At 40.0% G+C, this 1014597-nt stretch overlaps 7 protein-coding genes and 2 long non-coding RNA genes across 37 annotated transcripts; 5 read left to right on the forward strand and 4 right to left on the reverse strand.

The window, feature by feature from the left end:
- Positions 1 to 56983: 56983 nt before the first annotated feature.
- Positions 56984 to 60308, reverse strand: LOC310892832. The gene is made up of 2 exons (XR_014578506.1): positions 59723 to 60308; positions 56984 to 59611 (listed from the first exon to the last, which is right to left on the reverse strand). It is a non-coding gene; the product is annotated as an uncharacterized lncRNA (long non-coding RNA).
- A 41765-nt stretch (positions 60309 to 102073) lies between these two features.
- CELF2 (CUGBP Elav-like family member 2) lies at positions 102074 to 670313 on the forward strand. 17 transcript variants are annotated; one of them, XM_083819746.1, is made up of 16 exons: positions 102074 to 102353; positions 211036 to 211078; positions 211796 to 211831; positions 359123 to 359158; positions 534261 to 534457; positions 566546 to 566628; positions 589358 to 589406; positions 598160 to 598294; positions 608850 to 608929; positions 613793 to 613951; positions 615365 to 615428; positions 626809 to 626943; positions 646862 to 646981; positions 652627 to 652806; positions 655557 to 655700; positions 661037 to 670313. In XM_083819746.1, the coding sequence occupies exons 5-16, from the start codon at positions 534280 to 534282 to the stop codon at positions 661162 to 661164; spliced, it is 1455 nt and encodes a 484-aa protein (XP_083675872.1). In that variant the 5' UTR covers positions 102074 to 102353; positions 211036 to 211078; positions 211796 to 211831; positions 359123 to 359158; positions 534261 to 534279; the 3' UTR covers positions 661165 to 670313. The 17 variants fall into 17 exon arrangements, with proteins under 17 accessions (XP_083675872.1, XP_083675880.1, XP_083675878.1 ...); XM_083819754.1 differs by lacking the exons at positions 102074 to 102353; positions 211036 to 211078; positions 211796 to 211831 and adding an exon at positions 294558 to 294874 and having other exon boundaries at positions 646862 to 646993; positions 661037 to 661208; positions 662494 to 670313; XM_083819752.1 differs by lacking the exons at positions 102074 to 102353; positions 211036 to 211078; positions 211796 to 211831 and adding an exon at positions 294558 to 294874 and having other exon boundaries at positions 652609 to 652806; positions 661037 to 661208; positions 662494 to 670313.
- LOC310892271 lies at positions 362210 to 387478 on the forward strand. The gene is made up of 2 exons (XR_014578008.1): positions 362210 to 368142; positions 368181 to 387478. It is a non-coding gene; the product is annotated as an uncharacterized lncRNA (long non-coding RNA).
- A 54706-nt stretch (positions 670314 to 725019) lies between the features above and the next one.
- USP6NL (USP6 N-terminal like) lies at positions 725020 to 843804 on the reverse strand. Of its 10 annotated transcripts, none has more exons than XM_083819763.1 (16): positions 843645 to 843804; positions 838420 to 838509; positions 792616 to 801651; positions 785614 to 785687; positions 784502 to 784584; positions 767084 to 767123; positions 762118 to 762198; positions 753405 to 753512; positions 750695 to 750804; positions 747987 to 748035; positions 745435 to 745555; positions 742195 to 742289; positions 741042 to 741107; positions 740850 to 740949; positions 738529 to 738681; positions 725020 to 728657 (listed from the first exon to the last, which is right to left on the reverse strand). In XM_083819763.1, the coding sequence occupies exons 3-16, from the start codon at positions 792671 to 792673 to the stop codon at positions 727216 to 727218; spliced, it is 2580 nt and encodes an 859-aa protein (XP_083675889.1). In that variant the 5' UTR covers positions 792674 to 801651; positions 838420 to 838509; positions 843645 to 843804; the 3' UTR covers positions 725020 to 727215. The 10 variants fall into 10 exon arrangements, with proteins under 10 accessions (XP_083675889.1, XP_083675887.1, XP_083675890.1 ...); XM_083819761.1 differs by lacking the exon at positions 792616 to 801651 and adding an exon at positions 818150 to 818386; XM_083819764.1 differs by lacking the exon at positions 843645 to 843804 and adding an exon at positions 843125 to 843249.
- Positions 843805 to 858998: 15194 nt separating this feature from the next.
- LOC310892279 (uncharacterized protein) lies at positions 858999 to 901070 on the reverse strand. The gene is made up of 8 exons (XM_083819779.1): positions 893353 to 901070; positions 890454 to 890830; positions 885760 to 888116; positions 885298 to 885401; positions 883651 to 883887; positions 883509 to 883572; positions 880076 to 880139; positions 858999 to 863994 (listed from the first exon to the last, which is right to left on the reverse strand). The coding sequence occupies exons 3-8, from the start codon at positions 885818 to 885820 to the stop codon at positions 863829 to 863831; spliced, it is 696 nt and encodes a 231-aa protein (XP_083675905.1). The 5' UTR covers positions 885821 to 888116; positions 890454 to 890830; positions 893353 to 901070; the 3' UTR covers positions 858999 to 863828.
- Positions 865678 to 873723, forward strand: ECHDC3 (enoyl-CoA hydratase domain containing 3). Its single transcript, XM_083819778.1, has 5 exons — positions 865678 to 866113; positions 866360 to 866481; positions 868691 to 868788; positions 871459 to 871659; positions 873223 to 873723. The coding sequence occupies exons 1-5, from the start codon at positions 865986 to 865988 to the stop codon at positions 873550 to 873552; spliced, it is 879 nt and encodes a 292-aa protein (XP_083675904.1). The 5' UTR covers positions 865678 to 865985; the 3' UTR covers positions 873553 to 873723.
- A 2090-nt stretch (positions 901071 to 903160) lies between the features above and the next one.
- On the forward strand, positions 903161 to 919286 carry PROSER2 (proline and serine rich 2; the record flags this gene model as incomplete). Its single annotated transcript, XM_083819776.1, is given in 4 exon segments — positions 903161 to 903193; positions 903195 to 903341; positions 914472 to 914724; positions 915552 to 919286. Coding segments are annotated over 4 exon segments (1413 nt in total). The 3' UTR covers positions 916532 to 919286.
- A 6708-nt stretch (positions 919287 to 925994) lies between these two features.
- On the reverse strand, positions 925995 to 989016 carry UPF2 (UPF2 regulator of nonsense mediated mRNA decay; the record flags this gene model as incomplete). 4 transcript variants are annotated; one of them, XM_083819770.1, is made up of 23 exons in its annotated part: positions 988692 to 989016; positions 983149 to 983528; positions 981354 to 982133; positions 976493 to 976653; positions 975321 to 975518; positions 973343 to 973492; positions 971228 to 971290; positions 968603 to 968706; positions 967991 to 968076; positions 962273 to 962381; positions 960913 to 961026; positions 959624 to 959740; positions 954256 to 954441; positions 953520 to 953723; positions 952708 to 952983; positions 951399 to 951582; positions 947499 to 947638; positions 946021 to 946125; positions 944570 to 944668; positions 943672 to 943839; positions 938883 to 939024; positions 935000 to 935120; positions 925995 to 927315 (listed from the first exon to the last, which is right to left on the reverse strand). In XM_083819770.1, exons 2-23 carry the CDS (start codon positions 983508 to 983510, stop codon positions 927306 to 927308), a joined length of 3879 nt encoding a protein of 1292 aa, XP_083675896.1. In that variant the 5' UTR covers positions 983511 to 983528; positions 988692 to 989016. The 4 variants fall into 4 exon arrangements, with proteins under 4 accessions (XP_083675896.1, XP_083675897.1, XP_083675898.1 ...); XM_083819771.1 differs by having other exon boundaries at positions 988689 to 989016; XM_083819772.1 differs by lacking the exon at positions 971228 to 971290 and having other exon boundaries at positions 988692 to 989015.
- A 4710-nt stretch (positions 989017 to 993726) lies between these two features.
- On the forward strand, positions 993727 to 1011790 carry DHTKD1 (dehydrogenase E1 and transketolase domain containing 1). The gene is made up of 17 exons (XM_083819773.1): positions 993727 to 994117; positions 995968 to 996123; positions 996876 to 997087; positions 998888 to 999082; positions 999405 to 999674; positions 1000560 to 1000731; positions 1002297 to 1002495; positions 1003364 to 1003676; positions 1004695 to 1004779; positions 1005420 to 1005559; positions 1006006 to 1006156; positions 1007377 to 1007483; positions 1008547 to 1008711; positions 1009067 to 1009149; positions 1009978 to 1010147; positions 1010665 to 1010750; positions 1011246 to 1011790. The coding sequence occupies exons 1-17, from the start codon at positions 993952 to 993954 to the stop codon at positions 1011345 to 1011347; spliced, it is 2772 nt and encodes a 923-aa protein (XP_083675899.1). The 5' UTR covers positions 993727 to 993951; the 3' UTR covers positions 1011348 to 1011790.
- The last annotated feature ends 2807 nt before the right edge of the window (positions 1011791 to 1014597 follow it).

Here is a 1014597-nt window from a genome sequence, read left to right on the forward strand (position 1 = left end):
ATCTTCCACAACCGATTCATTAAGATCTCAATGACCTCTGAAGGCAGAGATATTGCTGAAAGCTGAAAATGTTTCTAAGTACAAAGCAATTTTGAAATCCTTATTAAAGAGTGTAGTTACAAATTCCAGTTCATAATTTTTCCTGATCTAGATACTTAACTGGTATATAGCAACATAGCTTCACTGAATTTAGTTGGGTGTCATTAGAAATCTGTCCCTCTTTTTATACAGCAAGGAAATATTTCTAAACATATCTGTGTATAAACTGACAGCTAGATGTTAATTTATACAAGGTTTGCATTTTTAAATACTATTTTATAGGAATCTAAAAAAAAAAAAACTTAGAGAATCATATATATGTAAACATTATTTTAGCTATGTTAAGGAACTGCTAGATATCAGCTGTGACTCATAACTTACAGTAATGGGCAAGACTGTAAAGCATAAAGTAATAATGCAGTATATAGCTGGAAAACAGCCCAACTAAAGAGAGGGGAATCAGGAGGTAATGTGTGGGGTTTTTGGCTTTTTTTTTTTCCCAGAAATTATCCTACTTTACCTAGCAGGATTAAGAGCAATCTAATAAACCTTTCTATTCTTTCCTACTCCACAATTTTAAAATTCTCTGCTTTTTCTGCTTTTTTATTTTTTTCTCTTCTTCCCTGCAAGGAAAGTTTAATGAGGCATATTTGCTTGTTTCCATGGTATTTCAAAGAAAGATTACTAGCTGAAGGCAAAGAAGTATATAGAATAAAGCAGGGAACAAACGTCTGTTCTTTAGTAACAGATATAAACCTTACTTTCAGAATTCATTATATAGAAATATTTTTCTATACTTGTAATAAGTGAAACCATCTCGGTCATTTTTTACTTTGATGTAAGGTCTGATGTTTAACAGAAAAAAAAAAATATATATATATATATTTGTTACACAGTATTTCTAAGTTCTTAAGTCAGGAAAACATACACAGCACTAAATAGCCATTAAAAACATCCTTTGCTGTTGAAATATTTCATAGCTAAGTGACAAACAGGATTCAGTTTGCACTGTTCATATAGTACAACACTGTTGATGGAATTTGAATTTATGTCTGTGAATAACACCCAAGAAAGGCAAGAGCATTGTTGCACCTCCCAAGTGTAATTCATTGTGTGCTCACTAATTTTCTGTGCCCAGTACAACAAAGTTTGCACAAATGCAGACAGGAAAATGCTATTACCATCAAACTCAAGCTTCATTAAAATCAGAGACAAAAGTTCATGAAGCTCAGGGGATCGTGAATATTGCTCTCATTCATGGTCAGAAAATAATTATCCTTCATTACTTTTATAGTATTGAATTCCTTATTAAAGAGCATTGTTACAAATTCCAGTCCATAATTTTTCCAGATCTAGGTCCTTAACTGGTATATAACAACTAACTATAGCAACTGGTATATATCAATTATGTGACTTATTTTTAAGCACACAGAATTTAAGATGAGGAGTAGGATGCACCTGCTGAACTTGAAGTCAGTGCTAGAATACCTATTATTTATTTTTTATTTATTTTATTTTTATTATATATTTATTATATATTTATTATACTATATATATATTTAAATATATTTATTATTTATTTATTTATTTATTTATTTTTATACTTTATTTATTTTAATACCTATTTATTTCATTTCTCCAGGTTCAAACACAAGTTGACTATTGAAATTAAATAAAAACAACACCAAAAGAGCTCTAAGCAAGCATTACATTTAATGCAACATCTAAGGAAAAATATAGATAGGTAATGCATGAATAAAAGATAGAGGTTCATCAAGAACCTATGACCTGTATAACCGTGAGCAAACCACTAAAGATTGGATCTGTCATTTAAAGTGACATACCTGAGGTAGGAACCCTGGCTTTCACTCTGGTCAACAGAAAAATATCAGCTGCTTCAGAGGACAATTTAATTCACCTAAGACATGAACCTGCCTCAAGACCAGGAGTTTAATTTAAGTGCCTAGAGCTAGGTGGGTGAACCAGGAAGAGCAAATAGACAAAATAAATAGTAGTAGCAGTTGGGACAAAACTGCTGAGGGCTTTGCAAATCCTCTTCAAATCTAATGTGTCATATGTCTTACCTTCCAATCTAGTTGCAGTTACTTCAACTTCTCTGGGGATTTGTTAATGTGACAAGTTTTGTTCGCATAAAGCAAAGACGTCCTCTATTCAATGAAGGTTTTTTTAAATTTTTATTTTATTTTATTTTAATATTTTATTTTATTTTATTTATTTTATTTTATTTCCCATACAGTCTAAAGAATAGTATTATCCAAAGCTCTGGTTTTTTTTTGTGGTTTTGTTAAACCTCACAAAAGTCTCTTTGAGCTACACGAACTCATACTTACTGGTACCTGCTTTGTTTGATTTTCGGTGGGAGATCTGGCTGTCTTTGTGCAGATACCAGCTCCAGTCAGTAATTATCCAGCGACAATAGAAACTGTTAATTCTACTCAATCTCTGTTGATCAACTAGATCTAATCTTCAGTCATTTTAATAGAATAATTCTGAATCAGCCAAGAAGACCTGCCTGGAACTTCAGCATGAGAGTCTTTCTACACTAATAAAGACCTGTAGGGCATAATTTTATCAACCTAAGCATCCCATTTTGTGAAGAATTGTTATTTCAATATATACAAATTAAAAATAAGGGCTATCTATCTGGCAGGGTGATGAATATATACACTTTTCTTGTTAACTATGTTTAAGAAACAGTTCTTGCACCTGCCATTTTTTTTAATCTCCTTCCACAAACTTATGATAAAAACACTACTTTTTTTTTTTTTTTTTATCCCTAGCACTTCTACCTAGCAGACAAGAAGGATTTTTTATCTTTAGTTTGTACATGGGTAATTATTGTCCAGAAAAAATAATATTTTTTTTTCTCAAGTGTAGAGAGTTGAGTTCTCTGAATTCCTCCCTACTGCTCCACAGCTCAGTTATGAATATTCTCTCTTGCGCCTTGCAAATATCTGCATTTTGCATATCTGTATGTCAGTGTGTTTGACAATGGACAATGCGAACATGAGAGTGTCACTAGGGCAATACTCACCCCTATGTGGAGGCTGCTCATACAGACAACCACATATTAGAAAACGTTTTATTTTTCAGCAGACTAAATAAATCCCTATCACTAGTTTCAGCCTCCTGGAGAATAACAGAAAATTCAGTTCTTAAGTCTCCAATGATGAGGTTTAAATCAACTTCGATAATTAATCTAGAATTTAGGAACTTGTGCATAAACAAACACAGTAAAATAACAAGAGCAGAGATCATATGCCATTCTTTGATTCACCACGTTTTCTGAATAGGATTCCCTTAATTTTTCTTTAAGAAAAAAATAAAAAGTCTCTTTTCAACTAAAGTGTTAAAATATTATCCTATATATACTTCCAGCAAGCAACTTCTCGGCATGGGTTAGACTCTACTTCGAAAACTATTGTCATCCAGGAGACAACCTGTAGTTTTAAATGACTAGCCTGTCAGTTTTTTAGCTCTCTGCACTTGCTTTTTCTGCTTTAGTGAATAGTAACAATTACACGACAAACAGCATGTTATTTCCAACTGTGTTTTTTTGACAGAAATCTTTGTGATACAAATATTGCAAACTTACATTCATTTGCACGATTAATTTTTATGCAGATTTTTAAAGCCTGAAGAAGCTTTTTATAAAACCCTGCAGTCTTTAGACTTGGGAAGACAACTAAGCAGTCTTTTGAAAAAGATTTTTATTAAAATGAACTGCTTTTCATAGTGCAGATTTCTGATTTTTTTTTAACCAATTTTGCTAGATTTGTGATGAGATTTGCAAACAGTGTATTTCATATTGTGAAAAGAGAGTCAACAATAAAAATGAATTATAAAGTAATTCTACCCCTGAAAATGATTACAAATTATGTGGGTTTTTTTGTTTGTTTGTTTTGTTTTTTTCTCTATATGCCAATGAGCATGTAATGTTACACCTAGTAAATAAGCATGGAAATATTACAATTGAGTAAAGCTCACATATCATTCACGAAGATTGCTATCAGCTACAGACCCTGCTCTGGTTTGGCAGAAACTGTTCTTAAAATTTACCTTAAGCATTTAATTTTTGATGGGCAAGTAGGGATTCAAATCACTCATCAGTGTCAGATTTAAATGATGTGTACTTGTATTCCTTTTCTCCCTGTTATGCTTTTTCTCCCAACTGGAGCATAAGATGTATTTCAGGTACCATTTTCTCCCAGTCCATTGACAAAGCTGTAACCCCCATGTAACCAAGTAGGAGCTTCCATCAGCTAAGGTGCTGCTACCAGAACAATGATCCAAAGATCTCCTCATCCCCAAAGGTTTGTGACATTCTAATTTTCTTATTATTTCAATAGTTTAAACAACTAAGGACTTAGGGTAACATGAGGATTTCTGTGGGGCTGTGAATTTTGATAAAGATGAGATTGTGACCTTAGCATGGGGATGTATCACTCACCCATAAATTCAAACCTCAGAATAATTTTGTAATCTTGCTCAATTTTTATTGTATCTGTCCATCTTTCTCTCACTATGCTTATACTCTAGCATACGTGAGAATTCAACCTAATCCATTATTATTATTATTTTTTCAATATCAATATTCTCTTTCCGAAGTCCAAAGTTTTCCAAATAGGAAGTTTGGGTCTTTATATGTGTGTCAAAATCTGCAAGTGCACTTTTTATGAAATTAATTATTTTATCTTGTGTTTTTATACCTTTAATGAAAAGATCTTATGACAACATAATTAATGTATGTCATAGCCAGCAGAATGAACTTTGCATACAGTGTTAGGTTCCTTATTAATAATTGTGTGCTTTTACAGATATATTTTAAGCAATAAAGAGAATTCCTTGTGCCTGCTGAGGTTGTTTGATTTCCACTGAAAATTTAACCTGATCCCGCTTTTTCAGGCATATACTTTTACATCAACAGACACCTGATATCTTTATATATTACCTGTTAAACATGCACACTAATTAACATTTTTATTTAAAATAAAACTTCTTTTTGTCCTGCCAGTTTTAGTGATGGTCTCCTAGCAACTAAACCTTCTCAAATGATGGCCCTTATAAGATGCCCTTTATTATTGAAGATACCAATTTTATGTATGTTTTCTAAAATTTATTAAATTCCTTTATTTGTATGACTATACTTCTGTAAGGGGTTTTATTAATTTTGTGAAAACCTTTGCAATAGTAAAATGAGAAATTCAGAAAAGTATCCTAAAAATAAACATAAACTCAGCTACAAAAATAAAAAGAAGATTTCGCACTCTGATAAATAAGTCAACAGTTGGAGGTAGTATCGTCTTTTTTAATTCCATATTGTATGAAAAAAAAATAAATCTATCATTGTATTTAATTTAAAATGATTTTTTTTAGTCTAAAATATCACTTGAGATTAATGTTCACATCACAAAATGTACTTTGAGTTATTCAGGGTTTTAACTGAAAAATTAAAAACTATAGCTTTCTCTTAAAAAAATCAAAAAGTTTCAAATGTCATTGAGCTTCAATTTCAGCTTAAGCATGGCAATATTTTAACTACCTGGAATTTTCAGGTTATGGATGTTATTTTCTCCATTTCCTTCTGTTGTTACCTCTTTCTTTACCAAAAACAAAAGCAAAAGCAAAAAAACACTTGGGAAAAGATAAAGAATGTACATCTGTAAAGAAAATTTTTTTTCCTTTTTTTTTTTTTTGTACAAGAGGTCAGTTTTTTCACTGTTAGAGGAAATCGCTGAGCAAAAGAGGGAAAGAGATAGAGAAAAAAGAAAAGAAATAAAAAAGAGAGAAGGAATGGAATATATATATAATCCTAAACTGTATTCAAAAATTTGAAATGGCTTCTAGTTTTGATTAAGTAATTTAATGATAAAGCCAGCAGTTGTATTCTGCACTTGAAAAATTTACTATCCTTAACTGCTAGATACAATATCCATCCCCTTGGCTGGGACAGAGGGTTTAAGTGATACCATTTTACTTGAATTGGGCTAGGAGCATGCTCAGTTCCATGTGAGGTGAGTCCACTGAGACACCTGCCTTGCAACCCCCTAGCATGTTGTCTGTTACTGCATTAGTACTGTGGGGATAACTTATTAACACATTAACTCAATTGTGAAGCAGTCATCGAGCCATATCTTCAGTCACAAGCTTTATTTCAAAATGTCATTTGAGCTGTAACAAGTGAAATGGGGAAAGGGATCATTTCAGAGGAAATCAGAAAATTTAACAGTCACAGTCACTGTAAAAAAAAAAAATTGTCTGGTGAATTTGTCAAGGGAAAAAAATCAGACAGCTGTAGTCTGATGTTAGCAGGATGACTGTTTCTCAAACACTACTATTCCTTCTTCTATGCAGCATTGCAAATACCTTCTTTTATTTGTATGAATTCAGCTAAAAACATAGCAAAAAACCCTTCTTCAAACAGCTTCCAGTAGACAAAGTGGAAATAGGAGTATTTAGGACTGATTAAAGAAAAAAAATTCATTGCATTCATAGAGATAACAGCTCCTGCACAAAGATTTTATATTTCTGCACAGGCAGAGCAAGACATAGTACAAATCTCCTATTTGTGAGGTCAGAAATAGATTGGAGGCACTGTGCAACAAGAACCCATAGGATCCCAAGGAAAACTGTGGGTAAGGGCAGGAGGGCTTCATCTTCTGCCCACAGCTCGGAGGGGACTAACACGGGATAATGCCTTACAGAGAATACTAAAGCTTGAAAAACTGCTTGCACCAATAAAAACTCTTAAAGGCACTGATTGCCAAGACTTGTGGCAGATGTCAGTGGGAAGATATATTTCATTGTCTCCACTCACAGCCCCCAAGTGCACTGTAGCGTCTGTTCATTCTTTTTCTCCCCCATTTGAAACTCCATTCTGTAAACAGGGAAGTAAGCAAAGAACTGAAGTCTCTTCTTCAGGTTTATACTGCAGAGACATGGTCCAGACTGTTCACTAGACCACAGCCTGGCTTCTCAGATCTGAAGGTTTCAACTAATGAGCTCTAGCTAGTTGGGAGAATTTGGGTGCCTTATTTTAACACTGAATATTTGTGTCACTGTCTAAACCCTTCTGTATTGTACCAGTCTGTTATTCTTTTGCATTTTTATCTTTAGCAAAAGGACACATAGAGCATTAGATATTTTAGATCTTAATTAATGAAAATGCCCTTATTTTGCATAATCAAGCTGCTAAGTTAAATCAAATAAATGGACCCTATTTGAAGGCAGAGCAGAGATCAAGAGATCAAGAAACCAGATTAGAGCAGAAAAAAAATGATTCATCAATTATCAGTTACTAAAACTAACTTTGTCAAATGTCAATATGAAGCTTTTCCCCCCTTGAAAACTGGTGCTATTGAAACAGACTTATACAATTAATCATCTTTGAATACTTTTTTGTTGTTACTGCTGTATAAATTACTAGTTCATTCTTCTATACATTAGAGGAAGTTTAACTCCAGCAGATTGTTCAGTAAAACAGATGCTATTTATCACTTTTGCTTCTTTTTCCAAGCTGCTGTTGGTTTCACAGTCAATGAGGAACATTACTTTAAAAAGCTTAAAACCTTCATCAAATAATTGTGGTTAAGAGGACACCAGAACTTTGCAGGAGTATATCAAAGTGCATTCATTCATTGGCTCATACTCTTGACTCTTACTGTAGAGATCTATATTTATGCATGTTCCCTGTTTGCTTAGTTAGAAATCTATAAATTATATCCATATCTGTCAGTCTGACAAATGCTTTCGCCAATATACCAAAGGAAAATTTGACCAGTAGGAGTTTAATGGTGAGTAGGTATTGAAATACACAGCAAGAAATGCATTAACCATTTCTTTTTAATATTGACAACTATTCTAAACAACATACAGTACTACAAGTGAAAGGACACAGTTAGTATCTTCCTTTATAATTACATGCTATTCACAAAGAAATATAGAATTAGGAAACTGAAGACACCAATGGTTGCTTCTACAATTAACTATGTCATTTTGAGGACTTTCACATTCAGAGTCCCTAAATCGAGTACTAACATCCACAATAACATGTACAGAGAGTAATATTTTATCTCCTAAAATGGCTGTAATTCTGTGTGTCTGAACATAGAATCATTGCACTTGAGTGTTCAGTGCCAATTGTAGTGAATGAGCATCAAAAAAAAAAAAAAGAAAAGAAAAAAATTTCTTGTGGCATAGACAGATTATGCCAGAACAAGAAAAAGAAAATTCCATGTACAAATTATCTTCTCAGGGGTATGGTTGCCTGGCTGGAGTCACACATGGATGTTATAGGCATTTTTTCAGCTTGGAGGAATAGGTAGGACCTTAAAATATAATAGCTAAAATACACAAACAATGAATACAAGAAAAATCAGTAATAAACATCTACCAATGGTAGATCACAATCAGATCTAAAAGCTAAAAGATATGTCTATACACAATAAAATGAAGGAGCAACTGTAGTACAGAGAGCCAGCCACTGTTGGTTAATCAGATAATTAACCATTTGTTTAATTGTTAGCTAACTGGATAAATGCAGCAGAGAAAATGCAGCTGCCTGGGTTTCAGAGTAGGCATGGATCACAACACGAGTCTCTGGGCTGTTAGTCTACTAAGAAAGAGGATAATGCGACGTTAAATTATATATTTTTCACAAGGTAATCTAGAGTAAAGCTAGAAAAGATATGCCTGTATGTGGTGCAATCAAGCTCTTTTGCCATCTACACCTTAAGTGATGGTTAACCAATTAACATACCAGCTACCACAGTTTAAAGCAAAGGAAAATCCTAAATGAATTTTAAGATCTGGAACATGGTAATTTATAAAATTCTGTTCAATATCATGAATGTATCTCACCCTTTCTAAAATGCAGCACAGCAAAATTCTCCAGGATGTAATGCCAAATGTAAGAATGGTTATGGATTTGCAGATGATTGCCTCTGACAGCAAGTTGGCTCTATCAAAGCCACCCACTCTCCCGCCAACACTATTGTTCAATTCATCCACTAAAGTTTGCTGAGCATTTTGCAGAACAAATAAATAGTTTTTGGCCCGAGGATCTTGTCAAATAATTTTATCAGTGATGTAATGAGTGACAGCAAGGTGCAGTAGAAGAGAAAGAAAGGACTGAGCTCAGGTCTTAAAAGTATACCTGTGATTATCTAGTCTGAGCTGTACTTACAAACTGAGTGATGTGCAATATGTTTAATTTTTTTTTCCTTTTTACAAGAGAAGGCAGAACTCTGAACAGTAGTTTTTCTAAGCTTTTGCTACTGAGATTTTCATAGCTCTCTCAATAAAAATCAGCTAGTTAGCATATACAACATAAAGAAATACCATATGAGTGCCAGATTTTCAAAGTATATTCAAGAAAACTACCAAAAAGGAAACCATAGAAACATCTGAGTGTTTAACATTCAAATGAATGACCATAAATAACTGCTAAGAAGAAAAAAAATAATATTTTTTTTAGAAAGACTTAAATATTGAGTAATCTATTTTTCCAAATTAACAGCTGTATGCACTCTTTTAGGCTACTTTCCTTCACATGTTGTCTTGTTAATGCAATGACTTTCTGTTTGAGATAATATTCAGTATCCACATAGTATTGAAACATGTAGAGCGCAGGGGGGAGCCTATGTAGAGAAATAAATGCTCACTGAGGATATGAAGTTGTATCAAAGTAGTCACTCTGCACCAATTCTTAATGCAGACAGTGGCCTTTGCTAAATCTCTATGTACCTGAGGGAATTAAATTAGAAACAGGATTGTCTTAATTTCCCCGTGTGGCAAATGGGTAGAAAGAAGTGTGTCCAGAAGGAGAGCCAGATGTTAAATGGACTGTAGTGTGCTGTTAAGATGGTTTTATCTCTCCACTGCTTTTACAGGGAGAAACTAAACTGAACCTATTTCAAATAAACATGCTATCATTATAAAGGGGATAAATGACTCTTTTTTTTTTTTTTTTTCCCCAAGTAAATTCTGCCAAAAGGGTGAGATGAATCTCACCTGCCTATAGGTAATTGGAAGTTGGGTTTGATACAGACTTCATGACACCAAAGACAGTACATTTTCAATCAGACTTTGTCCTGTTATTATTTAATTCCAATGGTACCGGGGTCTGATGTCACAGCGTACATTCTCCACACATAATTACTAAAGAACTTGCCTTTGAATTTTGAATTTTCTGTTGGCCTCAGCCATGCATGAGCACGCAGGTCCCTTGTATGATAGCTTTACTGTATCTGTTTCCTAATGTTGCTTTGCACACTTCTATTACATCCTTACAGGTTGCCTCAACTTAGAATGGGCTTTATCTCATTTAATCTAATCATCTAAAATTTAGACATGCAGTCAAGAGGTAGCCTCTGTATCTGATAAAGGCAGGCAGAATGAATCCTGATATCACACAATATTTTAGGCAGAGGTGAGCTCTACAGTTCATCTAGTCCACCCACCACCACCTGTGCACAACAGAGAGTTAATTTCAACATTAGATAAGGTTGCTTAGAGTGTTTTTCATAAAAGTTATGAAAATTTCCAAGGATGGAGATTCCATAAACACATCTAACTTGTTCCAATTAATAGTTATTCTTACAATGATTTTTTTTCTCCATATGTCCAAACACTTCACTTATTTTTTTTATATCATTTGCCCCTGTCTTTTAGCATGGAGAGTTGCTTTTGTTCCAAGGGACTCTGTGAAAGATCAGCACTCACATCTTGCTTTAGCAGAGTCAAGGTGATTTGCCAGTGAGCTGTGAAGATTTTCTTTTTCTCTCCTTCACTTGGGCTAACATGACTATTGTGGTTTGTCATGAGTGTCTAGATTGTGGTTAGATGTGGAAATACAGTAATAGATGCTTTCACGCAAAGATGGAAGGTTGTGACACTAGTGTCAAACCAACTATTTCAGCATTCCCCAGTGATGCATCAAAATGTCAAAACAGTGACAGAAGTTGAAAAGCATCTCTAACAGGGGAGGACCCTGAACACACCTTCCAAAGAAAGATAAAGCCAAGGCAGTTTCAGTTGTATTCTGAAACAGAGAGTGTCCCCTTAATGATATGGCACTGGTTCTGGTAATGTCTAGTTTAGAAGGGCAATCAACTGGGCATGCAGCCATGCGTAAACTGCACATTTCTTTGTGGACAAATAATCAGCAGATGCAAAATGTTTGTGATAATTAACAATTATATAATTTAAGCAAAATGGAAGAGGGTTGGTTATGGAAGTACCAAATATTCTGGCAGAACAAAATAGAATTAAGTATCTGGCAGAAAGAAGTAGAATTAAGAATCAAGAGCACTTGCTAATTTTTATTCTTCTTTGGGGGACCTAAAGTACCTGTAATTTTACTTTTCTTTGTTTATACTGTGGTAGCACAGTTATGGCCCAATGTGCCAGATGAAAAGCACATAATAATAATTAATCCCTGCACCACAGAATTTGCAATACAATTAGCTGTGATGAATGAATAATGGAAGTCTTGCTTTGGGGATATGTAATCTTACTTGGGACTAAAACAAGACTTAGTCCCAGTTACATTTACAGTCATTAAGACACAGAGGATCAAACAACCTGCTCAGTTTTGCAGAACAACAAATGCAGCAATTCCAGGAACTGAGCATGTATTTCTCAGTGCTATAATGGGCTTCAAACTGACTGTCATTTCCTATTTCTTCTTTTAATGACTGCATTCTTAGTGCAGGGCAAGAAGATGGATTTTCTTTCTGTTAAATATTCAGATGGAAAGAAGAAACTTGAAGTCTTGAGATTCCTGCTCCCTGAGGAGATGTTTCCTACCCAGACTGATACCACAATGCATGTCTGGAGAAAAGAGGATGACAAGAAATGCATTCACTTTTTAGGTGATAACCCATCACCAAAATCATTTCAAGTATGTTCCAGGGATCTAAATCCCAAGGTTAATCCAAATTTAAGCCCATATTATATATCAGTTTAGATGAGGGTCTGAATAGTACCTCTTAGCTTTATTATGTTTGCTTCAGATGAATCATGCCAAAATCAGTATAGAAATCAGAGACTCATTTAAGCAGAAATAAAGTCGATTTCTTCATTGCTGAAATCCAAATAGTTTTTTATCTTGTTTAGCTTAATTTTTTTTGGCAGAAACAGCAACCTGGGAAAAGCTGCAAAGGTGATAACTCTATTAATAGTGCCATTTTTAATTTATTTAACATGCTGTTTTAAAAGAATTTCTTAATACTATTTTCCAATATATTAAGATGTCAATTATGTTAGTTACAGCAATTAGTTCCATCAAACTTACATCATCACTTACTTATATTGAACACTAGAAGAGTTATATTATTATAATAATACTACAGTTCACAGCTGACCAAAGGCAACTCTATCAAACAATTAAAAACTATTTCAATAGAATTATCACATCTTCATTTTCCATTTTAACTGATAAAAAAGCTTCATAACTGCTGTGCTGTTAGCAGGATGATTACTAGCCCAAGTCATCACTGTAATTCACTTATGTCAAGCAAGTTTCTTAGACCTATACTTTTCCTATGCATATTTTTGCAAAACTGAAATACTTCAGTAAGATGTACTGACTTTCTCAAAATAGTCTTGTCAATTTAGTTGCAAAAATCCCATTATGTTCAGTGAAGGAAAGATGTTTTGGAAGGTACCAAAACTAATCTGATATCTCAAACATCAGGAAGGTACCCATACGTACCTGTTTCCTACAAGAACAAAGCTAAACATGGAACAGAGTTTTCATTGCTGGAGTATTTGAAATTCAGTAACCTTTATTTTTTGAGATGTAAGGCTGCCCAGTTCTGTATTGACATATTCCATATCTAAAATGTAAGTGTTTCTGGATGTTGTTATTTGTATTACACTGGATATTTGACTTATCCAGCCACACAGGAGAGGAATCAAACACTTTCTTTTCATCATATGAGCAAAACTCTGTTGGATACATCAGAGGATGATTCACTGTGCAACCATCTTCCACTACTGAAAATATCAAAGGTCTATTTTAGAAGAGGCCAAAGTGCTTTGTCTATTTCACAGCCAAAAGATACTGTGAGACTAATTTTCTTCCATAAAGGTATAAAGTTCAAGTTGCTAAAATTAGCAATTGTTTCACCTGAGGCTCTTCTCTATAGTCCTATTCAAAGCAGTATTGTTTAGTGTTTCAGTGCCTGCTGCTTAAACTGTAATGTTCCCCCTTTAATGTGTCAAAAAGCTATAGCTAATTATTCTCATAGCAAGGATAATCGTACCAATTATGATTCTTTAAAAAGAATGGTGGAAACAAAGAAGTAAAGATAAGGTTTAACAATGACAAGACAAATGGGGGAGGCAGGGAAATCTCAAAATTTGAAAACCTACAGTGCCTTCTTTTAAAAGAGAAGAAAGAAATACAGCTTTATGAAAAATGCATGTTAACACTGTTCAATCTGTGGAATTATGGAATATTGTGATAAATTCATGTTGGTTTGGAATGGAGTTCATAGCTGTCCCTCGGGCCTCAAAATCTTATGCTGTAGAATATGACATTAAGCAAGATCTAATGTTTGGACCATACCTACCTTAGTCTGTTAGGTGACTGAATTTCAGCTACATAGTCCTGAAGGCACCAGTTCACCCTTCCCAAAAGAAACAACTAATTTCTCAGGATGGTTTACGCAGAGAGGTGGACAGCCATAGGATTATCTGGTCTTCTTGAGTCTGTTGATTACCCCAGGAACACAAACATTTCTAAATGACAATTCCAAACATCTAGGTTAGATCTCTATTCCTTTTTATTAGTGTACAGGGTGTACAGGCTTTTCCATCAAGCTGAGACAGACGCTGCATACTCGTCTTTTAAGACAAAATACCAAAAAGAGTAGATCTGAAGCTTGCTGAGAAGAAAAACAGCAGCAACAATGAGACTTACATGCCAGCAAAGGTAAATAACCAAAAAGTGGGAGATCTAAGTTATCAGCCTAAAGGGTGAAGAGCTCTTCTCTCTCACATCAAAAAGTCCACAATAGGATATAGGACACTGCCAAAGAGAAACACTCAGTGATCCTGCTGAAAATGACTCTTTATAGTCGTAGAAAACCAAAGATCAAGGGGAATCAAGTCAGGAATTTTGTCCCTTCTGCCTCTCTGCCAGACCGAATCGAAAATCTACTGGCTTTTCAACACGGTCAGTGGTCCGCTCCTGCAGCTATTACCCAAGGAGTAGATAGCAGGCCTGAAAGTAATGACTTTTATCACTTACTTGTGGGTGTTGTTAATCACTTTAAATGGTTTTCGTGCACATTTGCATTTCTATGAAAGTAGTCATAACTTTGGACAGAAAATCACAAAGCCTTTGGTTCTGATCCAGATCACACAGACAGTTTGAACATACCTACTGTCATTTATAAAATGAAAAATAGCATTGCACAATTGTCCTCTTATACCTAACAAATTCAAAGCCACAGATTGAGTTCAAACAAGTGTTGCCCTGTTCTGCAAGCGCTGATAATAAAAAGACCATGAAAGTCCTTGGCACAAAGGAAAACAAGTCAATATACACATCAGGATATGACAACAGATACTATTTAGCTTTATTATAGGCAGATATTCGAGTACCCTTAGTGAAATTGAATCTGACTGCTACCATCTCTATCATGCTTGCTATAAGCTGTTCTCTCATTCAGCTCTCTGACTGATTATCAAACAGAAAACATTGTCTGGGTGTTAAGAAGACATTTTGCCATCAGGCTGTAGTGTGGCCCTCTGTGAGAGGTGTTACAGTGAAATCAGCTCTCTTCCTCCCTTTTTCAAAATCTGAAATGTATTCTCTGCTGCTACCAGGCAACTTTTATATTAAGAAGTGAAAATTATATGAGAAGTAGAGAAAGGAGTGGATGGAATGAAAAGAAAATGTAAACATAAAGGTTGCTGTGACATTTAGAAAAACCTTGGAGACACCACTAACTAGAAAGCTGGATTTATGCTTAGCAAGATTTAAATGAAACTTAGTTGTGTGCGACCACTTTGGCTTTAGAAAGACTGTGATTTTTCCCATAGCACAGTGGGATGAAAACCTACTTAGCAAACTGCCCTGGGCTGTTAATTGCTGTGGGGATTATTCCACATTCCCACTTCCAATCAGTGGTATTATTTCATTCCTGAAAGATCATGAAATTCAAGTAGACTGTCAATAGTGTTTGAACTCCATAACCAAAATATAGGTGTCTGCTTCCTGAGCTAGACCTACAGACTGTGGAGCAACAACAAGAGTAGGTCATGATGAAAAATGTGTAGCTGAGAGTTGTCTTTTATATTGAGAGAATCAATGAATGGCTTAGCATTGAGTTCTGGATATTTAAAGATATTCAAAAATATCTTAGATTCCAGGATTCTTTCCTGTATAACCTCACAAATATACAACTTTTTTTTTTTCCATTATAAAATCAATGTGTTTTTCAAACGTTATATAAATGTAAAATGCATTTATAGTGTGAAATATCTGTTTGCCTGGAATTTCCTTAAGATAGCTCTGTAAATCAGAAAGGAACTTTCATGGCCTTGATGTAAGTTCTGAGGACTTATGAGTGAGTTTCTTCTCATTTTATATAACCTATGTAGAAGCTATGTGTCTTGTCTGTGCCAATTGTCTGTGGTCTGTCTTTAGGAAATGGAACAGGGTAAGTACTTCCAGAGGGCAAATGCTGTTGCTCATCCTGAACACTTATTTCAGACTAATACATGTACTCTTTCTCTCTCTCCATGAATTACAAAAGGGAGCTTGGACCAAATGTTTCCCTACTGGATGACTAAATTCAAGCTCCTGATGCAGCTAAATTTAATAAGAACATTGTGAGACTAAACCTAAGAGCATTTTTTTGTACTACAGCTGTTAAACAGGCTACCTGACAGCAAGGTTACATACAGGTTAAAGACACTTCCTTTTAACTTTTTTTTTTTTTAAAGCATCGTTTTCTGTATCCCCTATAGTACAGCTCAAACTATCACAAGACATCATGTACACAACAGACCAGAAAGCTGGGTAGTTTTGAATGGTTCAGTCCCTGTTAGCTCTATGAATCTTACTAAAAGGTCTTTTCAGGATCCAGGAATATCACTTTAGCCAGTTCTGCCAACAATAAGTCTCATGTTCTGCCAGTAATATGCTTATTATGACTATGTTAATAGCTTTGATGAATTACCTTAGGCTTGCTTTTGCATATTATCCTTTTGGGGTCTGATCTAACATCCAAGGGGAAATTAGGTAACTGGTGAGTGAAGTATTCAGTGATGTCATGGTGGGGACATGGTTCTGCAGGGACAACAGCCCTAATGGCCTTGTGAGAGTGTTCAGAGATTCTCCTTGAGATCTTCAGAGTTTAAATCAGAGTGGAGGCAAAGCCTTGACATTTAGTACAGCAGAACTTAATGAGGCTCAACAAGTCTAACTGCAAGGTGCTGCACTTGAGTTGGGGCAATCCCAGACGTGAGGATAGACTGGGAGAAGAACTCAGGGAAAGCAGCCTTGCTGAGAAGGATCTGGGGGTTCTGGTGGGTGAAAAGCTTGACATGAGCTGGTAATGGGTGCTTGCAGCCCAAAAGGTGAACTGCATCCTGGGCTGCATCAACAGAGGAGGGGCCAGCAGGGTGAGGGAGGGGATTGTGCCCCTCTTCTCTGTCCTTATGAGGTCCCACTTGGAGTACTGCATCCAGGTTTGGGGCCCCCAGCACAAGAAGGATGTGGGTCTGTTAGAACGGGTCCAGAGGAGGCCCACAAATATGATCAGAGGGCTGGAGCACCTCTCCTACAAAGAAAGGCTGAGAGAGCTGGGGCTGTTCAGCCTGAAGAAGAGAAGGCTTTGGGAAGACATCAATGCAACATTCCAGTACTTAAAGAGGGCTTATAAATAAGACGGAACACAACTTTTTACAAGGGCAGATAACATGAAAAGGGGGGGAAGGGGTGGTGGTGTGTGTGTGTGTGGGGGGGGGTGTTAAAGTAAAAGAATGACAATTTAGATTGTATGTTAGGAGGAAATTATTTACTATGAGGGTGGTGAGGCCCTGGCACAGGCTGCCCAGAGAAGCTATGGATGCCCCATCTTTCCAGGTGTTCGAGGTCAGGTTGGATGAAACTCTGGACGATTTGATCTAGTGGGTGGCACCTAGGGGGGATGGAACTGGATGGGCTTTAATTTCCCTTCCAACCCAAGCATTCTATGATTCTATGATATGATGAAAATAATTTGTTTTCCCTTCCATTCCCTAAATGAAAAGCAGCTGTCCATTCCCAATGCTCCCTTACAAATGGCAAAGTATGAAGAACTGCTGAGGTGTGAGACGGAAGTTTCAGGTCATTATTAATCTGGTTGACATGCAAAGTGCTGAGGTAGACTTTGAAAACCCCATTGCACATCCCAACCCCCTGAGACATTCAGTCTCCCAGGAATCATTATTTCCTCTGTACAAACTATAGTTTCATAAAGAATATCATGTTTCAGCAGAAAAGTCAAACGTGTCCTCTCATAACTCCATGTGGCTGTTAGCTTACTGCTGAGTTAATACTTTGCCACATAAATAAAACTGTATGAAAAAGAGAGAGCAGACTTGCAAAGAAACATGGGGAAAAATATAATTCATTGGCGCTCAGGGCTGAAAAGCTGGTGAGTTTCTTTCCTTTCCTTTTTTCTTCCCTTTACCCTTACAAGTTGATGTGTATCCAAACAGCTTGAAAAGTACTTTGAAATACAACTTTAGTCAGCTATGATGAAGACATAAGACAAGCTGATTTTTCCTTTGTGATGCTTTGTTTTTGTCTCTCTTTTATTCAGTGTTCACTACAGCAATGGCTGCAGGAGAGAAGCCAAGTATTTTTTCCTGGAACTTTTTTTTTTTTTTGGTGCAGTTAAAGATGTATTTCTTGAGTGACACTGAGCAATAGTCACTACCTATTGCTATTAACCCAAGCTCAGAGACTGAGCTAATGCAGGGCTTTATCTAAACTGCAAGATTTCTCAAAGCAGGGATACCATAGTATTTTGCCTAAAACCTCTGTACTCAGGTTAAAATATGCTCTTCTTTTCTAGAAAGAGGTCAAATTATTTTGATTACATGGAGTAATAAGTAATAGTATATTTATTTATTTTTCTTTTAGATGAAAACTGTGCTGAAAAAAAATCAATTTGACAACTTTTCTTAGGTACCATGTATGAGCTTTTTCATCAAATTGAGAATGAGTCATTATTCCCAATGAGAGCAGGGCTTCCACTCAGAGGGATCTAGGCAGTTTGGAGGACAAGGCCACCAGGATATTCATTAAATTCACCAGGGGAAAAATTGCAAAATTCTGCACTCTAGAAGGACTACCTCTGCATAGACAGGGAGCAGCTCTGCTGAAAAGGCTTTAGAGATTCTGGTGAGCAGCAACCTGAGTATGAGCCAGCAGCATGACCTGGCAGCAAAAAGCAGCAGTATTCCAGGTTGCTAATGCAGGAACAGAGTCAGGAGATGGAGGGAAAATATTATTTCCCTCAAATCAGCAGTAATTAGACCACAACTGGAATATTGCATCCAGTTTTCAGCCACACAAAACAGAAAGAAATTGAGAAATTGACATGAGCTCAGTGATAGGCCACCAATGAGGGGGGATGGAGCACTTGCTCTTTGACAGGGTAATGAGGGACCTGGCCTTGTTTGAACTGGAGAAAAAATGTCTTCAGGAGGGTGTGACAGCATCCTGCCAATACGTACAAGGAGGACATCAGGAAGACAGCCAGCTTCATAAAAGTGGAGCATGGTGGGATGACAAGAGACCACAGGTGTAAGACAAAGAGAGTCAGAACAAATATACAGAAAAATGACAACAGCCAGACACTGAGAAGGGTTCTTCTTGGAGCTTTTCAAGACCATCTGAGCCATCTTGATCAGATCTCATAGCTATGAAGGAACAGGGTTAATACCAGAAACCTTTTGACATTCCTCCCAACCTGTATCATTCTAAAATCATACAAACTTTCTGCTTTCTATTCCCCCATCCTTTGTCAGCAGATTTGAAAATGTCATCCATTAGCTTGCTATTCTGCTAGTGATAAGGTATTTTTTGGAAAAAATAAATAAATAAATAAATAATCAGAAGAGCACAGAAAATACTAGTGCTTTTTAACACAGCTTTAGTAGACATTGAGTTTCCTCATAATTAAAGTTAAAATTAAAGTCCTAATTCAGCAAAAAGAACTTAAATTCACATTTAAATTTAAGCATATCCTTATTTCCTATTTGTTATAGTGTTACTAATAAATTTAGATATATAATTTAGATATATATGTCTTATTTATTCTCATGTCTTTAATGGACTCACACACTTGTATCTTTTAAATAGATTGCAAACACCTACTTAAAGATGGACAAATACTTAACATCCTTCCTGTGCTGAGATGTTTTGCAATATTAAAATGTGATTATCATTCATCCAATTTGTGGGTTAGGTGTTATTTCATTTAATTTTTATGGTTATATGCAGTATTAGCCACCATTATTTTGTAAGTAAGATATGATTACATTATACAGCCATAGCATAAAATGCAATGGCACCAAAATTATGAGTTTTAAATCCGAAAAATTTTTTTTAAAGTAAAGGGATCCAGCATTATGATGTTCCTTTGGCAGGGTGAATGTTTTGATATGGGGTACAGTGGGTGCAATCCACAGTGCTGTGCATTGCACACACTCTGGCCATGAGAACTCCCTTCTGACTGAGACACAGACATGCACCATTTTTGTACCTTATCATTTAGGTTACAGCTGACTCCATGTGAGTATATACTAGCACATGTTACAGTTTCCTTCCTGCCCCTTCAGTCTGGTGGGTGCTGGTGGAAACCTATGCATGCAGCTTCTCTGGAGGAAACCCCACAGTCTGACATGGCTTTCTGTCCAGGATGGTGTCAAACCACAGGAAGGAAAAACAGCTGAAAACAATTTGAATTATCCTCAGCCTGTATAACAAAGGAAAGGGTAATGAGGACAGAAGACATTCCAAAGCCTTGGTTGAAGCTGTTATCTCATGCACAGCTGAGAATAAATAATTGTCAAGCTAAAACAGAGGTAGAAGGTCCTCCTGGCCTTAGCCTAGGTGTCCAACAACTAGCAGACTTTTGTTTTTAAAGCATGAGTAGCCAGGAGTGACTCATTCTTTAATGATTCAGGGTGCTGTATTCTTAGGAAGAATTTCTTCATAGAGAGGGTGGTCAGGCTTTGGAATGGGCTGCCAAGGGAAGTGCTTCAAGTTTCCAAGGTAAAGCCTGTGTCTTTGGGGGTATCTAACAGATGTGTGAACATGGCTTTAAGGAACAATATTTAGTGATGGGGCTCAGTAGCCCAGACTGATAGTTGGACTTGATGATCTGAAGGTCTTTCCCAACCTAAGTGATTCCGTGATTTTATGATTCTATGTTCTGACCAGATTGTTATAACACTTCATTTGAAGACCAAACAACAGCACAGTAAGCCATAGTATAGGTCGATTATATAAAAAAAAAAAAAAAAAAAAAAAAAAAACCAAGCAGAAGATCCCTGTGCCAGTGCATGATTCCCTCATCATGGTAAAATAACCCCACAGGACAAAACAGTCCTTTGGAACACAAAGAATAACATTGAAAACGTTATTTTCACAAGAATGTATTCTGTACTTGCAAAGAAAAAAGATTAGATAAAGCTTAGTTTCACACTCTGGAGGGAATAGATGCAGTCCAGAGGGACCTTGACAGGCTTGAGAGGTGAGCCCACATGAACAACATGTGGCTCATCAAGGCCAAGTGCAAGGTCCTACATCAGGGTCAGGAAAATCCTAAAAATCCTAAACATGAATATAGATTGGGCAACAAGTGAATAGAGAGAAGTTCTGTGGAGAAGGACTTGAGCATACTGGTGGATGAAAAGCTGAACATGAGCCAAAAATGTACACCTGCAGCCCAGAAAGCCAACCATATTCCAGTACAGCATCAAAAGAAGTGTAGCTAGCAGGTCAACAGACGTGATTGCCCCCTCTACTTTGCTCTCATGAGACCCCACCTGGAGCATTGCATTCAGCTCTGGGGCCTGCATTATAAGACATAAACTTGATAGAGTGAGTTCAGAGGAGGGCCATGAAGATGATCAGAGTGCTGGAGCACCTGTTCTATGAAGATAGGCTGAGAGAGTTGGAGTTCAGCCTAGGGAAGAGAGTACTCCAGGGAGACCTTATAGAAACCTTCCGGTACCTAAAGGGGACCTACAGGAAAGCTGGCGAGTAACTCTGTCAGGGAGTGTAGAGATAGGACAAGGGGGTATGTTTTTAAACTAAAAGAGGGTAGATTAAGAGTAGACATTAGGAAGCAATTTTTTACACTGAGGGTGGTGAGGCCCTGGCACAGGTTGCCCAGAGAAGTTGTGGATGCCCATCCCTGGAAGTGTTCAAGGCCAGGCTGGATGGGACTGTGGGCAGCCTGGGCTGGTGGGAGGTGTCTCTGCCCATGGCAGGGGGGTTGGAATTAGATGATCTCTTAGGTTCCTTCTAATCCAACCTATTTTATGATTCTATGATTATAAAATAAATAAGATAAATAAATATAAATATCTAGCCAGATTCTCAGTAGTGACAGTTCTGAAATGACAAAGGAAACCAGTAACACTATATAACTTTACAATATCTGAGAATCTTAAACTGTTTTCTTAGGATAATCCAAAACCAAACAAACAAAAAACCTCTTAATTTTAAGGAAAACAGAATGGTGTATATTAGTCCTGGAGTACCTAAAAAATTATATCCAGCATTAATACACATTCATATGACAAGAAAATGTGTTTTTGTTGTTGGTGGTATTGGTTGGTTGGTTGGTTTCGAATATTAGTTCAGTGCTGAACACTGAACAGTGTGTGTTAATATTAACTGCTATTTTCACTATTACTCTTTTGATGTTCTAGGAAAGATCAAGTGAAAGACTACCAAAATTTTTTACCTTGCACTGATAAGTAAATTGATTTTCTATATAACATCATGCATTTGAATGTGGTAAACATCCTTTATGCTTCTTCCATCAAAGAAAGAAACAATACAGAGACTTTGAGCTACCCATTCAAAATCTGTGACCCATTTCAAGCTTTCTGAATGAAGTATACACAGTGAAACTCTTAACTGCATATTGTATAAAGAGTGATACTGGGGTTTGTTGCTGTTTTCTATCTTATTTTTAGTTTCTTTGTTTGTTTGTAGTTTTTCCTTAAAAAAAAAAAAAAAAAAAAAAAAAGAGTTCCTAATAATACCATTTACTTTTTGACCATCACTAACAACTGAGCCAACACTTTCATAAATTGTAACTGTAATTTCAGGATCACATTCCTCAATGACAACAACTACTTCCAACATTGTATATGGAAGAGTTAGGACTATTTTTTCATTAAATCAGTTAACATATACTCTTATTAAGTTTCATTTCTCTATTCATTACCTGATGATTATCATACATTGTCCATTGCATGTATCATATTGCTGAAATGTACTGAGGTGTAGAGCTGGAGGTTGAGGCTTTCATTTTCAAAAGCAAGGCTTTCATTTAGTTGTTAGGCTGTTTCTCAGCATTCAGACCTTAGACTTCCCATAGATCTTCTCTGTGAACCATTTTCCTGTGTGATTTTCCTTAACAAAAACTAGAGTATCAGAACTTCAGTACCTCTGGAACTGAACGCTTAATTCTTTATGTCTGTGTTCTCCATGTATGAAAACAAATATTCTACACACTTTTCTCTTGGAGACCAGAGTCTGTAAGGAAAAAAATATTTAAGTTTTTAGGCAACTCAGGTAGGATTCAACTCACCCAATTTTAAATGTCTACAAAGCAATTCATAGAATCATAGAACCATTAAGGTTGGAAGAGACCTTCAAGATCATCTGATCCAACTACCCTTCTACCAATATCATCCACTGAACTAGGGTAGGTTTATTTTGTCTCTTCAACACCAGGGAGAAACAGGCAATTACAGAATCATAGAATCATAGAATATCCTGAGTTGGAAGGGACCCGTAAGGATTATCAAGTCCAACTACTGGCACCGCACAGGTCTGCCCAAAAGTTTAGACTATGTGAGTAAGTGCACAGTCCAATCGCTTCTTAAATTCAGACAGGCTTGGTGCAGGCTTGGTGCAGCCTGTTCCAGTGTGCAACCACCCTCTCGGTGAAGAACCTCTTCCTGATGTCTAGCCTAAACCTCCCCTACCTCAGCTTAACACCGTTCCCGTGGGTCCTATCACTGGTGATTACAGAGAACAGGTCAGAGCCTGCGCCTCTACTCCCCCTCGCAAGGAAGTTGTAGACTGTGATGAGGTCTCCCCTCAGCCTCCTCTTCTCCAGGCCAGAATCTCTCAGAATCTGAGATTAATCTCATCCTGAGGAAATCCAGAAGAGGTCAGATAAAACATCCAACTTAAGCACCTATTCTCTCTATGACTATAAAAGTTCAGATGCATACAAGACAGTACAGCTCACATGTAGACATCTACACTGCTGAATAATAGTTACACATACTGAGATGAGATTGACATCCTGAGTGCACAGTGATGATTCTTGTTTCAGCTCCTACATAGATATCTATTGAAAAGTTTATGCAACATGTATGTCTTTGGGCTACAATCTAATAAATATTTTAATAACTACACATTTCACAGTTAGAAAGTGAAAACTCCTTGTTTCATACCCAAGGTAATGGATAGGAAAATACAGTTTCAGTGTTTTTGAGTATTAAACTTTTCAGGTAGAGCAAATGGCAATAAAAGAATAATCTTAATAACAAGATATTTTATGTTTACAAAAAGAAAGGGTGATAGAATCCTGTCTGGCCTTTATGAAGGACAGTACCATACCTTTGCCACTGTTTTTGGTACAGCTAACTGAACAGTGAAGTCATCTGCCTTTACTTCTGATACACGTGACCACACTTTAGAAGTCAATCTTTCATGGCAAAAGTCTGCTAAACTCTGTTGAGCATCAAAAAGTTATCTTCAAGAAGGGTTCAAGGAATCTTCTAACTGTTGTAAAAGGTAGTATCATAATAGTTCAGTAAATAATTTTCCCTTGGTCTGGAGGTTGAAATGACACAACTTGTGTTCAATCTCTATACTAGCAGGGTGAGAAAAATAGCTCTCATGTATCCTGCCTGTTCTTAGGATGAAATTTAGTTCTGGTAATAGCAAAAGGCAGTATTCTTGGAAAATGAGAAATGATCATTTCATTCAAAATAAAAACATTAAAAAAAAAAAAACTAAATCATGGGGGGATGATTTCATAAATGCATCAATCTTTAGCAGATAAAAAAATGTAGGGCTCAGGTTCAATGCATAAAGAGAATTGTAGGTGAGAAAAACACAGAATCCTCTTTAACAATGGGTGATGATGAATTGAACAGAAAACAACAATGAATCATATCCTAGCGGATACCCTCATACTACCTAAAAATGTTAGAAGCATTAATGTCTAAAAGAAAGTTTTTGCATTTTTACTTACTTAGTATCAAACATTGTCATCTCCCTGTGCCTGAAGGGCTATCCACGACAATGTCTCATTACTCTTCAGGCCATGGGACAGTTTTCTGAGACTCCCCCACTGCATATGCATTCAGCCAGTTAGAATGTATAATTTAAGCCCTCGTGGAAAAGACAACAGTCTTAAAGACATGCAGTTGCTAAATGGAAACTAGGAAGAAAGAGAAATTGATTAATAACTGTGATTATGCTTCACCAGTTCCCCTTTTGAAAACACGGTCCAGCAGTTTAGGAAAGCAAGGCTGATGCCTTTACAAATATTTATATTTAAAAGTATTAACCTACACACGGGTACAAAACTTTTCTATAGGAATTTAATGTTTATGGACAAATTCAAGTTAGTGCCCCTGAAGCTGAAGCATTCTGTAAAAACCCACAAGGCATGGATAACAAAAGTTTCAGTGTAAACTTAGCTGAAGTAAACATTGGCAGAGCACAACTGCCTTGCAGTGCCTTGCTCCCCACTTGCAAAGGCAACTTTGAGAGATGAGGCTGCCTGTTTCCCATGACTGTACAGTCTCAGTCTTTCTCTGATTAGCCTTCCACTTCTTGCTCATTTGGGGTAGTAAAATGCCTGACTATGGATGGATTTAAACCCATTTCATGTACACCATTGGAAAGCCATCAGAAAGGAAGATTTGATGTCACCACCACCTTGGATGTGTCATCCTCTCTGACTCCCTTAGCCATGCAGCTACTCCAGAGTTCTTGCTGCCTCTCGAAGGATGTTTCTTTGGAGTGGAAGGAATCAAGTATGTTATATTATTTCCAGCTAAAAGGAATCATCTGTGATGGTAAGATTTTTATCTTTTGGGATATGGGTCTTGGCAACCAAATTGCTTGAGGATATCAGAGGGAAAAAAAAAAAAAAAAGGGTGGGGGGGGAGGGGAAGAATAGACCAAGGAGGAAGGGGAGGAAGCAGGTATGACTACCGTGAATGTCCTGACTTTAATTATGTCTCAGTCGTATTGGTGTAGCTCATGGGGAAGAATATGTGTGAACCTGTGGGAGCCAAATAATGCTGAATGGCATGTTATATAACTGGGTCAGTTGCAAAGGGAAAAAAAGTTTCAGTTTTTTGCTTTCCATTTTATTCCTTGATGTTGCCTTCAGCGATTTTTTGAATCTCAATACTCTTCAGTTAATGACTTCTAAATATATATATATATATAATTTTTGATAATAGGAGTGATTATTGTTTGGTAGTTGTCTACAATTTAAGAAGAAGGCAACAAGTTATTTTTAAATATCTTTTGACCGACTTTTAATTTATACTCACTCCTGGTATGGTGTTCTTGTAATGTCCTTACAAGTAGTATTAACAATTGCCTTCAAAGTGTTGGCTTCTTTAAAGATAAAATGAAAGACTTCCAACTTATATTAGTTGTCACATACTATGGGCTGATAATATTTTAGATTGGCTGAGCCTCTAATATTAACATTTTCTATAGACACTACAAATTTTTCATGACTTGATTTTTACTTATATGGAGAAACCTTAAGGGGCCTAAAGTAAGGGGACTAGGGGCCGCTTTTAGCAGCCTGATTTAACAATGGAAAGCAGAAAGTCTTCCACATTCTGGAAACTACATAGATTTAAAATGTTTTTGTTTTGTTTTGTTTTAATTTGAACATGCATAACATACAGGCATGCACTTTTTTTGTTTTTAACAAGGTTAAAAAAATCTTCGTATCAACAAGGATTTTTAAAGACTGCAGTTAAAAATCATTTCTAAAATAAACTTGTTTTCACTTTTTTGTTGTTATTGTACCTACTAAGAGAGTTTGAGATATTAGATTAGAACTTACTGTTTTTATATTATTATATTTTTCTTTATTTCTTAAGTGAAAGGAATATCAAAAGGGAGAGCAGAAGGGAGCAGAAATATAAGATCAGGTCTCCACCTAGCAAATATCATCTCTACTCATATTCATACAAGATAACGAGATGACCCCTGTGTCACTTTCCTTCGAAGTTGAAAGGGGGGATACATTTTTGCACACTTAAAATAAATGTCTGCTTTCTGTAAAGAAAAAAAAAAAAAAAAAAAAAGGTGTTGCTCAAGGGAAACTATCGGTACTTGAGAGAACCATAATCCCCACCATCTGCTACCACAGAGACAGAACAACTATTCACAGCTTTTGTTGCAGTCCTCAGGCTGCAATTGTACTGCAACTGAGGGTGGTCACAGTAGACCTGAGCAATTTTATGTCTTTACTGCTTATTCCCCTGCCTACTGCCACCTCTCTTCCTCCCTGCTCTGCCCTTTTTTTTTACTGTAATAGGCAAAATGAGGGCAGGAAAGGGACTGTATCTTTCTGATCTTTAGACCACCTGCTGCCACCAACAGAAACATGAAATATGTATTGTATTTTGGGCCTGTAGGAGATGCCCCCCAGGCTGAGATTCATTTCATTTAATTATAGTCATCTAAAAAGTACCCAGTCTAAGCTAACTATCAAGGCTCCGCGTATAGACAATAAAGAAGAAGCAGTTCTAAAGGGTGATTCATCCTATCCAACAGTTGGTATTAATCCTAAAACAAGTGCTGTGAAAAACGAATCATCCTATCAGCTACAAAAGAAACTTAATCTCCAATTTAAAGCAGATACCTGGGATGGACTTTGGCTGAGCAAATGAAGATACCTCCAATGAAGATGTCTGTATCTGATCTGATCATTTAGACTTCTTTTATAGCCATTGGGAAAAAACCAGGAACTTCTGATTCCTCTCTCCTAATGCAGGTACATAAGGACTGAAATATCTATCATAAACATTCCTCTCCACCAATGCCAATGGTCAGTTTTGATGTAAACATTCTTGTACAGATTTATAACGTTAGAAGAAGTGACTTGAATTCCTGTTTTCCAGATGACTAAAATTACCTGAGATGAGTCTGGGCTTTACTGACTGACCCATACAATGAGAAATCATGCTTTGCAAGCAATGCCACTGCCTTCAAAATATTAGACCTCTTGGACAGACAGCCACAGACCCATACAATCACTTTCCGTTTCTGGACTATGCAGCTTTTCATGTACTCTCCAGAATGAGCCAAAGCAATAAGCCGAAGACTGATGATCACTCCTTCTTCTATCACATCAATAGAAAGACACAACAATTCCTCCAAAGTCTCTGAGTTATGGAAAGAGAAGTGAGTAGAATTTAATGATAGAGGTAAAATGTGTGTAAGTTACCTGAACGGTTACCTGCAAGTGTTCGTAGATTGTCCATGGAAATAATTTTCACAGATTCATTGGCTTATGGTAAATATATTATATGAGCTATACATTTATAAGAATGCTTATTCACCACAGTGTGTGTTTAAACAAGTACCAGTTCATGATAACCTTTAAAACACAAGCATCTTTACTTCATTGGCATTTAAGTGTTGGATTGAATTTTATCTCAATGAGCTCATTAGAGGGAGTTGAATGTATGGGAGGATAGTTCTTCAGCCTTATTTCATTACAAGTTTTATAGTTAATTACTGGGACAAAACACTAAATAACAACAAAAACAGTATTACAAGTTAAAATGGAAGGTTCAGTGGCAGATACAGCTTTATAAAAAAGCATAAGTTAAATACTAAGAACTCATTGTTAATAAAAAGCAATTTCCCATGTATTATGTGCTATCTCCATCATGGTGAAACATCATAAATTAGCAGTGCACATTCCTATTCCAATGTCTTGTGTTCTTCAGTATTCTTAAAAATCAGTGGAATCAAAAGTCCGCTAGCACTTCAATGGAAGTAATAGAAGACAATTTAATTGACAGAAATGTGTTTTAGATAATACTCCTTATCTTCAGGCAACACATTTTATTACTAAAACTTCATTACTGTGCAGAAAAAAGGAGAAAGAGAAACATATGTTTACTTGTTGGGAATCATACATTTAAAATGATAACAGAATTGATTTCTTCCTGCATTTGTATCCTTCCTGTACACATCAAGACCTATATATTGAAATAAGAAAACCTAGAAATTTCTGGTACACTTCTACATTTTTCTAGCAAAAGAATAAAAATGTTCTCACAAGAGTGATGTTTTTGCACAGTTATAATGTGTATTGTTTTCCTAAGATCAAGTCTAAAAGGAAAGAGGCTCCCATATCATCTACTGCAGTGCTTCTCACAGTCTGTTAGTTATATGTGCTAAACAAAGATAGTTCAGAGTTTCGGTGGGATTCCCTGTCCCCGTCCCCACTCCCCCACCACCACCACCCCCCCCCAAAAAAAAAAAAGTAAGAAAGTAACAATGTTGTTTTCTATATGCAAGTCTTGTGTGTGAAGTCTACTTTAAAGAATAACAGAGTGACAGCAGCCTATATGATCGGAGTGGAACAAAATAAAATATCTGAAGCCTGTATGATCACTGTGGAACAAAATAAAATATCTGAGCCCACTGCCAATGAGCATCTGCAGACTTTTGTCTTCTGCTTTCAGAATCAACAAAATGATATCCAGTTTCTTTTACTCCCAGTTATAAAACAGCCTTTTAGTGCTCCATAGCACTATAGTTTAATAGGGATTAAATGACATGCTAATGATCAAAAAGACTGGAAGAAAAGCAAACAAACAAACAAACAAACAATATCTCCACAATCTAAAATCAACTCTTTTCAGGTTGCTGCTTACAGTCCAGTAGTTCTGGAAAAATACTTATCATTTTTTCAGAGTATTTCAGCTGGGTAAATCATGATCTCCACAAGACATCAGAAAATGTTGAGTACAAAATCAGTAGTCCACTTACTAAAACTATGAGGCAATTAAAATCTATTTGGTGTCTATGACCTGAAGCTTTAGTATACTGGTTGAAATCTCCAATTCATAGATGGAATCAGGAGTCTTTATCCCCCTGGAATCAATATAAGTTATATTCTTCTTATCAGACCCTCTGTGGATCTAGATCTAAGTTTTTACAATCAACGTACAAGAGGATCACTCACAGTCATAAAGGTGTTAAGTAACTTTGACTGAGAATTATGAACAATTGTATTACCATGATGAATACAACATATGTGAATTGTAAATAAAATGTAATCAAATTACGAACTACTTAGTACGGAAAAAGAAAGAAACCATCACAGATAAAGTTTACTGATGCACAGAAGACAGAGAAGTGACCTAGATTGCTTGGAGAGCTAGGCAGAAGCAAACAAAATGGATAACAGCATGAACACTTATCTATGACAAAGTATAAAGCTTCTACATAACTATTGAATCCTGTAGTGGGAAGCAATGACACTGGGAACACAGCAGATCATCATCTGTGAGGAAGCCTTGGCTGTGTTATTGTAGTTAAAAGATCAGTACAGTCCACAAACTGATAGAAAGAAATGCAGAATAAAAATAGAGGGATAATATTTCTTCTATTCAGGACGGTTGCAAACTCCACTGGAGTGAGCAATTCTAGAAACCATACAGAGAAAAAAAAAAAATGAAAATTTATAAAAGATTTAGAGAAAAAAAAATGACAATGAAAAGACTGAAAAATAATGAAAATTTAAATTTCTATATTTATGCTGTATTTATTTATGTACAATTTTTGAGCTAGCTGATTCCAGAAGCAATCTGAAGACCAGTATGCTCCTGAGACACAATTATATGCATTATTAAACATGTTGGCAATTTAAGTTGGATTCAGGTTGCTTACAAGCACTGTCTGTTTCTGTGTGATTGCAGGGCAATCTATCTGGCTGACATCAACCATGGGACATTGCCACAACTGTTCAGGCACAACAATGAGAAGCACATGAAAGCCGGAAGAGTACTCAACATTTTCCGTTTGAGTTTCCCTCCAGGTTCTATCTCTGTGTGGCTCAAATGCACTCTTATGAATAAGCACTGAGAACTATTTAGCCATTTGATCTTGAGCTTCATCTTAAGGACCTCTCCAAACACAATATCTCTAAGGGAAACGGGTTTAATGGGCCCACAGAGTGCCTGCTTCCATTGGCCTAGAGGACTAATGTAGGCTGGAGAGTGAACCTGCAGACAACACAGTTAGGAGAAAAGAACCCTACTTAGAGTGACTAGTTCCATTTAATTTATTTATTTTTTCAGGTTAATATTCTTATTTTACAATCTTTAATTTCTACAATTAATTCTTCCTTAGCTTTTTTATTTGTTTTTTTTGTTTGTTTGTTTGTTTGTTTGTGTTTTACATTAAGGGTGTTTAAGCTAAGGGAAAATAAAATAATCTGTAAGACTTTTGTTTTAAGATCTGAAATACATTTTATAATCTGTTTTTCCTTTCTCCTAATACATTTATGCAAATGCTTGGAAACTGTCTTCCTATCCCTAAGATGCATTACTAGTCCATTCTTACTCCCTCTGTCTTGATTTCATCCTCTTCAAAGAAATGTACTATTTGTACAGTATTATTATGAGGATGAAAGAATAACATAGGTTGATAGATAAACAAATAAGTAACAGTAAAATGCTAGCCTTGCAAAGCACTGTACAAACATCAATTAATTCTCTTTGCAGCAGTCTTAGGCAGCTGTTAAATTCCCATTCTGCAGATGGGTGTGCTAAGGCAAAAAGTGGCAAAGTAATTTATACTGTGCTGGGACATTGATTCAGCCAGAGTTCTGAGGCAGCTCTGCTTGACTCTTCCCTTAGAGCGCTTTTCCAAAAGCACCAGAAGTTTCTGTATGCTCTGGAAAGACTTTTATATTATGACAGAAACTAAATGCAGGACTTTCTTTCTTTCTTTCTTTCTTTCTTTCTTTCTTTCTTTCTTTCTTTCTTTCTTTCTTTCTTTCTTTCTTTCTTTCTTTCTTTCTTTCTTTCTTTCATTTTCTCCCTCATAAAGAAAATTCAGATTGAGAAAGAATAGAAATACATGAGTTTACAAATAAATCTTTCCCTGTCATTTCTGTCCATACGGAAGAAGTTCTTTGTTTCAGAGTCTTTAGCATCTGAGATGAAACAGATGCTACCCTGTCCCTTTTAGATCCCCAAGAATTCTTCTCTCCAGTATGTTCACCTTCACTACAAAGGTTTCCTTGGTGGTGTGCACCTTCTTTCTCCCAGTAGTTAACACTCAAACAAACCCTGCATCTTCCCATGACCTAATAAGCATTTCTCCCCATCCCATGAAACTTCCTTTCCTTGAAGTGCCCAGTTTTCCCCTTGAGGCTCCTGTCTACAGCCAGGATGAAGCCAAGAGGCAGCTTTCCTTCTTGCTGCTTTGCTGCAACCTTTTAAAAGAACATAATGTCCAATGTACAAGCGGCTGCAAGCAGACAAATAACCCAGACACCATCCATCATGCACGACCACAGAGTTACTCTCTTAATTCTGCTAGTCAAGCTCACCTTGGGAGACAGAAATAAGGGAGATTGTTCCTCAGAAAGCCTGTAAGCTTTTATTTGATGTAAGCTGGGAATGTTTTACTGTTGCTCATAAATGTAGCCTTACATAGGCATCTACACTGAATTTGTTTTCTATATGTGCAGCTTATTACTGATGGAATCATTCACAGTGACTTGTTTAATTTAGTGAATTAAAACAAATCATGCCTTTCTTTCCAGAAATAAATATCTAGTCTTGTCAAAGCACAGATGCCTTTTAATTGGTCTCATGTATCTGGTGGTGTTAAAACTTACTGCGTGGTTGCTTCCCCTTCCTTCTCTTCTGTATTTTTCCCATTAAAACACAAACTGGATTTCCTTCTCAGTGGAATCACAGCTCCCTGAGGACAGGGGTAGAAGCAACACTAGCCCAGGGTGTAACAGCAGCCATGCTGAACACAGAAGGGACAAGCAAGTCCTGGGCTCCCAAAACATGACCCTCAAACTGAAAATCTCCCTGGAAACACCCAGACTTAATCTACATGTGTTAAAACACTTAAAGGAGTCAAGGAGAATTTAAGAACACTGGCATAATATGTAAACCAATATTTATTTTTATAAAAAGAAAACATTCAAAACCTTTTTCTTCTTTTCTTTTTTTCTTTTCTTTTTCTTTTTTTTCTTTTTCTTTTTCTTTTTCTTTTTCTTTTTCTTTCTTTTTCTTTTTCTTTTTCTTTTTCTTTTTCTTTTTCTTTTTCTTTTTCTTTTTCTTTCTCTTTTTCTCTTTTTCTTTTTTCTTTTCCTTTTCCTTTTCCTTTTCCTTTTCCTTTTCCTTTTCCTTTTCCTTTTCCTTTTCCTTTTCCTTTTCCTTTTCCTTTTCCTTTTCCTTTCTCTTTTCCTTTTCCTTTCTCTTTTCCTTTCTTTTTCTCCTTTTCCTTTTTTCTTTTTTTTCTTTTTTTTTTCTTTTTCTGCTTTCAAGTCTAAGTATGAAGATTCCCTGCTTGTACCTTTTCACTATGCTGTCAAAATGAGTCAGTCAAATACCTAATTTTCTTACAGATCACTGTTTAAGCACGCTTTGTTCGACTTGAGATACATCCTGTGCCATCCTGTGCAGCAAGTGCTCCACTTCTAGTTTTAGGGAGCTGGGAAGCAGCTCAGCACAGAGAAGGATTGAAGCCCAGTCTTTCTGAAACAACCTCCTTCCTGTTTCACACTTGATACATGACTGACTTAAACTGACATTCAACTACAACTAAAACGAAAAGTGAAGAGACACTTTTAGAAAGAAGAAGTTTCAAAATGAAGCTGAAATTCTGCTTAGAGAAAAACTTTGGTTTCTTCAGTCTTTGCATATACCCAGTATTTGTATGTATTTTCAAAATATTTGATTTTAAGATGTATCCATTTATATGAGTATTTTTAAGAGGGTTAAGAGGATTTCTGTGATTATGCTATGCTCATTTTACATATCTATCTGTATCTCTATAACTAATTATTTAGAAATTCGCCACATAAAATCTACAGCCCAGGCAGATCCATCACACTGGCAACCAATCAGAGGGCTTGGTAATGCATACTTAATTATTTCCCAAAGTTAATGTTTCTGTCGATTTTATATATTATATTATTTATTTATTTATTTATTTTTATATTTAGATACCAAAACTACCCATTTATACAAGCACAAAGACTTATACAGGCACATATAATTGTTAAATGGTCAATTGTACTAAAAAAAAAAATTAAAAGAAAACAAACAATCAAACAGACAAAGACTTTAGTGAAACAAATCAGCTTAGAAAACAGAAATTTTCCAAGAAGCAACTTGGCTGACATGGGCTAAGCACAAAATGTTGAGCTTTGGGGGTCCACCAGGCTCTTCTTCATATAATTATCAGAGAACCTGGGGACTGAACTAAGCTGTAGGTTTAGTAGGTCCCTCTCCTTTGGAAAGTAGTCTTGTTTGAACATTGTAACCCAATGTAACCCAACTCTAACTCCCAATATGTACTTCACCATCTGCTTTAAATGTCAATCAAGATTCACGGTGGTCCTCAGAAAAATAACTCTCCTATGAACTTTGCAACAGGTCTTTGTTCCCTAGTTCATCTGATGTTAACTTTAAGCATTAAATGGATGTACCCATATGCCGGGAATTTCATTACTAGATTTTCCTTTTCTTTTCAGACTGAGGATATATTCTTCATTAGGGAGTGATTCAGATTTCATGGGGCCCGGATCAGACCTTGGAAAAGCCATTCCCTACATGAACCTTACAGGAGGCCTAAGTCTGCTAAACTCTTAAATCAGGTCCCTCAGTTGTAGTCCTTTGTAGTCCTTAAATTAAATGGAATAAATCAGACAGATTTATTTTTTTAAAAAACTAGTCTCCTCCATAATAAATAGTTCAAGCTTTTTGTTTATTTATTTATTTATTTTTAAAAGCCAATAAACTATCCATCATTACAAGCTGGATTCTGCAACTTTTACCCTAATGAGAAAATATTATTTAAAGTAATATATTACACACAAAGGAGGATTGGGACCTACATACAAAGGCGTAAATTTGCAGGAGGATGAATTCATTCAAGAGCAGCTACTCCCCATGTGCTTGTTGCATTTGAGATCTCAAGGACAGTACCTAATGTTTTCCCTTCAGATTTGTCATAAAGAAATGAACTGGGGAGAAACTAGATAACTGGTTCACGCAATTGTTGAAACACTGTAACTGATGAAAAATATGTAGCAATAGAATTCTGACAAATATCTTCAGCTTACAGCTGGCAATGTCACTAAGCCTGAACTGAGTGGCAAAATTATAAGTATTTATTTCTCGTTAAGTTAATATGACCTAAATTTTTGAAGAAAAACACCCGCCTCTTGAGTCAGAATGTCAAGACATCACAGAACACAAAGGCATGCTTTTGAGGTTGGATTGAAGTGGTTTAAGACAACATTGACCCTATTAGAGAGGTACAGCTCAAATGTCCTGTTTAAAACAGGGTGTTATTTGGAAACAAAGCAGCACAGCCTGAATTGTCTGAATTGCTGCTGCATCCAAGTCCCTGTGATCTTAAACAGATCATGTCCTCTACATCTATTAATTACATTGCAAATTCCCCTGATTGTGTGACTCTTTAACATATTCAGTGTCGTGGCTTTAAATTCTGTTAATTAAAATTGAACCAGATGGGTGACAGAAAAGGGAACAAACTCCAAATTTTTGCAAAAATTTAGAAGAAAAGAAATGCCATCCTGTTTTTCACGTAGCAAATGCTGAGCCAGATCCTGGTTTATGTAAACTGACCAGCTCTTTTGCTGGTTTTTGACTGATTAATACCAGCTGAAGATATGACCTAGTGTTAAATGAACAGACGATTCATACAGTTTTTGTATTAAACATAAGAAATGATGTTCTCTAACATAGTTTAATAGGTACTTATTGAGTGCCAAGTTTCCATTGCTGCTTTATAAGTACTCTGACTAATAATAACTAACTGATCTTCTTGGAAAGCAGTAATTTTCATATTTTCCCCCCACAATATTTTTAACTCTTAACGTAAGGGAAGTTATAACTGTTGCTGTAGATGGATCTGAAGTCCTTAGTTTTTGTCTGCCCCCCAACACCTCCCCATCCCAGTATGGCAAAGAAATGATCATAAGAGCTTCTAGTTTCCATCACAGGGGATGAAAAGCCCCTTGGGGAATTTCCCAGGACTGACTGCAGGAGTGACTTCCTCAGGTAAAGCAACCCATGGCTGTTGCTAAAGCAAGCTGAAAAATGTGTTGGCAATTCAGACCATGGTATTTCTTGACTTTTTTTTTTCTGTTTACTCATTTTGTCTTCTGCAATCACGGAAATCAATGTGATTTCCCTTCAAAAGTAATGCACTGTTTCAGAGTGTGTACGGCCCCAGAAGCACAGAGGGTTTTTCTCACCATGTTGAGATCCCTAGGCTGGCACTCATTGATTCTGTGCAGCCTGGCAAAGAGATGGTATATAAACCTGCAAATAATAACCATAGATAGTTATTTGCATTGTACTGAACATGGGAGTAAATCCCTCTGGACCACAGCAGGAACCTCTTATAAATGGGTTGCGTACTTGGGCATCACCCTTGCTAGTCCTGCAGTATCCAAGCACACACAGGAATTTTTCTCACCTTGAGTAATTCCTGACAGTGCAAGTATAAAGGGAAGTAGATCCTATTTATTTATTTCTTTATTTGTTTGTTTGTTTGTTTGTAAAGGAAAGAAGGCAGTAAAAAATCAGTCCAGGGTCTCAATGATACTGACTCATACAGAGAGAACTCTACAAGCTCTGCTGATACTGATATTTCACTTTCCCTCAATAATTCTGAAAGGAAAAATCCCAAAATAATACCTTTTTTTTTTTTTTTTGTGGTTTTGTGGTTTTGGTTTTGTTTTGTATGTGTATGTGTGTATTTTTTCTTTGCTTATTTGTTGATTTCTGTTTGGTTGGTTTTGGGTTTTATGCCTGCTAGTGGGAAGTCCTGATTGTCCAGCCTTTCCTGTGAACAATACAAATGAATGCCTTAGAACCATACAGTTATTGGTGCCTTTATCCTTTGTGGGCTGCAAATGCAGCAGAATTGTGCATATTTAGTGTCTGTGAGGTGCCTTAGATAATGATCTTTCTCTGATGCAGTATTATTGCTGTTTCTGGCAGACCGTAGAAGTGCAGGCTAATTGCACGGTGTCAGATGGTAGGTATGTTATTGGTTAAAACTGTAATAGGCACATCAGCAGAGCTTTTTACAATATAATAGGCACTGATTAGCCAGCCATGTAATATGGCAGGAAAAGTTTCGCCGCTCAGTGTTTGCGTTAAGTTCAGAAGAAGTCTGAATGAAAACCACGAATAAAATGGAGATTTTTATTATGGGAGTGAGGGATTAAGAAATTACACTACTTGAACAGTCTGCCTTCCTCAATTCATTCACCTCTGTGCCACATTTACCCATTTCAACACTCATTCCTTAGAAAATACAGCTTATTTTTTAGCTTTTCACAAGCTGGTGATACGTAGGAATCTTTACAATCCCATCAGAACCATCTGCAATGTAAAATATTCTTGATAAAATTAGGGATTGATCTTGCAAGATATAATATATTCACTTATGTAGACTGTGGAAGGATGTGGCTCCTGTTTTTTAAAAGTCCTATTGCAAAACTATGTCAATGATGCTTGCAGAGGTAGCATTCAGATGACAAGAAAAAATCTTAGATCCCAACTTACTCGCTTGAATTGAGTCTAGAGCTCTCTCTGTCCAGAAGCCAAGAGATTGATGCTCCAAAAATCCCCAAAAGGCATTTCACTGTTAATGCTGAATACATGAGGGAGGTGCTCAGATACTAGATGGCAGTATAAAACCTTAATAAAATTCGTTTTAATAATGAAATCCCAAATAATCATGCAGAACATTATTGATATACTCACAAGGTTAGTGGAGAAATGAATTTCATTTCACTGTCATTCAGTATATTGCAGACACTGAAGGTTTCTTTTACAACAGCAATACTAATTTTTCGGTAATATTCAGATATTAATGAAACCTCCAGACAGACTCCACCTTCTCCCTAAATTTAGTCATTTCTGTCAACGGAGCAAAGATAAAGAAAAATAGAGTAGTACTTTGTATATATATGTAACAACAATTTTCCCTACAGTCAGGAAAATGTTGTTACTGGTAAAACCAAACTCTAAATACAAAACATTTGAATGATTGCCTTCCCAAAAGTGCTTTCTACTACAAACTTAAAGTCATTTCTATTTTTACCTATTTCAACCTGCATTGCCATTGTGAATAAAATTGTCATAGAGAATAATTTGCCCCAGAAAATCTGATACTAAAATACGGTTTATTGGCAATTATTAATCTTATATGTTGTTTCTCATTTTTGCCAATCAATTTTTATTTCTCCAATTTGGGAAATACATCACAAATCCAAGACCATTGTGTAGAAATTCAAAACAGAGAGATGTATAGAATTCAACATTTATTTTTTTTTAAGTTAGATGATAGATCAAAGTGTCCTGTTAAAGAGATTCATGGTCTGCTTTTTACTTTTCATTCTAGGGGGATGTTGGTATTCTCCATTTAAGTTCATAAGCCTTTTTTGTGACAATATCCATAGTGCATAGATTAATTCTGAAAGCATTGTTACGTTTATCTAATCCCACCTCCTACATAACACAGGTCAGAGCATTTCATTAAGTGTTTCTCACACCTAGAAAGATACTTTTATAGCAGCTATCAGAGCAACTGTAAACTGCCAACACCTTTCTATCAATTTATGCTCTGTTACAGTGAACTCTCATTGCCCCAGCCCAAAGTGCTACACACTGCCATTTACTCTCAACAGTTTGTGGTTGCACTTTCACTTTCCCAGGCTGCTGGTTCTTTAGATTTATCAGCTAAAACCGTGTAAAAGGGCAGAAATAAAATGTGCATGATGCTAAGTTCAGATGAACATAGAGAAAGCAGGAGTAAAAAATGGTATATTGAGTAAGAAATATAGGACCTGCAAGCAGCAGTTGAAGGGCTCTTGAGCATTTTGCTAGGAAAGGTCCTTTAATCTTTGTGCATTGTGTATTATGCATTTCAATTGGATGTCAAAGCCATCTGGACACATAGCTCAGCTGAGCACAAAATAGAACCTACTTCAAAATTACGTGAAAATAAGTACTACTTATTAGTAGCATTGTGGTTTTTGTCTTTTTTTTTTTTCCAGTGCAACAAAACTCTTCCTATCATTTTTATTCCACAAATAACAGCAAGTTCATTTTTACTTGACAATGTGGTTTCAGACATGTAATGCAAGGAAATGAGTCAAGGCATATATCTCCCTCCCTCTCTTCCTCTCCTCTTTCTTTCCTGTCTATAGGAAAATGAGCTGTGAAATTACCATTTTGTTGTTGGTGTTGGTGGTTGGGTTGGAGGTTTGGGGGTGTGGTTTTTATTTATTTATTTATATTTTATCACACAGCTCTTTATTCACCTACAAGTACTTGCAATTTTTTTATCTTAATTTGGAAATTTAGCATTAATACATGTCAATATGTCAATACATTTTCTTACATAAATGGAGCAAACTCATCCCAGAATTATGAAGGTTGCAGTCTCTACTTTCTTCTTCTAAGGTTTTGCTTTCCAAGCTAGCCTGAGCAAAACTGATATCTGTTGTAAAGTTTTGCTGACATGGTAGGGCCACGCAGTTTTGCAGAAAGATCTGTTAGATCTGTTGCTCCATGGTAACCAGACTGAAGGGAGAAAAGTCTCGCCTAAAAGCTGCTTTTACACCTTGATTTTGGTTTTGGTTTTGTTTCTGTTTTTGTTTTTGCTTTTTTTTTTTTTTAATGACATTGTTAGCATGCCAGATCTGTGAAAGCAATGGAGCCTACCATATTAGCGTAGCAGGATCTTCAAACTGAGAACTGCAAACATTGTAGCCCCACAATATATGCCTGTTTGCAGAAGCCAGTACAAACCCGCACACTTTTAAGCACAGTAAACATGGCCTATACAGACTACTGACAGCCATCGTGCTGCTGTGTCTGCTGTAGCCAGCCTACAAAAAGGATCACAGAGTCATGGCAGGGACTGAGGGTAACATGTGCCCCAGATGGGCTCCAAGATCCCTTTCGGCAGCTTTGATCATGGTCTCTACTTGCCTTATTAAATATTATGATTTTGCTGTTCTTTTTTATTTTTCGATGTTTTCCAAATCCACCAGTTGTCTTTCATCTTTAAACCAGGGAACAAACTTTTTTAAGGGAGGCACAGTTTTTCCATTACTCTGCTTGAAGCTTCCACACAGTGGATCTCTTATCATAATATCTAGATGTTATTGCAGTGCAAATAATAAATGACAAAATTTATTTCACAAAGATTATTGTAGTGGATGACTCCAGATTCTGTCTCTCTTCCCAGAGCTGGCCACTGTAATATCTGAGCTTCTCAAAAGCATCCATCTGATATCAGCATGAAGAAGAAATGTATTTTATTTTTCTGCAAATGATCAAAGGTGTCAAAAAGTAGTAGATTTCTCTCTGAAGTCTCTTAAAGATATTAAATTAATGCTGATGTCTCCTTCAACTCCTTTCACTTGTACATAAATCTAGAATGACCCAACACATTTTTCACTGTGCTCAGTTAAGTTTATCCTCTTATTTTAAACTCATTGTGAGGAGGTGGAAAGAAATAATTGCCTTTACTTTTTCAGTTACATGCCATTGAACTTACCACGTCAATGCATTCTCTTTTAGTTTGTTCAGGAAAAGGTAATTAACATAAAGCCCAAATGTTAAATGTGCAATCGAGGCATATTTTTAATTGCTTTTAGTTAAAAAAAAAAAAGGGAACCCGGCATTTTCCTCCAGTTCCTTGTCTAATCAGATTTCAGATTCCCAACACAAATTATAGTCTGTTTGTAAGCAATTTTGGCTTTCCTTTCTAAGCCAGCTGGGCCTGACACTGTTGTCTGTGGGTGGCTGAGTAGGCCACCCTTCATGCTGTATCTGATTTTCAGCCCCAAGTGAGGAACAGAAAAGGACCAAACACCCTGTTTTCCAGTACTTCTCACCAACAGGTAGCCTTTGGTCACAATGGCAAAAGTGATATCCTAAGCCCGTGCACAAAAATTGTCTGTTCATAGACCAGGCAAAGAAAATTGTGCTTCCAAAAATCAGTGCTATAGGGACAGCCTTGACTATATGAATTTCTATAGATACAAATTAAACCTAATACTTGAGGCACAGCAAAATCCCAGGGCTAGAGGTAGAAGCAAGACAAAGGTAACAGAGAAAGGGCAGGATTTTAACAATAAAGCTTATTAACCATCAAAATGGCTACATATGAAAAGTGCTGGCTTTCCCTCCATTTGAAGAATTTAAGATCAAACATTGCTATCTTTCTGAAGAATCTTCTCTAGCTCAGCCAGAAGTCATTGTTTAGGTTTAACACAGGAATTACTGTGTATAATTTTGTGTTATGCAGACAATCAGAGGAACCAAGAGGATTTTTAGACCATAAGATGTAATTTGAGAATGGTGGTGCCAAAGTTTGATATAATACATTTAACCAGATATCTTAGAGCAGTGGATGTGATATGGGAGTGAAATCTAATCTTTGCATAAAATGATTTAACATTGCACTGGCCTTAAAACATGAGAAACCTAAGCCATGGGCTCTGGAGATTGGCTGTGCTCCCAACAGCCTATGTTAGTGTGGAGACTTTGAGCCCTAAACCTTACCACTTTTTCACCCAGGGCTGACCAGAACGATGTCTCTTCTGTACCTTCAGCATGGTTTCTCTGATGCTTGTCTGTTAAATTGTGCAATTAGGTGCTACAAAGAGAGCCTCATACAGCATACAGTCGCAAGCTGCTAATAGCTGCTGTTATTTCCTTCTGCAGAAATATAAATTAAAGAGGAAAAGATATCAGGCTCCTGCTGAGATTTAGAAGTCCTCTGTGTGGGTGCAGGAAGAGGGAAAGGGAAGGAAGAATAAGACGGGTGATAAAGAACTCTTCAAAATTAGGGTTATCCAAACGAAAAAGGTTTCCTGGATCAGTCTTGGGAAAGCAAACTGTCCATCTGACACTCTGTCCTGCTTTTTGCCACTGAAAATAATTCCCCTGATGGCAGATACCATATGATATTATCTGTTTGATTCTAAATCTCATCCCTAGCTTACTGGAAATCTATATTTGTTGCAAATTGTCTGCTTTGTGCTCTTTTATAAAGAGCAGTTTTTTCAAAAGACTCAACTCCCCCTGATGTCCATGGGACATTTAGCATTTGACTATAATGCGAGCAAAATTGGACCAATGCTGAGAAGAATCTTTCTCCCATATGCCATAATGAAAGCCCCCCTTGTGTTTATGTGCTTTTTAAAGCATGTTAAGTGATTATGATGGGGCAGACACTTTTAATATATAAATCTGTAGAAAATGGCAGAACATTTCAGAAACCTCCCGAGTGGGTAGGAATCCTGAACCAACTGTTATTTCATATTTTATCCCATTCCCTTTCTCCCCAGAAGTAGACAATCCTGATTAGGCTCTGCTTTTTAATAAAATAACAAATGCAAATAACAAATGCACATACAGTAGTGTGCTCCATATAAAATTTTCATTAGAGCTTTTCTGAGAAAAGCTTTAATACTGTGTTTGAAGTCATTTTATTTTTACAGAGTGCTGCTTGTTAAAAGTTGTAAACCCATTTCTGTGTTGCCAAGGCTGTGTCTAGCTCTCAGTTAAATGGAAATGTATAATCCAGCTCACTCATTTGATTGGCTTCTGGTGCTCTCTCTGGGATCGGTCCTGGAAAGTGCTGGGTCCTCCCCCATTACCTGAACCACAACAAGTCCTTCCTCCTTATCTAGGTTATATTTCACTTTCCTGAATGAAAGCCATCCTTTTTCTCCACCTTATCACATCATGCCTTTTTGTAAAAACGGGGCAGACCTATGTTTCCAGTCCTCCTGCTGAGCAGCAGTGATGAAGCAGTGGGAGAAGTTGTGTGGTGCAAATGGCACATCTCCTCTGGGTTCCAAGAGGACCCCAAGGCAAACTAGGGCTTGGAGGACCGCAATCTCCTTCACAGCCTCTTCTCTCCCAGAGACTGGGCCAAGGGATGTGCCTAAAATGAGCCTCAAGTCTATGTTTCAAAGATATTTTAGTAGCTTGTTATCGCTGTGGGAATTTGGTGCATAGCTACTTCAAATCCCCAGACCAGGGCCTGAAAATTAGCAGCAACTAGAACCTCCCGTTATTTGTCCCTGTAAATTTTTACTGCAAAAAATAGAGGAATAATTAAAAACAGAATAAAAGCACAAGAGGAAGGTGACTCATTCCTTACTTGTCAAGTCACTGGAGATGCTGAAGGTCTCCTATAGTCAGAAATTTCAGCCTCCTGGAGGTCTTGCCTGTCTTGAACATTGCCAGGCTAGTGCTGAGGCTTTGGAAATGAGAACAAACTGACCCAAAATCCACAGCTGGAGCCACAGCCCTTAAAGGGATCTTCTTTGTGCTTCTGAAAGGATCAGCTTCTCTCCCAGCTGTATTTTGTCTGAACTGCAGACAGAGTAAGATGGCTTTTATCCTGAGAGTTCTAGGGTAATGTGACAGATGCCAGAAGTCTGATTAGACTCTTGTCTGAATTTCCAAAAAAAAAAAAAATCAAAACTCCTTTAAAACATGCCCTCCTTGCTCAATAGAACCAAACATCTTTGTTTTCCTCCTTCAGGTCTTTTTTTTTTTAATGTAAATTAATTCAAGGTTATCATATCCCTTCAGCATCCCCCACTTCACCGGAATTACTCTTAATTTACTTTGATGAAACATACAGTATTATTCTTAATTAGAAGCCTTAAGGACAGACGAGTGCAGGCTCATGACACAGACACCTTGCAGTTTTGTTGGAGCCTCTCTTGTTTGCAATTTGGTATCCAGGATTTTGTCTCTCAGCAAATGATAACTCTGATATTTTCCAGCTTTACTGATCAGTTAAGTAGTCAATGACTTCACAGAGATTTCTGGATAGACTGACTTACACTTAAAAGCATTTGTTTTGGAGGAAATGAAGCCCATACAACCATCTTATACATGCATTGCGTATCTACAAGTAAAACAAATAGTTAACTAAAAGCTCAACAGAACTAGTCACTGAGTGACATGAAGAATAAAGCTGACCCTGAAATCATCTTTTTTCTCTCTCTTTAGGGTATATTGCATGAGAAAAAGAGAAGACGGGTCTGCTTGACAGGCTGCCTTTGCTGCTGTTGAGCACAGGCATGTGACTTCCTACTTGGCAACAGTTACAAATCTGTTGGTTTCCTTCCAAAAACTAGAGTAGAAAACTGTTTTGCATTCAATTTGATGCAGTGAAATTTCACAGTATTCCATTATCTTTGGAGAACACAAGAGTATACATATATATAGTTTTGCTTTATTTTATATATATTTTTTTTTTTTCCTGTATGTGTATGTATCAATTTCAAAAGATATGGAAAGAGGCAATGTTCACATACGAATGGCACAAATGTTACTTGTAAGACCAGGTTATCCTCTTTTTTGAGAAAATTAAAACGCTGCAGTTGTTCATCTCACCGTTGCTTTTCAGTGAGGTAAAAAATATAATAAGCTGCTCTCTCCTTCTACGGTAAGCTAAAGAATGTTTAAATTGATCCTTCTACACCTCTCCCCCTATAGCTAACACTCACATAGCCATGAATATCAAGCTCCAGATGTTTGAGATCTTGGCAGCCGTGCCCTACTCCTGAACCTTTGCCACCAGCTGTAGCAAATGGCTGTTACCAGAGCAGTTGTTGACCTAAACGCTTTCTGACAGCAGCTCCAGCCTGCTCCCATGATTGACATTTCCCAGAAAGCTGATGTGTCTGATGGGCTGTATCAGCTTCAGTACTTCATGTTTCAGATTCAGTAGCTGGTAAAATGAGTTCAGTCCTCACTGTGCATTATTCACTAAATTCTGCATCAACTTTAGCATGTTCTGCATTTAATTTATTAGCAGAAGAGTTATATTTTGTACACACAGATTGATTGTTATTTTACTAGGTGATGTGTTTCAATCAGCAGGTGATGTATGTCATTTACTATATTAGACTCTTTCAGTCATTGATGATATATGGTTTAAAGAGAGATACTTGATTTAGCAACATTTTCTAATGCATTTTGATGTGTTTTTCATTCAGTAGCATATACAGTTTTTATTACCAATTGAGTATGTTAGTAAGATTTCTTTTTTTTTTCTTTAAATGTGTGATTTATGGATTTTTCTCTTCAATTAGAGTATATTTAACTTTTGTACCCTACTCTCATTCTGTCTTGTTTATTTATATGACAGAAATGTTTATGCATGTAAGCTTTTATACAGGCAAGCCTCTATGTACAGAATAAAATTAAGAAATTCATAGAGACGTGGACTATAAAATGGTTATAATGGGTGGGACCTTAGGACACTGGTCAAACACCACTGAATTCATAATTACTTGTACGTGTTCACAACTTTTCTCATTGTGAGTTGTGACTTGCAATTTTTCTTTATGTGAGTATAAGTAGAAAAACTGTGCTATGTTTTGCAGACCCAAGTAACTCCATGTATTCTTGCAAAGAGCTCGGAGTCTTGACATGCACATTTAGGAAATGACTTGATTTCTGTTTGTGCTGGAGCAAGTTTTTCTAAATCTTGAAGGTGACAACGGTTCTACTGGTTACAAACAAATAGTGTTGGAGAGGACAAGAGCTTTTTTTTTGGTTTTTTTTGTAAAAAAATGGCCCTTATTTCTCAATATGTATTGATATGCATATGGTGGTAGGCAATGGATGAATATTTTCTTTGAAGAACAATTAAGCACCAGATTAAGCTGCAGCTTCACATAACATATTGCAGCTAGAGGTTCAAATGAGATTCAGACAACTTCAGTTCTGCCTTTTGTCATTCTGGAGTGATACTATGAGACAGAGACATGTCACTTGAATCATGAAGTTCATCAACCTATATTCCAGCACATTAGCTTCACAAAACACCTCACAGACAATAGCAAGTCCTTAAAACAACTTCCTTAACAAGCAAGAATGTTAGTATTCCACGCAGTTGTTAAAGACCCCTTGACATTCTCAATCATTTAGTCCAGAAATAAGAACAAAGTTTTGTCTCACCTTTGTATTCTTCAAGCCTTGCACTCCGATCATTCAAATAACAGCTGCAATTCAGAATATTCTTTAATGGTTTTGCTCTGAATGATTTTGCTAACATAGGGCACTTAAACTACATTTCTCCTCTGAACTGCTCTCTGGAGAAGGATTTCTCACACTTATAATCACAAAGGGAGCCAAAGTATACAAATCTCCTAACTTAGGTACCTACATTCTAAATACCCTCTGAGGGACTGTTGCTACAGAATGTAGCATTAAGACGTGTTGCAATACCTAGAAGAATTACTTACACGTTGTCACAGGCAGGCAGCCATGTATCATTTTCCTGTCACTGAACACCTTTAGAGCATTAAAAATATTCTAAGTGCTCAAGCTATGTGTGAAGTAAATCCATTTAAAACCAAGCCAGGTAACATATAAACACTAAAATGTTTGGCTTGTGGATTGTTTCTTTTTTTTTTTTTTCTTATTTTCCCCACACCAGAAAATAAGCATTTGCAAAACTATAAAATGTTGGAACAATAAAAGCAATTTTACAAAATGTTTTAACAGTTTGAAAAATGTTCTGTTCAGAGGATGAGGAGTATACCTATATATATATATGTGCAGTTTTTTGTTTTTCTTTTTCTTTTTCACACTGCTTTTCTGACTCACAAAATGCTTGAGTTCATTGAATTTGTTACAGGAAAATCGTGTGTCGATGTTTGTGATGCAGTGATTGCCTGAATTTATCTCTTGAGAACTGTGGGGCAGAAGAAATCTGTATGCTTTGTTTTTGAAATGTCATCTCAGGAGGCAGATCCAGAATATAGACTTCAAGGGACCCACCTAAATTTTATTGAAATCAATAGAAAGACTGACCACAGTGATGATATATGTTACTAGCCACAGTTTGGGAAAATTCTTAAGCAACGGCTTTATACTGCAATGAGATTTGATTAAGCACTTTGATGCGTTGAGATTACATCCTGGAACTTGGGTTTATATACCTGCATTTATCAAACACGGCGGGTATATGTGCTTGCAGGTGCACATGCATTTGCCCAAACGAGCAATACATTTAGAGCTAGTATGCCTCTCGTACGCAGACAAGCTATCTGGAAATGTATCAGTCAGATAGGGAAATAGAGACTTGCAAAATCTCACTGGTTCTTTCAGCTGCATCCTTCCGGCTGTCTCAGGGAGGTTGCTGTGTTGTCACATTTGCCAAGCTGTTACTGGCTATTTCTCCCATACAGGGAGATCCTGACACCAGTCATCAATTTATCACATCTAACCTGTGTTGTGCTGAACACTCACATATGATTTTTCAAGCTATGTAGTTCTATGATCTGCATAAGACCCATTAGATGAGAGTAGGGTCTGTAAGTAAATTTATGTCATGCAGTGAATGGAATTACAGAAACCAGATTATTTTTATGTCAAAATTGATAACTTTAAAGTTTGCTTGTGTTTGCTTTAGACCCCTAAGTTTCAGGGAGACTTGAACTGATGTCCATGAAGTAAGGACATAAATAAAACAAAACAAAACAAAACAAAACAAAACAAAACAAAATAAAATAAAATAAAATAAATAAAAAGGAAAAATCGTCTCACCAGGTTTTGGCAATGGAGGAGTTCTGGTAAATGTTGTATAACAAAAGGCTATCAGTGCCTATAAATGTGAGAGATGCCAAAGCATGTCAGTCTTAAGCAAAAGAAGAAGAGAAAGCGTGAGAAGCTAGGTCCAAGATCTTTTTCATGTGAATTTGTTATGTTGTTTTGGAACTGCAAAAGCTCTTGACAGTGATAATGGGGATAAAAATGTTATTTTACTCCGGAGAGTGTTTTGAGGTAGTGTTACTTTGGAGTTTATTTTGTGCTTTAGTTGTCCACTGTATTAGTAGTGGTGTGGGGTTTTGTTTTGGTGTTTGCTTTTTTTTGTTTGTTTGTTTGTTGTTGTTTTTTGTTGTTGTTGTTGTTGTTTTTGTTAGCTTTTGTGGCTGTTCTGTGCTAAATTACTGTAGTACAAAAATTTTCCATCTCAATTCTCCCAGATTCCTTTCCATCTTTCAAAAAATGTTACTTCAATAACCAGCTGAAGATAACTTCTTCTATTTCTGAATCATTTTGCACTAAACAGTTTTCGGTTAAAAGCAGGTTTATGGTAAAAAAATAAGCAAATCCTTATTTGGTGACGTATAAATGTTTCCAGTGGCTGTGGCACCATATTAATCTTAAATAATTTTTCTGAGATATTAACTGTTCAAGAAACTACACTTAAATAAAACAGTATTTGCCTGGAAAACATGTGAAACTCTAAGAGGATAGGAGTGTATTTTACAGATTAATAGGAATGATAGACAAACCCCAATATTTATCTACGCATGTCCAGATGGTAGAGTTTCATGATCTGGCTTAGAATGTATGAGGAAAACTGGTGATTTCTAATCTTGGGTCTGACATTACTTCCTTCTGTGGCCTAAGGCAAACCACTTAACTTCTCCATGCCTCAGTTCACCATTTGCCTCTAACTTTGAGTCTATAATAGCAGCTGTTTTCACTTTCTTTGGTAATTAGGCAAGCAGTCTCTTGCTTGAGGCCTGGCATTAAAAGCTACCCCCCTGCATAAAGAATAGAGGAGATTTTTGACATTGGTCACACTCTCTTTTTCTGGTTTCCAATACTTTTTAAAGGTTTCTTTTGACATATCTTGCATACAGCAATGCAACTGAGATATTTAGGTTCCTGTAGATGTTATAGCTGAGCAGCACATACTCACTGGTGCATTACATCTGCCACTCTTCCAGCCCTATGCAAAGTGAGGAAATGCAGGAGAGGATCTGAGGTACATCATCATGACTTTGCTGTCTGTGATGACAACCACTGGAATTTGTGGTACTGTCTACATAACTGAAAAAAAACAGGAAAGGGACCATTCCCTGCTATCAAGACCAAGCATGCTCATACAGATGGACAATTTTCTCCCCACAGTGGTTACATCCAAACAGTTTATGGGGATTGGTCCCTTTCATATACTGTCCTTTCGACAACTGGGAAAACAGTAGTTGGCACAGGTCAAAACCAGGTGAGGGACAAACCTGAGGGCTGCGTAATAGCTGCAGGCCATTCTCAAGCCACAAACCTGATTCGTTTGCCTGGATGGACATGGACATATCCCAGGGTAGTATCCTGACTGCTAGACAAGAAGTAAGTTTAAGAAATAAAGCCTTTAAAATGTTATAGTGAATTCTCTGGAGATAACTGAGATACTCGCAGTTCTAGTAAAAGTAATAATACCTAAGAGGCTACCTTTCAGCAGTGAATTTCCAAAATTTGTTTAGGTAATAATGTATCATTATCTCCACTTCGCAAATGGGAAATCACGATCAAAAGGGAATAACTTATCCATAGTCATCCAGTAAGCCTATAAGAGAGACAAGACAGATTCAAGGCTCCTGAGACCTGTTGGGTGTTCTGTACTGTAGTAAACAGGGCTTCCCAAAATCAAAACATGGTTAGTTTTTTTATATATGTTTATATTGCATAGTAAATTCTGCAACAGTTTTACAAGAGAAATAACTATTACTATTATTACAACAGTTATTAAAAAAAAAAAAAGGTTTAGAATGAGCTAGGAAGTCCCAGGATAATTAGGGACTCGACTCAATTACTCAAGAAATTTTTCCCAGACCTGAATTTCCTCAGATTTCTACACTGCTCCTGTAATTGTGAAGTATATGTGAACTATATTTCTTCTTTCTGAGATATGAGAAGGCTGCTGAAGTCTCAGCAGTGCCTTGTTCAGTAGCATCTCTAACAAATGTTCAAGTAGCTTTCTGTTTGTTTTTTTTTTTTTTGGCCACATCAACTCACAACCTTGTCATCAACTAGTATATCCAACAAAATACTTCTCCTCCTTGGTCATTTCTAACTGAGCACTGTATTTATGGAAGAATTTTTGTTATTGGTCCCCAGATGCATGCACTTGCCCTCTGCACTATTGAATTTCATCCAATTTCTATCAGACCAGTTTTCAGACTCATCCAGTTGCTGTTAGCAGATGCTCTGAACCTCTCTGTATCACCAGCAAGCTTTATTAATGTACTCTCACTTTCCATGCCAGGATTGTTAGTGAAAGTATTAAGTAGAATAGCTCCCAAGGCTCCTCTATCAGCCTTCCTCCAGGCTGATAGCTTCCAGTCTCAGCAGTACCTGTTGCAGTCCCATTGGCTGATTGATCTGTGGGCAACCCCACAGTTCTCTGTCCTCATCCCACTTTAACATTCCTGTTTTATACTTCACTGTTCTGCTGAATTTCACGTTCCTTTGCTGGAAAACATATTTTTTTGTTGTTTTGTTTTGTTTTAGCAATGAAAACCAATCAAATTACTCCAGTAATATCTATTTTTGGTCTCCCAAATAATGTTTTACCTGTATCTTTTTTTTTTTTTTGAATATTTTTAATTTTTCTTTTCCTTTGAGAATTGTTTTAAAGCTTTGATACTGTTCGGGTAGGACTAACATGTCTATAGTAAGTTAGATCATTTTCCTCTCCACTTTCTGAAAATAATCCCTACAGCTTTAGCTAGCTGTGCCTTAGAGATTTAGTGCTCTGCAGCTTCTTGTTCTTTTGTAATTCAGGCATATGAGGTCACCCTGACTTCTCTTAAACCCTCTGAGTTTTTCTTCTTAATAATTTCTGTTTCCATATATTGGAGTATATTAGTCATTCTGCATTTTCTGCTGTGTTCTGCATTGCTGTTTGTATTGACTTCAGTACCAGTATATAAAACAGGACTTTGGAAGAAGCTCCAAAATAACTGTCTATACCATCTTGTATGGGTATACTCTTCAGTCCACTTTTGACCCATGCACACTAACACTGACAGAGAATGCCCATGCCCAGCTCAGGGACAGATCCCAGTAAGCAATCTGGATGGGAACACTTTGCTTTGGAAAGTGTAAAGAGTTTAATCATATTGATACTAGCACATTCTCCACTCACATTGAAGATTTTAGGTCCATTTTATTGATAAGCTACTCAGTAGCATATCTGTATCCATTGAAAATAAGGTACAGCATTCATTTAGATGAGTTTATCTTTCTTTTCTCCACCACTACACTCTACTTTGCACCAAATATATATATATATATATTTTAAATGAAGACAGAGGTACTCAGTAACCCAGTAAATCCTTTACAGTCCCCAAAACAGGGTAAAATCAAACAGGGCTAAAAATGCATAGGATAGATTTCTATATGCCTTTATAGATCACTTTGTTTGCCAAAGCTCTGGCTGTTAAGCACCTCCCTGCTTGAGGCTTTTTTATTCTCTCTCTGTTTTGATTTTATCTATTTTCTTTTCTCTTTCAGACAATAGGTTATTTAACTTCTCCCCACCCTTTCTCCTCCCCATTCTGTTGGCTCTGTTGTCTTTTTATAGCTTTGTTTTGCTGATTTGGGTTTGCACAATTTCTCACTCTAATAACCTCTTCCTGCAAGGGTGACAGGGAAGGTGCCATGGAGGGTGGAAAACTCCTTCTTCTTTGTTGTTGTCTCCTGTGTGATCTGACAGGCTGTGAGAGGAACACAAAAGTGGGAGGGATGGAAATGGGAGGCACCGCAGCTGCCAGAATCCCCCCTTTTAGTGTTTCTGCCAGGTTTTCTGGAAATGACAGGTTCTTCCACCCTTTTGTTCAAGACTTTCAAGGGGAGAGGGTGGGACTGAGAGGCAATAGCATGAAAGGGTGGTTGGAGAAATAAAATAGCTGTAGACTCAATGGGTTTGCAAAGGCTTCACCTCAGGTGAGTTTCTTTTCACGCGCTCCAAATTAGCTGTGGTTCAAATATAGGCACCATTTAATTCAGAATTACTTATTCTAGGGAAATGGGGTGAGAGGAGGGCTCATATGGCTTTTCTGGTTTATGGTCTATTTGCTCTCAGCAAGGAGGGAAAGACTCCAAGAAAGGACAAAAAGGAATGAAATAAGACTAATGTTCGGTCTTCTGCATCTAAGAAGATTCTGAGCTATTACATCAATTAACACAGCCAAACCCTGTCAGTTTTCTCTCTTTATTTCATGCCAAGCACAGAGCAGCTAGAGACCAATGGCCAGTTCAACTACTTTATAGCAGCTTTGTTTCACCTCCACACTGAAAAAGAAAGCAGAGCCTTCATTTTCTTAATTTTTATCACATATTTTTACTCATTTCCCACCTCAGATCTCCTACCCCTCCATCCACTTGCTTTAATATTGCAGTTTCTTACCCCATGATAAAAACTTTTTCCACCACCTTCACGGTGCTGCTTTTCAGATACATTTGCCATAGTTTTTCATCACATTTTTTCCTTAGAAGATAGCAAAAAAATATTGGGGATCAGCAGAGCACTTGCCAGACTGGCTACCTTGTCTCATTTTTCATGGGACTGAGTTTATATTTCTCTGAGTAAGAAGGTCTGTTTTCAAAATTACTTTAAAACTCAGCATTCCTAGTAAGAATAAACCTAGATCACATTTAGGATTAAAAGAGAGAAAGAGAGAAAGAGAGAAAGAAAGAGAGAAAGAGAGAGAGAGAAAGAGAGAAAGAGAGAAAGAGAGAAAGAGAGAGAGAGAGAGAGAGAGAGAGAGAGAAAGAAAGAAGGAAAGAAGGAAAGAAAGAAAGAAAGAAAGAAAGAAAGAAAGAAAGAAAGAAAGAAAGAAAGAAAGAATAAAGAAAGAAAGACAACAACAAAAAAAGCCAACACTGTGTGGCATCAGAGTTGCTTAAAATGAAGACTTTATTCTGAATTTATATGTTATGATGTATATGTGATATATATGATATGAATTTTATACCACCAAAAAGATTTTTTTCTGTTACCATCCCAAATCTGTTCCCACAGCTCTGTTCTTAGGAACAATGCCATCTTCACTCCATTCCCCTCTTTTATTTATTATTTTTTTATTGTTTGTTTGTTGGTTGTTGTTGTTTTCATAGCAGTTAATTATTCAGAATTCAGTTTATCACAACTCAGACCAAACATTGTTTTAGCAGTGGTCAGTAAGTCTGTCAGGAGTGGTTCTGGTCTGGCTACTGAGAATCACTTCTCTCTCTCCATCATTGCTGCTCTCTGGAACTTTAGTGACTCTTCGCAATCCTGTTTCTATTTCATTTTCAGGGTCTTTCTCTGCACTTATTCCTTCATTCCTTCATTACTTGGACTTGGACCGTTTCCTGGCACAGTGCTTCAGGGGCTGAACTGGGGGTGCTGGTGGCTCAAGTAGCTCATGGGAGAAAGGAAAAATTGCCCTCCTGAAACTGCAAGGTACCACTCTGCATGCCGACTGCACCTCAAAGGCATCAAAGCTGGCTATAAAACGGTTTCAGTGTGCATCTTTATCAGTTCTTTTGCAATCTAAAAGCTCGTTCTTCCTTCAACCACAAGTGGAAAGAAACCGGGAAAAAATATGCTTTTTTGAAAAACAACTTTTTTACTTCAAACTTTAAATGCTGATTTTGTAAGAACAAACTACGGATCTCTTCAGGATCCCAAAGACTTAATCAGAAACATTCTAAATTTCATTATATATTTTTTTTTGCCAGACATTTTAATAAGTGTATTTGGAATGTCTCATTCCACTTTTGAATCCATAATTCCCTAATGCTTTGAAGTCCTTTCTATCAAGCTGCAGACCATTATCAATTATAGCAATTTCTAGAATACTCTGCTTATTACATACAGCTTTAATTCTGTCTGTGACTTGATTTGATGACAGTTTCTTCAATAATACAACCTCACGTTAGTGGGAATAGTAACTCAGTATTAAAGGATAGTTTGCCAGTCCATACTAAGTCTTGGAAAACCCCTACAGGCTCTTCCCCTGCATTGAAGCTGCCTACCCCAAGACAGTAAGCCATCATTCTGCAGGACGATCCAGAAGGTGCTCCTGTTGATTTGTGATGGGTGTCACCTCCAGACTATGTGCTTGATGTTCTCTGGGGACAGGCCTGGGAGCAGAGGTAAGTGGACCTTTCTCTGAATAACTTACTGGGGTTCTCTGCCAGCCCTGGTGCCTCAAAGCTCCTTAGTGCTTGTAGGGATGAACCTTCAATCCCATAACCTAGCAATACATAGCTTATCATATCACTTTGTCTTTTACATTTTTCTGTTAACATAAATCATTTAAAGGTGTCGTATTTTGGAGCAAGTGGTCCAGTACCTCTAAGTGCTACATCATCAGTTACAGAAAACTCTCATGTGAATAAGTAAGATTCTGTGGATATATTTCATAATTCCCATGCGATCTTACACCAAGTCTTACAAATTTTCTACAGTGTCTCATCCATTGCTGCAGTCCCTGCAAAGTTAATCCACATTGTTTCTGAGACCGGATAATTGTTTCTTATATTTACATTATTACATTTTCTAGGTTTCTTCGATCTTTACACTCTCTGAATTCAACCTGGACTAAACATGTTTTTAAACCCAATATTGCCTTTTTATTCCTGTAACTCCTAGAAACTCGATCAGTTCCAGTTCAACTTCAGATCAGAATACTTTATTCAGAACTAGTTTCATGCAAAGTGTTCTCAAATTATGCTTCTTTCCTCTATGTATTTGCATTTTTCGTTCACTTTTTTTTTTATCAGATCTATGTTTAGTTTATAATTTATAAGTATTTCATTATTTTTTTTAAATTTTTAAAAAAATCATTCTTTGTTTCAGCATCATTCAGGCAATCCCCATGAAGAACTCCTCCATGTTGCTGTCTGCTGTATCCCCTAGAAGAAGACCTGGTGTGCATGACAGCTTGACTATTTTTCTGACTGTCTAAGCCGGCCCTTTGAAAAGTCTACTACCTGTCCCTGCAAACCCTGTCACTCTCTGCTCTCCTGATCAACGAGTCGTGAGATGTTCTTTTTTGCTCCTGTTACTCTGGGCTGAAAACTCTTGCAAAACGGTTGTGTTTATTTCTAAATGCTGGATGTTTTCTGGGTCTGTGCATGTTCCCACTTCTCAATCACTTTTTTTCTTTGACATTTTCTTCCTGTTTATTCTACAGCATCTCTTCCAAATCTCTCACTTTGCTGTGACCTCCTGCTTCCCAGTTTCCTCTCCTGCTGGTCAGTCTGTCGAGAGTAGCTGCAACTTGATTTCGTTTTAACTTTTTCATTCTGCCTTGAGTATTTCTGCAGCTTGGCACATCCTGATAGCATTTTCCCTAAGTCTAAATCTGTATCTTCCGGCAGTCCTTTCTCACAGCTTTGGAACTTTGATACCGGTCACTATCTGATCTCTTTTCATGCAGCCTGACAAAGTACTATATTTACACATCTTACTCATGAGCTTAAGATCAGTCAAAAAATAAATAAATAACTTTTTTTCACTTACCAATCAATTCTCTCTTTTACAAAGTATCATTTTTCTTGGGAGAGCAGTACTCATCAAATTTATGAAGCTTACTCATTTTTTTCCAGCTTCACTACATATTACTCGAACCAAAATATTTTTCAGGTCCCACTGTATCTCACAATTCCTTTTCTCCCACTCTTTGTCAATATTTCTTTGAACAGTTACTCTCTTCCATGGTCCATTCTTGGTAGCCTGCAGTGGTCAGACTCCTTGAGTAAGATTTACAGTAGAAAGTTTTATTGTGAATACGGTATTAAACAGAAATATTTGTACTCCCATACAGACTTCTTCATCTGCCCCTTCTCTTTGACTCATAAAAAATCTTCATATTCGGGTTTCTAAAGGTGGTGCTGTGTTCCATATTGGGCCATCATATGGTAGGTATAAATGCTCTGGATTCAATTCATTATGAACTAAATATAATTGACAGCAAAGTCTTAGTAGCTGACACAAAAAAAAAAAAAAAAAGAAAAAAAGTAAAAGAGTAGAAGAGTACTGCTGTAATCTTTTTCACAGCTCATTTGAAAATAACCAAATATTATGGTACTTGGGGAAAACAGATCTATCTGTTTTCCTGTTTTTGAAAATTGTGACAGATAAAATGGTTATATTTGACCAGGTTCTTATCTGAAGATTTCTCTTTTTAGGGTAAATCCTTTGAAACCTGTGTTGCAAACCAGGCAGCTGGAACAACAACAAAAAATAAACAAACAAACAAACAAAAAAGGCAAAAAAATGAAATAAATGAAATTAAATATAAAACAGAACAAAACAATCAAACAATCAAACAACCAAAAATAGTAATTAAAAAAAAGGTTAATCTCCCAAACAGTAGGTTAAAAAGACATTAAAAACAAACAAACAAACAAACACAGAGACTGCTGTTCTTATACAGTCTTTTGACTCCAACTTAGTTTAAGGTCAGCAGTGGGACCCATGCTTTGCTTAAATGTGATGCCAATTAACCATGGGAAATACTTATTAGTTAAATACCTGTGATAAATCATTTCTATGTTTGAATATTTATTCAGTGAAAGATTCCCAGTATATAAGGTCTCCATCTTTGAAGGTAATGTTGCGTGAAGTAATCAAACACGAAGTGCAGAAAGCCTGCTTCAGCCATGTTATGTTATGAACTGTGCTGGGGATCAGTTAGGACTCTGCAAAATTGTGACAATAATTTAGTCTGACTGAACTTCTTGTATCAAAACTGATAATTCTTAAGTCCTCAGACTAGATCTGGACTGTCCTTAAAGAGCTAAAAATGCTGCAAAAAATTGCTTTCCATGCTATTTCCATGCTTTCATTTTCTAATTCCAAACAAGATTGTGTTGTGAAGTGAAAATACAGAGAAATAGCACAGATGAGCAATTCTTGGAAGGATTCAGGTTTGTTTAGTAATTTTCATAATTTTTTTTTCTTTTTCACAATGTTATCTAAGCAGAGGAATAATTCTTTGAAATACAAACCATCATTAAAAGAGGTATAAAAAGTATTTAAGACATCATTTTAAATACAGAGTATGTTGCTAACAAAATTAAGCATTCTTTATCAATTAAAAATCTGTGTTTTAATTTATTTATTATTTGCGTTTAGATTAAATTTAAAGGCAGGTTTTTAGAACAGTCACACTTTAAAAAAAAAAGATTGCATTCTTTAATTAATATTGAGACACCTTTCTAGGGGGAAAAACACATTTAAAATTTAATTTGTGTGTGATTACTTCAAACATATCCTTATTAGTAGCTATCTAGATGCTTGTGGTCCTTCATGCATTCATGTTTATTTCCCAATTATTCACAGTTTGTTAATTGGTGTGATAAGGGATGAATATTGATCATGCAGTCTGTGAATGATTTCCATACCAAAGGAGCTGCATAGTTACTGTCCATACTACACAACAATATATATATATATATAAATGTTAAAGTGTTCCCAACAGATCAAGCTTTGAAATTCATCAAACACCCTCCCTTTTATTTTGTTCGTTATGTTTTCCCTGTGTTCTGTACATTGGCTCATTGCACAGCTAGTCTTGCAACATGCATGATAAAATAAAATTAAATAATAATAATAATAAAACAAAATGACTAAGTTCAATTGTCTAATTTGTATAAATTTACTGAAAATCTCTGGACCCACTAGCTGATTATTGTAGGTGTAGCAGTGATATGACTTGGTGTTTCTAAACAGAGGAGGGCCGATGTGTGGAGTTAGCCATCAGATTTACCTCTAGACAAAGATTACTGCTTTCTGTGTAGAAAAAAAAGTCTTATGAATTCTGAGTTGTGTCAGATTTTTCCCAAAGTCAAGTGTTAATATTCTATTTTGAGCTCACTTGTGCACCTGTACAAAACGTGGCATGGTCATGAGCCAAAGTGATTCAGAAGGGAGGTGAAACACCCCAGAGAAATGGTGGGGAGGAAAAAAAAAAAAAAAAAGACTTTCACCTTCACTAGTTTCAAAGCTTTATTTTGTTTTATTTTATTTTCCATGGGGTAGAGCATATTTGAACAAAGGGATGTGTAACAAAGTAATGGATCAAGATGGAGATTCTGAAAGAGATGAGAATATTAACTGTGAGAAATTCTCTCTGAGGAGCCAGGAGAGAAACTCAAACATCTTAAAGGAAATCTGAGATACTCTCTCAATGTCATTAACTTGACTGTATGTTCTAAAGTGGTGCTTAACATATGGATACAACCAGAAAAATGTCCTTATGATGGAACTAAATGCAAGAGGTGAACAGGATGGAGGATCTCAACAAGAGATAATAGATTTAAAGGAGAGCAAGACTTAGCATGACACAAAGCCCCATATCAGATCTGCAAAGTTTTTCATAACTAGAGAGAAAATGGAGTTTCCAAAAGAAAAAGAATATAACCTTCTGCAGAGAACAGTGATCATGGGATGGCTTGGGTTGGAAGGGACCTTAAAGATCATCAAGTTCCAACCCCCTGACATGGGCAGGGACACCTCCCACTAGATCAGGTTGGCCATGGCCCCATCCAACCTGGCCTTGAACACCTCCAGTTATGGGGCATCCACAACCTCTCTGGGCAACCTGTCCCAGTGCCTCACTACCCTCTGAGTGAAGAATTTCCTCCTAACATCAAATCTAAATCTTCCATTTTTTAGTTTAAAACCATTCCTCCTTGTTCTATCATTATCTGAATGAGCAAAATATTAGTTCATTAACGTGTTCCACCCTAACGTGTTCTTCACCCTGCCCACAGTGTGCTGAATGCAATATAAACCAAAATATACAAACACACAGTATTTAATGGATTTTATTGTTTTTTGAAATTGTTAAACTTGTCTTAGAAATGTAAAATATATATATATATATATATATATCAACTCTGTAACTCTTCAGAAAACCAAGTCAGGAAAAGTAAAAAAAATAAAATAAAATAAGAAATAATAAAAAAATAATGTTTATCTTGCATTTGAAATTATCTTCAATTTTTAAAGGATATAATAAAATTAAAAACAAATAAAAATAGTGAATTTGTGACATTCTGAATTATCTTTTTTTTTCATAAGACAGAGAACACTTTTGCACAGTATACTTTTCACTAAAAATTGCAGTTTTAGGACAGTACAGATAGTCCAAAAATTCAGTTTAGTTTGGCTGACTTCTTTTCATTCCAAATAAATTTGAAAAAAAAAAAAAATACATAAAATAATAAATTATTTGACTTGTTCAAGATGTTGTGTTTATTTTTTCCTTTCTTTTAAAGAAAATATGTTAATTAAAACACTTATTTTTTCCTCAGACAAAGTTTGTTTTAGGTTAGAGAAAATACTCTGTTCTTAATGAAGTGGTTTTTTTTCAGCTTTTAATTTTTTTTTTCTCACCAGTCAGAGAAAATGGCTGATGACTCAGGGAAAAGGACAGTAAAATTTCAAGTTCTTCATACTGCTACCAGAAGTACAAAGCAATAAACTATTTATTCAAGGTATTTCTGTACTGCAGAAAGAGAGGTGTGCTGGCTGTATCTATATAGCCAGTGAACTGAACAGGGGAGGGCACAAGACACAAGTACTTGTATTTCAGTCATGCTCACCATCAAGCTGCCAGCAAAGTCACCAGCATAATTTTGACCTGATCCAAATCATATTCTGCACATTGATTCCCAGGCTTGGAATGGGGTCTAGCTTAGGCAGGAATAATTTTCATCAGGCAGTTTTCACACATACATCCAGTTGCAACTAGTAAAATTTCAGCTAAATACATAGAGAACATTCCCTAGGCCATTTAATTTTCTATTAAAGGCATAGCCTCCAAGGCTACATTTGAGATCAGCTGCAGTCTCCATATAGGCACCAGGCACACAAGCCTGGCCCCAGGCACAGCTGAAGGCTGCCTTCCACAGCAGACAGGATCCCACCGGCAAATTTAAAGTGTTTAATGAAGAGGAATGTGTTCAAAATGTAGGTGGTTAGTGATGTAGTCATATGGAGCCTACACCTGTTCTTGCACGCAGACATCAAGCGGAAGCATCCCATCTCAAAAGAGCTTCATTTAAAGTCTTTCCAAAACATTCCACATTGAAAGAAGGCCAAGTAAACCCATCTTCAGGATGTTTTTATCTGAGGCAGATTAGTAATGTTAAAGGGGGAGAAAATATAAACAATCAGGCATGAAGGAGATAACAAAACTAGGACAAGAACATGGCTTAAAAGCAAGAAACAAATCCATACCTTGCTGTAGCAGCTTGAATGATGTAAAGGGAGGACTTATTCCACTAGAAAATCTAGGGTTAAATTCTGCACTCACCATAGTCAATTGAAAACACCCACTGACTTCAAGAGCAGCTTTTATTCACCCTTCATTTCTTTCTGCATTTTGCTTTCTCAGGCATTCCTTCTCACCTTTCCCTTTTGCACCTGCCTCCACTTAATATGTGTTCAGGTATCAGGGTCAGGCTGCTAACCCTTCACATCTCCCTACCATGTTTCCCATGTTGCATCTACCAATAGAAGGAGACAGAGAGTGGGAAATACTTATTCCTGAAACACAGAGAGCTTGTTACAAAGTCCACAGAGCTTCCCATATAACAGCAGATTTCTTATGGGTTTTAGTGCAGAAGTGAATTTCTTTTCAGTCCTAACAATCTCTAAGAAGACAAATAGACTTGCCAAGTATATGTGCACAAACGTACTTAGGCTTGCAAGTCTCAAAACTATCAAGCATGTCACATTTTATTTGTTTCACCTGTTTATGGTGTGTAGACACCTGTGACTTATTGGCAGTACATCCTGGTAGCAATGGAGAATTTCAGGTATAAGAATTAGCTTTGTACTCCTTCAGCTTCATGCATCTATTTTGGATTTCCTCTTGAACATCTGGCAGTTGTTTGAAGTAATTCTGTATGTTTAAAATAATAAAACTTAAAGACATATACATCTTTTTTTAGAATCTAAATAAACCTACATACAGGAAAGCAAATGAAACCCCAAAATAGGTCTTAAAAATAAATAAATAAATAAATAAATAAATAAATAAATAATAGTTTCACTTGTGACAAGTGGAATCAGGAATCATCAGTGTGCAAACTGAACAACAGTTGTTATTAGGCAGTAAGAGGTACTAAGCAAAAGAGCTCCAGTAGCAGTTGCTAGGTAGTGCAGTAACAAATTCTGGTAGCAGATGTTACTAGGTATTTGAGGCATTTATGCTCCTCTGATTATCTGTTGCTCAGGCTCCACTCTTTCCCATGACTCAGAGCTGAAAACATTTGGAGTTTTGTGCTTTGCTGATGGTTTTAGGTGAAGTCCAAGGGTTTCAGAAAGGCAGTCATCAGTACCAAAGCCACCTTACCTGAGGACCATGCAGGAGCAGTTTTCATGAACAGATTTTGAAAGTAGATTTTGGAAGGTTTGTTAATAAAATGTGTATCAGTGTTGCAAGCATGGACTTTTATTTTTTCTATGAACAAATATAAAACTTATCCAGAGATTTGAATGTCTACTTAAAATAAATAAATAAATAATAATGTTGCAGAGGTGTTTTTTTTTTTTAATTGAGGCCCTTTTTTTTTTTTTTGTGTCATATTTTCTGTTCCCAGCACATTTTAGCATTTAATTTTACAAAATGCAACAAATTAGATTGACAAAACTGGCAACTGGTGTATGATAATGCAAAGGCAGAGCGGCCAAAGCATTTGGTAGCTGTAGGAGGTATCACCTCCCATCTCTTCTTGTGGATTTTATAGGGTTTCACACCTGTATCTCCAACATCTCCAGCACAGTAGTGCTGGGAGGTACTTTGAGGTACTGGGAACATACTTACTGAAAATTTCATTTCCTGGGTATGTACTTACTGAAAATTTCATTTAATTTAAGTATTTAAACCTTTAATGGATTAAAAACTGGAATCCAACTTGTGGTTCAATGTTCTAATCATTAAGCTACAATCTTATTTTTTATTGTTTAAAGAACTACTAAAAAAACTACTAGAAGTGTTTTATACAGTGCAAAAGGGCTCCAATGAGGACAGAAAAGATAGCATCATCACCAAAAAAAAAAAAAAATCCAAATCTGATATTTCAGACAATATTCTGAGTTGCAAGAAATGACAGTATGATAAATTTTAATCTGAATATTGTTTTCCCTCCTTCTGGACATTTATTCCAGCCACAGACAGATCTATAGACAAAAGGAGACTGACCACCCTTTCCCAGGACTGACCTCTGAACTTAGGTCAAATTGATATGTCCCACCCAAACAGACAGGGCAAGTTCAGCCTGAATTTGGAAAAAGGGTTTGTGAAAAGCAGCTGCGTTCATCAGCTCTACTTCCAGGATGATGGCACAAATATCCTAAGACATAGTATCTTTCTGCAGCAACACAAAGGACTGTTTTGAGACATGATTGGATTTTTGGCTCAGATCCATACATTGGTGATCATTAGTAAAACAGGTTAGAAGGCATGTAATTGCTTAAATAAGTGACAGAAGGCTAGGAATCTTGGCCTGTAAATGTAATTACAGAGCCTGTCAATAACCATTGATTTCCTTAGATGGATCACTTGAAAGTATTCAGAAATCTGGGAATAAAATGGAGGAATGCTAGAGAGCCTGTAGCAACCAAAAGGAGTGAATAGCTTTTTTCCATCTCTTCCTGCTTTCCTGTACTTACATGGTGGAAGTGTGATAGCTCCTTCAGAAGCATCTTTTGCATCTTTGGGAGAAGACAGCATTCCTCCTATTCTGTGTGTGTGATGATTTTTGTGAATTCCACTGAACTTTGGCTTTAAAAAAACTGACTAAATTCTCTAACATTAAATGATTACTAATCTCCAACTTTTCTGTTCTCATCAGTCCATCTGCCCCCTCTTGACTGACTGTTTTCTCATTATTATCTAATCTTTCTTCATATTATCATCTTTTAAATTATCTTGTTATGAACTAAAAATTTACTCATGCAAAATTGCTGTGCCTTCTCAAACCTTGTGTCTGAACTTTTTGATAGAAGGGTATTTAAACACCAAATCCAGAAGCTTTTCTCTGGATTCTTGGATTTTGCCGCAAGATCTATTAAGTGGCACTGGAAATATCAAACAAAGCTGAACCGTAGTTGAGGAGAAGAGAAAGAAATATAAATTCATTGTGAAAGTCACCTGTCACGTAGATTCAAAGAGTAGCCTGGAGAAAAAAAAATATATAAAAAAATTAGTGACAGTAAATAACAACCTCTTTTCTGTGCAAGAATTGATAGAGATCCAGACAAACAGCTGGAAATCAAAACTGGGTGTCATAGACAATTGCTACTCTGTAGATCACACTGCTCTTCCATCATCTTATTTCTAAACATTTTCTTCATTCCTTTAACAAATGCCACCTTCCCCATGTCATTATTTCTAGGCAAGGGTATAACTTGTATTCCATCTACTTGGTGCTACTGAAATATGACAACATGGCTGAATTTCAGACAGAACTAACCAGGAGGAAATTATTTTCCTGTAGAAGCTTTTTTCTGTTGACACAGGGCTGCTGTGAGCTGCTCTGCTCTCCTGCAGTACAAGGAGTTTGGAGGGCAGGATGAAAGGGCAGATGGTACAACAGATTCTGCCAGCACTATATGGCTTCTCTTCTCAGTGGATGAATTAAAGTAGACCTAGGACTGTAGTAATTTTTGCTAGATGAAGTTTTACGGAGAGTTAATAATGCAGTCATACAGCTCAGACATTGTAGCTTGACCCAGTCCCATCCCTTCCTGAGGACTAACTAACTATCAGTGTAAGTAAAGTTGTGCTTCTACAGTCAAGAACCCAGAAACTGCCTCATCCTGAGAAATCAATGGAATCCCTCTCTCAGATAGTTCAATGATGTGTTCTGAGCTGGGCTTAGAGACCTTCCAAGATTCTGGTCTCCTGTGTTTATCATGTGTTCCATGTTCCTCTGCTTTGAAGAAGTTTCTGCTAGCAAGTCAGGGCTAGAGGAAGAAAAGCAGAGCAAATGCTGAAATTTCAGCCCCTGCTATCAAGCAGAATCCAGCACAGAAATTTTATTCTTCAGATTTACAGAAAAAAAACATGAAGTTGTCTGGTCTTCCTTACTTATCTGGGGCAAAATGGAAATTACCACTATATATTGACTGTAGAACCACAATTGCTTTAAAAAAAAAAAAATCTGGAAAAGATCTTGGCAGCACAATTGCTAGAGGTGGAGATAAGACAAGAAACTAGATGTGATCAAAAGGTGAGTATGGACATTCCTTTATTTCAATAACTTCAGTGAGACAAACATCTAGGGTAAACAAGAGGATAAACAAGATGGAAATAGCCAAGAAAATATCAAGACCCTCCCACTGCTTGCAGAGATGAGAAGGAGTTATTCCAGGGTGTCAGGAGCTCTGAAAGTCTGGCCCTTTGTGGGCAAGTTCTTTGGAGCAGAAAAGTTGTCATCTTTAGGATTTGTGAAGTCCTCTGCCATAACAGGCATGCAGAAAGCAGTAGAAAACAACAGTCTGCTGAACGTGGCACCCATATCTGAGAACATGACAACCAGAGAAAATTAAAAGTATGCATACAAATAAAAAGCAATGCAAATAAAGTGAATTCACTTTAAATCCTTTAAAAACTCTCTTGCAAATCCCTGTAGTCATGGATCCTACATGGTCATGGATTTTTCTGTAGAATTCTGCAGACTTTGCAACCACTTTAGGATGATGCAAGGAGCAGGTGTTTTCTAGCTGTCATCAGTGCAGTGTAGTTAACCAGTGGTGTGTTTTTTTCTCAGTATCTTTAATATTTTTCATTCACTTTATCATTTTCCCTTAACTTTTATTAAGCTCATCATGGGCTTGCAGTTACCAGCCTGATGGACTTGGAGAAGTGGTTGTTAAGTAAAGCAAGCTTATCCCTTGAGAGATTCTCTCACAGTCAGATAACAATTCCAATAATAATAACAGTGATATGGGGAGGGGAGGAAAACAATAATTTGGGCAATAGAATATCATGTTCATTATGTTAATTCATTCCAAAGAATTTACACAGTGTTACTTGGCACTAGAAAATGAAATTCAACCAGTCCCATTCATGTAAGGAATATGCTAACATCATGTGAACTGTTCAGGGTTTCATTTAGGGCACGCAGGAAAACAGTGGAGTGGTTTAATCCCTTAACACATAATACCTACATTCAAAACCTTGCATGTTGCAAGTGAAAATGAGGATATTTTTTTTCCATCAAGCAGCCCCATTTGGTTATTCACTTACTGTACAAACTGCTGGCAATTATTACTTGATGTGGTTAGCTACTTTCAGTAAAGAGAGGTCCGGGGCTAGAAATGAAGATAAGGATGAAGATAAAGCATGTTAAAACTGAAGTGATTTGACAGAGATGTGTGAAAACACTTTGGTGGTTGTGATTTGCCCTTTGACTCTTGGATGTTTTGTGTATCGCTTATCTGACCTTCCCTGGTGGAGATTCTGCTCTGTCAGTAATCACCAGCATCCAAGACCACTGGACAATTTCTGGATAACTCTCTCTTTTTTTTTTTCTTTTTTTTTTTTTTTTTTTTATGGTACTATCTCAGAAGACATCAGGAGGTGAGAGTTCATTTTTTTTTTAACTTCTTGGAAACATCCAGATTTATCCTCTGTATAGGTACTGTTATACAGTGTAAAGGCTCAACAGTACAAGGGTGTAAGCCATCCATTGGAATAAAGAGATTCTCCTCAAAGTGGTGGGTTTGTAAAGAAGGGTTGCAATAGATATGCAGGTTAAATGCCGGAGTTACTTGAGGGTCTCCAGGTATGAAGAAATTCCATTAAAAGTTGAGTATTCTCAGTCAGCGAAAGGGAACAGTTTACTCCAGGGCTGGCCTCACCTCCTTCTCTTATGATTTTACAGCATTTTGGGCCTTGAAGTGAAGTTCTGGTTGTACAGAGTGCCAGGGTATGGTGGAGGTAGTGAACAACTAAATCTCACTCTTACATGGTGCCGGATCCCGTTCCACAATGCTACACTAGTGTTTTCTTTGTGGGGGCTTGGGAGAGAACGCATGACTACTAGCCCTGCCCCATGGTCCTTTTCAGGCAGATGCACCTTACTGAAGAAATAAGTTCTGGATATTTCATCCAAATTCTAGGCAGGCAAAAGAAAAGAAAAGGAAGGAAGGAAGGAAGGAAGGAAGGAAGGAAGGAAGGAAGGAAGGAAGGAAGGAAGGAAGGAAGGAAGGAAGGAAGGAAGGAAGGAAGGAAGGGAAAATAGGTGTCTTTTCTCCATCTCCTTGCTTCCCTCTATCTGTTTCCAAGCAGGAACTGAACAGAATCCTAATTCCATTGAAATCAGCCTAAATCAGTTGTGCTACCATTGACTGCAATAAGAAAAACTCAGATAATACATATATATATAATGTGTAATACAGATAATCTTTTTTTTTTTTCCTATTCTCAGAATTTGGAGAGGAGGAATAAAAATAATCTAAATGTGACATAATGCAAGGACAAAGAGGAAACTGTCTACTTAACTAAAAGAAAAAATATATTTTGCTTCCTAAAAAAAAAAAAGCAAGCAAACAAACAAACAAACAAAAAAACACTTTCTGGATATATACCTGCTCATTAGACATTAGAAAGAAGTTCTTTGCTCAGAGGTGAGTTCTTTACTCATTTACCTTAATGGTGAGACACTGGAACAGTTTGCCCATAGAAGTTGTGGATGCCCTATCCCTGGAAGTGTTCAAGGACAGGCTGGATGGGGTTTTGAGCAACCTGGTCTAATGGGAGGTGTCCCTGTCTTTGGCAGTGGGGTTGTAATTATATGATCTTTAAGGTCCTTTCCAACCCAAAATACTCTGTGTGATTTTGTGATTCATTCTCTATAGTACTTACTTTAAAATGCCTTACTCAGAGGTTAGACCTCAGGAGCTTGCAATTCAGGCTATAAAGTATTGACTTGATCATGGAGTTGAGTAGCTGCATGGACTTTTGGTTTGCTCTGAGCTGTGTAATGCCACAGCTCCACTGCACCTGAGCTGGCTAATTGAAAGCAAAGCCAAGCTTGTCTGTGAGTGTTACAATTTTTTCTGTTCCTTGCACCACATCTGCTCACAGGGGAAAACCACATAGCCGAGCACAGGGAGCCGCACACTGAGGGAAGACAAATTCTTGATGAAGATCTCCATGGTGGTACTTGTTGGGTTGCATGGTCAGAGGTGCCATGCACACTGCCAGGTACAGCCTCTGCCCCAAAGTAGCTGCTAGCTGTTAGTAAAGGTCAGCCACCGCTGGATAGGAAAATGGCAATGCAGGATGCAAAGGCACAAAAACTGTAAAATGTGAAAAAGAGATTTCTGAAATGAATTTGCTGAAATTTTGGTGAAATTTTTAAAATCTTGAAGTGTAATTGTGAGCAAAACTAAATTCTTATTTTCTTTATATATTATACTATATTGAACATATGCTATGGGTGTGACAACATGTGTGTGCAACTGTGTGGACTCATATATATTTAATATTCATATACTTAAGCAATGATTTCCTGCACAATTTCAGTTATTTTTCCCCACTGACAGTCTTCCATTACAAAAAAAATAAAATAAAATAAAATAATAATAATCTCTTCTAGAACCCTAAGAAATGAATGTTAGGGTATCTGATCTGTTTAATGCCTTTTCAATCCTTGAACATTTTTTTTTTCTAAGTAGAACATTGCCACTGAAGTTATTTTCAGAACATCATATGGATTTTTCTTTGAAACATCTGTGTTAACTTTTATCATCCTTGCTCTGCTTTGTAATTTTGGAAACAGATATAAAGAATGAGCAACCCAGAGCACAGTAATATAGTGGGAAGCATCCTTCATAAGTCAATTGAGGAATTTAATAATCTCTTTAGAAATAAGCTCTGCAGCTATGAGAAAAATGTGTGGGTTAAAGGCCTTCCAATTAAGAAAGGTTTCTCTGTGGATTTATAGGCTGGTGGTTAGCTCTTCCTGTTCGTGTTTCCATGGCAACTGTCAGGTAGATTTTCTGCTACTTGCTAGGAAGTTGGAAATGTTGAGTCTGGTTGAGCCTTTCAATTCACTGAAGCTTAAATGAAATTCTTTGCAAGGAACTGGCATTTAGCCTGGGTCATTTATTCATATCTAGAAGAGAAATCAATTATAGTAATCAAATGTGCAATTTTTTTTTTTTTTTGAATTATTTTGGGTACACAATTTTTTATTATTATTGTGCCACAGTCTATTTTTAATGCCAGGGTAGGAAAGGTTTGAAATGCTGCAGCTGGCCTCTTTGCTACTGATGGCTTATGGCTTTAATTACAGCCCAAGACACACACAGGCACGTCTCTTTCTGGTCTGCTTTTACAAGCTATAATCACTCCCGGTGATATTCATGATACCAGCTCGAATCCTGTAGACTCATTAGTGTTGAGACACCTGTACTGCAGGAAACATAGCTTACCACCTTTTCTCCTTTCAATTTTCTTGTCTTGTTGATTTGTTTGAATTAGGCTCTAGGAAAGTAAATAATTTTTATGCTGTTATTCAGACTTTCTGAGTACATCGTGTTTTAATTCCACATCAGAATCTCTGTGTGTTTGCGCATTTCTTTGTGCTCCTTATACTTCCCATCCCACACTGACTACTGTTTGACAGCTCCATGCAAGCTTCATTCTTTTAATTCTCTAACATCAGATACGTAGGCGTATATGGTGTGTACCTATACTTTCAGCCTTTCTGTAAATGCGTAATCTGTACCACCCAACAAACTGTGTCCTGCAGGCTTCATGTGAATAATACCATGTAGACTTCGTTGACTTTTCTTGCAAGAATAAGGCAGCATAGCTTGGCCCAAAGATCACGGATTATCTAAACAGAGGCAGTATGGTCTTCTGGATAGAGCAGTATTTAAGAGCTTGGAAAACCTGGGGACTGACTTCCCTGCTCTGTCCTCAGCTTCCAGGGAAAAGGAAGATTTATTCAGTGGCAGATCCTAAACTGCCACAGCTCTACTGAAGTCCTCTCATACCGGAGTTAATGGAGCTGTGACAATTTATGCCAGCTAAGAATCTGCTCCATTACCCGAGCCTCACTCCAGCTGTATAATAGAAATAATAGCACTGCCCTGCCTCGGAGAGGTGTCGTGAGGATAAACAGTTAGACGGGAAAGTGTTATGATACTATGATAATGAGGACTAGAAAAATACCTGCGATAGACAGAAATCAGCATAACTGATCTGACATTTACTTTTATTCTTTCAGTCCTTATGCCACATAGAGATAGTAATAGCTTGACAAGGGAAAAGAAATGCCCAGCCTCCATCTCTCCCCTTGCTTTGCTTTGCTTGCTTGCTTTCATTCTTTCTTTCTTAGGATTTTCACTAACTTTCCTTAAAAGCTTTTAAAAATGAATTGACAAGTATTTTATTTCATTTTCACCCTCACCTTTCCACAGTATATTTAATTTTTCCCTCCTGAGCTATTCTGCTTATCTTCATTTTTGTGGATTAAGTCCAAGTCCAAAAGCTGCACAAACAGAAATCCAGACAGATTTAGTTAACTCTAAACACAAAATTAGTTCATTTGGCATTGATAAAACAGCCAGAATCCTGGTGCTGTAACCAGCAGTCACTTCCAGAGAAAGTCGTTTTCTCAGAGAAAGAGAACTGATGTGGGTCCATGGAAGCATAGCGCTTGTACTAGGATACCCTATGTAAGATATTAAAGTTATAGTTGGACTGTAGATTTTGCATGTGACTAAGCTGGTGACTAGGAGTGGTGTAGGAAGGGCAACATGGGTGTCTGTTTTTCATGACTGATCATTTTTCCCAAGCAGATTTGGCCCTCCAGACTAATCTCCTAGGTTTTATATTGCTATATGATGTAAAGTGCTTTAAAGAGTAACTCTTTCTAAAATTTCAGTGTGTCTCTCTCCTTTTTCTTTGGGTCTGCCAAAGAGCTGGCATGAGCCTTTTTATGTGTTCTCAGAGATGTTTACGTCACCCTGAACACCAGTGTGTGTTTATGGGTTGGTATGATCAGAAACACACCAGGGAGGTGAGTGACTAGATGAACTAGTGAATACATGGGTGGAAGGAACAGCTTCTATCACACACACTGCAGAGACTGCTGAATGAATGGCTGGTTCTTACAGTCAGCAGGACACTTGGGTAAACCACTTTGACCTTCTGCACTGGTTATGGATGTATACTTCACCAGGACATGGAGCTGAGCCTAATGCCTAAAGCAGATTATAAACCACATCAATCCTAAAGAGACTAAATTGTTTTGCACCACAGGAATATAAGAGGAAACCAAAGTACTGCCAGTGTCACCAGGACATACTGACAGTTCTGCTGTGAAGTCTGTATTGACTGTCCTTGTTTTCTGGTTTTTGATATTAGTTTTAAACAGATAAGGGAGGAACAGCTGTGCCTGTTTAGGGGCTGGGCCTCCAAGGTTCTGACCTTACTACTCTCCTGCAACAAACACACCTGGAATTGGCAGAATTGTTTTTCATGGTCTCTGTAGAAGACAGCTTATGTGACCGTAATTTTGGAAAGATTTGAAAATTCCCCCTTGTTGTCACTTGACAATTAACAATGCTAAGCAGACAAAAGACAGGGTCTCCCCATTACAGTTTGGCAAATTTCAATACACTGCAGATTACAATCCCAAGAATTAGGTTGCAACTTGGATTTCCTCTGCATTATTATTTTTTTCCCTGTGGCTATTCAAGCACTGGGTTAAGGCACACAATAAAAGAAGCCAAGTGCCTACTTAACCTCAGTCTAGCACAGCACATGGGCAAGAAGAGGCTGGGGAATAGCTCTACTTCACTGCTCACTAAGTAGTGCAGCTGACCCAAGAAGTGATGAGTTGGCAAGTTAAGGGTAGTATTGCTGTGCTGGAAACTTCATTTCACCTTGCTGTGGTGCAAATCAGCAAGGAAACAGGGAGAACAGAGATTGCAAAGTATAATGTGTCTGGGGTGGTTATATTTATGCACCAGCCTTTGCTAACTATGTATAAAGTATTTTTTAAGTAACCTCTATAAAAACATGCAGAATATCTGACTCTAAAACAATGCTGTGTATAAACTGCAAGTGTCAAAGCGGTAAAGGGCTGGACGGCACCGATGCTTGTTACATAAAAGCAGTACATTTCTTCACTGCTCTATATAGCCACAACTGTTTTAAATGTAAAGGTTGCTGTTGCAGGTGACCTTATATACTTTCAACCATTAGAGTATGTTAGCAAGTGTGTTTTAGAAAGGTTAAAAAAGATGTCTTTTTTTTTCTTTTCTTTTTTTTTTTTTTTTTTCCCAGAAGATATTAGTTGGATACAAGCAGAATATTTCAGACACATGGTGTTATTACAGGAAATCATGGGGATCACTTCAGATTCAGTAAATAACTTGTTCTTGCTAGCACTAAATAACTGTGACAACTAATTAAAGACTATACTTCTCCATCATAACCCCAAGACAGAATTGTACTTCCGCTTATACTTGTGCTCAAAGGATTATCCATATAGAGTTACTCTCTGGTTGTTCTCAACAGTTCTGTTACAGGGTAAGAAACAGTTTTACCGAGTCACTCTCTTTCCCAGCAAACAAAACAACAGAATGAAAAATAAAAATGAGCTTTCATTTAGTTGCATTGCTTGAACTTCTTTGAGGAATGAGGGCTGCCAGCAAAAGACAGGATCTATTTGACTAAGGGAGGTGAGAACAACCCAGCCAAATATCTTGCCAAACTCCTGGGGAGGGTTTTAAGCTGGGTATGGAAGCAGACAATAATAGCAACTTTAATTTGAGCTAACAGGGACATGGGGGAGGATTCTTTCTAAAATAATTACATTTACAAAAATTACCTTTCAATTCTCCTATTTAGACTAGTGTAAGGCTAGAATAACCTCATGGAGACCAATGCAGTGATCCAAGTTAGATTGCTTTTATTGTTGTGTGGTTCGAGAGCTTTATTGAATGAAGACTTAGAAAGATGGTTGTGCAACAGATGAATCTAGATACACTGTATATTTTCTATATAGGTATAGCCACCTTTCCAACCCAGAGAACATCTTTTGATTTATTTTTTTTTACCTCATTTAAAAGCTGTATTGGCACTGAAGGGCTACGTTTTCTTACTTCTGTATATGGGATCTACATACTCCCTTTCCAACTCTCCTGCTTCACATCAGCAGAAATGGGCCCATGTCATGTAATCCCCCGTCTGACGGAGAACAAAAAGGTACAGCTCAGCCAAGTCACACAGATGACTGTTGCTTATCTTATACCGTTACAAATATTAGCAAGCACGCATCATCAAGAAGATCTTTACACTGCATAATCTAAATCTGTGAGAGATTTTATTTATTTATTTTATTAATGTTTCAGCCACTACTGATTGTTCTTATTATTAAAAAAAAAAAAAAAGAGACAGAGCTAGTCTTAATTGTTGCTATGGTAACTAACACATCTGCCAGGATATGTTGCAGTGGGAAAAGAGTGTGAATTCTGTGAACATTTCCTGTTGTCATTCCATGGAAAGACTTAGAGCAGGGCTCCTCAGTGGCAACTTTACAAACTCAGCTAGAAGGCACTGTGAAATTGAAAGACAAGCGGTGTGAAATGAACGGAAAGGAGCACTCTTGTTTAAGTAAACAAGAAAAAAAGAGTATGATTGGCCAGTAGAACTCATTGCATTGTTGGGAAAAAAAAAAAAAAAAAAAGGATTTATAGAGTTTTAAATCCTGTCAGGCATTTTATATAGATGGTAACATCCGCACTTGGGAAGAATTCAAATACCTTTGTTTTCAACAGACTCCACAGAATTACCCTTTTTTGTTCAAGCCAACTCATTATTATGGAAGGAAGGAAGGAAGGAAGGAAGGGAGAGAAGGAAGGAGTTCCAATTCTTTTGAGTTCCCATCATCCAAACGTGGCCTTACACAGAACGAGTGAGGAATGCTTGTTTGGATGTATGCATATTCCATGTTCTACAGAATAAAAATAAACAGAATATTTCTCAAGCTTTTATCTCTCATTGTCAGCAAGGTGACCTGAACCTTCTCTTTCTCACCCTGCCCGCTTACCCACATTTTTGTGCTTCATTCTGAAAGAATTTGATGCACCGCTCATCTATTTATATCTCAAACAATTCAGCTTCAAGGCAGGTGGTTTCATTGAAAGATAAACAAACTTCTAATAAAACCTTACTGATTCATAAGTGACCAACTCTGCTGACACTGCAGGCTGCAGGGGACTTAAACTACCCTGGGAAGTTAGCCATTTACTGTACTACAGAGGAAGAGCCCCTGTTGTTTCTTTGGCCAGGGAACAGCTGCTGATTTTTTTTTTTTCTGACAAAAAAAAATCAATTTCTGTATTGTTTTGTAAAATGATTAAAGTTTAAGATTTTATTGCTTTTTTAATGTAATATATAAAACACCATAACTTCCACTGAATCCTTTGTCTGACATACTTATCGATTTCAAATTGTTTTTTGGGGGGAGATTTTTAGCATTTTTTTTTCCTTTTAAAATATATTTCTGAATCTAATGGTTTATTCCCTCATGTTCAGGACTTTTGACCTTTAGCGCTGGGATTCCTTGTCTTCATCTTGTTCTTGTTGAAGCCTCTTTCTCCTTGGATTAAATCGTTTCTATCCCATTGGCATTTTTTTCTATACCAAAGAGTTGGTAAGACATACATTTTGTGTATCTATCTGCTTTTAAACTCAGTGGGTTTCTGGTTGACAAATAAACCTGTCTGTGTAATATTTCAAAGGTAAAATAAGCATTTTTCAAACACTACAGTTGCATTTTTTTTCAGTCTTCTTTTATGGAAATGACCTAATATTGATTAGGTAGTGTAAGTGTAGCCCCTTAGAGAAACCAAAGAGAGGAAATGACTGCACACATATTCAAACTTTCTAAGCATCAGGGCTACTTTCAGTGCAGATGTGGACAATATCTTGACTTTTCCTCACTCCCGGAGTGTATTCATTTCCTTTATTAAATTCACACAAATTGATCACAACTGGAGATATGATTGATTCTTCCAGCAAAGACATTTGTAGCAGATCTCTGCATCTGAGTCTCCTTCATTGTAGGGATGACTCAAGTCTAGTATTATCAAGAGAAAGGCATCTTTTCTGCAGTCTTTAAAGGAGAAAAGTAAATAAATAAATAAATAAATAAATAAATAAATAAATGAATAAATAAAGGCCCAGAAAAGCAAAGATCAGCAATTTTCAGGGCAGATAGTTACAGAAATATTCTCTAGTTGTCAGTGAGCTCAACAAGATTAGCTACACAAACATCTCCTCCTCCCACACTACATCCACATGGAAAGTCATTTGGTCCTGGAAGAAACACCTGACCTTTGTCTAAGTATCACACAGACACATGGACCAAGATTTCAAGCCTTTCCACCTCCAGAACCTTCTCAGTCTGCATGTCTTCTGGGGAAACAGTAGAAGATTTGTGGCCTTAAGAATTTTTATTGACTTGTTTGTGAGACGTTATGTTTTCTCAGTTCTGAATGCCTGAAATAATGAAACAACCGTGTCATGGTGTATCAGAGAGGTGTTTCTGTAAATGACCCATGAAGTATGTGTTGCATCGACTTGAATGTGGCATGAGAGCAGTAAGAGAAGTACAAACCTGATAAAGTAGTAGGCTCCCCAGAGAGGGGAGACAAATGAGGTGTGATTTCATCTATGTTTCCTATAGGGGACTGTCTTTGGAGACACCTCATACTATATATCCAGGTGTAAGCCATGAGACATGCGGCTAGTTCCCTCCAAAGGAGAAACCCAGATGTATGGATGTAGAATGACTTGGGGACCGAGACCAGAAAGCAATGTAGGTACGACTTTGCTCTACCAACTTTTGTATCCTTTTTTCTAATTTGATGTCCTCTCAAAGGACTTTGCAGGAAAAACTATTTGGGAAACCAAAGATGAAGAGGAAGGCTGGCCCAAACATAATATTTTTGGTGGATTTTTGGTGTACTACTTGTTAATGAAGACACATTTAAGGAAAAAGTGTGATTTTTACAACTTCTTTGACTGTGTGGGAGAACTGCTGAAATCCATCTCTGGACCAGAGCATATTATACTTGATTCCATATAACAGAACTCATTAAAAAAGAAAAGGAACTGGTAAAAGTACTTTTACTCTTTTTTTCTTTTCCATTTTTTGAAAAAGTCTGAGGTGTCTGTGTTTTGTTAAAAGTAGTTAAGACATCAGATTTTTAAATGAGAAATTGCAATTTAATTCAAAAGAAATTCTTTCATTTTAACTTATTTTCCTTGATAAGGAAATAAAAATAAAAATAAATTTTAAACAGATAAAAAAGTCAACATTTAAAGATCTGTTGGATAATACTGGTTTTTACACCTACTTAAACTTTTGGCCACATCTTTTCCAAAAGGTGATTCCAAATTATGTCAGCTTTTTTATCTTCAATGCCTTTTAAACTATATGATTATTTTAAAAATGAGAAAAACAAGTAAACAAACAAAAACCCAACCAACCAAACAAACAAAAAACAGAGAAACAGAACAGATTGAAAAGAGGAAATTGTCTTTAAATTTCTGGGTGTCATATTTAACATCCCACTCTATGCATGGCAGTACCACAGAAGCTAGCAAAGAAATTAGATCATCCAGTCTTTCTTTCTTAAAATGCAGGATTCCATTTGCTTTGATATCAAATTAAAAGGAAAATGAAATGGAGCTATATGTAAAAAATAAGCTAAATGATTTTGGCTTTAGAATACAAGTTGCTTTACTATTTTATATTTCATACCTCTAAGGGAAAATTTTCTGAAAATATAAATGGGAGTTGGGTGCCTGAGTCAATGGAGATCAGACACCTGATTCCTATTTGTGTCTTTGAAAAATTTCCTTTTATAAATCATTGTGGAATTCCTACACTGTGATAGAAAGTAAAAAGGGAGAGAGGACTTGGAAGTAATGCTTGAACTTCTCCAAGGACTACAAGGATAGCCTTTCTATTTCCTTGTCTTTGAAAGTAATATTTTTGGTTAAGTCACTATTTAAATACAGCTGTTCTTTTGCAGAGAATTACAGTTTGCAAATTATGATAACCAGCTTTCCTGCTGCTGGCCATTCAAAATACTGCTGTATGATCTTTCCAAAAAAAAATGTACTATTGTTTGCACCCATCTTTTACTAATAGTCTGAACTACTGAATCTCTGAAAAGCACAGGGAGATGAAAGCGTTCTGTAGCTCATTGGGCAACAGATTACTATAATTATTACAACACTTCTAAGTTACTTTTGTTGCTTTCGTTTTTTTTTTTTTTTTTTTCTATTTTGAGTCTTTCTGACCAGCTATTACACTACCCTAACAAGAAAGTACAGAAAATCAATGAACTGAAAAGTTCAACATACTGTAATATGACTTAACTTGGAAATATTGTACAATGTGGTATTACTAACACTCTAATCCTGCCCAAGTTTTTTCTTTGTTGCAACAATCCTTCTTAATGCTTCATAGACCTGATAAAGTGTAACTCTTCCTTCAAAGTAAAATAATTTCTATAGGGTATAGGGTAACTAACATGGAGATATATTCTTATTTCCCATCAATATTTTTTTCCATCTCACTGAAACCCAAGAGAAACTCCATTCTGTCTCATTTGTAAGAAGGTTTTGAAGGTTTGTTTGTATTCTCCCCCAAGATAAAATTTTCAAGGTCTTAAAACCAGACTGGAATTCATTCAGAAACAGCCAATTGTTTAGGGGAATGAAAGATATTATGACGGAATATGAAATTCAGTTTGAGGAAGATGAAACATTTCTGAATTCATTAAGAATTGTACATAATGAATTCATTAAGAAGTACATAAAATAATACCTAATGGATATACTACTTTTTATACCAACTGGCTTGGACAACTGGCATGTTATTGTTTTTTAAAAGATACTCAATGAAATATGAATTGCTAAGACATTCTTTATAGATCCTGAAATAAAAGAAAAACCCCTGACATCTGAAAAAAAATACTAATGTGAATATATTCAGAAAGGACATGCAGAATCATGTGGTAAGCTTCAGGGTTGTCAAAGTGACATGAAGATATGGAAAAATATGTAAAAAAGAAAGAGGAATTAACTTGATGGAAATTCAAAGAATTAAATATCAGCCAGTACTAATTTATGCAAAAAAATATCTTTTACAAATTTTAATGTCATCTTTGATGAGATTATGCATTTGGTAAGGATAATTGAGATGAAACATATTACTTTGAGCATGCAAATTAGGTATTACAATGCCTAAAATGACCTCACATGGTGATTTACAACACCTGCCTAATATAACACTTCAGATGGGTTTAGGTGGTGTGTAAATACTTGGTCCAAGAGAGCTGTATAAGAGCTGTATAAGCTGCTACCAAAGGGTACAGGCAGACGGGATCTCTAAATCAGTCTGACAGGGGTTTTTTTGTTTTTGAAAGAGGCAGTACGGACCTGCGTTTCCCTCTCTTTTCTTTCCCACCTTTTTCTGTTTCAAGCCATTCCCTTCTGCTGTTTGTGGTTCTTATCTGACCCCTGGTGATCTAACTCAGCTTGCAAACTCTATTTGAATTTATTCATTATTTTACTGGGCTAATTTTCTTCTTCTTTAATGAGTGGAATTGGCTCATCAAGAACTCAGACAAATGTCAGAACCTGCATATGGAACACAGTTGGAGCATGTGGACAGGAGCCAGCTAGGAGAGAGAGAAAGACAGGAAAGTCAGAATGCCTTCTTTTGGCAAGAGGGAGCTGCTGAGTCAGCCCTGGCCAACCCATCTAGCTATACTCTGCATCTGCTTCTCCCTAACACCCTCAATGGTATGATGCCTCCATTTGGAGCACAAAGTTCACTTGATGCATGATCTGGAGCATCTCCAAAGAAGCCCCATCATCTGAAATGTCCAGATCAGTTCTGAGCTTCTACCTACGCTCTATCATGACTGAGAGAAGGAGAAGGAAGTCTAAAATCTACCCTGGAAATCCACCTTCATGCTTAGAGATCAGTCTCAGATGATGAAAACATTATTTAGTCACTAGGATCATACCTAGAAAACAGGAGGCAGGAAGATCTTCTTGATCACATTTATTATTTTAGAAAATAACAGGATGAAGCATTGCTCTGTATTAAAAATAAATAAATGAATTAATAACTGTATCCTAGGAGAAAGAAATGGAAGTGTTAGTTTGTGATCCATTGGTCTTGAATAGCAGGCTGAGTGGCTGTCTTGCTCTCACATGCCTGAACTCTGACCAAGTCCATACTGGGTATTCAAAAGGGCATATAAATGAAAATTATCTTTTGCTGCAATCAAAGAATAGCTTCCAAGAAAATCACTAAAACACTGAAGATTTAACTGGACATCAGAAAAAAATACTTACTGGCAATGTTTTGCTCTATGAAAGTATTTCTAGTAGGATTCTGCTGGAATCTATATTAGGGCTGAGACAATTCAGTGTTTCCATAGTGATGTAGAAGTAAACACGATATGGCTGCCAAAAAATGTGTAATTATTGGCAGAATGATAGATAATGAAAGTGACAAGGAAATCCTGAAGAACAATCTGACAAGCAGGGTCCATTCAAAGAAAAACGCCTACAGATATTTGCGTCTATCTATCTAGCTGCACACATAAAAGTAAGGAACATTACAGAATTAGGGATTGCATCCTGGTAAACCACTAACCTTAAAATTATATAGTGTTGCACTGTAATAAGAACCAAACATAAAGTCCTAGCAGGTTTTTGGTGAAGAAGGACACTTGTAACTTGGAGGAGCAACAAAAAATTGATGCTAAACGCTTACACGACATTAGGGAGCCACATTATTTTGCTTGGCCTTGTTTTTATTTTTTTATTTAAAAACGGACACAATAGAGGCAAAATTACAATGATTATTTAAACGCTACAAAAACAGATTTATTTTCCAATTTAAAGATCTTTAAGTGTGTCTTTTCTCTAAGTCCACACACACATACTCATCCAGCAGAAGTTTGCTTGCCATGAGAAAAAGGTTGTGACTGCAGGACACAACTCCTTGAACAGTGGGAAATCTATTCTTACCAAGAAAATATTATGTTGTTTCCAACTGAAGGTACTTTCCTCCAGAGGTGAGATAGTTTTTTTCCTAGGACATCTTCCCAGGTTAATTTGTGCATGGCTGTCCTATCTCGATTAACTCCGTGCTCTTCCTTGGCGCAACTCCACATGCACAGCCACAGCCCGAAGGCAGGTTGAGAGGTGACTTGATAAGTACCTTCAGGAGCAGAAAATCAGAGGTTGTAAATGACTCTTTAATCTAGCAGAGAAAGCTGCAATAGTGAAACCAAACTAAGCCAAATGCAAACTGTAAAGTAGGTATCTGCTACATGCCTCTTGATGTCTTCATGTCAAGTACAGATGCCTTTGTGGTATTCAAACAACAGAAATTTCTTTCAATTCAGGCAAAGTTAAATGGCTTCTAATATACAGGTCAGAGTAACTGAGCTGAGGGTTTTATCTGCCTTCATCTTCAAGACTGTCTGAGTAAAAGAACAACATTAAGGGATTACTACATGGCTAATATATAAATATTTTAAATATATTTGTAATTTATTTACATTATGCATTTGCAATGAATATATTTATATATATATATGATGCAATGATACAATATATATATTAGTGTAAATTATTGCAGAGCTGATTAAATATTACTGTTAAGTCCAGTTGTTTCTGGTTTTCGTTTTTGCTTTACTTTATGGTCCAATTTGTGGGATTTCAGGTTTCCCCAGAGAAGCTAATGAAGATATGGGGATCACAGCATTTTGCAGGACTAAATATGTTTTCCTTCTCTTTGTAATGCATGTGGTACATGAGTAAATGTCAACTTCAGTCATTTTTCCGATAAAAACAAAGTATTAACACCTGTTCTCATAAAAGCAGCAACAAAACGAATATTTGCATCCTCTGAGATTATAATCCAATTTAAGAACAGAGAGAATATTTTAAAAAGAATCCAGATGTGCGGCTAGTCACTTAATTCATATGAGAATTCCCCGAATTTTTTTTTTTTTTGCAGAAAAGGGTGAATGAAGAGTCAATAATAAATTAGAGAACAGCAAATATATACTCATTCAAACATTTATGCTTGACACTTTCAGGATTCATAAGCATTTTGATAAAACATCTGGCTCACTAAATATTCAAATAACATGACCCCTCTAGAAGCAGTGGGTTGATTAACTGTGTTTGTTTATGAAAATGTTCTTGACTAAGGTTGTTGGTTTTTTTTTTGTTTTTTTTTTTTTCCTAAACTCAAGCATCTCTAATAACAAGAGTGTCAAGCAAGATCTTAATTAAAACATGATGGTAAGATCAAATGGTTTTAATTAGAGTAGGGTAATATGCCATGTGTAATGGAAGTGATTTACAATGTGGTTAGTTTGGTCTAGACATCTTTCAAATTGAATCTTCTATCTTTTTCTCTAAAATTTACCCAAATCCTGATGAATTTTAAAGCAGTTGAGAGTCTTGAGATCTTCTGAAAATCTGTGCATGTCACTGAATGTGTGTGCTTAACAAAGTGCTTAAATGTGATTTTGAGAAGAAATTTCTTTAGGGTTAGTCAATTAAATATGCCTTTCTCAGATGTCCAGTGAAATAGCAGGTTTGTGAAAACAGCTATTTACTGCTTGAATTAAACTGTGATTTGATATTCAAAAGCACAGGTAATCATCAGGAAATCATTACCTATAGAGACACCTCCAAGAAGTCATGGAGTGACTTGGGTGGGTTTTGTTGGTTTGTTTTGTTTGTTTTTTTTAGTTGGCTGGTTTTGTTGTTGTTTTTTCTTTTGTACTTGTCTGAGTCATTTTAAAAAGATTAATAATTTGATCCTTTTTGATTACAACGTGTAATTGAAACTCTTACATGTCAATTAAAGCAGAGCGGCATAAAACCATAGGGTGTTAGAAGCTTACACACGGGGCATCATTTACTGCCATTTTGATGATCTGTAAGACTTTGCCTTATATCAATTATAAATAACTCATTTGAAAGTAGATATAAGTGAAATTTACTAAATTGATACCATTTTCTTTTTGTGATCTGAAAATATATGCATAAATGGCAAGAAAATGTAATTGACCTTAACCTTTTCTGTGATAAGTCTCTTCAGTAATGTAGTAATACTTTGCACGTATATAGTATAGTACCTCTTATCTAAACATCTCAAAGAGCTTTAGAAAAATTAATTAAATTTCACAGCACTTCTTCGAAGTAGGCATATGAAGTATTAAATAGGTGATTAAACTGTGAAAATAAGAGGCAAAAGCCAACATTTTCAAAACAGGACACCTAATGTTAAGAATGAGACCATAAATCTGTTTATTTTGGTGCATTATTTTCATTAAAACCACAAGTTCCACTGACCTTAGGCCTCTAATGACACATAAGCACAGAGCTTTTGACCCACAAGGTCTTTGATGTAGGAACTTGATTACATTGTCCTTTATAATGCAGAGCAAATCACAGGTCAGGTAGCACACTGGCTGCTGATTGGCGGGGGGGGGGGGGGGGGGGGGGGGGAGAGAGAGAGATCCCTCCATCATTAACACCATCTGATTCTGCTAGTTCACTACGCAAGAAAATTTATCTTAGATACATGTCATGGCTTTAAACACTACCACCTTTCAAGATACTGGAATGTGTTGCCTCCTGGAGGTGCCTCTCCCTCTCTCCAACAACAGTAGAAATAAACCAGTAACTAGCTAACAGAGACGTTAATTTTTTAGACAGGTAATATAATATAAGATTAATTTCACCCTAGTTAGGGAAAATTATACTTGTGTGGACCTGATTAACAGAGCAATGTTATAATTCAGTTTCTAAGAAAGAACTTTGAATAGGTAATGCTAACAGACATCTTTTAAATAGAACACTTTGAATCATGTATTTCTTTTCTGCTTTGAGACTAAAGACGTAAAGGCAGAATAAACTTTATCATTATTACTCTATATTCTTGTTAACATATGTTGCAGTCTGGATAATGATAAAAACTTCCTGCCTAAACAAGGTTTACACTCACAAAGCTTGGGAATGCAAGGTGTTTTCAAGCAAGGTGTAACTACATATTTTAAAAGATTAACATGATGGTGCATGCATATATGGCACCTTATTTCTAAGATTTCTTGCCTGAGGAAGCACACAATCAATTCAAAGAGAGGTACCTGTAAAGGATGGGCTGTCTCTCTTGCATTTAACTCATTCATGATGAATTTGAGGAGGAAGTCTTCTTGTCAACAGCCAAGCACACCCCCTTGGAATTAATCAGGATTATAAACAGGGGTGAATATTTCGTATAATCATAGAATCACAGATTTGTTTGGGTTGAAAGGGACCTTAAATCCTATCTAATTCCAACCCCCCTTGCCACCTCCAACCAGACCAGAATGCTCAAAACCTCATCCAAGCTGGCCGTAAACACTTCCAGGGATGGAGCATCCACAACTTATCTGGACAACCTGTTCCAGGGCCTCACCACCTTCAGAGTAAATAATTTTTTTATAATATCTAATCTAAATCTAAAAAATAAAAATAAAAAAATAGAGGCTGGACACACATAGGTACTCCCACAACCAAGAGAAGACAGGCAGTAATTTATCTTCTGTATCTCAGTCCTCAAGTTCCCAGCAGTCTTCTCAGATGAGGTAAGAATATACTTGAATTCTAGGTGACAAGATCCCTATACCACGTACGTCCAAAATTAAGAACACTGATTCATAAGAAACAAACAAACAAACAACAACAACACCCCACACCCCCCCAGAAAAAAAAAAAAAAAAAAAAAAAAAAGGGACATAAGTTTTTAGAGACACATAGATACTCTATTTTCACGAGTCACTGTATATAGATTCATGCCATTACAGTCCTTGGAAGATTTCTAGCTTATTTACTTTTATCTCCTATATCTCCACCACCTGCCAGTCTTGTTGGTTTTGTTTTTCCTTTACTGTAATCTTGAATATAAGTCACCCAGACTAAAGCAAAGGCATGCAGTTCATATCTGGACACCACTAACCAAAATATAATCATTTGACATTCAGTCTCAAAAGTACTTTGCAGGAGTTGGCTGCCTTTATTTGTGTCACTTAGTGCATCAATGAGAAACTGCAAGAGATAAGAACACGACCCAGCTTCACTTGCAAGCAATGGAGCTATCTCAGCTTATTTTGTTTCGTGGGGCTCTAGAACTACTGTGTGACCGTGTTGTATCCAATAAAAAATGAAACTATCAAATTTTAAAAAGTTTCATGTGTTTGTGTGTGAAGGTCACTGTAGTGAAACTCTTTTCAAAGAATCAAATGTATTTCCAAATAATTTATTAAAATAACAGAAGACAAGCTCAGAAAACACATTTGTGTTCCTGTCACTGTGAAATCCTTGAACTGGAGTATTCCTGGCAGAACAGAACCAGCTGGAGCTATTGAGCATAATTCTGGTAGTAGCTTACATTTTTATAGCTCTGGGGGCCAGTAGTGTACAAGGCAAATTTGGCACCACAAAAGACAATATTAAGTTTTGATGCCAATCTTTGTTTAAAAAAAAAAAAATGTATTTCTGTTCTGTACATAGAAAGCAGATGCTTTTTCTAGGTGTCTCCAGGTACACAAGCGTGATGAATACATTCCACATTTTTCAATTACACAACTGACATATTTATAAAAATGGCGCATTGAGAATTTCCATATAAGCTTGGAGCTTGTCCCTGAAATAGCTTAAAGAAAAGAAAAAAACAGAGAGTGAGAAAAGATACAGAGCTAAACCACCTATAGTCTTCTGTCCGCAGACTACTTTGCCTTTTCTTGTTCTAGCAGTAAGAATAGAGTTGGGCTGTGTCAGCAAATTGTGGAATTAAGCTTTTGCATTACCTATCAGTTTTTCTTGAAGGGTGCCTTTAAAGTTAGACAGCTCTTCAAATGGATCAAAGCAAAGTTTATGTACCACACAAGAACATCCTAAGTGCAGCCAAAAGATTATTTTCAATTGAACTTCGCATTCCCTTTGAAAAAGGATCTTATGCAATGCCACCAGCTGTCCAGATGCCAATTAATAGTTGAGAAGAAAAACAGCTGCTAGTTTGGTTATTTAGAAAAGTTTATTTACAAGTATGACCACTGAGAAAGTTGAAATCCTAGGTGTAGTTTATGTTTTCAGCTATGTTTTGCATTGTCCATCCTGTTATCTTACAAATAATTCACTATCACTATCTGTGCTGAAACAATGTAAGATACACATCTGAGCACTTAAAAATCAGAAAATGCTGCATATTGAAGTGGAACTTCTCCCGACTCTCTTCTGGCAGCTGTCGGCAAACTACACAGAGTCCCGCTGGTCAGCACCTATCTGCAGCAGCAACCTTTTCTGCACTGCAAGTGGTTCTGTTTCTGGTTGGCTCCGAATACCTGCACAACTCATCTATTTGTCCTGCTTGTGTGGGCCTGATTGGCATAGTAGCAGAGTGGCTTGCAAACCACATCTGTTACCTAATGAAACTGCCTGCTGACACATTCATATATCTTTTAGGGAGTTTTTTCTACCTCTGCTCACAGCTGCTTCTAGTTCCTTTCTGGTCCTATTCACCTTGAATTTTGCATAGCAGGGTGAGTCTCTCCACAGTTTGGATCCTAATTCTTATTTCTCTGTCTTTCTGTGTGAATTGTACTTGCTTCAGATTCAATTTGCTTGAGCTGGTGCTTCAAGATTTAAATGATAAGGAGCTAATTGTAAGGGATTTTTAGCACAACACAAAGCAACTTTTTTTCTGCCTCCTGCCCAGCCAAACAATTTTCAGCTCATATGGGGCCAGTCCTCAGCTGACATAAACAACCCTACAGACATCAGCACAGCTTGGCAGACTTACATCAGCTAAGGAGCTGGCTTTCCAAGGTATGCCAAAGGCCTCTCTTCTCACACAGGCTTTTGCTTTTCAGATTGTCAGAAAGACACTGGACTTAACCTTCACTGTTGACTTGACCTTTAAAGCCTAGTCCCAAGTGCCGCTTCTCCCCTCCTGAAATGAAGAGTCTGCTCAAGCTCCCTCATTCTGAGAAGGGCTGGCAGGACATCTCCCTTGGTGCCTGAGCTTTGGCATACACCCTGGGTCAGGGATAACTGAGGCAGCTGCAGATCTCTTCTGTGTCCAAAGGCATCCAGGGAGGGTGTCTTGACTTGAAATGCAGTTTATGTAGCTGGAATTCTTTTTTCTCATTGTTGCAACACGAGAGCTTGCTGCTGCTAGTTTTAGGTGTAGGTATGGAGGTATACTTAAGCAACTATAAGGGCACCTGAAGCTCAGGGAAAGACTACAAATATGAACAGTTTTGATTGCTCTGAGCTTAATTGTCCGGTCTTGGAGCAATTTTGTGATCACCTATGGTCTCACTTAGCAAATAAAGCTGAACACACAAAACTGAGATACACCCCACAGTAACTAAAAACACTGATCATTTTCTCTAATATTTTGTCTGGTGCTGTTTTTTAAACTACTTTGTGTATCATAATTGATGACCTGTGTTTTAACTTGTTTAATGTGACCATTCTGAGTGTTCTAGTGCTTAGACACTGAGCAATGCATCACAGAAACCTGGAACCAAATGAAGAGGAACATTATTCTGTGTACTGCTTGCTAGGCTGTACTTGCAGTAACAGTAAACTGAATCACTGAAAATGGTCCCATACGGTTTTAGGCAACCTTGCCAAATAATCCCATTCATAAATCCCATTCTTATTCCACTTCCTGTATTTCATATACTGTGCCAGATTTCTCTGATCATAATAACCTTGTATATCTTCTTCGTCTAAATTTATTCATGATTCCTACATTATATTCACACATAGTTTGCAATGTCCAATATTGCAAAGTAGTAGCAACAAGCATCTTTTGACCTGCTTCACAAAGTTCATAATTAAATCTAAGAGACACAAATCACATTCTGCAGCAAGGTGGGCTTTCTATGTGCCTTTAGAGCATGTAAGGAAATATCTGTTTATGCAGCACAGTGGATAAAGAGAATCTAAATTCATACCAATTGCAGAGAGAAACTTGATAAAGTATATGGCACTAAGCACAATCACAGAATGCAAGAATATTTTGCATAATTTCTGTTTCTAAATAGCATGTTCTGAATATTTCCCATGTTGCCAACTCAAGCTTCAGTAGAGATCTATGAACAGGTTCCTAAATTCCAGCAAAGACTTACAACTAAAGCCCTTGGCTGGGCTTTCTGAAGCATGTTTACAGCCATAGTCAGGTAAAATTTCCTAGTGATCTATGAAAAGCTAAAGTTTAAACAGTATCATTTAGCTGCAACCACCTGTTTCAATTAATTCTCTTACATGTTTCATGCCCTGAAAGCTTTCTTCTTTCTCTTTAAGTCACTCTGTCAAAGACCACAGATGTCTTATTTTTGTTATAGCCCTATTATGCTTTCAGTAATTACAAGAGGTGAATTAAATAAATCTGCAAAATACAGCATACATAGGCATCAATCATCACCTGCAAAATAATGTAGGCATAGTTGTCAGGTAAGAGAAACAATCCTAAAAGACTTAGAAAGACAACAACCAACCTTGTGCTTTATTTGCTGAATATCACTTTTAGTTATAAGCTTAGGGAAGGAAATGCAGTCTCATAAATGGGCCACTAGACAGGGAACTGAACTGCTGGTTATAATCCTCGTTCTCCTGCTGGCCTGGCAGGCAGTATTTTACCTTCCACTCCATCTTGTGAATTTATGCTGAGATCTCTCTTTTCTTAATGTGTGGGGCATCACCTTCTGCAAGAGTCTTTCAGTATAATACTGATATGGACAGTAATCTTTATAACACCAAAAAATCATACATGTTTTTTCACATTCTTAACAAAAACAGAGGCACAATAGCAAGCAGTGCGTAGCTAGCAATACTCAGCATAAAACTAAGCGGATACCTAGCTGAAACGCAAAGAAGGATGGTCTCAAATATTTTCAAAATACTCAGCTTTTTTTCTTACCTATCACTTTCATATAATATGTAGACATCCTTCACCTGACACCATCCTTCCAGTGTAGGTTCTGAGGTTCTGCCACAGGTAATCAGTGCTTCTCTAAGACCTGCAGTTCCTTGAATGTGTATCAAAAGTATATTCTTTGATTGCAAAATATTTGATAAAACTGCATTCTAATAGCTATGAAGAGAGAGAGAGAGGGGGGAAAGAAAGAAGAAAAGGAAGGAAGGAAGGAAGGAAGGAAGGAAGGAAGGAAGGAAGGAAGGAAGGAAGGAAGGAAGGAAGGAAGGAAGGAAGGAAGGGAGGGAGGGAGGGAGGGAGGGAGGGAGGGAGGGAGGGAGGGAGGGAGGGAGGAGGGAAGGAAGGAAGGAAGAGATGTGACATGTCACATATCGGACACTATGCAAACATATGACTTCAATATGGGGCATTGGAGAGAAAGATCTTAGAATAGTGTTCTATTCTGTGGGCAGAGTTGGAGGCATAAGTGAAAGCACTGCAAAAATAAAATAATTATTTCCAAATACAGACAGGATAACATTTTAAACAGGTAAAATGTTATTTTGAAACAATGATAGGGAAGAATCAAGCAGGGTAAACCCTGAGAAACTGATATTCTCCAACCAAATTTTCAGATTTAAGAGCTCTGTGTGTGGAAAACATTTCCTGGAATTGCCTGTCTATTGACAGACCAAGGTTTTCATTATTCTTCTTGTCATCCTGTATCAAGGTGCTGCGATTATACTGTAGGTATCTCTAGATTTTTAATTCAGCATGAGATTTTTTCAGAAGTCTTTGCCAAACTCAGCTCAAGATCACATATAAGGAAGCTTTAGTGTTGATTATACTAGAAACAGATAGACCAATGCTTCTCAACATCTTGTTCCAAATGGGCAATGACAGGATAAATCACTGGGTCTGAAAGTCTCTTGGCTGTAGCATGAAACTGGATTGAAGATGAACATTAGATCTACATGAGCATTATTAACCTTTCCCTCTGCTGCTAAAATTCTGGTGCTTTGGGAGAAGGTTTCAGCGTTTAAAATTGCGAAGCTCTGAGCAAGTACTTTGCAAATGCCATAAATTACTTCATTTAAAATATGCTGAGATCCTAGCAAAGTAACAAGATTTGCCTAGAAAACATTAATGGTGCATCCAAAGCTTTAGATCAAGGCTTAGATCCTTTTATTTAAAGTAGGTTGAAGATGTTGGTTTAAAGTCTCCTAATATGACTGCAGAAGTTACCAAGGAGAGAAAGAAGATTGAGGGGAAAAAAAATCCTTTTTTCTTTCTTTTTCTTTTTTTTCTTTTTTCTTTTTTCTTTTTTTTCTTTTTTCCTTTTTTCTTTTTTTTCTCTCCTTCATTTTAGGGAAATAGGCAATGCATCTTGAAAAAGAAGTGTCACAAAGCTACAGGGACCACTACTGATATCACAAGAGCAATTAGTACTACTTTCCTTTGAACAAAATTATACACAGCTGCAGATTTCCAGGCATACAACACAACGGAAGGATTACTTATTGGAAAGCTTAGATGCAGACTTCAGTTACTCATTTTAAGTCCAGGTCCCCATTTATTACTTTTACACTTTTTTTTCCACATAATTCTCTTCGGCTCCAGCCAACCATAACAGCAGCTGTCCTTGTAGAAATAGATATATGGAACATGGCACATGGAGAAACCAACAGGCATCCAAGGAAATAATTCTAAGTGTCTTCTGATGTATGTGTTTCTATCTACATCACAATCCAGAGGTGGGTGGCTATCCCGTGTAGATATATCCAAATTAACATCAGTCTAGCTGTGTCTCCATGGTAGCAAGGACTTCCTTTGAGATGTACAATCCAGCAAGATATAAGATGTGTATGCAGGAAAAGCTGTACCTCCTGTGTTTCACAGCTGTCACATTAAAGCTCACTTGGAAATGTCTATGCAAGATGCCATCATACATCAGGACCATGAGAGTTTGGGGTGTATTTGTTTGTTGTTGAACACTATCGAAAGAGGGCTAGGTCACTTCTGAGTTGTTGATTCAAACCTTTACAGCTTCAAGAGGGAATGAAATCTGGAGTGCTTAACCATTTGGGGCAAAAACAGAAGAGCTTTTACCACTTCTGACTTTCAAACAAGGTCTCTGTCGAGACACAGACACCTGTAACCCTGTTTAAGGTCCCTAATTTCTAAAGAGTTCATTCTAAAGCCCAATGTTTTCTTGTAGATTGGTCTGCTCAATGTACAGGGGTTTTAAGCTTTGTTCTTCTAAGTCATTTATGTCTTCAAATTCATTGCATGGCAAACCTACATATCTAGCTCCTAATTTGGGGTTTTACTTCATAAATGCATTACATCCAAACATAGATATTGCAACACTTAGAAATGCAGGCACTGAAATTTTATTCTACCAAGTCCTCAGACCCTTAAGTTTTCCCATGCAGCTCATCCTCAAACACAGATAGATCTATTTCGTTGTATTCATGCGTTTTCTCTCCTCTATTCTGAACTCAGTCTGAATTAACTCATATCCAGGCCTCTAACTATCTGCAAAGACTAGAAAGAGTGAGATTAGCTCTTGGAAAAGTTTCCAGATTGAGGATAATATAGATATTTCATGTGTCACTCTCTTATCCTTATCACAGACATCTATATAAATGAGTTTCTGACATTCCCCTACTTATCTGTTACACAGCATTACAGATTTGTAAGATTATGCTTTCTCTGGGCTCTGAGATTCCCTCTTGAATCCAGACGTTCAGCATTGTTTTCATCACACTTGGACTTTGTTCCACTTTTAGTAGCAGCATGATGTCAGTCACATTTAAATCAGATGAAAACCTGAATTTTTCATATTAATTAAAGTTCAATGGATTCCTTATAAAAAATAGATGAAAGGAGCAGCAGTGACAGGGGAGTCATGTAGGCCGGATTTTCTGCAGATTAGCTAAAGCTGGTATGAACTTCCTCCCTAGCTTTCTGGAATGTTTCCTGATTTTTTGAAGAGATTGACAAATAAGGTTTTGCATAATAGCACAGGAGCAATTTCCTCATCATTTCCACCATATAAAGAGGAGACAGAAAGAGAAAAAAAAGCATGCTTTCTCTCCAAAGCATTGTTTCTTGAATTGCTGTTAAACACACAGGGGCTAAACTCACCTCAATTACTATTCTCCCGGGTTACATCTCTGATGAATTTGGCTTTGATGTGTTTAGGTGTGGTGCCCTGGAAAAAGCACAAGTAGAGGCTCTTAGAATTGTCAGTTTTTGGAGACTGCTCACAATTGTTATTTACAAAGGAAACCCTCGACATTACTTTGTTCCACATCCTCACTCCACAGCTAGCCCCTCAAAGGACAGCATCTCATAGCACTGATGGCATTTGATCATCTAGAAACCTCCCAATATTCCTTTAGCAGTAAGGACAGTTCCCTCACCTCCCCAGGATGACTCTGAAGCTGGGAAACCCAATTCTGGGCTACCAGGGCCCTGAGCTACTTCAGGTAGCTCCATGGGCTGCTGCCTAACACATCCGTTGGGTCAAGCCAGGAAGCACTGGTGTACCTGGGTGGGACAGGAGAAGAAACCCCACCCACCACAGCCTCTACAGAAGGCCCCAGAACGACTTTTTCAGTACTGTAGAAATACTGGATCCAATCAAAGAAGGCCACCTAAACACATTGCTCCATCTAAGCAAATACAAACCAAAAATTAGATCAAATACTGCACATTCAGGCAAGTTACTTGAAGGAATAATGTCAGGCAACCATCCCTCTCCCTTTTAAAGAAGTGGTGTGGTTTAAGCTGGCAGGCAGCTAAGTACTACATAGCCTCTCACTCACTCTCCCCAGATGGAATTGGCGAGAGAATTGGAAAGGTAAAAGTGCAAGAACTTATGGCTTAAGATCAAGATAGATTACTAGGTAAAGCAAAAGCCACTTATGCATGCAAAGAAAAACAAGGAATTCATCTGTTTCTTCCTATCAGCAGGCAGGTGTCAGCCTCTTCCAGGAAAGCAGGGCTTATCATGTGTAAGAGTTTTTTGGGAAGACAAACACTATCACTCTGAGTGTCCTCCCATTCTTCTTTCTTTATCCCAGTTTTTAATGTTGAACATGACACCACGTGGTATGGAATATCCCTTTGGTAAGCCTGGGCCAGCTGTCCTGGCTGTGTCCCCTCCCAGCTCTTTGTTCACCCCCAGCCTCCTCCCTGGCAGGGCAGCACAAGAAGCAGAAGAGTCCTTGGCTCTGTGTAAGCACTGCTCTGTAGCAACTAATTTAAGTCACTTAGAGACTCTACCCTACTTCTTCAGTCTGTACAGCTACCTGGTATATATTCCAGCGTGACAACTTTTAATATATTAAAAAGGAACCCAGACTGTTAGCCAAGCAATGAGCAAAGCAGTGATGTTTCTAAGTAGATTAACTTCTTTCTCCATCTCTGCCAAAGCCACATGCACTTTGCCTTTTTACAAATAGCAATGCTAGACTGAACATACAGATACGGTGATTCTTAACTAGTATTTCTGCAAAGGAACTGGAGAGATAACATCCACTAGAACATGGTTTTAACATTTACTACTACCTTTTCATTAAAGCTTTCCATGAGAGAGTCAGCAGCAAGGTCTAAATGCTTTAGTATTATGGGGAGCACGAAGAGAAATTCTCAGCAGGAGGCTAATGTCATGCTCCATTGACCCTCCCTTGTTCCCATCTAGATTTCCCCAAATTGCCTTTTAGATCAAGGGTCTGTTTTAAGGAAGTAACTTGTCATTTCATAAAGACTTATAGACTGTGACTAGCTTAGGATTCTGATCTAGCTCTGTAAGTAAGCCATCTTGCCTTGCATTCCCCTCTGACATCGGGGAAAAGTACCTGCAACCTACGCCATGGTTTTCAGGTAAGTCCAAGTTTCCCAGAATGGAAGAGTTGTCTTGCTTTTGGGGATATGCAGTTCCACAAGGGCACAGAACTGATGTACAAAGTTGGAGAAAATGTTGGAAAACCATGTCAGACCCAAACAGTAGCTCTCTCAGGCATGTGATCTTCAAAATCGACTGTAAGGACATATTACAGAGCACTATGAGAGTCAGGTGCTCCCTACACGCCTACCTCATTCTTCTGATGAGATAATCATGACATTGCCACATGCACTCCAATGGCAATATAACATGAACCATTGGGAGTTTACTTATTCTGTCTCTTGGAGGAAGGCCCAGAACCTCAAGAAACATTCAAGCAACTTCCTTCTAATTTGAGATACAGGTCCAGGGGCTCCCATAACTCTTTCTACAACACAAAAATTGAAATGATCCTTCAGCTACATGGTAAACACCAACTTTCTGCATTGTTATCTACTAAAATTTTATTCACAGATGCTGTAATGAAGCAGCAGTATAACATATTTCAGAACAATTTGATAAAAACTTGGATTATGTTCATTTTCTAGCCAGAAAGAGGATTACTACTTAGACGTTTGTTTTTTTAACAATCAAAGCAATATATATACCAGTGAGCTATGCAAAGAGAAAGTCTACTGACTATTTTATTAGGGTTTGATGAGTTTTAGTTTTACTTACCATTATTTATAGTAGATATTCTAAGTATGGAGAAACATCTTTATATTGTCACTCACATTGAAAACTTCTAGAGTGTTCTAAATGATGGGTAATGAAAAACGAAGTTGAAAGTTGTTGGAAAGTGTCTAGCAGGTACTCTTGGAGTCAGGTCAAGCCTTAATGTCTTCATTTTGGTCCAAGGGAAAAGAGTAAATAGAATACTAGTGAAAGTTGCAGATGGCACTAAAATCGGTAAAGGTTATCAACCCCAGTGAAATAATGCAAGAGGACCTGAATAGGTTAGAAATATGGGCTTAAAGCAAAATTATGTTTAGCGTGGAAAATTGCAAGCTAATCCCAATAGAGAAAAGTAATTAATGCTGAGTAGCAAAGGAACAAAGGTAAAAAGAACCTGAAAAGCAGGTTTATTGAAAGAAATACGGGGTAAAAGAAAACTTAGAGATAAATTTGCAACGTGAAGCAGGAAAAAAAATACTTTTGATATAAAGGCTTAGGAAAAAATCACATGCCATAAAACGTGATGAAACATTGTAGCTGTGTGCATGGCAATGTCTGACAGACCATCTGCAAATTAAAGCATCTCTGTACCAGAGAGCAACATGTAGGATGAGAAGACTTTTTTTTTCTTTCTTTCTAGGAATAATTGATTTATAAGAATACAAAGCAGAAGTTCGTGAAGAAGTAATGTGAAAGTGGGCACACCCACCCAAAAATAAATATTTTCCTCTTCTACCGATATTTTCATTATAGTTGGCCAATGAGCATGAGATGAAATTAAAGAGATCAAAATCAAGATCAGTAGCAACAGCCACATATAGAGAAGACATAAGTTTGCACTCCAGGCATTTGAAGTAAAGATCAGGAAACTTTAGAGTTGTGCAATAATGAACTTTGGTAAAATTGGAAATTAAACTGCTAAACACAGCAGATCTTTCACACTTGTAACCTGTGCTACTTCCTGTCCCACCTGATAAAATGTGATTTATAGAAAAGCATGTCTCAAATTCATTAGGTCTCCTGAAGGGACTCGCTTCAGCGTTTTCTTGTGGGGTAGAATATTTTGTTTCTTTCTCTCAGGAAAATATTCTTCATTAAGAAGGTGTTTGGGCACTGGCACAGGCTCCCCAGGGCAGTGGTCATGGCACTGAACCTGCTGGAGTTCAAGAAGTGCTTGGACAACACTCCCAACGTAAGGTTTGCTTTTGGGGTGGTTCTGTGTGGACCCAGGAGTCAGACTCCATGATCCTTGTGGGTCCCTTCCAGTTCAGGATATTTTTTGATTGTTTGTTTGGTTTGTTCAGTATTGTTTTGCTGTTGTTGTTGTTTCTCTTTGTTGTTTTTTTTTTTTTTTTTTTGCCAGGTCTGACAAGTCTAATTAATAGGACAAATATTGCAGATCAGCCCTAGTACCTAGTTAATTACTATTTCATCTAAACCACTTTGGAAATGAAACAGTAGCAGTATGTTCCAAGTGATTGCACTCTGTGTTCAGAGATTGGCCTTTCTTCCTGTCCTCGACTTTCTCTGTATCTGTGGGGATGTTCTATCTTTTAAACTTATCTTATATATTGACTGCATGGAGATAGTAGTGCACATTTTCATAAATTGCTCTCAGTATATGGAATTTCCTCTATCAGTGCGGTTTTATGTCATGAAATATTTTCTATGTATATACTGATATTGTTTTATAAATTAACTCTATTGTTTTTCTCAGTTAAACTACTGAAATTTGTTTCCAAAAGCTCTTAATTTTGAATATTTTTTTTATTAAATCCTTTATAGTCCAGAAGACTTTCCTCAGTAAACAGTAATTTTCAGATTGATCTAATTTATATGACTTTTTTATTTCTTCTGATATATCCTGTTTCTGTGATTGCAGTGAGAGATTCCTATTTTATGTACAATACTTAAGAATGATTAATGAGTTTCATTGTTAGGAACAAAACTTTAATAAAATCTATCTTAATTTCTGCTGTAAATAATAACTGCTTCCATTGAATTACCCGAAGTCAATTGAATTGAAACAAATATAGTTTACATGGAAAAAAAAAAAAAAAAAACATTTGCTGCTGCATTGTTTATGCAAGGTGCAACATTCAAATTCCTAATTTTGCACTGGCAACCTAAACAATTTACCATAGAACAATAACGCAATTATACCTAGGAATATCTGTGCTTAAGGTCATTGTTTTTTCTACTTCATGTCAAATGATCATTTAATGTCCTATTAAAGGAACAGAGATTTCTGACAATATAGGCATGAAGCAGACAGATTGCTCTTTTGCACACTTGTCCTTGGGAAAATCCAATCCTGCTCCTGCCTCATTAGACAACAAAGGAATCCAGAAGGGGAGTTCAGCTGCAATCTTGGGATGAATATAGAGAAAGTTTTTCAGACAGACAGTAGGGGTTTGACACATATTTTGACCCCTAGGCCTCTCTCCAGGTCTGTACAGGAGACCATCACAGCACTGTTGGAGTACAATTCTTCGAGCAAGCCACACACATGAGCTCTGGCTTGGGGAACGTGCCTGAAGCGTAGGATCCAGCAGCAAGGCAGAGATGTACTGCAGCCTGTAAAGTGACAGCTAGGGTGCACTGATACATAAGTGCCTGGCAACTGCTCTGATTTATTGCAGTGGCTGTTATGGCTCTCTGTGAAGCCTAAAATAATCTATGAATGTTTCACATTTTAATAGTATTCATGTTGAGGGCCTCTGTGTGACTGCAGCTATATGATAACATATGCCCCAATTGGATCCACCCTTTGTGTGCATGACACAATTTGTACATAGTTAGCCATGAGGGAGACAGAGATTACCTGTTTCCAGTGCTGGGAGACCCAATGCTGGGTCTCCCAGCCACTCATATATACCAGAAAGAGAGAAGTATTCTTCTTAAGAGCATTTACACCCTCAGAGCTCAACAGATGGGATGTTCTTGCCCTTCAAGGCAAAGCTCTGCTGTCAGAACAGACAAATGAAGGAAAAAAATAAGTAACGAGCAAAGAAACTAGTTAAGATTTTAATGAGATTTGACTGGTTATTACATTGCCATTAATTATTATTAACTTAAATGTTCAATAACACCATGGACTTCAAGCAAGGGTAAGAGTACATTAAGAGTACAAACTGTTCCTAGCAAAGCAAGAAGCTGTTCCAGAACGTCACTGTTAATAGAAGTTGAGCACTTAAAAAGTTAGCAAAGCTATGGTTAAGACCACTCACAATATTCATCCCTTCCCCTGAAGCCCATGTTATATGATCGGAGTAGCTGAGGGACCTGGGGTTGTTTAGTCTGGAGAAGAGGAGGCTCAGGGGAGACCTTATTGCTCTCTACAACTACCTGAAAGGAAGGTTTGGGGAGCTGGAGGTCAGCCTCTTCTCATAAGTAACTAGTGATAGGACTAGAGGGAATGGCCTCAAGTTGCACTGGGGAGTTTTAGGTTGCAAATGAGGAGACATTTCTTCTCAGAAAGAGCAGCCAGGCATTGGAATGGGTTGCCCAGGGAGGTGGTAGAGTCACCATTTCTGGGGGTGTTTAAGGAAAGGTTGGACATGGTGCTTAGGGACATGGTTTAGTGGGTGACATTGGTGGCAGGGGGATGGTTGGACCAGATGATCTGGAGGTCTTTTCCAACCTTAATGATTCTATGATTCTGTGATGCTAAGCAATTTTCATTATACATCTCTTTACCCATTCAGCCTATTTCCAACAGCACTTCTTCAGTCTCCATCTCTGAAACAATTCCACTGGCTGCATGCTCCCTCCTTACTTGCAGGCAAGAAGTCCTGCACAGACAACCCATACTGCTCTGCAGCAGCACCTCAGTTTTAGTCCTCTTTTTTTCCAGGCATATTCTGACCTTTCTTTCTCTGACATATTCCTTCCTATCCAGCTCTTGCTTTGCTCATCTTCAGATTCAAAGTATTCCTACCAACAGTTCAAGTGCTCAGCACTTACAGTAATGGCCATATCTACACTATTAAGTGAAGTAGGCTACAGCCTTGAGAGCAAAAGGCACTGCACTGCTAAAATCCATATGCCCAAGCCTTCCATTCTGAACATTCTCCTCGAAAATCAGGATGGTGTGATCTTGTCATCCCAGTCATGCTGCGCCATCTCCTAAGCCATGCAGGATATAGCTTGGGCATCCTGTGTTTCTCTCCAGCTTCTCCAGAAGTGCATTTATTTGTATAACTTTCTTTATGGATTTTTTGTTTGTTTATTTGCTTGACATAAATGCCACCCTTCTGGACAAATTTGAAGTCTCTGCAGGAAATCTGGCAGAAACACAATAGCTGCAGATCTGAAAGAAAAGCCTACTGACATCTTAAGATGCTTTTCCCACAGCCTGGCTCTCAGCAAAGACTGGGTTGATTTGGCTGAAATTTTCCAACAGTCAAAGGCAGACCCCTAGCAGAGAAAATTTAATCCCAAAATGTTGTGTGGTAAAAAGCCATAAGCAACTGAAAATAGGCTTATATAAAGAAAAACATTGGGAAACTTTGAAAAGTGCTTCTCCTAGTCCTATTAATAATACCTTTTTGACTGGTCTGATGTTCCTTGATCCTCCTATAACGATTGCAAAAGATAAAGAAGATTTTACAGACAGGCTCAATAAATGCCAATTCATGGCTTTGACTGTATATTTGCATACTTCTCACCTGTTAAGTTTTAAGCTGGAAGGCAATAAAGATATTGTTGGTTCAGGAGCCACCAACCTGCACTTTCTGAATTCATGTTGGATCCCTCCTAGATTTACACATTTAGGAGTGAACTCAAAATTCAAATATCAGGGTCATTGCTACATACATGGATGCCTTTTTACTCAGGAGCCCACAGAGCACGCTTTTATGGTATGTGTCAGGATTTACTGAGCACACTCAGGGAACCTGCCAAAGTGTTTGGAGTGCTTTGGCAGCAGAAGAAACAGCTGGTCCCATCAAAGTGATCACATTCTTGGGCATTAATTTAGAGTCCAAGAGGATGGAGTGATGTTTGCCAGGGAATAAGCTTCATAATCGTAAAGGGTTCGTGACTCAGAAATCACAGACTAATAAAGGTATGGTTAAAGCAGTTGCTTTGTTAACTAGTCATTTGAACCTTGAAGAAAAGGGTATTTAGGCAGCATGTAGTCTCTGATCTGACCAGTTCTTTCAATGGCAGAAGCTATAGATGGATTAATGTTGTAAGAGCAATTGACTCTGAGTACTGGAAGCTGTTCTATGCAGTCTCAGTATATCAGCAAATAATAAGTCAGTGCTAGTGGAAGAATGAATTATTCATAACTATGTATTGTGAAAATACATTTGAATGTGCCTGGAAGGCTTGCTTCTGAGGAACACATGCTGGAGTTATGCAGAGATGTGTATCAGAAAAAAAAATGTTAAATAAATAACATCTGTATTTAGATTAGATATAAGAAATTCTTCACTGTGAAGGTGGTGAGGCACTGGAACAGGCTGCCCAGAGAGGTTGTGGATGCCCCATCCCTGTAGGTGTTCAAGGCCAGGTTGGATGGGACTTTGAGCAACCTAGTCTAGTGGAAGGTGTCCCTGCCCATAGCAGAGGGGTTGGAATTAGATGATCCTTAGGATCCCTTCCAACCCAAACCATTTTATGATTCTTGTTATGGACACTTAAACTTGATATATGTCTGATTGTTTTCTTTCCTTCTGCTACTTACACCAGCACAGAAAACATCCTCTTCCAGCTTGGAGCCAAGGCTACCATTGCACCATTACAAAATTGTTGCCTAATTTTCTTTCTCTTTTTAACTATTCCAGCAGCTGGAGTTTTCCACCAAATGATCGGTTAACAACACATTGAATGCAAACAATCATCAAAACAAACCCCAAACTCTTAATGAATAGCGGTGGCATGCTTATCTTTCACATTATACTTCTTGTGAAAAAAGAGGGAACATACACAGCCTCTATATCTCTCTCTCACGTCTTAGGGTTTTATTTCCATGCTGCAAGCTATCTTAAGACATGAACATTGGGAAGGATAACACTCAAAAAATGACTTGATTTATAAAAACACCAAATTCTGTAGAGGTTTTTTGTTGTTGTTGTGTTTATCCCCCTTTGAGGAGACAACAGAATGTACCGAGCATACAGCAACATAGGTATGAGCAATGAATTCAACCACGGGTGAGGCAACTGGAAAGGTCTAGGATGTGTAACAGTCATTTATTAAACCACATAAACTACAGAATTTTTTTTTTCTCCATAAGAGATTTTGGTAAACACATTACAAGATGTGTTTTAATGGAAACTAACAAACACGTAAATTTTTTCTTCTGGGAAAAAAGAAAAAAAAAAAGTGTTTATTAACCACACAGCAATCAGAAGTTTACAACCTTACTTTTCACTTTATCAAACCCTTTTTATGGGGTGCACTTTGCTGAGGGAAGGTGAGAGCTTCTGTTGTTACCCCATGTCATCGTCGTCCCCTCCCCCCCCCCCGGCCACGCGCAGCACAGAGTAATTAAACTTATATAGGTCAGCATATCAGATATAGAGATCCTCTAAGAAGACACCACTTCTGAAATAATGCACTGGATTCAAAAACTATAAAGAACTGTAGAGAAAGTGCACTGCTAACAGCAGGTGCTGTACAAAAATATATATATATATATTTAAAAGAGCTTTTAATTACTGTATATCTTTGTTTAGAAGCCACCTTCAACCACCTTTTCCTTGTGAGCTGCAGGGGAAAGCAATTAAATGTATGAGAAAGCCACCCTTAATTTAAAGCTGCAGGAGGAAGCAATTAGTGTAACAGAAGTGTTAGCTTGTACACAAAGAAATACGGTACATGGAATCACTGGAGGTTGGCTATCACTTCGACATAATTAATACAGATGGTAATTCTTAAAATGTGTGAGACCACTGAAAGGTGAAAGTCATAGCTGGTCCATGTTTATTTCCAAGTCTCCTTATGACAAAGGACTTCACTCTTTACACAAAAACACATTGATACCTATTGGACATATAATTCACACCTTCTCTATATTCCCTTTACATATGTAAACCAACTCCAAATATTTTATGATTCTATGATTCTGTGAGCTCATTTATTTCTAAGGGGCAGAAAGGCACAATGGAATGGAATGGAATGGAATGGAATGGAATGGAATGGAATGGAATGGAATGGAATGGAAATTCCCAAAATGGTTTCAGTGTTTTTAGGACCCAATCCTTGGTCAACAATGACATGTAAACTGAAAAAATCCCTGTCAATATTAACTCCACTGAATTTAAAGGCAAAAATATTACTCAAACAAGATCAGAAAATGTTTCACTCAATGGTGTTTTGTAAAGGATACACAGGTTAATTTGACACTTTCTGTTGCATTAGATGGTATGAAACTTCAATTAATTACTATTTCTTTAATTTAACTGGTTCATTAAGAACTGATTGTAGAACCACAAAGCAAGTATTACTTCTTTCTTAGTACCTGACTTGGCTTACTTCTACAGTCCAAAGTATATGATCCTTAATCAAAATTAGATTTTAACAAAGACATTAAATGGTTAATAGTAACACACAGCACCACTAAAACTCTGAAGTAAATGAAGCTTTCACAGCTTTCAATCATACTGTTCTCTAAATACCTCAGTGTTAGTCCTTGTGTTTTCTGGTGTCCTTTATTATAAGCAGCTTACTTTACTACTAGTTTTATTTGAAGTTAACAGCACAAGTAAGATGTTTCTATAAATGTTTGATTTTATGAGCTCTTGTGCATTTTTCTCAACCAATTAGTCAAATTGCCTTCTTGACTGTATCTCCTTGCTAAATCTAGCTTTTTTAGTTTTTGTTATTTAGTGCACTACCTTATTCCATTAAAGACAAAGTTCAATTATTTGTCTTTTGAAGCTCTGAGTGCCTTGTTTAAAATGCCAAGTGCATTAAAAACAGGCCACCCTTGACTTTTGCAAGGAGATATAGAAGGATAATAACTTAGTTTAATTTAATGGAATTTTGAAATTGAGCAAGTGTATGTATGTGTGCATGCGTATATGCATGAAAATATCAAAATAGAGATGAAATGTTGTCAAGTCATCAAGAACACTTTTTTTTTGTCTTTTTGCCAATTTTTTAATCTTAAAAAGTAGCAAGAAAGAAGGAAATTCTTGTGGCTAAAACAAAGGACAGAGAGGCAAGGGACATTGGACTTGGAGAAAAATGTATACTAGAACATCTTGCTAGCATTAAAATAGAGCTTCATTGCCACAGAAGTGTAAACGAGCACAACATTCTAGCAGAGAAGAGCTGCGTTTTTGCTGACTACTTGGGGAATCTGCCATTGTACCTCTTCCAAATCCTGTTCACTGTCCTTATCTATTTACATTTCCATTTTGAAGACAACTCTCTATGCTGTCTTTTGCCTCCACACTGACACTGAGCCCAAAAATGATAGCAAAACATACCTGTGTATAGCCTGAGACTGTGAAGAAAGCTTGGTAAACTTTGCAGAGAAATGGATCTTGGCTACACCAATTTAAGACCTATGGTGAGAGATCTCTACCATTTGTAGAAAAAGCTTGAGATGGTAATGTGTTAAAGGGGTCTGGAGGTTTTAAAAGTGGAGAAAGCAACTTAAAAGGTGAATGTGGCACCAACATAATATAGCAGTCACTTAATGAACAGGCGCCTCATGTGAGCTGTAGGGCAGACCCTACACATTGAGCCCTGTTGTGCAGCTTTTGGTGGCAGGAGTCATCCAGTTGGAGCTACTTTGATGAATAAAGGCAGCAGAAGGGGTGCAGCTACAGTAGCAATTAGTTTCTGCAGAGTTTTTACAAATCTGTTTAGAAGCCAATTGTCTATGGCAGGCATGTTCAGCATACATGTATCTCTTCCTGTGTAAATGGCAAACTTCGAGTAAAACAGAGATTAATTTAATTAAGTTTAAACATTTCAGCTTTTTTATTTTATGGTTACACACATAAGTAGAGCAATCACTGAATACAAATGTTGCATATTTACCGTGGCATGATCCAGGCAATTACTACTAAAGTATTAAGGAAAAGCATCATTTCACTCTTTTAATTTTATTTTATAATTAGGTGGGAACCATATTTTGGTGAATACATTTATAGTTAGAAGTTATAGATTATGTCTCTCTTTGTTTTGGAAGGATGATTTTAGCCCTGTTGCTAAAAGCCTGTTAGCAACAATAAAAATAGCTATAAAAAGGCGTTTATAGCTCTTGTACTTGATTTTCTTGTTGGTTTTCATCAAATATTTCACACTCATATGATGTATGCAATCTACTAATAGTAACATAGACCTTCAAGAGTGATTTGAAACATCTGGTTTAAAACAGCTTTTTATGTACTCAGATTTTTTGTTCGTTCATTTACATGAGTGTTTTGCCAGTTGTTCATTATGCCTCTGACTTCTGTCAGTTTTTGTTCTTAAAAAATTATTTGAAAAAGTTTAGAAGGAAAAACTAAAAGCATAGCAAAGAAAAAACTACTGGCATCTCTTTTGTGTGTCAGAGTTTTAACCACTTTGTATTGAAAGACTTTCCTGACTTCCCTTTCAAGCAAACATTTTTGTACATAGTATTACAGGAAGGGCTGAATGCAGTCTACTAAACACAACAAGGTAAATGTCTGCATGTATTCTACATATACCATACTATTAAAATCAATCTGTTCGGGTTAGTTTCCATTTTGAGGAGAGCTGAGAAACACAACCACCAGTTTCTGTCACGTGCTGCATCATATCAATTAAAATTAAATTAAATTTCATGCAAAGAACACAACTTAGAAAATTCCAGCAAACAAAAACAGAACCTTTCCACTAATGATTTTCAGTCATCAGAAGTGGAGAGAGACTCAGACAGCAGACAGCATGGTCCCAGCATGCTTTTTGCCTTTTTTTTTGTTTGCACAGTAGCTGTCAGTTGCAGCCCTGCAGGTAGTAGAACCCAGTGGGAAGAGGGGCGGGACAGAGCGATGCTGCCTGAACTGACAGCAAATTTAAATTACTGAGCTTTCTTTTTCTTTTTTTTTTTCTTTCTTTGCTTTTTTTTTTTCTGTATTTTTCTACTCTGTGACAAACTGCAAAGATTCTAGTACACGCTAATTTAACTACCCTGCTTCGTCTTCTTTTTTTTTTCTTTTTTTTCCCCTTTCTGCTTCCAGGATAATTAAAAGAGAAACCTGTAAAGGCAACATTCCTTTAAGCAAGTTGGTGCTGCAACGTGCTGGTAAGGCGAATTTAATTTTTTTGTTCTCTTCCCCATCTTTTCTTTTCCTTTTTTGGAGCTGAAAGCTTTTGTATATCTAACGCAGTCATAAGTGTGGTTCCCCTGCTGTGGAGGGTTAGGTTGTAATGAAAAGGTGTAACTGCTTGATATGTGACCTTCTCCTATTATTTAAAATGGATAATAACAGCTTTCGTGTCTGTCCTCATGATGCTTTTCTCCCTGTGAATTGACTATTTGCTCAACAGAAGCAGTGCTGTGATTGTCGCACTATGACAATGAGGACTTGATTGTTTTTTGGGTGCTGTTCCATGCTCCTATCAGAAAAGATACTTGAGTTGGGGGGTTTGTGTGTGTGATTTTTTTTCAAACGCTGCCTGAAGCACTGATACGACGGGGGTGGAGATGGGGGTGGAGGAGATGGTCTTGGGTATCATTCTGCCTGTTCAGCTGTTTACTAGGTAGAGAAGTGCAACACTGAAACTTTTTAAAAAATAAATAAATATTTTTCAGCTTGCATTGAGTGAGATCACCGTCTCCGGGATTTATTGTATATTGGGTAAAGTTCTTGCTCTCCCTTGCATTGTTCTTCGGAAGAAAGGGGGGAGGGATATTCTACTTCATACCTTGTCATAGTTCTGTAGCAGCTAATTGCAAGGAAGTGACAAACTTTGAGATGAAATACCTGCCATTGTTTTTGCAAAGAATGGGTTTGATGCTCTGGATAGCTTCCTATGAATGCAAGACTGCCAGATATAATCAGACCTGTATTATAAATGTTGCAATTCCTGCCTTACAAATCCCTTGATTTTTTGAGATCTGCTTTCTAGTCTTTTCCTGACAATAATACATTTTTTTCAGGAAATTAGAGATGTACTGGCTTTTCTTTGTTTCAACCCTTATGAAACTTGTAAGGCGACTTGTTTTTGTTTTGTTTCGTTTTTATTCTCAGACTTTCTACATATGATTCTGACAGGTATTAAATGCTACAACACCTACTAAAATCAAGAGAAAGGCTGAGCTTGTCCTGTATTTAAGAGGAAATTGATGAGTACTCCCAGGACTGAATCTTACGATTGCTGAAATCTCTTCCTTTTTATAACTGCAATTAATTGCCATTATACTTAAGAAGTGATCCTGCAGGTTTTTACTGAAATATTTAGAGTAAACTACGTAAATAAATACTACTCTTACAGTTAAATACTCACAGGTTTGTGGCTGTACTGAGGAAAACTTTTTGAACGTAGGATACGATTTTTCAGAGAAAGATAGTGGAGCTGGAAATCCAGTGTGATTCAGTCCTCTAACTTCTTGAAAGCTATTTTCCTTAATATTTAAAATGACGTGTCTCAAAAGCAATCATCCACAGAGTGATACTTTGAGGTTTCCAAATGTAAAGGTCTATTTTGCTAAATGCATACCATGATTATAGGGGTGAAGTTGTGCAGGGAGAAGGGAGATGAGTATCAGGGACTGAACACAGGCTTCCTTTCATGTCCCTGGAGAGAAGAGAAGGATGTGTCAATGCCATATGGAAAGTCACATTCTTTCACAGGAACTTGTTAGGGCACAGGGTTAAAGGGTGCTGCACTTGCAGAGGTTTGTCTCTCCCTATTTCAGCCTTGATTTCAAGCACTGTGATACTTTTTCTGAAGATTTACTTTGCTTGTTCATAAAATGCTGGTATCTTGGGAAATGAGGTCATTGTAGATCTCACACCTTACTTTTGCCCTGATAACTTGCAACCCCTCCTTCCCAACACCAAGGCCCAGAAAATTAGGCTTTGTCCCTTGTAATCCTAAACTCTCATCCATTTATAACAGGAGAAGAAAAGGATTGAATTCAGTGTTCTTGTTATGGAAATAAGTTTTTATTCACTCTATCAACTGACAGTTAGAAGCGTATCTGATGTAATATGAATAAACTGTAGGCAGTTGACAGTAAATTATGCAGCTATAGTCTCACATTCTCTTAGAAACAGTGCTTTTACAATGTTCAAGTGGCTTAATGGATTGAAACAACTGCCAATAGGCTCATTTGAGTTTGGTGATCACCCAAAGCCATGAGAAGTCCACAGTGGTTGATACCCACTGCCCATGGCTGGCACCACAGTAGTGGAAAAGGCTGCAAGAAGTAGGGCTTGGGCATAGCCAGGTGTACTCTGTCATAGAGGCGATGCCAAAGTTACTGTTATGAGGCAACGGGACAGCAAAGTACAGCCAAGTTTAGATGTTGAACTTGGTGAAAAGACTTTGTTCCTAAAGCATTAAAGGAAAAAAAAAAAAGTCAGCTGTATCTTTAAGAAATAATAAACTACGAGTCTACTTTCTATTTGAATTTAGTCTTTATTTTTTAACTAATCTTATTTTTTTTAACTATCCTGTGCACTTGAAATTCTTGTTGGCTTCTAGCAATACTCTCCTCTACCCAGCATCTGGAAATTTCTTGCTGAATGGAATTGCTTTCAATACAACAAAAAAAAAAAGCAAGGCAGAAACCTTGCTGTAATTTCCTGTCAGTATCACAGAAATAAGAAAACACTAGGCTAATAAAAATGATAATCTTAGTTTACAACTGTTAACAAGATTCCTGAATAGAAATGGTGCTATTATGTGCAAAGAACTTTTATCATCAGCAGAGGAATGTAGTATAAAATTATGAGTTTTATTATTAGGGCCCTGTCACCCAATCAGAAGTCAACCCATAATCTTAATTTGTGAAATGCCATAAGTTTTGGCATCTTCCCTCCCCTCCTATTAATAAAATATTAAAGATATTTTATAATTAGAAATTTTGATAACATAGCTATGAATTTTCTTTACAGGAAAAAAGCTGGCATAATTCAGTATTTCTTCCATATCTCCAGCTCTCCATACAAAATCACTGCAAGTCTGAGTTACATGCAGCAGATGGAACTGAGGTAAATCCCAAAGTTGCTATGGGCAGTAATGATGGGATTTCATGGACTTTCTTCTGAGAGAGACCAGATTCTCAGGCTTTCTCAGGATGCTGCAGAAGAATTTATGAATATGTAATGGCACCTCTTTCATAGAACAATTTGGGTTGGAAGAGATCTTAGCGAGCACCTAATTCCAACCCTCCTGGGACTGGAACACCTCCCACGAGACAAGGTTGCCCAAAGCCCCATCCAACCAGGTCTTGAACAATTCCAGAGACGGGACATCCACAGCTTCTCTGGGCAGCCTGTACCACTGCCTCATCACCCTCAGAGTGAAGAATTCCTCCTTTTCTAAATCTAATTTCCTCCTTAACCTAAATCCACCCTCTTTCAGTTTAAAGCCATTACAATTTGTCCTACAACTACGCTCCCTGCCAGAGAGTCCCTCACCAGCTTTCCTGTAGCCCCCTTTAGGTACTGGAAGGCCTCTGTGAGGTCTCCCTGGAGCCTTCTCTTCTCTAGACTGAACAACACCAACTCCCTCAGCCTGTGTTTCCATTTGCTTTAATGAATTATCCATGGTCTTCTTTCAGTAAGAACCACTGTGGTAGCTCTACATCACCAAGAGAAGCAAGACAGATGTAGCTTTGCTCAGTGGCTCCAGTCTCTGGTCCTCCCCCATTATCTGATTGATAACAGATTGGGCCAACACTTGCCAAGATACACTCCTTCCACAAGCCTGGCAGCCAGTCATACGTCCTTCATCTCCTGGTGCTGTGTGCATGGTTCACTGTAGACTCCTTGGAACTCCTGAACCTGTGCAAGGTATATGAAACACTAAAAATAATCTAATATTTCCTAATTACTTTCATCATCCCCTAGGCAATACAGCAGTAGTTATCAGGTCACTAGATATGAATTAAGAATATAAATAAATATTTTATTCTATTAAGGTAAAAAGTAAAATGTTAGCGAGAATGAAACAAAGCTAAAAGAGAAGCAGAGCTCCAGAGAGTGCAGTTCTAGACTATAATTATCACACAAAGTCTCCCTTGGCTGCTATGTGTCTCCGACGGCCTGCAAGGTTTATAACTTAGCTCCCATCCTAAGGGTGATGTGCTCCAAGAACTCTTAGAGCTAAGTCTTTCCTACGCCTGTTGTTAAAGACACTGTCACTTCCATGGGGAAGGTAACAAAGGGGCAGCAAGCCAGAAGTGCTGCATACACTTTTTTTTTTCTTTTTTTCTTCCCAAACAGGAATTGTCAGCCACCTGTATATCTCTCATCTAAATGTCTGCTCTCTGCTCATGGTAGTTAGACACCAGAGGTAGGATTCATCTCACCCAAATTTATATATTTGTGCTGTATACACCTACATCTGAGCTAACCACCTCAGGGTCCTGTTACAGTCAAATAAAACGAACAGGCACTTTCAGGGAGAGATTTATCTGACCTATTTTAAATGACTTTTTTCTTTGAATCCCACTGTAGGACATCACATCCAAGACTCAGATCATTTAACCTCCTCTCCTCCTCAAATTTTCTTAATTAACTGTACTGTTGCATTGCTTAATTTAGACGTCTTCTCATCATCTGCTTAGATTCTCTTGTAACTACTTCATGAACACACAGTGCTTAAAACTCTGTAAATTATATACCTTGAAAAACAGTCATAGTACTATTGACTTACCAAGCCTCATATACCTGGCAGTGGACTTAAAACAAGGCTAATCATAGTGAAATTAGGACTGGATTGCATAGCAGGGTAATGTTGTTCACGTATATCATTAGTCCTCAAGCACTGCTGGGGGGGTGCTGTCACAAGTGCATTCCAGGCAGCATGTTTAATGTACAATTAATCTTGTTCCTCATGGTTACTTTTATTAGGCTGAACTGATCTAGTGAAAGGAGCTGTTGTGATTGTTTTATTTGTTCTACTTTGCAGACCAGTGGCATTTAAAAGCTACGCTGCAATGCTTTAACATATGTGAGAGTCAGGAGACACCATGAGTACACTGAAGTCCACCTGATTTAGGCACCTGCATTTTAATGAGCTGATGTTCCTGGTATAAGTTCCCTTACCCAAAGGAAGCTCAGTGCATTTGAAGGCTTCCAGACAGAGATCGTGCCTTCCTAAGTTTGTACAGTTAAGGCTCCATTTACACCACTAAAAATATCTGCTACCCTGGCTCCCCGGTACCACAGCATAGCTCACCATGTCTCATGCAACCATCTGTGGAGGGGCTTCTTGTGTCATCTAGGTCCTGTGTGGGCCCCAGGTGTTTGCTTTTGTGCCCCAGTACATGGCATGAATATTTGTGGGTGATGTTGGCAGGCTCACAGACCACTTGAACAGAGGGATATAAAGGAAAAAGGGCTGGAGCAACCTTGTTCATAAAGCCTAGAGAGTGTGAACCCTACAGATGACCATAGCCAGCATCACAATCAGGTTTTTCTACAATGAGAATTTTATTAATTCCAAAATTACATGTGTCAGTACAGAAATACATATTCATATGTATATAAATATACAATATAGCTGTCAGAGACATGAGAACACACTAGATAAGTCATTCCACAGTACAGACACACTATACGTCAGACAAATATGGTGTTCCTTAGGATTCATTTCTCTCTTCACTTAAGTAATCTTCAGTGTCCTAAAGATTGGTTTAAGTTAGAAAAAAAAAAATTCTACCATTCATTTGAAAAATAATAATAATAATAATAATAAAAAAGGTTGATCATCAGGCACGAGTGAGGTAAGTCTATGCTGAACCGGAGTTGGGGTCTGCAGTGTTTTTCAGAAACAGTCTTCAGTAAGGCAAGAACAGTGGCCTGTTTTTGAAACATGAAGAAAATGTGACAATAATCAATAGAACTGCTTGCAAAAATAAGAGCTCGCAACATAAGATTTTATGTATTATACTTTTGCTATTTTCAGTGATTAATTTATAGGTACTGTGCAAACCACTGACACAGTAAGTAATCCAGAAAGCCTGTTGTCTGTGTTTTGGACAACAAGAGGCAGAAGTATAGATTAATAGTGGCTCTTAATCTATCTGATGCAGTCAATGTTTTCCATAGGCACTCCATTAATAAGCTGCTCAGCTAAAGCCTTTCTTTTGCCTTATGTTAAGTCACCGACAATTATGAAGGACATATGCATACTAAATGAAGCTTTCGCGCTTGAGTGAAGAACAATAGCAGCATATCCAGTGTCACACAGCAAGAGAGACCACATTCACAGGACATTAAAAGCTGGGTACTCTTGCTGAACAGGTTTACACATTTAAGCCTTGATCCTGCCAGGATTTACACACATGCTTAACCTTACACACTGCGAATGAAATCCTGGGCCTCTCAAAATCAATGACAAAACTCCACTAACTTCAAAGGGCCACTCTGTGAATAGCCTTTTTGGCTTCAGTGCAGCCACACAGAGTGTAGAAGCGTGTGAGCTGATCTCCCCAACCTTGTTGCTTGCATGAAGCCTTAAGAGATTGAGGGAGCTGCTAAGTGTAACTTCCAAAACACCTCTTCTGTCTCACAACAAGCCACAAGCTTTCAAAGATATTTTCTTGTTTGATCTGTGTTCTTTAGGGGTTTTGCCCGAACCCCATAGTAAAACCTGCAGGAGCGGTTTCTGCAGGAGAAATCTGTGATCAATCCTTTCCCTGGCTAACATTGCACTCTGAGAGGGTTGTTTTCTTTACTTTCCAGAAGATCCAGTCTCTGGAGTGAAGTAGTTATGATTAAATTACATCTTTATTTAATTTATATATGTATGTATATCTATATATTATGTATCATGTGATTTAACAGGAAATCTGGGAAATTTCTACTGAAATAACTTACAGGTCAGAAAAAAAATAATAGATTAATTTTTGCAGGATTAAAATGCAGCTTTTTGTCTGCTTGCTGTTGGCAATTGAGAAGAACTAACGGTTTGGTGACAAGCTGGGGAAGAGGGACAGTGGTGTTGGTCCCATCTTCAGCATGGATTTTTGTGCACAGCCAGCCGGGTCAATTCTCTGACTCCCTACATAGTCCCGCTGGGTCTACGTGTGATGTAACGCTCACCCAGCCCTCACATCGGCTGAGCCACTGATGTTAAGGAGTCTTTGGCAGCCCCGAATAACACTAAGGTGTCTCCTAGCTCCAACAGCAAAGTTTGCGGTTGTAAATCCAGATCTCCCAGGCTTCAACAAAATGTTTAAACTCTGGTGTGGGGATTGCAAATTGTGCTAGGAAATAGGAGAGTCTTGGCCACCATCTCCCTAAAACGGACAAAAAGATTAGAGAGGATGGTTATCCCAGAATAAGCATAGTGTAATAGGGAGGAAGCATTCTTTGGAAAAGAGATTTATAAAGTTTTGCATCCCAGTTATGCTTTAGGATAAGACCATCTTATTATTTGTGTAAACCAAATGATCACTTCTCCACTAAATCAGTGGCATTCACTTGAAAAGAAGACTACTGTGGGTAATCCCAGCAAAGATTTTTGTTTCCATTTCAGCATTTTTCTCTGACACATTTCATTGTTCAAGCAATGAAAAATTCCACAGACTTTACTCTTTTTGGCTTTTACTGTAAAGGTATTTTAATTTTATCTTCATCATGCTTCTGTACAAATGGGCTTTACATATTCCCAGCAAACTCCTGTATGAAATTCTTAACCATAGAGATTACAGAAATTTACTGCTTCATTGGCATGGTCAAGTTGCCACAAAATTGCATTTGTTAATGTAGCTGTGAAAACACATGACACCTGCCATCTCTTAGTATAAGGACTTTAAATACGGCTGGGAAGAATTTAAGAATGCCTATAAAATGGGGTTTGCCCATGTCAGTTCAGCTTTAGAAAGGAGACTGTGCTATAAAATCTTCACCCATAATTGGACACAAGTGACAGCTTTACTTAACTAGTGTTCACAAATGAACGAGCAGTGAAAATGCTCTGCCTTTCTCACCCCCGAAGAATGACCATGGCAGATGTTAACACCATTGAGAACAGCTTTATTGTAACTACAGGTGAGACAAATGGGAGATTTATTAGTCTGGGCATGGAGGGACGGGGAGGGAGAGTAAAAGTTGTATCCAGTGCTGTTCCAAAGAAATGCAATGCACATTACCAAACACATTGCATGCCACACACAGTGCTCTAAAACAGGGACTATTCTGTGCCTATGAATTCATGAGCATGACGGCATTCTTGTTTGCTTTTCAAACACCCAGAATCACAAATACACATGATTCTGCTTTCTCTTTTTTCATGCATTATCCTGTACCCGTTTAAATTTGATGGAAAATCTCTAACTTCATTGATGATACAATACAATCAATGACTCCAAGGCTAGGAACTCAGTGACTTGCAAAACAGTAAACAACAGACAATGAGGCTTCTCTGATGGAAGTCCTGAGATGAGACCGGATCCAACGTAAGCAGGATCCTTCCTATTCATTTTAATGAGCTAACAATTGGTCCCTAACGTAATATGCATTCAACAGAAATCTGCAGTGGTTGTTCAGGCAGTGATCCAGTAAAGCCCTTAATTATGTGCTTAAGAATATGGTATGGGAATAGTCCCAAAAGAAGCCACTGCAACCACAAAAATGTTTTAAGTTCACCAAGTAAGTAAATGTTTAGTTGCTGCAGTATGATGCTTGTTTTTTTTTCTTTTTTTTCTTTTTTTTTAAGTCATTGCCCCCTGCCAAGCAAACTAACAAGTTTTCTTCAAATCCAACACATTGAGATGCCATAAATGTGTTGATATTCAGATTTGTACCCAAATTTTGTTGTTGCTTTATACTCCTTTCTGCCCAGAGATAGCAAAACACTTTGCTGCAATTGTGATATGGATATAAATAGGAATATTTACAACTTGAAATTCAAAGCTCCCTTCCTTTTTAGATTCAGGGTACACTTGCATGTGGTGCTGCTGTCTGCTCATCAGTAGAATAACTAGAATAAAATAGAATATCAGTAGAATCAGTAGAATAAGTAGGATAAAATTGTATTTAAAAAATGTTTGCAGTATAGGCAGGAAAATATTATATTCTATAGTTCAAGTAAATTCTGTTTGCCCCAAACTCTTGAAGCAGATGCTCACTTAGAAGAGCTGCTTAAAGGCAGTTTGAACTTTTGTGCCATGTGGAGCACATACAGTTTAGCTGCTTCACTTCAGCTCATCTCATTTAACTAGGGGGTACTATATCTCTGTATTATTTTGCTTTCATGAAACCTGTGATATTCACCAGGTTTTTCAGGTAATACTGTTTACAGCAAACACTGCCTATGGTGTTTCCAAAAGTTTCCTGCTGTCAGAAGCGTGAGGGCCAAATTGAAAATATTGGTTTGGGAGAATGTAATCTTTTCAGTACAGACTTTGGTATTCAGTGTAAGTGCCCAATAGTAATGATGTCCAGGCATAGGGCCAAATGTTAAAACTGCCCCCAGAGTGGATATACTCATACTCTGCAAGAGAAGCAGTAAAGTGTGCTTGTATTCTGGCCAGCAGCATCCAAAAGCACAGCTCCCCATGAGCATAATTCTTGCCAGGAGTATGAATAAGCTGCATCGAGGCTATGCATTATGGCAAGTGCTGCATCAGGGATTGCTAAGTAACTCATAAATAAGCAGCCTCTGCTGCCCCCAATTCCTGTATCAAGCTTCAGAAGGCACTTATATAGCTCCAAGTATGAAAGGCTTGTATAGTGGTCTCAGTGGGCTTCAAGAAGCGCCAAAACCAAGGTGGCTACTTTCCATCTCCTGCCCCTTCGACTGGCCATAATTTTTCTGGCAAGCACATACATGCAGCGCCTAGAAGGATTTGGCTTCTATTCTTCAGCTCATATTCATCATTTGGGTTGCTTCAGTGAAGTTATGAATCCAGGATCTCCTGTTATGGTAGGATAAAGACTCCACCATAGATGAAATCTTTATTAATAAAAAAATTATGAATAAAATAATAATTAAAAAAAGTCACACTTTAGTAAGCCCACCAACAATTTTGCTTTGGGCATACAAGTGTATTTATGCCCACATCAGAACTACCTTTTTTATATTAGTGCTCATTTCACAGAATCACAGAATCACAGAATTGTAGGGGTTGGAAGGGACCTCCAGAGATCATCGGGTCCAACCCCCCTGCCAAAGCAGGTTCCCCAGAGCAGGCTGCCCAGGTAGGCGTCTAGACAGGCCTTGAATATCTCCAGAGAAGGAGACTCCACAGCCTCCCTGGGCAGCCTGTCCCAGTGCTCCGTCACCCTCACCGTGAAGAAGTTCTTTCGCATGTTGGTGCAGAACTTCCTGTGCTCTATCTTGTGGCCATTGCCCCTTGTCCTGTCCCCACAAACCACTGAAAAGAGGTTGGCCAAATCCCTCTGTCTCCCACACCTCAGGTATTTATACACATTGATAAGATCCCCTCTCAGTCTTCTTTTCTCCAGGCTGAACAGACCCAGGTCTCCCAGCCTTTCTTCATAGGGAAGATGCTCCAGGCCCCGTATCATCTTTGTGGCCCTCCACTGGACTCTTTCCAGGAGATCCCTGTCTTTTTTGTACCGGGGAGCCCAGAACTGGACACAGTACTCCAGGTGAGGCCTGACCAGGGCAGAGTAGAGGGGGAGGATCGCCTCCCTTGACATGCTGGCCACATTCCTTTTAATGCACGCCAGGATCCCATTGGCCCTCTTGGCCACCAGGGCACACTGCTGGCTCATGGTCAACCTGTCGTCCACCAGGACCCCCAGGCCCTTCTCCTCAGAGCTCCTCTCCAGCAGGTCGTCCCCCACCCTGTACTGATACGTGCGGTTGTTAAACTTGAGACTATGATACTTTCAGCTCATAAAAATCAGAGTAACCTCTTGAAGTTTGTTGAGCCTCTGCCCCAGAACTGCATATGATATTTCTAGAGCCTGACTAGTCTTTAAGGATGGTAGAAGTTACGGATCCAGCATGCACAACATTTGCATAACACAGACAAAACACTTTTAGCCAGGAATTTCTATATTAGGGCTAACCATATTCTATAAGATTGTAGTAAAAGTAAACTGTATTATTACAGCAAAGTATCCTTTCTTGTTTTAGAGGTTTCAAACTTCCTTATTTGGAAGCAGTAGTTCAGAGGAGAATATGAGTTCAGAAAAGAATATGAGCATCAGACCTCTATACTCTTCTAGAGTATCCCTATAGTAGAAGTTCTCCCTGTTCCAACTGCTAACCAGCAAAGATCCAGATGTTGCTTCTTTGCAGCAGAATCACAAATTATATGTTCAAATGAGCCAATAAAATGATTTCCTAGAAACACATATTCCATTTCTCCACTCCATCTATCCACATATTCCATTTCTTTAGATATATTTTTCTTGCCTTTCAGGACATTTTATAATCTACTGCACAGATGCCACCTTTTGGAAAATCATGGAAATATTGTCAGCTGATGCATTTATCTAAATAAAGAGCTGTATAATTCAGAGCAAGGATAATCAACCATTTCTGTATGTAAAAACAAGCTGACCACCATAAAACCAACCAATATTGTCATAGTTTAATTTTTTTGTCCTTTTCTTTCAATGGTAAATATATATATATATACACTTTAGTGCTGCAACTACTTATCTTTCTTTGAATCTAAGAATATACAGAATATATACAGAAGCAGTTCTTTTTCTTGCTATTTCCAATCAACTTCATACTTCAAACTACTAAAAACCTCAGGCAAGTCTTTCTCATGAGGTCTGATTCAAATATTCCTATGAGTTAGTCTTCAAAGCTTTTACAAGAACAAATATGGTAATCCATGAATCCTACTAGTGGTTTATCTTATCTAAACCTATATCTCTGCACAAGTTTCAGAAAATATGTTAGGAAAAATTAAATGACATTGAAGCAGGACACAAAACACTTCAAATGGAACTAATTTTCACACATTGCAAAACTAGTCTGAGGAACTCCCTATTTCAAAACATTCTCCATGCCTCAAAGTTTCTTTACACAGTTTCATTTGTTGTCTTAAAATTAATTTTCCTGGAAGGGAAAACTTGATCTCAGGACTGATAAGTGAAACAGAAGGTAATAAAACTGTTTCTGAATGTTCTGGTGATAGTGGTTTATGCCACAACATTGTCCATGCCTTACCTGTCGGTGCGCATCTACGATTATGTCAGTAGTATGGAATAAAACAGTCAAGGACAACCCTATAGTCCCAAGGCCCATTGGCACACCATAGCTCATATCCACCTGCATACACTCCCTGCAACCCCAGACAGACTGGTAACATCACAGAATCATAGAATGGCTCGGGTTGGAAGAGACCTTCTAGTTCCAACCCCCCTGCAAAAGGCAGGGATGTCACCTACTTGATCAGGTTGCCCATGGCCTCATCTAACCTGGTCTTGAACACCACCAGAGATGGGGCATCCTCAGCCTCACTGGGCAACCTGTTCCAGTGCTTCACCACCCGCATGGTGAAGCATTTTCTCCTGTTCCATCCAGACTCACTGTTGGGAACAGCCCCAATACCTGCTGTCCCTCAAGCCAGGTTTGGGCATTTTGAAGGAGTTAGTTGGTGCAACCCAAAGCTCTGCAGGGGAGCACATCATCAATTAAACATTTACAAATGATCCGGCAATAGTACTTGAGCCACAACCCTGGCCTTGTTTTTTATATTAGTACATAGTTAGTACAAACACAGAACAAAGGGACTCTCCTCTCCAAAGAACTCATCTTCTCTGATTTAACTTCAGGTGGGTGCACTTTCACTTCTTGTTAACCACGTTATTAGGGAATTTGAAAAGAGGAGAAGGAAGTGATTAGTAGTGGGTAACTGTACAGAGTAAGTAGGGCATTTTCAAATATAAAAGTACATCCCTAACTTGTATAATAAAAAATAGAGCATCCTCAGGACATCCTTGAACCACAAAGTTTTGGAAGATAGGAAAATATTGCTTTGCTCTTGCATCCTGCTTTAGACATACACTTTTGGCCTCTGATGGAGACAGGACAGTGGGTTGGATAGACATCTGGTATACCCTGCAGCAACAGTGGTGCAGAATCCTTTTGTTACATGAAGGGGTGTGGGCAGAGGCAAGGAAACTTTTTTCTGTCTTTGAGCTGTCTATTGGTACTGAGCCACTGAGACCTGATGAGGACTGCTGGAGCCAAACTGGCTTTCAGACCAAACAAACTTGCACATCTGTATCTATCTAAATAAACACACCAGGTACTCATCAATACACCCTTGTCTAGGAGCAAATTGGATTCTGAACAAGCATCCAAAGATATAAAAGTGCAAATACACTAATGCTGTCCCTTTGGAAAAGTCATCTGCATACATTTAACAGAGCAGGGGGAAAGGGGGTATAATTCAACTCACTTGAAATGTCACTTTAGATAATTTTTCTAATTGAGTCTTAATATTTCACTGCTTCCCATATCTCTCAAAATGATTATTAACAAATAAACAGATCTTTCTCAGTTGTCTCTGAAATAATAATGGCAAAGGTTTCATTGCATATGCAGGAGCTTCAATTTACGTGAAAATTATTTCTGGCAATACAGCATGCAGCATCATGCAGACATATCTACTAATAATGCCACTTCTTTCAGTATGTATTATGCAAGCATCTATGGCAGGGCATGTTACAGGCCTGATTCTATCAAATCAACAATACACACTGCCAGTGAGTGCCATGTCAGTGGAAAATAAAATCATACACTATGTATGCAATATGATGATGTAAAAATGCATGTAGAGACCACATCCATTGTGTTTCCCTTCTGCAGGGTTTTGGCAGGCTTACTCTGTAGCTGGCCAGTTTAGAATTAACAGGGTCAGAAGAGATGTCCCAGAATTTAATATAATTTGGATTTATCTATGCCAGACTCCTCTGGGGAAAAATAAGTCATTTTTCCACAGCATAGATAAGTCTTCCCAGAATATTTCCCCAGACAGATTCTCTCTTCTGCATCCCTTTGCCAACTGGAACCTTTTGATCTCAACATCCTTAGTGCCAAATTCTTTAATGGTGTAAATGAGTGAAACTCCACCTAAGGCAGTGGAGCAGATCCCATTTACACCTGCAGAGAACTTGGCTTTGATTCTGTAGCCAAGGAGAGATTAAAACCATTGGTTCTAGCAGATTTGTAAGCCTGTAAAAAATGCTCTTCATCTCCTGTTGCAGATACTTCTCTTATCCAGCCCAAATGTGACAGGGAAAAGCAACAGAAAATGCTCTTGAGGGGCTGAATCTTGGTCTGGGAGGGTGATACATTGGAGAATTTAACTGAATTTTTGTGATCTTTATCATATAATCGAGTATACATTGTTATCATTTTGATTCCGATCTCTTCACTTGTTCTCTGTGCCACTTTTTTCCAGATCTAATATGAATCACTTATTCCAGATTGCTCTTTGAAGAAGGCCTCCACTGATATATCTGAGATTAAATGAGTCACTCATGATGGATTGTGCTTCATGGCTTTATATACCACAGAAAATTATGCATTTTGCACTACCTTGTAAAATAACCATTTATCTAAGTAAACATATTGACTCCTTTTGGGTTCATATGTAAACTATCCTGGGTTGTGAATCTTAATTTAGCAAGCTCTTGACAGACAGGAAAAAAGACAGCTAACAAAGATGGAGAAGAATCAGTTACTTGAATGTCAATAGAGGGAGTTTAAAAAATGAGCTCAAAGTAACAGATCAATTTGTTCTCAAGTGTCCAGTCAGAGATAGAGGCTAGACAACTTCCATCACCTTTATATGCTGATATGCTGATATGGAGTCAATTCAAATACAACAACAGAATGTGTTAGAGAAAGAAATGAGGCTAAATGTTTAGAACAAAAAGGAACTGTTGGATATCGTTTTCCAGGGATCCGATCTCTTTTCTTTCCACACTTGCTGTAGGTAACAAAGCAAGATAGCTCATTTCCTAAACACATCAGTTAGCATATCTGTAATATGGAAATTATACTTCTGTGACAGATTCGTTTTAGGGTTGTTCCATGTAGATAATGTTGTTCCATGTGCCATAATGATTAGACATCAGAATCTTTGGTAAAATTGGATTAGCATAAATGCCTCCCAGTTCCTTTTCTGACTTGACGCTGTCAGAAGGCAAAAGTATTGTGCAAGCATGAAGGTTCAAGAATGGGGTATAATAGCCTTGTTCCACAGTCTTGTTCCAGACCCTTTGGAAAGCCCTGTATTTGTCTGCCTAGGGAGCAAGAGTACAAGTTAGCACTAAAGAAGTCTCACTCAGCTTTCAAAAAATAACAGGTTGGATTTGTTTATACCTGACCATTTCTATTTGCAAACCCACATAGCACTTAATTGGTGCACCTTCCTGATTTCTGTCGTCTTCACATCCTTCTCCTGCAAAGTATTTGCACCCTTCTCACTCATGATAGGGTCTAAGATGCTGAATGCAGCATTGACTTCAGCAAGTTCTGGATCAGACCTGTAATCACTTAAAACCTCTGACTAGCTGGCTCTAAGTATTTAGGATAAATTATCTCAGAGACAAAGAAGAATATCAGAGCAAAGTGTTATCTTATATATTGCTGCTTCCCCAACGGTTTACTCTTCAAAAACTCCATCGTCCTATATGTAGTGTAAAATAATTCACCATGGAGCAAAACATTGTATCATGATACAGATCTGGGCAGTGATTGAAATAATAACAGACTGTTTAATTGCTAAATTACAGTGGTGATATTATGAAATAACATATTATATCCGCATTTATAATAAATTAATCCATCATGATTAAAGGTCTCTCAATGAATACCAAATGAATTAATACATGATTGGCCTTTATAAGTATAAGCCTTTAAAATTATGCAGTATTCTGCAAGCAGCTAACAGCCCACAGAATAAAGTTGCAATGAGAAAATGTGTCACAGAAAACTTTCCTACATTTCATGTGAAACACCTTTCCTTTCAGAACATTTTTGCATTGAATTTGTTAGCAATTATGACAGATAGCTTTTTAACAGGAGAAAAAATATCCATAATCACAAAATGTTTGGGGGAGAAGGGAAAATTGCCACAATATGACTAATTTTATGAAAGACATCTGTCATTTTCTACTGTTGCAATACAAGCTTTTTAGCAAGTAAATTTAATTAAACAGATTTCTCCTTTTAAAAAGGAAAGAAAGAAAAAAAAAAAAAAAAGAAAAAGAAAAAGCTTTTACAGCATTCCAGGAGCATATCCCTTGAATATAGTTTGTTTAATGTGTCCAATTAGACTGAATCATCAAATTTTCTGAACCTTAAATATCTCAAATTAATTTGTTTCCACATTGTTTTGCTATATACCATTTTGCAGCCATTTGTACAGTGAAGTAGATATTGTTTATTGTTGATACTATCATTTTGGAGCCTCTGCTTAGAACCGACACTTTTGTGGGTGCAGCATTGTACATAAAGAAAAAAATCTCTACAAAAAGTTCCCCATTGAAAAAAAGACATACAAAAAAGTGAAAAGGGTTCTTCCAGAGAAGAAAGGCAGAGAGCAGGTGTGTCTGTCCTAGGTCATAAATAATTCAGTGCAACATCTGAGTCCTGGTCTAGTGTTCTATCAACTACTAGACCATACCATCTTCTTGGCTTATAAAAAGATACACTTGTGAATTAACAGTAAATTCCCACCTAGAAATGTGAAATTCCCTTTGTAACTCAAAATAGTTGCAGGTTTGGTAAGGGTAAGCTGGTCTTTTTTTTATTATTATTATTATTATTTTTAATGAGGATCATATGGTGCATGTTACACAAAATGTGTTTTGTCCCTACTTTGTGGAGCTGAGACCATAAATAAGGATGGTCTGTAAAGGGGCTTTTATTGGTAATATAAATATTGGTATTTATGTTGCATTTTTCCAACGACAAGAAACAAAATAAACACAAGCAAACATACAAAATATTCTGACGTTACTGGTGTCAGTGTACAGCCTGGGATAGTTCCACCAAATGTAATTTAAAGTAACTAAGATCAAAATCCAACCAGAAAGCTTCATAAGCTTCATCCTTAATTAAAACATAAATAATATTAAAATACTTGCTCGTAACATAATATCATTTGCTTAAACTGTTCTCAGGAATGCTTAAGCTGGTAGAAGCTACTCACTTCCAAAACAAATTCTCTTGGTGCATTTCTGATGTTAGTGCGCCTTCTGAATTCTGCTCCTAAAAATATGAACAATCTGAAAATTAATATTTGCTGCTCTTGTACACAGGGGAAACAGGGGAAGACTTCCTCCCTATAAAGAAAAAAACAATCCTTGCAAAAAATGTCCATGTCCATCGCTGACCTGTACAGAATTTCACTGAAGAATTATGTCTCTCTTTTTTTTTTTTTCTTTTTCATTTCATTTAGAAACATTTACATAGGTTATGAATGGAAAGCACAACATTAATCTGGCAATTTTTTATTACCCTAACCTCACAGTAGATTTAGGAAGTTAATGGTACATAATATGTTTCTGGCATTTAGAAAGCATCACTCAATTATTAGTGTGAATACAGTTACTGAATTTGGGGAATAAGTCAGTCTAGAAGATAATAGATTGCTTACTGGGGTGGAATAACCGTGCAGAAAAGTGGATTGGGAAAACTGAAGGACTTTGGTTGTTCTCATCTATACCCACATGTTGTAAATCTGCTAGATATGGAACCTTAAACTCAGCATCTAGTTCTTTAGACTGGGGGTTTCTTACACATTGGATTGCAGAAGAGTAGACTGATCATTCCAGCAAATGCCCCCTGTGTGCTACATGGGGCTTTTAGGTGAGCTGCCATGGGGAAGGGTCAGAAAGTCAGCAGAACAGTACCAGGCTAAGAGCTGATATGCGAATTTAAGTATTTTTCTTTTTGGCTGTGGTGTTTTTACCCTGCTGGGCAGCTAAATTCCACCACCCTCTCATTCCCCCTTCTCAAAGAGAGAGGGGAAGAAAATACGATGGAAAGGGCTCAAAGGTTGAGATAAGGACAGGGAGATCACTCACCAATTACTGTGCTGGGCAAAACAGACTCAGCATAGGGAGATTAATATAATGTATTGCCTATTACTAAAAGACTATAGCAGTGAGAAACTAAAATCAAATGAAAAACACCTTCCCCCCATCCACCTTCTTCTATGTCCTCCCCCCGAGCTATGCAGGGGGAGAGAATGGGGAGAATGGGGGCTGCGGTCAGTCCCTGACGCTTCGTCTCTGCCACTCCTTCATGGTCCCTCTCTGCCCCTGCTCCACGTGGGGTTCCTCCCACGGGATGCCGTCCTTCCCAAACTGAGCCTGCGGGGGCTGCCGCAGCAGCTCTTCAAGAACTGCCCCCACATGGCTCCGTACCACGGGCGGCAGCTCCCCCCAGCCCCCCTGCTCCTGCGTGGGCTCCTCCCCACGGGCTGCAGCTCCGGCCCGGGGCCTGCTCCTGCGGGGGCTCTCCATGGGCCGCAGCCTCCTCCAGGCCACATCCACCTGCTCCACCGGGGGCTCCTCCACGGGCTGCAGCGTGGAGATCTGCTCCGTGTGGGACCCATGGGTGCAGGGGGACAGCCTGCTCCACCAGGGGCCTCTCCACAGGCCGCAGGGGAACTTCGGCTGCGTGCCTGGAGCACCTCCTGCCCTCCCTCTGCACTGACCTTGGGGGCTGCAGGGCTATTTTGCACTCCTCTCTCTCCTAGCTGATGTTTCACAGCAGGTTTTGTTATTGTTGTTGTTGTTTGTTTTTTCACCCATTCTTAAATCTGCTTTCCCAGAGGCCCAACCAGCGTCACTCACTGGCTCAGCTCTGGCCAGTGGCAGGTCCCTTTTGGAGCCAGCTGGAGCTGGCTAGCTGGCTCTTATCTAACATGGGGCAGCTTCCGGACTGTTCTCGCAGAGGCCACCCCTGCAGCCCCCCCTGATACCAAACCCTTGCCACATAAACCCGATACATTGGCAGAGACTCACTGTGTCACTGTTATCAAGACACTCAGGACTACAGTCAGGCTAGCATGAAGAACCCATATCTGTTCAGGGGAGAGAGCTGGATGCTTATGAATAACTATGGTGATGCCTTCATAAGGCAGCATCCAAAGCCGTGGTTACAATCCAGGCCAATTGAATATGACCCTTACATTCCCTTTGCTTTAATTCCTCATCTATGAAAGAGCGCTTTCTAAATGTTCTGGACACATAAACACAATGGAGGTTAGTATGAGAGGACATACGAATGCCTGTGCTATGCAGATAGAAGAAATAAGTGCATTCAGACATGAAACAAATCCATCCCTGAAAGGTCAGCAGCAGAAGAGGAGTTAGAAGCTCAGGAGAATTTTATCTCAACAAAAGCAATAGGATCTGAACAGCTTTTAAGTGAGCATAGACAATCCTGCAATTAATGGAGACATATCTACTCAGTATTACAGTACAGCCGACCTGCATCCTTGGCTTATTAATTTCTCCCTCTAGTACAAGTAGGTTGACGTCTTCTAAATTAAAAACAGTTCCGCCTTAGGAAGAATTGCCAAAGAATTTGTACGTTGAAAGTCTCAGGAGATGCAACACTTGCATGCTGCCTTCGCTGGGAAAGAGTACATGCTTATCCTTCAGGAAGTGTCATCTGCCAATTATGACAGCTACACATTTGTATTCAGTTATGAATTCAAAATTTACAACTGTGGCTATTTAACACAACAATTCCCTGGAAAATCTTTGGACTCTGTGCTTGCATAATAAGAAAAAAACTTTCAAGAACAGCTCTTCTCCTTCCTCCTTTCTTGTTATTATTGTTTTGTACCCAAATAATTCTACACAAGAATAATTTAGGACAGCGCTTGGCAGGGTTGTTCTGGCCTCTGTGCACATAGGAAACTTGTGAATCTCTTGCCATAGAGGACAACATTTCTAAATGGCTGCATTCTGGAGAGTTGATTTTATTACTCCGTAGAGTGAAAGAGTAGTCTGTCACCTGGGCAAGTATGACAGCTAACTGGAGCGGAACTCCAGATACTGAACCTCTCTGTTCCTCACTCAACTGCAGATGTCCTGAGTGACCCTAAATAAATAACTTAATCTAGCTGGTCCTTCAGATTTGTATAATGGCAAAATAGGACTAATATTTTTTCTTCTCCCATGCACACTGTGACCCAAGCTGTCCGTAACTGAGGTGTTTAGATACCTCAGTGTCAACTCCGTCATGTATTTGGTCTGTAAATATGTATTGCTTCCTGAAGGTGAGCCACAGCATATGGGAGTCCACTGAGGCTCTTGGCTCTGCTGCTTCCAGGTGCATTCCCTTGTGACAGCTGAGGTGATGGTGGCCACCATCAATGTTACCTCATTGAGTTTTTAGGTCAAGAGACTGAGAAGGAAACAAGAGGCTGTAAAACTCTCTCAAGACAAAATAAAATATTATATACGAAAAATACCTGTGATGGAGACGCAAAAATCAGCTTCTAATTTTTCTAATTTTGGACTATTTCAGTTGATTTCAACAACTGTATTTAAATATCTATATACTCAGATCAGAAGTTGGTCCAAAGAAGATATTTGTGTAAGTCAGATTTATTTTTCTTTCTTGGCTTCTCTGTTCATTGGTGATGGGTGTTGAGGGAGAGGAAGAGAGTTTTGATTTGGATGGGAGTAGGGATTATTTTAATAGAATATTTGCCTTCGAGAAGTACAGTAAAACAAATGAAAGAGATCCGTCGATAGACTTGTACCTCGGAGAAGGTGAAGCAACATGGTGCTTACTGCATGTGTAATAATGGGAGATTTATGAGGTTATAAGAATAGAACACATTAATCTTCTGCTTCTCATTAATCTCCCAGTAATAAAATGCAATGGTCAAATAAAAAATAAAAAATAAAAAATAAAAAATAAAAAATAAAAAATAAAAAATAAATCCGTTAGGCTGGTTTCACCATAATTTTACAAAGTTCTTAAAGAGTTTCCCAGAAAAGAGACTTTTTGCTATAGGTTCACAGTAGCATTCCTCATCATCATAACTTTGTTTCACTTCTAGTTAGAAGTCAGCGTCCATTCCTAGTGAGCTGGCTCCCACCTTCCTTTCTTCTCTCCCCTCTCCATAGCTAATGAGATATGAGTAACAGAACTGTATTTTTTGATTGTTATCTGCTGATTAGCCTGAACACCATGGGTAAGTGAATTTGCATTTATAACATTGAAATGAAGCCAGTTGCAGGAATAAGTGTGAACATCAAAAATAAAAATAAAAATAAAAATAATAATTAAAAAAAATGGTGAGATAAGCCTCCTTTAACAATACACATGAAAGAAAATTCAGCAAAAATCTGAACTCTCTTTGTAACATGTAAAGATTGCAGAGGTGCTGTGTGATGCTGAAACCATCCGCATAGCTTGGCAGTATCTTAGTAGAATAGATTGGGCTTACCATTAGCCACTGAATTTTGTTTTTTGCCTGAATTTCTCCACTTTCGTATACTGCTATTCGGTAAATCTGCTATTTTATGATTTTCAGTTATCTTTTAAAATATCTTTACAGTACTGGAGACTCTGACCAGAAAGAGATCACAGACTCCGTGGAGTGATTTTTCTTCACAGAGTAGTAGAAGTAGCACTGTCACAACAGCAAAATTGTATTCTATCCAGGGAGTAAATATATTGATCACTTACTTAGCAGAACTAGCATACAGTGCACATTACACCTATTTTCAGCACCTTGCACTGACTTCCAATTTGCTTTCGGATGTTGGGTGTGATGTATAAAGCCATGTTTTCTGTGCCTGTGATTGTTTTTCTTCTTATTCTCTCCTTCCTGTGTCCTGCCACTAGAGATCAGTTGGGATCCATCTGCTAACAGACCCCATTAACTCAGAGGAACCCAAGCTTCTGCTATACAAAGTACTATATCCTGCTGCCCCAGTACCTGATATAAAGAGTATTTGCTCAGATGTTTGCCTGGTAAATGAATGAATACTGAGTTGGGAATCACAGTTGATTGAGGTTGAGTTGGTTGAGGTTGGAAGGGACTTTGGGAGGTCATCTGGTCCAACCCCACTGCTCAAGCAGGGCAGGTTGCCCAGGACCATGTCCAGGTGGCTTTTGAAGCTTGGTCAACCACAAAGTAAAGTGTTTCTTGATGTTTAAATGAAATCTCCTGTATTCCAGTTTGTACCCATTGCTTCTTGTCCTGGCACTGGGCACCACTGAAAAGAGCCTGGCTTCACCTTCATTGCATCCCCTCTTCAGGTACTTACAGACTTTGATGATATCCACCGGAGCCTTCTCTTCTCTAAGCCCAAAAGTCACTCTCAGCCTTTACTCATTGGAGAGTTGCTCCAGCCCCTTAATCATATTTAGATATATATAGGAATTCTCTATTTGACATCATTCAGTCTGTTTTGCAATCATCTTTCTTGTTGGTCATCTGTCTGTGACCAGACATTTGTATCATTGTAGATTTTTATTTCCCAAAATGAATCAAATATGATGGGGTTTTAAGTTATCAGATCAACTTGAATTTATGTTAGCAGTGACCACATGCTGTCCAGATATATGGTTCCTCAGTTGCTGCAGTGAAAAGATTGAAGTTCTCAACCTAAAACCAGCATCAGTGAAGACTTCTCTGACTGGTGGTATGAGTAAAGCATTCCCAGATCTGAATTCAAGAGAAATCCTTCATTTAAACAGTCTTTGCACCAAGGCATTGGACAGTCGCTTTGGGGAGCCTTGCAGCTCTTCTGCAAAAATTGCTTGTGCTCTTGAGGGAAATGTAGAGCCTCAAATACTCTGTGCTATCAGCTGAGCTTCTCACCAGCACACACGTTTTCAAATGCAGCTGAGTGGATCAGCAAATGAATGTTTGACTAAGCAACTTACACTTGAAGTTTCATTAGTTTTGCTTTGCCTTTGAGAGTTTTGTTCACTCTAGCCATGGTTTCCCTCATGAACCAAGATGCTATGATATGGGATTGCTAATCAGTATCTCCGTGGAATTTAACACACACGGATAAAGAAATCCTGCCTGGATACAAGGTTTGGTACTGTATTTCTGGTAATACACTGATTGTGCTAGTTAGCAAATGGTGGGTAGCACCATGTAGCACCCACCCAGCTCTGCTCATTTGACTAATTCTGACGAGTTGACATCCACACTGCACTGAAGCACCACTTCAGCCTGTTAGCTTCAAAGTAGCTTTTGAAGTCAACATTTTAGAGGCTTTATTTTCTTAATATTTAGTTGGTTCCTAGATGGACACAGCTTGTGTTTCCGTGGCTTCCCTGTAGGTTACAGTAAAGCCAAAATGTGTGCACCCCCTCACTGCAGCCACTGTGTGAACCCACCTTCAGCCCACGAGATAGCTGGAAAAATTTCAACTGTGAGAGTTTGCAATAGGAGATACTGCATTGAAAAAATGATCTCTTTTTAAGGCAGTATAGTGATTTTGACAGAAATTTTACTCAAAATATCTCATGTGAGTAAAAATTGGTCACCTAGAAATAAAAAATAAAAATAAATAAATAAATAAGTGGCTGGTTACTGTGATACTCATCTAGGTTGTTGGAAACAAGGGAGTTTCAGAGTAGAAAATAAGCTCAGGTCTCCCTCAGCAGGAAAAGCTCTGTCTGGTTACATTTTCACCCTAAAGAAAGCAATAATAATCCCACATATTTTCTGAAATTCTGAAATGAGCAAGCGGTTCCCTATCTAGCTATTCCACAGATTATGAATGTTTGTGTAAAGTCAAAAAAATAAAAATAAAAAATAAAAATAAAAAACTTTACTGTTGAGCCCATTCCCTCCAGAAAAAGATTGTATTTTTGTCTTGCAGACAGAGATAACCTTTATCTTGGTCTTCTTAGAAAACAGGGCTTATGTGATAACAGTGCTTGTCCTCCAGGCCACCCTTACTAATAACTTCTGAGCCCATGAGCAGACTTCAGCCAAGTTTTCCAGCCACTCTATATTTTACACTATCAATTGGTTCTGCACACATGAAAGTCAGGACTGGTCGCAGATTATGATGTCTCTTGCCTTCTGAGATTTCATGGGGAAGACTAGTTTGGACAAACCCCAGGGACAACCAGGATGCAAACCAGCAGGATGTTGGGCTTCATTAATTCTGTATTTTGCACAACATTTTGGGGGTGAGGATGTGAATTGGCAAGAAGGGATTAGATATCTTGCATTTGGAGGACCCCTTGAAATGGCATACAAAGCAAATCCTCCTCTGCTCTGCAGAGTTTATTGGGAAATGACTGCCTCAGTCTTCATCACAGCTTATCTCCTGTGCGGTGTCCTTTTAGAGCTTGCACACCCAGTCCAATCAGACCACCGAGCTGCTGCGTTATCGCGACCAAAAGCCCTCTCCTCCTCACTCTGCAAGAACAGATAAATGGGAATCAGGTGTGTTGTATCCTGCATGTTAACTGAGTAAGTGCTCCCCAAATCTGCTTCTTCAGCTCTTGCTTTTATCTTGTCTTTAACACCAAGCAGCCACCGCTGATAACAAGCAGATTAAAAACACTATCAGATTAACATTTTTATATAATAAATGGTCAAGAACCTCACATTAAAAGAGTATCTTTCCTGGCATTAAGCATCCTTCACTCACCCAGGAAGCCTTTATCAGCTTGAACCTGCTCTGCTCGTTGCATAATAAATCTCCGAACCCTGATTTCATCATAAGGAAATTCTTCACGAGGACAGCAGGGAGCTAAATGGATGACTGTGTTTGAAAGGAAAATCAAGCTAAAAGATTAAAGAGCTGGTCTTCTTTAGTTTAAAACTAACTCTCTGTACTAAATCTTTTAGCTGGGGGATTGCTTAGTTTGGATATTTCATAGCGTGACACAATTTTTTGCTTTTTTTCAGGGCAGTTCGATTTTGATCAGGTCAGATTTACTCCAGATAGCCTTTTTTTAATTAAAATCCTCCCACCCACCCCCCTTTTTTTTTAACTTCAGAAAAAAAGCTTACTTCCACTCTCCCTCTCCAAAATGCCAGTACTACTATTAACACTTAGGGGTTTTTCTCACATTTTACTCGTTTTATATTTGAAAGAGTTTTCTGGCTTCCTTTGTTTAATAACAAAGTACATCTCAGGCCAAAAACTGGACTTCTAAAAAAGTAGAAAATCTCAAAAACTACCTTGATAAACATGGCCATGGTAAATGTTCCACAGAAAATCCTGTGGAAAATGAGCAAAGATCATTTCGAACCCTGTCAAATGGAAACACGCTTGCAACTTAGCTTGGGCAGCGGTAGTCATAGAAGTAAATGTACTGAGAACATTAATCCTTTTTTTTCCAGGTTAAGCCCTGAAAAAAAACCATCACAGCTGTTGCCACTAACTTGCATTATTCTGGTTGCAAGGGGAGCAAGACTGGGGGTGAAGAGATCTATTTGAAAAAGACTATAAGCACAGCGCCAAGGAGTGAGGGCAAGGAGTGATGTGAAGGACTAATGTGAAACTGCTGCACTTTTTGCGGGCAAACAAAGCTTCTGAAATTCTGCTACCTTTAGACAAGAACCAAAGCCACTCAATGAAAAATAAAAAAGAAAAATCATTCTGGTCAACTGAATAAATACAAAATTGTCTTGCACAGGCACATTGCTTTTTGCATAGCATATCCATGTTAAAATATGATTACTTAATGAGGTTTTCAAGAGCTGCTGTCCCAGAAACAGTTTTATATTCATTCAGTGTTCTGTTGCTCTTCAATATCTTCCTTGAAGATAATCTTCAGTCTACTTTAGCTGTACTTTAAAATAAACTAGCTGGCAGAGTCCCAAGTTGCTTGACTAGTGTTGCCTGATAGATTTGATTTTCAATCCTGAGATTATTTTTGAAAAACATATAGTGCCTGAAGGAATGTGAACTGAGCTTTCTCTTCAGGATACTGGACAGCTTCTATCTTTTATTACAGAGCTGTACAATACTCAGACTTGATCATTAATAACTTTCCTATACACTGCTCTTAAAACTGCATGTAGACTGCAGTACATTGCCATTTAATAAAAACTATTTTTTTTTTCCCAACTCAAATGTTCAAAGCCACCTTTGGGAGAAGAATAAATCCTCATCTGTGAAGATATCTCTTTTTCCATTTGGTTGAAAACTTATCCAAGAATCCCTGGAGGAAGCGCTGTTTTCAGTCATATCCCAGATACAATCAGGGCAGGTGCCCTAACCTTTACAGTAAAAAAAAAAAAAAAAAGAAAAAAAAAAAAAAAGGTTTGTTTGTTTGTTTTTGTGTTTGTTTTTTACTAAGGTTACCTTTCAGATTTTTTATCCAAACTAGCAAATCTCCCACAAGCACATAGATATAAAATGGGTAGGGATGGGTAGGGAACCCAACAAAAAGTTGTTCTGACATTTTAATAAAAGATAGTCTGCCTTCAGTTATTGACAAGTAAATCCTACAGCAATGCTCCTAGGGCTAGATTTTGTAGCCTATATTCACACCATTTAAAATGTGTCTTAAGCTAAAATCTACATCTGTCATATCAATGGAAACTTTGCCTTTGATTTCAGTGGAAGCAAGAGGGCTGCAAATATTTCCCGATGAGTGAGCATCATTTTAGAGGAGGAAGAAATTATTAAGTAATGATTGCTAATACCTGTTAGAAGTTCATTTTTAGCAAAGAAATAACATCTGATGCACTTGACAGTACTTTAACCCCCTAGCATTTCAGAATAAAATGGTAAGGAGCTAAGCTTTTGTTTGCAGAGCACCTTTCATATAACCAGATTCTGAAGTATTGTGCAAACGTAACTGATTGCATGAACAATGCCATGATTCACTGCAGCCAAGAGTAAAGTTCAGCAACAGCTGAGGCTGAACAAAGCAGCCGCATAGAAAAAAAAATCCAAACAAAAGGGCATGAGGCAATAATGATTCTACAGAGTAGATTCTTTTATTTTTAGTGTGAAAGGATATTGGGGATGGAATAGAAAGGTTAGCCATGGAGATTCCAGCAAGTAGGAACATAAGAGGCTACACGACCAGGCAGAAAGCAATGATTGGGCAGGAAGACCAAACAATAGAAGTGCTCTCAGCACCAGATGCCAATTTCCAATAAATTCAAGCATCACATAGGGTTTTAGCCACATGACTCCTATTGACTTTAATAGGAGTCATGCAGCTAAAAACCCTCATTGCTTGGAAAGTTGCTTATTAAAAAGTGAATACGAAAAATTAATTCAAGACAAATGGGCTATTCTGAAAGACCTGGCTTGGAAATACTATGAGTTATGCCAGCAGAGAATTTGGCCTGATAGTTGCATTATTACCCCGGACACCTTTTTCCACTTCATATTGTACTTGTGCCTTCTCCAGCATTAGTTACTGGATAAAGAGGAATGTGAGCTCTGTTGATGCTTTGGTCGACTGCCAAATAGAACTTAATAGAGTTAATAGACACTAATCCTGATTTACAATTTTTTAGGATTTGTTCCATAAATTACTGTGGCCACTGTATGCTTAAATACCAGTTTTCAAGAGGAAGATATAAAAGTGTGGTACAGACAGCTGAGTGCACCCAAGGTTACACTGTTCCCTGTAACTTGTATGTCTGAAATCTATTTAGAAGATGTTCTGTATTTTTGTGCTGTTTTACCAGTAGCTGTCATCCACCAAGTGTTGTCCCATAGAAAAGATACCCTGAACACAAATTTGCAGATATTTTAATCTCTGTTTGCACTCCCACCTTGTTTATCAAGACACACAGGAAAAATGGAGTGGTTTGAGCTCAAGATCAGTTAAACACTTTCATCTGAAAGGTTAGATGATAAAAAGCCCACAAAACAATTAAAGGGACAGCAATTCTTCAAAGGTGCAATAAAGAATCTATAGTTTTCCATCAAGCCATCCTTAAAGTACCTGGTTTGGAAGATCCTCATGATGAAAATTAGTTGAGGTCATTCTTGAAGTTATGATTATCATATGTGAAACTACCTTTTCCAAAGCTTGTTCTTGATAAGCTGAGAAGAGGAATATATCTGGACTCAGATATCTTTTGTCTCCAAAATTCCCAAGTGCATGAGCCCATTTTTCCTGCAAGCAACTTTCCACAGATATAGTAGTCCAATGCAACCTCAGCTGTTTAACATGCAGGTCTCTTATCTGAACTGCTGCCTAATCATTTTCTTGAGGAGAGTATTATACATCAGGTGCAAAACTATGATTGCAAAAAGCAGTTGAATTTTCCCATATTAATCCATCCATGCCATGTCAGACAGAGCAGTCTTTTTAAGGGATCAACCTTATGCTAAATGTTACCTTTTATAAATACAAATCAGGAATGATAGAGGAAAGCTGAATTCTAACATCTGTGCCTCAGTAGAGCTAACAAGTCCTCCCCCTATTCAAATTATATCCATTCCAAAATATAACAGGTTTCTGTATTGAAACAAAAAGTTCTTAATTTTTCTCTCTTTAAACGTATTCACCTGCTCACCTCCTTCTCTATAGCAGGGAAAGGTCAATGCAAATTTTTCATCTTAGAATATTCAACATTTAAGACAACTTTCAACTACAACGGATTAGGAAGACTACAGTAATTCAAGAAGGAGGACTTCATACTTTCTCCATCAAGTTTCAATTTCTTGAATATTTTTATGAAGCATCTAGGACCATATTGGTTAAGGATATAACCTGAGAGTGAAAAAAGTAGGATAATTGCCATGATTCCTTTCCTTAGACATACCATAACCCCAAGGAAGTCAGCTGAGTGACAAAAGTATTAAAGGACATATACATGTGTGAGAGAGCATGAAACGTAGTCTCAGATGATGCCGATATTAAAAATCTGAGACAAGGAGCTTCAAAAGGAATATAGAAATGAGTCTGACTGGTATTACCATGTCCAACAAATGGATGATGCACTTATCTGCCAGGACATACTGACATTTCTAGCAGCATAAACAGTCTTTCAGTATGGGATGTAGGAAGTCTGTGAGGTAACAGCAGACTGAGAGAAAAAAACTACATCACCTGTTTATATTCCTGAGACACCACATATGAAGAAGATTTTAAGAACACGCCTGTGCATCTACATTTGTTCTGCTGGTCATGCTTTACAGCAACATTGTTGACCTGAGCTGTCCCATTTCAAAGCCACCTGGGGTTCAAAAACAGGTATATCCATGCCTGAGTCCAAGGCACAGTGAGCAGACTACAAGGTGAGACCACACCTGACTAATTTAACCATCATTGAATTCAGCAATAGTGGAATGGACATTTTTCTCCGTGCATTGCCTAGACATTAAAACACTTTCCCTAAAATCTGAGCAGAAAATGTCCAGCTGTTGGCTGTCAGGTTGTTTTGGTTCACAGTTCCTACTCTTTGTCCCCTCCATTGAAAGTGAGCCAGTATCTATGAAAAGGAAAAAATTAAGGGTCCAAAAAAAAAAAAAAGGATGAGAAGTAGCCTTATTGTGCAGTACAGAAATCAGAACAACCATGAGAGGCAAGTTCTGAATTTCCTTGAACTATTTTTGCTCTCATACAAAACTAACTATGTATTACATACTATTTTGCATGGAATGGGCTTACTATTTCTTCTTCTTACTGTTTCTACCTCATTTCAAGCATCACCATGAGCCTCATCGCTGTGCAAACAGCCTCACATCCATATTTTAGCCCAATCTGAGGAAAGAAATAATGACCTGTAGCAATTCTGTCCAGACCTCAGCTATTCTCTCCACTCTTCCCACTGTTGTGAATATAAGAAATAGGAAGGCACTACAGAAGAAGGCTTTAAGCTGCTTTTCCCTGCTTCCTAGCCTTGCAAGTCAAGGCAGAAGCCCCACTACAATACCATTGCACTCTCTATCTTTTGTAATGATAACAGAGGTAACCAAAGAACAAAGAGGTCACAGAAGGCAGGAGGCAAGAGGAAGGAGGTGAGGTCAGAGGATTTCATTAAACTTTGCTGTATTGGATTCTGTTGGGATGGTTTCAGTAGTTCAGCTCCATGCAAAGCACCTTGTCACTTACGGTACACATACAAAAACTTGCTATATTTTGTCACTAAATGCAGGCTGCAGAAAGTCCCTCAGGTAGATGAGCGAAGATGGTGTGTAAGTGCTTATTTTTCAATTCGCAGTTGTGATGAGAAGCCTGAAATGTTTTGATTCTTCATTTAAGATGCTCTCCCGAAGAGATTTCAAGGTCCTCAACATAAAGATAAATGTGTTCTTTAAAAATATAGGAAAAGAAGAAAATATCCTAATATGCCATCCCTTGGCAGTCGAATGCAGCAGAATACTTTGCTGTCCTAAGACATCTTTCTTTGTGTCAGTAAAAATGTAACCCTTAAAAAAATAAAAATAAAAAAATAAAACATAAAAAAAAGGAGGAAAGAAATCAAACCAGATAAACAAAATACTGATTCTCCAGGGTCAATAGACAGAAAGATATCTGATGTCCAGGAATATGTTAATTGCAAATCAAAGAAGAAACATAATGCAATGAAGCACTGATCCTCTGCAGATTTCAGCTGACACCTGCATTTAGTTTTCTTGTGTTTTTTTCCACCTTAATGAACATATGGAGACTGCTCTATAAAGGGAGCAACATGTCTTTGTAAGTAGTTTTGCACAGTTGCTGAAATGAAATAGAATAAGTGGCTGTGTAAACACCTTTCATTAATCACCCAAATTCTGCTATGACACTTAAGTTAGCAGTTTGATTATTAAAAGCCCATGTTACTGATTTTCATGTTCATGCAAATGTTATGCTATTCCAATAAAATATTAGGAAAATAATGTGTCAAAAGGAAATTAATCAGTCACCAGTGGCTGGCTTGTTTTTCTATTATTTTTTTCCCTTTATTTATTTATTTTTTTTTAATGGAGAAATATTTTTAAAAGCTAAAGCCATCATATCCAAATACGTGCCTAAAATCAAATAAAGGAATAGAAATATGGATGTCCGTGTTTACTATGCACAACAGTATGGAGATTCTGAGGGATTTTGTGAAGATGAGGTGCCCCAGAATTGTGGACCTTGAAGCTCACCTTGGTATTTCTAGGATTCCAGCTCTATTAAAGACCCATAAAATTTGAAAACTACCACTTGGTGTGATAATGAGGCTAAAAGATAAGATGATAAAAGAGCAGGTTGTGATAAAAGAGCAGGAAAGCTTATGGAACTCAGGAGTTTTGTATTGTCCAGCTTACATAAACCCTCTGAACCTCCGTTATTCTTGACTACCTTCATCATATCCCAGAAACAACTCTTAAGGTCTTAAGCTGTTTGCAGGGGGATTTCTCAATTGCCAGAATTCTGGAATTTCCTGGGAAGTTCAGAAACTTTTAAAACCGATAGTTTCTCTAGATTCCTTGTTCCTACTGAAGCCCACATGTCTGGACTCTACCGAAGCTGAACAGAAAGCCCTTTCAACAACACCTTTGCTTTGAAGCCCCCCAACACCTTTGCTTTGAAGGCATTTAATGCACAGAGGCTTCCCAGACCCTCTGAAGATCCAGACTTCTATCAGATAAGCTGACAGAAGGCCAAGATCATTTCTGATAGAAACCTGCTTTAGTATAATTTTGAGAATTTAAAAAGAGGGAGATTTTCTCAGAGCACCTTATTTAAGAATTGGCATTTTTCCACAGAACCCTGCCTTGCCAGAAAATTCACAGCTGCAACAAACTATTTGAAAAAGTGGATGAGACCAAAATGTCAGAACACAATTAACAGTCCAGCAGTCAAAAAAGAAATTTCCATTTAATGGGATGGAAAAGAAAAAGAAGAAAAAAGAAAAAGAAAGAAAGAAAGAAAGAAAGAAAGAGAAAGAAAGAAAGAAAGAAAGAAAGAAAGAAAGAAAGAAAGAAAGAAAGAAAGAAAGAAAGAAAGAAAGAAAGAAAGAGAAGGAAGGAAGGAAGGAAGGAAGGAAGGAAGGAAGGAAGGAAGGAAGGAAGGAAGGAAGGAAAGAGAAAAAGAAAAGAAAGAAAGAGAAAGAAAGACGAAGCTCACAGTTACTTTGCTTATATTAAATTATTAGTAATTCTACTGAAAATGACAGATCTAATAAATGGATTACATAATATCACTGAAAAAAAAATAAAAAAGAAACTCCTTATTACAGTTGCATATATTTGTGTTCTTCAGAAAAGGTCCGTATTAGACAAGTCCAGAGTACTTAATGTTACCTTGGTCATCTCTAAAACGTTCTTGTTTTTTCTGCACCTATGACTTTTGCTCCCTTTCCACATATCTAAAACATCAACAATATCCCAATCTGCTGTGTTATCTAGGCAGTTAAGAGAACTGACAGCAATAGTTCAAAACTAGATTACTGCCTCTTGATTTTTTTCCAAAGAAAATGAAGACTACGTTGTGGTTATGATAGGGAAATATCTGATTCCAGCAAAGATGCGTAGTTAGCAAAGAATTACACCTCTTCTTGTTGAACAAATGTCACAAGACAGAAAACCTGTTCTAGATTAATGTCTTGGAGCAGTTTTAATGTACACATTCCCGTGACAGGTAATTGTGTGCAGCAATATGAGGTTTGTCTTAGAAGTCAAGGTGGGTTGAGTCTGACTGCTGATAGGCAAATCTGTACCTGCTGTATGTAAGCAGTTGGGGAATATTCCCTGTAGTCTACTAGGTAAACTGACCGTTTTACTACTTGACAAAGGATCTGCTCACCTATGCTTGGAGTATATCTCTGACTATTTGCTTATGCAAGACTAATTTATGCAGAGTTGTACAGATAATCTCTCTCGTTCCTCAAGCTCAAAGCAGTTTTCTGGTTTTATTAATTTTATTTAATTTTTATTATCCAATATATAACTCTTTCATACCATATCTCAGTGGCCCCACTATTAGAGAGAGAATGCACCTTCACAATATGACTCCTGGATTACCACATGCACTGTGGACTTCCTTGCTTACTTTCACACTGACAAACCTGTCCTGGGGCAATCTGGAGATGACATTCTGGCAAACCTTGTGAATGATAGTTTTTATGTATCACTGCTCAAATATGTTGAGTCTATGGCAAATATTTTGAAGGCAGACTACAATGAGTATGTATCTCTACTCTTCCTCAGTGCCAATGAGATCCACAGAAGATAAGAGTTTGTCCTTTTCCCATTTATAGTTTTTGCTTTTTAGTTCAAGCTGTAATTTGTATTTTAGGGTTTAACTTTGCTGGTTTAAGCATTTCTAGGCAGTTAAGCTAGCACCTCTGAAGGCCTTTTTGTTACCTGTGTTTTGTGAACCCCAGAGCAGACAGGTGACTTTGACTTTCAGAAATTACTTTCACTCTAACTCCAGGTCAAATACATGTAGATTTAAGTTGTTAGGACATTAACCAATCAGACCTTAGCTGTTTCAATACTGCACCTCATGGATTTTTTTGAGGCTGCTCACCTACATGTACAGAAGATCACACATAGAGACATAGGAAGAGCCAGGCACACCAGATTCAAAGCTACAACTGACGATATAAGATTATCACTCCTTACCTTAGAGACTCAAAATCAATTTAATTGTAGTCTATATAATTCAATCTACAAGTTCATACTTCTAAAATGACTTACATGATTTACTTTCCTGTGACATACCAATGGTCCATATTTCCATTAACAAGACCTATATACATACATTGGAGGTAATATATATCTAAACTCAGTGTTTTAAAGCATTGCCTCCTATCCATCCATGTGATTTGTCTTTAATTCATATGGAAAAAGAAATACTATGAGACAGTTGAAAGTCATTTTATAAATTCAAACAGAGTCATTACTGATTTATGTCATCTAGACTGCTTACAATAAAATAGGAAAAAATGGCTATGACATTCAGCAGACACTGCTTGGCTTTCTATCTTTCCTTGTTAATACAATTAACTCCCACACAATCCCTGGTAACACTCCCATTAACCCTGTCCAAACAAGAAGAATAATATAAGCTTAACCTTCCCATCCTCTCTTTCTAGCAAAACCCTGAGATATACTGGCACCCATTTAAAATCAGCCCTAAAGCCATTCGTTTCTAATGATTCAAAACTGACAGATTTATTCATATACTTCACCATACATGCTTAGCCCTGGAGGGCCATGGAGCATTTTCTTCCTAGATCCTCAGGGAATTTATGTAAATTGGAAGTTCTCTACTTAAGAGAGTTTCAGGAGTGGAATAACAAGGATAGTGTAGCTCAGGACTGAGGAACTGCAATGCAGGGGAAGATTGCATAACACCTGCCAATATTAAAACTGGATCTCGCCATTATAATGAGCACCCACCTTTATGACAGTAAATTTGCACTAGAGAGCTTTTAGGGTTAGGTTATGTCAGTCCTCTTCAGACTCGCTGCTGAAGGCAGAATAACTGTCCTTCTTGTCAACACCAGGGCTGGGCATATCATACTCAGAGAAATAGTTTACTCTATGCAGTACAGCATTTTACCCTGATTTTTGTTAAAAAGACTAAATATTTCATGGTGGTGTTTTTTTTCAGGTATTCACTCCCAAGCTTAATTGATTAAAATCAGAATTTTGTAAAAAATTAAAGGGAACAAAAATGGGTCTACTAATGTGGGTGGTAAGTTTGTACTCCAGTTCAGTACAATCAGATGTTTCTTTTTATCTTCCTCAGTGCATTTTCCTTCTTTGTGAACTGGATATTCTTTTAAAGGCAATGCTTTGAGAAGTTGTTCCCAAGGAAAACTTGGTTGGAAATTGTGAGTAAGAATATGCCAGACATCCAGAATGATGGAGAACTGAGACGGAGAAGGATGAAAAATTTCTAACACACTTGGTGATTTAATTCTGGAAAGAGGTTCTCTAAAATGCTCCCTGGATATCAAGCAAGACAGAATAAGGTCAACCAATTGGAAGTATCGGTTGTGATCTGGAGAAAAATAGGGAAAAAACTTGCAATTGGAAATAGATCTGAAAAAATGTGATAGTCCAGAATTAGTGAGGAAGAAAGATCTCACATAGATAATGGAAGATATAGAAGTCATGGTAGAGAAGATAATTTAGAAGAACCCTGAAAGATTTAGAGGAGGAAGAAATCATAAAATATTTGAAGTCAGTCCTCACATTATTTCTATAGTTAGAACAAATACATCAGTGATCACAGATAAAGCATAATCTGAGACAGGCAGAAAATCTGACTTCTCTTAGGGAGGACAGAAGATGCAAGTATTTCAGGACATACCACAGAAAGCTTTAAAGAAAAAGCAGGTATTAAAACCTTTCCTAAAACAGGAAATATACAATACAGGTGGGTTTTCCCTTTTACATTTATTTTTTAGATCATGAATGATGGAATATCATAAATTCAAACAAAGATTGAATTTAAATCCACCATTGTCTGAACTTATTAGAAAACACAGGCACCCACAGTAAGGTTTATCTCACCCAGATTTAGAGTACTACAATGTACATGTCTCCATTCAAGCTATTCACACCAGGTTCCTCTTTATACTCAGTAGAGAAAATCAAACATTTTTAGGTCATAATCTATTTTAATATCTACTGCAAGATGAGATTAATTGGTCCCCAGAAGCACCTTCTTGTGACTAAACTGAGAGTCTAGACTGCTGGTTCAGGTTAGATGTCTGTGCTATAGATATCTACATTCATTTGAATGAATCTCATGCAAAGAGTCAGCATTTTACTCCAGAATACAGTTCTGTTCAAGACAAACAGCGTTTTTGCTTTCAAATTGTTGAGTCTAGTGATTAATGACCTATGTCTTTCCTGCTTCTTCAAGGCTGTTTATATAGGACCAGTAGTTTCACTTCCTTTGACTGTCTTGAGGAGGGAAAGAGGTAATTGCTATAAAAATGCCTATCTTTAGGCTACTTTTGCGGAGCTTTGCCAGACAGAAATCTATTTCAATCCACTGGAGAGAGAGACCAAATTTCTACACACTTAGGAAAGCTAGGGGGGGTCCAATTGTAAAAGTCTCTTGAGGATTCACAAGTTTGGGAAAGTGGTCTGTGGAAATCATAAGGCAAAGCTCAAGAACAAACATCCAAACTAGACAGGCTGGTTTAAACTTCATTTTATATCTAGAATGTACAAATTGATACAGGGCAACCAACAGAAGCAATCTAGGTGTAGAAAGTATCTTAGAAAATAACCTAGCTTTCTTTTTTTTTTTCTCTCTTTTATCATGATATACTTTCTATAGGAAATTTTAATCAATGTATTTGGTATTCCCAGTGAATATACTCAACAATATAGTGAGTATTGAATTTGGCAGGAAAGGAAATATATTCTAAATCAAAACAAAACAAATAAAGGATGTAAGTATACAGACTAGAGCTCAAGGTATCTTATTCTCTCTTGAAATTAAATCAAACCAAACAAAAACTTTCGTTGAAGACATCATGACAATACATAAGCACTGCAGTCAACATCTGAAGTTTAGAATTTAATCTGGACACTTACATTTGTGCTCTGTACAGTTATCCTTAAGCTTTTTCAATAGGAGACCTTCTTCAGACAGGTTATGATGGGGAGATCAAGGTCTGACCACAGCAGTAGGGCAAGTGCTCTGGGTTCATGTTGCGTTGCTGTCACCACACATGAGCAGAGTCCTCAGATCAAAAGGAACAAAGGATGAACAAGGGGGAGAACGCAATGCTGTTCTTCATATACATGATGTATAGCTTCTCAAACAAGACCCACTTTAGACCTCTGAAAAAAAGTCAAATGGAAAAGGTAGAGTGGGTTTCATTGCCCTATATAAAATTAGTTAAGGTAAATCCAAGTGTTACCTGGTTTACAACTGATTTCCTAATACTGTAGAATTCTTCCTAACTGTAACTGATTAAATTGTTCGATAGTATATTTGTGTTAACCTTACATAAAACCAAGAAAAGCTTTTAAAAGTTAATTATATATCACTCTGGACTAAAATAACATACCTTTTAGAATGGGAAGAAATGGGAAGCTCTCAGAAAAGCAAAATGGCTATTATTAAAATGAATAAATTCCTAAGATATGCCATCTACATACATAAATGAGACAATATTTTATGGATTTGACTAATTGTTTTAATGAAGATAAGTGCTATATGAGTTTTCTAAGAGGGGATATCTCAAAGCTGCCAACATATTGATATGCTGTCAGCTCATTCAAGTGTTATTAACTGGCAAGAATGAAGACATTCATAAGATGTTGATTCATGTAGAACTAGAATGGTGGAAGAAATGTATTTCTCAGGTGGATCACTTTCTTCAAGGTACCTTGAAATCCCCAGTTCCATATGAAAAGACTTATCCTCTTGCGTCTCCCACATGAAGTTTAACAAAAACAAGTGCCAGATTCTACACCTGGGTCAGGATAATCCTGACTATACGTACAGACTGGCGGAGCGGAGGGGCAAGCGCTGAGCTCTGCTCTCTGGGGACAGAGACAACACACGAGGGAATGGCATGGAGCTAGGACAGGGGAGGGTCAGGCTGGGTGTTAGGAAAAGATTCTTCACCGAGAGGGTGCTCAAGCACTGGGACAAGATCCCCAGAGCCATGGTCAGAGCACTGAGCCTGCCAGAGTTCAAGAAGTGTTTGGACAACTCTCTCATATATAAGGTCTGATTTTTGGGTGGTCCTGTGCAGAGCCAGGAGCTGGAGTCAATGATCCTTATGGGACTCTTCCAACTTAGGATATTCTATCATACTATGATTCATTCTACCAACTCACTTTGTTAAAATAAGAAAATCATGACTTCTGTCTATGAAACATATAGCTCAATTTCTGTCAGTATATATTCATGTTGCCAATTAACACATCTCTTTTCAGAGGAGGAACTGAAATCTTGACAACAAATTTGAAGTTGCCAAAATGTGATTAAACTCACTCTTTCCTAATATTCACAAAACAAAAATTTTATAATAAATATTAATCAGAAAAATTCTTATTGGTATTTTTATCCCTCCTAACTATATGGTATACAGAAGATAAGAAAGCAAATTTCTAAAATATATATGATTTAAATTAAAAAGGAGATGTAAGACAAGCAAATGAAAGGTTGAGAAAGGCTGAAGAACGCAGTATGATCTGGAGCAATGGAATAACAGAGATAAAGTGACTGTCAATCTATATTTTTTTTTGGATTGTTTTAAATAAATGCCCCACAAATGGCATCTGACTTCAGCTAACATCCATCTTAGGAGTGATGCATTATGGTAGAAATGTTGTAAAAGTCAGAGTACCCAATAACCTTTCGGATTCACCTAATGTTTTAATATTTTGTCCATTAAATGGTCTTTATAGAGAGGTTCACCTTGTGTAGATTCAGTGAGATTTGTTTTTATTGTTCTAAGTCAAAATCCAATCAAACCTACCATGTTTTCTCCTTATTAAGAATGGAGATCAAAGGTAGTAGGGTAAAGTGACCCGTCCTCAGATCCACTCTGCTGTGAGTATTTTCACTTCCACAACAATCTCACATCTCTGGCAGATGATGAAGTGAGCCCTGCCATAGCCAGTCACCTAATCAGACTTGTGTGCTTAAACATATTTGTGCCCCTGCATTTCTTTACCCATCCTTCCCTCAGTTGGTCTAGGAGTCAACAACACTAAGAAAATTAGCAAAAATCAAGTTCCAACAGCCAAATTAAATTTGTCACCCTTTCTCTTCGGGACTTTGATATTAAAGATATATGAAAAAAATCTCAAAATATGCAAAATAATAATAATAATAATAAAATTACTAAATGAGATTTTTAAACAGGTTCACTTGTTTGATTTGATTTGTTTCCTTTGACACCTTCATCCCCCTCTTCCCCCTCTCCCAGCCCCTTCACTCACACAAATCAAATATAAAAGTTTGCCATTAAAAAGAAAAACACAAATCAAAACCAGGACTTGTTCCCAGTTAACTTTCCTGTTAGTCCAAAATCTCCCTCCCATGCTGCCTCTACTCAAAATAACTCAACTCCTGTCTTTGAAGCATAAAAATTTGTTATTAAATAAAAAGCATCTGTGATTTTAAGCTCTAACTCATGTCAAAACTTAAAACATGCTAATATTTAACTCCGAGTTCAGCAAATTTTATTTTATGGTTGCTAATCAATGCAAAATACTTTTATTCATCGCTACCTGTTTCTACAAAGATTTACATTTATGCTTCATTGTAACCACAAGAATTATCCCACTGAATCAATGCAATTGGTCTTATGCTTAACTTTATATGAATATTTGTGAGGTTTGCATCTTAAAGAAGGGTTATAGCAACAGCACCAGGCATTTATTACCATGTCTGTATGAGAAGAAGTTGGATTGAGGACTAAAGGTTGTTTTTTTGTTTGTTTGCTTGTTTTTGTTTTTGACATTGTAGGATTTTTTTCCTTCAGCAGTGTTTGTCCTTAGAACTTAGCTCAGCTTTTTTTCCTGTTGCACTCATTCAGGGCAGCTATTATATCATAGCCAAGAAAGATAATTGAATGAAGAATTGATTTTTATTGCCTGTAATAAAAAGCAGTTCTTATTACTTTTACAAATTACTCATAATTACAATTGTCTAGAGAATGTCTTATCACCCTGAGCGGAGCTGAAATAAGCTGGATGCACAATAGTACTTCTGTGTCGGTGATTTAAAACTTGTGTTCTCATTAATGGCAATGTAAATTAGCACTATGGCAAATTTACTTCATATCATTTTACTGGACAGATTCTAATACTGTTGGGGAAGAATCTTAAGCAGACATGCAATTTATTTCTGAGTTGCATCATTTCTGTTGGAGCATGTGCACTGAGTCTGAGAAGTTTCTTTAATTATTAAGGAAGCAGAATTGTGCAAGTTACACTTCAGGAAACATTTTGATTATGTCTTTTAGAGCCCAGGTGCTGGAAACTCTGAAGTGTTATAACCAGGTATCAGACTTGTTACATTGCAGACATGCAAAGCTATTTCAGCATTAAGATTGCACTGATTAGGTTCAGCAGATATATATTGAATGGCCTTTCCTAAAGTCTTGTCTTTAAATTTCACACAAAAGTAAGAGTAAGATTGCATCTGTCACATCTGAATGCTTTTTTTCTTGTTCATCATGCGGTAAGGCTAATGTATCTGGCTTTTCTTCTTTCTTCTTCCTCTTCTTTTTTTTTTTTTTTTTTTTTTTTTAAGTAAAACAGGTAATTCTGGGTCACTTTCATATACCTGTTCTGTTACAGGACAGAGAAGGAAAAGCTAGAATTAATCACAACCTCTCTCACCTCCCTAAAGAAAAATGAATTGTTAAAAATCCCCTGGGCAATCAGTCTTCATTAACTTCTATTACAGAGTTTTGTGCCTTGTTTAAATGTGTCATTCTGATAAATCAAGGTATTGATCTCACTTGATTATATAGAAAGTGTCTTCTAAGAAGAATGAGAACCAGTTTTGGGAGGAGAAGTTGATTTTTCTTCTGTGACAACCTGTTGTATGGCTGAGATAACATATGGTCTTCTTATATACAGCATGTGCATAGATGAGGGTAAATTTTCTAAGAAATGTTTTAATGCTAAATTAAATTTGTTAATTTTGTTCATGTTATACTTGATATTTCATGTGCATTAACTCACTCATTTAAAACTTACTACCTGTAAGGCAAATATTTACGCTTACACAAACTGTGCAAACTAGGATTCATGATTATTTTTACTACTTAACAAGTACTATTAATTCACTAAAACCTGCCTAAGGATGTAATCAGCAATTTAAAGAACAGTTCATACATTAAGCTTGCATACCAGATATCTAGACATAACCTAACCACACCATGCTACACAAGCCAGCAGTTTATGTAGGCACGTGCTGGGCTTCTGCAGTTATTCAACAGCACAATTAAATTATCAAGCTGTTTATTAATGTATATGGTATTTCTAATGCTCTTTGCCCGAAGCTTTTGTATGAATAAGAACCTTTCATTTCCTGCATTTCCCAGGAAAAAACAGCCCCAGTTTAAAGCATCAAAATTATTCACATCTGTATATATACACATAAAAAAATAAATAAAATAAAATAAAATAAAATAAAATAATAAAATAAAATAAAATAAAATAAAATAAAATAAAATAAAATAAAATAAAATAAAATAAAATAAAATAAAATAAAATAAAATAAAATAAATAAAAAACATTTCTAAGGCTACTTTCAGGCCATCCTACCTAAAATTTCAGTGAAGAAATATATATTTAGACTTACTTAATAAAATCTTGAAATGTCATTCTACACTCAACAGGAGAATTTTTGGCTGCTAATGTTAAGAAAAACAAAATGAACTATAATCTCGGAAAGGAGAGCTCTTCCAGTCCACTTAGTCCTGGGAACCTTGGAGAAGATAAACTGCTCCTTTGCTGGATTCAGCAGACTGCTATGGACTCTGCAGCTTCTTCTGAGGTTTCCCATGGCTTCCTCCCGCTCTTCATCCCTGCCACATAGAATATCTGAGCAGACAACCCTTTCTTGTTTCTCATGGACATGTGCCAGCAGGCTCTCAAGTAAAATAAATCATTTATACGCCATCATATATATTTAGATTTCAATCTACACTACAGTCCAGACTCCCCAGTTGCTTGCCCTCCAGCTTGAGCCCAAAGTGGTCTAGGTAGGCAAGCTGGTAAGTTCTTCATGGTGTGGTCAGTGTGCTCAAGATCTGTCTTTACTCGTCCTGTAGATGTAGGTAACTTCTCTTGTCCTGTCAGTTGTCCCATCCCAAGACTACCTACTTTCAGCAGACCTCTACAAAAGAACCATAATTATGAATGTTGTTCTGTCCCCTCCCAACTTCTTGTGCACCCCAGCCTCATCTCTGGCAGGGCAGTATGAGAAGCTGAACAGTCCTTGACTTAGTGTGAGCACAGCTCTGCCACAACTAAACCATCAGCATGTTATCAGCATTATTCTCATCCTAAATCCAAAACACAGCACCATACCAGCTACTAGGAGGAAAATTAACTCTATCCCAGCTGAAATAAGGACAGTGAAGTAACTCTTCACTCACTGTTACTACTACCACAGCTCAAAAGGAAGGACTGACGCTGGCCCTTAGATGAAACCGTGGGGTATAGGTTAATGTCTGAGAAGACCTATGGAAAAACTCTCTCGGAACTAAAAACCCCTTTGAGAAGCCAAGGTGAGTCTGAGGCTTGTGTCAACAGAGCAGCACTAAGTTTGGAAACAAAAGATGAAGAGAAAGTCATTACCTATGAGAAATGACTGAGCTTATTAGGGTTGTGAGATGCACTTTTCCTTTTTAAGATGATTTTCACAAGAAAATTGGATGGCTGGTCACCAGGGAGTGACTCTTGTCATCAGAGGGCAAGGCTGAGTGTGTAATGGAAGTTCCAGCACCATCTCTGCAAGGGCTTCTCACCACCCCTCAGATACAGCCCACTTCCAAACTCAGACCTGGCGGTATCCTCCAGTATATGATCTTTCCAGACCTCTTCCACAGTCAAAGAGCTGGCCTCTGGTGAGTAAATTTCTGGTGGAGGGGACATGGTGTGGGAGCATGCATCTGGGAGGCACATGGTTCCTGCTAAGGGACCAGACTATGCATGTGGCACTCTAGGCATCACAACTGCAGGAATGTCATGTCAGGTTTTTTTTTGTTTGTTTGTTTTTTTTTAACTCCCCTCCATCAATTCAGTAACTGATGCCCTCTCCAAATTGGTCTGGACCTCTAGGCACATAAATAAAGAAACTGACTTTAATAAGACAGCAGAGTAGCTAGCTGGAAATTCTCCAAACAAGCAGTTGTGTCATGACAAGAAATATTGCCTGACTTTGCCAGCCCCATGCACTTAACAGTTTGCACCTCTAAAAAGTCTGGCCATCTCTGGCCTGAATAGATGACTCCAGCCTCCAGTGTCTTCCTGTTTCTCCCCCTCTCAACAGCAAAAGTTTGTCTGAGATGACCCACCTGGTTCTGCCTGTCAGAGCTCTTAAGAGACAGAAACCTATGATCCAAAAGACCACAAAATCAATTAGTCATAGAATTACATCGTTATCCAGTGATACCTAGCAGCATCAGCTTTTTTTCACCCCATTTTCTCACTTGCCTGTCTAGACTCCAGTCATGTACCACAGAGTCACCCAGCCCATCAAATTCCATTTTCTGCTGATGTTCCCAGGCCTGATAGTAAACAAAGTCCATTAGGAGCTCATCCTGTGTCAGATCACAATCCTGCGTATTGTCTCCTTGGCAGGATCTTGATTATTTCTGAAATCTGGGGCTACTTCTACATATCCCCTACACTGGGCAGTGGTTTTACTAAGCAACTGAACAGTGGCACGGTAACAGCATAGTATGTCAAGAATGGGACATCACTCTCTTTCACCCACCTCTTTCATGGATTCTTCCTGAAACAGTATATTCCTACAGCAAAAGCAGGCCAGCTCCATCATTCTCTGCTCCATCCCCAAGAGCATAAATAACAGATTACAAAAATGCTAAAGGTACTCAACCACTTCTACTAGACTCCCAGACATTTGCTCACAGTTTTCTGACATCCTGCTCTTTGTATGATCTCCAAGGTAACACAATCAGGTTTGTGCTCCAGATGCAAAGCTACAAAATCTGACCTGCAGGTAGTTGTCTGAGTTGTCCATGTCTAGTTATTTATGCAGTGTATTATCTTCTGTCATCCTGATCATGAAAGAGAAAGACATGGCTGGTTTTTTTTGTTTGTTTTGTTTCGGTTTTGTATTTTTTGTATTTTTTTTTCCTTCTCACAGACATATCTAAAGAAAAGATATTGATCCTGGAGATCTTCACCATGGAAATTCCAAAGAAATTTTGTCTGTTCAAATGAACAAAGAACTAATGTCATGGCATAGAAGCTGCAAGAAAATTAGAAGACTTAAATGAGAGGCTGGGCCCAGAAAGTCTGTGAAGATTCAGCTAAAGTCAGCTGACAGCAAGCTGGCCTATGAATCGAAGGGAGGAAGGAAGGAAGGAAGGAAGGAAGGAAGGAAGGAAGGAAGGAAGGAAGGAAGGAAGGAAGGAAGGAAGGAAGGAAGGAAGGAAGGAAGGAAGGAAGGAAGGAAGGAAGGAAGGAAGGAAGGAAGGAAGGAAGGAAGGAAGGAAGGAAGGAAGGAAGGAAGGAAGGAAGGAAGGGAGGGAGGAAGAGAGGGAGGGAGGGAGGGAGGGAGGGAGGGAGGGAGGGAGGGAGTGTCAGAGTTACTTTACTTTAAGTGCCAGACAGTGGCAGAGCTACTACCAGCACACAGTGTGTTAAGGGAATCAGTCCAATGCGTGGCCCTGTATGATTTTTCTCCACTGAATTTTTTTGCACTGCATGTTTTGGGCTACACTTTCAGTCACTAGAAAACTGGGGGTAGTCTGACTTCTCCTTCAATGACTGTGGTAGGTAGGGACCACATGCACATTCTCTGAAACATGCCATGTGACTTGTTATTTTTCCCTCAATGATGTAATAATACCTCTGTGAGCATAATCATTCCTTGTTTTTAATGTTCTCATAACTGAGCAACATCTACTGTTTATGAAAAAATAAATGTGTTTCAGCTGTTTAAGTTGTCTGCAGAGTCTTCAATTTCTGTTTTTTACTGTGACCTACTGAATTTTCATTCCCTTTGGGCCTGCTTGCTAATAAGCATCTGTCCTACTTCAGTGGACAAGAGGAAATGCAGTTTTCACAATCTATTCAAGACATAACATTATAGAATCCTAGAATATTCTGCGTTGGAAAGGACCCACAAGGATCATGAAGTCCAGCTGCTGGGTCCACACAGGACCACTCAAAATCAGACCCCATGTTTGACAGCGTTGTCCAAACACTTCTTGAACTCCAGCAGGCTCAGTGCCATGACCACTGCCCTGGGGAGCCTATACCAGTGCCCAACCACCTCTCAGTGAAGAACATATTCACAGAATCAGAGAATTGTGGGGGTTGGAAGGGACCTCAAGAGATCATTGGGTCCACCCCCACCACCACCACCCCCTGCCAAAACAGGTTCCCTAGAGCAGGCTGCCCAGGTAGGCGTCCAGACGGGCCTTGAATATCTCCAGAGAAGGAGACTCCACAACCTCCCTGGGCAGCCTGTCCCAGGGCTCCGTCACCCTCACCGTGAAGAAGTTCTTTCGCATGTTGGGGCGGAACTTCCTGGGCTCCATTTTGTGGCCATTGCCCCTTGTCCTGTCCCCACAAACCACTGAAAAGAGGTTGGCCATATCCCTTTGAAAATATTTTCCTGATAAGCAACCTGAACCTCCCCTGTCACAGCCTTATGCCATTATATACATACTTTATATATCTTTACATACTTTTGCATCCTATATAAATTTTATATTTTTGCATTTTGAGGAAAGCACATAATCATTGTGAAATCTCAGTAATGAAACTAGAAACGGTTTTCAGATTTTCAGTCTCTTTTCCTCAATAAAGGATATTCAGTCTTCCACAGATTAAGTTTCATCTTCTTTCTCTTTTCCTCTACTCCAGACCTTCATTTTTTTCTCCCTAACAAAACTGAGTTCTTGGTGACACTTGGTGAAACTTCTTTGACACTTATTACTGCCCACTCAATGGACTGCTCCCTCCTCAGTGTGAACTCTGACTGTGCTAATTCATCCATACTCCTATTCACTCATAGTTAACCTGTACTGTGGCAAATACAGCTGGTTGGGAACTAAAGTCTACACTTTTTCAGCCTTTATGCAAAGTAGGGTAGGTAGTACCTCACAGTTTCCCACTTCCACCAGTGACAACACTGTCTTGCATAAAATGGGACTGCACAGAATTCAAGGGAATGAGAAATCCCCATTCTTTTTTATTTTTTATAAATGTCTTTAAAAAACGGAAATATTAAATTAGGCTGGTACCTTATTCCTTAATATCATGAAAAGTTAATCTTGCAAAAATTGCCATCTGCTTTCTCTATTCACAAAATTTCTTCTCTACCCCTAACCAGCAAGGTAAGAGTGATACTATACCTCATTTTGTGTAAATTATTTATTCTTGCACGATAAAGAGGTAGGATGTTGCAAGTAGATATCATTTTTTAAAATAGGCTGAACCAGCTGTAAACAGAAATAAAAATTAAAATTTAAGAATTATTGTGTCAAAATATTTATATTGTTTATTCTTTTCTTCATCCTCACTGACCCCTTGAAGGAAAAGTTCATAAAAAACTCACCTAATGCATATCCAATTATTTCTCAAATACTGTTCTGGAATGTATTTCATGTTCAGTTGTGATTAGTGTTTTAATTAAACTTTTGCAGTGTATCTGCATGAAAATTTAGCCAGTGAGACAGGCATACTTGTTCTATGGGAGCTGATTGACAGAAAGAAACAGATTGACTTGGCATGTTAGTAAGACTCATTAATCTTCTTCAAGTACATACTGGGAAAATATGGAGTTCTCTCAACAAGCTGTTACCAAAACAGAATTTCTGTTTGAACAGTTGGAAAACTAACAGTACAAGTGGAAGTTATAGGCAAAGGGTAAGATGCTTTTGTGTGATAAAGCACTGCAGGTTGGAGGGTCTGCCACTGTGTGTAATGTACTTTAATATTTAGCACAGGGTGATGCTTGTTAGAAAATAATCCGTTATCACTTAGGTCTGAAGTGTTATAGTCTGAGTACAAAGCTAGAACCTAGCCATTAAAATCATGCTATGAGAATTGATCTATAGGTTATTATATTTGTTTCATATCGGACATATTAAGTTCTTAAAGGTATAGATAATGTGTTAACGTGATAAAAATATGGAAATGTAGATGCCTTAGATGTAGTGTAATAGAATCTGCAGGTATCTGAATGTATTTCTGGAGAATTAAATTAATTAGGAGTGCAAGAAATAATATTTTCATTTTGTACTTTCTGATCAGCTTCTCATGTAGACAGACTTTTAACACCCCTCATATGCTACTTGTATTGAGACAACTTTTTGTGTTCTGTAGACTGAAAAATTATCAGGAAAGGCTGAAATTTCAGACTTCTTAAATTAGTGAATAGATAATATTTTAGCTATAGACTGCAACAGACAATTCCCTGCAATCTATTCTTATCATTTTATTAGATCTACTAACAACAAATATGTCATCTGAAAAGGAAAAAAAAAAAAAAGGCTTTTTTTCTGTTTTTTGTTTGTTTGTTTTAACACAGATTGCAGAAAGTTATTCCAGCCAGGGTATATTGAGTGGAGCAGTGTATTGAGGTATTCTGGGGCAGATACATACACAGGTACACGTATATTTATGATGTGCCCCTGAAATTCATCTCTGATCCAGATGCAATCAGTGTAAAGATCCTAATCTTTCTTACTCCCTCTAAACTCAACAGGATGTTTGGTACATGACAGAATTCCCTCAAGACAGAATAATACTCAAGAGCCCAGACAGGAGTGGCTATAAAGAGGAAATGAGGTTAAAGTTCTTTCCAAAGGTCTCCTTCACACTTTATAAATTTAATTTATGTACATCACAAGTTGAAAAGCTAAGATGATCTGAAAAGGTGATTACAAGTGGTCTGTGGACTTGCTTTTTTTTCTCTTTTTTTTTTCCCCCATTGCATTTCTCTGGAAATATGAAGGGGACTGAACTTACAGAATTCCTTGCTATTTCAAATATATTACTTAGTTCTTTGATTTATTTTTCCATTTGTAAAATGAAGGACACTTTTTACTGATGCTGTAAATAGTACAGGCAAATTAGATGCTGTCAAAATCCCCATGAAACATTCAGGGCAGCATCAGCATCTACTTTGCATACAATATACTGTAAAAAAGAAGTTTCCACTGCTTTCTCACAGGAGAGATTTTTATGTACATCCTTTGTATTTGCAGAGCTTTCTTTTCCAATGCAATGTCAATTGAATGGTTATACACTATAAATCTTAGCAGGCATACAAACATACAGAGAAATAATACAGACTCCAGTACACTTAAGCATGGGATACATATACTGGAGCAAAATTGGACATCCTTAATAGAAGTTTCCTGGTAACAGAACTGCTGTAATATGAATTTTTAGTCACATTGGTTTAGCAGGCATGCTCAGGGTGTCATGCTCAGTTCTGAAATGTAAAGCTGACAGCAAGATACAATGCACAATAACACTGTGTATTTCCAAGGGAGAACTCTGCCGCATCCTCCTTGGTCCTCTATTAGCATAGCTGTCTGCAGTTCTTTACACTTTCAAATTTAAGCTCATGAACATACCTTCCACCCAAGATGGGTAAATGTCATTCATATGAAATTTATAAATCAGAAGAAAGACACAGCTATTTTTAGTGATGTGCATCAACACTGGCTACATCTTTTTGGGACATTCAGTTGGGTTATTATATCTTGAACTTTCAAAGACCATCAAGGGTCTTCAGCCACCTGGAATCAGCAGGACCATGAAGGTCATTACTTTGGGAAATCAAGTCCATGGCTTCAGCTGAGCATAAACTCATATATATTTGACAGGTGCAATTCAGGCTTGCTTGCCAATGAGAAATGGGTGATATCAAAGGAGTCCCTTTACAGATTTGATTAGAACTTTTTGGACAATATTTGGAAAAATGCTCAATTTAATTGATCCTAAATCTTTCCAGAAATGCATCTGTTAAGTTTTTGTTAGACAGGTTTTATAAATTTGCAATACTTAAGAGGAAAAAAGAGAAACTAAATTAAAGTAAAAAAAGGCTTTTATTTCACAGACAATGGGAGAGCAAAATGTAGTTCATAGTTGCTCAGAAATGTCTATGAGGATACTCGTTTTATGGCACCTTACTAGACAGATAGTAATTGATGCATATTTTGTTGATATCACAGCTTGGATGAAGTTTTGGAAAGAAAATTAGTCAGTTTTCAGTACCAGTTCTGCCTGATTTGGAAGGTGGTTTTTTTTATATTTTTATTTATTTGTTTATTTATTTATTTATTTATTTCACATCTCATGCCAATGCCTAATCCTCTACATGACACACAAATACCAAAATCAGAGTTGTTAAGAAACTGGTCATTGTCATTCAGGAAGGTTTGCCACAACTGGTCAACTAAACAGTGTTGAATGTATCTTCTCTGGCCCATGCCAGCATCCAGTCTTAAGCCCAGTGTTTTTGTCTGGGTTTTGCCTTGGCCCCTGTCATTCATTTATTGTGATGCATGTTGGATCATTCTCTTCCTACCTTCCCCTTTTTCCCACATGTCCTTTTCCTCCTTTGATAATTCAATGTTAGTGTCTAGACCTCTCCACCACGAAGCAAAGAGTTTTAAATTTATTGCGTGACAACCATTCAATCCTTTCAATGACAAATCATACAGCAAAAGAGTCCTACTGAAACACAAGATTAAGAGATAAGGATTGGTGCCTTTCTACAGATCTGAGGTATAGAAATTTGGAAACTCTCCCTGAGGCCCTTTCATATGCACCCAAATAACAGAGGAATTCTGTGTTGTTAAAACAAACAGTTTCAGCTAAGTACAGTGCAGCCCAAGCTGGAGTACAAAAGGAGAGTTGGAAAAAAAATTAAAAAAAAAAAAAATCTGAAAATGGCTGTATTTGTAACCCAGGGACATTTCAGGGGTCAGTAAAGATATGTCTTTATAGAATTAGAGGCTTCATTTAAACATATTTAAGAGGTAATTTGGCTGGGACCTTAGTTCAGTTTTTGCCACTTGTCATTTCTTGTGCAATTTCTATGCAAGGTTTCAGACCAGTGTTCTGTCCTTATCCCTTGTTCACCTCCCTGATCTTCCATATATCCTGGGAAGCATAGACAGGAGCACAGGAAATGGAACAAATGTTTATGTTAACCCATTAATCCACATTCAAACTAAAAAAGGGTGGAAGAAAAGAACAAAAAATACTTCTAATTTGGTAGCGTGATGAAAGCCATATAAGCTCAAAGGTTAAGACCACCAGAGAAAGAAACCCTTGAGTATTTCATACTAAGACTATTTCATTACTTAAGAATCTAAGGTAAAAGGGTATAAGACAGCAGAAGAGGTGCATTATTTTCCCAACATTTCAAGGAAGTTAAATGTGAAGCCTTAGGCACAAGTACTGTAAATCAAACCCTTCGGGAAAGAGGTTGACACTAATACCAATCAGAGAAAAAAAAAGATATTTAAAATAATAATAATAATAAAAAATAATAAAAACTTTAAAATAATATCCATATCTAGGGTACTTAGTATTGTTAACATAGCCAAAATATTTTCAGAAGCATCAAAGCTCCATACGCAATAACAGTTACCTGAGAAACCGCTGTTGAGTTCCTATAACATTTTCATAGATTGACGGTAGAGGCTGTTATGTTAATTCAGAGAGTGCACAGTAATGGTTTAGTTATTACAAAATAATTCCTGTATTGCTAATTACATGAAGCATTTTGGATAAATTATTCATACACAATTTAACGTTTCTAAAACAAATGTTTTTAATCTGTTTTTTATCTGTTGTATGCAGCCTCCATTTTGTTCAAGTGCATGATCCCAGAGTAAATAATACTGATGCTAGTAACTAACATGGGGTATTTTGGGAGAAGGATATTTCAGCTATCCATGTTTTCCCTATTTAGGGGCATCTGGTCTGCTAAATTGTAGCACAGACTATGCAGTAAGTAGATTCAGCAATAAAACCAAGAGTAAATTAACCAAATGTTGTCTTTGTCACCGTGATGGATCATGTACAGTCAAAGATCTGACACATATTACAAGTTAGAATGAACTATTCCTCCACCCTACTTTCTCTATTTCTCTGTTTTTCAAAGCTCATATGCCAATTGGTCTAGAAAATCTCTAAACTGTTAGCTAGTAGACTTTGTAAGTCTGTTTTCACTTGACATTTGAATTGTAGTTGAGGTATTATGAAAAGCTGCCTACCTGCCTAGGTGCTGAGCACTTTTGCAGCACAGTATAAATTATCTTTTGGATTACCAATGATTTATATGTGCTTTTCCTAGTCTTTGGAGTTTTGCTGCAATTAGAATTTCAGTTATTATTTATTTCCACATCTCTGCAAAGATAAAAAGTGCATTATTTATTTCCGTGTCATAGACTCATATGGTTGGGAGGGATCTCAGAGGCCTTTTCATCTATCCCCCTGCCCTAAGTGGCATCAGCAGCAGATACATTAGTCCTGACAGATGCTTGTTTAAGGTCTTTCTCATAGATTTCCAGTGATGGAGTCATCACAACTTCCCAGAAAGCCTGTTCAATGTTTCACTGTCCTCACTCTTCAAAAGGTGTTGTGTTTTTTTTCCTAATGTCTATACATGAATTCTCCTTGCTTTAGTCTAAATCCATTTTTTCTAATCCTTTCCAGAACTGGCCTGAAGAATAAATTTCTTTTATGCCCCTTTCTGACTGTAGCAGTCATTTCTGTAGCTGATGACTGCTAGCATTCCGATACTACGTTATTGCTTCATTTCATTCACTCTTTTCTCATAGACCATATTTTCTCTATTTCTCTAGACCTTGCTCCAGTGTCTGATGGCACAAAACACTTCTACAAGTCACATGCAAAAAGGTGGAGGGTTACAGAAAGCCTATGGAGATCAGGACACCCAAGCTCATTCACTGTTTCAGGTCTTGGACAAATCTCTTTATCTGTTTATCTGTGTTTCTTTTTCTATCTCCATCCTATAAGATCTCTGGGACAGAGATTGTCTCTATGTCTACATTTCAGTCTCTGCTGGGACTTCTAAGTGGTATTTGAAACAAATTAATAATTAATAGCTTAATATTATTAATAATAATATTAATAATAGCTTATATTTATAATAAAGCTGACATTTACAGAGATAAGTTATTCCTATTTTGTTGTGGAAGCATGCTAGATATAAGGCCAACTATATCCTACACCAGGATTACTTTTAACCAGAGGGAGAATTTCTGGCCTATTAAAGAAAATGTGTTTTTGGGTTTTTCTACCAAGATTTTAACTGAAATCTACTATTACACTCAAAAAGAGCAAACTGTGATGGCAAGGTGCAAAATAACATGTTTTTTATAATACAGCTGCAGACTTAGATACAGAGGGGACCTTTGTTAGGTTTTAGAGGATTTTTTAATGGATTGTTCCTCTGACTGAGTTGGCAGTATAGTATCTGATTCTTATAAGTTTAGAGTTCATCATATATCATTACTTATGTCTGCCTATGCTAGACCTAACTGCCAGGAAACATTCTCTGATATTCAGTTTGCATGTGGTTTGTTTTTTGTTGTTGTTGTTGTTTTCCTTTATTCATAGAAATGCTCCATTAGAGCTTCATTTTAAAGGATTCCCTATTGCATAGAAACTAATGCACTTTTCTTTTTCTCGCATTTGGTATTAAATGCAGATAGCAATCTTTGCATTTTTGGGAGAAAAGGTTATTATTTCTCTTTCTATCACATGTATATTTGTAAGTAACATAAAAATTATCTCTTCTCTTGTAAGATTGTAGACACATAGTGCTTTGCTGCAAAGCTCTGTAATTTTCATGTGTTTTTTTTTGTTGTTGTTTGTTTGGTTGGTGTGTTTCTTTTTAATACCCTGCATTTAAAGTTTCACATCTGCAGATCTGAAAAGGAGGATGTAAAATAAAAAGCACACAATGTTCTCAGGAAAACAAAAGAGGAGTGGGTGGCTTTAGATAAAACGATTGCCTTGTACCTCTGACACTTATTATTTTGTTTGGTGGTGCTTAAGGCTCTAAAGGAGAGAGTCCATTCGGGAGAGACATCCACACACTGAAATTGCCCTGTACAATGGGCTACAGGTTAGTCTTTGGCTGAAGAAAGAATTAAGATAAATTCAGATAGAAATGAATGGTCAGTGTTAAGCAATGAATACTGCATTCCTGAAAGGATATTAAACAATGTGTCATGCAGCTCTAAAGCATACCCTTTAAAATGAAAAGATAGTATTGCCTCCATGTCCTGCTCGCTTATTCTCACTGAAGCATCAGTGACAAAATATGGATTGTTTCTCTGATTCTTTCCAAAACAAGGCTTTGATTATCCTGAGCTGCCAGGCAAACTAAACCCCAGGTATTATCACAAGGCAGACATATTTTCAACAAGAGACATCATTTACACTGAATGCATGGTCAAAACATGTATAGTTGACCTGGGCATAGGCAGAATCAAAACGCAGGCATCCAGGATATTTTTCAAAAATATTCAATTTTCAATTCACATTTTCAATTTATTTATTTTTTGCATATTTCAATATAGACCTCAAAAGGCACATTTTCTACAAAACTTACAAGGATTTCTCAAGGAAGAGCTGGTCATTTGTGTGTGGAAATGAGGAATTATAATATTTCACTATCGTAAACATAAAAGGGATTGCATTTTTTCTTACAGGTCAGTGAAAACAAGGTTAGTAGAACGTCTTGTTCAATAATGGAAAAATAATATACATCCACATAAATCTTGACTGATTCAATATTTGCTTTAATTAGGCTTGTTGCAGTGCTTACAAGGGCTAGTGATCCCTTCAGAGATTAGGATTCCACTGAAAGACTTTCTGTACTTGTCAATTAAAAGAAAAAAAAATCCCCCGCCTTCTTCTCCCTTTTCTCTTTCTTGCACAGAAAACAAAACAAAACAAAAAAGCACATTTTAAGTATTAAAATAATATTTTCTCATTGAGTACTACTGAAAAATAATTCAAAGTATTGTATTCTTTTTTCATTGTATTCTATTGTATTCTGCATTTTTTCACAAGGCTAATCTAATGGACAGAGAGGTTAAATGATTTAATCCAGATAATGTGGCATATTAAAGGGAGGATCAGGACTGCAATGTAAAAAAAAATTGCTTTTTTAGATCCTGGGAATATAGATAATTACCTTATATTTAAGAATAGCATGAGAACTATCTGCTGCTGCTGGTTTTTTTGTTGTTGTTTTGTTTTCTTTTCTTTTTCTTATAGTTGGAAATGGGTGGTGTTAAGGATAATTTAGATGAAAAGCAATGCTACCAATCCATGGGGGAAACAAAATTTTTTTTTTTTTTTTTTCATGAAAGACTGAATTGGTCTGAAAATGTTTTATGCCAAAATTTTCTACAGAGTAGACACTCTCAAGAGGGATTGAAATTGGCAGTCTGGCTACATGCATTTCTACTGTGATATCATGTTTACAGAGCTGCAGGATGGATTTCATAAGCTGTCTGGTTTTAGGGCAAATCACTCAGGAAGACTGTCCCAGAAGTGAGGACCTCATATCTCCAAGGTGTCAGGCTTTAAGTACTATTCTGGCTCACAGCTAAACCAGAGTTGGAGGTGTCCCACAGAGGGCTGAGGCATCTGATTTCTTTTTGTTAACTTTGCCTAAAAATTTCAAATCATTGTTAGCATTAAGGATAGTAGAAACCTTCTGTTTTCCTCTTCTTCGGTTTAGGATGATTACTGAATAAGCATTGAAAATATCCATTAAGCTGCCTTACAAAGATTCATTACCCTATGAAATAGCCTTCAGATGTCACAGCTTTAAATAACACAATAAAAACTTCACCATGATGATTTTTTTTTCATACCATTGCTGGGATAAGGACTTTTAACATTCATAATTTCAATATCAGGCAACACAATAAAATCGATAGATGCTTTTTTTTCTAATGTTTCCAGAGCATTCCCCAGGAAATATATATACTGCTACATAATTATCTCTGCTTCTTTTGGGTGAGTAAAGATTCTGCTTTGGAATTAAAATCCTTGCCCCTCTAGATATGTAGATATTTACAGGTCTGACATTGAAAAGTATCCTTCTGGTACATTGCTCTTTGCATTCCACTTTCTAAACACACTGTGTCAGAAATACCAAGGGATTGGGATTTCTTCTAGTGGTCTTAAGCAAAGAAAATATCGTAGACATTGTTTGTCCATTCCTTGTCACTCTAGATGTATAGCAGAATTCGGGCAAAACAATGGAGATAGAAACAAAATTGGAAAGATAAGAAAAGGAGAAAGGAAAAAAGAGTCTGAATGAAAGCCAAAGGTGTAGAAAAACACAACAACAAGGAAAAAAATACATAAATAAAAAGGAAATACACTAATAGAAACAGAGATAACAGCTCAAAATGAGAAGAGAAAGAAGAATGCTGCTTATTTTCAATGTGTTAAAGGAATGGTAAACTTAAAGTGTAAAAGTTCAGAAAAATACTTGAAAGAAGAAAAAAGAAGCCATAAAATGATGGGAAAAAATAAAACCAAGAATTGCTGTAATAATTCCAAGCATCGTATTTACAGGAAAGTGTTTGTAAATATGCCTTCCATATGCTTATAAATATTAATGTTACATATCAAACATATAATAAAAAGGCAAGCAAGGAAAATGATCTAGCTTTAATGTGATTGTGGTTTTCTAAGCTGTGACACTTTTAACATTGACATAATACACCAGGAACCTAACTGAGCATGAAACTTAAGCATATGATGAAATTTAAACATTTCAAGAATCCCATTCACTGCAGTAGGTGATTAAACCATGTATATGCTTAAATACATTGCTGGATTAAGGTTTCTGGGGACTGGTTAACTTGCAGCGCCTACAAAAGAAGATAATGTTTTAAACAGCATCAAGTTCTCTCATTCAAAGTCTTTCTATGACAGCATAGGTCTCTATGTAGATATTTGGGATTGCTTTTCAATAGTTTCTCTTCCCATATTGGTTCATTTAACTGAAAATGAAAACCAGCTTTTCAGGATAGACTTTTTTAAACTGTGATGCATCTTATGGTCCCACTGTCATTCTGTTCACAAAATTTTTAATTAAGAAAAAAAAGATTTACAAGAGAAAACTGCTTTAGACAAGGAACATTTTCAGCACTACACACTGAAAATTAATGAGAATGCAATGCTGAATTGAAGGGATGGGGCTTGGAAAATGTAGAGCAAAATTGTACATACATAGGATTATTACTTCAGTACATCCACTAATTAATCATAAAAACAAGGTGATAGCAAATACCAGATTTCCTTGTATATGTTCTTGTTTGCTGGCAGATAACTCCTTAAATTTTGCTTATATTATGACTTCTTTGACACAGCATTCAAATGGGGATATATCAGCTGCATCAGTGCCAAATTACACAATTAATCTAAGGTGACCTGAGTAATTCAGCTAAATGAGGCATGATCTGAATATGACAAGGTAGAAGACATGCAGGAAAAAAAGAGAGCAGAGCACGATAGGAGAGGGTCTTAACTCAAAACAAGATGCAAAGATTCCAATTCACTATTTCCCTGCACTTTTTGTATTTATTTGCATCTCTGTGCAAAGTGGATGTTACATGATACAAAAGAACAAGTAAATGAAAATGCCTCTCAGTGGTACTGTTCAATGGTAAAGTAGGACAGGGCTGTAATTTCACACACAGGGACAAGGCTATGTTAAAAAGCAGCCAAAAAACTGCACTTTTAGCAGCTCTATCTCTGCTCTCTCAGACCTCTTCACTGTAACTTCAAGCCTCACTCTCACAGATTTGTATAAAGATGACAGTCAATTGAATTTCCCTTTCAACAGCCCTAATAGCTCGTCATTTTTTTTCTGTCTGATTCATTTGTGTCGTTCCATGGTACATTTTCTCCTGCTGAAAAACCTGCATAAGACTTTCTTACCCCATCATGCCCCGGGCACCTCCAGCCCATGTCTCACCAGAATAATTCAATACCTCTGTTCTAGCAATGCAGCTTTTTCAGAGCTGCACTATAACTCAGATTTTTGAAATGAGCTGAGTTAAAAAAATAAAAATAGTTTAAAAAAAAGTCCAATTGCGTAGAAAGAAATGTGACATGTGGGAAGGAATAAGGAATAAGGAATTTGAGGAAAACTAGGAGAAAGCTAAAAATCTTCAAACTTTTGTGAAACCACAACCTGAGAGGATGACATAAAGGCCAAATAGCAAAAGACAAAACAGTGCTGAATGACAAGCAACTACTCAAGGTAGAGAGTTTAGTAAGCTGTCTAAAAATAGTAAAGAAATAGAAAAGTCCTATTTTGTGAATCACAGTGCCCTAATCAAAAATCATTATTCTTCCTTCTACTGATGTGGTGTTCACAGGAATGGATAATTCCTCAGGTTTTCTGCAATAGGAGCAGGCATGCCCTAAAGCGACAATATTAAATACCTTTGATGATGCTGGGACATCTTTCAGTTGTCTGTCTCTATTCATACTGTTGTTATTAGGATAACAGTTTAATTAAGAGCAATTTTAAAGTTATCTCCTTACATCTCTTCAATAAATCTTATCTCCTTTTTTGGGGGAGAGCAGGGGGGTGGAGATGTTTGTTTTATGATCCAAGGTAAAATTTACAGGTTACAGTCCATCCACTGCTGGAAACATGCCTTTTTCACATTCATTTCAGTAAAACCTTTTTTTTTTCAATTTTTTATTTTATGATGAGAGCTCTTGCAGTCCATTATAAGCTGCTACCAGAATCCATTAAACATGGCACAGTAAAACTGCAGAACAAAGGGCAGAATCTTTGCAAGATACAGTATGTTCAATTAATTATTCCAATGTGAATTAGAGGCAATTAAGATTGAAATCTTTTTCATTGATTTGTGCTAGTTTATCTGTGATTGAGCCAGTAGATGAATTGCATAAAAAGGCATGGGGAAGAAGTGAAACTACTTTTAAGAAACATTTAGCTTATTTTAATTCTCTTAAGGTCAGAAACTGTACAAAACTTTTCTCGTACTTGAGAACTGGAGAAGAGTTTGGGAATGACTGAGGTGAAGAAGACTAGCTCTTAAATATAGAAATTCATTGTATGTGACATGAATGGGCTTTGGCCAAATATGAAGTGGTTTTGGTGGAGCTTTGCACTGTTCTGGAGACCATGAGGGTCATAAATATTGCCTGTAAACAATCCGTATGTAGAGAACATCTAGGCTTTTAAAATTCATATTCCTATGCAGTATTAAATGCCTTCAAGAAGGTTATGATAGAAGCAGCTCGTCTGCAAGTCAACTAGGAATTTTTGTTTTCAAAGTGAAAATCAGGTGCCTAAATCACTGAGCTGTGAGGAAAGATACCATAAGACCTACATTAGAAAAGGTTAATAATAGGCTGGGAGTGGAGCTAACACACACTAACTTGTTTTTTCTGCCAGTAACACACTGTTTCTCAGCTACTTATCTGACCTCTTCACAAATCTGCCAGCTATACATTTCCTGAAGGGACAATTTTTCCGTCATATACTTTCCTTTTGGTGGACTGTAATTTATTCAACTATCCCGACCCAGCTCCTGAGCTGCAACTAGAAAGCAAGATCATGATGCTGCACTTGACAAAAACACGTGCACAAAGGTAGTCCTCAAGAGATTTTACGTACAATGGGTAAAGTACCCATAATAAAATGCCATTATCAGGCTTTTTGTGGACTGTGAAATGTTTTGAATGCAAAGGGAATTACAATATTTCCAAACACTGGAATGACCTCAGTTTTTCACTCTCTGAGAAGTCACTAATGCCAAACAAGCAAATATTTAAAAAATATTAGTTACTTACAAGATGCCATATTTATGAATGCAGGAGGAAACAGGCTACTCAAAAAAATTGATACTTGGCCCTCAACAGCTATGAATCAGTCAGAAGTTGTAACTATCCAGTGGATGTTAAGAAAGTAAGTGAAATAGTCCACATCCCTTTAGGCAGTAAAATAACGTGTTAATAACCATGCTGTAGCCTCTGCTGTTATTTCTGCTGCCATTCTCAACACTCAAGAATGGAAATGGCCTTAATTTTCTCACATTGAGGCCAAGTCTTCAGATCAAGGGTGAGCTGCCTTGACATGTCAATGTGGAGAACTGTGCACTTGCCATGATATACATGGCTTTCAGAGCAAAGCAAAGATTTCAGACTCCAGAAGTTAGCAGCATATGATGTTCTACCATCACTAACAGTGCATACAATAGAATCTCATCTTTATGGATGTAAAGTGCATTTATATATAGCTATCTGTTCAAGATAGAGATTTCGCATGGAAGGATCTTAAATAATCTCTGCAACTGTTTCTTCACTTGCTTATTTTTCTTCCTCACCACCTCCTAATGTGTTAGCTGCACTTCTCTGAAAGTAATGGGCGTGGGTATAACATAGGTGCCAGGGTAGGAAAGCACAGATGGATCCATTAGAGCTTGAGTGCACAAACCTACCCAGAGCTGCTGAGTTATGTAACTACTTCTCTACACACACACATTTTCGGACCACATCTGTAGTAAAAACATTGTTCCTTTATTAACATTTTAAGTGCAAAAGGCAGTGCTGTCTTGCTGAAGGACCAAAGTGTGAGCATAATGAATAGCACTAAGCTGATATATTACTGTTCCTTTATGCTTTGGTAGAGATGATTTTCTTTTATGTTAGCTTTTCACAACTCATAACAATACTTACAAATAGTTATACCTACTATACATGCACCTATCTCTTTTTAAATACATAGTCATATATCTGCATATTCAAATACATATTCAAATATAAATATGATTATTATATATGGTATGCCTACATAGTACATAGATCAAGATACAAGAAATAAGTGGTATGGTGCCCTAGATGAAAATAAATTGTTGTACATTCACTAATTTTCTTTTATGTATTTATTTTTATATGTTTGTTAGCAAATAACATTGCAATTGCAGAATATATTTTAGGATAAGTAATGTATCATTTCATAGACACACTATAATAATCAAACTAAGAGTAAAGGGTAGGATTTAGGACATTTTCATCATTAGCCTTTTAATATACATTGGTGTGGCTACAACTTCTACAATGTAAATAGAACATAATATAGTAAAGCAGAGTAGAATAGAATAGTTCATTTGGAAGGAACCTACAAAGAGTCCAAAAAAGAGTCCAACATCCTCATGACTTCAGGGCTAACAGAGTTAAAGAATATTATTAAGTGCATTATCTAAATACCTCTTGAATGCTGACAGGTATGGGGCATCAACCACCTTGTTAGGAAGACTCTTCCAGTGTTTGACCACCCTCACGGCAAATAAATTTTTACTAATGTCCAGTCTGAATCTCCCTGGCACAGCTTTGTGCCTTTCCCTCATCTTCTATATGTCGTTTCCAGGGAGAAGAGATCAGTGTCCCCCTCTCCATTTCCCCTCCTCTGGAAGCTGTAGAGAGCAATGAGGTCACCTCTTGGCCTCCTTTTCTCAAAACTAGACAAAGCAAGCCTCTCCTCATAGTGCATGCCTCACAGCCCTTTTATGCCAAGCTCTCACCAGAGCTGCCAGAGACAAAAAGAGGTGTCTAAGCTCTTCTGTTGGTTTAGGCCCTGGAGGAAAGAATGGCCCAAGAAGTCTGGTTAATATTCAGGATCACCTCCTCCAAGCTCAAGAAAGGTTCATCCCAACAAAGAGGAAGAAGAAAAATGCCAGCAGGCCCACATGGATGAATGAGTAGTTCCTGGCCTAAGTCAAATGCAAAAAGGAGGCATACAGAGGGTGGAAATAAGGAGAGGTAACCTGAGAGGAGCACAGAGACATTGTTCACGCATCCAAGATGCAGTTCAGACTGGGCTAAAGCCCAGTCTGGCCAGGCACGTCAAAGACAACGAGAAGGGCTTCTATAGGTATATCAGTAGCAAATGAAAGATTAGGAAAAATGTGGGCACACTGATAAATAAAATAGGGAACTTTGTTACACAGGCCGCGAAAAAGCACCTAATGTCTTTTTGTCTGTCTTCACCAGCAAGACTGGCCTTCAGGAATCTCAAGTCCCAGAGGCCAGGGGAAAGTTTGGATCAAGCAGATGTACCCTAGATGGAAGAGAATCGGGTCAAGGATAAAATTATAAAAAGGTTGTCAAAGAAATTAAACAAGTGAAAAAATGCCTTTAGAAATTCTACAAGTGAAAAATACATTTACATATAGTTTTTTGGTTTGATTGGTTGGTTGGTTGGTTGTTTTTTTATTTTTTTTTGTTTTGTTTTGTTTTGTTTTGTTTTGTTTTGTGGGGAGTCCAGTCCTGGCAATGTCAGTTAAAAACACTCTCCATGAACCTACCAGCCTGGACAACTGGAGGAGCTGAAGCACTGACCAATTACCTTACATGGAATTTAGACAATGAATTGCTATTAAGACCACAGCAAATAACAGTACATGGTGTTTCTGGATTAATTTATAGGGAGAATTAAGAAATCCCCTCAGCAAAATAACTTTCTGCAGATAGTGGGTTTAGGCACCTTTAGAAGTAGACAGCCACTGAACTATGAAATACTAGAACCTAAATTTTACCCACTCCTCAGTTTAGTTGCCAAATGCCTTCTCTGAATCTTAACCCGCATGCCCACATAAATGTCTTGTTTGGGGTGTGAGAATTGAATATTGGAAGATGTGCATCAACTCTACATATTTTCTATTATCTGACTGTGTAAGTTAAACAAAATACATACTGTGTGTAAAAGTATATTACATATTGTTTTGCATCATTTTGTATTGTTTTTGCGTCATTTCACAAAATAAAAAATAATGGAAATCAATTATTTCTCTAAACTTTGCTTTTAAAATTATGTGGAAAATGGTTCCAGAAAAATAATGTCTGTTTTAAATCAGTTCCCCTGCAAGGGCTATAGATCTCTGGCATCTCAATGACAGTCTTGTGCCTTCAGTTAATCCTTTGCTTAAATGCAGCGTGTTTGGGTCTTCTTTCATTTCACTGGAGGGAGCTAATCATTCTGCAGCAGGAAATGCAGCCTACCATTTTCAAGTGTTCTCACTATAAATCTCAGAAATCTTGTTTTGAAGCATCTTATGGTCATTTTAATCGTGGTCACTCATTCCATAGCACAATGGCCCCACAGAGTGTATGTGTTTTATTAGATCATTCCTTCAAGCTCTGACTGGAGCTCCCAAAAAGTGCTTGTAGTCTGAAAAGTGACAGTAAAAATGACATTGTAGGTTCCTATATGTCTTCTCCCTATGGATTCCAGATCCAATTTTCTCACTTTATGAGTGAAAAGATGCTTATTTTCTTTTCTTCTACTTGCAAACACAGCCTGTGATCTGAAAACCAAGCAGGGTTCTTTTTGCCTCTTGCCTCATTATCAGTAATAAAGATTCTGCAAGCAGAGTTCTACCTTTGTAATGATGAGAATACATTCTAATTTGGTCTTCATTCCTGTCTTTTTTCTTCTAATTTTACCGAGTCTTTTCCCTGTCAACAGGATAAACATAGTAAAGGACAATGTGTGAATAAGAAGAGGTCATTTTTACAAAGTTATATGTCACAGTACAACAGCATTTCATAAAGATTTTTTAAAGTGTCAAGATAAAATTGATATTTGGACGGCTTCGAAGTTTGTTTTTGAATTTCTTGGCTTTAAAGATCAATTTGAAATAGCATGAGAGCAAGACTCTAATGCCAGGAGGAGACCCACTAGTTATATGATTATAAGGAAACAAAGATCTAGAAGAAAAGATAATATTTTATTTCACTTTTTTTTTTTTTTTTTAAGAACGGGATAGTACTATGTTTGGCTTTAAAATGTTGATGGTTTTGATGGCATCATTTTTATTGAATCACTCATCATTTATCCCCCTATTTTTGATGAACTAGTGTGGAGAGCAAGTGCTTCCCTTAGGGCAGTGCAGGGTAGCCAACCAGGATCACTCTAATGGGATTACAAGTGACATTTCACTGGCCCTCATTCCAGGTGGATGTTTCTGCATCAGCAGGCTCTTTTCAGTCCCTCTCTCGTCTCTCAGAAAGCCGAGAAGCTGTTTCCAACAATTACCTTGACCACATCTGAGGAGGCCAAACTGTAGTCAGTTCATATTACCTTGTCATCTTGCCACTAGAGTTGGGTGAAAACCGGATTTGAGAGCAATAGAGGAGAGAATGCAAAAATTAATATATCACATTATTATTAACAATAAAACATCACACAAATATAGTGATCATAAAATAGTCACAAACTAATAACAAGGGGGTGTAATACGAATCCTCTAATCTTCTTGCTTCACATCACACTTGTATTTTATGGTAGATTGCACAACATGCTCTTTGTGCTCCTGCAGTTGCAAGATTTTTTATTTTTAATGTGTATATTGCTGTTAACCTTAATGTCTCTACAAAGTCTCATAGTTCTTTGCAAAATGCAGTGTAATGCACTTCACCATTCAGATTAGATATGGGTGATTATAACACAATAATCGTGTGCATGTGCTATACATCTATACGATCGAGTCATTCTTTTTTAAATATTAAATGGCCTCTTGGGGCAAAAAGTAGGTTAATCAAAATAATACTGTCAAGTAGAGAGTACAGACCTTTTTATAAAAGAAAATTAAGTAGAACTGGTAATTATAACTAGTGTACAACCTTTCAATGTAGTCAATAAGAAAGTCAATTTGCTTAAAATAATGAGGTATTCTGGCATGAACAATCTGTTCATACTTTGTTCCCAAGAGCCTCCAGAGGGAATCAGAGCCCTAGCTGACATTTGATACTTTCTGTCAATTCATCAGCTCTGTGTCAGTCTGAGTTTGTAAGATGGTGGTAGGAGGATGCTTGGGGACTGATACAAAACTAGGAAAGCACAGTTGGTTTCTAGCGCCTGATCTTGTCCTTATTAAAAATAAATAAACCCCTCATATTTCCATCCACCCTCTTTCCAAAATTGACTTAGGATATTTAGTTATGGTATTAAACTAACAAGAATAACTGGGGTAATAATAATAAAATATGCTTGCTATATTTGGAAGAGACAATGAGATCTTAAACTTCAGGCTTCACTAATGGAGTTTTGTTTGCAAACTAATAAGTATGGCAGAAAGCAAACTACCTCTCATTCACCAGTTAGCAGGTCATTCCTATGCTACCAGGAAAGGTGTCAAGTGCAAGTCTTAGCAAGTCAAGGTACTGGATGGTCAATTTGCTGGCCAGTTCAGAACAGCATTTTCTATATTCAGCAGTTTCTATGGATTTAAGCCCAAACCACGGAGGCTGCAGTTCCTTTCTGATGCCTTCCCTCCTTCGATATTCACTTTAGGAAGCTCTTCTTGGAGGATGGAAACAAACAGCTAAGTAATATGGGGAAGGCTCAGGGTCATAAAAGGTCACAGTTATGACAATTTTTTCTTCTGTTTTTGACACACTGCTGACACACAATGCGTGGAAATTCAGACACCCCCCACAAATCAATGGTGCTCCATCACAAAACAGTATTATTAAGAGAGTAGTCTGGAAAACAGATATCTGTACATATGTCACATAAGGGTCACAGCGAATTAATGGCTTGTAGTTAATGAGAATTCATAATGATTCATGAAAATACTTACTGGTTCATTAAGATGTTGGGTTGCCTGTTCAGAGTTTACAGAATCATCATCTAACTATAGCCAGTCTTCAGATCACCAAAATCAACTTCTCAGATGATGAGTGGCAATTCTCTGTTTTTTGCCGAGACTGCTAAAGCAGCCCACCAGAATAATTGTCATTACTACTGAGCAAGACAAATAGCTAAAGGAAGGGCAGTAGGTGGTCCACAATCTTACGTCCTGCTCAGTTATGGCCACGTGAGAATGTCCAATTATCCTGTGCTGAGAAAGCTCACAGTAGAGACAAGAAAAGTCATTGCCACCACCAATTTTTAAAAATGACCTCTGATGCCATGCCTATAAGACCAAACAGGTAATGCTGCATTTCTTCAGTAATGTCAATATTTAAAAAAAAAAAACAAACAAACAACAACAACAACAAAAACTTCAGTATTGGTGGTCATACTGCCTTTTTCTTGAAGTATCAAAAAGCAGACAGACCTCACCTATGGAAAAAAAAAAGAAAAAAAAAAAAAAAGCTGAAAGGACAGTAAGGTCATTACTCATTTCAAAGGCTGTCTAGTTAGTTGAGCAATTCAAGTGTCTTTTACAGAAGGGCTTGTGCACATTTGTAAACAGTTCAGGGAGAAGTCACAGATAGCAGGTACTCAGGAGTAAGCTAGTTAGATTTTGGGCTTCTTGCACACAGCCTTGCCCAGATATCCCAGCTGTCACCAGCTTGCATGGAGCCCAGTTCAGGACAAAGGACCTGGGGAACAAGCAAAATCCTTGTTTTCACTAGTTCTCTGTCAAAACTGTAAAAAAAGCTGCCCAATTTCCCTTGGCCTCTGATAAGCTGCAAATAGATTTGCTTATCCTGGCAGGGCAGAAAGTAAAAGAATTTATTTGTTTTCCCAGGGTTCCCCACTGGCAAAGTGGGAAGGCTCAGTACATGCCAACATTCCCAGGAATATGTAGAGCCATGCAAAATTGTGCTGCATCTTACCTTTTCTGCATGGATGAATAAACTCTCTGTAAGATATCCCTTCATGAAATCACAGCCTTCCTCAGAGACATTTCTATGTATGTCCTGGGCACAAATATGGATGCAATGTGTTCATTGAAATGGAAGTGCTCTGCACAGTCACTGCACCCAGAAATGTCCCTCAAGGAAGCTTTAAATACACCTGATCCCTGGCATCATCTAGCTTACTTTGAAGGGAAATGTTTGCTTTAGAGAAGGGTTTTTAATGTCTCTCAGGGGTGACTGTCATTCCAATCAAGGCCTCTAGCACTGCCTTTGGTTTGGTTAGCTCTTTCCAAGTTCTTTGCAACTTTATTTTGCAAGTTCTCTCCAAGAACACTCTTCAAGAACATCGCAGCTGGTGTAGTAAGTAGCAATAGCTATGGGACAAAGAGCTTCCTTTAAATAAAGGAGCCAAAAAGTTCAAGAATGGTTAGAGCGTAGAAACTTTTATTACTATCTACTGTAAACAAGAAACAAGGAGAATCATAGAATCATTAAGGCTGGAAAAGACCTCCAAGATCTGGTCCAGCCATCCCCATACCACCAATGTCACCCACTAAAGCATGTCCCTAAGCGCCAGGTCCAACCTTTCCTTAAACATCCCCACAGACAGTGACTCTACCACCTCCCTGAGCAACCCATTCCAATGCCTAACTACTCTTTCTGAGAAGAAATTTCTCCTAATTTCCAACCTGAACCTTCCCTGGAGAACTTCCCTACCACAAGGTTTTACAAAAACACACCTGACTCCTTTTCAAATAAAGAAATGTTTGTAGGCTGTGTACTTTCCTATAGTAAAGTAAAAGAAATAAAAACTTTAAAGTGTTATGTTTTTTTCTGTTAGCATTCTAACATTTCTTTCTGGAGTGACCAAACACAGAAGGGATCAGTTAGCAACTTCTTACATAACTGCAAATATGAAAATGTAAAAATACCTGATTTGTCAGATGATCCTTTTAAAGCTTTCCACATGACAGAACGAGGTAATATTAAAACATAAAATGACTTAAGGTGGCTAACAGAAATTTCTGATGCTGCCAACAGTGTACATTGCTTCCACTGGAGCACAGAGAGCCAGTTATTTGTCTGTGTCACATTGTCCCAACAACGACAGCAGTCTGACCATCTCCTATGAAAACATGCTATCAACCTACAGCAAGTCACACACCCTCTCCTAATTAATTCCAAGGAGAGGCTGAAGTTTGACAGGAATTGATGCGATAGTGGGAAATATTTCCTATGTTCACTACCATGGGAGGATTAAAAGGGAAAAGGTTAAACCTTCTCACTGTTCTCACATGTCAAACACAAACCTCGAGTCCTTAAAAATGCAGAGTAAGTGATGGAATTATTTTCTACAAACACTTGTTCAGTTATTTTTAAGATTAACCCCATCTCTTGCTATGAAATTTCAAAGAGAAAGAAATGTTTTGGTTACATGAAATTGAAGTTACAGGGGAACTCTTCATGCAGTATACAACTGGTAGTGGATTCAGACTCCAGCAACTAATTTCGTGGTATATTTATACTTGTATGAGAGTTTATGTGCAAACCTAGAAGGGATTTGAAGACTTCTGGACAGCTTTTACCTCTATCTGCACATACATATATAGCTGCTGATTGGGGGTTCTTTGATTCTGGAAAACTTGCTGAAAATGCCTTTAATGTGTTTGGTTCTTAACAGGCTATGGGTCTCCACTCATTGACACTTGGGCCCCATTTAAGTTTCTCAGCTTGAGTACTGTAAATACTAATTGAAAAGTACAAGCTGCTCTTGAAAATGTTTACAGTGTAATCTATAAGAAAGAAAAGCAAAGAGTTTTTGTCTTTCATTATGTCAGCACAGCACAGAGTGGATTTTCTCTGACCACACAAGTGTTTCTGGATGTGCACAGACACAGGTAAAATATTGGTTTTAGCACCACCAAGTAAACTCCTTTTGTAGAGAGACAGTCAATACTTCCAAGAGTCTTAGCTTATTTTAGACAACTACATTTCATGAGATAAGTCTCCATCTCATCTCCACTGACTCTCATGAAGCCTGGATTCTCATAGCTCTAACACCTCAGCTCAGACATACATATTCACCTTTAGTTAGAGGAACACCAATTCATGTTTCTGACATGATATTTTTCTAAGCTGTAAGATAAAAAAAAATCTATTTTTTTCCTCTTGCTAAAATTAGAATTTATTCTGTTCCCTTTGGGTGAGGGTTCTCTAGTCCTAAGGAAAAACGCAGTTCAACCTGTTCACCTTACAAGGGAATTCTTCATGCTGCTAGGTGTAACTGATTATGGACACACCAATCCTAGTGTGTTTTCAGGTCTTATCCACACAGCAAAATTGCCCCTTTGTAGCAAGCAGGCTGATTTCAGCCTTCTACTACTTCCCTACTCTTTCCTCTTCCTCCTTTTTCCATTCCCAATATGTAACATTCTATGCAATTACCTGTATGGAATTGTGACACTAGCTTACAAACTTCAATGTCTGTTAATCCAGCTTTGTTGTTAATAACAGGTTAAGTGATTTCACTTGTTCACTTTGTGAGTCAGTACCAGAAAGCCCACATACTTCCACTCTCCATCTTATGCTTCTGACAGCCAGTGAACTCTGCCTCTTTGTGGCATGATGAACACATGCATTCAGTACTAAAAATCATTAACTACATCCACAATCCTCTCAATGAATGTCTTTCACTCTGCTAGATTTCATTGCTCAATTATAGTCCAGTCACTTATATTTTGCTGTACATCATCAGAGGCTTCTTATCATATGTGGCATTTGCTTATTAAGGTTGAGATGTTATTCCCAGGATTCAGGCAAGGGTTAACATCAGTAGGAGTTGCATCCTCATCCTGAATAAATTTCTTTCTGAAGCATGACTAAAATGATTATCTCCTGTTAGAAACTTGCTTATTGAAGAAATTAAAGTAATTGTCAAATAAAAATGAAAACTTCCTAAATTTCCAGTTAAACTAACATACCAGGCATGCATTAAACCAGGTAGCTGTAAAGCTAACTAAATCAAACTGTTTCACTTTTCTTTTTTATAAAGAACACAAAGACTCCCCTTTGCATTTTCTATGTAGCCTGAATATTTAGTGTAGTCAAAATGCTGAAATACCCAGTGACTGGTTTGTGAAACTGAAGATAGTATGTAAAAAAAGTATGAGCACGTTTATTGCATGTTGGCTTGAAATATCTCTTATAGATTTGTCAGTCATCATTGCTTCAAAGACACATTCACATTTACTACATTTCTTGTGGGACTTAACACTGTGCTGTGTGGAGGAACTTTGACTTGTGTTGGACCACTGTAAAAATCAATATCAAAGCGCTGAACGTACTGCAGTGGGAAATGCTTATTAATGTGCAGTTGAGGGGAGAAGTGAAAATGACCCATCTTAATGCTGTTGACAGCACATTTGTCTTGGTGTCTTATTGGTTTTAATTTGTCATCTGATAAATGTCCATTTATGTAATGGAGAGTTAAGTGCTCATTAGTTTACATTTAGCTTTGTGTCTAGAGTCAGGTCAGGCTGCTGAAACTGATGTTACATGAAAGCTATTAATAGTCACAAAAGGTTATTTCAATAAAAATAACTGAAAGGAAATATTGTATTTGTAACTGTTTAAATAAATTCATCATTTGGATGCTTGATTGACTCTAATGTCAACACTATATTTTTTCTTATTGTTTTTTTGGAAGAAGTCAGATTTCAACCTTTAATTTCCAAGATTTTTTACATAAAATGTTGATCAAATCAATTTTTAGAAATATGAAGGGAAATCTATAACCTTTATTACAGGCGAGCATAGTGGGTGCTGAAAAACATATATGTAAAATTATCAATTTATTGTGGTGTTGTATGGTCTCTAGTGCAAAGCCACCTATCTTCTGCCTCTTGTCATCTCAATTATTATTTGTGTTTGCTCAGTATTTCAGTGGAGTTATCATTGCTATTTACCATGAATAAGTTACAATAGAAGTTATTATTCTTAGGGCTTTTATCTGAGACCTGCCATATCTGATGAATAGCAATAGATGCATAGACATCTGGGATAATCTAAATTCATTCTTTGAGGTTCAGTAGATCTGGGGAGAATTTCCCTTCTGAAATGTTTGTAACTGTGAGTACTTTGCTTTCTTTCCCTAAATATCTTAATGAAATACACTCAGCTATTCTCACATGTTTTAGCATTGGTTAAGAAAGGGCATAAGATTAAATTATATATACAACCGTAGCCTGGGCAGACATAGAGATGTTTCTAAACCAGCCCTGCCAAGCACATCAGTTCTATACTCACCTATTAAAGCCACCAAATCTGTTAAGATCCAGTAAAATACTTTTGCCAGCATCTCCTTGTAAATTTTGGCTTCTTCCACCTTGCAGCAAGTTATTACTTTGCTGTACATGTGAACTCTGACTTCTGCAGCTGAAGTTAAAATAACTTTAGTCGCAAAGCCTTTTAAACACAGGAAGATATGGGAGAGCTTAGTGTGTGATGCACAATGTTACTGACACCTTAAAACAATACGTGTTATGCTTTAAAAGCAATCTTAGGCCAAGCTACACACTGACTTCGAAACCATTCTGCAGCTGTGTTAATCATATAGAAAAAGCCAAGATGCTTTTGTACAGCTTTGAAAGGTGAAAAATGAACAACAGGGACAATGAACTGCAGGGAGAATTATTTTCCATGTATTTTTGAAAATCTAAGAAAGAGGTTTCATCCAAATGACCACTCCAGTTAGTACCATACTGCTGAAGTCCTAACCTCAGTTTTCCCTTTTATTGAACATGGTTGACATCTTTCATAAAGTACCTTGGTTTTCACTGATGAAAAACAGTGTAATAGCTACATGGCGGTATTTTATATCCCACAGGTCAGTGAGTGCAATTTGTGCCTTATGCTACTATGCCACGCCTAATGAGTATCTGTATTAGCTTTCAGATCCGGCCCTTTGACTTAATTTCTCTAGTAGGGAGGTCTCATTTTAGTTCCATGAGAAGCCAAAACTTCAAAAACATGGAGGGAAGTCACAGGATGGTTATTAAGGACAGGGGGAAATATGAGAAATCAATAATCAATTCTTATGTTCCAGCTCTGTGCATTACTTGATCTTGATTGTTAGGCTGAAATAAGAGGGCTTGTTGTTTCTGTTTCTGTTTCTGTTTCTGTGGGTTTTTTGTCTTTTGTTTTCTTTCAAAAGGTGGTATCTATTATGTTTTTTCTTCATCTCTTCCTTCCTATTGGCCCTATAATAAGACCTTAATGGTCTTATCACATTTCATTCCTTCATTTTACTCAAAATTGTTCATATCAGTTTTCAAATATTTCAATACATTTTAATCACTTCCTAAAACTGAAAAGGGTGTGATAGGAAACAGCTTTAATTTCAGTTACAGCCTTAAACACATCAATTTCTAGCTGGCATCTGCAGCCTATTCATATATGCTTGCAGAAAGGAATGTTTTTATTACTACCTTTGAGAAAGCAATGGAAAAACTGGAGCTCACAAATTTTCATAAGTCCAAAGAGTTGAGATTTGAAGACAAGACTTCTGTCTGTTTTCTAGAGCAAGACTCCTCAGGCTCTCACCTGCTGAGCTGAACCTCTAAGTGCACAATATTCCTCAGAGAAACAACCCATGTCACCTCACCTGTTATCAAGTTTTAATCTTTCAGTAATACTCACAATTTCATGGGAAGTCAGGACTTCTTCAGAGAAAGTGGGGGGATCAGGTGAGGTTATTTTGTTTGCTGAAACCAAAATGCAAAGCCACATTTTTCAATGAATGAAATCCTTGTCCATTTCTTTATAGCCAAAGTACTTAACATCAATTCTTTGTTATGGATTTACCTCTGATAGTTATATGATATCATAAATGTAAGATATAATATGAGATTTTTATAATTTTAAGACTGTATTGTTTACCTTGCAGTACTGTTATGTTTCTTTCTTAGTGTCATTTAAGTGCATGTCATTTAAGGTATCCACACCACCACCAAAGATTGTAAAAATGTCATCTGGATAATCTGCACATAATTAAATGGAATCGACCTGCACATAGTTATATGTAAAACTAGTAAACAACAAGTACACTGTAGTATTTGCAAACATCTTAAGGTTTATTTATTTTCAGAGACCTATAAACAAACCTCACCCAGTCCATTAATTATATGTTGGGAAAATAAATTTGCTTCTGCATCTCAAGTTCTTCTGACAAATATCAAAGAGTAACTAAACACTTGAGATACAACCTCCAACATCAAATAATGACTGTCTATAGCAGAGTTTTCTGTATTATATAATATATGAACTGGGCAGTTAGCTGGAAGTAAATAGTCATTCTCATTTTCCATGAACATGCAAACAGGGTGGTATCTCTTAAAACAAAAACTATTATTCCCAGCTGCAAAACATAAAATATTTTTAAGGAGCAGTTGAAAATGAAAGAAGTGTCTCCAATAGTGAAGATGATCTTCTTAGAACACAAGTGCTTTCAGACTGAAAATTCTCCACATTATGGGTAGCAATAAAATACAGATCATATATAAATTTCAGATATTTGAATTAATATAAAAATAAGTAAAGCATCTGATAGAAGAGGATACTCAGAAGGAGCAGAAAGTGATAACAAACAGTGAGGACTCTTACAGTAATAACACATTGACTGCTGCAACATGGAAAATAGTCTCATGTAAAAACTAGAGATTGTAGCACAAAGGCAAGGCTAGACAAAGAAAGCAATTATGTTCTTATCTGCTGACAATTGCAAAAGGAGAAGTCAAGTGTAATATCATGAATTAGAAGGCAAAGTACCAAACATGAGGCCACAGCCATAATTTTTATTTCAGATGTGTAATTACATGAAGTTGTAAGACAACACACAAAAAAAAGTCCTTCCCACCACCCCACCCACTTCCCCTGTCCTTTTTTTTTTTTTTTCCAGCTTTGTGATTAGTTATTGTTAAATCACTGTGTTTCTTTGGGTTCAATTCTGGATGGAAATAAGTTTAATCAACATATATGTTTCTTAGCTTTGCTCTGTAGAGGTCTGGTGGATTGATTAGCTTTCCCCTTATCCATGCAACAAATCAAAGAAAAGCAGAGAGCGATTCAAGTAAGAAAGATTCAGTCACTTTGAGTGGGATATAAGTTACTTCTTTTAGAATGAGAATTCCAGTGATCTTTATTGGTAAAACAGGTTGCATAAATAGCTAATATGAGTTTAGTAAAAGCTTGTTATAGATTTTATTGTTCGTTATTCTATTCTCTTTTCTGAATAAGAAAGCTCCAGCCATAAAATAATCCATTTATCTTAAACTGAACTGATATCATGATGAATTAGCACCTTAATGGCTGGCAACAATTAATATTTTGCCAATTACAATTGCTACCTTCAACTGTGATTGTTGAAGGACAATTCACAACCCAAAAAGAAAGATAAGTTAATCTTCAGAAAGCAATCCTAATAAAAAATATTGTACAATGTGATCTTTTTTTTCATACTTCCTGCCTGGAAATGAAGTACTTACTTCCTCCTCCAAGCTTCCTGTTGCTTGCTAATCTGAGAGTTCCCATACAAATAACAGGTTTTCATTTAATATAGCAGTTTACATAGGTATCAAAAATTTCCTTGACCAATTCTCAAGGTATCTCTGACAGCTTCTTAAAGACTGATAAACAATCTGACATATGTAGTCTTCTAAAATTATGTAGAAGAACAAAATAATTATAAGTTATTAGAAAATATTAAGTTTTTAGTAAAGTTTTTTAGCAAAGTATTCGTAATAGTGGATCAGGATAAACATTTTAATTACTTCAGCATGGATTGAATTCAAAGACAGAATTTTAGAGGAAACTTGCATAAGGTGGTGACTGTAAACATGTAAAATAACCAAGAAATAACAGGAAAATTACATCCATTCAGATAAAGTTGGGATTCAGGCCCCCATCTGTGGGTACAAACAACACCAGTGAAAAGGACGGTTTCTTAATCACACAAGGTACCTGAATCAACACTGAACATATTGAGACCATACAATGCCACTGCACAAAATACAGTAACACCAAGGCCTTCCATTCTATAAAATAGCAAGGAAGTCTTTTGTGTGTGTGTTACTGTATTAATCCAGAGGCCAGTGACAAGGACAAGACCCCAAAACACTAGTCTCAATACAAACATAGAAGATAGAGACTTCCTGGGTCAGGAGTTTACAATCTAAATATAGCTCTTGATTCCTGGAGGGCAGGGTAAAATTGTCTGCAGCTCAGTCTGGCCAGCAGCGGTTTAGCATGTGCATCACATTCTTTTTTTTTCCATTCTGCTTTCCTAGACCAATCAGAAAGGATCAACTAAGAAGCACAGTTCAGGCAGAATAGACTATTTTCATTTTCTTCTACATAAATAATGCAATGTTATTATGGAAAGAAATAGAAAAAGATTATCCTCTTTTTAGTTCCAGTCCCTGGATAAAGGCTGAAAAATATATTATTGTATTTTGCAATGTTACACTTGCAGAGAGAATTTGAATATCAATAAGCAGCGAGATTTTTAAATGGATATTTACATATAATATCACTGTATGTTTACATTTAATATCACATTGGATTTAATTTTATTATGTTCAAGAAAGCAGTTGGGTGAAGAATAAACACTATGGGATGGTATCTCATTGAAATGCAGAATCAATATGATAATCAAGTTGCTGATATAAACTCATAAGAAAAAGCTTCTGACATTTCATCTAGGAACCCTAATTTTATATTTACAATGTGGTGTGAAACTATATACTGCAGTCTTATTGTTTAATTATGAAGATTACTCTTGTAGTATTTTTTTTTTTTTCTAATTACTTTTACTCTCCTTTCAAATGATGGAAGACTAATACTGGCTTCTACCAAAAAGTCATGAAGCCTTTTTTTTTTTTTAAAAAAAGAAGAAGTTTGAATTAATAACTATAATGTGAATATGTAAAATAAAAGATCATCCAAAACCTATGCCATAATCCTTGTATGAAGCATGTTTGTCTTTATGAGTTACAGCAGTTAGCATGTATTTCCAATGTCCTAAACAAGTGTAAACTAGTGAAAGAAATCAGATTCAGTATACTTCATTTTCTTAGCAAAAATATATTCAGGCATAGTGACTAGTAAGTATAAGTTCAATGTTGTATTTTAGAAAAGTCATTCCTCTTTCCTATTTTCGCTATCATTTGACTCATTTATTTAACAAGTATGATAAGTCTTTTCCATGTCTATGGCCAAATAAGCCTCCAACATTTTAGGGGGTGGCATGGTATAACATGTTTACATTATCCTCTATCAACCATAATGAATGTGGAAATCTTTCATCTTTATGCTGCTTAAGATGAAGCCATAGACCATATTTACCTAACTGATCATGTTTCGCCATTTTGTAAGATGTCCAGTATATAGGGTGCTATTTCCGTTACATTGCTCATTACCACTGCAGTAATAAATCTGACATATTAGGTCTGGCTGACGGTTAACATATGTAGTCATATCACAAATTCCTTCCCATGACTGGGACAAGCTTCTTCACAATACCACTGTTTCCATGCAATCTAGTACTTCAATTGAGTTTTGAAACCTCACTTCACTAACAGAATGACCACAGCACATAGATAACTGTTCCTCAGAAACTGTTCCTCAGAAACTCCACAAAATGGATTTCCCTAAAGTTCACAACCAGCACCCATGGGTAGATTTATTGCGTGACCTTTATAAGAGTGTAAGCATCATCCTTCAACATGCAGAGCCAACCAGTGGTGCTTGTGTGTGCGAAGTACCAGAGCTGGGAACCTGCTGAGGCTTTGGGGCAGGGGGATTGCACACAGTGAGCCTGGTAAATAGTCTGCTGTGGCAGGAGATGCTTTGTACCCTTAAAGGTCTGAGCACTGGCAGGACTATGAACCAAATGCTCTTATGTACTTACAGAATCACACTGGCTGAGGCTGGAAGGGACCTCTGGAGCCCATCTGGTCCAACCCTTGCTCAAGCAGGGCCACCCAGAGCAGGGTGCCAAGCATCATGTCCAGGTGGCTCGTGTAGATCTCCAGAGAGGAGATTCCACCACCTCTCTGGGCAACCTGTACCACTGCTCCATTAACCACACAGCACAGAAGTGTTTTCTGATGTTCAGACGGAACCTCTTGTGTTCCAGTTTGTGTCCATTACCTCTTGTCCTGGAACTGGGCACCACTGAAAAGAGCCTGGCTCCATCGTCTTTGCAGCCTCCCTTCAGGTGTTTATAGACACAGATGAGATCCCCCTGAACCTCTAGTTCTCCAGGCTAAACAGTCCCAGCTCCCTCAGCCTCTCCTCATAAAAAAGATGCTCCAGTCCCTTGACCATCTTGGTGGCCCTCCGCTGGAGTACTTGCAGTATGTCCAGCTGTCTCTTGTATTGGGGAGCCCAGAACTGGATACAATACTCTAGGTGTGGCCTCACCAATGCTGAGAACCAACTTTGACCTGCCTGTGAATGTTCTAAGCAAATAGTTCACTCTCCTTCTGAATAATCCCATGGGGCATTATTACACACAGGGCAGAAGTTTAACCCTGCTACAGACCAAGCAAAGATGACAGTGACAAACTGCCTTTCACATGTCCTCAGAGATGTGAGGACACCTCACGAAATATATTTCCCTGTCTGAATTAAACAAGCTTATCCTTTTGCAAACTGTTCTATAAAAAGTTATGAGTCGAATGTCTCTAAAACTGATATATCATTAAAGCCTCTACAACATTCCTGGCATTGCCACTAGTAATTTTGTGAGTTAGGATTGATTGGGTCTCTAGTCAAGAATAAAAAACGAGTGGTGTGCCAAGAATGTTGACAAGGAGTGATATGAATCCAGTCTTGTCTCGGTGTTACTGCTCTTGCCAGTCACTACCTTACTATTAAGATAAAGCAAGTTACCCTGGTGTGTAAGCTACTGATTGAAGGCTGGATAATGATTTCTGGATTTCTCACTGCAGCTGCAATATTGGAGAGAGTCTGGAAGAAGATGGATTGGCAAATTGGAAATTCACATTTTAGGATGTGCACATAAAAAGCAATTTAATGAATTTATATACCTGTTCATATATGTTCGTCTCCCTGTCTTTCATTGGCACAAATAAATGGCATATACTCTTCATAAATAGATGTTCATAAACATGCCATCTCTGCTTGTTTGTATGGCATTTGAGGCATGCAGAAATATTTAAACATAAAAAAGACATTACTTCTATTCTGAATTGTTCTGTTAGAGTGATATATATATCAATATTTGGGAAACATTGGTGTAGCTTACATATTGTATATCTCTAAACACTGTCTGCATATATGTGAAATTTATATGTGGACGATCCAATCCCTTAAAATATTTTGTTCTTGTAAGCGACATTTGGATCAGTCCTGGTGTATATTTCTTCTCTAGATATAACAGAATTTATTACATTTTTTCTTCCCTTGTTGGCTGTCTGATGAGTTCTGGTTACTAGAAGCAGGAGCTGTGCAGGGGGAAAAGAGGTTATGAGATTCCAGAAATTTATGTGTTCCAAGTGAGGATGAAACTAACACTGTAAAGATTTTCTGAGAGAGAGAGAGAGAGACAGACAGTCTTCATAGGAGAATAACAGGGAATTCTAGAAGGGTGCTAAAATCTGATTCCTTTTATACTTAATTCAGACCAGGAGTCTGAAGCTCAGTTTCCACATTTCAGGTTCACTCCCTAAGCACCAAGCTATTGACAGTTTTGGAGTGACATTTGCTTTTACTTCTGTGAAAGCTTCTTTCCTATCAAAACTGCTATGTGCTTCAACAACTCAACATTTTTTTTCAGGAAAACTCCACAAGACTGCTTTTTCTTCAGTTGGATGTCTCCCAGGTTACTTCAGCTTCATCCTACAAGCTACCTGGTGGAACAAGGATGTTTTCGGTGTCCCATGTGCCTTTACAAAAACTATCAAACACAACAGAGCATGGACTGAGTTAATATTTCTTGTCTCAACATAATACTTTAAAACATGCAGACCTTGTCACTGTTGCTGTCCCTTTGTATTTAATGGTCAGCAATAAGCACTTTAATGGACTAATTCATATAAACTCTTTTGCTTGGATAGAATTAATCCTCTCCACAGAATCACAGAATGGTTCTTCTACAGAGAATTCTGGGGGAAACATAGGACCATAGGAACAGTATTCCCTAAAACCCTCCCACAATTCTTGCAGGATTCTTAACCCTTTGCAGCTATTTTTCCTGTTTTTCTTCTTATTGTCCTACACATGTATATGTTGGGATATTTTCTCAGACTTTATAGACAATCAAAATTATAACATATTCACTCAGAGAAAAAGCCTACATATAAATGTTTTCAATGTTAAGCATATACTGAGTTAAAAAAAAAATGTGCACACAGTTTGTATCTACATTAGATAATTGCATCACACTATTCTGTAGAACTTCTGAAAAAAATAATAAAAAATAACACAAAGCATAGAAACACAGCTGTTTATCCTCCTACTTTATTATTTCAGGTAGAAACTGTTGCTCTTATTTTAAGTTAAAGAGACTATTGCTTTTATTTTTTTTCATTTTGTTATTTCATGAGCTTATACCCTGAATTCCATAAAAATGGAGTGTGGATTTTGTTGTTGCTGTTGTTGTTTTTCAATATTATCACACAACAATGAAATTAACACTGATTTTCTTATTAGTCTTGCACTAGGTAGGTGACAGAATAGTTCCTTCAGCTTTGTTCAACCTATCTGCAATAGGCTTTAGTGTCAGAGTCCACTTCTTAAAGCAGAGATAAAAAAGTGAATATACAATATCAAATGAAAACAGAAATAACTAATACATTGTTGTCAACTTTAATCATTATGACAGCTTTTGGATTTATTTTATTAATTGATTGAATTAAAAGACTCTCCACTCTAAATTTTTCCCAGTTTTTAATTACTGTTTAATAGACTTCAGTCAAAACAATATTTTAAATTGTGCTGCCAGAAATTTATAGTTTGATGTGAAATTCAGAAAGGTAAATTAGTACACTGTTTCCCTGTCATGTTTGGGTCTGCATTTCATAAAGTCTTATGTAGGCTCTGTTTACATTATATATAGCGTACTTATATAAACCGGCATCCTCTACAGACCTCAAAATCCCTTGTAGACTATATACAAGTAGTATTATCTCCGTTTTTTACACTTGGAAATTTAGGCATAGAGGCTAATCTGAAGTTCTATTTAGCATAAAAGCTTTTCATCCAGGGTTTTGTATTAGCCACATCTCTCTAGTATGTTAGTATATCTAAAGAATAATACATACATTACACACAGAACAGAAGAATTTTTTTTCCTTTGTCGTATACATAAAGACTGAGGAATAAGGAAGAAAAGTGAGTTTGTTAAAGCTGGGCAGATGACGTGTGGCAGAATGTACACACAGCATCTTAAATGGCTGCTTCTCATCTAGTATGGAATCCTGGATTTATTCTTACCCTCTTGCTTAAACCAAGTGCGTCCCATTTACTTGTTAAATGCTGACAGATATCTTCAGATCTAAAAATCATTTTTGTTGTGAGGAGCTTATTGTCTGAATAGACAGTGTGAAATGGAATGCCCAAATCCCCATTCCACCTAAATTGGGACTAAGGCTTCAAAACCTTAAATCCCACTCAATGATCCAGTCTGCCTCATTTCCAGGAGAGGATAGCAGTAAAGATATACACATTCATTAGACTTCTCCTTACTTAGTACCTAACTTCAGTTACCCAAATTTTCTCAGAAATACTTGCTGTGTGGATTTGGAAAACACCTCTCACTGTAGTTTTCATCTTATTCCTGTTTAGTCAATCATGTAGGCTGTGCTAACACACCCAGAGAAACCTCAAGGCTGGAAATGGACCAGTCCACAATAGTGTGAGAGTTACACAGCTTTGCATAATATTTGGATATGAAGCATTGTGGATGAGAATACCTTCTATTCCTCCAGTTACATTCTCACTCAGAATACTCCAAAATCTCCAAACTGACCATTCAAGGCTGGACCGAACTCTGCATTTTATGAAGAAACCATCTCTCCCCACACATTGGGTAGTAACTTAACTGAATTCATTTTCTCCTCTTCTCCACTTCCTTTTCTCCCCAGGTTGAGATTCTCAAATTTCAGTAAGACAATGTTAATATTTTACAGTGAAATCCTACTTTCAAATACCCATCATGAGACTCATGTTCCATCATCAATCTCATGTTCCATCATCCGCGATTTTCTATTTTTTTCTCCACTGACATTTCCTAATTTAATGATTTTGGAATAGCTGTTTTTAAAGATTTCTACCCAAGAGCCTTGAGTAAAATTTTGAAGGTGAGAGTGTGGTTAAACATTCTCATCCTGAGGGATTTTGAACCTATACCACAGAATACCCTAATTAGTCAGTTTTGGATTATTCTAAGGAATGAAATATCAAAATGGGAAATGATGAGAAAGCAAATCTCTTAGGCAGAGCTAGGAAATGCTAATAAGAAAGGACAAGAGGGACACAAACAGCTCAGAATTTGAAGGGGAAGAGCCCAAACTTGAAGCCAAGAGAGACACTGAAAGGAGGAGGATCCCTGTTATCCAGTTCAGATTCCATTGATGTTTTCTGCTTATTTTGCTCCTTCTGACTTCAGAAGGAATATAATATACAAATATTTTACAACACTGTTAATTTTCTGCTCAAACTACAACCTTCTCTTTTCAAATGTGCCATATCAACTTATAAACTAGTGATCATGAAATTGTGGCAAATAAAATGTTAATGCAAAGTTTTATCTGCTTTTACACCGATTTTTATTAATCTAATATACTCATGTGCTGATGCCAAATAATAAAATGTCAGTTTTTTATTGATTTACAGTGTGAATTACAAAATGTCACAACTTAAGTTTCTTCAGGGTGTGCAATAGTGCTTGAACTCAGTTTCATCATTCAGGATTAGTCATTAAGTTACTGAGATAATGTTAAAATTCCAGTCCCCCATATGTGCTGAACAACTTGTATAGAGTAATGTGTGGTGTAAATGAGGTAAAATCAGACCAAAGGCTGTAAATCTTCAGGAGTTTAGTATGCAGTTAGCAGCACGTAGGTCCATGAATGTGATTAACAGTCTCATGCAAGAAAGGCAGCTCCTCTAGCTGTCAAGACTTTCACAAAGCAAAACCCAATTACACATAAACAGATCTTGAATTCTCCCTCTGGGCTTGTGTTTCTCTTAGCTATAGATTTTCATTCTTTCTTTTTTTTTTTCTTTTTTTTTTCTTTTTTTTTTTCAGATGTAATATTTAATACACCTAAAGGTTGCTATTTTATTGAGGAATTCAAACAGTGTAATCCCCTGGGTGGATTTCTTTGATCATATGTGGTACATTTTAAATTGAATATATTGACAGCCTATTATAACATGCTTTCTCTTGTAAATTAATTTTCAGTTAGTTTTTAATGTATGTCAAATACAGATTGTAATCACTTCTTGTGTTTGTGCTTTAATATCATGACTGCATGAAAGGACAAAAACCTTCTATAAACAGCTTAGGGCTACCTTCAAGTAAAGCATGTCATTTTATCTCAAAGGGCATGAGTGTTAGGTCACTTGGGACAGAAATCATGTGTCTTAACTTGGCCATCTAAAAATTGCTTCTCTAAATCTGAACTAGACTTGTTCCCTGCGTAGGCTACAGAAAGAAATGATTACCTCTAAAGAGCTATTAATTTTCTGCAAAATAGTTAATTTTGCTAGGAAAGATGAATAACAATTATATATAATATATATATATAATAATCATAATTTTGCTAGGAGAGATGTCCAGTGACAGGACCTGCAGGAATGCTGTCAAGCTGAGGCAGGGGAGGTTTAGGCTAGAAATCAGGAAGAGGTTCTTCACTGAGAGGGTTGTCGCACACTGGAACAGGCTCCCCAGGGAAGTAGTCACTGCACCAAGCCTGTTGGATTTTAAGAAGCATTTGGACTGTCCACTTAGTCACACGGTCTGAATTTTTGGGTAGACCTGTGTGGGGCCAGGAGTTGGACTCGATGATCCTTATGGGTCCCAACTCGAGATATTCTATGATTCTATGATTCTATGAATTATCATCTGAAGGCGCCTATTTTTCTCTAGGAACTCCGGAGAAAGCCTGTAGTCTAGTTCAGACCTGAACAACTCACATTTTATACATGTAGGATAGAATTCAGTTGCTTAAAATAGACTTACAGAGTCATTTGAGAAGCCCTCTAGTATCCAAGGCATGCACACGGGGTAGCAGATATTACACGGGGTTTACAATAGGCCCAAGACCTTACACAGTAGCAGCTAGAGACCAAGCAAGATAATCCACAAAATGTAATTATTGCTACACATCTACAGGAGGAGCTGAATCTTATCCTTAATTTTAGGTGACATGTATTCCACCTCAAGAGACTCTAGCAAATGGATGATGGAGTAAAGGATAACATTCACTCTCCACTGCTAATTTAAGGTTAAAATGCTCTCTTTCAGTAGGACTGAGATTAAGATGTTGAAATTTAAATTTGACATATAGTTGTGTATCTGTGAGTTGGGTGGCTAAACAAGCCCTCAAGACCACCAGTTGTAAACCAGTTGTTCACACTTACACACCTTTTGCAGATGGCGATGTTCAAGTGTACCTTAGCCATTCACACATACTGGTGGCTACAACACAGGACCTGTGACAGCTATGAGAGACTTGTGCCCACCTGTGCTGGTAGCTGAAGAGCAGACAACACACTTGTGATATCTCCAGTAACCCTGATGCCAACACAAACACACAGGAATCAAGGCCCTCTTGATACTGCTGGTGGAGTCTAGATCATCATAGGGTAAATCCCACAAGAAACAGCTGCATGTTGGCAGGTGAATCACACCTTAGATAACTGATTTTATTAACTAGATCTCAATTGACTGTCTTGAAGGGTCTGGTCTGGTAACTAACACACATTTAGTTGCCTCACTCCAGAACTGAATCACACCCAATATCAAAACCTGATTGAACTTTGCTTTGTGTGACACAGGCTACTTCTCATCTGATACTCTCTAGACAAGTATCCACATTTCTAAATGTGTTTTGTTTTTATCCACTGTCAATAATAGAAAAAAGGAGAAGAAAGATGAAGGATTTCTGTTTTGGTTGATAGTCATTGTGATACCTCTGCTGAAAGCTGTAGGTCTAATCTCACTGTCTTCAAAAAGTTTACTAAATGAGGCAGCGTTCTGTCCCTAAAATAGCTTTTTGGCTGCAGAATGACTCAGAAAAATCACTTATCTCCATAGCACCTAAGAAACTAGTTCAATTCTGGCAACAACTTTAAAGGAATTCTCTATTTAGCTGCTCAAGTGAACAGATTTAAAAGTAACTTAAATCACAGCCTCTATTTACACAAGTACTTACACTGAGTCTGGAGGGGCCTTTAAACTAGCAGACAGAGGCAGGATAAGGTCTAATAATTGCAGGCTGAAATCAAAAAAAAGTTCAAACTAGAAATAGAAGGAAACTCATTTATTTCTTAATTGTATAATGAGCTAACTTACTGGGACAAATTATTAAGTGTCACTGTAGTTCTTAAATCAAGATCAGATGTCCTTGTAAAACATACATCTTAGTTTAACAACATATAGCTGAGCTTGAGGCAGAAATCCCTGGATGAAGTATGGCCTGTGCAAAGAAGGAATTTAGACAGAGGTTGAACTAGTTAATCATAATGGTCTTCTCTGGCTTTAATATCTATGAGCATATTAATTTCAAGAAATAGGCAAAATGTTCACATGAACCTTAATTTCCTTATGGTCTTTAACCTCAGCTTTTCTTTGTACACTAATTTCTACCCCTATTTTCTTTGTAAGAGACTATAGAATTTTAACAAATAAAGCCAGAGTTTAACTTATCTCTTACTTGAAGTACTAGCATTTATATTCATTTGAAATAGTAACCAAGCAGAAGAGCAATCACTTTCACATTTGCTTTCCTTAATATTTCATGGCAGAAAACTGAACTGCTGTGTTCAATGAGACAAGTTCTGTTTAGGTCTAGCTAATACCGAAGTAGCATTGTAGAAAGGAACTTTGTTTCACACCATTAATAGGGTCCTGCTTCTCAAGGTTTAGGTGACAAAATAATATCTAGACAGCCCTGGAGACTTGTAACTATCCCACCCTCACCATACAGAGAAGTATTATATTTGTAGGACAAAAAGTCTGCCAAAGGCTCAACTAACCATAAAAATATTACACATAAAATGAGAGTACCCTTTAAAATGGAAGTGGTTAGGCATTTTAGCAGTTCTGGCCTCACTAGCTATGTTATCGTCTGAAAGAGTGAATTTGTCTTTAATCAGCAGTATCTTAGTGCCAGTGATCTAATGGCCATAAGGAAAATAATATTAAAATGCATATATAATGGACATTACTATTCTGTGGATTCTAAAGATGTCTGTCAACAAACTTCAACATTGACTTATAACAGAACAGTGAGTGGTGATGTATACAGAGGACAAAAATCACATGACAAGAACTGGAAACCTGAAGAATAATCTATAGGTCTCTTTTTATGTGAGTTCTACATTGGAAAAGAGAAAATTATGCAAAAAAAACACAGACACTGCCATTAGCAATGTAAAAACTCTTACCAATGTATCAGCTTGGATAAGTTGTGATCAGAAAGAAGAAAATTATCTTTTTTTTTTCTTCTTCTTCTTTCAGGCACCCCACAATCTGGTCCATTTCTGTATGTATTTTCTGTATGTATTTTCTGTCAGCATCAGTAGACAGCATTTTGAAGTGTGGATGCATTGTCAAATCACTATGCATTATATTCATGGTTTTGGATACAGTACTTTTGAATTTGTGACTCTTGTGCTGCAGAATACTCAAGAATGACACTTTTCTATAATGGAAATGGGAATCTAAAAAGAGTTTTTTTTCAATACATGTCTTTGATCTTAAAAATACATATATGAAGGAGTGGGAGAGTGCATTTGTCACTATAACTGCTTTTTATTTTCTGGTGAAAACATGGATGTGAAGACAGTGCTTCATTTCCTGTTAATGTCAGTGGTCATTCTAACTATGTAAAAACAGGAACACACCAATTTTCATTGTGAACAGGACTAGAGTGGGAAGAGAGCAATTATAATAACCTAAATTCTAATATTCAATTTCTTACAAAAATAAAACCAAAATTCTTTACTTTCTTTTCCTGTAATTGTTGCCAGAAATATGTATCTTTGTGTCTCCCTCGATTTGACCCACTGATATTGTACCCCATTCAGAGTAATTGGTAGCAGGCTTGTACCAGTAGAAATATGCAACATCTAGGATTTTGGGGGGCAGTAATAAGCTGAACCATTCTTCACACATTTTAGCTTCCTTCTGTTAAGTCTTAAGTTCTTTTGGGGAGAGAATTTTTATTCCTTTTGTTCATTACAGACACTATGCAATCACCAATTTGCCACTCTGCTGATTTCCCATATGCAGTTCTGGTCACCCAGATGTCTTCATGGTGGATGATCATGCAGAAATTAATGTTATCATGTGCAGTAGGCCTAAAATGAGATAAGTCAGATTTATCTGCTTCAGACTTTCCTTTGCTGACAAATATCTTTATATTCAGTTGTTCTGTGGATTATTTCACATTATAAGGGCCCATCATTTAGAAACTACAAGGAGATCATGGAGAAGTAGCATCAGCATATAATAACTTTGCCTTAGTTTCCTTATGGTCTCTGAAATACACCTATACAAATGTTATTGACCAGATAGGTGCATTTAACCATTCATTTTGCAATTATGCCTGTGTATAACTTAGTAGTTTATGGAAAGGATCTCGGGGGATAGATGGTAATTTCGTGCTAAACCTCCCCTTGCGGGTTAAGGTGAATTAGACTCCAAAATTGTCCCGGCACAGATGAACATTTTAGTCCTAACCAACGCATTTGTAATCTGATGTCTAGCAAAGCTTTCAAGCCTGAATTCATACAAGTGTTTGGAGTCATAAGTCCCATGGAAATCAATGGGAACTAGTCTAAATGCCTTATGGTTTTAGGTTTTATGAGCATACAGCTTCCAGCTTGTTTAGTTATCATTAACCCCCCTAGACTTTATTTTTGTGCTTATAGCTGGGCAAATGGTAACATTCTTTGCCTTAAACCAATATTTTTTTCTGCCCATTGCTTTTAATTTCTTTTTAATTGTTCCCTGACAGTTATCACTACCCTTAAATTAAATATGGGTGGAAAAATATTTATAAAGAACACCATCCATCATCAGAAAGACAGTTTTTAAAGGTAAGTCCACATGGTTTGCTGTGATACAGACCTAATAACTGGCTTTTTCAACCTGCAATAAATATTCTTTTGCCTGTCCTCTTCAGATTGCTCCATAATTAACACTTGGGAGTCACAGATTTAACTATCTGACAGATATTTATTTAAAATACCTTCTGCTGCATTTATTAACATTTCTTTATCTACTTTTTTAAAGCAGCTTTGAGTTTTGCAATAAAATCAGATCCAGAGTTTGGTTATGTTAATAGCCTTGCATGGCGGTGGTATAGATCAATTTGGAAAAAGAGATGAATCAGTCATCTGCAATATAATTGTATGTGTTTACACTGTAGGAAAGTTTTTAGCATAAAAACACAATAGAAACATATGACTCACATTAATATCACTTAAGCTGGATAAATTGTGTAAGGAAGTTTGGTGGAAATGAGGATTTAATGCTCTCCACATACAAGTACTGATAGCATATATTTATGAATTAGCTATGTCTTTCTCCTTAACCTCTATAAAAAGGTAGAACTGAAAATAATTACTACATATTCAACTCCCTGGTCAATGAGTGCAACTCAGCCACTCAAAAAGAAGACCTAAGTGACCACTTATGAGGTCAGTTTTATCACTTGCTCTGGCTATCTGAAGCATCTCTCTACTAAAAGTCCAAAAACAGTTGATAGAGTAGAATTTTCAGTCTCCCTTCCCTTCCCTTCCCTTCCCTTCCCTTCCCTTCCCTTCCCTTCCCTTCCCTTCCCTTCCCTTCCCTTCCCTTCCCTTCCCTTCCCTTCCCTTCCCTTCCCTTCCCTTCCCTTCCCTTCCCTTCCCTTCCCTTCCCTTCCCTTCCCACTTTATGTCAGGATTCTCCTTTCATGGCTAACCCTACTGCTGTTTTGCTCTCTATTTATTGCCTTGCAAATACCAAATAGCTAGTCGTGACCACAAATAGATGTACAGACATGTGAAAACAGCTTTATTTAGCTATTGAAAGGTCCATATAGACTTATCTTTATGCACAACTGACACTAAAGCTGTGTGATTGACAGTGCACCTTACAACTGGAACTTTGGGGATACCTGGCAAAGGCACAGTTTGAAAATAAAGCATGAAATTCACCAATGATATTTTGGAAGGCAGCTAGTGGATGCCACCACAACACTACTATTAATGTCAATAACATTTTTGCAGTAACATTGCCCAAGCAGCTCTGAGCACTTCAAGCCGTGGCTGGCTGAGCAATCTGGGGTACAGGTGCCCCACTGGGATGGCTACTGAGGTCAGCACATGGGTGCCTGCTAGATGCACCCAATGCATCACAGGGCTCAGGAAATAAAGGAATAAAGGAAATGGGCTCAGGAAATAAAGGAAATGTGTAAATATTTGTACTGTTCATACTTGCTAAGGGGTGTGATGCTGAGAGGCTGTAAACCCAGCCTAGATGTGCCTACATAAATAACTACAGGTTAATGCTACACAAAAACTTTTGTTATTGGGCAGCAAAGGTATCAGGACAGTGACACCATTCTTTCTTTCATATCTGTCATATAGTGAATCTGTTAGTGGGGCTGTAGGAGCCAAAATCACAACAGAACATAGATGAACCAGATAGAGAAAATACAAGTTACTGATCTGTCAAGGTGCACAAAACCTAATCTTGCTGATTCTGGTCATTTTTCCACTATCTGTAGTGTAGTTAACTGGAAACTTAGCAATGGGTTTTATCTGTCCTTCATGAAAAAAATCTTCCTGAACATGAGTTAGAAAGATGTCAAAGATTAAACACTTTTTTTGCCAGAAAATTCTTTGTGTATATTCTTTGTGAGCATACAAGCGTAGGTGCATCTAGAATGGAAGCATCTCTTATACAGATATTCTAATGCTATTTTCATCACAACAGTATCTGGGGACTTTCAAATCAGGCCTTAAGATCTGTGATGGAGATCTGCAATTCATAGCTCAACTTTTCCCAGGGAAGAACAGAGTGTGAACTAGAGTGCATTGTTTTGAGAGGGTTTTATTCTGTTTGGGGTTTATTTTCAACATATAGGCTGAGGTCTGACAAGATGAACACTGTTTTCAAAAATAGCAAAGTTGCACATGGAGGAAATGATTTGTTTATGGTATTCTCTATCAGAGAAGTGTCACAGATAGATGGGTTTTAGTCAAATATTAGAGCTTGCAACCAGTTCTCTGATTTAGCTGGGTAATAAGTATATTCAGGCAACAAGACAGCTTGCTGTTGGCTGCATATATCATGCTCAAAAGTACAGAGGAATCTCAACAAAGCCACTTGTAATTTACACTCTCTAAATTGGATACAGATCCACCTTTTTTTCCAGCAGTATCCTAGAAATAACAAAGGTTTGGGGACAAATGCCTGGTTTTGGTTGAACATTTCTTGTTGTTGGCTATCTGCCACCACAAACACAGAGGGGATATAATAACAGTCATTTGGAGCTCTGTAAACCTTGTCATCTGAGGACCTCAGGATGCATTACAAGTGTTAATTAAAGCCTCACAACATCCATGTACCCATGCATAGCAGATTTCAGCTTGCTAGGCTCTCCCTGTGACCACACCGGCTCACTAACTCTATTGGTCTTGGGAGACTTCAGACCCTTTCACACCAGAGACACAAGATGCATCACAGCTGCTACACTGCCTACCCAAACACTAACACTGTGGTTTCCACCCTAACTCTTTCAAAGCAAAATTAGGCAACATTTTCAGAGAAACAGAACCCCAAGACTGTAATTACAGCAGAGCTTTAAAAGATGTTAACCTGTGTTTTTGGGATAATGTTTTATTAGCAGCTTCAGAAACAGCAGCTTATAAAATCACTAAGGTCAGTACAGAAAGAAACAGTTCCTAAGTTCTGAAAAAGCATACAATACCTCTCCATGCTGCTGACTCCAAACAATAAAAAATCATGACTTCACTCCAAGAAGTTCTTTTAATAGTCTTTTGGTCTGTGAGCTTTCTGCTTCCTGCCCAGTTCCTGAGACATTAGAGTTCTAAAGTTCTTTGGGGTGGGAAAAGGTTTTTCCCACAGCCATAAAGAAAGGAAAACAGATATTCTTTTCAAGTCACACAAGTCATTAAGCTAGGGAAAAAATAAATAAACAAATAAATAAATATTGCAAGACTTGGTAAAAAACCTTGAGAATTAGCAGTGTTGCTTGTTTATGTCTTTAGTATTATATTATTTTCTTTTAACAGTTTGGAAAATGCAATCAATGCCAAACTCTGTGTAGAAAGAGCTTTTTGTCTTATTGCATTCTTATAGGCATCTTGCAATATGTCTCAATATACCTCACATGATGATCTCAAACTAAATTCCATCTGAATGCAGTTTTCATTTTTTCCCTCTTGTGCGTATTTGTTTAATCAACTGAGTGCATGTAAATAAGTCCTACACTAAACTCTAGAGAGCTGTAAGAGTGAGGATGTGGCACAGTAGACAGGGAGATTTGCCTTGTTACCTCCTGTTGGTGCAGTTCTCGGTTCTGATCATCAGTACAAATCCCAGTGAATCACCCATTGGTACAAGTATCGCATGCCGACAACAGTAAATATTCTCCAGATAGCCTTCTAGAAGTGTTTCTTCACCTTGAAATATCAATGAAATATCAATGTACAGTGCTTTATGTCACCAACAGTACACCCTGAAAGACTGTTAACTCCCATCTACCTTGTAATTGCAACAGAAATCACACAGTGCTCTTAGTGTAGACCGTCATTTAGCACAGATACATAAGAGGTAGCTTTACAATGATTATTTGGATGCCATAACAACCCCACCATGGTAGCCTGGAGCTTGTCTGCCCTGCTAAGAGATCTCTTCAAGCCATATTGCACATGTAAATCATAGCAATATTTCTTCTGTGCTCAGAAGTCTGTGCAACCTAAGGGTGGTCTGAAATGGTTAGCTAGCATGCTTTATAATTCAAGACATACAAATAACAAACAGGATTTTCAGAAATTGGTTCCTCTGACATTGTTATGATGAATATATTTCAATAGTGCTACAAAAGAAAACTTTTTATTTTATAATTAGCCATAAACCACTAAAAATTGTATTGTCTAGGAGCAAATATTGCTTTTTTGTGTTATCTCTTGGTGATTGGCATGAAAGTTATGAAAGTCTCACTGGGTAACAAAACATAATACCTAAATATCTTGATTTGTTTTTAATGGCTAATATAATTTTCAACTCATGACATTTTGTATTTTTAATTATGACAGGGAGGAGGCCTTCCAAACAGTCTTTGTCAAGGTTGCAAAAAAACTTTAGTTGACAATTTTTTTCCCTGGGAAGATTTATTTGGAAATGAGATTTAAACCACTCTTCTATTCCGTATGTCTGTTACATCACACCTAACATAATATTTGAAAGTCTCCCAGCCACATATCCAATAATATTATTAACTTTTGTTACGTATTTTGCATTCAACACTCCCCTGAATTAAAGGTATATGCAGTAGAATGCTTGCTTTGCACCATAAGCATTCAGATATTTTATATGATACATTTGTTAAAGGAAGCAAATTCAAAGAGACATGTTCTGCACATGGAATTGTTCTTGCTCCTGTGGAATTGTGATTCACAAGTTTTAGACAGTACCTGGAACTCCACATACTTCACGTGGTCACCAACCATAGCTTTTCAGACTTACTTCAGTACTGGTAATCACAGCCTTTCTTTTAGCATATTCTTTGTTGCTCACTACCTTTCATATAATGTTTTTCAGGAAAACTAAGCAACTTCTAATTTCTTCTCCTAAATTGGCTCCAGTTGTGCTTTTCATCATCATTTTCCCTACCCACTTTATCACAGGTCAATGGTAAATCCTCTTGCTGCTCTCACTCTGATCTCACCCTTCCTTATTTCTTTTTCTCCTCCTGAACACTTTGAAGGAGCTACAAGACTCAGCTGTTGAAGACAACACCTACAATATTTCAGACATTGCTATATTTTAGGAACTATTTAATGCAAACACACCTATCTAGGTAGTTTAAAATGTCAAACTAATTTTACCAAACACAATTTGTGTGAAAAAATATATACATACTGCCCTATAAAATATATTTATACTGGAGTGGAAAGGTCTGGGGACAGAAGGAAAGCATCTGAAAACTGTCCATTTGACTTTTTAGTAAAAATGAATTTTTTTGCAGTTTTTGACATTGTCTTTCATGATGTTCTCACAAGGAAAATCGGAAGAGAGAAAGTGCAAAACTGTCTGAGTAATTCATCAACAGTGGTTTGTTATCAAATAAGGAGGAGGTAGCAAGCAGAGTTTCCAGGAAGTTCAGCTCTTACAGATTGTGAGAGTCTCCACTTAAACCTCAACAAGGTACTAAAGATTACATTCACTGAAACTGCAGACATCTCAAATCCCAGAGAGACAGAAAGCACACCAAAAGACAGTATAATACCTCAAAAAGTCACGGTTCTTTGGCAAGTTTTAGATCTGGAAAGATCCCAAAAAATGGTAATGATAATGTCTAAAAAGTTTGACCTGTGAGGACAGTTTATGAGGTGTGGGTTTATTTAGCCTAAATGTTTGAAGCAGAAGAGGAGTAACATTTTTCCTGCTAATGCAAAGGACACAACGAGGTATCACAGGCTTACACTAGATTACAACAAGAATCTTACAACAAGATTCATATTAGACATTGGAAGCAGCAAAACATTGGAACAGGTTAGCAAGGAAGGGGGTAGACCCTCCACCAGATTAGACAAGTATCTACCATGAAACATGTAAAGTGAAGGTGGTTCCAACTCAGAGAAATGTCCCACTCACTTCTATGTTTCATTGTCTCCAGTTCTTTAGAGTTTGAGTTTCTATGAAGCCTATACTGCATTTATTCTCACAGAAAGCCCATTAGGTAGGGAAATAAACGTTATTACTTCATTTTTTGAAATGAAATAAATGAAATTAAATGTATCTTTAACAGAGGCACAAAGAAGCTACGGAGGCCCAGACCTAAAAGGTACTTCTGAATCTCACTCTTGTTGACTTGCTTATGACCTCCTGTAAGTCAAGATCAGAAGCAAGAATTTGCAAATGGACTGAATCATTGTCCTGTGTTACATTTCATGTCCCAAGAGGAAAAATAAGCCAATTCCTCTCCTCTTGACCTAACACACTAGCTCACAGGTTAGAAACACCATATATGAAACAATAGATTTATTAAGTATAGTCTGTAAACCAATATATAGGTCTCTTGGTAACTTTACAGTGCATTTTAGCTTTGATCATAATTTAAAAGATGTCACCTCTATCATGACTGCTCTCCTTTCAAAGTCTTGTTTCTCCAGAAAAATGGGATAAAATGTCTTTGAAGCTAACAGCCATCAGGATACTACATTGATGCCATATTGACTCAGCCCTTCATCATTCCAAGGCATATAAATTGAGTTCCATGAAGGCAGGTATGTTTTCAGACCTTTCAAGGGAGATATCTGTGTGCTCATTATCATCACTATTACTCCATGTTTCCCAGAAAGGAATCATTGTGGGACAAAGCACAGAAATATGAGACTTGGAAAATCAGACTGATGTTCCTGTCATGACCTTGGGCATGTAATTTTCCCTACCTGTGCCTCAATTTCTGCTTTTAGAAAATCATAATAATGATACTTTGCACAGTATATTAAGATCTGCAGATGAAAAACACTGCCTGAGGGACAGCTATTACTGTTGTTATTATCCGTGTTTTACTTAGGCAAAATATTTTCCACCTTTAAATACCAAGAGCTTACATCTTAAAACAGGTAACATAGTAGAAGTGGGAAACAGAAATCTTTAATTCCCATTCTAGGGAAATAGAGACACACAAATCAACCACGATAGCTAGATCAGGGATCCAATTTGCAAGTCAGTGACTTGAGCACAGGCTTTTCCAGGTGTTCTCCCTGGACATTAAAGATTTAGTGGCAGTTTTTATGAGAGAGATGATCTATGCCAATATCCATGGCTAGAATTTTTCCCTTCCTCTCAAATTATGTGGAAAATAGTTTGCTGATAGTTGGCTGGCCTGCCTGACACCCCAAAGAAGACCATATAGCAGTAAAGTTGCACAGATTGTACATACCCTTTCATCCTATGAAATAGCAACTTTTTTTTCCTTCAGTTTTTCCAGGCGTTTAGTTGCAGCAGAAGGATAGACAGTACTAGCTGCAAGGTGTCAGGGGTTTGGAAAAGTCCCAGAGGCAAAGTACGCCGATTCTGAAGAGAAGAATTAATCGAATGTTGAAACTGGTTCAACATACTGGGACATAAATACTCCCTGTTCTGCACTGCACTTCCCTTCCATTATCACTCTCTACACAGAGACCAAGGGGCAAATCTGGCATAATGTAGTAATTGACAGTTTAACTGCCGTTACTACATTACACACTAGACAAATCTTTTTTGTTTGGTTCCTCTTACTTCTCATCATCCCTTGCTTTCTACTTTCCTTGCTTCTGAATTTCTTTTTCTCAAAATTTCATTCACTGGGACTACTCTTCCTTTGACACACAGTGAGTTTCAGTACTATTACGAAGCCCCATTCCATCCACCAAAATGACCAGTGATAAAATATTATCATTGACATTGATGTATCAAGATACATTTTTCACTTCAAGAGATTAATTAAAGATTGTGACATTCAGTTTTCCAGTTCACTGTTTCAGGCTGTTCATATTTCTTCACGTATAACAGTTTAAATATTCTATACTTGCCTTGTGTAGAAGGCTACACTTTTCTTTGAATGCTTAGATCTTAGAGGACATATAAACATAATATAACATTGGATCTTGTCCAGGAAATTCAGATGGTTCTATCTATGCTCGTAAAATATTTTATGAATGTTCTTACCAGAGGAAGGTGTGAATTAGACTATATTTTCAATAGCATTTCCTGTGCACATGATCCATCAAAGGTTTTCAGTTTCAACTGCCATAGTAGTCAAAGACTCCTTTGCATAATCCCCTTCTACTATCCAAGAATCAATGTCAAGTAGCAACTCCAATGTCAAGAAGCAACTCCAATGGTTTCCTGCATTAGCCCAGCTCTGCCCTCCCCAGTACAAGGCAGACATGGGCATACTGGTGTGAACCCAACAATAGGTCATGAAGATGATTAAGTGACTGGATAATCTCTCATATGAGGAGAAAGTTGGGACTGTTCAGCCTGGAGAGAAGGTTCAGAAGAATCTCATCAATGTTTATAAATACCTGATGGAAAGCAGTAAAGAGGGAGCTATGCGCTTCTCTGTTCTACCCAGTGACAAGAGAAGAGTCAATGGGCACAATCTGAAATATAGGAAATTCAGTTTAAGGATAAGAATTTTATTATTTTTTTTTACAGTGAATGTCACAAAACACTGGAACAGGCTGCCCAGAGAGTTGTGGTATCTCCATCCTTACAGATAGTCAGACCCCAAATGGGTATGGTCCTGAACAACTGCTGTAGGTGACCATGCTTTGAACAGGAAGGTTAGATAAGATAATCTTCAGCAGTCCCTTCCAGCCTCAACCATCCTATGATTCAGTGACTCTGTGAAATAAGATGTTTTAGTGTGGGGAAAAATAAGATTTACTTTAACCATCTCCCCTGGGAACCACTGTACATTACCATATCATACAGAAGTAGTGGAGAAACAGAGACTTACAGGCTCTGAACACCATAGGAAACTAGTGCCATGAGACCAGTGTCTGAAAGATACATCCTGAGAAGTAGAGTTCAGCCCCTCATTATTTCAGGTCATTGTGATAGATAATGCCTTTTCTAAGTGTCTTTGTTGCAAACTAGATTCAAGCCTACCTATGAAGTCCAGATACTTCCAAGCTGAAAATGGGAACCCACTGGGGACACTTAGAGTGATAGGCCAGATTCCCCATCTTCACAAAAATGTCTCTGAAGCAGGATGGCTTCCCATGTACATTCTGGTTGGGAGTGTACAGTGTGAGGAAGATTTCTTTACAGAATACCAGGTCAAACTGAAAAGCACATCAGAATTTGACCGTTTTATTAAAAATAACTTATAAAAGAAAGAAAGCTGAAAAGCCAAGAAAAAGAGCTCTAAGCCTAACAGCCTCTTTCTTGTGATAGATGGAACAAGTATTCAGGCCACAGGACAGAAACTGGCATTTCACTGTAAAATGTTGTATGGACATCCAATGTAATTTCTTTCAGGTCCACTAAATAAATAAATAAAATTTGAAGTTAGAAAAAGAACAGGAAGGGGTAAAGAGATTTAAAGGTCGTTAATAACACAATGCTGCAATTTAGACTTCCTTTACAAAATTGTGCCCAGTATCTACTGTCTCATGATAAATAGAAGCGGTATCGTGTGACACTTGTGAACAATGGGTGAAATGGATATTAGAAAAATCTCATTTATCTTCTGCTTTATTTCTTGATAGAGGTCCTTGTCACCATGGCTATTATGTGACTAGCCCTAGAAAGGCCACCTCATTAGTTTTCTTTATCAAGATAACAAGGTCTCCTTTAAAGGGGAAGCACTTATATTTTTGATTCAAATAGAAAATAGACTATTGTGTGAATGTGTTTCTACCTCTGTTTTCAATGTTTAAATATGTAGGTTATTTCTATAGCTATAATTCAGATAAAATTAACACCCCTGTGGTGAAGAAGGTATCCCTGGAACTGAAATATAAAAGTGAAATTTTATGTGTGTATGCATGCATATGCCTCTTCCATTTATTTCATGCATGTGACATTTCTAAAATAAATCTATACTAAGAAAAAAAATAAAAATAAAAATAAAAATAAAAATAAAAATAAAAATAATAAAGCAACTTTCTGTAAATTCTGTAAATGTGTTTTCCCCTTTGTCTCTTCCACTCACAAATACATCTTCCTCTTGTCTGACAACCACTTTGAAAATTTTCCTCTGTTGCCACCAAAGCAACCATGTGAGTGTCAACAAACCAGTAATGATTTAGAATACGTCAAAAGAAATTCAACTTTTTTGTCTCATTTCAAAAATCTTAATGACAGGTAGATAAAGTTGGACAACACCATCTCTACTGGCTTTCTCTGAGTTTTGATGTGTATTTTTCACAGAATAAAAGAGCTTGCTTCCCTTCTGCAGCAGGCAAGGCAGGGGAAGAGTAGCATTATTGCTGCAAGACCTGATAGCGCCAAATAGTTGCATTAGCCATGTCTAGCTCTATGCATAATTAAGAATATTTGGGATTTGGGGGGTATAAAAGATCAATGATTACAAAATGTTATTTTTTAATCTGGTCTGAATTATGATATAATAGTAATTAACTCTCAGAATACACTGCTAGCTTTAAATAGGTGATTAAACGTACTCTCATTTGATAATTTACTAGAGAAGAGCCTTAGAGGTAAGAGGACACTGAATGGATCTGACAATACTATTAGCTTACTGTATAAATCACAGTGACTCATTTCACTGCATTTTAAATGAAGATAAAATATTAAAGTGCAAAGAAAAAAAAAAGCAATTACAACATTAAATTTAGGAATTTTAAGGCATAAGATCAGAAAATAGAAAGCTAAGGCTCTTTTAGTAGTAATGTATATCAGATGTATGTTTTCAGTGACCCACCTGAGTGATAGATGTTGTATGTGAACCCATTAAAAATACCCTAAAATTATGGGCCAACTACATTTGCTAGACACATGGAGTCAGAAATTTCTGTTTGTATTACATTTAAAGTTTTGAATAAGACCGAATAGTAATGAGAGTTTTGGGTTTTCCTTGAGATTGTTGCATTACTGACTGCAAGTTTTCTGTGAGTAGTTTCTCCATGTGTTATGTCCACTAAAGAAACGGAGCAGTTGTGTTCCAGAAGCTCTCTGTGAAAGCACTAACAAGAAAGTATAGATTCCACTTCAAACAATTTGCTAGTACATTGTTTGAGTTAAGAGATGCAGAAAGAGTTCAGCAAAAGATAAAATATACCATTATGTTGGATGAATGGTCATTGATATTATGCATCTCTCCTGCTTGAAGAGAACAACCCCTAAAGAAAGATAGATTTAAACTGATTGAATAAACCACCAATGCAGCATTCCTTGATGAGTTACTTTCATCTGGATTGAACTTGTGTTCCTTTAATGTTGGTGTTTTCACTCCTCTGTTATCAGTGATTTTCTTTTTGGAATTTCTCAGTGCTTAGGAAATAAAGGTGACTGAGTAATGGAAAATGAACACTATCACTTATTTTCTCAGTCTGTTCCTACCATTCTAATTGTTCACATTTCTTCTTTAGGAGCTCCTTTTATTTTAGGGTCCTTGAAAATTACATTCCTATTCCATTGGAGCACAATCTTCCCACTCCTGAATAAGCTTTGTGTCATAAAGAACTCTATTACATCACTAATATGTGTAACATTGGTTATTATATTGTGTAGGTCAGCATGTCATTAATAAAGGATGCATTTGAGTTAAAAAAAATCAAAGAAGCACCTGAACTTACAATATTTTTTCTTTCCTAAACGAAATAGCCTACTGGGACTCTGAACTCTAGTGTTCAGGCCAAAGTCACAACAGCAGAGAAAGATGAGAGATAGTGCACGTCTGTTGAAGCTTTGTCTAAATGGACAAAGCAAAGTGGGGGAAAAAAGCTGGGAAAATGCAATACAGATGTGGGAAAATAGCCTAAATGTGCATAGAGTACAGCTACACGGTGACAAAGCTAGGAATAGCTCAGCTCCACAGAGTCCCAGTTCTGGGCATAATCTAGCAAGTTTGGTGGGTGCTCATACTGGGAACCAATCCAATTTGTTGATCTTTCATAAACCAGTCTAGAATTAAATATAAATAAATACAATTCTGGGTTTAAAAGACAGTTGTTTGAAATAATAATGTGCTTGGAGAGGAGGAAGATATTTTAAATGTTGTTACCTAGTGTTGCATATATTGATCACCCCCATTGGTCTGGGCAATGATCACACAGAGATAAACCTGGGAGATAAACCATAGCCACTCATTACATAACAAATCTTTATCTGTTTACCTCTCAGAACATTAGATCGATCCGCCCTGAACTTTGGTCTTTTCACAATCATAAGTATGATTGTTTCCCATTCATAGCAACTGCAGAAATAGCAGGGATACTGCTGATGGAAAGACCATGACCTTACTTATTACACCACCTGTGTACTCTTGAGAACCCTATAATTGAAACATTATATGTTGACTCACCTTTTTCTTATGATATATTGTAACTTCTCAAGGCTAGAGTTTTCAATCGTGGATTTTCAGAGTTGTATCAGTGAAACAGATTTTAAATCTATTCTACTCTGAGAGAAGCTGATCCTCCTCAAGAAACTCTCCATCTTTACCAGATATTTTAGTCTATTAAAACCAGAGTTCTAAATAATTCCTTTCTGTCTTATAGTCCAGCTTTCCAGCTTATTCTCGAATCACATTTTACTACAAGGCTTTCAATTAGCCATTAGGGAAGGATTCAAAAGTGTAGGTGGGCCATTCTAGAATATCAACACTGCAATCTTTGTTCAAAGGGATTCAAAACTCCCTCAAAGGCCACTCTACCTTTCTCACAGCACAGATAGATATAAACATATCCTCCCACTACTATTGCATCTTGCAAATGTTATCCCCTCTGTTTCACTTCTCCCGTGCAAAACATCTCATGTAGCAGCTACCTTCATCTCTTCTATGCAACTCTCTCCCCAAAACAGGGAATTAAGAAAGGGTCTAAAATTGCTCATCTGCCAGTGGACATACACTTGTAGAGATAATCTGTGCCACTTATGTCCCCAGGAGATACCTCCTGACAGGAGGCAGTCATCATATGTAGATTGTCCAGAACATTCACCCAATGATTTAATGTGAATGACAGAGCTGGAACTGTGGCCTAATAAAACCTATTAATCCTGTGGTTTGAAATCAGTATGGAGAGCAAATTTGTTTCCAGCTTGACTAACATGCTTGCCTAAATATATTTTTGAGTTTTGGCCCTTGTTCTACCAGATGTTTGAAGGAGGCCAATGAAGACATTTCTCCCAGTGAACTCCACAAATGTTTCCAATTTATTGGGGCTTGCTGTAGTCTCATATATGCAGCTGGGAAGTAAAGGAGTATTGAGTATGGCTCATCTATCTCCAACAGCTTCCCACTCTCAGGGGAAATGAGCTCTCTTTGCTAGCAGAAAACTCAGTGATTAATGCATTTTCATCCTTAGCCCTTTCAACTGTAGCCAAAAGGTGGAAGGTGTTTTAAAGGACAGTTGTTTCTCTAGCTGTAGAAAACATATTCCCTCTAAACTGATACATAAAATAGTCCCAGTGATAACCAAGTGATGTTTTAGAGCTTCTGATCACCCTGGACTTTTTTTTTTTTCTCATCACTTTATGCTAGTTAATTACTTGCAAACTCTGCTAAAAAGCACATCACCTCCTGTAGGAATAGCTGAGGAAAATATGTTATAGGAAATTATGGAGAAAGCTACTTACAGGTTAGAAAACACAGCTGAAATATTCCCAGATTTTGGAAAGCTTATTCACCTGCTAACTGGAGATCTCATTAAAAAAGAAAAATTAATCATTGAAAACTGAGCATCTGGAAGCACAAGTGTTTCTAGGCTGATGTGATTTTTGTCCTGTCCTCCCTTACACAAAATCTCCCCATTGCAACTATAGCACCTTCTGGATTTTTTGTGGTCGGTACTGTTGAAGGTTTCTAGAGGCTTTCCAAAGACTTTCCAATGAGAGACTAATCAATGTAAAATGCTGTGGAAGAACTGAACCCAATTCTTGGCTCTAACAACTGCCGAACAGGTAAATGGGCACAAGTTCTACTTCCTCAAATATACTTAGGTACCTAGCATCTACTAGTTCCACAACTAGTTATTCAAGAATCTAACTTCAAGGACTGCACTCTAGATCTCTTTATGACAAATGCTATGCTGTTATAGATCTTAAACTCTACTACTACTAAGGTAGTAGTAAGGATTTATTATTGACAATGGTTCTGAGTGACAATGGTTCAATTTCAATAATTCTTTGAAGAACTCATTTATTTTTAAGAGGCAACATCTCCTCCCTTACCTAAAATTCCTGGCATCGTTTCCAGCTTCTTTTCTCTTCATAGAAAGCTGTTCCAGAACACTGCCTCCATATTGTAGGTATTTTAAATAATGTCTTCTGAAAGAATGAATGAAAATTATGTTTTGCTTTGGTTACTAGAGAAGTTAAGCTACTTAGATTACTATTATAAAAATGTTATTCAAATGTTTTTATTTATGTAAGTCTATACTGAGAGCTTGATCATGAATGGCTTTTGTTCTTCAAGTTCTTCTTGACCTCATAATCCTTTGGTTTAAATTCTTAAGGGGAAATAAAAGCGCATTAAATAAATCACACTCTGTATACAAATAATTTTTCATTTTTTGCATAATGAAAGACTAGGCTTCCTGTTATGCACTGCTTGCTTCTTTCACCGAAACATTTCTTCACATCCAAAAAAATATAAAGCCTTGAATCTGGAAGGTCTAAAGTCTGACAATGTGTTAAAATACTTCCACTGGACTAACTTAAAATAGGATGTACGAATTACTACTTATTCTTTCAACCAGATTGTAAAAGAATTGCAAAGGGTAAAACCCACCCTGCATCTTTTGCTGGTCTATGTGTAATTGCCTATTTGGTTTCTACTTTAAATAAATAAATAAATAAATACTAAGAATAAGAGAAGTCCCAGAAAGTACCAGAGAAATCCACTCTCTACTGAAAAGACAGCAAAGAATTTCAAATTTTGAACAATACTCTGCCACCACAGTAGTAAAACCTGACTCAGGAAAAGGAATCTAGCATAGTACCATGGAATTGCAAATGTAGCTCACCCTACCACAGTGTGGCTCATTTTGTCCTCTAGAGTTTAACCAAGTTACCAAGTAAAGTAAACAAGTTGCTGTTATTGGTGAAGTTAATAGTGCTGGTGTTACTAGTTAATCAGTAGAGAACCCTGTTTTCAGCTAACCTAGTGTTCATTCTCACAGATGATTATACTCAGGAGTATTATGGTCTGCAGTCATCAACTGGTGGTAATTATGGAAGAAATATTTTGGATGAAAGAGAGATGGAGATTAAACGGATTGAGTAAGGTCACTGAAGTGATTTGGGAATTACATTACCCAATTCCCATCTCATCTCCAAAACATACTCATCTGCATAGTGTATTCTTCCTTTGAAGACACAAGCCACAAATATTACTGTGAAACTTTTCTTTTACTATGGGAGTGTGGTGGTGTACTGCTACCCTCTGCTGGAACAGACGTGGACCAAGCAATTTCTCCACTTCCCCCATGTTTGTTTCAAAAGAACACTATGAATTGCATCATATTTTTTTTGTCAGGTATATGAAAAAATAAGGCATGTGAATGTTAATTTAATATCATACTTTTTAAAAAAAAATAAAATGGGAGTTTTCTTGTCTGTCATAAATTTTATTATAAAACTAATAGAATTGTCAAAGGAGAATTTTCCTGGAGTGAGATTAGAGAGTTTTGGTGTTATTGGTTGCAGAGTGGTGGACATCTGGGAATTCCTTGGTTGCTTCAAATTTTTCAAGTATTGTGAGGGCACTTCATCAAGCTTCAAATTATGACTTTTTTCAACACATCTAAACCCCACCAAAGAGCAGCTAACAGCAGAAAGAGACACTAGGCCAGCAACTGTTCTTTCTTTACATTAGCCAAGTTCTACTTGGTATTACCCACACAACACAACAGAATTTTCTGCTTTGTTACAGTTGAATCAAAGTATTTTGAATTATAAAAGCAAACAAACGATATGGAAAAAAAATTGGACAGTGATAAATCATTTAAAAAAGATCAAGAGATCAAGAATATTGCCTATATGCTTGTTCTAAAGAGGAACAATAAGTTCAATGCTTACAAATGTAAATAATCAAACTGGGTGCCTCTATTTCTGCTTTCCCTGTTTGATGGTTTAAATGGGACTGCTTTCAGGGAAATTATGCTCGTTCCTTTCTGACTACCAGGCTCCTCCAAAATTTTTAAACCTAATACCAATGGACTGAAAATATCCAGTCCCCTCTGAAAACTTGGGTTTATTTTTCCATCATCACTAACGCACAGAATGAGTTCATATTCTATGAGGAGAAAAAAAAAAAATAAGGAGCTATTAAGATGGAATTCTGACCATATGGGAGTTACAAGAAGGTCTCAGAGCAGGAATATTCTATCATGTTAATTGATTACTGCAATATGTTGCACATGAAGAGAAGGAAGGAAAAAGAATGTTATGAAGATGTTCCAGCAGGTCTCGTCTTTGAGTAATGCAGATCACTGAGGATTTATTGCCCAAGAATTTACTGCTTTTATTCACATTTGGCTCTGATTTAAGGATCTGATCCAGACTCTCCAAGCAAATGGTAGACAAAACCTTGACTGTACTTGAGAGAGTTTCTTTACAAAATGAAGTTAACTATTACAAACAATACTTGGTTTATCCAGGAAAATCAGGTCTTTGCATCTAGCAGTCTGCAGCTGTTGCATAGCACTGATATAAATGATAGCCTGATATGCACTGTGACAGTTTCATGATCATAGCCCAAATAAGACCACCAAAGTTTTCTTAATGACAATATCTGATAACTTGGATTTGTATTAGATAAGCAAAAATAGAGGACGTTAGCATGGGTGATCACCTACTCATAATGTATCATTCACATTTATTCCTAATCCAGACAGTATCCATTGTTATTTCTGTTCAAAAAATCAAAATAAATAAAAACCTTCATTCTCTGTATTTGATCTTTAGCTGTACACATCCAAAAATATCAAAATGAAAATAACTATAGTGTAAGCAAAGGCAGAACATAATAGTTTGGGCAAGAAGTTGTAGCACAAGGTGAAAGATGGGTTAAAGTTGAGGCTTGGTATTTCATCATCTTCTCTAATAATTTGGAATTTAAAGTCAGTTCAAATTACTATCATGAGACAGTTTTCAATAAAATCAGGGTGACTGGACTTATGAGCCATCTGTGCCATATAATGAAGCTTAACTGAATTGCTGTGGTCAAAGTACTGAATTAAAGGGAGTCAGGAGGGGGACAAGCAAGGAGAGAAGTATAGCCTCTAAAACCTCTATAAATCTAGCCTCCCTCCTTCCTGCTGCCATCATTAGATTCCTACTCTGCCACTGAATAATCTCAGGTAGGGCTTTAGCATTTGACAAATGAAGGCAATTTGAGGATTTTATACTTGTGGATACATTGTAGGACTTACTGTGTGACTTAAAAGCATTTTTCTTGTAAATCAAATATTACCTTGGAAAATAACAATACTGGGAAATGAAACCAGTGAGGTGCCACTCAAGACTACAGTTTTGCTTTAATCATGTTGCTCTCTGAGAATTTAAAGCTTTTAATCATGCTAGGCTGCCACGTTTTGGGTTAAAATTCATGGGAATTTACAGATATTATTTTGGCCACTGGAGAGATCACTTACTAATACAACAGGGACCCTATTGAAGTCATGGAAATTTTTTGCATTATTATTTTTTGAATGGAATACAATGACTGCCATGTTCAGAACTACCTGAATCTATGCACAACGATGTTAATGAAAAATAGGTTTAATTTACAATGATTTTGACTCTTTTGTTCTTCTGAATTTTGTTTGTGTGCTATGCATTCACAACTGACTCAGAATAAAAACAGCATACTTTGAATGCTGGGTATCTTCATAGTAACAGCCTGTGTCAATTTTTGAATTCATATTCTAACTTTGAATTAATAACTATATAAATGAATTCTTACATCTATGTTTCTTTCAGTATCTGATCAAGACCAGTGTTGTCTTATGATAAGACACAGAACAACGTTTAACTACTTAAAGTTTCATTCTATTCTTTTTCTTTCAGATGAATTATCAGATAAACACCTATGAGATAGCAGTCCAAAATATAAATCATGAGAAACTAGTCTTTTTTTGTTTTTCTCCTAGGTTTAAGGAAAAACCTAAGGCTGGCAACACACATCAAGGATAATTTCTGTCTCCCTTCCCTTCTATGCATGTATGCAGTTACATAGTATTCAGAAGGTTCAGAAACCTATAAGGGCAGATAATATATATAGCAAAACATTATAGGTACGAAACCAAACAAGCTTCAAAAATTGTATCTACTAGTTGCTAGTTCAAATAAACACTGAGAAGATGTGCTTTAATTTTATGATCATGTAAGTCTGATTTTATGGAATACATTGCATGAAATTCTAAGCTTTTGCATATTCTTTCAGCAGTAATATTCCTCCTGTTGACAAATCTTTTAAACACCTTATGCAAACATCACTTTATGCAAATTAGATTTTCAGAGGTGCCATGTGAGAACACATGCACTAGATCCAAATCCACAAGAATGCCAGGGATAAATGCACGTTGCCAAGTCATGGGCAGATCAGAACAGTTTTTTAAAAATCAATCTTTCTAGAATGTAGATTCATTTCTTTATAACATCACTTTCCAGACAGATTTATTTCATGAGTATCATGTTTTGAGTTCATCCTAGTTTGTATTTCTGAATCCAACACTGTCAGATAGGTATTTGAAAAGCCATCTTATTTCCCAGACACTTAAACTAACCTATTCATGGATATGCACAGCTTGTAAAGCTACTTCCATATACCAGTCTTAACGAGATTTTGCTCTCCAGCCTTCTAGTTATGGGCAAAACAATCCGATTTTGTGAATCCAGTGTGTATGCTTTTAATCTGAGATATACTTGAGCATTTCTGTCTCTCACTTTTGCATCTGAGAAATAATTTGTGTTTTTTACAGAAAAACAAAAACTTAATAATAAAAATACTTTAACATTACTTAATTTTCTGAACCTCGTGTGTTTTCACTTGAGTGAGCATAAACATCTTACTAAACTTCCAGTCAAGCAAACAGAGCTTTCCAGAAAAAAAAATACTTAAACGTTAACAGCAGATGCATCCAAAACATACCCCAATTAATATGAAGCAGAGGATATATAAGCTGTTTCTGGTGCCAGCACAATGCCAAACAACACAGCACATTTTATTTTTCTCTCAAGGTGTTGAAATTGTTAAATTAACCAAATTCAATTAGTTAAGTAAAGTATAAAGTACTATATCACCATAGTTGTAGTTGCTTAACCTTTAACTGCTATCAATTTTTAGCACTATAATGTTGCTTATATATAGCCTAAGAGCTCATCTTCAGACTCCCTAGGTGCGTGTTATAGACGTGCTTACACAACTGCAAGTGCTTCAGCAACTACAGTCAGCTGACACACATCTTGTCAGCTGACACATATTATAAGACCTTCGGCAAGCTTCACTCTTATTCCATTTGTAAACCAGAGCAAATAGTCTTGAATCAACACTGGGATCATTTAACACATTTTACTTTGTGTTTACAAGAGGTGAGGAATGTGCTTAGTGTTGCAGTCAGTGGAAGTTTATCAAAGAACTGTCATTTACAGTGAACAACAACATATGAGCACCAGACTAGATGACTTCCAGAGGTTCCTCCCATCCTATTTTTTTTTTTTCTGGGATTCTGTGAATTATGTGATTTAATGACTGAAATGCATTAAAGATTTGCAAATGGTGAACTCTAACATCTAAAGAAAGTAACCAGAAAAGCTCAGGTGGAATAACCACTGTGTTGATGTAATGATGCCTCTCACATGTAGGAACTCTTATTTGAAAGGAAAGGGATTTCATTTACTAATGAATATTAGTATACATAATATTGAATTACTAATTAATAAGGTGCCCACACCAAAGCATTATAAGAAAATATCTGTAGCCCAGGCTCGCTAACCAGTTATGTCTTTGAACTGCACATAGCTTTTAGTGCTGCTAAAGAAAGACTTACTTAAAATTTACCTGAAGCAAAAATAGATTGTTGAAGAAGGTGTGGGAATGGAAATATTACAAAATTCACTGGTATGGTAGAGGCTATAGGGAGGTACATTATAGCCCCAAGCTTTATAGCTTTAAAGCTCCTGATTTGTTATTGGAAAATTTATATTTTATAATAACATGCTTTTTCCACCCAAACTGTTGGCCTCATCCAGTTCTGAGCAAAAGCTTGACCTTTCCTGAACTATGACAGGCTAACCAAAAGTTGGATTTTCTAGTTATAGAAATAGTAGTAAGCCACAAAAAGACAAACCAGGAAACCAAATGATTCAGAGGATTTAGTCTCAGACCTGTAATACTTGCTTGTCTCACATTTATTCAGAATTACAAATACACACATTTTACAAAGTTAAGCCAAAATAAAATGGTTTAAATTTTGATTTAAAAGAGTCTAAAACGTCAGATTCACATGGAGAAAACTCACAGTGTGAGTTACAAATTTAATTCTTTTTTTTTCAAAGAAAACTCTCCATCCAGGAAAAGGAAATCAATTTTTGTTGAGTGTGTAGTAAGCAGGCAGGTCAATTTACAGTAGAGGTGTTGTTCTAAAGAATTTAAGAGCCCTGTATTGTCCAGGGTTGTTTGTTTGTTTGTGCATATATATATATATGAATATATATATATACGTATGTGTGTATATATATAATATAGTAGCTATATAATATATACAACAAATATATATTTAGTTTATAAAATGATGCAAGTTTTTAAATAATGTAAATGATGTTTTCATCTAATTTCTGATGTGAGTCTGTCAAAAACATGTACTATGCCAAAAAAGAAGCTTTTTTTCTTTTTTCTTTTTTCTTACGTGTGTTTTGTTTTTATTTTATTTTATTTTATTTTATTTTATTTTATTTTATTTTATTTTATTTTATTTTATTTAGCTCAGTTTAACTTCCATTAAGGTGGTACTGAAGTGCCCATTTGATGATCTGGTTCTCTATAGGCAGGTAATGAAGGGGATGGATCTTAGGTGACAGGACATACCAGACAGAGATCATAGAATCATAGAATCATTAAGGCTGGAACAGATCTCCAAGGTCATCTGGTCCAAACGTCCCCCTACCACCAGTATCACCTACTAAACCATGTCCCTAAGCACCACGCCCAACCTTTCCTAAGACACCACCAAGAACAGTGACTCTACCACCTGTGTAGGCAAGCTGTTCCAATGCAAAACCACTCTTTCTGAGAAGAAATTTTTCCTAATTTATGATGAGGCAAATGGGAATGTTCAGAATTGAATATACACAAAGTGAACAGCCTCTGGGAATAGAAAAATGGCTTTTTTGATCCATGGTTTGCCTAATTAATAAAGGAAGAAACAACTCACTGGCTTCACACCAAAAGTGACTTACCTTCTCACTTCTTTGTAGCCTTGCCTGGGATGAGTAAGAATTGCCTTTATTCCCAACATATCTTTATATTTTACCTAAATACATACTGTGATGGGTGGGTGGATTTTACATAAGTGTTCCCCTGACCAAATGGAAATGGAACTTGAGCAGTAATGACAGAAGATGGAACCAGGAGAGTTAACAGCATTAAATTTGTTACAAGGTCACGATCCCAGATACAAATCAAACTACTAATGTCAAAGGGAATAAGAAGCTTGAGAACTTTAATGTCAACATATCTAATTTCATTTTATGAACCTTTCAAGACACAACAGTGCATATCCAGACAAAAAGCAGTAATTTTAAGCCAGTCTAAGAAATATTATAGGCCAATAATTTTGAGGTTAATATTACCTATTCTGTATTTTTCATCCAAGTATTGGGTTTCAAATAAGCTAAACTTCTTTTAGTGCTTATATGGTCTTTTCCTTCCAGATTCAGTCTGCAAAAAGTGGAAACAACTGGTTTAGGCCAATCTCATGCTGTATGTATTCTAAGAAGAACCAGAGTACTAGAAATCTCCCAAGAAAATCCTTAGTACTTCTACTTTAGTTTTTTACTGTTTTCAGGCTGGATCATTTTATCTCAAATAACAAAACTCCAGACATTTGTGCAACTGTTCAAAGTTTACTTTGTCCACATCTTGGGGCTTCTTATCACTATCACTTAGCTGAATGTATATTCAAGTAGGATTATGCTCTTGTCCTGAATCAGAAACCCATAGCTTATGACTGGGACAGCCTGAGAAACCGCACCTCACTATCAAACTCCTTTCTCCTCCGATATGAATCTAGAGAGCAGGTGCAGTGTTACTTTGCATTTAAGTTAAAAAAGAAAATAATCCATTTTAAATATTGTGTATTCACTGGACAACAGTGATTTTCAGTGTCATTCCTATCCAAATGCTATTCGTTCTCCACATTATGGAGGAAATACTCTTCGAATGTATATATATATATATATGTATCCATTGTCTCGGGTTTAATCAGGACTCCGACTCTCAGGCTCATTTTCTGCGATGAGGCATCAACCAAGTCGCCACAGAGATAGCAACAGTACAAATCACTGAGTATATCAATACTTTTTATTCCATGCAGCTTGCACAGGCAAGGCCTGCTTAGTACCTGAATTACAGCTATGGTCCTCGGTAGCAACATATACATCAGTGAATGAAAGAAATAAAACCTAAGTCCTGTCATTTTACATTGCCTTTTTGAATCTTGCAATATTGGTGGCATGTTAAAATTTTGCTTCCTAAATTTGGAGTAGAAACATTGAGTGAGTACTAAATTGCATTTTGAAACTGCTGATTTCATATTGCTGACTTATAAGCCTGGTTTGGAGCATGCATATAGATCCTTTGAAAATGTTGAGAAAAAATATGTGTTACACTGTACATATGCTTTAACACTGTGCTTTATGGAAGTGCTAAGAATTTTTTTCTTGACCATTTTTTAATGACTATTCCACCATTTCCTATGCACACACTTCCTTTTACTGACACACCTATGTGGATAATTTGGCATTTCACTCCCATCTTTGATGAGTTGGGTGTGTATTGCTTTAATCTCTCATATTCCAAGCCAATTTAGTCTTTGGTGATTACCTTCATCATTCTCCCTCTACTATAGTTCAGTATACAAACCGATTAAAGTGTACAATAAACTAGATAAGAACTGCATCCTTTTAATCTCAAATTGTTATCACTTCAGACCACAAACATGTAATTGAAGGATCAAAGGCTGACTTTTTATCATAAATACAACTCAAAAACAAAGAAAACTTGAATGATTTTCAGATAAATAAAATCAGGCTAAATCAGTGTAAATCTATAACCATTTCTCTCACATAATACAGAGTATTACAATTTATTTTGTACTTTTCTTTGTCAGGTCTACAAATAGAAAGATCTCAAGGCGTTAACCAGCTGAACAGGTAAGAGTCAAATTTTACCTTTTATCAAATTATTTTATTTTTCTACTTTTTAAAATATACGATTATAATAAAATTATAAGATTATAGTTTAATTATTAGATCTTGTTTCCAATTTCTATAATCTTCTTTACTCTGATATTGCTTATTCTTTGCTGTGTTTTTTCTTCTTTCAGAAAATTATTGAATTACTAATTCCTTTTAGTTATTTCTAATGTGTTTAATACTTGTTGTTTTTCATGCTTTAGCTAAAAAGCAAATTTATCAATAATATATTAGTTAACCAAAAGAAAAATAATAGGAAAAAAATCCTAGATTTATGTGAAGTTAAATATTGGGAAACAATAAAATTCATGGGATAGATCAACAGTATAAATATACAAAATGTGTTTTCCAGAGTTTTAAAAAATACTTTCTGCATTCTCTCTCCTTCACCTAAACATGCACAAATGCATGCAATGAGGTAATGCACACAACTTTAGTATAGACTTCCTGTGATCACAAGAATTTTGTCAACACAATTTAATCAATAACTGAAATGGAATAGTGGACACCCAAACTGGAGTTAAATTATACCTTTTCTTTCTATTAAAAATATATTTATGTATATGTTTAATTACTGTTTACAAGGGCTGAAAAGCTAAAAGATAAATGACAGCTAGTTAAATATTTATTTGACTATCACTTAGTAAATACATAAATCTTTTCTTCTTTTCTTAGATATTCAGCTCTTTTTAACTGAAAAACAAGGAGTAGGTAAGTTACAATGATAAATGATTCTTTCCAGTTGCATATTCTATTTATAATCTTTTCATTCATTAGAGTTTTTAATTTGTTTTGGGTTTGTTGGTTTTCATGCTCACATGTATTTTTAAATAAATAATTTATTACAGTTCATATTTCTTTCTTTTCAAAATTATAATCCAATTACTTTCTCAGTAAACAAGAATACCTCCTTTTTATGTGAAATGAACTACCAGCAAATGTGGTTTCTGATTAGACAAGCTAATTTTGAAGGGACAGATGGAATCAAGCAATGAACTGGATAAAAATAATAATGGAGCATACCTTGTTAGATAACAAATGGAACAGACTTTAGAGACGATTAATGCAGGAGATACTTAATGCTGAGATATATTGAAGAAGCTTTGTTTTGTTTATTTGTTGCTATAAATCACAGTTAATTTCCTTAGATAGCTTAATGCCACCTAGCTAAAAATATGACATTTCTGTAAATGCCTGCCATTGTAAGTCTTTTTGTTTTCTCCTGCTTTGTCTGCAAATCCCGGCACCCATTCTAAGAGTTTGTTAGGGAACTGATAACACTTTGTGGCCCAAACTCAGTCACTTAACTTTCATATGAGTCCCAAATGTGGCAGTATTATTACCCCAGACTCCCAATGAGTAATAACACTGAGGAGGGACCCCCAGAAGCCACTGTGGTTGCACTGAGAAGCTCCACAACTGCTTCCATCAAACACTTAATATAAGAAAAACTCTCACTTCCATAGTCTGAAAGAAAATAAAATGAAGTGTTGCACAAAAGTCCGAAAAACAATACCATGTTAGTCGTTACAGAATCACAGATTGGTTGAGGTGGGAAGGGACCTCTGGAGGTCACCTGGTCCAAGGCTCTTGCTCCAGCAGGGCCACCTAGAGTAGGTTGCCCAAGACCATGTCCAGATATCTTTTGAATGAATAAGTCCATTCCTTTCCACTTGTATTTTTGTTCCATGCATACAAAATCCTCCATGGATGGAGGTCAGCATCAATATTTTCTCTCAGACTACATGTATTTATGTACGTGCTTGAGCATATACTTCTTTTCAGAGTTGCATGAGATAATAGTGTAACATGTCAATCTCAACTACAGTCAAACAGGGGTGCAGAAATTTGTCTGCAGCCCTGTGATTTCAACATACATTAGCACAGCAGTCTGTGTCAAAGCACCTGATTTGAGGATTATGACTTCAGTTATTAACTGTTGCTAACAGCAGCACAGGACAAAATAAACTCTGGGAAAGTTTTGCCACTTCTATTGCTTAGGAATTGTACCCTGAATGTATATTAGATATGTTTTTGACTATCAAACTATCAAATTCTGCATATTTTTCCTATCTTTTTATATTTGTTTTACCAATTATATCTTCATAGCCTATATGCCAAGTGTGCAGCTGTGCATAACTTTACTTCCACTGCTCTGGGAAATCCACATCTAGCTATATTGCTAGGTGAGGGGTCTGGAGAACAACTCTTACGAGGAGTGGCTGAGGGAGCTGGGGTTGTTTAGCCTCGAGAAGAGGAGGCTCAGGGGAGACCTCATCGCTCTCTACAGGTACTTTAAAGGAGGCTGTAGAGAGGTGGGGGTTGGTCTGTTCTCCCACGTGCCTGGTGACAGGATGAGGGGGAATGGGCTAAAGTTGTGCCAGGAGAGGTTTAGGTTGGATGTTAGGAAGAACTTCTTTACTGAAAGGGTTTTTAGGCATTGGAATGGGCTGCCCAGGGAAGTGGTTGAGTCACCATCCCTGGAGGTCTTTAAAAGATGTTTAGATGTAGCCCTTAGTGATATGGTTTAGTGGAGGACTTCTTAGTGTTAGGACAGAGGTTGGACTAGATGATCTTGGAGGTCTCTTCCAACCTAGACGATTCTGTGATTCTGTGATTCTGTGATTCTGTGATTCTATGATTCTATTGCTAGAAACTAGTAAAGACAGAATAACTCTGTAGAATGGTTTCAAAATCAAGGTAATTCTGATTTGTGGTTCTTTTTTTTTTTTTCTCTTCATAACGTGATAAGGTCAGGTTTCTACATGTGTAACTGAGATTAGGAGAGAATAAAACACCAATTCAGAAGCTATAAGGCAAGGAAATTTTCATATACTTATATAAATATCCTTATATATATATATCATATATATCATATACTTATATATCATATATACATATATTACATATATATCATATACTTATATAAATATATATAAATATAAAAAAAGTATGGGAAACTGGTCTAAAAACATTCAGGACAGATATTGCAGGAAAGTGTTTGGTAATTTCATCCTATATATAAGCATCATTTCCTAGCATGATTTTTTTTGCACCGGCTTTCTGAAAAAGTGAATTATGCACAGGTTACCAAGCCTCAATTTGCTAGGCTTGACTTGGTTTCAATTCTTAACACCAAAGCAACACTTTTTGGGGGGGCTGTTGGAAAAATTGTATCAGAGCTAAATCAGGTGGTGTCTGGGATGTTTTTCTGTTGCTGGATATTGTCTGTTTGCTGGAAATAGTGAAGTTCTGTTTTTAAGATGTATAAGCAATGTCATTTTTTAATAAAAACTTTCTGAAGTAGCAGACATCTGAGGGGAAAAATGCTTATTACTCTTATCCTTTTATGTTCTTGAAATGAGCATCTCTGTACATACTTCTAAAGAAGAAAGTTTGTAGTAAAAGTGTCCTTGGCCCATATTAATGGCTTTCCCCCAGAAAAAACAATCTTGTAAAGTCAAATTTTGCTTAACTCCATAAGTCAAGGGTCAAAAATATCGGTTTTCATAAATTTAAAAGGTGTGCAATATAATCAAAATGACATTTAAAAATCTTTTGTACAGATATCCATACCGTATATGTTCAGCTTTTTATTCAGAAGTGATGCAATTGGCAATTTAGTTAGGAAGGAAAGTTTGTAGTTACATATCCCTGTACAGTGTGTCTCATGTTATTTTTTGTTTTATCTGAAGCAAGAGAAATTGTATGTAAGACCTATTTGTCTTACCTTCAAGAAATAGAAATGCATTTTTTTTTATCTTTGCTTAGTAGTAGCTTATACTTCCTGGGCATTTTTCAAGACTGTTTTCAAAAAATAGAAAAATATTATGTGCAACTATTAAGAAATCAGTTTGACATAATTCTTTTTCAGTATATTGTATAATTTCATTTGGTATCAAACAGCAAAGCTTACTGCTGTGAAATATTCAGTTATAACACTATTTCTTCATCAGTTGCCAATGTACTGGAAGGTCACCAAAGCTACAAGATGATACACAGTAGTGTAGGAACTGTATTGTCACTATGCATTTGATTCCTGTTGACTGGGAGCCGAGACGTATTTTGTTTAAACTCATGGCTATGAATTGTGTAGGAAAGGCTTCCTTTTCTCTGGAAATGTAAGGGCCTAAGTGGAGAATTTTATATGTTTTGGGGAACAAATGGCACAAAGGAGTCAACACAGGATTTCAGGAGATGACCTAGGCACAATGGATGTTTAAGGATACGGTCCTCAGTGGTATCTATGGTCCCAATCCAATGTTTATTGTAATTTACTCCATCATCCTCTTTCTGTGTCTTTGTTGGAATCGTGCAAGAACTGTGACTCTTCCACTTTGTCGTGTGATCTGTGAATGTCTCAGCATCACATGGGAAAACAACACTATAAAAAACTTTCAGCATTTCCACAGGGAGGATTATGTCCTCTTGGCACCATTTCAGGTTCTTTTTCTCTTCCGTGGAACCAGGAAAAATGGAAATAAAGTTGCCCACATAGCCACCTTATTTTTTGGTAGCCATGTCCTTCTTTACAATGAGTGACCTCTTTACAATGAGGAGAGTTGTTTTGGAGAGAGATAATGCCGTCTCAGTGTCCTCCTTTTAAATCCGTCCTATCGTCCTGAGTCTGAGCAGCAGCTCTCCACAACTCAATTGCAATAGCATGATGATGTGATCACTTATAAATATGAGTAAGCATGTTCCCCCACTAGAATATTATCCAATCCTAATTTAAGAGTCATCAGAAAAACAACTTTAAAGGCCAGCTGATTTTAAAGACATAAATAGAAACATAGCAAACAGCACCAGCCAACCATTCGACTTGAAGAAGGGAAGGGAATGAAGGGTCCTTATCTCTTTCTAATAAATATTGTAAATACAATTGCTTTGTACACAAAACAGGGATCTCACAGGACTGTAATCCCTGTGGAGGGCCCACATGCTATTACAGTATGTGGAATATCAGAATCACAGAATGGTTGAGGTTGGAAGGGATCTTCAGAGATCATCTAGTCCAACCTCCCTGCCCAAGCAGGGTCACCTAGATCATATTACACAGGATCACATCCAGATGGGTTTTAAATATCTCCAAAGAAGGAGACTCCACAACCTCTCTGGACAGCCTGTTCCAGTGCTCTGTCACCCGAACCGTAAATGTTCTTCCTCATATGGCTATGCAACTTCCTGTGGTTCAGTTTATAACCATTACCCCTTGTCCTGTCACTGGCCACCACTGAGAATAGTTTGGCCCCATCCACTTTACATTTATTTATAAATAAAGTATTTATAGAGGTATTTATAAAGGTTGATAAGATCCCCTCTCAGTCTCCTCTTCTCTAGGTTAAACAGGCCCAACTCGCTTAGTCTTTCCTCATAGGACAGATGCTCCCATCCCTTAATCATCTTCGTGACTCTATGCTGGACCCTCTCTAGAACTTCTATGTCCCTCTTGTACTAGGGAGCCCAGAACTGAACACAATATTCCAGGTGTGGTCTCACCAGTGCTGAGTAGAGGGGGAGGATCACCTCTCTCAACCTGCTGTCCACACTCAATGCAGGCTAGGAACATAATTCTCCCGTGCTCTCAAAATTTGTATGAACCCAGCCCTTCCACATCTATTTGTGCTGTAAACTTCAGCTTTACACAATGTTTCAATATGGAAAAACATCATTGCTATTTCACATTGTGAAATTTCTGATTGTTTTTATTACAAAAATACTGCCTTTATTTTTAGCACATCAGTCATGTGGATGTTATTTTTTCTTGGTAACTGGTAACTTATTTCTAAGGACTACATACACTAAAACTTTGTTATTGACTTCCAGACACTTCCTCTTATTCACTTCCCTTCAAAGATTATACTGTCAAATCCCTCTTATCTCTCATGTCTGTATCTGAAAATCATCTCTAACTGCTTTCTCTCGCTTACTAAGGCAAATTGCACCTTAGTACTGATCCAGTCAAACTTCAGAGTTTCAACATCTGAAATCTCCATCTGTGCCTTTTTGTATCTTCCAGTCATCAAATCCACTGTTTCCAGGTTGCTGTTTCTAAAGTTAAAGTTCAGGTTGGATGGGGCTTTGAGCAACTTGGCCTAGTGGGAGGTGTCCCTGCTCATGGCAGGGGGATTGGAACTAGATGATCTGTAAGGTCCTTTCCAATCCAAAGGATTCTATGATTCTATGATTTTATACTAATGTTAATTATGGCCATTCTCATTTTTCTAGTTTCCTCCTCTAGTACATCAGTTTCCCTTTTGTCATGGCTTCTGAATTAAAGTTGCTAGAGGAGTACAAAATATACAGGATGATGCTGGGAGGTAAAGCCTAACCTGGAATATGAATCTTATATTACTTCAACACGTCATGAGATAGAGTTTGTAATATGTGTGATGTCAAGATTTTTGGGTAGTGCTGAATAGCACCAACATTCTTTGCTTATGAACTGTTACCTAATTTTGTGCTATTTCTCATCACCTCTACTCTCAGTTTTCCAGTAAGGACCTCCCTTTGAGCTCTCGAGATCTCCTTACTTACAAGAAAGATGCCTCCAAAGTTGTTTCCTTTCTGGCCTCCTTACTTAATAGCGGACCTTTTATATATATATATTAGAGTCCTTCTGCATTTCAGATGTCCTTAAAACATCAGAGAACCACAGTACAAATGCAGCTACTATTGAGTGCTGCATACGTAGTAAATATGATTGTCTGAATCTCGTCTGTCTGTTCCTGTTCGCTCTTATTTTATATATATATGAATATAATATTATATTCATATATAATATATATTCATTATATTATTATATATTATAATATATAACTATGTATATATATGAATATATATATTCAGTAAAGAACAAAAGTGAAAGACTGAATAGTAACCTAGGCTTGGGGTAAGACAGGTTTCAGTCAAGATAGTTGTTGCATAATTCTGCATGTTTTATTTGTAAAACATATTTCCATTTCTCACAGGAGTTGTTGCCTCGAAAAAGATTTTTGCCCTGTCATTTCTGAGAATCAGATTCTTAAAGCAGCTAGTACATGGGTCATATGTGATACAATTTAGTAGTTGCAGTAATATTGCCTTTGATTTGAACGCTGCTTTTGGCATAAGGTTATGAGTAGGCCAGAGATTCATGCTACCATAGAGAAAAAGATTTAGCGCATAGGTTTTTTAAGTTTCAGCTGTCTGAGGACAATAGAAACAAAGTATATAGGAATATTGAGAGGCAAGATTTGGAGCAGAGTGCTTGGACAGATTGGATATTCTCATGGAAACAGGAAGAGTGATGTTTTGTGGTTTTAGCCTGAATGAGTAGGAGAGAAAAGGGTGGAAAGACATCTGAGTACATGACACACAGTGATGGGAGAGTAAATACCATCCTGAGAAGGGAAAAGAGTGCCAGAGGGAGGCTGTAGCAGGAACCAGCTGTTATTTCAATCACTCATTGAATCAAACGTCCACCAGCATAGGCCTGTGATGGTGCTCAGGGACAAGGGAGGTCTCTGAGGAATGGCAGTGAATGACCAAGCCAGGCGACAGTGAAGATTTCAAGGCTCATCTGTATTTCATTAGCATGTTGAGCAAAATCAACACATTTCCTGGAAAATAGTTCTGTATTGATGAATCAGCATTTTCCACAAGAAGACAAATATTCTGTTTACTGTTTTGACCAGCTTTATTTTCAGCATCAAGGGATCTTGTGCTTCTCCTCTCTGTCATATCTACTCTGGTCCTTGATGCGGGAATCGTCATCTTTAGTTATATTTGCACATTGCCTGAAACAATAGCTGGAGGCCGTAGACTACAGCACAAATTGGCATAGAAATCAAAAGATGCCTGATGTGTTTTCATTTCTATGCCTATCTAATTGATTGCCTAATCTAATTGATAGGCTGGACCAATGGGCTGAGGTCAACTGTGTGAAGTTCAACAAGGCCAAGTGCCGGGTCCTGCACGTGGGGCGTAACAACCCCAAGCAGCGCTACAGGCTGGGAGATGAGTGGTTGGAAAGCTGCCTGGCAGAGAAGGACCTGGTAATACTGGTTGATAGTTGGCTGAATATGAGCCAGCAGTGTGCTCAGGTGGCCAAGAAGGCCAACAGCATCCTGGCCTGCATAAGAAGCAGTGTGGCCAGCAGGTCTAAGGAAGTGATTGTCCCCCTGTACTCGGCTCTGGTGAGGCCGCACCTCGAGTACTGTGTTCAGTTTTGGGCCCCTTGCTACAAGAAGGACATGGAGGTGCTCAAGAGAGTCCAGAGAAGGGCGACGAGGCTGGTGTGGGGTCTGGAGAACAACTCTTACGAGGAGCGGCTGAGGGAGCTGGGATTGTTTAGCCTCGAGAAGAGGAGGCTCAGGGGAGACCTTATTGCTCTCTACAGGTACCTTAAAGGAGGCTGTAGTGAGGTAGGGGTTGGTCTATTCTCCCCCGTGCCTGGTGACAGGGCAAGGGGGAATGGGCTAAAGTTGTGCCAGGAGAGGTTTAGGTTGGATATTAGGAAGAACTTCTTTACTGAAAGGGTTGTTAGGCATTGGAATGGGCTGCCCAGGGAAGTGGTTGAGTCACCATCCCTGGAGGTCTTTAAGAGACGTTTAGATGTTGAGCTTAGTGATATGGTTTAGTGGAGGACTTGTTAGTGTTAGGACAGAGGTTGGACTGGGTGATCTTGGAGGTCTCTTCCAATCTAGATGTTTCTGTGATTCTGTGATTCTGTGATTCTGCCTCTCTAACTTATGCTGCCATAGATTGATACTGTCACATCACAGATCAGCCCCAAATGAGTGAACCATATGCAACATTTCAGATTATTTTTGGCATTGCTGGCACGGAAATATACTGTAGCAAACCTCAGGTTACCATATGCAGATAGTTTGTACCCAAGCAAAGTGTAATCACAAGCAGTGACACTGCTTTCCTCTCTTTTATGGTGAAGCTGATTTAAATTTAAGTTTAGTTCACTTTAATTTATTTCTCATTTTAATTTCCTCTTTTCATATAGGGGAAATTATGATCCTATGAAGCTGACATTAAATGATCAAACAATATTGAACAACCTAATGAAAATCTTAAGCAAAAGTCGTTGTGAATTAGGTATTTGCTAAACTGACAACACAAGCCTTTGTAAACCTGATATTGTTCTTATGTAAACTCATGAATGGAGACTTTCTCAAATAAATTACTTAATAACTTCAGAGAGTCATTGGCTGTGTAAATATATCCCAGGGGCGCATACTAAGATTCCTGAATTTAAATGTTCAATAGAACTTCATATTTGTAACCTTTACTAACGAATTTTTCCTTATGAAATCATTATTACCATGAAAAAGTGAAATTTTGTATCTAATTTCTTGAATTAATGTGGTTTGAAGACCCTAAGGGTTTGAAAGTTCTGTCACTGGAATGCATCATTTACATAATTTTCATAGCCCCAACCCTTTGCTCTCAACTATGCATGCACATTGTGATTTTTTTACACTTTAAGGCAGCAACTTCTATTTTTCTCTGCACAAAACAATTAACAGAAGAATAACAGGTAATAAACATTTTTAATCCTTAATATTACATCAGCAGCAAAGGGCCATATTTCATGCCTTCACAACAATGCTGCCGGTTGAATGATGCCTTTCTCGTTCCTCACTATGAGCATATTTGATTAGAAAAGGAAAAACAATAGAGTTATTTGAGGTCAGTGGAGCTTTCCATCATTTCTTGCTTGATATACTTGCAAGCACACAGCAGCATGGACGGATTTTTAAGCAGACTAGACAGTATTTTCTGAACTCTGTATTATCATAGTTCAGCTATGATCCATGAATGGGTTGTTTTATTGATATATTTATTTTTGTTGTTAACGTAGCTTATTAAATAGGAATTTTATTCTTCTCATAAGCCCAGACTTTGGATACCAATGCAACACAAATTTCAACCAAAATATCTCTTGGTGTTAACTTTTACTCTGCCTACTTTTACTAATAATCATTTTTTTTACTGTAGGTCTTTGCAAACTCAGGGTCATAGATATATTGTAGGCATAAAACAAAGATGTACAACAGACCCAAACATGAAAACCATTATCAAAATAGTGACAAAGATAGGCCTAACATATGAGTGCCTTGGAGTTAGCATAACAATCACAGTGGAAACATAACTGTTCAGATAGTGTTTTGAACAGAAAAGCTGAACTTAGTTCCATGCAAAGGCAAAGTGTGTTTGACAACAACTGCTTCCACCAGTGGTTTGCTACAGACCACAAATCAATTTCACATTGTAGACACATCTACTGTTCCCCAGATTAACAATGTGCAATATATTTTTTTTATTATTATTATTGTTCCTATCTGTGCACAGTGAAAAGACTAAAACGATGTAATCCGTTTTGTGGCAAGGTTTTGATTATGATTCAATGTGAGATTAAGATTCCATTTTTAATTATATAATTTGCATCCAGTTACTAGTAACTAAAAGCTGTTGCACCCGGGTAAGAGTCAATAATTCTACTGATTGCCTCTTCCTTGGCTGCAGTGAGAACCTACACACCTAATGCACCAATTACTTCTGTATTTTCAACATTTAAGGTGTAAGCAGCTCAGTATAACCTTTTGAGGCTGATTTATTTGCCCATATGTTCATGACTAGTGTTACCTGAGAAGCCATAAGTTGACCAAAGCATTCTCATGGGATCAGCATAGATGCTGCACGACATAGGTGAGTCCCATAGCTTTTAGAGTGGCCACCAAATGCAGGGCCCTATTGAAGCTCACATGGTGCTATGCAAGTAATTAAAGTAACTTAATTAAGCCCTTGTGTCTCAAGTGTTATGTTCTTATATAATAAAGAATTAACACCACCCTTTTACACCAGCCACTGAAAGCAGTTTATTCTACCACAATTCAAAACGGAGGCACAACCTCATAAACTTTTAACCAAGCACAATTTATCTTGAACTGCTAAATACAGTAAGGTGAATGCTGATCTTTTCTTAAGCCAGCTTATTGTGTCTCTGATTTTTCCAATCTTTTTCAAATCTTCTGTAAACACACACTCTTGTTTTTTTCTGTAGATGGAAAATCACATCTCTGTTTTTTTCTCTCTAGTCACAAAATGTCTAGAAAGACCTCATAACTGCATTATCTAGATTCCTGGTATTTTTCCAACAGAAGTTTCCGGTGTCATGTTATGTGTTAATGCTCTTCCTACCCAGGACCCAAAGAGTCTCAAGGAAGGAAACAAAGATGAATAATTTTGAAAATATTGTTGATTTTTGAAAATATTGTAATTGAAAATTAAATCCAAAAGTTACAATTTTTAGTGATTGGTGCTTAATGTTAAAAAGGGCTTAACTCAAATACAGAAACAGAATGAACCATTTCAGTATATCTTCTAACCAGCAGCAGTTTTCTTGCAAACTTAGTCCCACATTTTCTCCCTACACAAATCACTCTGCTTGACATAATAGAGAAAGCCCACTGTGTGTGATCAACAGAGTACAGTTTTAAATTTCCTACAGATCATGTTAGCTGCTAGATGTTATGTGCAACTGTAGGAATTAGCCATACTAAAGTTATTCATTTTGCACTCCAAACAACCTCAGAACAGCTTGCTGGAAGGTCTGGCACTTACAAACAAATTTCCTGATGACTTACAATGTAGATGTCGAAACAAGGTCAGCCATTTGAGGTTGTTCACTACCAGCCTTGCCTTTCCACTAGCCAAATCACTACCCAGATGCTCGTAGAGGCTTGTTATTACCATAATGCCAACATGTTATCCAGGTTAAAATGTGTTTTGCTATTGATCCAAACATACACTAACCCAATGGAAAACTTTATTAAGGAGTGTTATGTTGTTCGTGAATGCCAAAATTTGACTGGCTCAGGAATGTAATGGATTTTGAGACATTCGCTGCATGCTAAATCACTATGCTATAAATTCTGGTTTATAAGAGATTAAACGAATCCAGATGTTTTATTTTTCCCCTTGCTTTTGCATGGCCATTTCCAATAGCCAAAACCCCAAACCAACACTTACCAAAGACTCCTGCTGATTTCTGTGGGTTCTGGATGCAGCCATTGGAAAACCTTCACATGACATCCATCACCATGCTGAGATGTGAGTTGATGTTCTCACCCAGCTCTGATGTGCTCTTCAGACATAACAGTTTGTCTCTGATTTGCAGTATCTCTTAGTAACCTGGGCACTCTTCTTCCTGAGTCATTTCTGTGACAGTGGAGACAAATTGAAAAGAAAAACTCATACAACTCAAATTAAAACATGTAACTCAAATCTTTATGCCATATCAAGGTTTGACTGGTTATAAATTAACTATCTGGACTGATTTTAGGACTTTATGAAAATACATTGTTGCCCTGTAAACTAAAGCTCTGAAAAATATGACTAATAGTACCAGGACAACAGGAGCTACATATTCCATCTGTTTATCTGTTCTTGCCTGCATAACACTGGGATATGTATTATTTCATGACTGTTAGGGCACTAATTTTAGGTTTCTGGACCTAAGCATCATCTATCTATCCATCAAAAGATCTTGAAGGTATGCCAAACTTTTGTTATGCTGAATCATGCTTCTATTCTCAGTTGGTTTTTGTTTCTTTGTTTCTTTTTTTTAATTTTTATTTATTTATTTATTTATCTTTATGTTAGATGTAAAACTGGAAACAATACATTAACATTTCTCTTACTATTGTGATTTTCTTTTTTGCACACCAGTGTCTCTTGCTTCTGATAAATATGCAATCCGTAGGTATATCCTTTGCCTAGAATTGTGTCCTAACTTGGAAAAGAACATTCATGAACAGAAAACCATTTTGTTTTTTCTGTGTTGTCTGCCTGTAACTTTGAGTTTCTTTTTCTTAGATTGTGTACATAGTAAACTTTTCCATGTCATTTCTTGTCACTATTGTGATTTCTGTTGTATGACATATATTTTCTATTTCTGTTATTCAGGAAAAAAAAAATTAATAAGGTGGACTGTCAGGAAGGATTCCTTTTGTTCTTACACTGCTGCATTTTGATAGCGTGGAAGTTGATCTTGGAGGTTTGGTGTTTTTTTGTTTTTTTTGTTTTGTTGTTCTTGTTTTGGAAATTTGAATCAATGTAACAGGTGCTTAGTGCATAGAATGAGCTTGTACATTAATTAAAGTGGGAGAATCTCAAGGTATTTAACTCATTAAAGAGAAGTTAAGAACTGACTTGATCAGAGTCTAATACTTGCAGAAAGAAGATTTTCTCATAATCATTGACTAATTTAGCAGAAGAAGATATAAAATCTAGACAATGGAAGATGAAGGCTGACAAATTCAGAGGTAAAAATGAGATACTCAAAGTGTAATTAACCATCACAACTCACCTACAGATGTGTTAGATTCTTTACTACTTGTGGTTTTGATGTCTTAAAAGTCTTCTTACAAATTCACTATATTCAAGCATAATGCACTGCCTTGTTGCAATGCTAGGCTGAGTTCCTGATGTGTATTATGTAAAAGAACAAGTAGCTTTACAACAATCCTTGCTGGATATCACCTATGTGTATAGCAGAATGCTGTCACGCCCTCGGTTGTCTCCATCACATCTTCCATGTGGTAGAGCTTCAGTCTTCTGCTTTGTATGCAAGACCTCCATCAAAGTTCCAGTTTGTATCACTAAAGGAGGCAAATGATACAGAATCAATAATAATATCTAGTAGGTTAAATAGCCTGTAAAGTACAGGTAACTGATGCTGTGAGGTGATTTTATCACTGTCAAAACGTAACCTCTGTTCCAAGGGGTTGATTAAAATTACACCATGAATGTGTATTTGACTCCTAAATGGAAGGGCCTTAGTAATAACAACTTCTACTCTTGACAAAAGCAGTGGGGTGTTTGCAACATGCGCTTTAAGAGTGGGATTCAGACCAGTGGATTAGATATCTAATTTATGCCTGTTTCAGACACCTTTGGAAACAATGCTCTACTTATGCGAAAATATTCTTCACACTGTCTAACAGAGAAGGGCTTACAGACAGAGATACTGTTTATTTAAGCTTAGGTTTTATACTGAAGTCCTGGTCCCAAAACAGCTCCTGAAACAACCTTTTTCTCTTCTTAAACTCTGCAATGATTCGAAGAGATTAACTCCCTAATTTATGTAACTAATTAGGTTTCAGGAAGACACTTTATAGTAGACTTCAGATGGCTCATTACTCCCTAATGACTTGTGGGTGCTGTCCAGCCCCAACACCTGATAGACCTTCTTTTTCCCTCTCTAAGCTCAGATCCCTCTTAGGCAAGGTGGTTGTTTCAAAAAAAATCTTGGAGGGATTCGTGAGGCTAATTGTAGGCCTTTTGAAACTACCATCCTCAATTCTCTTTAGGAGAATAATAGTTTATAAGGCATTATTCATCTCCTGTAATGCTCCACTATGAATTATATATTGGAATTGTATTCTAGTGATACTTATTTTCCCTATTGCCACAAAGTCAGCCTAAGGAAATTAGGGTTTTAGATACTGTCAGTATCTGAAGTTAGGTCAGATAAACTTTCCACATCTTTATCTTAAGATCAACATGCCAAGCTTCTTCATCTGGTCAAATTAATGAGGGATGAACAGAACCAGATGTAACCCAGTAATATTTCAGAAGACATCCCAGAAGAGTAGTAAATGAATTGTGTACTGTATTGCTTGCATTTTCATTTATCACCTTAATACAGGACAGAAAGCTTGTGTTGCACAGTAGCAAAACAAAAATAAATAAATAAATAAATAAATAAACAAACGTGCAGGTAGATAAATAAATAAATAAAGGAACTAACATTTGAAAACACTGTACAAAATATTTCTCCTGAATAAGCCTTCAATATGAAAATAACGTTGTATATGAAGTGCCATCAGTATTTTTGGTGCTCAGAACAAGAATATGTCGTTAATGCTTTGGAGTGCACACATGGCATTTGGGTACCTAGCTGACATTTTAAGTGATTGAATGTTAGGAACCTGCATCCCATCCCTGTTGCTGAAAATGTGCTCCCTGGGTTCACACCCTGGAAAAGCCCTAGCTCATAGGTAGAACAGCAAATAGATGAGGAAAAAGGGCAAAGATGTTATCCATAAGGTCATACAGCTTCTTTTCATTATGAGAGAATAGTTTTTTTAAAGTCAGCAAAGGATTTGGAAGAGAATGTCAAACCTTTCAAGGCACAGATTTCTCTCTCAATAGGGAGCCAGAGTAGGGAAAAGTGGAGGTATCAAACAGTGTTAGGTTTAGAGCCACAGGCATTGAAACTATAGTTGATACTGTGATACAACCAAGAGAAAGAGAAGGATGCTGGATGATGAAGAGGAAACAGTAGTAGGAGAAACATTATTATTCATTGTCTTGCATCACAAAAGAGGTTAGAGCAAATTATAACAATCCCAAATGCCTCCAGATTCTCACCGAAAGAAAAACAGAATTGCATAGTCATTCTTGATCTAAATACAGTTTTGTTCTTTTTCCAGAACATCATATGCTGCCCTATATGGTCTACTTTGTTCCAAAAGTCAGTGGGCTTAAAGGGGTACGGGTGAGAGTGGTGTCAGATGTATGAGGAGTAGTGAGGTCAATACCTCAATAGCAACTGTAGCAAGCTCTTTCCCATTGTGAAACTGTAATGCAAGTAGATACAATTCCTTCAAAGTATGACTGACTCATTATATTGAAACTTTAAGATCTTTCCCTACTTATGTCTTGAAAGCAAATGAATTTCATTCAACTCAGCAATTCTGATTGGGTTATCAGGAGTTAGAAGCTTTGAATTTTAATCTCTATACAGTTGCACAGGAAAAACTTCCTAGGGGTTGCTTCTACTAAGTAAACACAACATGAAATCCAGCTGTGAGTTTCTCTGTAGGTTTGGCTGTTTGTCGAAAATATCTTTTGAAGTTCTCAGATACATACCCCATCACACTAAAAAGTAACACTAGGTAGCATCTCTTGGCAATGTTCGTGTACTTGCTAATAAGAACTCCAGTGTACTTGCTAATAAGGACTCCTGGAAACTGTAAAGTTTCTAGATAAAATTCTCAAATTGTGGAACTCTAAGGTAACTATTTACATTTTATTTCTACTACTGATTCACACTGTTAATATAAGATTACATTTATATCTAAGATGGCTGAATTTTTATCCAAAACAGAAATAGAAAATAAAACATTTCTTACCATGAATCCTGTCATGACAATTTGCAATTGGCCCATTTCTAGGTTTTATTTTGCATTTCTTAGAATGCATCAGAGCTACCAGACTGGGACATATGAAAATGTAATTGAGCTTGAAATGTCATCTTGATAGCAAGTGATACAGTTAATTTTGTTGGTAAACGTTGTGCAGTGCTAATTGCTAAGTCTAAATTTAACAATTAGTTTAGAAAATCTGCAGTGTAATTTATAATGGGTTATAAGCTGCAGGCTTCAGCTTGTGCTGACTTTTTTATTATTATTACTTGCATCAGTTTACAAAGATACAGCTAAAGAATTTTAACCAAGAATCAAGACTCATGCCTAATTTAACTTCAACTAAATTTGACTATATACCTACTAAATTTCCTATCACTGCAAAATATATTCTAACAAATTAAACTTGTCTTTTGTTTTCTATATTTTGTAAACAAAACAAAAACAAACAAAAAAAGTAAACTGATATTGTCATCTTAGCCTTCATTAAATTCTTCAAAAGCTTCATCAATGTTGTTTATCAAAGAAGTCATTTGGTACTGGCCTGTGTGTTTCCTATACTTTTAAAAAGGAATACTGCTATATTTCACCATATGGGATTTTTAAATTAGTCACGCAGATTTTACTTTGGACATTCTGCAATACAAAAATTTTTAAGGTAACAAAACATTAGCAAAAAGGAAATAAACCAGAGATAAAAGATACTGTTAAATCTTATTTAATTTAAATTTAAATAATTAAATTCCTCACACTAAAATATTTTGTATTGCAGAATCACAGGGTAGTTGAAGTCGGAAGGTACCTCTGTATCTCAATGAGTTCAAACCCCTTGCTTGAAGTAGAGTCAATTACAACAGCTTCTCCAAGAATATATGCAGTCTGATTTTGACTTCCTCAGAGGATGGAGACTCCACAGCTTTCCAGCACAGCCTGTTCCAGTGTTTGGTCACCCATACAATGAAAGGCTTAAAATGGAACATCCTGTATTTCAGTGTGAGTCCATGGCTACTTGTTCTGTCACTGAACACCACTAAGAAGAGCCTGGCTCCTCCCCATCAAGTTTTATGCACACTGATGACACACATCCTGAATCTTCTCTTCCAGCCTAAACAACCCCAGGTCTCTCAGGCTCTTCTTGTGTGACATACACTGACCTCTTAGTCGTCTTCACAGACCTTTGCTGGACTTGCTTTAGTATGTCCATGCCTGGGGAACCCAGCACTGGGCACAGTACTCTAGATGTGTACAGCCAGTTGTGAGCAAAGGGGAAGATTCACCTCCCTGGACCTGCTGGACAAACTCTGCCTAATGTAGGATGGCCTTGTTTGCCACAAGGGTGCATCACTGGTTCATAGTCATTTTAGTGTCACCCAGGGGTCCCCCTAGGTCCCTCTTTTCCAAGCTGCTTTCCAACCAGTGGAGCTCAGCATGTACTGTTTTATGGAATTGTTCCTCTCCATGTGCAAGATTTTGCATTTCCCTTTGTTACCTTCATGAGGTTCTTGCTGGCTCCTTCCTCCAGCTTACTGAGGTTCCTCTGAACGGCAGCACAACCATCTGGTGTATCTGTCATTCCTCCCATTTCTATAGTATTTGCAAACTTATTGAGAATGCACTCTGCCCCATCATCCAGGTCATTAATTAAACTGTTACACAGCACTGAGGTACACCCCTGGGGTGCTCCACAAGTGACTAGCCTCCAGCTGAACTTTGTGCTTCTGGTCATAACCCTTTCACCCTTTAAGACAGTTCATCAAGTTTTCAGTCCACTCACTGTCCATTTAACTAGACATAGTTAAGTAACTAGTCAGGTAAAGTTAAGTTAACTAGTCAGGTAAACAGGAGCTACCATGACAGCCAGGAACTTTGGCTTCCAAAAATGTTTTAGTTATCAGTTTAAAAGAAAACTTAATGAAACATACTGTGTTACACTTAAACTTCAGTTGTACCTGCGTTCTTCTATATTCATGTTGATGTGTGTGTTTTAGTAAACTCAGTGTTTTCCAAAAATCTTTGCTCTATTGTCTGTTTCAAAACCAGCACTGAAAGTAATGTGTTGGTTTTGTATCTTTAGAACTCATTAAGTCTACAAACTTTATGTATACTGATGCAGGGAAAAAGGCTTTAAACTAATTGAAGTTATAGTCAAGATTCAGCTATGTCTCTGGAGCACTGCTAACTTAAGAAAATAATAAAAATTATGAAAGTTTTTGCTCCTTCAGTAGAACAATATGCAAGATGTACTTAAGTTTTCATTCCAGACTTGGTTTTGTTTTGCTTTGTTCCACTTATGCTTTATCTCTTCTGATTTCTATCTCCTTCATGTACGTTAGTCCATGGTTAGTCACCGTTTTCTGTTCTGTTTTGTTCAGATCCTTAGATATGGTATTTGCAGAAATACTTCAGTATAAACTGCCTTGTTTCACTGAAGTGTGTCATGCCAGATTTGCATTGGCTGAATATTTGGCTCCAAAAACTCCTTTTGAAGTGGGTGAACTTCTTATTGTCATCCCTGTGGAATGTGGAATATTGCACCAGTGCCTCAATCTTTTAGGTAGAGCTGAGATGAGAATTTTCCTCACCAAGGTATTACAGAACAGAGAGAACTTGTTAACTGCTTTTTAAGCTATATAATATTGTTACACAAAATTCACTGCATCTCTCTAACATGAGGGAAAATAATGATGGAAAGAATGATCATAAAGTAAATAAATTTCAGCCCACTGAAAGATCATTCTTGTTCTCACAACAGTCCAAATGTAAAACAAAAGCTTGAGACTTATAATGATAGCTTGATTTTCTTCTGCGTTGCCCCAGCATAGGAAGTGCAATTTTCCCATCATATAAAGATATCTGAATGACAACAAAGAAATACCGTAGTTCAGCACCCTGCTTAGGATTGACCTTAGGTACAAATTGCCCATTCAGTACTGTGAGGAGCCAGTTATATGAATTCTCTCCTACTTAACCTTTCTTTCCCTGAAACAATTCTGATTCCCTGTGCTTTCCACCAGTCCGGAGCACAGTATGCAGAGCATCACAAAAACTCAAGTGACATTAATGACTACTGCCCTAGGTTATCAGGGGGTGGGAAGGGGGTGCAATGAACTGAAGTGTGGATCATACAGTCACAATGGCAGTGGCAGAAATAGGAGAGGGTTTTCTCCTTTTTAGTTACAGGAAGTGATTAATGAGTTGAACATTTTTTAAACCAATACATATAGCAACTTGTCTAGGCCTGTATAGTTTTTTCTTTCAATAGTAGGTTTGCAGTCTGACATTTCTTTTTATAAAAGAAAAATAATAGGTTAAATAGGTCAAAATATTACTCTGCCAAAGATGAAGAGACTTGCATTTGTTATAACGCCTCTTTCACAGCAGTCTTGTGCAAGATTGCTGTAGCATTAACAGTATCAAACTGCAAATAATACTTATCTCTTATGCTTTTGTTGTAGAAATAGTGACACCTTGCCAAACCTTTGTATCATACACCAGGCAAATGAAATAAGCCTAAAAGCAATAAACTATATATTTTACCCTCTAATCATTTAAATGAACAAGATTATATTTCCAGCTATTTTCAGAGATTAAGGTTAGCTCCAAGCATTAAGTATGACTTTTAGTGTTCTCTACATACTGTACCAAAGGCACAATAAATTAGCTAAGTTACTACGGTCCATAAAATCATTGTAAATGTAATACATCTCAGTGGAAATAGATGAACTCAGTTAAGATTTTATATAACAAAGATGAGGCTTTAAATGATGAGTAATGTTTCTGCCATTTATGAGTTGAACTAAAGAAGGTTTTAGCTTGCATTTGTGAAGACAGAGTTGAGACCCAGCTTTCAGGGAACTCATCAAATGGATTTAGAAGCTTTTGCATCAAAAAGACGAGGGAGGCAAATAGTCATCAGAGTTCATCAGACAAATTTTGTAAAGGTTACAGAGAACATTTGTGTCCATAAAGCTTTAGCATTGGGCATTAGAAATAGAAATTTTTATATAAGAAGTCCTCAACAATAGTTTTAATTTTTGGCGTATAGAAGAAGGGACATAAAAATGTTGAAGATATAGCTACAAAACAGGTAGGTGGCAAGGAGTGAAGGTAGACACAACTGCCAGCTTCTGAGCAGTTTACATGTATAAGAAAATACTAAAACCATTTTTCACATTTTATCCTTCAAACCCAATGCAATATTAAAAGAATGTGTTCAATAAAACCAGAGAGAAATCACAACGAATAATGTACAGTTTGTCCAGGCCCTGGTATGAATCCTGTCACTTGTAGTTGCAAAGCTCTTGTGCTTCTATGTATTCTTATTGCTTTTTAAAGCAATCTGGACTTGAAAGCAATCCAAAGCTACATTCTTACATTGTAAATTGATGTACATCAGTGTTAAACCGGTCATTACTGTGAAGGGAACCAGGAGAAGACAGGGAAGATATAAATTATTCAGTATACAGGGAAACCATTTTTCCATATGCTTCTATTTTTTAATCTAAAAGATAAACTTGTGCACACATACACACATACACATATATAGATACTTTCTTTGAACCCTTCAAGCCTGAGTATCTTTAAAAGAAGTATCATATAAATATAATCCAAATGCTTAGCCCAATTTTCTGCACAATGGCATTATAGTAAATAGTAAATCTTTTGTCCTGAGTGTCTGGAGGAACAGAAAAATATGCTAAGTCTGGCTGTGACTAAAAGGTACCTATGGTGACATTTTCAAAATCTCTCACATTTTGATCTGTTGATTTTATTAAGAACAAAATTTGTCTAAAATGAATTATTGTTCACAATTTTAGCCATCATACATGAGCTACATGTATGTAAGAGCATACATATGCATAAGAGCAACAATATGTAAGAGCAACAAACCCCATCTGTGTCCATATCTTTTATGTTTTCTAATAGTTTTCTTAGATATTAAACAAATACTTGGCAATCTAACAGAGAAATTAGTTCTGGAGCTGGTAACTAGTCTTAATATAACCTGGCATAGAACAGGAAAATACCAAAACTATATCTTTTAAAATGGATGTCTGATAATCTTATGTTGTAGCAAAGAAAAGAAAAGAAAAAAAAAAAAAGAAAAAAGAAAAAAAAAGTCTCTTCCATGTTAAAGGAATAGAAATCATAATTCTTTTAAATCTAGTTTTCTTTTACTATTTTACCTGCATTTAATGTACAAGAAGCATTGAGTTAAAACCTAAGTCAAACTAGGCAGTGCTGTTTCTTGATTTTTAGTCAATAGTAGAAAATTTTTGCATGTATTTTTGGTGATAGAATGGAACATTTATGAAACTCTGCCTGTACACTTCTATTTGCATGAAATATATGTCGTCCTACTATGAGTCACAAACCTCAGAACTTAAATTTGCAACAAATGCTTCTTAATAGCCTCCCTTTAATAATGTATCTGAGTTCCTAATCAATGTGAGTGAAACGTTTTCATAATTTAATAATATAGTGGGTACATTCAGAATTTTGAACAGGTGAGGATAAATCATGTTTGCCTGTGAATAACAGCTTTTATCATTTACTCAGTGGGATCATAATGTATTCTTTCAATCTCCACCAAAGGTAGTAGCAGGAAGCTATTTTATAGATTTCTTGGTAATCTGAGCTGATGTTATACCTGTTACAGGACACTTCCAATAAAATAGAAACACAGCAGGATAAAAAAAGATACAAATGGTGTTTTTATACTAGTCAATAAAAGCATGACTCTGTAGTAATAGAAAATTTGTTCATGAATTGTGAAGTAACAGTGGCTCAGTTGGTAAGGTATTAAAATAATCCATGTCCTGCCATTGTAACTTTTTCTTACAATTGCACCTTTAATTTGCTGTCTCATTTTCATTGTCAGTGAGAAAAAGTAAGTCAAGTATTTTTATGGACCATAATATTATAAAGCAGTTTATTGGGATGAGTTTTTATATCATAGATAATGCCCTGTAAGAAGAAGGAAGTCTAGTACATATATGAACTTATTTCTAATGACTCCAGTTCATCTTTTATAAGCCGTACTTTAATGAGGCAAAAATTGTTTCCATTGAGATTCCAGGTCTACTTAACCAGCGCCACAGAACCATTTCCAAAAACTTGAAAAGTCTAGGATGCAATCTGCACTTTAATGCATGTCAACATCTACTTTTCTCCTTTTCGCCTAAATTCTGCAGATTTCAGGGGTACTCCCAGTAGACATAAGTGTTGCCAGTTGGGCTCAATTTGCAGAACAGAGACAGTAATACAGAAAAGAGAGATACAGTTATTGAAGTTAATTGGGGGCACCAGATTCTGATCTCAGTCACACTGCTTAAACTGGGAGTCATCCCAGAATGAGTAGAAATTACTCCAGTTTATGGCTATGGTCCATAATCTGTGATTCTCATTGGTGTGGGTCTTGCATTTCTTTACAGTCAGGAAATAAAAATTGAAGACATTGAAGAGAAATAAGAGTAACCATATGCATCTGAAATATGGGGATGGGGAATTGTGATTCTTATAAACAAGTACTGTTAAAACACATGATGCTAAGCACACTCAGTCTGTAGGAGAATGTTCTTTCTACCTTCTATGGGGAAAAAAATACGAGTGATATAAATTTTGCATCTTAGATCTCATTTCCTCTTTAGAATATAAATCTTGTGCAAAGGAAATATAATCTCTATTATCTCTTAAAGATGAAACAGCTTCTAATATGGATAGTCTGCATTCCCTCTATCGTGTTCCTGGGGGATAGGTTAATAAATAATGAACTAAATGTCATATTTTGAAGTCTCTTAGTTCATGGTGATGCAGTTTTCTTACATGTTTATTAAATTTCAATCTTCATTAGACAGGGTTAGTGGAGAAATTAGGTCCCTCTTGTATTAGTTTAGTAATGCAGAGTTAAAAAAGAAATAAAAAGCAGATAGCTTTTCACATTTTTATCATTTGTTGGTCTTTCCTTGACCCTGACTGTACTAGGTAAGGTGTCTATGGCTGAATCAGCTGAAGCATTTGTCAAAATGATTCCAACACAGTCCATTTCACAGATTAAAAAATAAATAAATAAATAAAGATTGAGATTACATGCAGTATTAGAACAACACTGCCCAGCCTAAGAAGTTGCCAGACAAATCTGGTAAACCTATTTATAAAAGCTGAATTTTGCACAAATTACCCAGGACCTTCAGATCTGTTTGAGTCCCATACACAGAAAAGTCTGCAAATGCTGTCCCTGTCACCATCTCTCTTCACCTCTAAACTCGGCTGAATTATTGTGGTCATCTTTTTTTTTTAATTTCTCTGTCCAGGGTCTAAATAAAATTCAACTGGAAGAACTCATGTTAATTTGATGTTTGCTTCCCACCTTTCCCAGAAGTAGTTTAACAACACCTTTCCCAGAAGTAGTTTAACAATCTAACATAACTGTATGCGAAGTTTTTTGGGAGTGCGGAACTGATTTAGTAAATAACTAATCTCATGTGTTGTTTGTCCTGCAAGTTGATAGGTTTGAGTTGAAAGGCTGAGCAGAGCTTGGATTTCTGGGCACTATCTCCAAAAGTAATAGCAAAACCTTTACTGTGAGTTGAGATCTTGCAATCCAACTCTGTGGGCACTAAGACAACTGTTTATGATGGTCTTCACATATTTTGTACTCTCCAGGAGTTTAAGCAAAACCTTTCCTTCTGCTCCTATTTGTTGGAAGTTCCCATTTGTAGTTCATCTCCCCAGAGAAACAAAAGTGCTTGATAGTTAGCACACACACACACACCCCAAAAAAAAAAAAAAAAAAAAAAAAAAGTATACTTTGCCTTGAAAACATCCTAGAATAATTCAGGTGGGAAAGGACCTTGGGGATCTCCAGCCCCACCTCCTACTCAACGTAGTATTAGCCAACTAGCCATGAGATTGCTTAGAGCTGTGTCAGGTATTGAAGTTGAATACAGGGGCAAATAAAACCTGGCTGATGGAAATAATGACCTAAAACTTGATATTGTCACATATATAAAAGTTAAGAAACAAATCCCTGACTGGGAGGGGCCATTTGGTTATAATTACTAACACAGAACTCTAATAGTACCAACAAGTACAATCACACATGAGAAACTTGCAAAGCCAGGTGAGTACCATATAGTTAGACACCAGATATAATTAACCCAATAATTAAGAAATGGATCTTGGAAAATTCTAAATTTGAGATGATTTAATACTTTAGAGCCTATTTTGTAGAAAATAATAACCACCTCTGCGATATACACCTCTGAAAATACTATGTAAATATGGCATTCTCCATGGTAAGATAACTCATTGTCTAGTTAAGAGAAATTTGGAATTTACTAAACTATTTTTTCTTGTAATGTATGGAAAAATATTTCTCTTGGGAAAAAAAAAAAAAGGTGGGAATTAATACAGAAATTGTAAGGAAGGTCAGCTAGAATGGGACAAAGTGCCATTCAGAGAACAAACAAGGGGAATGGAAAGATGTCACAAGTGGATCACAGGATTATTGGAGTGGTTGGATGCAACCATGAAAAAGGATGTGAGGAGTATTTCTGTTATTTGTACCATTTGGTAAAGATACAGCTAAGACCTAATAGGGTGTAGTGCTGATCACTTCTACATCAGGAACGTGCTTTCAGACATGAGCAGACACAAGCAGAGGCTGCTAGGATGAGCACAGAAACAGTGTTTCGCTTGCAGAAGGACACAAAGAGAGTTTGGCTTGTTTAGCCTTGCAAAACACAGACAAAGACAGGATGTGATTGTTCTCTATAAACTTGTAAAGTGGGTAAACACCAGGGAGAAGAACTGCTTAAACTAAAGAACAATGCTGGTTCAAGAACAAATTGCCCATGAATAAATTTAAGCTGGAAATTAGATAAAGTTTTCTAATCATCTGGGGAGTAAGGTTCTGAAACAGTCTTCCAGTAAGAATAATAAAGGAAATGTGGAAACAAGTTGGTTTTTAGAAGGGCTTTAAATAGTTTTTGAAAGGGATTATATGGTGTGGGTGTCTGTGATGAGCAGATTGGATTCAGAGGCCCAGTGGGCTGTTTCCCTTTTTATAACTAGATATTCTGGTCAAACTGATTCTACTGCATTATATCTAACTCTTTGCTCATGGGTATAATGTTTGAGTGGATAGTCACACAACTGTTGGAGTCCTCCCTCATGGCCCTAAAACAGAATTAATAATTTATCTTTCTGACATATATTATGTGAACTTGAAGGTAAAAGGCAGCAGAAAATTAAAACAAATAGGACATTCAAAACAGGCCACTTGCTGTACAAAGCAAAACACAAAGAGAACAAAAAAGACATTTGATGCCCCCAAGAAAATGTGCAATTTAAAATAAGAAAATAGTCAACAGATAGTGGAATATGAGGAAACAAAAAAGCAGTATTGGTCAGCGTGATGGATAGCAGTGTTAGCACGTGCCAAGTTGTAAATATGTTAAAGGAGAGTTTTGAGAAGGAAAATGAGGTAACTGAGTATTTATGTGAGCCTGATTTAAAGCTTGTATGGCAGTGCAAGTGGAAGGGCAGAAGAGGGTGCTTATATGTCAGTTGCGGAGTTCAAAGACAAAAGTCAACTTTGCAACAGAGATATGATATATAGCAAGACTGTGAGTGGTTGAGTTGAAATATCATGAAAGTAAAGGGAGTGGTTCCTATCTGATACAAGTTAGAAGATAAAGCCAAGGAAGGGAACAAGTATGGAGAATAAGTTAGTGAGCAAAATAACAAAATTAGAAAGTGGTGTCTGCAGTAGCATTCCAAGTGGCTATAGCAAGTTAAAATTGTGTGTGTTAAAAAACCTGGTATCACAGAAACAGAGATGCAAATGAAAGATACAGCTTTACTGGTGGGAAATAAAACCAGCATGTTAGAATTGTGCAAAATCAACCTATAAATTCTGAATGAAAGTGAAACATGCCCAAAAATGAGACTTTAGCATAAAGATAATGCATATATAGGAAATTCAGGAATTCAGATGGGACATATAAACTGTCTAAAGATGGGCATCACAGAAAATTACAGCCTCTTTTATTCCCAGTGAGACTCCAGCTCTCTGAGAACTCATGTTGGTGTTTCTAAAAATACTGTAATCTCTTAAACGCAAATGTAGAAATTGTCTTTAATAGAAGATAAGACATTTCAAGGATAAATAAGTATTTGTTTAGTTTTATTTCTTCTGCACTTATAGAGGAAACAGATTAGTGTAAGACCTATCATTTAATTTTTCACTTTAAGTCTTTACATCCATTTTGAAATTTGCAGAATTATTTTCTTTAATAAATATGCTCTGACTCTTGAGTATGGGCTTCATGTGCTCAATCTACTCCTTTTTTTCTTCCAAGTGATATTTAGCAATTATTGTTATTTAGTTCCTGCCTGAAAAATTACAGGGCTCTGCTCTGTAATTATCAATGACCTTTCAGTGTAGAAAAATGCAGCTGATCAGATGCAATGGGACTGTCACAGGCAGCTTAAGTATTTGGACAGATAGGAAGAATGGCTTACCTCCACAGGAACCATCATCCATCTTTTGTTGAAGGCCATTGGAGATGTAAGATACAGTTTTGAAAAAATGTTCATACTCTGAAAAACCCTAGAACAGAGACTAGCAAAGCCAAAATCATTAAGGCTCCCGATGGGAGCTTCCATCCCTGCTGTTTCTGCAGGTGAATCCACATGGAGCCACCTGGATCAGTGGATCTCAGAGATCACCTTTGGTGCAACAACTAGACAGAATGAACAGGAGATATCTTCTATGGGTCTCCCCAGCTGTTGCAAAACAGAGATTCACCCTTCCTGGGACAAGTCTTGCCCACTGTTCATAGGGTGAACATCACATCACAATACTTTTCTGAGCTTTGGAACAGAAACAAAGTGAGTTGGGCCATGTGTGTTTACAGAGCAAGTATTCCTCAATTTATTCATTCAAATTTCTGAATAGGCACTTTCTACTCATCTCCATGACTGTTACTGTATTCCGAGTGATATACTTTAAAAAATGGTCCAAGTACTTCAGATATTTTTTGTTACTTTTGATTATGTCTAATCCAATGGGAACTGAGCTTAAAAAGTGTTCACTTGTCTAGTGTAGACTAAGTTTTGCTCAGGCTGTGTATTATACTGATGCACATTTTTTACAGGAGCCTACCACTGAAAGCCAAGCCTACAACTGCCAATTTTTCATTGGTTACTTAGACCTTAACAGCTTTTATTTGTGAATTATCTGCCTTATTAAGTACTACACTCACTATTATTAATGAACATTGCGTTGCAGAACCACTGTACTGAAGCATTATCTACAATTACCTGCAAGTATGTATATATAGGTCAATCCAGGGTCATATGCATGTACAATTTTCGTACCTTTATGGCACTGTGAAAAACCAATGGTGCCTTAAAATCAGACAGAATCAAGAAATTGGGAGACATCCTTACAAAGCTGTGTGCCAGGGAGATTTATATATTTAAAGGATCTCTTCCATCCACTGAGCAAGGGTAAATGATGGGAGCTGCTCAAAGCACACCATTTAGGACAGAAAGTGTAGGCAACTTCTGTCTCTGTAGTATATATCTAATTATCCTTTCGGAAATCAGCCAAGATCCTGTATCTAATATAGATACAGTATTCCACACTAAGCGATTCAGATTTTTAAGAACAGCATGTGGCCAACTTCCCATTACACTTCCTTTTTAAAGATATTTTCAGCAGCCTCTTGTCTCCTAACTATACCTCAGGCTTTACAACAGAGAAACAGTGGCTACTAAATTTAGCAGTTCTGCTGCTTTATAGAGAGGACAGCCATGCACATACTGACCAAACTTTCTAGCCTACACCCTGCTAAGCCTGGAAGATCTCAGGAGATAACTCCTGATGTTGAGTGGTTGTGGGTGGTAGGATACTGTTGAATGTAAATGAGAAGAGAAATCTGAGCAACTAAATCTTAATTGTGAATCACCACCATATCCAAACAACACGCTATATTAATTTATAATTAAATGTTAACTTTTTCCCTAGGGATACTTTAGTTTCTATACCAGTGCAATTCATTAGCTAGTCACTGTGGTTGATCCAGTTATCAGTATGCCTTTAATCACTTTCCATCTAACTGAGCATGTTAGAGTGGATACCAAAAACCTTTCTACTTTTTCATATTTGCAAGCAGAACGCTTACTTCCTATACAAGGAACAACATTTTCTCAGCCTCAGTCGTTGTTTCTCATGACAGTCCTCTTATTTCATTAAAAGTGCTGAAATCTTCTCAAAATCTATGTTTTGTATCATGATGTTTCCTTCCGTGAGCAAGAAAAAACAGTCTCTTTTCCACAAGACTACCTAATGAATCTTAAAATGAGCAGCTCTTGCTAGTGGAGATGAAAAACAGGTTAAAATAAATTTGGTTAAGATAACTTGTATATGCTACTGGTGTTCTAAATCTGAAAGTTCTGCAAATAATTACATTGCTTTGCTAAAATATAGTGCACAACAAAATTCTTATTCTGTACCAGACCTTTGAGGATAATGGTGTTTGTGTCTGTCAGAAGGTAATAAAGAAAACATGAAGCTTATGGGAAGCTTGACCAAATTTAAGTATCTAATTTCCAGTCCAGTTCCCTTTACCTTTGTGACCAATTGATTGAACTTTCTTACTCAAAACAGCAGGGCTTTTATTTCTTTACAACACATTCTCCTACTTTTACTTTTTAGTTTAAAAAAATAAAAAATAAATGTGTAGTACAAAAAGAAAAAAAAAACACACCAAATGCAGAGCTGCAAATACTTTTCAGTGACATTGTCAACACTGATGATTTGTAGATGATATCTACCTTGTTAAAATATACCATCAACTTTATAAAACATCAAGTTCTTTCTTAAATTTCTCACAGCTTTTTCTACACTTAGCACCTAGGATTCCCATAACTGAAGGATTAATGTATTTTTAAACCTGTCTCTTTAATCTTTCAGTATTTCTTTGAGCATTTGTCAGAACTTTGTGCTTACATACCTTCATTAACTCCCTTGTACAGTCACTCAGTTAGGATTTGTTTAATCTAACTTCAGCCATCTAGAAGTCAGTATCTGGAGTAAACGAGCAATCTAAGCTTTCTGCAGAGACAGCTGATCCCTTGCTAGGATACTTGTCTGATATAGATGGAATTATTTTCTTCTGAAGTTGTTTATTTCTCTCCATTGACTATAGAGTAAGCCTAGGCAATTGCCTCAAAAGAAACACCAAATATTTTAACAGCTAAAATGACGAGATGAATTCCTCAGCCATCTCTTTGTGCATGTGTCTGTGGCTGAGCTATGGGAGAGCAAAGGACTGTTTTCATTTTTAACAGGATATCATGAGCATAAATCTAACAGCAGAAGCAAAATTTAAAATTATGTTTGTCTCATATCTTGAAATTAACAGTAGCAGAAAATATATCCCTCCTCAGTTCATGCATATCACTGGAAAGTGTGTCTGTAAGTGTGTTTTCTGCGTCTTGGATACAACTGCTGTGTTACTGAGCTAAGAGGTAATTAAGGTATTTGCCCACTGCTATCTCTCAGTGTGGCTTGATATTATAACTAATCTGGGGTGGTCACCAAAAAGGACCATCCCTCCTTCCAGTCCCTAGTCCTTCACAAGTATTGCCTCCCTCTTCCTTGCCTAAAGCTCATTCGGAGAGGAGAATCAATGCAAAACTTTTCTTTCAGGGTTAGTTGCGTTTAAAATCTACTCCCTGAGCTGGTCCACCGAGTGGCAGGCCAGCAGTGGGAATGCATAACTTGGGTCAGCTATGGGAGGAAGAACCAGGTTGTCCCCACTTGCAGCCTTCAGTGATTCTAGATAAATGGCAAATCACACCCTTCATGATGTTATTCTCATGGCATGCATTATTTTGAACTTGTATGGAAGATGTATATAGAAATCTAAGTATAAGATTCAGACAAACAATCTTTGCCTTACATCTTAAGAGGGATGAAATATTTTGTACTAACATCTTCTTAATCTTAAAATATTCAGAAGTGTGCATTGACCAAGCTTCACACCCCTGAAAAGAGTTACCCCTTAGTCTGGACCATGACAACTGACCAATGCAAATAGCACAACAGGCTGCTGTCCTGTCCTGGATGTTATGACTCAGCTAGGTTTGCAGGATGAAAACCCAATCTTTCTTTATAAATACTGGGGACACAGAAGGGGGAGTGTGACACATAATCAAACAATGGTAAGAAAATGTCTCAAATTGTAACCAAACAAAACATGGCCTATGCTTGTTTATGCAATATTTTGAAGACATCTTTTACTACTTATACAGGATTTTATATCATTAATGATCTATCTTGTTCTTATATGACTTTTTATGGCTTCCATTCATTTCACATTGTGTTTTTCCTGATTTATTAAAGGCCCGGTCTCAAATCCTAGACACTCCGCAAATTTAAATTGCTGTATAGAAAATAAAAATGCGAAAATCAGGCTGTGCTTGCCAAGTCATAACTCAGTAATATCTGCTATCTATGAAAATAAAGTCCATAAATACCCCTTAATATCAACATTAGCTTCATAGATCATAATCTGTAAATGCTGTAACCACTCCCTCCTCCGATGCATAAGGTTGCTTAATACAGATGCTAGAAGTATTTCTTTTTTATAAGCTTTAGTACAAAAGTGCTGATCAAAGTAAATCTTCAAAGCTTCCACACATCGAAGTATTTGCTGGATCCTGACTGATCTGCATATAATCTTGACACTATACTTCAGACTGTTTACGTGTCGAACTTCACCTTGAATGTATAAACAACACTGGATTGCTCTGAGCGCCCTGAGCAAATGCTGCAGCATGAAGAGTGCTTTCACCTCTGGGCTGCGTGACACCAGTATGAGGTTGGGAAGCTTTTCATAAAATCAGAAGGAATTATTAGATGACTAATTGATTTAGAAAGATGGAAAAGGGTAAGAATAAATCTGATGAATTTGACTGACCAGTATCTCAGTTTTATGAATAAATTGTTCCAGCAAGTCACTTTTAAACCTTTGTCCCTTATCAGCAGGCATACAACCAATTTTCATTATGAGTTATAGGGCACCCATAGATAAAATGCATGCAATAGTGTCTTTCTTTCTTATGTATATGCAGGTAAATATATTATTTATCACATGCTTTTTCCTATTCATTTAGAAGACAGCAGAATATTTTGCAACATATTCTAAGGGGATATATAGAAAACATTTATGTCTTGGTATGTAGTAGCCTAACATTGGTTTGAGAGTTTACTTTGCACAGTAAATATGAAGAATAATGTATATGAATTATAATATAAAATGACTGTTCAGTTCAAGAGACATAGAATCATGGAATCGGTTGGAAGGAACCTTAAAGATCATCTAGTTCCAACCCCCCTGCCGTGGGCAGGGATGCCACCCACTAGATCATGTTGCTAGGGCCCCATCCAATGCATTTTAGGTTTTAGATAACTGCCAATAAATATAATATGTATGAGATTTGTAAGTATATCCATATTTTGAGCAGGAGAACCTGACATCAGGGATACAGGGATACAGGGATTTCAGTATTACAAGGAATAACACTAGATTTCCTTAGCATAACCTACAGGTATAAGTCTATCTTGATGTTCAAGATATCTTTTCATTTTACTGTAAAATTAAGGGCATCAATCAAGTTTAGTAAATGAGCATTTCTATCTGTAGAAAACAATTTCTCTACGTGTTTCAATGAATACTACATGTGAGGAAAACAAGTCAAAGAAGCATTGGGTGGTCTTTAAGTAAAAGCTGCTAGGATCTTTTACTCCCATCTTTTACAACCATTTCCCACCTACTGTGGCTTCCCCTCTTCCTCACCCCTTCCACATGGATTCATCCTAGAAGGTGGCTCAGGCTTGACCAGCTTGGGTGATTCTGTCTGCACAACAAGATTCTCTCCCAGATTTGACTGCAATCCCTGTGGGACTTGAAAGGCTACGTATAATATTATTAACTGTCACGCGGAGGACTTTACAGCCAGAGGGGAGGAACCCATGTGCAGCAGGCGTGTGTGGAGAACCCATACACAACTCATATGCAGTTTTCTTCCTTCACAGTGGGACCTTCTGCCTAATTGCAGCTCATTCTTTACCCAAGGTATATTGCAACTGGAAAGAGAAATTCCAGGAGGTTTCTTTCTGCATGCTGTAGGTATGGATATATGTTGTGGTTTCTGCTCACATCCCTCTGCTCTCACTGAGCTCTGCTGCCCTTTAGCAAAGTACCTATTGACCAAAAGCAGTATGTCAAGATGCTGATGCTGTCAGCTTCCTTTTCATCTGAGTGTTGATTTCTGCAGTTTTTTGGACTGCAGTTCATCTGCAGACAAAGTTTCCCTTCCATAAGAACCAACACAGTCATCTCTGTTTCTTCAGAAGAAACATAAAGCTGTCCTTGCTGTGGATTACTGCTCCACCCAGAGCAGGGCCAAAACTGAGGTCAGAGAGGACTTGGCACTTCAATGCACATAGCCACAGCTGCAGGATGAAACAGCTTTTCACTGTGTGAGGAACAGACATGCAAAGGAGTTATTTCTGTTCTGGCTGTGGAAAGAATTGAGGCATTTCATCTAAAATGAGTGCTTTTCTGGAATCTGAATGTAGGTGCAATGCACCTCATAAATAACTAATAAATGCACATAATGCACCAATTAATGTAAGATAAGCAGATGAAGTCTAATCTGGTCTTTCTTGTATTATCCTACTGCTACTGCTGGAGATGGGACAGTGAAACAGCTAGAACATAAATCTAATCTGTTAAAGACACCCCTGTTGGATCTCAATTTTAAGGGTTTTGTATTATCTCAGAGAGCACAAGGGAATAATCTAAAAAAAAAAAAAATCACTTAATATGAAAACTGACATCCTTCCTGACACTTGGAAATGATATAAAATAAAGCTTTTATTCAGAAGGATTTAGGCAGACCTAAAATGTTCATAACTATTAAAATATTAATTATTTGTTTTTTTGTTTGTAGTTAATTGACATCAAGATAACCTGGAAGTTAAAAGCAGTCTATACACAAGCACCAAATACTCAAAAGTTTAGGAAAAAGTAAATGTTATATACATATATATAACATACTTATATACATATATATAACATACTTACATGTTTGTATATATACATACAAAAATATCTCAGACCTGCTATTTGCAGACTTTGATTCATGTTTTTGTGCCAAAGTTTGAAATTAAAACAGTACCCTATAATGATTTGTCTTCTCCTTTTAAGCATACTACACAAATTTTTGATGCCTGTCAGAGCTTTTTGATAACCTAGAAAGGAACTCTTCCTTTTTAGGAAGACAAAAGATTACATGGAAATGGTATGTACAGGTAAATTATTAGAATTCTGCTGCTAGTGTGAAAGTCTTATTACAGCCAGGTTAAAGCAGTAGAGAAACTACTCCAATTAACACCGGAGGACAAAGAGGCCAAATGAGTAGACAAGTGAAAAGCTATTTTTGTGTCCCTCTTTGTGCGAGGAGAGCTTTGCATCCAAAGATCTTTATAGATCTCTTTAAGAAAGCTTCTTTGTAAGAGCTTGCAATTTAAAACATATACCCAGCCACGGGCAGGGACAAACACCAAATGTATTCCTAATGCTGAAATGTCAGCTGGATATTGAAACTCCATTTATAGCTTCAAATGATCTGCAGAAAAATTGCACATGCAAATATAAGACTCAGTCCTGAAACAGAAGGGCTCAATTAGACATTCTCCTCTCCTATTGTACTTCTTCACACCAGCCAGGAATGAGTAAGGGGAAAAATGTAAGAATAACAAATTCTCAAACATTCTACATCTTTTTTCAATTGCTCCACTTATTCTTGCTAGGCTCTTATCTAAAACTGATCTGGTCTCAGATGAATTTAGCTGGAAGGACTTGGTAAAGCAAAGTTCAAGTTGATCTGACTACAGATTTCCAGTTAAAAGCAATCAGATTATATGATTGGAACTAACCATTAAACAAGAATTTGGCTAAAAAATCAAAGAAAAAATTCAGTTTGTTTAGTTACATTTTTTAATGAAAACATGCTTTGTCTGAAATGTTTCATGGAAGATGGCAGTCTTTAAAAAAGTCCAACCAATACACATTTTGCTGACAGCAACATTTGTGTGCCACGAGACCTTTGGATGAAAGTTATCCATACAGATATTAGCCTTTAGTATTCCCATTATAAAAAATACGAAAAATTGGCAAAGCTCTTGGAACTGGAAGAATCTGTGAGCTAGAATTCTAGCTCTATCATAGAAAAATTTTGAGCAGTGAAAGGCCGTGTAGATTTATTACTAGCGTCCTGCCAGTGTTTTTAAGGGAATTCCACACAAAACGCTCACATGCATACACGGAATACCTCAAAACTGCGATAAACCTATGATGCAAATGCACCATTTGCCAAGCAGATGAAATCCATGCACTTCAACTTTGTCTATTTTGTATCTCAGTAAAACATGTTGCTTAAGTCTTTAATGCACTTTGAAATTAGGGTAGGAAGTGAAATCTTTCTCTGTGGTATGGCTATTCCAACGGCAAAAAAAAAAAAAAAAAAAAAAAAGCTCTTCAGAAGTATTTTTCAGAACCCCAAGGATAAGTCTTCATAAGTGTTCTCGAGCAAAGAGCTATGTAGACAAAGAGGGGGTGGACTCCATCAGGCAGAAAAATCACACCAACTCTTGAGGTGTAGGAGGATTTCTTAAGTCAGGGCTCCCAAGAGCCCCCTCTAGCACTCCATTAAGGGAACTCTTTGAAGATCTGTGCTGGAAACTTGGAGCCATATTCTTCAAAGTGTAATGAATAGATATCCTGTTTAGACAACTTCAGCAAATAAACAGTAAGCCTATTAAAGATTCTTTCTCCTTCACTTAAAAACTATGTTCCGTGAGAGTTTAAACAAGGGGTTCCACTGACAGGCGATGGGGTTTGTGGCTTTGAAATCTAGCACACAAAGAAGAGGCAGTGATATTATCTGATGTGGATGAGATGAGAGAATCTGCTGACCATAATATCCTGGAAGAGGTTGAATGTTCAGGAACACACCCAACAGAAAATGATTGCGCTACAGGAGGCCTTCAGCTGTTTTATTTAAATGTGAACATTTCTGGGTACAGTTGCCCTTCTACTTTACAAAATAAATATCTGTGACATGATAAAAGGAAGATTCAGGATGTTTACTATTGTAAGATCAGTATGGAGCTGTTAAAGCCAAAGGCAAGCAGAAATTTATCAGTTGGCCAAATAAAAGATTACCTCTCTGCATGCCTTGCCTTAATTCTGTCTCCAGATCCTCATGGCTGCAAAAAGCTACTGATACTTCACAGAAATGCCCACACACTTTTAGAGCTGGATGCAGGACACTCTTCCCAAACTGTTTTCACCAAGCCTGAACACATCTTTGCATGAAAAACAACAGCTCAGTCCCTAGATCCTTTTTCTTCTCTATTTAGGTTGCAAATTTTGATATTTTTGAGATGGGGAAAGCTGTCTGCTAAAACTCATGGTAAGTGCATTGAATTTATTTTACACAGAACTCACTGACAGGTTTCAGGTAGAAATGCATCCTGTTCATTATCAAGCCAAAATTTTAATTGGTTGTCTTGGAGTAAAAGGCTTTTCTACAGAAAATGTTAATCTGTCTCCTATTGCAGTGTTTGGTCTGCTGTACAAATCAGGGATTTTCCAAGAGAATTTAGTGCACCACAGATGGATTACAGTGCCTGACACAATGTCTTCAAAAAATAACATGCTTTCACACTCTTAAAATAACACGTTTTCATAGTTTTGCTGCCCTTCTAGCTGAAACAAGGAGAAAGGACTTTCTATTTTTCTTATACAAGCAATAGCACCCAGCTTGTGAGATTAGGTGAGATTAGTTGCTAGACTTTCAATTAAACAGAATCTAAGAGAAGGAGGCCCACAGATCCCAAAGAAATTTTAAATACCACTCAATATCATTCAAAATGGAGAAACCGAGGCAATTTACCTACTGTAATCCCATACCAGTGCTTTTCTGTTTTGCTGTAGATTACGCTGTCCATTCAACTACACTGTCAGCTATCTGTTATATCCAACTTCATATCTGATAACGAATAAACATCCATGTTTCTCATGCTTACCTTTGACCCTTTTAATTAAATCATCACTTTTTACCAGGTATCAGGTTATATTTTAGCACTTCATTAATAAAGAGTTATAGGCTGCATGCTAATGAAACAGTATGTATGCTAATACAAAGACAAAGTCACTTCAACCTCACCTATGTTTGAATTTGAGAAAAACAGCAATGCCATTGAGAAGTTGTGATCTTATTAATGTAATCAAGTTACTAATACTGCTGCATGCCATGTCTCAACGAAAGACTTAGCCCTGATTATTGGGGGCTAAGATTTAAAACATATAGGAACCCAAATAGAAAAAGTTTTCTCTTTTGAACAAGTACTTTTATTCTTTTCTGAATTAGGTAAATTGGGAGAAAAATGTTCTGCTCCCAAAGGCCTCATCTTTACTAAGGAAAAAAGAGATTCTTTACTGCAAAAATATGAGATTAATGTATGAAGAGAAAGGCTGTACATACAAGTTAGCAGACTGATGTGTTCAGTGTGAAATCACTAGCTGCCTTGCCTCAAAGTTTTCTGTTTTGTTTTAGCTAAAATGGAGTAAAATGGAGTAAAATCCCCCTTATATTAACACAGTTAATGTCATTTATTCAGGTCTGATAAAATGCTTCTTTTCAGAGTCAGTATAAAAAGAAATCTGTGATTTATACTAGCATGGGTAGATTGCTCTTCATAAAAAGGACAGCTATAGTATATATACAGTTGGCTCTCTATCCTCTAGAAATAATTAAAAAAATAAAAATAAATTGAAAAAATTGAAAAAGAAAAGAAAGTTTCAAAATGTAATGATCAAATGTACTTGAAAACTGATTAGAAAGATTAAAGTTCGAAAACCTATATCTGGAGAAATATTCCCCTGATATATGTGCTATTAGTCCATTCAAATGCAATTGCTAAGATCTGAAAAATCTTAGAAATAAAACTTATTATTCCAGATGGTGAATGAAGCATAGTCCCGTCTATTCCACTTAATAACAACATACTTGTTGTGAAAAACATAGACATAAGTGAAAAACACAGCCATAGAGCAAAAGCTTTCATAAATATATAAAGACATTTTCACCTATAAAGTATATTTCAACATTGATCCTTACGAAATCCCTTGAAGGGAATTTGGATGTAGTAAATCAACAGAAAAATTCTTTTGTTGTGACTATTTTTTTGTACCTGTGACCACAGGGTGAGTGGGATGGTCGAGAGCAGAACAGGACTCTGTCCTCCATTCTCAATCCTTGACCTGTGGATAAAAGTGATCCACAGAGGTCAAGCATGTTCACAACATGAACATAACATCTTTGTTGATGAGAGTCCTGACTCAGACCTCTTCTCAGACCTCTACACTGAAATAATTGCTCTCTCTGGCTATTTTTAATGTGGATTCCTATTTCAAAATCAAAACAAGGCTTAACTTCCTGTTTATTATTATTCCCTTTCTTTACATTCTTCAGAAGAGATCTGTGCCTTTTTTACTTAATTGAATTATAGGCTTCAGTGAGTTTTGTAGTGATTTTTAAAGTATTTGTAAAATGCTTTTGCAAAAACTGAACTGAGATTCTGGTTTAAAGTTTCAGGCTGAAATCACTAAACTCTGTTTTACCGGATCAAAATGTGATCGGTTTGTAAACACTTCGGGGAAAGACCCTACAACAGTACAGATGGTAAAGCATTCAAGTAGCTCTGGAGTCTATAAAAATGATTCGTTTTTATTACTCAGCTATTTCACAAGTAATATGAAAATAGGTCTGTTTCTTGATGATTATATTAAGGATACTTGGAAGAAAGTAATAGGGCATCTTCTCATTATTGTTCATGAACTGATGTTCCTCAATTATATTCTTTTTATGTGAAAGTCTTATTTTTCCCCCTTTTTAAGGGTGTAATTTCATCTTCAAGTGTCTTTTCCAAAGGGAATTAACACATATCATGCTTTTAGACAATGTACTGTCACATAATTCATTGCTGCACTATCCTTTACTAGCAACCCAAAGTAGGAAATATATGCAGCCAAAGTGTAAAGCTTAACAGCTAGCAGGTTTCTATATTTACAAGAATCAAAGCAGTTAAATGACTCAGCTGGCTCCTAATGTGGGTTATATTTGAATTTGGGGAGGGTGTAGGGAAGAATGGGACATTATTGCTTTAACAAGGTTTACTGCTAAACTGAACATATGTTGCTCATAATGTCACTTTCTAAATCAATGAAATTATCATTATAGAACATGTCGACAAATTAGACATGTAAAGTGCAGGCTGTATGTGGGAGAGATGTAATTTGGCTCTATAAAAAGAAATTAAACAATAAAATATCAATGACAGATGTAGTTAGCTAAAGGTTTTGAGGTTTAAATACCAATTTGTGAAAAAAAATTATGCAGACCCAATCAGGGTACGAGATAAAAATACCAGCCTTCATGCAACAAGATGATAAAGTATTTGGACCAGATGTTCGGAGACCTTAGCTGTGCCCTTTATTTAACTGGCAAGCATGCTGGCAAGTTCTTAAATTTGTAAAATCCAAGTAACGAAGGTTAGCTCAGATGGAAGTAATAAAACAATCAAATATCAGGAGTCATTCATGTCTATGCACAATAGATCATGCTACAGTTCTGAACTCCACATTTTAATATAACATCATAGGTTTTACAGAAATAGGCTTTTTGCATTATCTTTAAGAAACTTCCCAAAGTATTTTTTTCTGTTCCAACTTTCAGTTCTCAAAGCAAATGCAGGAATTGAATGCATCTGATACATTTTAGATCTTTTTCCCACATGTTTGTAGATTTTATAGCTCTCGAGTCTCAGCTAAAAATCTGTGTCATAACTCCTGGGTTATAGCTTTGTCTCACAGCTGGTGTAAGGTTGTGGGCAAGGTGTTTAATACTAAACAATAAAACGTCTGTACATTCAAAGATTGTCTTGCAGGTTAGGAGTTGACTTCTGTTTTAGATTCTTCTATTGACTTTGTGAGGTGATCAATCATTTTGTGCCTTGTTTTTTCCTATTCACAAGTAGTGTGACACAAACTAGTCTTTTATCTTATTTTGTTTGTTGGGCGTAGACACATTTTTAACTACATTGGAGCTGCCGTGCACACCCCTGTTGTGGCAGATCAATGTCGTTACCCTCAGTCACGTGTATGGAGTCCTGGCTGGACCATGTTACAGCTTCTATGTGACCCTTGCACCAAACTTTCTTTTCTATAGGAAACAAGGGAGTAGATGTGGGGAAAGGCATTCACACATGTACAGGTCTTACCAGAGTCTGAACTGAGGACATATCCCGAACTCAGAAATATTGGATACTTGCCTTTGATGCAGCCACTTTGCTTGGACAGTGCCTAGCAGACATGGCCCTGATCTTGTTTAAGCCTTCAAGACATTGCCATAATATAATCAGCGGCAATTCTGGGGGCATAAATAAAAGATAACATTTATAAGGTTTTCAGAGGGATGACAGTGTGTGCATAAAACATTTGAATACCACAGACGGAGCAGATGAAAAGAGATTGAGCTGTAAAGAAAAATCATGCCTTGATGGGCTGATGTAGTTTGGCAGTAGAGGATTGGATGCATCTGATCAATGTATGATTCTACAGCATACAGAAAGCATGTGAGCTATCCATCCCTACTCTTCACCACCGTAATAGACAATAAAGAAAAAGATGCTTTTCAGGCACACTTTCTCACTTCTGAAAATAAATCTTTAAAACAGGTTAATATTAGCTGCAACCTAAAAAGCCTGTTCCTCACCATTAACACTGGAGAGAGCCTATGGTGATGTGGACATCTGCTGGGTAAACATGAAAAGGCAAATGAAATGTATCCCAGCCACAGTGACCATCAGTCGGTAGCATTTCAGCCTGCCTTGGTACTAAAAACCCCACCTCAGGAAGCATTAAAAACAGTCAGAATGTTAGAGAAATAAATAAAAATAAAGAAGAATATTACTAACATGAAAAATCTCCTGTTTCTTATCAGAATCGTGGTTTGATCTTCCCCACAACTTAGGAAATTAAATCCAGCAATATGAGTAGGAGAATATGCTCTTGTGTACCCTGTTGCTCTTGTGTAATGTTCTTTGAAATATGGGTTTCAGCACTTCTGTTACCATGGTGTCACTTTGAAAACACTTGTAAGGCTGCTAGGGACATCAGAACTTGATTAATTAATCTCTACAGAACGCTTTGAGTTTCCCTCGGTGAAAGATACTCAGGGTTACTTTCTTTGGCCTTCTCTCATGAGGAGTAGTACCTTCAAAAAAATGAGCAAAGGTATGTGAAAATTATTATTTGCCTGGAGGCAAGTAAAGTCGTCCTAAAAAAAATGAGTTTTTGTAAACTCACTTTGACCCTACTTTTTTTCCAATTGCCCTTTAAAGGGCAGATCCCAGCCCTATTCAAATGACTGTCCTCACTGATTACTCTTTAGTGCAAATTCTTACTCATTCTGGGCAAGCAGAGGACAGGGCTTTCATTATTTAAAAGCACTTGAATGAACTGAAATACCTTCTTTTAAGTGATTGTCTGAGTGTAGAAGAGAGACAGGACTTGTGGGTAGAAGCAATGTCTTTTCCTAGACAACCTGATAGATGTGAAAAGAAACGGACACGCTTTCAGGGGCTTTTGTCCTGGAAGGATTGTTGTTTTGTTGTTTTTTTGTTGGTGGTGATGGTGTTTTTTTTCCCAACACTATCAGTTATTTTCATAAAAGATATTACCTCTCCCTATAAACCTTGCCTCTCTCCTCCTTGTGTTTTTATACTAATCTTCCTTTTTTTCTTGTTTTCGAAGCTATATGGATTTTGAAAGAGTCCATATCCATCTTATGCAGTTTCCAAGCGCTTAAAATGCTCTGCCTGTAGAATTTATACTGTATATGGAGAGCTCTCAAAGAGCAGCACTTGCATAACTGCTCGATTGAATATCTTGTTTTCCACATGTAAGCCCAACAGGCTGGAAACCGGGACCGCAGAGAAATACCTGCTTTCTGAAAATCATGAGCCTTTTTTTCCCCTCCCTAATTAATTGCTTTGCACCACTAGGGAGTTGTGCTAGAGATGACAAGTTGCACCAAAGTATATCAGTACAGCTGAAGGTGGATCATGCTCTGCTGAAACCTGGGCTTGTCTTGGGGTTTATTGAGATCCCACGCTCACTGCTAGCAGGGATATTTGTGAGCTTGGCATATTTTTATTCCCAAAATTGTGCTGGAAGTATATTTAATTGTTTTTGTTCTTCCCCGGACATGATTAGAAGAATGTTCACTTTTGTCTCTAAGATGACACAAAAAGAAGAAAGCTTCCGGTTATTCATACTGAACTTTCCAATCACTCTGTTTGGCTACACAAACTGAAAATTAGCTACAGTTCTTTAGAAGAAGGCAAAACTACCTTGCCTATTGAATTGATTGAAAATAGCACCTGTCTTGTTTTACCCAACTTGAACTATGTTTTTACGTGATAATTGAGGTTAGTTCTACTGTGCCCTTTCCCAAACTGTCAGGGCACTGCTTCACCAAACCAATTTGACCAATCTGCGGCAGAAAGATTATGCCTAGAAGGCAACTACTCCCCAGAATTGACTGAGTCTGATAGTCTTAGTCCAGAGGAAAAATAAGCAGAGAGATATCTGCCATCACGTCTTGGAAGCTATCCAATTAGAGATGAAATATGTTTTCAAGCTATATGAAATCTCAAGACATCACATCTGGCTCACTGAAACAGTAAACTCTGGTGTCTGGAAGGTGTTCTGCCATTCTATCATCTCCTTTTTTCATCTCTGGGCACTGACTGCTGGCCTCTGGACAGACGTTTGGTTGGAGCCAGCATGCTTTTAACATCTGACCAAAGAACTTCAGCAGAAAGCACCAATTTCTTACTACATCTCCACGGCACTTTTTTTCAGTCAGAGAATATGTTTTGTAGACACTAATGGCAGAATAGATAAACTTCTCGTTTCACTGAGGCCTACCTAATATTTTAGGTTCTTGAGAAGGACTACAGCATGCAAGTGTCCAGTAATGTAATTTTCTGCAGCTATAAAACAATATTTTTTAGAATAAATCTGGGAGTGGAGTTCAATTAGAACTATTAAAACTTTTTGAAACTTTTTTTTTTAATGGAAAGTTATTTCTAGTAGATTTTTTCTAGCTAGAGATGGAATGTACCTCTTTGGTAAAACTGCAAGGTTTGGCTGCATGGAAGAAAATCAGTTTTGTTTGTTTTGTTTTGTAGCCATGAACTGTAAAATACAGAAAAACTTCCCAAAATACTTTAATTTCTGTGATTATTTTTCCTCAAGGCAAACAAAATTATTTTCTGGCCAGCTTTCCTTATGCTATGTATTTTGCTTAATAGATTGTACCAGACCTTTCTCCCATAAGCTACATAAGAAAATGTAAACTGCTGGCAAAAATTTAGGCAGCTGGCCTCAGTGGGACATCTTCCTTGGTCATGCCTTTGAATCTAAACACTGTTGACAAAAGGCAGCGGTGAATAAGTCACCCTTTTCACATTGGGCTCCAATTACATCTGTTGCTTTTTGAGGGAGGGCGTTTGAATTTTGCAGACAGTCCTTGGGCAGCTGTTAAGTTTGTAGCCATATCTGAGTCTGAATTCTCATGAATTGGAAATGCTTAAACTCCGCTATGATTCCCATATCCCGCATCTATGGGAACCATGAGAAAACTTAGACTGATTGATTAGACTCTGTGAGTCACCTTGCTTCTGTCAGGGATGTGAATCTGGAGATCCAAAATAAGCTTCCTTCAGATAGGGGTTCACAAGAGAATTTTCTATGGTGTTTAATAATATGACTGTGCCCAAAGAAAACCAGGAAATCACACACTTTCTCTTGTCTGACATTAATAAAATTAGTTTGCCTTCAGAGTAATAATGAAATGTTTCTCAAAGGAAACTAATTTTACATGTATTTTTTTAATTTCTTCTTTTGAGTAGACTATTTTCTGCATATTCCACTGATTATATTTATAAATGTTACACTGTTTTGAAATCTAAAATTAAATGGTTTTCAGGCATAAAAATGCAAAATCTGATAATAGCATCTTGTTCCATTTTTCTCTCCTTCATCCTTAGCCCCATGAAACCAGAATGTTAGGAGTTATTAATTCCCTGTTATTTATTGGTTATCTAAAAGCTCCATCCTTCTTGTGATATCTTAATATATTAAGTGTTTTCTATGGAAATGATTTAAGTATTACAGGCAGAAGATTGTGATACTGCTCAAGCAGTTCCAAAACATGTGATCTCCAAGGAAACAGAGATCCTATTACCAGACCTGTTCCTACAGAAATTATCAACAGAACAAGATGCCATTGACTTCAGTAGGACTATTTCTACCATGTAAAGTTCACTATGTGAATTATGCCTAATTGTCTTATTTTTAAGCATATTAAACCATATACAAATTTACCACAGCAACATGAATCTTGGGCTTTTTAAATTCTCAAGAGAGCTAGCAATATGACAAAAATACAGTTTTACAGTGGAAGATCAGTTTCAGGTGCAAAAGCATCTATGGACTCTGAATGTGACCTGTCCAGGCATTGCAGGGGTAAACTGGTTTTGGTTAGCTTCGTGATTTGTGTCTGAGTCCACCTTTGTCCCAAAGAAACGTCAGAGACTCTCCAAAGGTAAGGTAATAAACACATTTCAGCAAGCATTTTTACTATAGTAAGGAGGGAAATGCAAAATAAATGATGAATTCTACAACCCTCTTTGACCTTATGGACAAACTTCTTAGTTAAATATGTGGATTGTTATTCATATTTCCATTGGAGTATACACAAGCTTGGTTGCTGCTGTAACAAGTGCCCCTTGCCCCTTCACAGGAGGTCTGGAACAGTAAAAGAATGTGCAGGCAGGTCCTCAAGGGCTATGGTAGTGCTATAGCTATAGGACATCTTTGCAAAATCATCAGCGGGAGGAGAGGGGCATAATTTTCCAGTGCTTAGCTGAACTGGGACCTGTATGAGCTTGTTTCCAGGTGTTTTTTTTTCTTAGTTTCTCTCACATGCTACAGTATATTGGCTTTCCAAAATCCTGTTGTATTAGAAGTATTGCAAATGATGTCTTAAATATCACTGATGGCTCCCTGAGGTATATTCTCTGTTAAAATGTTCAGTCTGATTTAAATGACCAAAGCTATAGAGCTCCTGCCAGCTCCCAGAGGAAAGCTCTTCAGACTCTAACAGATCTCACCTAGCAGTCAGCAAGCCTCTCTTTTAATTTTGCCCTTCTTTTACTTGCAGCCACTCTTGCACCCTAAGCATGCCATTTGCACTTTCTCTGTGTTGTGATATGGCTTAGGATACAAATAACTTTCCATTGGTTTTGTCTAGCCTTTTGTTCAGAAAACATGAGGATAGAAAAACATGGCAGAAAAAATGTTATAGTTTTTATAGCTAAGCTTTAGAGGTATTCCCTAAATCTTCTTCCTTACTCTATTTTTACTATTTCCTGTTTTAATTGTCTTAACATGGATAGCCAAAGACAAGTACTAATCCTATCAATTGCACACTGTAAATCCTACTACCATTGCTCAGGTCAAATTTGAAGTCTTGGTTAGAGATTGCCTTTAAAGACCTTTTAATGAACCATATCAAAGGCTAGAAGCTCTTAATTTCTGAAAGTTGAATTGAAAATTGAGGGAAGAATTCTAAAATCTGTTGTTGCTGGATTTTTGTGATTTTTATATATATTTTTTAAGGTAATTCTTCTGGCACTGTGATTTTATAAACGGGCTGGGAGATTTAGAAGCTTAAGTTTATAAAAGCATTTAATGAAGGCAGCTTTACATTAAAACGAGACTATTTGCTCTGGAAGAAAAAATTTAAGTCATACATCTATTTTATGATATTTTAAGTGAGTCGGTTTTGATACTATAGGCTTTGGATAGACTGAAATTAAATTGTAAGCAAGAGAATATGAAAAATACAACTGTGGGTCTTGAGAATATTGGCTGTGGATTTCTAGGCTATCTTTACCTTTTACGGGACTTTTGTAGTTTCAAAAGCATAGGACAGTAAGATTTTAAGCATCCATGCAAGTGCAAAATATCTTCTTAATCACATGCATATTTTAGATATCTAAGATGACATTCAAGTTTGTATCAACCCACATTAAGATAAGGAACAAGGTTTGGCTTTGCTGGTCTGAAGAAGGCAATCTACATCCAAAGATCTGCCATCAGCATAAAATGGGAGTCATCCAATATTGAGTTTATATATTTTTCTCCTGGCTCTGATCTGTCTTTCCTACGTCAGCTGTAAACTTCAATGAAAGGGTTCTATTTGAATGTGTGTGCCTGGCACAAGTTATTTCTCATTTTGGACAGCACTTTTGGATGCTAACATAATGTATTAATGACTCACCTTCAAATGGAAAATGTTCTGCTTCAGAAAGCACGGTTGATTACAACGCATACTATACTGATCCCGGACAAGTCTTGCCTCTCTCTAAATAGGGTTCAGATAAAGTAAAGATGAAAAATCCCAATGGTAGAGGAGGAAAACAGCATTTGACAGAGAACATAAGGCTGTACACACCTCCCGTATAGCACCAATAATATGATGACGCCAACATTTTTTCCTTAGTATTTCTCAGCCCTGAGAGCTAATCCTGCAGGAAGTTAACACCTTGATTTTAACCATGCTTAGTGCCTTAAAAGATGAGGCACATTTGAATAAGATTTAAACACCCTTATAAAACAGTGTAAATGTAATCGTTGCATGTGACAATCAGTCATGATAAAATAAACAGAAGAGATTTATTCTTTAAAGAGAAGAGATTTTTCCTGTTACATTCAGCTTTAATACATTCAGTCAGCATTTCCACCTCAAGTCTTTGTACTTTTATTTCAGTTATGAAATAGCTGCTGTTTCAAGAACATACGCTTCAGCAAAACATACAATCAGAATAACTTTCATGCAGTAAAACCAATTTGACTTGTATGGAACTGAAATGCAAATAGGTAATGGTAGCATTAGTCAGGATGTTTGTCTATGCATGACAGTTGCATTGTAGCCCCTGTGATGAAGTGAAAGAGCATGGCATTGTCACCTGCCTGTTTCTTCATCCATCATTAGTTAGGCTAAAATTGGTTAAGGTGTCATATATGCTGACTGATGTAGCAGGATGCTGTTCAGAGTTGGTTGCTATGGGTCCCAGAGTCACTAAATCCCTTTTTATTCCTATTCATACTCAGGGTCTATAAGAGGTGCCTTATCCCTTTGTTATAAACTACATGCTGGTGCCAAAACCTACAGAAATGACAGAAATCATGTCTCTGAATAACTGTAGGAACCTCAGATATGTATTCTGCAGTACTTTAAAAATAAATAAATAAATAAATAAATAAATAAATAAATAAGGAAAAACTAGTATTTCCTCTCCTTTTTAGAGAATATACAGAATGTAGTGGGATTAAGAACACAGTTTCTGTGTGATATACCTCACAAGATTTACTAGTGACTGTAAGCTTTCAGTAACTATTATACCTCCGTAGTACTCTATACAAAGCTCTCATAAATCAAAAGGAGTCTTTGAGATTTAAGACTGGTTAGCTTAAAAAGAATGGTTCAGAAGAAACACTTCAGTAAGGAATTGTGAGACAAAGTTAAACTACTGTAAGGGGTTCAGTTTCTAATGAAATACTCTAATATGTATACAATTACTGTCTATAGTAAAATCATGCTGTTGGTCTTTGAGACAGAGACAATGGTATTTCTTTTCTCCAGCTTCTCATAGTACCTAAATGAGATCCATCTTTTATTTGAAGCTTATTTTTGTTGGGAATTTTCTGTTTTCCTTATTTTTTAATTTGGGGGTGGAAATCTGGGTGCATATGTACATTTTAAGGAAATAAAGAACAAGCAGTTTTATTTACTTTACTGATATTTGGCCTTTTCTATGGTTTCTGTTACATGCTCTTGATTAAGATCAGAATTTCCAAGTATCATTAAAATCGATATGTGCTTGTTATACAAAGCATAGTGTGGGTTCAGAATATCATGCTTTTGCAACTCTAATTTGTCCTGTGCAACCACTACAGTGCAACAGTCTTCACAATCTCCACATGCCAGATATCAAAGTTCATTTGACTTGCCATAGAGTAAGATGTTGGAGGGCAACAAAGCTGGTAAATGGCTGGAAGGCATGTCCTGTTGAGGAGAATCTGAGAACACCTGGGCTCTCTAGTTTGGAGAAAAGGAGGCCAAATGCAACCTCACTGTTCTCTGCAACCTCCTGGGGAGGGGAAATGCAGATGGAGGCACTGACCTCTTCACTGTGGCCACCAATGACAAAACGTGGGAATGGCATAAAGCTGCACCAGGGGAGGTTCAGACTGGATATTAGGAAAAATTTCTTTACTGTGAGGGTGGTTGGAACTGTAACAGGCTTCCTTGTGAGGTGGTTGATGCCCCATGCCTGTCAGTGTTCAGGAGGCATTTGGATAATGTCATTAATAACACAGTTTAACTCTTGTTTAGCTCTGAAGTGGTTAGGCTGTTTGACGAGATGATCTTTGTATGTCCCTTCCAACTGAAATATTCTATTCTGTTCTGTTCTGTTCTGTTCTGTTCTGTTCTGTTCTATTCTATTCTATTCTATTCTATTCTATTCTATTCTATTCTAAACTGGAATCAAAAGGAGAAGTAATAAACCTGCAGACAGGAGAAACTGTTTGGTATTCTTTTTGTATAGAAACCATCTCTTTTCAATATTGTTACTGTTCTTATTGTTTTCATTACTATCTCAACATGTTCTTCAGGGCATTACAACTAAGAATTTCATAACATATATAATGCTGTATGTGAAGTATTACAGTGAAGAGTTATACCACATCAAACATTTCTGAATCTATTTCTTACAGGCATCATTTTAAATTTATAGTTCCATTACTTCCAACTGGGTTTGCAGATTGACTACTGGTTTATGAAGTATTAATTCTTGTTTTATTTTAAAAAATACTGCTTTCTTAGTTAAAAAATCAATATATACAATAACAAACATTTTCCCACTGGGTTACAAGCAATTAGAATCCACCAAGAGAAAAGTCATCTGTCAATTGCAAACATTGTACTTAAAAACAAATCCTCAGTGCTGTCTGACTAAGCCAATGTTTAAGCAAACAAATATATTCAAATATTCAAAGATATAGTTGATGTAGTAACACTTTTTGCTGAGCTTATTTCAAAAATCGTTGCAGTGTAGTAAACAGAACACCCCCTAAAACAGAGATTAAAACAAGTGATGATAGAACTGCATGTAAATGACAAAATAACCACAGGTATATGAGTCTTTATTTCTGAAAGAGACCATATTGCACAGTAAACACAAGAAGTGGAGGTCAGGTAGCAGAAAAAAAAAAAAAAAGTTTAAATAAAAAATAACAGGATGTTGCCAGTCTGCAGTATGGTCACAGTGTTTGACAACACTCAGATCATGCACCAGTCCAATAATACCTCCCTCTTACAAAAAATATTGTATATTATAGATGTATATTATATACAGACATGATGTTATGCATTTGGCTACATATTATTGATCAGAAGAGTTAAGGACAAACCATAAGATTTACTTTTTTGTTGTTTTTTTTGAGTCTATAAGGCACAACTGAGTCACATTTTCATGGTTTTCTTCAAAGCCTTATGGACCTGAAAATTCATAGTTTTAATAAATGATGAGTTTCTCTCTGTTTTCATGTGACTCACATTTAAATCACAGGACTTGGCAAGATTGCTACAAATTTATAGGCATGAGTAATAAAGATCAGAAGGAAGGTCCCTAAATTTGTTGTTTTGAAAATGTCTTGGCCTTTAAATGTATACACTTTTATTTAGGAATCCCAGAACTAAGACTTTTTTTTTTTTTTTAATCAAACTGTCAAACCCAAGGATCCCAGTCTCTGAAATGGTGCTAAATGCCCTGCACTGAAGTCTGTACTGAATGGTCAAAGGCAAACCTGCTTGGCATAATCTGTATGCACTGCTGCTGCTCAGTTGGCACTGGCAAAGAGAGGTTACATTGCCCGCTGTTTGGTTTAATTGGAGTTAAGTAGATCTATTATGTCAGTGTGCCCCATACACTAGCTGTTTATTTTGATTAATGCATGCATTTCTGTGAGTGAAATGTGTGTGAGAGAACAAAACTTTTAGAAGACATAAGTGAACAGTAAGAAGATGTTATATAGACTAAACTTTCCCAAGAGTTCAGTGTATTTTAATGTCTCTCCCTGGACGGGGTATCCAATTTCAGACTCCTTGATAGATTTGCTGCTCAGGATGAGAAGTACTCAGAAAATTGATATTTCATAAGATGGGTTCCTAGGATCTGAGGCACTCAAAATCACCAGTCTGGCTTAAATTTTTTTACTTCTAATTTGGGACAAAAATAATAGTGAATAATCTACGGGTGGGCATTTGACCAAGAGGGATGTAAGGAATTGAATTGGGCAGTTTAATAGAATAAGATTTGAAATAAGGCAGGGAAAGAAGCAGCTGGGAAGAACTTTCTTGAATTTGCTCAGAGGGATATACAGGCTGCAGGGGGTATTGTGATGGGGGAAAGAATAAAGGTTAGGGCAGAAAAAGGAGGAGAAAGACGCTTTCTTCTGCAAGTATCAGATTAGCAGATAGTGATGTAGTTTCAGAGCTGTCATCTCCTGGACTGTAACAAAAAAGGGGGGTTTGCTTTGATAGTCTCACAGAGGTAGAAACAACTCTCCTGGAGAACACAAGGAGTAGATGAACGTAATTGAAAGGAAAATGTAAGAACCAGGACAAAGGCTTTCCAGGCAAACTCCATGAAGGTCAGGTAAATTCAAGTCCTTTCCAGTGCCAGCTTATTCTTCCTGGCAGTTACAAAGAGAACCTAGATGACTCGTTTATGCTAAATGCTTAAAACCAAGGCATCAACCCTACACCATCTGTGAATGTTACTGACCATGTGTGCTGCAGGAAATGGTTGCACTGTGGCCTCAGACTGAAGGCTATTTAGAGAAAGTCCTTTTGTGATCTTACTGCACTGAAAATCTCAGGGAAATGTCATGCCCTCAGCAGCCAGGATCCGCTCAGAACTTCATACAGCCACACCAACCACATCTTCTGATGAGAAACAACGCCACAGGGATTACCTCGGGGAGGTTGTTCAGGAGGTTAGGACAAAAAGAGGCAAGTGCTTATTAGAAAATAAGAATAACAACCCAAGTTGGGATAATGGCTCATAAGCTTTCAAAGTTTCTAAATGCTTATCCTAATGAAAATTGAACCTCTGAACCTTCTGAGGTTAACTTGTCTCCACTTATAACATCATTAGGAGATAATGTCAATGAAATGGAACATTGTCACAGGACAGCAGTTTCCCATTGCTAAATAAATGCTGAGCCAAGGCCAAGATATTCATTTTCAAAGTGGGAGATATTTACCCTGTAAACATGTTCTGTTCCAGTGATTTTATGTCTGTTACACCAAATTGCTAACGAGGTAGCTGCTGCCTGATGCATGTGGTTAAGCTAATAAGAGTTTATCCATGTCCTCCTATTGAAAATATGTATTTTTATTGGATTAGAGAATATATTAGTTCAATATATCAGCCAATATGAAAAGGTTGATGCATTCCTCTGCAGTTTCTGGTATACAACCTACTTAAGTGATTCCTCAATGTAAACAGTTGGAAAGCCCTGGTGTCATTCAACAGCTATAGAGCTATAAATGACTTGTCTTGCAAAGCTAAAAACTTGACATTTGTGATGCAGCACTAGTACTGAAGACAGAAAACAAAACTAGACAATCATGTTAATTTCAAAGAGACTTGTAGAATGGTGCCAAAGGAATACGAACAGGTTTTTGGCAATACAGTGAAGGGGAAAGGATGTCTGGGCCAAGGAGCTGCACTTTGTGTGGATCCAAAATTTCCAGGTATGAACCTGAGCAGATACAGGAATTTGCAGAAGGGCACATCTCGTCAAAAAAGCATGGGCAGCATGTATCCCAGGAGAAGGGCATGGATACAAGTGCAATTGTAGATAGTTTTAATAACTACACCTATTAAAACAAATCTGTATCAGAGCCATAGACTGATTTCTCTCCTGCTTTGATAATCACAGCGCTTGATTGTGGACCACCTGGAGAAAATACAAAAACTATCTGTTTGCTATAAAAATTTCTCTGTGTTTTTGTTTTTGTTGTTGTGGTGGTGGTAGTGGTGGTTTTTTGTTTGTTTGTTTGATTGTTTGTTTAATTGTGTTCATGTTCAAAGAAATCAAACCTTAAATTAGGAAGTTCTAAAATTTGACATTCCTCCTTTCTGGCCATATACTGAGAAAAGCCCTAAAATTATCACCTGGAAAATAATTTTTAGAGAGAAAAAATCCCATATAAGATTCTCACTTTCCCAAAGGCACTGAGATTTTAAGTTACATTGAAGTTAAATATTTGTTATTTCAAGGGTTAAAGTGTCCTTAATAATTCTGTGGATCTGGAACCTCATGCCTTAAACTTATCAAATCACGGTTTCTTCAAGACTTAGAGCATATTACACAGGCCTGAACTGGAAATTGTGAAAAATGCTGACTGTTATGGAATGCTTATATACTGCAGTAAAGCATCTCTTATTACTTACACCTATCTTCCACGCTATTTTTACAATAAGGGCTTTTCCTTGGGCCAGAAATTTGTATAGAATAACCTAATAAAACCATTAACATATTGTGTAGAATTTATAGCACGATATTCCAGGTTTTTCTGCTGGGAACCCCTTCTCTACTCTTTAGAGAAACTAGGATATTTTAGTGCTTCGGAAATAAGGCAGTTTTGCGAGCACTAACCACAAAGGCACGCTCTTATGACTTACTGCATTTTGTTTTCCCGCTTTTGTTTTGAAGTTTCTCAGTGCTTTATTCTGTTCTGAAAATGCTAAAAATAAAGGGAGAAGGAAATAATAATAATAATAATAATAATAATAATAATAATAATAAAAGCATTTTCCAAGAGCAATGCTAAGCAATGCTAAAGGGAGTCTATATTCTGAGAAGCCTTGCTTTTCAGCATATAGCCTTAGCTGCATGACAGTCCTTCCTTAGACCACATATGTTGATGATGATAAGCTCTACAGTTTCCTCCATATTCAGGCTACCTCAGCCTGCTGTTTCTGTAGGTTTATTTCAATTCATTTTTATATAGCCTTGGAGCAGATGTCATCAGGATCCAATAATCACAGTTTATTGGGTGGACAGAAAGCAGGCAGTGAAGTCTCTATTGGGATCTTCAGCATCAATTTATGAGGTGCATTGCAAAACTAAAATCCATCTGATATCCATCAGCTTAGCTATAAATGTAGACATAATGATTCTGTCCACTTATTTTCAAATCAATTTAACATAACTATCTCCCAGAATTAGGAGACATGGATCACTGAACACTTTAGGCACTAATATAGTGGTTTCTACTCACCAATGTCCAATTGCCCTGATTATTTTAGTGTCCCACTCCTGTATTCACTCCACGTCATTAACAACTATCAGAAAGTGTAGATTTTTGCTGTTCAGGTTTCACTAAACAATCCATGCAATTTAAAGAGCGAAAAATACAAAATATTTTATTATAAACCATTGCAATTGATAAGAGCTTAATGCACCAGAATGCTTAAAATGGTTTGGTGCTTTGAGGAGAAAAATGTCAGTAATTTAAATTTTGGAAATTTAGACTGATATGTTCATGGAAATTTTTGACTGAATATAATGTAAATTTCATAAGCAGAATTGAACCCTGTTTTGATTACATTTTCTTTTAGTTTTCACCTATGTCTCATCGGCTTTGCTAGAATATAAGTGGTTTGCATCAAAATGGTTATGGTGATGGTTGAAATGGGGACAAATCTTAAGTTAGGCAATGTATTAGTGGAATTTATTTCAGAATATAAATATGCATAGCAACATTTCGGTGTACACATTATTCCAGGGAAAAACTCAATCCACAACATGTAAGGAAACAATTGAGATATTAAGCTGGATGCATTTTAACACAGAAGTTTAATCTGTATTTTCTATGTTTATTTATTGGGAAGGCTTTAGTATGAATGAGATGTTCATCTGATCAAATGCAATGATGCAATTAAATTGCTTCTTGTTGAAACAGGTTTTATAGTGCTTATTAAAAATAAATATAAATAAATGTTTGAAGAAATGTGTTCAGAAATGCCTTTTGATATTAGATGGAAATATTTTAGTGCATGAAATGCATTAACTCTTTAAATATGGCACGAGTGTGTTTAGCACGCCACAACAGATTATTATAAACGCAAGTTACATAGCTCATTTGGCTTTTTCAGAGTTTTTGTCCGAAACCTCATGAATATATATATATTCGATATATATTCATACATATTCTATATATATATGTAATAATATTTTATATATATATATATATATATATATATATTCATGAGCTTTATCAGAAATATCAAAAATATCCAGGTCAGAGACAGAATCCAGATATGGTATGAGCATATACTGTTATACAATCAGGCAGTCCAAGAAGAATAAGCAAAGACTTGTTTTGCTACCAAATGGAGTGGGAAAGCTATGGACAGAAACAGCAGAACAAGCCACAGTGCCCAATGCTTGTTTAGTTTCTGTCTTCACTAAAAAGATTGATGTGATCAAATGGCATGATTAAAGGGATGAACATAGGAGAAAAACTAGGGCTAAGCAAGGAAAGTACTTCTGTTAGTTGTATATTTCCATGGCCACTGGGCCTCACGGTATCCACCAGAAGGTGAGTACTATCAAAGAAAGAGAGCTGTCAAGACAATCTCAGAGATGTTACTGGTTATCTTGGAAAGCTTATGGGGAGGTTCCAGAATACTAGAAAGTGCAATTATTGTGCCTATCTTTTAAAAAGTGGGAAAAGGAGGATAGATTTGTCAGCTTAGCTTCAATTCCTAGAAAAATCCTGGAGCAAATAACCAAGCAAACAATTTGTAAGCCCCTAGAAGATAACAAAAAGATGAGTGACAGCCAACATGGATTTGTCAGAAACAAATCTTGTCAAATCAACTTCATTTCCTCCTATGACAGGGTAACAGGCTTTGTATATAGGGCAAAAGCAGTAGATGCTATATGTCTTGACTTCGGGGAGGTTTTTGACAACGTCTCACCTGACACTGTCATAGTAAGGAAGGGAAATATTGGCTAGAATGAACTACTGTAAGATGGGCAGAGATGTCTGGGAATGTGTACTGAAGGACTATAGAGGAAAATAAAGTGTAATTATTAAGATAGAAGATGCCAAGTAACTGAAAAGAGTTCTAACTGCTTGGGATAGTGAGAATTCAGAATGAGCTTCACAATGTGTAAAAACAGGGTGAAACATCTCATATGACTTAAGGGAACTAACCAGCAGCTCTGCTGGAAAAGAACAATGATGGTGAATATGATCAGAGTGGATCCCTGAAATGAATACAATCAGCAAAGTGACACTTTTGCAGAAAAGCCAAATGCTATTCTGGAATGTACAAGCAGGAATAATATCTTTAAGATACATGACATAATCTTTCTGCTCTATTTGGTATAAATGAGGCCATAGTTGAAGCTCACTGTACCCTCTGCAGATCACATTTCAAGAAAGATTTGGGTCAGCTAAAGACAGAGCAGAGTGATTAGGGGTGTAGAAACATGAACTATTAGAAATAAAAGAGCTGAGATTGCTTGTTCAAGAGAGGACTGAGTAGAGAAAGGAAAAGTAGTCTTCAAACACAGAAAAGATTGCTGAAAAGAAGGAAAGATCGAATTGTTCCACATACCTATTTTGTATGTGACAAAAAGTAATGAGATCTAAATTGCAGAAAAGGATATTTATGTTAGACACTGGAAGAATTTTTTAATGGTAAGAACAATTAAGCACAGAAATAGATTGCCTGAGAAGGCTGTGAATCTCCATCACTGGAGACTTTAAAAGCAGTTTAGATAAACATATGTTAGGAATAGTTCAGAAAAAGCTGATGCTGCCTGGGGCAAAAAAATGACCCCTTGATTTTCTTTACACCCACTCTTTCTTTAATTCTCTGAAACATTAATATCATGGTACACAAAGGTTTGCTATTCAGAGTTGCAAGGATGAATGCATTTGTTAATGATGAGCACGATGGATAAGCAGGACATTGGCAGATGACAGGATTTTCTCTAGTTAAAGTTTAATCAGAGAAACTTTTGACAGTATTAAAGGGGAAGAATAATAACAAATATAATTCAAAATATTTATAGACACTCCTGGATAAGTTAGCGAACAAACCAAAACTAGGTGACTTTGCAAACAAGACAGGAAAGACCTGTTCAGCCCTCCTCAATGGTGAAAATAAGCATGAAAGAAAGGAATCCACTCTAACACTTATAATGCTATTAGGTAAAGACAAAGGATTTTACTGATTTTTTTTAAACATGGATTGTTAGATGAATTTGAGACATTCCTTAGTAGAAATACAGAATTCCAGATTTATATTATTTTCCAATTACATAGGAACTGAATGACTAGATTGGTTAGAGATGAGAGGGGAATATTAAAAAGCTAACAAAAATAATGGTATACCAGAAGTGTGCTCTGCTTTAGAATTCAAGATCACATAAGCACACAACATCATTTTTGTGGTCTAAAATGATGACAGAAACAAAGCCCTAGAATATCCTTAATTGGAAATTTTTGAGGTTACCTGTCATCTCAAGTAGTCTGGCTTGGAGACAGGTGTATAGTCATCAGAAGAGCAATAGAGAACCACTCGGAAATAGGTAGTGTGTTTGGAACTCTAGAAGACCTTTCCAGTTCTCTGTACAATAAAAGCTTCTATTCTGGTAAAGGGTTTCCTTCTCCTCCATTAGTAACTGTGCACCATTATCAACCATCAGAGCCTACAGTGGGAAATTATTCCCTTCCAGCCATATGATTGATTTTAATCTGCTTACTAGTCATTAACAACTGTTTCCTGAAGCATGTTTATATAGGCAGGTTTCACCTAGTGACATCAGGTTCTACTTTTCAGGGAAACTCATAGCATCAGATATGAATTTATCGTAATTTCTGAGTTAACCAAGGTGTTATTTGGAGACTTTGCCATGATGTCAAACCAAAGAAAACCTATGTGCACTGAGATGCCAGTGATTTCATGTAAAGAATACTGTCTTCCAAATCAACAAAGAATGAATCTGTTCTCCTAATTTCACAAAACATTATACAACACTGCTAGTATTGCTTGTTTGTTTAAGATGAGGAAGCAAGACCTTCCTACATGCCTAGAGTGTCAAGGAAAGAAGCATCACTGTTTATATTTCTTATCAAAATACATTTGTCTTGTATCAATACAAAAGGATTGTTGCATTTCCCCCAGTTGCAGTTGTCTTCACTAAGTGGATAATTGTGCCTCAGAGTCTCTACACGGTGTTGCTGTTCTTCAGTATATAAACTGGTACACAGATAACTAAAAGATTATCTACTTTCATGGCTTAGGTTTAATCATAAAGGAAAGAAATTGCTTGCACAATATTTTGAGGAGGAAAAGTTATTAACAGAGTTTAAAGGTGTGACTTGTTGAAATACAACAATGCAGCCTCGACAATTTTAAATCACTCGAAGTGTCACTAAATAAAGTAACAGGGTCAAATCTCTTGTGTGTCTGAACTGGTACAGGTCCATGGAGTTCCTGTGCTAATTACATCAGCAGAGAATTTGCCCTGTAGTTTCCTAAGGCCTGTCACATACAAAAATGTTTTGCACACAGACATTTATTCTCCATTTGATATCCTTGTAAGTGCTTGTTTGTGTTTATATAGATGCAGAGAGTGATGGGGGGATAGCTCTGTGCAGTTCGCTAGCTCTGGCATGCCTACCAGCAATCTGTGAGTTTTCATTTTGAACTCTGGCACCTTAAAATAAGCTGGAGTAGAACTAATAACTCTGCCTGGTGTCTCCGGTTCTAGAGAGATCTGAAATGCTTTTATTGATAGACGATGAACTCTGTTTGTGACAGAGGAGTGTGGGAAGGGTTGGGGGAGGGAGGGGGGTCCACTGCTCAAAAATATAACTATTGAACTACTTCTATTGAGGAAAGGGAAAAAGCAAGCAAACAAAACAACTCCATGCACTGTGTATTAGGTCTGAATTCACCTTAGGCCCTTTATCTACTTTTTTCATCCTGTTTTCTCTCTGCTTTATTCCCTGTTCCAGCCTATAAGGGTTTGGCAGTACTGTTGCCCTTTAGCAATGCTTGCTCTACATGGGAGGGCAGCAAAATATTAGCTAGTTTAATGACACTCTCTGGCTTCCTAGAAGAGCAACATTCATCATCATCATTTAAGGAAACACCTTATCTCAAGTAGACAAGCTCACGCAGGTTATTGCGTCTACATCTATTACAAGGTTGCAGCATCTACACTGAGGTTACCAAGAGTCAACACACATTTTACTACTACTTCACAGAGAATTAATGTATTGAACCACAGTGCTAGCTAATTATCCATATCATTGACCCCGACACCTTAACGGAATATATTGTTTGCCCATTGCACAGCAGCTCACACAGAATCAGTGTTGCATTGAACATATTACAATTAAGGACTGAAAGCACCTAAATGGTTAGAGAGAAAGAGGCCAACCAATGTATTTTGCTAGGCAAGCATCGGTCTATCTCACACCCTTTCTTCTTTTTTTAGTTCAGGTGCAACTTTTAGTGAGCTCTCAGTTCATTTATGCATGTTGCAACCTTTATCCCACAGAGATGTCCAAGCAGGTTTTATCTTGGGATACTCAGATCATAGGACTTCATCTAGTCCAACCTCCTGCTAACAGCAGGGTCAGTGACAAGGGCCAACCAGGGTGGTCAGGGTTTTAATAGCTTTGGGTAACAGAACGAAAGCAGAGGTGTGACAAGAATGCTCCATCTCTCCACTGGATCGTTCCCACCGGTCACTGAACGTGAGGTCACCGCACTGCTCTGAGTACCACAGCTTTTTGCTTCCCTAGCAGAGTGCTAACTCCAACATGTAGAGCACTTCATTTGCTCTGCTGATTTCCTTTTCATTGTACTCCTCACTAACACCCCATCACTTTCTCACCATACTCATAACATTGAGGCAAGTACCAGAAAGTAATTCTAAATATATGATTATTGTGGTTTCCCAATCACCATCTATTTTCTAGTCCATTTGTTTGTTTGTTTTCCATTATTCATTTGCTTCTTCTTTGCTTACTAGACAGTTTTCTTAAATATTTTTTTTTAATCTCCATAGTGTCTAATGAAAAGGGATTAGGCTGCTGTGTTCTTAGACTTAATCTTGCAGTTATCTACTTCATATTGTTTATCACTGTGTCCAGGCTCTCTCTTTAGCAAGTTTATTTGGCCTGAGTAAATACCTTCAAGGTTTGAAGATTCAGTTTCAATACAGTTTACAGAGACCTTGCTCTTTACCAACATCACAAAAACTTTGGAAGTCTCCAGTGTGACTTTAAAAATTTAGTGACATAGTGTCTTCCTGGGACTCATAAGAGTACTCTTGCCTAGGAGTTAGCAAAACTGTAGTAACTATGTTTTCTGTATTTTGATTCTCCTTTACCAACCTCAGAAACTGGATATAAGGGTATAAAGATACGGAAAGTGTTAAGAACATGAAAATCTATGCGTACGACTGAAAAGAGGAGATCCAAGGATGACATGTCATATTCCTGGTAGCTGTTATTCATTCACTAAAGGCTTGTTGCTCTGAGCTTCATTTTTTGATGTGGTAGCATCTCAGTCTTTAAGTAGATTCAGGCAACTGTCACTTTCAAAAGTGTTCACAGTTTTGAAATGATTAATAACTGAGTTCCTAATCCTACTTTGAAATGGGGGGGGGGGGGAGGGAGGGGGGGCAGAAACTACCTTTTTTCTGGCAAAACTTTCATGAAACAGTCAGACACAATAATGGCTTCAGAAGCTGAGACCCCCAAGAAAACATGCCATCATTTCAAAGCACGAATGCACATATTTGCACAGGACGCAGCTGGTTGTTGAGAGCAAGGACATCTTCCCAGTTATGAACCTCTAACCAAGTATCAATATGATAATTTAGGCACCAAAACCTAAATGCGTGTGGAAAAGTAAACCACTGCAGGCTTTGCTTTGTGCAGGAGGTTGAGCTATGTGATCTCCTAAGATTTCTTCCTGTTTGAACTCTCGTATGATCCTATAGTCCTGTAAACATGACTAAGAGTAATTTTTCAGGGTATATTCTTATATTTAATTGTCAGCTTTGTTACTGTTGGTTTAAGACTGTAGGAATTTTCTAAAGAAATGGACTGAAAAACCAACAGCAGCAAAGAAGCTATAAAATTAAATTCAACATCACTCTTTAATATCTAGGACAGGAGATACAAAGTTTGTAAGGCAAATAGAGTAAATCTATGTACATATTTTAATGGATTAGATGTATAATACACGTGGATGACTGTCTTATGCTATGTTTTATTTGCTACACTAAATGCATCGTATCTTACAGACCACAGAGAATTGTGCTGCTGTATTAATTACATTTTTAAGTGATTTTCTAATCTTTGGACCATTTTAATATCTAACTGTTGCAGAGAGAGTGCATTAAAATTTCACACAGCACTGCTATTTGAAAGAATTTAAATAGTAAGCAAAAGCTCTCAATTTCTTGTGTTCTTTCAGCCATTTATTTCTATTAGTATCAAAGTGCTTGCTTTACATTATGCAAACATTCATTGCAAAAGCAAGTTGGATAGTAGATTGACTCTTAGAGAAGAAATATATGCTCTGATAACATTACCCAGTGTGGATGTGTTACACTTAAGACGTTAACTTCAGTATAAATCATCCTTCATATGAAATAAAAGTGCTTTATTGCATTACAGAAAGATCCTAAAACACAGTAGATGGATGTAGTAGGATGTATTTTGGGTGTTGGCAGTCAATTGCTGCTCTTTTTAAAGTAAAGGATGAAATTGTAGACAATGATATCCAAAAGAACGTAAAATTCTGATGTATACCCACAAAATCAATGACTATTTAGAATGAAGCTTGAAAACTTGGTATAAAACACTATCTTTATCTCATCAAGCTAGGCCTACAACTTGTCCCATTGAGGGGATTTATGGAGGCAGTACTGCAGTATCATTAAATGAATGTGAATTCCCTTGCGCCTTCAGGTCTAAAGCACACAGTGGAATGTTATGACCTGTTGAGATTTTTCTGAGCAGCAGCAAAGGTAATAACAGCTTCACTTACAGGGATATGGGAAATCAACCAGTCATTCCTTTCAGGTTTGTCTTTGCTTGTGAATAATATAACCATATTCTAGAAGTATGCTCAGCAAAACAAGGAATTAATCTGTTATCAGATTTTTCTGGAAATTTTCCATCGATGTTCTTTCAGTGAAAAAAAATAAAATGATGCTGAGAATTTTTTCTTTCTGGAAATGTCATTTTTCTGAGAAAGACTTTTTTTTCTGTCTTAAAAAATGGGGTATGTATTTGGTCTGAAAAGCATATTTACTGTTCTCTCTCACTCTTTTTTTTTTTCCCAAGAATTTCCTCTCCATGCTACTAACTAATCCTTAAGTAGCAGTTTTCATCAGTAGCTTTCAAATCAGAACAAAAGAGAAAAATGTCATTGTTCCTCCTGAACCTAAGGCACAGCAAGGGGGAGTAAGGAGATGTTAAGTGGCTTGCATTAATCACCCAGCATGTTAGTGCAGCAAAACCCACCTCCTAGACCCTAGGACAATTTCCTACCTACTTTTGCACAATTCTCCATAACTTTCCTTGGGTGTCCACATTTTTGGCAAAAATTCCAATTAAATCCTCAGTCTAAAATACCTTTAAGTATGGTCAGATATAGATTTAAACTTCACATTTGAGTGGTTCATTAGCTGAATGAGGAACTTGAGGTTCAGTTAGAAAAAAAAGAAAAAAAAATCCTTCCTTCTCATTTCATCAGCTTCCAAGTACAGGGAGCCAAACTACAAGAATTTTTGTGCTTCAAAATGTTTATTGTTTTACTTTGTAGCTCTGTAGACAGGGAAGAAGAGAGCAGGTGTGGAAGGCAGGGAAGAACAGTGGGACTCCTTCAAGACAGGAAAAAATTCTCTCAGTCACGGGGAGAAAAAGAAAGAATAACTTGCTTTGTGCTACCGATGCCTAGAGTGGAGGAGCTAAACTACATTCCCAACAGCAGTTCTGTGTCTTTCTCCATGCACCTCATTTTTCCCCTAATAAGAAAAAGTGATACTTTGTCATGATGTATTAAAGATTATTATCTCCTGCAGCCCTTATGATTTTTTATGGTTGTATAGTGAACCCAGCTACAGCCCTTGATATTTGCACGGCAATTGGTTCTTACTCAAAGAAGAAAGTTTTTGTTTGTTCGTGAAGTACTCCTTATTGATCCAGATGTTGCCTTTGATTGCTGGTCATTGAGTCAGCAATAGCATGGCCAGATTCAAGATCTTTGAAGGGCTGTGGTCAACCCTTCGACTAGTATGTATTCTTGAAAGACTCTGAAAAAAGTCCACATGGCTGTCAGACATCTGGGGTCTGTTTCCCTATTAGACAACAAGTCAGTGACCCACACCATGAACCATCAGGGCATAAGAGGCTACAAAGATCCACGGAAGTTTTACTGATTTTCATGTAGCTGTGGCGGTGGGAAAAAAGCTTGCATATACTGGGGCTTGATCTACTGATGGTAGCTTCTCTTCTAGTGGAGAGTCCTTTGTAGGACAACCAATACCTGAAGATTTCCAGGGGACATGCTCTGGAGGTCCTAGAGGTCTTTATATTCACAAATCCTGGAAATTCTTACCAACATCTTTTAGAATAGCACAGTGCTCTTCATGTCCTCTGATACAGCTTAATGAATGGCTTACAGAGAAAAGTGAGTCACAAACATGAATGGAGTCCAACTAAATGAAAACCACACCAATAAAAGAGATTTCTTGAATGAGAGCAAGAGCTAGCTATACATCTACCACTGAATACAATACACCTATCCATCAATATCATAGGGAAGCCTACAGAATCCAGACAGTATTTGAACACCCAAGGCTCTCAGATGCATTAAAGGATTTACAGATTGGGAAATATAAACCCTCATGCTCCAGCGTTTAACCACACAAAGGCTTGGCTTTGCCCACAAGCCAACACCAATGTCCTCTTTGTCTCAAGGATTTCTTTCTCAGACTTGCAGGAGGACAGGGTCACACACTAGGGAAGTGTGACCAACATATAGTTTTACCTTATGGTAATATCTATAAACATTGGCTGAAATTATTGTGTCACTGTGCTAGGCACTGTACCAGCACTATAAGAGACAATAGGAGTCTCAAGCTGACTTTCATTTAAATAGATGACAGAATGGGAGAATGTAAATATTATCGTTCCCATTGAGCAAACAAAGGGCTGATATCACTCAGGGGGGTCAGGCAGATTAGGAAAGGAAACCCAGGTCTCCCAACTCCCAGGCCAATGTCTGAACCAAACAATCACCCTTCCACCCTTGACAGAGCTGTTCTCTCTAGTTTTTTATCAGCATATATTGCTTCCAGCAGTTACCTTTCTGATTTCCATATCCCTATTAATTTTCCTATAGATGATGTAAAAGGTCAGTTTGCATATGCAAACGTGTCAAGAAAAATGCCATCCCTTTCTGAAGGCTTATTGTTAAATAAATAAATAAAATAGTATTAAAGAATGGAAAAATTACCAAGGGAGTCATAAAAAGTCAGCTTTAGGCCAGAAAAATGTTGCTTTTCTTTTCTATATAGTACATGAGGATATTTTGTGGACTAACAGTGCATGAATAATGTTTTATTAAAATGTATATCTTTACAGCTTTATTTTATCAGGTCCTTCAAGGCTCGGCATAAAAAAGGTTTAACAAGTTTGACACATGCTGATTTAGCATTTATACCACAAACTGAATCTGCTGCTTTGTAAGGGAAAATAGGCCAGCTTTCAAAATACAAACACTGTGAAGTATTCAAAGTGAAACAAAACAAAAGGGAGAAGTGGGAAGAAAAAAAAAATGAGAAGGAGAAAAATGCAAACCTGCAAACCACAATTATTTCAAACCCACTGGGGAAAGGTTTTGGACTAACTTCAAAATTATATTGCTTTAGAAGTTGCAGCACTGATGGTCTTAACATGCAAGTTTCTTAATACATATGTAAGCCTGATCTATAGGATTCCACTGATGTAGTTTAAGTTTTTTCTCTTTTCAGTAAGCATTTGACCAGGCCCTTCCTGAGCAACCTTAACACTTTCAACTACTAAATATATTAGCCAAAATAGAACATTTCTGAGAATGCAATGGAGTGTTAAAATTTTAAATTATGGTCACATCACCAGTTGTAGAAATAGGTATTTTAGAAGTCTTGTTCAGCTGTAGTCACCACCCCAGAAGAAAGGCGCCCTAATGTTAATGTTAGTGAACCCTAATTGGGGCTGTTATTTTCAAGTTGGTTTACAAGGCAATAATTTATGTATTGCTGTAAGCCCCAGCATTTAGGAGAAAACAGGCTTTTCCTACACTTTGCTAAACTGTGACCTAGATTCCTGCCATGTGGAAGATTTTAGTCAAAGCTCATCTGAACTTTTAGCTAACCTGTCTTGTGCAGGAAACTGTTCAATGTTTTTAACCAGAATTTTTCGTTTTGTACAAATCCTGGATAGCCAGCACATTTTGTAACTTTGCATTTCCATTATTAAAATTGCCAGATGGAGACAAGTTAAAATGTTTTTTTGTTTCTGTTACTTTGATATTTTTGTACTTGTGCTTTTAAAGTAACCAGATGGGGGTTAGCTAAATCCTCTGAGCTCCTTGTTTATCCAAATGGGCTGTAGAGACAAATATTTAAATCTGTGCACTAAGTTTTCTTGAATTGCTACAGCACTGCAATAGGCAGAGGACAGGTAACATACCCTTTTTGTTATCAGGGCCTCATTTTTACAGAGCTAATCAATAAACTAAGATTTGGAATTGTACCATTGCCCAACTTCACTGTGGGGCTTTCAAGCTCTATTGACATCTCTTCCACATTTCCTATACTTCTGCCAAATTAAAAAAAAAAAAAATGCCTCTATCATGACACATATTTGGACTTTTATTTCTTGATATTTTGAACAACAGGAACCCACTCCACTTGGTAATTCAACATGGGTGTTAGAAGAAAAGCTAGCTATATGTGATTCCCCTAATGTTGTGTCTTTGATAAACACATTTTTATGACACTAAATATAATTTTCCCAGTCTATGTATTCACTTTATTCTAAAACTTCCAAACTTTCTAGTATCTTAAAATCCTTTCAATATCAATCATTTCAGAGGTAATTAAAATATTTTTAATTTGTATGCAATTTTCCTGCCATTAAAATGTAAATATCAAGAGATTCAAAAGTTACTTGTACTTTCATTTTCTATCAACACAGACACTTTCTGCAGCAATTCATGAGAAGGAACTGGTTGATGATGGTTGTCACATCCCATTGAAGCTTCCACAAAGTATACATTATATAAAACCTGAGCCTCAAAAAGTAAAATTAACAAAGCTGGTCTCATTAAGTATACATCATTATTTTGAAGAATCAACGGTCCTTTATTTAAATTCATCTATTTGGAAAAAATGAATATAGGAAGCATAAACCAAAAAATCTGTAATTTATTTTTAAGCTTTGTGAAAGCATCTTTGTTCTTTTAGGGAGTGAATGCTTTGTAGTTTTAGCCAGCAGTTTTTGTCTTAACTCTGTCAGCTACTATAAATCTTCCCTTAACGGTATCCATAGGCAATACAATAGTAGAAGATGAGAGAATATGCCAGTTTTGGGGGTAGCATGTGTGATAACACTAACAGAAATTTTAAGCCATTTTTTGTCTTTTAATGGTATATTTAGTATAAGACAGATTCATACATTCCTGAATAGATAACTTAACTATATACAACAATTGCAAATTTCTCTCCATTGTGTGTTTTATTGCCAGGTGATTCAAAACCAATAAAATGCTGAAATGGTCCTAGGGAAAAAAATATATTTATATTTATATTTATATTTATATTTATATTTATATTTATATTTATATTTATATTTATATTTATATTTATATTTATATTTATATTTATTTATATTTATATTTATATTTATATTTATATTTATATTTATATTTATATTTATATTTATATTTATATTTATATTTATATTTATATTTATACGTAGTTAGATTGGGTAATGTGGCTAATGGAAAATAATAACTGGGGAATCTATAAAAGTTGGGAAATTTCTAGTATAATAATAAAGGAAAAACTCCTAATTTTGCCTGCTTTGTAATAATTTGTTCAAGGGAAGATTTGTATAGCAAGAAAAATCTCATCAGTGAAGAAATTTTCTTGAGATTTTCATTAAAAATCAATAACTCTGTAAATCTACATTTTCCAGTCACATATTACCTTGTTTGTTCAGTTGCCTGCCCTATGAATTTTCATTTTAAGTTTAACTTCTAAACATTTTGTGAATATAGTAAGGTAGAGTGACCTCTCTAGAACACTTTGAATCCTTACAGAAGTTTCTAAGCAGTGCTGTGTAAAATGTCAGTGTGGCGCTGTCTCTGAAACATTCTCACAGATTTAATGTACTGTCATCCTCTTCACAACGAACCTTCTCCATAATGTAATCACCTTCATAACATCCCCTTCTTTAATTTAATTTTCTTTCCCATTTGGAGAGTGGAAATAAGGGGTAAGCATTGCAAACACTCATTGATATAAAATCAGCTGATAGCTGTTGATGAGCGTGTTCTAGGAAGACTGCAGAGCAAGATGTTTTGCTTTGTTTTCTGCTAGCCATTGCGGGCGGCCCAATCCTCTCTGCAGGCCTCCGCTCCCACAGAGCTGTCCAGATGGTCTGGCTCCGACCCTCTTCCCTTTCATGTGAGGTGGGGAGGTGGTGGGGGAAAGTCTGTGTCTGGCTTAAATGACTCATCCCCTCAGATCCCCAGGCCTCAGCTGTTGTACAATCCTCAGAAGAGCACAACACGTGCCTTACACAACTGGTTTTTTTCTATAATCCCATCACCACCTCTTGCTCCTTGATCCTGAGAAGGATGCAGGGGAGCAGATGTTGCCCCCCTGTTAGCCCTATTTCATAAGGCAAGCTGGAGAGTGAAAAGCAGAGCACATTGAGGGGGCTCTGGCTGGCTACAGCAAAAGTACAGCAGAAACTTTAGTGGTTTTTTTTGTTGCTGTTGTTGTTGGAGAAATGCCAGTTTTCTAGAACTGTGGAAGCCACAAACTGACTGAGACATATGGGAGGTCGGTCTCACCGCATTCCCGAATGGCCGTACCTGTGCTCCAGGCTGGCTGAAAGCTGTCTGTGCTTAGCACAGCCTGACCCTCAGCTGATAAGCCATACAGCACAATACTAACTTTTCAGTTGAATAGTTGATGGAGCAGCCAAGAGGGCTTAAACTAGTTTGTGTAGTATGGTATTATGAAGGCCACACAGTCCAAATTGAAAATTAATGATAAAAAAATGAACCTGTGCATCAATTAATGTGAAATATATACATTGTCTTATTTTTCACTTGTGAGTGCTAGATCTGTGAATTAAAATCAAAGGAAATTAGGAATTTAGGTAGAAAAAAACTGATACAGTTATCTTGCTGAAAAACTGTTGATTTGAATAATCAGGCATAATATCTCTACTAATAAGCAATTTATAAATGGCGTATTGAAAAAAAAAAAGTGAATGGAAAGGAATATATTTTAGGATCATACTTGACTGAAGTTGGAAAGCTCTCTAGTAGGAGCTCTCTAGTCACACCTCCTGCTCAAAGCCAGGTCACACCAGGTTGCTCAAAAAGAAGAGCCTGAAAAAATCAATCTATGTAAAACACAAAATACTCTTTCTAGAGAGAGTTCTTGAAATGGACATAATTTGTGGAATTAATGGATAGGTAGGAGTTTCCCAGGGTCAGGGACTGTGGAGTTCTGTGCACAGGATCATGGACCATAGGGATCATAGAAGAGGCACTGCTCTGTACTGTAACCACTGTTTGAATCTGTTTTAGCGGGACTGAAAGGACACACCAATCAATGATAGAACTAACAGTGCTATAAAGGCAGCTCCACTCAATTATTTCAAACGAAAGACACGAATCTAACCTTAGAACCAGATGCATTATTCCATAAGCACCGATCAGTAATGTGTGAAGAAGAAATGTGGTGTGGTGGAGACTTCAATTCCAGAGACATTACTGTATCTGTGTAGTTGGTAGCAAAATATCAATGACCGTTTCTCTGTTTGTTTGTTTTTTAAAAGAAAGTAGTTTCAAACATAACAATATTGTGCTCAATGCAAACAAAGTCTGGTTTGGACTTCATTATGTTGGATAAAGATGAATTTGTCACTAGACTGGAAGCTACCGGTTGCCTAAGGAGGAATGATCATGACATGATTACATTCAGTGCGGCAAACTGAATACATCCCTGCTAATCACACTCATACTGGTGCTTTAAAAGAGAAAACTTTCCAAAAGAGAAAAATCATGAATGAAACTGATTGGAAAATAGAAAGTTCTTTTTTAACAGTTTATTAGATTATCAACGTTCCACTGTCAGGAAAGAGGACACCTTTGGCTAAAAGCTTATGCCATTTCAGTGGTATGGACAGCAATTATAGATATGTAGAAGTATAGCAATGAAAAAAGAAGAAAGAGAGAGAGAGAGAATTAGATGATGAAAAGATATAAAATACATAAGATTTTCATAGAGAAGCTAAAAGCATGGCAGAGGGTGCCTGTCAGGACTCCAAACAAGTGGAAGAAACTGAAGGTGTGCCAGGAGAAAACAGCAGTGCTATAGCTCAGGGGACTCTGAACATTTATTGCCACGTACTGGTACTGTTGCTGGTAAGGCAGTAACAGTTTGGCTCTGGGACAGACCATTTACTTGAAAGTGGTTCTTATATCACTCTTTAATTTGGGAATTCCTGCCTGTAGGAGCCCTTTTCTTGAATTATTGAAAATGATATAATTTCTAAAAATCCAATGCATTTTTCATTCACTAGGTTATTTTCTTAATTATATTTACTGAAGATAGTTTCAGTTGCAGTTTTGTTCACCTTCAATTTATGTTCTTATTTCTAAAGCCTTTGGCAGTCTTTCAAAGAGTATCCATACACACTGAATTTCATCTCTCATCTCTAGATGATAGCTCCCAATAAATCCACAAGCAGTGCTTGCAGAGGCTAGAGCACCTTCCCTTTTCTCCTCCCCTGAGCCGAGCTCCAGAATAAATCATGATCCTCAACACTTCATTGATCTTGGTAAAGCTCTCCTTTCTGCCAAATTCAAAGGCCGATGAAGTTGCAGCTACTATTTCTCCAGTTCTGTGCCAGGTTTTACAGCAGTTTCTGGAGCAGAAATTAAAAAATAAAATAAAATAAAAATAAAAATAAAAATAAAATAAAATAAAATAAAATAAATAAAATAAAATAAAATAAAATAAAATAAAATAAAATAAATAATAAACTAAAATAAAATTAAATTAAAAATGTAGTATATTAATGCTTAAGTCTAGCTTTTTAATTCTGGGTATCCAAAAGCTGTCTTTCTGCCCAGGTCAAGACAGATTTCCATAACAGAATCATAGAATCATAGAATATCCTGAGTTGGAAGGGACCCGTAAGGATCATCAAGTCCAACTCCTGGCATCACACAGGTCTACCCAAAAGTTTAGACCATGTGACTAAGTGCATAGTCCAATTGCTTCTTAAATTCAGACAGGCTTGGTGCAGTGACTGCTTCACTGGGGAGCCTGTTCCAGGGTGCAACCACCCTCTCGGTGAAGAACCTCTTCCTGATGTCCAGCCTAAACCTCCCCTGCCTCAGCTTGACACCATGGCCGCGGGTCCTATCACTGCTGATTAAGGAGAATAGGTCGGCGCTTGCCCCTCCACTCCCCCTCCTGAGGAAGCTGTAGACCGCAATGAAGTCCCCCCTCAGCCTCCTCTTCTCCAGGCTGAACAGGCCCAGTGACCTCAGCCGCTCCTCATATGTCTTCCCCTCTAGGCCCTTCACCATCTTCGTTGCCCTCCTCTGGACACTCTCCAACAGTTTAATGTCCTTGTTGTACTGTGGTGCCCAGAACTGCACACAGTACTCGAGGTGAGGCCGCACCAGCGCAGAGTAGAGCGGGACAATCACTTCCCTCAACCGACTAGCAATGCCGTGCTTGATGCACCCCAGGATACGGTTGGCCCTCCTGGCTGCCAGGGCACACTGCTGGCTCATATTCAACTTGCTGTCAACCACAGCCCCCAGATCCCTCTCTGCAGGGCTGCTCTCCAGCGTCTCGTCGCCCAGTCTGTACGTACAGCCAGGGTTGCCCCATCCCAGGTGCAGGACCCGGCACGTGCTTTTGTTAAACCTCATGTGGTTGGTGATCGCCCAGCTCTCCAGTCTGTCCAGATCTCTCTGCAAGGCCTTTCCACCCTCATCCGAGTCCACAGCTCCTCCAAGTTTGGTGTCATTGGCAAATTTGCTCAAAACACCTTCTAGTCCTACATCCAAATCATTTATAAAAACATGGAAGAGGACTGGCCCTAAAATGGAGCCTTGGGGGACCCCACTAGTGACCATCCGCCAGCCAGATGTGGCCCCATTTACCACAACCCTTTGAGCCCTGCCCGTCAGCCAATTGCTCACCCATCGTATGATGTTTTTGTTAAGTTGTATGCTGGACATTTTGTCCAGTAGGATCCTACGGGAAACCGTGTCAAAAACTTTGCTGAAGTGTGTCAAAAAAATCACATCAGCTGGTTTCCCTTAATCGACTAGATGGGTGATCTTATCATAAAAGGAAATCAAATTTGTTAGGCAGAACCTACCCCTCATGAACCCATGTTGGCTGGGACCAATGACTGCATTGTACCCCAGGTGTGCTTCAATAACTTCAAGGATCACCTTCTCCATAATTTTACCAGGCACTGACGTGAGACTGACAGGCCTGTAATTGCTAGGGTCTTCTTTCTTACCCTTCTTGAAAATTGGCACAACATTTCCCAGCTTCCAGTCCACTGGGACCTCTCCAGATTCCCAAGATTGTTGAAAAATAATTGAGAGAGGTCTTGCAATGACGTCATCCAGCTCTTTAAGCACCCTGGGATGAATTCCATCCGGACCTATGGACTTGTATGGATCCAGGTGGAGCAGCAAATCCCGCACACGTTCAGGGTCGGTTGCGAGTTTGTCATTCCCACCGTCATGGTCCTCCAGCTCAGGGCACCCTGGGTCCCAAAGCCCATCTTCAGTGTTGAAGACAGAAGCGAAGAAGGCATTAAATGTCTCTGCTTTGCCTATGTCATTGTCTGTGAGACCTTCCCCATCAAGTAGTGGACCTATGTTTTCTTTAGTTCTCCTTTTTCTGTTCACATATCTAAAAAAACTTTTTTATTGCCTCTCACAGTCATGGCCAGCTTCAACTCTAGTTGGGCTTTGGCCACGTGAATTTTCTCCCTACAAACATGAGCAGCATCCCTGTATTCCTTCCTCATCGCCTGACCCTCCTTCCAGCAGCCGTACACTTCCTTTTTTCGCCTAAGCTCCAGTAGAAGATCCCTGGTCAGCCAGGCCGGCCTTCTGCCCCGCCTGCCTGACTTCTGGTATTTTGGAATCACCTGATCTTGTGCTTTTAGGAGGCAGTACTTAAAGATTGACCAGCACTGATGGACACCAATGCCTTCAAAAGCAGTTTCCCAGGGGACCTTGCTGACTAGTTCCCTGAGCAGCCTGAAGTCTCCTTTCCCCATATCCAGGGCTGAAGTTTTGGTGGCAGTTTTCCTTCTGTCACCATAAATTCTAAACTCAACCACTTCATGGTCAGTATGACTGAGACAGCCACCAATTGCCACGTCTCCCACAAGACCCTCTCTGTTCTCCAGCAACAGATCTAGGAGGGCACCTTTCCTAGTTGGTTCCCTTAGCACCTGCACCAAGAAGTTATCATCTAGGTGCTTTATGAACCTCCTGGACTTGCTCATGTCAGCCGTGTGGTGATCCCAGTTGACGTCTGGCAAGTTGAAATCTCCCATAAGGACAAGGGGAGTTGATCTCGAGGCATCATAGATTCCCACAACGACATCCCCTTTAGTTGTTCATCCCTTAATCCTTACCCTAATCTCAACTTTGCCATCGCCAACTTGAAGTTCCACACAGTCCAGCCCATGCTTCACATATATCACCACCCCGCCACCTCGCCTACCCTGCCTGTCCCTCCTGAAGGGCCTGTAACCATCTATTGCAACACACCAGCCACAGGACTCATCCCGCTAGGTTTCGCTTATGCCGATGATGTCGTAGCTGTGGGACTGGGCTAAGATTTCTAGCTCATCTATTTTATTCCTCATACTGCATGCATTTGTGTAGAAGCACTTCAAATGCGCCTCCCTACACGCAGCACCTTGTGTAGCTGACCAAAGGGCCTCACTAGCACACAGTCCCTCTGATTCTAGCGCACCATCCCTTAGCTCATCACCGGCGTGCCTGGTTTTATCCCCTTCCCCCTTTGACTCTAGTTTAAAGCCCTATCTATCAGCCCTGCCAACTCCTGAGCAAAAATCCTCACCCCTCTCTGAGAGAGGCGCATCCCATGTGATGCCAGCAGGCCCGGTGTCGCGTAGACCTTCCCATGATCAAAAAACCCAAAGTTCTGCCGGCTGCACCAGTCCCGAAGCCACATGTTAATGTGATGAGTCTGCTTGTCAGCATCAATCCCCCCTATCAGAAGGACAGAGGTAAACACAGCCTGTGCCCCTGATCCTTTTAGTCTCCCCAAAGTCCTAAATTCCCTTTTGATCGCCCTCGGACTTCTCATTGCTACCTCATCATTACCAGCCTGAAAGACCAGTAGCAGGTAGTAGTCAGTGGGCCATACCAGGCGCTTGACTTTCTTAGCAAAGTCTCTCACCTGAGACCCAGGGAAGCAACAGACTTTCCTGCTGGTTGGGTCTGGTCAGCATATCAGGCCCTCTGTCCCTTTTCTAAAGGGAGTCCCCCATGACAATAACCCTTCTTTCTTTTTTGACAGATGATGTAGCAATGTGGGGGGTAGGTTGCCTTGCCTTAGGCATTCTCTCCAACTGGGATGGGCTTTCGTCTACTTCGTTGTTCTGACTGACTGTTGTGTTCTAGACCCTCATACCTGTTATAACAGTAGACGGGAAGGTGAGGTGGGCAGGGACAGGGCTCACCTACCACCCCGAACAGGAACCTGCCTCCATTCCTCCCCTTGGCCTAGGTCTCCTCCTACTGCCTGGTGGGATGAGAGAACTTTTGTCTTCTGCATAGCAGGAGACACCTGTGCTGTGGCAGGCTCGTGAATCTGTGTCAGAGAGGGTAGAGTACACCTCCACCAGTCAATTTCCCTCTCTGACTCCCTGATGCTCCTGAGCCTGCTCACCTCCTCCCGAAGCTCCACTACCTGGCTGAGCAGCTCTTCAATCTGGGCACACCTCGCACAGGCATAACCCTCGCTGCTGCTGTCGGATACCAACGGAAGACTCGGGCACACGCTGCAGCCCAAGACCTGGACGGCAGTGTGCTTCCCCGAGCCCTCCGTCTGAGTAGCCACATCGGTGACTGCGGCTGGAGAGGCCGCAAGAGATGCAGAGGCCATGGTTTTCTGCCTGGTTGATACCACGGCCAGGTTGCTCGCAAGCAGGTTACAAGTACCGAAGGGAAAGACCGCAGCAAAAGAGCGGCGAGGGGCCCTCCCTGCTCGCCCTGCCTGCACGAGCTGCCTGCGCAAACTGCCGTGCCATGCCCTTCTGACACGCCATGCCCTTCTGACACGCCATGCCCTTCTGACACGCCATGCCCTTCTGACACGCCATGTCCTTCTGACACGCCATGCCCTTCTGACGCGCCATGCCCTTCTGACGCGCCATGCCCTTATGACACGCCATGTCCTTCTGACACGCCATGCCCTTCTGACACGCCATGTCCTTCTGACACGCCATGTCCTTCTGACACGCCATGCCCTTCTGACGCGCCACACCCCGTTTGCCCGCCCTGGTCGCCGCACTCCTGGTCGCTCGCACTCCCTTGGGGCTGCTTTTGAACGGCCGGGGAGGGGGCACTGCTGGCTCTGCCTACGCCTCGTCAGCCTCCCTCGCGAGGGCTGCCGGGTCCTGGCAGCTCCCTCGGCTGCTTCGAGTGGCCTCGATGCTAGAAAAAAGCCCTGCCTGTCTCAATCCCCCGCTCCGCTGCAGAACGTGTCTGCCCCGGAGATGATCACCTCAGCAAGTGGCGAAGTTTTGGTCAGACATGAGATTGAACTGTGACACACATATCAGTTCAGGTGGTTTCACTAAAATGGTTCTGACCTCTGACAGCTGGGGAGAGCAGCCAGATGGGAACTGGGAAGGAGGAATTCGCTTCAGCAAGAGCTGGCAAACTTTCGGCACATACGGGTGGGGATATAAAATGGCATCACTCGTGTGTGCTGGGCTGAGCACTCTTTTAAAGCACTTTCCAGACCAACAGTGTTATTAGTACCATCTGGATGTAAACTCCTGGTATAGGTCATTAATAACTAAAGTCACTAATGGCAGTTCAGAAAAGATAGAGGTGGACAATAGTTTTTTCTAGCCCATAGGTGATAAATACATAGATTCTATATTTGAAACGTAGAAGGATAATCTGCTCATATCATCTAAGGATGACATTTGTTTCAAATGTACTAAAAAATAAGGTTGCTAGAAACATCTCAGAGGAATAGATCATTTTAAATGTGTAGACCAAGTTAATCTGCACTGAAAGGGAGATATTGTTTACCAGACTGTGGTCATGTTAATGTTATTTGGATTCAGGAAGGGCAGGTGTGCTGCCCCACATACCCACAGGCTTCTAAATCTGTCATCAAAGGGAAAATACAAAAAAGATACAGAACATTTGGCTGAAAAAACTTTGATTAATGTAATTCATGAAAACCAGGAATTCCATCAAAAATATCCATTTCGTTCTTTTATGAAACTACAAGGAAAAAATAACAACACAGCTTTGGTACTCCTAGGTTCTACTGTTCGTGCGCCTTGGCAATCTAGGGAAGATTATGACTCTTCATTACCAGCAAAACACAATTTAATGGATTGAGCACAGGCCAATTAACATCTCAAAGCAGGCCTCAGCTGGAAGATTGCATTTTTGAAGATGTATTAGGCTCAGTTTTGTCATCAATAATGTCAACGTGAAGCCTGAACCCACTACTGACATCATAAAACTAACATGAATTTTAGATGCAGCATCTGATTTTGAAAATAGGGTTGTCTGGAAACATCCTCTGAGTGAGAAAAAAATATATCAAATAGTAAAGAACATTTTCTTTAAGTTAGCAATACAGAATTCAGTCTGTTTGGGAAGATTTCAACCTTTTTTTCATTTCTGGAGCCAAATAAATATTCCATTGGAGACTAAAAAAAAACCAACATTCCACAGAAAAATTAGGTCTGTTCATGATTAGTTCAATTAATCTTTACTTTCTAAGAATCTGATATCAAAAAGAAAAAAAAAAAAAAGTTTTCAGAATCTGAAAGTAGCCTGGAAAGTGTCTAGGTACCAGTTTCTGCAAGAGGAAAATACTGACTCCTCAAAAGCTGTTTCAAACTACTGGATAAGGAATAATTAGCAACAGCTAGAATTTGTCATTTATAGACAAGCTGCAAAACAAATAAATACAAAGTATTTGAACAAATTGTTATGAAAAACAGCAGTATCTCAGATCTCCTGATCTCAGATGGAGACTATCTTCCTGACTGATGTGGAACAGATGAACATGATTTGCAATTTGGTCCTCTTCAAGTTCTGTCAGATAGGGAAACAGTGAAATCTAAGGAACTGTACATGATGATCCACTGCTATCTTCTGGCCTGACACACCAGGAACCTGTGATGTGAATTTCCCAAGGGAACCCCAAGAGCTGCCCGACACAGGCATTGGGACCTCATCCATGTTTAGTTCCTGCAACTTCCAGGGAAGTACTGGTTTGCTGAGGCTATACCAATTGCCAGATGAGAATACAAGGATATTTTCCTTTTTTCTCTATGTGCCAAACCATAAAAAATGCAATTTTCAAGACATCCACTATCTAGAGGGCAGTGTAGCATTCTAGAAAGTTGTTTCTGTTAATCTAACTGTTTTTGTAGTCTTTATTGGTTGGATTTTTTCAGATGAAGAAATGAATGTTTATGCCTGAGGTTTAAAAAGTAATAAAAATGCTTTATTTTCAACATGGGAACCAGTGCTTGTCTTTATTGGAATCACAGCCCAGATCTTGTCTAGTAGAAAAATCACTACCGTGACTTCTGAAGATGAGGTCAGAAAGAAAAATGTGACATGAGATTTTGAATATTTTTGAACAGAAGAAAAGGATATTTTGTAAACAAACTACATGTGTGAATATGGGCTGTACATATAAATGATTTAATTTGGGCTACCCTAGTTATTAATGCTTTGAAGATATAAAACTTGCATGAAGAGATTAAGGGAGTAATGGAATAGTCAGCATGGGAATGAATGAGCATTTATGTGACACGTTATTTAAAAAGTGAAGTCTTCAGAAATAGAAAGAAAAAAAAAACATAGTACTTTTTTTCCATATATATTTTTTTATGTGATAAGAGAAAATAATTGGAGAAGAGAGAGGAGAGGAGAAGAGAGGAGAGGAGAGAAGAGGAGAGCTTTCTCTGTTTACCTCTTCATTAGGAAAATAACTTTCTAGTAACTTTTTTAATGGATAAATTGCATTTTAGACCTGAATTTAATTCCAACCCTCTAGTGATGAAATAACACTGCTATGAAACTCTCTCTTGCACTGCTTTCACAAGGATAGCATGTTGAGTATTTTTCGTAGGGAAAGCAAAAGATTATTTTAGTGTGCTCCACGGTGCTCTGTGTGGGTATATGACACACCTGTACATGGATTCGTAGATGCTTGTATGTATGCACACAGATAAACATCTTTATGCAAAAGCTCCATTAGAGTTACATGCCCAGACTCAGGACATTTAATTAGTTTTTGTGCAGAGAAAAATCTCCTGACAGCTGTTATGACAAAAAGTGGTCTTTCCCTTTTTGACCTATCTCTCTGCTTTTGTAATAGGAAGGGAAGATGAAACTGTGTCATCTCTAGTGAATCCAGAAAATCTTGAATCCTGGCCAACATCAGATACAATCTCAGCCTGAGCTGATGCAGTTCATACACAGGCAAAAAGGATGCTCTTCCATGCCTTCATATGAAATATGCATGTGATTGCTCAGGCATCTAAAGCATTTTCTCTTTCCCTACTTGCATGTCACCATCTTTAGGTCAATAACAAAGCATACAATCACTGGGGATGTCCCCTCTCCCTCGCTTCCCCCTCCCCCTCCCCCACCCCCCACCCCCTTCTCTGTTTAAAGGATAGAAGCTCTACGTACAAGGTAGGAGTTTGTGGTTGGTACTTTCAAAATTACATGCCTGACTGTCATTTCATAAGGATGAAATTTCAAAAATGAAAGATTTATTTTAACATTTTCTTAATTTCATCATTATTCCCTTTCATTATTTTCCACTTATTTCCCTCTAGGACTTAGGAGCTTTGAAAGTATTTTTTATTTGTAAAGGCTATGGTATAGGTGACCATTATTTAAAGCTTCAGTGGTTTCTAGCTTAGCTACAGCAACTCTTAAATTTTTGAGGTAGTAGAAACCATCTGTCTCAACAGATCATGTTCTTTTACACTGAATGACGAACTAGTATTTCAGCTGATTTAGACTTGAAACAATCTTGGAAAGGAGGGAATTTCATAAAGCTGCCAATTTTTCTGTCTTCTACTAAGTTCCTAATGTTCTGCTCTGTGAATTGCTAGGGTGGTATCTGTCCCTCCCAGATGGGAAAGTAGGACACATGTAAAAAAAATAGTTTTCTCAGTGTCAGGAAGACTAAGTGGAATTAGCTAAATATCTCCATCTAGTCCCTTACCAATAACTTTCCTTTTCTCTGGACTCCTGCAATGGATAGAAAACGAGAGGTAAATGTTTAAAGAGTCTATTCAAAATACATGGATATGGGAGCACTAGTTGTCCTTTTTGTCTTTGGAAATCCTCCCCTAAACATTTTACAGTATGCATTCGGCATAATTAAATTATTCTGAGATTTATACTTCAACGCTGCATGAGATGGAATTCAGTCTGTGTAAATGCAGCTGTGGTCCATGTGAAAACATGGCCTTCATAACAAAGCGCTTATTAAGGTCATTACCGAAGTTTTTATTTTCTGGACTGTGTTATGGAGGCAGCCTGAACAATAACCTTTTGACAAGGATTCATAATTACCTCTTGGTGCTGCTCACTGTATGACCTGACACCAAAAGAATGGAAATGAATAGAGAGACAATGTCAGCTTTGCCATTTCAGGCTACTGTGGTACCAGAAGGGTTAACGGCTGCTATTTTCCTCTGTACCAAATTTGACCCATGACTCCCCCGAATGGAATGAAAGGAGCAGATTGGGGTGTGCAAGTAGCTCTTTTTGAAAATGTCTGGCAAGTACAAGGATCTTTTCTTTTCTTTCATTCTTTCCTTTGGGTTAGGAAGGGCAACCCCTGCCTTGGACTACAGAAGTGTTCTTGCTCTGCCTATGAATCTGCAGAATGAAGAAACTCTCCTGCTAGCCAATAAAGAGAAATTTAGCACAGGACATAAATGTTTGGCTCATATACTGTTTAAAGTAAACTACAAACACCTTAAAAACAATTAGGATGACGGGAGTTTGGGGAAGGCTGTCTTTTCAGAGAGGCTGGAAAGCATTTCTCCCATAATAAAGTATGCCGTAATAGTCATTTTCTGCTGGGTGAATAAGCACAAAACACATCTTTGTTCATAAGGCTTTTTATTGTAGTACTTGTCATGAGCAAAACCTGAAAGTACTTGAAAATCCATTAAAATCACAATCCATATAAAAAAAAAAAATCTCTGGAAAGTTTGTCTCTGTAGACTTTGTAAAAGTGAGAAGTCGATAAGTATGAGACACATTTATGTAATTTAAGATTAATGATTAACTGTTAAAGCGCAGGCTTTGTACAATCAAGCCTGCTGTTCAGCAAAGAAACAAACCCCTTAAATCTCTGCAGCTGCTGGAGGAAGCCAACTTCTAAGTTGCTCTGTGTGATAAGATGCCCTGAATCCCAGACTCTGGCCATTGACTGGCTGTGAATCAGCGATTACTGACTGTCTCCGGGGTGTTTCGGTTACAGTACTCTTTCCCAAAGGGCAATTGTCATTTGGATTTATGCCTGCTTGTAACTGCTTTTTCTCTGGTTGTGTTCAAGCACTGGTGCATGACTTTGTGCATTTCTTAAACTTAAGACTTACAATTTCTTGTCTCCCAGATCATGTATTTCACCAGGGGAGAATAGACTCGCTTTAAAGATTTGTAATACTTGGATTTACTCATACCGGTTCTAGCAGTGGGACTTTTTTTTTTTTTCTTTCCAACAGAATTATTAAATTCAGACAGATTTTTTCACACATCCAGGCCATGAACAAGTGCCTGAGTTACCAAGTTTAAACAACATCTTGGCAACTTTAAAACATTTGGCTGGTCAGCAGGAAAGGAAAAGCTGCTTGTAAAGCACTGGAATGCATTTTCAATTAGTCACTACATTGCTTAAAAGGCCAGGCATTAGGCGCTGGGAGGAGAGGCAGGGGGGTGGCAGTGCTGGCGAGACGGACAGCATGAGACAGTCTGGAGAAGAGCCTTTATCAGTCCAGAACAGCAGCCCTGAAGTTTGAGGCCACTCTTTAAAAGATAAGCTTTTGTTTAACAACAGCCTCCCCAGGGACAGTGAGGTTTTCCTGGTACAAGACCAGTGTTTCTTTCAAATAATGTAATATTGCTTTTTATGAAAGAGCAATGGAGATGAGATGATGAGCAATGGAAAATATGTGTTGGGAAGATGTTAGCAGTTATTTAGTTCCCTATTATTTCCTGATAACCCGACTGTTGGGTATCTTGACCAAAAAGTTGTGCTTTGGCAGACCTTCCTTGGCTCCTAAAATATTTTTGAATGAGATAACACCCTTGAAAGAGGATTAAATAACCAGCCTAAACTGCTTACTACACTTGGTTTATTTTCCTGCCCTACTCTATGAAGTCCTCAGCCCAATAAGTTTGTAATAAAGAAACAGCTAAAAAAGAAATCTCGTGACATAAAAGCATCTTTCTAATGCTCAGTAGCCATCATTGCTCATGCTTTTTTAAATGCTTTGTCCTGTACTTGACCTTCAAATGTTTGTAGCTGGCTGATCTGGAACTTTTTTGGCTCCACAGCTGTCTAAACTAAGGGTGATGACATTGCTTAGATATCCCTTTGTGTATGTGCGTGTATATACGAATACCATTTTCAAAAGTATACATATATTTACTTTAACATGACTCAAGATCTTGAAAAGCTTGTACTTTATCATATAAACCGAGAACTGCAAAACTCTCACTGGTGGGACTTGTTATGGCATGAAAGACCTAAGTTATACAATAGGCTGGATTTCAGCAGGTAGAGGAAATTTTCAGAGCTGTTGCCTTCTGGCTAACTGTAAAAAATTTGCCTAAGTAATATTTCACAGATGTGCTGCCTGTTTCTTGGCAAACAAGCTAAAGATCACAGGAAATTTCTTCACTTAAAGAATAAAATAAAAGTTTTGAAGACAAAGTCCTTAACCACAACAGAAAAAACATTTAGCTAAAAGATGGGAGGGAGTACTGCAATCCAAGCACAAGAGTTAAAATAATTTTAGAGTGAGTTTCTGTTTCTGTTTTATTTGTTTTCTCCTACTATAGCTACATGCTCTATGAAATACGTGAGGCTGTTTTGGAAAATCCATTGCCTGACACAAGTTTCTCTGTGCTAAACTTAATCTTCTAGTTTTATTTTTAGAAAGCTTATGGTTGCTTTCTTCAATGTTGTAGAAAGTCTGGCAAAATGCCAGCCAGGTCCAGCAAAATGGAGACATGGCCTTCCTTCCAAGGATGAAAAATTTAAGTTGAAAACAATAAAAATAACCATAAATAATTGCAAATGGTAAAGCAATAAGAATCTTTATCCCTAATTTATTGTTTTCATAGAGATACATTGGAAGAAAATAATGAAGGGTTTTCTGTGGGATGTCAGTGAAAGGTAAGAAAATGGAAAGTATAAGATATGTTTGTTAGAGAGAAAATTCTTGAAGTGGAGATAGTTCTTTGAGTTTCTGGGTGAACAGGATAAGAAACATTGCATCTCAGTGGAGTTCTGGACAGGTTTGGCACTGGCCTGAAGAGTGTGACAGGGGACAAGATGTTTCCCTTGGCCTTTTTTCCACCTACACAAGGAGAAACTGTGGTCCTCTAACTTGTGTCTCACCTCATGTCTACTCCTTGAAGGCTATGGGTGTAGAATCATCCAACCTTGATGTAAAGGCCTCTTACCCTTGCAGCTCACACCTACTCCAGTACAGAAACTGAAACCATTGTATCCCTAAGTGCATATAAAGGTAGAACACCATTGCTCCCATCTCATCTTGATGTGCAACAGCAACCAGATAAGACGCGACAAGGACCCAAACCAAACTTCCCAAAGGGACGTGATAGAACAGGGAATTTTTTTTGTTGTTGTTGTTTGTTTGTTTGTTTGTAGACTGCTTGGAGACTTTGCTACTTTGAGCCTGGTGCCTGGTCATTGACAGAAAACATTCAATAACAAGTGTATATGGGAAAATACATGGCCCTAAAACAACCAAATGGGAAAGAAAGTTTGTTGGACTTGATGATCTCTCAAGGTCCCTTCCAACCCCTACAATTCTGTGATTCTGTGAAAGGCATTGAAGAAGGAGAAGAGGCAAGGTACTATAACCAGTTACATCCTCCACAGCCTCAAGTAAGGGTTAACCTGTGTAATGATGGCTTACAAACTTTGGGAAGAAAGGAGGAAACACTGGGAAATCTGTTTTAATTGTTTCCCAAGCTGAAAATGAAGGTTTCAGCAGTTCCTCAAAGAAATATATGACAAGTGGCAACTGAATTTCACTTTCCATGGCAAACATCTAACCCGCCTGCTGTAGGTAAATAAATATATGGCCCCATAGTGTTGAAAGGTTTATCCTTGAAGTGGACCAAATCACCTTGTGCCAAACTGCTGTTAAGAGAGAGGTGGAGCATCTGTAAACTCTCCTCCACCCTCCCACCCCCAGATCTGTACCTGCAATCTCTCCATCAGCAGTCCCTGATGTCCTTATCCTTATCACGCTCCTCCAAGACACAGCAAAGCTGTTGCCCAGGGGAGGATATAAAATCTGTATGTCTGAACCTGGGACCTCACTTGCTAAATCAATCTGCTGATATGGTCTCATATGCTTAGCAAGGGACTTCACCAGAGGAAAAGAGGCAGGAGGGGACTCAATGCACGTTCCTCCTAAAGAAAGGGCCGTTGATGCATTGACTTCTGAACAAAAGGAGGCATTTTCTAAGTAGTTTAAAATGATTTCTATCTAACCACTATCTCCTGGCTACTGCCTGGCAGACAAAATGGTCACAAGGCATTTTGGAGGAGTGTCACTTTCTGTGCTGCCTTTGTGCCGTGGGGAGACCAGCAAGAGGAGGTTCAGGCTGCCAAAACCAGCATACAGCAGCAAAGGGAGCCCTGAAAGCACAGCGCAAGTTCTAGCACACCAAAAGGAGATGGTGGTGGGAGACTTAATGCAGTCTCCAAAGCTTATTATGTTTTGTTATGCACTTTGTTATGTTTCCCTGAGTGTGTGATGTCACACACTACCAGATTTTTGTGTGACCATCATATCACTGCTTCGTTTTAACATACAAGGGCTGCTTTTTACTTCTGTTTTTTTGTTGTTGTTGTTGTTTTGTTTTGTTTTGTTTTGATTAAAAAAAAAAAGAAGAACCTATGGCAGGGAGGAACTAGGAGCATATGCCTGTGCTATAAATAGCAAAGTGGAAGTATCTGTCGTTTGGGGTAGTTTGGTTCTGACTGAACACTTTGTAAGACACTGTTTTGCCCTTTTTTTTTTTTTCTTGAATTTTAATTTAGGAATTTCCAGAAATCCCACAAAATTAGTCGAGCTCAAGGAGAGGATGCAGTCATTCACAGGATGAATGGAAAATATTTAGAGGGAAAAATGCAGAAGAGAAATATTCAAAAGCAGGGAAATCAATGTCAAAAACTGTTATAATAACACAAAAGAAGCCAATCATGTAGATTTTTCTAAATAAACAGACACTAGCAGAGCAGTTACACAACTTTTCAGATCACTATGGTGATCTGGAGGGTGCTTTACTATTTATTTTTTAAGTAGCAACAAAAAGAAGAAATGGATTTAATGGAATTTTATAGACACCTTCTCTTTCAAACATCCTAAGGTTATATCTGTCTTTGCGTTATTAGGCTTTTTATTATTCTACCATAATAGCACTCTTGCTGTAAATTAGACTGCTTTCAGTCACAGCTTCAGCTTACAAATCCATCAAGTCTATTAGATTTGAAAGACAGAGAGAGAGAGGGAGGGAAAGATGATGCTGTATTCATAGGGTTGTGAACTGCTTTTTCGGGAGGCGGGGGAAAGGGGGTGTGTATAGATTGGGGTGAAGTCAAGGGGAGGAGGGAAGGGTGGGAGAGGAGTTGCAATTCGAAAGTCCCTCCTTTAAAAGTGTCAAACTCCAACCTGCACAGAATGGGGAAAGGGAGACCCCCAGCAACTTCCAGAAAATAATATAAAAGCAAACCTCAGAGGTGGAAGAAATACCCAAAAGGAGAAGACTGCAGCTTGCAGTAATCTGTAAATGATTGCTGGCAAAGACTGGAGGCTTCAAGCTTGAGCTGTGTTTGTTCCAAAAGAAAGCCAAGAAGGACGGTGTTAATAAAGAGAGATTTAACTGAGGGCTGTGCTTGGAATAAAGTGGGCTACAAAAAGGTCACATTTGATCAGTTGGAGCAGATTACAAGGGCTTTAAAAGGTAGTGGTGGAGAAATGAAACTGGGACTGTGAAGCAATATAGCACAAGATTGATTTTGGGGGTGGAGAGAAGCTGGGACAAGTGCTTATCAGCTTGAGAAGGAGGAAGAGCTGTGCTGGGTTTGTTGTCATTCCCACACTGAGTAGAGTACTTGCTGCTTTTGTGGTTAGGCTGCCCTGCCGTTTTCTTTTTTTTTATTATTATTATTATTTTTATTGTTATTATTAATACAATGGTGTCTATAATCTCTGACTTGGATCCTCTGAAAGGCTGGAAAGTTTTAAGGTAGGCCTATGTTTTCTTCTGTTTGGTACAGGCGTTTTTTGGTTTAGTCCTAAATTAACTGGAGCTTGAGTTATAATCGAAATGTGAGCCCTGGGCTTAAGTAAGAGAGGAGTTTCTGGTAATTAGAGCCCTTTTAAGATACAGCAAACCTTTAAGCAGATGTTTAGAGAGACCCGAGGGAGATTTTAAAAATATACTTCTCGGTGTTACAGTGCAGTGAGGAAGTGTGGACTTTTTTTTTTTTTTTTCAAGATTGCTCTGTAAATTCAAGTTAATAGTAAAGGCTCGCACCAGTTGAAACTGCAGGATTAACTCTCTGCTTTCCTCGCTGTACTTTGCAGGGGAATGGGTGGGAAACTTTAGGGGAGCAAAAACCAGCGTGAAAGTTGGGGAGACCAGGCTTGTGGGGGTATAAAAATCAAAATTTTTTAAAAAGTGCTCGTTTCATTTTGGGTTTGAAACTTCCAATTTGTTGTCCCTTTAAGGCATGTATTTGATACTGAAAAGTTGTTACTGATTTTTCCCTTCAGTACTACTATTTATTCTTTGAACAGTGAAGAACAGTAACTTGAAATGCTAAAAATGATAAGGGGAGGGGAGGAAAGGGGGGGAACCCACTGTTATTGCCTGCTGAAGATACGAAAACTCTACAGTGTCAAATGTCTGTGTTTTATGCTGTTCTAATTGCATGGCTTTGCCTGTTGAGAATCTCGACATGTAAAAAGTTTGCAGATGGTTTACAGAAACTTCACTGAAACATTGGAAACATCTGTGGTGAATGTAGTTGGTTAAATTATAAAATTAGTTAAATATAAAGCTTATTTCCCTCAACTGTTACACAAAACATGAAGCTGCGCCTAATAAAGTGTTTTTTTTTTTTAAGCGAATAATTGCAAGGATTTTGAAGAGGTGTGTGAATTGTTTTGTTGTTTTTTATAATATATAAAATGTTAAAGTATATGTGAGCTTCTTGCAGCAACATTTTTAATAGCTTAATGTGTCATGAGCTGAAAAACAACCCCTCAAAAGTCAAACCATAAAGTCTACTTACATTATGAGTTTTTTTCCTCATACTTGCAGAGTGCTGAACTTTCTTTTCTCATAAGTTGAAATTTCATCTTCACAGAGCCTGTGCATAGCAATGTGGACTAAAATCCTTAATGCTTGTCTGTGGTGTGAGAATTGGCTAAAGCAGTTTTACTGCAAGTTTAGTTCTTGATTTTTTTTTTAAATTTTATTTTTATTTTTTGTTGTTGTTAAGTCACTTAGGACCGTCAGCTTATGGTGACTAGATTCTGTTTGACTTCCTAAACTTCAGCATAGAGGCTAGCGTGCTGCAGGCTCAGCGGTCTGAGTGTCATCAGGGAAGGGTGGTCATATTAGGGTGATCTGAGCTGGAGTGACTCCTGTGAGTCATCCCGAGCGAATGCCAGGGAAGTGCTTTTGCAGAGCGCCATATGTGTCGTCTGCTGCATGTGTGCGCCAGAAAAAGCTATTCTAGGAATTCTTTGTGAAGTTTATCCCATTCTGAGACAACTTCTGATTCCTCTGCCGATCTAGTCAGGTGATACCAGGTTTTTGCTGAGTGGAGCGATGACATGGAGGACTTGAAAGTTGAGATGATTTGAGGAGAGACTGTTGCCCTCTCAAAGAATTCTGTTTTCTTAGAAAAATGACATGTTTATATGACTGTACCAGAAATATCTCCCTGGTGCTCTTTCCTACAGCATGACAGAAATTTCCTAACTTTATGTGTGAACCTGGAGATTAGAGCTTTACAGACACAGGGTAGGTCAGGGATGTGATTAAATTGATTTACTGGACACTTCTTTATGTAGTTACTGTGCATGATTGCAGCAGCAACTCTGTACGGATCAGCTGCAGGATGCAGAGTGTTAAAAGGTGGGAAGAGGCACTATTCAGTATAAGTAAAATGATAGTGATAGTTTAAAAAAATAAATTAGTTGGAAGTCAACATGCAGCTCGTGGCTTGTGATTTATTAAATTGTAAAGCCAATTCTACTTTTCCTTATAAATTTTAGCTTCTTTACAAGAAAGTAAAGGTGTGTTCCGCTCAGGTGACATGAAGTAATTCCGTAAGATCCAAATGAAATGCAGCAGCAAATGCTGCAATCAGCTTGAGAGTAGTATCCCATGGTGGCAAATTCCCCGTTTTGTTTGTCTTGTGCACCCCCTGTAATTTATTCTGTGACTCACTCACAATTTGAGACCTGCTTAGCTGGAAGGCAGATCTCGTGGCTGGGGGTAAAATAATTTTACTGGGAGAGCTGGCAGAGGTATTAAAACAAATAAATGGTTGCATGGTGTGTATATAATATTACATCAGGCCTCCCTCTTCTGTTGTTTCTGTCTGGGGTAGGATGGTAAGAGGTACAATACTTTCCAGAAAGTCTTGGCACCCACTGGATTCACGTTAGGGCCTCTGAACGCCAGTTAATGTACAGAGCAAAACAACAAAACCCACTTCAGAAAATATTTTTTTCACTGGGTTTCTTCTCAGTGATCTGAATATTAAAGTTATTGGAAAGTAAATCTCTTGAGAGCTCAGATTTTTTTTTTTTTTCCCCTCGTGTTTCTTTTCAAATAAGCTCCCAGCATAACACCTATGCTTTGACATTAACACACTTCTGCCGGATCTTCCCTCATAGATGCCTTGTCACTCTCTGTAGTGTAACCAGAATAAGTGGTGTCTGTTGGAGTCAGGAGAGGCTGGCAAAACTTCAGGCCTTTTTGAGACACTTCAGAGCCATACCAACAAATGGTCTGTGCTCACCAGCCCTCCATGGACACAAAAACCCCATTTACCTGGCTCTGAAGGGTTACAGAAGGTGGGATCTAGCCCCCTGAGGGCACAGGAGAGACAGAGAACAGCTGTTCTAACCCCTGTCCCAAATCCTCCCTGTACTTCTGTGGCATGTTTTTTATCCTCATATGTGACAGGGATGGCTTTGGTTGCTGCTTCAGAAGCCAGCGCCTGTGCTATGAACCTCAACAGCAGCTAGAGTAGAGCAGTAACCTGGCAAGGAGAAGCACAAAAAGAAAATCCCTCAAGGCCATGTCTCCTCTGTTGCTTCTATCCCTTAATTTGGCTCCAACAAGACTAACTACAGTGCCATAAATCATGAGTTACCTACACAGGGAAGACCTTGCACCCATTTGCATTCCTCCCTGAAGAAGTATGTGACCTTTCTATGGCTCATTGCTGGGGGTGAGGGGACTGACGGGGGATAGTTTTTAACTTGACTTCTCAACCTCATAGTGAAATCCAAAAAGTAAAAGTTTTCACTCAAATGAGTGGAGAAGTTAAAGCCTGTGAAGCAGCAAAGTCTTGCTGTACTGCTCTGCATGCAGATGACCTAAATTTCACAAGTCCTACTGAGCAGGAATATATAGCTCGGCTAATGAAGTTGGGAACGTGTCCTGTGTAGGATGGATGTACTAATTCAAAATTTCTCTCCAAAATGCCATTCCCCACCACACACACCACCCCAAAAGGACAGAAGTGCCTTCCATGCTTAGGAAGTCAGTGCAGGACGTGTAATTTCAGCCTTGTTGTGTTGGTATTATAAGCTAGTTGGGGTAAAAAGTCCTTATCCAACACCCCCCTCCTCTGATTATTTGTGAATTAAGGTGGGTTAAATGGCTTCACGGGGTTCAAACTTGGAAAAGAGGGCAGAAATGTCTCAGATTTGCAGAATGGCAAAGAAGTGGCTCAGAAATGCAATGGCTCACATTTAATTGTTGGCATAGAACAGTAAACAGAGAGAACTGTAGCATTGCAAATCCTATTACTGCTTCGGCTCCTGGCTTTCCAGCTCAGCAAAACTTGAGATACGGTAAGGCATCCTCGGTTGTATTCAGTACTGGAGCAAACTGGTTTAGTACATGCCCCCCCCAGCACCAAACTGCTGTTCAGAAAGGGGGAAAAATGGTTTCACATATGCTTTACTCTGAGGACCTGAACAATATTGTCTCCACCCACTCCTCAGAAACAAAACCAAAAGAGCCCCGAAGGTTTGGCCCAGGGACATAATGCTGGACTCCGTCACCACCACGAAATACAGATAATGGAATTTTGGATGTCAATGGAGAATACTAATTGCTCCATAATTGCCACAATATGCTTGCTTAAAAAAAAAAAGGCGCAAAAAGAGGGCGTGTGGATCTCGTCATAACTAAAAACATATTTAAGAAATAGTTTTCCAGCTAACCGCTCTGCAAATATAGGTCATGTACGAGATAGCACTGAAAGGGATGTTAGTGAGGGTCAGGTAAGTCCCAAGTTATTACATGGATGAGAATCACCAGGAGGATGCAAATTGTGACTAAGCTCTAATATATAAAATATGACCAGCAAAATGTAGTTGGGATTCCCCTGCTTTCAGTTTGAATGTGCAACTCTTCAGTAATAGTGGGATAAAAAATGAGAGCCAGCTATATCGAAGTATGTGGTTTTAATCACTTTTTCATCTCTGGTATCCGTGCTTTCTCTGCACTTTGCAGAGGACAATACTGGCAGTTTTTCTTGGTTTGGTTTTCTATTTTTTTCTTCGTCTTTGTAGAAAGGCATCATATATGGGGTGATTGAAAAAGTAAAAATAACAGAAAATAGCAGATTAAGATGTAGCACACTTCAGCATTTATTGTTGATGGCTGAGAAAGTCATCTAGTCCTTCTCTAAGCCTGTGCTGATTTATTCTTTCATCTTTATTTTTCCCTTGATTAAAATTCAATATTGCTCTTTTCAATAAGAGGTTATTCTCCACTGTTTTACTAAAAACAATCCACTTTTCATATCAAGCCTGTATACAAGCTCATTACATCTTGTTCATTTGGACATGAGTTGTTAAATCTTCCAGGTGCTTCACGGAGGATTTAACCATCCAATTCAAATGAATGTTCTTTCACAAAGAGGTTTACTTATCACTGCCTCTGTATTCCTTTGCCTAACTGTTTAAATTGCCCTAACCCCTAACACATGCAATATAAAATTACCATGCCAGTAATGCAGGTGCTTAGCGAGAGTGTAGGATGCCAAGTGTGCAGTTGTATTCTCCCAGCCACCAGTAATTTGCAGTTCAGGGACTTCCTATGCCAGCAGTGATGACTTTTCTTGATGAATGATTCCTCCGTGAATTTATCTCACTGGTTTTGCATTTTTAACTTTGAACCCATGACAACTTGAAGCAAAGAAATTTTGCAGCTTGACCCACTGGTTGCATCTACATTAACAAAGCAATGTGTTGGAAGGGCTCTTTTATAAGTGTAAATTTGTCTTGCTTCTATGTTTTGGGACACATGGTAGCTTCTTGAAGTGTTTTCACAGAATCCTGACATGGCTGAGGTTGGAAGGGACTTCTGGGTCCATCTGGTCCAAGTCAAAACAAGCAGGACCTTGAGATGCTGAGTTCAGGTTTATTTCTCTGGAGGGTGGGGAGGTCATGTTTTTTCTGCATCTATTGTACTGCAAAATTAAATTCCTGCCTGGTGATTAGTGACACACGGTTACAAGGATGTACGTTTTGCAGGATGCAGATAAAAGCAGGATGCTCCTTTCCTACATACATTACTTAGTCGTATCGACTTCCATCTACCATTTCATCATCTTCACCTCACAAGTCAATGAGAGTTCTAACGTGCAGGTCTCCGTAAGTCATTTACAACTAACCCATTGCACATTTTAAGCTTGTCTGGTTCTGCATTCAGTGGAACTAAAATAAGGAGGAAATCACCTGTAGATCGCAAAGGACAGTGGAGATGTTAGATTGTGCTTTGAGAGATAAGGCTGTAATTTCAAGCTTTCCTAGACTCTGAGTCAGTTTGGATGAGTTACTTAATCTCTGTGTGCCTCAGTTCCCACCAGTAAAATGGAGTTATTAATACCTGTCTTATCTATATTTTTTTTTGTGGCTCTAGAGACGTACAGTTCTGTCCATAGAGAGCCTACAGCAATGAGGGATCGCTCTTGGGCTGGGCTCTTTAGTGCCTGCCTTCATAAAACATTATTTTCTTAAATGAAACTAGAACTTAACTCTTTTGAGAGCAAGTAATTTCATGCTCACTTACTAAAACCCTTTTCTCAGTATTTCTGCCTTCACAAGGCAGCTTCACAGTCACACAAATTTCCTCCGTGCACCAGCTTTTTATTTTTCCAATAAATTGCTAGGCTGAAGCTGGCTGAAGTCTGGAAACCAGAACTGAATGCTCTGTCTGAGGTTCACCCAATGACAAATTAGTTTTGTTGTTTTATTTACTTTTTTTAAACACTTTTGTTCCAGTAACCCTTTATAACAATTTGTAAGCTCAGTTGCTGTTCTGCTTTATTAATGTGCCTGCCCCCACCCGAAGTTTCATCTCTTCTTTGATATGTGGCTCCTTCTCTGCAGAACTGCTTTTTTTCTGCTCTCACTGCTACACAGGTAAATAAGTTTTCACAGATTCATTCTTTTCTCTCCTTAATTTTTCTTTTTTTCTCTCTTTTTTTTTTTCCCCCCACTCTTCTCCAGTGTAAATGCACTTTTATACACCTGTGGTTCATCACCTTTGTTCAGAGGTACACAGATCACATGGCACTTTCCCAGTGTTTGGTAGCATACCCCACTGTCTTCTATGTCCACGTCAGGTGTAATCACAGCAGTGAACCTCTTTAGCAGTTATTACAGCATTGTCTAAATAATGGGCTTTGGTCTGTTGAGGAGAGGTCTGTTAAGGATCTCCTGCACCCATGGCTAATCATGAGGCGCTGTACCAACTATGGACCAGAACAGGCAGAAACTAGGGAGATTTGCAGTCTCCCTTGCTGGGTCCCTGCATCAAGATCCAGGAGATTTTGTTTGTTTGTTTCTTGCTTGACCTAAGAAAGATCAGATTTTCTTGTCTGTAAGGAAACTTCTCTAACTGTTCCCTGTGGATGCTGTCTGATGTGTATCAGTGTCTCCCAAGGAAGATGTTTTGACTTCAGGAGCTCAACTACTTCTGAAGGATGTTTTCTGGCACTAAAAAAAATTTTTAGTGTAACCTAAATGTTAGCATCCAACCTCTTAACATGCTTCTAATGATTACACGCTAAATTTGTTTAAAAAAAAAAACTTCACACAAATTGTGTTAATATGTAACTTTCTCAGATTATTTTTCCTTGATTGTGTGTGTTTCCCAATTTCTCAGCAGAAGAGGCTTTTTATTATTTTTATTATTATTTTTATTCTTCATCTGAGAAACTTCACGCAGCCCTTGTGCACAGAGTTTGTTCTGACAATTCATTCTGGGGCACTTGTTCTTGAATTGGTCCCTAGCTGATGTTAGCAGACCATTGTTCTTACTGGACTCCTGTTGATCAGCAGGTACTCATTTTTATTTATTTTTTTATTTTTAAAGTGAAGATTTTCTAAACAAAGTAATATTGGGAGGCTCCAGTGATTCTCGTAATTGTACCGTTTCTCTTTCATTGAATGTGTATATTTCAGATTATTGGAAAAATCTGTCTTGTTGTGCTAGATTTTTTTTTTAAATAGATGTCAAGTTAAATTGTCTGTAGTTGGTTATGCTTTATAAAGACCAATTATTTGGACTTGTTAGAACATTAAGTTCCTTGTTCAGGTTATTTTACAAGAGTCTTCAGTAGTGGAAGACTGATTCTCAGCTGGAGATACGTGAACTGCAGACTACATTCTTACTACATCAGCAGGTTGGTAATCTTATCTATAGACTTTTGTGGCAAGACATTCTCTTGAACAGCTTCATTAAGTATATTCCACACAAGAGTTTGTAAGGTACTAGGGAAAGGCTGGAGTAAACTTTTGCTTTAAAGTTAAAGAGGAGGGAGTTTAGGTTTTGAGTTTTTTTTAATTTTAAATAGGGTTCTCTGTTTCCTGGTCCCAAAGAAAACAGATGTGCTATAGAAAGGTCTCTAAGCGAGTGTTTTAAAGCTGTGGATATTCCAGTTCTGAAAAAATGTGTGGACCTAACAGTCTTTCTCCACGCCAAATTAAAGTAGGTTGTAAATATACAAGTGAGTTAATGTACAGTTGTCATCCCAACACTGTACCTCCCATTAGACTCATTCTGAATCAGGAGACGTTGGCAGATTTCAATCTGACATTGTCTGGTTCTGCAAATAGTAACTAAATTTGCCTTCAAGCATTTGTCAGCTGGACATAACTTCACTTCTCAACCTCTAAGATTGTAATTAATCTTTGCTCGAAGCAAGCAAGGTTTTAGTGCATGTTAACCAGAAGTGGTTTCTAGTCCTTGGGAGGTTTGCTCGGCTTTCCATGTGAATTCCTTCAAGAAGGAATGTGTGATCTATGTTATGTATTTGAGCCTCCATTTACGTACCCCATCAGCAGAGCTGCTGGACATGTTTGCTAATGTGGCCCTTCAGCTGGCCATCCTTTCTACCCTTCTGTGGTTTTAAGGAAGAATTTCAGTCCTGCCAGCAGCTGTCATTGTGGAGACTGGTGGTGTCCCCACAGCCCTTGGACTTCCCCGTGTTGGAAAAGCTGGTCTTGGCAAGAGTTGCAGAATGCTGCTGACCGGGGTCAAGTTTTAGTTGGACATGCCAAAATAAAGGGTTTATGTAGCCAGAGCCCTGGGAAGAATTACAGGCTTGGAAGGGGGAGAAAGGTATGAAAGGCCTCAAGTATTTAAACACTGATGTAAACTCTCATTGAATCCAACAGGAATTAATTGGCATGGTCTTTTATGTGACTTTTGGGGTTAGATTTCCAGCTGACATGAACTGACAAAGCTCCTTTGAGCAAGATGTACTGGCTTAGACTAACTGAGAATTGGGACCCATGTGTTTTGCAGAAGACTTGACATCTTTCTTATACAGAAAATTTCTAGATCTAATGGGAAAAAAAATGTTGTGGTCAGAGCCGTATCTGTATGAATTGCTTCCAGCCTGTTGATGCCCAGTTTTACGCTGTCTGAATTCTGGACTCTGAAAAGCTCTTGGGAATAAGATTACGTTATGTTTTAATTTTCTAGTTATTTTCCCCATGTTTTATTTAAAAGAAATAGACGACCTGGTTCTTTGCTCTTTCAATTAGCATTCAAGTAGACTAAGAAATTTAGCATAATCTATTAAGTTTAAACCTATAACATACTAGTTTGCACACAAGCTGTGTAAACTCACTATGTAAGTTGCATACCAACTTTGAATCACTGAAAAGTGGTGGTAGGGGAAACCAAACTTGCTGTATCATAGAGTAGTATTTCTGTGATACCCTTTTGAGCTAAAGGTTTCATGATTTTTTTTTTTGATGAGATTTTTTTTTTTATTTCTGAAAAAGCAGTTTGCATTTTTAACCCAGAGCAACATGGTTCCTTCACAGAGCTCTGGGACTGCTGTTTCAATGAGTTCAGACCTCCCAGTTGTTTGCTGAGCACTGCAGCTACATCTGCGGTCAGTAACTTGTTCTCTTTGCTGAGATTCATATAAGCTGTGGTTAATGAGAGTTTACACTGCGTACACAGGTCTTAGAAGTGCAGCTCCAGAATCTCGTTATGTGATGCCTCAAAGCTGGCTAGATCTATTTTACATGGACTTTGAGGTCTTTACTTGCATCTTATGAGAAAAAGTCTATGTGATATAAATAGAATTTAAAAGAGGTCTCAGTTCTTCACCCCCTCAGCCCAGAGAAAAACAAGTTACTGTTCTGCTAAGAGATCCCCCTAACTTAAATGTACCCTCTCTAGCAATATTTCCTATAGTAAAATATAATCCGAATTTTCCTAACAGTATGTGGCTGGGATGTGGTTATTCCACTTTACATCATTTCTTCTCTCTCTCATCTGTGGATACTGCATAGCCATAGATGGGAGAGTGTTCAACAATAAGAATAAATAATTATTCTTACACCGACAAAATAGAAAAACAGTCTTTGATTCACTACAAAGAAAATTCATGTTGTTCACGTTGGTGCGGTAGAGTTGAGGAAATGAGGAGAATGAGCATGGATGAAGCTGCAGGTCCAGTTCTAGGAGGCACAACTTTATCTTATTATAGGCAGATAAGAAGTTACGGTTGACAGAATTGTTTTTGCTACAGTTAAAGATATTTACTGTCTTGGCATCATAGGAGAAAAATCCTAGGAGAAAAAAAAAAAAATTTATGGAAAAAAACATCATAGTCACCCTTTAAGAAAATGTCCTGTAATGTATAGAAACCTAGCTTGAAAGTACTGTGTGCCCGTATTAATCTGACAGTAATAATCGTTGCCTTGTTTTCCTATTAAACTCTCTGCAACTTATTACAGGGTTATTTGTTCCTTGTGTATTGGCAATTCGGGTTATGGATTAAATTTAAGCAGATATGAAAATGCGTGCTAGAACAACAGCAGGAAAATACAATCTCCGTTGATGAAAGCAAGCTATGTACACAGAAAGCTCGTGATTTGGACATGGAAAAAATGCTGGATTCCAGGTTGCAACATCACAAAACATGACAATTTGGAGGAAAAAATGAGTTCTGCATTTTTCTTTTTTTTCCCCCCATTTGTTCATACAATACACAACAGCAGTCAGACCACACAAGAAGTTTGCACAAATCTACATGGTGAAAGTGGGATGGGAAAGCAGAATTAGTTCAGCAGCAAAGCCCTGGGCATTTTTTATTTCTTCAGCAGCTGGAAGCCTGGTGTAACACTATGGAATAAAATCAGCTTTGCAGGGAGGAAGCTGTATAATCAGTATGTATGATGCTTTCTTAAGATGTGATGATCTGGAACAGAGTAGTTACCTATATATGGTAGCTTTGTATCTACTCAGTAGTAGCAGCCAATTCTGAATTCCTCGAGGAAGATGATAAAAATATGCTTTAACTGAGGGGTTCCAGCAATAGTTAGCTAATAATTTCAAACCTAGAAGGACTTCCTTATGAGGAGCGTTTAATTACGGAGGCAAAGAGTTACACAGAATAATAAGCACTTCTCAGAAATGGTGATTTAGGCTTTTGTTGTTTGAATTTTGTTCTAACACAAAAGGCTGGGGGGGGGGGGGGGGGAATCTTGTGAGATATTTGAAACCAATAACCCATGTGACAATTAGCTTGTAGGATACTGTGCCAGTGGATACCATGGAGGCCAGATGCTTAGAAATGGGAGGAGGAAAATAAAATGACTTTAATGGGTGATGAGAGCATCTACACTTAGGATTAAAATGGATGGGAAAGGATCTAAGTCCCCACGCTTTGGCCAACTATTATCTGAAGTTGAGAAGAATCTTTCCTTATTTGGGAACATATCCCTATCCATGTGGGCTTTTTGTACCCCTTAGGGATAGAAGGTCATATAAAACAAACTCCTGTCTGATCCCATGAGACAGTTCCTTTGTTACACAAGAGTGTTAAAATCCTACTAATTGAATTTTCTTTCCTAATGCTGAATTCTAACAGTATTTACTTTACTGATGCAATGCACCAGTCAAAAAGGCTTGAAAATTTTATTCTGTCTTGTGTTACTGAAGAATATAGTTTTATCTAGCAGCAGTATTATATGTGATATCTTAACCACTTTCTGTACCGATGAGTTCTACAGGGTAATTTTGGATTGCATTAAAATAATTATCCATCACTGTTTGAACTTCGTGTACTCTCAGATAGGTAAATTGTATACTTTTGCAAGCCAGCATGCATTCTGAAATTGTTATGGGAAAGATTTGCATTAGGAAAATGTAGATTTCCTCCCCCTCCTTCACATGATAAAAAATCTCCGTACACAATAGCATTACTGCCACATGTCATAGGGACACTGTGTAAATTACAGTGTTACAAATTTGTCAGCCTAACCAAATGTCTGAAAGAATAATGTCATATTAGTTGTATTTCAGCTGTAAGTCTGGTCTGTTTTAACCTTGATTTGTGTGGCAGCTAGCCATACCAACAGCTTGTGCATGGTTGATTATAAACAACTGTTTTAATGTAACAAGATTCTCATTTAATTCCTGGGAGCTTGATGCACTGATGATCAAAAATAAATTCAGGCATAGCACTGAGGTAAAGCATTAGATTAGGCTGGCCAGAAAAGACAGGGTCCTGAAGATTTCAAGATTGTAAGATCTTTTGTATGTTGCAATGCAAACTTTCTCAAGTTGGATAGTGCACTTGAAAATACAGAAACAGTAAACAGCATTATGTGCACAGCTGGCCTTGGTATAACTTGGACCTATTCTGATTTTCATTTAATTCTACTTTTGTGTGGCAAGATCCGTAAGTTCAACCAAGATATTTTCTTAAATAGAAAAACTTTATTACTTTGAAATTCTAGGTTTTTTTTACTCTATGTCCTTTCCATTTTAAGGATGAAAAATTATTGTGGAAAAATAGAAACCATTGGAATCCCTTTTTCTTTTTTAATTTTGTGGTGTGTGCATGTTGTTTCTGTTTGTTCGTTTTGCTTACTTTTTTTAAATGTGCACCTTAGTTGAATACTCTTTTCTTGAATCAGATGTGGGATCAGACTTACAAAGGTTTTCCTGGTTAATTTTTTTTTCCTGTATTTCTGGTGATTTCAGTTTTTTTGTGTTTGTTTGGTTTGTATTATTAATTTCATTTGCTATGGGGTGGATTTTATTTTGTTTGGGGTTCTTGAGGATGAAAAGCATCCTTTTCTGAAGCAGCACCCCTAATAGGCTCTCTGTCTTTAGCTTACTGCCTATTGCCATGAAGCTTGGAAAAGCAGTTAGTATTTTTGAGACTGCCACCTCTACCAGCTGTCTCTGAAGCTGGCCAAGAAGCTCAAAAGAGGTGGGAGGGGTTAAGATAATACGTATGTGACTACATTTACACATCTACTCCCTAAGGAGGGTGGGGAAGGACCATGATGTTCATTCCTTCTAGTACCTAAAGAGGGCTGCAGGAAGACTGGAAGGGGACTCTTGGTCAGCGACTGTAGTGGTAGAACAAGGGGGAATGGCTAAAAGAGGCTAGGTTTAGATTAGATATAAGGAAGAAAATCTTCACTGTGAGGGTGGTGAGGCCCTGGCCCAGGCTGCCCAGAGGAGCTGTGGCCGCCCCATCCCTGGCAGTGCCCAAGTCCAGGCCGAATGGGGCTTTGGGCAGCCTGGGCTGGTGGGAGGTGTCCCTGCTCATGGCAGGGGGTTGGAACTAGATGATTGTTACAGTCCCTTCCAACCCAAAACTTTTTTTTTTTTAATCAATAATAGTCAACTTAGCTCGACAAATGTTAGGCGTTCGGTTACATGAGCATCAAAACTAGAGTTGAACCTTTGAGTGTTTTTTACACTTGTGGTAAATTGAATCTAATCTGAGGAATGATCCTTAACTTAATTACCCCAATAAATTCTTGCTTCTTTGCAGCTTTACATTCTCTTTGCCAAATAGCTGATTTTGAACGTTCCCTCTTTCCCTTCCTTGGAAAAAATACAAAGTTTCTGGCATCAAATAAAATCCAACCTGCACATAAACATGGCTGTTAAGATTGGAAAATAGTTTATTTTTGTCTTTCCTCTCCCCCCCCCTTTTTTTTTTGGGGGGGGGGCACAATTCTCCTTTTCTCCATTTTGTTTTTAAGAGAGCAACAATACAAGCTATGAAACCTCATATTCTTTGTTCTGTGTGGTGGTGCTGAGGGGGGGGGGACGGGGCAGAGAGGAAGAATAATCTTTGTTAAGAGTTTGATATTTGTATCATGGGGAAATACAGTGTTGACCATCATCCCAGTATGGGGGAATCCGTAGGAGCAAAGGTAATGAATCAATCCAGTATTGTCAGTTTTCATAGTTACAAAATTCCTTGGATTCTGGAAAAAAATGCTTATGTGAGTGGGGATTTCTAGTCTATAAAAATTCATGGAAAGGCACAGATGCTCATTTGTACACCAAGACATTTAAAGTCAATAAACTTTTCAGTCAGAACATCAAAATGTACAAATTTGCTAGTAGTATTTTCCTTTAATATAGAAAACCACATGGTGGGGCTTTCTTTATTTCCACCCTAAGATTATTACAGAATCTTAGGACTTACTTTGAGATCTACATTTCTTTTGAAGTTGTCAGCCCACAAGTTTCTGGAACAGGAACTTTTCTGACCTCGCAAAGTAACAGAAAAAACCTCTCTGAATTCCCCGTGAACTTCAGACCAAATGTTGACTTCTGCTTCAACTGTGATACTGTATTTTCAAATCAGTCTAAAGTACTTGTGATACAAGTAGTTCTTGTTTCCTGACTTCAAGCAGAAGCATCTGTCCTGTCTCTGGGCAAAATTTTCATGTCCTTTAATGCGTATTAAAGAAACTGCTGCCCAGCTTTCACGGAAGACATCAGCTTGTGAAGATTTCCAACAGGACACTTCAGGAAAACACTGGGAAAAGATTTTATATTCTCATGCTTATGGCTTGCAGTTCTTACTTTTAAGACCTCATACCAGGAGTAATCAATCTTAGTAGAATGTCCCCAGATTGTGTGAAGACAATCTACTTATGTCCAAGAAGACTTAGCCAAACCAAAGGCTTTATAGTCAGAGTGCTGGGTGGGGATCTTTTTTGTTTTGCTGTGTTTGTCCTGGAGATTGTTAGGCTGAACTATTTGTTTAAAAGAAACAAAATGAAAATGAGAGGTCTATAGCCAAGTTTTCAATGATCTTCTTGCTCACTGGCACTCACTGAGACAGGAAAAATGATGGCTAGTGCTTCAAAAATTTTTCATGCTCTCATTTTTTGGAATTTGAACTCCTAAGAGAGCCTTCTGGCAGCATCCTGAGACTAGCCCAAGCACTGGATTTTTTTTTTCAGAGCTGCACAGTCTAAAATTGAGACATTGGTTGGGAATGTTTTAAGCCAGTTCTTGTTGCAGGCATCTCCTTTGTGGTACTAGCTGCATTTAACCGTCCTCAACTCAGAAGACTGTCAGTTACAGGATTCCATGCTTGTGTATCAAATATTTGGAAACAGAACCCCAGTTTGGAGACATGCTTTGATTAGGTTATTGAACCTCTCTCAGCATTTCTTTTCTGTGAATCTTAATTGTTTCTAATACTGTGTTTAACTTTGTTGTGAAGTTTTGTTTGGCAAAGGAACATATTTGCTTTTTTGGGGCAGGCTGAATTTTACTGCTTCGCTTGAATTTCCTGGTGTTCTCCAAAATCACAGTGGTTTACCTGGGAATCATGCCAGTGTTTTAGACTTCAAATAGTGATAGTAAGAGTTGTGTGCTCATTCGAAGCTTACATAAGGCTAAAGCTAATATTTGTGGGCATGATTAAATGTGTTTGGTATTTTGGGGGGAGGGATGTATCTAGCTTATGAGTTATGCTTGCTGCCTTGTGGAGATTCTTATGAAATGTAGCAGCAACTCAAGTTATCTAGCAGAGGGTGAGTTGATACAAGTGCTGATACACATAAATCAATAGACTAATGCCTGCTTTACACCTCTTAACAAAAATAAGAGAGTCATATCCTTATCAGTAAACAAGTGTTCTATCCATATACAAAATAGATTTTGTCTTTTCCTTTGCTTCAAACCATGTGACTCTGCAATGAGGTGCTTGCAGGAGATGAGTTAATACGTTTGACAACTGTTGCGGGGGAAAAAAAGACGACAAAAAATTGGGATGGGGGCAGTACGAATGTCCACATTTGAGCTTTTCTGTCAAACAGAAGCCTGGTACTTCCTATCTGCAACTGGTACAGGCTGGTTGTAAATTTTGTCAACAGCTGAACTAAACCAAAGTGGCATGTCCTAAATCCTGTTGTTAACAGAGAGATGTAACTCTGGTGCACCAATTAGCAGGCTGGTCATATGACTATTTTGATTGGTAAATGGGCACTTTTGAGGGCCTAGAAAGAAGAGGAGGCTGAGAAGACAGGTTCCCAGAAAGAAGTAGTCTTGGAGAGCAAGAGAGGACTCTGAAAGGAGAAAATGATCACAACTGGAGGAAAGACGTGGGATGTGGGTCAAGTTTGGGTTATGAGGGAGAGGGGTGGCAATGAATGTTGGGAGATGCCTCAAGACAGTGGCTGGCATTGTGGTTTAACCTGGCAGGCAGCTTAGCCCCACGCAGCCACTCATTCCCTCTCCCCAGGGGGGATGGAGGAGAGAATCAGAAAGGTAAAAGTGCAAGATCTTGTGGGCTGAGGCAAAGACAGTTTACTGGGTAAAGCGAAAGCTGTGCATACAAGCAAAGCAAAACAAAGAATTATTTCACTGCTCATCAGCAGGAAGGTGTTCAGCCAAAAACTTCCTGTTCAGGAAAGCAGGGCTCATTACACTTAATGGTTTCTTGGGAAGACAAACATCATCACTCTGAACATCCTCCTCTCTCTTTACCCAGCTTTTATCAATAGACATGACACCACATGGTACAGGACATGCTTTGGTCAGCCTGGGCCAGCTGTCCTGGCTGTGTCCCCTCCCAGCTCCCGGTGCACCCCCAGCTTCCTTGCTGGCAGGGCAGAACAAGAAGCGGAAGAGTCCTTGGCTCTGTGTAAGCACTGCTCTGCACACCTAAAACATCAGGGTGTTATCACCTCTATTTCCATCAAAATTCCAAAACACAGCATCATACAAATCTCTACAAAGAGAATTTACTCTATCCCAGCCAAAACGATGACAGATGGTTATGGCCAAGATGAGTTACTGTGAGCAGTGGCACAGCATGGCCAACACAGCACCTTGCCCAGCCTTCCCAGACCAGCAGCAGCCTCCCTGTAGGGGACATTAACATTTTGCAACCAAAGGGTGAATGTGGTGTGTGAGGTGATCCAGTAGAGTAAAACTGAATGTTCTTAGTTCCTAAATAACACCTTGTACCCCTGTAAATGGTCTGCTGCAACGTTAGCAGATATTTAAGCCTGTATATGTAAGGACACTCCCTAAGTGGTGATATGGAATGCTTTTCAAAGTACAAAACAAATTCTGGCTTCTAAATGTTATAGCCTTAAACATGTCATGCATACATATGCATGCACATGCTATACAGGCAAAAAGATGATGTGGAATTATAGTAATTCTTTAAATAGCATTTATAGTAGGTTGCAGGACTGTAAGCAACAACATAATCATAAGTATATTCCAGAGATTGTGGTTGTCATTCCAATGCTAGTCAACTTCCCAACAACGCAAATAAAATATGTAATATCTTGAATTAAATGGTACTCTGTAAAGAGTGGGTAGGATTTATTACACACCTTTTGTACATTTTCTAATTAGTTTTTTGAATATGAATGAGTTTATATGGTATTAAATAGCAAACTTTGTTTTGAACTCAAAGCTTACTTTAATCATCTAGCTTTCTTTGGTACTCTTTGGCACATATTACAGCACCACCACCCCATTTTCCTCAAATAATCTGTTAAAGATCGTCAGCTATGGGAAGAGAGCCCTTGGAGAAGGGGAGCAAGCCTGTGACATAAGTGGTTTCTGTCAAAAATGTGTATAAATGAAGATAGTTGCATCCATTAGTGAGTACGGAGATGAACTTTCCACACTGTCTTTTGATACAGATTATTTGTGTACACATTTTGCAGCTAACACATTTTAAGGACAAATTTGAGTATATGTGATGTTCTGCTCTTTCTAAAAAGTGAACCGCTCTTAAAAAGCGGGAAAAATGATAAAGTATTTTAAGTGGCTTAACTTTGCACAGGAAAGACACAGCAAAGTAGGTGTAAAACAATAGTCTATATCTTGAAGCTGGAATAAGGAGTGACAGGCATAGTTGGTCTTGGAATCTTACTACAGAAAGTTAAGAAACCATTTTCCACAGTTTTCTCCAAGGCTTTGGAATTCCTCCTGACAGGTGCGCTCTGAGTCGCACCAAGTTCATAGTGTAGTCGTCATCTGTAGGCGTTGAATTGATGGGGAACCCATAAGACACAGAAACAAACTCTTAACTTCCACTGTTTTTCCTTTGTAAAGAGGGGACGTTAAGTGAAGAAAATATTTATGAAGAATCTCATTGGGTTGATGAGGTCATGGAAAACCAGCAACAGATATTGTATGGGTTAATGTGCCTAAAGCATGTTGTTAAAAAATGACTATTTCACACATGCATGTTTAGGATATCAAACATACATTCCAGAGGATACTTGTAACCACCTACCCCACTGTGCACTCTCTCCCAAACCCCTTATTGCCCTGGGCTATGCCCTGCTGTTGAGTTGAAGCCTTTTTTCATTACATCTTGATTAATACTAGGTGCTAAAATCAAATTGGTGATAACTGCTGGTCATGACAGCTATTGTGCAAGCTCTTGCCAATGGCAATGCTAGTTCTTTCCTGTTCTTACCTGCAGCAGCCTTCGTATTTAATCATAGGCCCCAAGCAGAAATTGTCAATTAGATTGAGCCTTGTGGTTGTCTTTGAATAAATGTTCTTTAGTAGATAGATTTAGTGCCTTGCTACTCTATTCCCCTGGTTTCTATGTGCAGTATACCTTCCATATACACTAAAATGAAGTATCTTCCTGGGGAAAAAAAATCTATCCAATCACACACCAGATAAAGTGGCTACTCTGCTGAACTCCAGAAAGAAATGAGAGGGCTTGATGAATGCCTTGAGGCCAAAACAATGATTCTCTTGCTGCTTTCTCTTGGAAAAAAAAAAAAAATGTAAGATGGAAAATGTGAGTTATTTCAATTTAAACAGTACAGAGGATTGTGGTGAAAGAGGCAGAGTCGCTTCTTTTATCGCATCTACATTTGATCAATGTTTCTTGAGCAGTTTTGTCCCAAGTGGCATAAGGAAAACTGGGATCCTCTGCGTAACTGGCTACAAGTTATTGATAAATGGGGCAGGACCTGTGAGGGTGAGTTGTACCACCAATTTACGAATGCTCTGGAGGGATGCTGGATGTCAAAACATCTCAGCTGTGCTTCAAAGGGTGATTGCATAGTAAGGGACTCTCACATCTGAAAAATCACAGACAATTGGCACATAATTGTATAATTGTATCTGTTGGACTTGAGTTTGATTATGCCTTAGAAAAGTCAGGGAGGGACAGAACATCCCCTTGCATCAAACTTCAGATTGTTTTGAGTTTCTGATATATATATAAATATGATATATATATATATCAGATATATATATATTTTTGCCAAGTAAGTTTGCTATGTAGTTGATTCCACTGTAAAAGATACGCAGGATGCTCATGCACTATAGCAAGTGAATGAGGGAAATCATCCCACTTGAAGGGAGTGTGCAGGGCAACGAGGTGTGTCCAGAATCCCACAGTACTATGGTGCTGGGCCTAGATACGGCCATGTCAGCCACAGGAGAGGCAGGGAGACCTGCTGCTGTCTACATAAGAGGTGGACTCCAGAGCTGAGATTAGTTACTGAATGCTGTAGCTGAAATTTTCTCAAGAATGGTTTGTGTTTTGGGGGTTATTTTTCTTTTATGTTTGGGGGAGAGGGAGTGTCTCCTTTCTTTTTGAATGAAAAAAAATGAGAAAAATGAATAAGGCAACAAAAAACAGGAAGAAGTTTATTTGACACACATTTCAGTAATTGTCCTTCGCTGGCCAGAAGCACACAGGCAGATGTAAGTGGCTGACCACAGCAATGTGACATTGGGGCTTGGAGGTGAACGATGGGATTTGTTGCGCTTGGCAGCATATGTACACCCTCTTACACACACTCCTTCTCTGCTAGCATATGGCTGGAGGAGGCAGAAGAGAAAGACAATAGTTGTTACTGTGATATGAATGGGTATAATTAGGTGCCTTGCCCAAAGTGACATGGAAATCCTCTGTCAAAAATGAAAACGGTAATCCAGGTCTCATGGAGTAAAGCCTGCTGCAATAAACGCAGTGTTATCCTTCCTCCTCTAGCTGATGCTTTTCAGCTAAACCCTCTCCTCCAGGGCCCTGGCCTCTGGAGTGGGCTTTGGTTTTTACCTCTAGTAACATAATGATTGAAAAAAAAGGTGCTCAGGCAAAAAGGATTAGTGTCTGTAAGCTTCTGACCACAGGAGTGCATAGAACAAATGTCTCTTACTGGCAAGTAGTTCAAAGGTCCATCTTAGGTTGTGGGGTTGTTTTGTGTGTTTTTATTTTATCTTTTTTAATTAATATTTGAACTTCTTTGGTTTGGAAAAGACTCCTGTGCAATGCAAACTCCAGCAATTTTACACAGACTAAAATGGAGGCAGCATTTGCCTGTGTTTCCCCTGCAATTACAAAGCAACTCTCTTGTTTTGTTTGAATTTCCTTTGTCGTTATGAAACACAATAGGCTGACGGCTTGATATTAAAAGCAATTGTGTTTCCATTCATGCAGATGCCAGCCTGTTTAGGTGAATTTACTAAGTCCCTAGACATACATTTTTATATTATTGCTGTCTCTAGGCCGTGCTGAGCATTTTAATCCTCTGAAAATAACCTCTGTTTTCCTTTCATCTCTTCATTAGCTCTTTCATCATGAGGACGTGAATTTAAAAATATATATATCTTAAAATTGTATGTAATAAAGATGTTTTTATCATTCCAATTTGTTGAGCTGTTCTTTTAAAGTTGCATGGCTTTCAGAACCATAAAGTGGCACAATTATTTTTGTGTTGTATTGCTTTGTACCCTGAGGTTCCATTTAAAGCAAAGCAGAGAGACGTGTTTATAGGCAGTATTGAAAGCAACATATATGGATCTTGATGTCAAGCATATTTTATTGAAGTAAGATTAGAAAGGGATCTGACAACAAATTATGTACTATGGAAGTGAAATCAGAATGAGGTTTTGTGCCAAGCTGCACATGGGTATTTAATTTTAACAAGCCACGTTGTTATTTCTGTGAATTTTTTGGTAACGTCTTTTAAAGATGAACTTTATGGCCAACTGTGAGTTTTTAAAAGTAAATATTCAGAGCTTTTTGGACACATTGGTACGCTATAGCACACCCTCCTGCTGCACCAGCTAAGCCTTGGGATTGATATAGGTGTATCAGATACCTGAAGACAGCATTTTCCTGACATACATTTATATATAGTATGATTGGATTAAACCTTTGTGAGTAAATCTCATTTCCTTTCCATGTAAAATTTCCTTGTTAAATGCATTTCAGGTGTGTGTTTGTTTTTGTCTTCACCTATTTTGTTAACATCATGAAAACAATGTTGCCTTTTTTTTTTCCCCCAAGAGGTATAGACTTGAATTCAATCTGTTTGTTTTGTTGTTTTTTTTTTTAACCCAAACGCCTGGGGTTGACACTACTTTATATCTCAGTGCACAAAGAAAAATAGTACGAGAAAAGAGTATTTTCTCTTTGTGTACAGTTCTGAATTTTGCTGGGAGGGTCTCCCATAGGAAAAGGGTTTGCTTTCAAATTTTCATTTTGGATGAACAGAGGTGATTCCCAACTGCAAACCTAACCAGACTATTTATGCTTAAGGATGTGAAGGATTCACCTCTTAAAAGATGGCCAAGTTAAATATCTTGCTTCAAAACTTTATGATGAGTTGCTCTGTGGGAGCACCTTGTGCACACTAAATTTTCAGTGATGTTACTGTATTAGTGTCCAGAAACTGTAGTTACTTGAGGTTCTTTGAAAAATGAAGCTGTGAAATAGCATGACTCAAACATCTCACTGGGATACTGCAAGAAATTGAGTACATAAGGGAACACCAGGTTCCTGTTTTAACTGGGACCTAAGCATGTTCAGCCTGGGCTCTGAATATCAAACTGGATTTCTCTTTTTTAATCATCACTGGTGTTATTATGTGTCTTTCCTTTTCATAAGACAACAGTCTTAGCAATATATGATCTAATAAATAAGGATGATTTAAAATCGTAGGTGCCTTTGCTCCATCTAGGCATGGTTCTCCCACTGCCTGATACGTGGCACATAGCAAGTGTGTTCACCTTTCTGTTTTGGCTGTTGGCCCTCTTCCAGATTTTTGCTTCCTTTCCATTTAAATTGCAAACGATAGAGACTCTTCTAGTGTTTTATGCAGCATTCAGCACAGTCAGATCTGGTACCCATTTTAGACCAGTAGATATTGGCGTTCCAAAAATATTCCTACTTTCTCTTATTATTTATTTAACATGTGGAGTTTTGTAGCTCGGTCCCAGACTCCCTTCACCCTGCAGGGTGAACAATATGGAGCTACTGTGCAATATGCACTCCTTAGATCAGGTGGGATTTCTGGTTCCAAAACTTTTTTTTTATTCATTGAGCGAAAGAAAACATGATTCTAAATAATAACAAGATCTGTTGTACAGATATGTGATTTTTGCCTGTGCCGTGGCAATCAGTGCTTAATGCACTGAAAGACCTTGGATTTGTTTTTGTTCTGTTTTAATATTAGCAAAATCTATCTACAGATTAAATTATATCTGTAGTACTACTGCAAGGTGAGGACTAGTAATATCTAAAAGCAAATTTCCTAAGAACATGTTTATCTGGAGAGAGGAAGGAAGAAAAGTTGCTTTAATTTAGTTTTACATTTCCAGTCATTTGGGTGGCACAGCAAAAAGGTCTTCTGTCAAGCTCAGGAGGAGAAGATAGTAAATGACTTATTGTTTTAAATTTTTGGCAGTTGTGGCTTGAATATCTTAAGCCCACAGATTACTAGTTAATTTGGGGAATTTTTCCTTTTGTTCTGTTTTTCATGAAGAAACTTGATATGTGGAGAAACTAAGGAATTTACCACCCAGCAAAGAACCAAGCTGAATGTATTGGTTAATACCAGCCCCTGGAGTTGGCTTGTCTGTTTTTAAAGTGACACATACTGCTTGGGATTGGAAAATGAGTCAAAAGAAGAGACCAGGATGATATATTTTGGGTAAAACATTGCAGACAGTCATTTTTCTGAAAGTTTGCTCAAATGGGCAAAACTGTGGAACCCACAGCAATGACCTTCTATGTGTAAAAGGCACCACAACTGTGCTGCTCAATGTTAATAAAAGCCTAGGTATTTGGGAAGTTACTGAACTACAAATAATGAATGTTTGTAAGCAGGGGTGGGGGAGAACGAGCAGGACACTTTCTGAAATCAAATTACCAGCTGTAGCAGAGTCGTCTGTCACCTACTGCAGGTGACACGGTGAAAGATGTCTTGAGGGAAATGATGCTCTCAGTTTTTGGTTGCCACTCTTCTGACAATGATATGGAAGCAAACAGGCTTTCTAAATGCTGGGGGCTTCTGGCTTCTCACTTGCTTTCTGGTGCCAGGTGACCCCTACCTTTGATGCTCTGAGTGCCGTTCTCAGTCAGGCATGCAAGTGCAATATGTGTCAGCAATTGCACGGCACACACACATGTATATATTTTTATTTATCCTTGGGACATGCACAGCGAAAGACTTCTCGAGCTCCTGCTGTAATGCAGCGTGTCAATTTGGCAGCCCTGCTAATAGAGGAACTCGGCCTCTTCCTTTTCCTCACCCATTCAAATGCTCCGTTTTGGCACATGTGTCAACAAGTGTGATCAGGTGTAAAGAGGCATGCGGCACAGAAGTGACGTAGCTGTCACATAAGATGGACTTCCCGCAGCCGAGATAGCACCGCCTGTGGTATTGCACAGGCTGCCCACACATGGCCCGTTGGCACCCGTGCCCATGGGCTCACCAGCTAGGAAGGAGCATTTATGGAAATACTCAGAAATCTCTTAGGAAATATCTGTGGCTTGCCCCCAGTGTTGCACCGCTGCATTAGCTCAGCACCTTCTTTACTCTTCTCGGCAATGCGCGGTCATTCATCCTGCTCATATTTTAGAGTGATTTGGAAGCCAGCCAGCTGAAGGTGACTTGATTCCAGTTGTCAGAGCCAAAATCTGAAGAGAATGAGAGATATCCCTTTTTTATTGGTTGCTGCCACGAAATCGTCCTGGTAGAACAGACCCTGAAAGTAATTTAAGGGAACTGCTACATTTCAGGCTGCTTAGAGGGCTCCACTGAAGACAGTGGTTAAAGAGAGACTTCATGAAACGCTGAGCAAAGTTAACTGCGGTAGGTGTTGTATGTTGTATTTGCCTTCCCAGCAAGTGAGGAAGCAGTGCAAGTGCTAAATGGTGGAAGTTATCAGAGACAGGTGGAAACAGAGTTTGGTCAGTACGAGTTATCAAACATTTGGTTTCAAATCATTAGCAGCAATTTCAAAAAGTAGTACACACTTGTATTTTGGGGTGTTTGGGGAGATTGATTGCAAAAAAAAAAAAAGCATTTAAATTCAACCATCCTGCTTTGAATCAAGCACAAGCAGCACTGGCAGGAGGGGTTTAGCCATCAGACGTTTCATAAACTGATGGATCTGGGACAACTTTCCAGAGGCTGGGTGGTGAGATCCCAACCTGGAAGTAATAGGTTTTATCAAACATGTTCTGTCCTGGGGGTTGATAATCACAAAAAAAAAAAAAAAAAAGCCTCTGCACCTCAGAAGATGGACCAAGGATGGGTTACTCCAAAAGCTGGTGTTTTAGCTGCTTGTGTTAGCACCAGTGTTTCTCTGCAGCCTGCCTGTGATGTACCAACGAAGGACTCCATCAGTAACTTCCAGCTGTAGAGCTGTCAGTCGTTTACTAGCTCAAATTCAACTTCAAAACAAAGCCAGGGCTTTTCCGTAGCTATGCAGGCTATTTTTGATGGCTTCTACCACAGCTGAAAAGCAGGCAGGTGTCTATGCTGTTTTTCAGGGGCTGGGACAAAGCTTTGTGAGTGATATGGAAGAAGGAAATGAAGAGAGGTCACGAGGGTCAAACTTTGCTGGGCTTGTCTATCCCATTTTAGAAGTTACCCTCCCTGTGCCAAACACAATTCTTTCTGACTTCCATGAAGTTATAAGTGATTATGGGTAGGAACCCTGAAATCCCAGAGCGTGAGAGCTCAAAGCGTTCAGATCAGACAGGGCACGGTAACAAAAATGTAGGCAAAGGACGCAGAGCAAAATTCCAACTGTAATTGCTGTATCAAACTTTTTTTTCAGACAATGAACAGTTGAAAAGCTATTCACATCACATTTGCTTAGCCTTGTAGCTAGCATGTCACTTTGGCTATTGTTAGGTGGCAAGCAAAAGCAGTGAACAGTCTCTACTACTTGGGAAGAATTTAAAAATGTGGGTAAATGAAAAGATCTTTCTTGGATGCCTCTTACTACCCTAAGTGAGACATGGAAGGGTTAGGTAAACCTGACTTGTCCTCTGCAAGTTGCTCTGTCTGTCTGCAGCATATCTGGAAAGCTGAGGAAGAAAAATTAGAAAGGGTGTATCTGTTACTAGGTTTTATTTTATTATTTTTTTCCCCACAATGGAAGGTGAATAAATGAGATTCAGGCATGCCAAAACTAAGGTACAAGGAGACATCTCGTGACAGGAGTCTCTGCTTTTTTGGGAGACGTTTTCCTAACGTGGATACAATTCTTTTATTTCCAACCTTGGATGCAACTGAAAGTTATATATATATATATATGTATATAATACACACACACACATATTCCATACCTGTCTGAAGCCTGAACAAGAACTAAATCAAACTTCTCTAATCTAAACATTTGAATCTGGTTCAAATATTGGCTTTGAACTTTGTTTCTTCTTCTTCTATGGAAGCTATTAGCACTTCCCCAGGTCTGACCTGGGGCTTCCAAAATCAGAGGGGGTTTTCTCATTCTTTGGATTGCTGGCAGCAATTGCTCTGAACTGTTATGTTTAAAAGCAAAACAAACAAACAAAACCCCACCTACAACAACAAAAACATGCTGATGTCTAAAGTCTATACTACAGCCAGGTGATGGATTATAGCTTTGTGAAGCAGTATAAGAGAATCCAACTATGCATGAAAAAACTTAATTTAGCCACTGCGACTTGCAAGGTTATCAGGAAATAAATAAATAAAATAAAATTAATATCAATCTGTGCCAGTGCTATTGTTTGGTTTTAACATTTCACTCTGTGCAGAACAAGCAAATAAAAGAAACCTGTTTATGATCAAGAAAAGTCTCCGAAATGCTCTAGTCAAGAAGAATCATGCCTGTTTGCCCAAATTCTTGAGATGCAGCATACTTTGCATACTTTGTGATTTATTTTTTAGATTGATTTATGTGTTTTTGCTGAGTGAAAATCAGGTGATGCCATGCTTTTGGTATGAATGCTAAGAAGCCCTTCTATATTTATTAACACGTGGCCTGACACAAGGGTTAGCACAGGAGAAGGGGTTGTCCCAAGTATTTTTACTGTTTCCAGCATTCATGAGTCCTCTAGTAGTAAATGAAAAGGGTTGGTTAGGTTGATTGCAGCAAGCTGAATGCAATTTAAAAAAATAAAATAAAATTTAAGGACCAGAGCCTAGTTGCTTATCTGCCTAATAAGACAACATATTTAATAAATAGAGGAAACAGGGTAAAGACATAGGAGTTGGGGATTCCACCCCAGGCTGATAGAATCATCTCACATGGTCTTGGAAGAGTTGTTTAATATCTAGATGCTTCTGCTCGGTGTTAGAAAAATGGGATGATCATAATTTAGGTATTATGAGAATAGGATCCATTTGCACTTTCATGGGGCTTGGGCATGGCAGAGAGGAAAGCAGATTCTTGATGTGGTACTAACTTCACTGCTAGAGTGAATTCAGTCAGAATACAGTCTGTTTTCCAAAATATTACTGAGTCCAGTTCTCTGAGTGCTTTAACCACAAGAATAGACCGGGGGTGCTTTATGTTTTTATTTCTATCTACAGCTTACGTTGTTTCCATTGACGAGGTAGAAGCAAAGCGTTTTGGAAATGAGGGGAAATGTACTTGGATTGAAACATGGTGTATCATACAAGCTAAATAACTTTGTACGAATAACTAACACGATTATGTTTTTATATTAAAAACAGTAATTCACAGTCACAAAAAGCTACTCCCTGAAGACAGCTTAATACAAAAAGGCTGATTTGGCAGTTGTGTATTCTGCCAAACTGTTATTTAAATTAGATATTTATTTTGTGTTTTTTTTTTTTCTTTTTCTTCATGGCACTTTAGAAAAACAGCAGAGAAAATATGCAAACTGTCTCATTCTATAAATTCCTGTGTAAACAGCTAGATTCAGAAAACCCAGATAGACCCATCTGCCACTGTGCTATGCTCTGTACAAAAACAGCTAAATTCAGACCATATAACAATTTAATTAAAATAAACTGCAATGAGTATAAGGAAATCATTGAAAAGCGAAGGGTGAGAGTCTTTGGAGATTAATCATGTTTGTCACTTAGGAGCGCTTCCAGCACAAGTACGCAGTTTGGTGTCTTTAAAATAAGTAAATCTGTGGAGGTTAGGAAGCTGCCAACATCTTCCTATTAAGAAGTGATAGTTCCTATGTCAGAAGTGGTTTTTCAGGAGGGATTTTTGTAGCCAGGAGGAGTTTTCTAAGAATGTGTGTTGGGTATAAAAAGAGCCCAGTTTATCTGTTACAGGTAGTTATGTCCCTTCCCGGAGGGCTAATTTGAGACAGATACTCCATTTTGAAGGAGGAAGGTGCTGTGATACCTACGTGGGAAGTACATGAACAGGCAGTGAACACCACTCCTGATGGAGCAAAGAACGTATATGATGCTTGAAAATGAAAGTGTGGACTAGGGTTGGGCTTCTGTGGTTATACTCTGAATAAGCACAGGAGTTTAATATTAAGAAATAGTTTTCATTTCCTGAACTGAAGAGCTCACCATTCAGTTACAAAAATCCATTATTTCATAATATTTTGTTTATGTTCTTCAGGATTTTCTAATTATAAATAAAATATTCTGTTTTTTTTTTCTCTCAGGAGGATTTAGAAGGGATAGTACTTTCATGCAGAATTCTTTAATAGCACCCTTTTTTGCTTTTTACCTGCTGCTTGCTTTCCGTCTGAAAAGGAATTTGTACTTGTGTATATTTAAAGAAAGGAAATTAAATTTCTTAATTTTTTTTTCTTTTGGGGTCTAATCTAATCAATGTTGATATATTGGAAAAGTTAAGTTTGAAAATCTTAAGCTACTTCTTAATGGATATGCGGCTTCTGTTTATCAAGGCTGTGTAATTATGTTTATAACAATGAGCATCTATGATCAAGCCACAGAGGAAATAATTTAAAATGTCTTGCATTTTGAGAAGCATCACCTTCTTCACCGCTCTGAATGCGAACTGAAGCAGTAAGTTCCAGACAAACTGGAAGACAAGTTTTATTCTTTTTCTCTAAACTTCTCATTTTTCGTGGACTCGATTGAAACATTCGTTTCTGTGATGGGTTTTGGAGGCTCAAAGTAGTAAGTCTGTCCCAGAAAAGAACATTATCACTGTTGTCTAAGCAAGACAGAAGCTGGAGAGGAATCTAAGTCATCCAGATAATCTCAAGCCCTGTCATCTAAGTTTAGTATTTCAGGGAGTGGAGAGGGGTGCACAGATCTACTTACTCCAACATTAGATCAGCCAAAAACGGCACACGTAACTTGAGACTTGAGCCCGTGGAAACAATTTGGAATGAAAATGTAGGAGGAAACTGCTTGCTTAATCATCCTCTTTCCACATCTTCACTGAAAAATAAAAGTCAAATAAAAGCAATTTACATGATGTTTTTCATGCATGCAGTAAAAAAAAAAATATGTTGAAAGACACATGATAGATTGCCAGTGGCTAGTTTAACACCTGTAAGTCCACCCCGCTCTTAACCAAGTCCTGTGAATCCACGCAAATAAAGCAATCTTATTTCAACAGTAGTCATTTCAAATCTAGTGGCTGCACATAGATTTCCATGCCCAATCCATTACTGTTTTCATCACTTATTTCCAGTATCATACCTAAATAGTCTGAATTGAGATTTCTCACTATAGAGAACCTTGCGAGAGTAGTGGGAATATCTTATTAAGCGAGATACATTCTTTTTATCAGTGTACAGCGTAGCTTAAATACTTTTTGTTTATCGTATACTGAAGAAAAAAGGTATTATGATACCTGTTTTTAATGACTCATTTCATAAACTGTTGCATGATTTTAGTTTTTCTAAATAATGCCCCTCAAGGGCATTAGATGCTTTAACTTAATATTGTTAATATTGAGGGAAGAGGAAAAGGGAGAAATTGTGGGTTTTACATTGAAGCCTTCACACCTTTTAGTTATGTTTTTAGTTTTTATCCACCATGTTTCTGGGATAAGAGTGAATATTATTATCATGTAAAACTGCTTGTTTTCCTTTTCCAGGGCTGCAAAGTTTGAATTCATAACTTGGATTCCTACAAAAAGAGTTGGCTTAACCAAGAAGCGTTATTATAAACTCAAACAGCTGGAGTTCAGCAAACTTGCAAGCAGTTGGTCATGATGGGAGCTGCTTAGGGACCCCAACTGCAGTTAGTTTTGAGATACTGTACCAGGATGTTCATTAAAACTCGTGGCCTGTTGTCAAATCAAATGCTGGTGTCAGAAAGATTTTTCTTTTGGTGGGAGAGAAAAGTTCATGTGACATAAGGGATTTACCAAAGGAAACGAAAATAGAGTACATTTAGTAATTGTAATACTGCTTCAAAATTTGTAACCCACCCTGGATGTCACTAACATATCTAGAAAATCCAGGCTCATGAGAATTTAGGTATGTAAAGGTGTGGTGCTGCAGAAAAGGTGATGCTTCCTCCATGGTCAGCAAGAGCAGGGGACTCATCCCACCCTGGAAACTCTTGAAACCTTTTCTCAAACAGTAAACTAATAATTTCTTGCCAGTGGTAATTTTCTCTGAACGGCAAATAAACCCTCCAAGAAAGGAAACACAGAAAAGTGAAAGCCCTCTGCACAACTTCATCTAGCAATAAGAAAATATTATCTGGAAGTGGAAGAAAAATGAACTTTGGGAACTTTGTTTAACAATCATTTCTCTTCCTGATTGAAATAAATGAGCCCAAAGATTTAGCCCCATGTTCACTCTTCAGAGAAAGGGCTTTTACATTGATTTCTTTCAATGAGCATATTTTTTTATTTTGATGTGCAATTAGGGCAAATTCAACTTATTTTTTTTCAGCTCTTACTTTCACACAATTCCCCTTAATTAAATGCATTATACAGAGACGGCAGGTGACTCAACGTGCAGGGCTGAGACTGCTGTGATCAAAACTAGAGCCACAGTTCACAGTAGCTAGCAGCACTTTTAGGAGTATAAAGCTGCAAATTTGCAGGTAAGAAAGCCAAAGTCCGTAATGGCTCGTTTCAGAGCTAGCTGGTGAAAGCCAAACATGAGCTAGCCCTTGGCAGTATATGCAAGGCGGTGGTTATAGCATGGTGTTGACTGCCTAGTGGTCATGTAGAGCAAAGGATACATCTTATTAGCAAAGTCCAAAGCCATGTCTGGACTCCTAATGTGCTTGCAACTTGCTGTTCAAATTAAGCAATAGTTGCTCCCGTTTGTCAGCAAGGGCTGTGCTAATCATGTTTAGAGCGATTCGGTTCCCTGCCCTGGATCCTGGGCTTAGAGCCAGCCGAGACCTTCAGCTCCTCCTGTGGCTTTGGGTATTCTCAGTTTCCTTTGCCCTAATATGTGAGTAATTCTTGTGTTCCATACCAGCATGTTAATTCTTCAAAGCACTTTGCAAATCCCTGTGTGGCCAGTTCCAGCTGGCCGCTGTAGAGGCGCAGTGGCTTGGATGTGTGCATGTGGACATCCACTGGACTTAGCAAAGCTATAACAGCTGGATTTGACATGTTTCATGCAAACTGTGTCCCAGAGTATTTTCTGGTGATAAATACTGTTATAGAGCAAAGCAGGTGTGGGAAAGTATGGACGATATAAGGCAAAAACTGATTTTTCTACTGTGCTTTAGAGAAGGTTGAAAACGGAGAAGGCAAGTGGCCAAGGAACCTCATCCAGCTGATGAAAGGACAATCCTTCAAATGACTTCAGCCAGTTTCTTTCAGACTCCTAACATTCCTGACGTGGTCAGGATTTCAGTTTCTTTCTACTACATAAAGCCATGTCTCTTGACACTTAAGAAAACATTCAGAAGCTAAATGGAGATCAGTGTCAGGGGAAGGACAGACTGGGGAGGTAAACTGAGTCCATGAAAACGGGCTTTAGGAATAAAGCTGGGCAAATTTAAATTCTGAGATCAGTTGGTATTCCAGTGATAACCTGTTTTCAGATGTTTTGCTAAATATATGACAAGGATAGCTGTGAGGGGACTTGAGGAGCCTTGGAGAAAAATGTAGTTAGAAAGACTTTTGGGTTTGCAGAACTTTTTTTTTTCCCCGCTCTTTAATGTATCCTGACTGCCACAGTCCATATTTTCTTTGTTCGAAACTGTACAGTAGCTGTCTACAAACTGCTGTAAAGTGCAGTTACCTGTTATTGCCCTGTAAATAATTGAATAACCTCTTCCAGGCAACATGGTCAAGATGCAGATTTAATTTACTTACAGGCCAGGAGTAAAGATGGTTGAATCCATGTGGTTCACTGTCTGTGTCTGGAGGTGTTGCGAATGGGTACATAAATAGTTTACTGAACCTGTCAAATTCTCTGCCAGGAATGAGCATGCCCTCTGGTCTGCTACATGTGCTTATATGAAACAGTTCCCCTTCAGTTCTCAAGCAGTAGGGAGTAATATATTTTCCAATACTTTTGTGGAAGTAGGTAAAAGACAAAATGAATCATAAATATTGTAGCAGAAGTCAACACAGGATTTTTTTTTTTTTTTTTGGTGGTGGTTGGCTTTTGTTGTGTGTTTCTCTTTTTTTTTTCTGGCTTTGAGGGAGGGGGGTGTTATGAGAAAAATGTTACTTTCTCCCCCATGTGCTCTTGTAAAATGATATAACTAATTGGAAAGGTGATGTGTAATTGTTTCTGCCAAAATTTTAAAGGGAGGGATCCCACTTCTCCTCATTGCAGATAACAGTGGTTTGGATAGAAAATAGGGCCCCTAATGCAATGTTCAGGTCAAGAGCAGGAGAACTAAATCTCAAATTAGTCACCATAAACACGCAGTCAGACGCATGTGGCCTGCAGTGCTGGTGCTGGAGACCAGCTGGGCACCTGGTACCAAAGTCAGGATTTCAAACGTGCTCAAGGTGCTGCTGTGCAGAACCAGACCCGGGTCACCAAGGCATAGGGTTGGCACATCGCTGCTGAGGATGTCACAACAATATTACTTCTGGAGAATTAGCACTGTGATAGGGAGTGTGATTAAAACAAGAGACCAGCTTATATTTTATTTAAAGCCAAGATCCAAAGTCAGTAATGTCCCTTGAGTAGTTTACCTGAGCCTTTCAAAAGCTTTCATCTCTGATTTTCAAAGTTCTTATATTGCTTTCTGCTTAAAGAAAAAGAAAATGCTTTCGACTCTGATCTGCACTCATTAAATAAAACTTTAATTTATATAATTTTCTCCTCAGGTTAGTATGTTTTGAAATCTTTAGTCTGATTTTTTTTTTTTTTTAAATGACAGATGAAGAGAAAAGAGATTTTTTTTTAGGGATGGGAGATGTTGGCGTGAGGAGAGAGAAGAGGAAATCTTCCTTTTTTGAAGAGAGTCTTAAATGAGGTATCATCATCTGCAGATGTCCCATCTTCTAAATTGCTTTTTCAGTATAATTAACAAAACCTGGATGCCACTATTTCTCCATTAACACTACCCCTTTGGAACTGTAGATGCTAAAATCATGTTGACAACACAACTTTTTCAATTGTTGCCATTAAAAGAAGCCAAGATAATGGAATCAAGAACACTCCATTCACCCGTCAGTCTCCGAGATGTGAATGCTTTAACGCCTGATCACATGTAATCAGTAAAATTCCTTTCTGTTTTGGTAAGATGGTGGGTGTCTAACACACTGAGACACACACACACATGCACTTGCAATTTCCTGGCAATGTTCCAGAATGGATAATTCTCCTATCACTGATCCCAGTGGATCCGCAGAATCCGCAGTTTGGATTAGTTATTTTTCTACTCTTGCTTGTTGTAAACTGTACATACAGCGTGGCTGCACACTGCTAAACATCTGCTACCTTCCCTTCTAGAGGTGGATGCATTAAGCCATTCTATTTGCAGAAATACTTTCGGGTGACTTCTAATGAAAAATATTGAGGTGTAAAGCCACTGTCTAAAATGATGATATTTGTTTGGAAATTGCCCCTCTTTGAAGGCCATTGAAGATATTTTGTTGTTATTAATGGGGGGGCCCACGGTCTTTCAGCTGTCCGTATGTCCTTTTTATGATCATCCTCCAACCAAGGACAGCACAGTGCCTTTGTGAAATGTGACCAAAAGGTGCGTATCTCCAGCCTGTAACCAGATGTGTAGTCATCAGTAGTTTAAGACAATTCTGATTTAAAAAATAAAACAAAATACACTATTTTATATATATACATGCACACACTATTTATATATATATATGTACACACTATTTTATGTATATATATAGTAGTAGACAAGGCAAAGTGAAGCCCGGAGCTAGCATCACAGAGATGACGTACCCAGTGGCAATATCAGTACCCAATGACTGCTTCTACATGACCTGTGAGTTGCAGAAGGAGTTGTTATTGCTGTATCGAAAGGCCTGAAGCCTGTTAGTTTTTAAAAGAACCTTCCTGTACAGGTAGATATAAGTAAAGGCATTGTATCAGTATATAATAGTGTGCAGCTAGTATTTATAGAAGTGCTCTATGCTGCTTAATAGTTTGTCACTTTTGTTGCAAGCTTACATAAAATCTATGGCTGCTCTAGGGCAAAGGTATAAAACTTTCATGAGTAATATAAAATATACAAAATGTTGTTGTTAATATTTAATACAATTTGCAGCAGTCAATGAGCACAATCAATGTTTATTAATTAAGATGTTCAGTTGCAATAGCAATTTCTTCTTTTTGGTGTATGTGTGTCTTCGGGGAGGATTTAGCAAGCTTTTTTGACCTTTTGAAAAAAAATTGGCATGTTTAACAGTATTGTTGGCAACATTTTACGTTACTTGTTTTCCTTTCCTTCAGCAAGTAAACATAACTCTTTCAGTGACATATTTAAACACACTACATGATAAGAGAACTGGGTTTTGGCCAAGGTATTTAATGAGATGTGTCGCAATTCAGGCTCTTTGTAGCAGCCATACTGACGCACTGCAGATAATCTGGCATTTGGGGGAGGCATTTGTGTGGTGGTTTTTTCTTGTTTTGTTTTGTTTTTCAACAGTTTTCTATATGTTATGGGGGATGCAGATAGCAGTATGCAGGGTAGGAGGTGAATTTACTCAGCTGATAACTATAGATCTTATGATAGCTTGATGTGCGTCTTGCTCTACCTGTTGAGTCAAGTCAGGTACTGAATGGTCCCAAAGAAGCACTTCGGCCCCAGGTGCAGACATGCCCACGTTGGGGATGTTTCCTCTGGAGCCTCCTGCACCATGGGGTACAGCCTGTTCACAGCTCCCCCTGAAATCACAGGCATTGCTCCCAGCAAATGCTCTTGCAAAGTTGAGCTGGTTAACAGCAGTATTTTAACTAAGCCATTCAGACCTGTCTGGTTTATCAAGATAGTGTGAATTCCATTAGCTTTGAGGTTTTTGTAGGTTGAAGTGACCAGATGTGGAGAGCCACCAAAGGCTAGGGCAGTTTCGGCAGTGGATGTAGCATTTGATTCAAGTGGAGCTGGGAGAGTCTTTCTGTCACCTGAAGTAGGCATTTAATCTCCCACCACAGTTTTAATCACTTTCTTCTGTTTTTCAGCATTATGTTTCTCTTACCTTAAAACTTCTAAGTTTTATTTATCTTCTTGTGGTCTTGTGGTATTGATGGACTCTATCAATAAAAGTTTGTGATCGTGCTTAACATCATTGCCAAAACAATGTGTAGCCTGAAAGATCCATCTTCTCATTTTTGTCCTTGTGCTCTACCAGTTGAGAGTTGCTCAAGTTCATCTTATTTTTATTGTTTCCCTCAAACATTATTGAATTCTCCAGCTACATTAGAACTGCAGCACTTAATGGTTTGTTGTTTGGCTTCTTTGCAAGTAAAAACAGTTTACAGGATAGACTCAAGGAGTACGTGAAGTGTTCTGCAGCAGCCAGGAAGTGGTTAAGTCAAATTAATGTATTTGTCTAAAATCATCCCTAAAGTAAACATAAAAGCCACGATACTTTATTTAATTTGTTCTCAGGACTAAAAATGACTTGAGATTGCCAATGATCTTAGTTGTAATAACTTTATATATATATATATATATATATATATAAATGTGCCACATTATTTTGAACTGTACTGCTAGGGGTTTATTGAAATATATCAACCTTATTGCTAATATTTCACAGACGGTTCTTCATTTCAGCAATATAGAATTCAATTTAGCAGAAATGTGATATTCCTTCTGAAATTTTAAATTCCCAGCAGATGTATAATTCAATTAAGTCCAGAAGATTAAAAAAAAAAAAAAAGAAAGAAACTGGAGTCATTCTCTATACATACACTCTTTCTGCTCAGTTCCAAAATAATGAAAAACTACAGCTGTTCAGTTTTGGTTCATCTATCGCTTTGTACAATTTTTATGGGTTTTATGTGTAATCACATTTGCAGAGAGAATTTTTATACAGTCTGCTCCATTTTGCACAGTTATTATCTTTCCACATTAAAAACAGATTGTAAAAACTGATACACAAGCCTTGGGCCCACTCCTTAAGGAAAGTAAAACACGGTCATTAATCATGGGAGGGTACGGGGGTTCGGGGGGGAGAGGAGCTTGTAAAACTTAATTGTTCCGTTTCCTTGTGTTACAGGATGGCCTTTGTCTCCTCTTCTTCCTTCCATCAGCACGCTTTTTTATGTTAAACTCTTTGCAGTTCGTATATGTGGAACTAAAATGGTCATTTATTTGTGCGTAACCAACCTTGGCATAAATTGGACACGCACTTCTACCTGAAACAGCGGTTCTGCCCTGAAGGTGAAGGGGTCCCTTCGTGTAAGCTTGCATGCTGAGAGCCTTACCAAACCCTTCTTAAATTCTTGGCTCATGTTCCTAGGCCAGAACACAAGGTCAGGTTTCCATGTTAAATGGTACAAGAGTGTCTGTGATCTGTGCAGAATCGTTTCATTCCCTGGGCCTTAATTTGTCTGGCTTAGAAAGTGGCTGCAGCCCAGAACTGTTTGAGGGTGCTACTTGCACCCAAGGAATAGTGCAATTTGTTAAACTGGGATGCCTACACCCTTGCAGCTCCATAGGGATACGTCAGATAAAACTTGAATATATTCGTATAAAAATATGCGTCAGAGTTTGTGCTCTTCTTTTTTTTTCTAATTAAATCAATCTATTAAAATATTACCTTGCTCTGTCCATCTGAATTCCCAGTCCTGAAGGGAATGAAAATATATTTCATTTAGGCATTTCAAATATAAAATAGATATGAAACATTTTCATTCTAAGTTCAAAGTGTAGGGCATCAGGAGGGTATTAAAAAAAAAAAGGGGGGGGGGGGAGGAAGGGGAGGAAAAAAAAAATAGCCTTTGATTCTTTCCAACAAGAGAGCATTTGCAGCTCTCTACCTAAGCAGTCACTCAAAGGTAAATAGCTTAAGCATCAGTGATCACCACTGCATCTAATCAACTACCTGATAGCCCAGACAAATCCTACACTGCTGAGTATTGACCCTGTGAAGTAAAAATTGATTCACTGACCTGTCACTAGATTGTTTTCCAGAAAGTGTAAGGGACTTACCCATGCTTTTTCGTGTTGGAGGTGGTGCTTATCTGTAAGGTGTCTTGCCTTTCGCAGATGACAGCAGTTTTTTTTCTCTCCTCCTTCCTCAGAAAAACTGGAATGTGCAGCAGTTGAAACAGGAGAACCAAATTATTTTTCTTTTGTTTCTGTTTTAGTTAAAGGAGATCTGGCTTTGGGATAAATAAATCAGCTGAGGAAAAACAGCTGGAAAAAAAAAATAATGTTAGTGGGAGGAGAAGTACTGGATGGAAGCGTGAACAGTCACGCTAGGTGGGATATGATGTAGGTATTTGCCATAGCACGTGTAATAACACAGCTGTCCTATTCATGGCTACTACTTGAGCAGCTGTGAAAGAGTTTTTCAGATCATAGACTCTGTATTCATCTGTGTTACTAGTGGTAATCAGACCACCTTGATAATTATGGGGGTAAGCTATGGAAGAAGAAGAATACTTGCTGTTGACCTGTGGTTCTTATGCATGTTGCAGCATGTTAAGATCTCAGCCATCATTTAGGTAATATTCCCAAATGGGGATTCATCTTCCTTCTCCTTTTCCTCTTAATCAGTATTTTGCAATTTGCTCTTGCAGTTTAGTAGAGATCCAGCTACCATGCATGTTAATTTTCTCAGCGGTGTGGTGGATGTGACCTTTTTGCAAATCCATATGAGAACTTCAGGGAAAATGCCTACGCCTTGATGAAGCAAAATGTATTTAGTATCTACTGTAACTTTTCAACTCTTTCTGAACCATGATCTATAAAACATGAAAATCTTTGAGCTACAGCTGAGTAATGACTAATTCTCTTCCTCATGCAGTTTGTTGGTATCTTGGATACCTCCCTACACATACTAAGCCACCAAACTTAACCGCTATCTCCTTCTGATGCTGCTATTCCTATTTCATAGTACAGCAGCCTTTCCTAGTGCTGTAGTATTTCAGTTCATCCTTGGTACATACAGGTCATAGCATCTGAAACTTGGACAATCCTTGTTGCTCTTTTGGGCTCTCTAGTTGGCTCACAATTTTATCATTATGTGTTGCCCAGAACTCAGCAGCACTGGGTAGAACACGTTGCTGTAACAGTTACTAGTGTGGAACAAAAATTCTCATGTCCCGCTGGAATGTGTAAATGTGGTGACAATGACTTTCTGTTTATCTTTCCAGAACAAGGTTTTCTCATTCTTCATTTTGTATCTCTGCATGTTCCTCTCAAAACAAAGCACCCTCTTCCTACCACGTCCCCGTATACTGGTACACCAGGACTTAGCTGCCTGAAGAAAAAAAATTGCTTCAGCCTGGCCAGTCTAAACTGTTACAAAAACAAATCATCATCCAACTGGACAATAATTATCTTTCATGTTTTCTTGTTGTATTTGCTGTATTGAAAAACTTTGAGTCATGTGCCTGTAATGGAATCTGATCCTTTTGATGCAGGAAAGGCTCAAGAAGCGCAGAACAGAAGATGTTGAGAGATTCTATCCATCTGGCTGACTCATGAGACAATAAAATAAGTTTTTTCTCCTTTTATTTTTTTCCTGTTACCCAATCTGTTCTCGGATATTATCTGCATATCCAGACACATTGTCTTTTTCCCAGGAACTCTCCATGTGAAAACGTTTTCACAGGTCTCCCATTGCCCTGAAACTTTGTTGTCCAGTAGATGGATGTTTGTACTGAGATGCTCTTTCTATTCATTTAAGGAAATCATCACATATAAATAAAGCTTGTCAGTAAATACTTCTGCATTTTTATGCAAAATTTGTGTTTTCTTCACAAATGGGTCTCCTTCATGTAAATGGCATAACAGCCATTTAGATTTGTCACTTAACTTGATTGGAGGACAGGTTATACGACTGGAGCCAGGAAATGGAACTGGGTTTCTTACCTTACCAGCCTTTCAGTCTTGATTTTTTTTTAATACAGAGAGCATGTTTCAGTGTCAGCTCATACAGCTTTTCATGGCTAATGCCCCAAAACAGTTCCTGTTATTTACAATTTATCGGGACCCTAATTTAATTTCTTTTGTAAAAAGTAGATAAAAGTTTTTTAAAAGCTTGTGAACTTCTCATTTAATGGATGCAGGCAACAGCCTTCACACAGCCTTTGTGAGCTGCCAGTGAGGAAGAGACAGGGCTGGGGTCTGGGGTGTTATTTTGTGACTTCCTGTGGTTAAAAGGGACTCTGAAAATGATGGGCACCTTCAGACAGATTCAAGAACATAATCCAAAATTAGTAACCGAGATCACCACAGCTAGTAAAAATTCCTCCTTTGTTTTATAAAGTTAAATCTTTTATCTCTAGTAACTGGAGAGAAGGAGACAGGCTAAAGTGTGCTGCTACAGGCTTGGGGTTTTTGTCTTTCTTTATTTATACTGCTGGGTGCACATTAGGCTTTCAATTACTTTCTTGTTTACATCAAGAGAGGAAAACAATGCTGATTGTACCTACAGGTGGTCAGCCTTTAGGTAATCAAATGACAGCAATTAATTCCTTCCATGCACAGCAATGCACTTCCTCCTAATGGAAAATAAATACTGTCACTTCCCGTAAGGTGGTTGAAGAGGGGAGGAAGGACCTATGGACATGGACATGGGGCTCTCCTAGCTGCCACGCAGCCTTCCTTCCTCCCTGAGAGGGTGCAGAATGGAGCAGGGAGGATCTCTGGATAGGTTTTAAATTCCACAACTACTGTTTTTGGGGGAAAACAGAGAAATGTGCAAATCCCTGTTGTGGAAAACATTGGAGTCGTTGATATCCAGTAAGCTCTGAGGAATTAGTGTTTTAAGGTGCAGGTAGTGATTTATTGCACTACAGAACTCTTAAGGAAACAGCAAATAGGTGGTGGAAGTGGCTGAATTCCTGCAAGCATCACCTGTTCTGCACTGTGCTGGGGCCTGGGTACCACATGGCTCAGGTCCAGGGCGGGTGGTTCCACAGCCAGAGGTGTTTTCATGAGCCCTGGGATGCTGTTGCATTGAAAACCAGCTGCTGTCTTTCCTTCCACATCCACGACGAGAACACCTTTTTATCCCCCAAAAAATGACACAGCAAAAATGAAGGTAAGAAAAGCAGGCATTATCAGGATGACGGCACGACTTCATTCATCCCAACACTGGTGACCAGGTATTGAAGAGATTACTATCAATACGTTATGACTTAGGCCCTTAGAAAAAAAAAAAATGGAAAAATGGTGTTTCAGATATTTGAAGGTGTACAAAGCTGTTAAGTTTGGGGTTTTGTTTTTCCCTCTCCATTAATGTGAGGTATAGAAACTTATTTGTCAAATAAACAAAAAAAGCATTCTGCTAAGTGCTACTGTGGGACTTGCAATGAAAGTGAAGGAACTGATAACCCTGTATCCCATCTTTCCAAGGATTTGAGATATATTTGAAAATTTTATGACTTTGATGTGGGTAAGCTTGAAGTCTTATTCACTCCTAGCTTGAAACCCTTTATTTTGTTTTGGTTTTGCTTTTGAATTGCAGTGTGGGTGAGCTGACAGTTTAAATTTAGATTTACTTAATTGATTTAGGATGGAGGTTTTTTGGACTATTTTGAAATTAAAATGTCTTGTACACTACTATTTTCAAAGATCCTGAATGTGTTTTCTTAGAAGCTTAAAATTTTATTTTAATAAAATTCTTGGTTAGTCTATTTGTATGCATAAATGGTCAGAGTGATACTCATAAGAGATGTCAGCCTAAGCGTGTCCTAAAAAAAATATATATATATATCAGCAATGGACAGGGTAGGGTTTTATTTTATTTGGGCTTGATGTGTTTTTTTTTTTTTCTGATTAACTTATTTTGTATTTCCTCATTTGATGCAGGACCAGTGCTAGAAGGAAGACGTTGTAAGGGACATGAATGTAATATTATCCCCAGTTTAGCAGACAACTTGACTTAATGCATTGTTTTTTTTTTTAATATAATAACTCCTCAAAAGAAAAGAAAAACGATAAGGAGAAGAACAGGCAGCAGCACAGTTCTATGAATTTCAGATTTCCCTTTCTGTGCTATGGCAAGTTTAGTCATATATGCCTTCCTACGCAAATAAACAAACTTGAGTACAGTGTGCTTGTTAATGCAAAGAATATTAGTGTTAATCACTTAGTAGCTTGTGTACTCTCTGTCACGTTTATCTTTGTCACATACATCAGATTGAAGTTTACCATTTTTTCCTTAACCTCTCAACCTTTAATCTCTCTATCTGGACATGTGAACCTCCACGCCCCCTGCCCCCAGCACAGTTCACCATAACAAATATCAGCATTCAGCAGCCTGTTCACCCTGTGTCTATCCCCAACAAGCTCAAGACAATAAGTTGATTTTCCATGCAGCTGTCACAGAGGCTGCATGGAACTTCACCTATCCTGTGCTTAGTTTAGTGTAAAGAGCAAAATTATTTTTGTGCTACAAGTGCAGCTAGGAGTGACCAAAGTCTTTAAGTCTTTTTCTCTTTAGTGGAAAGACCGCTGCGGTTTGTGCACATCAGCTTTGGCTGCTGCTATCTAATGCAAGAGTTGTAAATGTGAAGTGTCATGACTCCTTCAAGTGGCTCAAGTGCTGGGAAACTGCCTTGAAAGCTGTCAAACCAGCCAAAGCGTTGCTCCTCAGACATGATCTGTCAGTAAAAAATCCTTTCAGCCAGATGTTGGCTCAAATAGCAAACTGCTACCTGGGCTATCTGACCAATTTCTATTCATACGATGGGAGAAGAGGGATGTAGAACACTAGGAAAATTACTTGCTGGTAATTTTTTTGTTGTATCCTCTTCTTCTCCCAGACTGCTTCTCCTCTTTCTCCCCTGTCTGGGATGTTGCCTGACAGATGTTTCCTCCTTATCTCACTCTTTCTTTATTGCTCTGCCAGTAGTATCTGATTGATTGAAAGTGGGCAGGCTGCTACTTACAATACCATCCCTGGCTGATAACTCTTTTGCCACCTTTTCTAGGAGAGTTGGAGTCATTGCCCCGTTTTGACAGATTTCTGCTAATAGGGAAAAAAAAGTAGGATAAATTGCGCTCTGGTGATCATTCTTCTTATTTTGCATGGAATTTTAGTATATCCTGAAAAAATTTTGAGCAAACCCTTGAGTTTTTTGAGTCTTGAGTGACCTGTTTTACTTTAAAAATTGGGTTTGACTGGGACCTGGATTAAGGTCAGATAACAGTGTAAAAAGATTCTGGGAAGAGTCTAAGATTTTCTGTCATCTCTATAAACAAGATCCACTGACCAAATCGCTAGTCATGTTGGACATGTCGCTCATTTGCGTGGCTGCTGTTTTGTGTTCATACGAGCACTAAGCCCAGCAAAATATGTGCTGGGTATTTCTGGTCCTGGTTGTAATTCAATAAAAAATCATGCAAATCAACAGCACAATTCATGTGATGTAGGAAGATTAATGGGGATATGGGGGAGACCCAATTGTCCTCCTAGACATAGGAGAGAAGCATATTTGCTGTTTCATTGCAATTTAGTAGACAGTATTTGTCTTGATGGCTCTTCAAACTACCTAGATAGCACCAAAAGTACTTAAATGGGGAAGTTTTGCCAAGTGAAAGACGGAGACTGGTTCAGATTGCCGCGGTACCTAATGCATTGGGAGTGAATCCTGTGAGGATTTTTGTAATTGTATTTCTCTTTTATCACTTTATTTGTTATACGTCATTGCCAATACACCTTATTCATCAGTGATTAATAGGATAATTTCATTCTTGACTTAACTGGGACTCTGCATAGTAAGAAAAATGTGGTGGTTGTATTGCTTTATGTGGTAAGAGTTGTGTCATGTAAGCAATTGGGGGAACAGTCTGACTGCATGTGTTCATTACGGTGCAGTACTTTGTAAAGTCCATTTGAATTGAACAAAGCTTTTGAACTATTGATTTAGCTGGCACTTTGTGCATTGAGAATAATAAACAGTTATACTACGTAGGCAGCAGTCTATAATAGGCAGGGGTCTTTCTGCTGGTGTATGTAACACAACAAATGGTGTCAGCTGCACTGATGGAGGATAGGAATGCATACACCAAAGCATAAATTAAAAAAAAAAAAAAAAGAGAGAGAGAGAAAAAATAAAATAAAAGCTTAACTTCAAACTGCCTAAGCAGGAACATACGGGGAACATTTTGTCTTGAGGCCAGCTTTAAGTATACAGGAAATCCCATAATGTGGTTTGTAACGATGTATACTTTGCTGAAATAATTTGCACTGTTCAAATAGAGTTAGAGATTGATCTAGAAGGAGAATACCGTATGTATTTGTATTGGGTAGACATATGCTTGTATGGGCTCACCTTCTCCTTCTGAGAAGTTTACCTTGAAATAAAGAAGTACAAAATATAGTCTGGAATTTTTTTAGATGTCTTAAGTATTTGTAGGTTATTTATGGAGTTAGCAGCATAGTCATAGACAGGCACAATTTAAATCTTTCTTTCTATTAACATATCTGAATTGATGTTTCTCCTCTACCAGTGAGTGGAAGAGAGGGGTGAATCCCCTCAAATGAAGTAAATACAGGAGATGGTAATACAAAGCTCATGTGATGCTGGGTCACCAGCACTGTGGGGTAATGGGGACAATCCTTTTGTCTCTGGGAACTCTGATGGCTAATGAATGCACATCAAGTCCTCAGTGCTGCATTCACTTTACTGTTTTTTCCTTTATTGTTTTATCTCATCTACCTGCCCAAAACCATATCCATTAGAAGCACAGGTGCCAGCTTTGAGGAGGACGATGGGCCTCACCATGCTGCCACTTTGGAGGCAGAACTCCCATGGACACTGCGAGCACTGCTGAAAGCCAGCTGTCGCTCCTCAGCCAACTGAGGTGTACGAAGCCAAATTGAGGCTGTTCAGCAAATTATTTAAAATTGGGATGGATTCTTGCGGTTTTCAGTGATCTAGCCTGGATTTCAAATAGCACGATTTTCTTTTTTTTTTTTTTCTCAATTCTGTAGCAGCAGCAAAGCTTTTACAAAGTCCTGTTGATCTGCTGTGACCACAAAATGGTGCTTGAGTCTCACTGTTCAGCTTTGTTGCTGCTGGGAGGATTTGTGCAGCACCATGTGTGCAGCGTGGGTCCTCTGCTCAAGTCCACAGCAGGTGGAAAGAGTAATGCATTAGCCCATTGCACATGTACATTTATATGTGTTTAAGTGTAATGGTTTATATCCATCCCAGCTGTATGTTAAAATTTGAAGTAACCAATTCTATGTTTATGGACAAGCTCAGAATTAACACTATTTTTTTTTCTTCCTTAAATATTTTTTCTTCCCTTCAATGACATTATGAACTTTTAAGTATGTAAACATCTTTCATTTTCTCCCTTCATTTGGGTTTGACATGCCTAAATTTAACCACGTGCTTGAGAGCTTTCCTGGGTAAGAAGTAGGATTGGGATCTGGCAAGGCTGACTGTCAATTCTAATAGAAGTGAACAGAAATTAAAGGCTCCTGGTGGGTTTTGGTAGCTGAGGTGATCTGTGGCTTTGAGTCCAGAGAAAAAGTAGTTGGACCATCCTGGGTGTGTAGAGTTCACAGTTAACCTGTAGTAACTGCTTTAAAAATATATTTGATTATATATTCTGTATAGATGATTATATGGTCTCCATCATTTGATGATACAGTCTTTATTTGTCCCTTTCTGTCAGTTTTGGGCCCTCATTTCAAGAAGGATATTGAGTTGTTCAAGCACATGGAGAAAGAGCAATGAAGCTGGTGAAGTGACTAGAAAATGAGTTATGAGGCGTGACTGAGGGAATTGAGGTTGTTTAGTCTGGAGGAGAGGTTGAGGGGAGACCTCATCACTCTCTACAGCTACTCGAAAGGAGGTTGCAGCGAGGAGGGTGTCAGTCTCTTCTCAGGTGACAAGTGATACAAGGAAATGGCCTCAGGTTGTGCCAGGGGAGGTTTAGATTAGACATCAGGAAGAATTTCTTCATAGAGAGGATGGTCAAGTATTGGAACAGGCTGCTGAGGGAGGCGGTGGAGTCCCCATCCCTGGAGGTATATAAGAGAGGTGTGGATGTGGCGCTAAGGGATGTGGGTACTCAGTAGGTCAGGTTGATGGTTGGACTTGATGATCTTGAAGGTCTTTTCCAACATAAATGATTTCATGATTCTGTAATAGTCAGCCTGAAACTTTAATTGTAGACTGGCCTCCCCTTTGATCCGAATCGTATCAGCCAAGGCTGAGTTTTGGGTTTTCCTGTGGAATTTGAAAACTGGTTTTGGTTTACTTCAATTCCTCTTCTTGTATTTGGGTTGGGTTTGCTTCCCTCTCTCACTGTAAAATCTACAGCATCCTTCGACCTTCGCAATGAAAGGTTTGCATGTAAATGACCAAACATGATTAATGTGGTGTGCAGTTTTTTGTGTCATGTTGTGGGACCCAGGTTTTGAGTTGCATTTTTTTTTCTTTCTTCCCACCCATCTTTTTCCCTGAAGAAGCAAGGATTACAGAGTTGAATTGTCTGACAGACCCCATTTTTTTCTTCTGTTGTCTCTGTGGTTTTTTTTTGTTTGTTTGTTTGTTTTTAATACCAGTGAATATATTTTAACCAAATTTAACAGGCACAGAGGTCTCAGATATATTAATTTTCTACCAGTATCTTGAAATCAGTGGGCATTACATAAGAGAAGCACTCTCTACAAGCGTAGGTCAGAAGACCCACCTGTATTTGCTATTCAGACATCTATGCAGGAGGGAATTTGAGACATAAATCAATAGGAAATGAGACCACTTTGGGTCTGCTGCTCACCAGCCTGCTCATCTTCCTTCTGCCTCTACGTTCAGATGGATTGTTAGCAGCAGGAAGGGGACAATTCTCTACCTGAGCACACCATAGGGGTGACAAGAGGTGGATGTGAGCTGTGGGAGTCTTACACTGAACACGGGTGGCAATTGGGGAAACTCAGTTCAGATGCACTATTATTTCTGGACCAACTTTGAAACAGGGGAGGACAGGGAAGTGTCCCTGCTTAAATGGGCTGTGCTGCTGCTTCCGCGTGTGTGTGCACGCTGATTAATTGCATTTCTTTGTAGCTTGGTAGTCACTTCATCCAGGGGACATGGAAGGATATGCAGTTAAATAACGCTCTGTGTGTCTCTCTAATTTCTGGAGCTGCCTGTGAATGCTAATACTGTTATTCAACAATCTGTTTCTCAGCTCTTATAGCAGAACTGGAAGTTTTGTGAACTTGTAGGTGATTTGCCCAGTGAAACCACAGCAGGCTGGTAAGGGCATGATCTGGTTTTGTGCATCTCTTGGAACAATCTCCATTTATTTGCGAGGAATTAATATGTAAAAGGATGATCTACAGCTTGATTTAAAAAAAAAAAAAAGTCCAAAGGTATATATTTTTCATGTATGTGAGTTCAACACTAAAAAGAAATCTAAGGCAAGGAGATTTTTCAGTTTGAAATCTGTGGATTTGCTTTTTTGTTGTTCTCTGCTTCTGGCTGCCATTCTGTGAGATAGAGCCTGTTTGGAGGTGCTAATCTATATGTAATGAAATTTCAGAGAGCTCACTTTCTATAATTGTAGCGCTCCAACTGTTCTTTGAGATCCCTGTGAATGTATCACACATAATAATCAAAGAAAATAGCAGAAAGTCTGCAATTAGAAACCTAACAAGTAGTGCTTATATGGTGATAGCTAAAAAAGTTACAATTCACACGTGTTGGTTTTCTTTATACAATTCAGTAAGACATATCCATGCCTTTGCTAGGGTAGAAAACACTTTAAAACAGTACAGGAATTTATGATGTGCATGGATCACTTTGAAAACCAATCTTTTTCTTTTTTTTTTTTCTTTCCCGGCTGAAAGCTGTTTTGAAGGTGGAAGACCTGTTATACTAGCCAGCTTAATTTATTTTTCTTCCCTATTTAAGTCAGTAAAGTAGGAACCTTTCAAGTGAACAACACTGAAAGATTAGTACCATTAAAGGCCTAGCTAATACCTGTGTTGAGTCAATAATGGAGCACCTTACATGAAGCTACTGACCATTCCTTGTGGACCAGCTCTATGCTTATTCTAATTGTCTGGGATGCTGTGCGCTTGTCCCTTGCCAAAAAGGAGGGAAGGTGCAGTCTAAGCACAAACTACCTTGTACCCAACACTCTTGTGGCATGTAGACAGAACTGTATTAACAAGTAATTGAAGTGGCAATTGACTATAGCTTAATATTGCAATATACAGGTAGCTTGTGTGCTGGGTTGTTACATATTCCTCAGATTAACTATTCCAAGTGATTTGGGGGAAAGTTTGACTTTTTGAAACAGTATGATGCAGTAAAAAATAAAATAAAATAGTACAATGGATAAAATACTGTAGTGAATTTGAGTTATTGATGGTAAAGGAGGTGAAAATAAGAGACTGGAAGCAAAGGTGTATAGGCAGATCCAAATTGTCAGACCAAAGTAATCTGGGGCAGAGGAAGGTGATGTAAAAGGGGACTGAAAAGCAAGAAGTGATTGTGAACTGAATACTGGCTGTAGACTGGATTAGAAGTGATTTTAAAATAGCAGTTAAAAAGACACGTTACTGGCAGTGATTTCTGATCACCAAGATTTCTGCCAGCAAAAGACATAGAGGTGTGGATCAGCCATGGAAAGGGAAAACCAAGAACATCAGCTGGGTTTTGCCTTTATTTTTTTGAAAGTATGTGTAAAACCTTGTGCATGTTGATGGTATTGGAGCTTGAGGGGAGAACTTCAGTAGCTGGCAGATGATAATGTAACTGTCACTGTTGTGTGTGGGGGAAACGTCACCAGAGTTTGTAAAAGTGTTTTTGATTTCTATTCCTTCCTATTTAAAATACAAAGCTTTTAGGATCCTAATAGCCTCAGCATTGCTGCGGAGTGTGGATTTGGCATTAACTCAAGGAGCATTACTTAGTTGAGTCACCATTAAGAGCTTTCTGAAGCATCTGGGGTTCTCTCAGAGGTGTCTCCCATGGTCCCGGTCAGACCTGGCCTTGTTTTGCTTATGAGACTTGACGAGATCATAGCCCAGGGTGGGAATGGCTGCTGCAAAGAGCTCCATAGATTCGGGAAATAGGATGGATTGGGGTCAGGCTGATAAGATTTAAGTTGACACGCATTCTGTGAGATGAAAAGGTCATGTTGCAATGGCAGGGGTTTGGTTGCTGTGGGTTTTTTTGTGTTTTTTCGGTTTTGGGTTGGTCTTTTTTGGTTGGATGTTTGGTGTTTTTTTTCGTTTGTTTTTTGTTTGTTTGTTTTTGTTGCTGTTGTTTTGGGTGTTTGTCTTTTGACTTGAACTTCACTGATGGTAATCTGGTTCACAAAAGTAAGGGAATGTGGCCACCCTTGGGTATCAGGGCCTTTCTAATGATTTCAGGTGGTGACTACTCATTCCTCTGATATGGCCCAATTGTTCAGATAATGCCAGTCCACTCCACACTTCCCATATCCTCCATATTTCAGGAGCCTTTCCCATGGCATCAATAAACCAATATCCAGAAAACCATTGAGCCTCACGATGGGATGGCTGAGCTGCTCTGATACCACTCCCTTTTCGAGGGATTCGACTGGAGGAAATGTAGAGATCTACACCTGGCTAAGAAAATCTCCTTTTGTCCCTGCTATAAAATCTTAAACCTAAAGAAGAAAGGATTTTCAATAGGGTAGAACTTCTATGAAGATATATATATATATATTTATATATATATATATAAAATATTTGTATCAAAGCATTACTGTTTTTTTTCCATTGAAAAAAAATTACACTATTGCCACCAAGTCCTACCTGTGCTCTGTGCTGTCTGTAAATGAAACAAAAAAGTATCTTCTAGCTCAAAGAGAACATAATGTATGTGTGTATATATATTTGTGTGTGTGTTTATATATAAAATTATGATTATAATGTAAGTAGAGAGAGTTATTACTTATGCTCTTTACTGTGGTCAGGTGGGTTGGAGCTTTCTATTTTCTGTGTTTGAGACTCCTTTTAAAGCAGTGATAGCTATTTTTATATTTCTCAGAATTTTTCTCTTTGGCATTGATTTGTTTACAGCTCTTGTACTTGCACCCAATTTCCACCTGTCATGGAGGTGTGATGACTTAAGTCAAATCTCATACATAAGAGTCCCTTACACCCGTTTGAAATACAGTATATTCCCCCTAGAGCGTGGGTATTTGAAACCCTAACACTTCTATTCACTGTTGCTACTTTTTTGCTTGTGAAATTGGTATGGTTGCTCTGAGCACCAGAAAGATAAATCTTCAATTTTCCTAAAAACACCTGCATTATGATGCTGTTGGAAGCTGTGTAACCAAATGGTATTATTGACCAACATGGCAGTATATATATCCACCTGTACTGCTGTATTCTTCCCTAGAGGAGAATATAGCTTTCTCCTTTTTTTGCCTTCTTTAATCCGAGCAAACAGCACATCTAGAGCTTCTAAAGCTGAGAATATTCCCACTCGGGTAAATGCGATAGCAACAGATAGCCACTCAATGAGCAAATGAGTTGTGCCAGGCATTTTAACAACAAGGTAGGTTAGCCAGGTTGTAATTGTCTTTAATTGGCACTTGCAGAAGCTGTAACATTTACCTGAACCTGATTGGCACTGGGAAAAGTGGAAAATTCTGTTGCTCCTTTGAAAAGAATCAAAGAAATAACTTCAGATCTCGAATTTGAAACAGAATATCCTGCTGATTGACCACGCATATTGGTATCAGTAGGATTTTTTGATCCAAAAAGCTGAATGATCACTGCAAGCAGTGAACACAAAAAAAAATCAGCTCCATGGCAGAGAGCATGTAGTTTTGCTTTTATATTTTTTTCCCTTCTTTTCCAAGAGCATTTCAGAAGGCTCAGCCCTTTTCCCTGCTGAATGCATGTTGAATTCTTGCTTCTTCTGTTGTCCTCAGAGATTTTGAAGTATTTGTAAGTAAGGTTAACTAGATTTTTGTCTAGTTTAGTGATTTTTAATAATGGAAAGAAGAGGCTGTCTTTCCCATCCCACCCACCGTTGCACCTTTTTACTGTAAAAATCTGATTTTGTTCATGAGTAAGAAATGGGTGAAGAACACATTTACCATAGGCCTGTGCCCCAGTCCTGCACTTCTCATGAACTTGTAAAGCAGGGTTGTGTTTTCTTATTCCGTTGTGTCCTGCAAACTTCCCCTCTTTTTTTTTTTTTCTTTTTTTTTCTTTTTTTCAGGAAATACCCACAGGCTTTAATTTCATACTTACTGCTGCATTTTTCAGTTATTTTTCAACTTCTGCAGTGAATGGCTTTTGCTTTCAGTGTTTCTGTTCTGTAGGAGGAAACTGTGGGTGGTTACAGCTGTAACATGTGCTCCATAATCTCAGAGCATTTGTTCAAAAATTTCCCGTTTGCTCTGTTTCAATTTTTAACTAGTTGAGTGGCGTGTCCTGGTGCCCCAAGGGAGCCTTACTGCTCCAGCACTGTGGGCTGTATTGTGTCCCACCAACCTTTTGAACACTTGGCAACAGCGACAAGACCCTACAAGACCAACAGCCTCTAAAGAGACAATGAGGGATGAAGGTTGTGTTGTAAGCCCAGCAATCACTGCAGATGGGAATTGAGGGGAGAGGCTCTCTAGGTTTTGTTTTATGCTTGGGTTAACTTTGTCCCCTAAGCTTCTGGCCAGCCCATCCGCAACCCACATTTCTGCTGAAGCCCCTGGGGCAAGGCAGGTGTCCTTTTGAGGCTGTATTAGGGAGCAGTGGGATTCTTCATGTTGGTAGCCAACAGCAGAAAGGCCAAAATATTGATTGGGAAATGTGGAACAAAAGGATACTGTTTCCTAAGAGGAAGCAGAAGGCATGAGCAGCAGGCAGTTTGGATAGAAAGAGGGACTTTGGAGTAGGAGCAAAGACAAAAGAGACCAGAGCTTGCCCTGGTTTATATCCATCCTATTTGGGAGCATGTGGATATTATGTCCTCATGTTAATGCTCTCTGCAAGACTTTTTTTTTTTCCCTCCTACTTGTTTTGATGATGTGATATTTGCATTGCAAGTTTCCTTGATACTGTTGTTATAGAGACGTTTCTCCTCTCCTCGTGCCAACTATTAAGAGCCATCATGTGCAATACCATTTGAGCTTATTCTTCTCCTGGCATTAGCAGAGAGATTTCTTCTCTTTGTAAATGTTGAAATGTTTTGCAGCTTAGTTATAAATATAGCAAAATCATGTTGCTTTAGTTCCAGCATCTGGTAGGATCACTTTAAAATATAATTGAGTAAAAATTAGACTTTAAACAGCAATTTTGTCCCTATTTTGCTACTTTAAAGCCCCAAAATCCAACTTTTTTGTCTTGATATCTATAAACAAATCTCTTCTTTCTTTCACGAAACTAAAAATAACTACAAATGCAGTCTCTTTCCAAATTGCTTGCAATTTATATTAGCAGTGGCTTCAAGACTTGAAGCATGGATCTGCCTATTGAGTAGTCCCTGAACAGAGGGATGCGGGCTTTGTCAGGGAGACAGCCAGATATGAAACTGTGGTTGCCTCCTGTTTACTATTGATAATGTCCACTTATGATAATTCGGTACGGAAATGAAAGCCAGGTGAAACACGTATGAATCTTGTTGCTGTACGTACGGGTTCCTGCTACATAGGGTGTGCACCTGGGATGTCAGCACCCATTCTCTACACTGCTAAAATTCAACACCCTTCTTGGGGAAGTATACAGCAGGTCTGTGGTGGAGTCCGAAATTGAAATAAAGGATCTATTTATTCTCTCTCCATTTCTGTTCCTTTTTTTTTTTGCCTTTTCTCCTTTTTTTTCTTTCTTTTTTTTTTTTTTCATTATCTTGTTTATTGGAGGAAGCGTTTGGACCAGAAGGCTTTTGAAATTCTGTCCCAGGTTTTCAAGTCTGCTCTCAGTTTTGGTGCAGAAGCTTTGCTCAGTGCTTACAACAGGTACATATCTCTGTTTAGGAGAAGAGGCTGCTTGGAAGGAGGTTGTGAGCCTTGCATTTTTCAGACCACTTCCATAAACCAGTGTTGAGTTTAGTATCTCAGTTTAACCTTCTTCTGAACAAATAGTTGCAGTCATCTTTATGAGGTAATTCAAGGTTCTAGATTTCCTATGTATATTAAATCAGTTAATGATACTTCTGCGATTCTCTGCAAGGAAGAGTTTATTTATACATAGAGAGCTGGAGAAGGGAAATGCCCCTCTTGCTGTCTCAGAGCTCCTCATTCATGAAGCTCATCTTTGCAAGAGTGAAATAGCTCTCTTCTGTAATTTGAATTTCTTCATAAAACTATTAAGAAAGACCATTGCTTGGCAAAATATCTGAGTCTTTAGTAATTTCTCTTTTTTATTTTTCTTTCTGATGATGATGACTTAAGGAAGATTGAAAGCATATATACATGTATGGGAGATCTGTGGCTATGCTTCCAAATGTGCTTCTTTAGTCCCGGTTGGTAGTTCAGAAACTTTGGGGAAGACTATTCTTGGCAAACAGTGTCTGTGCTATAAAAAGATTTGTGGCTGTAGTCAGAAACCTGTTACATCTGTTAAAAAACAAGTAAAACATGAACCCTGCCACAAAAGCTTCCTCTAAACTTAATTTAAAAGCAGATAAAGTGGGCAAAGGATGGATAAGGAAACAGCTTGGCTGTGATCCCAGTACAGGTTTCCCAATTCCCAGGGTTTAGATTACACTGCTTGTAATCTACCCAAAGACTTCAGACCTTGGTAGACACAGGCAGCAGAAAAATAAAACTAACGTGACTTAGTGGCAGCAGTTCGCTATCTTTTCGCATCACAACACTTATTTTGCAGCATTTGGAAAAGATGCGTTACACGGAGATTTTTACATGCCATATCTTCATTTAAGAGCTGTGGCACACATTAAATTTAATTACTCTCCTTCTATAGCTTAAATTGAGGGCAGCTTCAAAAATGAGGGTGGCTTCTATTAAACTTAATTACTTTTCCCTGCAGTCTGCATGGTTAGTAATCATGGGTAGATTCTAAACAAAGATACAGCAGAGAGATTCTTTTATGAGAATAGGGTTGGAAAGTAGCCTATAAAATATAGAGAGATGCCAAATACCTTTTATACCCAGCTTTAATTTATTATTGTTATAGTTAGCTAACGTAATAATAATAATAACAATAATAATAATGTTTCAGTGTGATTAAGAAGGGATTGTTGGGGAAGGGGTGTTAGTTGAATTTGGCCTTTAAACGTTTAAGCAATGAATTCTTCAATTTCTTCAAGTTCCTTTGCAGATTTATGAGGTGAAAAAAGGTTAATGATAGAATATTTTATAATGTCTTCTATTGACTATAGATGGCAGATCTGACAGTTAAAATGAAAATTGTTCCAGAAGAAACTTGAGTCAAACTAATTATTGGAGATGTTATAGGGATGTATAATTATATTCACCTTTAAAAAAAGAGAGAGAGAGAGGAAAAAGTTTTATTACAACTGTGCTTTTTAAAGAACAAGTGGAGAAATAAAAGCTGTAATTGTTCTTAATTATAGCTAACTGTAATTGCACACGACTGCAATATGCAGCACATCAGCAGCAGATTAAGAGATCCTGGCATATGTGTAGTGTACAGAACAACTTTGAACAGAGGTGTAGTTTTATGAATATAGTTACGTATAATTTAGGTCTCTTATTTTGGATTCCATCCGTGTTGATTTTGTTTTATTTTTATGGCTATTGTAGCAAGATAATTGTCACTGGGAAGGTGCTTCTGCACTGATATATCTGTTTCAAATGAGTCAAAAACCCTCAAAAGAAAAACTTGTTTTCTTTTACACCAATGATCTGATGTGACCAGGAGAGATTTTCTCAAATGCCCTTGTGTATATACTGATGCAGATAGATGGCTGGTGGAATTTTTTTTTATGCATCTCAACATAACAAGCACCAAACTCCCAAGGATTTTGCAGCGTGGTTGAAAATCTTTGTTAGCTATCTATCTGCAAGTTTTTAGATTCAAACCCCTCAAAAATGTAACCCAAGAGTTTTTAGCCCATGTGAAAATGCTGCTTTGAACAAAATCTAGGGATGCGGATGCCTGAAGGTAGGCTCTGGTTTCATCTCTTTGCACCTGATTTACAACTTAACTTTTTCCAGACACGTGCACACAGCTCCTGGTTTTGGCTGCAGTTTTACCTGTAAAACATTTAGTTATCGTTACGTGCTGAACTAAAGAGGGAATGCAGACGCCTAAAGGAGGCTGCTGAGCTTCAAGACTGCTGGTTATATTTTGTGTTGCAAAAGAGATCATTGCTGAAAGAGTGAGGGTCAATGTGCATCGTATTATTGACAAATGCGTTCATGTTCTTGTGATGGTAATTTCTGCATCTCTTGAGTACTTCAGATGCTTTCAGTTTTGTCTCGATTTGCCAGGATCCTCTTTGATGTTCCCAACCTGTTTTAAGCTGTTCCTTTTACCCAAAAATAAATAAAACCCATCTGTCACTGAATGCCTTCCTTCCAAAACATAGTTTTGCAAAATGTTTCAGTCTTGGGCCAGCAGCAGGTTTCAGAGTTAATTCAGCCTAAGCTTTGTGGACCAGAAGGGATCTTTTAGGCTGTTGGGATAGGGTTGGGTTTTGCCCCGGCTTGCACAAACTGCAGCACTGGATGTGAATGAAGTTTGGTCAGCCTTGTACGTTGGAAAAAGTATATATGTCTATCCCAAAGGAGAAGGCTTTGCAAAAGTACTGTGTGCTTTAAAATAGGGGTTTTTCCAAGAAGATCGGGGATGAATGAGAAGTGAGAGGCAGATTTCTGAGTAAAAAGCAGCATCAAGAAATCAGGTGAAATGGGTAATTTAGATTACAATGTAAAGAAGAGGTAAAATGGGTTGCTAGATGCACAAGCAAGCATGTGAAGATGTAGGTATACTAGAAGTTAAACTCTTTCTTGCAGGTATCTGTAAGAAATCAAAACTTGTTTCAAAAGCTTTAATGTACGGAGAATCTCCTGATAACTGCCATGTTCTATATAAAGCACTCACTTCAAATGGCAGCACTGCAGCAAAAATGTATCTATTACAGGGCTGCTAATAAGCAAATGTGAGCAATATTTCTTGACAGAAGGCTGTGGGTGTTTTTTAATAAATCTGTGTTAAGTAGCAAAGGGATAAGAGCTGAAACCCAAATAGCAATCCACTTCGGCTACTGTTTTCTCAATTGAAGTATAGATGGATGCATTGACCCTGATTGGAAATTCTTGAAGGACAATTCTGGTTAGTAGAAGCTAATGTGGAATTAAATGTGTATACATTTGTGTATGTATTCCCAGAAAAGCTAATGATACAATTCTGAATGCTGAACATGTTCCCCGCTCCTCTTTGTTAATACAGTGTTGCTTGTGCACTGCAATAAACTATTATTTCCGTGCTACTTCTGTAATTACATTTAATAATCAGCTCTCACAGTCCAATAGTATTAAACGTAGGAGTCTTTTCAACAAACTATGATAAATAGCTCCTTGCAGAACTGTTGTACTTGAGGAAGCTTTATGGCTCTCTTTGTAAGATTTGTCATTTTCTTAATGCTGCTTCAAAAAGCTTCTGAGCTTCACTCTGGACCATCACTGTATTTTCCCTTCCCCCTCTGCCTGCGAGTGTATCTGGGTAAATGAAGCTTAATGTGCCATTTCCAAGCACTGTGACACTCCTCCAGGGCTGGTTACATTTACCATTGCTAAAGTCTAAATAAGTGAGTTTTAATGAGCAGGAATGCTTGCTAATAGCTGATTCAGGTACTTAGTAGTCCATGTTATTTAACTGTGGTGGAATTACAGAACATAAATGGTCTGATGATTAATAGATGTACCTGCTATATATTTGCAGCCTAATAGTTTGTGCCATTAAAGAACAACCTTTACATCTTCTGGTTTGGATGTGGTTATGGAGAAAAGGACTTGCTTGTACATTTATTTCATTGCTAGCATACACCTTAAAACATTTGAAATAATAATTTTACGATACCGTCGATATTTTGTTCGCTAACGTTACCAAACTTGTTGGAGAACACTGGTGCACGTGTACGTCGGCTTCCCAAAGTGGTCAGCTCTGCAGCTTTGCTCTCTGCTTAGGGCTGTCAAAAATAAATTCAAGTTGTCCTTTTAAGGTCAGAAATAAGGCAGCGGATTAGATCTTATCTCCTTACTCCTCCTGTACCATTAATTTGGGGCAGTAGTAGAGGGACCAACAAGAGCAGAGCTTGACCGTATTTTTTTTGAACACTTCTGATCTGCGTATGGGCAAGTGGCAAGGGGAAAAAGGCAAAAACTAACAGATGAACAACAAATGAACAAGCATGAAGAAATAATAGCATCCAACATCTGTTGTGGTTTGCGCTGAGATACTCCAGAAGATTCTGCAGTATTTATGGAAATAGTGTAAGGGCTGTTTTGAACTGCAGCTAATAGGACACAGGCTGCTGTCTGGCAGGCTTGTTCACAGAGTCTTTTCTATGTTTTCCTATTCCATCCCATGTTTCAACCTGACATTGTTGATTTTTGGATCACGAGGAGGAGATGTCAGGAGAGAAAGGAGCAACTGTTAGTACTTGCCGAACCAGCAGAGAGAAAGGCAGTAACTATATCAGCAGGTGGATTAAAAGACAATACGGGCAGATGTCTGAAGGAGATGTTGGCAGTGCTGGCAGCACTGGTGTTCCAGGTACAGATGAGCTGCTTTCAGTAGCTTCCGAATCCAGTGAAACCTCTGTTAAAGATAAGCATCCAAAACGTAGGCAGGCTTTTCCAGAGTTGTCAGATGCTGCCTCGGAGCTGGGGTAAGGCAGCTGCAGCATTTTTCGAAGCTGGTTTCTATTTCCGTAGCTGGGAGCGTAGGCAGAGGAGCTTGCATCTGCCCCTGGCACAGCATGTGGCCATGCCCCAAATCCCTGCTTCTGTGAGACTCTTCAGCTAGGACTAACCTTGTGAGATTTCTGACACTTGATGCTGCCTTGTGAGTGGAAAAAATAGCGAGAGGTGTCTGCTCTCAAAACTGGAAGTCAGAAGCTCCTGGAAAGTTGTGGTTTTCTTTTTTATTTTTATTTTTGTTTGTTTGTTTGTTTGTTTGTTTGTTTTTGTTTCTGGTAGCTGCCAATGCAGATCCTGTAGAAACCATGTTGTCTGCTAATTAAACTGAGAAAGCAAGCCTACCCTCTTTCTGAATGTTCGTTCTTCTAAGATGCCTGTATTTTAGCATCTCATTTTGTACCAAAAGTCCTTCAGCTTCATAAAACTTCAGATATTCCCCAAAACATGTCTTCCCAGTCCTGCACTGGGTAAGAAGATGAATAAGTACTTGAATACTTAGTAGCTGAAGTATCCAAGTTGTTCTAATTCAGTAAAGTATTTGGAGACCAGGATGAGATGCCATTTTCAAGCTTGGCATCTTCTCTGGGTTACTTCTCTGAAATAACTTTAAATAAAGCCTCCAAATTCCTTGAATGGCTTCACGTCTGTGTTTATTAGTGACAACATGCAATATCAGGAAATCCTGAAGTTTTGAGCTGCTAACATGTGAAATTTGGAGAGAGAGGCTGAGGTGTGGGCATTCCAATGGAAAATAGTTGTTAGGGTGTGTCTTTCTTTTTGTCATTCATCATTAAAGTGAAGAGATCAACATTTGACCCAACCAACAGCTGCTGCATGATAGAAGCCACTTATGTAAATGGCACATTGAACTGTTCCCCACGCCCTGCACAAATATGAGAAAGTCTTAAATATCAGAAGGCATTTACTGCAGCCCTGTACAACAGTTTAGAAATTAAGGAAGGAATCTAGGCCACCTCCATCTGTAGTTTTCAAATAATTTGTATCTTTCTTCATATATCTCATGCATTTTTGTGAAAATACGACTTCTGCAGAATTAACACGCAGTCCAGACTCCTCCTTCAGTTCTACATCTGTACAACTGAGTACGACTGCAAATTACCGCTGAGATTTCAGGTGTGATTCCCTTCCCTTCCTCTCTGTACAGCGGAGATGAGATGGTGGCAAAGTATAACATTGCAGAGAGTGGAAGCTGTAACATGAACTACAGGTCAGCCAAATGCCCAGTGTGCAAAATTTTCTACCCGGCCAGGTCACATTAAGTTTAATGAGCATACAGGGAGGAACATCTGCTGTTTTAGATGGTCTTCTCATTTTATTGAGAGTGAGGGTATATTCCTCCCACTAAGCTGTTACAGCTCCCTGAGGCAGGAGCCTGTGCATCTCTTCTTTCTCTCCCTGTACTAACAGGGCGAGGATGTAGGAGTCGGTTATCACAGCAGATTTCTCCTGCTCGTTCCTCCTGCTGCTTGCCATGCCCCAGAGAGCCAAATTCTGCACCCGTGGTGCCTCCTCCCTTCATTTCCATGTCATCAACTTTCAAAATGCAGTGCTTCCCTGAGAAAACACACAGCAACAGCAGTCTCTGTGCTGCGACAGAGATCTGCACATCCCTGATGGCAGGATCTGACCTTGGAGCAAAGCACCAAAATGGGATCTTTCTTCTTCTTCTTCTCTTTGCCCTGGCATTTTTCCCCCTCATGCCCCTGGCTAAATTGTATCCTATCTGTGTCCCTATCACCAATCTATAAAATGAGCATACTGCTGCGTTTCTTCTACATATCAGTTTTTATCTGGCTCTTTAACATCGGAGCAGAAGTTGTGCGAGGGGGACACTCATCTGCTGTCCTTGGTGTGTACTTAGCCAAGAGGCCAAGATCTTAGCTGGCTTTTGTAAGTGAATTGTAACGAGTGACAATATGATCCAAATTATTCTTCAATTTGCAAGTTAAAACATTGCTGTCCTCATAGATGTTTGGGCAAGGGTATGTTTAAGTGAAACCTAAATTTTTATGAAACATATAAAACAGTCACAACGAAGAGGGCATGTTCTATTTGAGGTGTTATTTGTGTGTTGAATGTACCATGGAATTCCATTGTTTTGGTGACAGGATCTCATCACTGAAAACACAGAGCTTTCTATCCTTACCTAAGGAGGAATGAAAAATTCACAAGTAGCAAATTTAGAATAGTGAAAAATGCTGCTTTTAAAAATAAGCATGGGAGAAAACAACAAGCATGTTTGCTCATGTCCTTTATCTCACTCAGCTAATCTTGCAGAATGTCAGCTTGTATAGAAATAGATTTTTACATATGAACTTGTTACATCACTTCCTAAAAAAAGAGTATTTAGCTTGTACTTAAATAGCACATTCAGAGACTGTTTATGCAGTATTTCTGCTGCAAATGTATACTTGTTAGCTTGCTAAACTCTGTGTGAAGTTTTAAAACTGCAGTGTACTTATTTGTTGTGCATTGTGTAAGAGAGTAGCATACTTTTTTTTTTTTTGAATATTTTAATTTTTCCTAAATATGAAACTTTCTCAAACATTTTGATCCTCCCTGGTCATAGGGTACGGTTCTTTAAAAAAATAAAAAATAAAAAAATGCTAAAAGCATATTATGTAAAGAAAACAAAACAAAACTACATTCAAAATTTCAGAACATTAAACCCCATGTTTTATCCAAACAGAGCTTGTTTATTTTGATGCACTCCTAACAATGCTGAGAGACTATCCAATTTAAGATGGGTGAAATATCTTGTGTCTCATAATGGTATTTCAATATGCACTATTAATTCTTCCAAGTCTGCTTGGACACAGTTCCCCCATGTGATTTGGGGAAGAGCAGAGACAACAATGTGCCTTTGGAGGTGCCATTTTTCAGCTGAAATGTGAAATCAATGTCCTGACCATTTGTGGTCATTAAAAATCTCATGGCAGTTTTCTGCAAGAGTAGAGGCATTGACTCCCAAGTCTTGGTGAAATTCCAGCTAAGTAATTATATTCCTCCTGATACAACTTTCCTTTTAAAGCTAATTTAATGTTCCTCTTCAGCTGTTCTCCCCTGTTTTAAGTGGAAAATCTTTCATTTCCCTTTGTAAACCTTTCTTTAGTTCTGCTTTATACTGACAATTAGTAGCCATCCTTCCTCTTGCTGCATCACTGAGGCATGTCTATGCAGCAGCAGCGTGCATGCAGACACATACCCATACAATTTAAAAAGCTCTTTATTGATGGTCTGGTTAAAAGCCATTGAAATTAATGGGATGCATCCCTTTGAGCTGGTGGTCATAGGAGTCATCAACACTAGCTGAGCTGTGTGTTGTGGAGCCCTCTCTAAGCCTGCTTTTCTTGCCCTGCTGAGGGTTGAGTTGACAGGCTGTTGGTGCTACGGTGTCTGCTCCCCATCGGGGTGTAGACACTCAGGAAAGAGTGGTCAAAACCACCAGGTGTGTTGTTTGCTCTGGCGAATTGGATTTACCTGTGGGGCAACACAAAGAAGAGCTCCATGGTTAAGCAACATTTGGAAATAATTCAAGGTAGAACTTCTTAGTTATTAACATTATTGCAATTTGTTACATGCACCTTACCAGCGCACATGGCTTATCTAGCCACGTCCACAGTGGAAAATTCCTGGGGAAAACACACAAATTCTCAAGTCATCTTCTAGAATACCTTATTCCTCTTCAACTTGTACTTATTTTTGTTCACCAATATATCCCCTCTGGTATGGTTAATGCTTGTGCAACTTGTTTCACCCAAACCACAGATATCAGCTTAAACTATGTTTTCTGTTTTGTTGTTGTTGTTTTGTTTTGGTGGGTGGATGAGTGTTTTTTTGTTGTTGGTTTGGTTTGGTTTCGTGCTTCATAGAAAAATAGTGTAAGTGGAAGAAATAACTTCTGCAGCACATGCCAGAGAATAAAATGTGCTGTGGTCACTTGTTCCTGAGGAGACAGGACCTTCTTACCCTCTGGGTTCAAACAGTGACTGCAGGCTTGGATGCCTACAGCCATGACCACAGGACGTGGACACTTCTCTTCACAAGTGGGAAGACTCCCATATTCTGCATCTGTTTTTTTTCTGCTTGCATTTGTGCTGCTTTCTTTATTGCACACGATACAGATCCCTTCTTCAGCTTTGCTCTTATCCTTATGTCCTTATCCTCATATGCCTCATGTGCTGTAGGCGGGCTTTATCCTCTCCCCAAAGTGTGAGATGGAGAAAGGAAGAACATTGACACAATCGGAGGGATGTGTTGCTGCCTTTCTATTTGCATCCTCCCTAGCACCCTGATGCGTTGCTTGGCTTGAATTTTTATGCCTTTCTTTCCAGAACAGAAACCATTCTCGATGGAGAACTAAGGCTTTCCAAAGCACTAAGGGCCATGATTCTGAGGAAGCAAAAATTATTTCTAAGCATAGTCCTGACTCATATCAGTTGAACTCAAGCTTTCTGGTATGCATCTAGCAGAATACACAAGAGATTTTCCCAGCCGCCTTTTAAGCCCCCTCCCCTGTCTCTGGTGCCTCAGTTTACATCTCTGCAGAAGCACTGCACAGGGCATTAAATCAGACAAAAATGTTGTACTGTGAAAACTACCAAGCTGTGTTGTGCCAAACCCTGCATGTAGGTGGGTAACAACAGCTGCCAGTCAGCTTCTGAGAGAAGAGCACCATATGATTTCTCAGAGAACAAAACATTTAATACAAACACAACACTTTCCAAATATTCTGAAGAGTTCTCCTGAGCAACTTTCTCTCAACAAGACTATTAGGCAGTAAAGTCTGTTTGCTGATCTTTATGCAGATCTTCCCACTTCCACTTCAGTATAAGGTTTTGACTAAAATATTTATACTTTTCTGCTTTGGTACACATCCTACTTGGATCCTACGGGAAGGATTTCTCAGCCTGTGGAGAGAAATGACAAAATGTGCGTGTGTGTGCGCACAGTATTTGGTTCGCCCACCCTGGCTTACTGGTTTTTGAGAACAGCTATGTGTAGCCCTCTCCGGAGGGTGCAGGGCATCTTCAATAAGTCAAAGCTCATTGCAGATCTAATGAACAATTTGAAAATGTGCAGTTTGATTTCTGGAAGGCCATATGCAATGGGGCAGCATATTGGGGTGCAGACCTCCCACGTGGCATCCTCCTGGCTTCAACAACATCTTTACCTTCCATATGTCTGGACCATTCTGCCCCAGATCTGTCCTATGTAGCTGTATGCATACTGCTGAAAAATTGTAAATGACCTTCCTGGAAATGCTCTGACTGTGCTTCATGATGTCACCATCTACCTAACAGCTTTTCCAGGCTCTTTAGCCTTGTCCTCTCCTGTCCTTAGCACTGTTGTGCATTAGCTCATCCCATTTACATTGGCACTGATTTCAGTGGGATTTGGAGCAGTCCTGATGAAATATTTAGGTTTCCATTTTCACTCTTTAAAGGTTGTCCTTGTACGTCATAGGCAATATATGAAAATAAGTGGTCTTATATCAAGTTTTTTTTTTTCACTTGTGTTCCTTGTATGTGTCACTTAGAAGTAGTAGGAATCTGAGCATTAGTTGTATAAGTCTAGCTTCAGTTTCTTGAAATGTTGCAGAATGAGTATCCATTATCTTTAAATAAACTTTAAGGGTATTCTTGATGACTAATTTGCTCCATAAGATTTTCTTTTTTAAACTCCCATGAAATATATTTATAGAGCAGTGTTGCTATTCCTGATATTTATGGTACACTAACAGTGGACATTAACCATCTTCAGCAGTCAGCGTACTATTTATTTCCAGTGAGGTTGCAAAGATAATTGGGTATGTTTTCTAGGAAAATAATATTTTTAGCTTATTATTGTAAAGTTGTGGGGTTTTTTTATGGTTTAAATGTTGGTGAGTTGATGAGAAACAGTAAAAACTTTAGATAGCTGGGAAGTAATCAGACTTCTCTTTTATTTGTGAGTTACAGAGTTTTATTTGAGTTAGATCTGTATTTCAAAAAATCGTTACCTTACATATTTTTGTTTAAAATTGGAATTTGATCTGCCGAAATGTGAAACTGGCAACACAATTAATTACATTAAAAATGTATATGCTAAAGGTCTGCAACATCTTTGTTTAAGATTCTGATCACATTCCCATTTTTACCACCATATCGACTATTTAATAATTGTTTTCATAAGGCTGGCATCTGTTGTAGAGTGGGTTATTTAACAAAAATGAAAATCTTTAGAAATTTAGATGCACCAATCACTCACTGCTCTGCTCAGAAGCTGGCAGTGCAGTTTCAGTTTAACGTCCTCTTTTGAACATACATTCTTCTGCTTCTTGCCACTACTCGTGATTCGTATGGATGTCTCTTTAAGCTGGATGAGCAACTGCTCTTTCATAAAATGCGGTCCCGTACCCTGGAGCAATAAGGTTTGTGCTATTCTGTTATTTGAGTGATAATAGGTGGCTAAAGGCTAGGGAGTCCCTTCAGAAGAAGAAACAAAGAAATGCTTAGCCTTACTTTTTAGTCCGGGTTCTTTCCTCCCCAAAAAACCTTTGAATTAAAGGAGATGGTACCTGTGATTAGAGGTGGACAGGAAAAAATTCCTGACTGTAGGAACCATTTAGTGATACAGTTCATTGATGGCTTCCAGAAAATGTTACATTAATTTTTTTCAATGCCTAACTTATAAGTAGGAAAATAAAGTGATCTGATGCCAATGTGCAGGACAGTTAAATGAAAAAATACCTGAAATGTATGGCTGCATCAAAATGCCCTGTAGAAACCAAGGCTGTATTGCTCCACTCTAATTTCATTTTCTTCCTCTTTCCATTCTCTTCCTTTTCCTTCCAGCTCTCATCTTTAATGTTATTCACATCATGGACTTTGTCCATTCCTGGCACCTGTTAAATACTGACCTGGCAGCCCTTGCTGGGTGGGAGCTGGCACTTCTGAAAGGGCTCATATATGTGTTGGTCTCCTGCTGAACTGGGTGTGCAAGAAAAGGGCGTGAGAGGTCTTTTTATTTTCTGTTTATTGCTCTGAGTGCACCCGCAGAGCACCACTGTGATCTGTGCTTTTTGAAGCAAAACTCTCGGCAGGTCAGGTTGATAGTTGGATTTTATGATCTTGACGGTCTTTTCCAACCATGATAATTCCATGATTCTGTGTTTAGAGGGACCACAAGGACATACATTGGTGGTAGATCTAGGATGTGTTTTAAGGACTGTGTACATAGGTAACAATAACGTTTAATTGTGCTTTAACTTGATGTATCAGTTACATGAGCCCACTACAGTATCTCACACTTTGTTCCCCCCCAGACATATTGCACATCCACAAAATATATTCAAACAAGTAAAATGGATCAAAAAACACATGTATGGAAAATAACTATTGCCTAAGACCCAAGATAAGAAAGTTTAACACTAATGTAGCATTTTCTCAGCGCACGACATCATTATAAATGTCTTATGCCTCATTGCTGCAGAACTGAAAAAGGGAACTTTTTCAACTGGAAAATTGGCCCAGTGCTGCATTTTAGCTATGCAGGATCATGCAGTGCTGGTATTTGAAGGAATGATAATTTTACACTTAAAAAATGAGTAATTGAGAACATTATTCTGAGGAAATCCTTAGATCACACACCATCATCTGTTTTTCACATTCTTGTATATATGATCATGCAGACATTGCATCTGCAAATGACACATTTGTGTATAAAATTGTGTGTATGTGCCTGCACTCCTATAAAATGTAAGTAGTATAAAAGTACTTTTAAAAATTTGTAGCTTCTTTAAGAACAAACTTATTTTTCCTTGCTTTTTGTCTTTCAGAGAGACTTCCACAGAGTTGTCTGGAGCATTACCAAGGTAAGCAAGTTGCTCTGAACTGACTGTGGGTATCAGTGGCTGGCAGCTGCTGGAAGATGCGTGACCTTTTGAGCCAGAACATGATCCTTTTCCTAAAGAAAACTGCTGGGATGCTGAGAACTGTGGATGCCGGGAGGAGAACACGTAATGCATGCCATAGAGAGAAATATGACCATGAAATATTGGAGCAACCAAAACTCCACAGCTTACGGCAGCAACACATTGAAGTTGTTTTGAGGCTTAGCTCCGTTGTGTACCTGAGAAAGAAAAATCCCAGCTGTGGCTTTCTGCCAGCTGTGCAATGATACCCACTGCAGGTGGCATGGCTTTTGCTTTAAATTTCACCAGAGGGGTGAGGAAGGGAAACTTGGAGGTTGGAGAAAAAAGTACTGTGATCTTAAGGCATTTTCATTTGGAAAGCAGAAGAACAGCTTAGATCAAATTCTTCTATGCTGGGAAAGCTTTTCATAAAATAATAGAACTAGACGTGACTCCCAGGCTGTGACAGAGGTTTTTGAAGAGAGACCTGCCTACATATTGTCAGAGGGTGTGCTAAAATGCTGTTATTATGCAGATAAAGAAAAGGGTGGAGAGAAGGGAAAAAAAAAACCTGATATGGTACCCTGTCACGTAACAGAGATGCCTGGTGAGCAAGAAGAAATGGTTCTCTCATTCCTCTTGCATCTTCTGCCACCAGTTTTGCTCTGTGAGGTGCAGGAGGGTTTTAATGAGGTAATGGTTTGGGGTGGTTTTTTATCCTTTGATAAATAGCAATGTTGTAGTTCATGTAAATGTTAAAGGAATAATTCAGCAGAAAAGTCAGTTCTCTTTAAGCATAGTAATACATGTGACTTATTTCTGCTTCCAAGACAGAAAAAAATGGCTACCTTTACAGTGTGTGGGGTTCATTAGTTCAATCATAGAATCCCAGAATGGTTTTGGTGGGAAGGGACCTCAAAGCCCCCCCAGTGCCACCCCCTGCCATGGGCAGGGACACCTCCCCCCAGCCCAGGCTGCCCAAAGCCCCATCCAGCCTGGCCTTGGGCACTGCCAGGGATGGGGCAGCCACAGCTCCTCTGGGCAGCCTGGGCCAGGGCCTCGCTGCCCTCACAGTGAAGAATTTCTTCCTTATAGCTAATTTAAATCTACCCTCTTTTAGTTTAAAGCTATTACACCTTGTCCTAGCCCTACATTCCCTCACAAAAAGTCCCTCCCCAGCTCTGCTGCAGCCCGTTCAGGCCCTGGCAGGCCGCTGTGAGGTCTCCCCGGAGCCTTCTCTTCTCCAGGCTGAACACCCCCAGATCCCTCGGCCTGGCTCCACAGCAGAGGGGCTCCAGCCTCTGATCATCCTCGTGGCCTCCTCTGGACTCGCTCTGATACATCCCTGTCCTTGTGCTGGGCCCCAGAGCTGAACGCAGGCTCCAGGTGGGGTCTGACGAGAGCAGAGCAGAGGGGGACAATCCCCTCCCTGCCCTGCTGCCCACGCTGTGTTGGTGCAGCCCAGCACACGGTTGGATTTCTGGGCTGCAGGCGCACATTGCCGGCTTGTGTTGAGCTTCTCGTTAACCCCCATGTCCTTCTCCTCAGGGCTGCTCTCCATCCATTCTCCACTCAGCCTGGATTTGTGCTTGGCATTGCCCCGGCCCAGGTGCAGGGCCTTGCACTTGGCCTTGTTGAACCTCATGAGGTTTGCATGGCATTGACTCATCTGTATTGATAAGCTGCATAAATGCAGATTTCCACTGAATGTGACATTTATGCCACTCCCTGTAATGTATTACCTTGTTCTGTGACTACAAACTTGTTTGATTTATGTCGGTTGTTCACTCATTAGATTCTTTTTATTACTTACCATCATTTGATTGTGCAAGCAAAAATATGATTGTGAAGTTTTGCCAAGCATTTGAAGTGCTGACCAATTGCCAGGCCTACCTAAAACAAGATTTTATTCATTTTCTGTGCAAAAGAATCACAATTCTTCAAATACAAAGAAAAAGGAAATAGAGATTCAACAGAGTAGCCGTTCCTTGATCTGTCTCCTTGATCTGGAATGTTTTTTACTGGTTTTAGTGCTAAAATATTTCCAGTTTGACTACATGCCCCTAATTGGTTAGGTATTATATGACTAATACACTGGAAACATGCAGTCCTTGTACTGCTGAAATGAATTCCACTTTAAATTAAAGTTAAAATGAGAGATCCAGGTGCTAGAATAAACATCCAGTTTCATACTTGCCATTAATGATTGCCTAAATGTGTTTTTTGAATTATTACCACAAGGCTTTAATTTCAACTGTGGCAAGATGTCGCAAGTAAAAATCAGATTGTACAAACACTGTGCACAAGGCAATGTAATTATGTTATAAATATTAAAACCAATGATCTTGTCTAGATTTAAAATAAATGTTTACAGCTGTGTGCAGGTTGGCTGGTCCTCAGCTCTTCTCTGGGATTCACCTGGGATTCACCTTAGAGAAATTCACATTTCTCTAAGAAAGCCGTTCACTACGGCTTTTAATCTTCTCTTATGATGTATTAAAATAATATTTTATGTTCTTCATTGAAACTTTAAGTGAACCATTTTGTTGTTATTAATTTGTAACTGTGAAACTAATATTCCCTACCATGCCACAACTTCCCTACCACACCCCTACTCTGAAGCTACTTTATATCATATAAAATCTTAGTTGCTGCACCTTGAAATGATGAAATTAATAACCACTTTTCCAGAGTTACTCTGCTAGTTGTATTTGGTCCAATGGGGCAAAAAAAAAAAAAAAAAAAAAAATTGTATTTCTAGAAATCCAGCTCTCACTTATGCAGCCAAACATGATGCCTTTTCTCAGGGCGGTAATGGCTCATGGATATATTTATGTCCCAAGATTGATCAAACACATTTCAAATATTTGTAAACCTGGTGAAAGGGTCTTCATATTGGAAGCCATGTGTGAGCAGTTGTGTCTGTACTTGGAGTATTTTGTCTGCCAGCCAGAGAGATTTAGGCACTGGTGAAATTACTTTGTTGTTGTTGCCATTAAAAAAAGGGGGGGGGGGGAGGGGGGGGGGCAGAAAATCAAAGTTCTGAATTTTACATAGTTGTTTTACTAAAGAGAAGTTAAGGGGTTGTAACCAGAAAGCTATGTAAGTAGTCAGAATTTACAGGCAAAGATTTCTCTTGTATAGTAACCAAGATTAGGGTCTTTATGTGCTTTTAAAAAATAAAAATAAAAAAGCAAATATAACAAAGTGTCTTGGAAAACGGTATACTATATTTTTAGTGTAGCCATTTTCCATGAAATACTGCTGATTGGTTTCTAATGATTTTATCTAAAAGCAAGAAGAAATTACCTTACTTTTTGCAGCTGAAGAACGTGTTTCATTCATAGGAAGAAGTGGAAAAATTTGAGTTAGTGGGCATCATTTAGAAGGAAACCTAATAGATTAACTTTGCCTATAGAAAGATATAACAATATTCTCTACAATTATATTGTGTCAGTTCTAATTTACCAGTTATTTCTGATGATTTTAAGAAGCTCTGACTAGAGAAGGAGTTGAAAATTTAAACTTTAAATATGATAAAGAAGCCTTACAATTTTTATATTAAATGACATTATTATATCTGTGAATGTATACTGTTTTTTCGAAGAAAGGCTTTCTGTGTGCAACAGCACATCAAAGAAAGGATCTTCACAAGGAAAACTTTATAATAATATTAAGTTGTTCATTGCATGACCTATTTAGAGTACTCAGATATTTCTTGTTGTAGACTACATAATTAAATTTTAAATGGAACATGATAAAGAAATTATACTGGTGATCTCTAGAGATTTGAATACCCTATTTGGATCTTTACAAGAGTGTAGCGAAGGCATACTTTAAAATTTAATAAAGGTCTGGCCTATTTTTTTTTTTTCTTTTAGATGTTCTATAGCTGCTATGGCAGTCTTATTTCAAACTGTATTTGCTCTCCACGTTATATACTCAGCACATGCAATAGGAGACCAAACTGAGATTATTAAAAGTATATATACCTTAAATTGAGAAAAAAACCATTATGCATGATGCAGAACAATTAATGAATGAAGATAAGCTCCTAAAGACTTGTTATAACCAAGCTAGCAACCACCCCTTCATAGACCAGTGTTTGAGCCAAGCCAGTGAGAGGAGCGGTACAATGTCCGGGGAGATGTAATATAGTGAGGTGGAGTGCTCATGCACAGTGCAAAGCCCTGCGGGCACAAGGGAGATGATGTTTGGAGCTTAAATGAGAAAACGCTCTGCTTCAATATCAAAGGAATGATTTCAGTCTCTAACCTCTTCTGTTTGTTTCTGTGAAAGGTACTTTATATTTAAAGAAGAACAAATATTTTAAATATAGAATAACCACATGGATTATTTATTTACTTAATACTAGGTTAGTAATGATAACAGAAGTAAAATTTGTTTTACTTTTCATTTTTTATGTAGCTGTTCAATTTTGCATTTTACTCAGGGGGATTAAAGTTTAAATGGTCACTTCCTCTTCCAGGCTTTTCTTATTTACTGATTAAAAAATAAAAAAATCAACAAATAATTTGCATAGATATTTTTCATAGGAAGAAAAAAAGATCATCTATGCAGCCCCTGCTTAAATCTTGAGCATAACTCAGTAAAACTTGGATTTTGAGGTAAAGGCCATTTAGAATTGTTATTGATTTTTTTTTTTTTTTTGGAAGGGTGGGAGGAAATCTGCAATAGAATATAACAGCGAGGATAAATTGATGTGCCAAAAAGTTACATTCAGCGTGGAAATTTAAATCGTTAGCTTCTCTTATAATAATTTGTAGTCTTCATATATTTTAAGGCAGCGGTCTGGAGTAGGGTACAAACTTTAAGCCCTCTTGATTTGATGCTTGATTCTTAACTCTTCCATAGATTTGTTTAATGGTGTCTAAGTTTCATTTACTGTAGAGACATGTTCCTGCATGTCTACAGCGTTTTCAAAATAGAATTTGAGTACTGAAGTCACTTTGGTACTTCTGAAAAATGTTAACCTGCAACTTCACCATTATTTAAATCTAATGCAACTAAGCTTTTACCTAAAGGGAAAAAGAAGAATTGACAACCCACCATATGACAAGCAAAATGAAATCTCTTGATCACTAACTGTCAGCAGTCTTTCTAATACTATTGTGTTAGGGAATGATATGTCTTCCAAGGAGCTAAGTACACAAGGTTTTGAATCATTTCTGTCTTGACAGCCTAACCCAAGTAACTACTTGTAAGTGCTTGGATGAATTATAAAATCTATGTGGCTCTGTAGAGTGAGTTAATAAAACATCCATGAGCATTTTAATTACTATGAAATGAAAAGGATTTTTTTTTTTTCTGACAGTAATAGGGGTATGGACTAAATCCAGATCGGTTGCTATCTTCATGAGTACTGCAGGGACAAAGGAGCTGGGGTTAGTTTCTGTCTGGTCTTTTGTTCCCCTTCTGGTTGAGCTCTTCTGCCTAGCAATTTCTCTCACTCTGAGAACATGAGGTTATACCTTTTTCTTCTTGTGCTTCGTATATGATGGATGTCCGCTCATGTCACCAGTGCTGCTTTGCTAGTGATGTCAGGCTTCAACACCCATTCACTGACACTATACGTCTCTCTCTCCCGGTCTACAACAGAATTTTCCTTACATTGATACAAGATTTGCTAAAGTTTTATTCATCTTTATATAAAGCAGGGATTTGGTGTAGTCCATTTGTGACCCCCTCTGCAAATGGAGACATTCTGCTTTCTACTTCCAAATCCCTTCTCAAAACTCAATTTAATTTAAAGGCATATAAATAATAGGTCAAGAAAATGTTGCTCATCCCAGGTGGCAGGCAGTGGTAGCTGATAACATTAAAATCTCTTGAATGTCAAACTGTATGCTGCTAACCAGAGTTAGTCTTTGGAAATTATATCATCTTGTATCTTTTCTGAAACCACATCATTAAAAAGAAAAGAAAAAGATTCCAACCCTCAATATTTAATGTTCTGGAGTCAACTGTCTCAAAGAGCAGTTTTTTCATAATTTCGAAGCCTGCCACTTTCTGAAGAAAATCATTATTTTAAATTGAGACTCAAATGTAACTAATCACTAAAAAATCTTACATTTGACCTTTTTCTATGCCTCAGATGCTTATTTATAAATAATACTTTCATCCAACCTTTGAGTTGTTTTTCTGTACTGCAGGCAGGACTGCCTATTATACATGTTGTATAGGAATGCCCTGATGCTGTTTGGTCCTTCTGAGGTGCAGTAATATAAACAACAGTAATTATTTGGGATAGTAACAGGTTTGATATTATTATAAGTGAATCTGCTTTTCTGAAAGAATAATATAAGTGTTGTCTCTTTACTATTCTGATTTTTGTTTTTAAGTAAAGCTTTAATATAATGAAAATGTGACATGGAGTTATTGCTTCTGGTAGCTGTCGGCATTTTTGTTGTCGTTTTACTTCCCTTTTGAAATATATATATATATTTTTTACAGCCGATGTTAATCTTAATATGCACTTATGTGCAATCTGATCCCTTTCTGAAGAGATATTTTTAAAATCTTAAGAGGAGTCTAAGGAGCATAGAGGTGATTATCCATATGTGCTTACTGATGACTTGCATTCAAAAATTATGAAGGTACTAACTGTAAGATTCACATTGCCTAAATTTAGCGATCATAAGCGTCCTCAGTCTAAAGAACCAGGGGAGAAATGAAGAGAAATAGGTGCGTTATCTCAGGACAGGGTGAGTAACCTTGGGGAATTGTTTTTCTTTCTCTGCTGTCTGAAAGCAGAGCCTGGGGGAATAGCGTAGACTAGATGTTTCACCTGATGATAGCTTTAATTTAAGGTGAGTCCTAGCAGACTGAGTTTTAGAAGTGTTAAAGCGGCAAATGACATAAACTGATGCCTACTGGAGTTTTGAGGACATTGGCATCCTTAACCTCAAAAACTTTCAATATTTGGTACTTAAGTCCTAAATATAGACCCTGGGAAGGAGGGGGAAAGTCAGAAAAAGTGATTATTGGACTTGATACAGCTCTGACCCAGAAGGCAGGTAGCTGTTTTCGGTGTGCAGAGCCTTCAGAAATCACTGCTTACAGTGTTGAAATGGCTCCTAATTATACATAGCTTTTTCATCTTAAAATGAGTGTGATTTTACTCAATGACCTGGCTTTTGAACCCACCACCATTTTTCACCAGCAATCGTTAGCATCTCTCACAAACATTAATGAATTTGACAAATTTGACAGCAGATCTTTATCTTAAAAGTCAGGTAGGGCTTTTATTTTTAATCCCTATTGTCCCTATTGTAAAATTCTGAAACTAGACACACATTCACTTTTTTTTTTTACTTTTTTTTTCTGTTATTCACCTTTACCAGACTTCCAAGCTTCTTTTTAACTTGTCTTACAAAGCCTTGCCATCCATACGTGCCCAATGAGGATAATGTGCAGCAGAAATGAAGGGACTCAGATCTCTTCATTTCCATTCCTGAAGGTGAATTCCAAGATCGTGATTATTTTTATTTATATAGTGCCTAAAGAGTGCTAAATACTTTATGGAACAAATAAAAGACCTCTTGTAAAAAGCACGCATTCCTATAATCTAATTTTAGTCTCAAATCAGGCAGTATGAATGCTAAGCAGCAGGGCTTGAAGAAAAATGGAAGGTATATGAGGGCTACACTAATAAGATTGAGCAGTTATTTAGGTTCATTATCTGTTCCACTTAATAGCGCTGCAATATCTTACTGGTTTAAGTTAAATTTACATTGGTGTGGGGAGAAGATTTGACTGACACAGGAATAGTATTTCTTGGGTTTGCTCAAAAAATGAGACTTTGAACGGCAACTTGAATGAAGATAGAGAAAGGGACCGGTATGGATGGGTTTTGAGAGGTCAATCCGATGTAAGAAACAGCAAAAGGGACAACCTTAAAAATACAAATCCTTCCCCCAGCTTCATTTTCTACTCAAAATACTCATTCACCAAGTTAGTCATTTGTGTGTACCCTTCGTTTGAGTGATGTTTAAGCACTTAAGATCATCAGAATAACATTATTTACAAAGTCAGTGGAAAGGACGAAACTTGTTAGGAATAGGTTGAGACGTAAATATACATTTGGGGAAAAAAGAAAAAAATGTGTATACACATCTGCTTCTGGAGAAACAGCCCAGCAACAGAGGTTTAGGAGTGTTTTGTTGACATGGAGGAGCTTTCTCTTAGTATTTTTGCTACAGCGTAGGTTAGGCATGTGACTGATCTGGAGTGTTATCACAGAATGGTTAAGGGTGGAAGGGACCTCTGGGACCACATCCAGGAGGCTTCTGGAGATCTCCAAGGAGGAGACCCCACAGCCTCTCTGGGCAGCCTGTGCCAGGGCTCCGTCACCCACACAGGAAAGCTGTGCCTCCTGATGTTTGGATGTCAGACCAAACCTCTTGTGTTCCAGTTTGTGCCCATTGCCTCTTATCCTGGCAATAGCCTGACATCATCTTCTTTGCATCTTCCCTTCAGGCATTCATAGACATTGATAAGATCCCCCTGATCTTCCTCTTCTCCAGGCTGAACAGTCCCAGCTCCCTCAGCCTCTCCTCATAGCGAGGTGCTACAGTCCCTTGATCATCTTGGTGGCCCGCCACTGGACTGTTTCCAGAATGTACAAGTGTTTCTTTTACTGGGGTCCCAGAACTGGACACAGCACTCCAGGTGTGGCCTCACCAAAGAGGAAGGATCACCTCTCTTGACCTGCTGTCAGTACTTTGCCTAATGCAGCCAAAAATACTCTTAGCCTTCTTAACAGCAAGGGCACATTGCTGACTCATGGTCAACTTGGGCTCTACCAGGACCTCAAATCCTCTTCTGCAGAGCTGTTTCCAGCTGGGTACCCCCAGCATGTCCTGGTGCCTGTGGTTGTTCCTCCCCAGGTTCAGGACTTTGCACTTCTTGTTGAATTTTATGAGGTTCCTGTCAGCCGTCCTCACCAGGGGAACTTCATGAGGTTCCTGTCAGCCCTCCTCACCAGCCTGGCAGGGTCCCTCTGGATGGCAGCGTGGTCCTCTGGTGAGTCAGCTGCTCACCCCAGTTTGTCTGTGTATTTACCTTTATATCATACATCTAGTAAAGAGTTAGAAACGAACTGCTGATACACAGGATTTTTGTGTGTGTGATCATTAGCGTTGGTCCCCAAAGGGCAGTAGTAAGACACATTGATGGGACAATGTCAGGAAACCTGCACCAACAGTCCTAGGACAGCAAAGACACTGTTTTAGTTCTCTCTTCAACATTCTCTGCCTTCCGAGCATCACTTCTGCTTATGAAATAATATATATTGTATCATTTACAAAAATTGGAAATATTTGAATGCTTCCAAAAGATTTGCTATGTTAGTAACACTTAGACAATCCTTACTAAAGTATTTAGGTGTAAAAAATAAAACACCAAAACCCTAGCACATTTCCCCAGTGTTCAAGGTTAACAGTTTATACTTCATCTACATTATATTAAAAACATTTTTACTGGAGTCCATAAATGTTAAACATTTTTAAAAGGCAATGATCGCAGTGGGACTAGATACATTACATAAAACCAGACACAAGACCTGCAAGCAGTAATTGGTGACTGTTTTTTATTTTTGGAGGGTGCTGACTTGAGATTCCTCCCATGAGGCGATGCAGATTTTTACATCTGGACCTTGCCATTATAACCAGGCGGTCCCTAAAGCTCTTGTGGTCAGCAGAAGACAATTGTGAGCCCTGATCTCAGGTGTTCAGAGCAATCTCATAGTGGGGCTGTGATACTGTTACTAGCAATGATGTTTTGCCAGTTCAGAGCCACTGAGGACCTACCCCACTTTCTTTACATGTTCTCCTGATATATTTTGCAAGTTGTGCTCTGCGCAGCACTTCTACAACAGCGAAGTGCCAGCGCGGCATTTCTCTTAGCTGGGCTATAATGGAACATATTTTTCATTCCGACCCTTGGAATTTTAAGGCTTTTGCACTGTTTCCTACAGGGAACACTTAAGCTTCAGCAAAGCCATGATATTGTAGAGGGGATGCAAATCATGTCTGTTTGCCATAATCTGTTCTTAATGAATGGGCATGGAGAAAGGAGGGGAGAAAACAAGGTGCCAGGCTTCACCTAGCACAAAAAATGTAGAACTGTCCTTCAGCCTTTTCTGAGTATTTGCCTTCTAGACTTTAAGATACTCATCTCACAACTGTTCGTGTGCTACATTTTGGAGAATAGTCCCACAGATATCAATGTGATTGCACAAGTCATTGCAAAGTTAACATGAATATTGTTGCCCATTCACTGCTGGAAAATGACTATCATCTGATTTGAGCCCAACTTTGTCAATAAAACTGTAGGCAGCTCTACCTGATTAAGAAAAAATTACATGCTGTAAACTCAGTTTTGGTGGCACTCTCTTGAAACATATGAACTGAGATTCATCTTAAACTGGAAACCTAAAATAAAATAATAATAATAAAAAGTCCTTTATATCTCTTAAAACTATTTAGATAGATGGTTTAGGTTAATCAAACATACTGGACAGCTGCAGGTGTCACAGACTTAGATTCAAATGGCAAGTCCATATTTCTGATGCAGGCTATTAATTCATGCTCTTAAAAGGCAGTTGTGGCAGTTAGGAAATCTGCTAGGGCCTGGAGCTCAGGAGCCCATCTTTTACCTAGAAGCTCAAAAATTATTTTCCTCATTAAGGTTTTCTGTTGGGGGGTGCAGATGCACCTGCACTGATACATCTGTGGACGCCAAAGAGATTGTAGCTTCCCGCGTCTCAGGTGCTGTGAGCTTTCATTCCAGGATCACATGGGGAAGTAAGCAGAAGTTCCTGCGACTAAAAACTTTTATTTAACGAAAATGAAATATTATTATTCATGTCATGAGTAATTGAATCCCCAGATGTTCTCATTCTGTATCAATGGCTGGGGACAATATGACTCTAGATAGACTGTGACAACATGAATTGATTTCTTCTTTTTCTTTTTTCTTTCTTTTTTTTTTTTTTTAGACCTGCAAAGTGACTATAGGGTTTTTTATTAGCTGATTGCTTGAAGCTGACATTACAGGCTGTGCAGCTGTAAAAAAGACCTTCTCATTTTCATTGAGAATAAACAAAATAAAGTATTGAATAAATAAAATAAAGTATTGCAGAAATAGCTTTGCTTTTCCCTGGCCCTGCCTTTGCAGAAATAAACAGAGATAACTTGGATAAAGCAATTGAATTTGGAAAGGCATTCACAAGAAGAGATGGTTGCTGCTAACACTGAATATTTAGAACGTAATAATAAAACTAATCACGTTACCAAAAAGCCACCTGTTACTTTCTTCAGTTTTTCTCTAAAACATACAGTTCACTTTGTTGTTTCTGAATTTATAGCAGAGATCAGAAATCCAGCTCTTATAAACCTTATTAAACGCAAGGTAGTAATTCCTTATTAAAGTTGAGTAGAAAAAGAAACCTTGCCCACTAACATTTCTAAAGCTGTTAAAAGATAGATGTTTCCACGAAGGAACAGAAGCAGAAAAACTTTTAAGTGCTTGTTAAGGCACACACACACAGTGCATACAAGCAATAAGTCTGTTCTGCTGAACTGTGAAATTGCACTGAGTAATTTCTCTAATAACAGCACAGATATTGCACCTCTGACCCCAGCGGAGCTGCGGGCTCGCTGCAGCAGCTGGTCTCGGCGTCAGCAGAAACTTGGCGACTGAAGCGCAGGCTGCGGTGCTGAGCGGTGGGAAGATGAAGAGAAAGGTGGCAATCAAAGAAATGTGACACGCAGCTTGCAAGTGTTCCGGCTGATTTAAAAAAAAAAAAAAATCAGAAAATGATAGCAGTGAAAGTACTTCATATATTGATTGATTGATTTTTCTTTTAGCCCCCACCCCATGACCTGTTTTTCAAAGGAGTCCAGAGCTGTGTGTTCAACAGCTGTCCCCAACTTGCAAAGAAAGTATTCAAACCACTGTGAGTGCATAGCAGCAGAAACTTCTAACTGGCATTTCATTGTGGCTTTTTCTTACAGAAAGGATGCAGTGCTGATGGTTTTTCCTCTGTGTTACAGAGAATGCCTGTAGAAATATCAGTTCAGGAGTTGAAGCTGGGATTAAAAAAATAGTATCCCCTGGGAAAATATTGTGCATGTAGAAATCGGAGAAGAAATCATATAAGAAAAACACCCAGTTAAAGCAGTGCCTTATATCTTCTATTTCAAAACTTGCAAGGTGAGATGTGGTTTAAAGTGGGTATGATTTGACAGAGCTGTGCATGAACTCATGCCACAACCCCAGACTGTCTCTGAACATCGTAGAATTAATTCAGAGTTTATAAATTGAAAATTTAGATTTTCCTTGAAGTTTTTCTGTAAAAATAGTGAGTCCGATGCACGACAAGTAAAATTAAAAAAAAATAATAAAAAGTTTCTTTAATGACTGAGAAAAATTTTGTCAGTTCTACTTTCTTTTGGTGCTATTTAGTTTAGAGCAAGTCAGTGAGAGATTCTGCCTTGTTTCTTCTACCTTCCATTTTGTCTTGTGAGTGACTGACTTTCTTCAGCAGTTCCATCAGGTAGTGAATGTGACATAATGGGAAATAGATTCCCATCATGAGTTTCTCTCACAGCAGCAGGAACATAACAGACATTTTAGATATTAACCCATTTGAAAAATTCAGAGCTCAGGCAGGTGCTGAAATAGTGGCAGTCAGGTTTGGCTTGCTATTCTAATGCAGACTTTTGAATTTTGGTCTTTAGCAGGTGATGTTTTTTTAAGTTCAGGAATGCTGTACAGCCTTGGTAGAGGGTGTTGGACAATAAAAAATATGTGGCAGAAGCTGTGCATCTTTATAGCAGCATGAGAGTTGTTGTTCAGGAGGAAGCCCATGGTTCATCTGGCATTATTCACTAGCTGCTTTGACAGACAAGCTGACAAAGTTTAGAAGAGACAGATCTGGAAATAAATATCTGCAAGAAAATCCTCACTTCCCCTATGCAAACCTCTTTTCATAGCAGTAAGTAGATGCTTTATAGCCTCTTTTTCTAGGGTTTTCAAAACTTCTATGACTTCTGATATTCTGCTCTTTTGAGAGATATAGATGTTCAGTTTTCTTCCAAATTTCAGCTGTCACGATTTCTTCTGATGAACCAAAACCCAAAACAGGTTTTGGATCAACTCCATTCTGGAAGACAAGACACAGCTTTAAAGAACTATGGCGAGAGTTCACAAAACTGATTACTGATAAATAACAGCAACAACAAAATCTTTTTTCCCCTTATTTCCTTCATTCTGCATGCATCAAAACCAGTTTCATGTGACTCTCTAAAGGCTTACGAGATTCATAGTCTCCGTAAATCTTATGTTGAAGCATCAGCTCTAAGATGAGAGAAATCAGAATGTCCAAAGCAAAACCAAAACCAAACAAACCTCCACCAAGCCCACCCTTAATATTATTCTTCCAGTGTAAGAACCTCTCAGAGTAACCAGAGGCAATTCTCTTGGTTGATGATTTGCCCGTATCCAGTACTGCCCGTGTAGTGCTCACTGGTGGGCTGCTGCTCTCAGGCACGTGATGCATCAGTCATCTTTTGCCTCTCTCACCATCTTTTCTAGTCCTTACATTCAGAAATTCTCAAAATGTGCCTTTCCAAAAACTCTACTCCAATCACCAGTGTCTCTTACTGGACCCGTACGTGTTTTATGATTCTGAGTCTGGATAACTGAGATACGATTTTATAATGAAAAAAACCCTGAGGGAAGCATGGAGATGTACTGTGGAAAGATACAGACGTTTTGTGTTTTATTTGTAGGAACAATGCTCCCTTTCTTTTTAACAGAAAGGAATACTAAATTAAAGAATAGACTTGTGTCTCTTGTGAAGCTCCTGAAGATATGCCAGTTGTGGCTGGACTAAGTACATGTGTTAAAATTGATATGATGTATCAAGCTAAAATTTGGAAAAGATACCTGATCCCTGATAATATCGCTGTCTCCTTTCTTTCAGCTAAATCTGCAGTCTTTTGAATTCAAAGTGGATGCTGCAGCTAGGGAAATTCAGGAAGACACAAGTAATGGGGGCTATTGATGGCACACTCCATACTGGAAAGCTGTCTTGTTATTGAATGCAAATGTGGCTTAGATATGTAAATTATATTCAAGATTTCATCAGTAAGGCTTTAATGTATCTGGAAGCTATCTTAAAACATTTAAATAAAATGTTAATTGAAAGTATAGAATAGTATTAGCAAGCTCTTTCAAAGAAAGCTTCAATTCCAGGCACGTAACAAGGAAGCAAGAGCTCTGATCTAGTCAAACAGAACCTCCCATGGTAAAAACCTATAATTGTTTTAAAGTTCTCTAAAAACCTACATCTCTGTTCTCATCTCATCCCACACACTGTGATATTCCTTATGTTCCACACTCTCTCCTCTGAGCTGACTTTCTTTGTAGCCTTCTCCCACTCCCAGCGTACTGCCTTCTCTCACCTCCTACGCATGGAGCTGCCTCCTGCTGCCCATACAACAAGCACTTTTCTACACATCCCAGCCCTTTCCTTGAGCTCATCTGTGCCAAATTCCCCATGAAGCCATCAGGGTCTTGCCCTGCATCAAAATCCAGAGGGTAAACTTTGTTTCCAAGCTCAGGAAAACTTAGTAATAAGCCAGGCAGTGAATTTAGATCTTTAGAGACATCATCAGATGGTGCAAAGGACTGTTCTTTATATTGAAAAAATAAAATTAAACTAATTTTAAAGAGTCAAGAGAGTGGTTGAACTAGGCTGTATCATTCTTGGGCTTATGTAAATGCTTTCACAAACTGCAGGGCAGTTCTCAGCAACATAGTCCTGGGAACTGTTGACTTCAACCAACCCGGGTCCAATTTATCAACGAGTCTTTGAAATTAGTCCTAAGAGCTAGCAGTGTGGGAACAGACAAGCAGGAGCATCTCTTGCTGCTGCTCAGGTTTTTATTGTGCCTCCTTACCTGCTCATTAAGCAGAGGGATTTTGGAGGTATTCACAAAGTTGCTTTCCTATCTGCAGATGGTCTGCAACAGTGACAGCAGCTGTTCCAAAAGCGAGCATGAAGGGAGGTATTATCATTGCTTAGCTATGTTTACAAATTTGTAACAAGTCTACTATTTAAAGTATGTTCTTTTGTGACTGCATGCAATATGTTGTCGTCTAAATGTTGCTGGATTGATGGAGGGTATCAAAGGCACAGAGAGTTTTCTCCGCTTTTTAGTGGTTTTCTTCTTGCAGAACTTGTGTGGATCTTGTAGGTTTAGGCAGAGGTTGCATGGATTAATACCATAGCCTGTGACTTGTGCTCCCATGACTGGGGAAGAGAGCAGGACAGCCACACGATAGCATTCAGCTGACAGGAGTTTACTGGGTAAAGCTGGAGAAGTGTTTGAGCTCAGGAAAGACATAGTGCTGCACTGAAAAACAAACAAACAAAAAAAAATCAACATGTACAGAAAGAGCACTTTGGTTTTGTATTTTGAATGCCCTTTTGATGATAGGGGAAAATGGTTGGCTAGGAAAGATTTTTATGGTCTTTTTTCACAAAACACTATACTCATCGACCAAAGGAACTTGGTCAAATGTTACGGCTCAGGGACACCTTTGGAGGACCAGGATGCTCTCACATGGCTCCCAACCAGCTCTGCAAGGAGCAGCAGCTCAGACATGCTTCAACCACTATGCCCTGTGGGCACAATCAAAGCACACAACCCATGCAAGACCCAGCTCTTGGAGCTGTCAAGACCATATCGACCCAAACCATTCAAGAGGGGTGACAGCTGAGGTTCTGCCCGTGCTCCTCTAGCAGAAGTTTCTCAGTTTCGGTGCAACCTTTCTGTAGCGATTTACATAAAATGGTTGCTATTGAGGATGCCTTTTTTGCTTTGCAGATCATCCATGAATGGAGGATTTCTGACTGTATTTTTCTATGGGGAGTGTTCACAGGGAAAAAAAAAAAAGAAAAAAGAAAAAAAAAAGGAGAAATGCATGTAATCAAAAATTTAAATATAAATTCTAAACTTTTTAGTAAGGAAGTGAAAAATCCAAACTTCCTCATTTCCCTTGGAGATAAGTTGTGTTTCCATGTGGTTCCCTGCTCGTGTGACTCATCACTGATTTTTGTTATTCCAACTTTGCTTTGAAACTGTTCCTCACCCTCCCAGGTGAAGGGATCCATCCCACAGTCCTTTACAGCTCCATATTGGAGTGAGATGAATCATTCTCCCAAACTGTCTGTTTTCGCTGTTGACTTGAAGGGTGCCTACGCAACAGGGTTCCCATGTAAAAGTCCATGCTGCAGACAGGGGAAGTTGAGGGGGATAAGACTCACTGTTGTCTCTGCCATCGTTTTAGGGAGCCTGGGGTTACTTTTCTCACTTTTTGGAAATAACACACAGAGGGGAAAGTGTAGTGATGTACAGGTCCCAATATGTGGTAGCATTTGGCAAGCTGCAGAAGTGAGGCTGATGTAGTGAAGACTATGGTAAGGTGAGAATTGTTGTGTGGTTTTGAGCATTAGACATTAATGAATATTTTGGTCAGTGAAAGATATTTAGTTATCTTTCTGGGAGTAAGATATTGTCATTTCTTGATATGGCTTGCAAATTGGGAAGCAAAACTAGAAAAATGCATTTAAAAAATGCACCCAGCAGAACTGGTTTCATTAGAGTCTTTTATCAGAGAAAAAGAGGTGGTGTAGGTGTTCAGAGTTTGTTTCGGTTGGGTGTGAGTATTTACAGAAAGCTCTAAAATGTAGGGCTGAAGGTTATACGTGGGTCTGATCAAACCAGAAGGTATATGCTGTGGCTGTTGCCTGTTGCGGGGCAGAAAAAAAGATCCTCATTTTCTGCCAGGACAAAAAGCCAGAATTTGCAAGTCTGTCTCTGCGTGTGTTGTAGCCTACAGCTGCTCAGGGTAAGTTTTCCTGTGCTCAAGCTTGCTATTATCCACCTAACCTTTGAATACACATGTGAAATCCAATCAGAAAGTAAAAATCTATCATTTACTTCCCTAATACCCTGGGACAGATTGCTGTCTCATTAGAAAGATTCAGCAAAGTAATTCAAGACCTGTAAGGTGCTAATAAGGCCCTGTCTTTAAAAATGGATTGCCTGAGTGGGAAGTCTGGCAGGTCCCCAGGATGGATATCTGGCCACGGGCTGGAATTATTTCTGTGCTGATCCACTCAGTGTGTTCGGAGGATCTACTTCCACCTTGCAGAGCAGGAGGTTTGGAGGCTGTTGACCCATGAAGGTCTGTGGATCCAGTTTGCTGCACTGATTTTCGGAGAGAGGCAGAAAAGCCTACTGTGTTTTGCAGCCACAGTCCATGGGCCAGGGCATAGCCTATGAAATGAGGCATATTCCTATTACGCCCAGCCCTACACTGTAGTTATATTTCACTAGGGTGCCGTATAGGCTTTAGGTAGTTTGCTGTGCTGAAGAGAGCTGTCTGAGCTTATCACGGTAAATATCTTATTTTCTATGCATACTTGGGAAAGGAAGCTTTCAATTTTAGAAAGGGAAGGGCAGAGAGATGACAAAATCAGAAACTGTGCACTGAAAAGTGACTGGGCGCAGCTCTTTAAAATATGGGATTTGCAGTTGTACAGAGTTGATGTGAAAGAGATGCAAATTCCATTCAGGCTAAATTCACATTTAGATTTAAAATGCTACTCATGTGGACTAGCCCATCTCAGGCCAGAGATAAGCTAATACACCAGCCAAATTCACTCCATTATTAAGTTAAGAGACTATCAGATGACCCCAATGCAGTGTATTTACATAATGTCGATAATGAGTCTTTTTATAGGAAGGTGTTGAGGAAATGCAAGCAGAGTTTGTAATACGGTACCACGCTTCCAGTCTGGCTTGTTTCTCATTTCACAAAGCTTTATGTGATGGATCCATCTGTTCCTAGGAGATGGGAGTGTGCTGATGCCATTTCCATGGGAGACTTTGTTTCTAGGTTGAAGCTTTCTGAAATCTCTGGAAGTTACCTTAGACTTGGAATTCATTGCCTGGGGCTCGCTATCACCAAAACCCTCAGCATAGCTAGCAGGGATTGTCTTCAGTGGCTGGGTGGGGGCTTTACTTAATTTGATCAAGGCTCATTAAGGCTTCAAATCTCTGAATGCACATTCAAAATTGAGTGACAGGAACTTCTGGGAAAGTTTTGTTGAAAAGCCTGGCATAACCGAGTAATTAGAATATAGCAGTACTTCATATGCAAGTTGATTGTCACAGCCTGTGTCAAGAGAACTCATAATTTCTGAAGGATAAGACCATATGTTCCAAAAAGAGCTTTCAGAATGTGGGATACTTGTTTTGCAAGTTATTTTTTCCTCTCCCTGAAAAAAAAAAAAAAAAAAAAGCACCAACAAAGTGTTATGAAATGAGATTTTAAAATCCCTCATACTTAATTAAATTGATTCTCCAAGAAGAGGTCTCAAACCTGTTGGATAAACATGTTCTAATAGCTGCGGTTTCTGATTTACTTCTGGATGTAGCTGAAATAAAATGTTGCAAGGATAGCTGAAAGGACACTGTTATCCTAAATATAAATCTAACAATGTTTAGGATTTTTTTAAATTTGTTTTTCCCCATTTATATAGTGTAATGCACTAGTTAAGGACCTCATCGTGTACAATGGCAATCACGATGCTGGTTATAATTGGCCCCTGAAACAAAGTACGGCCAGGATAGTACACCAAATGTCCAGATAGATTTCTGTGTAGCAACTGGAAATGTTACATACTGTGGTTTACATCAGCAGTGAATATAAATGTAGATGACTTCATCTTCTTCCATTTTAAGCTGTATCTAAATCACCTGTATTGTCCTAAAAACTTCTTGCTTCTTGAATGTAATGTGAAAAAGTAGCTTGGGCTACTTAGTAGTTCTGCCGAAACGTCAGAGCTGAACCTGAGCTGACATTTCTGAGGGCAGAAGAATTCTGCTCTAACAGGAAAAAATAATATTGACTAACAAGATTTCAGTCTGCTCTTGGAGACCCTGAATGCATGCTGTAGTTATATTTTTAGAATTTAGATTTTGTTTTCATTAGCAATAAAATTCTAATAATGGGGTGGTGAAAACTGACCAGAGTTAGGTTGACGGGTTGGGATATTTTTATTCCCCATAAGGGACAAGCACACAAGAGGATATGATTATTGCCCCAACAGACTATAATGTCCACAGTCACAAGCACAACTTTGTCTGCTAATTCAGGATATCCCCCTAAGATTTCTTAATAGATTTTTCTTCTGTATTAGATATTGAAGAAAAGTGCCACATACAACCAATCTTTGCTTGCCTTGCTAAGAAGTTTCACTTATACTGTTGTGATAAAATGGGGTGAAATCACTCTCAGAAATATTTTTTATTTAATATTACCCAGAATAAGTAATAAATACCTCCACTGGAAAGGCTGTGTGTAGATTTGGCGTTTGTTGAGCTTGTAACATTTCCTCGTCCATGTTTCCCATGGAATATTTATTGAGACATTAGATTAAACCTAAACAACGCATTCTAATTGCATAGTGATATCAACTCTGCAAATGCCCTCATCTGGGCTGGCTGTTCTACATTTCCTTTAAGGTCAGCAGAGAAAAGCAGGAAGTTTTTCAAATAACTTTTTCCAAGGTAGATATTTAAAATAGGTTAGATGGATTGATTACTCCTCAATGGGGAGAAATGGACATTGCTACGGGGTGAGGGGGGGAGTTAGTTGTTCGGGTTTGGACACGTTCTTTGAAGAGGTTTAAAATCATATAAAATAGATTGTACATATTTGTCCTTTGACTCCTTATGGGGAGAAAATAAAATCCTTCCCTTAATTCTTTCCATTATGCTGTGTCACAGAATAAATTCTCATGGACTGAGAGATGCTAAAAGGATCACCCATTTCCATGATCTATCAAGTTAATTAGGCAGATTTTGCCCAGATTCTCTTTATGTTCCAAATCCTAATGATTTGGTTGCCTGAGTTTTGGCTGGCCAATTTGCAATGTCTGCAGCAAACCATCTTGTCTGTACAGGCTTCACTGGTGTTAAGAAAAAAACTAATTCTGCGGAGTATAGCTTCCATCAGGCAGCTCTGTGGTAAATGCTAATGAGTAAGTAGCGAGAGGTGTTCCAGAAGTGATGTGAGCTGCCTCCGCTTAAGAAAATATCCACCTTTTTCCTAGTTTTAGCTTGTCCCAGTCCTCATTTCCTAATCCAGGCAAACCACGAGAGAACTGTTTAGCTAATGAATGATTGAAAAGTATGAACACCGAATTCAATAAGTCAAGAAGAAAACAAACATAAAACCCCACAGAGATAACAAAATGTATGCTTAAATGCATCGTTCAATTACTCTGCTCACTCTTTGCTTCCCATTACACTCTCCTTTGTCAGTACACAGTGTATCTAAATGGCAATCTCTTTGTGACAAGAAGCTTTTCTTCCTGCCTTTACCTGCTGGTGCAGAACACTGATGGTACTTTGGAAATATCAAACAATAAAAAGAATTGATTGCAAGCAACATGTGAATTGTCTGATAGTGAAGCTTCCCAGAATTTTCCCTACTCGGTACTAAGGTGGTCACCAAAGTTTGCAGATTTGGACTGCGCTGGACTTTATGAATGAGAAAGGCAGTTTCAGGTCAACTAGTACTAGATGATTTTAGATCCTTAAGTCACCAAGGGCCATCCAAGCCACGGAAGGATGGCGATCAATACAGCATTATTCTTTGTTTTTACTTTCAGACAGGAAGTCAGACAGGAATCATATTGCTATTACCCGCTTAAACTTGTTTGTCCCTGAGGATGCAAGCTGTATCACGTGCTGTCCTCGGGCTTTTCTTCCTTGAATGTTCCTAGAAAGCTGGTTCATCAGCCTGGCACAAATGGAGCAAACCAGCTTTTCTGCTCAGGCCACGCTGCTTGCAGAACACAGAAGTTCCCTTGCATCAAAGAACAGAGCCAACTGCCTTGCCTTACGCTGCTTTTAGCAGGGCTTTTTAAATGCCTGTAATGTGAATAAGTCAAAGACGGAACTAATGTTTGTATTATTAGGCTACGTGCCATTAATGTTTCTTGGGATCTCAAAATCCTTATTTTCGGTGTGCTAGCATCTGAAAACGATTGTACGATTCTCCAGAGACTTTCCTTGTATATTACTAGCAGATGTTAGGAAGAATAAAATCTGAAAATGGATAATGGTATTGATGAATCCCATCATAAAAAATAAAATAAAATAAAGATGCCATTACCTTTGCATTGCTGTGTAGCTTGTGATGATGAAATGCAGCAGTTATTATGGAAGAAATGGACTTTTTGCATCCTCCAGCTATAATCTATTGCACATGATTAACACTGAGAATCTTTGCTAATTAGCTTTTATGGTCAAACAGATTTCATGAAGTTGGTTTCAAAAAAATCAAAATTAAACTCCTTATAGCTCTGAAAGATAGAATTATGGAATATGAACACATAGATAATCTTTACAAGCTAGAGGAAAATGATCATTGAGCAATGAAAACTACATAAAAAGACCCAGTGATATCTCAGGTATTGCAATGCAGTTTGTCTGGGAAGTGGTGAAGCTAGGATTTTATGAATAATATTGAAGTAGCATGTGGGAAACCCACGGTTATCTTTCATCTCATAATATGCAGTGGTGGAACTTCATGTGTTGATGCTGTGAATGCAAGAGGCCTACAGTCAATCAGAATACGATGCAAAACTTTTTTTCCCCTTTGTTTCTTCTTGTAAAATTAAAAAAAAAAAAAAAAAAAAAAAGAATGGGATGTGGGATGTAATGGGCTAAATTTATCTCATGAGAAGAAACACTGCAAATCAAAATGAATAATTCCTGCCCTTTCCCCTTAGCGGTTTTGTTCACTGGTTTCCCTTTGCACTGTTTTTGTTAGTTCATCACATCTTCAGAACAAAACACTACTTCCACTGACTTTATCCCACAGTATTGCACTGCATTTAGGGGGCCCTCACCCCAATCGCGACCAACAGATTTCAGCCTCTCAGAAGATTTAGCAACCCAAGTGCTTTTGAAAACTCTGTTTTGCTCAGTGAATCTTGGATGTCACTCACAACCATTTAATTATTTTATGGAAAAAAAGGGGAGGTCTTAACTTTTTTTAGATTTTTTTTGACTACCTCCTAAAATCAAGACCTTTGCAGCAGACAGTGTACCACTGGGGACTAAAACATACAGCACCAAAAGATGTCATAACTGCTGTCATGAGACCTGACATTTTTCTGTATCATTGATCCCTGCAAGCAGTGATAACTTTATGTCCAATAGATCCTTAAACAATTATTAGACATTAACTTCAGACATACACAAGAGAAGAAGATCTCATAGGCTGGCTTTTTTTCAGGGTGGTTTCATATGAAGGCTTTATTCTTTTAGTTGTATTTTAAAGCCCTACAACAGAGATTTTTGCAGTTCTGGCATGTTTTACATATTTGAGATTCCCCAGATGCTGCTTTCTTTGGTCCCATTGTTAATGTTTGCCTAATTAAATAACAGGGTGAAGCAGAAGATGATTCTGCCCTAGGCTAGATTATTCCAGCTCTGAGAATCTGCAAAAATGTAGTGCTTTCCTGAAACAGTGCAGAATGACCATGAGATCCTTACATTTGAATCTTATTCTTTCATGCCAGGAATGTGCGGTTTTAATATTTTTGAATTATTTTTTTTTTCACTACAGATGTACCTGGTCATACACATTCCCAGTAACATCATTCAAAAATAAATATATGTATAATGGTAGAATCTTACCTGTTCAGAGAAGCACCAGATTGAAGGCATTTGGAGGCAGTAAGGTGTATATAGGTGAACTGTGTTTTCTAACTGGGATACCGACCCAATTTCAGACTAGATGGGACAGTGTCTTAGGACAAGGCAATCTCCACAGCCTCCTGATCTCTTGGTTTGTTTTTTGACATTGCTAATGTATGCCTAATGAATGTAAAACTTTTCTTAATTTTGAGATGCACCCTCTAAAGTATAAAGACAAGATATTTAAAATACACTGATGACTCTCACTTTCTAAGTGAGACAACACTACATGGTAATAAACACATACAGTACAACACCGTATTGAGAGATGTGAGGCCTTGGAAATACAACAAGGGGTTAAATTATGAAGTGACCCAGATGCACTCCATTAGTAAAAGAAAAAGCCTTATTTCAAGTGGTGGGAAAAGTTTCTCTAGTGCCTGTAAAATAGGTTCCATTGCTCAGGAGAATTAATACAAGAAAAGGAACTGGCCCCGTTATATCATTAAGAAAATCCACCTTATTTACACGATAGGATTAATTTTTACCGAGGCTTAAATGCTATAAACCCCTGTTGAGTGTCAGGGACTGTGACATTCTGTTACAGGTTAATTTCTTTCCTTGCAAATTAGAAAATAGTGTGACTTGCAAAACAGGGGAGAGAAAGGGGAAATATGCCAGGAGCTCTGCTTAGACTTCTTTTTGCCTTTTGGCTTCTTCTTTCATTTTCTAGTCTGCTGCATTTCTTTTTTCAGTGATCTGGTTGCTGGATGCCAATTTAAATTTCCAGTGCATTTAACGTCCTACAACGCCAAGGGATTGAAAGGAGAATTAAGAATGCATACAGCATTCTTAAAAAAAAAAAAAAAAAAGAAAAAAAGAGAGAAAAAATTGTTCTATTTTTGTCCACAATCCTTTCTATCTTTTCACCTCTCTGTGATCACAGTGATAGCAGCATCCAGTAAACTACAGCCACAGAAACCCAGTAGCATGTTTATCTGGCAAAGGTGCATTTCTAACAGGAACTAGACGGGGCTCGCTCATCACTTACGATCTGTAGAGGGCTCTTTCACAGATCAACAGAGTATAAGATTGCTTTCCTGGATATGAGCCACTGATGGACCCACACAGGCTAGTAACAGTCATGTAAGTCTTTTATCCTGTCTCAGCAGGGACGTCTTCCCCATGGGCATCACAAGAGAGTGTTTTCCTAGCAGCGGATTTAATGGTGGGGGGAAAGGGGATGGAAAGAAGATTAATGTTTCTGCCAGTTCCCCACAAGTTCACAGAAAATATTGGCTGGAGCAGCAGTGGCCCAACTCCGTCATCTTCCAGCCTTTTCTGTGTACTTAGAGTGGCATGTTTTTAATCAAATGTGAAATACAGCTTTAGCAGGTCGAATGGATTAGCCTTCCCTGTAAGTAACTCTGCCTGCTTTAGTCAAGAGTGCAACTTTTTTTTTTTTTTTTTAATGTTTCACACTTAAGGTTGTCGTCTTTCACTTTATCAATTTAATGGGTCTTTGGATTTTTGATTGTTAAAGGTGGGAACTGTTTAATAACCATACCCAGCTGTGCTTCAAAGGGCACGTAGATGGAATGGGAAGCTAAGAAACTTCTCATCCAGTCTGTCATGAAAGCTTGGGAAGGCTTGAGATGAGCAGGGAGTCATCTTTTTTTTTTAAATATCAGGATTACAGCACTTGTAAATACTTGAGTTTTCCGTGGTTTGGGCTTTCAAATCTGCTTTCATTTAGAATGTTAATATCCGTGTATGAAAAAGCTAGAAAATCTGCTCATGACAATGTACAGGACCCATTTCCTTCCGCTAACACTAGTTGTTACTTATCGGCATCTCATCAGCCTCCTGCTTCTATACAGCACTGAAGTTATCCAAGAACTGGGGGGGGGATTTTCAGTTGCCTTATTTCTGTGCCTCTGAATCAGCTGAGCCTCTAATAAAGTTAGGCTGTTCATATCAAACCATCCTTTAAAGTAATGCGCTTTGAAAGCTGTTCTATCTGGTTAAATCCAAATGAAATAATAGACCTCGTACGGGTCACATCCTCAGGCTGTTGCAGAATGTTGCTCCACTGAAATAAATAGTTCAAGTGATTTCCGTGTGCCAAGATATTGATGTAAGTATTAGAAATAATTTTTAAAATAGTCTGATTTTCAGAGCAACTGAACGCTTTTTGATGTATTAATCACTGCTTTATTTCAGTGCAAGACATGGTTTGAAAGTGCTCTCAGTTCTTCTTGTAACACAGACTGCGAGAACATTTTTTTTCTTTTTGGTACTATTTGTACATTAGCTTTTACATTTCTTACCCGTGTTTTAATTTGTTTAGACAAGTTTCTAGGGGCTTGTTCATTTTGCTAAGTAAGATTATTAAAAAGGTTTAAAAACAAACAAATTAATAAACAAACTGAAGGGGAAAAAATAGACAACACATTTAAAGCTGTTTTTACATGAATTCAGGGGATTTGAAGACTAAGGAGACACAGCAAAAGAAAAAAATATCCAAAGATTGATGGTCCAGATCAGGTCTCTGCAATGCTCTTAAGGCCAATTTAATTCTGTTTGCATTCAAGTAGATGGGAAATTTTAACTTTCTGGTCAGTAGAAACCAACATTGACTTCTTTGAAGACCCCATCTCATTCAACCATCTTCTTATCATTGCTATTGTTGTGTTGGAAGTCCTCCTCGCAAGCTGTAGCAGTCAGCAATATGAGTGCAGACAGCAAATCCCCAGCAGTCGAGATACTCTGTGCAACTTCGGGCACTGGAGAACTGGATAACACGGTAGTCAGACCACACACCATTTGATTAAAAAATGTAAGATATAGTCCTTTGGTTTCTGCAAGGATCATCCTCTAGTCATTGTAGTGTGACAGAGTTCATTACTTACCATAATAGATTTAGATACCTTTTTTTTTTTTTTTAAATAAGCAGGGCCCAGTAGTATCACGAAAGATGTTGGCAACAGATCTCTGAATCGTATTCCCAACGCCTTGCTCGTTCCCATCCCGTTCCTTTTCTATTCCTGCGCCTGCCTGTCCATTAAGTAGGAATAAAACTCAAAGGGTGCCTGGTGTCTTCTGTACTTTTTTTTTTTCTTTTTTTTTTTTTTTTTAATTTGAATGTTGGTTCAAGGCCATGTTTCAGCAAAGCATGTCAGCATTTGTTTAAGTCTCGCTAACTTTAGAGACGAGTGCAGTGTTTTGAGAAACCAAGGCCTCTGAAGTTATGAGAGCGCAGTATAAATAATATCTCTTGTTTTATCTGATTAGTGATGGGCTATTGCTTTTTAAAGCAAGTCCCTTCATTTATCACCATCTGAGGACCGATTTGGATAGTCAGTGGACAGAAAACAAGGCAGGAATCTGTTGGAAAAATCATTTGGCTCATGTAGTCCTTTCTAAATATACCCCTCTGATCAAAGCGTGAAGTCGCTTTTGTAAGTCCTATCCAAAACAGATACTAGATGAAGAATATACTGAAACCTTCAGATTTCTGACTGTGCCTTTTCAAAGGCATGCCATCCTGAATGTAGCATCATGCGATGCTGTTTGAACTGAGCAAACATTTTTGCCTTCAACTTCTTTCTCTTACATTTGTGCCACTCTACAAAAATAATTGCATATACAGCTTAAAAAAAATAAAAAAAAAAAGCATCTTCAATTAAAATACTGAGGATTTTTGAAGGCTGCTGGAGAAAAGTGGTTGCATGTCTTAGAAGTATTTTTTATTTATTTATAGCAACTTCTGGGCATAAATAAACATAAATTGTTTCAGGGTTTTGTAGTACATTCATAAACATAAGGGTCCTTGTAAGACCTAGCAGCTGAAATGGTATCCTTCTAAAATGACAGCTAATAAAAGCTATTTTTGATTTAGGTACTAACTGGTTTATATCGTAACAATGTCTTTCAGGTGACTCCTACTGTCTTGGGGAGAGAGGCAGGCATAGGCACTGGAAGAATATGACCAAAAGCTGGTGAATCTTCCCCAGCCTGTTAATTGAACATTCAAATTTCATTGCATTGCTCTTCCACTGTTGTGGCTTTCTAGAACAAACTTGCTTGCTGCTCTGAGGATGCAGACAGAAGGGGAGGGCTGTGCAGAGGCATGGGGCTTGCCCATGCATGGTGTAAGAGAGGGGCCAGGGAAGCTGGAGCTCCAGCAGCACTAAATAATGTGCTAATTTGCAAAGGGATGGGGGGGGGGGGGGCTTATAGAGACAGAATTAATTATTCAAATCTCTTTCTTCAAAACACTACCTGTTTCAAAGATGCTTTGTATGATTATGACATGAAGCTGCCCTACAAAGAAGTCACAGATCTGAGACCTGAGTCAGGCACATACGTTATTAGCAGATTGACCATGGGCATGTGCGCTCACCTGGTGGAATTTGGGAGCCTGTTTTTTAGAGATGCTGTCAGGATCGTAGCCTGGAGAGTCCAACATAGTGCATGAAGTCAGCATGCACGGGGGAAAGTAAAACTTGACTGAGTCACGTATAATATAGGGAACTGCTCCCTTACTAGCTAGTTTTTAAAATATGAAATGTAGGGATTTTGTAAGCTATAGGAACTTCATTGTACTATTTTTATCAGAATGCAGAGATTTAGTGAACAAATGTAGCTGATTTTCACAGAATCAGAGAGTGGCTGAGCTTGGAAGGGACCTCTGGAAGTTATCTGGTCCAAGCCCACTGCTCAAGCAGGGCCACCTCGAGCATGTCCATTTTGCTGGAACTCTATCAGGGCTGGATTTACTCCTAAACTACTACCTCCAATAATCTGCAGTAACTATTCTCTGGTGTGGGTTTTCTTTTTCCTTTTTAGCAGCTCTTTAATTGGGGTTCATGCTTCAGAGACCTATTTTTAGAGCTATAGTGAACATCAGACCTTGCAGTAGAGATGGGTTTGTAACAGACCAAAGGCCAAATTGTTATTTCTAATGCTGGCTTTATTCTTCGCCCTGCACAGTGATGCTCCTCATGTCTGGAGCACAGTTAAAAATGAGATATTGATGACTTTCAGACTCCAAAACCCTTTTGCTTGTCTAGAATGCAATTATATAAGTGGCAGTAAGTGATGCCTGAATGAGATTAATATGGGCTGCCTTGCTCCTCATTGCTACAGGTTGGATGAAAAGATCTAAGGAATGACTATTGAAAGTATTAAGTAATTAGGATGGGTAGCAAAAAGAGGAGACTGACTAGATTTTTTTTCTTTAACTTCATGAAAATCCGAAGTAATGAGTAGTTTCATTATATAAACCATCAGGTGTGATGATGCGTTATAAATACTATTCTTATTTCATTTAAGAATAGCTTCAAAATGTAATGCGTGTTCTCGATCTGATTTTAAGCAATCAGAGAATATTTAGTGATACAGATTTACAGCCTAAATGTTTAGGTTCAGCTAAATTAGTAAAACTGAAAAAAAAAAAAAAGAGTTTGTGCAATTTGAAAGCAATGTAATCTACAAAATAACAATAGTGTACAGAAAGCAGCTCAGCCTTTGCTGATAGGATCATGGTTTTGTACTGGTTAGGTTTTGGGGCAGGATCTATTCTCCATCTTACACCTCTATAAACTGACAGTGATTTCATTAGTGCCATTATACTTAATCTGCGTAATTCAAATAAGAATTGAGACCCCAGAGGTTGAGAAGCACAATGTCAAATTGCAATAACTATGAAGTCAATCACTGTATAATTTCCCTTAGGTTTCATGGATAGTGAAGTCTCTGGATACCTGGGGAAACTTTGAAGTATTGGGGGAACATAAATTCAAGGGGTTGTGTTCAGGAACTGAGGTTTTAGGGAGGGAGGTGAGGTTTTGCTTGTTAGTTCATTTTTTATTTTTCCGGAGAAGGTGAAAAGATTACATCGATTACATTGCTGTAATTGATGTGTGGCAGCCCATTTACTGCCAAATAAAACACGTCAGAAGAAAAAGACCTGCTCCTTTCTTGCAAGTATAATATTAAAATCTATTGAACTTAAATAAATCCATTGAATTTCATTGCGGAAGAATCACTCGTTTGAAAAGTTACCTAAGCTGACACTAACTGTGTGCTGGGAAATGAAGCAACAGAACCACATTCTGATCTCATTTATACTGATGTAATTAAGGAAGATTGTGGGCCCTTTGGTCTTTGAGGTGATTCTTGTGCATGAGTAGGGCCAATGGGGGCTGCACTAATAAAACTAATATATCCCAGATAACTGCTGACACTGGTGTAAAGCTGCTGCGTGGTAAGAGTAAAGCTGATCAACACATAAAGCATCCAGTACGCATTTTTCTCAGGAGGTTGTTCACATGCACTTGTAATACACACGTGAGTGTGGGAATGAGAGGGGTGATTATCTTTTGCATTAAAGTCTTTTTATCTCTCCCTGGAATATAAAGCAGCTGGAGGAAGGAATTTACACCTATGTTCAGTTCCCTGCATACTGTGTATGCGGCACAGAGGGCAGATGTGTATGAGTGGGAACAGGGCCCGTATATAATATATCTCAATGTTGACAAGGGTTTTCTGCTTTGCCATGCTCAAACACTCATAGGAAAGCCTGAGCACAGGACTTCGCCGTATGACCCCAAATTGCGCTGGTGCCCTTCCTAGGAGTAAGCTCATTCAAGCCAACATGAAATATAGCCCAGTAACCTCGTCCCTGCTGCAGATGGAGCAGAGAAGGTGGCCTCCCTTTCTTCTTGCAAGCTATTCAGCTCTGCAAAGAGGAATCTGGGGTGTTGTGCTGCCAGCTGCTCCTGCCGCAGGTGCAGCCAAGGATGCTGCGGGGGAAGGACTCCGAATGGGGCCAGAGAGAGAGAATCAGGAGAAATATCTGCGGGGTGTGCCATGTGGGGCAGCTGGTGTCACCGGTCCCTTTTTGCTTTTATGCCCCTTGGGGCTCCATAAGAAATCCAATCTATTATATTTAAAAATAAAAATAAAAACTCAGTATTTGTCTGTGGTTCTTCTATCCGGCGCAGCATTCTGATAGCCACTTCATCCCTGACTTCTCTATTGAGGCTAAAGCCGTTTCCCCTTTTCTTAATAATAATAACCGTAACAATAACAACGACAATAAAAAAGTAATATGATCATTTAAATTATTAAAAGATTTAAATAGTTTTGATTAAAGCATGGCAACACGGCACACAGTTCCTGCGAAACCCTTTTGAAATGCCCAGTAATTCAGAAGTAGCCACTAACTACGGCTGCCCAATTTGGTCCTGATTTTTCAGATCTTCTGAGTGATTGCTGCTTTCATTGATCTTTAACAGGAGTGGACAGTCAGAGCATCTGAAAATCTGTGAGGCAGGCAGACGAATGTTGATGAACCAGAGGGAGAGTGTGGGAAGAAAATGCTTTGTTTGATATTGCTAATTGTTTTGTTTTGGCAATTAAGTATTTTTTGAAGCAAGTGATTGATTTGGTGGGAGATGAAAAGGGATTAAGTGTGACCCACTGAAACTCATTTCTAGCCCTAGCTGCTTATTACGAAATTAGTTTTTGTTTCAGAATAAAACACACAGACAGACTTGGTGGTATGGAAACTATCAATTAGCTGAATATACAGAGAAGTCCCTTTCTGTAAGATGTCGTCTTCTTATGTGACAATCTTCTAAATATATTCTTTTGAGAGATTTAATTATTTGGTGATGTTTTTAAAGTAGCACAGATAAGGAAAATAAATGAATTGTAATGAAACACAACTGAAAATATTTGTTTACTCATTCATTTTCCCCAAACATATCCTGAATTACTTCTTTTGGCAATTTTAAAATACTGCTGCTGATTTGGCCAAGGGGTGTGTAATCTTCTGTCAAGAATTGTTTAATACTGTTACCATGAAGTATAGATTTGAGTTAAAATAATAATAATACCATATTGTTTGCTTCATGTTTTCCCCAACTGACGAGCAATTACTATGAAATTAGGTGGTAGACAGACTCAAGCAGCGAAGTCTTTGTGTTACTGTGATCATCACGTGGACAGCATGAACTTAAGAACACTTTGGGTATTATTTTGTGCATCTTCTTTCCAGGCCTTTTCTGCAGTATATGCCAGGATGAAATACTGCCTGATATACCTCCAAAAATATGGGCTTAATTTTCCACACAAAACAAAATTTACCAAAAAAATCCATGGGAATGATGGTGTATCCCAAATACCTAGATGATTTAAAAAAAAAAAAAAGATATATATAAAAAGATACATATATAAAGTGTATATAAAGTATATAAGTATATAAGTGTATATAAAAGGTATAAAGTGTATCTCAAATACCTAGATGATTAAAAAAAAAAAATACTTGGGATCCAAAAATTTTGGATCTATTCTTTAAAATCATTTCACAAATGTATTTCACGGAGGGTTCAGCAGGGTGGGTGTTGCCCCATACACCAGGTAGATCCCCAGCTCTATCTCCAGAGCTTTGTAGAGGATCTTTCCTTGTAGCTGCAGCTCTCAATGCAGAGAGGAACAGCTGAAACGCACATACAGGAGGAGGCAATGAAGAAAGAATAGAGAGGAAGGGAACAGGGCTCTTAACAGTACAGCATGATTTGATGTTTTGCCTGAATCTGCAGAAGTGTAAATATTTGACTGCAGTTTTGGTGCTTTTTTTTATTCCCCTTCAGGTAGAGTATTTGTTTACACAGCATTGAATTTCCTCCTTCCTCTCTACTGTGCCTTCACTCTACGAGTCAAAAACTGCAGCTTTTTGGCAAGGGCTTAAGGATGAAAACAGGAGTAAGTGGGAACTCTGGTTGCTCTTGAAATTGCATAAATCCTTCCCTTTTACTAAAGGCTCCTGTAGGAAGCGGCATTTGAGCTTTGACCCCCTTTTTTTTGCAGCCTCACCCCAGCAAGAGTCCAAATGAGTCTGGGAAGTTTAGTTAACAAAACCATCAGATTTTAAATATGAACATCCAGGTTGCAGATTCTCGCTCAGGTGAGACCAGCCATACAATGTGGCAATTCAGGAGCTAATGCTCCTGTCTTGTGCTTGACTGCTGGACTCCATTCTTCTGAGCTGATGAACGGTTCGCACAAGAGTCAACACAAGGGGCTTATTTCCCCTGAAAAACGTGACTGTGTCCCTACATGTAGGAATCATGTTCACAATTTACTGTTTAAGCCAGGCAGAATTGCCTCCAGCATATGCCATTATGCATGCACATGGCAAGACTGTTTAAATGCGGGAGAGTTTACTTCATATTGGAAGTTCTTTGGAAAAATAAGAGAGTGAAACCATAGGCTTCTATTTATGTTTTTTGTTTATAGGGCTGCAGCAAACAACCAAACATATGTTCTTTCAGATGTGTATACATAAAGACATTTGGTTATGAAGATTGTCTGATGCTATATGGTTGTTTTTAAATGCCACATAAGCAAAAAAAAAAAAAAAAAAGGCTTAAAAGTTCATAAGCAAGAACACGTGTTTACATTTGGTTCATACCCCATTTCTGGGATCTGGTGCAACAAAATAGTCACAAAGGAGATTTAACACTGTAGCATCTCTGGCATTAAAAATCTCCCTCTTTTGACTGACTTTGCTGAATTAAAGTATTTAGTTGTAAGATTTAAGAGTAGCTTAATTTAAGCATATTGAAACCCGATGATTGAGTGAAACAGCTTTTCCTAATGAGTACCTTGTTCCCAAGATATAGGAGACAACTTACAATTTTTTTCTTAATGAAAATGGAATAGCAAGGAATTAGGTTTCATCGGCACTTCTGTTTCAAAAGTATTAATGCAAGAAGCGAATCAGTAACGAAAGTACAGATTTTTTTGTCATGTAGAAAAAACTTGCTGAACCCTTAACAACTGACAGTGGCTGATTTTCACATTGCTAACAGTTTTCTCTGTGTTTTATTATGAAATTATTTGACACTTAAACACCTTAATAAAATTATCAGGTTTAAAAGACCAGCATGGGAGACTGTGGAAGATGTCATGCTGTCATCTGTGCTTGTTTCCCTTAAAAGATTTAATCTTATTTATATTGATTTATGAGAAAAGAAAGAAGGTCTTTTCTAGAAAAGCCTGCAAACACCTGGCAAGTAGTTGTTCACACTCATGGCATCTCCAGGGTAGTAGGTACCATCTTGGTTAATGATATGTTGCTTGACTTACGGCACAACAAATGATTCAAGACAGTAATATGCCTTTAAATGACACAAGACTGGCAAAATCCACTCATTTAGGTGGCAGGAAGAAGGTTTGTGTTGAAGAGCATAGTAGAGCAATGGAAACAAATGGAAATTATTTGGGGATGGAATTTCTGGCACCCAAAAATATTTTCTTGAGATTAACTGTAGACATCTCAAATTTTAGGAGGATTTGTTAAGTTATATTTGGCTTTGTTGTCATAGGGTCAACTATCCATGAAACAAAATTCTCCATCTGTGGAAACAGCAATCTTCGAAAACCGTATTTAATGGCCCTTGGTTTTTCAGACTGAATTAATCCTTTGGGCAGTAATGTCATTCTCCTTTCTGTTCACGCATCTCGATCCTTGGGAATGATTTCAGACCATTTGAAGAACTGAATCCAACTTCTCTAACATTGACATATTTGATACTGCATGATGTTATGTAAGTGCTGCCTGGAAAATAGTATGTAGCTAGACTGAAATATGGACAGTGTGGGTTCCTGCTAGCTGGAATACCTAAACAATTCGTTATATTTAGAATTTTGTTCCCTTATGCTTAATAGAGCTCCACTTTAAGTTAGGGAAAATTGGTTTCATTTTCTCTTGCTACCATTAATAGCTATTAGAGTTGAAAAAAGGCTTTAAACATATCATTAAAGTACACTTAAGTAACTTGCAATTGACAATTAACTCAGCATGGTAATACATTATCATAACATTTTCCTTTGATAGATTTGTCTCCTAAAAGTTACAATGAAAGACAAAGGATGCTTTTGTAAGACCCATGTTGAAGTCATTTCTGTTCTAATTGTTTACATCTTCCGTATTTTGTCAGTAAATGTGTTTCATCATATCAATTCAAAAAAACATATATTGGTGTTTTACAGGGGCCAGTTGTGATGGATTGTGTTGAGGGGTGCCTGGGTTTTGTTGGTTGGTTTCCAAATTCAGATCCTGATTCAAGCAATGTGTGGCTTTCACCTTTTATTAAAATCCTCTTCAGCAGAAGGCGTGATAAGTTCTGGGAGGCAACCTTTGATTACCAACATTTCAGCATAACCTACCACGTCTGTCTTTCAAGGCAACAGTAAAATACAGTCCTGCACTTAACCTGCAAGCACAGCGTGTCCTGTCTTTTAAGAGAGAATTAACAGTGAGCGCGTGTGCGTGCAGCTTCTCGGCACGGTGACCAACGACTGCCACCTCCCAGAGCCGGGTCTGAACGTTACTATGACAATAGCAACACCGATGACATTCTCTGTTCTTTGCACAGCCAATGGGCATTGACCTTATCCTGTCAAAGCATGTAAAAAGCAATGTGGGCAACACTGGCTTTGTGAAAATTGGACACATTTATCTAGGACGTTTCACCACATTATCATATATTGAGTTGTGGAAGTGTAGCTAAAATAGCTGCCATATTGTAAGTTTTTGCAGTGAAGCTAGAAATGCAACAAAGGCAACTGTAGTCTGAGCGAATGTTCTCCTAATGCTTTAAAAGCAAAACCACCAGTGCCAGGCATGCAAAATCCCATCAGTTCTATGCCCCAGATCTTTTCTTCTCCTGTTTTCTTGTAAATCCACTCTCAAACATATTGGTTTGGAAATTGTACATCTTAGGGCTCTGTAGCCTGGCACTCCGAGCAATTTGTTTTATTTTGAACACGTTTTTGCCATGCTTAAATCTGCAGAACTTAAAGAAATCAAACTGTTTGCATGCATTCTGCTGAAGTCAATAGCAGGGTAGCATTCAAGCATAGTATTTCCTAGCTCCCTCTCTTCCCTGTCCTCCTCAATCATTTCTTGAAAATTCCTTCATAATAACCTTATCCAAACCATAAATATGAAAGTCAAATAAGCCCAAAGGAGATTTATCATCCTCTGACTCGGCACTCCTTTTATGATTAATAATGACATTGATTCCTTTAGAAATGAAACAAAAATTAATTTAAAGGTTCTGATTGGTTTTAGTATTAGGTAAACTTAACATATTGAATGAGCGTAAAACAATTATCAGTCTTATTAACAAAATTAGCTACAGCAAATTTACCAGAAGGAAACTGTTGCTATTTAGCTCCCTAATTATGTCAGTATTCTTTGTGACCAAATGATATAATGAAAATAATTTGATCTACTGGTGCTGCATAGAGAATTTCCTAAGAGCAGCTGAATATCATAATCTGTTTTGAACGTATGTTTTCATGCTATTCTGTTTCAGAAAGTAGAGGTCAAGGGCTTCAAAGAACTTTTTAGTGAAGTGAAGTTGAACTATACCGGGCAGAATATGAAATAGATTCTTTACTATTATAAAATGTTAGATAACCCTTTCCTTGAGGCCAGAATCCCTTGACTTCTCCAACTGATTTGTGGTGTCTGAATTGCAGGCTCTGGAAAAGTAAGGGATGTCTTTTATTCTGTCTGGCATGGAGGCCAAGAACTGAGCTTTCGGTGCTTTCTATTGCCTGCATATTTCCTTGCACTGTGCTGCAGCCCAGGCACATAAACTTGGCAACTTTTTCTTCTCAGCACTGAGAGTTCATGCAGCAGAGAGCAGTTGAATGCCCCTAGCCATGGGTATTTTAGCCTGGAGGGACAGCCACTGGGACAGCCTTGAATGTCACCCAAGCACTGGAGTTAGGCAAAACTTGGGTTTGTAGTGCTAGCTTTCATCTATTCTGCATATCATGGTCATAGGTTATCAGTGCAGTTGGGTAGAAGCAATGAGAGCTGATGAAACAAATGAGAGAAATAGTATGTGGTCTTGGAAAACTTCTTGTCACTACTGGTATTGCTGTACTTCCATCCCAGCAAACATTTAAATGATGGGGTCTCAGAGTATTTCCTTCCCACCAGACCTATCACTCCTTGGCTGCATCCTGACTTTGTCAGGATACAACCCTCATGTTAAGTGTTCTCATTTCTTTCTTCCATTTACCATCTCTCTTCCCTGGGTCGCCATCAGTGGGCAACTTGGGATTAGACACATTTCCTAGCACAGTATCTGTAACTGCTGTTTGGGGAAAACAGCACCATTCGTAGGTAGGATCTTTCCCTCTCTCCCTCCTGGTGTAGCTTTATGAACTGGAAATAAGAAGATAAAGACATTTTGGTACAGTAAAAAATCTGCAGAGCTTGGATGATCTGTATATTGTAATGTTGTCTTAGATTGTAACAATGAACTTCAACATGATCAGCTGTAATATTAAAGTACATCAAGGAGTGAATGGTAAAGCTCCTGTGGAACAGAACCCCTCTGAGCACATCCCCTGGCTGCTTGATTAACTCCTAAGAAGATGCTCTGAACTACACAACTAGCTTTCTACACACACACTACAACTTTCCATCTTTACGCTTTGTGTCCTCTGGGGAACATTTTTACTTTTGTTTCATTATTTAAAGCAAACCTAATATTAATGATGGGGCTGCTGTGCATTAAAGCACTGTGCTACCAATTCACATCAGCTCATATCTTTTGGTGAGGCTTTCTGCATAATTTATGTCCAACGGAGCGTATGCTGACAAGAATTTGAGGATTTAACCATGTTTACTGCTGCTTGCAATAATTAGATCACTTCACACTGAAACTACTAAACAAGTATACCAAGGTGGGCCTCTGAGTAACTGTTAAATTTACAGTCTTCTTTGTAACTGGTCAAACATAAAGAACTTGGAATATGTTCCATAGCCTGTTCTTTATATAGCATCTACAGAAATCCTAAATGCTTTAAATAAGATACATGGGTGCCATCAGATGGACCAAGACAAGAACTAGCAAGGAAAAATCATGTCCAAATCACAGGGTTTGCCCAATCGTGCCTGTATCTCTTGAGTGTGTAAAACTTTCTATGGTATTTCTCAAAAGAGTTGTATAAGAGACGTGTTGGACCCCTGAAGAAGTTCCAGACATCAGGAGATCACAATTCGTTGACAATTTTAACACTTATAAACATGACTGGAATAGAAAAGGCTTTAAATGAGAAATCAAACCCACACATGTGTGCTTCTGTTAACCTCTGGTTTGGCACATTTCAGATCGCTGCACGCATTTCTATGTGGTGTTCCTTCAGCCATGCTCTGGCACCTGGATGAAAGCATATACCAATTTATATGGCTCAACTGCCGAAGAAATAAATATATGGCATGCATGGTGTCAATAGAGAACAACCCAGAAGGCACCTGCTCCAAATGCAGTGTAGAAAAACGATTAGAGGGGAAAAAAATCAACAAAAAAACCTCACATGTACATATTTCCTAAAATCTAGTATTGTAAGTGAAAAAGAAAGACATTTTTTTCATCATAATGGATTATGTTAGAATGATAAGAAAGATAAGAAATTCAGACTCATGCAGACATCCAAAGAGAGCTCACAGACAGCAGCAGTAAAATCTTCAACTTCTTGCACAGATAAACCATAGAAACACTCCGTCCTCTGCTTTGAAAAGCATTTTCCAACAGTCACTTGTTCTTGTGGCTCCTTCTCACCTTCAGGTTCTGTCATCTAATGTTTGATATCTCAGCCAAAGTGGAAGGCTTTTACATTCAGAGTGGCTCCATCCATTCTTTGACAGCACTAAAGGTTTCAGGTAGCAGAATGTGACCCTTCATATAGTTTATATTCCAAGGACACAATTACTGTGAGAGGTTATGTTTTCCATCTAATTGAGTTCTGTAGCTGGGGGTGTGGAGAAGGACAGTCAAGCACAGCAAAAATTTGTCTTCTTCACAAGTTGGGAAGAGTCAAGCTGGATCAAGTGACCCCACGTCATCAAGTCAGGCCGTTTTGAGAGATGTGGTTGCTAACCTCTGCCACACAGACGAGACTTTAAATTACTATTCCCTACAGATCCAAGGGGAGGAAGAGTTTCCCAGACAATTGAAGCATTAAGTCTGGGTGCTCTTTGCCACATGCCAGAGAGCATTTCTGATTCACTGGTTGTCACTTGTTTCTTTCCTGAATTTGACAATACCTACTTTTGTTTTGGCAGCATTCGTAGCAGCTCACCTTATTCCACTTCAGATATTTTAAAATAGTGTGTGGGAGGTGGACACTTGCTAAGGTGCCCTTTTACATGGGAATGTGTGTTGGGTTGTCCCTGAGGTGACAAAAGAGGTGTAACCTTCTCCTAGATATCAGGCTGCTTGATTTTGGATGCCATTTCTGAAAGACGGATGTTCACTGTTATATACTACAGATTTCAGAAAAGGCATCCAAAACCAAGCAATCTGTTGTATATACCAGTGAACATCCATCTTTCACTTGCATCAGAGTATGGAGCCTGCAAGGGAAGCCATGATTTGGTTTTGCATCACTGATGCAAAGTGATTAAGAAAAACATAGTTCCTGCATATGTTACTCCTGCACTTCCTCAGTCATATCTACAAGTGAAATGCATTCAAATGCCAAAAATATGTAGCACTTCTGAAGCTGATTGTTATTAATATTGTTCTGTTTGGGGTTTCTTAGCTGTAAACCTTTTTGAAGTGCCTAGTGAACAGCCAGAGGAGCAACTTGGGGGGGGGGGGGGGGGAGACAACTTTGAAATACACAGAGCAGAAGCTTTAATCTCGAGTTGTGACTGACATCAAACAAAAGTGCAAAAATCTGCCTTTGTTCTTGAGCACAAAGGGTGTGTTTGTTGTTTGTTCAGGGTAAGTGAAAGGCCGCCATGAAGTCCCACTGAAGATGTTTAATGAATCTGGCAGCCTCCAAGCTCTCTCTCCTACAGAGTAATCCTAACGACAGACCCATCACATGTAATTTAACAGCATGTGACACAACAGTCTCCGCTCAGGAGAGACTTTGGAAGGATAATACTTTTATTACTCAACAGCACAAGCCCCTTAGGGTCAGTGTTGTGGAGCAGAGCTCGTGGTGGTGGTGGTCACATTTTCATCTCGGAATTGAGGAATTTACGTTGTCAGGTATCTGTTATAAAGCTTTGTTAAGATAGACTTTGAACTTGTGTTTAAAACTGGGTGAATTGTGCTGTCATGATTATGTAGTGTGGGTGGCCTGGATTTTGGCAGCCTCAGTTTGTAGTAGAAGTCAAAGTCAAGTATATCTAAGAAAGGAGGTATGCTACCAAAATCAGGCCAAACAGGGTCATGGCTGTTACAGAAGGAAGGGAGAAATAGCATCAATTAATAGTAGAATGATAAAGGAAAAGACTATTAAAAACAAAAGAAAGAAAAAAAAAATCACTTCTTAGGAATTAGGTCATCTTAGGCTTGCCATATCTGTATACGTCATTTTTTATCAGTTCATCCTACTTGTTCAGTCTTTGGATGACTAGAATAGGAATGACAATGGTGAGAGTCTTCAGCCTCCTTGTCCTTTCTACAGTCTAACCCTTACGGCCTTTTGCATTGTGGATGTTGGACTGTTTGTTGTCGGATCTCATGTTCTGTTGCTGGGGTTAGGACATTTTGGGTGGCTGGGGGCATGTGGAGTAGCTGGTTTGTGCCTTTTTGGTCTGAGCATCTATTGCCCATGAATGGGGCAGAAAAATCCTCTCCAAACTTGATCGCTCGGCTGGGAGTGCTATCTGAGTGCATTGCTCTTCTCTCAGCTAAATCTGTTTTCAGCTCTGCCTCATGCCACATGCATAATTTTGATAAATTCATGTTTCTGTGTGACAGATTTTTCTGTAAAATGGGCATAATTTTCTTTACCTACTTTGGGATAAAGTATGGAGGGGAATATGACCACTTACTTCAGCAGCCTCTCCAGGGACTGCTGAAGAGCTGAGCACTACCTGCTGTTGCATTTGATCCCCGTGCCAAGTGCCAAACAGAGCTCCAGTAAACCATCATACATCAGGTATGATGGCTGGGATTCAGCTTCGGTGCCCAAACACCGATACCCTGGAACACAGTACACAGCCCCTTTCCATGAGCTTCTCTGCAAGGTAACACAGTTTGAAATAATTCCTTGTTCTCTTTTGAATTGCAAGAATATTGTAGGATCTATCTAAAATAGCAGTCCCTGTTTCCCTCCCTACCTCCCCCACCCTTTATCAAGTCAGACGTCCAAAATCAAGTGCCTGTGTACTCTGCTGACAAGCACAAGGGGATTAGGGAGTGACGGGTTTAACAAAACTGGCTCAAGGTTTTGTAAAATGCATCTTGGAGCTTGAGCTCCGAACGAGCCATAAAATTCCTCCCACGAGGTCGAAGTGAGGTTTCTGCAAGACTGGATCAGAACATAATAATGCTTTTTTAGGTTATTTTTTCTTGCTTTCTATAAGGTGCTACAAAAAACATGTGATTTTTGAAGATGCCGCAAGACTAACAATGACTTAATGCAACCATTGTGTAAAAATCACAAATGTGTTTTACCACCAGCAAAAAGAACTGATTTCTGGGCTGCATGCAAACCATTTGGGGCAATTAGCATGTAATTTAATTTGCATTAATCAGCACAAGGTCAGCAAGAAATTAACTTTGGGTGTAGATTTTACATATAACAGCATATGAGAAGAAGGGAGGAACTGCTTTTACAGGGTGTTAATTTGGAGTTAAGTGCGCTCAGCAAATTTTGCAGGGGTTGGCCTTGCAGAAGACAGATGAATGATGTGGATTTGAGAACACCGAAAGTACAGAACGATGTGGAGAGTTACCAAGCGTTTAATGTCACAATATGTAAACGCTTTAGCAGATTTCTTGACACTTGTAAGCATCAGAGCGCAGGTTTTGCTGAAGTGTCTAGCACATTGCTCGTGCTGAAGGGCTGTGTCCAGCTGAATGTGGATGGGGTCCCACAAGGCTGTGGGCACTGACCATGCATTGCACCAAACAATTCAGGAACACAGGAAGATGTCCCAAAAGCATGGGCCTCTGTGCAGCTCCACGGTGTCACCTCACTGAGTTCTGAAATGGGAGGAATCTGCAAATGACTTATTTCCTTGTGCACCCCTTTCACTCTCCAGCTTTTGCCTCTACTGCCTTTTCATTTCAATAAGCCTTCTGGGGCTTCAGGGACCTTTGTTTGGTGCTAGCAACATGGCAAGCATCGCAAGAAATCCACTGCTGGAGACTAAGAAACTGCTTTTGGCAATTGGTATCTGATCATCTAGTTGTGGAAAATGAGAAGCTGAGGAGTCTGCTGGTGTTTGGTTGTGGGGAAGAGAGAGATAAATAATATGTGGTTGCTCTCATGCTTTTTTATTTGAATTAAACCATTTATCAGTTGTAGGGCATGGAAATTGTTTGAAAGAGAGTCTTTTCTGTTACCTGGTTTTCTCCAGGGGTAACATCAAGGCACTTTGGAGGTGCCACATGTGCATCTTTGCCACACCAAAGTTAGAAAGAAGTGTGAGCAGTACTGCACAACCCTTTTCCAGAGAGAACATCATTGCCAGGCCTGCACCCATAACCCAAATATTCTTGTGGAAGCAGGATCTGTGGACAAGATAGACATGGAGACCTGTCATCCAGTTGTTGATGGTGCTTAACTGAGATGCAGAGGTTGACACTAGTTCACCTGCACTTCCCATGTAGTCAAAGGGAGCTCCTTGGTGAGCTGGACTGGAAATATTAGGGGGAAACATGCATCTTTTTCTGCTCACTGTGGAGGAAGCCAAGAGTGACTACTCTCTCGGGCTTCTCTGTTAAGTTTCCAAAGTTAAGTAGGATTAATCAGGCCAAAGCATGTCTGGAGGAACCAGCTATATGAAGAGTTTGGTCATGCAAAGTGTGCTCACCTTGGGACTCAGAATTAGGATCCAGTTTGTTCATGTTCGTGAGCTGGGATCATACCTTTATCAGATAGCTTGGTTTAGCTTAAGCCTTCCTCCCTCTGTGGCTTAGGATATACATGTATCTTCCACTAAAACATTCAAGCTGGTGGAAACAGTCTGCCTTCCACAGGAGAGAGCTTTTTGCAAGTAGATCTATGCCGCTTCTTATGCTGCCTCCATTAATTTAGAAAGATTTTGGTTTTAAGCAATGCTTTCCCCGGTTAGGTATCTCACTACTAAAATATATGGATTTCATTTTAAATGTGTATGTCAGACTAATAAAAGCAAATTCAAACTTGATACCTTTCGAGGAATTTTAGAGGAATCGTTTAGCCCAGAACCTCAGTTTGGCCAGGTTTTACATCAGGGAGTTTCAAATGCCTCCATCCACAGGGTGTTTTCATGGGTTCTGATTTATTTCTTCCTCCCCACAAATTAATGTCCTAACTCTGAACCACAGACCCTATAAAACTATGAATCTGGGGACTAGAATCACTAAAAAATCACTAACCATTTTTTAACATCTTGCACAAAGTTGTCATGTGTTGGATGACATGAGAAAGGTCAAAAAATGTATTCTGTAGTAAATCTAACTGAAGATTTATATTCCAGCTCTTTCCTTTTAATCAATGCTAATAGATTTTAAAGAAAAAAAAAAGAGAGAGAGAGAGAAGAAAAGAGCATCTTCTGTATATAAAATATTAGGTAGTGAATTTAAAGTATTAAAGAAGTGACATGATTTTTTTATCATGCAATAAAGTTAATTAGGAAGGGTGAAAGCTTCTGAAATAGCTGTTTATACTAATTTATTTGTAAAATAATAAAAATATTTTGTAGCTATTCATTTTATTTTTATGGCAACTGTATAGAAATTGATCCATTTCCTTCTCTTTGGAGAGTATATAAAAGGAAATATGTTATCTGTAAATACTCTTTCTTCAAAGTCTAACTCAGCATTATTAGGTAACGAATCAAGAGTTCTCAGCCAATATTTGCAACTAAAGATCACTTCACCTAATTCAAACTATAATACTTGCAGTGGCTCTCCCTTCCATATAGCACAATGCTACATTAGCTATCTCTATAGGCAAATTCATGGATGCTGAGTTGTTCTAATAAGCCTACATTTCACGTCGGACCGTACTGGAGTAAAGTCCACTTATCACATCACACACATTCTACTCTTGGTAGATGCATCCACTCATCTGGATGCAAAATCCAAGACGTTAAACCTCCACTTCATTTTCACTTGTACATCAGTTTCTCCTGAACATTGTTCTGTCTTCTTATACCTTGTTTTTAAATATCCACAATCATTCCTAATGTTCATAGTTACGTGAAACAATCCTTCTGCATAGACCACCATAAGATCATTTTAAAATAGGCTTGATAGAATTGTTAAATGTGATTTTTTTTAGTTGTAATTTAAGAGGATGAATACCCATTAAATTCTCATCTGTAATTATTAACATTGTTTGCATTCATTCATGCATGTTCATATACACAGCTTATACATTTGTATATGTTGTGAAAGTTCACTTTCTTTAGATTGTGCCCATAAGAACACAAAGTCTTTGATTTTCCACATGACACATCTAAAAGTGATTATCTCGGCATTGCTGAAAGTCTGAAATAAAAATATTCCTGTTTAGACAGAGCAGGTTCTACTTATACCTTAAATAGACTTTAAATTAAAGCAGAAAATAAATGATTCTATAAGCAGCTGTGTTCGTTCTCTCTTTCTCTCAGATCTGCTGCTCTGTTGCCTCCCCTGTTTCTCTTTGCTCTTTTGATCAGCTTTCTCCTCCTTCCCCTTAGTTGCCGGCCAGATGTTCTTATGACACGTAGATCTTTCCAACTAAATTATTTGCTTTGTAGAGTAGCCATGTCTGCAGTCACAACCTGGCCAGTTGTAAGTTGTTTCAAGTGATGTATTGTCTTAAAAAACAAACAAAACAAAACAAAAAAACCCCTCTGATGTGTGTTTATGTGTTAGAATCTGTGATTTGCATATGCTGCAATTTTTGCCCCTTCCTTGTTGAGGGTGGGGGAAGCACCAGAGCATGTAATTTAAGTAAATAGGGGATTTTGTTCCTTCTGGTTCCCCTGTCTTCCAGATGCTGAGATGCTCTGAGTCAGCACTGTTGAATGCTAGAGGGAGGCAGCACACACCTTTTCTAACGGAGAGAGGCAGTGGATACCAGTCTCGCTTACGCTTTAAAGAGGAAACTTTTTATTTCGCTGCTGCCCAAATATTAATCTTCAGCATTTACGCAACATTTTGAACTTATGTGGTTTCTGTCTGTGATATTTTATTTTCATGATGCTCCTTGGATGCTCCCAGGTGGAAAAAGTAACACTAGAAAAGACCTTTTGCATCATCCAGACTGACCTGCATTTTGTAGGTCTGTAAGTAATTGCTACCCCCATGACTCAGAAAGGAAAGCTAGGTATATAATCTAAAAGATCTGCCAAAACAGACAAAAGAAGGTGCTAGCAAATGTTAGACTGTTTTTATTGCATGGCTTAAAAAAAAAAAAAAAAAAGAGAGACAAAAAAAACACTATGATTTGCTGCATCTTTACTATATGAGCTTGAAAATAATTTTCCTTTTCCTGCACACCATGATGACACCCCCAGATAGTGTGGCTATGATTAACACACACAATGCATAAAGTTAGTATTTGTCTTGAAGACATCATGGAGTGCACACGTGCAGCTGCCCCTACAACTGATCAATATGGTATTACCATGAAATTGTATTAAGATACATACTGGTGAGAAATGGTGTCTCTGTATCTTGGGTTATCATATTCTCAAACAGTGAAGAAACATATCGACCTGGGTGTACATGCAGAGTACAACTAGCAAGTGCAGGACTCCAGTGCCATGTGATTAGTGATCTGATAAAATGTCAAATTGCTGAAGTCTGCAACCAAATTTTATCTCCCGTATACAGCTATCTTAAAGGCTGTGTAAACAAACAAGTCAAAAGAGGAAACTGAGACAAACACATGATAATTTGTTCTAGATTAAAACAAGCAATAACCTCAAGAGCAGAGGTGATGCCTAATGAGACATAACCCATGGAGTTATAGCCCCTTTCTTGCTACTCACATTCACCAGTGAAACTGTCCAGTTACGTTTAGAGATTTCTAACAACCTAAGAGCTGCAGGTGATGAGTTGCTCATTTTGCTAGGAGATTTTAAGAGGAGACACCTAAACGAACTGTCTGCTCTCCCAAAGCACACTGGAAAGACCCCATGTGTTCCACTTCTGAAGCTGAGGGTGATTTTCTTTTTGCTTCAGACTTTACATGGGTGTAGCATATAGGTCTGCTTCAGACCTGGAAGTCCTGCTTAACTTCAGCTTGAGCGCTGGAGGTGTCCTGAAGGCAGGGTACATCCACATCTAGAAGTGGCAGATGTGCTTAGGGCACCAGGGTGGTCCCAGCACAACGCGTATGTCCTGCCTGGTGATGCTGAAGCAGAAACATGAGAATTCTCGCCTTCGTTTTTGGCATGTAAGTGGAATTCATCTTGCCTAATGTATGTATTTAAAAGTTGGGTATCTCCTCCCCTTGTAGTCAATGGAGAGAGATGTTAATACTCTTTAGGATAACTAATATCTTTGCACTGACAATAGAGAAACCCTAAATGACTAGCTTAGACTAATTGCTCAGCTTCAACGGTAGGATTTAACCATCTAGAACAGTAAAATGCTATCAGATTAGAAGAGTAGCTTTTCATACAAAACAACTGATTTGAGCTTAAATAACTACACAGAACGACAGATAACCAGGACGTAGACTCCTCCTGTGAGAAGTATTTGTGTGACTCCCAACAATACACTGTTTTAAATAGCTCTTAGTGTTACGCATATTTATTGTCACGGTGCTCTATGCAATTCATTGGGTTTTTCCATTTTAAGGATGTAGATGTGAGCAAGAGGTTAATTGGCTTGCATAAGATCTGACACGGGAACGTGGTAAAATGGGAAAATGAATCACGGCTTTCTATTGCTCTCACGATTGCATTCATGATTTTTGGGCATTCATGATTTTTGGGCAGTTGTCCTGGACTTTTGTCCACCATTTTTCTGCCATGAAATATAGTTTGTTGCTTGGCTGGCAGTATTGCTTGCGTAGTATAGAAAAAAAAATACTATGTTTAGGACTTCTGAATACTTTAAAAATTTTGTAGACAAACTAAAGTGTCAAAGAATAAAGTAGAAGAAGAGAGCAGAAGACAGTTTTTTAATTGATATAAATCATTAATATTACTACTGGTTGCCACAGAAATTTTGATCATTTTCTCTCTAAATGGTTGGTATTCCTGGGGCCTTTAAAGGTTTTGCAATCCTGCATAATTAGTTCAGCAATTCATACACCCTGTGTACAGGGCTTGGGTTTACTTTAAATACAAGGCAACAAAACTATTAAACTTCCAATGTCCACCACTGCATGTAAGTTGTGTAGAACATTCTGCAATATATACATACCAGTTATGAATCTACAATCAATTTTAGTGTTAAATGCTGAATTTAAACTCCACAGCTGGACTTTCATCTTGAAAGAAGCCAGATAGCCCTGTGCATCTGGTTTAATCTTCCCTTAAGCCATATTATTTTAAAGGCACTCCTGCTTAGTACATCTTACAATTGAAAAATAATACTCATATTCCTTCTCATCCTCAGCAGCTCTGATCCCTCTGCAGATGTTGCTCTGTCAGACGTTTCATTATGTGTGATAGAAAACATAGGTTCTTTTTGTCTGTCTGTGTTACCGCTTTGTGGATTTTATTTTCTTTTTCTTTATTTATTCCTTTGGCCGTAGATGAGTCCTTCCTTAATACTTCACTTTATTTCCTATTGCTGCTGCTCCGCCGTCTTTCTAAGTACAGAAACGATGGAGAACTTGCAATTGCGTGGAGCTGCCCAACAGAAGCCCATTGATTCCCCACCAAAGGGCTCTGTGGGAGCCATTCTACTCCAGCCTGAAAAGAAATCTTTGTTCCCTCAGCTGGTAGTGTCTTAAGATGCCGATACTTGCCATATTTTTGGAAAACTGTAGCAGTTTATCAGACTGTTTGACACTTCCCATTCAGATGTGTATTCTTGAGCATACTCTGGTATTTGCCTCCGCTCATACATCAGTCTCACGAGCATGAGACAGGTCTGGAGCAGCCCAGGCGTCACGGTGAGTTAGGCCGCTCAAAAGTCATTCGAAGACAAACGGCGAAGGAGGAGGAATCTGGAGTGCTGGTGCCCATGCCTGAAATGGTAGTAATGGATTTAGTATTTGGGGCAGGAGGTATGGGATTTGTCATGTTGGTTTAGTATTTTCCTGGCCGCCTTCCATGACTGTTCAGATATTTTTAGCATGAAGTACAAGCTATGTTGTCTTAGTTGACCTTGGAACATGACATTTTAACATGGCATTGGTTTGAATTGCTAATCATTAAAATGATTTATTATTTTTTATTACAAGAGCAACTAGAATCCCAGTCATGTTTTGCAGATGAAAAGGGAAGCAAACTGAAACCCGTCTTCTCTTGACTTGCAGTCCTTCATGATATCCATGTTTCCCCAACTACTGTCTTCATCTCTTTCTCTCTACATCATTACAAGTAGATTAGACCTAGTTTTGTTTTTGTCACTTGTCTTTTGGTCATTTGATAAATATTATACCAGAATGACTGAAACTAATCCCAAGGTCTCACAGTGCTAAATGAGAAGCATAGAACAAAAGGATCGTTTCTGCTGCAATTTATGACCTTAATAGACGTTTACAGCTGCTATCTGGAAGGCAAGAAGTTGCTATCAGTATATTTATACTGGTGATTGCTCCCTCTTTGCCTTCATTCCCAGGCTCAAGTTTACCAGAAAGATCAAGCCCCTAAATGCGAAATTCTGTTCAGGAAATAGAAGCGTTAGCACTGCATCAGGGTATCACAGCAGTATATTTTAAGACACTGGCATATAATGTAGGAAAGAAGTTCAGACCAACCACAGATATAGCTGGAAGTCTACGAAAGTTTGGATTCAAAATTTGAGGTCCAGATCTATTTCAAGCTTAGTGTATTTGACTCCTACTGGGCTCTTTGAGTAGCTTTCATTTTTCGATGACTGTGTTCATTGAGTTTTGCATGTGCCTACGTGAACAGGACCTCAGAGAAAATGACAATCATTGTTAAGATGTATTTTACTGCGTCAGTGATGCAGAGAAGCCTTTGGCTGAAAAAAGCGTCAAGGTCTTGTTGACATTTTAAGCACCAACTCAAGCATCTGATGTAGATTTAAAACAAACAAAAATGAAAGAAAGCAAACAAACAAAAAGGAAAAAAAAAAAGAAAAAAAAAGAAAAAAGAAAACACCAGCTATCTTCCTGCCCCCAAAGTAGCTGCATTCACCGCCAGAAGCCGAAACCAAGATGTGAAAATAAACCTCTCTTTGACTACCCTGGCAACTGGGAAGCCCACGACCAATTTCTACAAATCACATGGCGGATCTCTGAATTAGGGCCCAAAAGACTGTTTCCTTGAAATCAGAGTCATGCTATAGTTCCTTTCATACATCGGAAGTGAGTAAATCATTGAATAATGCAGCCCCTTTCCTGTCTGTGAGAACTCTGCCAAACCAAGCGCATGGGACTGGGTTCAAACAAACTCAGTGCCTTGATAAAGCAACGTAGAGGATTTGTGTTTTGGAGGGGTTAAAATTGCCCAGATAAGCGGAAAACTTGCAGAAGATCCCCAGGTGCCTGCATTAATACTCCCCAGTCACTCTGATGTGAGCTGGCAGGTCCCATAAAGCCACTCAGCCTTGAACGGGGAAGGGAAGGAGGCAGGGAACAAGAGCTCCAGCTGCGACTCCAAAGCCCCAGAAAGAGCCTCTAACCCAATTCCCTTCAAGTGCACAAGCCTTGCGAGCCACAGCATCTGTTTGCCACTGTATTCACCGAGTTCACAGGGCAAACAAAAGATCCATATCAAGCATGCATCCTTCCAGGGGGGGAAAAGCCTCCCCTCCTTCACCCATATATTTTTCCCTGTTGTCTTTCAGTTATTTTTTTTTTTTTTGGGGGGGGGGGGGAAAGGGGGGGAAGATGTCACTAATTTTTTATTTTTTTTTTTTCTTGATGGTAATTAAGAGAGCTAACACCAGCTAGGCTAGAGTGAACGCAAACAAGACCCCTATAGGCAGCACAGTGCATTAATGTAAAATATGCCCAGACAACATAACTTGTCAGAGAGGATTATTTCTGCTTAGTGAATCTGCAGGGGCCCCTTTGCTCCACCACTCAGCGTCTGCCTAGAGAGAGAAAGAGAGAAAGAGTAGCCATTAGTGAGTAGCTACTGTGGCATTGATGTTTGAGCGCACTTCTGAACTGGCTTTTGTTGAGAATATCGGTGCAGAAAGCATGCGCTGTCCCAAATCCGCTGTTACTATGAGAAATGAGGAGCTGCTTTTAAGGTATGTTGTCTCCTTTGTTTTAACGCGTGCTGTCGAGTTGCCTGGGCCCGCTGCAACTATAACCGTGCTGGGTATTAAGTAGTTTCCCTATTTAAAGGAAAAGACAGGCATTGCTGCGTGCAAGGAGCGTTTCACTAGTTAGAATCGCACATTTCACGTCTGACGACAAATGTACGGAGAGGGCAAGAAGACAAAAAAAAAATAATATATTTATATCTGTTTTTCCTAAATGAGAGCTGGTATTTCTTTTATCACCTCCTTTGCAATGTTTCTGCCTGCTTCATTATTATGCACTGGGCATGGAATAAGCATGGAAAAAGCTCAGGGAGACTCCATATTAGAGCTAGTGCCCTAAATACCACTTTAATTTTCACTTAGCCTATGTAAATAGTTATTAATGCTCTACCTCGTCCTCGCCACTTGAAGATGTTTTAAAAATATGTAAATACTCCCATATGTGGGATTACACATATATTCTTAATGTTGCAAGGTTTAGCGGGGGGCCAGCATCGACTACTCTTTTCAGAGACACACACACACGCAGACACACGCACACACGCACACACACACACACTCGGAATTATGCTGGAATTGGCACCCTGCTTTGAAAAATGTAGTCTTTTGTTTATTTGCTAGCAGACATCATAGCACTGAATACATCTTTTGGTCTGACAATGGGACAGCTGAACAATGGTGCTGTCAAACTAGCTTAATGTATGTCTGGCGGTGGGGTGGGTTTTGGTTTTGTTTTTGTTTTTGTTTTTTCTTTTCTCAGCCCCTTTGTCATTTCCCTTAATCTTTTTGTATATGCGGTAGAATATGAAGTCCATCACCTAATTTGTGAAGCTTGTTTCATTTGAGATCCGCTGCTAATAGTGCAGGGAGGGGGAGGTTTGCATCTTACAATTATGTCCATTGCATTAAGTTGGAGATTTATTGCTAGCAACCTCTCCTTTAACTGTGGAGAGAAAACTTATTGATTCTGAAAGCTTACAATACTGCTGTCAATCTGGCAAATACACAGTTGCCAAATGTGCCCTTGCATGATTTTATGCCTGATCATATCAACTTTAACTGCTGTTTTGAAGATACTGTTTCTAATTTTGTTTAGGTAATGAAAATGCAATAAAAATGATAAATCAGATCTCAAAGTGGGAGCCCATGCTACTTTCCCTTTTTATAATCCAGCTATTAGCATATTTTAAGGTCAGGCAGAATAATTTACCTGGATGATTCCTATTCCTATCCCAAAATCTAACAAATTATTCATATGACATTTCATGAATTATCTATCTATTTAGACAGCCATAGTTTAGGATTAGAACAGTTAACAATTTTTGTTTTGCATTTGGAAAAACGCTCACGTACATTATGCATTATGAAAAGAAACTGTTACAAAGCTATTTAAAATTTTTGAGTTGTTTCTTGGACAACAGCTTATGTCTTAAATAAAATGAATTGTCATCAGTCTTGTGGAGTTTCTGAAGCTGCTTGAAGTCTTTAAGTAGTTTACACGTTAAGTAAATACATCACTTTTAGCAATAATTGTAATAATTTTCTGAGAGAACAGGTGGATAGTTATCAGGGTGGTTTATTTTTTTCTTGGGTCAATTAATTTTATGGGTTTCATGATTTTTTTTTCCAACTGGATTCCAGTGCTTGATTTATACAGGTTCAGGGAGCTATAAGACCCCTTAATTTAAAAAAAAAAAAAAAAAGTGAAGATTTATTGGTGGGGTTCAGAGCTTTCTAAAGCATGTATTTTCAACAAAAAAATGTTTTATGGGGAGACTCTTGAATACTTGCTATTTTTTTTGCATTTTTTCTATTGTTGTCTCATCTCCCCTTGTGTGTTGAGATGGTATAAATCAATACAAAAGAGTTTACATGAACAAAAAGGTAATATCGCATAAAATACTCTTGAAGCCTAGAGGTTATGGATTATCAGGTAGTGCTTGCATGCTGTGTCTTGTGCATAAACAAGAAGAGAGAAAGGTTGGTGTTTAATATAATGGGACCGTGCAATAATTCACTTTCTTGGGAGAACTTCTCAGGAGCCAAACATTAACTAGTTCACAACTGCTCTTGGCTGCCAGGACTGGGGTGTGTTATGCTTTACCAAGTTATCCGCCTGTAGCCCGTGCTTTCTAGCAGACGCTGCCCTTTGTGAGTGGCAGCCAAGTGAATACCTCGCTCCCGCTGACATGGAAATGCCCCGTTGGTGGCTGCCCAGAGCAGGGTGGGTGCCACTCCTGTAGCAGACACCCAGAGCCACCTGGGCAGCACAGCCACCCTCCACTTTTAAGGACTATTCAATACTAAAACTCTTTCCTAAGCGCTCTTCTCACAGGTGAGTTCATACTAAACTTATAGTAGGTCCTATGTTTTCAGATGAAATGCTGCATAAAATACATACAAGACAGGTTTGTGTCTTGGATTGTCAATTACTTTGTTCTTTTCCAAGGGTATTTTCTGACATGCCATTCACATCAAAGACTAATTTTTTGAATTATTCTGGGTGAACCCTCCTCCTCCAAAAAAAAAAAAAATCTTTCTATGCATATTTACTGAAATATTGCTTTTTGAGCCATAACAATTATTATTAACATCAAAGAGGGTGAAGCAAATCTGTAACATAAGCTATTCCGTAGCATGCTTGAACAAAAGTGCCAGCTTTTGAGAGGCTATAGGTTCAGAGCTCTCATGCATTAACATCACAGGTGTCCTTAGCGTTACCTGTGCTGAATCTCACCCAGTCACAAAGCAATGTGGTGCCTAGCAGTTGTCAAACTTGGCAACATCTGTTTCCATAACAGTGCTAAGAGAGCTCATTCGGACCGTGCATGAGTTGTTATTTGTTCTTGCAGTGAGCAGGTGTAATGCCAAAAAGAAATACTGTCCTCGGTTGTACCTGGCAGAGCAAGGTGTTAACCTGGGACCCGGCTTCCCATTCTGCCATAGGAAATGGGAGTGAACTATATTTATTAGCCTGGAGTCTTTGTCTGTATTTTTTTCCAGATTCATGGAGCACAATCTCTAACATCAACATGTTAATATTCTCTTTGTTAAATGAGAATAAAACTGAAGTGTTTCTGTTATCAAATTTAAGTATATAAGATTGCAAACTATACCTTTGGGGCTGAAAAACAAAGGAGAGCATTCAATTAATATTCATATCTAGAAGTTTTACTGCAAGTGTAGATTGTGCTTGAATACTTAAGAAGTCATTCAGGAGTGAATCAATACTAATTATTGTAATCAGGAGGGTTAATTAGCTGAAGATGCCGCTGATGGAAAGTTCACTGCTTACAGCCCTGAAAACACCTAAGTTGATGAAATCTGAAAGCAAGATGTCGAGGAGGACTTTATATAGAGAGAAAGGCTTGGCTTTCCTTTGACAGTTGAAGAGCTAGTTGTTCCAAAGGGGAAGCATGGCTTCTACTTTGTGTTTTGCATGATATTAATTTGGGGAGTATTAGATGATGCAACTAAATCTGTCTTGATGATATTTTGTGGTAGTTTCTCATTAAGTGCAAGTACCATTTTGGATAACCTGTACTGTCTCTGCAGCATTCATTTACAGATTACCATAAATTAATATGGATAGTCTTATGCATTTGAAATCTTGTTCCAGTAGTGCTATTGGAAAGAGTTTTTATTTTTTATTTTTAATCGTTTGTGTGCAGGCATGGGGTCTTTGCATGTTCTGTGTACGTAAACTGTCTGTCGAATATGCAGGTATCCATCTGTGTGTATCCCTTATGTGTGCATGTAAGTTTAAACATTTGTTCATTGTGGCTGTTTATTTCTATAGCCCTGTGCCCCCAGAACTCCCACTCAGTTTCTATCTACAAAAAAAAGTGTTCAACTACATATAATTCAGAAACCAGTTATTGAACAAGCAGTTCATGAAATTTAAGGCAGATTGTAAGGGATAAAGACTGAAAAGATACAACAGAAGAAAACCATTTTCTTCTCCCTTAATTAGAGCAGTTGTGCTTCTTAAAGTGAGCGTTACTGAATTCAGGAAAATCTAGCTATGTCAAATCTTTTCTCACAAGTGAATTGTGGCAAGCTTTCTTTCATGCTGGCTAGTTGTTTTTGTATTTTTTCTGTCTTTTTTCCCCCTTTCCCTCTAGTTATATCTATTTAGGTTATAAACAAGATGAATGTCTGGATGTTTATTTCAGCACACTGTAGAAAAAAAAAAAAGAATAAATCTCTCTCTCTTTCACACACACGCTCATGTAAAGCCCCTGAAGTAAAGTGATGTTTTTAGAAGAAAGAAATTCTGTTTCAAAACATATCCTTCTTCACTCTCTAATGACATTAGAGATTATCACGTGCAGGTGCTATTTATCTTTGCAACTGCTTCCCTATGACTGTTTTACTGCTTCCAACACATTTACTTGTATGTCAGCCGTATAAAAGGTAACTGAAAATGGCAGCTGTTGAGAAAGCATGTCGCCATGCCTGGAATGACATGCATTATCAGGGCAGCAGGAGTTGCTGGCTCCACAGCCCATTTCGACTTGACCTGCCGAATGATTGGCTGCCTGGGATAGTGATGAATCGCTGGAGTTTATGAAACAGGACTGCTGGCATCCTCACAGAGGAAATAAAAACTGGATTTTTCCTCTAACACTCTCGTCATGGCAAAAATACAGCTTTTTTGTTGTTGTTGTTTGTTTTGCTTTTGTGTTTTTTCGCCCTGCAGCGGAAGCAAATACGGCAATTTAATTCGCTTTAATACCGGGCTTGGCAAGTTAATGATGCACTGAAGGTTAACTCTCTTTATGGGATAGAAGGGGGCAGGAGTGAATGTCTAGGCAGGAGTTTTTGCAAATTTGGGGTAAATTTTGATCTGGACCTTAATTTTTTCATCTTTCACTCTGGGCTTGAGACTCACGTAATGTGAGTAGTAACGAGCTCGAGCAGGATGCAAAAAGGATTTTAGCTGTTCTCACTCACAACTTTATTCTCTCTACTGTCCTAAGGATCAGTGACCATTTCATGAGCTAATATCAGCCAGATACATCTTCAGGGTTTCTCAAATAATGGCTAAATTGACATTTCTGGAAAGCATCGACTCTCAAATTTGCACTCACTTTCTAGGTGGTTCATGAAATTATATTATGCATTAAGACCACATTACTGGATTAGGCTCTTAGGAGTCAGTGCTTGTAGGAAAGTATCGTGGTCTGTAAACCTGCCAGTGCACTGACAAGACTGACACAGTGTGGATCACAAGCTGCCCTGCAAAATGCAGCCAAGTAAAAATGATCCTCGTATTTCAATTAAAACACTCAACATTGTGTTGGGAGGGTGGGGAGCAGAGAAAATTACTTGCTTCTCTGTCCATGCAGTGAAGTTGGCGGCTGATGTGCTAGCCTGTGTCCCCTCTTCTGGTAGAATAACCTAATTTTAGGTTAACTCTCTGATTCAGAGGAATAGGATTATCAATGAAATTGCTTAGGAAGTTTTAAATGTGGCACTTATATAAAGATAATGCTTTCTGCCATTACGTTAGAGAGGGTTTTTCTTGAGTCTTACGCTTTGCTGCTGCCTAAGCTTTTCTCCACTAGTTCTGAAAAGCAATTTGCATGCTCACATTCGCTATTAGACTCCTTCACCTTCCTCCGAATAATTCAGCAGTGGCTGCTGCTAGACGCCGGATGCCGGAGGGGCTGCCTCACTCTTGTTATTTAAGGCACAGCCTTCTGATGTCCCTGCAAGGTTTCTGAAACGGAGGGCAAACTTTTGCCGCGTGGGGAGAGGTGGTGTTGGGAACTGTTGCACGTGCCCTTGGGTGCGCGAGGGGGAAATGCTGTCCTTGCTCTGGAGTTCCCATGGCAGCAAATCAGCAGGTCATCTTCAAGAGCAGCCTTTGAGGATGCCAGACAAAAGTCTGTCACGGGCAGAGGGCTGGAGGGGAAAAAAAAATGATAGAAAATCAGAGAGAGGATGTGGGAATTTACTATCCCTTTTAGACAAATAGAGGAGTGAAGAGAAAAGCAAGGGCACCCTGACGTAGATCATCTGGAAATTGAACCTTGCAAGTGTAGATAGCTGCGGATGATGTGATAGCTGTGCTGTGGAGTGAATTTAAGATTCAAATCCTGCACCTGCTCTCCCCTGGAAGCTGCAGGTCAGCATCTGAAGAATTGAGGCCCTCTAGAAAGGAAATGGTGAATTATCAGAAAACTTAAATTCTTGGAGACCCTATTTTCAACTGTAATAATCTCTTGCTTTCATTTTCCTTTTCTTCTGCCTAAAAAAATTACCTATTTTCAGCTAAAATGTGAGGAAGAAGCTCACTCTAAAGCTTGAGAATTTGTCTGCATCATTTCAGCCCACATTTAATTTTAATGAGAGGGTTATATAACCCCCTTTAAAAATAACAAAACACTAACAGAACTGCATCGGCAACATCAGGTGTTCTGCAGTGCTGCTCTGATGAATCATACGGAGATTTGTCTGTGTACGGCTCATGAACATACATTTAACTTAGTTAACCCCCATGCCTGAACATAGCAATTCAGAGTGACCAAATTTTTTTCTAAAGAGGCATTTCCACAAAAGGATGCCAAACTTGTTGCCTGCCCTAGGAACCTCATGGTTTGCTCATTTTTGTGTATTAAATAGATGTAAAAGTTCCAGATGAATTATTGTGACTCTACTGAAGGGAATCATTTTATGTTAAAAACTGAGCTGGTTTTAATGTCTTGCTTCAGAACAGGAAGCCAATGTTCCTATTTGTTGCACTGAGCCCCAAATCTCTGAAATTGTTAAGAACATCCCATTTAACAGGCAGCTCTGGGAGTAATAAACATTTGACTTTATAAATGTTCCTTTTGGAGAGGGAACTCAGCGAGGAAAAATTGAATCAGTGATTGTGAACCTGAACATCTTGGTTTGGATTCAGTCTTCGACTTTGCTATGTCCCCGAGCCAGTGGTTGCTGGAAGATGGAAAGGGTGACAGTACGCTTGCCCTACTCATACTCTTTCTCTTTGCACCCATTACAAGCCATTATCAGAGATGGGAGCATGGACTACATGGACTTCCTGATCTCACCTATGTGGCAATATTCATAGTGTGTATTTATGAAAAAACAACAACAAAACAAACAAACAAACAAAACAGGCATGTGGAGTTTTCTGCATGTCTGAATGCCCTACAGTTGCTGTAGGAGCCTTTTCTTTCCTTCCTTCGCGTCTGAGGTTTAATGGGTTCTGTCTGCAGGAAATAATGATGTCAAACAAAGCCAGTTACTTTACATATTATCAGGACAATTGTTTGTTATTTCTGAGGACTGAGATGTGTGCTAGGCACTTCACGAACAAATGAAAAAAAAGACCTTAAAGATGTTGCAAATTGAGCGTAAGGTGAGAGCCAATTGTTGGCAGTGAAAAGGGAGGTAAAACACATGGCAGAAGTGAATGAGAAGGAAGATGGAGGTTAATGTTACGAAGATCGTGCAGTTAGTCAAAAGTGTGATGCAGCAGGTTAATTTAGATACTGTAATAAACCTCTCAGATATGTTCACATTTTGTTTTAAAAATAACTCTACTTTTGGCTTCATGTCCCTTTTGATGTTCCTTATCCATCCTCTTGCCTTGCTGGTGCCCTGTTGTAATTTCACACCTGCATTTGCCCATCTCTTTTGGAGTGGGTGCTGCCCCTAGCATTGCCTCCTGATCCAGCCTTTTGCTGTACCCAGCCCGTGCTCACCACCTGCTTCCCTGATCCCGCATCTCTCACAACAACCAGCCCCATGAGCTGGGCCAAACCCTCCAGGAATCTCAACGTGATGATAAAACGAGAGTATTTTTATCTCTCCTAGTGTGGATTTGGGCTGTGGTAAGAGGTTTTTGGTTATGGTGGGCTTTTTCCCCTGCCCTGTGAAAGCATTAGTAGGGCTTTTGAGCATCGTGAGGATGGAGCTCCACATATATGAGCACCAGATGTGTGATCCCTCCTATCCCATCATACAAGATTATAGTTCATCACGTGAAGATGCTATAATAGCCAAATTCAATAATATTAAGTTCCCTTAACTGTAGGTTGTTCTTCTAGGGTTATCTGGAAAGGTGGCTTTTTTGGCCATAGTGTGAGATCAAAATCAGATTGGCCCCAAGCATGCAGAACCTCTATTTCTTTCCTTGTTCAGTTGTGGTTGGTGCTGGAATCAGTCATCAGGTGAGAAGATAAACTAGTTCATAAAATATAAAAGAAAAAAAAAAAAAGAAAAAAAAAGAAAGGAAAAAAGTCAATACTTGTTGTCAAGTTGCAACTGGGCTGAAAAAAGCCTTGGTCTTGTGTACATACGCAAAAGGCGCTACACAAAGGCAACACCTACGGATCAATAGCGATGCTCTTCTATAGGGCTGTAAATAAATAACAGGACGACGAGGCTCGGTCCTGCAGATATTTACTTGTTGCTATTTACACGTGTGCCACGGAGAGCCTGACTGGAGCAAATGGTACCAACCAGCTGCTGCTGGCATCAACATTGCTCAGCATGAGCACTGAGTAGGATCGGACCCCGGTGGCATGTTTGACCAACGCAAGTATTTGCATGTGGTTAACAAAGTCAGCTGTTCCTCCAAACTTTTTTAAAAGCCCTCTGTAACACAGAGTGTCTGCCTTGTGCCACAAAATCCTGCCTAATTGTTTCAGGAACGATTGAGTTATTACCCGCAAAATGGAACAAAGGCCTCATACCCACAGTATGATGAAATCACCTCTTCAGTGGGATAAAATAGCAAAAAAGAAAAAAGAAAAAGTGAGTGGGAAGTTTTACTATAGCAACCAAGTTTACATAATATCAGTGTGCTTCAAGTGAAAGCTCTAGAAATGCTTAATTTGAGGTGCCTTTCTACAGGGCTAATTTGAAATGACGTTTATTTCTGAAAATTACTGATTAGTTGCAAGAGCCTGTAGAGCTGGGGGGAAACCTCACAAGCAACTAAGATTTCTGTACTTAACATTCATTGATAAGTTCTAGCCAATAATTTAATTTTTCCTTTTAAAAGGCTTTTGATTATTTGCAAATTGTTGTGTTTCTCAAACCATGCTGAAGGAAAGGCTGTCATGTGTTTGGTTTTGTTTCAGGTGAGAACATAAGGCAAATAAAAATTCCTTACTGAAAGGTTAAGGCTTCATAATGCAAAACTTTATTCCAATGCCAGACCTAATTGGCAAAGATGGACTTGTTACAAATAATCAAAATCTTCACAAATAGTAAAATAGTGCAGAATTGGGGCCATTTCTTTGGCCACTCAAAGAAATTTCTGCTTTTTGCTTTAATTGCTTTCTGCTTTTACACCATTGCGCAGTTCTGCCCGGAAACTTTGTGCAGCTTGTACTCATGCGCTTTTCTTTTCTTTTTCTCCCCCTTTCTTGACCCTGCAGAAGTTAAGCTGATAGGCTTCCCGGCTCACTGCTGGGCAGGTAGGCTCACGTCCCACCACACAAAACAAGATGCTCTATTTTCTGCTATTAGCCATGCTACTCCTTTCCAGCTCATGGTTTGCCTGGAAGATTATTTCTTTGTGAAAGATAGCGAACACCTCATTTGCATTCACCAGCGCTATCTGGACCAGATTTCTTTTTCCCCCCTCACATTAGTGCAAGATCCTGAGTGATTCTACCGGAGTCATTTGAGCCTGCTCCAAATTTACACCACCGCCGCCGAGCTCTGATTCTGCCTCCTCTGCGAGAAACTTGCTTTGATGCCAGAGATAAGCTGAATCCAGAGCATGTTCATTGGCTTAGGGGGGAATAAAGCAGAGGATTTGAACTCTCTTCGTGCTGCCTTGCAGGCTCGGTGGAGAGTGAAGTCACTCGGAAACTTTCCCTTGAAGTGATTCCAACAGCAGCATTTCCTTGGTGCAATACTGGGAGGCATGCTGATTAAAAGAATGGCAATTAAGGAAGGGGTGAAGAGCGGGTCCGGAGAAGGGAGGAGAGGTGAGCTGGATTTGGCTGCGGTACCTGCAAGTGAGGGGGTGCCTGCTTTGTCACTCGCTGGATGAGAAGGGTAGGCAGTGATGTCAGGGTGCTCATACGCTTTGGAGTGACCTGGCGTAGCCTTTCTCTTTCTCCAGCCCTACCTTTTTCGCATGGGCTTTTCTGCTCTGAGGAGGTGTTTGTTTTCAAAGACTGGGTTGTTTGGAGAACTGCATCTAGTGCTGTGGGTTTGAAAAGCTGCTTGAACGGTGACTAATCTGTAAATAGGAGGTGGAAATGCTTTGTCTGCCTTGTTAGACGCATGGAGAAACTGAGGCACTGAGAGTAAACTGTACAACCATGGGACAAGTGGGGTCTGGGCCTCTGAAATGAGGGGAGGTTGGCAAGGAGGCGACATTTATAGCTGGAATAGGATTAAACCCCCAAAACTGCTGATTCCAAATTCCAGGTTCCTTCCTCAAAACTGCCATATGCTCCACCAGCTGAAGGTGCTTAATATTGGTGGACAGTGGTAGCACAGCAATAATGCAGCTCCACTAAGTTCCTGTTTACCTCTACTGTCTGATTTATGCTGTGAAAATTAATGCGGCTTCATTTGCTATTCCCCCTCCCCATTTCCCTCTGTACTGTAGTAACGGACCAAAGCTTTCATTTTTTACCTCAGCAGTGTTCCTTCATTTTTAATAAAAGTTGCTATTTTGTGCCGGTCAGGAAACTGGCATTACCATTACAAATAACAGAGCCACGACTGTAACAGTGTGCGAAACATGCAAATTTTTTTTTGTTTTTGTTTTTCACTGCTTGCCCTCTGCATTCAAGAGTTAATTCATACGTAGGCACTACATAATTTATGTTTGAGAACCATATTATTTGAATGCAGTTTCTCCCTATAAACTTTCCTCGAGTCATATCTCAGTATCTTTTATAGGCTGGGTTCCTTTTTGCATTTGACCCTGTTCCTGCCTCTAACTTTTAAATGGCAAAAGCAAATGTGCTTTGAAAAGTGTGTTACACTGTAGTTGTTAAATAAAGCAATAACCTATGCACTTGTAATGCTTTCTCTATGACCTACTTACATACTACTTCACCCTCCTTATAGTATGATTAAAAGCTGCTTTGAATCCACTATTCCCTCAAGGGATTTGAGGCTAGAATTTAACAAACTGCTGAGAAGGCTTAAGTCAGTAAGAGGGCTTCCCTACAGCTTCTTCCAGCTAATTCACATGTAATTAAAAGGAAAATAAATATTTCAAAAGAACATACGTTTTAATGAAGCATTTTTAAGCACTTACACCTTGTGAAATGGAGCAAATTTATAAAGATCTCACAATCTCATACTCGGATTTTTAGCAAAATTATTTGTGATGCTCCCTGCCCCCCAGTCGGTTCCATCCTATGCAAAGTGTGAATTTACTTTTCAGTCAGGAGCAGTGGGACTTGAAAAGTGGCTGGTGAAACTGAAGTGCCTCAGATTTAGCGCGTACCAAGGAAATGATGATGGAGAGGTATGGATCCAGCCACGCGGGGTGACGTGAGGGTGGAGACTTCTTGCTTGCGGGAATATCCTCATCCTCAGTGAGCTGCCTGCATTTCTTCTGAGCTAAAACCTGCCCCTTCTGCGGTGGCAAGATTTCGAAATTGAAAGTTAATCCAACTCTGCTCTGGGCTGGATTAACCACCATGGAGGCCTCAGATCAAAACCCAGGTGGCTGAATCCAGCTGGAGAAAGTTGTGCTGGTCTCTCCTTTTATTTCCAATTTGCACTTTTTTTTTTTTTATCCTCTGTGTAGGCCTACACTGCGGCGGATGGCTGGCGGAGGAGAATCACGATCAATTTAGTAAAGGGGAGTCATAGCTTTTCTTTGTACATCTCTACAGAGATGTTTAGGTGCCATGGTGATGAGGACAGTATGTGAACATATAGAACAGAGCAGATAAATAACACTATAGATATCTGTGCAGGACTGCAGCTGTCCTATGGGGATTACACTGAGGGCCAAGTGAACCTTCTCTTTCTTTAGACTTGCAAAGTAGGCAAAAATTTTAGCAGCCTGAGGGGTTTTTCTTCCTTTTAACTGTTTAAAATGGAAAAGTATCTTGAACAGAGCAGTAAACTGGACTCTGAAAACTCACCTAGCCTGTATTTTTATTATCAAATCAATGTTGGTCAAAATTTAAAACTTGTGATTTATAGCATATTTATGCCTTGGTCGCGTTATTTTTTTTTTCGGAATACTATTTGAAAAGCTTACGTGTCATAGTGTTTAATTAGTGTTTGTTGCTTTTTTTGAGCATTGATTATCTGGAGCAAATGAATTATGAAATGTGGAGAGAGATTCAGAAGGAGAAGCAAATACAATGCAGATAAACATTTTGTCTGTCTAGACTGCTCAGATCATCCAGTAATCTTTGCAAATATGTTAATATTCTTTTGCCTGGAGCTGCTTTCTATTGAAGCAAGGAGGTTTTGGAGATGCAGAGGAAAATTTATACAGATTTTCAGGGGGCGGTAGCGTGGGGGGGCTGCCTCAGCTGTTTGTATGTGTGGAATTTTGTGTACGTCTTGGTGTTGTCGCTTCTGTGCCTTCACTGCGGACAACCCCAAGCGCAGCACGGTTGGGAACGGGCATTTGGCAGGTTATAGACGTGCTGGTTTTCCACCGATACCTATTTAAATCCCTTTTTTTTTTTTTTTTTTGGATCAGGCAGGGATATAGTCACTACGCCATCTCTCAGGAGCCAGTACAGCCAGTTTGGGTGTCTGGTAGGTGCCGAGGTCTGAATGTAGGGGTTCGGACAGAAAGCTCCTCACGCCTTCCCCATGCCCTCAGCGTGGCGAGGCGGCTGCGCCTTCCACCCGCCAAACCTGCCCACGGTGACGAGGGTGTACGTACAAACCAGCCGCACGGGGTTGGTTTGGGGGTTTTATTTAGGAATTTAGGAAGAGGGCTTTAATAAGAAGAGGGCTTTCCCTCAGTGTGCACCTCCAATTCCACCAGGGCAAGGCTTGCTGTGGCAGCAACCCCTCAAACCCGGGGGGGGGGGGGGGATAAGAGGGCAGCGTCCCTGAGGCGCCGGGCAGCTCCTGCTCCACCGTCCCCTCCTAAACTTTGCCCGTGGGCACAGGGGGAGCCCCAGGAGACCCCCGGGGACCCCGGTCAGGGCGGTGGGGCTCCGCTAGGCCTGTCCCCGGGGCTGCGGGCCCCGCCGGGGCCTCGGGGGTTAACCGGGGAGCTGCGGCGGGGAGGTGGCTCCGCCTCCCCGCTCAGCACCTGGCGCTCCACCGACACTTGCCTCAGCAGTCGATTTCGGAGGGGATTGGCGGAAAAAAAAAAAAAAAAAAAAAAAAAAAGGCACCGAGAGAGGGGGAGAGAAATGTGACAACTGCCGGGGCTGGCGGCTGCCGCGGGGAGGCCTCCGCACCTGTGCCTGCCTCTCCGCCGCCCGGCGCAGTTGTGGGATCCGGCGAGCCCCCGCCACATCCTTCCCTCCACGACCGCCGCGGCGAGCCCCGGAGCCCAGCATGACTTCTTCGTTCAAGCTGGATTTCCTTCCGGAGATGATGGTCGACGGCCGCTTGCTGGTCTCTGACAGAATGTAAGTGGCGGCGGGGGGCTGCCGCCGCCGCCGGGGACTCCCCCCCCCCCCCTCAATGCTCCGTCCCCCTCTCCGCATCCCCTCCCGAGTCCCTCGCAGTTTCTTTGCGATCCCCCCCCCCCCCCCCCCGGTGGATCCCGACAGCGTTACGAGTCGCGATAGGGGCGGGCAGGTCGCGACCGAGGGGCCAAGTGTCGGATGCAACGGGGTGGGGGGTGGGAGAGGCGATCGGCGACCCCCTGCGCCCTGCCCTCCCCGGCGGAATAAAAACCTCTTGACCACGTTGAGAAGGACCGGCGTCAGCTGGAAGTCAGGGCAGGCAGAAATCAGGGCGCTTTTTTCCTTTTTTTTTTTTTTTTTTTTTTTAAACCTAACCCCCCCCCCCCCCCCCCCCCCGTCCGGTGCGGAGAGTGTTAATTAACATGAGGCCGGCTGCTTGACGTGCACTTGGACCGCTGATCAGATTTATCGGGAGGCGCCGAGCGCAGGAATTTCGGAAAATAAATAAATAAAAAAAAAATAAAAGTATTCCCCCTGGCCTGCCTCTGCTCCGTTAATCTCCATCTGAAAGTTTCTGTTATCATTCTCCTGGGCATTGCCAATTGAGAGGGGTTTTCAGGTAACCTAAGCCTCGTATGAAAAATAAAAGCTAGGGAGAGGGGGGGGAAAGGCTCGCTGGCTGAAACGTACGAAGGCTGAGCGCTGCTGCGCTGCGTTTTAACAGTGCCCGGGCTGTCTTTTATTTTGTTGCTTTTGCTTCTTTCGTCGGGATGACAAATGTGGTTTGGGTTGCGTGAGAAGGAAGCGAGGAGGCTCTGGCGCTGGAGCCATTCCGGCCGAGGCAGTGCCTAAGTTGCGAGTGTAAATAAAACCCTGCGTGCAGCGGAGACCGTCACCTGCGAGCCCCGATCTGAGACGGTTCTGACTTTTTTTTTTTTATTACCTCCCTGACTGGCAGCAAACTTTCTGCTCAGGTGGGATGCTTCCCTCAGCTCCAGCAGCGCTCTGAGCAGAGGCGTTCAGCAGCGGCCGGTTGTTCAGGCAGCTGAGGTTTAGGAAGCGTGGCAGAGAGGGAGAAGAGGCAGGGGGAGAACCCACTTACTGTGGATGTCTTAAATTTTTTTTGCAGTCCTTGGAGGACAGCGGAGCGTTTGTGTAGATGCTGCCCGTTGTCTCTGTTTAGTGACCCCAGGATTTCAATGAGTTCTCTGCTGGTTTCCCCCCTCCCATAAGATCTGCGCTTTTTATTGGCACCGGTCAATTAGGTTTAGTTGGAAAAGGTGCTGCGTCTCCCCCCTTTTGCTTAAAAATAATGTAGGTTTGAATGCTAGGGTGCAAAGTTGCAGCTGAACGTTCAGATCGCTTGGTTTGCAGCCCTCTGTAGGGACGTGCCACAGCCAAGCTTTCCCTTGCCTTCATCTTCTCGGCTCTGATTAGACTTTTCTACCTGCTGTCCTTCCAGGCAGTCAGAAAAGATACTGCTAACAAACATCTCCGAGCTCAGAGGCATTATTAACTGCATCTGATGATGCCCTGTTGTCACTTAGGCTTACATAACTTTATCTCCAACTTGCCCCTCGAGGGGGGAGTACCATGTCAAACTCTTGCTCCTGCATGCTGTCTCTGCGCTCCTCTTCTTTGCGAGGCATCCATAATACATTTTAACACAGCTTGAAATGCAGTCAGTGTTCATCAGGCACAGGTCTTAATGTGTGTCCAAAGAAACAAAAATTACTCCAGATATATGTCAGCTTCTAAGCGGATCTCTAAATACCGGAGTGGAATAATGAAACTAGGGGGTATTGCTTCCACATGCACATCCTTGTAGGATTTGATGCTGGTTTCTCTTTTTTTTTTTTTTTTTTCCGGGGGGGGACTTTATAATTTCTTGAAGGAAAAAAAAAACTTTACCTCCTGCGTCTTCAGTGGTCGTGTTGTGATGTTCTGGAAATGCTGCTTCCTTGCATTAACAAAGCTTTGCTTTGCTGCTGATCTAAGTAATTGTGAAGATGTATGATTTCAAGGGATCATGTGTCATGCATACAAATTAATATCAGGGCTAAATTGCTATTAACCAGCAGCGCATCCATCCCTAAAAAATCTTAAAACTAAATGCTCTCAGTGGAAGCGTTCCTCGCCACCTTTCTAAAACTGTGTAATTCACTGTTTAAAACATGATTTCGTCCCTCTAGCCAAGTGGCAACGTGCATTTATTTGCCGGTCCCCAGCTCTCTGGACTAATCAGTGCTGAAGAGAATGCAGTTTGATTACGCATAAGGGGTCAGGGGCACGTCCGCACCGTACCCTTTCGCTGGCCCACCCCAGACGTGCAGCCAGACACCAGCAGCGCTCTGCGGTGTGAGAGTGCATCCGAGAGCATGCTCCAAGTTATGATGATGCACAAAACTTTTAACCTCGCCATCTGGTCCAGCCACACAGTATAGTGTGGTTCAGCCTTTAGCAGAAAGGAATTTCCTATTTTAGAGTGAGGCAATTAGCAAGATGCATGTAGAAATCTCCTCTTCTGTTTTACAGTGAATATTTGCAGAACTAGATATTTTTTTATTTTTTTTTTTAATGCCAGTGGCGTATCAGATGTTTTAGGAAATTGGTACCATGCAGTATCACGTTTCCCATTGTTTGTACATTCCAAAGTTGTTTGTAAAGGGAGTTATTTTCAATATCGTCCATTCTTTGAACAACCAACAGGGAATGAGAAATTTCAGTTTTCCTACCTATTTTGAAAGTTAACTGCTAGCTTGATAATTGTCAAAGTTAAAATACTCTCAGCTCTGGTAGACAGCTAATTGCTCTCAAATGCTGCTGCCTTCCTTGCTTTGCTGCTGCTGTCTAGATGAATATAAGTAAAACAGACCATCAGGTACTTTGAGCATGGTTATTCAGTGTAAGTAAACTATACGCTTGGTGTTAATATAGCCGGTTAGTAACCGATTGGCAATTTTACTAATAAAAATTATTTCTGGAATGGCATTGGAAAATAGACACTCTAGGATATGAAATGTAAACTTTCGCTCTTGAGGGCAGGTGGCAAGCTGGATGCTCAATCCGTCACAAATGCTTGCAAAGAGACTGCTTGGTTAGTGCTCTGGTTGAAAGATCAGAAATTGCTTAATGTTATTCATAGCTTGCGTGTGTTATTGGTGTGCAAGAACCACATATGAAGAAAAGATGGAAGTGGAAGTGTATGTGTGTGTATTTGGGCAGGGCAGGAGAGGGTTAACGATTCCTAAGGACAGTTACAAAACGCGAGCTCATCGTAATTTGCTTAGTAATTTTACCGAGTTACCTGTACATGCCAAGGGGATGGTTGTAAAGTGGTCGCTTTGAGGATTAAACACTCACCATAGTAACCCCCTGCATTGATTTCTGCAATACCACCAAAGGCTTTCGGTTTTGTGATGCACATTCCAGTGCCTGGGATTATCTTTAATGTTAAGGAGAAGCAGTGTTTTTTCCTACCAAGACAAACTCAAATTTCACTTTAATAGTTCCTATACGGGCATAATGTCAATAAATTCTGTGGTACGTTTGTCAGGGGGCTTAAAGCAGTCCGCATACAACTGCTTGGGTTCTGTGGTAATTATGCATAAAAAGTCCTTGGTCTTTGAATTCCTCTCTCTTTTCTCCAAGATGAGTCAAAATCAGATATATGTGCAATATGCTGATTAAAAAGGCAGCGAAAATCAATCTTCAGTGCTCTTTGTATGCATTGTTTAATAAAGAAGGGATGTCATCGTTAACGGGTCATTCTTGCACTTGAAACAAACAAACAAACCTTTCCTTTCCCCCACTAACCCTGCAAAATAGAGCCTTTACAGCACGAAGTGGAGGTAATAAAATTAACTTTTTTTTTTTTAAACTTCACTGCAGGGAAAACTCAACATACTGTCAAAAATAATTTATCAGCTATCTGTTTCTTTGTATGTAGAATGTCAAACCCTGATTTGCTAAGTGAAAATGGGTATCTAGCTATCAGCTGTTTTCTGAGCCCATAGCCTCACCCTTGTACTGGCGTTTTATTCTAACTTTGATTTAGCAGTAGCTTTATGTTAAGTATTATGACTTGTTAGTTCACTTAGCGGACAGAGATTCCTGGGGTCACTATTGAGAAAAAGCAAAGCCGAAGGAGAGGAAATTTCTCGACTGTTGACAAAGAGCTTCAGAAGGGAAAACAGATCTTCAGCTGTCAACTAAACAGTTATGTTTTCAGGGGTCCTTCTCCCCATCATCTTTCCTGGTAGCTGACTAGAGTCGCACTGAGTATTTAACCCACAATAACTCTTAGCACATTAATATTTAAATATATCTTCCACTTCCTATGATGTGATCTCACAGGTTTTTTAAGCCTCCCCCACACGTATTCATCATCCAAATTAATCATCAGTTATGATTGCTTTAAAAACTTTGACAAGTCTAAATATTTCATTGGCATTTTAGGATGTTTGATATCTTATGAGCATTTGGGCTATTCAGATTTCATAATTAATTCATAGATTAATATAAAAATATTTCACCCAACTAATATAGGGGAAAGGTGTACAAAATTTTTGTAGTTTTTAAAAACTCCGGGAATATAAGGAGTACATCTTGCAAGACACAGCCCTCTAGAGAAAAGTCATTGTCTTATAACTTTAGCATAAAAAAGCCTTCCTTCTAAAGCAGGGAGGTGATTATTTTTTTTTCTTTTCATTTCTACAAACTGTGTTTCCTATAGTGGATTGTTTCTTGTGTGTTCGTATAATTGCAAAGCATATTGCATCTTCTGACATGGCTCCCCTTGATTAAAACAAACTGGTGGCAGGGCGAGGTTAACCAGAGGCTAAAGTCACAATATACAAAACGCACAGATAGAGTGAGGCTGAGCTTTCCTTAGCGAAGAGGTGGGAAAACAGGAAAAAAGCCTTCGTAGGTGCAAGAAAAATGCAAGAACTAGAATGCCTATTTGGAAAATAAAAACTAATTAGAGCAATAAATGTAATGTTCTCAAGTAATTGTGAAATAATTATTCCCCTTTAGAATCATCATACTTTAATTGCTTTCGTCCGCATTCCTGCATTCTGCATTCCTATGTAAAGGAATAGAAGCACTTGTGTTCCCTCCAGGATTTCATTTTTCATTTGCAGTAAGCTGCTGGCTTTCTCATAAAGGTTTTCAGAAATATGTTGCCTTAAACGGTGTTGTGTTCTTCCATATGGCGTTAAATATTATAGGTGAATGGCAGATGCTGAAGCGATAAATTCTCTCTTCTCGTCCAGATAAAGCACCTTGAGATTTAGTTGTGCAGTTTATCCATCCTCTGTATCACAGATTTATAATCAATTCCTCATTTTCATTGAGATTGTATTACATAAATAGGACACACTTCAGCAGTGTATTCTCTTTGCTCACAGCTTGATCCTTGAAAAATCAGCTGACAATAGTTTAAAATTATAATATTAATAAAGAGAAGATCATCTGGCCTTCAAAATGACATCTGAAAGCAGCTTCTGTTTTGTGTTAAATCTTAATTACTGTATTTAAATGAATGCCTAAATGAGCCAATTCACAAAGGAGTTGCCTACTGTACCAATAGCGCCTGTTTGGTGATTTTTTTTTCCTTTGGATTTACGCAAATTAAAAAAAAAAAAAAAACAATTGAAGAGAACAGCTCTATTTTCTCATGTCGTGTAACTCAGATGAAGAAGATTGAGTATCTTGGGTCTGGCCCCTGCTATGGGACAGCTTCTCTCGTTTGGCTCCCCTCGCCTATAAAGCGGTGCCAGCGCTTGAAGCCAAGTTCAAAGGCGATGCTTCAAAAGCCTTGGTGCAAGATGGGTGTGAGGGACCCTGGCCTCCTGGGCGTTGTGTTGTGACCTCGCCCATTGCTTGCTAGAAGGGGCAGCACCTTGTCCCACCCCAGGGGAAGGGATTGTGGCTCAGGACCATCCAGAGACACACACCAGCCCTGCAGGATTCCTCACCCTGGGAGGAGGCAGTCGTCGTGTCCAGCTGTTCCCAGCTCATCCTTCTCCACGCTGCCACCGGGGATGCTCCATCTGTGAAGAGGTATGCGGGGAATTCACCTCCTTTCTTCCCCACCCCCGTCGTGCTGCACAAGTTGAGCCACTTCGCTTCGCCCGAAGAGGAACAGTGGCCTGAGTGTTTAGTTTTATTGTTTCCGTGTCCCTGTTCGTTTCTCAAATTGTTCTGCGGATCTTACTCTGGGGTTTTAAAGTTTACAGTCACAGTTGTTTCAGAAATGCGCCGACTGATCTTTTGTGAAAATGTATTAAATAAAAAAAATCAGATGACTTATTTTTTTCCTTTTTCAGCGTAGGCTGTCACGCTAAAGCAAATACAGTTCTGGGGGGAAGGCCTAACTCTGACCATCTCCCAGCAGTGCTGGTAGTTCAGTGCAACACTAATCTACAGCTTTTGCAGTTTCTTGCCATCCAAATGTAATGGCCTGTAGACACTGGGGTGGATGTGTGGGTTAGACCTACCCCTCTAGCCCATGTGTGTAGCTGGTTACCTCCCCGGCAGGAGGAGGAGCTGTTCCTGCCGAAGCAACACCATGAGCCTTTCTGCCCTGTGCTATAGCAGGCTTTTATTGTGCTCTGTTACCACATCGATGTCCTTTGAAGCAGTTCCAGACTGATCGCAAGTCACAGCTGACAAGAGCTATCTTTTGTTTCATAACCCTGAAAAATAATGAAGATCCTTCATCCTCTTAATCCAGAGGCGTGACGCTGTCGCCTTGTTTGATACACACTCGCTTTTCCCATTTCTTGCTTCTCCGTGGCTTTGCACCACTGACTCGCTCAGAGATGCAAAAAATGAAAAATAAAATCTAAAGTCTGCAGCTTGCTTGACCCACCACTTGTTGTGCCATTGACTGGAGACCTCGCTGACACTCGGTCCAGTGGTACTGGGTGGCCTGGCGTACGATAAGTGCACTTCATTTGCCTGAAACAGGCCCAGGTAATTGAAAGTTATTAACTTATGGCAGAGGATAACTGTATTTGAAAATCTACAAAATCAAGTAATCTATTCTGTTCTTCTCTTTAATTTATTTTTTTTCTGGCTCATTCAGTTGCCTGGATCTCTCAGCTTTTGTCTGCAATTCATTGTCAGCGAGAGAGACATCTGGCTATGCCCTTTATCAATAAATGCTTTTATTTTTATTTATTTTTTTTAATATTTTACCAGAGATGGATTGTAGAACAAGCACTAGGAGTCTGAAACGTTGTCAAACATGCTGCATGCCCGGTGGCTATGTCTTAAAGAAAAGGCTGTTTGGTAACTGTTATTCATACAAAGCAATTCCAAGTTGATGGCTGCGTGTTTATGTGATTTCTCCATGCTTTTTAGTAAACTTGATTGCCTCATCACATCTTTCAGGGGAAAAAAATATCATTTTTTCTGCAGTTTCTGTACGAACACACAGAAAAACTGATAATTTCATTAACCAGTAAATGAACTTTTAATTTCTTAAAATTCATTTTAAACTTACTCTTCCAAAATCTTGCTTGGAAACCTTTTTTTTCATACTTTAGCTGTCTTATCCAAACTACTTTTATCTTCTGCTGTCCAAAAAAAAAAAAGAGAAAGTTCAGGAGATTATAGTGACTATTACTTTGAGTTTTGTTGTGAAAATCCATAGTTCTTTTGGATAATTTAGTCTTTAAAACTGATTCTTGACAGTGTCCTGATTGGAGCCTATTTCAAAGATTTTTACTGCAAAACCTAAATGCCTAATTAAGGGATAGCCGCAAATCTAGATGATCTCTCCAGGGGGAATAATGCAAATATCGTTCCCCTTGTCCTAAACTGACACGTGTAATGCAACTTCTTCCTTCAAGCAGGGCAGTTTTAGGATTGCCACGTGAGCACTGGCTGTGCGTTCCCTGGCAGGTTTAGAGTTGCCAGCTCTTTCTGGAGATGTGTATTGAGTGGGAGGCAACCAGGGGGAAGAAGAAGAAATACAATTAGTCTTAATTTTGCAGGACGTGGAAACATATATGGACAAGTGAAGCAGTTCTTAGAAAGAGAACAACGTCTCTGGACACGGAAAGCAACATTATCTGATATTTTATTACAGACTGTAGCCTGCAGTCCGTGTTCAAGCCAAACTTCCAATGGCTTTACAGGAGCTTGGCTTAAGTGAGGAATGCAAAATGTTCTGCTTTGCTTCCAGTGCCAGCCTGGCCAGCTCTGAACTATGAATTGTGATAGTATAAATGTGTTTGTTTTTTTGCAGTCTTTTTCCCGTTGCTCACGTCAGACTGAGCTTCAACGCAGAAACAAGAGGCAACCAACTTTTTTAGATACCGTCCTACCTTGCTAGCCCAGTGAGTTGCTATCATGTTGGAAGGTAGTCAATTTTAATTCATTTGAGGGATGCTCACACCTCTCAGGTCGGGTGTGGGGGGTTTCTTTTGTTCTTGACAAGCCTTTTCCCCTTTGCCAGAGAGGAGGATTCATATCGGTGCCTGAGGGGCTCCCAATTTTCACTGACATACATCTCTATCATTTGGCTGCAGAAGACAGAATACAACTTTTCCTTTTAAGTTGGTTCGCTGCCTGTGGAGAAAAAAAAAAAAAAAAAAACACAACTAAATGCAGCAGCTTCGTAGCTAGGCTCAGATATAGTAGAAGGAAGCCCAACAGTGTATTACTGACTTTTAAAACAATTGTCTTTGCCTGATTTCATTACTGCTTAAGTGTAGCTTAGTATCTCACATGCTAGACCGCATTTATTTATCATCAAGACAAGGCAGGGGAGAATAAGTCCTCGACCTTCTAATATCTTCTCCTTACCATGCTCATGTCTGTGCTGTTCCTGCAGTGTTTTACTGGAGTTGAATGAAGCTTTACATGCCTTACTCTACTGTTGGAGAGCATAAAGTTGTTGGGGCAGATTCTGTGTGTTTCTGAGCTTTTCTGTGCAATGGCTGTTAGGACAGACATATAGACATTGACTTAGGGTTCTTGGGTATCACAGTGACGTGAGGCAGAAGCAACTCTTCAACTCGTTCTGCAAACCCTTCCTTTGGAGCAAACATGCAGTAATTCATAGAGGACTGAGGACTGTTTTCCAGCCAGAAATCTGGCTTAGTTTGGCCTGAGCAGCGTTCAGAAGCACTGACTGCTGTCTGTGTTTTCAAAGTGTTAGTCCAGGCTCTTTTAGGTCAGTTCTTTTTCCCTTGTGCGTACAGTTTATTGGATTTGGGAAGAGGTCCTTTAGCATCACTGTTGCCTGTGCATCTTTGTTCAGGAACAGCAGGCTACTCGTAGTGAGAGATACACGCAGGGATTCAGAAAGGAACAATTTTCAGCTTGCAAAGATGCCCGTATTGGTACCTGGAAGCTCTGCAGGAGCTGGAGACTTTTTGGCTGTTTCTGTGCCTCTTTGCTCCCTCCGTCCTCACCTCCACATCAGGGGATACTTAGACTTTTTTCCTTCACTGGCCTTCGAAGGATTTGAAGGTCTCTCAGCATCCCCAGGCTGTTGGTTTCTATGCGAGTGGGAAAGGAAAGGAGAGGACTGCAGCTGACTGCGGTCTGTCAGGTCTCTGATTTTCCTGTCGGATTTGAAGGCATAGGTACAGAGTGAATTTGGAGCTGAGAGATGCCAGGCCCCCAGGCAGCAAATGAGGAGAGAAAGATATGTTCTTAGGCAGATTTTCGTAAAAGATGCAAACAAACTCAGGGTAACTTAGCAGAGAAAATCATTATTTAAAATTAATGTTATTTTTAGAAAGTGGAGCATCATTTGTCTTAACAGGAATAGAGATTTTATTTTTAAGCCCAGCAAAGCCTCAAATCCCAGAAAATGCAAAATTGCTGCTGATAATTTTTGAATGTGAACCTGGAAGGCTTCATGGAAACTTAGAAGGAAATAAATCAACTCCCCTATCCTTCCCCAAAACTCTTTGGGCAAAAAAATCTGTAAATATTTAACAGCAAATAATCACATCGCCAAGAACCAGCAAACAAAGCCCTTTTATCCAATCCTATAATATGCTGTAAATAATGAAAAAACCTCATAGATCTAACTGAAAAACTTTTTTTTTTTTTAATCAGTGAAGAAGCTTAGCATCTAGCACTTGAAAAAATCCATCAACATAGCTAAAACTCTTTTGCAGCCTCTTACCACCTCGTCATATTTTTTTCTGTCCTTGACACTTGCAATTTGCCCTGCTGGTATCTGCTTAAAATGCTGGGAGCCTTCAGCATCCTCTGCTTCACGTTGCATGCCTGCATGAAGCCTTCCTTCCCCTTTTTCTGCCTTGCAAGGTAAGAACCACCCTGCTCTGCTATCTCCACATAGCCACCACTGAAAGGTTGCTGTGACCAGTGGGTCACCCTGTTATCACCGCCCATTAAATATTCAAACAAACACCTCTGTGCTTCTTCCCCAGCTGCTCTGGTGGAATAAGTTCCTATAAAAATCTGCAAAGCAGGTACTTTATTTTCCTTCTTTGATAAAAGGGGTAGGACGAACCTATTGAACTTGGAGAACCACTTATAATTTATAACAGAACTGCTTAATAATTTTATGTTCTTAGTTTCCAGCTAGTGGCTTGTGTCTTGAAACTCCCTGGAAGTATGGCCGTCCTTTTTGGGTAGCGCTCCCTGACCCAACATGCTGGAATTATCACCCCTAACTATGATTTTCCAGGTCTTCTGGGAGTATGGACATATATGATGTCAAAGCAACATTTTCATTAGACAAAGTATGTTTTCTTGCATTTTTATAGTGGGTCTTTTGTTAGCAGGCTCTCACAGCACATTTTTTTTTAAAGCAGTCTCACGCAACTGTTGTCAACCAACCGCTGTATCATCATGTGTTTTTTCTCACAACCACAAGTTGCCCTACTTACTCAATGCAAATCGCTGGATCTACGTAACGTGCCTTTCTCAAGGGCATCTGTTAATTCCACATGATAAGCTGAGAGTTTCAGCCAGCAATTCGGAGCGCTGAAAGAAGACCTGGTTAAACTCAGTAGGACTTCAGTGTAATCACGTTTTAAGGAATTCTCCCAAATTATAGCCGTGACAGACTTCTGTGTTATTAGTTGCTTCAATGGTGAGGTGTTTGTGAAACCTTTATCACTAGAGGGAACGGTATTCTGTGCAATGAATGCATGCAGCTGGAAGTCAGATGATGCATCAGGAGGTTATGTAGAGGCTTTAGTAGATCATGGCCCTTTCTTTAAGATCTTGACTCTGTTTGCAGTGAAACTGGTGGTAAAACTCAGCTAGCATGAGTGGAATCAGGTCAGAGAGTGTGATTCCAGAAAGACTGGTTCTTAGGCATAAATTAAGGACCGAAGCCAAGGCTTGCTGGAGTCGATGGGTAGGCTCCCTTTGATTTTCAAGCGCTCTGTGTCTGTGATCCAAATGCACCATGTACAAATAAAGACAAAGAATTCGTGTTGATTGGGCATATTCAGTGTGACAAGAGCTTAAGTTTGATTCTCCTCCTTGCTTACGAAACGCAAGTGTATGCTTCTCCCCGGGCTTTCTGGAAGACAAACATTTTGGTAGCTGCATGCTAGGACTCCCAGTTAGTGCAAGTGCTGGCTCCTGCTGCTAAGAATCACAACCCTTTATGAAATGGAGAGAAAGTTATGGTTGACAGTTATATAATTTGGGGTTCTCCTGGTTGGCCTTGCGGTTTTTAAGGCATTCATCCCCCACACATGCTTTTTTTTTTTTTCAATTAAAAGTTTAAAAGTCATCTCGATCTACTATGTCAATAAGTTTAATGGCATTAAAAGACTTGCAGGGGAAGTGTGGGCTCTCAGCTGAGGTTTTTTGCTTGCTGACCACCCTCCGTTGTTCCTACGCTGGCTGAGGAATCCTTTGCAGCATCGAGCTCGGCGTCTGCCTGCCCCCTCCTGCCTCGTGCCTCTGAGATTTTGGGATACTGCGTGGGTTCTTTGTTTTGATGTGCAAATTTGCATCTTCTGTGTGTGTGTAAAGCTCTTGTTTTCTTTAGAAAGCAGGTTAATTGTCTTAGTCAAGGAGCTCAATGCGCTCTAAGGGATGAATATGTTGAAAGTAGCACCAAAGCAGCATCAAGATCATTTATGCCTCAGGCTTATTCCGATTTACTACCGAGGCAGAAGAGTAGTTACTCTGAATGTAGAAGAACAAGTCAGTGTTACTTTGGGATGCAGTTAACTTGCATGATGCAGAACTCTTATCAGGATTTTTTTTTTTCATATCAGATATCTGTAGTTTATCACAAAGTAATTTGCTTGATTTTTCTTTCTGAAATCCATCAAAAGAGCTGGTTGTGTTGGCTATGAAGCAGTCTTCAATCCCACTTCTAACCCAAACCTGGTTAGTTTATCTCAAAGCAACCTCCCCTCTTGCAACATTGCTATCTTTTCACTTGCTATCTTTTTGATTTGAACTTGATTCAGTTTTGCAACTGCAAAATGCATGATCATTGGAACAAGGTGTGCTGATATACCTCTATGTTCTTACTTAAAGATTTTAACTTTTTTATAGACAGCAGATTTTCAGAGTAACTCCAATTAATCTTTGTTCCGGTTTATGTAGATGCCCTAAACAAAGAGTAGAATAATGGAAAAAAAGTAAAAGCAGAGTGTATGTATGGGCTAGTATAAAACAATCCTTTTCATACTGAACATTAGCTTGTTGAAATGCCTCTACTCTTGGCAGAAGACAAGCTTCGTAACCTAAGAGGATGTGATTTGAGTGGAGTTTTCATGCCCCATGTGCTCATTGTGTTCTTGCCACTGATGCAAACATTATCTATAATTACATTTTCAAGAGACTGAAAATTGCAGTCTTTGTGGAACAAAAATGCAGCTGAAGAATGGAATGTATATCCTCTCCACCCTCATTATAAGGCTTATAAAAATCAAACTATATGGCCCAGTACTGTAGCCTTCAAATACAGGAAACCAGCACTGTTAGCCTGTGTTAGAGCTTTTCTTCACCAAAAATTCTGACCTTTCCATGTTCAAGCTAGTGCTGTTACTTCCAGTAGCGTGCAGTTGAAACTAGTCAAATTAAAATTTGTAATTGAGATAAATATAAATAAAGTCAGAGTCTGTTAATTGCTTGTTTATAATACTATTTTCATGGATTTGAAACTTTATTCATGGTTGGTGGTGAGGTTTATTAAATAAGTCATATCATAGGTGTTGTAACTTCCTACCACACCATGCTGTGGAACAGCTAGAGTTTTCAGGAGGAGAAAAATGGCACTGAAAAGGCAGTTTTTCATGTTTTTCTCCTGCACACACAGGATTTCTAGCGTTGCAACTTAATCTTTGCGCAAGTAAACTAATGTACCTCTTCCCCATATCAAAATGTTACCATTTTGCATTTCAATAGCTGAAGAAACAGGAGCTATAACGTGGTGGAGAGGAGATAGATAGCCTTGATTTCCTAATTATGTAAAGCAGGCACTGGAAGCTTGAACAAAAACTTTTAGGACAAAATCCTGAATATGCTTTTTGGAGCAGCAATTCATAGAAGCATCGTATATCAGTTGCCTGTTAATAACACCCGCACATTCTTTTTCCTCTAATGAGTTTTAGTTTGAGTGGTTTTGGGTCATGTCCCCCCCCCCAACAAACTGGGCATTTGAATCCTTTCTGAAAGTGGGATTTGTCTCGGAGGAGATGACCACAGGCTGCTTTTGACTAGAAAGTCACATACAGTTATGGGCTCTGTGATTTACCGCATTGACGAGTGCGAGTAGAGATGTTTAATGATCACATGAATGCTAATAAATAAGTAAGGGACAATCCTTAATGCCTATACATCCATGAGCAAGTAATGAGTGCATGCATGTAGATCGATGAATTTATTGCCAGTAGCACAAACAGTCTGGACTGAAATTAGTGTGTTCCCACTGCTATCCTTTGGTTGTGGCTGGTTTTTATTATCCTAAGGAAAGTGATAATTTGGATGTTCTGCATAGCCTTTTTAGGTTCCCTTTTTTTTTTTTTAAGCTATTTTAAAAATCATTTGAACAAAATAATACCAGTCTCAATACACACCTGTTTATGGCCACCTACCCTTCTGTGGAAGGGGCTCTAGGCAATTTCACATCACAGCCAGGTGACAATAAGGGCATTTAGATCCACGTGCTTTGGGCACTTGCTGCCCAAGGTGATAATTCTGCCTCCAAGTTCTGCTGCCTGATTGCAGCAAGCTCTGCCCAGGAACACCACAGTGATTGAGTGCTGGAGTTCCCAGGACAGCTTCTATTCTTAGTGGTCCAGCAAAACTTATTAAGAAAAGTAATTAGAACAAAGCTCAAGTACATTACCCTCCTTAATGCTCCTGAATTCTCAGAGCTATCTTCAACATTGGCAGAGGCTGTTTCCAGTAGAGAAATTGAAGGAACTTTCTTTGTTGAAGTTAAACCCACTTTGGTCTTGGCATCGTGACAGAAGTATCTTTTTATATAATAGTATCGAGACCTGGGTAGATGAAAGGGTGATGGTGTGCTAACTAGTGAAAGTAATCCACCTTTGATATTATTTTATGATCATTTTCTGTGGAGGTTCAAGGTTCTATGTTTCTGCCCACTTGTGCATGGTGTGCTTCTGTGCCGTGTCACCTCACACCTTTTCATCAACTCCTGAGGCTCAAAAACTAGAAAGTAACTATAAAACTATTCTTCGTTTTCAAGAATCCTTTTTTTCTTCCTTTTTTTCCTTCCTCGTTTGTTACCTCTGGCAGGCTAGAAAAGTATTTCTTTTTCTGCTTGCTACACCACCCAGTGTTACACTTGCTCAGCAGAGAGTCTCCACCATCCTACTGAAGATTACTTTCCCTGTTGGAATCCAGAAAGCAGTCTCAAAACTGTTCAGTCTTTCTTGTCTGATGAATCACAATTTTGTCTCCTCAAGTCTTCAGGAAGTCTTAGAGGGAGATTTCTTTGGTCTTTGAACTACTTCAGAAATGTGGGTGGCTGTCTTCCTGAGACAGGAACATTCAGTAGAGTTGAAGACCTTCAACAGAGAGAGAGACGTGCTGTATTGAATGGGCTACAGGAGAGCTGTTCTTGAATTTTCTTATCATATCCCATATTCATTCAGCTTGCGTGCTGATCTCCTTCCCTAGGTATCGCTCTCTCTCCTAGAGCTGATATAGGTGGACGAGATTTAACAAAGTGCCCTTTGGATTGTAGGATGCTCAGTTAGGTAGGTTTGTAGAGTTCAAACCCGGCAGGAAAATGGTTTTCTACATTTTACAGGTCCCAAACGACTCACATTCACTTACTGAACAAACAGTTTTTTTCATATAAAAGGAACTACAAGCCATTTTTCTTTCCTTATGCCAATTAGTAGCAATTTTAGGCCTTCTCTTCTGCCACACTTGGATTCTTTGTCTTTGTTCTTCAGTTGCCGTAGAGAGGTCTTGCGACGCTCTCTGTACTGTTGCTCCGTAGGTCAGATAGTCGTGTCTAGTGTCAGTCCTGGCAACATGCAATCTGTAGAGTAGATTTAATCGAATAACACACATTTGTTCTTCTTTAAACACGTTTCTCATTCAGTGGAAGCTGCTGAATACCAAGGGCAGCTTGTGTTTCTTTGGGCACTAGGAGGATGGGAGGGAAGACCTGTCACTGTGCCCCCACCAGTGCTCTGGGTTTGGTTTCCCTTCTCGGCTGCCTTTAGCCCTATGGGGGAGTGAAATACTGTTTTGGCTTGTCCCTGTACTGAATGAAATGTGTCTCATTTCAGATCTTTGCCTCTACATTTTTGATGGCACTGAAAATATCACCTTTGTTAATTTTCGAAGATTTTCACCAACACTTTCCCAAAGATGGAGAGGAATCATGTCCCGTAACTCCCGGGGCAGGCTGACTTTTACCCGGTACTGCAGACGCGAAGATTCCTGTTAGTTTCACAACCAACTTTTTAATATAATACATGGTGTGAATCTAAATACTACAGCAGTCAGAAAAGAATCTGCTGGTACCTGCCTTAAAGTGACTGCTTCCCCACGCTGAGGAGTTGAACTCCAATCCTCAGGCTATTTTATTCTGTAATGCTAATAGCACTAATACAGTATCATTGTGTTTGAGGCTTCAAAGATACTATACAAGCGTTTTCTTATGATTCCCTGATCTTTGCATTTATACCCAGCTGTTTGTTATTCAGTTCAGCCATCAGCATCTAAGTCTCAATGGACCATGTAATATGCAGCTGTAGCCAGATGTAATGCTTCCTATTCCTAAATGTTTCTGTTAGAAGCTAAGAGTGGCAGGCTAAAGACTACTGATAACAGTGTTGCTTGCATTAATTTAAACTCTAGAGCTACACTGATTCTGTCTGGCAAATTTATTCCATGGCCAACAAGCAGAGCAATATTTCCAATCTCCATCGTTGCTAGCAATGTTGACATTAAATACATCGAGTATGTCTGCACTGATACAGAATGTACTTATAGTGCTAATTCAAACAGGAGAAGGATGTCCAATCTGCATAAACAAATATATTTTCAGATACAGTTCTATTTAAGAGAGATAAAGACAGAAAGGAGCCTGTTCTAAACAATGACTCCCAATAATTTAGAACAGCTCAACAAATCCTCACCCTCTTTAATTTCTCGTTTTCTCTGGATAGCTGCAAAGCCGTTGCGATGTCTTGCTCAAGCTGCAGGCAGGGCTTGCTCAGCTCAGCCTTTCTGGCACAGGTGCTGGTGCAGAAGGGAGTCACAGTGTTCGATTTTTCTGCTGTGGTTCTCTCTGAAGCATTTGGCAAGGTGCTGCAGCGGGTGACAGGCACTGCACACAGGTTCGGGGAGCCTTGGTGAAGCCCACGTGGTTGGAGACCTCTGAGAAACTTTGGACGGGATTGTTCTTCCCAAATGCAAAACGCCCCGACTGTGGGGACTCGGCGTACATCAAAATCTTTATGAAAATGAACTTTTCTCTAGAGTTTTTCATTTTTCATCAGCAGTGAATCTTTAAAGCACGTGGTTTAGGTTCTGCTGTGTCGTTTACAGGTATATGGCTTACCTCAATGTAAGAATGTAAATAAAATACGGTGTATAGTGGTGGCTCCTTGTTTCTTCCCTTGCTCAGCCCCAGCCCCTACCCCAGCCCATATTTCTGTGCTGCCTACAGCTCGGCACACGCAGGTAATCCTCCTAATCCAGCAAGGCTGCTCAGGTTAAGAGCAGCGCCTTGATTTCGGCGCAGTGCGTGCCCGAGGTGTTCGTGCCACACAGCAGCAGGCTTCAGACCCACGTGGCGGGCGATACGTGCTCGTGTTGGGATTGCACAAAGGGTTTGGTGCGGTTGTGATGAATTGCACAGGGGAAATGCGTGCTGGAAATCGACTCCATTAACTTGGAGCACAAACCATTGCAAAGTCAACAGTGTTTTTCTGAGTGGCCACCGCCAACCATCTCTTTTGAAAACACTAATGGGCTGTTTAATTAGGTGATGAAAATTGTTTACAGTTGGTGATCCCAAGTTTTGTCATTTTAATAATGGTTAAATTCGATCTCTTCTTTGATTCTTGGCAGCTCTCTCACTGTTTCATAACCTGCTTACGTCTAATTTAATTCATTTGCGTGTATTAAAACTGAACCTCTCTCCTGCAGCAGGGCTGTTCACTGCACCGTCTCATTGTTATAGGTGGAGAATACACAGTGGTGGATGTTAAACAAGTATAGCATTGCAAGAGAATATTTATATTTGTGGAAGATGAATATTCAGCTCGAAAGGAAGTAACTATATGAGACTTAAAGAAAATCTTGCCAATAGCATCTGAATTTCGACTGTTCCTGTGCATCTATTGCTCCTGGGTTGTTCTAGCTTCTCTTTAGCTCCTGGCTTAATAATATCTGTCACTTTGAGAATCTGAGAACGGACAACTTGCAGAAACATCCTTACGTGCTTGGTTTGGGCTACAGCAGTTGCTGTACAGTCACGGCCAAGAGCAGTTTTCTTTTCCTTTTAATTTTCTGAAGCTTATCCTTGGAGAGCGGGAACTGGAACACTTGGAGGCACTGAGCTGACTTGAATGTTGACAGCCAAACCATGCCTGTGGGCTCCTTTTCCTCTGCACCCTGTCGAAGGGTACTGTAAAGACCTATGAATTCCTGTCCTAACAAGCATACAGGCTAAGGAACAGCCAAAAAAAAGAAGGTTGGAAAGGAAAAACTGAACTGTAAGCACACCTGAATTGTGCCTCTAGACTCAGTGGTATTGGTGGAGGCCAGGAGATGGCTGGTTCCCTCTCCTCTGAGCCTGCACTCTCTCAGATGGACTCATTTTGCTTTGGTTCGTGATCACAATAGCTATTTGCCACATATTTTTTCAGATACTTTCTGCCAAGCACAGGCAGATAAACAAGCTGGCAGAGGCTGCAGGAGGGAATGTCTTTTAGGGTTGGGTTTGGGTTTGTGTTGTGTTGTTGTTGTTGTTTTTTCTCTTTCCATTTAAAACTGTGTCATACATGGGTCTTCGAGTTTAGAAGGGGCAGCAGCCTTTCAGATGAGGTTCAGGTGCCACCAGAAAGGAAACAGAGTGTTTTTTTGAGGAGGTGGTGATTTGTATTTTCCAAAATCACGCTGTTGTTAGGTTGATACTGTGACATAAATACCTACAGTTTTTCTGAACCTCTGTGCACCTCCCATTTTTGTGCTGCAGATGTAAAGGCATTGTTAATATAAGCATGCGACATGCTGCATGGATAATTAAAGCATTCTTGCATGGCTTTCCCTTGCAAAGTGGTACAGAAATTAACAGCCATGTGTGACCATAGATAGATAAAGGCTGTGCTTCCCAGAGGTCAGAAACCAACTAGGAGACCCAACCCCATTTTCGAACAGCACTTCAGGGCTTCTAAGTCCCAGTTACTTTCAGCAAGTCCTAGTTTCCTAACATGCTTTTTAAAGAAATACTCCTGCAGCTCAGCTGCGCAGGTGTACTTTATCCCTAAAAGCCCACAAAAAGGGAGAAACTTCAGCTATAATTTTAAAGCAGATGCTACTATGGCAGTTGTGTCTGAGTGACCAGCGAAGCGTACAAAAACCAGAGCAGCAAGAAGGTTGTGCACAACAGGGTAGGCATTTGCAAGCATGACAGTACTCGTTGAGGGTGTTTTCCACTGCCATCGTGTGTACTTACTTTTCTGAAATCCAGGTAAATAGGCAAGCTGTGAATTGTTGTATTCTTGTGTCTCTGATGTTCCTGGACGCCTGGAAAGAAAGTATTGTGATGCTGGTGTAATTTAACAGGTGGTCTACTGTATAAATAAAAACGGGTAAAGAAGAAAGTGTTTATGTTCAAGGAGTAGGATCACATAAATAATTCGAAGGAAATGTGCGTTCTTCCATTTTCCGGCTGCTATATTCTTGAGAAGTTGTCTAAATATGCATAGAAAGTGCAAGCAAAATAGTTTTTTTTTTTTCTTTTTTTTAATTTCTAATTGCATTTGTAGTTTTCTCCCTAGGGAGCAAACAGATGAACCAAAGTAAATAAGGCTTATTCTACAGCTTTAGCGATAAAGACGCTTGACTTGAATAACGGTGGAAAGTAAAGAATGCAAAAGTTTGCAAGATTCTGTCACATATCTTTATTATGTAATCAATGAAAAATAGTTGGGAATGTGTTCAAGTAGCAATGGCATACCCTACTAAAAAGTTACAGTTCAATGTAAAAGCAGTTTCAAGAGTACCGCTCAAACTCACCGTAGTAAGGATGCTCTTAACAACCTTTTCCCCTTTCCCTTGTGCTGTAGTTACACATTCAGAAAAGTCTCTCCTTGCTTAAAAGGTTGTATACCAAACTGCATGAGAAGGCAGTTACTTTGTAAAGTTTAGTTGTTGTGGGTTATTTTTGGCCAAAGTAGTATTAGTTTTGCTATTTTCAAAGCTAGAAAACAAAGGATTGAACAGAGACTTTGTATTTCTCTATTCCCAAACCAACATTTAAATTGAAACATAATTTTATAAACATTACATCTAAATAGCATTCCGCTTTACAGGCTGTTTTACCTCTGGGACACTGGCTCGGATCAGTGTTTTTTTCCCCTTGCAACAGCTGTTCAGTGCATGAAATAAGCTAGTGGATGTGGTCCAGTTTGTAGTGGGAAAGTGTCCATGTCAAAACCACCATCTCAATTGGCACTGAGTAACATCCTTGTCTCAGCAAAACGGCCAGAAATTGAATGAGCATGAATAATGAACCCTTTGCGATTGTCCAGGTCAGGTTGACAGCAATTTTGCCTCTGTGTATTGATAAACTTGGCAAAGGCTCTGCATTTCCAGGAGTGCAGGGGCCTTTCTTAATGTTTAATTCTCTAAAACAAAATGCGCTGAGCTTAAAGTTGCTTCAGTTCCTACCGCTGATGAATCCGATGATGCAGTTTTGAGAACATGTTAATAGAGAGATCTGCTTCTTACCCTGAACAGTTTTCATTTCAACATCCCAAATAGAGGAACAATAAAGGGTGGCTTTGTGTTTCAGTAATCCAGGATATGAGATTTAAATAGTAGAGATTGTCACATGACCTACATTTTCAATTTTGGGTGTCTAAAGTTAGACACTGAAAATCAGGCCAATTATTTTAGTCTCCCTACCCATTTTTGCAAGCACAGAAATACATTGTAAAGCCTCGTGTTCATTTTCTATAGAAGTAATGACAGTTTAGTTTTAACTTAGTGCTTTTTCTCTGAGGAGCTCGTAACGTTTTTATGAAGTGTGTCAATGTCTTGGTAAAGTAAGAAAATTTGATCTTGAGACAAAGGAAAGTTGAATCTCTGTTCCCATCTTAATGCATAACAATCTTTTGAACCCAGCCTGGAGTCTTTGGAGGTATTTAAGAAAAAGATTATTTGCCTTGGCTTCCTCTATGAGCTGTGGAGAATGAGAAGCTCCAGTTCTGAGGTGTCCTGTTGGAACCGAATGTTGATGCTCTGTATCACCTGAAGAGCTTTTTCTCTGGTGTCTATAGAGAGAACCTAGGGCACTGCATTCCTGTGCCTATAACCAGCTTTGTCTAACGGAGTATAAGAGAACTCTTCTGTGGCTGCCACCTGGAAGACTTTCATTTCCTGTTCTCTTTTCCCTTGGGAAATCACTGGATCAAACTCTATAAAATCCCCAATCTCGATCTTGTCAGGTATTTATTTACTAAGGACTAAACCTTTCCCTTTGAAGGGCCTGGTAGGAGACGCTTCCATCGCAGAAAAACAAGACCAGATTTTTCCATCAGGTTTGTCTTTGTGTAGTCCGTCTCGATGTGAGTCAAGTTAGGTGAAGAATGCCTTGTTATTTGGCTGGTCCCGTATGACCCCTTTGTCCAGGCTGAGCCCTTGAGTTGCTTTCAGCAACTCCATCCAAGCCAACGAGCTGAAAGCAATAGGATCAGAGAAGGCTAAAGCGGCATCCCGAATATAAGCCTGTCTCAGAAACTCTTAATCAAAAGCTGAAAGCGAGGATGGAGATTTAGCTTTATGTGGTTTGGGGAACTTCAGGTGAAAATCCTTTTCTTTGCAAAATGTCAAGTCTTTGTTATCTCAGTTGGTTTAATAGAAGTACAGCAGATTTCTATCAAGGAATAGTCCTTCACTCAGCAGTGGAAACGGGTAAAACGGAGACTGATCGGGATGAACTGGCAAGCTACTAAGTGGGCCTCTGTGTACAATGACCTGATTTGAGTGAGGAACTTGAACCCTGGTGGTTTTATATCAACCAAATTCCCCACCTGACAACTTGTTTGTTTTCCTGTGCCACGATGAAACAAGCTGGTCCTTCCTTCTCTCCCTTTTTGAAACCCCTGAACTTAAGACTCACAAGGACAGTGCGAGATAAATCCGATTTTCTAAATTAAATGCTTTCCGGCCTGTAGAGCCCACGTTAATTCTTTTTTTGTTTGTAAACCTCATCCCCTGTTGTTCCCATCCACTCCCGCCCCAAAATATCAACTGTCGTAGGGCATCCAACTGATCTGTACACATCTTTGCTAACTTAAAGCAACTACTCTTCCTTTAGAGGCAGCCTGTAGATCGAGTTCTGCACTTCTCTGGTGATCAGTAGAGTTATCTTACTAGTTATTAACATGCTACACAGTTCAAAGGCTGCTTTGCAGTGCACAAACACAGTCATAGAAGATGGTCCACAGACCAACTGCTTACAGTCAAGAGCTTGGCTCTGTCCTGAACTCCTTTTACTGAATAAATTTGCTTCTCATTTCAGACTCATTTTAGACCTTAGACTGTGCAAGGTCTTTAGAGGAAAGACCATTTCCTTGTACTGTGTTTATACAAAACCTAATTCTGGGGACCCTGATCCATGAAAGATCTAAGCAGCTCCTACAGTGCAAATAATCATTTGGGAAATATAGGCTTAACCCCTGCAAAAACAAAAGTATTTGCTGGTTGTTGAAGGGCAGAACGAAAAAAAAAAAAAGTGTGCATAAAGAAAATGGTATCAGCTAGGCTGCTGGAAAATGGACCGGTCTATTAGGAATTAGTGCTAACAGGCCTCTAAGTTTCTTCCATCAAAATTACTGCAGTCAAAAAAAAAAAATACCACTTCACATTTGTGCTTAATTTCACCTCTGTTTATTCTCCCCTCCTGTTCCCTGAAGAATGTAGATGAGGTTTAAGTTAGTCTTAATAGTAATAGGTTTGGAATCTAGCACACTTTCACAAAATTAACTTTGCTTCTGTTGATCTGGGAATTAAAATGCTTCATTAATTTAGCAAGTCCTGGTTTGACAGCCAAATAATGCATTTTGTGACTTGTACTCTTAAGTCTACAATTCTTATCTGCGGCTCTCCCTGGATATGTCTGACATTTGGGGCAGCTTGGAGAGCTGGAAGGCGTGCGAGTGTATAGGTACAAGCAGCGTGATACAGTTTAGTGTGGGCGACTGTGCTGTGTCCCAGCACGTCTTTAGAACTCTGTGAGTAGGAAACCATCAAGAATCCTTTGTTTCTCCCCGTCTTTACAATGTATGCTTGTTTTTTCCCCTCCTCCTTTACCAATGCAACTCAACAAGGGCAATTTCCCTTTTTGGTGAAGGGAAAAAGGCTTCGAGGCATGATGGATTGCTGCAGTGTACACTGGTGGAGGGGGAGGGAGGAAAAATCCAGATCAAGTTATTTGTCATCTCTCTTCTTCATACTGGACATGATGTGGTACCAACTCCTGGGAAAGCCAGGAGATAATATGGTGCTCTGCAACTGTATACTTGAGAACTTACTTGGTGACTATTTAAAGTGTTTCTCGTGTTGTTTGCAAGATGCTCTGTGTTGTTATCCTGTAGACATTTCACTCTAAAATCTTCCAGGAGCTATACAAACCGTGCTATGGTTATATGGTAGGCTTGCAGACTGTGCAGTTCCATGATACAGACCTGCAGAGGACTAGCGTGGTGCTTGGAGTTTTAGAAAAACCTCTTCTTCACATCTGTTGTTAATATATATGATGCCCTGAAATCAATTCTATTCATTTTGTGAAGTATCTCGTGAATTACTCTGGTTTGGGGCTATAAGACGGTGCACTCAAATTGCACGGGCACAACCTAGGCAAAAGGCTACTAAACACAACCACAAAAAGACCCCCAGATCCTCAGGGTTCCATAAAACTAATCGTAAAGAACAGAAATATAAAACAAGCTGAAATAGTTTGGTTTTATTGGCGTCTAAGAATGCTTTCTCCCCTTTTGTGTCGCCTCAAAACTGAGCAGTCCACCAATTTTACAAGGAAACAATATAAAAGGAGGTACTGGTTTCCCAGCATGAGGCATCCCTGGACTCTAGATTAGGAGCAAAAGGTGAAAAGGTTCAGCCAGTCCGCTGGATGAATATCCTTGAGCGTATTGTAAGTATGCCAGGAGTCCTGTAATATGCCAAAAACTAGCACAGTAGATTCAGATTAATTTGCACTTTGTTTTTCTGCAAACTCTGTTATTTGTAATGTCATCCCAGTGCCTACTGAAATGTCACGCAAAGCTGAGGAGCTGCAGAATTCTGTTTGTGTGCCCGGCTGAAAAAGCGGGGATTTTTACCCACGCTAAATGAGTGAGATTTTTTGAATTTCTCTTCTCTGCTCTAATTATCGTAAGTAAAGACGAGTCTGTAGATTCCGTAGCTGAGGCTAATTGTATTTTGTTTTGGAAAGGACATGGAGTGAAAGGCAAGGTATGTTCTCATGACATAGCAGCGTGGCACATTTTTTTTGCCATACATTTTTTAAGCTGTAGCTCTTCCTTAATATGATTCCGATAGCAAAATTCAATATCACCGCCTCTGTTTTGGGAGGGGTGGGGGAAGAGTTAATTTTGCTCTTCTGTTGTCTAGGAAACAGTGGTAGTACTTATTTCCCTTTTGAAAATAGATAGTGAATTCCACATTCAGGGAGCAACGAATAAGATAAAAAGGCACAGATTAGAAGCTTGAATTAGACACCATTTGAGAGAGCAAAGATAAGTTAGCGTTCAGCGGAAACTTTCAGGTTGCACCGAAGTGAATAAGAGTGGGGCTAAGATCAGTTTTTAAAGACAGGACTCAGGGCCTTAAGGCTTTGGGCAGGTAGGCATCGATTCAGCAAAGCATTTCACTGTATGCCCGATTTAATGATACAAGTACTGCTTCCACAGCTGAGGACATGGTCCAGCTGGCACATTGAATACTTTGTCTCTCACCACTTGGAGAATTCAGCCCTATGCGTATCGTGCTTAAAAAGAGGAGAGGGAGAGACACCAGCAAGTGCAGTTTGGGTGCCTGTGCTGAAAAGAAGCCATCCATCCAGCTCTCAGGGCTATGAATACCGAAACTGGAGGCAGAGTTAATGACTGGGAACAATGCAACAGGATAAAAAAAAGTGTCGTCAGTTGATGTGATGGGCAGTAAATGACAAGTGCATCTCAGTGCAAGCTTAAGATGATTATAGTTGGGATAAGGAACTAAAACATCAGGCAAGGGCTGTATGCAACACTGCACGTTCAACTGGAAATGTAGGTTATGTACTTGGTGCTAATTCATGTCCCAGCGACCAGAAAAAAAAATCTCTCTTCAATTCAGATGGGACCTGGGCCGGAGATTTTTTCTGACTAAAAAGCTCTGGATAATTCTTTTCTTATGTATTATTAATAGTTCTATTACATTAAATCTTAGGTGCTCAGAACGATCCTCTGGAGGTGTTCCTCCCTCCCTCTCTCTCCTTTGTTCCCAGCTGAAGCCTGGGATGGCTGCGCTCCCGGGTAGGTGAATCGGAGAACAGGCACGCAGAGGCACAGGAGGAGATGCACAATTCATGGGAGCCGTTCAGCAGGTGTGTTTGCAGGAAGGATTTTAGATCAGTCAAGGAGGTGCTGCCCTCCAAAAGGAACGGTTTGAGGAATCCCAGAGTCCTGGAAAAGAAATACTAAAGCAAGTGAGTGGAAAGGGAGGGAGTGACTGGAAAAGAAATACTAAAACAAGTGAGTGGAAGGGGAGGGAGTGATAGAAAAGGAACTTCTTGGAAGTGATTAAGCACAAAGAATGTGCCAAGAAGACAAGAACGGGTGTTCTGGATGTGTTTGAGGGTGCAAGAAAGGGCAGGGTCAGAGACAGTAATGCAGATGAGGAAATAAATCTCCTGTCAGGGTTTGTGATAGCTATGTCGTGATTAAAAAAGAAGAGCTCCCAAATTAAAGACAAAAAAAAAAAAAAGTAGAAAATCCCCATGGCCATTCTTTCTTATTGCTGTTCACAAGTAGACCCTTGTGAAAGTGGGCAGTACTATACAAATATGCATGCCATGCTTCTGCCTAGCAAATTCCAGCTCATCTTCAGAGAGGTTCTGGAAAAATAAATGCAAAGTCAAAAATAAAAGTAAAAAAAAAATGAGAAGGAATATGAAAAGTGGAGAGAGCTCAAGAGGATTTGTGATGGGTTTGCAGAATGGAAAGAGAATGCAAACTCCTAAGTTGGGAGAGTTTTGTGAAATGGCAGTCAATTAAAATGATAAGTGATAGGGGATTGACAGTCTGCATGTTTTCAAATGATCGAGCTACAGCTTGGAGTGCAGTGCTGAGGTACAGCACTTATTTGGATGTCCTCCTATGGTAGTCGTTAGCCACCTTTTCCCTTCCCGGAGCAGGGAGAGCCCTAATGACAACAGATATAATGATGCCTTCAGGGATGCTTAAGGAGCAACACAGCTCCTACAGCAAGGTGCAGCCTGCTTCCCTTCATCTCCTCCATTTCACCCATGTGCAGAGGAGCCAAGGACATGTCTCAGAGGGGCTGTCAGCCTCCCCCATCACTCATCTTCCCCCCTCTGCTTCCCAGAGCTGATGGATGATCAGCGGCTGCTTTCTGGGCAAGTCAAGGGGTCGAAAGGGAGCCCCATCACCTTGCACAGGGCCAGCAGCCACTTGCCTGTAGAGAAACGAGAAATGTGAGCTACCCTTCAGCATCATCTGGACATTTCCCTGCACAGGGTTATGGAGCAGGTCCTCTGCAACAGGCATCCGTGCTCCATGATGAGCTTTCCTACTGCTGCTCTTGCCTCATCTCTCTCTGATGTCAACTTTCCTGGGCTGCTGCAGCCCGTATGTAACTTCCCCAGCTCTCCCAGCAGTCTTTTTTTGGGGGGGAAGCTGCAGCTTTGGATGCTCACCTCTTCTGGGCAGAGCCGGGGAAAGGTAAAGAGAGGGGAAAAAGTTGGAGCTTGAGGGAAGTCACACTGCAGCATCCGTGTTTCTGCCTCTGCCTTAGAGGGCAGAGGTTTTCCTGCAGGGAAAAGAAAAGACAAGCCTGATGGATGGCTGTGTTTGCAAGAGGATGGAAAACAAAGCGGGTGGTACTGACACTTAATGGATGCGGGGCTGTCCGTGCTGGTTTTGGAGGTGCATCTCCAGCATGGGTGTACATGCAGACTTTCCTCCTGGCTGCCACAGGTCGTGCGAACAAAAAAGGCAGGAGGGCAGAGACTGCGGGCTGACCTGCCCATGTATGAGGTGCCAGCAGGGCAGTGAGTGATGCTAAATACCAATACTGTCACCTCTCTGCTAATGTGGTTGATATCGTGGTGATAATTAGCAGAACTAAGCGCCCTGTCAGTGCGCCTTTCCAGCCAAAACACCATCTCCCTACAGTAGCAGCCGACTCAGGAATCTGGGGTTGCACCCTTGGGTGCTTCTGTTCCCCTCGGGGTGGGGGGGGGAGAAGGGGACACCCACAAGGGCTGTCCAGCTCCTTGCAAACCAAACCAACGTCCCTGACGTGCCCATTTCTGGTCCTTGATATCAGAGGGAGCCTGCGGTGAGACTTGCACAGTCTGGGGCATCAGGACTTCAGGCGTCTGAGATGGGACGAGGTGATGTGATGCTGCTCACTTTTCCAGTGCCGTGAGTAGAAACCAGAAAAGAGAGGCAGTTTTAAAATGTTCTGTTTTAATGAAAGATTTCAAAGGAAAGCAAAATTGAAGTTCCTGCATAAGGTGATCCATGAAGATGTCGGATTTCAAAAGCTTAAAAGGAGGAGATGCATGGTTTTCTGCATACAAAATGCACAGCATATAGAAGTATATGTATTTGAAAGACTTTTAAAAATTCAGAAATCAGAGTCGAGAAGGAAAGAGAAGGAGAAAAGAGAAGGTGGGTTGAGAAGGAAAAAAGGGACATCAGGGTTTTCTTTGTTGTTTCAGTTTTGGTTTTGTACTGATGGTCAAAGCCTCCTGCGGGAGCCTCCGTCAGCTGGCTCGAAGGCACCGTCCCATGGAGTGGTTTATCTCACAGGGATGAGCTGTTTGTTGCGAGCATGCTAATTTCTGATAATAGTTCTGAAAGTGTGTTTTCTTTCCTTGCTGATAGAGACCGTATTAGCCAATAAAAATAATTAAATTTATATTATCTAGATGTAATTGGTGATTATGCCCTCTAGGTGGGAAAAAATGCTTTCAGATGAGCAGAAGCCTATATCTTCTGTTCAAATGACTGAACTTCTTTAATTTCCACAAAAGTGGACTATGGGGAGAGTAGTATCTACCGAGCCTGCACAGAGAGGGCATTAGCAGCCTTTTCCCAGAGTAATTTATAATATGTTAGAGTTGGCAAAAGACAGAGAACCAAACTCTTCTCCTCTTCGGCTAGAGTGGCTGTAATTCCTGCTGCTATACTGGGAATTTAGCCCTTGGAAAGCTAAGTGATTGATAAATTTTTAAGAAGTGCTGCATACACCTAATCTAAAGGACAATGGGCTCTTTCAGCCTGTGCACCTGCTGTCTGGGAGGGGACAGCACTGCGTCACAGCTAGCTCACGATTCCTCTGCCAAAACGGGAAAAATCTGACAATCTCTCAGGGCGGATCGTTTTAAGTTAGTGTTGATGAAAGATCATCACCCTGACAGCCTATAGCTTTTGATTTACCCTAAAAAGGTTGAAAGCAAAGATAAGGATTTTGCAGCAGTGCTTAGCATTGGCCTGTAAATCTGAGGGTCCCGAGTCCTGGCTCCTTTTCTTTCTGCGAAAGTAAAGGTCTGTCTGCAAACGGGTGCAGAGTTTGTTCTGGAGCCCCAGTGGCTTGTAGCTGTGTCAAGTTTGTGAGTCGCCCTATCCTCGCATCCCTCCCCAGCATGCTTTCGGTGTGGAAAACAAAGTCTTTTTAGGAAACAATCTGCAAACAGCCTCTTCCCTTCCAGCTGGGACTGCTGGGCGGCCGGGAAAAGAAGCGTGGTGCGAGGCAGGGAGCCGGGGGTGGAACGCTGCTGGGTGCCTTCGTCCCGCGGGAGCCTGGGATTTCGATAGGCGAGGAGAGGATGTTGATGTCTGAAAGGGTACAGTAGCTCATGAGATGGTGGGATTGCCTCAGAAAGACTTCGTGTATGGAGCCCAGTGGCAGGAAGGTACGCTTCAAAACGTGGATTAAAAGAATTTCCCACTAATCCATTTACCCTTAGTCCTTGCCAAGGTCCAGGTCGGGAGCTGTGCATTGTTCCCACTTCCCTGGCACAGATAGCACCTGAAGCAGTAGAGGGATTGAGGAGAAGCTGCTCTCTGCCCTGCTTCAGTTGTGAGTGTGTCATTGTTGCCACAGAAACACAAAACCTTGGACTGGGATTCTGGCAGAATAAAAGTCTTTCAATTCATATTTGATCACATTTAAAGGAGGGAGAAGGAGGGACCTTGTAAAAACCCTGTTCATCCACTAGAGAGCATATAGGCAGTGCTTCTCCTTGGAGAAAATAAAAATGTCAAGCTCTTATTATACACAATAATGCAATGCAGTTTAAATGTTTACTGCAGTTCTACCCTTTGTGGTCACATATGGAGAACAGAGTATGTGAAAACTGGGAGACATCTCTGCAAATAATATAACTTCCATGTTCAGAAGCCTCTTATCTCCTTGTTAGTGTTTAATATCTTCTTGTTCTTAAAGAGCGTTCCTATTCTCCCCATGGGAATGCTAAATTATTTACAAAGTTTCTGAGAAATCCAGGAGTGGACTCGGGAAGGTGCAGAGCAGATCTCTGCAAGGGCATTTTATGGCTTTGAAAGAATTCAAGGGTTTCGTTTTGAGCTGATGTGGTTGGGAAGAAGCTCCTGCAAACAACCTGGTGCGAGTGCTCGCTCTGCAGATGATCAGCGCAAGAAGCTGGTGCTGAGAAGGTGATACCCTTCGAAGTCTAATGATATTAATGTTGACTCGTAAATATTTCAGAGCTGTTACTCTTTTTGTAGTGATTTTAGTGCTCGAGTTATGGAACACACTTTTTTTTCCCCAATATATTTTTGATTTTTACCCTCTAAACTGCTGGCTTATGTGTATATACGACACATGCATGTAACTTTAAATATAACCCTTAGGATTTTGCACACATGAAATGAAGGATGGTACACCCCACTAATTAATTAAACCTCCACCTCCACCCCCCCCCCATGGATATCAAATTTACCCTTTCCAAAGGAAATACTACTGTTTATTAATGCAATGCATGTTATAGGCTCTTTCTTCCAGTGGAATAAGCCACTGACTTTCCCTGTTGCCCTGGTTAACCTTATTCCAGTTATAGATCATTCTGCTTACACTTGTAACCTGCTGAGAGGGCTAGGCATGAAAAACAGTGTATAACGACCAGGTAACTCTCGTGATACATACGTTTTCCTCTGGTTTCTTGCTCTGTGCATGTCTTATTATGTGGGTGGTAAAATCCTTTGTAGCATGGTTTTGGTGCGGCACAGAAGGAGGTTCATTACTTGGCCTTTCCTAGCGCCTGGTAAAATGGTACTTTTTTACTTCTCACGGACCACAAATCTGAGCTAACAGTTGGCAACTTGTTCGGGTAGCATTTAGACACTGAATGGGTGTCCACTGAAAATAATGGGCAGCCCGGTCAGGATTTTATAGATGTGGTTTGCCCTCAGCAGCAAGCAAAACTTTCTTTTTGTTGCCTTTTGCAAGTGATCAATTGATCCACTTACATTATAACCTGGAGTTAGGAGCAGAATTGTTTGTTAATATCTCTCATTGCAATAGAATGACTGTTAAAGTACGTTCCTTTTCTGGGGGAAGAAAAAATGGGATGTATTTAATTTCGGCTGCCTCAGTAGTGTGCTGGTGCATATATAAATCCTGATGAATGAAATCAAACAATTAGGATTGGAAATGAATAGCACGAGGCATCCAGTCATTTCAGAGAGTTTGCATTTTGATTCTGATTGATTTTTCTAATATTTGCTAAGTGCATATATACCAGGAAAGGCTCTATATCTATATGTCGTATTTTTAAACTGCTATCATGTTGACTGCTCAGGATATAGAGCTGTTATTTGACAGCATATTCTGGTTAAATTTCACTTATCTGAAAAACTGCACCATCAAAATAGCTTTAATTTAAGCATATCTGGTCATTGTTCTTTTCTTTCCAAGGTTTTAAAATTCTACTTGATTCCTGACACTGATTAGTCAGTTTACATTCAGGCACAGTTATTTTCCTTTTTGGATGACAGTGAGTATTTTGTATGAGTGTATGTGAGTGTGACATGAAAATATGAAGATATCTGCCTTATAGTGGTTTTTTTTAAATATGTTTTTAATTGATATTTAAATGATATAAAGCAAGCCACGGCCATACGATAATAAAGTTGACCAACTTTCCCAGCTGGATGTCATATTTTACAAAGTATGTAACCAGAGAAACTGTGAATTATGTAAACTGCTAAATAGGATTCTGGGTGTAACTTATTACGGGCCGGCTGGAAGATACTGCTCGTTACTTGCACTTTCTGAAACAACATTATTCTGGCTGTTTCTCAGAAGTGCTAAACTTTGTTATCGGGAAAAAAAAAATACGCAGAGTGTCGTACTCCTGTTTTCCTGTGGTCAAGGAGCGGGAGGTTGCAGAAGGCTGAAAGGCAGGGGTATCGAGCACAACGAGGAGGTGGGTGCCATACCTTGCATGTGCCTACTCCGCTTTCTTTAGGTACAGACGGGGGGAAAGGGACGTCCCAAGGGCTGCCAGCGGGGACTGATGCTGTTGTCTGGGTCTGCTGAGATAGGCATGCAGCAGGCCAGCTTGGGGTGGTGCTTTTTGCTTTATATTCTTCGTTGCCGCACCAAGGAATGCTTTATTTGCTTGTTAGTCGTGTCCCTTTGCATTCGCCTGCCTGTCTCTTTCAATTAAACTAAATCACATTGTTCATTTTTACATGCAGTTCTTGAAATACACCTTTCCTGACATCATGTGTTAAACCTAACGCGTAAATATAATGCGACTTCACTGAAACAGACATCCTAAATTCTACCTTCAATATAAAACTTGCTACTTTTTTTTTTCCTGCTTTTCCTGCTGCATCTCCTGCTCAGGGTCCCTGGCTGTGCTGTTGGACCATGTTCAACGCGTGGTTATTTATCAGCCACCATACATAAGGTCTTTTTTGCAGACAGCCAAGTTTTCTGCAGTAGCATTCAAGCTGAGTCAAGAGGTTGTGTCCACCCGAGGGTGTGCATGTTGATTTAGTTTTGGGAGAAAAGCCTCTTCGAAAGGACCAGACCTGGGGAAAAGCTCCGCTCCTGTTCTCGATGTGTTGCTGCACATTAGGCTGGGTTTGCACAAAACTCCCTACTCGGAGCAGATGGGTTGGAGTCAGCGTGAGATTAGTTTTTGTGGAAGGTATGCAAGTCAGAAAAACCTTCATGTCCATACGTTTTAGGTAGGGTTTTTTAGTTGTTTGTTTGTTAAGATGAGGCAAAATTAACTGCTGATGTGAGCTAGTCTTCTTATTCAAAGGCACCTTTTAACTCAGGGCTACAGCTCGAATGAAGGGCAGCCAAAGACGGCAAGAGTGCAGGGGAGCAGGACACGCTGAAGCACGTGGAACTCACTGGATTTTATCGTGGGTGTTTTCCCCTTCGAGAGGCTTGGTGTGTCAGGCCGAATGCCACCTTCTGAGCCACCCCCCACAGCTTTTCCATTGCTGTTCCACCTCGCTTCTCAGTTAGGGTGCAGGCTATGGGAAAAAATTTGGTAAAGAGGCAGCAGGGTCTGGCCCTGGAGGCAGGGGACAGTCCAGGGGACTTGCCGGCTGTCCCTCTGCGGGCAGTTTGACTTGCCTGGCTCTCCATTAACTGGAGGGGACACAAGTTGGTAAGATGAGTGATGCTTTAAATATTAAAGCCCTCACCTTTGAGTTTTAAAATAAAGACATTCACCGTTCTTCCCATTTCCCTCTGTTTCTGCGCTTTGGTTTTCTTTTTTTCCTGCTTTTTGAGTCTCTTTCAAATTGGCGGTGCCATGCAATGAGAGGTGACAGTTCTGTTCAATCCTTTCCAGCATTTCTTCCCAGGATGTGGTTTCCCACACTTTTGTATGCTTACGGTAAGGAAGGTACAGGGAGAGGCAGCCTTGCTCGTGCCTTGACCTCAGTGAATGGCAAACCTCCTCTTTCCTAAAGAGCAAGCCGGAGACTTTCTTGCAGCTAGCCAAAGGCATTCTCTTTTTCAAAATCCCATTGAAAGAACAGGAAAATACCAAGAACTAGAAAACACCTGCTCCGTCCTCTCTCACAAGACCTTCCCAGCTTGCTGACAGATGAAGGCAAGACCTGGTGCATGCCTCCAGAAAGTTTTAGGTTTCAACCTATTAGTATTTTCCTGGGTAAAACCTTGCTCCAAACATGTCTTATCAGCTTACAGATTAGGCCTACTAGTTACTGTAAATTGGGAACTGCTCTTCCCCATAAACCTAAGGTTTCAGGAGCAAAAAGGTGAGTGCTATCATGGTGTGGAGTCAGGAGAGTCTCGTGCTGCTGCATGCCTCTGCATAGGAAACTCCGTTCCAGCATGGACATCAACTGCACCATGTCACAGGTGTTTGCAACTGCGTGCGTGTTCTGATTTGAAGCTGTAAGGTCTGCAGAGCTTGGCAAAAATGGCAAGAGAAGATTGGGTTGGATTACTACAGGCAGGAGGTCTTATTTTTTGCAGAAACTCTGCAAAATGGCAAATTTTTGCATCCAAATCTTGGGAACCTGAAAACTTGTGAACAGCTTGTCCTTCACCATCCCTCCCAGAAATCTTCTATTTTTGTTTACAATGCAACTTTTCTCCTGATCATACAGCTATTTACGGTTACAATTCTATCATTTTAATTCCCATGAGAACCTAAGTCTTGCTTTAATATAATAGCATTTAGGCAACATGCCCAAGTGTTTGAAAATTGAGAAGTTTAACAACTCGAATTGGAACTCGTGTTCACCTCTCAGTATTCAGGCAGCATGGAGTGCCAGTCATTGTATACCAGGAATTACAGGACAATGAAAAGCCACCAGGCTTATCAGTGCGGTATTAAAAATACAATCAAATTGAATTTTCAGTTACTTTCATGTTTTTGAGTTTTTAGCTTCAAAGTCCAGTATGAGCGTAAATCTTCCTGTTTAAGTCTCATCATTTAAAACTCTTTTTACAAATATGTGTTTCCATTTACTTATTTTACTATGTGATCGTACATCTTAAAAGTAGCAGGTAGGAGAGATGAGGGGAAAAAAGTGATGGTGGTATGTCCTGTCAGGTGTGTATTCAGTTCACATGCATAAACACCTTGAAGAAGAAATGTAGTTTTGCCTTTTTAATTAATATTCAAATGTCTTGGCCTGAAAACTGGACGATTTTATAGACTTCAGGGCTCTTTATTCAAGTTCTACCTTTAAAATCTTGAAGTAAGATTTTTTTTAAACCACTCTACTAATTTCCAATAGATTTCCAATCTCAGATAAAACATTTTAATCAGTTTTTCCTTTTGTTAATCTTTTCCTTTTATTGTAGTTGATCTTTGTGTTCTGTATGTGATTTGTCAGTCATGGGGAAGAATTAGCAATATCATTATGTACAAATTCAGTTAATATCTCTGCGCTTCACAAAATGTCTTAGGCTGAATGCCGTGTTAAAAGTCTACAATATTTTTTCAATTTTCATACTTTTGAAAGTATTGTAGCTTTTTAAATCTGAAGTGGTGGTGTCCAACCAGAGAAGTGCAGGTCCAGCAAGCTCTCAGCGAGTGCTCCAGCAGGCTCAGCATCTCAGGTGACTTCACCAAAGCTGTGAGGCAGCAAGTGACCAGTGCTTGACCTCCTCTCAGGCTTGGACCATCTTAAAAATCTGATTCTGCTGTGTTGCTCCACTGCTGTCCTTGATATGATATTCAGTAATCTCATTTTTACCCCCCCCCAAAAAGTATTGTCTTGCAGTCCTCATGCTACCTCCAGTTTCCACTCTGAATTTTAAGTCCAAGAGATTTTTGCGTGTTTCCAGAACTGGGTCTGAATCAAAATTCAGCCTTCTCAGCTTTTCCAGATTTCTTTTCCCAGCTGTGTTCTGCTGTGAGCTCAGTCCCACTTTTCCAGATTTGTTAACCTTTTGCCCTATAAATATTCATTGATGGAAATTTTTGCTGTTTGGCTTAGGTTTCTGATCATCAGCAAATCGAGGCTGATAACGAAACCCCACTGCCAGCGTGCAGAGGAAAGCATTAAATCACAGCTGTGCTCCGCGCTGCTCCTGCCTTTACCTGCCCCTACCGCATGCCATTACACTTGATTTCTCCGATGTAACGTGATCCTTGTACAAAGCCAAACTAGGTTGTCGTAAGACCTTTCATTCTCATGCCTTTCTTATCTCTTTTCCAGCTGCCTTTTCCCCAATTCGAAATAACTAAGATGCAAAACTCAGAGTAAAAGGAGCCAGGGCTAAATATGGGCAAGCTGGCTTTGGATGGGATAAATGTGGATAATTTTGTTTTATCCTCCTTCCTGTTAGACTCTTGTTTTCTGTTTTTCTTTATGTAATATGAGCTATCTTGGTTATCTCAACATTGGAGAAAGCCAGTAGTGAGAGTCATGGCTGTATGTAGTCTATCCATTTCTTGATCATTACGCAAGTGCTCTGGGACCCTGCCGACAGCATCTCAGGCTTTCCTTTGGGGGCATCTCGGGGGCAATTCTACATTTCCTTGAAGCTGATTATTTAAAAGCTAGGCAAAGTAATCTGGGCAAAATATGCAATTTTTAGTAACTCCCACTAGAACACTTTCCTTCTCTTAAATTTTAGCGTAAAACAGCTATTATCACTAATCTTTGTGTTGGATTAAGTTTACAGTGAGTTAAGCAAGGAAAATTTTCACATTTTCCAGTGAATTAAAACATTCAGTGGTGATAGAGTAAAGTAAGGTGCAAAACTGGAAGGTGCTGCTAAGTTCAGGTCATTACAAATAATATTGTGCCTGTAAGAGTCTTTATATTTACTGGAAAAAAATAGGATTTTTGTGAAATAGCAGAACCTAAAACCCCAACCAGATACATATTTATTTGTCTTGAGATTCATAAACCTTTAGGATATTTATTTCAAGTTTTAATTATTTTTGTTGCTGTTGCCACATGGACTGAACACTTTCTGTTTCTATTTTTCTGTTTAAGTAAAACCCGAGGATTCTTTGCATTCAGCCTGGTTGTGTTCTTTCAGTTTGGATTTTGTTTTTAGTGGGTTTTTTGGCTGTAACAAAATCATGACTTGCAGTTAGAGTGTGAGTGTCCTTGTCAACACTGCAGTAAGCAGAGGTCAACCCAGAATATGAGAACATAACTTAGATATTCATAATTGCATAAATTGTCCAAAAAGAAGGTCTCTTATTATATATTGTCCATTTGAATGCTTATTGAATAGCTTAGTGGGCAGTGTGAAGATGGCAGCTGCTTTTTTTTTTTTCCCCGACAGAAATCTTAGTGTAATCTCTTTCCGTGCGACAGGGACATGGATTCAATGCCTAAAGAAGGAATAGTGACATCATATATCGGTTGAAAAGGAAGAAATCCTTGAAATATTCCATTTACCTGTGCAGATATGCTGACTAGGGACTCAGCCCTCCAACCACAGGTGCAACTTTATTTTATCATCTGTAAGTCTAGGAGCACCTTCCTCTGAGGAAGGGGAGGGGGAGCTGGCAGAAAAGAGAAAGTTAATAAAGTTTCAGAAGAGATTGGGGAGGTTTTTGAAAAGATGAAACAGCTCTAAGCAGTTAGTCTACTGAAGGTAGGTTTTATAATGGTATGGAGAAAGGAAATGGGGCAGGCAAATCATGTGAAAGTAAACTTTAATAAAAACTGATGTGGTTTCCTTGAACAGCTTAGAGGGTTACAAAAAAGGATTTGGGCAAAAGCAATATAGTGAAGCAAAAATCAATGGTAGGGAAGTCTTAACTTAGTTTAACTAGATGATCTTTAAGGTCCCTTCAAACCTGATCCATTCTAAGTCCACAGATGGAGCCATCTCAAGACGAGGAAAATAAGGTGTGATCCACTCTTTTGTCAGCCCAGTTTTCAATGAGACCTTTGTCACGGCTGGTTGTGCTGTAGGAACGTTTGGGAATCTTGGCTCGGATCGCTCCAGACTGCCCTGAGCACAGTGGTAAAAATACTCTGAATGGCTTAGTCTAAATACAGCAAAGCTCAGCCGGATGGATGCAACGGTGCAATGGTCCATGCCTGAGAAGAGATGAAAGTTGCAGGGAAGACAAAATTTCAAGGGTGGAACTAAGTCCTACCGTGATTACTGGTGGAAGCAGAGCCTTTAGCTTGGTTTCTCCTCTTCGCTAGGATAGGGTTCAGCAAAATTGCTCGACCTCTGCCGCCACGTGCCTGCAGAGGTGTTGAGCCCCAGCTGCACCGCAGCACTTGTAAACAGCCGAGCTGCACCGAGCATGGTATCATCTGCACAGCAGACGATACGCCGTAGCTCTGGGGGGAAAAAAAAATCAATCCAAGAGGCAGCGTGTAACTACCACGAAACACAGGGCCTATGCCAGACCCCTGCGGCCCCGTGAGGGCAAAGAAAATGGGTCAAATGCAAATACACTCATAGGAAACAAGAGGAGAGCACTGAAAGAGGAGCAAGAGGAAAAAAAGAACGAGGAAGGGCTGCAGCAAAGCCCCGCCAGGGCCGTGTCCTTGGGTGGCTGAGCATCTCAAATCCGCCCTCCTGTGACGGTGGCTCCTTCCCCTCAGCGCAATCCCTTGCCAAAGGGAACTGTAATTTTTATGAATGCCTTGAATTGCAGCCAGGTAATTACCTTCAGGAAACTTTCATTTTGCTAAATGTTAATTCCACAGAGAGAAAGGAAGAGAAGGGGAAAAAAAAAAAACAACACAACTACACACACAACCAAGTTTAATAGCATGATAAACAACCGTCTCGATTTAGAAGCCTTATAAAGGAAGTTCTAGGTGTGATCTTCAGAGAAATACTCCATTTCTGTAAGTGCTAATCCTAGGAGAATACTTTGCCTTTAGAGGATACACACGGTGTCCACATACGAGATCCAGCACACTGAATTCTGTTCCTGCACGGCCCAAAATTAGCTCTGAGCAGCATCGGCTTACTATAACAGTGCTGATTGCCAGATCATTGCTTGTGTCTTTTGAAGAATCAAAAAATAACATCTCTGCTGAAGAGGCTGTTTCCTCAAGCTTACTTTAGATTTGTTTTTACTTCTACTATTAATTTATTTTCTGCATTTCATTTAAAGTGGCATTTACAGGTCAGGGAGCGTTAGAAAGGTTCCATTTGGAAAAGAATAAAAACAAAACAACAACAACACAACAACAACAGCAAACATCTCTCTGCCTTTGTTTATTGAGCACTTTCCCAAAGATTTACATTCTTCACATCTGTTGACTTGCCGTTATAGTTTTGATCTTGCATGCAAAATTGATACAGCAAGACAAACATTCTCCCAATGGCTGGAGTAAGAGAGCTTATTAACAGCTCTGTTGTTTTTTTTGTTTTGTTTTGTTTTTTTGTTTTTCCAAAAGAATACTAAAACAGCGTTTATTTTTATGATGTCACAACTAGTGGTGAGTTTGACATTATCACATTAACTGCTAATGTATAAATGCAAAACTAATGTACTAGAATTAAAACACTGTATAATGACCTTCCCTTGGTTCAGCCATTAAAAAGACATTAATTCCCTTTCTTGCAAGTTGAACCTGATGCAATTTATTCATCAATAACCAGTTTATGTGTTTTTGGATGAATATCTGTGTTTATGTTCTGGAAAATTATTCTGACTTTGTCTTTTGCAAAGTAAAAGGCGTCGGCACCTCGGGCACACTTATGCAGCCTTTATTTTGTTCAGAAGAGCAGTAGCCAGACCAAGGAAGCGGAGTGTCCCTCATTCTAGCTCGTATTCAAGTACTTGTGCTGGCCAGCTTTATCCAGTGTTGTGTGGTTCAACATACCCATTTGTAAAATTAGTATATTACCCATCTCACATGCAAATCGAGACTTAATTAACAGATGTTTGTAACTGCTTTCACATCCTCCTAAGAATCACGCTACGTGAGTGCAAAGCAGTTGCTGGGAGATGAGAACAACACTGGAGCAAAGGCTTTATTGGAGATGGGAAGGGTGTTAGGTAGGGTTTTCTGGTGCTTTTTATTTTTTTAGTTACTCCGGTACTTTTAAAAAACTCTTTGTTTTGAAGTTGGTGGGGCATAAGATGGCAAAAAGCTATCTCCCATATAACAGTTTCTGCGTCTCACCTCCCTTTCTTCACACCCCATGCACCAACGTTTTAAAGCCTTAAAAAGCAAGCTTGGAGCTGAACAAAAAGACTGCTAGAACAGCAAGAGGCATGTCGCAGCACACTTGAAGACAGCAGCTGTCAGGACACGGGAGCTGAAAATGCAACCAGTACACAGGCTACAGGAAAACTTCGCCTTGGGCATTTTGCTTTCACTTCCCTAGTTGTAACCCTTCGCATCCTGCAAACGATTTTTAAAGTCGAGGGAGCACAAAGGGAAGAGAAAATCCTTCGTGAATTGTTTCTGAGAATTGAAAACAGAAAAGCGACTAGTAAATAGCTGTGTGGGTCACGGGTGTGACGTACAGGCAGTACCGCTTTTAGACAGCTTGGCTTTTATCTGATTGTGAGCCCCACGTTTCCTCATACGGGAACGGCTGCCGACCCAATTTTAATCAGTTGCAATTTTGCCTTTACATCTAAATTAGAATAACTTGGATTGAACAGGAAATGAAATGAAGTCTCTGATCAAAAGTGTTTCTGTAACGTGGTAAATCTCTTGCTTTAGTTTCCTGGAGCATCTCCAGCCTGATACTCCTCATTTTACCCAAATGTTGCTGGAGATGTAACTCGAATGTATTTTACATCAGTCTCCTGATTGCAAAGTTGAATAAACAGTTCATGAATCATATAGGGAAGTCTCCCCAAAGACTTCTCTCTTTAAAATGTGTAAGTACAAGTATTACTGAGGAAACTGACGCTGAGTGGGAACTTTCACTTCCATTGTCTCAAATCCACCTTGACTTGGGAGCAACCAAAAATATTCCTTCCCGATGGCTGGGCAGTGGCCTGCATGAAAGGAGCTGGTGGTATCAGTTACTGCAAGTAAGCAGATACGTATTTGGCACATGCCTCAGCAGGGACCAATATACCTCTCGGCCACGCCGAGGTACGTTAGCAGGACAGCACTTGATTTGTGGCTAAAATCTGATCTGCGACCCAGCAAAGCCTCTCCCCAGCGAGCTGTTGCTCCCACACTTTCCACCTGTACTAAATCCAGTTGAAACAAAAACAACTGTCTACAAGCTTCTGCTAACATCTGTTTCCATGCTTGTTGTCTGAAACAAAGGCTAATTACCACAGCTCCTTTCTTCAATATTTTCTTCTGCCTTCGCCAGTTGTCTACAGTCTTGATATCTAGAGCATAAATGCCAAGGCTGAAACGTGCATTCAATTAGAAGATGACTCTTGACTGACCTACATAACAGTTCATTCATGAGATAATGTGACCTGCAGTCATAGAGATAAAAGTCAGTTGATTGAGCTGGGCTGGCTGTGTACACTGCAAGCTCTCCAGTGATTGAGGAATCAGCTAAAATTAGACTTACGCTCTACGTTATCGAGAGCCTTTCAGATCCGACTCTGTTTCGGTAATATTTCTTTTATGAGATGGGCGTATAATTTGTCACATTGTAATCCTTTAATGCTTAACTTTATTAGCGTGAAGTACTCGGGTATCAAATAAAATGAGCAATTAAGTGATTTATATTTAAGGTCTGCTCTCAGTTCAGGGCTTAGGTAGGCAGCCTCCCATGAAGAAGGGAGATCGAGCACAGCATTTACCACTTCCTTTCGGAGAGCTACAAAATGGTGCTTTCGTAGCTGAACCTCCTTGTGCATGTCAATCCCAACCGACTGTTACAGTGCCACAAGTTCACGTCTGTATTTATATTAAGGGTTATTGTCTGTCTGTAGTGAACAACGGGATTTTTTTTTTCCCCAGTTTTTGCCTATTAGATTTACAAAAGGGTGAGCTCGCTGCAGAAAAAAAGTTCGCCAACAAACGAATGGTTTACGCGTAACGATTAGGCGACGCTTTTTGTATTACTAAGCCACAAAGGAAGCTCAGATAAAGGTTGTAGGTCTGACAGAAACCTTCACGAGCATGCTCATAAAGTAAGACGGTTCAAGAGAGGGTGCAGCTGTCTCTTCCAGACCGAAGGACTGCGAGGTATTTCAATAATTTTCTTATCCTATCCATCGGATTGTCTTAAAGATCCATTAACAGAATAATGTGAAATTATCTGCTGTCCTCAGGGGCAGAAGTTCCTCTTTGTTTTTTTTTTTTCCCCTCTGTAAGTGAGCTGGGAGAAGCCTGCGCTCTGTCACACCGAGCCCTCAGTTCCTCTCAGATGAAGGCACTTCAGGGCTGCCGGGCGCATGTTGTAGGAAGGAAGAGGGGACATTTTGTACAGGAGACCGTGTGCTCTTACAAAGCCGGTTAGAGCATAACACTATAGTTTTTTGAGGTTTTCTCTATTGTCTCCTGTGTTTTTTTACACTTGCCTTTAAAAAACACGTGGCCGTTACGGGCCGTTTTCTTTCCTTCTCTTCAATGTGCTTTTGTTTGGTTTTTAACTTCATACTGCCACCATTCTGATCCTCTCTCGGGGTAGGTAAAATTAATCAAAAAGCAGAGGAACATGCTGTCTGTCCGTCCTTCAGGAGGATTGCTGAGAATCTTTTGTGAGTTGGTTTCTTTGTTTTGGATGCTTTTTGCTTTAAATGGTATAACAAAAAAATAAGGAAGTGACTACATGGACAAGAGTAAAAAGGCTTTTAATTTAAATTTTCACTTTGCACATCCTGCAGTGCTTTTGTACGATCCAGTTCTTTCTGCTACATACATGTGGTTTGCCTTTGATTAGTAAAGAAATCATTGGGTAGGCTGGCAGAGGAGAGTTGATTTTTGTCCCTTATTTTTGCAGGAGTTTTGGTGGTTGAGGCAGACCACTCGATGTAAGATGAGGCTGAAATTGCACAGGGCCCAATTAGTGTCCGTTACCTTTGCTGTTTGCACTTGATTGGTTGAAGAGTCAGAGGTTTAATTAAGCAGAAATGGGGAAGTAGAGTTAATGTTCATTATAACTAAAATCAAAACAGCTGTTTACCTTGCCGAAGCCTTGCGAGCTAACGTCTACAAATCTTACCCTGAGGAACACCATCTCTGTAAAACATGCCTTTCCTGCTATCCTCTGATATCATTTTACATACTCATTTTCACAACATTTCCTAATCAGATTAATTAACACATTAGGGTATAATTCTTATTGTCTACAGAAATTACTTCAATTAAAACTATTAACATATTATCATGATTGTTGTATTATTATATCTCGCTTTGTTACTACTCAAAAACTACCCTAGCAAACCCAAATGTTTGAAATTAGCATGAAATTGTCATGTCTACAGTTTTCATCTTAACTGGGGGATAAGGTAATGTTAAACTTTTTTAATAATCTGTATTTCTGTGCTCGGGTTCCTGCTATGAGAACAGACGAGAGGGACTGTCCCACATGATGAGGCTAAAAAGAGTTTGTCTTGATTAGGTTCTGCCATGCCCAACAGGAACATGACCACTGTGCAGGGACATAGGAAAGCATCGAAAGCACAGAGGAGCACAAGACAGTAATGCATATAAATTGGATGTATTCATGCTGAAAATTAGTAAGGGTTTTTTTAGGGGGAAGGGGGGAATGTGAGTTCTTGAAATGGCTGTCTAGTGGGAGGAGTGAAAGCAAAAGGCATAATGTTGAACTTCATTACTCTCAAAATCTTCTTACAGGCTAGGTGAAATGTGCCATCTGTGTAAAAACGAGAAAAATATTGTTAATGTAATTGGAATCTTAACACTGTAATCAAAGAATTATAACTAGTCTAGATCTACATATTGAGAGAAAAGAAAGAACACCGTTACGGGGGAATAAAGCTTCAATGCTGATACATTTAAAATTGATATACACACGTTTCCAAGTATCTGCTCCTCTCTGGGGTGTTCTGTTCACCCTTTCCCCTTGGGTAGGGGACTTAATTTTTGGAGGTGGGCAGCAGTTATAGCAGGTGGTCAGGGCTTCTGCTTCCTCCATCCCATGAGCAGCGTGATGCTGATGTCAATGGTTTCTTCTTCCTCAATCCAGGCTCTACTTCAGGCTGGTTTTATTTTCTTTTTTTGTGTTTTTACAACTTGCACTCTTCTTTGGATTGCAACACCGCATTAGCCCTGAATACAGTATGTATGCAATGCCTTCCATACCTTTTCTTTCTGCAGGCTTGCATTTCTTCAGCTAACTGGGGGTGATTTTTTATAGCCCTGAGGTCCTGAGTGTCACTCTGTGCCTCACCTGATACTAGCCTGTGCCTCTGCTCCTCTGCACTGTGTCATGTCACCTCTTCTGAGGCTGTTACACCATGTCTGTGCTCCTCTTTACCGTGTCATTATTCTGGCATCGTAAATATTTCATACTATACCGCGTGACTACTTGTTACTACTGTCTGTATAAAAGTTGCAGTGAACCCACAGGATTATGTGGAGATAAGCAAAAGTAAAATAAATTAGGCACTAACCACCTGGTCATTAAGGAAAACCGCTGCTACAGCTAACACAGCTAAAACAAAGCTCGAGGCTGGGCTACACAAGTGCAGACAAGCCTGGCGTGCCTCGGTTCCAAGGCTGTGCAGGCTCAGCACAAAGCCTGTGGCAATACAGTGTTTACTGAGCTACAGGCCTTGAACGTGATGAATGAGATCATTATTTGGGTTTATCCGTACTGGCCAGGGACCAATCTTGGTGACACAGGATGTCCTATCTGGTCTTCGGTTCCTATCAACACCTTAAACAGCTGAAACGGAAAAGGAACGCTTCACCTTTACACAACAGTTGTATATTGGCTTACTTTTAGCAGACAGGTTGAACAGAAAACAAGAAAGTTGATCTAACTGAGGTAAATAATTGCTGCCATTCTTCTAAGCCATATGCATTCTATTTGTCTCCATGATATTGCTGTGAAAAAGCTGTTATCCTCCTTTACAGATAGATAGTATTTATCTACCGTTGCCCTAGGATGCCTCTGTAGCCAATGGAGAGACATTGCTACCTCCATTTTAGTTCACCTGAAGTCTGAATTGCCCCCTAAATTGATTATTTCTCTTCACAGACTAAATAGGAAATCCTGGACACACAGATTTAATAAATCTGAGCCAAAGAGATTAGAGATTTGTCTACAGCAGATGAGTTTCAGAGCTCTTGCTTTCACAGCTGTTACCGGTAACTAGCTTAGCTTAAATTTGTTTCATGTATGGTCTATACAGGCAACCGATGTCATTTAGACCGTACAGTTATTATACCCCAAATGAGGCATGTCCACAGGAAGTCTATGGCTGAGCATGGAATTCGACTCTCATATTTCAGATGAGAAGATAATGCCCTAATCAGTTCTCGTCCATGTAATGTGATGTCACTGGCACTACTAAATTCTTTGCAATTCGGCTATCACTCCAAACTGTTAAACCATCTGCTGGTGGCAGCCGAAAAGATGACAATATAATAAATTACTAGAAAAAGTTAAGATGCCTAACATCTGCTCTCCACCAAGCTTGAGCATCTTCCCCATATCGATGTTCTGTCATTTCATGACACAGTCAGAGAAGATGCCTGCTCTGAAGATCTTACACATTTAAATCATTTGCAGCTGGACCTGCGTTCCAGGCATCCATCCTCTTTTGTAAATTTTTGGCTGAAATGGGCAATACAATGGAAAAGGGAGAAGGCAGGGGGAGAAAAACAAATAGTTTCTTAAAATAGCTTTAAAAAGTTCCCGGCCTAGGTAACAGTTTGTATCTACTCAGTCTTCATTATGATTGATGAAGAAATATTTAATGATGGCAAGGAGGATTTTGCGAGACAGAAATAGAGACTGCTGCCTCTTCAGAGCTGCATGACTGTGTGTCCTGGAATTATGTGCTGCATAATATTTTAATCAAATAATAGTTTGCTTAGTAGTGTGGACCACACTGGTAGTGCAAACAATATGTAAAAATATTCTAGATAAGATTATGCAGCTCTGAAGGTAATGGTAGGCAGACACTGTTGAGAAAATATACACATAATATTTACTTAAAACATTCCTGGAGCCTCCTTTGGTGTTATTAGTCTGTCATGAAAATCTGCAAACACACACTTATCAAAAACTTACGGCAAAACACAAGGCGTTTAGTGAAGTCAAATACAGAGTGGTAGATGCCATAGCAGAACACAGTTAATGGTTGAGCAGTGACTTAACTTACATTCAAGAGCAAACATAATTAAAGCGGAAAAAGTCCTGAACCAAACATAGGAGATGTGTCCTGCATGGAATGCAAAGACAAGTCTGGATCCCATCCTACTGCTCCTGTCTCCTGAAGCAAAATTGCAGGAGGCAGAAGCTCAGAGCAAAATCCAGCTAAAAAAGCATAGTGAACTACCACAGTGTGGGTTGGTAATGTTCTCCTCGTTACTGTGATATGAACCTGCACAAAATGCTCTAAGAGAAAAGACTGATGGCCTGGAAGGCTCGTGAAGGTTGGTATGGCAGTAATTTGGGGGATTTTCCTCACATTAGGTAAGCAACATCAGGTGATTCCTTGCTTCCTTTTCTGTTTGTTCTAATCTAAAAAATCTCTCCCCTCCTCTTTTAAGATATGATTTATCCACATATAATAATTGATTTTTTCTAAGTTCCTAACTGCTCTCCCATAAGATGCTAGGGCCATGAGGACGGGAGAGGGATGAGCACTCGGTGCATATCCCTCCGTAGCAGACCTCTCGTGATTTTAAGCCAGTTCAGTGAAATTCCTCTGGAGCAGAATCTACTTCCTTATACTGAGCAGAAGGATGATCCTTGTAAGTAAATAGGAAATAATGTAATTTAGTTACAATTATTTAATAAAAGAATGCAAACATAAATAATGTAAACACTTAAATACTACAGTAGCTATCGCTGTATAGAAAACCAGCTGGGTTTGATCCTGGTGATACCCGACTGGAATGTATTCCTACGAGTTCTGTGCCACCACAGATCTCTCATCTATCCATCCATGAAAATATGTTCTTGCAGGTCTAGAATTAGAAAATGTTTCCCCCTGGTTTTTCCCTTTAGCAGTAGTGTGCAACTTTTGCTCTGCTACTTCTTCTTACCATTTTCTACCTTGTCAGCAGACCTGTAGGTCTGCTGGTTTGTGTTTCCTAAGTCCAGCAAGTCACCAAGCTATATTTTAGTTTGTGATTCAGCAAACACCAACTGAGACATGGTGGCAGTAGAAATCGGGAGCCAGTAGGCTGGCAGTGAGAATGTAAAGATATAGAGAGCACCGCAGGCTGTGGTTAACCTGGGATTCCTGCCATCAGTGGTGAAGTGTTACTGAGCCAGCCTGGAGGAATGCTGGGGGGTTGCTCAGATGACCTGGTGCATTTTGTATGGACCAGTGCTATCTGGCAAAGGTGGGGGGGTGGAAGCCCCTATACAGACCTGACTGATGCGTCAAACCCGATGGGCTACAAATGCAGAGAATGAAGTCGAACCCGCAGCTGTCACTGTCTCATCCCTTCGTAGTGGCCAGCTGTGACTGCTTGGTTTTAAAGGGCTGTTAGTTTTCACACAGAATCACTGAATTGTAGGGGTTGGAAGGGACCTCCAGAGATCATCGGGTCCAACCCCCCTGCCAAAGCAGGTTCCCCAGAGCAGGCTGCCCAGGTAGGCGTCCAGACGGGCCTTGAATATCTCCAGAGAAGGAGACTCCACAACCTCCCTGGGCAGCCTGTCCCAGGGCTCCGTCACCCTCACCGTGAAGAAGTTCTTTCGCATGTTGGGGCGGAACTGCCTGGGCTCCATTTTGTGGCCATTGCCCCTTGTCCTGTCCCCACAGACCACTGAAAAGAGGTTGGCCAAATCCCTCTGTCTCCCACACTTCAGGTGTTTGCACACGTTGGTAAGATTTCCCCCTCAGTCTTCTCTTCTCCAGGCTGAACAGACCCAGGTCTCTCAGCCTTTCCTCATAGGGAAGATGCTCCAGGCCCGGTATCATCTCTGTGGCCCTCCGCTGGACTCTTTCCAGGAGATCCCTGTCCTTTTTGTACCAGGGAGCCCAGAACTGGACACAGTTCTCCAGGTGAGAGTAGAGTCCGTTCCTTTTTAAAGGTATTCATGGTAGCATATCTTTTAGAAGAGGGTGTGAGGCTGGTGTATTTGGCAGACAGCGACATCAGTATGTACATCTACTACACAGGAGAGGTGATGTTTCTAATCATGCTGAGGCAGAACGGACCTCCCAAGACAAGCAGGCTTCAGAACAGTCATTAATCAGTCATTAGAAAGTGATTGCAAATGCCATTACTTTCTGTCCATCTCTAGTGTTTCTCCAGCGTGCCCCTGAAAGCCAGGCACCAGTCTGCAGGTTGAGCAGTAATTTGAATGCAACAAATTGTACCTGCAAAGCACAGATGTTGAAAGCTGAAAATCTGAAGGTGCCGTATGTTTCCTGTAATTGAAAGCAGGTGCCCTGAAGGAAGCAGAGATTCTGTTTCACTTTATGAAGTATCTAGTTGGCAGAGCTGGCAAAAAAAAATACCCTCTAAAGCTTCATTCACTAGGACTGGATAAAGCAGATTAAAGCTGTTGTTTTCCAGTAGCTCTAAGGGGCTCCAACAAAGGATTGAGGTCCTATTGTGTTGGGCACCATAGACAAAAGGAATAAAGTCCCTATCTGCAGAGTTCAGAGCGCTGAATAAATTGAACTGCGTGTGTTTAAAGGGTGGGATGAGGGGGAAGAGCATGATAACCCTGCTTTATACAGCACTGAAAGCTGGGACCAGCATTTCCAGCACTTTGGGCTTATTCCACCTCGCCCCAGGACAGATGCTCTGTCTCCGGTGTGCTGAAGTGGATGCAGGGTGAAGTTGTCCCAATTCTGAGTACTTCTGTCATTATTTCAGAGATTGCTTGATGTGATAGGCTAGCTATCAGCTGCAACCTTTTGCCTTGGTCATTGCATACAAAGACCCCACGCCTAAAAATGAATAAATGCTATGCAAGTTTCTCTTTCCAAGGATGACCCTTTGGGAAGCTGCCTGTGATCTGGAGCCTGCAGGAAGATGAAGGGTAGAGAACTGCCTGGTGTGTCCAAACTGCAGCTCCGTCTGCGGATTTCACAAGGCTTTAGAGAGGGCTTTTATAATTTTAAATCCATGCCTCAGTTTACCGATGGACGGAGGTAAAAGCCCCGGGGGTCCTCCATAGAGTGTTGCGTTGATGTTTGTGGGTTTTGTTGTACTTCTAAGACAAGTAAGAAATGTTATTACTCTGCTGAATTCAAGCTGAGCACAGCCTGTGGGTGTAGGTTGTATTTTACTTAAGCCAAAAAGAAGGAAAAAAAAAAAAAAAGGAGAAAAAAAAAAGGAAAAGCACCCCAAACCATCAAAATTTATTACTGCTTCCAGCCAATTTCGTAGTGCTTCTGGTTTGAGAAGCCAGAATAATTTCCGCTCGCAGTCTGCACTTCAGTAGCTGTAGCAAGTGCAGATAGAGGAAACAACTACAACTTTGATCAAAATATTTTTCAGCTCTTTCTCTAACGAAACAGCCAGAGCCTGGCACGGTGTCGTTGTGCAGTTATTTCATCTCCCCAGAAAAACCTGGGTCAGGTTCTGAAAGTGCTGACTGACCTGTGTGCACCAGGCTCAAAGCTCTCGCTCTGAATCTTCAGCCACCCTTTAAGGCTCTGCCACACTTCTGCAGTGTTCTTTTTCTCTTTGGATTGTCCACTTTTTTTTTTTTTTTTACCTTTTTTTTTTCTTCCTTTGGTAGTAGGCAGACATTTTCTAGGAATTTTTCTTCTTTGCCTCTCGAGCCACCTGAAAGAAAGAAGAAACGTCTTTTGTCCACATGATGACAGAGATCATAAATTTTGCTGGGAAAATTGAGAATTATGTTTACTGCCTTTAAATAATGGGCAAGATCAGATAAAAAAAAAATTGTTCCTCCAACAACTGAAACAAAAGACATGATTTCCAATAGGTATTTTTTCTTTTTTTTGTTTTTGACAATCTTATTTAACTGACTTAATATGGGATCTCAGTCCTAGCCATGATTTTAAAAACTAGGGATTTAATGTATACTAAAATGACTGTCCCACTGTTTCTCTCTGTATAGCTTCCTATACATAAAAGGTCAAAAATGTCAGTCAGACCGTACCATTTGGCATGAAGATGAATATAGAAGCTAAAGAGGATTTAAAAAATACATGATCTGGCATTTGAAACAGGGGACGGGGTGATGAGTCCCGATTTTATTCCTTTATCTGCCAGTGACCTAGCACTTTGTCTCTTACGGGGTGTATTTACAGATTTTATAGTCATTTTGTCGCAGTGTGTGTCAGTGGAGAAAGTCCTGCAAGGACAAAGTCAGATTTTCAGCAGGCGGAAGAACTGTCTGGGTGATGCCACCACTCTTCCCAGTGGCATCTGTGTGCATCAAGGGCAGGAAATAGGGTTAGTGCTCTCCATGCCTCACGGACCCTGAAAGAGGAGTCTGTTGACCCTAAAATCCTCTAATGTCAAAGGAAAGGGAGGCGTCCTTGGCAGGGCAGTCTGGTCTCCTTTTTCTCTTCACTGACTGTAGAAGGAAGGGAGGGTGGCTGGGTTACTAATGGGGCACTTGCTGAGGTGTAGGTGAAATCAGTCTGAGCTTTACTGCCTCCATTTTTCTGTCCGTGAAACGTAGGTGATGTCACACAGAGGAATTGTGGTCTTACTACTGTGTTCAAAATGCCTGGAGAAAAAAGGCAAAGTCAAAAGAGAAAGCAGTATCCTGAGCGGTGTAGTGTTTACTCTAAAAAGTGCAATGTACAGCCTGAAAGTAGGGCACAAACAAATACGTAGACATACACAGCATGCAAGTGGAGCACAAAAAGATAAATGAGTACTAGATGTCTTATGAACCATGTTTCTCTGTGAAATAATGCTTTTAGGTAATGTTTTTAGGCATGTCTGGAAAGTAGTTAAATAATTCCAGTTTGTCTTGGATATATCCATTTTAATATATGCAGAAACGGTAAGGAGACCTTTATTTAGGATGTGACTATTTGCCAGCAACTGGGCTGTGTGCATAGTCCCTCTGCATCTGTTGGCTCTCTATTCTCTGGTTTTATCTGCTTGCTTTTGCTTTTTGCATTAAACTGTAATATATATATATATATGTGTACGTATACGACTTCATTAAGCACTATGAAACAGTAAGCAGATATCAGCAGTTAGCCAGCCTGCAGAATTAACCATCAGTTGTTCTTATAAACATTATAACAAATGACAAATTTCCGAACTTCAGAGCTTAGTATGAAAAGAAGCCTGTTTGAATAACCCATGAGCATAACATGAATAATCTTCATGTCAGCTATTTGTCTTTTTCTGGAATCGCACAAAACTCCCTTCTGACAAGTGCAGACTTTCTACGCTTTCGGTGCCATGTGTTTTACATTTTCCTTTGTCCATCTTGCCAGTTGTGCAGCCCCGTCATTGGGTATGAATTGTAGGGAAAGTATTAAAGTAGTCAAAAAGATGGAGGCTGTCACGGTGATTAGGTTTTGGGGAAATCTCATTGAGAAAATCCAAAAAATATTTCTTTTTAATGCTGTTGACTCGTGGCTTGGAGAAGATTTGTAATTTTGAGGTATTCACTGATAGTTCTTGGATTTTGAAGCACATCATTATATCAGTTGTCTTGTGGTGTCTGACCATTTTACCAGGTTTTTAAGGTGCTGAAAAGGTGGAATTGAGCCTTTGGAATTAAACAGGCAAACAGCTGCATGTTATTAACTTTTCTTCCAGGTTTTTTATAATTTAGACTCCATATTTGGATGGGAAGTAGTTCCCAGCTAGACATTTAACATTCACTCCTGGAGTTTTTCTTTGTCTGCAATAACTTCCCTTACAGAAGCAGAACTAAGAGGTCTGCAAATGGTTGACTTCAGTGGTGCTCACAGATCCTGCACTGAACTTGTAGAGGACTTTAGGGGTCTGTTAAATGTTCTGTCCACTGCTATGGCGTGTATATTTGATTGCATATCCTACAGAGTGGAGAGTGCTACTGTGTAGGAACTTTTCAAATGCATATTGCCTTGTCTTTATGGTCTTTATTGTGCATATTTAATATCAGCTGTTATAGTAAACAGAAATAATTTCTGTGTGTTTAAATTATGAGATGAGTTTGCAATTAGGTATAACTGATATAGAGATTTTTCTTCCATTTTCTGGTACGAAGAAATCAAGTATCTACTTTCTAAGGATGCCTACATCATCAGCCATGATAAACTGCCCATCATTCATTTCTACATCCAGTATGTTGCCATATCCAGAGAGCAAAATTCTCAATCCTTAACTGCTGCAGGTCATCATTTGTAGTGAAGCGGGACAGGTTTTCTCAGTGACATCTCAGATGTTCTGGTGATATTTTGCCTCTGCGTGTAGATGGTTCATAATTTATCGCAACCTAAGGACTTGGATACTCTCTGTCCTGTCACATAAGACTGATCGGCTGCTGTGCTGCATGAGATAAGGTTGTACTGCCCCAGAATTCACTTTTTACATACGCTCTGATATTTCAGTGTCTTCCCGTCATGATGTCAGTTCAGGTCTCCATTGTCAGTTCTCATTTATGTAAAGTATTGCTAAGTGCTCCTGCTGTTGGTGGCAATAGGATCATGTGCTAACTCCAGTTGGAAGATCCCCTGGGAGGTCTCTAGTCCAACGGCTGCTCAGAGCTGGGTCAGCTGTGAGATGGGATCACATTGCTCAGGGCTCGATGCAGTCAGGTCTTGAAAACCTCCGAAGATGGAGACTGTAGAGTCTTTCTGGACAGCCTGCTTCAATGGCTGACTGACTGTCCTCACAGGGAAAAGTTTTTACCTTCTAGCCAGCAAAATACACTTCTTTTAACTTACACATATTGCTCGTTGTCTACCCACTGTTGTGCCGTGCAAGGGACCTGGCATTTTGCAGCCCAGAGAAGAGGATCATAGAATCATAGAATATCCTGAGTTGGAAGGGACCCATAAGGATCATCAAGTCCAACTCCTGGCACCACACAGGCCTACCCAAAAGTTTAGACCATGTGACTAAGTGCACAGTCCAATCGCTTCTTAAATTCAGACAGGCTTGGTGCAGTCACTGCTTCACTGGGGAGCCTGTTCCAGTGTGCAACCACCCTCTCGGTGAAGAACCTCTTCCTGATGTCCAGCCTAAACTTCCCCTGCCTCAGCTTAACACCGTTCCTGGGGGTCCTATCTCTGGTGATAACGGAGAATAGGTCACCTGCCTCTCCAGCCCCCCTCGTGAGGAAGCTGTAGACCGCAATGAGGTCCCCCCTCAGCCTCCTCTTCTCCAGGCTGAACAGGCCCAGTGACCTCAGCCGCTCCTCATATGTCTTCCCCTCTAGGCCCTTCATCATCTTTGTCGCCCTCCTCTGGGCACTCTCCAACAGTTTCACGTCCTTTTTGTACTGTGGTGCCCAGAACTGCACATAGTACTCGAGGTGAGGCCGCAGCAGCGCAGAGCAGAGCGGGACAATCACTTCCCTCGACCGACTAGCAATGCCGTGCTTGATGCACCCCAGGATACGGTTGGCCCTCCTGGCTGCCAGGGCACACTGCTGGCTCATATTCGACTTGCTGTCAACCACAGCCCCCAGATCCCTCTCTGCAGGGCTGCTCTCCAGCGTCTCGTCGCCCAGTCTGTACGTACAGCCAGGGTTGCCCCATCCCAGGTGCAGGACCCGGCACTTGCTGTTGTTAAACCTCATGTGGTTGGTGATCGCCCAGCTCTCCAATCTGTCCAGATCTCTCTGCAAGGCCTTTCCACCCTCATCTGAGTCTATAACTCCTCCAAATTTGGTGTTGTCAGCAAATTTGCTCAAAACACCTTCTAGTCCTACATCCAAATCATTTATAAAAACATTGAAGAGGACTGGCCCTAAAATGGAGCCTTGGGGGACCCCACTAGTGACCATCCGCCATTTACCACATTTACCCTTTGAGCCCTGCCCGTCAGCCAATTGCTCACCCATCGTATGATGTTTTTGTTAAGTTGTATGCTGGACATTTTGTCCAGTAGGATCCTACGGGAAACCGTGTCAAAAGCTTTGCTGAAGCGTGTCAAAAAAATCACATCAGCTGGTTTCCCTTAATCGACTAGATGGGTGATCTTATCATAAAAGGAAATCAAATTTGTTAGGCAGGACCTACCCCTCATGAACCCATGTTGGCTGGGACCAATGACTGCATTGTCCCCCAGGTGTGCTTCAATAACTTCAAGGATCATCCTCTCCATAATTTTACCGGGCACTGACGTGAGACTGACAGGCCTGTAATTGCTAGGGTCTTCTTTCTTACCCTTCTTGAAAATTGGCACAACATTTCCCAGCTTCCAGTCCACTGGGACCTCTCCAGATTCCTAAGATTGTTGAAAAATAATTGAGAGAGGTCCTTCAATGACGTCATCCAGCTCTTTAAGCACCCTGGGATGAATTCCATCCGGACCCATGGACTTGTATGGATCCAGGTGGAGCAGCAAATCCCGCACACGTTCAGGGTCGGTTGGGAGTTTGTCATTCCCACCGTCATGGTCCTCCAGCTCAGGGCACCCTGGGTCCCGAAGCCCATCATCGGTGTTGAAGACAGAGGCGAAGAAGGCATTAAATGTCTCTGCTTTGCCTGTGTCATTGTCTGTGAGGAGACCTTCCCCATCAAGTAGTGGACCTATGTTTTCTTCAGTTCTCCTTTTTCTGTTCACATATCTAAAAAAAACTTTTTTGTTGTCTCTCACAGACATGGCCAGCTTCAACTCTAGTTGGGCTTTGGCCATGTGAATTTTCTCCCTACAAACACAAGCAGCATCCCTGTATTCCTTCCTCGTCGCCTGACCCTCCTTCCAGCAGCCATACACTTCCTTTTTTCGCCTAAGCTCCAGTAGAAGATCCCTGGTCAGCCAGGCCGGCCTTCTGCCCTGCCTGCCTGACTTCCAGTATTTTGGAATTGCCTGAGGCTTCAGAGGAACCTTCAGAAGGCTTCAGAGGAACCTTCACACGCCTACTTGAGGCTATTGAGAAGACAAAAACAAGCTCATTCAGTATATATTCCCTTACCATTTTATCAAGGAAGCTTGGTCTGGAATTACCTAGTTGTTCACTCTGTAAAAGCCTTTGAAAGAAGATGTTTTAAAGAAGAGTGTGGGAATTTACGGGATTCTTGCTCTCCTTCTAGCCTTTGACTTGGGGTATCTGTTCGGCCTTGCTGACATCTTGTCCTTTCAGTGATGCCTCTCTTGTGACTGAAGTAGTCTTTTGAGCATCCACAGTCCACTGGCAATCTGCTAATGCATGGAGTGAGACTTGCTAGGCTTCAGTTTTCCTTAACAAATACAACAGATTTTCCCTTGAATTGCTAACACACGTGCAAAAATAAGAATTGATTGTCTCTGTTTTTGCATGTGTCTGAATTTTCTCTCCAATAGCCATGTCACATTAACTTATTCTCTAAAGTTGTAAGGATTACTGCTACAAATGGTTGACACTTAGGAAAATGGGGAAATTGTTGTTCAGACAGTACCTATCAGTCTGGGTGGCGGGTATACGAAAACTTGTTGCATTGTAAAGCAGAGGAACACCAAAAGGCAAAGAATTGCATCACTATTCTCCAGCTGTTTAATAACATATTTCCTTGTTTTGCTTTGCTTAAGAAAAAAAAAAATCTGCCCATAAATACCCATCTCTTTTGAGCTGACTTTTTAAAAAACATTTGGGACTATGCTATTATTTCCTTGTTGTATATCTCCGGGTTTTGCATTTTTTCCGTAATGTTAAGAGAGGAATAAAACCAGGTTACTAGTCAGGATTGAATCTCTAATTTGGATTTCTAAATCCAACACAGCTCCATTCCCTCAGGAATAGCAAATTATTTAGGTACAAACCGCAGACCTAAATGAAACAAACTTCTGTATTTGATTTCTCATCAGAGGAAAAACAGGTGCAATAGTAAATAACTATTTAATGAGAAAGATATCCTGTTCAGTCCTTTCAAAGGACTTGCTACATTTCTCATTTTTGGGTGGTTGTTACTATTGCTAATACTACTGTAGTGCCTCAGAAACATACTTTACTCTGCCTTTGTAAAGTCTGTAACTTCTCATCCAAAAAAAAGTTTGTCTTCTGAATATGGAGTCAGGAAAGTAAGGAGTGGGGAACAGAGAGAGAGGAAGGGATTTGAGTTTTTATGGCAAATTATTTTCAAGGTAAGAGACAGCAGGTTTCTATTCTAAGAGCAGTGCCGACTAGACAAACTATGATCCATTATAACTTAAGATATGACTAAAAAAGAGGATTAAATAATTTTTTAAAGCTGTTCAAACTTTCAGGCTGGATATGTAAGGGCATATGAACAGCTTAAGAGGACCAGACTAAATATCCACCTAACCTAGTAGCCTGTCTTCATCAGAAGCCCATAAAAATATATAAGTAAAAATAAACAAAAGAATGATGAAAGAGCTCGGGATCTTTTTCTTCTGTAGGCTTCCCAGATTTTGGTGAACTCTAACATGGTGACTTCTGACCCTGAAGTTGTACCCAATTTGCCTTAAATAATAATTTTTTAATTGTTTCTTTTCCATTGAGGAAGGATTTGGCAGATCATTCCAGGTCCTCACATACTGTGCTACTTTGAGAGGGAAGAGCTCAATGTATTTGGATGCTATCACTGTTTGCTGCTATGTTATTATCATTATTATACCCTCCTGTACATTAATAGAGCTGAGCTATTAGCATCATCCCACACGTTCTGTGTTTATGCCAGCATGGTGAATCAGAAAAACATCTGCCTGGGAGGTAGAAATGTGTTTTTATATATGAATACGTAAACATGAAAGCTCTACAACTTCTGGCCTGAACTTACACCGGAGAGCATGAAAGAAACCTGTGAGTGTCTGCAGCTAGGAACTGGCCCTTGTGCAAATCCCCTGGGAGAAGGTTTGACGAGATAAGGTGTCGGTCCACATCAGTATAAATGAAGCAAGCTGGCACAGCCATCGTTTCCTGCAAGAGTAAAGCCCCAGAATCGGTGGCACTGAGATACACAGTATTTCACTGGAATCCACAAACTACATTGTCATTAATTTAGGTCAGTGTTGCATTGCTTGAACTCCATATTCAGCACGGGGAATATTTAAGGTAACATCGGTACACCCCCTGTGTGTGGGTGTGTGTTTGTTTTCCAAAAGCTTTTCTTGGATTTCTGAAATTATTTAATATTATCCATTCGGGATGAACGGTGTATGCTAAGCGTGGCGATGCCTGATAGGTATTCAGCTTGAAGAAATTGATGAAGAGATCCCATACAGGAAAAAGAACACATTGAGCTGTTATTAAATAACTTAATAGGCTCAGGGGTCGCTGATCCTCCTGTTGATACCACGGAGTTTGCTGGCAGCTGACACCTCCCTGGAAAAACAGGAATGCCAGCTGGTGAAACAGCATTAGCATCCTGACAGATGTGTGTTATAATGGCATCCTTAGACAAATCTGAAAGCAAAATAGAGCTCACGTTTCCTGAGAAATGTATTTTATGCCACAGTTACTGGAGGTTTAAAAGTCTTGTTCTGTAAAATGTACCTATGATAAAATTTGACCTTCCAGACTTGGCTGCTGGAAAAGCCCAGGGATCTGTCACTTCCACCCAGAGCAGCTTGCCTTCTTAAGAGTAAGATGGACACAGAGTTCCCTTTCCTCTTTAATCCCTCCATCCCCACTTATCTTTCTATACATTAAAATCACTTGCGTTGTATGCCAAGATAGGAAATTCACCAGAAACGTGGCAGATAAGAAATCGTACAGCCAGTGAAGCTGCTGGAGAAACAGCAGAGTTGCAAGCATTTAGTAACATCACAGCAGCCTTGTTCCACATTTGCAATTAATACACGTCTGTGTTTGCATTTGTTACAGGACTCTTGACAGCACCAACATAACAAGAAAAACGAACAACCTGAGTAATAAATCTCTGGAGGCATTCAGCAAGTGCCATAGGGCTCATTAATCTTGATTATTCCCCATAATAGATAACTTCACAAATCATCTATTCTCCCCAATCATGCACATAAGGATAATGTATATATAATAGCCTCCTGTACTGTAAAACCCCAAATAGAATTTCATTTTTTAAATATAATTCTTGACAAATGCAAGACAAATATTTATAGAAAAGGGATGGGTATGAATAACAATGAACTGGACTGAAACGAGTGGGACAGAGATTTGTGAAAAGAAGGTGACATCTTTTCTGGGTTTGCTTTTTTTCTTTTTTTTGCTTTTTATTTTTTTGGTTTCCAGTGTTATGATGTCTCTATTTGAATCAAGGAATTCATTTATTTATAGCCTGAAGTAGATGGGATTTTCTTCCTGAGAGTTTTGGCCAGGGAGATGAAGGAGGCTGCAGCTGCAGCCTTCATGCATGCTCTTTAAGGAATGTAGACAGGGGAAAATAGAAGCAGCTGAGAAATATCCTGAATCCCAAACAATTTAGTATTCATAATTTATACTACTGATTCCCTCTTTTTCTTGTGCTCTTCCCAAAGCTTTCCTTTGAAAAGTGCCAAAATCATCAAAGGAAACCACAGCTCTGATCTGATCTGTTTATCATTTTTTCCTCAACTGCACCTTAAATACGCCAGCGCATCGTAATGGATCTGAGAAAGACATCGTATTTAGAATAACGATGTGTATGATCCTTTTGGTAAGAATAGCAGAGCTGCTCTAATAGTTGATCCTGTACTGCAGGCTGTGCTTCAGCTTGCTGATCGAAGTGTGATGGTTGTCTTCAAGCTAATGGTGCAAAGGGGGAAAAAAAAGAGACATACTAACTGTAAAAAATATGTAAAATATCCTGGTTTGAATGCAGTTGATATTAGAAAAGGATAAACAGGGTTACGGGAGGGAAAAGAAGAACATCTTTCCATAGAAGAAGACTAGTACCTTTTATATGTTCGTAATGATAGTGACCCGAACCTGCTGTTTAAGAGTAAGTTCTGCTGACTGAAGTTTCAGAAGCGTGAAGCTGTACTCACAGGTGAGCCTTCCTCTCATCCAGTATAAAGCGTGAGATCTGATTGCCCTCATCTTTGCCTGCAACCCCATTTCGCCTCCTTTCTTTTCTCTCCCCCCGTGTGTCCAAATTCTCTCAAAAACCCAGGATTTTGTTCTGTGACCTGGGGCACCAAAACAGCAATTTCATGTGAGCAGAAAGAATTTAAAAGACTAACAACTGAACTGCTTTAGGGTGGGTTTTCTCTTCGTGTTCACGTCCCCCCTTCACCCAGTGTAAAAAGTTCTGAAGATGTATTTTCCTTCAAATCTAAAAGAAAAGAGAACATGTGTCATCTTCCAGAGTTAAAAACAAGAACGACCTGAGCTTTGGATCTACTTCTCTTTCCAAGATCTGCTTTGCACGTCGCTCAATTCTGTTTCTTTAATTCCTTTGCATGTGAATGCAATACGTACCTATAAGTGTCACAGGCCTTTAACAGACTACCTTGCACTCCAGTGCAGTCTCTCTGTTCCTAAATACATACACACTGATAATACCCACAGGCAACGTACCTGGCACAGACATGAAGAATGAGTTTTACCCCCAGGAAGTTTTAGTAAAAAAAAAAAAATTGAAAATGTTCAACATCTTTTAAGTTTGATTAGATGGATCCAGGATCTTGTAGGCTTGGCGTTTGTGTTTAGATACATTTGTCTTCAGAGCTCTCCAAAGAACTCTCTACGTGTCAAATAGCAGTGAATTTTGGCTTGAAAATGTTCTTTGATATCTGCGCACTTGGGTAGTTTGAAGCACGGTTTTGGAATAACTGAGGATAACTGAGCTATCCCTAGCTGTCTGACAGACATTCAAGTAACTCCCTTAATCTCCCTTGGCCTCAGTTTCTCCCTGTATAAAACTATACTATTAATACTTCACCGTCTTTGTAAAATGTTCCACAGTCTTTTGATGAAAGGAATTATTTTAAGTTCAAAGTGTTTCTCTTAATTAAAGAATGAACTTGCTTGTTCTTGAAGCCATACATTATATAAACATCAAAGAGCTGTTTGCACCAAGTGGTTGTCGGCCATGAGGTGCCTCCGTGTCTCAGTGAGCGATGTTTTCCCTTTTACCTCTCCACGAAAAGGAACGTGCTGGCGATTTGGATGCCGTACGATACAATTCCAGTAATGCCAATGTGTGCAGCAGAACTACCCACACTGATGGGCATCGGACGTAATTTCTTATTGTGTCTGAAAACTAGCATGCAGATGGACACAAAGTGATGTGCAGGCACTTGGGGTTGATCTTCTTACCTGCCCGGCTGGTGGGCTGATTTCTCCAAGGAGTGAGGAGTTGATGGTGGAGAGCAGCTTGAGTTTGTGACCTAAAGGGTGCCTGCCTCGTTTTCATGCTTGGACCAATCTTTAGGTAGTGCCACTTGCAATTACCTCCAAAAGTGGGAGCATCCTGATCTTCTGTTGGGAAAATTATCAAAATGCAGGGGTTGTTTCTTAGAATAGAATCCCAGAATGGTTTGGCTTGGAAGGGACCTCAAAACCCCCCCAGTGCCACCCCCTGCCATGGGCAGGGACACCTCCCCCCAGCCCAGGCTGCCCAAAGCCCCATCCAGCCTGGCCTTGGGCACTGCCAGGGATGGGGCAGCCACAGCTCCTCTGGGCAGCCTGGGACAGGGCCTCACTGCCCTCTGAGGGAAGAATTTCTTCCTAATATCTAATTTAAATCTATCTTCTTTTAGTTTAAAGCCATTACACCTTATTCTATCACTACATGCCCTTATAGTAATTCCCTTCTTCAGGAGTTAATGCAAAAACCCACCTTTCCTCATGATCACCTGATCATTGATGTGGTAGTCAGCCACCAAAAAAAAGACCTTAACCAGGTGGAAAATATGATATACCCTTAAATGGCTTAAGAGACATTTTGATACTGTTCCTGTTTCCATCTTTCTACCTCTGGCTAAGTCTCAGCTCTGAGCTACGTGAACTTGGTTACTTCCCTGTCTCTCTTCTGTTTAATAAACTGCAGAGTGGCAATGGTCTGTCCACTTCCTGCACTTAGACAGTGCAGGAAGCTGCAAGTGAATGCCTCTTCTCAAACAAGTGCTTTTTTAGGAAGCGGTTGGAGGAAGTGGTGAGATCTTCTGAGACCCCACTTGGAGCCTGCGTTCAGCTCTGGGGCCCAGCACAAGGACAGGGATGTATCAGAGCGAGTCCAGAGGAGGCCACGAGGATGATCAGAGGCTGCAGCCCCTCTGCTGTGGAGCCAGGCTGAGGGAGCTGGGGGTGTTCAGCCTGGAGAAGAGAAGGCTCCGGGGAGACCTCCCAGCGGCCTGCCAGGGCCTGAAGGGGCTGCAGGAAAGCTGGGGAGGGACTCTTTGCAGGGAGCACAACGATTGACTCCCAGGTTTGCTTCTGCGAGATCAAGTGACCAAAACCTGTTCCCAGTGTAAACAGAAAAATACATTAACTGGTTTATTTTTAAGATGTTTGGAAACTTGACAAGTGAAAGCAGCCCTAAATGACATCCAGATTCAAAAATGTTACTTTGAGTATCTGAAATAGAAGTTGTAGTTGTGACAGACTCCCAGTGCTCACATCTCCGGAGCTCAAGAGATGAGAAACACATGTTTAAACTTAGTTGCCCAATTTAGAAATAAATGCATATAGTCTCTCAATCTCTAGACTAGGACCTGTGTTACGGAAAAAAAGTTTATGTAATGCTGTTTCCATTATAAATAGAGACTAATTTTCTCAAAAAGACTCTTAATACTAAGCAAACAAGTAAGTTTAGTACTAAAAACATTCTCAGTGCTTCATTGCCTTGGGTTTACAATATCATTTGCACGTCAAATTATATTTCATCTTATGATTTAGTAATGCCAGAAGAATAGATCTAATTCTGTGTCTCATGATACCCTTAAAGATGGAAGATTGCTTTCCATGGAGTGTAAAACTCAATTTGTAGTCATGTGTATAAAACATGACTTTATGGCAGATTAGCTTGCTGTAGATTTAGTTCTCTCTGACAGTGAACTGAAAAATATTAGCATTTCACTGAACACAATATTAATGGCAAGAAGAGAGTATTATTGTAATGTAGAAAGTAGAATAGGATTGTTGGAAGTAGAACCAATAAGCAGAAGAAAATGTATTTAGAGATTTGCGAGAAATTTAGATAGATTTGGTGTAACTTTTTTTCTTTCCTTCCCGTGTTTCCTCCCTGCCCCCACCCCCTGTGAGTCATTTTAAGAAACCGTAGAGTATTTGCAGTTGTCAAACTGACCTCCCCATGATTTTCAAGAAAGCAGCAACTGCAATACTGAAAGAGGCATCTGGACCATGCATAGTTCAGATGACTGTAGGAAACAGGAGTTTTTAATTTTTTTTGTTTAAGGCTTCCATTTTTGATTTGCAAATGTGCTGCTTTGTGGTCAGATGTGTTGTTTGGCTTTTCTAGTGCAATGTGAGGTTATGAGCAGGATATCAGAGCGATGCTATGCTGTTCGTTATTTACATGCTGTGATGGTCTTGTGGGTTTGCTGAAGTGATCTCTTTTGGTGCACGTCGCCTCCTGGGTTGGTCGAGGCTGTCCCTTGATGTGCTGAGTACTCGGTTAGAAAGGGGCCCGAGCCAATGACATCCTGCTAAACCACAGCATCCCTGTGTCACACGGAGGGCTTGGGTAGAAGAGGTGAAAGAAGGAAGGAAATTGAAAAGGAAAACAAGCAGACACTATAATTAAATAATGTTCTCCTTATTGGAGAGTCCTCGTACTGTGTTGTATCCCGCACTTGAATTTTTGCAGCCTGTCTTCTACGTATCTGCCAGAGTGATCCAGCGTGTTTGTACAGAGTCTGCTTTTACAATGTGACCGGTAATAATGTGACTCTTTGTGCCTAGCTCAAAGTTAATATATTCAAGATACAAATGATATATGAGGGCACAGAAAGTACTGCAACAAGTTACCTGCAGTTGCCGAAAAGTACCCCATGTTTCTGTTTTAAATGGATACTTTTTATTTATTAATTATGTTCATTTTAATTCCCTAGAGAGTCAAATAATGATATGTGAAAACAGCATAATTATGCTTTGATATTTCTGCAAAAGTAATAACAGAATTTGATATGCTTTTGATCTTTCAAGTTATTCATTGCATCTATCCCTTATTCCTATAGTTATCCTTTTTTTCTCCTTGGGTTCTCTTTGATTAACAGGCAATGTGGGGCTCCCTGCTTGCTTGGGTCAGGCACAAGCTCTGCTTTCTTTTAAAATAGATCTCAGTGTGACTGCTGTCCCTTTGTTTCTATTTAGGAAAGCATTTAAGGTTGCAAGTGATGTGCTCAATTTTCCCATTCTCTATAGAGCGTTTTCCACGTTTTCTGGAGGCTGAAAATTATGACAGCAAGTTTGTTCTTAATTATGCATGCTTATATATTAATTCATATTTTCACTAATTTTCTTTCACTTGTAGCTATGGCTTAAACTGCATGGACCCAGTCCTACAAATATGCATACAATCAGTTTTGCTCACCAGCATGGTTTTTGTGGCTGTTGCTTTTTGCAGTCTCTGTAGGACCTGCGTTGTGACATGTATTAAACACAACAGCATGGGATGAAGCTTGGCTTACGGTCAGAATAGGGCATTAAAGGAAGACGAGGGGAACTGGCTGCCTCCCACCCACATCGCCCGGTTTGTAGCTGGCCGGTTGGGAAGAGCAGGTGGGTGACAAGGGCCAGCACAGATGGTGAAGCTCTCTCCGGAGGCTGAGGAGATGCTGCTTTGCTTATCCGTGAGTAGCTGTTGAGCTCGGAGGAACCAGAAGCATATTGCCAGTGATCCCTGAGCTCCCTGGTGCAAACCAGCCCCGTGGCTGGGTAGCTTCAGAGAGCAAAGTGAGTTGAAGGGGGAAGACAGCAGGGGCACATGACAGCTTCCCAGGCTCTCCCATGGTGGTGCTTGTTTTACAAGCTGTTGTTAAAGATACTCCTAATCTATAGGAGGTGAGTTATGAAGTTATTTAGTCTCATGGTGCTCTTTTTCTCTTTGGTGGTAGTGCAGGAGGATAAGTAGGTTTACTCTAGGAGCCAGCATCTATCTAGACTGAGAATCTGGCCCTAAAATTGTGTCCTTAAAATAGGTGCTTTTTTGGCAACCAGTAGGAGACTTTTCATTCACTATTGCAATGATGCAGAAATTCAAGAGAGCTGACAAAAACTCAGGGTCCTGTCTAGTGTAACTTATTTCCTCTGTCCCCACTTCGGTCCCCAACAGCTTCTCCTCTGTTTCCTCAGAAATAGAGAAAACCCGTTGTACAGTTTGGCATGCAAGTTGCACGCAGCTGGGTGCATGCCCCAGGCCTGGGGTCGCTGTTGGGCTCCGTGACCCAAATGCAGCAAGTACCATCCCATCGCAGCCTTCAAAACCAGCCTGCCTGACAGCGTGTTTCCCAGCTGGGGTTTGTCACCTCATCTTCATGCCCAGCACAGCCTCTCCCTTTGCAAGGATTTATGCAGTGCTGTATACTGTGGCAGTGGTAAAAAATAAAAAATAAAATGAAATAAAAATAGATAAAAAGCATTGCTAGAACAGGGCCCAAAAAAAAGATGGTTTTGCTATTAAAAAAAAAAATAGAGTAAGGAAGTCAAGACTTAATGACATCTTATCCTGGATGGGACCATAGTGATACTTGTTGTTAAAATTCTCAAGCAAAGTACTTATTGAAATGTTATATATGGGAGGAGGTTGTAAGTTGAGCAGGCCAGGACAAATACTGAGGGTTGCCCATGGCTTAGAGATGTGATAAAACTGCATCAGGCAAACCTACCCTAGGACTGTCGTTGGGTGGATAGTCTTCAAAACTACATCTTACACCAGCGGTGTCCTTATCCCTCAGCTTTACATCAGAAAAGCTTATGCCACTAAATACATTGCTCTGCGTTGCATGCCCAGAAAAGAAGTCTTCAGTGTATGAACTGTGCTCTGCGGTAGAGGAAACGAGTATCAGAAATGGTTTGTCTGCCTGCCCAGAGCAAGGAAGCCACTCTTAGCCACACAGTCCTAATAATAACGGCTTAGGTGTTGTTACTGCGCTCTGCAACTCAGCTGTTGCTGCTGTGTAGTGCAACAGTAATTTGTTTCTTTGAAAAAATTGATCCTTGCATGCACAATACGTATTTATAAATACATGCACATGTGGATGTTAAGGGCTCTTAACATGCCTGACACCAACACCTTTCGTCCTGATAATTAATGAAATTTTGGCCTTTTTGTTAAGCACCTACAGATCCCTTGAGGCTTGAAAGGTTCTTCATAAGAATTGCGAGAGGCATTCCAAATACTTATACAAAATAAAATAAAAAAAGACACAGAATTTAAATAGTTAATGAACACACATCATTTACCTAAACAGTGTTTTTATAGATCTTTGCAAATATGACATTAATTAAGAAAAGTAACTAAAGCTGAAGTGCCACAGAATGTTAATCTTCAGCATCAGTAATTAGTCGTGGATGAGGATTTTTAAAAATGTTTCCAGTTTGCATCATTTTGTTTGGGAAGAAACACAACTATGCGTGTTGAATCACTGAGAAAACAGATGAGCCCTGAAAAACTCTCACAGAGTGGACAAATGTGTGTGTGCAATTGCACCGAGCCTTTGCTGGTCCACGGCTCTATTGCCTCTGTGATAGAAAATAAATCCGAGGTAACCCCACCGTGTCCCCTTGGCACTTTTTCCCTCCCTCAGCCCACGCACGGTGTGTGCTCCGTGCCCTTTGCTCGTCACCAGGAGAAGGGGATCGATCGGCTGGGCCAGTTGCAGAGGATTGCGTTGAATCCTTGTGTTTGCCCCTGGCCAGCAAGAGCAGGTAATGCAGGCAGCTACTCCGTCATTAGCTTGATTGTGTTTTTAACACTAGTAAAGGTGGCTCTTTGAATCCATCCCTCCTGCACGCCCTGATAATTGTTTTGTTTATCAGCACAATTTTGCTCTCTGTGGCGGGCAGTGGAAGGTCTGCCTGTGTTGTTTGTCTTCCTAAGTTGTTAAATGAAATGACTCAGAAGATTCAGGAAATTAATTTTTGTAGTCTAGATTTATGGGGAAAAAGAAAGCTTTGAAGTGGTGATGTCAGTGTAGCCACTCTGAAATTCATGAATGAGCCTTCACAAGATTTTCAGACGCTTAGAAATTGAGAATTTTTTTTAATAGTGGCATCCTTTTTAGTTACTTATTGATATCTGAACCTGAACAATTCATGTCTTCAAGCTTTATTCAACAGGCATTTTGTATGAAAATGAAAGCCAAAGATGTCCATATAAATGTGACTTCAAGAATCAGAGCTTTTAAAATAAAGCATAGGCTTATTACTAGACTCATATTAAAAGTGTGATAATAGCCACTGTTACCTATTCTTTTCTCTCTCTTTTAGGATGGTTAATTTAACAGCTACTATTGAAATAGCCATAAACAATTTAATAAACCTGGTAAAACTTCAGATGCTTCTTTATTATGCATTCAAATAGGATTCTCTGCCTCTTGAGTCCTACTCTACACCCTTGAATGCTGCTAAGTAGTGCCATTAAAACAGCAACGCTAGGAGACCATTCTCATTTATGGAGATTGTAAAATAGGGACAAGATGCTGGTTTTGATTCTGTTCAAGACATATTTCCACAACAAATGCTAGATAAAGTATATAATAAAGTATAGTGTCTTGTGATACCAAAAGGTTTGCTTTGCCCTGTTGACGTGTGAAAATACTGTAGCTGAATTTCCAATGGTAAGCTTGAATATAGTTTAACAGTAAAAAATGGATCTTCCTACCTAGAAGACAATCGGAATTTCAGCTAAAGAATGGTTTTGTCTTGTGAAATATCATTAATTTTTTAGAGGTTAATTTCTATCAAGATTACTGTTTTTTTTTTTTAATTGAGGATGTTTTGGAGGGGAAGGTTAACACTGATATTTTGTACTGTGTGCTTATGAAGGAAGGCTTACTTGAAAATAGTTTCTTGAGGCGTTTTCTAGAATACTTTCTCTAATCTCTGGAAATGCGGGTCTTAAACACATTCCAGTGGTTGAAACGCATTATGCAAATCCTTACATATTTTGTTCTCACTTTCTGTGATATATATTTTACAGGTAGTAACTCAGTCTGTGTGACAACTAGATGAAGTATGTGCTGGTGGTTTTCTCCCCAGGTTAAAAAAAAATGAAGTTGAAGCAGCAAGTCTTCACTTTCGTGGTTTTTTGAATTTATAGATACGGGCGCATCACGCAGAAGTACAGTCAGGAGTCTTCTTTGCAGCTGTAGATATGCAAGAATTGCACAGAAAGTGTTCCATAGCTGAACTCTGTAAGGACTCTTCTTTGGGGATGAAGGGCAGAGACTACCGTTGAAGGGCAAGCAGACAGTCTAGCACATTGCTTTTGCCTCCAAGAAATTGCTTTGACACCGCTGGTGTTGCTTTGCATTTTGCAGGGGTTTTTTCACTTTAGCGATGCAACTGGACAACAGACTTTGTAATCAGCAAGTGTAATGCAGCCATTGGCTTTCTACTTCTGAATAAGAAGGCAGTGAGTTGCTTAGGTCTTCAGCTGTTCAGTTGAGAAGGTAGATTTTCAGAGACGGTTCCAGTATGGTATTTGTCTCTCTAAAAGTCCCCTCCTTTGCTTACGAAATGTGGTGTTCTACACAGTGACAAGTTGATTAAGAGAAATTTTCTAGAGGGGAAATAAAGCTACCTACTACTGTAGGTGACGGAGAAGAGAAAATATTAGGCTCTTGTGTGTATGTTGTTATATCAGTGGTTGTGCTCCAGTAATTAAATTCTGACAAATAGATGAACAAACAATCTCCAGGGGTAATGAGGCTCAGTCAATGAACCACAAGTGTTCACAAGTACTAACAATAAGAGAAAACACAATTGAAAGCCCTGCATATGTGTTACTCAAAAGCAAGTAAGACCTAATTAAAGGGATTTGTGATACCTCTCCATGCTCTGCATTTAGAAGTAGATTTTCAGAACATATTCTCCAAATTACAGGATTTTTACATATAAGCATGAGAGTAGGTTTTATACTTGTTTATTTTAAAAAAGGAAATTTAATAAATGTAATGACCCCCTTTACAAAAAGTTGTCCCCAGCATTATGGGCTTCTTTTCAATGAACCTAAAAACCAGAGAAGTGAAATCCCTGAACTGCAATGTGCTCACCCTTTGCTTAGAGTGCGTGAAATGCAGACTCGTGAAAATGTGGTCATAGAAATTGAATATATTTCCTTCTAACTTCGATGACAGCATATTTCACAGGCCTAAATGTAAGTACCTTTCCTGCTCTTCAGCAAAAATGGTAACACGTGCTGTCACCTTAACTGTGCAACAAAGTAACTCAGAATGGTCATGTGTATATAAAACTGCTTTGTGTCGTATGATATAAATATCTAGATTTTTAAATGTCCTTTTCTTATAACCTATGACAGAGGCCTGTCCTCCCCACCATCAGAATTGATTTTTCCTTCTGGAGTATTGTTTCTCGCTTCTTCAAAATATTTTTGCCCGGCAAAAAAAGAAAGATTGGCAAAACAACAATTTCATATGACAAGTACAGATGGGAAGTTGACAGTAAATAGAATATCAGCTTCCCCTTTTGCTGCTGCTGCTGGGCTGAGAGAGTTAATCCCATCAATAATGACAGTCATGTTAGTTTTATTGATATTTTGTAATCTGTCTTTGCTTGGTCTCCTTGGTTCGCTGCAATTCCTTCTTGGTTAGTGACCTGCCACACGTTCCATGGTATCTAATTGCCTGCATGCATTACTTTTTCATTTAAAATTGTGCTTTTAAGGATCAGCTGAAGTAACTTGATGAACACTGTCAGCTGGTTAGATTTTTTTTCCCTCTCCTTCAATGGATCCTGTATTTAAACTCTGTTCATCGTGCTGCTCTCTGGCTTCTGTAAATGATGGGAATCAGCTGGTGCTCGCAGTTGCTCCAAAGCAATGGACAGAAAATCTTTTGGAGAGATACTGCAATCTGTAGCCACGTAGGAAATCATGGTAACCCTCTATCACCAAGGCATCTATAATGGCTATAATGTGCAGCTTTTTAAAATTTTATTTATTCCTCTTTATGTCAGAGTTGGCCATACCAAGTACCGAGGTCTTTAGCATGATGAGGGAAAGTCCTAATGACTCAAAAACAAGAGCCAAATTGAGGTTGATAAGCAAAATGTTGAATGCAGTTCTGACATCCCAGTCCAGAAAAAGATTTCCATCTAGTGTTTAGTTTTGTGCTTCTTCTTTCTCTCTGTAAACAGGAAAAGTAACTTGAAAGCAAAGGCAGGCTGCATGAAGGTTAGCCTCTGTGCGCAGTGGCGCATGGAACTGTACACCACAACTGGGGTAAAGAAGGGTCTTGGTCTCTTTTTTTGATCAATCTCTGTGCCAAAATGAAATGTCCACCAGCCTTGGATGGAAGATGGAAAATATTATATTAATCTTTCATCCTCAGCTTCTTGAAGACAGCCATGCTCTCTTTAGTGCCGTGGGAGCTTTTGGAAGCCTCTTTCTGTTGGGGTGACTCTGACTTTGGCAAATACAAGGGGCTGAGGGACAGTATGATCAGGATGTTGGTGTTTCCTCTTCTGGCATCCAAAAAAGCGCAGCACAATAGAAGAGAAAAATTTAGAGCTTCTCAAATGAGACTTTTTTGTTCTCTCTCCATTTTAGATCTTTTTTTTCTATATGTATATGGAAGGGGACAAAATCAGACTAATTTTTATAGGTGGTCCATTTACACAGATGTATTTTTACAATTTATGCAATATTGGGTAATGAGATGGCTCTATATACCAATGTGACCACTGATGATGGTGTGTGTTACATCTTTAATACGGTGCTATTCCTAATCATAGTTTTAAATGCTCTGACTGCATTGTGGGATGTGAATTCAGGGAACGGTCAGAGAGACTCATATGGTAAGGCACGGAGATTTCAGAAATGCAGAACACATTTAGGAATCTAGTGTTCATTGATCCAGTTGCTTTAAATTTCATCTTGTCTTGAGGCTTTCTGCAGCATGGAACATTGCCAGAAAATGAATTTTTAGGAGCAGTGTATAACTGGTAGTAATGGCCTGAAATCTGACAAACTGATTTAGTACATTTTAATAAAACCTTGCATTTTAAAAGAGCTCACTAGAGTAATTTGTAAACTTAGCAATGGATATCTTTTGAGTAAACTATAGCAACTACAGTTGCATGAAGTGCGTAGTTTAGCTATATAAAATCATTCTTTAATTAGTTTTAATAATACGAGTTGCTATTGTGATGTTGTTCATACAAGAATGTCAACCCCTTCATTAAATATTAACTAAACCTCAAAAATTCCCTTATGTGGTTCTCTAGTCATTTTTCATGTTGTTTTGTTGTGGCACAGGGAAATGAAGTAATTTTCCATTCCTAAGAGCCAGAAATAGGATCAGGATTCTCCAGCCACCGACCACTTTACTGACTCTGTGTTCATCAACTAAAATATGATTGTATATTGCCTTTGTATATTCTAAATGTTTTAAGTTTCTTCTGAACTGCTTGCTCTCTAAGGATTTAATTTTCTGGTGCATAGTACGGTTATGAGTATTTCTTGACCTGTAGAGTTCTTCTTTCCCTTTCATTTATTTGTACTTCCTTTTTACATTGTCCCCTTTTCTGCCCCTCATCTCCCAAAGAAGTTTCTAAAAATAAATAATGTCCGTATGTTTGTCCTCTTCACCTCTGTACAAGGATGCTGTGGAATTAGTATTTTAATTTTGTAGAATTAATTAAAAAATAAGTATTTTCATGACTTCTCCTTGCTACAAAGGCTGTCCTCTAACCTGGACCTTTTATCTTCCCTTGGAAAAAGTGGACCCAACAGATCTGAAGTCTGTATGCTATATACACTATTTTGGACAGCTAGAGAAAAAGTCTGACTGTAGTTGAGAGGTTATTTATGTACAAGCACACCCCTCTTCTCTCGTCTGTGCCTGCAGGCGCGTGGGCACCCGCTTCTTTACCCTCCCATCCTCCCACTGCATTCTTCCCTTGAAGAGCTCTCTGTAGCTGAGAAATTAAGCCTCATTACCATATCTAGCTCCAGTCAGTCCTGTTATCATTAAGCTCTTGTTGTGGGATGCCTAAGCGAACTAACTTGTGTATAGCATGCTGTTTTCCCAGCCTTAAACAGTCCCCATTTGTGTGGTTTTTTTCTGTCTTGGAGCCATAGCCAAAAAGACGAACCTCCCTCCCGCAGAACAAGAACAAAGCATCGTTTCCTATTTGCCTGAAATTATTTTTCTTGAGATGGTCCTACAGGGACCAAAGCCACTTTGCCATTACCCCTTAGTGCTACTTTATGTGGGATTTATAATGAAATTGCTTTGACAATTTGGATAATGACGGAGCAACACAATAACTGATGAAACACTTTGGGGTAGAACAATTTCCTTTGGGAGACATCGACTTTTGTGTTAAAATTATAGCCCTAATGTAATACACTGAAACTTTAAATAATAATAATTAAAAAAATAAAATGAAAGAGTCTTTGACTGCATTACTTAGTGTCTCTTGCTGATTTTAGTTTCTGATAGTACTTAAAGGAAGATTGAAAATTGCTCTTGATCAGAAAAAAACACATAGTGACAGAATTTTCTTTCACCTTGTCGAACAATCAAGGAATTACCTTGTTTATATTGCTTCCAAGATGGACATTAATAACACGACTAATAGTTTTCTGGGATTTTTCACTAAGCCAAATAAACGAGCTTAGTGAGAGACTTTTACATTGTTCTAACAGGGAGGGAGAAAGCTTGGGTTTGTTTTTTTTTAATAATTTCCCCCAAATTCTTACTTTAAGGCTTATTCCCTAAGATATTAATGCTTTATAATGTCTATATATGTTTTTTATTGTCCATTTACTGCCTTTTATTTAAAGATCTCAAAACATTGAACTTCAGTTCCTTTATTAACGGTTAGTCTCACAAAACACTAAATGTAGGTCAGTCATACACATACAGCTTCTGGAATATGGTTTCATTCATTTGTAGATCCAAAGGACCTAATGCAAGTGGGTTGTCCTTCATAGCCCCGCTTTGCAAACAGCAAAAGGGAAATTCAGAGAGCTCAACTGCATCAGCCAAGACCATAAAACAAGCCAGGAACCTGATACACACACATTATATACCTTAAAGTCCCTCCGAGTACTTGATTTTGTTTAGTAGAACAACCTATCTCTTTTACTTACAAACGTAGGTCTATTTGCATGGATGGATTTTTTTCCCTGCTAGTCTCGAACACTTACATTCTTTAAGATAAAGCAGTCCGATCAATTACTAGGAAAACTTGTTTTCTTAGAAAAAAAAAATACAGCTCAGCTGTGAATTCCTGGAAGGGAAAACAGTCCCTGGAAGTACAGCTCCACAGCCCAGGAGAACTCCTCAGGAGTGCTGCTTTGGGCAGCTTTATCCTCAAATCACAGCAGTTTGGCCACAAATGCTTGAAAAAGCCTGAACTTCAGATGTACTTCTGACACTGTTGGAAAAGAGATGTTGAGTTAAAAAACGTGACATTACACCAAACAGATATGTTAAAAATTGTGCTTAAAGGTTAATATAATAAAAATGTAGTTCCTGGGAGAGTGATAGAAATATTGATCATAAAAATAAATAGTGGCCCAGAAATTCAGCTGAAAAAGAGGAAAAAAACTAGTTGATATATGAAGAATTTGAGTTGTGACACTAAGATCAATGGCTGTATTTTCACCCAGTGAAGCATGAGAGCTTCAGATAAGGGCAGTTAGTCAGTGAAATACTGACTGACATACCCTTTTACTGTTGGCATTTGGTCTCCAATATTGATCTCGCCTGTCACTGCCAACAAAGTATACTGAGGCTATACTTATGTTCAGATAATGTTGTGTTCCTTTTTTTTTTATGAATGATGGTTAAAATCTCAAGGTGTATAAGGCGTTAATTCCAGCATCTGCCCTCATTTGTTTGATTGCATCTTTTATGTTGCTGCAATCCATTATAACCTTTTGCCAATCAGTCAGAAAACAGGTAACATGCTATAATCTGCCCAGCCTCTTTAAATCCCAAGATTTCCCATTCTTCTACTGAGCAGCGGTGTACAGTAAACAACAATTATATAGCACACTCATTTTCTGACCATCAGCAGTGGGAATGCTGTTCTGGAGTGTACGCGAGGTATTAACTAAACTCGGTGAAGAATAAATCTTTAAGAGGAATGCCATTATTTTTTCTGCCAATTTTGGTGGGGCTGGAAGAGTTAAATTCACAGCTTTTTGGAAATAATAGTGATGTTACCACAAAACATGTTTACTCAGAGACATGCATCAAAAGGCTTTCACACTTTATTTTCCTTTATCTTTTTCTGCTAGTTCCAGTATTATGTGAACATAATCTTTACTTTTGTTCTTGTAAAATTAACAGTTTGGCCTTGAGCCCAAAAGGCTGAGGGAACGGGGGGGGGGGGCTTGCTTGCCAGGCGTGGTGGCTCACAGCTTTGCTTCAGCCACTTTGACCAGGCCAAGGGTGAAGCTCTTGTTCCACTGCAGTCAGGAGCATTTTCACGTTATGAGTTAGTTGCTCGCCGCTTCAAAGAGAAAGTGGAACAAACTATCTAGAGAAGAGTATATCAATCCAAATTACACCATCTTTTTTTCTGTCTTTCTTACAGCATCATCCACAGAGTTGTAATTTCTGGTATACTTTTCTTGAGGTTGGTCATACCTACAGGATTCCCTGTGGTTATCGTAGCTAGCAGACCCAACACATATTTTTATTTTAGCTTGGCAAAGCTTAAACTTCAAGCAGAGGCAAGGAACAAGAGTAGGGCCCGAACAAGAGTAGGGCCCAAACAAGAGGTTCCCTGACTGCAGTAAGAGTATGGTGTGCCCTGCTCCAATGCAGATTGGGGTGGATGAGGTGGCTCTATCTATGCAATGGACACTTATTTCTGGAGAAATACTTTGATAAAATTGAGGTTTGTCATTTACTCAAGACAGCTTACGTCAGTTGACTGCTCATTCAAGTTCAGTTGCTCTCTTCTAGCCAAACAACTCTCCAGGATAGTCCTAGCCAGTAGAAGAAACATTACAAGAACAAGTAAGAGATTTTGAGACCAGAGTCGTGGGACTGCTATCAGGAGTAAACTGGGAAATTGCTTCAGGTTTTAAGGAGAATGATCGGTTATCGTGACAATAATCTAGGAACGTAACGATCAGAGCAAGCAATTTGCGTGCAAAATTCTGCGGCAGAAGTAGATAATACTGGCAAATCACTAAATCCACCTCTGCTGCCTCCGATACTGGTCATGAAGCAGTGGTTATACCACTAACTGGCAGCCAGCCAGCTTCACTTCTTTCTCCACAGCCAGTTAGAAAGAACCTATAATTTGAAAAATAGAAATTTGATGTCTTTTCTACTTGTCTTTCCTTCAGATTTTGTCTTCTACATCCCATCCAATTTTGTGCTGAATACCAGCTAGTGTCATCACCGGTGGTGAATTTTGTGATGAGGGCTTCTGAGCAGCATGCAAAGACTGCCTGTTTTTTGAGTTATGGCTGGATGTTTCTCTGATGGGATCTTTGAAGTTATGGCAGTGCTTCTTCTGCTTTGAAACTCCGGAGTTATACTGTATATTTCAATCCTAGAGATGCTGAAACTACTAAAAGCATAGCAATCATTTTGTCTAAGTAGAGTGAGGAACCACAGTTAAGATACAGCTGTGCAGTATTAATGGGCTTCTCAGAGTGGAGTGTGATGGCAGTTAAGTGAATATGGATGTTCTTCCCAGGACTAATGAAGATAGCTAACCTTTGAGCTTGAAGATGGTGAATGAACATGGTTATGAAATGTAATGCAACGTATTGCAGAGGTGAAGCTTTCCTAGGCATCGGATGAAACCAGCTGATGTTCTTTTTGCATTCCCAACTCAGGGATGCTGATAAGAAGGTTAAAACAGGGAATTGTGGTGCTTTACTCATTAGGGCTTTTACAGTTATAAATGAGTATGGGGTTAGAAGGGGTGTCTTCTGGACCATCAAAAGCAATTCTTAGCATTTTGAAATTTCACCGCTTCCTGAAATGAGGAAATCATTTATGCATATTACCAGTTGCTTCCTAAAAGGCAAAGTATTTTTCTGCAATAGGCTTGAAAAATGAGACCTTTTCAAACTTTTTGTTTCAGTCAATCAGCTTTGATTTTAAATCATGAAATTGCTTAGATATGGGTGAGCAAAACCAAACACCTGTGAAATACATCTGTCGGTGGCAGCCAATAGACACGTAGTGAGTTCAGTGCTGAGTTAATGCCTCTCTGATTTGAGCCCACGTCAATCAGGATCTGCTGGTTATCTGTTTAAAGCAAACATTCCAAGAACTTTGAATTTTATATCGAAAAAAAAAAAAAAAGATATATATGTGTTTGGTGTTTTTTAATGGTATAAGCGAACAAGATGGACTCAAAACCAAATGGGGCTATAAATCAAGCTCCACTCTACGCCATGAGTCTTGCAGGTTGGGTTCTTTCAGTCAACAGGTTGTAGCTTTCTGGGTTGCTGGAAAATTAATATTTCCAACATTTCTGTAGCCTGCTCTTCCCAACAGTCCTCTCTTTTCTTCGTTGCCCTGGCTGTCATGCTCTCGCCACTATGGCCGAGAGCATCTCTCCCAGACGTGCTCCTTCTCTCCCAGGGAGCTCCGTCTCCCTGTTTGCAGGAGCACAGAAGCAGACAGAGTGCAGTGGTGTAGCCTGGTGCAGACACGAACCACTGCTGGGAATTGGCCTCCTTGGCTCCCTGAACATGGCAGGAGCTTCAGCCACACCACAACATCCAGGGACTCGGTAGCCAGTGATCACCCTTGGACTTGACTTTTTCTTTCTTCGTGGGTGAAACTTTGAGCCTTTGCAGCAGTCTGTAAAACCTGTAAATCACAGGGAACCCCATTACTCTGTTTTCAGAGACAGAAAAGGGGAGCAAGGAGGTATTTATTGCGGCTTTGGTTGGCATCATTTTTGCAGTAAGGGCCCTTTGCCTAGCTTCTCTTTGACACTCTTCCAGGCTCCGATGCAGCAGGTGTGTCTTTGGACTTTGTTTCATTCTCCCTCAATCTGTCTTTGTCATGATTTACAAAAAGAACAAAGGTGGTCATGGGTGAATGAAACCAGGCATCCAAAAAGAATAAAGGTACAGCACGCTTCGGTAGCGGTTTACGATGATATGATCAAACAAGCTCATACACTACTACTGACATTACCATGATGACAATTTAAGAGCATTAATGATCTGTATCAGCATTTCCATCAGCCTGCTGAAAAAGAGCCAAAAGCAAATATTAACTAGCTTGTTACGGGCTGAGTTCTTTTCGTGTTCGGCTTTATTTTGGCATTCTGTGTATCCTACCTACTACGACCGTTTGCCTCATCACCATCATTGTACTAACTCCATTTAAACTTTAATTTTTGTTAAATGTTGCTCCAGAAAGGATAATGCTATTCAACTTTTGGAGGATTTAAGGGTTGTTTCCAGTTTCTAAGGTAGGTCAAGCTAGCACTGTAGCCAGCTCTAATGACTTTTTATCCTTTTTTTTTCTTTTTCTTAAGATCTTTCTGACAGATTTTGATGACTGTCATTTTAGAGAATGATTTTATTGTCCAAATTTAGAAACTGGGTTCTGATGTGAATATACATAAGTACACATGTGTAATGTATATGTATTTGTATATATATATGCATATATGAATGTACATTGAGTTCAGAGCCCATCACTTCCATTCTCCTAGGCACTGTATAAATCATTAAGCTAAGTAAAATGATAAATTATTTGCTGTTGTTTAAAGACAGAGGAGTGTACCTTTTTAATATTGGACTCATCTATGTTGCTTACTGAGCAATGTTGCCTCCTATCAGAAGGGTCGTGATTTCAAAAGACTCTAACGCAGCGAGTCAGATTATGTGTGTGTATTAGAGTGTAGCAAAAAGCCTTTGTTCATTTTGACTGCAGTGAAACTGACTTAATGCCCTGTTTTGCAGCTGTTCTCCAACTACCACTCACTCTAGTAGTTTTTCCTTGCAAAGACCAATTTTGTCCATGCCATGGGTTGGTTCAAGAATGTTTGCAGTAACATCTTTGGAGGTCTTGCTAGCCTGTGGCACACCTAATGAAACAACTGGATATTCGCCAGTATTTTGCTAACTGAGGAATACTTTCTGCACATGAATTTAAGAGAACAGCAGTAGTTTTACATAGGGGTTTGATAGATTGGATTATCTGTGCAAATCAGCCCTCAAGGTGCTTAGAGTGCAGAAGCATTCATGAGTTTGGTCTTTGCATCTTGAGCTCCCTTGTTACAACTAAAGAAATGTCAAATCATTTCTCTGTGGGTTAAGGAACGAGACTCAAAGGCTTCAACTTCAAAAGAGCCTGTCATTTGATAGTTTGCATTTAGGCATCTAAATAAGCAACTTCGAACTGCAGACTCGATTGATCTTGTCGAGATTGTTTGCGGGTGAACGCTCCTGATAACCTGATTGCATCTTTCAGATAACTGGGAGCTGAGCACTCTGGATCTAGCCCGGGCTGGGTGTGCTTATCACCACTGAAACCCCATTCCACGATCCCTGTTTTGCAAATGCAGCTTGTTGGTGCTCCTGTCAACATGCCTGGCAGGCTTCTAGGCTTTGCACATCATCCCGTTCACCATCAGCTTGCTCAGCGGGTAGCCCTTGCTCAGGAACTGATAGCAGAGGCTAAAGGTGAAAATATGCTGAGACCTTCTCCTCCTCCCTCTTCATATGCTAAGCAAAGCTGAGTATAAGCAGCTGGCAAGGAATCTATCATTTGTCCTGGGCCTGAAGCCTATAAATAGCCAGATCATTAAAGGTGTCACTTACAATAAGCCTTTGTCCCAGAAGCTATTTGTGGTGTGGACTTTGGCTCTGCGCAGTTTTCTAGGATTGCCAGAAGCAATGTTAATCTACCTGTGGCAGTGAGGCTGGCAGAGCTGGTAGCTGTTACCTCTTCTTCTTTTGTGCGTTGCTGAATCTGGGTCAAATTTTCTGAAACCTGTGGGGTTGTTATGAATTCATCTGGGTATAAAGGAGACTAAAATCTGGCCTCACAGCTTTATCACCAAATAGAAAATAAATAAATTAATTAATAAAGAAGAAAAAAAAAAACTTGAAAAACATTAACAAAAATATTTTAGACAATAAAGTAAAGTAAAGTAAAAGTAAAAATATTCTTTGAATCATTAGGGTTCTTAAGAGAAAGAAAGTGTACTTCTTATTTTAAAGACTTCATTGGGCTCCTGCTTACTCTCTGGGGAATGGAGAAAGCCACAGTCCAAAGCTGAATATATGCACTGCAGATGAGCTGTAACAGAAAGATATGGGGTCAGAGTGTTCAGTGGTTACAGGGCTATTAAGAGACTCAGCAGACACAGATTAATTCCCCTCCTCTGCCACGGACCTACTTTATTACCTTGGTCAGGTCACTCTATCTGTAAAAGGAGAATTACGCTTGCTAAGGGGAACATCAAGATAAATGAATCAAGCTTATGAGTCACCCCAGTACTGTGCTAATGAAGGCCATTTAGTATGGATGTGCACAAACGTTTGGGGGATGTACGCACCAAAGGAAAAAGAAGTAACGGAGAAGAAAATGTAGGGCAAATGTCTTTAAGAGTGAGTGCTGCGGGTTTTTTAGGGATAGCGTTCCAAGTGGGGAAGCCCCCAGATATGCTGGAATCCTTCAGCTTGCACTCAGAAGATCGTGGATAAGGGGCTGCTCTTATTTCCCTATCTACCGTCTGTAATTCCACTGTTAACTGCAAGCATGATTTGATTTCGCATCAGCCGAGGTTCTTTCCCATTAGCCAAAGCCAGTTAAATTGTGAAGATTTTCTCTTTTAAAAAACCACAGAAACAAATGTTACTCAAATCAATTATTACCGAAAAAAATGCCTTGCTAATTGAGTTAGGACAGACTCTGCCCATTCCATTGTTTCGGTGATTCATTGAAGATGACAGACTGGTTTGACTGAAGTCGGCCTGTGTGTGTGTGTGTGTGCGCCCGCGTGTGTGCAGAGCACAGCTGATGCTTGCTGAAAGCTTCTGTGCGGTGAACCGTGACATATTAATAGTGAAATCAAGGTTCGCTAGCTGACAGACATCAATTTGCCAAGGGCCTTCCCTCTTCTCCACCCTCCCTGGCACATTTGGGTGCTCACACACACATGTACATATATAATATCTGCTGTTTTCTGGCAGATCCTATGGATACTTGGAATCTCCGTTCTCAAGAAATTTGCCAGCCAGCCTCTCATTCATAATGTCTTGTATGCGTTCCTGCAGGCTGGAAAAAGAAGTGAGAAGAATTACAGATGATTCAATTAAACTGATATTGTGCACAACAAAACTGAGAGCAAATGCAATTTGGGTCCTGTTCATGTGACTTAATTATCTCTTACCTCCCCACTCCACCCCCTTTTTTAGAATTTAAAAACAATTATGATATAATTGCCAATCTGGAGATCCCTAGATATGCAGTAAATACCCTTTGTCTCGTCAAATGCTCTTTTCCTAGATTCAGAAATGGGACCGTATTAAAAACGCACACATTCAAAAAGAATTGCAAAAAGTCATCAAGTGACCTTCAGGAAATAAAATTGTAATGCTGCATACCCAGGAAAGACAGACCTGTGTATTAAGTGCTCGAATCAGCTGAAGCCATTGAAGATAATTAGCTGTGTGCATTTATAAGATGCGCACACTTTCAACACTCGAGGCAAATCCCTAGAAGTCAATTGAGACCTTCGCTGATAGAGGCTTGGAGGTGCATTTGAAGACCAAACATGCCTTTTTTGCTGGAATTAGTAACATGTTTCAAAATTTACTAACAGCTTTTTAATGTGTAATCAGCTTGACTTAATGGGGAAGAAAAAAATCACGATCATTAAGAAGCCCATACTGAGCATATATATTCACACGGTGGGAAAGCGCCTCGCAATATACAGTAGTTTGGAGTAAGTAGGATCCATTACCCATATCTACTGAAGTGCTGTCAGATACGAAGTAAATTTACAGACCTGCTTGTCCCCTCAGCTATTTGTCACTGCTGAGTGGCTCCAGCGGCAGCCCGCGGTATTTTTAGAGAGGAGAAGGATACAGAATTTCTTCATGTGCCGAACATTAGCTGATCCCATTACTCAGAGCTGCTCAGAAAGTCGCAGCTGACATTTCGGGTTGGTGGCAAAGAAGAGCAATTGGGTTAGAAGGCAAAACACAGAAGAGACGTCCGAGGAGAGCGCATCCGTGGGGACATTGCCCCGTCGCGTTCTGTCGGCCGCTGTGTTGTGTTGCTTGAAGTCAGTAGCAAACCATGAGATAATTTTTGAAATTTACATTTTCTCAGGATTCAGTGCAGCGTTGCTCAGGCATGCTTTCACATAACATATATAATAGATTGAGTAATAATAACAACAACTGTTCGTTAGCTGGGTAGAGCTAACATTTGAAAAAGGTTTGTCCTGAGCTTTGGGATATTTTCAAAATAATATGGGCAACTGCCTATGAATAGGCTATTTTGCAAACAACCAAAGTCATCTGTGTTATTATTTATCATTATTTCATCAAAGAAAATCCATTTAGTTTAATGTTCATTTGAATTGCTTCTCTTTAAGACCTCCAAATCCTAATAATGCATCGAACACACTCCAGAATGTCAAAATAGTAAATTGTATGTAATTTTCTTTGACAGTAAGTGGATGAGTCCTTGCCAGAATTGTTCCTCTTTACACCCATTGTCAAGTCATTGCTTTTTTTCATTAAGTGATATTTGACTTTTTAAAACCCACTAACAAGATCACCACTGACCTTCCTGTAACAAATTCAACCCAAGGTGAGCGGGACTGCGGAGCCAGGCAGCGGCCAGGCGTGTGCGGCTCTTCTGTGGCAGCCCCAGCTTCATGCCATCGAGAACCAAGGGTGGGCATTTGTGCCGAACACTTTAAAAAAATGGACAATTCTCTAAAGAATGTACTTTTTTGAATAGCTCTGGTACTGACCCCCAAGCACTGCGATACTGAACTTCCAAAGCTTTGGGCTTACAATGAATAGCATTCATCTTCGCTTCTGGTTCTGATCTTGTAAAAGCTAACTCATGCATGCACAACATGATAGACCATGTTACGCCTCAGAGCCTTTTTCAGAGCTATCATCTAATACATTTTTTATAAGCCAGAGTGCATTCATAGAATTCTGCCTCAAAAGGCATTCTGCTTTAATGGCTGCACTGAAATGTCTAGTCTCAGTGCTTGTGCTTTTTGGAACAAAAGGGTAATGAAAATGTTGAAAATTTTTTATAGTAGTCTTCAAATTTCAGGGTTTTTTTTATTAAAGGTATGATGTTTAAAGGTGGAAGGATGTCTAGAAAAAGGCTGCTTTCTGCTGGTCCTAAATGAAAAGGGTAAGAATTTTGGCTGCCAAGAATGCGTATGCTCTTTGTGGAAATGGCTGTTTGTGTATATTTTGTATATTTTATACCATGAGCACACACTTGCATATGTGTATCTGTGAACAGGCTGATCTTGAAACAAATTAGGTTAGGAAAAGTATTAGGAGTGGCTTTCTGTTGTATTCAGTCCTGAGACTTAGCTCAGGTAGCTGCTAACAACAGAAGTGAAAAGCAGCGATGGTTCATGGATTTAATTTTGTAACTTGAATCAAAGTACAAAAAAAATAAAATTCAACTGAGCAGGGGATATTTCAAAGTATATATTTATGCTTATTGGATTCATTAGTATGTAGGTAGTTTTTGTGCTCTCACTGATAGCTTGATTTCCTAAAGAAAATTTGTAATCTGATGTAAACAACTGTGCTCTTGATGTCTTCCAGTGCTTGCTGGCAGGATTCCATTCATTTGGCTTGCTTTGACACATTTTGACCGTTTTTCTTCTGATCAGAATAGCAGCTAGGGTTACTCTTGGTTTTGTCTGTACCTGGAAAGTTTATCTTTAAAATGGGGAAGCAATTTGTCTGTAGTAGCAGAAAAATTGGGATTCTACATTGTAAAGCTTTCTTGGACTCCCAAGATAACAATTCTGTTGAACTATTTTAGGAAGAAAAAAAAAAAATTAAACTTTGTCTCTTTTTTCTAAATAGTTTTGAAAGGCTTTAAGATAAAAATTCTGCTAATGGTTTGCTGGATATGAGTGAGTCATTGCAAAAACTGAGCTTGGATCTGTGTTTGTCCTTTGAAAATTGGAAAGATGGAGAGCGTGTCAGAATCTGGGCCTTTGATTCACATTTGTGTAAGAGATGAAGAGTGTCTTGCTTTGTCTTAAAAAAAGAATAATTTGCTCTGATGCTATTGTCCTCGAGTGAAAGGAAAAAAATAGAGTTTATGTATTTCTGAGTCAAATTAGAGTTGAAGGCAAGATAATTGGATTGTGTCTGTTCTGTGTGAGGGTTGGGTATTTGGTGCAAAAAATGTTGTTGGTTTTGTTGTTGTTGTTTGTTTTTAATGACCTATAGCCCTGTTTAGCTGCTGGTCTTGTTGCTTTGCTTTGATGCTAGCAGTGATTGCAGTTGGTCAAACCTTTTGTGCATGCATGTGCATCCATGGGACTTGAGTATCATTTGCTTTGCAGAAAAAAGCCCAGGGGAGGATCTTGCTGGGCAAAAAGTTGCATAGGAGTCAACAATGTTCCCCTACAGCAAAGAAGGGCAGCCACGTACTGAAGTGTGCTATCAAAAGGGTAGGCAACTGGCCAAGAGAAATGATTATTCTTCTGTTTGGTACCCATGAGTCCACATGTAGACACTGTCCAGTTTTGGGTTCCCCGGTAAAAGACATCAGCATACTGGAAAGGTGTTCAGTGGAGGGCCACCAAGATGATTGGGGACTGATGCATGTGGTGTACAAGGAGAGGTTCAAAGAGCTGGGTTTGGTATCCTGGAAGAGAAGGTAAAGGGGAAGTCTTAAAGCTGTTCTCAGCTACTTACTGAGAAGTTAGAAAGACATCTAGACAAGACTTGTTCAGAGATGCACAGAGGACATAGGAGGCAACGGACACGAGTTGTAAGGAGGTAAATGCAAATATACTTTAGATACAAAGAAAAAGATTTTCACCGTGGTGGTGGTCAAACACTATCGCAGGCACCCAGAGGGATTGTGAAGTCCCCATCCTTGGAGATACTGAAAAATCCGCACAGCCCTGAGTGCCCTGATCTAGTTGGCCCTGTTCTGAGGGTGGCTTGACCAGGTGACCTCAAGATGTCCTTTCCAACCAAAATTACTCTGTGAAGCTGTGCTGACACTGGCTCACTCTTTAACATTGCAGTCATGAAATTTTCATGCTGACAAAAGGGAAAAGGTCAGTTCCTCCTGCTTTAAGAACCATTCATCTGAAGTTTAAAGAAGGAAAAAAAAAAAAAGGAAAAAGAAAAGAAAAAAGCCCTTACTTATCAGTTGTTCAGTTTTACACAACTTGTGAGCAGAATGTGGCAAGCTAGAATATTTTATGTTACTTTCTGCAGATGCAGGAACTGCATGACTATGTTTTTGCAAGGATTGCAGTAGTAGTTCAGAGTTCCTGCAGCAAATAAGCATTTGTAGTCACCTCCATTGCACTCTGATTTTGTTGGAGAGTTGTTGGATATAGACAAGGAGGAACTGCTTGGATCCCATAAGGCATGGGATGAGCCAGGGGTGAAGTATGACTTCAGAATCAGCTAAATGTCCACCTCTTTTTCTGCTTTTTATGACTGTCAGGACATCTAGGAGCAGATTTAACATATCTAATCTTTTAAAGCTATAATTAGCATTAATTTCTATTGCAGTAGTATTCAGAGAGCTCAATCAAGGTCAGTTGCTAGATGAAGAAACACATAAGAGAGGCAGACTTCGCTTCACCTTCTTGAACAAAAACAATTAACTTAAATTTTATGCTGCCTGTGTGTCTCACGACAAGATCCACCCCACCTAATTGCAGCTCTCTCAAGTGTTCATCCACCATGGTCCTCTTGTAGCCTACGGGTAAAGAATGGGTCCTGCAGAAGATTGCCTCGGATATATTAGGGTCTACTAGGATACCACGTCTGCCAAACAACAACAACAGGACTTGTCAAAGACCAAATTTCTGGTATCGTGCCAAGGCCTCGAATAAGACGCAGGTCTTACGAGTCACAGTCCAGTGTGTGCATTATTTTTTATACTCTATCTGCCATGATACGGAGGATATCCCTCTACCTGAAACTTGACATGCTGTAGCATGGAATGTTATTTAGTCTGTCTTCACCAGAAAGTGTGTTTTGCACACCTGTATCACTTCTGAAACAGACGGTCTGTCATTCTAGACATTTTCAAAAGCAGCCTACAGCAGCCTTGCTCAACATTTCTGCAATAATGATGACAACCACTGCAATAATATAAACCACTTACTAATCAGTTTGTGAAGGCAGGACATCTGCTTTACACAATACAGAGGAAAATTAAGGAGGCTTTCACAGTAGTCTGAAATTGTGTGTTAGAGTTTAAAAAGAGAAAGAGAGAAAGAGAAAGAAACTAATGGTAAATAAATTGAACCATGGAGCTAGTTTTCATCCAGCTGTATGCTGCTCTAAAACAGCTATCTCAGAAAGGTGCCTATTATTTATTAATTCAAGATGACTCCAGAAAGCAATTCCTCCATACATTTCTTTCCAACTTTCTAATCTCGGTAAGTTGTTGGCAGAAGTTGTGCTGGGAGAATGTGTGATCAGTCACGGTCTTCACTATTGTAATTCCAGAAGGCACTTACCTGTAGACACTTGGCTTTTTAAAGCTTGTGGTTTTGCATGCAGGCTGATCGTGTGTTTGGTGTTGAATCTGAACTACTCAATCCTACCCTGCATTGCAGAAGAAAGAGAAGGACTCTGTCATTCATGGCATCCCAGGTTTGATGGGTTTGGTCTGTATCTCTTTATCAAGGTTCCCAATTGTACGTGCTTTTCCATCATCCTCATGGTAGCAGCTCCAAAGCCAGTTTTCACTGCCTCTAAGAAGCTCTATACATAATCTCCTAGGCTAAAACAGTAATATTTTTCATGCATGGAAGGCTGTCAACTTTTGTTCTGAGATGTAATACCTGAGCAGGGGGGAGACTAACTCAGCTACCTTTGGGGATTAAGTGTAAGACAGGAGTAAGACAACTGGGCAAAGTTTAGATATAGATTTGATTTAGGATAGGCACTGAGCTTCAGCTTAGAAGCAGATCTCTCTATTTAATTTCCTTTCTTGGATGGCTATTTCAATAGATGGCTATATCTAGCAAGATTTAGAATGAATGTGGACAGAAATCCTAAGATTAATTCTGATCACTGTCAGGTCCATGACAAGGATGTGAGTTCGGTTTATTCCCTGTTCATTCGGAAGACTACTTGGGTTGGGATCTCAGGTTATGTTTCCAGCAGTTAGCCACATCCGTGCTGTTTGGTTAAGTGTATTCATTTAGAATTGGGAGAATGTAAGTCTGAACTACGTATGCCTGTGTGGAGAACCCCGTGGTGGAATATATCCAGTTCTGTGCTTTTGAATGTTTCAGATGGCACAACATGTAACCAAAATCTGACATTCCAGAGAAAATTGCTTCTTTTGGGAAATGCAGATGTTAAAGATCTGAACGCTTGCAACCTACAACTAGGAGAAAAATGCACTTTATCTTCATCAATATTTCATTTTTGAAGTGGGGAATGTACTCATTGGCAGAATTTCTGTAGAATTTGATGCTTGTGCTAATGCTAAGAGAAATGCTTCCTCACTTAAAAGAAAAGGGAAGTACTGAATTGTGGAACTTATGTACATTGTTCCTTTTACTTTTTCCTAGATATGCAAATCCCATACTCCTCCCAGAGCTGAAAAGAATAAAGCAAAATATAATAGCATTACAAACAATGTTTAAAGCTCTTCAGGAATTGTTTCTCATTGAAGCCTAAGTGATGATGAGCAGGTTTTCTTTCACGTAGTTATTTTTAAAGGTGATGAAATATTCAGTACAGTGTTACTGTTTTTTGCTTTCTAAATTAAGTGCTATAGAAACCCATCATCTTTCAACTGAAATAACACAACAACTAGTAATGAAGCAAAACTCCACTGCAATCTTTTTCTAAATCAAGCGTAAATACGTGCAGATTTGGGGGAGCTACTCAGTGTTTCTTCCAGATGATCCTTTCATCAAGGATGCCAGCAAAGACTGGTGGTCCTCTGAGAATCTGTGGCCTCCTCTGATATTCCTGAGTTTCCTCTATCTGCTGGTAGCCCCTGATAATAAGGCTGCCCAAGACCAGAGCTCTTAGTACTGCTGTAGTGAAGCAAAAACAAGAGGTTTCCTCTCATTAATATAACAGTTCGCTTGAGTGCTCTGTGGTCGCACGATTATTTTAACATTCGCTGAAAAATGTGGTTTCATTGGATCCATTCAGACTTGTTACTTGTATGAAATACCACTGGTCATGCATGATACTGGCTACAAGTGCCTTAGGACCCGCTGCGTAATTTAAGCTAATGATTTTTTTTGTTTTGTGTAGCCCTCTCTTTCTGCTTGGAAGCAGAGCTACTGAAACACTGCAAGGGCATCTCTTAGTGTCACCATTCCTCCAAACTCTCATAGCATCCCTATTTTATGAACTCTTCGGTGCGCATTACAAGATCAATACTTATTTTTAGACTAGAGGTTCAGAGGAAGTCCCTAAAATAATATTTTCGTAGTAGTGCAGGACTGAACATTCTGTGGCTGGGATACACTAAGTTATTCTGAAGATGACAGCGATTTGTGCCTTCTGCAGAATGTTTCTCCAGCCTCAAAATGTCTTTCCCTCAGCAATTTAAAGGTTGCTGTTGGCTGTGACTTCAGGGGAAAAGACATTACTGTTTCTGTGAAGAAGTCAGTTGTAAACATTAAAAGAGCTTCAGTAATTTCTCTAGGGGAAGGCAACAAGCCTCATAAAAATATTGGCTGGGCTTATGCATAGATCTTCTGCACCTTGTTGGTTGTAAATAAAATCAAGGCATCCAGATTACATTTCATAGTAGAAGAGAGGTGACCTGAAAAATTTATAAAGGTAAGAGATAATTAAGAATGATAATTTTCAGTTAACATTTGAATGACATGGCTCCATTATAAGCCATTTAACGCCAGATGCAAATGAATGCATCTGAAAAGGGAACATTATATTTGTGGGTATAACGCAGTTGGGTACAGTAAGCATTTGAAGGAGCTGTTAGTAGAGAAGTGAAGGTATAAGGCTAAATATGAGTTTTCTGTTTGAAAACCCCAAAACTTTTTGATCAACTAGTGAAAACAGGCCCCTAAACAAACACAAATTATAGGAACATTGGGGTGCTACTGTAGGGACATTTGAAGCTGCAGGATCTTGGATAGTCAGGGATATTAAGGCAATGAGAAGACACCCCAAATTGTATTCATGCTATAAATGTTTGCTGTAGAAAGTCACAGTTCATTCCAGATCCGATATCTGCAGCACCCTCATATGGCAGCAAACTTCTTCTCCCATGAAGAAGTCCTGATGAAAAGGTGCCTCAAAATCCATTGGCACCCATTGGAGATGTCAACATCCCTTGTGGCCTAACCAACCAGAGGCCAAAACCAGACCCCCAGGTTGTCTTCCCAGAGGCTGCATACACCCTTTGTCGTGTTCGTTGAGAACAAATCAGCCTTGTTTGAAGGTCAGAAATGGCACCAATTGCATGCAGAGCTGCCGAGCTGACCAGTGAACCCAAAAACCTTGCAGAAGCGCCACCCATAGCAGGTGAAATCAAAAGGAGCATTAGGAACAGTGACAGGCCAGAGCAACGGGTGAGGAGAAATCAGTTAATTAAGCTGATGAGTGCAGTTCAAAGGCAGAAACAGCGCTGTGTCCCCTGCTAGGTGAAGCTGGGAGATAAATATTGCCCTGCGATAAGTCTGTGTGAAGGCCTCTGTTGGCAGATCCAGCGAGAGTACTTCAAATACAAACATTTGTGGGGGTATATTTACATGCTGATGCTTTCCTCCTCTCTGGGAAAACACTGAAAATACCATTTTCTATCCCAGAGCCACTGAGCAGAAGTAAGCAGTAGCAATCTATTGATATTATATGTTAAAAGACAAAATCTGTATTGGGCAAACAACTCGAGATTTTAAGTTGGATATCAGTGAATGAACGGAAGTAAAAATACGTGAATGGATGCTTTGGTCTTTAATTTGTATTCAATTTTAATATCATTTAATTGATTCTGAAGGATTTTTGGAGCTTCCAAATTATTCGTAATGGTCTTTCAGAGCTTTAGATACAGCGCATCATATTTTCAATTAAAGAATCATTATTTAATTAATTTGGCTCAGTCAAGTAATGATAAATATGGGCACCATCAGAGTTATTTTTATTTCCTGATTCATTTCTCGAGCAGGACTGAGGAAACACTGCCTTGAACTGAGTCTTTAATGGTGAACTCATTTCCTGCTGAACAAATACACTGCAGAAAAGCGTCATTTGCATGTATTCTAAGGATTCCTTCACATGATACAGAGACTAATAATTTTACTATATTTATCCACCTAAAACACCTGACTTGACTTTACTGAGCTGCATAGACTACCGTAGAAAGTCCAACATTGAACAGAAATAGTAGCTAATATGTAAAAAGAAGGATAAGAAAAGAAAAAGAAGGTTTTTAGCTCTCTTTTGGCTGTGCTGCTGTCGTAGCCCCGAAACCAACGTTTGTTTCTACATGACTTGTATGCTGCTTGGCTATTAGCATTGCTGCCATTCAAGGCTCTCTCCCTTTCCTTCTCTCCTCCCCCCAGTCCCAGTACTTCATTTTTATACCTGTCATGAAATGGTTGAGGTCGAAAGTCAGCACGGAGTGCATCATTTGTACATTGTGTCTCTTTTCCTCATGTGCCTCTGCTGCCAGAGAAATTGAACTTTCGTCCATTAAAAATCCATTTATTGTGTCTTGACTTCACTGAACTAAAGAACAGGACATTTCATCAAACAGTACAGTTTAAAATCAAATTAAATTGTACTGGTGCCCAGAAAATGTGACAGGATAAAGACCCTAGTCATTTAAAAAATCTTTTTAAAGACCTCCCTGATTGCACTTATTGATACTTCCATGTGTCCTGTAAGGTCAAAACTGGTCAGTGATGTGAGGACTCAGCATGGAACAACTGAAAAGACCTTTTTTTTTTTTCATAAAACAGGTGGTGGCACCTCTTCCAAATTCATGCTCGCTCAAGTTTGACCTCTGAAACTGAGCTGCAGGTTATCATTTGCTACTTTTCTAAGAGTTTGGGTGTAAGTGGTCCCCAGCTGTGATGGCCTTCCCCATCCTTCCAGATGAACCCTTTTGTTGAACATCACTGCTCCGGGGCACAGGTAGCACAGGGCTGCCATCTACAGTGATGACCTGTGCTGAAGTGTGTAGAATGTGTTTAAGTACACAACCCGGTAGCAAAACCCATGAAAATCAGGGGAAGCACGCTTGCCCAGTAATCTCGCCTCACGGCCTCTAAACTTGGATAAACGTGTCCCAGAAAAATGGGGTTTGAATCATATGTTCTTCTCTTGGCAGCCTGGTCCCTTTATTGCCCTATGTAGCCACAACATGCGGAGGAGAGCCTCGTTAAATGTTTCTCATCCTAGTTATAGTTTCCATAATGTTGATGTGCCACTGGAGTCAGAGAAGTTGGAGTTTCACAGATGGATTACAGAATTAAATTGTGCACTTACAGGGCTACATATGTGCAGAGTCTCTGGAAGTCCGGAAATGAAATGAAGGGCAGAGAAAAAACACTTCTTCCAAACCCAGTCGCATGGGCAACAGCTGGAATTTGCATGGCTCCTTATTCAATTAATATTCAGAAGCCGCTATTGCATTTTCCCGAGAGCAAAGAGACAGTAAAAGCAAGCTGCTACATCCAGCTCCACTATTTGTCCTCCCTCTTACACAATGTTGGCTTGTTTGGTTGGTTGTTGGTAGTGTTTTGTTTCTTATTTTAAACTCTTATAAATATGTGTTACATTTGGCAAAGAGGCAGCTAGGGACCAAGAAGAGAAGAGCAAAGCGGTGTTCCAGAAGCCAAGAGAGATGCATCTTCAAAGTGAATTGCACCAGCCTTTTGTTCAGATGGGAGATATTTGTATTGCTTTTTGCTTGACTTGTTTCAGTGCGTAGTAAACTGCTAAGATGCTCGTTTACAATTTAGGTCTTTTTAAGTTATTGTTTGGGTTTACGTGCTAACCAACAACAAGGGGAAGGATTACTACAGTAATAAATATTTATTTGGATATCGTGCTAACAAGGTTTCTAAAATTTATGCAACAGATTAAATGCAAATATGTTACCAGCAGTGTTCTTTTTTTGAAAACTAAGGTATGTCCTTCCCCTCTTGGAGTGTGCTTTATATTCTGAGTGGAACCAGATTACAAACTGATATTTGGAAAACACTTTTTGTAATGGCTTCTTTGTTTGTATATACATAAGAGGTGTCCATTTTGCTTGTGTGCGGAAGGAATGCAGCCAGTACGATGGTTTTCCTGGCTCCCAAGCTGCTCAAACAGAAGATCAGGCCAGGGAACATATTCCCTTATGGTGCTGTTTCTGGACTGAAGCATGGGCTGGCCCTTGAATCGCTTGTACTCCACAGGCTGCAGAAGTGTAGATTCTCTGGCAGCTTGTTGTTTTTCCTGCTCAAGGCCAACCCTAGAGAAAAAGAGGTGAAAGAGAGTTAATAAATTGCATAGGTCATTACTTGCTGGCTTCGAGGAATCTTTTCGCTCTAGAAATCATTCATCATTTCTTGTGAAGTATTGACAAGTAACCAAAAGCTAAAGGGAGGTTGAGAAAGTCAAGTTTTTAGTTTGCAATCAAAATGAGAGGCTTTGGGGATCTGGATTTCCTTTTTATCTGACCCACTGATTTCAGGGCAGCAAGGGCTAGCATTACAATATTCTGACATATACTTGTGTGTCTAATATGTTAGCTCAAATGCAACTTTTTTAATCATTGATTCCAACATATACTGAGGAGATGCCTGTGTTTAGGAGATTGATGGATTTGACTGGTGTTTGGTTTTTTGATTTCAGGATTTCCATGTGCATCTACTCAGTTGCATCATTTTGGTGGAAAACTACTCTTTTGGTAGCTCATCATAGTTTAAATAATTGATTCTCGTTTAATTTGTACCCTTTTTTCCATTTTGACAAATTACGATTATAGTGTACAGCTTCATCATTGTCTCATAAATGATATAACAACTGCTTGTGAATGCCCATAAGTTTTTATTGTTGTATGTGTATGTTAATAACAATATTGTGGAATGGCACAGAGATATTTTCAGCAGAATAATGTTTGCATTTTCACTAGTAAAACATAATACCACAGTACAGTTGCTGTATAATAAATCCACATAATCCCTTAGCGATGTATATCAAATTAAAAATACAAGTGTAGAGCTTCTGAACAGAAGTTGTATGTTACACCTGTGATATGGATAGATAGTTTGGGTCTGAAGAATTAGCGATGGGATGGAGAGAACATTCCTATTGCTACCTTTTGTGGATTGAGGAGCCAGGCCTTACTTATGCATAATGCCACCTCTAAGGGAATAAATGGTGTTGCAAAAAAAATTGGTATCAAGTCCTACTGAAAAAGGATGGGTAATGACTCTTAACTTGGTATTTCAGAGTTTTCTTCGAGGAGATGTAATATATTTCCTATAGCATTTTCTCCAAGTCCAGTAAATTTTCTTCTGGATGCTGATGTCCAGAGCAATAGAGGAGCGCTATGGTAAGTTTGGACCTCTGGGGTCATCTGCTCCAACCCCTCACCAGAAGCAGGTCCAATTAGATCAGGTTGCTCGGGGGCTTGTCATGCCCTTGCACACAAAACTCTAAGAGTGAAACACCAGCAAAATTATTTTAAGTCCTTCTTCTTAGTGAAATGCTTCTGTCGTATTTTACTTTTTCATTTCAGTTTGAGAGGGTATTAATATGTGTCTGAATGGGATTAAACTCGTAAAAGCCTTGCAGTGACGAGTGTTTTAGGAAATAATAGTTGTTTTCTTCGGCTAGAAGGTTTGACTCATGTGAAATGTTCCTAGTATTTTTTGAAAGCTCAGTCAAAAGCTTAGAGCTAAAATCAGGGAGCAAAGTAGGTTTTACTAAAAATTTATCAAGCGTTGATTCCAGTCATTTTTTTAGAACACCAAACCTCAATGAGGCACCTTACCAGAAGCCAGATAACCAGTTCAGGCACTTGATGTGTTTAAATTTGCTGCTTATTTTGCTGCAGGATGGCAGGCATGTGGGATGAATGGAAAGCCTTGAGTCAGAGCCAAACCTGGCTCGGGAGATGGGTGCAGTGGAAGGGCAGGAGCAAGACGTGTCCATCCCTGCAGGCTCTGCGTGGAGACCAGCCACAGCTTCCGTGCCTTTCACCTTCCCTCCCCTAGGAAGCAAGGGCTGTGATAATGCAACCCGAAAAGCAAAGGCATGGGTGACTGCACCCTGCCTGCCACCCACAGACCTTTTTGCCTCTCTGGCCAGTTGCAGGTAGAAGAGAGTTCAGTATCAGCGTGTTTTGTTGTGGTTTTTTTTGTTGTTTTTTTTTGTTTTCTCCTAGGAAATCTCAGCAGTCAGTGAAACAATCTTAGCACTTTTAACACTAATGAAAGCTGAAGGCAGTAAACAAAATCATGGACTAAATCATCCAGTGCTGGTATGTCTTTTGGACAGCAAAGAGCCTTTCGCTCAAAGATGTGAAATAACATTTCTGTCATGTTTTTGCTAGTCTCCTAATTAGAAGTGATTTAGGATAGCAGTGAAGGTGCCTCTAATGGGCACCTTGTGAGTGTTAATAAAAGGAAGAATACATTAAATGTAGTGATTTGTGATTGGGCTGATGGGGTTAATATTTTCTTAGAATATAGCTGGCCGTTTTTCTCCCAAGTAACAGTGTAATGTAATTATAAGTACCTTAGTAGATGGACTCAATTGCTCGTATCATGAAAATTAATTTCAGGATCATGCTGAGGCTTTCTTTTCTTTATTTTCTACACTGTGTGGGGGGAAGTAGACACATACAAATGAAATGAAATTATATTTGAACAGACCTACTCAGAGAGGCCTGTCTGATTGCTATGAACTACTTAAATTGAAATCTAGGGGAAAGGACTGCATTTCTTGCTGCATTCCTGCACAGCTTCTGTACCTGCACCACTCACAATCTTCTCACATGCTATTTTAAAGCACTTGACAGAGATAAACAGATATCTCCAATTTATAGGAGGGAACAGTAAAATAGCTGATTTTGCCCAAAATGCTTCCCAAAAGTTAACCAAGATACGATTAGAGCTTTTCCAAGGAAGTTTTGTAAAGGTTTCTAATTAAGCCACCTCTTCAGCACAGGTCAGTGTGCTTGATGTAATATTTGTAAGCAATGAAATAAGTATTTAAGAGCTGTTGTGTTTTCCATTTTTAAATGTATGTCAACATACAAAAGCCCAGAAGTCTCAGTATATTCATTCCTAATTTTATTTTTTTTTGTGATAAATGAAAATCTATTATACAAAACCGTTGCAAAGGTTTTCAAAGAATAAAAGACAAAAATCTGACATGAAAAATCTATGTTTAGTGATATTTTGAACTCTTGCCAGTAAATTTAGCCTTGAAGATCTTAATGGAATTAAATCAAACAGGACACTCAGAAATTGCTCTGAACACATACACAAATTTAGAGAGAGATCAGCAACATGAAAGTGTTGGATTGCTGCTGTGTGGTTTGAAACCGTAATTACCAATACTCATTAGCAGATATACATCTGACCTATGCTGATTTGAACCAGCTAAAGTAAGTCCTAAACCCAGGAAAGAAGAGGAATGTGTAACAGAATGAAGTAGCAAGCCCTGGTCTCTTTGAAAGCAATTTTTGCATGAAGACATGCACAGGATTTGGGTTTATAGGTATGAAATTGGGTCCCGATGATGTAAGTCCATATTCAACTTACAATTTGAATTTGAATTTGGCAGAATTTTACTGCAGGATTTGTACGAGTTGTTGACCTTACAATTCAGGGAATCAGCTGTTGTGTGCGGCTGTGCTTCCGAACCTGCTTTGTGTTAATATTCCTTCTTGCTCATAGCACAGGCTAGAAGGAGTTAAAGCAAGAAGAAGAAAGGCTGGAAATTCCTTCCCGGGGAATCCTGTGCTTGGGGAAGGGGGAGAAACACAAACGTAGTTGCAAGTCCAAGCAGAACTATGCTGTAGTTCATCACTCTTTTTCCCTCCGTTTTCTGGAGAGGTACTTAATGGTGTTTGAATATGACTGCATACTCCCATTAATGTAACAATTTTCATTGGTACAGTGCAACGCCAGAAAGATAATCTCTGTGTTAAGTACTTTTCCTTGCTAACCCCTGGAGAGTCAGAACTCTAAAAGCAAATATTGTATTTACCATAGACTGCAAAAGGGAATAAATTAGGTTAAAATGCAAAGCAGTGAAGATAAAATAGACTTCCTTTTGGATGTCTGCAATGGTGCTGTGAATATATGCACGATGTTGTGCTTTTTATATTATCTCTAATTTGAAATAAACAACATGATTACAGATTAGATCAATCATGGCTTCAGCATTTCTGGCCAAAGCAAGAAAAGACTTGATGTGCCAGCTAACCACGTAATTGAAGCAGAGATTGTTTCACTGCTGGTGATTTGTTTAAGGATTTTAATTTACAGTAATGGGTATTCTTCACTGCACTGTAACCTGGCTCCCCGTGTCTGCCTTTGGAAAACAGTCACTGCTTGCATATACCACTGAAATGATGATGCAAGGCACACTAAACACCAAAATGGAGCAGCTGAATGCTGCTGCGTGACATCTCTTTTCCAGACTGTAGCAGAGGGAGAAAATTGATGCCTATCTGCTCGGTGTTTGATTTGCACAGGAGCTCTGCTGGGAGCTCAGCCACTGTTGGGGACTGGAGGAAATGGCAGCGGAGTGTCTCTCAGAAATCATCCAGTGAGCAGATAACCAGTGCACCACAGAGGACAGCTCTGCCTTGCCTACTGGAAGGGCTAAGGATGAGTTTTTCCTCCACCTTTGTGTGTTCTTTATAAGTTAAGCACGCAAGGAACAAGCAGCGGTGGCTGTAGAATATCACAGGTGCTTGAAAGCACTTTGACAAAAACAGTAAAGAGAAAAAGAAGTCAGCGGTGTACAACACATTTGTTCTTGTGGACTGGAAGAGAACTGTTGGGAATCTGAACTGCTGGAAAATGATAGAAGATGATGCTAAGAGTCCTGTGTTCAAACACTTTGAAGTTGCCGTTGCTTACTCTGTTTTTCAGAATACTGTCCAGGAAAAAAGCAGTAATGAAGGCCAGTTACCTTGGCAGCTTTCCTTGTTTGTATATGTTTGATATATTTTTGGTGGAATAATGAGTTTAGTCAAGAGCAAATAAACTAAGCATAAAGAAAAAGTGTCTTAAGGACAAAGGAAAAAAGGAGTGGTAGGAAAAAGACCAAGTACAAAGGGAAGTAGAGGAATAGGGTATACAATGAAGGAGAAGAAAATTTGGCCAAGGTTATCAAAAGTTATTTGAATGTCTAGAAAACATAAGTTTGATTGCCTGTTTCAGATGGACAAATGATGCCTTTTCCCTTGAATTCTGCCTACGGATCCGGCCTGTCCTTTCCATGTACATGTAAGGAGCACTTGGGACTCTCTTCGGGATTCTTGGCAGCTTCAGCCATATGTCAGGGTCCTCTTTCTGGTGGGCAGCTCAGTCAATATAGAGGGTAAAAATCTGTTCTTCAAATAAAGCTAACGGCATTGTTCCTTTAATCCAAAACTGGAGATTTTGGTCTGAGTTCAGGAACTCAGGCAATCAACAGGATTTAAGTTTTTTTCAGGAGGCTTTTCCTTAGACCACTACTACTGGAAACCCATCCTTAGTTTGATCACTGGTGGTTCAACAGTAATTGTATTTATGGTTCATTTTGTTTGGATCCTGGTGACTAATCCTTTTGTGCTGTCAGTGGTACAATTCAGCGCCGACATACGGGTTCACCGTCCTGCTGGCTGGATAATCCCACTGAGGGTATAATTTCTGTCATCTGGACAAGAGTTAGGAGGAAGCATGTTCTGGATGTGCCGTGGAAAAAGAACAGGTAGGATGAGGTAGAAATGCAGGTTTTGACCAAATTCTCACCTTGTCCATTCTGTAGCTGTAACTTAAATGTCCATCTATATAATGGAAGCATTCATCATAGTGTGTTCATCTACTTGCTTGAGGATCAGAGGTATTGGTTATCAAAATCAATGCCAGCATTGTGCAGTACTGGGCAGTGTAATAAATGACACAGAAAATTGAAATCTTCAGGGAAATCCAAGTTGCTGCAATGTTATGTCCTCACCTTTAAATTTTAAATGAGACACTTGGAATGACTTCTTTAACAAATGCCCAGGCCAAGGATTTTCTTAGAAAGTATCGTGGAACAATCTTCTGTTTCACAGAAGTTTGCACCGAGCAGGAATACTAGTTGGCTACTCTGTGGGAAGTAGGGCAGATGGATGAAATCTTCATTTACTTTCTGTTGAGCCTCAGCAATTGAACCTTAAGGCTTTTTAATTACATTCCTTACCTGGCTAGTGAGAGGCGCCGTATTAAGCCCCAAATACCTTAACATCTGGGGCTCATTTGCTCCAAAATGAACACCATCTCCCTTAATTCCCTATTTGTCTCTCCCTGCTCTTACAATATTTGCCTTGTCCTGATTCCCCTTGCTAATTGCAACCCATCCAGCACTGTATGCGAAAAAAAGCCATTTTACTTGCATGATCTAATGCTTTTAAGTCATCGTGGCTTTGCTGACTCATTGGTCAACCTTGAAAAATCAGAACAGTGCAAACACTGCAATGCCATCAGAGGGCTAGCAGGTTGCGCCGGGGACTCTGTTACTGATTAGTGTCATTTTTTTCCGAGTTGAAAGAGCTATTGTGTTTAAGGCCATGAGATTTAGAATTAGGAGTAATTAAAAACCAAGGCTGCTGCCTTTATATTTTTTTAAATATGAAGGGCCCCAGGAGTCTCTGTAGTCATTAGAAAATCCTATTCTCGTGCTAAGCTTGTCCTTATAAGCAGTTGTTGGCTTTCCTGAATGTAAAGCAGGATCTTGTTCAGAGTGGATGCTGAGAGGGGGGAAAATATCAGAAAGGCAGGGGAGAAGAAAAGTGTGTGTGTTTGGGGCGGGGAGATATTTAGTGGTTGTGTGGGGGCTTTGTAATGTGTCCTTAGCAACTGGCTTTCTACTCTAATGGGAAAAAGAGATGGTGGGAAAGCATTCAAGGAAAGTGGGTCACATTTGATCCATGACCTAAAAGGAAAAGTGGGGGGAGGGAATAATCAGCTCAGATCATTAATGAGGTGAAACCGTATCCCTATAAGGCTCATTCATCAAACTGGGAAAAACTGCTCTTCTGGTGTCATGGTTATGTGCTAGAAAGTGCAGCTCCTGCTCTCTCAAACACTACAATTGCTCCATGGCTTTTGTTTTTTAAAGGGAAAAAAAAAAAAAAAGTTGTTTGTTTTAAACACACTCAAGCAACACAATGATTAGACATGACAGTTTGGCTGTGGGGCCTTCCTTTCAGTTCAGGAAAATATAGAACATAGCTGAGCTGTCCTTTCCTGGTAGAAATGAGGTCATTTGTAAAGCTTTGTGTACATTTCTGCAGCACTCGTAGAACTGAGCTAGTAAAGCGGATCTCCTAAAGTCGAAATCTTACTTGCACCAATATTCCCGTCTTTAAGAAATACAGACCCATTGACCGTGTAAGATTAGGAATCGCAAGCTGTGATTTAGACTTAATGACTCCTCGAGGATGCATAGTTTTGATGTAGCTGTCAGTGGCACGTCCACTGCTGTCATAAGTGCGCTGCCTTTGCTGACTCTGAGCTTCTTACAGCTCCATGTGGATAAGGGAAAGCTTGTAATCGCTTTCCTTTTCCATGTGGGCTGCGTATCTGTTCTGAAATATGCAAAAGTACACTGTCAAGGTTGATTTTTCTGTTTATTAAATACAGAAATGTATACATTATATTTGTTAATCCCCATTGTTTGTAAAAATCCCTCGGGCAATTAGAATTTATTAAATAATTTATTTTATGTAAAAACTGATAGCAATTTTCGTATCCAAACTATTTTTCTTACACCGATCAGATGTTGTATAGCTGCTAATACTTCAAGGTAGTTTTAATTAGCGTCTCAGCCTAATGCAACTCTGCTCCAGAATGCATCTTTGAAATAAATAGAATCTTAGAATATCTGAGTTGGAAGGGACCCACAAGGATCATCGAGTCCAACTCCTGGATCCCCAAAGGACCACCTAAATAAGTAAAAATCAGGCCATGTGTCTGAGAGCATTGTCCAAACACTTCTTGAACTCCGGCAGGCTCAGTGCTGTGACAACTTCCCTGGGGAAGTGGAATAGCAAAGGATAACAGAAGGTGTACTGGATAAGTGACTGACAAATCTGGAGTGATGTCAGATGTGACTTGGCACATCAGATTCGCGTTCCATCCATCTTGAAACTTCATGGAACATATACCCATTGTGACAGAAAACTCTAGATGGTAACCCCCAGATTGTCTGACAATTTTTAATAAAGCATGAACTACTTCAGTCAGCTGTCTTGGCATTCAGTCCAATCACGGAGAGATGGAAACACAGGAAAGTAAAGAAGCATTCAAGATGTTGGGCTGCTTAATGAAGATACTTGGTAGAAAACAATAGATTAAATATTCCTGACTTTGTAGGATAAGTGAATTTAGACGTGCCGTGTCTCCTTCTCCTCTTTTTTTTCTTAACCACCTATTAAAGTCCTCTGGGAGTGCATCATGTTTCCTAACATATGAAAATAGTGGGAAAACATCTGGGCTTACTAATAAAATTAGGTCTGCTACTTAAAAAGCAGCCAGCATTGTTTGGGGCCTCAGAGATGCTCATGCAACGCAAATAATAATAGTAGGCTTTGAAAAGTACTTCACTTCTGCCGTGTTGCATAATTTTCAAATACTGCTTTTAAAAGACAAATTAGAATTGCATGAAGTTAAAAAAAAAAAAAGCATATCATGAAAGGTTTCGGGTTTGTTTATTTGTCTTTAATAATATAACAGTTCAACGTTCATGTAGTGCTTTCCTCTGAATGTTTCAGGGTACTTCACTGGGATGGGAACATAATGCTCCTCTTCTAGGGTGAGGGAAATGAGCACAGCAAAGGGAAGAGACTTACAAGAACGTGGCTGAGAAACCAGTTTCTTTGTTATGTTGCCCTCTGTTTTTTCCCATTAGCAACACTTCCCAGTTTGGTTCTTCTGTAGGCTTTTGTCTTCTCTGTAGGATGGTTATAGCATGAGGATGGATATGCCTTATAGTAAGCAGTTAGTAGTACTCTTCTTGATGAATTTGAAGTTGCTCGACTAAACTCCACATTTGGTGTCCACAGCTGACAGCCCCCCTGGACACGAGGCACAGACATCCCTGTCTGCGCTACACCAAAGTAAGAAAACCTTCAATCTTCAGTTTTTTTCTCTATTTTCCTCACTTAGAAACCCAGCAGGTTCAGACCTCAGATCATTAAAACAAATGGCCCTATACTAAAATGCCATCTCTGCCCGTTGGATTCCCCCGTGTTTCCCCTATCAAGCAAATGACACCTGCGAGCTTCGGTTCTGTGTTCTCCCATCGGCAGTGTCCAGGTGCCTCCGCCTGCCCCGGGGCAGGTTTCTTCCTTTTTCCATCTGCTGAGAGAAGGTGACGATGTCCGTACAGAGAGGGGTTGTATGGGAAAACAGTTGGAAAAGGGCTAGAGATCTTGGGGAACCACATGGTGTTACTAATCCTCTGGCTTTCCAAAGACTTGTCATCGCAAATAAGAGTTTTCTACTTTCAGGGGGAGGAGGGAAAAAGAAAAAAGAAAGAAAGAAATTAACCCTGTGGTGTGATGACAGAGATTTCTATAAATCACACTGCATTTCCCACTGGTGCTAACGGCCAGCCAGACCTGAGATGGCCAAGTTTCTGCAGGTCGAGTACGTTACAGGGAGCTTAAAAATACATCCACAAGTCTTTAGCTGCCTTTGCTGGTGCATGAGGCTTTTGAAGTTAAGAAGTTTTGTACGTCACGGGATGGCCAATGGGGTGGGGATGTTATTCCCATTTTTCCCATTTCTTTCCCATTTCTTCTGGAAGGGTGCCAGCCAGCCCCCAAAACCTGGATTCATTTTGCATTTGTGAGTAAAACCTCCGTGGGAATAAATAACCTACTAGAACAAGCTTCTGTCCAAAACATCCAATTAAGAAGTTATCCTTTCAAATTTCTCCTGCGGCAAGTATTTGCTATGACCTTAAAAAACACAGTTTTCGACAACGTTTCACGATGTGTTTGCCTTTCGGTTTGGCAAGAGGCTTCAGAGCCGCTCGGATGGTTTTCCACTGCTCAGCTTGTGCAGAGAAGATGAAGGTCTGCCTTTGAAGTCAGCAGTGTCCCCATAAATGACTCCCACATGATTTCGGAAGTGTGTTAGGGTGTGGTGATGTTGGGATTTTTCATGGTATGTTTATTAGGAAAATTTAAACCAGTTTTTCTGAGGTTTTTCATTTCTTTGAATGATGCTCTTAAAAGGGGAGTTGCTCCTTTCCTAATTATATGTCATTGTTTATTTTCTTGTAAGTCTTAAAAGAATATTGTAGCCATGTAATGCAGGGGAGCAAAATAAATTATTTGTAATATTAGGGTAAATATAAGAAACTGAATAATATTTTGTACTTTAACTAAGATTTACCTTAGAGCTCATGTTCTCTGTTGACTAATTGTGTGTCAGTGCATTTACATAACCGCTCTCTCTGTAGGTGTTAAAGTATAAATGTTGGCAGCCAAAAATACAAAGGAAAAAGAATCCTGTTTTGAAGAGCATAGCGTACATATTGCAGTGGGATGTAGAAGTTTCAACTGGGGCGAAATGGAGACAGCGTGGCCCATTTTGCCCTGTGTACAAAGCTATGCTTTCCACCCAGCACACACAGTGTGTTTTTTCCATTAAAAATTGCTTAGTATTCTGGGTTCGGAGCCAGTTTCCTCTTCTGTAATCCACATATCACCGTTGCATGTGTTGGTAGTGGTACATCTGGTGCGACCTGGTTTTACCAACATTCAACGCTAGCAGTAGTATATAAGATTTTCCCAGCTGCAGTTGAAGTCAAGCTCCTCGTTATTTCATTATTGTCTCTTCCATGAAGTTGGTATGAGTATTCATGGTGTAACATAGAATCAACAACCAGTAGAAAGAGAGTTTTTTTGTTTTTTGTTTTTTTTCCCAAAAAGCACTAGAGAGAGTTATAAGTATGTTGGAAATCATTGGGGAAAATCACTTTCTAACTATTGACATTTCAGTAGCAATCTAATGAGGTTCTTAGGTTTTTCTAGTATGTAATATAGAGGAGTGATTAAAAAAGATTCAGAAACAGGGAAGTTGGTGTTTTTTTTTTTAACTTCCCTGCAATATGACTTGAAAGAAATATGTATCCCTGTTGACTTCGTGGTTGTCCAGCAATCTGATCAGAGCTGAGCTCTGCTCTACAGAAAGGCTGGGTACTTTTCCCACTCCGTTTTCTGCCCCCCATACCTAACCAAAGATTTCCATACACCACTCTGAAGAACGGGGAAGCATTTCCCAGACAGCATTCATGGTCTCCTTTACTAAACAGGCAGAATTTAGAAGAGGTGGGAGGAACAGAGGAGTTCGGTGGAGAGGAAAGGAAAAAGAGCAAAGCCATCTGCCCCTGACCCCACACCCCTGCTTTATTTTCCATGTAAATGGCAAAGTCCTCCTGCCTCCTGCTCTGCATGTAGATGTTCAGTCGAGCTATATTTTCATAAGCTTATTCATCCCAGTAATATTTGAAAGCTTTCCCACAATACACAAAGTTTTGCCTGCCCACATACTTTATTCTCAAGCCTTGGGAGGGATAAAGATTTTCTTCTTCGTTTGCTTGTAGGTTTAAGATTTCGCCCTTCTCTGCCACTAAACCAAGCTTGATTCTGATTTTCAATGTCATCATTTTGTCTGTAACCTAACACTCAGCTAATACCAGAACCCAGATTTCCAAGACTCTTCACTCTTACAACAAGATTGGCTCCACCTTGAGGAGTTAAAAAGGCCAGATAGTGGGATGAGAAGAGATGGGAACAACCTCTAGCACCTCTTGGCTCTCCAGCCAGCAGAAACACCTCTTAGTGGATAGGCAGCGAATATCTTAGCACATCTCATCCATCTGCAAAAATTGTCCTAGAAACTTCCGAGACAGGATTGCTGTACTTCTGCCCTGCTCCTCCTGACTCCTGGTGAATTGCCTAAATTAAACCTTAAGTGCTGCAGTGGTCAGGCTCCTTCCCCGGCCAGTTGTGGAAGTTCCCAACCTGTCCAAATCAAACCCTTGATTCATTGAAGCGAAGCTCAGTGCTCTGTGTTTCCCTCCGTGCTGCAGAAAACAGCTTTGTCACCTCTTTGACCTCCAGCTCGGTGAAACCTTTCCACGTGAGGAAAGCAAAAAGTCGGGTACAGTCCTTCACAGACAGTCGACAGCTTCCCCATATGATTTCTCCTGGCTCAGTTGGTGCAGAGGTAGGAGGTGAGCCCACCAACTCACCCCAGCAGCATCCCATTAATCCCAGCACGCAGCCAGATGCGGAGGGCTGACCACCCTGCCCTGAGCATGCCCAGCACCCAAGGGCTGTGTTTGTGTAGATGCTGGTTGTGTTTCCACTGCGGTCTGCATCTTTCCACCAGCTCGCTGCAGCTGTATTTGGGAACTGGAAAATTGCGTGATCCAAAGTGCCTGGTGAAGCAGATCCTTCCAGCCTCGCGTTGTAGGGAAACAAGTGTCACACCATGCAGAAGTGCCTCTGCGCATGTCAGCTGAGCGCTTTTTTCAGCGTGATGGCAGAGTGCAGAAATTTCAAAAGGAATCAGGCAATTAAATTTCGAACCAACATCTCTTCTGTTTGTTAGGAATTCATCATTTCACATAGATGCAATGTTTCATTGTGTGTTGCATGTCTTATATATAAACAGTTTCATTTTAATTTTTTAATATTGTCTTTCCCAGTTGTTGGGATTTTTTTTCTTCCTTTTCTGGACAGGTTATACATATGCTAATAGAAATATGCCTATTATTTGAAGCATAGTTCTGCTTGTCAATGAAGCTTCATTAACACCGTTATCACTGCCTGACATTTATCTTATAATTTTCCAGAGTTGACTGTTACATCTCCATGGAAACCCAAATTGCAATTGAAACAAGTGAGATAATAAAGGCATCCATAGAGGATTGACAGTATGCAAGCCCACAGTGTTTGCAGGCTACATTTGTTTATAGTTCCTTAGATAAATCTATTGCAGTGGAGATTTTTATTACCTGTCTCCTGTCTTTCTATGCTGCTTATTGCAAGGTTTAGAGCAACATTTTTTTATTTTGCTTTTTAATTAGAGCAATAAATTATTTGGCTCATCAAGGAAGGTCAGAGCATTGAAGATATAAATTCTGGTGTGGTTTTTGGGGGGCGAAATATGGAGGTTTTTATAGATGATTTTGGCATTATGTAGACTGATGCATTCTGAGATTGATTTGGGAGTTTGTTTGAAGCAGCAAAAACTTACGATTGCGGACTCTTGATTTGCTGACTCTTTCAGTATGCAAGAAAGATTTTTTTTTCTATACCTAAGGACTTGAGCTCTCTAAGTTCATGACTCTAAATCAATTTAGATGGTGCCTCAAAGCATAGAGTCATGAAACTGGAGTGGGTCCAGAGTGAATTAATCTGAAATTAATTTGATTTTGAAAGGCTCCATCTGGCTGTGTTTGGAAAAGGCATTTAGACAGATATATAAACAAATGATCATCTGTATTCTATATGCCAGATGTGGTGTCAAAAAAAAAAATGAAGAAATGGTTTAAAAAAAAATCAGCTGAGGGGGATTTTGCTATAACGATGCTCAACTTGTTAAAATTACAATTGCATCATACTTTGGACAATAATCTTTTCATATATTCTGATTTGTAGAAGGGGGGAATAAGAGCAAGCCTGATAGGATATTTTGTTTTAAGTAAGAAAATTGAATGTCACAGCTTGCTTTAATTGTCTATTTCAGATCTCCCATATATAAGCCCAGCTAACTGAAATTGGCAGGATCCTTAACAAGAGCAGTGCTGTGATCTTCCATTCCCTTTTTAAGGGAGCTATTTAGGTAAAGCAGCCTTGTCAGCCACGAGCTGTTGGCCTCCCTCTCTTTTGACTTATGCTTTTGGGCCCTACAGAACCAGCTCTCTGTGCTCCGTGAAGCTCAGCAGCGAGCGGGTACAAGCGGGTACACACATGGGTGCCAGGCTGAAAATATGTCATGCTGTAAAGTACTTCCTGCAATAATCGTTTGGTTTTAGTACACTGAAACCTCTGCTGTGTTTCCAAACAAATGCCTGGAGGTTTCCTTCCCATCTTCTCCATCCCTCCCCAGCTCCAGGACACGGTTTGCCATGAAGTAGGCAAGTCCTTTCAAACCACAGAAGAACTTGCAGGTAACTGCCAGCCTGCACATAAAGCCTGCTGAAATTGTCACGTCATTAATTACTACATAAAAATATATATTTTTTAAGCCTTCATTATTGCTTTTGATGTTTCTGGGGGCAAAAGAAGGAGGAAGTTGAGTAGCAACTTAGTACATTTTGATTAGTAGGTGTGGAGAGAGAGACTGATGTTGTTGACAAGAAAACAGATGGTCCTACGTGTCCTGAATTTTAAAAGCCTGGTGCTATTCTAATGTGGTTGTTGGCATGTCACAAATATATAAGCATTTGGTTGTAATCAAATCCTTTTTTTTTTTTTTTTAAAGTAGCATCAATAAATGTTTCTTGCCATACAGAAAGAAGTATTCTTCACTGCAAATATGCGTAAAGCAAAGCATTGATAATCCACACCATTAATATTGAGCAGTCAGCCACTTGAAACTCTACTTCATAGGAAAAATGGTGTCAGTCGGTGCCCCAAAACTGTAATTTCATTGTGCAAGCGCTTCAGTTCTCTCTGTGGCCCTGTCCAACTTACAGAAATGTGGAGAGGGCCCCTTTGCAATTTGAGTCCAATTTAAACGTAACATAGATTTTGCACAAAAGGACAACCTCTGCTCCAAGGAGATTACAGTGAGAAACATCAGTGTGGGGTACAGTAAAAGTGGAACAGAAAGTCACAGTCGCTGCTCATGAGCATCGTAGTTGGGATGAACTGCCACGGTTCTCATCATTACAGAGATTAATTTAGAGATGGAAAAATGATAAACAAGAAGCCTTTTCTAATGCTAACCTGTCCACGTCAAAGCCAGATGTGCAGACATCCACCTGTTAGTTGGCCAACAGAAAACAGATATTCAAACGTCACACCTTTGGTATTTATTGGTAATGTCCAAACTCTTGTGTTACTTTTTTTTTCCTGCTGCATGGAGTTAGAAATGCACCAACCTTACACCTGACGGAGACAGACCCAAGCTTGTTTACAGGTTTAATGTACAGAGCAAATTCTGCTCAGGAAGCAAAACTGACTTCTTGGGTGGTTGCCTAAGCTGAGCTGTCTAGCAGAATGGTGATGCCTGGAGGACCTCATCCAGCCTTGAATTAGTTAGTTCCCAAAGCCTGCAGGAAAGGCTGGAAGATAAAGGCTGGGCCTAATACACAGCCTGCCGGTGCAGATCTCCAAGCATTTTTCGTCATTCTTATCATGTGTCCTTAGAAATGAGTGATCCTCATCCCTCCACCTGAACAAGACGGGGGTCAAACCCAAGAAAGTAAGGGTTGGGATGGCTTTGGCTTTCTTCAGCTGTTAAAGGGCAGCCATCCTTTACCAAGCATTGGGCTTCTAGTTTAAGTTCAGTAAAATCAACAGGCTAGCATAGGCAAATATTTAAATATGCTGAAAGTAGACCATTATAAGTTTCATCAGCATAAACAGAAAGATACTACCCAGTCCTGACCTGTACAGATGGCGCGTTTAATTGTTTGCTGCCACTATTGGATGAACTAGTAATGATATTTTAATTGGTTTCCAAAATAGAGGACTTGAAAAAACAGCTCTTCTTCTCTCTGTTTATCTTCCCTTCTGCACTCATTCTTTCCCTTGTCTCTGTGTATATACATGTGTGTAGTCTAAATATAAAATATATATTTTAATTTGTGTAAGTTCTGTCCATGTGGAGCACATGCATATCACTAAGCACTACTGCATGTTCCAAAAAATAATTTGCTGCTAAAACAGAGGTCCATACACTAGCAGTAAGAGTTGAGACAGCTTGAAGCCACTACACTGAATACAATTTTTTTTAAGATATCTGTGATTATGAGTTTTTTTTGTTTGTTTGTTTGTTTTTTCTGAAGGTGTGATATAGCAGATGTGCAAAGCTTTTGCAGAGTTACTGCATCTTGACTCTGCGGTTCTAGGAAGCATTACCGCTGGTTTTAAACACATATGCAAAGGATGTTCACAATTCGGTTTGCAACCCCAGGCTCAAATCCAAGTGTTTTGGAATGGAGGTGGTGCAGCAACCAAGAGGCCAAGCACTGGAGCAGCCACTGGCCTCTAGAGGTAAATAGTTAGCAGTGAGCCTGGGGGAGGTTGTAGCCAGGTCAGGACAGACACGACCTCGTTAGCTTTGGTGAGCACAACTCAGGGCTAATTTTAGGAAGTCAACAAGCCTTGGCACAAAGGAGTGTCTGTGCTCTAATCTGCGCCACAAGTGCAGAAGGTAATTGCATTTTAACATAGCTATTATTATGATTTCCATACGTATCCTTGATTCCTTCCTGTAATACTAATGAGGAATCTCTGAAGAATAATGTGTTGTACCTCAGGTGTATTCAGCTCTCTCCTGATGCTGTATGTGTGTGGTTCAGTACTTTTCCCATGTCACTTTTAGCATCATGCATTCTGACCCAGCTGTTTGAGAGATGCCTTCCCTCTGCTTCTCCTTCTCCCAGCCGGAATGTGTTTCCCATCAAGAAAAATTTCAGTGTAGGAAAAGGGTTTTTTTCCTCAGATTTTCACATCAGTCCTCCTCGGTGACAGGATGCTACTTCCTCACCCTACGGAAAATTTGCGTTTAAGGCATGAAAGGGATCACATGTACTCAATTTGGAATTGATCAGGACACAAGCAGTCCCTTCTAGGGGACCAGCATTTTACCACGGTTTGTATGAGGCAAAATACAGAGAGAGTTAGCAAACCTGAGCTACAGCTAAACACCGACTCCATCAGAAAAAAACTGACTGTGAAATTTAGATCACTTGTCAAGGCAGAAAAAAAAGACTCCATTGTCTTAAGCAACATTATGCTTTTACAGATAATTTCTGCAGACATGGAGGCAATGGGAGAAAAAACATCTTTGCATTTACCATTCAGTGCTTACATGAGCACTTGAGTATTATTAGCTATTGACAAGAATAAAATCTCCGCATTGGATGCCAGGTATTAAAAGCCATGAGAATTGTTCGTGTGGTTCATGTGGTGTGTGCGTGCAAGTGCTGTTGCTCTCTGCTGGATGGATGAAGAATTACTCGGCTCTTTGTTCAGGCTTTATGGGTCTGTAAGACAGAGTAAGAGAGAATGTTGTCTGAGCTCAGAGTTTCGGTACCCCTCCTGAAATTGCAGTTGGCCTTCTAGCGTAGCAGAAACCCAGCTGAGCAAGTCGTGCAGCCGCCAGAAGTTGTCACCCTGCCTCTGGGCGCGGGGAAACCTGGAGAAAATTACTTTGTAGGCATTGCTGCATGTGCGGGACTCGTCCCGCTGTGAGCTGTGGCATTAATCGGGCACGATGTCAGAGTCATTCAGCAGCTGCCGGTATGGATATGTGTAACTTAATAATTATTATTGTTATTCTTACTAGTGGTTTATAGTTGTGCCAAAACCTGTACAAGACACAGGAGCAGCTAACGATTTATGAAACTTCATCTTTCCTCTGAGCTGCTGTTGAGTTACTGCCCTGTGAAAACACTGATGGGCCAGAAAGCTTCTGGATATTAACTTTTTTTTCCCAAAAAACCACAGAGACCTGGTCATTTGTGGCTTAAAAATATAGAACGGCTTCTTTTTGTTTTCTCTCGTTTTGTTTTGTCAGAGGTTCCGGCCCTCATTTTGCTGGCCGAAATCCAATTTAGGTAATTACATTCTGTGTCTCTAAATCCCAACCCCCTGCAGTTTCCAATGGGGTATGGTATTGTTCTACCCTTCCTGGCTGAAATTGTTGTGCGATAATGCTCCATGTCATTAAACAGCTGCCGTCTGTCACCTTACGATGAAGCCATTCCTCTCTAAACAATGAGTTTATAAAGCCCTTTTGGGTCCTTCCGGATAAAATTTGCTCGTAAGCCAGCAGTTACAATTTTCAAGCACGGTAAGGTGATGGTCGTTGTCTCTTCTGCCAGCAGTTGGAGTCCGTCGGAGTGGTGGTGTCCCTTCGGTCAGCTCGTGCGGTACCCTGGCAGCTCGGATGGAAATATCTGTTGCTGTAAAACCTTGATGTTTCCGTGCTAGGTTGGATTTAGTGGGCTTTACACTTGCAGCCTGTTCCTTAGCATGTTGTCGTTGTCGTTTTGGTGCTTAGGAATGAAATGTTCTTCCAGGGATGTGCTGTTTGGTCGCGTACCATCGGACGTGAAAAAGGCAAATCTCCAACAAAACAGCAAAGCCATTAAAGTAGGGTGAGGACTGCGAGAGGAATTGACCAAAACAGAAGAACGGGAAGTGTTCTGGACAGGATTACAAAGGGATTGAAAACACGGGTGTGATGCAAACCCATTCAGTCCCAATAAAAACGGGTTTTCAGCACCTGGCTTGACACCTAGTTTGTGAACGGGAGTGAGTTGGGATTAATGCCAAAGATCTTAACAGTGATGAATTTAAGAGGGTCCCTCTTGATCCAGACTTTGTTTCTGAAGCCTGCCTCTCTCTCTCAGTAGCGGTCAGGTCACTTCAGCAGCTTGGCCGTAATTACAGACATGAATGGGAGAGGCAGAGAAGGCATCCAGTGGGTTTTGCCGGGGCCCCCGCTTAAGCAGCAGCGATATTAAAACAATCTCTGGCTCCTCAAGGAGTGGCCCTGTCAACTTGCTGAAATGATGGAATGGTAGTTAGGTTATTAGAAGGAAAATTGGCACAAATTGAGAGAGAGGATGCTCTGGCAGTGACCACAAGCAGCCAGCGACTCAGTGGCTTAATCTCTGCCCTCGGGCTGCTCTCTCCAATACAGATGACACCTTGTCAGCAAAGATGATGTGCTGGGTCACCCCAGAGTCCAATGGGCTAAATTGGCCACAGAGGGAAGGGTTGCTGCGGCGTAGAGACAGCAAGCCACATAATCTAATTCTTCTTTTTTTTTTTTTTCATATATATATGTCATCATTTGGGTACTGACAGTAATTGTCAAGGGATTCTCTTCTCATTAGTGTCCCCTAGCCGCAGCTAGCTCTGTGCTCGTGCTTTCAAGAAGTAGTCCTGAGCTTTTGCAAGGATTGCTTTGGCTCCTCTCGGAAAGTTTCACCCATCGTTTCTCTTCTGTGTTGTTATTTCCTGCGTAAAGCGAGAGGGGAAGATGGGGAAGGAAGGAGTTGCTTCCTCCGAGAGCATTGCGGTGGCAGGGAGAAGTAACAAAACCCCTACGGTTGCTGGCGGCTAAGAGGTCGTAGTGCTGAGCAGCTCCTGCCAGCGGGTGAAGATGAAGGCTGGGGGAGGAGAACGGAACTCATCTCTAGCAGAGACTGGTTGGGAGGGGATCAAAAATATTGATTGGTTGGATTTTGCACTCGCTTGAAGAAGCTCGGTGATAGCTGAACCGTCAGGCAGGCGTGCTTAATGTTTGCTGTTCCTCGAGTACACTGCAGATCTGTAAAATATATAAAATAATTTGATTTTTTTTCATTGTTATCTCCCTATTGTTTTATCCACTTATTTGGTTTGTCCAAGTGGGCTGTAGTCATATAGATACTGCCGGCGCTGGGTAAGGATGCTCCTGCAAGTGTCATTGGTGTGACAGCACTGTTGCACTCCTTAAAACCCCAATAGAGGTGGGAACCATTCCTCCGAGATGCTTGGTAGCCTTCGTTTGCACTGAAGTCAAAGGAAATGTAACTTAGCAAGGAGCCGGCTGTGCCCTCTCCACGGGTTCAACTTGTTTATCCCCCCCCACAAAACGTTGGCAGCTCAGCCCTGCGGTAGGAAAGAATTATAGAGAAAAGTCTTAAGTTATGCTTGCTTTTTCCTAAATCTGCAGGAGTTAGCGGATTGGCAGAGCTGTCAGAGGATGGTGGAATTAAAGCTGGAGAAGTTTTAATGACTTGCCCAAGTTCATTCAGGCAGTGAGTGACACAGCCTGTCCCCCGGAGCGTTGTGTCACTGCACACAGCAGCCTACACCTGCAGTCAGGGTGTTTAACCATCGTTACCCAATAAAACATTTCAGGAATATGATCAATGTAATTCCACTTCTGCCCCCCCGAAGTAAAGACAGTGCGTAAGCGTTGTGTTGAATTAGAAGAGATCTAACCCGTGCCTGAACCTCAAGCTCAAAGCAGGAACTTGATGGTAATGGGGCAATTAACCTGAGTAAACAGTTAGAAGTGTTAGGTTTTGTGGTTTCCTCCAAATTGTCTTGTTAGTGATGGAAATTGTAGTGCTCTCGGTGGTAAAGGTGCTGTGGGTAAAGGAATAAGCAAAGGAATAAACTTGTTCTTTATTAAATATGACCTCTGCTGTAATTTAGGGCTAACATAGTAATTATGTGTGGATTTCTTAAGGAAGAGATCCAACAGAGAGACTAGATGAAGGGCATAATTTGAAAAGGAACTCATTTCATTTTTTAATGTAAACAAAGCAGAGAATAAATGAAGCGAAAAGTGAAGCTGATTTCTGAAGGAAAATACTTGCCTGAGTACAGGACAAAGCCAGTGGCTGCGCAGCTCAGCCTTGTCTTTGCAGGTCCAAAAGAGTGTATGAGCATTTTCCTTGGCTATTTTAAGCTATGGGGCTGCAATTTTACTTTTTCTTCCTGCTAGGAAGGTTGTTTAATGCACTGGGTTTTACATAAACAAGTAGGAAATCAAATGGCAGAGTGGTTTTTCCAGAGGTCTAAATGCCACAGAGGTGCCTAGTACCCCCTGAAAGTCTTGAACGTTGCTCCCATCGGGCATCACTCAAGTGAGTCAGGGGTTTTTTGTCTCTTGGAGTTTGGGGTGTGGGTTATTTTGGGATTTTTTTGTCTGTTAAATATTAGGTGTGTGTGGAAAATAGAGCTTTTAATGCCTGGAGAAATCACGATGGCTGCATCGGTGTGCTTGGGACCTGTAGAGCATCTTCAAACAAAGAGCAAGCGTAAAACAAGCGAGGGCATTTGTGCATGAAACATAATAGAAAAGGCTGGGCCAAATCCTTCAGTCTCTTATTCAGGCAAGGCTCCCAGTAGGGTCAATAGGAATTTTGTCTAATAAATGAGTGTGATAAATCCCATTGTCTGTTGATCAGTGTTAAAGACACTTCAGAAGTGGCGATCCAGCTTCTTGTTGTTGGTTTAAAATCTGCCTTTAATATGATTTTCTCCTTCCTGCAGTGAGTAGAGAAAGTGCAAAAGTTTATATAGGCATATTAATATGTTCAGGTGTGTTGTTCTTTCAAGGAGATGAAGTATGGAAGACTAAATAATTTGTCTTTGCACGTTACAACTGTGATGACACAAAGAGGTTTTTTTCTTGCCATTCTTATATTTCCTTTTTTCACGTGTGTAATATTATTTGGGTCTGGTCGTGCAGGTTTGGGGATCTTCAAGCCCTCCTGTGGGCACTCGCCCTGACCAATTGTCAAATGGAGAACTTGTAATTAAAGCCAAGTTTTTTTCATAGTGGCAGGTGGCTCCGAGATGCCTGAAGTTTGGGATGAGCAGCGTTCAGCATTGCTGCACGCACGCCTTCTTACCCCTTTCCCTGGTGGGAAGATGGGAGGAGCACTCTGAAAGTCACATCTCATTAGCGTTCTTTCTTGAAATTTAAGCATCAAAAAACGATCATCATTACAGAATCTCTAGCCAAAGAATTAATTGCAATGGTTGCCCTTAATGATCAATAGTGGCACAAGGGTTTTTTAATTTATTCTTTAATTCAGTGTTCCTGTTCAGTATTTAAAATGTTTTGTTTTCCTTAGAAAAGTACAACTCTTCCTAAATCATAGTATGTCATATGTCTCACAGAGCAGGGGTTTTTTGGTTAAGTGCTTTTCCCCAGCAAAAGTGTCGAGCTGTTTTGAACTTAGACGGACATCTGGAGATCAGATAGGGTAGAAATTTACGGGGTGTGAAAAATTTCAAACACTTAATGTCCTTTTCATGGAGAAAAACTTTCTGAAGCAGCATTTTAGTTCTCGGAGTGAAGTAGGCAATCTTGCCACTGCTTTCTCCTTTTGAATTGTGCATTTTTTGTGTGCCAGGGTGCAATAAACAATGTGCTTTGGACTGGCACTCTGCAGACTGCTTTTTCCTTTTTAAAGAGCGTAGGCAACTAATCGGCAGCGACCAGCCGCATAGCTGGAGTGTTTTCCATTCTAGGCAATATCATACTAATTTGATGCACACATGGATGCTTCACACAATCTGCAAATTCATCGCTGGCATCTTGCATTAGTCATCTGACAGATTGCCAAGTGTTTCATATTCCTTTCATGTGACTTTATTACAAAACACGCACACACACACCAGCACTGTCTTATTTCTGCCAGTAGCCAGTTTAGTGAGAATTCACTGCAGTTCTGTTTACAACAGCCATGGAGAGAAATCTGCGCTTCCTTGCAACTCTCCTCCACTTTAAAATGCAAAAGTACCAGTCTGCATTGTGCAGCTCTCTTCTTATATAATGACATTAAGCAGCAGCCTGCAGAGAAAACCAGACTCAATGAAAAATGTAATCGCGTTGTTTTTTGTTCATAATACTTATGCTATTAATTAAATAGCAATTTTTTTTTCTGCTGTGTGCCAATTGACATCATCTTCTGCATCTAGTGCACATGAAAACTGCGTAGTCTCCTAACTTGCCTTTTCTTTTCATCTCCTTTTCCACTTTCTAGTAACGGCACAGCTAACAAGATGAATGGAGCTTTGGATCATTCAGACCAACCAGACCCAGATGCCATTAAGATGTTTGTTGGACAGATTCCCCGTTCATGGTCGGAAAAAGAGTTAAAAGAACTTTTTGAGCCTTACGGAGCTGTCTACCAGATTAATGTTCTCCGAGACAGAAGTCAGAACCCTCCCCAAAGTAAAGGTACAGTAGTTGTACTTTGTTTACTTTCAGGGATTTTTTTTTCAATGCTCTCACTTTGTTTTAGGATTTCCAGAGAGGTTTGTATCTGGGCTGTTTTGAAGCATACTGTGTCGAGCTATGCAGCAGTCCTAAGAGGAGAGAACTCCTGAATATCTATCGATTACTGTCTTCCTCTTCTTCTTAAATTGCAGTTTAAATATCTGTTATCTGGAAGCGAGCTTTCCAACTGTGCAAAAAATAACAAAAGATTGCCGTCCCTGTTTAAATTATTATTGCCAAGAGACATGGAAACCTGAACGGTCACTTTCCCAGGATTAGCTCATGAAAAATATAATTTTCTACTTCCTTTCGTTTCCTCTCTTTGCACCCCAGGTGGGAATAATTTTCAGGATACAGAAGGGGAGAAAGGGTAGCAGTGGGCTTTTGCTACATCATTGCTCCAGAGGCAATAAAAATTAAAAAACAGTCACCCTGCCCTTTTGTGAAAATTTGATTTCTTTTTTTTTTTTTTTTTTGCAGTCATGTTAAAGGATTGATTTTTGGCACTAGTGTTTTTCTAAAAGAAAAGGCTTTTTTTTTTTCTTTCTGCAGTTTTTCGCTCACGTATAAAGTATTTGTCCTTTGCTTTCTTTAACTGTATGTCTGTGCATATTTAGGCACGTGACAATTCTGTGTACTATAGTTATGTAAGTATAGCATAGGCTTACACGTAAACTTAAAGTGAATATTTTGTTTCACACGATGCTTTTTCTCTCTACATAGTATACTTCCATTTACACTTTGGGATTTTCAAGTTTTGTGTATTAAGTTATTGCTAGCATTGCAAATAATTAGCACAGCTCAGAGGTACAGCCAGCTGTGCGGGCGTTGTGAGATTACTCAGTAGTTATTCATTCTTAGTCCTCTCCTACCACTGCTTCTAAAAACCTTTATGGAGAATATCATAAAACGATTTTGTGGGCTAGCAGCTCGCTACCGGTGCAAAGCAGCACTCCTGAGGTTTCCAGTTCAGCAAGAGGCGATTGCTGTCGCATGCAGCACAGCTCGGGTGCTCCTGCGCTTTTGTGCAAAGCGCTGCCCAGACTCAGCATTTCCTCCTTGCCCCAGTACATGGCTGAGGATCTTCTCGGTGGTCTCCTCTTTGCTGCCCCAATTTAAGGGTTCTCGTGCTTTGAGTGATGTTTGGTTTGCCTGTGTGTGTCACTTCTGGTTAAAGGGACGTTTTTTTTTTATCTTGGCTTCACACCAGCATCGGGGAAGGGCTTCATGTTACCATAACTTGCTGCATACCAAGTTCCGTATCAGACTACTCTCTCCCACCAGTACTACAGAAGCAGAAGGTATTTTGTGTTGCAGTGTTTCAATGCAGTTCTGCTTTCAGCTCCCTCCATTCCCTAGAATTGATGTAGCCGAGCATGCACACCCCTGCTACGTTAGCACAGCGCCCTCACCAAGTGTCTTTTTGTTGTAATGCTGGATAGAAGACGGTATTAAGAGGTCAGGCAACTGGATTTTCAGCAGTCCAGGCTGCTACGGATGAGCAAACTCCTACTTAGTTTAAACCACTAAAATGATGAACTTTGAGACTCGCCCATTTAGAGAGAACTGATTCCTGGGCCACAGAAATGCCTTCCCACTAAGCAGTAAATGAAGTGGGAATGATACTGTGGTTAGACAGAAGAAAGTCATTGATTGCCGTTTCTGTGGTGTTTCCCATTACGTTGTACCTGTCTGTCAGGCAGCTGGAAGGCATAAGGATTAAACACAGGTCATGCAAACCATTGTAGACTAATTATGAAGGCTTATGAAGTCCTCGTATTCTATATTCATTTTGAAAGGTGGGTATGGGTTGTTTTGTTGCTGTTTTGGTATTTTTTTGCTTAGACTCTTTTCAGCTACTCCGAGATGATGCTTTTATGTCAGTTCAGACATTATATGTTTTAATAAGCAAATGAAATTAATCCTCAAGAAAGACAGAATAACCTTCAGACTTATATTTCCCTGACACAGCAGCGAGCTCCTCCGGTGGTCAGCCTTTCCTGTGGAAGCTCTGGAGCAGTGTGTCTCCATGCTGGCTCTGTCCTTCCTCCTGGCTGAGGCTGCCAGCAAGGTTGCCAGATATAGAAACCTCTTGAGTTTCGTGTGGGTATCTCTTGACTAGGAACGATTTGTGTTTTCTTAATCCAGTAGCACAAAGGATTCTGTGTGAGAGATTAAGATTCCGTTATAAACCAAAAAAAAATGGCCTGAAAAATGTTTGATAGTCTTTTTGTTGTCACGGTGCATGAGAAATTCATCACCTATACCATGTAAAAGGGTTTTAAAATGAATCTGAGTTTTGATTTTTTTTAGGGGCTGTGGGTGAATTCCGTGGCCTCCTTCTGTGCAAACAGCCACACGAAACAACCTTTTCTGTTTTAATTGAGGCGGGTGGATTGGGGTAATCCAAAGCAGCTTCCTGCGCCCTGTCTCTGCATCACCTCCAGCCGTGGAACAGTGTGTCAGGAGGACGCTGGGTCAGGGTGGCAGCGGAAAAGTCTTTCTCCCATTTCATTGCGTGGCCATGGTTGTGTGTCATGCCGGACATTCACAGGCTGATATCACTCAGATATTTTTTTTTCTTAATATTCTCGAAGCCATGAATTACAACAATGAAAATGCAAGTTAGTGCTACTACGCCACGCGGGGCTGGTCCTTTTCTTTGAAGAAAGGCATTTTGATTTTCGAAAGATTTCTCTCGTACTAGATGAGGGCTGTGTATTTCTGTTACCTTGGCCAAGGGGGCTTCTCCAATTTGCACAGGCTTTTTCTCTGATGAGCTGTTTATGAAGCTGCAATCTGAGTCTCTCCCGATTCTGTCAAAAATAACCATCGGCTGCTTCTCTCTCTCCCGCTGTTATTAAGGCTGCCTTTCATACCCTCCAACGACAGACAGCCTACTTCATTTCTTTCCTACTTGTACTATTTGCCAGCTCCGCAAAGTTGAAGCTGGAGGAAGAGGAGGAAGAGAGGTAGAAAGCCAAGTTTTACTCATTTTGGAAAAAAATAGAGAAAAGCCACATTACTTCCACAGAAATACCGCTGCTGTGCAGCTTCGTTAATTGGATCTTATACCACAGAAATGGCTGCATTTCAATGGGTGATGGTCAAATATCCTCCTTAAGTAAGAAACTCCTCTTGCTTTCCAGAGCCTGCAGTTCTCTGGTTCTTTTCGGATGTGTGAAAGAGCTCAGCAAAGTAATTTGACTTTACGTGTTTATCCCCTGTTGTTTTGTAAGACTTTTTCCTCTTTCTACAGCAAGAGAAATCCAGGGGATTAGGTAAACTAAATACACACACAAAAAAAAAAATTGGCAGGAAATCTTGCAGCACTGAAATAAATGGCACTTTCAGCTTCTGAGGACTAAGGCGATTCAAAGTCTCGGCAGATCAGCTGTCTCTGTTCCCAGTCCAGCTTGCTCCCTTTGTATAATTTATTCTGGGTGGATAGATGACTTTTTCAGGGTAGTTATTAAAAAGAGCTTCTGTAAGACCTCAAATGCAGCAAGCTCGATGCGAAGGCAGAATCCAGTGCCACCAAGGTTTCTCCCCTTCCCCGCTGCTTTCATAAGCTGGAAACATTTCCCTTACTGCTTTTCTTTCGGAGTTGCAGTGCTGAAGCAGGCAGATGGCACTGGGCTCCTTTTCCCCTCTGAGATGCAGCAGAAGTGTCTCGGGTCAGAGCTGCGATGTCGTTTTTGTACCTTGCCTCTGTTTCCACACCTGTTAATTCTTGCAGGGATCGAGGCCCCCCGAACTAGCCGCATGAGGCCGAGCCTGCTCGTGCAGCAATCTCACGCCAGAAAGCAGGGGAAAGGCACCAAGAAACAACTGCCTCCCTCTTTCCTGGTAGCCCTTCACAGACCTTTTATCAGATTAGGGGGAGGATGCTGAGTGAACAAGGATGTGCTGTAGTTAAAGGCCAGTGTTTATTATTATCCTATTTAACATGGTAATTTAAGTCTACCGGGAAGCGAGCAGAGGAATCTGATAATGAGGCGTTCATCTGCTCCATCCAGGCGAGACAGGATGGGCAAGGCACATCAGAGGCAGAAGTCATCTGGCTGTTTTGGGTACCAGCTTGGCTACAGGTTAGCCCTTCAGAAATCCTCCTGCAAATGCAGGCAGGAGGAACAGCTCCCCAACTCCATCAGACCCCTGGCCCCTGTTCAGTGCCCTGTTCTCAGTTGGGGCAGGAGGAAACGGGGGGACTCGGGCAGTCCTGCATGGGACCAGAGCAGTGACACTCAGCTTGGCACACAAACCCGCCCTGACCATACCAAATAGCAGCAAAGGCGTTAACCAACTGCTCCTTGCCTGCCCTTGCATCACCACTCAGCGGATTGCACTGTGTCTTTGCTCCGAGAAGTAATTTCAGTGCATTGTGTTTTGCAAAACTGTTTTAAAAGTTCCCTTCAGCCAGCACTGTGGGAGTCAGGGTTTTTCCACACATTTTCCACTGACTTGCTTCGAGTTTTTAATGCTCTTACAGGTCCCCATGATTGTTGTTTAGCTTTTGCAATCTGATGATTGTGTCCCAAGCACGTATGCTGTCAAAACTGCAGGACTGGGGCCTGCAGCCTTTATGCATGCATGTTTTTAGACTAAGTTTTAGTGATCACAGCTGAGTGATCTTCTGTTATAAACTTGGGCTTGAAGTCTTTCATGCACTAGATGAAAAAGTGCTTTTTTTTTAGCAGGTGCCATGTACGCCATATAAAGTATCACGCAACAAAGACTAGCAAAAGCCAGACGCTGCTGTTAGGTGCAAGTACAACAGGGAGGGAGAGCAAGTGATAAAGTGGAGCTTTCAACTTTTCAGTTTCTTACCTTGGGGTGTTGAAATTGAAACCTTAAAGAGACTTAATTCTAGAATTTTATATGGGTCATAAGTAGCATTATAAAATATGTTGTACGTGTGAGCTGATTTTTATAAAAAGTAATTTTTATTCGACAAATCTACCGGAGTTTTCAAGAGGTTTTTCTGAAAGTGGACAGGTGTGAAATTGTGTATATAATCAAGCTGGATTTCCCAGGGGCATTTCACACAGTGTCACACGGGAGACTAATACATACGGCTGCTGGTGAAGCAGGGAAGGGCCCATTTTCAAACGGAGAAAGGAGCTGGTTAGATGATCGAGGGCAGATTAGAATGGGGAAAGGTTACGGGCCAGGGGAAAAAAAGGGGCTGATGATTGGAGAACCACAGGGACTGGTATTGGAGATCGATACTTTTTCACTCTCTATGTAAATGGCTTTGACAGAGAGAACCACTAAGTTGTTATCCAACTTTTTGGATCATGCAGAAGGGGCTGGATGGGGGAGAAGCCACCTGATAACCTGGAGCAAACAATCCAATACAAAGGGACTCAGCCGGGTAAAACGAACCACGAGCAAGAGTAAATTTGAGTTTTGAGTGAACACGGGTGTTGAATGAGTCTATTTTTCAAAGATTCAAGAGCAGGAGAGGATTTGAAGAGTGCACATACCATAAAAGGACTAACATGATGTTTTGTATCCATGTGGTCAAAAAGGCACTGAAAATGCGAAGCTATATAAATGGGACCATTGAATACAGCTTTCAAGGAAATACCGTACCACTTAAAGAAGGATTTTTTTGATCATGTTTTAAACTACAGTTACCAATATTTAGCATCATTCTATAGAAAAGGGCAGAGGTCCAGAGAAGAGCAGCGTGATTTTGTATGAAGTCGGGAAGGGTTAAGCTACGGTGAAAGGTCTAAGAAGGTTAACTTGTAAAGGGCTTCAAGCATTGACTTACAAGAAAGCTAAAAGGAGAAAATCTGTGGAAGAATACAGGACTGTACCTTGGTTTGGAAAGAAAAGTTATAAGGGGATATGATTGAAGTTTCTGCAGCGTGTTGAAGTGCATTCCGAAGGCAGGAATAGATCAGCTCTTTCAATTAATATTGAACCCCAGGACTGCACAGCATAGACTTAAGATTGAGAAACAGCAGGCCAAAAGGAAAAAAGAAAAAAAAAACTTCTTAAGTCAAGCTTTCTTCTTCCACATGCAGAGTAGAGAATGGTCTTCCAGAAGCAGCACTTACAAGGAAAGTTCCTGAAGAAACTTTTCCCTTTCTTGCTTCCATTTCGTATTCCGAAAGTGTGCCTGGAGCTGTATGGGACATGACTGCTCCCTACATCCCAGCACCGTTTCACCCCATAAGCAGGACAGGCTGCCTGGGCTGTGTGACAGTGGCTTATCTATGCCCAGCTGGAAGAGGGTCTGCGATTTCTGGTGACCCCTGGTATTTTTGGATGGCTTTGAATAGAGGGAGCAGATGAGGATAACGTCCCATGGCATGTTTGACCGCAAACCTGTTGTCCACATAAATCATTCTCACTGTATGTTCCCATCATTGACTACGGCAAGAAAGTCAGCCACTTTTAGTACCAAGAAGTATCCCAGCAAAGCAAAGCCCATCTAGTCAGCCTGTGCAGAAGTACTGCAGGGTTTTTGTGCACATACTGTAACAGGACTTGGGGAGGTTGTGCTTGCAAAACAGGAAAAGTAGAGGAAGTTGAGGGGATTGGGTAGAGCGTGTGGTTTTGGTTGTGATATTTAAAGAAGACAGAACATGAAACCTTCCTTACCCTTGTTTGTCAAGTTCCTATATACAGCATGTGAATGACTGGAGCCCTACAGAATTAAACTTTATTTTTAGGCATCATTTATCTTCCTGTTTTTGCAGTATTTATCACAGTAGGAGCTTGGTCCAGAAGTGAGGACTCTAGGTGTTGGTGTAAGAAATTAATAAAAATAACACATCTCTAAGGGATTAAAGTAGATTGCTTTGGGGCTCGTCGGTTGTACAGTTTTGTTGCAGCTTAACTATGATTTACAACTGTATATGAATTTTCAAAATTAAGTTAAAACTGCATAAACACACTGCTAATTAAATCTATGCTGAAAAAAGTGCATAAACCTGAATAAACTACATGAATCAGTTTAGTTAAATTGATAGAAAACCCATACGCAGATGAGCCCTTAGAAGAGTAGGACTTCATAATCAATTGTGGTTTTCTTAATAGATCTCTAATGTTCCTATCTGATAAACACTTGGGGAAAAGGCACGCTAAGTAAAAGGATGCTTGAGTTTCAATTCAAGCATGAAATAAATCCAAGCACTTTCCAGATACCTTTGAAAATGCCAGGAACACAGCTGAAAATATGTGTTCAATTTTTCTGATTCTTCAGGATAAACAAAAAAAATAAAAGCTGAAAAGAAAGGTTGTGTCTGGTTGTCTTTTAATTATTTTTAAAAACAATTGAAGGCTAATGATTGAGAACTGAGGGGCTTAAATAATAGTGTCTGTTTTTAACACAAAGCTGGAAAATAATATATTATACAGTAGCTAGAACAGGCAGGCAAATCTTTGTTATAATGTTAACTTCTTTAGCACACCATACAGCATTTACATACAGAATATTTTAGAACTTCACAGAAAAATCCCAAATGTTTTTAAAATATAAATGGGTAATCTGTTTTTAGTAATGCCGTCATTACATCAGAAAGAACACATAGGGAGGAAGTAAAACAGCCTGAACTTTCAATAAAATTGAAAAAAACAGCTAATCAAATTTCATTGTTGAATCTGAATAATATGCCAAACCTCTCTCTCACAAATACATAATCTCAAAGGCAAAAATTGTAATGCATGGAGCAAATCTAAGTCAAGTCATGCACGTACTTGCACACAGGAATTAATCAATGGATATAATACCCAGACATAAAATCACATACGTGTTTAAATATTTTCCAGATTGGTGCCTACATTTAAAATATGCACCTCTGCAATAATGCAAGACAATGTCAGGTTGCGATTTATGGTATCCGGTTTCTTCAGTTGCATATTAAAGCTCACATCCATGAGTTTCGGATCCTTTTATGACATTGTTGTGGCACTGAAATTCTTTCCCGTTCCAATTTTCTATTAAATGAATAAACATACAATATTTATCTGCTTACCACACGAAACATGATGTGTGTTTTGTTAAAGAACAATGCTTTCCAAAAAAAACCCTTCCCTTGTTTTAAATTGTTTCTAATTCTATACAATTCTAATGTTTGCACCATTTGCTCATGACATAGTAGGAGGTTTTTGCAAAGGATTTGAGGATGAGTCTGAAATCTTCACACACTTTGGCATGGAGCTCAAAGGAAGAAAGCATCTGACAACTGAGCAGTGTTAAAAATGAAGTGTGATTGTGGAGCAGCCTTATGAGCATGCCTTTCAGCTGCACTGCAGCTTCCAAGTCTCTCATTTCCATCTCGTTGCTTTCTTATTCTGCTCCTGTCACCCCCCTAAAAGTCACACACAAGTGCACATCCACACGTATGCACAAATAAATAAAAACCTAAAATTTAAACCCACAATGTGAAAAGTTTTGCTCGTGAAAAGATGGAACGGCAGACTCTAGAACAGGAGGAATTCCTCTGTCACTGCTGAGATGGTGTGAGAGCCACTTAAATATTGCAATGATGGGTCACAGTAAAAAGCTGAAGACCATGTAAAATGTTTTAGTATAAACATGCCATCAATTTTCCTCATCCTCTACATGAATTTCAAACCATAAGAGTGCCTTGAGAGGACATCTGTTATTCTTTATTATTTTGAAATGTGTTACAAAATGAATGTACGTGTAGAATTTGCAGTGTCAATTAAATTCTGGTTTATTACTCCCAAATTGACTGCACTGGACCTTGCCACCCTGCGCTTTCAGCTGGGGCAGGATGGAGAAAGGACAGTCCAGAGCTGGTGGGACCCATGACCTGCTTCGTGTCAGACTTCTGTGGCACGGATGCCAGGAAAGGCTGGGCAGTGCCAGCTGTAGTATTACTGGGTTTTTCAGACATCTGCCCGTTCCATAGTGCACTGTAAGCGTCAGCATATTATTTCAAAAGACTAGCAAATAAATCCCCAAGGATCAAGCCTGTTAGTGACTTGTAAACCAGGTCTGAGCTTAACTCAAGCCAGTGAGCTATGGGTGGAAGGCTGAATATGCCATATAAATCTCCTGCTCTGTCTACCTCAGTGAAAAAGGCATTTTCAGGAATCTGTGTCTTTCTAATTACTTATAAAAACACTCTGAGAAAAGCTAGTGAATAAATTAAATTTGAATGTTTCCAGTGGATCTTTTCAGGTTTTCACGGAACCTAATTACTGTCTAATCTAAGCCCATGAGTATGCAGTTTTAAGTGGGACGTTAGACTTTCACACTGCAGATTAAACTCTGTGGTGCATAAATTCGTTATTATTTTTGGAGGAAAAAAACTTCAGCGTCTACTACCTCGTGGTTTTCATTTAAAATAATGACTGTGTCCAAGTCGTGCATTCTTTCAGAAGAATAAGATGAGCTGTAAAGAGGTGGGAGATTTTTTTATAATAAACCGTGTCTCTTATTTGCCTAACTGAACTGGGCAAATTTATGTTTCAAGCAACAATTAAACCGTCCTAGTAGCTCAAGATGTCATGCTTTCAATTGCAATTTTAGGGAGCTGTACTGCAATAGGGAGTAGATTAATGTAAGGTACTGCCTGCAACTTCGTGGCTCTAAGGATGAGCACCTTAAGGAGCAGCACCGCTGCTTCAGCTGCACTTCTCGAGTGTTTTGCAAAGGGAGACAAATATCATCACTCTGTTTTTACCAGCTGGCAAAAAAATAAGGTACAGAGGGCTGTGGGGACTTCTCCCCAAATTGTTGAGTGACTCGGAGCAGGCAGACAACAACATTCTGCTGTGCCTGAATCAAATCTGCTGCCTTCATTTTCAGTGCTCGAATCCCTGAGCTCTTTCGACGCAAAGATTTCGTTGTGTTAGCAGTGCCCAGGTGAGCTCTGCATTGGTTTGGCCACGTATTAAGCAGGTCTGGTGAGGACTGCTGTCAGAAAACGAGCGTGTAGCACGCACACAGGCGCTGGCTCCCGCTCTTCCCACGTCCCCCTCAATTAAAACAATAGGCTTCCTTTTTTGTTTGCAGATCATGGGATATAAAATCATTGTAGATTAAAAATGGACTGTATTAACCTGAGTAATTCTGCTGGGGCTTCAGCTTCTATAGTGCAAAGTGGTGTGTTGTCTCCGGCTCAATTAGATTTTTCTGGGTGTCAATTTTAATTCACTTCACCAGCATGGGGGGGGAACTATCTGTGGAAAGGAAAATGTTGCTCCTGACTGAAAGCGTCCTCTATCCATGCTTGATTTACGAGTTTTCAAATACTTAGCTGTCCCATGTTCTCCCTTGACGTCAGCTGGTACGTGCCTAAGAGCTATACGAAATCCCGTGATGGTTCTTCATGCAGTAGGTGTTGGGTTGGAACAAGAGGATGGAAATGGGGAGAGTGAGATTATTCATTCCCTCTTTTTATGTAATACTGCATAAAGCAAGCTTTTGATGAGCGTTGATGACCAAATAGGCATGGTTATATCAAATGTCTCTTATCCTTACAAACATCCATGTGACCACACTTACAGAGGTGTAAAAGCTAAGCAGGGTTTCCTTTTGCAGTACCAGAACTTAGGCACAGAGCTCTTAAGAGGATGGTTTGTCGTAGAAAAGGGCCTGAAATTTTTACTGTGTATATGTGGGGCTTTCCAATATGCTTGCCTCCATCACACTCAGCAGTCTTCTCTTCCTCTCTCTGTACCTGTCCTTTGAATATTTCATTAAGCTCTCAAGACGGTATAGTTATGGATATTTGTGCACACTCAACTCTTGCTTTGCTTTAGAGTTGAGTTTTTTTGGCTTTTTTTGGATTGTTTGGTTGTTTTATGGTGGTGTTTGTTGTTGTTTGTGTTGTGTTTTTTTTTTGGACTGACACCAGCTTCCAGCTTTGTCAATCATTTCAGCTGCTTTCCAGTATATGAGGGGGAGTCATGCAGGAAAACACATGTGAATATGAGGGTCAGACCTGCAGGAAAGCACATGGGAGTGCCACCAACCCCCATAACTGTTGTTTTGGCAGTAGCTGGGTTCACATCAGGACCTGGTAGCTTCTTCTCTGGTTCAGACAGGACGAGGTACCACAGCAAAATGCTGGTGTGCCCCAGAGCTCTTAGTAATACCATTTCTTGTGCAAGAGGTAAATACGAAATTATCTCAGTAACATACCCCTTTATCATTTTCAGAATTGAACAAAATGCCGTACTAAAATTCTACTTTTAGAGTGTGTCATCTCCCAGCCTTTACATTCTCCACATTTCCAGGTGTTACCTTTCCTTTCCAGCCCTGAGGTGCTGGTGTGCCTTTCTGTGCTGTTAGTTGCTCGTTCTCACGCGGGTATTTATTGAGTTAAAAGGTGCCGTGTGAAAGTGGGGAATTATTATTATTATTATCATTATCATTATTATTTTAGATGCTGCAGTCTAAGTAGTTCAAAAAAATCTCACAACTAAAGGTCAGCACAGCTTATAGGTTTACACATGCACAGTACAAGTAACCTTCAGAAATTTCCTCATGACAAGATAAGTGCAGCAATTATATTTAAATGAGTGCAGGAGAAAATTTCACTGTAAACTACATTAGCTGGAGAGCGTATGCTGTAAGAGGATTTAATTGAATTAATGTTACTTACTATCAAATGCTCCATCTAGTGTATTGCCAGGTCTCCTTATTACTAAGAATAATATTTGGTTCATAAAGACCCCTGTTCAACTAAGCACACAGCCCTGACGACTTCAGCAAGTGATTAAAGTTGAAGCATATTCTGCACTGCATTGCTGAATAGGAATAAGCTTGAAGGTAAGAACAAATAGCGGTGTATGTATAGGACATGTAATCACCCAGCCTTTTAAGAGGGCTGTTTATGGAGATTCCTGTTACAGATGGTTTTCCAAGTGTCTTAATGAGGTGTGATTTTTGGCATGGGCAAGTGGCCTTGCCAGTTCAAGCATAGGTGGCGTGGATGACGGCTGCAGGAGTGACGACGAAAAGAAGCCCAGCATATATGTACATAAAAAGAAGCCCATATGTATATGTACAAAAGAAGCCCAGTGTATATGTACATCGGGAGTGGGTTGGGATGGTCGACGTGGTCCCCCGCTAATGAGAGCAGGAACAGATCCGGATGGCGGAGGGGTTTTGTTCAGTAATGCTGCTGGTGTTTTTAATGCTGCCATTAACGCAGGATTCTCACTCCTGCATTATACAAAGATGCCACGGTGACATCCGGGAGGGTATTTTGTGTGACTTCCTACATAAAAGCAGAAATGCAAATAAGCCGTGTTAACATATTCACATTATATAAACGGGAAGCTCAGACGCATGGAAACACAGAGTGACATACCCAGAGAGGTGCTTCGAGCCAGTGATAAAGATATTCACAGATTTCCTACGCTGCTCTTATGTTTTAACCATTAAGGAGAAAACATGATATACTGGATATTTTTGCCAAATATTTTCTAATGGCACAAATGTTGAGGTATGCATCTCCTTTATGTTTGATGTTATTTAATTTTCCTTTCATATGCACTCTAAAAAGTGAATACGTGAAATCTCAGAAAAAAAATCTTTTATTCTCTGCTCATTCAGCAAAAAGAATAAAAATAGTTTTGAACCACTCTTCCATGCAAATCGGGAAACTGTGGAACAGTTTCTAAAGCTACTTTATTTCTTGTTGGCCAAACCACATCGCAAAAGTCTTTATTAACCTACGCATCTTACATTCTACTGATGCACATTTCACTCCTGAACTTCACCCACCCCTGTTTATGCATGCAGTTGACATTCTGCTACAATCAGTAGGGCACATGCCATTCAAAGGAGTTACAATCTCCTCTTTGTTTTTGTGGGTTTTTTTTGTGTTTTTTTTTTTTTGTGCGTGTGAAAAAAGTGTAATCGCCCATGTCAACTGATGTTCATTAAATGGAATTGTTTAGCTCTCTTAAAAAATCATTGATCTGTTTTTCCCCCATGAAAATATTCAACGTCTCAGTTCACAAAAGAGAAATCAGCATGTAAAGCAGGAGAATAACAATCTGTGCAGCAAGGAGTGCGAGTGCAATGTGTGGTGCATCAAATGTCAGAAGTACTTGCTGGCTTAAAAACAAAAGCATGATAAATATTTAGTACGGATGAGAAACATTATTACTGTTGTGGCCAGACGTGATTTTTGGGAACAATCTGTTTAGAAAAGAGAGTAGGGAATTTTCATACATTTCTGTGTAGCATTTATGATTGGGCGTTCATTAGGTAGCATCTGGCATGAACTATTCCTCTTTCCCCCTAAGTTCCATGGCTTCATTTTGCATCTAAGGAGGATAGTGCAAAAGGTAATTTGGCACCGTAGTGCCACTGGTGTGGTCATGGTTTTAAGTTTTGAATACCTCCCTTGAAATAGACTGCATTATGGTGTTTTTTTTTTTAGGGAATTTTCACTATTTGACCATTTTGACAAAATTTGACTATTTTATTGGGAATTTTGACAGTATTTGGACTTTGATGAGAGTGCCCATGAGGCGTTGTATGCAAGTCAGAAGCTCAGCCTCCTCCACTGTATGTCAGGGTCCATGCGCCACAGATAACAAAGAGACCCAAAACTGGGGGCTCCAGCCTCATCCACATGCTCTTAGTACCATTTCCTGTACATATTGCAGATGCACTTAACAGATTGTACAATATGCTCTGCAAACAGATTGTTAAAATGATCTTTGTCCTGAAACACTGACGGCACAAACGAACAAGATGGATGGAAAGCGTGCCTGCTGTGAAAGCTGCAGAGCGCAGACGCCGGAGTTTGGGACCCTTCTCCTCAACAAAAAGGGCTTTGTGCATCTTTATTGAAGCAAGGATCTGTTCTTGCTGATCTTACTGTTAAAGGCTGAAATTTTTAATAAGATTTCAAAGAAAATAGCACAAAGATCATTAGAGAATGAGTAGGAGAAGGGAATGTGCCTACTCGTGCCATTTTTTTCTCATCTAACAGCCCTTCTCCTACAGCTGCCAAATTGAGCATGTCAGAGGAGCAGACTTTCAAACTTCGGGTAGTTGATCACAGCATTGGAACAACTCCCTGAAAAAAAGTCCGGGGCGTGCAGTGCTGAGGCTTTGATGACCTGAATGTGGGATGCGCTGATCATGGAAACTCTGATGCTCTGGAAATGACAACTAGAGCAAGACTGAAAACTTGGCTCTCCTTCACTGGGCTACTCAACAGGAAAAATTCCAATACTTAATGTCTTTTTCGTCATCCAGGTCATGTAAAGAGATCATCCACTTAGGCCCTGGGTGGTTAAGAAAACCAAGAATTGCTCATCTTATTTATTGAAGTAGCTAATGTGCCTTTCGAAGCGCCTAGATCTTCACTTATGGGAGAAGGAGGAGTGCACATGAAGATTAATTTCAGTGAGACTGTTTTTGTAGGAATAGGTATCTCGGTGAATATAGATCATCTAAAGCTGGCATGATAAGCATATCAGCCTGTTTATATGTTTTATTAAATCAATAAAACTATTACATGAAAATGGCAGTGTCTGGATTCTGCAAACAGCCCTTTCAGAGGAGCTCTGCTTGGGGATGAGACAATTTTGCCCTTTTGAAACACTTCTGTTTCTCTTTCAAATGAAAGTGCTCTCTCATTAAAATTATTAAAGAAAACATTTTTCAACTCTGAAGTATTGCTGATATTTTGGCGGTGGCTATGGCCAGAAGTCCAAGTGATGGGAACTACTGAGCGCTTATAATTCAAACAACTTGCACTGACTTCATGGTATAAGAAATTTTATGCCTGGACAGGACATAAAACTTGGAAATACCTGTTTTACGAGGCCTCAGTGAAATGGGCATGGTTACAAAGTGAATTTCAGTAAGAGGATCACTGTTTCGAGGTAACCATGTCCCAGTGGCTGGAGATATGATGTTACCTGAATGTGCTGCAGCCTTAAGCCTTCCTGAACCAGGGCTCAGCCCTCTGACCCTCAGCCCCATCTGCTCGTGGCTGGGCTGCTACAGTCTTCGTCAAGAGAGTTGGCTTTCTAGATCAGGCAAAAGATCGTCTCTTCCAGGATGCAAAGGTCCCAGGTTTGGAAAGCTATCTGAATTGAAAAAAAGACCTTCTAGCTCATCCAGTCTCTTGTCTGCCAAATCCATAATTGTTCCGTTTAGTGCATTCCTAAATGTTTTGTCCAATTTTATTTGGAAGTGGACCATGGGATGCTGTTTCCATCCCTTCCCCCCCGCCAATAAAATCATGTTTTATTATTGTACTGTAAACACACACAGTCCTAGCATTTTTGGGGTATTTTGGTCTCCCCTCTTTATTTATTTTCTGTTGGTTGTTTTATAATCCCTGTTCCGTGATAATTCTGATGAGTATGAGGGATGCATTTTCTGCCATGTAAAATAGTACTGGGGATAAACTCTGCCTAAGATTTTGGCTGACCCCATCATCAGGCTTAGCTCAAAAATTAATTTGTCATTACCCAGGTGCTACGCACTAAGCTTTATTGGCATAGAGGAGATCCACATACTGTATGTTCCTTGGAAGGAAAAAAAGTGGTCATGTAATCACTGAGACAGTAAACAGTCATTTCCAATCTAGTAATATTTTATGTGAACTGGCACTGTATGTTGTATATCATCCATCTTGCTAATCCTTGTTCCACATTGCCTCCCACTTGAGGCCAAGAACATTACGGCTGTGCCAGAGAGTGGGTGGAAAAATAGCCTTATTATTAACCTAAGTTGAAAACATAATGGCTTTTTGAATGTCTTCATTCACAGATGCAGTCATACTAAAATATTAATACCCTTAAGTATAGAGAAACAGAACTTTCATTTAAAATCCATTGTCCATGTGTGTTGCAAAAGTGAAAGCCTTAAAAGTGTTATGAATGCCCTGAATCTTTTGTTTCGTCTTTTATCCTCTAAATTCCAGTATTCTGTGATAAAGGAGCCAAAACATCCTTCAGAGTAGGCTTTAAGCAATTTTTGCCATCACTAGTATTGTCTTGTAACTGAAAGCAGAGTTCCTCCAGTCTTCTGTGTCACTTAAAACACAGGTTATAATCAAATGGATATTGAAACGTGGGTGACTTTTTAGTACCACGATCAACCAGAGCTGCATTGTCAATGTCAGTGTTTGTTTAAATCTCAGTGCCAGTAGGATCAGGAGTAGTCAATATGCACATGTTTTGTAGGAATAACCATCATGAAGAATAAAGGAGAAAATTGCAAGCCGCACCTGAGTAATCTTCATAGCACCCCAGAATCCTTGATTTACCAGCAGAAATGAGGGACCTAGGAATGAAAACTTAGTAAATTGGTACCACGGTATGAATGAAAAGCCATGGAAGAAAAGAAATGATGCTGTTCTTTAGCTGTCTGTAGCCAGGGGTTTTGCCTTTGCTGGATCTGTAACTCACTTCTCTGTGTGTCTTGCCTTTTGAAATGTGAACCTTCCACAAACGTCTTTAGGAGGTGTAAGAGTTGCTCTTGAATATTATTCAGGAGAAAAAAAAATCTTGATGACACTAATTTAAGAGTAGCATGAAAAATACGTTCCCCCTTTTAAAAAGCAAAAGTATTGAAACCTACAGTGTATCAGGCCGTATGTTGTAAATCAGCCTAATTGTTTTAGAATTCAAAAGTGTTTCATCATTTTAAATTGGGCTTGTCTGATATTTAGTTCCACATTTTTGATAACTCCGCAGGACTAATCTGAAGCCTGCTGTTGCACATGAAAAGCTTTTTTTATCCTATCTTTTAAGACTGATGGAATGAGAGGAGGTTGACAAGTAATCGCTTAGTTATCTCTGTGTCAAAGCTTATGATATGCATTACAGCGAAAACTTGCAATATGCAGGTTCAGACATAATTTTGCTACACATTAAGGTTTATTCTTCTTGCATACAAAATGCAAGAGTGAGTAATGCTGCAGTCTGATCGAGGATTTTGAATTGCTTGGCAGGATCTTTAGATTTGCCTTAATAATGCTTACTAGGAGCCAACACATTACACAAGACACGGATCCTGATCTTACCAGGACTTCCCTCCAAGAATCTCCTTATTCCCCCATGCTCCATCTCATTCGGGGAAAGAAACTTCACATTTCTAGGACATAATTTTGCAGTTTCTCTGTTTGCAGTTTCTCTGTTATCCCCTCTGTTGAGGGGATAAATGCAAGCCAGCTATGGGTTAAGGGTGTGTTTTCTTTGAAAACAGCAAGCAATGCTTGTTCCTGGTAAAAACTGGTAGTTGCAAAGCTCATTTGACAAGCTTACTTCTACCACACCCTTCCTCAGTTCTCCTTCAGATACTGTAGGAGATAATAACACGTTGAATGAAAGACAAGGGCATACTGTAACATTAAACAAAGGTTACTGCTACCAAAATATTATGATGATTTAGGTTGGTTTTCATGCAAAATGAGCACTGATTAAAAGAAAGAGCCTCTTGTCAGAGAAGGAGCAGAGGCTGAAGATGAAATACTGTACAAGGACCCCTTGGATTTTTTTTTTTTTTTAGTTTGTATTTTTTTAAGCTTTCAGATAAGACTGTGGACTTTGCTCTAAAGCTCTATGAATTTTTGGTAGCAAAGCACCCTTAAGCTGCACATCTGTGATATTTCCTTGGACGTGTTTCTGTGGCTACCATGGTGACCTGTGGAGAACACTGTACAGAATCGTGCTACCCCAAACACGATTAGGTGCATTCAGGCTCCGCACGCTATTGATGCCAAGGAACGCTGAATAGTTTCATCTACTTTGCAGACAAGCTTCAATGTAAGCTCTCCTGCCACTGTCTGCTCAAGGCCACCTTTGACAGCCGCAGGAGCCAACACATAGCTGTTTAGGAACTCCTTTTGTTCCTTTTTTCTACTTTTCTTTCTCCTTCTGATTAAGTTGCCAATCATTCTGCTCCTTTCTCTTCTTGTCTTGAGCAGTTGCCAATCATTTCATACAGCCTTTACCTTTCTAGCCAAGTACTTCTCTTGTCATAACTTGGAAACAGGCTGCTGGAGATTTATTTTAAATCTTGATCTGATTAAATGCTGCATCTGAGATATAGGTCTTTGGAGAGCCCTAGAGTCTATGTATCATGGTACCATCTTGTTCGGACTTCTCTGATGTGCTATTAATTAGAGGACTCAAGACATGACCCATGGGTCATCCACCACACTCAATATTCCCTTCCCTCGATAGGTATTAAATATCGGTGAATAGATTTTTAACCAGTTTTCCAAATCATACATAACTGATAGTATGGTTTCTGGGGGGATATCTTATTTATTTTACAACCCGTGGGTTTTGACTGTTTTGCTTGGTTACTGAGTCATTTATACAAAGATTGCAAAGTAGTCATGTTGTTTAGGAAGGTTCAAGAAGTAAACAGCAAGGTGAAGCTAAGCAAGGGTGAGAGTGCTTACCACCAATAGTGCCTTTAAAATGAGCACTTGTGAGCTTGTGAAATAGTCTTCTGGGAGAATTATGGGAATCCTGATTCTTGGAAGTGTACAGGTAGGACCAGAGACAACTTTGGAATAATTACATGTGGAAGCCTAAAACTGTCCTTTCTGAGACATGCCTTCCTAGATCTGTAGGATAACACTTTTCCCCTTCGTTAGTTCATTTCGAGTACAAGAAAAGACTGTATGAATCATCGTAGCTTTTCTCTCTCATTTTGGAAGCATATGCATTACACACGTACTCTGCATCTCCCTTCATTGATTTCATGTTAGTTAATCATCAGACAAAAATAAATAATAACAACCATAAACTGGGATAACAACCCCTCTCACCACGAGTGCTTTTCTTGTTCCTATGAGGCTGCCTAGGCAAGATGAAGCAGTTATTCTTCTTCAGCATGCTTTTTATTTTTACACCATTAGTCTGCGCAAATCTAGGTGCCGCATCAGCCTCCGTGCTGTACAAGGAACAAACATGAGTTGGGCCAGGAGGCTGTTGCCAGATACCTCTTAAATGTCTTTGAGCTTGAGCTTTCCGAGCGTAGATACCCCACATGAAGTGTGTTCTTCGTTCTCATTGCTTGTGCTCATTAAGAGCTGTCATTTATTTTTGTGTGTCTGCACAAATATATGGCTTTATTACTAAAGTGGTTTGTTTATCTTTGCTGCTGCTGCATTTATTTTAGCACTCATCTAAACAATTAATTAGGGAAACACTTGAGTGCCGAATACACTTCTTCAGATACCACTCAGTTGTGTTTTTTTATTTATTTATTTCCAGGAGCATCAAGTATTTAAAAAAAAAAGAAAAATAAAAACATATTTTGCAGTTTTTTCTAACCATGCCTTTTTCCCCTTGTTTGAAGCTTCCACAGGCAGAATATATTGCTTTGAAAGATCATGGGCCCTGTTGAGAGTTCAAAGCCAAGTAAAGATGCTGCTTAAAGTTCAAAGGCTCTGTAGAGTTGCATCTTCATCTGCATAAAATTGTTTCAACCAACTAGAAAGATAGAAGAGTTGCCAGAAATTTCTTCTGTTTCTTTTCTTTTCTTGTTATTATATGTATAAAAAAAAAATCTTAATTGGGGAATAAATGTGTCACTGCTAACAAGTTCAGGGAAAGTGAAGCTCCTTAGATGAAACGCTGCTTGAAGGTGTACACAATGCAGGAAAGATTTGACATGTGCTCTGACCCTGTGAGAGTGGAACTGTGAACGTCTGTGAATCAATACGAGATACGTAAGCGTTTATAAAGTTGAAGTCAAGAAAGAATTGCAAGCATCTTGGGCAAACAGCACAGGAAGTATGACTTACTCAGACAATGGATTATAACTTAACTGAGTTATAAAGACAGGGAAGAGTTGCACATTTTTAAGAAAACAGGTTTTCAAATTGATGAAAATTAGCTCCCTGAAAATAGTGTGTATATTATAACAAGTCATGACTCAGTGGAGGCTTTGGAAGTTTTTTGACCAGCAGAGATTGGAGCCTCTATTAGGTGTTTTGTGCAAATGCAGTAAGGTACAGGGTTAGGTGGTGTTGGGTGCTGGGGGAGAACAGGTCTCTGTTGAATGAAGCTCACAGTAGGGCAATATTTAAGCTAGAATTTCTTTCCAAACTGCTGAAGTTCCCCCTACGCCAACTTGACTGTCTTCTATTGATTTCTTACATTTCCTATAAGCAAACTTTTGGAGGAAGCATGCCAGACTGTAGCTGGTTAGTAGAAGCCGCACTTGCAAGCAGTGCTCTGCTGTTACTCTCATCATTGTTATTGCAGTATCTTTTCACCTCTTTTTTTTTCTCTCTCTCTCTTTTTTATGGTTTCTTCACAGCATTTCTTTGAGCTCAGGACATTTTATTCTTTCCATTTTACAAGGAGAAGCTGGGGCACAGGGAGATTAAAGGCCAGATTGTTCAAAAGCATTTGAAGATTCAGATGGGCATTGAACGTTATTTTCAGAAGAACTTCAACACTCTCTTCCTAGAAATGAATTATCCAAGGTCAGGTTTAGATTCTGTTGCAAAAACGATAACCAAAACTTCCAAATCCAAACAAGTGTTGAAACCAACCCATCCACCATCCTCTTAAAAAGTTTCTGGGTAAAGAATAGGATTGATTATTTGTGTTGTTCCATTTTAAATGTTTTTTTCATTAAGTATCACCAATAATCTTTCTACTCCTTGTCTTCTTTTATAACTCTTTATCCCTGGACCATTTCTCTTTGTGTTGTTAGATTTGGCCTTACCTAAACCATCTTTAGAAGACAGAAGTGCAGGGTTTCAGAGCTGTCAGTGCTGTGGGTTAGGTGGTCTTGTAATAGTGAAGGCATTGAATTTAAAGAAAACTTCATGATGTAGCAGATACAACAGGACCGGATGAAATGTAACTTAAAAATGCATCTTAATGCTTCTGAACTCATACATTTCTTGTTATATTATTGAAAACAAGATGTGATAGTAGATGTTTTTACTGCCTTGTGTGTCTGTGGCAATAGGGACCATGCTGAGATTTGAATGTCTCTGGTTCTGTTTGTAAAGAAAAGAGTAGTTCCTGTGTTATTGCCATGAAAAAAACTTGTATGTGAAATTTGCTTGTGAATGAGAGCTAGTTCCCAACTGATGAGTACAACAATAAAACAGCAATTTAACTGATGTTGTTTGCTGAAGTTAAATAAGCCTGCAATATATTTCTGAAGGAGTTGTATTGTGTTAGTAGGGTATTGTGGAAAAGCCACTTAAATTCCTTCATTGCCATTTCACAGAATCACAGACAGGCAGAGGTCAGAAGGGACCTCTGGGCTTCATCTCATCCAACCCCCTTGTTCAAAGCAGGGTTGCCTACAGCAGGTTGCTCAGGGCCATATCCAGGCAGGTTTTGAATATCGCCAAGGATGGAGTCTCACAACCTCTCTGGGTAACCTGTGCCGGTTTTTGATCAACCTTAACATTAAAAAAGTTTATCCTTTTGTTTAAATGGAATTTCTTGCATTTGAATTTGTGCTTATGGCCTCTTGGCCTGTCATTGCGCACCACTAAGGAGATCCTGGCACCACCTTCTTTACTCGCCCCATCATCTGTGTATACACATTGGTAAGATCCCCCTTCTCTTTCCCAGTTGGACAGTCCCAGCTTTCTCAGCCTGTCCTCATAGGAGAGGTGCTCCACTCCATCATCTTCGTGGCCTCTCCCCAGTATGTCCATGTCTTTCTTGTACCCCAGCTGTGTCTCAGCACTACCGAGCAGATGACAAGGATCACCTCCCTCGACCTGCTGGCAATGCTCTGCCTAATGCAGCTCAGGATGTCATTGGCATTTAACCAGTGAAAATAATTTCAAATACACAGTGTAGGTTTTTGTAATAACAATGTAGTCTTATAAATTGCAATTAACTCTCTAGATAGTCAAAGGTTTGAAGATTTTAAAGGGATTGTTTGGTAAAGCTATGCTATTCTCAATATTTTCACCAGAGTTGCATCATAGCCGAACTAGTAGATGGATGGCTTCTCATGAGTCGCAGTAAAATTAGAGGTTAAATCACAGCATTGATCTGGAAGTCTTTTTGGGAAAACCACTCTTCAGTGATCTTTCTTGAGCATTCTAATTAAAGAAAACATACATGGAAATCCAGTGACAGTGGGATGTGCGCTATGAAGTTTGATTTCCTACCGGTGAATATCAGGGCCGGAGTGTAGGGCTTTTGAAATGTCATTTGAGAAAGATGTATTCATGTCTACATTGATTTCTATAAACATGATCTTTGCAGAGTCTTTTTGAACTGAAATACAGTGTCACTCTAGATACCTGCTGTAAGAATGTATTAATAAAGGGAGGACATCTTAATTTTTAATTTCCATTTTTTTTAGCATCTACACTCTGAATCCTCTTTTTGTACTGTATCCAAAGATACGTTTAGCAGATAGACAAACTTAGGAGTTCACTTGCACAGTGGCTGAGGATGTTAATGCATTTCAAAGCCAGTAATTTTAAATCAATAGTTGTTACCTGGGGAAGGAGAAAAAGGAAGCAGTGACCAGCTGCTGGGAAGAAACGAGTAAGGGTCTATATAAGTTGAGGAGAACGTGAACTTAACATTAAGGAGAATTAGTGTGAGAATATGAAGGAAAAGAAGAAGAGGAGGTAAAGGGAAAACAAAAATAAGGCAGCATGAGAAATAAGTGATTGTGTTGTAGCTTCATGTAAATATCCCCCCCATTTTTCTTTGTAATACCTTATACACAGATATTGACAGGCCTTGTTTAGAATGATTTCCAATTAAAACAAAAATATTTCTTGTTTATCCTATGTGTATTGTTTTCTATACTGTACCAGTGGGGAGTACAGATTCCAAGGCAGACCCATCACAGAAATGGAGACTGGAGCGCCGTCTCCTTGGCCTCTCCCCTGCTGTCCTACTTACTTGAGATATTTTTTTTTTCAAAAAGCTCTAACAAGAAGTTTTTATTACAAGCAGATTTTTTTTTTTGTAAACAGTACGTACAGATGTATAAGATCCCAATTGTGTTCTATCTTCAAGATTTAGAAGTGTAAATAGACCAAATGTGAACTGGATAAAAGGCACTGAGCAATGGCTCAGATTTTCTGTGGTGTTGGCAGGCCTTCCTCCTCCTGGGACTGCGCAAGAAATGTCTCTCCAAGGGTTGCACACTGGCTGGGTGCTTGGAAGGGTGGCAGAGGAGGGAGGGTCCAGGCCAGGCTGGTGGTGCTTCCAGCACCCGGCTGTTTCACAGAGCAGATCGGGTCTTGATGCCATCCTGATGTGCGGGTACAATGCCACCGACTGCTCACCAATATCTCCACAGCATTTCCAGAGTTTATGTTTGGAAATCTCAGATCTGTTAGAGTGGGCCCAGAGGAGGACTACAAAGGTGGTCGGAGGGCTGGAGCACCTCTGCTATGAAGACCGGCTGAAGGAGTTGGCGTTATTTAGCTTAGAGAAGTGGAGGCTTCAGGGAGACCTCATAGTGGCTTTCCAGTACTCAAAGGTGTCCCACCGGAAAGCTGGGGAGGGACTCTTTGTCGGGGAGTATAATGACAGGACAAGTGGGAGTGGTTTTAAACTAAAAGAGGGGAGATTTAGATTAGACATTAGGAAGAAATTCTTCACTCTGAGGGCGGTGAGGCACTGGGACAGGCTGCCCAGAGGAGCTGTGGCTGCCCCATCCCTGGCAGTGCCCAAGGCCAGGCTGGATGGGGCTTTGGGCAGCCTGGGCTGGGGGGAGGTGTCCCTGCCTATGGCAGGGGGTGGCACTGGGGGGGCTTTGAGGTCCCTTCCAAGCCAAACCATTCTGGGATTCATCTACTTGCAAGCCCAGACCATTACAGCTCAACTCACGTCCCAGCATGCAGGGCTGGTTTCTTTAGGGACACATTAGCTAGTAATGACATGAAATTGTCTTGATGCTATAAACCTGATTTGTATGCGTTTATTTACCCTGCCACAACATATATAATCCAATCCTGAAACCGCTTCCTCCCCCTCCTTTATCACTATCGACTACAAATTTGGAATGAGCATTCCGAAGCTGCAGATGTGGAAGTTGGCCCCGTCCTTCAGAAGGAAACCAGAGAGCCCCGACGTGCCGTGCCGGCGTGCTGGCCGCTCGCTTCCCAATCATTACGCAGGCAGCGAGAGAGCTCAGGAATTTGCTAACAGCTGTCGTTGTCCTATATGAAAAATAGACATTGAAATTCTTCCGATACTTTTACAGCTATTAGACACTTAAAACTGTTTAATATAAGTGGCTTATTTCAGAGAGCAAGAAAAGCAGATTCTGGCAATTTTGCCCGTGATATCTCTTCTATCTGTGTCGCACTTTAGTCAAAATTTACATAATAATGGGCAGGGAAGTGGTGTGGCACACGAACCGGTGCATATTAGTTCTTAGTTGCTTTCCCAAAAGGCTTGAAAATTCAGCAGATTTAATCTAGGTCAAAAAAAAAAAAAAAAAGAAAAGAAAAAAAATACTTCCATTTTGTAGGCAGAGGACATTTATAGAGAGCATTTGTATTCACAAGGGTACGGGAATGACAGAGTGCGACTCCTCCAAAAGAGCTCCCCGGTGCAGCTGAAGGCTGACAGCAAACTAGGACTTGTGGCCAATTAACAGAAAGGCCGTCATAACTTGCGAGGCACGGGCTGAAAAAATTGAGCTCCGTGGGATCATTTTTCATTGGCCATTTACAGGGCTTCTCCAGGCCTGCAGCAGTTGTGCTATAATGCGACAGGGGCGGTTCGGGGCACGCTGGGGCTGCTCTATTGCCGCCCTGGATGTTATAACCAGGCGAAAAAATAGAGCCCGGGGTGGAATTTGGCATGTCCTGTTTGTGAATCCTTCTGGTATATGAGCCCCAGCCTACCTGCGGCTAACGTATTAATATTAGAAGTGGCATTGCTCTAATATGTGTTGTCATTAGAGTGGCATTTCGGGTTCCTGGCTGGTGACAGGATTGGTAATACAGTTTCCATCAGGGTGCCAATTATATCAAACTATTAGCAAACCTGAGCTAATTGGGAGGCGGCATCGTTAAAGGTTGATTTCTGCAGCGTATGGCAATTCTATCCGGGATTGCTTCAGGAGTGAAGCATTGCCATCGTGCTCTCAGGTGACTCCCTGTACAATAGAGCGAGAGGATGGTGCAGGTAGGAATCAAAAATGCCTCCCTCTGCCTTAGCCACCTTCTTTTCCTGTTCAGTGGAATTGCAGAAACAGTTAAGAGTTTTATTTCTGGAAAGGTTTTGCTTTCCTTTGTCAGGAATGTCTGTATTTGCTATTCAGCCAGCTCATCTTTTTCTCAGTTTTTGTATGGAGTCACCAAACCAGAATCTCTAAGGCTTGAAACACTTCTCCTAACAGTAGAATGGTGTCTTTCACTCTGGTTAGCTAATTGCACGAAAACCCATAATACAGAATAAATACTGGACAAGGCTTCCATTGAGCTGCACCAAAATTAACGAATGTAAAGACTCTTGTTGCCCAACTGCACCTGAGCTCCTGCAGCAATAGGTCTTTTCAGCGGCTTTGGTGGGCAAGGATTTTTGATGTCTCCGTCGCCTTTTGGAAAATGACAGTGTGGGTCATGGCGTGTTTGGCTGCACATCATGCTGCTCAGGCAGCTGCTTGTGATTTACCGAGCACGTCTTTCAGCGTTGGGGTGAACATCTGGAATGCAAGAGACCCTTTAGAAATGCACCCCTGTTAAATCGCGGTGTAATGTTTAAATTTTGGTCATGGAAGAGTAATGTGAAAATCAGGAAAGGAATATTTGGAGGGGGGGCGGGAAGAAGAAAAAGAAATCCTCCTTAACTTAAACTAGCTTGAACTGTGCGGGATTGACAAGAAGCTACTGTCCCAATTGAGATTCGAAGCTTGTATGAAGCCAGCACCTGTTCTGCTTGCAAATGCACACACAAAAGTGAGCTTCATTCACAGAAAGAAAGAAACATAGCGGGACTTCACTCATTTAGCCTTCCAGGGCCTTCAGTCCCTTGATCTGTCAGCCCCTTAGAATTCAAACGCAGCCTTTAAAGGAATTTTCAATTCACAACATGATGACTTTGTTGATGTCCTGAATGTGAATGTATTTTGAATTGAATTTGTCTGCCAGGATTCCATTACGTGCTAAAAGAATACAGAGTTCAATCATCAGATAATCATTATAGCTGTTTTGAAGTGTTTATTTTATTAGTCTGGAAGGTAAAGCAAATTTCATACTTTTAAGTTGTCGCAGCCTTTGCAGACACACTGATAAGCTCTTGTATTTCTATACCCTATGGTTAGGGTTCAGATACTGGCGGCAGGTGATAATATGCACAATGCAGCAGAGATCCAAACTGACAAATTTTGACAGTTGAAAACTATAAAAACTCATAAATCAGGCCAAAGAATATGAGTGGTGTTTTTTTTTTCACCTGTATCTTTTCTCTTTCAACTCCCCAAAGTTAAATTTTCAAGAAATTGCAGCAGGTTTTTCTTCAAGCAAATCAGAAGCGCAGAGCACCACGTGCAACGGCAGCTCTTAATCCCCGTCCACGGCTGAGGGTTATTTTCTCATACGGATGCACGCATATAATTGCTGGTAACTTTAAACTAGGAACCGTGTATTCAGTATTGGGAGCTGTAAGGAGCGTTTTCACACCCGAAGCAAGATGGAGGTTGCCGTATTCGTTCAAGCATGAAATCCTGGCTGAGAGATTAAGCCTCTTACACAGATTCCAGTGCCGTTAAAAGCCAGCAAGGAGCGCGCCCGCTGCATCTCCGAGCGGAGGAGAGCTTCCTTTTGTTCACTGCTTAAAATTAGGGATGTAAACAGTTCTCGTGGAGTAATTAGTCTGTGCTTGAATTGGGAGAAAGCGATAAAAATACTGACGTGGATGAGCTCCTAGCGGTGTCTGCGCTGGAGCTTGCAACCTAACGAAGAGGAGAGGCTGTTTATCAGGGAGTACAGTGATAGGACAAGGGGAATGGCTTTAAACTAAAAGAGGGGAGATTTAGATTAGGCATTAGGAAGAAATTCTTCACTCTGAGGGTGCTGAGGCACTGGGACAGGCTGCCCAGAGGAGCTGTGGCTGCCCCATCCCTGGCAGTGCCCAAGGCCAGGCTGGATGGGGCTTTGGGCAGCCTGGGCTGGGGGGAGGTGTCCCTGCCCATGGCAGGGGGTGGCACTGGGGGGGCTTTGAGGTCCCTTCCAGCCCAAACCATTCTGGGATTCATCTACTTGCAAGCCCAGACCATTACAGCTCAACTCACGTCCCAGCATGCAGGGCTGGTTTCTTTAGGGACACATTAGCTAGTAATGACATGAAATTGTCTTGATGCTATAAACCTGATTTGTATGCGTTTATTTACCCTGCCACAACATATATAATCCAATCCTGAATGGAACTGGATGGGCTTTGAGGTCCCTTCCATCCCAAACCATTCTGGGATCCCATGAAGGCACTGACACAGCTCTGTGTGTCCATGCTGCTGGGTGGATGGGGATAAGTGTTTCACCAATGCCTAATTCAGTGAAGACGTCGCACAGAAGGAGAAGTCCACTTGCAGGAGTTCACCAACTGCTCTCTGAAAAGAGCTCATAGGAGGACTGGCATTGTTTGAAGTTTCCTGGTGAAAACTCTGTGTTTTGTCATAATTCCACAATGTGCACAAACATCCTTCAGAAGCCCAGGTTCGCTGTCAGCAGAAAATCAAATGTGAATGTGGTGTTGTGAGTGTCCTTGCTGTTTGCCTTCTTTTTTCCATCCCTAACTTCTAAACAATTGCTTTAGTGAAGCTGGGGCTGAACGATCCCCATGCAATCCGTTGGTGCCATCTTTGACAGTGACTCAAGTAAAGCTGTTTCCAGCCATACGTGAGACTGTTTGCCCCCATTGGTGTCTTCCTAAACAGGTTTCTGTTGAAAAAAAAAAAAAAAAAAGATATAAAATCTCCACCACTGGTGCTAATTGGTGCCTTTGGCAGCCTGAGCAGGGGCTTGTGAATTGGATGTGTCATGGAGAATTGAATGTGTCAACTCTCTCCCAGTGGCTGGGACCTCAAGGTCTTTTTCTGGCACTAAATTTCCTTTGGAAAAAAAAAAAAAAAAAGAGAAAAAAAGACAAAACAAGCTGAGATAAGAGATCTTTCTCCTTTTTTTTTTTAATGAGGTGTTGAAGTTGAGCATTGCAGTGTCTACACTGCAGCATTTTATCACCAGAAGCGCTGAGAAGTAGGGCTGCTCGCCACCGTTGTTTCTCAGGCCCCCGTTTGCTGCTACCAGCTGCTGTACAGTGCAGGGTGGCAGCTTTCATTCAGTCTGTTCAAGCATCTGGCAGAATAGCCACGAAGTTGTTGCGGATGTCCTTAAGGGACTGTAGAGATCCGCATGATTCATTCAGTACTTTTTCTAGGTAGAGAGCGGAGATGTTGTATGCTGGAGTAAATACGGAGTAAAGTATGCTCGAGTAAATCCAACTCAAGCACAACCAGTGTACAAAAACAAAGGGAATTTGGTGCTTTGGAGGCATGAGCTCCCGTTTCTTCAGTCAAGAAGAAGCTAGTCCACACGAAGTTAAATCAGAGTTAAACTGGGCTGACTGAGAATAGGCAGAACCATGTCCACAAGTCAGTCCGCCTTATAAGTAGTCCTGAATAGGAGGGGAGAAGGTTATCACTCTCAGGCTTTTGGGTATTTGGATGTCAGAAAGGTTTAGCTGGGGTTCAAGCTGCTGTTGTGTCTGCTGATGAGGAAACCATGATTTTGTGTGCAGGGGGCTGGAAAGAGGGTTGTGTTTTGTTGTGTTTTTTTTTTTTCTTTTCTCGTAGGAAATATACTTTTATTTTCCAGTGCTGTCACAGATTTGTCTATGGTAATATTGCATTTTCTTGGGGTAAGTGGAAGAGTCCTAGTCGTCCTTCAGCAGGGCCCAGCTACCAGCCCAACAGCACACATGAACCATGTGTTTTCACACAGCAGTCTTCCCTTCCAGGATTTCTGCAGAAACAACTGAACTCGGTATTTTCTCCTGTGGCACGTGGTACTGAGCCAAAGGGATTTTACACTTAAGGCATCTTCAAAGCTGGCTTTTTGGAGCTGCAGCGGTGTGTGTACCTTGGCAGAGAGCACCTCCATAGGCTAAGCTCTAGCATTTCCTCTGGGACTGTGCGCATGTTCACCTCTCCTGGTCTGGATTTTCATATTTTCTTTTTTCTTCAGTCCAGCCCCAACCTCTTTGTCAGAGAGCTTCAGAATCAAGTGTCCACAGATCGCATCCATGCTCTCCCCAAAGAATGGCAAACCATTGTTTTATTGTATTTGTTTAATAAGATGCAAGCAAAACGAGTACAGGTAATGATTTTATCCGTGTGCATCTTCAGGTGTGTCGATCTGTGGGCTTAAAAGGCACCATATCAGGCTGCTGACCTGCTGGAAACATCTGTGTGTTTCCTGCTGTTTTCTCCCAGTCTTCATTCCCAGAGACATTTTTCTCTCTTACACAGTTGCTCCCCAAACATGACTAGTTAAAGGGTATTTCATGGGGTATTCATCTTTCAGCTGCAGTTCTTTCAAGTGGTGCCAAGAATGATGAACCCAAAGCTTCCAAACATCCTATGAGAATAAGCCCACAGAGCCCAAATCCAAAATAAAACTCTTCAGACCCATGGTAAGGACATCACAATTGCAAGGTCACGACTACTACTTGGTATTTTTTCCTCAAAATCCTCTCTCCTGGTTAAAAAACTGTATACTAAACATTTAATAAAACAAATACAGAGGCAGTAGTAGAAGATGGTAGACTTTGGAACCAGCTGGCAGGACAGAAATATGCCATGCTGTTTTCTCAAAGTTGTGGTATTTAATGTCGCAAACTCTGATTTGTTTCCCATTTTAACTCTGGATTCGAATAATTAAAATGTGCAGAGTTTACCAGTGGAATAGAAGATTCAGAAGCACTCACAGGAAGCACAAACCCTTACAGGCTGTGGCTGTCTGTAATAGCCATCCCTATCGAACAATGTTCAGCTCACTGAAATAATTATCAAACCTTCTCTTTCGTGAACTGTGAAATTTTAAGGAATCTGTTGGCACCACGAGAAGTGTTTCTCCCAGCTGTGTTAAGTCAGCATTACCTTCCTGCCTGCGTATTGTGCTGCCTGCAAGTGCTTTTCTGTTAAGGGATAAACTCACCGTATTCCAGCTGGGAATACATGATTACCTTCGCTTGTTGTAAAGGTAATGGTCGTCACCGGCCCTGCTGCAAAGCCAGAGGGAGCGTTCACAGAGCAGTGCACAGCTGGAGCCGAGCAGGAGGCAGCGGAGGGGGGGTTCTGGATGGAGCCCTTCCACGGTGTGCTGTCAGCGCACTCCATGCGGCCACTAAAGACGCTTCCTCGCCCGTGTCCTCCTGTGCACGCTTTATCCTCGGTCCCCTTTGCTGCTATGGCAATGCTGAGAGGCTGAGGAAAAGCTGGCACGCCAGGGGTGACGTGGTGTTTCACCTTGATAAGCACTAGGGAGCCGCTGCCAGCAAAGGACAGAGTGTCCGACCCGTGTCACGCTCCAAGGGAGCAGGAAGGCCAGCGCCGAGGCTCGGGAGCTGAGGTTTCTTCCACTAACTGTTTGGTTTGGGCATTTCCCTGGAGCTGCAACAAATCTCTGTCAAGGATTAAGACAATAGGATTGTTTGCTGGTTCAGCAGTAAAATCACCATCGTTTCGTTTGCTGTGAAGTAGGTTTTTACCTCAGTATTTACTTCGGCCTCCCAGCAGGTTTTCCCTGTCCCCGTACCAGCTGGGTCACCAAGCCTCCTGACCGCAGAGCTCCAGGGCAGTTTGGGTGCCGCTTCTTAGGGTGACATAGCTCCAAAGCAGGAGCTGCCCACATCCACAGCACTGGGGCTGCATTCAGCCCCAGCCTCTTTCCCTTACGGACAGAGCAGCAGCGGGTTAGGCTTCGTGGGTGTGCCTATAACACTGACGCTGTGCTGGATGGGAGCTGTTTCAGGGGGAATTTCCCTTGTGTTACGCACCAAAGTGCTGTGGTGATGCTCTCAAGGTGTTTTCTCTCCAGCTGGAAGTCAGATTGAAGTTGCAAACTGGGTTATTGTGTGGAGGACCCCACCTGGAATGGGGATGCAAGGTCCTCCTGCAGAAAGCTTTCTCCGTGCCCCGTGCATGCCAAGGAGCAGCAACCTCACAGACTTCATTGCTGGAAACCATGCAGTGGGACGTAGCCTGAGAGCCGTTACAGACTGCAGCAGCTCAGCTCCTTGTCCTTTTATTTTTGTCCCACACCATGATGTTATAGCTGTCCCTGAGTCCTGGCCTCACCCTGGGTGGATGTTGAGCTGCCTGGGCTGCGTGTGCTGCAGGAGTGCTTACTGGCTGCTTTTGCAACAGAGAGAGCAGCAACCTGTGTCCGATCCCACATGCTGCTCAGTTGGACTGTGCTGCCAAAGGGAAAAGGAGGGATTATGACAACTGAAGCTGCTGTACTGAAACTGAAGCTGGTTAGGCAGGAGCAGGGTGAGGAGAGCCTCTCGTCGTGCTGCCAGCCACCTCCGCTATCCCACCTGCAGCAAATTCTCCTGCAGCTTATTTTCCCTCTTGGAACTGAGATGGGCATCCTGCCTCCAGTCTTAGCAGGTTTCAGAAAGGGGGGAGCAAACCTTGGCTCCTTACATATAGGCAAAGCAAACCTTACATACAAGGCCCTTTAAATGAGGTCCTGCTTTAACCTGATTTTCTGCCTGGGATGCAAGAATGAATTCCTGCTGGTTTGAGCTTGCCATGTTGCTTATACTCAAAGTGTAATGGGGAGCCTTTAGAAAAATGTAACCTTATTTACACCGTACAAAGCCAATTGGATTTTAGTTAACTTAATTTCTAAGTGATTACAGTTCACTAACAATGTAGGTGTGCTATAGATGCAATGCACAGGGGGTGACTTTTTATTTTAAACCATACAAGCTTTCTTTTATTCATGTCATTCAGGCAGCCTCATGGTAATTCACATTTCCAGCTTTCATAATGTGTTGTTCAACCAGTTTTTTCTGCCTCCCTATTGTACTCTCACAAATCATACTCACTAATTTCTGAAAGCTTTTCATTTCTCTCTATAGGTTGTTGTTTCGTAACATTTTATACAAGAAAAGCTGCTCTTGAGGCACAGAATGCACTGCACAATATTAAAACTTTACCTGGGGTGAGTACATTTACTTTTTGATCCTAATTATTTCATTGCCAGAAAATAGCCCTTTTGCTTGAGATGCTGCTTCGTGCCCCAAATGACCTTGGTCTCTTGGGAGGGTGACAAGCCGGATGGCCTGTCCTGTAACAGTGCCAGTCCTGTAGCAATGGCATTATCTCCAAAGGCAGTTGCTCTTCTGTAGAAAGTCCCTTGGCTGGAAATAGTGCTGATTCCTGCTGACTAGAGGCAGTTACTGAAGTGCAAGGTAGATCCAATTTTATTTTTTTTTTAAAGAAAAGGAGGTTGGGGGGAAACATATGGCAGAAAAACACTGCACCACTGGGGATTCTAGTTTCAAAAGGGAGAGAAGAGAAAGACAAAATACAGCCAACTTCATTAAACGCAGCCTTTGTAGACATGGTTTCTAAACAACTGCCTGCATTATCTTGGTGGCTGCACATCAGGGGACCGCAGAGCGCAGCACCACATCGCTGCCTGCACAGAGCCATCCTGCTTCCTGCCACCGCCGCTGCTCAGCACCCTGCTCCCACTGATACATCCCACTGGTGCTTAACACAGTTGTGCTTGTGTTACTGGGCTAATCCTACAAACTGTAGCTTGTTATCCTGCGGTAGTTCAGACTTGAGTTACAGGTCTGGAGCAAAGGATATCACTGGTAATTGCATGACTTAACTCTGAAGTCTTCTTGTTCTAATGTTTTAATTTGTTCTGCTGGTTGCAACCAAATACTTTGGGGATTGAAATGGAAAAATATAAGGGATAGGGATGTATTCCCTCTTGATGTAGGCCAAATGTTCCACTATATGTATGGCTTGTATGGTTACACACAAAAAAATAAAGTATACATCATTGTTATAAGTAAGTAGAATAGTGGTTGGACTGACAGTTATATGGCCAATATCTTCTTTAGCTCCTACATGCTGTATGTGAAATTGGTCACTACCTGTTTGAAAAAGTCATGTCTGGCTGGCCCACTTTATGCAACTGCTATTAGGAAAGTCACCTCATCTGTCATGGAAATGAGGAGAAGTATGTTGGATAGTTCCCCATGAGCCCTGCTCATTCGCAGAGGTAGAATGGGATTCCTCCGTCATTTGCAAGTGGAAATGCTGGACGGGGTGAGAGGAAATCTGCAGAGACCAGCCAGCTTAGAGGAAAATCAAAGAACAATTGTGCAACTTCAGATTTGAGTAAATTTTTCCAGTATCTGGCTCTTGCAAGGGTCAATTGACATTCACATTGCCACTCGCAGTGGCAGGCTCAGCTTTTAAGGGTGTTTGGGATGATGTGCTATCCTCACAGAGAAAGAAAGGTGCTGAGGGACCCCTCAGGAAAAGTGCCTTTGAGACCCCTCTGGAGCTCGGGTTGAATCACAGCATCCTTTGGTTCTGCAGCTCCACTTGTTGGTTCCCATCCCCACTGCTAGAAAATGCCAAGCCCTTGGATGAACGCTCTCAAACCTAATTCAGCTAACGTTGAAGTTAACCCAACTCATTGTATATCTGCTCTCCAAACACAACTCGTTGTATAACCGCTCTCCAAACCCAAGTCATCTCCAACAGGCTTTCAGTCAAGTGGCTGTGCAGGCTGGCTGGGTGGGATGGACACTCCAGCAGAGGTGGTCCTGAGCTGCTGGTGCTCCTCTCTTCTTCCCTGAGCCCCACAAGCTGGCAGCTCTGTTTTTTGAGGTCTTGGATAAACCCATAGGTGACTCAGAGGGGCAGCCTCCTTCCCTGAGCTCCCCATGTACAGGTGGCAAAGCTGGCTCAGCTCTGCATAGCTTCTTACTTGAGCAGGGCATCATTTTCTCCTCTGCTTCTTTATAGCTGAGGAGCATGCAGCAGTTAAAGAGGTTACTGCACCTTTTATTTATTTTTTTTTAATAAAGCTCAAAAATATAACCTTTTTTTTCCAATGCTGCCTCTAACTCTTTGTCATTTAAAATGTTTCTTTTCAAGCTCTGTTTTTCCATACTGAACATGAGGCTGCAAACTTTTCTTTTAAGGAAATGTGAAAATTGCATTCCCATGACTCTGGGGCCTGGCCTTTAAAAATACTCCTGATACTGCCAGGGATGTTAAGATTTTACTTGGAGATAAATTTTTATACTTTCTTCTTAAAGACACATCTCTAATAAAGAGAACCAACTCAAATACAGATCCATTACTTCAGGAACAATTCAGCATGTATTATATAACAGATTCTGTATTTTGCACGTGCTGTATGCTGACATTCAGCATATATTGGGATACTGTTATGCTGCATCAGTATATTCCCAAAATAACTTCATTTATGCGTGCTATGAAGTTGTGGCACACATGCTGAAAACACTTGACTTGAGCAGGATTCTCCTTCTATGAATTTTAGCAATTTCCATGCTGTTAGATCTGGCCCACTAAGCAGCTTTCCCTGAGCTAGCAGGGATTGGTAGCGGATAGCCCGTGTGTGAAACAGTCTCTTTCAGAGCAAATGGAAGCAATTGTCTGTTGGGGTTACAAGGGGTGAATTTGGATCAGGTTTATTCAGGCATCATCTTGCTTCCAGTAAACAAGATAAGCTATGTGGGAGGTACAGTAAGAAGGTGTATCTGGAAACAGAAGAATATGTGCCTTCCGCTTTTGCTGGTATACAACCATAAGTCAGATAAGAAGCATCCCTGAATAGACCAGGAAAAAAAAAAATCAGGGGCACAAGCAGGTGGTTTACTGGTTTGAGGTACAGAATTAGGGCAGGGATGCCACAGCAGCTGCACCTTGCCTGCACGTAGGTATCACCCATCCTGCAGGCCTGGGGACAGGGATACCTCTGGCCCAGCACTGTGCGCGTTAAATGATTGCAGCCAGGTTCTCTCTGGTCTTTGCCTCTCCATTTCTTAAATGCAGACCTGCTCCGTGTTGCTCAGTAAGCAGGTTGGGGATCGATACTCACGAAGCCAAAAAAGTGCTTTTGTAGAGTGAAACCTATCCCCCTTCTGCATGTTCAGCTTAATTTAGGTGGGTAGTTGAGCAAAGCCTGCAGTGCGCTGTTTCTGTATCTGCTTTCTGCATGGACCTCATCCGTAACAGAGACATGAAAGCACGAGCGCTTTATCTGCTCCTTTGAGCTGCACCCTTTTAGTGGACATGAAGAAAATAAGACCAGACATAAAATGATTAATGCAGAATCTTGGAAAAAAATATTGCAGGGTGCCTTGCTGTTTGATTACAAGCCTTGGAATTAGTCAACATTTCCATAATTCTAAACCAATATACACCTGTTTTCCCACTGTGATGTGAAGGCACAACTTAATTTAACAGAAACCCTGCTGTGCTAAATCTCTCATTAAATACCAAGCTAGTTCTGTAATTTAAAGTTGCAGCACCACTATTTTAACTGAATTGCCTTTGTATTATGAAATTAATAAGAAGTTAATGATGCACTTTGCTGTATTCTCTCAGATTTTTTTCACAGCAACAACAACAAAAAAGGAAAATAAAGAAGAAAAACATGTCACCAGCTGACATCTCAAGGCTTGTCTTGTTTTAATCATTTTCCTGAGGATAAAATTCATTTAAAAGATTTTTTTATAAATTTTAAAAACTTTCAGCATAAGCAGGATCAAACATCTTCTTTTCACTCATGATTATTATAATCTCTCTGTTAGTCATAATATTCCTTGTCATATAATGGAACTTTTATCTTTCCCCAAAAGTGTATTTAGATATCACTTGTTACAGTAGCATTGCTACTAGGCAGAGAAAAAGATAGGCAGTGTTTGAGAAATGCACGCATATTGATATATATGATACATATCAGTGAAATAGGGACAGTTCTCTTCTGTTTACTTGGTACTGGCATCACAAGTGGCTTTTATGTCTTGTAAATGAACAACATGAATTTTCAGATGTGTCTTTTCAAATAAAGCATGCAAGCGCATAGCTCATACCCTAGCTCATAGGTTTGTGTTATTCAAGTTACAGTTGCCTTCTTACGGTGTGAAAGTTGGTGTGGATTTTGTTTTAAAAGGCAGAGGGGAGAAAAGGGGAAAATTCAATTTGATTATAATAATTGGGATGAGGAGAACCAAGACTTAACTAGTCTCATCTTCATTAAGAATCTCATGGCTTTGCTAGAGATGTGTAGCTTCTATTCCCTGAAAAAAATAGTCCAATAAATTCTTCGCATCTAAATTTATTCTGTCTTTAGTTAGATGTAATAATTTTAGTCCCCCTATGCTCTAATATGCTGCTTAGTGAAAATTGGCTTTTATGGAGAGGGCAAACCTTGATGAGCTGTATGCAGGGACTGCTCTCAGAGGTGTTTGTGACACTGACATTTTTTGGTTTGGTTTTAATGTACATACTAGATTAAAAACAGAATCCGCTCTATTTGGATAACTAGTGCATTGGGTAGGATTTCCTGGAAAGGGCTAAATGCCGATACGTAACAAGAGTACTATATGTTGGTCGGGTTCTTGAAGCCTGTCAGCTGAATAAATGGACCTTGAACGAATCTGTTCAGTACCAGGAATCTACTGGAATCCTTTTCTAAAATCAAGACCTAAGTCTCTTTGGAGTCTGTTTTGCATTTGCAGTTAGTTTCACCTGACATGACAAAGATCATTTGTTGTCTCTATATTGTTGCCTATATCCTCATAGCAGAGGTTATCACAAAAATAATTAACAGCCTGCGCTGATTTAGGTGTCAGCACTCCTGTGCATTTAACAGACTAATAGTTTACGTGGCTCTTATTTCAAGTGGGATGTACATATTCCAAATAGCAGCAAGCCCTTTGTATTGAAGTTCTGGCATGAAATAAGAACGTTAGCTGTATGAATCAATTTAATTAAGGATGTAACAATGGAGAAATACAGTTTTGAGAAAGCTCTTTAAATTTTAACAGCAAGGTGGAGTTTGTAGGATCTAACTGTCTTGTAAAATATTAATGGCCTCCTTTTTGCCAGATGTTGTCAAGGAAAAGACTTTCATTTTTTACATTATAAGAATCACTACTGGCTTTATAAAATGCCCTTTACGTGCTAAGGAAACAGGACTGCCTTAGAGGGAACTTTTCCCTAAGCATCGTGTGCTAGCTGAAAGAAACCTCGGGGTCCATTTAGGGGCGCAAAACAAGTGAAACTATATTTTAGAGAGGAATTTAGGCCATTGGCCAGTTCAGGTGCCCTTTCACAAGAGGCTTCCCCCTGTCCTGCTGCAGGCTGACTGTCCATCGGCAGGATGCCAGCCTCCGTGGGGCTTCCCCTCGCCTCTGCAGGGCAGCTCACATTTCTCGTTGGGTGTAAAGCTCAGGCTGTCTTCTTGTTTGCCCTGCTGTCGGTATCCTGTAGATGGGCAAAGGCAATACCATGCCCCCTCCATGTGCATTTGGCGTAAGGGGTTGTAAAATGGAAGAGGAATCTCTCTCGGGTTATCAGGTTATTTAACCTTCAGCATAATCAGAATAATCCATTCCAAAATGCAGGCATCCATAACGGCTTTGTTTGGATCCACATTCACCTGCTGATAAAACAAGTGAATTGTCTAGCAAAAAAAGAAACCCGTATATTTCTGATTTTCATTTTCCTTCATGAGTTCTGCTCATTTCTAATGAATATTATTGCACACTCCTTTCTGGAATAGCGTTTTAATAACCAGTCTGCTTCTCTGCTTTAGGCCTTATGAGTTGTCAGTACTGTATGAACATTATGTAAAAATTACCTGTAATAAAAAGGTAATCATCCAATACAACTTGAATAATAGCCTGAATATGAGATATCAGTGACTTTGAGAGATTTTGACAAACAGAAAGGGAATTCAGAGAGTAATTAAGTTAGTTAAGGGTTTGGAGTGATTGATTTATGATGACAAATTAAACTAATTCAGTACCCATATAGCATGGCCAAATGCTGTTTAATGAAGGATCTGAAAAGTGTAGAAGCGTTTAAATGATAAAAATAAGCAGATGGGAAAGTGGAGAATTCCCAGGGAGCGTCTATTTCGAGGAACTGGGCTATAAGACACCACTGAATGATGTTGAGAAAGTGAATCTGGCCTGTTTCTTCCTTTAAAATACTACACAAATGATACTTAATTTTTGTTCAGCTCAGAAGTTATTTTTATTATGCAAATACATCACTGCCACCTCTGTCCCCCAAAGATAAGTTGCACCGACTTTGCCATTTAAATGAAAAATCACTATTTACACTAAATTCAAACACCTTAGTGGAAATGTTGGGTTTGCGCCTACCATTGTTGTGAAACAGGACATAGCACCAGCCCTGCATTCAGTTTTGCCTAAAATGGTAAAAACTGACAAATTGACGGGAGCATAATGAAATCCCTGTAAGTAGCTGACCTTGCAGCTGAATGGCCAAATGATAGGTGTTGTGCGGGCACAGGGAGAGGTGCGTGTTGGCTAAGTGAGAACAGCTTCTCTAAATCGAGCAGACCGTTTCATTCATAATTATAGCCCCTTGTTCTCAGTGAAGGATGGGGGCCAGATTCACCTTCTCTCACAGCCTGATCATTAGGATACCTTTCTGGCATGCAGGAGAATGCAGTGCACATCCACTCTGGCTTACTTGTTGTAAGGATTTAACTTTAAATGACCTAACAGAACCATCACCACTGGACTCAGCTGAGATTGGAGGTCACCATCCCTCCTGTTGAAGCCGTTCCACTGGGCATGAAAGTATTAAAATCTCATGGGACTGAGAGGAAGCAAGTAAAAGCGCTTGGTTGCCTAGTACTGAGAGTAGTGACTCAAGAATTGTGATGTCTGGATATGAGTTCATGCTCTAATAAGAATTTTTATTATTTGGAAAATCTTCCAATGTTTGGAAGACACTTGCCCTGAATAGGGAAGTGTGTCAAATAATAATCTGGCAGGAATATCCGTCGACCTGAAGTACAGGGGAAAGGCATCTAAATTGTGGGGTGATGCCCCGATGTAGCCCTTGGGGTATGTCAGGAGGATGAAGAGCTGCACAGTGAGATACTTCAGATCCTGGACATTCAAATCAGATGGTTGCATTTTCCTGGTGTAGCAGATCTGCTGGGAAGCAAGAGCACATTAGCCCAGCTGCAAATGCAGTTAGATGCAACCTAGCTTTTTTAGATAGCTGTTTTGGAGTAGTTTGGGCTTTTTTTTTTTTTTTTCAGCTTTGCAGTATAATACTGTTGGGATGGAAACGAAGTAACTCATAATGCTGGCTTAACCTCAGCAAGTTTCCCTGATGTGAAGCCCATCCCTAAAAGGCCAACTTGCTCTGACATGTGGCACTACTTTACCTCTAATTTCCATAACTCCGGACAGTTGAAGTCAACACTTTGCAATACCTCTGGATTTTAATGGCCAACTTAGAACATCTTAACCTGCTTTTCAGTGAGGCTGGAGTATCTATTCACAGGATATCAGTTTCAAGCTGGGTTCCCAAAAACCAGTGACTGGAGAACCTGTTGCTGTGCGCTTGGGAATGGAAAACTCTGAATGAAATTGAGAGGCCATCACCAGCATACTCCAGAGTATTGCAAAGCTCACCGGGATTTAGGTGGGATGCTTGGCTGAGGATAATAGCCCAGGCTCTCTCTTAAACAGTTATTTACCCTACTGCTAGTGCTAGCTGTTTTCTGTTATCCAAAACAGAAAGTACAGGTGCTTCAGTCAGCCTCATTAGCACCATGACACAAGCCATTAAAATTGTCTTTGTAATGAAAAAATAGTTCAGGGAGCCTTCCTAGCTGTCTGACTACTCCTACAAGAATGAAATTAGAAAGGCAAATCATAAACAATGTAGCAGGCGTCAGGAAGTAACATCATTAGAGATGCCCTTGGATGCCATTTACCTGCCTTGATAGCAATGTTTGGTGCCCACGGATCTGAATTATGTTATGACTAAAGAGACAGAGCTTCATGGCGTGTTTATAACAGCAAGATTGTTTGTTCAGCATCCTTTCTGCTGTTGGATCCAACCCCGTGAGCTGCGCTGCTTCTTCCAAAGACCTGTGCTGCGTGGTCTGTGGCTCCATGCATTGGGTTGAAATGTTTTCTCGTTTAGTGCTGTAATCCCATGGAGGTACCAGGAGCTAAGGCTTCCTTATCTAGTTTTCTCTCATCTTAGTTGGGTAATGAACCATGCAGTTTAGATGCACCATGCTCTTGTATGTGCCAAACATGGAACGAGAGGGAAAAATATAGGTTCTATCTTCTTTGTGGTCGTAGGAACCCTATAATACTTCTGGGAAAGCAAGTGAAACAGGGTAGCTTGACTGAGCCTCCCGCTCATTGCATACTTTGGGCAATTAAATTCTGCCTAACTAAAAATACTCTTTGCAGACCCAGAAAGATAACTGATTTTTTGCTCATTCTCCTAAAGAAATTATTATCTTCATCTTCTTAGCTGGAAGAGCCACTGCTTTGTCTGCTGTTAGCCTGTGGTGTGCAGAGCAATCCTTTCTCCTTTTTCCAGTCTAGAAAGCACACAGGGATTCTTTTGGGTGCAGGCACCTCTTCGTTATGCAGACATGCTCAGCTGATTGTGGTGGTAGGCATCCAAAACCTTGAGGTACACTAAAATATGCTGTGAATTCATACCCTGAAAAGTTCGGAGGGAAACTACCCCAACTGCAGAGCCTGTATTTCAGGCTGTCGGTGCATGGAGCAAGTCATCAGCACCCTCTGAAACAGAGAGCAAATATCATTAGTGTTATATAGCTTTCCAATGCAAAAGCAGTAGAAGACTGGGCAAGGCTAATGTTTGGCTTACTTTCGGAACAGTACATCCTTTTACCTGCAGCTTTGCTGAAATCAGTAATGGCTTTGCTCTTAGAATATAGCCCGAATACCTTCGGAGGCAAGTAGGAGCAGTCATTGAAAAATATGCCACCGAACTCCAGTTATTAACAAAAGCCTATCGCTGTTGCATTGTGCCAGCAAAGTTAAAAAGGCAAAAACTGCAAAAGAAAAAAACATTGGACTAAACAGAGTCTTAAGCAGTGGTAAACAAAATGTAGTTTCCTTTGTGGTTGATTTTTATCCAGCTGCAGCTAAATATCAAAGTAATATCAAAGGAAAGCTACCCATTAATTAATTCAGACTGACTTCACAAAGCAAGCCGGAGCTTTTGCTGATATCTGATTCTGACAACTTCCTAATCTTCACAAGTTGTCATTAAGAGTGGCATTAAAGCAGTCTGCAGTCAATCCCCGCTCTCGCCCTATTGTAACTCAGAGATGGGCTATCTCCCGTCGCAGGAGGGGGGCAGGATACGCAAGCGAGGGTTAGAATAAGCAACTTTGCTTCTTTGCAAATGGAATTTGCAATGTATCAGGGAATCTCATGAATACATTGCCTCTGTCATTCATGCTAGGAACACTCGCCCAGTTCCACTTGCAACCATTACAAGAATCTGTTGCAATGAGTGGAAATTTTCTCTTCTGAAGGAGAAACACGGGGAAAAAAAAAGAAAGAAAGAAAAGAAAGGAGCTCCTGTTTGAAAGGGATAATTGGAAGTCTGTAACGATCTTTTAAAAAGTATAAGTAGAGCCTTATCATTGATTTCAAGATAGAGAACATAGTGAGTTGTAGAAAATAAGATTGGGGAAAATAAGACAGTAATCAGAGAATAAGATTAGTTTTTAACTAAGAACTGAAAAACAGGTACCTCCATAAGAGAAGCTTGTAATTCCACCGTGAAAATAAACAAAACACTCTAGTGTTCTTTACCGATGCCAGCATCTCTCCGTGGGATTACAGCCTCCTGTAGAGAATGGAGGTACGTGATACCTTTGTATTTTCATTCAGCTGTGAATGGCTCAAATGATTGAACGTAGTTTGTGTGGTAGACCATCACTTGAGCAAGTATCCACCAGACAGCGACTAATATTATTTTGTGGCAGATTCATGACAATACCTTAGAGGAAAATGTGCAGTGTTATTATACAGTATGTTCATTTCAAATATTGCAAGAAAAACACAGAGGATAAATGCTGTTGGGGAGTACCTTGCCAAGCATCCCCGGCAGCATGGATGTAGCTGGTGCATTTATTTCCTTCAGGGCCAAGTGTGTGTACTGCCCAAATGCCGATGACAAATGGGAATTATTGTTGATTGTACACAGAATTGAGGATTTACAGTCATAAGAGGTGAAATAAAACTTAGATCAAGTATCGGGAAAAGCAGTATCTCTCCAATTAGAATAATCTTCTAAATGAAACAAAGTTAAATCCTAGTCCTTAGAGGCATTTGGGGTAGGAAAGAATTAGAAAATATATGATAGGCAATAATCCTCTACTGACATTAAGTCATTCCAGATGAGTTACTGAATTTTTTTCATCTCTCATTTCTGCATTTGCTAAGAAGTGAAAGAAATTGCTATGCTTGTCTTAACATAGAATCCCCCTGTTTGTACAAAAACGTATGATTAACCAAAAAGAAAGCTACTAGTAAGTAATAACTACAGTCAGTCTAAATGCTGTGCTTATATGTTCATGTCTGGAGGACTCTGTAAGGTTGCTCAAGCAAGCATGCCCCTTGCCTCTAGTGACCCCATCCATTTTGCAAAGAAGACATGGATTTATCCCTGTTTAAAAGGGGCATGATAACTAACAGCTCTCATATCTGGCACTCGTCTTCTTCCTTGTTGACATGAGAGCCAGAAATAGAGGGTGTGACTTGGTGGATGTTTGTTTTTTCTGCATCCATGCCGTCCTTCCCTGTGCTTTCATTACCCCCTGCTAGCCTCACCAAGTCACAACAGCCCTCAGGATGAATTAACCCCATTCAGAAAAAAATAGCATACACCCAGAAACCGGGAGTTCAAGACTTCCCAGTAGCTGAAAATGCTACCTTTGGAGCAGGTAGGATGCATGATGTAAGAGCTTTTAGCTCGGCTGGTTTTACCAGAGGACCTTCCTGATAGCTGTCCTTGGCCTCCAGCTGTTCCACCCGAAGCCATCTCCGCGAAGAGATTTCGTTGACCTTTAGGCGAGTTGTGCATGAAGATGTTACTCCTGGGGCATAATGCAGAGAAAGCTTCTAATTGAGTAGAAAGGCAGTATAAAGAATAAGCTTTTCACGTACTGGCATTTATAGTCACTAGGTGAAGCACACTGTTGTGTTTTTTGTGTGTTTTTTTTCCTAGGGAATCAGGGGCCCAATTTCTAGAAAATGCATTAAGGGTCATATATAGGGTCAGATGCTAATACAGAGCTTTGCAAATGGGTGGAGGCAGGTTGATTTTGGCCTTATTGTTCCTGATACTGTCCCTTTTACTAATGAGAGCGTAATCACAGCTCTGTCCAAATACCACAGCCAGCTGGAACTGACTCATTCTTCAAAAATATATGTTGCTGCTAATGTTGCCCATTTAATTTTTTGTTTATTTAACTTCCCAAGCACCTATTGAGAGAAATATTTAAATACACTATAATTCCTTAGGATTAGCATTATGAATGTGTACTACATGCTTAATATGAGTTAAAAATATTTTCTTTACCCTGAAGAAAGCACTGGCAAAGTACCTTAGCTGTATAGATGCTGAAAAACTGAAGAGAATGAGTTCATGCAAAGGGTGGTTCAAAATTACATGGTTACTGAACAGGGTATTCTTACTGCAGTTTGTAATTGTGTATATATACACAACTGGATATTCATATTTTCATATGGACAATGTGTGTGCGTGCTTGCTGCTGGAGGCTGCAGCAATGTTGTTTTCATAGGAGGATCAAATATCGAGCTATCTCTTTCAGTCTATCTCCACAGCCAGATTATTTCACCACTGCAGAGTATTGGCATAACATTGAGAGCTTTTATTTGGATGCTGATACTGGATAGTTGTGGAAAATTCCTGTAACTTCAGCTCATGGACAGCTTAAATAGAATTTATGAGCCATGTCCTCATTTGGCGTAAAATATTATGGCTCCACTGGTTTAACAATAAAGCTGTAATATTTACCCCAGCTGATCTCAGTCAGGAAAGGAGGATTTTTGACATCTTCATTCAAAATCACTTTTCTACCTGAATGCTTTGGCTATTTTCTGCCATATTTAAATAGGTGTGCATGTTATCAAGTAGTTTAGGGCTCATATCTGATCTTTGAAGAATTCTGGATTAGTTTGTGCTCGGTAACAGGGAGAAATTTGACCAACTGACTGACTGCGGGAGAGGTGGAAATTGTGAATAAAAGAGTATTCTGGACTCAGAACTATTCTGTGCCTTTTCTAAGTGAAAACTGCAGCAGCCCCACATCATCGGTGCCAACTCTCTCTATAAATTGTACCCTTTGCTTTAATTTAAAAGGTAGTATTTCAATAGAAGTTATAATTTGGATGCTTTTGGGGCTTATTTTAGACTTACCTCATTCATACTTTTTAACTATAAGATGTTCTTGCTGTTACATTGTAATGCAAATATGAAAGCTTTCCAGCAAGAACTTTAAAAAAGCTTTGCATAAAAAAATCCCATAGCCTAGAATTTGAGTTTTGTACCAAATAATAGACTCTAGTTTCTGTCAGAAGAGGAGACCAAGCATGTTGTTGGATCAAGGTGACCTTATACGCTGCAGAAAGAGTCAGGCAGAAGATACACTTGGTAAACGAACAGAAAAATCTGTGATGTGAAACTGAGGGAGTGGTTGAAGCTGGTTTCTCTCCTATTGAATGAAAGCCAAAAATGGAGAAGATAACTGGGAATGAGATAATGTTGTAAAAGAAATGGAGGAGCCCCTGACTTTGCTTTCTTGCCTTTCTGCGACTCTGCTATCCCTGGTCATTCCCTTTAAAGGGTTATTTCCTGAATTTCATCTTGGCAAAGGTAGAGGATATTGCTGAGCATAATCACATGGTGTTTTCCCAGAGCATAGTTCACAGAGGAGACAGTACATGCAAGCACAGAACAGCATAAATCTTAAAATAAAAGTTCTGCAAAACAAGCATTTCATATCCTGGCAGCCATGCCCTCAGTCACAGCTGAGTTTGTTTTGCATTACAAAAGACATTGCATGTTTTTAAAAACCTTTCATTTAAACTAAATTTCCTCATGGTCATCAGTAGCCTAAAAGATAATTTATTTCATTTTGATTTTGTTTGGGATTGTTTTCTGGATAGGAGGAGAAGGGGGTGGAGAATTGCTTTCTTTTCTGGGTAAGTTTCTAAATGTCATCCTCAGTGTTTATGTGGAATCAGTGGGATTTATGGGGAAAGGGAGGGTTTTCATGTGGACCAAACTCAAACATTAGCACCCTAAAATAGTGTCCACAGCCTGAGCTACTTGAAGGTATCCATGCGGCAGCAGGAGAGGTTTTTTAAGATCGAAATTTAGAAAGTCGAAATTGAAAGCCTGCAGCAACATCATCTTGAGTCTTCAAAGGTACTGGAGTCATAACTGAGAAGGGCAAAAGTCCCCGAGCAATGAGAGCCAGTGCATTCTAAGCAGAGGATTTGACTTGTGCTAGGAGAAGAAAAGTGAAATGTGTCTCTCCAGACCACTCAAGTAAGCACAGCTTCTGCTGTGCTGCCTCCCCACCTGGGGCAATTTAGGGGCCTCTGCTTCATTCCCATTCAGAAGCTGGGAGGTGGGAAGACCTTTCATAGACGGTGAGCTAATAGGTACCATGTCTGGGCTTTGCTCTGTTTCTGTTTTCCAAATATTAATATTGGGGGTGGAGGTGTGTTGCTCTTAGTTTTTAAGGAAAAGTACTCCTTTTTAAGTCTCAACCCTCTGTTGACTTCTGGAAAGCATTCCAAAGCCTGAGTAGGGAGATGGAAGAAAGTACGACTTCAGAACACTTGAGTCATGTCCAGTGAGACGTTGACTTTAAGGTTTGTGTCATTCTGGGAACTGAGTCCTGGCATCTTAAGTCATGTTGGGCAAATCCACACAATGCAGTGCAAGGCAGTGTTAGTTATTAGCTCTGATCCTCAAACCACGAAAGCCTGGCTGGTATTTGGTTCCCCCAGCTATACTGGATCACTGCTTCAGGTTCTTATGTTACTTTTTGGGTAGGATATCTAGGGAGTACCGTAAAAATAAAAAGCTTGATGGAGTACACCCCCTCGTTATTGCCTTACCTATACCTGGTGATAAAACCACAAGATTTTGGCTTGAGAGATTTAGCTTAAGTTGCAGAATAACTGTAGATGAATCACATATAGCCTCTGTGGTGTGTTTTTTTTTTTTTTCTCCCATCATCTTCCTTTCTGCTAGAAAGAGATAGCAGCAGCAAGCACCTCGCCGTTGTGTTAGGAGGAGAAATCAATTACAGCATGAGGAGCTCGGGCTCTGCTGCAGTGAGGCCAGCACGGCTGCCTCCCTTCATTCTGGTCCACACCGTGTTGCGCTGCGTGACTCCAGGTGGATCGCCGCTTCACCGCGCTTCATTTTCTGCTCAGAAACGTGGACAGTAATTTGGCTTCTCGCAGCTACCTTCAATGGGTGTTAAAACTCAGTCAATTAATGTCATGGAGACACTTTGTTATCTTTCTATGCCTTATCGGTTTAATGCAAAGGAAAAAAAAAAAACCACGCTGGCATGCAAACTTCAATTGGCAAAATGTCAACAAAAGTTATTGCTGCTACAGATGAGATGGATAACTCTTGCTGTTAAAATAATATCTGGTGTTTTGCTCAGATGTCTAATGGGTTTGCTTTTTAAGCATGGATGATACAAAATATCCCCAAGGCATTATTCCCAACAAGATATAGAATCCCACTTAATGTCTATTTTTAGGATTGAATAGGTTCTGTAAAGGCTCATTTGTTTGAAGAAAAGATAGTTAATCACTTTGGTTTCCATGTGATTTTTGAAGGGAGAAATTTCGTCATACCTCCCCTTCCTTATCTCCACTCTGCTTGGCTCGCATGTGTCCTGGAATCGTTGCCATTTGTGTGGGTGGTAAGAACTGAAGGAATTAAATAAATGGAGTAGAACTGCTAACAGAGCAAGAGTAGTTATTTGTACATTACAAAGTGAAGTTGTCACTTCTAAGACTGCCAACTTTTTCATTTCAATAAGAGGGTACAGCTTTTAAAGAAGACAGAGTGTTACAGGCTAATTAGTAAACGGACGGAAGGAGCAGCAGGATGTGGGGGTGACTATGGAAGGAATTGTTAGAATATTATATTTATTTTAAAGTGTACCATTGTTTTTAGTCAATGTTAGCTAATGTTCGATTTAACTTGCATATAAGATATGGAATGTGGTGGATTGCAAAATGACTGGCTTGGAAAACTTCCAAAAGTCATTGAATTTCAGCAGTTTCACTGTTCTCCTGTAAAAGAAACAACTTGTTTTAAGCAAGCTATATGCTTCTTTCTGTGCTCTAAATAGAAAATAATGATGTTATGCATTACCGCATGAACTATATTTGGCACTCACCAGCAATATTCATTTTCTTCTGCTTCTCTCTCTCCCTCTCTTCCTCCCTCTCTCCCTCTCTCTCCAAAATACACATATATATATGTCTGACAGTAATCTAGGAGGCCAAGTAACAGACCACATTCTTCTACTACTAAAATCATATAAATACCTAACATGGTTTAAATCCCTTAATTTGGGATTTATGAAAGAATGACAGCAAACAATCTTCTGTCTACACCATCGCTCAGGCAGTTACAGCTACTGCTTTGCATTTATTTGTTAGACTACATGATGGATCCACATTTAATCTCCTTTTACCCATGAATAAACTAAGGCAAATGGCTTAAACCAGTACTGGGAATCTAAAGCTCTGTCTGTTCTAGTAAAGCAAGCATACCATGGCATTGGTCTCAGAGACAGTTAATACTTTCCCCGCTAATGTGTGGTCATGTTTGGGGGAATAAGGTGGGATGGGCACTATTCCCACTAGGCAGTGTGGACAAAGACATCCTACTTTGAGAGGAAGGAGAAGTAAAGCTGTGCAAAAGCAAGCTGTGCCACACAACTTCTCTTAAGAGTCAGAGATCAATCCCTTGCCTCTTCTATTCAGTAGTATTTATTTGGCCTAAGAGACTGTCCCTGGTTCCCGGAGAAGCCCCTGAAGCTGTAGCCAGATATTGACTGTATAATTCACAGTAGTCTGACCCCAGAGAAGTCATTCTAAACAGTTCTCCGTGATAGGAAAATACACCTCTTTCACTTCTGGGAAACTTGCATTACTTGTGAGTCACAAGGCTTTAAAAAAGCAAAACAAGTTGCTGTTGAAGTGATGTGAGAAATATGCTCAAGAGCTCCTCCAAAAGGACCCTATTGAAAAACTTGGGAGCCGAGAGCTGAAATGGGGGGCTGGGAGGCAGAGGTGTCTGCACATAATAATCCAGAAAAATAATGATCTCTGAAGACACTGACAATTGTTTAATTCTCTGGTGCTTGTGAACCATTTCCTCTTCTTCCCCCACAGTCTTTTGGTTGTTCGATACTTTCCTTCCTGACTTCCAGACTCAGTGACGGTACTCAGGAACCTGTCAGGTAGAGGTTTGGCTTCTTAGTTTCCTTGCACTATTGGTCTAATTCAGCTTCATTCACTGATTGGATCAGCAGCATGGAGAAGACTTTAAATTCATTCTCAGACTAGGGTTAGGCAAAGCACGTACATTTTCCCCACTCTCTCAGTGCCGGTGCCTCTTTAGGCACTTTTCTTTCTCTGTGCTCTTAGCCTGCTCCTGCTGCTCCTTAATATTTTCTTCAGCTTTCGTTTTCCTGTTGGTTCCCAAAAGTCCATAGATTTATAGTAAGAAGAATATTAGGGTCCTGTTAAGGACCTTCTCCTCTCTTCCACAATCTCTCCTACCACTCTTTAACTCTGAGATGTATAAAATGTGAAGAAAGTCCCCTTTGGCTTCAACAATGATTGATGCTAGCAAAAAGCAAGTCCCAAAGTGCTAAAAATGACAAGATGCATGCAAGTTGTCATCATTTAATGCTATTGCAGTTTGTTTGGTTTGGATGTTATCCGAGGAGCCCAAGTTCTTCAAATTTACCCTTTGCTTGGGAGAAGGTTGAGCTTGTGTTGTGTTTCCCTGTGATGTGGTCTGTGAGGGTGACAGGTAAGGGACAAACTGAGCTGGGGCACAGCTAGATACATGTAGCCGTGGCAGATGACAGAGAAGAGAAAAAGGAAACAGGTCTGAAGAGGCCTAAGAGCCCTAGCAATCTGCAGGCTGCTTTAAAGGATTGTAGAAAGATGATGAGAGGAATTTTAAGACAACCCCTGTGAGGAGTCATGGATGACATCCTCCCCACACGCTCCCGAAGCTCCCTTGGTGTTCAGAGGACTTTTAGGCAACAGATGCTGACTGACATGCTAAGCTGGGTGAAGGCACGAGCAGATTTATATACATTCAGAGTCTTTTCTTGACCAAGGGTTTACTTCCCTTGAGGCAGGAGGAGCGATGTGAGTGCACTGAGGCCTGTGCAGTCTGCAATAGCAGGAATGGGGAATCAAAGCTGCTAACAGATGTAGTAATTGTGCATGAAGGTGTTGTTGTAATGGATCATAAAATAATGATTTTTCATAGTCTAATTACATGGCCAGAGTTTCTGAGGGGCTGAGGGCACCCAAATTTCAGACTCAACACAGCTGCAGCAAATTGGGCCCATCAGCTCCTTTGCTTTCACTGAAAGGCATTTCCTGCTTTTTAATCACCACAGTGCTCTGTAAGACAACCACATTCATATATATAACAAAATACCTCCTCTTGCAGCAACTGATACAGTTCATTTAAAGTGCTGACTGCTTCAGTCTACAAACCTTGCCTCCCTCGTGGAAATTTCTGCTCGCAGGTAGTCTTTAGCCTACCTAGAATATCTGAGCGCCCATTTCCCCTTAGAAAATGAGTGGAAAGCAGGTGCCCATCCTTCCACCAAGCATGCTGACAACTGAGAAATGAGATTTAGGCAATCTTTGGTAAGGCCATGGTGACTCAGCCCGTGCTGGTCCTGTGAGCAGCCATGCCTAGGGCAGAAATCTTCTCTGCTCACCCCTAGCGCTCGCTGCTTAAGATTGCACCTGATTTTCAGCATCCCCTGAATAAATAAAAGAAGCTGTAAGCTGATGTTGTTGCGCAACGTGAAAGCACACAATAGTAATCACAGCTAATGACTCTGCTAAATGCTAGGCTGCACACACCTCCTTGTTTGGTGTTTGTTTTGTATACAGAAGGTAACATCGGCTGAATAACGAGGATGCCAAGTTACAGATGGGGTTGTGGAATCGTATTTGACAGCCGATTAGAGTAATCTGACAGAAATGATGACTTAATCACCACGACAGACTCCAAATTCCCAGACAGAATTCCACCCAGGTTAATCTAATTTCCTTGCAATATTTTTGCCAGAAATAGACTCTTAGCCGGCTTGTTTTCTCCCATGCAGATGTCACATGGTTTTGACAAGAATGTAAATAGGTAGCATTATTATTGTTCAAAAGATGACTGTGAGGCTCTAAAGCTGGAGAGGATCTGTGCCTTTGAGAGGTTTGTTTTTTTTGTGTTGTTTTTTTTTTTTCTCTGATGAAGTTATATTTGCGTACAGTGGGGTGTACTCAGGAAAAAGAGGGGAAAAAAAGGCATAACTAGTCAATTGTAGTCACAGGCCATGTCTTGGTCCCACTGCTACCCTGAACATAGCTAGTAGATGGATTCCCTTTGATTTCAGGGGGATTCAGGATTTCGTGTTTTACAACCGTTTCTTTCCCATTGAGATTTTTGTTATCCTGTGGACCACATCAACACCTCTGTTTGGGGTGAGCCCAAAGAGCAGCAGTGACGTACAGGGCCTCAGGTTTTCTGCGGCCTCCATTACTGCACAGGCCTCACATGGAGCCTCTGTGGCTACCGGCACTGCCGAAAGGCACTGCCAGCCTTGGGCAGCAGACATCTGCCTGCTCTTCATTGTGAAACAAGGGTGAGGAAAGCTCAGTCAGGCTGTTACAGGCTGTACAACTGCATCCAGTGGAGCTCTCTAAAATGTTGCCAAGGAGGGATCGCTCCTCACAGCCTGTTCTCCAGTCTGGTTGCGATAGTCCCATGCACGTTGCTTGCTAAAGAGGCTGCCCACCCTCAGAAACAACTTGTCTGAGAGCTGTGCTCTTCTCTTGTACTATAGGTCCAAGTGCAGGATGATAATGTCTGTAAATTATTTGCTGCAGTTACTTTTCTCACTTCTTCCTATTTATTAATTGCAAATGTGCAGTCATAAATACTGTATTTTTATAGGCAGAGCTTTCTTCAAGCACAGAAAAAAAGTGTTTCCTGTTTTTCTGTATGACATGACATACTAAGAAATCACTTACCTTGAGATCCATAAGTGTACGGCTTTGTGATGTATAGCTACAATAACAGCTTTCTGATAAGACATGAAATCCTTCATTTCAGTAGATGACATGATTCTAGTGGGTGGCATCTAATTTGAAACAGGTTTATATCATCTATAATCTTTTGGAGGGCCTCAGAAAGCACAGCTATTTTATTATTTTATAGCCTACAGTTATACAAGCAAGATATAAAACACAGAGATTATTTTCTCTTTTGCTTGTTGTGGAGTGAAAGGATAGTACCTACTTAGCCTTTGTCTCTGTCCCTTTAATTTTCTTACTTACTTCACTCCTTATAATTCATCTTTTTTTCCTTTTTTCCTTCCCTTCCCTTCCCTTCCCTTCCCTTCCCTTCCCTTCCCTTCCCTTCCCTTCCCTTCCCTTCCCTTTTTCCTTTCCTTTTTCCTTTCCTTTTTCCTTTCCTTTTTCCTTTCCTTTTTCCTTTCCTTTTTCCTTTCCTTTTTCCTTCCTTTCTTTTTACACCTACTTCTAAATATTTTATGGGTAGAGAGCTTATAATATGTATTGTCACGGCAGTTGTCTCTAGAGGTCAGCAATGAGTTTAATAATGAGATGCGAACCAGTGACTCTGTAAAACCCATTTCAGGTTATAAATGGCATGTTTTATTGAATCTAGTGTTAAAGGTTGTTAACGTATCAATTGGTGATGGTCAGGGTTAAACAAGCTTCAACACGAGCCCTCTCATGTTAGGGAACTGTCAGTAATGTATTTTTCCACCATCCTCTTTGCCGAAGCCATGTTTGTGTATCACATCCATTTTGCCATGGCTATTCTGTGGTTTAAACCCTTCAGGCCTGATCTGAATCTTTTATTAGTTTTGCACTGATATAATTCTGTTAAGCATGGTGGCATTCCTCCTGACTTAGACTTGCTGGTGAGAAGGGAATTTGGACCCTGGGTTTTCAGCAGGAACCTTTGAAATCAAGTCAACACCTAGTTGGAACATCTTGTTAAATCATGCCTCTTTCTTTGCAAGCATAACAGATTACTGACTTAATGAACTTGAGGTAATTATGCAAAACAGAAGAGGATAATTTCTGATGTGGTAACTGTGTTTACCAGGTAACCCTGATCTTTACACGGTGACTGTGGCACTGCAAAAATAACTTCTTTACATGAGTTTCGTCCAGAGGTCTCTAGTTCAAGAGGTTTGTAAAGTGAAAGGTTTTTAGCATTGTTAAAATTGCATTTATTCAAAGTATATCCAATTAGGGACATAAAATGGAGCTAGGCAGTGTGATAGATTCGCTGTCTGTATAAGGCCTGGATGCGGGTTGGTTTTCTATAACTTGCATATTTGCAAATTTACAGTGAACTGAGAAGTGATGCTTCTAGTAGTCATCAGAAATTATCCTACATCCTCCTGGGCCTCTAGTATTAGGAGATATGTCTGCCTACCTCAGTTTTTCTTTGTTTGCACCCTCTTACAATGCATCCAAACAACTCAATTTTGTTTTCTTTATTTCTTCACCTTCCTGTGGCTCTGCTGAGATGCCAGTACCTGCAGTGGACTGCTCATTGGAGCAAGTTGCACCTTTTTTCCTTGTTCAGCTTTTGTTTGCTGAGTGGACAATGCTGCATCCCATTCCCATGAATTTAAAGTCTCCTGCGGTGCCCAGTGTATTGTTGATGCCAGGATAAATGTTAAGCACTAGGTAAAGAAGATAGAGTACAATATAAGGTCTCTTTTTTTTATATAAATTAGATCAAATAAGAGTGGTGGCAGACAAGTGCAGGGCTCTTTAAGTCTGTCTTGGAAACAAATGATTCAAAGAGAACAGAACTGTTAAAACTGAAGCAAATTTATGCATCCTGGTGACTACATCAACCTTGTGGCTTTGCCTTTTCCTTAGGGCACAGTAGGGAATTTTGCAAGCAGCACAAGGAATACATTGATTTGTAGGGCCAGAGTGCATTCTGGACTTTGAGTAAATCTTACGGAAATATTCACAGCAATATTGTATATTCAGTAAAGAATCTAGCAGCTACGTCCCTGGAGGTTAAGTGACTCCACTAAAAACAGTGCAGATTTGGTTTTCTGTGCTGCTTTGAAAGTGCATTTGATATGAGTGCATGGATATTCTCTCCTGCTCAGCTGTTTTTGTTTTCCAACATCATGTTTGTCATAATAGTCTTTTATAAAAAAACATGAAATTGCTGCTGACATTTTCAGCCAATACTCAGCTTTGCTGCACTGATAGATGTTACAAAAGCAGAAAGAACACAGATTTTTACATGTTCATGTGAAATGGAGAAGAATTGCTGAAGAGAGTAAAGGCAGTGGCCCTGCTGCTACCTTAAGGTTTGTGCAGTCAAATCCCAGCAGTTCTGTAGAGCCCAATGGTAAAAAAATAAGAGTTGGGTTTCTGGTTTTTTTTGTTTGTTTGTTTGTTTTGGTTTTTGTGGTTTTTTTGAGGCTTAAGTATCTTCCCCATTGAAAAACAATGCAGGGCCCTTTCTGAGGGATTTTGAGAAGCTATAATAAAATTCCCCTGAATCCATCACAGGGGACCCATGGCTGACTATAACCAATGTCCAACAGAAGAAGCATGCACTCTCTAACCAAAGAGGACTCAGCTGTTGTGGTGTTTCTATTCCTGAAATAACAGAAAGCTGTTGGTGAAAATTTTGTTGGAATTTTCAACAATTGAAGGTGGGGGGAGCCTCATTTAGCAATGAAAGCCAAGGAAACGCCATTTCGGGTGTGCGAGGGTAAGATGCCATGAGATGTACAGCGTAGCACACTACACACGGTTTCTTTTGCAATAAGAAGGAGACAAATGGAGGAAGAGGTTGAAAAGGAAAAAGTGTTAGGAGCTTTTATGGCTTTTATGGAAGCCAGAATTGTACAGTGTTGTGATGAAAGCTTTATGAATGAATGTATAATGTATTGAAAAAAAAAAAAGATACTAAAGAGTTATAGGAAGCTATTATAGGAAGCACAAGTCTTCCTCTTCAGTCCTGAAAGAATCAGCACATGTTTTTTTAATTACAAGCAAAGTTCATTTGTCAAACTAAACTCCTTTGAGTATGTTTGAAATGCTTGCGAGCTCTTAAATTACTTGAAAATTCCATCTCAGTCTTGGCAGTGGTGGAGCTCAAGAAAAAAAGTTGGTAAAACAGAAACCAAGCATGCCATAAACTAATGAGGGCTGTAACTTTAGAGGTCTTCTGAAACTAGATATGGCAAATTAAAGTTTTATATGAGTCCTGTGGGCCCAATGATCTATTTTTTTAATCTTCCTGGTTATAAAATGCTCCTTTACCATTTTATATTTCTTAAAAGCCTATAATATGGTGTTATTTTGAAGTTATATCATTTCAACATGTTTAATATTGATCATGTATCCCTTTAGCCCCTCATTAAAAACATGATTCTTGATTTTTATGACTATCCAACCTGCCTTACTCTTTTTCATTTTTGTTTTTAGATGCATCATCCTATTCAGATGAAACCCGCAGATAGTGAAAAGTCCAATGGTATGTGTTTAATTTATTTTTACCTAATTGTGACTCTCTTTTCACGAAAGCAAACAAAACATTGTGAGAGTTTTTGCTTTACTCCTTGTGTGCTGAAAATTATACGAGGCAGTTTTCCTGTACCTGACAGGTCAGGAAAGATGTTGACCTGCTCTGAACTCCCATTTATCCTCAGCTTTAAAGAAGGAAGGGTATGTTCAGAAAAATGATCTTCCCTTGTATCTGCTGTATGTCATGGCCTACCTTGCTACAATTGTCTGTTCACTTGTGTTCACTCCTGGCAGTGAGGTGATCCAAGAGCACCCAATATTGATAAGATGGAGATTAAATTTTAATGGTGAAAAGGAAAAAAAAAAAAAGAAGCAAAAAACATTCCAATGTTATCAAACAGTGTAAGCAGCTGATGGGCCTTAAATATTTGCCTAAACGTCCGTTTTATAGAATGATGCTGTTCTGAATCTGAACCAAATTCAGGTTTTAATGATATGCCTAGTTCTGAACTGGGAAACCCACCTTGCATCTCTCTGTATACTTATTCCTCTCAACGATTGTAAAATGAATGCTATAATGACAGTAATATCCGCTCAGAATACTAGGTTACTGCCTAAGTGGATGTATATGACATGCAAAATAGACAGCATTCTCAATCTATTAAACATGCCAGGTTTGTATATTCAAGGAAATAAGATAATCGGATGGTAACGCAGCCTGGCTGTGTGTGATTCTTTAAAAATATATACATGTGTATATTTTGCCCCTTGATTTGTTCCTGTAATTTTCTAAAATATATGTTAAAGATATCATCTGCCTTCTTAGATTGCAAGAGCTTCTTTTTCCCATAAGGCCCACATAATCAGAGCTGGTTCCTCCAACAGGCATCTTTGCACCTCATTAATTAGTAATCAGGGCAGAAGCCGTGCACTTAGAGATCTACATACCTGCAAATGTAAATTATGATTGGGCTCTAAATCTCTCCGCAAGGCTTTTTTAAGGCTTCTTTTGTGCTAATTGTAGTGCATCCCATTTTCAGGCTTCTCCAAGGATTAAAAAGTTTGGAAGGAAGCTAAAACTTCACATTATGCTAGGTTTCCTATTATGACAACTTTCAAAACAAAACTGGCCACAAGCATGGGAGATTTGAGCCATCACCCATTTGTAAGGGAGTGGTGTTTCCTCTCTTGGGATGTCAACAGAGTTTTAGCAGCAATTTGTTGCTTTCTTCGAATGCTCAGAAGAGAGGCCAAGGAAATGAGCAGGAGGACCAAACTTTTCAGTCACGACTGTAGCACGTGAGAGCTGCTGCTGGAATCAAAATTTCACTCCCTAGTATTTATTGTGCTTGCAGTGGGCAAAGTTTTCCCTAAGATACAGGAAGACTGGCCTGGACCCTCTGAACTACTTAGCCTACACAGGTTCTTTTTTCAAGAATAAATTTCACCTCAAGTTCATTGGCAAATTAGAAATGTAAGAGCCAAGGGGCTGAAGTAAACTCCCAAGGAATTACTTAGTCATTCCTCATTTTTCTTCCTAAAGAAGATTGAACATATTGGCAAAGCACTATGGGGAATTGTGCAAACCCTGTCCTGCTCTGCAGCGCTTACAAAGCAGGGTAAATTAGCTCCTCGCTGCTGCTGTTAGACTGGGGTTATCTACATAATACTCCTGTCTGCACTGTGGGAATACTCTTATTAATCTTCAGAGTATTCTCTTGCACCTATCTCTAGCATGAAAATCATGAGGGATTGGGTTTTTTCTTTTTTTTTTTCTTGACTTCTTTGTATTTTGAGAAAAACATGTCAACAAATGAAAGGCAATCATCATTGTCAAATTAAAACCCTTTTTAAATTTAGACTCCTGGAGAGTGTATATGCTTCTGGTAGGCATGTTCAGAGGGTGGTGAACCCTTCGTTTCTAACGACTGGGGAAACAGAAGGCAAACTGACACCATGATGGTGGGAACAATAGCACAGCTCCTCAGAAGGACGGGGCGTAGGAGTAGGATCTGTGGAGGAGGCAAGAGTTTGCAAGCAGCCTGAAGAGCCAAAATAGAAAAAAAAACAGCAGCACGCGGGAGGTGGAGGCCTGTTTGGCATGTGTTTCCCATATGCTTCAGGCTATCCATCTGAGGAGGTATATTATTTGTGCCAATAGCAAAGTGTAAACTGTACCCCTTCAACCAGATTGGTAAGTTCAAAGGGGAAAAGAAAGAAGGCATGACAAGGAATCTTGGTTTTCATGATCCATGGTGTTTGAGCTTTTTAGGAATGCTCGAAACCCTTTGATTTCTGAGTAATGGGAGGATCCCACTACATTTTATAGGTGAAGTGGTGTTTCTCAAGTTTCAAAGAGGCTAAAGAAATTCTGTTATTCAGGATTTCCAAATAGCTTGTAGAAAGATATGTGGGAGAGGTTGAACACTCATTACAGTTTTTCTGGGCTCGCACGCACTTGTGAAAGGCTGGAGAGACCTGTTCAGCTTTCAATGGCAGGAATCATAGAATCATGGAATGGCTTGGGTTGGAAGGGACCTTAAAGATCCCATAGACAAGGACACCACTCACTAGATCAGGTTGCTCAGGACCTCATCCAACCTGGCCTTGAACACTTCAGGGTTGGGGCATCCACAACCTCTCTGGGCAACCTGTTCCAGTGCCTCACCACCCTCTGAGTGAAGGGGATGTTGTCTCCTTCATCTTACAGGGGTTTTCAAAGAACAGTATTTTCTGTGTAATAAGATGCCTCCTCCCCATCCAAAGTCCCTTACTAAAAGATCTGAATGACCAACCAAGCCCAGCAGTGCTAGGATGGAATGCTCCTCATTCCCCATCACGGTTCCTGTCTTTATGCATCACTTTACAAACTTATACCTTAACACAAAAGGCCAAGCTCACCTCATGGGAACTGGGAGAAAGTTATGGAAGAGCCAGCTCCTGGGCATGTTTGACTAAGTGCCTGGGCACTTATGTGGTACTAGGACTTTATTAGCAACCTGAAGGTCTGTTTTCTTCTGGGTAGGAACTGGGTGGCTGACAGATCTATGTAATCATCTCCATTTCATCCCTGTGTACGGGGCTGAAGATGGAGAACAATAGCTCATGTGTCTGAGCCAACTCTTCGCTCGTGCAGGTGAAGCAAAGCTTAATCAGTTTCACTGAGCTTTTAGCAGCTAGAGTTGATGGAGAAAGATTTGCCTTTAGGTCTAATTAATTTGTCTGCCCTGGAGGATTCTGAAAAAGGCTTTTATTGTTGAGAAATGTACCACCCTGAAAGATTTTCAGATGATTAATTTTGTAGTGTGCCCTGTTCTAGTCATCTGTTAGGTCTACTCTGACCACTTTTATGTTGCTTGGTAGCTATTTTAACCTATCTACAAAGTTTCAGTTAAGGAATACCTGCCAGAAAAGCATGGCTTCAAGACTTCAAAGACTCCACCATTGCTCGATTCATCATAACTGTTATCACTCACAAAACTTGGCTGCTTAAGGCTGTTTTTCAATTTTCAAAAAAGAAGGGGCACCTGCACTCTAATGCAGAAAATCACAAACACGTTTGGCTCTAAGATGTCAGTGGCCATTAACGTGATACAGTTAGCAAATACTTAAATGTTTCTTGGACCAGGATTTGAATACTGTCAATACTTTCAGGCACATATCCTGAGGACAGCATACTCTTAAATGGATCAAAGCTTCAACACTTCAGGGAAAATTACAAAATTCTCCATTAAAAAAAAAAAGAGGGGGGGGGGGAGCAAGGGGTTATTTGTGTGATCCTATCATTTATTTTTATTTATTTGATTAGTGAAAACTTGAAGAAATAATTCTGAAATTCTATGTGGCACGACTTTGCCAATTTGGAGGGAGTAATTAAATGCCATATGTTAGCACTAACACATAGAAAAGTTGATAATTAATGCAGGCAGCTCCAGATCCAGGTGTGACTTTGACAGATTGTACGCAAGGGTTTTTCACAGCCTTACAAATAGGGATAAAAAGTCTGTTTTCCCCCCTTCCCTTTTGGATGAAAAAAAAAAATAATATATTACCATTTGTACATAATTAACTATTTATTGATTTGCTCAAAAGAGAAGGCAACTTCTGGGTGGAAAGCACACTCCTTAACTGACTGGAGCCCTCAAAATATATAATAAAGGGAAATAACTGATTTTTCAGGACATAATTTTGGGGATTTAGGGTTAGAGAAAAGGAAAGTTTTTTGAGTCTTAGGGCAGATTTCCCATTATTGTTACAAGGTTTAATTCTTTTCTAGCATGCAGGAAAAAATCCCTGCTCCTTTATTCTCCTGGGTTAGCACTACTGGTCTAATACAGACTGCAAACTGACAAATGCGGGTGTGCTCATGCAAAATGCTCATTAATGAAGCAAAATGAGTAAAGCTGAAATATTTGGAGCCTTCAGGATGTTATTCTGCAAGTTGAATGTAGTGCTGTCAGAAGGCAGGTGGCTCTGGTTTGAAAGAAGCCCCCACCAGCAGAAGCAGACTTCACCTCTGCCAGCTTCTGATGGCTGACATAGCTCTCTTCAAGCATGATACTGAGGCACCCTTGCTACTCATCACAGAGATAGTCTTGATGGAGTTAGGAAAGCTCATTTTGCTATAAAACAGACGTCTGCTGCTCGTCACACAAAGTTTCTACATTCAGGCAGAAGAATCCCACCTCAAATCCAGCAGGTTCAGCACTGGATATGTCACACTAACTGCCTGGGCAGCAGAGCTGACCTGCATTTGTTACATGTTTGGGTGGATTAGAAGTGAATCCCACAATTATTTGCTCAGGATGCTGTGCAGTTTCACACCTTCCTTCACATAGCTAAAAATTCAGGCCTTGTTCGGTGTGACCTTCTGCCTTCTCCTGCTCCATCAGTGCGGAGCACTCAGCCATCTCATCCTGCGCGTTATTTGCAGCCAGTGGTATCTCCTTCAGGTCACCAGAGTGGTGCAAAACAGCCAGAAGTTACAAATAGGCCTATGAACAGAGTCAGAAAGCAATGATATCAAATGCTTGCCAAAAATTTTGCATTTAGTTTCAGGATTCTGAATTATTGAAACCTAACCCTGGTGTGGGAGAGAGAATTGTCAAGCAGCAGTGAAACGTTTCTGAAATATGTGCACACAAATACCGTCCCCTGTGCCCTGCTGTCCTTCCCCCAGCTTTCTCCTTCCCCTGCTCTTATTGCCCAAAGCACTCGCAGCTTCCAGGCTTTCTCCACTCCCTCAGAGCTCACTTATTCCTCTCATCCCTGAGGCTGGAGCTGAGGACATCTGCATGTTAGGGTTGGGAGGTAGCTGGAAGATTACAGCCCCGTCTATTATTGTCCAAAGCAGGGAGGAGGCTCCCATGAAACAAGCTGTCCTGTCGTGCCAGGAGAGGTGATTTTTTTGAGGAGCTGACCTCTTGGCATTGGTAACAGCCAATAGATAACGTTTTAGCTGGGACTAGGACTGGAAACGTCAATTTTAGACGAGTATAGTTGGGGGACATAGCTTCAGAAACTGCTGTCCCTTCTGAAGCCAGCAGTGGCTAGCACCTTTCCAATCTCCACGCTTTGTTGGGTTGCATGGTCTTAATGTCGAGCTCCTCTTTTTACAGTTTGTGCACAGGCAAGGCAGCAGGCCTGGCTGATCGAACGGGGGGGCTGCTAACCTCTAAATACACTTGAGCCATACTTCTTGCAGTCCATTGTCTGTTCGATTCTCGCACCACATCTGCAAGGCAGGGAAGTATTCCTTTTAGAAAGGAGAGAAGTGGCTGACCAAAAATGCGGAAACAAATCCTGTCAGCCAGCCTTAAGCAAGTAGAAAAGCATTCCTTTCTCTGCGTGAGAATACATAGTTTAAAACTATTTCAGCCTAATAATATCAGATGTTCCATCAGACGGAGTGAAAACATGTCATTCTGAGCCTGACAATTGTCCCTTTAAATGTTTTTTATGCTGGGCCCCTGGCCAAAACAGAATAGAAATTTTCTTTAGCTTCAACGCTGATCAGCACTGACTAATAGCACTGAATGCAGGGCACGTCATCGTATCAATATGTTTTCTGTACTCTGAGCATTCTTTGTGAAATCTGCATTTTTAAGATGTACAGTACACGGGAGCTGGATGTTTAATTTACTATAAAATCACCCTCAAGCTGAAAACCTGCAAATCATCTTAGTTCAATTGCATATTTATAGGTTTACTAGCGAAACTGAAGGAGGCCGGTGGGGAGTTTGTCATCTGTTACTCTTTGGAAAATTAAAACAAAGACTTCCCATTTGCTTTGGAGGGGTAGAAAAGCGGCGGGGATCCTTGGCACCCTGATGGCTTCTGTTTGGTTTGTAGGGCAGGGTGAGGATCCCTGCATCAGTGAAAGATCTCTTTTTTTTTATTATTTTTTTTGAATCTCTGAATGAATTTCTTTGGTTTGAGTCGTTGTCCTTGCACCTAAGCAAGACCTTCAGCTCCTTATTCTGGAACTGCATGGTAGGCACTTGTCCGACAAGGCCAGCAGCTATTTTTAAGAGAGAGCTGGATCTGGTCACTCTTTGGGTAGCCTAAAATCAACTCACGTTTTAACTGCGTGAGTACTAGCTGACACGCAGGCAGAAGTTAAGAGGTGGCACCTGGGCTTGCCCCAGCTTGATCTGGGTTTGCAGCATGAGAAATCTTTACAAGTGCCTGGCAGCCCAGCTGAGTCCCTTGGTCATACCCTTTCCTGTGCCCTGGCCATAGTGTTTGGCTGTTGTTGAGGGAGCAGGCAGGCCACAGACCTTCCTCGAAGAGATTAGTCAAGGGAACGTAGGATTTTTAAGCAGCCAATTTACAGGTATCCTCTCACCAGCAGAGGTGAGTACCCATACTTTCTTCATGGCTGGGAGCAAGCCAATTCAGTTTCACCATCATTAAAATAATTATTTGCAGCACCAAAACCAATTGTGTATTATGAATCAGGTATAAAGTTTCACTGAAAGGCATTTATTTATATATAAATCCCGACTTCGAGCCTCATCTGCAATCCCACTGTTCAGCTGCTGATCTCTGTATACCTGGCTCATCCCATGCATTCGTCGTTTGTTAACCTTTCCTGAAGGGTTAACCTGCCAGCGGAACCCCAATATAAAGTGTGAATGAAAATGTTGAGACTTGAGGAATCTGCCGAGAAAAAACTTCTCCAGGGTGTTAAATTCACACCAATTTTCTTGCCAGCTTCTCGAGCAAGAAGCTGAGATTGTAGGGGCTGGTCTCTGGTTTGGATTCTGAAAAATGCCTGGTCTCGGTGTTTGCCTGTATAAAAGCTACAAATACTTTTTAAACTCTACAATTCTAAGGAAAAAAATACTTCAAATACCTCTCTTGTGATCAATAAACATGAACCTCTTCTTTTTATTGTTGAAATTATGAAATGCACTTAAAGTGTTGAAGTATAACACAAATAAAATCTTATGAAAATAGATGCAGTTTCTTATTCCTCAGCTGCAATTTTTTCCATTTGACAAACGTGTACTAATACAGGGAGAGAGGGTTGGAGAGCAACAGATTTTTTTTTTTGTAGGCCCAGAAATGAAAATACTTCGTTACAAAAATAATTTGCACAATAATAGAAATAAGTAAGTGCTCTGCAGCCTCTCTGGAGTAAAGCTTTCCTTCTCTTTTTGCATCCCTGCAAACTCTGACAGTCTACTCATTAACAGTGAATTGGATTTACATGCCATTTCAAGAGAAGAAGAAAGCACTGGTGTATATACTGTATAATAAGCGCTTAGATTTGGGGTTTAATATAGATGGGATGGTGTGTTAACATTTCTAAGTCTTTCCAGAGAGCTTTAAGTTTGAACCTGTTTCATTTTTGACACGAGTCCGCAGTTTTAGACCTGTAAATTTGAGTTTGATTAGCAGGACTGCCTGAGTCCTGCTGCTGCAGTGTCGCTTTTGCTGATTTTGGTGACAATACAGGCAAAAATTCTATCAATAAGTCAGGTAAAGCACCTTTTTCATGTTTTGGTTGTGGGTTGTTTTTTTTTTGTTGTCGTTTTTTTTGCAAACTCAGCATCATTGCAAATCAAAGGGTTTGGCTCTTGGAAAGCATTATGCAGCCCCCTTGTTAAAGTGCTGCCCTAGAATATGCCTTGTGTCCCCTTGGAGGGGAGAGGACTGGATCACTCCGAAAAAGGCAGGAAAATTTAATGTCTTCTTTTTCCAGAGCAGTGGGTTACATGTCTGCCTTTTGAGTGCCATGCATTAAGCTGGTTGAAATTGAAAGCTAAGATAGGAGCCTCTCTCTCAAAACATTTCTCAGGAATATTTTTCATTAGCTCATATCATTACGTGCACAATCCCCTCTTCACCTTCACCCCTGTCATGATTTCTTTCATACATGAGGGAGGTGAGGGAATTTATCTGAATTAAAATCTATGCAAAGATATCTTTACTCTTTCTAACAGAGGATGCTTTTCTCTTAGAAGCTGTGATGGGGGAGACATACGCAGAATGACTAAGGCAGCCAATTAATATGTTGTATAAACAGCAACCACCACTAAAAAAAAAGGCAGAGAGATAAAGAAAGCTGAGAGATTTTGGGTGGGGGTGGGAGGGGGGGGAAGGGAGGTTGTAAGTATAAAGTGTTTGCCTTAGGACTTGTCTTCAGTTACAGAGCCAGACTCACATGACTGGAGCTTGGTTTGATGTGGTAATGAAGCATTGATCACAGGAAAAAGATGAAATGGCCTTTGCTCATTCATTATTTTTATCTTCTAGCTGTGGAAGACAGAAAATTGTTCATAGGAATGGTTTCAAAGAAGTGTAATGAGAATGATATCAGGGTGATGTTTTCTCCGTTCGGCCAGATAGAAGAATGCCGAATCCTTCGGGGACCTGATGGGCTGAGCAGAGGTGAGTGTGCAGTCTGTAAAGTCTCTTTCCTTAAGCACTAATTGGGAGCTATATGTCACAGTCAGGGTAGGCATAGCCGCTGTCTGCAGCTAGAGGTTACGCCGTAATACGTCCCACGTGATGAAGGTATCCGCATGAACTTTTCACAGTGACTGAAATTATCACCTTTTATTTCCAGTGTCAGAAAGGTCTTGGTGCCAACATATTAACTTGTGTTATCGCACTGTTTGTCAGCTGGAAAGGTTCCTTTGCACCCTGAGAACACACCCTCAGTTTTCTGCTCTCACAAAATCAAAGATCCTTCCCTGACCCCATTTCTGCTTTGTACCATAAGGCCAAAAAAAAAAAAAAAAAAGGGACTGTAAATGACTGTTTGAAGACGTACAGGGTCATGGGAACTGGCCCACTATCTACTGAATTCCTGTGTTTTTTATAAACATATGCAAAACATAGGTCTGCTCTAACTCAGAAACAAAGAGGTTAGCTTGAACCTGAAAGCTTTACCTGGACCAAACTTTGTAAAAAGAGCTTCTTGAGCTTGTGCCTCTATCACGAACCGAAAACCAGGGGAGAGGTGCTAAGCGGCACCACCAAGAGTGGTCAAGCGGCTGACCTGAACTTTGAAAATGAAGTGCAGCACAGACTTCAATAGCTGGTGACCCTTTCTGAATGCAGAAGTGCCTTTTCAGGAAAGGCTCTCTGAAAACATATTGAAAAGAAAAATAAATGTATATTGATGACACAGACTGCATATTAACTCCATGGTACATGGATCTGAAATTATTCCTCGGACTGTGAACCTTCCCATAAACTCAGCGCTGGGTGGCACTGAGTAGAACAGGGCATCATGACAGCCCCATCTTTCAGTGGGAAAAGATTTTGGGGTACTAGCTGCTGTCATGTAATGGCATGGGGAGCAAAGTAATTTTAAGCGTGAAGCTATGAAGAACATCACTTCTATTTCAATAGAAATAAATTTAAAAAAAAAAAACATAGCACAGTTTATGCATTTTATTACATTTTCAAAAGGCACAGAAAAAAATAATTGTATCAATCTTACATATAGATATAGCTCTATTTATTTTTTTTACTTCTGGATCTATTTGCTTCCTGTAGGCTGTAGGATCCTCAGTGTTTTGTGCAACAATTTGTGCCTGGGGTTGAGAAACAGACGTTTTTGTTTTGTGTGCAGCCCAGCTCATTTTAAAAGCCTATACATTTCAGCAGGGGAAGTTGCATGTATTGCTATATATTTCATAGCACTGCTTGAAACATATACTCTACTACTTCTGAATAATAAGGGCTTGTTGAGAAGTTATTCTGACAATAAATAGGAAGCCCAAAGAAGATTATGCTCTTACATTTATGAATGCTTAGATTGCAATCCCAAAACTTTGGGGGCTGGCATACAGCAGTCCCTTCAGGCAAGTAGAGCATCAGGATCATGGTTTTTGCCTTGGGGAAGACCAGGGGAAAGGTCTGAGGTTGGTTGCTGCAGCTCAGTAATGACTGTTAACTGATGAGTCCACCACTGTCATCTGCTAGACCCCACATTGAGGGAAAACGAATCTTTCTGATTTTTAGTGATTTCACTTTGTAAGCAGCACAGAGAAGGGGTGATGGAAGACACAAGTGGGAAAAGAGCTAACTAACTGCTGAAATGATAACAAGATCTGGGCATCAGATGTTTTGAGCCCCGAAAGAATTAATTGACTCTTCAGCATCATCCAGCAAAGAAATGGACTTCACCTGGGATCTGTAGAAACCCTACTGCATTATTACCTTTATTCAATAGTCATTGGGTATACTACAAGCATAGAAAAGCTAACTATGAATTCAAATAGGGTAAATAAGGGTGGTGGGGTAGTTTTGTTCCTCCATAAATAGCAATATTAAAATCAGAAACTGGGATTTTGAAGCCATGTCGCTAATATATCAGGGAGAGCAGTGTCGTCTGCCAGCCAGCAAAGCCATAGAGTTAACGTGCTGCTCTCTCCTGCTGGAGGGTGAAGATCTTAGTCCATGTAGGTCACACACCAGTAGTCTTAGCAGAGCTGTATCCTCCCTGCTACTCGGGTTTATTTCGGTCACCATCATGACTGATATTCTGTCATGCCCTCATGCATCATGGCTTGTTAAACTTGAATTGCTTTCTACACACCCATGTTCACACTTGAAAATGAGTTCAGCTGTGCCAACCAGGTTTTCAGGCAGATGTTTATCAGCTTCACAAAATCACCACGCCATGAGAGAAGGCAAAGCGTTGGAAAAATGGTTGGTTTTGCAGAGCTGAAAAGAAAAGTGCTAAGGGAGATTTGCAGCAGAGGGAGCTCGGCTGAAAAAGCTCAGGGTGAAAAGCTGCTTCGCTGAAGCAAGAAGGAGAATTATAGAGTTAAATCTTAGTAATGAGTTCTGATACTTAATGAGTTTTAATTCATGTTACCGTTTCTCAAGATGCTAGTTCCCTTTGCCACAAATAATATTTGTTTTCCCAGCACCAGTTCAGATGTGCTTCCCTCCCGGACACAGAGGGGTGAATGAAAAATAGTCACTGTCTTAGGAAAACACTGTCCTCATGATGCCAGAGCCTTCGGGAACTCACAGTGCTCACAGCAGTGAGATGGAAATATGGTCCAATAAACTCTGTTTGGCATCTCTTTCCAATTGCATAACGAATGTGCATCATGGTATCATGGAAGAAAAGAGCTTGAAAAATATATTCATTGGTATTTATGCCAACTTTCGAGCTTCATTGAAGGATTCAGGCAAATAATCCTTATTACCAGCAGATAGTTGCAAGGAATAGCTCCAGGTTACACTGCTCAGTAGAATAATTTTAGTTTGTGCTGCTCCTTTTTGTTATTGTCGTTCTTTTCTCTCATAATGAAGAGTAAAAAGCTTTCAGCTGACTTTTCTGTCACGTCTACACTACAACAGCATCCATACTGCTAGCGTGGTAACAGTAAACCCATAGGGTTTTACTGTAGGGTTGTAGGGTACCACATGCTTCCAGTAGCAAGACGAAATCCCTTTCTGCAGCAGCAAGAGATATGTAACACTTGTGATGGGTGCAGTGTAAGTGTTAAGATAAAGAGAGAGGTTGAACTGGTTGTTCCTATTGTAGTTTCTAGCCAGGAGCTGACAGAACTTTATATTAAAGTCGCACCCCTTGCTGTCACTACTGATAATGTACCATCAGCATTTCCACTCCAAATTCCTATTGTCAGCTGTTTGAAACTCATCTGTAATACGAGACTAAAATGATGATACAAAGCTCCAGTGGTGGAGTGGTGTACTTTAAAGGAAGTGAGATTTTCTCCTTAACTCAAGTTTATAACTTGTTTTATTCTACCGGCTACAAGAAATAGGCAGCAACCAAAACACACTGCCTTCCAAAGGCTCTGGGATAGTCCCTGTGAAATTAGTTGGCTGGCAGAGAGTAATTCCTAGCTGCGAAGAGTATTAAAAAAATAAAACTACCCTGTTGGCTGTAGAGATAAAGAAGCCAGGGACTGAACAGACATGGAGGCTGGCCTTCGCTTTAGCAGGGTTCACGGGACTATCTAAAGAAGCTTGCAGCTGCCTGTACTATATTCATTATTCAAAGAGAAGGATTCAGCCTGCAGGGTTGTTTAATCCAGCACTTTTTCTGAAGAGCTAAGTATGCTTTACAAAAATTCATGATTGTGATATCATGTGCTAAGCTTCATTATCATGAAAAAGCAGAAGTGAACTGCCTCAGATGATTAAGATTTTAAATCACTTATTGTGAACGGCTTAAGGAAACTTTCAGACCTCCTGACTTCCAGCACATGTCTACATGACCACAGATGCCAACACAGACGGCCATGCCATGATAGCTGGACTGTGCAAAACTAGCCAGAAATAACCAAGTTTGATTTGTAGCTGGGCTACTAATGTGCTATATGTCTGTAGGTGAGTTGATTTTTTCATCATGTATTATCCCCTTCCTTAAAACAAGGATAGCAATGCTCCTCTAGCTTTATAAGATGCTTTTTTTTAGACCAGTAGATCAATATCTCTGTATCACTCTAGGAATTATTACCATCCATAACGATGATAAAAAAAATCCTCTTATCCTTATCACAGGAACACCACGCAACAAATTATTTGGCTGTATTGCTAAGTGCAGATTTATATAAGAGATACCAGAAACAACTCGACTGGGTTAATAGCGTGCTCTGAAGAAAACCTGCTAATAACATGTACAGACAATTGGATGTACCACGGAAATTGGGGAAAAGCTCCAAATATGTATTCCTACGCCTTCCAGGCTCCTGATTGTGTGTTGTGTTTTTTTTAACAAAATATCACCAGACACATGGGACAAGTGCACATTTCTAGACACATTGGTTACAGGAATATTTTTTTCTTTGTTTGCTTTAAAAGCAGGTTAGAAATGGCATGGAGAGTTATACCACGGTCAGGCAATTTAATTCCATGAAAATCCATTCATGACTTTCAGATTTGGGGGTTTTCTTGATGAATGAATAAGAGACAATTAGCATTTGCATCGTAATTATTTGCAGTGTAGAGTAGGTGAGGATGTTTTATGCCTTTATGTCTGGTTGTTTTTCCTTATGGGTATTACTGCTCCTTTCTGAGCTCAAGTAAGGTGAAGTGCCACCATGGGAGCAGCCTGGATTAGGGGCCACCTTTTGACCTCTGCATCAGTAAGTGATGAGAAACAAGCACAGGGGAAGTTCAGTGTTTTTTCTTGCTCTTCAGAAGCACCTTCCTACCTTATTTCTTTTACTGTAATATGGTAACTTTTTAATTTTCCCAGTCATTGTGGCACATTTAATTTTCTTCTTCCCCTGGTGAAACGTTTCCAAAGGTGTGAAGGAGCGAACACATCAAGTGACCAGTGTCTCAACTGGCCTGTGGCCAGGCCAGCAACTCTATATCTCAGTTTCCATTTCTGCACCTTGTCAGCAATCCCTGCTCAGAGGGAGGCCTGAAATGAAATAATACACACGAGTTTTTATGCCAGCAGGAGGGTCATCGAGGCACCGGTAGAGAATGTGGTCTTTGGAACCCGTTTGGTTGCATAAATTCCAGTTACTGAAGTCTGTACTTTGCCGGGTGGTTAATGGACTGCCCAATTAGAAACACTGCGAGGAAACCATGGATTTATCTAGAATTCGTCATCTGGTCAACAGTCGAGAAAAGTCAGTAAAGCCAAAGGGATAAGGCACGTTCACGATGTGCCTGTTGTTGGCTTTATGTGCCTGACATGCATAAACTAAAGAGCTTTACTGTGACTTCTTCAACAGACTTGACTTTGGGCAGAGTTGTTGCACTTGTTCCCAGACCTGCCATTGTATATCCTCAGCACTAGTTAATGACCCAATGTCTGTACAGTAAACTATTGGATGTCTTCATTTGGAGCTGAAACGTGTGTGACCCACTAAGACATATTTTTGTGTGATCTTTTTTTACTAGAAAGCTGTCTCCCAGGCTGGTCTTCCCTGCAGACTATGCTATAGTATCACAGTGTAGAAAAGGGAAAGTCTACTTTGCAATCTCAGCTAGAAATATTTTAGCACAGCTAGGACTTATTTTTATCACACTTAATTTCCATAGCTTTTTACTTGAGCCTTATCTTTTCCTTAAATAGAGACTTTCATCTCAGAGGATCCCAAATGCCTCTTGCAAGAGTATTTTTGCAGCTTTTCACTATTGTTTCTTCACAGAAAGTGAAGAAAAATCTCAATTACGGTAAACTGGGAAGCTGTAGCACAACCATTACACCACCAGCTGCGCAGCCTCCATGCATAATACTGCGATTGCTTGGATGCCTTGGAAAATCTCCTGAGCCGCCTTCTGTGTTGGAGGGGTCGCTGTATGGTTGTTGTTTTTTTGTTTTGTTTTGTTTTGTTTTGTTTTGTTTTTAATGGATTACATCTGCCCTTCTTTCAACTCCAGAACTTTAAAGGCGTGTTTTTTAAACTCCCATTTTTAACTCTAGGCCTGATTCCAAAATGTCTAGGGGTTTTGCATCTCCCTTTGTCTTCAGTGAAGATCTGGGGGTTTTAAACCTCTGGTAGACAATGGTGGTTTTATCTGGGAGGTTTCATGTGTAGATATGAAATCAGACCCCTTACCTTGAGGCTTCTGTGGTTAAAAATGTTCTACTTCACTGGCAGCTCGCTGGTATTGATGTTATGTTACTCTGTGCATGAACTGCCAACTGAACATTTCAAAACAGCGTATGAAAGCCTGAGATGAGAAGAACCGAGTGAAGCAGGAACTGAAATGGGGCAGCGCTGAGCATCTTCAAATATTTCAGATTAATTCGAGCAGCGAGCCCTAGTTATGGGGTGGCATGGTTCAAGGAGGAAGCTTTTCTAACTTTGCAGCCTTTTCAAAATTCTCTTTCAGTTCTAGGGGGGAAAGAAGACCAACCTGTGAGTTTGGACGTTACGTTAGCTGAGATGGCAGATGCAATAACATGCTTCAAAATCTCTGTGCTGGAGCTGGGTGCCCTCCTTCAATTCTGCCTGTAGCAGGAAATTATTTGGTGAAATCTTTCCCTAGTCAACCTATCTCTTGTAGGGGGTGAGAAGGCAGCCTTAGAGAAAGAACCAAAACTCTCAGCCTTCTTTTCTCCATCCCCTTTTGCTCCTGTTAGTAATCCCTGACGTTTTGAAACCAGAGGTGATAAATAATTGCAAGGTGACTTTTAGATTAGTCATATTTACAAAAGATTTATATATATCTATAGATAGATAGATAGATAGATAGATAGATAGATATAAAAGGAAGTAATTTCAATACATTAGCTATAGAAATATGCCTTCTCTGGGTTTTTGCTCCCAATCTGAGCTCCGTAGCTCCAGTAACAGGGCAGTAATTGAAGTATCAGAACTTGGTATGGTAGAACAGAAACAGTTTGCTTGTAGCTGTTGGTGCAGAAGAGCTTGGCCCATGGCACTACAAGTAATGCAGAGTTTCATATGATGAGGTGAGAGGCCATGGAAATCTTTCTTGTTTCCTTGCACTACGAGGCATGAAATCTGATTAGTCTTGTCCTGTTATAATTGTGATTTACAATCCTAAAGCTACTGGCATGTTCCCAAAAGACCACCTATATCCATGAGATATAGAGTGGAGTATACTGAAAAGAGAGCATTTTCCCAACGCGTCAGAAACCAGGATGAGTATAGGATGGTTCAGGGCTGCCAGAACTCATCTAGCTTTAACAAGTAAAACCCAGTGTGCTCAGACACCGACTTTTGATGAAATTCTAGATGCCCAAGGAAAACATCCTCCTAAAGTGTATATGTTCCCCATATAGAAAATTAAAGGTGCTGCTGTCACCTGAGGCAGAAAATACAAGTATCTCAGAAGAACAACTTTTCTCAATACCTAACTTATACGTGCAAGTCTGGCGATGAAGTGGACTGAATCCTGTTATCTAGGTTTAGCTTCTCTCCAGTGTGACATAAAAGGAAAGGATCCCAAGTTTCACACATAATAAAATATATAGGATCCCATGTTTCATACATAATAAAATACATGTGCATGCATAACATATACAAATACTGAGCATGTGTCCAAGTTTGATAGCTGAAAAAATTGCCTTTAAATATGAATGCATGTAGCTTTTAGTCTGGAAAGGTGGTTTAATTATCTAGCATCTAATTGGGGTGCTTGATGGTAACAACTGAAAGTCTAGGTTATCAAGTAATTTAGAAATGAAGTTGTCTAGTGAATTTTTACCATGATTATTTAGGCAAATTAGGTATTTGCTGTGCAAATGGGCAGTCCATCGGTGGGAAATGGCTTGCTGACCAGAGATAACAAGGGGACCTAACCTTGTAGCCTCTGGCTGGCAAACCTCAATTAAAATGCAGTCCTGTCTTCTCCATGGAATGCTGTTTCCAAATGCTCATATTCAAGCCGCATAACCTCATTCATCAAGCATTCCCCTTGCCCAGAGAACAAGTTTCTTTTAAATAGGTAGCTTGCTATACAGCACTTTGCAGAGATCTGCTACGGAAGTCTTTTCACTCCACAACAAAGGAAAATGGGATCCAAGCAAATGAATTTGGGCTGGGCAATGAGGAGGGAGGTTTTGCTGTAGCAAAGTCCCCAACAGCTGAGCTTTGTGGTTAGAAAGAGAAAAAGCTTAAGGGAGGGAAGAGTGAGTCTGCTTTATCTTGAGAGGAGTACAGCTTTATTTCTCTGCTGATTCACATTTCTTTTGAGACCTGCTAATTGCAACATCTCTCAGTAAGTTACTTACAGCAGTACTGCTGGGTAGAAATTGTGATAAATGCATAAACTGTGTCTTACTGATTTTTGTTGACATTTTACATGCTTCTTATGCATTCTAAACCTCCATTCAGTAATTGTCACTATGGTACACACTCCTGGATAATGAGAGCGAAAGAATTGAATGAAGCAGTTTCTTGACCATTATGAACAATATTATTCAAGGCTCTATGGGGTTTCTTGCCTGCCCTCCAGTATATCTCTATTTGTGCTCATCCCCTTATGAATTATCAAGACAAGAAATGAAAATCCTCCGTGTTATTTCCTCTGTTAATGATAATAACAGAAATGAGTTTTTTTTTAAAAGAGATTACTTTGATGGTAAATTTGGGCCTCTTTAATTTTAATGCACAGCAGCAACATGGAAGCTAGCAGAGGTACTGTAGTTTATTTACCCTTCTACTGCACATTTGGTCTAGAATGCTGTACAGAAAGCTGTTCGTTACATCATTTTCTTTGACAGGACATTGATGCTGAATAGCAGTAGTATAGCAACATGTAGTGTGTCTAAACAGCAGTAAGACATCATCAGTTCTTACATTACCTGAGAAATATATAATGTGTCATGACACTGCCGTGAAGTTTGCATAAAAGGATCCTGACTTCTGATTTTATAATGGTGACCCATCAGCCAGAGGTTCGTAAGCCAGCTTAGGTTTTCTTGTACCAAGGGCCTTTACATTAAAGAGAAAAAACTACCGCATGATGCAAAAATGCATTGACTTTATTTTCATGACTAGATGTAGTGCTTTTGGGTAATGATCAGGCATTGCTTTCTCTTACTGTTGTTTGATTAAAATGTGAATACAGTCTTGACTTGATAATCTCACCAGGTACACACGGAGCAAAAAGAAAAGGTATTTTATGCCTCTAATTGATTTACATAAACCGAACAATCTGTTGCTTGTTGGATTGCAAAATGGTTTATTTTGCCCATTGGCCACAGGGGCAACAATATAATATTTTTGATGCCAGAATGTAGCTTTCATGCATTAGCTCTAAAATGACAATATGCTTTAGCCTCTCAGTGCTTAGATTTGCTTCATTTGGAAATCTTTTAAGTAGTAATAATAATAATGTTTTGAGGAAATTGAGTGGAACACTAAATTATTCTCTGAAACCTAAGTTCAAACTGTGCAAGGCTAAGGGAGCTGAAAATCAATGCACTTTTAAAGTCATTAGAGATCACAAGTGAAATAAGTCTGTGTTGCTTTAGCTAAGCTTTTAGTGTGCCATGGTATTATTACAAAATCAGCCTGAATCTGCATTAATTTCACAGTCTTTTTCTTTAAGATGCCCAAGGGTGCATGAAGAATAAAATGTAAATCTCAGAAGGCAGTGTTTTTATTAGTCAAAAGGGCAGTGAGTCATGCACTAAGAAAGTTGACCTGTACCATGCCTAGTATAGGTATGACTGACAGCAGTAAAAGGGTGGAAAAATAGCCCAGGCATTCGCCTACTGGCTTTTCATTATGATTTAAAAGGCTATAAAGCGAGAAAAGTGATTTTTTAGTTATTCATGCACATAGCTTCAGAATTGTTCGAGTTGGTGGTAGCTTTCATAGATCAAAGAATTATACATGTACCTAGGACTCTGAGAAACAAGAAAATAGAGATTTTTATTTTAAGTATGTTATTTTCTTAAATGTTGAGATTCCACCTACATTACTGAATTTTGTCTGAGTCTTTCCACACTTAGTTGCAGAGTATGCAGTGGAGTTTTTCTCATCCCTATTTGTATGGTTGTTCTTGGCACATCACAGAAATATGTAAGTGACATTATGGACTCCTTTAAATTCTCAGTTCAGCTGCTGGTGACGCCAGTTCTTTATTCACTATCCAAAATGTACCTACACAAAAGCCATAGCAAGCAACTATTAATGCATGGCCTGAAGAGACTAAACTACGCAATCCAAACTCTGCATAAAAGCCTTACTTATTTCAAACCCTGTGGCTAAAGAACAAAACGAAAACAAAACAAAACAAAAAGAACAAAGAAAAGAAAAAACAAATTAAAGAAAGAAACCCTTTCTCCTCACCCATCCCCACCTAATTTTTTTTCTTTCATCTATGGTCAGATTAGCAAGTCAGCACTGTCAATAAATAAACTAGAGAAGTTGTTTATTTTTATGTACTACTGAGAACAGTGTCGTCTTGTGGCCGTTCTCGTAGACTGTGTTGGTTTAACAAGCGTCCAACCCTTTTGTCTTGTTGTTTTTTGTCTTTCCTGCTCCCTGTCCCCTTGTTCCCACAGGCTGTGCGTTTGTCACATTTTCTACAAGGGCAATGGCACAGAATGCAATCAAAGCCATGCACCAGTCTCAGACCATGGAGGTACAGTACTGTATCATTTGCCCTTTCTTTGTTTTCTTTGTGCAAATGATTGCGAATGGTAAAGCCATGCTCTCCTGGACCAGATCAGACACATGACAATCACAGATTTAAACTTTTTACCAACTCACTCTGCCTCTCCGTGTCAAGCTTATTTTCCTTAATGACCTGGAAATGCACAATAAGGTTGCCGTGTGGTATCCAACCACGGCTCTTTATCCTGTTTTCAGTGGCATTCAGCAGAAAATAAAAATGCTGTGAATACCACTCCTTACTCATACTCAGAGTATATCTAATGAGTAAATTACCTTTAATATTAACACCCCCTTACCTCCCCCCCAAAAAATTCTTAGTTTCCTTTAAATAGATTTTTAAGTGTTCTGGTTTGCGCTGCTCTGAGAAAAAGCTCAAGAGATTTAATGTGGCCACGCTGAGTTACTAGTGCATGTGTTTTTCTGCAAATAGAATCTCTTTTTAAGTTAATATAATTTCTCCTTCATATAGCCAATAAAAATGGTAATGATGACAGAGCATACCGAAGCTTCCTGCAGAGCACCGTCGTGGCTGGCCCCTCACAAGCAAGGGGCTCTGTCTCCTCCCACACTGCCTCTACGGCCTCGTATTTTATAATGATGAGCAACACAAAACTTTAAACCTGTTCACTTAATGTGAATATAGCTGCAGGCTAACGATCCGGTCATTGGAGTGGTGATCGAATGCCACAGCTTGTCTGGCAATCTCAAACTTTTGTCAGTCTGTGATTTTTGTCATGGTCTTTCAGAATTTTGCACAAAAAACCGCACAAGTATTAAGTCTTTACTTACTCTGGATCTTCTAGCTTATCATTGGAGAGTGCATGTTATACTGTATTATGTATACTGTATCTTCGTGTAGTGATGATTTTTCTCAGAGGTGGCATTGATGTTATGTGCACTTGTTTCTTTTTATTTATTTTTTCCACCAGGACCTTTCGATTTTTCTCAGTGACTTTCCTTTGCAATGCTCTAGTCTCCCACAGCATGCTGGGTGCTAAACAATCATTATTGCGTCATGTCGTTGAGCTGCTTTGTGTAACGAGCCAAGGGGGGAGAGCAGGGGTGGGAGGGTGGAGAGAGGAGGAGAAGGAAAAAAAAAAAGAAAAAAAGAAAAAAGAAGGCAATGCATGAAAATGTCGCTAACTGTTTCCCGTATTCTACAAGTAATGATACTGGCATTGCAAAGCTATTGTCTTTCCAAACATCACGTTTGAATTTGGTTGAGCTTATTTTATAATCAATGTGGTTTTTTTTCAGTGCAATGCATTTTTAGACTCTAAACAGTTTTAGATGAGAATCTGCCAATGAGATGAGAATAATTGAAATTATCTTCACTAGAAAGCTGATGCTATACAATATATGTAGTCTGACATTATATTGTGAAAAAACTGCCACTTTGAGTCTTTGAAATAATACTCGTAGTAATTTGTCTGCCATGCACTGCTCCATTAATTCAGATCTATATATTTTGCTGGGTTTGATTCCAGGTAAAAAAAAAAAAATGTTTTTTTTGGTAATATTGTGTTTTACCTCTATTTTTCTATGTGTTTTAATGTATTTTTCTGTCTAGCAAAATGAATTTTACACAGCTCTGCCTCAGAAGATGTTAACATTAAAGAGATAATACATCCCAGACAAATTCTCCCGTTCTTCTGTTAAATGCCATACTCCAAGTGAGGCTGCATTTTGATACGATACTCCTGTTGACTTTAGTTCTGTAGAATAGTTACTCTTGAATCTCAACATCTTTAGAGTCATCATCAGTGAGATCCCCAAATTGGCAAGGCAAAACATTTTGCACTTTGAACATCTGGGTCTTTGTGCCAGTTGAGCTCAGGCTGAGAGTCCCTTGTTGGAGAGAAGCAGTACACCCTCCGCCTCCATGGGTGATGGACTGAACAGAGTCTGTACCTACTGTCTTGCCACCACAAAGAAAAATATGAAGGCAACACAAGATGTTGAGAAGAAAATGGCACTAAATGGGGTGCGGGGTGCAGATGCCAAGCCATTGAATAAGGAGAGGAGGTGCACATTGTGTATGTACTGGGACATTCCTCTCAAGATAGAAAATGCAAAAGCATAAAGCAGAAGTCATTCTTTAAGCAAAACAATTTTGCTTTCTTTTGCCAGTGCTCTCCTGGTAAAAGTTAACGTAGGTTACGTAGTGTTAAATCTTGACTCTCAGCCTGAAACAGTGGTCCCTGGACACATTTATTTCACATTTAATGAAAAAAAGAAGTGGGCTGGGGGGAGAATGTGTATTACACAATCACATCTCAACTCAATTACTGCAGAATTTTTTTTCTGACTTCATTATTTTCTGTTTCTTGGCACGCATCATTGACCAAGATGTATTTTCAAAGTGGGCTAAGAAAGAACAACGGGGATGTTAATGTCCAGATGAAGACATCTCCTAAAATAATGAATTCTTTTACTACTTTTTGCATCTGACTTTGTGACCTGGTTAAATCAACTGATTTTTAAAACATAATTGCTGCTCTGAGTTTCTGCTCTTCTCTCTCATTTCTGTGGGTTTTGTTTGTTTGTTTAGGACATTCAAATGCAGCACCAGTGGAAGACACTAATTTGTTATCATGGAGTAAATTTGATGCAACAATAACCCTTTTCTCATATAGAGCCACTTGCTACATATAATTTCAGTCTTCAAAATGTTTGCTCTCTCAAAAATGATGAAGTGATGAAATATAGAGCAGACAGTGAAAAAATGAATTATAGATTCATAAATTGCAGAGATATTGTTTTTATACAATTTACTGACATTTAAGCATTCATAAATATGATGTCAGCTGTAGTGTTGACTTCTGAGCTGCTGAACTGAGAACTGAAATAGCCATAAAATATTTCTTCCTTTAAAATTCATTTCTATTTCTCTGGAAATAAATTTGATTCTCCTGTACACCTAGGTAGCAGTCAGTAAGTTCTGGTTGTTTTTAGCCCAATGCTACCAAAGTTCATATTAAATACTTAATAGCTTGCTTCTTTATTAGCTAAACCAGAAAATTTTCTCTCACACCCTTCAACCTCCAGATCCCTTTTTTTATTATTTTTTTAAGGGCCTTGTTTTTAATATTAGTATAAAAATCACTGAAGAGAGGTAATTGTGTAACAAGATGACTGCTTCATAATCTTTATTTGATTGCTGGAGTGGTATGTATCTCCTTTCTTCCTCCCTGAAACAGTGAAAGACAATTTTACGATGAAACACGCAGGGAAGGAGTTGGAGGTGGAATAATAAATCGCAAGCGATGATTTTCTAAGATAATTCTAAAGGAACAGTGTTGATGGGAGATCTTCATAAAAGAGATATTATTATTGTGGTTTATTTCATCATTTCATCTGTTGATTTTGAATGTTCTTATCATTTGTCCTGGTGTGAGGTTCTTCAAAGAAAAGGTACTCAGCTGCTCATTGTAGATAGTAGAGGACAGGAACTTTTCTCAAGATGTTCACAGTGTTGTGAGAGCGGACAGAGGTTAAGTAAAACCCCGCACCCCGTCCTACACAACACACTTTGGCTAAAATGCTGCTGTGTTTTTTGGACTTGAGTCATCTTTCACTCCTACCATTGTGTTCAGATTGAAGTTAGACAAGAAATTAGAATAACAAAGCAAGGTGGTGGAGGGAAGTTATTCATTGGCTCCTGTGTAGCTCGAAAACAGTGTGGAATGGATTGGCAGGTTCTGTGACTCACCAAATGCTTGAGTTAATTTGAAGAACTGAATCATTGCAGTTCGCTCCCTTGATTTGAGAAAAAAAAAAAAAGACTTGAAAGGTTAAAATGTGAAAACATTTGATAGCAGGGAAAAAAAGTAGCGGAGACATCATTCACATTCACGTCTCATTCTCACAGCAACTTTGCCCAGGACTACCCCACCTGGAGTCCAAGGTTGTACATTTAGCTTCCCTCGACAGTCCACCTAGTCCACAACCTCCTACTTCTTCTCATGAGTCCCTCAGACATGGGTGAGGAGTAGACTGCAGACCAGATCTCTGGTTCTTTCTTAAAACCTCCCTATTTCCTAAGGCATCTTGCAGCCCTCCCATATCATTAAACAAGAGGCTCATAGAAGCACTAGGAGAATCAGATAAGAAATAAAAGAATGGTGTCAGTCAGGAATGGGCTGCTATCACCAGAACTAGTCGCTTTTGGTCTGCGTCCTGCCCTTTGTTCACATCTTAAGGGTGTTTGATACAAAGCGTGCCAGGGAGCAGACCGCAGGTGGGTGAATTGTCCAAGCAGCATCGCCCTTCGTGCTCACGCGAGGTCCTTGATATGAAAAGGACCAGTGACCCGTTGATAATGGGCTCTGCAGTAAATCTGGACCTATTTACTTAGGGTACAGGAGCCAGCTGCACCGAGCACGACCGCACAGTCAGCCCATGGTGGCAGGGCGGTGTTGGCTGTGTGGTCCCTGGCAGCAGGGAGGTTGGACACCTCTCCCGTTGGCGATGCCTTGAAAACAGACTGCAGACAAAGCATCATGTCCATCTCATCAGCTGTGAAGCTTAATTAAAGAGGACTGGTACACTCGCTGTCTCTGGCAGCAGTTTTGATAGCTGGAAGGAGAATAGAGCCTGAGGAAAGGTGCTTTTTTAAAAAGAACTAGGGAATCAATAATTCTCCGTGGCCTCTTTTCCTACGAAGCTGAAAATCTTAGTCCTTGCAGTCCTACATATGCCAATCACAAAGAGAGGGCGAACGGTCAGGTCGTGCCATCGCTGGTGGCCCTAGGGGACATGGCTGAGCTCACGATGCAGGGTTGACTCGGTGTGATTTAACTCCTCTGTTTCCCGATCTGTCTAACCACAGGGCTGCTCTTCGCCAATCGTGGTGAAGTTTGCTGACACCCAAAAGGACAAGGAGCAGCGGCGTTTGCAGCAGCAGTTGGCACAGCAGATGCAACAGCTCAATACTGCCACTTGGGGAAACCTCACAGGTCTTGGAGGACTCACACCACAATACCTAGCTGTAAGTTCATTTCAGAGGCGATGGCTATATAATGCTGTATTTATTTTAGAACCATGAAAACTAGCTGAAGTAAACTCCCTTCAATAACGTGCTGTGTCCTCCGGGACATGTAGCATGTCTTCTAAAAAAAACTCTGCATGTTTATTGCATGGTCTAAAAATAAATAACAAGGAACAGAATTTGAATAAACATTTCAATGTGTCACTGCTGTCCAAGGCAAGCACTTAAAGTTTACTCACGCTACAAAATAAAATTTGATTCCATTAGTTTTATTGTTCTTTTGAACGTTAGATTCTGTTTTTTATAGCAGGGATAAAAATTAAGTTATTCTTTAGGGAAGGACAGATAGGCATCTGAACACTGTACAGCCTGTATTTATATGGTGCGGCTTCTAAACTTGGATGTTCTGGTTCAGTCCTCTAATTTTACATATTTTCATCTGGAAATTACTTTTTCTTTAATGCATGGTCCCATCAATGCTAAACATGCGTGATTCATACTATCTTTTACAGAAAGCGAAGATGGCAGAGGAAAGCAATTTGTCTCTCATAAATTTAAAATGATATTTTCTTTGATCCGTATGTAAGATGAAAAACAAGTGCTAGCTGCTGCCCCTGTTGGAGAAATCTGAAATGCATGGCCGTGTGTCTTAGGTCCTGGATTGCCAAGTCTCCCTTTGCAGCACAGCTGAGAGAGAGCCTCTGTTTTGGGAGGCTCTGCAGTTGCGTGCACTGGTTGAGAAGCTTTTTGATAATTTGGGGAGTTCCTGGTGATTCTGAGCTAGACAAATAGATGCATCCATATATGTACTGCATATGCATAAATACATAATTTGTATGCATACAATGCTTTGGTACAGTGATATAATGATAAACAGCAATTTACCTGGCAATTAAAAATATATATTAGTATTGAGGTAGGCTAATTAATACTGAGGTAGGCTAAATTGCTGTATACAAATACCAGTCTAATGAGTATCTGTGTGCTTGATTCATATAGATAATAAAGAAAAAAATTAATTCAAGAGGGTGGGGGAGAATGGACCGTGATTGACAGAGATGAGTTATAGTAACTACTAGACTACAGAGGGTTGTAATTAGTCACGCTATGTTGGTTTAAATAGATTTAACACCTGGTTGTTAAAAAGAATAAATTGATTAATTGTTTTAAAGCAGCAATGTTATTGAGTTTCCCTTGTGTCTGTGTGTTTCTTAATAGAGATTAGACATTAATATGGATTTACAGCGTTGACTCTAGGGATGTTCATTCCAACAATAGACAGAAGCAAGAGACTATATAAATGTAAAGGAAAGCATAAATACTCCAAATGTGAAATGATAGCTCATTTTAGTTTTATCTTCATTTGTTACATTAATGTCAGATAGATTGCTGTTTTGTGTTGTTAATTTGCAGCTTCTGCAGCAAGCAACTTCCTCCAGTAACTTGGGTGCCTTCAGCGGCATTCAGCAAATGGCCGGTAAGTTAAAAAGCATTTCATTTTGCTCCAGCTATGTTTTGTATTCTTAAGCTATTGAATTCTGTACCTCTAATAATCACATTGTCGGCTGGGGGGTTGTTGTGTATTAAATGTGGCAGATGTATTGGCAGGGGACAGCTCGCAGTTCAACGTCAATAGAAACACTTTCTCCCCTCTTTCAGAAACTGAAATTAAACCCACTGCTCCCAGGTTGTGCAAACAGTTTGTCTTGCATTAGTCACCTGCCATTTGTCCAAAGTAACCAATTGTAAATTGCAGGAGAGCTCTTAGTCCCTGCAGCTGTATCCTTCCCTATGAAAAGTGTCAGTAAAGCAACAGCAGGATTACATTCTAATTTCCAGTGAGATTTCTGTGTCCGGAAAAATCAAATTAATGGCAGCCCTCAAACATTTTAATAATAGGTGGTGAGTAAAAATGTTCTGACCTTTTTAATGAAACCCAAGATTACAGGCCTACCTTTAGTATGAATTTTCAGGCTCCTTTTATAATCGTGGAAAATTAACTGTGTGCCTTTTTGACTTTGGAACCCTAGTTGACAAAATTACACAACAGAAGCTTTTATGTAAAAGTATAATCTTTAGTCTGGGGGAAAAAGAAAGGAAGAAAGAAAAAAAAAGAAAGAAAGAAAAGGAAAAAAAAATCAAAGCGTGAGCATATTTGAAAGCCAGCTAGTTGGAGGGTTTCTTAGTAATGAGCTGTGTGCCAGTAGTAACTGATGTGTAGTGATTAGCAAAAGGTCACTCCCACTGTGTGACCTACCATGCTGATACCCTAACTTAACATGATGCTAGAGAAGGCAGCATGTGCAGTAAATCAGAGCACAGATGCACATTATGCCTGCCGCGAGAAACTGTTAAAAAGCCTTTTTTCTTGTTAGAGGAGGGGAAAAAAAAGGAAACACAAAACCCCCAAATTGCTACATTAGTTTATTTTAATCATGAACCCACTGAATCAATGGCATACAACATTGTGCTTGCTTCATCATCACAAAACAAAGACTAAAATATTCAGAAGTCTTTATGAACAGCATTTTCTCACTTATCTTCTAATCCTGATCTTTTGCTTCTCTGGTTTGGCTTTGAATGAATCCTGAAATACTTTAACAAGTATAGATATACCGCACAGTATAGCTATACCCCACAGGTATTCTTTGCTCAATCGTTATATTATGCCATTATTGCAGTGACATCAGAGACTAATGTGAACCTGCTGTCTGACAATATAAATTGGCCTACAGATGACAATATCTCTGAATTATTCTCTCTTCCTCAGACCTGCTGGCAGTGCTTGCTGGTTCTATTATGTTACACTTGCAATCTAGCATTTTTTCATCAAAAAAATGTATCTTAATATGATAAACAGAACAGAGCGGTTCAGTAACAGTTTTATACTTGGCAGTTTTGGAAGTGGCTTTGAGCTCAGAGATTGTGTTTAATGTTTTCATATTTGGTTAGGTCTGCAAAATGAAAGAATTGAGACACTGAGGAAAAATAATGTGATATATATCGCATTATATGCACCTTAGAAGTTTTCTGTTGCCTGTTTCTCACTGTTAGTGTAGATTCAGCTTTGTCTCAAACCGTGTTGAAACTAAGAATTTTAGTCAAGTAATTTGAGGAGGGGCTCTCAATCCAGGATGGGATTTATTCTCTGAAAATCATATGGTCTTGAGAGTAATAAATCATCTTAAGAAATCGTAGCAGCATTGCTTTTACTTGAGCGATATAACTTCTTGACAAAATATTAGATTCCTAATGGGCTCATATAAGGGATAATTTATTGACTGACTGCCTCTCCTGGAAAATAAATATTTTTTTACCTTATATTCATGTTATCAAAACTGCTCTAAATTTACTCCGTTCTTTTGCCAAAGCATGCCACTCTTCAACCTTAAAGTTGAAGGTCAAATTAGTGATACTAAATTTCTCTCCAAGCTAAAGCTGTACATGAAAGCACAAAAGACTAAGCACTATTTCATCATTAGGACCAAGAGTTCATGTCCTCTCCTCAGAAATCATAAATTATCCCAGACTTTATCTGCAGTACTGCTATGCTGTGCACCTTGTATTAAAGACTTGTATGTCACGTTTTACGAAAGGAGTAGAAAATGATCCTGTGTCTGCAGCAAGGTCTCACATTACCTGCAGAAGCCATCCCTAAATGTTTGTCCCTACAGTCCAGAAAGTAGCATAAAGGCCCAGAGTTTTTTAACTTAATCTGTATACATTTCATTTTATGAAATGAGTCCAGTATGTATTTTTCATATTGTATGTGGCTTGCGTATTAATAGAACATGTCAAGATGAAGACTAAAGTCTAGACAAAATCGAGTAAGGTGCTTTAGAAGATCCATTATTACAGCTTGCACATTCTTTGAGCTAAAAAAATATGTTTACAGTTAAATATTTGTACTTGTTCTTGTGCTGAATTTACTGGGGAGGGTTAGGCATTCCTCAACATAAGCAATGACAGCATCTGCATGCTTGGGTGATTCTGCATGCAAGAATTTATTCAAACGTGCAGTGTGTTTGAGGGGTCAAACTTTTGTCTTTGAAGTCAGTGGGTATGCTTACCGCTGAATTCAGACACTAAAAGTTTGATCAGAAGCCACAGAAGCCGTTGAGATTTCATTCTTACTTACATGTCAGGGCCCTAGCCCATGCCAGGGCTCTAGCACCTCTTCAGTGAGTAAGTCCCAATGAAGTCACAGTTTGCTAAATCAGGATGTTTCATTCACTTGTCCAAAACTGGGGACCTCCAGATCTGTAAGTATTTATTTGTACTACTAGAGTTCATGGTGTCCCTGAACAGAACAGAAGGGACACAGCACACAGCCTGCTGTGCAAGTGAAAAAAAAGATTTACTATGCAGTCCTCTGTGTTACTATTTCTTAAATCAAAGCAATTTTCTTTGCAAGCAGAGCAAAAACACTAGTCTTCAGTGTGAAGTTTTAAATTCCCTTTCCATTAATACCATGCCTCAGACTAGTTAAATTTTATGTGGCAAAACCAGGGATTCTTTGGTTTTATTGAAAGGCACATTTAGGTATTTTCAATTGAAGAGAACTGGAGTTTGTTTGGAAGATGGGGATCCAATCCAAAGAAACACAGGGATTAGTCTCAAGAACTCACTAGCACAGAGACATTAAACACACAAAGCATGAGCTCCAGAAGTGAATGTTGTTTTTGGTGTAGCAGCCCACTGGCACTACTGTATGTTCAGTGTTGCCTTTGCCCTATTTTCATAAATCATGTGTGAAGTCCAAGTAAATCATGAACCTGGCTTAACTACAATTTGTGATATTTAGATTTGAGAGGCAAAAAGTAGTAGCTTGCCATTTAGCTTTCCAAGCCTTAGGGTTCCACACTCAGTTCCCCAGATTAGATTTTCTAATTTTTATTGAAAAATGAGATTTTCATAAAATCATTTTATTTCAGGAGTCAAGCTGAAAAAAAAAAAAAACAATTTAATATGTCAAGACTGGTAAAAATAAGTTGGCAGAGTTTGCAGGGCTGCTTTGTTATTATAATAATCCCCTCGTCTTGACTACAGGAGCTAACCCTACCTTGCCAAATGCTGCTTTATTGTTCTTTGTGGAACATGCAAGCACATGCCATCACTGAGCATATATTTCATAGTTTTTCCTCCCTGCCTCCAGTATCTGCTAATGCTAATTTGAAGGCAATGTTTTCTCTCACATGTCTCTCAAGCTTCGGTGTCTAGCCCGTGCTTTGTCTTTGGGGAAGGCTAATAATGTGGACGAATTACATTATGTGATTTGATTGTCTTATTGTAAAAAGACAATGCAAGCTACATTCAGCACTAGCAAAACTATTTCAAGCAAAAATAAATAAAAAAGATTGCTTCCTCAAATACATACAAATTTACAAAATGCATGGAAGGCTTAGTTCAAAGGTGATTGATGTCATTTGAATATTTACATTAAATTTGACTCAGATCCAAAAAAAATGGAAGCTATTCAAGCCAACCTGCCTGTTAAAGAAGAACCTGGAAAGTACTATACCAACAGTAAAAACAGGGAGGTTTAGGGAGGTTTTATACTCTGCTGGGTGGCTGTAAAAAAAAATAAAATGCCCAAAAGTATATTATCTATGAAGATTTTCTATTGCCTATTAATATGAAATGTTTTGACAGGAATAAATATTTGCTTATACAGGAATATTTCTATATACGTGACCAGTCAAGACATGTAAACATGTACAGTACTCATAAAAGACACAAAAGGACTCTTTTCAGTGGACAGACAGTGTATTTTACTTCCTGAAGTCATGCAGGAGAAGAATTCATGCTTTTGGCTTTTCTTGCTTTGGATTTCAGACCTCTGAACCCTCTACAGCTGGGGCTTTTTATATTTTTCCAATGTATTTTTTTGTTCCAGTCCATTCCAAACTCTCTCACAGTTTGGTTGCATTTTGAGTTGAACTTCTGGCCCATTCGGAGTCCTTTTCAATTCATTTCACCCTTCTTCTGCTACCCAAGCCAGATTTCCTCCTGTTGCAGAGTCTGTGGGAGCAGATGGGTGAGAGAAACTCTGCGAGGTTCTGCTTTCTGAATATTTTCCTCTAATTGTTGGATTGGCTCAGTGGATCTGGAGGGACCAGTTGGAAGCCAGGGCCATCTGCACAAAAGCTCTATACTTCTGCATTGGCCCAAGGATCTTTTATATCCTCTGACTCGGTGGTGGCTTCATTCCAGCAGAGCCATACTGAAGGAGGGCTTCTCCTGCTATGACCTCTTTAGGGATATCGTATTAAAAGTAAAGGTCAGTGAGAAACTCTTTCCAGCTCAAGGGAAATAGCTGTTTCTTAAAGATAACTACCAGTTTTGAAAATGTTGACCTCAGGGACTGAAAGCATTGAGCTTTTGTAACACTAATTCCATAGAAAGTCCTACTTAATTTAACCCATACAATTTGCATTTTTTTTAAGATAATAAATTAACCAATTCCATTTATAACATTTTTTGGACAGCCAGAATTTGAAGCAAGTGAGTCTGTTCTCAGTCCACACGTAGCTCCTGCTCGCAGGAGAAGGAGAGGCACCTTGAGAGGAAAACCAAAGCCTGGTGGCTTACAAGACGTGCTTATTCAGATGGTAAAAGTACATGACATGGAGTTTGGCCAGGTCTGGGCACAAGATCTGTAGCTCTGGCTGGGCTTTCCACAAATGATGAAAGAAGAAAGAGATGCTTTTTGTTCCCTTGGCCCCTCTGCAGGTGAAAGTCATCTCACTGAACTTTAGCAGCTTGGAAATCAGACACCCAGTCTCCCTAGAGGGCAATGAAGAGAAGTCATTCCTAGGTAGCAAGTCACCCTTCCAAGGGCTGGGGTTAATCTTACCTAGTTTAAGGTTGAATGAATCACCCATTCTGTCCTTCCTGACTATAGCAATAGCCTGGACAAGTAACTTTAATTCTCACAAAGTTAGTCCAGATGAATCTCTCCCACTAGGAGTGGGAAAGTTTCAATTGAGAAAAGCACTTTGCTTGCCAGGAATGAGTTAAGAGATTGTGTAGCTTGGAAATGGGCTGAAATCCTATGTGAATCAACTAGTAGTTCTTTCAGTCGGATTTAAGCATGTACTCTTAAATAATGTGATTATCAAGGCAGATCAAATGTGGACTTAAAAGTTATTTTAAGGGCTTTCCTAAATCACACACTACATGGTCAGGATACCTTAAGCACTGTTGAGGTAAGCAGCTTTTCTAAAGGTACGGGCAGAGCATATTTTATTGGAGGTAACAGTCTCCTGTCCATTTTAATTCTCTGAATATTGCTGGGGTAACATCCCACTTTCAGACACAGTCCAAGAAGAATTTATCCCCATTAAGCATCCAGAATGGCTGATATCAGTGTTAGCAACTGGTTACTTTTTGGCCCAGAGATGATGAATTTTACTTTCTGTGAGAATTTTTTTAAGCTGCAGTCAGGATTTAATTCAGAATCTTAACAATTGGGACAGATAAAATTTCCAAAGAAAAGGTAGGCAACCGCAGACTTCAAGCCATTGAAAACTGCTTCTGAGCTATTCAGATTTGTCTGTGATAATTACCACTGATTTTGAAATTCTCGGTGCATATCTTGTCTCTAAAATGTGATCGGTGCTTTCCTATATTAGGCATTTTTTCAGAGAGCAAATTTGACTATTTCCTTATACAATTTTTTTGTGGTTTTGGAAACCCAGATCTGATGAGACCAAAGAAGTCTTCAGGACTGGTTTGTGATTCTGTCACCTCTTCTACAAATACCCAGTAATTCCAAATTTACAGTTATCACAGGAGAAAAACTGCGGTGACTGAAATGAGGCAAATTGCTTCATTGTATGAAAGTTTGCATCGGAGGCAGCACAAGAAGTTGTAAAATGTAAATCTTGTGCTCTCAAATTTCCCCGTGTTTTCACAGAACTGCATCTGTGACTGTGCAGCACTACAAAAATTTCCTGCGAATGTGCTAATAGGCCTTATGAGAATGTTCTATCACCATCCATCTGTCACTTTTTAACAGGCCTGATTGGCAAGCACTTGTAACAACTGACATCTGTTCTTGCTTATTGATATGTAGATTTATGGTAATTGCTCTGAACAATAAGACACAAAATTACCTAAGGTGAACATTAAATTAAATTTTCATGCCCCTATCCTTATAAATAATTTTTTTTAAATCTTAAGTTTCAAGCAAGGCATACTGTGCATCTGTTTTGTACATAATTTAATTGTTTTTTTTAATCTGCCAAATAACAAAATGAAAGTTGAATTTTGTTGCAATCTTGAATATTTGCCAAGCTGATAGCACATTGGTAAATACGTGTTATTAAAAATGGAATCAAACTGTATTGTGATTCTGTTTTTTTTTTTAATCATTTTGCTTTAATTCCCAACATCATCTCTATCATGAAGATCAAGAGTTATTCCTTACCCAGAAGTTTTTTTTTCCCTACAGGGGGATTTTCATTTTTCATGTGCAGCACTGCCTATGAGGCTGTTCTTCAGCATTAAGCAATTTGCATTTCTTCAGAGAGAGGTGTATGTGCTGAGTGAGCAGCACTTTCAAATAAAAACAATCTACTCATTTTTGGTCCAGCTCTGTTGCGGGATTTGGGACTGTTTTGAAAAAGCCGTAGGATGGGAAATGTGTGAAGACAGTGTGTGAAAGAGAAGAGAATGAGAGAGCAGATTAGTCCCACAGAACTATACCTTGGCTGAAGTGCAATTGATCCAAACTCCTCATTTGAAGCAGAGTGCTTTTTGGGTCTGGGACTTGAGAGCGTTTGGTTTCTCTCCTCCAAGTTTGTCCTAGCAAGCGGGATGTTGATGCACTTGACAAGTTGGTGGGAAAAGCCAACGAAGAGGAAGCAGAGATGAAAAAATACCTAGGGAATGTGAAGCAGTGATGGCAGAACTTACTTTTTATAAGTTTCAGCAAACAGAGGATCCTGGAGAGGATGCATATTAAGGATAAAGTGGCTAACACAGTCAGCTCTAGAGCACGCTGGATGACGGGCATGTGCTCTGAGCCCAGGCTGACGGCCACTTTTGGGTACAGCAGGGTTCTTTGGTGTCCTTCTCTGATGCGTGTGTGACAACAGCGGGCAGGTCTTTTTTGTTTGTTTGTTTTGTTTGTTTGTTTTTGTTTTTGTTTTGTTTTCCTAAAGGCTCTGTAGCGGACACACCATAACATCTGCAGAGCTGGTTTGGGGCCAGTGTCTTTTAGTCACCTCTCCAGTCAAACAGACTGGGTGGGGAGACGACTTCGTCACCGCCTAGCTCTTGTTTGTTAATCTTTTTTTTGGCGTGGAAGCTCTTTCTTCAAGTTGTTAGATTCCTCTTTTGCTTCCAGAGGAAATGTCGCTCTATGAAAAAGTGTTTTTGTGGGATGAGGCAATGGTGGTGGTAGTTTTGCATCTATATAGGCATGATAGCAGCTCACAAGCCCAACGAGAGCGGTTGTTTGTTCCTCTGCCTGCTGACCTTGTCTTGCCCGCTGTACTTGTGCTGAGCACCGTACGGTGTGCGTGGGCTGCCGTCCAGCTCCACATCCCTGTATGCTCGTAGGCTCTCTGCTGCTACAGCCTAACGGAGCTTTGCATGCATGCACAAAGCCATGCATTTCAAATGCAGTAGAAAAAGCAGTATTAAATTGCTTCAAAATCCATTTGCTTCTAAACTGAGGTTCGGAGAAAAGTCTATGCATTTTCCAGAAGGATGTGGGATTTCATTTGGCTGAAGCTCTTTTACACTCTCCTCCTGTACCATTCTGTATGTTTCGTTCACTATTATTTAATCTTGCCCTGCGTGCTGTTTAAAAGTTCAAAGTAGAAACGTCACCATAGAATAAATATAAGCTGATTATGACTGATCCTCCTGATGAACCACTTACCAGTGGGTGATAGAAAACCATGCTGCCATGGTGAAGAGCAACCCACTACTTTATCAAATGTCCATTACAGAAAGGCGTGAAAGGTGGCCTCTGTGAAGACCAGCAATGTTTGCGGGATATACTTTGCTGAATTACTTATACTTCTTATAAAAAAGGAAGGAAAAAGATCCATGAGGACCAAATATCAATGCAGGATGAAAATGGATTCCATGTCTCATTCTGAGGACCACTTTGTCTTGCGTTTTGTTGCTGGCGGTGGTGGTGGTGGTGGTGGGTTTTTTTGCAAAGAGCTAGACAGCTTTTAAGTTATCTTCATTCCTAAAAGGTTTATTCCTGAAGTTTGAAATAATCTGCAGAATTTTACTATCAAAGAAAGAGGGTTTTTTTTTGTTTTTTTTGTTTGTTTGTTTGTTTTTGTTTTTTTATGAAAAAGGAGAATTTTACACACCAGGCTTCTTGCATAGTCAACATGTGAGTGAGTCAGCTAAGCAATTTAAAAAAAAAATGCTTGCAAAATATCTGAATTACACCTTTTCACTGAAAAGTGAATTGAAAACTCTTAAGTTCCACACCATCTTTGTCTTCAGAGATATATTAACAAATGTTTGTTGATACATTGTTCCAAATACACCTCCTATATTAGATTTAGACTCACAGTAAAAATCAAAGGTTAAAAAAGTCAACTTCTTATGATTTTGAAGATGACTTCGTTCAAGATTTGAGATGTTTAAAGCAGTTTTATTCTATTCATTTGGGTATCAAATGCCTAATTCTTTGGTATTTATAAAATGTCCATGTAATTAGTGTACCGTTTTGCCATTGCAGAGTTATCTTCACATTTTAAGCACTTACACTTTGTAAGAGCTGGGTTAGAAGACCGATCAACAGTGATTTAACACTGCAGTGATAAAACAGCAGTGATTTCCTGTGATCATATTATTTAGCAGTTACACCTAATTGTCTAGATTAGTAGTGACTTGTGACTAGGGTAGCTTTATTGTGCCTTGTAAAATATTTTGGGTTGGTAGTGTTTGCAAAAAAAAATAAAAAATAAAAAATTATTATGGTCATTAGCTTCTAAAAGAAACCTGAAAGAGCATTTCTTTCACATAATTCCTCAAAGTGTGTTATGTAGACTGCAAAGTGGCAAGTCTTGAATGAACTGAAACCATACTCCTAGTGTTGTTGTTGTGCCATGTTTTCTAAAGTACAGACATCTGAGCCGATGCAAGGCAGTTGACTGAGGCACAGAAGTTAGAACCAGAGCAATGCTGCATGCTCATCTTGAACCGGACCTTCCTGTTGAAACAAGCTGTATTTAAATACAGACTTTTATTTACAAATAGATTCTTAAATCAAGGTTCACCTCAGAGCTCCTAATGCCAGGACAATGAGAATACCTGTACATTCAGCTCTGTGGGGAGCTCATTTGTTGTACACAACCTGAGTCTCAGATGTATGCATTTGAAAGTGTTGTCAGTCTCTGTTATTGCAGAAGTTCTCATTTCCTAGAAAATACCTCTCAATTTCATCTCTTTTTCTTCTCAAACGTGCTTACAAGATATTATATTTGACCTCTTTTTCTTTTTTCCTTCTTCTCCAAGTTGTTATTAGGTTCCCCTGGTATGAAAAACAAAGTATGCAGAAAGAAGTAATATCTCTTGTTAGACAAGCTAATGTTCAAAAAATAAAATAAAACAAAAAATTGGACAAGTTTTCAGGCACTCAAGCTCTTCTTTGAGTGTTTCCCAAAGCTCATGCAGTCATCCCAGCTCTGTCACTTGGTCTAAAAAAAGGTATTGCTCTTCCTACCAACTAACCTTTTGTATATACTTATATTATCTAGACTACAAGAACATTAGGAAACAGTTTTAGTGTTTTACGGTTTTTGCCTACTTACTTAATTCTACTGAGGGCTCAAAGAGCATGTGGAGATCTCTCTCAGGTCCAAACCAACATTATGAACTCTTGCTGCCATCCAAGCCCATTTTGGACAGTTGCATCTTATTCAGAGGATCCTGAGCAGGATCCAGTCTGGTTAACATTAGCCCCTAACTTGTGTCTGCATTTTAGTCTTGTACTGGAGCAGTACTGTGTAGAATAAGGGCCTAAGTACTTTGTGTAGTCCAAGGTAAAAGGTAGGTACTTTTGAAGGGACCTCCATCTCTCTGATTTAAGTCAAATGAATGCCATTTGCTGTTCCTTATTCATCTTTTTTTTTCTCTGTTTCACATAAATTGCATTTATTGTTTGTCCTTTTTTACTTGCCATCTAAATTAAATCATTTGCTGTTGAAACGAAAGCTTTTCATGAAGGTCCTTACTGAAATGCGGGTGTACCTCCCCCACATCTTCTAAAATAATGAAGTAAGAGATGACTGAGTGGACTTGTTACCATAAGGCAGAGCTTATGGCCTAAATGTCCCCCCTTCAGTGATGGCTCTGTCATCAGTCTGATATTAATTCGCTGCTCTTAGTTCCTATGTGTTTTTAGAAATGAACCATCAAAAGAAAAATCAGCACAACTGTTGGCTACTGCACAGTGTAGTCTTCGTAGATACTTTGAGAGGAGACACAGGAAACAAATTATATTCATCCCAATTATATGACCCAATCTTGAAGGTGTTTCAAATGTTAGTTTTCTTCTTCATACCCCCTGTTGTGCTAGGGAATAGTATTGCCCCTGGGCTTCACACAGAGTTTAAATGACTTTTAATTCCACACTTGCCTTATAGAAGAGACACAAACCAGATTTAATTTCCCTGTACTGTAGGCTGGTGCCCTTGCCATATTCTCCCACTCCGAAGGCAGAAAGGTGAGAGATGCTATTTGGGGACTTTAAAAGGTGGTTAATCTCTTAGCAAGCTACACCCAAAGCTCCAAGTCCACTGAAAACAGCCTTTTTTTCTTCCTTTTTTTTTTTTTGAATGGCACCTTTTAATTAACCCTATTGTTTCTCCATGCAGGCATGAACGCTTTACAATTACAGAACTTGGCAACTTTAGCAGCTGCAGCAGCCGCCGCCCAAACCTCAGCTACCACCACCAATGCAAATCCTCTCTCCACAACGACTGGTGCTCTGGGAGCCCTCACAAGTCCTGGTAAGAGCAGCGTGCTTGCTTTCAAAATACAAAAATGAGAGTAAATGGCAAGAAAATAGTTACAACTCTGATTCCATGCTGTGACTAAGTTCTGTGATCATATACATTTTGGACACCCTTTTAATAACTGAATACATTTTTATTGCTGTTATTTTTAAGGAAAGAATTTATTGTTCAAGATGTCCAACATGGCCACATTCTCTGTTCCAGGCTCATTTCAGGGGTCATTAAAGCCTAACAGACCCATCTTGCAAAACTCTACATGAAAATTGCAATTGCATGGGAAACTCAAGCTAATCTTAACTTTTCAGAAAGAATTCAGAACATGTGCTAATCCTTCCCATCCAACAGAAGATCAAATGAGATGGCACTTCTTAATCCCTAAGAGACTGATCTTTGAGCCCATCATGCAAATATTGCCTTCACCCAACATGAATTTTTGTGCAGTCCTCTCTTTTATCCTTCTCTTTTCTTTGCTGTAGCTGTAGAGCTTTCTGTAGAGATTTCTTCTGGTCCTGAAGGAGTGATATCAGATGTTCAAGAAGTCCGGAATCTGACTTCGTTACCCTAAACTGTATGGGGGAATGAGGGACAGGTTAAGAGATGGTGGTGCCTCCATTACCACTGTATAGGCATTCAGCCATGCACTTCCCATGTATGCATAACCCTTCCCACTAAGACAGGGCAGATCCAGGGCTCAGTACCACTTCAGTATCTCCAGAATCCATGGAGAGAGGTGTTGATTCAGTGTAGTTACTCTGGATTTACAGTGAAGAAGCTGAGTCAAGAATCTGGCCACTTATCTTTACATAAAGGCTGCAGGGTGTAATTATTTGCATCATGAAGTGTGTTTATTGCTGTTCTAAAAAACATTCGTATTATTTTAGACACCACTAAAGAACATTTGTGTTTAATCTTGTTTAAGTGTGTATTTATTTCCCATGAAAAAGTAATTCATGGCAGACGGTTTGAGCTCATCAGTAAGGAAAACAGTCTTCACTGCACAATAGAACTGGGACTGAGTGTGTTGCCGGGTGTTAAAGCTGGCCAATGCTTCCTGCTATATTACAGTTTTATTGTTCGTTTGGGGGTGAGGTTAAATGGAAGGCAGCTTGACTAAATAGTAAGTTTGTGCAGCATTTTCCTGTTTCTGGTGTGAGCTTCATATCGACCTAAAAATAATCAGCCACAACAGCTCTGAGGAGCAGGTTGGGTCAAAATGATTTTGTTTGGATGATTTATTTTTTTTTTAAAAAAAATCAGCAAACTCTTCTCTCCATCCCAGAGCTGGGTCTTAACACATTGCAAAAGGGTAGTCTGAGTGTCAGTGCTTCTGCGCTGCTCCTGTCTAAATGTCACACATTTAGAGAAGCGGAAATGTTGCATTTCATGTGTGCTGTGTAATATCTCTGCAGTTTAGCTGTTAAATGTCTGAGTAGCCTGTCCTCCCAAGGCATACACGGCATCTCTTGAGCTACACTGACAAGACTTCTCAGGACAACTAAATGTACTGCACTGCAGCACGGAGGGTCTGGAAGTGAACTTTCCTATCATCTACAGCAAAGGGGCACAAGATCCTCAGGCAGCAGCATGTTTCTGCAGTGCTCTTTGCTATGCCGTGTTAGCACAGGACTTGAATTCACAGTTAAGGTCCACGTTTTTTTCTCTCTCTCTCTCCAACACAATCTCCTTACCCAGCCTGGCTGTGTTGGTCTCCAGTCCCCTGAGTGCCTGGAAAGATGAGTGGTGTCAGGCAATGTCCAAGTCTGCAGAAGCACATGCTTAGGAAGGTGTTTTGGCTGGGCTGGGCAGATACTTGTTTGAGATAACAATAACATAGCAGTGCTCAGGGTGCCATCTTGGAACAGATATCAAGGTTTTTCCAAAGGTATTAATGATTCTGGCTGACACATTGAAGATGCGGTATTTTCCAAAAAATCATGGATGGTTAGCCTCTGAAATAGTGTATTAAGAATGACAATTGCTTTTGAAAGTCTGATAGAGAGTTAGTAGCTGTACACAAAGGTTTTTAATATTAGATAGATTGGCATACCCAAGAGAAAGTCTGTATCTAATAGGTTCATTAACCTGTTTGTGTTGCACAGCCAGCCTAAAACCAATCCCTGTTAAAATGTCCTTCAGTTTAACCTTTCTTATCTTGTTCCACATTCTCCACCCTATTAAATATTTTGTAAACCTGAATAATATCTTCAATGATTCTTCTCTGTTCTATGTAAACTGAGTTTAGTTCAATAAAGCTTTCAATAGTAGCTCAAAGTATTTCCATTAGAACTTGAAATATGTTGGCAGAAAACATTTAAATCTGCCTTTCAGTCTGTGGATGTTTGGAAGCCTTGTGGGTATTTTTTTGGTCTAGTTTTCTTTTAATGGAACACTTCAGTTTGTTGTGTTTCATAAGTGTAAATTATTTTGTCTGATTTCAAAGCCTTCACTAAGCCCAGGAAGAAATGTTTGTGTCTCTCCAGATAATGTATTAAATTAATATTTCTCAGTTGAGAAAGCTGCCCAAATTTAGGAGAGTGCAAAGGTACATGCTTAAATTTAATAATTTTCTTGATTCTGTTAAAGCCAAAATACTGCACTGAAAAGGGATAGGCATGAGCATGTATTTCTAATATGCCTTAAACTATGGCAGCCACATCACATAAATCACGTCCATGTTTTTACCCATATGTAACTGTATCACCTCTGAATATCTCTCCTATATCTGTCTTTGGCCAAGAGCTCTTGATTTGTCCTTTGTAGACATCTGTCATAAGAGCCCCAACTTGTGGTGATGTCAGTTCAAATTCATCTGGCAGCTTAATTTTACATAGATAAGATTAGCAGCCTTCAATACATCAAACTACTAAGGTGAGGATGGATGTGAGACCAACTTTGGTGCGTTGGCAACACAGAAAAACAGGCCAAGAGGTGAGAAACCAACATGGTATCTGATATTTGAGAATGTCAAGTTTTGCTGCTGGCTTCTAATGGCAATATATCAACAAGGAAAATAAAAATATTCAGTACCTAATAGTAACTGTTCAATTTGTATGAAACTCCTTCTTCAAGGTTCATACAGTCACATATCTCCAAACAAATTAAATGCCAATGATCTTTCTCTCATATGTTCTGTATACTTACTAAAGAGCTTTGACCGCCAGAGAGTCTAAGGACACTCATTCTCCTCCATGTGCTAAATACTTTCTCTTAAGCTTGAAACGCTATTCATTCAGAAAGAACAGAGACAATGCAATCCCCCAAACTATTAATTTTTTTATAATTGTAAATTTATAATTTCAATTTTGCATACCCATGGAAGTCTCTCCCTACAGCATTGTTAGAAATGATTTTTTAAAAGCCTTTGCTTAAAAAAACATGAAAGATTAAGCTTTCATTTTAGTAAAAATCCCCTCAGGCAATAAATAGGTTCTTTTGTCTCTTGGCCCTGGAAAAAAATTAAAATGGTTTAAATTGCCCATGGTTAAAGTAACTGTTTCTTGCAATTATCAGATGGTAGTGAATAAAAATGAAAATGAAATCATGAAAGAATAAAAACCAGGTAAAATGCATATTATGTCTTTCATGAGTTTCTCACGGGTCTTTTGAAGACTCATTTAATCATCTTCCTTGTCTTTTATTTTGATATGATAATTGTTTCTTTTATTTACTTTAATCACCTCTATTTAGTTAATTAATTCTTCAATTTCTTTTCGTTTCACTTACTTACAATACTTTCCTGTTTTAAAGGCATGTAGCTATAGTACTTCATAATGTAAGGGTTTGGCCTTGGGGTAGTTTTTACCCAACTCCATGCGGCCATGTACGTTGTCTGAGCCAGTTTGTCTCAACTCCGCCTTGGCTGGGTCTCAGAAGTTTGCATTTCCCAGTAACTCAGAAGGGAGTTTGGAGGAACTACCTCAGGTATAGATATTAGCACTGTAAATTTCATAATTTAGGCAGGACAAATCTCAGCTGAGTGTCAGGAACCTTGTCCTCTCCTCCAGATAACATCCTTTCCACATCCTGCAAACACATGGACTAGCACAGAGCCCACAGAGAGCCTGCTACTCCAGAGGTAGACATGAAGGGCGGACATATGAGCCCAGGATGAGGGTACCTGTCTCTAACAGTCTGACATTTCCTTTGCCTCAGTTGACCCATTACCCTAATTTTCCCACAGATAGTATTTTTTTCTGGTCTTCATGGGTAGTACAGCCTTGATACTTTCCTGATATCAAGAGCTATGAAGCTCCTGATCATTTTGCAAACTGATACTAAGCAACAGCAGAAAAACTTTTTGCACTCTAAAAAGGAATAAGAATATGGAAGTTGGGTTTTAGATACCAACTTACTTTGTCATCTTGTCCTTTTCCATCACTGCATAGATTTTTTCTTGTTTAATGCCATAACATGAGAGTCACAAAATCATGCAGGCTGGAAGAGTCTTTTCCCAAGGTCTCTACTTTGGGCTCCTGCTCAAGGCAGAAACACTTAGAGCAGGTTGGTGAACTCTACATTCAGTCAAGGACTGAACATCTCCAAGAATGGAGATTCCACTGCTTCTGTGGGCTTGTTTCAATTTTACTTCTTAAAATTCATGCATAAATGTTTTTTCAATAACCAGTAGGAAAGCTCTTCTATGTGCAAATGAAGAGACAAAACATCTAATTATACATCCAAATTTATCTGCATAAACATACTCAATGTAAATTCTGAGCTGTGGGGGGATAGAATTGCTAAACCAGAAGCTAATTCAGTTTCAGACTTAGGAGCCTTGGTTTTCCATGACATTTTCATGATTATTTGATTCTCTAAACTATTATTTATTCACACAGCTGAACTAGCTATTCATGCTTCGGTAACAAAGCTTTTCAGGTTTATCTGCTGTGTGAACCTAAAAGGAAATCTTTGTGCAAAAAATATGTACAGTGTAGAAAGTAAGACTTTTTTCTTTAACAGTCTCTTCAAATCAAGCCCAGTTTTGGCCATATTATATCAGAATTTACCCATTAACTCTTATGTTGAAAAAAGTCCTCCTAAGCACAAAAGTCTAAAAATACTCATTTTCAGACAGATGCTGACATTGGAGTATAACAGCCCCCCTAAATAAAAAGGAACTCTCTGAAGTATAGAATAAACTGAGAAAGAAAGAAAGAAAGAAAGAAAGAAAGGAAGGAAGGAAGGAAGGAAGGAAGGAAGGAAGGAAGGAAGGAAGGAAGGAAGGAAGGAAGGAAGGAAGGAAGGAAGGAAGAAAGAAAGAAAGAAAGAAAGAAAGAAAGAAAGAAAGAAAGAAAGAAAGAAAGAAAGAAAGAAAGAAAGAAAGAAAAGAAAGAAAGAAAAAGAAAAACTGATTACCATTAGTGTCTGTCCTGAAAGAATTAATTCATCCTTTCTGAACCCTGCTAAAAGCAGAGAATTATAACTTACAGTTAGCATCCGTGGTTCATTATTTTGTCTACCCCCTAATACATCATAAAAATTGTCTTTGTTAGTTGAAGGTATTCATGTTGTGAACACAATTGTTGAAATGTTAGAGATTTTATAGAATATACAACATGGTTCAGCTGAGAAGCAGTGGAGAATGTTCAAATAATCATTCTTAGAAGATTCTCTTTTTGTTCACTTCAGTACAATACGTTTTTCTCCAATCAGCAGTGCAAGTCTGCCACCGTGACATTTTGTTAGAGGCCAGTACACCCACTGAGATAGCTGTGATTTGCTTCCAGGATGATCCAAAAATAACCTTACCAGTAGGTGTGTAGGAAGGTCTGACAGTTTGCTAAAGAATGAATTGGACTAGATGTTTCATGTTAGAAAAGATCAGTTTAAAATGCAGAATGGCACTTTTTATACTGTAGTACAAATTGATTATTTTTGTACCATTTCATGTGGAATTAATGCAGGTTCTGTAATTATAAAATCATTTAAAATAAGCTTAATTTGTTTTTCAGTACATAGGAAATTTCCCTAGCATAATGTTAGTTATTTTTAGGATAAAAAAGTTGATAAATGTAGCACATATCTTAAATAAAGGTTTACATATACAGTGTACATACTAAATAGATGCCTCAGACAGATGGATGCTTAAACAACCCAAGTGTGTGATTTTCAATTTTACCCTTAAATCTCGTTATATTATTAGCATCATTATCTTAGTGCTCTGAGCACAGAGCAATCAATGTCTTAACCCTGATCTCAACACCAGTTTTTTCAAACTAGGTGTTTGCAAGGAAGCCATGGAGGAAAATCTTGCCTTAGCACGCCCACCACCCAGTGCCTGACACTTAACTTCATAGTTCAGGAAGATTGCTGTCTGTGACGGAAAAGAGTATGTTACTGAACTGTTGTGTGTCAGCCAGGCTTACCCACTTTGTGTTAAGTTTCTGAGTCCGTAGTTGGGCTTCTAAATAAATGAATTGATTGTGACTGCTCTTAGTGCCCAGAGATGATGCTGCTTCTTGGAGAAATACATTGCTGCTAAGCCCATCTTACAATTAGGTCACCTTTAAGTAGGCATCCAAGCGTACTTATTGGAGCCAAAACTAGGGGACTGGGCATGAATTTGACCTATATTTGTATTTTTAATAATGTTTCAAAATGTCTAAAATGCCTAAAGAGGAGTTGTGGCTAAAAATCTACCAGAGCCCCAGTGCAGTGGAAGGAGAGGAGAGGGATGATGAATTCTCATGGAGCATCCCTGGAACAGCAGTGTCTCTCCCTGATCAGGTGGAAAAACGAACCTGAAGGATGCAGGTGGCAGCAGGCAGCCCACTGATTAACCACCAGAATTACCCGTTTGCACATTTGTCCCGTAAAAAACAGGTCAATGTATATTCTCCTATCAAGGAGTTTTCTGAGCGGGGGTATATTAATTCAGCCTAAAGGATCTTAGGGAAGGTTGGTTACTGAACAGCTGGGTTTAGAGTGGGCAGAACCTGTCAGTGGAGAAGTGTGAGGCTGCCCGACAACTGCAGGAAGACACATTTTTGAAAAGCTCCTTGCCTCTTCTTTGGAATAAACATTAACATCTGATGAATTTTTGGCACAGAAAAATACCTTTCTGTTTCCTTAGAATTGCATAATCACCGTGGTTGAAGGACAGAAATCTGTGCATATTTTTCAGTGAAGCATCGCGCTGGTTAATTCTTTGGGTTGTTTTTTGTTGTTGTATTTTTTAGGAAACATTGTACAGTACTAAACCATGGATTAGTAGGATCTAATTCAACAGGCGACATGTTTGTTTTTTAAACATTAGTACATTATCATCATCCTAAAGTATTAAATCCATTGCCTTAGCACATTTCAGGATTTACTTTGCTTGCAGTATACAAATAACACTTTGTAACACGTTATATTTTGAAAGTGTGTCTGTACCTGACTCTTAATCTCTGTTTTAGTCCACAAGAATCCCAATCTGTAAGAAGGCTGTTTTTCTCTTTTTGTTGGAAGTAGTATTTCAACCTCGTTCAGAGTTGTTTTCTACTAGAGAAACATGATACTATCAGCTTGGCTACGCAGGTAGATATGTGAGTTTATATGCTATATATCTGGCAGCAAATCCAAGCCAAGAAAATGCTGGAGCTCATAATATTTAGAAAACAATCCAAATCTTAGCAAAACTCAAGCACTTGAAGGAGCTTTCAACTATTTAACATTTACTACTGCCAGCACTGCTTCTGCAACCCTAGGGAATTGTGCTTGTGTCCATAGATACTCATAGTCTACTTTCCTGAGGCAGGATAGATTATGGAATATAGTGGGAATTTGAGTTTGTGAATGTTGTTGCAGCATTGTCTGAAAAGTTCTAGTTTACTGAATATGGAGCCATTGATTTATTTTATGTATTGGCCAAACACAAGTATCTCCAACAACTGCATGAGTTTAAAACCAAATAAATGAAACCCTTGACTGCTTTACTGATGGTCTTTGCTGTTCACAGAGCAAAAATATGCAATATGAATTAAAATAACCAGTGCCACATTGAACTGCATATGACTTTATGAATGGTCTGCAAAGGAGCTGGGAAAGTACTTTTGCATGAGACCAGGTAGTCCTCAAGTGCCATTGTTTACAAAGGTGAATGACTACCCACCGGGTCATGGTATTACAATGAGGTTGTGCTTGCACACCCCGCTAAAAATCCCTTCCTCCATGGAAATTATTATCCATGCATTTTCTGGACTTGTAACTCCTTTGTCTGTGTATTCTGAACTTTTCAAAATATCAATATATCAGTTTATCTCATGTCTATTCTAAGATAGCATGGATAGAACTCCTAAGTATCTGAACTAAACAAATCTTTTAGGCACATCCTGTAGCATTGGAAAGACAAACACCTCCAAAGGACTGTCTACCTGATCTTTAGACAGATGTATCAGAGAGGTGAAAATGAAGATGAATCAGGGTATCATCTCCCACATACTAGGATGGAAACTTGCCTGTGTGTGTGTGATTTGATTATTCTTACAACAAAAGCATGGCTTACCTCGAACTATAGGCCTGGGCTCTCCTGACACTAACTCTTTTTTATGGAGAGATGCTACTGGTTGTTGTTTGTTATTACATAGTGGTGAAAGTATGTCAAAGTTGTCACAGACCTGTTGGGAGCAGTGTCACAGAACCTGTACTGCAGGCAGGAGACCCTGGCCTCAGGTGGAGCGTCATTAATTCCAGATCAGAAATTCTTTGGAAAGGGATTGAGAACTGGTTGTACGCTGAAGTGGCTCTGCACGGAGGTCACTGCAGCACTGGGGTGTGAGCACCTGGACAATAGCTTACTCCAAAAAGTGCGAGATAGCAGGAACAAGCTTGAGAGCACAGCTGGATGTTCCCCACAGAAATGACAACATTCTGGTTTTGATGTGAAGTCAGTGGTACTTCAATGAAAACAGGCCATGGCCCTTGGCCCCACTGAGTAAAACAAAGTCGTAAATGCACAGTAATTAGTCTTCGTTTTCTTCGTATTGTGAGATTTCAGTTTGGTTTGATATCATTTAGTTACAGTTAGAGTTGTAAATATCTAACAGGCAGCTATGAAGTTTAACCCAAGCCAGTCCACTGTGCCCTGTTGTCTTCCCCTTGCTCTTTAATGTATTTCCCAACCAAAAGAGATTTATCATTGTGGTCTGCTGTCAAGAATGCACAATGTGTTTCAGGCACAGCACTGAAATGAGATGTATGACTTTCAGTTTACACAGGAGGTGGATAGTCTTCACCAAATAATGCATTTCAACAAAACAGAAGCTTCAGTGTGGAACTGGCCCAAAATATTAACTTGCTTTTTAGTCTCTCTTTCCATCTTCATATTTTCAAAGGAAAATATACTCTTAAACACAACAGCATAGATTCACGCAGGTATGTCCAATAAGTAATCCCTTGTTTCCTAAAATAATGGGCTTTTTTTGGATAGACAGGTTTGTAGAGAACTTGTGTAGCAGAAAAATAGAAGACAACAAAAGTAGCCAGCCGATAGCTTTGTCTACCATACCTTTAGTGCTTTTGTTTGCTCTGTGTTCTCCTCCTCCTCTGGGGAGCTGTGGAAGTTGCTTAGTGTAAACACTGTAATGTAAGGACAATCAGAAATGTGAAGCTAAGTGTTAGCATAAATGACATAGTGCTTAACGTAAGTGACCCTGATTTTCACTTGTCCCAAGCTCAGAGAGCTTCCTTAGCCTTCAGTGACCCATGCACTCCTGAAGAGTGTGTATTTAGGAGTCTAAATTAAGTCTCCAGTTCTTGGCAACCTTAGCAAAGTCTTTACAAAGAATTTGAATGACTTGGTTCACCTCTCTGTGTTTTGGGTTGGTTATGTTTGTTTGTTTGTTTCTTGTGTGTGAGCATGCACTCACAGGACGCTGTGAAACATAAAGCAGTTTTCAGAAAGCCACCTTCAGCCAAAAGGATCACCATGGGGAAAGATTCTTCTTTTTCTCTCCTTATCCCCCTCTTTCTTGCTTAGTCTCAATTGCATGTGCATGTGCATGACACAGATGCAATCAGACATTGAGAGGCTGCTCTCCTCCCTTCTTCCATTCCTCAGTAGTGTTTCTCTTTTCCTGCACCCTGAGAAGACATGGGTAATCTTTCATAGGGATCGTTCACCTGTGAGTAATGCAGAAATAGAGGGACATTGACTTATTCAGGGAAGACTGTGATATTAGTATATGTCTCTCCATAATGTCATTCTCATTTCCCTCGACTCTTTCTTGCTCTCTTGCTTTTTTGGTTCTCTTTCCCTGGAGAGCATCTGTCACTTTTATTTTATTCTTTCCAAGCACAGGCAGAGCGCTTAAACTTACTAGAATCTTCCTTTTTGACATGTCAGACAGCACTTCCCAGATACCAGAAAATGATCAAGTTTTTACTCGTCTTTCCACACTGTGGCCATTGTGTTTGTCAGAGAACCTGATAGAGAATTAACCTCCCCGGAGCAGGAAAATGCACCTCTCCTTTGCCAAAAATAGCCCCGAGAAGCAGAACTGGTGCTGGGGCTATGTTAGCAACTGGCAGACCATCGGTTTGTATGAGGGTGAATGCTCAGATTGGCTCGAGATCACCGTAAAGGGCAGACAATTTAATGCCAATCACAGGCACTAGTTAAATTAGAATACTGATGAGCCCTTTTGAAAGGCCAACCGCATCTTCTTTCAGCAAAAATATTAAAATGCCCCCCTTTCCTCTACCTCCCTCCCCCCGATTCTCCATAAGAATAAATTAAAACTTGGAGGTGTGGTTATTATCACAGAATAATTAGACCCCATGGGATTAGAGACACTCAACGTTTGTTAATGCCCCTGGGTTGTGATTATCTAATAATGATGATGCCTCTGTCATCAGTTAATTATTCTTCCCCTTTAAAATGTTCCTTATGCAGTCAGAGCCTGTAGAGTGTGCTCATTTCAGACAGAAACACAACTGCAAATTCCTGAGAGCAATGTCACATGGGCGGTGTGATTGACTTGCCTGCTTCTCCCCCATACCCGTGTCTATGATGCTCATTTCATAAGCTCCATCATCCCTATGCATGAATTGCTTCTCTTTTCCATAGGAGATAGTTAATTCATGTGTAGGAGTGAAGTTTATAGCCTCCATCTCCTTAAACCAACCAGTTACGGTTAATGCACCTTAGGTGACTGACGTTAAACATCTTAAACAAGACCAGGTCAGGCCAGAATCCTGCAGAACACCAGTCTACACCAGTCTGGTGATCCAGATTCACTGCTACACAAGAAACTCCTACAGCCGAGTGCCATTTTTCTCTGTTTAAGAGAGTACTACAACCAAAATAAGATGTTATAGATCAGAACAAAGTTGGAAGCTTTGCAAAGACAACACAACCAAACTTTGGCCAATATCCTTAGTCCTTTACTTGGTCCAGCAGGTGTTCATATTGTTTAGATGCAGTTTGCAAGACATCATTGCAAACATCATTGGTTTTTGCAACTAAAGCTTAGAAAGGAAACAGAAAACAGCCTTAATCTGATTATCCTTAAATCCAGCCAGTGTTGTCTCTTAGCTTTATTATCCCTCTTGTACTAACAAAGGGACAAAGAATATTCTGTTTACCCAAGAGATTTTGGGTAGTAAACAAAAAAAAATTTAAATTCAACTTGCTAAAATTAAAGATTTTTTCCTTAGAATTAGTATTTCTTTTCCATTTGTCCCCAACTCTTACCATTACTTTCGTCTACATCACTGACTGGGGAGATGTTAGAAGTATTAACGTAATTTTGATTTTCTTCTCTTACTGTATGTATTCTCTTTTCATAATTCTTTAAAATCCTTTCTTTCTGTTCTGCTACAGTTTTATTTTCTGTTGCACATTGCCAAATCTAAAGGAAACTAACAGGAATCTAAAATCCAAAGGAATCGTGCAAGGTCAGGTCTTCCTTTAGTTAAATGTAGATCAAGCCCTGGACAGTTTACTCACAAAATACTTGGGGCAGACTAGAATCATAAGCACAGATGAGAGGTAAGTGGCATATTCAGAGTCATCCTCTATTCCTGTAAACAGAGCTGTAAACAGAAGCCAGATCTCTTGTTCAGTTTTCTACCAACCCATATCCATTCTTCAGCTTTCTTTCATTCTGCCTCAGTGTTACCTGACTTTTTGTGCTTTTCTGCTACACCGTTCTACTTTTTGTAGATAATGGAGGTTGGAAGGTCCTTCAGGGTATCTGTAGTCCAGCCCCCTACTCAAAACAGGGTCAGTGTGAAGTCAGACCAGGCTGCTCAGAGCTTGATTCAGGCAGGTCTTAAAAACCTCCAAGGACACAGACTGGGCAACGTGAGTAATCTATTCCAATGCTTGACCAACTTCAGAGAGAAAGGGTTTTCCCTATATCCAGACTGAACCTCTCTTGTCTCAATTTACCTCTCATCCTCCTACCACACACTACTGTGAACAACACAGCTCAGTCTTCCTGATGACCTCCTTGCAGGTACTGAGGGGCTGCTGTTAGGATGCCCTGAAGCCATCTCTTCAGCCTGAACAAGGCCAACTCCCTCAACGTCTCCTTCCAGGATGAGTGCTTCAGCCACCTTGGTGTCCTTCCACTGAACTCTCTTCAGTTGATCAATGTTTTCCTTGCAATCAGGACCCCAAAACTAGATGTAGGACATAAATAAGACCTAGCAAGTGCTGAGTAACAGGAAAAATCAGCTGGATCTCCTCGCTCTGCTCCTGTCCATACAACCAAGAACACTGTTGGCTTTCCTAGCTGCCAGGGCATGCACCAGGACCCTTAGATCTTTTTCAGCAGAGCTCCTCCCCAGCCCATCCATCCCCAGCCTGTGTCATTGAAAGAGATTACTTTGGAGTCAGTGGGCTCAGGAAGGCAGCAGAGAATCAGAAACACACTGCAGTTCATGACAAGAAAGAAGACTCTGGACTCAGAAAACTGCCAATACAAATTTGACGGGAGTCTCTCCCAAAAGAAAGCTTGTTTTCTCTGCAGCTTCTCATGCTTAGAGTCATAGAGATGCTGAACCTTAAATTTTTGGGTAGTATTGATCCCTGGTGCACCACTGTATCATCTTAACCGGAGCAAAGTGCTTCCAACACTGAAATTATTTTAACTCTCCATTAAGTAAAACAACAAGAACAAAGTTGTGTTTCACAGCTGAGCAGTGCGCTTTGCTTTTTAACATATGCACATCTTCTACAACTGACTAAGCAGGATGTGACCAGAAAGCAGATAAGCAGGTAACTGATATCAAAGTAAATGTTGAGCTTCCTGTTGTGCTGTGCATTAGGTAGTGACAGGCAATTGTGGAGTGTAACCGAGAGCTGCCTAAAGGAAAGCTGTCAGCAGGGATGATATAGTTATTGTAGTGAATCTCTATTTGGAAAGTGCCAGCTTAGTTAAGCCAATCTTGGAGCTGCCCTGAAGCCCTGCAGCACCAGAAAGCTGATTCTGCTCCAGAAGCATTAGCTCTTCTCTTCACATGGATGGAGTGGGTGAAGGTCTACAGCAACCCTCCAAGCAGGCAGAGAGGAAGCTGCCCTTACTTTTCTTTGCCCGTTCTCTCTTGTAGTCCTGCCCTAAAACCAACGCTTCCAAAAAGAAACCTCTCTTATAATCCTTGAAATGCCTCTCTGATATTTTTAATACCTTAATCCCGGGCCACCAGTGTGACTGTTTCATTTCCAGACAGTATGCTGGTGCTGGAAGAGGAGGAATGGAGCAGGACAAGGCAAAGAGGAATGGCAGGAGTGCACAGCCTACTGATATTACCACCCAGAAAGTAGCGCCAAGTTAGCGAACATAGTGTGGAGTTTCCAAGAAGCCCTTTTTTTTTTTTCCTGCGGAATATGGCTTTGCTGAGAAGTCATTGGAGTTCTTTATTATTCAGATATTTATCAAATAAATTAAGGAGAGAATGTGGTCTAACACACACTTTAAACCATCCTGCTACAAAATCATAGCAATAAACGTGTAATTTAAATAGGTCTTTTTATTCAGAGCAGCAGTGAGAGGGTGTGTTAATGTAGTATTTTGTCTCATCACCAAGTGCCCAGGCAGCCTTCCTGGGCCCTCCAGTTGGGCTCCTCTGTCAGGGAGTAGGATTTTATAAATTGGCCCAGTGACATGGCTGAGGGGGTGGGATATTTACCCAAGTCTCTACTACAAGTCAGTACTGCGTGAAGTCTGTACTACAGATGAACACAGGTCTTTGGGTTTTGTATTCATACTTAGGAGCCCTGTCAAGGATACTCCTTGGTCTTAAGCATAGGAAGTAAATAGGGATGATAAAAATGTACCCGTGCCTCCAAGTTACAGCCTTCTAAGAGACAAGCCAGCAAATGGGAAGCAGCAGAATCAACCCTGTCATGCAACAAACATAGTGAATGCTTTATCCAAAGTAGCGCAAGAAGTTTGAGGCAGAACTGGGAAAGGCAGCAGCAGCACGCAGTAGCTCAGTGTGCGTGCTCTCGTGCAAGGCCATGCTACTTCATGTAACCTGTACCGTAGCACTGCATAAGTCTCTGCTGTCTAGCTCCTTTTTCGGGTCAGGTGGGTTTGCAGAAAAGTGCACATCCTTTGCATACTAGCTCAGGATTACCCAGCATCAGGCAATTCCATGAGCTCAGGATTTGAAGGAGGGGATTACACTGAAATTTCAGTGTTTGCGTAGTTTGGCATCAGTTCTGTATGCAGGACAAAAGCAGACCCCTCACCTAAAGATCACAGGTCTGTAACACAACATATGGCCAACAGGAAAGGCAGGATCCACCCCCCATCATGTTACATCTCTGTAGGGTCTATGTCCACCTATGTCTACCCGTGTTTAAGGTTGCCTCTACCATCCTAGTCAGTGGACTCAGGGGCACTTCGAGAGGGTAATTCAGCTCATCCTAAGAAAGAAAGCTAAAGGTAGAGCATTGAGGTTAGAGTTATCTTAACCTCAGAGACAGTCCAGAAGAATAGCTTTGACTAGAATAGGTCAAACTAACTATGAGACTGCCAACGATGGAGAAATTAATCCCATCCACAGTGTGCACAGCAAAGCCAAAGAAATATTTCCACATCATTGCCTTTCCTAGATGCTGAACCTGGTTTTCCAGCTGATGTAAATCCAGATGGTGTAAATCATTATGACTCTGTGGATTTAAGCTAGCCAACACAATGGCCAAAAGTTTATATGCTAATACTGGTTGTTTTTCTAGGTTGGCAGTTTGTAGGAATTGTGTTGAAATGCTGTTTATATAAAAAGGGAAACAGCTCATTGCTCATTTAGATTTCTTGAAATAAAAAAAAAAAAAACTCTGACCTAAAAGGTGCTGTAACCTGTTACATGCAGAAATTAAAATGTTGAGGAAGAATAGATGAAAATCTATTTCCAGCCTTAAAAATCTCTATGAAAGCAACAGTGGTAGTTAAATATAAATATCTATCCTGTGTACAGCATCCACTCCAAATCAAAATACATTTCCTATATCAAAGAGAGATCTGTTAAAGAATATATTAACCAAAGGCCAAGTCTCATTATTCATAATGAGTCTCGTAGCAAAAATTTCATCAATTAAAGGGAGGAAGCATGGGAAGATCAAATGGCTGGGATCAGGAGGGATTTGGGGTGTTAGGGAGGAGGGCTGTGGCATGCCCTCCTCCATTTCTCAGCTTCTCAATAACATTATTTATATTATTTGGGGATGTCTGGCTATTTATTAAAGTGAAGTTGAGTAGCTTGGAAGAAAAAAGAGGGAAGTAGTTGTGAGACTGACACAGAAATGTGGGAATAGAGGAAACAGTGAAGAAGAAACTTCAGTCTCTAATAGTAAAATATACATTTTTAACCTTCTCACCTTTCACAGTTGAAAATGCTACAGTGTTCTGTAAAGTCTCTCTGTGTGTCCTGGCTGGAGAAGACAACAGGTGACCAGCACACAGCATATCTGCAGGAAACTGCATATTTTTCTACGGGTCACAGGACAACTCCTTACTATTACAGATCTAAACTGACTTCTTTTTCCAATCCTGTGATATTATTTTCACATATTAATAGAATTTAAGCGTCAGTGGGGAATATGATGAACATCTTGCCTGAACTCTCACAGTGGCCAAAGGATTCAACCCCATAACTCCTTCATTAGGGCAAATAGTCTCTGATTGAGCAACAGTCAGGCTTTGAGAAAGCTGTTGGCTTATTCCAATGACTGATATTAGAGAGGAAAAAGTTCGTTTGAGCAGACAAAACACTATCCATCGTGTTCTGATGTTTATCGAGGGCTTAAAATTATGAGGGAGTGGTAGGTGCAACAGATAAAGAGCAGCTCTGTTCTTCTCTGACTATTGTATATTCAGCCAGAATTCATCAGGCTGGAGTCCACTCTGCTGAATCTCTCCCCCTAGCTTCAGTATCAGGTAATTCACTTAATGCTACCCCAGAAACAATACGTATCAAGTCTCTGACATATATAGGTTTTAAGGAAGCAAGTATAAAATTTCCAACATAAAGAGAAAAATAATATACCAAATGTTGTGGGCTCAAGGTGTGCCATATGGAGTGACTCCAGAAGCCTAAGTCAGTTGCACTTTTTTTTTGTGTTTTCCTCCAAATGCTGGTGCACCAGTAGCACAAAGAGGGTGATTCCTAGCAGCACTACGTGTCCACACGTCAAGCTGTCTACATACCTGGAGACAGATGTCTACTGTTTATTAAGCACCACTACGAAGTGATTCGATTCAGAACAACAATGTTCTGGTGTCAAGGATGGAGGGAGTTGTGAAATGTTTTCTTTTAATTTATATGGTGGCAGGGACCCTGGTAAAAACAATTCATAAATTCTGTAGGTATCCAATGTATTTTTGTCATCTGGTCAACTAAAAGCCATAAATATGGAATAACACTGTTCAGCCAGTGTGTTATACTTCTTTGCCATTACTCCGAGCAGTTGTGGAGCCCAAGAGCTTTGCTGACATGAGAAAGATATCCAGGTTCCCCCAAAGTAGTGCAGTCATCTACTGTTACCACAAGGCATGTGATTTTTCTTTTTTTTCCCCTTTTCGTTCAGTATACATTACAACTTGTTAGTTGAAAGAAACTAGGAAAGAACAAAAGGCAGAGAAAACATAGTTCTTGTCTTCAGATGAATTTCAAAATATTCTGGGAGTTCATGAGGTAAAAACTTTCAGCTGTCTTAAGTCTCCACATGTGTCTTGTAAGACTTTCAAAGTCTTGAAGACTTCTTTTCATCTCCCTATAAGTTTCTGGGGGACAAGGAATACCATTGCTTCATCTATTGATTTTATGCAGCATTTTGTGACAGATTTTCATCTCTCTCTAAATCTTGGTCCTCTTATGGCTCCCTTCATGATAATGTTTTAGCTCATCACTGTCTTCATCTTCATTTTATATGCGCAGGATGCAGTCAAAGAGGAGAAGGTAACTGGTGTGGAATCTCTCAGGATACCTCATTCAGCAAGGTGCTGGATCCATCGCTTACAAGTGTCCTAATGAAAGGAGCTCCTTTCATTTCTGTTCAGCCCATGTTCAATAAGATAATGGAAACCACACAATTTGTTCAGTTTCTTTTTCCTCAAAGAAATAATAAGCCAAACAGGCAAAAACATTGTCCCAGTGGATCTGTGAGACAGATAGCTGCTAAGCAGAAGAAATAGCCGCAACAACAAAACTCTGATTTCTGAGGTTCTTCAGTTCTCCAACGAGTATTTTACATTGATTATGTGCCAAGTCATTATTTAGGGAAGCTAAATAATCTGCATTGCAACTTCAAATGGGAGAATCACTGAGGCACCTGCTCTGTGTTTGTCTGATGGAACAGAGAAACTTGAAAAGAATAAAAGAAAAAAAAAAAAAGAGATGTTGGCCCCAGATATTGGCCATCCCCAAAGCATGTGTTTGAGCAATGAGACCATGATAAGAGCCTCTGCGATGCGCTCTGTGGGCTGCGCAAGAGGGAAGGTTTTAATCAGATTTTTCTGCCTTCTCCAACAGATGTGTTGACAATCCATAAGCGTATGGCTCTCATTCACAGGAGTTATTTGCCCCCAAGAGCTTTAATGTAATTTTCAGGCTAACAATTTGCTAGCCCCCATTTCTGTCATTTCTTAAATATATGTGTTTCCTCAAGAGAAAAGGATAATAATCCTCTGAAACAGACATGGATGGGAGTCAGCCCAGTCATAACCAATCAGATCCTTCAGATTTGAGGTTTATGTACTTCATTTAAATGATCTGTTAATGAACTTGAACAGAAACACAGAGCCATGTTGGTCACAGGGAATTCACTGATATTCATTCCCTTTGATTTTTTTTCTGTCTTCTCTGCTGGTGTTCACATTATCTGACAAAAGTGGTTTTTTACTTCTTTCTTGGATTACCTTTTTTTTTTTAACCAAAGACATTATTGGCTTATTGCCTTGCAGAGAGAGATTGAATAATCAAAGCTGCTTCTATCTGCAACATTTAAACTCAAGTTAACATTGCAGATGTGGTGGAAGTGGGTACAAGGAATCCTTCAGAGTCTGGAAATCTCTCCTCACCCACACCGAGAGAGTCCTTTGGACTTTGAGGCACAGTAAGAGGAAAGGCTTGTCTTTGGTGGGTCTTGAGGTTGTAAAGGTGGGTTCTTTGTAGATTAGGCCTTTGAAGTTTACCCACAGAGTTTTAAAAATTAGCTTTCTACTTTCCTTACTGGATGCTGAACACCGTAGCGACTTCACTTTCTTGAGGGCATGCTGGGCAATCTGGTGTGTTCAACAGCCCAAAAGAACATCAAGATAAAGGTGGTCTTAACCATTTAACAGCTACATAATGGGTAGGAACAAAAAAACATGGTGTAGACATGACATGCCTCCAGTAAATCATCAACAGAACACTGATTTTGAATGTTCACTTTTCAGTAGATAATGCATTTTTTTAAGGGAAAAGTAAGGAAGTCTTTATGATTGATACATTAAAGTAGGGCTCTGGAGACAAGCTAAATACCTAACTGCTTCCACAGCTTTTATGAGTATGATTCACATGGTATAACTTTACCAACCTGTAGGTTAAATTTTTAATCCACACTGGTTATTCAAAGCTCCTCTATGGGTGAAACACACAATTCTTATTCATCCAACCTATCCTAAATGCTAGGCATTTCTAAGGTGCCTTATTACTTTTCTATGACAAGAGAACAAGTGTCTTTCTCTTCCTAAGCGTACATTTTTAGATGGATTCATCTCACCCACCCTCAGCAGTCCCTCCGCATCATAGCAGCAAAGACCTCTCATCCACCTGAGCTTCAGCACCCCTCTGGCAGAGCTTTTGGAGGTGCATACAATACCATTTGTGGGGTCATATACATGGCTAGTTGCGTACGTAGACCAGCCTAAAAGCCCACAATAAGTTGGGTAGAGTTACATTTTGTGTTTGGCATGTAATTCTTCTTTTTGTAAGCTTCAGGCCTCTAAATAGTGTTCATATGGTGCCTTATAGCCATAACAGGAGGGTAGTATCTTACAGAATAATGCAAATTTCACTTGAGGGGCCTACAACAAAACGCTGATGTATGGCAGCAAAATTATTATGAATAATACTATATTTTCAAAGACGGTTATTAAAAGGTGGCAATATCTCAGCCGACTAGCTGATCACTCTGGAATGCTAGACTGATTGACAAACTTTTGAGAAAGTGACTGATCTCAATCTTACTGTTTCTGCATTATGTTTGCAAATAGCACAGTGCTAAGTTTTGTCATCCAGTCTTTTCCGTTCAAGGCTCATCAACACTTTCCATGAATTTTCCATACTAGTAATATTTTGAGCAAGGTTGGTCTATTGGTCTGATGTTTTTTTTCTTTCTTTCTTGCAAGTAGCCCTGTTGTTGCACTCAAAATTATTGTAAGTGTGTGGTTTTGTGATCAACTAAAATAACTAAAATATGGCCTTTTTTTCCTTTTAGTGGCTGCATCAACTGCTAATTCCACAGCTGGTGCGGCCATGAATTCTTTGACTTCTCTGGGTACTCTCCAAGGACTTGCTGGAGCCACTGTTGGACTGAATAATATTAATGCACTAGCAGGTACCGTAAACAGTGAGTATTTATTGCTGTGGTGGACAGCCTTTCCCAATAATCATTTCACAAAAACTACCAATTGTAAAATGATGATACAATTATTTTTAATCTATATGCAAAATAAGGGGGTCAAGTTGATCTAGTTCCATTCATAGTACATATGCAGTCCTGGAGTCTTTAATAAAGTTTCACATAGTTTGCTCTGCAAAGTGAAGTCTTTTGGGTCCCTGCAAAAAGACTCCTATTCTTGCAGGGCAAATGGAAGGTAAAAGAAATGTCAGCAGGGTGTCTGGTTATCTATGTTATAGGAGAGGCTCCTTTTTCATTTTGGGAGTCTGAAAACAGGTATATCATCTCAACACACAAAACCTCATTCAGAAATGTCATGGTAAGACAGGCCTGTTTGCCACAGACATAGTTCTATTAAAATGTCTGTAGGAATTATCAAATTGACTTAAGAGCAGCATACTTGCTTTTAAAATGAAGGCAAGTCTTCGGCTTTTAATTTGCAAGTATAAGAGAATGGTGCGGTCAGTCAGCTGTAATACCAGAGCATGGGCATCTATCCTAATACATCTTGAACCCTGACATCCCCTAACTAAGTAGATGGCAATAGTTGATAGAACGTTATTCCTCATTCTCAGCCTTGGTCAAGATTTTCCTGAAGAAGAATTTATTTTTTATTGTTTCTGTTATGATGACTTCACCTTTGCCTGAAATGGAAGAGATTGGTCCAGCTGCATTTTCCCCCTCCCTTTTTTTTTAGCTGCTGTTGTTCCTTGCATTTCCTTCAGCAATGCAAGGAATCTACTTAGTCATTGCCAGTCCATGACCCATCATAATGTACCCCCAGGAATGGATGTCCTCCTCAGTATCACTTGCTCACTCTGATGCTCTGCATGATGTCCTTTTTGTCGCTGTTACTTGGCTGCTCACCCAATCTTTTTGTTCTGTGATCTCTGGTTGTCGTTGGGAGTTGGGAAGGAAGGGGGCTGATGGCTGTCCATGTAGCAATGATGAGTGGTTGCATGGGGCCTTGTGTAAAACAGGTCTTGCTTCTGGCAAGGACATGCATATTTCACACAAGCAAACAACCTCACAGTAAATATGACTTAAGAACAATTCAAGAAAAGTAAGTACATTAGGCCCTAAAATGCCCAATGTTTCCTTTCTTATTCTAACTCATTAAAGCATGCCGCTGAAAAAGGCATGCATGAAAAACTAACTTATCTCCTCTCATGAGCTCTCTTAGTAAGAGGGCTACACTGCCATAAGTAAAAAACATTAAATGTCCTTCCCCTGATAAACAGTCATTATGCTTTACACGGTTTATAAGAGGTCACAATATCAACTGCGGCATATGGCATCCCACTGCTTCCCTCCCACAAGTACTAAGAACCCAGGCACACTGGAGCACTCCAAGATAACATTCCCTTCATCAACATCAAGAATGAATCACCTATGAACTCTTAACTTTGCGTGGGAATCCTTCTTTTGTGTTCCTTTTAACATTTATTGCTAGGCTGCAAGCAAAGAGTTTACATTTTCTCAAGAAGTATTTTCAGGTGTTGTTTGTGCAAACTTACCTGCATGTGCCATTTGAAGTATTAATGACGTATTCACAACGCGGTACCAAATTCAGGCTTGTTATAAGCCACCTTTACTTCCATGGACTTGTACTAACAATGGCTTCAGTTCCAAATCTTCTTCATGGATGTTTTTATGGATGCAGAGTGTGTATGTGCCTGGAATATCCCTATGTATATAGCACACATACTTAAAAATATATGTGGTTATGTCTATGTATATACATAAGTATGTACATATATGAGAGAGGTCTAAAGAGTAAAAACTGCTTCCTCATGTGCTGTGTTGTGGCACCTGTACCTCTCCAAAAGAGGACCCTGATTATCAATTTCAGTTGTTTGTGATGCTAATGATAGCAAAGCATTGTTCCAGTGCTAACAACCTCCCCTGTCTATTTTAATGATGAGCCAGTTCTTTTCCTAGTGACTATTTCTGATCCAGTTGTTCACACTCAGACCTCTCCAGGAGCCTGCCTTCAGTAAACCTCAAGTTCAATGGATTTGATGTTTCGCAGTATGCTGTGGTCACAAACACTCCAGTAAAAGCATTCAAACATTGTTTTGTCATGAAAGTTCCTGGAGTAATTGTGCAGAAAAGCTGGAATTGAGTGACATGCTTCCAGCTGGGGAATTAACAAGAACGATCCAAAGCACCAGCCATGCTGAGCATCACCCCAAAATGTATCAGGAGGTGACACTGGGCTTAGGCATTGATTTACGCAGAGGTTTTGGAGGAGGTATTCTGTTGAAATCATGTCCAGGTATGTGAGATTCACAGGGAGAATGTCCTCCAGGCTGAGCTCACTAGAACACTTAGTCTGCTTTCTGGATCCTGGCTGTGTCTGGGAAAAATAAGCTGGGTTCTGGAAACTAATAGCATTCTCATTGTAGAGAGAAGCATTGTAGAAACATGTCTGGAGACCTTAAACTGCAAAGTGAAATATGGTAAGTCAACTGTCTCCAAGGGTTCGGCAGCAGTTGTACATGCTGGGATTCACCCAGTCATCTTTATTTGTGCTTGAAGCATCTAAGACCTTAAATGACAAAACATTAGGCTGTCTCCATTGGGGCAAGTAAATTTAAATGAAGTAACTTACAAAAAGAATTATGAATAATGAGGAAAAAATAATAAAGAGGGTAGAAAAGGTTCTTTGTAATTAAGAAAGAAAACCATGGATTTAGGATACCGGACAGCTATGACACAGTAGTTGTATGTGAAACCAGGGCAGTCACTTAGCCTTTCTACCCCCATATTTACATCTGTAAAACGGAGATAAAACTGTTCATGACAGATTTGAGGGTGCATGGAAGGCACTTTCAGAGACCTTTGGACTTGCCAAGCATTGTCTCTTCTGTATTATGTAACTCGGAAAAGTAGAAGGCCACAGATGAGAAACTCCAAACAATTATTTCACACAAGTGAGTAAAAGATCAAAGTTCAATATCAGACTGAGGTGCATTGGTTGAGAAAATACAGAGATGACAGAGATGTGTAACTGCAGCTGGATCTTGCGTATTTCATAAAAATATAAAAAGGGAGAAGAGTAGAAATGTTGACACCTTTCTGCAGATCTGTTTTGCTCAGGAGGGAGGCATATTTAGACACATGCTCTGTGGTAGCAGTAGCAGTGCCCTTCCCAGAGGCAGGGCGGTGAGCTGAGGCTATCTGTTGGCTGATCTGAAATCATTTGGTGGGAAGGGGCTATTGATTCTAGGTGAAAGAAGAGGGAGGATGCTGCCCACAGCAACACAAAGTGTGTTTATCTAATAGGCTGACGACTCACAAAAGATAACGTGTTATCCTAATACTTCCTCAATTATCAAGTTATTTCAACACTATAATAAAGGGAGAGATACAAGTTGTTTTATCAAGGGTCTTTACTTCAGTCAATGCTGTGTGTACACGTGCAAGCGATGACACAAACCTCAGTACAGAAACATCAGAGTAGGTTAGGGTCAGGCTCAGCATCAAATTACTGCTTTATCACTATTAGCTTGAATCTTCATTTTCAGAATGTCCTGTCCTTTAGCTATAAGATGCTTCACAAACTATACTGGTTTGCAGGTTTTGTTTTACATCTGGAACCATTATACAAGAAATAGCTGGCCCTGCTCTGACAGAGGTTTTTGTTCGAAGTCATGGCAGCCAGTATCTCCTATCAGGATACAGCAAAGTTCTGAAGTGGGGTGGAGGGGAAAGAGAAATCTTCAAAGTGCAAGACATTTTATTAAGCAAAGGCTAAGAATATCACATCTCTGTCAAGTGTTTAGTCACACAAATTACAGTAATATCAAAAGGTATAATTTATGCAGTACAGTTCTCTTAATTGGCGCAGACTCTGGTGGAGCTAGAAAGGTGCCACTTGAGCAATTGTCCTGATTATCAGAGACTCACAGGAATACACTTTCTGAATCTACATAAGAGATGGAAGAAAACTAGTAGGTCAGCATCTTTATCCTCCTCTGTCAATGCGGGATAATTCCCTCCAGTATTCTTTCTACCACTAAATTACTCCTGTGGTAAGGTTTATGCCACTTTCCTTGAAGAAGACTGTTTCCCAGTCTAATAGATTCCATTGTTAATTCACTATAAAGTGTTCTCTGCTTAATTTCCTCACTTTTCTCCAGTTCCACATAACCCCTTTATTATTGGTCTGAAATTAAGCTCTCTCTTTCTTTTTGATATTCCTAGCTTTTTGGGGTTCCCATACAACTCTACCAGTCACTTCTTTACCCATCCTTTTGCCAACAGAAACTCTGCACAGGCAGTGTGCAAGAAATGGTCAGAGGTGGTTCCAGATGCGCCCTTTTACCGGTGACTGCTTTAGTGTACCTTGAGGGGGCTGATTAAGCCCAATTAAGTTGTTTGTGAGCTGTTCACCTAAAAAATATGAGCACAGGATAGCTAGTTGGGCACAAAATGCAGCCTCTCAGTCCTGCTGAGCACTTACTCTCCATCTGACATTACTCAGAGGTGTGGGCGATGAACAGGTCTCTGAATCCTGCTACCCATGACCAGCAAGGTAACTGTAATGGGAAAATTCACTTTTTCTGGAATTTCTGGGGGAAAAAAAAAAAGTATTAACACCGTTCACTTTAATGTGGCTCACTTATGAGCCATAAGGATGCACAGAAGTAATGGAGAGAGGCTGTACATAGTCCAGGAGTTTGTCAGAATTCTTTTGCAGACTGCACTGTTTGCATGGGTAAGGGATGCCATTTTATGCACAGCTAGCAAGCCAATCTGAAACTTCCTCCTTGGTGGTCATCCCAGTCAAATTAATCCGTTATTTATCAGAATGTAGAATTGCTTTAAAGAAAAAAAATTAAGCAACTCTGCTTCCAGTGAGGAGTAAATGAACACATTGCTAGAACCAAATGCTTTTGTTTCTTCATGAAAGATGCCTGGATTGGATGAAGCACTTGCAGTCACTCCAGATGTGCTGCTGTTTATCCGTTCATCCTCACAGGAGTAGCTGGAGGAGGAGGATGGAAGCACACAGCATCGCAGTCTATCTTCTAACCGCAAACCCAAGGGACAAAGCTCATCACTGTATGGAGGGTTATTCCAAAAAGCTGTTAATCAGGGTTCTCTGCTGACTCCACATAAGCAAAATACCCCTGATATGATGTGGTCATGTCCTGCTTATAAAGACCTGGCCAGAGAGAGTGGGATTTCTCACAGAATGGTTTCTCCCAAGTGTCCAGATTGCAAGGACAGAGGTCAGGGAGTCCTGCTCTCCCAGCCTTAGATATCCCCAGCAGAAGCACGGGTGTTGAGGACGGTGGGCAGAGAGGGTTTGGGGAGCACCGAGCTGTAGTACTTGCCAGTAGCAGGCTGCATGCGAGTCCGTTTGACTGTGCAACCGTTGTGCTAAAGTGATCCTGACGCCAGAGTCGTGTTTCTTTGTTTTCAGTCCCATTTGGTGACGCGCCGAGCTGCATGCACTGCCGTCGTTGTCAGTGTCAATATAATACCAACAACTTTCGGAAAGCACTAATGAACAAGTGCAATTTCTTTTCTCTATTGTTGGGTTTTTTGTAAAGTTGCTCAAATGCTCTCAGGTATGGCGGCCCTGAACGGAGGACTCGGCGCAACAGGCTTGACGAATGGTACGGCCGGCACGATGGACGCACTCACCCAGGCCTACTCAGGAATCCAGCAGTACGCTGCGGCCGCGCTGCCCACCTTGTACAGCCAGAGCTTGTTGCAGCAACAAAGCGCCGCGGGCAGCCAGAAGGAAGGTAAGCACTCGCCCTTCTCAGGATAAGCAATGCTTGGCCAAGCGAGAGCCGTGTCTTGGGTCTATTTCTTCACAGAGGCTCAGCGAAGGACCTCGAGTAGCCTCATCTTTGATGTTCACGTTTTCTCCTGCCCTGATTGGTGTTCTTCACTTTTTCAACCTCTACTGTAAATCATTTTTTTACGATCTCTCCTTCCAGCCATACCTTCCTGACCGTTCTTTGTGGTATAAAAGCATCATTGTGCAAAAAAGCACCAGTAACAAAACGCATCCCGTTATGGGTGACCATCTTTCACACTCTCTAATGGTTTCCATTTTCCATGATGATGGAGTTAATCTGATTAGGTTTAAGTTTTTGAGTCAATGACAAGACCTGGCTTTGCACTTAGTGGTTCTTTGCTTAATTCTGGGTTTTGCAGGGGAACAACGAAGGGTTTGCCCCTCTCCCTGCACCAATAGAGCAAAACAAACCTCGGGAAGTTGCTGCTAAGAACAAATGAATGCTACTAAATATTTAGTAAAATGAGGTTACCCTTTTTCACCTCTCCCATTCCCGTGTACACTTCCCAGGCATTTTGGGGTGTCATTTCTGTTTTTACTGCTTTCCCTTCTCTCATCTTAAATTCCAGCTAATTCTAGGAGGACGGGAGAATATTGCATACTTTCTAAGATTGTATCTGTGTTGTCACTACTTCTCTTGCCAGGGATAAGCTTTGGAAATAAACATAGTGTAATGTCCTCAAGAGAAAGATTTTTACCCTCTTTTAATACAGTATCATGCACTGCTATGGGATGTGGTGTTTCCTAGGAAGACAAACTTGGCATTCCCACAGCTGGCTATTATATGGGGACACTGTGGAGTTAAAATGTTTATTTTCTCTACATTTGTTACATCGTTTACTGCTAAAAGCTCAGATTATATTAAATGAAATGATTTTTTTAATCAACTTCTTTTTCAAATTTTGCTGTGTTCTCTGCTTTTGTCTTTCATCTCACTCACTCGGTCACTGACAATAGACTGACACCAAAACCAAATTGTTTATCTGGTGTCATTGGTCACGGTGGATATTCAGTTTGATTTTTTTAACTATTTTTTTCAGTTCATATCAAGTGTAAACTTATTTTTTATTTTATAAATTGGCTGGGTCTTTTTTAAAAACACAGCCTGTTACATGTCTTGTTTCTGTAAATAAGGGGTTACGTTAAGGTGAATAAATTCCATCTTTAAATACTGACAACTATTTTTTGTTTCTTAACATGATTTCTGATGGCATGGTGAAGAGTCTGGAGTGGTTGAGGATAACCAAGTACCAAAGAAAAATACTATATCAATATTAAATGCTGAAGCTTAATGAACTGCCTCATGCATATGCTGTAAACTATTGTTAAGTAAGTTTTGCTTACTATTTTAAGAAATTTTGTTTTCTGGAAAGGATAGTTTATTGGCGGTAAGAAGAAATAAGTTCCAGGTGATGATTTTTTTTCCTTTTTTTTTTTTCTCTCAAAAAATGTTTCTTCTAAAAACATTTTTTTTCCAAGCCATTTTTCCCCTGTGTTGGGCAAACATTGCAGCCCTTTCCTTCAGGCTGAGAGAGGGCAGCCAGCCTGGTTACAAGAGAGGTGAGGCTTTGTGACTCTTGCAGAAGGTATCCATAAATCTAGTGTGCTTTCCTCTCCGATCCAGAAAACCACAGACATCACATCTGAGACACACGTAGGTTCCTTTACGCAGGGGAATACTCAAGCATGTTACTCTAGATGTGTTTTTACCAGAAATTTTTGTTCTCTTTGTGTACTGCTTGTGCTTTTGCTGTCTGTGTGGGAAGGCCACACGTCTGGTTCCATCATAGATCATATTCTTTCAGACATTCATGGCTTATTTCCAGTATGTTACTGCAACGGAAAAATTGAGCTGAGATTAAAAAAAAAAATGCTATTATTGCTGGGGGGTGTGTTTAAGCAAATAGCCTTTGTAATGTGTATCCCAAATTTCGGCTGTAAGAAAAATATTCAAAGTAGCTTCAAGTTTACACCTTTCTTTTCAAACTCAAATTTATGTAAAGCCACTTTAATTTCAACCCAAAAACTTTATTTTGAACTTTTCAAAATGATTATTTTACAAAGTTTCTTCTGGGAGATAGAGCTTTCTCTGGGGAATTCACATTTAAAAATTGTAAGCATTCTGAAACGAGTCCACACAAATTTTGTTCTTAGTATCTTTCTCTCTCTGATTTTGCTAATTTCCAAGTTAAAAGGTTTGCTTTGTCTTACCCTTTTTATTCCCATCCCCACCAAGCTCCTGCCGTTTTATCTGTGATGCTCAAATCTGAGTTCAGCTTACTGCATTTCTGTAAGTTCCTGCAACTATAATTAAACCAGCAAACCCATGCAGGTGTTTGAGGCAGCAGGGGGCTCTTTGGGCAGATCTTGGGGTATTGTGAGAGAGTAATACATTGTGTACCTGTTTTCCTAACCTTAATTATCCTGAAAGACACTTGTGTAAATTGAAGAAAGAGGCTGCAGTTTAACTTCTTTTGTAGAAGAGGTATCAAGTGAACACTTTGCGAGATAGGATACTCTAAAGAGCTGCATTTCAGCTCTGTTCCTTTGATGATCCATTTACTTTTCTTCCTTCAAAGTTGGAAAGTGAAATGCTTTCTGACCATCACCTTCAGTAAGTATTATGGGAAAATAGATTAAACGTAGCTCTTGTAATAGCTGTTTCCATACTTTTGTTTTGTTTTCCTAAAGGTCCAGAAGGGGCAAACCTCTTTATTTACCACCTCCCCCAGGAGTTCGGAGACCAGGACATTCTGCAGATGTTCATGCCTTTTGGAAATGTTATCTCTGCTAAAGTCTTCATTGACAAACAGACCAATCTGAGCAAGTGCTTTGGTATGTCAAATTTAATAAATCAAATAGTAAAAACCACATGCACCACACTGAAAAGGGGTCAGGAAAGAAAATTAACAACAGTGTGAGAAATGTCATACTGGAATCTCATTCCCAAAATAATGGACTCTTAATCCTCAAATGAGTGGAAGGATGCACAGGCAAACTAGTTCTAACTAAAAATTGGCTGTGAAAAAACAATAATAATCTTCCAGTCTGACATCTCGCATGAATGTGTCAAGTACATGAAACTAATTACACCCTATGTGGGGGAATGTCATTTAGTATACTATTAAGCTGCCTTATTATGGATACCTAATTATTCTCTATTGTATGGCTGAGCCACTTAAAAATGCTCTATGTTTAACCCATTACTTCTACATTACAGGAATTTCTTTCTTCTGAATTAAGTACAAGATTGTGCAATTAGTGTTTGAATGGTGTGTACATGTAGTTCAGAACGTTTTACAGACAGTTGATGTCTAGATATGCAGCTACAGCTGCTGCAGGCAGGCTCCAATGCATTATGAAAGGTAGAATCTCCCCTTACCTTAGGGTGGGGATGAAGGGAGCATCAATGTCAAGTTTTCCTGGGAACGCTTTAGGCTGTCAGAAAACTAGATTGCAACAGAGGAGAAGATGATATGTTGGTATAAAAAAGTTCTAGGGTTGGTCAGGTAGGCTGATGTCCTTTAAATGACATAGGTGCACCAGTTCAGTGCCTCAACAGAGTGGAAAACAGAAGGTGACTGAGTGGCAACCTGTTAGACCGTTGGTCTAATGATTGTGGTCTTAATGCAAGACGTGAGAAGGGTCTGGGAGGACAGAATCTATTAAAGAAAAGTTTTGTAAGGTTTGACCTAAAATACTGGGGCTTCCAGTGAAATGACAACTCTTTCCCAGAGTAGAGGAAAGCAGCTGTATTGTATGTATGACAAATTAGTAACCAGTCGAGACAATCCCTTTAGTTTCCAAAACTCCTTTGTACTGACAAACGTTGCTCTTTGCACAGCACCATCACTTAATTTTCAAGTGTCCCCATTAACCATAATACATGTTTCTTAGCTTGCATATCATTACTTTTTTTTTTTTTAATCTAGGTTTTGTTAAAATGTGTCTGTCTCAGTGTTTGTCTACACAAGGTCCATTCAGGAACAGCTATTGGGCTTCAACCCATTTTGAAAGGGATGAATTTATCTAAACAGACAGTACCCAACCAAGAGCAGCATTTATCAGGCTACTCAGAAATACGTACTGCACAGGACTTCAAGCCATACCACAATCTGAGTGTATTGCACCTGAAGACAAGCCCTTAGTGCACCTGAAAAGTTAATTTACTTTACAGATAGCGTGTGATATACTTTCTGCATTTTTCTTTATTTTTTAGACCCTGTTTAAGCTTTACAAAAAATTGTTCATATTTAGACTAATATAGTCCAGCGTGTTTCTGCAATGCGTTAAAACAGTCCCTGAGGCTGTAGCAAATTTGAAAACTGGAATTGAAAAGGACTCCCTATTGATCTGGAGCCAGTTCAGTTAGTGTGTTGGGGTGACAAAATCACTGTTGAGGTCTCCAGGAACCTTGATGAAATGTCAAATCAAGCTGTGTTAATCGAAATGCAGCAATTGTGATCGCTACTGAAAAAAATGTAGATTAGTTTGGGCAGGCGGCTCAATTCATCAACTCGCTTCCCACACTTGCTTTTTGTGGGTTTCCTTTTACTGCTTGATTACCTACCTACACATTTCTCTGGGTTTATGGGACACAAATACCTAACTTAGAATGATGAACTGAGGTTATCTTGTTTGAGGGGAAACAGAAGGGTCAACACCCAATGGATGGAGGAGTCCTCTGCCTTTTTGGCATTAGTCAGGTTTCAGTAACATAGCAATTTCTCGTTCTTCCTCCCCAGGTATTCTGCCAGCAGTTGAGAGAGTTCTGCTTTAAAAACAAAAAGTACTGCAGTGGCAGAGGAAGTTGAGATTTTCTGATTCAGTAGGTGTGAACAGCACCTGTGTGATTCCGTTAATCACAGGCAAAGCCAGGATTAATCCTGCTAGTTTAACATACTGTATCCCTGCATGCATCACCTCAGCTTTATTGGCAAGAATCATCTATTTGTTGTTTCAGCCCCAAACTTGTGTTTCAAAAAGCTTTCTTTTTTTTTTTCTCTGTATTCCCACCCAAAAACTGAGACAATAGTGCATCTGAATTACCCATTTCTCACTGGTACCACTAATGCTCATTGCTCATGGTGCAATCTGGGTTTGTTTCTTTTTTGTTGGATTGGGTTGGTTTGGGCTTTTTTGGGAGTCAAATTGCAGATGAAAAGAGATTGAACACTAGAAAGGTGAATAGAGTGTCCAATGCCGTCCACTGGCTGAATTGGGATGGGAAGGTTTGTTCCAAGTGAATCTCAGAGTAGTGATACACAGTGATGAGCTTTTATGTAACACTGCTTCTCAAAATGAAAAATTACTTTTATTTGCAGAAAATGAGCTTTGGTGTTATTTGCTTTCTTGTCCAGCTCAGTTGAACGCTCAAGAGATTAAATGGTAATGAGGATGACAGGACAGTCCATCTACCCCTGGAAATACTTTTTCATGAGCTCTCATGAGCTCTAGTTGATTCCACAGACAAAGGGTTTCACTCTTTAAGCTTCTCTCTTGCCTTTCATAAAACTTAAAATAACAGAAATGAGAGAGAGTAAAGTAAGGCAGGGGAGGGGGGACCCAGTGACATCCCAGCGTAAATGCAGTCTGCCTTATAACAAATTTGCTACTCAAATGATGAAAAATATTTATCCTGGTTACAGAGGTACCAAGAGATTTAAAACAAAAATCAGAATCATCATGACAGGGGCTTCGCAAATTGATAAGAAACATCATCCCATCCCCATGTAACCTGTGGTTTAAATTTCAGACAAAAAAAAAATGATGAATGGATGCAATCAGAAACAAATAAAGGGAGAGAATGTCATATTCCTTCACAAGCTTTGTAAGTGAAGGTTCTTGATAAGGGATAAGATGAAAGTGTAACAGGCTAATGTAGATGGAGCATTCTGTGCATAGAGACAAATTGTGAAGCAGGATAACAATTGAATGATAAAGGCTGGTTCCACTGATGCAGCACAGAGGATGTATGTTTGAATTTGTGGCTGAGTCAAGGAAACTATTAAAGAGACATAGAATGAAGTGACTTATTACATCCCCCTGGAAGGTAAGCATAGCCTAAGCTAATTGTTCGTCTGTCAGCACGGGAGAGTCTGAGTTGGTGACATGAGAGGTGGGCGGAAAAGCCACCTCAGGGCGCGCTTGCTTCTCTTCATTCACCATTCACAGATGCCACCTGATGACTAGTTTAGATCAGTTGCTTAACTTTCAGGTCACCATGACTAGCTAAGATAAAAAGGAACTAAGATGATGAGACGTTCGTAGCAGAAAACCATTCAGAATGCACTCAAGAGAACAATGTGAAGGTCAGGAAGGCTGTAGAGGAAACTACTGAATTGTCGAGGTAGGTAGGAGTAGCTTACAGAGTTTATGGAGTATCTGCCCGGAAAGTGCTACGGCTGCCTTCTAACTCATGGTAGGTTGTTTTTTCTTTCTGTCCCCGAGGAAATCTTACAGCTCAAGGCTGAGATCTGTGAGCTGATGGAAGTAGACAGGAGTGCAGTGCTAAGTCAGCGACTGGAGTTGTGTGAACAGATAAGATCTCCTACAAGAAGACAGGGGAAGGAAAGGAAGAGAGTGATGAAGTTCCTCAGGATATGGCAATAATATTCAGAGGAAATGATCAAGTGAAGAAAGTGAGGAAGTGACAAGTTACTAAAATCAAGGAAGATATGGAGGAATATTTATTATCCCTTAAGGAGGTAATGAATAATCAACCACAGAAGAGCATGAATCAAGCATATTGGCTTTGGCCGGGAGAAGGTCTACAGAGATTTAAGTGAGAGGCTTTTTGAGTGGAAAGGAGCAGAATTGAGCCTGAATTGTCAGAGAAGAGTCTTAAGTAAATAGTTTGGTGAAGTCTATTTAAGGTGAACCATAGGGAAGGTCTGTGAAGGAGGGAGGGCAGACAGGGACCAAATGACTTGTTAAGAGGCTTTTTTCTTTACAATGGGCAAAGTGTATCATTCTGACACTGAAGAAGGAAGAGGGCAGCAGTGCGAGGTAAGCAAGAGCCATAAAAGAGCAGGTTAAAATGACAGCAAAAAGAGGTTATGAATCAGAAAGGGATGCAGGCACTAAGCACAAATGAAGAAAGCTGGTAGAAGACAGGAGCTGAGCAGCTCCCGTGTTAGTACTGAAAACAGTGTGGGGGAGCCGTGCTTTAACAGGGTGAAGGGATATGTGTTAAGTCAAATTCAAGTGGAAAGGAGAGGGAGCATTTCAAAGCCGATGCATAATAGCAGGCTGGAATGCAGTAGTAATTAGCCAGAGCAGAGGCAGAGCAGCAGTTAGGCGAGCTTTGCAATTACAAGTGGGAGGCCCAGATATGAAAATGAATTTTGAGCTTCCAGAATCAGGGAGATTTGAGTCCATTATGAGCAGAGCTTTTTTTGTCTCAGGGGGAAAAGAAAGCTGAGCCAGGCCAGCCATTCCGAATTACCCGAGCAAGCATTATCCCCCTAGTTAGTGCTCGCAGCTGAGGAGCAGAAGATCTGGAGTTCTCATCAAGCCCTGCCTTTGTCTTTATGATGTTGCTTAATTTCGATCCTTGCATACCCCTTTTGGGACCAAGAGGCTGAATTAATTAACATTTAATGTACCTTGAGATCTTGAACTGGAAGGAGCTGTAAAAATACAAAATATTAATATTGCAACTGTCCCGGTCTGGGCCCAAGGAGATGACTGCTTAATACCACCCAGGACCAGTGCACGTGAACTCACATTCAGATGTGCAAATGCATACAGGCATCCAAGTTTGGGTTCTGTTTCTGTAACCAGGTGTTCTGTTTCATCTTCACATGTACAGACTGGCCTCATAGTACTTCCTAATAGGCTGGGAGATATGTAGATATTACAGTGAAAAGTGTTACAGTAATAAATATCTACAGTCTCTAAGGTAGGTAGATAAAAAGCAGATTGGGAAACTGCATTGCACCAAAACTGGCCAACTGCATCCCAGCTAGGAAAGAAATATTATGAAGGTAAAAGGGAAGGCGAAGGGAAAGGGCGAGGAAATGGGCTATGGAGTGTGATCAAAGAAATAATTGAAAGAGAGGTAAATGTGTCAAATAAATAGTAATAATAAAATCCTAACAAAAAGCCTTCTGGAATTTGTTCTAACCTACAGTTCGCTTTCTCTCCCGCCTCCGTTCTGTGTCTCGTAGGTTTTGTTAGCTATGACAATCCAGTCTCTGCACAAGCTGCTATCCAGGCTATGAACGGCTTTCAGATTGGCATGAAACGCTTGAAGGTTCAGCTGAAACGCTCCAAAAATGACAGCAAACCTTACTGATCTTAACCCCAGATGCTTACTGCTCTTATTTTAGCTTTCTTAGGGTAAGTCCCATGAGCAAACCTGTCCTCTGCAGGGGGGTTAAGAGAGAACATATAGCCAACCTTCACCAAGAGACAGTTATTTTTACAGTTACCACTTCCATTTCCCCACTTGTCCTTACTACACTTGGCTCCCATTTCCTTGCCAAGTAATTACTGAGTTGTGTTACTGTATTTTGTTTTGCAGCATAATTTATCTCCTTTTTAACAAATAAACGTCTTGAAATTCAAAGCAACACACACACACAAAAAAAAATGTGCAATTTAACTCTGTGAACCCTGGTGCCATTAGCACACAATAAAAGTTGTTTTCTATGGTTGGATCCTATTTTGCCAGGGTGGCACCAGCAGTTTATAGGTTAAAGAAAATGGCCTCATGCCAGTTGAAGCACTTATTTTGCAACAAGAAAATTGAAACAAGTCTTTCCACTACATCAACTTGTTTTTTGAGAAGATTTGTTTTTTTTTTCAGTTCAAAACAATGTGTTGTTATATATTAGTCTGATTTTACACTGGTCGTCTTTATATTTCACTTTTTTTTAAGTTCTTGTTTTTTTGGAAAGGATTAATGTAAAAAAGATTTAGAGATCTGTTTCTAAAGCTACAGGGTTTAAAATAAAAATAAAATAAAATAAAATGAGTGACAATACTTGATGTTTCTTGAGAGATAAATTTAATAATAATAAAAAAGAAAGCCACAGGCCTGTAAATTTTATTTGTAAAAAGCATTTCTATTTTTATACAAAATTTTTACTGCCTCAGAAATAATGGAAGTTATTTATTGCCTATTGTTAACTTATTGGATACCTAAAGAGCAGCTCTCTATGCTAGCTAGATCCTTTGAAGTAGTCTCTAGAGTAATTGTGCCAAGAATGGGCGCTTTTTCACTGTTGAACCCTACACCCTTTACAGTTCATGCTTTTATCCTCTTGTTTGTATTTGTCTGGTTATTTTGTTCGTAGTTTCCATTACCTAGTTTAAAGTTCAGTTGTCTGACCTTTTTTTCCCTCCCCGTACCTTTATGTTACATTTGTAGAAACTGGTTCTTTCCTCTCTTTTCTCCCCAAAGACGAATCCATTCTCTCTGACTCCTTTCAGATGGATTCTTTTGGGGTTCCATTGTGCTGTTGTTGACAAGTATTGTAAGTTAATGCAAATTGTGTGAACAGCTCATAGACTCTACTGACAAAAGATTTGCATTAGTTTTCTCCTGCACCCATAAAAGTGATTTTGTTTGTGCTGCATAGATTCTATGTAACTTTTTTCCTCTTCCTTGTTTTTTCCCTAGACATCTCCATGCCCGTTAGCCCATCGTTTGCCTAGCATGTCCCTGTGGCGTCTCAAAAAAAAAAAAAAGTTTCATCGTCCCGTCATTGTTTCTGATGTCTTTCTGACCTCACATCATATTTGGTTCTCCTACTGACCTTTGATCTAGTTTGACCTTTGAAATTTGCATGTGACCTCATCTAGCTATGAATTCTGGGAAGTCAATGTGAAAAAACATTGCTGCATTCATGCAAGACTGAAATTTATTATTAGATAAATTAATGATAGGATTTAAAAACAACCTGTGGCAAAATGTTTTTTCTTTCTTTCCTTTTTTGTTTTTCTTTTTTCCTTTGTTCTATTTTTTTTTCATTTCGTAAAAAAAAAAATAAAAAAAAAAAACAGACTTGAAAGTATTATACAGGGATTGGCATTCTGCCTGGTCACTGGTGACAATAGCAATATGTGTCCAGAGGCACAGAATGTTGGTTTCTAACAGACTACTTCCAAAACAGTTTGAGAAATAAAACTGTCTGATTTTAAGTCTCTAGAGGTCTGTAATAGTTTTTACATTTTTCAGGCAGTGTAAAGTTTTTTGATAAGGCCATTTTAGGTGGCTCACTTTCTCATTAAAGTATATATATAGAACCACTTTTTGTAGATTAGTATAAGAAAATATTTACCCTGTTTTAGGGCAAATGCTACCTACTTGTGTCACCTTTTGCTGAACTGACTCACAGTTAGACAATCCATGGTTTAATGCACATGAAATTACCTATATTTTATACTGTTTCAATGTACAGAAGAAAGGTTACTGTAAAATGTGTTACGTTGGTGCTTCTGTGAATTAAGTTGTGGTTTCATCATGAGTCTTATGGTCTTAAGTGTTCTATGTTTATAAAGACAAGTTTAAAATTGGTTTACTTGAAGAACAAGAACAAAAACAAGATTCAAAAAAAAAGAAAAAAAAAAGTTGTTTGCTTAAAAAAATGAATTTCATGTGAAAAATTAAAAAATATTCCAGAATAAGTTTGTGTTGGCTTGTGACGCATTGATGTCATTTTTTTATTGTGAACAATTTAGATGTGTTTGTGTTCAGCAAAATGTGATCGGTTTTTCTTTTAAAGAAAAAAAAATCAGTGAAACTATAGTGCCAAATTCCAAAGGTACTTTCTTCCTAGAGCTTCAGTGTGTTTCTTGTGTGAAGTAATTTGATAACATGGGTATTTTATTATGTGTTTTGTATAAATCCCTAATATTTAAAGAAAAAGAGGTTAAAAAGTTTGTTAACTTGCTATCCTGTGGTCTTGTTGCCTGAAATTGTTATTGTTTGTTATTTCTCTTTGATGTTTTTTGTAAAACATTGTATAAGTGCCCATGTTTCACTTTTTTAACCACTCTGCACACATCAATGCTGTGAAAGCAAACCTCACAATGTATTTTCTTCATATTGTATGGAAACCTCTAAGGTGAGAAAGTTTTGAACTTTTAACCCTTTCCACCCAGAGCTGTCTTGAGTGTTAATACCTTTTATACATTCACCATTTTGCTGTTTATTTTTATATATATATCTATATCTATAAATATATATATACTTAGTTTTTTGTGGTTTATTTAATACATGGTTGAAATCAGAACAATGCACAGGGCAGATCTGAAGGACAAAAATATTTTACTGCTGTCTAAATTTCTTCTGTATCTATAACTAAAATTATTTAAAACAGTAATTAACTTGTGGTTTTCCTTTTTAGATTTTGGGGATTTTGTCTTTTCTTAAAGAGCTTTTAATATGCTGCTGGAATATGCTATTCAGTATTAATAAAATAAAAGAAAAATAAAACAATTCTTTAATTATCTATTGTGTGAACCACTCCCAGAAAGGAGTGGTAAATCCACCATTTGAAAACCGTGAGGAGAAAAAAAAAATATTTTTGTAATTTAAATAAATGAACTTTTGCTTAAATCAGATGCACTAGATCTTCCTGGGTGAAAATTCAGCGTGCACTGCAGTTAAACTACTTTTTATGGATAAAGTTTACATACACTGTAATGTTTGGTGTTATCTGCCATTATCTGTAACGGCAATATATTGGCTTACTCCTGCAGACACTCGTATAGAGAGGAGTAACTTTACTCGTACAAGTAGTCCATGGGAATACGTATGTGACTGATGTGGGTGTTTGCTGGAGGAAGCTGTAAGGAACCAGAAAAGAGATGCTGGTAGCCCTTTCACTGCCTTGTAAGTCTGATTAGATCGCATTTCTACCGCACATGTAGTGACCAACAACCAAATTTGGTTCTTTGCTACCGGTATAGCAAATTCATTGCCAATCCAATGCGTGTGAGCAGCAGTACCTGCTACTGATGATAAAGTGCCATACCTTCTTCCTATTTCTGATTATATTCGAAGCCACCTAAAATTAAAAACGAAGCCCTATATGAACAACATCAGCTGGTGCACTCTTGTCTCTCATCCCCAACTTAAATGCTTCTTTATGTAAAGCCCTGGGATGGAAAGGACTAGCCTCTAGTGATGCAAAAAAGTTTCCTTCTTATAGCACATGCACTTATAAATAAGTGATCTATACTTTTCTCACATTTTTACTACTGCTGGGGCCTTCCTACACCCTTTGAGGGCTATTTTGTACTACTTGCAGCAATTTTGCATATTCAAAGTATCATCTCACGTGCGTTATATTATATATATGTACATATATATATAATATGAGATCATCATTTGGATTGTTTAGACTGTTTCACTAATTTATCCTCATTGTACCCACCGTATAAATTTCCAAAGCTTTTTTAGATGCCCTAGTGTGTCCTGCGGGTTTACCAGCCTAGTGAGAGTGGTGATGTCTTTGGTCATCGGGCAGTGTAATTTGGTATCGGCCGCAGACCCGGGTGGTTGCCCCAAATTATGCTACACGAGACAGTGGCTTAGCAGTGGAAGAGGAGGAACAGTTCAGGATTTCCAGGCAACTGAGATGGGTCCATCTTGAAATTTATTTATTTTTTAAATCAAATATAAAAATGAAAACCCAAACATACACCTCCTTGGAGACAAATTATCTACCAGTTCTCTTTCAAAATATTGAAAGGAAAAAGCTGCAAGGGTGCAAGGGCCTAATAAGAGAGGAAGAAAAACAAGGGAAATTGCTTTACAAAATTCTAATCAAAAGACTAGACTAGTTGCTTTTTTTCAAACAAATTAGCTAATTTTGATGAAATGGCAGTCCTCAAAGGAGTAACAAGTTCATCTTTCTTTCACCATAGGGGTTACAGTTCCTTGGCTTGTGCTACTCTGGAATCATTTTACTGTTTCTGTTTTTATTATCTTAAGTGCTAATTAACGAAAGGAAAAAATATCCTGTAGTTTCATTACCTTTTTGGATAATGTCATACAAAAAAAAAAAAAAAAGAAAAAAAAACTATGTATTTGTGTTTTTTTTGTGCTGTGAGAATTGTTGTTTGTAGATTAATAATACTATCATTTTGTTTAGAATTACAAACTAGTTTTTAAGTATTGTCTGAGAAAAGCCAAAGTTAATGCAATCTAGTGGAAACTGTAAGACCATTTGAGTATTGTTTCTGTTTTATTGATGCATTTGGATTTTGTTGTTTGATGGAATTTGAGCCAAAAAAAAAAAAAAAAGAACAAGAAAAAAAAAAAAAAGCAGGCTTTCCTATTTCTACAACCTGACTGTACTTATGCATTTTGTACCAGTGGAACTTTTTATACTGGAGATTAAAAACAAATGGAAATTTTTGTGGCTTACTCTCGTGGGCCCCCTCGATCACGACTGATTTTCAAGTTTGATTTCTGGATGGTAGAAAGAGAGTTGGTTTTGTTTAGAGAATTAAAAACTTTGGCTTGATTTCTTTTTTTCCCTTTGCTTATAATCTAGTGTTTAGAATTTTGTCTTAACAAAAGCGGTAAGTTTCACTTTTTATTCTGTATCGTGCAGTTACACAATAAGGTAATTAGAATTAGGAGTACTCGGTCACTTTGCGTGGATAAATGTATTAGTTAAAACGTTAGGGGTTTGCTTTTTTGCTGTTTAGATCAGAGTTTTTTCTGATTCTTCTGTCCTCATTGTGAACATAACCGTGTAGTTGAAACAGTCAGACTTATTTTTGTAACGTATGTTATTGTGTGATGCAGTTTTTTGCTTCTGTCTCCAATATTAAACCATTTTCCTAATACTTGTCTCTCTACTTTGTGTCTTGTATTGTTGGTGGTCATTATGTGTTGGTAATACATCTACACACCTCACTGTTTCACGTTCCTGTTTTTTTTTTTTTCTCTATTTGTTGGTTGTGTACAAAAGATACAGTCGATTCCACCTAAGTGAATATCTGATTGGGGGGCAAAAGAGGATTTGTGCATTTTAGACATGTTATGGTTTCTTTGATATTTTTTTTCTCTCTCCTTCCCCCTAGTCATGCCTTATCACTTGGATAATCTGTCTGAGCAGGAAGCATTTTAAATGAGTTTCCTGCAAAGTCATATGGAAGATAGCTTTTGTTAGTCTTCTAACTGCAAAAGCTTATGCACACAAACATACAGAGAAATCAGAAGCCATGTGAAAAGATTTTTGCTGACATTTCAGTCAGTCTGCAAAACGCGGATTATGGTGATCAATTCTTCCTAGTCATTCAAAAAAATACTCTGCTGCTACTTCGCAGAAGCGTATGAAACATTCAAGAAAATATAGCCTTGGGATTTCTTCCAGACTGCACAGTAATCTGGTGGCATATGGTGTTAGTCAAACTCCTTAGAAACTAATCACAGCTTAACTAGGGCTATGAGAGCCTGCAAAAGCCTACCAGGTAAACGAGCTTGTTACGGGCGGTTATACATACAATAATTTAAAAATAAAATCCAAGTAAGCACAGGGAGACCCTGTTTAAGCCAGTGGAAGAATTAAAAAAGAGAAAAAAAAAAAAGTAAAAAAATAAAAGAAAAGGAAACATGAAAAAAAAATCCCCTGTTGTTCAAATGGGTGATATTTTTGCTGTGGGTTTGCAAAGCAGATCGTTCTCAGCACTGGCTAATAGTATTACACAAATCTCAAAAGGGACAAAAGAAATACCATAGCACTTTTTTTTTTTCCTAGAGTTGGCTTTTAGCTTTTTTGTTTTATTTTTCCATTTCCTATAATATTTTTTTTCCTCACAAGAATCTCTCTGCTCTCCCCCATATCTACCACAATGAAATAAAAGCCGTGAAAGAAAAATATCTATGTTGTTCTGGTTTACAAAAGTCTCTTCTCTCCTCTGTCTGATCACAGATGCAAAGCTTACAATTTGGAGAGGGGAAAACAAAACCAACAAAGCCAAAAACCAAACAAACAGAAAAACAAACCCAAGGAGGAGAGAGAAGCACTGGCAAGTGCTCTCTGGAATTCAAGCCATATGCCCACTCCCCTTTCCTTTGTCCCACTTTCTGTGATGCTCAGGAATCGAAGACCACTTAAAAGTGCTCTTATGAGACCCAATGGACACTCCTCCCTCGTGTCTCCTCTCCCCTGGTCCTTCTGGCACTCTGGCTTTGGCTCACACACAGACACCACCCCAGGCGAGGGCTCGCGCAGCACGGGGGCACGGCGCGCGGGGTGTTTCCGTGTGGTTTCAGCCATGACGTTGGCTCCTGTGTTTGGAAGAGTTTTGAAATTTTCAGGTGGCTCGTGAGTTGTCCTGGTTGCTTGTTTATTTATTTATTTAACCTTGGTGGTTTTTGTTTTTGTTTTTGTTTGTTCTAAACTTTTCCGGTTCCACGAAAGGCCAAATAGGTGACAAGTCTGGGATAGAATCCTAGAATCATCTAGGTAGGAAAAGACCTTCAAGATCATCAAGTCCAACCACCAGCCTGACCTACCGAGTCCCACCTCTAAACCATGTCCCTTAGTGCATCCCAAAGAAGCTCGAACATTGTCTTGTAGGGTCAGGGGTCCAAGCAAATGCCTTGCCTGCAACTCTTTAAGTTTAACTGAAAACCGCAGAAGCCTGTAGAGGACAGCCCAGGCAGGGGAGCAGAACCCAATGGTCAGGCTGTGCCCTGGGTCTTTTACGCCTCTAGAGTTCATGATTCTGGTTCTGATTATGTTGACACCAGTGGATTCAGTTGAGTAAATCTGGACTTGCATGAACGATAAATCAGAGTTGATCTCTGGGATTTCTAGGTTCTTGTAGATGTCTTGATTTTATTTTTTCCCAAAACTTGGTCTTAGGAAAGAAACTGGAGCTTTGTGAGGGGTCTTTTCTTCCAAAAATATAACTGAGTAAAAGACTTATACTATAGTTGGGTTTCTTTTGAATACTCAGGGCTGAAAGAGACAGGTTTTTTTTTCCTTTTTTTTTTTTTTAAAATTTCAACAATGGGGAAAAATGAGTTCCTTAAAGCAATGCAGCTGAACAGTTTGTCCTGCTTAAATGCATGCTTTTAATTTCAATTATGTAAGGCACCTTGCAGTGTTAGCAAAATGTCTCTTTGTTAGCTATATGTGTATCGCCATGGGAAATTACCAAACTGTCACAAGACTTGCTGATTAAAGAATAGCCTGCCAGAGTGTGTGTGCCTTTGCCCAGTGTGACTCTTAGGTATTAGGCTAAGGAAAACAGTTTAACAAAATGTAGTGTGAATCATTCCTGATAAGTGAATAAAGCATTGTGACCAAGCAATCAGATTATTCACTTATCAGGAATCGACTGTACTGAGAGTTTGCCTGATTGTTTTTGTTCCTCATCTCTGTTGTAGTTTCACTACTTTGCTGTGTTCTGTTTTTTCTCTCATGCTCTTAGCAAAATCACTGGGAATATCCCTTCGTGTGATCATGAAACTTGCTACTGAGTAACAAATAAAAAAATTTTTAAAATATAAAAATGATATCTTAACAAAATCTATGCACTTGCTATCAGGAACACAATACTGGATGTGTCTTATATATATTGAACTATAATAGTATTCGATTTCTTAAATAAAGCTTAAGAAAGGATTCTGTTGTCTGTAAAATTTTATGAGCATTAAATGGAAAAAAAAATGTTTCTAGGGTTGGGCGCTTTTTTGTTATATGAAATCCTACTGGGTATACAGTCTTTAACCATACCCAGGCAAATGTTGTATAATCCGCTTGATATTTCATTAATAACTGAGACCTTGAAAATTAGTCTGTGGGGAGAAAAAGTCTTACCATTCAGTGACTTGCAGCAAAAGACACTAAAATGCGGAAATTTTCTATCTTTTTCTAAACATGCTTGCTTTTGCACTAAAATGGTATGAAATAGCTAAAATATGTGAATCAGAAAATGTAATGAAACAATGCTATATTTCTTCCACAAACAATAATATACTTCTTTTTGGTATGTGACTTTTTTTCCTCCTGATTCTAGATAGGTTTAGATTAAAAAAATGAAACCTGGTATGCTCAAAATCACAGATTCAACATTCGAGGTCAAAGCACCTTTTTGTGGAAGATGAGTGGTTTACTGTATCCTGTATCTGAGCCTTCTTTTAGGAGAACATTTTCACATCAAAACCCATGAATTAAATGGGAGTCTAACAGCAAAAACTGTTGAGTACACTGAAAAATTTATTCCTTCAATGGCTGTACATTTGCCACAAAATTGTAGGTTTCGCACAATCAGATTTTTATGGAAATGCCTGGACTACTTGTATTTAGCAAACTTTCAATAATGTCAGCCTTTGGCAGAAAGATCCAGGAGAGTGGTTGGGGGGTTGCTTTCTTTTTTTCTTTTGAACTGCATTACTGCCTCACTTTTCATATGCCATTATATTATCTGAAAAAAAAAAAAAAAAAAAAATTAAATTGTGGAAATCTACCCTCTGCTTGTATCATTCTCCTCTCTTCGTACATATTTAGCAACTGGTATTGAGCTGTACATCGGGTGGCCAGGTTTGTTAGAGGAGTAAGCCCAAAATACTGCTCCCCAGCAAAGCCCTGGGGAGGACTGACCAAGGTAGGCAGCAGGATGCTCCTTTCCATCCTGCATCTACACTGAGCTCGGATGGGGACCTGGGCTGGATTCACAGGGGCTGCTGGCGTATAACAAATATTAAGTAATAGCAGTGATTAGCTCATATTTGTATTCCCTCTGATTTTCCTCGTTAGCAGACTTTCTTTTTTGTCCATTAAAGGGAGGTGGGAAGTTGCAGTCATTTTCTGAATCATTCGTCCCTGTTGATAACCTAATTGTTTTACATGAATGCTAATATTTCCCTCTCACACATTTATATCTATCAGCTAAATCAGTAGTAAAGTAAAGTCTTCTGGGATACATTCCTATATCAATTAGCAAGGATTTATGCTCCGAAGCACCATTAGCATTAATGGGAGTGTGCTCTGTAGCATAAACAATTGGTGATAGGTCTGGTGGACCTTATTTCATAAACAAAGAAGCATTTGAATCCTAGTGAGTTGTTCCTGAAGGCAGTGCTTCAGGGAGCGATGTCCCCACCTCCCCGGCCTGCTCTGGGGATAGCTCACTCACAGTACGTGCCTCAGTTGCAAAAGGAAATATCGTTGGTTTGGAAGAGGGCTGACTTCTGGTACAAGCTTTGCTGGCCTTTTCCCTTCTGAAAACCTGACTGGAGACACACCAGGTAAAATCTTGAGCACTGGCTCATGTCCCTCCAACTGATGACTTCAAAATTTTACTCTTGGTTCACCCACGTTGCATGGTGCCACAGGAAGGAGATAACAGAGGTGCTGGAGGGAGGGAATTTTGGAAGGAGGCAGAAGGAAGACCAGAGGTGAAGTCCTGTCAACCCAGTAGTGGATTTATTAGCTCCCTAAACCGTAGGTTTCACAGCTCCATGCCTTTTAGTAGTGAGTTAGAGCAGACCAACAAATAGAAACATAGAATCATTGAGGTGGGAAAAGACCCTTAAGAGCACAAAACCCAACCATCACCTAACACTACCAATTCAACCACTAAACCACACGTCTCTTAAACACCTCCAGGGATGGCAACTCCACCACTTCTTTGGGCAACCTGTTCCAATGCCTAACTACCCTTTCTGTGAAGAAATTCTTCCTGACATCCAACCTAAACCTCCCCTGGTGCAACTTGAGGCCATTCCCTCTGGTCCTGTCACTAATTACCTGTGAGAAGAGGCTGACCCCCAGCTCCCCACACCTTCCTTTGAGGTAGTTGCAGAGAGCAGTAAGGTCTCCCCTGAGCCTCCTCTTCTCCAGACTAAGGAACCCCAGTTCCCCCAGCTGCTCCCCATATGTCTCGTCTCACCGAGTCTCACCTTTCACATGTAGGACAACATATTTTCCCCCTCACCCTATACTTGATCAAGTCAACATGTACATAATCAAAAGGTTTCATCCTTAACCTGAATCCACTGAGAGTTGGGGCAAAAGTCCACAGCTTCCCAGAGGCACATGATCTTACAAATCCCTGTCCCTGCTTCTGCAAATGTTTTCTCTGCTGGTTCTGCCTCTGCTCAGCCCTGCTACATTAAAAAGCACTTTTGTATCTACTATTTTCCCCCAAAGGCACTCACACAGGTCTCGAGTTGCTTTTCAGCCCTTCTTTTCAGAAAAGAAATGTATCATGTTCTTGAGTTATCTACATATAACAGTGGCTTTTTGGTCCCTGAATATTTTTTGTTGTTGTTTATTGCCGCAAATTTCTTTTTTTTCTTTTTTTTTTTTTCTCATTTTTTTTCCCTGACATCCTTTCTAAATTTGAGATATCAGAGCTGGAGGCATTATTTCAATGAGGTGATGCAATATGCAGAAATTACAAATTTCATCCCTACTCGTCTGAATTACACAGTCAGAGATTGCATCAGACCTTGCAAAGAATAACATTCAAAAGCCACAAAATATCATCTTGGAAGAATTATTTTGGGTTGCTTCTTTAGCATGCCTAAATCTCTCAGATTTACTGTGTTCCAGGTTCCTGCATGTGTGGTCTGCTTGCTCGTTCTTGGACATAAAAGCTTGCTTACAACCATACCAAGAGCACTTTTGTATAACTCCTAGTCCTCTTCATTACTTTCCAATGTTATCAGCATTTTTAATATTTACTTTCAGGTCATTAGTGAAAATGTTCAATAACATTCAGACTTATTACTGATCCCTGCAGAACCCCCCCGAAAAGTAGTCTCATATAGTGATTCCCCTTTGACAGCTTCTTTGTTGACATGTCAGCCAGTTCTTAATCCATTTTATGTGCCTTGTATTGATAGGGTAGAATGCTAATTTTTTAATCAGGATCTGCTGCGCTGTCAAACATACAAAACTCGGAGTATATTCTGTCTTTTCAATTACTTTTATCAGCCAAAACCTACAATCACATCAAAGAGCGAAATTGAGTTTGACAACCTTTTCTCCCTAAAAAGCATGTTGATTGGCTTTAATTGTTTACCTCGTCTTTAATGCCTTCTATTCCTTTATACCCATATCAGCATTTCCATTATTTTGCCAAAGCGTAATGTCAGACTAGGCTGCCATGAGCTGGGTCATCCTGCTTGTCTTTTATGAATGTGAGCATGAGAACAGCACGTTCCTTGTTGATTGGGATGCTGCTGGTGTGCTTAAAAAGTCCTCAAGGTTTTTATGAACAAATCAGAGCGCTCTGTCCCAGTCCAAGGTACCAAGGGCTACCTGCCTGAAAATATATTATCTTTAATAGCAGTTGTAGCTAAGTAGATGGTTACAGAGTTGGACCAGAAACCACTTTATCATTCTCCTGAAATGTAGGTATGTGAAAGAAGAATTTTTTTAATGTTTCCCCTTTTTCTGCATCATGACTAACAGTTTTCCCATACGCATAAACCTAAGTTCAATGCTAAAACGACTTAGCATACTGAAAGAAGTCCTGGGTCATTTTTTTTGCAATTGCCTTGTTCTTCTGAGCTTTCCCTGCAAACCATCCACACAGTTGACAACGTAGGGGGGAAAGTCAGTAGGAGGCATGGATGAAAGTAAAATACCTTTTCACTCATCCATCCATCCATCCATCCATCCATCCATCCATCCATCCATCCATCCTGCTATGAGTCGATACAGTCACTCCTCACATGCGTCACTCAAAACCCTGTGGCTTTGCAGCAGACAGAGGCTAAGAGCCAGTACCACTTGGGGAACACCTGGATGCACAGCACCTATTGGAGAAGGGATCATGTGGAAATCAGAAGAAGCCTGATCTAGTCAAATTGACAAGATACCAGTCTTGCTATAGAGGCAGTATGATACAAATGGATGAGCAGCAGTAGAGGAGAAAGGCAATGTCTGTTTTAAGCTCTACCACAGGCAAAGGTGCTCTTTCAGGCCACAGTGATACCAGATCATGTCCCTGATCGTATCTCTTGGGTGTAGCCCGTAAAGGGGCTGAGATATCAGTATATCTGTTCAGGAACCACATCCTCAGGGCAGCATCAAAGCAGATGTGCCGCTGCTTAACCCTATAGATATCTCTGCTAGCCAGGGTAACACAAGTTCACCCTGAAGATAATTCATCCCATCCTATGTGACATGGCTAAGACCAGGGAGTGAAGGAGCTGTCTGGAGGTGCTGCTGATTTTCCATTGACTGTAAGAGGAGAACAGGAGCAAATTCAGTTTTCTTAGAACAGGCATAACATAGCACTCCCAGTACCCAAGGACACCTTGCTGGACCCCTAGGTGCTGCAACAGAAGGGCATGGGTGTCCTCTAGGTCCTTTGTCACATCTGCCAGCCCCACGTGGGTGTCTCAGATGAGGTATCACAGCTGGCACTCGGCATCTCTTTTTGGCAATTCAGTCAAGCCCTACCTTAGCCTAGGGTTTGGAGACGGCTCACCCATTCAGAGACCCAGCCTGAGGTGTTTACAGGTGCACCAAGGGTTTAGCTTTCGTGTTGGGCAACAATAAACAGAATTATTCTGCTTGTCCTGAAGTAGACAACTATGGCTCAATTCATCAGTCAGACTGGAAGTGTCTCCAAAACATCCATGTTGAGCTTGCAGACACAATGCAGGATAAACAGAACATCTGCAGCTTCTGAAGTGGCATAGCCCAGGACATTTAAAGGTCTCTAAATAACATAAGCAACAGCAAATGAGTCTGGGACATCCTGATACCAGGCTAAGGATCCCTAAGCTTAGAAGGACGGGTCTGTGAGGTGACCTCCACCTTCAGGCTTTTATTCAGTTGCCTAAACCTGGCCATGTTGGATCCTCCAGGGCAACTCAAATGGCACTGATGCCTGCATTTAGAAAACAAAATTGGACTCTAGGGGTCTCATCTGTAGGTGGCTGAAGCTGAAATTCACTGAATCCTATTGTTAACAAACGAGCCCCAGGTGATGTGCAGAAAAAAAGACCAACTGCAATGCGACTGCTTTTCAAGGGACGGATTTATGCAGAATAGCGTCATGATAGAAGAGACAGAGCCCACAGAGTTGTACTTACATGATTTATAGTGCACCTCTGGCATTAGTTTCAACCTGTTTGACTTCTGATGCGGAGGATCCCCAGGAAGCACTCCCTTGCCCCAGAGTTAACCTAGGCTCAGTTGATCTGCTTTGCCACCTGGATGTGCCTCTTTGCCCACACAGGGACTGGAGGAAGCAGAGGACTTCCCATCTCAGTGAAGGACCTAAAATTAAGTGGGACAAACTCCCTGGGTTAAGTTGCTGGAGTTTGTGTTGTTGTTTTTTTTCTTGTCTTTTTTTTTTTTTTTTTTTTGAAGAGTTACAAATTAGGCTGTTGGTCCAGAGCAAGCTTTCTACAAAGACTGGGGACTGTCATCACGTCAGGCACACAGCTGCTGCCCCTCTCTGCTGCCTAGGTGATTGTCACAGACTATAAAAAACAAGGTGAAGAAATTAATATTAGTCAGGAAAAAGAAAAAGTCCATAAAGATAAGGGGACAGGAAGACGTATTCCTTGACCCCAACAGATATGGGTGTAGATGTGGCCAAACTATCACATATCTTGTACCACTTCAGTCTTGGTCCCTGAACCTCGTATCATTGTGCCAAACACTGGAGCATCCCCCAGCCCCAGATTACAAAAGAGAAACAAACCCTGGAACTTCCTGCTCAAAGAAATATTAAAATAAAAAGCAGAATATTTCACAGCCTTGCTGAGCAATTTGTTACACTCCTTGACTGTCCAGATGGTGACAATGTTTTCCTGCTATCTGGACTGAACCACTCTTGTTTCAAATAAATTTCCTTGCTTCTCATCCTCCAGCCATGCACCACTGAATAAAGTCAGGCTATATTTTCTTGATAAACTCCTCACAGATATTGGGGACTGCTGTTAGGTGCCTCTGAAGCCACCTCTGTTCAGCTCCAGGCTGAACAAGCCCAGTTCCTTCAGCCTCTTCTGGTAGGCTCCAGCCCCCCCTGGCCATGCTGGTGGTCCTCTGCTGAGCTCCCTCCACTTGTTCCCAGCTTTCTGGCACTGAGGGACCCCAAACGGGTCTAGTGGAGCAGGGATAATCACTTCCCTTGATGTCCCGGCTCTATTTAAGCAGTCCAGGGTGCTGTTGGCTTTCTTTGCTGCCAGGGCACATTGCTGGCTAGCTCATGGTCACCTCACTGACCACCAGGACCCCCAGCTCCTTTTCAGGACCCACTCCCCACTCTGTCCATCTCCAGCCTGTGTCACTTCAATGAGTTTCTCCTACCCGGGTGCAGATCTCTGCATTTGTCCCTCTTGAATTTCAGAGGGCTCCTGCTGGCCCTTTCCTCCATACTGTTGAGGTCCTTCTGAATGGCAGTCCTGCCCTTGGTGTCCCCCCTCAGTTTGGTGCAATCTGCGAACCTGACAAATAGGGTATGGAGCAGCATGAACTAAGGACACTGAAATTGCCTTGGCTTGTACTTGTCCTCCTACAGGTGGCTGACCCTGACACAAGTCCAGTTTGAGGCAACAGATTATGAAAATGGAAATAAAGTAAAGGACAAGGACTCTCCAGAAAGTGCCAAGAACGGCAACAGAGTTTGTTCTCTAGCAGGTACAGCTTTTTGCCTATTTGGCTTATTGGTTGCAACAGATAGAACAAGCTGACTAGAAGACCTTGACCAACATTTGTGCAGGGAAAGGAAGGGGCCATAACTGGCCCTTTCTCTTCCCCTTCCCATACTGCAGGTTCCTCTCTCAAACCATGGCTATCCATGGATGGAGGAGAAAAAAGCCCAGCAGATGACATTGCATAGGCAGGTCTGCTTTCAGTTATTCTTTTTTCCCCAGACACCATCTGCCAAGCCAGTGGATCCCACAGGCATCCTCATGGGCCTTACACAATCAAATGTCACCACAACATTCCCGTGTGAGAGGTCCCACTTCCCTGTCCCCTTCCTAGCACCTCCTTTGTGACCAGGGATGCTTACTAAACAGTTCGCATACGTACCAAAACGTGTTTCCCAACAAAAAGAAAACCCTAGCACTGTCCCATCCAGGCCCGTGTGCCTCCCTTTTAGTGTTTCTGCTATCCCACAAGTCACATCCAACTTCTGAACAACAGCAACAGGGCTGCAGGGTGGGCTGCGAGGCGTAAGTGTTTTCACAGCTACTGAAATTGTATCCACACTTACACCACAATTTGACTGTTTATGTCTTCAACATCTCAGCAGAATGCCTTGTCGATGGGTCAGAATGCAATTTCTTTACCATAAATCACCTCCGTGAGCCTGGCGCAGGGGCAGATGCCAGCCATAAATTTAATCTCGGTGGAGCAGAGCTCCTGGGGGAGAGGTCATGTTCCTAGGTGCAAATAAATAAAAAAAAAAAAATCACTCCTCACAGAAACACCACCAAGCAACTGGATTGTATCCCTGCATGGAGGGCAATCGGGCTCAGCAGGAGGCATTCACTCTTCTCCTCCAGCCTCCTTTTCCTCAGCCCATTTGGCCTTATTGTTTCCTATTACCAGTTAGCCATCTCCTTGCTCCACTTGATAACCATTCTTTTTTCCTTGGTACAGCAGAGAAGTGTTTCCCACCTACAGTCCCCAGGGCTGTGCAATTCAGCCTAGGGGACTGGTGCCAAATTGCCCACTTAGACATAAGACCTTTTGTGAGGCCAGTGCTTAGGCTCAGCGAACTGAGACACTTCATTGAGCATCCCTGTACACCTACTGGGAAAGCTGGAGAGCTACCGCCAGCTGGGGGCCAGACCTTGGCTTGAGCTTTAACCCATCTGAAGAAACTGCTTGTTCTCCATCAAATGAGGGTGAGGAAGGGATCTTGGCGCTGAGCCCCCTGACTTTGGCATCCTGATGGGTGTTCAGCTCCTGGTAACTGGACACGGTGTGCTGGAGCATGCCTTCTGCTGGGAAGGAGCCCTCGTACTCTAGGAATGCACTTCAGGGTTTGTCTTCAAAGTCTAAGGGAACAAAATACAGAGAGAACAAGGAAAAAGATTTCAAAATAGATTTTGTGCAGGAAAATCCATCCGTACCCCCTGACGGGCTCCTGGGAAAGCAAAGCAAGCTTGTGAGGAGCATTGCTATCAGTGCTGGAAGCTCTCTTGAGTCCTGCCTGTGTGCACAGGCAGAACTGCCTTCCTCTGAGCAGCTTTTGCCTGCCGAAGGCTTGCAGGGCATTTAAATGGCTGCAGGGCTGGTGTCTGGCGCGTTCACCACCGCCCCCATTTTACGTTCGGTTGCCCAGCCATGCCTGGGGACCCGGCTGCGTGCTGTTGGTGTTTCGGACTGACAGGCATCAAAGGATGCCTTCTTCTGAGCAGAACACTTTAGGACCCCATGAGGAGCTGTGTTTTGCCTTCCCAAATTAATATGCAAAAGTAAGCAGCATGAATCAGCCACAGGGCACCGTAGCGCTCCTGTATCCCTTTTACTCTTACCAGCAGCTTGGATTTTATGCTTGGAGCATCCTTTTTTCCCCACTTCTTGCCTCTCAACTGGTCCTCTCTCATCCAGTTCCCATTCCTTTACCTCCTCGGAGTAATTCTTGCTCTCTGCTCTGTATGCAACAAGTGTTTGAAATGAATGAAGGAGGTGATTAATTATTTAGGCTTTTACAAGGGAGTCTAACTAGGTGCAGTGGGAAGGAATTAAGCAAGTGAGACATAAAGGCTGAAGATCAGAAAAATATTTCCTTAGAGTGCAATGTAATAGAGGGCAAGCCTGCCTCTGGGGGAGCATGGGAAGTTTCTCCTCCTGTGGGATTTATGATTGCAAAGAGTAGAAAATGGTCTTTAAGAGTAACCCTTCTGGGACAAGGTTAGCTAGCCCAAGAGGCTGTATTTGTCTCTACCTTCTAGGCACGGTGGTGGGACACAGTGTGTGAGAAAGCACGAAATGAGAACACAAAGAGATTTATTCATGCTGGAAACTTAAAATGCAGTGGGCGACTTCACTTCAGTGCAAACAATTCTTTTTATAAACCTGTTTGAAGATTTTTTTTCATATGTCCGTGTTACTCAAGTAATTAATTTTCAGCAGCGACTGTGAGAGGACACTGCATTAGCACAGCAGGTAAATTTGGGACTGAAAAGGACGCACACTAGCCCTTAAAATGAGAGTTATTTGTAAAAACTACATCTAAGATTTCTAATATTACTCTGAGCAATATCAGGGTTTCTACTTTCATTTGCTGTGCTGTCTCCTTTCATTACAGAATGTCCTAGTACAAACCTATCTGCCACACTCTTGAATCCTTTTATCTCTTGTTAACTCTACTTTTTTTTTTTCCATTGATCACTTCCTTCTCATGCAAAGACTGTTGATATGTTTAACCATCATAATCTTCTAGCTTTGCAGTCGCAGGCCCGTAATTACAGACTGTGTTTGAGGGCTCACCTAACAATAAATCAAATCGTGCTAATTGAACAAAAACTCGTTCAAAAACCTTCTCACTGAAGTGATCATTTTTCCTTTTCTTTTTTGGCAGTGCCCAAGGCCAGGCTGGATGGGGCTTTGGGCAGCCTGGGCTGGGGGGAGGTGTCCCTGCCCATGGCAGGGGATGGCACTGGGGGGGCTTTGAGGTCCCTTCTGACCCAAAGCATGCCGATTCCAACCTGTCTGAGGGCATTGCAACTTAGCTATTTTAGCAAAATGGCTAAAATTTTCCTTCCTCTTAATAACTTCATTAACTGTGTTCAAGGCGTAGAAGTACATCTGTGGGACACAGCACCATCTCTGGAGCAATTCCCACTCTGGTGCTGAATTAGTCACCTTGAGCCCTCGGAGGTGCTGGAGCATCACGTTTCTCGTGACCTAATTAGAAAGGCAGAGCACCAGATCCTCTCCTGCTGTGAACTGACACATCTGATCTGTTGGTGCACCCTCTGTGGAGAACACGTAACCTGCAGATGGGGGCTCATACACACAAGGTTCTTGTGAGTTCAAAGTGACCGAGCCACGTGCCAGCATCGGTGCAACCATCAGACATTTGTCTAAGTAGAGGCATCCATGGATTGGGGTGCCTGATGGCTGTGTGAGTTGATGGAGATATCTGCTAGCACTGAAACTTTTCTTTTCTTTAATTTACCACTGCAGAAGTCAGGACCCCCTGCCTGAGGCAGCACCTTCAAACATTCAGCACTCCAAAGAGCTGACAGTGATTTCAGATTACTGAAAACACAAGCTGAGGAAGGAAGAAAAATAACGTTATACCAATTTTAAAGTACAGGACCTTGATGCTTCTGAGCTGTTCAAAGGGAAAAACCCAAGGGTGGAAAAATGGAGGAGTAACACAAGGGGGAGGTTTCTCATCGCTTACTTTTCTCCCTCCCTCTGGAGGATATTAGCTGTACATTGATGCCAAACAATATTGTGCGTGTTCTTTATTTTGGCAGAATACCTCCTGCCTTGCTCTTTATCTGATCTCCTGGATAAATCAGTCAACTCGTCTTGTAGATACTCAGCTGAAATTTCTCAGTGTACTGGTAAACAAAACAAAGATTGTTCATGTCCCAGTGGTTTCAGATTCCTTCCCTCTCGTTTAATTATTTTTTGTAGTAGTTAATGGCCAACAAGTCTGCTCTCTATCTCTCCCTGTAGGTTATGAGAGTCTCGTTTATAAATGATATTGGGAGGCATGAGGTAGAAGAGGAGGGGCTTTGCCAGTCTGGACCTCACCATTTTATTTTCAGCTTTTGCTAAGTATTCATTTCAAGGCCAAATATTTCAGCAAACTGACACTCGTGGATGATACCCAAGTTAAAGGTTTTCCTGCACAGTGCTGTTTTTTGAGGAGTATTTTGAGCATGTTAGGCCAAATTTATTTTACTGGCTGCCGGGCCTGGGTCTCACACCTCTAACTCCCCCTTGACCATTGCATTGTGCAGCTCAGGCTATTGAATACTCTTGTGACCAACCTGGTCTTGAGCAAACAGCCATAAGATGCAGAAACTGCCCATATTCTCTAGTGTCTCCACAGATGTCTGAATGACATTTTCCTTTGCAGAATATCAAGAAATAATGGTGGGTAAATATGTGCATCCTTGCAAAGACTTGTTGTTGCTGGTTAGTAAGCAAACTTGACGAGAAATGTCTATGTGCCTTGGATTAAAGAGAAACATTGGCAGAACCCCAGAAAGCTGTGATTTTGTCCATATAACATTTCAGTGAGCAAAGTTGTGCCAGGGGAAAGAAGAGGAAGAGGTTAGCAGAGGAAAAGCAGCATCTTTCAATTGCATTAAAAAAGAGAAAGAAATGGATTCTGCAAAAAAAAAAAAAAAATCCTTTTTACAGTGAGAAACCTGTAGTGAGTCTTTCCCATCTGTTTTGTAGGTTGTTTTTTTCATTTCTAAATAAGCGTATGATTATTTTTTAATGTTTTCTCCATAGGGTGTTAAAGTGTTACTAAGTGACGCTGGTTCCTGAGCCTCTATTTTTAAGACCCCACCATGATTGCTTTGCAGCAAAGATGTGCCAAGGCTTGTGTTTGACTCTGTAGTGCCCAAAGACTTCAAGTTCTCATTATCACTATGGCAACTATTAATCACTTGTTTGTTGTAACATGATAAATACATGCCCTCAACTAGAAAGCATGCTATAAATCACTTGAGTGCCCTCAAAGCTGTTCTGTGTAGCACTAAGTCACCCAAAGGAAAGCACAAGTACAATAGCAAGTACATGAAAGTGGAGCAGCAAACCTTGTGATTTGGATCATTTGAAGAGCAAGGTAATCAAGTTCTCAGATAGTTTTTATTTGATTTCTCAATAACAGCAAATGTTCTTAGTGCAAAGCCTTTACTCTGAAAGGCAGAAGCTTAGAAATGTGACGGCCATGCACATCTCTGCCATTCACTGTGACACGCACATTACCTCCAAGAAGTTGGATACAACATAGAAGGATGCAATTTCAGGTCTTGAAGGGAGTAGAGACTCATCTGCAAGGATCTCCATTCCCCAGACAAAAGCTGGTGAGACTTTTCTTGACCACAGAGCTCTACTGACATGGTTACAATATTAGTATTAAGCAAGACTCAAACATAACTCTCTTGGCCGTATTACTACATCACTGGACACAGCAAAGCGCCCTCATTTCACCTCCTCTCAGAAACTCGAGGCCAACTACCTCATATCCAAACTGATTGGGATAGCAGCCTGTAGAACAAGTGGGCCATTGTGCACACCGGTCTGCATCTCGATCTAGTTTTCCAGTGTGGTGCCTTATGGCCCTCAAATGTTCGAGTGGAAGGGGTCGCCAGTGCATATTTCCCAAGCAGTTCCTGCTATACAACTACACAGCACAATGCTGAGGGTGCGTTGAGTGCCCTGGAGCAGGGAATAAAGGGATGTCTGAGGTGTAAAGCCTGGTAGAATTGCATTGAAGAACAGCCTGGTCTTGTTTCCTGAGCCTACACTGAATTATCATGGCAGCTATGCCCAAAAGCCTTCTCTAAGAGACTCCATTCAACAGTCAACATCCTACATCCTACAGTCAACATCCTACAGTCAACGAGCATGCTTGTAGAATCATGGAGTGAGCATAACCATAACAGGACCAGAACTGTAAGTGGCAGCAGGACTCCCAACTGCCCCAAACCACCTTGGCCCTCATCCTGACAGGCAACGATGAAGATTAAAAGCCACCACACAACTTCACTCAGTCTTTGGACCCGTTTTGAGACAACTACAGATTTTTGCCTGGATCGATATGAATTTTACACAGTGAGAACAGGCCTAAGGCCATCACTTCCACAGGCCACTGGCAGCAGCTTCACAAGGCTCTGCAGTATCAATACGAGACATATCCCACCCAGAGCATCTCCTTTGTCCTACCAGCCCATCAGAGGAACTGATTACTCACTTACTTCATTCTTGTGAGGCCACAGTAGCTTTTGGGCACAGTACCAGTTTTTGGGCCACCAATGAAAGAGAGAAAGATCAGAGAACTGGAGTGAATCCATTGAGGTGACAGTCCAAGATGATGGGAAAGGCAGAGCACATGATGTGTGAAGTAAGGCTGAAGAGGTGGCTTTGTTCCTTCTGGAGAAGAGTTTGATTCAGGGGAAGGGGAAGAAGAACTTTATGTCCTTCTCAACTGCCTAACTGATGGTATAAGAAAGATGGAGTCAGACGTTTGTCAAGGGCATACAACAAAAGGAAAAAGCTACATGGACAAAGTGGGCACAAGAATCTGCTGCAAAGACAATTCCAATTATATACAAGGAAGGAAAAGCTCATCCTGAAAGCAGCTACGTACTGGAACAGGGGTCCTGAGGGGAGGTAGAATCCCCATCCTTGGAGACATTCAAAATTTGACTGGCTATGGCCCTGAGCAACCTGATCTAACATTAAAGTTGGCCCAGACCATAGCAGCAGATTGGACCAGGACCTCTTGAGGTCCTTTCCAATTAAAATTGTACTACGATGCTGTGAGCTTTTAGGCAATTCCTACCTAGCATGCCACTGCAAAATATGCGTTACTTAATCCACCACTCTTTGATCTTTAGGATTGGAGTCAGTGAGCCCAACTCTGGGGACATCTCGTCTCCAGAGATTTATGACATTCCTCTCTCCATTCCTACATAGAATTTTCTTTCCTTCTGTCATGCCCTCCACATCCCTGTGCCCAATGTAACAATTTTCTGTGCTGCACAGAATCTGAAGTAAAGAATTCAAGGATGTGTTAGTGCCAGCCAAGAAAGGTTTTAGAATTAGCTTCTGTCTGGACAACTTACATTCAGATTGATCAGGGTAATAATCACAAAAAATGTTAATAAATAGATGGATCTTGTGCTCCTAACAGAGGCTAAACTAACAAAAAATAAAAGAAAATCAAAGGATGGTTTACGTATGAGAACAGCAGGCTTAGTGGATGGAGAAGGAAAATCTTCTCATGGTATTTCTGTTCAAGTCTGGCCTCAGCATACGGTGATCACGTTATGTATTTAAAAATGAAAAACTCCCATTTTTCTGAAGGAAGCTTTATCACAAGGATTATCTAGAAAGGCTGCACAGAAAGATGTCACAGCAAGGAATAATGCGCCAGTCTGGATAAGAGCAGCAGTAAAGGGGCTCCGAGATGCCCGGCACAGGCAAGATACTGAGATAACAGCCTCTTTGTTCCATAAATGTTTTTCCATAACGTTCATTGCTGAGCCACCAGAGCACTTTCAAGTCATGCACTAGGCAATATGACTAACATCTGTCATGTTTTTTTCCTTTCATCCAGTCCCCAGGGGCAGAAGCCTGTGCAGTCACGGGGAGGGGGAGTTAATTACACCATATACGTACATTTATACACACATGCACCCACGCACATGCGCACATATGTGCTGATGAAATCTCTTCCTTGCACACATGTTGATTTATTTTACTTTTTGTCAGTAATGGGAAGAGCTAAGGGATGTACTTTCCACCACAGTAGAAGGAGGAGATATTTGCAACATGTTTAAAAGCCAGCGGAGATGCTTTTCTTTGAAGTTCTGATATCCAAAGGTAGCATGGTCAAAATTACTCCCTAGAAGTAAAAGACAAAAATTATCTTCAAAACCATAAACATAATCTCCCCTCCTCCAAAAGCTCCAGACTTCCCTCCTGCCTTCCCTCTCCCCAAAACAAACAACTTGAATGGCTGCAAAAAAGTAATGTGGGACGTGGCAAGGCAAGAGCTCTAACAGTATTCTCTTCCAAAGCAAACACTCAATGCTTTTATTACAGTGAAAAACAATAATGGAAGACGGAGAGTACATGGTGTAAACACCTTTAATGCAATTCTAATTTTATTGTTGCTTCAAGATCACAGATTGTTATGGCAACTAAAGAGGGAAGGGGGGGAAACCTGATCGCAGCATTAATTTGATATCAGATTCATTTGTTCCACATTTGTGCTTCAATGCGTGCATAATAAACAATACAAGTTAAAGAAAAACAGCAATATTGAAGCTATAATAATGGCATAATGTAGTATCCACTCAACCCCCAAATCTTACAAAATAAAAATAAAATAAAAAAGCCTTATGAGTCTCTTACAGTTCCAGCTGCAATACAACTTGCATTATAACCAATAACACTTGAAAAGCAGAAAGGTAAGTTTTCACAAATGCAGTATGGCAAAGCACTGAAAATTGCTAGACTGACAACCACAGCAGTAGACTGATGTCCAGCTGTAAGCTCTGAGCAGGTGACTCAACAGCAGCAGAAGATACCACTGCACACCCTCAGATGGGATGTGGGCATTGCAGTACCTATTGCAGGGATGAATGCCTTGGGGCTGACATGCCTCCTCCCAGGGAAGGACAATTCAACCCTTGGTCACAGCTCTGCCTGCATGGGGAGGGGACATCTCTCGTGCATTTTCTAAGCCATGATATTTGAGTCTGGGATTTGGTTCTTAAATTCAAATAGTGCTTGAGAAAACTCACTGCAGATAGGTAGCTCCCAAATGTGTTTAGATCACTTGCCATGAATGTAACAGATTAGGCTCAAAATTCTGCATTGACCATTAAAGCCAGGAGCTTGAGCATAGAAAAGTATGCCACAGCAGGTCCTCATTCACAAGGATAGGGCAGAGCTCCACCTGTGACAGAAGAAAAGTCTTTTACATCAGCTGCAAATCTGACTGGTCTCAGGATATGCAGGGAGCAGGAGTAGTCACTGAAAATTCCAGGATGGATATGCAAGGCTTCTCCTAATGAGTTTTGGGTGCCATGAACTTTGCTCACAAGCACTGGTAGACATTTCATTACTTGGTCACATTTTGTTAAATGACACCTACAATAGGTGTTTAAGGAGGCAGAGGACATTAAAGTATTTTTGAGGAAAACTACATAGGACCCCACCTGAGCATGGGTTTTATTCCACACAGCTAAGTTACTCTGTTACCCACCATATATAAAGCTAGAATAGGTGGGAAGTCGAACTTGTATATTTACATGTACACATAATCACTCTCTCATCACGAAATTTTTCTGAAGTCCTCCTTTCATCCTTCCTAAGAACAAAAACTAAAGACCAAAACCTAAAATTTTCCATCAACCAGGAAATCCATCCTGTTCAGAAGATCAATAAGTATAAAGTGGAAAAGATTGAAGTTACTTAAAAGAGGAGTCTTAAGGGAAGTGTATCCATCTCTGATAAAGGAAAAAATACAAGTGGCATCAGAAAAATAGAAGACACAAGCTATTGCCCTCCAAGGAATGTGATGTCTGCAGCTTACCCAAACATAATTCCAGAGGCTTTGGGGCATGAAGTGTGGCTTCACTTTGAAAAGGACCCATTATTAATAGTGTCATGGGTTTCTGGGATTACTGTGTCTCAGTAGTTTATTGTATGTTCATTCACTCTGTTTACTAGTAAAATGTTTCTCCTCCAGATTCTCATCTTTCAAGGTTGTAAATGCAGCTTAGGATCTGAAAGTCAAGATGAGCTCTTCCAGGCTCATCCATCAAGAGTAATAAAGTGTCTCCTGGAGGTTACACATCGATAAGCAAGAGCACACTCTGACGGCAGTGGGATTATACTGTGTGTCCTACAATTAGAAATTAATGATCAATTCTTTTGGATGATGCAGAAGATAGAAAAGGATTAAGTTCTGCTAGTGCAGCAAGACTGATGGTAGGAAAACTGCATGCTCTTCCCCAGCCAGAAAACATAACTCTTGACACCCAGGAAGTATCCAGGCTTACACAGGTAAGAACATGCTGGTCTTATGTCCGCCTTTTTTAAAGTAGAAGTATGTTTTACTCATACTTCATTCTTTGAAGAATCACTAAGGCAGGATGTGGCCCAAGGGTCAGAAATATGAACACACGGTTAATGCAGAGTGAATTAAAACATGAAAAATCTTTTCACACATTTGGCTAATAAATGTAGAAAGCAGAAATGTGTTCTGTTTCCAGCCAAGAGCTTGGTTCAAATATGACTCTGTAGTGCAGCATTCAGAAGCATCCTCCTGTGCCTGGGAGCAAGGTAAAACCATGCTTTAGACTAGTTGTTCCAGATGTGTCCATATTATACCTTTTGTGACAAAAGTAAAAGCAATAGATGTCTTTACAAAGGACTTCCGGAACCAGCAGCACTTGCATTTACATAACTGACAACACCCAGTCCAACAGAAGCAGAGTCATATAGCTACTGGCTTCTACTTGAGTGTTATTTAATTATTGTGAACATTGTTTCATTTTTTAAGCTTATTTCTGGCTATTCATAGATGACAAGGAAAATCAATGTCATAAACTAACCACATATTATGTTGACTGTCATTGGCACTTAGTGCATAAGGATGTGGCAGTAAATTCTTAATTAATCAGAGCTACAGACAGATCTTTTTGTCTCCTGTAATGAACTGTCAGCAGGCACTCCAAAGCACAGAGGCAAAGGCATTTAATATTCTTGATGACCCAGGGTGACTAACCTAGAATCTCTGAAAAGGCTTGGATCTTTATAGGACAGGCCACCACTGCCATGCTGAACACACAAAACCAGTGCTCAAGCTTACATCCTGGCACAGACACAATCTTTTAAGTTCTTCTGACTTACCAGTGTAATCTTTGTTAAGTGAAATGTCACGCCGAGCTCTAGGAATTCATTTGCATGGTTGAACCAGTCATGATGGGAAGTTGAAACCTGACAAAGCCTCAAACAGGAAATAGGGTGGAAGCAATGGGATTCCTACAGAGGACATCAAATTAGATAAGACAGTGATCATTTCTGGACTTGTAGGCTTTTCTCTCTTTATTATTTTTTTTTTTGCATAAATAAACATACAATCAGTGTTTTGTTCATTTATGTCCTTCGATAAGGGCTTTTTTTTTTTTTTGCACATAGACCGTCATCCAAGGCTAGCAAGGACAGGTTATTTGTGCAGAAATTGAAATATTTGTCCTTCATAGTTCATTTCTCATTTGGCATTCTTTATTCCTGATTGTTCTGCTTTAAAAGATAGAAGCATCCAGCCATGGAGAAACAATAATACCCAGTGACAGAGGAAGCCGATGACACAGCACAAACGCTGTATTTTGTGCTTGGTGCCTGGCACTCAGTGACGCCGCAGGATCTGAATCCAAAGTTTTTTGCACAAACCTATTTAGCAGATTCTTCAGAATAACAAACCCATTTAAGGGAGGATCAGCCAATAAATAAGGAGACAGGAATTAAAAAGAAAGGAAAAAAAAGACCCACCTGCACCCACTGGGATTTTACATTTATTGGGCCATGAATTTTGAGCACACAGTCTTGAAAGGAGACATTGAGCCTCCAGATATTGTCCTTCCTCTTCACCTAGAAAAAAGACAACTCAGCTCAGGAGTTCCCATCCTGCCTACAGATTCCTGTCTTCTTTCGGACAGATGGAAAATGCCCCTGTAATAAAAAGTTCAATGTGCAGGTGCATGAGTAAAAGGCATGACACATCCCCCTCCCAGGGCCAATGCAGCATAAAGGATCTATTTATTTGACTTACAAAGGATATTGTTTTTATACTGCTGTCTCCCATTATCCTATCACTGATCTTTTCCCAAGTACCCATTGTTACTCTGCAACTGGGAAGCACATGCTAAAGGAAAAATATTTCCAAGTATGGATTATCAGGCAATTTAGGAAAACTTAGTTTTTCCCCTGTGTCTTTGTTGATTTTCAAACTTCCCTCACACTGGCATTTTGCAGTATTGCTGCCCAGATCTGAAAATGTATATTTAGATGAGGGTTTGGATTTGGATTTGGTCAGTTTTGACTAGAGTGCAACTTTTGATGTCTTCATGGTAGTGTATCTTGGATTACATTGACTTGAATGAAGAGAGAGCAATGGAGCAAACACAGCAAGCCAAGACAGCCTGAATCTGTGCATCGTTTTCATCCATGAGATCCCAGTTGCAAGCAGCGTACAATAATTATACCTCCTGATTCTGAAGTTGATTTTTTTTTACAGCAATTTTGAGTTTTTCCTGTTTAAGTTTGTAATGTTAAGAGTATTTGCTCTTTCAAGTGCTTTTCTGCCTATGATCTCTCAGCAACTTACAGTGATTAATGGAAGCTCCAGTATACTCTCATATGATAGAAGAGACACAGGATTACTGCAGTTTCTTCTTCAAGAAATGAAAATTGCACTCTCTAAACCACTATAATAAGGTAACTGCTGATGAACGTTGACTTTAATGGCTACTGGGTATCTCTCACTCCACTACTAAAATTCAGCCACTTGCAGGATGAGAACACAACTGGCAACCAGCCACCCACTGCCAAAGCAAGCAGCAGTTCCTGGGTCAAAATACAACAGAAACAGTAGCAGAGTGGTGTTGAAACTCAACCAAGGCAATTTCCCTAACCTGAAATTATTTTTATACGAATGTTAAAAAAAAAAAAAAAAAAATTTACATGTGAAAAGCGATTTTAAAAGGACTGACCTCTTTCAATTAGAAAATGGTTCAAAGTAAAATTGTTTTGACCAAGTTAAAATTAAATATTTGAGGGGCTTATTATTTGAGGGAAGTGATTATCCCGCCCTGCTCTGCACTGGTGCAGCCTCACCACGAGCACTGTGTGCAGTTTTGGGTGCCACAATATAAGGAAGACATAAACTATTGCAGAGTGGCCAAAGGAGGGCTATGAAGATGGTGAAGATGATGCAGGGTCTAGAGGGGAGGACGTATGAGGAGCGGCTGAGGGCCCTGGGTTTGTTCAGCCCCGAGCAGAGCAGGCCGAGGGGAGGCCTCATGGCGGCCTGCAGCTCCCTCACGAGGGGAGCGGAGGGGCAGGCGCTGAGCTCTGCTCTCTGGGGACAGCGACAGGACCCGAGGGAACGGCATGGAGCTGGGACAGGGGAGGGTCAGGCTGGGGGTTAGGGACAGGTTCTGCACCCAGAGGTGGTCGGGCACTGGGACAGGCTCCCCAGGGCAGTGACCATGGCCCTGAGCCTGCTGGAGATCAAGGAGTGTTTGGACACCGCTCTCGGACACATGGCCTGATTTTTGGGTGGTCCTGTGTGGAGTCAGAAGTTGGATACAAAAATCCTTGTGGGTCCCTTCCAATTCAGCATATTCTATGATTCACTGTGAAATACAGCAGTTTACAGTTGATCCACTTCAGAAAATATTCCCAGACTTGCAGTGTTTTCAGCGCAATGGAAATGCTGCTTATAAGAGTAAGAGCCCCAAGACACTGTGTAAATGGATGGGGAGAGATACTCCGTATCCCAAACAAACTGGAGTCCAAATAAAAGAGTTGGGCAGAGTGGAAAGAACCAGCGAAGACCAAGATGGCCTGATTTTTCTCAAAGCTCTCGGGGGGCCAGTGGCTAACCTAGTCCTCTCAAATCCTACCTTGTCTCTTTTATTGAATCCCAACTTTCTCATGGTGTTTCCACACTTTCTCTTGTGAAGGACTCTCAGCAGGTTGAGCTGTGCTTCCACCTAAGCTACCAGGCATGAAAGCAGGGCTTCATCTGATGTTTCGTTCTTGTTTATGATTATAATTGACTCAGGTTTAGATAGAAAACAAATGAGAAAATGGTTCATAGTTTGTGTAGTTGGCATTCATTAGTTCACCCAAAAGGTAGCTAAGGAGAGTTTCCTGGCACATACAACCCATTTTCTTTAAAGGTGTAAAAGCCATTATGCAAATCTGGAGCCAGAGGACTCATTTCTCCCTCAGCCTCACAGATACAGCCAGCTCCATAGAGTCCTCAACTCTGTGGGCTGCCTTGATATCATGCTGTTCATGCCTCAAACCAGCCAAAGCCATATGACCATGATAATATAGCACAGATTAAAGACATCCTTTGCTAGGCAGCTTTCAGCCAGTGTGGCAGAGCTCATGTTGCCTGAAGACAACAGCAAAAACACCTTTAGTGACCCAGGCAATACCCGTCCACCCCATGGAATCTCATGTGCCATTGCCCAGGGAAAAGACCTCTTATCTGTGAACAGCGTGCACAGCCGGATCAGTTTTAAATATGCTAAGATCCCTCTTAACATAACTGAACATCACAGCTTGAACCCTTTGGCCAGGATTTCTAGGATCTTTAAACATCCAATTTGAGGCCTGTGAGGAGACAAACCTTACCCACCCGCCAGCCTTGAGCTTCTGCATGTTGCACAGGGGAACCCTCTGGAGAAACAGCACATCACCAGAACTGATAAAAACATCTTCTGCCCTTCACCTAGCTGCTGCGTAGATCTGCAGAAACAACTGGTCTGCATAATCAATGAGTAAGAGTTGTTTGCCAGAACATGTCCCTGCTCTGTGCACATGAGAGCCTGAGCTGCGTGCAGTGGCTGTGGGGGGTCCCCAGGGTGGTTTTCTTCACAGAGATTTGTATGATGCTGTATTTTGGACTTTTGATGGAAGTAGTGGTGATAACACACAAATGTTTCAGTTGTGCAGAGCAGTGCTTACACAGAGCCAAGGACTCTTCTGCTTCTCGTGCTGCCCTGCCAGCGAGGAGGCTGGGGGTGCACCAGGAGCTGGGAGGGGACACAGCCAGGACAGCCGGCCCAGGCTGACCAAAGGGACATCCCGTACCAAGTGGTGTCATGCCTAGCAATAAAAGCTGGGTAAAGAAGGAGGAAGGGGGAGGACATTGGGAGTGATGGCATTTGTCTCCCCAAGAAACCATTACACATGATTGGCGCTGCCAGGGTTACACCACAAGAGAAGGGCTCCTGTCCAGGCTCTCTGCCACATCACCCCGCAATGAAGCTTCAGCTGTTGAGTGCATGTGCAGGAAACACACTAAAAGGCATCGATTTTTATCCTCTGATGGAGCTTCGTGTACAAAATCTCCTACAAAAGGGAACCAGTTGGGGCTAAAAGAGACCCCTCAACACGAGACACAAATGGCATTCCCATCTCCCTCTCCAGCTGAGCCCAAGTGGGGGTACAGCCACGCTAGTGCACCCAGCCCGGCAGGGGAAGCACCCCCATGGGATGCAACAGCCACAGGGAGGGAGGGAGCTGCCTTCACCCCGACTTTTGGGGCTGCTGAGCATTGCCATGATTTGCAGTAGGTTTTCTGATGGTATGAAGGTGCCCATCTCCTCTGTCCTGGAGAAGAGGTGGGCTCAGCTCCCAGATCAGGGGAATGGGGAGAGAAGGGCAGAGGGTTGCCTAACTAAAGTTTGTGTTTTAGATGTCTAAGGTAATCAGCAAACACAGACTTTATATTGAATTGGCTTTCTGGGGCAGAGTTTGGCTCTTAGGAGAGGCCAGCCTGACCGATGGAGGCCAAGAAAGGTTGGATTCTCCTTTTAGCTGTATCAGAATTAAAACAAAGAGGCAGAATGAACAGTTAGAGTGGGTTTCACCTCTACACACACATACACATGCTGAAAGTAAACCAGCATGTCCCGGCCCCTTCAGCCCAGCCAGCAGGGACACAGGGTGGCCTTCAGTGCCCATCTGCCCGTCCTTGATCAGAGAATGCAAGGATGGGGCCTGATTAGTTAGAGAAGACATGAAGTGCGATAGCATTGTGAGAACAGAGTCAGGATTTGGCAAACCAGGGCTAGCCAGGGCTGGCAAAAATATCTCAGGAGAATGAGGGGAAAACGGTGGGGATTGAAGCAATGAATGTGCCTACAAGCAGGCTGGTGGGTAGGAACTGGTGGACAAGGTGATCTGAAGAACCGACAGCCCACCAGTCAATCAAAAAGGAAGGAGCCTGTGGTGAAATGGAGGTGGGAACATTTAGGCAGCAGAAGCAGCAGGGAATTCGGTGTGAGCCAGCAGCTGACCTGTCAGGCAGGCAGCTGTGGCCCAGCAGGCAGAGGGAGGCATTTCCAGAGCACCTACTGCTGCTCCCCCTGGCATGTGTTCTCGTCCCTTTCCCCTTTGGTCAAATAACTCTCTTTTCATCCAGAAACTCCTCTTGCCTTTGTCAGTGGAAGCCTCATAATTTATAACTTATTAACTACCTTTCCCTCACTGATATCAACTCTTCCATCTCATCTACAGTTCCCCAGAGCATCTCTTGTTTGTCTTGCATCTAAATAGTCTCGTCCCATCCCCATCCAAATTCTAGCCAGGGCTTCTGCAACCCCCCGTGCTCCAGCATTTATCCTCCCCCATGCTGCTCTGTGATGCTATAGAAACTGCAGCACCACTTGTCACATCACTAACAAGCTGTCGATGGATGGGACATATTCCCACAGCTCCCATGTCTTCAGGGAGGGTCAGGCTCCTGGAGAGGGCAACTCCGTGTAAGGACGGGTTATTTTAGCTGAATTTGTTTGTTTGTAATAACAAGTTCATTTGCAATGGGTACAGAAATAGCGACCTCTGAAGCACAAAGACCCAATTTTCTGTTCCTGCCAAAGTGAGAAACAGAATCATAGGATCATTTAAGTTGGAAAAGAACTCCAAGATCATCAGGTCCAGCCATCAGCCTGACCTAACAATTCCCAACACTAAACTTAGTGCCACATCCACACATCTCTTAAATACCTCCACCACTTCCCTGGGCAGCCCGTTCCAATGCTTGATCATTGTCTCCATGAAGAAGTGTCCAATCTAAACTTCCCCTGGCACAACTTGAGACCATTGCCTCATGTCCTGTCACTTGTAACCTGAGAAAAGAGACCAACACCCTCCTCACTGCAACCTCCTTTTCAGGTAGTTGTGGAGAGAAAACGTTCAGGGCAGCTCTAGCCCTTGTAGCCCAGGGCAAGGTTATGATGGCCTCTAGCAGGTTGCCTGGGGCACCTTGAGCTCCCTGTGGGTGCTGTTGACCCAAGCCAGCTTGGCATGAATTTTGTGTATGGGACCTGGATGGCCTCTGAGGCTCATTCCTTCCCTCCTCATTTAGGAAAGTGCTGTTACATTTCCTGGTTGTAAAAAGCAGAACCCAGTGGCCAGATTTAAGCTAATCTTGGGTCAAAGGGAGCTGGGTATGGCAGGAAGAGCTTCAATATCCCCAGCCATTGCAATAGGAAATGAGAAACAGCTAGTGAATAAATAAATAAATATTTTTATATGACCTGTGACATTTGGGATAGCATGTTTCCTGACAGATGAAAAATGTCACCACCAGCTCTTCATACATCTGTGACAGATGAGTTGGCAACTGCTCTAGGTCACGGCCAACCTTTGCTGAACTCACGATGGCCCCGCAAACACGAACCCCCCGGCCCCAAATCTTTGCATGCACAACCCCCTCCATTCCCTCCGCCAGCCCACAAGCTTAGCAGGGACGGGTTGTTCCCCAGAAAGTTCAGCAGCAGGCAAAGCAATGACACTTTGCAGATTTGAGTCAAATCCATCAAAAAGTTTGGAATCAGAAAATACAATTTAAAAAAAAAAAAAAAGCAGAAGAGCATCCCCCATAGCTCAAAATAACTTAATGTTTCCTTTTCTGAGGTTTTCTGAATGCAACCTTTTAATTTTCTATTGTCATATGAAACGTTAAGACCCCAGATTGAAGAATGCTGTCAGGTTGATAATAAAGCTTCTGTGTGATCTCAGACTCTGAGCAGGAACTGAGCTGGCCTTGCTAGGAAAGGTTGTTTGTTCTTGCTCAGGACAGACCTAGGAAGAACATAATTATGAATTATTGTTTGGCTTGGGCTTCAATACTAAAAACCGAGAGTCCTTTTCAGTGTGATTCACAAATGCTTTACAGGTTTTGGGATGAAAAGAAGGAAAAAATATGCAAATCTTTTCCTTCTGCCACATCTGCTTCTTGAGGAGAGTAACCACAGCAAAAACAGGACAGAAAAGGAGACTTGAAACAATTTGAATTTTTAAAAAGTTATAAAAATATTTTGCTTGTTTGGTTGTCTTTTTAATGGTAGATGTCATGGCTGCTTTTCCAAAACATGTTCTTGAAATGCCCTAAAAACATGTTTTCAATCACCCCAGGAGCCTGAAGAGCAGGGAAGAAACAGCTCTAGCTGGTAAACTCTTCTGCCGTGGAAATATGGTGTACCACAAAATACCACAATGTAGTATTTCAGCTCTGTTTTTGATGGTTTTCAATTAGTAAGGAATATTTTTAGTTCTCAGTACCTGAAAAAAACAATTTGATTTTTTTTTTTTTTAACAGAAAGATTGAAAATTTCAGCCTCTCTCCTTCATCTCGATGAAATTATGCTGGAAATGAGCATAGAAAGCCCAGTGAATGTGTTGAAAATTTTCCATGCGACTTTTTGGGATTGTAATTTGGTGGGTGGAGTGGTTAAAAGGGAAGTTTAAAAAATAAACTTGCCACCTGTCTGTTCAGCTTGTGGGTGTCCAGCTAATGAAAACATTAACAGCCATATCACAACCGCAGCCAAATTTAGAGCAAACATCATTTCTCATATGAACTAACCACATTATTGTGTAACTATTTAAAATGACAAATGATAGCTAGTGAAAGTAAATTATATTGAGACTTCATATGGCAGTGGTAGGAAAACGCATAGGCAAGCACACAACTTAAGCTTGCAAACTGCATGTGTTGAATAAAGACTAGAAAATATTTAAAGTGAAATAAGAGAAACAGAAAGAAAAAAAAGTTCCCTAGAACTACAAGTTCAATTAGCCATTCACATGCTGAGCTCCTAGAGATTTCAAATTTCATGTGTGTATGCACGTACTATAAAAAAGTAACATTTAATTTTATAAAATAATGTAACTGCTTTATTATAATATATACATGCATATGCAAATTTGTGTATGTAAATGCACAGATACACACATCTGTGAGTTTATTTGTTTATATATATATGAACATGCACAGACACACACATACACATATATGTTGGTGGAGGCCTGCCACTTGTGCTTGTATAACTGATCATAATTTGACATAACAGATTTGCAAAATAGAGTGGCAAAGACCTTAAAAAAATGAGCCCTGCTGCAAGGACAAATTAGCATATTGTGAGATCCCTGCAGAGGAAATCAGCATCTACACATTTCAGCCTACAATGTCCTGCAACAAAGAGATCTCTGCAGTTGCCTGCTGCCGTATTTTTAAAGATGAGCAACTAATTAACAACTTTATCAGCATATCTTTATCAAAATTTCCTTATCTTTCCCAGGTTGAAGATTGCTGTGCACAGGGAAAATGTTGTTTGTAGCAACATAATGAGAGGACATAGTTGGCTCTTGGTCAAATGATAATAGTAACAAACAACAACAATAATAACGAGATAAGATATTCCTTTTTGCATAGCGGTTGGCATATAACCAAGCCATGATTTTCCTCCTGGTTCTGTTTCCTTAAATATCTTCCAAATCAGCCCAGTTCAGCACCATGAGCGCTAGGAGTCAAGGTGCAGGTTGAACCTGCATGGTTTCAAAGTAGCCTCTTTACTGCCTTGCTCCTTGTGGCATCCCTCCAGAAGAAGATAGCAAAACAGACGAAGGTACACAGCGTTTCTCACCTGTTCTAACTAAGGGCTTTTTAAAAAAAACAATTAGCAACATGGTTCCCAGCCAGAGAAACTGCTTCTTAGGGTACATAGATGCCCCATCTGGTGCCCTTCACAGTCAGTGACAAATGTCACGTACCTGAGACCATTCCCTATTCCTTTGGCCAGAAATACGAAGGTCCTGATTAACCCCATCCCAGTTTGGGGTGGAGCATGGGAAGATATCAGGTTGTGAGGTCTGATGGAAATAGAGGACCCAGTAGGACAAAGAAGGCCAGACTTGGTGGAGTCAAGAGAGGAGCTGAGAAGAGACCCCAGGAGTGAGCTACCTTCAGGGCTGCACACTGGGGAGGATGAGCAGGAACTAACTTACACTCAAAAAGTGGAGCAGCACTTCCCCTGCGGCCTGTGGAGAGGCCCCTGGCGGAGCAGGCTGTCCCCCTGCACCCATGGGTCCCACACGGAGCAGATCTCCACGCTGCAGCCCGTGGAGGAGCCCCCGGTGGAGCAGGTGGATGTGGCCTGGAGGAGGCTGCGGCCCATGGAGAGCCCCCGCAGGAGCAGGCCCCGGGCCGGAGCTGCAGCCCGTGGAGAGGAGCCCACGCAGGAGCAGGGGGCCTGGGGGGAGCTGCCGCCCGTGGGGGACCCGTGCTGGAGCAGTTTGCTCCTGGGGGATGGACCCTGTGTGTGGGAGCAGTTCTTGAAGAGCTGCTGCCTGTGGGCAGCCCCCGCAGGCTCAGTTTGGGAAGGACGGCATCCCGGGGGAGGGACCCCACGTGGAGCAGGGGCAGAGAGGGACCGTGAAGGAGTGGGGACGAAGCATCAGGGACTGACCGCAGCCCCCATTCTCCGTTCCCCTGCGCTGCTCGGGGGGAGGATGCAGAAGGGGTACATGGGGGGGAAGGTGGTTTTAGTTTGCTTTTAGTTTCTCACTGCTCTAGTCTGCTAACAGCGGGCAATAAATTATATTAATCTCCCTATGCTGAATCTGTTTTTCCTGCAATGATAACTGGTGAGTGATCTCCCTGTCCTTATCTCAACTCCTGAACCCTTTCCATCGTATTTTCTCCTCAATTTCCTGTGAGGAGGAGGGGGAGTGAGAGAGCAGTTGTGGTGGAGTTTAGCTGCCCAGCTGGGTAAAACCACCACATTTCCCCTCTCTTTTCACCATTACAAGTATGGAGGAGACTCCATACTCTGTCCATCAACAGCCCTTGCTCTCAGCAAGAGTCATCACAGACCTCTACAGCCCAGGTAGTTACTGCAAGAATTACTTCAACTAAATTTTCACAGCTGACCAAAGATTTTGCAATTACGTGTCATTATTCAGGCCACAGAAGTGTAAACAATGTTAACACAGTCAGAAAATCAACTGTTTTTATGCAGTTTGTGTTTGCTGCTCAGTGCAGTCAACTACCATGAGTTTACCAAGAAACTCAGTTAAATGTTGCTTTTCCTAAAAACCAACATTCCTGGACTTGTATGAATGTATTTTATGTATCAGCAAAACTTAAAAATTTCAGGTCTATATATATCTCTACCTGAAAAGTGGTTTTGATTTTCTTTTTAATCTTCATTTTCAAGTCATTGTTGGGATTTACAGGAATGAAAAATGACGCTGAACGTGGTGCCACTGAGCACCCAATGACAGGTTTCCACTGTGGGTTTTAGGGTTTTACACAAGAATCCCACTCCCACACTGTGCACACCATGCAGTCAATGTATTCACTGCTGAAGGCTGAAGGGCCAAATTACCTCTGCTGGGATATTGTCCAGGGCGGTGTAGAGGCTTGAACCTGAGGCTCCAACAACTGGACTTGGGAAATGTCACAGAAGCCTGAAGAATCATAAAAAAGTGGAAATATCTCCCCAGGGAATGTGTGTCACTCGCTGCTCCTGTCAAGGAAACTGCAGAAAAATTTCAGCTGACAAACATGCATACCCCGGGAGCAGCACTACCACAGATGACAAACCCATCACACCGGGGAACAGTGATTGCTGTACCCCTTCAAACAGCATCCTCGTTGCCCTGGGGCAAAGCAACTTGTAGGAGAAAACCAACCCCCAGCCCATGCAAAATGCCACACTCCCTGCAATAATGCCCTTCCTAAAATCCCAAAATAAGGAACAGCCCTCTGCCCTGCCAGGAAGGAGAACCACATGCTCTTGCCCTTCACCTTCCACCCAATTTTCATCTTTAGAAAGGAATCAAAAAGCCCCAAGGAGTTTTTCCATCCAGAGAGTATAACAAAGCCGATACTATTTATTGACCGGTGCCCTGGACTTCTGGGTGTTGTGCCATCACTAAACTGAGTGAAACGGGTCTAGCAGGAGTTTGTACTGCCAAAAGTAATCGTAGCCCCTGTGGTGACTGCATTGCACACACACACACGAAACACCTTTCCTCGGTTTCCTCAGGAGGCCACCAGTTAAAGCGAGCCCCCAGACTGCGGTGTGGCCACAGAAGGTTGCAGGGGCTGGAGCAAAATACACAGGTTTCTTCCATTCCTATGCCTTTGGCCTCGTATAGCAGCTCAGCCACTGGTCGAAAGCTGAGTCTGGAAACATGCCTGGTAGAGGGGCTGCTGTCAAAGCAGGACTATAAAAGTCACCAGAAACAAACGTAGCAGTATGTTGGACCTAAAATGTTTTCACTGTAGATTTAAGCAAAGCATTCTCCAAGCCCCATGTATTCGGGATGTATTATTTGAAAAACAAGGAAGGTGGTGGGTTGATGTCTGCAATGCCTCTCACCTCTGAGGCACCTGATTTGAGGGACATTGTGATTTTGGTGCCTGTGCTCCCATCCGATCCAGTGAAGACCATGAAGCAAGTCAGCACCACTGAAAGGTAAAGCTGGCACAGGGCTGGCAGATAGGATACAGGTCCTAAGGAAGGCCTCTGCTCTTCTGGACTGACACCTGCAATTTGGTCAAAGAAACCAAACCCCGACTGCCTCATCTACTGTGCTGTTCTCTAGATTGACTTCATCTCTGCTGAAAATAGTGTCAGTGTAAAGACTTAACCATACACAAAGACACTTAAACATAGGTGTCACATAAGGGTGAATCCCTCCCCGAATGCTAGAAATCAAAAGGCAACTCGTTCTTAGTAACTCACCTGCTTCACATTGCGGACTTCCATTTTACCCCTTCCCAGAGATAGGAGAGCAGCTGCAGGATGAAGACAGACCACAAAAGGGATGGCTGCAGTCCAGCAGCCTGGCAGGCATGACAGACAGACAGAAATTGTTCACGGCAGTTACCCCATGAGCTCAGCAACTCCTGAAGCTGGCCAGAGATTGTGGATGAGGACGAGACAAAGGTGTTGACTTCCTGATCCCAGAGGTGCCTTTTGGTGAGACCAAAGTATGCCCCTGTTGTGAGGAGTAGGCCCTGCTCAAGTGATTCACATGGCATGCAGGCTTTTCACTAGGGCCTATAGGGCCTGAGAGATTTACACTTCACCATTATCCCACTGCTCACCACAGAGCTCTGCAGTCTCGTGAGCAACCCGGGACCCACCAGCCACCACCTCAAAGGTTCAGCTCCAGCCATTTGCAGAGCCTTCCAGTCGGGTGTTTGCCAGCAGGGTTGTGAAGCCCTCGTACAAAAACAGTGATGTGGTCATTCTACCTGGAGAGTTCATGTTTCATACTCTGTGAAATGTGGTCATCTGCAATGCTTAAAACCCATTCATGAAAAAGCAGAGGGCCTGAGAGGTGCAGGAACATTGCTGAGCTCAAAAGGGCAGTGGTAAGGACACTGCTGAGACGCCACTCAAAACCTTCAGCACTCCCAGAAGGCCAGTCTGGTTAGAAAGAGAAAAGACAAATTTTTGCAAAGATAGGCAGATTTTCAGAGGTCTAGAAAATATGGTCTGTTGGACAAGCTGGAAAGCCCACGGCAGCAGGAACTGCTGATAGACAAGGCAACAGCCCTCTACTTGCAAAGAGCGCCATGAAAAGGCAAGGAACAATCTGTTCTCCAGTTCCTGGGCATATAGGACAAGAATAAAAGGGATTAAGTTAAAAAGGGGGAGATTCGGCTTAGATATTAATCAGTGAATCTCAGTGGTTGAGATAGCAGAGAACAGGAATCTCAGTGGTTAAGATAGCAGAGAAAAAGAATAGATTTTTCTTACAAGGTGGAATCTACATCATTGAAGGCAGGTTTTAAACACCTATTTGAAACAAGTTAGGAAAAAAGCAGCTCTTAAGAGTGATACTGGCATAGCAGGTTCTCTCTCATTCCTTCCAGCACGAAAGTCAGCATTCTGCAAGTCAGTGTAAATATCTGTTAGAAATTATAAATGCTCTTTCAAAAGCCTGTTTTTAAAGATGGTGCAGAGGAAAAAAAAAAAAAAAGAAACTTGTATAAGAGAAGACTGCATAAGGAATACCGAGAGACTTACGGCACTATATAACTTTGGGGTTTTAGAATGATGTAGTCTGTGATATGTAACTATTTATAGTGTCGTAGTATTTACAAGACTTTATATATTCTAATAGTGACTTACTAACAAGCTGCCTGGTTCTTTTGGAAGCTGTGAGCTACTAACATTTATTTATTAAAATACTGTGTAAAAGAATAACGCTTAAGTCTGAAAAAAACTCTGTGTCCCAAGAGGACCAAATTCTGGTCTGAGATTCAGCAAAAAATTTGCAACTTCTTCTGCATACCCTGTTTCAGCACGTAGCTGGTGTGAATTACAGCAGCCCTGGGAATGGGGTGTACTTCAGCAACCCACTCATCCACCCCGCTGCCATCCTTCCCCTTGGTAAATCATTTCCCTTACACATAGGTACGGGCACACACATATGCACAGAGATATTTGAAGTCAACCCCAGTAAGTGGAAACAAAGAATGTTGTTTGAGATGGGCCTAACAGATTGAATTAAAAAAAAATAAATTAAAACAGCAACAAACAGCCCTCGAGTGCCCGCGTGCCAAGTTTAATCCCCTCGTTAATTAAAAACGGCCAAATTATAACCCCTTTCAAAGATTAGGTTTCCAGTGGAAATGCCAACTGAACAGACCCTTCACTGTAACAGCCCTGCTGGCGCCCACAGAACACAATCGCAGAACAGCAAAACATATTGGCACCTCCTGTACGTGCAATTGAAATATTCACTCGGTGCCGTCTCTTCCTGTTAATTGCTGTGTGGGAAGTGGTCCCCGTACAACCTCTTTATCTATCTGCTTCAGAAACGCTGCCTACCGCTACGGGCACTCCAGGGGCACGCTTGGCCGGGCTGTCGGGCTCGAGTGCCAAGCGCGGCGAAGTCGTCGAGTCCATCCCCCCCTCCCCTCCTCCTCCTCCTCCTCCTCCTTCCCCAAAAGTGGCAGCTGGAGCTGCGCTTGGCTCCCGGGCTGGCGCCTTGGCTCGCTCTGCTCTTGGCTGGTTGCGGGGCCGTGCAGCAGCTTGCACGCCTCCCTGGGCGGGATGCTCGCTGCTGCTCTCCTCCCCGCTCGCCCCCCGGCTCGTTAAAGCTTGCTTTCCAGGAGACGAGGGCTCCAGAGGTCCCCGCTTCAAGCACTGGTTTGTCTCCTTCCAATACCGGCAGCAGCTAAGCGCTAACAACCTCACCGTCACTGAAAACCAGTTTGCTTTTCCATGCGTCGCGGCCTCTCCTGCCCGTTTTCTCTGTTTTCCATTTCAACTACATGCTCGATGCAGCAGGGTTGCTCTTAATTATGAGTTCCTTCAGTGCCTTGTAGGATGCTGCAGAGCCCTGATGTCAGCTGTAAGAACCCATCACGCTAACTAAACGCAGGCTGTAAAATGGCTTCGCCTTTAGCAGGCAGATTCCCTGTACGGCTTCAGGACCAGGGACCAGATCTCCTCTGGGGCCAGATCTCCACGGGGGCCATGCAGCCCTCCCCAGCTGTGAGCGTGGCCACAGAAGATCCCCTATTTCCACTGCACTCCAGCTCCTCGTCGCAACTGTCAGCCAAAAGTCCCGCTGCAGAATATTTATTAGTGGTGACAAGACAAAAAACAGATGCATCAATACTTAGGCTGAGTTTTGCAGTCAGGAGGTAAAAAATAAAATAAAATAAAATAAAATAAAATAAAATAAAATAAAATAAAATAAAATAAAATAAAATAAAATAAAATAAAATAAAATAAAATAAAATAAAAATAAAAATTACACTTTGTTCTTGTAAAGGGATTAAACAAGTTGGGAAAGATATAGAAAAAAAGAAAAAAAAAGAAAAAAAACTTATGTGGGGCTTAGGGTGAGGTTTGCTTTTTGTTTAATGAAGGATTGGCAAAGGACTTACGCTGCATGAAACCTGACATCTCTCACTGATCCACAGATGGAATTGGGAAGCAGAGCAATCAGCAAAAGTATTGAAGTACTGGCATATCTGCAGTTCTGACCATGTGAAAGTTAGAAAGTTAAGCACTAAGGGCTGCTTTGTACTGAGAGACAGTGTAAGTCTGCATTTACATACTAGCTGTTGTCAAGGATCAACCGAAGTGTTTCCAATTCCTTTTTTTTTTTTTTATTTTGCATTGGAAATTGAGGCACAAAGCCTGCAAGCCTGTGCAAAAAGGACAAGACAACTGAAACGAGCTGCAAGTGGAATTCAGGTGCTTACCTGCTCAGAAAACAACAGTAAAAACTCCCTGCTCTGCTGCTGTCTAGACTCAGAGATATCCAAGCACCCAAAGCACAACTGTTCGTTGCTTGAAAATTCCTCCCCTCCAAAGCATCCCAAACACGTGTGGTTCTCACCAGTGGGCGCTGAGCCCCAGCTCCACCAAGCATGCCCCCCCACCGTCCCACAGCACCTCCCCTCCCCGCCAAAATGGGGCTGAGCCCATGGCAAAAGATGAAGGATTTCCTCTGTCCTGCCCATGGACCGTGTCTGGCTGGAGGAGCTTCCCAGAGACCTCACTTTTGGGGAGAAAAAAGGAGTTCAGGTTGATCTGTGTGCTCGGATCTCCTGCCCTCAGCCCAGTAACCCCCAGCTGAATCATGGCATCGTCCCGTCCCCACCCAGAGCGTACCTAAATGCAGCTCCCTAAAGTCCCTAAATCCCCGTGCAGCCAACAGGGAATAGAGACCCTTGGGTTTCCTGCAGGGGAGACACGTTCCCAGGCACCCCATTTTGAATCCAGCCCCACACGATCTCCTTAGGGCTGTAGTAGAAGCACCCTGTGCTGGGTGCTCATTTCATCTGACTCCCTCTCCAGGCTGCTAATAAGCACTCCCTTGCCTAGGAAGCCACCATTTCAGAAAACAAAACCATCTCCTGCCAAACTGATTATATTTACTGTACAACGCGGAAGCAAATGAAATCTCTGATTGAGAGAGAAGGAGAAAGCTTTTAATCCTGCTCTGTGATGCTTGCCAGATTGACAAGTCTAGAAATATAAATGGAAGAGTAATTATACAAGGCTCACTTATGTCGCTGTTCAGATTTATTTTTTCAAATGTAAGAAAGAGAAAGAGACAGAAAAGATCCGGCTTGTTTTATTGCTTTCCATAGCTGTTAGTGCAAATTGATCAGAAATCTATGCTCATGACGTACCAAACTACTCAAAAGATCGTCTCTTCTTAGCTGTGTTAGCTGTGGTACAATTCCACTGCTATGGACCGATACAAAACAAAGGGGGAAAAATAGGAATTTGGAACAACATCCTATTTTCATCGTTACAAGTCCTACATGGGAAATGTTTATGCTACCTGATCCCAATTATTTTAAAGTGATGGGGGAAATCTGTAAGAACAGCTGTTAAATCTTTGGATTCAATCTGTGAATGAAAGTGATAGAGAGAACCAAACACAGAAGTGTCTGGTAACTTATAGGCACTAAATATTAGGCAAAGGTACCTCAGGGCTCTGGGTTAAACCTGAGCTAAGCACAAATGCGTTTCTTTGAGGGCCCCTGAGGACATTGTCCTCAGCTTTTTTGGGGGGCTTGTACTTCCAATCTGAGACCCGAGTATCCATCACACGTGGTATTTTAAAAAAAAACAGAGCATAGATTCAGCAGGATTCATCTTGCCTAATTCAAGACATCCACACTGGAGACATCTGCAGCTTACTGAGCCTCCTCTCCTTCACAACCGCGAAGAGGAACAGGCACTTTTACAGCACGCTCATCTGACCTATTTTAGATATCAGCTTTAGGGCAAGATGAATCACGCCTTGAACGTGCCAATTTCTCTGGGGTGCCAAAGCAAGACTAGACAACGAGTTTATTTGCTCAGCTGAATCCCACGTGGCTGGGACTGATAGACTTGTGCTATGATCTGGCTGATCATGAGCTGGTCCCAAATCTGATATCATCCTGCAGAGAGTCCTGTGAGTTGTTGGATGTATCAGCCCGGAGAGTCACGCACTAATTCCATTATAAACCACTGGTAGCAGAGCTGCCTTGCATCTGGCCAGCTAAAAACTTAGGCGGAGGAAATCTGTATATATCTATCCATGAACATGTGAACATGTGGTGGTGCCTAGGTGCTTCCTTTGAAAAGCATCATCTGTCCCCAAATATAGTCGGTGCTACCACAATAGTGCTGTGTTGACAATTACCACGGTCTGCTAATAGATCTGGATGGTTTTATCTGAGAAACAAAGCACCCTAAGCTTTCAGGTTGTCCCTAGAGCTCTGATTTTATAAAACCTAAATCAAACAGTGGCAGGTTTGGCCTAATTCCAGCATTGTTGGTATGGATCTGTAGTAGGAATCATTTGCATTTTCAGATATTTTTTTCTTGGTGGATGTATATGCATGCCCCAGATAGACATATCAAGAAAATAATTTACATTCTAGTCTCTCCTCCTTTAGCAAGGACTTTCTCTGAAAGGTAGCTCTATCGGTAAAGATTCAGATTGCACAGGGACGTTGAATATTGAACAGGAGCTTTCCTTCCAAATTTTGTTTCCAGCAGGGCTTAAGAAAGATAACAAGAGTTTTATATGTCTGATTAAAAAGCCAACGCTCCAAACTGTGCGTGTGTAGGGTTTTGGCATGATTTCTGTTATGGTCATAATCAGCTGCTTGCCCATTCCAGCTGCTGAAGCACAGCAGAAAAGACTTGAATTCCAAATATTATTCTCATCACCATGGTATCCTGCGCGTGGATCCCCAAAGGTACTTAAAGACTTTTGAGGCTCTGACTTCGAAGGCCAGGTCCATAAACAATTTCAGCTCTCACAATTAGCTGATGTGTTTTGTTTTGAAGCTTTTGTACCACAGGGAGCGAATCCAGAATCTGCCTCACCTCCAACAGACAGAAGGAGTTCGGGACAATTCAGAGAGGGAATGGAAAGCATTCCCCAAAAACACACACACACAGAGAAGAAAGTGACTTCAGGCCAAGCCAGTGGAAGATGTTGGACACAGGGACACGACTGCAGTCTCTCCTCTCTCGGAGGCTCCTCACCCACAACTGCACAGAAGCAGCTCCATCTCCTCAGGAATTTTGCCCAAGTCCTCCTTTCTTGAAGGCCACGACTAACACCTGCATTAAACACAAACATGACCTGCACACAAACAACAGAAAAGTGTTTTTTGGTCACTGCCTCCTTCAGCTCCCAAGTTCCCAACAAGAGCCTTAACTGTAAGGTCTCAAAGCAAAGACCCTTTCCCACACTGACCCTTTGGATAAATGTTCCCATGAACATCCTAAATCCCATGCTATTCCCTAGACAGCAGCTCAGACAAAACCCAGCCTCTCTTCCAGGAGATGGCAGAGGAAGATCTGAATCCCTTAAGGATGAGGGAGATGAACCAGGCTGGTACACACTGCTGTTTTTTCAGAAAGGAGAGATCCCTTCAGAAAGAAGAGATGTATTTTTCCCTCAAGTTCCTTTCCATCCCCAACACCTTCCATCAGCCTGACGAAAAGCTGTTTGTAAGAGCCTCTTGAAATGAAGAATCTAATATTCAATCACAAAAAGATTAGCCTCTGACTGTACATCACTCCGTGCTACACCAATACAATCAGCATGGGAAATGTTATCCTGTAAGAGGTTAGGGAGAAGATGGAAGACCAGGTGGTGCCGGAGACCTGAATTACGGAGGTTTATTTTCCATGAAGCGTGACTTTTATTTTCCTTTTAACTTTAGGAAGCACTGCTGAGTCACTGCCTGGGTAGCTTCCCTCATGCTGAGCTTGGATGGGCCTGTGACAAGGATACGGGAGAATTGGCATTTCTTTGGAGAACTTAATTCAAAACTAAAGCAGCCTGCCCATGCGGTGTCCCAGGTCTGGGCCCACTGAAGGCACAAGGAACCTAAGGAGAGCTGTGCAGAGTTTGGCCATTCACGTACAGGAGTGCAATCCACAAAACATTTATCACCTGAGGCTCCTGAAGGGACAGAAGCACATAATTTTTGCCTCTGTAATTACCCAGCTGTCTGGAGTTTTGCAACTGTGCTCAGAAACGCTGTCGCCTCAGCAGGACCGTGTGGGTTCGCATCAATGTCATGTACGTGCCCGTTGGGACCCGCAAAGGAGGCTTTCTGTGCTTCAGCTCCCCGAGCAGCCTCAGCTTTTTCTGAGTTAGGAAGCAGAGGGCTAGAGGAGTTGTCCAGGTTTCCTCTCATGACCAAGAAGCTCAGATAACTCTTCTGGAGCAGGAGATAGGACACCACCTCTCCCGCGAAACTGCTTCAGCATGGGGGGAACCCAGAGCTCAAGGTGGAGCGAGCAAAATCGTGCAGGCCACTGATAAATGCTCTGACCTGGCACAAAGGTTGTCCAGGTTTTCTAACTGGAATCAGATCCACATTTCACATTATTTTCAGTAAGTCGTATACCAATTCTGCACGTTTGCTGCCTCAGCAGAAGAGAGGTGCGATTTCCCTCAGCGCAAACCGCCCCGGTAGGATGGGTGCATCGTATTTGTGTGACTTGCACTGCCTCGTGCCCTCTCAAATCCAGGACACACCAGATTTCGTGTCCCTGGCAAGCAGAAATGACGAGCACCATCAGATCTCCCAGCAAATCCCACCCCTCCCCGAGATGCCCTCCCTGAAGCCACAGAGAAGGGCGCTCGCTGAGCATACGCGCCGCCAGGCCTCACGGCAGTGACCAAGCCAACAGGCCCATTGGGCTGACATGGCAGCCACGGGGCCTGACTTCGGGTTGCAGACAAAACAAATTAAAAGCTTCTCTTTATCACAGCATCGCTCCCTCACCCACGGCGTCGTCTTCGGCACAGCTGCGTGTATGCAAAGACGGGGAAAACTAAACACAGGCGAGGAAAACTAACCCGCTGCTTGACGAGCTGTGCCTGGGCACATCAGCTCCTAAATCAAGGTACCAGACGTCAGTAAACTGGTCTAGCCACAACAGCGAAGCTCTGAATTGTTTGTGCCCACGTAGTCAATGACAGAGCTGTGTGGGAGCTTATCTTAAAAAATAAATAAATTATTAAAAAGACAACACAAAATTTGGGCTAAATTGAAGCCACTGGCATGCCCTCAGGGTGACCGACAGCCCGCAAGCAGAGGCTGCTCCCCTGAAGCACCAGCCCAGCCCTCGGATAGGACTCCCCCCGTCCCCTTGTTAACTCAGAAGAGATTTACGGGTTTATAATACATGCCAGACCCCACGTTCACTCGTTATTGAGGCATAAACTTCAGGATGGATGGGCAGACCAAACCTGAGCCTGGCAGCTGAAGCAGCCCCTTTGTTAGGGGGCAAAGGGACAGACAGCAAACCCAGTGAGACAGGGGTCTGGGGTCGGGGTGCTGACAGAACCTGGAGATTTAATCTGTGAAATTTCCTGTGTCGGATTCCTCCTGGCCACCTAGGAACTGACTCTCTGTGCTCCTTATGGAAATAAATACAGCACCATCAAAGCCAGCAGTTCCCTAGGGTTTCTCTCCTGAGTCAACTTTGCAAACCTCTAAATCCATGGCCAAGCAGTTGGCTGAAAGCCGGCAGTAACGCACTTTGCAAAACCTCCTGCTTCCCACAGGGACAGTAGGGTCCCAGCACCCCACCTCTGAGGGCTGGGCAGCCCAAACAAACGAAGCATGGCGGAAATTCAGCACAGGTTAAAATCACCCAGAGGTGAAAGGTAGCATAGAGGATGGGGAGACAGCAGGGTAATGAGATGGGCAGGATGGGACGTCCGACCTGAAGACATCTGCCTGCAGAAGGGGGGAGGATGCACATCAGAAGCAAGTGGGCAATGAAGGTCTGTGTGTGTGTGTAAACATTTTATATATTTAAAAATATAAATATATAAAGAGAGGTTGGGAGCAGGTGCTGGATGTCCACAGATGCCAGGAAAGGCAGTGGGCCAAGGTTACACAGGAGGAAGGAGAAGCCACCAGGGGGGTGAGCACCTGAAACCTTCGGTCCCAGCTTCGTGTCCACAAAGATGTAATGCAGGTCAAGGTGGCTGGGACATGCAGGCAGATGATGTACGTACAAATGGAGGATTTCTCCTCTTCCCTGAATTTTACAGTTGATTTTAGACCATGGATTAAGACAGCCAATTTAGGCATGCTTTCCATGGCACTTTAGCCTGTTCCGTAATCACTGCAAGATAGAATTTGGCTTTAAACCCATCATTTTTCATCCCAGGGACAAAGCCTGTTTTCACCCAGTGTGCCAAGACAGTCTATGAGATTAAAATTATATCTTTTGCAAGATTGTCGAGATCCTGCCTTCAAGGGTCTCTTTTCTAATTGTTTTTGGAAACTGCCAGCCTCACAGGGAGCAGTGCTAACTTCAAAAGTAGAATAATCTTTAAAAAAATATATTTTTAAAATCAGAGAAGGAGAGGAGGCTACTTAATTCCATACAGAAAATCATTTCTTCTTCCTGCCAAGCAGCAGTGGGAGTGCAGGCCTTGGAGTTCACGGTTCAAGAGTGCAATCATTTGACATGCAGTCATTGCCAGGAGGGGAAGGGAGGGGAGGCCAACTTAAGCAGAGACTCTGCGACTCTGACCTTCCGAGAGAAAATCCCAATTTGCAGAGCTATTCTTCAAGGACCTGGCTCCGCAGACGTTCATTGCATTCGCTTTCACCTGGACAATCCGAAAATAATGATAACAAAAGTATAAGGTTGAGAAGTTTGGACTTAAGCTTATAAAGTTCAGGGAAGAAAAGAGGGACGTTCCTTCCTACCGCTTCCCCTAGCCCAAAAAGCTCCCATCACTTGGATTTTGGAAGATTTAAAACTTTTATTTTTCAGTCTTAATATTTAATTAGGGTGCTTAAAAATGCAGAGGATCAAAATGACAACAATGAAACACACGCACACACTGGGATTAGGCTGACGCCTGGCATTGAAAAAGCCCCCAAATGACAGAACATACTGTGGTAATTCATGCTCGTGACATTACAGCGATTGGCTTTTAATGCACTCACCAATAAATTACCACTGTTCAAACAAAGCGCTCCGAGGAGACAGATGGACAGAGAGGAACATTCAAGGTTCTTGATTATTTATCAGTTGGCTGAAACATCGAGAGACCAAAGAGAGCGCGGCGTGTCCTACCCCATGAATCACCTTGCAGCGAACAAGTTTATGTCCGCATAAACGTTAAAGTGACATTTCCACGACGGGAGAGAGGGAAAGGATGAGCAAACAGAGCGACTTCGCCAAGGCGGCATTAAGGGGCCCCACGGTCTGGCTGTTAGAGAACACAGCAGACCTGGGACACAACATTTATCAGCTCCTCTGTGGATTTTGCTTGCACCTCAACTTTCTGCATAAAACCCTAAGTCAGAGAAGGTGTCCAATCTGAACTCCCAAAAGCACCTGATTTCCACCAACGGCAATGGAAATCTAGCGTATGCTTAAAGCACTCCAAATCTGCATCCTGGATCCGCCAGTCCAGCTCATGAATCAACTTGTGTCAAGCCCCACCCAACACAAAAGCTTCAGCAACACAGGAAACAAACCCAGAAGTCACACCAAGGGTGCTTCATTAGAGGGAAGCTATCGGGCTGAATGCATTCCAAATTTCAGTGCCACCATCCTTAATTAAAATTAAGGGTATTTAAACCACCTAAATTATTCTTCCCTCCTTGCCCCATACTTTTTCCGGGATGCTCCATGTAGCCACCTAAGCAGCTTAAAGACTTGGCCTTTCATGAGCTCCCATTTTGGCTCTCCCACGCTGTACAAATGTTGAACCACGGAAATGTCACGCTGGAGACCAGCTGAACAGAACCTTGTCTCAGATGGCGTTTGAAACCATTCAGGAAACAGTGATTCCAACCAGGTATTTCCATTTTTTTAAAAATTATAAATAAATAAATAGAATCACTCAGTGTTCCAAGTTCATCCATTAGTGGGTAATAATTGCAACGTGTAATGATCAGCTCGTGAGCGTGGTGTGATGGGCACCAGGCTGGTAGCAAGAGACACCGATAGGAGACAAAGAACCCAGCCAATGGTGCTAAGAAAAAAAACCTGAAAGGCTTGTAACCTTTTGCAATACTTACCTTTTCCCTCCATCATTCTTAACATTCGTTGTGTATTACCGATTCATTGCTAAAGAACAATGTTAACTCCACAGAGACGTTCTCAAATGCATTTCATTCAAGGTGAAAATGAAACCTAACAAAAATCAGAAGGCCCTGCTGACACCCACACTCGACAGCACCCTTCTCACCGATGCAAACGAGCTCAGGCTGTGTTTGCTCTGCTCTCGATGATGATATATGCAATAGTTTCTGCGTGAGCAATGGGAGATAAGGACCCCTGGAGTTCTGAATTGCCACCACGCTGGACTGCATGGGAGTGATAATTTAGCACTAGTATTTTGAGACCGAAAATTATTGCTTATTTTACTTTTCTGAAACCTTCCCTTCATCTTCATCTGTCTTTCATATGATAATTTGAAATACTTCCCCTAGACTTTCTATCTTTTATTAAGATGAGAGGAAAGCCTGAGACATCCTGTAAGCTTGGTAAATGTTTGCTGTGGATGCATTTTTAAATAAACATCTTATTCGAGGATCCCAGTACACAGTGTTAAAGTGGGATCCATCACGGTAATTCTGTGCATTTCTACCCAAATATCCCAGTACATCTGTGATGTTGCTGCGTCACCTAATGTTAGCGTGTGCAATTTATAGGCAAGAAATGGAGATAGAAAGAGTGTGCTGAAATAACTTGCCTATAGCAATACGCACAGGGAGCCGATGCCAGGGCTGGGAATTAGAGCTCAATTGATTTCTGGTATCCAGCCCCGTGCATAATTCACTAGGTCACAGTGGCATGATTTAAATATGGGATTAATTGTGTGTTCATATAGAAACTGCTGCTCTTTCGGTCCAGCTTGGTGCAAAGTTGGAGAAGGAGATGGGTATAGAGAAGAAACTCAGGTCCCTGGAGTTAAATCCAGGGCAGGGGATGAGAAATTAGGCAAAGAGCTGGGAGTGAATGCTGCTGGGGGCTTGGGGCTGGTTGCTGCTAGCCCAGAGCTGCTCAGCTGCCTTCAGCCCCAGGGCCACCTCCCCGGCGTGCAACCTGTGGTCTTCGTTGGGTTACAGGGAATAACAAGTAGGAACAGGTGAGATGATGACAAACATCTTATTAGGGTGAATGTCTCCAAAGGAAAATCCTCGCAAAGGTCTGAAAAACAAAAACAAGTGGGTCAGGAGAATTACAGCTCCCCCGTTTCGTGGGTAGCCTGTCGTGTCCAGCGCAAGATTCCTCCTCCTATTTAGCAGGTAGGTGCTCCTCATCCTGCCTGCTGTTGCCTTCGTCTGGCTCGTGGAGGGAGAGGCAGTGTTTTTGTGCTTGCTGGGAAGATGTTTCCCCTGAGCATGCGCAGCACAAGCAGCTTTTAGTACCTAACAAAGCTCCACTGAGCCACGTACACTTTGCTGCATGTGTAAGCACACAAACACTACAAATACTCCTACTTCTCCTGGAAAGTTGGGACCTGCCTTAGGCTCCAGAGGTCCCCTTCACTCTGCTGGAACAGGAGAGGACTTGCAGTGCTAACCAACTTAACCACATGCCCCGTGGTTGGGCCCCCAAACAATTGCCCAGGTGTGATTAGCTTGTACACCACATCTGGAGTCACTGGGACGCTCAGAAAACGTTCTCCCAGCTATATTTCCCACCATAAGATCTACAGCAACACCTGCTTTTCCTTCTACACCACAAATGCCCCTCATCTTCCATCTGCTCCCCTCTTTGGGACCTCCTTGGATCTGGGCTGTCCACCAGATATATGAAAAGCAGCACAGGGCTGAAAGGTGACACACGTAAGGAGCTCGACTCAAAGCAACAAGGTTTGCTCTGCAAAGGAGGTCAGGACTTGCTATCGATTCCTAATGGTTCAGTTTTCCAGTAGCTCACTTATCACCTCATCTTCCTAAAAGAGCATCAAGACTAGCTCTCTCCAAAAATAAATAAATAAAATCCCTTTTATGGACTGCCCCATGGAAATATTTACCTTCGGAGTTCATTTAGGGATAAGTGCAAACCACGGTTGCTCCCATCAGCAGAGGTAAAGGCTCAGCTACAGGTGTGCAAATCCCATTCCAGGTCAGCAATCCCCCTTTAGAAGTCTTTGTTGAAGCTGGTCAATATTTAAGGTCAGGGTTAAAAATGAAAATCCTCTGAGTTTTTTCCTCCCTGCCCTCCCATAAAACCTCCCAGTAGCTCTAACCACAAGTACAAAAGAATATATATATACCAATTAAAAAAAAGTTTTTACCATTTGCTCTTGTGGCCCTAGGTTTAATTCATTTACCCAAATGCATACAAAACAAAATCATTTCAGAAACACTTCTGACCATGACCTTTTGTTGTTGTTGCTTTTAAAAAACAGACAAGTATCCTCCAATGTTAGGAGGAGAGAGGGGTGATCTGAAAGGAAGAGAACGCTTTGTGTCCATATTATATGTCACCACCACTTTGTGTCCTTACGATATGTCACCACATGGGTTTTTTCCTGTTTCCAGCCAGTCTGTACAGATTTCTGAACCGGTAACAAGGCTGGAAACCTTGGGTATGCTGGTGGGGACACCCCGTTCTTCCAGGCCCCTCGTGCTCGGGTGCTTTCTGTTCACAGAAATGGAAATCCCTTGGCTGGTCCGCGAGATGACTTACGGCAGATAACAAACTACTGACCAAAGTCATTACGAATCTTGCTCGTCTTCACAGGGTCATTTTGTGATGCACAGATAGGGCTTGCCTTTGGGCCGCAGCCAAAGCAATATTAATAATTATGAAAAATAACTTCTGCTTTGCACAACATTGCAAATCTGCAGTGCCACATCTGGAATTAGCCTTTTCGTGGTGATAAATTCTAAACAACAAGCATTCATAACACAAGCCCATGAACTATTGGCTGTAAGAGATAATAAATCCTTCAGCAATATGAGGAGGGTAGAAAAAGCTTCCTGGTACAAATATTGTTAACTCTGTCTGTGCATTAAAATGGCAAGCTAAGATCGCTCTGGTTAGCAAACACAATGAAACCTTTTACAGAAAGGGGTTTATAGAAAGGGAAAATACCAAACTATAATGCAGGGCATTTTGTGACAATGCGGAAAGGTCAAACACTCACAACCCACTCAGTGGAAACGCACAGAGGATTGTTCCCGGAGCCAGCCAAAGAAGAACAAGAGCCTACACCCAGACACGGGACTGGCGTTGGGTAGGGGCGACCAGAGCAGCGAGAGCGTTGAATGAGAGCTTTCAGCAGCGCTCACCTAGAGGGCCGAACACCACCAAGGGCCCAGGGACATAGCTGGGCAGTGCACCAGTGGCTACAGCTTGCTTTGAAACACTGATGAGGGTTAAAGTTCCTCCCTCCATGCACACACCCCCAGCGCTTTCATGCGAGGATGCTTCTAACGCCATTGTCTACAAGTGGTTTTACAGCTCCAGAGGAGGAGGAATAAGCCCAGCAATTATTATGCAAAATGTTTTGGATAAACGTTAGTTGAGCCATACATTCACATTCTGTTTTAAAAATATTTGCATGTAATTAATTTTGTTTTTCTCTAATACCATATATAAGGCCTCCTAGCACACCACCAGCAAGAAGCCATCTTCTACTCACATTCACAATCCTGGGTAGAGCAGAATATACAACCATTTTTATGCTGTTTGGCTCTCAAAATCATCATCAAGTGTTCATTCAGCTCTTTATGGGCAGGCGTCCACCTTCCAGCTCTGAGACATTGGGACTCAGACTCCGAGGCGCTGGAATACTACACGTTACAAGTACAAGACTAGCATCCTGTGGCCACCTAACAAAATTCAGAGCTTCTAGGGAAAAAAAAAAAAAGAGAGAGAGAGAGAGAGAAGCAAAAAAGCTTCATGATGTAAAGTCAAGGGACAGCTCAATTGGATTAAATTCCCAGGGGTAAATCTTTTAGCAAGAAATTAGAATTGACCTCAGTTCTAGGGGCTGTGTGATTTAGTGCTGTTCACTCTGTGTGGCTAGGCATGCTGTTGACACGTGGGTTGGGAATTTTTAAAGGACAGATTTTTTCAAAGCACGAGGGAGTTGTTGGCATACCTTACTGGGAACATTACATTTGGAGTCAGAGGTGTTGATAAAAATGATAAATTTTTCAACATCTTCCACCACAGGAAAACAAAACAAAACAAACAAACAAACAAAAAAACAGTGGGTATGTAAGAAGTTATGCTGTACAAAAAGCCAACTAGTTAAAAGGAACAAACACTTCAATACAGAGAAATGATAAAAAGTAAAGTAGGAAGCACAAAGAGTGCCAACCAGGGTTAAAATATAGACGATGGAATTTAACACGTAGACAATCGAATTCGATCAAAACTTTGTAAAAACTCCAAGAATTAAGCATTAAAAAAAAAAAAAAGTAACTTGAAAAAATAAAATCCCAGGTGTCAGATATAGCTTTATTGTTAGATGTTAATGTTAACATTGCAAGCAGTGATATAAAAAGGCAGCGCTATTTAAGAGCACCAGTGGGAGATATGAATCAGTGAGGCTTTTTTCTAGCAAATTCCCCCAGGGACTAACTCTTAGATCAATATTATTTAATGCCTTATCAATGTTGCGGATTTTCATAAAAGATCTCTGTAGGTGACATAGATTGGGTGGTAGCAAATAATAAGAATTTGCTTTTACAAAATAAAGGGTTTCTTTTTAAAGGATCACAGTACAATGAAATCAATTTGAACATAACCAAATGCAAGGAAATCCTTCTGTCGGAGGGGTCACAGTTCAGTTTGGTTTGATCTTTCCTTGGAAAACAAGAGTTTCGTTTCCTGGGTGCCTAAAAAAAAAATAAGGGGGGGGGGGGGGCGGGGCAGGAGAAGGGGCAGATGTTTTAAACCGAAAGAAGGTAAATTTAGATGGGATATAAGGAAGAAGAAATTCTTCATGATGAGAGTAAGACACTGCAACAGGTCACTCAGAGAAACTGGATGCCCCACCCCTGGAAGTGTTCAAAATCAGATTGGATGGGGCTTTGGGCAACCTGGTCTGGTGAAAGATGTCCCTGCCCATGGCAGAGGGGTGGACTAGGTGATCGTTAAGGTCCCTTCCAGCTCACACCATTCTATTATTCTGAGATATGAACACCATTTTTGATCCAAAGGATTTGGGTTAGAGATAAAAAATAAAATAAAATACTGAAGACCTGTGATACGTTGCCCAGACTCGCCAGTCTAACAGTCATTAATTATAGAAATAGGACAGCAAATGGCCGGTATTTTCGACAGGGCCAAACACAAGGAAGATTGGGAACAATGGGAAGCATCCTCGGAGCATGCCCAGGTGAGAATCTGCGCAGAGCTGCTCCCGAGGAGCTCTGCATGGGCACTCTATGCATATTAACAGTTTATTCTCTTCTAAAACATTCACACGCCAGCACGAAAAGCTCATACATCCTCAACTTTGCAAACCCTAAAACTAGGAACAATAAACTCATTGTTAAATCTCACAGTTAAAAGATACCACTTTCCTGTTCTTCTGTTTTAAAAAAGAAATAGGGTACCTATACTTACCTGCACGCCAGGAGCGGCTCTTTGGAAGTCGGTGCATTTGTAAATCCGTTCTCTACTCTGGAAATATATTTGCTTAGACAATATCTAAAAGCATTAGCCGTAACTTTTAAGATGAATCAATTAAAAGCAGACAACTGGAAGATGTATAAATTCTCTTGATTTTTTCCCCGTTTTTACAGTTGAATAATAGATCTATTCTTGAAAGTTGTCATTATTCATAATAGACATATTAAATACTGTTGAGAAAAAAAAAAACCTGACATCCAAAGCAGGCCAATCACTTCTATGTTTACATATATAACAGGTACACACAGCTGGACTCTGCCTGTGCAGTGGTGAGCTATGGCCTCAGCTGTCTGCCACAGCCTCAGACCATACCGTGTGTGACAGCTGCCCATGACTATGTTTAACTATCAATGAAGAAAGCCCTTCAGTCTCAGGGGCCAGAAACTCGTTCAGCCTTTGTGATCAGAGATGTTGCCGAGTGCTTTTTTTTTATTGTTATTATTGCTATTTCTCTGAAGGAAGCCTGAATGAAGAAGTGTCACTTTCATAGGTCTGGGTCCTCCATCTTCCACAAGTCTTTGTTGGCGTCTTCGTCCTTGATTTCAATGCTCCTTTATATCTGAGACCTCTGAACCAAAGCTGTAAAGAACTTTCAGAGATATAATAAGTTTCCTGAAGTTTGCTAGAATTAATACAATTCATTTCCCTTCTGCTGCATCTTTGCATTGTGCTGTCACTTCAGACAGAGCCCACTTAGCTTCTTCTGGAAGACTTTAGATGTCAAGGCTATGAGGTTTTTGAGCCTCTTGGAGTGGTTACAATAGCAATCTCATTTCAAATAGATGCTTTTTAGACAACATCTTTACAAAGGAAAACTCCTAAAAGTGTTTTTCAGGGTGAATTAATAATTGAGTCACAGAGCAACAGGTTCATCTAGCTTGAAGAGACAAAAATATTTGGTATCAGGCACAGAAACTCAGAGAACCAACACTTAAGTCAGTGCTTCTGAACAGACATAAAAGCATCATCCCAGATCTGTGTATACAAAATAAATTAATAAGTCCCCCTTCCAAAAACAGCAAACCTGAATGCCATTAAAGATTAATGAAATATAACTTAAAAGAAAACCAGACACGAGAAGAGTTGTTTGTACAGTGCCAACCCTGCGTGAAATGCATTAACAACAGATATGAAGACTTCTCCAAAGTTTTTAGTCTCAAGCACCAAGCATGCAAACGCTGATGGATTTTTTCACCTTGCTTATGAAAAATTCTCTCATACATTGTACAGCTTTGGCTCGACTCTTAGCGATAACTATTCCTGTTCTGCTGAGCTCAGTAGGTTCGTGCAATCATTACGTAGCCCTGGAGGACTGAAGATCTGCTGAAGAAGACTTTTTTTCTCCAGGCCAGAAAGGTTCCCCCCAGCCCCAGCCAAGCACAAGCTAACAAGGAGCAAAGGTTGAAGACATCAAACAAGAAGAGCCATCCAAAATGATACCAACCTTGACCATACGTCTGCGACTGATGGCTTCTGTTTGTCTGTTTAAGAAGGGAGTGAGCAGGGCAGGCAGCAAAAGGGGCTGGGGGTAAAAGCTCAGCAAGGAATGACTAGACAGGGGTGCAGAAAGAGTAAGAAAACCTCTGAGGGGGGCAGGGAGCAGACATCCCATGGTGACGACTCTCTGAAGAAGAGAGGAGGCTGCTCAGAGCTTGCAACAAGCCAGAGAAAGCGCAGGGTTGACGTAAGTCCTGGTGGAAAAGACCTGCACAGGAAGAGACATAACGGGCAAGGGCAGAGAGTGCATAAATGTTTAAGAATTCTCCTAGTCACTTTGAATTCTAATTAAAATAATTAAGCATTCTGGCTGACATTCCAGTAAAGCTTCTGAATTCAGAAAGGCATTCGCGTTTTGTTATGCAAGCTCACCGCGGTGAGAGGTTCAGGTATTTCCAGCTCAAAGCACCAACAGCTTCCTGAAAACTAATTCAGTTCCTAGCTGGTAGAGGAACAAAGCAGCCAGAGACCGAAAAAAACAATGCTTCAAGCCAAAAACAAGTCCAAAAGGTCAGACTAGACTTATCACAAAATGATCAGATAAAAATTATTTGAGAAATTCTGTGCAACTACAAAGATACCTTTGGAATTAAACGTTGCAAAACATGAGAGACAACTTTTAAGAGTCCTGTTAAGCTGGGAAGCATTTATTATTTTTTCCCAGCAAAAGCAAAAAAAGCAAAGAGGGAACTTCTCCCTAAGAGTCACTACCATTAACACACAGAGCTACAAATAAAAAGATAGCGGGGTTTTGGTCTAAACAATACCAGAAAATAAGCATCGGGCAGAAGATGCAGGCTGGGAAGGTTTTGTGAAGTGACTCATCTGCGGGCTAATGGCAAAACTGAGCATCTGTTAAATGCCAAGGATATAAAGATAGGATTTCTTCCTTGCCTTCGTAAGTAATTTGGACCTTGGCTCCTCAAATTCTATGAAGAACAGCAGGTGCTAAGTCACTTGAAAAGTTGGACACGAGCTCTTTGACCTGCTTCAGTCATTTAAAATAATTAGACCCAACTTCCTCAGAGGAGTACTGTCATGGAGAGTGCTCCTTCAGCGCTGCATAAGCGTTGAGTGTTTGCTTTATGGCTGGAAACAATTCCAACCCCATGACAATTGACTGCTACCGCATTGCTTACAGAGCGAGAGAAAAGAATTGCAAGACAGGAGTTCAGGCAGTTCACCTTCCTTACTCTGAATATAAAACCCTTAAAAAATTACTTATAGCCACCCAGTGACCTCCCCAGCTCACGGCTGAGGCTCGTAGATGGAAGCACAGTCTGAAGTTTACCTCTGGAGACGTCCACTGGGGCGGCCAACTTATCAACTAAGATTTGCTGAACCCCCCTCCAGCAAACGGTGCACACAAGGACAAATCCTTCTCCATAAGGGACTCAGAGGACTAGCTAGCAAAGGAAATTTAAAAAAAAAAAAAAAGTTCAGCTACTTTGTCAGTGGCTGACACGAAAGCGTTTTCAAAAGTACACCTAACTCTCCATCTTTGGATTGGTAGTTAGGCAATTTTCTTTTATTAATCCAATCTGATGATGATAATTAGAAGTCGGGGAAGCTTGGCTTCCCTCCTACAAGCCCCATTAGTCCAGCTGGAAAGGAAATTTGAGGTCTCTGCATAGGGTCATTCTAAATATCAGAACATGATTCACTTCTAAAGGGGGAGGCAGGCAAGGGAGTCTGCCTTTAGAGTTAATAATCAAGTAATTATCAAGGTGGCATGAAATGTTATTTCAGAACTTGAAGGCCTCGGTAAGGAACCACTTAAACAAAGAGGGAAAAATATCACCTGATCAACTCTACGGAGCGTAACAGGGGGGTTACAACAAAAGTGATCTGCTTATATGCCCAAAATCAGGAGTTCTGAAAGCATTTCAAAGCATTTCAGACATAACGTTTACAATGATAAATGCATGCCTAGAGTGACACCGTTCACTGAAATTGTGCTGCTTTTTTTTCCTTCATAATGGCATTTAAAGAGCAAAACTATTTTCTTCCCTGCTGAAAGTTATGCCATCGGGACTTTTCTCGGCGGGGAGCAGACAGACTGCACAACTTCCAGTGGGCTGACTGCAGATGCTTAAGCCGAAGAGAATTTACGCTCTTCCCCCCTTCATCGGTGTTTGGTATAACTTGGACAGAGCATGGAGAAGTGGGAGAGGAGGCAGTCATGAAAACTCAACGCTTCCTTAAGCATCGCCCCAAAACCAAAAAGAAAACCCCACAGACATCGCCCAGGAGGAGCCGTGAACACTCCCAGGACGCAAGGGGTGTGCTTCACCCGCTGTGAGCCTGGGCCAGCTCAGCAGAAACCAAGCACGTCAGAGAAACAACTGCCGGAGGCAGGCCGTGTGCTGCCAACTGGCTGCGTAACTGCTGGAAAGAGAACACCTAAGGTTAATGCTACGTTTTTTACACGTTACATAGCAAAATTACGATTTACGGCATCAAAAAGGTTGAGGCGCAGCTTTGAACAATGGGCGGACTGAAGCAGCTACGAAGGACTTTGGGTAGCTGTGATTTGCTAATTCTGTGATTGAGAGACTGCTCTTTCTTCCTTCAGTCGCTGTGTACGATTAAATATTTACAAAGAGCACTGAGCCCAGCCGACCAATAAAGGTTGGCTTGTTCCTATGTGTTGGCCAGCACAAAGCTCTCCAATGAGGGGCAACAACTTCCAGGTTTAAAAAAAAAAATACAAAAAAATACACTATGTATTGCCTAGGGAAAAGCTCAGCGAGCTGCTTCACGTCCCAGTCCCTCAGATCAAGGAGATGCTGCTTTTTGTGACATGGGTGCTGCTTAGTGCAAAGCACAGCACAGCTACCAGATAGGCCTTCAAAAAGCATTTATGATTGGTTTTTATACTCATATGCAATAATTTTCCATTTTATAATCTCAAAATCTTTTTTTTTTTTTTTTTTTTTTTAGTGTTTTCTTTGAAGCACTGCAACTTGAGAATAGACTTTGAGACGGACTGGAGAACACAATGAGTTGATACAGGGCAGGGAGCCCATGACGAGGTGACATAAGAATTGGAAAGAAAATTCATTCGCAGGAGTAGCACACAGGTGGACAGCTTTACTGGAACTGAAATAACTGCAGGGGAAACGATCTGACACGGTAAAACCTGAGGACAGAGCTGTGAAGGGTGCCGGGAGTTACAGACAAAAAGTTTGAACAAAGAAAGGCTGCCTGATAGCAGGAGTATTAATTCACATCCAATAAAGATCATCTAACATGGCTACTTTCTTTGGAAGTTGACCGGTGCGTTGCCTCTAAGGAAGACCGAGGGCAACAGGTCTCTTTTATAGCCTTTTATTTTTATTTTTCGAAAAATTTATTTTTCAAAAAGATACCCAGTTCGTTCTAGGTTACTTTTACTGAGCACGTGTCCAGTAACTTGGGAACTGTTGACTTGCAGAGCAGACCAGCTCCTTCTCCCCTGAGAGTACGGGTTCTCCATGACACATTTCAGCCTGGACGTTGCTCGACTTTCAGAGGAAGAAAGCCCAGGGGCTATTAGCAAGGGGCTTTACACAGAAATCCAACACCATTCCCAAAAATGAAGGCAGCTAAGAATCACCACCTTTTGAAAATCCAGCCCTTTTGCTTTAAAGCTTTGTGATTTTAAATAAAAAAAAAAAACACACGTTACTGCTGGACACAAGTAGATTCTTCAGGCAGCAAAGCTTTCCATTTACCCATATCTCAAAACCCCAGTTTTCATATAGCTGGGTGCCAACCTGCCTAGAAATGCCCCACGACCTACCTGGTGGCGGTACTGCAGATCGCTGACTGATTTGGTGTCACTCCCAGGGATGCACAGCCCATGCTGTCAGAGTTATCTTTGGGGGAAATGTCTTGGAGCGGGTAGCCTTGAAATGAAGGTATAGATTGGACTGTATCATCTAACAGAGCTCTTTTCTCTGTTACGAAAAATAGCAGAGATCTGTTTTTTTCCTAATGGACGATACTGCAGATGATTCCAGAAGATACTGTTGAACTGGAAAATGCTCCAAGTTTGGGTGGTTGGAATGAGGAAGTTTTACTTGCAGTCTTCCTAAGTGAGGATGGGAGCACGGACGCCCTGGTTCACAGCACCAGCTTCAGCTCTCCGACTCATTTCAAGGAGAAAAATCTGACAAAAGCGATGCATTATCAGGAAACAAGGAGGCATTTACCTAACCAAACCAAGCATGTTGTAGCTACATCTGACCTGCTGCCAGTCTGAGCTGGCACGTTTTTGTGGCACGCTCCAGCATTGTGCAAAAACGCTTGATCGGTCCTGCGTGTAATATTGCCTTTGTTGCTTGATACTGAGCAGAAGCAACCTATGGCTTTGGATGGCCGAGACCGTACAAGTGCCTCTACACTACTGTGTCCTTCGCCAATTGCTAAATTACATTGCTTTCCGTCAGAAAAAAAAAAAAAAAAGAAAGAAAAATCCTAGAGAATTTCTGACCAACTATAATATTGAGAAGATAACTGATTTGTTTTAATTTGCACATTGTCTAGAGAGAGGCAAAGCTGAAGAGGCAAACAGCAACCTCTGTTATTAACTGCTTTATCATGTTCCCGATGAACAGCAGCAAAAAGGCATCACAAAACCTCGGGAAAACAAGAGCTGGCACATTATCAGAGCAAGGAAAGAGACAGAAGAATCGAGCACAGCTCACCTTGACAAGGCTGACAATAAAATCCTCAGTAAAACAAACATACTCCCTCCCCGTCCCCCAGAAAAGAAAAGCCAGAAGAAGTTAGGTTCATTTTCAGATTATTGTGAACGCATCTTTCCCAGATCTTCTAAAATCGCCATTGATTTTCTGCTAGCATGCTACCTCTGTGAGCACCAAGGCAGGCGGCGTTCGCTGGGAGACTCACATTGCTCAGCAGAGGGATGCCGAAAGAAGTCCTCTTGGCACAAAGGACCAGAAAACGATGCTGTCTTCCCCTACACCACATCTGGCAGCCATTTAAAGGCTAAATCTACTGACCACAATTATAACCCCGGGTTGCACCTGCTGGCCTACTCCTCCTCATTGCAACTCTGCCATTGAAAGCATCTGGATTGCCTCAAAATCCCCTAAAGGAAAAAAAAAATGAGCAGCAAACTATGCACTAACTTCACGTCATCTAAAGAGCAGCCTAACAGTACTTGGTTAAGTAACTGTTGAGCTATAACTATGCCTCATTTACAGAGCTCTGCAAAAAATGCAGTATTTGGAGGGCTACAAAAAAAGAAAAAGATTATATTTTCCTCTCACTGAAGTACTGACAGCAGAATGTACTCTGCTGGAGATGAAACGGTGGGCGTCTGATGGCATATTTTAACTGGTATTCCTCTTTGTGCACGCAATGTAATGCCACCCAAGGGGGAGATTAAAAAAAAAAAAAGTCTGTAATTTGCAACTCCATTTCAAAGTCATATCGAGCATGATGTGAAATTCAGGATAGGATTCTTGAGAGAAATCTCCTTGGAAAATGCGTACGCACCTCGGGGAATCTTTGGATTTGCTTCTCCACACTGGAAGGCTGCGCTGTCTTTCAACATTTCCATGTTGTTTACTCTTTGCATCTAATTTTGGAGCTAGTGAGTGGTTTATTACAAAGGTGTATCTGACTAGCTGTAAGATAGTCCTTGTGTGCAACCTCCGAGATTTCTGAAATCCCTTAGTATTCGTATTGCAACCTCTAGTTGTAGTGAGGAATTACTTTCCGGTTAGGGATTAATCCTGCTGGCAGGTGTTATGGAGGCAAGCAACATTTACATGTGTGAAAGACCTTCCTTTATGGCCCTGGGGGGAATAAAAAAGAAAAAAGAAAAGAATTGCCTGCATTGATCTGATCATTCTCAAACAATTGCAAAGAATATCATGCTTTGAGGCTTTCGGTAATCATCAGCGGGGATTAGGAGGGAATACTCTCCTTAATAGACTTCTGGCTAAAGGAGTTTTCTCTTTCCTCTGTGTCACCTTCCCTGAAGCGGTACAGACAGGCCACAGCTGGATCTGGGGAGAGGGAAAGATTAAGATCATTTTCCCGAAGTCATATTCTCTTCCTCGGATGCCTGAGCGATGGTGATGCTTAGATCCAAATTCATCGCCGAAGCTGACGTCAGACAAGAATCTTCCCGCGGGTCCCAGCAGGAGCAGGAAGACTTCTGTCCTCGCTTGTAGCATGTGTGCTTTGATTAGAGAGAAGCGGTTTGATCACATAATCAAATCCCATTCATGGAAAAGGCTAGGAGTATCGGTGATAGCTGCAGTCCTTCCTGTCTTTTTCCCAGGGCCCCAACAATTTGAAGGATTTCAGTCCCCTGTATGCTCCAGCAGTGAAGTCTTCAGATTTAATCTAGTGTCAAAGGAAAAGCAAACACAGAAGTTCACAGCATACAACTGATGTGATTTCCTTTTGCTCTTATATTCTGATTAATCTCACTTATTTTTTGCCATGCAGAGGTTAGACATCTATCCTCATTTAGTCTTCTGTGTTCTTTGTGTTAGTGGAGAGAACTCTACAAACCGTCCCTGAAACTGTCTCGCTGACCGTAAGGAGAGCCATGACGGCTACCTGCCACAAGAAATCTGCAATTTGTACAGCTCAAAGCAGGCAAATTCTATAAAATTATTAGGAAGAAACCATGGGGAAAAAAAAAAAAAAAGTATTTTATGTTGATACTTCCTGCTTGACTGTTTTCAGATCAAAGCAAGCAGTGACAGAAGAGCTCTTTGGAGGGCGTCTAATCCATTATGCCAGGTTGATTCCCTCCTCCAGCAAGACACCGGCACGGCTGTGTCTCGCTGCACCCCGCAGCGAGGGTGCTTCTTACAGGCATGACGGGCAGATTTCAGTCGGGCACTGCCTTGAGTTGGGTTTGTCCGGTTTGATGAAAACCAAAGCATGCTGTGCTCTGCAGACTTGGGGCACGAGGCTCTTTTTAAGGAACTATACAGTACCAATCCTCTTCTTTTGAATCGGTACTGGGTGAGATTATTAGAATAAAACCAGAAAATCATCATCACAATTTATACACCTAGCTTTCACAAAGGATAGGCTCATGCTTAGCAGTGTGGTCAACTATAGTCAATAATCTTGCTACTTCTGTAATAATGCAAAGGCACTGTACAGATTGTATCCCTATTGCTTAGTCCCAAAATAAATATATATAAACAAATCAAATAGGACATGCAGATATATATAGACACAATTATGAACAACCATTTGTGCAGTTTTGAGCTAATTAGACAACGAAAAAATAAAGACAAAACAACAGAAGCTTAATTATTATTATTTTAACGTTAAAAATACAGTCACATCAAAATAGGATACACAGTTATAAAACTGTTGCAGATGACATAAGAAAATAATGTGTATATATTTTTTATATATAAAAATCTACAGTATTTACTAATGCTGATACATATTTTAGAGCTTCGTGTTGCTTGCACAAATGAATTGTACAGCCTTGTTACGAATTACAGAACCATCGTTAAACACTGCGATTATTACACTTAGCCACGATATTATATACATACATTTCTAAGCTGCTGTAAGCAATCAGAACTAAGGTAAGCCCAAGTCATATTTATCTTCACAATTTTAGAGTTTCAGTGTAGTGCTTTGCTACTGTTACTTCGCTGCAGTTTGCGACTCTTAAAATATAAAATTGCCCAGTTCATTAAAAATTACATCAGACGCATCATATACACAAAAAAAAAAAAAGTTTTTGAAATATACTAAGTAAATGTTACTTCCATCTGTAAAAATTGTTATACTTCTGTACCTTAAAACTTACAGAGCCAACCTGCAGCAATAATAGGCACTAAAGCTCATTCTTTAAAGGAAAATAAAATAAAATCCATTTCTATGTTTTCAGTTAACAAATCTTACAAAAGAGAACAGGACAACCTTCGAATCCATCCAGAACCGACGTTGCTACCGATGCTATGTACTTAAGGATTAGAAAATCTCTCTGTTAAGCACTCCAAGGACCTCTTCTGGCGAGATCCTTACCCGCCTCCGGTCCCCTTGGTTTCAAGGAGAGGTCAGTGCATCCCGCACCGCCTGCATGGTCCCCGGCAGCTCACAAGGCTGCATCCTCCGCATGCCACTTCAACCTGCGTTTTTGTCACCCCCAGTTCACAGTCAACGAAAAGAAAAGCAAACACAAAGTAAAAAAAAAAAAAAAAAAAGGCTGCAAACGCTAATTAAAAATACGTTGCCGGGAGTCTAAGCTTCCTATTAACAGTCAGGATGGTTTTAGTGTAAAAAAAAAAAACAAACAACAGTCTCTCAGCAGCCTGAAAGCACAGCAGCACATGCCCTATCACAGGCACGGACCTACCGGCTCTTTGGGGAAAAATAGGGCAAAACCAAAATGGAATTGACATGACAAAGCTTAAAAGAAGGGATAATGCATATGCGCATGGCTCAGGGAGTATCAAGTCACGACCAAGTCTCAGCCTCCTGCATGTACTTCTCAAAAGCATCAAGGAGCTGGTAGTTCTGATACCTGTGAGATTTGGCCTTGCAACCAATTTGTTTAGCTTGACAGCACGGCGTGGCAAAAAGTGAAGGGTGAAGCACCATTTCTGGATCTGGCCTCGCTCTCACCATGCCCCAGCATTTTGCAGATTTCAGACATTCTGATGGTAGGTTTGGGTGCAAAGGTAAAAACTCTCCGCTTTCATTCACCTAAGAAACTAGAGACTGCCCTGAATTTTCAGCACCATTTCTTAGCCAGATTATAAAGACATTTTTGGCTTTCTGCTTTTGCCTGCCTGCTCCTTCCTGCTGAGGAAAATGACAAACAGTAGTCAAAGGAGAGGAAATTAACTCTCACATAAATTTAAATTAATAATCCCAAAGTATCTCCCCTGCCCAGAACAGATACTGGGATACTGAGGCAGCTGTATAACAATGACAGAAAATCCCATTCAAAATGAATGGCTTCTCAAATAAATTATAAAGAAAAATTAATATGAAATAAAAGTACTTCACAAGCTTTGCCCAAAGTTAAATGCATTTACATTTAAACTCTTTAGCTCTTTTTCATATGCATTTGTGTATGTAAGTGCACACTCGCACACATGCACCCACACATCTATACAGTGCATTATCAATGTCAGTCAAAATAAAACCTGTAAATGTGTTAGGTTTTAGGCAGAAAGATCATAACACGAGTTATTTAAATTTGAGGGAAAATGACAGTATTAGCTATACTGTGTATATGATCTTATTGCTATTGCTACGACTATGTGCATCAGATCACTTTCGCGAGCTTCGATGCAAGTCTAAGAACTCAACTAGCCTTCAGTGAAAGCCTGAAACATCTTTGAAATAGTGTTGGTTTTGACCGAGTCATGTGAACTGTCCACATTTCATAGAGGAAATGAGGTGGACTACTGCTAACACAGTAACGCATAACTGAGTTTGGTTCTTGCCACTTTAGTAAGTACAGACAGATTCTCAGAGAAGCACAGACTCATGCATAGACAATCCATCGTTTCGATTTCGGTAGTGTTGGGCTTGAGCTGATGGACCTGAATATTGGTATTGTGGTGAACCATGCTCTTCAAAGTTTGGTGAAGTCCTGTATCTTATTGGACCATCCACAGAAACAGCGGGAAGACCGTGGTCTTGAAAAGGTGTTGCCTGAAAATGCTGGTATTTCTGGAAGCTATCCAAGTGACCCGTGTTAATGTCTTGGCTCCAGGGCTGCCTGTACGGTTCGTGTCTATAAATATACGCAGCATCTGGCCACTTTCTATCTTCTGGTAAATAGTCCACAGGAGGGATTATGAATTTGACACCTGGGGGGGACCTCAGGTTGCTGGTATAGGCATCGACAGGGGCTACTTCTATCCGAGCAGGGGCTGGGGAGAGAGGATTTTGGCGATTGGCAGGATAAGAGTTCACTTGTAATTTATCTGGAGAGTAATCTGCGGAAATAAAAGAACCATATGGCCTACCAGAAGGGCTGGTTCGATTCCCGTGGTAGTGCAGAGGTATGGAACTTGTATTGCCTATGCTGGAAACATGCTTTGGAGAATTTCCATGATAAGTAGGTGGATTGTTATAAGATGGCAGTGGCTGTTTTACATTCAGTCCATGAGGTGGTCCATCAGATGGCAAGGAGTATTTTGGAGATCTGGGTTGGGAAGTGAAGGTGTAATTGTTGGATATTTTTAATGGAGCAGGTATTTTATCAGCTTGTTTTCTTGGACTATTCGAATATGCTACATGCCTTGGACTCTGTGGATGAGCTCTCTCAAGCATCTCTTCAACAACATTCTCATTCTCAATATCAGCTTCCGGAACATTGTCGTACTGTGATGCATTAGACCCACGCTTACCTTCATCAGCATCCAAAACCCTCATCTTTTGCTTTACATTCAAAGGCTGTGTTTCTGCAGAACCTGGTGGTGAGCCTGAAACTGAATGATTTATCGGCCTTCCTTTCACCTCTGCAGTAAGTTTCATGGTCTTTTCAATTATTTTGATATCGGATGGTTTATTCCACTTAGGTACAAATTCCCTTCTTGTATTTGAAATAGCATTAGAATTTTGGTTAGCAGCTGCATTATCGTATTGCCTTGAGTTGTCTTGCCCCATGGGTTGAGGCTTTCTTCTAGCATCTACCTCAGTTTTGGACTGTATACTCTGTGTGTCTATCGGTCGAGACTTCTGCTGTTTTAAGGAAGGTTGTTTCTCCAGTGAATTAATTCTTTTTCGGTTATTTGGTGAATTTTCCAGTTCTTCTCCAGAGGATGGTCTCCTCTCTGTCCTTCTTGTTGTTTGTGTACCAGTGCTGTTCTGTCCATTAAGCATTGGAGTGGAATTAGGCATAGCAGGCTGAGGTCCTGATGGAATTTGCCCCAGTGGCTTCTTTGGAAATTCATCTTCTTTACCTAAAGAAAGAACAGTAATAACAAATTCACATGTGTATAGACATCGTCTCTGATCTGTTGGTCATGCAAGCAAAAATAACTAACTCAATTATCCAAGCCTCTCTCTGGATAACCATGTTGTCAAAGACCTCAAAGGTTTTTCTGTATATTAACAAAGAATTTGTTTAGGCTCTCATCTCAACCAGTTACTCTAGTCTTCCTTTCTACAGCTGATACGATCTTGCCGAGCTTTTCCTCATTGACATCGCTGATGGACAGAAAAAAATAATCATTTTCCTAGATGATATTTTGGCTACCTTACCTACGCTGTACGTATCCCTCCTTGCACTGTCCTCATCACATTAAATAAACTACTTTCTCCACTTTAAAGATCCTTTCTGATATCCCTCTTCCAATCCGCCATCTTCCATTCAGTCATCTTTTACTGTTCACCTCTGGCAAGCTATGCTATCTACTCTGCCCTCACATGTTCAACCTCTCTAGCAGACATCTCTGAACTTTCTCTCACTTCTTTTTTGAGCGCTGTTTCCCATTAACATCTGCAGCCATGTCCTTGTTCTTCCTCAGCCCCTGTTTAGGGGATGTCATTCTCTGTATTAGAAAGTGACACCGTAATGAGAAGACGCTACACAGAATCATCATTTTTTCAGTTCAGCTTTCTATCAGCTATAGAACAACTTAAGTAGTTAATACTAAAATTGTCTATATCATGATTTCAAATGAGCGTTCAAGTTACAGAACTAGGATACAACTGGCAAGTTCTCCAATTTTGAGTTCAACACATCACAACAGCCAGGGGTAAACATCAATTAAATGGAGATTGAGAATAGCCCACAGTGCCACTACAGAAAGTATAAGGAAGCGTTTCATTGCTGGATTTTATTTACAGAAAAAATTATATCATATTTTCCACACCAGTCTCTCCTTAGCACTCTACATCCTTCATGTTCTTAGCCAAAGTCTTTTACCACCGTCTTCTTGTAATTAAAATTCCCTGTAAGTATCTATATGGGCTCACATGGTGAATACATATAAACGTCTCTATCCCTGGTGTGAGTGCTGCAATGAGAAGAAAGCCATGTTCATTTTTACAGTCAATAGTACGAGTTCAATCTTTGATGACTGGTTCATGCTAGAGGTACACAGAGGAAAGCCAGCAGCCAAGGTCAGTGTTATTTATGACAACAGCGTAACAAACTACCATCACGGATCAGTTGCTATATAAACTAAATGAAAACTTACAGTTTGTGCCAGCTAGGACATAGCAAGAAGACAGCAGAGAGAAATACAACAGTGCTGTGTGTCATGACAAGATAACTAAATAAAAAGTACTTTAAAAAAACACATACACAGCCTGGTTTTGCCAAACAATTAAACTACCCTTTTCTTGATATTCAGTCTTCACATGAGGCCAGAGGTCATATGGAAACGTACCCTTTCCTTTAGAAATGCACAACTTCAGAAACCTCAGTTTACATATATAGTAAATCCAACCAACTCAAGTTTTCTGTAGAAAAGACCTTCCACTCATTTTCCCCTAGTCATCAGTTACGATCATACAATTATTTAGATATTTAAACCTTCTTACACTGAAAGTACTCATTGTCAACCTTACTATGCCTTGGCAAACTAAGTTACTCATGCTAAGTCCCGTTCCCAACTACCTGCCCCCAAGTGTGTGCTTCCACAAGTTACACCATCCTACAGGATTGTACACGCGGCATTCTCCACTCAGCGATGAAGAAGATATGCAGGACAATGCAGCAGGTTATGTGGTGGGGTAGGGCCTTACCACCAACGGGTGGGTCTTGGAATTAAAAGCATCGTGGTTTGTTCTCAGTCTCGGTGGGGCCCCATGATTCACAGACTAGGCTAAAATCTGGAGCACGGATTTGTAGACTTGTTTTTTATAAATCTGAATTTTATCCCTAACAAATACTGCCAATACTGAAACTGTATGTTACAGTGCTTTCAAACTTACTAATCCTTAATGTTAAAATAGCAAGAAGTCTGAATTAAAAAACAATACTCAAAGTAAATACCAAATATTTATCATCTGAATTAAACGGAATATAGCTTTTATATGTTGCTAATCATGAATCACGTATAACCTCCAGGTTATCGTGGTAGTTATGGGATGCTCTAAGAAAATGTCTCCTCAACATCTGTAAAGCATTTCTGTCCTTGTGTGTCATAAATGTTTTAGAAAAAAAATATTTTAATTCCATGCTTGTAATACAAGTATTCAAGCTATATGGGAAAAAAAAATGAAGACAAGACCAGTTCCTCTAGTACCTGCGATGCTTCCTTCTTTGTTATAAAGACGTTAAACCCATGAATGGATTTCCTTTCCTCCAGCCTTAACTCTTTACAAAATGCACACAGAGCAATATGAGATCCTTTGAAATATACTTGGTCGTACAATAAAAGTGGGGTTTGTTGGAGTTTTTTGTTTCTTTAATTTCACACACTTAAGGTTTCTTAATTACCCTTAAGCTCTAATAAAACCCAAGTGAGAACAGTACAGACATTCTTATTGAATTCTATCTAGGCTGCTTTGAAGATTGCTTTCTGTCATCTTTCCTCCACATTTGAGGGTAAAAGAACACTACAACTCATGTGGTCCATGCTATTTAGACGATGTATTGCTATAACATGAATTACAGGTGTAAAATGAGTATCAGAGAAGTCTTGCCATGCCTGCTGTGAAACTGTTCCAACTTGGAATTAATTCATGTACTGAGCAATAAGCAGAGAGCTCCAAGCCAACCATAGTTCATGTGGAAGCAAACCTTTGCATTCTAACAGCATCATACCAGGCCTCTAGATTTTTACAGGCTGGTAATATTGGAGCTTAGTGCTTTCACAGAAAGCAAAAATATGGAACAATGTGTATGTGTGGAAGGAGGGTCAGTGAGGAAAAGAAGAAATACGTCTCTAAATCTTAGCCACAAGGCTTCCACTGAATTTGTTTTAACTTGACCTTGGTCTGAAACAACTGACACAGCTTGCTTAATCAACCACATTTGCATCAAACTTTAGGAAATGCCACATTGCTAGAGATATTCATTTATTCATCAAAGCTACAAAGCACACGCCTACGTTCTGTTCCAAAAAATTCTTCATCTCTCATCACCTCCTGCCATAACAAACATTGGGAGGAAAGGAGTTGTAACAAGGATCCACAGTGCTGAGCACAAAGACATCCCCCCAAACTGGTCACCTCCTAGAGGAAAACCAATTTGTTTTAAACTGCAAAAAAACGTATTTAATTCCAATTTCAATATACAGATACATACACAGACACATACACAGAGCTGTCACTTCCTGTGGAGCTACCAAAGTACTTCATTCTTTAAAAACAAATGAAAACTCCTAAAGTTCAAAGAAGTCCACAAAACTAAAGAGGTAGAGAATAACAAAAATCCATCAGCATGCACGTTAATACAAGGGGACGCTTCTCAAGTGCACAAAATAGCATGCAGACTATGCCTGTGAATGCTTCAAGCAGCCCGCTATTAGCAAGAATATGAAGAAAACCGTGATGTTGCATGCCGGCAAGAAAGAAAGCAAAAAAGAATAAAAGCAAGAAGCAAAGGAAAAGAAACCACAATTCAAAAGCAAACAGAAGAAACTAAATCACAACAAACATCTCTACTAGTAAGAGGTACATAAATAGCTTGCCAGAGAAGCATGCAAAAGCACTGATTCTTCTGACAAGCTGCGTATCTTTTATCTACCCATTTTCCACTCCAGCTCTGCCTAAAGCCTCTCATGCAGCTCTTAGCCATCATCTTTACTACATTAGCTCAACTCATTGGTCGAATTTCTCAGATCTGAGCATGCAGAAATTTTATTTGTATGTTTTCAAGGACACTGAATTGAACCTGTTCGTGCTGTTGGCCCTAAGTCTGAGCTACTTCACTTTCTGGGCATACCTTCCTGTCTGAAGAAATAAGAAGGGAGGAACTTCTGAATCCTACAGAAAGTATTTCTGGGACAAGTAATCTTCTGCACAATCTACGATGTTTACACACAAGGTTTAAAAGCACTTCCAACTAGGATATAAGACAAAGATGTTCAGTTCAGCTTGTGATTTTTTTGGCAGCAACCTCAACAATCGTCAAATGTGCCTTTGTCTTCCGAAGCTAACTGGGCAATCAGAAAATGCCCAACTGCATCTTCTCTCCCCATCTTCCTTCAACAAAACAGCATCCTAGACAGAGTTAAGTTACAGGCTTTCCTAAAGGACATATGTAATAGCTTATGTTAGAATATACAGAACTGGCACTACAAGATTTTACGTTTTTCTTTTAAAAGAAAGGCAGCGATTTAGTTGATTGGATGCAATATTGTATAAAATAAGCAAACAACAAAGAAAATAGGGTAAAAACGGGGGAGAAAGGAGAGAAATGGAAGTAGAGTGAGAGAATTTAAATGAAAAAAAGAACAATTAGGTGCTCGTTTTCTGCTGATAAACATATTACCTGGCACGACAAGGAGCAAAGCAAATATCAGCAGATCTGACTGTTGACCAAAAGATAAAAAATTCAAGTGATATTAAGGAAAGTTTTAGTCTACTCACTTACTCCTGCTCTAGCAAGTCTTGGTCACCACCCAGTGGAAGTCGATCTCAACTACAAGACTTTTACAGATAATTGCTCCAGGAGGCACTAACAGCCTCATGCATTGAATAGCAGACATATAATTGGAGTAAAGTGCTTTAAGTGCTCTCTCTGGTGAATAACAGTCTAGTCCTTAATTTCAGGACCAGAATACATGCACTCTGACTGTTCTAACACAGTTTTCAAGGATGGTAATGGTCATAAAAACAACTCTTAAAATGACATCTTGATATTTTGTGTTTATTTTCCATCAGTGACTTCCCATCTTACTTGTTCCGTTTACAAGTCCAAGAGAATTTTAAAAAAATTTAAGTGCCTGCACTAGAAGCTCAAGCTGCTGCCTGAAAGTCACTCTCTCTTCCTCCTCCTTTATACGCCAGGGAGGAGATACTGAAATGAAGCCTTGCTTGACAACTTGATGATGGTAGAACAAAATACACTCCTTGTCTTTCTGCTGCTGTGTTACTTTTGTAATACTGACAATAACAAAACCTTACTTTATAAACATCTGCATTTAGTGAAACAATAGAAAAATATAAAAAACTTGCTCATCGGTCTGAAGCTACAGGTACCTAGCTATAAGTCTCTAAGTGGTCTTTGTAAAAAAAAAATATATATATATAAAATTAACCACTTCATTTCATATCCCTAATTCCACATTTCTTCCAGAATCAAGGTAACTATCTGGATCTTATTCAACAAAAGCATGCACGTTTTAAACAGTAAAGATTTTGAAATGATGCAAAGCCAGTGTCTAAAACTGCTGAAAATAATATATATTAGTATAATTTCATATGCCAATTTCCTTCATAATCTTGTAAAAGTCATAACACACAAGAAACGAGGCAGAAAAATTAGTTGATTAAAATACAAAGCACATGGTATGAAATAGCTACTTGTGTATTCTTCAAGTACAAGTGAAAAATCCAAAGTTCCTCTGAAACAAAACACAACCAAAAGAGATACACCATCAGAAACAAAGTCAAGCTGACTTATATTTGCATTATTCTGGCCAACAAAAGATGTATTAAGAGCAGAAATCAGACATTATTTCAGTATCTATTAGTATTTAAAATAGATAAAGATTTGAATAAAAGATATTCATAAAAATTTACTAAAATATACCTCTAAAGAAAAATAGCAGGTATACATTTAAAAAATTATGACAAACAAAAATTCAAATGTTGCTAGTTATCCCTAAATACAGGAAAGACTGGGAGAACTAGAAGAACTGAGTCAGAGCTTAAAGGAGGTGTTACCATGCACTAAGATAGTTCAGAAGATCAAAAGGACAATGGCAGATTTGAAATTTGGCAATATTTATTTAAATCAGGTCTTGCACCTCAATGTTAAGGCCTTCTCCATTGCTGTAAGGTCTATTAAGCTTTCAGTTAAAAAATAAAGAATAAAAATCCCAGGATCTCTCTGTCCTTCAGGACATCTTAAATCAAAACGTGGGCAGGCATTTCAAGAACTTGGACAAGGAAAGCATCTGAACCAACAAAAAAAAAAGAAAAGAGAGAAACAATGGCATCTACCAATGAAATTCTTTTCACTGTCCTTGAATTAAGGAATTAAGGAAGAGATTGGCCACTCTAGGTCAGATCTGCCTACTTGAGAAGATGTAAACAGGAGTCATACAGGTTTAAATGACTGTGCTGCTCAAGAGCCTGCTGTGGTGCCACCGTTCATAATGTTCCAGTCAACCTAGGAAATTTATTTGTTTTTTCTGCTAAATCTGCTTGAGGATATGTCAGAGGAGAAGTACCTTACAGGACTGTTTCTACTGTATAGCTGTCACTTCTTGGCCCTCTGAGGACTCGACAACAAGCAGCACGTTTATCCATACACCCTGCAGTTTCCATATAGTCACTGAAACATGGATGCCTACCTTGGGTTTTGAGAACAGCATTTAAGTTATGAGCCATCCTCTGAAGGTTGCAGTCGCTCGGTACAGGCTATTCTATTCTGGACAGCACCGAAACTAGAAATTACTACAGAAAGGCAGAAAAATCTGTGGTCTGGTTTATGCAAAATAGTCCTAGTACTGGCAAAGCCATTTAGCTGACATCCAAAATTAGCATCATCAATTCAGCTGTGCCCCTGGAACGTCAAATGTTCTGGCTGAGCATTTTGTTGGCTTTATCGGTGAGAAAGTGTTGAACAAAGTCCTTTCGCTCCACGGAAGAAGCAAGCCAGAGAAAGCTACGTTAGACATAAGCAGACTTCCACTTTAAAGTAACAAAAATTATTACCTCTTAATATCCTACCACAGTTTACCCTACTAGGGCAGGAAAATCTATACAGCCTAACAAAGGATGCCAGATGGAAAATTCCACAGAGCTCAATTAGCTCACTGCTATTCCTGGATGACTGATACTAATGCAACTGTAAGATGAAGATTTTTTTTTCTAACATTAATTTTTACTTTAGTTCTTAATTATTAAAGGTGTAATTATTGCTCAGTGCAAAAAAGTACAAGATAGGAAGTAGTGTTCTGATTTCAGCTGAGAAAACTAAAATAAACATTATTTTCTCAAGCTACAGGGGATACTGAAATGAACAGTTTGATTTTTTTTGTGTGTATTACTTCATGATGTATAATGGTTTTATAAGTTTTATGTGAAACTAAAAGAAAAATAGTAAAGACACTCAAGGTAGAAGAGAGAGTAATTAGATGTACACGTAAGCAAAGCTGAAGCTGAATGTCTAGAGAATGCTGAGAACCTGCAGAAAAACATTACTGCCTGAAGACAGTGATTAGTAAAACCAAAATGAACAGTAAAAAAAAAAAATCAAAGGCTTGTAAAACTCATATGAAGAACAAATGAGACAGCCTCACTCAACTACAGATAACGGCAGACAAATCAGCTAGATTTCCAAGGATTAGGATAAAGGCATTCCATATTTATTTTGTGAAAGGTTAAGTAATGTTCCCACTTACCCCTGGCAAAAATATACCACACAGAGAGGCTTTCCCAGACTACTTTGAAATGAAAAAGAAAAAGCCTCACTTCCTCATCCAGCACCAAAATATACTTTTCTTTGGCTTTGTTTTTCTTGTTTTTATTTTAATACTCAACCTTCCTCATTCATGTTGGAAAAGAAGGCATGTTTTGACACTGACATTGCTTTAGCTTTCTAAAAGAAAGAACTGATACGGATTAAAACAATTACTGTCTTGCCAGCTAGTCACATCAAGAGTCACTCTTAGACATACAAAATATGAAACCACATAACTTGCACTCCATGTCAAGAAGATGCATTCACTAAATTCTGCTTTTTGTTTCCACAAGACAACTCCCTGTGTCTCACACTTTCTGTTACTGCATTGCAAGATAACCACTTTGTGGCTCTTAATGTCAGGTACTGCTTCCTTTAATTGTTTCAAGATCCAGGAGTACTCTCAAACAAAATTTCACTTGAAGGCTTTTTGCATTCTCTCACAAGAAAAGCCTTAAGACATGAGTCAGTTTGGAACTGCCTTCATTCTTTTCTTTCAAGAAAATTTACAGTAAATTCTGTATTTTCCACAGAAACTCTCAACACGAGTTGAATGTATGTGATTTTCCAGGGTGGAAAAAGAAAAAAAAAAAAAGCATTAATTCATTCACACATAGCAAACTACAAAATCTTTCATAATTCTTCCAGTACCACACTTTTTCCACTGTTCAAGAGGAAAATAAACTCCTCACTGGTAAAAATTGCTTTACCACATCCATGAAAAACCTACCCAACTACAAGTACATTGAGTTTCTGAAAGAGGGCAACAAATCTTCACACACAATCACGGATAATGCAGTATTTAAAATGTAACAGAGCACTCTGATGATCCTATCTTCTTCTAGCATGATGGAGAGGAATTGATGCTAAAAGACAAAGTTGTCCATTAACATATTTACCCACATCCAGTCACCGTGATCAAGCATTGTCTGAGACAAGATGTCTGACAAAGCAGACAACTGAAGAGTGGCACTGAAAAGAGCAACTTGCTCTGAAGAATAAGAAAATGCTGCAACCCAGCTTGGGGAAAAAGGATGCGGAGAAGGCAGGATGGGAAGGCTGTGATTAGAAAGGAGAAGAAGCAGTACAAGCAGTAACACGGAAAAGAGCTGCCGACTAACTGAATATGGAGTGTGTGGATTAGAAGGAACAAGAAAACTGAGCAGATGAGATAAGTGAGAACAAGACTTAGACCTATGGTGGGTGGGATGAAGCGTGCTGTGAGAAATGTCAGAATGAGGGAAATCATGACAACGGGAACAAGAGAAACTGGGACAAGAAGCCAAGATGATGGGAAACAGACACACGAAGTGTCTGACTGCATGCCTGAGAGACAGGGCTGCTGAAGAACTAGAACAGGTACCTATTTGTGATGAGGAGCCCTGAAACAGCCCAATACTGCACACAATAAATAAGGTCTACAGGAAGAGAAAAATGAAGTTATGTAACGGAAGAGCTTCAAGATTACATTATCACAACAAGGCTACATAGGCAACCTTTATTCTGACATTTCTGAACTTCTGTAAGCTAACCATAACAACTTAATAAAGTTATGTTAAGGCCATTTTTGCCACATTTTTTAAAATTTTAAGGCATGTTTCTTTCTCACATACTATTTTACAAACTAGCGAGGATAAAAAAAGAACTAAGAATAATCACAAGAAAATTTAATTTAAATATTGTCAGGGCAGTAATAGAAAAGAATCTCTGAACAGGAAGAAGAGACCCTATAGACACTTCTTATGTAGTGTCCTGAGAAACAAGTCTCTGCTCTGCAACTGAAATGCATGAACACAAAGGCTGAGAAGAAATGAAGAAAATAATTCATTTAAACACCAAGAGGGTTTATCACCTGCAAATAAATTTTAAAAAAATGGATTGGACCAATAGAAGAAACTATTTGGCCTGACATTTGTTCCATAGCTACTATTCAAGCTACAAAACAATTTGTATTCTCAGACAACAGTGTTGCTTCAAACAGTTGGAAACCCTGATATTTAATCTTCTATCTTACGGATATTTCCATTTTATAAAACCAAATTAATAAAATTATCAGAACCTGGTGTGTTTTAAAGTGCTTTGCCATTAGCAAAAAAAGCAAACTCATAAAATGAAGAGTGTTGATTTTAAACGGTAAAATATTTTGGAAGAAATAACTATGCAGTGATGAAGAGACCACCATTTCCGTAGTCTTTAACAGCATGATTTAACATTTTAAAACTGTATGTGTACAAGTATCTTACCAGCTACGGGTAAATCCAGCTTCGCTCGTTTCAATTCTGATATAGAATTTTGGAGCTGCTCTATTACAAAGTCATCTTCATAGAAGAAATCCTTAGCTAGAGTCTCCTGCAGAAATTCTACAAGCTCTTCCATTTGTAATTTCATCAGATGCTCTACAAGAAGAAAGTAGTATTATGAATAAAAATATCTTGTGATTATGAGCATTAAACTTCAGAAATGTACGTACAATATCAGATGTTCTTGTTGTCAAAGTAGAATGAAAAAGGCTTATTAGTTAAGCAGGAAATAGAATTCTACATTAAAAGTCTATAGAATGCATCAGAAATTCACTTGCAACTTTATGTAAGTGATTTCTACTTACCATTCTCTACTAGGAACAATGTTTCCCAAAAAGGGGCATCTTCACACAATTAAATGCAAGTCACCTGCCTTCATCCCCTTATGTTATATCCAATAGTTTCAGGTCTTTATTTTTCAGCCTGCATCCCTGACTTACACAACACTGGCATAGACCTTTACAATATACATCATCTCTCTCTTTAAAAGTTTTGAAAGCAGTAAAACAGTTTAAAAATTGACATTTAAGGTATTCTGATTCACAACTGAATTAAACTTCGAATGAAATGATTGTGGCAGTTCACACTTTAGTACCAATGCTTCAGGCACTTTTTGCTGCTTCAATTAATTCAGGTTATATTTTGAAAGTCACTTTACAGTTATCAGATTTTTTCCCCTTTTTACATAGCTGTAAGGCCATGTTTCCCACGCAAACATATTTTGCTTGCAAGGCTGTAACCCCATACGCATACTGTTACTTTAAGCCTACATATGCCATCAAAAGTTCCAGAATACTCAACTTCTATACACAAACCATCAAAAATGCTTTTGCCATTGTAATAAAAATTCTCTTGACACGTATTACACGATGGAACTTGGATTGCACAGCTATACATTCAATGTTTTTAATGGTAGATAACAATACAAGTAAAGACTGGAAAATAAATCAGAATCCATCTTCTGTCAACTTCTCTGCCAGTCCTCTCATCTCTTCTCTGTTGCCATAAAACAACTCTTGGTGTTTTGATCATGGAGGAAGTTGCTACGTACTTGCTAAGAAAGCAAACCTCCACTCGGAAGTTTTCCTCAGGTTGTCCCATAAGAAGAATAGCGAATGCAAAAAAAAAAGTCAAGCAGATGTCTATTTGCAAATAAAGACAATAAATCAAAATGCTAAGCCTAACAATTTGCCTCCAAATGTTTAGCTGTTCTAAGTACAATTAAGAAACATAACATCTTTCAAAGCTGTTTATGAACAACCTAATGAACACGCTGCAGCGAGACAATGACCCAGCATTACTACGGTTTAAGGAGGATAAACTAGCAAACAAAACTCCAATTCTGCAAAGAGCTCCATGTTAACCTCCGAATTTACATGACTCTCTGTAAGATAAAAAAGCCAAAGTCCCACAGGAAGATGGTGTCAAACTGGAGCTACAAGGCATCATCCTGAGAAATGCCCAAGAATATTTAGAAGGTAACACGGATCTTCAAAATTGGAGCTTAATGTGCTAAACCACTGTGGGAAACCATGCAGGCATAAATGCTTTGGACAATTCTGTTCAAAAGTCCTATCTTATTTTCCCTGTGGGCAAGAGATGGAAGAAAAGGCCATCTAAACTACAGAAAAGCTGAATTTTAATGACATTCTTGGACAAACAACAGCATAAAAATGAGATATACACTGATGATTCTTCATTGCTGAATTGTTTGCTGATAGAGTTTCAGGTATTTAGGGGCACAAGACATCACCTTTTCTGGATTGTTTTAGCACTATTTTATTAAATGAAATCCTGTAGTGGCTAGCAAGCCATTTCTAAGCCATGGAACTAGATTTTTTTTCCCCCATTTTTTAATCAGCACCACAGCTCAACCTATGTTGATGCTTAATTAACTTTCTTTCTGTAATACATATTTTATTTCTGAGTTATTTGCATTCAAATACAAATACAGAAAAATATATAAGTTTTTAAAGTCCTATGTGCAACAGTACTTGTCTAATCATTTAACATAATTATGATTTTTAGGCAACTGTAAAACCATCTAGAAGCCCACTGCCAAGATGGTACAATTTTTCATTGGCAATCACACACATCAATAAAGGAAAGATTTTGCTCTTTTTGTTCATGAGGAGAGAAAGACACTTGTAATAAATAGCATAAAGCAAACAGGAAACTAAGATTTCAACACAAAGGCTACACAAAATAAGAACAAAACCAGATAAATGTATGTTTAGCATTCTAATATGTGAGAGATTTCTTACTTCTGTGTAGCTTCATAATTGTGTACGACATAGCGGTGAGAACCCGCTCTCCTTCAAGTATGTAGATATCCCATAACCTGAGGCTTAATGTAAAGGGAGTCTGCAATGAAAGAATCAAGCAACAGTGTGAAAACAGTCTGTCCCAACCCAGAATTAGAAATAGAAGTTGTAGAAAATGGAAAGCATACTCACACGATCAAGGAAACATTGGAAAAACCATTTTGTTGTGTAAAAGCTTGTGGACATCTCCTGGGAGTCCTGTAAAAAACACAAAAGTTTTAAAAATATCCACAAACAAAAGTTCTCCTGTATTATTAAATGCAGTAATAAGGGATATACAAGCAATACACAAAACTGGATACTATGCCAGCCATAATCTATATCACCTCAATCACATCAAATTATTTTTGCATTTTCAGTTAGTATACAGGCCTTTCAGCATTCACATTACATTATCAACCAATCTTGAGATTGCTATATATTGTGTTTCTGAAATACGAAAACCTCAAAGATCAGAGTACTACAGCATTTCTTGACAAGAATCATCATCATGTGCTTTAAAAATTAAAATTACAACTTTAATTTCAGAGCCAAGTCAGTTACAGAACTGCTCTTTCTTGTTGTTGTTTTAAAATTTTTGCAAGGATTTGCCAAAGGATTTTTGCTTTTACAAAAAGTACAAGATTGTCTTCTATGACTAATTTTGGCTTGACCTCTTAACATATTTTTTTAACCAGATCTGCCTAATTCCATGTCATGAGCTAGTCTTACAGCATGTTGTTAAAAAAGACATTAAATTCTAGTTTACAAGACATGAGGCACACATTAGATGCTATTCATCATTGCCAAGGTGCTAGGTTGCTCTCAATTTTTTTTTCCTTAGGCAGATAAAAATATCAAAACAGAAAATAATATAGTCCTGGGAAGGCAATGTTTGTAAACAGCTCTCTTCAAAGTGATCTCTTTGAAGATGTTGCTGTGGCTTAGCAGCTCTTACACTACTGTTTAAGATATGGAGAAGGATTCTTGCAGACCTAACGAGACTGTAAAAGAAAATTCTTTATGACTAATAGGAGGGCATTTTCTTCCCACTAGAAAAATAAAATATGGCCGTTATTCTTTGTTTAGAATAAATACAGCCAAAATTAATAAAAAATAAAGTGTTATTTCTTCTATAAGAGCACTAGAAGAGATGCTGTGCAACCTTTACCTTTGAGAAAATACTACTATGCCCGAATTTTAAAAGGACCATCAACTCCTTTTATAAGAACTTTTTAAATGGAGATTTAAAATAAGGTAGCAAGCTGTAAAATAGTATTCCATTTATTGTGCTATAAGTACGTACCAAATGCTGCTTAAGTTTGGACAAAAATTTTTTCAGTATTTTGTCATGATGTTCTTGAAACCTCAACAGTTTTGGAAAACCAGGAATAAAAAAACCTAAAAGAAGAATTTGAGCATGTAACAGGTTTATGTACTATAAAAATGACAGCAATATAAGACAAAAAAGAAAGTCAGAGCTCTGAGAACATTACTCTTCTATAGACCACTGGATCTGAACAGATATTCATAGCAATATTATTATGTCCATGTATGGATACACACATACTCCTGCCTAAGTGACTACAGTGAAACATCAACACCTTTGCTTAGTGACTATTATTAGATTAATAATGGTAGATGATTTCAGTTTGCTTCAATCCTACACTTGTCTACTTCATGTGGATTTGCAGAAACCAAAGTTATAATTATTTTTTAAGAAAACAGAAAACCCTAAAACTTCTAAAATCACAACAACAGAAATCAGGAATATGCCCTGCAAATTCATGATAGAAAAGCAAAGAATATAGGCAGCTACTAGAAATGCCTGCACAGAAGAAAAGGTCATAAAGACAGACAAGGGGTACTCTACCAAGGCAAATATCACGAATTTACAGCATAAAGTAAGGACAGCTTGCTAACACAAATGAAACTAAGGGCATATATAAAATCTTGAGTAGTTTTATGGATAATATACTAGAAAAGTAAAGCACTAAGATCCTCTTCAACTTGTTTTCAGAAAAGGTAAAAGAAAGGCTCAGATCAAAATCATAATACTACTCAGAAAACTTGAGAAATGTAAAACACAGCTACACCGCAGGATAAAAGACCATTCAAAGAAAATCTTTTGAAAAGTTGAAGTTACGTTCAAATCAGAAAAACAGAAATGATCAAACACCAGCAGCATAAAAACAAGTAAGCTTCCCTCCAAAAAGAACTTAGAAAAGGAAAAAAAACCAAAACACTAATAAACCTATTTTCAAACACCTTGGAAGCAGAAAGCTTGACAGAGTACTGTAGGTTCAACAGTTTATTAAGACTTTTTGAAAGTGCCCGGAGACAATAAGGCCATACTAAACACAAGTTAAATTCCTGTATGGAAGACAGTGCTGGATGCCAGGAACTCTGAACAAAATAGGATGGCATGCGAAAGTCTGAAGCAGGGAAAAGGAACCAGAACCTGCTGGGAACGTTAAAAATCCCAAATTCTAGATATTCTTTTTTTTTTTCAGGCTCCCAAGAGATACAGCTTTCTGAATCCCTGTGTCATTAATGACAGATGCTGGAATTCCTAGAGTTGTTCTGTCCCTTTGGGCAGGCAATATGCACAGGTCATACTAAATTTCACATGGAAAGAGACAACAACCAATAACACAAAAGTAACAAGACGGTGAGAGCAGGAAATGCTGCGTGAGGCAAAGAGAAAACCAAGAAACTCGAGATTAATGCTCACAGCAGGAAACAAGCAGGAGGAGTTGGAAGCCACGGTGCAATTAGAAAACTGTGATCTAATTGCTACCATGGCACCGTGGTGGGATGAATCACACCGCTGGAACATTGCAGTGGAGGGCTGCAAGCTTCACAGGAGAGATGGGCAGGAAAGGAAGGGTGGGGGCATCGTCCCCTTTGTAAAGAAATGGATAGATTGTGAAGAGTTCCCTCTGAGAAACAGCTAAGAGCGGGACGAGAGCCTGTGGGTAAAAATGAAGGAGGACCAAAGGACACCTTGTGGTTGGGGTCTATTCCAGGCTGCCTGATCAAGGGGAGCCTGTGGATGAGGCCTTCTTGCTCCAGCTCCAGGAAGCATCGCGCTCACAGGCTCTTGTCCTCCCGGGGGATTTCAACCATCCAGATGTTTGCAGGGAAAGCCACACGGCAGGCAGTAAGCAATCCAGGTGACTCCTGGAGTGCGCTGAGGACAAATTCCTCATCCAGGTATTAGACAAACCAACCAGAGGAGAGGTGTTACTGGACCTGGTGCTGACCAGTGCAGAAGAGCTCATTAAAGAGGTTAAGACTGGAGGAAGCCTAAATTGCAGCGCTCACGCCCCGGTTGAGTTTGTGATCTCGAGGGATATGGGCCTGGCTAAGAGCAAAGTCATACCCTGAATTTTAGAAAAGTGAACTTCCAGCTGTTCAAAGAATTAGTGGATGAGATCCCATGGGACACGGTCCTTAGGGGCAGAGGATCTGATCAGAGCCAGCAACTCTTTAAGGATATTTTCCTTGGAGCACAAGAGCTCTCTATTGCCATATGTAATAAATTAAACCAGGAAGGTAGGAAACTGGCATGGCTGAACAAGGACCTGCTGGTCAAACTGAGGCAAAAGGAGAAAATGCACAGACGGTGGAAACAGGCCTGGGTGCCCTGAGAAGAGTACAGAAACGCTGTCTGGATGTGCAGGGATGGGATCAGGAAAGCCAACACACTGACAGAACTAAATTTGGCGAGGGATGCAAAGAATAACAAGAAGGGGTTCTACAGGTACACTGGCTGCAAAAGGAAGGCTAGGGTGGTGCCTCTGACAGATGAAGATGGAGAACTGGTAAGAACAGACGTGGAGAAGGCTGAGGTACTTAAAAACTACTTTGCCTCGGTCTTCACTGGTGGTCTTAAACTAAAAGAGGACAGATTTACATTAGACATTAGGAAGAAATTCTTCACTGTAAGGGTGGTGAGGCACTGGCAGAGGTTGCCCAGAGAAGCCATGGCTGCCCCATCCCTGGAGGTGTTCAACGCCAGGTTGGATGGGGCCTTGGCCAAACTGATCTAGTGGGTGGCATCCCTGCCTAGGGCAGGGGGGTTGGAACCAGGTGATCTTTAAGGTCCCTTCCAATCCGAGCCATTCTATGATAGTGTTTATTTATATATATACATATATCAATTTACAGATTCCTGTCATGCCAAGTGATAGCATAGCCACAATGCTATTTAACACATTCTGCATTGGGTTTCTGCTAGTATTACACTGCTATATAGACATCTACGTAACCAGCTTTCAACTAGCTACATTTCCTTAAGAGATTAAGAAAGGCAACATCTGATTTTCATCAAGAACTCTTTGAAAGATACCCCATACAAAAGCAATTACTTAAAAGCATGAATGAACTTCTGTAACATCCAGTGGCACCCCAGAATGAAGCTCCAGTTATGTCTTGTTTTGAACATATACCTAGGACTGCATAGTTCCATTTTCAAATAATTTACAGTTTAAATAGGGTTGGTTGAAACCTAATATATACTAAGTGATGTGACACTCCGTACCATGCATAGCATGCTTCGGACCCGAGAGCAGTTTCACCAAGGCCCAGAAGGCATCTTCTTCATTCATGTACATAAGGAGTAAAGCTGTGATCTGGCTCATTCCCTGACAGTATCCAACTTCCTGAAAATTAGAAAATGAGAAATATTAAAATCCTGAAAGCAAAAGCCCCCCCACCTATGAGCTGTTAAGTTTTCCTTCAGCTAGGGTAGCAAAGAAACTGCCTGCCCTGATGGTATACATTCTCTAATCATGGTGCCAGCACAAACCTTTAACTTTTAAATATTTAAAATATTGATAGATAGAAGGGATGACATACAACCATCAATCTGAAAAGTAAACTCTATGTTTGGATTGGTCATTAGGACTCTTACTGATGCACAGAATCAGCTTTAATATTAATAATTTCAAGTAATTAGGTCATCTTACTCTCAGAATGGATGTAGTTTCCATTTAGTTGCAATTTGCCTCTGGAACAGAGGAAGTTGTTTTGGTTTGTTTACAGTCAGGGCACCATTTGATAACACAGGAGTTTTCTGGGGTGACCTATAACTATAAACCTGCTCAAGCATAGCAGCAACATGCTATTAAATGTGAAGAAAAAGAAATCTTGTTCCAAAGATAAATTTGAGCATCCCTTCTGCTATTAATTTTGACTCTTATGGCAGGAACCAATTGTCACTATCTTCCCACTGCTCAGATAGCCCCACTGATAAAATATTTGTAAGAAGAATGAATTAATAGTTGAATAAGGGTTTTCAAATTTAAATCTTCTTAAAAAGAACTTTGCTCTAGAGATAAAACCAAAGCATAAGAACTGTGATACATTAAAAAAATGCAACGTAAAAGCAAATTAAAAGCTCACTGCACTATTCCCATCACCTATATTGTAACAGTTGATTTTAAGCAATATTTTTCATGCAATTTGAAGATATTAATCCAATGTTCCACCAAAGATATATAAAGGAAGTTCCTCCTTCCAGAGTTTTATTTCTCAGTTGTCCTGGTTCCAGTTAGGACAGAGTTAAGTAGCTCATAGTAGCTGGTAGGGTGCTATGTTTTGGATTAGGATGAGAAGAGCGCTGATAACATGCTGATGTTTTAATTGTTGCAGAGCAGTGTTTACACCAGGCCAAGGACTTTTCGGCTTCTTGCTCTGTCCTGCCAGCGAGCAGGCTGGGGGTGCAGCAGGAGCTGGGAGGGGACAGACCCAGGACAGCTGACCCAAACTGGCCAAAGGGGTATTCCATACCATCTGACGTCATGCTAAACAATATATAGGGGTGGCTGGCCGGGGTGGGGGGGCCGGCTGCTCGGGAATAGGCTGGGCATCGGTCAGCGGGTGGTGAGCAATTGCATTGTGCATCACTTGTTTTCTTACACATTATTATTGTTAATACTATTACCATTATCACTATTATTATTATTATTGTTATTATTATTTTCCTGTCTTAATAAACCGTCTTTATCTCAACTCACAGGCTTCACTTTCCCGTTTCTCTCCCCCCATCCCAGAGAGGGAGGGGGGAGGGTGAGCGAACGGCTGTGTGGTGTTTAGCTGCCAGCCGGGTTAAACCACAACATCAGTGTTTGACACTTGCAATGAAAAGCTTAAGGTAACTCAGTAAGTGAAAGACAACAAATTCTAGCAATGAAAATTCATTTATGGGCTAAGGAACTGTGAGGAAACAAACTGAAACAAGAAAGAAAAGCCACATTTCCTAGAACTTTGAAAAATGAAATTAAGTGGTATTTAATTAGTGCTTAACTTCACTTCCTTACTCTTAAGTTTATGTATTTTCACGTTGAATTGTAAAGAGTTGGTGATGGATGTAAAATGAAAGATGTACAAAAATGATCAAAATGGGCACAGTGAAGGCAGGAGGTAGTGCATAAAACACGGTTAAATGTGGACATGATTGCATTTCTCTTTCTTCTCTTTTTAGCATGCAACCAAAAGACATTACAAAATACGTAAGCTTCTAACCCTTACGATATAGTCTAGAAACTCCACTTCAAGTAATCCACATTCAGGATTACAGCCAAGACCAAATTTAGTACCAGAATGTACTTTGACACATGCATTGGAGCATACCTAAAAGAGGGCTTAAGTAAAGAAGATGCAACCTTTAAATTTTCCATTTGTTAGAACCCTCCAGGCTATGAACTATGCCTGCTTACTCCAACCTTTCTGCACCGTGTTTTCGCTCCCATTATTCACATGATCTTAATTGGAGGCATATAATACAATGGGGGAAAATATCAATAGTATAAAACCCCAGCACAAATTCATTTTTCTTATTAGACACAATACTTAATTGCAGTCAAAGTGCGTGCACTGTTCAGTCTGCCCAGTAAGATACTCATAATCAAGATGTTTTGTTTCATTTTAACTTCAGTAGCTCAAAACATGTCAACAGACAAATCACGTATTTTTCTGTACTTCCAAAGGTCTCTGAAATGTGTTTTTTTTTTGAGGGAGAAAGAGGATACAGAATTGCAAATTATCTTACAGCATGTTCAGAGAAACCAAGTGTGAAAGTACACAACTTACCGTATTATATATGGAATACGCAGCTAAAACGTGGAATAAAGATTGTTGCCTGGAGAAATAAGTAGAAAAGGAAAATGCAATAATATTGTTTTTTGTAAAAACAGAAACACATAAAATCAGTGAACTATGTTTTGGAAACCCGTTTCTCCAATTTAACTCATCTAGCACTAAAGAGCAGGACAAAAACCAACCTTGAAGTGCTGTGTGCTTCTGATGGTAAACCAAACATTATATTTGGCACTTTCCTGATTTTTGCACGTTGAAAGATTTCAAAAATATACCTACAATACTTGGAGGAGACAATGGCATCAGACCATTATTTTTACAAATAGGGAAAAGTGAGACATAAGATGGGATTCAAATGGATTTATCCTGAATGACAAACTTTAAACACCCCACAGCTGATTTCTGTTTGCAGAACGCTAACAGCTGTTACTGATTGCAAACAGTTATGTACAACAATTGAAATGCACAAAGGTGTCTTAATCTTGGCACCCAAATTAAAAGCTGCTTTTGTGACTGCGTTCTGTCAAACTGAAGAAAAACAATTCCTACTCTGACTCTCCAGCCTATGGCTCAGTCCTCCAGAGCGTGCTGATCTCTGTAATTCTGACTTTGAAGTATGTGAACAGCTTTGTATAGGTCTCTTGCTTTCTGTATAAACAGATAAAGTCATCTTGTACTAAATTGTTAGAGTAGTAGGACAAAAATAGATGAACTGCACTCGTCTCAAATTGAGACATCAGAGTAATGGTGAAGAATTCTTTTTTTTTTTCCCTTTTTTAAACTCACACCTACTTTCTGTGATTTGTTGTGAAGGGAACTTGGAAACGGGAATGCCTACTTTCAACTACGACTGATAAAATTTAACTGCTGAGTTTTGCACGCTGTCTTCTGTGCCCAGTGAAATTCCCCCTGCCTGTCACTGATCAAGTGCCTAGAAACAGAAGCCAGCTGGTTGTAAAAGAGAAGCTTAAGCAAAAAGCTGAGTATTTTCCATTGGGAAAGAGGATGCACACTTGAAGAATTTTACCAAAATATCTAGATTAAGGCATTTTTGTTCACCCTCTTGCAGAAACTGGAGGTTACCCAGTTTTCAGGAACCAAAGGAAAGTATAACCTAAAGTCCTAGATATTAAACTTGAGAATTATTTTACAAGGATAACATGAAAACTAATAGTTAGGTCCCAAACAGTACACAAATCTTCTGTCATCAGTTAAGGGAGTTTGGACCGTGTGAAATCAAATATAAGAGCACAATCTCATTCACAGTAAGATACATAAAATAATGGTAATTTCAGAAATATTTACACTAGATGATACCCCTAAAGACCTGCAAAAGAATGACCCTTCAAAATGTACAGTCTACCGAGAAGTCAGACAAGCTATTGATTTGCCTGGGAGACTTTATTTCATTGCTATATAGCAAGGCTTCTGAATTTTCATCGCCATCACTAGAAATGCATAATACATGTACAGTAATTCCAAGATCTATTCCAAGTGTGAAATTGCCTCATGCAGCCAAAGGCTTTTCTGTGGACTCTGAGGACATGCTTACAACACAGCCATAGGGACTGGAGCTGGCTCTGCCTCTGTTAACCCCAAACTGATGGGGTAGTGAGCTTCTGCTTGAACTTAAAATGTGTCCATAAAAACTAACTGAGGCCCAGAAGCAAGACAGCCATTTTTGCTTGTCATTGTGTCGGTACTACTGCGAGGCAAGGCATGTCAGCTCAAGCATAGATAGCACTGCAGAAACATATCAAAACTACAGGGTCTGCACAGAACAGTGCTCTCAGCTTAGGAATTTCTGCTTTGTACTCCATCCTGTGCTGCAGCCATCGCAGAAATTTCCCATGCTTGCTTAGAATTTGTCTGCAAAATACCTGGAAGAATAATATAAGAAAATGTTTCTTTTATTATCACATTAAAGCCCATAACTCTTTGAGTATTGCTTTTTTGAAAATAGCAGACTACCGTAGAATGTGCCTTGGAAAGAAAAAGAGATTAAAGTGAACTAACACAGTCGCAGAAGGGAAAGAAATACCCTCTTCATCTCAGCAGGGTGCTGATGTGGCAAGCTAGCAACAATGCTGATGTTTGTATTGCTACTTATTTCACTATTAAGCATTTTTAGTGATGACAGCTGCATAATATTCCTCATCCAATGACAGTAGGAATAACAACATTTTGAAGACATTCGAAAGCATTAAGGCTTACATTTGTAAATAATTAAATGCTCGCATCTAAAATATTGCTCTATTTGGTTCTGAGTTAGAAAGTGGGAGAGAAGGAATATAAAATACAAAGGAAGGATAAAGACTCTGAGAAAAGATATCAGATGTAAAAAGTTATTTTGTTTTTGAAATACACAGTTTAATAAAATGCTTGTGTAATAAATCTGAATTTATTAGATTGGTATTTCCATGCTTTCTGACAGTTTTTTGTTTTGTTTTTCTTTTAATATGTAACAATCAGTTTAGAAATGGCTTTCTTTGGAATAATACTATTTCATAATACCAAAACACTGGTTGGTTGGAAGTGACCATCTGGTTTTGCAGTAATAATGGTGATTAGTTACATCATTGCACAGACAACTCTGCTTTGAAAGTTTGGAGCTTACATTCAACATTCTTGGACAGATCAAAGAGGTTTGAGGCAGATCAGAAACCAACCGTAAGACAAAACAAAACATTTAATTTACTTACTTAACACCATATCTGTCTCGAAACATGATATGATCCCTGTATGTTCGATTTACATCAAGATCAATTTGCCTAATGTCTGGTGAAGACCCTCGTGCTTGACACTTCAATTCCTAGGAAAATGGTACAGAACAGAAGATTAAAATTGCAGGCTTTATAATAGCAGAAACCTACCTGACCGTACAGCTTTACTGAAGTATTCGTCATCTCATGATTTAAAATGTTTAATATAGAATGGCAACTCTGAAGACAACAATATCCAAAACACGCATATACATATATGAATTCTGTAGAGTCTATCACGTTCACACAGCATAGAAGTAGAACACTTCTCTAGTCATTCCCTCTGTCCTTATGTTCTAACTTAGTGGTAGAACAGCTCTACTCCAGCACTTGCTTTAATGTTTTTCAATTAAATCCAGTTTTGTAACTGAATACTTCAGGAAGCCTGCACAGGTTGGACTGTCATCTTATTTTTTTTTTACACCTATGATAATTTTCTTTTACATTCATTCATTCTCACTTCTGTACCCAAAAGTCAAGTTTGTGAGACATTTCTAACTCGATTCAACATGGTACGTTCAAAACATTATGTCAGAAAAGGCATTTTTACAGAATATCATGGATTATCATTCATAAGGCAGAACTCCACAGCTTCTAGTTGCAAGAAAACAAATGAAATTTAAAGACAAAAATAAGAAAAATAAAGGGACAAGCATACAACAATAACAGCCATTCAGTCTGCTGGATACAATCAGCAGCTTTAGGCAAACGAGGAATTAGTTGTAAATCAAGGAATCAATTGGTAGCAGCCATTAACAAACATAACACAAATCACAGTCTCAATTTCATGCACCTTTCAGTATAATTTAAAGCACTAACATCCAGAATGATTTGTCCCCCAGATAGAAAAGAAGTACAGAAGAGAAAATTTACAGTTTTAAGATGGTATAAAAACCCAGAGCCTACGATTTGTTGGAATTGCAGGAAAAGAAGCACCCTGAGTCCTTGCTGTGATGGGAGGCTCTAGTGTGGGCACCCAGAGTTTGAGAAACAGAAAGGGCAAAAGATTAAGAATTGGTAACTACCCTGCAGTGAGAACTCTAAAAAGCTGTCTGACCTACTGCAAAAGCGTGCATCTTCCTTCTAACTTTAAGGTGTGAAATTTGTATGTGAGAACTGTAACGAGGAGTGTTAATACCACTTAAGGAAATGGGAAAAACAGACAGCAGTTAAATGAGCTTATCACAAATAAAAAAGCTAGGATAATGATGGAAGAAAGTCTACAAAGTCATTTTTGTTTTGCACTTAGCACTAAACAGCATTAATAACCTCTGAAGATGATTTAACATATTTTTAAATGCTTCTAGTTACATTTGCTATTCTTTCCCACAACTACATTACTCAGCGTGAACTCCATTTTATCCCTTTTATCCCTTTTTGCCTCTAGTCTTGCTTATGAAGTTGAACAAAATATAACAGTCAGAAAGAGCAGCCCATCAGACTAAGGAGTAAGAAATAATTCGAAAGGAAAATCACAGAGACCAAAATTTAGATAACATCGGTGCCAACATCAATCTTCTTTCATGACCTTACAAGATCCCTTGTATGCTCAGACCCAAAGCCTCAGCTCCTAAAGAGCGCTACAAAAAATTTCCAAGAAGCAAACCCAGTGATGCATTTCCTTGAAATTCTGGACATTGAATTTTTTTCCCCACTGGAATTTAAATGTTTGCTGACTTTTAAGAAACAAATGGTCTACAATACTAAATTACCTTGCTGTTTAGCTAATCTGCCTTCCTATAATCCCTTAGCACAGAGACAGACTGAGAGGAAAAGACAGAACGTTTCAGATTCAGTTCCCCTTCTGTCTTACTACCCTACACACCAACCTCACTCTACAGTTTTGGGCCTGAAGCTTAGCTCAGATGGCAATCAGTTGTATACACACACACACACAGAAAAAGTAGATATAATGGAGAAAAGTTTAGAGGAACATTACCAGAATAATTCAAAGGTGATTTTAACTGCAACTCAGTGTGAGGGTGGGGGCTGAGGGTTAACATATAGCTTTTTCTTCACATTTTAATTAGGAATAGGTTAGGCGGTCAATTTATGCCTGCAGCATTTGCTAGGGTTAACGTCCCGTCATCAGTCACAGCTCTGAGAATACACTGAACTAAATGGACGGTGCTTTTTAATGGCTATCCGTGCTTCACTTAGAGACGAGGTGGCAGAAAGGTAGACAGCTTGCTTTGTCAGAGGCCCTCCTGGCTCTGACAAGATGAAGAAGGCATCAACCCACACCCCCTTCAGGATACCACAACTCCTCTTCCTGATTGATATTCAGCAAAGGTGCTGCTTGCTTGATAGAAATTCCTCAAAGGAGAGCTGTAGTTTCAGAGGTTTGTACCTTCTTATTGGGAGCAAGATTTCGTCTTATTTTGTTTTGCTTTGCTTTTAGGAAGGCTTTTGCAAGGATTTGAGGACGGGAAAGGAAATGGAAAGAAAATCAAATAAATTACATGCAGTACAGAACCAAAAAATAAGCTGGTAAAGTGCTTTCCAATCCATGGCCTTTTTCCTAGCTTAAAAAAAAATGTGATTTTTTTTTAAACACTACATAATAACAAAAGTTTAATAAAACCTGTACGTATAGTACCAGATATTCTTTAATTAACTTGTATATTAAGTAGAAATTCTTTTAACTCACATTGTAGAAGTCTTTCATTTCTTTTTTCATTTTAGGGACATCAAGTAGTAAAGACCAAACTTGCCCTCTGAACTGCAACGGGATTCCTTTATAAATTCTCCTGTGGAACTGTAAAAAGAAAAAGAAAACATAAATGCAGCACAATCTACAAAGTTCCAAACAAAAGGAACAGTGACTCACAACATGCTAAAGAGAAAAAAGCAAATTAATGTCAGTTCTCCTGGCAAAGGGACAACCTGCTGGGAATGAGACTGAAACAATTTTTTTTAGAGGCTGGAAGTGTGTAGTGACACCATCTGGGACCTCCGTTGATGGAATCAGCAGAGGAACAGGGAACAAAATGGATGCCAAAGCATCATTCCACACAGGTGATGCTTACAAGTCAGGACGGCACGTAGGCAGGTCTACCAAAACTGTATCACCTCTGCTGTGCTGAGCTTATTCTAAAAATATTGGAAAGACAACTGCAAATTTGGTAATTTACACTTTTCTTTTTCTTAGCAACACAAGGGTTTCAGGACAAGCCACAAATAAGTCACTGTAATTATCATCTATAAATGGGAACGGTGAAAGGCAATCAGCAGTATCACAAAGCTTCAAAAATTAACAGTAAAAAAAAAAAACACATTACTGATTTTGAAATTCTTATAAAACCACAACAGTGTGCTGAAATGTATGCATGCGTGCCACCAACATGAGCTTGCTGGAAATACGGGAAGTGCAAGCTAAAGAGTTCAGACCATATTTCTAAGCTAATAAGTTTTTTTCTGAATGCATATTAAAACATATTAGCACCCAAAAAAAAAAAAAAAATACCAGCTATAGTTTTTAAGGCTACAGAAAAGACTACAGAATGACCTAACAACACCGCGCAGAACGAAGCTCTCGGCTGTGAAATGTAAAATTAAAATTTCCCCTTCCTGAGGGTCAGAAGGGGACGACTCGGTACCTGTGCAAAGCGGAGTAGTTATATAAACTATCTCGTGTCAGTCCTGCCTCTGACATGTCACTGCTCCTCTACTCTGATTCACTGGTTTGGTTCTCACTGGGCTTATCTGAAAAATCAGCAGCACTGACAACTGTCTTCCCTGCTTCTCCTCCAATTACAGTTCTTTTTGCTGCAGCATTGAGGAGCATGAAGATCCTCTAAACAGAGAAAGACAGGCTAGCTCTCTCAAGTCTTGGCTTCGTGCAGCCAGGAGAGACTCGAGGCAAGCAAAGCCTCGGACCAATCGGGCATTAGGAACTCTGAAAAAAATAAAAGGTTAGCATCTTTATCAAAAGGTGGCTGAGAAAAGGAAAACCAGACAACTCTAACAAAGGAAAAGAACCTTTCTGAAGCTCTGCTCTCGGCTTTTGCCATTATTTTTGTAACGGCACAGTGACAACCAGATTCTTTAAAAGGACAAAATACACACAACCCCTCCCCAAATTAACCATTCTTTTACTTAACCTACAAGTTAGAACTTAAATTTCAAACGACACAGCTATCGTGTCCTTAAAACAGCTCTAAAAGTTATGTTTGTAGCCTAAGAAATACTTTAAAAGACCCACCTCAAAGAACAGGTCTTTTTTCTTCTCTCTCATATTTCAAGTCTCCAGCTTGGGAAGATTAATGACCCACCCACTGCACTATGTGTATAACCCTCACGTTGTTTGAGATGTATCGGATCTTTGAAGGTGCCTTTAAGGCCAAAAAGGATCCGTGTCTGGATTTTAGAATGCCTCCCTCTTACACAAGTCTTTTGATGGTTCTCTAAGGGAAACACAACCTAGAAGGGTTATGACTGTTTTCTCCATCCCTTTCTTTATTGTAAAAGATGCTACAGCAATCCTGGAGGCCATCCACACGGAAAATGTTGCGAGGGATGAGCTTTTTGAGGAAGCTTTGACGCTTTATTGCTATTAAAATTGTTTAAGTAGCAGTTTCCTGCAAGGAAAAAGAATAAGCCCCAGCGCGACAAAGCACACTTCTAGAGATGTATATCCAGACTTCATTGGGAATTTCAGCGTTTGTCAACCCAGACACAAGGATAACTGCCTGTGAGAGGATAATTCAGTCTTTTGAAAGCTCAGCAACACCAATTGCAGTGGTGTCATTCTGCAACGAGATTAGCCTGTCTGCTGGAAACCAGAACGAGCCAAATTTGCCAACCTTATCTGCTAACTTGAAAGGAAACAGAAGCGTTACAAGTCCCCGACGACATTTAGCTGCGTTCCTCAGACCCACAGTACAACAATAGTGTATCTTGATAACAAGCATTTTCCCCAGTCCATTATCATCGTGTAACTCATTACCAAATGCCTCCAGCAACTGAGAGGCTGCTGGTGCACAGAATAGGATGAAAAGAAGAAATTCTCCGGATGACTCTTGTTCTAAATGAATATTTTTGGAGAAGGCTAGGTGGGCATTAGAGGCCAAATAGAAGCCGTGGTGACACTAGCTTCTTACTGAAATAGAGTTAAAACAAATTCAAACCACCCAAAATGTGGATTTTTTTTTTTTTTTCGGGAGACAAAGCTGAAGGAGAACAGTCAGTTTTTCAGATGACTTTATGGTTTTTCCATCTCCTGGACTTCTCAGACTGGAATGATCAAATGCTCAAAGAGTTCTTGAAGTAGCAAGTAAAAGCTGAGATAGAGAACTGTGGAAGTGCTTTTAAAAGAAAAGTTTGAAAAATTAGTTAGAAAAAGTAACTTTAAAAGGAATGGAAAGCACACAGGCACCAGGAAGTTCAACATCCCAGTACAGGTCTGTGAACAATGAGAAAGCGAGGGAGGAAGCATTTTCAGTTGCTGGGGTCAGAACTAGCGCACCACCTGGTAGAATAAACCCAGATAACAATCAGAGCTTTTTACAAACCATTTCAGATCTGTATCCAGTTGACTCTGCTGTTCAATCTGTTCTTTTATTTAGGCAAAGCAGCAAGCTCTCAGTCAGCCCAAGACGCTACAAGACCCTGGCTGCAGGCTCAACAGCACGCCAGATCAGGAACTTTCACTGTCTGCCAGATGGACCAGAGAAATGTAACTCGAGAAAAGGCTCTTTCACGGCTTAGGCTCCATTACACAAACAATAACGTAGAAAATTGTTAATGCTTGTTTCCATGGCGTGGCAAACGACCATGCGCTGCATCTCAGGGCTGGGGAGAACACATGCTTCAGAGCAAAATTCATTTCTGGTAACCATTCAGTCACCAAACAGTTAAAGAACATATAAATGAGCAACCTGATTATTAGCCAATTGAACTTCTTTACCATACGTACCATACTACTGCCCTCTGCTGTCTCTTATTTCCACATACAAGTTTAACTTATGTTGAAAACTGCTGGGTTGGATTTGTATTCTTGCAGACCCCTAATCAATTCTTCTGCTCTCCCTAAAGTAACCACTAAAATAAGTAGAAAATTCAGCAAGTTACTTTCCTTAATCCCCGCAGAAGAAAAAGTAACCAGTCAACCTTCAATGAATTCATTAAAATTAAGGCTTTCTTAAGATAGTAGCTCAAAGGAAGATTCAAGCATATGAGCTTATAATTCAGATAACTGTGGTACGAAAATGGTGTCATCTGCAGAACGGTGTTATGCAATCTGGGATGTTTCCATCAGCATAGGACCTTACGGGGAAACAAGACATCCTCAGGAGATACAATTATATAAACACAACATAAAAATATAGGTTCAGATTCTGTGCCACGTTCAGCAAAAGAGAGTTGTTATAAACTCTTGCAATTATTACTAATGGTGCTGATTTTGTAGGGGACAGGATACACACACACGTGGAGGGAACCTATCACCTGCGAATTCAAAAGCAGTTTCTCATGCCAAAAGAAATTTGACCTCCTGCATATTGCATCTTCCCACGGTGAAATGAGCCTATATAGAATGAATTATGAAAAGCTTACAAAGGAGAAAAAAAAGTCCATTAGATGTGGAATAACCCAAATAAATCTCATCCACCTTCTCAAATACTGAAGTCTAAAACACCCAACATTCAAAGTGGCCTCTATGAAAAAAAATAAATAAAAAAAAGGGAAACTTACAACCTGCCCTTTCTTCCCCTGCCCCAATCTTCCAAGTTCATCCATCCACCTGGTTCCTGGCCAAGAAAAGAGGCCACTATCACACAGCACAGGTCTAAGAACAGAAACTAGCACTCTAGCTGCTGCCAGTTACAATGCCAGCTTTCAAAAAGCAAGCTCGCAGTTATGTCAGGAAGAGCTGCATGTGACGCAGAGGGACTCTGCCACCTCAAAGAGAATCAGCGATGAGAAGCACGAGAATTAAAATCCGAAGTCCCACAAGAAAGTATATTTATAATGAAAAGAAAGTGTATTTATAAAGGCTGCTGCCTTTAGCGGTTCTTCAGCTTCTATGGACTGCATAAAAGGAAGAAGAAGTGCAAAGACAAGAGTTGCTAAATCTCATTCAAAAAAAATAATCTGAGGAGTGCGAAGAGGGTTCTTCATTACAGCTCGGTGTTCAGACTCCAAACTAAGTGGAGACTTGATTATTATATTCTGTGTGAATGCCAGAACAGCTGGAAATTGCCAGCTACCCTGATTGTTTCTCTTTTTCCTTTCCCTCTCAATTTAGGCAACTTCAGTCACAGCTAGATGAAGGTAGACAGTGAAAGACAGAAATACTTTGGTGGCAATACTCAGATGGGAATATAAGGGTTTTATTTAATCTTTCCTGAAAGTTATGATCATACTAAGACAGGAAAGATTCAATATCTGAGGTAGCTGATCGTGCCCTGGACTATTAAGCAGCAGAATACAAATAGGAAATAAAAGCATAAGCTAGAGAAACATGACACTGAGACACAAACTTTGCTGCTCTGTGACACTCCGTGCATGAGAAGTGACTGTCAGGGAGCAGCAAGCTGTGTGTGATTGGTATTTGTCAGAACAAAGACACGAGGACAGTGCCACCTTTCAGAGACTGGTGTCAGTAAGAATCAAGGTGACTGCACTGAAAAGATGCCTAAATAATCACACAGGAATGAAGGAGCCTACACGGAGTTGTACTCGGGTTCATTTCCATTATGTTGGCTTTCATTACCTATAAATCATTATTCAAATAGGGGAGAGACTGGCATTTTCCTCATTCAGTCTTCTTCAGTTCCTCGTGGTCACACATTGCTGCTCTTCCCTTAAGCACAGAAGTCCTAATGGGAAAGCAGGATGAAGCCCCCAGAGCCCCCACCTCTGCGTATTTAATATTCTTCTGCAATAAATATTAGGGGAAGATGTAAACTGAAGCATCTCGTGCACACACACATCAGTGTGTGAACATTGTCTCATAATTCTCCTTGCAAAGTTACGAAGGAAAAAATTAAGGAAGCAGCCCCTGGGCATCTCTGCAAGAGAAGAGAAAACTGCATTTTGCAATTAGGAATTCGACAGTTTGGCATAATATAATCAAATATACGGATTCATTTATGGTATATGTACAGTACAAACAGATTTCCTCAAGCCAAAGCTATTTTAGCTGTATGTTGTGAAGGGTCATTACAGAAGGGCTCTCTGAAGTCCCGTACTTTGTAATACCTACTCCACCCATGACACCATCACTTTCTCTCCTTTTGCCTCTCTCAAGTATGACATTTTCCAAAACGAAGCCAGCACTACAGTTATAATCTCTAACCCTACAACATTATTTCTGTCGATTTTGTTGTTGCAGCAAAGCTCCCTTCAGTGCTGTTTCAAAACAACGCTGATTTCAGGAGCAGGCTGACCGCGCAGAGACCACAGGAGCACAAAGTGAAGTGAATGCTTTAAGACACAGGCTGTTCATTTTCTTTAGTAACTTGTTCCTCTAGCGTTAACCACCTTATCCTTCAAGTGACGCCAGAAAACAAGAGTCAGGAATTGTCCTTGCAACCTGTTTCCACTCTTCAAAAAGCGGGGCTGGGAAGCTGGTGCGTTCTTCCAGTCCATTTTCGGACGAAAACTGTCATCACTTGCTAATTTTGTTCAATCCTCAGAACATCACCTGGCCTTCCATAAAGAGCAGCAACAAATAATGTCCCATTTTCCACTTCATACTGAGGAAGAGGAGGGAGATGATTCCTTATTTTCTGTATTCTGGTTCACTTACCACATAAGATGCAAGAAAGAATAACAAAAATACCCTTTTTTGAAGTCTCACATGCTCCATCAGAACTCAGCAATCAGACATTTTTTTTCCTAGCCTCCAGCAAGGTTCATCCCCTTTAGGAACATATTGAATTATTCCTGCCACTATTTATAGTTCAGTCTATAATTTGCTACACGAACTGAAGCCCCTTCTGCTCAGCTGACCTACTATACCTTCTGCATGCTCGGTGAACAGAGGATTATTCTGTTAAACCAGCGTACAATGGACGGACATCACGAGCAGCTGAAAACGAAGGCTGCTGCTGCTTAGACAACGCATAGCTATTGTGTTACCTGAAAGGTCATATCTGACATACTCTCTACAAACTAAGTAGCTGATATACAGGGTTTTTTGACCATCCCTTTGATTTGTGAACATAAGAGATCTTCAGATCAGTCAATCACCCCAATAAAGAAAAAAAAAAAAAACCAGAAGTGTTATGACCTCTAGGTTTTTCTTCCAGGAATAGGAAGTAGCATTATACGAAAAACTTGGGGGGAAAAATATTACTTTTTCAGGCGTTTCATAATAAAAAAAAAAAAAAGATGAATCCTCTAGCTTTTTAATAACATCCTGAAAAACATCAATAACTGCTTTTGGTATTTTTAAGAAAAGCAGTCTCAGAAACAAAGGCAGCATGCATACATCATCAGTGGGGAATGTTATGAAGTAGAGGAAGAACTTTCCTCAGTTTTAGTATCTAATTTCTCTGCTTATCAAGCCAACAAGTATTCTTGTCTCCATCTCTCCCTTCAAAGCTCTTCCACGTTGCACAGAACCATTTACTACCCTTTTCTTTCACTAAAGGAGCAAGCTAAGTCTGCAGGCCACTCATCCAGGCAGTGGCTGGGATGTGCCACAGCTGTCAGCAAAAGAGCAGCAGGAGCAGTGCTCTGCAAACCACAGCACCACCAGAAGTGTCAGAGTTCCAGTAGGAAATGTAAGTTTTAAGCCCTACTGAGGAGAAGAGGGAACTCGATTCTGGGAACCGCACGTCCCGTGCATTAACCACCAGACAGCCAGAGCAGGATTTGTTCTGAAAACCTCCTCAGAGCACAGTGCTGGGAGCACAGCCTCTCCAGAAAGATCTTCCCCAGCCAAAATTCTTCCATGCTTTCACTATTGAGCAGATTTAAGATGACGTCGAGTACATTTACAGCAAATAAACTATTCACGTGATAATCTCCACTTACTTTTCGAAGTGACTGAAAGCACTTGGCACTTAATGGCATACCCAACATAACCCAATTTCTGTCTTTACTCCCTGACCATTATTTGTAATCCGGTAGGTTAAAAGTAATTCTGGAACTAAAAACCCCAAAAGCAGTTTTAAGAGCATGAATGGGTAATTCATTTACTTAAAATTTCACCTATAACTTCACATAGAAAGCAATTTTACTCCTTTCATGTTCTGTTGTTGTTATTGCTGTTGTCTTTTAATCCAGAAATGCTGTAGCACAGCTGGGTATAGGTAAGGAGCTGCCAGCATCCTGAGGCATTTATCCCTGAACAGTTCTTCCATACTGATCTCAAAATCAAAGCCCAATCAAGATAGAAAGTGTTCTATTGAAAAGCAGATCCCATTCATACCATCAAAAAAAAATCACTTCTCTTAAATATTATGAATGCTCTGTTGCATATGATTTACAGAAAAAACAGACTTTCCTCCTGTAAAGGATGATGAGGCACAGAATGGCTTCCTATACTTTTTACTTTAAAACTTACTCCATTAAACTCTCCTTTTAGCAATGGATATCTCGGGCTATCCTAAGATATCTCTGCTGGCAAGCACGAAAATGTAAACACCAAACTAAATGCCCCACATTATGAGTAATCAGTTTCCTTGGAGAGTTATTCAAGGCAGTTTTCACTAAACAGAAGCCATCCTAGGCTGTTCAGTAAACCTAGGTTGCAAAAAATAAATAAAAATGAAACCATAGAAGAAAATAAGTTTAATAATAAAAAACCTCTCAGATCTTAGTAAGATTCTTTCGAGGTACTGGTGGTATAACTTTAAATATTAATTACTACAATATCCAGCATACATATTAATTTTAAAAAAACACCCCCAAGTTAAAATTCATAACCATTGAAAGGGGGTTTTATGATTCCTGCAGAGTTCAGCTATTCCCATTTAAATGTATTCCCTCTTTTCAAGCTTACATAGATTTTTTTTCCCCTCCTTCCCATTCTCAAAGTGTAATCAAATACAACTTCTGATGCACACCAACTAACTGCAAAACAAGACAAGGCTTCATCTGCTCCACAAATTATTCTGCAGTCCTGTGAATGCAGTACGCTGGGTGGTTCTAGCCCTGAACCCACAGCTCAAGCACAATGCAGTGCAACACACTATTACTGGGAATGATGAGCAGACACAATGTTGTCCTTCAAAATTCCTTGCATTTGGCCACCAGGGTTTCTTGTTTGTTTTAATGTATGAATGCATTTTGGAAGGAAAACAAAAAATCTTTCCATGTGTATTTTTCTAATCAGAAAATAAGACATCCTAATTTAAGGTTACACATTCATTTGGAAGCGATAGCTAATGAAAAAGCAGGCGTAACTTTACCTTTTCACTATTCTTGTATTTCTCCCAGCTTTTCAGCATCTTAAGCCATTTTGTAGTTCTTTCAATTTCAAGGTGCTTTTGCTGAAACGAAATTAGCAAAAAAATATTCAGATGAATACATTTAAAATTATTTAATGCATTTCTAAAAATACTGAGAAAAAATTTATTACAATATCATCAACTTCTAGTCTGACAACAGAGGTTTCTGCTGGTCTTTGGCTGGCTGTTTTGGGGGATGATTTAAGTGCAAGATTTATCAAATTTTATTCTTTACACCTTTTTGACAAATACAAAAAAAAATACCACCACCACCAACAACAACAAAAAAAAACCTTCCTGTTATACTCAGTAATGTTTCAGGCTGGAATTTCTGCCGCAAGCGTTTTAAGTTAGCTGGCTCTGAAACCAGAGCCTTCTTTAATCAGACTTGCCCACGACACAATTCGCTGTTTTCCAACAGTCACACAAACCATCTCTTCTTAAGAAGCACAAAGTTAGAAATGTACCAACCACGTTAACAGAAACTAATTAGCACATTTCAGATGATAAAACACGCCAATATATGTTGACCTCAGTAATCACTCTAAGCTTTAAATAAAGTACATGCATGAGTGGCAGTGCAGTGGCAGAAATGGGAATAAGTTCTGTTTCTGTACATGAAAAGCCAGGAAGCCTTGCTGTAATTCTCACCTGTCACATGGTATGTTTTTACCTAAATGACCCTATATCTTAAATCAGTGATTTCTTCTGCAGGTAAGAACTGCTTGCTTAAATTATAGGTTGCTGATAATAATGTTTACGTAACAAGGGATGAAAGAAAAATTCAGAACACAGCAAAACACTATAATCTTAAAATAAAGTTTTATTAAGTCATGTAACACAATAAATGTGAGTTCCTCAATGCTGCACTGCATATGGCTTTAAAAGCACACGACAACCCTGTTATCTTCAAGATTGCTGCACTTGCCACCAACTGTTTGAATTTGGGATCCCAACAAGCAATTAGCTATTTTAGTTCCTAGAGTTTCCTGGCACTTTGACTTTTCACAGTCAAAAATCCATACTTCGTTGGCCTGGATGATAAGAAGAGGTGGCATTTTTACAGCACAGTTTTATGTGCTGTAAAGAAGGCTGCATCTCCCTAATTACACTAGAAAGCTAACTATTAACTCTGATGTCTGTAGGGGGAGCAGGGTTGGTTTTTATGAAACTATTTCAACTGCTGCATGATGCTTTGGAGCTGAGGATTTTCCAGGAACACTGACAAAGCTGAAGGAGAAAACTTGTCTGTGGTTACTGCTTTCTCGTCAAACCTGAATATTGCGGGTTTTGGTAAAGAATAGCTTCTTCACTTCCAACTTCAAATTCAAGTCTTGGTAAGACAGGAAGGATGTTCTGATTCATATGGTTAGTGATAAACCGATGTAAGAATATTCAGAGTAATTTCTGCAGGACACTGGAAACCTATTAATACTTTATATCTGAAGCGTGGGGGATAATATAAATGAAAACTATTACTTATTGTCTCAACTGAATTCTAAATGTACTTCTAGCTTTTACTCCCCATCAGATTTTAGGTATTCTTTCTTGTCTATCAACACAATAAAATGGGAAAGGAATGTTTAACCCAGGAGCCCAAAGCCTTCAACTAACAAATTGCAACTCAGTGACTGCTTAGATCCATCCCAACCCTGATTCAGTCCATAAAACATCTTGGAAATAAAGGGGTTTTGGTTTTGGTTTGTCACTGTTGTTTGAAAAGTTATTTTTATTTCCACCCGTCCAACAGAAGTGTAAGTTATGTGGAAATAACTGCTTCAACCATCTCAACCTTACTTATCTAGCTCTTCATGTTGCAATCAACTGCTCATATTCTTGTTCAGGCTCCATGCTGTATTTAGTGATGTCTCAAACACTTTTTATTCTTTTAAATAGCACTTAAAGCCCTTTCTGAAGAGTTAGAAGAAAACCGTACAAAAACTACTGCTTCCCAGATTTGATAGGTTTCACGTTATTGCTTCTGATTCTCTTCCACACTCAGAACCTCTGTGAGAAATCAGAATTTTTAGCATATCAGAAGTAGATGGTCTCTAGGCATAGTTTCTACTGCTCGAATAACACTGCTGTCAAGTTAGAAAAGGTCTCTGCCCTCAACAGGTTGTTCAGATAATTGGTAAGAAAAATAAAAATCTACCTGCTCCTACAGTCTTTTTGTTTGCATGTTTGATCTACTTTCAAGATTTTCGGTCTTTTGAGCCAGAAACTCACTTCAATTGTATGTTTGTTCAAGCTTTTATGTCTTCTGTGTCAATTTATCCCAGTTCTCAAGCAATGCTGCCATACTCAAAATTATTTTTTCTGTGTTCGGTAGTTGAGAACTTTTAGCTATTTTTTTTAAAGTCTGAATTATGTTCACTTTCATGTCTAGCAGGTGCGACACCAAAAACATGGATAGATCTGAAGCAGCTCATTGCAGAACAGAGGGCTGCTGCTGCTGCTCTTTTAGGCAAGTTCCATGTAGTTGTCACCAAAAAAAAAAAATCCATTTATCTGTCTTCTGAGTATGTTATCCACTTTAAAGCATTCTTGCCAAAGGGAATAACAGAATCCCTAACTGAAAAAAAAGGTTTCTCACTCCCGTGTCAGTAAATAATACACTAATGAGAACACGAAGCGTGAAGTTCTGCTGGCAAGCATCCATCTTTTGTGCAGCGCTCTTCCTTCTTCGATAGCAAGCGTGCTAGAGCTGAGCCTTACAGCAAGGCAGCAGCAGGAGCCCCAGACACAACCAGAACCCACTGGACCTGCTCTCTGATTTACAATCAAGTAAATCAAAGACAAAAAACCCACACCACTGAAAATGCCTTACAAAGCATTTCATAGCACTTCATAAGCAGTCTGACACAGACTCCAGATTTCCTGAGGTCAGTTCCCTGTCCGCTTCTCTTCTGGTTCATCTTTCCTCCCCTAGCTTTAGCTCAGATGTGCTGTGTGATTCACATGAAGATTAGTTCATAAGGCAGGACAATGGCTTGACACGTTTAAGTCATCAAATGCCCAGCGAGGTAAACAAAGCATCAAAGGTACTCCGCGTTCACAGCAGTAACGCCTATTCTAAAAGTATTACAGGCAAAAACATGAGCACAAACGTGTGTGCAACCCCAGCTTCAGCTTGACATTAGGGTGTATATGAAGAATGGAGATTCAAAAGTCACACGGATATGCACAACCCTTTAGCTACGCTGCAGATTAAATCAAAGCATAAATTAGGAACTGTTTTGTTGTTGTTGTTTTGTTTGTTTGTTTTTGTTTTTTTTTTTGTTTTTTTTTTTTTTTTAGTTCAGAGTTAAGGCAAAAAGGAAGCATAAATAACTCTGACTTTAAAAGATATTGCACAGAAAGCTTCTAGCGTTAGCTTCCATCTACATGACACATTCATTGTCCTGTGAATGGTATTTGAAAACAGCAAAGCCTCAACCACCACTGATACAAGACAGATAAGCCTCAAACCAGCAGAGGTCAGGATATCATCAGGAGTACAAGCAGGAGTCTAACACAGGAGCATTACTGCACAATTATAAAAAGAAACTAGGTTTGCAATTTAACATTGATTCAATAAATACAGTTTCTATGCTGACATTTTGTCTGAGACAGCATGAATAAAATATGGGACAAAGAACTGAGACACTGTTTTCACCCAATAATTTAAGGCTAACTACATAGTCACAGTGAAACAGAGCTTCAAAACACATGTACCACAATAATTGCAAGCTGTCTAATGTTTATGCTCATAGGCTCACCACCCTGCTGTGTCCTGATGGAAATGAAATTATATATAGTCTTACTGTGTTATTAAATGTAATGGAACATGGCAGGAAAATGCAACTATTTCAGGCTGCGTATGCAGAAATACACTTGAACTGATGCAAAACAAAAGGGACTCAGAAGTTCACTTCTGAGAAACACTTCTTGCTAGCCCTGTACTGATCCCTTGCTGGCTTCTCCACAGAAACTCAAAGTAATTCACATATGGAAATGTTGCTCCAAGTCCTCAGAGCTGAGCTTCCTTAAGACAAGTCACTCCACCCCTCTTCCATACACTCTAATGGTTTGTGCAGCCAAGAGAGATAACTAAACTTACAGCTTTCAGTGTTTCACAATGAATTTTCTGATGATACAGATCAGTACGGATCTGATCAAGTCCTAGAGGTCAGAAGGGGACTGACAGAAAATGCCCACAGTATTGAAAGGAACACATCTAGGCCCAGATACTCAGCTCCCAATGATTTTAATAAAAGCTCAATAAAATCAAAAGGTCAGCTCCCAGACTTGTCCTCCAGCATCCTCCAACAGTAGGAGGCTTTTTGGACTGGGGCCTGCACTTACAACACACCTGGCTTGTCAACTCAGCGTTACAAGGGAGCAATCACACTGCAGCGAGTGACATCCGGGTCACCCGTCACTGTTTCCATACTAGAAAAGCACGCTGCACGTGCCAGGGGAAGGCAGCGCCACCTCAGCACCAGAGGTGCCACCTCACTTGGCCAAACCACCCGGCCGCTGCAGCTGACGGCAGCTCGTGGCACCGCCATGACGCTTCTCACCCTGGACAAGCGCCTGCCAGCTGGGTCCCCGTCAGGGCAGGGCCGGGTGCGATTTGTCAAATAGCTCTATTTACATAAATAAATAACGTAAATAGCTCAATCACATGATGGGTGAGGAAAATCTACGTCTCACTGCAACTAGTAATGACATTCTTGTGTGGGCCCCCAAGGGATCTGGGAGCTAGTTAACATGGCCTCAAGGGCCACAGTCCTGGGACTTCCATCGTGTTTCTCTGCGAATGCAAATCACTAAAATGTTTCATCTCCTAATTTCACCACAATTTATATTTAAAAAAATAAATAAATCATAAACCTGTAAGATTTCACTTCCTAGTTAAAACACTGGAAGATGCTGAACTTACCTTTTCTATTGCTGCATCGTGGACAGGAAGCTCTTCTGGACTGAAAACAAAGACAAAATTCATATTAATCTACAAAAAAAAAATATCATTTTGTCTAGGTCATTGCAAGTAATCTTCTATAGTAGCAATACGTAGTAACGAACGAGTAAACAAGAAGTCTCAACTTCAGACAGGTATGACATGGTACACAGGAACCCTTGGAATTTAGTTTTTAAACACAGTGAGATTCACATTTGAAGTAAAAAATAAAATTAATATTGAAACTTCTAAATCAGAACAGACTGCAAGGCTTCAAGAGACAATGACTTTACCAAAGCAATAATAATTTATCTGTTAAAGCACCCTGGGCTGTACTACTGACCTGAAACCAGAATTTTCTTTAAACATACACAGCAATTTTAAATTAAAGGTTGTTTTAATGAAAGTTTTTCAAACCCTTGTATATTTTGTGTACAGATTTATTTTTTAGAAAGCCAGCTATTCCCAAACGTGAGAATTTGAACTCCACTCCATGCCATAAACAGCTTCACTTACTTGATCACACAATTAAAATACCCCTGAAAAAGTTTTTCCTTCTTTTCTACTGCACCGTGAAAGCCACAGAGACTTTGCTTGACTTAGGAGAGTTAACCTTTTTTTTAAAAAAGTTTTAAAATTTCACTTTAATGATCAGGGAGAAGGTGACAAAAAAGTTTTATTAGTAGGTATCTAATTAATATTTTAAAATACATTTCTTTCACTTCTTAGCCTAACTAAAAAGACAGGTTATGAAGTAAAAACTTGAAAAGCAGCCTTTTATCACATATTTTCTGGCTTTATATTATTTTAGTTTCGTTCTGAGGGCTTTAACTTACGTTTTTCTTATCAAAGGAACTTATGTTTTTCGTATCAAAAGTAACTAAACCACTTTGATGCCAAATGAGACTTCCTTCCTTTGTATGCATCGTCTGCAGCTCCTGAAAACATAGCAGCTCATCTAAGCTGCAAGGCTCCCCTTTTCTGCTCTACAGATCAGATAAATAACCAACAAAACCCACCTTAAAAGGGACAAAAGAAATCCTTCACAATAAGAACAAGAAGAAGAAAAAAGGAAGAGTACTTACTAAGTCCTAATATTCTGAAAGAATAACTACTCACATCATCAGAGCTGTCTATGGTGAGGACACTAAAACCCACCAGTTTAGGCCAGTGTTAAATCTCTGCAATGGTGAGAAAAAATCCTTTATGGGAAAAACTGCAGAAGTGGAGATGGAAATTGAAATCTGCCTTCCCTCCTATGTTAATGAAGCCAATATAAGAATAGTCCGACGCAAAACACTTAAGTTATATTTATATTTTATTTCATTTAAAGACTTAAGAGATGCAGTTTCAAATTCAGAAGTTATATTTGAATAATGAACTAAATCTGAATTCTTCACCTAAGGAAAAATCTTGCTCCAATCAACACATTTTTGGTGCCTACAAAAAACACATTTTGGAGTCCCTACAAGTCTAATTTTCTAGTACACACCTTAGGAACTAATTTTAAAACCAGCAGAGCTTATCTTTTGACCAGCAAAAAGCACAATTAGTTCGTTCTGAAGCACTTCTCAAGTATCTGAGAGTTTTCTTGAAGAGTAACACCAAAACCCAATATAATCTGATGAAAATCTCAGTGTTTAACGTGCTAGAAAAAGCCTACATCCAGTACCACCTGAAGATGTGATGTGTATCATTGTGTACATCCCCACATAATTAAACTAACAAACTGAAAGTAGGTTCTGTGTGTGTCAAATATCACCTAGAAATTTGAACAGAAGTTGAAAACACATTAATAATCATAAGCAAATGGGAAGAAAGAATATATTTGCTAGTCTGCTTTAGTTTTTTGGTTTTAATTACAAAGATCTCTATGCCTTTCAAGCTTCACTCTGAATTTTCAGTTCTTTAGTGACCCCTTCTCCTCTTCCCATACCAAATTTCTGAGTGATCCCCGTGGCTGCATGCGCTAGCAGGTGGACTAAGCGATCTTCGAAGGTCCCTTCCAATTGAGCTACAATATTCTACCACCACCAGAAGAGTCAGGCTCACTGAGGCAGCAGGAGGAGCACAGTCACTGCATTCTTCGTGGCCCTGCAAGGTCTCACAAGCAGCTGGCTGCCCGCACAAGAGACAATTTTTCTTCCCCGGTGCTGTCACCAGCATGTCGGGCACCGAGCTGATGGCTCCGGGTCCCCGCAGACCCGCACAGGACCCAGCTCCTGCTCTGCTGAGCTGGGACCACTGGACAGCTCAGCTGCCCATTTTCTAATCTGGCATGGAAAGTAATCACATGAAAAATTAGCCCAATCTCATTTTCTCACAAAGGAAAGGACAACCGACATAATTTATTATGAAAATGCTCTCTGCTAGCTTTTAAATAACTGCTGAGGGACAAACAGAAGGCATAGCTGGATGTACTTTGTCCCGGCAAGCAGATACCCTACTGCCTCACCAAATTCATCCAACAGTAAATTTATCATCGCATTGCTTGTGCGCTAATACCAGGCACCCATACGCTTTAGGCGTCAAAATGCCACAGGAGCATGTTACGCCAGCCCTGATTTCCACTCCCCGAGATGCTGCATCCAGCTGAGCAGGAGGACGACAGCAGGGAGCGGAGCAGCGCCTTGCCCGGGGCTGCTCCGTAACTCACGGGCCTGGAACGGGGGAGGGAGTTCCTGGAGATCTCATGCTCAATTAACGAGGCTGCACCGATGACACCCACGTAATATTCAAATCTGTCACGTAAGGACTTAAAGAAAGGCATAATGAGCAAACAAACTCTCTCAACCTGCTAAAGAAGTTTTAAATAAATGCAATTCCTTTCACTGTATTTATTTTCTGTGCAGAAGCATCATTTTTTCCTCTAAAAATAAAGATTTTTTTGTGTCTCTTCGGACAAAAAAGTAACACCTATTAACCTAATTTTAGTAGACTGGAAGCGTTCCAATCTTCCCCCTCCGTTTCATTTTTTATACCTTCAATTATTTAACATTGAATCTTCTCCCTCCTTCCACAGCCTTTTTAAACTTGCATTTTTCTATCTGTGCTCTTCACCAAGTACTAAGGTGAGTGGTGAACAGTACTACCATTAGCCTGGCCGGAGGGGACTGCTTCCCTTTAATAGCTCCAGTAATATTCATGCAGGGGATACAGGGAAGAAAAGCAGCGCTGATTAACGTAATTAGCTCGGCACCATACAGTACCTGAAATCCAAAAGAGGAGTCACGGGGCAGATTTTCACTGAACTCATGTAAATAAGGTGTCATTTGGCAGAAACAGCCTTAGCACTGCGCGGAGCAGAGTAAAGGAAGATCCAAGCCGGGTAAACGCAGCGTAATCGGACAGGAACCGAGAATCGTTACGGCTGGTCTGTGCCTTCACCCCAGGCACAAAGTAAGGTGGGAGCAGCTCCCTGACAAGCCAACACGTCTCACGGGCTTGGGTGGCCGTGCCAGCTGTCACTGCCGAAGATGCTGTCTACAGGCTTGGGAGCCACAAAATGCTGAGATTAAATCCTGGCTCCAACAGGGAGGACAGCCCACATGGAGGTGTGACGGTTTCCTACCAGAAGGCCCTTCAAAGACACCTCACGGATAGGGAACAGATTGCGGGGTCTCACCGGGATCGAGGCCCATACACTGGGGACTCACTGCTGGAAGTCCTCTTCCCGGCCTGCAGCCCGGACTCCCACTGCTTTCCTGGGCGAATTTCATGTGAAGAAAAAGCAGCCTAGAGTTCAAATAACCAGGATTTCATGTGGGCAAGTAAGGATTTGATTGAGAATGCTTGGTTTTTGTTTTGTTTAAATCAGCTTACAAATGATGGATTGGTTTTACATCTCTGCCACAATGGCTAATACAGGTTTTCACACATTGTTTCAAGGTAGCTCTTAAAAAGAAATATTAATCTAAATTGCTTACAGATCTGACACGTCAGAAAGCTGTATGTATGTTGTAATTAGCCTCCATGAGTAGCTGAAATACACTGAAAACAGTCTCAGACTTCACAGGCTCACAATCACCCACCTACTGCTGCCGTTTATATTGGCCTTCTTTAAATAGCACTGATATATTTGTTCAGCAGAAACAAAAGCAAAGACTTCCTCATATTAGTTCACTCACCAGATTTACTCTTCTCCTAAACTTGTTTGCAGTTACGTTCAAATTTCCTTATCAGCTGCATTTTCATTTCTCCTACCTCCTAGTTCAAAGCCCCACCTCCTTCTTAACCCCCCTCCCTACCTGCTGTAGCCTTGCTTAGCCCAGAATTAGTCCGTGCCCTCTGAAGAACCTTGGGGTCCTTCAACCTGAAAGTGTTGCAAAATATTCATGTGTGCAAGTCATTCTCAGATTTAAAAGAAATAAAAAATAAATTTTGTCAATTTCTATATTCCTATATTGCTTAATTCACTATCACATGTATATTAAAAGATGCAGATCCTCATAAAAATCCCAGAACGGTTTGGGTTGGAAGGGACCTCAAAGCCCCCCCAGTGCCACCCCCTGCCATGGGCAGGGACACCTCCCCCCAGCCCAGGCTGCCCAAAGCCCCATCCAGCCTGGCCTTGGGCACTGCCAGGGATGGGGCAGCCACAGCTCCTCTGGGCAGCCTGGGCCAGGGCCTCACCACCCTCAGAGTGAAGAATTTCCTCCTTATAGCTAACCTAAACCTCTCTTCTTTTAGTTTAAGACCATTCCCCCTTGTCCTATCATTATCTACCTGAGTAAAGAGTCCCTCTCCATCCTTTTTATAAGACCCCTTTAAGTACTGAAAGGACACAAAAAAGCAAAATAAAAGCTGTGCTGCAGCCCCTCCATAAAATAGCTTCTCACAGCATTTCCTGAGTATTTTCTCGAGCTATCCTCAACATACTACTAAGTGCAAAAGCATCACCTGGCATGCACATTTTAACTGAAAGGTATTATGAAACCATATTTGGCATCACATATTAAATACAACGTGGGAAATGTTTCTTGCAGAACACTTATCTTCAAGGTCTCATTACTCAATCACAAAGAAGTAGATGCAGTGGGTTCACTTTTTCAGTTGTGATGCAACATTAAGTGTTTAAAACCAAGAGAAAAACACATTTGCTACCAGCCAGAAGAATGAATTGGATGGAACTCCTGAAAAAAATCCAGCCTTGGGTTTTGTATCTTTTTGAAATTTCTTTGATCAAGGAATATGTGAGTGAAATATCTACCAAAAAAAATAGTAAAGTATAGAACTGAAAACCAAGTCATCAAGTAAGTTTATGTAAAGTGAGAACAAAGGAAGAATTCAGTTGACATTTGAACAAGAAAAGTCTGAGTACAAATGGAAACACTGTACAATATATAACTCAAATTGTTGAGCTACATGTTGCAACAACATTTCAGAACTTAAATGTATTAGGAAGAAGTAAATCTTCCCAAGCACGAACAATTATTAGGCTGTGTAATAATTCATCAGGAGTGAGTTGTATGAGTCTATAGCATAGCATCACTGGACAAAAATTAGTGTCTTCATGCTGGGAAACCAATTCTACAACAGCAAACACACTGACTCGTTTAGGTCTGCCTCCCCTTCAGCTTATGATACAGGGCACACAAAACCATCAAATGAAATAATCATAGAATGGCCTGGGTTGGAAGGGACCTCAAAGATCATCTAGTTCCAACCCCCCTGCCATGGGCAGGGATGCCTATAAACAATAAATGATATTATGAATACATGAAGCTGTGCATTGCAACAGAATGCAGCCTTATTTTGTATATCTACATATCAGTTCCAGGTAGCTCTTCCTGCCTCATGTCATATCACATAGCTGCTGATCTCCGTTCAAAGGTTAGGTGCCAAGTGTTTCACAGTCACCTTACTGTAGGGAAGATAAATACGACTGCGTAAACCACCAGACACATAACAATGCTACTTAGAATGATTATTTTCCTGTCTGCATTAAACTACTGCCACAATATGGACTATAAAGAAAACTGTCTTATGAAATCAGCTGAAAAAAACTAATTAATCCTTACAAGTAAAACCAAAACAGTATTTCAATTGCATGCCTTTCTTTAGACATAGGATTAAATTGTTCCACTCTTTAATGCACAAATCTAAAGCACAATCCAGACAACGTTCAATTCACATCTTTTAGTCCAAACAAGTTAATTTTCAGAAAAATTCTGATTTTGATCAATTGATTTGATCTTCCAGCCTTTGAATGGAAATTAAAGGCAAGTGTCATTTTCAAAATCAATAATATATGGAAAAGATTTCTGAGAATACTAAAAAGAAAGCAAGTTGGGTTTTAAACTAAATGATGGATTTTCTACAGATAGAACTCCATGGATCACTTCTTTCTTCTTCCCATTACCTATTTTACTTATATAACACAATTCTGATTGTGTGTCTATCAAAATAATTGGAGCCCCGCTACTGTTACAATCCACCCTAAATTTCACCAGCTAACCTTTGCACAGTATGGGGGTGGTGACTGCAGCAGATTAGAAAACAGCTTTCTGAAGTTTTGTTAGAATTAATAAGCAAGCCAAGGCAATTAATTAACATACAGGATAAGCCAACGTGATATCCCACAATATAATTATCAGGAAATATGCTGCAAGAAAGAATTTAGTGCTGGCAAAAGATTGGATCAGATGTGATTTCGTGACTAGATTTTAGTTACAATTATTATTTGTGGATTCTGTTGATGTCGCTGCCAACAAGCCCAGCACAATGCCATGAATATGTAGCCCCTGTCCAGAAGTCTGCAGCATTGCACACTCCCAGAGATAAACTAAAAGATTCATCAAATTCCATTAAATCTCTATCATTAGCGACAGGTACGTTCTATACATAAACTTTAAAGTTTTCCCAACCTGGAATCAGAAGACCTTTGAGAAAATCTATGATCCATATAATTGAGCAGAGCAGCATTTCTAATTATTTGATGTCATTTTAATTGAACGTACGCAAACAGTGGGGTTAAAAAAGTCTTCTCAGAATCAAATTCCAAGTGTCTTTTAAAAAGAAAAGAAGTATAAAAAGGTAAAGCCACCTTACAGCCCTAAAGTGGCTAAAGACAAATGAAAAAGAATAAATCTCTTTGCCTTGCATTTGATTTATACTCAATATATAAACATATAAAAAAAGTTTTTTTCCCTTATATATGTAGATTGCTTTTAAGTATTGCTTGAAGGGTAGTTACTATGTAGATCACTTACACTATGCATTAATAATAATCCAGGACTTGCATGTTGGCAGCTTCGTCCGTACTAAAACTAATGTGCTATGCAAAGTGTATTCTGACATCAATGAAATAAGACAGTAGTGTTCCAGCAGCATAAATTGTTTGCTGCTGAAATTCAATGCTTTATGTACCTGCACTTGCTTCTTCTATAAAACAATATTTCTGCAGTCTAAAATTCTGTTTTGGTAGGTCTTTCACTTGGGTCAAGATCAGCAGCATCACTGCACTTCAAGAAAAAAAACATCCATCACCCAGACCTCATTCAGCACTCTTAATAATCACTGTCAATGAAACATATCCAGGCCATTCCCTACATCCTTTAGTCTTCTATAAATGCTAAATATAGTAGGAAATGTACATGGTAATAACGATTGTGTTAAATCTTTACATACTGCTTGAGCAGTAACTTCAAACCAAAGCACACTACTTTATATATTTTGTATAAATTAGATCCTATATTATCATACTCACTGGCATTTTCAGGTGTGCTACCTATCACAGAATCACAGAATCACCTACTAGCTCTTCTCATAAAAAGAAGTGGTTCATGAATTCCCAGTACACCGTGGGTGATCTTTTACTCAAATCAAGAAATGGAAGATGTGAACAGAAGCACACTGTTTGTCCTTAGTTGGCAGACTTCTCCTGCAGCTTACTTGCGTTTGCAATTAGTCACTTCACTTCTTTCTGTATCTGCTGAGAATCGTGGAGGTGACAGCCTGTACTAACACACTGAAGGAAGGGATTTAAAACTCAAATTTCAACTCCAGTCCTAAGAATAAACTAAAGAAAGGGGTTCATCTGTGATACAGTTTTGGAAAATAATCCACACTGCTCTGAATGATAGAAAATAACAACAAAGCATCCCTTCCTGCCATGGGAAGAACCTACCTGCAGAATAGCAGAACTAACCATACATTAGATTGCCATCACGATAACAGAAGAGGAAGAAAAAACTATTTTTAAACTTCTTTAAAATGACACAAATACACAAAAAAAAAACACCTTTCACTAAGATGAACAAAACTGAATTAAAGAGAAGAACATTTGAAATGCTTTTGTAAAGGAGCTGAAATAAGCAGTCCAAACAAGTCCTACACAAGGACCTGTTGGTAACGTCTAGATACAAAAATATATAAACGCTATTGCAGCCATGAAAGCACAACACATAGGGAAAGTTGTTTATTTTCCAGTGGAAGCCAAAATTAAACAGACACCAAAAATATGACTGAGAAAGCTGTACCCGAAATCCTACTACTGTCCTTTTGGGGCTAACAAATACCGGTCCTGGAGTTGCAACTTTTAGAAATATGTTCAAATGCATCAGTGGAAAGAAAAAGATCACAATGCAACCATGAATGGACACAAATGTCCGCTTCCAAGTCCATGAAGGAGTAAGAATTGATAACAACTAAGCAAAACATACAGCAAGCTCAATATACTGTTTGGCTGTTGGTTCTGTTGAAATAGGATTGCCTATTTTTACCCAGGTCTCTGCAAGTTCACCGTTTCACAGGCCCCATCACTTCACGGTTGAATATCAAGCAGAGATTCATTTCAATTTATCCACAACTAATAAATAGGATCTGGTCCCAAAATTTGTAAAGCCTCTTCATTAATGTTTAGTACATGTCTATCGCTATCATTTAGGCATTGGAATGGGCTGCCCAGGGAAGTGGTTGAGTCACCGTCCCTGGAGGTCTTTAAAAGACGTTTAGATGTAGAGCTCAGTGATATGGTTTAGTGGAGGACTTGTTAGTGTTAGGTCAGAGGTTGGACTCGGCGATCTTGGAGGTCTCTTCCAACCTAGATGATTCTGTGATTCTATGTTTTCAAACTAGGCTTCATCATACAAAGCACAATTAAAATTTTCTTTTAGTAGTTGTTTCCTGTGAAAGCATGCAAGAAAAAAAATATCGATTTTGTCTAATGCCAGGAAGATCAATCTAAGAAAGCATTCTGAATCTCAGTTACTAACCCAATACAACTTCCACTTCTCTCCTTAAATAAAAACAATCCTCAGTGTACATCGGGGCAAAAAGGAAAGAAGATTATTTAGAGCTGAAATTTAATTATTTTTTTTAACAGCAGTTTCTCAATATCTTGATTAGCAATGAATATTTCAGAGCAAAATCAGTCCAGGGAAATGCAGCACATATATAGAGCAGAATCCATCAATGCAAGATTATAACAAAAGTTTTCATAATAAATCTTCACAACACACATGAAAAAAATCTACAGACAAAACAAGGTATATTCATCTATTTATTAGAAGAAAAGGAATTAAGAGAAACATAACTCTTCCCTAATATTGAGATCTGACTATTTGTATTTTATTTTTTGAATAGAAACTTGTCTTTGGCAGCTGAGGTAGGCTGAACTTTCATCTCCTCCTCAGCAGCGGGGAAAGTGATGCTGCTACCCCCGAGAAGTGGGTCTGACCCCATCTCCCAAAGCCTGGGAGACAAGAAGGGACAGGACAACGGCAAGCCCCTAATGAATGGCCACAGCATATGAAATGTAATGACAGTTACATTTATAATTGAACCGTTAAGAAGGAACATTTCATTGCTCCTTTAGCACATCGTTGCAACACTTAATGAGTTTGGCAGTACTGTGCCTAGAGAACTAAGGACACTGGCTGCACGGCACTAGGAACATTAGCAGCTCAGCCTGCCTAATAACCTCAGTGTTCTTTCCTTAAGGTTTGATATACACCCTAAAAATTTCAAATTAAATTTACATAAAAATCCCTATTTCTTGAATACTTGTCTCATTATTATCAAATTACAGCCACCACACTTCTCTCTCGAATTTCCATTACCCAGAGCATTTTGGCATCTCAGTAACTTCTTTTGCTGCAGAGAACCCTCAGTGGCCAGTCCTTGCATCTCTTATCTGAAGAGACTTCACCTGTGTACCCACCCAGGTCAGCTGGGTTAGCTGCATAACTAAGATTTATTGTTCTTGGACATGTAGTTCTAACCAGCATGTTGTAAAAAGTACTAAGGAATGCACGGAAAATATTTTAGTGATGTAGTACTGTTTCCCAGCAAAGCTCTGTATAAACTACCGAGAAATAGGAAGAAACTCCGAGATGTTAACTTGCTGCTCATCACATTGCTCCCGTTTAAAAAGTTATGGGCAAAAGTAAGAAACTAAAAAAAATATATATTTGGAAACATTTAATGGAGTATCTCAATACTTGATTGAGCTCTCCATTTCTTTGCTCCACTACCTCTTTTTTTTTTTAATGCAATGCATTTAAAGAGTAAAGTTTGATGGAGAAGAGCAGGTAGGCTACGTTACCTTAGGAAAAGACAGAATAATGAATTCTGTTATTTGAAACGTTCATCTGGCATCCCAGTAATCTCTAGCATTAGCAAACTATTTTAAAATTACATTCACCGCTTTAATAGAGTCATGATAAAGAGTCATGAATCAGATTCCCAGCTGCTGTAAATTGGTACAATTCTCCATGAAAGCCAGTGTGGAGCTACTCCAAGAGTAGCACAAGAATCTCACTCGAACTATTAAGATCGCTTTATGAACATTAAAAAAAAAAAAAAGTTCATTTTCTACCATTATTACTTTATTTAACTTTATTCCTTTTACTAGGAAAAGAAAAACACTATGCAGAATAAGCCTCAAATCTACCCAACAACACGATTCTGGTCCTTGAATATTAATCCCCACTGCATTATCAGCCAGACCACGCGTACAGCCCCAGCTTCTATTTACTGAAGAGGTAGGAAGAGGAAAAACCTGTTTAAGTGAAATAAGTTATAGCAATAACCAATAAGAGGTTTTGTGGTCTAAGATGATTATTAATACAAGATAATTTGCTAGTAGCCAGTTAATACCTGAAAATAATTCATATTGTGTGAATTGAGGAAAAAGTCTTTAAAATAATCATTGATTTTTTTTTTTTAATTGTGTCATGGAAGCTTAAACTTTTCACAGCTTAGTATTAAACAGGACAACTCAGTTGATGCCAACCACCAATGAACGATGAAAAGAAAAGTTTTTGAAAAGCTACAGGGACTAAAGTATATATTTTTTCCTGTTATTTCCATTTTGTGCCTTAAGACCTAAACAGTTATGTTTTCCACAATATGCTAGTCAGCTTGCTAGTCAGTCGTAATCTGTGCTTTCCAACTTAGGTTAAAAACTAAACACAGCCTTGAGGAGTATCTGCGCTAACTCCAAAAACCAATGACAATTTTTTTTTCTTACTAAGAAAAACATAACCATAGTCTTAAAGAGCTTTCTTACAAAAGAAAATGGGTGATATACAGAGACGGAAACAGCACCAGCTACTGCATGAAGCTGCTGGTGACCTTTGGAGTTGCAAAATGCTGCTTTCAGCTTCTACCCTATTTTGGGAGCACGCACAAAGTTGAGGCTGTTTTGCAAACCCCCGTCAGTTAATTCTCACATGACCACTGAGATTAACATTATACAAGGGGGTGAGAAAAAAAAGAAGAAATAAAGTTTCTTCATCCTTGTAGACAGCTGAAGAGTTCTGTTAAAAAATAAATAAAAAATAAATAAAAGGATATACTTACAAAAATGTATCTTTAAATATGTGCTTCCATGATCTTCAGTTAAAGCTTAAATTCTTATTTCTCTTCAAAATATTGACAGTCATTTGAATTTGTTGAATTCTTTGGTTGCTTGGAACCTTTAATATTTTTTTAAATATAAAAATAATTCAAATAATTGTCACTTAGATACATACAAATGGAGATACTTATCTCCATATTATGCAAGCCATGCCCTTTAATAATATGTATATATAGTATTAGCAAAGATATTTATATATGTATATATTTATACTTAAATGTTCCTAGGAGAAGCAGAGGAAGACTTGCCACTGCCCCAGGAGCACATATTAGTCCTCCCTGTTTTTTTAACCATCCCAAAGCAGTAACAAATCAACTGAAGAATTCAAGGGGCAAGGGTGAAATCCTGGATCCCAAAGCATTCCTGGAATGTCTGCTATGAGCTTCAAGACACGCAGAAATTCTTTTCAGTTCTTTACTGAAGCTATTCCCTTGTCAGGGACTGCTGCTAGAAAAAAAATGCAAATAGAAGAAGTATGCATACAGTAAAGATTCTGTGATGACCAGACCACAGTGAAAAGTTTAAGAACTCTTTAAAATTTAACAAGGCTTCAAGATAACAGAGAAAGGAATTACTTTTTTTTAGGTGCAGGGCATTTAAAGCTTGGTTTTCTGGGGCTTTGGTTATGTTTCTGGGGTTTTGGTTTTTTGTTTTGGTTTTTGTTTTTAATTGCAAAGCTCTGGTCGATTGATTTCATACCCAGAACACATAAAATTTTGCTTTTTATTAAATATGGAGGGAAAAAAAGAAGCATCTTGACACATGGTTGACCCAAAAAAACAACATATCCATGACAAAATTAAAATGAAAAAAACCAACCTTTTTCTACCACACACGTTCGATCTTTTCCATTTCTAAAAACAGCTGGAACAGTTCTTTGTTATGACTGCCTGTGAAGACATCCAAGACATTTCTCCCATTCCTAAACTACTTGCTTGAAAAAGCCGTATATTAAAGACTAAGGTTTATCGGAGCACTGAGGTGGTTCCCTGGGATGGTAGGCTAGACTTGTACATCAGCTACAAAACAAAACAAATATCAGTCAGACTTGATTCAAGCACAAGTTTTCTAGAAGAGAATTCTCAATCCTACCAAAACACTAGCAGACTGTATATAGAAATGCTGGTGCTAGACTTCCTGGAGGAAAAAATGTTCCTTTAAAAAATGATTGGCATTTTTCACAACAGCCCTACTGTTCAGCATTCTGGCTCTGTAACGTAAAAACAGGAGTCCACAGGGATTTTTGTAGATGAATTTACGGAATGGGGATCATGGCCAATTTTTTGGGGTAGGGATGTTGTCGCTTTTTTTTTCTTTAAGGTACTTTTAGGATTACAGGTAACTGTAGAGCACCTGGAAGAAATGTACTGGTCTGTTATCTCAAGACTCCTGTGTTCAAGACTAAGATGATGTCCCTAGCAAGGCCTTCCGGAGACAAACATCATGGACTTGAAGAATAAATTGTTAGTAAGCACTAATCCAAATACACCAAATGACATTGAGGAATGCTGTAAGTACTCGATCAAAACCGGTCTTTACCAATTAAGATGACCAATGCTATTGTAATTAATATGGAATTAAAAGGTATCAAGATGAACCAATGCTAGCTCACCAATGCTCAGAGATGACTGGGGACAGCCAGCAGGGCTTCACTAAGGGCAGATGGTGCCTGACAAACCTGGTGCCCTTCTACAATGGGGTTACAGCACTGGGGGATAGGGAAGCATTTGACAATAGCCAAATCAGTAATAAAAAAAAAAAAAGTTATTCGGCAATAAATTAAATATATAAGTAAAAAAATTACCCAAGATGAGACCATTTCCCCCACCACGGATATGGCTTAAATAAACTACGACCATTACCACTTCCTTGCAGTCTTGCAGCAACAGTAATCAATCAGGAAGGCAAAGTTTCCTACATTTTATCCAATAATGAGATTTTAACTCTTTCTGGTTCATACATGACTGTCATATATAATTTATTAACTACTGAAAACATTCCCAATGTAATTTAGTCAGTCCCACCAACAATACTTCTTATCAGTGCTTTAAAACAAAGCACAATCTTGTACAATCTCGTCTTTGGCGTCTTCAGAGACAGATGCCTTCAGCTCCCCATGGAGTCATTTCACAGCTTAGCATGTTTGCTGGAAACCTCTTTCCTCATATCCAGCTTCCCTCTAAAATTTCCCCTTATTCATTTCAAACGATCCACATTTATAATGATGCTTTTGTATGTTCCATTGAACTTTGTTTCTTCTTCCCTAAATTCACTGGGCACTAACTCAGTTTTGCTCTCTTCTGGTTTTAATACTTGTTTTAATACCCTGGCCATATCAATTTCCTATTACTATCTGAAATCATTTGCAGAAGTACAAAATAAAAAATAGCACTACAGCAAACATTTTAAATTATGTTCCTAAGGCATCAGTTATTAAAAACTTACAACAAGGGATAGGTAAGGATGGTCCTAAATATTATAAACGATAAACACCACAACAACCATTAGAACTGACCAAAGTTGCCCACCAGAAATTTCAACTGTGGGTCTTAAATGAAGGTTACCCTTAAGGTTAGATATTTCATATTCGTTTCCAATCACTGAGAATTTCTAAACTGTTAGATAAAAAGGCACCTTTTCTCTGCTACTCAGTAGGTTGTCAAAAGAAAATCTCAACAGTTTTACCCAATTCTACCAGTACCACAGGAAGACAAGGAAAGTGCAACTCTCTTCAGGTTCTCTAAGCTTACTAATTCAGAGTTTGACACATAAATAAGGACGCCAGGACAAAAGAGGAATCCTAGATCCAGACCAAAACTGCTCTTTAAAAGTCCCTCATCTTCATTTTCTCCCACCACCGTCTCTGGCTTTAACGTGGCACGTTACACAGGTAGCTTGAGCGCTTCATTCCAAAAACACCTTATCTTTTCTGCCCTATCAGCAATGAGCTGAACTTTGGATGCACATTCAGAGAGACATGGAAAGCTGCAAACGGATCATACCAAGGAGAAAGAGGACCTCACAAACAACTCATGATAATCAGCGCCTGCTGCACTTGAGCAAGCAAGCCCTAATTTTCTGGTAGGTTCCCCATATTCAGCAACCTTCTGATGCAAGAGACATCTTTCAGGTACTTAGTATTTTAAAACATCAAGGTAAACAAGATTATCAGCACAGATTTCATCTTAACTAGATTATAAACAGGTTGATACTGTCCACAGATTTTCATTTTTCAACGTATATTAGATTTTCGTTAACTCACCCTGTAAGCACATGATAGCTAGGTTAGGAGGGATTAGAAGTCTTGACAGCTCAGTAAGGAACTGTCAGCAACACGCAGCAAGCGATCAGCAGAAGGTTTTTAACTTTGTCACTGATTGCTCCTTGCAGCGCTGATCTAGCACCTGCAAGGTTTCAGTGACTGCGATTCAATGATAAGCATGAAGCCACCTGTTTGAGGCTTTTGGTACATGCTGCATTCATGCTGCTTAGTTTCAAATCCTCCTAGAAACAGGGAGTTTCTTTCAGAAGTGGTAAATTGCACAGGCTGAGTATTGCAGTATAAGAGAACCCAGGTCATAGTCCACAGCGCAATGTAAATTTCCCTGAAAAGACATTTAGTATGCCTATCCTAATAGTATTTCTCCTACCAGGAGATATTTTATTTCTCAGGAAAGTGAGTGCCATTTGCAATGAATTTCCTTTCAAGAATCATAACGCAGCCTTGAGAGCGCTCCCAGGTGAAACCTACCCTTATAAAGAGACATAGATCAGCGTATGAGCAATGAATATCACAGAATTAGTGAAGATGCAGAATATCTACATACAGTGTTAATTTGTACAGTGCTCATGTATTATAAATCTTTCCAATTTCATCCCTTGCAGGTGGATATATAGAGAATGAATTAATTCTGCACAGGCTTCACATTAGTGACTAATGACTTTACCAGAAAGCAACTACAGTCTAATGACTAGGCTACATCTACTCTGCCACATCACCAAAATGACTGCAATACGAGGAAAAAGCGCATACTGTAGCTCAAAGGTACAGCTACAGCAGCCTGGAAATTGGCACATTACTTTGCCAAGCACTCCCGTCACTGCGTCTCAGATATACTATGACACGAAGTCCAAGACTCCTGAAACGCAAGAGCAACCAACTGCGGCAGCAACCGCAGCAGACATTAACATTCTTCCACACTCCATTTATATATATATTTATATATATATGGACATATATATTTATAAAACGATATATATGTAAACACACACTAACAAATGGTATTGTACAACAATAGCAATGCAAGTAACAGGGGAAGTTCAGGAGTTCGCACGGATACCTAAATCAAGAATCCACTCGCAAATCTGAGGCTGTTTGACTCCGTTCCCATTGAGGTCGGTGGTGAAGGCAGCAGTGGCTTCTATTACTTTTGCACAAGAAATAATTCTGACATCCTTTCTCCACTAAGATTACCTTCAATGACACCTACAATACCTGACATGCATTGGTGCAGCTGTAGTTTACCAACACAAAAACCTCTCTGTGTAAAGCAGAACTGTCACTGGAAGTCACACAACAAATCAACTCACCCCGATGAAGTCGAGACTATCTACAGCAGAGGTGACTGTTTTAATTGACAACTTATGAAAGCAATGACATTACAAAACTGAAGAAAAAACCCTGAAAAAACAAACCACACGCACACCAAGTAAGTGCATACTTAGCAATTAAGTTTTCCACTCATCACTGTTTTTCCTGGAGAACCTTCACTGCACTTCATATATTCAAACAAATGTCAAATACCACGAATGGCAAAGAGTTTTGACTGGATATTATCAGAAGTGGCAAGTCAGTTTGCATTCAGGTTCTGCAAGCTGGATATTTCCATCTGCCAAACAAAAATTCTAACACAACCTAATGCTATCACCTTTATTTACCAAAAAGAGATTTTGAGTTACAAATAAGTACCTACATGGAAATTCCATCTGGATTCTGGCATTTTCTAACTTCACTTAATGCAACATTAGGTCCCAAATTGACAGAGACTTCAGTAGGGTTTCTAAATATATCAAGTTAAATGAGATTCATTTTTGAAGGATGAGGATACACAGCTGTTCATATACAGCTATTATGTATTATTTTTTGTAAAGATCAACATTATAATAAAACTTAAAAATTTCTTGAAGCTTGAAGCTTGTTTATATATAACAAAATTATTTAAAAATAAAATTCAACTGCAATTTAATTCAGCTGGAAAAATCTTTTGGTAGACCACCAATTTTTATTCCCAAATAAAATACTCAAAATATTTCAGTCCCTACACAGGATCACATTACACAACACACAAAAAAAGCTAGAAATTGAATTGAAAAGCACAGCGAAAGATTATCCAAGATTTACACAGCAAACAGTTCCCAAAAGATCTATTATAAGGCACAATAAATACTTTCCCCAAATAGGCAATACAAGAAAAAAACTTGCATAGTAATGGCAACAAACTCTTAACCTTATTTTGTTTTCACTATGGCTTACTTACTGTAGAAACCCGAATCTATCTGTGACTTTGTAAAGACGATAGTCAGCGTCTTCCCATGGCTCAATCTGCGCACCGTCTCGTCCCTAATGGAGAAGGAAAAGAAAAGAAGGGCCAAATTAAGTTTGATGGCACAATAAGCTAAGACACAAAAAGCTCAGACACAAAGACAGGCTTGAGCCACTCAAAGCATAATCTCTGGGGCACTATGGTAGTAGAGGGGAGTAGGAGGAGAACACTAGGCCTAAACTGACGAACCAAAAATAGCAGAGTAGCACGCCTCCCTCGGCCACTGTGAACATTATCATCATCACAGGAAACCTCTTCTGGTCACTGCTGAACACAGGATAAATTTCCACTAGTGATCCCAAGCAAAGATTGGTAATATACATGTTACTGGGTGTGAAGAGAGGCCACCACTCAGTCATACACACATTTTTCCCTTATTAAAATACAAAGCTATTCATTCGACTACACCCTGTGCAAGATACCCCAATGTCTGATACCTGAAATGTTTCCAACTCTACAAACAAGTCTACTGCTCACTACTCCAATGGCAATTATAAAGCCCTCAAGTGTTAGAAGAATATGTGAATACAGTATAGGCATTCCAGGTATGTGCCGTGCTAGGCTTTTACTTGACAAGTAGTTTAAGGAAAAGGTAATGCCTGGTATTTCTTTAATCCCTTGCAGCAATCTGACAATAAATGCAGTTTACTTATCTTTTAAGTTCCCTGTAATGATTTAGGTGTTTCTACCACCGTAATAAAATTCAATAAAAAGTACAGTAAGCGTTCCTCTGATCTTACAGATATACTTAGCATCCTCAAACACCCTATTTTCATTACTTCTAAAAACATTACATTACTTAAAATAGCCCCAAAGCAACTTGCCGTGCACCTGAAAAATGAGTTGATTGAGTCATTATCCAGAACATCCCCTGCGGAGGGAGAATTTAGCTCACCCAGAAGCCAGTGCATCGTGAAACCCTCAGATCAGTACTACACAGAGTATTGTAAACAAAAGCTAGCAGGAAGCCATGATTCATTTTTTTAATAAAAATATTACAAAGATGAATTATAAGATGTCTTTAAATCATTATCAAGTTCACTTACTCTGTCATACTTGGCAACTATCTCTGCTCGTTCTTGGGCAAGTTTGACAGCAGCATCCTGCTCGGCATCTGCACCTGCGAAGGATTAAGATAACGCCGTTCAGATTCTCTCCCTTGTGAACAGAGAACTGCACTTAGATGCTTAGAAAATACATCTTAACTTCAGAGAGATTACTTAGATGAAGAAATGCCAAAACAATTATATCAAAGCAAAATATGACCACGGTACACCTCTTGAATACTGTTCAGAGTAAAATACAATTATTGGACAGTGCTCTAACTACTGAATTTAGAATGTTCCCCGCTTTCTGATAAAACACCTATTAAATAAAGTTAAAAAAATACTATCACACAACCCACTAACTGAAAGATTGAAGAAAGTAGTAAAAGCTACCAGTTGTCAATTCCAGAAATGTTTACATAGTCGAAGAAAACTAAAATGTACACTACTATTTTCAAACTAATTTTGAACTATTTTCAGGATTTGTACAGAAGGATTAGAAAACTGATATATGCTCAAGAAATCATAGAAATCATAGAATCGTTTAAGTTGGAAAAGCCCATCAAGATCATCAAGTCTAACCATACAAACACAGGTATGGAGAAAATAATTCACCTTCTAAGCCAACACATTTTGAAATAAGATGCTACGGAAAAACGTTTATGTAGAAACATATGTATTATCATAAAATCTCCGCTTCCAACTGCAATGAAGGCAAGAACAAACGCTTCTCCCAGGCAGCTGCAGCATCACTGAAAGCCCGGCACTTCTCTGCCTCCCTACCCCATCTCCTCCAGCACTTTGATTCAGAATGACTTCGTCTGAGAAACTGCCTAAAACTCATTTCTCAGAAAACAAGGAAGGAGATCGCTATGGCATCAGCCCTGCTACTTGTGCAACCCTGAGCTGAAAGAAGCATAAGACTAGGACAACAGGAAGACTGATGAGCAAGAAAAAACAGATGCCCAGGTAAGCACTGGGCATCACTACACTGCAAGTGCAGCAGAGGTTCCTACAAAGGTAGAGTTACAGTTTTGATAAATCTGGTTTTATTGAGGTTGCTCAGCACCATTCCCTTAGCAGAAGCCTTCTCTACATCATGGATAGGAATGTACATGGGCACTGTGAGAGGGAAAGTCATTAAGATGCTTCTTGAATATTCAAGAACACAGTGCACAGCAACATTCCACGTTTTGAGGGGCAACATTTGACTTGCCTCATTCATTTGATGTCCATCATAAGACTGAAAGATTCAAGAGCTGATTTGTTTCAATTCTAATTCCATTCTATCCCTATTTCAATTGTTCTAAGATCAAAAAGCAATGAGTTACGGATAAAGCAAAATTTTAAAAAGCCTTGAAATAATTTTCAAACACTGTTATAGAAGTAAGTCCAGACGTATTTTTTAATTCACTGTTTAGTTCATGGCAACATCATATCTGTTGAGCATTAATTCTTCAGCAGATGTACTTATCAACCATCTGGACCACGAAATATGAGAACAGATCAGATATTATGGGTTTCTTTTTAGCATGTGACATTATTAACAGTTTTATTTGCTCAAAGCCAGTATTTCTTTAGTAAAGCCTACCTACATATTTCTCAGATATTTAGAGAAGTTGTGCCAAAGTGGCTTTCTATGCGGTCTGACAGATTGTGCTTGTTCTCTACGTGTTTTCCCTCAAAGTTTCTTAAGGGGAATGCAGACAGAACCCAGCATGCCCCATCACAGACACGCTGTACAGGGAACGATGATATTTGTCCCAAATTTGTCTAATGAAAAGTCTGACTGCTTTTTTAATTTTTGGAGATTATAAGCAAAAGCTTTACAATTTTTTCTCCTCGTTCTATTCTCATTTATCAGTGAGGAAATCAGGCTTTGCTGTATTTTCCCCAACGTACACCGGAACCAGCACTCATGAATTTAAGCAGTTATTTAAAATTTAAGCTCTATTAAGCTCTATTTTTACTATTAAGCTCTCATCTGCTCTATTTTGAAGCTATGCACCCCTGTGCCACGACACCGATAAATAATTTCCTCCCTGTAAGGTGATCGGCGAGTTGGCTCATTTCATGTTGCCAGCCTTTGGTGCCGCCCAAGCAGCGCGCTGCCCTCTGGCTCCTCTAGGTGCTGGATCCACCTTTAGCCATTCCTAAAGAGGACTGCAAGACACAAAACAGTTTGGCTTTGGGTTTGGTTTTGTCTGGCACCTTTTTAGTACCTGTGGGCCCGTTACCCCAGCCACCTGCCTGAACAGTGAGCAGGACCCAACCCAACAGGCCAGCCCCGACGCCGTTCTAGAATCTCCTCCCAGCACTGTCACCACACAAGGGCACAGGCCGAACTCTCCAAGCACATTTGAGAGCTACATGTTCCTGCCGCGATGATACCACTCCATTTTTTAATCCTTTATTAGCTGATGTACTACACCTACTGAACTGACAACGTCCTCTGAAAGCTCCCAAGCCTACGCTGACGAAGCCAAGCAGTCCTTTGCAACTGAGAAACTACAAGAACCATAATCAAAACTAAACTGCATCTTCTTTTGCAAGACACAAACAGATCTTCTTTATAGAAAACCAGTTATAAGCTTTTAAAAGTAAAGTTATGCTTGCTAGGAAAGCCATTATTCCACGAGAAAATTCAAATAGGGAGCAACCCTAAGCTTTCCTTCTCCAATGGGCAGATTTGGGGGAAGCCCGCTTGTTTGAGGTGTGACTGCTACTGAGGTGTGAGAAATGGGGAAAAAATCCCCAACACCACCTTCCCAGTAAAAGACAGATGGGATCTGATTTGATAAAGCGTAGCCGAATAAGTAGGAGGTACTATAATTTTTATTAATTGAATTCAGAAATAGATTACTGCTTGTATTTAAAAATACCCTCAAAAGGGCACGCACAGCTCTTCAACAACACAGATGGATTAAATGGCACAAGTTGAAACAAAGTTTAAAGATACGATTAAAATAATGCAGACCTGTATCTGCAACAGAAACTGGGTCCTGATTTATGTTGAAAACACATCCCTGGCTTACCTTCCTGTCCTGCATTAGTAACACATTAAGTCTGACATGTTCGATGCCTCGTGACTATTCAATTACATTTGGTGGGGAAATTATCATATTCGTTGCCTTTCCAGTAATCCTCTTCGCTTTCTGCCAAAATCATCTTAACCTTCTAGCTGCACCAAGATAGTTTAATGTTACATTAATCCAGCCATGCTGAAAACTCAAAAACAGCTTGAGACGGGGACAAGAGGTTATATTGCAGGAGATGAGCATAAAATATGTTTCTTATAAGAAGAATTATTTAAATATCTTCAAGTTAGAACTTACACAATGATTCCTGAAAAAGTAAAAGCTAAATAGGGGAACGAATCATAAAATAACCTTCCTAGGCAGAAAAATACATCACTACATTACACAAAATTAAAAATAAGACATTAAAATATCAGTTGGTTATAAGTCTTACAGTCTTATCTCACTGAAAGATGTGAAACAAGTATGATTAATTTTCCTAATTAAAATTAGCATTATCGCTGATCAACAGCACGTTATACAGCAAACAATACAATCTCATATGAGGCTGACATCAACATGTCGTCAACTGAGTAGTACGGAGAACCGATTTTGACTAAAACCTGGGGAAATATATCATCAGCAACCTACAAAATAAAAAGTAGAATCGAGGGTGATTAAAACAGCCCATGATGGCACAACAGACAGCACGTGCAAGCCCCTAACACGACTGGTTGGCACTACAGGGTACAAGAAGAGCACCTGGCCAGCAGCAATGTCACGCACCTTGCTTTTGAAGGAGGTAAATCATAAAAAGCAAGGCCAGGACCAAAAACTCTGAACAGCTGGCCTGGTACACACAGCGTTTCCCATTATAGAGTATTTTCAACAATTTCTGTCAACTGTTTCCTATATTTAGAAATATTACAAATTTGTAAATTTTGAAAGGCAACCTGCAAAGGATTTGAAGCATCATTACAGAAAAATTTGAACAGAAAATCCCAGTCCGTGATGACGTTAAAAAGGGCTGACATAACAGCCAGATTACTGCTTTTCTTTTACCTTGGAAATCAAATTATTTTACTTTTCAGCACTGCTGAGATGACCGGCAAAGAGCTGGATTTAAACTTTCAAAAGATTACTTAAGGCTGCAATGAGATTTGGGCTCATTTTGCAACTCATGAACTTTAAACTGATAGCGTCAGGACTGATAAATTAGACGTCTGTAGACTGCCATCAGCCCTATAAGCCAAGAAGAAAGCATTGCCTACAAGCTTTGTGCCTGCATCACTCCAACAAGTGTCTCCCTACCTCACCAGATATCCAAAGGACAGTGCCTTCAGGAACAGAGCAAGGGGATGCTATGTAAGAAGCATTAAGTGGCAAAGGCAAAAAAAAATTAAGCTCGTTCTACCACAAGGACACAATCTTAGTTAGTCTTCAGGGTTTATCTTCTGTGAAAGGAGATCAGTGATCTGGAGATGCCAGCATTACTTAAAAGCAACAAGTGTAAAGGTGAATTACGGACGTGATCCTGGTAGCCACTACTAGGTGGCACGCATCACAACCCCATTTAAAGTAAAACCCCACATTTTGAAAGTTGGAGCTTCTTCAAAACTGCAGAACTCTTGTCCAGTTCAGTCTATTGGTATCAGAATTGAAAAATATTGCATTAAATTAAAATAAATCCCTAAGTTGATAACAAACTGGCTTCTTACACAAACTTAAAAATTACTAGAAACTCCCCATTCCCATTAACCAACTGCAATTTTAAGTATCCCTAGGAAAAGACTTTTCCTATATTCCATATTCTTCCAACCCTAAGGAAGAAAGACAAGTACAGTAAAATTTAAGGGAAGAGAAAGTAATAATAAGAGACAAAATGCAAGGGAAAAAAACCATAATATTCTGCTCCCTAATGAATGCAAGACTAATTGTAATGGACCAAGCGCCATAGTAACTAAATAGCAAAACAACAGATCCAAGTAAAAATAAACACTATGTAAAGGAAAACAATAACGTACCCTACAAATGGATGTAAAAATTAAACTCTGACTATTAATCAACTTTTTTCAAGGACAGAAAATGGTACAAGAAACCAGGTACTAATACAAAACTGCACTTCTGACAGTAACTAACCGACTCAAAAAGAAATAATCCTGCCTTACTCTCTCCTTCATCCCATCTTCCCCCTCCCATTTCACAGGGAGAAATGTCAGCTGTTATATGTATACATCTGCAGGCAAGAGAACCTTAGATCTGAGGTCCCCTATTACCCACCCAAAATGTAGGTTTCTGTGTTTTTTTTGTTTGCTTGTTTTTGGTGGTGGTGCTTTTGTTTTGCTGTTTGTGAGTTTGTTTGCTTGATTTGAGGGGGGATGAGGGGGGTTAAAAATCTGTAGTAATGTATTTTTGTATTCATTTAAGTTACAAACCTGGACATTGAGGACCCTTCTTGCAGCCCCAGCAGTAACTCGGGTTTCCAAACTACAGGAGTGAGAACGAGCAGCGCTTTCCCTCGTGTTTCCAGCAGCCAAGGAACAGCCTGTGACAGCCCAACAGCAGCCCGGCTCCTCCTGGTCAGGGGCTGAACCCCAACAGCCCACACTTGCACCCAGCTCTCACCCAGCTCAGCTCCTTCAGGCTGTTGCAGCCGAGTGAGGAATCACCAGGAGACGGTAACATTCCGCTCTTGCCCCGGAGAAGAAAGCTTCTGTTGTTGAAGTTTGACTAAGAACCTGTATTTTGGTCTGTTTGCCTAATCCTGCACGGCTTCCAGTCCTGCTCAGCTACAAAACTGGAAACCAGTAAGGCCCAGCGTGTTTGAAAGTGAAGTGTCCATCCGCAAGCCACTGAGCTTCCAGCCCATGCAAAAACAGTCCAACGACTTGGTGTGAATGACCTTCGGGCTGACTCAAACTCACTGGTTAGACTTTACCCTGAAACGACCCAAAAACGCCCATTTTGATGCAGCACCTCACCTGGGAAAGGTAAAAACCACCGAGCACCTGCTTCTCCGTCAGGGTGGTACAAAGCGCCACCGCTCAGAGCGTTCTTCACACGTCTCACAGGAACGTGTAGGTACAAGGTACGTCACAGCGCTTATGTCTTAGCACCAACACAGTAAGTTGCTTCTTACAGCTGTGCCACAAACCTCAGCAATGCCTCCTCCTGCGCAGAGGTTAGCATACCGTTACCATCCTCTGTAATCCTGAAAAGGAGCTTTCTCCCTGCTTTGCTCCTTGACCCACCATCACTGCCTCCTCGACTGCACAGTGATCTGAACCCCCCAAAGACTTGGGGCACATTCATTTGTTTTCCATTGCTTCCCTCAAATTCTTGCTTGTTTGCACATCACGCGTTCCCCTGCACGAAGCGCTGCCCTGGCACAAATTCCTGTCCGCAGGCACCACCAACAGCTGCTGTGCATCGGCGCATTCAAGGCGCATATCAGAGCAATAAACAAAACATTTTTTAAGTCTCTCGTCATGTCAGAAAGCCCCTTTAATACCAATGCTGTTTATTTTCCTTCGAGTCCAGTCCATTCGCACAAACAATGAAACAAAAGCCATGACATACGCTTAATAGTATTTTGTTGTGGGTAGATGTTTAAAGGGAAAGAAAAACTTGGTAAATACCCACGCACAGATATTAGACCTGCACCACACACACAAAAAAGATTAAACGTTTATTATACTTTATTTTTTTGAATGTTATTTTAGGCAGTGAAAACAGAGTTAAATGGTTGAAGTTAGAAAAGCAATCCCTTTTACACTGCAACTACTTCCCAGGAAAAAATACCACCGTTAGTTAACTGAGCTACACTTCTTCCACCATTAAACATAATCACATACCTTAAGCATCGCAGGTATTAAACATGCAAAGTTATCACTAATCAGATGTTAAAGAGAAGTAAAATAGTACACAGTATCTTCAAAAAGTTAAACAATTAAAGACCAGTATATAAAATAAAAGGACATTTTACCAGTTTGTAGATCGTGATTTTCTGCCCAGTCCTTGTAAAAGTCAGTTTTAGTCTTCATGAAGCAAATCTGTTTGTTTCTAGATCATATTTGGAATCACTGCATCAGAAAGTAACTGGGGAAAGTTCTCCTCCTCCTCTTGGAGCGACCATCGCATGTAACCGAGCTACTCGGCATTCCCTCTCTCTTTTTTTCAAGGCATGGCCCCTCTGCAGCTACACAAACCGCAGCTACTCAAACAAAGCTGCCGTTTGTTAGCAAGAAGTGTCATGCAGGCGACATACTAGTGTTATCCACTGCAGCCTACAGCCTGGCATTCCAGCTAATAATAAACAAGGGGATTTGAACAAACAGCCTCACAGGCCGCTGCTCCTGTAACACATCACTGTTATGCTCCTGGGGAAGAATTCTCCCTGGTATTTACCAAGAGCCACGTGAAAAGCATCTTATTTAAATAACTTGCTAGAAATGGGACTTAAAGTATCCCGTTCTTGGCTTATTTCTTAAGAAACCACGAAATGAAACCTTGTAAAAACATAGTTTAGATTTCTGTAACTGTTTGGCATTCCCTGCTGAGCGGATGGAATCTGACTTTTTGTTTCTTTAGAACTAGTTTATTGTTAAAGATAACTTGGGGATCTGAAATATCGAGGACGTTAGGAGCAGCTAAGAATGTATTCCTCGATGAAATTCAAGATTTAACATTGTCAGAATCGCTCTGCTTTCTGACAGCTGGTGTACAGTCAACATCCCCAACATCTGACAAACAAATCTCCGTGTCAAATATTCACACACATGAAGCCGCTCTCCTACGTAGTTTTTAGTCTTACACAGAGGCTCTCTCTCTCAAGCAAAACATCAGCTGCTATGCAGTGGCTGCAGCCAGGAACCTGCCTAGAACGACCAATTTCATTCCTTAACCTAAGCAAGTCAGGAGCATACACTGCCAAACCTGGCTCGAAAGGCTTATGTGGGCTTCCAGCTCTTCGTGAAGCCACCAGAAAGACAATCTCTGGGGTTGTTTCGCCTAGAGAAGGCTCAGGGGGATCTTATCCCCTGAGATACCTGAAGGGAGGGTGCAAAGAAGATGGAGCCAGGCTCTCTTCAGTGGTGCCCAGTGCGAGGACAAGAGGCAGTGGGCACAAACTGGAACACAAGAGGATCCATCTGACCACCAGGCAGCACTTCTGTGCTGTGGGGGTGACGGAGCAGTGGCACAGGCTGCCCAGAGAGGCTGTGGGGTCTCCTCCTTGGAGATCGTGGACCCACCTGGACGTGGTGCTGGGCACCCTGCTCGGGGTGGCCCTGCTGGAGCAGGGGTGGGACCAGACGGACCCAGAGGTCCCTTCCCACCTCAGCCACCCTGGCACTCTGACTTCTTTGCACCCTGAAAAGCGTTAAAATGCCAGGAACAGAAGATCTGATCAACTGCATAAAACCATTCCTTTTTTTTTCCCAAGGGACTGGAAAAAAAAAAAAGTTCCTTCAATTGTTTCAATCTTCTTCCTCACATTGCCTCGCAGAGCACTAAGCCTGGAAATGAGCAACAGCTCCTTTGTCCTTCATCACCATTTACCCCTTACAGACCCTACCCAAACCCGAGCATCAATAATTTAGGCTGCCGATACAGTGTGAGCGTAGGCCGAGCCACTGCCCTACCTCTAAGCACGTTTCCCTCTAATGTGACATTTTCTTGCTGTTGACATCCCTACACAGCGGTAATCTTCTTGCTATGTAAGAATTGTCTTCCATTTTTCTCGCAATACAAGTAACAAACTGGTGTTGTAAAACCAACTAATGGTTCCTTATCTGGGCGTACATTTGTGAGGAAGGTGAAACGAACTTACACGCAATGAACAGAAGTGCTCAATCCAGGCTAACTCAACAAATACCTTAAAACAATTTTATGGTTTTTTGTTTGTTTTGTTGTGTTTTTTTTAACAGCACTGAGACTCTTCTACCACACAGGACCCTTGGGAAGCTATAGGTTCAGAGCTGTATATTCTGATATTTTTCTTAAATTTTTAATTGGTTTTCAAGTTGAGTATGTATATTTTTGTGGATGTTTGAAAGACTTCCAGAGGAAAAAAAGCGAACATTTTGTCTAAAAAGTTTTTCTTCTATTCAGAGGGGGAAAAAATCTAAAGATGAAGTAAAACTGTTTGCAAATCAATATACACAGCAATGCTTTGTACACGTAGAAAATCCAATGACAAAGAGCATTCTCCCCTTCCCCCCTTAAAGGTCAGCATTTCTTCAGAGTCCAACCAGCTGCTGTAGTTATACTGCATGAGGAGTAACAGGTAGAAGATATGAATGTAAAGATCGAACTTGCCTGAAGAAACATTATTGAACTCTCACCTTAATAAAAAGTCACGTTTCCTTACAGCAGAATACTTGCAGGTCTGTAGGATCCCCTACAAGATGCAGCACAGTCACCGACGGAAAATGGCCATTTTGGAAATCAGCAGAGTTAACTGCCACTGAAAGCTACCTCAAAGCAATTTGAAAGCAATCCCCAAAGGACTCAAAGCAAGAGCAAGGAAACCAAGGCAGGCCTGCTAAGTAATATTCCACAGAGGATGCCCGTGTCAAAAAATGAAATTAGAATTTTGGAGTTTGGTACATAATGCAAGGAACTGAAACACCCACTCTACTATCTGCAGTCTTCAAGCAGCAAATGACTAAAGGACTTACAGGAATTCTACTAACTTTAATCAACTATTGCAATATGTCTAGGACCATATTTTTTTAATAATAATACAGCCTTACTAATACTTACTAGTTAATAAGAGCACTGACAGAACAAAATTTAAAATAAACTGGCAAGAAAATTAAATAAGAATATAATCTCAGCCACATCTCAGCCAGCTTATTCACGATTATTTTTACGTGTTTCACATAAATGAACACACCTTAAAATTAAGTCATCGTCACCAGCCATGCCCACAACTAACCCAGCTGGATGTTTGAAGTTGGAAGGCTCGTGTTAGCACCTCGATAGTCCATCGTACGGACGTTATCGCGAGGGTTACAAAGTGGAGGAACAGGAGCTGGCAGGGTTCTGCTGCAATTCCACTTCACCAAGTGCTGTGCATGCAGTCACAAGCCACAGGATGATTAATTTATGGGAGGTTAACAATCAGGTGCAAAGCCAGAAGAAAGCATAATCGCTAATTTCTGACAAGCTCCGCGGAGAAGAGTACGGCCAGTTTTGATGATCCTCCCCTCTTGGAAGAGGGGTGGGAACAAAACCAACACCAGCCACACTCCTGCCCAGGACTCTTGCCAATACAATCCCAAATATTTTATGGCAGCTTTTAATAGACATCATTTTAAAGGCTTGGGCTGGGTATAATTTGGGGCTTGCCAGTATATGAAGACTGGTCTGACTTGTGCAACAACTAGCTAACGTCTAATGGCTCTGCTTGAGTCAGCTTTTGTTCCTCTTCCCAAGGGTGTAGCTGGTGCCTGGCCTTTTCAGGAGTTTATTACTATTTTTCTCTTTCCTTGCTGCTATGAAAAGACAGCACTACGACCATTAAGAAGAGGTCAATCACTTATACGTTATTCTTTAAGGAGATGCAACCACTGAAAAAGCAACTAGAAAGATCCCATCTTCGTGGAAAAATGGGAGGTTCACTATTACATAGAAGGCATTTTACAGACTTCCAAAGATTAAATTTCCTGGAACTCCTCCTGTGGCTCCAGCCGACAGTGCTAGAACATGTCAGCTGTTTCATCCGCAACCCGTGCACATTACACCCACACTCCCCTTCAAATTCATGACCTTTCCCAGCACCAGTCCAAGTCTTCATAATTAATGGCTAAATATAATATTCTGCAAATCAGCTGCTGTATTAGATGGTAAGATGAGACACACGACCACAGGAGCAGTATCGTTGGACAGGAAATCAGGAATATTTCAGGAATTTTACCTACTGCCCAATGTAAGTCAAGTCATCCTTTCCACACAAGCACTTTTTCGGGTACCAGTTATGACTTGGTAAGCAAATTCATCTGAAAATGACAATTTTGGGATCCCTCGCACCTTAAGATAGAAGTGTGTTATTAGTGTAGATATAAGTCTCCAATCCCCAGAGGTTTTGCAAACTAAAATCCTCCTTCTGCACACCGATGCTGTTAACAGTTCCTTCAACCCCTACAGGTTAGTAAATACAAAAGCTAAATGATCTTTCAGCAAGATCAAATGGAACAGTTCCCCACAGTTTCCTCTTCATTTTCCCAATGCCATACATCAGGGTGACATGTAAAAGTCATTTTTTCCCAGTAACATAAATCAAAATAACATTTTTAAAAAATTAACTGAAATTTTCTGACAAATTCCAACATAATTTTGAATTTCCTGTACTGTACATTTCAATCAGTAGTAGACCGTGAACATTTTAACAGTGCTAAGATTTGCAGTATCAATTTAAAGAGAAAAATGGTCGTAATATTTTAGATTCTGACACAAGCCAGAACATTTCCCACAAAGAGTTATGCTTACCACATTAGCAGACTTAAATATAAGTAGTCAGATGCCATACTGCACTAATTATGTTGTCTCTTGATTAATCATTTTTATCTCAACATTAGTCAAAATTAATGGAGCAAACAAAAATGCTATTTTAAAATTCATCCTTAATGATGTGATGTCAATTCCCAGCTTAAAGCATCACCAAAGCCATGCTCAGGCGTGGAGTGGAAGAAATTTTCAGAAGCAGCTCTTTGTTTGCAGGGAAGCCGTGCTTCCTAGCTTTTGTAGAAGGCAGTTATCTATATTTGTATCATCTTGTCATCTAAAATATAAAGTTTTGTTCGTCTACATAGAGAATCTTTGAATAGATTCAAGAAAGCTGAGAAGTTATAATATTACTGGCTGAATTGCATCCCAGCTTCTACTTACCCAAGTGTACACATAAAGTCTTTTTCTCTCTTCTACTGGAGTGGAGATCAGAGGGTACCCAGTCATCAGCCTTTCTCCAAAAGGAGGTGATACCAAGCCTTCAGCCTCTGGCCACCCTTGAACTTCAGCCTCCTGCATACGGTTCATCTTTGAGCAGATAAACACTTCAACCATGGTAATACTCTACAGCTACAAACAGCATCCTCTGAGGAAATCCTACAAGAAGTCCAAACAGCACAAAGAAGCTTCTATGACATTAAACCTACTCTTAATGACTCAAAGATAAGTTTGAATAGGACTACAGAAGGACATCAAGTCAAATTTCACAGAATCACAGAATTGTAAGGGTTGGAAGGGACCTCAAGAGATCATCGGCTCCAACCCCCCGCTTGATACCTGCTTGCTTACATCAGTCATGTCTACACAGCCCAAAGGAGACTTGGAAAAATCGGAGTGATCAGCTACTTAAAATATCTCTCATTTGCTTTATTAAAAATTAAATTGCAACTTGGTAGAGAAAGGAAAAGACTAGAATGCCTTCTGAACATTTGAAATTACTTTAAGTAATGTGTTTGGTTGTGGGTTTTTATGTTTATAAGATGGTAAAGGAAGGACCAGAGGAATAAGAGGCAGTCAGTTGAAGGGTAAACTAGTTTGTTCAGCAACAGCAGGAACTGGGGAAAAAAACACCAGCAAGTTTCTTCATCCCCACCATGAGAAAAGGAAGTCAGCGATGGGCAGCCAGTTTCTGTTGTTTTTTAGTTTCACTTCTTCAGGACTGGTAAACAAAACAAACTAAACAGTCGTGGAATTTCCCATTCGAGACCAGAACGAAGGCTCGAAGGCTGCCTTGTACTCCCTGTCCCAGCCTCCAGCTCCGGGGAAACACAGCGGAGCAGTTGCAATAAAGCCCGAGCTGCACACCTACCAGATTTAAATCAGATTACATCGATATTTGACAACACTAGTACAAGTTTGTTTGGATCCATTTAGTTTGCATCAGCTAAACTATTTATTAAACCACTTCAGTTTAGTTAAATCAGCACTAAGGGAAAGAGATTAATCTCTCAAACTTTGTAGCTGTTTATCCACAAGATGTAGAGCCAGCAAAATAAACCTTCTGGATGCATCCCATCCATCACTTTTATTTCAATTCAGTTTTGAGGCTTTTTTTGCTAGAGGTAACAACTGATTAGTTTTTATCTTGACTCTATCCCTGTACCTTAGGACAGCCTGGCAAAGCAGCGTTGGGTTTTTTTCCCCCCTCGGCACGGGGTGATGGGACACGTCAGTTAAGCACAGACGATGGTGAGGTCCAATGTCACCGAGAGGCAAGCACAACGCTGCAGTAGTAGAGGAACACAAAACAGAAGTGAAAAGGCTCCTGTTTGAATATTTGATTTTAAAGAACAACACAGGTTAATCTGAACAGAATTCTCCAGAGATTATAATCCTCACTCCTACTCCTTCAAGCAAGTACCACGGATCCCCGAGAGATGTACCACTTGGTTCGTTCTTCAGATGCTCTGAAAACAGTTTACAAATATCCTGTGTTCACTTCAGAAGTCAATTATTAATGTATTCTGCTGCAGCACAGAAACAATGACTTCAGTAACCAGAACACTAACAGGTATATGCTCATACCTTCCTACTAGTTTCTAGGAAGATAACTAACAGTGATGTACCTTAATGTCACTTGTAAACTTTCCAACAACTTTTCAGTGCTACTTCTCTCAAAGTCAGCATTTTTATTTCAGGACTAATCCGAGATGAAGAGCTACAAACACGCTGCAAAGACCTTAAGAAGTTTGTGTTATAACTCAAAACCACATGAGATTAATTCTAGTCTGGGCCTTGCACACATTAAGCACAGAATCGATTTATCTGTTAATGCTCAAGTAAATGATGCAGTAAACCTACTAATGAAGATCCACTTCTTACCAGTATGCTCTGTTAAAAAAACAAGCACAAAAATCTGACCATTTGTCAGAGCCTCTTGTAACTCAGCAGAGAGAGTTAGAAGAATTTTTGAACTCAGTACAGAGCAGAAAGCCTGCTTGGTGCAATCCCAGCACTGACACCAACACCTGGGCAATACCTGCTGCAATTTGCAAGGATCAGTTCTGTGACAAGATATAAACAAAGCCTTCTGCAGCTTTCAGCCCTGCTCAGTAACCTACTTCATTCCAACCAGATTGTTCTCAACCTCAGCACATTTCATATCCATCACAGAACCAAAATCCACGGTAAATTCTTACCAGGCAAAATCCTCCCCAAGAAGGGCAGACACCAGCAATTGTCTCTGTTACAGATAAGGGGAGCAGTGTCTGTATTCAGTGGCTGAGGTCTAAGCAGAGATCCATCCACTGTCTACACCATGCGTACGTGTACAAGCAGTTAGGATTATCCAGCACTTTAGGGAGGGTTCAACCTCTCGTTTATGCAGCCTGGAAAGATCACAACAAGAGGGCTGAGCGGTGACCTGGACGTCAGTGCAACTTTATCCAAGAAGATAGCTGAGGTCTAACTACAGCCAGAAGCTGCAGATAAGAAAACAAATTGGTCGGACCACACTGTGTGCCTAAACTGCCTTTAAAGTTCCCATTTTGATGCACAGACTTAGCCGCAGAAGTCACACAGGGCCACCTCCCTCAGCCTTAACACTCGTCCTAAAACTCACCGACTTCACACGAAAGTTCAAGTGTGCAATTTTCACTAGCAAAGTTAAATCTAAACCAACTTGTGGGTGCGTGGTTAAAAAATATATTCCTTCCAGATTTTGGTTCCCTCTTTCTTTACCACTAAAGGCACTTCTTCAGTACACGTTAAAATCCAACATTTGTTACTCTAAAGACAGGTGATGTACCCCCTTAAAACAGGGCACTGTGATACAAAAAGCCAAGGCATTAACACTGTAAAAGTATTCCCAAAAGATCTACATATAGGGTAGGAAACACGGAGGCTGAACGTAACAAATGTTGTTTTCATTACAGAATTTTGGAAGGATTAAGAGTTGTCACTCCAGTGGCCTCAAACCTGATGCAAATCCAGTAGCTTTTCATCAACTGTTCCCTCTTCAGCAGAAGTACAGTTGTCATTTGCCATCACGTAAAGAAGTCAGAATGGGGGAAAATTACCCAATGTTTCAAAAAATATTCTAAAAGAGAAGAAATTGTTAAATCTAATGGCAAACTTTTTGCTATTATAGCAAGTTCCCAGAAGAATTTACAAAGAACGCAGCCTAACCTCAGGCTGGGAAGAGAGAGAAAAAAATTTTAACTTAAATTTATTTTAATAGAAACCACACAAAACATGACAACTTTTGGTGTGTGCTATTGACAAGCACCAACTTTATTTAGAGTTTCAAAATTTAGTTCAGTTTCTCCTTCTGTGTCTCCGTTTCTTCCCCGGCGTAGCAGAAAACCCTGCCCACTGCAGATACACCACACACACTCTATTTGCCAACAGGAGCTGTTTTGAAAGAGCACAAACCTAAAAATTGACACAAGGACCAACAGTTCCCATTATTTTGATACGTACTATAAAAATACAGAAATAATAAAAGCATCCAAGAACACTTTGTACCAAAAGGTACAAAAGGTTGGTTGATCCCAGGGTAACATCCAAGCCAGCTCACGCACTGTAGGCAGGTTTTTCTGAGAAATGAATCAGATGCTCGTCCTGGGGAAGTTCTCTCCTATTAAAGCAGCACCACAACCAGCTGGTGTTCTTCGGGTGCTCCTGAGCCCAGGTGGTGGCTCACCGGATCACAGACTCAAACACAAACTGAGCAATGTTTTTTTCAGGTAGGTAAACCTATCTTTTAGGACATGCCAGATGAGCGTGTGGATTTGTCACCTACTTAATCAGGTTTTAGTAAGTCAGAAGTCTGTGGTGGGAGCTTAATAAAACGCTACTACTGCTCTGAGCAGTCCAAATCTATTCCGAAGCTGCAGATGCAAGTGAAAGCTGTAAGACACAGCCAGAGCAGGCGGAATTTCAGGGCAGGGGGAAGCACAGGCTAACCGCTGCGGCTCAGCTCAGACACCACAACCTGCGCGCCGACCCAGAGCAGCCAGGCGATGATGACCCATACAGCTGCTCTCCGGCAACGTAACACCTCTTGAGGCTGGAAAAGCGGAAGAGTGACAATGTCAAAGTCGTGCCTAATGAGAAGCACAAACGTGAACGCGACGACAGGAGGATGCGGAAGGGGTGGGGGAGGAAGCGTGACGCATGATTTAGGGAAGGGCAGTTCAAGAGGATGAGGTACAGAACGCGCTGAGCTGTCAAGCTGAGGTATGCAGGGGTCATCGTCACTAAGGGATAAGGGAATTAAGCTAACAGAAAGGGATTTTAAAACTATGCTGTGCATTGCAGGTATTTTAATGCACAAAACTACAGGTAAGCAACCCCAAAATTACATTAAATAAATGAACAAATTACAGAGTTGTTCCGAGTTTCTGCTACCTTGTTACACAAGGAATTCCATCCCATTTGAGTACCAATTTTCCTATTACCTTACATTTGTTTTCCTCCTTCACATCTATACATTAGATCAGCAGTGTCTTATAGCCCCCTGCTGAAAAGAGTGCTGAAATAGAAGAAAGAAATCAAAAGCCTAAAGGGAAACTCATTGAAATTTCCTTTCTGTGACTATAGAGGCAAAGTAACTGCACAGGTTTAGTAAAAAAGACATAGGACATGTGAGGTTGTTCCAGAAGCTGGTGCCAATGGGTCGATGTGGGAACAGCTTTCTGAATGACACAAGTCCCACAACAGCACAGAAAAGCAGAGCTGAAGCCCTCACAACTGAGACTGCAGTCACTTCAGGGCAAATTTAATATTCTTAGACTTTAGAAGGAAATATTTCTCAGTGAAACTGGCATGCCATTACTACTTGAACACCACGCAGTTCACTGATACACATCATTTAGCTATCAGTATTTGAAGCTCAACCCTAGATGTCCCAGCCATGTAAACAGAATCCCAAACAGAGGGAGCCTTTCCCACGGGCATCCAGGATTTAAAACAAACTTTAACTGAAGCAGTTCTCAGATTTGTGTCATAATGAAGAATTATGAATGTCTCATAATGCTCTGGAAACACTCCTCTGCAGTTGTTTCAACTGTGGAAAAGATCACTCATATTAATACAAGAGAATAGAAATCATTTAAAATCAGAGTAGCAACCCTGTAACATATTCATATTAAAATAAATTATTCTATTTGCCTTTTTTAAAATTTTAATTGGAAACAAATGTTTTCCTTCTAATAAGAAATCTATAAACTCAAGTGATGAAAGCTGTGTGACAGATAAAAGGCAGGCAAAAAGAGGTTAAGGAGGGGAAGCTCATGCAAAACACTGCAGCAAAGTCATACGAAATTAAGAGGGGATCAGAAACTGCCAAGAATGGCAGTTTAGTCAGAAATACAACACCCAAATCAAATAGCTATTAAATAACAACCCTACAGCAGGAGGATTGTTTAAGATATGTCAAATAAATATTGGTTCCTGTGTCCATCTGTGACTGCTGCCCCCCACAAACACTACACGTTGCAAGTGTATCTCCATTAATCCCTATTCAGCCATCTCTTCTGAAACCTTCCCACATCGTGTCCTTCCCGTGGCTAGGATGCAATTGCATTGCAGTTGGATTTTCTTCATGTCGCTAATGACTTCAATATTCTACCACTTACCAGCTAAAATCGTTCAAGTATCAGCTGGCATGCCAATAAATACTATTCCCAACTACCATTCTGTAGCTGAAACGTTAAGAAGTTTGCTGGAAAAGCCTATTCATTTATTTAAATGTGAAAAGATTATATGGAGTAGAGCATTAAGGGAGCACAAAGGAAAATTTAGGAGGGCATCATTCAGGCATCCTGTCCTGTATTTACAGCGCTTGTTGAACGTGTCATCGCTCTTTTTCTTCGGCTCTGCTGGAAGTTACTGCGCTGCGTTGTGGTGGTGAACAGGATCACGTGCATGCAGTGTGATCCACAAGAAAAAACAGAACTGGCAGAGGAGTTCACACCAGCATCCCGGGCAGTTTAATGGAACTTGGGCCAGAGAGACCTCACAGGAACACATTTGCAGTGTTTGAGTTTGTCCACGTCCCCTCTGTGTTAACCTCGCTCGTTGCCAGACAGCCACCACGTTGCTCTCTCGCTCCCACTCAGCAGGACAGGGGAGAAAAGGAGATGAGAAAGCTCCTGGGTTGGGATGATGGGAGGTCGCTCACCAGCTGCAGTCACAGGTGAAACAGAATGAACTTGTGGAAGACTGATTTAATTTATTGCCAACTAAGAATAGAGTCAGACGGTAAGAAACAGAGAGAAAACTAAAATAGCTTGCACCAGCCTGCCTGTCTTCCAGGCTCAACTGCACTCCCTTGGTCTTCACTTTTCTGCCACCTCCTCCTTCCCCAGCACCCCAAGCAGAGCCGTGGGGATGGAGAAGGGAGGTTGTGGTCAGGCCGTAACAGTTCCTCTCTGCTGCTCCTTCCTCCTCACACCCTTCCCCTGCTCCAGCATGGGTCCTTCCCACAGGCAGCAGCTCTTCAGGAACTGCTCCCACACGGCTCCGTACCACGGGGTCCATCCCCCAGGAGCAAACTGCTCCAGCACGGGTCCCCCACGGGCGGCAGCTCCCCCCAGACCCCTGCTCCTGCGTGGGCTCCTCTCCACGGGCTGCAGCTCCGGCCCGGGGCCTGCTCCTGCGGGGGCTCTCCATGGGCCGCGGCCTCCTCCAGGCCACATCCACCTGCTCCACCGGGGGCTCCTCCACGGGCTGCAGCGTGGAGATCTGCTCCGTGTGGGACCCATGGGTGCAGGGGGACAGCCTGCTCCGCCAGGGGCCTCTCCACAGGCTGCAGGGGAAGTGCTGCTGCGTGCCTGGAGCACCTCCTGCCCTCCTGCTGCACTCACCTTCGTGAGACACAACCTTGTGGACACATTATTCTCACTCCTCTCTCAGCTGCCACACAGCTTTTTTTTTTTTTTTACCCTTTTCCTAAATACTTTACCACAGAGGCACCAACAGTGTTGCTGATGGACTCAGCTACATCAAGCATGGGACAAGTTTGGGGCTGGCTGAAGTTGGCCACATCTGACACAGGCCAGCCCCTGGTCTCTTCTCACAGAGGCCACCCTTGCAGGCTGCCACTCTCAAAACCTTGCCACACAAACCCAGCTGGACATTTTCCCATGAATTTAGCACTTGAGAGTCAGAGAATATGCAACCATGAGTCATACACATCAGTCTTTAATATTTGAATGCACAATTTCTAGATCCCCTTTCTGCCTGTGAGACATCAGCCCTGTTAGAACTTCTGCGTATTCCTAAAACACTTGCTACAATAGTCTACCCAGTGTCAAGATCATAAATCTGGGGTAGAAGGCAACTTATGTTCCATGCAATTCACAGAATCACAGAATTGTAGGGGTTGGAAGGGACCTCCAGAGATCATCGGGTCCAACCCCCCTGCCAAAGCAGGTTCCCCAGAGCAGGCTGCCCAGGTAGGCGTCCAGACGGGCCTTGAATGTCTCCAGAGAAGGAGACTCCACAACCTCCCTGGGCAGCCTGTCCCAGGGCTCCGTCACCCTCACCGTGAAGAAGTTCTTTCGCATGTTGGGGCGGAACTTCCTGGGCTCCATTTTGTGGCCATTGCCCCTTGTCCTGTCCCCACAGACCACTGAAAAGAGGTTGGCCAGATCCCTCCGTCTCCCACAGTTCTATAACTGAATTTTAGTTTAGGCCAGAAGGGTGCTTTTGGAGCAAACCTCCAGATCATCTCTGTCTTTATTTACTGTTCTTCAGTTTGGGCTGGGAAGCAGCAAGGGAGCGTGCAAACTGGGCTTCTTCCAAAGTAAACTAACCTGCAAGATGCACTCCTAACTCCACCTCACGCTGCGCCCAAGGAGCAAGGACAGCGTTTGAGCTGGCCAGGAAAAACAAGTGAAACACAGTGGGGTGTCAGGCCACCGTCCCTTTTCTTTTCTAGGTCCATCAGCACTGGGCCGTGCCACTTGCTAACAAGGACACAGTCTGCAGGCCACTGTTGTGTTAAACACGCAGCCCGATCCCAGCACAGCCCCTCTCCCTTTGATTTGCCTAAGCGTATTTGCTCGTTTTTCCCTTTAGAGCCTATCTGGACTATTTATAGAAGGGCTTTACATTCTTATTAGTTCCCAGACAATGATTTTTAATACTTTCCATCACCATGAATATTCTTCTCTGAAGCTTAATACATAATGTAAAACAGGCAATTATCACGGCGCGGTTTAGAAGGTCATTGCCATGCCCATAAGCTAAATAGCAATGCAAACGTCAATCTGGGGAGCTTCTGCAAGTTTTGTGCATAGATGTGGCCGGCTCCAAACTAACATTCATTCCACCTGTTTTAAAACCTAACCACGGTACTAATTCATAGCACAGCAGTGACAGAAACAGCTTTAATGATCCACATTCCTTTGATTTGTAGAAAAGGCTCCACACAACTGTCTGCGAACGTTACATTTTCCTTTCACTGAGATGAGACACGGCAGCTCCAGGACTTGATGCAGCTGCAGCAGAGATGAGGAAGTTTTTCAATACACGTTGAAGTCTTTTCAATGTACAGCTGTCGTGACAAAAAGGGAAGAGTTGGTGGTTTTCTGTGTGGTTTTTTTTTTCCTGATTTTTGGGTTTTTCTTTTTGGAAGGAGAAAAATTAGGATGCAGAGCAACAGCACTGCCATTTTCCCTCTCACACAGAGGAGTACAACACCTGAAACCAACAGCGCATCACACACCAGGGAGCCCTGGAAGCATCCCCAAAAAATGCCCAGCATTTGAAAAGCTCTTTCTAAATGATGAATTGTTTTGCCAACCCAAACAGCGATGGCTTCAAATGAAATAGAAAATATTTATCTATGAAAGATCACAGCATCTTCATGTTACCAAAGTCCTTTCGTTAGTACAAACAGTAATTCCTTTCTATCAAAAAAATAAGGTCTTGGATTGAGGCTACTCCTCAACATTCCACTTGAGACCTGTGAACTGTACTATAAATATTTCCTTCAGAATACTGCTTTTTGCAACCCAAATCCATGAATCCATGAATCAAACTTATTAAACTTAAAATTTTAAATGATATATTTCTTAAAAAAACAAGCCTGAAACTTAGCCTTAACCTCTGGAAAATACCACTGACAAAAGGGCACATAAAAATGGCACGGAAAAGAATGCCTTTTAGTCAAAATATTTTGGGGAACATCTAACACATAGCAGACAGAGTGAAATTTGCCTATTCATATGCTCAGGTCCCCCCCTCCTAGTGCTTACACATTAATTTTGCCTGGTACATTGGATGAGACTTTTATTTTTAAAAATAAATATAAGAACAATAAGGGGAACACATTCCTCCCTTGAATTTCCAGGGAATAAAAATATTTGCCAGTCAATAAATGCAACAAATTTTGTGCATCCTGATTAATCTATAGGTTACGGGCCTCTATCACTTGCTTCCGAAGAAATTACAGAGAGAAAGATGCCATTTTAAGCACCTCATGTTCAGCTGTAACTGGTGGCTGCGTTAGTGCAAGGAGATAATGATATCACAGGTATCTCAGATATCTGATATCACAGATATCTCTAAGATAAGAATGCTGAGGAAAAAACATTTGATTTTGATATTCTTAAATAGAAATCTATTTTACAACGAAGAATCAAAACAAAGAAATAGAGATTTCTTTTTCTACCATCCCATTTATATTTCATTAAAACATGCATTAGACTACTGTCACAGAGTGGAGATCCTCTGCTGATGTGCAGTAGGGATGGAGCATCTACATTTCAATAATGTAACTTCTGAAAGCAAAACGATGCCCTATGAAGAATGAGAAAGGGTTATGGTTAAAAAACACAGTGGGAAGGGAAGGAGAAACACCCACTACTGCACACAACTTTATCTCCCCAGGGACAACTGGTTTCAGCTTCCTGCATCATGATCATACCTCCTTTAAAAGCTGCACAACCCCCAAAGCCGACAAAATACTGTGAAGGCAAAATTTAATCCTATACAAGTCTGAAGTAACTCTTGTAAATTTACTGCTTAAGCTGCAAATTCATCAAAAAGCATACACTTGAGCCACTTCCAAGTGGCAGCAGAAAACACCTGCAATCCAGCGGAGATACTGCAGTAATATTTGGCAAACAGGAATATAGGAGGACTCTACAAGCTGAATATCAATGAGCTTCTCCATATGGACAGAGTCTGTTCACAAGGGCTGCAGTTAGCGAGCCCGTGCTCGTTTTAAAATGAAGCCCACGTGCGTGCAGGGAGCCCTCGTAGCTGACAGGCTGCAAGATTTATATTGCGCTCATCTCTGCGGCCTGCGGTGAGGAGTTAAGTGACCGTGACTAACAACTGTGCCATCTGATACGGGCGTCGCTCTTCTGGAAAGGACTGCGTGCAATCAAGTATGTGATTGTACTTACATGGCTCTCTTCTGTTTGTTTGAGTTTGTTGCCATACAATAATGCTACAGGAGATAACAGCAGCAAAGAGAAACTTGCATCACCTGGGACTTGACGCAGGAGGGGGTGGCATTTGTTCCTCGAGGAACTGGTCCCACCAAGGACTTCCTTCCTCCAGGTACTGCTAGAAACTGTTTTATTAGCTGCTTTATTAGCAGAGAGCAGCAGTCTTGGGCATCTGTGTACTTATTTTCTCATTTCCACCAAGAATTTAATTAACTGACATTAATTAAGTTTTCTGTTTGATCTGGAAATTCAGCTCACATTAACATTTTTATGGATAGTTTAATACTAACGCTGGCAGATAATTCCTGTTAGGAGAAGCTGCTTGTACATGCAATGAGAGGGACAAAACGAGGGAAGCTATTCCACTTGGAAACAAATATTTTTATTTGTTGTTAGATAGAGCTTGAAAAAAGCTGGATATGTTATCTGAGTTGAGAAGTCTGGATGTTTTGCTTATAAGCTATACCTAAAGATCCAGAAGCTCAAGAGGACACAAAAATACCTCAGAGAAGCCAGATAAAATGTCCAGGAAATCTGTGAACTGTGGATATACACCAAAACATTATCTGAGCTACCAGACTGCCATCATTATCTGTTACAGAAAATGTCCAGCTGAGACCCTGTCACTTTGAAATATTCACCACATTTAAAGTTATTAAACAGGCAAACTGGTTAGCATCCATCTCCGCGCTGTTGCTTATCCCTATCCATTGCAATTTAACAAACAGAACTGTCACCTTCTTAAGCTCTAAATGTATTAAATAAGTTCTGTGCAAGTTTTACAATCAATGAACATGAAAGCTAACATCTATATTTACCATTAGATTCCAAGTTTCATAAGTATGAGGATAAAATATTGGAAACGGAACAATTTAAGGCAAAAAAAAATAGGTCATTCCTCATTGCTTTAAGGGTGCACATCTTCAGAGCACAAGTTTATGAAAAAAATATGCTTTTCAGCATCAAATAAAGTTGACATTATACTTTAAGAGCCCAGAAGAAGAAAAAAGCTGTACACATTTTAAAATAACATATGCACGATTGCCACAATCTTACTAAAATCAAGGTCAGAAAAATCTGTTCCCCTGAAAATACAAGCAGGAATGAGGTTTGTTTTTTCTAGATCCTCCATACAGAATAAATATCAGACCCAGGTTTCACAGCCCTTTCTCAAAAGTCTCCACAAATAGGTTGCATGCACTTAGTTGTGAAATTCACATCACAGTAAATACAGAAGAGCTGCTACAGAAGGAAAGGTACACAAAAAGCCTTCCCCCATGTTCAGGTCCAGGCTGAGCCCTTGTCTCAGCTCCGAACTTACTGGACAAACGCCTCAGGCAAACAGAGCTGCAGTCTCACTTGCAGCATCACTAAAACAGAAAACCAAAAACATTCATCCCACCAGCTCAGGCTCAAAACTATGTAACCCATTAACCTTCCGCAATGTTAAGCAAACACTTGGATACACCACTACCTCCCCACACACAGCTGTCCTCTTCTTTAGAGAAACCCAAGAAAGCCACCTTGTTTTCAGCTGGTCTCACTCCCAGCTGCCGCGTTTCCTCTGCTAGGGTAAAATCAGGCAGGAGAGCTTCCTCAAGCACTGCTGCTCCAGGTCGGCAGCTGCCCCGTGCTTTATGCCACCCAAGCCCAGATGGACTTAGCAGCACACATCGGCATACTTCAGCTGGAAAAGATGAAAACTGGTCCTCAGTACCAGAATATTTCCAAGGGATTTAGTAGGAGGCTTTGTTTCCCTTCCCTGCAACTCAGGCACAGCAGCTAGGACCAAACCAATGGGTATCAACTGTGAAAAGCTCTGAAGGCCACAGAGGCATCCCACTGCCTGCATGATTTAAAACCACAAGACAGCCTATTCCCAGAAGAGGATAAACAGCAACTTACAACAATATATAATCGTGCAGCCTTAAAGCTTACAGGTTGCTTGCTTCTACTTTTTACTATTTTGTGTCAACAAAAGCTTTAACCAAAACTATACTTACATTCGAGATTGACTTTAGCTGAAGAAAATAAGCTCATTTAAATTTGCAATATAAATCAAGACAGTCCAGGGCTTGCAGCTCACCGTTGCTTTACATTTGACTACCCCAGATACACTGCAGAACAACAGACTGGGGAAAAAATATCACAGCAATCAGTAATTACAGCAAGTGAACCAAAAATCAAACTCTGACTATAGTTACAGGCAGACAACCTATATTCAGTTTTTATCACTGCTGAAAGTTGCTCCAAGATGAAGCGGTCAGTGCAACCAGAGAAGCGCAGCGCACGCCAAAAGAAGGCTGGAATCAAACAAGAAAGATTACAGCACTGCCTGCCAGGGAAATAGCAGAGGTTTTGTTGATGTTGTGTTTTGGTGGGGTTTTTTGTTGGTTTTGGTTGGTTGGTTTTATCCCCACCCACCCCTGTGGCCTTACAGCTACGGTAGGACTATTTTACTTCATGGGCATCAAAACTTGTGTGACTTCACCATCCTCAAACAGCCTTCGCACATCTTCGGGGGAGCAAAGGAAGAAAAGGGGACACAGCCATGCAGGCTGTGCAAACAGCAGCTTTAGCGAGCAGCTGAAGCCATGAACAATTATTTGTTCTGGTTCTAAAGCTTTCTAATGACAATGTCAAACATCTTGTCAGAAGCACTAAACTACAATTACTAACAGAGCTTTTTTTTTTTTTTTTAAACTCCCTTCTTTTTTTAACATCCTATTTTATCTACAGGGTTACAATTGTGAACTCTCAGCCACCTACAGGCACGCTCAAAAGAAACGATACTTTTTTTTCTTTTTTAAAAAGGAAAAAAAAAAAGCACTGCAGCAAGGCAGATCAGCTTCTTGATGCCAACACAGCTGTGCTGATTTATACCAAACTGAACTTCTGTCCCATCTGGCAGAAACAACATCGTGAACCTGTTGTGTTTTTCTCATTGCGTTGCTTTACTGTTCTTTACTCAACAGGAGTATTATGTTAAGCTCTTATATTTCCTATATTGCTACAAAAAGAGAGGTTGTATTTTTCAGTATTTGTAGTTTGTCAGTTGACCATTCACGGATTTAGGGACCTGCTCCCTCGTCCCATCCTCCCACCCTCCCACCCCCCCCCCCAAAAAAAAACCACTACAAATTGGAATAACAGATCACAGCACAAAACTGAGGAGCTGTTTCCTTTACTGCACTTTCCTTCTTGTAAGCCAGCTCATTTCAGTTAACTAACATTACTTCATAAAGGAACAAAAGCACCTCATTTTTCTGTAGTTCCTCTACAGCTAAATCAAACTCCAGCTATCTGAAGTGATTTTGCTAAGTCGTGGATCAATTCCCAAGACACAACATCTAAGTACGTTGTTAAACGGTGCTACCTACCTACCAATCAGAGCCCAAATCAGCAGACAGCAAAGTCAGCCATTAACAGCTACATATGGCTAAGCAGCACCGCGACCTTTCTTAATCACTGCATCTGGCACTACACAAATGAGGAAAAATATTTTTAAGTTGTTCAACAATCCAACTGTATTACTACTTGTGTATGCATCACCCTGAGGCAGAACAACTCGGACTCTTGCACTCACCCAGCAAACTTCAGCAGCTCTTTGTGCTGGCTCCGCCAGCAGTACCAGGAGAAAGCCCGGCCCCACGTTCAAGTGCTGTGTTCAGCTTTGGGCCCCTCACTACCAGAAGGACATCGAGGCCCTGGAGTGTGTCCAGAGCAGGGCTATGAAGCTGGTGAAGGGCCTGGAGCACAAGTCCTCTGAGGAGTGGCTGAGGGAACTGGGGTTGTTTGGTCTGGAGCAGAGGAGGCTCAGGGCAGACCTTATTGCTCTCTGCAACTACCCGAAAGGAAGCTGTGGGGAGCTGGGGGTTGGCCTCTTCTCACAGGTAACTAGTGATAGGACCAGAGGGAATGGCCTCAAGTTGTGCCAGGGGAGGTTCAGGTTGGAAATGAGGAGACATTTCTTCTCAGAAAGAGCAGCCAGGCACTGGGACGGGTTGCCCAGGGAGGTGGTGGAGTCACCGTCCCTGGGGGTGTTCAAGGAAAGGTTGGACGTGGTGCTTAGGGACATGGTTTAGTGGGTGACATTGGTGGTAGGGGGATGGGATGGTTGGACCAGGTGATCTTGGAGGGCTTTTCCAACCTTAATGATTCTGTGATTTATTCACATGCCAGTGCTGTGTCCTCCTTGGCGCTGGCATGCATTGCAGTTTGGTAAAAGCAGATCAAGATTGAAACTACCTCCTCAAGAAATAAAATTAGAGTTTAGTTTGAATCAGTGTCCCGCTTTAAAATCACCATGTGACTATACAAGTGCTTGTGAAGCTGTAAGAGTGATTTGAATTGGGATGAGGGGACAAAACAAGCAGCTGAAGCAAGGCAGGACTGCATCTTTAAGAAGAGCCACTTATGCTACAGCTCTTATCCTAGAGCTAGTTACCTGTAAAACCACTGCCAAAAGGCCTAACTTTAACAAAAAAAACAATGTCAGTAGAGCCTGTTGAAACACAGCTCAATTTTATCACCCTAATACACCCTTAGCCATGGCAGGTAATGAATTAAAGCTGTATACGTACATATTGATGAGCCACATAATACAATCAATGATCCTGACTGATGTGACCATAATTTCTTCTTTAATGACAAAAAAAATTAACTGCCATTGAACAATTGCCAAGATCATTTTTATTCTAGAAAATAAATAAAGATCAGTACTTTCTCCCCTGTCCATTCCAGCTCTAAAAAGAAAAAAACTGATTTAAAAAATAGGTGTACAGGTGAAGAAGAAAACCTTTACTTCTATACAGCGTTTCTCGGTTAAAATCCCCAACCTGGGTAATAACTGTTCTTTCAACAATAAGATACCTAACTGCACAGCTTTAATTCACGTGAACTGCGCTACCACTGGCTGTAAGGAGGAACTGCTTTTTAGGAGTCAGACTGCCTTCGAGCAAGAGGTCAAACTAGATTAAAGGATAGAGGAGACCACAGTAAGTGACTGACTTTTCACATCACCTTTTCAAGCACAGCACTGCTAGCTGGGTGAGGGGAGGGATTGTCCACTCTGCTCTGGTGTGGCCTCACCTTGAGCTCTGTGTGTGGTTTTGGGCGCCACAGTATAAAAAGGACATAAAACTATTAGAGGGTGTCCAAAGGACGGCTACAAAGATGGTGCAGGGTCTAGAGGGGAGGATGTATGAGGAGCGGCTGAGGGCCCTGGGTTTGTTCAGCCCAGAGCAGAGCAGGCCGAGGGGAGGCCTCATGGCGGCCTGCAGCTCCCTCACGAGGGGAGCGGAGGGGCAGGCGCTGAGCTCTGCTCTCTGGGGACAGCGACAGGACCCGAGGGAACGGCATGGAGCTGGGACAGGGGAGGGTCAGGCTGGGGGTTAGGGAAAGGTTCTGCACCCAGGGGTGGTCGGGCACTGGGACAGGCTCCCCAGGGCAGCGGGCATGGCCCTGAGCCTGCTGGAGATCAAGGAGTGTTTGGACACTGCTCTCGGACACATGGCCTGATTTTTGGGTGGTCCTGTGTGGAGTCAGGAGTTGGACTCCATGATCCTTGTGGGTCCCTTCCAACTCAGCTTATTCTATGATTCCACGATTATCAACTCGATTGGAGGAATAGTTACAGAAGGTCCACACTGAGCTATGATAAACACCAAAAAAAGCATGAGAAGAAAAAAACCACACCAAGCTGAGCAGAAATGAAATGCTGGGCAACGATGGTCAAATATTTGCCCCCAAAATTCCTCTAGAGCTGTTTAGGCTTTAGGCTGCACGCTGCATTCAATCAGCTCACGTGCATTCCTGTGGAAGGTGACTTGAAAGCAAACGCTAGCAATTTGCTGCAGGACCTTTAGATGCAAGACGGAGAAAATAAAATAATCAACCTATTACATTTCAAAAGAAATACACCAGAAGAAGGACCACAGATTTCTTGCAAAGTCTGGAAGATAAGGTTCTCCCAGTGAACCATCTGCAAGCAAATTCAGGCAGTATCTTCACAAGTGTGAGCTACTACTGGGATATTTCCAGAATGAAAAATTATTTTTGAAACTGAAGATATTTATTAGCTTTGCCTGCAACCTAAATGGCTGAGATACGGTATGTACCCCAAAGAAACATAGGGGATTCCTGAAGGAGCGTTATTGTTGGCTTATAGCCCACAAAATGCAGTGGCCAAGCATATGCTCCCTCTTGCGATCTATAAAAACAACCTCAAACTTAAGTTTTCCGTTAGTTATCTTTTACACTGAAATTTGCACGCCTTTGTAATTTGGTGATTTTGATTTTGTTGTCTTAGCTGCTGAACGTATTTCAATGCAACGTCTCTTTTCTATTCTAACATCAAGGTGATGCTGCCAGTTATGCTCTGCTGTAGCCATCTGTAAAAAGAAGGGGGGGGAAAGAGGTAAACCAAGAATATTTTTTATTTTAAACAATTTTGATTTCTACCAGGATTTCAGTGATAGAAAAAAAAAAGGAAAATAGACCATAGATTTATACCCTACATTGATTTCTCCAGGAGAAATAACATTAGAACTATTTGTTTTAATACAGACAGGTTTCAGATCTTGTGAAATATATGGCCTTGAACGAGAACACTTATCAAGAGAATTTCATCCTGACATGATTTTGGACTTTATCCAAAGCCAAGGTTTCAAGGTTATATATATATATATATATATATATATATATATATTTAAGTCTTATGAAGTAAAATAGTGACAACCTCTTTATTTATTTACAGCTTTATATTCACCTTCAAAGTTACAGAAAGTGGTAAAAAGCTAAAATGTTACTCTTGCTCCAACAAATGGACTAGAGACTTTTTTTTTTTTTTAACTAATTTGATGTTATCTAAATACAATAAGGGTCTGGATTTTCCAATGAAAAACAAGCAAACAAAACACACACACACACACACACACAAAGCAACCACCACCACCCAAAAAAAAGCATACACACACAGCTTTCAGGGAAATTGGAAGACTGCTTAACACAATTAAATGGTTTTGGTTTTTAACTTTAAAAAATAAATACAACTCTTGGGATTCAAGTTCTAATCAGTGCATTACAAAACAAATATGAAAACAGATGTTAGACATTATAAACCAAAACTTACTGGTTAGCTCATTACATCTATCACTAAGCAAGAACCTCACAGGGAAAAATATGGGGATGTGAGCCTTTTCAACAGGCAAAGAGTAAAGACAGAATCATAACTAAAGGACTTGCAACTGGGAGACGAGTACTCTATTTGCAGAAGTTAGCCTTGTATTTGTAAGCCATTTAATCACCCTCTTATGATATAGAAAGTGAAATCTAATTTAACTAGAGGCATGAGTCACAGCCACAATGAAAACAAACTCTGGCCTATAACAAACAATTAGACTCAGCAGCTTTGGCAGGCTGCTCAACTACCCGATTAAATTCGCATCTCAGCCCGTGAAACGTTAAGAATGGGTTCCTTTTAAACAACATTCTGCGAGACTCTCTTCGGCAGGGATTGAATTCTCCTCTCCACAGCAGCTACCGCAGGACTTATAATAAGCTTCTGTTGTTAAACCACAAATGCAAAGAAGACATGTTCTTGGCTAATAACAGTGTTTCTAGGTCTCAGCTGAAAATGAGCTTTGGGGAAGTTGAAGGCTGGGGGAATCCTTCCTCCCCATAACCTTGCAACCTATTTAGGAAAATAATTATAAAGTTAGGACATTCAATTTCAAAGACAGGGTTTTAAACTAGATGCAACACAAGAAATATGCAATTAATACATTATGCTACTTTGAAAATTCTCCCCAACGTCAGCTAAGGACCTACTGAGGGAGACACTCTTCCTCCGCTCCACACGCCCAGTGCTCCCTGCAAGTATCAGCCCAGATATTTGCAGTGTCAGTTTCCCAGGTTCCTGATTTTCATGACAAAGGACAGATTTTACAGTAAATTTTATTCACACAACATGAGACCGATGAACTTGAGACTCTACCCAAAAACGTATTTTAATGATAAACACTCTTTTTTAAGAGGAAGTAGAGGGCACACCTGTAGAATGCAATTAAAAACAGAAGAGGGCACACCTGAAGAATGCAATTAAAAACATCGAAGGTTTACCAACACTAATTTGAAAGCACATTTGTAAACCCTTCACACATCATCCCTCCTGTCTCAGTGAATTCACCTCACATTCACACTGGGCTTCCTAGCAACTCTTCCTTTACAAATACATTTTTCCATTTACTGAAAACAATGCTGAGAATGAGTCATTTCTGTAGAATACAGTCCCTCACATACACCAGATGCCTAATGTTGCATGCTGCGAGGAAAAAAGACGAAGAAACTAATGCCTACTCAGATTGCTGTATTTATTACAGAAGTCTGCCAGCATTTTGCATCGTTTCCTTCAGAATGTTTTAGTTGTTTTTTTTTTTTAATGTTAAGATCTTAACATTACTCATAAAAAAATGCTACCAAGTTCTCCAAGAGCTAACATGTAATTAGCTCAGCTGCTAGCACCCCGAGAACACTGCCCAAACAACGGCCAAAAAGGGTCTGAAACAAATGGGGGTGGCTGGTGGGGGGCATGGGGGAGGAATCAAAGCTTTGCAACTCAGATTCTGAGCATCTCCTGATGTTTTTCAAGGCTTGCACTTCCAATTCAGTTGAATCAGTTCCAATAAACAAATTTTTATATTTTTGGTGTTACCTTTTTAAGTACATATACTTCTTCTCTGAAATCCAAGCCTGACTAGCTAGCTACACTCCGAACAGACACGAAGTACCGTCCCCTTCGTTCTTCTCTCTAACAAGTGGAGTGTAAGGAAACAAACCCAAACCTGAAGATGAACAGAGAACTGACACCAAGTAATTCACTGTGATGATATTATACAACTGCTGGGTGGGATGTTCAGCCAGTCATTACAAAATCTAAGGAATTAATTAAGAAGTTTGGTTTGATGAAATGCACGCCTTCCCCCCCCCCCCCCCCCCCCCCCAGAATAGAGATGATAGAAGTGGGTCCCAATTCTACCTCCACTCAAATTGTTTTCTTACGGTGGTGTTTTGTTAACTAATTCCTTAGAATTACAGCAGCCTGATATGATTAGATAAGTGCTCTGAATTAAAGATACTTGCCTTTAGCCACAGATTACATGTAATGGCAGAAGAGAACAATGACACAGTAACAGGCACACGCAGACGCTATAGGCTGTATATTATTCATGACCTATTCAGCAGGAAATAAAGTGCTCCCAGAAAATTAATTCTAGTAATAAAGGAGTGCAATTTTTAAGACAGCTTTATGAATTATTTTGTTCCTCTACAAACCATATATTCAGCAATTGCAAATAATTAAGATGTAAAAGTAACAATGAACAGTAGGAGGGGAAAAAAAGTGTTTAATTAGTCCCTAATTAGATAAGTATGCCAGATAGCACAAAGGATGGAACTCGTTTCAAGGAGGAAAAAAAATAGAAACAAACATCCAACACACTGAAGAGAACAAAGAAAAAAGCATTTAACATCAATTAATTTCAAACAATAATTATTTCAAGTAATGTTTTGCACACTTGCAAGAGCCATTTCAGATTTTGAAGTTAGCTGAAGTCTAGAAATAATCTAATTTTGAAACCTAAACAGCAGTGCAGCTGTGTATGTTCAGTCTCTCTCATTTCCATAAGCACTGAAGAAGCCTATTTTTGCTCTTATTCTCATTTAGAATACTTAAGCTTCTAAAAACTATTCTGATGGGATTATATAGAATATAGTAGCTATTTTCACAGCCTAAGCTACCCAGAGAAGAAAAACATTTCTTTAGCCCAGAAAAATAAGGAAAAGATCTTCAGAACAACAGTAGCAGTTACAAACGCTGACAAACTCCATCTTCAGCATAATAAACGTCATCGGGATTCTCTTTGGGAAAGCTGCAGTTGCAAAGCGATAATAATTAGGCTTAAAATAGTTCAAAGCTAGATTACGGGAGCTGTACATGCCACAGAAAATTAAGTAAACATTTGACTATAACCAAGCTCCAACATATTTCAGATTTATAGTAAATTACTCGGAACACTGAATACAACCCAGTGCTGCTCTTACCTTTCTTAGCAGCATCTGTTCTCCGTCTTGCTGGCGACACCAGATCCTTTACAATCTGTAGCACTTGAATCATTGCTCCTTAGCAGGATCAAAAGAGACTAGATGCCCCTCCGAAATTCCAACAGGTTTCATTACTACGTAGTATTACATGGCTGTCTTCTGAATGCTCAGGCAAAACTGATGCAGGAAGAACTCAGCTACCTTCAGAGCAAGATTTCTGCCTGACGACTCTCCAGGCTGGGGTGATGGATTTAAAGTGACTTCAGCACAAGGAAATAAAAAAAACTGCAAGCAGTCCTAAATGTATTTCTGCAGAACATTTTAAAAATTACTTACTGAAGAGAATGCATACTGATTTCTCTCAATAAAGTTCAAAGGAAACGTTCACACCAGGAAGTAAAGAAAACACTTCTTGAAATGAATGCCAGTTGCAGCAACGTCCTCCCCCAGGCATGCCCATTGAAGAAGTGGGTCTGCATCCTCTTTTAAAGTCTGAATCGATTCATGAAATTTCACATAATGTGTTAAGAGAGCTACTGGTGCAGGGTAGAGACAGCGTCAGACTTACTAACAGAACTCAAATTGAATCTAGCCTGCTAAACTCCAGCAGGCATAAGCAAGCACCTGCTAAAAAGAGTCACTTGGCTCCCCTTCCTCCCCCTGAACACACACCTCTGACACCCTCCTACGTGACTGGAATCCTTGCACACCAGGAAACACGCTGGAAATCCAGGGAGCATTTCAGGAGTTTTCTCTCTCACCACCAGAGGCCCAGAGAACAGTTGCAGCTCAGGTACTATCATTACTTTTGGCAGGTAATTTTAACCAGACAAATTGCAGTATGTGCCCCACAACATTTTTAATGCCGTTTGGAAAACGTACAAAGGCACTTCAGAAATCCTTTCTGCCAAGGATTTTACAGGGCTAAGAAAGAAAAGAATCATGAGAAATCGTGTTTTATACGGGTGCATTAAATAACTGTCAGCCCTGAAGAGCCTCTGTGAATGCTTTTGGAAACTGAATTCCTACGCCGCATCGTAAGGCCTCATCTGCACAAAGAGAGCAATTTAGAAGGCCAACTGCATTTTCTGAAAACCATAACATCAGAACAAACACAGCCCACAACCAAGGCACAAGATGCATTCTCTGGCCTTTAGACCTTCTGTTCCCATTGCTTAAGTGTTACGAGTTGGGAGGAGAGGTCATCTCTTTCCATTTCCAGCTGCTGATCACACGCATGTCAGATTTAAGATTTGCTGGCATATTTACCCACACGCACGTTGGTCTGTTGAAACACGTACAGCGCAGGCACAACAAACTGTTCCTCTTCTGGTAGGCTCATCTACATTCTGCCCGTTAATCCACCCCTGCCAGAAGTAATAACATTCCCGAGAACTATCATATTTGGCTTGGCAAAACAAAGACAACTAAAATCATTATCTCTGACAAGCCATCCAATTTCTTTTCCCACCCTGCAAATATGTCCACTCAATAGGAAGCTTGGAGACTATTACTGTGCAACTAGAATTTATCTCTTCCCAAGAGAGGGCTCTTCAAGCTATCTGAAATGAAATGCCTAGCTCTTCATGTAAAGAATAATTTCTAACTCCTATACATAAACTTGAATTCCAGGTTTCAGACGAATTACTTTATACGTAGAGAGGGAAGGAAAAAAGAATATAAATAGATGTTTCCAGAAAACAAGTATAAATTCAAAACATATATTTAAAAGATGTAATATACAGGGTTGCCTGATAAAGTTTGCTTGTTAATAATACGGACCTCTACATTTCTGCTGTAAGAACTTTCCCACTGTTATATTTCCATGATGTGTTCGTTCTTAATTTAGTTGGGTTATCGACCTACTTGTCTTCAAGTTAAAGATATAAACTAAATGGAATATCACTGCTTACAGCTAAGTTACATTGTAAATGTACTCTGAGAAGCTGACCAAACTTATGGTTTGCGTAAGCATATAACTATCTTTCAGCACTATGATTTTTGGGGGGGTCTTTGATAGACCTATATTAAAGACAAAAAAGAAAAAACGAAGGGGAACACTTTACAATAAAATCCTCGGATAATATCTGAATAAATGTTTAACCAACTAACACATGAGCATACCTTACAGATCCTGAAGGTGATTTATAACTGAACTAGATTAATCTACAGAAAGGTTCTGAAGCGTTGGATAAGCAAGAGAACGGTGGGCTGACAAAGAGCAACAGCAGAGAAGAGGGAATGTAGCAAGAGAGAAGGGAATAGAAGGTATGTTTTCTGCTTGCTTTCATGTCACCATTAGTTTCACAATTCAGGAAGTGAGCTACATCAATAGTAAAAAGAGAAATCAGAGCTACTGAAGTGCTGCATTTAACACCCAGAGAAGGATTAGAGCTGTTCCCTATCGGGAAAACAGAAGTTGCTCCATTTTCGTCAAAACCATTTCGTCTCCCAGGTGATTAATCGGAGAAGGTTTCTCAGATGATTTTCAGGTTTGTTGGACTATTACAGAAATACAAAACTAGTACCTACAAAAGTCTGCAGAACAGTCATGAGAAAGGCTTTTATCCCACGTTCTCTCTCCTGAAGGGAGGTTCACAAGCACTTCAGGACTAGAAATCATTTCCATATACACCTGCCTCCCTCAGCATGAAATAATCTGAAAGGAGTAGGAAACACGGTAGTTTCCTTCTTGTCCTATTTGAAAAAATGTAATTTATAACAAGAAAAAAAAAAGCTTTAAAATGAACTTAGGAAACTGTAATCAAGTTTACTAAACATCCTGTTTGCAAGAAGAGACAGATACACAAGATAAACCAAAACAAAACCAAGTGTCATAATCTTAGTGTTAGAATTTAAGCAGACTCTGTTTGAGGAAGAAAAGTAAAGTTACATACTCAGTGCACATCATGTGAATTTCCGCTAATCACCTGCATTTTCATCAGCTAGTTAGCTGAGGAATATGGGCTTGTTAGTGTTCTTGCATTCTGCCTTTCTTCCTTAACTTCAGAACTTTAGGAAATAAAGGAATCACACACGTTATAACGCTGACAAAATACACTGGTATGAGAAGGAGCAGTTAACCAGGACTGGATTCTATGGATCACCACGTGTACCCCTTCCCCTCTCCTAACTATAAAGAAAAGAATGATCTGCATCCTGATTAGTTGGCTGCCATCACTCAAAATAAGAAATGCTTCTATTAACGTAACTATAGTTAGCTGGTCCTTGAAAGGAGTTTTTTCATAAAGCATACTGCCAGGAGCTAACGCATTTACAGCACAAAGGATGCTGCAAAATTATGGCTCAGTGGATATTTGTCAAACAACACTTGGGGGGGGGGGGGCGGGGATCAGAATTTAAGTTTAAACAAAACTTAACTTTTTCCCCCCTTCACTCTTTTTATAATCTGGAGCTGTTATAAAGCCTAGACAGAATGTCATGAATAAACAAAAAAGAAAAACACACACACATCATGAACCCTCAGGGTAATCCCACACAGCACTGCAGCTACACTACCCCAAAACACACCCATTTGTTGTGCCCTCATTTGCAAAAAGGAAGATGTACAAGCTACTGAAAAAAAGCAACACCAACACCCACCACTAAAATGGCTTGAGGGAATTCATTCATATGAACAGTAGGCCTGTACGCATTTTTATTTGAGATGCAAAGTTATCTTGACCATTCTTTTTCCATTTCACATCAGTCTGACCTAGCTAGAATTCAGTTTAAATGCCACATCTCCACAGAAGCCTATGAAGTCCTGTCTTCATAATCCTACCTTATGTTCCCCATGGAGTACACCAGAATTATCCGTGTCTTTTTCCGTATCTGCTAGCCTCTAAACACGGTTAAGATACCTAAGGGCTGACAAACCCAAAGAAACAGACAGTTCATAACACAATGGGCAGAGAGAAATTCGGGGGAAGCAGCCACGGCAAGGTATCAGCCTGAGATCCAGTCCTGTCGCTGCCTGTTTCACCAAATACAGAACCAAGCTTTAAGTCTTGCCATCGTCATCTAGAAATCAGATTATTGTATACATTTAAGATTTCATCCGATATCTCTTTAGTTCTGCAAAAAAACAAAGCCTGATGTTATAGACAGTAGATGGGGATTTACAAGAGTCAAGGTCCGTTTGCCTTTCGAACCCCTCTTTCTACATCTGTAAACAAACAAAAAAAAAAGCTTAAACACTTCAGAGTCAGTAGGCCTATTCATAACAAAGGCTATAAAAAGCCAAGTACCAGCAACAGCGAAGGCAGCTGTTCTTAATGACCAATTTGAATGTTTGCTTTCGAAGCTGCAGTTTCAGAAGCCACACAGGGCAGAACTGCTTCATCTTCCCTCCTATCTTGACAAAACAGCTTGGAAAATGAAGCAGATTTCTTACAGGGAGCAACAAAAAAATTTTTAAGCAGGGAAGAAGTTTCTCAACATTAGAGTAGCTTAAAAGGATTAAGGAAATATAAGTAAGGTAGTTGGAAAAAGATTCTTTAAATACTAGAAAAAAAAGGAAAAACGTGTTCTAAAAATATTTGCATGGCAATTTCCCAGTACATAGTTTCTTGAGAAAAGTGATAAAATCAGGTACAACCTACCCAGGAGCTAAGTCCCAGCAACACCTCAAATATCAATAGAAACATTCTGGTTTTACAATACTCCTCTCTGACTTTCCCCGTCACAATTGGTCTTCAAATGAATATCTCAAAATAAATAAGCATCGAGCTCTAAGACAGGCAATACATCATGATACAAATTACTCCAAAAGCAGCTGTAAAGCAGGCTATCCATCCTTTCTCACTGATATTTTGAATTAATTTTCCAATCCATAAACTGAAGCCTACAGTTTTCATTTGTTAGGTATGCAATAGTCCGGTCCAGTTGGAAGAGGAGAATTCTGGAGTTCCACATCAATAACTAACCCCCACCCCCAACAAATCTCTGAATCTTCGTTATTTTCTAAAGAGTATTCTTGGGCAGTAATAAAGGGAACCATGGAAAGGGAAGCAAAGAAAACCGAATGTTCTCAAGAAATCATTTCTGGCATTCCGGTAGCCCTTCCTGGGAAACTGTTTGCAAGAGTGACAGAAACCCTGCTTGTTATTCAAGGCGTTCATTTTTCAAAGATGACAGCTTTTGGCTATGCATTTTGCATAAAAATATATAAAATATGCTCACGGTCTTCTGAAAGACAGAATCACCTAGGCTGGAAAAGACCTTCTACGTCACCAGTCCAACTGTCAACCTGACCTACTGAGTCCCACCGCTAAACCACCTCCCTTACTGCCACATCCACACGTGGGATCCCACACCCCCAAGGGATTTCGACTTCACCGCTTTCCTACGCAGGCTGTTCCAGTACTCGACTACTCTCTCCATGAAGAAATTCTTCCTGGTATCCAATTTAAAACTCCCCTGGCACAACTTGAGGCCACTTCCTTGTGTCTTATCACTTGTCACCTGAGAAAAGAGACCAACACCTCCTCGCTGCAACCTCTTTTCAGGCAGCTGTAGAGAGTGGTGAGGTCTCCCCTCAGCCTTCTCTTCTCCAGTCCAAACAGCCCCAATTCCTTCACTCGCTCCTCACATCTCATTTTCTTGTCCCTTCACCAGCTTTGTTGCTCTTCTCTCCACACCCTTGTTGTAGCAAGGGGCCCAAACCTGAACACAAGTGTGAACCCTTGAGGTGCACAAGGGGAAGATCACTTCCCTGGTCCTGTTGACCAGCGCCCCCAGGTCCTTTCCTGCCGGGCAGCTTTCCAGCCTCTCTTCCCCCAGCCTGCACCGCTGCCTGGGGGTGCTGTGCCCCAAGTGCAGCACCCAGCACTTGGCTTTGTTGAATGTCCTGTGGTTGGACCCAGCCCGTCGATCCAGCCTATCCAGATCCCTCTGCAAAGCCTTCCTACCCTCAAGCAGATCAATGTTCCTGCCTAGCAGATCAACAATTCTACCTCATTTGGTATGATTCTGCAGTCCTTAACTGCTTAATTCAATGGAATTTGCATTCACTTACATTTTTTTTTTTCCCTTTTTTGGCAATTCTGCCCCCATTTTGAAAGCATGAAAGCATGGCTACAGTTTTTAAACAAACTGATGTAGACGTATGATCCTCTTTTACAAGAAGTCATCTTGGGTGCAGAAAGAAGCTTGGTCTAGATAGAGGCTGGAGAAGTAATAAATAATTGTAACAGTAAGCTGTAAGTGCATTCTGATTAACGAAGAGGCATTTGTTCACATCTTTTATGTCTTTTTCTTTTGACTTAAATATACAAGCAAACTGTTCATTACATTCAGAGCTTTATTAAAGGGTCCAAGAAATTACTTCCACCTATTCCAGGCAAATATAAGTATATATACCTATATCAAACCCCCCAAAAAATAAGAAAAATTAATGAAAGTTAAGGAGGAGGAAGAAGTGTAAGCTAAGTTAGGCAGCCCTTATTGCACAGCTTGAAGTTTTAAGGGAAGAAACACATTGCAAAATCCTGCAACTGCACAATACCCTTACTGTTCTCCCTGTTACTCAATTCGTGTTCTTTTTACCCCGTAGCTCTTGCTACAACACTTTCTGCAAGTGGATCTAGACAGTATCAGGACAGACAGCAACTTTCCCAGAGCCACAATGGAGGGAAGGGCACTGCCTGCACAGATCACTTTTAGCATCACCCTGGCAAACAGACACCAGACACTAATGGAGAACAGCATCAGACCTTTGTGTTCAAGTATCTCTCAATGGACCGTTCCAAAAAATATGAAAGCAGGTATATTCTATTTTTTCCTCCTGACAGATGTGTTTTACACCTATCACCTCTACCAGCAAAATAAGGACACTGCTTAGTCTATGATCATGTATTTCCCATAAAAACCCTACTGTCAGATCTAGACATACACGTGTGTTTAAGTACTTGCAACATCTTTATTGAACTAAGCTACACAGTTCAGCAAGAGTTTAATTCAAAAGCTCTTGGGTATTTAACCTGTTACATTTTTAACTTGTTAAAAAGGGTAGCATACATTACAGCGCAGAACTCCTCAGATCCAAAATGAAGTGTTGCAACTACATGATTAGGACTGTGGTAAGCAAGTAACACAGACGTTATGATGAAGAGCAACCACAGAACCACAGATTCTTATTATGAACCTTCAAAACATTTGTCATATTTCTTTCTCCTCTTCCTCGTGCCCATGTCGTCCTTCAAAAGACGAAAGGCCACTTTGTAAGGTACGGTCATTGAGTAAATAAAGAAAGCGCCAACAAAGCAAGTGGTGCTTCTCCCCCAGCAAAAATTCTATCTAAGGAGCTCATTTCAATTATGTGATGGAATATTTTTTAAAATGGAGGAGGAGAAAAAAAAAGTCAGTACAAGCTCTCATCTCAGCAAATGTACACAGTCCACGGAATTTCTCAGTCTCCCTAATACTCTAGTCCTAATCTTTATACGTTTTTAGCTACATATTTATTTTGTGGACAAAATCCATGCGAGAGCTCTTAAATAGAAATCATACATATGTAAAATTGTAATTACAACAACAGAAACGTTTTAAAAGGATTTTTCCAAACAGAAGATACAGCACTTCCTCAAGTTTGCATTTCCTGGATTTGGGTCATAGCTGTAGTATCAACTGACATTTATCTTCAAGCTAAATAATGTTATTGAAATTATTCACCCAAACCTCAGCATATAGAAAGAGGCCACATTAATCATTAAGAGAGATATTTTTTCATTTTACAATAGTAACAATCAAAACTATTACTATCATACTGACTTCAGTATTGACACACGTAATAATTTAACCTGGTAAAAATTAAGGAAATTGAGTGTATGTTTAATTCAAGAGACACAAAAAAAGAAAAACTTTGCTTTTAATTTAAACCCCTTTCCAGTCTCCTGTTGAAAAAGATATGAATGAGATGAATAATCCCATCTCACTGAAGCAAAGAAATCCAACAAGCTCTGTGCATCACTTTGTTAGCAGGATTAAATCCTTACCAACATTTCCATGTTGGTATTTAATCTAAGAAATAAAAAAAACGCAGCTGTCTATGGCCACCAGGAAAAATATCAGACCTTATAAGTCCACTGCAAAGATACACAGTATTTTTATGAAGCCTGCATTTGCTTTGTGTAGCAAATATTCTACGGTAGGACTTGCTCTCTGTAATAAACTCAAACTTTTTACAAGTTTTTGAACGCTGTGCAATGGGCTAGTCTAGCAATAACAAAATATCTATTCACACAAATACAGCTGTACTACTGATGAAAATACTGGTGTAAACAGAAACTGAAAGACTTCAGTACTTCAAAAGTAACTGAAGGAAATTATCCTGAAGGTCACACGTATCAGAAACAATCCACCCTCCGTAAGGAAGTGTGTCTGGATCTATTTGTTTACTGTAGCCGTGTGTTAATCTGCCTCCTGCTCTCCTCGTACATTCACTCAGAAAACACGTCTTTAAAATATACTTAACTGATGTATTTAAAAAGCCAGGCTTAGTAATTAGAGTTGAAAATGACAAGTATGTTAACCATGACTACTTAAAGCTAATCCTAGAGTTATGGCTGATATGTATGACAGTGGCCAGCTGTGGCTATCTCTAGGGATCTCCCTGCTTTGCTCCTGCTCTTAGGAGTGGAATTAACTTTGTAGAGCACTCTGAGTAGCATGTTACACTTGCTTTGAATCCCGTCCTATTTCCTGCAATTTACATACATGACAGCTATTACCAAAGAGTTCCTCTACTCCCCCACCAATGGGAAAACTTGGTGGAAACACCTGAGCTTCTCAGCCACACTGCTAGCAGACAAACTACACCGGTGCTAGGCAGAGGCAGGAAGCAGCAGTGTGAGACAGGCTTCTTAGTCCAGCTTTATTTTAAGACAAGCACGCTCTCCAGCTGATGAGCATCTTACCTACCTATTACAAGAGCAAAAGTAGAGGAACTGTACGGGCTGTAGAGCTTCAGTCCCAATTTTAGCAGACTGTAGTACATACACTATTCTCCGTGCTCTCTCCGTAGAGAATTTAAACTGATGCCAACAAGTTTCAGTCGAGCATTGTCCACGGTCTGAACGAGGGACAGAACTGCAACACTCTGCCCAGTGTTAGTCAGGCACTGTACGTCTGTACCAGCGCTAGAGGTACAGGAAAAGTAGTGCCATCATCCTCCCTTTGCTGTAGACTAGCCTTTAAGCTGCTCCGTTAGGTATGCCTTGGCATATCATGTAGCAGGATCACTGAGTTTCAAGTATTGTACAAGAACATAAATTAGGAGTTAGTTCTCCAGAATGGATGTTACACTTTACGACTGATGCAATTTAAAAAAAAAAATGTCTCACAGCGAGTTTCACATAAATATTATTTCTTTTTGTTTATTTTAATGCATGGGGAATAAATAAATCTTGAAACGTCACTAGAAGTGACTCATTAGCCTTTGCTCTACGAAATATTTTCCTACCACATAGCTAAAGGGAAATCTGTGGCCGTTTTTATCACTGTTCCTGGCATAGAAAGGAATATGGTAGGGGGAGGAAGCACAGGGAGAAATAAAAAGCAGAAGTGACACTTCTCAGCCTGCACCTCATCTTTTAAAGGCTAACTATAAACCTAATTTTTCCTCTCTCATCCCCCAAGACCAAGCCCTACTTCTTTCAAAAACTTTTATGGTAACTACGTTTAAAAAATAAAAAAAAAAAAGAGAGAGACGCTAAAAGTTTATCTAGTTTTTACAACCAGATATAGAGAAATATAAAATATAACCTCTCCTACGAATGCAAGGCAATCAGGGTCTGTGGAGCAGCCTGGCTACAAAGTATGGCTATAGCAGCCATAGCACAGCATCCCTGATAAGAACAGAGTGCTGCAGCTGGCAAGCATCACTTCCAAAAAGTAAGTTTGGGTGAGGGCAGGGAAGGAGGGCTGTGTCATTAGAGTGTTTGCACAATTCAGAATCAGGAGCGCCACAAAATAGCAGTCCTCATAAAAGGCTATAAAAAAAAAAATTATGCTACAAAGTAAAGAGAAGGAAAAAGCTTCATACTGAATGCAGCAAAACACATCCTGGTAAGATTACTGGTTACTCCCCTACATCTCTAAAAATTCTGGGAAGTTAACTCCCGTTCCGAGAAAGAGCTCTGAGTGAGCCTTTCAGCACTCTGCCACGGAATTAGCCAGATTTTCAAAGAGCTTTTCAATGGTAAAAGAGAAAGACTGCATTCAAGAATACTCTCACATGGCAAAGCGAAGTGCTTTATTAAAACAAAGTGCCCTTTTATATTAATGTTCTATTAGATTAATGACTGCGTTGGCCAAAAGCACTGCAGATTTTATAGCACGCTGGTATGCTTTCTACCGCAGACAAGAATTGATTATGTTATGCAACATAAAATAGGGCCAGGGGGAGGGTGATTACTTTAGAAATCTTGAGCAGGATAGGTACAGGTATACCAAGAGCCTTGAAAAAAAATCCACTGCTATCTTGTCAGACTCCCACATAATTTTAAGAATGAAAATCTCTTAATTGTAGTAGGGCTCTTTTGCAACCAGAGATTAAACGAACCTTATAAACAGCTGCTTGATAGGGCATCACCTAAGCGAAGCTGCTTTGTTTACACAAACATTTGCAAATACCCTTTAACTGTTGAAGAGACAACAGATCGGACAGTTTAAGTAAAGAAAAAATCTTGAATTTAAACAAATACAGAGCTACTCGTGGAGCCAGTAACCCTGCTGGGATTACTTCTATTACCTAACTTATGATAACCCCAAGTATTTTCAATCCATGCCACAAATCAAAGTTGTTTCCTATCAGAAAGCGCATAAAGAATGTCAGAGCAGTTTTTCTTGAAATATTGTCGATTTATCTTAAAATAACCGCACGGCCTATAAATCAAGGATGTTTTTTTTCCTTGAATATAGGAGAAATAGCACAAAGTGAGGCAACAGCTCACGTTTTTCTCAGCTGTGATAAAGTTACACTACTGAGCAGCAACGGCTTCATTTTTCCAACACGGCAGTGCATATTATTCCACCGATTGTATGGAAAGGGAAAACGCCGTGACTCACAACAGGCAAGGAAAGTCTTTTAAATACCTCTCAGCACTGCTGCTGGAAGAATTCCTTTTCAGCCTGTTTCAAACCCTTCATCTGACTAAGCTGTTCTTTTGCAAATCCTCTAATTCAATGGGAAATTACAACAGTGTGGTGCTTAATACGGGAGCCTCTGCAAAGTCCTCCCTGCAGCAACCAGGAAAATGTTGTTCTGTGTCTACACAGTGCCTTGTGTGAGGGGTGGGTGCCTGCCCAGACAGCTCCAGCTCTCGGTTTTCGGCCCGTATTTCAGCTGCGAGTTTCTGCATCCTTCCCTCTGGAATGGGCTTGACCACCACACTCAACTTATCGCAGGAATGAATAGGATCCGAGAAATATGAATTGCTTACATAGTGGCGGATACTTGATACTCACTCCAGAGAACAAGGTTACAGTGTTCGTTGCTACTCGCTCCTTCTGCTGCAGGAATACCAAAGATCCACAATAAGGGCATCATTGTGCAGTGCTTTATATAAAGGAGTACAGACATAGGTCCAAAGACTTAAGATTCAGATTTAAAAAAGGAAAAAAAAAAGTAACAGAAGAGTATTATCTTGCCAAAGACATGTACTTCTGTGTACACCAATTTGTCATAACTCTCAATTCAGTAGTCCTTACTGGCCATCAATGAAAACTGCAAGAGACAAATTTAGAAAAAAAAAAAAGACACTCTTCCTTTTTATATAGATATAAATAAAGGGAATTGTCTGTGTAATGTGATTTATAAATAGAAAATAATACAAAAGTATATTATATAAAATGTAATGAATGTTGTTAAATGTTTATATACATACATATTATAATTTGTCATCATGCATAAGTCATCTTTGCCATTACGGGGGTGCGCACACAAAAATAGTTACTTTTTTTAAGTAAATAATTTCTAAATAACCCAACCTTAGTTTTCCTTGCAAACACGACAAAGAATATATGTGAAGTGAAAGTATCCAAAAAGGGACCAGTAAGCGGGTGTACAATAAGTGGGCTATCTTCAAAAGTATTCACAATGGTAACTTTTCTGCCACAGCTCTCCTATCAGTTTAAGGCTAACAATAGCTTCCTGCTCCTGCCAACATCTTGGTTTACAAACAGAAATTGTGTTAGTTTAAACGTAGGTGTTATATTGCACTTACTAATTTAAACAAACCCCATCGACCATCAACTTAAACCCGCAGGGAGAAAGAGAGAGCCCAACTGAAGGAATATTGAAAGTTGTCTTTATGACAGACATATATAAATAAAATAACTGCTTTTAAACTTTAAGACTTTCAAAAAATATCGGAGATCTATGCAAAGGATTTTACAACAATTAGCTTTACAATACATTAATTTAAATAAAACAGTAAACACTAAGCAATAACTATTTGTTGACGAGGTCTTATAAAAAGCCAGATTACTGAACTTCAATATACCACCTGGAAGCACAGCTTCTGAATATAAATCTTTTGTTGCTGTTGTTGTTGTTTTTGGTAGCTGCAACCTCCTGCAAGGCTTAAGAAAAGAAAGTGACTTCACTCCAGTCTATGGAGATTGATGATTTATTTCATTCAGTTAAAAAAGAGACAGAACAAAAGAACCCCACAAACTCAAAAATGTTTGTCTTCCTATTCCAATCTAAAAATAAAGACTAAGTGCAAGGAAAGCCACAACTTAGCAGTCCTAAATACCCTGAAGTGATCAAAAATAAAAGGAAGGATTACGAAAAAGTTAATCTAAAAAGTCAGTTTAAAGGCAAGCAGATTTCAAAAACAGCTTTTTTTCCCCGTTTGTGTTCTGATTGTACAGTTATTTAAATCTATCAGCCAAAAAAAGTAACAGGGTCTCAAAAGTTACATAAATTGACATAACAATGCAACAAGAAATCCAACATCATAAAATGTTAATATTAAGAAAACAAGCAAGTTTTTACTAACATGCCTACATTTCCTTGGTGTGATGCATCGGTTCTGTGCATGTAAAGTACTGTGGTTTATATTTTATTCTGACTAACAAGCCCTCTGTATTTAGAGGAGAGGTTTAATTACAGCATTGGTGAGAAATTGGGTCATCTAGGATCTGATTAGCCCTCTGGAGATGCCTCTCCTCACTCAGCGTTGAGGAAGCCTGAGATGACTCCACGGTGGAACTGGAGTATTGCTCCACGTTACGACAGTTCCACGCACACAACGAGCACGGTAAAAACAGCGTTACACTGGAGAGAACCGTCTCACCCACTGACCTCTTACTCTCACCCCTGTGCTTTGCTCACTTAGCTGCATGAATGGTTTGTACTGCCGCAACCATGTAATAAACAGGTTAGGGAGCCCACCCAATTCAAATCAACCTCATGAATGCTTGCACAACAAAGAATGCAGGAATTGAGACAGGGAAACGGCACCATCTCTACTGGCTATGGCAACATTGCAAGGGGGTCATGAAATCTTGAAGCCCCTCAGTTCAGTCCTGGCTCTCTCTCCAAGCCAGACCTTTCAAATGAAATCCAACTTCATCAGAAGTTTTTCTGCAAGTTCACAGAAGTTTCTGTAACTCGTTAACCGTTACCTCTAAATCAGTTTCAAGTCAGAAAACTCATCTCCTGCACGCTTGACGACAGCCTCTCCGAGGACTAGCTGCATAATAAGGAGTACAGCCAGCATACACACAGCATTAGCTACCAGTAATTGAAGGAAATAAAAGTGGAAAATATATAGATAGATAAAACAGAAGAGTATCAGTGAAGCAAGATCAAGAATGGTAAGCATTTCTCCTGACTGCTAGATTCAAGAGCTAGACACCTTCATACACATGTATTTTTCATGCATCATCCTCCGACTTCACAAAAGACAAGTTATTAAACTACTGCTTCTTCCGATCCAAGAACTCACACATGTCGTTACGGTTATATAAACTGCCAAGTTACCCTGATAGCTTCAAGAAAACGCAGAGCAAATATAAGAAAAATAGCAATGTTATCAGTGAGGTTATTTTTAGGAGTCAGCAACATGCAAGAGATTCCTGGTTCACAAAAGTATTTTGTGAATTTCATTCTTTTCCAGGTACCAATAAAAAAGCCCTGCGATTCAACTGTTTAACTCTTAAAGTATTTTTTAAAGTGTCCCAAGTTTTCAAATTAAGCTTTTTGAAACCTGTGTTACAGCCCTTTATCATTCAGACCTCAAAAAGGTTTTTCATAAAGAACTACTACTTCAAATTTCAGTAAAGATGACCCAGGAGGCAATAGCTTCTTCGCTATTTCTCAAATGACAGTATTTCTAGAGATTAGAATTTAATTCCTCAGTAAATCAGAACAATTGATACAGAAAACACTTCACACTGCATCTTCAAGCTTATATTTTTAAAATGGGTGTTCAGAGTACTTGGTTCAAAAAAATAAAACAAAACCTTAGCTTGCAATATAAGAAAATAATCCGACATCCCTTAGCTATTCATTAGGGACATAGTTTAGCTTACTTTTGCATTTTCCTCCTCCAGCAGGCAATTTTGTCTGTGAATCACAAAGTCTTCTCCCTTCTTTCAATCTCGGCTTATTGAAAACAACTGATGACTAAAAAGCCTTGTAAGCTGCATGAATCAACCTTAACATTATTCGCAACAACTTTTCCAGACTACCCAAAATGTGCAACAACCTCACCCTTTGAGATACAGGTCATTGCCCATTTCTCAGCATTTATTTTATCAACTGTTTGACTTGCTCCTCAGTTCATTATCGATTCATTCTGGCATAAAAGGAGAACAGATTGAAAGGGGTGAGGGGGAAACTGAGGCAGCCTCAACCAGACAGACTTTTCTTAGCCTAGGAGTTTTTGCATAAATCCAAAAGACTCTTTTCTCAGTTGCAAAGAGATATAATAATGCATTACATCTTTAAGGTTGACCTGAACAGGTCACCTGTTTTAATTCCCAGATTTATTACTCACGAACACAGAAGCTGACAGCCAAATATATTTCTTTACACACACTACAGGAACTCAGAAAGGGAGGGAAATGTGGGTTTTGGTGTGTTTTTGTTTTTCAGAAATCACAAAAGCTAAGGTTTCTCCATAAACACACACTAGAAAGCCAGCTGTAATGAGAGGTCAAGAAAATAAGGAACCATCAAAGAGAGGCAGTCTTTAATCGCACCGTCATGGTCTTGATTTTAACTGGTAGAGCAAAAGGTTTCCCACCTCATTACCAGACCACACTGACCAATTCCAAAATATAAGGTTACACTGCACAGCGTCTCTCCAAACACACCAAACGCACCCCTGTGCTCAGTCGGTCACAAAGAAAACCTAAACAGATTATACTGAAGCATGAAGAATAGCAGGTTCACTTCCCAACTGCACACAGTCTAAGTTTTTAGGGTGTGGGAAACAAAACTAGAAGAAAGAAAGTCAGGAAGGAATTATTCTGTAGAATTTATTATGACAGCAGAATTAAAAAAAAAAAAAGTTGGCACTGCATGCTGTACATTTAAGGGAAAAAAAATGAAGATGTCAGCAGCTTGTTGCAACAGTATATACTAACATTTAGTTTAATTGTTTGCAAACCAAATTCATTGCAGGCAGCTCAAGCAAGTTCATCGCGCTGACCTTTCTTCAAAGGAGAAAGCACAGGAAAACTCCCAAACATAAAGAGCACTGTTTATAAGCCTAAGAATTTTTATCATGACACTACACATTTTCTGGCAGCTAAATGTCAACAACTGGAGAAAACGTAAGAGATTAAACCAGCTCTGCCAGTGGTGTGACACTTCTGACAGGTTAGATACAGCCAGGGTTTCTCTGACAAGCTATCTTTAAGCATAAAATAAATCAAGATCTAGCCTGGGTACGCTGCATACCCACCCCTTTAAGCATCTGCGCCTCACAGAATAACGAGGTCACAACACTACAGTGTAATTTGAAATATGGATTAATCTTCGCCTTATTTATGAAAGCAGACGTTTATAAAAGCCTTCCACAGAAATAAAAGCTTTAAGAGAGCCCGCCTGTCTTAGCACCTTTTCAGTTTCTTTGCATTGCCCACGAGCAAAAACCAGCTGCCGTGGATGCTGGACTTGGCAATTCTACCCGTACTCTCCTCCAGTCCTGCAGATACAACAAATCAGGATCCAAGGCACTTACCCAGGCACCTGGTAACTATTCGAAGTTATACAACAGCAAGTGTTCCCCCCCTCACTTTCTGCAAAATTTTAACCAGCCATTTGCTTAAAAATAAGCTGAAGTTGTATTTCTTAAGCACCAAGATATCACAGACTGCTCCTAGGAGCTGCTTCAATAAAATATTGTGCTTTTTTAACACACTGCTAGAACAACAAATTTGATGCAAGGTAGAAGCAGCTCTTCTAGCTAATGATTAAGACTGGCAGAAAATCAAATGGGTATGAACTGCCTGTGAATAAATTTAGGGCAGATAATACAGAAGTGATTTTTAGGATTCATTTTAGGACCGAGATTCTAGACCAGTCCTTCCCAAGCAGCAGTGGAAATATACATTGCATCAAGTGAAGGAAACGGGAGACCTGGTTACCCAGGACATGGTGAAGGCTGAAGTACTCAGTGGCTTTTTTTTGCCTCAGTCTTACCAGCAAGAGCTCCAGCCACACAGCCCAAGCCCCAGAAGGGGAAAGGCAGGGACTGGAAGAATGAAGAACTGCCCAGTGTGGGAGAAGATCAGGTTTGAGACCAGCTAAGGAACCTGAAGGTGCACGAGTCCATGGACCCTGATGAGATACATCGGTGGGTCCAGAGGGAACTGGCGGATATATTTGCTACACCACTCTCCATCGTGTTTGAGAAGTTGTGGCCGCCCGGTGAAGTTCCCACTGACTGGAAGAAGGGAAACAGAACCCCCATTTTTAAAAAGGGAAAAAGGAAGACGCAGGGAACTACATGCCAGCCAGTCTCACCTCTGTGCCCAGCAGGATCATGGAGCAGATCCTCCTGGAAACGATGCTCAGGCACAGGGAAAATGAGGTTACTGGGGACAGCCAGCAGGGCTTCACTAAGGGCAGATGGTGCCTGACAAATCTGGTGCCCTTCTACAATGGGGTTACAGCACTGGGAGGCAGGGAAAGAGCAACCGACATCAGCTACCTGGACTTGTGCAAAGCATTTGACACTGTCCCTCACGATATCCTTGTCTCTAAATTGGAGAGACACGGATTTGATGGATGGACCACTTGGGGGGTAAGGAACTGGCTGCACGGTCACACTCAAAGAGCTGCAGTCAGTGGCTCCCTGTCCAAGTGGAGATCAGTGACGAGTGGTGTTCCTGCGTCAGGGGTCAGTATTGGGACTGGCGCTGTTTAACATCTCTGTTGGTGGCATGGACAGTGGGATTGAATGCATCCTTGGCAAGTCTGCCAACACCACCGAGCTGTGTGGTGTGGTCAACACACTGGAGGGAAGGGATGGCATCCAGAGGGACCTGGGCAGGCCTGAGAGGTTCAACAAGGCCAAGTGCAAGGCCCTGCACTTCGGCCAGGGCAATCCCAAGCACAAATCCAGGCTGGGCAGGATATGGATGGAGAACAGCCCCGAGGAAAAGGACCTGGGGGTTAACAAGAAACTCAACACAAGCCGGCAATGTGCACTTGCAGCCCAGAAAGCCAACCGTGTGCTGGGCTGCACCAACACAGCGTGGGCAGCAGGGCAGGGAGGGGATTGTCCCCCTCTGCTCTGCTCTCGTCAGACCCCGCCTGGAGCCTGCGTTCAGCTCTGGGGCCCAGCACAAGGACAGGGATGTATCAGAGCGAGTCCAGAGGAGGCCACGAGGATGATCAGAGGCTGCAGCCCCTCTGCTGTGGAGCCAGGCTGAGGGAGCTGGGGGTGTTCAGCCTGGAGAAGAGAAGGCTCCGGGGAGACCTCCCAGCGGCCTTCCCATACCTAAAGGGGGCTGCGGGAAAGCTGGGGAGGGACTCTGTGTCAGGGGGTGCAGTGGTAGGAGAAGGGGAAATGGCTTGAAACTAAGAGGGTAAGGTGTGTGGCTGCCCCATCCCTGGCAGTGCCCAAGGCCAGGCTGGATGGGGCTTTGGGCAGCCTGGGCTGGGGGGAGGTGTCCCTGCCCATGGCAGGGGGTGGCACTGGGGGGGCTTTGAGGTCCCTTCCGAACCAAACCAGTCCGGGATTCTACCACAAGAAAATAACAAGTAGTATTCTGTAACGTAGTCTGTACATAACAGCAGTCCGAATTTTCTGACCAACACAACATTAAACTTCTTAAGTTTGACGTCCCTGCATTTTAGATTTTCCTTTTAGAAAGGTTTTCATTTTGAATTTCACTAGATGATGCACACGTTTGGCATACTGGAGTGTTAAAGACTCTCATCATTTCAACACTTCTAACTATTCTAGCTACCACGTATTTTGTGTATAAGCTTTCACATCCAGAAGCATGCAGGTAAATGTATGTTCTTAAGATGATAAATATCTTGTACAATAACGTATTTAGTGGAAAGAAGCACAAAGCTACAAATACTGAGCTTATAATTCAAGTTTCTCTGAAATAAACAGTAAGCTAAGAAGTCCAAGAACAGCCGAATGTAAATATTGAATCTCTTCTAATTCAAATGTTTAAAAAAAGCAGCATTTTCAAGTAGTGTCCTTGAAGCCCATCACTCGGCGCAGACTTCAGCATCTCATCTAACGGAGGAACGCGGCGCTCTTCCCGCAAACAGGAGACTGCGTTTTGCTTAACATTATTATTAACCACCACAAAAAGCGCTGCCGAAGCGTTACCTTCCGTTTGAATACAGGTATCCTTCCTAATAGAGAGCAAACCTTCCAGTGTAAAATCGTGTCGAGATCTTATCAAAATCAGTGGTGTTTTGCTCGAGTAATGACAGCATTTGTTATACTCAAACCAACATCACAGCAACACCGCGGTGAGTCACACAACACCGCAACTATAATTCAAAAGCTAAAAAGACAAATATATTTAAGACTATCCATTAGGCGATGACAGCACGAGATGCTCTAAAAATGAATGATGATTAATACAGCAGCGTCTGACAAGTCAGGATATTCAGGTACGTGAATTACTGCTCGTAAAGGCGTCATTTATGCCAAACTTCAAATACTTTAAACATCGGGAAATAAACAAGCGTGAACAGCAATACGAAGGAAAACAGATATAATTCTATTTAAGTACTAAAACAGTTCAATCTGCACTAAGCACAGACCCTGAAATTCAGCGCTTCTTTCAGTCATTTTTTGGTGCATTCTTTCTTTGCTGCAATTAGCAAACATTTCTTCCATCATTTTTTTTTTCCAGATTTCATACTAAAAAAAAAACAAAGCTTGTTCTTGACAAGAAATTCAACCAACAATTTTCTTTTAGTCACTTCCTGCCAGAAAAATCAAACAGACTTATTTTACTAACATAGGATATAATTATCCTATGAATTAGATGCTTATTCTTTAACAGATTTGGTGTAGTTGTATCGAAACTAAGCTGTATTATAAACACAGTTCCTGTGCTTAGGAAGTTATATCGTTACTCCTGTGCGATGCAAGGCTAGGTAACGTTGCTGCCAAGATTTATATTAAGTAGTCTCACATCTACAAAAACTTCTGAAAGACATTCACTCAAAACAGTTTGCTAAAAAGTGATTATCTTAACCATCAGCTACGGTCTGAAACAGAACTTCTGCTTTCATCGTTTTTTCTACCGAAACAGATCCTCGGTCACAGCTTTCTGTGGCTTCTATCTTCCTAACACACGCCAACATTCTTTTGGGACCAGACCTCTATACTGCCATTTGAGTAATATATTTATTTTCCCCATAAAATGAAGCCCATTCATTTTATTTTGGATTTTTACCAGCTATTTGAATTTACTGGACACTCACTTATTTTGGAGTTTTTGAGCAAGCCCAAGACATTTTCCCCTCACATTTGTGTATTTCGTTTACGCTGAAGAAAAAACAAAGGTCAGCTTGTTTCAGAACTCACCTTCTTGAAAACGACACCAGGCTACCAACACAGAAGCCTTACAGAGCACACATTGACCAAAACTTTGCAGGTTAAGAACAGTATCTGCCAATCTTGGCGTCTCTTATCGAAGGACTGAAGAGGCAGAACTCAGTAGAATATTCTGAAGGAAGGACCACCTTCCAAAGCTCATTACAGAAGAAAATTTCTTCTCAACTACAAGCAAAATGTTTGTTTTTAATAAAGGAATCTACTCACTCATGACTGGAAACTTCTTTGCATATAATCCAGGGCAGGTCTTGAAGCAAGGTATCTTGTTGGAGAAGGTTTCTCAGAGGTATACATGTCCTGATGATAGTAGGAAAATAAAGAAAGAAATAATTTTTCAGCTTTAAATAAGTAAATGTTATACATAAACTCCTATTATCTTTTCAATCTTCCTTGTAAAAAAAATAAAGAACACAAAAACGTATTTGTTATGAGTGAGGAACTTTACTGCTTACGGCTATATTTTGAAGTTTATCAACTCAAAATGTGTACTTTCTTCTAACGTTAACATTACAAACTTGTTTGCACGGATTAGTTCAGAAACACTAACCATTCCCAACAGATAGCAAACATTCTCAAGAAATTAAAAGACTATGATACAGATATAGTAACTAAAAACACCATCAAGTAGTATTTTCCTTCAACAACATCAGCCAACGAGAAGATGCAATAGAAGAGAGACTCTTTGAAACACAAGAGCTACAAAGAAATTTACTAAATAAACCTGGGTTGGCACTAGCATCCTGCACTTCCTCAGAAACAAAACCTGGAAAAGTTACAATTTCTAGTAACTGTAAACCATGGGATCATTCCGTCTAATTGAAAGGAGAAAAAGGCACCTAAGTAGGGCAGCTATGGATTCACTAACAATAGGCCTGGCTTCCCGTGGAGCGAAACATGCAGGACTTAATCTTCCACAACGACAGCACAGCAAGTACATTTTTTAAAATAATATTGCATAATCTCCATCCTGCTGCTAAAAGCAACCCGATAGAACAGTTACACTGAAATAACTTCACCTCACAGTTGAGATCCGAGGAAAAAAAGACAAACATATCTATGAAACCATAAAGTTTTCCTCTAATACCTGCACAGAGTTCAGGCATAGTCTGATTTATTTCCTCTTTTCAAACCAACGAGAACTTGCTGAACCTGACCACCTGTGTTCGGCCAGCCAGATCGTATCTCGTGCTGACTCAGATTTCAAGTCTCAACACTCCTGATCTCCTAAGGCTTAAAAATAATAACAACAACAAGACAGATTTACAGCACGTGCCAAGAAGCTGACGACTTCTCATAGGCCTGGGCTGACATCACAAGAAGATGATATAGCAATTGCTAAAACCAGTTTAAAAAAAAAAAAATGTTCTGACGGCCAAAAGGAAGCCGTCGGTTTCAGAACTCACTGAAACTTACAACCAACATTTTAAAAGTAATGGGAAGAGGCTTAATAGGGGGAAGAAAACGGTATCGTGCTGCAGAAACATGTATGCAAACATTATAAAAAAGAGGAACACAAAGCCATTAGATGGTGCAATCACTGAAGAGCAACAGTATGAATTGCAGGTCCCGTCAATTCTCCCTGAGCGGCTGCTAAATTAAACGTTTAAGTACACGCAGCCTAATCGAAAATCAAGTGTCTGGTTAAACCGTACCATTAGAGCTGCAGTCTTGTCAGTTTTCTTTTGACTGCTGATGTCAAAATTAGCAAACATAACTCCCAGGACATTTAACCATTTACCAGACTAATTACAGTTATTATGTTAAGAACATCAAACAAGCCTTACAGACAGCACAACACCCAGGTCCAAAGCACTTTTGGTTGGAGCTCCACACTACTTCTGTGCCCAAATTGTTCTTCAATCTTACGCAGAGTCAACTGGAAGACTGGTCTCTCCAATTCAACCTGATTTTCCTACGGTACAGCCTCACCTTATTTTGTCTCTGAGGCCAGGTCATACTTACATCGCATTAGGTGACGGTTTATTGTTTGTATGTACAGGAAAAGGCTACTCATAAGGAAAAAAAACAAAGCACCAGTTCTGAAAATCACTTCATGATAATAATAGCATAATTATCCATCATATCATAAAACCTAGTCACGTAAAACTAAGGAAACAAGTGGTGAAGAATATAGCAGCTATATGCTACCACAAACTGTGCCATAACTACGAGAACTGAATGTTTCAGTATACCGTGGTGACTTGATTTTAGACTTCCATGCATGAAGTGTTCTTGCAATCTTGCTTTCTGCATCTAAATATTTTGTTTAGCCATTTCTAATACCTGTTCGCTAGCCAATAAAAGTTTCCAGTTACATTTATTTTTTATTCTCTGAAATACCACTGCTTATGTGCTTCATGCTTCCCTTGTTCCTAACTCGAGCACTTTCCTGAAGGCTTTTTTCTTAGACTATTTGGAAAGCGCCCACTTCCCCAAAAAGGAAAGCTTCGTATTTTATCTGTAACTTGGAGCACAGCAAGCAGTACTGGAAAGTCAGGAAAAGTCAACACTGCCAAGTACCAGAAAGTCTGTACCTTCTATTGCAATACAGTCTTGATGTTTTTCCTAAGGATGCGTGTTAGGAAACTAAATCGCTGTCACTTTGCTTTCTTAACCAACAACCTGATTGCTTTGAATGCTCCTGGTGTTCTCTCCTGTACACAAACACTACCAAATATTATGCAACAGGGGAAAGAAAGAATGTTCCCATTGCACGTCCTGCTTACAGATACCATCTTGAAAAATCGTATTTTTATTCAAGACAGTAGCTGACATCCTCTTGCCATTAACAAGCCTATAAAAAACCCACGCACAAACCTTTGAACCTTCTCTGTTCCTGAAGAGCAACCCTTGTGTCCAACCCAGTATTTCCCCTACTGACAACACATTTACTAGCCCTCGGTGATACTCAGCTTCTATAATTGCAAAACTACTGGCATTTTAACTAAGAGAGGAATGGGATATGGGAATTGGGAGAAGTTCTCTACAACTTCAAATCTGAGCATACTAATAACACATTCAATTATCTGTTTCCACAACTAATGCCAGGTCTCCTTTTTACCCAGTATTCCGTCTCAGTATGACGAGTATAAACCAGAGTAGAAGGAAGTTACAGCATAAGTCCATGCATAGTGACTCTATCCAGAGAAAGAGATTCCCTTTAATTCGTCAGTGAAAGATTCTAGTCTAGTCCGTGTATACATTACTGTAGCATCTATTTAACTTGGATACCACAGGAGTTAACACTAAAAATTTATATCCCCAGTTCCCAAGACCCAGAAACCAAAGGAACAGCACGCAACCGCACTGGTTTTACAGCACACGTGCACGCACAAGAGACAAAACAGTCTAAATGGAGCCTGCCTGCACAAAGCAGTATTTTACTGTCATTTACTTTCTTCTTCAAACCAAAACGTTAGAGCCCCTCAAAGAAAACAGATCCAGAGATTTCAGAAGCACATGTTTTAAAGCTTTATAGCTGGCTGGCTGGCAAAACATTAAGTCCAAAATGATTGGTTTCCGTGCTTATACTCAGAGGGCAAATAAATGAACAGCTGGTTAAAAGGCAGTTCTGCTAAATACTTACTTTCCACTGCATCCAAGCCGAATTAATTTCAAAGTTATAATCAGTAACAAGAGTAGCTACAAAGAAGCAAGACTAAGCCATTTAAGAGCACAGCTATTAGCAAAATAAGACAATAAAAAAAAATCTGATTATCGCACCTAGCTTCTGAACATCCTAGCTGAGTAAAATGCCCACTGCACTGAGAATGCAACATTCACAGCAAAGTGAGGCTGCTACTCTTTCAGAACCTTCACCAAATCATTGACTGGCCACAAATGAGGAAGCACATCGAAACACAAACGAAACAAGCACAAGGGCACACCCTCCTCTTTGTTCATTGCAGGAATTATTTACACTACAAAGCGTCCAAGCACATTGCTTTTAGTTTCAGGCACTGCTGATTGGCCGCGGTGCCTAACACACACATGCCTGCGAGAGTTTGAGTTTCGACTGTCACACAGCAGCCCTAGGTTGCAGGCTCCGCATCAAACTGAGTAACCGCACAGCGAAATTAGTTAATGGAAGCGTTCTCGTTGAGCTGAGCCCCCACAAAATACGCTCACTGTGTGAGCAAGGCAGACTCGTGTTTTTCTTCCACTTTGACTCAGTGAAAGCTAAAAATGAGCTTCGTACCAACAGACAGCTGTCTGCACAGCCCCCTGCGCCAAGCAGAAAGCTGCACGGAGAAAGTTACCCTCGGTGTGTACAGGCACGGGGCCGGTACAGGAGTTTGGCAACAGCGTTGTAAGTCACCACCTGACTCTCGCTCCCATTGCCATTCAATGACTGCGGTGGTTTCCTGCAGGCAACCACCCACATCGCCCAGAGACACCCAACATCTGATAATTTCCTCTTTCGCTGATAGCCCCGGCGCAGACCGAGGGTCACGGAGCCTGAAGCCCGTTGGGAAGCCGCTCACAGGGCTGCGGACCCTCCTGCACCGGACCGCAGCTCTGAGGCTGGTGCTCTTCCCCACATACCTGAGGCATTACGAAAAGCAGCCGAGGCAGCAGGTACAACGAGCAGCGGTGCCAAGAAGTCCCATTAAACCCAAACTTCGCCCACCCCAAACCTCCCTGCTCCCGCCTTGGGTGGCGGCACGGCCTCGCAGCGCACCCAGGCCCTGTCACCCTGACAGGACGGAGGCCCTCAGGGAGTCAGTGCCCGTGTGCTGACAGCCCCAGAGGGCTGCCCGACCCCACCGTGGTGCCCTCACACCCCTCAGGCTGCCCCCACACCCCTCAGGCTGCCCCCACACCCCTCAGGCTGCCCCCACAGCACCCCCCGACCCCACAGCAGCAGCTGAGGCGACCACCACAGCCCCTCACAGGGCTGCGCGCCCCTCACCAAGCTGGGGGGTCATTTTAGGGGGTCTCCTCTCCCTCCACAGCCCCGGAGCCTCACTTAAAGCTCACAAAAAGCCCCCGGGACATCTCCAGGTGGGATTCCCTCAGCCACCCCCCGCACAGCTCCCCACACGTTGCCCCCCCCCGGCAAGAATAGTAGGGTCCTTCCCTCACACAGACACCCCCGCTTTGGGAATGGAACAGCCCGAAGCACCTCAGTACCCTACGGGAGCCAGCTCCCGCCTCTTCCAACTCCCGACCCCGCCGGGGGGGGGGGGGGGGGGGTGCGCGCAGCGCGGTCTCCCCCCCCCCCCCCCGGGGGGAGGATGGTAGTGCCCGCCTCCCCCACCCCCGAGCTCTCGAGGAACTTCTGTCCCACCCCGCTCGCCTCAACGGCGAGGTCCGCAGTTCCCCCCCCCCCCGCCGCCCCCCGAATGGAAGCGTCCGCCCAGCGACCCCGCCGAGTCCACTTCGGGAAATAGGGGGGAGGGGGGGGCGCGCAATGGCCGGCTCGCCCCTACCTTTGCTCGCCGCCTTCCTCCACCTCCTTCTCCTCCCGGGGGCCTCCGTCCTTGCCTCCTCCCTTCCCCGCTCCTCTGCCCCGGAGCTCGGCGGCCTCCGACCAGGAAGCGCCCCGGTGTGACACCGGCGGCCGCCGCTATGGAAACCCTGCCCGCCCCCGCCCCTCCCCTCCCCGGCCGGCGCCGTCCCCTCAGGGCAGAGCCGGAGCCGCCGCCGCCATTTTGTGCTCGCAACGAGGCGCGGAGCCGCCCGGCCCCGGCCGCGCACCCCGCTCCCTCCGCAGCCATTTTGGGCTCGTAGCGAGGCCCCCCTGGAGGCAGGGGGGTCGGGGAGGCCGGGCAGCGAGGGAAGGCGGCCCTCGACTGGGCTCTGTGTGGGTTTCAGGGTGGGAAAGGCAGTGGGAATCGGGAGTTTGGCTTCAGGGCGAAGCCAGCACCCGCCTGGCTAACTGCTGCCTTGGTGTGGCACTGGGCGTGAGGAGGAGTCTCAGAAATAAAGGCGGAAAACACGAAGCAGGACTGTCCCTCTTCCAGCTTACCCATTAGGCTGTGCTGCCCGAGCTACCAAGACCCTCATTTTTAAAACTCCATCCCTTTTTTGGTTCTCTCTGATAAGCCACCACCATGGGATACTGATAGGAAATGCAGCTCTATGGGTGAACTCCGCAATCCTGTACACAAAAGTACATAAAAATGGATAACCTGACTGCCCATTCCACCTTGGATCAAAAGAGGGAGGGCTTTGGTGACAGAATCACAGAATCCTTAAGGTTGGAAAAGCCCTCCAAGATCGCCTGGTCCAACCACCCCCTACCACCAATGTCACCACTAAACCATGTCCCCAAGCACCACGTCCAACCTTTCCTTGAACACCCCCAGGAACGGTGACTCCACCACCTCCCTGGGCAACCCGTCCCAGTGCCTGACTGCTCTTCCTGAGAAGAAAGCTCCCAACCTACCCCTTCCTTGAGCAGCTTCCCATGCCGGAGTCCTCCCACTCACTGCGTGCAGGCACCATATGCGTATGCATGCCGTGCTTTGCATGGGGCACTGAACTGAGTTACAAACAAAACCCGATGGGAAGAAGCAGGGAAATGTGACAGCTGCTTTACGCTATGAGACGTCTCAAATGCCACAGTGAAGTGGTTAGCGGAAAGAGGCTAGTTTGGAGTCAAAAGAAAGCATTGTGGTGAAGAGGGAATTTGAAGTAGCAATAAAATATGATTTCACATTAGAAATACAGATTAAATAAACAGTAATTAAAATGCAGTACTAAAAGATATCCAGTAATGGTACAAACAAAAGCAACTTTCAGTAAATATTTTGAGTGTTTTAAACAAACCAGTGTTCATGTAATAATTATATTTAAATGCTTTCTATTCAAATACTAACCAAGGAATTTAGCATAATCTACTGAAGATAAACTCTAAAATAAGCAGTTCCAGACAACTTGCACTATGAGTTGTGGGGCTGGCACCTTCTGACATTAATTTTTACTAAAATATGTAATACAAGAATATTTCATGACAAGTTGGAGAAAGCAGTGCTCCATTATTCCAAGGTAGATTAGATGAGCTGAAAAATTATCGACTGGCTAGCCTGAGATCAGTAAATCTTTTCCACAGATATTAACATTTTTAATAGACTTTCTGTCCTCAGAGTTCTGTCTCATTCTGGAGGAAAAATAGCCTGAACAATGAAAGTAGGATCCCCTGAAATGGCAAATACCCATGCCAACGCATCCCACAGTCTCTGAGAATCTAGCAAATGTACAGAGCTGTGTATGAGCATGGTTGCATTTGACATTCATGTTATGTGGAAGAAAATGTCTAAGAGTAGTAAGACAGTAGTAAGACAGTAGCAGGTTGGATCACTTTTGTCTAAATGTTTCCTCTCTTCTTGTGCTGAGGAAATGTAATAGTAGAAAATATGAATCATTTATTGCTTTGCAATACATTTCAGAAAGTAATAGCAATTAACTAGCCTGTCAGCATCCATAAATCCCAAGAGGGATACTGTGGTTGGATATGAGTCCTTTCAATTTAAAGTCTTAATTGTCTTTTTTAAAACTTTAGGAGCTGTTAGAATATAAAAACATACTTAGCTTTCTTCAAGCTAGGGATTTGTTTCCTCCCAAAATGGCTAATTAGTTGAGATAAATGTCTTCCACAGGGAGCTCTCTGCTTCATCGAAACCATCTCATCTGTATTTCATACATTCTCAAACTATATATCATTGTTTTTGTTTCCCATATGCTCATTGTTTCCTGTTGTAATACTATAACTAGGCTGTGGAACTGTTCTAAAATCACAGCTTTCCAAGTGGCTGACAGTGATATCATACTTGTTTTATCACTACTCCTACGTACAAATCCTGCGATAGCATTTCCAGAAACACTCCATTTTTATTACAGTTCTCAGTCTGGAAAGGTATATGCAATCATTATTATTTATAATGCTTAAAAGTCTATGGGGCATTTCATGGACATGCAAGAGGCATCGCCTGTGTCTCTGCTGGCTTTGCAGGGCTGTGCCACAGGAAACAGGCGAAGTTCACCATGGTTTTTTACCAGTCCTTGACACCTGTTATGTCTACACTGTCCTCAAAAGTAGTCCTTTATGAAGCCTGCCAACCAGCCCCATACTGTGTGGGCTTCATGCAATTCCCTACTGCATTTGTCTTCCATGTCATGTAGGTAGGATGAGCAGCGTGGCTTACACGGTAGAAAACCTGCCTGGGTTGAGTCCATCTGCACTCTAAATGCGAAAGCTGCAATTTGCTTGCTAAGTGTGAACTTCAGTGGAAGGGACGTAAGCCACATTTGGGTTTCTGTTGGGCTCAGGCTCCCATCTATGATACAGTCTAGACGTCTCCACTGAATTATATTCTGAGCTGATATATCTGTTCGTGTCAGGGAACATCCAGTTACTTACCTGAAAAGATGACCTGGTCTGTGTTTAAGTTCAGATGCTGTACTAGCCACCTACATTTGTGACTGGAGTCACAGAAGTAAAGATACTCACAAATTACCCCACACAAATTAATGATTCGTCTTGTCAAGACCGCACTTAGGATATAGTGCGTAAGATGCCAAGTACTCTGCATGGCCACTGACATTATTTGGCAGTAATATCACAAAGCCATAGACAAAAAAAAAAATGAATAGTAGCATTCTATTTTAAAGTATCGTGTTCCGTGTAACATTGGAATCCTTCCTACTGAACTTCAAAGGAATACAAGAATTCATAATGTAAAAAATACGAGATTTTCATCAGCAATTATTTCTCAATGTACCGTGCCCTTTGTTTTTTTAGCTATGAAGCTTATGAAACCCATTCTCTTCAATAAAACACCATTTACAAAAATTAAGCGTAACACAAAGCATATGTGCAGGACGATAGGAACCAACTGCAACATCTCATTGAAATAAATTTGTCTCTCTGTTAGTTACGTTTGCAGCCTGCCTTTACCGTATCAATGGATTCCTGGCTAAATCAGCCTTGCGAGATTCGAATCTTGCCTTGGGACAAGGGAATGAATTTGATGACCCATCAAAATTCCTTCCTGGGCTTCACAAGTCGTCAGAACATGCTCGGCTCTGCAGGCAGTGTGCATATTGGTGCCACTTCAGGTGAAAAACTTGCAGGTGAAAGTTCTTGCAGTGTGTCTGGGTAGTGATCAGACTGCAGATAGCGCTACATCTTTTGCTGTCAACTGCCTCGACAAATCATTGATGGAGCTTTAATCCCCGACAGACCAAGTGTTCAGAATGCTGATGGCTTTGAAAATAAAGGCATAGACTTTGAATTGGTAACTGTGGTCTAAAAGTCCATGAAAGTTTTGGAACATAGTACTTTGCTATGATGGCCTGTCCCTGAACACCTCTGGGCTAAAGTTACACATTCATATAAGGATACAAGTGCTGCCCTGAAGAGAATGGCTTTTACTTTACAAAATTAGGTATTCTGCAGACTCAAAAGACAGCAGTTAGTAGATTGGTCCTAAAAATAATTTTAAAACCTGTTTTGGGACTGTTCCTTTTCAATTTGTGTTTGTGCTATACAGGTTTGGCTTAGCTTCTGTAGTGCAGGAATTCAACATATTTTCCGTGGCATATGGCATTTCCACTTCTGCCTACAGATCATTTTTAAGGCATGAGTTGATATTTTTTCTGTGTCAGTCAAAATATAAACCATTTATGCACAGCCACGTGCCCCAGCGAGTGAGTGGCTCAGAAGCTCCTGCAGGTATCCAAACAAACACAAACCTGTCTATTACTCTCAAATTCAAACAGTTCCCTGTTCAACCTTTGAGGCTTGTCATTTTTAAAACCTACTTTCATCATTACAAAGGATATCACTCAAAATATCTGATTTGATACGAAGTGTTTATAGGCCTATGAACAATAGGTGCCAGATGGCTATTCTTCCCAGTATCAGGCAGTAAAGTGCATCAATATTTTATAAGATTAAATGTACTCAGCTGTTCTGCCACCTGCTGCTTTCGCTTTTGTTTATTTTCCCCCAAATGAAAGTTGTGGTGTCTGTGCTGCAGGTGTTACTTTCGGTCCATCACTTGCTTGATCTTGTCATAGATGTTTACAGGAGCTTAGCACCAGCCCGCTCTGCAGAAGTGATGAGCGAGGCAGAGGTTTGTCTGTACGTGCGTGGCAGCATCAGCCCACCATCTTGGACTGAAAATCCTGAGAAAGAGATGTATTAAAAACAGGGGCTTAAGTCTGATTTTAAGCAGGGAGGTTAGCCCGTTGTTGTAATTCTTCTGGCTGCCTAAACTACTGTTTTCCATTCCTTTTGGGTCTGGTTGTTCACTTGCCCTCACCCAGTCCTATTGTCGCCCAGCTCTGATTTTGAGGATTTCATTGATTCGGGTCTCTCTTCCTGCTGCTGGTGGCTCCTGCCATGTGAATGAGGTTGGAAAGTACACAGTGCTTTCTGTCGCTGCCTGATGCAAGGGGCTATTTCTGTCCCCTCTGTCTGTCAGGACAGATTTTCTTCATCTCCTTCCTTTATTTCCCCCCCAATTTTCTGTCTCCAGTAGCATTTTATTGGCTTTTTCCATTAGCCTCCTTCTGTCTTATTCCTTCTGTTACTTCAATAATTGTCTCATTTCTTTCTCCTTTTAAACGTTGATTTAGCTTTCAGTATTCTTTTGTTAACTATGAAAAGTACACATAGAACAAAGTGTAATACATTGATACGCTTCATTTTAAAATGTCTCCTTAATACCAAGCAGTTTTTCAATGAACTGAAAAATGTCACAATACCAGTAATACTACAAAAATGTCACTGACCTTGATATACCATGTAGTAGAACTCCCCTGAGATTCCTTTATGGATTGACTAGACAGATAGATAATGCAAGATGGCTGCACATAGAAAATACAAAAATTAGAAAACCTGGCTGAGGAAGATGTGTGTGGTTGTATGAAGAATGGAGCATAGGATGTCTTTGAACATGCAATCGGGGTGTTTTCCCAAATCAGAATTTTATATTCTTGCTAGCCAGATCTGAGCCTGCTCCCACAGCAGAAGGAGAAGAGATCTGGTGAAAGAGGAGAAAATCTATAATCAAATCATTTACCTTTCAAACCAAGGAAAGGTAGAATACAGTCAGAACAGAGAAGGAAAAGGAATAGATAACAAGACAGAAGATTTATTGGCAATGATGCACAACAGAACAAAACATTAGCTTAAATTTGTGTGTGCCTTAGTGTGGTTTTCCACACTAAGGACAGCAGTTGGAAGACAATGAATAGAAGTTTATGCTTTTGTAAATCCTGGAGGTCTGATGTAGAGTTGCAGTAAGGAACCTGGAATTTCATGACACTTTTATAGAGACAGTTTTCAAAGCACAGTCACTATTAGAGTAAAACTTATTATCGTTCATCTATAACCGCCAGAATGTCAGAAGTAACCCAAAGTTAACAGAAATAGCATAACTTATTAGATACCAACAAATTCAAAAATTTCAAAGAGACACATTTTCATCAAGTTACAAGCAAATGAAAACAGGAGCATGTAATGCAATGTGAAGATGCTCTGAGCTGTAATAGTGGATCCTAAAGAAGGTGTAATTACTTGTCTAAGGTACTGCAAAAGTTAAATCTTTATGACCTTTTCCATTTGCTGCTGAAACTACCAGACAAAGAAGTGTAAATGACTGACGAAAAAGAAATACATTCAGTTTGTTCAGGTAAAGCTCTTTATAAAAGATGATTTTTTTTTCTTTTTTTTTTTTTTTTTTCCAGCAGCAGGGTATTTGCAGTCTTTTCCCAGGCTCCAAGTAATATGGAATTTATATAGCACAGCACGAAATGAGGGATGCAGGTTAGGCTTTGAAGCACATTCTTCCACTGTTGCCTTGAGCCACTCGGCACTCACTCGGTCTCCTGTTCAGGTTAAAGCAGCATGAGGCTTACCTATAAAGCTCTAACTGGAGAAAGAGCTTGCCAGGGAAAATGGAAGTCTTATCCATTTATCTTTTCCCAGACCAAGCCCATATGGCAACAGTAGAACAAAACAGGCTGACTACTGTCTGGCTGAGCTCTTGCAGGATGTTTCCCACCCGTAAGCAACTGAGCTCATTTCCAGTGGTAGGGCCATCACATGGTTGGCAGTAAGACTGCCCAAATTTGGGGACTGTTGGGTAACTCAGATTCCTGGCTGATGAAGGAAATGCACTTACAGATCCTGCTGGGGCTGGTGTTTACACCGGGTCTTGCTAGGAACCAGTTGCCCAATTTCATCCTGTAAGGAAGCCGCAGGACCCTTTAGAGAGGGAGACTGTCGTTACTAAAGGCACCCCTCAGCTCTGGCAAACAAAGCCAGCTTCAGGCTGTAAAGCAGCTCAAATCTTCCCAAATGTTTGGCAAATACCCATGGAGCGTAAACAAGCTTTATCCCGTCACAAAATTATCATGCAAAGTAGAGTTTTAGGAAAGATGAAGCACCAAACACCAAAGATAATGCTTTTTTCCTCAAAGATTTCTTATAATCCAATAATTTCCTATCCCATTTGGAATTTTTTCTCCTTCCCTAACCTGAAAATAATACGTGGGGTTCAATATGACCATACTTCAGATCGATCAACATCATTAAAAGTGGATTTTCTTAAATACTGGGATGAGGGGAAAGTGAATTTGGGCAAGGACACACGTACCTTGAGATACATGAGCCAATCAGCTTAAAATGTTGTTTTGCCCTGACCTGACAAGGCTTGCTGTCTCTGGCAACGCATAATCTCTTTCAATATACTACCAGGAAGGTGATAGCTCTTTGAAAATACTTCTAAACTGCAGTTTATCTTGAAGGCTGACACCTTAATAGAAACTATGCCATCTCTTTGGGACCCCTGTTACAAGCAGATATTAATAAGGGTTAGTGGTGATTCAGGGGAGAACCGGATAGGGAAAGACTCTGAATCAACTTGTTACAGGTTTTGTGCAGAAGCTTAAAAAAACATGTGTCAGGGATTTTAAAGCTTCTCTAAACAGACACTGCCAATGGAGATACCTACTTCATTTCATAAAGTCAAGAGGTTTTGTCCTACACATCAGTATATTTTCATAAGAGTGTGCTTCCCTTATCACCATCAGCACGATTTAAAGTTGTGCATTTAAGACTCGAGTAAGCTTCTTTGCAAACACTCTTGAGAATAGGATCAAAATGGGAAGAGATTACACGTAATCTAATTATGTTAGGTTCCATTGGAAACCCTTCGGTATAAAAATTAAAAGAATGTGACACAGCTTTATGATATGCTCTAGTTCATACAGAAATTATATGAGCGTGTATAAAGGAAGCAACATGGAGGAAAAGATCATGTGTTGAACAACAGTTGCTTTAAAGAATCTAAATCTGAAGACTAGGATGGTTTGGGGGACTAAAAATAAATTATAAGAACTTTACCTGCCATGTCATTAATGCGAAGCTAGCCTTTGTCTCTTATTATAAGCCACGGCTTATAAGAAAAAGCTGGCGATCAAAAGATCTGCGTCAAAAAATCAACACCAAACATGACATTGGTCTGCAAGGTTTTGGCTGGAGCAGCACTGACACTGTAGATTAGTATCTGTTCATGGGACAGACAGTGAATTTCTCTTGCTAAATAGTTTGTGCATTTAGAGGACAATATTCATGTTACAGTAATGGCTGTAGGGAAATTCATAATCACTAGAGACTGTTTTGACTGTTTCTTCATTTTCTTGTGACAACAGCACACAAATGAATCAAATGAATTTTTGGTGTAGGGTAAGGAGAGGTAATTTCACTGGAATTGCACCACCTTAGGATCCACACTGCATCAGGTCTCAAATTACGTATTAAATGTCTGATATTCACATATGCATCAAATATGCTTGAAGGGAGAGCTAGAAAATCCTGTAGTCTTACTCACCTTGTGCATTAAGTGCTTCAAATGATCTGATGAGAAGTTCAGGTGCTGCACTTCCCCATCATATCACCAACAACACCCCTGGACAATGCATGATTAAATTCAGAACTGTACCATGCTTAGTTTGTCACTTGGATTTTGGAATGGAAGCTATCTTACCCAGCACCACCCAACTTCCCACCCTGTTCTGTGGGACTCCTCAAAACTGGGATCACAGAAAGTTCATAAAAGCTTCTAGACCAGCTATATTTCCATTATGCTGAGTTACAACAAAGCTGGATTCAACAGTTTCCTTTCTCATTTTGAATTTGATCTATGAGCTTAAGAAGTTTCTATATTGTCCATTTGCATGGGATAAAGTTATATTTCTCTGCACATTTTTCTCTGATTTTAGAAAATGCCTCAAGCTGCAAAATTCAGACCTCGATTTCATACTCCACCACAGGACTCACATTCCAATTCACTATGGCACTACAGATCATTTTCCAAAGCTATTTGTAGCCCACTTCCAATAGTTTGGGAACATCTTGATCTAACGTTGCAGCATGGACCTCTCTGATCACAGAAGAGCAGTTAGGGAATCCTCGTATTATGTGCTCTACAACCAAAAGAAACACATACATTTAAAACAATGAAATAAGTCCCGTACCAGTTGCTAGCCAGATGGTATTGTGAATTGTTGTAATTCATCAGCAAAACAGAGGAAGGAAGTGTTTTAAAGCAAGATTATATTATTTTCCTTAAGCTCGTATTATGAAATCTTCCTGAAGCGCGTTTTCAAAACTTCAGAGGGAATGAATGGAACAGGGCAAACCGGAGACTCACTGGGGAGTTGCTAAAAACAAGGGAAAAGTATGGCATGCCACTCAAATAAAGGAAGAACCCATTACCAATTCTCAGTTTGGGGAGAGATACGAAGAACAAAACAAAAAAAAAGTAACATAAAAAAATAACTAGTACATTATAACATACGATGTTTGTATCTTCTTAGTAATTACAGGTTGGGAAGCACTTAGGTTCTTCCCTCACACTGGAGGGAAATAAGACTGAAACCTGAGAAAAAGATCAGACAAGCGGTGATATGTGCACTGTGTAGGGATACTGCAAGATTTAGCAAACTACTGCCAAAAAAGTGCCTTGAGATCCTTAAGAAAAAATGCTGAGAAAAATGCATCTTGTTTTCACTGTCTTTTAAGAGACAGAATGCATTTGAAAACCATGAGAAAAAAATATATCTTAAATGAAAATGACCCCTGACCACTAAGTTCACTCCAGTCAAATAAAATACATCCTGTTTTTGTAACTTTATAATACAAGGCAGAGCCTGGTCTGCATACACTCTTTCCAGCCAAAGATTTGACCCATAGTTGAATTTTAATTAGAAGCAGGGGAGGCGATGGGAAATACAAAGTGCTGCTCCCACTTAAGATAAAGGGTGAAACCTGCATTTGGGAAAACACAGAAAATTGAGTTAGTTCATTGTACTGTCTCTCCACTGAAATTAGTTGATAAAAAGTGCTTAGAAATATCCTCTGACAGGGCCAATGTACCCATTGTATCAGTTAATTGAACGACGCCCAATTTGACACTTAAAATACATCCTGGGTTTTCCATACAATCATGAAAATCTCACACAGGCTGCATCTTTTTTTTTTTTTTTTTTTTGATAATTTAGTTCTAGAACATTTGCACTGAAGTGCAGAGGCTTAATAATGTTGTGCCCTGCATCAGTCACCCCCCAACTCCTTCCCATGGGAAGAAGGTATTGTTGTGGAACCCCCCTTGCTGTGCAGACAGGAATCTTTTTTTCCCTGTATAGAGTTTGTAGAAGAGCTTGGAAATGCCTGGTACGTGCAGAGTCTCTGGGTGAGCCATAGGTAAGTGGGGTCGCAACCACATTTTTGTGAGACTACTTAACTCAGTTCTACAGCCCGTTTCATGCAGGAAGGCAGACGAGATGATCTGATCATTTCATAGCCATGTGGACCAGACTGATCGCACAAATGTAAGTTTAGTCTGCAATGTATGTGCCTATATGCAAGCCAGGTGTCTAAGCTCCCATTAGAGTAGCTGGAGAGTTCGTCAAAGGAGTTCAGGTCATGATTCACCTCGTTATAAAACAGACATTTATATTTGATCAGATTAATCACACCCAAAGCTCTACTGACCATTTTTTCATTGATTATACTGGGAAGCCCCTTGATAAATACCTGCTCAGGTTTAGAGGTCTATTTTATAAATACCTGAGCTCAAGTTCGGTTTGCACCTTGAGACACCTGATAACACGTACCTTCACACAGGCATCTAGATGCTCAATGAATCCTGAGTGCTGTTAAGCTAGCCAACTGCAGGTACCTCCACTGACTGCAACGGGAGCCGCAACAGCTACCTCGCACATAAACACCTACGTGCAGACACCTAAATTTAGGTGTCTTAATCTGCGGGCTGAGCCTAACCTTCACATTAGGGAAATGAATCTGCTCCCAGTCAAGTTTGTAGAAACACAGGTTTCAAATCCAGATTTGAATAACTTTGATGAACTAAAGAGAAGCAAAGGGTTTGGAAAACATAATCTCAACTGCACTGAGAACTGAATATAAATCAGTGTAAGAGCCAAACAGGAATCTGTTCTGTACGTCCGGTATCTTGTCTCCTGTTTTTTTTATATCTTTATATACATACCTCCTACTCAGCTGCTCAGAAGCCAGAACAGGATCTGCCTTTGTAGAAATAGATCAGGATCATTTGTCCTCTTCATGGTTATAAGCTGATTACCTGTTTTTGAGTAGATAAAACGCACTTTGTGATCATTTGTCCTTACTGAGAAGAAGATGTTTACCTTGTATTGAAATCTGCTGTGTGGTTGATACCTTAAATTAACAATTCATCTTAATGATTCTTAGTATTTCAGTTGCAAATGAAAATCAGGGATTTATAGATTCTAATGTTCTCAGGTGATGACACAGTGTGCCTGTGTGGGTTTAAATACTTAGCATTTAATGCACTGTAAAAAACATCAGCAGCACAATCTATTTTTACCAGAGATAGTCTATGTAACTAAATGTTTTCAGTGCTAATTAAGGCATTCTCATACAATGACGATGAGTGTTAGACAAATACCTTGTAATCAGGCAGCACTCCAAATCTGCTCCTGTGTTCACACTGGATATTGCTGATAATTATCCTCTTCCCAATCATATTATCATAGAAAACATAGCTGGAAGGGACACTGAGATGGGCTCATCTATGGCATTCTCCTACCCCCAGCTGGATCAGCTATACCTAAAGTTTCTAAGCAATTGGATCTTTTTTTTAAATATATTAAAATAATATCTTATTCCTTACAGTTTTCTTTGCAGGATCAGACATTGTTTTATTTCCTTTTGTGGGGCAGAAATTTTTTTGATCAAAGAAACAAGGAAAAAAAAATCCACTACCTTTGGTTTATTCTGCATCTTGGGCAAAATGCAGCTACAAATTACTTCTCCATACAAATAAAATAGATGAGCTCTTTTGTTCCAGCTGTCAAGTTCGGACATAACTGAAAGGGGAACTGTAGGCCTGAGGATATGAAGAGGAGAATTATTATTTTGTCAAAAGCCTGTGTCTTCCTACTGAGACTCCTAATCATAATAACAGGCATCCAAAATCTACAGAACTATTTCTGAGCAATATCAAGCTGGGCAGATCTAATAACCTGAACAGGACCAAACTGTCCTCTTGGATGCACGTCCGTCTGTTGGGAATGAGAAGAAGCTGTAGGTGTAAAGCTGAGCAGGATGTGGTTCACAGCCTGCAACATTTCTCATACTTGAACCCCTTACCATGGTGTGGAGCTATAAAAAGAAAATGGGGATTCCTCAAGATGAATTCTAATCCCTACTCTAGCAGATATGAGCAGATGGAAGAAACAAACAGACAGCTCAATGTGTTACATGAGAACTCCCACAGTGTAGGATAAATCCTGAGGTGGCATAGAGCTGATGTAGTGAAGAAACAAGGGGACATCAAAACGGCATCAAAACATCTCTTTTTTTTCTGTCACATTATCCATGAGGTTGTGAGCAGCCACATTTGATTTAACTAGCATTAGGTTTGCTCTAATTTAGCTTGTAAATACCTAACTTGGTTTCCTAAATTTAAAGATACGGGGCAATATTTTCAATATGTTACTGGAAATGCATTTAGTCAACTTAAAAAGAAACTTCGGAAAGAAAAAAAATATAATACATATTCTGGCTTACATCTAAAATGACAGCAGACCCCATTTCTGGGGGAACCAAGTCTGAGAAGTGAAAAAAGCAACCGTTCAGAGCAGCTGCAGAGGCAGGAGTGACAGCCACCCCCAGAACCATTCTAGTTTTGGCTCAGTTTTCACCCATGCTCACTGGCTGTTGCTCCCCTCCTGATACTGTTACTCCAACAATCCTCCCTTCTTTCCATTTATATTCTCACAACTAGTCTCACATCAACATACTTACATAGCCTACATGTCTACTATTATCACATTGCTACCTTCACTTCGTGTATGTAAATCAAGCTGCTTTTCTCCAGCTCCGAGCTTTTTTAGAACAGGGAGTACAGTGTCTTGTATGGGGGAGCCTATTCCTTTCTCAGCCTTATGCATTCATGTAATAAACATGATTTACCTTCCTAAGGTCCCTGTAATTTCACTTATATAGATTGATCCAGATCTAGACTACTGAGTAATGTTAATGTGCACTGAATGAAAGTACTTGGTCTTTTAGTATCAAAAAGATGTGCAATTATGTATTTACACCGCTCTGCAATTTTGGGAGCACTGGGGAGCAAAGATGCTGTCTGAATTCCATTTTGTACTGTTGTGGCCCTGAACCTGCACAGATTTATTAGAGCTGTCCATCCAAAAGCTGAAAGTGAAGTCTTCAGGGACTGTCGTGAGTTGCCACCAGTCTCAGTGCTTGAGAGTTGCTGTGCCAATGAAGTCAGTAAGAATCCAGCCATCAACTTCAAACAGGACTGAGATTAAGCTGGCTTGCAAGTCAGACTCTGCTACGTCCTCAGCAATTCAAATGAAACTTCATGCCACTGTCAACAGCCAAATTTGTATTTTCATGAAAAGCACGAAGAACCTGAAAAACTTCACAGCCACAATTAATTCATATAAACATATTTGTTTTACCTCAGATGTCCAAATATATGCTGTTCGCCTCCATGAAAGCTCTTGAGGTGCCCAGGTTCCTAGGACTGAATGTGTCAAGAATCTTAGCACGAAAGCCATGCACCAAGGTACTACTGAAACAAGAAAAAGTAAAGAAAGTGGAATTTAAATAATATACTAGGTAGAAATGACTTTTTTTTGTCTACCTCCAGAACTAAGTGCGTCAATATTGATGAAGGAGAAATGTGGGTAGCCATGTTTTAAAATAAGTGATATATTAAACTACAGTTTTTTAAAGGCACCTAACCAAACCCTTTTATTTTGCACATTGTACAGATCTCATTGGAAAAGTGATGTACCCAGATTTAAGTAAATTAATGTCAGTGGGATTAAGTAGGCTGTAAATCAGGAAAACATTTGATTTCCTTGCCTCTGATGAGAATAAAGGGGAAAATCAGTGTGCACACATTCTTTCCTGCTACCTTGCAAAACCCAAACAGAAGTTTCTCACACAAGCAGAATGAAAAAGTGAAAATGAAAGCAAAGATAAATTAGCCAGTTGGCTGTTTAAAATAAATGGAACTCTAAAAAATCATTAATGTGATTAGTTCGTTACAATGGTCATTGATAATTGATAAGTCCGTTGCCATATTAAGAATCTTCCAGTACTAATAAGCTCAGCTCTCAATAAAACAGTTACCTCGTAATGAACATCACTAGTTTACTGCAGTGTTACTGTAGTGCAGGAGTTTTCATTCTTCACGAAAACAGAAGAATAATTTTAAACGTAGGAGACTGGCGTTACAGTGGAGGTTACTTTAGCCTGGTTTCATTTGGAAATCTGATCATACAATTTGTCTCCAGCTACGTTTGACAGCAGCTTAGGGTTCTCAGTGATCTTCAGTATCCACCTGTCTTAAGAGCACTGATGGCCAGATACAGACCCAAATTATCGCCCCTAATAAGAGAAAAGCTGCAGAGTTCACTCAGCAATCATCTGCTGGGTTTGACCCGCCACCAGCCTGCACCCTTCACATCACGGCACATCTTGCTCAATTAATGGGCAGGCGATGGGGAGACCTGGAGGGTTTGGGGGCAGTAAGAGGGTAGGTGACTCAAAGCGTGAGGGACATAGCCTCACAAGCTATTTCTTTGACAACAGAACAGGTGAAGATTGTTTTCTACAAACTGGAACTCAGTACCTCACTGTCCCAACAACACGAGTCTCCTCTTGGATAAAATGCCCTCTTTTAAAGTATTTGTATTTGACACATGAGAGGTAGGGCTGTGTCTAGCTCTGAGCTATGCTGATCAATTGGCACGTGCATGCTGGTGAATTGGCTGGTCCATCACATGGGGTAGACGGCCACCAAACTCATGCTGCTGCCTTTTCCTCGGAGCAAGTGTTAATTTCTGCCTTCTGTTCCACTCAGCAAAAATTTTCCTGAAACTTTTAAGTTTTTCTTTCCACCTCCTCGACAGATCTGGGCGACTGGCAGATAGCATAATTCCCTGAACCTTCTTTTTCCTTCAAAAATAAAACTGAAATAAGCTTTTATTATTAAATAAAAAAGTCCCTTTTAATTTTTGGGTTAGTATACTCTAAATACAGAATAATTTTCTTCCCTCATTATGTATTAATATTTCCTCTGCCTGGAAACAGGAACACGAGCACCTTGACACAGAGAGTTACAGGATGTTTCTCCACAATATCAGACAGCTGTTTTGTATCGAGCCGTCACCCCTTCCTTAGTGCCAGCGCACTGTGAATTTAACACGTGTGGCCTTGAAAAGATAAAATAGTGCAGCAGTTCCTGACCCTGACGGTACTAGAGCCAGCAGATTGGGCCATGTTACTCCGACTGGAGCTTGTCGGTTCTCAGATGCCAGATTCATACAGCTCTGGCTCCAGCTGGAGCTGTGTCTCAGCACTGTAGGCTGGTGGCCCCCATCCCCGTCCTCCCACAGCGGAGAGGGTGGTTTTTTTTTTACAGAATCACAGAATTGTAGGGGTTGGAAGGGACCTCCAGAGATCATCAGGTCCAACCCCCCTGCCAAAGCAGGTTCCCCAGAGCAGGCTGCCCAGGTAGGCGTCCAGACGGGCCTTGAATGTCTCCAGAGAAGGAGACTCCACAACCTCCCTGGGCAGCCTGTCCCAGGGCTCCGTCACCCTCACCGTGAAGAAGTTCTTTCGCATGTTGGGGCGGAACTTCCTGGGCTCCATTTTGTGGCCATTGCCCCTTGTCCTGTCCCCACAAACCACTGAAAAGAGGTTGGCCAAATCCCTCTGTCTCCCACACTTCAGGTATTTGTAAACATTGATAAGATCAAACATTGATAAGATCAATGGGTTACAGATTATGGGTTTCAGCAGGAGGAAGGGTTTTACGCTTTGCTGCTGCTGGGGTTGTGTCACCTGTGCCCAAAAGACCACGTATTGCAGTCCCCATCGGGACCTTGTGCTGATTTATGGTCTGAGCCCAAATTCCAGCCCATTGTTCCTCACACCCAAGGGAAGAAAAAGCACAAACAGTCAGCGGCTTCTCTGGTGATTCCTTGTCCTGCCTCCTGGCTGACACATCAGACACGGCACAAAGATGTTCAACACGAAGATAGTTAAGTCGCCGACAACCCATTGATCACTGCTCTGGATCAAGCCCCTGGCAAGAAATGCTTCACTTGAGGACCCCTTCCTCCTCCAGCCCCCACCTAGTGTTGACATGCCAGGCTTCAGCTTCTCACCAAATTAATTCCGTGACTGCACTAAATCTTCTAGCCAAGATGAATTTTACTGGTGTTATCCCCATGAAACTTTTGACTTTGCTGGTACTGCCCGTAGGAGCTGCTATCTATTAGGATTCTGCTGCTTCTCCCATTTCCCTATAAAAATCACACTCATTTGGAAGATTCTGGTATTAATATCGGATAAAAATCCTACTTCACTGAAAACAAATGAATATCTTCCCCAGTTCTAATACAATATCTCTGGTGGTTGTTATCGGGTGACAAGAAAAGGAATGAAAGAATACACTGAGCTGAAAACTGGCCAAAGGACAGGAAACAGGTGAACCAGAAGAGCCCAGAAAATTGAGCGTATTTTGCAAAGGAAAGAAGCTACTATCAGAGGGGAGGGCAAGGTGGGTAGAGGGTGTAATTTTGTGGTGAGAATTGCTCTTTGCAGAACTTGGAAAAAAGCCCAGCAAGCATAAGTGGCTATTCTCAAGGAGGTTTTAGGCAAACTTTTGCTCTGGGCACCTACAAGCAGCTACGATTTACATCTTCTTTCACGGCGATGTTTCTAGCAGTAACCACGGCAGAGTCACTGACATCTGGAAGTGAGCCCTGAGACACGAGGTTAGAGGACAGCCGGGCTCAGAGGATTCTCCTGCTCCGTTCTTCCGCGAGGTACCTGGATGAGATCAGGATTTGTACCCTGTTGTGGGGGCGAGGGGAGCGTTGGCACCATTTGCCAGAGGCATCTGACTGCGTTCCCTTGGTTCCCTCCGCAATCGATAGAGAGAAGCAGGCAGCCTTGAGAGGCGTTTGGAGCAGGCATCTCATGGAGATGCTCTGACCAGCCCTCCGGAGGAGCGCACATCTCTATCGATTGTGTAGGCAGCCTTGCAAGGTTAAGTATCTAAATCGGGGACCTCAAGATACATACTCACAGGGCAGGAATGAATGCCTTCTTTATATGGTCTCTTATAGCATCCAGTGTTATTTCATAATGATGATCCTTGTTCACACCTTAAGAATCTCATAATTGGAAGGCACCTAAGAAAAATCCAATGTGAAAGCCAGGGAAATATGAATCACTTTAAAACCTCTGAGGACAATGAAGGATGAAAAACGAGTATGGGGAGGATAAGAGAAAACCAGCAAATAAAGATGAACAGGGAGACGTCTAGTAACAAAAGGGCTTTGATCATTCACCTGATCTCCAAGCTGAAGGGAAAGAGGCAGCATGCATTATGTGGAGCAGTGCTGCCACACAGTGACAGGGAAAAGGCTCGGAGCTTCGCAGCAGGAATGACACCGGGAGCTTTATGTTTAATGCCTGAGCCTAACAGGACACTGCCTCGTCTGCTGAAAGAATGCAAAATAGAATTACAGGAGGCAATGTTATAAATACCTAATCTGAGCCTGGCTGGAGTGACAGGTGTTGAGCTAGTCGCCCTGGTTCAGTTTATTACAAAATATCAATAGTAGTTACAGAGCTAAAACTGGATTCAAGCCCTTTCTTTTAGCAGAATAATCAATGACCAAAAAAAATCACTTTCTCTTAGAGTACAGACTAAGCTTTTATGATGGTAAGCTATACGTTAATTCTGTAACTGATTTTGAATCATTAGAAAGAAGCTAGTCCTCAGCTAGAGAATGAATATATGATATATGTTATATGAACATATGAATATATGTTTCTCTGTGACTAACATAATTTAGAATAATGCATTTTCAAAGGAAAAAAAAAAAAAGTCTAGGATCCAAGTAAGGTTAGGTAGTAATACCATATGAATTCCAGCAATGGGCAGAGGAAAGGCATCATGCCTTTAGAAAATCCCAGTCCAAGTGAGTACTGTCCTGAAGTTTCTGTACTGTTTCTGTCTTAATACCAATGTAGACAATTGTCTAAGAATACAGTAAAACATGTTTCATGGACAGCACCATCATGGAAGTCTCAGCTGGGAGACCTTTGGCTAAAAGGAACAAATATGCAAAATCTTTTTTCATCTTTTCTTTAGGTAGTCCCGGAGGGTTCCACATCAGAGAAACCATTATGCACTAATCTATCTCAGAATGCACAAAGCAGGAAAATAAATTATTTTCCTTGGCCTGGGTTTACGAACAGGGCCTTCCTCTCCCCGTTGTTGTGGAGCTGCTACACACCTGACCAGAATTTAAGCAATCCTTGAGATTTAAAGGTGCTGAACTGGCTCCCAGTAGGATTTGAATGCCCTCAGAAGTGTTGAAAATCAGGTCACAGGATCCCCTGGGAATGGCAGGTTTGTACGTTTCAAGATAAATAATTTGCATGAAATTCAGCAGGGAACATGCCTGCCTTATGTTCCATAGACTAATCCCATTCTTTCATCACAGCACCCCAGTTAATAGGTAGACGTGTCTTTATGTATGTATTTACTCCTGTTCATATATGTGTATGCATACTTGCTCGCATGCACATACAGCTTCCTTTTAGCAGTTTTACATTTCAGCCTCATCTCAACAAAGTCTGCCTTTACCCTGGGATGAGCTGCTATTTATACTGGCCACCACAGGCCATTGCGGTGAAGCAAGTAGTCCTAAAAGGTAGGTGTCACATCTGGGATCACTGAAAGCCAAGGAAATAAAAATATAAATAAATGATTGAGCCGCATAAAAAGGGGATTCTGTATGCTGTCTTTGTTGTCTGTGCATTTTACCTAACAACATTAGGATGGGGAGCCAAGAGTGCATTATGACAACCAAACACACTTGAATTTTGAAACGTCTTTTCCTAGCACCCTGTGAAACCCTGAAAAGTTTCTGTAATGATCTAAAAATAAAGTTGCTTTATGTCCCTTATCATCTCCCTTTTTATTTTATATGAAAGATCAATAAAGATAAAGGTTAGAAAAGCCCTGTCTGGTACTTGCAATCCTGGCTCCTAATTGTCTCCAGTTGGAAGTGTGAACTCAGCCAAAACCGCAATGCTGCTAGCAAATGCTATAAAAAGGAAAGCTGCCTGAAATTGGAAAAGTTTTTTCAACACTTTCTCCAAGAAGGCAGCAGCAGGTCTGTTTAATACATTGGAGAAGCTGCAGCCAAAAAAAAATCTGTGATGGAGGAGGGTGTGAAAGGAAACATGAGGCTGTCAATCAAAGTGAAAAAGAACAGAATTTCCAGGGAGCTGGAAATGCTATATTAAAAACAAGCTATTTTGAGAAGACCAAAAAATATATTTAATTGGAAATAGAGAGAACAACAAGATGTAGTAAGAGAGGGAACTGGAAGAAAAGAAAAAAAACAAAGACTGCAACTCACAATACCAGCTTTGAAGACATAGGGATTGAAAGAGGTTGCTGGCCAGTGTTGCAGGGCAATGTGAACTCCTCCCAGAGCTGGAACATGTCATGTTCTCTGTGTGTTGGCCTTTGCCATGCCAAGCAAGGACTCTGAGAACTGCTGTGATCAATTTAGAATGATCTGGTGTTCTAAATGGGCATTTTTTGCCACAGATTCCTCACATATTAAAGTAATATTTGGAAGAACTTTTCGGTGAATGATCATGAAGCACAAACCATATGAAAATGCTAATAGGCAAATGGGGAAAGTCAAGTCCAGACCTAGCTCTCAGATCTATCAGTGTCCTTCAACATTTATAAAATGTACATACCACTATTTCTATTACAGTAGAGCCACAAAGCCCATCAATGGGGAGATAAGGAAGCAGGAACACAGATTTACATTTACAGAGAACATCTGCTGGACATATATCTATTTTATTTTAGAGTACCTATGGCTCTGACAGAAAATGGAGCACAAACAATGAAGATTCACTTGTGCACAAAACATCTGAATTACTAATACCTTCCACTAGCTTTTAGGAAAGGATACGTGATGAGAAGATGTGATAAGGAAGGACGACAAGGGAATCACAACTGGGGCACCCTGCATCTCCTTGAACAGCGCTGCTCAGTCCTCAAGCTTGTCAGCATCCCATGGCAGATGAGATCGTTTGCTAGCTGCCTCATCCACACAGCTGCTTCTTTCCCAGGAGGACTGCCTGAGCCAGGTGTGAAGAAAGAGAGGTCATCACTCCTGCGAGTAAACAGAGAACAGCAACATGAAAGAAATGTGAGAGGTTATATTGCAAAGCAACATTTTTTGGAACAACTATTTTAGGTAATCAGGGTCAGCAGGGAGTTGCACATTTCTCAGACTAGAAAGATTTACTATGCATAGCACTAAGAAGTGGCAAAGGAGAGCTTTGGGGTTCAGCAGAAAGACAGACAGAAAGGGGTGCACCTCCCCAAATCCATCTCTCTGGTAACCTAAGAAAGTGCATCCTAAAACCTTTTTCAGAAGCCTGCTGAGCTCCATCTTAGGGAAAAAAAAATACATATATATATATATATATATATCAATGTGTATCTATCTATCTATATATATATATCAAAGCTGTAACTCTGCTCCTTAATTTCCAGCTCAAATATGTTCATGTTCAGTTTACAGCCACTTCCTATAGTGCCAGCATAGTTCTCCATCTTGCATAGCTTCTTGCCTTCTCAGATTGCAAAATGCCCACCCTGTGGAGAGAGCAGCCCTGTGTTCTTTCAGCTGTTTTGCTGGACTTAAAAAAAACCACTGTTTTCATAGCTCATAACAGAGAGTCTCCATTTGACTCTATTCTCTCTGCACCTCCTTCTGTTTGGCTTCTTGAACATGGATGAGCAGAAGCATATGCAATAATCAAGACAAGCTGTGAATATACCTTTACCTATATGTCCCTAAGATGCTTTGAATCATCTTAAAATCTTATTTCTCTTTTTGTTTCTTGGATGCACCATACAGATTGCAGAATGACTGTGGAACCAGTTAGGACACCTAAGTGCTTCTCCACAACCACTGAATGAAAGATGATACTAGTTCCCAAGTATATGACCCCAAACCCTGTAGCACTGAATTTCATCCCATGCCAATTACTTTAGACCTTAAAGCAATCTCATTCCTTCTGTACAACACAATTGTCTTTTGTGTTAATTATATATCCCAAGTTAAGTGTCACAAGTTTTCTCAGCATAGTCCTAATCTTCATCCCGTGGCCATAAATGCAAATGTAGAAAATGTAGTGAAAATGCCAATATTTTCTAGTACCCCTGGCCCTCCAACACCCCCAACATACCCATTAATGAATGCCACCTTCCCACCCAGGTCTTCCAAGACAAGAGTGTCCAAGGAAGCCCCAGTGGTTTTATCACACATCGATAATCCCAGTCCCTTCTCAGTCCCATATCTGTCACTTCCTTCAGAAGAATATATCTAGTGGGTTATTCGAAGTGAGGAGGTGGACCGTACTCCAGATTGTGTTAGTAATGTGCGGGCTAATCTTGGAGAAGATATTTCACTTGTCTTGCAGTCCTCAGTTTCAAAGAGGGAGTGATTAACATCTGCAGCACAGAAGAGCACAGTACAACGTATGTCTTCCAAATCTTTACATGAAAGATGCAGTGACGAACTGATGAGCTGTATATTGTAACGCACGTTAGTCTGGTCCTTGGTGGAACCATGGCATTTATTTGCTCCCTTTCACACACACTGCATTTAATTTCCCTTAATTTCCCACTTTTCTTTCTTGTTTTCCCCTTTTTATTCATCTGGGAGTCAACACATTGGGGAAATGTGTTTTTTCGGCTGGAGAACTGAATAGCTGAGGGCGGCGGGGGAAGGTGCACAGGGTTTTACTCTGTCCCCCCACACCTCAGGAGGGAACACGGCTCATCCCTTCCTGAGCAGCCCTCAGCCTCCCTGCTCGGTGAAACCCCAAAGCAGGGCACATCTCCCCTTTTCTGAGGCTCCAGGGGGGACACATTCCAGTCAGACGTTTCACTCATTATTCACCAACCAGCCCGGCCAAGCCCAGCCCAGCGGGGTGGGGGGGGAGCTCGCACCGAGCCGGGTCAAGCCGCTTCCCCGCGGGACAAGCGACCAGGGCCGGCTTCCCCGAGCTGCCAGCCTGCCCTGAGGCCTCCGGGGCTCAGCCCCAGGCCGGGCAGGAGCCGGGCTAGGGGTCAGTAGCGAGCCGGGCAGCGATGGCGGCGGCCGCCAGGCTGTGGAGGCTGAGGCGGCGCCTGGCCGGGCCTGTGGCCGCAGCCTGCAGCAGCAGCAGCGCGGCCCCGCCGGAGCAGCTCACCCTGAGGCGGCAGGCCGAGGGGGTCCGGTGAGCTGGGGGGAGACGGAATCGGGAGAAAACGGGAAGAAACGGGAGAGCGGGTGGGTGGAAATTGGGGGGTCTCTGAGAGCGGGGCCTCGGGGGGAAGGCTGTGGTCGCAGCGCGGAGTCTCGCGGAGCTCCCGTGTGCACGCTTCGGCCATGCGGGGTTCGTCATTCGTTTTGAGTGTTTGCTCGTTGTTCTGTGTTTGTTTCTGCCTTGCGGTAACCCTCTGTATTTAACGGCTTTTTGCAGAAACATTGTCTTGAACAACCCCAAGAAGAGGAACGCCCTGTCCCTCTCCATGCTGCAGGCGCTGAAGGAGGACCTGCTGCACGACATCAAAAGCAAAGAGCTGCGCGTTATCGTCATTTCAGGTACGGCACAGAAGAGAAGGAGTGGCTGAGAGAATAAGAAGAAACAGGATAATACGGAGCTTAAAGCTCAGAATATCACTGAATTATAGAAAACGGGGCAGGAAGGAGCTTGCATACCGTTTTCTTACAGCCTGCCAGGAACGTAAACAGTATCACACATGAGCCTTCCCCACTCAGACCTCGCTGCCCTTTTATATTCATCCTGCTTTCCGCTTTCATATACTTAATTCCTCATTCCTGAAACCAGCCTTAATAATTGACTAGGTTCTGTTATATTTCTGTTGATAATTAACACATCTAAGGTTGTTGAAACAGTGTTCGAAATGTTAATATTTCAGTCAGGTTGCCTGGTGTGTTTACAGAGTTGATAAGCTTTCGTTTTCCTTTTGTAAAAGTAAGCAGTAAGTGAAATAATTGTTTTTAAAAGTACATATGAACAGTAGCTCAAACAATAAATCCAGGTCCTGATAGTCATTACACTAAAGAACAAACACTCCTAGGTAATGGTTTTTGTGCAGAAACAGGCTGAGCGTGTATGACTTTTGTTGCCTTCAGTGGCAGGTACAGATTGTAGTAAACAGGGTTCAAAGGGTTCCTTGTGCTCTGTTCCCCTGCTCTAAGCCAGGATCAGACTTTGTTATTTTTGCCACTGGTTTGTCAAAACCGTTTCTAAAACTCTCCAATGAAGAAGAGACTATAATATTGATACTGCAGTCACCTGTAACCTGCAAATATAAAACTTTATCTCTCAGAGACTTTCTTCCATTTAGATATTAACCTGTAGAGTTCTTAAAGATAATAAAAGTTGAGATGTTCTTAAGCCATTTTCTTTCCTCTGTCATTTTAAGATAATCTTCCCCTGTTCTCCTTCCAAACATCTTGGAGAAATAGGTTTAATAATTTTGAATGCTGAGATTTCCTGTACTGAGAGGAGAACGTTGCTCATGTATAAGTGTGCATGCACATGAGAGTGGAAATAAGTTAACTTGACAGGGGCGACAAATATATATATTCAATATTTCAAATAGCAGTTACAAATTTTGTAAGATGCTTCAGGTTACTTTTTGAGAATACAGTGCTCTGGGAGTTTGTGAGTACAGTTTGGTTATTTTTCTTGCCTGTTTGTTTTTCAGTTTAAAAATAAACTGCATGTTCCTGCTGATTTCCAATTCCGTTGCTGAATGAAATGCAAAACAAGAAATCTCAAGAAAAAGACTAGTCAGGGGATGCTTTGAATCTTTAACACAGACTTTACAGTGGATTCCCCTTCAATGAGGCGCAAATGCAGATGTGATTAAATTTCCAGATAATGTATTGTTGATCCAGTGAGCTGATTGCTGGTGTGTGGTTATTGCTAGACAGACTGTTAACAATAAGATGATTCGTAAGAAGCAAATGCATAGCTAAGGTGGTAGCTTCATAGCTGTAGATGGAAATATCGCACCCATGCAAATATCTGAGGAGATCTGAAGGATTAAAAAGCTTCAGATTGGTTTATTTTTATGGCAGATGTCTCACAAGGAAGGAAAACTGTTGTAGAGATAGTGTATCAATATAGCATGTTTTGATCTTAGCTGCAACTTGAGGAAAGCAAATCCAGAATTTAGACCTGCAGAATCTTGCTCTTATTCTACCCAAACCCTGGAGAAGCTTTTCGGGATTCCTTAGTTAGTGTTAGCAGCGGAGGAACAGAGGCCATAACAGCCCTTCTGGTTCTTCTCTAGCAGAACATTTTTTTCCATTGTTGCCTTAAATACCACAACACGAAATTCTTGTTGCTTATTTTGTAAAAGTTAATCATTAGTGTACAATAAATAGGGAATAACCATATTGTTAGTCTGAGAACAGAGCAGTCCATTGTCACTGCAGCCAACTAGTTTACGCTGTACCAAAGAGCAGTTCAGTACTATATCTTAAAAGAGACTGGGCTGAGAGGTGTAAAGAGCCTTATTTTTAACTGAGTTAACTCGGAGTGGAAGTAAAACAGCCTTTAAAATATTTATTGGCATTAGTGTGGTTAAATCATTTATTGCAGCAATTTAAAGGTATTACAAAGCTCAGAAGGCAATATTTAGGAACTGAGCATAAGACTCTCTCTCCAATCTACTTCTTTTTGATCACTGACACCTTTATACCTTTAAATGGGGTATTGATACACCACTTGGTTTCTTGATTAGCTCAGACTGACTTTTCATGAAATTCTTTGCAGCTAAAGGCCCTGTATTTTGTTCTGGCCATGATTTAAAGGAACTGTCAAGTGAAGATGATGTGAAGCATCACTCCCAAGTATTTGCAATATGTGCAGAGGTAAGCAGTTCTTCTTAAGTGCCACCCCCTTTTGCTTGGTTTTAAGAGCAAGCAGTGATACTGGTTTAAGTTAACACCTGATCCTGGTGAACTGATGTTTTCCCTGGGTTTCTCTATGTGCAAATAAAAATCCTAGAATGCCAGCGTGCAGGTTTCCTACTGGGTGAAGTCATGGCGTGTTCCTTATTTTATCGAGTTCTCCTTGCAGCTGAATATTTGGGCAATATTTTTCCTAGAAATCCAGGGATAACCAACTTCATACCACGTGTGGTCGAAGGATCTTTCCCAGCATCTAGCTAATAACTGAAGACCAGCTTAAACATCAAGTAGACAAGGTGAAAGTAAGATCTGAATACATCTCTGACTCTGGTTGCCCAGTCAGCAGACCATACAAGATCTCATTCTTATTGCAGAAGCACAGACCTGAAGGTTGGGATGTTAAAGTGGCTCCTGGAGCCTTTAGAGGGAATGGCAAAAACCCCTTTGATTTTAATGGCATTAGAATTTGACCCCCTAATCCTGCGTAGTGTGACCACAAAAAAAAAAAAAGAAACCTTTTGTTCTAGTTCCTCCAGAAGAAATAATGATCTCTAAACACATTGTCAAGCTAACATTACTAATATTTAATGCTGTAAAAGCCATGGAGTGAAGGTTACTACTGAAGGCCCTTTGGTATAAGACATAGCAATCATCCTTGTAGCTTTGTCTGTATTTCATCTTGGTATGCTGTCTACAAAGAGCTAAGCACAAATATGACTCAATGACAAGTTAGTCCCTTCATCAGAAAGGAGTCAAGGTCCAATAGTTTAGGAACCAATAGTTTAATATTGATTTTGCAGTTGTGGGGCAGAATACCAGTATATTGTCAGTGGAAAACTGAACCATACAGCTTTTCAGTCACAGAATAGGAAGGATCAGATGAAAGAAAGAAAGAAAAAAAAACTTATTTCATGCATGTAGCATGAAATCAAGAGCTGATAAATTTCTCACTTCAAGGACCAGAAGAATTTAAATTGTCCTGTATGTATCTCTAGTTCTGGAGCTGTATATTCAGGATTTATGATAAGTATAGCAAGCTAATCTTTGTTTTTATAAAGAGAAAAAGCAAAATAAATATAACAGAATATCCATCTATAGAGCTAAAAACATGCCTAGCTTTCTTTCTGAGAATGGTGCCCTACTGTATAGTAAGTTTAGTAAGGGAGCATTATTACAAATACCTATTTCAGATAAATATTCCTGAGACCATGAAATCTGGAGACATGGAGCTATTCCAAATCCGTCTGGGTACTGCCCTGGACAGCCTGCTCTACCTGAGCAGGGAGGGATGGACTCGATGATCTCAAAAGGTTACTGCCAACCTAAATGATTCTGTGAAACTGGCAAAGCAAGTTCAGAAAGAAACGTAAGAGGTGAAATGTCATTTTGATGTAATCTGTTTTATGATGATAGTGATAATAGTACTTCACAACCTCTACCTGAGTATCTCAAAGGGATTTAAGTTTCTTATAAAACACAGCTCACTCGTATCCCCCTATGGGCTTGCTCGTAAATATTAATGGCATTTTATAAGCAAACAGAAATAGAGAAAGAAATTTAGTCTTTATTTGGGATCCTAAGTTAAGCAGAATGGATCCTACCCTAAATAACATGTTTACATCCTGCACTAGGGGGGGATCCAGAGCACTGGGCTGGTTTTCAGGAGCTTTGGCTTTGACATGTCTGTGACTGGTAGCCATATGCACATCATTTCAGCTGCTGTGCCTCTGTTTCTCCATGCCCATAATACTGCATTATATAGTGTTGCTAGCTTTATCTGAGAACTGAGAACTCTCCACGCAGGAGTGTGAGACGGCTAGAAACATCACTTCCTCAGAGGCTTTTCAGGTACAAAACCATAGGTACTGGGCTTTTATTTTTTTCAGGGAACCATTTGACTTTGAATTTTTATGACTAGAAAGAGTATTTTACTTGTTTCTCTGCACACATGCACATACTGTTACTCCTTTGTTGTCTGCTTCTCAAAATGCACTGAAAATGTGTTTTTAAACAAAGAAAACGTGAGACAAAGACTGAAATTCAAAACTGAATTTAAGTAACTTCTCCTAAGTGACATAACATTTGCTAGGCTTCATCTACTGGAGAAATTGAAATAGAAAATTAAAATTTGTTATCTTGCTATGCTGTGCTAATGTGATAATTTTTAAAATCTAGATAATGACAGGAATTAGTTAAATAGCATTTTCTATCTGGAAGTATTAAAATTAGGTTAGTTTGATGATCCCTACTGTATTTAAGGAGAACCTGAGTTAGAAGAGCTAGACAAATATGTCTTTCTTAACTTCACCTGTCTAAAGCTGGATGTCCCACCTCTGAAAGCGACGAGAGTGAAAGCACAGGAGTGTTTACCCATCCTAAGTCTAACACAAATAGGAAAAATTGGCTACATAAACCTACGTAATTGGCTACATAGAGCTGAGCAGCGACTGGAACAGCAGTGGTTTTGTGCATTAAAGCACTAAAGCAGGTTGTGCAGAGAGGACTTAAACTCCAGTCTATGAAACTAGAAAGTGCACACCGTGATACCAGGCCTGTGAAGCACGTGCAAGTTCTAGAACGGCCATGATGTAACTTCAGGGACTAACCGACCACTTTCTCCTGTGCATGCAGGTTATGACTTTAATCCAGAAACTTCCAGTACCGGTGATTGCCCAAGTGAATGGCTTGGCTACAGCAGCAGGCTGTCAGCTAGTGGCAAGCTGTGACATTGCGGTGGCGAGTGAGAAATCTCAATTTGCTACTCCTGGAGTAAACATTGGATTGTTTTGCTCCACACCAGCTGTGGCCTTGGGCAGATCTCTTCCAAGAAAGGTAGGCTTCCTTTGCAGGCACTCTTTTTAATTTTGCAATTAGTAGGTTGCCCTTGCTAGGAGTTTTAGTGCCATTGCCTTAACTTCATCTTCCTGCAGTACAACGTGCAAAATATTTCATTGCCAAAGACGTCTTCATAACACTTTGGACTGGGGGAAAAGTAATAACGGGACGACCTCTGTTTAGGGAAAGCAGCTTCCTACCGATCTGATTCCAATCAGCAGGGACTCATATCAGCAGCACGCCAGCTCAGTGAGCCCTCTGCTTTCCGGCAGACAGCTCTGTGCTTTAGACAGTGATGTCCTCCCCCAATGAGAAACCCCTGCAAGTTCAGGATATCAATTCCACTGAGGTATCAATTCTGGCCAGGCAGTGACATTTCACTACCAGCACGATCTGCCTGCATTTAGATCAAGATGCTTTAAATAGCGTCTAAAACCCTCCCGTACCTTCTTCCTGGTTTGTGTCCTACTGATTGTTACTATACATTTCTCACTGCATAAGCAGTAGTATGACTTGTAAAGCCTCCAGAACTGAGAAAATAAATGTTAAGTCGTGATCCCGTTAGATTCGTGTGGCTCTCCAAGCCCAGCAGGTTTCTGCTGAGATGTAAGGACAAGTCCAATTGCTGGATAAAATCTTCAAATTTAAATTTCCTATCTCGTATGACTATCAAGTTCAAATACAACTTGTGTGTTTTGTTGTTGTTTTTTAACTGTACTACAGTGTGCAGTTAAAACTGTTTCTAAATTAGTATTTATGACTTTTACAATTAACATTTTAAAATTTGTGGAATATAGTTTTCTCTGTGCCACTCTTCAAAGTAGCAGGTGTGTTCCCTACAGTGCTCAGGATCGCTGATTTTACCATTTATCAAATGAAATGTTGCCATTGTTTGTAGCTACCAAAGCAAAGATACCAAAAGGATAATCAGCTCTTATGATTCTGGGTATCAGTCAATTGCATGAAGAGTCATGGAAAAAAAATCTCATAGATAAATAACACTGAATGGTCAGTGAGCACTTGGGAGATATTTTAATTTGAAACCTCAAGCACAAGATGCTGAGTGCAACAGGAGACTGAAGTAGATGGAGCTGTAAGAAGGACACACTTAAAAAACACCCAGACCAAACTTAAACTAAGGTATCTTCAGAAACTGCACATTGACTTACTAGGTGTTTGTTTATTTATTATTCCAAGCTCTGCTTAAAATACGGAGTTCAATTATTGTACTTTGTGGACCATCCACATCTCTCTTGATTCCTACTGCAATCACTAGACATTCTGGGCTTTTGGGGAAAAAAAAAAGCCAAAGAAACAACAGAAGCGTTAAGCTAGGACAGCTGCAGTCAGTGGGCAGGTCTGAAAAAAGGCCAGCTCTAGACCCACTCCTTTTCTTGTAGAAACCTCTTAATATTTCCTTGGCAGTTTAAGGAGCCAGATTTAAATCTCAAATATGCCAAAAGAGTAACTCGTACTTGAAGGAGGAGACTGAAATTCCCCAGACAAACAAAAGCAATACAGCAGTGGAATTGACTTAACGTGGTATCTTTTCTTGTTCAGGTGGCATTAGAGATGCTTTTCACGGGTGAACCTCTTTCTGCCCACGAAGCCTTAATGCACGGGCTTGTCAGCAAGGTGGTACCAGAAGACAAGCTAGAAGAAGAGACCATGAGAATCTCTCGCAAGATATGCAAAAGCAGCAAATCCGTCCTGGCACTGGGGAAAGCCACCTTCTACAGACAGATGGCACAGGACCTTGATACTGCTTACAAAATAACCTCTCAGGTCATGGTAGACAATTTGACTTTGAGGGATGGGCAGGAAGGCATTGAAGCCTTTATTCAGAAACGTAAGCCTGTCTGGTCACATTCTCAGGATGAGAAGAAATGAGTACTGTTTCTAAGCTAAGCGTAGCTGTGCTTCGTGATTCTTCACACAGTTGCCTTTGGGAACTATATTTCTGTTCTTTCTGAAAGTTATATTTCTTATCATACCTATGCCAAAGCCACAATAAATTATTTCTAAGTGTATATAATAAATTTTAAGAAAAATCAAACCAAATATATATTTTTTTCAGCAATGAATCTTTTCTGTGGTTTCAGAAGGAATGCTGTGCTACAAAAATCAGTTCGATATGTCCCCGATTATGTATGGAATCACATGGACTGGGAGAGAACTCGGATCACCCCGTTTAGTACCTGTCTCCCTGGTTGTTATTAATAGAGAATTAAAGGGTTTGGACACATTCCAGAGGTGGTGGAGTACTTATATTCCAATGCAGTTCGGTGTGTTACAGACAAAAGCCTGTAAGACTAGCCCATTCGTCGTTATGCATACACCTGCTTATGAACTGTGTGTGTTATTAGTTTGTCTCCCTCAGCAAATCCAGTTGTTTCACCATCAGTTCAAATCAGCACTTGCCTCTTCCAGACCTAGAGGATTTTGCTGTTGGCTCCAGGGAGGCTAAGCCTGGCTTGGGGTGTTTGGTTTCCACAAAGGGCACACTGCAAAAACCACTGCCTGCAGGCTTCAGCAGAGACTCACCTGGCAGTGTTCTGACCCAGTCATAATTTTTAGGCTATGTGTCTTCAGTTTATCACAGAAGCTTGGGCACGTAAGGCTGACTTTGTGCTCAGAGCTGGTCTTTACCAACACTGGAAGAGGTCAGCCTTGGATTTAAGGTGTTGAAATCTTCCAACAACAGGGATTCAGCTGCTCTTCTACATAGTCTGTGCAATGTTTCTGGTGAAAAAAAATAATAAAATCTTAACTCTGAGGCTCTGGTCTGAGCCTCAGAGCAGCACTTTTTCAGCCATTGCCCTGTTGCATTATCTGACATTACTAAGAAAACTTCATCATCTTTGGATGCCTCTTCAAGCAGTCACAGGCTGCCCTTAGATCACACTGGGCTCCTCTGTGCCTGACGTTTTAAACACGTCCAGCTTCCTCAGCTCTCCTTGTCGGTCACATTCTCTAGATAATCAACTCTCTGGTGGACGAGTTCCAGTTTCTCAACATCCCTTTTGCACTGGCTGTGCCAAAAGAGTACTGTATTCCAAATACGGCCTCACCGGTGCTGAGGAGAGGGGAATAAAATATTCCTTCCATCTGCTGGCCACTTTGAGCCAGTCGGTATTGCTCACCATGCATTTTGTCTCATTTGAGATGAGAGTGCACTGCTGGCTCATACTCAGCTGGGCATCCACGGTAAGCTGGGTTTCAGCAGACTGCTGCTCTGCCTGTCAGTCCCTAGCTGGCTCTGGTGCTTGGTGTCACTCTTCCCTGGGTGCAATTCTTCTCATCGTCACTCTGGATTGAAGACGAGCCACTCAATATGTCAGCCGTTTCCCCAGTTCAGGATCACCTGCAAATTTGCCGAGGGTGTGTTAGTGATGTGGGAGTATGAATCAACAGGGAGGTTGTTACGGTGTGTTTACTCCTATGTGCTGGGTTCCCTGTCTGTACACGTGTCAGTTCGTTTCTCAGTTCTCTGGAGCGAGTGACATACCCAGTAAAGTTCTGGGATGGGTCTTTCCAGGGGCTGATCATTCCTCCTAGCCAGCACGGATGAGTCCACAGCAGCTTTGGCTGCCTCTGCCCTTCCCAATACCCTGATGCTAACCCTGTAAGCCTTGCCCACCACTCCTGAGCATCCCCAGCATCAGGCTAAAAAACGTCCTCCTGGCAGGCCTGCCTGTTTCTCCAGGCGCTTTGAACTGAAACACTGCCACAATGGAAAGTCAGCAATTTGGGGTTTGGGCCGCAAAGTTGCCATATGGAGCTAGAGGAAACCCAGGTCAAGTGCTGTACAATGTAGCTGTAGCCAGTCTGCTTCAAAATGACCTGAGCGTGAGGATCTTCTTGCAAAGGCTCTTTTCGGTAGTGTCTCCTTGCTGAAGAGGTCTCATAGTTCAGCCAGTCTGCCTCCCGCAGAGCAGCAGCAGGCTATACTCATACCCTACTGCTGGGATCTGTGGGTTGAAGGACACTTTGCTTCCAAAGTAAGAGGCAAATTCTGTTAGCCCTTATTACTAGGAAACCATACCTGGCTAGTTTGGTTACCAAAGATACCTCTTTTCTAACTGACTTACACATTTTAATTCAAACTAGTGATATAAATACTCATCGCTTCTGTGTATACACCCCCACAAAGCACTTCTCTCTTCTGTCCACAACGGATAGTCAGGATGAAAAGAAAGCAATTCCCAATTCTGCTGCTATTTTTAATTTGAGAAACTTAAAATTCAATTCACCATTACAAATAGTTTGCTTCTATGGGAATATGAAAAATGCAGATCGTTGGGAATAGCTGTTTTAAAAATATAAAATTCCATTGTAATCACTAAGAAAGTTGATATGTTTTATATAGACTTACAGTTTATATTGGTAAGAAAATGTTATGAGCGGTTGCCCTGGTTTCAGCACCCTGGTGTGGTGCTTAGCTGCCTGTTGCGATAAACCACAACAGTTAAGAGATAAAAGGGTTAAATCTGGAGCCCAGTAACCTTCATCATGTCCTTTTCAATACAGTAAGAAGTTGCACTTAGACTGTGTTCCCCCACGCTGCTCTAAAAGCATTAGGAAAGAGTAAATTGTTTTTAAAAATATTTATATTTAATGGCTATCTTGCAACTACTCAGCAAATCTCTACTGGCTCTTTTGTTCCAGGCTTTTAGGAATAAGTACATTATCTGATTTTTGCAGAACAGTGCTCTCTTCAACTAAATGCAGTAATAAAATGGTTTCACTGGCCATCTTAAAACATGAATGACAGTTTAGATGAGCACATTCTCTCAGATATTTAGAAATTCTCCTGCAATCGATTGCCATCTACAAAAGGCAGGGTTTTCGTTACCGTTAATTGACGGTTATAAGTTTTGAGGAAAAATACTGCATTTTTAAAGAATAATTACTTTATTTGAAATAATTTTTACTGAAATGGAATTGAATCTGGTCTTGTTATTCCTGCACATCGATTTGTTGGATTTGAATGGCCTCATGAGACTAGTGTTACAAAGGCATGTAGGTATCCTTAGCGTTATTCCAAGTGAGCAGTGCTATGTAAAGTTAAGAACAGGCATGCTTTAACAAGACAAAATGGTGATGGGAGAGAAATTAGCTATCAGAAATGGTGTACTGGTTATTTAGAGGATACGCAGAGGGTAGCAGTGTTACCTTATCATTGGCTTTCCATGTAAAATACCAAACAATGCCTCACACTCCTCCACGAGCCAAATCCGTGGGAGCTGAGGAAGCACAGAGCTGTAGATGGCTGAGGTCAGGTCCTTAAGAATACTCCTTTTCTAGGGTCGTGGTCTTTTCCAGTCTAAGTCACTGGTATATCGTGAGATACAACAAATGGTTGTGTTGTACCTTCCTGATCTTTAAGGGAAAAATATTTATTAGTGCATTTTAACTCAGCTTCCACAGTATTCGTTTCTACTATTTTGTGCAATAACGTAATTAGGTAATTAGTGATCATCAGTTCCCAAAATGGTAGGAATATTTCCCTCTTGCTTGAACTGCTAGACAGAGAAGAGCTTCAGAAGGCTTTGGAGCATTCCTGCACTGGCCCCTGTGGATTGACAGAGCAACATCATTTTTCATTTCTGACTTGTAATTTTTTTTCCCCACATCTGCCTTTACTGTTTAATTTAACAGATTTACAGGCCATTCCTGGGAAACCGAACGGTTCCAGAATTGTTAATTAAGTTCCATAGCCAAGAAACAACAAACCAAATGATAGACTGGGAGCCTTACCGCTGTGGCTATCTGCTGCCTAAGGGACAGTCTGTCCTGAAATAGCAAGGAGTCTAGCCCTTGTCACCCTCTCATTTTTATTAAAGAGTCTGCTCTGCAGCGGTCTGCCAGGTAATTAGCCTAGTTTCAAGTGACCCTAATAGCATGTGGCATGCACTCAGGCTTCTCTGTAAACTAAGTATGACTCCATCTGCGCAGAGCCTCTGGGATGCAGCTCATCCCTGCAAATGACAGAAAGGTACAGGTTTTCTGGGAGCAGCTAGTACGGAAATGTAGAAAAAATGCAAGCGAGGAATTGCCTGGATGAACGTAATGAACCATCCAGACACTGACCTCAAAGTGTCAGTGAAGCAGAGGCCTTATAAAAAGTCCTTTCAGTCTTTACGTGGAAATTTTAGAAAAGATCCATAGGCAAAATCTGGAGGATGCGATCCTGTCATGAACAAGGCGGACAAGCCAGGGTGCAGAGATCGGTAGAATAAACACAGCACAAGGTTGTTCCTAATTCATGGACTAGTCAATATTGTCCCTCATGGCATCATTTCGGGGATATGTGCTGAAGAGGCAGTTGGGCAGAGGACTCAGGAGTTGGGCAAGGTGTTTACAACTTTCACGTTCAACAGAGCCAAAGAACAGAATGGGAGACGGTCTCATCTGGGAATTTTGCATGAGCTTCATGTGGTTTTCTCAAGGCAGCCCGGCCCAGAATTTGGCTGACTGAGAATTGGTTTGGTGTTGGTTTGAAGAAACCTTCTGTTCCTGTGGAGGAGAGAGCTTGAGAACGTGTACTACAAAGGCACAAAAACCTGGATGACTGACGCATTGGCAAAAGTCGGGATCATAGTTTTTGTGGTCCAGCTCATGATTTCTGAGCATTTGGATGGCAACACCGTGTCCTGTGCAGAATTGCCTTTGGGTAATTCCTATATGGCGATTCCTGTACTCCAGATGGGGAAACTGACGCCAGACGCGCTCTGTTTGAGGTCTCACAGTAAGCCAGTGGCACTGGAACAATGGCATCCAGAACGTGAACAGCTGCTCCTTGTACTTCTTCAGCAACAAAGGTTTCAGTAAAATCAGCAGAAATGCGGCATGGTCACGTGCCCTGAAAAGCCTGCAAAGGCTTCTGAGCAGGAATTATGAGCTACTGTATCAAAGGCCCCACGCTTGACATTTATTGGCTTTTTGATGAATGTTGGGGTAATTTTACTGTCAACACTTTCTCATTAGGAGCCTGGCAGTGTTCTTTCTGACCATTATCTTGCTCAATATCACATCGGGTTGCTACAAAGAGCAGAGATTTTATGTAAAACCCATCTATCTCTGTAGCTGCAAAATGTTTTAATAATTCTACATTAAAATAATTTCATGGAAATGCTGGCTGCCTCCTCTAAGTTATAAGGAGAGTAGACAAATGGCTAGATTTCCATGAAGACCTCAAGCCATAGGACAAAACTCATACTGCAATGAGTAGGATTCATTTTTCTTGATTTGAATGGCATTGCACCTCGATCATACTAATTCTGAATTTAGCCACTGAGTAATGCGTCCCCATCCTGTTTTACACATTTTTGAAGGAGACTCACAAAGGGCACAAAGGCATTAGAGCTATACCTTTCTCACTCTCCAGTGACCTACTATTTCCTGGCTGTTTACTGTCAGTGTTAGGCTTTTTTCTTTTTTTTTTTTTTCAATCCTATAGCTTTTATGAAAAGAAAACAGTAGATCTGTACCCCTAATACCACAGTGTATTTAGAAAAGGGAAAATCATCCCTGAACCAACTGTAATGATTTTCACTCTATGACTTTTAAAATGTGAATACCACTACTAAATATTTGGATTCTGAAGTCACGATAATGGGAGCATCACAGGGCTACTGTGGTTTTTTTACTGATTATGGTTGTGATAGAGGAAAAATGGAAAACAAAACCAGATGATGAAATAGCAAATATCTACTACTAAAGTTTAAGCCAGCTTCATAGGTTTTGGAATCATGATTCATGACTTGTGCAGGCCAGCAACACAGACACCTGGATATTTTAACATAGTTTTGTTGTAGCTATCTAGTAAAAGGGAGCCTACCTTTTCCCCCTTAGGTAGGACAGAGTTTTCAGGCTGTCTAGACTGAAACTTTTAATGCCCTGGAGTTAACTGAAAATAAGAAACATTCCTGTAGCCTAGGTCAAATCGCAACCAAACGTTTTAAACTAACTTCCACAGCAGTGCAAGTTAACGTGTTGTACTTAACACAGGTATAGGTATTGATCTCTTCCACCAGTTCTGTTGAAGGAAAGTCACCCCTGGAAAAGGCAGGACAGGTATGGATGGCAACACCTCAGATTATCTGCAGCTTGGCTTATTAGAGCCATATGTCAGTGAGGTCTGATGTAATGGGTCATGTTTAAGAGAACAGAAGCTCCAGCCACAGTCTGCTTTCTGAAGGAGTTTTTAAGGACAAATTAACTGCAATAGAAGACATTCAGGCTGCCTCAGCTGCTGATTACAGAGGAGGCGTTAGGTCTTCCAGAGTGGCAGTCAGGTTTTGTTCCAGACCTGTCCTCCTATAAACAATTACAGCAGATGAAATCATTTTTGGAAAGATGAGTGTTTTCTTTGTCAACTCTCCCCCATCAAGGATAATGTGCTATATACCTGCTCCGGTGTTCTCCACTTCCTGGCCCAAAATCACTCTCGTTATGGACACTGAATGATACTTCTGTAAAGAAGCAATGAAGAATTGGTAAGAGATATAAAGAACCTGGGGGAAAGGAGAAAGCAAATGAATACATGAAATCATTCTCCTTATGTGGCCTTCGGTCTAAATATGACTATTTTGATTCTTATACCTGTTTAATGAAACATACCTTTCATGACATTAAAAGTTTGTCATCTGTTGTTTAAGGGAGTCAAGCCCATAACAAAAGACTATTCTGAGCATTAGGATACAGTATAAACACAGTCATGGCCCATATTTATGAGTTAGTCTCCCTTCCTTCTCAAGACCTCACTAGATGAGATTAAAAATATTTTTAAATGAGTGTACTTTTTCTTGCTTTTTGTTTTTGAGTCCTTAGTGGAAACTCAAAACATTTTGTCCTTTTTTTTTCTCTCCCTCTTTAGCTGGGTAACTTTTTTAATGAATGCCAAGACTCTTATATAAGTACACGAATCTGGAAAGCTTTACAAAATACCATGTTTCACAGTTTAAGAATTGGTGGCAGTGCCATAAATACTGGAGTGGGGGAGTGGTTTTAATGGAAAATTGTAAAAAATGAAAGGTGTAACAAATGAAAGAGCAGAGTAACGAGAGAATTTGGCTCTCCGAAAGAAATCCATGCAGGAGAAATGCTGGGGGGCAGGGAAACGACTCTGGATTTCTACACCACAGAGTTTACTCAGCTGGAAAGATATGGTTGGTAAAAAACCATTTTTTTCCAACTCAAGCAATGGGCCAAGGCATGGGCTGTATTCACAGCACAGGCTCAGTGCGTTGGGATATATCTGCACAGTAAGGTACTCACCACATACTACCTGCCTATTCTCTCCTGTCCAGCACCAGCAAAGTTTTCCAAGCTTCATTGTGGATTTTTCCTAGTGTGGAGGGTGCACACAGCAAAACATAATGGCATTACTACATTAGACTTTGTTAATGACTAGGTGGATTTATCACCTTTACTTCCTGGTGAATACTCTCTCTCACTTACCCTGCAGTGTGCCTCCACAGTACCTTTCTCTTCCTGTCTCCACTTCCCATTCCCAGAGGTTTTCCTTCCTATTCTGTTTCCCCTAGCCCAATTCTTTTCCCACAGTCATCCTTCCATTTAAACAGGTGGTCCCTGCTACATTTCCCATTCAGTGCTGCCTGTAAGCTTTTCTACAGTGTCTTTTCTGTGCTATTTCCATATAATACCACTTATCCAGACCACCAATGCAGAGGACTGGAAAACTAACCTAGTTTACCCCTTTTTCAATGGGACCAGCAAGAATATTCAAGCAAGGACAATCAGCCCCTTGTTCATTGGCCTGATGTTACTATTAATTATTGTAACTATTATTGTTATTATCATCACTATTATTATTGCTATACTCTATAGTAACACCACTACAGTTCAGAAATTGAAATTTTAATGTTTTCTCTCCATACTTGGGCTTGGGAACTGTGGTCTTAATTGCTAAAATTAGAAGCCCCTCCAGTGTGAGTTAAGGAATAGCATTTGTCTGGCAGCAAGAGTAGACTTATCCTCTAACACAGACTGTAAAAACAAACAAACAAATAAACAATGTATTTAGTGTGGTAAAATGGAAGTTGTGGAAGATAACAGTCCTCTTTGTGTGCTGTCTGTGGAAAGCCGTGTGCTTTTAGTGGTTTTTCATGTCAGCATTTATTCAGAGTAGGCAATCCAGTAATATTTCAATGGACAGCCTGAAACCTGTCTGAGGCGCTTGATGGCTGAAATACAACACCAATTTATTCAGTTACCCACTCATAACTACCAAAGAAGCAAAATCCAAAGAGTAAATTTACCACAGCAAAAGTCCTGGTGAACAGCTCAGTAGCAATTCACAGGCTAAAGAAATCTTTTTTAAAAGTCAAAGATCTTTCTGCCCTGTTCATCACTATAACATTTAAATACATTTTTACAAGCCATTTGTTAGATGATTCTGAAACATAAAGAAGAGGAAAAAATGTTTTTACAGCCCTGGGCAAGAACAACAACAACAAAAAAGATTCACTTCCTGGCTTTCTCACAAAACTCCAATGTGACCTTCAGCAAGCTAATGCCCAAGAAATGTGACTGTCTGGTCCAACCTCCTATTTATTGCTTCTTGGCCTGCTTACCTCTAACTGGTACTTGACTGAATCGCGACTTTGGTTGAGCTAAGGAAATATCTAACCTTGTGAAGAGGGAAAAAATAAAAAAAAAAAAAAAAAAAGAAGAAGGAAAAAGGAAAAAAATAAAAGAAAAAGAAAAAAAAAAAAGATGCCAACAGTGTGTGATCCATTCTCCTTGCAGTCAGAACTTGTAGTTTATTTGAATTCATCTGACAACAGCTTCCAAGCAGGGTAACAGAGCTGCCCCTTTTCATGAGCTCAGCTAGATCTTTCAGTACCTCAGCAACTATACATAATGGGGCTGATCATTCTTTTTTTCCTGTCTTTTTCCTTTCTTGTCTCTGTAGACTGCAAGCTCTGCAGGGGAAAATTGGTTGTTGCTGTGAGCAGCCAGGGCCATGGCACAACTGCTCAGATTGGACTCACCTGTGATGAGGACTGAGTGATATGTACCCAGTTACAACAGTGAGAAGCCAAATATGAAACAATTAAATAATAGTAATAATAATTCTCTGTCCCAGAGAGGCTCCTTCAGTTTACTACAGGTTCTCGGAAATCTTTGCACCTTAGCAGAAAATAAAGTGCTGGCACTATATAGCGAACGGTCAGCAGAGGGCAATAACAGCTCAGATCTTGAAGCAATTCCTGGTTATTCTGTTACCAGTGCTGCCAATGTCGTGTTTCTACTTGACTGCCCAAGGGGAAGGAGCCCTTGGTTCAATCACGCAGCTCTCTGAGTTGTAACACGTGTGAGAAAGCGCTCCCAAAGTCATGCCAGGCACGGCTCTAAATTCTCTTCTGTTCCACTTTCACTGCAGCCCCTGTCTTTGAACCCACATCGATTATGCTGGAGGGCCAATTGCGATCTCATAGTCACGATGAGCTTCTTGATACCAAATTCTCAGATTTTTGGAAGCAAGAGGACACCTTGTTCTGCTCTAACGAAAACACCTGTGAGAGATACAGATGTGTTTGGGGACCTGGACCATTCGGCAGAGCACAGTTTCCGAAGGCCTGACTGTTCTGGCTTTCTGGACAGTTTTATTTTAGATCCAAACGAGGTTCTGTAGATTGTTAGGAGGTTCTGGAGAGAACAAGAGACTTGCAAAGACCTCCCAGCAGACTGGACCTGCAAGCCAGGCAGATGAGGCAAGCAGAGTGTGAGCACCATACCTCAGATTTCAGTAAGAGGTAGCAATCAGAGCATGGGTCTCCCAGCCAGAGCTCAGCCAGCCAGCTTCTCCTCCTCACCTCTTCCACCCTGCTTAACAGGCGACCTACAGGACATCATCTCTCCGTGACTCAACTTCCCCACCTGTAAAGGAAGTTACGGACTGGTCTGTGACATGCTGGGAACAGTGGATGATAAAAACCAATCAGCTGTGTTACTCACGGCTCCGTGGTGAACTAAGAGGCTTGTCACACCGCTGGGCCAGGCTGCCAGGCAGAGAGGAGAACTGCTGAAGGTGTTAGTCCAGATGGACTGTGCACGCCGAGGCACAGCAGGAGCTGTTGAAAAGGAAAAATACTCCCTCAGGTCCTCTCCCAGCAGGAATAATATTCCGGTTGTAATGCAGATATCCTGCCGAGTTGTTCCACTCCTCAGGGCTGGTGAATGCTTTGCAAGAATCTGCAATGGCAATCATTCGACTGTAGTAAATATTAGAGAGTAGGAATGCCAAGTGTCTCTTTATCTGAGCTTTACTTTTACTTCTGGCTTCATGAAAAGCAAGAAAGCATGACCAACCATACCGATACCATTAATAATACTTGGAATTTCAGGGAACACTGGTTATCAGCATGAATTAACCAGTCCTCCCTCGATTCCCACACCATAGGAAAAGGATAGAGAACAATTACATTGTTCAAAGGCACCACAGTGAGGGAAGCCTGTAACTGCTTCAAGCACAAAACAGTGAGTGTCAGGCCATGCTGAACCTGCAGAGGAATTCAAATAAACAATATTGAATGATCAGCTGTGGAATGCAGTGAGCACAGCTAGGTCAACAAGCACACTGATAAGAGCACAGGGCGACAAGTGGGGTCCCAACCCAGCCTAAACCTCCAGCAGCCAGAGGCAACCGGGTAGGGGTTACGTTAGCTTTGTGCCAGGCAGCTTCTGGATAGTTCTCAGCAGCAGACCAAGTGGAAGATGTAATTGAGATGCTGCTTCGTCACTTTTTTGCTGCCAAGACTCCACTCAGAGCAGAGTCATCTCTGCCAGTCGTGATTCAATGCCTTTTCCACTGGACAACCTTCAGCCCCGTCGTACAATTGTGCTTCTACCCAGCTGAGGCAGAATTGATCTGTGCCCTCTTTCGTTTTCCTCCCTGCCACTTCTGATCCTTCTCTGACTCAGCGTGGCAGCGTAAGCCGGGAAGAAACCATTTCAGATTATGGCAAGCTATAACCACAGAAATTGAGCCACAGCCAGTAATAACACTAAAAGCAAGCAATTGAAACTTTGAAACAAAAACCCACAAATGTTATGTAAGAGTGATAAGCAGCTATAATAACCACACCTGGCTAGATAGTATTTTAAACCAAAAAGGTGTTAAATATTTTTGCAACCTTTTCAAAATCTTTTCTTCAAAGAAGGTAAAATTTAGGGTTTTTTTTTTTTGGAAAAGGGTACTGAACATCTGGTTTTAGCAGACTTTTTTTTCTTAAAAAACTTTCTTCTTTAAGGGTTTGTACAAAAGTGTACGCAAACATTCCCATATAGATTAAAAATATATTCTTTCATGTGGACAGAGAGTCCCCATTAACGTGGTAGCTGCACAGAGGATACAAAAATAGCTGCTAGCAGAAGTATATAAGGGATACGATTAAGAAATCAGGTGCTAATGAGACTGCTGAGGACTGATTCACGAAGGGCCTGTGGCTATTCCATGCCAGCCCTTCCAGGAGGTGTCTCTCGCAGGCGTGAGTCAGTGCTTTGCCTCCGTGCAGCTCCTTCTGCAGGAAACTCCCTGCAGAAGAGCTGGCAGGTATGTCCTTAAAGGCAAAGCAACGTAAACAGGGGCTTCCTATGCCTTACCTCTTCCAGCTGCAAGAACAGACTACAGAGGCAGCTTGGAGCGAGCACAGATAAAGCAGAACGGGGAGGCTCCGTACTCTGGCACAGGCAGGAACCGGTCAGTACTGTAAAGGTACAAAAGATGGCTGTAAGCCAGTTTGGGTCCTGCTGGTCCTTGAATTGATTTTAGCTCTGACACTCTTGTGATCTTGAACATTCCTGCCTGGAGGACAGATTCTTTACTGCCTGAATTAAAATCCTGCCCTCAGCAAGGTTAATGACTATAATTTATTAAAAGGCGTGTAATAGTTTGTTAAATGATGTTGGGAATAGAAGGTTCATGAAAACAAGTTACAAAGCGTCCAGACAAACAAAAAGCTTGCACTGTACTTCTCTTTAAATCGAACCAGTCACTAGAAGTCGTGCATTTGTCACCCCTTTTGGGCCAAGAGCAGTGCACAAGCTATATCCACGTGTATCTACCATGTGCACACCGCTTGTTGATGCTCCCAGGGACGCTGCACGGTGGCTTCCTTCCTGTCATCTGTGGATTTCACAATGGCACATACAGCAGAGTCTGTGTGGAAAGCAACAAGAGAACAACCTGTAATTTACCCCTTCCATTGCTATTTTCCTCTGGAAATGTGATTTCAATGAAGAAGCGTTCTTCCTTTTGAGAACTAGCAAAATATTCACAGACATGACCTCCCAGGAGACAGGGCTGGCAGGAGAGGAAGGGATTGGTGCACAGGTGACCTCACCTGTTCTTTGTACTAATCTTATTCACAAAACACTTTTATAGCTATTAAAGAAAAACTCTATATTAAAGACTGGTGATGTTACTTCAGTATCGAGCATTTGCAAGAGACCCTGCATTGCTGGAATTCAAGAAAGCTTCAGAATTCAAATGTTTTTCTCCTGTTCCCAGTCACATTCTCTCAGTTGTCTATCGCAAATCTCCTGGTATCTGGTGTCTGGCCAAAAATGGAATCCAACCCCAGAGCTAAGGGTCTAAGTTCCTTCTGCAGTTCGTAAAGAGAAATAAAGAGAAATAAATACTTCAAAAGAGTGAGCTAAAACACCTGAAGTGTTGGGAGGTGCCTAGCAGTAGCCACTAGGGAAACGAAGTCTTTGCTGACCTTGGGAGTTGGGGTCTGACACCATAATCTGAGCACAGGGATACCTTCAAGAGTAGAACTGTGCTACTGCTTTTCTCTGAAAACACATAAAAGAGTTTAAAATACGCTTTTGAAAATGTTATTTTGTGTTTATGTATGGTGACTGATGCAGGCCCAAATATTGCACTCGTCTTAATGTGCCTACCTTTTTTTTTTTTTTTGGTCAGGAATGTCTCTCCCATTCCAGTGTTAGAAGTTCAAGTCACAGCAGTGTCCTGTCCTTAGGAACTGAGCTGCTAGTGCAGGATCAGTTCCTAATGGTAAAACCACCGCTTCCATCTGTCCTTGCACAGCAACAAGGGGAAGAGGGTAGGGAAAAAAAAAAAAAGAAAAAAAAAAGCAGTAACAAATGTCCTTTCTTTCCTCACTTTTAAGGGTGAGATTTCCCTTTTATGTGGAGCTCTCTCAGATTATTTACTATCAGAGCCAGGTATCTTTAATGGTTCCTTCTTTTACCAAGAGAACAAATTATTCTGTAAAAAAGCCAGTTCTTTGCTTATTGCCACTGCCAGCTGCATGCAACTTCAAAATTACAAAGCACTCACTTAGATGAAGTGAATACTTCATTAAACAATTAAGCAATAAGGCAGAACAAAGGCTGTGGTTTCCAGGCCTTGTTCTGTAATTGTATCCTGCAGCATTAGGAGAACCAATGCTTCAGCATAGGGTTGTGTTTTAGGCTAGGATTATCCTCTAATAGCCTTGTCCCAAGGTATTAGAGGACTGCCACGATGGGGAATTTTTTTTATCTGTTGACGGTGATGTAAAATATACGATTTGTCCTTGAAGGTCTAGGGATGAGGATTTCCATCCTTCCTTTCGTCTTACTGTAACATCTTGATTACAAGCTTTTATCTGTGCTCTCACTTTCTGACCCACGAAGGTTATCCACCAGCCTGATTTCTGTGGAGGTACAGTGTGTTGAAACCCCGTTCAGAAGTAAATAATACCACGTACCCCTCAACACATTTTGGGCACTTTGAGCCTGAGTTACGCTGCGGAGAAAAAATCTGCAAGCCATGATGTTGAACAAGGTGAAGTTTGTGCTGACATTTTCTGTTCACCTCAGACAGAATGTGCAACCAGCGAACTTTCAGATCAAACAGGCACCTACAGAGATAAGGCAGATGCAGGTCTAGTTGGCTGATAAGTAGAGATTGTTTGGATTGCAGAAGAAATTTAAATGTCTAAAGTCCACTTACATTCTGCTACAGAGATCTAAACCCTTTTCTTGATCCAGTAAAGGCCCGATTCAGTTCCTAATGAAATTACCAGGATTTGCTCCACTGACTTTAAAGTTGGCTCTGGGCAGAGCCCACAGCCCTACCAAAAAAAACCCAAAACAAACAAACAAACAAACAAACAAAAAAACAAAAAACAAACAGGCAGAATCCCTTTCCAGAACAGTTAGAGAACATCACAGATAACAATGACAAGCCCTTCTCTCAAACACAAGGCATCCCTCCATGCTGCCCTTCTCCACAAATCATTCAGTTCTGCTGAAACAGAAAATACAGCTCAAGTGCAAAACACAGCTCACCGTGCCACAGGACACTCTGTCCTTGGGAACTGGAATTAAGCTCGTCCAGACTCGTGTTATGGGCCAATGGAGGGCCATTAGGAGAATTAACTTGCAGTCTGAACAGGAATCAAAACAGAAATCTAAATAAATAAATAAATAAATAAATGTAGTTTTTGTTTTGTTTTGTTTTGTTTTTCTGAGTGTATGTATTTTATGCTCTTTTAGAATAAATCATTCTATGTCTTTAATTTTATTTGCATTCCTCCCCTTTGGAAATAATATGATTAATATTAAGCTCAGGTCCGTGGCGTATTCTTCCGTTCCCCACAGTAAATTGCATCCATTTCAGATCTGCTGACTCTGGAAAATATCTAGTTGTCTATGCTCATTGGGAGGTATGGGAGAACAAACTATCAGAAAACGTCAGAAAACAGATTTTTCATAGCAGAAATCAAAGAACAGCTGTTAGGTTGTTCTACAGCATTAATGCTATAGAAGCCTATAGGAAAGGGAAGAATTTGCTCAAAGAGCAGGATCTGCTGAAGGGAAGGATTAACAACTAGACCAATAAAGGATTTAGGTGCCTAAATTAAAATTTAAGTGCAACCGAGGTACCGAACTCCCAAAACACCCCCCAGCTCCCCTTTCTCTCCCCTCCCACTGAACTACAAAAAACCCCCAAGGATGGCACAGCTCCCTGGGTAACTCCTTCCTCTGCAGACTTCTCCTCATACCTGCAAATCTTGTCTCGCCAGTGAGATGCACCAACATCAAAAGGAAGCTAAGGAAAGAAATTAAGTCCAACTTGCTAGACGACTTACTAGCGTGCCTATCAGATCAGGCTCAGTGTATTTGGAGCCAGCAGCATGGAAGAGGGACAAGAAGGGAACGGCTTGATGGAGCCGGAAGGCAGCACGGGGAGCTCTGGAGAAAAACAGCGGGTCAAGAAGCAGTGGGGGTGACATGGAGGAGGCAGAAGGAATGGCCTCTGGACAGAGATACAGCCTCAGCCACGCAGGAAAGGGATAAGGTACTGAAGAGAGAAGGAGGCAGGGGTGAATCTGGGGATCCTGGAGACGAAAAGAAGACAGCGAAGCTTGGCTGGAGAGAACCAAAGCTCTCGATGCCTCCAGTTCTGCTTCTGTGCAGGTACAGAAGTTGCACTGGCCACTGCACCTTCAGGGCTACTTTCCAGTTAAGCTAGAGCATCCCTCAAAAATCAGGTGCTCTTCTGGCTTAATCCCAAATAGGACTAACTGCTAAAGGCATTCCTAGAGAACGCCTAATAAATGCTGACTGCCTCTGCTCTCACAGATCCTATCTTGGCCATTTTTACAGCTAGTGATGGTATCTCAGATGCTTGTCTAGGAAGCGTCAGGCTAGGAGGCTCAGTTTTGTCCCTTAACCTTCAGACCATTCAAACTCATCTCTCACTTTCCACACGCATACCCCGATCGCCTGGGGAAGGAAAGGGAGTTGCCCTCTGCAGCTCAGAGAAGGATGGGATTTCAGACCTCCCATCTTTTGAGAAAGTTCATGCTTTTTAGTCCTTTTGCAGCCTGGATCACCATTTCTGGATTTCCACATTCCTGTCCCCATGGCAGAGGATCTGGCTTCAGAGGTTGCTATTTGTCTCCCCCAACCCGAAGGGATTTTGTCCAATGATGCTCTAAACCAAATGCAAAATTATCTAATAAATAAATAAATAAATAATAAAAAGATTCCGTTCCCCCAAATAAAAAACTTAATCTGGATCACTACCCACACCTGACCACAAAAGTGCACAAAAGCCACTGAAGTGGCACAACTGAGGCAGCAGTGACATCTGGGCTGGGATGTCAGTCTGCTGCTGATTCACAGACAAATCCCCAAATTTACCACTGCAAGTTTATCTTGCCGTTTGGATTCCATCCTGGCAGCTAGGCACTGAAAAGGAAAGTGCGCTGGGGCACCAAGTCCTGGCACTAGCCAGGAGTGCCTTGCCGAAAACAAGGACATGGACGATCTTTAGGAAAAGTTGTATAAAAGAGTTGTGAAACATATCTCCTGTGGGATCAGTGATTGCAAACATGAGTAACAATGAATGCTAACTAGATGGTATTTGTATTGTCACTCTGTATGATAAGCCACTATCTTGTCCTGAGGTTTCTAATTGCCAATCTGTACAAATAACAAATCACAATACCACAGTTACCACAAACAGAAACTCAAATACAATGACCATAAAAGTAACTCAAACTTTAATTTGGCTAAACCCATTTTCTTTCATAGTTATCTCATATCCCAGTACACACTTATTCCCTATTTTTTCTTTTTGTTGCCTTGCAGTCAAAATGTAAATTACCAGCTTTCTAAAGCAGGGATGTTTTTGACTTTATATACCATGCCTAGCATAATGTGGCCCTGAATTTTAACTGCAGAGCTTTCTAAGTCTACTTAAATTCAAATAAATAACAAATAGTTTTCCATCTTTTTACCTTTTCTTTCTGACTCCTCAGTCCTGCTCCAGGTCATTTGTAGAGAAAACAAAGACCCAAGAGTAAAACTATTTGTGAAGGAAAACCAAAACAGGTGAATAAGATCCTCTTTGACCACAGTTCCTTAGTTCAGTGTCCAGTCTCAGCTATTTACAGTAATAAACATAACAAAGCACATTCTGTGTGAGAAAAAAAAAAAATTGAATTTTGATCTGTAACACAAGGAAAAGAAGTCCAATTGCCAAGAGGAGTTTTGCAAACATTTGCTTGATCCAGTGGCTCTGGTTCTGGCAACATTTCCAGACGGGCTGTCGAATGGGCTTCTCATACATAGGACTGTCCTGACACTGGCAGTTGGGTATGCTGTGCTGTTGATGCTGGAATAAGATATAATTTAGAAATGCACATAAAATACCGCCTTGCTTTATTAAGTAGCAACCAGAAATGTCAGTATCACATGTTAATTAATGATTAATGTCTGAGGAAGGAGATGCATACTTGACATATTTTTAAACTGGTATAACAAGTTTCTGTACTGCAGAGGAGGGAAGTTCTCCATAATACACAGTAATAGGCTGTGTACTTGGAACTGTGCACAATATATTTCCCCACCTTCAGGACAGAATGTGTCAACACACAGCTGCTCTCCAGAATAAAGTTAATGCCAGGATTAGTAGTCAATAACGCTGAAGAACGAGGAAAGAAGAAAAAACATACAAATGATGATCAAAAGGACAAAAAAAAGTCTTTCGGACACTCCTGGGGTAGAAAAATGTAGACAGAGCACATTTTTAATGTGAGGCTAGACCTGCTATCAAAAGGTGCTGAGGGTAAATCAAGAAATGAAGAAAATAACATTGTGGAACTGACAAAGCTCTGGGACTAGACAATCTTCCTCAGGGTGATCTCCTACTCAGCAAAGAGAGCTTTAGCTCAGGCAGGGAGAGTTAGCATATACTTACACATAATGCTGTCAGAATAACACATTGACGTTATCTAACATCCCACACTGATGAATAGTAAAGCACTTTGCATCTGTTCATTGATGTTCCCACACAGGAAATCAGTAAAGTACATGCTTGCATTTAAGTATATTGTCCAATTAAATGTGTTTCCCAAACAAAGATGTTTTTCTTAACCGGGGTCTACATGCTATATGGAGTAGACACCACTCCCACATTGCTCCTTTATAAAATGAAGCACTTTCCTCCCCTGTCCTGTTGTGTAACAACTGTTGCAGGGGATAGTCATAGCCTATGATCCTATACCAAGTCATTGGCAGAATCAACCAAAGATAGCGCTGGGATTCATCTAACCTAACATTAGCAAGCTATAAAGTAGTCCTCTGGTCAAAAAGGACAGGTAGGACTTTGGTCAAGCTTTGCCATTACTCTGTCCACTGGAGATGTTTCCTCACAATGTGGTTTGTCCAACCTGTCTTAGGCCAGTGGAGACAACCCATCTCTCTTGACTGTAGAAAGGACAGTTTAGATTAGAGGTGCCATCTTTAAAATAACCAAAATTACGTAAGGTAAATGTCTTTTTGGGATCCCAACCACCTGCTGTTCTCCCAGACACAGCTCCTGTGGCCCTGGAGGACACTCAATACAGAGCTGCAGACTGGCCATGGTGTCACTATTTCCCAACCCGCACTGCCCTAAATCACACAGCTCCCCCTTTCCAGTTCTGTCTCACCACTTATTTTGGTTAGGGTCACCTCTTTTTGAAACATCTCCTTCTTACATACTTCAAAGGACTTTCTGCTCTAGAAATCATTCTGCCACCACAGCATGAGCAAGAAATAATGATTTCTGCAAGAGCTGTTCAAAGTCCCTTCCTGATAGCGGCTTGAATTTTTTACAATGGTGTGGAATGTGAATCGAATTGTTAATCTGATGGCTGTCGTGGCATTGCACAATGACTACCTTCTATAAATAAATTCCTGCCAGCGTGATGATATATTAGTAATAAGAGTACAGATAGACAGTATGTGTTATTGAGCTGTTATGGGTGGCACCATGTAACATGGCACACAAAACCCTTCCCTCATTCAGGACAGAGGCTCGGGAAAGGAGTATGCAGCCAGATGAGGAGGCACGGGGTCAGGCCAGTAACTTTTGACTGTTTTCACCTCTTTTACCCTTAACGTTCCTCAGTAATTCAGTGGAGAGACAGCCCCACAGACACGAAGCCACTGCGAACTGAGCTCCTTCCCCATTCCCCCCACAAGCGCGGGTACTGAGTGAAAAGTAGTTGGAGACCCCCAGAACCCTCCAGAGAACATAAGATATCTTTCCCAGTCCCGGACGCTCGGTCTGGGCAGGAATTTACCTCAGGATTTTCAGGAGAAGTAAGCCCCCCCTGCCCTCATCAGCGGGCGCTCATGGCGGCCCCACAGCGCTCCCCCCCCACCTCCTTCTCCGCCCTTTTCGCTCCCAGACCCCATTACACGGCGGCCTGCCGCACTTGGCCGTGTGGGAGGGAGGAGTATCGGCTCTATGCCCAGCCCAGCGGGCTCAGGACAAAGGCGGCTGCGTTTCTACCGCCACAGCCGTCCCGCCCGGGCGAGGCGGAGCCGTGCCGGAGCGCCGCTCCCCACCCGGGACGAGCCGCCCCTGCCCGCCCGGCGCTTTAACCGCCCGCCGTGGGTGTTGGCCGGGCGCAGTGCGCATGAGAGCGGGGTCGGCTCCTCAGCGGAGCTCGCTTTAGGTTTGAGGTTACTCCAGGAACCGGCTGCCCTTCGTCTGGTGTCCTTCCCGCACCCCGCTTTGTCCCCTCGCTGCCCTAGCCAGGAGAGGCGCGGACTTCTGCCCGCAGCAGGTGAGCGCGGGGCTCCCCCTGAGGGAATCTCCCCTTCCCGGCTCTGCCCGTGGGGACCGGCTTTCTACGGGCTTTTTACCGGATACCGAGGCGGATTTCCAGCGCCGTGTGGAGCTCTGGGGGTCGGGAAGCGCCTGCAGTGGGCTTCCCGGGGGGTTCTCCCCTGAGGGTGGCGAGCCCGGTTCAGCTTCGCCTGTCCCCGCTCCCTTTTCCTCAGCGACCCCCTCGGGGAGAAGCCCTGGGGTTCCCCTCATTCCTGTCAGCCCTCAGCCCTCGGTGGGAGCGATCCGGCGTGGGTCTTGTTACTCACTAATGGGATATTTCCCTTCTCACGTCAGCTGTTGCGGTTCCAAAAGCAGCACTTGGGACGGCGGCTGCTCCCTTGGGGTTTTGGCCCCTAAAGTTCCTCCAGGCAGGTTTGTGTGATGCTCTGAAAGCTGCCAAACGCGGCTCTGCTCTCGTATTTGCAGCGTGTATAACGTTAGCAGCTAAGGAAAGAGACTTCAGAGCCCAGGAGAGGTGTTTCTGGGCTCCATGCAGTTTTGTGCCCGAAGGAGAGAAGGAAAAACTTCTTGCAAGCCTCTTTGCTATCTGATGTGAGGCTTAGCTGAGCTGTGTTAAGGGTTATTTTTCTTTCTTTGGATTTTTCTTCCCCATCCCCTTCTGGTTAAAAATAACTTGCTCCTGCATGTAATAACAGGTAACTTCTGGGGAAAAAAAAAAAAAAAGGATGGGGTAAGAGTTTATAAAAGGTCTCATACCACTGTATTATTTGGCTTTGGATGCGTGGCGTTACTGACTAAGCGTGATGGTAAAGAGCTGCTTTTTTTCTTCTTCGTTGCTTCCTGACTCTCCACAATTTAATTTTATGCTTGGGGGGGGAAAAAAAAACTGTTGGCTTAAACAGTAGCAGATCCTAGCTCCAAATATTTTGCCTGCCTTCTGTCAGGTGCCTGTTCCATCTGGCGATGGTAAGTGTGAGATGGCTGCTGCTTCGTCAGATTGTGATCTCAGGTAGTTCAGGCGAGGTTCGGTGTGTGCAAGAAACCACAGCCCTTAAAACACTCTGGATTCTGGATTTTCAGTAATCGAGGCTCTTAAGGACATGTTTCCTGGATAGTTTTGGGTTTAGGATGGCAGCTGAAAACGGAGCTGTGTTGTGCTTGGTCCTGTACGTGGGTGTAGCAGGAGATGATGCCTGCTGTAAGAAGTATGCAGATGAAATAGGCAAGAAATTTGGAGGGAGGCTGTCCACCTTTTTCTTAATTGCAGGGATTTTAAACTCTAAATAATGAAGTACTATAAATGTAACAATTGTTTTCTTGTGCCCTTCCTTTTCTGAAGGGAACAGAAGGAAGACCTTCTTTCCAAACCCTAAAGCATGTCTTAAAAGCTTTTGCAATTTCTGGTTTAGGCTAACAAAAAGGTGTTATTTTAAGACTCTTCCGTGGGTCCTTTGACTAATGCAGCATTGCAGATGTACTTTATTGTACAGCTACCATAATACAGAACAATGATTGTGTTTTTTTTGCTTCCTTTGCAATGAATATCTCTGTATAAGGGAAAAGCTGGTGTTTAAGCACTAAAGAAAAACACTGATCACTCATATCTCAGAGAAATGGAGATACGAATTATTTCTCAGAAGTGGAATAGATTTTTTTCAGAGGTGTTTTTCTCACCAAGGGTTTGCTTAGACTACTTACAACAGTGAATAAATAAAGTTTTATCATGAAGTGCTAGTAGTGTTTGAAACAGAAAAGGAACAAGGGAGATGCTATGTTACATCTCTTTACTTTGTGAACAGTAAAACTCTTCTCCTGTCAGTCATAGTTGCTTTTCCTTGTTTATATGCATGCCTCTGAGAGAAATATTAACCCAGAGCATCGGTGGAGGGGCTTGCTGGTTGGATGTAGTAACTGCAGCGACTTCACTCCTTAGCAGTTGACAAGTCACGAGCTGGCTGACCTTCTAAAATACTGGAGCGTGAAAATAAATGATGATACGAATGTGGCTTTCAAAGCCAGCCAGACAGGCTGTGTCAAATACTGTTACCACTTCCCTCCCCTTCCTTAATTAAAAAATAAAAGCAAGGAATTTTAATTTCCAGTGTCGCTAGCTGCTTAAAGATCTCCCTCTCAGTTAGGTATGTATTGATTATTCCTGTGCCAATGGACGTACAGGGTAAGAATTTACTGCTCTGGTTTGCCTCTGCACTTTTCAGCTCAATTTGCCTCGGGCAGGCAGACCTTTATGTACTCACAGAGGAATGAAATGTGCACTAAATTAGCTCCATTTTAAAGTAAATGTCTCTGCTTTGTGCTTCAGATGTCTTCTGCCCTCTTCCCGATGCCATTGCAGCAGTCACAGGCAGATACAGGAAAGGAACTTGAAATCCCAGCGTGCGACGTGACACAGAAGCACTGGGGCTGAAAATTATCTTGTCCTCCTAAGTGCTCTGTAAAACAGGATTTGGTTCACCCTTGCTATGACTGTAGCAGTCGTTACAGGTGTAACATCGCTGGGGTTAGGGCTCCATTATGTAACAAGAGAGAAGTTGACTAATTATAGAGGAGTCTGTGCCCAAAATTGTTTATGTAGATTTAATGTTTCCAAAGAGTTGGCTGTCATGGATAGCACCACCCTGATTTTAAGAGGGGAGACTAAAAAAGCAAGTAACTTTAAAAGAATCGGATGCTTTCTTTGCAGAAATTTGCATGAGAACATTTGAAGTCAGAGGAGACTTCAGCCATCACCTCGATGTGTTTAAAGCCCCAGATAATATTGCCCTACATAGCCATGGGTATTGTATGCAGATCTCCCACTAAGCAGATAGTGATCATCAAATCTCAACCATAGGCTGCCAGTGAGAGCCTTATCCTCCTGTAAGACATTAACCTAAAGAAAAGTAACTACCTGTCACTGACCAGAGTTTTATTTTTAGTTGGGGTGGAGGGACTGAGAGCACCTCAGGGATCTTCCTCCGGTAACTTAACCCGCAGTGTTATATCCAAACCTGTGCCAGTGGCTGCCTTACCTTTAGGCAACAGGATTCAGCTGGAGCTGCTGTTGATGTCATGTGCTGGGAACAAAGTTTACTAGCAAGGGATGAGGCAAAGATGGAGAGGAATCTGCTTTACAGTCTCCTCCCAGATAAATTCTGTCTTCAGGCTGAACAAATATGCATAGCATTGTCAAATCTCGTAGTGGTGTTCTGCTCTCTGTCTTAAAAGAAGTGGCACGTCCCAGACAGTGGAGAGAGAATGATGAGATGGGGATGATCTAGGCTTTTTCAAAAGGTTTCTTTTCTCACTTTGGCTTAGTTGTCTTCAGCAGGTAAGAAAATTTCTGAAGGATATTATTTCAAAAACCAAACAAACACAAAACCTACCCACTAGAAAGGCTGTTCTTGAATATCGAGAAGGACCAGGTAAGAATGAAGGACACTATTGAACCCTTTCCTTCTGCTAACTTGAGGGTTGGATTAACATGGCCAAAGGTGTGACCTCATGCATTAAATTTTCCAAATCCTGTTGTGCTCAGAAACAGTGTAATAATTGAATTATCACTTAGGAGCTGATGAAAATGTTGGTCTGTGATCGTTTTAAGTGGGCTGCTACACTCAGTTTGAGATCTGCTTTGGTGAACCACTTAAGTCCGTGATGAAATAGCTGGATTTCAGTTCTCTGAATTGGTGCCTTGCCCATCTAGTTCTTTCAAAACCTACGTACACAGGGTTAATTATTTCACTGCTGGCAGCTCTTGCAAATTCTAGTGCAAGTTGTATGAATGATGTTCAGTGTGTTTCTTGAGGCTCCAGCTTCCAGGTTCAGAGGACTGAGGGAATCTTTGTTTTCAGTTCTACAACTAACGGATTTTGTAGCTCTCAAAGCTAAGGAGGAAAGTTTGAAAGTTTGTTAGAGCGCGCTGTAGAAATGCAGGAAGCTTAAAAGGAAATATTTGGGTTACTTGCCTTGAAGTCCCTTCAGTTCTGGGAGTGTCACGTGCGTGTTAGCACTGAAATTATTTGGGGGGGGGAGTTGCACGTGTCTCAGGCTGCTGCGCTACCATGAGAGCACCCCGAGTTCCCAGTTTGTGAAGGACATTCAAATTTATTCTCCACCTGCTCTGAAAATCGTCATCAGGACTGAGATCCAAGTAAGTGTCTTTCAAAGCACTTTTTCTCTGCCTCTTGTTTAGAGAGCCGTACTGCCCTGTTTAAGGATCGGCTTTTCTGTTTGGCCAGCTGTGCTATGATGACATACCCTCTCTAAACAAGGGCAGGAAACGTTGCTGGATGTGAAGCTGCTGTCACTCGGGTTTGGACAGCCAGGATTTTGTGTGCGCAGTTGAGGAGCGTGCATCGTAAGCATCTGTGCTTCTGAGCCGGAGAAGAAATCTGCGTTTAGCTGTGTTGGCCAGTTTCAGTTGACCTTGGCTCCTGAACGCTAGCCTTGTTGGTTGTTACTTCAGTTTTGCTGGCTCCTTCTGTGAGAAGGGCTTTTACATCTACTGCCTGATCCTAGGGCTTTTCTGTGCCAGCACAAAGGGCTAAGCGATGCCTCAGGCCATCCTGCGTGCTCCTAGCGAGCCAACTGGCCTGGGATGTTTGTCCTTTGTTGGCAGTACTGTCGCTTAGTCTTCCTCCACTCAGAAAGGTTAAAATGTACTGAATATCACAGAAGTAAGAAATAAATAACCTCTAGAACTCCAGAATTTGCTCTGTATTTCAGGTAGCGAAGGAGGACTCTGTTCATAAGGAGGAAATATATCCACCATAGCAGATCAGCCAATTCTGAGCAGTCTGTAACAACAGCGGCACAATGAAGACGTGTCGTGGGCCAGTCTGTTTTGTTTAGCTCTGATCTTGTACAGCTGGCTCAAAGGTATGTAGCAGGAGCACTCAATAGAGGGAAAACCTAATCAGGTTGTTAGATACCTGCTCTGGTTTTGGAAGGCCCTGACCACAATGTGCAGGAGACTGGCTGAGTTCCTACTGTTTGCCTTGTTTTATATGCTCTTCCCTCAGCATCTGGTGGCTGTCGTCAGAGGCTAATTGTGATACAGGGTCTCTGGTCTGCCCCTGCACCACCATTTTTTATAAAACCTATCCCGCAGTGGCTCTCTGAATGACCTCAGAGTACTTTCAGATGTTTTTTTAGATCTATGGCTTTCAGCTCAAGCAGTGCCACTTAGTAGGAGATGACATTGCACATTGTACACATTGTAAGCGTGTGTGTTCATACATCTGTGTACAGCGGGGGGATGAAACAAACCTTGAAGTTCACTGGCCAGTTGTGTTTCGCTTGTTGCCCTGTGAAATAACTGCTCAAACCCAGGCAAAGCGTGTGTGGTGCTGAGTCTAGGCTTAGGAATCTGGCTTTAGAAACTGTTCTCACAAAGCGTGTTCTAGAAATTGCACGTATGGTGAAGGGAGGAAAAGACTGATGCTGTGCCCTTCTAGAAACACGTGATAACTTCCTAAAATTGTTGGCTCTCCTTACCGTGAATGTGTGGTGCAGGAAATAGGATGCTGCTGTCTGCTTGCTGGCTTTCAGCTCCTGGCTGCTACAGCTGTTGACTTTTGGCCTTTTGGTGTCTTCCATTTTTGTGGAATTCATCTTTAGCTTATGAAGCTAGTCTTCAAACAGGATTATTAACAAACATATTTTTCAATCCCCTACTACAGAAACAGTTCCTTCTAAATACTAGAACAGAACTTCAGTCAGAAGTAATCTCAATCAGTAAAACTTAAAAAAAATATATAAATATATGTATATATATTAAAAAAGGACAGACGGCACTTCATCTTTGGCAGCTTCATGCAGTCTCTCTGAACAATGTAGCTCTGTCAAAGCAAAATTAAATCTTTGGAGGTAAAACTCAATGTTAATTTCAATATATTGCTTTTTTTTTTTCTTTCTACCCTCTGCAAAACGTGTGATATGTGAAGTGTGTTCTTTTAAATTTCTTGTGAAAGCTAGTGCTAGTGTAACTGATCGTTTCCACTGACAGAATCTCAGCTGCCCTAAGACGCCTTTTGTTTTAATATTTGGGGTTTTCTCCCCAAGCAGTACTGCTCCTGTCACGTTTCTGTACTCTTGTATCACAGTCTGATGATTTGATTTTTTAATCCATAGCAGTACAGGGGTAAACCTCAAAACCAAAGCAATAAGAAACTAGTATGTTGGATAGAGTACGAAACAAATCCTCTTGTGAGCTACTTTCCTTTTGCTGTGTTCCTGAAGGTCAGGAGGAACAGCTGCCTGTCGCCCTGCTGTTCTCACTTGCTCTGACGATGGCTACTGTATTATTTATTTATTTTTTTGAACCCTTGCTGGTTACCTTGGCAATCCTACTGAAACAAGCTATGGGGTCTCCTCGAAGTTCATTAGACTCTTGGCTCTATCCATCTTGAATCCATAGTTTTTCACCGAAGAGGGGGCATAAAAAGGGTGCAGAGTCTCCTGCGTCAGCTGAGGTTAGGAAGGGAATTTGCCTGTAAAACACGTGTGTGTGTGTGCAGCAGTACGCGGCTGTAGCTGCACTAGGCATTGTACAAACACGTAGGAGTAGCTTCTCCCTTAAAGCACACAGCCATAAAGGGGAGAAGGAATAATGTTTGTGAGCAGCTTATGATCTTAATGACCTCTGATGTGTTAAAGAAGATGTGAACGACTGAAGAAGGAAGCGTTTTTTCCTTTTGCTTCGTGGTTTTGGCTCTTGTTTTTTCTCCATCACCCCCGTTCTGCAGGCTCGCAGCTCGGGAGCAGTGCAAGAGACTTTCTGAAAGGAGTGAAACCTCCGAAGACTTGCGACACAGCGGCAGAGCCAACCCTGTAATGCTTGCTGCTTGATCTTGTGGGGGAGGCTCTCTTAACCAGCTGCACTCGCTGCCTTTATTCATTGTTCAGGAGCTTTGTGAAACCTCAGAGCCTGAACTCCAGGATGAATAACAGGAGTATTTACAGCTTGTGGCTTTGACATTTATTTCTCTACTGACTCTGGCTACTTCTGTTGTGCTGGACACAGCCTGCTGCAAAGCTTGGACCCGTTTTTGCTAAGGTCTTGCCGTTGGAGGAAGCAGAACAGTGCTCCTAAATACTTCCTTTCCACAAAGTTTTGGCTGCCTAGTTGGTTTCTCAGTAACTTGGATGAATATTTTCATTACATTAGTCTTTAAATTTCAGTCTCAGTTATGCTATCTACAGTAGCCTGAGGCAGTGAGCTCTGACCTCGCCTGGTAGCCGAGTCTGTAAAAAGCTTACAAAGAGTTCTGAGTGTAACTCTAGAAATTTAGGAGTCGTCTGTAATGCCTCACCGAGGGATGGACCAGATGTGGCATGTCCAGCTTATACAGGGACACCGAGATAAAAGTTTGCGCTGAGGAGGCGCAATGCCCACCTCATGTTAGTAGGAGATGCTGTGAGGTTCAGAGGGGTGAAGCGCCTTCTAAAAATTGTCTATTTTTCCTCTGTAGGCTGCGGGGTTTGTGTTGGAGGTGGAGCCTCTGTTGCAGGACATGTTTTAGTCTCAGGCTGTTCTTTTCAGGTTTTAGCTTTCTGCAGCGTAACTTCTTGGCACGTGGCAGCCGGAGGTGCAGCAGCTGCTGCAGGGCTCCCGTGTGCACCTGCCTCGTGTGATTCCAAAACCCAGGACCGAGAGCGTGCTTCTGCTTCTGCGGTATCACCAGCGGACCACGACCTTGAGGATGCACTGTGATGTGTTAACGGTATTAATAAAGAGGAAAGGAAGAACGTGTAGGTGAAACCAAGGTTAAATCTCACCCTTTTTTTTGAACATCAGGGCTGCCAGTTACCACCCACTCGAGTTGTGGCAGTGCAGGGCTCTGCTTACCCTGCCCGTGCTTCCAAGACTCGCGGGGCTGCAGCCTAGGGACATGGTGTGGGCGCCTTCCCACGGGACACTCGTCGGTGCTGCGGAACAGAGGAGGGAGCGCTCGGCCGTACGTCTGGTAATGTCATAGCTCTCTCCCGAGAGGAAACGATCAGCGGGATGGAATTGTTGCTCGGTATTGGCAGATGTTATCTCACCGCCACGAGATGCTAATCGGCGTACCGCCAGGCTCTGGTTTCTCAGCTCGGGGCTGGCAGGGGTAGGGAGGCAGGAGAAGCAATCCAATTGAATTGGAAATGCGGACTGGGCTTTGCTTCTCGTGTCACCTCGCGAACCACAACAAAGGGAGAAGCACTTGGGAAGCAGGACCATCTCGGTACCCTGATATCACGCAACTGAAACGGTGTCTGGTTCCCAAGCGGCAGCGTGTAACGTGGTACCTCGGCACCAGCTGTTTTGAGGGATGCATCGCTGCTAATTCCTAGCCACCTGCTGGGTGGCTGGAAGGATGGGCTGGTGAAGAGCAAGGTGCCTTGATCTTCAGCACGATGCAGTTTCTTTTGTGGAGGTTGGTTTTAATGTACTGGAGAAAGATGACCTTGGTTTGTCTTTCCTTTCTGCCCCTTGCTTGTGCTATCAGTGCAAAAGGATGACTTCTGTCTTTGTGGTACTTTCAAAAATGAAGGAAGAAGTTCTGCTGGAGTGTTTTGGGAGGCAAAGCTAGAAAAGTGGGCCCACGTGAACCTAGTGAGGTTCAACAAGCCCGAGCGTGAGGCACTGCGTGGGGCAATCCCAGACATGAATGAGTGAAGAACTCCTTGAGAGCAGCCCTGCAGAGAAGGACCTGGGGGTTCTGGTGGGCAAAAAGCTCGACACGAGCCAGCACTGTGTGTTAGCAGCCCAGAAGGGCAACTGGGTCCTGGGCTGCATCAACAGGGGAGTGGGCAGCAGGGCAGGGAGGGGATTGTGCCCCTCTGCTCTGCCTTGTGAGGCCCCACCTGGAGCCTGCGTTCAGCTCTGGGGCCCAGCACAAGAAGGATGTTAACAGGTCCAGAGGAGGCCAAGAGGACGATCAGAGGCTGGAGCCAGGCTGAGGGAGCTGGGGGTGTTCAGCCTGGAGAAGAGAAGGCTGTGAGGAAACCTCATTGCAGCTTTTTAATACTTTAAGGGGTCTTATAAAAAGTCGCTCTCCATTTTTTTTTTTTTTTGCCCAGGCAGATAATGATAGGACAAGGGGGAATGGTTTTAAACTAAAAGAGGGTAAGGTTTGTGGCTGCCCCATCCCTGGCAGTGCCCAAGGCCAGGCTGGATGGGGCTTTGGGCAGCCTGGGCTGGTGGGAGGTGTCCCTGACCATGGCAGGGAGTGGCACTAGGTGGGCTTTGAGGGCCCTTCCAGCCCAAACCGTCCTGGGATCCTATGATATAACAGAGAGGTATTACGGAATAGGATTCTAGAATGGTTTAAAGAGCAGTGGACTTTTTGCTCCAGTGGGTGCTGGTGTGTGTCTGTTCCAGTAAGCACCTTCCAAATGTGCAAGCACTGTTTCTTCATGGCTGAGTGAAGTAAAAGCCCTGTAAGCTTTAAAATGCAATTTTGCTTTGCAATGTGATGGTGTAAAAATGGTGCTATGTTCTCTTCATAGATCTTTAAATAGAAGTAGTCAGCATAAAGCAGCTTGAGTAACAAGTGAGTTAACTTCAACTGCGTTAGGAAATGAACTGGATTCTGTTTCTCTTATAAACAAACACTGTCTGATAAATTATTGTTTAAAAGCTTATAAAAGATGGTGTTTGAACTGGGTCTGTTGGTCTCAGCCTCTGCGATTTTATTACTGGTTTATCCTTTTTTTAAAAAAACATGACCATAGGTGGTAGTTGTGTTCCAGAGCATTAAAGATGAGCCTTATTTTAGCTCGTGTAGGATCTTCTTACTACTTATTCTCCTCCTTTTATTTGAAGAACAGGTTTAAATGCAACACACTGTTCTCTGTTTTCAGAAATGAACACAGCTAGCAACCCTACGTAACGTGCTGATGGCGTCCTGCGCTGCACTGGGATCACTAAGTCCAGGAGGGTGTGATGCCTAGAAATCTCCTCTCAGATTTTCCTGAAGCGACATCCGAAATCTCTCCAAATCACGTGATTGGGAGCATGGAGAGGGGTGGCAGCGTGGAGAACCGTGGCAACCAAGCGAGGTGCAAAAATCTTGCTATGGTAAGTGCTTAATGAGCCTTCTGCTTAGTGATACGAATCACACGAGTAGCTTTGTTCACATCACAAGACTTTATTTTTTTTTTTTAAGCATTGATCTTTGCGAGTTCCAGCACTAAATGGCTGGTTGTGGTCTTGGTTGTTAACGAGCTGGAAGGCTAGAAGTGTTCTGGTCTGGTACAGCAGCTCGCTATTCTGGTCTGATTGTCTCAGAGAGCCTGCAGAGTGCCTTTGCCCGGCCATCCCTTCCAGGGAACCGGGCACAGCATTTAGGATGTGCATTGCACTGGATAACTTGGTTCCACTGCCCGCATGTGGTGCGTGGTTCGATGTGTAGCTCCAGGAATGACTTAAAGCAAGGGTAAAGGAGCCTGGGGATGGTGCTGGGTTCAGTATGCTGTTTTTTGCTCAAGGTGTTTGTTGACACTACTGAACGAAGCTCTCGGCTTATTCCTTCGTATAATTAGGTGAGTAACAAAGAGCTCACCACAAACAAAGCTCTCTTCGCATTAGCGAATATGAGTGTGCGGCCATTTAAATAGTGCGTGAGTAATTGAGGGAGTAGGATGCAGTTCTGCATTTTTCTAATTAGCAGGATGATTCAGGCAGTGAACTCAGCAGGATGGTTTGTACCGTGCCATGCTAAGCCTCGAAAGCAGGTATGGTTCCCTGTGCGTTTTCTTCATTATCGCAGCCGTTTGGAAAGCGTCCGCTTTTAATTGAGGAGAGAGCACTCTGCTAAACGTGCTTTCCCTAAACGGGAACCGAAATTTCGGTCTTGCATTAAACATGAGATTAAGCTTTCCATATCTTCCCTTCTGCCCTCCCTGCCAGCTTCCTTTTAGGGAACTAGCTTGTTGTGAAAGACCAAGTTGGCAAGTCGGTACCTGCGTTTTTCTGTATAACTCAGAAATGCTCTGTTTTGTGCGCTTTCATGAGCTTGTTGGCAACTGGAGGTAACTCTAAAGGTGTTCGTTCTTGGTTGTTTCTAACAAAAATACCACAGGTTAGTTAATATTCTGCTTTGTCCTTCAGCTTGTATCGCTAGGAAAAAGGCAAAACAAATAGTGCTACATTTAGTCCTTTAACTGTTTCTGATCTGCTCTAGAAAAAAAATGGGAAGCATCAGGGCAAGGGAGGTGAGGCAAGAGCCACGTATGCCATTTGGGCTGGGATATTAAGAGTATGTTGCTTATTCTATGGAAACTGATTGGATCTTAGAGAATTACAGTAGGAGTTGTGCTTTAATAACGAATTACAAGTTAATTTTATGCAATAGTTTGACTGCATTTTTTCCCAGTGTGTCAACTAGTAGCCAGTCATGTTTCCATGGGTTTTGTTCTTGGCTGTGGCAGCAGGCACAAGACTGGTCGTTTGAGAAAATCAGTATTGAATAACGAGGCTATATATAAATCGGTGTGTTTGTACAGCCTTATCCTGAGTGTGCTGTGTCAGGAAATGACATAGATTACCTTAATCTAACTAGATCTTACCATGTGATAACCCATATGATGATGCATCAGCTGGAATTAGAATCCCTTCAGTCCGTACTGGAGTCATTTATAGACGGAGTACAATCTGACTGCGGGCTGAGGCAATTCCCATCAGACTCGTGCATCAGCTGAAGAAGTTCCTAAAGCCTCTAGTCCTTTACTTGGTATGAGCTTGTGCATGAAGAAAGTGAAGTATAGATTGATAGTTTAATTCTGGTGCCACAGATACTCTTCTGTGGCAGTGGTAGAAGCTCTTCTAGCAGTGAGTGTGTGGCGTGGCCGATAAATAAGGCTGCTGACTGGTGTGTGTGGAAGGACAGATCGGGGCATGGGTATTCCCCTTCACTTGAAGGGGAGGGGAAGAGGAACAGCCCTTTCTTAGGTTTCCTTGGATGTAGAGAACAGTTCATTGCCCACATTTCAGTAAAAGTAGAGAGATTCCTCCTGACATTCTGCTCTCGGTAAAGGCATAATCCCCATTTCTGAGTTTGAGAGGGGGTCTGTGAACTAACAGCAACAGAATTCTGCCACTTGTAACTCCGGAACTAAGACTGGGCTCTTCAGTGCTCCTCAGATCTTTATCTTTTTTTCTCTTTTATGATCTGATGTAAGAAAACAGTATTCTACTGTCTTGTACCTTGTGCATTTTCATCGCTGAAACAGGCTTTAGAAATCCTCAGGATAAAGAGTAGTATTCATCAGAATACTTCCTCTGTATTCTTGTGTAACTGTGTATTAAAAGCAAGATTTTTACGCTCCACTAAGTAGATCAGGGGATTCACAAGCGGAAAAACTAGTTGTTGGGAAAATGCTCCAACGTTACCTTCTTCTTCCTGTAGCTTTGCTCTAAAGGTTCAGAAGGTGCGGAACTTCTGGGGGCCTAATGGGAAGGAGAGGATAGTGAACTTTGAAGATAAATAATTTCTTAGTGGACCAATCTCAAGAGAGGAAGGGAGGGTCAGACTTCCAGGCACACCGGACATTCTTAGCTCTGGAACAGAAGCAGCAGCAGACTTACTTGACTCTTCATTTATCTCTTTCCTGGATCTGTTCAACTGGGGACACAACACAGAAGTTCAGGGTTGACTTTGAATTCTTCTAATGGCCTCGCAAAAAAAGCGTAGCCCTGTTTTTACGACAGGGTTGTACAGGTTTCTTCGTACTTGATTACGAAAAAGAGGCTCTTAAGCTTCCCAGTGTCGAACCACATTAGTCACTAAACATAACCTTTGTATTGCCTCTGTGGAATTCAAACAAACCTGGGGATGTGATAATGCAGACAGCCACCTGGGCCGGCTTTAGCCCATGCTGACAGCTTTGAGCTGGTTTGGCCGACTGTTGGCTGTCGTTGCACCCTGTGTGTCTGCGCTGGCGTTGCTTCTCGTGGAACCAGTTACCGCCTTAGGGACGGCTAGGAGATGGACACGAATTTCCAGGTGCCAAAATGTGCTTAAAACAAAGTCAGCGTGACTCTGAAGTCAGCTGTTGGCTGATGAGTTTAATTTCGACACATTTCTCACCCTCTTATCTACACAGTGGTGCACTGAGTTAATCTTTGACAATTGCAGTCCTTAAAATCACGTTTTTGAGTGGGAGAACAAGGTGTTGCTGTCTGTTCTGTCTTGATTGCAGTAGGACTTTCTGTATAAATCAGACGTTCAGGTCTGGATTTATGCTGTCAGATTTATCACAACAGCTGAAGACAAGTACAAGAGACTCCGTTTAGATGGGTGGAATGTTTGCCTTGATATTTCCATGTCCCACCATCACCTAAACCTGTTTCCTACCACCAGCTTCTCTGCATCTTACAGCCATAAAAGCTATGAGGACCTGAATCTGCAGGTATATTCTGGCCTCTTTGTAATGAGGGTGGTGTAAAAACATATCCTTAGCAAAGGGATTTGACAGGTGTACCTCCTCGATGCGGGGGATCAGTTACCCTACCCAAGAGGGAGGGTGAACAAGCACATTCTGTTCTGCTCGGCAATTTTAAATCCCAAAAGCCATTCTTGAATAGGTGGTGTAAGAATTAACTTGCAATGAAATACGTCCTTAAAGTGCTGCAACTGTTTACTCTGGAGATAATACTAGGTCTTAGCTTTTTTTTTTAAATAATTTCCCTTCTCTTAGATCAGATGAGTGCAGGCTGACTTCTTAAAGACAACCCTCTTTCACTGCTTCATTCCTGCAGTTGTGCTGTGTCTCTTCTCCGCCACGAGCAAGTGCTTTAGTTTCTAGGTGTGAATTACGTGCTAGGACAATGGTATCACCTACTAAGATCATACCAGGAGGTATTGGGTGTTCCTTAGGCGGCCTCTGCTGACCTGGAACTGCACTAGTAACAAACTCTACGGGTGTCTTGGATGTGTTGATGTGACTTCAGTACCTGTTGTATCCCAACGTGTCTTACTGAGTGCTAGGCTTGAGGGCTAGTGGGTTCCCGGTTACTCTCAGTGGACCTTGCTCTGCTTTTTTTTTAATTTTCCCCTTTGTTTCAGACAGATCCCTGGTGAATGCCACAGTTAATCGCTGCTCTTTTGGGGCAGTGGTGACCTCCAGAACTCCATCAAGTGACTCTTTCTTCTGGTCGCTCATCAAGCGGCTTAAATTGGCGGGTGGTCATGATTCTTAAATATACCTTGCTCTTTGTTATTTCTTTCAACAAGCTTCCTCTGTGGCTCCACAAAGATTTAATACCCAATCATCGAAGATCGTTTGTCACCGCAGATGCCTCGTATAGCGCAGGTGACGCTCTGCACACTGGTCGTGTGGATAAGAAGAGCAAGTATCTTGTGAGCGACAGGAGCTGCTTCAGCATCTGGTTCTACACGCTGCAGTCACTTAACTTGGGGCTGACCTGGCCAGTTTGTAGTTACGTCTCTTAGAGCCTAAAAGATATTCGCTGTGACCTTACCCTTTTTGCATCAGTACAGATCAGTCAAATGGAACAGACTTGGCAGATTTGGTTTTAGAAGTGCCCCAGCCTCTCTGAAGAGATCCTGGGATTCCAGTGTGCCTTTGGGAGGTCCTGGTAAAAGGTAGACTGTGTTTCCCCAACCCCCCTGGCTGCATTTGGGTGGGTGGCAGCTGTTCCTTGTGGGGCATGGAGAGCTGTGCTAAGCTTCATCTGCTTTAGGTTGATATTAGCGTGACTTGGAAGCAGTAGGCCTTGGGGAGGGGAAAAAAAAGACTCATTGTTCTTACCAGTAGGGTGAGCAGCTGGAGAGGAAGAGGAGCTTGAGAACTGCTTGCTTCAGACTGTGGGTGTAGAAGGAGGGTAAAGAGTGGCCTTGCTGTAAAATGTGCTGGGGAGAATGCCTCTCCTGGAGCGCACACAGTGCCTGTTACTTTCATGATCTATAAACTGCATCTTTCTGCTTCAAAACACAGAATCATTAGGGTTGGAAAAGCTCCTCCAAGATCACCTGGTCCAACCATCCCCCCTACCACCAATGTCACCCACTAAACCGTGTCCCTAAGCACCACGTCCAACCTTTCCTTGAACACCCCCAGGGACGGTGACTCCACCACCTCCCTGGGCAACCCGTCCCAGTGCCTGACTGCTCTTTCTGAGAAGAAATGTCTCCTCATTTCCAACCTGAACCTCCCCTGGCACAACTTGAGGCCATTCCCTCTGGTCCTATCACTAGTTACCTGTGAGAAGAGGCCGAACCCCAGCTCCCCACAGCTTCTTTCAGGCAGTTGCAGAGAGCAACAAGGTCTCCCCTGAGCCTCCTCTTCTCCAGACTAAAGCAGAACCTAGCTGATGATTACTCTGGCAGGAGGGTAGATCTGCTCTTTAACCCTCACTGATGGGCATTCCTGGACTTCCAGAGCAGTTTTTCTTGTACTCTATTACTTTCTCATTCAACGTTTACTTGAATTAAAGTTTCTGATATGTGAGAACTAATTTCCACGTCTTGCGTTCAGTGGATAGAGAAAAGATTTGTTGTAGTGATGTAATGTGGCCAACTTCTTACATGTTGGCATACGTACAGGGCTGTGTCTGCCTGCCTCCCACTCTTCAGTGTTTTAAAACCTAGCACGCTCCATTCTTCCAAGCTTCCTGTGCAGCGAAACTTTCGTCACTTCTGGCTTTGTTCTGGACCCAGTCCAGCTTGGCTGCATCCTTTTGAAAGTTCAGCGAGTGGATCTGAACTCCGTGTTCCGAGTGAGGATGTGCAGTTATTTCATCACCCTGGTTGTTATAGCCCAGGATGACACTTACATACCTGAGCAGCACTCTTTTTTTTTTTTTTTTCCCACTTCCTCTTTACAGCTCTCAGACTGACCTGCAGGTCCTTCTGTTATATATCACCGCTTGTTCATCACTCTGTAATCGTGGCTTTTTTTTTCCACAGTCAAAATTCATCCTGGGGCTTCCTAGCACATTTGTATGGCTCATGAAGGTCTTCTTCTGTCCTGCCTGGTTCTTGCAGCTACATCTCCTATCAACAGACACCGAGCTAATTGTGTTCTGGTAGTGAACTATCAGATACCAGAGGTGTAGAGGAGCTTGTTCAGGACTTGTATCCCGAACTGCATACCGAAACAAGACATCATGCTGCTTCTCAAACATAATTCTCTCCCCGACCCCAGTTACAGAGGCACCTTCCACTAATTTGATCTAGGTTTCCTCGTTCATCTAGGATTCCTTATTCATCTATTGCTGTACTTTCCTGGCGCTTCGAATCGGTGTGTATCACATCTCGTGCTTATATCCCTTGGCCAAGTCAGTAGCCCTCTCAGGAGAAATTAGATCGGTGTGAAATGATTTGGTTGCTGTAAAAACAGTAAGTGGCTTTAGCCTGAAAGTTCCTCCAAACTTTCTCAATGGTTTTCTAAAACAAATTAAAGGGAAGAGGAAATTATAAGCTGATCAACCTATGTTTGATAACCAGAGATTGATCTTCAAAGTTGAAGTAGATATGTCATTGCTTTTCTGAAAGTGGGTTAGGTCTAACTTAGTAATCACAGAATCAGTCAGCTTGGAAGAGACCTCTCAGATCATCTAGTCCAACCTTTAACCTAGCGCTAGTTCACGATTTTATTTCATCTGGTTTATTTCTGTAACACTTCTGGATGGTTTGTTTCCCCACCTACAACCTGCTGACTACGCGCCTCGCTAACCATCGCAGCGCACGGGTACAATTACGTTAACAAGCTGCAGAAAACAACATTCGGGATTACAGTCCTTCACCAAATGGAATGGTACGATCAAAATAAGCAGCTGGCGGCTTGTAAAGGAAGTGCTTTTTTGACACAGCACCCAATTAAAGTGTGGAACTCACTGCCCCAGAATGCTGTGAATGTCGCTCATTTAAACGAGCTTAAACAATAAGATGAATTTGGGCTAGAAAGGCTTATTATGGTCTGTTAAGCACGTAGGTGTGGGTGCAGCGGGGAACTCCTCGAGCTGCGTATTGCTGAAAACTGGGAGGATGTAGGGAGGAAAAAGATCACTCCATCCAGCGCACCCCAGTGCTATTTTCCTCACCTTGTTCCCCTGTCCTGGGCATCAACAGGGGTGGCTCTGGGCAGGCTGCCGAGCTAAATGGACTTTTTGGTCTGATCCTGAATGGCAGTTCTTGTTCTTATCGGTAACTCACTCGCTTCCAGCCTAAACAGTGGAGCTGCACAACTCCTGCTTCCCCTTTCTATAAATACACCAGAAGTAATTTCCTTTTTCTTCTGCACTGAAGCTTTTGTACCTGTTCTGACACTGTTCCTACACGCAGCGCTGTCTTATTTCCCCCACTTCTTTTTACTGGGAGACCTGTCTGCCGTGTTATTAGCAGGCTGGGGCTCAAGTGGTGCTACACGGGTCTCTTCCTACAATAGTTTGTGACAATAGTTTGCTCCCCTCTCCCTTCACATCGTCTAAGAAGCACCCAGTCACTTCTCCCCCTCCCATGGAGCTGTGCCCATTCATTCTGTGGCACTGTGAAGTGACAGATAAGTCACTTGAATCCACCTTTGTGGTATTTTTCTGGTTTAAATGTAGTTCTTCGACATGGGTAATGCTGCTCGGTTCCCTAGCAGTTCCCAGAATAATTAATAATTTAACCATTGCAGATGTCTTGGGATTTTCCCCTCTGTTCTCTGTTAAAGCTGTGCCAGTGATAGGCTCCTGGGCTCAGTGATGGATGGACTTCAGATTAATTGAGTGTGACCATCAGGCTGCTTCAGGATCTCCTGACTCTTCCTCCCCCAACGGAGCATCGGGGCTGAACTGCCTCTTACTAAGTAAAACTCAGCGCGGCAGAGACAGCAAGTTGTACTGCGTGCACTTGGTAGGAGCAGCTGATTCGGTGTTGTGAAGCTTTCTGGGGCCCCTTGATATTCAGTGGCTTTAATGGGCAGGTATGAAAGTGATCTTTTTTATGAAACGAGAGAAAAAAGCCATTCTCCTTCACAGCCTTTCTTGTTTGGCATGAAGAGGAAAAATTTGGCTGCACAGGACTCTAAAATATTAATGCCAGCTGAGCATACTTAGTCATTGCAGCTGTTTGCATCCTAAAATTCTTCTGGTCAAGCAGCCCTTTTAATCCCAGCTCAGGCACAATTTCCAGGTGTCAAACAGAGGCTGTCTTTTGTCAGTGGCTTTTAAGGTGGGCAGTGTTGTGCGTGTGCAAGGCTTGGTTTGGGAGGCGTGTTTGTGTGTCGAGGAGGGTTGGTGGAAAGAAGGGAGTAGCTTGAGTAACTGAAGAGATTCCACTTGGACTGCTAAAAACCCAGATTCTTCAAAGAGAAATGATGCTGGAACACCATCCCAGTAGGAATAGGAACTGCTCTGATTAGTTCATTTTCCACATATTTCAAGTATTTGAAATAGGCTTGGTAACCTTAGCTGTAACTGGCACCGCTTAACCACAGCAAGATTCCTCACATCCTTCTGGGAGCTCCGCTACAAGCGGTACGAGTGGGAGCTTTACAACACACCGCTCTTCTCAGAGCAGCGGGTGAATAACGCTGCTTTATAGCTGAGCCCCTTCGGTTGGACCAACCTGAGTATTCGCAGGTTTATCTCCACCCAGGTTTGTGGGATTGCTGCCCTGCCTCACAAACCAAAACTTGCCTTCCCGAGGGAGCTCCTAGCCAGGCTGGGCGCTTTGCATCCCAGCAGTGACCTGCTGTAATGCTGCCCGCTCTCTGGAGCTGCTGTCCTCTTTTTTTTTTTTTTTTTGCTTTCACACAGAATCACAGAATGGAGAGGTGGGAAGGGACCTCGGGAGGTCACCTAGTCCAACCCCCGCCCGGCAGGGTCCCCTGGAGCACGTCTTTGAGATGTGACGTTGCTCATCTGGAAAGGAAACGAGGAAGGAGACCGAAGAGCTAACTGAGCTGAGGTTCTCCTCTCAGACCCCGCTGTGCCGTTCACCCCAGGTGTATTTATGAAGGGGTGTTTACTCCTCTCAGATCCTCCGTGGAAAAAAGGAAGCTGCTCACTTCAGCAGGAGCAGCGAGGGGTGGTAACCTTGGCAGAGCTCTGACCGCACAAATCCGACCAGGCATGGAGAAGCGTTCAGTCCCATAGCACAGAGCTTCTGGAAGTTTTCTGGGCTTCTGGAAGCCTCTGCTTCAATTCACGTACCATTCTGCTCAGCCAAATGAGCAAAGCTCACGTGGGAGCAGCTCTTTTCAACGAAGAGCGTGGTGTGGTGCAGTTACTGCAGGGCTGCTCGCTGGGTCTGCTGCCACCACGAAGCCCTTAAACAAAAAGCCCTTTCTCTGCCTGCGGAAGTCTGGTCCTTGCCGTGAGCTCGCCCACAACAAAAGCTGCTTGGAGTCCTGTTCAGCCGGAGCGAGGACCTACCTCACAACAGCTCTTTTCCTGTCATTCTCTCCCTTACTAGACATAGCAGCCGAATGAGTATTTGGGTGGGGAAGGAAGGAGATTGCAACATCCATTAATGGGAAAAAAAGGAGGCTTGTCTGTCTCTCGCTTTTCAAGCGCAGCTGTAAAACGTTTCTCAGACTTTGAAAGCTGAGCTCTGCCGTGCGGTGGGTGCGAGCCGTGCAGTGCGTCAGCCTTTGAAGTCAGTGCTTTAAACAGGCAAGTGCAAATGGCATCCAACTCCAGGCTTTTGGAGCAGCCTTGCTGGAAGCTGGATGAAGTTACATATTCTGACAGCGTATTTTGGGTGGCAAGATTTAAAACAAAAGTATCCCCACCTCTGTATTCGTCTCCCAGCCACCAAACTGCCTTCACCCTGAAGACAAGGAATGTGATCTCTAGAAATGAAGCTGCACCGTGAGCTGTTGAACCGACTTTGTATTTCCCTGGGAGATTTCCGTCTTCTGTTTTAACAGGGAACTGCCGGCTGTGGCTGAAGTCTGCAGCATCCACATAACTGCAGCCCCAAACCAGCAAGCCTGTCCTGGGGAGCGGGAGAGCTGAGAGGCTGCGTGATTCTCTTCTGTATTTTACCCGTAGATAAATGAATGAAACGTTCCCCTGACCACAAAGGGGAAGGCAACTAAGAGCCCTAAAGCGCAGATTTTTCTTGTCTGCAGTGTTTCGAAGTGCTTAGGCGCTAATTGCCACTTGGTACGAGGCAGTACTTCAGAATAGCAATCCGTAGGCATTGCTGTTCTGTGGAGGTCCACGGTAGGGGAGAAATTGAATCCAGAAAAGAGAAAACCTCACTTCTCGACAATGCTTAATTACATTCCAGAACTTACATAGCTCTCTTGGGAAACGTCCTTCCTGGATCCATTGTCTTAATGTAGTGCCTTTCCTAATCGTTCTTTGTCATCTCCCAGCTTCTGGAAAAGTGAGTGTTTCCCAGGGTGGAGGTGGAGGGAAAAGAGTTTGCACGTTGCTGCCTAGGCTCTCACAGTGATGTTGTGCTAATCGAGTTAATCAAGAGCAGTGACTCACAGAAAATGAAGACTAGATGATCCCAGCGATTATTTATCACTCCTGTGCTCTACAGGAGCGTTTCCTGCCGGAGAAAATAGCCCAAGGCGTTTTCCTGCTAGGGAACACATCTGTGTGTGTGTTCTCAATCTTTTCTTTCCGTAACTCAGAGGTAACATTTTCAGAAACCTTTTTCCCCCTTATTATTCCTTTAACCTGTGATGGAATTCAGGTTCAGGGGGTTTGCGGAAATACAGGGAGCTGTATTTCAGTTCCAGCTCTGCCTTTCTGACAATGAAGTCCCCCTGTGGTCTAGAGCAGAAAGGGAGCCAAGCCACCTGTTGGCCTGTCTTGAATACCCCCTGTCCCTCCTGTGCTGCTTGAAGAAGCTATCTCAGCACTTGTACAGGCACGGGGCCGTGGGGTGCCTTTTGTTTTTGGCTTTTTAATCTTTTTTTATGGTCTTTTTAGCAATTTACTCCAATTCAAATGGACCTTGCTGAATTAAAGTTAAGTACTTCTAAGGATGATATAGCAGTTGCTGTGTCTCAGTCAAAACTAATGCGCTGTAAACTCCTGGCTTTTATTGTTTTGTAGTAAACGAATGCCTCTTTGGGCAGGTACGAAACAGCAAGGAGATGCTTCTGATGTGACTGCCGCCGGTTACATCATGCTTCTTTCCCTCTTTAAAAAGAGGGTCCTGTGTTTGCTGTCGGTGTACTTCTCCGTAGTAATCTGTAGGGGCATTGATCTTTGTGGCTTTTTTCCCCCACGTAGGATGATGAGAGTATGAAGTACTTAACCCACGAAGAGCAGGATGTTCTCATGTTCTTCGAGGAAACCATAGATGCCTTAGAAGACGACTTGGAGGAAGCCGTCCTACACGACAGTGGCATCCACTGTCAGTCTTCCAGGTCAACAGAAGAGAACGCGTCCAGCCATTCGGAGACCGAGGATATCATTGACTTAGTGCAGTCAACGCCCGAGAGCAGCGACCACGAAGGCCCTCCTAGCAAAGATGCAGAACCAGGTAGTAGTATTTCTTGAAAGCGCGGTTTTCCTTTTGACTCAGCCATGACAGCTAAAGAAATTCTGTGCCTGCCTTGCTACCCCAAGATCAATCTGTTACATATCAGGAGCCGTGAGGATCATGATTGTAACTTGATGTGTAATTGAGGGGTTGCTGAAATTGCTGTTCCTAAAGGGTTTTTTTTCTCATGATTAAGTTGTTGGACTGCTGTTTCAGTTCCTTACTGTAATTAAATTGTACCAGAACTGAGTGTAACAGAGTCATCGCGGCAAGGCAGACTGGTGCACAGCAGTGTGTTCACGTTCTGGTTCTCTGAGACCTCTTGAGGCTCTCCGAGAGTTTTAAGATAGCAAGTTGGTTATAGTGTCACTTTGAGGGACCGAGGCACATGCTTCTAACAAAAGTTTGGGACGACACAGTGTACACAATTATTTCTTCACCCCATAGTTTGCTCTCCTTGCTTCTGGAGAACAGATTTATCACTAGTACATAGTTGTGATGTGACGTGTCCTCTCCTGTCTGTTGTAATCAAAAACAAGAATGTGCAAAACTTAGAGAAGCCTTTAAACATGGTAAAGCCAACGTACAGTTCGTGAATGAATGGCAGAAAGGGGGCTGCTAGTGAATGTCTGGTAAATGTGGTGCTTTGAACTAGAGCACGCCCTCAAGATGTCACTGCTTGTTGTTAGTTATGGGCAAAAGTGGGCTGAGTTTGGGCTAGGAAGTTTTGGGGAGGGTAATACTGATGCTTGCTAATCCTAGGTGAAAGCCTTGTATTCTGCTCCGTGTAAAGACCTAATGAGGTTATTGTTGGTTTTTCTGTTTAGTGTTGGATGCTACCTGGCGAGCGGAGAGCCCTAAGCCAGCTGCACCTGCCGACCTTCCCTCGCATCCCTCGGAATCGCAGCCACTGCCCTGTGAGACTCCTCCTCTTCCTCCTCCGCCCCCTCCTGCCGTGCAGCATCCAAAATTGCTTCGCTCCATCCCCACCCCGCTCATCATGGCCCAGAAGATGTCCGAGCAGCAAATGGAGAGCAGGGCGCGCTTCCCCGGAGCCCTCAAGGAAGGGAGCTTGGACAGGAAGAAGACCCCTGTAGCCAACGGTGATTATTTTCCAAAGCACCCTCCTGCACCCGCCCCCAAACTGCACCGATTTCCCAGCAACATCAACATAACGAACGTCAGCGGCAAGGAATTCAACGAGACCATCTCCAAAGCGGCCGTTAACGTACAGGAGCGGAGAGCTCAGGTGCTGGCCAACATCAACGGCGGAGCCTTTCTGGCAGCCGAGCTGGAGGAGAAGCTGCACAAAAACGACTTCTTGTCGCGCAACAGGAGCTCTTCCTTAAGGGATCTCTCCTCCGAGCAAGCACGCTATGAGGCCCTGACGAAACTCGGTCTCGTTAAGGGAAAGCCAGCTCAGGACCAAGTGGATCATGCCCCGAGTGCTCAGCGTCTGGATGCGCAGCCCAAGCAGGCAGATGCCGTTCCCAATGGGCATCAAAACATCCACGAGGTCTTAAAAAGCGAGCCCAGCCCTTTCCTTCCTACGGGCAAAACTGTAACAATCAAACCAGAGGGAGCTCTCGCTGCTAACAAGGTCGCTCAGCAGAACGCAGCAAAGGGCTTCAACGATTACAAGCAACCTAACCTCAGCCTGGATATGAGAAGGAGGTCGGGTTCGCTGCCCAGACCCTCGGGATTTCGCTCGCAAGGGATCACGGTCAAGTTCTCTGGACGTGGCTCAACAGAAGAAGCCAGGAGGGAGGCACTCCGCAAACTGGGACTGCTGAAAGAGACTGCGTAACGGGGGGGGGGAGTGGTGTGGCATCGGAGGGGAATCCGAGCTTGGCTTTGCGCTAGAACGATCCCAACAGGATTGGGATCGGACGGATTGGAAGAAGGAAGGGAAGTTCTCAGCTTCGGGCAAGCTCAGGAGGTACTGGGACTGGAATGACTGCTGGCGTTTAACTCAAAGACTGGCAGCACGTAATGCTGAGTACTGGGGGGGGTTTCAGCCCGCCATCCTGCAGAGATGCTCGTCTGTTACTCCTTGTGACTGAGAACTGTATTTAAGTAGTGCTGGCCTGCAGCAGGGGGCACCGCGTCAGGGAAGTGCCCGGCGCAGTGCTGTTGTACGGAGCACGTTGAACGGAGGAGCTTCCTTTCGCTCTTTTTCTGAAGCCAAAACCGAGAGCTCTGTTTTGCACACGTGTCTGTCTGTCCAGGGGAGCTCGAGATGGGTCGGGCCTGAAGTTTCTGGCCCGGGTGACGCACTTCTGTGTCGTTTTGTTGTCTGTATTATCCGGCTTTGCTTTATTCCCTCCCCTGTGGTGAAGGCTGCTGCTTCCTTGCTCCGTGCCCGCTCGACTTCAGCCTGCACAGAGGGCGGTTTTGGTTCCGACCTTCTCCTCACCAGAGCGACCCGAGCCCGGCGTTGTGGCTGCGTCGTTCTGCCCCTTACGGAGCCGCCCGCTCCGTGGCCGTGGCCTAGGAAGCTCCACATCCAGTGAGAGGCACCAGAGGGGCCTCGAGGGTGTGCGCGGCACGCCGGTCTCTGCGCTGACAGCCAAAGAGTCTCCTGACGATCTGAAACCCAGCTGGTCTGTACCGGGGGCGGGGGGGTGGAGCTCAGAAGCCATAGGAACAAGTCCGCTTTGTACCAAAGGGGAGAACCTTACTCGAAAGCCTTGCCTCTTACCGTAGTGTTCCCCTGAAGAAGCCGTTACTCCTCGAACAATCGCTGCGCTGCACTGACCAGGTCCAAGTTCTGTTACTTCTAAAAGCTCCTTTGGTCTCCTGCTTCGACAGAGCTCGTCATCCTCTGCTCAGAGCCGCCTTTGATCCCGCCCTGCCAATACCGAACAGGAGCTACAGCCAAAAGTCTCGCAGGCGAAGTGGAGTTGCAGGGGAGAGCAGTATGTACGGGCACGTCCTTCCCGAAGGCTCCCTGGTGGTGTATTGGCCTTTATTCAACAGACACGCTTTTAATGACAATCCCCAAACGTGTGTCTTGGTCTGATTTTTTTTATTTTTGGTGTATGGCAAAGCTGCTCTTCTGCTGTAAAGCTCCCTCCCTTTCTGTACACCTGCCGCCATCAAGAACAGCCATCTTAGAACAAAATGCCAAAACCCAGCCCCTCCAAATTCCTCATTGTTACCCCTGCACATTTGAGAGTTCTCAGACTTTTTTTTTTTTTTTTCTAAAGAGAAAAATCTCCTTTATTCTCTGCACTTTCTAAAGCCTCGAGCAACCCCCTCGTTTCCCTAAGGAGCTGAGTAATAAACCTTGGCGGGGAGGAGGGGAGCGGCAATAATAGAAACTGCCCCACCCTTCAGAGAGGAGCTCTGACATAACTGTGATAAACAAGTTTGTATTCCTTGTGATAAAGTATTTCAAACTTGCTGAGCTGTACTTGTAAATGAAGCCGTCGTGAAGGAAAAATCTTTTCATAGCTGTTAACCTGCCTCATAAGTTAAAGGGTATTTTTTGTTTGTTCGTTTTTGTTTTTAAATTATCTGCTTGCTGCTTTAAATTTTTAATTGTGTTATGGTATCCGGCTTGTTCTGTTACAGAGTTATTCTTTTTCAGCCTTTTTCCTGGGTAAGCGATCATGTTCCTCCCTGCGACAGGCACACTACACACAAGCAACCAGTAATTAAAAATGCGGCCGTTCCTCGGTCTGGCAGAGCCCTTAAGCCTGCATAATCGAGTGTGAGAAGCGCTCCTGGAACAAAACAGGCTGCTTGTATGCCCAAAGTACATCAATCACAGCCTTATTTTGAGTCTGTAGCTCTAAATCAGAAAGAAAACGAAGCACATAAATACAGCGCAGCACCTGCCGTGGAGCCCCGCACGTGGGTGACGTGGTGCCAATGCATCATGATTTATTAACTTAACTTGCTGAGGAAACCTAAATGTTTCATGGCCTCTGTGCTTTTAAAGCCTGGTAAAGAAAAATCTTACGTTAGAAATGCGATGTGCGCAGAGCCATCTTTGCAGCGACTCGCTTCTTGCCAGCTCTTCACCTGAGTTGTTGCCAGCTGAGCGTCCGCGCTAAGCAAGGAGGGGGACACCCGACACAAATTGTTTCGCTGAAATTCAGCCCCGTTTGCTGACTCTCTAATGTAACCCTAATAAATAATAATAATAAAGAAGTGTAATAGCCAAAGTATAAAGTTGCAGTACGCTGAATTAGCTGGATCCTGGTCTTTCACCCTTCGTGTAGGGCACTGTTCTCAGCTGCTGGGAAGGGAGAGTTTGAGCTTCTTAAATTAACCCAATTCCTGCCCAGGGAGGACTCGGGCGAGGTATTTATTGTAGCCCTTCGTAATGGCAACTGTCCTGTTGGTGAGTTCTTCGCTGTGCCTAAAGCTGTAAGTAAAGCCGTGTACTACTCGACATTAAGCGTCCAGCTGCTACCAGTCTGTACATAAACCTCGCTCTGGTCCGTGGCTCTCGTTCCGTGTGCCTGTGTTGCTGTGACTTTATTTTTCTCGGTTAGAAATAACTGTCCTGCACAAAGCTGATCGGTCTTCTATTAAACTGGGATAAAACCAAAGAGGCGATGGCTGACGGGCAGTGGAATGTCGTTCTTTGTCACCCAGTACCGCGCATCCGTCCTGGAGGAGGGAGGTGCCTTTCTGAATGGCTAATAGGGAATTTACTATGGGATTCAGTAACTTCTTGTAGCTGGGGATGTGCGGGCCAGAGCTCATCCTGTCTTGTTTCTAACAGGGAAGGGGCCGAGCCAAAACCAACACCTTTGGCCTTGGCCCTCACCAGAGGCCGGTCCCATTTAATCTTTTAACGCACGGCTTCTCCCCACGCCTTCACCTGCCTGGGGTCTTGCTTTCAAAGCATTCCTTCCCTCACATAGGGCAGAGCATTTCCTTAGGAGTCGCCTCCCAAACCATAAATATCTTTCCCCTGAGGTAAGGAGGGTCCTTAGACGGGATGGAGCCAAACCCTTTCCCCGGGAACGCCCTTCTCTTGGGCAGGTTTTGTTTTTTTATTTTACTTTTTCCCCCCAGACCAGGGCTTTTCTCTTGCCCGGCACCCCTCCTACATGAGGCAAGGCCTTGCTTGAAGAGCTGCTGCTGCAGCCACAACATCTCCGCTGGATACTCGGCTGCGACCAGGACCTTAAGGGAGATGGAAGGAAAGGGGGTTTGTCCGTAGGGCCAGCCCTTACCTCGCAGCCTGCAGGTTTCCCAATGGGTCCCAACTACCTCCTGCTGCTTGCAACCAGCGAAATAAAGACAAAAAGTCAGAGGCGGCTTTGGTAACTTCAGGACTCAACTGAACGGGTGTGGGGAGCACAAGGGAAACGGGGTGGCAGGCGTAAAGGAGCTGCGCAGCTTCGCCTTCCCTGTTGTGGGGGAGGCTTTGTGCCTTCCACTGAGCTTTAAGGGATGTTTCACAGAGCCCCAGGAATGGCCAGCTCATTTGGAGAGCTTATGGGCAGGATGCGGCACTGCACTGGGGCTGGATGGCACCTGGACGCATGCAGAAGGGGCAGCTCAAGAGCACGGGGAGCACTCCAGTGACCCAAGTGTTTCTTTTTATCTGTCATTAAAAACAAACTGACACCCTACAGTTCCTTTCCCAGATAACTTGAAAAAAACCTCGTGCGTATGTCAAAGGTTTGAAATTAAGAGTAAATCCATGCCTTGCGTCGCGGACAGGGGCACGGTGACCTTCCACTGCCAGCCCCACGGCCTGCGGTGCCTGGGGAGCCCAGACTGCTCTCTCCCCCTTTCCCTGCTTTTTGGAGGTTACGGCAGAGTCAGTGAAGACGCATCAGCCTCAGAGCCCCCAGCTGCTACGGACGCACAGTGCGCTAATTCCTGACAGTGACCAGTGCAGTGCCCCGTCACCAGCACCTGTGCCTTCCAGTCACTGCCCTGAGAGCGTGCGGGAGGTCACACTCACCAAACGCCCACGCCGTATTTATTTTTCCCATAACTTTGGCAGAAGCGCTCTCTGCTTCTGTTCCTACGAGCACCAGAGGACCGTGGGATTTTATCTCCTCCTCCGTGCTCGTCCATCCCCACCAGCCCCAGGGCCAGGGCTGCGTTTCCCAGCTGGGAACTGAAGGCAGGGGCGGTGTTACGGCAAGAAAACGGGAGCAGGGATGGGCTCACCTTCCCCTTCCCGGACTCACGCGCTAACACCAAGTCCCTGTTCAGAGCTCTCCAAGTGCCCAGCGCCCCCCTCGAGATGGCCTCAGGTGTGTGATGAGGTGTTCAGGCTCTGACTAACGAAGCTACAACCCCCTTGCACCGATGCCCAGGGGCTGGAATGACACCCGAAGGAAAGCAGCATTCGTACAAGCTGGTAGGCAGCAGCAGGGCGATTATTTTTCATATTTAAGCCTCTATTAGGAAGCGGCTGTCACCGCGGCTCTGTTTCCAACGTACAAACCAGCGCAGGGGTAGAGAATCAACAGGGCCTTAAAGCTTCACGACCCAGACAGACTTCATTACTAGGGAACATTTCCTGCTTTCCTAAATGGATTTAGTGCGCCTGATTAGGTTTCATTTTTATTTACAACGTGATTTTTCTGGTGCGTTCAAGCCCAGGCACTGGGCGCTGTGTGCCCAGCGCATCCCATCGAACGTCCCCGCTCCCGCATCGTGAGCATTGCTGCTGTGAAATGCGTGAACAGGAGTGCAGCAGGGGAGACTTTACCACGGCAGCCCTGAGGTGCTACCAAAAACACTGCAAAAAGTTAAGGGAAAAGCACAACAAAGTTCTCAAGCTCCCGGGCTGCCAACCATTACTTCCAGAAGAAAAAGTCGCTCCCCTTTAATCTCATGCGCTTTGACAGGCAAATGTCAAAGAACAAATAAAGTTTGCAAAGCCTAAGTCTCCTCCTTTTTAAGTTCTACAGCCTTTTTGTTGGTTTTTACTTGCCTGAGTGCTCGGATCCAGGAAATGGAGGGAAGGAAGGGAGAAAGGAGGGAAGGAAGGAAGGAAGGAGTCTTTTAACAGACCAGCGTTTGTTCTTCCAACGACGACCACGAGCGCCGCGTGTTTTACTGTCCCGATCACACCCCAACAATAACAACTTAAAAGCAGAGTTTATAATTCAAACAATACAAGTAAATGTTTTGACATTGACGCACTTGTTTGATTCTTGCCCAAATAGTTTCCTATTCGCAGCCCGCCTGGAACCACTTAGCTGCGGTTAGGAAGCCCTATTTATAGCTGGGGTCCGAGGCGCGGCAGCGAAGCGCCACCTCGGCCCAACGTCTTCAGCGGGGAGAACGGCAGGCGAGCGGAGGAAAAACGTCACTGGAGAAAAAACACCTTCTGGAGCTCAAAAGAAAAGGCAAAATGAGAGAGTCTTTCCCGAGGGCGAAAGCAGGCTTGCGGCGGTGGTGGCAGTGTGTTTGTTTTGGAAATTTTCACTTACCTGGCTGGGAGGTGGAGTCTTGAGACCGCAGTGTCACCTCTGGTGGGCAACAGTGAGGGATCAGCAAGCCCCTTTGCCAGCTTTTTCACTTATTTATACCTTTGGATAGAGGAGTACAATGACTGCAGGTAAGGACCGTGCCCGGGCAGTGCTGCTGCTTCCAGCGATCTCCGAGTCCAAACGAGCGCAGACCATTAATTGCTCGCCCTTGGCTGCCACCATTCTGTACCCATGCTGATGCTGGGCAGGGCTGGGAAACACCACGCCGCCAGCCCACGAGGTCTGTCCTCCGAAACAAGCAGGCAGGTCAGCGCTTTGTCAGCGGCACCACGTTTCCTCAAGGCAGATGCGCTCCCACCTGAACGCTGCGCCAGCAAGCTGCCAGAGCCTAAAGCAGCCGCTCCTCGCGACTCCCAGTGAGCTGCTGCCAAGTTCAGGGTTGCTGCTTCAAGGAAGGGGCCAAGCGCAATGAAAAAAACCTGAAAACCCCAGCAAACCAGGCTGTCTTTGCAAGGCAGGACTAGTTTTCTAAGCCTTCCTATAGATAGAATCACCTTGTGCGCATCGGTGTACGTGCACGGATGCGTCTGCATGCAGTAATTCCCTTTACATGGCAAACAAAACTGACTTCTTACTTGGAAGGACTGCACAGTTAATAAAATTGTAGCAAGTCTGAAAACTCAGCAATGCATCAAGAAGGATTTATACCATTTTTATCCCATTACTTCATTGCGAGGTAGAAAAAGAGGGCAGAAACCATCAGCTGAGGCTCAAGGTGCTGCTCGTGTTTACGCTCCCGAGCAAACCTTGCACTTGCAGATTTTGGCTCCACTCGGGAGCCAGGAGTAACACAGCACCACGGCTCAAGCTGGCTTTGAGCCAGCGTGCCATAAATCATGCAGCACATTTTCTGCTTGTCAGCACGCCAGCTCAACGAGCCTGACCACGGTGAAGCCTCAGCTTCAAATGCCCGGACCTAAACGAGTCCAAATTCTTTCCAGAGACAGATAAGATAGCGGAGAAATCCCTTACGCAATCAAGGACGCGAAACGATTTCTCGCTCATCTACATGTGCTTTCCCGGATGGGAAAGTGCTCTGCGTTCAGCTACCTCCGAGCAGGTTAAGGAATGCTTTCTTAGAAATCCTCTTCACGGGGACGCCCGCAGCCAGCGTCCCTGGAGGAGCACTCCCAGAGGAATGTCTTCTCCCTGGTCACGCGACACCAGGGCACGAATTTGTCATCGAGTCCTCGGTGACATCGCAGAGCCCCTTGAGGTCACTGTGCTGCAGGAAAAGAGGAGCGATTGTATTAGATGTGACCTTGTCCATTAGAAATAACCAGCCTGCAATCCGGGTAAGGCACCAGTTACATAAGAGCACCGATCAAAACGCTCAGTTCTGAAGCGCTTTTTTGAGGTTCAGTTGTCTGTAGAGATACAGAGCCACTGCTGTGAGCTGTACTTGTTTCAGCAGAGTGGTGTCTAGAACAGAGTAAGCCAAACATCGGCTGCTGTAACCCGTGATTACTGAAAACACTATTAAGATACTCAGAAATTCACTATTAAGGTGTTCAGAAATTATTCTGTTTAATTGCAGTCTGCAGGCCCCTCCGAGCAGACCTCTGAGGAGCAGAGGAGCATCTTCGATCCCTATTACTTAACAGTTGAAGCCACTTTCTTTGTCCATTCCCCATACCGTTTCTGCTTTATGCCATAACCCTCAGCAAAAAGCAGTCGGTGCCTTGCCTCATGCTGGGAGTTACACAGCTCCAGCACGGATACAAACCTGCTTTTCTGGACTTGGTTTGGGGCACAACCAGACCAGGTTACTGGTACAGGTTACTCCCCTGATCCCGTACCAAAAACAAACGGCACACCTGACCGTGGTGATTAGATAACCTGGAAAGGAAGACAAAGGAAGACAAACCCTTCTAATGGCATAGAATTAAAGGCAGCCTCACAATCCCTGCAGCAACCGCCCGCACGTGAACCTGGGAGCCAAACTTTTGCAAGAAGCAGGAAGTCAGCCTGGTGGATCAGCGGTGGAGGGCCAGGAAACTGGAAAGCAAACAGCAAATAACATCCTCGCATCCTATGAGAACAAGTTCAACCCTGATTGTTTCACTTGCAGTGATTTCAATGGGAGATTTTTTTTTCCCCCAGAACTACAGAATTTATTCTGAAACTCGTCTACAAAAGGTTTCATTGAGATGCTTTTGTTTTACTTCTTCATTTCAGCCTGAAGTCATGGAAACCTCCAGCTGACCTCACAATATTTTCAGCAAGTAATTTTCAAAAATATTGCCATCAGTCCAAAGAATCCAAGACATTAGAGTGATACACACACAATGAAGTTAACACATGAATTAATGTTTTATTTTCATGCAGTTATCCAATCTGGATTAATTAAATGACTTTGGAAGCAAGCAGTAAAGGAAGAAAGGGAAGTCAGTTTCAGTTTGAGCCTGAGTTAGAAGCTTAGTTTACTGTTAGGAAGCGGTAGGCATTCTGCATCTGAGGAGTGGAAATTATCCATTGGGGTAATCTTTCTATGGCCATATTGCTGTTATAAATATGGTTAGCAAATGCACAAATATAAGTGCAAAAAACTGATATGAAAAGAGTTCCACATGCTCTTTTTACACCAAAATTGAAACCAAGACTCGGTCTCCCTGCAAAGTACTCCTCGCTCTGGGGCACTTCGCAACCCACAGCCACAACGTGGAAGTTACCTTCTCCAAGGGCAGAGACCACAGCAGCTGGAGACAGTTTTGAAAGGATTTTTGGGGGGTGACTGCACACATCCAGAATACGTGCCTGCACAGCAAATGAGATCTAAACCTGGCAGAAACCTAGAGAAATGTGTCTGTGTGGGATGCTCTAAAAACTTCAGGTGATACTCCGCAAACTGGAAGCTGCCTAACAGCATCCTGTTATCCTGCCCAGCCAGGTCCTCAGGGAAATCGTGCACTGATCATTCCAGGGCTTCCCCGTCCCAAAATGCTGTTACAGCACATGCAGGCAAAGGAGGAGACCTAAAATTGCTCTGACAATTAGTTTTTTCCCCACTTTCAATGCTCAACTCTATGATTAAAGACTATTTAAGTAGGTATATTTTCAAAACCTTGAATTCTTCTCTCAAAAGCGTCATCAGAAAGCTTACATGTTTTAAAACTCACTGAGCTACCGACATAACTAGGCAAAGCCGAAGGTGCTGTCTTTATTTCAGGCCCACCAGGTGATGGGAACAAATGCTATCAGTGCACAATTTCACCAACACTTTCAATCAATTTATCACCAAAGGGAGTTCTGCTTCCCTCTTGTGTCAGTCCACGTATGGCCCACCAGCGTTTCACCCTGTCAGGGGCCAGCCCACGGACTGAGAACCGATGCAAGAAGCCAAGAGGGAACTCACCTTCCTCACAATCAGCCAAAACCACCTTGATCCGACACAGGTCAGTCTTCTGGTCTGGTTCACCATGGAGCTGCAGGACCCCAAGAGGGCAACAACCGGCTGCTGTAGGTGAGGCGGCGGTGGAGCCATCTCTTTCGAAGCCGCCGTCTGCGTATGACAACATAAGTTATGTTACAGAAGACCTCAGTTTCACAGCTCCTTGCTAAACAGCAAGAAAGTCCCACGGCTCTTACCAAGCAGCGGGTCTGGTTCCTTACCAAGCAGACAAGTCTGTTTCAAGAATGTTTTTCGAGGCAGGAGTCCTCTTGTTTCGGTACGGTGCCAACTGTTGAGTTTCTCATATAAAGCATGGCCCGAGGTACAGCCCCAAGATATACCAGGAATTCCTCAAAACATTATTTTAGAAGAACAAAGGCAACGTAACGAGTCGGACACCAATTCTAAATTACAACACTTTATTGCAGCATTGGCAAAGGTCAGATTTCTGAAGCTGGTGAAGATCGGGCGGCATTTCTGTATGAAATGTTACAATTTTACAAGTCTCTCTTCCTACATGCAGCAGAAACCAAAAACAGTGGTAAAAAGAATTTTAAAAGAGCTAGAAAAAAAAAGAATTAGTAACATACAGATGAGCTCCTTAACTGAATTAACTACCTCTACCTGAAAGCAAACAAAAATCTATGCTAATAAATAACAGATTGTCAGAAACAGACCAAGAAACCTCATTTCTACTTAGAAAAAAATAAAAATTCTACTTGTTTCCAGATGTATTTAAATTTTTTTTTTTTTTAAACTTTTTTGTTTGTTTGTTTCAATAGACACAGAGGCTTATCAACCCATGAAGATCAACAAAATATTTGGATCCGCTCCTTGACATCCCCCTGTTATGCTGACTGGCACATTTTGGTTTTCAATGATACATACAATGGGCTCAACTATATCCCTGTCCTTAGGCTGGTGTCAGGCTGTTCCAAGCAGTATGAGTCAACACCCTGTGTTAATCCACTTCACATCCTATTTAAAACCTTAACAGACATTTTACCTCCTTGGCTCTTAAGTGTTTTTTCGCCCCTTCCCGCTCCCCAACCCCTTCTTTCTCGCTTGTCTGGCAGCAGAAGGCTACTCCTTAACCAGCAGGTCGGGAGGAGTATCTGAGGGTTGAGACGTTCTCCCACGTGTCAGGGTTTTCTTTTCCATTTCACCGTTTGCTCTACTTTTTCCTACTGTAGATTTGCAGCCCCCAACGAACACCCTTCCGACGCAAAGTGCTCGATCCAGAGATAACGCAGCCTGCGCCAAGCGTGCAGCTTTGCTTTCCCACGTACTGGGCGCCACCAAGACCTTTTCCACTCCAGTGGAATCCATCTGAATTTCAGGTTGATCTTTTGTTTTCTCCGAGCTGCTCCCCGGTCAAGTTAACCATCTCATTCGTCTGCTTCCGCTCGTATGAGAAGATTAACCCTCACATGGTTCCCGTTACAAAAAGCTTTTTGGTTTGGTTTTTTTTTTTTTTTTTTTGGCAGGCCATGACTGGAAGCTTCCACTTGTTCTGTGCGGGTTTTGGGGGGGGAAGAGAGGAGGCTGCTGTTTCTGCCCCACGGCCCCAGCCTGTCCCAGGTTTCGATTCTGAACGCTCTAGGCTGACATGCTGAGATGTGTCCACTGCTCTCATTTAATTGCTGGAGGACTCCACTATCCACAACATCAGAGATACAGGACCTAATGAAATGACACTTGCTGCTGGATCAACGTCTCCTACAAAAAGAAAGGGAAAGCGAAACAGTTCAGTAAGAAATATCCAATGCTCTCCAGGTCAGCAACCACCCGAAATCTGTTGATGGTGATTTTGATCTGCCTTTAGCCTCAGCACGTGGAGGTTACACGCTTCTATCAGCCGTGCACATTTTAAAATGAGACCGTGCTGGACAACAGACAGCAGACCTCTGTATCAAGAAAAACAAGTCCCCTACATAAAAAATTGCAGCAGATCAATCTAAAATTGTTCAGAGAGAGCTGCCTTATCCTGCCAGGCAAGGTGCTAGGTCACTGAAGTGCAGAGACGACGTGTGAATTTACGTGCATGTTATTTTAGGCAGTTTTCATTTTTGTGCACAATTTCTTTACTTTTAGGAGTACTGCAGAAGCGTTAGAGAGGACTTCCCAGAGCCAGGTAGTTGTTTACAACATTTTTAGAGAGAACGGCTGTATTGAAGCCTTTGGTCATCCCTTGGTGCTGAAAGACAGGTCCCTACCCAGAAAAGCCACGTTTTTCTCTCTTAAGAATGTAAAAATGCATTGAAAAAAAAATCACACGAATTTGCAGGAACGTGATCCATGACCAGGAAGTCTAGAAGTAGCACTTATCTTGTTTCCCTAACCCCAGATACCGGAGCTGACAGCTGCGCTCGTGTTTTTTGTTGATTTCTAGGCTATAAAATTTACTAGTGCAAAACAAAGTAAAAATTCGACAATATTTACAATCCCAAGGAAGTTCCCGGGCTCCACACCCAGGTCTTTTACCACGTAAATGAAACGGGTCATATTCTTTACGTTAACGCATAAACCTCAAGCATTTGCTAAACAGTAAGTTAATCTAAAACCAGCTTTTATTGGAAATCTTGCGAGAAAAATGTCGCAAGCACGTTAAACTAGCCATAGGACTTTCTGCATTTCTTGGAACAGAAGCTTCCACAGTAATTCAGTATTCTTATATACTGCGGTGCTTTATTTTTCAGTATCTCAGTTATTCAGCGTTCCTGTGTTTTGTTTAAATACACCATGTTTTTGTCAGGAGGTACTGAGCTGATGCACCTCTAGAACTTACTGTGCTTTTGGTTTTTTTCTTTGTTTTAACCGCATTTTAGCATTAAATAACAGAATATTCCAACTCTTTTTGACACACTCAAATCATCAGCAACATCGGCTATGTGGCTGCAAAGCAAGGAACTTCAGTTTTAAGGAGATTCAACTTGATGAATGCTCCAACTGCGAAAAAACTTCAAGCGTCAGTGCATTGCAGGATCATGCTTTTACCTCCCCACCTCCCCTAAAAAACACAGTTATTTTCTGTTGATGCAGAGGGAGGGAAAAGCGTTACAACTATCTGCGTGCATCTAACCTAGCAGAAGTTACTTTCATCCCAAACAGCAGCTGCCATGGCATGCTGGTGGTAGATAAGGCAGAGCAAGCCGTGTGTCAAAGGATTAGGGCACGATGGTGCTGGTAAGTCTTAGCAGTATTTCTACAAACAGGTATTTCACAGGACATTTCCCTTCAAACCAGTAAACAGCACAAAACAGTTAAAAGTCCAGTTAAAAAAAAAAACTAACAAAAATCATCAGGATAGACTTTTAAAGACAGAAAAACTATGCATTTGCCAAGTAATTTTGACAATAAGCAGAAAAATGACCCCTTCTTCTGTTCAAAAACCTTGATCCAGACCTATATTTGGCAAGGTCCGAGTCTGTACATTATTGTAATTAAAAACAGCTTGAACTGCAGGTTCAAAAATTTGATTTTGCACATACTTCCCCACCTCCCTTCCCTGCTACCAACACAGTTATCAGTTGGTATAACAACCCTACAGCCATCTTCTCAACTGCATCACGTAAGTATTAACACTGGCTACATCCTCCATAGGACAGAAAACCAGATGCATTTTACCTAACCACGCCTGGAGTAGAAAATGGGAACTTGTGAAAATGCTCGGAAACATTACACCATTTGTACAGGTGAGGAAATAACAAAGAATCCATTATGTGTGTAATTTAAGGGAGTATTTGCATCAGCATGACAGTGACGTGACTTAAATTGAAATGTGCCTGAGATAATACACGCATGACTTTGAAAACAAGCTCCTTCTGCACACTGACATCACAAGATGACATGCAAAAAAAAACTTACTACTTTTTAACGTGTGAGGTCCTTGAGATTAAGCTGCACGCTACTCCCTAATCCCTTTATGTCCCCCAGCAACCCACACTGCTCTGTGTATTTCTGGAGTCACGTATTTCTTCACAGACTTCAGGCACTTTCCTTAGCCTCCAAACACCTCTCAAAACTCCCTTGCTGCTTTGCTTTCCATGCCCACTTTCGGCTTTGGTACTGCCTGGTTCCTTCTCCATCACATTAACCAAACCAAACAACATCAAATAAACCCAACGAACACCTGAAAATTACTTTTCCATTTTAAACAATGTTTTTTTTTCCAGGAACAGTTCTTTTCTTTGGGTGCCTTATTTGTGCTGAACATGCTTTTTTTTTTTGTGTTTGGATGCACAAGCTTTAGCAGGGAGGACGCTTGTTTAAGGAGGAAAGGAGCACCTGAAGGTCACACTCCTGCTCCAAGCTGCCCCCCTGCATGGCAGCAGAGATGCCTTAAGACGACCGACGTTTGCTTTCAGCTCTCTGCCCCACAAAACTGGCCTTTGAGAATAAGCAGCACACATGGATTTCTGTGGCTGTGTATAGGAGAGAGAATACTGGAGACAGCCCTAACTTAAAACCTGGGAAACGTAAGTACCTGTCGCACCACAGCCCACTTCATTCCTGCCTCAGAGATCTAGGGACTTGAACAAGACATCACCTGTCTCCAAAGGGGATCATGCAAGACTGAGGGGACTTGATTCCAGGACAATTAATGCAGTAACAGATTACAAAGGTATCGTAGCTTAACGTGGAACAGAGAGAAATTTCAACAAATGTATATTTGACAGAGTCCAAGCACATTACGATCGCTGGAAGGAGTAAGAGCTCTCAACAGCAAAACTGAACTGCCACAACGTAGAACGTTAACCTAGCCATGGTGTATTGAAAAATGGAGCACTGGATTTTAGATAGCTGCTATCAATTCACCTGTGCAAGAATATGCTCTCTGGACCCATCCTATTTCAGAGTGTGTGTTTCTGGACTACTAAGATCCTAAGGTGCCCCAGCCATTTCTTCGTAAATCTGAATTATCAGCTCCCATACTCTGAACGTTATCGATTCAAATAATCTGCAAAACCCAGACTCACTGAAGGAAGAGAATTTTAAGTTGTTCAAGTTACTTCGTATTTCCATCTCTTCAAACAATAAAATGCTCCCATATAAAATCAAATCAAAGTCACGATATACAAACTGAGGTGTTTTGAGGATTGGTAGGTTCCAGGAGTCCAAAAACTGTAGTTCTGAGGGTTTATTTCTTTATAAGCAGTATGTCTTTTTTTTTTTAAATCAAAAGTCTTTAATAAGTGTGTATACTTGTAAATAAAATTTTGCCTTCCTTTCCTTCTAAACTATGATTTTGATCAAGTCTCTTCACATCGAGCCTAGCCTACACACCAAACCCGTATTTGCAGAGCCCAGCAAGCACCGTATTGCCAAGACAGAGAAAAGCCAGGCCCTGAGGTGTTTATCCCTCACGTCCCAGTGCAGTTTGACAGAAGAAGCTCCAGGAATTAGGACGCAGCCTCCAACCTACCCTGGGCCGTCCTCCCTTAAGACAGCTAAAAAAGGAGGTCTGCATTTCTCTGGATGGCTTTCATGAAGGTTACACTGGTGAGTGTATGTAGTAGGGAAAAGGATGTAATACAGGATTAAAAATGACAACTGAGAAAGGGATAAGATTAAACTGCTGGTGGAAAAATGGCAAAGAACTGGGTGAACTGACCTAGCACGTAATTAAATAGAGCACTGAATATTTTATTTTTTTATGATACCTTGAATGTGAAGATGGGAACAATTTTACAGCAAAAAAAAATCTGAACCTAGAGTAAAATACTACTGCTACGGTGATGATCTTCCCATGTTTTGGACACAAATACAAGAGACCATTGAAAAAGACAACTAAACAGCGTGATGAACCACGGGATACGTGTGTCAATTCTCAAGACAGTGACACACCAACACCAAGGGTTTGTCTAGTCAAAAAAAATGACAGCTAGAGTGAGGCTAACAGAATATGAGCAATCGGATTTTGGCTGCCCATGATTCTGGTGTTTCAGTACGTGAATTGAAAGCTTCAAAATGCAACACTGGTCAATACCTCAGCTACATGGTGGGTGATGCACGAAGTATTCTTGTGCAGCAGCTGAAACACGAAACCATGAAGTTCTATTCACATTTTTCCTTATTATCCATACTCTGATTTTTCAGCATTAATAAAATACTCTTATGAGAATATTTAGCTAATAAAATCCTAGCATCCTGTTATTACCTTCATGCTTCATATTTCTTCATTAAATGGGTTAAAGAGAAATAAGAGTCAGATGCAAATAGCCGAGCTGAAATTATCAACTAACTTAACCATGATTTAGTTTGTCAGCTTACGCACGCATCTCAGCGGGCCTTTTCACAGCAACAAGTCTTTTTTCTTTATTACCCTTTCAAAACAGCAGAGTTTTGAAGTTACTAGTTTTAATAAGACTAGACTTAACTAGTCTTATTAAAGTTAAAAACCTCCTTGGTAAAGCTTACTTCCGTACACTCGAAGTTCTCAGTGTAATTCTTTTTTCCTTTCTTGGTAACGTATGCTTTCAAACAGATTTCATAAAATGTAATTATTTATATTCCATTTTATGAGCAAGTCATTTAATGGATCTCAATCCTCTTTAAAAGATAAGAAAGGCGCTTTCTAGTGAAGCGAGGGGCTGTTCTCCAAAACTGTAAAAGAGTATTTTCCTGATAACATCATCATAAAAAATTACTTTTGTAGATTTTGAGTTTCCTGAAGTCCCAGTTTAACAGTTTGATAACCAAAGTCTTCTTGTAAGGCTGAAGAACTGGAAGCAAGAATGAGAGTTGTTAAATTGTTGCCCATTGAGTTCTGCTTAAGCAAGTCAAGGAACTCTGCTTTTAAAGGTGTTAGAGTAAATTACGTTCAAGGCCAGTCAGCCTTAAAAGTTCGAGTCCCCCCCCCCAAAATCCTCTCCTTGTATGATTAGCAGGTCTTAACTTGAAGTTATACAAGCAGGTGATTACAAATAAAGAGCAAGAAACTAATTTTTGATGCAGCATTTTGCACACACTAACTAATAATACGAAATCTGACAACAGCTGGAAGTCTCATTGCATTTAATTCACCACAGAAACAGAACATTAATAAATAAGAGTAATGACTATAAAAGATTTCTCTCTTTAAGTGATTCATGCATTACAGCCACTGCCACTAATTCATTCTTCCATTTACTGTGGTGTTATCGCAGGTGAGAGTTGCCAAACGTGTGGGTGGAAGGTTGGTGTGAGTTACTCATCTATAATCTTTTAAATTATTTATTTAGGACCCTGCTAGACCAAAATAGAATCACAGAAAATTTTAGGTTCAAAGGGCCCCCTGGAGGTCACTTAGCCTGAACTCCTGCTACTATGATTCTATAAAAGTAGGGCTAACTGCAAAGCCAGATCCAGTTGTTTATGGCCAAAAACATACGAGAGAACCCAGCGATACCTTTGTTCATTTTTTAATCATCTAGTACGATAGGCAGATTTGGACCCAACTTTCTAATTGATATGTGAAATAAAAATACTGGTGCTTAGGGCACGTTCAGCAATACAAAAGTAAAGGTAAAACACCTGTCAGATCGTTGTTTAAAATGGAATCAACAAGGAGATTTGCTTGCTCATATTACCCCCGACCTGAGGAAATTTTGAATAAAAAGTTGCATATCTTAAAGAAGGGAACAGACACGATTATTTTCGGTAAGTTTAGAGTTACTGTTGCAAGAAAACAACTGATCTGTCTTCATACACAAAGAAACAACCAGAACTAGCTCACTCATCACGTAAACAAGTCTGTAGTTCATAGTTACTAAGGTTGGAAAAGACCTCAAAGATCATCCAGTCCAACCGTCCACCTACCACCAATATTACAGACTGTTACACAGATTGGTTCTAGCATACAAAAGAGTGAAGATTTCTTCAAACAGATGCTAAAATGAAAAGCTCAGTGTGAAAATTTTGCTCTGAACAAACAGCAAGATACTCTAGTGTCCTCACAGGAGCTGGTGGGGTAGTCTTGACTAGAAAGAGAGGGTAGTCTAGGCAGGAATACTGCAATTCACCTGTCAAAGTCAGAAGACAATCCTGAATATATGCCATAAATCTGAAGCTCTTAAATGTATAAGTGACACACAGCCTGTACTAGTGGTGGTAAGCCATGGCTAGACCCAGTCTTCCATAAATAAAAACTCTGCTTAAGCATCCTTCACTGCAGGTTAAAAAAAAAAAAGTATTGTTTCCTTACTACAGGCTAGGATGGCTCAACTGATGCATGACTGCAAGCCTGAGCACTGCACTATGAAGCAAATAAAATATGCTCACTAAAACTAACTTCCTGGTCCCTGCTTTAAGGAGCTTATAGATTAAAGGGAACAAAGAGTAAGTTACATAAGACAAAACTATATCAGAATTGCAAGCACATGGCACAGACATTTGAACACGGAAACACTGCTTAAACTGTTCCCCGGACAATGCCTGACCTAGTTTACAGTGAAATCCTAAATTATGTTTTCCCTAAAACATTTGAAAACAGAAGCCTTTGAAAAGAACTACTGTCCTGGTAAATTTTAGATAGATAGATTAAAAAAATAGAAGTATCATATTTGATGATCTGGTCCCTATATTTAAAGAACAACTTCAGTGTGCTCGTCGTCACACAGGCTACAAGGTATTTGTGACAGATAACTGGAAGACCTGCAAGAGAAGACTGCATAGTTACTTGAAAAACACTTGCAGGTGCTACAGCAATTCAGTGTAACAATAGTTTTTATTTCTATGACAGTATTAGGCCACAGTGAAATGAAAAGCTAAATGGAGAACAATCATTCTATTGAATTACATTTAGTACTTCAAAAAAGTTAAAATGCAGTCCTTTTTCAAAAAAGAGGATTTTTTATACAAGCGGTTTCTGTATAAGGGCTTGTTGGAACAAGAAACCAGAGAGCTATAAAAATGCTTACAGAAATGTACCAGAAGGAGGTTGGCAATATTACTGTAACATAATACATTAACCTATTTCTAGTTTACAAAGATAGACCACTTAGTAAACTTGTCCCTTCCCACTGTTGCTCTCATCTACCTACCTCCAAAATTAACTTTTACCAAGAGAAACACGAAAACACTGCATTTCACCTGAACTTCTGCCTATTCAAATCTGTGCTGCAACATTAGTTTGATAGTTTTTTTCTCAAGCTTAATCTGAGTGAGAGAAGGCACAGGGATATATTAAAGCTGTATAGTGACTACTGAATAAAATAATCCTCCGGCTTCCCAACCTCTGTCAAGGATATATTCACAGACACCACGTTAGAAGCACAAAACACTGCTCGGTATTTTAAGAGAATGCTTTAGAAAGGAAACCAACAAATCTACTCGCATTATGCAGATCATTATCTGCCTCAATTATGAAGGTAATTACTTGCCTAGAACCAGAAATACCACATTTAGAGGAAGATTGTCCTACCTCCCACCAGTTTTAAAGATTAGATCTGCATTAGGTGCTCCCTTCGGATGCTGGTAACGAGGACGCCGCTCGCGATTTGTATTTGCTGGAGCGGGACGCTGTGCCAGAGACTGCAACATTTCTGTAATTTCAAACAGAAAGAAAGTTAAATACATTTGTTATGTATCTTTTTAAAGAGGAATTTACACAATCACATTTCACAGCCACGAAGTAAAAAAAAAAAAAAAAGACATTATTTACACTTTTTTTTTTGCTTTAGGGTTAATATTTCTCATGTTATTCCAGAGCAGCTCATTTTATTATTATTATTTTTTAAATTACTGAAATTGCACAGACAGCTTTGACAAATCCACACTACCCCATAACGTGAACTTGCGTTTCCAGATGTTCTTACAGAAGGAACTGCCAGCCATGATTTTCATCACAGGTGCTTAAGAAGGGAGCCGTGACCTTTTCCTTCCGAATGCAGCCACCACCGACTGAATCAATGACGAGGAACAAAGGTTCACAGCACTGTGGGAAGCCTTAACATAAAACTGCCCTGAAATGGTAACAACTGGACAATCCTGCTGCCAAGCAGAGACACAGTGAGAAACTTGTCCGAAATTAGCATCCGTAAGTCAGGTATTTGTCTAAACTAGTCCTAATAGGATCCTTTTACAGAGGAGACAGACCTGAAGAGGGTGACTCAGCTGACCTACATTACACCAGCTGTCTTTGGGATGGAATTTTGCTCTACGTGATCAGAGGGAAGAAATAGATGGATGCTGAGAGCAGCCTGCAGTTACCAGTTTAGCCCTGGACACCCAGCTTTTGTTCAGTTTAAGTAGAAGCATGATGTGCTGACAGCTGGTAAAGCTTCACTTCATTTTTGTTGTGATAAAAAAATAGGTCTTTACTAGATTAAGTTAATGGTTATGAAGTATCTGATGTAATTACAAATACATCACAAGAACCTCCACATATCCTCTGTCTGTCCATCAGCACATCGGATGGCAAGTAGTTCTGACAGTCCACCTGTGCAAGAATCTACCCCGCTCAGCAAACAGATGGAATAGCTGAAGGGGAAAGGTGGAACGAGCTGCTAAACAGCTTATCTTTGAAAGTCTGCTCTGTCTGGTTCTGTAATCTCTGCTAATCTCCAGGCTGGTATTGGAGACACATGCCCACCACCCGTTAGAAACAAACTTCCACCACTCTCGGGAAGACTTGCACAAGTCAGAACTGGAGACTGGTGAGATTTCTATCACCACTTACTGAAAGCTTTGCACGCACTTCGTAAGTTATCCATTCGATTTTTGGGAAACTGCAAACCTATGAATGATTTAATATACAATATTGGTGTCAACAGTTAATAAAGTGCGTATTTGTATGCTGCATGTCCCCTATCAACACCCAGAAAAGGCCAAGAAAACCATTGAATAGTTTGTAGTTGTAAACTTCAGGAAGTTACATCCTTCAGAAACAATTCTGTTTATCAGGACAGATCTCTAACAAGGCAATGTCAAGACCAGGAAGAAAACAGGAGATGATGGTACACTGCCAGACAGGCGCTAGAAGCAAGCACCGAACCGTCCAGCACGTGCGTACCTGTCTCTTCTGTTTTCCACACAGTAGGTAAAAGAAAATAGTGGAGCTTGTGACAAGTCAGTAACATGAGAAACTGAGTAATTGAGAAGATAACAGGAGGGAGAAAAGGCAAGGGAACACAACATATTAGCTAGGCTGAGCACGTCACCCATCTTTGGTTTTAGTGAAGGAAAAAAAGTACACAAAAATACTAGCCTGAGTTAGCATCACCCAGTTCCTAATGCTTCTTCGCATTAAAGTGTGTGTAATACTAATAAACATTAACTAATATTAAATAATTACTTAGTAATACTTTGAAGTGCTTTGCAGGTAAGTTTTCATTTATTACCTAACCTGTGTAGATGGAAAAAAAAACAACAAATGTACATGAAAAAGTTCGGACAACCTTGAGGCACTCTTCCAGGAATTATGACTTTCCCCCACCCTTGGTAACTTCAAAGCTTGAAACAAAGAAAGAGTTGGTTTTAAATGTCAGTGTGTTCGTATGTGTACCAACTTGTTACAAGCAAGCTGACTCCTCAACAGGAACCCTCAAAAGGAACCACGGGCTGCATGTTATTTATATTTATTTTATATGTAATTAAAAATAATGCCAAACAGGAATGTTATTTGGCCAGTGTAATTAAAGTGTCCTTTTTAGTTTGGTTTTACTTTGCATGTTACCCAGGTCTACAAAAGAAAATCAAGGTAAAAATGAATCAATTTCAAAACTGGTATTAGTTACAAGAAAACCTATTTCTAGACTGTTGATATTTCCAATGAATTAATGTTTTACAGACAGCACCTAGAAAGAAAAATCTGTGAATGTAAAAAATTGCCTATTAATAGTTATCTATTAATATTGGTTGTCTGATTCATTTCACTATGACGAAATGAATGTGATCATCTTTTAGATACGATTCACAACTGATCGCAATAAAATCCTACATTAAACAGGCTGATTTTTAAAGATACCCACAAATTCACATGACAGGCCCTAATAAACCAAATGCTCTGACCATCAGAAAAATATCAGAAGAGTCATTAATGAGGGAAACCCCATAAAAAGTCTGAAAAAAGCACTTCAGCGTCTAATTCTGAAGTCTACTGTTTCTCTTTTTTTTTCATCAATTGACATTACAAGAGGGAAGCGTCTTGGAAAATAATTTTTAAGCAGAGTAAAACATTTAGTGCTAAGAATATATCGTACAACCTTTTCACAACTCTGTAGGCACTTACTTTGGAAAAACACTCCTCTTTTCAGGATTACAAGCTTAGTTCTTGTATTATCAAAATCCTGAATGAAGTATTAGTTTCCATGGTGTGGTTTTTTTTTTTTAATATATAATTAGATCTGCTGCTTTAATCTAAATTTCCCATTTCTTAATGAATAATGACCTTTCACTAAATAGCTTAAATGAGATTTCCTGATAATTAACTACTTATACTGTGATTACCACCAGACTGCAACATCTTCACGGCAAAAAAAATAGAGCAGGAACTTTGGAGATGTTAAATGGAAAAACTAACATGAGAACTGAATACCTGCAGTTTTATTTGTTTTGGCTTTGTTTACTAGTTCAGTAAGACAAGGAAAATAGTCTGGAAAAAAAAAAAAGAAAAACATGTGCACTAGTTTAGGGACTACATATGATTTGTTGTATTAATTATTTCAATTTGTCCATGTTCCAAAATGCTTGGTTTATACATGATCTAATTTGCTTTTTAAAGCTATAATTTGTATGAAACTTTCATTTCATTAATGTATTCTTACATTTTCTATTTTTAGGGCTCCTGGAACACCTGAGTAACAGTCTTATTTCTCAGGCAAAGGTTACCAGTTAGTATTTGCAGGTCTTAATGTGAAGACCCCAAATACCCTTGTGTATTTATACCTAAAAACCAGAGTTTAAATTGCACAGAGTGAATACCTCTTGTATCCAACTCAATTCTCTTCCATTAATGGAGACAATGCCACAAACATCAGATTAATTTTGTGTTTTTTTTTTCCACATACAAAAAAATAGGCTTATTTTCAAGGAAACTGTGATCCCAGTTCATCCCCTTTCCCAAACTAAACAAATGCTTAGATTTATTGAGACCCACTTAAAAGCTCCCTTTCATGGGAGAGCTGTGAAAACATCTTTGAGCACAGAGTAAAGCGTGCATATAATGAAGAGCTGAAGTACAGGTTTTCCATGAAGTATTACAAAAATAATATTCAGAACTTCTACTGCTAATTATCACAGATATTTCTGCAGATCCACGAAAGTTCCTCTGAGGATGAAAATGAAGTACTCAGTTATTTTCTTACCCTGGTAGTCCTCTTGTTCTTGCCGCTCATTGATATCCAAAGTGAGCTTTTTCATCCGCATTCTCTCCTCCTGTTCAGCCTGCTGTTGGTTCCAGTGGTTTGCAGCAAGTTGGGAAGACATCGGTACATTTAAAATCTTAAACTGCAAGTGAAAACACGTTTAAGTGCCCATCAGAGAACAAAAAAAGGACAGAAGGGTAATGGTTATTTCTATATTATGATCAGTTACCTTCTGTAGAAGTTTCTACTGAAAAATATTTTTCCCTTTTTTTTTTTTTAAGCTCTACTTTGCTTAATGACACATGAGAAAAATACAAGGTAGTTGGATGCTCTGAAGACATACACAACACACAAAAAAGGCTGATGCATTGCTAAGGCAATAGACAATTACACCAGTAATTGGAAAAAAATTCTCACCAGCAACACACAGCTATATGCTTTATTTCTTATTTTGATACAAGCCTTGTTACATAGACATCCCCGCAGTGAATTACACTGGTCTTGAGATAAAACCACCACAGCTGGCTCAAGAAAGCTGCATCTCCCTACGAAGTTCTCTTTCTTCCAAAAAAGAGATGAAACCCCTAAGCAGAAGTTCTACTACTACTACCCCTTGTGATAACAGAGGAGAGAAGTTCTGAGGATTTCAGGTATCCTCCAGCATTCCTTGGCGAGTACTCCTCTTTTCTATGGATGATTCTAGCTCCTTAGTGCTAGGAAAATCACATAGGGATGGATATATTTTCTTTGTCCTCAGACTCAAAATTCACGCTCATATTGCCACAGGAAAATATTTTAGAGTAATCCCAAAAAGTAATTTTTAATCTGACTTCAAACTGAAACAATAGCTTTCAGAAACCCTTTAACGCTAAAGTTTATGAAAAGGTTCAGAAAAACTTCACTTCCCCTTTCAACTGCATCTCCATTAGAAATAAATATTGCCAAGCTATAAGTAGGATAATGCGTTTAAAGATAATCACACTCCATATTCCACGAACTACTCTGAATCCCGCTGCTTGTTCTCATCATCTATTTCCACAGAAATAGAAACAGGCAAATTTCAGCGTTCTCTTCTGCTACGCTGTCAAAACCGCAGACAAAATGGTACATTAACAAGACCTCTGTTGAGATGCTATGTAGTAAACAGTCTTCACTGCATGTACGTAGTATTTCACGCAGTAATTACTGAAAAAGCTCCAAGTACCTATTACGGAGCAGAGCCCCACTGGCAGCACATTAATGAGGAGTGTGAGAAGATATCAAGTGCTCAGATGTTACATTTGCAAATAAACTGTTTCAAGCAGTTAAGATAGACTCTTACAAAGAACTGAAAAAAATGGGTAAAATAAAACCCTATCAACAGAAGTGTTTACTTAGATGAGGCAAAAGATTTTTTTTTATTAAGCAAAGTATCAGTCATATTGAATGCCAATACAAGCTTGTTATTAAGGTTTATGTAGGAAATGAAAATGAAAGTTCCTGAAATTCCAAGAGAAAAGCTGTAGTTACTGAGCAGACTATGCAAGTTCCCAGGTATTCTCAAATGAGGTTTACACAACCTACAGAAGCAACTAACCAGTCCACTAGCAGCATCTCATGGTAATAATCATTTCCTAGCTCCACCATGAAGCTCCTCAGCCATCTTAATGCATCCTTTGCTTTTTGTCTATTCTATGGATTTACCGTGTCTAGGTGGGTGGTAAATGTATCCAGACAGGATGCTCACAGTAGGAAAAAGAAAAGTGAAATATATAATGGGGGCAGATGAAAGAAACGGATCCAAAAAAACAACAGGCTGGTAATTAACAAAATATCACTGAGTCACTATCTCAAGGCAACCTGATGCTTGTCAGCTGAAATCATCAAGTCACTGACGACAATCACTAAAGGATGTGACTACTGAGCTAATGAAACATTTCCAATCTGCACAGAGGTGTAGTGACAACCTCTTGTAAGATCTGTGAAATGGGGACGGAATATAAAGAATTCAACTTCTGAGATGGCAAACTGAAGAATGAACTAAAAATGATCTCTCAGAAGACCAGATTAGATTACAGATTTGATAAAAACTTCACTGAGAAAAGAGAACATTCAAGGCCAGATGACCATTCTATGGATATTACCTTTTTATGCTATCTTGCTAAAAATCTTTCAAATGAAAGGAAATCTTACCTTAGGTACTAACCACATTTCTTGCTGTTAGGTGACTCTCTTTTTGACAGTCTAAATCTCCTCTGTGTTCACATCTACCTGGCATAAATCTTGGATGATTTCAAAAAGCATCCAATGGTATTATACCTTGGATCTCATCACTTATGATGCATTTCTTTACTTCCCTTTGTTCTCTCACTTTTTGTGGGTAACTCGTGATGCCACAGTCTGATTTCTAACATCCACGTTGAGTTCTACTGCTGCTACTTTTGTCAGTTTTGTCATGCAAGGATACTGTAGGTGACAGGTAAAAATAAGACCCTGGTCTACCTGATATTCTTCCTACCACCTGCTGCTGTTGATCGCAGTCTGACAGAGGAGAATAAATTATGATGTCCTTGCTGTTATCAGCCTGCAATGACTATTAATTCAGGTTATATGCTGCTGGTAAACAGCAATCAGTTGTGTTGTTTCAAACACCTGGTAGCCAACGTCCCACTAAAATCAGGCAGACCACTGGCATGTGAACTGAGCATTTAACAACTGGACATCAACTATCAAATATTAACCTCCAGAAGGAAGCTCAGTGCATTCCATTTTCATCAGCAAGTACTTCCTTTACAGCTGTGATTTCCAGTTTCTGCAGTGCCTTTGACAAAGAGCACAGATCGAGCCAACTGATAAGACAGGAAGTGATTAGTTGACATTACAGTGAGGTGGTGATGGTCACCATTTGATTGACTGTAAGGATAAGAAATTACTTACAGCCTTCCATGTTGTCTGCATAATCCTTTTGTCTGTTTTTAAAATGCTGAAAAGTTTACAGCTAAGTTACCAGTAAATTATACATCCAACACTTCAAAGCTCAGTACAAATTCTGCTCACAGATTTTAAAATACTTTAAGAAACTATTATTTTCTTTTAAACTCCACCTCTTCTTTCCTGCTTATTTTTCTATAAAAATGACTACTAAGACGTATTTTTTTCTGAATGCAAAATTATGGACAAAGAAGCCTTTCATTGACTCAAAAAAATGAAGTAGTGTATAGAGTGACTTTTTTTTAAAAAAAATAATTTCTAGAAACACTTAGAGGAGTCTTGGCAGGAAAAGCCTACTCCCAAAAGCAAATACTAGGGGGAAGGAGGAGGGAAATCTCCTGAACAAGTTGTGCTTTCTTTTTCAAGCCATAGAATGCCAGCAATATTTTCCCCTTGCTGAGAATATGCAGATCCTAAAATTCCTGGTCACTTTGGATATTCCCAGTAAGTTATCCTGAAAAAGCCAAACATTTTTTGAACAACGTTCTCTAAATCCCTTTCCTACTCAATGACAGCAGTTAGAATTCCTCACTTACAACTTTTGTAGAACTCTATACACAATGTTCAAGTTCCAGGACAACAGAATAACCAAACAAATGTAGTAAGAAAACCAGTTAATCATCACTGCTAAATACACACAGTACATGCCTACTCAAACAGGTATCATTACTTACACTCTGAAAGCACGTACTTAGCACAGCGTTTTCTTAATAGAATAATGAAGCTTAAAAACAGATTTAAAATTACATTACTCCAGTGTTTTGTGATAACAGACCTTCTCGCTTTCTGCAGATTTTTAAAGTGTCTTTCATTTGAGAGGGAAAAAGAGATTGTTTCAGCTTATATACCTCTACTATTCTGCGCTACTGCAAAAATTCAGGTAACATAAGTCAAAAATAAAGCAATGACAGATCTAAATAAAAAAGCTACAGATGAATGGACTGAAATAATGGATTCTTCTTGCTTTCCACAAGCTCACTAGAGTCATTCATTTTTATCATCAATTTACACAACTAAAAAAAGTCATCTGTAAATTTCTTGTCATGGTTTATATGTCCTTTATGTGGTTAAGTGTTAGGTATTTGTGTATTATGCATTTACTGATCCAGGAACATTCCAGCATATACTGGAGAAAAGAGCCAAGACAAATGTATAGCTTTGCTGCATGAAGCAAGGAGTGGTTTTTGTTGCTTGTTTGTTTTGCTTTTGTTTTAAGTTAACAGGATTTCCATTTAACCTTTGGAGACATTCACTCAGCTCATTCAGGAAGAATCCTCTTAAAAAGCCTTCAGACAATGACTGTCTTCCAAGTTGAACAAATTCAGCCAACTAGCAGTTACTTAGGAAATTGAATTTAGCAAACATATTTTGATTTAAAGCTGAATGTGTTTTCAGCAAAATCTGCAGAATCTCTGAGACTTCACAATATTCTTTCACCTTTTCTTTCCTGCTCCTTTGAACTTTCAGTGCCTGTTTGTCAACCACGTGTTTTATCTACAACAGTATTTAAAAAAGAAAACATACCATTGTCCCTATAGGTTTACTCAGGGAACAAAAAATTAATAATGGTACAATTTAACCAAAGAATTGTTATACTTGATTTCTGTTAACCAGCAAGAATTCCAAGGAATTGCATTTGATATTTTCTATACTTAAAAATTAAGAGGTGTGCATCCTATTCTGAGAAAAATGAAGAAGTAAAAAAAAATCTTTGACTTCCAAAGTCATATAGAGAGTGACTTTTAAAAAAGTGAAAGAGTATTCCCTGCTGCTCATTTTTTTTTTTAATGGAAAACCTATACCTTACATAAACTCTTACCTGCTGTTTGTTGCCTTTTCGTGTTAACATGACAAATGGCATTGTGTCTCCAGACTCTGACTCCCCTTCTCCACTTCCAAGCGGGGGACCCTTCTTCAGCTGACTTTTGAGATGCAGGGGAATAGCCACATCCAACTGATGTACTTTAACTGATTCGCCACTCCGTTGCTGTTAAAAGGATGTAAATTGTAAAAATAATACATGCTAAGAATGTCAGGAAGTCTAATAACATCCACATTTTAATGACTGAGAAAAAGCTTAACCTTCCAAGAAAGCAGAGTAATATATATATATATAAATATTCACTAAGCTTTATTACATTTTTCCTTGTTTTCCTTCCTTATGAAGAAGAAAGTTACAGTGACAGAACACTTCATGTTTTAAAGGAATTCTGGATAACCTAACCTTTTAAGGAAAGAAATCTAGAGAAGTGATTAGTGATACTTGAGAATGGAAATCATACATTCAGGATGTTTTTTATTGCATATGATTAATAAAGTCCTCATTCAGGGCTTGCAGTACTCAAGTATTTACCAGATGCAATTGAAAACCATACATAGCACTTAGAGGTAATGTAAATTTAAGTGCAGCTACACTTCAGACATGTTATAAGCTAAGCTTGGGTAGTCTACAATGAAGTCAGAAGTGTTGCCTAATATCCGATGCAATTATTATTTAACCAATAAAAGATGTCAGCATGTCGTATATTCTCACTGGCCAAGCTATTAATGTCTGAACGCTACTTATCTAAGCATGCCAATTGCAGAAGAAAGGCCATGAGAAAAAAAACAAAACATTTTTTAGTATGGTTAGCTATGCATTAATCATTTACTTATAAAATAAATAAGTAAAGGTAGCTGCACAGCTAATTACATTACTTTAAGAAAAAGATTTATACCTGAAGATTTTCTAGCATCATTTTATCCAATGCCTGAATGAAGTCCTCATCTTCTGCACAAGGGACATGTTTAAGTCCTCCTCCTTTAATCATTACTTCCTATTACAATGAAAGAAAAAACCCTCCATTACATCAATTTCAGAAATACGAATATTCAGTCTAGAAGTAAAAAGAAATCTTCATTGCTTCCATGACATACATAATCAAAAGTTTCAAAAAAATTGGTAAAGAAAAATGTTTTTTGTCTGGATTATTTTCTTGAAGAAATATTTCTGATATTTACTGCATTATGAAGGCTGGTCACTCATAACTTTCTGAACGTACTAGCATGTATGTACATATTCTAGGTACGACAGTCTAGGTATGACAGCATCACAAAGAAAAATCTCTATCCCTACTACACCCAGTCTAACTTTTCCTTGAAGCCCATAAAGTTAGATGGTGTTTTTAAGACAAATAACATCCTTCAGTATTTGGAAAGCACAACGTGACAACAAAACAGTACTTTAACGTACCTCTTGGTACACAGAGAGAGTTATTATTTTTCCAAATTTTTAAGCGGTGAACAAAGTATTTTCGTTTCAATTTTAAAGTGAACCAAAACATAATGCTAAACTGGTAGAGAAATGCTTTTACTCATTGATACCTACAACTGTAAAGGAACTGGAATTCAGCTGGCAGCAGGATGCCATGAGCACAATTTGTAAGCACAAACTCCAGTGCCTTATAATTAAGGTAGCAGATCAGCACCAAGCAAACGCACCATCTAAATAGTGCTGGAACTGGAGACCATGCGACATAAGTTCTAGCTCCCAACCTCTCTCATTTTGGCTTTTGGCAACAATGCTGCTTGTTCCTCTGCTATAAGCAACGCTGAAATCTATTCCCTGAACAGTGATTTAACAGTTTAACAGCAGGGTTTAAAAAAAAGCTTTTATATGCTGCTTTTTAAAGTCAGTACCCCAACGCATTGTTCTATGACAATCATTACTTTCTTTACTATGTAACTGCAATTAATTACAAGTTAAAATTAAAAACAAGGCTTAATTACAATTTGCCATTCCAAAATCCATATTTTAGCTATTCTGCATTTTTTGGTTTGTCTCCTTTTCGGTTTTGAGATGTAGTACAGAGTCCAGTTTACCTTGTACCAGTTTGCTACCATTGCTGGCATTGCAAAACCATCACTTACGCAACTTTTTCCAGTCTAGCTACCTGTGAAAATGCAGTCCTGTGAAAATGTGTAGTAAAGTTGATGGCATGAACAGTTTCAGAAGGCAATAGTGAAAGTCTGAAAATATAAGCTCTAAAATGTATTTGAAATAATAGCAGAAGGTGTTTTTGCTGTGTCTTCCCAATACATTAAGAGCAGCACTGACTAAAAAAAACATTCAGTAAAGAAAACCAAAGCAGCATAAATCAATTTACTTATTTAGAGTAACAATACATACTGTATTCTCCTCATCAGTTTCATTTTCCTTATTGGAGTCTGTAAGATAATCAGTGTTTTCTTCTTCTTCTTCTTCACCTTCTTCTTCCTCATTGTCAGAACCCTCCTGAAACGTTCAACATTTATAGTTTGTGAATGAAATAAACTTAACTGTTTTAAAGATAAAAAGTTACGCTTGTTCACCAGTGGTATTCTGAGGAATACAAGGCTTTACACAACTGAATTATACATCTTCAGTGACAACATGCTGATGTCTGTTTCCGATGTTAAAAGCACCCCAACACTCCATTTCATTTGGAGAAAAAGCAAAAAGGCCACTTGCACTTGACTCCTCTCACACATTTTCTGCATCTTTCACACCCCAACCCCATGTGAACCTGTTTAGATTAGGTTTAGTAAATGTTTTTGGTGGTTTTTGTTTGTTTGTTTTAGCGTTTCACATCAAGTCTACAGTCTGAACTCAGCCAGCTTTATTTACCATTTTCATGAATATACAGAAAAACATGTTGAAAATTTTCATTTAAACATAAGGGTTTTTTAAGATATTGATTTTATTACTACAATGATTTTTAAACACTAGAACAGATCGCCTGGAGAGGCTGTGGAATCTCTATCCTTGGAGTTATTCAAACTGGACATTGCCCTGGTCAACCAGTTGTAGATAACAGGTAACCTTGCTTTGAGCTGGGTGGTTGGACAAGACCTCCAGAAGTCCATTTTCATGCCCTCAACCATTTATGATTCTAATCATCTTACTAATTTGTGGGTAAAGGCACAAAACCAGCCAAACTTCAGAAACTTTAATGCCGAGTCATGAGCTGAAACTAGGAACTAGATCCCTAGTAAACCAACCAACCCAAGCATAAGGAGAAAAAGTGTTTCCTATTTCCTTGATGAATTCTTTTTATCATAATACCAACATTATCATGTCAACTTTGCTGTATCATAGTGACAAGTTATAATTTTTATTTACATCTGCCTTTTTTTTTTTTTTCTATTGGCTACACCACTTCTGATTCAAAAGATTACCGGCACAGTAAACAAGGAAGCTTATTATGCTCCATAAATCTTATTTGTTCACATTATGTAGGTATACTCTGAACACCTGTTATTTTTCCTACATGACTGCTTTGACATCTAGTCAATGTTTGTCTCTATAACAGGTAAAGGCAATGATCTGCATGTGTTTATGTGCCACAAGAACTAACAGCATCTTTTGGTTGAAAAGCAGCATAAACCCTAAGTAAAGATGTAGGTTCAAGTTTATATCATAGTTTCTCTGGACTAAGCCTCAGACACCATCGTATTCAGTTTTCCATATATATACCACTGGGACAGAAATATACCCCTCAGTGTACTGCCTTGGTTGTGCATACCCACATTTCACCGGCTAATTGTGACATACAAGGGCTTCAGAAAGCATCAAAATATTGATTACTCATTCTTTTTATGCAAGGCAAGGTAAATGATTAAATTCACCTCTTCTTCTGGCTCATTAACTTCGCTTTCATTTCCGGATTGTTCCTCTGTCTCTGCTCCACCTTCTTCTTCTTCTTCATCCTCTTCCAGATTCTCTCCTTCTGTAATGGAATCTTTGGAATCTTTGTCATTCACAAGCCCTGTAGATTGGAGAAAGAATTAGAACAAAGAAAAGAGTTAGAATATTAGAAATTATATGTGTAGGATCACTTCAGAAGTCCATTGCTGCTGAATACTAAAACTTCCAATGGCTCATAATATTTTGTTTTTCAATAGAAGAATTTTCTATCTATGGTTACCTTGTTCATAAATAATCAGTAGCAAGGGTAACAACTTCCCCTCAAGAAAAGGAGGAAAACATTATGGAAAATGTTTAAAATCTTCCACAGAACATCAGTCAAGAAATTGCACAGTGCAAACAGCTGCCAACTTCAAACTAAACGTACAACTTTACTGAAATATGAGCCCTAAGTCATGGATGCTCGACTGAAGTGGCAGAGCCCAGAAGACAAACCTCTGCATCATTAGTTCCAGTACATTGTGCTACTTCAAGAGAATCTTCAAGTTCTTGAAGATTAGTCAAAAAGCATCCGATTAAATTTTCTTTAGCACGCTTTAAGTACTCAAATTTTTCCACTGTATTTTTGTTGACAGAGAAATAATAGGTGATGGTACTTCTATTTGTTACAGGTAAATTAAGAGTTTTGAAAGAAACATTTGCTCAGCCCATAATCAATCAACCTTTCTGACTCTTTCTTTTCTAATGTTCTGAGGCTGCACTTGAACCTACAAGGACATAAGTACCTCCACAAAGTCTTTAGAAAATCAGAGCCTCTTCCAAAACTATTGGTTGGTGTGCTCATCCTACTTGCAGACAAGGACTGACAGTTCTCTCACTGTGTTTTAATTCATCTTGTGCTTTTCTGTACTGACCCACCTGCCACCTCTATTCCTCAAGCCATTTGAGCTTATTCTGCGTGCAAGGAATCAAGTGTAATTCCCCAGAAACTTTCTTTCAACAGTTGTTGAACAGATGTCTTTCAATGTAATGTTCCCTACCTGTACCATTCCTACAGTAGGGAAGAGTAAATTTCAGTTTCTTTCAGAGCTTTGGTGTACAATTTAGTTTTGGATACAGATTTTTATACGAATTTTTTTCAGAGAAAATATTTGAGAATTGAGCATGGTTCTGATATTCATGAAAAAGAGACTTCTTAGAAAACAGCTATTGCAAAAATTAAGCCATCCACTGAAAAACAGAACAAAGTTCTATCATACCCTATTCTGTTCATAGATTCTATTAATTATTTTCATTAATCTACCAAGTCATTTAATCCTCCAGAGGATCACGGCTTGATGTAGCAGAAAGTGATGCTCATGTCAGCCTTCCACAACACTTTTTTTTTTTTTGTGTTAAGGGATCAATACTGTTACTATACGGTTCGTATTTTGAAATTATACTAGGGTCGACTATTAAAGTTTTTTGGCCAGCAAATGAACACATCAGTTCTGTGCTCATGGCATCCCTTATTTGCATTCTGCATATTGCAGAGAACAAGTGTTGCAACGTGCGATTCTTAGCCAGAAGTCTAGATTCTGAATAGACAAACAGTTTGGTGCATACCAGACTTTTTTTTTCTCTACCTCCAGATGCTTTCATGCATGTGCAATATGCATATACACACAGCCAGGTTTCTTTACAGAACCTCAAAGTTTGACAGCTAAGCTCACAAAGGCCAGCTTTAGGAAGAAGTGAATCCTTACAGCCACGCTTAAATTAGACAAAACTGTGAAGTGAATAGCATTTATGGCTATAGGGTAGGTAGTGAGGATTTCAGTGCTGTGTGAACTCAGGTACACTTCCTTCTTCATATTCCAGAGGTTTCAATTTTTTTTTTCTGGTTTATACACACTGTGCTCTTCAAAATCTGCTCTGCTCCAGAATTATGCAAGACTTTCTTCAAAATCACTCTCAGTATTTTCTCACCCACACAAAGCCACCAGAGTGGCACAGGAACCAACAGTCCCCAGTTCAAGGTCTGCATGCAACAAACTACTCCTGCCTAGAATTACACTTCAAACAGACAAAAGCAAAGCACATCATGGTCTTCGGCACGATACATTCTCGGTACTGTTGTCCGTGGGCCATTGGACTGTGGGTACAAGTTGATCACGAACTGCAGTTTTACTAGAGTTCTTAAAGTATAAAGAAAACCATAATTCCCTTCAGATATGTTCACATCTACCATCACAGCCTTCACAGATCAGAAGAGGCAGATGATAATCTCCCTGAGACCAACTTCTAATAGTCCTAATAAGTAGGACTTGGAAATACCCCCACCCTATAACAGAGGTTTAATAGCAAGCAATTTTGGAAGAGCAACCGACTTAAGCAGAGGGAACTCCCTCATACTCAGTGAGCAACACTCCCCCCCCTTCCCAATTTTTAGCTACACTGAATTAAAGTGCTATAGCAGCAGCACTTTTTCAGAGAACAAAAGTTCTTACCAATCGTATGGAGGAAGTGCTCAGTATCTTGCAAAGAACATTACAATTTATACAATGAGTTATGAATTACTTCCTAGTTACCATTTTGAGAGCATAAAAGCTAGTAATTTAATTATACCATAAGGAAATTCTTCCCTGCATTTCAGTTACTACCTACATAATTCTAAGGCACATCAATTAAATGAACAACATATTAAAAATATAAATTCCTCTTAAAACATAAGTTGCAATGTTTTACCTGGCAATTACACATACTCATCCCACTGGATTAAAGGATTATTCTGAAAATTGAACTTGTCTACCTAGATGAAATGCTTACAAGGCTATAATTAACACCTAAAAATGTAAAGTTTACATATAAAAGCTTGTCATGAAGAAGCTGATCTTCAAATAAAAACTGAAGATTAAAAAACTCTACATAATGAGAAATGAGCATAGTAGTTTCCAAAAACTATTAAAACTTTTTGTATATAGCCCTACTTAAGTGTGATGGTGCTTTTAGATAAACACTAAGCTTTTTTTTTTGTCAACGTTTTTTTGTGAGCTGTGCTTGCATGTCTATCATTTTGTCCTGAAATTAACTGATTGTAACATAGATACCTGAAGCAAGATTTATAAATAAATCTTTCATTATTTATAAATAAATCATCACTGTTGCTTGAGCAGGAACTACAAGCTAGATATTGTAAGGAAAAAGTAAGCTTAATAATCCAAAGTTCTAATTCATGAAAACTAAATTATCCTTTGATCTCTATTGAAATGTAAAGCCCATTCAAAATTATTCCAAAGAAAGTGTAAGGATCAAAATACATGACAGTATTTTGGAGAGAAATATGTTCTCTCTTTCACCATAGTCTTATACTAATGCTTACTTTGACAACAGCAGCTGTAGTCAAGTTCAGAACTGGGGAAGGAACATAAGAGTTGCAAGCCACCAATCTACCAGAATGACTTAGCTGGTTTCCATCAGTGCTCACCAACCAACAGTAATTGAACGTGCAGATGCTCCTTGTTTTTTGTAGTAAAGCATGATTCCCAAATTTTTCAAGTAAAACGCATAGCTTTCTTCTTTATCATTTGCACTATTTTGTCTGCACCATACTACTACATACACACACCAACAAATAATATATTTCTATCAACTTCTTTGTTGTGTTTTTTATTCTTATTTTTTTAAAAAACACCCCAACACTTAAGAGTTACAAAGATTCTATGAGACCTATGGAGATCAGAAAAATGTAATCAAGCTACAAAAAAACACTTTCATCACAAGAATAAAAAGATCATCTCATGAAAATAACGATAGTTACCCATCATTGTCATGCAAACAGTAACTTTAAGTAATACAGGAACCGCCAAAAAAGATTTAATTCCCCTTGCGCATTCTCTTACCTAATTTTATTAAGAATTCTCTTTCCAAGTCTTGAACCTGTCTGATAGCTTCTTCCAGAGAATTGCAGAGCTTTATCTTTGGTCTCAGGAGTTCCAGTGTATCACTGATCATATAGTCAATGTCTATAGGAAACGGGTGGTCTTTTGTCCAGACATCCAGACTTTTTTTCCACCAAACATACCGCTAGAAAGAAAAATATTCAAGTCAGTTGTATGCACACTGGCATTTATAAACTAAGTTTGTAATGCCTAGCCACATTTATACGGTAGAAAATGCAAGAAATTTCACATCACTACTCTATTTCATACAGTCAAGATATTTTGACACCACTGAACACTGTTTTAAAGAAGAAAGCAGAAAGAAATCTGGTCCAGAAACTTTTAGCATGATCTCCACGAACGGAATTTCCACATCCTGTCATGGGAACCCATCCTAGTGTGTGAAACTCCCACTGTGGAATCTTTTCTCCTTAAATCCATCCGGTCAGAACTTGCTGCATCTTGTGGCCATTACCGCTCATCCTCTCACTAAGCGTGCCTGAGAAGAACTTTACTCTTCCTTCTTCACAAACTCTGTTAGACAGCTGAAGACGGCAATCTAACCACCCCCATCTAACATTGTGTTCCACAAGCTGAGCAACCCCACAATGTGGGAACTGCAAGTCTTCTGATCATTTTAGTGACCCTCTCCACTAGACTCAGCTCAGCTCCAAGGCTCTCATCTACCAGGAAACCCTGACGTGGAAAAAACTCTCCAGATGTGGCCCTTAAGAGCCAAGTAGAAAGGAAAGAAAAAAAAACCACTTTCTTCAATCTGCTGGCTACACTCTCGCCAATGCAAGGTAGTATGCTGTTGGCCTTCATCACCACAGCGGTGCAGAACTGACTCTTGCTCTCGTGTTCACGTAGTCCAGGAGTTCTGGCTCTCTATCTGCAGAGCTGCTTTCTAGGTAGGCAGTACCAGACTATGTTGTTCATGGAGCCATTTCACCCCAGCTGCAACACTTGATACTTACTTTCACTGCATTTCACAGGGTTTCCATAAGCCCATTTCTCCACTTGCTGAGACACCCTGATTGGCAGACCTAAACCTCCAGCAAATCAACTGCTACCCCAGTGTTCTGCAACTTGTTGGAGCAACAGTAACATCTACACGTCAACATACACTTCACTTTCACATAAAAACAGTTATTAGACAGAGAAGATTCTAAAAAATTGTAGCGGAGAACAATCAGAAATATATAAACAGACTGCCATACATTAGCTTGTTAAAGAAATCTGCAGAAGTATGACAAAAGTGTATTACTACCTGGAAGTATACAAGGAAGCAATCAAGTTTTCGTTTGCTGGATCCTCTGTCGAAATACTGCCCGCAGGTATCAAGGATCGTACAGACTAGTCTGATTCTGAAAAGATGCTCTGGGGGATCCAGTGGACTAGGACTACCATCAGGGTTCACACCAAATGATGTGAATGAATATAGAGTTCGAAATATTACAGCCGATTCCACCATTCGATAATTGTAAAGCTCCCCCAAAAACTTGGCACTGCTGATCCGCCGCTGGTTAAACTTTGGCTGGTTAACCTTTACAGGAAAAAAAAAAGTCATTTTACCACGTAGACATAATAGAATCTTTGTGAAACTTTTTTTCCCTTTTAAAAAACAGAAAAGCAGTATAAATGCTTGACAGAATTAATTACAATAGACGGTTATATATAACCACATGCATTACACAAAATTAAAAAGTAGCGAAGGCAGTTATGAGAGCCAGTCAAGTAGCTACTGTAAGTGTTCAAATACATTTAACATGCTCTATCCAAAATCCATGATGATTTTTCACTACCCAGAGAACTATAATTATAGCCTCTATCAAAATATGGACTAATCTCCGGTGACATGAAGTTGCATGAATCTGACTACACTGTGCAAGAATAAATTGAGTCCAATTATTACAAAGGAGGAAAAAACCCTGTCCTAGGAATATTTGCAAACTTTTTTTTTTTTAAATGAACCTACACATAAAGGAAACAACTGAAAGATGGGTAGAAAAGTCAGAAAAAATCCAGAATCTAAGGATTCTTTTCTTTAAACAGGATTATTTTATTAGTTTATTTTTTTACCTCCATTCCTAGTCGAATATCCTCTAGTACTCCATCCACAACATGAATTCCAACATCCTCCTGGTAAAGGACCAACCCCGCTAGGAGGTTGGCTACACAGTGAATACTATTATATTTCACATTCCAGATGTTGATCATGCAGCATATAACATAATCTTTTACTTCAGCATCCTGCCAAGGCAGCTTGCGCATCTGTCTCAGGACCTAAATGAAATTTTAAGACGAGTTTAACATTTTAGCAGGCAAAATATGAAGATATTCACAGTCATCACCTCTTCCACAGTTGGGATGAAATCCCTGTAAGCACCTAAAAAACAGCCTTGTTCTTTTCTTCAAACACCCTCTGCATCTGTAGCAGCTACGGAAAGCTTTATAAAAGTAACCCAAAAATGCTGTTGTCTAGCTACTAATCAAACTGCTCCAACCTGTTCCATGATTTTATTGTTCTTACTGTCTGTATTTAACTGTAGGCTTTTATCTCTCACTCTGAATGTGAGATACTTAGCACAAAGATGCTTATTTCATTCTCTGTTTGTTCAGCACTTAATGCTTTGGAGAATGCAACTCCATGACTGGATCACCTACGCATTACAAGAAATAAAATCTTAACAACTGGGGATACAAAACTGATCCTTCTTCCTTACAATTAAAAAAATCTAACTGTCCCCAAACCCTTCAAAACTTAACACTACATCACTTCCAGCAACACTTGTAACAGGACTTCAAAAGGATTTACCTTTTCTGTGGTGACCTTTGAGAGATCCTTGTAGAGAAGCTTACGAATATATTCCTGCAAGGGAGGACGTTTTTTCTTCACAGTTTTTTCAGCTGGAGGGGGATTACAGTAGTAGTAGGCATTTTCCACCATTGTAACATAGCGGGCATCAAGATGCATTGCTTGTTTCTTTCTCATCATTTGTTCCTGGAAATAAACGCAAACGATCAGCTAGAGATATTGTCATTTTCAAGATAAAACTTTAAATATTTAAGTCTGGGACAAAGGAAACATAAAAGGTTGCAAAAAAAGTTAAAACATTGGCTGAAGAAAGGAAAAAGCATATATATGGTTATGTGCTGCTATTTCCACGGTCATTTTTCTTTACAAGCTCTATTTTTATAAAGGATAGCCACAAAAAAAAAGTTTCTGGAAAGTTACTTAATGTCTGACTTGAAATCTAAATGCTGCTGTTTAGTTCAATAAGATATTTTGAACAGGGTGCCTTATCTCATTAACCACCTCTAATGTAAAGTTGCTGAAATACTGATTTCTTGACACAGTGCATCAACAAAGTGCCAAACTACTTTATACAGCAATGTGCAACTCCAGAATTATATTCTTATATTCTATATTATTATATTGATGGTTTCACAGAAATCTTCAATGGTTTAGGCAATGGCATTTTTCTTATTACATGCTTCATTGTTACTGTTTACCAAAGCAGTATAGATTGCACAGAAAACAATACCTACCATAAAGGAACGTTTCAGAAAAAAAACAATCATAAAAGTTAAAGCTTACTACATATGTCAACACTAATTACTGTGTTTAATTGTCAAGATTGCCCTCGTTTTCCTCACTGAGTACCATCTTTTCTCTGTATTTCATTTTGGATACATACTTCAAGATCTATTTGGTGGGTTTTTAAAGGTTTCCTGGATCTAAGAATTCTGTACAAGAACAAGTGGTATTCAAAGCTGCTGATTTTTACAGCTAAAGATGTGAGCTTAATTTCATTACAAAACACTTTCATATACATGTGCATGCACAGATTTTTTATGTACATCAGCTGATATATTCTAAACCACTCCAAGGTGGTTCAACAGGAAAAAAAGCTGCACGGACTTGGACTTCATTATTCAGTAGAGGTTGCTTATACAGTAATTCACAGCAAACATAAGCCAAACTAAGGTGCAAATACTATTTATTACTGCATACAATTGCTTTATTATTGGATTGTATGAATTGATATAAAAACAATGTCAAGAATTTAAACCTTCTTTGATGAAGCAGCACGACTTGTCATGTTGGTGAACTTTCTACTGAGCTTGAATAAATTCAAACTTCTTTTACAAGGTAGTGACTCAGTTAAACTGAAATGCAAAGGTACTCAAACAGCTCCTTAGCCTTGAGTTTCAGCCAGTAGCTCAATGAGGAAGAATAACTTTGGGTAACACAGTAACACAACAAATAAAGTAATTTTCCTAGATTGCCTGCATCTGTTGCCTGGGAGGTCTCCATGTGACACAAACCCTAATGCACTTCATTTTTAACCTTTTCCATGACACAAATGGCCTCTCCTTTGATTCTCTGAGTGTTCCTTTCCAAATGGGAAATTCCTGTCAAGTAGTAGCAAATTTACCCATGTTTTGCTAAAGTGCTGTGCATCTACTATCGAGCAGGCAAATTGTTTTACGTGCTGTTTACACTTACTAGGGAAAAAACAGTTACAGCAGAAAGTTCCAAAACCTTATTGCATCACGCTAGTATCATTTTGCAAATCTTTTTGGCCTTTTCTAGACGCATCAGGAGAAAACACGGCAAATGTTATAAAACAGCAAACCTATGTTGTACTACAAGCTGAACGCTGAAGTGGGGCTAAGTAAAGCATGAGAGAAGACAGCAAATGGGCTTGAAAGGAAGATTTAAAAAAAAAGAAATACATCATTTGTGTATTTTGTGTTATAAAGAGTTGCATGTTACATTGTAAATAAAAAGTTTTAATCAAAATGTCTATCCACAGGAGACACTATATATACACACTACCCCAAATCTTAAAAATCACTGTAATTTATTATTTTTTTGAGCAATCCCAATTCAAACTCTTAAGTGAATGGCATTACTCCTAATCTCTATTAAAAGTCACCACCATTTTAATGAACTGTGTGTGTGCATTTTCATTTATGGCATCGAGTCGGATACAATAGGCAGTAACAATACTCTCTCTACAGCAACAAAAACCTTGACTCACTTCAGAAGAAAAAAGCTTGAACACTTAAGACTGTAGGTATTTGCTAATTAATTTTGGGTTTTCACTTCATTAGGATAAAATGAAATTTTAGCTATAGAACTGAAGCACTACTTTTGAAGATTTTTTTTTTCTCTTTTTCTTTTAATAAAAAGGGACAGATCACAAGCAGCGTAAAAATGCTCAAGGTAAAACAATAAAAGTTTTTATTTTCAGGGCCAGCCACAAAACATCCCTACATATTGCAGAATCATTCCCAAAAGAAAATCTGGCCAAAATCACATTAATAGTCTTGTTCCTGCCCTCAAATAAAAATAAGATTAAGATTTTACATAGTGAAAAGTAATTATTTTTTTCCGCGCAACTCAAAAAACAAAAGAAGTCACCAAGTAAAACAAAACAAGTACAAAAAGCCCAATTCAGAAAAGTATTTCGGCTCGACTGACAGTTAACCTTTCTGATTGTAACAAGTCACTGAAACTGTTCAGCTCTTACTAGTACCATAAGCCTACGATCCAATCTGTAAAACAGTATTTAAGTCAAAGTTTCTGTCGTTTCTATAGCACCTTTCACACCTTAAGTAGTAGGGATTCCAAACATATTTCCCATCCTATCTTTTCCTGGTTCCTCATGCATTAGAGACGGAAATTTACGGGAAACCTTATGAGGCTTTATACTTCCATTATTAAAACAGTAATTGCTGACTGTTGGCTGTGTTCGTATACCCCTGGATGTACACTACACATGACTTCGTTATGAAGACAAATCAAATTTTTATGGTGCATAAATTTTGTAAAAAGTCAATTAGGTGAAGAAGTGGTGGTAAAGATATTAATTCTTTCTAACTTCTAAAATTTTTATTAACTACAAAAATGCCAGCAAAAACTGAGGCATCTTTTGAAGATAACAGAACAGCGTTTCCATGGAATAAATACTTGGTTATGGAAAGAAATATATTTAACAATAAAACACAGCAGCTGGCAAATCTTTAGAAAATTGAAGCATTCAAGCCTCCTTTCAAGTACAAAGCACTCTACAGCAAAGACTTGCAGTTAATTTGTCCATCTCTTTCCTCTTATGACAGCACCACAGCAATAAACGGTATGACATTCAAAGAGGCTCAGAAAGAAACAGCACTCTTATGGAAAATAAATTGTATTGCAATATACCCAAGTACGCAACAATTGCTGCCCTATTAACTCCACAGAACAGGAAGGGAGGCTGCAGACTCAAGAAAAAGACCTACCACATGTAAGCCTGTGCTTTGGTAAGGATGGAGATGTGTACGGAAGACAGACAGTGATATTTCACAGCTTTTAAGAGCTGTACCTCTACAATGAGATTATGAACGCTTAAACCATTCATTTCCTTCATGGAATCACAGCGTGGCTGAGGTTGAAAGGGACCTCTGGAGATCATCCACGCCAAAGCCCTGCTCAAGCAGGGTCACCTAGAGCACGTTGCCCAGCGTCATGTCCAGGCGGGTTTTGAATCTCTCCAGAGAAGGAGACTCTGCAGCCTCTCTGGGCAGCCTGTGCCAGTGCTCTGTCACTCACCATAAAGAATTTTCTTGATATTTAGATAGAACTTCCTGTGTTTGTCTGTGCCCGTTGCCTCTTGTCCTGTCATTGGGCACCACACTGAAAGGAGCCTTGCCCTGTCATCTTGACACCCTGCCTTAAAGATATTTATATACACTGATAAGATCCCCTCTCAGTCTTCTCTTCTCCAGGCCCAGCTCCCTCAGCCTCTTGTCATAAGAGAGAAGCTTGATCATCCTCATAGCCCTCTGCAGGACTCTCTCCAGGAGCTCCAGGTCTCTCTTGTAGTAAGAAACCCAGAACTGGGCACAATGCTCCCCAGGTGTGGCCTCACCAGGGCTCAGGGGCAGGATCACCACCATGAACCTGCTGGCAACACTCTTCCTAAAGCACCGCAGGATACCCCTGGTCTTCTCAGACACAAAGGCACACTGCTGGCTCCCTTCCAGGAGCGCAAGCAATGTCCGCTGCCACTCCATACCCAGCAACTACTTTCCCTACTGAAGATACATGTCTATATTGTCACAAAGCACAGATTTGAAGGTCAGAAGGGAACATTAAAGCATCTAGTCAGACTTCTAATAAAAAAGTGGTTTAGTAGTTGGCCTGCATCTGCTTAACCTGCTTCTAGTTGAATGCAATTTCCCATTACTAATACCTACCTCTGAAGCACTTCTTCAATCACATTTGACTCAGTATCTTACCTTGGACACAACATTTTAAGATCATCTGTCAATCCAGGAAACATATTATTCAGGGCTCAAATTCATACACTGAGATACCCACAGCTAATTCCTATTCTTTTTAAATCTTTGCTAGGACTTATCTAGACAGAGATAACACTTCTGTTTTTGCTTTAATTACTATCAAACTCTATTTCTAAAATCCCTTCCCTCTAGAGTCTTCAGAAACTTTTTCTTCAAATTTAGAGCCCCCAATTGTTACTCAAGGCACAGAAACCAGCTGTTTCCACAACTGTCTTCATCTCCAGTTAAAGTAACTTCTCCTGTTCTATTTGTTAATACTATTCCCTCAAATATTATCAAACACGTTATTTGTAGTTGAAGCACAATAGCTTTTTCCTTTGGGAATGTAATCCTTTATTCACATTTTCTTGTAAGTCATGAACAGATTTACAGATCAACTGGAGTTCTCCAGAACACGCTCAGAAATCTGTTCTCACAGGAGGTGCAATCTGAGCTGAGGCAACACTGAACAGGCTATAAATAACAAAAGATACAAGCCCACAGGACTTACAAGGGCTGATACCACCAAAGCAGACTAGAAGATATGTTACACCAGTCCATCTCAATCCTATTCCACAAGGATACAAGATTTCAGAAAGACTGATTTATTTTCCTCTCATACTCAGCCCTGTTTTTATTAAAAGAGTTCAGGAAGTTATCCTCCTCAAGCAGTCAGGATAAAATTGAATTAAAGTTTTCACTTACTTGTACCCACACACTGCAACTCACAATGAAGGTTAGTTGCAATCACTGTTAAGGTCAGACCACAGCACAAAGCCAGGAAAAAAGAATTGGTTTAATTCAGTACACGACAACCCTTCCACCCATAAGACAACACGTTTTTCTCTTACCAAAAGAACGCTGGTTCTCAAGTGAGATTCTGGTGACCTAAAGAGGAATCTGCCACAGGTTTCCAACAGAGTACATGCCATCTCAATGTGGTGATGAGAGAAGTCTGACAGGAGCATCTGGAATACATTTATATAAAACCACAAATGTTTAACATGTTTTTCAACTGCAGAAAACAGTAACTTAACTACCAGACTTCAGACTATGGTGGTGTTCCATTCTTTTCTTTTTTTAAAAGAAAAATGCATATTACTTTCATAGTTCATATGTCAACAAAACTAAAAAAATCACCTCATTAAAAAAAGTATAATAAGAACAGTCAAGAGCCAAATTTTAGACTCCATTTATCTGAAAAATAGGATGTTTCTTAAGCCTAGCACAAAAAAAGACTACAATATTAAAACAAGCATTATAATCTCTTCCTTATCCCTTCCAACTGCTATATCTGCTCTGAAATTTGTGCCACCACACTGGAAAGTCACCAAATAATGTTGCACAGACACACAATAACATCAAAGCATGCCTAATTTTGTTTCACTGTTTAAGTTAAGCAACAACTAAAAATTAATGGAGATTTGCATTTTACAGTATTTTATAGATGATAGAAAAAAAATTATGAGTGAGCATAACTTTTAAGAATTCAGCTTGAACGCCTAATGGGCTATGAATAGAAGCTATTTCCACAGGAAGTGATCTTAATACAAGTCTTCAACTACCTTCTATAAAAAGCCTTTTTATTTTTTTAATTTGGGACTTGACATTAAAAAGTAACTCGGAATATTTATTAGCGTACAATTTGAGATGACATTGCCGGGAGATTAATGTTTTCCAAAGGTTGATTTTGTTTCTCAATGAACAGAAGTAGTTGCTACACTGGCACCCTCTCCTTGCTATTCACCAAAACGTTTTCTGCCTCTCCCTTACTGTTTTGTCTGTAAAAACATTAGTTTAAATCAACTTAGTGAAAAGAAAAGCTCACTTCCAGCTTCATAACAGAGCAGATGTGAAAGAGGCAATGTTTATCATTAGTTTCTGAAGAAATTTATTAGCAATTTGGTTACATTCAATGGTGGAAGTATGTTTTGAAGCGTCCCTGCCATCAGAAAATGAGAACGTTCCAATTTCTAGACTGGCTATAAAAGTGTCCTCATACACAGTAACAACAGACATCAAGGTTTAAAGCATCCTGTGCAATGAATTAATGCAGACCATCATCAGTAGATATCCAAAGTGAAATATGATAGGGATACGTTATCAGCATATACAGTAGTATGCAACTATCAACACCAACCTTTAAACAGTGGAGAGTATCATTTTTGGAGAACATCTTAAACTTGGTAAGCTCACCAATAAATCTCACAGTTTTATTCTTTGTTTCAATGTTGATCTGATCCTTTTTTCTTACCTAAAAGAAACAAACACAAGCATTTGATTTTAGGCTGTCAAAAATACCAACTTGTTATAAAGCAAGCATCCTTAATAAGCATGGGAATTTAGAAGTGTTTTATATTTGTTCAGTTTCTTATGCTCTGTCTTCACCTATCCTTAGGCTCTCAGGTTTCCTAAAAGTCTCTCTACCTCTACAACATGTTTTTATGGCAAGTTTCGAATTTCTTACCCTGCAACACCCCCACAGTTCTTTAACATTCTAGTATTTATAGGCAGACAACAATGCCATCTCCTCTGCGCATGGTGAAGTAGTGATTAAGTATTCTAGATTCTATTACTTTTTGATTCAGCAAGTAGTCACCATACAAATAAGACCACTTGTATAAACCTCTAAGGAGATACTGAACACTGACAGCTTTTCCAAGTCTGTTTTAACAAAGAACAGACTTCTTTGTTGCTATTTTTCATTTGGTTGGTTGTTTTGCTTTTAATTAGATATCCAAAAACTTAATGAAAAGCACAAATTTATCCCTAGTTCTAAAAATAACCATACTGAGCAAGACACAAAATTATACCTCTCCACAACAAAAGTAACTTTTGCTGAGAACAAAAAGAGTTAGCTTCAAGTCTTTAAGAATTCGGTGAATAATTCATAGCTATTTTAATGAAAATATTAGGAAAATGTTGAAATCTGTGCCATAAAACTCAGAAAATAGTGAAAAACTCATCACTGTGCAACATAACTAATTCTATTACAAAACTCAGAACACAGTGAAAGGAACAACAATGAAGAATACGTCTGTGAGGAATGAAAGCTATGTTTGATAAAAACTGTAAAAATGAAAGCTTTAGAATTAAGCGCTATATTACAATAGTAACCTCATAATGGGGGCTTGTTAGAATTAGTCAGTTCTCATTCTCAAAGTTACTAATTTATAGTAAGCTAACACTTTCAGTTGGAACACAGTTTCTGATTTTTGCAATTTAATTGTTACACAGCTCATTTTTATCACTATTTAACACAGGAAATTAAGGATGACACTACAAGCAACACATACGTACAGACATTCGATAAGTCAAAAAAATTTAAAATATACAAATCTATCATTCAATATCAAATCTGTTCAGCTGACAGATAACTACTCTAAATTGAGTCAACTGAACTTCAGAATTATCATCTACATAGTATTAAGCATTTTTCCCCAAAAGATGATGATTAACATATTAATTTGAAAGCAAAAAACTAAGCCAACAAAACATACATGAAATCTGAAATCCCCTTTCAGCATGGAACAAAGATCCTCTGCTACATCTGACATACAGGGATGCAACGTGGCAACCAGCCTTGCATAGAACGGTAGCAAATCCAACCTGCAAACAAAGGTTACGCACAGAGTGAGATGATAAAATAGACAAAGCTGATTTATGTTAGAGAGAAAAAAGTGTGTCTACAAGTAGTGCTACCATTTTACTTGTGGAAAAGAATGAATGTGCATATCCTGATGGAATTGCATACAAGCAATTTTACTGGCTCACGCTTCAGATTGCAGAATCATTTAAAAATAATACAAAATGGTATACTACCACATCCCAATAGAAGACCTCAGAGTTGATTCACTTTCAAGATTATTGCCTTAAGTGAAATGGCAAACACCATCTTACCTGTGGAATTCAACCTATTGCCCTTAAGAAATTCTAGATACAAGGAATATTCAGATCCCTTTCAATATGCAAAATGACAAATTCTTACAAAATTCCTTTTGGGGGTGAAGGGGCAAGTAAGAATGCCTCTACTTTTAAGGTAGTGAACTAGTAAATTCCTGTAGTACAGTTATTACATAGAAGAAAGCTCAGAAGATGACGTGAAGTAGCAACCCTTCTCCAAAACCCTCAGCTAGGATTCCCACAGATGGCAATATTTCAGAGTTCAAGAACTTACTTTCTTTAATCCTTCCTTAATTATATTCCTTCATAACATGTTTCCCCTTAGGGAATTTTGGCATGCAACTTATGTTCTCCTAAGTTTGTATTTAGTCCGTGATGGGAAGAAGCAATCTATTTGCAAGAACGGGATATGTGCCCTTAAACCTAGTTCATGGCACTGCCAACAATAGTCAGAATATAAGAGCTGCTTAACATCTCTCTGCATATACTGCTTTTTACACACAGACAAGCCAAAGTCTTGTACTTCATCACCTTATTTTCAGAACATAAGTTAACACTGTAAAGAGGAGATGAACTCTAGAACATGCCTTCTTTTATATAAGTGGAGAGAAACATCTTAACTTTGCATATTTAAAGTGAGAAATTGTCTGTAAAGAAAAAAATCAATCTTGAATTTATACTTTAATAAGTATTAAGGTTTTCCTTATTGCTGGGGAAAAGGAAAAAATGGTGCCAAGAAAACCTAAAAGCACAAGCAATACATAGATCTTGCCCTGTAACCAAGTGGAACTGGATTCAGGAAGAGCATCAAGACAAAAACCCAAAAGCAAAGCATACACAAAGGAGAAGCAAAGCAATGCCACTGGAGCACATTTCTCAGATGTTTAACATCCACAAACAGAAATAGGGATAGTTACATATTTAAGTTGTGGAACAGAAGCGTTAGCTTTGCATTTTTCAAGCAGTATATTCTAAGTGGCCTCCTGACAATGCATAAAAGTCCTGGTGAAACATTACAGGTATCCCAGTTACCTATTTAACAGTTTTATGCTCCTGTTAATCAATAACTGTACCAGTATTTACATTTGTCGAGCTTGTTGGAACATACAGTCAAGGATGACTAGCCACAGCAAATTACTACTGCTTTTAAGCATTTAGTCATTAACTCACAGAGAAGTGAAAGTCTCGTTATTTCATCCACATGCACGAGCTAAATTAAGAGGACTCTGGCTCATTTGAGGGAGTGTATTTTAATTGAGAGGATTTCTGTGTGACATCTCTTTAAAAAAAAAAAGAAGAGTAGAAGAAAGTTTTACTTTCATCTGAGCAAATACCTGCCTGCTGAGAGCTAATAACTTCACCTCTGTAAACTGAACATACCTGAGGGAAAATTAAGCCTTACAGTGCATTGTTGTTGTTCCATCACAGAACACAAAAGGTTTCTTCATGGTGAAGAATACTGAGACTGGGTATTTCTAAATAGGTGAAATATAATAAGGAAAAGCCTTGGGTCAACTACTGTGAAACCGGCTATCAGAGATTGAATCTGTTCACTTGCTCCTTCAGGAGACAAAAAAAAAAGTCAGTGTTCAGAAGCAGAGACACTGCAATACCGGTGGCACCACCTACTGGTACCTGTATTTAGGTAACCTGTTTTCTGCAAAAGCATTTCTTTTCCTTGAGGAAGAGGCGCAGAAACTTCAAGAAAACAACCAAAACCAAAACCCACCACCAAGACCACAAAGCCCACGAACAGTATCACTTTCTCATCTTGTTCTTCCACGTTATGAAGAGAGATCTAGCATCAGGAACGAGTTGCACCCTGACTATGAACTAACATAGGAGAAACTGCTACATTTATGACTGTTTTCATTTTTACTGCTTATCTTGACTGAATTCTAGTCAGCTCTGGCCCACAGGGCCACATGAAATCTATGAAATATCTAAGAGGTCATCTTTTTTGTAGAATGTCAAATGTAAATTTACGAACAACATAAAGACTTCATTCAATTAAAGCCTGTAATTACAATCTCTTTAAAACTGATGCCTCCAAAGTTTTACTAAAAAGGGTGACAGTAACATTTTGTACATTCGGTAATTGAGATTCTACTACAAAGCTTAAAGAACGAAGCAATAGTGCATGGCAGAACTCGTGCCTCGTAAGCACAATTGTAATGCCGTTAAATGACATGTACTTGTATGTCTTGAACAGCTACAAACTGCCTCCTGCACTACTCAGTGGGAAGAATGTGATGCTACTGGAATTTTCACACTATCAGATGAGCACTTTCTGATTTTGTTTTTTAGCCTTGGCATAAATTCCTTATCTTAAGCAGATCTCTCAGTTTTATCCTCAAATTAAAGAGGCCACTGAAGCACTGTTAAGCCAAAGTTCAATTGAACAAAAGAGGTCTTGTTAATGAAGATTCTCAAGATAAGAAGCTGAAAAGTTACATATAAAAGAGGTTTACATATTTGAGTTAAAATGCTCAGAACTATTTAACGCTCATGAAGCAGTTAAATTCTGAATTAAGAACAGCCAGTGACAATGCTACAAATTTCCATATGATGAACGGAGATGTTGGCTTAGTGGATGTTCAACATCCTAGGTCACCATATATAGGAATTAAATGGAAAAAATATAAAGACATTAGAAAACCTCCCTTACTTACTGTTTAGCATTGCCTAGAAGTGTTTAAAAGCTGGTTTTAGGCTTTAAATTGTAAGCTTCGTATTGAGCTAAGAGAAATTTCAGTAAGACTGTAGTATACAATTATGTATATCTGTCCAGGAAAATAATTCAGATAAATAGCAAAGAACTACACACAAATCCCCTAAAACTGCAAACAGTATGGTCAAATCACTGTACTGTCATTTTAGTACAAGCCATATAGTCCTAAATTACAATATTAATATTTAGTAAAAATCAACCCTTCAATAAAAATCTGAAAAAAAATTTTATACTAGCATTGAAGAAAATCTTTATTAAAGACTTTCTGTTCTGGCGGTTTAAGGGGTTCAAATTGCAGTTGAAAGTTGAAGTGTGATCCATTCATAAGCATTCAACAAAGCAGTGTAATGACGGTGTATTCTGACACTAATCTACAGATAGTTGAGGAAAAATTACCTTCCTTTTTTTGCCAAATTAAGTTTGCTGTCTTGAAGAACCCTGCATTTGTCCCAACCTACCCAAGCCTATGGGGAGCAAGAAAGCTACCTAGCAGAACTACATAATAATTAAACTTGAAAGAAGTATCTGCACTACTCCTCAAACATTCCCCTGCCAAAGTTTTGTAATTTCTTGATACAATTATCATGTCTGCATATTTCCTAAAACTACAATCTCTCAAGAGAACAAACGGAAGTTACTGAGCTATTGAAATATCTTATTATGGCTGCCAACATAATTGCCAGGTTTACACTATATTATTTAATATGCTTGTAGACTAAACAAATTTGGAAAACATACTGCTTTATCCATATTCTACAAGGACACTTTTCCTCTGAACCTTTTAAAAAAAAAAATCAAGAACTTCACTGCAACAAGCTTTCTGACATTGCTTCTCCAACGTTATCCTGGAGGCATGTTACAGAAACTCCTGGAATTACTAAAAATTACTATGCAACGACAGAAGGTAAAGAGATGTCAGCATGACTCAGTGAAGAGCTACACAAAGACAGACCGTTAATACGAACATTTGAAGCAGTATTACCTATTTTTTCTAAACTAATTTGTAGCATTTTACAGTAACCTGTACTGTATGCTATTAAGACTAACCTGGAGTTTTTTCACAAGGATTACAAACTTTGATTTCAAGATAGAAAGCAGAACTGTTCCTTTAACGCGCACACTAATAAAGCTAACAAATATTAGGGTCAATTGCCCTTTAAAACTGGCTGCGCCTATGAGGCAGTTCAGCTGGTATTTTCACTGCAACCGTTTGTGGTTCAAAACAAAAAGCTCAGTCAACATCCCGTCCCGTTCCCCCTGTTTAGTAGCCCAGAGATGGGCATCAATAACACAGGCAAAAGAGCAGGGAGATGTATACAACTGGCCTGATCTTACAATGGGAGGCTGGACTACTTATTCATGTTATTTCTGCAGAGGGTCTCAAGAGCACACAGCAGAAAAAGGCATTAAAAGATAAGAAATTCACGTAAAATATTAATATTTCTTAACATTAATATTTATAATTTAAGAACAATGGCAAGATCAGCTGACTCAGTTGTTTCCATAACAGTCCCAGCTATTAGATAACAAAACTGTCAAGAAGGTAACAGCTCTTGGAGCCAACCACGCCACCTTTACTCATCTATTGAGTTCCTACAATTTTTTATTTTTAATAATTACTTTCCAAATAAATTTGTGGGATAACAAAGCAACCACTGGTAAGACAACGAACGAACACTCAGTATGTTTTTGCCCCACAGTGTTAAAAGGGAATGGAATAAAAGTAGTGTGAAATATAACAGGAAATCCAAGACGATGATGAAACATTTGGAACTAAAGGCAGCATCAAAACAACCTCTGTAGAGAAACAGGACAAGGTGGAGCAAGAAAAGTGACTCCTCCATAATTGCACTTACGTAAGCTGCACCTATTTAAGGTAGAAGTTAAAAGTAAAGAAATATTATTCTAATGAATTTAACGATTTTATCTCAGTGTTTTCAGTGATTTCTGTAAGTGAGGATCTTCCTGCAAGCGCCTATCTTATACAAAGATACATCCAAGAAAAAAATGCCAAAATTCTTCATGGACAAATCTACATGGAGGGAAGAGGTCATTCACAAACTGTTTTGTTTGATTCCTCTAAGCTGGCTGGCTTCAAACCAAGTCTGTTCCAGAAGTTAAACGGCTATAATGGTTACGTATTATACCAGAATTAACAAATTACAAGAAATCTTCCTTCCTAAACTACTTTGTGTATTTTTATATAAGAGCCTGTCAATAATTAGAGCACAAGTTCTCCAACACATCCTCCTCCTTTTGATAAGTTTCACTGTTACTTGCATGGTTAAAAAAACAAAAGTCATGAGAAGATCCACTATAAATGCACAAGCACCAAACAAGAGAAGCTATCTAAAAAAATTCTGTAATGATATGGCAAAATATTTTGGTGAATTGTTTATTAATCTTAAATATTTCTGTGGTGCTCTACCATAAAAATCACTCCAGAAGTGCACATCAGGAGTTAACATAGCCAAAAAATGACTTGGAATGTGCAATGGCCTTCATTAATTTAAACAGTTAAAAAAAATGTATTTATGTTAAGTAACTGAAGAGTTGGTCAAGATTTCTTGCCTCCAGTTCTTACCTTTGCCTAGGAACTATGAAAAGGGCTCGCACTAGTTTTCTTCTGTTGGCTTTTGTATTCATATTCATGCAAAAATCCATGGCTGCCTATAAAGAGAAAAGTCAAAATAATACTTCACCTTTAAATAATGGGGTGGTCTTTTATATATATATGCATATATATATATAGTATGCAATGTAGCATGCTTTTTCATTTACAGAACCATGCTTGTTACATGCAACTGTTTTAAAAACAAAGATAAACAAAAATCTCCATTTCTGTCTTGAACAGACATAGTTGGAAAACACGTATATTTACAAGAATACAGACCAATTTTTCAGATCAACACAAAGAAGCAGCTTCAGACAGAAGAGGAGTAATTTGTCAGGGAGTTAATGGAAGGAGAAAAACAAGACAGGTCTACCTCTTCTAGAGCAAATATAAGAGAATGGGCAGATGAAACCAATGATATTTAGGCAACAACTTACTAAATGGGAGAAAAATATTTCCACCAGGTTAAAAATGAATTCAGCTACTGCTAGACTCCAAACCTTCAGTTTTTATTACCAATCAATCTGATGTATCATTATATGATTTTAAGAGAAGAAAAAAAAATGAAAACTATGACTATACCTTGTCTATGAGGTCTCTGTTGACACAGTTTGGAAGCTGCTGAAGAAAAGCATCTACTATAAGTTTTAAATGAGATCCAGTACTGGCTTCTTCATCTTCTTGTTCTAACAGAGTGAAATAAACAAGCAGGACGCATTTTTAAGCTACAAAATATAGTGATTTACTAACACATTCTCCAAGCTCAGTACATTTGTAATGGTCAATTGTTAAATATTTAACTACAGATTCCAAAAAATGAGACAAAGACAAACACAAGAATTAATTTTTAATGACCAAAATATAAATCCATTGACTGATACACTCGTTTATGCCAACAATTGTCCAAAAGATCACCTTTAAAACTTATCTTCCTATTGATGAATTCATAATAAATGAATAAATAATAAATCAAGTGTTCCCTACCTCCTAATTCATACTGTTGCGAGCAACAACAAGTACATATTCCTAGAAAACTAGGTAATTTCTTTAGGCAATAAAATGAAGACCATAAGAAGGCCTGGATGTGAGGGAAAACAGTACAGCAAAAACTTACTGCAGTCATGGATTTTACTTTTTATGCATGTTTCCCTGAATGAGAAATAGATTTTTTTTTTTGAGCAAGAAAAAAACATTAAGGCCATCTGAGACTGCAAAAGCTAGAGCAGGGCAACTTTATTCCTCTACCTGTACAGAAACCAGAGTACAGAACCACAAAGTGCCAAAGATGGAGGTTTGATCTTGCAGCAGTTGCAAGGCAAGCGACAACTTGTTTTTCAAACAAATGGCTCAGTGTATTTTGCAACAGGAAGCAGTGACAGTGATCTGTATCTACTGATCGAGTCAGGAACACTACTCAAGTAAAAGAACACAGGACAACTCTACCACTGAAATTCAGATTTTCTGACATCAACTGATCTCACCAGACCAATTCCCCTACAGCTACCCTCTAATTGCAGAAAAGTGGTATGCTTCAAAAAAAAAAAATCCTGATTTTTACTGAAGTCGTAGGGAAGAGTCTAGTTTGCTCCTTAGCACAACATGAGCCAGAACAATGAGTTGGAACAAACCCTTGAAAGAACCCTTCCTTGGCCAAAGCAATGCAAAAGAACGCTGCTTTCTGAAAAAGGGAACACGTGAATTTGTCTCCTTTCAGTTCAAGGACTTCCAGCAATAACAGGAGTGCCCAGGAGGTACTTCAAAGGAAAACAGAGACAGTAAGACTTTAAAAAGCAGAGCATGGGTGGGGGGGATAAATCGCATGCGAAAAAAAAAAACCCTACAAAATACCCAATAAAGTTCTTTATCTTACTGTGTAGGCTGTAAAGATAAACTAGCAGAGACTGAAGCTCCTTTTTCAAGTTACTGAAAGGCAAAGAGAAAACTAAGATGCTGCGCTGTAAGATGTTTTTTCTTGTTTTTGGAAATGGATGGGAATTGAGCTTAGGTAGACAAAAAATAAGAATTGTTCCAAGGAATATTTTCAGCTACCCCATCTTAAAGATGCTAGAGATTAAAGCAGCTGCCATTGTCTCTTCTCTTCCACAGAGAATCAGAAGTTGCAAGAACAAGAGAAGGGTTCATTAAGAAAGGAGGGAAAAAAAGAAAAAAATGAAGATTTTCCAGATGCTCAGACAAGAGGTCTCTCAAGTTTTAATGTTTAATGGAACTCTGACTCTCATGACACAGAGTTCACTAGGATGAATGCAGCAGAGTTCTTGATCCAGAAAAATTTTACTAGTAAATTTTTAAAGATATATATTTTTCCTTCTAGATATTTACAGCTATACCTCCCTGTCTCCTTTGAATGGTCCTATCTTCCCCTTCTCCCACTACTGCTGTTTGTTGCCTCATTTCACTTTTCTGTTCAAACTGACTCTGTGCTCTTAAAATAAAATAAGTCCTCACCCATCCAGTCATTTTTCAAGATAATCTTTCAGAAGGCCCTAACACCACAAAATTTCAACATTTCCCAAATATATCTATTCCTTCACTAGTTTCCCCCCGACTGTAGAATCTACAAATATTCTCACATCATTTTTCTGCATTTCTTTCTCATTGCAGTACCTGTTTACATTCTAAGTGGAAAGGATCTCTTGTAGTACCTTAAGTATGACTTAAGACTGAAATAATAATAATCAAGAATTTGACAGCGATAGGAAAAGGTCAGGGCTTCCTTCTTTAGGGCAAACAACTATTCTAAGTATGCAATTAATGCAAAAAATGAGTTCTGCTCTTGTTTCTCACTTTGATCCTATGAGTTCCGGTCTCTCATTACCACATTTTAAGATTGTGCATAGAATGTAGTCTCACAAGTCATCCAGTTCCACAAGGTATTTTAATGAGTGTGTGTATATACATAATTTTAATTCCTGCTCTTCCGATAGGAGCTTTCCCAGCTCTCTTAACAGCGTAGCAAGTAACAGGGTCGAGAATTAGCACTCACCTTTCTACACGTTCTCTCTGTTGCTGACTAACCTTACAAAAACTGAAGCTAGATTCCATGTATTAACACCAGAGTGCCCCTGCTCCCAATACCCTTGACGTTTTCCACCCGGGCCATTCCTCACTTAACATCTTTGTCTCCATTCACACATCTTCATTTTTTCCCATTTTCTCTTCTCTTTTAAAAACAACCTCAAAACTCACTTCTTTCAGCTTGTTTTCCGTCACTACTGTCAGCTCCGGTGCTATCTGCTCCCTCTCTCTTGCCTGAGCATATTGAAAATAAGAAAATTAAGATTCACTCAAAGTTAACATAATAGAGAAACAAAATAAATTACCTGAATTCCTGGTAAACAATCCTCTTCAACTAGCAACATCAACTTTCCTCTTATATGTCATATCTTAAATTTATCTGACAATAGACCCCAACTTTGTGGAAGTGCAGAAATAAGCATAGAAGTGCTGTGAAGGATGCTAGCCCAGGACAAATTTGCTTGGAAAATGCACGCTTTGGAAAAGCACCTCATCTCCCTCGTATTTGGGCATGGAAGATATGACTGAAGAGAAGCTAGCCACCAGAAGGAAACGCAGAAGTAACAAGACACACAGTATCAACTGACTGGACTGTCTACCTTACTTATCCTATTTTCCTTCATTTTTTCCCCTCTAATTTAGCTTATTGCCTTTGGCGATAAAACCCACACTCCCAGATCACCACAATTAGAGCCACTTTTCTTCATCTTAGACCTTTTATTTAAGATCCTGCTATACCTCGTATCATTTCTTTTTATACTGAAAGGCATAACTTCAGCCAAGAACACTTCTGTTTTTAAGTACCATAATACGGTTTCATTCTTTGCTGGCTTTGCGCAAAATATTACTAACTTACTCAAATATAGATGCACAAAATTCAGTAAATATGAAAATTTAGAGCTATATTTTGTAGCTGAAGGACACCTAGTTTTCCTTAATTTCAAACTTAAATAAATGTTACTCGGGAGAGATGGAACAAATCTACCTATTCACTAAATGGAAACATCAGAGCTTGAAACATCTAAGTTCAGATTTCTCTTAATTCTGCATATCTGGTGCTACCTACTAAGAGCATCAGAATGCCACAAAAAAAAAAACAACACTGCTTCTTTACGTGTTTTGAGTAACAATATATGCTGCTAACTTTTCAGCCCAGTTTTCTAGCAGAAAAAGAATTCAGTGGTCACATTTATTTTCCTTTCCATCATTAACCTCTGAAGCCACCTGTCAGTGACAGAAATTTGACAAAGGTACAGGATTTGCCAGGAGACTTATTTTCCATGTTTCATGAAAGAAAACTAACGAGCAAAGACAATCATGAAGCAGCAGTTCTCCACTAAGAAAAAGCCTACATTGTGAGCCAAATGACTTTACTTTCACATGGAAGAAAGTAAAAGACTTTCTTCAAGGGTTGGCTGTTTAATGATAAAAATAAGTTTCACTCTAACACGTTTTGGATTAATCTTTCAGACGAGAGTATGCTTAATGCTCAATCAACTGCTTCCTTAAAAACAGGAACTAGTATTGATGGTTAATACTTCTAACATGACAAAATGTGTCAGCTTCCTTGTTACAATCAAAAGCATCATCAGTCCCTTCAGTGCCGCTGTGCATACTCAAACCAGCACTGCACCCCCTGGGAACTAGAACTATTAAAAGACTGCATCTTCTGTTTCTGACCCCACTTCCTGTTTTGCCTCCCTCACTTCTAGCATCTCGCTCTCACATGCTTAGCTTTATCTTTACATTCGGGGTAGTCTTTATCCTCCTACTAAGTCAAGGCTTCCTTCAAAAATGACAAGATGGAAATATCCACATTCCTTTGTATGTCCACTGACTCAGTATTTTTGAGCTATCTAGCAAGCTATGAGCAATCGCGAATAAACTGCTTCTAAGAACACTGAACTGATTCCAAGAGACCATCTGTGTATCTCCTTTTAGGAAGCTGGAACCAAGGCTCCTAACTGTTTTGAGATCCTTGACCAGATCATAACTCACTAAAGGTGAAGGTCCTACAGCTTATTACAAACTTAACATCTTAACCAGTTTAATAAGCTGATTGTGTGACTACTCAGAAGAGCAGAACAGAAGAGAAATTGATTCCAAAGAAGAGGGTATGGCTTAGGAAAACACTAAGAAAGTATTATACAGAATTACACTGACCATTTTTCTTCCAGGAGTTTGAAACAGTCCAACTCTAGAGCTGTTTTATCTCATTTCTTTGAACTTGTGAGGCTTCATAAAAAAGGCAGGAAACAACAAAACACCTAAACCAATTATTTTTACCTTGTTCATCAAGAAGCTTTTTTGTAAGATCTTCCGCCTCATCTCCACAGTCTAATTCCAGGGGATCATCATTAATATCCAAGTTCTCCAGCTCCAATTCCAAATCCTCACTCCCAGGTGCATCCTTATTATCTTTGGCATCTTTGGAATCTATTTAAAAATAGAAATACTAAGTGATTAGATACATGTAGTCATGATTAGAATACAGGTAGCCTCATGTTGGTACTTTTATGTTTCTTCACCCCATTCCTTTTAACGAGACTACCTACTTCTTGAGCCTATGCCATCTCAACAGCTAGGTATCAGTGCTTTGACATCCTTCATCTGGCTTTACCTGCATGCTTAAAAACTGCAATTATCTATCCAGAGTGGGCTCTGATAAGAACTGCCAGCAGTTTTACTGCTTTGATATGTTCTGAACTATACCTGAAACTTCAAAGGATGACACACACACATTCAAACAAAACAAGATGTTTGGAAATGTAGCCATCTAAATCCAAAAATTTTGGAAAAAGGTCAAACCATCAGATAGAAAATACAAGCAAAACAAACTTGCATGCTGGCAAGGTCAGACAGAAAGACGGTATTCATTCACTGGGTTTTTGGAGGATACAGTGCAAACATTATTCAAAAAGAGACAGGTACAAACTCTAACTTAGAGTTTGCACTGCATATTCTTCATACTGCACCTGATAACAAAATTGACAAAGTAAGGTAAGAGAGAAAGTGCTTTACGCAGCTCAACAAAAAGCAACTTAAAAGTGAATACAAAAATCAGAACTGCAAGAAGATACTTCAAAATGGATGTGCTATGTAGAAGACCAACTCATCTTACAATCACTACTCCTAGAGGGGAGAGTGGGGGAGGCGAGGGAAATCTGTGAATCTCTAGAAGAAGATTCAGAAAGGAATAGCTATTATTTTTCTTGGACAATAAAACTAGTCCAATCTTTTTCCAAACGACTGCTCTCTACAACATTTTGCAATCCTTTCAGGCCTCCTTCAGGCATCACTTGCAGATTATGCTTCATAAAAAGTATTTTTTAATGGTATTTACCTTGAAAATCTTTTCAAACAAAACTATGACAAATCTGAAATAACACAAAAGTGATACAAAAATAGACTCAAAGCAGGCATCCTATTTCAAATCACAGACTCAACTCACTTTTGAATAGGCCTCAAAGGTCTCTAGTTCAATCCTCTGCTCAAAGTTGGTTTGACTACAGCGTTCACCCAATTGTTCAGGGATTTTTTTTCTAGTTGTCTTGAAAATCTCTTGAAACAGATTTCCCATCTTCCTGGGCAACCTGCTCCAACAACTCTACCCTCACATGGAACTTTTAGAAAGCAGAAATTCCAAAGACGTTTGTGAGCTAGAAAGCTGAAGTTCCACTCCTACCCACTGACCTACCGTACATTTATCAGAAAACTATGTAGCCTGTGTCTTTGTTTAATTCCTCAGTGCCAAAGCAGTGCTCTTATCTAAATGTGCATCTTCTATTATGCTTTGAGCCAGTGATCACAAATATCACTTTTATCCCCTTATAAATGAAGTTTATCAATGCCTGGTTGTGAACCTAGGGTCTCATCAGAAGTGAGGAACCATCCAGTCCTTTTAATCCAACTTAATAATGAGACAGCCATCATTAACAATTTAGTGAAAGAACAAAGTGAACACTAACATTTTTCAAAGGTGGTGAACGTTCAGGTTTCACACGGAGTTAATATTTACTCACATTGGTTAATCAACAATGCTTTAAAACCTAGAATTCCATTAATTTTAAATTGCATTTACTTTTTTTCCCCCCTTTAAATTCAACTTGGATAATACCTATCCCACATATCCACTTCCCTAAAAACTCATCCAAACTGGTGGAATGTCCTGATGACCATAAATTTCATTACAGACTCATTACTTGCAGCAATTTTGCTCATCTGTTAGATGTGTTAAAACATATTCTGTAGTTAAGTACTCTACCTCTTGATTCGTCCTTGCTGGAATCCTTGCTCTGGGAACATTTTTCATTATCTTTAAACAAGATTGCAGGCACAAAAGCCTTCAAGTCGATGAGGTTCTCATAGAAGTTTCTAGCATCTTCATCTTCCCAAATACCCCCTTCCAGGTCATATTCTCCAGGCTTTCCTGGTGTGAAAATGTCAATACCGGGTCCATGTTCTGCAGAAATGTGAAACCGTAATAATGTTATTTATGCAATTTTCTCACCTTAGCAAGGGAGACACCTTTAAAGATCAAAAATACATTTAGAAACATGTTAGCCTGTTTATTACTACCATTATTTTCTCTTTAATATAGCAATGTATACTTTAAGGTGCTTTTAATAACCCAATCTGAATATATCAATAAGCTATCTTAATTTTTTTTTAATTTGGTATTGATAGAAAAAACAAAAGGCAATACCAGAGTGAAAGTTAAATGAAGTAAAGACAATAGACACATTATGTGGTATCAGAAAGGAAAATTAATAGACTTCAAGCAAATTAAAAAGGTAATTGCTCTGAGCATGATGAACCGTACCCAACTGTATTTGAAGAACAGAAAGTTTAAAAAGCTTGCTTTTAAAGTTAAAGGCGTTCAAGAAATACACCTTTTTAAAGCTCAAGATCACTTCTGAAAAAAGTTACACTCATGATATCAACATCATCTCTTAACCTAAAACTTGAAATTCATTAAGGTGTTGAATAGCTTTGTAAATTAGTTGTTGTTCTCAGGAAGTCAGAGAGCCACCTAGTGACTTACCTGGCATAACACTATGTTCCTGCTCATAACCTCATGACATAAAATATACTTCGAATTCATTTTAGAATATTGCATCATAAAATTAACATACAGAAATTTAAATATTTTTAAAAGCTTTATATTAAATGGAACAATTTTGATCTTCCATTTATTCCTGTATTACCTGAAACAATCTGGAGAAGTTACTGTGACTACACAGCATATACAAGTCACAGCTGCATGCTACTTTAATAAAAAACAATATTATTTCTTTCTTTACATCCTTAAGGGGGAAAACCTAAATCAAAATAAATGAAGGGGAAGAACTCATCAGTAAGAGGGTTTAGTTAGCTTTCCCACCACATCCAAGCCAGGTCCAGCATCTTGTTTACTTGCTTTAGAAGATGGCCTACCCTCAGGTGTTGGTTTGTCTTGGGGAAGGTCAGGCATATTTTCATCCAGAATATCGGCTAGAGACTGAGAATTGGCCAACAGCTTCTGATATGACATCGCAAATTCCTCATACTGCTTGTGCCGATCTTCACTCAGTTCTCCTTTGGAGTGAAGGATGCGCCTACAAAGATCAAAGTTACAGTAAGACAATCTTTTTTCTTAAAATCTACTCAATCTATGCTGAACCACTACCAATTTCTCTACTACACAAAGCTGACCTTCCTTCTGAGAGAACTGGGCATAGCCCAGATTAGACTGCCATAGCAAAAATTTGGTCAACGCTGTTTCTTCCCCCCAAACTATATTGAATTATTGAGTTTAATATAACTGAACGTAGTACAGTCACAGAATTTCTACCTTCAGGTAGCCTTTTCTTTGGATACTGATAAAATATCCTTGTTTTTTTAAATATGATTATGCTGTAAGAGTACTACAAGGGTGCATAGTGCTGGAAAGTAAAGCATTCAACTAACACAAAAGCTGGAAAAAGTTGCTTTACATCTGTAACAATACAATTCCTTGCTGTTCAAATAATTAAGTGGAGGTTCATTGCAAGGAAGCTCAAAACAGTTGTATGTGAAAGCAAGCCCATAAGTTTCTCCAACAAACCAAGTTATTTCAAAGCTATCAGTCCAAATTAAGATGTTTATCACTTATTCTTTGATTTCTTTCATAAGAAGTGCCCCTACTAATTTTAAACTCTCATTTTTCAAATTGAAATCTGTTTTCAAAAGCAACTTGTGTTTGAAAGAGCGTAAGCGCTGCTTATGAACACACACTGAGGCAGCTCCAGGATGAGCTGCAGAATGGTACAATTTTAATTTCTTACCCATCTAACTACAGTTAATGCCCAACAATTTATCAACTCATATTACTCAACATCTTATACCTGCTTAAAAAATGGTTACATTTGTTTTTAAAGAATAGACAGTATAGTTCATAACTATTGACTTTTTATTTTAATAAAAGAACATTATGCGCAAGTATTTACTTTTGTCTGCCTCTTTCTACAGCAGGTAGGTAGTGCATAAAATAAAACAAGTTCTCCTAAAGTTCCAAACGGTGTGTAACAACCGTACTTTAAGACTGTCACAAAGGCTATCTGCAGCTTTCTGAAACTAACAATTGTTTGTTTTCAATTAAGGAAACAGCTATTATTAAACATTCTTTATTATTTGACTTACAAACAACACCGAAAAGGCATTTGCCAATCTTAAAATCCTAAAAACCTCACAGAATCCACCTGACAAAGGGCAAGTCTTTGCCTCAACTTAAAAGGATTCTTTTTTACTCCCTATTGCATTTGGTTGCTATGATTCACTTCAACTGCTGAACTGAGGACATGAGAGTAACCTAAGTTTATCTATCGTGTCGGAAAACACCAAAAACTGAAGTCAATTTTACCAACTTTTATAGAGAAGCACAGCCTTTCTCCACATGTATGTTCTTGTATTTTCTCATTTAATTCCTAACACAAAAGTTATTAAAACGTTTTCCCTTCAAGTTCCTTGGAAACTCAGGGACTATAAAGCAACTTTGATAAGTATCAGTAAGTTACCACCCATTTTATGTAATTTACTAAAAACAATCAAGAAGCACACTTGTGACTCCTGTAGTGAGTTACACAATTTCAAGAAAAAATACAAATAACAAGCCTCTTACAGAGTAGTGTCCCTAGAGAAGCTAGAAATTCCAAATATCCTAGATTTTAAACAAGAAATCTTCAGAACCTTCAAGAGTTTGAACCAAAAATACAGAACGAGGCAATCTCTGCTAGCACAAAGCTTGCCCCAGAAGGCCGATGACTACACTAGCATCAGTCTTTTATTAAGCAGTAAATACACAATAACATTCTTACCAACAGACCCAAACATTTTATAGTATAAAAACTGTCTAAAAGCCTAAGCAATGCGAATTCAGGGATATCTGTCTCGGGGTTTTTAGTACCAGGTTAAGAGTAAACAAAAGTCATTTGGGTACACAGCACATTCATAGTGTGAGCAAGAAAATCCCTTGTGCCCATTTGGGACTGTAACCTGACATAGATGTCTTGCTAGAGAACAAAAGGCAGTAACAGCAGCAGAAGTTCTATCTCCTGTCCCTCTTACAAAGGCACACTTCTAAAATATACATTACCTGTTTCTGTAAAAGAGAATAAAAAAATTAACAAGTTAAAATTAGCATGGACAATTTCTAAAGTGCAGTAGTTCAGTTTGGATTAAGAAAATGTGTTAAGTGCCAATACGTAGCCTTTCCGTGGAGATGGCTATCCGTTAGGTATATATTTTAAATTTAAATATACCAGTAGCCTTATAAACATGAGCAGCGAAACCCTGTGCTATTATAAAAACAAAAAAGCAAAGCACTGTAACAACAGTAAAACTGCAATCTAGTTTCCCACTCAGGAAACAAATGTTCAAAACAAATTCAAGCTAGAGCATACCAATTAGTCTTTAAAAAGCACAATTCATTTTCGCATACATATTACAGCAGAGGGGTACTTAATCTTATTCTACGTCTCTTTAGAATTTTGCAAAGTAGCACAAGGCAAGTTCACCAGATCTTTTGTCTAGGTTAAGCATGTTTTAAGAATTTTCTTCCATGCCTAACAACCACTTGTGAAAACTCCCACTAGAACCAGGCAATCAAGTTGGCTCCTTCCAATAATACAGCCTGCACAGATTTTGCTGCGCTCTTAGCCGTGAAACCAGACAACTGTCAGGTTCTATACTAAAGTGTACCTCAAAGCAGTTTTCCTAACTACCCATTCGCAGAAACCTTTGTGTGCAATAATGATTTAATTTAATTAAGTGATATATCGGACACGAGGTAGAATATTCATTCCCAATTAACGAGGTTGCACAGCTGGAATTATTTCACGGTGGCAGTTCCCCTCCTGACCGATGATGAATTCAGGAGATGCTCACCTGACAACACAGCATAACCTAAACCGACAGCTGGCTGCTGGGCACAAGAGGGAACAGCTCGCTCCCATTTCACTTCACCAGTTCTGGGTTAACAGCGGGATAAAAAGCTGTTGCTAGCGGCAAAGTGGATCAGGTTTCAAATACACAGAGGACTGTTTTTTCCAATAGGATTATTGCCTCTTTAAAACAAGAAACAATCATTTTTCAAAAATCCAATTTATGAAGATTTCTATAGCATTCCCAGGATTCTTACCAGCCAAATTTCTCTCTTTGACCTCATGCCTTAAAAATCCATAGGATGCAAATGCCGAGCACGTTATACGCAATGTAAGGGAATAAAATGCAGCAGGAAAGCTTTTTTCCGTGTCTCATTTCTTAAAAACTTATTCCCCAACTTTTTTTTAAGCAGCTAAAATCAACATTTAAAATTTCAGAGACACAGAAATAATTTTCATTCAGTGATAAGTGATACTTCTTTGCATTCTTTCACCAAAGCAAAGCTTTGCACCTAAGTTTGTAGGGTAATTCAGGGTAGAAGGCACACGAAGAGGCCACTAGCCCAGCCTCCTTTTCAAAGCAGGATCAATGAGAGATCAAAACAGCCTGCCCAGGGCTCCATCCAGTCATTTTTATCGTCTTAACATCTCTTGGCATTTTTTTCCTACTTAAATTCCTTTCATAAAGCCTTTGCAACGCTCATTCATTGAAACCCTAGCCAGAACCAACGTGACCCAAACCAATCATAGTTGTGAAAGTATAAAGTTCATACTGGTTATATTAAAAATAACAACAGCTACGTCAGTAATATCCTTCTAGTAAGGAACCTGGAGAAATAATGCTAGCTCAAAAGTCAGTTTATGATCCTGTGAAATACAACACTGGGCTGTTACCGGACAGGACTGCAGCACAACACCTGTCAGCACAGAGGGACGAAGTTTAAAGCTTTGATTTGGGAATGTTTGAGCATATTCTAAACGTACGTTTGGCTCTGTGCTGATGATCAGCATTTTAACTGAAACCTGTGGAGACCCAGGTTTTGTTTCTTTCTACCTGGAATGCTCCCAGAAGGATGTAACTACTACCATGTTTAAAGACCAGCAATTGGCTTTAGGCTGGCTCCAATAATGACATTTCATGATGCTTTAAAAAAAATAAAGCAGGTAATTATTTTAAAAATATTTATGCTTGTAACAGAAATTATTCAGATCTTAAAGGTATGTATACTCACACTATTTAATATTTAACATTTAAATAACATATAAATATTAAATTGTAATGATGTTTAATAATTTAATGTAACAATATTTAAATATTTTGATGTTTAAATAATTTAATATTTATTTCATATACACATTTAAGAGGATTTGAATGAAATTGACTATATACCCTCAACATCTTAATATAGAATATTTGCACACAGAGCCTAAGCGACACCTTGTCAATCCAACCTTATCCTTCCTCCATACTCATTACCATTGACAACACTGGTACACTAAAAAAAGAGTAAACAAGCCAAAGACTTTGTGGCATATGCTCCGTTAAACACGCGTGGGTGGAAAGGGAGGAATCAGACTGTGCCAACTGGAAAAGACTGTACCAGCTGGTAAATAAGCATTACTCTCAAGCTGCTATGGGAGCATCACCAAAAAAAACAGATTTAAGAGAATTAAAGCTCAAGGTCAACATCTACCATCTTTAAAGATAGAGTCTGGTTTTTTTTGATGGTGCAAGCGTTCAGAGCAAGTTCAGACTTTAGGATATACAGCATAATACACTTATCTTCTACACACCACTAACAGACTTTTGTTTGGTGACAGATACCACAACAAGTCTAGGCATTTCATAAACGAACTATATTTTCCTCTGTAAATGAAAAGCAACATGTAAATGTCACCTGTTTTGTCTTTCAATATTTTGTAGCTCCCTGTGGTCCCTTTTCAGGTGTTTGGTCAAAGACGTAAAGTATTCCTTCAACAAATTCTGGAAGGGCTGTTGTTTCTCTGGGCTAATTATCTCACTAGGAGGAAAGCTCAAGTTAAACTTCTCTGCAACAGTTTTTACTTTCCTCGGTACCAAACCAGCAATGTCATCTCCACAGTGCCGACAAAAGCTGATAACCACAGAAACATGAGTGTGGGACTCTCGATCAGCGTTAATAATATTTTTAAGCTGCTCATAGATTAAAGACAAACCTTCCTTGTCAGTGAAAATCCCAACTATTGTCAACTCTGCAATGAAACGCAGATCAGTTCTCAACTTAGTAATGTTGGGAGTCTTCTCTTCTTTCCTTGCTTCAAAATGTTTTTTCCAAGCCTGAAGTAACGAGGGAGCAAAATCAGCATAGCGCTGGTGGAAGAGGGAACACAAGTGCACAGCGCAGTTCACATCCGAGATTTTCAGTTTGGCTTCCACAATAGAAGCTACTGCTTCTGCAATGTATTTGCTTAAATTCAGGCTGTTAAAATCATGGGACAAGGAGTCCCTTTGTTGCTCTGTAATGGTTTTTAGCTTCTTAACAAAAGCTGTGTTCTTCTTCAGACTGGAGTCTAGTCTGCTGAAGAAGTTTTCCTCGGGGCGATTGTCTGGTGCATTCTGGTTTTTGCTGCGAAGCTCTTTTCTTGCCTGATGGCGCTCCCAAGCCTCCTGATGGAGCTGATGTGCTTCCTCTTTTTCTCTAGGAGAAAGAAAAAGGAGTAACTTTTGTTAGAGCCTTTCTTTCAGGTTATCCAGTTCAAAATCTTCCAGTAGTGCTAAACTCAGTTTCTTTTAAGACTGCCTTTTGGTATTTAACAAGTTAATCCTATGAAGCAGATGCTTTAGCTTTATGAACCACTGCTTATGTTTACTGCTCCAAGAAACAAGTCCCACATGTTACAAAATGGAATAGCTCTACACAGAACACATTAATCCCACCAGACTTGCAAAATATAAACATAAAAGTCCATTTACTCCAGACTGAGTTAAAGCTATTACAGAAGAGGACAGAAAACTTTTAACAGCTTATTGTATATTGTTAAGGGGAATGTTTTCTTCCCAGACTATTGAAATTACACAGAGAATTTTAAGGAGGTGAAATACATCTGCCCCAACTAGGATTTGGCTATGACACTGTCCGCCGTCGTCAAAAGTGACATATTTTACACAAGAGAACGTCCAGAAACTTGTTTTTTTTCCTAAAGATGCTATCTTCAACGCTATAATACCTTTTGGTATCACACTGAGAAACATTATCTTGGTAAGATTGCATGTCGAAGTGCTAGGTTACATTCTGTGTTTGCCATCCAGATATCAATCAACTACGATGAAGTAAAAAAAACTACAGCCACCACTCACAGCACATTTGCTCCTATTACAGTTTGTGGACTCTTAAAACCTGTATTCCGGATTTTATGACACTAACATGTCTCCATCTCTTTATTCTATCACACAGGTGCTTTTAAACGATCATTGCATGGAGAACACTATTAAAAACCAATAAGAAAGACCAAAGTAACAAAGGTTAGGAGGTAAAAACTCAAAACTACGTAAAAATCAGAGCATGCTCGCCCAGGCACATACAATTTATAACACCACACACAACTTATTGTAATTAACTCAAACAGTTCATCTTTTATAGTTCTGTCCCCAAACCTCATAGCAGGACTACAGCATTTGGCACAGTTAAGCCATTAAAAAAAAACACAGCTTACTTCAGCTGAGCAGCTGCTTCTTCTTGCTGACGTTTCACTTCCTCCTCTTGCTTCTTTTTCTCTTCCTCTTCAAGTTTCTTTTTTTCTTCCTCTTCTTTCTTCTTTTGCTCTTCTTCTGCCTTCACTTTATCATCATCTTTCTTCTTCCGCTCCTTGTCTTCTTTTTTTCTTTTATCCTCTTCCAGTTTTTTCTTTTTGTCTTCGGGAACCTTTAAAGTCTCTCTCTTCACGCCAACCTTGACATCTTCTTTTGGCTTCTCCCTGGTGCTCACTGGTCGCCTTTCACCAAATTCTTTTTCTTTATTATTTAACGAAGATTCTTTCTCATCCATGCTTGCTGACTTTTTGCGCTCAGCTGGCATTGTGTTACCCGGGCAAACCTGCAGAATCAAAGAAAATACGTACTTTTAACTTGCTGTTGATAAAGTAAAGCAACTTTCACAGCCTGCCCATGCCCATTTAATTCTTACAAAGGTGAGAATAAAATACATCAGAATAAATTACAGACTTCACCTAAGTTTTCTGGAACTATGGAACGCACCTAATGAAGGTAAAAACTAAGCATTTTATTACACTCTTCCAAATTATAAAGCTTATCTCAAGATAAGATGGAAAGCATAATGATAATTTCTGAATCTAAATTATGACAATGGTTATCTGAACATACTGTGAAGATTTTTTCAGGACGAACTGTGAAGTAAAAGCATTTGAAGTTTCTACAGCCTGAGAAATACATGATCTTGGAACGTAAGAAGAAAAAAAAATCCCCCCAAAAAATCCAAAACTGATGAAAGAGAAGTACCCCGACTTTATAAATAAAAACACCTGATTCAGCAGCATGCACCTGCATCTCGCTGACATTTCCACATGCCTCCCAAGACCATTCTCTCATCCCAAACCTCTATTTAGGATCACAGGATAGCACGGGTCGGATGAGACCTGAAGAGGTCCAACCTCCTGCTCAAAGCAGGGGCACTTCTGAGGTCAGACAAGACTGCTCTAGGCTCTGTCCAGTACGGCCCTACAATCCACCGAGGAGGCCGCACTACCTTTCTAGACAACCTGCTCCAATGCTTGGCTGTCCTCGTGGTGAGAGGGCATCATCACATTACCCTCCTTCCTCACTCCTCCCAAAATTTCCCCACTCATTGCAAGCTTCTGCACAGCACAAGTAGCAGCTGGAAGAGTGCTCTGCTGACTGAGCCTCGCTGCCAAGAAACCATAAGGAAATGGTAACAGAAAGGCTACAGTTATCAGGAGTTAGCAAAGGCTCAAATTTGTGTCTCTCTACTCATTTTTTTTCCCCCTAAATGATCTGAAGAAGCTTTATCATCTTTAGGGTTTCTTGCCCTTTAAGCTGTAGTTGCATTTGGCAAAGGATCCAAACCCCAACATACATTGAATAAGAAAGTACAGAGAATAATTTAGACTGGAAGGAAACTCTGGAGGTCACCTAGTTCAACTCCCTGCTCACAGGGGGTCAAGATCAGGGACGTGCCTTGTTAAGTCTGGAGCATCTCCAAGAACGGAGACGCCAGCGGCCCCTCCGGGCCCCTGTTCCCGTACTGAACATCCACACTGAAAAAACTTTTCTCAATATCATCCTTGACTCTCCTATGCCCCAACTCATTCCCCCTTCTTCTCATCCTATCCCTGCACAGCTTTAAGAACCCGGCTCCATCTTCTCCATGCTGTCCCCCCAGGTAGCTGCGGACTGTAACAAGAGCTCCCCTTCTCTTCTTACGGACCCAGTTCTCCCCACGTGCTCCGGTCTCCTGCTGATCCCGGTGGCTCACTGCAGCATCTCAATGTCTTTCGCGGCACAGAGAGCCCGCAGCTGGACGTGGTGCCCAGGTGCGGTCCCGCAAGGACCGAATACGAGGCCAAGTACCAAATACAGAACCACGCCAGCCTGATTTACTTCATGCTAAATTCCCGTCTTCAAACTAAAATCTATCATCGGCTTTATTTTATTCGTCTTCATGCTCTCTGGCTTGAATCTGTTGATAAATCCTAAACCCTCGAATAATTTTGGGTCCTGAAGCACCGTGAGACCAGCCGTAAAATACTTGTGTACTAACAGAACTAGGGTCCCAGTTCTGCAAATATTTATTCATCGTTTTTATATATTCATGTGCCTCCATGTTAAATGCTTACACAGGCAGGAGTGCTGGGACAATGCCCAGTTACCGCCCTACCTTGACTTTTCCACATTTCAGTCAGGTTGGAAAAAGGGAATAAGGTGGATTCACATATTCCCTGCATCTACTCAACAAAATGAGTAACAAGACACTTGCATTTCAACCCAACTAAGAGTGTTTCTAATATTATTTTCAACTCCTTTGAAAGATAACTATCACTAAGCCACCGGACTGAAGGAAGTCTCTATTTCTACATTCCCTCCCCCCACACACACACGACGCAGTAACGCAGCAGGTTCATACACAGACTATCCCACACGGAAACGTGGGTTACGTTTTCTCTGCTGTTTGTATGTGTCTTCTGAAGAAAAAATTGGTTGCAAAACCACATGATAGTCACGCGCAGGCAGCGACACCTCAGCAGTAGAGAACCTGTTCAGGATTTGGCCTCTCTGACAGCAATTGGCAGCAGCGGCAGCGGAGAGCCATTTCTGAGGCTGATTTATGGAAGCAGGGCCGATCAAATCAGCACAGCTTACACAAGTACCAGCATATTTGGCTCCCGAATGCTTGTCTACAGCTAAGAGGTTACACAGCTCAACGTCTCTGAACAACTCCGGTTTCAAAAAAAAAAAACAAAAACCACCGATTGACTTAAAACAGTGTCATTAAGAAATCAATACTTAAAATGCCACCAAAAAAAAAAAATTTAAAAACCCAAGCAGCACCCAAGACTCCCTCATATTAAAGGTCGGGACTAATTTTCCAGCTCTGTAGGCCAGTGAAATGGGAGCTATTCCTCACGGGTTGACCTGGGAGATGTGAATCCTCTACAGATCTCACATAAAGCAACAAGAGTTCATTACTGTTTTCTCACTACGAATCCACACTGGAAGTTCCCAACAGTTTAAAACAGCTAAACTATTTCTCCCACCACCAAAAAAAGAAAAGGAAGTTTTCAGCATTTAAACATTGCTGTAACATACTACTAGCAAGATTACACCCGTTACTACATTGCACGAAGACTCTTCAATAATTGTATTCAACTTTTTCACCAGGAAGACTACGAAACAACACACAAGAAGAGTAACACATTTTTTAAAGCAAGATAATAAATTGCGAGCTAAGTTTCAAACGAGAACAAAAGGGTTGTTTGATTAAAGAAATGTTGGAAAGGCACATTGTAACTTCAATGCTCCATTATCTTTGTCTCCCATCTGTTGGTAGTAGGGTAATTAAATTAAAATTTGGAGACGATCCCAAATATCCAGCTAGACACACATAAAAGTTTTCAACATCACGTCCACTCACCAAAATCATTACAGAACTTATCCTATTACTTTTAGGAACTCAAAATTCTGTTTTAAAACACGTGTCCTGTTTGCTCATATAAAAGCAAGATAAAAAGCTGGGCTGAAAAGAAAAGGGACAGAGCGCTGTGATTTCACTAGGCGATAGGAAGCACTTTCACCCCCACAGGTGAACACCAATGACAAAAAAAACAGTTCGTTTATGATAGATTCCTGTCCTCTAACGCACAATACACACGTTGCAATCCTTCTCACTACCTGCTAGGTACAGCTCCTTATCTTGCAAACCCTTCTGGTCGTACTGACACCTCATTTAAGCCTACCGATAATTAACTGCAGGAGGCAGGCAGTGCGACGGCTGCCTCCAAGCTATACGCAGACCGATTCACTGGTCAGCGCACAGCGCAGAAGCGTCCACAGAGCGCATGCTATAGCCCTTCCCTCAGCAAGAATGTTCATTTAGACTGAATTATTTTTCTCAGTCGCTGGTTCTAACAAGATCTGTAGAGAGGTTATACCTTCAGAGCTCCCAGTTTGGCTGAAAAAAGGTTCAAAAACTAGTGGAAGCAGAGAGAAATGGAAACAGCAGCAGGCTCGCCTAGGTCTCATTGCCACAGGAAGTCAGGCTGCGCGTAGTTTGGTCCAGATTAAGGGCACGGTAAGGCAACTCCGAGAGAAACTTAACGATTAAAACTTTTATTTAGTACCTAATACTTATGTGAATGTACTGTTGGAAAGACAAGATAATGACACAAGCTTCAAAAGCCAGTAAATAGGAGGAACCGGCACTCACAGCTGAAAATTAGAAAGTACGGAAAGGACAGACAGGAGACAAGGGTTCCATACGCTTTTGGGCTTTCAGCAGTGCATTCCTGTAATGACATTTAAATTCTTTGGAACTAGCTTCTTGGTTCCATCACTTACAGATGCTATCTTCCCAGAAGAAACTACTAAGCCTCCTTTTTCACTATTTGATCTACATTAACTCACTCTAATCTTATTTAAGAGTTGCGGGTATTTTTTATTTTAGCTGAATTTCTACTTAAGCTTTTTTCACGCCAATCTCGGTATTTGATAAAGTGACAGAAGCAGCTCACAATACTCCAGGCTCAGAAGTTTAAATAAATAAAAGTTCAACAATAACAAAAGTTTTCCATTTATGCTTTCCCATAAACATTGCCCACCTAATTGCTTATCCTCAAGGAAACACAAGATTCACAAGAGATATTCAGCACTATTAACGTAGCCGCTATTCAGAATAAAAGGAACAACATCAACACCTTAGCCTGATGCTCTAGATCCTCTCAAATCGGTGAAAAGCCGTAGCCAAAGACCGCAGCACCACAAACTTAAATCTTTCTCAAGAATAGCGGGATGAAGACACAACTTTACTAAACTAACTAGGAACACTGAGCTTTTTCACACGCTTTTCATGCTGCTAGCGGGATTTAAATTGATCACAGACGTTCCTCCGTTAGGTACGCTGTTAGGTAGGGGGGCTACACAACGCAGGCAACAAGTCCCGCTTCTGACACCGCGAAAAGAATCAGAGAACGAAGGAGCTGAGCAGGGTTAGCAACCCCATCGCTAGGGAATGGAAGTTTTGAGGAGCTGCGGTGCAAATCAGGGCAGGGGCCGGCGGGTTGACCAGCCGGCCGCTTTTACTTTCGCTTCCACGCCTCCCCCAGGAGCGCTGTGCTGGCGGAGCTGCCCGAGCTGCCCTGGGGGGGGGGGGAAGGGGAGTGAAGGCAAATCGGTGCGCGTGGGACAACAGAACCGCTGCGGTGTTACACCCCCGGCTCCTCCTCCTCCTCCTCCCCGTCCCCCGAGGGTAGCCGTCCCCAAACCCCTTCGCTTTCCCCCCTTCCCCCCCTTCCCCCCCTTCCCCTTTCAGCCTTCCCGGTGCCACCTCACGGCCCCGCCGCCCCCCTCAGCCCCCCCCAGGCTCCCTCAGCGCCTCCCTCAGCCGCCGTCCCCGGTTCCCCCCCCCCCCATCTCCGGTTCCCCCCCGCCGTCCCCGGCCTCCTCCCGCCCCCATCACCCTCCCTCCCCTCACGTCCCGGTGCTCCCCTCACGTCCCCGCCCCCGCCACCTCGGCCCGGTGCAGGCATCGCCCGGCCGCCGCCGCCGCCGCCGCCGCTCGAGGCCCCCTCTCCCCTCACGCCGCTCTCCGTGCCCGCGGCCGCCCTCCGCGCTGCCTGAGCCGAAGCGTCGCTCCCCAGGGCCGAGCCCCGCCGCTCGCCTCCCGCCGCCCAACCGAGAAATTAAGGGTGAGGAGGCGGCTCGGTGCTCGCCGTTGTGGCCGCCCCGTAAGGCTCGGCGGAGGGAGGTTGGTGGCGGCAGGGAGGCAGGCAGCGCGCGGGGCAGCCCCGGGTGGGGGTCCTGAAGGAGGGCGGCCGTGCTCGGGTTACCGGCGGGGTGCGGAGGCGGAAGTGGCTGAGGGAAGGGGGGGGGGCGGCGGACGCCGTGTGGTGCCGCGTGACGTCACCGCCGTGACGTTTTTCGCCCGTGTAGCCTCGCGTCGCGTCACGCTGCTCGGGCCGACGTTAAACTCCGCCGTTCCCCGAGGCCATGAGTCCGCCTGCCCTCTGCCAGACGCAAATTTTGGGGGCAGAAAACCCCAAATTACCTCAGAACATGCGTCCCACACGGTGCTAGCCGTGAGGCGGCCCCAAATTAGCCCCACGTGAAAGGTCTGGCACGGTCCGGCCTCAATAAGTGGGTATTTTGGGGTTAAAATCCAGTTCCTTAAGCATTCAGGTGTTTGTTTTCGTAGAATCACAGAATCATTAGGGTTGGAAAAGCCCTCCAAGGTACCTGGTCCAACCACCCCCTACCACCAATATCACCCACAAACCATGTCCCCAAGCACCACGTCCAACCTTTCCTTGAACACCCCCAGGGACGGTGACTCCACCACCTCCCTGGGCAACCCGTCCCAGTGCCTGACTGCTCTTTCTGAGAAGAAATGTCTCCTCATTTCCAACCTGAACCTCCCCTGGCACAACTTGAGGCCATTCCCTCTGGTCCTATCACTAGTTACCTGTGAGAAGAGGCCGACCCCCAGTCCCCACAGCTTCCTTTCAGGTACTTGCAGAGAGCAATAAGGTCTGCCCTGAGCCTCCTCTTCTCCAGACCAAACACCCCCAGTTCCCTCAGCTGCTCCTCACAGGACTTGTGCTCCAGGCCCTTCACCAGCTTCATAGCCCTGCTCTGGACATGCTCCAGGGCCTCGATATCCTGCTTGTAGTGAGGAGCCCAAGCACTTGGGCTCCTGTGAGCTGTCACTTAGGTACAGCGAGGTATTTGTGCCCCTCCAGGCTTAGGGTGAGCACACAAACACCTGACTGCAACATCAGGGCCAAGCCTCGAGGGGCAAAATGAGATTATTCTGCTGTTAAACCCACTTTAGTCACAGGGAAGAGGCAAAGAGGCAGTCCAAAACAGGATTTTTCCTCTGTTAAACCCACTTTTAGTCACAGGGAAGAGGCAGCCCGAATATGAGACAGCTTACCGACTCGGTTTTTGTGTACTCTGCCAGCTGGTACGGGGCTGGACAGGTTTTTTTCCAGGAAAGAGCCCTCCTCCTGCTGTTCATGCCTCATTTTGCAGACACATCTGAAAATCTCCGTCTGGAAAAGTTTATGAATATTTGAAGGGGTGAAGTCATGCTTCTTATTTACATCGATTGTTCAAGTGTCTTTGTGGCACGAAGGTTTCATTTGCCTCCCAAGATGGTTACTGGGTTGCTTAAACTGATTTGCTGGAATGGGGAAGATCCATGTGATGTGCTAAACAGAGAAAAGAGGGGTTAAAAGGGGAGGATATCTACAAAGATACTGGTGTTTTTGGAAAAGCACCAATAATGTAGAGTGGATGCCTCTGAATGCAGCTTTTCTGTTATGGTTTAAAAAAGGCAGACTCAGCATTATATTAGGGCTAAATTGCAGGTTCAGTAGCCTTACATCAAGAAATATTGGCTTCTTTTATTTTGAAGAATGGTATTGCTACCTTTTCTAGCATGAATAAAATGCACCATCACTAAAAATCTGAAGCAGTAGTACTTTCTGTATTTACACCACATTCCCCACCAGCCACAGCTACAACTTCATTGGAACTCTCTTTGGTAAAGACACTGTAAACAAATGCTGTTTTACCTTTGATAAATCAGAAAGCTTTTCCTTATAAAGTATCTGTTTCATCTGTGGCTGCTTAAATACTGATCAGGTTTTCCTACTAATTTACTAAAAAAAAAATAATCCAGGTGGATCTCATTACCTAAGTTTCAGATGTAAAGTGTGTCATTCAGTTTTTTAATTCTTGAAGCTCTTCCCAACTTTTTCAGTAGGTTTCTTCAGTTACTGGCACCAAACATAAACACTGTTCAGAGAGTAATTGCACTCGTGCCAAGTACTGGCCTAATGTAGAATCTGTAGGTGAGCTCAGTATTTGCCTTGTAGCCAAATCCAGAAAATTATCTTTTTTTTTGCCAAGTGAGCTGATATTCACATAACTTTTTCAGACCCATCTGTTTTATTCCTGTGATTTTTCGAGATTATTTATAGTCACTGTTTCCTGGAAAGGAGATACATTTTTGTGCATATACTTTTTCAAGGTGTACAAACATATGTCCAATCCTGTTAAATCACATTTGCTTACATCCAGTCCAGCTTAGCATTCAGAGCCAAGATAACCTCTCTTCACCACTTAACTCCGGCTGACAAACCTTGTCAGGGTGTACTCTGTGGGAAGTTTTTGGGTTGATAGAAGTACTAAAGTGCCATGAACTACCAGTGCTTTAAAATGCACCCATCTGATGATGATTTTCTATTTAAAATGTTGCAAGTTTAATCTGCTAGGTAGTCAGCTGTATTTAGCACATTGGTTTTGAAATATTTCTAATTTTTGTAACCAAGACGTGAGGTAGAACTGAATCAGCCTCACACAGAAGCCTTCTCTCAGGCAGCCTCTCTGCCTCTGCTGGCAGAGTCAGGCCAGGACAGTCCCGTCGAGGAGCCGGAGCACGTGGACTTAGCAGTGGTGTTTCTGCTGGCATGGGTACCATCTCCTGACACTTAAGACATGAGCCAAAGTCAACAGAGCCTCTCTTTTATTACCCTAGATATAGTTACAGCAAGACTTTTCCCACAGGTAATCACGTCCCAGACAAGATGGTTATGCTGGCAAAAGTCTGCAAAGCACTTTACATCTGTAATTTCATTTTTTAATCACAAACAAACAAACAGAACCAACACACAACTCAACAGATAGACTTGATGAGATATATATTCCATAAACTCACACTTAGACTTGATTAAGGCAGTAAGTGAATCCTTATATAAGCAAATATTTTATTCCTCCTCTGGGATCCAGACGGTGTGGCTGAACCACCTAATTTGGTCCTTTATAGCTTTGGAAGATGTTTAATGTTCAGCCCCATGCATATCGGTGTTAATTGAGAAATATTCAACTAGCTCTTTATCTGCTTCGACGCAAAACCACATTGATACCTGCTATTTGCTTAAGAACTGTGGAAAAGTATTTCATCATCTGTCTGCAACATTTGTGGGTTTTCCCTAGTGCAGAAAATTATTTAACTACATCAGCATTTTCTGCTCTACAAAATCATGTAATATAGCAGCCTTATTTTGATGGTTTCTTTATCCTAATGTACACTAAAAATCAATACTGAAAGCCATATTCTTACTATCCTTTGTTCTGTTGCGGCGTCATCTGTCTTTCTGTGGCAGTAGCTTTTGGCTTTCTTTGCAGCTTTAAATTTCGCTCCCTTTTTTGCCCTCCCAGAGTGGCTTTTACAAACCCGCACCAAACCAACCATCCCACCCGCAAGGAACACAAGCGGCCCCCATCCAGGAACTGTAAATAGCGTAAGATCCCCGGCCAGCTGTGGTGTCACGACCCATTCGGTTGCAAAATCCAGTTCCACCTGTTCCAACAGCACGTAGCCACTGTTTGATTTGAAGAAAGAAATGCTCTCTTCGATTTGATTTCCCCGTTGCGCAGGCAATCTACAAAGCAGGCTCGGTTATCTTATTTCCACAGGCACAGCCAAGCCGGCGCCGCTCCTGCCTCTGGCCTGCACTCACACAAAGCTTACACGAAGCTATTAGGTTTTGTTCAAACCTCGATTCTCCTCAGCTCTTGTACTTTTTGGTAGGTTTTCCAGAGGCGGTGAGGTTAATGTGTCTTTTACCAGTCTAATCACAATCCAGTGTAACAAATGCAGGGGGTTAAACTTTGATACTGAAGCCGTCCTGGTCTTTTAACAGGGAATTCCAGGATACTGGGATGTGTTTCTGAAGTCACCTAAGGGGGCAGAAAGAGACTGAATACACAGAGATAGCCTAAGGAATCGGACTGAACACAGAGATCACCTGAGGAATCAGACTGAACACACAGAGGAGATCACCTAAAAAATCAAACTGAACACACAGAGGAGATCACGCGAGGAATCAGACTGAACACGCAGAGATGACCTAAGGAATCACAATATACACAGAGGAGATCACCTGAGGAATCAGGCTGAACACACAGAGGAGATCACCTGAGGAATCACACTGAACATACAGAGATCACCTCAGGAATCAGACAACGCACAAAGGAGAAAAGCTTCCTGCAGTACCTAAAATATGTAATGGGTGATTTTGGTCTTTTATTTCTCGTTTTTCACTTTACACGGTCTTACAAGTGCCGTAGTTAACATCTGGAAATCGATAATGGTCCTGGGATACTGACTGGAAGGACGAGGGGGAATGGGCTAAAGTTGTGCCAGTGGAGGTTTAGGTTGAATATTAGGAAGAACTTCTTTACTGGAAGGGTTGTTAGGCATTGGAATGGGCTGCCCAGGGAAGTGGTGGAGTCACCATCCCTGGAGGTCTTTAAGAAACGTTTAGATGTAGAGCTTAGTGATATGGTTTAGTGGAGGACTTGTTAAGTGTTAGGTCAGAGGTTGGACTGGGTGATCTTGGAGGTCTCTTCCAACCTAGATGATTCCGTGATTCTGTGACGCAAGCACGCCTGAAAAGCCTTGCAGCAACACGCTGAGCAGCTCAAACCTTCCACTCCAAGCCCCTCTTTGTGGCCACTGAAGTCAGTGGTGACCACAGCGTGCCTGTCCCCCAACCCACAGGGCAGAAACGGGGCGAAAAACCGCCCCCCTCCGCCGGCTGTACATCGCCAGCCTCCGCTCCCTGCCTCTCCCCCAGCCCCCGGGCTCCCTCAGGGCTCGGGGCGGGCGGCTCCGGGCTCCTCCCCGCCGGGCCCGGGGGCGTTGGCGGCGGCGAGGCGGGCGGTTGGCTGCGGGCAGCCCGGTGGCGGCGGCGGCGGAGGCCATGGCGGCGGCGGGCCGGGCGGGCAGCGCTGTGTGGGGATGGCCGTGGCGGGCCGGGCTGCGGCGCTGGTACCGCACGGAGCGCGGCGTGTACGGCTACAGGCCTCGGAAGGCGGCCGGGGAGAGCTCGGCGGAGCCGCGGCGTGCCGGGGAGAGCGGCGGAGCAGGTCCCGGGGGGGAGCCCGCAGCCGTCCCGCGGCACCGGGCTGGGCGGAGGGCGGCGGGCAGGGGGCTCAGGCGGTGCGGGGGGGGGGGACCGCGGCTGGGGGGGCCGGGGCGGGCTTGGCATGGTTTGTTTCGTTTTGTTTCATTATTTTTTATTTCATTTCGTTTCGTTTCATCATTTTTTATTTCATTTTATTCGTTTTTTATTTTGTTTCATGTTATTATTTCATTTAATTTCACTATTTTTATGCCATTTTGTTTCATTTTATTGTTTTAATTTTTATTTTACCTCATTTTACCTCATTTTATTTCATTTTTATCTCATTTTATCTCATTTTATCTCACTTTATTTCATTTTTACCTCTTTTTTTTCACTTTTTCATCTTTTACTTCATTTCATTATTTTTCATTTTATTTAATCATTTTTCACTTAATTTTATTTTATTATTTTATTTCCTTTTATTATTTTTCATTTTGTTTCATTCTTCTCGGCCTTGCCGAGCCGACACATCTCTCTGACAGCTTCAGGAGGCCCCGGGCTGTTTTTTCGTGTCCCGAGGCAGAGGTTCAGTTACCTGCCCTGCCGACAGCTGTCTGCGAGCAGCTCGAGTCCTTAGCGCAAAGTTGTTTTCTTCGGTGCCACGTGAAGCATGCCGATACCTCGCCAAACTCCGTGGGCAGAAAAAATTGTGCTTGGGCTGCACGGGCTGCTGAAATCGCTGTAGTCGAGTAAATGTGCTCCTGGAGGGATTTTCCAGCTCATAAAAGTACCGGTGCCGTGTGCCTTTAGTCTTTTATATTTATATATTTTTGGGCTTAAACTAGCTAGCTACAGGTAATTCTCTTCTACAGCACTGACTGTGATGCTTTTAGCTCACTTTTATAGCACAGAAAAATAATTTTGAGCAGAAAGCTGCTGTAGGAGCGTTGTCCCTCCTACGCTAAGCCTCCTCATTAAGGAAGGAAAGCGTTAATATATTTTTATGCCACGTTTTAAAATTGCATCTAAATGTCTTTCTTGCCGTAAGTGTTGAGGGAGCAACCTGTTTGAGTGCCCCGACTGCAGGAGCGGAGTGGCTGAACCAGTGCCAGCAGCTGAAATACAGACAGCAAAGAAACAACTTTGTGAAATACTCCCATCCCGAAATTGCATGGTTTTGGAAAATGAAAAACTTCATGCCTGAATCCTGTCAGCACTGTGTCTTTATCAGGGAAAACAGACCATGCTAGAAACACATTATAAAAAATTATAATCCAGTATAAACTAATTTATTTGTAGCAGATTCTGCTTGCAATGTATTTTATTGAATATATATTTGAAAAGTATGTTCGCATATTTGAATGTCTAGTATGTCTGGCTCAGCATGGGCACATGCCGTTGGCTAGTGGTTCCTGCAGACACAGACTTTTTAAGTTTCAGGAACTGAACTATTATTAAGACCCTATCTTCCCGTCCTCCCAGCAAGGAACAGGGTAGCACAAGTGTTACGATTGAGTCAGCTCAGGAAATAAGACTTTGCACGCTGGTACCTTACCTTTCTCGAGTTGGATGTACCCATTGCCATGAAGAGACTTGAAGCAAATTGAAGTAGCTTTGCATATGTGTACAGGAGCATGACTATAAGGGCAGCCACGAGGGAAATGTAAACTTGCTTGAAAATTTGATAAGTAAGCAGATATGGCAGTTTGATAGGAGCTCTTGTGGGGTGATATGGTTAAAAACTTGCTTAGAAAAAATCTTGAAAGCTCAAACCTCGATGGTTATCGATGGACAGAGTGCTCCTGTGGTGGTACTGTAAATGGACTAAATGTGAGCATGTGCTATACCATTCTGCTTTCTTTTTGTGTTTAGTTGACCATGCTCTTGCTCGGTTAATAACTGCATACTCTGAACACGGCCACAAAGCAGCCAAAATAAACCCACTGTGTGCTGGCCAAGCTGTCATGAACATGGTACCTGAAATCCGCGAGTTGACAGAAGTTCTTCAAGGGCCTCTCATTACTACAGGTAAGTCTGCAGCCTTATCACAGCAAATTTTTCTCCTGGTTGGTTTATTGAGAGGCTGCGTACTTTGCAGACCAGCCAAATACTGAATAGCAGTTCAATCAGTAATGTATTGTTGGACAAAAGGCTGTTGACTTCAACCTACTGACGTTTGCACAAATCATTGTGTAATGAATGGCTACCTCCTAGCATCTTCAGTAACCGTGAAAATTTTTAATTGTACTTAAAACTACTGAGGTTGTACATTAATTTCTGTAACGTTCTATGATTTAGCATATTTTTGACACTGTAGTGAAGCTGTCATGGCACTTGGGTAGAAGTCAAGATTTATCTTTTCTCGGATCTTTGACTCTTACTGTGGCCTTGACAAAATGAAGGTCTCTCTCCATGCTATATTTTCACCACCTACAAAACAGGCACTTATTACTTCTGATGCACATAGGATTGGAATTCATCTCTCTGACCAACAAAACGAATGCTATACCAGGCACAAAAACAGTTACTTGGTGTCACCCACATTGAACTCATTCAGGACATTTTGAGCACCTTGCAAATAAGCCTGAGACCCTCCTGTTAATAACACTCAAGTGTGCTTTATAAATTTTTTCTTTAATTTTTAATTTAAATGAAGGAAAGGAAATCAGGACATGAATTTGTACTCTCAAAATCTTAATATAATTGCAAGATGTCAGCTTAGTTCTTAGTGTTTCCCCCCATCTCCCCACAAATGACTGATAACATTTGTTTCTGACCAGGGCTTCTAAACATGGGAAAGGAGGAGGCCTCCCTGGAGGATGTATTGGCTTACCTTGACCATATATACTGCGGGCATATTTCCATAGAAACAAGCCAGCTTCCGACCTCGGAGGAGAGAAAATGGTTTGCTAAAAGGTTTGAAGAGTTAAAACAAGAAGCATTTACAACCGAAGAGAAAAAGCACTTGTGCAAACTGATGTTGGAATCCCAGGTACCTTGTTAACTATTATTTGATTCTAACAGAGTTGCAGAGTCTGTTTTGGATTCCCTGCTGCTCTGGACATTATCTGCTCAGGAAAAGAAGAATCACTAGCCTAAAAGGTTTGACAGTATCCAAGAGGAAGAAGAGCAAGATTTTGCCCAAAAAAGTGCAATACGCAAATGCAGGAATCTTTACCGGGGGTCATTGCTGAATTTACTTAGCAGCCATTATTGAAACATAGAGCAATGCCTTTTGATTTGCATTGATTTATTTGGAAATTATTTGGAGGAAAACATTTCCAGCCAGATCCAAACTCCAAACGCTCTTAGAACTTACTAGAATGTATGTTACGTGATTATATATCTCACAAACAATATATATTCCTTGACATCTGGAGACACAAGTAATGACCCTGCAAACCTGTGAGTAATCAGTCTTAAAAAGTGATACTCTCTCGAACTAGTGATCTGGCAGTGTATATTACATGTTACTGGTTGGAACACAAGGTTGGGCACAGCACTATGAAGTTTTGTGCTCTGTGTTTTCCTTTCACCCTCACCCATATCCGTATCTGTTTTGCTAGCTTTAAAGCACAATGTTTGTCAAGAGTTTGGGAGAACAAAACAGTTGGACTGAGGGTTTAGCCCCATAGTTCTGCTAAGTTTGCTGCCTTTCAGCAGAGGAACATGCAACCAATGCATTCTGTAACGAAGATTTATGTACTTGCAAAGTGTGCAGAGACAAATATTTCTATACTGTGCAAAAGTTCAGTTTTCCCCTTCTTTCCCTATGTAATCTAGAGGGATGGAAAGGTGGAAGAGCAGGATCTGTGAAGGTGTCCCTGTTTCCAGTTTTCTGAGTGGAAGGAGTGTTAAAAGTAACATATACCGATGACTAAACAGAAGTATATGGCACATTGCATATTTTTCCTGTCTCTTTGGCAATTAAAAGAATTTGTTAGTGACACTGGAGGGTGAAAAGTGGCATCAGGACCTTGAGGAATCCTATATTACCTTCAGGATGACTAGAAAAGTACTTAGAGTGTAGAATTTAACTGATGGAAAAAACATTTCTCTGTGTGATTAGTTTTGTATATGTTCTTCTTTAGAATCCAATGTTGTTTAACTAGAAGGTGTTCAGGAGTTGGCTTGGATCTTTGGCTGTGACTCAGTCTTCCCTTCTCAGTTACAGTCTTCGTTTATTTTCAGTCTTCAGTTGCAAAACACTGCAGACACTTCCATTGCTTCCAAAACTTTGTCACTTAAGAGAGCTGTCTAGGAATTGTGAAGTGGGAGGAGTGAAAGGAAAATACAGTACATATAGATTCCTTTATTTTCCTTCTTTCAAGACTTCTTTTACTTATGTACTAAAGATTGAGTCTAACGTAATCAAAGTGAAATGCTGCTTCTCTAGCACTTGACATCTCAGATAGTAAAAGCTTCTGCGGTAAAATTACTTATTTTACCATTACTTTACCATAAAATTACTTATATTGCCATTCCTTAATTTTCACCTAAACCAGGTAGACTGTTAAGAAATTGGTAAATTGCTCTCATGTAGTTCTGTATCCACCTCCTTCCTTGTTAGAGCCACTTTGGCCCTCAATCCACCATTTGTTCTACCTAAAAGGAGAAAAGCACATGTACGCATCGTGGCTTCTGGTCTTAGACTGGGGTGGTGGAGAATGAGCTGGGACTTTCAAGGGGTATGCTTAGGTTTGTCCGGGTACAAAAAGAAATGATATTTCAATTTTATGAACAGAGTACTGCTTAGAATAGCATAACACTGAAGTTCTTCTCTTTTTAACAGGAGTTTGATCGCTTCTTAGCCACGAAGTTTGCCACAGTGAAGCGATACGGTGGTGAAGGAGCAGAGAGTATGATGGGTTTCTTCCATGAGCTGTTCAAGATGTGTGCGTACAGTGGTGTGACAGACATCATCCTTGGAATGCCCCATCGCGGGAGACTTAACCTGCTCACGGGCTTACTTCAGCTTCCACCTGAGGTAAGAGATTTATTGGCAGTTGTTGTGTGCCTGGTTTATTTGCAGTGAATAAATAATCCAAAAATTTGTCTTGTTGTGAATGCTGGAGTAATCAAAGTTACCTTTGTGAGAGGGTTTTCTGCTCCTGTCAGTACCTCTGCCAGATCTCCCTGAGAGACTGGCAAAAGAACTGTATTAAAGTTCTTTTTTGTGCTGGTATCTTAAGCAAACGTGCTGTTTCAGGAGTAGGAAAGCATACGATTCTGGAAATGTTTTTCTTTTATTGCATTCGTGGATTGGAAAGGGGATTTAACCAAGTGTTGTTCTTTTTTTTTCCATGCAGCTCATGTTCCGTAAGATGCGTGGTTTGAGTGAGTTTCCAGAGAATTCACCGGCCATTGGGGATGTGCTCTCCCACCTGACGTCTTCTGTGGATCTTGACTTCGGTTCACACAGGCCTGTGCATGTCACCCTGCTCCCTAACCCCTCGCATTTAGAAGCAATCAATCCGGTGGCCGTGGGCAAGACCCGAGGAAGGCAGCAGTCTCTGCTTGACGGAGATTACTCGCCAGAGAGCTCTGCTCAGCCTGGAGACAAAGTTATTTGCCTGCAGGTATTTTGCTCACAACTTGTAACTGACCTTTGTAAGGCTTCCTACACAAGCATGTGAACAGAAATGGTGTGTATACAAATATCAAACAAAAGTGAATTAGTGTAGAATATGAAGAACTGGGATCCTCTTTACGAAGAAAGAGGAGAGAAAGGAAGATTTTTAGGTGACATACATGACAATATTGGCCTTAAACAATTCAGTTTCTTAGATTTCCAAAGAGCTGATTCAAATACCTTCCTTGATTTTAATACCCTGCATTGAGAGCCATGAGTGTCTTTCCTCACAGACCACTTTTCCATTTAAACTACCACTGCTAGCCTTCTTTTAAATTAAATGGGCTTGGAAAAGAGCTATTAACAAAAAATATATCAAAAAATATACAGAAAGATTTAGAATTTTGTTGATTTATCATGATGCTATTGAAGTAAGTCGTTTTGTGCCTACTGGAATTGGTTCTTACTCTTTTTTTTCCAGTTTCTTTTCCTAAAGTGTCTGCTTCTGTCTCTGTTCGTTAAGGCAGGAGTAGGTGTAAGTCATGGCTCACCACTATTTAGCAAAGAGAGTAGCAAATCCTGTGGTGCCTGGCTGGCTTTTGTTCAGTGGTGAGTGACTTGCTGCTTGCTGCTGCAGCTTTGCTGGAGCTGGGATACTTGCAGTCACCTAGACACTGGGGGGCCAAGTTAAGAAACTGGGGATCTGTTCCAAGTAGATTTCATGTACCAATCATGAAGACAGTCTGAAAGGGGTTAAGAACTGGACCCAACTAGGACTGTCTGTTCTATCTACTCAGTTTGATAGGTCTTGTGTAATGAGTTACTGTTTGTTGATTTTTCTATTCCACCGGTGTTCTCTAACGAGACTTTTCCGTCTTCTTCCCTAACGCAGGTTCATGGTGATGCTGCTTTCTCTGGGCAAGGGATTGTGCCTGAAACGCTGACCCTCTCTAATCTACCACATTTCAGAGTTGGGGGGAGCATCCATCTGATCGTTAATAACCAGCTGGGCTATACCACTCCTCCAGAGCGGGGAAGATCGTCACTCTACTGTAGTGATATTGGTATGTGTAGTTGAATCAGAAAGAAAATTGCCTGTTGTGTGAGGAAGGCTTTTTAACACCAGTGTGTTCCCTTGGCATACTGTTGCAATGGGCTTTTCATAGCAAGTGCTATCAACCCCAGGGAATTACACTAATCTATGTCCCTTCTGATAATAGAGTATAAATTCAAATTATTATTGATTATTGCCTCCTACTAGCAAAAATTCAAGTGCTAAAAATGTGCCCTCCCCCATCTACTCAAGGGCAAAGACTAATCATCAAGGGAAAATCCTGTCACGCTTTTACAGGATGTTATAAAATAATTTCAAAACTTAGGTGAAGTCTTCGTAATTCATTTCATTTCTGCCATTTTGTTGACAGCTTTTAAAAATGTATTGTGGTGGAATGTGTAATAGATACATTTTCAATATCTTTTAAATATAATGAAAACCATTCCAATGTGTTTTTTTCTGAGCAAGACTTATATTAGTCAGCTACTCCTTCATTTTCCTGGTTTGTTTGTTGTCAGGTGAAGTTGTTGAGCTTTTAATTGAAAGATGAGGCTCATGCCACTTCTAAGCTTAATCTTAGAAAGCCTTTTGCTTTGGACTGATCTTTCTTAGTGATAAACAGATAATGCAGTCAGCAAAACCACAGATGTAGTAGTTATTTCCTTTGTGTAAGTCTCTTAGAATTGAAAATATCGCAGTGTATTTATATAAGGCTTAACATCACCTGTTTTTTCTTATGGCTTCATCAAACCGAACAGGTAGATCTCGATAAATCTGTTAAGGTATATAGCATATGTTATTACGACTTTTTCTGTGGGCTGATTTTGTGCAGAGTTTTTTTTTTTTTTTTTTTTTCTCCATCCTTAGTTTTTCTTTCTTCTTACCTGGCTATTGAAGGCTGTTTTACCCATTTGGGATTCAGGATTTTGTTAGGGAGGAAATATAATATTGGTCAGAAGCAGCAGATTGACTGAAGCATCTTAATTTACTTGAATTTGGGCAGAGAAAATACAAGAGGAGCATTGCTGAGGATATTTGCATCCAAAATGTCATACAGGAAAGGGTGTTAAGGTGTGTGAATTCTGCGGAGTTCCCTTTAACGAGAGTTTTCTTTGTGCCTGAGGTAGCAATGGTTTGAGTGACCAGTAACAAGCAAAAAGATTTTGTCTCACCTGTATGAGTTCATAGTAGTAGTTCATAGCTTAGGATAACAAGGAAACAAAACTCAGTTTTTGTTTGAAAGAAGCAGTCAAATAGTTCTTTCCCATTTCCTGAATGCTTCCATTCAGATTAAGAAGAATTAAGGACTTTGTGTAGAAATCTAATGGGAATTTAGTGCTGGTAAAGAAGTTGTGTTCAAACTGCGACAAATACAACAAGTTGAGCCAGTTGCACTTTCTTTCAGGGAAGACTCCTTATCCCAGCTGTCATCACAAAAAGTATCTCTTGTAGGTTTCTTTGTGTTAAGTACACTACACAAACTATCAGCGTGTAGGTTTCTGCTGATTATGTCTGTTTCCATTACTTTGGAAAGGGTTGGGTGTGACTGTTACTACGTTTCGCATCCCTGGGCAGGTAAAATCGTTGGATGTGCAGTTATCCACGTAAACGGGGATGATCCTGAAGAAGTTGTCCGTGCCACGCGGCTGGCAGTCGAGTACCAGCGCCAGTTCCGCCGGGATGTGATTGTGGACTTGCTGTGCTACAGGCAGTGGGGCCACAATGAACTCGATGAGCCGTTCTTCACCAACCCCAGCATGTACAAAATCATCAGGTAAGGGTACCACCACCTGATGGGGGAACCCCAAACGTGCTTTCTTTTACATCAGCTCAGTCTTGTTCACTACTGCAATAGTCTTTGTATAATGAAGATCCTTTGCCATACTGACAAGTCTTAAGATAAGTGTAGCTACGCTGTTGGCAGCCCCTGACTAAGGCCCGTGTCTGATAATGGCACATGAATAAAGATAACCACTGGTCTTGGGTCTCAAATATGCGGTTTGATGCCTCTTGGAGAACAATCTTGCATATAGCCCTTGAATTTCAGATTCACAGTTACTGGTAGTCGGAAGGCAAAGTTGCCTACCATGTGCCAGAGAGAGGGGTAGATTATGTAGGAGAATGTGGAGGAAGCCTGTGCAGCGTGTGTTGTGTCCTTGCCTGGTCCAGCTGGTTCCGATGGAGCCTCATCTTTACAAGCATTTAAATATAGTCAGATTCCATCTTGATCCCCAAAGAAAAATACTGGCCAATGAATTCTGGTATTTTATGTGGAGCATTTATGGAATCGGGTGCCTTGGTTCCCAGCTAATCGTGAAATCCCACTGTCAGTTTGCCTAAAGAACAATATATAATAGCACGGAGCCAGTCTGAATGAGAGATTTTTTTTTTTGGACTTTTACCTGCAGCTGCCAACTGTAGGCACTTCATTAAAGAAAGGACTGTAAAGTATGAATCCAAGAGAATTGTTATCTTTCTGGAAGTGCCAGGAAATAAAACTTGACCCAAATGAGTATAATACACTAGGTGATAATTTATTTTCGTTTTCCTTGGTACCTGACAGTAGTAGGGTGGTATTTCCCTGTTCTGTAGTGACACTTTTCAGGCTTAATGTCTCTGGGGTTTGATTCCCGCGCCCACAGATCCCGTAAGAGTATCCCAGACACGTATGCAGAACATCTAGTAGCTGCTGGGCTCATGACTGACGTTGAAGTATCTGAGATAAAGACGACCTACTACTCTAAACTGAGCGATCATCTTGCCAACATGACTTTGTATAGTCCACCTCCTACCAACCTGCAGGCTCACTGGAAAGGTTTGGTCGAGCCTTCTGCTAAAATCACCACCTGGGACACAGGTATGCCTGTACCACTTCTGCAGTTTATTGGAATCAAGTCTGTAGAGGTGCCGGAAGAACTCCAGATGCACAGCCATCTCCTGAAGACTTATGCACAGGTCAGTAGAGTGTAAGGATGCTTCTAGTCCCATTGCTTAAAGGTGTGACCTGTTACAGGGAAAAACTCAAAAAAAAAACCAGCAAGGCTGCCAGTTAGAGAATAGCCCAGTCTTCTCTAGGAAGAACAACTTGTTTTCTTTTTTGAGGCTATGATTATGCCATTTTTCTTCCAGGTTTGAAGAAAATTATGTTCTCCCTCATATCTGACCATATATTTAATTTGTTATTTCAACAGTGTTTTGATACAACGAGGAAAAAACATGTAAAAAATACAGTTTGTTGTTCTCACAACGCCTATCATGTAAACTTCATAAGTACTTTGAAAGAGAATGAATCAGGAAAGTGGTAACAGTGTATGCAGTGTGTAAAGCCAGTGATGTGTGTGTTTATTTATATATAAACATATGTGTACACATGTGGCCAAGTTTGAAAGTCACTGTGTTTGATGAGTCATAAGATTCTGTGCAATAACTGGATTGGTTTGGGCTTGTGAGTGTTTCACTTTGATCAATGATGACTGTGGGCTGGTGTCTGGTCGACAGCTGTATAGAAGCCACGAGCTGAATATTTCAGAAGGCTGCTGTTCTTGCCTTCCCAGCCCCAGTGGGAAGTCTGGGCGTTATCATTCGTCTGCAGTTCTGCAGATAGAGAATTTTGGGGACTGAAATACTTACACCTGGTGTCTTTCAGTACTACACCAAAAGTCTGTCACGAGCACGCTCTCTGCTGTGCTAAGACTATTAATATTTCAAGACGACGATCTAATCTCTTAATCCAGAATTTGTTGACTGGTTAGTGAACACATGGGTTATACATGGTTTTGTGGTCTGCAGGGCAGCCTCCTTCAGGATGTGCATGTATTCCAAACCAAACCAACCAAAATTAGCTGCTGGAAAAATAGTGTTTCTCTCTACAGCATTTTTTTTTCCTAAATTCTAATACTGATCTGTGCCACAACGATGCATAAAGACAGAAAAAGGCAAAATAGTAACCTTTCCTTCTTGTTTACTTTTTTAGTCAAGAGTTCAAAAAATGGAGGAAGGAAAAAAGCTGGACTGGGCAACAGCTGAAACTTTAGCATTTGGTTCCTTGCTGTGTCAAGGTAAGAGGTAACTAGACAGCAAAAATGAAATATTTTTTGCTTTGGTGTCTGTAAAGTATAAGGTTAGGCTTTTCAGATGTTTCTAAGTCCAAAGATTGATATGCTGCGTAAATTGGACAATTTGCATTTGCATGGTAGCAAGAGAACGTAAATTTGAGTCCTGTATGTCACTAATATTTGTAGATTGGCTACTAAATTTCTTCAAAGAATCGTTGCTCTCTCCCATCCCCTGGAAAAGCTGGTGCTCAGTGCTGTGCACGTGAGCAACGCACGCGACATCAGTTGGGCCTCCCACACTTCTGTAGTGTTTCATGCTATGATTAATTTCCTTCTTCTCTAGTCTGAATTCGTATTTCAGTTTACATGGGGTACAGGATGCACATATTTTGCAGTTTGCTTCAGCAAACTGTTAAGTTACAAACGCTTAACCCAAAATAAATTTTGGCTGCGGAGCGGAGAAAGGAGACGTGTGAGCATCTCTGTGAGATGGAGCTGCTGCTCGTTAATATTTGATAGTGCTGATGAGGGGAAATCCAGACTTAACAAGACAAGTGATATTTTACAAGTGGGAAGTTTCTGTCCTGCATGTTTTCTTATTGTATCATATATTAATCCAGTGTTTTGCTTATTGCTTGGCAAGGGTTTAACGTCAGACTAAGTGGACAGGATGTCGGCAGAGGAACCTTTAGCCAGCGACACGCGATGTTAGTTTGCCAAGAAACAGATGATACCTTCATTCCTCTGAATCACATGTCCCCAGACCAGAAAGGTTTCCTAGAGGTAGGTTCTGCCGTCGGTCCACAAGACGATCTTCTTCAAGTTGTGCTGAAAGAGTGCGTATTTTAAAACTACTGAGGCGTTTATATGTAGCCTGTATTTTCTGGCAAAGCCCGGATACGGAGGCATAAAACCCACCTGATTGGGGGTTAAGAAGAGCCTAGCTAAAGGCAGATGAGAGATTTGTGCTTTCCTGTAGCAAGCTGATAGTTGTAGTGCATGGTTAGTTACCCTCTTTAACAAGGGGTTCTGCCTTTCCTTGAGAGATCACCTATTATTTTTCTTCCCTCAGTGCCTTCCTTCAAAAGCAAAAGAGAGGTGACGGTGAATTGCGTTTAGGAGTGCATGTCCTCAGTGTGCCTAGCACTGACGTGCCTGGTTCCAAAGGTTCTTAACCCTGGGTTGTCATCTCTCTCACCTGCCCCTCCCAACAATTTCCTTTCTGCTAGGTGAGTAACAGTCCCTTGTCTGAAGAAGCTGTGCTTGGTTTTGAATATGGAATGAGTATTGAGAGCCCTAAGTTACTGCCAATTTGGGAAGCTCAATTTGGAGACTTCTTTAATGGAGCCCAGATAATATTTGACACTTTCATCTCTGGAGGTGAGTGTACAAGGAGCTAATTAATATATTTACAATAAATCATTTGTAGTCAGTATAGTTTTAGAAAATCCTTTAGCTTTAAAGTAAAAGGGCAATGTGTTGAGAAAAAGAATTTTTCTCAAGAAGTCTTGTGAGCTTGCCTATTTGATCCCAACTTCTCTGCCGATTTTCTCTGAAGACAGTCCATCTAAAATGAAAGAGACCTCATCCTCGAAAGAAAACAGTTATTGTGAAAGCACAGTTGATTATGTTAACAGCCTTTCTTCTCCTCTCCCTCATTTTATTTTAGTGTGTATATATATATTTAATAGCTTCTTATGATGTACCTTTCATTCATGAGGTATCTGTAAAGTTCCTGAAGCAATATAGAAGGAAAATAGTGATTATTTAAAAACAAACAGGAAAAAAAACACAAAACAACACCTGTTAAACTAACCTCTCAGTTTGACTCTGGCATGTTTTCCGAATGCTCAGATGTTGCAAAAAGACCTTTCAGGGCTGGAACAGGCTGAGGAAATGCTAAGATGGATTTCTAGAGGGGGATTCCTTGAGTGTAAGGGTGCGGAGTATTGGCATCTAGCCTCAGTTAGGCCTCTACGTTCACTCTGTAATCATAGATGGTAATTGCCAGAGGCCCTCTTACCCCACCCATCCTCATGAGTTGCCTCCTGGATTTGACTGTAATCTCTTAAATAGTGCAGGGGCTTTGACAGAGCCCAGGGGAGCTCACCTCTGGCTGGCATTGCTGCGTTAGGCAGGACTGGCTGACAGGCTGCTGCCTGCTTCACACCTGCACAGGACTAAATGACAAGGCATACAGAATACATGCAATGAATTACAGTTAGGAGTTGTCTTATTGAGGAGAGTTACTGTTGTGGACGCCTGTTAATAAGGAGAATAGTGCTATTAAGAGTTTTTTTCATAATGTAGTGATGTTTCCGAGTAAGTTCTAAAACTTTCACTGCTCGACATGAAGCCTTAAGAGCCCTGAAAGCCCCGAGTTACATGACAATTTCAGAACCTTCAGATCATCTTCTGCGTGCTGTTTCACAGTTGTGAATCTCCTGGCTAAATACAACAGCATGTTTCAGGGTTGTACTTAATGATGTGGAAATCAGCTATACGCTGTCTTCCTAAGTAGTTCGTGCAAAGTAATGACTGTTTGGGGGCTTTGTGTTCTGCTGAAATCATTTTTCTTTCTTTCTCATTGTGTGTTTTAGGTGAGGCCAAATGGCTCCTGCAAAGTGGGATAGTAATTCTTCTTCCCCATGGCTACGACGGTGCAGGCCCTGAGCACTCGTCCTGCCGGATGGAACGTTTCCTGCAGGTACCCCACCCCGCCTCCCTTCTCACACTCACATATTCCCCATCACAGCGCTGGCAAGCAGTGCTCTGGGAGTTCCGGTGCATCAGGAACGTGGTATTTTGCAACTGCTAGTGACTTAAGAAGCTTACCAGGATCTCACCGTAGGATTGGGCTGAGCTGAACGTGGAGGGAGAAAGGGGACTGTGAAGAGGAGGTGAAGGGCTGGAAGTGGTGAGGAAGCAGCTTTGGTTTAAACGCTGCCACAGCAGCTCTGGTGCAAGACTCTGGTTGAACTTTGTAATAAACGCTTGTTGTTCCTGTGAGATCTCTGTCACCTGCCCAACTGTGTGTGTGGTTAACATGAAATTTTGTAATGAGATTTGCACAGTGATTGCAAAGGCCCTGTGTCCTCTGCAGACATCCCTGGTGGGATGTGCTTCAGTACTGCCTGCTGTCTCTTTTCTGATTGCCACTCTTCAGCAATGTCCTGTACCACAGAATGAGTCCAGGAGCAAGACAGAATTGCGGTATTGCAAATAGCAGACCTTTAATGGGCACTTTTTAGAGAAAGCAGTGTGAGGTCGGCATTGTGAATGGGCAGCCGCCCTCCTGTGCAAGCCACTCTCAGTGTTCCCACTGTGCACAGACCGTGCGAGCAGAACACTGGGCGCTATTAAAAAGCAGTAAGTAAAACTGTGGCACATTTTTCCCCCAAAAGTAACCCGTTGTTGTGCCATTGCGACTGTAGTAAGTAAATGAAAGCCTTTTTGACTGAGTAATAGCGTAGGGAGGGGTTTGGGCATCTTTAGTGGTTCTGCCATTCTGTTGAAGTTGTCATGACTGTCCACTGTTAGAAGAACTGGCTTGCCTTGGTATGATGCAGTTGAAGGAGGCATTCAGATAAAGTCTTACCACGTAAATGGTAAAGCCATTTCTCTGAAGTTGCTCTTCCCTTGCAATCAGCATCTGAATTGGGATATTTTTTCTCCTTCTGTTATACCAGTAACCATGCCTTGTGGCTTAAACTCCTGTATATTTGGCTCACTAACTCCTTGTTGACAAGTTATTGCTCTGTTCCCCATAGATGTGTGACAGCTCAGAAGAAGGAGTTGATGGGGACCAGGTGAACATGTCGATTGTGCATCCCACCACCCCAGCACAGTATTTCCATTTACTCCGGCGGCAAATGGTCCGAAACTTCAGGAAACCCCTCATTGTTGCCTCTCCAAAAGTGCTGCTCAGGCTCCCTGTAAGCCGGAAAACTTCCTTTTTCTTTTTTCCTCCTCTTCTGTGTTCTCTTCCCCTTTCTATTTGCTTTTCCTCTGTGTTCTTGTCTCTCAGTTTTGGGGTGAAATCAATGGGTTTTTGCCTGTTTGGGGCAGGGTAGGTTGAGGATTAAAGCTGAGTGGAGGCGAGCCTGAAGTAAGAGTGATTCTGGGTCCAGTGGTATTCTTCAGAATCTTATCGTTCTGTCTTTCATCTGTGGGAGTGGGATTGGGTGAGGAGAGGGAGTGTATCTTTTGTGCTTACCAAAACCCTGTCTCAGACAGGGCCTGAGAGGAAAGGCACTGAGATTTGGTAACTTCTAACTCTCCCCCATTTAGGCTGCTGTGTCAAGTTTTGAAGAAATGGCTCCAAGGACAACATTCAAACCTGTCATTGGTGACTCCTCGGTAGATCCTAAAAGGTAGCTCTATTTTCTTACAAGAGAAGCTCGGAAAGGAAGTCCTGTCCCTTTCTTCTACCTGATAGCTCAAGTCTGAGGTGATGTGAAAGATGTGACTTTTTTAGCCACTGACAGCCACTGGGAGCAGCTGCTACATGAAGAGATGAAGAATTTTTGTCCTGCTGTCGGGACACTTGAGCTGATGAAGTGAAGTTAGGGCAATAACAAATCTTTGTGCGTGCATTATCTTCCTCCCTTCAGATATGAATTTGGAGAATCCTGTTTACAAAAGGCAATTTATATTTTTCCCTCCTAATGTTCTTATCTGTTCCCTGTCCTAGCAGTGTAATCACAAGGCTGAAAGTATCTTAGCATTTTTGGTTTTTTAAGTGGGACGGTGAGGCGCAAATGGTGAGGTTTCTCTCCTTGCCTTTGTCTGTTAAGCTCAGACAACTAAGACCACAAAACAGTTCCTCTTAGGCATGGGAGAGAATTGTCCTCTGGAGGTACTTCTCTCCCTCTCTGGTTTATTCTCTACAGAGAGAGCACAGATGACTAGCTTTGACCAAGAGTTTAATTTTTAGATAGTTAAAAGGCTAAGTTATACCTGAAGAAACAGGACATTTGGGCCCTGGCCTGCTGTGCCCACAGGTTAGTTTGTCGGCTGTTGAGTGGGAGTGGGATGGAAGACAAAGAAAAGATGGTCTAGGGTAGCAGTTTAGCTTCGTAAAATTGTCTTTAAAGTTTGGCTGGTTGCTTTTATTAAAGGTGTGAAACTGTTCTGCATAGAGTTTCTGTGAAATACTAAACTTGGAAACACTTTTTGTTTGTTTTTTTGTGTTTTTTTAGTGTCACCCAAGTGGTGCTCTGTTCCGGTAAACATTACTATGCTTTGGTGAAGCAAAGGGAGACGCTAGGAGAGAAACAGCACAACACAGCTATTTTGAGACTTGAAGAACTGTGTCCTTTCCCCCTGGAAGCTCTACAGCAAGAGTTGAACAAATACAGCCGTGCCAAAGGTAAGCAAAATTTTTACCTTTTTCTTTCTGGCCCCTTTGAAATTCTAAGCTGAATCTGTTGCTTGCTTTTTAGGATGAAGAGCTGTAGTGGTGTTTTCCTCTTTGCTCTTCCCCCCATATATCTGGTGTTTCTGGAGTGGGATAATACAGGTGTTCGCCACGTGTGCTAAAAGAGTTTGTCTCTGCTATTGTTAGCTTCTCTAAAGCACTACTGAAAATCAGAGTGAACCATTTGGGGCATTTTTGCATTGATCTTTTCTATCCAGTCCTTTAAGTATTTTTTGAAAATGATGGTAAAGTAGAAGAGTGTACCCACAGCATGCCCTAATGTTGGACGTACTTCGGGTTTGACTGCAGCAAGCTATGACTTGCAGTGAATTCAGTCTCACAAGACTTCATTTCAAAGACAGTACCAAGACAAAAAAGGCAGAGGTGCTACAACAGAAAAGCATAGTTTTCGTGAGCTACTGAAAAGATAAATATGTGCGCTTGTAATGTACCATTTTCCTTCCTGTAGTCTTCATCTGGAGTCAGGAAGAACCACAGAACATGGGTCCATGGTCCTTTGTGTCACCACGGTTTGAAAAGCAGCTGGGGGTTAAGGTAAGATGTCCCCATGGTGCTCTGGTCTTTAAAATGAACTTGGAAGTTATTCTTGACTGCTAAATTCTGTGATGCTTACATGTAAAACCTAGTGCATGAATCGTAACCTAGTGCCTAAACTGAATGTGTTCTAATTTTAGCCACTTACGCTTTTTGTTGCACCACTTACTCTCAGTGAGCAGGCCTGGAGCTTTCTTTTACGAGGTGTTTAGTCTAAGTAGACAGGGTGATGAAAGATCCCAGGTAGGAAACAACATGCTTAAGGTGCCACAGCGAGCAGGAGGAGAATCTGAAGCTGCTGTTTGCTGTGGCAGATTGAACACTATAATAGTCTTGGAACTGTAGTCGTAGGGAGAGGGAGGATAACTTCCTGCAGCACCTCCAGCTGGAACTGCCAGGTATCTGACAATAGGTATCACTGTGGCATCAGAGAACCTCAAGATGCGGTGCTATGTTTGTGCTTCATTAATCTTTTCCTCCTGACTCTAATTTCAGCTCGCTCTTGTGAGTAGACCTCCTTTACCAGCCCCAGCAGTTGGCATTGGAACCCTCCACCAGCAGCAGCAGGAAGACATTCTTACCAAGACGTTCATCTAAATTTTCAGCGGACAGCCTACTCGTGTAGTCAGTCGTGTTTGTTGCCTTCCTCCTGGGAAGAAGAACAAAAGCCAGATCCTTAGGACTCTTAATTTTCCAAAATGGGAAAAAGAATGGAACAAGTTCTGTATTGATGAAGCCATTTTTTCATATGGGGACGTACCTAAGGATGAAAGCTGATGCCTGTTACTCTAGATAGTTGTTTTTTTTCTGTTCTTTTGTAGCATTTTCTACGAGAGATCTCTTAAAAGTTTTTAAAAAAATGCAGTCCAGGGGGAAGATCAGCGAGGTGGGTATAAAATACCTTGTATCTGATCGCTTATCTGCGTTTGTCAGTTCCCTGGGATGGTGTATGTGTGGAAACAGTTTCTCATTTCCGCAGAAGTGTTAGTGCTGTTCGGTTGAATAAATGCTTCCCGGTGCCTGGGAATGAGCCATTTCTATAGCAGAGTGTTGTGGATTTTCTCATTTCTTTTCCTATGAACTTGCAATTAAATCTGTGCAATTGTTGGTACTCTTCTAATGTGCATAGCTTGAAGGGATAAGGGTTGTTAAAGCAGGATTCCTGGGGGGACCTAGCAGGATGGCCCCTGAAGGCTTCGGGCACCGGTTTCTTTCACGAGGAGAAGCAGTGCTTTCACATCGACCTTGTAGGGTGGGAGGTGTGCTGCAGTGAGGCTCGTGCTGTATTTTAGAACCCCGTTTTGTAGAAGCCGAGCCAGTTTGGCTACCAGTTTGGTACCCAAGACTACCCTGAAAAGTGATGCTTACCCCTTCCCTGAAAATCCTTCTCAGTGTCCACTGTCTATTTTTTGTTGTTTTTGAGGGCTTGCCTCTATTCAGTTTATTCTTCTGTGGTTCCTATTCCTATACAAAATTTTGCTTATGCTGTAAGAAAGCTGAAGGTGTGACCAAGAGCAATGAAAAGAGTCCAAAACTGTGGCAAGCAAGACAGAAAAGTGAAATAAAGCAGGCTGTAAAGAGTTTGAGCGACCCTTGCTGAAAGCTGTAATAGTGAGGCCTGTTTCGAATACACCAGAAGCTTGAAGGGTGAGGGGTGGCAGAATTTGGAGGTCGAAGGGACTTCTCAAAAAAAAACCAAAAGCTGTAGCAAAAATATCTCATGGCTTATTTTGGTTTTGTTTTTAGTTTGGGCAAACTTCCCGTGTGGAGGCATGTTGTGAGGCTCCTGAGCAACAGCTTTTCTTTGCAGCGAAAAGCTGTGGTATCAAAACAGGTTATAGAAGGAAACAGGTTAAAGAAGAAATCAGTGACGTGAATAGCAGCAAACGACAACAGGAGGTTAGTTAACCAGATTTTCTGAAGGAGTTCAAACAGATATTGATGTTCAAGCCACATGAAGAAGTTCCCAAAATGCAGACAGCAGACAAAAGCTTTCTCTTTTTAATGCTGTGGCACATTTCAAAATTTTGTGAGAATATTGATTGGTTCCCAAATTTGTGTATTTTAAAAAGTATTATGTTTTATTACCTTTCGATCTATTTGTTACCTTTTTATTTTTTTAATGAAAAACTTCAGGGAACTGAAATAGAGAACCAGACTACGATCAGGTATTAAAATCATGGTCTCCTATTTGCTGATTTGAAGCCTTCCCTATGAAGGAATAAAATAACCTTTGCTGGGGGTAGACCAATAGTTTAACATTTAAATGACTTACCATCCTGAATGTGCTTTACAAATAATGTCCATAACTTCTAAGGCAGAATTTCACTTTAATTTATGAAATGCTGCAACAGAAAAACTATGCATTGAAGCTCTCTGGATCCCTGCCATTCAATGAAGGAAAAAAAAACAGTCTTTGCATCTAATTCCCACTCTTTTCAGACTCCTTTTGTGTGTGGGCTTGGAAACTATGCCTGAGTATGGTTGCCTTTTTTTCCCCTTTTTCTGAAACAGCTGTTCTTATCCTTGGTAGTAAGTTTCCTAGAAGCATGGCTTTTCTCATGAGCAGCAGTCAACAGCTTGCCATTTTTTGGTATGCTGTTAAGAGTATATGAAATTGTAGCTCAACTTTTATTTAAATACACCATAGCAAAAACAAATGTTTGCATGTAGCACCCTCTTCTTCAGGGGGAAAATGGTCAGGATTTGGTTCCCACTTGAAGAATAGGTAGTTTGGTGGGACTCTTGCTGTAATCTCTCTCTATTCATAGAATCATTTAGGTTGGAAAAGACCTCTAAGATCATCTGGTCCAACCTTTAAACCCTGACATCTGAAGTGTTACAGCACTTGTGCATTGTGGTGTGCGGGATGAAATGTAGAAGTCACGGATGCATGCTCAGGATTGTCAGGTGGAATTGCAAGACTGAAAGAAAAGACATCAAAAGCAAGAGATGTTAGGTTGAGCAGTTCATTAAAGACAGCGGTAACTCAGTTAAAGATGAAAAAACATCAAGAAAATAAATACAATAAATATTTTAGTAAGTGATGTTATTTTAGATTTTAAATAAATACAGTCTGAAATTTGAAGGCTTACAATTTTGAACACCCCAGAAGTGTTCATTTGGAATGAGCAAAGAAAGCAAATTTGTATTTTTTTTTTTTTTTAAACTTCAGTCACTGGGAACCCGTTGTTGATGATGCCGTAATATTCCTTCAGCACACCTGCAGTGGTGTATCTGGGTTAGTACAGATTGAGGAAACCTCCTGGATCTTTTATCAATCATCAAAACAGGGGCCAGTGACTTACAGGTACAGAGGCTTGCTGTGAGGGAGGAAGCTGGGAGGACCTGTAGTTTGAGGAATGTGTCAGTATGGCTAAAAATCTGAACACAGGTTAACTGCAAGAAACTGCCTCGAGCTCAGCTATTAACCCGGGCATCTACAAGTACGACAGAAGGCCAATTAATGATGGGCACTTATTGGACTATTCAGGAACCTACAGAAAAAAAGTAGTTGTCACAGGGTAACTCAGTAATGTTTGTAAAAATATGACTGTGCAAACTGGGTGAAAAAGCCTTAGTAAATGATTTCAGTTGAGGGTGATTATCGAACAAAATTCCTTAAAGGTACTGTAGCAAGGTCTTGGTTAAGGGGGTTTCTTCCTGGGGGATCCAATCTATGGATTCAAGGCTGGGGAAGGAGCCTTCATTCTCCACACAGGACCTGGCCCAAAACAGCAGCCATGCCCTGAGGAAGAACACAAACCCATGTGTAGGGCGAGTTAATTGTGAAGAGCAAATACTGTTTTAAATCACACACAAATCCTACAGTAAATTCTAATAAATA

This window comes from Anser anser, assembly GCF_964211835.1.
Source record: "Anser anser genome assembly, chromosome: 1".
NCBI lineage: Eukaryota > Metazoa > Chordata > Aves > Anseriformes > Anatidae > Anser > Anser anser.

What these genes read in the sequence shown, in the direction of transcription:
- DHTKD1 (XM_083819773.1), top strand. Translation starts at nt 993,952, where the DNA reads ATGGCGGCGGCGGGCCGGGCGGGCAGCGCTGTGTGGGGATGGCCGTGG. An exon ending in ACCAGAAAGGTTTCCTAGAG is followed by an intron (nt 1,005,560 to 1,006,005) that starts GTAGGTTCTGCC and finishes CCTTTCTGCTAG; the next exon opens with GTGAGTAACAGTCCCTTGTC. An exon ending in TGACACTTTCATCTCTGGAG is followed by an intron (nt 1,006,157 to 1,007,376) that starts GTGAGTGTACAA and finishes TGTGTGTTTTAG; the next exon opens with GTGAGGCCAAATGGCTCCTG.
- ECHDC3 (XM_083819778.1), top strand. Translation starts at nt 865,986, where the DNA reads ATGGCGGCGGCCGCCAGGCTGTGGAGGCTGAGGCGGCGCCTGGCCGGG. An exon ending in GCGCGTTATCGTCATTTCAG is followed by an intron (nt 866,482 to 868,690) that starts GTACGGCACAGA and finishes AATTCTTTGCAG; the next exon opens with CTAAAGGCCCTGTATTTTGT. An exon ending in GCAGATCTCTTCCAAGAAAG is followed by an intron (nt 871,660 to 873,222) that starts GTAGGCTTCCTT and finishes TTTCTTGTTCAG; the next exon opens with GTGGCATTAGAGATGCTTTT.
- CELF2 (XM_083819742.1), top strand. Translation starts at nt 408,301, where the DNA reads ATGTTTGAGCGCACTTCTGAACTGGCTTTTGTTGAGAATATCGGTGCA. An exon ending in CGGCATTCAGCAAATGGCCG is followed by an intron (nt 615,429 to 626,808) that starts GTAAGTTAAAAA and finishes TTCTCCATGCAG; the next exon opens with GCATGAACGCTTTACAATTA. An exon ending in GGGAGCCCTCACAAGTCCTG is followed by an intron (nt 626,944 to 646,861) that starts GTAAGAGCAGCG and finishes TTTTCCTTTTAG; the next exon opens with TGGCTGCATCAACTGCTAAT.
- LOC310892279 (XM_083819779.1), bottom strand. Translation starts at nt 885,820, where the DNA reads ATGACAGGAAGGAAGCCACCGTGCAGCGTCCCTGGGAGCATCAACAAG. An exon ending in TGTTCTTGCAGCTGGAAGAG is followed by an intron (nt 883,888 to 885,297) that starts GTAAGGCATAGG and finishes TTGCCATTGCAG; the next exon opens with ATTCTTGCAAAGCATTCACC. An exon ending in TCTTAGTTCACCACGGAGCC is followed by an intron (nt 883,573 to 883,650) that starts GTGAGTAACACA and finishes CTTCCTTTACAG; the next exon opens with GTGGGGAAGTTGAGTCACGG.
- USP6NL (XM_083819761.1), bottom strand. Translation starts at nt 818,222, where the DNA reads ATGATTCAAGTGCTACAGATTGTAAAGGATCTGGTGTCGCCAGCAAGA. An exon ending in TAGTTGCCAAGTATGACAGA is followed by an intron (nt 784,585 to 785,613) that starts GTAAGTGAACTT and finishes CTTCTCCATTAG; the next exon opens with GGACGAGACGGTGCGCAGAT. An exon ending in TCCAATGTTTCCTTGATCGT is followed by an intron (nt 740,950 to 741,041) that starts GTGAGTATGCTT and finishes CTTTCATTGCAG; the next exon opens with ACTCCCTTTACATTAAGCCT.